The sequence below is a fragment of the Phocoena phocoena genome, chromosome 9, assembly GCF_963924675.1.
Source record: "Phocoena phocoena chromosome 9, mPhoPho1.1, whole genome shotgun sequence".
Taxonomy (NCBI): Eukaryota; Metazoa; Chordata; class Mammalia; order Artiodactyla; family Phocoenidae; genus Phocoena; species Phocoena phocoena.
The window spans coordinates 67,624,833-68,685,764 of record NC_089227.1 but is presented as its reverse complement, the minus strand read 5'-3'; the positions used below and the strand labels follow the sequence as shown (position 1 = coordinate 68,685,764).

General features: G+C 37.6%; 2 protein-coding genes and 2 pseudogenes across 2 annotated transcripts; 1 reads left to right on the top strand and 3 right to left on the bottom strand.

The window, feature by feature from the left end:
- Positions 1 to 142,270: 142,270 nt before the first annotated feature.
- IMMP2L (inner mitochondrial membrane peptidase subunit 2) lies at positions 142,271 to 1,056,733 on the top strand. Its single transcript, XM_065884239.1, has 6 exons — positions 142,271 to 142,337; positions 185,322 to 185,458; positions 224,533 to 224,636; positions 766,750 to 766,815; positions 851,608 to 851,710; positions 1,056,423 to 1,056,733. Exons 2-6 carry the CDS (start codon positions 185,324 to 185,326, stop codon positions 1,056,558 to 1,056,560), a joined length of 546 nt encoding a protein of 181 aa, XP_065740311.1. The 5' UTR covers positions 142,271 to 142,337; positions 185,322 to 185,323; the 3' UTR covers positions 1,056,561 to 1,056,733.
- LOC136128384 (ras-related protein Rab-9A-like) lies at positions 220,364 to 220,969 on the bottom strand (annotated as a pseudogene).
- On the bottom strand, positions 455,379 to 455,750 carry LOC136128490 (mitochondrial import inner membrane translocase subunit TIM14 pseudogene; annotated as a pseudogene).
- On the bottom strand, positions 571,996 to 608,782 carry LRRN3 (leucine rich repeat neuronal 3). The gene is made up of 2 exons (XM_065884152.1): positions 608,269 to 608,782; positions 571,996 to 574,947 (listed from the first exon to the last, which is right to left on the bottom strand). Exon 2 carries the CDS (start codon positions 574,586 to 574,588, stop codon positions 572,462 to 572,464), a length of 2,127 nt encoding a protein of 708 aa, XP_065740224.1. The 5' UTR covers positions 574,589 to 574,947; positions 608,269 to 608,782; the 3' UTR covers positions 571,996 to 572,461.
- Positions 1,056,734 to 1,060,932: the final 4,199 nt, after the last annotated feature.

Genomic DNA, 1,060,932 nt, shown 5'->3' with positions numbered 1-1,060,932 from the left:
CAGTAAACTTAAGGGGTTGCAAGGATTGGGACTGGAAGTGGTTTTGTTCTTGAAGCAAAATACTTCTTTAAGGTTGCTTTTGACCTTGGCTGATGTCTACATTCTTAAAACGCTACTTTACCAATTGGTTGGTAAACCCTTTAGTACCCTGGCACCATGGTATCTACTGTATTTCTTTTCAAGGTGCAATTTACTTCCAGAGTTCCAATCGGGTAGATGAAGCAAAAGACCGTAGGAGAAATGTTTACTTGAATTTTGTGCTTCCTCACTTGATAGTTTCCTCTACCAAATTTGTCACTAAAGAAGAACAGATGTTCATGTGTTAAGTAGGCACAAATTAATGTGTCCCATTAACAAGAATTCAGGAATCAATACAGGACAGCAGTAAATTAATAGAGTAAATGAAGAAACAGAGAGAAAATATATTAGCATGATTAAATGGCAAAAGGACTTTCAAAAGGCAAGGGCATTAACTTTCAATCCTGAACAAAATAAGGAATTCCTCACAACTCTCCATTATTACTGATGGAGCTTGTCTTCTTAGCTAATCCTGTTGTCCTTTTGTTGAAGGAGGATGGCCGTAGACCACTCTAGCTTGAATACTGCAACACAGCATCTTAGATCTAGATAGGGACGCTCATGCCACAGTCATGGGAGTGTGGAAAAAGCACCTTGTATGTGGGAACGTATTTTGTATCTTTGTTTTCTTTACTGACTGTTTATAACACTCAACTGACAATAGATATGAACTGTATTTTAAATCATACTGTTGAATATTTTCCCTCTTTTGTTGGGAAGCTCAATTTAGTTTAACTGTGTATGTTTTTGTTGGTAGCTTACCTGGAAGGCAGTGACAACTTTTTTATATTCCCTAAATGAAACCATTCAGCAGGTATACGCTGTTGAGGCTGGTTATAGAGGTTTTCTATAATAAATGTTCAAGTATTTTTGTACATAACTGGTTAATTTTAATAAGAGATACCATTATGTGTAAAAAAAAAAGTAAAAATAAAAGCAAACTGTTGTGGATGCAGTATGATTGTTATAATTATGCCAAATACTTTATGTACGGAAAAAAATATTTGTACATATGTGCTTCTAACAATAATTCTGCCATATTGACTTCACAATTTTGAATGTCAGAAAATTAATATATGTTAAAATATTTATGTTTAGTGAAATTATTCATAATAGAGAAAAGGAACATGAATTTTAGCTTTGTATCTTGCAAGTTTTTCGGTTGAAAATTTCTTGAACTAGCTTTTGCTTTTGATGATAACACTTTGTGTTTATAATCACATCCTTAAATATATATATATATATATATATATATATATATATATATGAAGATCCGTATTTCTGTTGCTTTAAAGAAGTAAAGACTTCCTTCCATTTAAATAAGGTGACATGCATAAGATAACAAAGCTTCTTTGATTTCCTTTTCCTCTGTAATTTAATAGATTCCTTGACTAGTGCTTGGGCACAGTATAAATCAGTGTTATTTGCTCTTGAAGCCATTTAAAAAAAATTTTTTTTTGGCAATGAACAGTTGATCATGTGTGTGTATTTCTGAAGCAGCTATATAGCAGAACATTTCAAGAGATTCTGTTAGCCCAGATGTTCATGTTGGTTGCTGCTGAATGGTAAATATTAAATAAAATTACCTGATTAATCTTGATATTTGTGTTTATTCCTGTCATCAGCATATCTTTACCTGGAACAGAAGCTGTGTAAATAACTGCCAAGTGTACAAAAGGAATAGTTAGTTGAGTGCAGCTTTTGCCAGTTGGGCAAACTATCTGCCTGCCTGCTTTCCTCCTGATTTTCATAAAATGTTGATTGATAGGAAATACATTTAACGCTGCAAAATCCACTGACTACCAAGTCTGTTAATAAACCCTGGCTTTTAATTTTGTGAGATGCGTCGATGCTGTGTTAGATTTACATTTGTGTCACTCAGTGCTAAGCAAACCCCTGTCTAAAGCCTCTGTTCCACTAAATACCAAAACCCATTTAAAGGTCACTGTCCATGTCTTCCTGATTATTTCTCAACATTAAGTGATTTTTAGAGCATTTGGGGATCATTTTCATTACCACTGAACCCATGAGTCTTTCGATTCTACAGGCCTCATTACAATATGAATAGCTTCTTTTCCTACCTTAGTAGTCTTCTCTTCAGATTGATATTTTCTCTACAAAACACAACAAAGAAAATAACAAGTTACACAGCTTTGCCTTTATTTGATCTTTACACATTAAAAGATGGCTTTATCATCAGAATAAATAAATTCTTAGTTACTGAATGAAATAAACCTTGTCCTCATCACATAAGGATACCGTTCAAAAGACTTGAAAATTTGACAGAACACCAATCTCCCAACATAACTATTATTTTTACATATTCCTTTTGTCTTTTTCTTTATGCATATGTGGCATAGTTTTCCTTCTTTGCTGAGTGCTGGTTTCCCACGTATCCCAACACAATCTACTGATAATACAGGGCTGAGATCACTTCCCACTGCCATAAGGGGGAGCACCACCTCAACAGAGCTTTGGCAGTGTCTTAGAGAGGCAAGGGCAAAATCAGATTTTATTGAAATTCTGGAGTTTTGTTTAAGGTAGATCTTTCAATGAGCAGACCTTAAGATTGGGTAAAGATCATGCATGATATAATTGTTGAGGGTTGGTTAGAAACAGCAGGTTTGAGGGGTTCTGTTAACTGATACTTTCTATTGACAATTTGATGGGTCTGTTGAGAAATTACGTTATGAAAAATAAACTTATTTACCTGGCAAAGAGACTCCTGGAAGAGTAAAGTTATGCCAGCAAACATTGGAATAGTGAGGTCATGTTCATGTAGACATAAGCTGTATAGAGTAGATGGTTTCAGTTTTCCACATGTGTATTTTACATAGTGCTAATGACGGTGTACCTGGATGGACTACTCTGATTTTTTGTTTAACGTTACAGTAAGTATTTTCATGTTATTACATGTACATAAAAAGGGAAGTATATATTCCCACCATTTACTTAGCCATTCCCCTATTAATGGACATGATATCGTTTCCACTTCTTCACTACTACAAATAATACCACTGGGACTCTTCTGACATACAGCTTTTTCCATGTTTTGGGTTACTTCTTTAGCATGGAGTCCTAGACTAAAATTGCAAAGGCAAGGGAAGGATGATTTCTGTAGTTACCTTGCATACTGGCAAATTATTTCCCAAAAGAGTTGTACCAATTTTAGTGCCACCAGCAATATTTTTCCAAGATTGGATATTGATGGAGTGATTTTTTGCTGTGTGGGAAGAAAATATTGCTGCCTTACCTAAACTTTGAGAAAAATGTTACTAAACCAGGTAAGTATTTTACAGAATTGTGTGTAAGGAAGTTGATACCCTACAAAGAAAATGAAAAGGAGAAATGAGACAACATTAAAGTAACAGGCACTAACAGTATAGCGCCTACTGAAAATACTTCATCTCAGAGAAGAGCTTGCTAGGAAGGCATTTTAGATTCTCTATTTGTATAGAATACTAGAAAATCCCCAACATTCTGAACACAAGTACCATCTCACTTATCCAGTTTACCCCTGTCATTCACAATCAGTGAAGAAGCCAAAAACCTAGAAGTGAGGGCACTGACCTGAACAACCATAATAAATGCCAGAGTGCAGTGTCCCAAAGAAGATGAGGCTAATGAAATGCTTGATGTGTTTCAATTTACCGAGAGGAGATTATACTTTAGTAAGATAGTTGAGGGATGGATAAGAGAGGTACCTGGAAAGCTATGCAAGTCAGGGGGGAAAAAATGTACTCCAGAAAAAACAAAAAAAATGTTTAGATAAGTAACGTAATTATAGTATACCATGGGGGTCAGCTATACATAATATTTACATAGTCATGGAAATGCAAAATATATATTGGTCTAACTCCAAATTATATTGGAAGGATGAGGGTAAGGAAGGAATCTGTGTATGTGGAGAATAACAAATTCTCATCTTCCATATAAGGATGTCAATCAGTAATGCCTAAAATTTAAAGACAAGCAAAAAGTAGCAATTTAATATGCTTTAATTTAGATATAAGAGCAAAAGTTAAGAAATAACTTGAAAATGATGGCCCCTCTGGAGTGAAAATGGCTGCAGGACAGGAATGTTGCAGGAAACTCCTGTTTTTCACAATGGTTTAAACAACTGTATGCGTATTTGACTGTGATATATTTTAAGAGATTTTTAAAAATGATTTCTGCAACATTCATTCAGATACGACCACACTGGTTTCACTTTATTTTTTTCCCCTCCAAATCCAAAACAGATGTGGATTTGGAGCTCTTTGCGAAGCACATACAAAGTTTGCCAGGAGATTTCTACTTCAAAGGCATGGATGTGGCAGATAGTAGGAAGTGAAGGGGAGGAGTTTCTGGTCCTATACGAAACTCCTCTGGGAGAAGTGGTTGGCAGTAATACAAGCAACTTTTAATTCCATTCATGAGTAAAGCCCATCTGTTAAGTCATTTGCAAGAGGTTTAAGGGGCTGGCTCCTCTTTGTTCTTTAGTAGCGGCACTAAGCAGCCAATAGAAACAACTTTTAGACAGGTCTGGAAAGAATTCTGCACATATCCCCAGTTTACAAGTTCCGTTTGTGTCAATAATGTGAATTTTCTCATCCTGAAAAAAGCACACACAGGTCTTAGTGTGACTGACTTGGGAACAAGAGGCAACCGTCCCACATTATTTCCCTCCAAGCGGGAGAAAATTAGCTTATTAGAAAATAATTAATTCTTTTTAAAAAGGTAAATACACAGCATTAAAAGAACTTCAAGCCTGTAATGAAACTTGGCAGAGGGTCTCCTGGTACATCCATCATCCCTCCCCTCACTGTACCTCAACCTCTTGCCACACCACCTACAACTTACCCAAGTCCTTGTTCCAAACCCAGAAAAAGGGGCTTCCCTCATCAGGATTATGCTCTCTACCCATGAGTTGACCCCACCTCACCTCCCTCTGAATCCTTCCATATCTATGAGGAAGTGAGGGGGAATCTGGCTGTGACCTTTGATCTAATTAATGCAACTGATCTGATGGCTGGGCCTGAAGACAAGAACAAATATAACTAAATATTTACCAACTTCAGTTAACTTTTCTTTTCTCCCTTTTTTATTCCTCTTGGTAAGGCAACTGTCTGAGCCTAAGAATTTACAAGTTGGCATGAAATTTCAAAACTTACATAAGTCAGAGAAAAATATAGCCAAGATGAAAGAGCAAACAGACTAAAAAAACGTTTGCACCATATATGACAATGTTAATATCCTTATGAAGAATTCACCTAAATTGATTTTTTAAAATAATAATTAAGACTGTTAAGAGACATAAGTATTGGAAAGGAAGGGAGAAAATATGCTAATAGGCAAATAAATAATTTACAAAAAATGAACCATAAACAAACATAGTAAAATAACTAACTGAACTACTAATCAAAGAAAAACAAATGAAAACAACAATAAAGTAACATTTGTTACTTATAAAATTAGCTATATGTATAAAATGACAGCACCCAATTCTGGGAAGAGTATGGTGATAAGATGTCCTCATTGATATAGCTGGTGGCACTAAATTAGGATAACCTTTTTGAAATGCAATTAGGCAGTATGGATCCAGAATCTAAAAAATGGTCATGTCCTTTGAGCTGTAACTCATGACTGGAAATCTACAAGAAGAAAATAATTCAAAATGCAACATGGGTATATGGGGAAACAACAGGCAAAAATTTAAAGTCATAGAAATGTTAGTATGGCGATAGCTACATAAAATATAACATCCAATCAAAAGAATGGGGGGTGGAGTCAAGATGGCATACTAGGAGGATGCAGAATTCACATCTCCTCACAACTAGGGCACCTACCAGGAACTGGTGGGGGACCACGGACACCTAAGGGGACGGGAGGAGCCCCCAGCGACTGGGTAGGACATGGGGCGTGGGGAGAGTGAAGAGGGAGGAAAAGTAGAGGAGGGATGGGACTGGTGCCCCTGAGGGGCGGGTTGGGGAGGGGAAGGGATCCCATGCCCAAAGGGGGAAATTGGGGAACCATTGGGAGGGCAGAGGATCAAAAGGCACCATGGCCATGTTTCCCCTGTCCATTTGGACACCCAGGAACCTGTTGAGATCCCGGGCCTGATCCTCTGCCCACCGAGGCCCCCTCCATCCATGTGGGTCCTGAGGGAGTGGGAGGGAAGGAAGGGGGAGCAAAAGTAAAGTCCAGACCTCCAGACCAGGACCCCTGAGGGGTGGTTGGGGGAGGGAAGGAGTTCCTACACCTACCACCCATGGTTAGGGGTCCAGTGGCGATGGGGGAGACCCTGGGGGAGACAGTGGGAGAGGGAATGAAGGAATGGAAGGGAATGGGGCCAGCGATTTACCTGTCCACTTAGGCACCAGGAAGCCTGTTGGGCTCCTGGGCCTAATCCTCTGCCCTCGGAGCCTCCCTCCTGCCGCACAGAGCCCAAGCCCCGCTCTTACAATCCCTCCCAGGACCCTACTTCTACACTCAGTGACACCCTCCAACAAGCTGGGCCTAAACCCCACCTACACACCCTCACTCAGAGCCCTACCTCCAAACTCCGGAAACCCACAGTCCAGAGGCACTCCTTTGAAGGTGCTGCCTCTCCCATTCTGTGCAGGTCCTAAGCAGAGGCCCCACCCCATGCTCAAACATCACCCTCCAACCCACCTAGGTTCCACCCTACCCAAAACACTGGCCTTGCCTAAGTTCCACCCCCCACCTAAACTCCACCCCCATAGCCAAGGCTTTTCTTCTTTTTTTTCTTCTCTTTATTCCTCTTTTAGATTGGGGTTATGTTTTACCTTGTTGATTCATTGTTCTTGATTCTTTTATATTTTTCTTTTTCCTAATAATCTTATTTTTCTAATTTTATTTTATTCTTTATACTTTGTTAGTGATCTCTCCTTTTGGCTTGTTCTCCCCCCGCCTTTTTCTTTCTTTCTTTTTTCTGTTGTGGTTTTATTTTAACTTGTTGCAATTGTTTCAATTATATTTTTATTTTTCCTAATGTATTTTTTATCTTTCTAATTTTATTTTGTTTTTTATCCTTTGATATTGTACTGCTCCTTTTTCCCTTTCTTCCTTTTTTTTTTTTTTTTTTTTAACTGTGCCACAAAGCTTATGGGATCTTGGCTCCCAAGCCAGAGGTTGGGCCTGAGCTCCTGTGGTGGGAGCTCTGAGTCCAAACCGCTGGACTAACAGAGAACCCAGGGAATATCAGTAGGAGTAAGGCCTACCAGAGGTCCTTATCTCAGCACCAGAACCCAGCTCTATCCAACTGCCTGCAAACTCCAATGCTGGATGTCTCAGGCCAAACAACCAGTAAGACAGGAATACAGCATCATCCATCAAAAAAAAAAAATGAAACAACAAAAAGTTTGCTACAGAAAAAGGAGCAAGGTAAATACCTACAAGACCAAATAAATGAAGATGAAATGAGCAACCTACCTGAAAAAGAATTCAGAGTAATGATAGCAAAGATGATCCAAAATCTCAAAAACAAAATGGAGAAAATACAAGAAACATTTAACAAGGATATAGAAGAATTAAAGAGCAAACAAACAGTGATGAACAACACAATTACTGAAATTAAAAATACTCTAGAAGGAATCAGTAACAGAATAACTGAGTTAGAAGAATGGATAAGTGAGCTGGAAGATAAAATGGTGGAAATAACTGCCAGGGAGCAGAAAAAAGAATGAAAAGAATTGAGGATAGTCTCAGAGACTTCTGGGACAACATTAAACGCATCAACATTCGAATTATAGGGGTTCCAGAAGAAGAAGAGAAAAAGAAAGGGACTGAGAAAATATTTGAAGAGATTATAGTTGAAAACTTCCCTAACATGTGAAAGGAAATAGTCAATCAAGTCCAGGGAGCACAGAGAGTACCATAAAGGATAAACCCAAAGAGAAACATGTCAAGACATATTAATCAAACTATCAAAAATTATTAAACAAAGAAAAAAATATTGAAAGCAGCAAGGGAAAAGCAACAAATAACATACAAGGGAATCCCCATAAGGTTAACAGCTGATCTTTCAGCAGAAACTCTGCAAGCCAGAAGGGAGTGGCAGGACATATTTAAAGTGATGAAAGGGAAAAACCTACAACAAAGTTTACTCTACCCAGCAAGGATCTCATTCAGATTTGATGGAGAAATTAAAACTATTACAGACGAGCAAAAGCTAAGAGAATTCAGCACCACAAAACCAGCTTTACAACAAATGCTAAAGGAACTTCTCTAGGCAGGAAACACAAGAGAAGGAAAAGACCTACAATAACAACCCAAAACAATTAAGAAAAAGGTAGTAGGAACACACATATGAATAATTACCTTAGGGCTTCCCTGGTGCCACAGTGGTTGAGAGTCCGCCTGCCGATGCAGGGGACGCTGGTTCGTGCCCCAGTCCGGGATGATCCCACATGCCATGGAGCGGCTGGGCCCGTGAGCCATGGCTGCTGAGCCTGCGCATCTGGAGCCTGTGCTCTGCAGTGGGAGAGGCCACAACAGTGAGAGGCCCACGTACCGCAAAAAAAAAAAGAGCCTGCTGTATGAATAATTACCTTAAACGTAAATGGATTAAATGTTCCAACCAAAAGACATAGACTGGCTGATGGATACAAAAACAAGACCGTTTTTGTAGGCTGTCTATAAGAGACCCACTTCAGACCTAGGAACACACACAGACTGAAAGTGAGGGGATGGAAAAAGATATTTCATGCAAATGGAAATCAAAAGAAAGCTGGTGTAGCAATTCTCATATCAGATATAGCAATTCTCATGTAGACTTGAAAATTAGGACTATTACAAGAGACAAAGAAGGACACTACACAATGATCAAGGGATCAATCCAGGAAGAAGATATAACAATTGTAAATATTTATGAACCCAACATAGGAACACCTCAATACATAAGGCAACTGCTAACAGCCATAAGAGGGGAAATCAACAGTAACACTATAATACTAGGGGACTTTAACACCCCACTTTCACCAATGGACAGATGATCCAAAATGAAAATAAATAAGGAAACACAATCTTTGAATGACACATTAAACAAGATGGACCTAATTGATATTTACAGGACACTCCATCCAAAAACAACAGAATACACTTTCTTCGCAAGTGCTCATGGAACATTCTCCAGAATAGACCATATCTTGGGTCCCATATCAAGCCCTGGTAAATTTAAGAAAACTGAAGTCCTATCAGGTATCTTTTCCAAACACAACCCTATGAGACTAGATATCAATTACAGGAAAAAACTGTAAAAAATACAAACACATGGAGGCTAAACAATATGCTACTAAATAACCAAGAGATCACAGAGGAAATCAAAGAGGAAATCAAAAAATACCTAGAAACAAATAAAAATGAAAACACAATAACCTAAAACCTATGGGTTGCAGCTAAAGCAGTTCTAAGAGGGAAGTTTATAGCAATACAATCCTCCTCAAGAAACAAGAAACATCTCAAATAAACAACCTAACCTTAAACCTAAAGCAATTAGAGAAAGAAGAACAAATAAACCCCAAAGTTAGCAGAAGGAAAGAAATCAGCCAACATCATTCTCAATGGTGAAAAACTGAAACCATTTCCTCTAAGATCAGGAACAAGACAAGGTTGCTCACTCTCACCACTGTTATTCAACATAGTTTTGGCAGTTTTAGCCATAGCAGTCAGAGAAGAAAAGAAATAAAAGGAATCCAAATCAGAAAAGAAGACGTAAAACTGTCACTGTTTGCAGATGACATGATACTATACATAGAGAATCCTAAAGATGCTACCAGAAAACTACTAGAGCTAATCAATGAATTTGGTAAAGTAGCAGGATACAAAATTAATGCACATAATTCTCTTGCAAACCTATATACTAATGATCAAAATCTGAAAGAGAAATTAAGGAAACACTCCCATTTACCATTGCAACATAAAGAATAAAACTACCTAGGAATAAACCTACCTAAGGAGACAAAAGACCTGTATGCAGAAAACTTTAGAACACTGATGAAAGAAATTAAAGGTGATACAAACAGATGGAGAGATATACCATGTTCCTGGATTGGAAGAATCAACATTGTGAAAATAACTATACTACCCAAAGCAATCTACAGATTCAATGCAATCCCTATTAAACTACCGATGGCATTTTTCACAGAACTAAAACAAAATATTGCACACTTTGTATGGAAACACAAAAGACCCCAAATAGCCAAAGCAATCTTGAGAAAGAAAATTGGAGCTGGAGGAATCAGCCTCCCTGACTTCAGACTATACTACAAAGATACAGTAATCAAGAGAGTATGGTACTGGCACAAACACAGAAATATAGATCAATGGAACAGGATAGAAAGCCCAGTGATAAACCCACACACATATGGTCACCTTATCTTTTATAAAGGAGGGAAGAATATACAATGGAGAAAAGAGAACCTTTCCAATAAGTGGTTCTGGGAAAACTGTACAGCTACATGTAAAAGAATGAAATTAGAACACTCCCTAACACCATACACAAAAATAAACTCAAAATGGATTAAACACCTAAATGTAAGGCCAGACACTATAAAACTCTTAGAGGAAAACATAGGCAGAACACTCTATGACATAAATCACAGCAACATCCTTTTTGACCCACCTCCTAGAGAAATGGAAATAAAAACACAAATAAACAAATGGAATCTAATGAAACTTAAAAGCTTTTGCACAGCAAAGGAAAACATAAACAAGACCGAAAGACAACCCTCAGAATGGGAGAAAATATTTGCAAATGAAGCAACTGACAAAAGATTACTCTCCAAAATATACAAGCAGCTCAATATCAAAAGAACAAACAACCCAATCCAAAAATTGACAGAAGACATAGACATTTCTCCAAAGAAGATATACAGATTGCCAACAAACACATGAAAAGATGCTCAACATCACTAATCATCAGAAAAATGCAAATCAAAACTACGATGTGATATCACCTCACACCAGTCAGAATGGCCATCATCAAAAAATGTACAAACAATAAATTCTGGAGAGGGTGTAGAGAAAAGGGAACCTTGCACTGTTGATGGGAAAGTAAATTGGTACAGCCACTATGAAGAACAGTATGGAAATTCCTTAATAAACTAAAAATAGAATTAACATATGACCCAGCAATCCCACTACTGGGCATATACCCTGAGAAAACCATAATTCAAAAAGAGTCATGTACCACAATGTTCATTGCAGCACTATTTACAATAGCCAGGACATGGAAGCAGCCTAAGTGTCCATTGACAGGTGAATGGATAAAGAAGATGTGGCACATATATACAATAGAATATTACTCAGCCATAAAAAGAAACGACTGAGTTATTTGTAATGAGGTGGATGGACCTAGAGTCTGTCGTACAGAGTGAAGTAAGTCAGAAAGAGAAAAACAAACACTGTATGCTAACACAGTATATGGAATCTCAAAAAAAAAAAAAAAGGTTCTGATAAACCTAAGGGCAGGACAGGAATAAAGACACAGACATAGGGAATGGACTTGAGGACACAGGGATGGGGAAGGGTAAGCTGGGACGAAGTAAGGGAGTAGCACTTATGTATATAGACTACTAAATGTAAAATAGATAGCTAGTGGGAAGCAGCTGCATGGCACAGGGAGATCAGCTCAGTGCTTTTCGACCATCTAAAGGGGTGGGATAAGGAGGGTCGGAGGGAAATGCAAGAAGGAAGAGATATGGGGTATAGGTATGCATATAGCCGATTCACTTTGTTATACAGCAGAAATTAACACAACACCGTAAGGCAATTATACTCCAATAAAGATGTTTTAAAAAAAAAGGAATGGTATATGCTAATTTGAAAAATGTATTTGAGGACTAGGAACAACAAGGAAAAACCAATAGTGTTTGAAATGAAAAAAAGCAAGATTTAAAGTATACACACTGGTTGTACAGGAGAAGGAGACAAGATGGCAGAGTAGAAGGATGTGAGTTCACCCCTTCTTACAGAAACACCAAAATCACAACTGCTGAACAACCAGTGACAAAAAAGTGCTGGAACCTACCAGAAAAGACACCCTACATCCAAAGACAAAGGAGAAGCCACAACAAGACAGTAGGAGAGTCACAATTGCGATAAAATCAAATATCATATATGCCAGGTGGGCAACCCACAAACTGGAAAACAATTATACTACAGAAGTTGTCCCACAGGAGTGAAAGGTGTGTGTGTATAGCACAGGGTACTCTGCTAAATACTCTGTAATAATCTAAATGGGAAAAGAATTTGAAAAAGAATAGATACATATATATGTATAACTGAACCACTCTGCTGTACACAGGAGATTAACACAACATCATTTATATTGGAGTATAATTGATTAACAAAGATATAAATAAATAAATAAATGTATATGCAAACTTTGATTACAGCAGTGTTTTCAAAGATGCATACTTAAAAAATACACCAAAGTGATACCAGTAATAGTTGTTTTAAGGAGTGAAATTATGGGTGACAATATGTCTTTATTTTGAATTTTCTAAATTTATGACCAAATAGTTGTTTATATATATTTTTAAGTTTCAGTGGAATTAGACGAGAAGGCCAAGGAACAACCAACTTAGAGTATCATCTAGAAATGGGTAAATTCTGGATCAGGAGAAGCAGGAGCAGCCTCAAGCCTGGATCTGGTCAAGTTCATCAATCTCCCAGAAGTGAGTGGGATAGACTGATTCCTCCTACTCAGTAATGCTGGGGTTCCCTGGCAATGGGGTGTAATCAGGATATCTGGGATGCAACTTAAAGGAGAGAACTGGGGAGAAATAGAGTTAAAAGGCAAGAAAAAGGGGTACTGGCCCACAATAGAATCAGTGCTCCATGGGCTTCAAGAAAAAAGATGTGTAAGCAGAGGAGGAGAAGTACTAGGTGAGGGGAGCAGGAGAGTGGTGGCCCAGAACAACAGACTGGAAACAGAAAGAAAGGAGTGTGGTTGGGAAAAGTGGCAAGCATGCCAGCGCGGACTAATGGAGCTTCTCAAACGCCAATATTGCTCCACTGTGAAGTTTTCACACATTTTTTGTAAAATGAGAAAAATATATTTGGCTTATATATTGGCTTAAATTTCCAATTGTCTTAACTTGAGAAGAACTTTTCTTTGTGGGATCTTCTTTATCCAGGGTATTACAGTATTCTGTTTTTGAACTTTTAGTGGTAGTAGATGAGGTTTTTTCCCCGCAATATCTTTACTTGCACAATTAAAAGGTAACAACCTTATCACCGTCCCCCCATTTTTTTGTTGTTATTGTACTGCTTCATGAAACCTCAAAGGCTGAGAAGTAGGGTAAGAGGAGTGGAGGTGGAGGCCCAGTTCTCTGAGTGGAGCATTGTTTGGGTGTAGGTAGGTGACTAGGGGCTGGGGCTTCCATTACTCTTGATGAAATAAGGTGGGACAGATGCAGAAAATACCTTTTTTAATTTTCTTCTTGGATGCATAGCATGTGGGATCTTAGTTCCCCGAGCAGGGATCAAACCTGCATCCCCCCTGCATTGGAAGCTCAGAGTCTTAACCACTGGACTGCCAGAGAATTCCCCAGAAACTACTTTTAATACTCCTAATCCAAGAGTCAAAAGGACACAACTAGAAATTACCATACTAAGTGAAGTAAGTCAGAAAGAGAAAGACAAATACCATATGATATCACTTATATGTGGAATCTAAAATTACCATATGATATCACTTATATGTGGAATCTAAAATATGACTCAAATGAACTTATCTATAAAACAGAAACAGAATCGTGGACAAAGAGAACAGACTGGTGGTTGCCAAGTGGGAGGGGGTTGGGGGAGAGATAGAGTGGGAGGTTGGGGTTAGCACATGTGAGCTTTTATATATAGAATGCATAAACAATGTTGTACTGTACAGCACAGAGAACTATATTCAACATCCTATGATAAACCATAATGGAAAAGAATATTAAAAAAGAATGTATCTATCTATCTATATATGTAGATATATACGTGTGTAACTGAATCACTTTGCTGTACAGCAGAAATTAACACAACATCATAAATCAACTATATACTTCAATTAAAAATTAAAAAAATAAAAGTCAAAATTTACAGAAATGAGCTGATTAGTTATCACCCTGACCTCATGTATTTAGTGAGATGTAGCCTCTTAATAGTAATTTTATGTTATTTAGTAAGTTTCAACCTGTTTTACTTCTTTCTCTCTACCTCATCATGCTCAGCTGTGATTTCAAAGACTTTCTAGACTAAGATCGTGGGGTTCATTTTGAACCTTGAGTGCTTGATTGCTGCAGATTTCAAGTCAAAAGCACTTGAGCAACCTGTTGAGGGGGTAATGGCTCCCATATTCCTGCTACTGGCTTTTAAAGAACATTCCCATATTCTTTAAATTGGTGGAAGGCTGTGTGTTATTCAGAAAATTTGTTCAAGTCAGATGCATAAAATATTAGGAACACTGGTAGCACAGTGGTTAAGAATATGCCTGCCAATGCAAGAGACACGGGTTTGAGCCCTGGTCCGGGAAGATCCCACATGCTGCGGAGCAACTAAGCCCACGCGCCACAACTACTGAGCCTGTGCTCTAGAGTCCGCGAGCCACAACTACTGAGCCCACGTGCCACAACTAATGAAGCCCATGTGCCTAGAGCCCGTGCTCTGCAACAAGAGAAGCCACCACAGTGAGAAGCCCATGAACCGCAGTGAAGAGGGTCCCCACTCAGCACAACTGGAGAAAGCGCGTGCGTAGCAACAAAGACCCAACCCAGCCATAAATAAAAAAAGTATATATATATATATATATATATATATATATATATATATATATATATATATATATATATATATTAGAAACATAGTGAAGAAACTAGTGGGCTGAAGGGTGGGGGCTGGGTGACAACAGTAATTATGCATTTATTTTGAGGTGCTGAAATTGTCCTTGACCTCCTATGTGACTCCTAGCAATGCCCAACAGCTGCCTCAGGCAAGACCATCCACTCATTACCACCCGTGAGTGACACTGAGCAGAGAGTCACCTCCAACTATATTTAATGAGTGTGCTGAGGGCTCACTGTGAAAGGCAGTTAATTCTCTTATTTGGCCCTTTATGAGGGGTGAAAACATTAGCAGAATGAGGCCCATGTCCCTCCCCCTAGCAGTTTCATGATCAAGATTAGATGTATTGGGGTAATTAAAAAATATTTATTGAGGGCCTACTGAGGGCACAAACTTACAGGCATACAAAGAAGTATAATCATCCCCATTTTCCAGGAATTTATTCTTAATTGAGAAAAAAATGGAGGTATGTATGTTAACTAGTAAAAAAAAAAATCACAAGAAGTGCCATGGAGAGCATGAACAAGTGATTAATCACCAAATGAGTGGCAAGGCCCATAGATGCAGAATTTACATGATATATATCCCATTCAAAACATAGGTTCAAATACCCTGTTTATCATACTGTGGGGTTGATGTATTTTCATGAAAATACTGGAACTAAGTTTGTCTAGGGCTAATGATCTTGACCTGTTTTGTGTTTTCTTATTCCTAGAAAAGGGCGATCAGCCAGATGGCATGAATCTGACATGCTTGATGTGAGGCAGTGATACTCCCAAGTGTGGTCCTGGGGACACAGAAAATAACAAGACAATGTGTCCAGCTTGTAGGAGTCTCTACCCTGATGGGAAGGAAGAGAAATAGACCAATCTTTAAACAAAAGATGATTTTCCTATTGGGCAAATAACTACCAACACTCTCTAAAATTCTCCTTGATCCAGGAATTGAACTTCTAAAAATTTATTCTAAGAAAATACCCTTATCAGAAATGTACACAAATATTTATGCATAATCATTGCAACACTGATTATAGTAAAAACTTGAAATATTCTAAATGGCTAACTGTAGGGAATAGCTTTAATAAAATATGTATACACTAATTCTCAGCAGTTATTAAAAATTATGATGTGTATGTATTTTTTTTGACATGGTAATATAACACTGCTAACTCAAAAACTATGATATAAAATTTTTATTTTTAAAGTGTAGTACAGGTACTTCTCTGGTGGCGTAGTGGTTAAGAATCCACCTGCCAATGCAGGGGACGCAGGTTTGATACCTGGTCAGGGAAGATCCCACATGCCACGGAGCAACTAAGCCCGTGTGCCACAACTACTGAGCCTGCACTCTAGAGCCCGCGAGCCACAACTACTGAGCCTGCGTGCCACAATTACGGAAGCCTGCGTGCCTAGAGCCTGTGCTCCACAACAAGAGAAGCCACTGCAATGAGAAGCCCATGCACCACAACAAAGAGTAGCCCTGCTCGCCACAACTAGAGAAAGCCCGAGCAGCAATGAAGACCCAACACAGCCATAAATAAATAATAAATACTTTAAAAAAAAATGTGTAGTATAATATATACAATATAAGCCCATTATCAAATAATTATTTACACATACATACTTGGAAATATATTCTAGAGTATATGCCCTAAAGTTAGTATTGATTAAATCTGGGTAGAGGAATTTTAGGTTTGGGTTTTTCTCTTTTTGCTTATATGTATTTTCCATTTTTCTATGATTGATTTACTTCTGTAAAAAATAACTAGCTAAAATGATGAATAAATGATAAGGCATGATAAGGCCTATAAAAGAATAATGAGGAAGATGCTATGGTAGTTTTGAGGCATTTAACCTAGAGTGAGGGGTACTGGGGTAAAGTGGGACAGAGCAGACATCACAGAGGTGGTAGCTCTTGATCAAAGACTTGAAGAGCCACCAGGAATGACATGACAGGCAAAAGACATTCCAGGAAGAGAAACCTGCACAACAGAGACCTGGGAGCAAGCATGTAGTGTTTAGGGGATGCTAAGTGGACTCTAACTGCAGGAGCACCTGGTAGCAAACCAAGAGTAGAGAGATGGAGCTAAAGAGGTGGGCAGGGACAGATTATGAAAAGCATGGTTTGTCATGCCAGGGATCTTGGGACATTTTTTCTAGTGGTGATGAGGAGCCTCTAAATGATTTCAAGCAGGAGGAAAGCATGCTCAGACTTATGTTTTAGAAAGATTGCTGTGCAAGATTACTCACAGTGGTGAGGAGGAGAGACTGGAAGAAGCAAAGAATGGAGGAGGCTGGAAGACCAGCTAGGGGCTCCTTTGGGGGTTTGCAGGAAGGTCAGTCTGACCTAAGGCAGAGTTGTGGAGAAGCAGGAAGGACAAACAGAACAGTTCTGTCTGCAACAGAATACATCTGAGAGAGAAATCTTTGGCCTATAGGGTAGGTGAAGATGTTCCTGAGGATGAGAAGGAATCCAGAGGGTGGATGAAAAGCAGGGATGCCTATTCATCTCGAACTCTTGATGCTGAATAAAGAACAGTAGAGATGTAGCAGGAGTTTATACAGTTTACTACTAGTGGCCCTCTTTTATCCATGCAGCAGGAAGAGACTTATTTACTGAGAGTAAGGACAGTGAGTTGGTAAAGTAGGCCTGAGGAGAGTTGTGAAGTTTTGGCCAAATTTGTTAGAGTCAGTGATGCTTAAATACCTATAAGAATCACCAGGCAGTGGAGGGCCCACTGAGATTAGAGATCCTGATTTTGTGATGGCACCAGTTGGTGCAATTTTGTAACTTTCTCCAAGGGCATTCAGTGGCCAAGGTCTAGCTCCCAGGAAGGCAGATGAAAGTTGCCTTTATCCTGGTTCATCATAGTTGAGGATTAGTAGGGCATGAAAGACCAAAGCCTAAAGACACATGTAAAGCAAAGGGTCATTGGGCTAGGCCAGGCAGGGAAGGAAGTAAAAACTTGTGGAGGTCTAACAGACTTGGAGGAATGTGACTGGAGGTTTAGATAAAGCCAAAGAGAGGATGTGGAAGGAGTGAGAACTGGAAGGAGAGGAAGTGGTGGGCCAAGGGTAGAGTATTGGGGATTATTTCAGAGCAGTTCTGGGGTATCAGCAGTCCATAGGATGCAGTGGAAGGGAGTGGTTGATGTTAAGGGGAAGTGAAAGTCAGAAATCAAAACACAGCACAATATATAACACTAATGTTTGTTCTAATGTAGATTGCTGTAATGGCCCTTGATGCAGTCTTTCTTGGAATACTTTACTTTTGATGTTTTATTATTTGAAGACTAATACAATTTCCTACCCCAAATATACTATCGCTCATGTCTTTAGAGAGCTTTTATTTTCCATTGGTCAGAATACTCAATTATTCCTCCTATTCTGTAGAGTCAGAATTTCTGGGAGGCGGGAGTGGCGGGGGAAATGGGGTGGAGTTTCCTGGCTCACTCACTGATACACACTGTAAAGTAGACTTCTTCAGACCTTAACCTACATTTGGGAAGTTTCTTTATAACACCTTGATAGATTCATCACAGGAAGTTTTGGACTCTGGGACCCTTGTCTGGAATTGCTGAAAAACTCTTCTTCAGTGGAAATGAGCCAAGTTTTCAAACATTTCTATCTCCAAAGAACTGACAGTGAATCAAATGAACTTTTATTGACTCAAGCCTATGGAGGTACAATCTCAGAGGTATCTCTCTTCATGAACTGGTCCTAAGTGAGCCCCTCCACCTATATTTTTAGTCTCTAGATGACAACTTGCCATTTCTTTGTACCATCTTTTCTTATGCATTTCTTCATGCTCCAGTGCTTTCTCACTGACTAGTCATCACTTCAAATATGACCCCCCCAAAATGTTGATATTCCACTAAAAACAGAAATAGGAAGATGAAAATGTTTGTTTCCTCTCCCTATTAAAAAAAAAAAAAAAAAAAAGCCCAAAGCGGCTTAGTTTCAGAGCCTTGGGAACCCCATGAGATATAATGATCCCAGAAACATCTGATCAACCAGGTACATGCATTAAACCCAGGATGTGGTGCCCATAAGGCCTGAGTGGATTCTGAGTAGCAGAGGTGACCACAAAAGGCCTCAAAGATTGGATTTTACATTAAGCTTCTTTTCTACTTTCTACCATGAGGTGTCCAGGTCATCTGTGTCACATTTGGAATTACTAGCTGAAATGCTGAGATCATTTTTCCCCCATGGAACTACAGCCATAAATCATGGTGTTAATCAGACAAGACAGCACTGGAAACAATTAAAGACCCCTATTTTCCTTATCAATTACAACCAGACCACACTCCCTGAAGCTGTTCAGAAGACAGACTCTGAAAATAAAGCCCTGTTTTTACTTTGACCTCTGGGTTTCCCTGGTCTTAGTGACTTATTATCCATTCATTCACAATTATTAGGAGCCCAGTATATGTTCATATTAATACAAACAGCAGTTTCAGGATATTTTAATAATTAAAAATGTTAGCTAAAAAGTAATTAATTACCCCCAGTGGCTGCTAGAATATTAACTAGTATCAACTGAATGCTTGCAATAACCCAGGCACCGTTCCAAGCATTTTTCATTTCTATCATCCTTATGAGGAAATAAAGCACAGAAACGTGAAGTCATTTACGCAAAGTCTCAGAGCCAGTACATAACAAAACTTGAATTATCAACCCAGAGATTTCCCATGCTCTTGACTCTAATGTTTAATCGTTTCTTCCCTCTAAAGAGCAGACAGGAAGAGTTTCCTTGTTCAATAGGACATTCTTCTCTGCACTTTATTGTAACAAGAATTGAGTTAACTGTGGAAAAACTGGTAAACTTTCACACATTAGCTGTCCCCTGATTTGGTGAAGGTTGGTAAACTAGTATCCATTTTTTCCTTCTTCCTTGAGGACTAGAACTTGTTTATTTTAGCTGGGCTCATGGCAAAGACATTTCTCAGCCTCCTTTTCAGCTAGGAGTAGCCATGTGACTAAATTCAGGACAATGGGATGTGATCATAAGCGATGTAAATTCTGGGGCAAATGCAAATTCTGGGGCAACTCTAATGTAAAGACAAGTTGCTTGCCCTGGACCACAGCCTTTCCTCCTTACTGCCAGTTGGAAATGGGATGAGCTATAGCAGTGGCCTTGGGTCTGGAGATGGAAACCACACATTGAGAGCAAAGATTACTAGTATGGAGCAGAGCCATTTACCCATCCTTGAATATTTGGATTTTTATGTGGGGAGAAGGGAAAAAAATCTATCCAATTTAATCCACAGAACTTAAGCAGCTTAGGTTAAACCCTAGCCAGCACATGTAGAATTTAAATTAGAGAATTGATGCAAGTATGTCAGTAAAATTAAATCATGTTTGCCAAGGGCTTCTTGTTGGATTTTTATACTGCGGCAAGCAGCCATAGGTAGAATGGGAAAAATCAAAGCAGACGCTTAGCATATTTTTACATATACAGGAAAGATTATTTTCAATGAATCTTCTTTATATGTGGATGCATGGGTTGAAAATACTTTAACTCCAGGAACATCTGATGCCTTAAAAATACTTTTGAAGATTACACTCTCCCCCCACAATCTAGGCTGATCTAATTCATACCTCAAACCATCTAGACTAAGCCTATAGTTACAAGTGACAGCAAATCAGATATTTATATGTGAATTTGACTTGATATTGAATCTCTGTCACTTAGCCAAGAGAATTTTATCTAAAACATTCTTTTAAAGTAGACACAAAAATTTAACAAATAGTCTATGTATTTTTTGTTTGGGGAGGAATAGCAACCCAGAATCCAATTTCCATTCCCAATTGTGGATGCCTCCATTGTGGGTAGTATTGGTAGGAGGTAGTACTCAGTTTCCCACTATATAAGCCAAGAGTGCTAGACCTTATTTCTCTCTGCTCCCTGGAAGAAAGAGGTCTCTTTAACTGGATGGATCGTCTCAGAATTTTGAGTCTTGGTCTTGTGATGCAAAGACAAAGGATACATTTAGAATTCATTCAGGCTTCCTTTCAAAGTGGCCCAATCTACCAGTCATACCACAGCCCCATAACCCTTTCCTGTGCCTTCTCTAACTTTCCAACACTGATCAACAGACTGTCTTATGTTTTCAACCTCTTTCCTGAACATTCCCTTGACTCTCTCTCTTAAGTAAAAAGTTGACACCTCAGGACATCTCCCTTGCAAGTTGCAGCCCTGTCAAGTGGAGGCTGTTTTCTCTTATACCCCATGGACTTCTGGACCAGGACTTGGCTTAGGTGTTCTCCTTAGTCCTTCACAATTTACTGCAGCAGGAGTCCAACCTCAGCATTTTATAAACCTTCTTCCAAGGTCACAAATGACTTCCTGCTGCCAAACCTGTGGCTATTTCTCTGTCTTTGCTTTACCTGATCTCTCCCAACAGGCAAAGCACAGTTGACCATGACACCAAAAGCACGAGCAACCAAATTAAAACCAGTTATGTTGGACTTCGTCAAAATTAAAAACTTTTATGCTTCAAAGTGCATCACTAAGGACATGAAAAGACAACCCACAGAATGAGATAAAATATTTGCAAATTATATATCTGGTAAGAGACTGTAAGAATTCTTACAATAATAAAAGACAAATACTCCAATTAAAAATCTGCCAAAGGATTTCTCCAAAGAAGATTGACAAATGGCCGATTAACTCATGAAAATATACCCGACATCAGTAATCCTCAGAGAAATGCAAATCAAAGCCACTTCACATAGACTAGGATAGCCATAATCAAAAAGACAGACAATAACAAATGTTGATGAGGTTGTGGAGAAATTGGGGCCCTCGTTCACTGCTGCTGGGGAGAGTAGAATAGTGTAAATAGTGAAGCCATTTTGGAAAACAGTCTACCCGTTCCTCAAACAGTTAAACTAGAGCTACTGTATGACCCAACAATTCTACTTCCAAATATACCCGAGAGATCTGAAAACACATATCCACACAAAAACTTATATATTAATGTTCCTAGCAGCATTATTCATAATAGCCATAAAGTCAAACAACTCAAATGTTCATCAACGGATTAATAACAGATAAACAAAGTGTGGTATACTTATGTGATAAAATATTATTTGGCAATAAACAGGAATAAGGTATTGATAATGCTAAAACATGATGAATCTTGAAAACGTACATGAAAGAAGTTAATCATAAAGGACTGCATATTGTAAGATTCCATTGACATGAAATGTCCAGAATAGGCCAATCCATATTTTGGTGGGATAAAAATATTCTGGAATTAGATAGTGATAATGGATGCTCAAGTGTCTGAATTGTGTACTTTAAAATGGTAAACTTTATGGTATGTGAATTATTTCTCAATAAAGCTGTTATTAAAAAGAACCCTCAGTTGACCACCCCAGCCCTCCTGAAGCACTCTGGCTCCCAGCATACCACCACCTCCTAATTTTCTCTATGTGGCTGTTCTTCCTCAGTCTCCTTTGCATGCCCTACATTCTCTGCCAGGTCTCTAAAAGGAGATTTCAATCTCATCCTAATTTCTCTTCTCTGTCTTTCCTCTCTCCCTAGAATAGCCTCAACCCGTTCCCATGGTTTCATATAGCACTTTTATACTAACATCAGCATTTCTTTTCCAAGTTCACGATTGCTTGATCAAATAGCCTACTTGAAATCTCTTCTTGAATATCTTAGAAGCATCTTAGGTTTAGTTTGCCAAAAACCGAACTCTTGAAGCATACAAAATACACAAACTCTGCTGGCAGCAAAACTATAGCTTAGGAGAGCTGCTAGGAGTTTGAGTAGGTGATCATTGGGGAGGGAGGAAATAGAGGGATGCACCATAAAAACGCACAAGATGTAGACAGGAGACATTCCAAGGTCAACTTGTGCCCTTGAAATCCTTGACTGAATGCACGAGTGCTTTAGTTGTATCTGATACGACTTATGCATTGGGAGAGTGTGTGTGAATCCAGATAAGATATAGCCCTCACCATACTCTATCCATAATGAAGCACATAATAAAGCCACAATCTCTCTTACCCACAGGGAGGAGACAGAAAAATGTGGAGAAAGTCTTACGGCAAACAAACAAAATCAGCCTGGTACAAGTCCAACGTTTTTCTGCAAGCAAGGCCTTGTGACCTAACTGTATGTTACAGCTTGGGTGTCCAGGAGACAGCCTCTGGGAAAGAGATTTGGGTGCAGGATTTTATTGGGGAACTCAGGAACAATGTCGTAAGGGGTAAGGGAAGCAAGATTAGGCAGAGGGAGAAGTTGAGCTGAGATAATCTTGCCAAAGAGCCTGAACTGATCCCATGGGGAGCTCTGTAGCAGAGGTCATGTAACAGAGCCAGGCATTTGCCTTTGACTAAGGGCAGTTCCTGGGGGAGGTGGGAGAGCACATCTGTGAGCCATCCCTGCCCAGACTCCCAGCAGCTGGGGAAATGAACAGCTTAGTCCTGAAAAGGACTCGAGTCAGGTACAGCAGCTCCACTACGCTGCCCGTTGTCTCACTGCCTCACAGCCATTATTATACCATGTCACCATAGCTGGCGCCAGTTATCACAGCAAAGCAAGCACTTCAAGCTTCTGAATTCTTGGATGTGCAGCGATTCATTGACTGGATAAAAGAGAAAGGGGCTTAATTTACTTCCTTGGGTTTGGGGCAAGAATGGAATTGTTTAGATCCCCACCAACTGATTTTGGAAAATTGTTTTCTGGTTAGGAGGCCATAAATAAGTTGAGACGTAGGCAACCTTGGATTATACTGATAGATGAACTGTAAGTTCTGTGCAGGGCTGCTTGAAGGGGCCTGCACTAAACAGCGTTAACATTTCATAGAGCATAATATGCTCTACCCAGGAAGAGAAATGACAGCAGATGGTGAGGTCAGCTTGTTAGCTATATTTATCTAATTAAAGGCTTTACACACATTGTCAGGTAAAAATCAGCCGTCAAAAAGTCCACCTGGTCATAATAGATCATCATTACTAAGTCTGTTCTAGCCACTGCTGCCAAAATCTTTGTTATGATCACATAACCTCAATTAATTAAGAAAACAACTCAAATAACTGAGCTTGACATTACTTTCCCGAACAGGAATGAAGTAATGACTGACAGCAAGGAGGGGGACGGGACGGGACGAAGCATGTTTGTCGTATGGATATATCTTGATTCTATAGCCAGGTACCATTACAAATCAGGGAGCTATGGTCAACCTTCTCTGCTGAGACTGAATTTGATTATGACGTGTATTGTGGGGGCAGCAAAATAATGATGAAAACAAATGATTCTGGAGTTCTCATTTGCCCTCTGAAACCAAATGCAGTTCAGGGTGTGGTCTTGACCTTGACTTTAGATATCTTCATCTAAAATATCAATTTGCATAAATCCATCTAGTGAAATTTGCCTTGACTTGTCAAGAGAGAAACCTTGATACCTGCTCTCTTTAGAGAAGCAAGGAAGACTGATTATGCATTTTCATTTGAAAGGAATTCCAAGCATCAATGGAATGTATTTCATCAATTCTTTTTCTTTTTTTAATTAATTGATTTATTTTTGGCTGCATTGGGTCTTCATTGCTGCACACACGCTTTCTCTAGTTGCGGTGAGCAGGGGCTACTCTTTGTTGTGGCGCATGGGCTTCTCATTGAGGTGGTTTCTCTTGTTGCAGAGTGCAGGCTCTAGGTGCGTGGGCTTCAGTAGTCGTGGTGTGTGGGCTCAGTAGTTGTGGCTCACAGGCTCTAGAGAACAGGCTCAGTAGTTGTGGCACATGGGCTTAGTTGCTCTGCAGCCCGTGGGATCTTCCTGGACCAGGGATCAAACCCGTGTCCCCTGCATTGGCAGGTGGATTCTTTTTTTTTTTTAACATCTTTATTGGAATATAATTGCTTTACAATGGTGTGTTAGTTTCTGCTGTATAACAAAGTGAATCAGCTATATGTATACATATATCCCCATATCCCCTCCCTCTTGCATCTCACTACCACCCTCCCTATCCCACCCCTCTAGGTGGTCACAAAGCACAGAGCTGATCTCCCTGTGCTATGCAGCTGCTTCCCACTAGCTATCTGTTTTACATTTGGTAGTGTATATATGTCCATGCCACTCTCTCACTTCATCCCATGTTACATTTCCCCCTCCCCGTGTCCTCAAGTCCATTCTCTATGCCTGTGTCTTTATTCCTGTACTGCCCCTAGGTTCTTCATATCTTTTTTTTTTTTTAGATTCCATATATATGTGTTAGCATACAGTATTTGTTTTTCTCTTTCTGACTTACTTCACTCTGTATGACAGTCTCTAGGTCCATCCACCTCACTACAAATAACTCAGTTTAGTTTCTTTTTATGGCTGAGTAATATTCCATTGTATATATGTGCCACATCTTCTTTATCTATTCTTCTGTCAATGGACACTTAGGTTGCCTCCATGTCCTGGCTATTGTAAATAGTGCTGCAATGAACATTGTGGTACATGACTCTTTTTGAATTATGGTTTTCTCAGGGTATATGCCCAGTAGTGGGATTGCTGGGTCATATGGTAGTTGTATTTGTAGTTTTTTAAGGAACCTCCATACTGTTTTCCACAGTGGCTGTTTCAATTTACATTCCCACCAATAGTGCAAGAGAGTTCCCTTTTCTCCACACCCTCTCCAGGGTGGAGAAAATTTACTGTTTGTAGATTTTTTACTGAAAATTTACTGTTTCTCCACCCCTCTCCAGGGTGGAGAAAATTTACTGTTCGTGGATTTTTTCATGATGGACATTCTGACGGGTATGAGGTGATACCTCATTGTAGTTTTGATTTGCATTTCTCTAATGATTAGTGACATTGAGCATCCTTTCTCTTGTGTTTGTTGGCCATCTGTATATCTTCTTTGGAGAAATGTCTATTTAGGTCTTCTGCCCATTTTTGGATTGCGTTGTTTTTTTGATATTGAGCTGTCAGGTGGATTCGTAACCACTGTGTCACCAGAGAAGTCCCTCATCAATTCTTTTTTTTTTAATCAGTTAATTTTTTTAATTAATTAATTAATTTCGGCTGTGTTGGGTATTCGTTGCTGCACGCCAGCTTTCTTTCGTTGTGGCGAGCGGAGGCTACCCTTCTTGCGGTGCGCGGGCTTCTCATCATGGTGGCTTCTCTTGTTGCTGAGCACAGGCTCTAGGCGCACAGGCTTCAGTAGTTGCAGCATGTGGGCTCAGTAGCTGTGGCTCACGGGCTGTAGAGAGCAGGCTCAGTAGTTGTGGCACACAGGCTTAGTTGCTCCGCGGTATGTGGGATATATTCCATAACGAGGCATCGAACCCGTGTCCCCTGCATTGGCAGGAGGATTCTTAACCACTGTGCCACCAGGGAAGCCCCATCAATTCTTAGAGCTAACAAATAATTGGTAAAATTCAACCCTTTGGTATAGCTTCTCTACCCTCTTACATGACCCATACCTGCATTTCAAAAGTAATTTACTAGTGCAACAGAGCAAAAACAGAACACATGTATCTTATCTGTGCATTCTGCCAATGCTGTGGACTGTATAGCTGTTTATAAAACACATACCCTAGTATTTTAAATACATGTTGGTATATTTTTAAGTTATTATATGTATTACAATGTGCAATTTGTCAGGAGTATGCCAACAGAATTTTTCTTAAAATCTATGCAGTTGAGGCAAAGAGGAGAGACATTAATGCAAACTATCATGGGAGCTGTACCTATCCATTAATACACAGTCCACCAGAATTTTCAAACATCAAGGAACTAAAAAGAAGTAAAGAGAAATGGGAGATCACGAAAGGGTAATATGCCTAGAAACATGATCTTGTTTCTAAGATGGGCAAAACTCCTTTTGAAGTCAAAAACAATTTTACTTACCTACAAAACAAAGGACTTAGTTCCTAAGGAATATTATATGAAATGATGTTAGCTTAAACTAGCTCTAAGTAGAAAGTAAATATGTCTATAATTGGCTTTGTCATATAAAAAAATCACACCAACTCAGACCTTAGAGCTCTGTAGATTATATTTTCCTGTAAAGCAAATTTCTGAGCCTCTGGGCCTGCTTTAACCCCATTGGGATGGTTTCAATATTCCCAGTGAAAGTTTTACTGAGAAGTGATGGATGATTGTAAGTAAAATATTGAAGTTTACCTAATACTTTCCAAAAATGACTTCAAAGATGGAACATACTCAAAATTCTTCTTGTTGCTTTTAAATTATTTTTTTGGTCATTATGTGGGAACAAACTTGAAATGTTCAAGGAAGTAGCTTAGCTCTATCTTATTTGACCAAAAATCAATGTTACATATTAGAAACTGCCTATTGAACTCTTGGCTCTTTTTCTTTTTTATAAGTTGGATGTGGTTAGGAGAGAATTATATCTCTGACATAACTGAATTTAAAAATCCAACTTGACTTATTAATAGTGATCTTGGAAGTTTGTGATATTATAAATTGGAACTTTGCTAAGACAATTTTTTTTATTGAAGTATAGATGATTAAGAATGTTGTGTTAGGGCTTCCCTGGTGGCACAGTGGTTGGGAATCCGCCTGCCGATGCAGGGGACACGGGTTCGAGCCCTGGTCTGGGAGGATCCCACATGCCGCGGAGCAACTGGGCCCGTGAGCCACAACTACTGAGCCTGCGCGTCTGGAGCCTGTGCTCCCAACAAGAGAGGCCACGGCAGTGAGAGGCCGGCGCACCGCGATGAAGAGTGGCCCCCGCACAGCGATGAAGAGTGGCCCCCGCTTGCCGCAACTAGAGAAAGCCCTCCCACAGAAACGAAGACCCAACACAGCCAAAAATAAATAAATAAATTTATAAAAAAAAAAAAAAAAAAAAAAAAAAAGAATGTTGTGTTAATTTCTGCTGTACAGCAAAGTGATTCAGTTATATATATATATATATATACACACACACACATATGTTCTTATTTTTTCATTTTTTTAAATTTTATTTTATTTTTGGCTGTGTTGGGGCTTTGTTGCTGTGCGTGGGCTTTTCTCTAGTTATGTTGAGTGGGGGCTACTCTTTGTTGTGGTGGCTTTTCTTGTTGTGGAGCACGGGCTCTAGGCATGTGGGCTTCAGTAGTTGTGGCGTGCAGGCTCAGTAGTTGTGGTGCACAGGCTTAGTTACTCCGCGGCATGTGGGATCTTCCCAGACCAGGGCTCGAACCCATGTCCCCTGCATTGGCAGGTGGATTCTTAACCAATGAGTCACCAGGGAAGCCCCATACATTCTTTTTTATATTCTTTTCCATTATGGTTTGTCACAGGATATTGAATATAGTTCCCTGTACTATACAGTAGGACCTTGATGTTTATCCATCCTATATATACTAATTTGCATCGGCTAAGCCCAAACTCTTAATCCATCCCTCTCCCTCCCGCCTCAGCAACCAAGTCTGTTCTCTATGGCTAAGACACAAATTTGAATTCCATGAACTTCCAGTCACCTAGCTAATATACGAGCCTAGTTCACCCCATGCAGAATCCCTATCTCAGGTCAACATTTTTGTCCTCTGTAATTGTTATTATGTTCTATATAATTGTAATTATACAATTATAACTAATTAATTGTAATTAATCTAAATCTAACATTTATTTAGCAATTACTATGTATCAAGTACTGTGATAAAACTTCCTATCACCTAGATATCTTCTCTGTTCATTAACTGCTCTCTTTCTCTGAGATCTAACTTCTACCTATAGAGACAAACCCCAAGACCACATTTATACCACAAACCACTGACCATCCAGAGCAGGTATGCATACCTTATCCAAACTCAGCCAATCAAAAATCTTTGCAAGAAATTTAGAAATTTGGAAATGGCTTTAATCTTGCATGTAGAACTGTGAGGCAGCACTGTGTGTGGAAAAGCCAAGATAGCTCATCTGCCGACAGAAGAATGAAGCTAATGGGCTGATTACAGGTATAAAAAGACCACGTGGCCACAGAGTTCAAGATATACAGAGAGACAGACATGGAGAGAAACAGAGTGGCTGCCTGATGGCTCTCGCAGTCTGGATTCCATCACACATGACTGTACTTCCTGACTTGTATTTTGTGAAATACCTCTGTTAAAACTTAAAAAAAGTTTCACATTTTTCCTATGCTGGTTTGAAGTAAATGTCTTTGATTCACAGACACAAGAGCCCGATTCCCCTAGCAGGAGTTTACATGGCCCCAACTGCAGAGGCCAGAAAGCCTGAGTGTCAGGGCACCATGATATTTCTGCACCCAACATAGGAGCACCTCAATACATAAGGCAACTGCTAACAGCTGTAAAAGAGGAAATCGACAGTAACACAATAACAGTGGGGGATTTTAACACCTCACTTACACCAATGGACAGATCACCCAAAATGAAAATAAATAAGAAAACAGAAGCTTTAAATGACACAATAGACCAGATAGATTTAACTGATATTTATAGGACATTCCATCCAAAGACAGCAGATTACACTTTCTTCTCAAGTGCACATGGAACATTCTCCAGGATACATCACATCTTGGGTAACAAATCAAGCCTCAGTAAATTTAAGAAAATTGAAATCATATCAAGCATCTTTTCTGACCACAACGCTATGAGATTAGATATGAATTACAGGGAAAAATACGTAAAAAACACAAACACATGGAGGCTAAATAATATGTTACTAAGTAACCAAGAGTTCACTGAAGAAATCAGAAAATACCTAGAGACAAATGACAATGAAAACACGATGATCCAAAGCCCATGGGATACAGCAAAAGCAGTTCTAAGAGTGAAGTTTAGAGCTATACAAGCCTACCTCAAGAAACAAGAAAAATCTCAAGTAAACAATCTAATGTTACACCTAAAGGAACTAGAGAAAGAAGAACAAAAAAACCCAAAGTTAGCAGAAAGAAAGAATTCATAAAGATCAGAGAAGAAATAAATGAAATAGAAACAAAGAAAACAACTGCAAAGCTCAATAAAACTAAAAGCAGGTTCTTTGAGAAGATAAACAAAATTCATAAACAATTAGCCAGACTCATCAAGAAAAAGAGGGAAAGGACTCAAATCAGTAACATTAGAAATGAAAAAGGAGAACTTACAACAGGCACTGCAGAAATACAAAGCATCCTAAGAGACTACTACAAGCAACTCTATGCCAATAAAATGGACAACCTGGAAGACGTGGACAAATTCTTAGAAAGGTATAACCTTCCAAGACTGAACCAGGAAGAAACAGAAAATATGGACAGAACAATCACAAATAATGAAATTGAAACTGCGATTAAAAATCTTCCAACAAACAAAGTCCAGGACCAGATGGCTTCACAGGTGAATTCTATCAAACATTTAGAGAAGAGCTAACACCCATCCTTCTCAAACTCTTCCAAAAAACTGCAGAGGAAGGAACACTCCCAAACTCATTCTATGAGGTCACCATCACCCTGATACCAAAACCAAACAAAGATACTACAAAAAAAGATAATTACAGACCAATATCACTGATGAATATAGATGTAAAAATCCTCAACAAAATACTAGCAAACAGAATCCAACAACACATTAAAAGGATCATACACCATGATCAAGTGGGATTTATCCCAGGGATGCAAGGATTCTTCAATATATGCAAATCAATCAATGTGATACATCACATTAACAAATTGAAGAAGAAAAACCATATGATCATCTCAATAGATGCAGAAAAGGCTTTTGACAAAATTCAACACCCATTTATGATAAAAACTCTCCAGAAAGCAGGCATAGAGGGAACTTACCTCAACATAATAAAGGCCATATATGACAAACCCACAGCAAACATCATTCTCAATGGTGAAAAACTGAAAGCATTTCCTCTAAGATAAGGAACAAGACAAGGATGTCCACTCTCACCACTATTATTCTACATAGTTTTGGAAGTCCTAGCCACGGCATTCAGAGAAGAAAAAGAAATAAAAGGAATACGAACTGGAAAAGAAGAAGTATAACTGTCACTGTTTGCAGATGACATGATACTATACATAGAGAATCCTAAAAATGCCACCAGAAAACTACTAGAGCTAATCAATGAATTTGGTAAAGTTGCAGGATACAAAATTAATGCACAGAAATCTCTTGCATTCCTATACACTAATGATGAAAAATCTGAAAGAGAAATTATGGAAACATTCCCATTTACCATTGCAACAAAAAGAAAAAAATACCTAGGAATAAACCTACCTAGGGAGACAAAAGACCTGTATGCAGAAAACTATAAGACACTGATGAAAGAAATTAAAGATGATACCAACAGATGGAGAGATATACCATGTTCTTGGATTAGAAGAATCAATATTGTGAAAAAGCCTATACTACACAAAGCAATCTACAGATTCAATGTAATCCCTATCAAATTACCAATGGCATTTTTTAACGGAACTAGAACAAATCATTTTAAAATTTGTATGGAGATAAAAAAGACCCCAAATAGCCAAAGCAGTCTTGAGGGGAAAAATACGGAGCTGGAGGAATCAGACTCCCTGACTTCACACTATACAACAAAGCTACAGTAATCAAGACAATATGGTACTGGCACTAAAACAGAAACATAGATCAATGGAACAAGATAGAAAGCCCAGAGATAAACCCATGCACCTATTGTCAACTAATCTATGACAAAGGAGGCAAAGATATACAATGGAGAAAAGACAGTCTCTTCGATAAGTGGTGCTGGGAAAACTGGACAGCTACATGTAAAAGAATGAAATTAGAACACTCCCTAACACCATACACAAAAATAAACTCAAAATGGATTAGAGACCTAAATGTAAGACCAGACACTATAAAACTCTTAGGAGAAAGCACAGGAAGAACACTCTTTGACATAAATCACAGCAAGATGTTTTTTGATCCACCTCCTAGAGTAATGGAAATAAAAATAAACAAATGGGACCTAATGAAACTTCAAAGCTTTTGCACAGCAAAGGAAACCATAAACAAGACGAAAAGACAACCCTCAGAATGGGAGAAAATATTTGCAAACAAATCAATGGACAAAGGATTAATCTCCAAAATATATAAACAGCTCATGCAGCTCAATATCAAAGAAACAAACAGCCCAATCCAAAAATGGGCAGAAGACCTAAATAGATATTTCTCCAAAGAAGACATACAAATGGCCAAGAGGCACATGAAAAGCTGCTCAACATCACTAATTATTAGAGAAATGCAAATCAAAACTACAATGAGGTATCATCTCACACCAGTTAGAATGAGCATCATCAGAAAATCTACAAACAACAAATGCTGGAGAGGGTGTGGAGAAAAGGGAACCCTCTTGCACTGTTGGTGGGAATGTAAATTGATGCAGCCACTATGGAGAACAGTATGGAGGTTCCTTAAAAAACTAAAAATAGAATTACCATATGACCCAGCAATCCCACTACTGGGCATATACCCAGAGAAAACCATAGTTCAAAAAGACACATGCACCCCAATGTTCATTGCACATTCCACATTTTTCGTATGCTGGTTTGAAGTAAATTTCTTTGAGTCACAGACACAAGAGCCCGATTCTCCAAGCAGGAGGTTACATCGCCCCAACTGCAGCGGCCAGAAAGCCTGAGTGTCAGGACACTATGTCAATGCACACAGATGTCTGTAAAGAAGGTTTCAACATTTTTTTTCAAGTTCTGAGTCACAACTAATATTCATCACAGAGCAGAGAATGAGTAGAGGGAGTCCTTGTTGAACCTTCAGTGCTTAACACAGAATAATTTGTTAATTTAATTGATAAGTGTTGTCATTTAGTCAATGAGTTTCAGAGCCTGAAGGGACTTTCCTATGATTTCCCTAGCAGATGGCCACCCAGCCACTACTTGACTCAGCTCACCCCCTCATGAGACATTGCATTCTCTCCCTGAGGAGCTTTGGGGCACTTTGACAGAACAAAAGGCTTACTTGCTGCAACATTAGCCCACTAAAGTCTAACTCTTTGGCAAACCAGTCTCTCTCTGCCCAAGGACAACTCTTCATGTGTGTGAATACAACTTAGTCGTCTGGGTGCCAGACTATATACTCCTTCAAACATTCTGTGTGCCATGGATCCAAGACCCCTTAGTACTCTGAGACAAGCTCTAACGTCATCTCCTCCACAGTGTGCTCAGAACCGAAGTGAGGTTCTGGTGTGCTCTGAGAGGATCTGGAATATCATATACAGTTAGGCATATTTTAAGAGAGACCATTATTTACAATAACCTGAATTCCAGACATATCTGCAGCTTTTGAGTGCCTTAACCATTTTTTTTTTTTTGATGTACTGATTTTATTTTAGTTATGTGTTTATTTTTATTGTGGTAAAATAAGTGACATGAGATCTACTCTTAACAAAAATTTCAGTGTACAGTACAGTATATTAACTATAAGCTCAGTGTTGTACAGCAGACGTCTAGAACTTTTTCATCTTATGACTGAAACTCTAAACCCATTGAACAGCAACTTCCCATTTCTTCCTTCTCCCAGCCCTTACAACCACCATTCTATTTTCTGTTTCTCGAGTTCAACTATTTTAGATACCTTATATAAGTGGAATCATGTGGTATTTATATTAATGGAAATTATATGTAATTACACAAGAAAGGAAATTCTGTCATGTGCTACGACATGGATGAAGCTTGAGGATATTACGCTAAGTGAAATGAGCCAATCATAGAAGGACACCCAGGACAAAATTGTTTCATTGGTGAATCCTATCCAACAATTATAGAAGAAATAAATATAATCTTTCTCAAACTCCTCAAAAAAAAATCAAAGAGGAGGAAACACTCTCAAACTCATTTTATGAGGCTGACATTACCTTGATACCAAAGCCAGATAACGACACTGCAAGAAAAGAAAACTATAGGCCAATATTTCTGATCAATTAGATGCAAAAATTCTCAACAGGATACTAGCAAAGCCAACTCAACAGCACATTAAAATTATCATACACTGTGATCAAGTGGGATTCACCCCGGGATACAAGGAGGGTTCAACATGTGCGGTTCAATCAGTGTGATGCATCACTTAATAAAATGAAAGATAAAAATCACAATCATCTCAACAGATGCAGAAAAAAACATTTAACAAAATTAAATATCCATTTATGATAAAAACTCTCAAACTGGGTATACAAAGATCATACTTCAACATAATAAAGTCTATATACGACAAGCCTACATTACACCAGATGTTCTATGATCTATGTCTAGAACATTATACTCCATAGTGAAAGATTAAAAGCTTTTCCCTGAAGATCAGGAACAAAGCAAGGGTGCCCACTCTCACCACTCCTATTAAGAATAGTGCTGGAAGTTCCAGCCAGAGCAATCAAGCAAGGAAAAAATAAATAAATAAAAGGCATCCAAACAATCAGGAAGAAGTAAAATTTTCTCTATTTACATATGAAATAATCTTATACAGAAAATCCTAAAGCCTCCACCAAAAACCTGTGAGAACTAATAAACCAATTTAGCAAAGTTGCAGGTTTCAAAATCGATATATAAAAATCAGTTGTGTTTCTATACATTAGCAATAAATTATCCAAAGAAGAAATAAAAAAGCAATTCCACTTACAATAGCATCAAAATAATAAAATACTTAGGGATAAATTTATCCAATGAGGTGAAAGATCTATACTGAGAATTATAAGACATTAATGAAAGAAACTGAAGAAGACACAAGTAAATGAAAAGATATTTGTGTTCATGGATTGGAAGTCTATGGCACCTCACCTTTTAAAGAGAAAAGTGTCAAGCGAGAGAGAGGCATGGACATATATACACTACCAAACGTAAGGTAGATAGCTAGTGGGAAGCAGCCGCATAGCACAGGGAGATCAGCTTGGTGCTTTGTGACCGCCTGGAGGGATGGGATAGGGAAGGTGGGAGGGAGGGAGACGCAAGAGGGAAGAGATATGGGAACCTATGTATATGTATAACTGATTCACTTTGTTATAAAGCAGAAACTAACACACCATTGTAAAGCAATTATACTCCAGTAAAGATGTAAAAAAAAAAAAAAAAAAAAGAAAGAAAAGTGTCAAAGAATTTGTGGCCACGTTATTAAACTGCCACAATTGGCCCAGTGGCCATTAGTATTTACATTCCTCCCACATACAAAACATACTCTCTGTCAAGAACTCACAAAAGTCCCAAGATTCTACAATATTAAGTTCAGGATTGAGGTCTAGGATCTTGTTATCTAAATCAGGTCCAGATGTGGATGAGACCCCTGGGGTCCTCAGATATGATTTTTCCTGGTTTAAAAGCCTGTGAACTGGGGCTTCCCTGGTGGCGCAGTGGTTAAGAATCTGCCTGCCAACGCAGGGGACATGGATTCAAGCCCCGGTCCAGGAAGATCCCACATGCCGCGGAGCAACTAAGCCTGTGTGCCACAACTACTGGGTCTGTGCTCTAGAGCCTGAGAGCCACAACTACTGAAGCCTGTGAGCCTAGAGCCTGTGCTCCGCAACAAAGAGAAGCCACCACAATGAGAAGCCTGTGCATCGCAACGAACAGTAACCCCCACTTGCTGCAACTAGAGAAAGTCCGTGCACAGCAATGAAGACCCAACGCAGCCAAAAATAAATTAATTAATTAAAAAAAAAAAACCTGTGAACTAAAGGAACAAGTGATCTGCCCCCTATACAGCAAACATACAAAGGCAGGACACGTCTAGAATTACTGTGATACTCTTGATCAAAAAGAGGGGAACCAAAAAAAAAAGAAAAAGAGGGGAACCAATAAATAGACAAGTGTATCAATATACAGCACAGGGAAACATAGCCATTATTTTGTAATAACTTTAAATGGAGTATAATCTTTAAAAATATTGAATCACTATGTTGTACGCCTGAAACTAATATGATGTTATAAGTCAACCACATGTCAATTAAAAAAAGGGGGGTGGTGGGGAGAACCAGAGGCACACAGCAGTCACTGGCCCATAGCAATTCTGAAACCAGTCAAGCCCATGTTGCCAGTTCCTTGATCAGGGTCCTCTTGGAAGTGGATCATCATGATTCTAGCTTCCACACTCTGGGTTCATGGTTTCACTTTCTGTGTCATCCTTCTTTTCCCAAAATAAATCACCCAATTTTGCATCTGTTAAGTATTCTCAATTTGCTTCCTTCCCATAGAAGTTCATGGGTTCAAAGCCCTCCTTTCATTTTATATTATTTCTGTCCCTTTTATTCCAAGCACATATAATTTCTTTAAAAATTATGTTTCCTGTTTATCCATTTATATTTCATTAGACATACCTAGAAATCTCTGCTAGGAAGCCTTTCTCTACTTTGGGCCTCCTCTGAGCCTGCTGTGGAACAATGCCTTTAAGGTTCTTAGGTTTGTCTATCATTACATTCAGCTGTTCTTCTTAGAAAGCCTATGTTTAACGGAGCATGTCTATAAGGCACACCTTTAAGATCCCTAGAATATTTGGGGTTTTTTTGGGAAAGAGTCTGTGAGGCCCCACCTTAAATTTTTGTGAGTTTTAAACACAGGTTTATAAATCACACCCTGAGTACTGTCTTTTCCCCATGTTCCCATTTTCCTGACAGCAGCTAGGATCTGATCTTTCTCCTGAGGTCCTTTCTTACTTTGAGAACACTCTACTTACTAGCTGGGAAAACTCACTTATGTCTTTTTCATTTTTTTCCAAACTCTACTCTTTAGTGTATCCTTCTTTTATCACATTTTTAAACAGGCAGATAGATGAAGCCAGGAGATACCTTTGATATTCTGCACAGAACGCTCTTCAGCTAGATCACTGAGTTCATTAGGTGTATTTTCCATTTTCCACATTACCACAGGTGACAGTGTTACCAAACTTTCCACTAAGAGTAACAAGGATCCTCTTTCCTTCAACTTCCCAAAACATCTCTGTCAATTTCCTTCAATATTTCCCCTCAGTCCCTCAATGTCCATCAAGCTTCCATCTGCTCCCTGGCCCCAAAACCAATATAACATTTTTAGGTTTTATTATGATAGTCCCCCCTTTTCAGGTACCAAGCTACCTGCCAGTTACTATTACTGAATAACAAAAAACCCTAGAACTTAGCGGCATTTTATTGTGCTCATGGATTCTGTAAGTGATGAATTCATACAGAGCATGGTGAGGATGGATTGTCTCTGTTTCATGATGTCTGGGACCTCAGGCTGCAGAGATGTAAATAGCTGGAGCTGATTCAAAGGACTGGGGACCAGAGTTCTATGGAGACATCTTTACTCGTGTCTGGAGGCTTTCTGCAGGTGGCAGGAAGGCTGGACTCAACCAGAAGTGTCAGCTAGAAAACTTACAGGGAGCTTCTGAAGCATGATGCCCTTCAGGTAGCTGAACTTCTTACATGTGGCTTAGGGCTCCAAGAGCAAGTTTGCCAGCAAACAAGTTTCAGGTTTTCATAGATCATTTAATGTCGCTGCTGAACTATATCGTTGAAATCTTCAAAACCTACACAAATTCAATGGGAGGGGTATATACTTCACCTCTTAATGGGAGGAGATTCAAAGAATGTGAGGCCCATATTGTAAAAGCTTTCTAAACAACCACAAGCTTATTTTATGTTATCATGTTTACCATAGTTCAGAAATTGAAGTCTTCTTAAGTTTCTTTATTTGACTAGCACATACTCTTATTTTTCAACACAATTTACTAAAATCATATCCAACTACTTATGAATGGAATAAGAAGTCGTGAATTGGAATTTCAGATGAACAATAAGTATCATCATGTAGCTGGAGGAAACAGTTCAAATAACTTTAAGGAGCTGCTGAAATTAGATCTTGACTCAATATTAACCTCAATAAAAATGATATACAACTTGGGGAACAATTGTATTTAACCTTATGAAGTAAGATCAATGCAATTAAAATGAATTTTCTCTTTAGACTGCCATATGACTGTGCTGTCTCTTATTTCATTTGCCTTTGGTTGGGGTAACAGAAAAACAAAACTCTCAGAGAAAATACTATAATTTGGAGCAGGTAATTTTCGTTGCCAGGACCAACATTTTTTATTTTATTTTATTTTTTTTACTAAGAATCAGTATGCAAATACAAAGCTTAGAATATTCTAATTATGAATAACTCACAAAGATGAAATAGTTCTTAGAACTTCATCCTCTTAAATTATGAGTAAGATGGTTTTTGTAGGGAAAAAGTTACTATGTTTTCCCTACTCCCTAAAATTCCCTACAAGAATTTTAAATTCAACCATAATATGTGTATGTTTTCACTCCCTTTCATATATATTCCATACTTATATCAAAAAATTATATCAGGGAAAAGAATTTTAGTTTCTCTGTATGAATATTAGAAAATAAGACGTTCTTAGATACTCATCGGAAATCTATTTCCAAACTGGTTATCTGGGGACTACTTACATTTAAAAGGGAAGAAAAATGGTGATTTGGTGCTTTAAAAACCATAGATAAATTTTCAAAATCACTTTTACTGAATTCCAGTTAACAAATTCAATGGTAAAATTCTTAAATGACCAAAGCTGTTTTTGAACCTTTAAACTGGTCTCCAAACTTAGAAAAATATGATATATGAAATTGGAAATGAATTATGTAATCCATTTTATTTTGGACTTGTTCAGTCAGAGGCAAACAATTTTGGATTAAGGAATCACAAGCACAAAAATTGGCAAAACCTTACCGTGTATTTTGTGAAATTTATTTTTAACAGATTATAAAATCTCATGGAGGCATACAGTTCTAGTGGCTGTTTCTGTGAAATATGTAAGGCAGGAAAACTTTCCCTTCTTCCCTTTGTAGGGGAGCAAAATTTGCCACCCCAAAATATGTTTCTTTGACATATTAATTTTTTTAAGCTGGTTATTTTCTAAGAAACAACAGACATGGGAAAAACTGATAACCAGGTAGGAGTTACCATTTTGTAAGAAACACTTATAAGAGAAATCTCCATTTGTAAGGGTATCTCCCTCCCTGTTCCTGGAAGAGGAGGATAACTGAACCTCCAGGAACTTAACAATGGAGAAGGCCAGGACTTACACCTGAATAACAAACTTACCCTCATTTACTGTGCTTTTCCTGGTAACCTCCCTAACTGACTCCCCATTCTCAACATGCTCTTTTGTCTGTAGCTGAGGATGGTATTTAATGTGAGGGTTTCAGCCATTTTAGTGAGTTACTCAGTTTTCCCGAGTCTCTCCCATGTATACATGTCATTAAACTTCAGTTTGGTTTTCTCCTGTTAATCTGTCTCATGTCAATTTAATTCATAGACCAGCCAGAAGAACCTAGAAGTGTAGAGGATAATTTCTCCCTTTCTGACACGTTCTAGGTTATTTGGCTGGCCTAATAATTAATTTGACATAATACAGATTGAAGGAGAAAAAAAAATCTTTGTAAATGCTGAAGTCCCATAAAAATATCAGACTCAAAGGCAGTCAGGCAGTTGATGCTTATGTGCCATCCTGAGCTAAAAAGTGGAAGAGGGCTCTGGGGCTTCAAAGGGAAAGAAGACAAATCAGAGGCAGATGACAAGAGCACATGTTTGGGAAACAAATGTATGCCCAGCCATGCCGATGAGTCTTTCTGATATAAAAAGTTATCTTTGGTACTAGCTCTCTCCTGGTACAGGCCCTCTGTCTAAATTCTTTTAGGCAGTTAAGAGAGAGGCAAAGAGGCGTTTCCTGAGTCTGCTTGGTCTTAATTGCCTTTAGCTCAAAGGAGTCCATGTGCCAAAGTGGTACATTTTGGAGTGGGGTATGCTGCTCCCTCTCAGGTACCTGTATTAGTTTATGCTATATCACCTTAGGTAGGTAGATACTATTGGGTTACGTGAAGAGAAGTAATGAGGTTTGCTAGCACCTTCACAAAACTGAATTTAAATTTCATACTTGGGTAGCCCAAGAAGTAATATGAAACCAAAAAGACAACTGCTACATTATAAATAAGGGGAGAAAATTGAAAGCATGTAAGTGCTAACTGGGAAATGACCAAGCACATATGTATTTCCAGAAAAGATTACAGTAAGCATAGCAAATGCATAGTACTCATGCTGCCACTCCCTGCTCCAGAGCCTGTGGGAGACATCTCTAATTAATCATCCTTTCCTGAGAAACCCTGAAACAGTCTCCCAATGCAGAGCCCTAGGTAGTTTCTGCCTGTTGTTTGGCATTGACATTCAGATGAAACCTATCTGTCATCTCTGAATGAAATGGTCATAGTGATCCCAAACTGAAAATGAGTCATGGGCATACTGATTTGATTTTATCACTTGGAATATAGCAAGTAGGAACCTCGAGGCAGGGCTACCGTGATCCTCAGCCATGATTTGACTACTGAAAAAACTCCAGCTCATTCTCAGAGGCAGCACTGAGTAGGGGTGAACAAATGGGCCAGTTAAATCCTAGCTCTGTATTGATCAGCTGAATTTTCACATCATCTGTGAAGTAGGGATCATGATACCTATTTCTCAAGTTTGTTATGGGGATTAATAGAGATAGACCATGTAAATTACCTTAAAATAGGTGCTTGCTAAATGTCAGTTCCAAATTCTAACCACACGATTTTTAAAGGGACATGGAGAGGGGCCCAGAGCAACACATCTCAAGTGGTTAAAAGGGATGGAAAGTAAAATAAGGAAGATGTTAAAGTAATCAGAATTGTTTGTGGCACATAAGTGAAAAATATCTGTACTACTTGACACAGATAGTAACAAGGTTTTTAACTATTTTGATACTGAAAGCTCCAGCAATGTCATCCAAAGTATGGTACATGTATCAGCAGTGGTCCACCACTGATGGCAATGAAAAAATTAATCAATGGTCGATCTAAAGAAAAAATGGGAATTTTTATTCGAACCAAACTGAGGATTATAACCTGGGAGAGAGTCTCTCAGAGAGTTCTGAGAACTGGTACAAAAAAGGTAAAGGGGGAGGTCAGTATCTATGCGATTTTCGCAAAGGCGTACATGCAATCTCAGGAGAAGATTGAAGCTGCCACTAGGAACAGGTAGCTTAAACGTTTAGTGCTTTCTAAGATTCAAGAATCCAGGTTCATAACAAGTAGCTCCTGAAAATATCTAACTATCCGAAGCCCTGTTCTGCCAGTTTTCCTAGAGCACAGAGTGCTTCATCCTGATCTTTGCCCTGAATTCCTTTCAGTGTGTATTGTAAGTCAACGATTGTAGTGGCTAATGGCTCGATTCTTGTAGAACTGAATGGTGGGCAACATTATTCCACAATCCCTTCCCTTTCTATCTTAATTTCAACCAAATTTGGGAAGCATCTCGTGACCAATTTGTCCCATGGTGCTGGGAATGCTCATTCCCAGGTCAGGCAAGGATTTCATTGATGGGCCACTCAATGTGCTATTACTGGACTAGGTCCTGTTAACAGTAGCCAAAAGCCTCTCAGTCACCTGTCTTACTAGTCTTTTATGGTCCAGGAAATGGTTTCCCTCTAGTTGCTTCTTCCTATATCTAAAGTTACACTATTACAATCATTGATCTTATAGAACTATATATTTGGTCAATTGTTTCAAGTCACCTAATCATTAATTTTATCTGAGGCTCAGCCACACATTTGGTAATGCAAGAAACAATCCTGTAAAATAGGCAGAATGCCAGTAATATAGGTACTAACCTGAATAGGTCATAATTAAGTATTTAAGCTAAGAACTTCCATTAGGCGAGGCCCAGCACCTCCTCAGGTCATCTGACCAGTCTGTTCCGCACCAGTTGCTGTCTTTAAGGGCAATGATATATCGGCATTTTACATAAAGTTTACCAAAGATGTCTGCATATTTAAGGTGAGTGCTGGGTCATTGTAACCCCTTACAGAATTTAGAAAGGAATATTATCATCTAAGGAGTTACATGGCTGGCACCAGAAGGAGAAAAACTGATCTTCATGGTTGAGCAGGTATTTCTGCCATTGAGGAGGTCTGGTTAAGAGGGGAGGGAGAGAACAGGCAGGGGAAAACTTTGTTTAAATTTTTCTTGCCTTGCCTTAAAATGGTGACTTGTAAGCTACCTGGCTTTAGGTAGGATCTGGAAGGTAATTTTAAACACAGCCTTTTAGCTCATGCAAAGCAGAGAATCCTCTAGAGGTAACCAGGATCCTAGGGAGGGGCCCCTTTGGAATTTTTCTGCTCCATCAGGATGGAGATTTCCTGGCAGGCTAGAAACCTAGGATATGTTATATAGTTTGGGGGTGACTTTTGGGTCATGACAAGCAATACTGGTTACTGTTTAAGGTAGTCACATCAAGTTTGCCTTTTGTGTGCACTGAGAAAATGAGAAAATAAGACACGAGCCACATAAAAATATAAATGGGACGTAAAATTGGCAGAAATTTTAGAAGTATCCTCTGCGGTAATGAATAAAATTTGGCCAAGAGTGAACTAAAATGTGAAAGAGAAAAAAGAGGAAGGCAAAAGAGAAAAGAATGTAGGGAGGGAGACTCTCATTTAGGTAGCCCAAGGTTTCCTTCTCGGGGCCCTGTTTTTGACATTGCAATGCCTGCCCCTCAGCTCTAATCTGGAGCTGAGGCCGGAAAGAAACTGAGGATGAGTCTAAGAATTCAGCATGGTCACTTTAAACGATTACCAGATCATATAATTCAATTGCTTTCTCTCTTTAATTAAGAGACAATTCATGCTTTGCAATTTAGTCTCTTTTGACATTTAATTAGGGCTTCTCATCTGTAAAGGGTGAGAGCTATCAATCAAATCAGAACAGCAGCAATGCTCATTCCCACATAAACAGCACAAAGGTGGTTATTGCCATAGCCCGTCCACTTCATTAACCCTATGATCATTAATCAGGCAGATTTTTTTCCAGCAAACATTTATGAAGTACTTTCTCACCACATACCACATTACCTTGGAGTCTAATAGGGTTTTATCTGTTTTAAGGTAAGTAAATGGGAGACTTATAACACAATATGCCCAAACTAGTGTGGTAAGTCCTCTGATGTAGGTAAACAACATGCTATGAGCTGTGGAGGGGATTGAGGAAGGCTTCCAGAAAGGAGGGGATAGCTCTGTTTAGTCTTGAGGGATGATTTGGGACTAGCTGGAAAGATGAAGTGGGCAAGGAGTTCTGCCCAGTTGGTGTAGCTTGTGTAAATGCAGAGAGACCCAGGAGAACGTGGTGCTAATTGTAAGATGTGAATAGACCATGGGGCTGAGCACAGGGTTTGTTGGAAGAGCAGCAGAAGAGGAGCCTAGACTTGGACCATGAAGGGCCTTCTGTGAAATGCTAAAGAGTTTGGACTTGTGAAAGAAAATGCATCCAACAGTTAAGGAAATGATTTTATTCAGGCAATTTCAATAGAGAGAATATTCATTAATGAGGACGGTCTCAGAGAGGGAGAAAACAAGGTTTTATAAAATAGGCAAGTCCCTGAGGAAAGGTGGAGGTGGGTCTTATCTGGGACCATACGAGGCCATGTTAGTCCTTCAGTGAGTCTTTTCTCAGAACACAGAAGGATCACAAGGATAGGAGGGTGGTTTCTCTACCACTGCTGCCTTGGGTAGCATGGAACCCAGACAGAGTTCAGGACTGTCAGATTTGAGCCTGGTTGTACTACAGAGGATATTCAAGGTACTCAAGGTTTGTAAGCAGGAGTGAGACCTAATCAGGTGAGTGCTATAGAGCAACAGTACAAGCAACCCAGCTGCCATTACTTGCCCCCTCAGAAAAACTTGCCTTTGGCCGCTGTTCCTTACTTTTGAAACTGAGTCCCCCTAAAACTGAGCTCCCCTGCAAAGTTTAAGATTAACCTCTCTATCAAGAGAAGTAATGAAAATAGTTCAGCAATAAAACAATCCTAGTTCCTCCTCAAGGAATACAGCTAACAATCTGACTCATATCTTTGAGTTGTTCTGAGAAACTAAGATGCTGGTCCAGGTGGAAGATGGTGACTACATGCTGACCCCAGACTGGTTGGAACAAGAAGGTTGATTATTAAGATTCCTGAAACATCACTCTGTTACCTCACCACCAACAGATCAGAAGAAAGCCATGGACCTGGCAGCCCTCACCCCTAAGTTTGCCTTTAAAAATCCTTCCCAGAAAGCCATAGTGGATCTCAGGTCTTTTGAACATAAGCTGCCTGTTCTCCTTGTTTGGTGCCTGCAATAACGCTGTATTTTCCTTCACTACAGCCAGGTGTCAATAAATTGGCTTCACAGCGAGGCAGGAGAGCAGAACCAAGTTCAATTCAGCAACACTTTTGTCTTTGACATCATCTCTGGGTTCTCTGGATCCCACTCCAAGCAACATGTCTTAGTTTGATGACCAGGTGTCTCTAGTTCCCACCTCTTTCCCTGAGACTTGCACACACCTGAAACCTCAGTGCCTAACAAAATCACCACCATATTTTGGCCTGTTCTCTTAGAGAACGTTATCTTTTCACTCCCCTCCATCTCACACCTGGCCATAGCTTCTAATCCATTCCAGGAATGTCTTGGATCAATAGCCCTTCCTGGATAAAGAAAGTTATTGGCAAATCCTGCATTGCTGCAGCAACCCAGCTGCTCTCCCAACAGTTGGGGGCATTGTCCCACAGCCTGGGCAAGGGCTGGTTCTTGGGATCTAGACTCCAGCTCCTGTAGGTTGGGGTGTAAGCAGAAGTGGCTTTGGACCCAAGAGAAAGCACCATTTGAATTGGGTTGCTCAACTCCCAGCCATTCAAGCCCTGAGCCACACAGTAACTGGGGTTTGCAAACCTTGGTTTCTATGAATTGGCTTGAATAATGAGTCTACTTAATCCATTAGCCCTGAAATGAGAATCAACAGATAAGATTAACATTGAACCATAAAATGGTCTGGGGGGTGGGGAGACCACTACAAGTTACATGGTTATGAAATTGTGTTATCAGACAAACAAGTTCAGCTCAGATGTTCTGCTTCAAAAAAACCCAAAACTAATAAAATGCAAGTCACTTCTGATGTTGCTGAAGTTTCCCAAGAAATAATCCAACAAACACAATATGCAGCTCTGACAGACATCCAAAAGATACATGGAGAAAGAAAGACCTCAAAGTAAATCCAGTTACGATCTTGGTGGCTGGGGTAGGTTTTCTGGTTCAAATTCATAGAAAACTAAAGATCCTTATGCACAAGCACACTTTTAGGAGACAGATATCATATAAACAGCAGATCTTAATCTCTGTAACAAATGGTTTTAATGTAGGTGGTTAGGTTTGTACTAATACTTGAATTTAAACAAAATTAAACTGAGCCATGAGACAATACTTTGGATTTATAGACCATTATTCTTAAGATAACTCCCTTTATTCCTGGGTGCTTATAACATCCATGCACTTCTGTCTGATATAATTTTCAAAGTAAAGCATAAGGTTTACCAATTAAACCCTCTTCCTCTCCTAGTAAGATTTACTAACATTTTCCCTCACAGTAATCTTTTGCAATTACATAGTAATTTCTATATAAGGTCCTCCAAGTGTTTTGCAAACATTAATCAAGCTTTGCAGTACCCCAGCAAGGAAGAAGACCAGCATCATACCCAGGAGTCCTCCTCCTGCAGAGAGGGTGGTTGGAATGACATTTGTTCCTGTCACTCAGAATCAGCACATGGAGCTCTAACCTGTGGGAGGAGAGGATGTGCTGATTCTGCCAGAATTACAAATGACACTATGATGCCTCTGCTGGCTCCAACGGGAAGATGGGGTGACTTTTCCTATTAAATCATTTCACTTTTATAAAGATTTTTTATCTAGGATTATAACTGATCTGATTTTTCATTAATGTTTTGAAATCAGCTGAAATTCAATGTTCTACCTATACTGTTCTATTCATAGATATTGTTTCAGTAGCACCACTTTAAATTTTATGCAACCAACCATTTGATAATGAGAAATTACAGAGAGCATAGATAGAGAAGTATCTGCGTCTAGATACACATGGATCTCATCCCACCTTTGAAGGTACATATATAACCTTAGCTTAAGAACAACAGGCACTTAAACAATAAGGATCAACTGTATAGCACAGGGAACTATACTCAATATTTTTAATAACCTATATGGGGAAAGAATCTGAAAAAGATTCTATACTTCAATTAAAAATTAAATATAAAAAAGAAGAATAAGCAAAGCAAAGCAAAAAAACAACAAACAAACAAACACCAAAAAAAACCAGGCACATGGAGAAATGAAGAAAAGAAGGTACTAACTGGATACGTCAACGACCCTTCTCTAGCCATGAGATGTGAACTGGAGAGATCAAGATGCTTAAACAACTAGATCCTTAATTTGTTTAGCTAAGTTAAAATTTACATGGGAATTCTTTTTTAGCTTTCTTTCCAATGTTATTTTACCAATTATTACGGTGGTCACCCCTGGCCCAGGAATCTAGGCTGCCTGTTTCTCAGGAGACAGACAACACAGCTGGTCTAATCAAGCTACCAGCACAGTCTTGGCATCTAACCCTGGAGGAGCCTGCTTCACCTTCTCATCCCCAATCCAGGCTGGGGTCCTTGACTGCTGTTAAAGCCCCAGCAGTGGACACAGTCTGTTAAGTATGATGACTTCTTGGCTCTCAACCTTGACTGTACCTCATAACCTCTTGGGGAGCTCTGAAAATACTTCTGTAGCTACTCCCCACCAATTAAAACACAGGTCTCTAAGAATGAGGCTGGCTGTGGGCATTTTAAATGCCCCCAGGTGATTGATACCTGCAGCCCTGGTTAATGCCCCTTGGGGGGCAACTGTGGAGCTTCCCAGGAATCAGGTGAAGCTGCTAAGCTTCCCCTGCAGGATAATGACTATGTGACCAATTCTCAGAAAGGTCTGCTGTTAAAACCTTTTAAAGTCTTTGTGCTTGTCATGCTGCCTTTTACAATTTCCATCTTTCTCATGTTGTAAGTACCTGGCTGTTGGCTTGAAACATTGGCCAGTGGTAGGGAAGGACTGCCTGGGCTGAATCTGTTCTCACCTTTGAGGTCAAGGTATGTTCCTGCTGATGTGTAATCCTTGGGGCATTGCCTAGTGCCCATCTCAGGCTTTGTCGGCCACCCCCATGATGATATTCCAGGCTTGGGTGCCTAGAGCCCTTGCTGAGCCAAAGGAGTATTGCAGAGGGGAATGAACTTAGCTTTGAAGAGCAGAAGGCAGATACTGTGCTAATATATAGGTCAATGGGTCAAGGGATACACACTATAAATACAGTTTGCAGAAATATTGCAAAACAGGTTCAGCTGGGATGATCCCAAAAATGTTACCTAGATTAGCTTTTAGTGAAGTAAGACATTTTTTACTCCTATCCCTTACATAAATCTTTTGATAAGTCAGATTTTCTACATGAATTTTAATGGAGGAAGATGTACAATATTAGTTGTGAAAAAGAGGGGACATTTTGCTTCACAGCTGTTTGATACTCCTTTTGGTTTTAGGTGGTTCCACTGAAATGGCATTATGTATATGTTGAATTATAATAATTTTTTCTATTCTTTTTCAGTTTTCTTAATATTCAAAATTCTTTTAATTCTACCTTCTGATTTCCCAAGGTGGAAGACTCAGTTTGGTGTTACTAAGTCTGTAACATCTTTCTGGTACTGATAATATCTCTTTCTAACAAAAAATTTAGGAAGCAATGGTAGCCAGCTGGAATTTAAGAACAGTTTTTGTGTGTATTTGTCTTTTCCTCATGACAAACAATAATGTTATCCAGTTTACAGTAGTGATTTAGAGCTTCATAAATTACATTTAAGCAAATGTGAGTTGATTTAAAGAGATAATAATAGAGTTAGCACACATACATAGCAAAAATTGTGAAGGGGATATATAACTTTAGCTGAAAAGTATCTCACCACCACCTTTTTTTAGAGGGGATCATGTCTTTAAAACAAATATCATTGCCAGCTTGATCCTAGGACAAATGTAAAAAGCATCAGGCCTAACTTTTAAAAAGCAATTAATACTTTAAATTTAAATGCACCTTAGATGTATCATGCACACCTATCCCTAACTTTGTTTTCAAGTAGAAGCCCTTAATAGTGTCATATTTGACCATGCAAAACTCCAACAAATACTGGCAAACTGAATTCAACAACAGATTAAAAGGATCATATACCATGATCAAGTGGGATTCCAAAGTTGCAAGGGTGATTCAACATCCACGAATCAATAAATGTGATATATCATGTTAATACTGTACAATGAAGGATAAAAGTAACATGATCCTCTCAATAGAGGCAGAAAAAGCATTTGACAAAATTCAACATCCATTGATGATAAAAAACTCTCAACAAACTGGGTATTGAGGAAACTTACCACAACACAGTAAAAGCCATATATAGTTAAGCCCACGGCTAACATCATACTCAATGCTAAAGTGCTGAAAGTTTTTCCTCTAAGATAAGGAACAAAATCAGGGTAACCACTCTCACAACTTTTATTCGACACAGTACTGGCAGTCCTAGCCAGAGCAATTAGGCAAGAAAAGAAAGTAAAAGGCATTCAAATGGCAAAGAAAAAAGTAAAATGTCTCTATCCCCCCCCTAAAAAACTGTCAGAACTAATAAATGAATTTAATAAAGCTGCAGGCTACCAAATCAATATAACATTATTCACATTTCTATATACCACCACCAAACTAACAGAAAGAGAAGCAAATAATTCCATTTACAATATCATCAAAAGCAATACCTACAAATAAATTTAAGTAAGGAGGTAAAATATCTGTGTTCCTGAAACTATAAAACATTCATAAAAGAAATTGAATAACACAAATAAATGGAAAGATATTCTGTGCTGATAGATTGGAATAATTAATACTGCAAAAATGTCCATACTACTCAAAACCATCTACAGATTCAGTGGAATCCCTATCAAAATTTCAGTAGTATTTTTCACAGAAATAGACAAAACAATCCTAAAATTTGTATGGAACCACAAAAGAACCTGAATTGCCTAAGGGATCATGAGAATGAGGAACTAAAGCTGGAGGTATCACACAGAGAGATAAGAAAACAGAGTAAGCTCCTTGACATCAGCCTTGGCAATGATTTTTTGGATTTGACACCAAAAGCAAAGGCAACAGAAGCAAAATAACCAAGTAGGACTCTATCAGACTTAAAAGCTTCTGCTCAGCAAAGGAAACAATTAACAAAATTAAAAGGCAACCAAGAAATGGAAGAAAATACTTCCAAACCACATCTGATAAGCAGTTAACATCCACAATATACAAGGAATACAACTCAATAGCAAAAAAAAAAAAAAAAAGCAAATAAATCAATTTAAAAATGGACAAAGGATCTGACTAGACATTTTTCTAGAGAAAACATACAAATAGTCAATAGGTACATGGAAAGGTGCTTGACATCACTAATCATCAGGGAAATGCAGAATAAAACCACAATGAGCTACCACCTTATACTTGTTAGGATGTCTATTATTTTAAAAAAGTTAACAAGGCAAGGATGTGGAGAAAGGGGAACACTTGTATGCTGTTGGTAGGAATGTAAACTGGTACAGTCACTATGGAAAAGAGTATGGAGTTTCCTGAAGAAATTTTATCTAGAAGTACCATATGATCCAACAAGTTCACTTCTGGGTTTATATCCCAAAGAAATGAAATCATCTCGGAAAACTATCTGCACCTTCATATTCATAGCAGCATTATTCACAATAGGCAAGGTATGAAAACAACCTAAGTGTCTGGCATGGATAAAGAAAATATGATATATGAAAAAAAAAGTGGTCAAACTCATGGAAATGGTGGAAAAGTGGTTGCCAGGGGCTGGTGGATGGGAGAAATAGGGAGATGTTTGTGAAAAGGTACAAATTTTCAGTTATACAGTTATAAAACAAATAAGGTCTGAGGATCTAATATATCACACGGTGACTATAGCTGATAACACTATTATATAACTGAACTTTTCTAAGTGAGTAGAACTTAAATATTCTCACTAGAGAAAAAGTAAACATGTGGAAATTGGTTCAAGATGGCAGAGTAGAAGGACATGCACTCACTCCCTCTTGCGAGACCACCAGAATCACAACTAACTGCTGAACAATCATCCACAGGAAGACACTGGAACTCACCAAAAAAGATACCCCACATCCAAAGACAAAGGAGAAGCCGCAATGAGATGGTAGGAGGGGTGAAATTACATTAAAATCAAATCCCATTACTGTTGGGTGGGTGAATCACCAACTGGAGAACAATTATACCACAGAAGTCCACCCACTGGAGTGAAGGTTCTGAGCCTCATGTCAGGCTTCCCAACCTGGGGATCAGGCAACGGGAAGAGGAACTGCCAGAGAATCAGACTTTGAAAGCTAGCAGGATTTGATTGCAGGACTTCAACAGGACTGGGGGAAACAGAGACTCCACTCTTGGAGGGCACACACAAAGTAGTGTGCACGTGAGGACCCAGGGGGAAGGAGCAGTGACCCCATAGGAGACTGAACCAGACCTACCTGCTAGTGTTGGAGGGTTTCCTGCAGAGGCGGGGGGTTGGCTGTGGCTCACCATGGGGACAAGGACACTGGTAACAGAAGTTCTGGGAAGGACTGCTTGGCTGAGCCCTCCCAGAGTCGGCCATTAGCCCCACCAAAGAGCCTCTAGGCTCCAGTGCTGAGTCTCCTAAGGACAAACAACCAACAGGGAGGGAACACAGCCCCACCCACCAGCAGACAAGTTGACTAAAGTTTTACTGAGCTCTCACCACCACAGCAACACCCAGCTCTACCCACCACCAGTCCCTCCCATCAGGAAGCTTGCACAAGCCCTTAGATAGCCTCATCCACCAGAGGGCAGAGACCAGAAGCAAGAAGAACTACAATCCTGCAGCCTGTGGAACAAAAACCACACTCACAGAAAGACAGACAAGATGAAAAGGCAGATGGCTATGTACCAGATGAAGGAACAAGATAAAACTCCAGAAAAACAACTAAATGAAGTGGAGATAGGCAACCTTCCAGAAAAAGAATTCAGAATAATGATAATGAAGATGATCCAGGACCTCGGATAAAGTATAGAGGCAAAGATCGAGAAGATGCAAGAAATGTTTAACAAAGACATAAAAGAATTAAAGATCAAACACCTAGAAAGAATTAAAGAACAAACAGAGATGAACAATACAATAACTGAAATGTAAAATACACGAGAAGGAACCAATAGGAGAATAACTGAGACAGAAGAATGGGTAAGTGACCTGGAAGACAGAATGATGAGATTCACTGCTGTGGAAGAGAATAAAGAAAAAAGAATGAAAAGAAATGAAGAAAGCCTAAGAGACCTCTGGGACAACGTTAAATGCAACAGCATTTGCATTACAGAGGTCCCAGAGGGAGAAGAGAAAGAGAAAGGACCTGAGAAAATATTTGAAGAGATTATAGTCAAAAACTTCCCTAACGTGGGAAAGGAAATAGCCACCCAAGTCCAGGATGCACAGAGAGTGTCAGGCAGGATAAACCCAAGGAGAAACATGCTGAGACACATAGTAATCAAGCTGACAAAAATTAAAGACAAAAAAAATTATTAAAAGCAACAAGGGAAAAATGACAAATAACATACAAGGAAACTCCCATACGGTTAACAGCTGATTTCTCGGCAGAAACTCTACATTCCAGAAGGGAGAGGGATGATATATTTAAAGTGATGAAAGGGAAGAATCTACAACCAAGATTATTCTACTTGGCAAGGATATCATTCAGATTTGATGGAGAAATCAAAAGCTTTACAGACAAGCAAAAGCTAAGAGAATTCAGCACCACCAAATGAGCTGTATAACAAATGCTAAAGGAACTTCTCTAAGTGGGAAACACAAGAGAAGTAGAGGACTTACAAAAACAAACCCAAAACAATAAAGAAAATGGTAATAGGAATGTACATATCAATAATTACCTTAAATGTGAATGGATTAAATGCTCCAACCAAAAGACATAAACTGGCTGAATGGATACAGAAACAAGACTCATCTATATGCTGTCTACTAGAGATCCACTTCAGACCTAGGGTCACATAGAGACTGAAAGTGAGGGGATGAAAAAAGATATTCCACGCAAATGGAAATTAAAAGAAAGCTGGAGTAGCAATACTCATATCAGATAAAATAGGCTTTAAATAAAGAATGCTTCAAGAGACAAGGAAGGACACTACATAATGATCTAGGGAATCAATCCAAGAAGAAGATATAACAATTATAAATAGATATGCACCCAACATAGGAGCACCTCAATACATAGGCAACTGCTAACAGCTATGAAAGAGGAAATTGACAGGAACACAATAATAGTGGGGGACTTTAACAGCTCAGTTACACCAATGGACAGATTAGCCAGACAGAAAATTAATAACGAAACACAAGCTTTAAGTGACACAATAGACCAGGTCGATTTAATTGATATTTATAGGACATTCCATCCAAAAATAGCAGATTACACTTTCTTTTCAAGTGCACACGGAACATTCTCCAGGATACATCACAACTTGGGTCAGAAATCAAGCCTCAGTAAATTTAAGAAAAGTTAAATTATATCAGGCATCTTTTCTGACCACAATACTATGAGATTAGAAAGCAGTTACAGGGAAAAAAAACTGTAAAAAACACAAACACATGGAGATTAAACAATGTCACTAAATAACCAAGAGTTCACTGACAAAATCAAACAGGAAATCAGAAAATACCTAGAGATAAATGACAACAAAGACACGACGATCCAAAACTTATGGGATGCAGCAAAAGCAGTTCTAAGAGAGAAGTTCATAGCTATACAAGCCTACCTCAAAAAACAACTCGAACAATGTAACCTTACACCTAAAGGAACTAGAGAAAGAAGAACAAACAAAACCCAAAGTTAGTAGAAGGAAAGAAATCATAAAGATCAGAGCAGAAATAAATGAAATAGAAACAAAGAAAACAACTGCAAAGATCAATAAAACCAAAAGCTGGTTCTTTGAGAAGATAAACTAAATTGATAAGCCACTAGCCAGACTCATCAAAAAAAGAGGGAGAAGACTCAAATCAATAAAATTAGAAATCAAAAAGGAGAAGTTACAACAGCCACTGCAGAAATACAAAGCATCCTAAGAGACTACTACAAGCAACTCTATGCCAATAAAATGGATAACCTGGAAGAAATGGACAAATTCTTAGAAAGGTATAACCTTCCAAGACTGAACCAGGAAGAAACAGAAAATATGAACAGGCCAATCACAAGTAATGAAATTGAAACTGAGATTAAAACTCTTCCAACAAACAAAAGTCCAGCACCAGATGGCTTCACAGCTGAATTCTATCAAACATTTAGAGAAGAGCTAACACCCACCCTTCTCAAACTCTTCCAAAAATTTTCAGAGGAAGGAACACTCCTAAACTCATTCTACAAGGGCACCATCACCCTGATACCAAAACCAAACAAAGATACTACAAAAAGAGAAAATTACAGACCAATATCACTGATGAATTTAGATGCAAAAATCCTCAACAAAATACTAGCAAACAAAGAATCATACACCATGATCAAGTGGGATTTATCCCAGGGATGCAAGGATTCTTCAATATATGCCAATCAATCAGTGTGATACACCATATTGATAAATTGAAGAAGAAAAACCATATGATCATCTCAATAGATGCAGAAAAAGCTTTTGACAAAATTCAACACCCATTTATGATAAAAACTCTCTAGAAAGTGGGCATAGAGGGAACCTACCTCAACATAATAAAGGCCATATATGACAAACCCACAACAAACATCATTCTCAATGGTGAAAAACTGAAAGCGTTTCCTCTAAGATCAGGAACAAGACAAGGATGTCCACACTTGCCACTATTATTCAACATAGTTTTGAAAGTCCTAGCCACAACAATCAGAGAAGAAAAATAAAAGGAATACAGATTGGAAAAGAAGTAAAACTGTCACTGTTTGCAGATGCCATGATACTATACATAAAGAATGCTAAAAATGCCACCAGAAAACTACTAGAGCTAATCAATGCATTTGGTAAAGTTGCAGGTTACAAAATTTAGGCACAGAAATCCCTTGCATTCCTATACACTAATGATGAAAAATCTGAAAGAGAAATTAAGGAAACATTCCCATTTACCATTGCAACAAAAAGAATAAAATACCTAGGAATAAACCTACCTAGGGAGACAAAACACCTGTATGCAGAAAACTATAAGATACTGATGAAAGAAATTAAAGATGATACCAACAGATGGAGAGATATACCATGTTCTTGGATTGGAAGAATCAATATTGTGAAAATGACTATACTACACAAAGCAATCTACAGATTCAATGCAATCCCTATCAAATTACGAATGGCATTTTTTTTTTTTTTTTACAGAACTAGAACAAAAAAATCTTAAAATTTGTATGGTGACAACAAAGACCCCGAACAGCCAAAGCAGTCTTGAGGGAAAACAACGGAGTGGAGGAATAAGACTCCCTGACCTCACACTACAAAGCTACAGTAATCAAGACAATATGGTACTGGCACAAAAACAGAAATATGGATCAATGGAACAAGATAGAAAGCCCAGAGATAAACCCATGCACCTATGATCAACTAATCTATGACAAACGAGGCAAGGATATACAATGGAGAAAAGACAGTCTCTTCAGTAAGTGGTGCTGGTAAAACTGGACAGCTACATGTAAAAGAATGAAATTAGAACACTCCCTAACACCATACACAAAAGTAAACTCAAAATGGATTAGAGACCTAAATGTAAGACCGGACACTATAAAACTCTTAGGGGAAAACATAGGAAGAACACTCTTTGACATTAATCACAGCAAGATCTTTTTTGACCCACCTCCTAGATTAATGGAAATAAAAACAAAAATTAACAAATGGGACTAAATGCAACTTCAAAGCTTTTGCACAGCAAAGGAAACCATAAACAAGACAAAAAGACAACCTTCGGGCTTCCCTGGTGGCTCAGTGGTTGAGAGTCGGCCTGCCGATGCAGGGGACACGGGTTTGTGCCCGAGTCTGGGAAGATCCCACATGCCGCGAAGCGGCTAGGCTCGTGAGCCGTGGCCACTGAGCCTGCGCGTCCGGAGCCTGTGCTCCACAACAGGAGAGACCACAACAGTGAGAGGCCCGCGTACCGAAAAAAAAAAAAAAAGACAACCCTCAGAATGGGAGAAAATATTTGCAAACAAATCAATAGACAAAGGATTAATCTCCAAAATGTATAAACAGCTCATGCAGTTCAATATTAAAAAAACAAACCACCCAATCAAAAAATCAGCAGACGACCTAAAGAGACATTTCTCCAAAGCTGACATACAGATGGCCAAAGGCACATGAAAATGTGCTCAACATCTCTAATTATTAGGAAAATGCAAATCAAAACTACAATGAGGTATCACCTCACACCAGTTAGAATGGACATGATCAGAAAATCTACGAACAACAAATGCTGGAGACAGTGTGGAGAAAAGGGAACCCTCTTGCACTGTTGGTGGGAATGTAAATTGATACAGCCACTATGGAGAACAGTATGGAGGTTCCTTAAAAATCTAAAAATAGAATTACCATATTACCCAGCAATCCCACTTCTGGGCATATACCCAGAGAAAACCATAATTCAAAAAGACACATGCACCCCAATGTTCATTGCAGCACTATTTACAATAGCCAGGTCATGGAAGCAATCTAAATGCCCATCAACAGATGAATGGATATAGAAGATGTGGTATATATACACAATGGAATATTACTCAGCCATAAAAAGGAATGAAACTGGGTCATTTGTAGAGATGTGGCTGGACCTAGAGACGGTCATACAGAGTCAAGTTAAGTCAGAGAAAAATATCGTATATTGATGCATATATGTGGAATGTAGGAAAATGGTACAGATGAACCTGTTTGCAAGGCAGAAATAGAGACACAGACGTAGATAAGAAATGTATGGACACCAAGGAGGGAAAGCATGGGTGGGGGTGGGATGAATTGGGAAATTCAGATTGACATATATACACTAATATGTATAAAATAGATAAGTAATAAGAACCTGCTGTATAAAGAAAAAATAAAATTCAAAAAAACAAAAATCATAACAAATAAAAAGTGAATATATGACTTGATGGATGTATTAATTAACTTGACGGGAATTCTTTCACAATGTATATACATTTATCAAATATATCAAATCATCACATTGTATACTTTAAAAACCCTACTATTTTATTTGTGAAATATACCTCAGTAAACATGGAGAAAAACTTCTGTGTAAAAACAAACTAAATAATCATATCTTTTTGCAGAAAATGAAGTTTTTTTTACATTTTGCATTTTTGTGATATTAGACATTGAATTGAATCAGAGTATACTTCATAGCAAGATCACTCTTGGAATTTATCCCAGAGTAATGAAAATTTATGTCCTGCAAAAGTCTGTACATCAGTGTTCACAACAGCATTATTTTTAATAGCCCCAAGCTGGAAACAACTCAGATGACCTTCAACAGATAAACAGTCAAACAAGGTTTATATCCATACAATGGAATACTACTCAGTAATAAAAAGGAATGAGCTACTGCAAAAACCTGGATGGACCTCAAGGTCATTATGCTGAGTGAAAAAAAAAACCAATCTTAATAGGTTTACTCAGTGTGATTCCATTTATGTAACAGTCTTGAAATAACAAAACCATAGATATGGAGAATAGGTTAATGCTTGTCAGGGGATGGGGAGAGGGATTGGGTGAAAATATATAGCGATAGCAAGAGGGAGTTCTTTTGTGGTGATGAAAATTTCTCTACCTTAATGCTGGTAATGATTACACAAACCTATACAGGGGATAAAACTGCAGAGAACTGCATGCACACGCACACACACGCATGATTTCAAGTTAAAAGAAAGTGAGGGAAAACTCGCTTTTCCTCTCTTCTCAACAACACTTCTGACACCCAGTGCTTGGGGGTCTTCCCGACCCCAACCAATTCTCCAACTGTCTGAGTACCAATTAGGTGTCCTACAATTCAATTATGCACAGGGAATTACACGACCCCACAGGTTAAGGGTTCAGTCTCCTAAAACTGCTCCCTCCTTCAGATGCCAATGCCAAGTACTCAGTTCCCAGGTTGCCTACAAATTGGTGTTTCCCATGACCCCCTCCTCAGGTTCAATAATTTGCTATAATGATTCACAGAACTCAAAGGAAACACTGACTTACAATTACTGGCTTATTATAAAGGATATGATAAAGGATACAGATGAACAGCCAGATACACAGGTACAGAGGGTGACATTTTGTGTCCCTGCCCCATTTCTCTGCAGGATACTCCTACATTTTGCCCTGACCGGTCTGCAACAATGTTGGGATAAGAGTGACACATTTCCCCTTTCTCCCTTGAGAAACTGATTACAAACACAAAATAAATAGGCTTCAACCACAGTGAAACTCTGATCCTCCTTCCCGATGGTTTTTCTTGTTTTCTTTCTGTGCCCTTTGTCTAATCAGGCCCTCAGCGTGTGGTCACTCTGTGAGACTGGAAACAGGCGTTCTCATGTAGTGACTCTCCCCCCACCCCTTAACTAATTCAAGAATTCTTTTCATCTAAAATCCTGGGACTTCAAACTCAGAAATTGTGTCTGAAGCAAAAATAACAAAGGGAGCTTAATATCAAGACAGATTCTCATCCTTTCAGGTGGTTCCACTTGCAAAACAGAGGGAAGAATCTGGAAATGAGCTTCGTTTTGTGGAGTGAATTGTGCTTTGAGTGTTCTGCAGTTGCTAAAACACCAGAACGTGCTTCGTGTGGCAGTTACCTCTCAGTACACTGGAAGATCTGAGGTCTATATTCACATATACATCAAGAGGAGAAGAATTAAAGTTCATACCTGGATAACTCAGGTCTTCGCAAACCCTTCTCACCCTTATTACCCCTCAGGCACAGGTGGCTTGGGCTTAACTCAGTTTACACTTCCTATGTGGCTCCATAAAACCATTACAGTCCCTGGTACCTGAGGAGCATTGGCATTTTATTTCCTCCATGGTGAACACAGATTGATCAGGAACCCCACAGGCATGAGTGTATGCAAACCAGCAATGACTTTGGTGCAGAAATGGTGTGCTGTATACTGACGGCCTTGTGATCCACTTGGTGTTTTTGGGGGGTTTTTTTGCGGTACGCGGGCCTCTCACTGTTGTGGCCTCTCCCGTTGCGGAGCACAGGCTCCGGACGCGCAGGCTCAGTGGCCATGGCTCACGGGCCCAGCCGCTCCACGGCATGTGGGATCTTCCCAGACCGGGGCACGAACCCGTGTCCCCTGCGTCGGCAGGCGGACTCAACCACTGCGCCACCAGGGAAGCCCCACTTGGTGTTTTTTTAAAGAGTTTTGGTTCTTCTACTTACACACGGCCAGGAGTTAGGCCAGTAGTTCTGGGACTATTTTTCAAAGGCTACTCTCCCCTGATTGTTTTACTGACACCCAAAACAAAACTTTTTCTAATGATGAGGTAGATATTTAAGAAAACAACAGTGTGAAGCATCAGTCTACTCTCAAGGGACACTGGTATGCAATTGAAAACAGCTTCTACCCTAGAATCTGCATAGATCCCATGCTTAAAGACTGATGCTTGGCGCTTATTGAACACCTTGATGTCAGTCATCACACATCCAGAAATGTATATACCGAGAGGCTTGCTTTCTAACCCGAAACAAAAAGATGAAGGGCCTTGTATTGCTTTTCTATTTCTGCCCTAACAAACAACTGCAGCAGCGTAAAACAATACAAACTTACTGTCTTATAGTTCTGTAGGTCAGAAATCCGATATAATTGTCACTGGGCTAAAATCAAGGTGTTGGGAGGACTGCATTCCTTTCTGGAGGCTCCCGAGTAGAATTGGTTACCTTACTTTTCCAGCTTCCCGAGACTTCCCACATTCCTCAGCTCACGGCCTCCTTCCTCCATTTTCAAAACCAGCAAGATGGGTTCAACTCACGCTCTCCGGTTCTCAGCAGCTGAGAGTGGTTCTCTGCTTTTAAAGACTCATGCGAGTAGATTGGTTCCACCTGCAAATCCAGACTACTCCCACCTTCTCCAGATCCTTAACGTTAATTCCTGCAAAGTCACTGTTGCCCTGTAAGAAAAATTCAAAGGTTCCAGGGAGTAAGATGTGGGCATCTTTAGGGGGCACTTATGCTGCCTACCACAGACAGGCCTTTATACAGAAGCATGCCAGGCTCATTGCATACACCATGTGTCTTAGTTTGCCCGGACTGCTATAACAAAGTGTCATAGACTGAGTAGCTTGTAAACAGCAGAAACATATTTCTCACTGTTCTGGAGGCTGGAAGTCTGAGATAGCAGTGCCAGCCTGGTCAGAGTCTAGTGAGAGCCCTCTCCTGGGTTGCAGACTGTCAATTTCTTATATCCTTTCATGGTGAAGAGCAGAGAGAGAGAGGAAGCAAAGCTCTCTCCTGTCTTTTCATAAGCGTACTAATCCCATTCATGAGGACTTCACCCTCATGAACTAATTACCTCCCAAAGGCTCCCCTCTTAATCTCATCACATGGGGGGGGGGGTTAGGATCTCAAAGCATAAATGTGTGGGAACACAAACATTCAGTTCATAGCACCATAACGACCTCCTAGTGCTCCTGTTTTACCAAAACCCAGGTAATTGAGAGCTTACAGGATGACTGCAGTCTACTCTCATCAGCTGTTACTGTTGGAGATTTACATTCCAAATCATGCACAGCCTGATGAAAGCCCTGTTGCCTTGGTGACAAAGCTGTGACCCTTCTCTCAACAGTAAAATTGGGGGATTTTTAGATCATGTGTTGGGAAACACACGATGCACAATTCAAGAGGAAGAGGAGTTTACATTCATTAAGTTTCTACTCTTAAAAAAGTCTCACCTTTATGGACTGTATCTCACAGGTGCCTCTATCTTCTGCCTTAGGGTTGAGTTTGGACGATGGGATGCACTAGCAGATCAGAGGGTTTGATGAGAGCTCGAGGAACATATTCTGTCAGTCTCCATCCCTTTAGGGCTCAGTTGGGCGGTGTCTGCTTTCCTCTCCCTAAGATGTCAGGGTCTATTGGGAATCCCCTCTCCTGCTCCCTGCCCTTGGCCTTGGAGGCCTAGGAGTTGTCATGGCTCCCATTGCTGATCCTGCCTGTCCCTGCCCACACCTCGACAAGCACTTCCTTCATTAAACTCTCCTCCTTTATCTTGTTTAGGTGTGCCAACCTTGTCTGGCCAGAGCCCTGTCTGATACACCTGGGGTGCCAGCATCTCATGATCTTGGACACGTTACGTAACCTTCTCAAACCTCAGTATTTTCATATCTGAAATGGAGATAAAAATAGCTACCTCATGGGGCAGTGATGATGACTGAATTATTTAATTCATATACATCTTAACACAGTCTTTGGCACATAGTAAACACTTAAATGTATTTTTTTGCCAAAACAAAGGAAATGGATCCTCTGAGGAACTGCAAGTTCCATTTGGATCCAAATATTCCGCCAAGTTATTTCTTAAAATGCACTTTTTGCTCCAATGAAAAAGTTATTTTGAGCAACTATTAAACTAAGGTCTTTGGATTTACCAATAAACAATTGCTAGTGATGTTGCTGGAGGTACCCAAACAGTCCCCACCTACTAACTGAGGGACGTTCAAATTCAAGCATCTTTACTTTATAACTTGATGCTTCTGAAATTTTCTAGTATGACACTGAGATTCTGCTTTCTAGTTTTCTGGATATAGAATGATTTAAATAATGTAAGCAGAGAACTGTGGTGGTAGAATAGGTAATATTTCTAATGAAAGTCCGTCTATAAGTCAGTTCAGATGCATTAGCTGCTTCTCAGCTTACAAAGAGTTTACATCATGATCTGCTTATAAGTATAGGAATACAAATGTAGAATTTTTAAAAGCACATTCAACATTTACAAGGCGATGCTTATCATGGAATCAGGAGAAGGACGAAATTGCAAAAAACTACAGCAAGTCTTTAGTTTTTTGGTGCATGAAGAAACAAGTTCAGGGCTTCCCTGGTGGCACAGTGGTTAAGAATCCGCCTGCCAATGCAAGGGACAGGGGTTCAAGCCCTGGTCCGGGAAGATCCCACATGCCGCGGAGCAACTAAGCCCATGCACCACAACTACTGAGCCTGTGCTCTAGAGCCCGTGAGCCACAACTACTGAGCCCGCATGCCACATCTATCAAAGCCTGTGCACCTAGAGCCTGTGCTCCACAACAAGAGAAGCCACCGCAGTGAGAAGCCCACACACCGCAACGAAGAGTAACCCCTGCTCCCCGCAACTAGAGAAAGCCCGTGCACAGCAACGAAGACCCAACACAGCCAAAAGTAAAAATAAATTTTAAAAAAAAGAAACAAGTTCAGAGACAGGTAGATTTGGAATTGGAGCTTCTCATGTCACCTTTTCAGATATAGATGGAAAAACTAATTTAACAGCTGGCACCAGACCATTTAGGCAGTGTTGTTATCGTTGGTTTAAGACTACACACTGAAAGATCACCCTCAGAGGAAGATAAGGCCCTGAGGGTGTGATCTATAAGAAGACTGAACTGCTCTGAATAAGAAATAACAGAAATTTGGTGGTGAGGGAAAGCAGAGAAGGGAAGGAAGCAAAGGTGGGGTTAGGGGATACAAGAGGAAAAAGCCATGTTAGATGGCTAGAGCTGGAAAAAGTTAAAGTTGCGTGCCTTGCTGCTGTGGTTTAACCACCAATTCCCCAAATCATCGATAAAGACTGCTACACACCCAAATTCCCCACCTGTGAGATTTTCTCAAGAAGGAAATGGGGGAATGGTCCACATCTGGGTCAGCACTCAGCAGAAAAAAGTGGAGTAGGAGTGAGGGTGGGGACCAGACAAAAGTGACACTAAGAGTTCAGCAGAAGTGGGAACTCAGAGCAGATACGTCCATAGAAATGTGACCTCTAAGATCTTTGTGAAAATATCAGGGAGAGCATTAGACTTCCCACAGGGCAGAACAAAAAGACTTAGACCAATTTTATTTAAATCTGAAAGGGCAGGATGACCTCAGCTGATATCTGAATTACAATTTATCAGGGATCCAAGTGAAAAAAATAGAAATATGAAATTAGAGCTACCGGTGTCTATGTTGAGAGAGCTGTATTCTTATTGTTAGTATTTTCTGGAGCCCATATTTTGGTAGTTCTTGCTGAATCCATACTAAACAGAGAGTAAGAGCTTCAAGTCTGCTTAAAAGATCCCTCAAATTTTTTCTTTGATAAGAGACAGCCATTGCTGAAACACTGTACCTACAGCTGGGAAAATGCAGTTCATGGCATTAGATTTACACACATGAAGGCTTTCAAAATGGTTTGTTTAATTAGTTGTTTACTGTGAAGCATCTATTGACTTCCAAATCTATGCTGGCACATTGAATGAATACAAACCATTGCCTTATTCTGTGACAGATCACCTTTTAGGGGTTAACTACAAAATACCACGTGGCATCAGTGTTCACTCTTCAAGAACACTCTTTTCAATAAAATAAAAAGACACATGCCCACCATACACGCAAACATACACACACCCACACACACGTCCTCTTATTTTCTGAATCAACATGTTTTACAATGATCTCCAAAGCCATGTAGTTGGCATTGATCATAACGGTTGCTAAGCTTTTGCAGTTTGCAACGATCATAGCCTCTTTGTGGACATTTTGTGTGGCTTAAGACTTTCGCCCTGGGCTTATGGCCTCACAGTTTCGTCCAAGCGAAGAAGAGCTGTATGTGACATTGATGTTCTAGGCCACTGTCAATTAAAGAACCCAGACTCTGTTGGGCCACCTCCAGTAGAAGTGTTGACGTTGGAAGATTTTCCATACTCACCTCTTAGCTTGTGAAAGGATATAAATGGTCAAATATGACCTTGTTTGGAAAAACAACTGACTAGTTTAGCAAGAGCTTCCCCACCATGATGGAGACCCCTCACGGTGCAAGTAAATCTTTGATTGCCATTCACCATGTTTCCTTGACCTCATTATATGACAGTCACCTCACATCTATCAATCACCTGTTCTCCTGAAAACCAATGTGCCCAGGGAGCTTATAAATAAGTGAAGAGACAAAGCAGGCAAAGTCAGAATAACCTATCCGTGATGTCTAATTTTATGTGTCAACTTTTCTGAGCCACAGTGACTAGATTTTGGTCAAATGTTATTCCAAATGTTTCCGTGAAGGTGTTTTTTTTTGGGGGGTGAGATTAACGTTTAAACTGGTAGACTTTAAGTAAAGAACATTACCCTCCATAGTGTGGGAGGGCCTCATCCAAAAAGTTGAGTCTTAATAGAACAAAGACTGACCTCTCCTGAGCAAGAAGGAATTCTGTCAGCAGACTGCCTTGGGACTCAAACTACACTCTTCCCTGAGTCTCCAGCCTACTGGCCTCCCCCATCAGACTTGCCAAACCTCCACAATCACATGAGCCAATTGCTTGAAATCAATCTCTCTCTCTCTCCCTCTCTCCATACACACACACACACACACACACACACACACACACACACTCACACACACTGTTGGTTCTGTTTCTTTGGATAACCCTAATGAATATGCTACCAAAGCCATTTTTATATTTTAGTAGAAGTAACACCCACAACAAAAGTCTTGGCCCAGAATTCACACTTATTTTGAAGAATTATTCTAGAGAAAAATTTGGGTGTTATATATTGGTTTTTAAAGTATTCTAACTAATCCTAGCTTCAGCTCAATCTTCTGAAGCAAAGGTTGCAGCTATGAGCCATTTCATTGGCAGTGCTTATGCGACAAATATTTTTGGAATACCTATTTCATGCAAAGCACTGTTCTAAATGTTGAGGATAAAGCAGAGGATAAAGAGAACAAAATCCCTGCTTTCATGGAGTTCATATCCTAATGGAAGGAGATAGAAAGGAAACAAATTTATATTAGTCAGGTGGTGATAAGTACAGAGAATTGAACTAAAATAGTTACCCTGCTTTAGGCTGGAGAGTGATGAGATAAGGTGTGTTTGTAGGATTTTATATGGAGTGTTTGGAGTAAGTGACTTTTTTTTTTGCAGTATGCAGGCCTCTCACTGCTGTGGCCTCTCCTGTTGCAGAGCACAGGCTCCGGATGCACAGGCTCAGCGGCCATGGCCCACGGGCCCAGCCACTCTGTGGCATGTGGGATCTTCCTGGACTGGGGCACAAACCTGTGTCCCCTGCATCGGCAGGTGGACCCTCAACCACTGCGCCACCAGGGAAGCCCAGTAAGTGACATTTTAGCAGAGATCTAAATGAAGTGAAAGAGAGTCGTGCAGATTGATGAGTGGGAAGAGATCCCAGCACAGAGCGCATCAAGGGCAAGCACTGTGGGCAGAAATGTGTCCAGGATATTAGAGAAACACAAGGAGGGCAGTGTGTCTGGAGAGGAGTGAGCAAGGGAGCGTGATGGGAGATGAAGCCAGAGACGTTCCCAGGACTTGATCACGTAGGGCCTTGTGGGTCATGGAGACGACTTAGGATTTTGTTTGGAATTAGATGGAAAACAAAGGGAATGTTTTGAGCAGACGCTTTACATAATTGAACTTAAGCTTTAGCAGGCTCCCTTAAGCTACTCTGGAGAACAGAGTATGTGTGTATGTAGAGCATTTGCAAAGGTTAGAGAGAGAAATGGTGGATGAAGGGGACTAGTTGGAGACGATGGCAATAATCCTACCAGGAAATGATGATAATGGAACAGTAGAGTTGGATATATTTCAAAGGTAGAGCTGACAGAACTGAAAAAGAAAGAGAGGAGTCAAGGATGACTTCATGTTTTTTGACTTGAACAACTAGAAGAATGGAGTTGACTTTATTGAGATCGAAACATCTGGGAGAGGAGCAATGGGGGGGAGGGGTGTGAGTGGAGGCACAGGAGAATGCATTAAGGATCTGGTTTTGGACATGTTGCATTTGAGACGTCAATTAGGCAATGAAGTACAAGTGTCAAGAAGATAGTTAGGTACGTGAGTGTGGAGTTCAGGGGTGAGGTCTCAGCCCAAGATATATATTTGGGAATTGTCAGTGTTTAGGTGGTTTATAAAGGCCATGAGATTGGATGAAATGCCCCTTAGGATAAATACAGAAATTGAAAAGTCTGAGGACAAAGTCTTGGGACACTCCAGTGTTTAGAGGTCAGAAGAAGAGCTCCGTCAAGGCAAGGAGACTGAGGAGGAGTGGCCAATGATGTAGAAGAAAACCTCAGAGAAAGTGAGGTCTTGGAGGACAAGTGAAGGAAGCGTTTCAAATAAAGCAAAGTGATCGACATGTCAAGTATAATGAGGACAGAGATTTATCAATGTGGAGGTTTATCAGAATCTTGTTAACAGGAACTTGAGTACAGTAGAGGAAACAAAAGCCTAAACAGAGTCTAATTCAAGAGTGACTTAGAGGAGAAGAGTATAGACAAAAATATAGACAACTCTTTCCAACAAAGAGTTAAAAGGGAACAGAGAATGGAGTTCTGGAAATGTTAGCTGGAGAGGGATCTAGGGAGGGCTTTTTTTAAAAATGTTTTTTCGATTTTTAATTTTTCAGGTTAGAGACTTAACAACAAGCATATAACCTAATGGGGATGATCAGGGTGGGGGGGCAGGGGGCAACTCATAAGGCAGGGGTGAAAAGGAATAGAATCAGTGCACAAGGTTGGATTAGATAGGGAAAGAGGCAAAGATGCAGAGAGGTTGGTAGATTTGGTGGTGGAAGTGTGGGGAAGCTCTCTTTTAACTGGCCAATTTATTTCAGTGAAATAAAAGTAGTAAGCCGAGAAAGAAGATAAGTGGAGAGATGTTAAATGCCAGAAACTTTCTTTTCTGGCAGTGGTTCTCTATTTTCCGTAGTTGAATTTAAGGAATTGGGAGCAGGAGACTTTTATCTCATCCTTTACAAGCAGAAGGTGTTTACAGTTGAGAACATCTTTGAGTTTACTTTGGAAAGAGATTGACCAAGAACACCTGCCAGCTTTCTCATTGCCTAACCCACCTTTCACTGTTCCAAGCCCCAGGGTCTGTCCGGTGTCATTACTAATGGGAATACAAACTTGACTTTTTCTATCTCAACCTAGATAAGAATTTATGAGTGGTCCTGTTAGCAGTACCTTTCTGATGAATAATAACTTTTTTGCTCAAGTAAGGTCTGAGCCTTTGAGCACGACTGTCATTTAGTATACGTGTTGATCAGAGATGTGCCCACTCTGCCCTGGAAACATACACAGTGTGTCACTGATATGTCTTTATGAAATTCCAGCAGGCTATCATTTTCTAGCAATAAAGATGGAAATATAGCAGCACTATTCACAATAGCCAAGACATGGAAACAACCTAAATGTCCATTGACAGATGAATGGATAAAGAAGATATGGTGTATATATATATACAATGGAATACTACTCAGCCATAAAAAAGAATGAAATAATTCCATTTGCAGCAACATGGATGGACCTAGAGATTATCATACTAAGTGAATTAAGTCAAAAAGAGACAAACACCATATGATATCACTTATGTGTGGAATCTAAAATATGACACAAATGAACTTCTCTATGAAACAGACTCACAAACGTAGAGAACAGACTTGTGGTTGCCAAGGTGGAGGAGGGTTGGGGGAGGGATGGATTGGGAGTTTGGGATTAGCAGATGAAGACTATTATATATAGAATATATAAACAACAAGGTCCTACTGTATAGCACAGGGACGTGGTTGCCAAGGTGGAGGAGGGTTGGGGGAGGGATGGATTGGGAGTTTGGGATTAGCAGATGAAAACTATTATATATAGAATATATAAACAACAAGGTCCTACTGTATAGCACAGGGAACTAGATTCAATATCCTGGGATAAACCATAATGGAGAAGAATATGAAAAAGAGTGTATATGTATGTGTAACTGACTCACTGTGCTACACAGTAGAAATTAACACAACACTGTAAATCAACGATACTTGAATTAAATAAACTTTAAAATGGAAAAAAAAAGAATTTATGAGTAAAACTTGTTATAGGTGCTGCACTGGCTCTTGTCACTTGTTCCGTGTTCTCAAAGGAAAGTCTAATCCCCAAAGGAGTTAAGAACACCTGCTTTGGAGTTATTATTAAGCACTCATTTTAAAAAACTCATTTCTCCTGACAACTTACAAAGAAAATAAAACAAGTACCTGTTGAGTACTCACTGTATGCATGGGACTGATTGTTCATGAGACCCGTGAAGAAAAAGAAGCAATAATTCTCTGACTCAATTGCTGAAGGTAAATTTCTTAAAATTCTTGTAACTACTCATATAACTGCTCATCCTTGAAAAAGTATTCTACTTGATCGTTAAAATATTATTAAGGGGTAACATTTTGATGTGCCAGAGGGTGCTTTAAGGTTCATGCCAGCATTTTTGTTTCTTGGAAGATCCTTTTTTCCTTTTGAATTTCTATATTGAATTCAGGGCTTTCCCTTCCTGGGGCTGGTTCCACTATAACAAGTGTGGGAAAACAGGGAGGAAGAAGGAAACTAACATTTAGCATCCAATATCTGTCAGGCATTTTCCAGGAGTTATTTAAATTTTAAAAGAATATGGTGAGACATGTCTTTGAGTTTCTATTTTGCAAATCAGAAAACTGGTACAATAAAAGTAGCTCTAAACCACTGGCATCACGGAGAGTTGTTAATTACAGTGCCTCCGAAAATTTTCGAAATAAAGCACTGCCGCAGTACACTGCAACATGCCATAAGCCCTCCTGAATAGGAAATCTGCCCACTGTGTCTTGGCCCGGCATCCTGGCTTTGAGATTGTTCTACTCTACCAGCTCGGCTTCATCAAGGTCATTGAAAACTATTCCCATCTTGCCAGGTGTAAGAGGCTGCTCCAGATTGGTGTTATCAGCAAATTTATTGAACTTATGCTCACTTCCATCACCCTGTGGATGACTCTGGCCCTCAACCAGCCATTATGGATGGACACCACTTGATAAATGTCCTCAGGATGACAAGAAGTCACTGATAGCTCCTCTTTGATTGCAACTCTTCAGCCACTTGACAGCACAGTGATCTAAGCTATGTATTACCAGCTTGTTGAAAAGAAATGTCATGTGAAATGGTACCAAAAGCCTTACTGAAGTCTGGATATATTATGTCTCTTACTTCTCCTTTGTCAGTGTGTCAAAGAAAGAAATTAAACTTCCTTGGCTGGTTCCTTCCTAAAGATATGTAGGTGACTACTCAACACCTCTTATTTTGTTAATTTGCCAGTCAATGGATTGTTTGTATCTTGCCACAAGTTGAGGTTTTTGCATGACAACTGCAAGCATCCCTAACACGATGTTCTAAAAATCTCTGGACACTTTTAGACTGTCTTTCATTAAATTTCTATTCTGATTCTATGAGGTATAGGAAAAAGCCCTTAGGATCCAGGGAGTAGTGAAAATATTCCCCCTGTCCATTCACAAGTCCTGTATTTAAGGTCATTTCAAAAAAATAAGTACTGGCCACTAGAGAAGGGTTGTCCAGTTCTGACTGCAATATCTCAGGACCAAGAAGAGTTCTTATTTGTATGAAATCTGTCAGTTTTGTGAGATGAGGAGGACTGAGCATGGGAGTGTATGTGTGTGCACGTGAAGGATGGTACGGAGGAAAAAGAGCCACCCTTTTTCAAGGAAAGGTGAATTCTTTCTTACCACGATGCCTTGCTTTCTTCCCTTAAATAAACTCAGAAAGATTTTTCCTCCAAATTTTCTATATCGCCAATGAGTATAATTCAATCCACAGAATAGAAGACTAAACTTAATGCACTTATATTTGGAATGATAGACTTGGTTTTATGTTTTCTATCATCCCCACTGACAAGTCATCTCTTTTCTGTGACATCACTTCCCCCCTCCTTGTTACCAACTTTTTTGACTTCCTATTCAACATCCTCGCATTTCTGGTGGAGATCATTAGGTGCTGGATTTGACACTGAAGCTACTCTTTTCCATCTCATACCTCCCGTCACGCTGTTCTGACTTCTGGGCAGGGCACAGAGCAGGGCTGATAAATATACGACACTCTTCCTCTGTGAACATAGCAGACATAAAAAAAAAAAATCAATGTTAGCATTCTTTCCTTCTAAGACTAGCGGAGGCCGCAGCAGTCTTCCCAACATAATACTCTAGACCAGGAATCAGCAAACATTTTCTATAACAAACTAGACAGTAAATATTTTAGGGTTTGCGGACCATACAGTTTTTTGTTGCAGCTACTCAACTCCGCCCCTGTAGGGTGAAAGCAGTCACGGACAATAAGGAATGAATGAGCCTGGCTGTGTTCCAACAAAGCGTTATTTACAAACAACAGGCTGGCTGGATTTGGCCTATGGGTTTTAGTCCTGTGGTTTACTGGCTGTAGTTTGCAGGTGCCTGCTCTAAATACCTACCACCAATCAGAGTTGCCGTCTGAAGATGGGACCTACCTGGTGTTCCTGGGCTGAAGTACATGATGCTACAACATTTAAGTGTTGACTCCTTTCACGTGTTGATTTCCACCTGAGGAGCTGATTTAACTTAATTTGGGGCCCTCTGCTCCGAGTGTCTTGAAGTTAAAAGTCACTTTGGGACCAAGGAGAGCAAGTTTCAGGCTTTACTCATTCTCTAACTTTGACATTGCTGGGGCTAGCATTGGATTTCTTTACATTCTTTTTTCAAAGATATGAGAAGAAATGACATGAATAGCTCAAAGTCATTGCCTTAGAATAGGTACTATTACATATATAGCAGTTCAATCACCAAAAGCTTTTCCCCGTAGGTTTACAAACAAGAAAAAAAAACCCAATAAACATAAATTACATTATAATGGGATAGGATGAAATCAACTGCAGCCTAGCAACCATCCATTTTATCTCAATTATTTGTGAGATTTAAAATGTGTGGAAGTAGTTTAACGGTCCTATTCCTGATTTCTGTGGGCTGACTCCTTAGCCAAATGGATGTTTGAAGAGAAGGTAGGTAGATAAGGCTTTGAAAACCTAATGGGACATTTCAGGCAAAAAATAAAATAAAATTTAAAAATAATAAAAAGAGAGAGATTAATTTTTCTCAGAAGAATATTGCTTGAATAGAACTTATCTTTTATTGTCTTCTAGCAAGGATAATTAACAAACCTCTTAGAACTGTTAGATATTATTATGTAGAACATCTTTATATTTTAAAAAGAAAACTGTGATTTCAATGATAGAATGTTAACATGGGCCCTCTCTTAGGAAGTTATTTAACAGAATTCATTCTCTTCTCTCAAGCTGGCGCTTATCCCCTATGTGATTTTTACTCTTGACATCACTGCCAGCAGAGGTCATAAATGTCCGCTTCCCAGATTATTATCCAGAAGAAAAAGTACAAAATACCTCATTTGATCCTTCCAAGTCTGACATTAAAAGAAAAGAAATCTATTTTTATATCCACTCATTACCTTCAAACTCTCTTTAATGTAGCTTTATCAATTTGGACAATAAAATCTCATTCATTTGTACGTCATCACCTTGGAATCTGCGATAATTTGGGCAGGGTTAGCTTAAAGATGATCTGTTCAATATTTATGGGAAAATAAAATTATTCCAGCTGCTGATTAATGCAAATAACTTACCAAAGCAAGCTAAAAGTTCAACTGAGATTATTAAGGTTTAAACTCTTTGGTAGACTCTCAAGGCTCTCTCTCAATTAACCAGAACATACTTCAGCTTCATAAGCCAACTCCATGTAGCTTCTGCCACAGCCAAAGCCAAAGATCGTCCTGTATTTTCCTTTTTTATGCCCACTTTGTACTGTTCTATGTATTGGGAATGCCTTTTTCTTCTTCTTCTAGTTCTCCATTTCAAAATTCTATTCTTCTTTTTAAAGCCAAACTGAAATGCCACCAGCATTATGAAGCCCTCTCCAATACTGCAGCCAAGATGAACTCTCCTCTAACATTCTGGAACATGGTGGTGTAGTGGGAAGTATAGTGGAGTGTGTTGATCTATGTGTGTGGCTGTGTCACTGACAGTGACTTCACAAATAGGTCTAAACCTCTGACTACTTCTTAATGGTTTTTCATAGCCATGCCTGAACATTTGCATATTGATATAGATATTTTGTCCTCAATTACTTTCCTTTAGTTTATACTTTATCTTACTGTTGGGCCATTATGTTAAAAGTTTAAGAATTCTCTATATAAGTAGGTTATATTATCCATAAATTTTCAGTGTATGCAGGGGATATTACAAATTTTTTTTACTGTAAAACAAGTGTGTTGGGTCTTGATAAACTGAGAACATCTGAAAGAGATTCTGGAAAGATCTGTTCCCCTTTCATTAATTTCCATTTCAAAGAATACCCGACACCTATTTGCCCAAGCCAGAAATTTTGGCAACATCATAAATTCTTCCTTCTGCCTCCTCTCTTCAGATGATTAATTGCTAAGACTTGTTGGTTCTACCCATGAAGAGTCCTGTCATCTCCAGCCCTACCACAATTGCTGTAGCTCACCAGGGTCTTGTTATCTGTGAACTAGATTATTTCAACTCCATCCAATTTCCTGAGGATCTGATTATGTGATATTCCCATTGAAAATTCTTGGCCATTCCCTATTGCACATAGTATAAATACTCAGCTTGTGAGCGTGACAAGACATTTCATGATATAACCCCATCTCCCTATCTAGTGTCATCTGTCTAGTCTCATCTCTTGTTCCTCCAGTTCTCACCTTGCAGTTTCCACTCCAGCAACATGAATTACACTTTGATTTCTAACCTGCTTGCTCTTATAATCGTCAGTGACTTCACATGTTACTTCCTCTATGCCACCTGGAAACCCCTTCTCTAAAAAAATCCCTGACTTTTTCTAAAAGCAATTTTTTAAAATTGTTTTTTAAAAGCAATTGCCCTGTATTGATCTGTGTATGTATTTTGTATCTGTATTGCCATAGACAGTAAACTCATTGAGGGTAAGACCTATCTATATCTTTCCCTCCATACAGCCTCAAACTCAGCACAGTGCCTAACAATAAATGTTTATTGAATAAATGAATGAACAAATGAATACATTTAACTTTCACTGAAATAAGTTATTATGTATGTTTGACACGATCACCACTGCTTGAATAGTCTTCCTTTTAATAACTCTGTTACTGAGTTAAGTTTTCCTTTCTGGGTCTCTTTTAATCCTGCCTTCTTACAGTTTTGCTAAGTTTGCTCTGTTTTCTTCCATTTTGCCATATTCCAATTTAGTTGATTCTTTCTTTTGCATTTGTGGTCCTGTTAATTTAATAAATGATAGGATTATGTGCTTCTACAATTATGTGTAATTAAGTTTAACTCAAATAAAACGCTCACTTCTTTAATATGAACCATGCTTACTGAGAATCTTTCTTTTCATTCTAACAGAAAGGAGATTAACAGAGGGATCTAAATCTTCTAGAAAACATAGAAGTCTCTACCTGGGTAGTTTTAAGACCAGATTTACAGTTTGAAAGAGACAGCACAGTCAACATATTATATAAATATAAATATATATCATATATAATATTCAGGGCAATATTATAATAATAATAACTGGATAGATAAAAATGTATTAAACTTTAGTGCATATATTTAATGAGATACGGTGCGGCAGTTTAAAAGAATGAGGTAGAGCCCTATATACAGTATAGAGAGTTTGAGTGATACATTAAAAAGATGGAGAACAGTAAACATAGTATGATTCACTTTCTGGGCATAATACAAGGTATATGCATATATATGGTAACATTTTTCTGGGGGTAACAAGAAACTTGAGAGTGGTTATTTGGAGGAGCAGGAGTGTTTACATGTGTGTCGGGGAGATGTTGGTGATGAAGGGTGTGGTACGGAGGGGCATTTTACCTCTAACTTTCTATTTTACTGGAATTATTTAACGCACATTTTAATTTTTATAACAAGAGTAGAATTATGGGCCATTTTCCCTTGCTTTTGTGCCTCTATTAAAGTATGTATGAACATTACATTAAAAATGAATATTCTCAAGTGATAAACTTTATTGTGCACCAGAACCACCTGAAGTGCTTATGACAAAGCAAATTCCAGATTACTACCTCAAACCTCTGAGTTAAAACCTCTGCATGCTGGGAGCCTAAAAAAATGAATTTTTAATGGGGTCTCAGGTGATTCTGGTACAGGCAGTCTAAGCCATATACTTTGAGAAATACTGCAGAGCAACTAATTGATGCTTCACATTCATACCTCTGCAGGTCTTGGATATCTTCACCAGCGGTAATGATAATAGTACGTTGCTGTGAGGATAAAATTAGAGAATCCATGTAGCTCTCTTAGTACACAGCAAATGCTAATTGGGGTTGGGAGCTATCTGTCGTTTGGTTTGGTGTGGGGGTTTTGTTGTTATTTTTGTCGGCCGTTATTAATTTTAGTTTAAAGATTACTGGAAGGAAACCAACCTATTTTTAAAAACTGAGACGAGAAAGCGTACTCTGAGAAAAACTGTTCTTTGAGAACCTTTAAAAAAGGTTTAGTGTTCTTTCCTATTCTTCACTGACAACAACCACTTTTTCATTAGGACAGCAGTTATATTTAAAATCATGTTTATTTAATGCTATTATTTTATTATAAAGTTTTATTTTTCAGTTTAAAATATGAATCTTTCACAATGTTTTTGAAGTTAAGATTTATGCTGTGAGGGAATATATACCTTAGAAAATGAAAAATCAATGGCAGAATATAATTTGATTTATAAGAGTGTGGTTTTCTTCAAACTTTTCAAAATGTGTTACTATGTGAAGTGGGATACACAAGACTCCGGGGAGGGCCTGAGTCGATTCTCTGCATTATGATTCATACTGTGTTTGCCACTTCTCTGGCCTGGAGAATGTTTGTAAGTCCTGTGGTCAAAAGGAAGACAGGATATATGCTGACAAACATAGAAGTCAGCCTCTCATGCTTCACGTCTGCCAGAAAACTGACTTAGCAAAACACAGCGGACAGCACAAAAAAGAGCCAGGCAGATTTAGAGCGAGTTGTAAATCCTGATCAGCTAGTTCCACTTAATTCCATCTCTGATGACATATTTTGGAGCCCTGGGGACAAGCGGAAAAGTCTGCCACATATAACCCAGTTGATCCTTCAAGACATTGCTCAAATGTCATAGCTATAAACAAAAAAGGGGCACAAGGCACCCCTTTTTCAGGGCATTCCAACCTTTTTTTTTTCCACAGCTGCCTGGGCTCCCTTTTAGTGGTGCCTTACCCGAGGCTGCCCTCAACAAAGAGCTCTGCCTGGGAAGAATCTTGGTTTCCTCATCAAATGTTAACTCTACTAGAGATTTGGACCAATCTGATAAACTATATGTATAAAAGTACCAGTAGCTGAATTGCATTGTAACAGGAACCCTTTGTTTCCTTAATCCAAAGATTGAACTAAGTTGGAAATTTCAAGCCCTAAAGTCAGTTGGTAGTGTTAAAAAGCAAAAATTAAACTGAGCAAATTTTAAAGATCTAACTGGATTTATTGAATGACTCATGTATTGGGCAGCACCCCATCTAGTGAACAGAGGGACTCTCCAAAGGGCTACGGAAAGGGAGAGATTTTTAAAGGCAAGACAAGGAAGCCATAAACAAAAATGTTTATTTCAGGCTTAGGTAACCTACCTACGGGGGATAGAAAGGGTGATGTGGCAGATTACCTCATCATCCTTTGGGGAATGGAGAGGGTCCATGTGACAGATTTCTTCATTAGAGCTGACCAGAAATTTCCACACCAACTGACCAATTAGGATTACATTCCTGAGGAAGGTTGTAACTGCAGTTAAGTTAGGTATTCAGTCTTGATTTCAGCACAAGTGAATCCATTTGGGGTCTGTTGTTTCTTTGTTAACAATTTCCCCCCTTTGATCAGACTCTCAGCTTAACTGAGAGATGTAATCATAACTTAAGGCTTTCACGCCACTCTCAGCTACTGCTCTGAAGTTCAGCTTTGTTTTCCCTTGTGTGGTATTCACAGGTCATGATGTTTTTGCTTAATCCCTGTGATATTCACAGGTCATGGCTTCAGGTTCAGCCTTTAAGCTGGTCAATTTCTTCATTCCTTTTCTGACATTCCAGTTTTGAAGAGATCATTGCTTGGTAGTTAGTGGCTGTGAACACACATTTAAAGCTGTTGAGAGAATACAATGCACCAGGGAGATTATTATGATTATAATAAGCAGGATAATTCCCAATGTTTGCAGTGCACTTTGGAGCCACGGTCCCCAAGAATGAAACCAATCAAAAAAATCAAATAAGTCAAAGAAAGACCTCATTGAAGGAGTCACTTTTTTAAGCCAATTGGCTTACTTAGTGACCTTATGTAATTGCATTTCACTTTCCAAGGAGCGTTAATCCAGGTGCAGTAGGTGGTGTTGGCCACAGCACAGATACCTCCTTATCCACTAGAAGATAATCGAGTGCTATCCTATTATTAATAACAGCTTTCGCCAGAGAGTCTAAGGATTTTGGGAGGACAGTTATTGCTTTAGCAGCAGATTCTGAAATGTTTTCAAGAGTTAACAATAGATTCCTGATCATAGCCTTATTTACATTTACTCCTAACCAAGGAATTAGGATCTGTCAAAGGAAGCTAATTTTGCGTCATGAATGCCTCCTGATAATTTCTGTTTGAATCTGTGGCTCAGGACTGGAAAGATGACAGCCATGGAGGTAGTTTTATTTGGGTTACTTTTGCCTTGTGTTCCTTTCTTTGCCGGGACACCAAGTTCCCCAAGTTTGGGGTGTTAAGTAGAGACAGGGAAACAGAACAGGGGGTCTCTAGCATCATGAACAGATCATAGTTTCTAATGACAAGTCTAGCAGTATGGAAGGTTACTCCCCTTAGCAATGGCCTGGGAGATATGAACAATGGCATTATCTTTCCAGGCCAATGCCAGAGTAAAGAAAAGAAAGAGAAGAGAATGTTTCATGTGTGGTTAAAGTATCAAGTCTTGATCTGATGTCTTGGGAGGAAGCAGTCTACCTTGATGTCAGATTCTTCTCTTCCAAGTCAATTTGATTTAGAGGTCTCCAGCATTTATATGTGACCAGGTTTCAAGAGGACTCTTCTTTAGCCGTCAACTGTGCACCCAAAGCTCGAATCCCAGAAGTTTGACTGCCATCTGGGTGGTGAGGAGAATATGGTGTAGTCCTTTCCAAGGACATTCAAGGGCAGTGTTTGCTCTTGCCAGTTCAGTTTTACGACCTTAAAATTATCAGACTTGTACCTGTCAAAAAGTCTATTTCTTGCATTTCTCTGAAGATGAAACACCTTTGTAGGAACATTTTTCCAAAGAATCAGAGTAGAATAATAACTCTCTGTAAATGACAAAATACCTAAAATACCCATTATTAAAGATCTGATGGAATTGACAAGGAAATTTATTTATTTCTGTGACACACAATGTTTTTAGATAATAACTGGAATTACATCTGGCAACATTATACCAGGACATATCAGATTTCTAGGAATTTCATAGTTTCTGAAATACTTGTAACATATACCTATATAAATACAACATGAAGAAGGATTTGTAGTACTTCTCATTAGGCAATGCTTCCCATGTAATTTAACATATCAAATAAGCCTAATTAGTTTAATATCTCTCTTTTTTATAAAGAGGGAGAACAAATCTTTTAAAATCTTCCAGGGGTCTTCTGGAAATTTTCAAAGTTAATTTAAGGTCAAAAAGATTTCATTTAGAATTTGATTTGTGGGAAGGGTGTCAAAAATGTCAAAAAAGTTTTATAACACTTGATCAAATAGGATCATAGGTTACTGTGAAACAATACTTAGTTATCTCTTCAACTAAAATAACAGTTAAAGACTTCATAGCAAATATAAAAGCTTACACAGTACCGAGCAAAACCTAGCTCTTTTAATATTGAGAGGATTGGGTTAATTCAAGTAATACAAGATCTAATAAAAACAACATAAAACATAGGTGATTATTTTGATTAGACACAAGATCTTTTTTTTTTCTAGGCAGATTACTTAAAGGTAAAGAAAAATCTTCCATAAGATCCTATTATCAAGAGAAGAGTTTAAAAAAGAAAAAAAAAAGAAACTTTGTCCTTTTAACAGAGAGAAAAACAAATTCCAATTTTGCATCAGATGACTTTTTTTTTTAATTTATTTTTTGGCTGTGTTGGGTCTTCGTTGCTGCACGTGAGATTTCTCTAGTTGTGGCAAGTGGGGGCTACTCTTTGTTGCGGTGCGCAGGCTTCTCATTGCGGTGGCGTCTCTTGTTGCACCGGCTCTAGGTGTGTGGGCTTCAGTAGTTGCAGCACACGGGCTCACTATTCACAGCACGCAGGCCCCAGAGCGTGCGCGCTTCAGTAGTTGTGGCGCACAGGCTCAGTAATTGTGGCACACGGGCTTAGATCCTCCATGGCATGTGGGATCTTCCCGGACCAGGGATCAAACCCATGTCCCCTGCATTGGCAGGCGAATTCTTAACCACTGAGCCACCAGGGAAGTCCCCATCAGATAACTTTTGATATTAAAACTCATTTACTTAATTAAATTTATTCCAATCTTATCCAGTCCTCACCACACATAAAATTTCTTTTCCTTATTATTTCTAGTAATTTTAATGACATATATTAGAATTACTAATCCTTAGAAACCTTTAGTTTCTAGTGAAAACTAAGAAGTAATCAATTATGAACTTTTACATTAGCATTCTGTGGATTGGCAGACTTATACTTTTATAGTTTCTAGAAACGTGCTTCTCGGCATGACATTAAACATGTTTGCTAATAGACCAAAATATCTTCAATTCCTCTGTAAAAGGAAGTAAAACATGAATAAACCTATGTTCAGTAACTGATGTTTCAGTATTTTATCTTATTTGCAAGTGATCTGGATATTCAACGACTATCCATCATTTAAGTTAATTTAGCAAAACTTTAAGGTTTCAGTGTACCAAAAGGATTTAGGAAAACTATTTTCGAAAGTTCACCTAGAAACTTTTGTCTCCCTTACACCCATTTAATTATTCTCAAAAATTATGTTTAGACCACACACAAAACTTCATGAGACATTAGACAAAGTCAGTTATCATTCTAGGTTATTTTTCTGGCAGAAAATTTTGTAAGAGATAACGTGAACTTATTTGACTACCAAATCAGGTAGAATAAAAAGTTGTATGCCTGCATTATATTCAATGTTGGCAGCTCTAAAAACATACCCCCTTTAATTAAACCAACTAAGTTAAACTAGCTTTTTTTTTTGACTAAAGTTTATCCCAGATCACGTAAACTTGAAAAGCATTTGAGTTAGTTTTAATACTAAATTTATAAAAGCTCTTAATTTGTTCAACCAATTAAATAGAGCTCCTTACAAATTTATTTTATCAGTGTCATCTGAAGGTAGAAAAATACCACACATCTACAACACGTTTATAGACACAAATGAACATACAGACAAAGGTAAACAGAGATCTTATAGTTTTTGTTTTAATATTTTCCTTGAATTAGGTTTTTGTGCGAGGGTGCTTCTATAGCAGTTCATATGTCATAATAGTCCCCTTTTCCCTTTTTCTTTCCTAGAGCTATATTTCTAGTTATGTAAAGTTTTATAAGATAAGGACAATTGATCTCAGTTCCTCAGAGAACTGGGTTGTATCCTGGGTGCTAAAGGGCTGACACACACACCCACCTATGTTGGAATATTTCTCTCTGGTTGCATTTAGCTAAGAGGAGATGGTCACAAAATTTTTTTCTTTCAGCCTCTGAATATCAGTTTTCAATTTGGCCAGAATTCTGGTTATAAAGTTATGAAATCCTTTTAAATATCTTGTCAGGTCTCAGCTGGGACAAGCAATGGTTATTTCTGGCAATATTAAACAACCTCTTGGACTCGAGAGGTGTCTCCCAAAAGGGTGCAAAACATATTGTCTTTGCAAGATCTAGAGTCACTCCCAAAGGTAGCCAAAAGAAAGAACTGACAACTTGCATGGCCCAGGCAGGCAGAAAGCCAAGTCCAGGTACTTAGGATGTAAAACAAGACAAGCAAGAAGGCAATAACTATCCCTAGGAGAGAAAGGATCAATAAACGATGGGTTTGGATTTGGAAAGGGAGGGACAGTGTGAAATTTTATTTCCCTCTCACAACTGGGCATTACAGACAGAGATTTGGGAGAACTTGCTCTGGTAAGAATTCGTACTTTTGCTGGCTTCTGCCAGTTTTCCCGGAGCCTTCTGCAGGCTCTGGTTTTTCATTAATTTTGATTTAAGAGTCCCTTGGCTGTTTAAGGGAATAATGTGGCAGTTTATTAGAAAATTCTTCAGTCTCATCAACTCTGGGCAGGGTCCATACAGGGGTCCCCTTTGAAGGTAGATAGGGGTTGTCTAGAACATCATTAACTTCACTGTTAGAATGTTACTCAAAGGAACTCTAGTTGAGGAGTTCTACTTTTTTAAATAAAGTAATTTACTATACCAGTTCAAATTGTCCTGGAAAAAAATCATACCCTTCTCGAAAGAGAGCAATTTACTGGCTTCTTACCAGCAAGCTCGGGCTGAACTCAAATGTCTTTTGAACCTGACAACTCATAAGTGAGTGATTTCTTGATTGATTTTTAGGCTTCTAACAATGCTCTTTGGTGTTCCCAATCACTCCCTGAAATGTCACTAACCTTGGTTCTAGGGTACTGGGCAGTCTATTAGAAAAGGTAATCTAGAAAATGGGATTCTTATAGTCTGAAAGAGTTAGTGTAATACTAGAGAGCAAAAACTTAATTGCCTCTCATCTACAGGTGTCTTAGATTCTTAAATGTTCTTCAAATTGTAGCAACCTGTCAATAAATAAAGCAAAGATATCAACAGGCTAAAGAACCTAAATAATGGAGATTTGTTATATTCACAAGCAAGATTTATGTCTGATGATATACATTGTTAATTAAATATGAAAAGTTTTAAGAAAATATGAAAAATGGTAGATATATCTAAAAGCATTTTGCATTGACATTTTTTAGCCTTATGAATACTTTTGTATAATACTATATATATTATACACATATATATATTAGATAACAAAATAAGTGAACAGTTATTATTTGTTTAGAAACGGAAAGAAACTGTTCTTTCCCCTTGAACATTCTTGACAGAGTGTGAAACAGTCTTTCAGAGAATAATTACTTTTTTTCTAGCGTTTCTAAAATGCTTAGGTAAACAGAATTTAAAGTTGCTCTCTAATCACTAAAATACTTTGAATGTGTTTTGAACTGTGTTGTTTCCATTAAAATCTGAAACTACACAGCTGGAATAATGTGGAGCAGAATGCTTAAAAACATCTGCAGCAGAAAGTTAACCTAAAACTCTGTTATGAGCTACCAATGACAGATATGCACCTAGTTCTTACAATCAAGCACTTCAAGGTAATCATCTCCCTCTTAAAATCCTTTTTTTTTTTTTTTGCGGTACGCGGGCCTCTCACTGTTGTGGCCTCTCCCGTTGCGGAGCACAGGCTCCGGACGCCCAGGCTCAGCGGCCATGGCTCACGGGACCAGCCGCTCCGCGGCATGAGGAATCTTCCTGGACCGGGGCACGAACCCGTGTCCCCTGCGTCGGCAAGCGGACTCTCAATCACTGTGCCACCAGGGAAGCCCTTAAAATCCTTCCTACAAGAAGAGATGTGAACACATACTGCTGTGAGCAGAAATATCTAGGCATTTTCCCCCCTTGGCTGACATAGTAAATAACAAGAAACCAACATGACATTACAAATGAGAGCTTCTTTATCTGCTTCCAGGAGTCCAGGCCAACCAGCCTGCCTGATAGTCTGGAATCATTTTGATGCAATTTACAAACACTCCTTCCTGGGAGAAGATGAATTGAGGTTAGCATTGAACAGCCTGAGATACATGGCAGCAGAGCTGAACACCATCGTGTTTGTAATGTCTTCCTGTTAAAGGTATTTTGTCTGCTCTTTTCCTTTCTTCTTTGGCATTTGGGCAAAAGCTGGTGGATGTGTTAGTAAAATATTTTGCAGATTTTAAATGTACCACCGATACTGTCAGCAAGTCCTCCACCGTGTTCTAAACTGAAGTAGGGCTCTTGTCCTTAGCTGCACCTTAGTCTGTGAATGTTTTTCACCAGGTAGCCCGTTCTTTCCAAGTCCCCACAAACCAGGACAGATTTCATAAGAAGTTCATCTAAGGACAGTATCAGACATCCACAAAGATATAAAGTTTTCTCAAAAGAATAAATTGGCAACGTTTTTAGAGAGGAGGTTGATAAGAAAAGAAAATGGCATTGCAAGAACATAGTAATGAGAAGGAACACGGTAATGAGAAAATGGCTGAGACTCAGGTTCTTAAACTATTTTTTGAGCCACTGATCCCTTTGGCATGCTGTGAAGGCTATAGACTCTCCTTTTCGGGAAAACTTTCAGATGCAGGGAGATACCGATTATTTTCCCATGTAAATTCACAGAACTGCTCTTCCCCAGGCTGAGACTCTCCTGAGAGTGGATGAACTTGGCCCTGGCTAAAAGTGTAAAGTGGGCTAAATATGTTTCGGGTGCTCGGCAGGCCTTCTCCTTCCACATGCACCTCCCACTCCCAGGTTCCGGTGTCCACCGAGGCCTCTTGTTTTGATGTCCTGTCCAGGCTTAACCTCTCTGAGCAACACTCCATCTTTATACGCTTTCCCTCTCTTCTCACCTTTCCCACCCCCTCAATTCTTTTTTTAAAAAAGATTTATTTATTATTTATTCATTTAATTTATTTTTGGCTGCGTTGGGTCTTAGGTGTGGCATGTGGGATTTTTTGTTGCGACGCGTGGGCTTCTCTCTAGTCGTGGCATGTGGGTTTTCTCTCTCTAGTTGTTGTGCATGGGCTTAGTTGCCCCACAGCATGTGGGATCTTAGTTCCCTGACCAGAGGTTGAACCCGCATCCCCTGCATTGTAAGGTGGATTCTTTACCACTGGACCACCAGGGAAGTCTCTCCCACCTCCTCAATTTTATATGCTCCTCTCTCAGGTTTTATTCTCATAGATTAGAAATTCTTAAGAGTGGGATTCACTTTCTGGCAAGGCATATCAGACTGGGGAGACAGCAGTTTTTTGAATCACATCCATCACACACACCCCCCCCCAAAAGATGTGTTTCCATGCGCATGCTGGGGGAGGGGTATCCCTGGCTTCTACTGCTGGTCCCCACTGAAAATTAGTGAAGGGAACAAGAGTCATGATGATTGCCTTGTGTGGAGGACTTGTGTAGAGGCAGAAACAAGGCCCTGTGACCTCAAGAAAGTAACTGGGGCTTGTTATTAATCAATGAATTTATACTAAAGTGTGTCCAAAGTGGAATCCATTTTATTTAAAACAGGATTACGTTTTAAAAATAGAATTGATCTGGGCTTCCCTGGTGGCGCAGTGGTTGAGAGTCCGCCTGCCGATGCAGGGTACACGGGTTCGTGCCCCGGTCCAGGAAGATCCCGCATGCCGCGGAGCGGCTGGGCCCGTGAGCCATGGCCGCTGAGCCTGCGCTTCCGGAGCCTGTGCTCCGTGGCGGGAGGGGCCACAGCAGTGAGGGGCCCGCGTACCGCAAAAAAAAAAAAAAAAAAATAGAATTGATTTCAATGCTAGGAATTAGGATAGCACGGGGAGGCCAACATTTCGAGACACTTTTCCATTTAGTAAGAGGCAAATGCCTACTCCCTCACATCAACCTGAATAGGTGGAGTTAGCCATCAAATATGGACTCACAATAATAGACTAGTATTTCCTAACAAGAGAAAAAAGCCAAAAACAACAAACAAAACCCCTGCCACAACCCACACAACAATGAGCTCCAGATTATAGCCCTAAGAATAGCTCTTCCTAGAGAGAGTAGAGGTACAATTTGGAGAGTTCCAGCCAATACACTGATATGTACCTAGGAATGGAGTATGACCAGAGAAAAGCAAAGTGTGAGGGAGAGGAGTTGAAGTGAACAGGTACCGATATGTACCTGTTCTGAATGCTATACTGGGCAATCGTGGGACGGGGCAGTAAAGTGATGCAATTTGCTATTGATGCACTCCTCAAATCCTGAGCAAGGGCGATGGGTGCAAGATGAAAGTAGAAAAATAGTCTGAGTTTCTTAAAATTCTTTATTATTTATCTGTAATATGATGGGAAGCTATCTGAAGGACTTTAAATGACACAGATAATATCGAATTCAAATTTTAGAAAAAATCACTTAGGGTATTTAACATTCTGTACTAACTATTCCATTAAAATACTATTAAAGTTGGGCACTGCCAATTAATATTTTAAATTCTAACTCATTCTTATTAATTTTCTATTTTATTCTTTAATATTTCATTCGTTTCTTATCTATACCAGTAGTTCACAGTGACAGATTTTAATCTTACTTTTTGTCTACCTCATTCTAGAACTTCACTGTGATTCCAAATGTCAAAATATTCATATGGCTTTATTTATGTCTTTAATACAGCTGTTAATCAGAAAATGATCACTGCTGGCTGAGCAGTGCAAACCAACAAACTGAGACTACTTCTCTTCCAATGAGCAGTGAATTTGAACTGGAGGAGATGGGTTGGAATTCCAGTGCTCTGTTTAGTTTTGTTTTGCTTCCTTTTGTTTAAATGTTGGTGGGAGGAAACCTAGGAATGGAGTATGACCAGAGAAAAAGCAAAGTGTGAGGGAGAGGAGTGGAAGTGAAACCGTGCACCTCAGATTGGAACTTGAACCCACAAGGCTGGGACTTGAACCCGGCCAAAACCCAGACTGGGGACTTGAATCCACACAGCCGGGACTTAAACCCAGCCCAAATCCACAGTCTTCCAACTGAGATCACACACCTGGTTTCAAGACTTAATGAAACTCAGGTTCTTGATGTCTCATCACAGACAGAATTCAGTGAGAGACATAGTGATAGGTAACAAGTGGATTTATTTAGAGAGAAACACCCTCCACAGACAGTTTGGGCCATCTCAGAAGGTGAGAAAAGGCACGAGAGTGTGGGGTTGTCAGTTTTTATAGTGGTGGGTAATTTCATAGGCTAAAGAGTGGGAGGAGTATTCCAGCTATTTTAGGAAGGGGCGGGGATTTCCAGGAATTGGGCCACCACCCACTTTTTGATCCTTATGGAACTGTCATGGAGCCTGTAGGTGTGTCATTTAGGTTGCTGACGTGAGCTTATACTGAGGCTCAAGGTCTAGCGGAAGTCGACTTGTCCACCAGAAGTCGACTTGTCCACCATCTTGGACCCATTTGATTCTAATTAGTTTATGTCATGTCCTTGGACTATGTCATTCTTTCAGAGGTTGTGCCCTGCCTCCCTCCCTCCTGTTTCATTACCCCTCAGAGATTTTACTCCCATATTGTTATGGGAAGCTGAAGGGTGATGGTCTGTCTTCTGTAACTGCTTCAAGGCTGAGTAGGGGAGTCGACCCTGCCTGTCAGGGAGTAAAAATCTCTGGATGCCAGATCTAGGGACCCCAGGGGCAGGGCAGATCCCTGTTTTAAGTCAGTATGGGCTGGAATCCTCGCATAGCCATCATCTTGTTATAGAACTGTTGTAATTGTTTCCATTGCCTTTCTATGAATCTCCCTGATGATGAAGCACTTTTTATAACAGCATCAGAGTACAAAAATATCCATAAATGATAAAAGGCATGGTTAAACATCTGATTACAGTGTAATCGATAAAGAAACTTGGTTACAATAACCACAATTACGAATGATTACATTGAACATACCAAATAATCCTAGTTAAATATTTCTCTTTAAGGTACCTCAGGGGACCTCTAAAGTACCCCAAAGTTAGCCGGAAATCAAAAGAAACTTAATTGAAATTTGATATTTGGGAAGTTTGTCAAAAAAGTTTGAAACACTTGGTCAAATAAGATCATAGGTTACTGTGAGACAATACTTATTCCTTAACCAAAGTTACAAAAGATCTCAAAAGCAAATACAAGTCACTTAAAGGCAAAGAAACTCATCTATTGTCAAAAGCAGCATTTCAATAATACTCTGGAGGGAGAAACCAAATCCAGTCTTGTTCTAGCCCATTCCAAACAAAATCCATTTACCCAACTAAATTCAATCCAGTCTTAGAAAATCCTGATCATGCATAACTCTTTTCAGTATTTTTCATTCTTCACACCTTTTTTTTTTAACTAAAAACACATATCGTACTTCTCTTGAAAGTTTTTTTCATATATACACCACCAAACATAAGGTAGATAGCTAGTGGGAAGCAGCCACATAGCACAGGGAGATCAGCGTGGTGCTTTGTGACCGCCTGGAGGGGTGGGATAGGGAGGGTGGGAGGGAGGGAGAGGCAAGAGGGAAGAGATATGGGAACATATGTATATGTATAACTGATTCACTTTGTTATAGAGCAGAAACTAACACACCATTGTAAAGCAATTATACTCCAATAAAGATGTAAAAAAAAAAAAGGAATTCCCTAACACCAAAAAAAAAAAATAAAGTTTTTTTCACAGAGTTACTTTTCTTGTTGACAAATGTGTAACAGAATAAGGTCTTATTTGACCTCTGATAAACCTAGGTACAACAGAAGTATTATACTTAACATGGATGACTCTAACATGTCCATATTAATCAAACCAACAAGCTTAAGCCACGTTCAATACCAGATATCAGTTTGGTACTGAATATTTTCCAGATGACATGAACCTGAAATTCATTCTGGCCAGATTGCTTTTTATTTCTGAGTATTTATATAAGCGCTTAAATTTTTAAAAGCCAATTAAGTAGAACTCTTTTACAAAATAATTTTTGGCAATACCATACAACTACAATGCACATATAGATACATATGAACACACAAACAAACACAGAGGCCACACAGTTCCCATTCCAAAATTCAGCCCTGAGTCAGGTACAACATAAAGGCTATCATTTACAAGGGGTTGGATTCAAATTGGGCTTCTAGGAGATGGAACAAATCAAGGTCACCTACCTAGATGGCTAAACCCTTTTTACTAGTTTTTACAGAAAAGATACTTAAGATTTCTATTTATCCAAGTTCTAAATTTACTTTAAAATTTGCATTTAAAAAGATGGCAGAGATATGCGTTCCCGACAAGACCAGATAGGACATTTGCATCTCAAAGTTACAGGCAAGTTCCTCCTAGGATGACTTTGTTTCCCCTTTGTTTAATATTTACAAGCCTCTTAAATAGGGAAGGTTTGGGGAGTGGTAAAAGGATGGGTGGGTTCTGGATTATTTTTGGAGCCACACCTCTGGTCCTATATAGACTACATTTGTAAAACAAGGACAGTTTTGTTTTCTTTTTCCAAGAATTGGGTGGTTACCTCAATGATATTGAAGGACTGACATACTCATTCACCTATGTTGGAAAGTTTTACTTTTCCTCATTTAGCTTAGGGGAGAAGGCCTCTTCCAAACTTCCTATCAGGCTCTGAATATCAGCTATGGTCAGTTTAGGCAGACCAGTGATCTCCTATTTTGATAATCTACTTACAAACATTTTTAAGGATCTTCCCTAGGTTTAAGAAATTTGTACCTTACATTTAGACACTATATAATCCTTTTTATTTAATAATCACCTGCTGGATATCTTTGGCCAAGCCCAGAACCTCGATATTCCACATTCCAGGGTCTACTAAGGCTTCTATTTTAGCTTCAGATTTTATCTGTTCCTTTTTGCTTTTTGTTAGAACCATTTGGTGATGAGAGTGGTTCCCCTGCCCCTCGAGAAACAGAGTGGCCCCTAACTTAGTTAATAGATCTCTTCCCACTAAAGGGATGGGACAGTCAGGCACAAACAGGAAGGAATGTAAAAACAGCTGGCCGTTGATCTTGCACAAAAGGGGTTCCAGGAATGTTTGCCCATGTCTCTTCCCTGACAACCCCATTACATATTCCTTATGATTGCTAAGGTTTCCAGTCCTTTGGGTGAAGACCGAGAAGGTTGCACCAGTGTCTATAAGAAATTCTATCACATTGATTTGCCACATCAATGACCACCCGAGGCTCAACATTAGTTATGTAGATGGTATCTCTACGCAGAGCCACTTTCGGCCTTGGGTCCCTTCAGTCTTCTGATTGCAAAACCATCAATGGCCAAGGGGCCGGCATTGCTCTCTGGCATCTGGGGTTATTCCCTCTTCCAGTGACCTGGCTGTTTGCAAAGGACACATGGATCACAATCCTCCCACCAGTGCCCCTTTTGTCCACACAGGGTACACTAGCCTTGTATGGGTAACCATGGGCCTTGTGGTCTGCCAGGGCCAGATTGGCCCAGAAAAGCTGGCTGCCATTTGGGTCGTCTCTGAGCGGACACAGACACTGCAATCATTTGGCCATTCTGCATATTTCTCTGGGTGTGTTCAGCCTTTTTCATCATATCCCTATTACTGCAAACCAAATAAGCCAGTTGGAACAAATCATTCATTGGTCTCTGAGGACTAGCAGTTGCTTTCCGAATTTTGCACCTGAAATCTGGGGCAGACCGGGCTATGAAATGCAAAGCCAAAAGGGCCTGTACCTTGGGGGAGGAGGAAGCCACATTCGTTTGGGATCCATGGCCCTGTAGGGTGGGTCAGTTAATGTCTGCTGTGTCCTTTTCAGAGTTATCTCTAGCGAACTACACATGCCTTAAATTCCTTTTGGGTTCCATTGTCTAGATAGAAGGCCATGAAAATTTGAACATAAGGTACTTAACTCCATTTTAAATTTCCTAACTCATATTGTGGCCAAACCTGATTACATAACCTACTAAGTTCTTTCCTTTTAATTCTTGTTGTCCAAATCTTTCCCAACCCTGGTGTATATGGCCCAGCAGGGTATTGGTTGGGATTGATGCAGCCTGACCCATTTCAGACAAGCCTGAGGTGACATCTCTGACTCCCGGGCTATCAAAAGTTCTACTCTTCAATCAAAATCCACCGTGCAATTTAGTTAAGATTTGCACTTACGGGCTTCCCTGGTGGCGCAGTGGTTGAGAGTCCGCCTGCCAATGCAGGGGACACGGGTTCGTGCCCCGGTCTCGGAAGATCCCACATGCCGTGGAGCGGCTGGGCCCGTGAGCCATGGCCGCTGAGCCCGCGCGTCCGGAGCCCGTGCTCCGCAACGGGAGAGGCCACAACAGTGAGAGGCCCGCGTACCGCAAAAAAAAAAAAAGATTTGCACTTACAATTTTAGATGCTATCCCTTCCAAGGTAGTCTCCCAACCAGGTTTTAGTGCCCCAAAAGTTGCAAAGAAATGGCACAGAAGACATCCCCAATGGTGTTGATGATGAGCTGGAGTTGGTCTAGCTATAAGTTGGGAATAAAGGGTCAGCACTTTAAGGGTCAGAGAAAGGGGAGTAAAAGCAATAAAAAGTACACCTTGGTAGTCACACAGGTCTTCTGGGGTTAATAGAAGAAAGAAATAGAGCAGGAATGAACAAGGATACAAGAATGTGGGAGAAAAACCTCAGAGTCAAAGAGAAGAGTATAGAGAGTAGTAATTCTGTCCTGGACTTACTGTTGGATGTGCATAAGTATACGGGGTTGACCCGCTGGTCAAAAATTAGCAGACATCGGCAGAGCGTCTTCCCCAGTATGCCTGGCTCATGGCATCCCACGGGCCTCTTTAGGACCAAGACGTAACTCTCAACATTTTCTTACCTTATTACTGTCCCTTCATGGTTGCCAGCTGAAACCGTGCACCTCAGATTGGGACTTGAACCCACGTGCCAGGACTCGAACGCAGCCAAAACCCACATTGGGACTTGAATCCATGTGGCTGGGACTCGAGCCTGGCCAAAACCCACAGTCTTCCAACTGAGATCACACATCTGGTTTTAGGACTTAATGAAGCTCAGGTTCTTGATGTCTCATCACAGACAGAATTCAGTGAGAGACAAAGTGATAGGTAAGAAGTGGATTTATTTAGAGAGAAACACCCTCCACAGACAGGGTGTGCGCCATCTCAGAAGGTGAGAAAAGGCACAAGGGTGTGGGGTTGTCAGTTTTTATAGTGGTGGGTAATGTCATAGGCTAAAGAGTGGGAGGAGTATTCCAGCTATTTTAGGGAGGGGCAGGGATTTCCAGGAATTGGGCCACCACCCACTTTTTGATCCTTATGGAACTGTCATGGAGCCTGTGGGTGTGTCATTTAGGTTGATGACGTGAGCATATACTGAGGCTCAAGGTCTAGCGGAAGTCGCCTTGTCCGCCATCTTGGACCCTTTTGATTCTAATTAGTTTATGTCATGTCCTCGGGCTATGTCATTCTTTCAAAGGTTGTGCCTTGCATCCGTCCCTCCTGTTTCAGAAGAATTACCTAAGGGGAGATGGGGAGGGCAGGGAGTGTGCTGATTTGTATTAAAAATTTGAAAGAGAGGTTGACTGGAGAGTAAGAGAAATAAGGGATGTGAGCCTCATACTAATTTTTCTCAGAGCTGGCTAAAATTTGACTGGGATTTATGGAGGTTTAAAGCGCTTTCTCTATGCCTGCTCCACATTTTTTGTATGGCCTATTTTTTCTTTCTGGTTTATTTTTTTTTCCCCCTTTGAATCTTGTTAACTTTAGAGTTTCTTTAGGATTAGTAAGCCAAATAAAAGTTCTTGGAGTAGGATTTTTGGGGTGAGAGTTTAAAGGATTGATGAGCATTTCATGTGACATCCATACAGAGTAGTGTAAGTCCAAGTGGCCCGAAGCAGGGGAACACAATCAGATTCACAGGTGGCATCAGACCGAAATTCTCCGGACCACCCAGTTCCAGAAACTGCCCTGGAGACATTCCGGACCACCCAGTTCCAGGAACTGACCTGGAGACTTTGAACCCAGCCCAGCCTTCCCGCCTTTCGAGGGGCGGGACTAACGGTCCCCCAGGATACCCGAAAAGACCACCAAATAAGGAATACCCTGCGCCGTCCCAGATTCACCACACCCCTTTCCCTTCTTCCCCTGTAAAATCTTGCCCAACGCTCGCCCGGGTGCGACTTCTCTGGCCCCTTTCTCTCGGACTAGTGAACCTCGCCCGGGAGCGCTCCCTAATAAAGCTCACTTGAAGCGTTCCTCTGTTTCGCGGTGCCATTTGTTAAGATCCGACCTTACAAGTGGTATAATGGGAATATGGTCACAGTGAAACAGGAGAGTAGTGGGTAGGGCACAACATTTAAAAGAATGACATAGCTGTTGAGGACACGACAGAACTGGTTAGAACCGATTAGGCCCAAGATGGCAAAAGATTTGACTTCCAGTAGACCATGAGCCTCATTATAAGCTCATTGTAACACTTTAGCATAAGCTAAATGACACCCCCCACCACCACCAGGACAGTTCTGAGGCCTACCATACAAGGCCAAAATGTGGGCAGTGGCCCAATTCCTGGAAATCTCCACCCCTTCTCCAAAATAGTTGGAATAATCCTCCCACTCATTAGCCTATGAAATTACCCAGCCCATAAAAACTAACCATCCCATATTTTGGGGCCTCTTGCCTTCTGAGATGGTCCACACTCTGTGGAGTGTTTCCCTCAGGGCCACTCTTGCCTTTTGAGACAAACCACAATCTGTCTATGGAATGTGTATCTTTAAATAAATCCATTTCACACCTGTCACTTTGCCTCTCACTGAATTCCTTCTGCGCGGAGACATAACCTAAGCTTAAGTACTGAGACCAGGTGTGCGATTTTAATTAAAAGACAGTGGGTTCAAGCCCCAATTTGAGTTTTTGCTGGGTTCAAGACCCATCTGAGTTGTGCGGTTTCAACAGATTTGTTTTTATTGTCAAACCAGGAAGAGCCCTTGCCTGAATACAGGATATCAGACCTTGAAGCAGGAAGGAAGGGGGCAGGGCACAACACTTAAAAGAATGACATAGCCCGAGGACATGACATAAACTAATTAGAATCAAAAGGGTCCAAGATGGCGGACAAGGTGACTTCCGCTAGACCTTGAGCCTCAGTATACACTCACTATAACACATCAGCAAGCTAAATGACACACCCACAGGTGCCATGACAGTTCTAAGGTGACCATAAAGATCAAAAAGTGGGTGGTGGTCCAATTCTTGGAAATCCCTGCCCCTTCCTGAAATAGCTGGAATACTCCTCCCACTCATTAGCCTATGAAATTACCCACCACTATAAAAACTGACAACCCCACACCCTTGTGCCTTTTCTCACCTTCTGAGATGGTCCACACTCTGTCTGTGGAGGGTGTTTCTCTCTAAATAAATCCACTTCTTACCTATCACTTTGTTTCTCACTGAAGTGTTTCTGCAATGAGACATCAAGAACCTGGACTTCATTAGGTCATAAAACCAGGTGTGTGATCTCAGTTGGAAGACTGTGGGTTTTGGCCGGGTTCGAGTCCCAACCGAGTGGGTTCAAGTCCCAATCTGAGGTGCACGGTTTCAACCTTGCACCACACTTGCTAAATTATAAGTTTCAAAAAGGTAGAATTATGACTCTTAGACAAATAAAGAATGAATACATGTCAAATATTTTCTTTAACTCATTAATTGGTAAATGAACTAGAAAGATGTTAAAAACAGTTCAAAAATGTTTTGGGGGCTTCCCTGGTGGTGCAGTGGTTGGGGGTCCGCCTGCCGATGCAGGAGACGGGGGTTCGTGCCCCAATCCGGGAGGATCCCACATGCGGCGGAGGGGCTGGGCCCGTGAGCCACGGCTGCTGAGCCTGCGCGTCCGTCCGGAGCCTGTGTTAAAAATAAGAAATTTCCATCCCCATCTTCTTAAAACATTTACTTTGGAAAACTTTTAATCAGAAGTACTTTCTCCTCTCTTTGAAATGTATAAAATCCTTTTGAATAGTGGATAGGCTTTTTGTCTGCTTTATGACACAGTAATCCTTTCTGAAGGACATGGGAGCCATCTCTTTGAAATGCAAACATTAAGAGATAGCGCCACTATCTCCTAATTTCTGTGGAAAGTGCAAGCCTCACTTATTTAGTCACCTTGCTCCAAGTTGCAGAACTCCTCCTGTCATAAAGCCACAAGAGGTTTGTGTTTCCTCTGAATAAAACCAGTTAGCTAACATGGATGGTCATCCCAATTACCAGGTATAGCTAAGATGAATTATGTGTCACAAAAGGTGCCGTCCAGCCCTCTGAGTTGAGAACTATTTACTGTTTATCTTGAGAACATATATGTCAAGGGTTGTATCTGTTTGGCTCCAGAAAAAAAAGTAAGTCTTCCTTCTGTCTTTGCAATCAGTCTCTTAGTGGATTGTCTGTGATGTGCATCACATTCTGGTTTGATGCTTATTTGATAATAAAACTGTTTTCTTTCTCTTCTCTCTATGGAGAGGTTTTCTGGATTGGCAGATTTCATTTTAACTATGTTTCTCCAACAGTCTGTAACCTTAGGCAAGTTACTTTTAACTGTAAACCATGCCTCAGCTCCTTTGACTATAGAATAAGCATCCTAATAGTACTATCCCTGGAGTCACTGGGGAGATTCAATGAATTAATACCATAAAGAACTTCAGGCAGAACCTGTGGGGAAGCAGTGGAGGGCTCCCTGCCGCAAGTGCAGAGCTCGGCCACCGAGAGTTCCACGTGCCAGCGCAGGTCCTGGAGCTGCAGCTCCGAGGGAGGAGCTCACGTGGGGCCTTCCGTGGTCTGTAGCTGTGGTCCCTGCAGGGCACATGGAAATCCCAGGCGGGGCAGAGTTCTCCCAGGCACACCCACACTCTGGGGATGGCCCTGGAGAAGGAAGGGTGAGGGGTGGCCCAGGTGGGCAGAGGAGCAGCTCCAGGCGAAGGTGAAGGGGGCCCGGGGGCCCGCCCTCCATCCCTAGACACGGATTCAGACAGAGACAGTGTATATTGAGCGCCTACCCTGTGCTGGGCGCTGTTCAAGGTGAGTCCTTGTCTTAAAGGGACAAAACCACGCAAGCAAATAATAAAATTTGAGGTATTGGTGAGGGCTGCAAAGAAGACAAAATAGATAATGTGGTAGATGAGCAGCTGGGCTGTTTTAGGTAGTTGAGCAGGGTACTATCTCCTGCTGGTAACCACTAAGACACTGTTCAACACTGTGCTGTTGTCCACTTGAAATGAGGCTGGTCAACACTGAGATGTGATGTCACACTCACATTGGATTTCGAAGATTTAGTTGGAAAAAAATGTAAAATACATTATTAATAATTTTATATTAATCATATGTTAAACTAATAATATTTTTGATATATTTGGTTAAATAAAATATGTTTTTACAATTTCAAAAAAAAAACCCACACAAATGCCTGCTATAAATCAAGTACTCAAAACACGTTGGCTGTTAATATCATACAAAAGTAATCACTATAGCAGCTTCTGGAGTTGATGCTCCAAGACATACCTGCATTAGAAATAGATCCTGGAGGCCACGGTGTTCTAGATATAAGTACTGATGGGGATTTGACAGGTAGAACGGAGAATGTTGCCACTTATCCAACATCTGTGCTTTGCTGCATGTTGGTTAACTGTCTATCCAAGACTTATGGACAGTGCTGGACATATGTTTTCACATATTCTATACCTTAACTATTGATTATATATTTTTTAAAGGCCAAGACAGAGTTTTTATTCTTACTTGTCTTTTCAAACTCATCTAATAACTCAATATTCTCCCTGGTTCCAAATTACCCCTTTTGGTTACCTGCTGATTCTACACTTAGCCATTTCTGTTTTAGCTGCATTTTCAATATTCCAGTCTTGTATTTTTAGCAGTTCTCATTCCATTATGTTTCTATTTTAATTTCTTCTCGACGTAATTTTTTTAAAAAATGTATTATTATATAGGAGGCAAGGCAATTTGAAAGGGAAAGCAAACTATTTTAGTGATGATACAATAATTTTACTTTTGTAACAAATTATCCCTGTGGGTTCTGTGATAAATTCTAAAGCAATAAGGTATGTTAGCTGCAAAGGCTTGCAATAAAGCCAGTGCCAAGTGAATGGAGGTTGTTCCAAAAGTTGTAGGTCAGTGTTAGGGCTGAATTCAGTTAACGGGAGGCAATCCCTTAACATTTTAGCTGATAGGGCCACATTAGAAGTGCTGTTGTGTGATCACATTTTCGTGCCTATTATGTCTTGATTAAGACTCCCCTGGATACTCCTTTTTAATGGAATTTGAGGAATTAAAAATGGCTTCACAAATCACTTTTTAATCTGGTGAAGTAAGCAGGGAATGAAAAACACCACGCTGTTATCTTCAAGTGCAAAGAAAGTTGTAAATAAAGAAAACAAATTAGTGGCTGGCTCACACCTCATCAGCTACCTAACAACCTGTTACCAGTTAATTACACACCTTTAAAATGCACGTACAAGAGAAATTATTCAGAAATCAGTTTCTCTAAAGGGGAGGATGGCAGACAAGTACCATATCAGAAGAGGGTATATTTAACTATTTAGATAACCAACCATGAATGGGGAAAAATTTTTTTTTTCTCAAGGATTATAGTCCTGAAAGTGCCATCTATCAGTGGGTTAGCTTCTGTGGCTTCCACACCAACAATTCACTCTGGACAGATAAATATTTGTTGAGCACCTCCTGGGAAATAGAGTCTCCAGTATCCCTTTGGGACCCACTGTAATATTCTTGCTCTATCAGTAGCACCCACTGGTTGTTTACTATGTTCAGAGCCCAGTCCTGAGCAATTTGAGAATTAGACCACAGATGACAAAGCTAAACATCACCATTGCCAAAAAGTTTGAACAGTCTGGTTGCATGATTTTTACTGCACAATATCCCTGTTGCCTCTTGTTGTAGCACTGGTGTAAATAGAAAGCAATTGGAAACCATGTACATTGAACAAAAAATAAATTTGGGATGGAAACTGTTGGGGACGATTATGTTATCTCGTCTATATACACAGCCTTGTTGAGGGACTTATATGTGTCTGTGTTTGATTTATTTCTCTAAAATTGTTTTCAATAAGTAAAAGACTCCAAAATATGGCTTCATAAATACTAACAAAATTATGGAGCTGTCCTACAGGAGATTGGTCTGCGCACTTTATCTGGAATCAATCATTTTCTTGTCCTGTGCCGCTAGTTACCCCCTGTTAAACCAGGATAATCATAATCTACTTCACTGGGTTGCTTGGATGCACAACTGACAGAAGTAATTTCAATGCACTAACCTTGTGGTAAATGTTAATTATTATTTGCCATGGTATTTATGGATAGTGAACCATGACATTGGTTTGGTTGGCTGATCAAATCTATTTCCTATAGCAGTTTAGTGTAACTTATGATCTAAATTCTTAAAGTGATAATATGTTATTCATCTAATAAGGGTCAGTTGCAAATTAGCCTGTTTTGAAATTGGAAGTATATGCAGTTTGAAATCAATTAACTCCACAAATAACTTTTAAAAATATATTGATTCTATCTGTATTATATTCACTTGGAAGTGATTATTTACATGATGAATATTCAGATCTTTTAACATTAATTCATCTTCCGGCAACTTAATTCTTCCCTGGGTATTACAGTCAAAAGACAATTAGTCATTTTCAATTTAAAAAATATATATACACACATACGTACACGCACATACACATGCACACACTCATACATGTATATTCCATAGTCCATAAGTTATTCAAAATCATTTTGGTAAAATTCTCATGCTTATTTGCCCAAAGACGAATAATTAGGTAAAGGGTATGATTAGTTTGGGCAGGGTGTATGGATCTTTATTAGATCCTGGTCTGAATATTGTGCACATCCATAGAAAAATCTCAGAGAGTAATGACCTCTTTCCATCCCATGTAGGTCAATTTAAGAATGCTATTCTACAACCTTCCCCATTCCTGCTGATAAACTTCCACTGAAGCATTGAAAAGATGAGTTAATTTGTATGATACGGTCCATCACATAATAGTGGACAAGATGCTGCATCAAGTTTAAAAGATTGGATTCTCTTATAGTTACATCTTCACTGGATTATTTTTGCATGTTACAAAAGTAATACAAACATATAAAACAAAATATGTCTACTGGTGGACTTCCATAACTGCAGCCCTCTAAGATAACTACTTTATATATATGATTTTTTAAAAAATGCATTATATGTACTCTATTCTGAAGCAACCCCTTATTTATGAAAATGTAGGGTATTCCCAAGTTTTTCTAACAATACTAGAAGTAAGTGTCCTTGAACATATATCATCAAATACTGTTGCCAGTCTTTCACTGATTAAATATCTAAAAGTAGAGTCACTGGGTTAAAGAGTAGCTGCATTTAAATTTTAATAAATATTACTAAATAGCCACCTAAAGAGTCTATAACTTACACACTCACTCACAAAGCAGGAGTGTACCTACTCCAGCAACACCTTACTTGCTCTGGGTAGTATCCCTCTTTTAAGTTCTTGCCACTCTCTTCGATAAGGAGATTTGAGGCCATTATGGGATTGAACATTTATTCACATGTTTTTGGTGATTTTACTATCTTTTCCATTAATTGTTGTTTACCCCTTTACCTTTAGCTCACCCCCATTTTCTTCTTCTATCACTTTGGGCAAGTCAATCTCCCTGAGGCTTTGTTCACTGTCTATACATTGTCCAAATGAGACACATTCAAAACCTGGGCATTTTGCTTGTCCCTTTCTCTCTTACTTGATTTTGTCTCCATCCCATTCTGAAATGTATTGTTAAACGATAATTTTCAAAACAAAAATAAAAGTAAGAATAATGACTTTCATGCAGTTATAAAAATGAACATGTGTTAAAGATTTTACTTTACTCATTTGTTCAGGGACACTGGCAGATGTTATACCAGTTTGAAGAAAGGTCAAAAGGCACAAATCTATATGGAGTAAAGGAATGGAATAGCAAATGGAAGAAAAAGTGTTTTTTTCCTGAGGAAAGAGGGAAGTCAGTTGAAACTCTATCAGAATATGGCAGTCTATCAACTTTTTAAAAGTTTTAAAATAGCTCAAAGACTATGAAAGGCTAGCATCTGTTAATACAGAAAGGTATGCTGTATGCATACAATGCACAGTTTCCATTGAAACACAAATTTTTTTCTACAATCTTTCCCCTTTCGATCAAAATTAATCTCAAAAGTTTATTCTTGATTACAAAATAAGATTTCCCAATAGCATATTAAAAGTATCATACACCATGATCAAGTGGGGTTTATCCCAGGAATGCAAGGATTCTTCAATATATACAAATCAATCAATGTGATAAACCATATCAACAACTGAAGGAGAAAAACCATATGATCATCTCAATATGTGCAGAAAAAGCTTTTGACAAAATTCAACACCCATTTATGATAAAAACGCTCCAGAAAGTAGGCATGGAGGGAAATTACCTCAACATAATAAAGGTCATATATGACAAATCCACAGCCAACATTGTTCTCAATGGTGAAAAACAAACCATTTCCTCTAAGATCAGGAACAAGACAAGGTTGTCCACTCTCACCACTATTATTCAACATAGTTTTGCAGGTTTAAGCCACAGTAATCAGAGAAGAAAAGAAATAAGAAGATTCCAAATCAGAAAAGAAGAAGTAAAACTATCACTGTTTGCAATGACATACTATTCATAGAGAATCCTAAAGATGCTACCAGAAAACTACTAGAGCTAATCAATTAATTTGGTAAAGTAGCAGGATACAAAATCAATGCACAGACATCTCTTGCATTCCTGGGCTTCCCTGGTGGCACACTGGTTAAGAATCTGCTTGCCAATGCAGGGGACATGGGTTCGAACCCTGGTCAGGAGGATCCCACATGCCGCGGAACAACTAAGCCCATGTGCCACAACTACTGAGCCTGCACTCTAGAGCCTGTGAGCCATAACTACTGAAGCCCACATGCCTAGAGCCCATGCTCCGCAACAAGACAAGCCACCTCAATGAGAAGCCCACACACTGCAATGAAGAGTAACCGCTGCTCGCTGCAACTAGAGAAAACCCGCGTGCAGCAATGAAGACCCAATGCAGACAAAAATAAATAAATACATTTATTTTAAAAAAATAAAAAAGAAATCTCTTGCATTCCTATACACTAATGATGAAAAATCTGAAAGAGAAATTAAGGAAACACTCCCATTTACCACTGCAACAAAAAGAATAAAATACCGAGGAATAAACCTACCTAAGGAGATGAAAGACCTGTATGCAGAAAACTATAAGACACTGATGAAAGAACTTAAAGATGATACAAACAGATGGAGAGATATACCATGTTCTTGGATTGGAAGAATCAACATTGTGAAAATGACTATACTACCCAAAGCAATCTACAGATTCAATGCAATCCCTATACAACAAACAATGGCATTTTTCACAGAACTAGAACAAAAAATTTCACAATTCGTATGGAAACACAAAAGACCCTGAATAGGCAAAGCTATCTTAAGAAAGAAAAACGGAGCCAGAGGAATCAGACTCTCTGACTACAGACTATACTACAAAGCTACAGTAATCAATACAGTATGGTACTGACACAAAAATAGTAATATAGATCAATGGAATAGGACAGAAAGCCCAGAGGTAAACCCACACACATATGGTCACCTTATCTTTGATAAAGGAGGCAAGAATATACAATGGAGAAAAAACGGTCTCTTCAATAAGTGGTGCTGGGAAAACTGGACAGCTACATGTAAAAGAATGAAATTAGAACACTCCCTAACACCATATACAAAAATAAACTCAAAATGGATTAAACACCTAAATGTAAGGCCAGACACTATAAAACTCTTAGAGGAAAACATAGGCATAACACTCTATAACATAAATCACAGCAATATCCTTTTTGACCCACCTCCTAGAGAAATGGAAATAAAAACAAAAATAAACAAATGGGACCTAATGAAACTTAAAAGCTTTCACACAGCAAAGGAAACCTTAAAAACAGATGAAAAGACAACCCTCAGAATGGGAGGAAATATTTGCAAACGAAGCAACTGACAAAGGATTAATCTCCAAAATATACAAGCAGCTCATGCAGCTCAATATCAAAAAAACAAACAACCCGATCCATAAATGGGCAGAAGACCTAAATAGACATTTCTCCGAAGAAGATATACAGATTGCCAACATATGAAAGGATGCTCAACATCACTATCATTAGAGAAATGCAAATCAAAACTACAATGAGGTATCACCTCACACAGGTCAGAATGGCCATCATCAAAAAATCTACACACAATAAATGCTGGAGAGGGTGTGGAGAAAAGGAAACCCTCTTGCACTGTTGGTAGGAATGTAAATTGGTGCAACCACTATGGAGAACAGTATGGCGGTTCCTTAAAAAACTAAAAATAGAACTACCATATGACCCAGCAATCCCAATACTGGGCATATACCCTGATAAACCATAATTTAAAAAGAGTCATGTACCACAATATTCATTGCAGCACTATTTAAAATAGCAAGGACATGGAAGCAACCTAAGTGTCCATCGACAGATGAATGGATAAAGAAGATGTAGCACATATATACAATGGAATATCACTCAGCCATAAAAAGAAACGAAATTGAGTTATTTGTAGTGAGGTGTATGGACCTAGAGTCTGTCATACAGAGTGAAGTAAGTCAGAAAGAGAAAAACAAATACCGTATGCAAACACATATATATGGAATCTAAAAAGAAAGGTTCTGAAGAACCTAAGGGCAGGACAGGAATAAAGACGCAGACATAGAGAGGGGGAAGGGTAAGCTGGGATGAAGTGAGAGAGTAGCATGGACATATATACACTACCAAATGTAAAATAGATAGCTAGTTGGAAGCAGCTGCATCACATGGGGAGATCAACTCGGTGCTTTGTGACCACCTAGAGAGGTGGGATAGGGAGGGTGGGAGTGAGACGCAAGAGGGAGGGGATATGGGGATATATGTATACATATAGCTGATTCACTTTGTTATACAGCAGAAACTAACATAACATTTTAAAGCAATTATACTCCAATAAATATATTTTTTAAAACTTTAAAAAATTAACAAAAACAGAAACAAAATAAGATTGTTGTTAGTGGATTTGGTCTGGTTGTTTATATAGATGCAGCAAGAATACTATACCACATAGGCCTTCTTAAATTGGCTTTGCTGGAGGTTTTCATAAGGAATCTCAGAATGAACTTTTAAAAGCCTCTTGTTATGTGCTATTCTGAGGTTAAGAGTCCAAAGTAAGAACTCACCAGCAGATTTCACATGCACTACCTATAAATGTGGGCAAATTCTTTTCTTTTCCAAGTTCTCCCAAATATTCTAAGATTCTTGGGCCTACTAGGAAGTAAACTTCCACATTCACCTGGAAGGTTGGGAGCCCTGTAAGCCAAGTACCAGTCCAGTTTACCCAAGAGAGCTTTGTTAACATTTGTTTATAAAATCTAAAATGTTCCTTGCTTAAAATACATGGTCATATTTGACTAAATTAGTGTCATTCTCAAATATAACAACTGAATATCCACATACAAAATAATAAAGTTGGGGGCTTCCCTGGTGGCACAGTGGTTGAGAGTCCGCCTGCCAATGCAGGGAACATGGGTTCGTGCCCCGGTCTGGGAAGGTCCCACATGCCGTGGAGCGGCTGGGCCCGTGAGCCATGGCCGCTGAGCCTGCACATCCGGAGCCTGTGCTCTGCAACAGGAGAGGCCACAACAGTGAGAGACCCATGTACTGCAAAAAAAAAAAAAAAAAAACAATAAAAAAAAATAAAGTTGGATGCTTTTCTTACATTATTCACAAGATTAATTCAAAATAGAACATAGACCTAAATATAAGAGCTAAAAAAATAAAATTCTTGGAACAAAATATAAGAGGTAAATCTTTGTGACCTTGGGTTAGGCAAAGGCTTCTTAGATATAACACCAAAAACACAAGTGACCAATAAAATAAAATAAAATAAAATAAGATGAGTTGGACTTCATCACAATTGTGCTTCAATGGACACCATTAAGAAAATGAAAAGACAACCCACAGAATGGGAGAAAACATTAGCAAAACATATATCTGATAAAGAACTTGTATTTAAACTATATAAAGAAGTCTTACAACTCAATAATAAAAAGACAAGTATTTCAATTTTTAAATAGGCAGAGGATTTGTATAAAGATTTCTCAAAAAAAGATATAAGAATGGCCAATAAACACATGAAAAGATGAACAATATCATTACCCATTGGGGAAATGTAAATCAAAATCACAGGGTGATACTAATTCACATTTATTAGGATGGCTATAATCAAAAAGACAGAAAATAACAAGTATTGACAAAGACGTAGAGAAATTGGAATCCTCATACACTCCTGTACATAATGTAAAATGGTACGGCCACCATTTTGGAAAACAGTCTGTCAGGTGACTGTGTGTTTATACAGTCACCATAAAAGCAGTTAAACACAGAGTTACCATATGACCTAGCAAATCTACTTCTAGGTATGCACTCAAAAGAAGTGAAAACATATGTCCACACAAAAATTTGTACATGAATGTTTATAGCAGCATTCAAAAAAATTGAAAATGACACCAAATGTCCATCAACTGATGAATGGATAAAGTGTGTTATATCCATACAATGGAATAATATTTGACAATTATAAGGAATGAAATCCTGGTACATACTACAACATGGATGAATTTTGAAATGTTATGCTAAGGGGAAGAAGTCGATTACAAAAGATCACATATTGTATGATTCTATTTATATGAAATGTCCAGAACAGGCAAATCTGGGTTGGTGGGTTTGCAGGGAAATGGGGAATTATTGCTCATGGGTACAGTGTTTAACGGTGATAAAATTTTTCTAAAATGTATATGGTGATTGTTGCATAATATACCAAGGACCATTGAAGTATATACTTTAAATTGTATGTTATATGAATTATACCTAAAGCTGGATAAAAAATAATAACTAAAATTATGACCTATAACATTATACTGTTGTCTGATATTAAGCAAAACTGTAGCAGGACTCTGATAAATGGAAATACATCACGGACAGTGAGGGCATTGACAGATCTCTAGAAATGTTTCATTTAGGTTTTAATTTCTGAAGTGGTTGTATTAACAAGCTTTTACTCATATAAATTTAACCTACAGTAGGCTAGCCATCTCTTCTGACTTGACAACTCTTTCTACGTGACTCATCAATAATAACATATCAAATAAACCTAATTTTTTTTCTAGCACCTCTCTTTTTATAAGGTGAAAGAACAAATCTTTTTGATTTTCAAGGAGCCCTCTGGAAAATCTCAAAGACAGTTTTAGTTCTCTGAGGTCCTCAAGAAGCTTGATGATCCCAGAGGGGGTTGGAGACCACATATACCTGACTCCTTTAGGACAAAATTACTCTTTTTCTCAAAAAATGGAAGTACATGTGCAGCTGTATTTCTCTGAAGCAATGACTCCTAAGTATAGTCTAAACCATATATTATTTATAACTTTTACCCCAAGTTGCTAACTTCTATTTCACAGAGGGGGCTGGGGAGTGGATAATTGTCTGCCACGCACCAGCATTCTGTAGCACATTTGCAGAGGCCACGAACACACCTAACAGTTTTCTAAGCCACACACATCATTTATATCTGCCTCTCAAAGTGGCGAAAATGAGCACATCCATTACGGACTCAAGAGATAGAGTCATAACAATGAGAAGTAGATGTATATTAACTTAAAATTATGATTAGTAATCAGTATTTCAGTACTCTACCTTACTGTCTTAAGATACTTACTATCATATGAAAGTCCATTAATTAACTCAACTTAGTGTCAGCCCAAGGTTTTAAGTTACCTAGAGATCTTAGAACTTGTCTTGAAACTGACATATGACAAAACAATTATTGTTGACATAAGTTTATCAGAATAATAATTTAATCTGGGTAAACACAAATTTACATTTTTCATAATCTTAAACATTAAGTAAAAGTAATGTTAAGTTTATTCAATCAGCAAATCTATTTAAGATTATGAAGTACACATCCAAGTAAAGTAGAAATCTATACTTATGTATTATGCTTTTTAACACTGACAAATCATAGATGACATAACTTTTTTTTTTATAAAACCAGTAATATTAAACTGGTCTCATTAACTAAATTATGTGAAAGTGAATTCTTAAAATATTTCTGGGCTGAAAACTTTTAAAATCTGGCACATTGAAAGTATGAGAAGTTCAATTCCCTTATTTTAGGAATATTCTAATTATATAAGTACTTATTTCTTTAAGATATATATATATATATATATTTTTTTTTTTTTTTGCGGTACGCGGGTCTCTCACTGTTGTGGCCTCTCCCATTGCAGAGCACAGGCTCTGGACGCGCAGCCCCAGCGGCCATGGCTTACGGGCCCAGCCGCTCTGCGGCATGTGGGATCCTCCCGGACCGGGGCACGAACCCATGTCCCCTGCATCGGCAGGCGGACTCTCAACCACTGCACCACCAGGGAAGCTCCCTTTAAGATATATTTTATAATTTAATTTATTAGTACTATTTGGAGTAATAAAATTCTATACACTCACATGATGAGAGGTAAAAGCCTTTCTAAATTATAGTCACATACAAATATACATAGCGAGAGGGAGAAAGCTTATAGCTTTCATTCTAAAATTTTAGCCATGGATCAAGAGTAAACATAGAAATAAAAAACTCACCAGTGGGCAAGAAATTCTTAATTGATTTGATCTCAAAATAGGCAAACAGAAAAGACTAACACACCAGATTCTCTGCTGTTTCGCAGCCAGCTGAGTTCTCTATTAACTATTAATCCATTTATAGAGATGGTCAAATGATCAGGTCATAAAACCAAATTTTCAACAATTACTGGGAAATAACTTATTGGCCCCAAACAATCCAAACACAAAACATAAAATTTGTAGAGAGGAAAATTAAAACTAGAAAAGCAGAGAGGAAGCAAAGTTTTATTTCCATTTTGGATTCACATTTGGGAACCAAGAGAAGGCTGCTGTGGGCGTAGCTGCCCATGGAGTGTACTTCCCTCCTTATGAAGTTTTCCTGGTTCTGGTACATGAATCCACTGAGCATCTCAGTGGAACCTCCAAAACTGTTAAAAGCTAATTTTCTGGAAAAGGTAAAATCATGACTCTCATATGGATTTTAAAATGAGCATGTGTTGAAGATTTTATTTTACTTATTCAATGAGGGAACCAGGTAGACGGTATAACTGATTTAAAGGAAAAGTCAAAAGGCACTAATTTCTATGGAGTAAAGGAATGGAGGGAAGTCAGTTGAAATTCTTCCAGACCAGACAGAATGTGCATGTGTATCAACTTATAAAGAGTTGTAAAATAGTGCAAAGATTATGAAGGACTAAAACCTAATAACCCAGAAGGATATGCTGTGTGTAGATAATGTATAGTTTTCCACTGAAACACAAATTTATTTTTTTCTACAGTCTGTTCTTCTGGATGTCTTTATATAGCATCTGTTCATGTCTCCTGCAGACCCCATAAATGTTTAATTGCTCTTCAAATAAAACCTTGTTCTCATATGACTAGCAGTTGAGAAAAGATTCCTACTTATGTGGTAAATGCAAAGCAATTTTATTAATAGTTTTCTCCTTTATATGATATTGAGGTACTGGTTTAACTGATTTTTTAAAAATTTCTCTATTAGTTATTTGGGCATCCTTTATAGATAATATGCAAAAGAAAAGAGATTGCTCATAGTTGGGAATAGTTGAATTTATAGGCCAAAGTGGAAGGACCCAAAGCTCATTTAATTGATTGATTGATTTAATAATCACTTATGGATTGTTCTTCATGTGCTAGGCACCATGCTTTAAGCTTTCAAGAATTTAATATTTATCAGGGGCAATAGACAAGGAAATAATCATTTCTAGATATTGGTGAGAATATTATAATGCAGGTATATAAAGGGTGTTTTGAGAGCACAGCCTGGGAATCAAAGTCACCTAAGACACCTAAGCTCAGTCCTCTAGGAGTTATTTAGCAAGGTCAGGGTTGCTTATAGAAGGTTTCAGGCAAAGTGAGTAAACAAGTGCATGGGTTGGAAGGCAAGAAAGCAGGTAGCATTGTGAAAATTATGATTCCCTCCGTGTAGCTAGAGCATAGAATTTGAGAGGAAGGGATGGCAAGAGATGAGGCTGGGAGGGAAGCAGGGTCAGCTGTGGGATGAGCCAATTGTGACAAGCTAAAGAGCTGGCTGTCGGCTGCAGGTAAAGCATTTTAAGCTAGAGAGCTCCAAGAGCAAATCTGCATTTTAGAAAGAGGTCTTAAGCAGCAGGATGGGGAAAGGATTGTTAACGCTAATGTTTTCCAGTGTATATTCTATTAATACTTTAGCACAATTTTTTTTTTTTTAGCGGTACGCGGGCCTCCCACTGTTGTGGCCTCTCCCGTTGCGGAGCACAGGCTCCGGACGCGCAGGCTCAGCGGCCATGGCTCACGGGCCCAGCCGCTCCGCGGCATGTGGGATCTTCCCGGACCGGGGCACGAACCCGTGTCTCCTGCATCGGCAAGCGAACTCTCAACCACTGCGCCACCAGGGAAGCCCTAGCACAGATTTTTTCAAACTGATTTTCAGGTTCCCCCCCTGCAATCTTTGTTTACAATGTTTGGTCTGTAGCCAGTTTTTCTGCATTTTGAGTGCAAGGATGTGACTTTGTGGTAGAGGATGAATGAAAAGAAATGAAGGGGGAAAAAATGATGCTATGAGGCATGAGTCAGCGAACTAAGGCTTGTAGGCAAAAGTTCGTTGCCTGTTATTGTAAATAACGCTTTATTGGAACACAGCCATGCCCGTTCACTTCCATAGAGCCTATGGCTGCTTTTGAGTCCCAACAGCAAAGTTGAGTAGTTGTGAAAGTGTGTCTGGAATGCAAAGGCTAACATATTTACTATCTGGCCCTTCAGAGAAAAAGTTTGCCAATCCCTGACACGAAGAGTTAAAAATTTGTATGTTAACTTATTTAGTTTATTTGATCATTTATTATTTATTCCCTGATTCAAAAGGATTTATGCAAATATGTGTGGCCAGTCCCATGAAAAATTTTAAACCTTGAAAGCTGTGCTGGTAATAATACTTATCAAGATGACTATATTAACGCCATGTAGAAGAGCATCTGCATGACATTAATTCTTCTCGACATCTTCCAAGAAGAAGGAGCAGAAAGATCTGGTTTATATGCTATTGAGCTTGATTTATTTTTGTTCAAGGAAAGATACTTGATTACAGATACATTTAAAAATATTCTGCATAACTTTTAGGACCTTGAATTTGAAAATCTCAAGTTTGAGGATTGAATATAATGTTACAATTTTTCCTGGATTCCTGGTGTGATGTCTCTGGCCTTAGCACAATGCCTTATTTGTGGGAGAAATACACAGAAGTATTCTGTCATTGACAAATTTTAGTCACCTCTTAGAGTCCCCATTCTAAATGAGACTACCTTGGACTGCACTGAATAGGCAACTTACAGAGAGTACTGGACGCAAAGAGGTCAGACACAAACACTTCACAGCTAGTGTCCCACAAGCTGCCTGCTCAGCCATCCTTAGCTAGAACACCTTGAATATTTGAAAATTCAGAAAAGAAGCAAAAACCTGTCTCATTGTTAAATCTTCTGTAGTGCCTCAGTACTCATCTTGGGAGACTGTGACACATGCATCAGTAGCATTTACTTAATAAGAAACTCCTTTGACGAGTTTAAGGCCAGAGAACAGTGATGTTAAAAAAAAAATAAAAGTGTATTTCAGTCCTTGATTGAAATTATCCAACATTTTGGGAAAAGTCAATTTGCATAACAGTTGGTGTTTTACCTCCTGGTGTTAAACCCATCTTGCCTATGCTGTCTTTGTGGATCCGTTAATCAAGTTTCCTGCCTTCTCTAGACAGCAGCCTAATTGTTTATGTCCTGCAGAAACCCCTCACTGAGAAAGAGATTTAATTTGTAGCTGAAGCTAATATTTTTATGCCGTATGGGAAAACACTATCACTTGTTACAGTGTTTTGTCAGCCTCATCATTAGTCTCCTAATAGAATCCCTTCCTCTGATCTTAATCTGACTTCTCTTTTTCTATTACCTCTGTCACAACTTTTGGTTTTGTTCTTTGACCCAGAATATCCTTTCCTGCCAGAGAAAAATCATCATCATCACTGTAAAGAAGTATTGATTGCTTGCCCACGGGGTGCATTTCATTGTACCGGGTGCTGTGGGATTTTTACCAGATTTCATTAGCTTTCTTCCCTGATGTAGCAGAAATAAAATAAAATAAAATAAAGCAACAAAAAAACCCAAAACTACACACACAGACACAAAACCTTTACTTTGTGTCATTCCTTGTATTTGAAGAAAGTGAAAAACAGTAATCCAAAGTGTGAACCAGACATTAATATGGATCTCAAAACGAGCTGATTTAATTAGAAATGTATTCAAGCATGTAAGTATATTAGAACTGACCTTCCACCATATTTGGTTTTCTGTTTCTTGCCAGCATGACTTTCTCTTCCATCTACCCTTTTCCTTTTTGCCCCATCTGGCCTTCTGACAGCCACAGAATGAGTGTTAGCTATGTACTATTATTTGACATCCTTCTTTTTATAAAACTGAATTTCTTTTGATAAATGTCAGAAAGGGACACACATTCTTCAGTAAAATGAGCTAAGCCTAGAACAGATCTGTCACTGCCACCTCCCCAGTCATCTCTTTTGCTTCTGACAAATACAGTATGTCCTGAGCTTGTCTGTCCTTGGTGACCTTAAAGAAATGGAAAAATGATCCCATCATTTCTGATTTCATCACTGTGAATTGTCACAGATGGCAAGTTAGAAATGATTAAAATGTTTACATATTCTTCCTTCGTTGCTGTCCTCTCTGGACAAATGTATGGACGTCAGAACAAAGCAATGGGAAAGGCTTTCTGGTAAATAAGACTAGCTTGCATTTTGGTTTGGAAACTTTTAATACTGTAAAGATTCTATTAGTTTTTATTTCCCAAATCCTTTTCAAGTCCCAAAAGAGGGATTGATTTTAAAAACAGCCAATTCTTCATCATTGAATTCCCCTCTATATGAATCACATTGCAAAAAAAAGAAAATTCACATAAAATAAACTTTATTCCAGTGGAGGGGAGGAAGAATATCTGTTTCCTCTACCTTTCTAAGTTCTCTGTTGGGACGCCTATAACAAAAGAAAGATTAACAAGGAAAATGCATAGCAATCTATATAATGTAAGGTTTATGTGTCACAGGAGCCTTCATAAGGAAATGAAGACTCAAAGAAATGATTAAACCTGAATGTTTTTATGCTGGGTTTGATGAAGAGTGGAAAATCCTGGAAAGATACAACAGGATAAAGAGTATGGGCAGTAAAAGGGGTGGCAGCGGGTAGGGGTGGGAGTGGGACTTAGAAAGGGCTGTGCATTCAGATTCCTCTCCTTGGCCTTTTATCTTTGGAGATAAGGATACTCCTTTCCTCCAGGTATAGGGAGCGCCCTTCTCACATGAGCGTTTTGTGACTTGCTTCAGGGGAAGGTAAGAAAGTCCTTCCTATACATGCCTTTTTTCAAATTTCATCAGCTAAAAATATCTAATATGCTAAGCTGCTGTATATTGGGGGTACCCTGTGTAGGGTGTCAACTCATAGAAAAATGCACAACATAACAGTTGTGAGTTAAGTTTTATTCAGGGTCTTACTGAAGACTATAGCCTGGGAAACAGACTCTCAGCTCTGAGGAAATAGCTTTGAAGAAGTAGGAGAGGAGCCAGTTTATATATGACTTTTTTTGGTTAAGAAATACATGCAGGAAAACATACATCTTGGTAAAAGATTACTGCTAATCACAAAGAACAAATATCTCAAGTTAATGATTTTAGTGCTTTTCTATATATGGAAGGTGCAAGAATCTGAGGTCATTGAAATTCTTCTGAGGTATGCATCTAACTACCTAAGGGACTTGTTTATCCAAAGTACAGAGTACCTCCTGCTGTTTTTCATCCTGAATTCGTCTCTGATTGCACTGTTGGTCATGAATGCTGTGGGTTATGACTTAACCATTGTAGAACTGGGTGGTAAGCAACAGTCATTGGTTCTTTGTTCACATGGGGAGGAAGAAATTTTCCTCTATCCTTCTAGATTCTTCTGGCTGATCTAAGAATTAAATTGACATGAGACAGATTAAAAGGAGAAAATCAAACAAAAGTTTAGTAACATGGATGCATGGAAGAGACCCAGGAAAACTGAGTAACTCACCAAAATGGCCAAAATGCTCACTTTACATACCATCTTCAGATAAAGACAAAAGAGAATGTTGGGGGTAGTGGTTCAGGACTTCAAAGGGGAGGAAGGCAATTCCCATGAAGATGAAAAAGCAAATCTTTGGTAAACAAATATTTGCTGGGCCATATGCAGAGACAATGGAACATAAAAAGAATTTTACAGTCTTTGCTCGGTTCTTCCCTGTCTACCACACCTAGTTCATACTATAGTTTTCTATGGTGATAGCTGCCTTCCTGGAACAGGTCCTCTATCTTTATTCTTTTAGGTATCTAGGGGGAAGGTCAAAGTTTATTCCTGATGCTTTTGAGCATTGATTGTTTTCAGCTCGAAATAATCTGCAAGCCAATAAGGCACTTCAGGGCGGCAAATTTTGCTCCCTGAACCTATCCTGAACCCTCTCACACGTGAGTCATCAGTCTTTCTCTAAGAACATAATATTATTATTAGTTGTTCCAATGTCAAAACTGCCCTGAAGAACAGAAACAGGAGACAAAATGAGTATGTTCCTATAGTGATATAAGATATTATCTTATTTTCAGGTAGTTAGTCCTAGAAATGAGAGGAAGTTCTTCTTTCTCAGATCTGCCTGAAGGTCTGTTGTTATGGCACATTGCCTTTCTTTGAACTTCAAACTAGGAGTTTCAGTGTGTGAACTAAAAATGCCACCTGCCATATCACTAAAGGATGTTGCAGCCATCAAGCCATCACATTACAGTCGCCCTGATGGTGAGCCCTGAGGGAACTCAGGATGGACGCAGGATTTGTACCCCCATCTAGCAGTCAGCCACTGCAGCCATCCCTGATGGTATACCCTGAGGAGACACAGGATGAGAAGCACGGGATACTGGCCCCAGATAGCTGAGGTGCATATCAAAGGGTTGATTTCAGTGAGCCCAGACTTTTGCATCTTCCCGTACATAGAAAACCACTAAATTCCTTAACTCAAGATATCTGGTTTTCTTTAATTAACAATAATCTTCCAATGTTTCAACTACCTGGTTTTTGTTGCAAAAACTCCTATATTTCCTGGCTTCTCCCCTTGCCTCTTCAGAGCAGTCCCTCAGAGTTATCTGAGATACTGTGTTCCGGGCTTAAGTCCTCAGTTTTGTCTGCTGAATAAAACATAACCCTCAGGCTTCCCTGGTGGTGCAGTGGTTGAGTCCACCTGCCGATGCAGGGGACACGGGTTCATGCCCCGGTCCGGGAAGATCCCACATGCCACGGAGTGGCTGGGCCCGTGAGCCATGGCCACTGAGCCTGTGCAGCCAGAGCCTGTGCTCCACAACGGGAGAGGCCACAATAGTGAGAGGCCCGCATACCGCAAAAAACAAAAAACAAACAAAAAAACCCACATAACCCTCAACTTTTAGGTTGTGCTTTTTTTTTTCAGTCGACAAATGTTAGCTATGTGAGAAAGAGTTCAATTAGACTTTACAGATGAGTCATTCAATGATCATTGAATGAAATGGACCATTCATCAATTTATTCCTTTAACAAACTGTTGCTAATCTCTACTGTATGCAGATGAGGGGTTAAGCATGGCATGCGTGGAAAACTAAACAGACAAGGTTTTTGCCCTCATGGGATTTGTCAGTAGACAAATAAGTGAATCTACAGATTATAATATTGTCATGAAGGAAATAGGAAGATGTAAAAGAAAATACAGAAGGCCTACTTTGGATAGCAGTATGGAATGTCAGAAGGCTTTATTCTACTTAATAATTCAATAGCATATTTACAGATATTGATCATGTATTGAGCATCTACCATATACTTAGTACCATTCTAAGTGATTTAAATATGCTAATTTATTTAATCGTCACAACAATTTTATGAGGATTGCCTTGTTATTCCAGATTACGATGAGGAAACTGAGGCACCGAGAGGTTTAGTAATGTGCCCAACGTCACCAAGATAATGTGTAAGGGGCAAGATTTATCCTAGGTGGTCTAGCTCCAGAGCCTGGCCCTTAACTACTATTGTTATTGCAATTCATGCAACAATTATTACATAAATTACTTAAAGTATTGAATATTGCACTAGGTAATTGAGATACAAATATGTATTAAAATGGTGCATTGCTCTCAAGAAACTCACAATTTAGAGTGGGAGACAGAATGAGAACTACAATGCATTGGGACAAATATAATACTAGAAATATGAACAAATTACATTACAAGCACTAAGGATATAGCAATGCTATGGTTAGTGTTTATTGTTTTCTTATTAAAACAAAAAACTAATAGAGACAGTACTCCATGGTGAAGTTTAGGAAGGGCTGCTAAATTTGTTACTAGGGCAAATGGGAAGTTAAAGCACTGCTAGTGACTCTTTCCAAACTTGTGGAAATCTGTTGGTCCTTATAAACCAAATTCACTAACCCTCAATGATGCTAGCTTTCTCTCTACCCCTGACATACAGAAATAGACTTTGGAAACAGGAGAGAAACAACTGTGTTGAAGTGGGCAATTCAATACTACACTTATGTTCTAAGTTATAAACTATTGTTTGATGAAATTTACTTTTCTTTCAGCAGCAGTCTCTTTATTCTTCACTCTTCAAGCCTTAATCCATAACCCCAATCCCTGCCTAACATCCCCTCATGAATATTTCCCAGATGTCTGTTAGTCACCATGTTCAACCCACGGTATTGATGTCTTCCCAGGCTCCTATGCTTTGAAGCTTCTCTCCTTCACCCTGTATATTAGTTTCCTAGAGCTGCTGGAACAAATTGCCACAAACTAGGTGGCTTAAAACACCAGCAATTGGGCTTCCCTGGTGGCGCAGTGGTTAAGAATCCACCTGCCAATGCAGGGGACACGGGTTTGAGCCCTGGTCCGGGAAGATCCCACATGACGTGGAGCAACAAAGCCCATGCGCCACAACTACTGAGTCTGCGCTCTAGAGACCGTGAGCCACAACTACTGAAGCCCACGTGCCCTGGAGCCCACACACCGCAAATGCTTTGGCCCACGCGCGCCTGGAGCCCGTGCTCTGCAACAAGAGAAGTCACCGCAATGAGAAGCCCCTGCACTGCAACGAAGAGTGGCCCCCCACTCACCCCAACTAGAGAAAGTCCATGCGCAGCAATGAGGACCCAATGCAGCCAAAAATAAATATATTTATTTTAAAAAACCCAGCAGAAATTGACTTTCTCAGAGTTCAAGAGGCCAGAAATTCAAAATCAAAATATCAGCAGAGCCATGCTCCTTCCAAACGTTTTGTGGGAGGATCTTACCTTGCCTCTTGCCTCTTCTGATGGCTCCTGGTGTTCCTTGGTTTGGGCAGCATAACTCTGATCTCTGTCTCCATCTTCACATGGCCCTCTTCACTGTGTCTGTCTCTTACGACAAAGATTCTCTCTTTTACCAAACTCTAGTCAGGCTCCTTTAAGCCGTCTTCTTGACCAGGCCTCTACCTTGGTCTATTAAAACTGCAGGCTTGGGCTTCCCTGGTGGCGCAGTGGTTGAGAGTCCGCCTGCCGATGCAGGGGACACGGGTTCATGCCCTGGTCCGGGAAGATCCCACATGCCGCGGAGCGGCTGGGCCCGTGAGCCATGGCCGCTGAGCCTGCGCGTCCGGAGCCTGTGCTCCACAATGGGAGAGGCCGCGACAGTGAGAGGCCCGCGTACCACAAAAAAAAACAAACTGCGGGCTCGGCACAAATGATTTTTCCATCCTCCCTTCCCACCTACACACAAAGACTTGAATAAACACTAGTGTAATTTCTAACAGTTCAAGGTTGAATTCTTAGGATGACCAGTCCAGCCCTCTTAAATTCCTGCCTCAGAAAACTCAAGGCTACCAAAAGAATTTACTGTTTGTTCCAGCCAACTCCTGAAGATAGGGCCTTCTCTCCCAGGCTCTGTGTGAGAGTAGGAGCCTAACTCTGATAAGTGCCAGTTAACAAACCCAGATGAATTTCACATGGACCAAATCTCCCTCCCACTTCACACTTTTTATAAATTTCTGCTTCCTTGACTCTTCTCAAACCCCTACCTTTCTCTTTCCCTACTCCTTCATTCTGCCTTTAGAACACCCAGTCACCTCTGCACAAATTGAATTCATGAAGGAGCCTCTTCCCTTTTGTGATAGTTTATTACCGATTAAAGTCTGTCCTTACAACTTTAACTACTGTCTGGCTTTATCTTTGATATTTACAAGGACACTCTCATTGTATACAGGGCACATCCTAATCCAGTAATGTTCTCATCACAATCCTTACCTTATTTACTTCTGCAAAGACCCTTTTTCTAAATAAAGCCTTATTCTCAGGCTCTGGGTGAACAGAAATTTTAGGGGGACACTATTCAATCCACTGCACCCACTATATCCAATTAGTCACTGTGGCAAACTCTATTAATTGTCCACCTACTATCCAATGCCTATTTATTCCATGCTAATATTTTCTTTTTCCAAAAAGACATTGTGATCAGCCCCTAGTTATGGACCATGGGCAGTCTTAGGCAATCAAGGCCCTCCTGTCCCCCACTTCCCCAGCCTCCAATGCAGGTAGAGGCTGCCATGTGAGCCAGCTCTGGCCAACGACACCTAGAGTTTGCTGTGAAAGAGAGGGTTGTTCAATAGCATGAGGCAAAAACCGAGAGAACTGAGAAATGTCCCTGATATTGGTGTATGGTCAGGCCACTCAAGATGGCTGTTCTCTTGCTCTCTACATCCCCTGCCCACTCAATGTCTGCTTCACCTACACCTTACACACGTGACTGATCTTCCTACATACTTGCCCCAGGTTCCAGTTTGTGATTGTTCTTATCAAAGGGGCAATGAGGGGCGTGCCTCTCTACTGGTTTCCCTGGTAACTAATGAGCTTACCTGACCCAATTCCCCTATAACTGGAGATCTTCCCTTCCCCTGAGGAGGGAAGCCTGCCACCATGTCCTGCCCACCTTTCATGGCGCAGGATGTGGGTGTCGCTCAAGGACCTTGCTCCAGACGTGTAAGTTCTCCCCCATCCATTAAACTACCAATGTCTCTGTTGCTGACTCCAGGCTCTTTCTTTGGTCTTGAAGCTGGGCAAGCACAGGCCTCCCGACAATTGGCGATTTTCTGCACCAAAACCAGCAGCCACCTGCATTTACTTGAGTAAAATAAGTCCCTATGTGTTAAGCCCTAGTCAGCAGAAATTCTGTTTATTGCATCCAAATTCATTTCTAATTGATTTGCTCACCAAGCTCAGTTAATTTTCTTTTTGAAATATCTCTCCTATTTATTGCTTCCTTTCCATTCAATCAAATCTTCATCATTTCTCACTAGACAATTATAACATCCTAATTAGGCTCCCAGCCTCCCTGCTTTATTCCAGACTCATCTATTCCCTGTGGGTCCACTAGAGTAATTGTTCTGAAACACAGATCATGCCCTCTGCTCAAAAATGTTCCTCAGCTCCCAATTACTTAGAGAATAAAGTCTAAAATTGTCAGCATTAATGATCTGGCCTCAATCTATTGTTTTCTAGTCTCATTTCACTTCTGTATCCTCACTCGCTCTACCTTGTGCGCCACCAAATGGCTTTCCCAGACGTATTATGTATTTTCACATCTCAGCCTCTCTCGTCCATCTGGAATAATTTGTGGGAATCTTATTTATCCCTCAGAATCCAGCCCAAATATGTCCTCCTCCATGAAGGCCTCTGTAATCATCCAGTAGGAAATAATCCCTGAACTCATGTAAGACGTTGTTCCTCTGTTTCAGGCAGTTGCCAGCTTTGGAATGCTTTACTTTCAGAAAACTCTGTGCATTTACACAGCTAAATACCATTTCCTATGCTGAGTGTACACTTTCATCCTTCACTGATAAACATTTCACACCATCACAAGGGCCTTCTACCTGACAGCCAAATGTTTAATCTTGGCAGCTTCATCATCCCGTCCCTTTGTAATGCGCGTGTAATTATTTGAATATCCTAATGCATTTAGTCAATATTTTATAAGCATGAAAGTGATACTACTAATGAAAATATAATTGGGACCAACAGTAAAATCATGAAATGGGCTCAGATTTGCTGTATCTTTGGCTTTAATCAGATACCCATTTCACTTAAATTGGTCCACCATGTTTAATTGTGAAGAAATGGTACAAAATTAGAGAATATGTAGAAAATGCGGGAGTATATTGTTGAAGGTTATGACTTGAAGTCCAGGTCTAGTAATGGGAGAAATGGAGACGTATTTTAAATGATGGATTAAGAACAAGCTGCAAAATACAGTGCAATTATCCAAAGGCACAGATAATATCACAGGTCCTTACAGCTGTTAATTGGAATACAACTTAGTAGAAATATTGTACTTTTATCATGAAAAAAATGAGAATTTGTGCTTTATTTTTTGTTAATTAAAAAGGTTTAGAAGTTACAGACCACAAAGTCAGCATCACATTTTCTGCAAAATCTCCATTAGCAAGCCCTCTCCCCAAAATGGAAATAACTTTTTAAAAAGAACATTAAAAGCCATCTAAAGGAGACAGTGAACTCTAAATTGAGGTAAGAAATTACTTTAGAAAATTACTTTTATTGTCTCTAACATTTAATCTATATTTTTAATTTTTAAAAAAAATGTTAAAAATAATCATGTATACATGCTAGAACACTTAGGGATAAAATAAAGTGCACATTCGTATCATACTTACACCTTGCATAACATATCTAGCCCGGCAGAAAGACAATCCCCGCCCCCCCATAGCTGGTACATCTGTAGCTCAGCTTCTGTACGCACAGTACAAGGGAGATATTAATTAATTGGGCTCCAAGAGGACAAAGAATTCCTGATCAAATAAGTTTAGGAATGCCCTTTACTAAGTCCCTGTCTTGGAGATTCAAAATACATAATAGCATATTAAAGAAGTCCCACGTTTTAAAAACTCCATTTAATTTTCTTTCCCCCTCAGCACCCCTGTTAACAACACTTTCCCAACAAAAGAACACAAAACCATATTAAAAACTGAACAGCTTTCCTTTAATCTTAATTTAGGAAAACTAAATGATGGATTTCAGGGAAAGAAAGATGCCTCATTTTGAATTTTCTGCTGTGCCTAGCACAGTGTTTAGCACAAAAGCCTCTCAACAAATGCTTAACAATTAACTTGAGAGGAAAAAAAGGAAGACAGTTTGGAGTGTTTGGAGCTCTGAAAAAGCTTTAAAACCTACTTGACTTCCACCCAATGAGCTTCTTTGGTGTGTGTTCAGTAAAATATACACAACATAAAATTTACCCTTTTAACTTTTTAAAAGTGTACAATTCAGTGGTCTTAAGTATATTCACATCATTGTGCAACCACCACCATTGTTTCTTTCTAGAACTTTGTGCCTATATAGTATGGGAGGAAGAAAAGTTTTCCCTACCCTCTTAGGGTCCCTGGATGGGTCTGAAAATTAAACTGACAAAGATAGATTAACAGGAGAAGAGCATACAAACTGATTTAATGTAACTAATTTAATGTAATGTAAGCACATGACATGGGAGCCTTCATAAGGAAATGAAGTCTCAAAGAAATGGTTAAACCTCAGCGTTTTCATGCCAGAAGTGATGAAGAAGGAAAAGTTGTGGGAAGATGTGATAGGACAAAGGTGAGCCAAGTGTGGTGAACTGGGGGAAACCTAGCAAGGCCAGTTAGTTCAGATTCTTCTCAGTGTCCTTCCTTCTTAGAGATAAGGATACTGCTCCTTTTCTCCAGGTATTGTTCCTATATAAACTTTGTCAGGGGTAGGTCAGAAAGCCCTTTTTGCACACATTATTCTAAGATTCCTTCAGCTTGAAATATTCAATATGCCAAGTTGTCCTATTTTGGAGTAGTGTGTCCTGAACCCCATCACTATTAAACAATAACCACATTCTCCACTCTTCTCAGTCTCTGGAAACCTCTATTCTTTCTGTTTCTATGCATTTGCCAATTGTAGGTACCTCGTATAAGTGGAATCTTACAATACTTGACTTAGCATAATGTTTTCAAGGTTCATCCACATTATACTATGAATCAGAATTTCATTCCTTTTTAAGGCTGAATCATACTGCATTGTATTGAAGGGGTTAGGAACAAGTCTACCTAAAATGTACCACTTTAGCATGTGGATTATTATTTTTTTTTGCGGTATACGGGCCTCTCACTGTTGTGGCCTCTCCCATTGTGGAGCACAGGCTCCGGATGCACAGGCTCCACGGCCATGGCTCACGGGCCCAGCCGCTCTGCGGCATGTGGGATCTTCCTGGACCAGGGCACGAACTTGTGTCCCCTGCATCAGCAGGGGGACTCTCAACCACTGTGCCACCAGGGAAGCCCCACTGGCCACATTTTTAAAAGTTTTGAGCTGAGAATAATCAAAGCCCCTAAAACTCAGGGAGCATTTTTTTTTAACCTTCCCCCCCTTAACTACCTAAAAGAATTTAGATAGGGGGCCTAGCTCAGAGAGAGAGCTATCACCAGAGACAACTTTTTTTTTTTAAGCACTAAGTTTTAGGGTGATTTTAATTTTTTATTTATTTAATTTTTTTTAAACATCTTTATTGGAGTATAATTGCTTTACAATGTTGTGTTAGTTTCTGCTGTATAACAAAGTGAATCAGCTCTATGTATACATATATCCCCATATCCCCTCCCTCTTACGTCTCCCTCCACCCTCCCTATCCCACCCCTCTAGGTGGTCACAAAACACCAAGCTGATCTCCCTGTGCTGTGCGGCTGATTCCCACTAGCTATCTATTTTACATTTAGTAATGTATATATGTCCATGCCACTCTCTCACTTCATCCGAGCTTACCCTTCCCCCTCCCCGTATCCTTAAGACCATTCTCTAGTAGTTCTGCATCTTTATTCCCATCTTGCTCCTATGTTCTTCATGACCTTTTTTTTTTTTTTAGATTCCATATGTATATGTGTTAGCATACGGTATTTGTTTTTCTCTTTCTGACTTACTTCACTCTGTATGACAGACTCTAGGTCCACCCACCTCACTACAAATAACTAATTTTGTTTCTTTTTATGGCTGAGTAATATTCCTTTGTTTATATGTGCCACATCTTCTTTATCCATTCATCTGTCGATAGACACTTAGGTTGCTTCCATGTCCTGGCTATTGTAAATAGTGCTGCAATGAACATTGTGGTACGTGACTCTTTTTGAATTATGGTTTCAGAGATAACTTTTTAACTGAATGACCTACCTATATGGCAGGGCAAACATCTAATCATCAGACATCAGCTCTTCTTATTGTCCTATGAGTCACCTTCCTCCTCTTTGAGGCCCCAGGGTCCTATCCCATTCCTTAGCTCAGGATGGCATACAAGTCTCTACTGCTTGACTTGCTTTTGGGGTCTCATATTTTTATGGACTCCCGTATGTACAAAATTAAATTGGTTTTCTCCTGTTAATCTGTCTTATGCCAACTTGATTATTAGACCAGCTAAAAAACCCTAGAAGGGTAGAAGGAAAAGTGTTTCTCCCCTACAGTATCTATATAATGAAGGGGAGCAGAACGTGCCATCCCAACGTATGCCACTTTGGCATATTAATTATTTTGAGCTGAAAGCACTTGAGAAGCAACTGATGCAGGAAGGGATCTCTCTCTCTCTCTCTCTCTCTTTTTTTTTTTTTTATCTGTGCTGCTTGGCATCCGGTATCTTAATTCCCTGATCAACGATTGAAACTGTGTCCCCTGCAATGGAAGCACACACCACCACTGGACCAACAGGGAAGTCCCACGAAGGGATCTCTGATCTCCCTCTTTCTACTTAAAAGTGGATAATAAAATTTCCCGTGAGAGAGGTACCCTTTCTGTACCAGGAAGAGAAGAACATTCTTATCACTGGAGACTGGGAACCTACACCAAAATGGATCTATACAAACAAATCTACTAAAATAAAACAAACCTATTAAAATAACTTCCATTAGTTTCCCTCATATATTTTCAAGTCACTGTTCCACAATTTACTGCCCCTACCCCAAACCCTTTGTCTTGTCACATCTGCACAATTTCTCATTCTTTGTTTAAAAAGGTACTTAAGTTTTGGAGCCTAATGGTTTATTCCAGTCTTCATTTTCCTTTTGAAGATTTCCTGTGTACATGAAAAAATATGAAATAAAATTTGTATGTTTTTCTCCAGTTGATCTGTTTTGTCAGTTTAATTCTTAGGCCCAGCCACAGAGCCTACAAAGGTAAAAGGAAGTTTTCCTATAATACCACATTTTGTTATCCATTCATCTGTTGATGTACACTTGGGTTATTTCTACTTTTTGGCTGTTGTGAATAATGCTGTGTAGAGCAAAGATGTTGCCCACCATCCAGTTCTATAAGGATAAAAGGTTCAAGTCATTAGCCACTGCAGTAGCTGACTGACAGTGCACCCTGAAGGAAATTCAGGATGAAAAACCGGATAAGGCAGTCTGTGTTTTGGAAAAACAGACCCCTTAGATTGTTAGCGATATCTCTGGAAAAATTTTTAATGAACCCAGATTCTTGAATCTTCCCATACATAGAAAAGCACTAAAATCATTATCTGAGATATCTGATCCTTGTGACTAGCAATAACATTTTGCTGAGATGTATGCTTGACTGCAAGCACTCCCTAACCAAAATCATATATATATGTCTCTCCTCCTACCTCGTAGGAGCATAACCTCAGAGCTGAGAGGCTATTTCCCAGGCCATGGTCCTCAGAAAGGTCCCTGAATAAAACAGAAACCCACAACTCTGGCATTGTGCCTTTTTCTTTGTAGACAATTTTTATGAACATTGGTGTGCAAGTATCTGTTTGAACTGCTTTCCATTCTTTTGGGTATATTCCTGCAAGTGGAATGGCTGGATCATATCTTTAACTTTATGAGGAGTCACTATACTGTTCTCCACAGTGGCTCACCATTCCCTTCGGCAAAGCACAAGGAGTCCAATTTTTGTCATCCTCCTCACAAACACTTGTTATTTTCTCCTTTTTGATAAAAGCCTTCTAATGGGTGTGAAATGGTATCTCATTGTGGTTTTGATTTGTATTTCCCTAATAACTAGGGATGCTGAACATCTTTTCATGTGCCTATTGGCCATTTTAATATTTTCTTTGTCCAGTTTTGAATTCCAACTAATCATCTTTTTCTTTAAGACATCTTTATTGGAGTATAATTGCTCTACAATGGTGTGTTAGTTTCTGCTTTATAACAAAGTGAATCAGCTATACATATACATATATCCCTGTATCTCGTCCGTCTTGTGTCTCCCTCCCACCCTCCCTATTGAACCTCTCTAGGTGGTCACAAAGCACTGAGCTGATCTCCCTGTGCTATGCAGCTGCTTCCCACTAGCTATCTATTTTACATTTGGTAGTACATATTAGTCCATGCCACTCTTTCACTTTGTCCCAGCTTACCCTTCTCCCTCCCCGTGACCTGAAATCCATTCTCTACATCTGTGTCATTATTCATGTCCTGCCCCTAAGTTCTTCATAACCTTTTTCTTTCTTTTTTTTTTTAATATATATTCCATATATATGTGTTAGCACATGGTATTTGTTTTTCTCTTTCTGACTTACTTCACTCTATATGACAGACTCTAGGTCCATACACCTCACTACAAATAACTCAATTTCATTTCTTTTAATGGCTGAGTAGTATCCCATTGTATATATGTGCCACATCTTCTTTATCCATTCATCTGTCGATGGACACTTAGGTTGCTTCCATCTCCTGGCTATTGTAAATAGAACTGCAATGAACATTGTGGTACATGACTCTTTTTGAATTATGGTTTTCTCAGGGTATATGCTCAGTAGTGAGATTGTTGGGTTGTATGGTAGCTGTATTTTTAGTTTTTTAAGGAACCTCCATACTGTTCTCCATAGTGGCTGCATCAATTTACATTCACACCAACAGTGCAGGAGGGTTCGCTTTTCTCCACACCCTCTCCAGTTTTTTTTGTTGTTGTTGTTTTTTTGCGGTATGCAGGCCTCTCACTGTTGTGGCCTCCCCCGTTGCGGAGCACAGATTCCAGATGTGCAGGCTCAGCGGCCATGGCTCACGGGTCCAGCTGCTCTGCGGCATGTGGGATCTTCCCAGACCGGGGCACGAACCAGTGTCCCCTGCATTGGCAGGCGGTCTCTCAACAACTGCGCCACGAGGGAAGCCCTAGACTTTATGATGATGGCCATTCTGACTGGTTTGAGGTGACACCTCATTGTAGTTTTGATTTGTATTTCTCTAATGATTAGTGATGTTGAGCATTCTTCCATGTGTTTATTGACTATTTGTATTTCTTCTTTGGAGAAATGTCTATTTAGGTCTTCTGCCCATTTTTGGATTGGGTTGTTTGTTTTTTTGATATTGAGCTGCATGAGCTGCTTGTAAATTTTGGAGATTAGTCCTTTGTCAGTTGCTTCATTTGCAAATATTTTCTCCCATTCTGAGGGTTGTCTTTTCGTCTGTTTTTAAGGTTTCCTTTGCTGTGCAAAAGCTTTGAAGTTTCATTAGGTCCCATTTGTTTATTTTTCTTTTTTTTCCATTTCTCTAGGATGTGGGTAAAAAAGGATCTGCTGTGATTTATGTCATAGAGTGTACTTCCTATGTTTTCCTCTAAGAGTTTTATACTCTCTGGCCATACATTTAGGTCTGTAATCCATTTTGAGTTTATTTATGTGTATGGTATAAGAGAGTGTTCTAATTTCATTCTTTTACATGTAGCTGTCCATTTTTCCCAGCACCACTTATTGAAGAGGCTGTCTTTTCTCCATTCTATATTCTTGCCTCCTTTATCAAAAATAAGGTGACCATATGTGCATGGGTTTATCTCTGGGCTTTCTATCCTGTTCCATTGATTTATATTTCTATTTTTGTGCCAGTACCATACTGTCTTGATTACTGTAGCTTTGCAGTATAGTCTGAAGTCAGGGAGCCTGATTCCTCCAGCTCTGTTTTTCTTTCTTAAGATTGCTTTAGCTATTCGGGGTCTTTTGTGTTTCCATAAAAATTGTGAAATTTTTTGTTCTAGGTCTATGAAACATGCCATTGGTAGTTTAATAGGGATTGCAGTGAATCTGTAGATTGCCTTGGGTAGTATAGTCATTTTCACAATGTTGAATCTTCCAATCCAAGAACGTGGTATATCTCTCCATATGCTTGTATCATCTTTAATTCCTTTCATCAGTGTCTTATAGTTTTCTGCATACAGGTCTTTTGTCTCCTTAGGTAGGTTTATTCCTAGGTATTTTATTCTTTTTGTTGCAATGGTAAATGGGAGTGTTTCCTTAATTTCCCTTACAGATTTTTCATCATTGGTGTATACAAATGCAAGAGAATTCTGTGCATTAATTTTGTGTCCTGCTACTTTACCAAATTCATTGATTAGCTTTAGTAGTTTTCTGGTAGCATCTTTAGGATTCTCTATGTATAGTATCATGTCATCTGCAAACAGTGACAGTTTTACTTCTTCTTTTCCAATTTGGATTCCTTTTATTTCTTTTTCTTCTCTTGCTGTGGCTAAAACTTTCAAAACTACGTTGAATAATAGTGGTGAGAGTGGGCATCCTTGTCTTGTTCCTGATCTTAGTGGAAATGGTTTCAGTTTTTCACCACTGAGAACGATGTTGGCTGTGGGTTTGTCATATATGGCCTTTATTATGTTGAGGTAAGTTCCCTCTATGCCTACTTTCTTGAGGGTGTTTATCATAAATAGGTGTGAAATTTTGTCAAAAGCTTTTTCTGCATCTATTGAGGTGATCATATAGTTTTTATCCTTCAGTTTGTTAATATGGTGTATCACATTGATTGATTTGCATATCCTGAAGAATCCTTGCATCAACTTGATCATGGTGTATGATCCTTCTAATGTGCTGTTGGATTCTGTTTGCTAGTGTTTTGTTGAGTATTTTTACATCTATGTTAATCAGTGATATTGGCCTGTAGTTTTCTTTCTTTGTGACATCTTTGTCTGGTTTTGGTATCAGGGTGATGGTGGCCTTGTAGAATGAGTTTGGGAGTGATCCTCCCTGTGCTATATTTTGGAAGAGTTTGAGAAGGATAGGTGTTAGCTCTTCTCTAAATGTTTGATAGAATTCACCTGTGAAGCCATCTGGTCCTGGGCTTTCATTTTTTGGAAGATTTTTAATCACAGTCTCAATTTTAGTGCTGTGATTTGTCTTTTTATATTTTCTGTTTCTTCCTGGTTCAGCCTTGGAAGGTGGTGTGCTTCTAAGAATTTGTCCATTTCTTTTAGGTTGTCCATTTTATTGGCATATAGTTGCTTGTAGTAATCCCACATGATCTTCTGTATTTCTGCAGTGTTAGTTGTTACCTCTTTTTCATTTCTAATTCTATTGATTTGAGTCTTCACCCTTTTATTCTTGATGAGTCTGGCTAATGGTTTATCAATTTTGTTTCTCGTCTCAAAGAATCAGCTTATAGTTTTGTTGATCTTTGCTATTATTTCCTTCATTTCTTCTTCATTTATTTCTGATCTGATATCTTTATGGTTTCTTTCCTTCTGCTAATTTTGGTTTTTTTTTTTTGTTTGTTTCTCTAATTGCTTTAGGTGTAAGGTTAGATTGTTTATTTAAGATGTTTCTTGTTTCTTGAGGCAGGCTTGTATTGCTATAAACTTCCCTCTTAGAACTGCTTTTGCTGCATCCCATAGGTTTTGGGTCATCGTGTGTTCATTGTCATTTGTTACTACATATTTTTTTGATTTCCTCTTTGATTTCTTCAGTGATCTCTTGGTTATTTAGTAGTGTATTGTTTAGCCTCCATGTGTTTGTATTTATTACAGATTTTTTTCCCTGTAATTGATATCTAGTCTCATAGCGTTGTGGTTGGAAAAAATACTTGGTATGATTTCAGATTTCTTAAATTTACCAAGGCCTGATTTGTGACCCAAGGTATGATCTATTCTGGAGAATGTTCTATGAGCACTTGAGAAGAAAGTGTATTCTGTTGTTTTTGGATGGAATGTCCTATAAATATTAATTGAGTCCACTTTGTTTAATGTGTCACTTAAAGCTTGTGTTTCCTTATTTTTTTTCATTTCAGATGATCTGTCCATTGGTGAAAGTGGAGTGATAAGTCCCTTACTATGATTGTTGTACTGTCTATTTCCTCTTTTATAACTGTTAGCAGTTACCTAATGTACTGTGATGCTCCTATGTTGGGTGAATATATATTTATAATTGTTATATCTTCTTATTGGATTGATCCGTTGATCCTTATGTAGTGTCCCTCCTTGTCTCTTGTAACATTCTTTATTTAAAGTCTATTTTATCTAATATGAGTATTGCTATTTCAGATTTCTTTTAATTTCCATTTGTATGGAATATCTTTTTCCATCTCCTCACTTTCAGTCTCCATGTGTCCCTACGTCTGAAGTGGGTCTCTTGTAGACAGCATGTAGATTGTTCTTGTTTTTGTATCCATTCAGCAAACCGGTGCCTTTTGGTTGGAGCATTTAATCCATTCACATTTAAGGTAATTTTCGATATGTATGTTCCTATTACCATTTTCTTAATTGTTTTGGGTTTGTTATTGAAGGTCTTTTCCTGCTCTTGTGTTTCCTGCCTAGAGAAGTTCCTTTAGCATTTGTTGTAAAGCTGGTTTGGTGGTGCTGACTTCTCATAGCTTATGTTTGTCTGTAAAGTTTTAAATTTCTCCTTTGAATCTGAATGAGATCCTTGCTGGGTAGAGTAATCTTGTTTGTAGGTTTTTCCATTTCATTACTTTAAATATGTCCTGCCACTCCCTTCTGGCTTGCAGAGTTTCTGCTGAATGATCAGCTGTTAACCTTATGGGGATTCCCTTGTGTGTTATTTTTCCCTTGTTGCTTTTAATATTTTTTTTGTATTTAATTTTTGATAGTTTGATTAATATGTTTCTTGGCTTGTTTCTCCTGGGATTTATCCTGTATTGGACTCTCTGTGCTTCCTGGACTTGGTTAACAATTTCCTTTCCCATACTAGGGAAGTTTTCAACTATAATCTCTTCAAATATTTTCTCAGTCCCTTTCTTTTTCTCTTCTTCTTCTGGGACCCCTGTAATTTGAATGTTGGTGCGTTTATTATTGTCCCAGAGGTCTCTGAGACTGTCCTCAATTCTTTTCATTCTTTTTTCTTTATTCTGCTCTGCAGTAGTTATTTCCACTATTTTATCTTCCAGGTCAGTTCTCCGTTCTTCTGCCTCAGTTATTCTGCTATTGATCCCTTCTAGATAATTTTTAAGTTCATTAATTGTGTTGTTCATTATTGTTTGTTTGCTCTTTAGTTCTTCTAGTTCCTTGTTGAACATTTCTTATATTTTCTCCATTCTATTTCCAATATTTTGGATCATCTTTACTATCATTACTTTGAATTTTTTGTCAGGTAGACTGCCTATTTCCTCTTCATTTGTTTTGTCTGGTGGGTTTTTACCTTGCTCCTTCATCTGCTGTGTGTTTCTCTGTCTTCTCATTTTGCTTAACTTACTGTGTTTGGGGTCTCCTTTTTGCAGGCTGCAGGTTTGTAGTTCCCATTGCTTTTGGTGTCTGCCCCCTGTGGCTAAGGTTGGTTCAGTGGGTTGTGTAGGCTTCCTGGTGGAGGGGACTTGTGCCTGTGTTCTGGAGGATGAGGCCGGATCTTGTCTTTCTGGTGGGCAGGACCGCATCCAGTGGTGTGTTTTGCTCTGTCTGTGGCCTTATTATTATTTTAGGCAGCCTCTCTGCTAGTGAGTCAGGCTGTGTTCTTGTCTTCCTAGTTGTTTGGCATGGGGTGTCCAGCACTGTAGCTTGCTGGTTGTTGAGTGGAGCTGGGTCTTAGTGTTGAGATGGAAATCTCTGGGAGAGCTTTAGCCATTTGATATTACGTGGAGCTGGGAGAACTCTGGTGGACCAATGTCCTGAACTTGGCTCTGCCACCTCAGAGCCACAGGCCTGACACCCGACCCAAGCAACAAGACCCTGTTGGCCACACAGCTCAGAAGAAAAGGGAGAAAAAGAGAAAGAAAGAAAGAAAAACATAAAATTAAATAATGTTATTAAAATAAACAAGTTATTAAAAATTAAAAAAAAAAAGAGAGCAACCAAAGTGAAAAAAAAATCCAGCAATGATAACAAGCGTTAAAAACCATACTAAAAAAAAAGAACACCCCCCCACCCCCAAACAAACGGAGAGAACCCTAGTACAAATGGTTAAAGCAAAGCTATACAGACAAAATCAGACAAAGAAGCATACACATACACACTCACAAAAAGAGAAAAAGGAAAAAAATATATATATCGTTACTCCCAAAGTCCACTGCCTCAATGTTGGGATGATTCGTTGCAGGGTACATCAAGTTGATTGTGGAGATTTAATCCGCTGCTCCTGAGGCTGCTGGGAGAGATTTCCCTTTCTCTTCTTCGTTCGCACAGCTGCCGGGGTTCAGCTTTGGATTTGGACCCGCCTCTGCGTGTAGGTTGCCTGAGGGCGTCTGTTCTTCGCTCAGACAGGACAGGGTTAAAGGCGTGGCTGACTGGGGGCTCTGGCTCACTCAGGCCGCGGGGAGGGAGGCGTACGCATGCGGGGCGAGGCTGCGGCAGCAGAGGTCGGCGTGACGTTACTCCAGCCTGAGGCGCGCCGTGTGTTCTCCCGGGGAAGTTGTCCCTGGATTGAGGGACCCTGGTAGTGGCGGGCTGCACAGGTTCCCAGGAGGGGAGATGTGGATAGTGACCTGTGCTTGCACACAGGCTTCTTGGTGGCGGCAGCAGCAGCCTTAGCATCTCGTGCCTGTCTCTGGGGTACGCGCTGGTAACTGCGGCTCGCACCCGTCTCTGGAGCTCTTTTAAGCAGCGCTGTTAATTCCAACAAAGAGGCAAGAAAAAGTCTCCTGCCTGTTCGGCAGCTCCAGACTTTTTCCTGGACTCCGTCCCGGCTAGCTGTGGAGCACTAGCCCCCTTCAGGCTGTGTTCACACCGCCAACCCCAGTCCTCTCCCTGGGATCCGACCTCTGAAGCCCGAGCCTCAGCTCCCAGCCCCGCCCGGCCCGGCGGGTGAGCAGACAAGCCTCTCAGGATGGTGAGTGCTGGTCAGTACCGATCCTCTGTGCGGGAATCTCTCCGCTTTGCCCTCCGCACCCCTGTTGCTGCGCTCTCCTCCGCGGCTCTGAAGCTTCCCTCTACCACCCCCCGTCTCCGCCAGTGAAGGGGCTTCCTAGTGTGTGGAGAGCTTTCCTCCTTAACAGCTCCCTCCCACTGGTGCAGGTCCCGTCCCTATTCTTTTGTCTCTGTTTATTCTTTTTTCTTTTGCCCTACCCACGTACGTGGGGAGTTTCTTGCCGTTTGGGAGGTCTGAGGTCTTCTGCCAGTGTTCAGTAGGTGTTCTGTAGGAGTTGTTCCTCATGTAGATGTATTTCGGATGTATTTGTAGGGAGGAAGGTGATTTCCACGTCTCACTCCTCTGCCATCTTGAAGGTCTCCCAACCAATCATCTTTTAACACAAGATCAGGGAAAGCTTCAGCTTGTCGTTGATCATATGGACATATAAAATAAGTTATCTAACACTACTTTTTAAAATATAATTTTTGGCAGATGATTGAGAAGGTATATGAATAGAATTTATTACTTTTCTTTCTCTTTTCTCCAGTTCCCATCTTACCTTGTGTATAGTGAGTAACCAGGTTTATTTGAAGAATGTGACAAAGAAGAATCTAAGAAAATAATTTTATGATTTTTCTGGATTATTCAGTTTCTTATAGATTTTCACATGTTTTTTAAAAAAATTATAAAATATTTCAAGCTTTGTAAATTTTCATTTAACCCAAGACTTTGTCAGTTTTTCTCCTTCATATCCTGTTAGGAAACCCCATCAGGACGAATTGTGAAAGATTTTGAAATGGGCGCCATTACTGGGTGTCCTTTCAATGGACTCTCTGACGTTGGCTGGCTCTCCCTTCAGGTTTTCTGATTCTCTTGGGGCCTGTGCTTTGAACTGTCCTTGATTTAGCTATTTTGTAACTCAGAACATTATAGAAAACCGACTGATAGTAAAATGCAAATAATTCTTGTTCGTAGACATGTAAATAAATTTTGTCATAGAAACACAACTGATTTCCTCTCTGTAGTAAAGATGATTCTAGCATTATAATTTAGTGCCTATAGGATCTATTTTTTTCCATCTATTAGCAAATTTACTTCAGGATTCCTGATTGCCTTACATATGTCTGTTCTGATTCTTTTTCGAACAGGTTGCAATTTCTTACTGGTTCCCTTGAGGCAGGAGATAGTTGGGCCTTAGGCTGAGCTGTTGCGCTTTGTCCCCTGTGGACAGATACTCCAAAATAGCAGGAGCAGAGAGAAGCTGCGCCCTGCCCAGATAAAAGATAGAGACCACATGTTTTTCATTCTCAAGGTCAAGGAGATCTTCCTTGCTATACATGCACAGAGAGGCTCCTTGGAGGTCAAAAAGGGAGTGATGTCAACCTATTCATAGGCCTCTTAGCTAGAATCCTTCTTGGCTAAGAGATGCATGCACACACACACCCTGAGATAAACCAAATATGAACTTAGAACCAGGCAAAGCAAGATGATTGGTCAAAGGAAACCTGGAAGAAATGCCCCACATAAGTGATTCAAACTACCAGGAGGGCGCAACTCTCTCTCTGAGCCCACCCGTTTGTCTATCCACATGTACTCTTTTTCCTCCTAATAAACACTTTACTTATTTTACTACTTTCCGTCTCTTTGTAGGAATTTATTTCTACAAAACTGACAGGCGGGGGCCTTGTCACTGGTCTAGTGGCTAGGATTTAGCCCTCTCACTGACATGGCCTGACTTGAATCTCTGGCCAGGGATCTGAAATCCTGCTTCAAGCCACTTCAGGCAGAGGCCACCGAGATTACCCTCATTAATGAATAAGTTAAATAAACTCTTTAACATATGTTCACTTAGTATTTTACCATTTTGAAAATCATCCTTTAACAACCTTCTTATTATCAATAGTGATTATGTACTTAGTTCTCTTGTCACTTTAAGTAAATTTTTAATGTAAGCAACACTTTACCTTTGAACAAGTTCAGTCTTTTCCACTTGTCAACGTTTATAAAGTCAATATTGCCTATTAATAAGATAAATGCTTATTAATTTTAAGAAGCTTTATTTAATGTCCTCTCATCTTCTCTCCCTCCCTGCCCCGCCAAAACATTCTAATTGTCTGTTGTTTATCCAATCTAGGAGTCATTTCCCTTTTTGACCTTGTCTACAAGGTCACTCAGCTAGCAGATTAAGGAAATGTTGTAAAACAGTTTATCTGTATAGCTGGAGTTAAATATTATGTTTATTCTTTTCTTATAGTTTCTGTATAAATTAGAGAAATTCCAACTGGGTGAAGACTACAATTAGAGCTGGCCCTGCCTTAATTAATATTTTATCAATGACTGTTATGCCCATTGCCGGGATGATTTAAATTAATTCTTATTGAACACATGCTGTTTTTAAGGCACTTTTACTGTACCATCTAATTTATGAAATATTATATTTATCTTGTGTTCAAGGGCCAAATTAAGATCTGTAACTGAAAATTACAGGGAAAATAATTTCACTGAATATAAAAGAGCAACTTTTTAGTAATTAGAGCTCTCTGAAAACAGAACAATATATTTCATGAGGCAGAAGATAGCAGAGTGGCTAAGAACATAAAGTTTGATGTTAGGCAGACCTGTGTTTGTGTGTTCCAGGTCCATCATACACTAATTTCATGACCTTAGGAAAGCTTCTTTTTAGTTCCCTAATCTGTAAAATTAAAAAATAATAGTACCTACTTCATAGTGGGTCTTTTTTTCCCCTTTCTTTCCAAGCAGTTAACAATGTCCTCACACCTTTCCTCCTATAGAGTATGCCTTTACCAAGTCTCTGTCCACTCTGTTGAAGTGGATATTCTGGTAGTACGGAAGGCAATTTGGTACTAGGAATGAGAGTCAACTTGCTAAGGTTTTTTATTAATACTTCAGAGATAGGTCGAGAGGCAGCTGGAACTTCCTGGGAATTTTCATCGATGAACATTGGAGGAGACTCCAGGGTCCAGTTTGGGTTAAGCTTTGATGAGTCCACTGGGAGTCTAGTCACAGCTTGAAGCTCCTCCTAGATCTTTGGGTTCCAAAGATCTTTGAGTAGGAGAAATCTTTACAGACTTCTAATAGCCTCCTTCACATCCTCAGGAGTCTAGGAATTCTCAGTTTATTTAAGATTCTAGTTAATTTTAGTTATTTGTGCTCAACGATAATCTCTGTGCTTCATATCTGGTTTACTTTGAATTTTTAATCTAATCTTAGTCTTGTACAGTAAAATACAAATAGTAACTCTTGTTTATTTGGGACTGATTATTCAAGTCATTATTTCCCTTTCTTTTTAATTTTGCTCAATTTCAAAATTTATCTCCCTCACAGAAATCAAATAGGTCACTAAAAAGAGATACACTTAGACCACACAGTTTTATTTTATATTACATGGTGGAAAGTATTAGAATATTTTAAACATAATTTTCAATTAACTATGTGTTTAATCAGTAATTCATTACTTTGTCCTGTGTTAGCATAGTAGTGTTTAGGATACGCTTATATAGTTGAAAGAAATAGTAAAGTTTAATTAAGTAACAAGTTATTTTGAAAGAACTGAGTTGTTGAATTGAATTCAGCCTTTTCTTCTTCTAAATTGTTTTCTAAGTTTGGTGGAAGAGTAGATTATTGAGATTCTGAAATGCTTATATTGGTTTTTCTATTAAAAAACCCTAGTTTTCACCACTAATTATTAATTTACAAGTTAAAATTAATCCTAAGGATAAAAGAATAAACTCAACGTTGATTGCTAAGACTTTTTTTAGGGTTCTGATATTAAACTCCTCTCTGATCTTGGACAACTCACTGAATATCTGTGCAAAAAGATGCTTTTGGGGGGGTATTTTCCCATCCTTTTTTTCCTGGGAATTGCTCTTGACATTCATGGGGTGGATCTCTGACAATCAGGTTTCCTCTACCAGGGCCTGACCAACTGGTATAGCTGATTGCAAGACAGGCAAGCTCTCAGTTGTAAACAACACAAAATGATTCTGGCATATTTAAAAAGAAGAAATAATTATTTCAAGAATTTAAGAATGCTCACAGAATCCCTGAGAAGACCTGAAGAGCTGGGCTTGGGAAAAAATGAGCAACAACTAAAGGAGATCATAACATAGGACAAAGTCATGCTGCAGAAAGAACCTGGGTAGAATGTGACTGCTGTCATTGCCCTGTAGTCATCAGTATATCACCAGATACTGGAAGCTGCTACTGTCACTACTGCCACAGAGAACTAGATTCTAAGGTTATTGAAAAAAAATTCCAAATTGTGTGTATCACTTGCTCCAGATTCAAAGTTCCAGACAAGAGGATCTGCCTTTGATCGAGTGAGTTCAATTCAAGGGAAAGTTGTAGAAAACTCCATTTCTGCCCCAAGTTCAAGTCACATTATCCAACTCAGTTTTACTGTGGTTATTTATCACTTGGCATAGGAATCAGAAGGGAGAACGATGTGATGAATTGGTACCATAAAGTCCAAAATAATTGAGGCAGTCAGTCGTTCTGGGCTGGTCTCTTGAATGATAGAGATGTAGACTAGGGGGCTGTGGAATAAATAAATATCTTCTACCTATCATGTGGCTGGGAAGCACAGAAAATACATCTGTAGAAACAGAGAACAAAGCAGTTTATTGAGAGATGCAGAGTCAAGACAGAGAGAGAGTTCTGCTGGCTTCTGTTTTCAGCTGCATTATACTAACCTTGGTTTCTATGAAATTGCATTCAATCTTATACTGTCTTTCATTTTTGCTTAGGCTAGCTCAAGTTGCTTTTATAATTTAACAAGGATCCTAACCAATATACTCTCTGAGTTTCATTATTCTTATCCATAAATGGCAATTTTAATACTTGTCCTATGTATCTCACTAGGAGAATAGCATGAGATAATAGAGACGGAAAGAATCATAAACTCTTAAGAGTCCCTTTGATACAATCCCCAATAAGTGGTTATCCAGTCTTTTTCCTTGACAGGAAATCACTATTTCTGGAGGTACTCTTTTCAGAGTTCTCTGGTTGCTAGAAAATGGGTATACATATAAAATCAAAATTTTCTTCCCTGTAACTCCATCTCATTTATCCTAATTCTATCCTCTTGGGTCTTAAAGAATAAACGCAGTTTCTCTTGTTCAGGGCAGCCCTTGAAGTTTATGAAGATAGCTATCAAATTCTCACCTAAGCCTTTTCTTCTAAAGGCTGAATATTCTCATGTTCTTTAAGAATATGTCATGATTTCCCTGCATCAGAGTGCCTACAATGACCAAGTAAGTTTGGATATATGAGTTAGAGAGAGAAAACATTTTGATTAGGGTCTGCATCATTGAAAAAAAAAAAAAGACTTTGTTAATAAGGCAATGAGTCTGTGTATTCACATTTTTACAGTGATTTCAAATTCCCAACAGATACTTTCATTATTAAGGAAATAAATAGGAATTCCAGGAATCATAAGTTAATATGTATTTTTTAATGTACTTATGTGTTTTTAGATAATGATGGTTGACCATAATAATAAGGAGGGTATCATTTTTTGATAATAGGGTTATTCTAAAAGTTTTAGAGGTTTTCTGTAAAAATAAAGAGAACAAATCCATATTACAAGAGTATATATTTTTTTTTTTTTTTTTTTTTGCGGTACGCGGGCCTCTCACTGTTGCGGCCTCTCCCGTTGCGGAGCACAGGCTCCGGACGCGCAAGGCCCAGCGGCCGTGGCTCACGGGCCCAGCCGCTCCGCGGCACATGGGATCCTCCCAGACCGGGGCACGAACCCATGTCCCCTGCATCGGCAGGCGGACTCCCAACCACTGCGCCACCAGGGAAGCCCTAAAAGTTATCATTCTTAAAATAAAAAAATTAAAATACAGAAAACATAAATTGCCCTGATAATCTTGATCTTTGTTTTGTAACAAATATTCTAGATGTAGAAAATTTTATTTTGCATTGACACTTGTTGAATTGTTAAGAGTGTCTAAAAGCATCTTGAAGTTGAGTATTATTGCACATATAACGTCATATTAGCACCCTTATTTATTTTTATTTTGTCTGCTTGCCTTGCTTTTGGAAATTGATATTGCTTTCGATAATTGAGATATTAGATCAGTTTTGAATTTCATGCTGGAATATTTCATAACAATTCATATTTTTGCATTTCTTCTATTAAAGTATTTACAAAGATGACTTCTGGTTCTGGTGAAACTGAAATAGCCTCATTTCACCCAGGTCCTCCTTCTTAGAATGAAAAAGCCTGGGCCTAACTCAACAAACAAGCATAGGAAGTCTCTGAAGTCTGAAAAGAAGGTGGACAATTTAGACACCTTGGGACCTGAGGACTGAGATGGCAGTGGGTTCCCTGAGTTTCCTTGCTGCCTCCCTTAGATCCCAGACAAGGCCTTGCAGAAGCTTCCAACCTGGAAGCAGCAACAGACATATACTGAAAAAGCTCCAAGAAAAGCCTGTTTAGCCAAAATTTTCCATAATACCCACCCTACTCCAGTCAAACAACAATGGAAAAACCACACCCCTCCCTCTCTGGAGGTTTCATGGAGTCCAAGCAGAAAGCTGATTTTCCACCGCACTCACTGGAAGCAGGCAGCAGCACTCTGCTTCTCCCACAGGGTGGTGTTGACTGGTTGAGGGGACAGCTGTTCTCAGTCTGGCAGAAGCAGGTCTTCCTCAGTTCCCTGCCAGGATAGTGTCAGCAGGGTCCAGCAATGAGCTGAGCTTATATCCACTCTTGGCAGCAGCCAGACTTAATGAGGCAGTAGGATGCGGGTTTGTCACAACTATGTCTCAATTCACATGCCACCCCCAGTGCCAGCATCAACAAGACTGAACAAGAAGGTGTGACTCAAGTCTAGTCACATTCCACTTTCTCCTCCAGCCCCCCATTCCCCCATGGAAGCTGTGCCTTAGCCCAATGGGTTCTGAGCCTCCACTCTCAGAGGTAGGGCTAGTTGGCCCTCTGTTTACGGCCCTTTCCTTCCCTGGTGTCAATGAGGCTCAAGGAGGAATTGAGAGCTGAGATTCCACTCAATTCTGCATCAACACAATGGTGTCAATAGGGTGTCTGCTTCCCAGCTCCCTGGTGGCACCCCCATTAAGAGGTATCTAGATGGCGTGAGTGCCTTACTTCTACGGTGAAGGTGTCAGACTCAACCATGACATTAGGGCAGTGTGAATGAGTGCTCCACTTTTGCCTGGGTGATGTTGGTGGAGTCCAGTGGGGGACTAAACATACAAAATCCCCTGGCTTCCTGTTATATGTCAACAGGGGGGACTGTCTGTTTAAAAAAGAAAATTAAGTGGGATTCAGAGTCCTATAATAGCCACAATATCCAAGATATAATTGAACATTACCCATCATATCAAAAACTAGGAAAATCAGCACTTGAATGAGAAAAGAAAATCAACAGATGTCAAACCCAAGATGAATTAGATGTTGGAGTGATCTGACACAGATTTTAAAGCAGCCATTATAAAAATGTTTCAATTAACAACTATAAATTATCTTGATACAAATGAAAAAAATCTCAGCAAAGAAATAAATGTTATATAAGAAAAGAACCAAATGAAAATTATAGAACTAAAAAAATAAAAACTTGTTAGATGGGTTCAACTATAGATTGGAGATGACTATGGAATGAATCGGTGAACTTGAGGACAGATCAATAGAATTTACCCAACCTGAACAACAGAGAGAAAATCAACTGGGGCAAAAAAAAATGGACAGAGTCTCAGGAACCTATGGGCAATAACAAAAGAGCTAACATTTGTGTCAGTGGAGTTCCAGAAGGAGAGGAGAAAGAATGTGAGACTTAGAGAATATTTGAAGAAATAATAGCTAATAACTTCCAAAATTTGGCAAAAGGCATAACCCTACTAATTTAAGAGGTTGAAAAAACCCTAAGTAGAAAAAAAAAAAAAAAGAAAAAGAAAAGAAAAGAAATCCATGCCAGAATATCCCAATGCTTCTGAAAACTAAAGACAAATAAAAAATGTCTGGAGAGCAGCCAGAAACAACACACTATTTCTAGAAGAACAACAATTTGAATGAGAGCAGATTTCTCATCTGGCAACAATGGAGGCCAGAAGGAAGTGGCACCACGTTTTTAAAATACTGAGAGATAAGAATTGTCAATTCTGTATCTGGTGAAAATAATCCTTCAGGAATGTGGGGGAAATAAAGATATACTCAGATGAAGGAAAACAGAATTTGTCAATTATGCATTTTAATCATGTGCAGTTTTAGCCATTGCTTCATCATTTTGTACTGATTATGCCTACTAAATCTACAGTTCAGTGCTTTTTTTTTTTTTTTTTTTTTTTTGCGGTACGCAGGCTTCTCACTGTTGTGGCCTCTCCCGTTGCGGAGCACAGGCTCTGGACGTGCAGAATCAGTGGCCATGGTTCACGGGCCCAGCCGCTCCGCGGCATGTGGGATCTTCCTGGACCGGGGCATGAACCTGTGTCCCCTGCATCGGCAGGCGGACTCTCAACCACTGCACCACCAGGAAAGCCCCAACTGTTCAGTGTTTTTAGTTTTCAGAGTTACCAACAAGATATGGATCTTGTTTATTTTCCCTTTAACAAATTTTTACTGTGTGCAGTTTTATTTTGAATTTTTCCCCCCATAAGTAGTTACTATGGATTTGTGGTTTGTAATTATTATATGGCTAATTCATGAGAAAATTTAAGCAATTCCTTCAGATATGTCAGAATTGTCAGTCAAAAGCAAATTAAAAAACAGCAAAATGTGAGGCAGGCCAGGGTCCTCCAGGTAACTCTTTCCTTCCTTCGTGGATCTAAGTACTTGGTTGTTGGTGATTTCTTTTGCAGTGAAGAAGCTTTTTAGTTTATTGTAGTCCTATTTGTCTATTTTTGATTTTGTTTCTTGTACTTTAGGAGCGATTTCCAAAATATCATTACCAAGGCCTATGTCAAAGAGCATCTGTCCTATGTTTTCTTCTACGAGTTTCATGGTTTCAGGTCTTAACATTTAACTCTTTAATCTGTTTCAAGTTAATTTTTGTGAATGGTGTAAGACAGTGGTCAAATTTTATTCTTTTACATGTGACTATCCAATTTTCCCAGCATCATTTATTGAAGAGACTGTCTTTTCTCCATTGAGTACTCTTGGCCCCTTTGTCAAATACTAGTTGATCGTGTGTGCTTGGGTTCATTTCTGGGCTCTTGATTCTGTCCCCTGGATCTATTTGTCTGTTCCATATTGTTTTAATGACTATAATATAGCTTGGAATCAGGAAGTGTGATGTCTCCTGCTGTGGTGTTCTTTCTCAGGATTTCAAAATTTATAGTGTATAGGAACACTACTGATTTTTGCATGTTAATTTTGTGCCCTACAGCTTTACTGAATTCGTTGACTAGTTTTAACAGTTTTTTGATTGAATCTTTAGGATTTTCCATATATAAAATCATGTCATCTGCAAATAGAGAAAATTTTACTTCTTCCTTTCCAATTCTGATGCCTATTGTTTCTTTTTCTTCCTGATTTCCCTAGCTAGGACTTCCAGTACTATGCTGAGAGTGGGCACTCTTGTCATTCCTGATCTTAGAGGAAAAGCTTCCAACCTTTCACCATTGAGTATGATGTTAGCTGTGGGCTTGTCACATATGGCCTTTATTATGTTGAACTATATTCCTTCTATGCCTAATCTGTTAAGGTTATTTTTTATCATGAATAGATGTTGAAGTCTATCAAATGCTTTTTCTGTTTTTATTGAGATGATGATGATTCTTTTCTTTCATTCTATTAATGTGATGTATCATACTGATTGATTTGCATATGTTGAACCATCCCAGGGATGAATCCTACTGGTTCAAATATCTTAAAGCAAATCCCAGATAGTATGTCATTTAACTTCAACACACTTCAGAATGTTTCCCCAAAGAAAATGGACATTTTCCAACATAAACACAATGCCATTATTACACCCAATAAAATATCAGTATTTCTTTGGCATTGTCTAATACCAGTCCATACTCAAATGTCTATGCGTGTCTTAAAGTTTTTTAACTGTTGTGATGTTTGAATCACAACAGTTGAAACTAAACAAGGTCACACCTTTCATTTTGCTGCTATATCTCTTTAATCCAGAGCTCTTCCTCACCTCTTCTGTCTCCTTTTTGCCCTGTTATTAACTTGCTGCAGAAACAGTGTCAGTTGTTTTATAGTGTGTCACATTCTAGACTTTATCTGTTACCTTCTTTGTGGTGTCATTTAACTTGTTCCTCTAATCCTCATATTTCCTGTAAGCCTTTAAGTGGGAAGTCAGTTCTAAGGCTTGATGAAACTGTTTTGTTTTTGGTTAGCTTTGTTTTGTTTAGGGAAGAACACTTCATAGGTGTGCTGAGTACTTCAGATGGCATTAGATCAGGCAGCACACAATGGAGTCCCTTTTGTAGTGATACTTAAAGAGTATTAGGCTGAGGTAGTGACACCCTGATCTCCATTGTAAAGTACCTTATTGACCTTCCATTTAATGGTTTAATCCATTGATGATTGTTGCCTGAATCATTTATTTCACAAAGGATTGCTAAATGGCAATTTTCCAATTCTGGTATTTCTTTCTATATTATAAAAATTAACTTACCCTCAACAACGATTTGGCTTTCTGAAATACAGTTAAATCAGGAAAGGTAGTGTAAGTTCTAATTCTTTTCTTTCAATTGACAATTTTATTTTAATTTTTAAATTAATTTATTTTTTATTTGTTTATTTTTGTCTGCGTTGGGTCTTTGTTGCTGCATGCAGGTTTTCTCTAGTTGAGGCGAGCAGGGGCTACTCTTCGTTGCGGTGCGTGGGCTTCTCATTGCAGTGGCTTCTCTTGTGGAGCACGAGCTCTAGGTGCATGGGCTTCAGTAGTTGTGGCACACAGGCTCAGTAGTTGTGGCTCACGGGCTCTGGAGTGCAGGCTCAGTAGTTGTGGCACACGGGCTTAGCTGCTCCGCGGCATGTGGGATCTTCCTGGACCAGGGCTCGAACCTGTGTCCCCTGCATTGGCAGGTGGATTCTTAACCACTGTGTCACCAGGGAAGCCCCACAATTGACAATTTTAGAATAAGGGGTGTGTGCCCTAGTTACGTGCAGTAGTGTCCAGTGAATTGTTTTGTTTTTGTTGATTTTTGTCTCCCTCCTTTGGAGCATCATTAAGAATTCATGGATTTTTATATATTCAGTATGTTGCAAACAACTGTATTTATTACTTTTTTTGATTGTCCCATCTTTGACCAAAGAGATCCTTTGATTTTGGTTTCTGTCACCTTTTTTTTTTTTTTGCGGTACACGGACCTCTCACTGTTGTGGCCTCTCCTGTTGTGGAGCACAGGCTCCTGATGCGCAGGCTCAGCGGCCATGGCTCACGGGCCTACCCGCTCCGCAGCGTGTGGGATCTTTCCGGATCGGGGCATGAACCCATGTCCCCTGCATCGGCAGGTGGACTCTCAACCACTGCGCCACCAGGGAAGCCCTCTGTTACCTTTTGACACACTTATTTATTGTGAATGGATTCCTTGTTTTGTGTCACAAGATATCCCACACTTGTCTTATATATATCTTGCCCGAGACCTGAAATCAGACATTCCTCTGAGTTTCCCCTGGTTTCTTTTAGTTGGAAATTGTATTAAAAAATCCAAAATGCATGACTTAAATTATTTCATTTGTAGTAAAAATGAAAGTTTATACATATAAAGTTTTATTCCAAGGCAATAACTTTAGAACCTAGTATTTATTTAGGTAATAAACAAAACTGTAATTGCCTGTTTTATTTTTATTTTAAGCTGACTTTTAAATTATTTATGTAAAAGGAGATGTACATCATTTATTATAAGTATACCTAAAATTGGTTAATAACCATATAGCAATGTTTCATTTTTCCAGATGGCACAATTTACATTCAAAATTTCCCAAAAACATTTGAAATGAGGGATATAAATGAAATCTTAAATGTTTTTACACGTATTCAAAAAGAATATCAATTTAATCAGAGTTGCTATAGTAAAAGCCTTGAAAAAACTTTCAGATATGTGATGGGTTTGACATGAGCTGTCAAGTTTGAGTTTTAGCTTGGAATAAGTGAAGGGCTATAATTTCAGGTGTTAGCAAACTCTGATGTGGGAATGCATGATATTCAAACAAATAAAATGCAAAATGCTATTTGGCAGCAATTCTCAAAGTGAGGTCTGAGGACCTCTGGGGGTTTCTGAGACCCTTTTAGGGGATTTGCAAGGTCCTCCTTTTTTCAGCCATGATTTGAATGAGGGCCAGTTTTCCTCATAATATCTTAGCTATAACAACATATCACAAAAGATTGAATGCAGAAGCAGAATGTGAGCTTCCAACACTCTCTCTTAAGCCAGAGAGTAAAGAGATTTGCAAAAACTGTGAAAAAGGCCATTTTTCTCACTAATTTTTTAAAAAATGTATTCATTATTCAAAAAAATGTTCTTTATAGTAAACATGAAATGGGTTTATTATTTAAAAATGAGTTAATAAACATACATCTAAATTTTTTGTTTTAATTTTTAATACAGTAAATATCGACATATATAACCCACACAAACAAAAGCTCTTTAAAGTCCTCAATCACTTTTAAGAATGTAAAGAGATCTTGAGACCAAGAATTTTGAAAACCTTTATTCTATGATATCTTGCACTGTTTGCTTACTAATTGTAAGTATGTATGAATAGGAATAGATTCAAAATATAAATGTATTCATAGAATTTATAAACTTTATTTCAAGTTAACTTTGTTTAAATATCTCCTTGAGCATTAGACATGATCTCTAACCACCGTTCAATTTTATACCTTAGGAGTAGATGATTCATTTTCTTCCTGATGACATAAATGCCAAACAGAATGCTGCTCTCATCTAAGGAAACAACTCATTATGTTTCAACTCCGCACATAAAGCCAAATATTCAGTTTATAATTTAACTGATGAATTTGAAGAATATGGGATGTTCTGAAGTTTTAGCCAGCTTCTTTTTCTTTAGAAGTCTTTTTTTTCTTTTAAAGAGCAGTTTTAGGTTCACTGCAAAACTGAGGAGAAAGTACAGAGACCCGACACTTGCAGAGCCTCCCCAACTATCAACGTCCCAGCATCAAAGTGGTACATTTGTTACAACTGATGAACCCACACAGACACATCATTATCACCCAGAGTCTATAGTTTACATCAAGTTTCACTTTTGGTGTTATCTATTCCATGGGGTTTGACAAATGTATGAGGACATGCATCACCCTGACAGTATCATACAGAATATTTTCACTGCCCTAAATATTCTTTGTGCTCTGCCTATTCTTCCCTTCTTCCAGCATAACCCTTGTCAACCACAGCTCTTTTTACTGTCTCCATTGTTTTGTCTTTTCCAGAGTGTCAGATAGTTGGAGTCTTATAGTGTACTGTACCCTTTTCAGATTACCTCAGCTTCCTAAGTACATTTCATGAATCTTAGTGACAAAGTCTGATCAGACTTAGCAACTCTTTTTGTATGTTTATTTACATTCCTTTATAATAAAAATCACACATACCTTTGTTGTTTTTCCACATACATTCCATTCCACACAGTCAGCTTCTGGTGGCCAGGAGCTCCATCTATTTAATTTGGGACCACTTAATTAATTATTAATATTAATTATTAGTGCCAATAGATCCCAGTCCAATTTGCAAATCGGTCCCCACTGCTATTCCATGAGGGTGGTCTTCCAAGCTAAGTGTTCTTGGAATTAAGTCCTTAAGCACTAGCAGAGAAGAGCTTACCTTACAGTAATTATTTCAGTGACAAATAAGAAAAACTACAAAACTGCTACACAACCCCTTCACAGGAGAGCAATTTTATTCTCCTCAGGAGACTAATAGTTCTAGTTATCAGGACCGTTTAAGTCTCTGACTAGGTTTTTAAAACTTTAGAATTAGTTTTGAACCCAAAGTACCAGAATGCCTGGTGCTTAGATTTGTATTGAATGATTTGCACAGAATAGTTTGTCAGTATCCAGAAGGACGATAAAGACAGACACAATCAAGGATTTAATTGGCGAAGGGTTAAAAAAAAAAAGTAGTAGGTTTCACTTTCTTCGAAGGTTTTAATAACCCAGTTAAGAGTTTGTGTCATTTGAATGCAAAAGCTTAGGTATGAAATTCCAGTTTCTCCAAAGTAAACCACTTGTTCTGGGTTATTCCTTCTGGCTCGTTTAGAAGCGGCAACATCGAAGTTTTCCCGTACCCACATTAGTAGAAAAAACGCCGAAAGGACGAGTCCAGAGGGGAGAGCCCCAATAAGGCAGCTTGCCACTGTAGCTGTGCACTCAAAACAACTGCTGGGGTCTCGGTTTCCTCATCTGTAAAACAAGGGGAGAGGATGAAGTCACAGTCTCACAGATTTTCAACTCTTTGTTGCCCTCTCTCAGCCGTTAGTACAGCGCTGAGCTCAGGGCAAATGCTCAATAATTGCCTGCTAGGCAAGGGTTGTTTTTGATCCGTTTCAAATCCAGGCCGGGTTTTGGGCCTATCCCGCGCAGGCGTTCGGAAGTACAGCTTTACCGCTGGGGGCGGAGCTTCGCGAAGCTCCCGCGCTCCGGGGGCGGGGGCGGAGCTTGCCGCCGGCGGAGGGCGGAACCCACGCGGGGACTTCTCTTGGGCAGAGCTGCGCAGCGGGTGCGGAGGGCGGGGGTTTGGGGGCAGGTAGGGCGCTGTGAGGTTGGCTGGGGTGGGCAGGTGGGGTGCCGCTGCCGACCCTTGGTGGCCCCCAGGGCTTGGGCCCCTTAGCCCGGAGTTAGCCCCAGAGGGGACGAGTGTTGCTGGGAGGCGGAGGGCTGCTTGGCCGCGAGTCCTGTGGTGATCGCGAGCATGTGTGCGGGCGCGTGTTTATCTGAGGCCCCGCGGGGCGGCCAACCCCGGACCCCTCCTCCTTCCGCCAACGCGGGTAGGAAATCGGAGCTCAGAGACCGGGACGCCAGGCCTGGAGCTGACGCGTTCCTCCCCGCTGGCCAGGCGACCCCAGGTCGCGCCCTCTCTTCGTGCCCCCCACCAGAGGGGACAACTCCGGCCCAAGTCCTGGCCGAGAGGGAGCGCTGTGGAGACGCGCTGCCTTCTGTCTGGACACGTTGGGCGAGTGGTGGGAGTTCCAGAGGCTTGAATGTCAGGGTTTTAAAACACGTGTTTGTCTCTGTCATTTTTACTTTTAGGGTTTTGGCCAAATTGGGCGAGGGCACAAAGTAACCACTTACCCCTTCTCACCGAGGAGGAACGGGAGAAAGGGTAAGTAAGGAATGGTTAGGGGTGGAAGGAGCTAGGACTTTATCCTGAAAGAGACTGAGCCAGAGAGAAGGACTAGATCCAGAACTGCACTTGGATCTTGGGGCCAAATTGTACGTTTTCAGCAGGAACCTAAGGCCCACCTTCAAGGGTCACAGGCTCCAAGTCGAAGAGGTTTTTATTTTCAGGTGTTTTGGAGTCCATAAGTTGGCTGGGACTTTGACAGCTGGCATAGGTCCCTTTTAGCCACTTGACCTGGCAGAAAACTGTCATTACCCTTCACCTCTCGGTAGTTGTCTGTCTCAGGCCCCCATCTCTTAGCTAACTTGGAATAATCTCTGAGACTGTGAAATTAAAGCATCATGGCTCTCCTTGATAATGAACAGGAACCCTTCCAAGGATCTTTACATTTTTAAAAGGGGACTCCTGTAAAAATCCTTTAGGACTCCAAAGCATAAAGTTAATAACAGTGTTACAAGTGTTGAAGTTCTTTTGGAATCTTCTCTTAAGCTCATAGAGAAAGGTATTTTGGGAGGGAGAAATGACCAGACTGGGCCTTTTCTTCTTGACTTTCCCTTTGATACCTCCTCACCAGCATTCGCTTCACTTCTGAAACGTTGCCAAACAGCATATTGAAGTCTTTGAAGGTTTGCTGTGATTTTTCAGTGTGGGCTCTTTTAACGGTTCTTCTCTGGAAATTTTCCATGATCCCTCCCACCCCTAGTATTAGTGAAATGAGACACAACTGCTCTCAGAAGTTTGGAAACACCTTATGCATCCTCTGTGTCCCATATAAAGAAATGTTTTGAATTAGTTAAAACTCGGGTAAGCCACAGGCAAGGATTTTGTAAATCACATTCTTGGATACTTACACAGGAAAACTGGAATTGCCCTCCATGGCATCTTGACATTGGCTGCCTGTGTCCTGAATCTTTATTATTTGTGTGTGCTCAGCTGGCAGATGGCCACATAACTTACTTTCTGAAAAAAATAGGAAATAGTTGTTTATTGGTGATAGGTTCATTTATTGATTCAATAGATATTTTTTTTTTACCAGAGTGCTGAGCACTTTGATGTGAGTAAGGTGGTGAGAATGAGGAGACTGTTGGAGATGACCATTTGGGGGCAGGCCTTTTACCGGTTTTCTGTGTTTTTTCTGAATAGTTAAGTGTTAATGTAGAAGACGTTCACTGTACTGCTGATGGTGGTTGCAGTGGTGTGGGAGAACAGCGTTATTTCCTGCCTTACTGATACTTTCAGAAATGAACGTTAAAGGATGACTGACCATGGTGATTTGTGTCCTGTAGTAAAGTTATAGTCATTTTCCAGTGTAATAAATGTATTGAACCAGCATTATAATTAGATGAGGATAATTTTTTGAATTGTTCCAGAAAAATGACCTAAGATTAGAAAGCATGGACAATGTTAAGGATGATGCACTTAGGAAAATAAATGCTAAAGTAGGCTGTGCACTTATGTGGGTTTCTTTACATTTAGCCTCGCTTTTTTTTGTTTCTTTTAATTTTTAAATTTATTTTTGTAATTTAATTTTTATTGGAGTATAGTTGATTTAAAATGTGTTAATTTTTGCTGTACAGCAAAGTGAATCAGTTATACATATACATATATCCACTTTTTTTTTAGATTCTTTTCCCATATAGGTCATTACAGAGTATTAAGAGTTCCGTGTGCTATACAGTAGGTCCTTATTAGTTATCTGTTTTATATATAGTAGTGTGTATATGTCAATCCCAATCTTTTTTTTTGACCGTGCTGAGTGGCTTGCGGGGTCTTAGTTCGCTGACCAGGGATTGAACCCCAGGCCCCGGGCAGCAGAAGTGCTGAGTCCTAACCACTGGACTGCCAGGGAATTCCCATAACCTCTTTTTTTTTTTTTTTTAAATTGAAGTGAAACAAGTTGTCTTTTTTTGGTTACAAAAGTTATATAAGGTAAAAAAAAAGTTACTTAAAATTAAATCTTGCAAGGTTATAAAAGGTAGAATGTGAGTCTCATCTGAAATCAGCCTCAGACGACCACTGCTGGGTAAAAATGGTAGGTTTCTGCCTTTTACCTTCATATTCTTGGCTATTTACCTCTGCTCTTTGTTCTACTCCAAATCCTGTGTGGAAGTAGCATGCCTTTTATAGTCTTTCAGACATGGATGTGAATCCTGACTCTTATTATATTAGCTCTGCGACTGTAGGCCAGTTAAAACTTCTTTGCCCCTAACTTCTCATCTATCAAGACAGAACAATGAGTATATTAAAAAGAAAGTGTAAAAACAGTGCCTGGTACACAGATACTGTTAACTTCCCTTCCTGTTTCTCTATCGGGTCACCCACTTTCTTTTGATCTTGCTTGTGATTGTGGAAAGCATTCTAGTACTTACTTTCCTAAAGGTGCTAAGCTTCCTGGGTATTTGCATTTTCACAGGTGATCACCTTTTCTGTCTGATCCTAGAATTTCTGGGACAAGGACTGACACCTGATTCCCTCTATCAGATCATTCCACATCGGAAAGAGTGTCAGCTTGAAAAGTGAAGGGGAAGGGTTTCCATAATGTGTTTAAAAAGCTCTGACGCTGTTCCCACAGTGAGAAAGACATACTACCACATTTAGCTGAGTGTTTAAAGTTAGGATTTTTATTTCAGAAATGTCTTTGGTTTATAAGAATTACAATAAAAATTCTGATGCTTCATGTCCAAACTGTCATGATTTTGCCAAGTCGTGGGTTTAATATACAGCTAAGCTGTGTATTTAGTGTAGCTAATACTGTTCTGGAAGCCAAGAAAGACAAGTCCACAGACATCTGATTTCACACCAGACATCTGGTTTCACTTTGCTAAAGACTACATTTTGTCAGTAGATTACAGGCATATCAGCTGTACTGCAGTAGTTTGTGGCATTTCTATCATAAGCTGCGGTCTGTAGGATTTAGTATGATGTTTTATTCAAATGACAGCACACTGTAAATGAGCACCTGGTCAGATAAGCATATTTCCCACAGCTGTCTTCTAGTGTCATGGTTCTTACAAGTTAACAAGGTGAAATAGTTTCTATCCTTGGTGATTTTTTGTGGAAGAAAATATTCTTAAGGAAAAGCCTCACTTAAGAACTCCTTGTATTCCTCAGATTTTCAAGACCACTTTTGTTTGTCATGTTGAACAAATAAAATAACAAATAGCATTTAGATTTCCAGGCCAGGACCCCAAAGCTTTGCTAACTCATTGTGTGCCTTTGTGTATTAGTGATACTATAGACTGTAACCAACACTTATAATAGTGTTTTGGAGAATAATGTATTCTGAGTTGCAACCTAGAATGGCTGGACCACATCTCTCCATTTTGAGGTGGTCAGGGGTGTAGAAATACTCTGGAGAAATATTCCTGGGTTCTTGGGCCAGCTCTGTCATTGCTGTGTGACCTTGGACACAAATTTCCCATCTGTAAAATGGGGTACTAATTATAAATGATTACTGTGAGATTTAGGGAGTTTTTTTGTTTTTTTTTTTTTGCCCTCACCTCGGAAATGCAGGATCTTAGTTCCCTGACCAGGGATGGAACCCGCACCCCCTGCTGTGGAAGCATGGAGTCTTAACCACTGGACTGCAGGAAAGTCCCAGTGAGTCCAGGCTTGTGGCTCCAGCTGAAGGGAATTACCCACTGAAGCTGGGACTTGGTAGTGGGACTGGGAAAGGGGTATGGAGAATCATGACAAAGGGGAGGAGTGGTGAACTGAGAGAGGAAGGTGCCAGTGTTTTGCTCAGTCCATGGACACAGGTTGTTGAATTACTTGACTCAGAGAAAGAACCACCTTTATCTCTGACCTTTCTGCTAATCTTTTGTCAGCTGCTCCCTTGGAGACTCTTAGTTCCTTATTGCCTGCTTAGTCCAATGACAGATTTTCTCTTTGTCACCTTTGTACTATGTTAATAACCATATGTTTCTATTTTTTTTAATGGGTGGGACTTAATAATAGATGTCTGTACTTCCTTAAGATCTGGATTCTTTTTCTATACTTAAAGTCCTGTTGATCTTTTTTCCTTTCATTGGCCTACAGTTCATACATTAATTCCTTTTTAAAATTTTCTGTATGCTGTGTGCATTGAACTAGTGCTGAGGATAGAAAGTTGAAAAGTCACTTTCCTTGACCAAGGAGCTTACAGTCTATAGGACAGTGGACATCTTGACCAACAGTTCAAATATTGTGTGCTATTTGCTCTAATGGAGATACCTACACATGCAAAACAAGCCTAGCAGAAGCTCTTGATCCCTGACAGGAATGCCAGAGAAGGGCTTTAGCCGTGGTTGTGTTTGAGCCGAGTCTTGACAGCTGAGTAGGATTGGGCAGGGTGACAAGCAGCACAGAGCATTTCCAGGTGGAGCTAATAACATGAATAGTTGTGTGGTATTATGAGAGCATAGTGTGTTCTGGGAACTGTAGGCAAGTCATTATATTAGAGTGTGAAGGGCAAAGTCAGGCGTGAAAGGAGATGAAAGTAGAAAGCTAATTCGGGGCGCATTTCCCATCCCATGTGTTGTAGTGAGCCACTGAAGAAATGTGAATGGCCTGAAAGATCACCCTGAAAGCAGTGTGCTGGGTAGATTGGGGTCCAGTGGGGTGGGGATGGGGTAAGATTGGGGGCCGGAGTGGACAGTGCAGTTAGCGTGGATGATAGGAGGTTGAGAGCCCAGACAAAGGCAGAAGTAGTAGGGGTGCTCAGAAGTGAGAATGTGTAGGAGAATATCTAGCAGGAGGGAGAGCTGGCTGGTCTTTGCGACTGTTTGAGTGTGAAGGGAATGGGAGAGTGAGGCTGACTAGAATGCCTGCCAGGTTTCTGGGTAGTGGGAGGGAAAAGAGAAGAGGAAGCAGTTCTGAGGGGGAAGGTGATAGTTCAGATTTGGACACGTTGTGTTTAACGTGCTTGTGGGGCATGTCATTGGTGAGTTGGAGGCATCTAGGGGGCAGTTGATATGGTCTTGGAGCATCACAAGAGCTGGGGAGGCTGGAGATACAGATTTCTGAGTGCTTGCCACATGGAGAGTGGTTGAAGGCATGGGTAAGGATAAAAGTGCTCAGAGGAACTGCATAGAAAGAGAAGAGAAAAAGGCTGAAAGTAAGTCCTAGAGGATATTGACATTTTAGGGACAAACCAAGAAAAAGAAAGATGTAAGGATGCTGAAGGAGAGTGACCAGAGAGGCTGGGAGAAAAGAGAAAGCAAAACGTTTCAGGTTCTGGGCAGAGTGAACTGCCCTGGGTGAAGGGGTAAACAGGAGGGGAGGGAGTGGGGCTAGAGTAGATAGGCCTGGGTACTTTCTCAGAGCTTCTGGCTTCATTGGTCTTCAGTTCAGAAGGTTGCCTGTAATCAGTGTTCTTTGTCACACCTTCTTGTGAATGAAAATCAAGTTGTCCCTTTGTTTGCCTAATCTCTCGCTTTAAAAAAAATTCATACCTGATCTTACCTTCGGGTATCTCATTTTACCCCATTTATCCTATTCTTTCTTGGCCTAGGGTTCCACTACTGTCTTGCTCTCAACATGTCGGGCCTTTTTGCATACATTATGAGAAATTGAAAAATTTCAGAAGAGTGTCTACTAGGAGGCCAAGGTGGAAATAACCATACCAAACATAAAAAACCAAAAACAAAAACCATATAATTCAGCAAATACTTTTTAATATCTACTATCTATCTTCAAGGCTCTGGATACAAAGATATATAAGATGGGAAGGATGAATAATATAGGGACCCTACCGTTAAGGAGCCCTCAGGCCAGTAAGAGAAATGGATGTGTAAATAAATGCCTTGTGCAGTATATGCTATTTAGAGGTAGAGTTCAGGGTAAGATGGATGCTGAAAAATGGGCTTCTTTATTTTGTGTGATCCTGAAGGCTTCATGGAGGAGGTGATGCTTGAGTTAAAGCTTGCAGTGGAGTTAAGGTGTGGGGTGATGGGGTTCAGGGAGAGGAATCAGGGGAATAAAATATTCCTTGGTGGCTCCATGAAAGCAGCAGAATGGGTTTGAGTTTCCCATCTCTTCTTCCTTCTTGTTCTGCTTCGTTTATTGCAAGGTATCTTTGTCGTAGGGGATAAGGATGTTTTAGCTAACATGTAGGGATATCCACAGTTTCTCCCTTTGTGGCATAAACTTTCTGTGAATTTATCACCACTGGTTTATTATATATTAGATGGCTAAAACAGACCAAAGCAATTAAATCAGAATTTCTGGGGGATGATGTCCAGGTATGGGTAATTTTCAAAGTGCCCTAAGCATTCAGAGTAGAGAACCACTGGCTAAAACATGGTACAGAAGAAAAGTGTCAGGTTTGGAGCTAAAAAATTGTAGGTTGAATTCTTGCAATTCCTTTTAATAACAATGTGTCCTTAGTTAAGTTACATTTACACGCAGATGTGGTTGTAACAGTGAAATGTTCCATTGACTTTCTCTAGGAGTAGACAGGCTAAGAGCCAGCCACCTTGTCCTGCAAGATAGTAACCATTTTATGGGTGGGACTTAAGATTTCACCATCATGAGCATTTTGATACTATATTTTACTATGTGTAATGCTAAAAGTTGAAGACTTAAAGCAAAAAAGCAAATCCTTAAAGAAACAATGAACAGTGGAACTTTTCTTAGTGTGACATATTCTGTTTAAAATTACACAAATGTTTATTGTGATTAAGGTTGTAAAGTGTATAAATATCCTCAATGTCAATAATGTAATTGTTTAGTATTAACATGCTATAAATGTTAGGTTTTTATTTTCAAAATCTGTACACTTAAAAAAAAACCAGAATTCTTTCAGAAGATAGTAAAAACCCCAAAAAGTACCATGAAGAGTCACAAATTCAGTTATATTGCAGGTCTCATCATGTCTGTTAAGTATGCGGCGACATGTGCTGTATCTCTGTGCTGTGGAAAGCCTGGTGTGTTAGTGCCGGTTGTGTAATCATATAGAAATGATCATTCTTACAGTATTATAACTTATTTTACTTGAGAAGTGGTGTCACTTAATGACAAGGAAACTGAATCTAAAGCCTAGAGACTATTCCCAACGTGGTTTAAGTGCTCACTCCTATGTGGTAGTAGGTAAGTTAGCCTCTCTGAGCCTTTTATGTAAAATCTGGATGCATTTGTTCTCTGTTGCTTTGTACCATATCGAAAACTTTGTGGCAGAAAACAACAGTAATCGTTTATTATCTCATGGTTGCTATGGGTCCGCAATTCAGGTGGTTCTGGCTCAGGGTCCCGTGAGGTTGTCAGCAGATACCAGGTGGAGGTGCAGTTAGTGGAAGGTGTGCCTGGGGCTAAAAGATTCACTTCCATAGTGGCTGGCAAGTCGGTGCTGGCAAGTTGGTTCCTCTCCATGAGCTATCCCCACTCAGGCTTCCCCAGAGTCCCATACCAAGAGACCAAGTTCTCTTCAGTGTCCCCCAGCACCTTTGCCCTAGCGCTGGGTACTTTGTTGGTGCTTACTTGGTATTTGCTGAACTGAGTTGGATCCCTGGTGAAACTCCAGCCTTTGTGCCTCCCCTGAAACTTTAGATACAGAAGGTTGATTTTTGCTCAGGTGGTGGTGGTGGTGATGGTGGTAACTCCTGCCAGAACCATTCTTAAGCCTGTCTTATGGGTCCCTGTTTTGCCACTGGAGTCCTTAGCCTCTCCCAAATGACTCAGGTGTTTGGGTCTGCCAGTGCTTAGCCCTGCCTCGTCGTTGATGAACAGAGCAAACAAGCACACACACCCCCCGCAGTGGTTCCGTGTGACTGTTTCAAGATCTCAGTGAACTCCTGCTCAGTTTGGTAACTCATAGCGTGTTTCTGACGTCTGAGATTAAGAATACCTAGAAGATAAAAATGTACGTCTTTCTTCCATGTAATATATCATAAAAATTAAAATTTTGCAATTTTATCCAAAACTTTATTCTGAGAGCCAGGTCTTTGTAATGACACTTTGACACACACACTTTTATATATCTTTCTGTTGAAAAATGTTTATAGCATTTACGGTCAACTTTTGAAAAGTCATCTTGCTTGTGGCCGGAGGACACATTGTAAACACATTATCAAGTTCTAGTTTTGGAATCATGTTCAGCAAAGACATTTTTTAAAGAAAAGGGAAATGCTTGTAATATCATGTTTTGTATTTTAGGACAATTTAATTTCATATGATTTTCGCATTATGTAGACCAGTAAGTTCAGAGCATCTCAGGATTGTTTTCTCCTTTCTGTGCTCTCTTGTGGATTTTTCTGCAGATTTCCCTCTTTCGTAATTCTTTACCTTCTTAGCCACTACCTGCCTTCTGCATCTGTTGTCTATACTTAATTTTCTCCGTGTCTTTGGACTTAGTCTACCAAGTCATGTTAGATGCTGAGCAGGCTACGAGGGGCAGAGCAGGATTGGGAGTAGTGGTGGGTGTGTGAGGCAGAATGTCTCTGAAGGTTGATGGCCAAGGGTGTTCTTTCCTAAACAGGTGAAAGTGCACCTCTGAAGCAATGATTGAACAGATTAGAGTTGCCACAGATAATTTACCTTAATTTTTAAAATATACTTTATTTTTTGGATTAGTTTTAGGTTTACAGCAAAATTGAGTGGAAGGTACAGAGATTTCCTACATGCTCTCTACCCCTACACATGCAGAGCCTCTCCCATTATCAACATTACTTCCCAGAATGGTACATTTATTACAATTGATAAACCTACATTGACACATCATTATGCCTCATGCTCATAGTTTACATTAGGGTTCACTTTTTTTTTATAATTTAAATTTATTTATTTATTTATTTAATTTTTGGCTGTGTTGGGTCTTCGTTTCTGTGTGAGGGCTTTCTCTAGTTGCAGCAAGCGGGGGCCCACTCTTCATCGCAGTGCGCGGGCCTCTCACTATTGCGGGCTCTCTTGTTGCGGAGCACAGGCTCTAGACGCGCAGGCTCAGTAGTTGTGGCTTACGGGCCTAGTTGCTCCGCGGCATGTGGGATCTTCCCAGACCAGGGTTCGAACCTGTGTCCCCTGCATTGGCAGGCAGATTCTCAACCACGGCACCACCAGGGAAGCCCCTAGGGTTCACTCTTCGTGTGTACGTTCTATGCGTTTGGACAAATGTGTAATGTCATGGATTCACCATTATAGTATCATACAGAGTAGTTTCACTGCTCTAGAGATCCATTGTGCTCTACCCATTCATCAGTCTTTCCTAATCCTTGGCAACCACAGATCTTTTTACTGTCTGCATAGTTTTGCCTTTTCCAGAATATCATGTACTTGGAATATATACACACACACACACACACACACACACACACACACACACACACACACATATATGTATGCCTGAATTTTTAGTTTGCCTGTGGTAGCAGATTATTTACTAAGCATTTTGGTATTTTTCCAAGAGCTTATTTGTTTAGTAGTTACTTTAATAAGAGTTTTATTAGTGTCAGATTAAGATACTAAATACCTATTATTTGGTTTGTTAAGTATTAACAATTTAGTGTTATTATCTAAGAGTAGTTTGCAGCACTTTATAAACTAATTAGCTTGTGTTTTTAATGAGTCTATTTTTTATGGGTAAGAGAAGTACTATAATCTGAACAAATGGGTTATGAAAACACATTAGAAGGTTCATAGTTTGAGGCATATCTGGTGTATATGGCTGCATGACGTTAATACTCTAAACATTTTATTAAAACTATTATTTTGAAATTAGGCATTAAATGTAAATTTCTAGACATTAAAGTGGTGATGTATAGTGACAAAAATATGGAATGGGGTTATGAAGACTTTTTATACAAGTGCTAGCTCTACTATCAGCTATGTGAACATGAACTTTTGGTTTCTGAGTTTCATTTTCCTTTTGGGAAAATGGGGATTAAAGTATACTTCATTGGTTAATTTTGAGGACTGTGTATGTAAGCCGTTTATTTGAAACCTATGTAAATTTTAACTCATTACAAAGAAATGTGAAGAATTATTTGGTTAATGAGTCATACTTGGTTACTGTCTCCAACTTAAATTTTTTTTTCTTTTTTTTTAGTTTTGTAGAAGAGTCCTCAAGGGAAATAATGATTTGGGGTTAAGAAGGTAGTACTTCTGAAAAGATGCTTATTTATCTGTGCCCGGGGTGGGGGGGGGGGACTGTATTTTTTTAATCTGAAGGTTAAGAAGGTAGTACTTCTGAAAAGATGCTTATTTATCTGTGCCTGGGGGCGGGGTGGGGAACTGCATTTTTTTAATCTGAATTTGTCTTACTGATTAAGCCTGCTTGTGTCTTCTTATGAAAGGTGTACATTTTGGGATATTCTGCTTGCGTGCTTGGCTCCTAATCATATTTATTACCTAGCTGTCAGCTTGAAATGTTAGTCCTCCTTCCAAAAGCATGAATTATAGTGTCACATTCTGTATAGAGTCAGAGACACATTATTTCCTGTTTATGGTGAGAAAAACCTGGATTCTAAAGCTCTTATGACCAGACTCTGTGTGGTTGAAGCCACTAGGGCAGGGTAGAGTTTGGTAGAGAGATTCTGGGGGGAGAGCATAAAAATAGTCCTGTGAAGTTGAAATCCTGAGGCAGTTGGTGTATTGAATATAATCCTAGTTTTCAATCAGAATGTCCCCCTCTTTTATAATACGTAGACCTGTGGTCAGTGACATTCTAATGAATTAAAATTATAGAAAACTTTACACCTCTGAGTTTGAGAATGCTCAAGAGAGCTTAATTAATACAAGACAAAACTGTAATAGTCATTTCCTGTCAGGACAGTTGAAATCTTTATTATATTGTAATCTCAACTTTTTGTGTCTCTACTAATGTACAGTATTTTAAGAGGATTAATCTGACAAGTGTATAGGATCAGTTGGAAGGTAGAGGGAGTAATGAAAAGTAGACCAGTTGGGAAGCTGTAATTTACTTACAATGTAGTGAGGATTTTCACTATGATAATTGTGGGAATAGAAAGTAAGAAATGCACAGAAACCATAAAAGAGAATAGTGAAACTTGACTATATTAAAATTCTGCACTGCCAAAAACAGATTAAAAAAACTATATCAAAAAGCAAAGGCAGGGCTTCTCTAGTGGCGCAGTGGTTGAGAGTCCACCTGCTGATGCAGGGGACACGGGTTCGTGCCCTGGTCCGGGAAGATCCCACATGCCGCGGAGCGGCTGGGCCCGTGAGCCATGGCCGCTGAGCCTGCGCGTCCGGAGCCTGTGCTCCGCAACGGGAGAGGCCACAACAGTGAGAGGCCCGCTTACCGCAAAAAAAAAAAAAAAAAAAAAAGCAAAGGCAGGGCTTCCCTGGTGGCGCAGTGGTTGAGAGTCTGCCTGCCAATGCAGGGGGCACAGGTTCGAGCCCTGGTCTGGGAAGGTCCCACATGCCACGGAGCAACTAGGCCCGTGAGCAACAGCTACTGAGCCTGTGCTTCTGGAGCCTGTGCTCCGCAACAAGAGGCCGCGACAGTGAGATGCCCGCACACTGCGATGAAGAGTGGCCCCCGCTCGCCGCAACTAGAGAAAGCCCTTGCACAGCAATGAAGACCTGACACAGCCAAAATTAAATAAATAAATTTACTAAAAAAAAAAAAAAAAAAAGGCAAACTAGGATGATTTGCAATTCATATCATAGGAAAAGGGCTAATTTCATAAATATATTAATTCATATAATTGGAAAATTCATACTGTAGGAAAAGGGCTAATTCATAAATATATTGAAAATAACAACTCTGGGAAAAAGACCAACAATCAGAAAAATGGACAAAGATGGAAGGATATGAAAGGCAGTTCATAAAAGAGAAATGCAAAATAAAACTTCAGTGAATACTCGTTTTTCAACCTATCAAATTGGTAAAGAAACAAATTTTGAACACATGAGGTGTTACTAAGGGTATGGGAAAATAGGCAATGTCATTATTGCTAATGGATGTAGGAATTTTTGTAGTTTTTGTTGAGACCAGTTTAGAAATAGTTATCAAAACTTAAAATACACATATCATTTGATCCCCCTACCAGAATTTAACCCACAAATCTTGTACTTACGTGAAATAATGTATATTTAAGGATATTCTTGGCAGCAATTGGAAACAAGTGCTCATCTTTAGGGGACTGGATAAATAAATTATGGTACATGTAGTGAAATATTTAGTAGTTGTTAAAAAGAATAAAGCAGTTTATGTACACTGAAATGGAATAATTATTAAGTCAAAAAGGCAAGGTACAGAACAGTGGGTATTAGTAGGTTATTTTGGAGGAGACTAAATTAAAATATGTATTTTCTTGTATATGCACAGAGTATCTCTGGAGGGAATTATAAGAAAATGGAAAATGCCTCTGGGGGTTGAAACTTGGTGGCTGGATAACAGGGATGGGAAGGACTTTCATTTTCCACTGTATACCCCTTTTTGGATATCCTGAATTTTGTATTATACCCCCCGACCCCCTCCAAAAAAAAACCTAAAAAAGGAAGAAACATCTTCAACTCAAAATATATTTCTGTAATACTTATAGCCAACTCTGAAAAATTAGGGAATAGAAAAGTGAATTAAAAAAGAGCTCTGGGGCTTCCCTGGTGGCGCAGTGGTTGAGAGTCCACCTGCCGATGCAGGGAACACGAGTTCGTGCCCTGGTACGGGAAGATCCCACATGCCGTGGAGCGGCTGGGTCCGTGAGCCATGGCCGCTGAGCCTGTGCGTCCGGAGCCTGTGCTCCGCAACGGAAGAGGCCACAACAGTGAGAGTCCCGTGTACCGCAAAAAAAAAAAAAGAGCTCTGGTTCATATATCTGATGAGGGGTTAATATCCAGAGTATGTAAAAATTCTTACAACACAACAAGAAGCACAAACAGTCCAATTAAAAATTGAGCAAAGGACCTGAAGAAACATTTCTTCAAAGAAGATATATAAATGGCTGATAAGCACATGAGAAGCTCAAAATCACTAATCATTAGGGAAATGCACGCTTGTTAGGATGGCTATTATTAAAAAACATAGAAATTAACAAGTGTTGGTGAGGATGTGGAGAAATTGGAAAATTTGTGCAGTCTTAGTGAGAATGTAAAATGCTACAGGTGCTTTGGAAGGCAGTTCCTCAAAAAAAATGAAAATAATGTTTCCATATGATCCAACAGTTCCACTTCTGGGTATATGCCCTAAAGAATTTAAAGCAAGATCTCGAAGACCCATGTTCATAGCAGCACTATTCAAAATAGCCAGAAGGTGGGAGCAACGCAAGTGTCCATGGGCGGATGAATGGATAAGCAAAATGTGGTATATGCACACAGTGGAATTTTATTCAGTCTTAAAGAGGCAGGAAATTCTGACACATGCTGCAGATGGATGAACCTTGAGGACATTATGGTAACCAAAATAAGTCAGTCATGAGAAGACAAATACTATATGATTCCATTTATATGAGGTACCTAGAATAGTCAAATTTATAGACAGAGAAAGTAGAAAGTTGGGTGCCAGGGGCTGGGGATAGGAGGGAATTGGAGGAGGTGTTGCTTACTGGGTAAAGAGTTTCAGCTTTGCAAGATGAAGAGTTGTGGAGATTGGTTACAGAACAATGTGAATATACTTATCACTTGAACTGTATACTTAAAAATGGTTAAGACTGGGGCTTCCCTGGTGGCGCAGTGGTTGAGAGTCTGCCTGCCGATGCAGGGGACACGGGTTCGTGCCCTGGTCCGGGAAGATCCCACATGCTGCGGAGCGGCTGGGTCCGTGAGCCATGACCGCTGAGCCTGCGCGTCCGGAGCCTGTGCTCTGCAACGGGAGAGGCCACAACAGTGAGAGGCCCGTGTACCGGAAAAAAAAAAAAAAAAAAAAAGGTTAAGACAGTAAATTTTATACCATGTATCCTTTACCACAATTAAAAAAAAGATAATATAACTCCACCCCCCCCAACCCTGTGATATGGAGGTAGGGAAAATGAATATGTAAATAAATGTCTGTGATTCAGAATATAATCTGTGTCCAAAATGGGTTTAAACAAAGCTCTGGTGTAGCACAGAATGAGATGTAGCTAAGGGAGATTGCCTATGACATCGCACAATAGGAGGTGATATCTTGAGCTGGTGTTAGAATGCAGTACTTATGCTGTAGAGAGGATGGAAAGAAATTCTAGGCTGAAGGAGTAGCACAAGTAAAGGCAAAAAAAGGGAAGGTGAAGGATACTATCATAGAACAGAACAAGATGATGCTGGAAAAGAATCAGGATAGATTCTCAGTGTCTTTGAATGGTGGGTCACAGAATTTGGGCTTTTTCGATGTCTAGTCATGAAAGATTTTGAATTGAGTAGTATCATGGTCTACATTTTAGAAAGGTATATTTTTAGAAAGGATAGAGGGTCATGTGGGAGGTAAGGAGATTACTTAGGAGCCTGTTGAGATTCTGTGGACTCCTTAAATGTAGCCATTTTGCAGGATTGTGCCTTTGCTTTACCACAGTGGCCATGAATCCCTCTCTTGTCAGACAAAATGGGACAAATTCTGTGGTTGACTCTGGGAAATGAAGATGTGGTCAAAAGAGGTTCCATGGGGGCTTCCCTGGTGGCGCAGTGGTTGGGAGTCCGCCTGCCGATGCAGGGGACGCGGGTTCGTGCCCCTGTCTGGGAGGATCCCACATGCCGTGGAGCGGCTGGGCCCGTGGGCCGTGGCCACTGGGCCTGTGTGTCCGGAGCCTGTGCTCCGCGACGGGGGGGGGGGACCACAGCAGTGAGGGGCCCGTGTACCGCAAAAAAAAAAAAAAAAAAAAAAAAAAAGAGGTTCCATGGAGTTTGTAGGAAGCCTCTGTGGGCAGAGCTGACCAACCAGGCATAGCTATTTTCTTCTTGGTTTTCTGTTAATGTTGTAAAAGATGTTGTCCCTTTGCTCTGAGAGTATGAGAGAAAGAGGAGAGGGAGGGAGGGAGGGAGGGAGGGAGGGAGGGAGGGAGGGAGGGAGGGAGAGAACCAGAGCACCTGAATTCTAGGTTGAGACGTCTTTGTTGGTGGTGGTGTGTCTTATTCTGTCTCTCTCTCAGAGTAAGAGAGGCGGTTGGAGTTTTGTCTTTTTCCTACCTGAGTTTGTCTCACTCTTTTCTTGTTTGGGGGTGTAAACCACTCTCAGGCCTACTTAATCCTGTTGCTGTTTTGTTTCTTGCCAAGGTGATTCTGCCTATTTCATTCTTAGTGTTGCCGGTTACATTCCTTTCCCAGTAAAAAGCCAACATGTATGCTTTTTACATAAGTGGCATATAAACCTTCCCTCCCCAGCTGCTTTTCTCCTGTCTTGTTTTGCTTCTCTGTTAAAGTATAGCTTGAGTCCTGTTTGCCCTCTACCCAGAGGCCATCTTCTTAAAGTTTTTTTCCAGCCAGTGGAGCAGAATATGTTTAGTACACAAAAAGCTAAAGACATTATATTTCAAAGTTTTTCCTTAAGTAAGTCTGTGTACAATATAAATTCATTGAGCCTTATTGATTTTCTCTGTGATAGGTGAGGTATCTAATTTAGTTGCTTTGTTGATGTTTCTCTGTTTTGTCTCTTCATGCTGTAACCTTTTTCTTTCACTCTTTGAATTAAAGAAATATGAACTGAATTCCTAGAGTTGATAGAAACTGTATTCAATTTTTTTTTTTTTTTTGAGGTACGCGGGCCTCTCACTGTTGTGGCCTCTCCTGTTGTGGAGCACAGGCTCCGGACGTGCAGGCTCAGTGGCCATGACTCACGGGCCCAGCTGCTCCGCGGCATGTGGGATCTTCCCGGATCGGGGCACGAACCCGTGTCCCCTGCATCGGCAGGCGGACTCTAAACCACTGCGCCACCAGGGAAGCCCTGTATTCAATTTTAAAGATAGAATTTGTCCTTTAGCCAGATATTAGATTGCTCAGTTTGTTTCCTTGAACTCTTTTTCTTCCTAATTTTCAGGTGTTAAAGGCAATGGGATATACACATCTACACCATTTAGTAAGTGGGAATGGAGTGGATTCTGAATTCATTTTTCTTGCTAATTTTTTTTTTTTTTTTTTTTGCTGTACGCGGGCCTCCTGCTGTTGTGGCCTCTCCCGTTGCGGAGCAGCAGGCTCAGCGGCCATGGCTCACGGGCGCAGCCGCTCCGCGGCACGTGGGATCCTCCCAAACCGGGGCACGAACCCTTGTCCCCTGCATCGGCAGGCGGACTCCCAACCACTGCGCCACCAGGGAAGCCCTCTTGCTAATTTTTCTCTACTGCTAGGAGAGGTGCAGGGAAAAAAAAATAGTCTGAGAAAAAGTATTTTCTGATCAGCTTCTATTGAAAACACTTAATCAAAGTATTCAAAAGGGAAAGAGAGGTTCTCAAGGATTGCTACTTGATTATGAAATAAAAAAATTATGAATGGCAATTTATCTGAAGTGTGATTCTCTCTTGGGGAAATTTTGCCAACCCATTAGCATTGATTTGCATATCTTTACTTTTAACAAATGTATGATTGTATCTGAAGATGGAAGACTACATTTGCTCTCAATCAAAATTTAATTTTATGATAATATCGACTACCTAATTATTATCTTTGCTTAAAGTATCTTTGACTGAGGAGTCTGGTTGGTTTGAAAAATGTGCTGTTGATACCAGTGCCTTGGGGATTAATCAAGCGTGGTCTTGTTGGCTCACAGAGAGGGCCCATCTTGGCCTTTTGCCCGATACATAGTTTTGTTCTCAAGCAAACTAATATGGGTAAATTGGTGGAGAATTAGTCATACAACTAGGCCCTACCAGTTGCAGGAGGTGACTGGGGTAGGGTGACAGTGGTTTCATCAGTTTTGTATTTGAAAAGCAGAGTACCCTTATAGATTATGAATGTTTAAAATATATATGATGTAACTACTACGGAAAAAGTGGTAGTTTAAAATTAATTGCAGTTTTTGTTTAAAAAATGTGGTTGAGGGCTTCCCTGGTGGCGCAGTGGTTGAGAGTCCGCCTGCCGATGCAGGGGACACGGGTTCCTGCCCCGGTCTGGGAAGATCCCACATGCCGCGGAGCGGCTGGGCCCGTGAGCCATGGCCGCTGAGCCTGCGCGTCCGGAGCCTGTGCTCCGCAACAGGAGAGGCCACAACAGTGAGAGGCCTGCGTACCACAAAAAAAAAAAAAAAAAAAAAAAAGTGTGGTTGATTTTTAAGTACTTTGTTCTGTATTTGCTTTTATATTTGCTTCAGATATTACACATGAAGATTATGCTTTAAACACTGTAGAATGTTTTTCTAGTATTAACTAAACAATTGTGGGAAATGTTACACTTTAAAGGTCACGTTGATTTTGCAGCATTTCCAATTTTACATTTTACACATATCTTTGAATTGGTTTAGCTTCTAGTTGAGTGTTTTAAAGATCTGGGTAATAAATATGGAAGGGAAATTGCAAAAGGGTACAATGCTTTGGAATGCACATATTTTCCACCTTTCTTTTGTTTCAGCAGTGAAATGTCAAATTCTAACAGACAACTCAAAGGGCTGAAAGGACAGCAGGACAATAAGGGTTTTCAATACTTGCTAAGTCCAAAGACAGCTCTAATTATATTTTTCTGTTAATTGATATGATATATAGATTTGTACTTTTCTTCCTTTTGTATCCTTTCCCAATTTGAAAATTTATTAGAAATGAATGAGACTTAAGCATTTACTTTTTATATAGTGGATTGAACTAATTGTGTATTCAGACACTTCATATAAATTGCATCTCAATGCTATAATGGCAGTTATGGAATCAATAACTCATCCTGCTCTGTGTTTACTGGGAGTAGTGAATATTTACTGGGAGTGGTGACTAACTGGGAGGCAGTGGAGAATAGTGCTTAAGTGTGCAGGCCACCGGCCAGAAAATCTGGACTCAGCTCTGCTGCTTAATATCTGTGTGACCTTAGGAAGATTACTCAGATACGCTGAGCATAAGTTTACATCTGCATTTAGGGGTAAAAATAGAGTTAGTGTAGGGATTATTTGATGTAATTAAAATAACAAAAATGTTTTTTGTAATATCATTGATATAGGGATATACTATTTTAGACAATACAAAATGAATTTTCTCCACTAGACTAAAATTTTTATTTCATTGGTTTCACAAAATTGTTTTTTTACAGTTTTTCTTTCTTTCCAGTTAATGCTTCTTTCAGAGTTTATAGATTTGATAATAATTTGTGGAAGAGTACTTTTGGCTGATTTTGTATGAGTGGCCAATCACTCTATCTCTGTTAAAAATGAAGCAAAACCTCATTGTTCTGTTAGTCAAAAATTTTTATGCAACTGTTTAATATTGGTACTAGAGTTAACACCCAAGATGTAGCAAAATGTTGGTCTAATTTTGGCCAAGGAAAAATAACATTTAAATATTTCCTGGAGGATTCAGTTACCTACATCTCACTTCTAAAACTGACCTTTTCATCTGTGATTTTATCATGGCTGTTTTTGCTGGACAAGAAGAAGTGAAATTGCCACCTTCCTTTTTAATTAATTGGATAACAAGTTACTTGGCTAGGGAAAGGTCTGTGTGTTATATGCCTAGTCTTTTTGCAGAACAAAACTACATTAGGTTCTGAAAAACTTCTTCATTATTCAAAACTGATAGATATTAATTTAAATTGCTTTGAATTTCTATATGGCTCATATATTCTTATCTAGCTCATATATTCCCCCAAGTCTATCAAAATTGTTACTGGCTTTTCTTTCTAAGCCATTTACTGTAACAACCATTGTGACATTCCCTAATATCATTTGATGTTGATTAGCCAATAAAAATAAGTTTCTTACAAAATTGGAAAGGTCAGGGAATTATTCTCAGGGCCACTGAGCTGTTGATTAAGTTGAAAATAACCTATCTCGTGACCAACATGAAAATAGTTTAATTCTATTTATTATTATTGGTGCTTCTTTGTAAATAGGGTCGTACTTGTCTTTGCTGCTGAAAGCAGGAATGTATTAGAAATTTCCCCAAGTGTGTGTGTCATCCTGTACTATCCAATTAGCCACGTGATGTGTATTTGTTAAATGAGCACAGGTATGAAGTAAAGATCAGATGAGAAATTTAAGTGTCATCATTAGAAGTGAACATACTTTCATGAATATGTTAACCTTGCAGCCGAAGTCAGAAAGGTCTTGGAGCACAGGTGCAACAATGATGATGATGGGCGGTATCACGAAAGACAGGTAATTTTAGTACTGGGAGAAACGGGCCATTCCATGGATTTCGGATATGGAAGGAAAAGGCTTGAAGTTAGTCTCATAGAATCATAGATAGTTAGAGCAAAGAACCTTAGAGGTAGTCTACTCAAGTAGATGAAATGAATTGCCCAGTCCCTGGCATAACTAAGACTTGAATCCAAGTTTTCTGATTTCTAATTTGGTACCTAGCATGGGAAGAGGAGGAAAGGTTTAGCTCTAGAAGAGGATGGGTGCTTTGTTCTTTGGGGGTGACACATGCATGGAGGTACTTTCAGATGGATTGGGTGGCTCTCAAAACAGCCTGCTCTGGTCACCCAATTTTTCCCTTATGCTCCTGTCATTTAAAGGAATGGAGCGTCTGACACAGCCATACCAAGCTGTCTTTCCATCAACATTGTAAGTGGGTATTAATATAAACCACATCTAAAATGAAACAAGCAGTCAAAAAGTATTTATTTAGCACCTGCAGATGCTCAGTAAAATTCTCATATCTTCAGGGTGCATAGGGAGGAATGAGACATGGTGCTTACCCTTTTGTGGTTTACAATCTAGTTGGAGAGAATGGACCTTCTACAAAAAGTTAACTAACAATACTGGCTGGCAAATGTGGGCATGGCTAGTACATGCCAGAGGAGTTTGGGGGTGAAAGATGGCTCTGTAGGTCAGAGTACTCATGTAATGTTTCCTGGAAGAGGTGAAAATTAGGTTGGTTGTTCTGTTAAATTAAACAAGGAGGCCATTAGACTGAGGTAGCTCTAATGCTGTGGGGTGACCTACTTAAGCCGAAATCTAAGCCTGTAGATGCCTCAAGGTTACAAAGTTGAAACCTAAGGACCACCAATCACCAATGGCCAACTAGGCTTTCACCTATAGCCAATCAATTATTTCCTTTCTTTGCTTCCTCCTTTCCCCTGAACTCCTCTTGGTGGAGCACTTCTAACCACTTCCAGTTCGGCACTGCCCTATTTGAATTGATTTTTGCTCAGATAAATGCTTAATATTTTAATATGCCTCAGTTTATCTTTTAATCCTTCTCAGCTCAGTAGATCTTATGAATAATTATATGTGTTCACCTCTAAAGTTTTCGGATTCACCCAACTAACTGTTACAGAGCTGGGACTTGATTGCAGGTGTTTATCAGGTGTTTTCCAGTGAGTACCATTCCACAATCCCCATGCTGGTGTGCATACGACAGCAGAAGGTTTCTGTCTGAGAGAATCCCATTTCTCCTTCTCATCCATGAGTGTATTCATCAGCAGATCAAATTCTCCCTACTGGTCTTCTGAATGTTGCATGATGGAGGACCCCCTGGTTTCAGTTACCTTGTTCCCCTTTTGTTTCTTGGTAAAATAGCTAAAGTTGCTAGTTAAATGTGAGTTTGGTGGGGTTTTCCATTTAAGACGATCTTTTTCCTAAGACAATATTAAAGCAAGATGAGACATTTGTTGGTAGTACATGAAAATATAGCAGCAGCTGGCATTTACAGTGGGCTTTTCTGTTTTTCAATTAGATTATTTTGGTATTCTGTGTTATGAATCGTTAGCTTGAAGATTGGTACATAAATAATGCCATTAAACGTTATAAGAGAAATTAATTTAGAAACAGCTGCATCAGAGAATAAATATACTTCTCAAAACTTGTTGTTTTCTCTCTACCTGGATATTTCTGTATTCAAATGGTATTTCTCATTTTAGAAATAAACCAGCCAATAAACCTGACAGAGATGAATGTACAAGAAATAAACAAGAAATATGAGACATTAAGGACTTGAATTATAGAGTGTGAGCCTCAATCCACCACTGATTCTTTAAGGTGGTGATTTTTAACCTTTTTCTTTTTTCTTTTCTTCTTCTTTTAGTGTAGTGAACTCTTCAAGGAAAATCTTTTTTGGAATTCTATTGTTAAAAGAAACAGATAAAAGCAGAGTGGCTCAGATTGAAGCAGGGAGTCGGCTCAAAGCTCTGCTCAAAGCTCTGCTCACTTAGTGCCTGCTCCTTTTGGCCCCTAACCCTCTAGGGAATCCTCAGGACACCATGGAGCATGGATTGAAAAACACTGCTTTTAAAGGAAAAACAAGCTAAATACTTTCTAAAAGTAAGCTGTTAATTGAAAAGAAAATTCATAATGCCTTATAGTTGAATGGGTTGTGAAAAGTTATTTGATTCTTGTTACCCATCTTTACTGCCTTTAGACATGAGTGCTGTGCTATGATTTATTGAAGAAAAAAAAGCACCCCCCCAAAACCTCTTGAAGTTACACACACACGCACACAAATTTTTTTTTAGAAAACCACTTTCTCCATAAATATCTTCAACTACCAAGTAGAACTATCAGGTGAGAGATGGGGATAATCAGATAAACATATGCACATGCTCACGTGTGTGCACACACACACACAGTTTGTTGCATGTGATTGGGTAATGCCTTTTTCTCAACCCATGCATCCCCAACATCCATCACATTCTGAATCTAATGTTTAGATAGTTTACATGGACAGGAAATTTTGAGGTTAGCTTACCAAAATCATTAAAGAATTATTTTTAGTAATGTTATTGGAAATGTTTTGTTAATTTCATTAATAACACTGTATTGAATATTGAACACTTCAGTGCAAGGCACCGAGGTATGGCAGTGAACAAGAGTCCCTCCCCTCACAGAACTCACAGCCAATTGGAGGTGAGGATGGGAAAACCAGGTGTGATAAATACTACACTAGGGGGAGGATAGGCTTTTTGTGAGAACACATAGGAGGGGCATCTAATTCAGCTTTGAAGAGTCAGGGTGGACTTCCAGTGGAGTGACATCTAAGCAGACCTGAAAGATGCATAAGAGGTGGCCAAGACAAGGAAGGTAGGGAGAGTGATGAAGACAAAAGGGAGAACATGTATAAGGGTCCAGAGACAAGTAAAAGCATGACACAATCTAGAAATTGTGTGTTGCTGGGTTTGGCTAGAACGTGACGTGCTAACGATAGAGTAGAGGTAATGAAACTAGGGACCTAATCATAATTAGCTGTGTATGCTAAATATAAAGAGCTTGATATTATGCTATAGGAAGTGGAAAGTTATTGAAGGATTTCAAGCCAGAGAAGATATGATTTGTATTTTTTCAGGAGAGGGCCCTTTGGTTAACTACCATGTTGACCTTGGGGCAGCTGTTTGGATGATGGAGTCATTCTCTGAGAGTAGATGGGCCGAATATAGAATACTGTGTAGTTTGTCTTTCCATAACATCCCCAATTGCTTCTGTCTCTTATGAAATCCATCTTTATTTTATTTTTATGGCCCTCACAAGGCTAGAGTAATTCAAAAGAACAATGGTTAATGTTCAGTATCTATATAGATGCACAGATACGTCTTCACTCTTTCAGTATAGAAACTGGTATGATGCCCAGCACACAACAGGTACTCAATAACTGTTTATTGACATGAAAGGAGTAAATACTGAAGGAAGAGATGCCAACTCAGTTCTCTTTTTTTGGTAATCATCACTCTGGTACCCTGCCCTGGCCCCATGTTCTTTAGGTTTAGATAATTTTAACATCAGCTGTTTCTTAAACCTGCAAAGGTCCAATCATTGTATACTACTGGTACTAATGATAATTACTAAAACTGTACATTTTAAATGGTTCAGATTCACAAAATCTCCATCTTACGCTGGATCCCAAATTCACTTGACAGTTGGATGTGCTGATATAGTAATCAAAGAGCAGTGGAAAACTTTATTTAGTCAGGTCAACAATTATACTTTGGAAATTACGTAGAAGGATACTATGAATTGAAAAAAAATTCCCTGCCAGGAAACTGCATTTCTAAACGTATATCTGAGAATGATCACAAAGGAAAACACTATTTTGCATTTTATTAAACAACAGTTTATAGAATACTTTCACGGTATTAATTACTTATATGAAATTAAATTAGCATTACCCAGTTTACTTTTTGAGGCTAAATACTCAGTTCTTTTAATATTGCCCAATTTTAGAAGATAAGCAGATCCACAGGTATTTTTCAGTGGTTTATAATCATTACTGACCTTATTTATTTAGATGGTCACATTTTTTCATATTTAACCAGTAGGAACACCTTCAAGCAGGCCCCTGTGTCCTTTTGATGTGCTTCCATTGTTTTTCTGAGCACTTCGCGAACAAGATGTTCCAGGCTCATTCTGTACCTTGCTTGCCCAGCCCTGGAATCAACCCTTTCTTGAAGAGCCCTAGTTCCCTATTGTGAGGAACGGTATTAGAACCTAAGATCCAGGTACTAGATATAGTCGTTGCTACCGGGGTATCTTTGCTTTTATGTCTCCAGAGGGTTCTTCCTTGGCTCCCTGCTGTGTATTTATATCTCCCTTTTTCCATAGAGAGCACCCTGGCTCCCAGCTAACACGGGTTTCCCATTTGATCAATGCTACAATGTATCTAAAATAGTTTCAGACCTGCTTCCCTCATTGTTTGCATTTCTCCTCCACTTACCTAAATTGAGGATATATAATTAAATACGATGTTCAAAAATTAATGGGATTAAAAGAGGGTGGGAGGAAACTTTTGGAGGTGTCTGGTATGTTTATGGAATATATTGTGGTGATGGTTCCATGAGTGTATACTTATCTCCAAACTCATCAAGTTGGATACATTAAATATGTGCAGCATTTGGTATGTCAGTCATACCTTAATAAAATAGTTAAAAAAAAAAAAAAGAAAGAAAGATGATGGGTGAATTGCCATGGTGGACAATACAGGGTCAGTTTGAATTGCCTGCCTGCAGAATTTTTTTATATGAGAAAGAAATAAATCTCTTTACTGTTTGTGCCACTTAAAAAAAATTTAATTTGATTAATCCCTCCTTCATCTACCACAATTGATGCCTGTTTAATTCTCTGTCTTGCTTAGATTTTAAGTGTCTAGTGGGGGTAAGGACCATCTCTTTTCTCTCTCTCCTTCCCTCCCTCTGTGTGTGTGTGTGTGTACGTATGTATTTATATATATATATATATATAAATTTGTGGTGTAAATCAAGATTATTGGGATTGTTTTGTCCTGTGTTTCACATCTTTCATTAGAAACTATTGCTGAAGCAAAATAAAGTTTAATGTTTCTTTTTGTTTTCCTTTTTTACTTATGGAATGTTTCTCTACATCTTTGAGTTTTCCTCAGAACAGCAGAGGCATTTTTCTCTTCCTGCCATGTTTGCATTTCTGAAAAACCTTTAATTCTGCAAAATCATGTGCTAAAAGTGATAGGGCTTCTAGAGGAAATGGGGTGAGGAACAGATGGTTGGAAACCAGTAGAATTTTGTAAACAGACCCAGCACCAAAAAGTGACAATTGTAATAAAAACAACAACGTGGTTGTATCTCAACTGACATTTATACCCAGCATCACAATCAGTCCTTGGCCTTAAATCCTGGTTTTCCTCCTTTGAATTGTTGGTCCTTAAAGTCACCCACTTCTAACAGAGACCAATTTCATCAAAGTTAAAAATCTGATCCAGGGTGTTGACTCAGTTTTATTTTAAACACAAGGGGAAATATTTTGCATTTCTTCATCTGCACTCTCAACTTCCTTGGATAGCTTACCTTAGGGGAGGGTCTTGAAGACAGGAAATACGACTTTGCTGCATGTGAACTAATTTACTTTAAAGAAACATCTGTTGTAGCAGAAAAGGCTAATGTTAATTTGCTTTAGTATGTAAAGATAATATATACCCATTATTGAGAATTTAAATAATATGGAAAAGAATAAAGAAGAAAGTAAAAATCTCTTGACTGCCAGTAAATACTACTGTCATCATTTGTGTGCCTGTTGTTCCTCACCCCACCTCTTTTGATGATGATGATGTGTGTGTATAAAATTTCACATAAATTAGTTCGTATTATACTTATAGTCTTCCAACTTTTTTTCAAGACAGAATGTCAAACAGTATAGCTATACAATGTCCTTTTTAATGATTGAAAATTATTTCACTGTATGCCTGTCGTAGTTTATTTCTTTATTTTTTCATGGACATTTAGGCTGTTTTCAGTTTTTCACTGTTGTAAACAGTGGCGTACTGAAAATTCTTGATCATATCTTTGTGCCCTAGAAGTGGTGTCTCTGCATCAGAGGTGTGTGTTCATGTAACACTTTAGTACATATTATAATATTACTTTCAAGAAAGGTTGTACCCATTTACACTCCCAGGAGAGCATGATAAATTCTATGCTCCTACACTGGGTAGTTTTAGTTTTCTGAATCTTTGCCAGTCTGATAGGTTAAAAAGGTGATATATTTTTTTTATTTGTATCTGTTTTATTATTAATGTGGTTGAACATCTTTTTATATCTTTATATACTATCCATATTTTGCTTTTGGTGAAATGCCTTTCATGTATTTTACTCACTTTTCTCTCAGAACATTTACCTTTTTTCTTCTAAGAATTGTATAATTTTAGCGATATTAAACCTTTGGGATTAATATATATTGCAATTTTTAATATCATGCTGATTATCTTATAACCTTATTTATGGGATGTTTTGATTTTTATGAAGTTAAATCCATCAATCTTTTTTCTTTTATGTTTCCTGGGTTTTATAAAATGTTCAAAAATGCCTCTTTCCCCTCTTAAAATACCGTCTGCCTTTATTTTCTTTTGTTGCTTTTATGTTTTTATTTTTTACATTTAACCTTTGAATTATCTGGAATTTATCTTTCTATAATGAGTAAAATATCCACCTTTGGTTTTTTTTTTTTTTCTCCCTCCAAACTGTGGTTATTTCACATCATGTGTTAATTCAGGCTCCTCCCTATCAATGTGAACATCTCTGTCATATACCAGATTTCTTTGTGTCTTTGGATTTATTTCTGGGTTTACTATTGGATTAGTTATTTCTGCAAAACAAATTACCCCCAAACTCAGTGGCTTGAAACGTTTATTCTCTCTCACAGTTTCCACGGGTCAGAAATTTGGGAGCAGCTCAGCTCCACAATTCTAGTTCATGGTCTCTCTTAGGGTTGAAGGAAAGATTTCAACCGGAGCCACAGTCATCTGAGTGCTTAACTGAGGTGGGAGGGTCTTGCACCTTGCAGGTGGCTCACTCATGGCTGGTCAGGGGGTGCTGGCTCTTGTGGGGAGGGAGGCCTTAATTGCTCTCTAATTGGGCTTTTGCCAGGGTTGGCTGTCCTCAGGACATGGTGCTGGCTTGCCTAGAAGTAGTCATCCAGGAGAGAGAGGCAGGAGGAAGCCATCTTTTTTTTGACTAGCTTCAGTCATATAGCATCACTTCTGCCACATTGTGTTTGCTAGAAGCAAGTCACTAAGTCCAGCCCACTCTTAAGAAGATGGGAGTTAGGCTCCTCGTTTTGAAGGGAGGGCTGTCAGGGGTTTGCAGGAATATTTTTAAACCACCACAGCTCCCTTGACTGTTCCATTCATGTATTTGACTACTTCTGCACTAATATCACATTAATTCATTTAAAGAGTCTAATATTGAACTGATGGAATGTTCCATAATACTATGCTCGACTGTATGTGAGAGCCATTGACTCTTATTGGTCAAATATCTAATAACAGATTCACAAAATAATATTGATAATAATGTGGTGACATTTAAGTTGCTTTATTTCCCCAACTTCTGATACTTCTTTGGAATTATACAGTAGGGATCATTGTATTTCATTGCAGATACCTGCTTATAGTATTAAACAGTTTTTTGCTTCTTACACTATTTCATATTTCTATGAGTAATTTTAAATACTTTGATAGGCAGATACATTGTAACTTCAGGGCATTGCATGTTAATGAAATTTCACAGGTATCTTAAACAGAATCTTCTAATATACCAGCAAGTAGGCAAAATCAAAATAGGTCATTTATGTGTGGGGAGCAATCTAAATAAACATCTCAGCTCCATTTGCTGTAATGTTCACCAGGGGCTCATTGTGATCCCTGGACTTTCTGTGCAGCAGTCTCTTGAGTCCAGAGAGTGCTGTGCTCCATCTGCCTTAGTTCCCAGGCTGTACAGAAGGAGCCTCTTTGTACTCTGACCTCTTGGCTGCCTTTCTTTTGTTGTTAAAAACATGTTGCCAGCCTGGCCTTTGTTGCCATTTCAACAAGTGCATGTGCCTGAGTGTGGGCTTACACTTATAAGTTTAAAGGACCACAACCAGTCATTCCAAAGACCTTGGTCACTGTTGCTTTCACTTTAAATTGCGTAAATCTTCTCATCTGGCTGAGTCTTTATCCAGTACTGAGCCTGCACTGCCACTGTTTGAGCGTCCTGTGGACATGCAGCTGCCATAGATGGGCCATGGGCAGCCTTCCAAAACTTCCAACCATAGTTTGGACAGGCTTTATTTTTGACAGACTAATCAGAGCCTTAAAGTGTTTCCCCTGCTGGGGGAGCCTGTGTTTCTAATTTTTAAATTTATCATTCTGTGAGAGTAGTATCAGTCCCTGGGCTGGCTGTAAGTTTTGCTGGTTACATTGTATTTCCCAGTCTTACTTTTTTGTGACCTTACCTTCCCATCTTTGCCCGTTGGCGGGCTGGTGGGCTTGGCTATTTTGAGAAACCTTCCTATTTCCTCTTCTCAATCCTGATCAAAGGAAAAGCCATGTTTTTGTTCCTTATCTCTTGATATGAATTTGAGTTAGTGTCTGGTTAAAGAAAGCAACACATTTGAGGCATGAGGGATAGGGGTCAGGATAGGATTTTCATGAGACCCTAAAATCATGTATTTAAAAAAAATTGACTATTCCACTTTACTGCTCAACCCATTGGAGACCCTTGTACTATTTAAAAATAGGGCAGAAGCAGAGATGTTGTGAAAAGTAATTAGAAACGAGTATGAAGTAGTATTAGACAGTAGGCCAGGATCGGAGGTAGCAAGATAGGTCAGGGACAGCTGTGCTCCGGGAACTGTGTGTCACATGGAGTTTTAGGGGACATTTCCCCAGAAACTCATATTATCGCCTGGCGCTTACTTCCTATTATTATTCTTGTTGATCTTGTGCCCTTCTTTTTATAGGTTCTCAGTGTTATCATCTTTTCCTTATTTCCTCTGACTTCTATTGCTTAGTTTTGATTTTTGAAGGGTTTTGAGATTTTGTTTTTGGAAAGCATACTTTTTCCATTTACAGGCTCTCAGTTTTTTAAAAGCCAATTTCACTCACAGTCTAAATGCTAAATAATGCTGTTCAGCAAGTATTCTGATGTTGGAAATACGTTCTGTAGCTAATTCAAAGTATTATTGCTTCAGGAATAAATAGGTTTATGGTGAAATAGTCCAAAGTCCTCTAATTACTTTCTTTGGGGTATAGATAAGTACCTGGTCTGTTTCATTTACACATATATTTAAGTTGCTACATTGTTAGCTTAATATCCACATTGCCTTTAGCTTCTACTTAATGACAACAGTTATGCTTTTCTATTACATTGGAAAAAAATAGAGTACAGTGTTGAAATCTAAATTTTGTGGTTATTAGAGTTTAAATCTTGCCAAGCTTCTCCCTGCTAATGGTCATCATTTAATACGGTTTTCCTCATTTCATGGAAAGCTATTTTCTGTCCTGTTAATTTTTATGGTAAACTACTTTTGTAGAATCTATGGCATCTTAATAACTGAAATTTGAGATTGGGCCTTACTTGTAAATGCAGTCAAATGGTGTCTACATGGACTTAAAGAATAAGGATATAGGATTAGGGTGGCCTGAGCCAGCTCTTAGAGAGGGCAACTGTTGTGATGTGGATTTTGTTTTATATGGTTTCCAAAAACATTGGGATGATGATTTCCATATTGCTAAGAAACAAAACAAAGCAAAATAAAAAATAAGCATTAAATCCAGTCTTATTCCTCACTGCTCTTAATATATCTCCTGTTCCCTGGTCTGGCCCGTATTCTCACTATCTGAAATAGGCCATTATGTACCTTTACTCTCATAATCACATTTTCCTCTTGTCTGAGAAATTTACCAAATGTAATTTATCCTTCTTTTACTTTCAACATTTTAATGAAAAATTTTAAACGTACAGAAAAATTGTAAGAATTTTAGAGTGAACATTCTTAAACTTACCACCTACATTCTAATTCATTTTTTTCTTTTCAGCGTTTTGCATGCATTTTTTTTCTTGCAATTCAGCTCTTATTTTTCTTTTCTTTTTTCCCAATGTCTATTACATAAATTATTCCTCTGGTCCAATTTTGTTGCTAAGTCATATATTTCTTATATTCTGCTTAAAAATAATTCTCAAAACACCTAGGACAGTGCTGGTGTTGGGACTCCATAATTCTTGTTATTTGGCAAACATCAGGAAAGATGATCATCCCTAACCCATCAAATCTTAGAACAAGATTAGATTAAAGTAGAACAAAGCTATCACTCTGGATATTAGGTGTCCCATTATTTAGAAGATAGGCTTTATAGGTTTTATTGTATGTAATGGACATCCTTAAGTCTCTTGCCCTTTTTTGATTTGTTATTGCTAGTCCTTTTCTTTGGACATGGCTAATGCTTTTATCTGAAGAAACACCTTTTTTTTTTTTTTTTTTTGCTGTACGCGGGCCTCTCACTGTTGTGGCCTCTCCCTCTCACTGTTGTGGCCTCTCCCGTTGCGGAGCACAGGCTCCGGACGCGCAGGCTCAGCGGCCATGGCTTACGGGACCAGCCACTCTGTGGCATGTGGGATCCTCCCAGACCGGGGCACGAACTCGTGTCCTTTGCATCGGCAGGCGGACTTTCAACCACTGCGCCACCAGGGAAGCCCAAGAAACACCTTTTATTTGATGATCTAGCCATTGTTCTCTAATACATTACACATAATATGTTCAGATGCTAGTTTTATGGGTTTTTTATTTCCCTTCATATTAATGCTTATTTTAAAAAAAAATGCCACACATCTGAACATTCTGAACTTCCAAAACACCCCGCAAGGTTTCTTATGTGGAAAAATTGTGGCTCAGGAAGATGAAGGAATTTGTCCAAAGTCACATGATTGAATCATGATTTGTACTGAGGTCTTTTGGATTCTCAGGGAATCCAGGGAAGTCCCACCAATGTGGACTTTTATTTTTTTATTTATTTTAACATCTTTATTGGAGTATAATTGGTGCATTACAATGGTATGTTAATTTCTGCTGTATAACAAAGTGAATCAGCCATACCTATACACATATCCCCATATCTCCTCCCTCTTGCGTCTCCCTCCCACACGCCCTATCCCACCCTTCTAGTTAGGCACAAAGCACTGAGCTGATCTCCCTCTGCTATGCGGCTGCTTCTCACTAGCTATCTGTTTTACATTTGGTAGTGTATATATGTCCATGCCACTCTCTCACTTCGTCCCAGCATACCCTTGCCTCTCCCCACGTCCTCAAGTCCATTCTCTACGTCTGCGTCTTTATTCCAGTCCTGCCCCTAGGTTCTTCAGAACCATTTTTTTTTAAGATTACATATATATGTGTTAGCATATGGTATTTGTTTTTCTCTTCCTGACTTACTTCACTCTGTATGACAGACTCTAGGTCCACCCACCTCACAACAAATAACTCAATTTCGTTTCCTTTCATGGCTGAGTAATATTCCATTATATATATGTGCCACGTCTTCTTTATCCATTCATCTATCAATGGACATTTACGTTAGTTCCATATCCTGGCTATTGTAAATGGTGCTGCAATGAACATTGTGGTACATGACTCTTTTTGAATTATGGTTTCCTCAGGGTATATGCCCAGTAGTGGGATTGCTGGGTCATATGGTAGTTCTATTTTCAGCTTTTTAAGGAGCCTCCATACTGTTCTCCATAGTGGTTGCACCAATTTACATTCCCACCAACAGTGCAAGAGGATTCCCTTTTCTCCACACCCTCTCCAGCATTTATTGCGTGTAGATATTTTGATGATTGGCATTCTGACCTGTGTGAGGTGATATCTCATTGTAGTTTTGATTTGCATTTCTCTAATGATTAGTGATGTTGAGCATCCTTTCATGTGTTTATTGGCAATCTGTCTATCTTCTTTGGAGAAATGTTTATTTAGGTCTTCTGCCCATATTTGGATTGGGTTGTTTGTGTTTTTGATATTGAGCTGCATGAGCTGCTTGTAAATTTTGGAGATTAATCCTTTGTCAGTTGCTTCGTTTGCAAATATTTTCTCCCATTCTGAGGGTTGTCTTTTCGTCTTATTTATGGTTTCCTTTGCTGTGCAAAAGCTTTTAGGTTGCATTAGATCCCAGTTGTTTCTTTTTCTTTTTATTTCCATTACTCTAGGAGCTGGGTTGAAAAGGATCTTGCTGTGATTATGTCATAGAGTGTCCTGCCTATGTTTTCCTCTAAGAGTTTTATAGTGTCTGGCCTTATATTTAGGTCTTTAATCCATTTTGAGTTTATTTTTGTATATGGTGTTAGGGAGTGTTCTCATTTCATTCTTTTACATGTAGCTGTCCATTTTTCCCAGAGCCACTTATTGAAGAGGCTGTCTTTTCTCCATTGTATATTCTTGCCTCCTTTATCAAAGATAAGGTGACCATATGTGTGTGGGTTTATCTCTGGGCTTTCTATCCTCTTCCATTAATCTGTATTTCTGTTTTTGTGACAATCCCATACTGTCTTGATTACTGTAGCTTTGTAGTATAGTCTGATGTCTGGGAGCCTAATTCCTCCAGCTCTGTTTTTCTTTCTCAAGATTGCTTTGGCTATTCGGGGTCTTTTGTGTTTCCATACACATGGTGAAAGTTTTGTGCTAGTTCTGTGAAAAATGCCATTGGTAGTTTGATAGGGATTGCATTGAATCTGTAGATTGCTTTGGGTAGTGTAGTCATTTTCACAATGTTGATTCTTCCAATCCAAGTATATGTTTGTATCATCTGTTTGTATTATCTTTAATTTCTTGCATCAGTGTCTTGTAGTTTTCTGCATACGGGTCTTTTTTCTCCTTATGTAGGTTTATTCCTAGGTATTTTATTCTTTTTGTTGCAGTGGTAAATGGGAGTGTTTCCTTAATTTCTCTTTCAAATTTTGCATCATTAGTGTATAGGAATGCAAGAGATTTCTGTGCATTAATTTTGTATCCTGCTACTTTACCAAATTCATTGATTAGCTCTAGTAGTTTTTTGGTAGCATCCTTAGGATTCTCTATGTATAGTATCATGTCATCTGCAAACAGTGACAGTTTTACTTCTTCTTTTCCAGTTTGGATTCCTTTTATTTCTTTTTCTTCTCTGATTTCTGTGGCTGAAACTTCCAAAACTATGTTGAATAGTAGTAGTGAGAGTGGGCAACCTTGTCTTGTTCCTGATCTTAGAGGAAATGGTTTCAGTTTTTCACCATTGAGAACAATGTTGGCTGTGGTTGTGTCATGTATGACCTTTATTATGTTGAGCTAAGTTCCCTCTATGCCTCCTTTCTGGAGGGTTTTTATCATAAATGGGTGTTAAATTTTGTCAAAAGCTTTTTCTGCATCTATTGAGATGATCATATGGTTTTTATTCTTCAGTTTGTTAATATGGTTTATCACGTCGATTGATTTGTGTATACTGAAGAATCCTTGCATTTCTGGGATAAACCCCACTTGATCATGGTGTATGATCCTTTTAATGTGCTGTTGGATTCTGTTTGCTAGTATTTTGTTGAGGATTTTTGCATCTGTGTTCATCAGTGATATTGGCCAGTAGTTTCTTTGTGACATCTTTGTTTGGTTTTGGTGTCAGGGTGATGGTGCCCTCATAGAACGAGTTTGGGAGTGTTCCTCCCTCTGCTATATTTTGGAAGAGTTTGAGAAGGATAGGTGTTAGCTCTTCTCTAAATGTTTGATAGAATTTGCCTGTGAAGCCATCTGGTCCTGGGCTTTTGTTTGTTGGAAGATTTTTAATCACAGTTTCAATTTCAGTGCTTGTGATTGGTCTGTTTATATTTTCTATTTTTTCCTGGTTCAGTCTCAGAAGGTTGTGCTTTTCTAAGAATTTGTCCATTTCTTTCAGGTTGTCCATTTTATTGGCATATAGTTGCTTGTAGTAATCTCTCACGATCTTTTGTATTTCTGCAGTGTCAGTTGTTACTTCTCCTTTTTCATTTCTAATCCTATTGATTCGAGTGTTCTCCCTTTTTTCCTTGATGAGTCTGGCTAATGGTTTATCAATTTTGTTTATCTTCTCAAAGAACCAGCTTTTAGTTTTATTGATCTTTGCTGTTGTTTCCTTCATTTGTTTTTCATTTATTTCTGATCTGATCTTTATGATTTCTTTCTTCTGCTAACTTCGGTTTTTTTTTTTTTTCTTGTTTCTCTAATTGCTTTATGTGTAAGGATAGGGTGTTTATTTGAGGTGTTTCTTGTTTCTTGAGGAGGATTTTATTGCTATAAACTTTCCTCTTAGAACTGTTTTTCCTGCATCCCATAGTTTTTGGGTCGTCGTGTTTTCATTGTCATTTGTTTCTAGGTATTTTTTGATTTCCTCTTTGATTTCTTCAGTGATCTCTTGGTTATTTACTTGTGTATTGTTTAGCCTCCATGTGTTTTTATTTTTTACAAATTTTTTCCTGTAATTGGTACCTAGTCTCATACTGTTGTGGTCAGAAAAGAAACTTGATACGATTTCATTTTCTTAAGTTTACCAAGGCTTGATTTGTGACCCAAGATATGATCTATCTTGGAGAATATTTCATGAGCACCTGAGAAGAAAGTGTTTTCTGTTGTTTTTGGATGGAATGTCCTGTATATATATCAATTAAGTCCATCTTTTTTAATGTGTCATTTAAAGCTTGTTTTTCCTTATTTATTTTCATTTCAGATGATCTGTCCATTGGTGAAAGTGGGGTGTTAAAGTCCCCTACTATGATTGTGTTACTGTCAATTTCCCCTTTTATGGCTGTTAGTATTTGCCTTATGTTTTGAGGTGCTCCTATGTTGGGTGCATAAATATTTATAATTGTTATATCTTCTGGATTGATCCCCTGATCGTTATGTAGTGTCCTTCTTTGTGTCTTGTAACATTCTTTATTTTAAAGTCTATTTTGTCTGATATGAGAATCGCTACTCTAGCTTTATTTTGATTTCCATTTGTATGGAATATCTTTTTCCATCCCGTCACTTTCAGTCTGTATGTGTCCCTAGGTCTGACGTGGGTCCCTTGTAGACAGCCTATAGACGGGTCTTGTTTTTGTATCCATTCAGCCCATCTCTGTCTTTTGTTTGGAGCATTTAATCCATTTACATTAAGGCAGTTATCGATATGTATGTTCCTATTACCATTTTCTTAATTGTTTTGGGTTTATTATGGTAGGTCTTTTCCTTCTCTTGTGTTTCCTGCCTAGAGAAGTTCCTTCAGCATTTGTAAAGCTGGTTTGGTGGTGCTGAGTTCTCTTAGCTTTTGCTTGTCTGTAAAGGTTTTAATTTCTCCGTTGAATCTGAAGAGATCCTTGCTGGTTAGAGTAATCTTGGTTGTAGGATTTTCCCTTTCATCCCTTTAAATATGTCCTGCCATACCCTTCTGGCTTACAGAGTTTCTGCTGAGAAATCAGCTGTTAACCTTATGGCGATTCCCTTATATGTTATTTGTTGTTTTTCCCTTGCTGCTTTTAGTATTTTTTCTTAATTAAAAACATTAAAAATTTTTTTTGGCTGCATTGGGTCTTCGTTGCTGTGCGTGGGCTTTTCTCTAGTTGCGATGAGCGGGGGTTACTCTTCATTTTGGTGCACTGGCTTCTCATTGCGGTGGCTTCTTTTGTTGCGGAGCACTGTCTTTAGGCACATGGGCTTCAGTAGTTGTGGATCATGGGCTCTATAGTGCAGGCTCAGTAGTTGTGGCACACAGGCTTAGTTGTTCCATGGCATGTGGGATCTTCCTGGGCCAGGGCTCAAACCCCTGTCTCCTGCACTTGCAGGTGGATTCTTAACCACTGTGCCACCAGTGAAGCCCTGTATTTAATTTTTGATAGTTTGATTACTATGTGTCTTGGCGTGTTTCTTCTTGCATTTATCCTATATGGGACTCTGCACTTTCTGGACTTGACTGACAATTTCCTTTCCCATATTTGGGAAGTTTTCAGTTATAATGTCTTCAAATATTTTCTCAGTCCCTTTCTTTTTCTCTTCTTCTTCTGGGACTGTTATAATTTGAATGTTGGTGTGTTTAATGTTGTCCCACAGGTCTCTGAGACTGTCCTCAGTTCTGTTCATTATTTTGTCTTTATACTTCTTTGTGGTAGTTATTTCCATTATTTTATCTTCCAGGTTACTTATCTGTTCTTCTGTCTCAGTTATTCTGCTATGGATCCCTTCTAGAGAATTTTTAATTTCATTTTTTGTGTTCATCATTGTTTGTTTGCTCTTTAGTTCTTCTAGGTCCTTGTTAATTGTTTCTTCTGTTTTCTCCATTCTGTTTCCAAGATTTTGGATCATCTTTACTATCATTACTCTGAATTCTGTTTCAGGTAGACTGCCTATTTCCTCTTCTTTTTTTTGGTCTAGTGGGTTTTTACCTTGCTCTTTCATCTGCTGTGTATTTCTCTGTCTTCTAATTTTGCTTAATTTACTGTGTTTGGGGTCTCCATTTCACAGGCTGCAGGTTCATAATTCCCAATGTTTTTGCTGTCTGCTCCTAGTGGGTAAGGTTGGTTTAGTGAGTTGTGTAGGCTTCCTGCTGGAGGGAACTGGTGCCTGTGTTCTGGTGGATGAGTCTGGATCTTGTCTTTCTGGTAGGCAGGACTGCATCCCAAGGTGTGTTTTGGGGTGTCTGTGGCCTTATTATGATTTTAGGCAGCCTCTCTGCTAATGGTTGGGTTTGTGTTCCTGTCTTGGTTGTTGTTTGGCACGGGGTGTCCAGCACTGTAGCTTACTGGTTGTTGAGTGTAGCTGGTTCTTAGCATTGAGATGGAGATCTCTGGGAGAGCTTTCGCCATTTTATATTACGTGGAGCTGGGAGGTCTCTGTTGGACCAATGTCCTGAACTTGGCTCTCCCATCTAAGAGGCTCTGTCCTGACACCCAGCCAGAGCACCAAGACCTTGTCAGCCACGTGGCTCAGAAGAAAAGGGAGAAAAAATATGAAATAAAAAGTAAAATAAAATAAAGTTATTAAAATAGAAATTAAAAAATATTGTAAAAAATTAAAAAATAAGGAAGAAAGAAGAGAGCAACCAAACCAATAAAGAAATCCACCAATGATAACAAGCACTAAAAACTATACAAAAAAAACAAAAAAACCCCAAACAGACAGAACCCTAGGACAAATGGTGAAAACAAAGCTATATAGACAAAATCACTAAAAGAAGCATACACATACACACTCACAAAAAGAGAAAAAGCAAAAAAATATATATATAAAAGGAAGAGAGCAACCAAATCAGTTAACAAATCTACCAGTGATAGTAAGCTCTAAATACTAAATGAAGATGAACATAAAACCAGAAACAAATTAGATGCAGAAAGCAAAGTCCAAGTCTACAGTTGCTCCTAAAGTCCACCGCCTCAATTTTGGGATGATTTGTTGTTGATTTAGGTATTTCAGAGATGCAGGGTACATCAAGTTGATTGTGGAGCTTTAATCCGCTGCTCCTGAGGCTGCTGGGAGAGATTTCCCTTTCTCTTCTTTGTTCATGCAGCTCCTGGGGTTCAGCTTTGGATTTGGCCCTGCCTCTGCGTGTAGGTCACCTGAGGTGGTCTGTTCCCTGCGCAGACAGGACGGTGTTAAAGTAGCAGCTGATTAGGGGACTCTGGGTTACTTAGGCCGGTGGGAGGGAGGGGTACGGAATTTGGGACGAGCCTGCATCGACAGAAGCCAGCATGGTGTGGCACCAGCCTGAGGCATGCCGTGTGTTCTCCCGGGAAAGTTGTCCCTGGATCACGGGACCCTGGCAGTGGCGGGCTGCACAGGCTCCTCGGAGGGGAGGTGTGGATAGTGACCCGTGCGCACACACAGGCTTCTTGGTGGCGGCGGCAGCAGCCTTAGCGTCTCATGCCCATCTCTGGGGTCTGTGCCGATAGCCGTGGCCCCCGCCCATATCTGGAGCTCATTTAGGCACTGCTGTGAATCCCCTCACCTTGCGCACCCCGAAACAATAATCTCTTGTCTCTTAGGGAGGTCCAGACTTTTTCCCGGACTCCCTCCAGGCTAGCTGTGGCACACTAGCCCCCTTCAGGCTGTGTTCACGCAGCCAACCCCAGTCCTCTCCCAGTGTGGACTTTTAAAATTGGGTTTCTTTTCCAGAACATGTTTCACTTTATGTGTAACCCCATTACATTTCTTTCTTTCTTTTATTTTTTTAAATAAATTTATTTATGGCTGTGTTGGGTCTTCGTTGCTGTGCACAGGCTGTCTCTAGTTGCAGTGAGCAGGGGCTACTCTTTGTTGTGGTGCTCAAGCTTCTCATTGCGGTGGCTTCTCTTATTGCGGAGCATGGGCTCTAGGTGTGCGGGCTTTGGTAATTGTGCCTCATGGGCTTCAGTAGTTGTGGCTTGTGGGCTCTAGAGCGCAGGCTCAGTAGTTGTGGTGCACGGGCTTAATTGCTCTGCGGCATGTGTGACCTTCCTGGCCCAGGGCTTGAACCCGTGTCCCCTGCATTGGCAGGCGGAGTCTTAACCCCTGTGCCACCAGGGAAGCCCAGCTTTCTTTCCTTTATTATTTTTGACTACTTTTTCTTCATACTTTATTTTTTCTTGCTGTTTTGTCCTTTCTGCACATTTTTGAGTGAGAACTATTAAGTCACACAAGTTAAAAGATAAATAATTTCATGCTGGAGTTCACATTCTAAAGATTACCAATTATCTATTTTTATAGTATTTATTTATAATCTGAAAGGAGGAAGGTGGCCCTGTAATTTATTTCAAATTGGTATCCATCAGTTACTTTCCCAGATCTGCTTCCAGTGGAATCAAAATTGTTCTAGTTCATCAGTTATTATTTTTCCCTTGATTCAGTGTAAACGTATCCTAATGCCTCCTGCATCCTATTGCACATGCTTATGCTTTGTTTGCAGAGTGAGGTTATTGGTACCAGGAGCTCCTGGAGAGATACATGGAGGAGGGTAGCCTGATCGTGTGTGGTCATCTACTCATTTCTTGTGATCTTATCACAGGTCCTTTGGGAAGGAACTATGACTCAGTGTACCTTTTTACTTTTGGTATCTTAGCATAGTGAGTAGCACAAAGTAGGCACTTAATGTAGAGAGAATGAAAATGTAAGCTCCACGTGGCCAAGGACCAAGCCTGCCTTGTTCTGCATTATGTGCTCACCCCTTAGTACAGTTACATAGTAGGTGATCAATAAATATATATTGACTGAGTCAGGAATTGGGTGTCAGATTTGTTTGGGTCCCTGCTCTTTTATTCTCTGATATTCATAGTTTGAATTTACAAATAAAATCTTGATTTGGCTATCCAAATGTGCAGGCTGATTTCTGTGATGGAAAGGTTACATTTTATGTAAGATACTGCTTTGTAATTTATTGTTTTCCTCCTCTTACCTTCAAACCTGCCACACAATTTTAAAATAGTTTTTATAATTAGGATGACTTGAGTTGTATTTATTCACCTGGTTGCTATGGATGAGTGATTAGTGACTTTGTATAAGCTAAAATATATGCAAATTTAAGAATGATTTTAGATGAATTCATGTATGATCAAACCATAACAAGTTGTGAGAGGAAAGAGAGGTATTTAGAGTATAGGTCATTATGTGGTTGAGGTCAGTAGCACCAAAAAACCTTTTACTTGCAGGTGTTTTATACCAGGTGGCAAATATGATTTCAGTGAACTCTGAAAGCTTATTTAAAAATATTCTCAGTTTATGTACTTGAGCAATGAACCAGATTTGCCTGCTACTTAAGCAATAATTTTCTCAGGAGCAGTGTTTTGAACCTAAATGACTTGCATGGTTACTAGAAGAATTGAGTTCACTAGTTCACTAGGAATAAAAATTACTCCTTTTTTGCCAGGGATGGTCACATTATTATTGCTTAAAGGAAATTTTGGCAGAGGAAGTGGATGCTAGGTGCTTATTAGTATGGTAGTTTTAAACATTTAAGGTGTGAACAAAACACCAGGTCATCCCAATGGTTCTTTATAGAAAAAGAAATACATTAACTTTAATGAAGTGTGAATGCCATAGAACTTTAAACATTTTATTGATATGACTTGACATAGAAGTATAATATTCATTTCTTCATTTATGTATAGCTTTAGTATTCTAATGATAGTGAGAAGCTTCTAAAAGCGTTTTATTATGAGGTAGAGGTGTGGTTCACAATTCGGGTGGGACAGGACTGTACTGAGACTTTGCTTTTAAGCCTCTGAAAATAGTGACCCCTTATCTGCAAGGCAGCTTTTATTTTCCCCCTTGGCTTGGGGCAGAATCTGCACACCTTCAGATTGGCACACCTCCCACATGCTCTTTGAGAATCTCTCAGTAGAAAAATATTTGTCCTTACCGTTGTTCAGGAGATGGCAGCAGTGCCCTGATGAGCAGTGGAGTTGTGAGTGTGAGAAGGGAAAGGGCAGTGGCTTTCAGGTCTTTACCTGTATTTAAAATGTCCTTTCACAGAAATTGCACTAGTTCCAACTTCCTCTTTGCTTCCCTTTTTAACTATTTGTTTAATAAAAGCAAAGTTATTTTTTCATTTCAACATTAAAAAAAATCTCAAATCTAAAAGGCAACATAACATTTCTTCTTAGTCAATAATAATCTAAGTGCTTTTCTTAATTTTAGTACCTTTTCAATGTCCTGGAGAAACAATCAAAAAATGTATAGAAATATAGAATGTTAGCCCTAGAAAGGATCTTAGAAATTGAATCTAACTCCTTTCTTTTTATAGATGAGGAAACTGAGGACCAGAAGTGAGTTGATGAAAGTCATGCAGCTAGTTGTAGACATAGAGAGGACACCACCTCAGGGCCCCTGACTCTCATTACCATGCTCCTTCCTGGGTGCCACAGTGACTGAATGGAGTAGCAGTATAGGGGGGAGTTTATATTGGAAAAGAATTGGAGGTGTAAAATTATGGGAACCTGAATTTAATGCAACTTATGTTAATGTATTTTTCCCCTTTAATTTACATTGTAATCATGCATGCTACCTTACAACGGGGATAGCTGTGGCGTCATCGTATTTGAAGCTTTCCTAGTTTCTATCCTGCTGCTATCCCTAGTTATTTAGTGAAGGTGAAGGTCCATGCATGCAGGGCACAGGGAACAGCCAAGAGAACACATTATATTTTCATTCTGTCAGTATATTTGCTACTTTTATTCTAAGAGCCACAGATATATAGAAGCATGTTTTTCTATTTGTATTCTATCCATTTTTTTTTTGAGTCTAAATCCTCTGGTTATCTAAGTCTCTTTGACCTGATTATTAAAATATATTTAAGCAAGCATAGGTTTGTGTGTTTAAAGCCAGTTTATTAATTACTTAAATAGTCAAGTGGTCAGGTTAGTTGTTATATGAATTGTCAGTATTTTTTTCCTGTTTGAACTAAAGTACTTACTATGGGTGAGTAGAAAGTAAGAATTTCCAAGGCTCTTCAGACTTTCAAGATGTTTTCAAAAGCATGTAATATTCTGTCATAGTCTGAATCGGCTACATAAAAGAATTGCAGTCAGTTATATCGATCGGTGCACAAACAGAGAAGAATCTTACTTGTTCTACTTGGAGCAGCAGGGACTAGACTGCAAAAGTGTGGTTTGTTTATTGTGATGGGAAAGAGAGCAAGACTAGTTTTACCCCATGGTATCTATACATTAAAGTGACTTCTGAGGACCATCTTTCTTTTTTAAATATTAGAAACCAACTGAAGTTCAAAGAAGAAAATAGTTCATCATCTACTTTCTCAACATCTAGAATGAACCATTTTTAGCATTTTGGTAAACCTGCTTTTTTATGTCTCTCTATATTTTAATAATTATTCAAGTGACATATGGGTGTTTATTAAATGATTAAAACAGTACTGCAGATAACTATTCAAAATGCTTTTATATGCATACATTTATATAGAAAATATATTTAGTGAGAGTTTTAAAATGATATTGTACTGTATATGTAGCTGTCTTTATATCCTCTGCACTTAGCATTGGTGTTTAGCAGGCAATAAATAAATGTTTACTGAATTAAAAATTGAGAATTAACATAGTAAAGTTTGTGTATACTCCATCCAAACTGAACTTCTTTTAGTTTCTATAATAACCATATTTTATTTTGCTCTGAAGACTTCATACATGCTGCTCCTTTTGCTGAAGAGCCCAGGTCTCACCTCAAACGCCATTTCCTTTGAGAGACCTTCCTGAATCATTTTCTGATGGATAGACTTTCTTGCTCCATGTTCCTGTGCTCCAGAGACATTGGCCCATTTTAATGCTCATTTCCATTGGAAATAATTGTTTAAGGACAGTCTTCCCTGGCACTTTGTAACTCCTTGAGTGCAAGGACTGTATCTACTTTTCACTCCTGTATCCCTAGCACCCACCTTATGACCTTGTACTTATTAGAAGTTTGAGGAATTGAATTATGAGCATGTTTTTAGTACTTAGGAATGCAATCCAAGGGAATGACAAAATAACAGTGCTTGGATAGGTCACAACTACCCCTTGACAGTTTTCTTGTCTCCTCTCCTCTCCCCAGCCCTTGCCCATCCATTTTCAATCCTGTCAGTTTAACTTCCAAAATAGGTATAAGTTTGCCCATGTTGGTCCCTCTCTACCACCACCACCACCACCATAATCCATCCTACCATCATCTCTTGCCCTGGACTGCTAGAATAATCCTGTTTCCCTGTATCTATCTAGTCCTGTTCAAGAAATAAAACAGACAAAAATTATAGTCTGTTACACAGTATGAATAAGTATTGTTTTGAGAAACTGGTGAACAAACTGGTCATTTGTCTTTTCCAGCCAGGAAGATTCTTCATCTGTTGGACTGAGTTTGGGTCCATTGGATCTTCTAGGATAGCATATTTTGATCTCTCACTATTTTGTTTTTCATTGCTTGAGACAGTTTAAGGATTGCCTTAGCTAGGCAATCTGAAATCTGAAAATTAATCAAGTTACAGGGCTAAGTGAGGGTTGATAATTTTCTGTATTGAATTCATATTCAGTGATTTTTTTTCTTGATTTTTCATAGATTTCATTGTTGTATTAGTTAGGATCAGTCTGGATGCTATAACATAGGCCCTATAGCATTGGCTTAAATATGATGGAAAATGATTTACCTCTTAATTAACAGCTCGCGTGTAAGCGATGCAGGGCAATGACAGTGTCTGCATGGTGCTGGGGACCTAGGACCCTTCTATTTTATTGCTTTGCCATCTTTAACTTGAGATGGCTACTCCTGTTCCTACAACCACGTCCTTATCACAGGTATCACAAAATGGGAACAGAAAGTGGAGGGCATACTTCTTTTAAGGGCACAGTGTGGAAGTATGTAATTGCTGCTCATATGCCATTCATCAAACATAGTCACATGGTCACACTTAGCTGCAAGGGGGGCTGGGCAGCCATGTGTCCCACTAGAACTTCTATTATTACAGAAGAGAACAGATATCAGGGCTTTAAAGAGCATCTCCACCATAGTCAGCAACAGGAAAGGATTTACTTTTGGAATGCTTATTTTTTTTCTAACTCATTGCTTTGTGAGGAGAAGTTTTCTATTGAAATGAGTAAGCTACTTGAGCTACTGAAAAGAGTTAACCTAAGTTAATGTATTTGCCTTTGGGATTTTAAGTCAAATTTATTCCAGTGGTTATAGGGATGAGTGTGAAACATATTGAGATGAGGTTGCTTTTTCTTAACTCTTATTTTTCTTGGGCTGTTTTTATGTTTTTCTTTTTCACCTTATTGAGGCTAATTTCATATTTGTTTTCTTTGTGCTTTTAGGTATGGCACTGTCTCAAGGCTGGGTGAAGAGATACTTCAAGGCATTTTGTAAAGGCTTCTTTGTGGCGGTGCCTGTGGCAGTGACTTTCCTGGATCGGGTTGCCTGTGTGGCAAGAGTGGAAGGAGCATCAATGCAAGTGAGACTAATATGACTTCATTCTTTAAAGCACATGCTTCACTGTTTCTCAGGCATTGGAAATGATATTTCTGTGTATTATCTCTATGCTGGAACTGAAAGGTTTTAAAAAGGCCTTGAACTGAAATTTAACATTGCTAAATTTCTTTACAAGGTCTTTTACTGTAGTCATATTAAAATCAGAGCAGAGGTGAATAAAATTAGCTATCAGATAGTTCTCTGTATCTGTGGCTTTTTTTTTTTTTGGAATTGTAAATGGAGATTCTAAAGAAATTTTACTACATGATACCATTTTTTGTGGCTGTGGCTTGAGATTTTAAGATTTTTAAGTTATCCATATTTGAATACATACTTAAATATCCTTTTAGGATTAAATTATTAGTACAGCTGCAAGATGGATTTGGCTCAAATTCAGTTACTCTATTGTTACACACACACACACACACACACACACACACACACATACATACACACACACACTTCTGATAGGTAGAAAAGTCTAGAGCATTGATCTCAGATATTCTAGTGTATTCTTTAATCCTGTTGCTGATTGAAAACATTAAGTGCTATTTACATTGAAAGAAATTTGGAGTGGAGATTTCCAAAAGTTGTATGCAAATAGTCTTCTGGAGTAACTTAGAGAAAACTCGATTATTCTAAAATTGATGTCTGGAACCTAGCTGTTTAAGTACGTTTATGCAGCTAAGAAGAATTTGCATTTTGTAATATAATTTGTTTTCTTCTGTTATTAGCATGTATTAAGTTCACACGTTGTGCTCAACATGTGTATAAAACATAAATAAAATGAATGTATAAGCTTCTAAAAGCTTAAAATTATACAGAGAGTAAACAGCTTACTTTTTTTCTTTTTGTCTTAGAACTGGGTGAGGGCATAGACATCAGCTCTGAGGAGTTAGAATGAATTTGCTTTTTAAAAAATTTTTTGAATTTTATTTAATTTATTTTTTTATACAGAAGGTTCTTATTAGTCATCAATTTTATACACATCAGTGTATACATGTCAATCCCAATTGCTCAATTCATCCCACCACCATCCCCACCCCCCGCCACTTTCCCCCCTTGGTGTCCATACATTTCTTCTCTACATCTGTGTCTCAATTTCTGCCCTACAAACCGGTTCATCTGTACCATTTTTCTAGGTTCCACATATATGTGTTAATATACAATATTTGTTTTTCTGTTTCTGACTTACTTCGCTCTGTATAACAGCCTCTAGATCCATCCACATCTCTACAAATGACACAATTTCGTTCCTTTTTATGGCTGAGTAATATTCGATTGTAGATATGTACCATATTTTCTTTATCCATTCATCTGTCGATGGGCATTTAGGTTGCTTCCATGACCTGGCTATTGTAAATAGTGCTGCAATGAATATTGGGGTGCATGTGTCTTTTTGAATTATGGTTTTCTCTAGGTATATGCCCAGTAGTGGGATTGCTGGGTCGTATGGTAGTTCTATTTCTAGTTTTTTAAGGAACCTCCATACTGTTCTCCATAGTGGCTGTATCAATTTACAAGACCACCAACAATGCAAGAGGTTTCCCTTTACTCCGCACCCTCTCCAGCATTTGTTGTTTGTAGATTTTCTGATGATGCCCATTCTAACTGGTGTGAGGTGATATCTCATTGTCTTTTTGATTTGCATTTCTCTAATAATTAGTGATGTTGAGCAGCTTTTCATGTGCTTCTTGGCCATCTGTATGTCCTCTTTGGAGAAATGTCTATTTAGGTTTTCTGCCCATTTTTGGATTGGTTTGTTTTTTTAATATTGAGCTGCGGACTTCCCTGGTGGCGCAGGGGGAGTCCGCCTGCGATGCAGGGGACACGGGTTCGTGCTCCAGTCCGGGAAGATCCCACATGCCGCGAAGCGGCTGGGCCCATGAGCCATGGCTGCTGAGCCTGTGCGTCCAGAGCCTGTGCTCTGCAACGGGAGAGGCCACAAGAGTGAGAGGCCCGTGTACCGCAAAAAAAAAAAAAAAAAAAAATATATATATATATATATTGAGCTGCATGAGCTGTTTATATATTTTGGAGATTAATCCTTTGTCCTTTGATTTGTTTGCAAATATTTTCTCCCATTCTGAGGGTTGACATTTCATCTTGTTTATGGTTTCCTTTGCTGTGCAAAAGCTTTGAAGTTTCATTAGGTCCCTTTGTTTATTTTTGTTTTTATTTCCATTACTCTAGGAGGTAGATCAAAAAAGATCCTGCTGTGATTTATATCAAAGAGTGTTCTTCCTATGTTTTCCTCTAAGAGTTTTAGAGTGTCTGGTCTTACATTTAGGTCTCTAATCCATTTTGAGTTTATTTTTGTGTATGCTGTTAGGGAGTGTTCTAATTTCATTCTTTTACATGTAGCTGTCCAGTTTTCCCAGCACCACTTATTGAAGAGACTGTCTTTTCTCCAGTGTATATCCTTGCCTCTTTTGTCATAGATTAGTTGACCATAGGTGCGTGGGTTTATCTCTGGGCTTTATATCTTGTTCCATTGATCCATATTTCTGTTTTTGTGCCAGTACCATATTGTCTTGATGACTGTAGCTTTGTAGTATAGTCTGAAGTTAGGGACCCTGATTCCTCCAGCTCTGCTTTTTTTCCTCAAGACTGCATTGGCTATTCAGGGTTTTTTGTGTCTCCATACAAATTTTAAGATTTTTTGTTCTAGTTCTGTAAAAAATGCCATTGGTAATTTGATAGAGATTGCATTGAATCTGTAGATTGCTTTGGGTAGTATAGTCATTTTCACAATATTGATTCTTCCAATCCAAGAACATGGCACATCTCTCCATCTGTTGGTATCATCTTTAATTTCTTTCATCAATGTCTTATAGTTTTCTGCATACAGGTCTTTTGTCTCCCTAGGTAGGTTTATTCCTAGGTATTTTATTCTTTCTGTTGCAATGGTAAATGGGAGTGTTTCCTTAATTTCTCTTTCAGATTATTCATCATTAGTGTATAGGAATGCAAGAGATTTCTGTGCATTAATTTGTATCTTGCAAGTTTACCAAATTCATTGATTAGCTCTAGTAGTTTTCTGGTGGCATTTTTAGGATTCTCTATGTATAGTATCATTTCATCTGCAAACAGTGACAGTTTTACTTCTTCTTTTCCAATTTGTATTCCTTTTATTTCTTTTTCTTCTCTGATAGCCGTGGCTAAGACTTCCAACACTATGTTGAATAATAGTGGAGAGAGTGGACATCCTTGTCTTGTTCCTGATCTTAGAGGAAATGCTTTCAGATTTTCACCATTGAGAATGATGTTTGCTGTGGGTTTGTTGTATATGGCCTTTATTATGTGGAGGTAGGTTCCCTCTGTGCCCACTTTCTGGAGATTTTTTATCATAAATGGGTGTAGAATTTTGTCAGAAGCTTTTTCTGCATCTTTTGACATGATCATATGGATTTTATTCTTCAATTTGTTAATATGGTGTTTCACACTGATTGATTGGCATATATTGAAGAATCCTTGCATCCCTGGGATAAATCCCACTTGATCATGGTGTATGATCCTTTTAATGTGTTGTTGGATTCTGTTTGCTAGTATTTTGTTGAGGATTTTTGCATCTATATTCATCAGTGATATTGGTCTGTAATATTCTTTTTTTGTAGTATCTTTGTCTGGTTTTGGTATCAGGGTGATGGTGACCTCATAGAATGAGTTTAGGAGTGTTCCTTCCTCTGCAGTTTTTTGGAAGACTTTGAGAAGGATGGGTGTTAGCTCTTCTCTAAATATTTGATAGAATTCACCTGTGAAGCCATCCGGTCCTGGGCTTTTGTTTGTTGGAAGATTTTTAATCACAGTTTCAATTTCTTTACTTGTGATTGGTCAGTTCATATTTTCTGTTTCTTCCTGGTTCAGTTTGGAAGGTTATACCTTTCTAAGAATTTGTCCATTTCTTCCAGGTTGTCCATTTTATTGGCATAGAGTTGCTTGTAGTAGTCTCTTAGGATGCTTTGTATTTCTGCGGTGTCTGAGGTGTCTTCTTTTTCCTTTCTAATTTTATTGATTTGAGTCGTCTCCCTCTTTTTCTTGATGAGTCTGGCTAATGGTTTATCAATTTTGTTTATCTTCTCAAAGAACCAGCTTTTAGTTTTATGGATCTCTGCTATGTTTTCTTTGTTTCTATTTCATTTATTTCCACTCTGATATTTATGTTTTCTTTCCTTCCTGCTAACTTTGGGTTTTGTTTGTTCTTCTTTCTCTAGTTCCTTTAGGTGTAAGGTTAGATTGTTTATATGAGATTTTTGTTGTTTTTTGAGGTAGGCTTGTATTGCTATAAACTTCCCTCTTACAACTGCTTTAGCTCCATCCCTTAGGTTTTGGCTCGTCATGTTTTCATTGTCTATTGTTTCTAGGCATTTTTTGATTTCCTGTTTGATTTCTTCAGTGATCTCTTGGTTTTTTAGTGACGTATTGTTTCGCCTCCATGTGTTTGTATTTTTTTCCCTGTAATTGATTTCTAATCTCATAGTGTTGTGGTCTGAAACGATGCTTGATATGATTTCAGTTTTCTTAAATTTACTGAGGCTTGATTTGTGATCCAAGATGTGATCTATCCTGGAAAATGTTCTGTTCGCACTTGAGAAGAAAGTGTAATCTGCTGTTTTTGGGATGGAATGTCCTGTAAATATCAATTAAATCTATCTGGTCTACTGTGTCGTTTAAAGCTTGTGTTTCCGTATTAATTTTCTGTTTGGTTGATCTGTTTATTGGTGTAAGTGCGGTGTTAAAGTCCCCTAATATTATTGTGTTACTGTTGATTTCCTCTTTTATAGCTGTTAGCAGTTGCCTTAATATTGAGGTGCTCCTATGTTGGGTGCATATATGTTTATAATTGTTATATCTTCTTGGATTGATCCCTTGATCATTATGTAGTGTCCTTCCTTGTCTCTTGTAACATTCTTTATTTGAAAGTCTATTTTATCAGATATGAGTATTGCTACTCCAGCTTTCTTTTGATTTCCATTTGCATGGAATATCTTTTTCCATCCCCTCACTTTCAGTTTGTATGTGTCCTTAGGTCTGAAGTGGGTCCCTTGTAGATATCATATATATGGGTCTTGTTTTTGTATCCATTCAGCAAGCCTGTGTCTTTTTGTTGGAGCATTTAATCCCTTCACATTTAAGGTAATTATCGATATGTATGTTTCTACTACCATTTTCTTAATTGTTTTGGGTTTGTTTGTGTAAGTGCTTTTCTTCTCTTGTGTTTCCCACTTAGAGAAGTTCCTTTAGCATTTGTTGTATAGCTGGCTTGGTGGTGCTGAATTGTCTTAGCTCTTTATTGTCTGTAAAGCTTTTGATTTCTCCATTTAAGCTGAGTGAGATCCTTGCCAGGTAGAGTGATCTTGGTTGTAGTTTCTCCCCTTTCATCACTTTAAGTATATCATGCTACTCTCTCTGGCTTATAGAGTTTCTTCTGAGAAATTAGCTGTTAACCTTATGGGAGTTCCCTTGTATGTCATTTGTCGTTTTTTCCTTCCTGCTCTCAATAATTTTTCTTTGTCTTTAATTTTTGCCAATTTGATTACTGTGTGTCTTGGCGTGTTTCTCCTTGGGTTTATCCTGTACGGGACTTTCTGCACTTTCTGGACTTGGGTGGCTATTTCCTTTCCCATGTTAGGGAAGTTTTTGACTATAATCTCTTCAAATATTTTTTCGGGTCCTTTCTCTCTCTCTTCTCCTTCTGGGACCCCTATAACGTGAATGTTGTTGCATTTAATGTTGTTCCATAGATCTCTTAGGCTGTCTTCATTTCTTTTCATTCTTTTTCTTTATTCTGTTCTGTAGCGGTGAATTCCACCAGTGTTTCTTCCAGGTCACTTATCCGTTCTTCTGCCTCAGTTATTCTGTTATTGATTCCTTCTATTGTAGTTTTCATTTCAGTTATTGTATTGTTCATCTTTGTTTGTTTTTTCTTTAATTCTTCTAAGTCTTTGTTAAACATTTCTTGCATCTTCTCGATCTTTGCCTTCATTCTTTTTCCGAGGTCCTGGATCATCTTCCCTATCATTATTCCGAATTCTTTTTCTGGATGATTGCCTATCTCCATTTAGTTGTTTTTCTGGGTTTTTATCTTGTTCCTTCATCTGGTACATAGTCCTCTGCCTTTTCATCTTGTCTGTCTTTCTGTGAATGTGGTTTTTGTTCCACAGGCTGCAGGATTGTAGTTCTTGCTTCTGCTGTCTGCCCTCTGGTGGATGAGGCTATCTATGAGGCTTGTGCAAGTTTCCTGATGGGAGAGACTGGTGGTGAGTGGAGCTGGCTGTTCCCCTCGGGACTCATTTATTTTTCCAGCATCTAGAGGCACCTGCACTTCTTGGCCTGTGGCCCCTTCATCTGCAGAGTGGGAATTGGCAGGCCAGGTCCTTATCTCGCTGCCATCTCTCTGTTTCTCCCGCTTCTGCTGAATTTGCTTTTTTAAAATCGTAATTATTGTACTGAGAATCAGGTCTCTTCCTGAGTTCAGGGGGTCAGTGAGATCCTTAGAGTGTGTGCTCTTTGGGTGAAGCTAAAGTTCTAAAGCAGGGTTGTCTGAATATTTACTTCTGCTTTCATCATTTGAGGGTGATTTAGGGCCTTCTCTTGGGCAATGGATTCTAAGCTCAACCCTGTCTCTTAGGTTCCCTCCCTCTAGGGTGGGTCACCAGCCCCAAGCAAACTGTTCACTTGCGTTGAATGCAAAAATATTGTATTGCATGGGGTACAGCAGGCATAGGAGGAGGGATTTACAGGTGTATGGCTTTATTTCTAAATGGAGTTTAATACTTTGAACACAGATGGGATTTTACATTTCCTACTTCTTCAGTTGTGAATTCCTAGCAGCCTCATCTTAGACCCAATTCTTAGGGAAAGCTAAACTTTCTTTGTTGAGCTTTTGAGTCAGATCCTTCATTTGAGATTAAAACTGCCTTCTCCATAGCCATCGAAATTCCTTTTTGGTCCCTTTCATCCCTTTGAACCCATCCACAGGTATTATCCTTTGGTAACAAATAATCATGTGAATAATGATTATTCTCCAGTTGAGTTAGTGCTGTCTTGCTACACAACCCTCACTGTCCTTAGATGGATTTTTCCAGAACACAAAGCCTCCTAACCTGGGATCTCATGACATTCCAGAGGATCATATGGCAATCATAGTATCCCAATCTTCATGTTTGTAGCCCAGTATATACCCACTGAACATCTATGTTCATGGCTTGTGCTCAGAGGAAAAAAACACAAGGAACCAACCATTTTATGAAAAGAGAAGGCTTATCCCCAGTGAAGAACGTGTTAAATAGTGTCATCCTTAAATGCCACGTCTGTTAACTAAATAGTAAGTTTGTTGAACATACATTAGAGTTTCTTACAGTATTCCTGAACCACTACCCCCAATAAGTCAAATTTGTTAACTTGTAGTTTGTTTGGTAGATTATGTAGAATATCCTTGGCTACTCGTTACAGAAAAACAGCTTGAATTGACTTAGATCTACAGGGGAATTGATTGGAAGGCTTATGATGTACCTAGGAGAAAGGAAGGAGTGTGGCAATTGTCAGAGACAACTGGAACCAGGGATTTGAATGCTGCCAGGGTGCTCAGTCTTTTCTATTTCAACGTCTGCTTCTGTCTGCATCTTGGCTTAGTTCTCTCAGACCAGCTTTCTTCTTAATGCAGGGCACATGGCAGCTGGCAGGTCTCATGCCTTTAGATGCCAATTTCATCACCGCCTGAGAGAGACTTCTCCTTATGCCTTAATTTCACTTTGAAAAATCTTGAGGAAGGACTGTGATTGATTCATCTTGGGCCATATGCCCTTACCCATACAAATACAGATCAACTTTGGCCAGAAGATTAGGGTGCCATGACTGGCCCAGCTTTGGACAGGTGCACACCCTTAGCCTGTGGCTAGCTGGAGTGAGAAAATGATAGCGTATATTTGAATCACATTGTGGGCTTTCATGGTGAGGTAAGGGTGACACTTCCCAGAAGAAGAGGGGGTGCTATTTTTGGAATAAAAGGGGAAAGAATATTCTGGGAAGAAAGGAAAAAAATGTATGTTTATTATGGTTTGACCTATATTTTAGGAATTTTAGACCACTTTTAAGTATAATAGATAACTTGTTTATACTTTCATTAGATATCACTAAATCATACTTAAAATTATTTAGGAGCTGAAAGTGCAGTAAGAAATATGGTGATTAATTAATTCAGCATAGTTGAAGAGATCTTTGCTACTATACAGCTTTGATAACTGAACATGTTTAGACCATGAGGTTCAGCAGAATTTTTGGCAAAAAATTCGAAAAAATTCTTGTCTTCAAATTTCTTTAATGATTCAAGTACTAAATAGTTGGCAGGGTGTGTGGAGCTCTCTGGACGTCCCTGAGCTTCCTTCAAGGAGCACATCTGCTTTTATTGACTCTGAGGCCTGAAAATTATATCCAGGTTATTGCAGTTGGTTGATTTGTTGTGGAACAGAAGGAGTATTCTGGATCCATGGTGATGTCTTCTTGTACCAGGGCTTAAAAGTATGAAAGGAAAGCAGAAAAAGCAATAGGCAAGAAAGAAGAAAAATGTGAAGAAGAGGAAAGAAAATAAAAGATCAGTTGGGTGATGGAGAAAATTAGATAACTGGGACACTGAGCAGGAGACAGAGTGGCCCAGAGGACCAGTGATGAACAGACTCAAGGCAGAAAAATCAATAGGCAAGAAAGAAGAAAAATGTGAAGAAGAGGAAAGAAAATAAAAGATCAGTTGGGTGATGGAGAAAATTAGATAACTGGGACACTGAGCAGGAGACAGAGTGGCACAGAGGACCAGTGATGAACAGACTCAAGACCGAAAAGTGATCCAGTGAAGGGGCTCACGGACCCCTTTCTGGAAACTCCCTTGGAATTGTACCCTCGAATGCTGACCCATCTCTGCTACATGTTTGTGTGTAGCACCGTGAGATTCATCATCCAGCTATCCATTCTAAGTCTCAGTATTCATTAAAGGAATCTGTGTGCCATTTTGAGGGAATTCCTACTGGTGTAGGTTATCAGTCTTGAGCATCATTCATTGCATAGTACTTTAGTTCCCCTGTGTATTCAGGTAGAAAGTTCATATCTAGTCATTTCTGTCATTTCAAATATGTGAGTAATTTTGTGACTCGGGGTCACTTTGGAATATGGATAATAATAATAAGCACTGGTAACTGAGAGTTGGAATAGGGAGTCATTTATCAAATGGCTAGTATGTGCAAAACTATTTTAGGTGCTATAGGGGTGGGTGAATCAGTTACAGATTCTGTCTTCAAGGTACTCTTGCTTTAGCAGGGGAGGTTCAAGGATTACTAATCCTAGTTGACAGATAAATCTTCAGATGAGGTTGAATATAGAAGATATCAAGCTGTCAGACAAATGTTTGGTCAGTGCCTGGTACATCCAGAAATGAAATAACTTGATTGGTTTAGCATACTATTTTAGAGAATGGACTTGGAAATTTTAATTTGAGACAGAGTGGTACCAGAAAAATAATACCTTTTATGGTTGGACACTGTATTAAGTTTGTTTGTTACTGTGGCAACAAACAACCCCAAGATTTCAGTGGTTTACTTAACAGGTCTTTATTTCTTACTCATGGGTCTGTAGATTGATTGTAGTCACTCTAGACTAAGGGTTTCGATCAGTCTGCTTCCTGTATCTCTCACTGGAGCCTCTGCTGAAGGAATAGTGACAGCTTGGGGCGTGCTCTTATGGGTGATAGCAGGACACAGGTGGGTGAGTGGAAACACTCAGAATGTCTTAAAGCCTCAGTTCAGAACTTCTACCCTTCTGTCCACATTCCATTGGTAAAAACAAGTCACATGGCAAACCCCAAAGCAATTAGTTGGAAGTATATTCCACCCACAGGGAAATCATGACGAAGGTGGGGAGGGAAGGAGGAATTGTGAATAGGTAAGTACATCTACCACAGCCACTAAGATGCCAAAGACACATGATTGATTTCAGAGGTAATCTAAAAAGTTGTATTTACCTTTGAGTCTACCTAGAATGACCCTAGTCTTTGTAGTCCAAGTCCGACAAAATTGGAATAGATTGAAATTCTGAGTCACTGAATTATGGAATGGATTGATCCAGTTTAGATGCCGTTAGGTTGGAAATAGCCCAGGGCCAATTGGTTCATCACTTTAGTGTGGCTTTTTTAAAAGGTCACTGCAACTTGTAGACATGTTATTTAAGGAAATCCAAGAAATGAAAGTTAGAATTTTATTTAAAGGACATATAATACCAAACCTTTGGAGTTTATTGAATAAATACTGTTATAACAACACGAAATTCACTTTTGAGTGACAAATTTTGCATTAGAACTCTTTTTATGTCTTTAAAAAAATTCTGTTGGCTTGAGATTTAATAGGACAAGCTCATTTTCAGGATTCCCTCTTATAAGAAATAATTCTTTACTTTTTAAACAATACTCAGTGGTTCTTTTTTGAGGTTAGGTTTTCCAGTATTAATTTACAAATTCATTAGGTATCTGACTAGAAGGATAGAGGTGATCAAACATGGAGAGTCACAGCTAGTTGAAGGTAAGTCATAAATGCAAATAAAGTTAATGATATAATTCAGTGGAAAATAGGATTCAGTTTATGAAATATTTGATTTTTTTTATCAAGTTGTATAGGCATATCCCTTTTATTGGATGAGATGTAACTTTAGCAATGCTCTGCACACAAGGAACACTAGCAGATATTGTTGGTTAATGATTATTCATACTGACCTATTCCCTTCTCACGCACATGAATCACTTCTACTGGTTGCTTGAAAGGTTACCATGAAAGTAGATGCACTTTTTTTTTTTTTAAAGAAATGCCGTGTTACTCAACATTAATTTAACTCAGGAAACGAACACTGATATTGCATACAGTTGAAACTACAGAGGGAATTTATATTGGTGAGATGAAATTACTCAGATTAGGAGTTCAATCGCTTACAGAGACTTTTAGAGTAAAAAGTTACCCTAGGAAACGTTTAATGACCTCACACCAAAGTTTTAGATTTTATTTGAGTGAGAATGCCTGCAGCAGCGTCACTGGTTCTTATAAAAGGTGTATGCCTTCTACGTGTAAAATTAAGATTTAAGACATAAAAAAATAAGTGAAAGGAATAATTGTGAGTGACATTGTCCTGTTTTTGTTGCAGTTGCCACACAATTTTTAGGTAGTATGCCCTTTTCCTTTTACCATTTTGCATAGCCAGAAGGGAAAATACTTGAAAACATTACACAATACTATCTCTCTAGCTCAGACTTCAGGGAAGGATTTATGCAGAATAGATTAGAAAATTAGAGAATGTGAGGGAAAATAGAGTCTAATCAGCATTTAGGTCTTTATTCATCAATACCACACATTCATTGGTTCAAAATTGCCTTGACTGTCAGCTACCTGCAAGTGATCTTGAAGAAACTGGTTTGTAATAAACCTCTTCGACTTCTACCTGGCTCTTTGCAGTCATTATCTTGTTCCCTGCTGAGTTTAAAATTAAAAGTTCTATCAAAAAAGCAAGCAAAGAGGCTGATGCTCTTTCTCTCTTTCTGTCACATTATTTTATTTTATTAAAAAAATTTAAAACCTATAGTGGGCTTAATATACAATGGTTATAGTGGTTGTAACTATTATTTTGACATTCTGAGAAGCTAGATACAAATAGACTCTCAAGAAAAGAGATGTACTGTGATTTATATGCCAGAATTTAAGGTGGAGTTAGGGAGTTTTATGTTACCTGCTGAATTTTCGCTTCTAAGATGCTGGGAACCGCTGGGCACACATTTCCTGTGATGCTGACTGCTCTGTGCTCTTAGTCCCCTTGGTTGACTGAGGCTGACTTTGAGGGAAGCCAGGTGTTAATGTTGGAAGGCTTTATTAGCTTACACGTGTGCTTTCTTCCCAAATTACTTTTTGCTCAAAAATCTCACCTGAGGTTTTTACCCCTTAGGATGTTATGCATTTTTATGTAGTTCTGCAACCAGTCATTAATAGAGAGTTTAAATAGATCAGTTTGTATTTATAGCAACAAACATATGTGATACTGAAACAGTGAGTGAATGATAACTTTATAATGTCCCTTCATGGATTTTCTTCACGTCCCGTGATAGAATAGCAGTGAGCTTCTGTTCTATATAGCCAGGGTTAGGTCTGTTGTTTAAACACTGACTTCACAGCACTCTCTCTTTTTTTAACGTTGAAGTAATTTTAGATTTACAGAAAAGTTTTAAGAGTAGTACAGATAACTCCCATGTGCTCTCTACTCCGATTCACCAGTTTTCAGTATTTTGCCGGGTTGATTTTATTATCTTCCTTTCTCTTTCTTTCCTCTCCTCCCCCCATATATAACATATAATAGATAACATATAATATATGCATCTATGTTTCTATGTGTATATACTCACACATATGTATGTTATTGAACCAGTTGAGAGTAGGCTGTATACATCATGCCCCTTTAACAGTACTTCTGTATGCTCTGCTGGGTATACGCATGATGCTTGCTGATTGGTATAGTAATGATTTTTACAGATTTAAAAAAAAATTTTAATTAAAAATTTAACATTTTATTCAGATTCATATGCCTAGAATTTTTGATACATTAAGAGATATTGATTCAGGTTCTAAACTTTACATTTGAGAAAACTGAGGCCAGACATTTGATATGATTTACATTAACTTACATAGCCATTAGGTTTTAGAAGTGATTTGAACCAACTCTGATAATGCTTTCCATTTTACTAAATAATAACCAATAAAAGTTGTGCTTTATCACTGTGCTATAATGCCTCCTGATAATATTCCTATTCACAGAGATATTTCGTTCCATTTTGTTTTGGTTTATTGAATGATGTAATTAGTAAGTTATTTAATTTGGGGATGGTTTCATAGTACATTTGGCATTTAAACAAAGATAGAAATTAAGCTTATGTTATTTTTTTTGAATTTTATTTTATTTATTTTTTTATAGAGCAGGTTCTTATTACTCATCCATTTTATACACAACAGTGTATACATGTCAATCACAATCACCCAATTCATCCCACCACCACCACTACCCCTGCTTCCCCCCTTGGTGGCCATACTTTTGTTCTCTACATCTTTGTCTCAATTTCTGCCCTGCAAACCAGTTCTACTGTACCATTTTTCTAGGTTGCACATATATACATTAATATATGATATTTGTTTTGTCTTTCTGACTTTCTTCACTCTGTATGACAGTCTCTAGATCCATCCACAGCTCTACAAATGACCCAATTTCGTTCTTTTTTACGGCTGAGTAATATTCCATTGTATATATGTACCATCTGTTGATGGGCATTTAGGTTGTTTCCATGACCTGGCTATTGTAAATAGTGCTGCAATGAATATTGGGGTGCATGTGTCTTCTTGAATTACGGTTTTCTCTGGGTATATGCCCAGTAGTGAGATTGCTAGATCGTATGGTAGTTCTATTTTTAGTTTTTTAAGGAACTTCCATACTGTTCTCCATAGTGGCTGTATCAATTTACATTCCCACCAACAGTGCAAGAGGGTTCCCTTTTCTCCACACCCTCTCCAGCATTTGTTTTTAATATGTTGTTGGATTCTGTTTGCTAGTTTTTTGTTGAGGATTTTTGAAGTGATATTATATCACATATAATATTTGCAGAAAATTACAGTTCATTAGTGATATTGGTCTGTAATTTTCTTTTTCTGTAGTATGGTTATCTGGTTTTGGTATCAGGGTGATGGTGGCCTCATAGAATGAGTTTGGGAGTGCTCCTTCTTCTGCAGTTTTTTGGAAGACTTTGAGAAGGATGGGATTAGCTCTTCTCTAAATGTTTGATAGAATTCACCTGTGGAGCCATCTGGTCCTGGACTTTTGTTTGTTGCAAGATTTTTTTTTTTTTTGTGGTATGTGGGCCTTTCACTGTTGTGGCCTGTCCCGTTGCGGAGCACAGGCTCCAGATGCGCAGGCTCGGCGGCCACGGCTCACGGGCCTAGCCACTCTGCGGCATGTGGGATCTTCCCAGACCGGGGCATGAACCCGTGTCCCCTGCATCAGCAGGCGGACTCTCAACCACTGCACCAGCAGGGAAGCCCTGTTGCAAGATTTTTAATTACAGTTTCAATTTCATTACTTGTGATTGGTCTGTTTATATTTTCCATTTCTTCTTGGTTCAGTCTTGGAAGGTTATACCTTTCTAAGAATTTGTCCATTTCTTCTAGGTTTTCCATTTTATTGGCATAGAGTTGCTTGTAGTAGTGTCTTAGGCTGCTTTTTATTTCTGTGGTATCTGTTGTAACTTCTCTTTTTTCATTTCTGATTTTATTGATTTGAGTCCTCTCCCTCTTTTTCTTGATGAGTCTGGCTAATGGTTTATCAAGTTTGTTTATCTTCTCAAAGAACCAGCTTTTAGTTTTATGGATCTTTGCTACTGTTTTCTTTGTTTCTATTTCATTTATTTTTTGCTCAGATCTTTATGCTTTATTTCCTTCTGCTAACTTTGGGTTTTGTTTCTTCTTCTTTCTCTAGTTCCTTTAGGTGTAAGATTGTTTATTTGAGATTTTTGTTGTTTCTTGAGGTAGGCTTGTATTGCTATAAACTTCCCTCTTAGAACTGCTTTAGTTGCATCCCATAGGTTTTGGATCGTTGTTTTTTCATTGTCATTTGTCTAGGTATTTTTTTGATTTCCTCTTTTATATTTTAGTGATCTCTTGGTTATTTAGTAACATATTGTTTAGCCTCCATGTGTTTGTGTTTTTTTCCCTGTAATTGATTTCTAATCTCATAGTGTTGTGGTCAGAAAAGATGCTTGATATGATTTCAGTTTTCTTAAATTTACTGAGGCTTGATTTGTGACCCAAGATGTGATCTATCCTGGACAAGGTTCTGTGCGAACTTGAGAAGAAAGTTTAATCTGCTGTTTTTGGTGGAATATCCTATAAATATCAATTAAATCTCTCTGGTCTATTGTGTTACTTAAAGCTTGTGTTTCCTTATTAATTTTCTGTTTGGTTGATCTGTTTATTGGTGTAAGTGAGGTGTTAAAAGTCCCCCACTATTATTGTGTTACTGTCGATTTCCTCTTTTATAGCTGTTAGCAGTTGCCTTAATATTGAGGTGCTCCTATGTTGGGTGCATATATGTTTATAATTGTTATATCTTCTTGGGTTGATCCCTTGATCATTATGTAGTGTCCTTCCTTGTCTCTTGTAACATTCTTTATTTTTACATCTCTGTTATCTGATATGAGTATTGCTACTCCAGCTTTCTTTTGATTTTCATTTGCATGGAATATCTTTTTCCATCCCCTCACTTTCTGTCTGTATGTGTCCCTAGATCTGAAGTGGGTGTCTTGTAGACAGCATATATATGGGTCTTGTTTTTGTATCCATTCAGCAAGCCTGTGTCTTTTTGTTGGAACGTTTAATCCCTTCACGTTTAAAGTAATTATTGATATGTATGTTCCTACTACCATTTTCTTAATTGTTTTGGGTTTGTTTTTGTATGTCGTTTTCTTCTCTTGTGTTTCCCCCTTGAAGAAGTTCCTTTAGCATTTATTGTATAGCTGGTTTGGTGGTGCTGAGTTGTCTTAGCTTTTGCTTGCCTGTAAAGCTTTTGATTTCTCCATCGAATCTGAGTGAGATCCTTGCCGGGTAGAGTGATCTTGGTTGTAGGTTCTTCCCTTTCATCACTTTAAGTATATCATGCCAGTCCTTCTGGCTTGTAGAGTTTCTACTGAGAAGTCAGCTGTTAACCTTATGGGAATTCCCTTGTATGTTATTTGTCGATTTTTCCTTCCTGCTCTCAATAATTTTTCTTTGTCCTTAATTTTTGCCAATTTGATTACTGTGTGTTTTGGTATGTTTCTCCTTGGGTTTATCCTGTATGGGACTCTTTGTGCTTCCTGGACTTGGGTGGCTACTTCCTTTCACATGTTAGGGAAGTTAGGGAAGAGACTATAATCTCTTCAAATATTTTCTATGGTCCTTTCTGTCTCTCTTCTCCTTCTGGGACCCCTATTATGCGAATGTTGTTGCGTGTAATGTTGTCCTAGATGTCTCTTATGCTGTCTGCATTTCTTTTCATTCCTTTTTTCTTTATTCTGTTCCATTGCCGTGAATTCCACCATTCTGTCTGCCACGTCACTTATCCATTCTTCTGCCTCAGTTATTCTGGTATTAATTCCTTCTAGTGTATTTTTCATTTCAGTTATTGTATTGTTCATCTCTGTTTGTTTTTTCTTTAATTCTTCTAAGTCTTTGTTAAGCATTTCTTGCATCTTCTCGATCTTTGCCTCTATACTTTATCTGAGGTCCTGGATCATCTTCACTACCATTATTCTGAATTCTTTTTCTGGAGAGTTGCCTATTTCCACTTCATTTAGTTGTTTTTCTGGGGTTTTATCTTGTTCCTTCATGTGGTATATAGCCCTCTGCCTTTCATCTTGTCTGTCTTTCTGTGAATGTGGTTTTTGTTCCACAGGCTGCAGGATTGTAGTTCTTCTTGCTTCTGCTGTCTGCCCTCTGGTGGATGAGGCTATCTATGAGGCTTGTGCAAGTTTCCTGATGGGAGGGACTGGTGGTGGGTAGAGCTGGTTGTAGCTCTGGTGGGCAGAGCTCAGTCAAGCTTATATTATAAGTGGGAGATGAAAGATTTTAAAGTTTGAAACTCAGTTTGATGGAAGACACCCTATGTTAAACTGAAGATTATAGATTTTCTAAGAAGGAATTAGAATTCAGTTTCTGGAAAGACGGCAGAATAGACATCTTGAAAATATTTCCCATGCAGAACTCATTAAAAAGTAAAAATAAAACATTAAAAATCTTTAAAAATGCATAGTGACCTTGCAGGAAGGTAAGGGAAATGACCAGAGACCACACATAAGGGGGAATACATTTCTAGAGTAGTAAGTACACATTAAAATAATCAGCTGTCTTCTGGACATTTGTCATTTCCTGGTAACTTAGAGTTTTGGTTTTAATGGCCACATGGGGATCAGCCCTGGACTGATACAAGGTACAGAGTTGGGACAGAAATTCTGAATAAATTCAGGATCATGGAAGAGACACATCTTTGGGGAACTGATAAACTAAAACCAGAATTTGTTATGAGAGAAAAATTGTCAAGTCTCTGAGTACAGAGTAAAAGCCCTAATGTGGAATTGAGATTTGAATTCTCTTTCACTGTAACTGAAAAACCCTAAACAGAGATAGTAATTTATAGTGGACAGGGGTTTAGGGTAGCCTCAGGCACCTGGCAGAAGCTATCAGCAGTCCTCCTGGGCACATGCAAAGTTTGATGAACATGATATCACAGTAAAAAATATCATACAAGGAAGTGAGTGCTTTAAACGAGAGTCAATAACAACCCTTGGTAGAATCAGACCTTAAAGACTTTAGATATTAGAACTATCAGCTGTTAAATGTAGTTTGTTTAAAGAAGTAAAAAAGGAAACTGAAAATATGAGAAAGCAACAAAATATTATTTAAAATGGTCAAAGAAAGTGTGCTTTAATATATTTTTTAAGATGTAAAAATGATATTGTGATTAGGTTAAAAATCCTTATCTTCTATACTATGAATCTAATAAAATTTGCAATGAAATATACATACATACCTATACATACATATATATAAAATAGCTGAAATTTATTTTAATATTAGAGGAGGAAAAGTGGAGTGGGGTTACAGATGAAACAAGATTGGCCATGAGTTCATAATGTTGAATCTAGATGATGGATAACATGGTAGTTCATTATTTTATTCCATCTAGTTTTTAAAAAACAGGTTTATACCCATTCTGAGTGACTTAATGATTTTTATTGAATTTGTAGCACTGTACAGTCATCACCTTTTAGAAAGTTTCCAAGATCCCTCATGCCTGTTTGAAGTTAATTAATTCTTGCTTCCACCTTGCCTTAGGCAGCCACTGATCTGCTTTATAGATTTGCCTTTTCTGGACATTTCCTGTGAATAGAACCAAACTATATGTGGTCTTTTTGTCCGGCTTCTTTTACTTACCATAATGTGTTTTGAGGTTTATCTATGTTGTACCATATATCAATAGTTGGTATAATTTTATTGCTGAATAGTATTCCATTGTATGGATATATCACATTCTGTTTATCTGTTCACCAGTCGATGAACATTTAGGTTGTTTCTACAGTTTCATTATTGTGAATAATGCTGCTGTGGACATTTGTGTACAGGTCTCTGTATAAACATGTTTTCATTTCTCTTGGGCAGATACCTAGGAGTGGAATTGCTAAGTTGTATGGCACATTTATGTTTAATTTTTAAAGAAATTGCCAAACTAACACTGGGGTAGGAGAAAGTGTGCTGATTAGCACTGCCTGCACTCTCATTCTACCTCTTTGTTGCTGAGTCAGGGGAAGTGAAGGGACCCTGCCCAGTCTCACTGCTGCTGGGTGAGGCTGGAAGTCTAGGTCCCTGCTCAGCCCACCGGCACGACGGTGTTGGGCCAGTTTTTCCTTTGGTGTTTGGCTGGATTAGGACAGGTATTATAAAAAATGTTTTTTTTTTATTGCACTTGGCCATCCTTTTCCAGTCTTTTGGATAAAAAATAGGCTCTTCTTCAGGCTTTTTTGTCCTGACTATTGGTGGTTCCTGGTTGCAGGCTTCTCTAGCACCTCATCTAGGATGCATGGGAAGCAAAAGGAAAACCCAGGGAACTCACCACCGTGTCACTCCTCAAGTCCTAAGGTCCCTAGCCTCCAGTATATCTTCTTTACATCTTTCAGAGTCTTCCTGTATTTGTTAATTACTTCTAGGATGTTTTACTTGTGAGAGAGAGCTAGTGATGAATGGAGGTACACCATTTTGGTCCTAGGCTGTATTTTTTCCTTTCCTAGTAGTCAAATGTGACTGAGTTCTGGCCAGTGAAAAAAGACCAGAAAAATGAGGTGCCATTTCCAGGCCTGACCCATAAAATCCTTCTTTGTAATCCATGCTCTATCTTATGTCTGCTGGCTGAATGCAGAGGATCCAGTTGAGGACTTGGAGGCCACAGGAGATGGTGGATCTACAGGATAGAAAGAACCTGGGTTTCCCAATGACTGGGTGTAGTACTGGGTGTATTGTACTACACCCAATAGTGGGTGTAGTAAATCCACTCACTATTGTATTATAGACTGAGCTTTGGAGATTCTTTTTATAGGCAGTTAGCCTAGTTTGACTATACAACAAGACTCAATACTGTACCTTTTCCTGTCTGCTTTTTCTTTATCTTACACTTCTTTAAGGCTAAACTCAAGTCCTATCTTCTTTACACAACTTTCCCTAATTCCATCATTCACTTATTTGAAATCCTACAGCCCTGTAAATTTAACTTATGATTATAAATTCTTTTTTATTGTCCTCTAGTCATCTTAACTATGGGTTAATACTAATTACTTTGTAAGCTTCTAAAAGAAAGGGACCATATTTCTTTTACCTACCTGTTCAAGGGGATGGTGAATAACTGCATATTAAATTTGTTCTTTGAAGCATTAAAGTGCCTGAATAATTAAACCCTATAGCAATATGATAAAATGAAATTATCATCATTAAAATTTTTTTCCTTTAAATTTGAGGGTGTTTCTGCACTTTGCACCTGAAAAACTTTTTAGCTCCCTGATGAATCCATCATATTCTTTATAGCAGAAATTTTCAAACCTTTTTGCCCATGACTCATATTATAGGTTTTCATTGTACACACAGACACATGACTGAAACAAAAGTTTCATGTAACAGTGCTTAAACTGTAATTACCATCATTATGTGCAATGCCTTCTGATATTTTCTATTCTGGTCACAACCCATTAAATTGATTCTACGACTCACTCACTGGTCATGACCTGTAATATGAAAAATGCTGCTTTATTGCTGGAGGGAGGATTGAAAGGGTGAAGCTGCTCAAATTGAGCTATAACTAAGGGAGTGGAGCATGTTAGCTCTTGATTCTGAAATTTTAAATGTGGGCCTGTCATAACGGCTTCAAGCAGTAAATGCAACACAAAGGATAAGGAGGTGCATGGTCTGAGAAAGCCCTTTTGCAGTTAGTGTGGTTCTTGGGCCTTTTTTATTAACATTACCTGTGTACCCGAGCCCTATTTCAGATCTATGAAATTAGAATCACTGCTAGGATCTTGGAATCTGCATTGTGACAAGCCTGTAAATGCTCAAGTTTGAGAACTGGTTTTTTACAGAGAGCCCCAGCTCTTGGGTATGACAGATTGTTGGGGGATTTGCCAAAATGCGAACAACTTTTGCTTGAAAAATCCTGATTGCCTTGGTTTGTTAAGCTTTTGAATTCTAACTCTTAGTATTTTTTAAAAATATATTTTTTATTCCCCATCCTTTTGTCTATTGAATTATTTACCATATATCTGTGCTAGTTTTAGCTTATTTTCTTGTTTTTAATCTCATACCAGTTGTTTTATCAATTTATATTATTTTCATTGTAGATTTTCTTGCTAGTTTATAAACTTTGTTTTTATTTCCTCTTCCTAATTTTACTTTTATATTATCTTTCTACTTTATTAAAACTTTAAAATGTGTGTTCTGCACTTTGTAGCTTTAAGAATGTTTTTTAATTTTTTAAGACATTTTAAGAATGTTAATTTTTTTTGCTTCATTTAGTTTACTTGTTTTACCAGCTAATTTTCTTCCTCCCTCCCTCCTTTCCTTCCTTCCTTCCTTCCTTCCTTCCTTCCTTCCTCTCTTTCTTTTTTACAATATAAACCATCTTTTATTTCTGTAGTTTTTTAAATGACCGATAGGAAGCACAGAGTGTCAGCTGAGAGAATGGCACATTCACTTAGGGTGGGAGACTTGTAGATTTTTACAGTAATAGCTTCTCAATGAATCATAAGTCCCTCATTGATTTGTATAGTTCCCCCCACATTGACTCTGGCCATGTGACTTGCTTTAACCATGGGGCATCAGCAGATGTTATTCAGGTGGAAACATGGTGAGCACTTGTGAACTGGGAACATGCAAGAAACTCAGCCTGTCCTGCTAGAGGGCACATTGAAGGACAAATGAGACATTCTGGCCAACAATCCCCAGGTAAATACCTGACATATGACTAGGGCCATCTAGGACTTCCAGCCCCATTTGAGCCCCATATGGTTACAACCACATGAGTGACCACAGGAGAAAGCAGCAGAGGATCTGCTCCCACTGAGTGGAGCCCAAATTGCAGCATGATGATCAAATAAATGGTTATTCTTTTAAGGCACAGTTTTGGAATGGTTTGTCATGCAGCAATAGGTGACTGAAACTAAAATTGGTATTATTAGTGAGGTGATGCCATAACAAAATCCTAAAATATGTTGCATTGGTTTTTGGACTGGGTCGCAGTTGAGGTCTAGAAAAATGGTAAAGGAATTGTTGGCAGAGGCTGGAAAAATGACAAACAACTGTTAATGGAATCTGGAGAGGTGGTGAGGAAACTGTTATTGGAGATTGGAATGATGATGATGCATTTTTATGGTTCTGAAACAATTTTAAAAACTGTTACTTACAGGAACTTAGAATACAGAAGATGTATGTACTGAATTTGCAGATCTGGCTTAAGGATCCAGGCAGAATGTTGAAATTGTCAACTGGCTTCTGATAGCTTTGTATAACGTATGGGAAGAGAGAAATGAACTTAAAGCAGAAATTAGAGGAAATACAGGGTGTCCAGGAATTTCTGTATTGGAAAATAAAACCGTTTCTTTAGTAGTCTCTGGCAGGCAAAAGATTCTTAAAGTAAAAAGTGGCCTGGAGTAAATATCAAGTACTCTTTATTAAGATCTTAGAAAGATTTAAGGTAGTTCCTTTTATCTAGATGAAAGAGATGATAAGAATATTAAGGGTTTTTGTGCCCTAACAACCTAACACTTCCAAATTAGAGCAAGATCTAGTTTGAAAGATTTATGGATATAGTTTTAGGGGGAATAGAATGAACCTCAGTTAGATGCATAGGAAGTCTACAAAGTTTTAAGAGATTAGAATTGGCTTATACTAAAAGGAATGGTCAGTTTAAAAAGAGGCCTCTTGGCCTCAATTTACTATGAATAGGAGCATTTCTGTTTAAAAAGAACCCCAAAGCCCAGAGGGCAGAGCAAAGAGCCATGGAGAAGAATAGATTAGGAAACCATTCCAGATAACAGAAATGGGCCCTAATTAAAAGAATATTCCTGTCCCTGTGTTAGGAGGCTCTGACAACATCTGCTGCTGGATTTTAGACCTGTATGGATAAATGACTTCTTTGTTTCTCCTATTCCCTTTTAAAATCTATTGTAGTTATCCTGTCCCCTGTCTTTCCATTGTATGTTGGATATTTGGGGGACAGACAATTTTTTCTTTTTGCTTCGTAAACTTCTGATTCAAGATGAGCTGCATTCAAGTTGTACCCTCATCCATACTTGGAGCTGATGCATATTATGAGGTAATAAAATTTGATCCTTTTGCAAAAGTCAGAGGAGATGTTGGAAATCCTGGGAAGGGTTGCATGTGGGAGGGATATGATTCGTTGGGTCCAGATGGCAGAACTTTGATAGATTGTTACATTAGCATCCCCTCCCCTCCCCCCAACTCCTATAAGCCATGCCTCTTGGTTCTCAAGCTCTTTTGTAGACTCCTACCCTGACTCTTGGCTTGGCCATATGACTTCCTTTGGCCAGTAGAATTATAGCGAACATGTCTACAGAGGTTTGTTAGATGCTTACACAGTGGAGCTTGTCCTCTGGGATCACACTGCTATCTCTATGATTGCAGTTGCCTGAATGATCTCAGGTCACGCTAGCTTACTAACCACCTGGTTAGTCATTTAGCATAGCCTAAATGCAGAGAATCAAGAGCAAACAGCTGATTACTGTTTTAAGTTTTGGAGTAGTTTGTTTTATAGCAGTAGATGATTAATATAAGGATTGTATGCTTTTGTCCCTTTTATCTGCCACTGCTTCTTGATTCCTTTCAATAGATTGTTTTCTTCACAGTCGATCCCTTGAATTCTAATAGCTTTGATTTATGTAATTCAGAGGTCCCATGGACCAAAATTTCTCTTTATACCCGCTTGTACTGCTAGAATGGGGGCTTTTTTTTTTTTCATATGATGCAGTGAAGAGCTGAAGGATTTAAAATCCATGGTCTCATTTTCGCAGATTTGTTTATAGATATTGTACACGTGAAGTGAATAGATTGCTGTGCACTGCACCTACTTGGGAGTTTGGCCTCTTTGGAGTTATGTACACCTGGGGAAATCATCCCAGCAGCCTCCTAAAAACGTTTTTTTATTTGTTGAACCAAATTCTTTCTGTTGCTACACATCTTACTATGAACTTCTTTTTGGGTCAGGAGGGCACATCACAGGGAAATATGGTTTCTTCTGGGCAATGGAGAAGGACGTACTAGTGAATAAGAAGGCCTTATTCAGTTTTATGAGGACGTTAAAGATTCATCAGTATATAGATGTATCTTGGTGTTAGTACATAGATGTGTCTATGTCGCTGGCTTAGATGACATATAGTAATCTGTCTTCTTGTTACTATGTAGAAATGTTTGTATCAATTTAATATTTCATTAATTATACATCACCTATTTCATTTTGTGATTAATTAGAACTATTAATTTGAATAGCTGTCTCAATATGTTTTATTAGCAGGGAAACACCATACACATATTTAATGGTAGTGTTTTGTAGTAATTGCATTATTGCATTGAACCAGAAAGTTTGCAGATTGTAACCTTGCAGTCTAGTTACAGTGATGTGAATAAAGGGGATGCTTAAACACTAAGGAACTTAAGAAGAAAGCAAACTTCAAAAATATTTGTAATAAAAAGATATAAGAATCAGATGCTTGGGGCTTCCCTGGTGGCGCAGTGGTTAAGAATCTGCCTGCCAATGCAGAGGACACGGGTTCAGCCCTGGTCCAGGAAGATCCCACATGCTGCGGAGCAACTAAGCCCGTGCACCACAACTACTGAGCCTGCGCTCTATCCATGAGCCACAACTACTGAGCCCGCATGCTACAAATACTGAAGCCTGTGCACCTAGAGCCCATGCTCCACAACAAGAGAAGCCACCGCAATGAGAAGCCCGTGCACCACAACAAAGAGTAGCCCCCGCTTGCTGCAACTAGAGAAAGCCCGTGTGCAGCAACGGAGACCCAATGCGGCCAAAAATAAATAAATAAAATAAATAAATAAATAAAATTGTGAAAAAATATAAATAAAATTAGGTACTCCTCTATTTAAAAAAAAAGAATCAGATGCTTTTTTCCTTTAAAAAGTTAATAAAAATAATTTACATCACCTTCCAGAATTAATTACTTTAAGATGTTATTGTATAATACTAATAGTTAAAAAGTACTGAGTGATCAATGTGTTCCAGGCATTATAGTATGGTATTCAGTTTAAATATAATAGTTTGTTTAATATCCCCGGAAATCCTATGATGAAGGTACTATTACTAATCCATTTTACAGGTGAAGAAACAGGAGCAGAGAGATTAATCTGTTGAAGATTACACAGATTTAAGCCCAGACTTTTGACTAAAAGTTTGCATTTCTAAACCATTATAAGTTCTTCTCATACCTTTCTGCAGTTTTCCTTCCTCCTTCCCTCCCTCATTCTCTCCCTTCCTCCCTTCCCTTTCTAAGCTGGATCACACCAATTTGTTTTTTTCCATTTATCACATTTTCACCTAATTTATTTTGCCAGACATATCCAAATATCCTTAAATATTTCTCTGCAATGTGATTTTTAATGGCTTCTGGTATCCATATATAATATGGTTTAACCATTACTATTTTAATCAGTTTTCTATTATTGGTATTTAGGTTGGCTCAGTTATTCACCTATCATAAATAATATGAGCATCCTTGTACATATTTTTGATTATTTCCTTAGGATAAGTTTCTAAATATGACATTTCCAGGCCTAAGGATAAGACTACTTTAGATACATTTTGGCAAATTACCTTTCAGATAGTTTGTAAAGATTTTTATTTGTACAGGCAATATATGAGAGTGCCTGTAAAACTTTGATGTGTCCCTATATATACATAGAAAATATAATCTAAAGAATGAAAAATTAGCAACTCACTATTCTTCCAAGTTAAATTAAAATGGTATATGTCCATTTAAAATTTTTTATTAATATAGCTTTAAAGGCTTTTTAAAAAAAAGTTAAGAAATTTAGTATCTACAGAAATACAAATTATTTTCCAGTGAATAAAATTTCATGCAGAAATATCAAAAGGATGAGAAAATATTCACCTCAATTTAAAGTGAATATTTTTTAAAAGGCTCTTAAATCTCTGACTAAAATGTGATTCGAATCATATTTGGATTTTCAAGGGTGAGGAATCCCATTGCCTAGCACAATGCCTAGCAGAATTGGAATTCAGGAGTTTTTCAGCGATGAAGGAATGAATGAGTAAAAGAAAGCATGAATTAATTTTTATAACTTCACTTCCTTAACAAAGGCATCCTTTGTTGTCTTTTAAGTTGGGCATATAAAAGTATATCTCTGTTCCAGCTCATGTGAAACCTGTCCAAAGTCTACACGTGTGAGCAGAGAGAGGCTGCCAGGATTATCTGGTCAAGGTGGAGTGACTGGTCTAGGCCAGAGCTCTAAAGTGACTCTGTGAAGCGGGGAGGTTTCTAATGGGGACTTCCTGGTATTGCCACATGCTCCTGTGGGGGCCTCTGGAAGCTGGAGCAAGTGTGAGGAGCCCATTATTCTAAACTTACTAATAAAGTGTCATGTAACTAGGACTGAATAAGTATACATTTCCTGAGATGCTTTATGATATGAATTTCTTCCCTTTAGCACTCAAGTGTAACTGAGTATGTATATGTGAGTCTAGGTTTTAATCACCTTGCCAGGTTAAGGGCCCTGAGGTCAAAAGTTTGAATAATTTTTGAATTAGATGGATGGTCATTGTAGGGGGTCAAGTATTCAGGGCTATGGGTAATAAGTACCCTTGACCTGGAAAGAATGCTCCACTTCCAACTTAAAGCTTCATGCAGACTTGGGTACAGTATAGTCCATTTTATTATGCATACCTTGTAAGACAAGTCTGAGAACTCTAGAAGCCATGCAAACAATAAGACACCTGAATGGCAAGAGAAGGAAGATGACATTTTACACAATTTTATGCATGTTTTTTCAAAAGTATGGCATCTAATAATAATTGTTCTGTAATCAGAATATACTCATTTTACATGTACCTCATTGCTTGCTGGCTGGTGCTACAGTGTTAGAAAGTTTACAATGAAGTATTATTTCAGTTTCTTCTCTTACTTTAACAGTCCCACTCTGCCACACCTCACCCCACCAATCAATTCACTAAAATAATGGTTCTTCAAAAGACGTCTGGGGGCTGCTGTTGGTTTCTGTGGCTGCCACTGGGGACTATCTTATTGAAAAGCACAAAATACTATTTAAACATTTTAGATTGTATATAGTCAAGGCGGGTAGTGCTTGTTATAGGTCTGAAAAGATTGACAGTATTGCTCCCAAAGATGTGAGGTTGAAACCGGGCTTTATTGGTAGGCTATAGGTAATGAATTGTGGCTGTAGACTTCTTTTGTTTTAATTAAAAAGTGAATGAGAGAATAAATGAATAAGAAATTTATAGAGGGGCTTCCCTGGTGGCGCAGTGGTTGAGAGTCCGCCTGCCGATGCAGGGGACACGGGTTCGTGCCCCGGTCCGGGAGGATCCCACATGCCGCGGAGCGGCTGGGCCCGTGAGCCATGGCCGCTGAGCCTGCGCGTCAGGAGCCTGTGCTCCGCAGCGGGAGAGGCCACAGCAGTGAGAGGCCCTCATACGGCAAAAAAAAAAAAAAAAAAAAAAGAAATTTATAGAAAAAAATCGAAACCATAATAATACCATTTATTATTTGGCTGTGGCTAAATCTTACAAGGTGAGAAATCTATCATGTCTCTGTTTAATTGTCTAGGGGAGTTATATTTTCCTAAATCAAGACGTGTATTTCCCCCAGACTGTCATATGATTTGAACTTAGACACAAGCTGAGAATTTAGGATACCTTGACAATAATATTTGTTTGTAGGAGAAATAAAAATCCATCAGATTGATCAGAGAGAATGTTAAAGCTCAACTCCTGTGTTATATTTGTTTCAAAAGCATGTTTGATATCTGCCATTTCAAGGTTTAACATAATTTATTAACGTCTGTTGAAATCTGCTGACTTATATTGTCTTTCTTAGAGTGAATGATATAGTACTTAGGTCAGAGCAAAGCATATAACCTCTTTTTAATGTAACTTAAAGTTTTTCCTTAAAAAAAGAAGAAGAAAAAGAAAATTATAATCTCATCAACCAGAGCTAATTTAAGATTTTTTTTTACTGTATACCTTTATTTATATATGTATGTATGTTTTAAAAATGAAACTTAAAAACATGAGTATAATGTTTTTTATTTTTTAAATTTTTATTTTTCGCTGCGTTGGGTATTCGTTGCTGCACACAGGCTTTCTCTAGTTGCGACGAGCAAGGGCTACTCTTCGTTGTGGTGCACGGGCTTCTCGTTGCAGTGGCTTCTCTTGATGTGGAGCATGGGCTGTAGGCACACGGGCTTCAGTAGTTGTGGCTTGTGGGCTCCAGAGTGTAGACTCAGTAGTTGTGGCGCACGGGCTTAGTTGCTCCGCGGCCTGTGGGATCTTCCCAGACCAGGGCTCGAACCCGTGTCCCCTGCATTGGCAGGCGTATTCTTTACCACTGCGCCACCAGGGAAGACCAGACATCATGTTTTTCTAGAAGATATTTTTCAATAGTTATGCACATTGAAATTTCATCTGGATTACTTCCTAGAGGCAGAACAATTGAGATCCAAAATAGAAGTATGCTTACTTTATTTGCTTAGCTGAAATGATACCATACACCAAGAATTTAGTAGTCGGGGGGTGATGGTGGTAAAAATTTTAGCCTGAGGACTTCCAGTTTAGTTCAGGCGTACCTCAGTAGTATTGCAAGTTTGGTTCCAGACCACCGCAATAAAGTGAATAGCACAATAAAGCAAGTCACATGATTTTTGTTGTTGCTGTTCGTTTCCCAGTGCATATAAAAGTTATGTTTACATTATTCTGTAGTCTATTAAGTGCAATAGCATTATGTCTAAAAATAACAATGAACATATCTTAATTAAACAATACTTTATTGCTAAAAATTGCTAACCAGCTTTTGAGCTTTTAGTGAGTCATAATCTTTTTGCTGGTGTAGGGTTGTGCCTCATTGTTGTTGCTGCTGATTTATCAGGGTTGTGGTTGCTGAAAGTTGGGGTGGCTCTAGCAATTTTTTTTTTTTCCACAGCATGTATGTTTCTTTATCAATAGTAGAAATAGTAGACAAAAAAAAAAAGTTGAAATTCCTCCTTGATCCATGGGCTACAGAATGGATGTTGTGTTAGCAGGCGTGAAAACAACATTAGTCTTATACATCCATCAGAGTTCTTCGATGACCAAATGCATTGTCAATAAGTAGTAATATTTTGAAAGGAATATTTTTTCTGAGCAGTAGGTCTCCACAGACCTTAAAATATTCAGTAAACCAGGCTTCCCTGGTGGCGCAGTGGTTGAGAGTCTGCCTGCCGATGCAGGGGACATGGGTTTGTGCCCTGGTCTGGGAAGATCCCACATGCCACGGAGTGGCTGGGCCCGTGAGCCATGGCCACTGAGCCTGCGCGTCCAGAGCCTGTGCTCCACGACGGGAGAGGCCACAACAGTGAGAGGCCCGCATACCGCAAAAAAAAAAAAAAAAAATTCAGCAAACCATGTTGTAAAGAGATGTGCTGTAATTCAAACTTTGTTGTTCCATTTACAGAGCACAGGCAGAGTAGATTTAGCATAATTCTTAAAGGCCCTGTGATTTTCAGAATGGTAATTGAGCACTGGCTTCAGCTTAAAGTTACCAGCTGCATTAGCCCCTAACAAGAGACTCACCCTGTTCTTTGAAGTTTTGAAGCCAGGCATGGACTTCTCTCTAGCTATGAAGGTTCTGGATGGCATCTTCTAGTATAAGGCTCTTTCAGCTACATTGAAAATCTGTTGTTTAGTATAGCCACCTTCATAAATTATCTTAGCTAGATCTTCTAGATAATTTGTGCAGCTTCTACATCAGCACTTGCTGCTTCACTTTGCACTTTGATGTTATGGAGACGGCTTCCTTCCTTAAACCTCATGAACCAACCTCCGCTAGCTTCAGACTTTTCTTCTGCAGCTTCTTCACCTCTCTCAGCCTTCACAGAATTGAAGAGAGTTAGGACCTTGCTCTGGATTTGGCTTTGGCTGAAGGGAATGTTGTGGCTGGTTTGATCTTCTCTCTAGACCACTAAAACTTCCTCCATATCAGCAATAAGGCTGTTTCACTTTCTTATCATTTGTGTGTTCACTAGAGTAGCACATTTACTTTCTATCAATAACTTTTCCTTTGCAGTCACAATTTGGCTAACTGACCTAAGAGGCCTAGCTTTCAGCTTTTCTTGGCTTTCCACGCCCTTTAGTCACTAAGCTTAATCATTTTGAAACAGGAGGGAAGGGGACAGGGCACAACCTTTAAAAGGATGACATAGCCCAAGGACACGACGTAAACTGATTAGAACCAAATAGGTCCAAGACGGTGGAAGATTTGACTTCCAGTGGACCTTGAATCTCATTATACGCTCATTGTAATACATTAGCATATGCTAAATGACACACCCACCAGCTCCATAACAGTTCTGAGGCTGACCATCAAAGATCAAAAAGTGTGCAGTGGCCCAATCCTGGAAATCTCTGCCTCTTCCCCAAAATAACTGGAATACTTCTCTAACTCATTAGCCTATGAAATTACCTGCCCCTATAAAAACTGACAACCCCATACCCTGGTGCCTCTCTCGCCTTCTGTGATGGCCCACACTCTGTCTATGGAGTGTGTTTCTCTCTAAATAAATCCACTGCCTATCACTTTGTCTCTCACTGAATTGTTTCTGCCATGAGACATCAAGAACCTGAGCTTCAGTAAGTCCTGAGACCAGGTATGTGATCTCAGTTAAAAGAATGTGGGTTCAAGTCCTGGTGCATGGGTTCAAGTCCTGGTGCATGGGTTCAAGTCCCAATCTGAGTTTCATGGTTTTAATTTCTAGCTTCTGATTTAAAGTGAGATACCTATAACTCTTCCTTTCACTTGAACACTTATTGTAGGGGTATTGACTGGCCTAATTTCAATATTGTTGTGTCTCAGGGAATGGGAAGGCCGGAGTGGGGGGAATGACCAGTCAGTGGAGCAGTCAGAACACACACAACATTTATCGATTAAATTTGCTGTTTTATATGGACACAGTTTGTGGTGCCCCCAAACAATTATAACAACATTGAAGATTACTGACCACAGGTCACCATAACAAGTATCATAAATGAAAAATTTGAAATATTGCTAGGATTACCAAAATGTGACACAGAGACATGAAGTGAGCATATATTGTTGGAAAAATAGAGCTGATAGACCCTTGATGCAGGGTTGAAACAAGCCTTCAATTTGTAAAAACAAAATATCTGTGAAGCACAATAAGTGAAGAGCAATAAAAAAAGGTATGCCAGTTTTTAAAAGGAAAAACATTCAGGGCAATAAGCAAAGGCTTAATCTTATCTTGAATCTTATGGAAAGGATGTTGTACTTGATTTTGTTTCCCTTTGTCCTGTTGTTGCTGTAGTCATCATTATCATCGTATTTGTTGACTGGTATCATGCACTATTAAGAATGTTTCCTGGATCCTCTGATTTAATTCCATATGAGAACCCTATGAGGTGGGTGGTACTGCAATCCCCACTTTATAGATGTGGAAATCAGGTTTAGAAACGTTAAATAGCTTGTTTCAGGTAATCTGGCTAGTAAGCAAGTGGAGCCCAGTTTTGAACATAGTTTTCTGTCTTTAGAGCAAGGGCTATCCAAAAGATTTATCTAAGTTGTTTGATTTTTTTTTTCTTTTCTTTCTTTTTTTCAGTTATACATATACATGTGTCTATTCTTTTTCAAATTCTTTTCCCATTTATGTTATTACAGAACATTGAGCAGCGTTCCCTGTGCTATATAGTAGGTCCTTATTGGTTATCTATTTTAAATACAACAGTGTGTACAAGTCCAAAAGACTTATCTAAGTTGTTTGATTTTTAATCCTAGTGCTCCACAGTAGAAGCTAAGGAATTGATTGTGTGAGAATGTAAATCACTGAAGTAAAGAAGGGCAGAGCTGCTTTTGGGTTTATTCTTCTTTATTGGTAATCCCAATGACTAGCAGTGTTTTCCCCCTTGCTGCTGGAAATCTCCTTGACTGCAAGCAGGAACATCTGACACAGTCACACATTTTGAGATACAGGTAGAAACTCCTAGATTGGACAGGTTGTGGAGGAAAGGGAACCCTCCTACCTTGTTGGTGGGAACGTAAATTGGTGCAGCCACCATGGAAAACAGTATGGAGGTTCCTTAAAAAATTAAAAATAGAGTTGCTGTATGATCCAGCACTCCCACTGCTGGGCAAATATTTGGAGAAAACTCTAATTCGAAAAGATACGTGCACCCCAATGTTTATAGTAGCACTATTTACAATAGCCAAGACATGGAAGCAACCTAAATGTCCATCAACAGATGAATGGATAAAGAAGATGTGAGAGATATATATATATATATACACACACACACACACAGGCGTGCATGTGCGTGCGTGCACACATACACACAAAGGTATATTACTCAGCCATAAAAAAAGAATGAAATAATGTCATTTGCAGCAACATGGATGGACCTAGAGATTATCATACTAAGTGAAGTAAGTCAGAAAGAGAAAGACAAATATCATATAATATCACATATGTGGACTTTAAAATATACAAATGAACTTATATACAAAACAGAAACAGACTCACAGACATAGAAAACAAACTTATGGTTACCAAAGGGGAAGGGGCGGGGAGGGATAAATTAGGAGTTGGGATTAGCAGATACAAACTACTACATGCAAAATAGATAAACAATAAGGTCCTACTGTATAGCACAGGGAACTATATTCAGTAAGAATACATTCAGTTTTATATATATGGAAAATAATCTGAAAAAAATATATAACTGACTCAATTTGCCATATACCAGAAACTAACACAACATTGTAAATCAACTATACTTCAATTAAAACAAAAAAAGAAACTCCTAGATTAAATATTCTCTGAGGTTTGTTACTTCAGAAAACATTGTTATAATTTTGACGTAATCTCTGGGAATCTAGGATTTAAAATATTAACAACATGACAAGAAAATATGGACTCTTTGGTTACATTGCGTTCCCAAAGTTTATGACTTTTAATTTAGATTTCATGTGTATACCTTTGGTTTGAAAAGATTGCTTTCTCTGTCTGAAGCAAACTGCTCTTCCACAGGGAAAAACGAGTTGTAAAATTTCAAAGAAATAACATGGTTTACTAATTTTTCTAAAATTGCATCATCCAAATGAAGTTTTCTTCATTTCTTATATAAAATTTTCATTTTGAAGTTAGTGCATTATTTTTCTTCTGAAAAGTTGTTTTAGAAAACTCAGGAAGTAAAGTGTACTTATTTTTTTAAAAAATTTTAATTGAAGTACAAACAACTATGGTTTTTATAGTGCTATAGGAACAGTTTCCCAATTACAGAAAGTTTCTCTTTATGAAAAGTGTTATTCATATTCATAAGTGTTATTTACATTTACAAATGAATTGTAAAGAAAATTTTATTCTGTTTTGATTAGCATTATCTTATTATGGCTACTAATAAAGCACTGTCCAACTTTATTCCTAATGCTTAAATTGCCTACATGATGCAACACAAAAAAATTTCTTAATGAACTTACTCATCCAGAGTATATTTTCTTGGAAGATGTATACATTGTTTATTTTTAAAAAAATAATTAATTAATTTTTGGCTGCGTTGGGTCTTTGTTGCTGCACGTGGGCTTTCTCTAGTTGCGGGGAGCAGGGGCTACTCTTCATTGTGGTGTGCGGGCTTCTCATTGCAGTGGCTTCTTTGTTGCAGAGCACGGACTCCAGAGCGCAGGCTCAGTAGTTGTGGCGCACGGGCTTAGTTGCTCTGAGGCATGTGGGATCTTCTCAGACCAGGGCTCGAACCCGTGTTCTCTGCATTGGCAGGCAGATTCTTAACCACTGTGCCACTAGGGAAGTCCAAGAGATGTATACATTGTTTAGATAACATACATTGCTTGGGAAACATCTTAGTTAAATATGCTTTCAAACACCTTTAATCTTTTAAACTTCAAAGCATAGAAATACTATTTTCCAGCCACTGTTCTGGGATTGGGCATACAAAAATGAATAAAGTTTGGTTCCTGCAACTGAGAAACTTACAGTGAAAGAGTCATATGTATAGGCCGATACCTCTAATAAGGTTTTAAGAGCTATCCCTGAAGTTTACCTAAATTGCTAAGGGATCACAGGTGGGGAATGATTAATTTAGCCTTGTGGAGGAGAGGAAAGGTAAAAGAAAACTATTGTTTCCTTTGTAAAAATCAAACAAGGTCTTCCAGGTGTTGACTAATGATTCTAATATTTTACTTCTTGAAATTAGACGTGCTTCCTTCTGCGTTTTTTTTCCCTACATAACTCTTTTGTTTACAATGCATTACCTTTTGGTTCTAACAATTAACATTAGAAAAGTTGGTAGATGATTGATTCTGTAAGGGAAAGATGAATGCAAGTGTCAAGATTTGAGTCTATAGGGATTATTCGGTCCCTAACCATGGAGCACCAGGATGTAATTTCCTAATTTCTGCAAGGGAACTTCAAGTTTTGTTGTGTTTTGTTTTAAGGCTTCACAGAGAAGTCACCATCATCTGAGCTGGGCTTTGAAAGATAAACAGAATTTTTCCAAGTAGGGAAAAGGCATTCTGGGAAGAGGGAAAGTCTGGTGATAGGTGACTCGGAGAGAGAAGTTGAGAAGGACTCAAGGGTTTTCTAGTATGGGGGATAAGGTGAGTGGTGATACTGTTAACTAAGGAGGAGAGTATAGAAGTATATTTTGGGGCTAGGATGGAATATGGTCTCTGTTTTGGGCATGTTGATTTGGGGAGTCTTTGGAAATTTCATTAATTGATTTTTAAAAAATTATTTCCACTAAAATTTATTAACATCCTTACTTGCCCACGTATCAAGAACACAGACATAAGAAATAATCTATTCTCAAAATGCTTATGGACTCTTGGAGAGAGAGAGAATCCAATAATTATAATATGTGCTTAAAACTGCTATGATAGCAGCAGTCACAGGTTTTGATGGGGAACTTGGGAGTTTTGATCACCTAATGGAGACTGAAGATGGGAATGGGTAGGAGAGATAAGGAGTGATAGGAAAGAATTCCTATGAGATTGCCTCATGGAATTCAAGTTTTTTTTTTTTCCTGGATTTTAATCTTTAATATCTAACATTTTTGCTTTAGGACATATTTTCCCTGAACCAGGAACAGAATGCTAATTATATAAAAATATACACATAGAAAAAGTAGTTCTCCATTTTCCCAGGGAAAAAACAGTAACTTCTAGAACACTCAAGTGTTTTGTTTTAATTATAAAGTCTTGGTCATCTCATTTATTAGCTCTGTAACATACATATTTAAATTAAACATTATTAGACAACCGTTAAAACTTATAAATGTAAGGTGCCATTACTGAGTAAATAGAGTCTCCTGTGAGTGGATGTGTCCCTTCTCCTGCCCACTAACAAGGCAGTAATATGGTTAGTTTAATTTTATGAGTACATGATCCATCACTGCAAACACTAATTCTCGTCTCCACCCTGTGCTTATCTGTGCAAGTGTATGAGCTGGTTAGATCGCACGGGCAACCTCTCTAACTTCAACAGCAAGATGAGCTGGGCTTGGGCTTTCGGTGCAGACTAATTGTGTCTGTCTGAATCAAGTGCTCTGACCTATACTCGGTAGCAAGCACTCTTCGAACTGCTTCCTCAAAGGCCGCTGTGACATTCGTGGCATCTTTTGCACTTGTTTCAAAGTAAGGATGGTCGCTGTTGTCCCTGCACCAGGCTTGAGCTGCTTCTGCAGACACCTGCCGCTCACTGATGTCAACCTTGTTACCCAAAATCACAAAAGGAAAGCTTTCGGGCTTTGTCACATCCGCATAATATATGAATTTTTTCTTCCAGTTACTCAAGTTCTGGAAGCTTTGAGAATTATCGACGCTAAAAGTAAGCAGGCAACAGTCAGAACTTCTGTAAAATGGCGTCCTCAGGCTTCTGAATCACTCTTGACCGGCCGTGTCCCAAATCTGTATGGTAACAAAATGTCCATCCACCTCCAAATCTTTATTTAAAAATTGTACACCTATTGTATAGAAGAGCTGGGTATCCAACTTATTAGACACATATCTGTTCATTAGAGAACTCTTCCCAACTCCACCATCTTCAAGGAGAATTACTTTAAAAAACAGTGATTTTCCTGCCATTTTTAATCTCAACATCTCTGATTTCAGAACCCTTAATTGTTCAGTTCAGATATCATCATTATCTCTAGGGCTGTTGGGAAGATCCACTTGGGCACGGACCGCAGGAAAAGCCGTTCACCACTGTGCCAGGCTCATTATAGGAGTGCAGGGAGTTTCTCGCGGCCACACGGAGGAAGCCCGGGAGCTCCGGGCCAGCCCGCCCGAGTGCAGTGAGGAAAGAGAGAAGGTCGAGGACCCGGCGCGCAGGAGGCGTCGGCGGCACTGCCCGGGTCCGACTGCAGTTGCTCCTGTCCAGCACCGAGGGAACAACGTGGTGACGGGGCGGGGCCCTTAAGTGTTGTTTTGAAGTATGAGTTAAACAGATTGTGGGAAGAGGGAAAGAGGGGTAACACTTCAGGCAGGAATTTTGCTTAGATGATGCCTTGGGAGTGTGAGGAGCTAACCTGTGTATAGGGAGCACTGCTTGTGGTTTAGTGTTAACTTGTAGGAACTATGTAAATGGGGATTGGTAGGGTCCTGCAGATCATATGTCTCTTGATTTTTATGTTGAAGACAGTCATGTTGGTAGTGTCAGGAAGCTAGTGAAGGATTTTAAGTAGGGGAATAGCTTGATCAAATTTGATGCCCAGCAACCAGTTAGAATTATGTTCTAGAATTTCAGAAATGCAGTTGGGGGGTAGGGTATAAATTTAACTAGGGGTCACAATAATGGATAAAGTGCTTCCTGTTTAGATGTGGAGACAGGTTAATAAAACTGACATCACAGTATGCGAAGTGTTGTAGTATGCAGTGCTATGTATTGAGTATAGAGGAGGAAGTGATTTGGGACTTCACTTTTAACAGTCATAGGTATATGGGTGGTATTTGCAACTGAGAATATTGATGATCTTTTCTAAGGAAATAATATAAAGCAGAGATGAAAGAACTGATGGTAGAATTCCAGAAGAAAGCAGCCTTCATAGGATAATGGTTAAAGAAGAATCATCTAAAGCTATGATGTTAGCACTGTGGGCTACAACTGATTTGTAGGTTGCAAATCAATAATAGTGGATGGGAAATTAATATGGTTGGCTATAGACAGAATTTTAAAAATATGGATTAAGAGACAAAGAAAATATCAGGGTGTATGAAGTAAAGGTAATTATTATTTTGTGGCATTTTGTTCAGATGTGTGTATTCGTGCATGTGTGTATTGGGTAAAGTGTAAAATGTCTTTCTTATTAAGAGTTGTAATCACAAACTTTTGAAAAACAATAAAAGACACTAAGGAAGAGCAGTTGGAAATAATTAAATAACTTTTGTTCTTCACTACTCTGATGGCAAGGAAAAGAAATGGACCCAGAGCAAGTGCAGTAGAAAGGAGATTTTCTCTTTATGTGCAGGTGGTCTCCCCCAGGCCGCCTTTGCCACAGCAATTATGTAGGAAGAGAAATACAAAGAAATAAGGGGAAAGGACTTGCAAGATACAGAACTCAAAGGCAGAGAGGGAGAGGAAGAAATAGAGAATATGAATGGGAAATATGGGTGAGAAGGAATAAACCCCTATGGAAGCGTGACTTTCAGCTTAACCCTACTGTGTGATGGCAAAAGCTCCATACCCTAGCACCATGGCCCAACAAAGCCCCTTGGATTTATCCTGCCATATCAGCTCTGTTCCTTATTAGGAATAGAGCCAGAGGAGGAACCTGGGGAAAGGGTACAAAACTACCTCTAATTAAAGTTGTGATTTAGTAATATCAATAATAGAAGTTATTGAGAGCTTAACTATGGGCTAAGAACTGTTCTAAGCACTTTAAATGCATGATCTCACCAAATAAGTTAATATTTGTAAAGCCCTTAGAACAATGTCTTACACGTGGTAAGTACTCAGCAAATATTGGCTATTATTATTATTTAATTATTAATTAGAGAATAGTTACTAAATATCACCATTTTACTAGTAAGGAAATTGGAATATAATAAAGTTAAGTAACTTAAGATTTTATAGTTATAAAGAAATAGAATCATGCACTTTTGAGTTGGAGGTGAGAGACTGACTTGTATAGGTGCATGAAGTTATATGATGACTGGTGCTTGAAATATGATGGTAGAGAGGAGACAAGATGGGCCATAAGTGAAAGATATTATGAAAAGAAAATCCCTTTAGCTTGGTGACTGGTTGGATATGAAGTAAAAAGATAATTAAGATTTTAAGTTGGTTGACTGGGAAAATGGTAAATAAGGATGTAAGAAAATAAGGAAGAAAATTGTTTTGGTAGGAAATGATGACAAATTCCATTTAATCATGTTGAATTTTATGTCAGATAGTCAAGTGATGATCAGCAGGGAATTCAAAACTAAAGTTAGAGATATTTAGGCATTATCACATAAAGGAGTTGCAGAAGCTGTAGAAGGGTTTGAGACCCCCAAGGATAACCAATACTTTTTGGCCACAAAAAATCTGGGGAGTCAAAAATAAGATCATGATAATAGCCCCCATGCAAAATTTCCACAGCTTTGCCCACATCTGCTTTGTAGAACCTACAAGTAATACCAGGAATCTTTAAAAAAGAGTATGTCACTACTGCTCCAGGGATGGGCTGTTGTCTGGCATGCACTGTTTTCCTCGTTCCTGTCCTGGTTGCTGTGGCTGTGTCTCCTCTTGCGGCCACCATCTGTGAAGGTGGAGCGCCTCAGCTGTGGTTTGGTACCTTTCCCACCACCGCAGAAATTGCTGTTTCCCCTATGACGTTCTCAGAGACCCTGGAGGGTCAATGGTGATAAAGCTTTCCTACTTTTTCTCATTCTTTTGTCCACCCTCAAGTTTCAGACTTAATATCCATTGGCTTTTTCTGCACCCCTGTCCAGGTGACAGGTATGTTGGCTTTATGGCTCCTCAGTCAGTTTTTTATGCCTAGATGATTCCTGACCTTCAGATGAATTCTTACACGAAATGTTTCTCAGTTTTTGCCCCATCAATCCTTAGGCACATCTAGACTTGTCTGAATCCTAAGGTGAAGGTTACTTATTAGGCTTAAACTGGAGCCAGGACCCTTGTTGCATGCTCTCTGGAGAAAAGAGAGGTCAAATTGGCAAATTCCCATATTTTCCAAGATTATCCCATCACTCGTTTCTTCTGGTCCCTTTACTTCTTCATATGGGTGTTTTCCTGGTTGATTTGAGATTATTTCTTCTTTTCTCCAGATGGAACGATAATGTGTACTTAACTGTGGAATTAGATCCTATCCGAATATTTTGTTGGGAGGTTTGATTCACTTTTTCCTTTTAATTCTTCTTACAGGTTTCCATGCTCTTTGTTGGAGTTTAGTAAAGATTTGAATATCTAGCACGTTTTCCTTTCAAATAAGTATTGGTAATATATATTTTTTTTCTGGTTCTCTGTGAAGAATCCCAACGAGCCTTTTTGAAAACTCATCATTTGCAGTTATTTTAGAACAGCAATTTGTTGAAAGCTACCATATTAGAAATGTTTTATTGCACTGCACTACAGCTATGAAGTGCAAGGAACCATGAGGAATGAAAAATACAAATGATAGATGTGTCTCTTTCATCTTATTTTTTAGCCTTCTTTGAATCCTGGGGGGAGCCAGTCATCTGATGTGGTGCTTTTGAACCACTGGAAAGTGAGGAATTTTGAAGTACAACGTGGTGACATTGTGTCATTGGTGTAAGTACATCAGAAACATACTATATTCATATATTAGATTATTTATAATTATCTGATTTAACTAGTAATTCACTGTTTATACCATATTGTCAATTATTAAATTAATAGGTCCATTTAAAATATTGATATAATGCATTTTTCAAAATCAATTTTGAAATGTAACAATGCTATAAGAAAGGATTTTTCTTTTATACTTAAAATATATCAGTTGACTGACATACCTGGATTTGGTAGAACGTGTTTAATGAAATGTTGATTAGAAATTATTATATTGATGATCTAGAGTACATGAACTTGGTATTTTGAAATTTCCCATTTTGGAAGCAACTGTTAAGTTACTCTTATGGTTTATTAGCTTGTGTAGCTACAAAATATTTCTAGACGATGATAATTGTGACATGAAATTCAGTGGCATTTATATATATCGGTAATTTAACTGAAAAAAGGAAGTTTGGAAGACTAGTAGACTGGAGGCTTTTGTATGGGACCAAAAGGTGGCACTGTTTCTCTGTTAAAGTATTAAGACTGGTCCAGAACAAAAATTTCATAGTGTAGAAAAGGAATGTCAAAATGTACATAACTGACACAATGATAGTCCTAGTACATGCTTGAGATTTGTTTGTTTATTTTAAAAGTAAATTTACATTGAGAAGACTGCAACAGAACTTGCCTAATTTCTGCTGGTTTCAGCTACTTATAAAAATGTTTTAATATGATTCCCTGTTATGCCAGTTAGTGCTTTGGGGTGGCAATTAATGTAGCAATTACTGTTACTTGTTTAGTGATAGTAAAAATCCTCCTGTTTGGTGAAGACTTCCAACTTATAGTTCTGATTCTTGAATTGGAATGATTGTTTTTTGTTGGGTGATAATTTATAATTGGTAAAAGCAAAACGTTATCTACTGGTTCATACTTACCTTTGGCTAGTACTTTGTGGAAGTAGATATTTTCTAAATGTGTCTCAGTCAAACCTGTTCTACCAAGATTTGAAAACATATTAAGTAAATCTGGTAAGTAACTAATGAAATAAATTTGAGTGAAGTTTTGTATGGCAACCATCCGAGGATGGGAATTAAATGCTTCTCATGTTCTTGAGTGCTTTCTTTAATATTAAACTACTCTTTGGAGTATACTTTTATTTTGTCATTCAGGGAACTGTTTCTGCAACCTCCTTAACAACCTTTCCATGCTGGGTTAGCCTGTCGTGCGCTCATTATTCTTTTGCCTTTGGTTTGACAAGGTTACATCCTCGCTTAGTGGTGGAGAGGATACCCACCCAAGTGAAAGAGGTCACACTATAAGCAGACAATCGTGCAGTAACTTTTTTCTATGAGAAACATACTGACTATCTCTAACCAAGTGAATTTGAATAGGTAGTTGGGAAAAAAAAAAGGCTCCTTAAAATTCAGGGTTGCATGGGTCCATAACAGTACCCTAGCATATTACAGACTATGTAAAAAAGAGAACACTATTCATTTACGTAAATATTAAAGTAATTGATATTTATTATATAAATTAATTTCAGAAATAGTGTATTCACATTAAGGTTGATATACTGAATTGTAGCTACTTCGGTTGAACTGTGTTTTTAATGAGTTAATTGTGCTATATCTCTGTCATGTACAAATAACACAAATTTTCTTTCATAATTGCTTGTTGCTAGCAGGAACTATTTACATATAAGAATGCTTAGTGATTGGTATCATGTTATTTAATAACAAATAATCATTAAGCAGTAATTGTTGCTTTCTTTTTATGAACCAGAAGTCTTATACTAAAATCTTCTTTAGCATGATGTAATATAGTAAAAGGCACTGTTTAAAGTATCTTTTTAGTTTTAGAACAAAAATGCTTTCTAGACACGTCCTTACATTAGAATATCCTATCTATGTAAGAAATGTGTGACTAATATGGAAATGCATGACTAAATTTTGCATTTATGGCTAAATATAAAATATGATAAATATAATATTGGTATTAATAACACATTTTATTGATATATAAGTAATCTTTGGAAACAAGGTAGTTTGACAGTTTATATTTTAAATTATCCTCGGACAGCATTTTATGTATTCAGAGTATGTGGAAATGCAGCATTTCTATGATAATATTATATATGCATTTCTGGAAAACGTAGTTCGTAAATTCATACTTAAGTTACTAGGGCTTATGCATGTTTGTAACCAGAGCACTAATGAAAATAACAACAATTCCAATAGCACCATTTAAAAGACATATGAACCTTCTAATAAATAAACACTGCAGTAAATGTCGGATTTTACTTTAAAAAGGTGAAGGTAGCTTGATGGAAGACTATATAAGGAAGGGTTGAGGCTATCTATATTTACAAGGGCCAGGGGCATTATTACCAGAAGGTGCAAGTAGAGGAAAGATTGCAAGCTTTGTACAAAATGTACTGATCCCAGAGATGTATGCTCAGCTCATTGTTTTGTGTTACTTTGTTTTATTTATTTATTTATAACTTTATTTTTTAATGAAAACAAAGATCTCAGTTAACCTTGCTTTAAGCACTTCTAGGAGAAAGGTTGAATGTATAATACTGATTCCTTCTTACTTTGCTGCCTTTAGTGTACTTAGCCTTCAGCTGTTATTATTAATGAGGCAAAACATTAATGATCCGGGAAGAAAATCAGATGTGAACCAGTGCAGCTTCTGCTTTATACTGAAAATTCTTTCTCCATTCTTTCTCACCAGTTGCCTATGAGCTGATTCATGTTACAGGAACACAGGATGTAGCAGAGCAGACTTTTATTGTAAGAAATTTCATTCAGAGCTTATTGACCAAGGCCCGTTTCCTAAACCAAGGAAGGTCTGGGTGGGGGAAGTGTGCATATTGGAATACGCTTCTTTGCATCTCTTCCTTTTCCTGTCACTTTCTTTCTGTTGGTAGCAGTGGGACTACTGTTTAAGCACATTATTCAGTAATGTTAAATCAAACGGTGTATTTGTTTGGTAACGTTACTGGTCGCACAAAACATTATTTGCTGTCATCAAGTCCTCAGTGTTAGAGTGTAAGTAGGTGACATCATACTCTCTTAGTGGATTTGCAAACTAATAGTGGTGATTAAGGTGGATTTTCTATACCTTGGAATCGACTTTTCATTAACCTGTGTGATGGCCTTACTGCCATAGACTTAGCATAAGTAGCACTATTTTATAATGATATATCAATTACCATCCATTGGGACAGAGGTTCCTTCATAATAAAGTTTCAAATAATCACATTTAAAAATGTTTTAACTTTTCACTTTGAAATGACTTAAAGAAAGGTTGTAAAAATAGTATAGAGAGTTCCCATATACCCCTAATTTTTTTTTCTGTTTTATTAAGGTAAAATTGACAAAATTGTAATATATTTAAAGTGTACACTGGGATGAATTGATATATGTATACATTGTGAAAGAATTCCCCCCATCAAGTTAATTAACACATCCATCACCTATTTACGGTGAGAACATTTACTCTCTTAGCCAAGTTCATTGTATAATACACTGTTATTAACTATCATCACCATGTTATACATTAGCTCCTCAGACCTTACTCGTCTTATATCCCCCCAATTTTAACATTATGCACAACCACAGGACAATTATGGAGACCAGGAAATTGACATTGATATAATACTATTAACTACTCTACAGACCTTGTTTGAATTTCACTGGTTTTCCCACTAATGTCCTCTTTCTATACCAAGATCCTACCCAGAATCCTATATTTCATTTTTATTTTTCGTGTCTCTCTAGTCTCTTTTAATCTGTGACAGTTCCTTGGTCACTCTTTATCTTTTTTGACCTTGACACTTTTGGAGGGTCTGGCCAGTTATTTTGTAGAATGATCCTTTTCAGTGTTGGAGGGTCAGTCTGTCTCTGGTGAGGAAGCATTGCTGTTGATGGCAGTTGCCGGAGAAGCTGCAGCAGTGGCAACTGCTGGGGAGATGGATGAGACAGGGTCAGAGGAGAAGGAAGTTTTCAGGCACAGCTCTCTTCATTTCTTAGGACCACATACTTAGGTCATGACTAAGAGGTTCCATGGCTTCTAAAAGTCCACACAGTGAAGTTTATAGATGATAGGAAGCCAGGAGGTAGAGCTGTGAAGGTGGGGGAAAAGGCTATAGTTTGTAGTAGGGGTAGAAGGGAAGGAAATAAGGCTAGGGCACAGAATATTCTATATTGAGCCAGCATTCAGTTTTAGAGTAGAAGGTTAGGGTGAGGGAATTCTCATTTAATGAGCACCCCTGTATGTCAGGCCTTGCATTAAGTGCTTTGTGTATGCCATTTTAATTCTCATAACAGTATCTGGAGATAGTTATTATTTTATTTTTGTGGGTGGTAGACATATTTACTTTTTAATTTATTGTTTATTAAGGTAACTGGTTTATAACATTATATGTTTCATAGGTACAACATTATATTGCTACTTCTGTATGCACTTAATCTTGTGGACATAGTTATTTTTACTGTGAAGAAACTGAGATTTGGCAGGTAAATGGCAAGTGATTGGCAGAGCTAGAATTTGAATCCAGGTCCATTTGACTCTAAATCTCTATTGCCTGATATAGTAGGCATATGTGGCTATTGAGCACTTGAAGCGTGGCTACTGCCGCTTGTTAAAATGTTAATATTTTGGATATATTCAGTCAAATAAAATATATTATTATAATTAATTTCACCTGTTTCTTTTTCCTTTTCTAATGTGGCTCGTAGAAAATTTGAAATTACCTATGTGACACACATTACGTTTCAGTTGGACAAATTCTGTGTCTAAACCTTTTTCCATTGTACACTGCTGCTTTCCTGGAGTGTGTCTAAGGTGAACTAAGATGAGATCCTAAAGTCTGAGGTGGAAAAATACTAATGTATCTCCTATGAAGCAAAGCAGACTCCCAAAGACAGGAAAACACTGTGTTGGTGAGAGTGTTGGGATGATCAAGTCCAAAGGGAAAGGGAAAAAGACATGCAATCTACAAAGAGAAAAAAAAGTAACCACAATATTTTTTTTCTTGTAGCACTGAAATCCCTTTATTTAAAAAAAATCATTTATTTATTTATTCTTTACTGAAGTATAGTTGATTTACAATATTTTGTTAGTTTCAGGTGCACAGCACAGTGATTCAGATTATTTTCCACTACAGGTTATTACAAGATACTGAATATTGTTCCCTGTCCTATAGTAAATCCTTGTTGCTTACCTATTTTATGTATACAGTTTGTATCTATTAATCCCATACTCCTAATACATTCCTTTCCACGTCCTTTTCCCCTTTAGTAACCATAAGTTTGTTTTCTATGTCTGTGAATCTGTTTCTGTTTTGCATATATTCATTTGTATTATTTTTTAGATTCCACATGTAAGTGATATCATATAATATTTGTCTTTCTCTGACAACTTCACTCAGTATGATATTTTCTAGGTCCATCCATGTTGCTGCAAATGGCAATATTTCATTCTTTTTTATGGCTGAGTAATATTCCATTGTGTGTATGTGTATGTTTGTGTGTGTGTGTGTGTGTGTGTGTGTGTGTGTGTGTATCTTTTTACTCGCATCTTACATATATCTCACCAGTTGTCTCTTGATGGGCATTTGGATTGTTTCCATGTCTTGGCTGTTGTAAATAGTGCTGCTATGAACATTGGGGTGCATGTATCTTTTTGAATTAGAGTTTTTGTCTTTTCCGATATATGCCCGGGAGTGGGATTGCTGAATCATATGGTAGCTCTATTTTTAGTTTTTTAAGGAGCCTCCATGTTGTTTTCCATAGTGAGTACACCAATTTACATTCCCACCCACAGTGTAGGAGGGTTCCCTTTTCTCCACACTCTCTCCAGCATTTATTGTTTGTAGACTTTTTGTTGATAGTCATTTTGATTGGTATGAGGTGATACCTCATTGTAGTTTTGATTTGCATTTCTCTAATAATTAGTGATGTTGAGCATCTTTTCATGTGCCTCACAACATTTTTAATATTTACTGACTTTATCATTTTCCAGTCACTGGGCTTAGTTCTACATTCATTTTTATTTAATCCTCATTAAAATAAACCCCAGTAAAGTAGGGACTGTTGTTATTCCTATTTTATAGATGAGAACACTGAGGTACAGAAAGGTTAACTAACTTGCTTGTGAACGTACAGCTGGCTGGTAAATGGAAGAGCGAAGGTTTGAAGGGCTTCCCATCAAATCCAGTGTGCTTTACTGTCAAACTATAAAGCCTCTGTATACTGTGGTGATGGTTTGGTTGAGGATACTTACTCATTCTTAGCAAAGAAGTCATGCAAAGTCATACATGACATTCTTAGCAAAGAAGTCATGTATCTCTGCATCTATCAGATTATCCCCATTTCTGTAATGAAATTTCTGATACAGTGGTTCCTGAAATGTCTCTTTATTAATAGCAATAATACTTTATTACGAACACACAGTCTGCATACAGTTTTGACAGCTGGTTTGCAACATGCTAAACTAATTGCCATTTTCTGACTGTGATGGCTACGTCTGTAGCAGTAAATATGAGCAAAGAGTTATGAAGAATTGAGCCAGGGAAATAGATGAAATAGAATAGAAGCCTTGGGGGCGGGGGAAAGGTGCTAGTTCCTTTGTGTCTTGAGCGCTTATAAATCTTTAAAGGTCCCTTGACCTACCAAGGGAAATTAATTGCAGTCTGCTAAAATACGAAATTCATGTTTTGAAACAAATGCCCAGGGCAATGATAATAATGAATAATGACCTATAATTGTATTAAAAGCCAGTTAATCTGTTGAGCTGGGAGAACATAATTGTGATTACTAGTGTGATACTAGTCTATCTATACTTATTCCTAGTTTTTTTTGGTTTAGAGCCAAATTTTTTTTTTTTTTTTGAGTTTGTAGTTAATATCATGCATTTCAGGAGCACAAATTTAGAAATAACACGACTTTCAAAGAAAGGTTCTATAGGTAGGAAGAAGTGCCTAGGTTTTTGTTTTTTGTCTTTAATTGATAGTAAAAATGCTGGAGAGTGAAATCCTGGGCTGCAGTTTGTTTTGATGAGAGATTTAGTTTTTGGCACTTTCAATTACACATAATAATTTGCATTCGTTACAAAGTATATTTACAAATAATACTTAAAAAATGAGGCAATGTAAGTATTGTTGCTATTGTCTGATATAGATTAAACTGATTTTATAAATACTCTTCAGAGGCATACAGAAAGTTGGTGCCCTTAAGGTAGTTCTTTAAAAGCAATTTCCTTTCTTGAGTAGGATAAACTGCCTTCACAATTTTTATACATTTAATTATACAATAAAACCTTTTCTTAGTTCAGGCTCAAATTATAGCATAGAAATGTTTCAGTGATCATAAATTTCAATTTTGAATTATTGAGATTTTATGGCAGTGTAACTATAGGAGATATCCATAGCTTCTGCTCAACCCATTTCATAAATCTTATATGCTTTGAGAGATGACTAGAAGTTGTCAAAGAACAAAGTTATACATGCAGCATTCTTTGAAATAGTGGGTACTTAACGTAACTTATTGTGAAAAAAATCCAGTCTCTGTGAACACTATTACCCTATTTAAAAAAAAAGTGCAAGACAGCATTTACAATGAAGGTGCTCCCAAATGCTCCCAAATACACCTTTTGTGTTATACATAAGGAGTCAGCTTGAACTATTAAGGAGAAACATTTGAATATAAGTTGAAATAATAATTCTAACAGAGAAGTAATTGAAAAATTTAAGAAGTAAATGGTTTAGCTTTCAAGCAGAAGATAAAACACAGAAAAGTAAACTATCCCATAGGTATGTCAACCTGTCTTTAATACTTTTGGAACCAGTAAGATATGGATGCATACATAAAGCGAGGCCATTAAGATCACCAACATCTGATCTCCACTTTCAGGTATGATAGATTAGTTTATTTCAAGCTAAGGCCCATACTGAAAAAATGAGAAAGCTATATTAAAAAGAGTATCTACAGGCATTGTAGTACTACCAAAGGGCAAAGATCCCAGAGTGAAGAGAAACACACTGAGGTGAGCCCTGTATTCAGCACCACTTTTCACCTTGGGTTATTTGTCACTTAATGACAGTATGGGCTGTGAGGCTGAGAAGCCAAGCAGCGGCAGCTAAGATGGGAGATGCTGGGTGTAATTTTTGGCAGTTTCACATTGCTAAGAGGTCACAAACTAGAATTCAGGGAGGAAGATGCAGGACCCTGGTAAAACACTCTAAACTTTTAATTGGGACCCCTGAAGGGCTACATCCTAGGAGTTATAGAGAACTAGAAATAGACTATTAAGTTACAAAAATTGAAATGCAGCCTCTGATAAACTCAATTGATTTTAAGGTGATCTGCCTTTACTTTAACTCTCTGTCATTGCCAGAAACAAGAGACATCATGCAGAATCTGTATAAGTTTTAAACACAGTACCTGACATTCTATAAAAATAAACGATGCCTATCGCAAATCAGGACCAAGATTAAAAAAATATAAAACAACAATCATTAGAAACATTCTCATAGTGTTCTAGCTTTTGGAATTATCAGACATGGGCTATAAAATAATTATAATCAATATATTAAAAAAATTGATGAAAAGATGGATTTCATTAGAGAATCAGAATCTAGAAAAAGAATTGAAAGGAATTCTAGAAATGAAAACTAGTATAACTGAAGTGAAGGACTCAGTAGATGAGTTTAACAGCAAATTAGACACAGCTGTGGGGAGGATCGTGAACTGGTTGATAGGTCAGTTAGAAAATATTTAGGCCATGGGTGAGGGGAATAGCCTGAATAAATAAAGGCTAAGAATTTTGTAGAACTCATGAAAGATATCAACCTAAAGAATCAAGAAGTACTACAAATCCTATCAGGATAAATACAGTGAAAAACCACAATTAGGGCACAGGGTAGGTAGTCAAACCACTGAAAACCAAAAAAAAGAGAAACCTTTTAAAAGGAAAAAAAAGATATTAACCTTCAAAGAAGCAAAAATAATAACTGACTTTTCAATTGGGGGGATACGGGAGAGAACTGAATGACATCTTTAAAGTGCTAAAGGAAAAAAAAAAATCCCAGCCTAGAATTTTGTACCTATTGGAACTATTCTGCAAAAATGAAAGAGAAATATACTCTTTTTCCAACAAACCCTCAGTACATGCTCCATTGTCTGTAGGACTTTACTTACAAAACAAAGTATTAAGAATTTCAAGATAGCACCTGAAGAGCATTAATTAAGCCCCAAGTGTGGGGCTTTTCTGAGTCCAGGCCCATGGGTGATTGCACTGGTTATGTCCCTACGAAGCTGGCCCTGTGATTGGACCTAAGCAGGGCCAAGCTGAGCCATTCCTGGAAATGGATGCATAAATGTTAGGGGTGAAAATTTACATTTGTGTTAGAGTTGTTAAGTTTGAACAATAGGATCTGTTTAAAAAAATGTAAATCTTTAAGGTTATGTTAGTAAAACAGGTGCTAAGTGTAGTAGGCAGAATTTTGGTCCTCAAGATTCCATGCTGTAATGCCCAGGACAGTGAATATGATGAGATATTGTGCCCATGAATATGTTACCTTGTACTGGCAAAGGGACTTTGTGGTTGTAATTAAGGTTGACCTTCAGTTGTCAGTGAGGAGGCTAGCCTGGGTTATCCAGGTGGGCCCAATGTAATCTCAGGAGTCCTTAAAAGCAGAGGCAGAGGAGGAAGTTAGGAAGATGCCGTGGAACAAGCCAGAATGATCCAAAGCAGGAGAAAGATGTGATGTGCTTTTGCTGGCTTTGGAGATTCAGGGGCCGTGAGCAGAGGAAAGCAAGCTGCCTCTAGAAACTAAGAATGACCTTTAGCCAAAGGCCAGCAAAGAAATGAGGACCTCAGTCCCACACAGAATTGAATTTTGCCAACAACCTAATGATCCTGGAAATGAACTCTCCCCTAGTCTCTAGATAAGGGCCTAGACCAGCCGGCAGCTTGATTTTGGCCTTCTGAGACGCTAAGCAGAGTACCCAGCCGAACCTGCCAGACTTCAGTCCTGGAGAACGGTGAGATTATAAATGGCTGTTGTTTTAATTTTAAACCCCTTTGTTTGTTTTCATTTGTTAGCGTGGCAATAGAAAATTGTGTTAAGCAATGAAAAGATACGAACAGTTATAATACTGCTCTTAGAATGTATAAGGAGATGAACTTTTACAGAAGATTCTTATTAAGCGTTTGAAAAACACTTCTATTAAGTTACTTGCCTAACTAATTAAAAGTTATTATTTTCTTTTACATAAAACAAATTTGTAAGCCTCTACCTGCCAGTTCGTTGGTGCAAGAATATAGGAGTAGGCTTCAGGAAATCTTACTACTTTCAGCTGTTATCACTTATTAACTGGCTGAGTGACCTGGGAGAGGTTTTCTTAACTATGCTTAGGGTCAAGTCTTAGCACCTGCAAAGTAAGAGGTATAGACTAGTTGATTTCTAAGATCTCTTCCATTTAAAAAATTGCATGAAAATAGTTTTAGAATCCAGATGGAATTGTTAGAGAGCTAGACATAAGAATCAATCCCTCAGAATATTGAAAAAATATTGTTCCATACTTCTGAAGCTGGAGTCAAAATTGATTTTTGTAAAGAAGAGAAGCCATGTTGGTACATTAAACAGAAATTTTAAAATAGGTAGGGAGACTTTGAACACCAGAGCTGTTTTAGTCAAAGGGATCAGATGAATAGTGCTTATTAAGGTTGAAATTATTGAAAATCAAAAAATTAAAAGTTGGCAGGTATTTTACAAGAGGATGAGCACAAAATCCTTTCCTTTCTGTTTAAAATTATTCAAAATAAGAAAGCTATAGAAATCTTATTTCTTTATCTCTTGTTGTTTATTCTGGGAGTTGAGTTTTTGGCTCTAATGGTTAATCCTGTTCTGGTTATCTCTGTCTCTTTTGTCAACTTCAGATGCATTTCCCACCAGTCAACACTATGCACTTGTTCTTAGAAAAGAAATGATCCTAGATCCCATATTCTGTTTCATAGCTTAGGTCCTGGAAATGTGGAAGAAATCTCAAAATGAAACTTAAATATCACCTTATTTGATCTAAGGTCAGTAGCTACCTTCCCACTTTTTTTTTTTTCCCTTTTACAAAAAAAAAAAGGCACTGTTTTGGAGAGGGGGTGGCAGTTCTTGGGAAATGTGTCTGTTGCTGATAAGAAAAGGAAAGGGCTTAAAGCAATAGCCACCAAACTTTATCAGTGTTTTGGAGTTAAGGAAAACATTCTTTCCAAGAAGAACAGGAATACTTTTTTTTCTTTTTTTGGTAATTGTTTATTTACATTAACGAGACACCTCAATGTCCCATTATTATGAAAGATAACTCTGCATAATCTAGTGACAGGTTTACTCACATTCAGAGGTCACATTGATATTTACTGAAGGCACAATAAGTATAGGATGCACTTTATTAAAAATTGTATAGCTCTTGAAATTGCTGACAGAGAGGCTGACTCAGTTTGATTTGGCTACGGATGTGATAATTGTAATACGGCTCACTGTGGTTTTTAGAGGTCATAAGTTACATTGCAAAGATTTGTGTATTTGGATTGTGGGAAAGTTACCGTGGAGTACTAAGACAATACAATAGGAAATACTTAAGTGTGAGTAGTATGTCTCACATAAATTGTACCATAGAATTAAATATGAATCATTAAAATATTCCAGGTTTATTAAAAATTTATTATTCTAAAGCATCTTTAAAGAGCAGTAAGAACTTGAAGAAATAATAGGAAAGCTTTGCTAACAGGACAGTGTGTTGAGTTGAAAGAAGGTAAATAATTTATTAACAAAATGCGTACAAAAAGATTTGTAGTAAATCAAGGGGGGAAATCAGTTAATAAAGAGGCCAGGGAGACCTTCAAGATGGTGGAGAGTAAGACGTGGAGATCACCTTCCTCCCCACAAATACATCAGAAATACATCTACATGTGGAACAGCTTCTACAGAACACCTACTGAACGGTGGCAGAAGACCTCAGACCTCCCAAAAGGCAAGAAACTCCCCACGTACCTGGGTACGGAAAAAGAAAAAACAGAGACAAAAGAATAGGGACGGGACCTGCACCTCTGGGAGGGAGCTGTGAAGGAGGAAAGGTTTCCACACACTAGGAAGCCCCTTCGCGGGCAGAGACTGTGGGTGGCAGAGGGGGAAGCTTCGGAGCCGTGGAGGAGAGTGCAGCAACAGGGGTACGGAGGTAAAAGCGGAGAGATTCCCGCACAGAAGATAGGTGCCGACCGGCACTCACCAGCCCGAGAGGCTTGTTTGCTCACCCGCCGGGGCGGGCAGGGCTGGGAGCTGAGGCTCCGACTTAAGAGGTCGGATCCCAGGGAGAGGACTGGGGTGGGCGGCGTGAACACAGCCTGAAGGGGCTAGTGCGCCACAGCTAGCCGGGAGGGAGTCTGGGAAAAGTCTGGACCTAAGAGGCAAGAGACCATTGTTTCTGGGTGCACGAGGAGAGGGAATTCAGAGCACCACCTAAACGAGCTCCAGAAACGGGTGCGAGCTGCGGCTGTCAGCGTGGACCCCAGAGGCAGGCATGAGACGCTAAGGCTGCTGCTGCTACCACCAAGAAGCCTGTGTGCGAGCACAAGTCACTCTCCACACCTCCCCTCCTGGGAGCCTGTGCAGCCCGCCACTGCCAGGGTCCCACGATCCAGGCACAACTTCCCCGGGAGAAGGCACAGCGCGCCTCAGGCTGGTGCCACATCATGTTGGCCTCTGCCGCTGCAGGCTCACGCCGCATCCATGCCCCTCCTTCCCCCCCGGCCTGAGTGAGCCAGAGCCCCGAATCAGCAGCTTCTTTAACCCCGTCCTGTCTGAGCGAAGAACAGACGCCCTCAGGTGACCTACACGCAGAGGCGGGTCCAAATCCAAAGCTGAACCCCAGGAGCTGTGCGAACAAAGAAGAGAAAGGGAAATCTCTCCCAGCAGCCTCAGAAGCAGCGGATTAAATCCCCACAGTCAACTTGATGTACCCTGCATCTGTGGAATACCTGAAGAGACAATGAATCATGCGAAATTGAGGTGGTGGACTTTGGGAGCAAAGATATATATATATATAGTGTGTATGTGTATGCTGCTTTGTGTGATTTTGTCTGTATAGCTTTGATTTTACAATTTGTCCTAGGGTTCTGTCTTTTTTTCCTTTTTTTGTATAGTTTTTAACGCTTGTTATAATTGGTGGATTTGTTTTTTGGTTTGGTTGCTCTCTTTCTTTTTTTTAAATTACTTAACATTTTTAAATTTTTAATATTTTTAATTTTAATAACTTTATTTTATTTTTTTCTTTCTTTGTTTTTTTCTCACTTTTCTTCTGAGCTGTGTGGCTGACAGGGTCTTGGTGCTCTGGCCAGGCATCAGGCCTGTGCCTCTGAGGTGGGAGAGCCAAGTTCAGGACATTGGTCCACCAGATACCTCCCAGCTCCACGTAGTATCAAACAGCAAAAATCTCCCACAGATCTCCATCTCAACGCCAAGACCCAGCTCCCCACAACGGCCAGCAAGCTACAGTGCTGGACACCCTATGGCAAACAACTAGCAAGACTGGAACACAGCCCCATCCATTAGCAGAGAGGCTGCCTAAAATCATAATAAGACCACAGACACCCCAACACACACCACCAGACGTGGACCTGCCCACCAGAAAGACAAGATCCAGCCTCATCCACCAGAACACAGGCCCCAGCCCCCTCCACCAGGAAGCCTACACAACCCACTGAACCAACCTTAGCCACTGGAGACAGACACCAAAAACAATGGGAACTATGAACCTGCAGCCTGTGAAAAGGAGACCCTAAACACAGTAAGTTAAGCAAAATGAGAAGACAGAAAAACACACAGGAGATGAAGGAGCAAGGTAAAAACCCACCAGACCTAACAAGTGAAGAGGAAATAGGCAGTCTACCTGAAAAAGAATTCAGAGTAATGATAGTAAAGATGATCCAAAATCTTGGAAATAGAATGGAGAAAATACAAGAGATGTTCAACAAGGACCTAGAAGAACTAAAGAGCAAACAAACAATGATGTACAACACAATAAATGAAATTAAAAATTCTCTAGAAGGGATCCATAGCAGAATAACTGAGACAGAAGAACAGATAAGTGACCTGGAAGATAAAATAGTGGAAATAACTACAGCAGAGCAGATTAAAAAAAAAGAATGAAAAGAATTGAGGACAGTCTCAGAGACACTACATTCAAATAAAGTCCTTTTAAGAAACTGGCTGTAAGATTTAGAGAATGGACTTGAGGACACAGGGAGAGGGAAGGGTAAGCTGGGATGAAGTTAGAGAGTGGCATGGATATATATACACTACCAAATGTAAAATAGATAGCTAGAGGGAAGCAGCCGCATAGCACAGGGAGATCAGCTCGGTGCTTTTTGACCATCTAGAGGGGTGGGATAGCGAGGGTGGGAGGGAGACACAAGAGGGTGGAGATTCGGGGATATATGTATATGTATAGCTGATTCACTTTGTTATAAAGCAGAAACTAACACACCATTGTGAAGCAATTATACTCCAATAAAGATAGTATAAAAATAAAAAAGAGAGACCAATTATCAGTGAAGGGGGGTGTATTTAATGATTCTGAATGAAAGGTTAAACTGCTGTGAATTTCCGTTTAACAAAAAGGATGAAAAGCAATATGGATAATTAGACAGTAATAAGATCATACTGAAAAATATCAGAGAACTGCCTTAGGTGTTAGGGGAATATTGGCTAATGAACGTAACCTCCTGAAATTATCTTCTAATATTCACTGTGCTCTAGAAATGGAGGGAGTGTTGTTCTTAGTCATTTTCAAGGAGTTATGATTCTTTTGCACATTTATTTTTTTGTGGATTTTAAAAATGGTAGCAAATAATGAAATAGAGACTTTCTCATGAGAAAAATATCTAACATGTAATTTATTAAAATACTGTAATTTTCACTATGTGTATATGTTATTGGTTAGTTGTTTACATTTGGGTTCTACTTATCTGTTTCATAATAGAAACAGCTTGAGAGACTGTCAACCTACTTGAATCATTTATAGAAATTCAGTACAGGATATTATGATTTTTAGAAGAAAAAATATTTCTTTAGACAATATTTGGGATTTTTACTTATGTGTTTTTAATAAGACCTTAATTGAGATACACTTCTAGTTAGCCCAATAAGATATATATATAACATATGTATAATTGTATGTATAACATATATAAATGAAATCTTATAAAAATGTTGGTAGATTCTTGGCCATTTTTGAAGCTTCTTATGCCTCTGAATTAAGAGAAGATCTTGGAATCTTTCTAGAATCAATATAAGGACTAATTTTATATGACCTCTGTACTAATGATCAGCTAGAGGGAATAATAACTAAGATAATTAAGTTCATAGATGATTCCAAATTTAAAGATGTTGTGAATATAGAAATTGAGCTAATCTCAGCTCCTATGATGCTTTGCTGAGAAAAAGGTCATTTGATATATAGAGAACTATACTTTATAATTAGTCTCTCTTTGTCACTGATATCTTATGATTAGCTTGGCTTTTCTTTTATTAGATAGTATATCAAATGCAGTTCTGCACTGTATATTAATGTTGAAAACCAATGAAAAAAATCTGCTTTTCATAATGTTAGCAGCTTCCCAACAGGTTAATAGCTCATATAGGTAATAACCCAAGGGGCAGTTAATGATTATCTAGCCAAAAAAGATTTGGACCAGATACCAAGAGACCTGGGTTCTAGGCTCACTCTGGCACTGTGAGACTTTATGTCAATTAATTTGTCAATTAACTTCTGTGGATAGGTTTTCCTTTTTAATAAAATGAAGGGATTGCACCTGATAATTTTAAGGTAACTTTTAATTTTACAGTTCTTTTCTCTATGATTTTATTTCCCACATGTGTAAGTTAAATTTATTTTATGATGGGAGGCATATCACAGCTTCTATTGGATATTTATAGTATTTTCTTATATTTAAATTATTGAGAGTTTGTTCATTTGGCAAATATTTTCCAGGTGTTTACTCTGGGTACAGAACTATCTACTGTGATACAGCAGTAAAGAAAATAGACAGGAAAAGCACTTTTCCTCATGGAACTTACTATTCCACTGGATAGGTGTGTCTAGAATGAGCCAAGTTGAAAAGAGACATTTTTGAAACTTGTCAAAAATGTAACAGGTGGGCATATTAGAAGGGAAGCTTGATATTCAATAAATCAGCAATTGTGCCAAGCATGGTACAGTGCTTTGCACTGGTTCCCAAAAGTCAGTTTGCCTACATGTTCCCATTCCCGCATTCAGCAACTTCATTTTTGTCGCTTGAAGTCAGTCATGGTGGGAGTGTTTATATCCTGAAAACTGGCAAACACTTCACATCCAGGCTTACAGTTAAAATTTTTAAAATTATGCTATGAAAATGGTTTGGTGGTAAATGTTGTCAGGTGGCACAGCAGAAATAGCAGACATAATTTCTCTCCATAGTTTCTATCCGCACACCTGGTGTGTGAGTTTGTTGAGCCACATGAACAACCACTGATATGATACTGAAAGTAATGAGTTAGTGAAGGGAGAGGAGCTGAAAGAAAAATAGGTGTGAATTTGTAATCCGATTTTAAAGATGGGGTGGTCCATGGTTGACCAGAGAAGAAGCGAGAGTTTCAGAGATGGCATGTGTAACAGTTCTGAGGCCAGAGTTAATAGTTGTGTGGGAGAAGTGGTTAAGTAGGTTTGTTGATCTTGAACAAGGTGTCAAAGCTTCACTTCATGGGAGCGTAACAACGTCTGAATCATGTGTTAGTCTGTACCAGCCAAGTCTTAAACGTGGCCACGTTTTCGCTAGCAGTGAAAAATGGAAGACCGTTCTTGAATTTTGTGACCTTATCTCTTAGTGATCCTTTGAGAGTTAAGGAAATAAAGAAAATCCTTTATAGTAGATTATAGGCTCTATACCAACTGAAGGCATATAAAACGTTGCCTGTGGTAAAAAATTTTGAGTATTGATACTGAATGTACCACAGATATTTATGTGATTTCCTCACCGTGAACTGCAAGTTACTCTTTTTATGGAGCAGGTTGACTTAAACAGCACTGTGACTGGGTCTGCAAGCACTGAAGGAGCAGTGTCTGTCTGTAACACCATGCTGCATTATGGTAGATGACAGTGGGACACCTAACACCTAGTATGTGTAGTAAGCTGAAGGAGGCCAGTACAAGCAGGGAAAACTGGAAAAGTCTTTTAAAAATGTGCTGAAGCTCTGCTTTAAATGAGATACCTGGATGTGTACTTCTGGGAACTAACAGCAGCCAGTGGACAGGCTGCCATATAGGAATCTGGAATAGAATACCTTTAAAATAGATGAATACACTAACTCCAGTTATGTGAAGAGCGGTCACAAACAGCAAGCAAAGAAACGAAAACATGTGGTTCAGAATTGAAAACACCTCTTTGGAAAACACAGTTGCTCTGTGCATGCCTGACTCCATTAGCTAGATTTCTATCAGCCTTTTATCAGTGTGGTACAATGAGATAGCACATAGTCAAGAAATGGAAGCTGGTATTCTTTGTTTCTCTCAATAATGTCATTTTGGAATACCAATAGTAGTTTTATTAAAATAAATGCAGGGTGTATATATATAGAATGAAATAAACATGCTCCCTAATCTTTTCATTTTTCAGCACTGTAGTTTGGAGCAATAACTGTACAATGAAAATAACTATCATAATTTTGGTAGTTAATAGCTTAAGAAACTATCTCACAGAATTAAGTACTATGTACAGTTTAAAGCAATAAGTTTATTTTTCAATTTCTCATGGAAAATTAGCTTGAAAAGAAAATGTCATTAAAAACCTAATTGTGCCCTTTTTTACATGTGAAATTTAAACAGATTTATAGCGCTTGGAATATTGAAGAAATTACAACCAGAGAGTTTTGGTTGGTTATAATTATTGGAGATCCTGAAACTGTGGCTGACCTGTAACATAGAGGTTGAGTGAGCTTTGAAGATTTCATTGGGCAAAGTCAGACTTTAAATTCTGCAAGAATTTGAAATATATATTAATATATACTGTAGTTATACTTTGAACTTAGTAATTTTTAAAAAATAGACCTCTTTCTTAAAATAAATTTATTTATTGATTGATTGATTTTGGCCGTGTTGGGTCTTCCTTGCTGCACACAGGCTTTCTCTAGTTGTGGCTAGTGAGGGCTACTCTTCGTTGCGGTGCATGGGCTTCTCATTGTGGTGGCTTCTCTTGTGGAGCATGGGCTCTAGGCACATGGGCTTCAGTAGTTGTGGCATGCGGGCTCAGTAGTTGTGGCTCGTGGGCTCTAGAGTGCAGGCTCAGTAGTTGTGGCGCACGGGCTTAGTTTCTCCACGGCATGTGGGATCTTCCAGGACAAGGGCTTGAACCCATGTCCCCTGCATCGTCAGGTGGATTCTTAACCACTGCGCCACCAGGGAAGTCCTTGAACTTAGTAATTTTTAACTTCTCATGAGTATAAAAAGCCCTGATATTTTAGTGAGTTACCAATCTTGAATGGCAGACAACAACGCAAGAGTTGAGAAGTGAATTCTTTGAGCTTTTTCAAATGTTTTCTTAAAACTATTTTTTAAGAGACATATGCTTGAATGGATGATACTGTCTTTAATGTGGAGTTGTGTTGTTCAGAGTATATGTCCAAAACAAAAGCAAAACCTAGCATGGATACCTTAAAAGATTAGTTACAATATGGGTTGAGCGGTGAACATAGGACACTGTTTATTGAGGTCATGATTTTAATATGTTTGGAGGTTGTGTTTTTTGCTACAAGCAAGTGATTTTATTGGACATGGCATAGAACGAGATGGATGTATATAACAGCCCAGCTACTGTTAACTTTTTTTAATTCAAACTTTTAAATTTTCACTGATGTTTCAAGAGGTGGAATAATAGAGGTAATACCCATGGTGAGTTATAGTTTGGGTTTTGCTTCTAACTAGCCAGAGGACCTGAGTAAGCAACCTAATCAGTTAGGACCTTAGTTTCTTAAGTTATACCATCATGAAGTTGTCCTGGGTGACCTCTTCATAAACTTTACCCTAATGTGATTCAGAAGGCTGGTTTCGACAGAACCTTTCTGAATCCTGCCCTTATTACAATTCCAGTGTTCATTCTCTAGATCAGGGCTGTCCAATAGCAATATAATGTGAGCTCTGTGTAATTTTAAATTGTCTGCTTGGCACATTAACAAGTAAAAAGAAATAGGTGAAGTTAATTTTAATATATTTCAGCTCAACATAGTATATCCCCAATATTATTTCCATATGTAATTAATATTAAACTATTAATGAGACATTTTACCGTGTTTGAAGTGCTAAGTCTTGAACATCTGGTGTGGGTTTCAGAGAACACATCTCAGCTTGGACTCGCTACTTCCAGCGCTCAGTAGCCTCACGGAGGCTCATGGCTGCTGTATTGGACTGTGCATCTGAGGTGGCTGGATCCTCATAATCACTACCCATCAATCAAATTTAGGAACTTTGGAGTCACCTTTAATTCCTTTTGTTTTCTCCCCTTTTCTATTCAGTAGTGACAGACTTGCCCTTCCTAGAATCTGTCAGGATTTAGAGCTGAATGGGCACATTTTCTCTTTATTTTCAAACATCCAGAAAGAGTAACCTGAGTTCTCTTCAGTTCCTTAACTTATGAAATCAGACTTCTGTGTTCAGTAATTGACAGAAACTCCTTGAAAAAATTCCCAAGCCTTCTCAGTGCTAAATACAATGGCCACAATATGAATGCTTCCTGATGCCATAGCGAACTCAGGTGCTGTAAATACTTCCTCCTGGAAATTTCCTTGTCTCTCATCATATTACATTCCTTTCTTGGTTCTTCCTTGAGTTCTCTGTTTTGCTGATTCTTTTCTTGGATCTCTTTTCTTTCCGTTTGCCCTCTGTCCTTGACTTCTTGCCAGAGAATCGTGCCTGTACTTTTAGCTATTTATTGGACATATCTATATGATGATATTCTGTGGATTCTCCCAACCTAGCCTTTGCTCCATACCAAACTTGTTTTCTTCCTCCATGTTACTATTTTGGTTCTTGACATTTTTGCCATATTTGGTCAGAAGTCAAAGTTAGAGACTTCACCATAATCTTTAACTTCTGCCAATTTTTTTTTACCATCTATATGCAATTAGATACACAATCTTTTTGGATCTACCTGTGAAATACATTATGAACATTTTTCTTTCCTCTTTTTTTGCAGTGTTTCACTTCATGTCCCCCTCACCCTTGCTAAGATCCCACCTGGTGCCTCTTACTTTGACTCTGTTTCCTCTAATACATTTTCGACATTGCTACCAGAGTTCTTACCAACACAGTTGGATAATACTGTTTTCCTGTTTGAAACTTACAGCGATTCCATTTGTCCTCTTCTTACGTGGCATGTAAATCCTAGGCTACTGTTCTATCTTTAACTCTAGACATTCTCTTCAGTATTTTCCTCCCCTCTGAAAACCTTTAAGGCCTAAATTTAAAGATGAAATTTTAGTCTTCTTGACGATTAGTGGAAGAAACTAGTCATCAAGTGTGGATAGTATGGCCTGACAGCATTCATATACTCATAAGAAATGGGGAAATATATGGTATGCTTATGTGATACTCATAGCTAGGTTAACAAGCAGATTTCTGTATTTCCATGTAAAAGAAGCCCTGTATAGATATTTCAGTTTCCGAGCAGCAAGAATTAATAGCATCCTGGAAACAATGAATGATGTATGTCTTACTTGCAGATGTACTTTCTGTACTTGGAAACTAATGTAGAGAAATATCCTAGTTAAGGTTCACAGCTTGGCTGAGTTTTACAGGAAAACAATAGATCCCCTGAGGTAATACTAATGTAAGTAGAAAGTAACTCAGACAGTTAGTACATCTGGTTGGGTTGAGAAAGAATGACTTTAATTGTTACCTATTTTCTAATATTTTTACAATTGGTTGTCTTCTGGACTCTTTATTCTCCTAGCATATTTCATTTGAATGAAATGTTAGTTCTTTATAATGCAATGTGTTATTTCATCCAGCCCAATCCTATTATTATTAACCTCACGTGCCTTAGCTGGCAATGGGCTTCCCTTAGGCAGCATAGTCATTGATGCTGTGGGAGGAAATGGATAAATATTAATTGGAAGGTGTTACTTCTGGGAGACCTTAAAGAAGTACTAAATATGCTGAGGAAGTCATTTTTGCTGTTATTTCATGGGAGTTGGTTTAAAATCTAATTGCTTGATTTGAAAGAAAACTAGAGGTCAAACAGCAATGAATAAATTGTCAACAGGAAAATTTTTGCATATAGTAAAACTGTTTTGCCCTTTTCTCAAAAGGAAAACAAGGTAATAGCCAATCATTATATTTAAAATGGTAATTAACCTTCTCATCTCTGTAATTTCAAGCAAGTCTAGACATGAACTCAGGATTCAGCATATTGTTTTAATGTAAACATGGGTCATCAGTGAAAACTTATTCTCTAAAATCACTAATATTGTGCTAAAGTATGAGCACTGTGACTCATAAGTAGGAGAAAAAAGCCCCAAACTGTAACTGCAACAAAATATTTCCTTTAAAGTAAAAATGATCTCTTTTTTTAAAAAAAAAAAAAAACAGTCACTACCATTTATTTGGCACATACGATCTGTTACACACTCTGCTAAATACTTCATAAACATTACCCCTCTTAGTTCTCAAATAATATCATGAAGCAGCTATTGTTATTTTCAGTTTAGAGGTTGAGGCCTGGAGAAATAATTTGCTTGGTTCCATTTACCCAGTAAGTGACAGAGCTGGGTTTATCTCAAATGTGACTCCAAAGTTTAAGCTCTTTGTGCCATTTTGCTGTTAATTTTTAAGGAAAAAAATGTGTTTTTCCCCCCAGACTGTGTGCCAGCTTTCCTGTGGAGGATTAAGCATGAGGATGTTAAATGAATAAAATGGTTGACGTTCGGGTAGTCCCTCTCCTGTTACTTACGGATCTATTACTGGGAAATGTAGATCCCTCATGATTTCCTTATCACCACCACGTGCTCTTCCTCCTCTAGAGACTAGGGTGTAACAATGAGAATGATACATTGTACTCATCCTGGGCTTTATATAGTCATTGTTTCATTTGAACATCACAAGAAGCCCTTGAAACTAATTCCTGTTTTACTCATGAGGGCGTTGAGGCTAAGGGAAGTCAAGGAACCGGCCCAGATTCTCAGCTAATAATTGGAAGAGCTGTCTGGAATATTATAAAAATGATCTTTTATGGAACTACATAGTTCTGGACTATTTATATACAGTTGGAAGTTGTAGAATTAGAAGTGGTTGAGGGCTGGCTTTGTGTCAGGAGTTCTAAATGCTTTGTATATATTATGTCATTTAATCTTCCCAATGACGTGTGAGGTAAGAACAGTTATTTTACAATAAGGAACTTGTGGCCCACGGAGGTTTTAACTTGCCCAAGGTCATTTAGTAAATGTGGGAGTGAGGATTTGGACCAGAGCCTTCTCACCTCAGGGCTGTGCTCTTGGTCGCTTGGCTCTTCTGCCAAATTTGTAGTCACGTAGTCAGCCAGCCAGTCCATCTGCTTCTATAACAATGAACTCTATAGCTACCACTCGACTCATAGCTAGTACCCTCATTTCTAAGTTGAAGCTTTCTTGGGATGTAGATAAGATATTTTGATGTATTGGTAAATAAGTGCTTATATAAACACAAATACAGTACATTTAAATGTATCTCAAAGCCATTTTATACAGTAACAGTAAACACTTTTTGCAAATTAGTTATTGCAGTTGAGGTGTGTTTGGCTAAGTCAAGTAATGGAATATTTTCTAAAGTTTTTTGTTTATTTTTAACTTAAAAAGAAGGCTTATAGTTGGCAAAGATCAATGAGGGTTTCTTTTCCCAGGTTCCCTCCCCAATTACTTAACCCTTTCTTAAAATGCTACTGAATTTGATGATTTTTCATGTCCTTTTGGAGTGACATCTTCTCCACAATTAAACAAAACCAAGCATATACATCTTGGGATGAAAATCACTATTAAGGGCTGTCTCTGGCTGAAGGAGGGGTTTGATAACTGTTTAAAAGGCTGAGTAGAGCTTGGGGTAGGGGGTGGAGTGTGGTGTCTCACCTGTAGCCTGGAGTAGCCCAGGTGGGGGATTGATGAACGTCACAGACTTGTCTGACAGCACGTGAAGTCATCAAAAATGAATTTTAAGGCAATAAAAATCCTGACGATTTAAAATGTTCTGCCACAGGGGTCAGAGAGCCAGGTATAGCAGGAGGGACAGGTCTTATTGCCCTTTTGAAGGACAGGTAGGTTGGTAGTAAAAGTTACATGCTTGGCTGTGCTTTTATATATTCCTTACATACCTTTGACTGGGCAGGTGGGGTCCACATAAAATGATGAGGCTAGATTGACTTAAAGCATAGATCAAGCACAAAACATCAAAGGAAAAGTTAATAATAGTAATAGCAGCTAATAACAAAACACTTGTATAAGCCAGGCATTGTTCTAAGCACTTGATCTATATTAATTGATTTAGTTACCATAAAATTAATGTAAGTATCAATAATTTGATGTCTATCTCACGTGGCAACCCTATGACCTGTATACTATTGTTTTTATGTCCATTTTATTAACATACAGCAAGGTTAAGTAATTTGCTCAGTTTACACAGTCTAGTAAGTGGTGGAGGCAAGAGTCAAAGTGGAGTAGTCTGCCTCCACAATCCATGCTCTTAACCTCTGTCATACTGCTTCTCTAGAGGAAGATAGAAATGAGCGAGCGCCAAAGCGTCACAAATGTGTATATGATACAGAGTGGTACCTTTACTACCAATTATTTGAAGTATCGATTGGAGGCCTCCATGCCTGAGGTTACACTTCTGTTTAGAGTTTTGAAAAACAAATCATGTAGATCATCTGAAGTAAAGAAGTGGCTTATCCCAATATATCAGATGGGGTCTTGGTGAGAAACAGATGGTACATGAATGAGGGTGATGAAGAGAGGTTAATGAAGGGGCTGTTGACAAAGGGGTGGGCAGGATTCAACTGGGAAGAAATACTGAAGCACTCAAGGACTAGTAACAGTGGGAAGTCATGACAGCCTTATGCCAGAGGGTCAAGGAGAGGAAATGGAATTACCTGTACTGGTGGGAGCTGGAAGCATGGGAGAGGGGCCAGTGGACAGGAATTGGGACCTTGAGTGACTGAATGTAGTGACTCCCAAAACAGCGTCCTGGTGGGAGGTCGGGGGTGACAAATTCCCCACCTTCTCTTTTCTATTAGCTTGTGATCTCCTGCAGGTGCCTCCCATTGGCTGAACCCAGCTGGAAGCTAGAAGTCAAGGAAGCTTGGGTAATGTAGTTCACAGACGTCAGCCTCTGGGGTAGAAGTCAGAAACGATCATGAAGTGGATCTGGAGGGCAGCAGATTAACCAGTGTGCTATTTGTTATAAGTTGAATTGTGTCAACCTCCCCCTCACCCCCAAAAAAAACCAAAAAAAGAAAACCAACCAAACATATGTTAAAGTTCTAAACCTCAGTTTCTCAGAATGTGGAACTTATTTGGAAATAGGGTCTTTACAGAGGTAATCAAATTAAACTGAGCTTGTAAGGCTGAGCCCTAATCCAGTATGACTGGTGTCTTTATAAAACGGGGAAATTTGGACACAGACATACACAGAAGAAGTTGTTGACACAGGGAGAAGATGGCCATCTATAAGCCAAGGAATAACTGCAGCTACTAGAAACTATGTGAGACTCCTGGAAAGGATCCTTCCCTAGCCTCTTCAGAGGGAATATTGCTGTGCTGACACCTTTATTCACACTTCTGACCTCCAAAACTGTGACACAATACATTTCTGTTGCTCTAAGGCACCCAGTTCTTAGTACTTTGTTACAACTCCGCCAGGAAACTAATATACTGTATATCATGATAAAGTTTCTTATTGACCAACTTTGTTTTTCATTTCTTTTAAGTTTATATAGAATCATAGAGTTCAAAGACTTTAGAAATGAGCTAGTGTAAAACTGATTTTGGAGATGAGAGCCTTGACCAAGGTCACGAAACTTTATTAGCAAGGTCAGAGCTAGGGCCATACAGGTAAAGTGTGTATCTAGACATTGTATCACTGAATTTTTAGGTAAGAAAAGCCTTGTCACTATAAATTTACAGGTTTCAATATCCTAATAATTAATTTTGGGGCATTAATTAATTATGCCTTGTTGGTATATTCCTAATTCATTTTTGAACCAACATTTTCTTGTTAATATGAGGTAAACAACAAACAATATGATAAACATCCCTGTAGGTAAATCATTGTTACCAATTCTTGTTCTGCATAAGACCATGTTTGCATGATAAACAACAGAGCATCAAAAAAGCAATTGCCTGTGTCCAGAATAAGTGAAAACTCAGTAGCATATCTCAATAGAAAAAAATTTCTGTGGGTTGGAGAGATGTACCGAAGTCAATGTATAAACAAAGACTTCAAAGTTAAAAAGACTTCACAATAAAACCTTAAGCTATATGTTGGGAGTAAAAATGATTACAGCCCTTTAGGGAAGCAGTTTGGCAATGTGCAGAAAGAGCCTTAAACTTTCACTTTGCTATATTACATAATTTTGTGTATATATATATATATATACATATATATATATATATATAAAATATACTTTTTTCTCCCTCAGGATGCTATCTGCTTTTTGTTTGAACACTGTTCTGGAAAATGTTAAATATATACAATCTTGTTTCATCCGTAACTCCCATCTACTTTGTTACCCTGTATAATTTTGTTACAAATCCCAGACATCATATTGCCCTTTGATTATTGTTTTTGATAAGTAGTTCAGTTTTGAGGAATATATTCTAATACAGGAATTTGAAATTATTGAAAAAATTTATACCCATTGTGTTCCTTACAGAATTATTTGTAATGGTGGAAGAAATTGAGAGCAACTATCTGGCACTAAGGCAAAGTATAAATTGTAAGATGTCCATTTGATGGAATGCTGTATTAAAGTGAAGCCTGTGAACAGTTGTAGGTAACATGAGTAAAAGCTTACATTTGAATGATGAGAATTGAAAAAGTGGATAGAATAAAATAAGCAAGGAAAAACTTGGCTTGGAGAAATCATGAGAAGGAAATAGACCAAATATGAAATAATGATTTACTTGGATCACAGTGTTGTGGGTTATTTTCCCTTTTGTCTGCTCTTCAGTATGTTCCATATCTTCTATATTGATTTAATTAGTTTTATGATGGGAAAAATACAATAAACTTGAATTGTGATTTAAAAATAAGGAACATCATATTTGGCTTTTGATAATCATACTACCTGGCTCTAAGCATTTATGGTAATTGTGGGACCTAATTATAAGAACAGATACCGTCACAAAAGGATATTAATAGGATTTTTCTGGATTGCAAAATTTGCAATTGACTGCTCTCATTCCGTCCTTTTCTTAGTTAACTTTTCTACCTTTACCACTTAAAAAAAAGGAGAGAAGGCAAACATTTATTAAATCTCCCACAAACACCTTTATTTACGAAATTCAAACAAAAAAATGATAAAATACCCATTCTTCTAACTTCTGAAATGTTGATTGGCCTTAAACTTGGTTCTCATTTCTGATTGGGCTTCCTCTAATTCCTTGTAGCTCTTGAAATTGCCACTAAGACTTGTAATCTCCAATGTGTTTAGCTGTATTTGTAGAAGAAATATTCCTTATCTAATAGGATTTAGATAGTAGCAGTTAAAATGTCTTTAGAAACTCAGTTTACATGCCCACATCTTTATATGTTTATTCTGTTTGCTTTATTCATTGCAATTGAAATATATTGAGTTACATTTTACATCTGAGTTTCTGGCTGCCTTCTCTCCTTTACCCCCTCTACCCTTATGCTGGGGTGACATTTCAGCCCATACAGCTGAATTGTAACATGAAGCATTTTGCCTGGTTTCTAGCTGCCTTTTTGGAGCCTGTAGAGCTGCAGTAAAGCTATCTTAGAGCCATGCTATGAAGCATTTTTATTTCACTGAAATCTATCAAAACTTGATTAGAATTCTCTGATGTTCCAAGTCAGCTTGATTTCGACGATGCCTTCTAGGTTTTAGCAATTTCCTTTATTGCACCACATTTTATCTTAGGGGGGACTGTACACCTGCAAATCCTCCTATCAAAGGGCCTCTTTGCATTGAGCTCTTTGTAAGGGAGTTCCCTGTGACTTTCTGCTCAATAAAGGGGATATGTTTTAAGGAAGAAAACTACATTTTACCATATAAAATATAATAATGATGATTAATAATAATAATAAAAGTAGTAGAAACTTTTGCCTGTCATTTTGGTTGCTGTGACAGAGGGAAAAATATGAAAATGCAAATGGCTCTTAAAACTTTTGTCTAGAAATATCACAAGTCACTTTTGCTCATATTTTATTGGTCAAAGCAAATGACATGGTCACTTTTAAGGGTAAGTGGAAAAGTATAGTGAGTATATAAAAGAATGTTAAGTATTTGTGAGTACTTTCATAGGTATGATTGGTTGATTAATTTATTTAACTAAACTGAGTCCTTTTTGCTCTTCATTGTTGTATTACCATGCCTGTAATACGTACAAAACAAACAATATCTCAGCTGTCCTGGAACCAACATTCTTGTGACAGCACTATTCTGGAAATCAGCTTGTCAGTATTAATCAAGAATCTTAACCATGCTTCTGTCTTTTGGCCCCATAATTCCACTTCTGGATTGCTATGGTAAAGTGATATTCTTAAATACAAAATTATGTGTAATGATAAATATTGTAACTTGATTTATATATACTGAAAAATTAGAAACAAATGTCCAGTAGGGAAATAGTGAACTATAAAAAATTTACTCATAGATTATTCTGAGCTCATCAGTTAGTATTGAAAACAGTTGTTACATTTTAAGTGGCAACTTGGTGACCATTTTAGCCTCCTGTGATTAAATAAAGCAGGTAACATAATTGATTCTGGGCTTGGACTGGCAAGACGGTGAGGACTTTAAATTATTAGGATTACATAGAAGGATTAGATGTCCCCAAGTATGAGTTTATGGACAGGGGGGTGAGGATTATGGAGAGAAGCTAGACGTTTTAAATTCTAATAGGATATTGAGTCATTCATGTAGACATATCCTGAAGGCAACTGGAAATCTGGGATCAGAGACTGGTTGGAGATTAGGACTAAAAATGTTCTTTGGGGATTCATCAGTATAGAAATGTTAATTGATCTTGGGGACGTAGATGAGCTACCAAGAAGTGAATTAAGAGGAAGAGGAATGCAGGCAGAGAATCAAAGGTAAGTGGTGGAGGGAGAAAGGATGAAACGGATCCTGAAGAAAGTGATGAAAAGATCAGAGAGACTGGAGAACCAGAAAAACATGGAGTTTTGGGAAATTTTTAAGGAAAGAATTTTTTGGAGGGAAATAGAGCTGAGAGGCAAAGGAGAAAGAGATTGGGGGGGTAATTTTATTGGTCATTTCAAGCAGGTTTTTTTTGGTAACAGGGCAGTACGTGGTAGGTTACTTATTAAAATAGAAGCATATCATATTATTGATGGTAATAATGCCATTCCATAAAAATTGACCAAAGTTTTTTGTCCATTTTAAAACTACTTTTAGTAAAAGGCCCAAGTGATTAAGCAGAAATAATTTACATCTTAATAGACATTTACTCATGCAAAGAAAAAGTACTCATACAAGGAAAATTCATTCCAAGCTTTATGCTAACCAAGTGGTCAAAAATACCAACCGTATTCACATATTGAAAAAATAATTGGTATCTCTGAGATCAGAGCAGATTAAGTGGTCTGTAAGATGTAAAAGAGAAAAGCAAAAGGTGAGAAATCTTAAAAATCTTTTAGGCAAAAATATCTGGGTAGTACGGTTCTATTCAGCAACTCAGTGATTTATATGCTATATCTTGAAGCAACTAGAGGACATGGTGACCATTTTTCATGACACAGAGTATTTTCTTTGTTTGCTTTAAAGGACAAATGAGTGACATTTGAAGACTTTACAATAACTTTGTGGGAAGAACTAGGGCATTTGCAATGAGAAAAATGTAGTTTTGCCATGTACAAAAAATGCTATAAGCTAGTAAAATGTAACAGCATACTGTATACCCAGAAGGGCTGCTGTAACACTTGTATCTATGTAGATCTCTTTTATCCTCAAAACTTCATGGTTTTAAATGAGTACAGGTTTCTTAGTCAGGTAGTATGGCTGGAATGTATTTAAATTTTTGTTGATGGATTCTATGTTCTTCTCCCACTATAGAATCTAATGGCTAGGTTTCTATAGTTTCCTCCTTTTCTTTGAACACATTACGAAAGGCTAAATATTAAGAAGTAAAAATTAGCAAGATATGCTTGGTATCACTGGTAAGGCTTTAGAATATTAGGTTTTTGATTAGGGAAAGACTTGGATCCTCTACATTTTACCTCACTTTTGCAAATGAAGAATTTGAGGCACAGGAAAATTAAGTGTTCTAGTCCTACTAGAACCTGGCCTTATCTGTCACTATTAGGTATTTCCAATAGACTCGGCTGTACCTAATTTTACAGTATCAGTGCTAAAATGCTGGTGTAACTAGGTCGAGAATTTCCTCATGAGTAATGATGAACTCACTGATGTGGTTTCAGTCAGTAACTGAGCAAGCCATGTCCATAGGGCAAGTACCATTTGTTATCTAAAGGAAGAGAAGAGAAGGAAGGACAGCTCCTAGGTAGGGGACATGGAGTCTGTGATAGTAAGAAACGTTCAGGACTCAGAGTCAGAGGGCCTGGGATTCAGTTTTGATGGTGCCACTTACTAATGGTGTGACTTTGGGCAAAATCCTAAACTCTGTAAAGTTTCTTCATGTATGGGATGGGAGTCATGATTGTTGCCATACTTACTTCATAGATTAATTGTGAAAATCAAGCTATTGTGAGAAAGAATCAAGTTTAAGTTTACCAATATTCACGACTACTGCTACGTTCCAGGCAGTACTGCAGACCCCAGTAATAAAGGAGACAAAACTTTTGTAACATATTATGAAAGGCCAAAAATTAAGTAAAATTTACCAGGAAGTCTGATCGATATCTTTGATAAGTATTTAGAATAATAGGTACTTTTTCCAAGTTACAAACCTGACTATTCAAGACAGGACTTTGTCTCCTTTTATGCTCAAGGAGATTACAACTAGCTGTAGCTGTGTGTTGATGGAGATTGTTGTTATAATGCAGTTTTACAAACTGTTAATATTAGATTGAAGATGGGAAATGAATGTCAGCAGTATATCAAAAAGGAGGAGGAAGATTATTTGCTTAGGAAGGATGGGGGTAATTCTTTTTTTTTTTCAGTGTTTTTTTTTAAACCATACCTTTTATGCTGTAACATCTTTCTTGTTCTTCTACTAGAGACCAAAGCATTATTACTACTCTTTGAGTCAGCAAGAGATTGAATAATTGTGCTTCAATCAAGGACCTCATCTTTTATTTTTACCTCTAAAGGATTATTTGGCTTCACTGAGATTTTGGGTCTCAATTTTAAGGTTCATACATTGCTGGCAATCTTTATGGACTATACTGGCGCTAATATTTAAGCAAATGATGACCATCTAATGTTAGGGTTTCTGATTCTAAGCTATTTGTCATTTATAATTGTGTTAAATATTTTTACATTTATAAGTTTTTTTCTGGTTTCTGAAATGTACATTTTTGTTCATATTTCAATATATCTGAAATTAAGACACATCTTTAAATTGATAGCTTCTTTAAGTTCCTTGTTGGCTGTCTGGTGGTTTTGATGAACTTCTCATTGTGCATGTGTGAATGTGGTTATAGTGTCAATGGTTTAATTGAGTTTAGTGTATTTTAGGTACCACCATAATTTCCAAATCCTAAGATTTGGCCTTGGAAAGATAAATTGTACATATATAAAGGCATGGAAGCAGAGCAGTGGAATATATGACAAAGTTTTAAAAAACAAACAAGTAGTAAATGATAAGAAAGTGTTGTGTCATATTTGGTCGCTTTTTTTCTTTCTTGGTGGTACATAATAAAGGTACATCATATAATGCTGGTGTTTTGGGTTCACTAAGCATACTATGTTATTTTAGCTTGAGTAATTTAAATGAGATGACTAATGATCTAGAGGAAATTTTAAGAAGGTGTGTTCATGGAAAGTGAATGTCATTTCAAAAGTTGTATGTTTACTTACAGACTCTGTTAAAGTTTACTTTTAAAAAGAATCATGAGTCCTATTCAAATATAAAATGAATGTGTCAAAGACTTTGTTTAGCTCATAAATAATGAGGGAACCAGTAAGATAATACAGTTTGTTCACAGGAGAATTAAAAGAGCACACATAGGGCTTCCCTGGTGGCGCAGTGGTTGAGAGTCCGCCTGCTGATGCAGGGGACACAGGTTCGTGACCCGGTCCGGGAAGATCCCACATGCCGCGGAGCAGCTGGGCCCGTGAGCCATGGCCGCTGAGCCTGCGCGTCCGGAGCCTGTGCTCCGCAACAGGAGAGGCCACAACAGTGAGAGGCCTGCGTACCGCAAAAAACAGCAACAACAAAAATCTTGTAAATTAAGAATTGACACATACTTACTGATCACATACCTTGTTAAAGCCCAGCTAATTAAAATCATATTTTGTCCCAAGAATTAATTCTTAATAATGAAACTGTACAAATTAAAAAATTCTAGCAATAGTTTCTAGAAATGTTTCTTAGAAAAGATATAAACAACAGATTCTTTTTTTTTTTTTTTTTTTTTGCGGTACGCAGGCCTCTCACTGTTGTGGCCTCTCCCGTTACGGAGCACGGGCTCCAGATGCGCAGGCTCAGTGGCCATGGCTCACGGGCCTAGCCACTCCGTGGCATGTGGAATCTTCCTGGACCGGGGCATGAACCCGTGTCCTCTGCATCGGCAGGTGAACTCTCAACCACTGCGCCACCAGGGAAGCCCTTCTTACTGTTTTTGACTCATTAGTTCTGGAAACAGGTATTTCATTTTCTGGTAGGTATATGACTGAGCATAAATTGTCACTTGAGAATTACTTCAAAGCCAAAGTGTTTCAATTTATTGTTATAAAATTGTCTTTGTGTTGAATATATGAATGCATAAAGTTCTTATTGAGTATCCAGACACATTTATTTATCAATTGGTAATATACATTTTTGAGACATAACACTTTACATTTAAAAATTTGGCATTTAATTTGGGCTGAACTTCCCAAACCACAAGGAAGTACTCATTGATTCATTATTTAGCAAATATTTGAGTGCCTACTGTATATTAATCACTTACAAATGAATGTTATTTTAGAGAGCTTTTTCTTTCCACAACTTAAAAGAACAGGAATGATTGGGCTTTACGGTGTGAGAGTGATTTGGGGTTAGCTTGAGACGTTGGTAGGAGGTAGCCAATCAGTTAATACCTGCACTGCTCAAAATCATCCTGTGCACTAGTGGCAGCTCCCCTCCAGTCTTTTTTTCTTGTCCCTTACTGACTCAAGGGCAGATAGTTGAGTCTGTATTAATAGTAAGAGTCATCTTTGTTTCATCATGTCCTGTAGGTAGCCTTCACCTCTATATGTACTTTATCAGTTTAAGGCAGGATTTGACATCAAATAAAGCTACAACTTAATTTGAATACATTTACAGTAATACGTCATAACATCTATTTATATATGTTAAATAGATTCACAAATGTGTCTATGAATCTATTACTAATGAACTTTTTTTTTTTTTTTTTTTGCCGTACGCGGGCCTCTCACTGTTGTGGCCTCTCCCATTGCGGAGCGCAGACTCAGCGGCCATGGCTCACAGATCCAGCCGCTCCGCGGCATGTGGGATCTTCCCGGACCAGGGCATGAACCCGTGTCCCCTGCGTCGGCAGGCGGACTCTCAACCACTGCGCCATGAGGGAAGCCCCTGAACTTTTTGATCTTAAACAACAGAAATTATTTTCTCACAGTTCTAGAGGCTAGAAGTTGAGATCCAAGTGTTGGCAATGTTGGTTTCTTTTGAGGCCTCTCTCCTTGCCTTGTAGATGGCTGACTTCTCGTGTCTTCACCTGGTGTCTCCTCTGCGCACAAGAATCCTTCCAAATTTACTCTTCTTATAAGGAGACCAGTCAAGTTGGATTCGGGTCCACCCTAATGATTTAATTTCATCCTAATTACCTTTTTTTTTTTTTTTTTTTTTTTTTTACTAATGGGCTTTTATGGAGATCATTGAGGGACTGTTTTGATCAGGGAAAATTCAGAGGAGTAGATCTATTGTAAAGGTGGGGAGAAGGCATAAAGGAAACAAGCTAAAGGATTAGATGCTTTGAGTTTTTATAGCCATAAAATGAAATCAGCCAAGAACAGAAGTATTGTGCTCATCCGTACTGTACAGATATCACTTCCAATTGTTGTAGCAACAGACTGTTACCCATGATAATGACAAGAGGGTGAGAAAAGTCAAATGCAAATTAAGTAATCAGAATTGGAGCAGCATGTGGTTTAGTAAGTGTTTCCCCAGATGGGGGATTTGTTACAGATAGAGCCTCAGGCAAAGTAATAGTCCCTTTCTTCATTATTTTTGAGTACCTGCTATGTGTCAGGCACTGCTCTAGGTACTTGGGATAGGTCAGTGAACAAAATAATATGGATCCCTGCCCTGTGAATAATATAAGAATGTAGTATCTCCTAGAAGTATCTTCCTTCCTCAGACCCACTGCCCATTAGTGACTAGAATTGTTTTAAGTCTGTATGGAAAGACACTATTAGTTTTATATTTCCTGTGACCTATATATTTTCTCTTCTGCTTAAGCCTTCCTTTTAAAAAAAGTATTTACTGATTTCTTATGCTACTAGTGATATGTCCAGAGAAAATGTAGGATTTCTTTCTTGATTAAGTAGCATTCAGGCATTTTGTTTTGGCAATATGGTGTTTCAATCTCTAATTAAGCTCTATTAATTTGTGGCCTTTAGGCAATTGGTCTGTTTAATAGCATTTCTTCCTTTAATACTAAATCAGTTTGCATTTCCTCCTCCTTTCTTTCCTACTTTGTTTTCTTGTTGTTCCTTTTTCTTCAATTAATTCTGTTTTCCAACCTCTACTCTTTCAGCACTCCACAAAAAGGATCATCTAATTTGAGCTCTAAAACTCAAATTATTGAGTTTTATTATTAACATTTGAAAATGTTAATAATATCTTGAGCGTGCTTGAACTCCTGTTCTCTGTTTGTACTTTAAAGTTTCATTATTCTTAGTCTTCAAATTTGTGCTTTTTATTTGCCATGACCTTGTATGGTATTGCTCCTCTGAAGCCTAAAGTGCTTTAAACTAGTGTGTGTGTGTGTGTGTGTGTGTGTGTGTGTGTGTGTACATACATACACATGTTTGCCAGCACATTAGCTGAGCTGCAATAGAAATGTGTGTGTGTATTAACAGATATATGAATATGCAGATTATTTTAAAACATAAGAGAAAGGACCTTATAATTAATGGAAAAAAACAAATTCGAGTCAGATAGTAGGGAAACAAAATTAAATAACAAACTTAAACTTCTCCCAAGTGATGAGGGAACTGTTTTTTTTTATTAAACGGCTGCATTTAAGAATTACTTTCATAGAAATTAAGGCTATACCTTTAATATTTACAAAGAAGTAATTTAAAAGCTTAAACATTTTTTTATCTTTCAAAGTTGGATACTGTCAAGATGCACACACAATTTTCTTTACACTTAAATTTTCACATCTATAATGCATTTAAAAATTTCCTCCCTTTATAATTAGAAAATCAAATAACTCACCTTCTAATTCCCCCACTTCTTTCCATTGTGCCTGTGTAGAAAAAATTGAAAATAAGTTTTAGAATGTTTACAGTGATTCACACATTTAAAAATAGAGGGAAAATAGGTAGTAGCTGAACACATTTGAATTAAATATAATATTGGGCTGGCCAAAAGGTTCATTCGGGTTTTTCCATAAGATGGTTCTAGTAGCACTTAGTTGTCTTTTAACTCTTTCAAAACAATTTTGTTAGATTCTATTGTGACAGCTGTGCATTTAAAAAAGACATCAAAATTGGTGAATTTTTGTGTAACCATTTTAATATTGAAGATGGAAGGAAAACAACATTCTTGGCATATGCTTTATTATTTCAAGAAAGGTAAAAGTGCAACCAAAATGCAGAAAAAGATTTGCGCAGTGTATGGAGGAGGTGCTGTGACTGATCGAATGTGTCAAAAGTGGTTTGTGAAGTTTCGTGCTAGAGATTTCTCACTGGATGATGCTCCGTGGTCGGGTAGACCAGTTGAAGTTGATAGCGATCAAATTGAGACATTAATTGAGAACAATCAACGTTTACCACGCTGGAGATAGGCGACATACTCAAAGTACCCAAATCAAGCATTGAAAATCATTTGCACCAGCTTGGTTTTGTGAATCACTTTGATGTTTGCGTTCCACATAAGTTAAGCGACAAAAACTTCTTGACCATATTTCTGCATGGGATTCTCTACTGAAACGTAACGAAAGTGTTTTGTTTTTAAAACTAACTGTGACGTGCGATGAAAAGTGGATACTGTACAATATTGTGGAATGGAAGAGATTGTGGGGCAAGGGAAATTAACCACCAACAACCACACCAAAGGCCAATCTTCATCCAAAGAAGGTGATGTTGTGTATATGGTGGGATTGGAAGGGAGTCCTCTATTATGAGCTCCTTCTGGAAAACCAAACAAGTACTGCTCCCAGTTAGACCAACTGAAAGCAGCACTTGATGAAAAACGACCAGAATTAATCAACAGAAAATGCATGATCTTCCATCAGGATAACGCAAGACCGCATGCTTCTTTACTGGCCAGGCAAAAGCTGTTACAGCTTGGCTGGGAAGTTCTGATTCATCTGCCGTATTCACCAGACATTGCACCTTTGGATTTCCATTTATTTCGGTCTTTACAAAATTCTCTTAATGGAAAAAATTTCAATTTCCTGGAAGACTGTAAAAGGCACCTGGAACAGTTCTTTGCTCGAAAAGGTAAAAAGTTTTGGGAAGATGGAATTCTGAAGTTGCCTGAAAAATGGCAGAAGGTAGTGGAACAAAAGGGTGACTGCATTGTTCAGTAAAGTTCTTGGTGAAAATGAAAAATGTGTCTTTCATTTTTACTTAAAACCCAGAGGCACTTTTTGGCTAGCCCAATAGCTTTTGAGACCTTAATAATTTCAGCCTTTTCAGTATTGTGTCAGAACATTTGAAAAAGTAGATTGTGAAGTCCCACTTAGATATTTTGAGAATTCTGTTGTGTGAAGCTTGGACTGGGAAGGAATGTAAAACAGTACACTAAGATGTCCTCATACTGAGAACTGTTCAGAGGAGACTTGATACATGTTTGAGCTCTACGTGCTCAGGTTTCCTGGGAAGTAAGTTTTACCAGGTTTCCTGGGAATTAAGTTCACACCATTAAGCTCTCCATGATTGTGTCCTCTGCGTCCTTTGCCAGCCCACTCAGGTTTCCTCCTCTGGTGACTGTGGTCATAATACTGTTTTGAAGGTAGCCTGGTACTTGGATAGACTCACAAAATAACTTATTCTGTTGTATTTGAAAAATGAGCTATGTTATGGGGCATAGGTATAAATAGTTAACAGAGGAAAATTTTTGTTTAATATAGTGTGTGCTCTTGTGTGACTCGCACTTTCTAGGTTTCATTTTCTCACTTTTAAAAGGGGATTGAATGAGGTAATGTTCAGATCTCCATCTTAAAAAAAATCTATGCTATTACATGTATATATTTTCACTAACTGATTTAAAAGTTTTGTTGGATGTTCTGGAAAGAAAAGTGAAGTGAAAAACCCTCAGTACTTCCAAAGCCATATGTGTAATTGAGATATTCTAGATGGTTGTGTTCCGCTTTGATGTTCTTGTCAACATAGAGGCTTTTGTTCTGTTGTATTTAAATGGTAATTATAACTAGGACCATGCCAGCTCAGTTTGGCTTTTCAGTTCACAGGATTTGCTTGGGTAGCAGCGGTTAATTATATGGGAAAACTTAAGGTTAAAAACACTTTTCCTCCTATGATTTACAAAGGACCTGCTCGCGTATAACTTTAGAAAATTTTGTTAGTATTTACATTCAGCATTACAGTGTTATGTGCTTCATTAGATGCATCCAGTCCTACTTTATTTGTACCAGAGTTTTTTGGTTGGTAGCTGGCAATTTTTTGAGGTAGCTACACATACATTGCAAGGAACATCTGGGCCTTCTACTTAGCACAGGCCACTACTGAAGATTAGAGATGTACCTTGTAGCCATCCTTAATCTGACGGCTGGTTTCAGGGTTATTTCGTCTAATATCCTGGCATTGATGAAAATTTATATTGGGAGCAGAGGGCCATTAAAGGGGTAAAATCCAGTATTTGGAAGGTCTAGAAAATCAGTCAACTGTAAGTGATGAAGTTCTCAAATGTATGTCTCAAAAGCAACTTCCAGTGATTGAAACCAATTTTGAAAAGGCAAAAACTTGAAATAGTTTCTGATAAAACTTCTGGTAGAAAAAATGCAATAAGACTATCTTGGGACTGATTTGTGGAACATGGTAGGTGGCTCCCAGAAGGGAATCTCTACTCTGCAGTGAACACTTAACTATATATCGTTAGATGTTCCTAAGATAACTAGCTCAGACGACAGTACCTACAGAGCTCTTATGCATTTTCACCCTGCCTTGTGTTCTAGGTAGCTGTGTACTTGTCTTTCTCTGACGTAATATGCAGACACAGGTTTGCCCTCCACAGGTGGTCAAGTCTGGGAGTGCAGTTTTGAGGAGGTGTGAGAATAGTTGAGTCAGAAAGAGTGCCTGAGATGGGGACCCTAGGGTGATAGAATGGAGATTGGAAGGGGTGATTGGGAAGAATCACTTTTGAAAACTAGAGATGAGAGGATTAGCTGTGGAGTATGCAGATGCAATAGCTGGGCAAGGAGATAAGCTCCAGGGGGAAGCAGTTCCAGAAGAAGAGTAGATACGGGGGTGCAGGACAGCATGGTTTGAGATGAGTCAGCCCTGGGTCTAGGCATAGCAAGGCTGTTTCTAACTGCTGGACCCCACCTTGATTTGATAATGTGTCCATTGCTTCTTTGTTGCCAAATAATGTCCTCATAAGAGTGCGAAGCTCCTCTGGGGGCAAATAGTGTTTCCTAGTCATATTTTATCCTATTGTTGCCTAGCACATAGTGGACAAATGAAAAAATTGTTGAATGTAGTTCATATTTTCCAAGCGGGGAATAAGGGTTGTAATTTCTATTTTATGTGTGTGTGTGTGTGGATGAGAAAGTTATTATTCAGTAGCTGATCGCCTTACTGGTGAGCATCTGTCTTCTAGGAAGATGAATGACCAAGCCTACACATTCTTTTCACATTGGCCTTTGTATGCTTTTTGTTGGCTGTCAGCTTCATCCAGATTATAAACAACAACCCAGAAGACAAAGGTTTTATATTCCATTATCATTTCTTCCAGCCACACAGTTTTATGTAAATAGGACAGTCTAGTAAAGGAGAGGTTGTTTACCTTGAATTAGACTTCCCAGGAGATAGTTCTAGCTTTTACTGTTGATTAAAATTTGAGTTTTTGTTTTCCAGACATTATTATAAAAAGAACCATGTTTGGAAAGAGTGAGTATGGGACTCCTGAATAAAATACTAAACTAAAATGTCTTATTCTAATTCGTTTTATAAGTAGTTGTATAACTTTATTGTTTAAAATCCCTTTCTATGCTTAAAATTCTAATGGATTAGACTGTGTGTGTGTGTGTGTGTGTATTTATATATAAACAGTATTCTTTGAAACGACTAGGAAGTCACTTTAAAAATAATGAGACTTACCCAGTACTAAGAAACTGAGTGTTTTTTTGTTTGAGAGATACTTTAAAACATTTAATACTATCATAACTCATTATGATTGGCCTTTAATAGGTAAAGGATTGGTTTACCAATCTTGTGGATTGGTTTCTGCCTCAGGAATATTTTGCTTTTATAAATTCCATGGAATAACAAGGAACAAATTCATACATGCTCATGTGAAATAATGTTAAAGAAAACTTAGGAGTTGAAAACTTTGAGGAACAGCTTTTTCTGGCATACATGCTGAGAGTGGTGTTGCATCATTAGAGATACTGACATTGTTAAGATCCTGGTGCTTTATGACGTGTTTATAGTTAATCACTCATAAGCAGGTCATATTCAGTTGTGCAGGTTGTGTATTGCATAACTATAGTGATGTATGTAGAGCTTACAAGTTTGTATGAGGCAGCTCTGGGGGTGAATAAGACAGAATATACTCCCTCACTTCTAAAGTCTACGTCCTAGTGGGCCAGATAGATAATAAACAATTAGATAAATAGATATTTCTGTCAAATATATCAGATAAAAATAAGTGCTATACAAATAATAAAAAGTGTGATGTGGTAGTGGCCTGATAACTAGTTTAGGTTAGGTGGTCAGAAAGAAATAATAAAATGAAAAGAAACAATTTAAAAACCTTTAATAAGTGGCACAATTAAAATTGTTTTATATACATCTTTCGAGATTGTCATTTTTATACTTCTTATTGCTGAGGATACTGAATCTGTCACATTTCTTTTCTTTCTTTCTTCTTCTGTCACCTATTGTGCATGGATGGGTATTAGGATACTATGGTCTTTTGCTTATAAAGAGTTTATAGGTTAATAAAATTAATAAGTAAAATACTTTATATGAGAACCTGAGATCCAGTAGGCAAAGTGACTTCCTCATGAGGATACAACATTCTCCTTTTCCGTTGACCAGTGATATCATGAAAAGGCCTAAAGCGCATTAGTGGTGGATGTTACCAAGCAACAAATTGCGTTTCTTCTCGTGTTTATCTGTATTTTATTATCTAACAAAAGCACTATAAATCCTGGCCTTACACTATGGGAGTGCTGCATGTGTAGTAGCTGTTACTGAGATGGAGCATTTTTTGTCCTCAACATAAAATAGGGCACAGTGTAATTAAATTTAATAGTGTCTATTGTTTGTTTACTTCCTGGAGTAAAAGAGAAAACAATAAAAATATTCATGAGCTGGTAAAGGTTCTTATTTTGTGCATCCAGCGTCCAGAAAATACTTGGTTACCCTGCTTAGATCCTTTCAAACAAAGTTCAGGGACTTCTCTGCTGGTCCAGTGGTTCAGACTCTGTGCTTCCATTGTAGGGGGCATGGGTTTGATCCCTGGTCCAGGAACTAAGATCTCACATGCCATGCCGCAGAGGCATAGCAAAAAAAAAAAAAAAAAAAAAAAAATATATATATATATATACATACACATATGTGTGTATGTATATACATAATTTTTTTTAATGAAGAGTTTAAAATAGAAAGTAGTGGGATAACTAAGTGACTAATATTATTTGGCTTGCTTAAGTAAGGATTTTGGCTTGAGGATGGAGTATCTGGTATTTTAGCAAGTTTTGGTGTAAAGTACAAAAATTTTATCTTCAATTACTTATCTCTTCCATAGGCTAGCAGCAACAGATACTCTCAGAGTTATAGGTCTGTTATAAACCCAGATTTAAAAAAAATTGGACCAGGTTAAAAGGCATACTCGATATCTAGCTTCCCATAAAAATTTATATTTACATGCTTTAAAAACTTTTTTTTCCTACCAGAAAAGAAAGGAAGAATAATATTTTAGTGTGCACTATTTTTAGGTAAAATAGCAGTAGTTTTCAGACATATGTCATTTAGTTTATTTAGGAGGCATATTGCAGAAATTGTGAAAATATCAAATACATTTTCCTCATCTGATTATTAATTTCCAATATCCTGACCTTATTATGTATTTTCCAATTTCACTTTTTTTTTTTCCAATTAGAATGTTCTAATCAGGACCTCAAACAGGGCTTTGTTATTTATGAGATAAAGCCAGAGAGACAGGAAGTAGAGTGACTTGAGTATAATGTGTTACCTTATGTTTGCTTTGTCTACATGTGGTTCTTGTCCAGGAACTCATGTCCATCCACCTAGTTTTAGAGCTAAGACCCTAAGCCTTCTGATGTGATTCTGGTCCAGCATGCTTTCCATGTTTCCCTTCTCCTCTGTGAATTTGATTCTTGAGTCTGCATTTCTCAAAGTGTGAGCTGACCTGTCCATTAAAGAAACTTATGAAATTATATGCCATTATTATAAATGTTTGTGAAAAGCTTGAAAAGATCCCTGGGAAGGTATCATTTCTCTAAAGTTCTGTTGCCATTGAAAGGCAAGATTCAGCTGTTGAAGTCTCAATTTAAAAAAAACTGTTTCATCTGGGTTGAAGTTAAATTAGATGTGAATCTTAAATTCTTAATTCTTCTGGGCTATTGTGAAAGGATGATGCTTAATAAGTATGAAATCAGGGATGTTGTGTTAATTGTGTTATTTTTTTTTAAGCTGACTTTCAGTGCTTTTGTTATCTACTAGGTAGATAGTATCCTGCTGCTCTTGATTCAGGTTTCATGCCTAGCACCATCTGTGAGTGCCAAAGCTTCCCTAGTCTGTGCATGGGAACTTTGCTTGTTCAAGCTGCCTAGTCAGCCTCTTCACTCAGGCCTTGCTACCTCTGATGAAGTAGACTTTTAAAAAAGAGTAGGTTAATTTGTTTCTAGAGATCAGAAGAAGGGGCCCTTTTTGTGTGTGTCCTCCAGTTATTAGAGAGATCGTTCTGTGTGCCTGCATGTTATCTTCAGGCACATTGTGGGAACTCAGGCCATGCTATGAAGGCCTGCACAAAGTACTGAATGCTGACACTTGAGAACTTCTGTGTCCTAACTTCAGTCTCATTAAAAGTAAGTTTTGAGAACATTAAAAGTAAGTTTTTGCCCATTTAGGATTTTAATTCCATTTAAAAAAATGCTTTTTATGTTAAAACAATACAATTTCTCACCTCTTTAGGGTAGCTAAGAGCTCTGGTTAATGAGAGCCCTGAGTTTGAGTTTGTCTTTAGGTTTGCTTGAAATTCTTAGCATGGCTCCCCAGCTTTGAGAAGACTACCTAGTATTGCCATACCATTTAATTAACCAAGCAGAACACTTTGCAGTAGTGGGTCTTAACCTTCTTCTACGTCATGATACCTTTAAGAAGCTCTTAATTTACTTCAGAGATACATGCATGAGTGGATGTCTACACACACTCACCCCCACCCCCACCCCATTCATGTGTGTACCCTTATCACCATGCATCCCCATCCTTCATAGTTCCTGGAGATTCATAAATCCTCTCCTGAAGTGCATTGACAACCTCCAGATTAAGGACTTCCACAGGTATTACTTAAAAGGAGGAAAGAAAGACGGTGTGTGGTATTTTTTGCCCCACCCCCGTGCATGGAAAGCAGCTTATTTATTCATTTACCTGTCCTTCTTGAGCATCTGTTCATCCATCTACCTATGTATGCACCCACCCATCTATCCATGTCTTATCGAATACTTTCTTTTTGTCAAGCACTTTGTGTTTTATTTTTCCGCTTTTCCTTTCTTTTCTTTCCTCTTAAATCAGGAACTAGACTGCTTTCTAAATACTTGTAGAAAATGAAAGAATGATTCATGGCAACTATAAAGCTGTTCAAGTAGAGAATATATACATATTTGTTTGTGATTGTATAATACTATACTTTTAAGCAGTTACAGATTTGGGAAGGTTATACAGATAGTCTTTTAGCTGTGGCTTGGTTTATCATCAACTTTTTTGTACTTCGGAAAGTATTCCTTTGAACTTTTTCTTCTGCTCTAGTTTTAAAATAAAGCACATTGTCAGTAAAGCAGAATAAGTTTTTCTTGGGTAAAAATAAAATCACAAGGCACCTGGCCATTTCTTTAGAAAGGTACTTTATCACAGTATTTTAAAAAAAGTTTTTAATGAAGATTTTACTTTTACCAGAAGTTTTTCTTTTTGAAATGGTAGTTTTGTTTAGTTCACATATAAATCATTTTGTAAAGAGCTTTTTAGGATTGTAGGGATTCACCTAAGTTTTTATTTTTGTTTGTTTGTTTTTGCGGTCCGTGGGCCTCTCACTGTTGTGGCCTCTCCCGTTGCGGAGCACAGGCTCCGGACGCGCAAGCTCAGCGGCCATGGCTCACGGGCCCAGCCGCTCCACGGCATGTGGGATCTTCCTGGACCGGGGCACGAACCTGTGTCCCCTGCATCGGCAGGCAGACTCTCAACCACTGCGCCACCAGGAAAGCCCCATACCTATATCTTAAATTAAACATGTTTCTTGAGAAGAATATGTCAGTGTTATGGACTTGCCTAATAGAAGCAAGCCTTAGGCTCTGTCTTTTCTCTTAGGGCATTAAGGAAGATTTAACTGTTTTGAAATCTTTATGGTATATTGAGCTAGGTTAATAATTGTAAATATGAAAAATACTTTTTCCCTAGTGGAAATAAAGCATGGAGATTAATAAGCTGATCAATAGTAAAGATCATTTTCTATCTCCAAGTGATAATGTAGTTTTCTATTAAATAGTAACAGTCATTATTATATGTACTAATGGACAAAACCAGCCTTTCTATTTCATTTTTCTTTGTCCTAGAAATTTCTTTTCCCTAGAATTTCTGAATATTTAGCATCTCCTTTAATAATGCAGTGTTCAATCTTACGAACTCTCCTAATATTATCTTTCTGACCTGACTTTTTCCCTAAGAACAAAAAACATCTCATTCAACCTGGGGATCATTTGACAGTACCGATAGAAAATGGTTTGAAACAAATTACAGAGCGTCTTGAGTCTGAACCTCTGGCCCAACTCAGTCACTCAGAATTTTTTTAGAGGATTATTTGAGGTGAAGGTCCAGTGATATTTCTATTCTCAGCCACTAACGGATAAATGATAAAAGAATTTTAAGGTCTTTGCTAGTGAACTCTGTAAAGAGTTCCAGTCTTGGGTGAGCAGTGAAGTAAGGAGTTTGAATCTGAAAGGGAGCAAATGAAAAACTGTCATGACATTGAAGTGATCAGTAATGCAGTGAGACTAAGAGCTGGGACTTTGTAACTAAACTGAGATGATAAAATGAATTCTGGCTCACCTGGGCTCATGGCCCAGATTAAAAAACCATGTCTGTGCAATTGTGTGAATATGCATGTGGATAAACATTTTTATTATTAATTACTATTATTTATTGAACAGTAAGCCCTAACTGCTTTTATTTTTAAATGAAATCTCATTTAATCCTCATACTAAGCATGTGAGTATTTAGTGATACCTACATTTTGTAGATAAGGTACATTGAAGTAAACCCACATGTGCTAGAATTTTGCTGGAGTTGGTTAGAGAGGCAGACTGCTCATTAAAGGAAATGGGACCATCCACATGCCTTAAAAAGGAACATACAAAATATTTAAAATATCTAAGTAGATTATAGACAATTTAGACAGTACTTTGGATCTTTGTCCTTTGTGCATTTTATAGTGGGCTAAGTTGCTATGTGAGACACTTGCATTTTTATTTGCTGTCTGGTCTAGGAAACCTTTCTAATCCCAGGGTATTCACTCTTGGGATTTTAACACTTTAGAGCAGTGTTTCATGTAGTGAGTTTGAGGTAAAATTTGTTATGGAAAAAAATCCCGAAGAAGTAATAAAATCAGCTGTCGTCATACTTTCAATTACTTAAAATGCTTGCAGCTTGGTTTGAATGGTAAACAAGAGACACCTAGATTATATTGGTAACTGAAAAGATTGCAGAATCTTTCAAAAGCAGTATATTAGATTGTAAAAGGAGGATCTAATATATATATACATTTATTTAAAATATCTTGATATATTCAAGAAGCAACTACCGTAAATATGTTGCTTTTTGCTGTAAAGTAAATTTTTTGTATTATATGCTTATGTACACAATTTTCTACAGTCTAGAATGAGCTTCCTCCATCTGGAAAAAATTCACTTATCCTTCATGGTCCAGAAGATGCCCTTTCAGATACATTTAATTAATTTAAAAAGATTTTTAACCAGTTTTAACTGTTTGGATCAATTTATATAAATACCTGAAATGTTCAAGCAAACAAGCAGCTAAGATCATAGTTCAGAGTCTTTGGGAACATTTGCTGATTCCTCTTTCTTTACTGGGTAAATTTTAAAGTAAAAAGGATTATGAATAATCTTCTAAATTTTAAAACATTTTATTGTGGAAATTTTCAAACATAGAGAAGTTGGAAAAATTTTACAGTGAATACCAGTTTACCTACCACTTATTTTAGCAAACATTTTTCAATTATGTATCTGTTCATCTGTTCATCTCTCTATTCATCCATCAATCAATCTTATGATGCATTTCAAAGTACATTGCAGACATTTCCTCCTAAATACTTCAGCATGCATATCATCTAGAATTCAGTAATAGTCTCCATTATTTTTTCTTCTTGAGGTAAATTGAAATACAGTGGACATGCATAAATCTTAAGTGAACGTTTGCTGAGTTTTGACAGATACGTATACCTGTTAACCCAAACCTCTATCAAGATAATGTTACCATCTCCCCAGAAAGTTCCCTCTTGTCCATTACCAGTCAGCCTTTACCCTCACATGCCATAGGCAACAACGTGATTTTTTTCCTCTCCTGATTAGTTTTGCCAAAACATGAAATCTTTAAGGAATCAAAGTATGTAAATGTTTAACTGAAAAACATAGGAAGGTGACAAATTATTGTGTGAAATAATCTTAAGAATGACAACTGGGAAACCTGAGAGGGCAGTTGATGAAGGAAAGCTAGAAGGACTTCATGAAATGACTAATGACACAAATTTAGGGCAATGCCAGAAGTACACGCAACCAGCGGCCGTTGAGCCTTGTAATTCCTTATAATGGCATCAGACCATATAAACGAAAGTCCCTTGACAGAGATTTTTGCCTGTTAGTCAGCAAAAGTGACATAATTCTATGACCCAAATAAGCACATATTTTTACAAAGGTTATAAAGTTGAAATATGGCAGTTGTTTCAGGTGTTTTGCTTTTGTAATAGAGTTGGTTAATATTTGGCTTTTAAAATGATCTATTATAAAATGGTGAAAATATAAAATTTTAATTGTACAATGGAGAAAAATATTTTGGAATATGTAAAATCACTTTGTATTAAGAGTCTGCATTTAAAATATAATTTTAATAGTGTAGTTATACATCATACACAAATTATACAGGTGTAATGGATCAAAGGCATTAATCAGGTACTTTGTATCTATCACTAATATATTTAAATTCTGAACTCCAGGCAATAGAGAAAGAAATCACCAATAAAATCTGTAAAATAGCACAGCCTAGTCTGGGAACTGATCCTCAGTTTATCATTACTTCTAGTCTCTAGCCTCTCTGACTTTTTACATAAAGGCTGAATACTAGCTGATGATTTATTAGAAAATGATGGTATGTAAATTCTAACAAACCCCATACACCCCCCACCCTCCCACCTTCCCTCTCTTCCTTTTTTTCCTTAATTCTCTCCTTCTCTTTCTCCTTCCTTGCCTGCTAATTAAAAAGGTATTTATTGTGTGCCAACTGTGTAACACTGTATAAGATACTGGAGATACTGTGATGAGTGGAAAGTATCTTAATGTAAATCAGATTCTACAGATGGTACTTAGATTTGTAAATATTAAATTCTAATGAATCAGAACTCCCTTTAAAAATAATCATGCATCTTAGAATTTGTCAGTAGGTTTTGTATTATACAGGACATTGTGGTATACAGGATAAAGATAGATTCTTCGAAGTTGATTGAATATTTGTACTGTTGACGTAATTGTTTTCTTTTCACAACTGAAACGCTCGACTTGATTTATTATGATACCTGCCCTGCCCCATCAACTCTTTATGCTCAATGTAGTCATCAGTACATTTAGCTATCTTTTACTTTAAAAAAGATTCACATATGCCTTTACTTGTACAAATAGTTTTTTATATGTTTTAAAAGAACTATTCTTGGTCAGAGGTAGGAATTTCTTATGTGATCTCTCAATTTGCATAGTGTTAGAGAACAAAGTTCATGGAGCCAGAAGTCAGGAAATCGATTTCCTCCATCTTATTAGCTATGACTTGGGACAACTTAAGAGCTTAGTTGCTGTTATTAATAATGAAGTACTTTCCAATTCAGGCTGAATTGCAGAAAAGAAAAGAAATGTGTATATAAAAATAAAAGTATAATTACTTTAGCATGATTAAGACTTTTTTTATTGTGGTAAAATATACATAAAATGAATTATGTTAACCATTTTCAGTGCTATTAAACATATTCTCCTTGTTGCACAACTGTAACCCCCATCCATCTCCAGAATTTTTCATCCTTCCAAACTGATAGTCTGTACCCATTAAACAGTAACTCAGTGACTTCTCATTCCTCCCTCCCTGCAGCTTCTGGAAACCACTATTCCATCTTTTGTCTTTAGGAATATAGAACAAATGTTTTGATTAAGAATGCTAAGTTTTCTCTTTCCATTCGTCTTGGTTAAGAAATGTTTTTCTTTTTAGTAACTGTATCTATCAGGGTTAACTACTAGAATATCTACATTCCAGGTCTAAATTCAGTTCTTTAAATTTTTAACATAACCTATAATTTTTATTTTACAACTGTGGCAGGCATAACAAAAACACTTTGAAATAAGTGTGCCTAGGCAATTGTATAAATGCAATCCATTTAAAACTTTAGCCATTTATATGATATTAGGCATTTCATTTGATTTTCACCTGTGATATGGCTTTGAGAAGTTTGCTTTACAATTTTTTTTGGTATAATTTCAGGCTGAGAATATCTTTGCAATACAATAACTAGAAATTAGGTTATTTGAAGTATGGCTTAATGAAGTGTAAAGGGTATGAAATGAAACATAAATAAAATGTAACCTAGGGAATATTTGTATAAAAGGTCTTTAGCTATTGGGCATTTTTGTATTTATACTGTAAGTGCATTTTCGTAATACATAAAGGTAGTTTTACTAATGTTGGTATCATTTAGAACATTTTGTCAAGGTAATTAGATGACTGAAATTTTTGTTTTTTATTTTCTTAAATGAATTGGTATTTTCAGGCCAGCATTTGGTTCAATATATCGTGTACTAAAAGAAAAGTCTTAGTCATTTGAATACTCATAACTGTAATTATATTAAGAATTTCACTGGTATTAGCAGTACAAAGCTCAAAGGCACTCATTGTAACCTAATTACCAGGAATGACATTTGTTTAGTGCTAGTGAGATGTGAGTTTTTTGTGGTGGTTTTTTTTTTTTCTGGAACTGAAGGTTGAAGAGATATCAGGTGAAGTCCATAGTGGGGAACACGTGTTCCAAATTAACCTTTGTAAATCCTGGGATTCAATGACAGTGATGTATCTGGGTTATAAAATGTAACTCGTGGAATGAAGAAACAAAAATGTAGAGGTTGCTAATTGGTAAATACTTATTTTGATCAAGACATAATTTCCTAGCATCAGGGGCATTAAGGTTTTGTTGGGGACCTGAAATTTAGACTTTTTATGAGGGCAAGTCCTCTTTAAGAAAGAAAATACAAAATTACGAATTGATGTACAGAAGTTAAAACTTAGAATGAAAAAATAAAACAGATGACAGACTTTTAAAAATGTGGCCAGTGGGGCTTCCCTGGTGGCACAGTGGTTGAGAGTCTGCCTGCCGATGCATGGGACATGGGTTCGTGCCCCGGTCCGGGAAGATCCCACATGCCGCGGAGTGGCTGGGCCCGTGAGCCATGGCCGCTGCGCCTGCGCGTCAGGAGCCTGTGCTCCACAACGGGAGAGACCACAACAGTGAGAGGCCCGCGTACGCAAAAAAAAAAAAAAGAAAAGGTGGCCAATGACATAATCATAATACTTAGAAAAGTGGACATTTTAGAACTAATAACACTTTTAAAATACTTCTTAAAAATTTACATCTGTAGGATGTATACTCTTTGATTGCCTCTCCCTATGACAAGGCTATTACAATATGATTACCTGGAAAGAGATTAGAAAGATGAGTTAGTCTTTGCTGTAGCCTGGCTAACAAAATTTTTTTTTATTACTGATAGTTGAAGTGTATAAAACATGCAGCTTCACTCAAAAAAATACTCAGTTGCTTGTAGAACTGCTACAGGTTTGTGCTCTACTAAGAGAGTTTGAGAAGTTCTATTTCATAGGAGTCCCATAAAAAGAAAAAACTGTATGATGCATTTAAAATTATATAAGCCTTATCAACTATACTACAATAAGAGAGAACTTCTGATTTGACTAGGCACTGACTAAAAACTGAATTCTCTGCTTATACTATTTCATGTATCATGAATGGAAGAATTTACTAGCTTCTAGCTGTGTACATTTCAGACTTTTTCTCCTCCACTTATCACATACCTATAGTTCTATTTTCCATGGGACACATATATGTCTCCATAGACCTCAGGCTCTGTACTTCCATTTAATGACTCCAGGTGAATTGGAGCAGTGGGTAAAAAGGTGTATTCCTTGAAGCCATTCCCACAATGGATCAGATGGCAATAATTAAGTACACATGGAAATAAGTGAGAACCACGTACATATATTTCACTAAACCCAAATTGAATGTACCACCAATTTACCTTCCTCTTTGCTGGACCCCCAAGTTGCATACTGTGACTCATACCATTTGACACAAGAGAAAAGAACCCTGAAGCCTAAGCTTCATGCAGCAAATTTATGGTAAATCCACCTCTGTGGATTCTGTAGTGCTATTTCTACAGTGATGGAAATCTGTTGTCCAATATGGTAGCCACGAGACACATGTGGCTATTGCACACTTGAAATGTGATTCGTGCCACTGAGGAAATGAATCTTTAATTTTTAAAAAATTTCTGAAGCCTTCCCTTGTGCCTTCTATTTTTTATTTATTTATTTTTATACAGCAGGTTATCTATTTCATACATATTAGTGTATATATTGTCAATCCAAATCTCTCAATTCGTCCCCCTGTGCCCCCCCCCCCCCAGTTTCCCCATTGGTGTCCATACGTTTGTTCTCTACATCTGTGTTTCTATTTCTGCCCTGCAAACTGGTTCATCTGCACCATTTTTCTAGATTCCATGTATATGCGTTAATATACAATACTTGTTTTTCTCTTTCTGACTTACTTCACTCTGTATGACAGACTCTAGTTCCATCCACGTCTCTACAAATGACCCAGTTTCTTTCCGTTTTATAGCTGAGTATTATTCCATTGCATATATGTACCACATCTTCTTTATCCATTCATCTGTCGTCATCCATTCCAAAATCTGGAAGCATTTTGGTTGCTTCCATGACCTGGCTATTGTAAATAGTGCTGCAATGAACATTGGGGTACATATGTTTTTTTGAATTATGGTTTTCTCTGGGTATATGCCAGGAGTGGGATTGTCGGGTCATATGGTAATTCTATTTTTAGTTTTTTAAGGAACCTCCATACTGTTGTCCATAGTGGCTGTATCAATTTACATTCCCACCAACAGTGCGAGAGGGTTCCCTTTTCTCCACACGCCCCCAGCACTTGTCGTTTGTAGATTTTCTGATGTTGGCGATTCTGACCCGTGTGAGGTGATGATACCTCATTGTAGTTTTGATTTGCATTTCTCTAATAATTAGTGATGTTGAGCAGCTTTTCATGTGCTTCTCGGCCATCTGTATGTCTTCTTTGGAGAAATGTCTATTTAGGTCTTCTGCCCATTTTTGGATTGGGGTGTTTGTTTTTTTAATATTGAGCTGCATGAGCTGTTTATATATTTTGGAGATTAATCCTTTGTTGATTCATTTGCAAATATTTTCTCCCATTCTGAGGGTTGTCTTTTCGTTTTGTTTATGGTTTCCTTTGCTGTGCAAAAGCTTTGAAGTTTCATTAGGTCCCATTTGTTTATTTTTGTTTTTATTTCCATAACTCTGGGAGGTGGATCAAAATAGATCTTGCTGTGACTTATGTCAAAGAATGTTCTTCCTATGTTTTCCTCTAAGAGTTTTATAGTGTCTGGTCTTACATTTAGGTCTCTAATCCATTTTGAGTTTATTTTTGTGTATGGTGTTAGGGAGTGTTCTAATTTCATTCTTTTACATGTAGCTGTCCAGTTTTCCCAGCACCACTTATTGAAGAGACTGTCTTTTCTCCATTGTATATCCTTGCCTCCTTTGTCATAAATTAGTTGACCATAGGTGTGTGAGTTTGTCTCTGGGCTTTCTATCTTGTTCCATTGATCTGTATTTCTGTTTTTGTGCCAGTACCATATTGTCTTGATGACTGTAGCTTTGTAGTATAGTCTGAAGTCAGGGAGTCTGATTCCTCCAGCTCCGTTTTGTTCCCTCAAGACTGCTTTGGCTATTCGGGATCTTTTGTGTCTCCACACAAATTTTAAGATTTTTTGTTCTAGTTCTGTAAAAAATGCCATTGGTAATTTGATAGAGATTGCATTGAATCTGTAGATTGCTTTGTGTAGTATAGTCATTTTCACAATATTGATTCTTCCAATCCAAGAACATGGTATATCTCTCCATCTGTTGGTATCATCTTTAATTTCTTTCATCAGTGTCTTATAGTTTTCTGCATACAGGTCTTTTGTCTCCCTAGGTAGGTTTATTCCTAGGTATTTTATTCTTTTTGTTGCAATGGTAAATGGGCGTGTTTCCTTAATTTCTCTTTCAGATTTTTCATCATTAGTTTATAGGAATGCAAGAGACTTCTGTGCATTAATTTTGTATCCTGCAAGTTTATTTAATTCATTGATTAGCTCTAGTAGTTTTCTGGTGGCATCTGTAGGATTCTCTATGTATAGTATCATGTCATCTGCAAATAGTGGAAGTTTTACTTCTTTTCAAATCTGTATTCCTTTTATTTCTTTTTCTCCTCTTATTGCCGCGGCTAGGACTTCCAACACTATGTTGAATGATAGTGGTAAAAGTGCACATCCTGGTCTTGTTCCTGATCTTAGAGGAAATGTTTTCAGTTTTTCACCATTGAGAATGATGTTTGCTGTGAGTTTGTTGTATATGGCCTTTATTATGTTGAGGTAGGTTCCCTCTATGCCCACTTTCTGGAGAGTTTTTATCATAAATGTGAGTTGAATCTTGTCAGAAGCATTTTCTGCATCTATTGAGATGATCATATGGTTTTTATTCTTCAATTTGCTAATATGGTGTATCACATTGATTTGCATATATTGAAGAATCCTTGCATCTGTGGGATAAATCCTAGTTGATCATGGTGTATGATCCTTTTAATGTGCTGTTGGATTTTGTTTGCTAGTAGTTTGTTGAGGATTTTTGCACCTATATTCATCAGTGATATTGGTCTGTAAATTTCTTTTTTTGTAGTATCTCTGTCTGGTTTTGGTAGCAGCATGATGGTGGCCTTGTAGAATGAGTTTGGGAGTGTTCCTTTCTCTGCAAGTTTTTGGAAGAGTTTGAGAAGGTTGGGTGTTAGCTCTTCTCTAAATGTTTGATAGAATTCACCTGTGAAGCCATCTGATCCTGGAAGATTTTTAATTACAGTTTCAATTTCATTACTTGTGATTGGTCTGTTCATATTTCCTGTTTCTTTCTGGTTCAGTCTTGGAAGGTTATACGTTTCTAAGAATTTGTCCATTTCTTCCAGGTTGTCCATTTTATTGGCATAGAGTTACTTGTAGTAGTCTCTTAGGATGCTTTGTATTTCTGCGGTGTCTGTGGTGTCTTCTCCTTTTTCCTTTCTAATTTTATTGATTTGAGTCCTCTCCCTCTTTTTCTTGATGAGTCTAGCTAAAGGTTTATCATTTTTTTTATCTTCTCAAAGAACCAGCTTTTAGTTTTATTGATCTTTGCTATTGGTTTTGTTGTTTCTGTTTCATTTATTTCTGCTCTGATCTTTATGATTTCTTTCCATCTACTAACTTTGGGTTTTGTTTGTTCTTCTTTCTCTAGTTCCTTTAGGTGTAAGGTTAGATTGTTTGAGATTTTTGTTTCTTGAGGTAGGATTGCTTAGAACTGCTTTTGCTGCTTCCCTCTTGGAACTGCTTTTGCTGCATCCCATATGTTTTGGATCATTGTGTTTTTGTTTTCATTTGTCTCTAGGTATGTTTGATTTCCCCTTTGATTTCTTCAGCGATCTCTTGGTTAGTGAGTAACGTGTTGTTTGGCCTCCATGTGTGTGTGTTTTTTGCATTTTTTCCCCTGCAGTTGATTTGTAATCTCATAATGTTGTGTTCAGAAATGATGCTTGATATGATTTTAGTTTTCTTAAATTTACTGAGGCTTGATTTGTGATCCAAGATGTGATCTATCTTGGAGAATGTTCCATTTGCATTTGAGAAGAAAGTGTAATCTGTTTTTGGATGGAATGTCCTATAAATATCAATTACATTTATCTGGTCTATTGTGTCATTTAAAGCTTGTGTTTCCTCATTAATTTTCTGTCTGGATGATCTGTCCAGTGGTGTAAGTGAGGTGTTAAAGTCCCCCAGTATTATTGTGTTACTGTTGATTTTCTCTTTTATAGGTGTTAGCATTTGCCTTATGTATTGAGGTGCTCCTATGTTGGGTGCATATGTATTTACAATTGTTGTATCTTCTTCTTGGATTGATCCCCTGACCATTGTTTAGTGTCCTTCCTTGTCTCTTGTAACAATCTTTATTTTAAAGTCTATTTTATGTGATATGAGTATTGCTACTGCAGCTTTCTTTTGATTTCCATTTGCATGGAATATCTTTTTCCATCCCCTCACTTTCATTCTGTGTGTGTCCCTAGATCTGAAGTTGGTCTCTTGTAGATAGCATATATATGGGTCTTGTTTTTGTGTCCATTCAGTGAGCCTGTGTCTTTTGGTTGGAGCATTTAATCCATTCATGTTTATGGTAATTATTGATATATGTGTTCCTATTACCATTTTCTTACTTGTTATGGGTTTGTTTTTGTACGTGTTTTTCTTCTCTTGTGTTTTCCACTTAGAGAAGTTCCTTTAGCATTTGTTGTATGGTTGGTTTGGTGGTGCTGAGTTGTCTTAGCTTTTGCTTGTCTGTAAATCTTTTGATTTTCTGTTGAATCTGAATGAGATCCTTGCCGGGTAGAGTAATCTTGGTCGTAGCTTCTTCCATTTCATCACTTTAAGTGTATCGTTCTACTCCCTTCTGGCTTGTAGAGTTTCTGCTGAGCAATCAGCTTTTAACCTTATTGGATTTGCCTTGTATGTTATTAGTCGTTTTTCCCTTGTTGCTTTCAATAATTTTTCTTTGTCTTTAATTTTTGTCAATTTGATTACCGTGTTTCTTGGTGTGTTTCCCCTTGGGTTTATCCTGTATGGGACTGTCTGTGCTTCTAGGACTTGGGTTGCTGTTTCCCTTGTTAGGGAAATTTTCGACTATAATATCTTCAGACATTTTCTTGGGTCCTTTCTCTCTTTCTTTCTGGGACCCCTATAATGTGAATGTTGTTGCATTTAATGTTGTCCCAGAGGTCTCTTAGGCTGTCTTCATTTCATTTCATTCTTTTTTCTTTATTCTGTCCCGCAGCAGTGAATTCCACCATTCTGTCTTCTAGGTCACTTATCCGTTCCTCTGCCTCAGTTATTCTGCTATTGATTCCTTCTAATGTAGTTTTCTTTTCAGTTATTGTATTGTTCATCTCTGTTTGTTTGGTCTTTAATTCTTTTAGGTCTTTGTTAAACATTTCTTGCGTCTTCTCAGTATTTGTCTCTGTTCTTTTTCCGAGGTCCTGGATCATCTTCACTATAATTATTCTGAATTCTTTTTCTGGAAAGTTGCCTGTCTCCACTTCATTTAGTTGTTTTTCTGGGGTTTTATCTTTTTCCTTCATCTGGTACATAGTCCTCTGCCTTTTCATTTTGTCACTCCTTCTGTGAATGTGTTTTTTCCCACAGGCTGCAGGATTGTAGTTCTTGCTTCTACTGTCTGCCCTCTGGTGGATGAGGCTATCTAAGTAGCTTGTGCAAGCTTCCTGATGGTAGGGACTGGTGGTGGGTAGAGCTGGGTGTTGCTCTAGTGGTCAGAGTTCCGTAAATCTTTAAGCTGCTTGTCTGCTTATAGGTGGGCCTGGGTTTGCTCCCTGTTGGTTGTCTGGCCTGAGGCGACCCAGCACTGGAGCCTATATCACTCTTTGGTGGGGCTCATGCCAAGGAGTACTTCCCAGAACTTCTGTTGCCAGTGTCTGTGTTCCTGTGGTGAGCCACAGCCTCCCCTCGCCTCTGCAGGAGACCCTGCAACACTAGCTAGCAGGTAGGTCTGGTTCAGTCTCCTGTAGGGTCACTGCTCCTTCCCCTGGGTTCTGATGTGCACACTACTTTGTGTGTGCCCTCCAAGAGTGGAGTCTCTGTATGCCCCAGTCCTGTCGACATCCTGCAGTCAAATCCCTCTAGCCTTCAAAGTCTGATTCTCTGCGAGTTCCTCCTCCTGTTGCCGGACCACCAGGTTGGGAAACCTGACGTGGGACTCAGAACCTTCACTGCAGTGGGTGGCCTTCTGTGGTATAAGTGTTCTCCAGTTTGTGAGTCACCCACCCAGCAGTTATGGGATTTGATTTTATTGTGATTGCGCCCCTCCTACCATCTCACTGTGCCATTTTCTTTGTCTTTGGATGTGGGGTATCTTTTTTGGTGACTTCCAGTGTCTTCCTGTCAGTGATTGTTCAGCAGTTATTTGTGGTTTCGGTGGTCTCACAAGAGGGAGTGAGTGCACGTTCTTCTACTCCACCATCTTGAACCAATTTTGAATGTTTAATTTTATGTAATTTTAATTACTTTAAAGTTGAAGAGGTATTTGTGATTAATGGCTACTATATTGGACAGTATAGGTCTAGCATCTTTTTTATTGTTTTATGTAAAATTAGTGCTTATGTAATTCCCTTGAAGATACTATGTATTATATCATATTCTGCTTTACTTAGTTTATTTAGGTATAAACCTCCATTGTAACCTAAATTCTTTATTACATATGATATTGCCTACTGAGCAAAGCAGGCAATTCTTATATTTATAGAGAAGATTTATATTTGAAGATCTATTTAAATTAAACTGAAAAACAACTTTAAAGTGTTTCTTATGGTGGGGATATTTTGAGTCTTGCTGGAAAATTATCTTGAACCAGTCTTATTAAAATATTAAATTATGTGTTAAAATGTGTGTTTTCCAAACAGGGGTTAAAACCTTTCGTATGAAGTATTGTCTTTTATTTTTCTCTTTGGAAATCTAATGGAGCATTTCCAAAGACAAAGGGAAAGTGGAATGTTTGGTTGACATGCTTAATATTACATTTGACTGATTAGTTTGCTAATCCAGGTGCTCCAAACCAGATTCCAAGATTTGGGCTAGATCTTGTCTTGCTATGACTTGGCATTTGACAGTAATTTATGAATATTTAAATTGGTAGAAAAAAGAGAAAGCATGAATATTGTTCAGTAGAATTATGTGAACTACCTCTATGGTGTATCATTACCTATACGTTTCTGAGATTTTGCAAATTTTATTTATTATATGCCTACCACAGGATCTAGCATTTTTGTAATTGTTGCTGCAGTGGTACAGGTGACCTTTCAAAATTTGTGTATAAAGTTTCAATGTGTACTGAAGTGGGATATTTAATGATTTTCTCTTCATGTGCTAGTGACTTTTATTTGAACAGCTGAGGGTTGATAGAAATTGGGATTAGATATTTTCTGTACATTTATATGTTATAATTGTAATTAATATTTAGATTTAGTAGATTGACTTTTTTTAGTTGAGGTAAAATTCACGTAATATAAAGTTAACTCTTTTAAAGTATAAAATTCATTGGCATTCACAATGTTGTGTCACCTCTGTTAAGTTCCAAAACATTTTCATCATCACCAAAGGAGTCTCCCATATCCAGAATGGATATAACCATTGCAAATATTTCATATAAATGAAATAATACAACGCATGGACCTTTGTTTCTTGGCTTCTTTCACATTTTAGCATGATGTTTTCAAGGCTCATCCATATTGTAGCATGTATTAGTGTTTTAATTCGTTTTAAGGTTGAATAATATTCTATTTTGTAGATATTCCACATTTTGTTTTTCCATTCATCCATTATAATAACTTTAAATAAATTAAAATAAATTTCAAATTGAAGTATAATTGATTAACAGTGATATGTAGAATAACTTTTAAATACAATTGAAACTAAGTCCTTAAGTAATTTTTCTTAATCAGTTCTAAACCTTGACCATAAAAACTCTTGTTTATAGTTAGTTATTCAATACTCTTCAGGTTGAAATGAAATAGGACCAGTATTTCAATTTTTACCCTCAGTCCCATTCCCATTGATTAATTTTTTACACACTGTTTTGTGCTAAACAAACCTCCTTTAAAATTATTTTTTAATGTTAATAAGATAGTCTACTGCAAATGCTCTGAATTTAGTCTGATGAATCATAGAATGATAAAGCTGGAAGAAAGATAAAACTTGATCTATGAGACTGATAATCTTTTCAACTATAATTTGGTAAGAAAGTAAACGATTAAATCAAACATCCTTCTTATCCACCAATCATAAAAGGAAAGTCATAAAAATCTCCAGATATTAAATTTTTTATATTCTCTTTCATATCAGTGAATATAGAGTTTTTTAAAAAAATGGTGAGCTTCACCAGAATTTTAAATTCTGTGATATAAGATGTGTTGCATCATCTTGTAAGGGCTCATTGTTTTTAATCTTTTGTTCCACTATGCTGGGCCTCACTTTTCTGTTCTAGAGATTGGTACATAGAAAGACATGAACATTGACTCTGCTTATGGTAAATTTCTGTTCAGAAACCCAGGACTCATGACATGTTTTATTTGCAGAGTTTTAAAACTTTTCTCTTGGCATTTTTTTTGGGTCAGAACCTGTCTGTTTGTTTTTAAACAATTATCACTTGGTTACCATTTACAAAATTCTCAGTAGCATCTTAAAAAGTTGCTTCCTGTTGGATTTGTTGTTGCATATTTTCTTGGTTGTGGATTTTTTTTTTAAGAGGCTGTGGTTGTGTCATATATGCTAGTTATAATTTGGCTTTTCAAAATGTCAAATGCCAGCTATATGCAAAATAAAGTAATTTACATTTTTATGACTGTAAAATGAAGTTCATTTTTCAGAGTAAACAAAAGCCTCAAATGACTTTTTTTAGTCTAATTTGTTGACTTTGGTGTTTTGTCAGTGTGTGAGTAACAGGCTGTATCAGTTTTCCATCCCTAAATGACAAGTCCCCACAAACTTGGTGGCTTAAAAAACATAAATGAGGGATGTCAGTTTCCATGGGTCAAGAGTGTGGGTCCAGTATAGCTGGATTCTGTGCTCAGGGTCTCACAAGGTGAGATCAAGATCTTACCTGGGCTGAGGTCTCATGGGGTCTTCTTGCATATTCGTGTTGTTGTTGGCATAATTCAATTTCTTGGGGTTGTCTGAGGTCCTAATTTTTTTGCTAGCTGTTGACTGGAGACTGTTCTCAGTCTTTAGAGGCCCTCTTAGGGCCTTGCTACATGACCCCCTCATGAGGCCCTTTCCTTTCAGGCCAACAGGAGAGCCTCTTTGAGGCTCTTACTTCAGGAAAGGCCTAGTCCCTTCTGAGAGCTCACTTGATTAGCCCAGAATAATCTCCTTTTGACAGACTTAAAGTCAACTACTTTGTAACTGTAAAATCCTTCTACCTCTGTCATAAAATGTCATCTAATACAGGGAATTGACCATATTTACAGTCCTGCCCATACTCAGGGGAAAGACTGTGTACACCAGGGAGTAGGAATCCTCTGAGATGGAGGCCATCTTAGAATACTGCTGACCACACAGAAGTTAGGTGACAATTTTAAAGTGTATCTGTATATGTTTTAAAAATTACCATGAAATACAAAATAAAGATAACACATCAAAAAAAATTAGTAGACTACATATATATATATATTTTTTTTGCAGTACGCGGGCCTCTCACTGTTGTGGCCTCTCCCGTTGCGGAGCACAGGCTCCAGATGCGCAGGCTCTTCCTGGGGCACAAACCCGTGTCCCCTGCATCGGCAGGCAGACTCTCAACCACTGTGCCACCAGGGAAGCCAAATAGACTATATTTTTAAGAGCAGCTTTAGGTTTACAGGAGAATGGACCATAAAGTACAGAGTTCCCATATACCCCCTCTCCCTCTACACAGTTTCCCTTATTATTCTTATTTTGCATTAGTGTAGTATATTTATTAAAATTGAACCAATACTCAAGTCCATAGTTTACATTAGGGTTTACTCCTTGTATTGTCCTACGGGTTTTGACAGATGCATAATATCATGTATCTACCATTACAGTATCAAACAGAATAGTTTCACTTCCCTAAGAATCCCCTCTGCTCTGCCTGTTCATCATTCCCTTCTCCCTCCCCTGAAGCTCTGGCAATCTCTGGTCTTTTTGCTATCTCTAATAGTATTGCTTTTCCAGAATGTCATATAGGTGGGATCACAAAATAAATAGCCTTTTCAGACTGGCTTCTTTCACTTAATAGGCTTTTAATGTCCCTCCATGTCTTTCTGTGGCTTGATAGCTTATATCTTTTTATTATTGAATAATACTCCATGGTATGGACGTACCACCATTTGCTTAATCCAGTAAGCTGCCCTCTAGGTCCTATTGAGACTTGCTTGGAATTAGCCTATAGAGGTGTCACTGAAACTCCCTGGGAGGCCTCCTTTGGGTAAGGAGGAAGGGGCCTCTCTTTCTGGTTTCAGTGTGCTTTATTCTCTTGCTCCTGTGATGTGTGTGGAGGTGAGCCAATCCCTGAGGAGTGGACAGTATCCACTGGGAAGATGCTCATGGGGTGCTACTGAAACTCTCTGGGAGACTGCTGTTTGGGGACATCTGTGAGACTTGCTGGGGAAACTACCTGGGGTGCTGGTGGAACTTGCTGCAGTGGGCTTATGGGGGTGTGGCTGAAAGCTGCTGGGGAGTGAGTGCCACTGGGTGCCCCTGTGCTAGTGTCCGCCACGTGAGCAAGAAGAAAATAAAGCATACTGGAACCAGCAAGAGAAGTCCTTTACTCGAGCAGTGTTCCTCTAGCACCGTCTACCAATAAAGCTTAATGTTATGGCTACTGGCAAAGATGAAAAGATACAGGGTCCAGCTTCAGCATCACAAAGCAGGACAGTGAAGGGTAGAAGGACAGTTTGGAGCTGACAAGCAAGAAGTTGATAACCGACACACTTTCTGTTTCTACTTTGCTGAGAGTTTTTTGTTTGTTTGTTTAAATCAGGAGTGAGTATTGAATGTTGTCACATGCTTTTCTACAATATCAAGATAGTCATAAGGTTTTGTCTTTTAATCTGTTAATATGGTGTTACATTAATTAGATTTTTAAATGTTAAAGGAATCTTGCATTCCTGCATAAGCCATACTTGATGTAATATCATTAAAAAAATTTTTTTATTGGGTATAGTTGCTTTACAATACTGTGTTAGTTTCTACTGTACAGCAAAGTGAATCAGCTATATGTATACATATATTCCCTCTTTTTTGGATTTCCTTCTCATTTAGGTCACCACAGAGCATTGAGTAGAGTTCCCTGTGCTATATGGTAGGTTCTCGTTAGTTATTTATTTTATACACAGTATCAATAGTGTATATATATCAATCCCAATCTCCCAATTCATCCCACCCTCCCTTTCCCCCTTGATATCCATACTTTTGTTCTCTACGTCAGTCTCTATTTCTGCTTTGTAAATGAGATCGTCTATACCAATTTTTTCAGATTCCACGTGTATGTGTTAATATTCCTTTTTATATATAGTTGACCCTTAAACAATGCAGGAGTTAAGGACACTGATCCTCTGAGTAATTGAAAATCCAAATATAATTTATAGTTGGCCCTCTGTCTCCCTGGTTCCTCTGTATCCCCAGTTCTGCATCCTTAGATTCAATAACTCGGATCTTACAGTAGTGTAATATTTACTCTTGAAAAAGAAGTCTGCGTTTAAGTGGACCTGGGCAGTTCAAATCTATGTTGTTCAAGAATCAACTATATTGCTAGATTTGATTTGGTAATATTTTGTTAAAGATCTTTGTATCCATAAGATATATTGGTCTATCATTTTCTTCTTCTGTAATGTCCATTTGGTTTTGGAGGTTTGGTGGCTTCATAAAGTAGGGAAGTATTCCTTCTTCCTCTTTTTGAACAAGTTTGTATGGGATTTGTCTCAATTCTTCCTTAAATTTTTGATAGAATTTGCCAGTGAAGCTATCTGGTCCTGGAATCTTCTTTCTGCGAAGACATTTAGTTATAAATTCAATTTTTGAGATTGATGATGGGCTTCTTTTTGAGTTAGTTTTGTACTTTGCATCTGTCAAGCAATTTATCCATTTAATCTGTTATCAAGGATATTGGATTAAAATTATTCTTAATATTCCCTTATTGTTTTAATGTCTGAAGCATCTGTAGAATGAATCCTTTTTTATTTCTGGTATTCATAATTTGTGTCTTCCTTCTTTTATTCCCTGAGTTATTCTAGCTAGTAGTTTATCACTTAAATTTTTTTTCTTTTAAAAAGCATCTTTGGTTTGTCTGTTTTCAATGTCTTTGATTATTTACTCTTGTAAAAACAATTTCCTTTTTTCTATGTACTTTGTTTTTAAGTTGCTTTGCTTTCTCTAATTTCTTAAGGTAGAAATTTGTCTTTTAAAGCTACAAATTTTCCTCTAAACTAGTGTCTCTGAAGTTTTGTTGTAAATGGAAATGATCTAAGAGTCTTTAAAGTATACTAATGGCTTTTTCCCAACCCCAGACACTATGATTTAATTGTTGAAATATATATGGTGTACAATGGGATATTTAAAAACTCCCTAGTTGATTCTAATGTGTAGCACATTCTGTGAAGCACTGCTCTGAGCACTACTTTAGCTTTTCCCACAAATTTTGATAGGTTGTGTTTTCATTTTCATTCACTTCAAGATATTTAAAAATTTCCCTTGTGATTGTCTTCTTTTCTCCATTGGTTATTTAGAAGCATACTGTTTGGTTTCCAAATATTTCAGGGCTTCTCTTTTTCTTTATTTTTTCTTGATTTCTAGTTTAATTCCACTGTGATCAAAGAAAGTATTGAGTGATTTCAACATTTTAAAATTTACTGGACCTTTTCTATTCAGGCCTGTCATGTGGTATCTCCTGGTTAACTCTTCACATGCACTGGAAAATTATGTGTACTCTGCCATCACTGGATGGAGTATTCTACAAATGTAAATTAGGTCAAGTGTGTTGATGGTGCTAATCAAGTATCCTGTATACCTACTGATTTTTTTGGTCTTTTTGTTCTGTGAATTACTGTGAGAAGTGTGTTAATCTCCAGGTATTACTGTAAGTTTGTTTATTTCGCATTTAGTTCTGTTAGTTGTTGCTTCATGTGTCCTGATACTCTGTTATTAGCTGCATATACATTAAGGATTGATGAATTAACTCTTTTGTCATAATAAAACACCCATCTTTATCCTTGGTAATATCACTTGCTCTCAAATCTACTTCCATCTTTATGTAGCTACTTAAGCTTTTTTATGGTTAGTGTTTGCATGATAAATCTTAAAAAAATCATTTTTTAACGTCTGTTTTTATAATTAATTTGGGTTTACTTAGCCTGTATTTGGGCTCATTTTATTTAACTTAGCATATATTTGGTTTTGTTTTATTTACAATCTGACAATCTGTGCCTTTAAATTGAATACATACTAGCCTCACTCAGCTAGACTTCTGTGGGAGGAATACCTACAGAAAATGGTTTGAATGGATATTTTCCCAATTTTCCTGAGTGTGGGACAAAGTAAGTCCCACTGTAGGTGCAGAGAGGAGAAGTTAATTTACTGCATACAATAAATGATTTAGGACATTAGGGCTTAATTCTTTTGGGGAGCCCTGCTAGAGAGGCTGGTTTAGGTTTCTGTATAAGGTAACTACTTAAATCTGCCCTATTGCTGTTTGTTTTTTTCTCTTTGTCTATGTTTTTGGTGTTTGTAATTTTGTCTTTTCTTGCAGTCTTTTGAGACAATAGAGTACATTTTATGTGCCATTTTATCTACACTACTGCTATATATATTGTTACTTTTTTAGTGGTTACTTTGAAGTTTACATCATGGATTAATATATATTAGTACATCAATACCTTATGTATGGTATATATTAGTAACACTTCATAGTATACTTTCAAATAATTTTATGCCTTTTCACTTATAATTATCTTACATTAGTATACTTCCAGTAGTCCCTTCCATCTTTTGTGCTATTATGGTCATACATTTTACTTCTACACGTGTATAAACTCCACAATACATTATTTTTGCTACACACAGTCAATTATCTTTTAAAGAGATTAAAAATTAGGAAAAAGTCTTAGGTTTATTACACTTGTATTCTTTCCACTGTTCTTTATGCCTTTATGTAGATGCAAGTTTCTATCTTGGTATTATTTTTCTTTTACTTGAAGAACTTCTTTCAGTGTTTCCTAAAAATATAGGTATGCTGACAACAACATATCTGCCTTTATTTTTTGTTTATTTTTGAGAGACGTTTGGGCTGGATATAGAATTTTAGTTTCATTAATTTTTTTTTTTTAGCATTTTAAAAATGGCATTCCATTTCCTCTGGCTTGCATAGTTCCTGACATCATGTCTGTGGTATTTTTATCTTTGTTCCTATGTACATAATGTATCTTTATATTTTCCTGGCTGTTTTTAAGGTTTTCTATTACTGGCTTTTAGCAATTTGGTTATAACATACCTTGTGGGTTTTTTTTTTTTTTCCCTTTATAATTATTCTGCCTGGGCTTTGAACTTCTTGGATTTGTAGGTAGATGGTTTTTATTAAATTTAGAACATTTTTGGGCATGGTTTCTTTAAAATTTTTTTAACCCTCTTTTCCTTCCCCTTTTAGGCCTCTAATTACACAAACGTTAGCTAATTGATACTGTCTCACATTTTACGGAGGCTGTATTCACTTCTTTGCCTTTTTTTCCCTTCATATTTGATTAAGACAATTTATATTGCTATGTCTTCAGTTCCCTGATAATTTTTTTTCTTCAGTGCTTAATTGCTGATAATCCCATCCTGTGAAATGTTTATGTCAAATACTATCTTTTTTACCTTTAGACATTTAATCTGGTTTGTGTTGGTATCTTCCCTTTCTCTTATTATTTTCCTTTGAGTCTTTAATCTTATCAAGCCTATTTTAGTAGCCATTTTAAATTCCTTTTATGTTAACTTTATCTGTTAATTCTGGATCTATCTTTATTGACCGATGTTTCTCCTGGTTATAGGTAATGTTTTCCTGCCTTTTGCCTGTTTCTTTTTTTTTTTTAGATAGGTAATGAGCATTAGGATTTATACTTTTTAGCTGAATTTTATGGTTTCCTTTAAATAAGGTTTAACCTTTATTTACAGATCAGTTTAATCATTTTGAGGCTCATTTTCATGCTTTTTATATTTCCATGATCTATGGTACTATTTACTCTAGAGCTAGTTCAGCCTCACTACTAGGAGTAATAGACCTTTCTAGAGTCTTTACAGAATGCCCTGGTTATAAACAAGGTCTCTACATTCTGGAAATTGTTAAGTTTACAGCTCCCCTGAAATTGCTCTTTCCTTTCTTGTTTTTCTTCACTTGGCCTCTTGGAGTTTCACCCTATTCAGCACAGATGGGTACTCAAAGCCTGTCAGGATTAATGCCAATTACTGCAGCTTTTTTTTTTTTGCAAAGCTCCCCACACCTTTTTTTTTTTAACCAGACCCACAAATTCTGGCTATTTCAGCCTCCCAAAAGAGTAACTTTTGTTTCTTAACTTAGGCAGTCTCTGAGTTCTTTTTGGGTTCCCCATCCTTATACCACAGATTGGACTTTGCCTTTAGGATAAAATATGGGCAGTCTTAGCACCTCATTTGTTTCCTTTCTGTTATTTCGCAGGCCTGTATTGCCTTTTGTTCAATATTTGAAATAGCTTTATATATTTTCCTCACTTTTCTAGTTATATACAGAATTGGAGAGCAATCTTGTAGCAGTCCAGCATAGTTACTTTTCCCACTTAAATTCATTGTGGTAAATGTAGTTGCTCCAAACCTGATTATTGAATCTGGTTACTTTCAGAAGCAAGCTTTTGTGGTATATTATTTTCAGAGATTTTGAAGAATTTTTATAGATACCAAAAGATTATTTAATGAAAGTTATACCAATATCTTAAAATAATACCAACAGAGGTTTTATAGAGGTTAAGATACACTTTAGGTCATTCCTGCCCCCACCCCCAACCCTTTTAGTGCACATTGGTTGTTTAATTCATTACATTGACAGTATCTACAGGTTCTTATAAAATTGGATTGGGACTCAAAATGAACACATGCTGTTGTAATGTTTCTTACCATAGTGTGTGTTGAATTATGAGAGTTACTCATGGTTATATGTTACCCAGGAGGACTACTTAATGTGCTTGGTTATATAGATCTGCAAATTTTTAGCTATGGGCTGATATCCATATTGAATGATAAATTTATTATTGATGCATAGCTTTCTAGGCAGAGATGTTACACTCTAAGAGAATTAAAGATAGGAATTACATTTCTCTTATGGGATGGTTTCTTCAACTTTAAATGAATGCTTTATATATTCACATTACTAATTTGTATAGCCAATACACAGAAAGAGTTGTTTAATTATTAGGAACATTAATTACAAATTTTTCTATTAAAAATACTAGAGAAAACATTTTGGGAAAAATATTTCCACGTAAAAGCAATTTAACTGACTGAAGCTTGTCAGCCCTTAGAAACATTTATTCTCAGTTATAAATGGCACATTTTTAAGCACCATTTTTATTCTAGCTTTCATCAATATATCATTTAGACAGAAAGCTGACGTGGATTTCTGTCTTGGCTTGGAAAGGTATTGAAGGCGAATTTGGTTTTAGTTGCACATCCTATTTCTTCCACATTCTGAGGATTGTGTGGCTGGAAAATTAAATTGTCAAATATATGGGCTTGGTGATCATTTATACGAGGTGCTTTAATTTAAAAAAATACTAACTACATACAAGGTAGTTCATTTATCAGCTTTCTTATCTAGAGCTGTCTCTAAATTTGAGAATGTTTTACTGGAAGATGCACAAGAAGTTATTGTCCCCAAGTTTTCCATTCACGTTTACTGCATTGTGAAATTTATGACTAAACTTTCATATGAAAAAGATAAAACACACTGTCATCTCATCTTGTCTCGTACTTTTCAGTTAAAGGAGCAATGATATGCCTTCAGTTTTGTGACACGTTGCACTAGAATTTTTATTATAGAGTGTATGTGACTCAGTGTGTGTTTGTGTATGTTTATGCCTGACTCTTAGAGAATACAGTTGTATTTACATGAACTATAGTGATATTTCTGTATCTATATGAACATATTGATTCAGTAGACAAGATCATAGGTGTTCTTTGTATTTGTTTACAATAATTCTCTCACTGAATATGCGCCAGTTACTGACCAAACAGTCCTATAATGACATATTCATTACTGGTTTCAATGGCTAGTGGAGATAATTAGAAGTGTTGCAACATGGTCACTTATTGGACCATCTTAAATGTGCTGTTTATGGTAAACTTACCATGTTTATACACATTTTGTACATATTGTGCTATTTTCTGGTTTTGCTGGTAAGTTAGCTAAAGGCTGTTACTTAGCATTGTAAGGTAGAATGATTTATTTTTATGAGTATGAATCAATTAATATATTTTCTTCTGTGGTATGAGCATGTTACTTAAATTTCCCTGAGCCTCAGTTACCTCATCTCTGAAATGAGGGTGAAATAGGTCCTGTTTAATGGGATTGTAGTAAAAGTTAAATGAGTTAACACAAGTGAAGTTCGTAGAACAATTTTTGACCCCTAGCAAACTCAGTGAGTATTAGCTATTACCATCCTTACACTATTACTTTAGTTAATTTAAGAATTACTTAGCCAACAATCTTTTTTGTCCTTTTCCTTTACATCCCATAAAATTCACGCATGCTTAGTGTGGAAAACAATGATATTTCATGAATTCTGAGAGTTGTGTAGCCATCACCACAATCCAGTTTTAGAACATTTCCATGAACGCCAAAATATTCCTCATGCCTATTTGCAGTCACTCCTCTTTCCTACCCCCAGCTTCCGGCAACCAACAATCTGCTTTCTGCCCTTAATGGACATTTCATTTAAATGGAATCATAAATTGTCTTTTGTGTCTGGCTTCTTTTACTGAACATAATGTTCTTGGGGCTCATCCATATTGTAGCAGATACCAGTATTTCATTCCTTTTTATTGCTGAATAGTATTCCTTGTATGGATGTAGTCCATGTTTAAAATTTATTCGCCATTTGATGGACCTTTGGTTTATTTGCAGTTTTTAGGTATTATAAAATGCTGCTATAAATATTCTTTACCAGTCTTTTCATAAACGTATATTTTTGTTTGTTTTGGTAGATTCCTAGATGTGTGATTGCTGGATTGTGTGATAAGTTTATGTTGAACTTTTAAAGAAACTATTAAAATGTTTTCCAATGCAGCTGTACTACCATTTTACATTTCTACCAGGAATTTATGAGGGTTCTAGTTTCTCTACATCCTTGTCAACACTTGTTATTTTCTGTATTTTTAATTATAGGTGTTTTGTCACTGTGTAATGTAGTATTACATTCCCCTAATTTCCCTAAAGCACGTTCTCATGTGTCTTACACAAAATTATTCCCTCTGTCTGGAAGTACCCTGCATCTCATAATGCACCAGTATGTGGACTCAAAGACCTCTCAGGTTCTTGCCTCAGTTGGGAAATTCTGAAGTGCCGTTCCCATTCAAGGTTCCAGTGGCTTTGACCGAAGCCTCTGTTACAACTGCATTGCAGTTCAACTTCTCTGTCTACCTGTCCTACTTTCTTCACTCCCTTCCAGATGTTGTTCCTGAAAGTGTTCCTCTAAATGCATGCAAATCTCACAGTCTTGGAGTCTGTTTCCCAAGGCATCTAACTACAGGGATATACAGTTGACAGGAGTCACTAATTCAGAGAGAGTGATTGAGGAAGGTAGTCTCTAGCTTAAAGTAATATTTGAGCAGAGACCTGAATAAAATGCATGCAGAAGCATGCCAACTTGGTATCTGGAGGGAAGAATTTTTCAGAGAGAACAGTAAGTGCAAAGAAACTGGGCAGGACCATGCTTGACAGTAAGGAGGCCCATGTGGAGAAACCAAAGGAGCCAGATCCTGAAGGGCTTTGATGGTTATACCCTGTGTGGCCTTTGAAGTATTTTCAGCAGTGGTATTCCATGATCACTCCAGATGCTTTGTGGAAATAGAATGTAAGGGGCTGAGAGCAGCAATAAGGAGCCGGTCAGGAGCTATTGTAATGGTCCAGGTGAGAAATGGTTGTGGCTTGAGTTAGAGTGGTAGCATTGGAGTGGGCAAGAAGTGGCCGGATTCTGAGTATATTTTGAGAATATAATTTTTTTGGTGGTTGGGATAAGGATGTGAGAGAAATGTGAGAGAAAGAGAGGAATCAAAGATGATTCTGAAGACTTTGGCCCGAGCAGTTGGATGAATGCTGATGAGTGTGTTGAGACCTGAAAGGCATAGGAGCAGGCGGGGGTGGGTAGAAATCAAATTTCCAGCTTTAGATATATTAAATTTGCATGCCTATTAGAAATATGAGAGTAGATTGGTCTGAAAAGTTGGAATGCAAGTCTGGGTCCAGACTGAAGATAGAGTTTGAGGAGCTCTCAGGGTACACATACAAAGTCGTGGATCTGAGTGAGTTCTTCTTGACAGGTGTTCAGATGCACCATGTTGTCTTTGTTGCAATCATTAAACTCTGCCCTGGTATTGGTAAATACTGTGACAATAGTTAAACAAATGGGTGTGGCTGTGTTCTAATAAATTGTTATTTATAAAAATTGGTGGTAGGTTGGATTTGGCCTGCAGGAAGTAGTTTGCTGACCTCTGAGTCAGATAGTGAATAGAGAAAGAGAAGAGATCTTAGCTTTTCACTTAGCGGGGCCCTGGGGTAGTATAACACGTAGAGCCAGGGAGATTGGAAGGAAGACACTGATGTAGAAGGAAAATTCAAAGAATGTGTTTAGGTTACAATTTATGTTTACCTTAATTTAACTTACATTTGTAATTGGATAAATAACTAATGTAAAAATATAAATATGAAATATTTTAATCTCTTGGTCTTAGACATACTATTTCTTTAATGTTATACTTTATTAATCATTCTCTAGAATGTATGGGGTAGTATCATGTAAAATGCTCAGAATTCTTTAGACATTTGAGTGTGAAGCTCTAATCAAAATTTTTAGTGCCTTGTTCCAAATACATTTTTTTTTGTGTGGTATACTCTGATATGTGGTGTTATTTGTTAAGATGATATGGTTGGAGTTTCCTGTTCCTGAATTTTCAGCCAGTCTTTTTGTTTGGGGCACCTACATATTCAGAAATAGTGAAAGTAGAGGAAGAGAGTTTGAAAATAACAGATAAATCCTTTAAATTTGAGCATTTTCCATTTTTAAGGACCTTTGGAGTCTTAAAGAATATTGTTGCACACTTCCTATTAAGTAACTAAAGAACGAACTGTGTAAGCACATGCGAACTCACTAAACTGTAGTTAGTATAAGGAATTTCACTGACTTGTAGTGTCTTAGCTTAGAAACATGACTGATAAGATATTACAAGAAATCTTGGTTAAACTTGCATTTAATTTGTAGAATTGGAGTTCTTGCAAGCTATACCTGGTATAATTTTTTTTTTTTACGTTACGCGGGCCTCTCACTGTTGTGGCCTCTCCCGTTGTGGAGAACAGGCTCCGGATGCGCAGGCTCAGCGGCCATGGCTTACGGGCCCAGCCACTCCGCGGCATATGGGATCTTCCTGGACCGGGGCACGAACCTGTGTCCCCTGCATCGGCAGGCGGACTCTCAACCACTGCGCCACCAGAGAAGCCCATTGGTATAATTTTAATTTTTCTGATACTGCAGTAAGCAGCAGATACAGGTGAAGTAGGAATTAAGGAACTGCTTAGACATATCTTTTTGGAGTTTTGGCACCAGAAGTGATTCTGAAATTTTTGCATTGCCTACTGATAGACATTATGTATAAAGAACTCACATTATTATAGGTTACTGAATTAATTTAAGAAATAGCAATTGACATGAATCCTTCCGGGAATCGTGGGCTGCTATTTGATATTATTATCTTTGTCAAATACGAAAGTGTGGAATGAATTTTATTTCTAGTGTGTAGGGACTTTAAGAATGAATTGATTTTTTTCTCTCCAAATTTAAATTTTTTCAAATGGATCAGAGGTGAAGTTTATAGACTTTCTTTCTACCTCTCTTCACTGAGATAGTTAGGTGTTTGAGTTTTCCATGAACTCTGTTGTATGTACTAGATTATTCCTAAATGGAAAAAGTTCCAAAGAGCAGTAAAAGTGGAGTTGTGCTCAAAAGTCATTTTTTATTTGTGGGCGAGGGCGGTCATAATTGGTATTCCTTATGTGCCTATTATATTTGACAGCATCTATATGCTGTCAAATATAATGTGTTCCAGATGAGATCATTAAGAAATAAAATTTTTCATTGTCATTACAATAGCAGTTGGGCAAGCCCTCTTTTGCTAAAAGGCTCTCAGTAACTCCTAATACTCCTAAGGCTCTCTGTAATTTCTAACACTCCTAATGTTTCAGCTCTTTGTGGTAACCAATTTTAATTGTATCACATGAACCTGATTTTTTGTGTACTGGTTATCTTCTCAGATGAATTTATGTCCTTTATTCCAAAATATTTTAGAAAACAGATTGACTAGTGTGAATTTATGTGGGGTTTTATTTTCTAGTCAAGTAGATAAAGTACTGTGAGATAGAGCAAAACATGATGGGTAGGTCATGCCTCCATGGTAAAACTCCTTCTATGTTACACTGTCATTTGATATTTATTGGTATATGTGTTTGGAGTTGTTGCAGGTATGGCCTTTACAATAATATGCTGGTTAAAAAAACAAAACATAAACCATTCAGAAGGCTTCAAAACAGCTAATTTTGCCCAAATATTACCTTACATTTAACTATGGTCATTTCACATTTTGAATTCAAGCTACTTTTTAAATCATAGGATCCAAATTTTTAACAGTAGTACATGAAAAATAAGGGATCTTTCCTTGTACCCTTTTAGGGACCCTCTGCAGGATTCTTGGTAACCTGAATACAGAATTCTAGCTGTCAGACTTGGCTCTCAAACTCTTTGTGATTTGCAATAGCTATTTAACTTTTTGTCCTGTTTTTGTTTCTGTTTTTGTTTTGTCCTGTTTTTCATGTGTAAAGAAATTTGTTAGACCGGATGATTTTATTGATGAATTTAAAACAGCACATACATTTTGAATACTTACTATCCAACAACTGGCATACTAAATATCCTAGGAAGTACAAAATAAATAAATGATAAACCATCTGACTTTAAAAATTCTAACCTAGTTGGTATGAAAACAGCAGATAGTAATTTAAAACATAAGATTCATTACCAAAATGAATGATACATAATAAGGAAGAAAGTAGTATGGATTTGGATGATCGAGGACGACTTTCTGGAAGGAATGGTGCTCGAGTTGAGCTGGAAAAAGTTTAGATAGGAGGGAAAGGATTTGTTGTGTTAAGATGACCATAGAAAAACAGATGTCAATAGATGTAAATGAAGATAATGTGCTTAGTACCAGGAGGGCATTGAGGTTGGAACAGAAAATTCCTATTGGGAAGGTAATAGGAAGCAAATTGGATGTTTAGAGAGATGGAGGGTTTCGAATGCCACCTTTTGAAGTTTCAGTTTGATTTTATAGTATACGGAAGTTTTAAAGCTTTTGACCAAAAAAGTGATAAAAGAAACATATTAAGGAAAAGGGTGATTGCATTTCATTATGTGAATAATCTATAGATATGGAAAAGCACTTGATATTAGGGACCAGGAATACCAGCTGAGGTGTTTTATAAAGGTTGTTCCAGAGCAGAAGGCTTTTGCTTTGTTTTGTTTTGAATACATGGGACATTTACAGGATGAATGAGTGAAGGATTGCTCTCTGAATTTATTATTATTATTTTTAGACCATGAATATGTAACATGGGAGACAGTCTCCCAGAGTACATGTTTCCTGGATTTTATTCACTGATCTAGTGTTTTGCACAAAGGCTCTAAATAAAAGTTGGTTTAATAACGAAACTGTAGTTTTCCTAATTCTATTGCTTAATAGCATTCCAAGTTGTTCCTTCCACCTGACCTTGTATGTAGCTATCTAGTCCATGTTTTACCAATTGAATTGCTCTGTATGACCATGCCTCGCCTGGTGTTTTTCCATTTTAGTCTTCACAGTTACTTGAGGAATCTCCTCAACAGCAAGCAGTGGTCCACTGCTAGTCAGGGCTCATTTGTACAGAAGTGCTACAGGAAGTATAATCTCCAGTGTACCTTTGAAAGGACATGGTTGGGTAATTTTTCCCTTATTTATTGCTCAAAGAAGTACCTTAAAATTTGGAAGGGTATTGGAGCTACAGTTTTAATCCTCTCTATTTATCTGTATATCCTTTAATGCTAAAACTTTTGTGCCGCTACAGAATTCATTTACTTTTCTTTAAAGAACCATTTTATTCTACCTTGTGTAATTGTTAGGTGAGCACAGGTCTCTCTATTTTACCAGCATGTACACTCGTTGGGACAGAAAACTGGTTTTAACTGCTTTTGCTCCCCTATAACTCTCAGCACAGGTAGGCAATCAGAAAATATTTAAGATCCTATCCTTAATAATTATACATATTCACTAGAAAATTGGAATTTTATTTTACTGACTTCATTTTAAATCATGTTATAACTTGGTGGATTACATTTGGAACATAAGCTAAATTTTATTGCATCTCAGTGAGATAATCTCAACACATGTCATCAAATCCTTAGAAAATAAAAGCAAATCTGTTCAGTCCAAAGTGAAGTTATTACATAAATTTATGTAAATATTTAAGAAAAACTAGACTAGCGCAAGGAAAGCAGAAAATACAAAAATAAAAACAGAACCTTTTTTTTTTTTTTTTTGACATTTTGGACAATGTGGATGGCCCTTGAGGGCATTATGCTAAGTGAAATAAATTGGACAGAGGAAGACAAATAGTGTATGATCTCACTTATATGTGAAATCTCCAAAAAACAAAACACAAAAAATACTGAACTCATAAATACAGAGAACAGGTGGTTGCCAGAGGCTGGGGGTAGGGTGTTGGTAAAGTGGGTGAAGGTAGTCAAAAGGTACAAACTTAGACTTATAAAATGAGTAAGTCCTGGGGATGTAATGTACCATGGTGACTATAGTTAATAGTACTGTATTGTATTTTGAAAGTTGCTAGGAGAGATCTTAAAAGTTCTCATCCCATGAAAAAATATTTTAACTACGGGTGGTGATGAATGTTAACTAGAAATATTATGGTAATTATTTCACAATAGATACAAATATTGAATTATCATATTGTATACCTGAAACTAATAAAATGTGTGTCAATTATATCACAATTTAAAAAAATAAACCCCACCCCCAAACAACATAAACCTTTCCTCATCAGAATATATTTGAGAAGGACTTAACAGTATAACTTTTTTTTTTTTTGGTGTGACTCTAAAATGTCTGTGTTATTTCTACTGGTGATCATTATGGAAATGAGAGTTGTGAAATTATAAAATGATATTAATAATCTTTACTACAGACATATTATTTCAGAGTAGAAATGCAGTCATGCCTCATGCCATATGCTTTCCAAAGATGTAAGCAGATAGGCTGAGAGCTCTTCCCCAAGCCTCTGTGCCTGAATGTTCTACATCACTAATACCTCTCCGTTGAGCCATGCAAGGTACCTGAATGTAAATTTAGCACAAAGAAGGTACATTAAAAGTTACTGTCATTCAGACTACATATATAGATGGTTGATCACATAGAAGAGCCTGAAAGAGAACAGGATAGGAACATTTTAAATGGGCAGTGGGGTAAGGTGGAGAAGGTCAAGGGTGGAAGGTGGGAGCAAGGGAATACCACCAAGGTGGAGGTGCAGCAGCAGGGAGTGTAAAACTGTATTCTGGAAATAGAGGTCATGTCATCATTGAATCTTTAAGTTGAACAGGCTTAATAGATAATCTTGTTAAGAAATTACCCATTTCTGAATTGGACACCATGGCCTATAAAGGTTAAATGACTTGTTTACTGTTGTAATTACAGTTGACCTTTGAACAACACAGGTTTGAACCGGTGGGCCCACTTACATGCGGATTTTTTTCAACAATACTACAGTACTACGCACTCCTATGTTTTTGAATACTCTTCAGGGAAATTTGCTGCTGTTAAATTGGGAAATAAAAAAGCAAGCTACATGATGTTGCCATAATCCCAATAATTGAAAAATAAGGTATATATGTGTAGAAAAAGACTGCAGGAATATATAATATGTAGACATTGTGGATATGCCTATTAAATGTGATTTGTAATTTGAAAAAAATCTTTTTTTCTGTAGCCTTAAACATAACGACTGGCATTATATATTGAGTTATATTGTATTTATACAAATAATTTGCTAACCAATATTTCTCTATTCTTAGGGCTACATGATACATCAACATTAAATAGTTAGAATTATGGTTTATGTAAATTTGTTGAATAACATTGTTCAGGCTTGGGTCCAGATTGAATCAATATTTAATAGGTTTTACTCAGGAATGTTACAGAATAATGTTACCACAGTTGGTTGTGTATTTTTGATATACCAGAGGTGAAATTATATCATGCTTTCAATTAAGTTATTTTAAATAGGGGAAAGGTTAAAATGAACAGCAAAATAAAGGTACAATTTCATCTATAAAATACCATAAAACTGTACTGTCTGTATTATTTTCTTTTAGAAATACTGTAGCTGTAATGTATTTTTCATTAAAATGTGGATATTTCTTATTAAACATTTTTATTGAAGTATAGTTGATTTACAGTATTTTGTTAGTTTCAGGTATACAGCAAAGTGATTCAGTTATATATATATATATAATATATATTTGCAGATTATTTTTCCATTATAGGTTATTACAAGATATTGAATATAGTTCCCTGTGCTCTACAGCAAATTCTTGTTGCTTACCTATTTTATGTATAGTAGTTTGTATCTCTTAATCCCATACTCCTTCTTTATCCCTTTCCACCTCCTTTTCCTCCATGGTAACCATACGTTTTTTTCCTGTATCTGTGACCCTGTTTCTGTTCTGTATATAGATTAATTTGCATTATTTTTTAGATTCCATATGTAAGTGATATCATATAATATTTGTCTTTGACTTCACTTACTGTAATATTCTCTGGGTCCATCCATGTTGCTGCAAATGGCATTATTTCATTCCTTTTTTATGGCTGAATAATATTCCATTGTATATATATATCACATCTTCTTAAGTCAATCATCTATTGATGGACATTTGGGATGTTTCTGTGTCTTGGCTATTGCAAATAGTGCTGCTATGAACATTGGGGTGCATGTAACTTTTGGAGTTAGAGTTTTCATCTTTTTGAGGTATATGCCCAGGAGTGGGATTGCTGGGTCATATGGTAGCTCTATTTTTAGGTTTCTAAGGAATTTCCACACTGTTTTCTATAGTGGCTTCACCAATTTACATTCCCACCAACAGTGCAAGAGGGTTCCCTTTTCTCCACACCCTCTCCAGCATTTATCATTTGTAGACTTTTTGATGATAGCCATTCTGACTGGTGTGAGGTGATACCTCGTGGTTTTCATTTGCATTTCTCTAATAATTACCAATGCTGAGCGTCTTTTAAAATGTGGATATTTCTTATACTAGCACATTCATTAACAAGAAGTAAAATGATTTTGCTGAAATGACTGTATGATACAGTATAAAGTAAAAATGAGTACCAGTAATGTGTGATCAGGCAAACAAAATTGGGCTACAATTTTTAAATTTAATTGACTGCTTTCTGATTTAAGTAGAAAGACATTTCAGGTTACTGTGTATGGAGACAGAGAGAAAAAAATGTCAAAGTGTAGGAGAGTATGGAAGAAAAATAACTTATATCATTTGAAATTATGACTTGGTACTTTTAGTTTAAAAAAAAGTTTGAGCCATTTTCAAAGACTCCTAACTGTGGAATTGTCTTATAGTCTGTTATCTAGTGAGATATTTTTATAGTCTGTTATCCAAATAGTCTTTTGATTTGGTAGCTAGTGAAAGGATCTTACAGGATCTCAAAGGATATTAAAGTCCTTTGATATGAAAAGATCCTAATCTGTCAGGCTTGGATACTCTGAGCCAGATCATTTAGCACAACCTTTAGCAATTGCATCAGATTTTTTTTTTCAGTCGTCTCGCACATGGAGACAAATGCAAAGTATAGAAAATTAGGACAGAAACAAATAAACAAAAGGCACTTAGAAAAAGTTGAATAAGGAGAATGCATCAGAACTCTAACTTAATCTATGTTTATTTTAAAATTTTCTGTTATTTGTTTAGAAACATGATGATGAACACAGCAAATTTATTGAATACTTCCTGTATGCCATATCCAGTGCTAAGTGCTTTACATGGGTTATCTCTGGTGGTCAGCCAGAGGCTGCTGGGAGAGGAACTTATTATCAAATCTAAGATGAATCCTTATTTTTATATACCACTAAGAAAGAAAAAGGTACTGTTACTTAAACTATGCTGTGATTGACTAAAATAAATCCTGATTCCAGAGATAACAGAATATTTTAAAAATTATATCCTAATAAATGAAATACGTTGGTTGGTGGATGGGAGAGTGGGCTAGCAAACTGATCAATTGCTGATCCCTATCTTGAAGGTCAGTTTTTAACAAGGTTATTATCACAGAAAGGAGAATATTTTGAAAATGTGAGAACAAGGCAATAAAAGACATTGGTGATTCAATTCAGAATGAAGTTTAATTGTCTATCCTGCATCTCTTGGCTATCTTTGGGTGTCTTCTTTTTGGGAAAAGGTTACATATATAGAACCCATTTATGTGAACAGAGAATCAGAGCAAAAAGATTCTGAGGGGACTGTGTATCTTCAGGTAGGGATACTTTTTTATGTAGGCAGAGGCTAAGCTTTAATTTTCACTACTTGTAGACATTAGACTGTGAAGTTGTACCCTTGGCAGTCAGGAATGGTGATGGGAGGATTTTAAAAATAAAACAGTCAATGAACATTGAGCAACAGATATGTTCTTCCCAGAGGAATGATCTTTCTAGACACACTGAACCTGTAAGCAATTCTTTCCTACATAAAATGTCAGGAGCAAAATTAAATAGCTACTTCTAGCATGCAGAGTTTACACACAGCAGATAGTCTGAGCAGAGCAGACAACAAAGTAAGTCTAATTGAAAATGTGTAATGATCTAAATCTTGCCTGTTACCTGGTACAAACTTGGGAAAGGTAGAGGAAAGGGAAGGAGAAATGGGAGAAGTTTCTTATAAGAGGTAGTGTGAGAGGAGCCGTTAAAGGGACTAGGTCACAGTAGAGAGCTATTACTTACAAGGTAGTTTGTGGAAAAATGGAAAAAGGAAGAAAGAGTTAATGTATTATGGTACTAGAGAGAGAGATTTGGTCTTTGTCTCCACTTTCTGGCAGAGCTGCTAAAACACTTGGAATTTTCTGAGTGGTAAGAGTGATAAGAACATCTTTTGTTCTAATAATAACTCTTGATGGGCCCTATCTAGCTTTTGCATAGGGCTGGTCAAAGGACAGCAACCCTTGACTGGAAACTTAGAACTCTGAGCCCCACCCAACAACCTCTGGCTAGTGGAGAGAAAGGGACTGGAGATTGAGTAGATCACCAATGGCCAGTGATTTAATCAATCTTGCTTGTGTAATGAAACCTCCCTAAAATCCCATAAATGACAGGGTTCAGAGAGCTTTGCACTTGGTGAACACACCCACATGCTAGGAGGGTGGCACACCCCTTCTCCAAGGGGATGTAAATCCTCGTGCTTGGGACCCTTTCGGACCTCACCGTATGTACCTCTTCATCTGGCTCTCCGTTTGTATCCATTATAATAAGCTGGCAATAGTATGTAAAGCGTTTTCCAGAGTTTAATGAGCTGTTCTGGTGAATTGTTGACTCTTGCAGTAAGAGTCAATTGTGGGAACCCCCTGACTTTGTAGCCAAGTTGGGCAGAAATGTGGGTAACCCGGGGACTTGATACTTGTGACTGGCATTTGAAGTGAAAACATTTTGTGGGGAACCTGACATTAACCCCAGGAACTTAGTGTCAGAATTGACTAGAATTGTAGGACACTTAGTAGGTGTTACAATTGGTTGGTGTCAGGAGGAAAAATACTTCTCATTTGATGTCACAAGCAGTGTGAGCAAAACCTGTTCAAGCGTAATAAGGGAAGCACCAAGTTACAGGCCAAAAAGTCCAAGGAGGGAGGTAAGGATATAATAGGTAGGAAATGAGGTGAGTGGTGGCTAAGGAATGTAAGACAATAGGCTCGAATAAGGAAAAAATAGGTTAGATGCTTTAGGAGCTAAAGCTACAAATGCTGGGCCCATAGCAGAAAATTCAGTTTATGGTAGCTCTTGTACATTTCCAGTGTGCAGGGAACATTGACCATTAAAACGTGGCTAGAAGAAAAAGAGGCTTCAGTGGCCCGGGTACCCTTTTTCCTAGTTAGCCAATATATGCATTGGCAAGGGTGCTTAAAGCACTGGAAATGTGTCTAATCAAGTAATTGCCCACGTGGCTGTGGAGTCAAGAATAAATTCTTGTCTGAATTTCATCTTGGGGAGCAGATGTCCAAAGGGAAAATGCAGTTTGCAGATGGGATATGCTGGACACAAGTGAAATCTAGTTGGTAGTGAAGAATCCATATATACGAAGCAAGGCAAGGACTGTGAAGCAAGCAGGCAAAGAACACTTGCTGAGCTTCACCGCAAACCAGGAAGAATTAGCCTGAGATGGAAGCAATGCCTGTTGCAGTCGGGGATGAGGGAGCAGTGCTGCATGTCATCCTTAAGAACAGAGGGTGGGAATCCCACCTAGAGAGTGGAGGCAAATGAAAGAGAGGTGTGGTTGATTGCTTAATATTAAAGAATCCTATCCAGGCTTCCTTGAACTCCTACTCTTATCTCACTATTTATGTGTTTGCGAGTTCTTTTGTAAGGCTAAAGTTCTTTCCTTTAAAAAGTCTGGAGGTTTGCATAATCGTTCTTGTATAAGGCACAGACACAATGGGTTATCTACAGTACATTAGTTTGGTTGATTAACAAGAAGAAAAATTTAAGACACAAAGCATTCTGAGTATAGAATCCTTTTAGATTTGAATTTTTTTTTCTAATTGTCCAGTCTAGCCTTGTTCATACCCAGTATGTTTATATTTTTAGTAATTCATCTTTATTAAATCTTTGTGATGCATAGTACTTTTTTCTTAGATGCAATCATTCTTGCCTTTTTGCTCTTTGATTTCATCAGCTTGTGAACAATTTAAATTACACAGCAACAGGAAGAACTGATAATAAGTGTGGGACCAAAACAACTACCTTTGAGTGTACAACTCAGGGGGTTGGGGGGTGGGGAGAAAAGCGCTGTATGGTAGAGAGAGTGGCTGCCCAAGGGCGTCAGCTGCATGTTTCACAGGGCTTCTGAACAGAAAGGTCCAGCTCACTGGGTATGAGGCAAGAGATCTGCTATCGTATTTGTGATGCTCGCAAACCCTGCAGTTCCTCTATTCCTGTGCTTTCTAAAGATTCTGTAGTCTTTTGAGAATCTTTCACTTACATATTAGCCATAAACCATACTTGTTTTTTTTGTTTTTTTTTGCGGTACGCGGGCCTCTCACTGTTGTGGTCTCTCCCGTTGCGGAGCACAGGCTCCGGACGCGCAGGCTCAGCGGCCATGGCTCACGGGACCAGCCGCTCCGCGGCATGTGGGATCTTCCTGGACCGGGGCATGAACCTGTGTCCCCTGCATCGGCAGGCGGACTCTCAACCACTGTGCCACCAGGAAAGCCCCATACTTGTTTTTATTAGTAAAAATGAACATAATGGGAGACATTAGTAACTGGAACTGAAATTACAGTAGATAATAGAGTTGCAAGTAAAAGTTCTAAAAAGGTCTCAAATTTCTAAGTAAAAAATTTTTTGTGATAGTTGAATGTGTTTTGGTAGTAATGGTAGGGAGTGATAATACAAACTGATGATTGAGGTATAGTTTTTAAACTTTTACTATAATTAGAGTTTCACTCTTCCTAGTTCTGTGTGTATGAATGTGTCTGTTTTCTTTGTTTCAAAATGTGATACTAAAAATACACACATGGAAATTAAAAATTTAGTCCCACTACAGTCCCGTAATCTCCTCTTATATTCTTCTGTTGGTAAGTCAGAATTCACATTTACTCGATTATTCTCTATTGCCATGGAAATCATTTTGTTATATTTCAATTTCACTACAAGAGCAAGCCGTAGGAGCTAATGGACCGTTAGAGGGAAATTTGCTGTTTAAACAACCATTATCTTTTATATTTGGCTAACATGAAAAAGGGAAAGTACAATTTTTCTGTCACACAGCATGAGAAGGTAAATGGATGGGACTTAGAGGCAGAATTCACCTTAAGAAAATTCACACCTGTCTTATGAGTCAGAAATAATGTTACTCCCTCACAAGACAAAATTATAAAATGTGTCCATATCAAGCTATGTTTTAACAAATAGCGAAGGAGGGCCTGGTTGTAGGTTGGGTTCGCCAGAAGTAATCACTGAGATGGAATAGGGGTGCAAGATGTATGTCAGGAATCAACTGCTGTGAAAGGAAGGGGAAGCTACGGGATTGGGAAGAGAAAGAAGCCAAACTTCCACGCAAGCCTGACAAATCCCCAGCCAGGCCAGTGGCAGGGGAGGGGTTTGAGGTGGTATTGCCCTCAGCATTGTCTCAGGTCACCCCTGCTCTGTGGAAGGACGTGGAATGCCCAGGGCAGGGCTGTCTGCAGCTGAGGCACATGTTCAAGTCGGCTGACCTGAAGACCCTCTACTGACCACAATCCCCCCGAGTTCATCCTTGAAGCAGGATCTGGGTGACACATTTCTTTGTCTACGTGGGTCATCTTATTTCATGAATAGCAGAGATTTTCTGCAATTTTATCCTTAAAATATTTGTAATGCCCATAAACTATGTCACCTTTAATCAGCCAAGTGTTGCATAAGAATTAAATTTTTTTTTTTTTGGCCATGCTGTGCAGCATGTGGGATCTTAGCTCCCCGACCAGGGATCAAACCTGTTCCCCCTGCATTGAGAGTGCAGAGTCTTAACCACTGGACCGCCAGGGAAGTCCCATACAGTTCACATTTTTCAGACTTATTGATGATAAAAGCCCTTTTAATGTCCTTATTTTGTTTGAGTGCTTTTAGAATTATGTAGGCCATCTTTTGTCTGTAGCCACAGCATACCTTTTTTTATTTTACTTTTAAAATTTACAGCAGATTGTGGCCCTTCATAGAAAGTTAAGGTTTTTCTTAATAGTATATGAACATTTATGACCAAACATTTCTTTCTCTTTTAAACTTTTAATTTTACAATGATTTCAAACTTACAGAAACATTCTAAGACTAGGACAAAGAACTCTCATATGTTCTTTACTCGTATTCCCCTAGTATTAACATTTTATTACGATTGTCTTATCATATTCCCTCTCTTCTCTCTCTCTATCCCTGAACTCTCACAGATTTTGTAGATTTTGTTTTTCTTTTTTTTGGCTTGAGAGTAAAAGTTGCAGCCATGGTGCTCTAGTAATCTCTTAGTAATTCAGTGTTTCCTAAAAACAAGGACATTCTCCCACATAACCATAATATAACCATCAAAATAGGAAATGCATATTGATATAATATTACCATCTAACCCACAGATCCCATTCATAATTCACTAGTCACCCCAGCGATGTTATTTATAGGTCCAGCATCCAGTATCATGCCTTGTATCTATTATCCTGCCCTTTGGTCTCCTTCAACTGGACTGTTCCTTAGTCTTGCCTTGTCTTTCATGATCTGAACGTTTTTGAAGAATACAACCAAATTATGCTTCTCTATTTGGGTTTATCTGATGTTTACTCATGAATAGCTTCAGATGATGTTTTCAGACATAATTACCACAGAACTGGTGCTATGTTCTCAATTCATTATATTAAAAGGTGGTCTAGGCGTATCTTATATTTTTTTCTGCCTCAGCCTTGGAATTTTAGGCTTTCTGGTTCCTTTGGGTGGAAATGACATTTAGAAACCAAGGGGTTTCTAGAGAGTTCTAGAGGTGTCATTGCTGTTAGGATATCTTTGCTTCTAGATCTTCTTACTAAATAAACTTAGGAAATAGAGGTTTGTATGTATGTGTGTGTATGTATATATGTATGCATGTATGTGTGTATGTATGTATACACCATATACACGTATATATCTCTATGTATGTATATATCTATAGATCTATGTAAAAAAATAGGTTCACACTGATATCTCCAACTCCAACCCCAAACAACAGGATTTATTCTTCCTTTCCCATTTTTATACTTGCAGATTCCTTCTGCAGTGTTGAAAACCTTGGCTCCCATTATCCTAAATATGTTTACCTACTTGCTCAATTCCCCCTGTATGTAACCAATCTCTTATTGATTGGTCACCTCTTTTGGCTTGGCCCTACCATCTCCAACCAGCATTGTTGAATATTTGGTCTTGGCTTTGGTGACCCTGCCAGCTAATTCTTCTGCCTCAAACAAGAGGAAGAGGCCCTGATGCTTCTTATGTTTCCCTGCCCTGTTATTAACTTTCCTTTGGATATAAAGTGCTATACGGTCTCTAAAAGTGATTCTACTCAGGGTAGCATTTGTTATGGGTTATATCAAAAAAGAAATTACTAAGTTAAAAATGGAATTCTCTAGTATTTTAATTTTTAAAAAATTGAAGTATAATTTACAATATTTTGTTTCAAATGTACAGCAAAGTGATACAGTTACACCTATACATATATATACTTTTTCAGATTCTTTTACATTATAGGTTATTACAAGATACTGAGTATAGTTCCCTGTGCTATACAGTATGTCCTTGTTGTTAGTTTTTTTTTAATCATTATTCTAAGGTATGAATGACAAGGCTTTAGTGCTTAGTTTACGATTCTATTGTGGGTGATAATGATAGCGGTGGGATATGTGCTAGCGGTTTCTGATATTAAAGATAGCTTCTGAATAAGAAACCGTCTATATCGTAAAGGCAGATCTTTCTTTGGTTTCTTTTGGATTTATTTCTTGGCAGCTCAGTAAGCAACAGCTATTGGCAAGAACAGTTTCTGTTGAGCCTTGTTTATTGGTTTGCCATAATGAGCACAGTTATTGAGTCACAATAATTTTGTGCTTTTATTTTCAAATAACAAAGTGTTCTTGTTTTGTGATGATACCAAGGAAAGGTAGTTTAAAAGCTAGTTTGAAAGGATCTGTAGCTTTGAGAGGTTATAATGTAGAATGGAGGCATGGTGGTCAGAGGAAATTAGAAAGTTAAAAGCCTTTTCTGTGCCATTGCATCTGTAACCATCCTCAAAGTACTCTGCACTTTATGTCACAAAACAGCCTCAAATGCTGTGTGTAAATGTTATCTGCAGGAACCTCATCATTTCTAAAAACAGTTCCTTTATTCTTACAGTGTTTGAACAAGAAATACAACTAATAGTGTTTTATTTTTGCAGGACAACATATGGATATAGGGATTCTTCTCCTTTTTTTGAATAAGTGCCTTGTGATGTAAAGAAAAATCAAATTTAAAATTAATGGATGGCAGGACAGAAACTGAAGGTGTTATCTTGGTTAAATCTTTTTTTTTTTTTTTGGCCTCTTTTGTGGAGCAAGGTTATTAGTTCTTATTTTTCTTGGGATTGTTTTATACCTAATTTTCTTTTGAAGGATAAAATATAATTACCTGTCAGCTAAAAGTTAATGGGAGAGATGTTTTTACAAGTAGCTTTAATGTAGATCTTGATTATATTTAACCTGTAAGGAACACAGGGAGCGTACAGGATATGGGCAAAGCAGTTGATGTACAGTGAGTATGATTGTACAGGGAAGACAAGTGATTAAAGGCTCACTTCATTCTTTTTCTTTTTACATTTATTTATTTATTTTATTTATTTTTGGCTGCGTTGGGTCTTCGTTGCTGCACGCGGGCTTTCTCTAGTTGCAGCAAAGGGGGGCTACTGTTTGTTGCCGTGCACGGGCTTCTCATTGCAGTGGCTTCTCTTGCTGCGGAGCACGGGCTCTAGGGCTCAGTAGTTGTGGCATGCGGGCTCTAGAGCACAGGCTCAGTAGTTGTGGCATGTGGGCTCTAGAGCACAGGCTCAGTAGTTGTGGCACACTGGCTCTAGAGCACAGGCTCAGTAGTTGTGGCGCCCAGGCGTAGTCCGTGGCATGTGGGATCTTCCTGAACCAGGGCTCAAACCCGTGTCCCCTGCATTGGCAGGCGGATTCTTAACCACTGCGCCACCAGGGAAGCCCTCATTCTTTTTCTTTAAATACATTTGCGTTTTCTCATGAGCCTTAGGATTTCTCCTGTCCTCGTCTAATGTAACTTTAGTTGTTGCTTATCCCATTCCCCTTCTCTTTGTTTCTGCCTCTCTCTCTGATACAGACTCACTCACACGTATATACACATACATTCGCACTTGAATCTACATAGTTGACATGTATAGAAATATTCCCAAATGGAGCTCACACAGGACCTATGTATATAATTGGTGTGTGCTTTTGTGTATGTGTGTGTGTACACATGCACATACTGTTTTCAAGTAGTTAACCGCTCAAAGTACTTGGCTTTTTGTAGGTATTCAGCTCAGTTCATTAAGTGAATAAATATGAGCTCCAAACCAGAAGTGATTTTAAGAACAGGTGCAGATTGGGCAAAGGAAAAGGGCAAAGTCTCAGGGAGACATCATTCATGCAGTGAATATTTATTTATTTGTTGTAGAGGTGGTTACTTCAGGTCACTTAGTAATTGTATGCAAAAATTGTTAGGTTGTCCTTTCCTTTACCTCACCTTTCTGAATGGTACTTTACTTTTGATTGGTAGGGGGTGATTAACTGAGCTGGACAAAAATTTCACTGGGAAAGGTAAATCATGCCTTGGGTGAAGACATGATATGGGACCAGAATTTGTACTTTTCCCTCCTCTGAATAAGCTCTTCTTATTGCAGCTCATTTTCTGTCTTGTGACAGCCAAGTAACTCAGAATAGAGTCAAATAACTTTTGTATGATAGGAACCATAACAAAGCACTTAGGACATTCGCCTTTAAAAACAGCAATAAAAAGATCAGACATTCTCTAGTTACAACTTTAACATTTTGCTATTTGCAGTGGTGCTGCTACTCCTGTCAGTGACAGTTACCCCTTGGCATCTTTTTGGAGTATCCAACTCTGTGGTTGGGGACCCTTGTGGCCATGGGATAGTGTTCTCTGTGCCTTGTTCAGGATTTTTTTTTTTTTTTCTGATCTACTTTCCTAATGTACCCTAAATGCTAAGAACAGGGCTCTGTTTCTCCTGCTACTTGCATAAATGTCAACATCTTCCTCTCATAGAGGCAAATTGCTGTATTTTGAAAGAGCATAAGCAGCGGGAATCCAAGATTTGGGTTACAGTTCAGACTGGGACACCACCCACTTAAGTTCTTTTCCTCCCCATTCTGGTCTCTGCTCTAATACATCTTGTCATTGAGGACTTCCTGGGTCATCAAAACCCCTACCTTCTGCCTAGCCTGCCTTATTTTCCCGTTAGCACCATTTGACATATTTTATATTTTACTTCTTTTATTATGTCTCCCCCATAAGAAAAAGCTACACAAGGGCAGGTCTGCTTCAGTCCCAGTGCATTGCATATGGGAGGAATTTACTGAATATTTGTTGATGAATGAGGCCTTACAGAACTCACCCAATTTATCTAAGACTTCACTTCCTCAGGTGTAAAATGGAAGTATTTAGAAGTACTTCATGTGCTTTATAAGGTGTGCTTTATAAGGTGTACTTTATAAGGTGCTTTGCCATTATTAATAATCAAGTTAGAAACTCAGTATTTAGTAAGCACAATCTGTATACTTCCTAACTTACTTAGCCAGGTTGAAAATGCATGTAGAACACTCTTTGTGAAATGCAAAGGGACAACCTCAACTGCTGGCTTTTTGGCCTCAGTCCCCATTGACTCATGACTGATTTCTACTGTCTGTGGACCCTCCTTTGAGCCTGATGATTTAAGAATTTCCATAGCTCCAGGCCAAACGGAGCACTGACTGGCTGATGAGTCAAAAGATTGCTCCTTTAGTTCTTCCTGTCTGGGCAGTCAGATTAATTCAGATTGTTTATCTGTGATACAGAATCCTTCTGGATCTTTCTTTCTTGCAAAAAAAGAGGGATAGTGGTGATTGTATGCTACTGGGCCTAGTAGCAGCCCCCAAAATTGTTGTGGAAGTTCAGAGGAAGGAGAGATGAGGTGTGACTTAGAGCAGAGACCAACCTTGACAATGTGCTCAAGGTTGGAGATACACAGATCAATTTAGCGATCTCTATCTGATTCACTAGGAAAGATATATTTAAATAACTTAATATAACAAAGTACTTAATAGATATGTAAATAAGGCCTATGAGAGGATAAACGAGGTGGTGATACTTAAATCTAACTGGACAGGTCGGGAAGACTTCCTTGAGAAGATGACATATGAAATTCATGGATTTGAACGTGTGGTAGTAGAAGGGGAGAGGACTTCAGGAGGGTCAGACTGAGGAAAAGAAAAATGAAAAATAGGCAGAAAAACTTAGTGCAAATTTTCTTCTGTCTGTTGCTGAGGGCTTTTGGATGAGGGAATTTCAGGGTGGTATTTTGATGTTTTAATCTTCCACTTTTACCCTTCCTGTGTTCTGGGGTTCTGGACTGAAGAATGATTTTTTCCCCCACCAGCAGGGAAATAAAGTGCTGCTTCATAGCTGGATGGATGCTTGGTAACCCTCCATGTCTGGCTTTTCCAGTGAGGGATTTGGAGGCTAAACTGTGTTTCCTACTCCGAGGAGCCTCAGTCCCACTTATCTCCCCAGTTGTAGGTTGCAAATTGGAGCAGAGGGGAGATGAGGAAGGCCAGATCTGATTTTTTAAAACCACACAAAATGATCATGACCGTTCTGCCTGGAGGTCCAGATTCTTCCTGGGCATGCATGCTCACCTTTCCAGTGCCAGAAATGGGAAGAGTAGAGGTAGAGGGAATCTGGGTTCCTGCCTTGAAGGCACAATAACTCCACCCACAAGGTTTAAACTGTGGCTCAGTGTGACAGATGTGACTCTTCCTTGGGAAGGAGCTAGTGAGGGGTTAGGCAGAGAGGATGGAAACTCTCCCACACCTTCCACTCCACATGTACATAGGTGGAAACCCTAGAGGGATAGAAAGGTTTTCTGTCCTTCCAATCCTCTTTGAGACTGACAGTCATTTCTGAGAGGTTACCTAATAGGTACTAGAACCTATTAAGTCAGTGGTCATGGAGTAGACTGAAGTTGACTTGCCCTGTGATAACTCTGTGTCCTTGGCTTTAGAACGTTTGCTATGCATAAGTATTACTCAGATATTTGGAACTGTGGAGCCACATTTGCAGTTACCATTAATGAGAGGAGCCCAGTGTTTCCTCTATACCATGAGTAATATTTTAATATAGAAACTAGAGTCCTTATTTGCATCAGAATTGATCGTTGTCTCTTACGCCACCTTCTCTTCCATCTTTAGGGGAAGAGATGTTCTCTCTCCTGGTCAAAGTTACCTGTCCATCTGTGTTCTAGGTTTTCTCCTCGCCCAGCTCCTCAGGCCTTTGATCCATTAGTTACTCCATTTCTTGCCTTTTTAACCACCCTCTCTGCCCTAACTGCTTTTCTGAGCTTTTGAGCATGTTCAAGTCTCTCTCATATCAAAACACAAAGATAGGGCTTCCCAGGTGGCGCACTGGTTGAGAGTCCACCTGCCGATGCAGGGGACATGGGTTCGTGACCCGGTCCAGGAAGATCCCACATGCTGCGGAGTGGCTAGGCCTGTGAGCCATGGCCGCTGAGTCTGCGCGTCCAGAGCCTGTGCTCCGCAGCGGGAGAGGCCACAACAGTGGGAGGCCCGTGTTCCGCAAAAAACAAAACAAAACAAAACAAAAACAAAACACAAAGATGAAAGCACCTCAAACCCTCCCTCAAATCTGTGCTCACTACTTTATTGTTCTTTTAGGGTTTTAGAAACAGCTGTCTCTGCTTGGCCTCTCTACTTCCTGGCCTCCCCTGTGCTCTTCAGCCTTCTGTAGTCTTGCTGTTTCCCACACTCTGCTGGAATCACCTTCATGAAGGTCATCAGTGATCTCTGACTTAGCAGATTTTGTACTCAGTGCTTCTCTGAAATTATTCTTCCAGTTTGATTTTATGGAATGTTACTTACTTAAAAACATTCTTCTCTTTTGGCATCTGTGACTCTACCCTTTATGGCTTTTTCTCCTTCATGTCTGGCTACTCCCTGTTAGTGGACTTGCTCTCTTTTTCTGCATCCTTAGTAGTGTTGTTTTCCCTTGGACCTTGTGGCCCTTATCCCTCTACAGCCTCTCTCTGAGCAATCTCAACCCCTCCTAAGAATCTGCTGCAAAACTCTGTAGCTTCAGCTTAGACCTTTCTCTTCACTTCAGACCCTGAAATCCAAATGCTTTCCCAGATACTTACATTAAATATCCTTTAGGCATCTCATTCTTGATGTATTTGGTAACAGAAAATTTCCTCCTCCTTCATTTGCTATTTCAGTGGATGGTAACAACCTCCACTCCATTCCCCACTCCAGAATGTTGATAAGCATTTTTGACTTTTATTTAGCTCCCTGTAGCACAACCAGCATGGGACCCAGCATATCTTAGGCATGCAGTGGTATGTTTGGATGAATGAATGAATGCATGCATGACTTCATCTCTCTCATCTCTCTTTTTTTTAATATTTATTTTTATTATTTATTTGGTTGCACTGGGCCTTAGTTGCAGCAGCTCATCTCTTATAACCAGTCAGTCACCAAGTCCTGTCTCTTCTTTCTTTTATCCTCTTAACTTTTCTCTCCTATTCCTTTGCATTCCTACTGTTGTGGATCAGGCTGTCGTCTTCTCTCACCTTGACTATTTCAATAGCCTAACTTTGACCTAATCACTGTTAATGTGTTTTCCTTTCTCCAGTTCATCATCTACCACATTACTGTCCATTAAAATTTGTTATGCAAGCCATATATATAGTTTTACATATTCTAGTAGCCACATTAAAAAATCAGGAAGAAGTGATGTTGATTTTGCTAATATATTGTATTTGACCCGGTATATCCAAAATAATATTTCAGCATGTGGCCCTAGTCATATTTCAGTGTGCTCAATCTGTACAGACTCTATTCTTCTTGTCTGGAAGCCTCCTATCCTTCTAGTGAACAAACTTTTTCATATAGTATTAACCTGAATGCTGTTTCCTTGATGAAGCCTACCTTGACTTATTCAGGCAAATTTCATCTACTTGTGACTTTCAAAGATTTTTGACCATACCTAGGAAGAGTGTTTTACATGGTGACCCAGATAAATGTATGTACACACACATATAGAGATAAATATATACTTCTGTATTTTTGTCTATAGCTATACTGAAATCTGTCTCTATGTTTACATCTAAATCTGTATCAATGTAAAACTGGAACAAAAGTTTAAAACAGTGTTTTCTTTCACGAGGTACATTTTAGTGTTTTGTATCCTATGCTATTATATTAAAAAAAATGATTGTGACTATGTTGATTCCATGGCTCACAAAATAAGTCAGAATCCATGGTTTGCTGTTAGTGTAGACCCATGTTTTTCAAACTTATACATAAGTTTATTACTGCATTTACCAGGCTACACTAAATTTTATTTAATTTTTTGCATATATCTCCTCACCAGACTCTAAATCTTAAAAAAATATTTTTTTAATTAAAAAAAAATTTAAAGCCTTTAGGTTTCTGTTGACAAATCCAATGCCTGGTGCAACATGCCTGCTCAATATAAATATTGGATGACTCAAGTCCAGAAGTGTTGTTCACATGCATTCAAAGGCAATATTTTTTTTTTTTTTTTTTTTTTTTTTGCGATAGGCGGGCCTCTCACTGTTGTGGCCTTTCCCGTTGCGGAGCACAGGCTCCGGACGCGCAGGCTCAGTGGCCATGGCTCACGGGCCCAGCCGCTCCGCAGCATGTGGGATCTTCCCGGACCGGGGCACGAACCCCTGTCCCCTGCATCGGCAGGCGGACTCTCAACCACTGCGCCACCAGGGAAGCCCCAAAGGCAATATTTTAACCATCCAAGTTAACTAGCTACAACAGTTTGTACAGTGTTGTCTCAGCACTGGCTGACTGAAACACAAGCACCTGGGTGAAAACATGGTTCCCTTTATTCCCAGATCCACTTGTATCTGAACAAGGAGCTCAGATCTGTTCTCTCATTCTAGCACTATGGAAAGTGGATAGCAGTGAGAACAATTGATGTTTTTCACTTAGAATCAACTCAGATACTTAAAAGAAACAGTTGGGTTTTTTTTGTTTTGTTTTTTACTTTTTGTGAAGGGAGCTGAACTTAAGTTTGTACTCTGAGGTTAGCAATTTATGCCTGGTATTCTAAAAAATTTCTGGCGACATGATACAATCCCAGAGTATATCAGAGATACGCCAGATGACTCGTTTCTTGACTAGTTTTACTGCTAATTAAGGGGCTAACTTTTCTCTCACATACTCAAGAGTGTGAATGTATTTATGTCAAAATATTCAATAGCTGGACAAGCTAATTGGTCTAGGAAAACCTAATTGGGTATTTTCCATCTTGCATAACTCTGGTGCTTCTATCTAAGAGAGCCTGGGGAATAGCTGTTAGTAAAGGTATTGATTATAAGTCTGCTAGTATTTAATAGCTGTGTATTAACTTCAGTTAAATTTCAAGGGACTAAAATTTTAAAGAAGAATAAAAATCTAAGCAATTCGAAGTAGTCCTGTCACTACCATTTAGGTGGATAGTTTTGCTTTGATTACATTCTGAGCATTGCTGTCAGTCTGTGTGAAGAGGACCACATGACTGGGTTGCTCTTATTTTGACAAAAGATCATTATCTGGCTGGAACATGTCCTAGGAGCCAATGAATAAATAACAGGCTATTTGAGATTCTTTGAATATATTAAGCATAATCTCATTTTGACTGTAGACGGTGTTTCTTAGTAAATGTTTAAAAACTTTCTTAGCAGGGCCTTAATATGACAACTAATAAATATATCATTGGATAAATAACAGAAAAACGTGTTATGGTGAAGTACCTGCAAATTATCTACGTGCAATAATAAAGTATCATTTTTTTCTTGATAAATAAATTAGCGGTGAGTGACTTCTTTCATGTTAATTTATGTTGAGAAATACAGAAGTTTTTGCTGGGGTTATTTTTACTATCTTCTGGTAATTCACTTTTGATTTTTATTCAGGTAATTTATAATGCTAAATTCTCTTGAAGAGAACAGTTGCCACTGGCAATATTTATGGATTTTATTTTTTGCTTAAACTTACCGTGTATTTGTGAATCTTGTTATTAATGTTAGGAAAAAATGTAACCAAGATCCTGGCTTGGAAAGTTGCTCATGAATGCTCTTTCATCTAAAAATTCGACTTGAACCGACTTGCTACTTTTCTTAATCTTAAAATGAGTTCCTGTTTATTTGATGAGCAGAGAGTTTGCAATTAAATGTTAAGTAATTTTGTTATTTAGAGTTTGATATGTGCCATTTTGATATCTCTGGAGTTTTCTCTTCTTGAAGCTGAAAGCCTTCAGATACATATTGTTGTTATGACTATTACCATTATTATTCAAGAAAGTGACTGGCATTTTACTTGCCTTTCAGCATGGTGTCTTTCCACTATATTCACATGATTAGGGAACTACTTTTTGGCTCAGTGAAATATCAACAGTGTTTTTGTGAGATGCAGTAATCCAACGTGAGATTGTCTTAAAGCGCAACATTATGAAATTTTATTTCACCATGTAAGCATTATGGCCTTTTTTTAAAAAAAAATTAATTAATTAATTTATTTTTGGCCGTGTTGGGTCTTTGTTGCTGCGCGTGGGCTTTCTCTAGTCGCGGCAAGGGGGGGCTACTTTTGGTTGCAGTGCGCGGGCTTCTCACGGCAGTGGCTTCTCTTGTTGCAGAGCACAGGCCCTAGGTGCGCGGGCTTCAGTAGTTGTGGCGCACAGGGCTTAGTGGCTCCGGGGCATGTGGGATCTTCCTGGACCAGGGATTGAACCCATGTCCCCTGCATTGGCAGGTGGATTCTTAACCACTGTGCCACCAGGGAAGTCCCCATTATGGCCTATCTTGCAATTTAAAAAATGACGTGTATTTAAATACTTATAATAACTGTAATCCTGAAAAATGTATATATAATTTACATATTCTCATTATATCTAATTTATATATGCTCATTATGTAAGTTCTTTGACTAGGATATAAATTTGCCTTTACCTATCAGTTTAAGTGGGAAGCTGACATTGTACATGGTCTTTCTTATCTGTGATATGACTTCTTTACTGGAAGGTTTATGAGAAACTTTCAGTGATACTTTATTTTCAGTTTCAGTTTTCTCTGACTTTGTACAGATGTCACATATCTTGTTCTTTAGTTAATAAACAGCTTGTATTCTACTGTCTCATTAGCCTTTCAGTAAATGGGTTTCAAAATGGTCTCATTAGCCTTATGATAAATATCATTTTAATTAAATATGCATAAATATGGAAAGATCTACTGTGTAACAATGCAGTAATTACGATGCATTCTATATTGTATTCTCATGGAATTGTGTACCTATTTCTCATGCAGAATAATTATTTCATTAAGAGTCTAGACTAACCTGTTTTCTGTGTTTGTAAAAGATCACAAGTCTATCAAGTAGGTAGCTTGAATTAATATGAGTTCACCTTTATCAGAATGCTGAAGAAATTGATACTGTAACTTTTCATGTGCCAAGAAGTAAAGAATTCAGGTTTAATAACTGTGCTGATTCAGGAAAGTAATTTGTTGCTTGCAGGATTTTTGTAAATAAAGATGTTTTAATGTAATATTATAAAACCTTCAGTTTAATTCTTCAGCTAGTCATTAAAATCATTGTTAAGATATTACAAAGGTATTGGTTAAGAAAGGAACTTTTGAGATAGAAAGACCTGACTTTGAATCTGAGATTTGCCAGTTAAAACTATAATGCCCTTGGGTGATTATAATAACAATACCTGCCTCCTAGGATTGATTGCAGACATAAATGAGATAATAAGACTTAGTAAGTACTAAAAGATGTAGATGATTATTATAATCACAATAATCAAAACCCTAAACTTTTGTCTTAAATAATATTTAATTTTGCTGGAAATTTTATCAACCTTTGTATATGTGACAGTTACAAAATGTTGACTAGTGGATGAGTATACCAAGCTGTAAACTATTTTTTGGATGCCCTGAAGGACAATATAATCAGCACATTGAAAAATATTACATAGTTGACATTTAATAAAATTGAATTGAATTTGCATGGCTTTAGCTGGTATAAGATGATTGTCTTACAATTTTGCTTATTTCCTGATATGTAATTGTTTTGTAATTGTTACATATTCTCTGTCAAACTAAGTTGTAAACAAAAATGGATTAGAAATTATTTTTCAGCTTCCTCTCATCTAAAAGTATGTAAAAAAAATTTTTTCCAACCACCAAGTATACTCAGTAAATGTTTGTTGGATTTTAAGCTGATACATTTTTAATGGATGCTCCCTACTCCCCTTGATAGTAAAAGAAAATGGATAAATAAGACGATTAATTATTCATGGAAGAATGACAAAATTGATTACAGTGTAATCATACTATCATAGTATCATGCTGTTAAGACATATATATGTGGACAAGTAACTGTATATGTGTAGAAAAAATTGTTTCTACACATTTATAGGATTTATAGCCCATTGTTTATGTAATTACTTCTAGAGAAGAGATTGGAGAAGTGTAAAGTATATACTAAACAGGGTGTTATGATTACAAGCAACCTAAAATGAGAGATTAAGCAAAGAAAGAGGTGGGGATTTATTTGATAAAGTGCGGGTACATCTCAGAATGGAAAGCAGAGTTGAATAAGTAGGCCTCAGGAAGTAGAGAAATAGAAACCACTCCAGAGTTAAGTGGCAGAAAATTGTGAGCAGTTACTGTGGCAAGAGTGGGGTTTGAGGACTTCTTGTAATTGACAGCCCACTAGAATTACAGAGAATGGGGGTAGTGGCAGTTCATCAAAGGAAAGGGTGCTGGGCATAAAAGGATGTTTTCCTTCTTGTTTTAGATAAATCTTTTTTAAAAATAGCTTGAGATTTAATTCATATACCATATGATTCACCCATTTGAAGTTTATAATTGAGTGGCTTAGTATATTCAGAGTTTTGCATTCACCAGCACAATCAATTTTAGAATATTTGTATTACCCACAAAAGAAACCCTACTACCCCCTTAGCCATCATCTCCACACCACCCCACCTCTGCCCCTGGAAACCACTAATATGCTGTCTATCTCTATAGATTTTCCTATTCTGAACATTTTATATCAATGGAATTAAACAATATGTGGTCCTTTGTGACTGACTTCTTTCACTTATCACAATATTTTCAAGGTTTATCATGTTGCAGCATGTGTCAGTACTCGATTTCTATTTATGGCTGAATAATATGCCCTGATATGGATAATACCCCATTTTATTTATACACTCATCAGTTGATAGACGTTTGGATTGTTTCCACTTTTTGATTCTTATGAAAAATACTGCTATAAACATTTGTGTACAAGTTTTTGTTTGAATACTTGTTTTCAATTCTCTTAGGTATATAGCTAGGAGTGAAATTTCTGGATCATATGGTAACTCATATTTAAGCATTTGAGGAACTGCCAAGCTGTTTTTCAAAAGTTGTTGTACCATTTTACATTCTCACCAGCAGGGTAGGAAGGTTTAAATTTCTCCAAATTCTCATCAACATGTTAAATGTCTTTTTGATGTTAACCTTAGTGGGTGTGAAGTGACATCTCACTGTGATTTTGATTTGCATTTACCTGATGACTAGCAGTGTTTACTATCTTTTTATATGCTTATTGGCTATATATTTTTTTTAAAGTAATGAGATAATAAATTTTTTTACTTTCATAATTTTTAACTAAAAATGTATCAGATTTGTCCATTTTTTCTTACCTTTACTTTTCATCCTTTATCGTTTTTTGTGAGTGTTTAACACAAAGTTAGTTAGTCCTCATAATTTCTCTGAGCTGAGTATTATACCCATAAAAAAATTGAGACTTAGAAAAAGTATGTAATTTGCCTAAGGCCACAAAGCTAGTAAGTGGTATAGGATTTGAAAGCAGGCTTATTTTAAATCCAAAGCTTGGTGTCTTAAACATGACATGATAGTGCATCTCAAGTTATATATACTCTCAAGTTTACTGTATTGTTATTTTGTTTTACTTGCCTTCATAATCTCATAGAAACAAAGACAAATATCAAAGGGACCTCGTAGTTCATCAAATGCTGTTTTTGACCAAATGCATAAATCTGTCCACAGGTTTGCTAAGGCCTGGTTGTTTAGCTAGCATTGTATGTCTTCTACCTACATCAGAATCAACTAGGTTGTTTGTTAGAATTGCATATTTCCAGGCCCCCCCCTTCCCCCACCAATTCATGAACAAGCCAGTTGAGTACCAGGTCTAGGAAACAAAATTTTAAGCAAGTAGATTGAGAACTACTACTTTGGTGGTAGACATCTATCTCACAAGGTCAGTATTTTGTTGGATGCTTTTTCACCCGTTTGCTGGTAGCTTTTATCCTTTGATCTGTCTCTACTCTTTGTAGCAACACTCAACAAGCCTATTCCCCTTTGATGCTTGGTAAGCATGGCTCTGGCATGCAGAAAGACAGGACATTTATTCTGCAGTTTGATCCAGGAAGTTCTGCTGAGTTAATTATTGAGTTAAGAATCTCTTGCTCAGCACCTTCTGAATAGATGGGTGACAGCACCACCTCTGCTATGCATGACCTCTGCTGTGAAAGAGGCAAAACTCTGGTAGGAATTTTAAACTTTAACCAAAAATACTAAAATCTTCTCAATAGATCATGAGATCATGTTTGAATATATCTGATGTGAAAGTTTCTTGATTTCTTCGATAACAAAAGTCTAGTCTTAGTGATAACAGTTCTACCTGATTTCGTGTAAGAAATTTTCTGAACAGTGTGATAGCTACAGCTAATATCAGGTGCAGCATCCAGTGTCTTTGCACAAGTGATATCCCCTATACTTTGTTTTCTCACTTGAGTTGTCAAGCTAGGAGAGAATATTATTAAAGGGTCAGACTCATGTGTTCGGGCCTTATTAGCTTTTGATTTATGACCAAAGCCATTTCACTTACATCCTTACTTGTTTGACTCTCAGGAGTTGACTGTCCTTTGGTTTTAACTTGATAAGAACTGTATGGATGTCATTCTTGCCTTTAACACTGTGAAAAATGCAAGGAGCCTGATAAGTTGTGATTGTCAGATAAAGGACAATAATAATGTGGGGATAGCATGGACTTGGTAAAGCTCATCTTGTACAATTGTTAAGTCCTGTCACTTTTTTCTAATGTTGGATTTTTTTTTTTTTTTTTCCTCCTGGGAACTGGCTTCTTATTACCAAGTTCTAAAGCTTTTTCTTAGTCATTCCCCTAGGATGCATTTCTTTCCTTTGCAGTTTTTTTTTTTTTTTTTATTGTCATTAGCCAAGTTTAGGATCTTATCAGCTACAGAATGATCAATACTGGGAAAGGTTAAAAAGGTCAGATGTGAATTTATTACATGAGTATTCACTTGATTTATGCAGATGAATTGTCAACAGGTGACCAATTTACATTATTTGATATTCGTTTATAGGCACTTATGATGATGTCAAACTCTAGCCTGTGAGCAATTTTTAAAGACCTGCTTTGTGCTTAATACAAAGCAGCTCCCATTAAATAATTTGAAGTAACGATGATGAAGGTTTGGTTTTTTTTAGGAATGAGGTCTTTACTGATGACTAAAGTAGGAAGAGTCAGAGCAAACCTAGAATAAGAAAGAAGTATTTGCATTTTTTCCTTCATAGTTAAAAAAGCAGGGGATAAAAAAGCATTTTGTAACTTTGAATTGATTCAAAACAGTGTTTTCCGAAGTGTAAGCCATTCTTGTGATATGTGAGTTCCTTACCTTAAATGTGGGTTCATTTAAATCCGATGTATTTCCCCAGGTTCTCCATTCATGCTTAGGAGGTGGGTGATTTATGAGGTACTGTACTCAGCAGAGGAGAAATTAATTTGACACAAAATATGTAGAACCAAATCTTAGCCTTTTTTTTTTTCTTGGTGTAAGAATTCATTCTACCCTCACCACCTCATCCTTGAAGGCGTTTTCCTTTAGTTCATAATCTTCACTAACCAATTTGTCTCCTGTAGGAACTTATAAGCATCAGCAAAGCTTATAACCAAAGTTGTCAAGAAAAATGGACAAGTGAAGATCTCTGTCTCAGTAGAGCTTTACAAGTGGCAGCACGTGGAGCACCAAGGAACCAGGAAAGGGATCCTAAATGCACTGCCTTGCCTTACTTTACAGCATCAAAAGGCAGTTTCCTCTCCTTTACTCAGTTTTTTTTTGCGGTACGCGGGCCTCTCACTGTTGTGGCCTCTCCCGTTGTGGAGCACAGGCTCCCGACGCGTAGGCTTAGCGGCCATGGCTCACAGGCTCAGCCGCTCCGCGGCATGTGCGATCCTCCCGGACCGGGACACGAACCCGTGTCCCCTGCATTGGCAGGCAGGCTCTTAACCACTGCACCACCAGGGAAGCCCAAAGAAAGTGACATTATTTTTATTAATTTATTTTTTTCTCAGTTTTAATATTTTTACTGCCTGACATTTTCCAAATATATTTACAAACATAGTCTCATCCAGTTATCTAAGCACTGCTGCTGGGTAGGTGGTGCAAGCCTTTATTCCAGCATGCCACACCCCTGTCCTCCAATGTAATAACTTTTCTGATCATCTCTGGTTTTTTTCCTTTTCATAGAAAATCTCTTGTTTTCCTTTCCCTGATATATAATTTCAGTTAGATTTAAGAAATGTTTATTTAATAGCTGCTCTGTGAGAGGCTTTTGATCTCTTTTCCTCTGTGGTTAGTGGGTTTTTTTTGTTGTTGTTTTTGTTTTTTGGGGCATTTGTACCACTTTTAAGTGTTTTGGGGTAAGTCACTTAATCCTCTATAATGAGAAAACTGTATAATTTTGTAGGCCCCTTCCCTCATCAAGTAACAAAACAGATGGAATCCACACTTGATTTTTCACTTTTATCTTGACTAATTGTTAACCTTGAGTATGTAGATTTATGGGCTTTTTGTGAAAATATGTTCCATGATCTCACAACACTTGAAACAGGAAAATGAAAATGATTAGGAATTCTGACTGCTCATACTATTGTTTATTTGGCTGTAGTCGTGTAAAACTCGTGTTTTTTACCATCCTCACTAGTAACTGTGTTCATGACCTCTTGGGGGGACTCATGGGGAAGGGGATGGCTATCACAGCTCAAACTTCCTTATCTGTCTGCTACCCTGCCCCCACTCTCACCGGTTTCTTTATGAAACAGGTTTTGCTTATATTAAGAAACTTATCAGGGGGCTTCCATGGTAGCGCAGTGGTTGAGAGTCCGCCTGCCTATGCAGGGGACACGGGTTCGTGCCCCGGTCCGGGAAGATCCCACATGCAGCAGAGCGGCTGGACCTGTGAGCCTTGGCCGCTGAGCCTGCGTGTCCGGAGCCTGTGCTCCGCAACGGGAGAGGCCACAACAGTGAGAGGCCCGCATACCGCCAAAAAAAAACACCTCATCAGAAGAGATGACAATGTCAGTGATCATTTGAAAGCTTGTAGGCAGTCTGTTTACACCTTTATTAAGTTTTTAAAATAATAGACTTTATTTTTTAGAGCAGTTTTAGGTTTATAGAAAATTGAGCAGGAAGAACAGAATTACCATATACCTGCCCCCAGTGCCCCGACTGCACAGTTTCTCCTGTTACTAACAACTTGAATTTTCGTGGAACGTTTGTTATAATTGGTGAGAAAATACTGATACATTACTATCAACTAAAATCCATAGTTTCCATTAGGGTTCACTTGTTGTGTTATACTTTGCTCTATGAACGTTAACAGATGCATAAAGTCATGTATCCATCATTATCATACCTCATTGCCCTAAAAATACTCAGTGTTCCATCTCCCTCTTGCCCTTCCAGCCCACTCCTCAACCTCTGGAACCCCTGGCAACCACTGATCTGTTTGCTCTCTGTATAGTTTAGCCTTTTGCAGAATGTCGTATAGCTGGGATCATATAGTATATAGCCTTTTCAGACTGGCTTCTTTCACTTAGTAATATGCATTTAAGTCTCCTCCGTGGCTTTTCAGGGCTTGATAGTTCATTTATTTTTATCACTAAATAATAATCCATTGTATAGATGTACCTCAGTTTATCCGTTCATCTGTCAGAGAACGTCTGGTCGCTTCCAAGTTTTGGCAATTATGAATAAAACTGGTGTAAATAAATATTTGTGTGTGGGGTTTTTTTATGGGCATATGTTTTCAGCTCCTTTAGGTAAATGCAAGGAGTGTATACTCTTCTGACACTTCAGAAAATTAGAATGCCTATGAATATTTTAGAGCTTTAAAATAATCCATATAAAGGAAAACATGCTATTAAAATGATTATGTGTTTGATTCTGAAAATACATTGTGAAAAGAAAGTAATTAATTTTGAAAATTACTGATGAGAGTGTATATTTATATTATGTATGAAAAGTTATTAAATAAGTAAAAAGAAGTCAGAATAACTCTTTTGAAAACAGTGTTCCAGGGTTCATAGGTATAGTTTTGGTAGTCTTTGTATGTATTGAATGTATTAATTTCATGTATTATGAGTCTAAGCCCTTTGTCATTCCTCAAAAACTAAAACCTGTCAAGTCCAGAAAAAGAACAAACAAACTTACTTTTCTCTCCCCCTTACTTTTTTTTTTCCTTGAATAACTTTTTTTGGATATTCCTTCATGAACAAATACTGAGTACTCTATATGCTGGGGATACAGCAGTTAACAGATGAAATTTTAATGGAAGAAACAAACAAGTAAAATTCATAGTGCAGCAGATATTTGCAAGTGGTCATGGGAAGATTAAAGCAGGTATGAGGGATGAGGAGTCGCTGGTGGTCCTGGGGTTGCCGCACTGCCCCCAGAGCCTGGTAGGGATAGAGATGACCTGGAAGTCTGGGGCTTCTCTGGGAGCTGATGAGAAGGGGGAATAAAGGACCTAATAAGTTTAGTTTTGATGATCCCAAGGGTGATAAACATGGTAGGATTGTGAGTGTTGCTTTGGGAGGGGGTGGGTTCTCAGTTTTCATTCCTGTCAATGGCTATGTAGACCCTGGGGAGGACTAGTCCTGTCTGTAGCTGCTGGGCTCTCCCGTTGATTTGTGCTGATGGAGGCCAAGGAGTCAAGGGAGGTGATGTCTTATCCAAAGTACGAAAGCCCCAAGGATCTTTTTTGACAAACGTTAAGTGAGAAGACGGGAGCTGGGGCAAGTGTTGTGAGGCTTGATCAGTGCCTTGATCGGGTCACCAAAGTCCCTTTTCCATATCTCTTCACTACCTTCCTCGGTATCTGCTTTCTTCTGAGGCAATGGATATCACCTTACAGGTGGGCTTTTTCCTGCCCACCATCAGAAAGAGAACCAGAGATGGGTGTCCTTGTCTTTTCTAAGCCTCCATTATTTTATTGAAGTAATCTTTATAAACAAGTTGTAACCCATAGTTTTTTTCATTGTTTTGTTTTGTAGTTGCTTGCAGTTTTTAAACACGAGGCCAGGACAGGACCCTCAGGCTAGCGGTCTTGCAATGCTGGCTGCCCCTTGCTGGTAAAAGTGGAGTGCTGAAGCTGGGGAAAAGACGGGCTGACGGCTCTGTCACCCAGAGTGGTGGCCATTTGTTAATGTACTCTGAGCTGCATACCTTGGAGACTGTCAGTTATGGTTGAGTAGTCGAAATCTAAGACATGCCACTCTGCAGTGCAAATTTGATGCTGACAGGCTCATCTTTAAAATTAGTGATTTTAGTTTGTTTTGAGTGTATGTATGTATATTTGTTTTGTTTTGCTTTAAAGAAGAGTTTCCCAGGCTGAGCTTTTTTATTCTGAAACACATACCCACCTCTTTACACCTTTGTTTTGAATTTTAAATTCCGAGTATATGCCATATATATTTGCTTCCTGTGTCTTTAAAGAAGTGGCCTTACTTCGTGGACATGACTTGTGAATTCAGTCTCTGTACATATAGTCTCTGTGGTGAGACTGTCTTTACGTAATGAACAGTCCATTGCAGGTGACTGGCAGTTATGGTGTATCTTTCTTACCTACTGTGCCATAATCTTCATTTGAAGGGTGCCTTATTCATATAGTACCAAGTTGTCTGTGTACCATGTCACTCCATTATCCTGACCACTGACTATAGGAAGACAGGCAAAGGCGCATAATCATGGAAGGGGCTGGACATAAGAACTCTGTTCCACGGGGTGCTCTCTACAGGAAAGTGAGCACAACCCCTGTAAGATCGTTTCCCCTATGGAGAGGGATGCAGTTAATAGAATGATGTAGAAGTGTGCAGATTTTCTGAGAGAAGGTAGGCAGCAGAATCCAGGAGGCTATAGCAGCCATAAAGAAGACATTGCCATGAGATAATGGGATGAGGCATACTGAGAAATTAGTAGATTAGTGAAAGAGAGAAGCAAACCCAGAGGAGGAGTCCAAATTGACTTGCCATGTGACTCCTCAAGTCACTGTGTATTCCGAGGGCAGGTCGATTCTGCTCTCACCGCATCTTGTATCCTTTCAACAATCCACATCCTCCCCCGCAAGCCACCCCCCAAATTCCCTGTCTTCTGAGTTTCTGGAGCTGCCTGAAATCCCTGATGTCTTAAAATTGCTTACTTAAGAATAAATCAATTTTTGAAAAGTGATAATATGATTCGCAAATAAAGACCTTGCGTAATGACATAGATGGTCTAAAACAAGGCCCAGAATACCAGATACAGAAGTGGAACATCTGAAAAAGAAGTGATATTATAGGTTTTTGTGATTATTTCTTACCATGTACAGATTTTATTTATCTGTAAGTAAAAATGACATAGTTTCTTGAGAGAGGTGATATAACCAGGTAATAGTTTAAATGAGGAAGAAAAGATGGCTATATACTAAATTGGTTTAAGAGATCTCATTGACATACTGCCTTTTTTGTCAGGTTGCTAAGGCTCACTGATTGTGAATTTAGAGAAACTATCATCTTGATGGCAGTGTTACCAACTATACTTCATCTTCATTTAAATTTCTCTTTGTGTGTTAATGTTTGGTTATTTGTTTCCCAGTGGTAACTATTTCAAATACACGTGTCAACCTTACAGGGAAATGATGTATGAACAAGGAGACAACCAAGCATTTATAAGTTTTTCAGTAGATATTTTCTGTGTAATTTCCATGTGATTTTGGGCTATTATGTTCACTGACGTCTCCCATGTGCCTAGAACAGTGCCTGATATATTGTGGGTAGTACTTGATAAATAGTTGCTAAATGAAGATATCCAACAGAGATAGGAATTTCTATAGTGTAAAATATAGATTCATGTTAGAATCTGAGGGGAAATTAAAGATCTTAAAGCATGACTCCATGACTCCCTTCATAGATTAGGAAATTGAAGCCTAGAGAGGTGAAGTGAATTGCCTAAGATCACAACTAGTGGCAGAATGAAGGCTACTTTCTATGTTTCCAGACAACTTGATCAGTTTCTCGTGGCCAACAGGAGGGTGGAGCTGGGGTTTAAACTCAGGTGTCAATGACTGTGAAGTCCAGTATCTACATAAGAGGTTACTGTTCACATTTCTGATATTTTTCTAAAGGCTTAATATGTCACCTTCTCTGTAGTTCTTTCTGTGTCCCCAAGTAGAATTAATTGCTTCCTTGACAGATAGCACTAAACACCATCTCTTTTCTAGTATGTATGACATTATACTGAGTCAGTTTTCATGGCTATGTGTGCCTTAAAGCCAGCAACCGATTCTTATTCCTCTTTGTTACCCTAGAATTTAGTGTAATGACTTACATGAAAGATGGAGTTCCCTGTGTGTTGAATTGTGTTGAGAGTTAGTAACAAATAGTATCCCCAAGGTTAGGTTTAGAGAGATAAAGCTTTGATGAGAGGAATAGAATCTCATAGCCTTTCAAATGCAGTGAATGCTTGATAAATGATAATATTAAATAATCATGGTTCTGTAGGCATAATGATAGTTTCCTTGGTTTGAATGGCTTTTTGAGGAAGACTTTGTAATTTTTAAAGAATTCATAATAGTACTTTGCTATGGATGTCTTGGTTTCAGTACTAACACTTGTGACCTGATGGTGTGTCCTCCCATTGTTTCAGATTCTCATCAATCTGTGATTAATGCAGTTTAAACCATTTCAGCTGACAGTGACACTAGTAATTTTAGACCTCTTTGAAAAATTGAATCTCTAGTATTGTTATGGATATCTTCCTTAGTAAGTGCACCAATCAATTTTATACACATTTAACAAAACATGTCTACCAAATCCTTAATGAATTTTGAAAGGAATTATTTATTCTTTTGAACTTGAAACTTTTAGGTAAGGTTGGTGTTGATACAACATTTGAAAACATGAAGGAAAGCACATTTCAGGAGAATATTTTGATATTAGAAAATGTAAAAATCTGTAAAAGTTGCATTGTTTTGCCTGTGGATATTAAAAATATAATAGTATTTACTGTGTAATAATATTTCAAACATTTATTTTTTATAGCTATATCTTCTGAGACATGCCATGTTATTCCCTTAGGGAAATAGTCTGAAAGTATTTGATTCCTAGTCTTTATGTTAGAAACCACTATAAATCTTAGTTATATAAAAAAATATTTAAAAAAGAATGGGTAATACTAAAGTCAACAATTAACCATGTGCTAACTTCTTTAAAGAAGGTCTGTATTTTTGGTGTTGTCATTAAGAATCTGATCTTCTTCACAAAACATGGTATTTTATGAATGTAAGAAAACTTGCAGTTCAAACCACCTGCATTCACAGATGAGAAAAAAAAATTAAGAATGAGTGCATTCACACTTGAAATGTTATAGCCTGCTAAAGTGAAAGCCTGGACTAGCTTCTAAATCTTCATATTCTTTGGCCAGCATATTTTCCAACATACCAAACTAATGGAAAATAGTAAAAGTCATCTAAAGAAATACTCAATAAGGTTATATAATTTCATCCCCTTATGGATTTATATTCTATATGTTTGTTTTTTTGTCATCCTTGCCAGCAAAAGACACAGACTATGATTTAAAGTTAAAAAAGGAATTTACTAGAAATTCTTAGAATGAGGGAAGTTCTCTCAGAATTGAAGAGAGACTGCATAATTAGGCTTGGAACAGGGAGGAATCAGGCAGATCCAAAGGTCTTGGTAGAAGGAACACTCAACAAAAATACCTAGGCTCTGTTGCTGACATGAATCAACTCTAATCACATCTTTGGTATGTGCATAGACTCTGTTTAGTAAACCAAGTCCCAAGAGATTGTGTTTTATTGACTAACCCTGGGTTTTGTGCTAACCAACCTGTACCAGGAATTGTGCAGAAATCTTCCCGAAGCAGCCTCCGAGGGACACCTTTGGTTTCCATAGTTGGAGAGCATGTACTTAGATTTATGTTTCCATCAGGACGATATAGTGGAGGAGAAAATTCCCCAAAAGGGAGTTGAAGTGATGTCAGGAAAGGGGCTGGATGCTGGGTTGCCACAAAATGACATATGTTCACTTCATCCATCTGTCAGTGATCACATTATGCTGGAAAGCTTGTTCTGTGTCCGATAAGATCTGCCTTTTCTGAATAGCATACTAAGTATTTTTAAAATGTGGTTATCTAGTGTATACAGATTGAGACTATTTTAAACCTTTTTCTCTATTGCTTTGTCTCTGGTAGCATTTTAATTACTCAACAATACATTTTTTTCCCCCCATGAGTGGTCAGAGGAAGGAAGAAATGGGAATTCAAATCTAAGATAGTATTGGTTTTTGAATTTTATATAGAGCATTTGCTGCCCACAGTGAACAGAAATAATAGTTATAATTTATTTTTTACCTTCTGGTTTATAAAGTACTGGATTTAAAGTACTTGATGGTCATTTTACCTGTATATTCAGCACAAGAAGAATTTGAGATCAGAAACTTAGGTTCAGGAAGGTAATAAAAACACAGTGGAGCATGGTGTTAAAGTATGAAGTCTAGAATGAGATTCCCTGGGTTCAAATTCTGACTCTGAAACTTACTAGCTGTGTGACCTTGCACAAGTTACCTAACCTTTCTGTTGCTGGCTTCTATCTGTGTGAAGAGGGGTGGAAATAATAGGACCTATGTCATAAGAATGACTGTGATAGTTAAAAGATACGATCTGTAATAAGCACTTACGGGCATAGTAGCATTAATAGTCTGGCACTTAGTAAGCAATAATGTTAGCTATAATGATTTGCAATTAAACCTTGTTAACTGTACTGTTTGTTACAGTACACACACACACACACACACACTCACACAGTTTTTGTTGAAGGGAAAAAGACCATCCAAATTGAGGAAGAAGGAAGAAACTAAAGAACTGGGCTTAAAAACAGTACTGTGCTCTTAGTGGACTTAAAACAAATTGATCATTATTACCCCCAAAATACTTATTAGTCTGTGCTGTGCTGCATTGTGAGGGCTTTTCATATTCTTTAAATTTTTAAAAAATCGAGGCGTAACTGACATATAACAGTATTAGTCTTAGGTGTACAACATAATAATTCAGTATTTGTATACAGTACAGAATGATCACCACAATAAATCTAGTTAATATCCATCACCATGCAGAGTTACATTTTTTCTCCTTGTGATTAGAACTTTAATCCATTTGAGTCAATTTTTGTGAATGGTTTAAGATATAATCGAGTTTTGTTCTTTTGCATATGGCTGTTCAGTTTCCTCAACACCATTTATTGAAGAGATTCTTTCCTCATTGTATATTCTTGCCTCCTTTGTCATAAATTAGTTAGCTATATATGCATGGGTTTATTTCTGGGCTCTCTGTTCCATTGATCTATGTGTATGTTTTATGCTTATGCCGTACTGTTTTGATTACTGTAGCTTTGTAATGTAGTTTGAAATCAGGGAGTGTGATGCCTCCAGCTTTTTCTTTCCCAATGTTGCTTTGGCTATTTGGGGTCTTTTGTGATTTTATACAAAATATAGGATTGTTTGTTCTATTTATGTGAAACATGCCATTGGAACTTTGACAGGGATTGCATTGAATCTGTTGATTACTTTGCATAGTATGATCATTTAAAAAATGTTAATTCTTATAATCTGTGAACACAAAATATCTTTTTATTTGTGTCTTCAGTTTCTTTCATTAATGTCTTAATAGTTTTCACTGTACAGGTCTTTAACTTCCTTGGTTAAATTTATTCCTAGGTATTTTATTCTTTTTGATGTAGTTCTAAATGTGACTGTTTTCTGAATTTCTCTTTCTGATAGCTTATTATTAGTGTATAGAAACACAGCAGATCTTTGTATATTGATTTTGTACCCTGAAACTTTAATTTGTTAATTCTCACGGTTTTTTTGTGGTGTCTTTAGGATTTTGTATATTTGAAATAGTGTCATCTGCAAGTAGTGATAGTCTTACCTCTTTCTTTCCAGTTTGGTTGCCTGTTTCTTTTTCTTGCCTAATTGCTCTGGCTAGGACTTCCAATACTATGCGGAATAAAAGTGATGAGAGTGGACATCATTTTCTTCTTCCTGATTTTAGAGGAAAAGCTTTCAGTTTTTCACTGTTGAGTTTGTTGTTAGCTATGGGCTTGTCATATATGGCCTTTATTACATTGATGTACGTTCCCTTTTTGCCCACTTTGTTGAGAGTTTTTGTCATAAATGTATGTTGAATTTTGTGAAATGCTTTTTCTGCATCTCCTGAGAAGACCATATGATTTTTATTCTTCATTTTCTTAATGTGGTTTATCACGTTGATGGATTTGCTTATGTTGAACCATCCTTGTATCCCTGGAATAAATCTCACTTGATCATAATGTACAACTCTTTCAATGTTGTTGAATTCAGTTTGCTAATATTTTGTTGATGATTTTTGTATCTATGTTAATCTGTGATATTGGCCCTTAGTTTTCTTTTTTACTGGTGTCCTTGTCTAGTTTTTGTAATGCTGGCCTCCTAAAATGAGTTTGGAAATGTTCCCTCCTCTTAAATTTTTTGGACCAATTTGAGAAGGATAGTTATTAACTCTTCTTTGAATATTTGGTGGAAATCATCAATGAAGCTGTCTGGTCCTGTTTTTTTTTTTTTTCTTACAGTGGGAAGGGGAGAGGCTTTTGATTACTTTTTTTTACCTCCATGCTAGTAATTGGTCTATTCAGATTTGCTGTTTCTTCATGATTCAGTCTGGGAAGATGGTATGTTCCTAGGAATTTATCCACTTTTTCTAGGTTGTTCAACTTTTTGGGCATATAATTTATAGTAGTTTCTTAAGCTCCTTTGTATTTTGGGGATATCAGTTGTAACTTCTCTTTCATTTCTGATTCTATTTATTTGAGCCCCCTCTCTTTTTTTCTTGGAGAGTCTAGTTAAAGGTTTGTCAATTTTGTTTATCTTTTCAAAGAACCAACTCAGTTTCATTGATCTTTTCTCTTGTCTTTGTAGCCTCCAAATATTTCAGTTACTTCCTTCTACTGACTTTGGGCTTTGTTTGTTCTTCATATTCTTAGAGTAGTTTTGAATGAATTATTAAAATTACAGAGCATTATTTTATCTTTATTCTCCTTCATAATATGCTACTTTACACATGTGAGCTTAAGTAACATATATGTAGTTATAAAGCATAGTAAAAAGAGGAACAGTCAAGCATCTCTCATAGAAAATATTACACTTCACATCCATCTGCCTGATTCCCCTGTCTGATTCCTCTGCCTCTCTCACATTAGTTGGAGTTTGTGTTTATCATTCTTCCTGCTTTTTTTAAAAAAATTTTTATTTGGAAATAATTTTAAATTACACAAAAGTTGCAAGGGTAGTACAGAGAATACCTGTATGTATGTATGTAATTACACTTATGTATACACTGCACACACACATATATAGAGTGATCATTTACATTCATCCTTTTCTCAGAATCTTTTGAGAGTAAGTTGATGATATCATTGCCTTCCTTTACTGTTAAATATTTCAATGTGATTTCCTAAGAATAAGGTACGTTTTTATGACCATAGTAACTTGATTAATTTTATCTAACTTATGATCCATATTAGAATTTGTCAGTGAACCTGATAATGTACTTTATACATCTTTGTTTTTCTCTCTTGTACAGGATCCAGTAGAGGGCTGCATACTGCATTTGTTTGTCATGTCTCTTTATAATCTGAAACAATTCTTAAGCTTTTTTTTTGTCTTTTTATAACATTGACATGTTTGAAGAATACAGGGTTCTCCCTCTGTTTTTTTTTTAATAGAATGATCCTCATTTAAGTCTGATGTTTCGTCACAATTTAGTTTCAGATTTCACATTGCCAGACAGAATACTATAAAAGTGATGTTTCCTTTCCAGATATTATATCTGGAAGCACTCAGTGTGCACCTGGTCAAAGTGTTGTCCAATTTCTCCCTTTTATAGTTACAAATTTTCCCCTTGTTGCTGGTGAGCAGGCAGTGAGGAGACATTCTGAGACCATGTATATATATGTGTGTGTGTGTGTGTGTGTGTGTGTGTGTGTGTGTGTGTGTGTGTGTGTATTATATATACTGTTCCTAGTAAAAATTTTTCCTCTTGATTTAGCATCTGTTGATAATTCTTGCCTGAACCCAGTGTTATTGTTGTGGTTGGAAAATGATGCCAGCAGCAAGTCCACTTTTACCCGTCAGCTCTCAGCATTCTATTCTATCAACCTTTCTTTCTTCCCCATTTCTATCTTTATTTATTATTTTCCTATTTTCCCCCCCAGCAATTTATAATTTTGAGTCCTTGTGACATGTCTTCTCATTCTTTGAGATTTCCTTACTTTCTGGTGTAACAAGATGCTCCAGGCTCATCATGTTCAGCTCAGCTCAGCTCTGGAATCAGCCCTTTCTCCAAGGAGCTACGGTTCTTTAGTGAGGAGTGGCATTAAAAGCAACATCTGGGTGCTAGGTTTACTGTCTTTGTAAGTTGATTAAACTGTGGTTTTAAACCAGTTGGCAATTCTTCTTTTCAGCCTTAAGCCAACTGGTTATTTATTGAGTTTCTCTGACTTAAGATACATCCTTCAAAACCTATGACATTTTAATTCTCCTTGCCTTTTTGATAGTCCTTTATGTATTTGTGATAGTATTCCTCATGAGTGTCAGGATTAGCCACCATGTTGTAGGACATCCAATAGCTGCCCTAGTGTGGCGTGAAATGAACAGCTGTGTCGGGTTAGTAATGATACCTGTCTCAGGCAGGTGAAATAAGCATTAATGATGTGGGGTTCTTAAAAAGGATGAAAGTGTTTTCAACAAATGAAATGTTCATGATAGCAGATTGTGTTTCGGAAGCTGAATAGTTTCACATAATCACTTATTTTTCTATATCCTTCTTGAAGTACAGGAAACTAAGGAAACAAAGAATTGTGCAAAGGCCACTCCAGGATATTAATACTATACTGAATTAAATTTTTAAAGTTCAGCAGTACAAAGGTTAGGACCTTTTCATTTAAAGTTTATCTTGGAACTTCCCTGGTGGTCCAGCGGTAAAGAATCCGCCTTACAATGCAGGGGACGCAGGTTCGATCCCTGCCAGGGAACTAAGATCCCACATGCTGTGGGGCAGCTAAGCCCGCACGTCACAACTACTGAGCTCGTGTGACTAGAGTCCGCGTGCCACAACTAGAAAGAAGCCTGCGCACCACAACAAAAGATCCTGCGCCACAATGAAGATTTCCCCATGCCACAACTAAGACCCGACACAGCCAATAAAACAAATAATAAACTTTTTTAAAAAGTTTTATTTATTTATTTCTTAAGGAATTTCCTGTTGATTTAACATTGTAACCCATAGAATTTATGAAATTGAATATGATTTAAATAAAAATACTCTGTATATAATGTTTATAGTTTATATAAAACATTTCATCCTAATTTGCAGCCCTGATTGATACTTCCTACCTAATATGATCTTGCAGTTGCTATTTAATCAATATAAAGAAACTGTCGGGAATTCCCTGGCGGTCTAGTGGTTAGGACTCAGCATTTTCACTGCCAGGGCCGGATTCAATCCCTTGTTGGGGAGCTAGGATCCTGTAAGCCATGCAGCATGGCCACAAAAAAAAAAAAAAAAAAAAAAAAGAAACTGAGACAGATTATGTAATTTTGCCAAAGTTCTGTATATGTAGTCAGACCCTGCCGAGTTGAAAAAAAGGAATTGAGGTAGATTATTTTAAAAAATAGTTTTTATATCTTGGTTTTACTGTATGATATGACATAAAAACACTAAAGTGTAAGAGCAGGGAAGAAGCAAATATACCAATTGCAAGAGCTATTATAGTGCTATGATTAAGAATTAAATTTCAATTTATTCATTTTGACTCAGTCTTCGTCACCTGTTTCATGCCGTTAATTTTGTTAGTCCCTGGAGGAGGTATTGTCTATTTAGGGAGACAGATTATTTGAATATAAAATAAGTGATGTGGGAGTACAAAGCAAATAAACTTTACCCATTGTGTGTGTGTGTGTGTGTGTGTGTGTTTCAGCACACAGGAAAGCTTCTTGGAGGAGAAGACGGCTGAGTGGGGCCTTGAAGGACAGGTAGGAATTAGCCAGAGAATAAATAGGGCAAGGGTATTCTTGCAAGGGCTAGCATGATGGACAGTTACCACGTGGTGTGTGCAGGGAGCTAAAATAATTACAGTAGGCAATGGAAGGTGGTTGCATGATGAGGCTGGAGAGGTAGATAGGAGCCAGATAATCAGGTCCGCATGTACTTGTAATATTTCATTTTGGGTTGGAGACACTTGAAGGGTTTTTAAGCGGGGGAGTGCCATGGTCAGATTTGTTAAATAGATTCTACTCTTGCAGCTGTGGAGGGGATAGGTTGAAGGGAGGAAGGACACTTCTGAAGTCCAGGAAAATGAGGAAGAAATGTGTTTCCAGTATATTTAGTTTGAGGTTTATGGTCTTATAAACTGTTTAGTTTACATAAGAAACACAAGGGTTATCTAGTTCTTAAGATCAGAAAGGGAGAATCATTATCTCTTCAAAAGAAAAATAGTTTTCTACATATTAAACTTTCAAAAAGTATTTCTCCCCTTCTTACATCAGTGTTTATATGCTTATCTGCATGTAAATCATGTGGGGATTTTGTTAAATCAGATTCTGATTTAGTAGTTGTCAGATGGGGCCCCCAAATTTGCATTTCTAACAAGATCACAGATGATACTTGTGCTGTGTTCTGAGGACCATACTTTGAGTAGCAGGGATTTAGATCATATTTAGTGTTCAGATGATTGTGCCACCAGCAGTAGTTTTATGATAAATACAGAGGTGATCTTCATATGATTACTTTCTATGAATGGCTTTGAATTCTGTGTGTGAGAGAGAGGTGGGGAGGAAGGGGAGAGAGGTGAGGGAGAAGCTGGGAAAGGGGGATTAGTTTAAGATACTAAGATGAGTGAAAAGGTAGTGTGCCCCTTGGACCTGAGGTCTTCAAACTGGTACATGATTACTTTGCAAGGGACACACAGTTGATTTTGAAGAAATCCCTTTCTAAGTCCTAAATTTCCATAGTCTTGCCTAAAACTGGTTCACCTGAGAAAGCATCTCTCTAGCAGGTTCTCCTTTAACTGCCTTCTCACAGTTGCTCTTTCATGTTGTAAGAAGAAATGCAGACAGGCCTCTCACCCATTCCTTTTCTTACTACGGTGCATTTTTCCAGGGTGGAAAATGCCCCTCGCATCAAGTAGAGGATCAGTTAGAAATATTGGTATTGGTATTGAGAAAGTGAATGACTTAAAAACACTAGGCAACAAATTCTTTTGCAACTCATGTGGTTTCCAATTTCTTTCTCAACTTGTAGGAAGATGTAATTGAGTTATAAGCTGATTATTAAAAATATATGTATGATTCATTATGTGATTTTGAGGAATTAACATTGCTATAACAAAATGCTGTCCCTTTTCATCTATTATTTAAATAAACAGGATTTTTTCAGTCCTTTCATAAAAAGAGAAAAGAATAGAACAAAAATTGATGCGTAACCTTGTCTCATACTAGTAATAGGTAATGTTCATTCAGAGGCCTATGAACAATTAAAAAAAAAACTAGCCCCATCCATCTCATCAAGAAATGCATTTCCAATATATATTTCTAGTTTGAACTTTACAGTTTTAGGAAATAAAATTAAAAGTTTAGATGTAAGATTTTAAGGAATCTTTTTATTGTAGAAAAGTATGATAGAGTGATCAATAAAAACTTTCAGAAATAAAAAAATGTATTACATAAGGGTAAAATTCAGTGGGGACGTAAGTATAAATGAGTTCAAGCAAAAATGTGGACCCTGTAAAATTTCTTACTATTAAATATTGTATTTTAATAATGGGTGATGGTGTGTATCAAACGTCTGTGACATTTAGATTCCTTTGGTACTCTTAAAAGAGTGATGTGATGGTTGTGTTTAAAAATGAGAATATTTGCAACATACTGGAAGTTACATTCTTTGCAGCTGTTCAAACTTGTGAAAAATTTTGAATGTCAACTGAGAAAGCGTACTGCAAAATTTTAGAGAATTCTTTTGGGAACATGGGGGGGAAAATGGCGTCTACCGCTACCCCTTTGGAGCTTTTTCTCAGACCCTAACTTTCCTTAATAAGGCTTTTCATAAAATTTAGATGATAAAAGAATTGATCATACTCATTGAGAGCATATTAAATTGTTAGTAATAGAGAGCAGATTTCTAGGCTTTGGATGCCTGATGAACAAGTTATGATAAAGTTGATCTTCTGCTGTCAAAGGTGAGTGTCCTAGACAACTCTCTCAGATGAACACTTCTTCACTGAAAGGTAGGAGTATCCCTAGGCAACACCACATTTTCCTGAGAAAGAAATCTTTGGATCAAGGCAGACGTTTGAACAACTAAGCATTTTGTTGAGACTCCATAAAACAGGACAGGTATTTTAGGAAAAATTTTGTGATGGCTTCAGCTATACTTCATGATGCTGCAACTGCTACTACAGAATGTATAACTCTTAACAGTGAGTTAGCTGTGAAATACACTCTCAGATAATTGAATTAATGTATATAATTATATAGAAATCACTATATAATCCTTATTCAGTGTTCAAGAATGCTTGCAAAATGCAATACTTTTAGTTTTGATATGCTTACTGTTGAGTTTGTCATATTGGTATAAGTGAGAATGATAGGGACCAGATGTCCACATAGCTAATAAGTTGTGAAACTGGTATTTAAACCCATGTATACAATACCATGTTTTTTCTACTACAGCAATTAGAAAGGCTTCCTAGTATTTTATACATACAGCAAGCTGGTTAAATTTAATAGTTTGTTTACTAGAAGAAATTCTGGCAGTGTTACAGGATTTTGCTAATTAGTTTATAGTTTTAAAAAAAATCTTAAAAATTGAGGGCCCCAAAGAGCTTTTGTTTACATGGATTAGATTTTTCAGTATTTAGCATATTAGAATTTAAAATTGGGAAAATTAAAAACTCATAAAAATAGTAAACCTATTATATATTAATATAAATAACTCTTTCCTACAACAAAAACACTTAGTGAGAAGAGTGGGACGTTTTTACATTTTTGTAAATCTCTTTAATGTGTAGCTTAATAGACACAGCTGGGTTCCCGTATCTGCTCTTGCATTCAATCCGACATATGTTGTTTTGTTTGAAGTACATGAAGAAAATCTACCCTTACATAGATACGTACTTTGAAAACGGAGACCTTGTGAAACCCCTGAAAGGTTCCTGTGGATCACCAGAGTTCTTTGGACCACACTATGAGAAGTGCTGCTTTAAAATATTGTCGTAAACATTATATTATACCTTCATAGTTTGTATGCGCATGATAAAATAGTACAGTTTTTGCATATGCGTTATTTTGATGTCTGCATTCGATTTTAGCTTCATGTATTATGGAAGACTTTTAACTTGTAGATGTGTAATTAAGTTTATGACAAAATTGTAATCCTAACCTGAAAACATTTAACTAAAATTATGGGGTATATTAGAATATAAGTTTCTATAAGATGGGAATTTTGAACAAGTGTTTATCTCAATCAGAAAAATCAATAGAAAAGAAATTAAATATATTATTATTAACTAACACAGTTGTAATAATACCAAAGAATTCTAAACTTCAGGAAAGTGTTTATCCCATAAATCCTTTAATCTAGATCTCTATCCATCTGTCCATCATTTTCAGTTCTTTCCAGCTTTCCCTCCCTCTTCTCTCTTTCATTTCCATCTTCCTCTGCAAAATTCATTCAATAAATATTTGTTGGAATCTTTAGAGGTTAGGGTAAGCACTAGCTTGTATAACAAAGAAAGGAAAATGGGCAATGGTTCAGAAGTTTATTTGTTGCTTCATTTAATGAGCGTGTTTCTGTTTGGGGAGGGGCTGCTCATTGAGAGAGGTGGCCAGTCAGCTGGGGAACTGCAGTTTGCACAGTTGAGGAACTGTCTAACGACTGCTGGCTCTAGGACCACATCATCTCTGCCATGATTCACACTGGTTAAGTGGACGGCTGGCCCTGGCTCTCGACACTCCTGAAGGTGGGAATTGGACTAAGATCTATACTGCAGAAAAATCAAACTTCTCTGACTGATTCTGCAAGTAAAAACAGCAGAAGCCACAGCAGCCAGCCTGGCCTCTGCCTCACTGTGTTTTAACTCTGACTTAAAGTCCTGTCGGTGCGTCTGCTGGGCAAGAGCTGCATTATGTGCCAAAGTCTAGCTGTCAGGGAGTTCAGGAAGTGAACTCTAGCCTTCTAGCTTAGCTTTCTAGTTTGGCATACATTAAAGAATGCAACTGGAATGGAGTTGAGGGAACCAGTCTGTATACATAGAAAAAAAACCCTAAAATGAAATGTTTTAAAATGTTGACAGCGAATATTTCTGGCTTATTAAATCAGAGCACCTACTCCTTCCTTTACTGTCTTGATTTCTGTCCCCATCCATGTCAGTCTTCTTCACTTTAAAAGAACTTTCACCTTCCTCCCCTGGTTTTACTTACTGTAAGACCATAAGACTAACAGAATTGGTCATTTCCAGCAGCTGCAGGAAGACTACTTCTAGTCTGAGAACTTTTCATAGTTCTCATGGGGATGGGGGTCACACAGTGAAGTGGCTAAAGGAGCCTTTCAGTGCAACTACTGTACATGTTGAAATGAGTCTAGATCATTCTCATTGTGCTGCCAGCTGTGGATGCTTTGGCTTTCTAACGCCTAACTGAGCTTGGGCATTATGGTATATCGTGTCATGGAGGAAATCAAGATGATTTTATGCTTTTTTCTTGAGCAGGTCACAATTTCTTTTATCTCTTATGTTCTGCTACCTGTTGAAGACTCTGTATGGCATATAATGGGAAAAGATACTTTCATTAATGCTTGGGAGTTGCCCTAAGTAACTGGTGGAGTAAATAATTTGTCCTCAACTCTGGGTGGCATCCTGGTCTTTGAGTGACAAGGGAATAGAGGGTAATAAGATAATGTCCTTATTGTGTAGATGAGGAAAGGTGAAACAGTTGTTCAGGAAGGAAGCCAAATCCAGACATGCTGGGTGTTCAAATCAAATGGTTCTAGAGAGTGAGGCACCCAGGGGGTGTAGCAGAAACAGGCCAAATGGTTTTGTACTCTGAATAAAAAAGTAAGTGGTTGACAGGCCAGTAGAGAAAGGTTATCCAGAGCTGAGGTAGGGTGTCCAAAGGGTCTGGATTGCCTTACGGTAAAAAGCTTAGGGATTTTATGGACCGCAGAGATCAGTGAGTGTGGGGAGGGGTGGGCGTGTGTAGGAGTGGTACAGCAGTAATTCTAACACTGGCTAGTGCCTTTGCTTATCTTCAGTTTCCTAGTTCATGAGAAGATGAGTATGTCCCAGATGGTTAAATGTACAGATAGAAATGGACAACAGCATTTATGTATATCTTTTCTATACATTCTTCATGATGACTCATGCTGTAGGAGGGTAAGAGACTTTTTTTTTTTTTTAACACATGGCTTACCTCATGACAGTCAGTTTGATGGATTTAATTACATTAATTTCTTTAATAAAAGTATTTCGACATAATAGCTAGAGCTGGTGAATATTACCAGTATTATAAATTAAAAAACCAAGTGCAACATTCAGACAAAACAAGTTAATTTAGTTGACACGATTCCGAGTAGTAAAAGCACGGACCAGCATCTGAAGGGATTTTAGGATTTTAGGATGCATTTAGGATTTTTAATGTGGCAATTAAACATGGTTAGGGGGCTGTGTAAATTAGCATGTTTTTAACTGCAGTTATGGTCATCTTAATCTGATATGGCTGACTTAATTTCATAGTCATTTGAGGATAGTTAATTCTGCTTTATAGTTGCTTACCAGGATAATGTCTCATGCTGTGTGGTGAGGCTTTGTAAATGAATCTAAAGAAAATTTAAAAATTCTTTTTTTAAGTACCATCTAACATTGCTGCCTCTAAGGGATTGTTGCTGCGTGGTATTTAACAAAAGATTTTAAATGTGTTTTATATCTTGTCAGTTTTTGAACAGAAAAACACAGAGGTGTGTGTTTAGCAAAAAACTTAAATACCACTTTGGGGCCAGTCTGTGTCCACATCTTTCTCAGGTGTTGGTGATTAATCCCATGGCACAGATGAGTTTGCAGTTTATGAAGTACTGTACCATTTAATAATAATCTTATGGTTTGTACATACATGCTTTAAAAAAGATTTCACATTTTAACAGATATTTTATCTTTTAAAGTCAAGATTCTTTTAATCCCAGCTAATACAGAATGTTAATTAATTTACTCATAAATAGCGTCATTACCAAAAGCTTGGCCTCTCTGTATACCGGTGCTGAATCAAACCCCAGAGACAGAGTTCTGGGTGAAGTAGAAAAAGATAGCTTTATTGCTTTGCTAGGCAAGGGAGACACACTGGGCTTCTGCCTTGAAAAACTATGTATCTCCACCCCAGAGGATTTGGTGAGGGGTTTATAGCAGTGGTTCAAAGTGGGAGTCCTGACAAGATTAGGGTGTGAGCAGGGCTTGCGGTCCTTTAATCTCACCTCAGGTGGTCATCTCTGTTTTTTTTTAATTTAATTTTATTTTTTTTGTTTGCGGTACTGGGGCCTCTCACTGTTGGGGCCTCTCTGGTTGCGGAGCACAGGCTCCGGACACGCAGGCTCAGCGGCCATGGCTCACGGGCCCAGCCGCTCCTTGGCAGGTGGGATCTTCCTGGACTGGGACACAAACCCGCGTTCCCTGCATCGGCAGGTGGACTCTCAACCACTGTGCTACCAGGGAAGTCCCTGTTTTTTTTTTAAATTAATTAATTAATTTATTTTTGGCTGTGTTGGGTCTTCCTTGCTGTGCACAGGCTTTCTCTAGTTATGGCGAGCGGGGGCTACTCTTCCTTGCGGTGCGCGGGCTTCTCATTGTCGTGGCTTCTCTTGTTGCAGAGCATAGGCTCTGGGCGCGAGGTCTTCAGTAATTGTGGCTTGTGGGCTCTAGAGTGCAGGCTCAGTAGTTGTGGCGTACGGGCTTAGTTCCTTCGCAGCATGTGGGATCCTCCCGGGCCAGGGCTCGAACCCGCGTCCCCTGCATTGGCAGGTGGACTCTTAACCACTGCGCCACCAGGGAAACCCTCAGATGATCATCTCTTAATCTTGATGAGTTTCTCTGGTGCCTTTAATCTTGCCTCAGGTGATTTTTTTGGCTGCTCCTCCCATGATTAGCAACTGTTCAAATCTGCCCTTTGGAACTTGGGGAAGGTCATGGAGGCTGGAGTCTTGCCTATAAGAAATGGTGGACAAAAGGAGGACTCAGTGCCCAGGCCCCCATTCAGTTTCACTGCCTCGGAGCCCCACAGAGCCCCACTCAGTTTCAGTATTACTTATATGAGAGAAGTCTGCAAATTTTCAATTCTGTGTTAGAAAGCAAACATTCTGGATTTGATATCAAATAAGGCATTATTTAAAGATGTTGAATGAATCAATTAATTAGTGTAAAAAGGAATCTGGGTCTATTTATTCTATAACTGATTATATTTTATTTAAAATATGGCTTTGTGTGTGCATGTAGTGTGTGTGTCTGATTTTCTGAATTCTGTGTTAAATCCCATGTGGCTTAATTATTGTCCTTTGGAGTTTGTTTTTCAGATAATCATTGTTAAAAATACTCATGGAAACAAGTATTTTAAGAGTTGTAAGATTTTCGAACAGAATTAAATATTTTCAGATGATTAAAGACCTATTGATAGAAAAATAACTTGAAAAGTACTATTAATAAAGCTTAAACACAAATCTTTCAAATATAAAGCAAAATTAAAATAGGGGCTTCCCTGGTGGCGCAGTGGTTGAGAATCCGCCTGCTGATGCAGGGGACGCGGGTTCGTGCCCTGGTCTGGGAAGATCCCACATGCCGCGGAGCGGCTGGGCCTGTGAGCCATGGCCGCTGAGCCTGTGTGTTTGGAGCCTGTGCTCCACAACGGGAGAGGCCACAGCAGTGAGAGGCCTGCGTACCGCAAAAAAAAAAAAAAAAAAAAAAAAAGATTACACTGTATGTATGTTCTCCTTAATTAAAAAAATTTGTTTTGGGTATGTTTCAATCCTTCTTCAGAAGGAGGGTGATTTGTTGTATTACAAGATGTAGACTATACTTGTTCTATAGGTGAAAGTTTAAAAGGTTACTGTCAACATTTTTGTACGTTTTATGAGTAGAGGTTTTAATTTTTTTTTCCTATTTAAAAACTATTTTTCTGTTTTGAGTAGGTTTTCAAAAATGGTTTTTAAAATGCTGTAGGAAATTTGTGTAGGAAACTGAAGAAAAGGAAGAAAGTTTGGAAAAATATTGAACTAATAATTAAGAGGATGTTCATGGGTTGTGTAAATTAAGTAATATTACGCAGCACTGCAGTTTACATTGAAAAGTTTTGAAGACTCAGAGCACTTTGCATTTGCACATTGCCTCTGGTTAAAGACTCAAAGTGTATGAATTACTTATTTTTATAATTTATGAAAAGAAAACATTTTGCCAAACTTAATTTATGCATTAGTATTATCACCTACCTTATGTCCTCCCGGGCCAGGGCACGAACCCGTGTCCCCTGCATCGGCAGGCGGACTCTCAACCACTGCACCACCAGGGAAGCCCTGTTTATTCATTTTTGATATCAGAGATAGACTAGTTTTATATCTCTATTACTCATAAATCTAAAGCTCTACGCTCTATCCTTAACTTTATATTCTCCGTAAATAGTACCCCTTCTCACCACTCCAGTTACATGTCTACCTGTACCATCTTACCACCTAGGATCCTACCAGAAGACTCTCTGTAGGAAACAATATTTGATATTCCAAATGTTTTCAGAAAAAGAAAGAGGGGAAGGGGGAGAAGGTGGAGGAGGAGAAGGAATATTATCAAAATTTGTGGATAAAACCAATTTTTTTCCATAATTAATGTAATACATATAACTGAATATATTTGTGTTTATGGAACCTATCATTATACAAATGATCATAAGATTGTCTTTTGATATATTGATTTGTGCAATTTCTTTTTAGTAAATTATTTTTGGTTTACATATGTATATCAATATACATGTTTGTTTTTAATATCCACAGCCCTTTTCCTATTAAATCAGGTTGAAGCTTATTACCATTACTACAGTTTTATGTTGGAGAGGAGAGTTAAACTTTTAAAGAAGAGTTAAATTCTTATTTTCTGTGTTCTAGGTAGACTGCTGAAATTTACAGTTGATGCAGTAGTCTTGAAATCCAAGCTGTTTGAGTTGCAGGAGCTGGACTGTATTTGATAGAAAAGGTCGTGTTTTTAAAGCAAAGCTCTGAAGATACCAGTGCATAAATTTATTTATTTAAAAAAATTTAAACAATAGATTGGAATGAATTTAGCTAAAAAATGAGATGATCTCATTATAATGTTAAATAAACATTGTCTTGGCTAGAAAGGGATTTGTGTTAGAAGTGAGATTCAGTAGACACAGTGGCCCTGTACCTTACTTTCCTTTCCTCTTCAGGCTGAGGTGTGGGAGGGATGTGATAGAAACTCCTTTAGGTGAAGATTTGAGTAGGGGATATTTGAGCAGGGGATATTTGAGCTTCACTCTCTAGGTGAAAGCCAGGGAGATGGCAAGACTTACATAAAAGCGTATATGGTTCTGTATGACCATGGGTGTGGTAGCAGTAACATTGGAATGGCTGAATCCCTGCCCCTTCTGGAACTTTATGAAGCAACAATCTCATGGATGTGTCCCACATTAAAGTGGCATGGGGTCAGTAGGGTAGAGATGCTTATGAGAGGAGCCTGGAGGCAAAGAAGATGTAATATTAATCCCCGGTTATCTGTGGATCAAGGGAGGCAGCTAGAACTTCTTAAATTCCAGGATAGGGAAGTTCGCTCAGAGAACCAGTGCTCTCCGTTATGATGAGGGGGATACAGCCAAGAATGGCAGTGTAGGGCACATGCTTAGAGGCCAGCGGGACTGCAGATAAATCTGAAAACCAGACTGCACAAATGTTGAGCAGGGCATTGCAGATCTGATGCCTCCCACTGATGGCACAGGGTGAATTTACCCCTCAGCCTGTAACCCTCACCTCAAGGACAAGAAAGATGAGGAGGCCTGAAATCCTGAATTGACCTTATACAGAAATTACTGAGGAAACCCAGAAGTGATTAAGTTTATCTAGAAAAGACTAGATTATGTCTTCTGACTTTAGGTGGAACAGGGTCTTGAGCAATAAGTATTAAGTTCCATTGCGGAAAACAAAAATTCTATATTTGCATGAATTTGTATTTTATATAGTAATGCATATGCAGTATCAGTAATATACTTCAGAAAGTGGTGTTCTCAAAATGTGAGAGATGTGGTTGAGGGTATGCTGATGGATCCCTGAAACACTCTGTGGGGGGGGGGGGGCGTCTATGAGGTCAAAATAATTTGCATAATAATACTAAGAATTTATTTGCCTTTTTTTTACTCATTCTCTCATGAATGTACAGTGCAATTTTGCTGAGACTAAAAGACATGTGACATCACAACAGATTAATTCAAAAGCAGATATGAGAATCCAGTTGTCTCTATTAAGATTCGCAAAAATGTAAAACAATGCCACTCTAAACTCTTTTGGGGAAAATATAGTTAGTTTTAAACAAAAAAGTGTTATTTGTGTTGACATGTAATGGGTTTGCTATTGTTAATTCGTTTAAAAATAACAAAAGTTTTAGATTGTCAAATTTAGTTTCTAATATGTTATAACTCATAGATACAGTCCATATAAAAGAAAGGCTTTGAGGGATCTTTAGTAACTTTTTAAAATGTTAAGGGGTTCTAAATCCAAAATGTTTGACAATCATTGGCTTAGACTACAGCCAGCACCTGGATTGGAGGCTGGAATCTGGCACCTGTATAACATTGGGTATGTTTCTCAAATTTTTTTTTTTTTAATAAATTTATTTTTATTTTATTTTTGGCTGTGTTGGGTCTTAGTTGCTGGGCGCAGGCTTTCTCTAGTTGCGGCGAGAGGGGTCTACTCTGTTGCTGTGTGCAGGCTTCTTATTGCGGTGGCTTCTCTTGTTGCGGAGCACGGGCTCTAGGTGCACAGGCTTCAGTAGTTGTGGCGCACAGACTGAGTTGCTCTGCGGCAATCTCTGTGGGATCTTCCTGGACCAGGGATCCAACCCGTGTCCCCTGCACTGGCAGGCAGATTCCTAACCACTGTCCCACCAGGGAAGTCCCTTCTGTTTCTCAAATTTTGAGTCTTACTATCCTCATTTATAAAATTGGGATAATAACGTTTAACTCATAAGAACTTGTGAAAATTAGAGATATGTACATTGTCCACTCTAATATCCTGCCCATATTAAGTGCTCAACACTTTTTGGATAGGTGGATAATTAGACGGATAGTTATATTCCAGATGACTTTGGGGACTTCTGTGTAGAGATAGCCTATAATTTTCTTTTCTACTTACTGTCTTTTTCTTACTCTTGAATGGGTTTCAAAGGTTGAGAAGATTATTAATTTTCTTTCCTAAGAGAAATAACCAAATTTATAGGTACAGATGAGTCTATCTTACCCTAGCATTTTTGAACCAGTCATTCATCAAGTGTTAGTTTCCCTATGCCATATATTGTTAATTCTTTATTCTACATTTTCTCCTCTAACTGCATGTCCAGATTTTTGTCACCTCTATAGTATGCATATACTTTTTGTCTATTTTTTGAACTCTTCTTCCATATCCTGCCAAGCATTACAATTCATGTAGGCTTTGTCATGCCTAAGGTGTTTATGCTCATGATTGCAAACATCTAGCTGATTGATTGCACTTACACGTTTTACTCATAAGTCTTGGTGATATGGATACATTTGTTGTCTTAATGACAGATAAAAAAATGCTACTTAAAAAATATGACACAGAAAAAGGAACTATTCCCGGTCAAATGCCATGTTTAAGTGAATGTCATTTCACTGAAAAGCTGAAGCCTAATCAGATTGAGTTTTATATTAATAAATCAAATGAAATATATTGACGTACTCTGTAGCAGCCGTCTTGAAATACACAGGTCAGAACCTCCCTGGAGGGAGGTTCATTGGATACGTGGTACAACATGGATGAAATTGAGATGGGACAGTGTGTCTGCATTTACTCATCTCAAAAGGATGGCTTAAAGTTTAACATCATAATGAAATAATTAGATGAAATGATAAAGAATAGAGGATGCCTCTGTTTTTGCAGTCTCATGTTACTCCAGCTACTCATTTAGCAATTTTTATCTATGGCACCTGTTTTAAACTTACATATGTCAAAAGGAATATATATATATTTTTGGTTGGTCAGGAATGGAAGCAAAACTTGATGACAAAGTGATATTGGTGATGAATTGCTCCCATTGTTAGTTATCTTCCTGAATTGGTAGTTATCTACAGTGCAGTGGAAGAAAAATAGATGCCACCCTCATTCATTTTGATTTAATGGGTTGGTATAGAATACAAGATACAATTTTTTCCCCCCAGCGCATATGCAATAGTGAATTGAGTAAAAAATGTATTAAGTAAGCTTTTTAGTCTTATATCAAAATCAATACCAGACGGTTGTTGAAAATTTTAAGATTATGATTTCCTCATCAATTTGTGTTGTACTTTAATCTCTTAGAATATAATAGTTGGCCACCTAACCTAATAATATTTAACGTCATGATTGAACATATACAACCAATTTTTCACCTGTTTCATCATCCTGGACAATGACAGTGTTCATCGTTCTGTTCTAAGTAAACAGAAGCTCTGTGAGGTAGTGTAGTGTAGTGTAGTGTGGACTGAAATTAAATTAAAAATAGATCAAAGGTGTAAAAGGTGAAAATCTTCATAGTGACTGTGAATAAACTGTTAGATGTTTTGGATTATTTTTGAAAAAGTGTTAAATTCTGTTTCAATTTACTATAAAATATTCTGCAGAGAGGAAGTGAAAGAGTGAATGTTCCATGGTAAAGTGAAGCTGAAATCTCCTCTCCTAATCAATTAGCCACATCATAAAAATATTTTTCTGTTGTATGATTACTTATGGAGAATAATCGTGTAAGATTCAGATAATTAATAATCTAGACCCTCCTAGTTGTGGGAGGAATATTGTCTCATTGTAATGTATTGAACATCTATGTACTTCTAGACTCTGGGAATCTAAGATGACCCTGCCCTCAAGGAGTTCATTGCCTAATAATTTATAATAATACAGTGTATTAATAAGTACAAAATAATAAGTCCAGCAATATATCTATATATGCAAATTTAATGATATGGAATATATTTTATTACTTTAACAATTGGTATCAGGAGTTCCCCTTAAGAAGGAAATATCTTTGAATAAATAACATCATCAATTCACATGGAGTAGATGATATTTGAGGGGGGTTGGGTGCAGAAACTTCATTTTGATTTGGACTGGGGGGGGGGCGGGGGAGGGTTCTGTGTGACCTAAGGAGAGAAGAGGGAGAGGCCCAGGAATGGATTTGGGAGGGTGGTGAGTCTGACCCTACCTGGAAAACACCCGTGGATTTCCCTGGCCTGCCTCTCCTTCTGTTTCCCTTAGCAGTGCTTCTCTCTCCTTAAGTCAGGGACCGCCCTCTACTCCCCTCCCTGGCACCAGATGACCACCCTTCTTCTAGAGACATTGTTAGTTAAAACCTATCACAGAGGATTATCTGTTAATGTTTTAACACCTATGTAGGTAAGGCTCACATGGCTCTATGAAAGCCAAGGCAAATTTATTTGCTTTACTAAAGTTTAGGGGGGAACGCTGATATTTAACGTTTGGAAAGGCACCTTGTTGTAAATTAACTGGCTGCATTTGTTGACTTCTTGATCAAGTCTTTCAACTATTTTGTTCTCTCATGTACTTTCCATCCCACTTGCCTGTACAATTCCTGGAGAGTAGGAATAACATTTCCTGCAGTTTGGTTACCATCCCAGTACCTAACATAGCAGCTGCCCAACATAGGTGCTCATTCATGTATGTCACATAATTTATTATTCTTAATATCAGCAATTAATCTTTTTTGGTTGTGTTTTTCCTTAAATTTTAGAGAAAAATAGACTTGAGATAGTAATTCTATGTCTGATTCTGGAAATTAGGGTTCTAGGAGGCTCTTCTACTTTGATAATGCGGTTGTAGCTCAAAAATCATTCTTTTCCTTATGGCATACTACTAAGAATGCAAGAAAACTGTATCTGGGGGGAAAAGCCTCTGATGTGTTCAGCATGCAAGACCAAGCTAATAAAGTATTAACTGGTACACACCGAAATCAGTCTACTTGGGAAGAAAATAAATAGTCGAAAGGATTTTTGATGAAGAAAAGATTTCTTTGCTAGTTTAAATTCATTCTAGGCACGTCCTTAGGAATTTATGGTATGTATACATAAGAAGGAAAGAAAAAAATATTCCTTGCTTTCAGATATCAGAACCTTTAGATGGCAAGTCAGCTAGTTAGTAAATGGCAGAGGTTTAGTTTCTACAAGGAGAACATCTAGGGCCAGTGAGACATAGTTTAATGCTATCTTAATAGTTTCCAAAGACTATCCCACAATTCTAGTTCTGTTAATGATACTAATAATACCATTTGGGCATATTGGAAAAAAATCTATGGACCCAGTGACCTTATTTGTAGGGCAGATTCATGTGAACTATTTGCTATTAGAAAAATACAAATTTTCTCTAGTTTACTGATTAAAAAACTGCATTGTTTGGTTTCTAACATTCTAACATGGAGAAGTATGTGGAATTACAGTATAATTAGATGGATCTATAACTGGCTTGCTTCTTTTAAGAAAAAAAGAGCACCTACTGTGTTTTAGAGAATGACTGGGAATTTTAGCATTGAACAAAACATGATCTAGTGGCAAAATAAACATAACTTTTATCATAATAAGTGCTTTAATAAAAATTTAGAACCAAATATTGTATGACAGATAAAAGTTCCATTTATGAGAGGAAAGTAGGGGGAAATTTCACAGGCAACAAATGAATTGGGCTCTGAAAGTTAAGTTGAAGTTCATCGTAGGAACGCCTTTCCCTTGTCATTCTCACTCCATTCCCTTCTAATAATATCCTAAAGCTTTGCCGCCATACTCAAGTTCAACTCCCTACTCCCCCCACCTCCCTCTACTCCCATGGAATTGACCTCAGGTTATTACAAGATGTGAAATTGGAGAGAAACTTCCTCAATTTCTTGCTATAGGACATATCTACCTCTGCATCTATAAAGTTTTAAAAATTGAAGTATAGTTGATTTACAATATTAGTTTCAGGTGTACAACATAGTGATTGAATATTTTTATAGTTTATACTCCATTTATAATTTGTTATAAAATATTGGCTATATTCCTTGTGCTATACACTATATCCTTGTAGCTTTTTAATTTTAGGGGTAGGGGATTAAGAGGTACAAACTATAATACTATCTCGCCACTCCCACCTTTCCTCTCCCCACTGTAACCACTTATTTGTTCTCTATATTTGTGAGTCTGATTCAGTTTTGTTATTCATTCACTTGTTTTATTTTTTAGATTCCACATACAAGTGATAACAGGAGTATTTGTCTTATTTCACAAAGCATAATACCCTTCAGGTCCATCCATGGTGTTGGAAATGGCAGAATTTCATTTCTTTTAATGGCTAAGTGATATTCTGTTGTGTGTGTATGTATATATATGTATATATATCACATCTTCTTTACCCTTTTATTCATTCATGTGTTGATGGACACTTAAGTTGCTTCCATATCTTAGCTAATGTAAATAATGCTGCTGTGAACATTGTAGCACATGTATCTTTTCGAATTAGTGTTTTCATTTTCTTTGGATATGTACCCAGAAATGGAATTGCTGGGTAATATGGTATTTTTTTAAGTAATTTTTTTGGAGTATAGTTGCTTTACAATGGTGTGTTAGTTTCTACTGTACAGCAAAGTGAATCAGATATACGAATACATATATTCCCTCTTTTTTGGATTTCCTTCCCATTTAGATCATCACATGGTATTTCTATTTTTAGTTTTTCGAGGAACCTCCATACTGCTTTCCATTGTGGCTGAACCAGTTTACATTCCCACAGATAGTGTATGAGGAATCCCTTTTCTCCACACCCTCACCAACATTTGTTATTTGTGTTCTTTTAATGATAGCCATTCTGAGAGATGTGAGGTGATATCTTATTATGATTTTGATTTGCATTTTCCTGATGATTAGTGATGTTGAACATTTATTCATGTGCCTGTTAGCCATCTGCATTTCCTCTTTGGAAAAATGTCTGTTCAGTTCTTCTGGCCTTTTAAAAATAAGACTGTTTGTTTTTTTATGTTGAGTTGAGTTGTATATGCTGTTAATATTTTTGGAATATTAACCTGTTACTGGTTATATCATTTGCAAATATTTTGTCCCATCCTGTAGGTTGTCTTTGCATTTTGTTGGTGGTTTTGTTGGTGGTGCGTTTCCCTTGATGTGTAAAAAAAGCTTTTACATTTAATTAGGTCCCATTTAAAAATTTTTGTTTTTGTATCCTTTGCCTGAGGAGACAGTTTCCAAAAAAATACTGCTATTGTTTATGTCAAAGAGTGTTCTGCCTATTGTTCCTTCTAGGAGTTTTATAGTTTCCAGTCTTAATCTGAATCTCTACTTTGCCTGTTTCCTGCTTTTCTAGGAGAAAGAGGAACTCTTGTTTCTGTTTGAGGCTTGTCCTTGTGCTCTGGACCCATTTCTCTCCAACTGCTCGGAAACTGGTTTCACCAGGTTAACCCCTTAATCCTTTGTACCTTTAGTCCCTCCCTGTCTCCAGGCTCTTCTCTTTCAAACTCTTAATTCTTGTGTCATCCATCAAAATAAGTTACTTTCCTCCCCTGGCTTTTACATCCTTTCTATTTGCCCTCATAGCCAAATTTCTTTAAAAGGCTAGACTACATCCAGGCATTTAATTTCTTACTCTTCAACACATTGTTACCTGGATAACGCTCAGACATCTCGGGCTCATCATCTTTGAAAGTAAACTCCTGACCTTCCTTCTCATGCCTGACTTTCTGCCTGTGTTCCATCTCTGAGTTCATCCAGTTACCTAAGCAAAGACATGGAGCCATCGTAGACTACCTTCTCTGCCTCTCTCCTCTCCCTCCTTGTCATTGCTAACATTTAGTGAGCATTTATTATGTGACAGGGACTTTTATAAACCTTCTACATCTATTATCACAGTTAATGTTACCATCATCTCCATGAGATAGGTACTCTGATACCTCTTTTACAGTTGCAGACACTGAAGTACAGCGTCAATCACACAAATTAAATTGTGGAGCTGTAATTCATATCCCAGTCAGACCAGAGCCCACATTCTAAGCCTGTAGTATACTACAGCTTATAATCTGAACCATCATTGAGTACTGTCAATTCTGCTTTTTAAAAATCTCTTGAAACCATATACTTTGTTCCATCTCCCTGTGACTTATCTAGTTCAGACTCTTGTGCAGGGTTCACTTGGAATATTGGGAGAGTTATCTTACTGCTCTCAGCCTCCAGTGTAGCTTTCTTTCCATCCATCCATAATATCACCTCTTAGAGTTAATTTTTAAAGTCACTTCAGTAAATGTATAATTCTGTCACTTAAAATACTCAGTGGCCTCATAACCCTAAGGTAAGTTCAGACATCTTCCTGTAGCATTTGGATAACTTCATCCTCAACCTTGCCTTTTTCTTCAATTACTTGGAGGAAAATGGTTGTTATGTTGAACACATAGATGGTTCAAGTCAGTTTGTGTATTAAATAACATACTTAGGAGTTAACAGATGTTCAGAAGCTTCTCTTACCTCCATCCCCCCTCTACTCTGCTCAGGTCTCATTTGAAGTAAGTAGTCCAGGATAGGGGTTAGGATTTGCAGTCAGACATGTGTTCAATTCCCATACTTGTCTTTAACTATATAGCCTCTAGCAGGAATTTCTATTTCTGTAATCCTCCATATCTTCTTTTTACGATGATGATTATAATTCCATCCTTATTAGGATTTGGTGGAACAAGGCATGTTGGTTCTTTTCTTAAAAAATTAATTAATTTATTTTTGGCTGTGTTGGGTCTTCATTGCTGCACGTGGGCTTTCTCTAGTTGCGGCGAGCGGGGGCTACCCTTTGTTGTGGTGCGTGGGCTTCTCATTGTGGTGGCTTCTCTTGTTGCGGAGCATGGGCTCTAGGTGCGCAGGCTTCAGTAGTTGTGGCATGCAGCCTCAGTAGTTGTGGCTCATGGGCTCTAGAGTGCAGGTTCAGTAATTGTGGTGCACGGGCTTAGTTGCTCCACGGCATGTGGGGCCTTCCCAGACCAGGGCTCGAACTCGTGTCCCCTGCAGTGGCAGGCAGATTCTTAACCACTGTGCCACGAGGGAAGCCCCTTATGTTGGTTCTTAATGTTAGGTTAGTGCATTTGGCTTTGATTGTTGAAATATAGCGATAGCAACATATTTAGAAGAAAGTGACTCAACACCGTGCCCTACAATCAAGGTTACAATTGAATAAGCTCCAGCAGTTTAATCTGAAGACAAGGAAAATGAGGCATGAGGGTATGTAATAGCTTCTTCCAAATTTTTGTAGGAATGTTTAAGGTGAATTTGATTTATTCTCTTGGTTCTAGGGAGTATAACCTACTGAATGGGAATAAACTAAATAGTTGAGAGATAGATTTTCACTTAATATAAAGAATTCTATAAAAGAGCCGCCTTAAAACAATCTGCCCAGTATAGCAGGTGTTCTGGTGGAGGCCAGGGTTGTCAAATGGGACATTAGCCCTTTGACTAGCGATTCAGACCCATTAACCATTAGTCAGAACGACCACCAGCTAATTCGCCTGGTGCCCCTCATCTCTGCTGTTCTGTGAGTCAACTCAGTTTTTGCACAACATACTATTGTTCGGCATATCCCACTTGGGCAATTTACAGATCATAGTTTTGTGGTAACAAATCCCTGTAATAAGTTGCAGTCCTCAAATAATCAAGCAACATGCATTATTTCTCATTCTGTAGTTGCTTGCTGGCTTTTATATTTCCCCAAAGTGTTAAATCTGGCCTTTAGGAATCAACATTCTGTAAGCCCCACGAGACGGTCTAATGTTGTCTGCAACATGGGGCTTATTGCAAACAGCTGCTTATTGCAGAGTGGTGGGGAGCAAATTGTACCTCTGGTGACCAACGTAAAATAAACGTGAGTGCATCCAGCTCTCATGGAGCACAACTGAAACAATTTGCTGTGAGTAGATCTACTTAGCATTTTTACCCGACCTCAAGTTAGTAATATTACACATTCAGTAATATTAGACTGGCCTAGGAGTTATAAAGGAATTGATTGACTCATAAAATTGGGATTACATTCTAGGTGATCCTATATGAAATTTCCAATTTTCACGGTTAATATTTCTGTGCAGGGAAAATTCTAGGAAAAAACCATATGTGAGGGCTTCCCTGGTGGTGCAGTGGTTGAGAGTCCGCCTGCCGATGCAGGGGACACGGGTTAGTGCCCCGGTCCAGGAAGATCCCACATGCCGCGGAGTGGCTGGGCCCGTGAGCCATGGCCGCTGAGCCTGCGCGTCCGGAGCCTGTACTCCACCATGAGAGAGGCCACAACAGTGAGAGGCCCGCGTACCGCAAAAAACAAAACAAAACCATACGTGAAATGTGAGATAATGAGGGTTTATGTTTGTTACTCTGTCTGTTCCCATCAGTATTATTCCTATTTAAAATCATGTATTTCTGGGACTCGACTGTTGTTTTGCCTCATTTTTTCCTCCAAAACCTTATCATGTGGCGGCTTCCTGATGCCACCACCCTTAGGTGGCACTTCACTTTCAGAACTTTCTGGATTTATTTCTCTTATCAAAACTGTCAAGTATTTTATTTTCTGTTTCTCATGATCATATTTCATCCTTTCTGAAGTAATAGCTATCTACTTTTATTGACCCAATTATATCAACCCTTGCCTTATCTCAGGTAACTTATGCATTAACAGTAGTCTTGGGCTTCCCTGGTGGTGCAGTGGTTAAGAATCCGCCTGCCAATGCAGGGGACATGGGTTCGAGCCCTGGTCGGGGAAGATCCCATATGCCGTGGAGCAACTAAGCCCGTGAGCCACAACTACTGAGCCTGCGCTCTAGAGCCCGCGAACCACAACTACTGAAGCCTGTGCGCCTAGAGACCCTGCTCCGCAGTGAGAAGCCACCACAGTGAGAAGCCCGCACACCCTAACGAAGAGTAGCCCCCCAACGCGTACACTAAAAAATTCCAATTTCTGTAAATATATATGCTTGAAATGCTGGAAAGTATAGAATCTCTGAGTGATAAGACTTGTCTTTTTTTCTTTGTCTATATTTTCATAAAAATTTCTAGAATGTGAACATTTATATATAAATGCTCATATTGTTTTAAATCTGTAAAATTGATCAGTAATTTTTCATTTACAAAAGTAATAAATTGTTGTCATAAGAAAATTTAAAAAATAAATAAATTAATAAAGAGTAGCCCCTGCTCACCGCAATTAGAGAAAGCCCGCGCACAGCGACGAAGACCCAACTCAGCCAAAAATAAATAATTAATAAATTTAGAAAAGCACACACATGACCCCCCCCCCCAAAAATTAAATAAACAAAAGAAACAGTTGTCTTCATAACAGAAGGCATTTATCCAACTCTACTGATGGATGTCAGACTGTTGAAGGTGAAATTTAGAGAAAACAGAAGCCATGCTCACATCAGGATAGACTGCACATGTTCTGCCCATGTACAGCTTCCCTTCTTTTCTTCCTTCCCGAAACATTTTTAGTCTGTTGCTGTGTGCTGAGCCATGGCTTTACACATTGGGAATTTGCTGAAAAGGGAAGAAGGAAAGTGTGGAGAATAACAGGATTGCAGGCTTAGGGAGCAATTTGGATACAGTGTTCAGGGAAAATCTCTCTGAAGAGAAATAACATTGAAGCTGAAGGAGGTAAAGGAACCAACCCTACGAAAACCAAAGGGAAAAGTGTGCTAGGCAGAGAGAACAGCATATGCAAAGACTCTGAGGCAGGAAAAAGCTTGATAAGTTGCAAGATCTGGAAGGAGGCCAGTGCGTCGTGTGTTGGGAACTTTGGGCAAATTTGGATGAGATGAGTTTGGAGATGTTGTTAGGGGCCACATCATTTAATATGGTAGTAGGATGTCACTGAGGGAGATTTTTTTTTTTTTTGCAGTACACAGGCATCTCACTGTTGTGGCCTCTCCCGTTGCGGAGCACAGGCTCCGGACGTGCAGGCTCAGCGGCCATGGCTCACGGGCCCAGCCGCTCCGTGGCATGTGGGATCTTCCCGGAGTGGGGCACGAACCTGTGTCCCCTGCATTGGCAGTCAGACTCTCAACCACTGCGCCACCAGGGAAGCCGGAGGGAGATTTTAAGTAGAGTGATAATTCACCTTATAGTTTGATAAAGGTTCTCTGACTGCTCTGTGATAAATAAGTTGGATGGGGCAAGAATGGGAAAATGTACTTGAAAATATAATAGAGAAGCTGGATTACTGTGGGGATAGAAAAAAATGGAGAGAAGCAGACAAACTGAAATATCTCTTTGGATGTGGATACACAGACTTGGTTTGGATTTGGGTATGATAGTAGAGGGAGAGAGAGGAAACAAGGATGATGACAGGTTTTCTGGTTTGATCAGTGAGTGGATGGTTGCACCATATGATGAAATGGTGAAGGTCCCCCTCTTTAAAGTAGTGGAAGATAAAGCTTGAAGAGGTTAAGTAATTTGCCCAAGTTCACCTACTCTTCTACTCTGCTTTTTCAAATTAAGCAAATGCCCAGACTAGGAAACTATTTGTGTGGGAAATATTTTATTGTGTGTAGTGTTCTAAGAACCTAGAACTCATATTACCTATATCAAGGACTGGCATTTATATTATTCACTCAATCCAACAGATAATGAATTTTCTAGGTATCATTGGGTACAGAGTGGTGACACAGAAATGATCTCTGTCTTGCTGTTTTGGGGGAAGGTAGGCCATTAAGTGGTATAACCCAGCTTGAGATTGTTGTAGGGGTGAAGCACTGGTATGTGGGGAACCAGGAAAGTCTTCTCCATGAGGATCATTCCTTCTTTCAGGTGAATATTGAAGACTCAGTAGAAGTTAGGGTGAGAGATCAGGAAATAATGTTCTAGGTGGAAGTGACAGCTCATGTTTAGAACTGGGACTCCAAAAAGTTCAGAGAACCTGAAATTAAAGCCATGTGGTTGAAAAACTAAGTTCACATAGAGTGGGGAGAGGTAAGGCTGCACAAGTAACCAGGACATGCCACCTCAAAAGTCCTTTTAAGGAACTTAGATGTGATTCTGTGGTAGCAGGGAAAGCATTTATGTCTTTTAGAGGGGGCATGAGTTTATAAAATTATCATTTTAGAAAGACTGTTGTAACTGTAGTGTGGAGAATGGATTAGAAAAGGCTACAACCATGCAATAAATGTTTGTTGGTAATATTCTACAAATGTCTAGTGTGTATAATAGTCAGTTGCAGGGATTTTCAGCTTGGTTGCATTTAACTGATGAAAGATAATTTGAAGCCACTAGGGAGTGGCATAAACAGAGCCTCAGTAAGTTTCATTGCTATTTTATTCTGTTATTTGAATTTTCAGGCAATTTGATTTTAGTGTATACATACATAAGTATTTTTTTCAGTTTGCTTGTTTTTTGCATTTTTGTCCTAGAAGGCTGTTAAAACAGATTAAAAGAATTATGTTGCTTTTTAGAAATGTACATATCTTTTTCTACTTAAAAAGCGTGTATTTACTGATATAAACATTCTTGGTAACCTAGCTAGAATTACAGTAAAAATTAACGTATTAAAAATACTTGGAGATATAATGCTCACTAAAAAAGGAATATAAAATTTTATTTTTGTTATAATTATACCATATATGTATAATTATAATAACATTTTTAGATCTATAAGATAATAGAGTACTTTAAATGTCAATTTATTATGAATGTAAGATTGTGTATGACTGTTATTCTTTTTACTATTGTATATAAACAGTAAGCATTTAAAAGTATGCCATATTTTAATGTACTTTCAAAACTCCTAATTGATAATTCCTGTTCTTAGAATTAAATCCTTCCTAGAAGGGTCTTATAGGTCAAATCTAACCTCCTTCCCAAATACAAATTATTTCTTGTCTACAATCCAGTATCAAGTTTCTCCTTTAACACTGCCTTTTAAAATATTTTGGTTGTTTAAAGTTCCTTTTTAATTACTGACCTAATCTCTTTCTTTGAAAAATCTGCCTCTTTGGTTCCAGCTCTGTCCTCTGTGGTTTTAAGGAAATGCTTAAATATTTCATGTGTTATAAAGACTTATTCATGAAGATTTATGCTGGAATATTAACCCTGGGAGAGGATTTACTTCACAGCATAATGAAATAGTTATTTAAAGCTAGGTTCCCTTTTGTGTTTGTGTGTTCAGATGGGTTCACACTGGATGGAGTTTCATTTGGTGTGTATATATTACACATATACCTGATTAATTAGTATTAATATAGCTATACTTTCTAATTACCGATTACAGTTTACATCTTCCTCCCTCCCTCCCTCCCTCCCTTCCATCCTTCCTTCCTTCCTCTGTGTGTTTTCTATTTCTTTCCACTAGAGTAAGAGCAATAAGTGCCTACAACACTGTCCTACATATAGTAAGCTCACATGAATATTTGTTACATGAATAAAAATGATTTAAAGTCTTTCAGTAAAATCTCCAGAAGATCTCTGAGATTTATTGGCTATTAGAATTATCACTGGGAAGTTATGTTAAAGATCACATAGTTAGTTAGTAGAAAGTCATTACTAGAATATTATTATTCTGATTAATACTGCTAGGATGAATTCACTACTCCAAGATACAATCTTAGAAAAATTCTTTTTTTTTTTTTTTTTTTTGTGATACGCGAGCCTCTCACTGCTGTGGCCTCTCCCGTTGCGGAGCACAGGCTCCGGACGCACAGGCTCAGCAGCCATGGCTCACGGGCCCAGCTGCTCTGCGGCATGTGGGATCTTCCCAGACTGGGGCACGAACCCGTGTCCCCTGCATTGGCAGGCGGACTCTCAACCACTGCACCACCAGGGAAGCCCATGAAGTGATGATCTTAACTTGAATTATAACATTCAAGCAGAAATGAGTACACATCCTAAGAGTACAGCTTGGTGAACTTTTCCAAGGTGGTTGCACATGAAACCACCACACAGATGAAGATAAAGAACATTATCTTTCTCATGCTCCCTTCCTGTCATTATCTCACTCAGATAATTATTATCTCCATAGCTTAGTTTTGCCTGTTTTTAAAGGTGTATATAAGTTGAATTATATAGTATGTACTCCTTTGTGTCTACCTTCTTTCACTCACCATTATGTAGATGATGCTCATCCACACTGTGTGTAGTGGAAGTTCAGTTTTATTGCTGTGAAGTGTTCGTTTGTAAGGTTACTCCACAATTTATTTTTCAGTTGTACTGTTAATAGACATTTAGGTTGTTACCTTTTGGATACTACAGATAACTGCTTACATTTTCCTGTATATGTATGAATTTCTCTTGTCTATCGACCTTGGAGTGGAATTGCTGGGGACATAGAGTATATGTATGTCTAGCTCTAGGAGATATAGCTAAAGATTATTCTAAAGTGGTTGTATTATGTATTAGAATATGGTGAATGTCAGAGATGTGTTGTGATGAAATAGGAATCATATTGGCAGAAAATATTCAGTTTTAAATTTTAAGAAATCTAAATAGTATATAATTTTTAAAAAAACAACTAGAATAATGTCTTTTATACTTTGTACCAACTTTTCAATTTGGTATAGAGAAAACTTGAGTGGATAAGTATATTGTCTTGCAATAGTAATCTTGATGTACAAAGAGATCTGTAATGGAACTTAAAAAAAAAAAGAATGTTCAGGGAACATATTAAATTACCAAAGATGTACTTGATGCCCAGTACTAATGGTTTTTCTTGTCCTATGTATACTATAAAAAGTGACTCTTGGACTTGAAATCAGGAAAAGAAAAATATGAAGATTTCAGTTCATTTGATATGCAATAAATTTTTCTGTTTGTTTCCCTCTACCAGAGTTTCTTGGTTATGTTTAACATGTTACAGACAATAAGCTGTGTCTACAGTACTCTGTATACAGAATGGTAGTATCAGTGATCAACCTATGCTCTTGGGCAATTATAATTGCTTTTTAATCCCAAATTAGCACTTTGGAGGGTATATGCAGGTCTTACCATGCATTTTAAAACATAGGCATCCTTTTCTTAATATGATTATTGAATGCTACTTCAGCCTCAGTTACATTATAGTGTTTGGAAAGTATTTTGATGTATTGCAGAGGCTAATTACTCAGTTTTCACCAAATTCCTTTACAATGCAAGTGTAGGTCCAGAAGAAAAAGTTGAGTTGAATTTTTTAAATGACATAGAAGAATGAAAATATCAGTAACTTTCATATCTTTGTTTTATGTTCAGTTGTACCGAATGGCTTTTATCTAGCTGAGAGAAGTGGTATAATATTTTTACCTCTCTTTATTTGTGGTTCTTTCAATCAGTATTTCTGCAGCTTTGATTGGATAAACCCTTTACTGAGTCTTAGTTTAATTATCTGTTAAATGAGGGCATGGGACTAAGCTGGCTCCTTCTAGAGCTAATTTCTCTCTGTGTGTGCTGTATATATTAATGCAGGGTATTAGATGTATATTTAATAAAGTGTTGCTTAGGAAGGGCTCTCTGGTTTTCTTTCTTCTTCCTTACAAGTGAAAGGAAATATTTCAGAGAGAGAATAACTATCCTCCCCCTTCCAGATCTTCATAGCTGGTGCTAAATGAACCAGGGAGGAGAGAGATCTGCTGATTCATGGCATTGAACTTGGAGTTCTAACCATTATAATTTCTAATGAATGGCGACTCAGGAGACTTCTTTAAAATGATACATTCTGATGTCCAGTGACCTTTAAATTAATATTTCTATTATGTAACTCAGTTGCTTCTGTTTCCTGGAGGTAATAACATTAGTTTGTAGGTAGGTAGGTAGGTAATGATTTTGTTAGCAATTTCCTTTGTGGTAAGTGTTTTTACTGTAATTCAGTTTGAAGGAAGGATTGTTTGTACAAGTAAAATATAGAGGAACTCACCTGTAGTGTACTGTGATCAAGAAAAAAGGTGGTCATTAATTTCTGGGACAATATTCTTTTTTTTTTTGCGGTTCGCGGGCCTCTCATTGCTGTGGCCTCTCTCGTTGCGGAGCACCGGCTCTGGACGCGCAGGCTCAGCGGCCATGGCTCACGGGCCTCCTCCCGGACCGGGGCACCAACCCGTGTTCCCTGCATCGGCAGGCAGGCAGACTCTCAACCACTGCGCCACCAGGGAAGCCCTGGGACAACATTCTTGACACTCTGGATGAATAGTCACATTGACTGAATTTATTTTGGTGAAAGCTTGTTGCCAACTACAAATTTTTTTAAATCACAAACGCACACAATGCTATGGCAAAGGAATGAGGCTGTGGAATCAGACCTATTGCTAGTTCTTTCATTGATGAGTAAGCAATATTACAAACTTGGGTTTCTTTATCCATAAAACAAGAGTAATAATACCTCACAACAGTGTACAGTAAGTATTAAGTGAAGTGATAACCTCATCAGATCTAATTTCTGTTGGGCCACTTTACCGTATCCATTATAAATGACATAAAAAACATGAAGAAATCTACTTTTGAGAAAGACAACTTGATAAATAGCACGAACAGGAATTTGCTTTATATAAAACTAGTGTAATGGATGGATCTACTAAAAACTTTAAAATAAGTATGCTTGATTTTTTTTCATGGGATTAAGTGAAAAAATGACTTCCATTGGACTAGAGCAAGAAATTATGTAACCAAACAGGCAGAACCAAATATGAAGATGTATATGAAAAAAGATCTAATTAGAAATTGAAGAATTGAAAAATGTTGCCACTAAAAGTAAAATACCATTATAGACAAGATAAACTTTTTAGACAATTAATTCATTGTTAGAATTTTTGAACTGGAAGATATTATTGTGGAATCCATATCAAAATCAAAGATAGGTTAAAAAAATAGGAAAGTATAAAAATATTGAGACCAAAGAATAGGTTGAGAAGTGCCATTATAACTAAAAGTATTTGAAACATTCTAAACACACACTATCTTCAGTTTTTTAATCTACTATTTTCTTTAAAAATAACAAGAGGAAATTATACAACTATGTGTGAAAACATTCTTGACATAAAAATTCAAGCGTCAGGTAAGAATATATTGAAGTAAAAAGTAAAAGTACCTCTTTGCTCCTTTTAGCCATGCACAGTTCCCACCCCATAGTAACCACTATCCATTTGGTGTATATCATTCCAGACCTTTATTCCTTTATTTACATGAAAATATATACACATGTAGAAATATATAATCTGATTTTTTTTTGTAAGAGACATGAAATTGTTCATATTATTACACACCTTTTAAAAAATCACTATTAAGGGCTTCCCTGGTGGCGCAGTGGTTGAGAGTCCGCCTGCCGATGCAGGGGACATGGGTTCGTGCCCCGGTCCAGGTAGGTTCCACATGCCGCAGAGTGGCTGGGCCCGTGAGCCATGGCCACTGAGCCTGCGCATCTGGAGCCTGTGCTCCACAACAGGAGAGGCCACAACAGTGAGAGGCCCGCGTAACCAAAAAAAAAAAAAAAAATCACTATTAAAAGTGTCTTTGTAGTTAAGTGTGAGTGTTTAGAATAATAGATGGTTAGATATGGAAATAAAATGGTATGTAGATTATTAATTTTGATAGATATTGGCAATGTTGCCCTCCAGTAAAGTTGTGTAATTTTACATTCTCACCAACATTTTAAGAGAATGACTATTTTCTCATATTCTCACTAATACTGGATATTATGAAATTCTTAAAATTGTAATTTCATGGCAAGGATATCCTGATTTTACTTACATTTCTTAAATTATTCATGATGTTGGAAATCTTTAAAATTTTTGTTTTCAATGTTAATTGATATTGATAATTTTTACCTATTTGAGTTCTATTTATTAAATAGTAACCTTTATCTGTTACATGTGCTCTAAATATTTTCTTCCTGTCCATTTGCCATTTAGCTTGGGGTTTTTCTCTTCTGTAGACACTTGGCCTTTTCATGATGTCCATTGAGTTTTTACAACTCTCCAGGGTTATATCATAGTATATGTACTTAGTTTATTTCTCCTTAAAATTGTTCTTATATAAAGATATGCATCATTTTATCAAATATGGTTTTAAATATTTAAGATATCCATTAAAAAGAGAAGGTATGGGAGGCTAAACTACTGCTCTAGTTTTCTACCTTTTCTATTAGAAGGCCATTCTTGTCTCCCTTGCTTCTTGTACAATACATGTGTTAAAAGCTTAGATTCCAAAAGTGTATTAGTAAGTGTGAATCTCTGCTGAGCTTATGGGAGTTGGCTCGTAACCTGCTCCTGCCACAGGGTGCAAGGACAAGGAAAGCTGCTTGTTAGAGGTCTATATAACATGAGTCCTTAAAAGTAGAGAGCCTTTTCAGAGTGGATCAGAGCTGCTATAGAAGAAGAGAGAGATATAAAGTATGAGAGACTTGAGATATAAAGTATGAGACATTTCTGGCTCTGCAGATAATTTATAAGTTTTTACTCTTTCAATTTCATTAAAATGAGTGTTTAAGACTATCCGTTTTCCTCTGATCAGTGCTTTAAAAATATCTGATGTGTAGGGTTTTCATTATTATTTTTAGAAGACATTTTTTGTTTTACCCAAGAATTTTTTTTTTTTACCCAAGAATTACCCAACTCTTTTACCCAAGAATTGCTTTAAAAAAATGTTTTTTTAAATTTCCAAGTAGGAAGGGGCTTTTACAAATCCGCTTAAATAATTTCTAGTTTTATTTCATTGAAACCAGAGAGTGTTGCTTATAATATATCTCTTTTATAGAACTTTCTGACATTTTCCTTGTGACCTAATACATGATTAATTTTTGTGATGTTCCATATAGAGTAAGGTTTATTTTCTGTTTCCAGGGTGTAAAGTTTAATATATATTCATAGAGTCTTTATAATTCTATTTGTAGTGTTAAAAAGTGTTTTCACATTTTTAGTCCACCTGATCTGTCAGTAGTATGTTAAAGTCTCCTATTGGTTTTGCTCTGTCTGTGTCTCCTGTCATCTCTGAGATTTTGCCTTACAAAGAGAAATGCTGTGTTATTTGTTACATAGATATTCATACTTATTATATCTTCATTGAGACTTTTGGTTTTTAATATTAAACAGTGTCTTCCTTTTTTACATTTAATAGTTGTTGTTTTGTGTTTTACTTTGTTTATCAGTGTTACTATCCCTGCTCATCTGTTTAAAATTTTTCGTGGTATATTTTTGTTTAACTCTTTATATTTAGGCTTTTGACTCATTTTCTTTTAGGTATATACCTTATATATTGTATAAAGTGAGGTTCTGCTTTATGAACCAGAATAGAAGTCTTTTCCTTTTAATAGGTACGTTAATGCCTCTAAAGTTATTGGAAAGAATGTTATGTTTGGTCTTAATTCTATCATATTATTTCATATTATAATTATTCTGCATTTATGGTATATTTGCTGGGTTTCTTTTACTACATGAGTTTTTATCTCTCTCTTATGTCTCTCTACTTGAACTTCTTTTCTAGCAGTGTTTTATTTTTGTTTTAGTAGTCACATTGTAATTATGGCTTTATTCTCAACTTAAAATTTTAACTCTTTAATGTCTGGTTTGTCAGCTTTTAATAGTATACCTACCTATTGCCTATACAAGTTTATTCTACTTTATTCTTTCCCTTTCCTTCTTATTCCATTGTTTTATCAGCATTGTTTCTACTTTGTGAGAACATTTAGTACATAATATATTCTGTATATCATATAGCATGTTATTTTCCTGTGTTTACCCTGTCTTTGTCTTATATATACAAATAAATATATAAATGCACACTGTTAATTTTTGGCTTAACTTTCCCAATAATTGCTTAGTTGAATTAAATTCATCTTCTAATAGATTTCTCAAGGACTTGTGGACACAGAATTCCTTGAGCTATTACACGTTTAAAGCAGTTTTTCTATAGGCTTGATACTCAAAGGTAGCTTGGCTGGATATAAATCTTTAGATTCCACTGTATTTCCTGGAATTTTATGAAAATGTTGCCCATTGGGACATTCCTTGTGGCACAGTGGTTGAGAATCCACTTGCCAATTCAGGGGACACAGGTTCGAGCCCTGGTCCGGGACGATCCTACATGCTGCGGAGCAGCTAGGACTGTGGGCCACAACTACTGAGCCTGCACTCTAGAGCCTGTGAGCCACAACTGCTGATTCCGCATGCCACAACTACTGATGCCTGCGCACTTAGAGCCTGTGCTCCGCAATAAGAGAAGCCAGCCACCACAGTGAGAAACCTGCACACCGCAATGAAGAATAGCCCCCGCTCACCACAACTAGAGAAAACCTGCACACAGCAACGAAGACCCAGTGCAGCCCAAAATAAATAAATAAATAAAATTTAAAAATACATTAAAAAAAAAAAGAAAATGCTCCCCATCAGTACTTTGCACTGAGTCTTGTATTTGATAAACCTGTTGCCAATCTAATTCTCTTTCCTTTGTACATTATTTGAATTTTTTTGCCTTGATACCTTGAGAATTTTTCCTTTAATGTCTACTAGTCTTACTACGAGTTGATCATTGGAGGTCCTTTTCCCTTGATACCTAGTGTCCCCTTTCAGTGTATAGATTCAGCTCTTTCACTTTTTAATACTTTATTGAAGTAGAGTTTCAAATATTAGTTCTATTCCATTAAAAAAATCTTCTTTAGGAATTCAATTGATATATAAATTGGATTTTCTTTTGCCTGTCCTCCATTTCAAGCACTTTCTCTGTGACCCTTTAATTTTTTTTCTCAGTTTCATTTTATTCCCTTAGTTGTTTCTGTTGTTTTTCTACTATCCCTTGTTATATTTTCATTGAAATCTATTTTTTGTTTAGAATTTTGTAGTGTAGTTTCTATTTGTGGTATAGTTTTGTATTTTTCTTCTTTTTGAGTTCAATCAACTCATTTGTTTTTCTGATCATGCATTTTCTCTTAGTTTTAAATTTGTTTCATCTACCTAAATGCTTGTTTGAGTATATTTAATTAAGGTTTGAGTGTTATGTTATAGTTTCCTTCTGTTTTGGCAATTTGTAGGGAGGGGATGGAATTTCTATCAGATGAATTGTTTGGCTTATCATTCTCAATTTTCTTTTTATAGCAGTTTTTTTGTTTTTGTTTGTTTGTTTTTCCAGTGTGTTGGAATGGTTATGACATTCCTAGTTCAAGAGCACTCTCTTCTGTCATTGCAGACAAAGTATTGCTTCTTTACTGGATGGCATGGCTTTCGAATAGTTATGTGTCACTGGATTTTAAAATTTTGTTTTGTTGTAGGGGATTCTAAATATTTCCCCTTGCTTCTTTTCTTCTCTATGTATAGTTCCCAAAGAAACCTTTCCTTTTGTGCTAGCTCTCTTCTCCCTCCAACACGAAAGCTTTCTGAGCTTGCCTTGTCATCTCTAATATACCTTTTCAAGTCCCTTCTCTGTGTCAGTGCTCGTATCTAACTGTTGACTTTCAGTATTTTCACCTATAGGATCGACTTTCTGGCAGTGGTTTTAAATCACATTCAGGTCTGTCATTAGCTCCCCTCTTATTTCCTTGTATTCCTCCTGAATTGCTGTTGGTTTCCATGAAGCCTGGTGGCAGGAGCACCAATGAGAGCATGCTGGAATTTAATGTTTACGTTTATACTTACAAGTAATTGGAATTTGAGAGGTTTCTGTCCTCCATTTATGTTGAGTCACGAGTTTGTGTAGTTTTATTTGTCCTCCCTGTTTTTTTGTTTTGTTTTATTTTTGTTTTTTCGGATATGTTGCAACTTTGAGATTTGCACCACTCCCACTGCTTCGGCAAACCAGAATCTTCTGTATACATTGCTATCACTCAGTATCCTGTAGCAACTTAAATGTTTTAAAATTTTGCTTTGTATGAAATTCAAATATTGAATATATATGAAAACTTTCCAGAAGATGAGAAGATATTTTAAATAATTAAATCTATACATCATAGGCTTTATCAGACACATAGTTTGAGCAGGTTAGAAAAAAATGGATTCTGAGGTCTTACCAAGGTCTTACTAATGTAAAAATCAATGGCTTTTTGTCTCTGTGTTATTAATGTTCAGAGTCCCTAACGTGTTTTGTGGGACTAAATAATAAAACAGCGATCTTCTTTTTAACTGTGATTTACTGCTGATTCTTTTTGCTAAGGTTATCTGAAACAACTGTCTGTGTTTAGTAAGTCCAAGGGCACGTTGAAGTTTCACGTGGAATAGTTACATGGGAATTTGCTGAAGCAATTACTCTGCTATTTCCTAAGTAATTATCCACATCACTTCCCAAGCTATACATCTCTCTCTTGCTCTTTAGCATTATGAACATCCCACCCATTGGTACACACATTTATTCTTCACAGTATCCAGCTGTTACCTACTCTAAGACATAACACACCTCTAATTTGTATAGCTAAATCTTGCTTCACTGGGTCTTTTAAATCTGAAGCCTTAATTTTTTTGATGGCCAGTTTTTTTGTATTCCTCAGACTTTGTAATGCTTTAAGAATCTGTGGCCCCTGAAATAAATTTTGTACCAATAAGGAGCAAGAAGGAACAGTAATTTTCCTACTTGGGAAAACTGAGTAATCTTATAAATGCATTTCTAATTATCATTCTGTGAGCTCCTATTCATTTCTAGCTGCCATGGATTTCATTGTAACATATCATAATTGGTGTAATATAGTTAAAATTTTCTTGCATTATATCAATTTTTAAAGCATCTTTAATATTCCTTTGTAACCTGCAGCTGAATTGAAAAGAACCCAGCCATATTGACAATTTTCAAAATAACTTTTAAGAGGTTATAGGAAAGTATTCTGAGAGAGCTGTTCCAGTGGTACTCTTTTTAAAACTAATACAAGTTCTCTGAGTAAGATTGGATCATTGTACTTTCATTAGTTCTACTATGGCTGAGAGATCATCAAGTGGCTACCACAGTTTGCTTTTATATTCTCCAGCCTAGCAATGAGAAGATGGAAAAATATGAGTGGTTCCTGTGCTTAATAGTGCTTTATTCCTGTATTTATCTCCATATATCATATATGGCTATATTTACCTCTCCTCTCCAAACAGGTGATAATGTGTGTAGTTAAACCCCATTTTCACATTGAGATCAGGAGCTTTTTCATACATAGACATCTGGAGAGTTCAGAATTTTTCATATTATATGCTCCATGTTTTTCTGCTTCCATTTCTGACCTCAAGCAATTTGTGGCTCTCTCCTTCTACCTCTGCACTTACCTTGGGTAAACCAGAGGACTTCATGATAGCATTTAAGTTATCAAGATAATGTAAGGTTGCTTTCTAGCTTCTAACTTATCTCTGAAAATAGTTAAACATTTTACTCTTGTATTCAGAAAGGGTGCATTGATGAGCTAAGTTTTTCCATATTTCTTTAGCTTTTGTTTATTCACATACTGGAATATGGAATTTGGAATAGATTATTTTAGATCATGTCCGTAATAAGTACCAGTACCTTCTTTTAAAATGGGATAAGAAATATATTGCAAAAAGGTAAAGTTTAAACTGTAATGTCATTGTGAACCCAGAATGTTTACCATTTGTCAGCTAATTTAGGAGGATTAAAGAATTGCAAATTAACAATTCAGGGATAGGGATCACCTTTCTAAATTTTTCTAAGTCAGTTTACTTGATAAGACAATAATCTGTAGTTGTCTATGTATAATTTAATATTATTTAGACTATGGCTTTTAGTGTTAATATTAACTAATTCGAACATTTATACTGATCCTCTCCCCTCATATGCAAGATAATAGTAATCTTCATTTTCACCACTCTGTGAATATTATTACTCTTTCTAACTAATTTTGGTTTTCAGTAGAGCAATTTGGGATTAGACATTTGAAGACCAATACTTAACGTGTTCATACTTACAGAAAAGAATAAAGCCGTTCTTCTACATAAAACTAGGATTACCTCTTCACACCTAAGAAAATTAACAGTAACTCTGTAATATCGTCTGATATCCAGTCCACAATTTTCCCCAAAAATGTTTTTGGTAGTTTTTTTTTTTTCTGGTACTGAGACCAGTGAAAGTTTATAAGGTTGTTAAGTCTTATGCATCTTCTTGAATCAAATCCAGTGCTTTCTGTTTGATAGCTGTGACTGTGACAAAGAGAAGTGGCTCTCTTGCAGCGAATATTCTTTCTCTGGAAAAAGAAAAAAATAGGTTGGGAGTGTTTGCCAAAAAATCACTGTGTCATGTAGTGCTGAAGCCCTTGACTAGTCTCCTTTGTTGATGGAAATGGAATTAACCTTGGAGGAAGCAGTATCATTGGCCTCCTTTGTTTTTTCTCCCCTCTCCAACTTTCCTATCCTTCTCTTTTCACTTTGCCCTTTGACTTCTGCTATTCCATATTCATGAAGCAGGAATGTTACTGGAGACTAAATGTGGCTATGAGAATTTTTGAATCAGGCAGTATAGGAGACAACTGAAAACCGAGCCATCTTGTAACTTTTACTTCTGGAGGGAGATTATGTATTACAATTTTGGAATTATTATAACTTTGTCTAAAATGAAGAGATATTTTATTTATTACCTTTGGTCTTCATTAAAAACTGTTTACTGTGGTTTTGAAAACTTCATTAAATTTAACAGTTATTGGCTAAGCACTCTTTTTTGCAGTCTCATTGTTAAATATGGATAATTCATGTTAATTGAGCTGTGATGATGGACGAATTGCTTTTAAAATAACTAATACATGAAAAACTCTTAAGTAAAATTTTCTTTGTATCTGTATAAACTTGAAAGAAATTAGAAGTGAGGAGATAAGATATTTACTCTTACTTGCTTTGGGAGATTTTATGAAATGTAACTTAAAAAAAAAGTACATAATTTAAGGACACCGTGTTTTACTGTATGTGACTTCAAGCAATAATAAATTAAAAATAGCAGTGTTGCTCACAGTTCAGGTACAGGCAGAACTACATTATAGTTTAAATTCAAATTCTAGTAGATTATTACTACGGTAAAATTTCACAAGGAGTTCAACCTTTCTAATAAAGAAATACAAATGAATCAACTGTGAGATGCTATTTTGACCTACCACATTGACAATGCTGAACAATAATATGTAGTATGGGCAGGGGTTCAAGGGAATAGAAGTTATATCCTTGTAGTGGAAATATAAAATTCTTAAATCTTTTTGGAAGGAATTAGATGATATGCATTAAGATTTACATCCTTTGATCTAGTAATTCCACCTCAAGGAATTTTTCTTAAAGAAGTAATCAGAGAGCTACACAAATAATTACATGAAGTGTTTTATTACAGAAGGTTTCATAGTACTAAAGCATTAAAACAAAAACATAAACACTGAAAAATAATGGAATGATTAAAATTATTTTGGTAGGTCCAAATGATTATCACAATATGCATTTATTTAAAATGACATTTTGGAATTTATTTACTGATACAGTAAAATACCTATAATATTAAATGAAAAAAATAGAATAGAAAATTGTATTTATTTTGCTTGCTTTCACATTTGTATTGTTTAAAAATATATATCTATCTCCATACAAGACTATTGAAGTAAAATTTAGCAAAATGTTAACAATTATTACTTATTTAAAGATAACAGATTTTTTTAATGGTCCCATTTTACGTACTTTCTTGAGTCTTTGAAAGTTTCTACCATTAACAGGTGTTATTTTAAAAGTAAAAAATGTATTTGCTTGAAAAAGCTATCACAATTAGCTCAAAGAATATACATCTTTAAAAATGCATGTAAATTATTTTGTGACTAAAATCTCAGATTACCATTTTTTCCTGTTGACTAAACTATTGTTGGATTTTATGCTAGTAAATTAATATTCACCAAATACTGCATTCTCTATGGGATAGCATTGGCAAAACTCATATATTTAGAGAACACAATTATGTCAGTGAAATGAAATTAATGAAATGGCATCCCACACAGGCACCATAATTTGCATATTAATTTCAGTTAATGTTTTTATGGATGTGACAGGCTTATTCTAGTCATATTTGATTAAAAAAAACACAGATTGTGAAGCAACCAAATGTTGAACAATTGTTCCAGTAGATTCACAGTATTCCAAAAAGCAGCTTTAATATGTTATTTTTTGGCACTTTGACTTTGGTTTATTTACCTTTTATAGCTTTTTTTTTTAAGTGCAAATACATTTTGTCAATAAATAGGTAGTTGCTGATGCTGAGTATTTATTTTTTAATAATAATCCCCCCTGCCCCCAACACACATAACACCCTGGCAACCACCAATCTGTACTCTGTATCTTTGAGCTTGTTTTCTTTCTTTGTTTTGTTTTTTAGATTCTACATATAAGTAATATCGTAAAGTATTTGTCTTTCTCTGTCTTATTTCACTTGGCAAAATCCTATCAAGGTCCATCCATGTTTGTCACAATTGGCAAGATTTCATTCTTTTTTTATGGCTGAAGAGTATTCTATGTGTATATATATCACATCTTCTTTATCCATTTATCCATTGATGGACACTTAGGTTGTTTCCCTATCTTGGCTACTGTAAATGATGCTGCAGTAAACATGGGGGTACATATATCTTTTTGAATTAGTGTTTTCATTTTCTTTGGATAAATCCCCAGAAGTAAATTGCTGGGTCATGTGGCAATTCTACTTTTAATATTTTGAGGAATTTTCATACTGTTTTCCACAGTGGCTGCAGTAAGTTATGTTCCTGCCAACAGTGCACAGGGTTCCCTTTAATTCACATCTTCACCAACACATTATTTCTTGTCCCTCTGATAATAGCCATTCTATGATGGTGATGAGTTGATATCTTATGGTGGTTTTGATTTGCATTTCCCTGATGATTAGTGATGTTGAGCACCTTTTCATGAACCTATTGGCTATCTGTATGTCTTTTTTGGAAAAAAAATGTTTATTGAGATCCTCTGCCCATTTCTTTAATTGAATTTTTTTTTTTTTTTTTGCTATTGGGTTGTTTGACTTCTTTATGTATTCTGCATATTAACACCTTATTGAATATATGATTTGCAAATATTTTCTCCCATTTGGTATGTTGCTTTCATTTTGTTAATGGTTTCCTTTGCTGTTCAGAAGACGTTTAGTTGTCATCCCACCTGTCTATTTTTTGCTTTTTTTGATTTTGCTTTTGGAGTCAGATTCAAAAAATCATCAAGACTGATGTCATATGAAGCTTATGACCTGTACTTTCTTCTAGAAGTTTTATGGTTTCCGGTCTTACATCCAAGTCATTAAGCCATGTTGAGTTGATTTTTGTATATGGTATAAGACGGTGGTCTCCTTTCATTTCTTTTGCATGGGACTGTCCAGTTTACCCAACACCATTTATTAGGATACTGTCCTTTCCCCATTGTATATTCTTTCCTCCTTTGTTATAAATTACTTGATCTTACATGTTTGTGTTTATTTCTGGGCTCTCTATTGTTTTTTCTTTTTCTTTTTTTTTTTTCTTTGATCTATGTGTCTGTTAACAAGAACCAGCTTCTTTATAAGTTTTACAGCTTTTCCGTTTTTATTTTCATTAATTTCTTCCTTCTGACTTTGTTTTACTTTGTTGATCTATTTCTAGCTTTGGAGTGGAGTGTTTAAATCACTTTTTTTTTCAAAATTTATGTACGTAAACATTTAATGCTATGGATTTTCTTCAGAGAAGTGCTTTTGCTATGATCTATAAATATTAGTTGTTTAATAGCTTGTTTGTTAATTTCCAGGTGGAAAGGATTTACATTATTATTAATTAGGGGTTTTTTTGGTTATTATGTGGTGATCAGAGAACACTATTGGTGTATTTGTGTATCAGTATTAATACACTAAAATATAGTATCAGTATTATTTTACTAATATTAGTACAGGTGTACCTCGGAGGTATTGTGAGTCGGTTTCAGACTACTGCAATAAAGTGACTATTGCAATAAAGTAAGTCACACAAACTTTTTTGGTTTCCCAGTGCATAGAAAGGTTATATTTACATTATACTGTAGTCTATAAACTGTGCAATAGCATTATAACTAAAAAGCCAATGTACATACTTTAATTAAAAAATACTGCTATTGAAAAAATGGCACAGATAGACTTTCTTGATACAGAGTTTCCACAAACCTTTAGTTTGTTAAAAATGTAATATCTGGGAAGTACAATAAAGCAAAGCATGATAAAACAAGGTATGCCTCTACTGGTATATTTCTTTTTTTTATATAAATTTATTTATTTAATTAATTTATTTTTGGCTGTGTTGGGTCTTCGTTGCTACGTGTGGGCTTTCTCTAGTTGCGGTGAGTGGGGGCCACTCCCCCCTGCAGACTTCTCATTGTGGTGGCCTCTCCTGTTGCAGAGCACGGGCTCTAGGCACGCGGGCCTCAGTAGTTGTGGCACTTGGGCTCAGCAGTTGTGGCACATGGGCTCTAGAGTGCAGGCTCAGTAGTTGTGGCTCACAGGCTTAGTTGCTCTGTGGCATGTGGGATCTTCCTGGACCAGGGCTCAAACCCATGTCCCTTGCATTGGCAGGCGGATTCTTAACCACTGTGCCACCAGGGAAGGCCTATTGGTATATTTCTAAATTTTTGGATTCAGTTCTTGTTACCAGCCAGACTTTGAGTTCCTTCTTCAAATTTGGCACCCAGAGATTTCTCTCCCTTGATTTCAAATTTGTCTATATCCCAAAATTCTTTTGTTATCCCCTCTGCCTTAGCATTTCATTGATTTGGAGGAGAAATTGATGATTCTGTCTGCATAATCCACTGTAAAATTGTGCTGAAGTTATGCTTGTATTTTCTTCAGCTTCAGGGTATCTTTACAATGTAAACTAAAATTCTGCATCTAACCCATCAGTTCGACTTCAGTGAATATTTATCGAGAATCTGTTATCTTGTCACGTACTATTCCAGTGGGTCAAGCATAAAGGAATTTCCGCAACAGCTTCTTATTTATTAGTAATTGCTCAGTAGATATCAAGTCCTAGAGTCATGGCATCCATGTTCAGGTCAATTATTCAGGCAAAACTATAAATTGGAAGCCTTTATCTTAAATTCCTACAGGGATATTTCTTGGCATTGTTTTCTCTTGCAGAAATTATAAAAGTTCGGGTTTCCCTGGTGGTGCAGTGGTTAAGAATCCACCTACCAGTGCAGGGGATACGGGTTTGAGCCCTTATCCGGGAAGATCCCACATGCCGTGGAGCAACTAAACCTGTGCGCCACAACTACTGAGCCTGCGCTCTAGAGCCTGTGAGCCACAACTACTGAGCTCATGTGCCACAACTACTGAAGCCTAGAGCCTGTGCTCCACCACAAGAGAAGCCACTGCAATGAGAAGCCTGTGTACTGCAATGAAGAGTAGCCCCCGCTTGCTGCAACTAGAGAAAGCCTGCACACAGCAACGAAGACCCAACGCAGGCAAAAATAATAAACAAATAAAATAAATTAAATAAATAAATAAAAATAAAACTTTAAAAAAATGATAAACGTTCAAAAATGAAGGAATGTACTTTTAAGTACTGTGAATGAAGAATGCTGCTTATTGTGCTTTCGGTTTTAACATACTTTGGGTTTTAACATAGGCATTTTAGGCTTAAGGATCATAACTGAAGGTATTTTAAGGTAAGTTACTTAGTCACAAAGGCAAAGATGAAAGTAAAGTTTTAGAAGTGTTTTACACAGCCTTTGAAAAGCCTTTCTATACTAATTACTGTACAGTTCTACATCTCTTAATTAAATAAACTGCTATTGTTTTCCCATTATTCTTGGACTTTGAAGTTTTTGAGTTTAAGAGGATACTGAATTAATTCAAGGATTTCTGAATTTAAAGATTTAGGGCATAGTAACACTAGGGTTTGGATTTAGGACTACAATTTTGATTCACAGATTTTTTAAGGACTTATTTTTTATCACCCCCAGGATACGTTGCAAATACCTGAAAAGCTCAATTTCAAAGATAAATAATTTAGGAAAAAAAGATTTTTGTAAGTTTTTTTCCCCCAGTCGAGAATATTTGCATTTAACTTAAGACATTGAGTACATTATCTCAGATCAGAGATCTGAGCAGTTGTGAGCTTCCAAAGAGCACTTAGAATGGATGGAAAACATCCTTTATAATTACTGTCATTTATTTAATCAGTGTGCAGTGATTAAATCATGTAAGGAAGCAGGATTTTGATTAAAATCCTTTTCTTTCAGTAGAGGTTATAATCTGCTGACACAGAGCCACTTGGGTGCTGACTTAAACTCTCATAGTATGGACAGGTGCTTATTTGGTATGATGGGGAGACAAACAAGGGTAAGTCAGAGCTAAAGGCCAGCATCACTTGATAGATTCTCCATCAGTGAACTTTCCTGGATTTATTAGGAGTGTCCTGGAATTTCAGACAAACTCTTAGTTGTTATTTTTTTCTTTGGGCAGACCTAGAGAGTAGCTTAGCATAGTTCATGTACATTTTGGTAGCCATTTTTTCTTGAAGGAAGCACAGATTTGTGTACCCTCCCATCCCCATATTTATTTATGCAGTCTTTTATTCAGTTAATATCTATTGAGAGTATCATGGGTTCCAGGTACTGGGCTAGGCATCATGATACACATATGAATGATGTTATTTCTACTTTTTAGTATCTTATAGTCAGGGATGGAGAGAGGGAGAAAAAAATGTGAACAGTACAATATAGTGTGATAATTGTAAGCTCGGGGTGCTTTTGCAGCACATAGATGGGCCAAATATGAGAGGTCTAAGAATGTTTCCTGGAGGACTACAAACTGAATTAAGCCCTGAGGAATAAGGAATGGTGGGACTTGGTGCTGAGAGAGTATGGATTACTCTCAATATACTACCAATTTAAGCACTCCAAACTTTTAGTATTGTTGGGTATGAAAAGTAGCAGTGGTAAGAGAGGAGGCTTGAGAGTAAACAGTCAGATCATAAAGGACCTTGTAAGCTGTGGTAAAGAGTTTGAACTTGATCTGAGGATGGTGGGGAACCGCTTAAAGGTTTTAGGAAGATTACTTTGGCTGTGTTTTGAGGCATGAATTTTGGGGTCATAAAACCAGAGGCAGAGAAATGAGTTAAGAAACTGATTAAACAACCTGAGTTGGAAATGCTTAAGCAAACACTGAGGCAGTCAGTTGGAGAGAAATGAAGAGATTAAAGAGCTAACAAGAATTTGGACTGATTGACTGTGGGATGAAAGGGAAGAGGCAGGCATGACTCCCAAGCTTCTGATTTGGGTGAGAAGGTGGATGTATGGTGATGACATTGACTGAGGTGAATGAGTGGAAGGCAGTTTGGGGGCCTGGAGTTGTTCAGATTCATACTATAGAATTAACGGCTGTCCTGAAATGACTACCTGAGCAGATGTTCTCCACTTGGCAGCAGTGTGCAGGCCAGGTGTGATCTGCTGTTTTCAAAGCTTCACATGACTTATGCCTGAGGATCAATGACTCGTCCTCTCTTTCTGAGTAGATGCCTTCCCAGGATGGAGGATGCTGTGGTGATGAGGGTACTTTTTAAAAGAGGCCTTTATATACAGAAATAAACAGTAATGAATAGCTTACGAGGGAGGAAAGAGTTTCATTTAATAGTACTTAATTAAAAATATAGATGAAAGAGAAAAATAGAAGCAATTTTCATATAAAGTCATTGTTATCACCTATAAAATGTTGCATCTGAAATATTACCCATTAGTTATTCCCTAATAAGCCTTGGGCATTGCCTGGAAGTGTGCCCTGAAGGTATGTTTTCAGCCAATGTTCTGGCCTTCCTTTAATCTGTTTGTTTCCTTTTTTTACACTTTATGCTATTTTAACTTTCTAGGAAAACTTAGGTTTTAAATGATCTACACTGGAACTAAAACTGTCTCTTTCTTAAAATAGTACCTATCCCTATAGAATATAGTCTCCCTTGAAACAGATTATGGGATTATTCTTGAGGGCTGGTCATTGGGACAATCAAATATATAACATTGATAGATAATGAGAATTTCGGTAGTTTACTGGTAACATACTCTTCTGCCTTTGCTTCCTTACCTCCTTCCCTGATCCATTCCCACCATCTCACCGGCAAAATGAGTCCTGCTTGGATCTGCTTTTCTGTGAATTTTTTACTCTTTTGAAAATAGCACCGTATCACGTTTGGAACATATTGGAGAAGGCTATAATATGTAGCACATTAGTATAGAAGGATATTCTACTTCTTGTGTAGAGGTGGCTTTTAGTGCTTGTGAGGACTTAAACTATGGTCTTTATGCCATAAAACATCAGGGTCACGACTTGATACTGCTGAACAGTTCTCTGGATTCTGTGAGGGTGAAAAAAAGAATGCTCTCAGCACTTCATCGTTGAGTGTTACATGATTACAAATGATTCTGCACAAATTCCTGAAAGTGTAAGCATGCCGTCAGCCTCGCCCTCCCACAGACATATTTGGTAGCTTCCACTCAGATTCTCAGTCTAATGGAGTCTTACCTTAAGGCATATGGTGATTTTCTGAATACTATGATGGTATGGAGGGATATATTTGTTACCACAATGTGTGAACAAAATTTAAGATAATGATACAGAGAAATAATTGTTGTAGATGGCTAACCTCTGGCTAATTAGCAGACTAATCTTTGAGTTATTCAGTACAGTCTGGGTAACCCTGAATCGTGTGAAGAACAGACAATATATTTGCTCTGTAATTAGTTTGAAAGAATTATTTCCATACTTGAAATGTAAATAACACCAGATATTTAATAGTCCTGCTTTAGTAATGAAATATTTTTAAAAGAGTCTATTAACTAAGAGAAATCTTTCTTAATTATGTTAGTTGATAGTAGTTAGTGGTAGTCAGTCCTCCATATCCATGGGTTCCACATCTGTGAATACAGAGAACTAATTGTACTTCATTGTGTTATGTAAAGGACTTGAGTATCTGTGGATTTTGGTATCCACAGGGGCTCCTGGAACCAATTCCTGTGGATACTGAGGGATGACTGTATTTAGTCTTAAAGTGGCTTGGTAAGGTATTGCCTTCAAAAAGTGCTGTCTTCCAAGTTTGCCACTTTTCTAGTTTCTTTTCTGTCAGAACTAGAAAACTATTTTGTGGTTTGATCTGAGCCATACCAGTGTTTCACAATAAATATTTTTGTTGAAGTTTAGTCATGTTGAGGCCTGATGTAGTTTTGCATCTGATCTGAGGCTTCTTGTGATAGCTTTTGGGGTAAAATCTTTTCATGGGGAGTGGGTTCCCAGACCTTCCTTTCTCTGCTTCCTTCAGACATCTGTATGTACCTGCTATCTGTTACCACCAGACTTCAACCCCCTTCCCTTGTACTCAACCTGGAATATTGTTTGTGTGCTCAAACCCTTTGCTGGTCTTTGTAAGGAACCCAAGTACCCTCTTAGCTCTCCCATCTGTATTAACCAGGCAGCTTGGGGAAAGGCTGCCGTCTGCTTTCTGGACAGAATCAATCTGTACACTGATATTCAGGCCCCTTAAAGGCCCTGTCCTGCCACCTGTGGCCCTCTTTCACACTTTAACTTACTAGATTTTGGCCTATATTGGAAAGCATAACTGCAAAATCAAAGCCAACATGGTTTCTATTTCTCTAATCCTCCGTAGTTTGGTCAAGTATAGTATTATAAGTACTGTTTATATTCTGTAAATGCTTATTTAACATACTTGGTGCTCAAAGGGTAGGTTGGAAAAAATGAAGATTTTTAAAATGTAACTGCCTACTTGATATTCTTTAACAACAACACAAAAAGGAACATATAGAACCTATAACAAATTTTATTCAGCCTTTCCTGACATTTTTAAAGTTTGATTTAACTCTGAGAGGATTAGGAAGTAATGAAATGTTAAGTTCACAAACTTAAAAAAAATCTTATTTTTAATAGGTTTAAGGAACTGTGTGAGGGTCTTAAATTTTCCTTAATATGACAACAAAATAAACAGCCTTTACTAACCTCATGAAATCAATGACTGACAGGCTGTTCCAAGCAGCATTATAATGGTCTCTTTTTGGGCCATGATAATTAGACTTGAGAGATTGAAGATGAATTGTTGATTTTTGTGATTTTTTTTAAAAGTTCCAAATTTAAGAGTTAAACAAAATCCCATACACGCTTTGCTAAGAATGTTTGCTTTTAATTTTTAGACCTTTGAATATTTTATTACTAGTTTATTCCTCTGATTCATTACTACTTAGTTCTTCAAAATACTGAATATCTAGGGTCTCTTTGAGTGATAAACCTCAGTTTACAGGGAGTCATGGAATATTCTTTGCATATTTAATGTTGGATCTTAACATACAAATCTTGCATTCAGCTAAATCACATTGAGCTTGGCTAAATCTTTGTTTCTACATTAGGTGTGAATAATGATGCACTGACAATTGGAGTCTTCATTTATCTCTAAATCAGAATGGCTTTAGATATTGTTGAATTTTGTATCGTATGTATCTCTTAGATGAAATCCTGGAGTGGGTAAAGGATTGAGGGTCTGAGGCCTGAGTAAGAATCTGGGTCTTCCATGTCCATTTAACCTCTTGAGCCACTTTTCACACCTGTATAAAGAGCCAACAATACTTTTTTTTTAAAATTTTTATTGGCGTATAGTTGATTTACAATGTTGTATTCATTTCAGGTGTACAACAAAGTGAATCAGTTATATATATACGTATATCCACTCTTTTTTTTAGATTCTTTTCCAACAATACTTCCGTTTCAAAGTTGTGAGAATTCAGAGATAATATATATGAGGTCCATTACAAATGCTCCTTTATAATTGCTTATAAATATGAGGATATAATTTTCTTACTTGAGCATATAAATATATGAGATAATACATACTATCAGATATACTCATTCATTTCTTCATTTCCCTTTCTTCCATCTTTTTAAAAAAATTGGCTTATTTTTTCTACTCCTTCATAAAGGAATTTGTTAAGTTGAAGTCCCTGGTAGCTGGAGTCTTTTAAGCTGTAGCCCTTCAGAATGGAGTCTTAAAAGAATAATAAGAACCACTATAGTGGTATAATTTTATTCATTGCTAAAAATTTTGAAGAGTTTTTGTCTTTTATCTCTATTGATGTGTTCATCCCTAAATGATACATTTAGATCACAACAAAGAATTTTACTTTGTTGGCTCTTACAACAATGAAACGTGTATACTGGTCTTTAGATTCTTGTTCCTACTAACTTTTTGCCCTGTCTTCTCTTTGTCTATAAATCTTTCAGTTAGGGTGGCTGGCCTGTGCTTTGAACACATCCGACACCTTCCAGACTTCATGTCTCATATGCCTTTGCTTATACTATCCACCCTCTTGCAATTCCTTTCCACTCAAGGTACTTTCCTATCAGTAAGGCATGGGGCATGTTGTGAGTCTTACCTCCTCCACGTCTTTCCAGACTACTGTAGCCAGAGTGGTTATTCTGTTTCTTACATTCCTACAGAATGATTAGCTCTGACACTCATTTTTGCATTAGCTGAGTAGTAAGAAAGCCTTTTTTCCCCCCTTTTTTTCTAAAAGACTGTAAGATACCTTTTCTTGTATATTGTTTGCCTAAACTGACTTAGTGTCATTCTCTGAAGCACTAGTTGGTGGTAAAGAGGTAGTACCATGATTGGTTTAGATTAAACAGAGCTTAACTCTAAAGCTGGGTTGGGATGAATTTGGGGGAGTATACTACATTGTATATGCAAATAATCTGACAACATTCCACCCTCCACCCCCCCGCCCCAGAAAATGTCCATGTAAGTTTTTAAGAAACCTAAGACTCTCAGAAATAGTTTAAAAATCAAAGTCATTTCTTTTTACGAATGCATTATGTCCAGAATCCCACTGAAGAAATTTTAATTTAATCTTGAAAGGAAATACAATATTTATATATGAGTGATGATAACTGTGAACGGGCTAGCTTATTTAAAAAAAAAAAGTATTGCTAGAGATTGGATTGCCCTGGGCAATACAGAGTAGTAGGCATATTTTGTCTTTGACCTTTTCCCACTTTGTCTTTCAGTATCTGTCCCTTTTTACCACTTCTTTCCACTTCCCTTCTTTAAACATTTTTTGCGTGTTTATTGTGTGTCAGTCTTGTGCTTTGTGCAATGAAGACAAGAATGAATAATAATTGTTCCTGCTATCAATGGCTTTCATAGGCTACTCTCCAGTTAGATAATTTTGTGGTCAAGTATCGTTAAGTACTATGATACAAGTATAAGCAGGATGCTAAAGAAACACCCATGTTCTATTTTCCTCTCACCTGTCAAGGCTAGTTCTCTATTTCTTGCTCTGTTGTTCGGACCTCCTCCATAGCAAGAATTTAATAAAAGAAGTTTTGTGCAAAACTGTTGATTACAATTGAAGATGGCCACTCTTCTGGTTGGCAATATAAAATAGTCTGTGATAGCATCACAAATGATTGCCTTTTATTATGATATAAAAAAGTCAATGCTGTTCTGAGGGAGAGTGACCATAAAAACAATAAGAATCGATTTTTAATTTTTCTATGGGTGGGTTTTGCCACTGTACTTTAAAAATATTTTCCTCTTGGTTTGCTTTGGGCAACTTCTAGTTCTTCTAGTGATTATATATGAGGGAATATGGCAGAATTTAAATGATAACCTAAATAATATAATATTAAGAGGTAGATTTGCTGTAAAAGAATTAAAACAAAATAGGTAAATAAAAAATAGAATATATGCTACACTTACTTCAGATTACTTTTTACTAGCTACTCTTTTCAGTTACATTCCACAGGTTTCCATCTTTTGTTTAGAAGAATCTACAGGATAATTTTATTAATCTCTATAGAGAAATAGGGTTATTAAAGTGGTCATTGAAAATACATAAATAGTTTTGAAATGAGCTTAACTGACAGATTGATTAGAAGCTGGGGAACTTACAAAAGGAAGGAGGAGGAGAGCCAGGCTTTTCTTAGACTATGAATATAGGACAAGTGGGGATTATTTCACTTTATTGTACCTTTAGTTCTAGTTTCTCTCACTAGAATAGAGAACTACTCTTCCATTCCCTGAGTGTCATCTTCTCTAATCAATCCTCCACTCCTCTGGCAATTATCTTTCTAGAATGCAAATCAGATCTGACAGTGCTATATAAAGCCCTAAAACACCATCTGATAAGCTGTAGGAGATGCAGAATCATACTCTGCTCACTGTAACCAGTCCAGCCTTTTTTTCCAGTTTACCCCTCTCCCCGCCCCCAACTCGTCAGTTGATATTCCAACCACATAAAATTCTGCCACTTTCCAGGCATGCTTTGTCGTGTCTGTATGCCTCTTCACGTGCTGTATTTCTGACATGGAATACCCTTTTCTTCCTGTATTCTGACCAAGCTCTAATTTTCTTCCAAGTGTCACTTCTTTCCTGAAGCCTTCATTGACTTATCTGTTGGTCGTGGTTCTCTCTTCTCTGTGCCTGGTACACATACATAGCCTAGTTCCTGTTACACTGTATTTTGTTTCTTTCCTCAAAGTAGAGGAAAAACTCCTGTAGTTGATTTTGCATATTTAACTCCAGCATTGGATGCAAAATCAGGTTCAATAAACACAGTAAATACTTGTTGAATATTGAGAAAGCTAAGATAGAATGAAAACAGCATTTTGAGTATTTCTGTGCTACTTGGTTTTCTTTACATTTCTTAATTTGCCATTTAACTTTGTATATGGTTGAAGAAGGATAAAATGGTCATACTTTATTTAACCATTAGTGTTTGGTTTCATGCCAGCTGGGGCAATTATCTCTCAGCTCCACGCCTGCCCTATTACACTCCACTGCAGCAAGTTTTCTGTCAGGTACAGCCAAAGGAAGCTAATGGTGAAAGATAGGAGGGCAGGGGGAAAGAGCAGTTGTTAATTTCCTTTTATTGGACCACCGTACTTCAGCATGCAGCAGGAGTAGATGATGGCTGATGGTGGCCACAGGTGGCTGGACGTTTCACTAGCGCTGGGGTTGGTTTCATGAGCATCTCTGTCTGTACTGCTGTAGAGTAGTACGGACTCCACTGAACAAAAACAGAGCAGTCCCAGTGGCCGCTGTGGCAGTGTTTCCAGAAGTTGAACAATGATCGTAGGCTTGTGGGCCCCAGCCCAGCATAGTAGAACCCTGGCTTTGCTTTGCAGCCCTGTTTTTGTTGTATGCCTCTGGTTATGCCCCCTTCTCCTTTCTGTTCTTCTAATCCCTTCAACATCTGCATAATAGATTTCCTGTATTAACTGCCCTATGCTTGAACTACCTAGAATACTTCCATTCTAGTGGATAATAACCAGGAGTGGTCTCAGAAAACAGATTTCAAGGATGAGAATTTACTTATCTGAACTGACTGGGATTGAACACAGTAGGGTCTTATTGCCAGTGGAGAAGTGCCCTGACATGCACTTTTAGTTACTTAAATTATCAGCTTTCTTACTGAAAGTGAAGTGTTCTCTAAAGTCAAAGCTTTGGGAAATCAAATGGAAGTTGTAATTGACTATTATGGTGGGAATAATGGCTTCTAGGACTCTTGGGTGGGTTAGCTGCTTTTGACTGCACAGAAAAATTTTAGCAAGGAAATGATGCGTTTAGGGCTTTAAACTCTCAATTCAGGTGTAGTGCGAGAAACAGAGAGCTCCATGATGGATTGTCCTGTCTTTTACTGTTGCAGTTCTGATGAAGCTGAAAATAAGACCCCAAATTTGACCCTGAAAGTTGTAGAATCACACATTAAGTTGAATTCATAGCCTCCCAAGCTTTTTGATGTAAAAGATAAGAATTGATCAGGTAGACGTGGGATCATGAGAATTGAAATGAATATACTTAGGTAAACTTAGATGAATCTGAGAATTTTAAACCTCAGTTCTCTCTGTGCTTCATTTGCAATTTCACCTATGCTTTATTGTGGAACCAGCCCCTCCTTATTTCCCTGAGGGGGTTAATTTTTCCCAGCTTGAAGACCGTATAATGGCCTCAACCTTGCTAGGAAAAAATCTAGGGAGAAGAGTGGATGTATCTTGTGTGACTCACAAATACTCCCTTTGTTGAGACATTGGTGAAGGGAGCATTCATATCCTGGAAGAATTGTGGGATGCCTATGCTCTGATTGCCTTGGAATATGTTATGTGCCACTACTGAAATGTGCTCTCTCATTTAAATGGAATCATGGCATCCTGGAGTGACAGAGGCTGGGCATCTAGGTGTAACTGCCAGAGGCGTACAGTTACTCTAATGGGCAGAAGAGCCAGGGTGACAGTCAGAATTTTGTGACCCCAATGTTGTTATCATTGGTGGTGGCTAAACCATTAAAGTACAGCCTTTAGGGTACAGAAACTTTTGGGTCACGCGAGCAGAAACCTGATTTCATTCACCATCATGGCCTCTCACTACGTTTCCAGACCTGAGCCAGTTCACAAGTCCACAGCCCTTAAATAAAGTGGGAGAGCTAGATCCCTTTGAGGATAAACTGTTGCTATTGCTATATATACTGAAAATCTTCCTTTAGGTTCTCCCTAGGGCGGTCTCAGTTATTTACCAGAGTGACTGAACATTATGGAAAGGGAACCTCTCAGCTCTTTTAAGGATTACTAGACCTGGCCCTTACTTGATACTAATCTTTTGAGGGAACCAAAACACTACCATCGTTCTTGGAAAAATGAGACCTTATGGTGAGCAAATGATGGATTTATTTCGCTTCCTCCCTCCCTCCTTCTCTAGATTGAGTTTATCTCACTGTAGTTCCAGGGAGACTGTGTATCTACCTTAGGATCATTGACCTAGTTCTTCAGTGTTTACCCTGAGGAACATCCACATTGTCTCTGAGTCATGGAATGAGGGATATTATGGAAGGGGGCCAAGCGAAAAGCCCTGGAAGTGTTGTCTCATCCAGGAGAGTAATCAAAAAATAATAACTGTATCACAGGAATTGCAGAGATTAGAGCCACCGTGAAATACTCAAGAAATGCAAAAGTAGAGATTTTTATCACATGCTCATTTTACTCACCTTGGCTTGTGCCAAAGGAGAGCAGACCTTGGAAGCTGTTTTATTATAAGCTGAATCAGGCTGTGGTTCCAATTGCAACTGCTCTTCCAGGTGTGATGTTTTTACTAGAGCCAGTCATCCTCAATAGTACAGCTATTGATCTTGCAAATCCTTTCCCCCACCCACATCAATCAGCCAGGATTACAAGAAGCTGTTTACACTCACCTGGCATAGAAAGCAGTATACTTTACTGTCAGGGTTATGTAAAATCTGCTATTGTAATCTAGTATACCTTGAAGTTATTTTTTAAATGGCCAAGTAAGGGTAAAAAAAAAAAATTCATACTTTTCCCATTATTACTGTAAAATTTTAAACCAAAGAGCGTTTCTTAGAACCAATAAAGGGTGGAAGAGGAAGGTATGAATTAGTGCTTAAAGCAGTATTTATTTGATTGACTTCAGCTAGGATGATTTTTCTTCCAGAATTAAAAAGTAGAGCAAAACTAAACAAAAGCAAAATGTTAACACGAAGTGTAATTTTAAGCTCCAGAATCTCTTGTCTTCTTACCCTTTCCCTCACCTTACCTTTTTAGACTAAAAATCAGAGGTGGTTAACAGTTTTTTTTGTTTGTTTGTTTTGGTTCAGTGGACTCCTTTGCAATCTGGTGAAGTCTGGATGTCACAGAATGTTTTCAAATGCACAAAATAGCTTGCATAGGATTATAAAGCAAGTCACTTAGTTGAAATATAGTCCACAAAATATTTTAAAATCTCCAGTACAGTAACACATGTATAGTAATAATAAGTAAAAATTAGTATTACTTCTAATAAGTATTTTAATGTTGGAGTTACTGATGAGTAAAACAATATGTCAAATTATCTGTCAAATTACCTGTGATTACTGGTCACAGGTACTCTAATATTACTGTCATTTATTGTCTGCATTCTTAATAGAGGGCAGTTTAAACCTTTAGTCAGATGTGAGTGAAAATAAATGTATGGTCTCTTTTCCATCCAAATACATGCACCATCCCTTCACCCTCCGCTCCCCAAGTCCTTCTATTGAACTTTTTGGTGGATGAGGGAGGGGTACATGAATCTCACTTAAATCTGTTTAGAGCAGAAGCTGTTTATGTAACACAATGGCCCTGAAAAAAGGAATATTTATTATCTTTTGAATGTATTTGCTTAATCATATATTTTACCACAATGCTGTATTTACTGTATGGAGAAATAAAATACTCTAACATAATGGAAAGTGGAGACCAGAATGAGTCAATGTGAATAAGTAGTAATTCTTTGGTCAGTGAGTTACCACATAGTAAATTAACTCCTCTAATATACTAGATGGTGCCTCATGGACCTTTTGAAGTAAAACTATTTCAAGATTACGCTGTTTTCCTCCATTTTTGTCAACTGGTTCAAGCCCATTTACTTAATGCTCAACTAGACTGCATAATATCTAAAATTTTTGTTTATTTCTGAAAGATTGAGTTTCTGCAATAACCTGCACTAATTGATTGGTGTGAAATTCTTACTAGAGTATTTACAAAAGTATTACTTTTTATACATTTGTCAGCTCACTCAAATAAAACTGCACATAATGAAAACAATTGCATCTTTGACCACTATATCTACAAAATAATTTCTGTATTTTCTTCTTCCTTCTCCACATTTTCAGTCCCAAATTATGACAATTTCACTAGCACTTGAAAAATTATTATGTTTATTGGATTATTTGCAGGTGGGGCTCTGGGCTTTGGTCTACAAATCAGTGGTTAATTTAATGATGCACTAGTTTATATTTAGCAAAATGAAGCATAACAAGCTCAGCTGAAAAAATGATTCTTGTTTTAACCAGTGATCTTCACACAGCTGTTTAAATACCATATTGTACTTGTTTTTTGCCTCTTTCCTTATTTAGGATGGCACATGGTACTTGTGTAATCTTTGCTTATTTTAAGCCGGCATAAAAGAATGGCTCTCAGCAAACCGGAGGCAATTTGCAAAACTAAGGGATATTCTTATGAATTCAGGCCAAGTTAAATTATTATTGAAGAATACATCTTTTCTCCCCCAAATTTTTCCTGAGACTTTTTTTCATTATAATGTTATGTTTCAAAGTTTATGACAGAGGTACATTATTTCATTTGTTCCATATAATTTTCTTTCTTCTGTATAATGATACCATTAAAGTAAGATTGGCCTGGAAAAGTCAGATGTTTTAAAACTGTAGTAGTTCCTTTCTGTGTTATCAATGTTATAATATTTTTCTACCTAGAAAAGATTGTGGCTCTTTGTATACAGATGGAAATGCTGACTTAAAATATAACCAATAGATGGAAATTTAAAATAATTTTCTATGACTTTTTTTTCACTGCTTCCTCATCTTCACTGCCTGTCTGATCCAGCCCCCAGCTACTACACCACCAATAACAATCAGTTCCTTTCCTTTTACATTTGTTATCAGGTGTACCAAATAAAACTTTCTCGTACGATTTCATGATTTTATTCACCCTTATATTTACGTAAGTTCCATTTTTTCATGAAATGTACTGTAAATATTATCAGATGGTACCATTTTATCACAATACCTTTGTGAAGTAGGACATTGTGCCATGTGTAGATCTTATATCTCCTTTTTTTTGTGGAACTCTTTGCTGTCTATTTACTAACAAGCATATGATCTTGTAGACAATGATCACAATTGAGATTGGAAAGGTAAGGAATAGAGATGCAGGAACATACTTATAACTTCAAAGACTATGTTGAAGTACACCAGTGTAATTGTTCTACTTAGTAAAACAACTCAGTCTGCCTCTCTACTTCCTGGAATGTGTGGTGTTGCTTAAAATGCTCAAGTATATTCTGTAAATTTATTCTGGATTCTCTGGATATCAGACCTGATTTTGGCTGATTGTACTCTTTTTTATTAGGTAGAATTGTTATGTTTTTGTCTTATTACTAGATTTAAATCTAACAGTTAGGAGCACTGTCCTAGGAACTGTTATACCAAGAAAAGTCGTACTGCTATGGGTTTTTAAAGGAAGTTAGAAATGCAATGAGAACATATAGGAAACAGCTATAAGTAAGAAAAATAAATCTGTCAAAGAGTAAATATATGCTGTGTAAATTATGACTACGGGTAAAACTTAAGAAAAACTTGTGACTTGATAGTTATTTTTTTGAATTAATAAACAATATTATAGGTATAGTTACATTTTATAGTGATACATTAAATTTTCATACAGAATTAAACTTTATGTACTGTATATAGCACGTAGAATTTGGGAAACTGAGTATTACTCTGGGACCATCTATATTTTGACCTGCTGTGAGGTAGATAATCAAAGCTTTTCGTAAGTGTTTTTTTATAATTGAATATAGTGTATATGATCATGTTTTGGACAAAATTCAGGACTAAAATACTGAAGTGAAATTAGAAAGAATGGAACCAAAAATCAAAACTCAGTGACTTGAACGTAATGGTAAATGCTAATAAAATAAGAATAAAAAACCAAATGGTAACATTTATGATACAGCTCTCAGCCAAATAAGCAAATGTTTAAAAAAATTAAAATCTCTAAATTGTGAGCTACATCGATAAAAGACTATTTAGGGTTAAAAATTAGAATAAGTTGGGGGCTTCCCTGGTGGCGCAGTGGTTGAGAGTCTGCCTGCCGATGCAGGGGACACGGGTTCATGACCCGGTCCAGGAAGATCCCACATGCCGTGGAGCGGCTGGTCCCGTGAGCCATGGCCACTGAGCCTGCGTGTCCGGAGCCTGTGCTCCGCAACAGGAGAGGCCACAACAGTGAGAGGCCCGCGTACCGCAAAAAAAAAAAAAAAAATTAGAATAAGGTATTAAGTTTTTGTAACATAATTTAATATGATGGTATATGCTATTTCTTTTCCTTTTTTGAGTTTTCCATCTTATTCACATATGAAAAATGGGCTGAAATGATAAACTAAGAACTAAATGAAATTAAAAAAATGCTTCTTACAGTTAATCAGATTTTTAAATATCAGAAAAGCTCTTTTAATAATGAGCAATCAATTCCATAAGCATACATTTTAAAAGTATAATGCTAATATATACTGATAATTCATACAGTTTTCCCCTCCATTTTGCTGAGGGTAGCAGGCTGTTAATCCTATTAACTTCTTCATTTTCACTGATTCAGCCTGAGGGTTAAAAGTTAGGAGACATCAGCAAATTGATAGAGTAACTTGGTCAAGAGCTTGATCATTACTCCCTGAAATAAAAGACAGGTAGCATTCAACATCCAAATGTGACTGTTGTTTAGAGCATAGTTCAAAGAAATAGCCAGCTGTTTGTGAGTTCCACTTAAGATAAAAGACACGTAGCAAAAGGGTGATAGGCCGTATCTCATTTGGCTTTTTCTTTCTAGATGCTGTCATGAGATTGTAGATTCTGATCTTAACAAGCCACCTTGAAACTAGTAATAAACTTTGGCAGTTTATTGTGCTTTGTCCAGTTCCCCAAAATTCACATCAAAATCCCTTTACACAACTGAGAATAATTGGCTCTATTTTTATCAAGCTCAACAAACGGCAAAAGTGCTAGATAACAGTTGTCATTTCATTCAATAAACATATGTTGGTAGCCTATTATGTGCTAGGTACTCTGATAGGAATACAGAGATGAATAACCCTTGAATTTTGCCCTCAAGGAGTAAGCAGATAATGGGGAAAACACACGCATGCTTGCATGCACGCACACATACAGGCACACACATGTACTCTGTACAGGGTACAGTGCTGGGTTTTGAAGCCTGTGTAGGTCAGCATGTGGAAGAGAGGGGAAGGGGACCTATGTGCCATCATGTGAACAGGTAGAAGAAATATTAAAGAATTTTAAGTAGAAGAGTAATACTAATTTGTGAGCTGATACATTCTGTGAAGATCGAGTAATATATTTGAAACTGAAATTACCTCTGAAAATTCTAGATAAATTGATATAACCATGTTCCAGTCCCTTTGACAGTGTGTCTACAAAGATGAATGAAGTACATTTCTTGCCTTCTCCCAACTCACTGTTGAGTTGGGGGAGACAGATAATGCAAAACGAACCACAGTTCAATGTGGTAAGTGCTGCAGTAATGTTAGAAACAAAGTGCTAAGGAAAAAGTTCTAGGTGATTAACTTTTTCTTTTTATAAATTTGCTTCTCTTAATGGATATTTTTAATGTGTTCTCATCTTTGAAAATCAACTTTGTTGAGGTAAAATTATATAAAATACAACATACCCTTTTAAAAAAGAGGTGAAAAATATGTAGGAACATTTTTCCTGGTGAAGAATGGATGATGTAATCTTATTCTTTGTAAGGAAAAGATTCGAATTTGTTAAGGCCCAAATTTGGCTTCCTGTGTTTAGATTTTTATCACAGTGAAAGTAGGCCTATATTTCAGAAACAGGCCTTTTGCTTAGAAGGTAGTTTGGGGGCATCAAACTGAGGGACAGTTTTTAGCAAGAATAGCAATCTCTGTAGTTTTGACTGGGAGGGATAAAAGAAAAAGCTCTAATTTTTATGCTAGTTTTAAAACAGTGAAGGGAAGAATACTTTTAAAAGATATCAATTATGAAAAGACATTAGTTCTAAGAGTATCAAGGGAATCAACAATAAAACACTTTTAGGTTTCTCCAGTTAATCAGTTAGGCTGAAGATTAGATGTATTATTTGTCCATTATATACCTCTTTATGTATGAGACCGCAATAACTGAGTTATTACATTCTGAAGATTGGCTTGGCCACATTATTTTATCAGAAGAGCCCATCATTACAGCACCTCAGTCAGTAACCTCTTTTCTGAATTAAAGGAAAAAAAACAGTGTCCATCCCAGTATCATCAATATGATTCCCTATACAAAAATGAAAAGCTTTTAAGTGTTTCTGAAAATGGATTGATGCTGATACCAGATAAAGTGAGATCTGTGCTAGATTTTTAAATAATTTTTTCTTATTAAACTTATAGGTGTTCACTTTGGAAAACTTAGAAATATAAAATAGAATGAAGAAGAAAAAGAAAAAGTAGTCATTACACACATTTTGATCTAAGTCAGTTTTATTTGAATAAGGACAGCATGGGCTTCCCTGGTGGCGCAGTTGTTGAGAGTCCGCCTGCAGATGCAGGGGACATGGGTTCGTGCCCCGGTCCGGGAAGATCCCACATGCCGCAGAGCGGCTGGGCCCGTGAGCCATGGCCGCTGAGCCTGCGCGTCCAGAGCCTGTGCTCCGCAACGGGAGAGGCCACAACAGTGAGAGGCCCGCGTACTGCAAAAAAAATGAATAAATAAATAAAAATAAAAACAAATAAATAAATAAGGACAGCAAAGTAATCCTTGAAAATTTGGCATACTATTTTATTGTACATTTCATGATATTTAGAGATCTATATATGCCTGAAATTTTTGATACTTTTTAGAAGGTATCTAAATCTTTCCTGCCCTACTCTTTCTTTCACCACTTTTCCTAGGAAACTGCTTCTTTAATTCTCAACTACTTTTTGTGTAAAACATTGCAGAGAGAGACCAATGGAATGGAGACCTCATCTAGTGTAGTGACAGTCTCAGGAGACTGTTGTTTCAAGGACCAAGTTCTGGGATTCATTTCTCAGCTTTGCAGGTGCTGAAGGTTGATTCTTCAGTGTCTAGAGGTTCATCAGTCTTTCTGGGCTAGACCCACCAAAGAAATGAATAAACCTGTATTTATTAATTAATTTTTTATTAATTTGCCATTCTAGTTTAGCCCTAAGGAAGTGGATTTTTTTGAAGCCCTGAAACCTATTGATGCTGTTCTAAGTTGCTGCCAAAATGCCAGTTCTTTTCCAATAATCTGGCCCTCTCCCTTGCTTAATTCATACTCTGATTTTTCCATAGCCAACTTCCCACTCTCCCCCCACCACCTCGCCACCCTCCAGAGACCCCATTTCATAGCAAAACAGAAGAAAACAACCTCCCAAAGCAGAACAATTTTTTTTTTCTACATTCTTATAATTGTCATGGAGTTCTCCTGTTCTACTTCCTTTCACAATTAACATCTACAATCTGGAGCCACCTTCCTCATCAGAAGACTCTTTCTTTCTTAGACAGTCATACTTTCAAATTCTAATTTCTGGGGCTTTCCTTTTATAGATGTCATGTAGATCATTGTTCTTGGAGCACACGTTTTAAAAAATTTTTTATTTAAGGAGAACAGGAAGGGTCATGTTTAAGCTTTCTTATTTATATGTTCCTTCTATCATGCTTTATGTGTGCGTTATTTTGATTTTGGATCTTGATGTCCAGATAGTTTAACCTCCTGTTTCTTGACTTTTTCAGAAAATATACATATATATTATATATATAATTGTAATATATTGAATAAGATGTGTATTTAAAATTTATACATAAATATATATTTATGTACACATATGTGTATATATGTATATGTGTGTATGTATATAAATGTATATACATTTTGACTCACAATATTTATACAAATGGCTGAACATTACATTTTGATTCTTTACAATTAATTCTCAGAGCATTAATTTCATTTTTGTTTGTGGCACAACATTTACTGTTTTTCTCTTTCTCCACCCTACCACCACTAGTATGTTTTTGCTTTGGAAAAAGCTATCTTCATAAATACTATGGCATTTATTTTCTGTAATAGCTTTATCTGCACATTTTACTTGAACATTGTTTTCTCATCACATGACAGAAATGGCAAGGTTAGCATTTCAGGAGAGCTTCCCTTCTGTTAACAATATCTTCATCCTCTCATTAGTTTAATTCATGGTACTAACCGAGACAAACTTTGGCCATTAAATCCTTTTAGGCAGCACAGTTTCCCAAAGGTCATTCTTTGTTTTTGAATAATAAGTTTCTTCAACTCATTTTAGTGTATGAAGTTAATACTATATGGGAATTCATTTCCTTTCTGATGCAATAAACTTTCCATAAATGTGTGAGGTTAACTTCTAAGTTTTTTCTTCTCTTATATAGCTGATGGTTAGAGTATCCAATAGAATATTTTGTTCTCTCCAACTAAAGCTCTTTTTTTTTTGTGGGGGTAGGATTGTGGTTTTGATAGTTGTTCCTGTAACTCTGTTTCTTCTATCACAACTTTTTCTTTTATTGTGCAGGAAAGGATGAGGTCTCTCCAAAAAGCATTTATGAAATCCCTGAAGAATCCTTGTGAAGGCGCTGAGATTGATTTTTCTGTTTCTTTTAAAAAAAATAAATACTCAAATTTGAGAAGTTCATATCTTCAGGAAGCTTAATATTCAAAAACTGTCATTCAGTTCTGAGGAACTGCCTGTTATGCCATTATTATTTCTGACAAATAGATCAGGTACGGTTCCAAAGAACAGGAGAATCAAATATAAGTTACTTCTTCCCCAGATTAGAAGGGAGTCTCACAGAATAAAATACAGGATATTCTAACTTTGCATAGTCATGATCATAGAATTGAAATCCCCAAGCACTTTCTAGCGATAAGGAGAGGCATTGCAGAAATAAATAGATACTGGCTGCTTCCAAACAGCGAGTGTATATAAGTACATTAAAAAAATTTGCTTTATGAGGCTGAGCTTTTTAATTTATTCAGCCAAAGATCCATTGCTCTGATTTTTAAGTAATTTTCTGTTGAAGGAAGGACTGAGAACATATTTATACTTCAAGAGTTGCTAATGTTTACTGAACTAATTTGTAAATAGTAAATGTTTTAATTTTTCAGATTCCTGTACTTTGCTTAGTGGGGAAAAAGGCAGTACTTTGAGGATGCTTAGTGAGGAGCAGAGCAGGGCAATCAAAGGCAGAAGATGTTACTTAGAAATGCACTTGGGTTTTTAAAAGTTTATATCTGGTTTCATATTTTGAAACTTGTTTGAAAGGTTGAATTGTTTCAAATTTCCAAAAGATATTTATATAAGGCCATTTTTTGCTTTCTAGAACCAAGGGTGGGGGGCAAAGAAGGCAGTATAATCAGCTCTCTTAAGGCTCGTATGATATGATTGGGTTTGAGGAGTGAATTTAGTGAATACTCTCTTTGGGGTTTAGGTCACTGAAGTCAAGTGAAAAGCTAGGGGTGTTGCAGCCCAATAATTATCTCGTAAGTGAGTCACACTGAGGAAGTTCTCTTTAAAATCTCTTCTATGTCGTGCCCTTTCCTGATATAGCAATATTTTTCTTTATGACTGGAACTAGAAGTAATCAAATAAAAGGTTCTAAGCAGTAAAGATTTGGGCAGTTGTCATAATCTCCATCAGAGAAGCCAAAGAGAAAAAAAGAAAACAGTCTTTATTTCACTGCTTCTTTTTAGTGTGATGACTAAGCACATAAACATGTGTAACCTTGGTTAGATATTGAACACGGCTGTGCCTCAGTTTCCTCATTTATAAAATGAGGACAGTATAAGACCTCTTAGGGTATCGTCAGGACTGAATGAGCATATATACGTATGGCTTTTTAAGGGAGGTGATATTTAATAAATTGAGAGCTGACGACAAACAGAACAAAACAAAACAAAACAAAAAACCCAGAAAACAATGTTGTGGAGATATGGAGGCAGGAGCATTCGCGTGAAGAGTTTCTAATGTGTTCAGAAAACAAAAAGAAGACTCGTGATGCAAATGGGTGGCAGCCTGGGCATGAGCAGTATGAGGTACGAATGGGAAGCTGGATGGGATCTGGTGTTGTAAGGCTCTGCGAGCCTGGATAAAGAATTAGGATATCATTTTCCATGCAGCAGGGAACTCTTGGAAGGTTTTTAAGTAGAAGACTGGCACATTTTTATAACTATTTTGATTAAGGCCTACAATAATCAAGACAGTGAGGTTTAATGGTGGAGGGATAGACACATAAGTAAATAGCACTGAATATTGTCCCAAGAAGTATACCTGCACAGAATTTTGACACACTGAATTTGACAAAGGGGCAAAAGCAATTCAATGGGGGAAGGATAACCATTTCAACAAATGGTGCTAGAGCAATTGGGCATTCACAGGTAAAATAATGAAATTGACCTAAAACTCACACCTTATTAAAACAATTAACTCCAAAAGGATCATTTGCACTTAACTGCAAAAGTATAAGAATTTTACAAACAAAAAAATAACAGGATGAGATCCTCAGGATCTAGGGCTATGCAAAGAGTTCCTAGACTTCATTACCAAAAAACAATCCATAGAAGGAGAAGTCAATAAACTTGACCTAATTTGTTCTGTGAAAGACCTGTGTTAAGAGAATGAAAAGATAAGCTACAGACTGGGAGAAAATATTTGCAAGCCACATATCCGACAAAAAAACTAGTGTCTAAAATATGTAAATAACTCTCAAAATTTAGCTGTATAAACAGTCCAATTAGAAAATGGGCAAAAGACATGAAGAAACACTTCATCAGAGAGGATGTACACATGGCAAATAAATACACGAAAAGAGCTGCCTTTCTCTAATGGCATTATTAGCCACTAGAGAAAAGTAAATTAAAACCGTGGTAAGTTAATACTGCACACCTACCAGAATGACTAAAATAAGAAAGTGCAACACCAAATGCTGCTGAGGATGTGAGGAAAATGCATCACTCATACATTGCTGTGGGGGGGAAATGTAAAATGGTGCAGCCACACTGGAAAACAGTGTGGTGGTTTCTTTTAAGTCTAAACATCAGTTACTGTATGACCCAGCAAAAGCACTCTTAGGCATTTATCCTAGGGAAAATGGCAACCTACACAAAAAACTGTACATGAATATTCATAGTTGAACCTGTACTTGAATGTTCAACTTATATTCACACGAAAACCTGTATATGAATGTTCTAGCCCAAAGTGGAAATATTCCAGATGTTCTTCGAAGTTGATTTGTTACACTGTGACACATACGTCCTGTGGAATCCTACTCAGCAACAAAAAGGAATGATACATGGAACAACTTGGCTGAATCTCTAGGCAGTTATTCTAAGTGAAAGAAACCAATCCCCAAAGGTCACATATGAATGACTCCATTTATATAACATTCTTGAAATGACACAGTTATGAAATAGAGAACATTAATGGTTGCCAGGGTTCAGGACCAGGGGTTGGGTGTGGGAAGAGGACGGAGGTGATTGTGTCTATGAAAGGAAGACAGGAGGGATCCTTGTGGTGATGGAATCCCCCTATATCTTGACTGTTATCAATGTAGCATCCTGGTTGTGAATTTGTGCTGTAGTTTTGCAAGACGTTATCACTGAGAGAAACTGGATAAGAGCGTATGTGGCATCTGTTTGTATTATTTCTTACAACTGCATATGAATCTACAATTAACTCAAAATAACAAGTTTAATTACAGAAAAGCCCAATTATTTTAGCAGATCAGTAGAGAATATATGGCCTCCAGCCCTAGTTTTTCTGATTTAACTGGTCAGGAGTGGTATCTGTGTCTTGTACTTTTAGGAAGACGTTCAGGTGGTTCTGTTGTGCAGACAAGATTGAGGAGCTCTGCAAAGCTGCACACAGATCCCTCTGGGCTTTACATGCAGGATGTTACTCATGCCTTCTTTAGGCTGTGATACTTGTTGCAGGCATTCGACTCTGCATGTCTGTGACCTGATCCTGGGGGACCAGTGTCACTTTCTCAGCTGAGACCACCAACTGAGAACGTTTGAGATCTATATATCTATACATATCTTAATATTTTCCTCTTCAAAGTACATTTTACTCTGTTTCTTTCCAAGGTCCATTCAGCTTTTATTTCAGACACCTGTTGAAATAATTTCATAACTTGTAGTTACTGTAATTTTGTCAGCAAGGATGCAGGAACTGCTTATTCATGCTTGCATGTTACTGTTTGGCCTTTTGTCCCCCCTTCTCTTGCATATGGGCCCTGGCTGGGCAATAAAATCCTGTGTGTAAACACAACACGTGCAAGTCTTTTTGCATGGCAGTTGCAGGAATCTATTTAAAAACAACAACAGCAGTATTTAATTCACATATGAGGTTCCTCTTTTAAGTGCCTGCTGCTTATGATCAGAAACCATAGTAAACTGTTACTTCATAAGTTTTATACTTTATTTTCCATGAGAACTTCTTTCTTTTGTCTTTTTACAGTAGAGAAGCATGCATTTTTTCCCCTTTGCTTCAGCTACACTTTTAAAGAATACTCTGGCAAAACCCCACTGGTAATAGGTTTGTATTTGCTCCTGGAAATTCTAATCTCTTGTTTAATTATATATTGACCACTTAATTCTGTGTTGCATTTTGAAGATTATTTGATACAGAGTTCAGCAGAATGCTTAACACATAGTAGGTGTTCAGTGATTGTTATTGAATAAGATTAACAATTGTTTAAGGGTTACTGCTGTGTATCAGCCCTGTGGACAGTTCTGTCTTCATGTAGCTTTCGATTTGGTGACGAGATATATAAATAATGAGAATGATTCAAGACTTGTTATACATGGCTCTACCATTTACTTATAATGTGACCTTGAATAGTTAATGAATCTCAGTGTCTTACCTGTAACACTGCGATAATTCTTACTTCATAAAGCTACTGTAAAAACTCAAGGCAGTTGTAAAGCACTCTGTACATCATCTATGCTCCATGAATGGTAATTTCTTTAGGTGACTCTTCTTTTTTTTTTTTTTTTTTTGCGGTACGTGGGCCTCTCACTGTTGTGGCCTCTCCCGTTGTGGAGCACAGACTCCGGACGCGCAGGCTCAGCGGCCATGGCTCATGGGCCTAGCCGCTCCGCGACATGTAGGATCTTCCCAGACTGGAGCACGAAACCGCATCCCCTGCATAGGCAGGTGGACTCTCAACCACTGCGCCACCAGGGAAGCCCCCATTTTTTTCTTTCATCATCAGTGCTTTTTAACATCCTTTCTAACGAATCTTTGCTTACTCAAAGGTCACGAACATTTTCTCCTAGAAATTTTATAGTTGTACGTTTTACATTTAGGTCTATTTCGAAGTTAATTTTTGTTCATGTGCACATTTGTGTTATCCAATCCTCTATTGATTGTTACTTAGGTTTACTAGCATAAATAACACTGATGACACACTGTCACATATGGCTCCTTGTGGCTATATGGAAAAGTATCTCTGGCTGGTAAGGCATATATTCAATTCACTAAGTGTATGCAAATTGCTATCTACAATGGTTACACAAGTTTATACTCCCATCAGCACGGTGGGAGAGTTCTTGTTTCCTTTTTTTACTTCTTATGAATAATTATTTTTTCCTTCACTTCTAAACTCAGATTTTATATTATGTTGTTCTCAGCGTGCTTCCTTATGACAATCTGTGACTCTTTTCTAATTCACTTACTCTGATCTTTTGTGGAGGGAAGGGGAAACCAGTACTCTTACCCAGTTCAAATTGTGTCTGAATTATGAGTACATAGGCTGAGAGGGAAGGCCTTAGGTTCTGTAGCATTAGTTCAAGGTTCAGTACCATTAGTTCAGTGCATAGGTGTTGTGATAGGTGTTTTGTCAACTTGACCACTCTTTTATCTCCATTTTCATTCTCATCTTTGGTTCTTATTTTTCATGATGTTGAACTAGTGACCTCAGATAAGTTAGGTATTTCTTTTTTTTTTTTTACATCTTTATTGGAGTATAATTGCTTTACAATGGTGTGTTAGTTTCTGCTTTATAACAAAGTGAATCAGTTATACATATACATATATTCCCATATCTCTTCCCTCTTGCATCTCCCTCCCACCCTCCCTATCCCACCCTTATAGGTGGTCACAAAGCACTGAGCTGATCTCCCTGTGCTATGGGGCTGCTTCCCACTAGCTATCTATTTTACGTTTGGTAGTGTATATATGTCCATGCCACTCTCTCACTTTGTCACAGTTTACCCTTCCCCCTCCCCATATCCTCAAGTCAGTTCTTTAGTAGGTCTGTGTCTTTATTCCTGTCTTACCCCTAGGTTCTTCATGACATTTTTCTCCCCTTAAATTCCATATATATGTGTTAGCATACGGTATTTGTCTTTCTCATTCTGACTAACTTCACTCTGTATGACAGACTCTGGGTCCATCCACCTCATTACAAATAGGTCAATTTCGTTTCTTTTTATGGCTGAGTAATATTCCATTGTATATATGTGCCACATCTTCTTTATCCAGTCATCCGATGATGGACACTTAGGTTGTTTCCATGTCCTGGCTATTGTAAATAGAGCTGCAATGAACATTTTGGTACATGACTCTTTTTGAATTATGGTTTACTCAGGGTGTATGCCCAGTAGTGGGATTGCTGGGTCATATGGTAGTTCTATTTGTAGTTTTTTAAGGCACCTCCATACTGCTCTCCATAGTGGCTGTACCAATTCAAATTCCCACCAGCAGTGCAAGAGTGTTCCCTTTTCTCCACACCCTCTCCAGCATTTACTGTTTCTAGATTTTTTGATGATGGCCATTCTGACTGGTGTGAGATGATATCTCATTGTAGTTTTGATTTGCATTTCTCTAATGATTAGTGATGTTGAGCATTCTTTCATGTGTTTGTTGGCAGTCTGTATATCTTCTTTGGAGAAATGTCTATTTAGGTCTTCGGCCCATTTTTGGATTGGGTTGTTTGTTTTTTTGTTATTGAGCTGCATGACCTGCTTGTAAATTTTGGAGATGAATCCTTCATCAGTTGCTTCATTTGCAAATATGTTCTCCCATTCTGAGGGTTGTCTTTTGATCTTGTTTATGGTTTCCTTTGCTGTGCAAAAGCTTTGAAGTTTCATTAGGTCCCATTTGTATATATTTGTTTTTATTTCCATTTCTCTAGGAGGTGGGTCAAAAAGGATCTTGCTGTGATTTATGTCATAGAGTGTTCTGCCTATGTTTTCCTCTAAGAGTTTGATAGTTTCTGGCCTTACATTTAGGTCTTTAATCCATTTTGAGCTTATTTTTGTGTATGGTGATAGGGAGTGATCTAATCTCAAACTTTTACACATACCTGTCCAGTTTTCCCAGCACCATTTATTGAAGAGGCTGTCCTTTCTCCACTGTACATTCCTGCCTCCTTTATCAAAGATAAGGTGACCATATGTGTGTGGGTTTATCTCGTGGCTTTCTATCCTGTTCCATTGATCTATATTTCTGTTTTTGTGCCAGTATCATACTGTCTTGATTACTGTATCTTTGTAGTAGAGTCTGAAGACAGGGAGCCTGATTCCTCCAGCTCCATTTTTCTTTCTCAAGATTGCTTTGGCTATTCGGGTTCTTTTGTGTTTCCATACAAATTGTGAAATTTTTTGTTCTGGTTCTGTGAAAAATACCAGTGGTAGTTTGATAGGGATTACATTGAATCTGTAGATTGCTTTGGGTAGTAGAGTCATTTTCAGTGTTGATTCTTCCAATCCAAGAATATGGTATATCTCTCCATCTATTTGTATCATCTTTAATTTCTTTCATCAGTGTCTTATAATTTTCTGCATACAGGTCTTTTGTTTCCTTAGGTAGGTTTATTCCTAGATATTTTATTCTTTTTGTTGCAATGGTAAATGGGAGTGTTTTCTTGATTTCACTTTCAGATTTTTCATCATTAGTGTATAGGAATGCCAGAGATTTCTGTGCATTAATTTTGTATCCTGCTACTTTACCAAATATATTGATTAGCTCTTATAGTTTTCTGATGGCATTTTAAGGATTCTCTATGTATAGTATCATGTCATCTGCAAACGGTGACAGCTTTACTTCTTCTTTTCCTATTTGGATTCCTTTTATTTCCTTTTCTTCTCTGATTGCTGTGGCTAAAACTTCCAAAACTGTGTTGAATAAGAGTGGTGAGAGTGGGCAACCTTGTCTTGTTCCTGAAATTAGTGGAAATGCTTTCAGTTTTTCACCATTGAGGACAGTGTTGTCTGTGGGTTTGTCATATATGGCCTTTATTATGTTGAGGAAAGTTCCCTCTATGCCTACTTTCTGGAGGGTTTTTATCATAAATGGGTGTTGAATTTTGTCGAAAGCTTTCTCTGCAACTATTGAGATGACCGTATGGTTTTTCTCCTTCAATTTGTTAATATGGTGTATCACATTGATTGATTTGCGTATATTGAAGAATCCTTGCATTCCTGGGATACACGCCGCTTGACCATGGTGTATGATTCTTTTAATGTGCTGTTGGATCCTTTTTGCTAGTATTTTGTTGAGGATTTTTGCATCTGTGTTCATCAGTGATATTGGCCTGTAGTTTTCTTTCTTTGTGACATCCTTGTCTGGTTTTTGGTATCAGGGTGATGGTGGCCTCGTAGAATGAGTTTGGGAGTGTTCCTTCCTCTGCTATATTTTGGAAGAGTTTGAGAAGGATAGGTGTTAGCTCTTCTCTAAATGTTTGATAGAATTCGCCCGTGAAGCCATCTGGTACTGGGCTTTTGTTTGTTGGAAGATTTTCAATCACCATTTCAATTTCAGTGCTTGTGATTGTTCTATTTGTGATTTTCTATTTATTCCTGATCAGTCTTGGCAGGTTGTGCATTTCTAAGAATTTGTCCATTTCTTCCAGGTTGTCCATTTTATTGGCATATAGTTGCTTGTAGTAATCTCTCATGATCTTTTGTATTTCTCCAGTGTCAGTTGTTACTTCTCCTTTTTCATTTCTAATTCTGTTTATTTGAGTCTTGTCCCTTTTTTTCTTGATGAGTCTGGCTAGGGGTTTATCAATTTTGTTTATCTTCTCAAAGAACCAGCTTTTAGTTTTATTGATCTTTGCTTTCGTTTCCTTCATTTCATTTTCATTAATTTCTGATCTGATCTTTATGATATCTTTCCTTCTGCTAACTTTGGGGTTTTTTTGTTCTTCATTCTCTAATTGCTTTAGGTGCAAGTTTAGGTTGTTTAGTTGAGATGTTTCCTGTTTCTTAAGATAGGATTGTATTGCTGTAAACTTCCCTGTTAGAACTGCTTTTGCTGCATCACATAGGTTTTGGGTCGTCGTGTCTCCATTGTCATTTGTGTGTAGGTATTTTTTGATTTCCTCTTTGATTTCTTCAGTGATCACTTCGTTATTAAGTAGTGTATTGTTTAGCCTCCATGTGTTTGTATTTTTTATAGATATTTTCCTGTAATTGATATCTAGTCTCATAGCATTGTGGTTGGAAAAGATACTTGATATAATTTCAATTTTCTTAAATTTACCAAGGCTTGATTTGTGACCCAAGATATGATCTATCCTAGAGAATGTTCCATGAGCACTTGAGAAAAATGTATATTCTGTTATTTTTGGATGGAATGTCCTATAAATATCAATTAAGCCCATCTTGTTTAATGTATCATTTAAAGCTTGTGTTTCCTTATTTATTTTCATTTTGGATGATCTGTCCATGGGTGAAAGTGGGGTGTTAAAGTCCCCTACTATGAATGTGTTACTGTCGATTTCCCCTTTTATGGCTGTTAGTATTTGCCTTATGTACTGAGGTGCTCCTATGTTGGGTGCATAAATATTTACAATTGTTATATCTTGTTCTTGGATCGATCCCTTGATCATTATGTAGTGTCCTTCTTTGTCTCTTGTAATAGTCTTTATTTTAAAGTCTGTTTTGTCTGATATGAGAATTGCTACTCCAGCTTTCTTTTGGTTTCCATTTCCATGGAATATCTTTTTCCATCCCCTTAGTTTCAGTCTGTATGTGTCTCTAGGTCTGAAGTGGGTCTATTGTAGACAGCATATATATGGGTCTTGTTTTTGTAGTCAGTCAGCCGGTCTGTTTCTTTCGGTGGGAGCATTTAACCCATTTACCTTTAAGGTAATTATCGATATGTATGTTCCTATTCCCATTTTCTTAATTGTTTTGGTTTGTTAATTGTAGGTCTTTTCCTTCTCTTGTGTTTCTTGCCTAAAGAAGAACCGTTAGCATTTGTTGTAAAGCTGGTTTGGTGGTGCTGAACTCTCTCAGCTTTTGCTTGTCTGTAAAGGTTTTAATTTCTCCATCAAATCTGAATGAGATCCTTGCTGGTTAGAGTAAACTTGGTTGTAGGTTTTTCTCCTTCATCACTTTCAATATGTCCTGCCAGTCCCTTCTGGCTTGCAGAATTTCTGCTGAAAAATCAGCTGTTAACCTTATGGGGATTCCCTTGTGTGTTATTTGTTGTTTTTCCCTTGCTGCTTTTAATATGTTTTCTTTGTATTTAATTTTTGACAGTTTGATTAATATGTGTCTTGGCGTGTTTCTCCTTGGATTTATTCTTTATGGGACCCTCTGCTTCCTGGACTTGATTAACTATTTCCTTTCCCATATTAGGGAAGTTTTCAACTATAATCTCTTCAAATATTTTCTCAGTCCCTTTCTTTTTCTCTTCTTCTGGAACCCCTGTACTTCGAATGTTGGTATGTTTAATGTTGTCCCAGAGGTCTCTGAGACTGTCCTCAGTTCTTTTCATTCTTTTTTCTTTATTCTGCTCTGCAGTAGTGATTTCCACTCTTTTATCTTCCAGGTCACTTATCTGTTCTTCTGCCTCAGTTATTCTGCTATCGATCCCTTCTAGAGTATTTTTAATTTCATTTATTGTGTTGGTCATCATTGCTTGTTTCATCTTTAGTTCTTCTAGGTCCTTGTTAAATGTTTCTTGCGTTTTCTCTATTCTATTTCCAAGATTTTGGATCATCTTTACTATCATTATTCTGAATTCTTTTTCAGGTAGACTGCCTATTTCCTCTTCATTTGTTAGGTCTGGTGGGTTTTTATCTAGCTTCTTCATCTGCTGTGTGTTTTTCTGTCTTCTCATTTTGCTTATCTTACTGTGTTTGGGGTCTCCTTTTTGCAGGCTGCAGGTTTGTAGTCTCCATTTTTTTTAGTGTGTGTCTCCAGTGGTTAAAGTTGGTTCAGTGGGTTGTGTAGGCTTCCTGGTAGAGGGGGCTAGTGCCTCTGTTCTGGTGGATGAGGCTGGATCTTGTCTTTCTGGTGGGCAGGTCCACGTCTGGTGGTGTGTTTTGGACTTATTATGTGGACTTATTATGATTTGGGGCAGCCTCTCTGCTAATGGGTGGGGTTGTGTTCCTGTCTTGCTAGTTGTTTAGCATAGGATGTCCAGCACTGTAGCTTGGTGGTCGTTGAGTGAAGCTGGGTTTTGGTGTTGAGATGGAGATCTATGGGAGATTTTTGCCATTTGATATTACGTGGAGCTGGGAGGTCTCTTGTGGACCAGGGTCCTGAAGTTGGCTCTCCCATCTCAGAGGCACAGCACTGATTCCTGGCTGCAGCACCAAGAGCCTTTATGCACACGACTCAAAACAAAAGGGAGAAAAAGTAGAAAGAAAGAAAGAAAGAAAGAGGATAAAAGAAAATAAAGTAAGGTAAAATAAAGTTATTAAAATAAAAAAATAATTATTAAGAAAATTTTTTTAAAAAGTAAAAAACAAAACGGACAGATAGAACCCTAGGACAAATGGTGAAAGCAAAGCTATACAGAGAAAATCTCATGCACAAGCATACACATACACACTCACAAAAAGAGGGAAAGGGGAAAAAATAATAAATCTTGCTCTCAAAGTCCACCTCCTCAATTTGGGATGATTCGTTGTCTATTCATGTATTCCACAGATGCAGGGTACATCAAGTTGATTGTGAAGATTTAATCCGCTGCTCCTGAGGCTGCTGGGAGAGATTTCCCTTTCTCTACTTTATTCTCGCAGCTCCCGGGGTTCAGCTTTGGATTTGGCCCTGCCTCTGCGTGTAGGTCACCGGAGGGCGTCTGTTCTTCGCTCAGACAGGACGGGGTTAAAGAAGCTGCTGATTTGGGGGCTCCGGCTCACTCAGGCCAGGGGGAGGGAGGGGTACAGAGTTCTGGGCGAGCCTGCGGCGGCAGAGGCCAACATGACGTTGCACCAGCCTGAGGCGTGCCATGCATTCTCCCGGGTAAGCTGTCCCTGGATTGTAGGACCCTGGCAGTGGCGGGCTGCACAGGCTCCCTGGAAGGGAGGTGTGGAGAGTGACTTGTGCTCGCACACAGGCTTCTTGGTGGCGGCAGTAGCAGCCTCAGCGTCTTATGCCTGTTTCTGGGGTCCACGTTGTTAGTCGCGGCTCGCGCCCGTCTCTCGAGCTCCTTTAAGCAGCTCTCTTACCCTCTCCTTGCGCACCAGGAAACAAAGAGGAAAGAAGAAGTCTCTTGCCTCTTTGGCAGGTCCAGACTTTTCCCCGGACTCCCTCCCTTCTAGCCGTGGTGCACTAACCCCCTGTAGGCTGTGTTTATGCCGCGAGTCCTCTCCCTGCGCTCTGACTGAAGCCCGAGCCTTAGCTCTCGGGCTGGTGAGTGCCAGTCGGCATTGATCCTCTGGGCGGGAATCTGTCCGCTTTGCCCTCCACACCCCTGTTGCTGTGCTCTCCTCCACGGCTCCGAAGCTTTCCCCCTCCGCCACCCGCAGTCTCCGCCCGTGAAGGGGCTTCCTAGTGTGTGGAAACCTTTCCTCCTTCACAGCTCCCTCCTGCTGGTGCAGGTCCCGTCCCTATCCTTTTGTCTCTGTTTATTCTTTTTTCTCCTGCCCTACCCAGGTACGTGGGGACTTGCTTGCCTTTTGGGAGGTCTGAGATCTTCTGCCAGCGTTCAGTTGGTGTTCTATAGGAATTGTTCCACATGTAGATGTATTTCTGGTGTATCTGTGGGGAGGAAGGTGATCTCTGCATCTTACTCTTCCGCCATCTTCTTCCTCTCTCAAGTTTGGTATTAATACATATAATGAAGTGCCAAATTGTGTGAAGATAATTTGTAATATAGTTAGGAAGGCTATATAGTGTTAGGTGAAAATATCTATGAGCAGATGGTGATGTGAGCAATAACTTCAGTACCTCAACATGGGTCACAACTTAAAAGTCTTTTACCTAGTTAAGGACAAAACCAACATGTTAAACATATACTGGAAAATGCTGTAGTATTCAGTTTGAAACTTTATGATTTTAAGAAAAACTTGTGTTGAACAGATGTTTGAAGTCTTAAGGGCTGTAGTATAAACCAGTTAAATTTACATGATGATTTTATAGGCTAAAATATTAGTTGTCTTCTCTCTGATTGAAAAGTTCATTCACTGCTACATAACAGAAACACCTGGACTAATCTCCACTCTGAAATAACGACTGAAAAAATTACATGTGAAAATGAAAGATTCCTTTTTTAAGTTTTCTTTGCTAAGTTCTTTGAATACTAATATTAGCTTTGAATTATAGAAACTATCACCTGCATTAAATGTTGCTTCCATCTGGTGAGCATTATTTCACAGTATCAGCAATTTAGTTTGAATCTGTCCTTGCTAGTTTTGGTGTCAAAACTGGAAAACACTGAGAAATCTTTGTGCACCTTTGACAGAGTCCTGTTAGTTTCTTTGCTATGCGTAATGTGTATATTGTGTTTCTCCTATTTCAAATATTGAAAAACAGGGGAAAAAATCACAGCATAGATATAAAGGCTATTACTTGATTTATCTGTAAGTTCAAACTGTTCTGCCTTGTTTAAAAAAATGACTTTCACTGAACATAACTTTTTCCCCACCGTGTTTGATAGACAAATTTTTGTTTCTAAAGCCATATATTGTACTTTCTGCTTTGCTCAGGACAGTTCAGGTTTATGCCTATGTTCTGGGTGTAATTATTGATAGCATGTTCTATCACATCCTGTTAAACGAAATGCTGGTCATGACCTACTAACTTGATTTCATGACGAGAACTGAGTTTGGTTGAGATTCATATCTTGATTCAGATATTCCTGGGTGTCAGTCTTAGCTGTGTGACCCTGAACAGTGGCTTACCTTCCATAAACTTCCATTTCCTCATCCAGCTCTGGTAAGGATGCTGTGAGGATTAAATGAGATCATCTGTATAAAGCACTTCATATAGTATCTGGTGAATGGAAGAACATACTGCGTGTTAGTTATTCTCATTATTTATTTATACTATAAGCACGATTTTCCTCTTCTAAAATTCTGTTACACAGAATATAATTGATTAAAAGTTTTTGCCACATTATTGAGAAACCTTTTAAAATTATGGATAAAATTATATTCTTGTCAATCAGTAGTTTTAAAGCATATCCATAAATGCTTTGTCAAATAGTAAAGTTTTTATACTACTGCTGTGAGGGAGGGAAATCTTTGGTTTTCCAGCTGAGTTGAGTTCCTCACTAAGTGGTCAAATGTAAGGGATGTCATTAGAGAAAATACATTATTTTGGTATTTCTTGCCCTGTTTTAGTTAGGATTCATTTGAATCTTTAAAATAATTAGAAAATTTTCATCTTGTTTTGCATTTAAAATAATCTATAGCCTCTTGACATTGAAACATAGATGCCTTTTTGAAATATTAGAATCAAAAATTATTTTTGTAAAGCAAAAAGCATTAATATTTTGATTATCACTGAAACAATAAGCTGTTGACTTCATGTCTAAAATGAGGTGTTAAATTTATATCTGAGCAGCCTTTGGTCTAATATTCAATAATAACTGAGGTAAATAGTCTAATTCAGATATTTGGCTTCTAAGTTTATTTTGCCTGTATCAGGTTACTGTTTTCTGAATTTCCCTGTGTTTCTTACCTGTGCATCATTGTCTGTATCCCATTCTACATGTCATTACTGCTGTCTTACCTGAAAAGCAGGGCATGGTGAGGTATATGTGGAGAGTTAAGTCCTTTGACTTGTTAGTTTGACAAGCCTTGCATCCTCCACATTGCGTTTCATTCTGAGGAGGAATGAGTCCTCTTGAATTTGGCCACTGTGCTGTGAAAGTAGCTCATAATGGTTTGGATGGTTGTTCCATGAAGGTAAAATAATAAATACATATCAGTATTATGGCAGAGTACTTATTACTGTGCCATATTCCGTTTTTTTTTTTTTTTTTGGCTGCATGGCATGTGGGATCTTAGTTCTCAGACCAGGGATTGGACCTGCGCACCCCGCACTGGAAACGTGGAGTCTTAACCACTGGACTGCCAGGGTAGTCCTACTCTGCTGTAGTCTGTCCATTATTAAGTCATTTCTCATGATAGGCATTGCTATCCTCAGAATAGTTCTAGAAGATGACAGCGTTGAAATTTAAACTCAGTAGTGTCTGTTTCACATTATTTTAGGCTCCTCCTGTGAAGTTTGTGGAAGTGGTTTCTTAATAATACTCTCCAGATCACAGTAGTTAATTTAACCCTGGTGTTTTTCACTTTCATTAATGACATGTTATATGTCAATATCACCAAACCAGGCTAAGATTCCAGTACTCTGAAAAACAAGAAAAAGATTACAATGCAAAAAAAATGCCGAATTGGCAAGAACTAGTAACTGTAAACAGACTATAGCTCAGTAGAGATGCATGCAATGTAATTCCCATAGGGAGGGAAACAAAGTGTACAAGTGCAGGAGTGAAAAATTAAGAGGCTGCCAGGCAATTCTCTTTTTCTTCTGCAGCTCTGGTCATGAATAAAGAATATAATGATATTCTTTATTATATAGAATTTGGAGAGAATCTAGAGGAATCCAACAGAAATTGTTAAAAGGTTTGAGAAATCTGTAAGTCTCAAGAACTGGGTTTATTTAGCCTAGAGAAGTGAGGTCTGCATAGGGACTTAATTACACTCTTTAAGTTCAGTGAAATCATAGACACAGAAGCCATGAGTTGTTCCCAGAAGAATTCTCTTTTGACAGGAACTTCCAAATGTGGTTGTTTTCTTGGTTTTCACTGTGCATAAAAGGATATCGTATGAGTGATGATGAGCAGCTGTTCTTTCTTAACTGCAGGGAGACAGGTAAGAAAGAGCTTAAATCACCACAGGAGTGATTTAGGGAGACCTTTTCAACTATCCTTGGAAGCTGGTGGAGATTCCTTCAGTAAAGACTTTTTTTTTTCTCTAAAGAGTTTTAATTTTTTGTGTATGCTGCTGGAATTTAGGGAATGGATTTTAGACTGAAAGGAAGAAAAAAGTTGCATTGCCCCTTTTTCCTGGTTTAAAGGTAAATACACATTTTTTAGATCCCTTCTCTCTGAGCTCTGTAAAAGTGTGAGACACCTGTCGAAAATAAGCCTGGATGATAGACATGTTCATGTTATAATTTTAAGCTTTAGTTCAGTTTGGTAGAACCACTTAGGCATCTTCTGATTGTGAGCTAAGGCCCAGGAAGACCCTGATCTTTGAGAAAGAGGGCTTTCAGATGGTGTAAGCTGCTGTGACACTGGTCACCTGCAAAGATCTCCTCATTTTCTTTCTCTGCCTTGTTTTTGTTGTTGTTCCTTAAAAGCTCTTTTCTGACTGAATCTCCCCAGATTGAAAAATATTATCTGTGCCTCTTCATTGCCTCTTTATATCTGGAAAAACATTCTTTTCCTTAGTGGCTAGTCTCACCTAGGTTTTAAGGGAGGGTTGGTTTCAAATTAAAGGGACATCATAATGTATGAAACGTAGGTAAGTAGCTCCTATGGGATCTTTTTTTTTTTTTTTTTTTTTTTTTTTATGCGTTACGCGGGCCTCTCACTGTTGTGGCCTCTCCCGTTGCGGAGGACAGGCTCCGGACGCGCAGGCTCAGCGGCCATGGCTCACGGGCCCAGCCGCTCCGCGGCATGTGGGATCTTCCCAGACCGGGGCACGAACCCGCGTCCCCTGCATCGGCAGGCGGACTCTCAACCACTGCGCCACCAGGGAAGCCCGCTCCTATGGGATCTTAATTTGGATTTCCTTCCTTTCTTCCTCCCTCCCATGAAATCCTGCTAGGTGCCAGGTACTGTTCTAGGCACTGGGGATACAAGACAGACAAAACTATCTGCCCTGGAGAGGTGGATAAAAAATAACATATACGGTGTGATAAATGGTGATACATGCCATTGGGGGGAACAAAGGAGCACAAAAAGGGGATTATACAGGACCCAAAGTTCAATTTGAAATAGGTGTGTCAGGAAGGCCCCACATATCTAGGTAGCACGGATATGTTTGAGCTGCCTGTTCTGGGTCAGCTTCTTTCTGCACTTGCTTGCCAGAAACAGGAATCAGAACCTTGACACATCACTTCTGCAGGACTGCGGACCTCTGATGCAAGTAGAGCCTGAAGGATTGAAGTCATTTATTGTTTTTTCCCAAAAGAAGTCCATCGTGTTTTAATAAACACTTATTATGTTTAAAAATTACCTCTGAAGACATTGAAAACGTCCCAATGGCTGTAAATACGGCCAGAATTTAACAGTCATAAAGCAGTCCTTTTATCTCTTTCAGTATATGGGAGAAATGTGTCTCCTCACTTTATATTTCATCTCATGTTGTGTTTTACAATTGTGAGCTTTGCAAAGGTCACTCGGCAGTGGAGTGTGAAAGGATTCAACAGCCCCAGTCCCAGAAAGCCCACTTAGTGCACATGATCCACTGATGGTGGGTCAATAGCATAACCTTTATAGTAAAAAAGAAGCCTTGTAAGACAAAGTTAAGAATGGTATGGAATTACTGCTGTAAGCATAGGACATGACTGAACTATATATATCCTTGACTTTTTTGTATGGTGGTGAGTTGGGGAAGGGAAGACAATAAGAGACAGGGTATAGGTTAGGGCTTTGCAGTAATCGCTATTCTAGTATAAATTAGTAATTTGCAGTAGGTGTGTTTGAATAGGATGTGACCCAATTCAAAGCTTTACTTTTGAAGTGGTGGATATTAGGAGATATTTAACTGTGCTAATAGTTACTATGTTCATTAATATAATTCCAGTTCAATTGGCCTTTAAAGTGATGTAAAAGTGGAGCTGTGTCAACACCAGAATTCTGTGGGTACAGAACACTTAAATTCAGAGACACAACAATCAAGGATAAGGGTGGTGGGTGTATTTTCTATTTCTTTCCCGAGCTCTGAAATATATAGTTTGATCTCTTTCCTAAAATTTCCAGAATTGGTCTTCTGAATTGTATATCCCTTTGAAATCACTGAAAGAATAACGGATACTTACATAGTGTTGTAATTTAATGTCCAGGTTCAGTTCAACACTGTCACCATTGCTTAAACTGTCCCTCAACATTTAAGGCTATTTAATTTGTCACTAACTTGTATTTCCAGGCTTTTCCTTACTTCTAAACAAATTGCCTAAGTCTGGGCAAACAGGAATTGCCTCTTTCAGAATACTTTCTGAAAGGAACTTTGGACAAAATTTAGTGTCCCCCACTACACATCTTTATTCCTACTTATGGCTACTTGTCTGCAGTTGGAAGTGATATCCTCTTTCTTTCAAACTCCTGTAGCTCTTTCTTAACATACATATCTCAGTGCCTCAGAAACAACAGTAACAACAAAAGCAATAAAAAAAAAATCCAAAATAAATTGCAGGGAAATCTTCAAGTGACTCTTTGAAATGTAATGTGAGCAGTTTTCAATATGTTTACCTATGGAATGAATTTGATTATTGTGCTTATGGAAACCTAGATTCTATTTTGTTGAAATTTGGATAGTTTACATTTCTCAGCTTCATGGACCACAATCAAATGTTTCAGACTTGATGGATGCCAAGTGTTCTTTCTCTTGCTTTCTTGTAACTATCCCTCATGTAGGAGGTGGCCCAGTGAATTTGCCCTGTCTGTGAAATTGCTTGAGGACCATTTCAAAGGGCTGGCTTCCTTTGCTCACACTGGTTGGCTCTACATTTCTGGTTCTCTGTGATTGGACACAGAGTTTATACACTTTTTAAAAGAATGATCATCTTTCCTCCTAACTCTGCACCCAAAAGAATGTATGGCAGCTTTTAAATGCATGCCAACTTTGAACAAAGCTGGCAAGCTGCTTTTGCAGTTTTAATATTCAATACCTTGAGGGAAATCCCTTCTGAACATTGCAGCCTTTTTCTTTTGTCACTTCACTTTTCAGTTTATTTCCAACATTATCACTTGTCTTATTTTTTTGAATTTTTGAATTTATTTATACAGCAGGCTCTGATTAGTTATCTATTTTATACATATTAGTGTATTTTGGAAGAGTTTGAGAAGGATGGGTGTTAGCTCTTTTCTAAATGTTTGATAGATTTCACCTGTGAAGCCATCTGGTCCTGGACTTTTGTTTGTTGGAAGATTTTTAATTACACTTTCAATTTCATTACTTGTGATTGCTCTGTTCATATTTTCTATTTCTTCCTGGTTCAGTCTTGGAAGCTTATAGCTTTCTAAGAATTTGTCCATTTCTTCCAGGTTGTCCATTTTATTGAGAGTTGCTTGTAGTAGTCTCTTACGATGCTTTGTATTTCTGCGGTGTCCATTGTAACTTCTCCTTTTTCATTTCTAATTTTATTGATTTGAGTCCTCTCCCTCTTTTTCTGATGAGTCTGGCTAAAGGTTTATCAATTTTGTTTATCTTCTCAAAGAACCAGCTTTTTAGTTTTATTGATCTTTGCTATTGTTTTTTTTTGTGTCTGTTTCATTTATTTCTGCTCTGATATTTATGATTTCTTTCCTTCTACTAACTGTGGGTTTTGTTTGTTCTTCTTTCTCTAGTTCCTTTAGGTCTAAGTTTAGATTCTTTATTGGAGATTTGTCTTGTTTCTTGAGGTAGTGTTGTATTGCTATAAACTTCCCTCTTAGAACTGCTTTTGCTGCATTGCTTAGGTTTTGGATCGTCGTGGTTTTGTTGTAATTTGTTTCTAGATATTTTTTGATTTCCTCAGTGATCTCTTGGTTATTTAGTAATGTATTGTTTAGACTTCATGTGTTTGTGTTTTTTATGTTTTTTTCCCTGTAATTGATTTCTTAATTAATTAATTAATTTTGGTCTTTTCGTTTTTCTTTTTTTTTTGAATTTTATTTTTTTTATACAGCAGGTTCTTATTAGTTATCCACTTTATACGTATCAGTGTAAATATGTCAATCCCAATCTCCCAATTCATCACACCACCACCCTCCCTGCCACTTTCCCCCCTTGGTGTCCATACGTTTGTTCTCAATTGTGTCTCAATTTCTGCCCTGCAAACTGGTTCATCTGTACCATTTTTCTAGGTTCCACATATATGCATTAATATACGATATTTGTTTTTCTCTTTCTGACTTACTTCACTCTGTATGACAGTTTCTAGATCCATCCACGTCTCTAAAAATGACCCAATTCCGTTGCTTTTTATGACTGAGTAATATTCCATTGTATATATGTACCACATCTTCTTTATCCATTTGGCTGTCGAAGGGCATTTAGGTAGCTTCCATGTCCTGGCTTATGTAAATAGTGCTGAAATGAACATTGGGGTGCATGTGTCTTTTTGAATTATGGTTTTCTCTGGGTATATGCCCAGTGGTGGGATTGCTGGGTCATATGGTAATTCTATTTTTAGTTTTTTAAGGAACCTCCATAGTGTTCTCCATAGTGGCTGTATCAATTTACATTTCCACCAACAGTGCAGGAGGGTTTCCTTTTCTCCACACCCTCTCCAGCATTTGTTGTTTGTAGATTTTCTATTGATGCCTATTCTAACTGGTGTGAGGTGATATCACATTGTAGTTTTGATTTGCATTTCTCTAATAATTAGGGGTGTTGAGCAGCTTTTCACGTGCTTCTTGGCCATCTGTATGTCTTCTTTGGAGAAATGTCTATTTGGGTCTTCTGCCCATTTTTGGTTTGGGGTGTTTGTTTTTTAAATATTGAGCTACATGAGCTGTTTATGTATTTTGGAGATTAGTCCTTTGTCCATTGATTCGTTTGCAAATATTTTCTCCCATTCTGAGGGTTGTCTATTTGTCTTGTTTGTAGTTTCCTTTGTGTGCAAAAACTTTTAAGTTTCTTTAGGTCCCATTTGTTAATTTTTTGTTTCTATTTCCATTACTCTAGAAGGTGGATCAAAAAAGATCTTGCTGTGATTTATGTCAAAGAGTGTTTTTCCTATGTTTTCTTCTAAGAGTTTTATAGTTTCCGATCTTACATTTAGGTCTCTAACCCATTTTGAGTTTATTTTTGAGTATGGTGTTAGGCAGTGTTCTAATTTCATTCTTTTACATGTAGCTGTCCAGTTTTCCCAGCACCACTTATTGAAGAGACTGTCTTTTCTCCATTGTATATCCTTGCCTCCTTTTGTCATAGATTAGTTGACCATAGGTGAGTGGTTTATCTCTGGGCTTTCGATCCTGTTCCATTGATCTATATTTCTGTTTTTGTGCCAGTACCATATTGTCTTGATTGCTGTAGCTTTGTAGTATATTCTGAAGTCAGGGAGTCTGATTCTTCCAGCTTCTTTTTTTTTGCTTCAAGACCACTTTGGCTATTCAGGGTGTTTTGTGTCTCCATACACATTTTAAGATTTTTTTGCTCTAGCTCTGTAAAAAATGCCATTGGTAATTTGAAAGGGATTTCTTGAATCTGAAAATTGCTTTGCGTAGTATAGTCATTCTCACAATATTGATTCTTTCAATCCAAGAACATGGTATATCTCTCCATCTGTTTGTTTTAATTTCTTTCATCAGTGTCTTACAGTTTTCCTCATACAGGTCTTTTGTCTCCTTGAGGAGGTTTATTCCTAGGTATTTTATTCTTTTTGTTGCAGTGGTAAATGGGAGTGTTTCCTTAATTTCACTTTCAGATTTTTCATCATTAGTGTATAGGAATGCAAGAGATTTCTGTGCATTAATTTTGTATCCTGCTACTTTACCAAATTCATTGATTAGGTCTAGTAGTTTTCTGGTGGCATTTTTAGGATTCTCTATGTATAGTATCATGTCATCAGCAAACAGTGACAGTTTTATTTCTTCTTTTCCAATTTGTATTCCTTTTATTTCTTTTTCTTCTCTGATTGCTGTGGCTCTGACTCCAAAACTATGTTGAATAATAGTGGTGAGGGTTTACATCCTTGTCTTCTTCCTGATCTTAGAGGAAATGCTTTCAGTTTTTCACCATTGAGAATGATGTTTGCTGTGGGTTTGTTGTATGTAGCCTTTATTATGTTGAGGTAGGTTCCCTCTATGCCCACTTTCTGGAAAGTTTTTATCATAAATGGGTGTTGAATTTTGTCAAAAGCTTTTTCTGCCACTATTGAGATGATCATATGGTTTTTCTTCTTCAATTTGTTAATGTGGTGTATCACATTGATTGATTTCCATATATTGAAGAATCCTTGCATTCTTGGGATAAATTCCACTTGGCCATGGTGTATGATCCTTTTAATGTGTTGTTGGATTCTGTTTGCTAGTATTTTGTTGAGGATTTTTGCATCTCTATTCATCAGTGATATTGTGTAGGTTTCTTTTTTTGTAGTATCTTTGTCTGGTTTTGGTATCAGAGTGATGGTGGCCTCATAGAATGAGTTTGGGAGTGTTCCTTCCTCCGCAATTTTTGGAAGAGTTTGAGAAGGATGGGTGTTAGCTCTTCTCTAAATGTTTGATAGAATTCACCTGTGAAGCCATCTGGTCCTGGACTTTGGTTTGTTGGAAGATTTTTAATCAGAGTTTCAATTTCATTCCTTGTGATTGGTCTGTTCATATTTTCTATTTCTTCCTGATTCAGTCTTGGAAGGTTACACCTTTCTAAGAATTTGTCCATTTCTTCCAGGTTTTTCATTTTATTGGCATAGAGTTGTTTGTAGTAGTCTCTTAGGCTGCTTTGTATTTCTGTGGTGCCTGTTGTAAGTACTCCTTTTTCATTTCTAATTTTATTGATTTGAGTCCTCTCCCTCTTTTTCTTGATGAGTCTGTTTTATCAATTTTGTTTATCTTCTTAAAGAACTAGCTTTTAGTTTTATTGATCTTTGCAATTGTGTTCTTTGTTTTTATTTCATTTATTTCTGCTCTTATCTTTATGATTTCTTTCCTTCTACTGACTGTGGGGTTTGTTCTTCTTTCTCTAGTTCCTTTAGGTGTAAGATTAGATTGTTAATTTGAGATGTTTGTTGTTTCTTGAGGTAGGATTGTATTGCTATAAATTTCCCTCTTAGAACTGCTTTTGCTGCATCCCATTGGTTTTGGATATCGTGTTTTCATTGTCATTTGTCTCTAGGTATTTTTTGATTTCCTCTTTGATTTCTTTAGTGATCTCTTGGTTATTTAATAACTTATTGTTTAGCCTCCATGTGTTTGTGTTTTTAATGTTTTTTTTCCCTGTAATTGAGTTCTAATCTCATAGCATTGTGGTCAGAAAAGATGCTTGACATGATTTCAATCTTCTTAAATTTACTGAGGCTTGATTTGTGACCCAAGATGTGATCTATCTTGGAGAATGTTCTGTGCGCACTTGAGAAGAAAGTGTATTCTGCTGTTTTTGGATGGAATGTCCTATAAATATCAATTAAATCTATCTGACCTATTGTGTCATTTAAAGCTTGTGTTTCCTTATTAATTTTCTTTTTGGATGATCTGTCTATTGGTGTAAGTGAGGTGTTAAAGTCCCCCACTATTATTGTTACTGTTAATTTTCTCTTTTATAGCTGTTAGCAGTTGCCTTATGTATTGAGGTGTTCCTACGTTGGGTTCATATATATTTATAATTGTTATATCTTCGTCTTGTATTGATCCCTTGATCATTATGCAGTGTCCTTTCTTGTCTCTTGTAACATTGTTTATTTTAATGTCTATTTTATCTGATATGAGTACTGCTACTCCAGCTTTCTTTTGATTTCCATTTGCATGGAATATCTTTTTCCATCCCTTCCCTTTCAGTATGTATGTGTCCCTGGGTCTGAAGTGGGTCTCTTGTAGACAGCATATAGATGGGTCTTGTTTTTGTATCCATTTAGCAAGCCTGTGTCTTCTGGTTGGAGCATTTAATCCATTCACATTTAAGGTAGTTATCAATATGTATGTTCCTATTACCATTTTCTTAATTGTTTTGGGCTTGTTTTTGTAGGTCCTTTTCTTCTCTTTTGTTTCCCACTTAGAGAAGTTCCTTTAGCCTTTGTTGTAGAGCTGGTGTGGTGGTGCTGAATTCTCTTAGCTTTTGCTTATCTGTACAGCTTTTGATTTCTCTTTTGAATCTGAATGGGATCGTTGCTGGGTAGAGTAATCTTGGTTGTAGGTTCTCTTTCATCACTTTAAACATGTCATGCCACTCCCTTCTGGCTTGTAGAGTTTCTGCTGAGAAATCAGGTGTTAACCTTATGGGAGTTCGCTTGTGTGTTATTTGTCATTTTTCCCTTTTTGCTTTCAGTAATTTTTCTTTGTCTTTAATTTTTTTCAATTTGATTACTGTGTGTCTCAGTGTGTTTCTCCTTGGGTTTATCCTGCCTGGGACTCTCTCAGTACAGCCTTTGTTTATTATTTTTAGTGGGGAAGGCTTGATTTTGGGGAACAGAAGACTCTTAAGGTACGTTTGTATCTGTAATATGAGTGCCCCCATCTCTTCCATGCAGTTAGGGTGCCTGTACATAATGCTTATGGTGCTTAATAGCGTCAAATCCAGGGTTTGTAAATATTCTTTTGACAGCTTTGTACATACTTTTGAGTAGGTAAAACAGGAAATATGTTTGGAATTCCATTTTATATCTTAATAGCTTGGTAGATTTCTACATGAGCAGGATATATATACCTTCTCAGTTTTCTTCCTACCTAGAGATGAGAAAAATAAGGTATTTTCTTATGCTGGTATTCTGAATTTATTACCACAAGCTGGGAGGCAGGTGCGTGGTGGTGGTCTTTAAAGAAAACTGTTTCTAATATCTAATTATTGGCATTAAGTTTAAGAATGGTGTCATTGAAGTTTCTCTAAAATCAATGTCAGATGTCCTTTAACGTTCTATTAGTTTGTAGCTGACAATCCTGTAGAGCAAGTTATCTCACTCATCTCGCAAGAATATGTTTTGCAGCCAGTTTATTTTGAAAGATAACTTTAAACACTCCCTAACGTATTATTTTAAAGATGGTATCTTATCAAGTCTTCGAAAGTGATTGGGAATGCCTACTTTGAAAATTGGGTGTCCTAAAATCACTGGGGCCAGGCTCCAAGTCTCTGGGACCTCAAGCACCCATTGATGAATGTGTTAATGAGGACCTGTGACCATTTTCTGAGAGTGATAGTCTTCCTCTGCTTACCATTGGGATAATATCCACATACAGCTGTGAAGTTTTCATGAGATGATTGCAGCCTTCGCTGTTGGTCAGCTGATGAGGAAGTTCAGTATGCCATTAACTGATTGTCATTTCTTCTCAGAGATCACAATTTCAAACTCTGTGCTGTTTTGTTCTTATCCGAACACAGTCGTGATAAATAGCGATAGTATTTGTGAAATATTACTGAAGAATATGTAATCCATCCATTCTGCTAGAGACTAGATCTTTTTCCTTAATTCAAGCCAGACCATCACAGAGCTACATTTTGCCTCCCTTGAGAATTGCTTTTACTGAGTTGTAATGTGGTGTTATGTTATTGGCCAGATTGAGGGTCATTATTAATAAGCATCCTCAGGAAAGTCATTTTTGGATTCATCACAGTGGAGTGAGTAAGGAGAGGTCCATACAACACACAGTGTTTGCTTTATAAACATTCATAGAAGAAAGTTCTCGGAGTTCTCAGTGTCAGGAGAGGCTGAACTTCTCGGGAGCAACTGTTGCTAAGAATCCTTTGACTAGTGTTTTTGTTGCCCAGCTCTAACTAAACTTCTGTTAAACTTTTCGTCAACTACACTGACCTCATTTTTTAAAAATTATTATTACTTTTCCTTTATGCCAGTAACTAATCGTTTTAAATGTTATGGTGTCTTTCTGTAAGTGGTCAAAAATGCTTTTGGAATGAGCTTGGGAATGAATTAAAACAATTACACAAATGTATGCTTTGATTGTACCTTCTTCCTTGATTTTGTATCATAGTGACTTACTTCCTTACCTAATCTCCCTACCAAATGTGAGGTCTTTCAGGGTAGATATTGTGTCTCTCACTTCTTGATTGTGTAGAAATATTAAGAACAGTGCTTTGAATTAACCGGCTCTGCATGAATATTTTTGCATTAAATAAATATGCATTTATTGAATCTAGATGCTATTGAGTATACAAATATGAATTAACTATGGTCCATAGCCTTAGGAACCTTATGTACAATACAGAGAGAAAAAAGGAAGATTGTGTTAAAAGTTGTCATATGCTGTAGAAGTCCTGGGGAAGAAAAAATGAGTTCCAATAGTGTGGGTCTAGAGTTGACATTAAGTGGTTCTGGAAGGGTGAGTGAGATTTTACCAGGCGAGACTACCTTGGACAAGTGGATTCTTAGCATTGAAAATTGAATTGTATGGGAAATTTATATAATTCTTATATGATCCAAAATCACTTTCGTTTTCCCTCAAGCTTCAAGGATTCTCCTTTAAGCTTGTGTTCTGAAATTTAGAGAATAAGCCCTTGATACCATGATTGTACAGACTTCAGTCCTCTCTAGTTCCAAACTGTAGAACCTTAATCTTTGCAGTTTGTCTTGATATATTAACCTCTTCCCTTCATTTTCTCATCATTTTAAAAGCTTTTCTCTGGACCTTCTCAAGTTTATTAGGTCTTTGCCAAGGAAACATTGTCTAAGCCATGATTGTATACATGGTGATTTCTGCTTCTTTTATAATTTTTGTTTCTATTTTTATTTTTCTCACAGTGCATCTTATTTAGAAGATCCTAGGATTTGAGGGGTTGATCTTCAGGTCATGGCACTGTATTACAGGCCATTGGTGGTCTCCATCCTGATGACCTTTTCAGCCTGTGTGCCTTCACTGGCTTCTCATAAGCCATACTGTTTCATGTCGTAGGCTCAGCTGCTGCCTCTCCCTGGGAGGCCCTTTTTGCCTCATGCTGTCTATGCAAATTCCTCCCCATCCTTCCTGATGCTCATTCACCTGTGAAGCCTTTCCTGATCCCTCAGCACAGTCGCTTCATCCCTGCGCCGCATGACTCTAGACACACAACTCTGTCAATCCTCAGATTGCAGGTAGTGATTTACATTTCTCCCTCTCTGTTAGACTTGAGCTCCTAGAAGGCCAGGGCTGCATTTTATTTGACTTCAGTGGTTGGTAGAGTGAGTTTCTCTGTATTTGCAGTTTCCTGTCTAACCGTAAAGATGCACAGTCTTGCGGTATATGAAGAACCTCTTGACCTTTCATTGTTTCACAGAGCTTATCGTCATGGTTGAGCTGGAGATTCCCCTCTGTACTTATCTGTAAACATGTTAAATAATCACTGTACTAGAAAGCGTCTCTAAGGAGCACTTGTTTAAACTACTTTTGTCAGAAAAGTTCCTGTTCATTACTGCCTTTTTTTTCTTCTCCCTAAATTAATTATATGTGACTAATAGAGAATTAGGAAAATATTGTTAAATGTTGTGGGTTTAAATTTAGTTTTTAGGTTTTCTAAAAAAACTCTGAACCTGTTTTATCGTATTGATTTTGGGTGACAACAACTATATCCTGGCCACCGTCAATAATGTTAGGCAAAGCCCTCACCTATTTGTATGCTGCCAAAGACTTCCAATCTCATGTTAACCGGATTAAAAAAAATCTTTTTAGTGTGAAAATTGATGTGATATTTCTCTGTCTATGGATACCCCCTTGGGAAATTTGAGTAGGTTGGTCAGATATCATGTTTCCTTATGGAAGTTAGGTTTTTCCCTCCATGGTTTATGTGTATGTAGGTATTTGTGGTTGAGATTCACATACTGATAGGAAAAATGTATTCTAATTATTTTTGTATTTTGCTTATGTATGTGTTCACCATAAACTGGGTGCAAATTTATCTAATATCTGGTTCTGTCTTTTGCCTTCAGTTATTTTGCAGATCAGAAGAAATTCTTAGTAAAGCTGTGGGAATTTACAGCAAGCTAGAAAGCAGGACTATTTGCAAATTCTTTAATTCCTACATCTGGTTTCCACAAATGGTTCTTTGGCTTTAATTCTCACTGATAGTTAGACATCTAGTACTCTCCTGATATTTTTACAAAGGTAGGCAATGACTCAGAGCCCTATGGTGAGATTATTTTATGATGTTTTCCCTATGCAGTGTATAATTAGGCAAATATAATTTTACTTTTGTGATTACATTATTATTATTTTCTTGCAAACATTTTGAGTTTTGGAAAAATATCCGGAAAATCTGCGTCTGTATTGCTTTATCCAGTTGATTTTGGATGATAGGAAATATGTCCAGCCAGTATGAATTATGTTAAGCACTACTGTGGTTTTACTGTGTGCTCTGTAATTCCTTGCTGCTCATAGTGTAGTCAGTGAACCAGCAGCATCTGTATACCTAGGACATTCAGAAATGTGGACTGTTTGGTCCCACTTTAGACTTATTAGCCATAATCTGCATTTTCACAAAATTCCAAAGTGGTTTCTGTGCACATGAGAGTTTGAGAAAAGTTCCTCTAGTGCACATACACGTCACACATATTTCGAAGGTACTGAAATCTAGGTTCTTGTTACTCCTAGCTGTCTACATACCATCACATCAGTATCATCTGGGAGCTTATTTTGTATTCCTATCCAGACATTCAGGTGCAATCTCTGACCTATTGAATCAGAATTTACATTTTAACAAGATCCCCTGGTGATTGCTATGAACATTAAAATCTGGAAATTGATTTAGATTGCATCATTTTCCTGAAGCTAGCTTAACTTGAATTCTAGTTTTAGCATAAATACGCGGTATTCTTTTTTCAAAATGCTTCTTTAGTAGTCTTCGCTGGAACATGGCCAGTTCAGTAAGTATGCCTATTGTCTCTGAATACACAAAGGAGGACTCTCCTGTGCTTCCTTAATAATTGACTTATACCTTCTGACATTTGTCCTTGACTACTTCTCTCTAAACTCTTCAGTGGATGACTTTCCTACTCCCACCTATCCTCATGAACATAGGAGTATGTCATATTTTCCCCTACCCATTATGATCTCCAGAGCATTGTTATGCAAAATGAGTTAATGATTTCTCTTATGATAACACTGCTTCGTTTGCATTTCTTTTTCCATTCTCATTTTCCCCAGTCTCACCCCTGCTGTTTGCTCTATTTCTGGGCATTTTTCCTCTTTCCTCAGTGGCAGCTCCTCTTTCTCTTGTTGTTAGCTGCATATGTGCTTAGAAGTGCTATAGCTCCCCAGATAGATTGATCCTTTTGTCATTATAAAAGTGTCCCCTTTATCTCTGAACTAGGAGTGAGTACAGAGGGAAAAAGTCTTGGTTCAAATACCACAGACTCTTGCCTTTCTTGAATTCTCATAGATTTTCTGGAACAGATACTCTTTTCATTTGCTGTTTGCCCTTAGGACCATTTCCTGAAACTTTATATGTTTTTTTCTTTAAAAAATACGTTTTACCACTTTCACTGGAGACCAGCTCAGCAGAGCTTTTCATGCTGCTATGCCAGAAGTTGATCCATATGCCTCTTTCTGTAATGTGTGTGTGTGTGTGTGTGTGTGTGTGTGTGTGTGTGTGTTTCTTTTCCTTAATAGCTGATGAGTTTTACAAGCCGCATGAGACAATGATTTATTCATATTTATTTGCCCAGTACCTACCACGATGCTTGAAATACTGCAGGTCAGTGATTCTCAGACATTTTCTATTTTGGACACAGTTTTGAATGCTGAAATTTTTGGTGGTGCATTTGAAGGTATTAAAAGGATCAAAATAACATTAAATAACTTAGCAATTATGAAGCATGTATTGGTTGTTTAACAGCATCCCGTAGTGCCCATAAAAAGAACCACAGTTGTACTACCATTTTTATGGTCTCCTTCTAGTAACCTGTCACTTTCAGAGACAAGTTGCTTACTGCCTTGACTTACCTACCTTATAACCTTATGAAATCAAGTTCATTTGTTTGTTTTGTTTGTTTTTAGCGCCACTTGACATCAACTGCCATCCCTGACTTGTAGCTTAGTATCTCTGCTTATGTAATACTGAAAGCCAGCGTATTTTAACACTGTTCAGCCCATAGTTCTTTATGCTGAACATGGGTATAATAATACGTCCACTTAGTTTTGGCAAAAATAACTTTTCCCACATTAGTCATATTGGATGAAACCTCTGAAGTTTATTAAGCCTACTGAGTATCTCTGCTGGATTCTTAGTCCACATTTGGTTACTGTTGGATAAATCAAAAACTAAATTGTGAAGTGTAGACTCTGAATGTTATAGAAGTCTTCCATGTAACCTAAGCTATAAGGCTTGGGACAGTTTCTTGACTTTCAATATTCCTATTCCTCATATCCTGTGTATTTAACCAATAACTAAATTTTATTGCCTTTATCTTCTAGAGGTCTGTAAGACCTTAGGTTCAGTTCTTATCCAGACCTTTGAACACTCCTCAGTGGTTTGTAGTAATAGCCTTCTAATTTGTCTCTTTCTGTAGTTTGTGTCTTTTTTGGAATCCCTCCTATACTCTCCTACCCAGACCAATTTTCTTTAAGTACCAGTCCATCACACCATTTTCTTAATGCTCACCACAGATGTTTTCTGATATTTGTTATGAGTCATTCACTGCTCTGGGTGCTGTGGTTTTTAGTAGTAAACAAGCTAGACTAGGTCCCTTCCTTCTTAGGCATTCTGTTCTGTGTTGCAATGTGTAGTAAACGAGTAAATAAAGGAGATTCTCACATTGTGATAAGTGCTATGCTAGTAAAGAGCATCATGAGGGGGTAACTTATGGGGAACACCTGAGGTAGGTGGTGAGTGAAGACCTCTCTGAGGAGATGTCATATGAGCTGAGACCTGAAGGATCAGGATGAGGTAGCCACACAGGAAGTAGAAAGAGGGCTTCCAGGGGACACCAAGTGCAAAAGCCCAAAGACAGAGGAGGGCTTGACACATTTATGAAAGAGAAAGCAGGGCACAGTAACTACAGTGTAATCAAGTGTTAAGAATGACAATATGAGATGATGTTGAAGAGGGAGGCAGATTATGTAGGGCCTTGCTAAGTTATGGCAAGGAGTTTTTATTCTGAGAGCTCTGGGAAGTCACTGATGATTTTAAGATGCGTGAGATGACTTGTTTATAAAAGGTAAATATGGCTTCTATGTGGAGAATGCTTTAAATAGGGAAGAGTAGAACTGGGAGACTACTTAGGAGGTTGGTATCTGTTCTAGGCGAGTGATACTGGCAGCTTATTCTAGAGGAGTGGCTTATAAAAGTGGAGAAAAGTATATAGGTGCAGGATACATGTTGGAGGTTGAGCCAATAGACATGGCAATGCACTGAAAGCCTGACCTGTTTGTTGTTTATATGGTGTATCATGGACAAAATCCTTTGTGTTTTTCATGGTCTCTGTAACCTGGCCTCTTCATATGTCTGTTTATTTCCCTTTATACCCAAAGGTACACCTATTCTTCAAGTAAAAGTGAATATAATATAGTAGTTTAAAGCACGTTCTGTGGTATCAGACTTTCTGGATTCAAATCCTGGCTTTTTCCCTTCCTATGTGATCCTAGATCGGACACTCTTTGTACCTTAGTTTCTTCATCTGTAAAATAGAGACAGTAATATTTCTAACTTATAGGGTTGTTACTAGGATTAAACAAGTTTATGTAAAGTGTTTGGAAAACGCTTGGCCACGGTAAGTGTTCAGTAGATGATTAGTGTATTCATTTCCTTGGGCTGTTGTAAGACATTACAGCAAATGGGGTGGATTAAAATAATAGAACTTCTTTCTCCCGTAATGCTGGAGGCCAGAAGTCTGAAATCAAGGTGTCATCAGGATTAGTTCTTGCCAGAGGCCATGAGGGAGAATTTGTTCCATGCCCGTCTCCTAGCTTCTGGTGGTTGTTGGCGATCATTGGCGTTCTTTGGCTTGTAGAAGGAGCTCTGATCTCTGCCTCCATCTTCACGTGGTCTTCCCCTCTGTGTCCCTGCTTGTTTCCCCTTTTCTTCTGAGGATTTGTCTTTGAATTTAGGGCCAATCTTAATTCAAGATGCTCTTATCTCGGCATCGTTAGCTTAATCACAAAGACCCCTTTTGCGAATAAGGTCACACTTAGTTTCTTGGGGTTGGGACATGGACGTATCATCTTGGGAGGGGGTCACCATTCAGCTCACTGCAGTTGCCTGAGACCACTCATAGGACCAGCTTTGTGCCTATTCTAATGTTTAGTAAAACCTAGCCACTTGTAAAAGTCTGGTTTAAGTCTTTTTGTGTTGGTTAAATCACCTCTGTAAAATAGTTCCTACTCTATACGATTTGCTCTCTTCCTCAAGTAAAATCAAATACAAAAATATTTTTGACTCAATATAAAAACAGCACAGGTGACTTGCTCCCAACAGACTACTTACGTGCCTTGCCTTTTATTGATTATTCAGGGAGTTCAAGTCCCCTTCTCCACGTTCTATTTCTTAATGTTTAGGACAAATATTTTATTCTCAGGGAAAGTTGTTTCAGTGACCCAGAAACTGTTAGAAATGAATGTTTCTAATTCTGTTAAGAAGAATGAGACATCTTGAAAGTTGGACTGGAGGTAGGGTTTTAAGTCTAATTGCTGGGGGCAAGTTAGGCATAGATTCCAAGGAAATAGTTTTGGTCACAAAAAAACTACATTGTTGGTATATGTGAGAAAGAGTAAGCCCAACACACATGAGCTAGAAAATGATAAAAGTGTTACGGGTAAGAGACCATATGCTTCATTATGTTTTCCTTCTTCACGTTCAAATTCATAGCCTAAAGATGAGAAAGCATTCAGTTAGAGATTTAATACAAATACATATAAATCATGCACTATTACAGAGCTTCACACCCAATGTGCGTGAGTCATGTGTTTCTGTATATGCCTAAAGAGATAAGTGGAATAATGTTTACTGAAGTATTCACAGTGCTTATCTCTGAGTTGGTGGGATTTCAGGTGATTTTTGATTTTTAAAATCATCAGTTCTGATAGAATTTTTTTTACAGCATAAAGGTGTCATTTTACAAACACAGTGCTTGTGATGAGAGACCCAAAGAGTTAGAGAGTGGCTGGAGCCCCCAAGCCACTGACCTCTATCTGCACAAGCATGTTTGTATGTTTACCCATGTTCCATACAAAGAACACAATTTTTTTCCATATGTCCCAGGGTAGAAAAGGTTGGGAAGCAGTGCATAATATATATGTTAAGACTTAATTATATTGCCTTGTGACTCACTCATGGACACACACACACACACACACACACACACACATAAACAGACACACACACACCAGTCTAATTAAGGTCTATCTGATTGGTTAAAAGTGGACTCTTTATTATTAAAATTTCAGTGTAATTACTTGCTTCCCTCAGCAGTCTCCCACACGTGTTTTTGAAGTATGGGGTAGTTATGGGAAATAGTTCGTTAGAAATGCTAGGGGTGGAGGGACAAGAATTCTGTTCCAAAGCCGGTTAGAATTCATTCCAGAATATAACCGTCCTTTTTAACAAGCTGATGCCCCTCAGAAATATTAGAGTTTGTTGATAGAACTGTTTATGTGAGAGTGCTCTCCTGTTATTTGCAGAGGAAGAGGCATTCGGGCTGTATCCATGTCTCACTGGAGGGCGCTGCTCCATTAGTGGGCGATGTGGGCTTACTGACTTGCAGGCACTGACCTGTGGTCCCCAAGTCCTTCTGAGCAGATCCTCTGAGAGCCTCCATGGTATTCTTATAAATATGCACAGAGCAATTGCATTTTTCCCCAACACGAAGGAATTCGCATGGGCTGGAAACTTGCCAAGTTTGATTCTGACACGTGAAGATTAGAATGTTGTAAATGGAGAGGCAGAGTTGTGTCTTGGTGCTACCACTTTGGATCCGAGACTGAGGGGTGACCGGGGACAGAGCTGTAAATGCTGATGCGTGTGTGCTTTACATACTGATGGGGAATGTTGGTGTCTGTTCATGTCTGCACTCTGTTAATTCTCTAAACCGTTGTAGTGTTACTCTTTCTGTTGGGAATAGCAAGAAAAGCCAATCTCTCTGTATTCCCTGCTGCTGGGACATGTGCCTATTTGCTTAAAGACTGGTCTTTGAAATTCGGGTTGCAAAACAGTTGTTGAGAAAACAATCATGGCAGTCTACTTCAGAAAACCCTTCTCTCTTTTGAGATATAACTGGATTGGTGATTTGTGTGTTTGTTAATTGCAATAAAGCTGCTATTGTAATTTAGAATGCTTGTTAAGAACAGTCCAACAGTCCTCTAAGGGACGATAGATAACCCGCAGTGTGTCTGGCGTTGGGAGCTGGTAATTATTTTACTGTAAATGAATCTAACAATAGCCTATTGGAAAACCACAAGAGGGACAGGCTTTGAGGGAGGAGTGTTAAAATCAAGGCTCTTCTTTATTGACGACATTCATCAGCCTAAATTACTGGCAATAAGGTTTCTAGAGAGGTTCAAGTAAAGAAAGGAAAATAATTAAGATTCTTTTCAGTTACTGTAAAAAATTCTTAGTATGAGTGCATCTTACTTAAGGATCATTCTAACCTTCCTTTTAATGGAAGTGTCAAGGTTTCATATTACGTAATGATGGATTTTGCTTTTTTAAAAGGCTGTCCTACCCGATCAGAGACTTGTAAATTTTTCCTGTAGGAATTGCTTGGCTAGTCTCACTAATTTTACATCTTAGAGCTACCTACCATGTCATATTTTGACTTTCATTAATTTTTTCTTCGTTGGGGAAAATAAGTGTAGGTAAAAACCAGGCACAAGTAATACTTTTTGGGTGGTATCGGCAGAGTATATAAAGGAAAAGCTAGAGAAGCACATTTTCTTCCCTTGAAAAGACTTTCAAAATTAGGTTTTGGCTGAGGAAGCTCTAGGCAAGTTACTAATGTTTAACAATTTCAAGAAATACATATAGTACTTAAAGCAAAATGGAGTTTGTTATCAAACTGATGGCTCAGCTATATGCATCCTTCCAGCATTAGGTTCAAACCTACTTTTAGTTCCACCCTATCACTTCTTCTCTTTATGCCACTCGTGCTCCAGCCAAGCATAACTATTAGTTCTCACACTCTTTAGTGCACCTTAGAGGTTTTTTTTTTTTTTTTTGCGGTACGCGGGCTTCTCACTATTGTGGCTGCTCCCCTTGTGGAGCACAGGCTCCAGACGCGCAGGCTCTGCGGCCATGGCTCACGGGCCCAGCCGCTCCGCGGCACGCGGGATCCTCCCAGACCGGGGCACGAACCCGTGTCCCCTGCATCGGCAGGCGGACTCCCAACCACCGCGCCACCAGGGAAGCCCCACCTTAGAGGTTTTGGGTGTGATTTTTCCCCCAGCTTTGCATGCTCCTAACTTTAACTTCCAAATGACCAAAGCTTGGGACCCCTTCAGACCCAGCTCCTTCAAGAAGTGCCCCCTAATCAGACAGAATGAATGTCCTCTATCTCTGAAGTCCCACAACAATGTACCTGCACCTCCTGTATCCTCAAGACAGAAGCTCATAAGCTCAATTCATGAGGACTCCACTCCCATGGTAAGATAGCTGTTTTTCTGTCCCCTAGCATATCCTTTAATTTTGAGCTTATTACTCTGTAGTACATTTAGTTTTCCACATCTTCCCCATTAGGCTATGAGTTCCATCTCCTCCCATGCATTTCTTCTTCATTCCTACGGTTGCTTTGCTAGTTGAGCTCCTCCTCGTCTGTCATAGATGGCTACAGTGACCCCTTTGTGCCTGTCCCTGGTCTTGTGCCCTTGAATCTCTTCTCCACTCGGCCCTCTAGAAGTATCCATCACAGGGAAAATCTGACTGTGCCAGTCTCCTCCGTGAGACTTTACAGTGGTGTCATTTGCTGTGAGAACAAAGTCTAACCTCCTTAGTATGTCAAGTCAAATAAGGCCACCCATGACTTGACTCCGTCCATCTCTTCCAGCCCAAGTTCCCACTACTTGAGGCTTCACACCTTATGTTCCAGCAGTGCTGAGCTGTTTTTATTTCATGATAAGGCCTTTGATATCTTATAATTCTGAACTTTTCTCAAGGTGCTCCTTCTGCTTGTAATGTTCTTTGAAACATAGTTAATTTCTGTTTATCCATCAAGACTCCGTTATCACCTCCTCCAGGAAGATATCTAGATCAGTTAGCTGATCTCTGGGCTCTTATGGCATCTCAGTACATACTTCTGTATTATAATCTTAGTGGTCTCTTTACAGGGCAAAGGTTATTTCTTATTTATTATCGTATCCTCCATGTCTAGCATTATATTTGGCACACAGTAGGTTCCCAGTAAGTGTTTGAATGAATGGATGGAAGAGCAGAGATTAAAAATACCCCATGGGCCGTATGAAAGACAGGAGTACAAACCTTGGCAAAGTCAAGACATGAGTTTTATGGCAAAACCTCTGTTGATAGCATCCAACTTAAGAGATGCCTCTGTGGGGGTAAGGACTGGTAGTGTAGCTCTTGTGGAAGGCCTGTACTGATTCTGCATAGGTGTCCATTTGGGGCAGGTATATACTTAGTGATGAGAAGGTGACCTTTCAGATTGAGACAGGCGCCTGCTGTTGGGGATGATCTTAAAGGGATAGCCTAGATTTTAGTTTTAGTTGGGACTCAGAAGTATGCTGGATTTTGAGACAGGAAAGTACTTCCTGGGGAATCAGTCTGGAACACAGTCTTGGAGGATTGGTAAAGAGTTGCAGAATAAGGGAAGTAGTCACAACTGTATGGAAGCTTGGCTATTGCAAAGCTGGGCTAGAACGTTTAGTCAGTGCAAGAGGATTACTGAGCAAATGAGATGCTTTCTTGGAGTCTTTATATTCTTGCTGCCAATGGCCAGGCTTGGTTTGGATTCTGGCGTGTGTGGACAAAAAGGAGGGCTAAGTGAGACCTGTTGAAAAGGTTGGAGCTATTCTGTGAGAGCAAGCCGAGGCCAGACATTACAGCGAGCTTGGCCAGCCACTTTCTACTTTTGCTCATTCCCCATCTCTATTAACATACCAGAATTTTTGCAATTACATACATATCAGCCTATCAGTGCTTAGTTTGGGACTTTTACTACTTGTTAATAAGCAGTAAACAATGCTTGGGATTAAAATGGTGAACAAGACATAATGGTTCCTGTGGAGCTTAACCAGTGAGGTAAATGTACAAGGAACAAGCAATTTCAAATGTGATTAATCATACCAAAGGGACTGTGCACAGTGACTTGGGAGGACGTGGTTGTGATTTAATTTATTCTCGTGAATCAAGGAAGATTATTAGACATGACGCTTAAGCTGAGATTCAAGGAATGGGGAGTTAGCTAGAAAAGTAAAGTGGATGATGTATAGAGGTGTCATCATAAGCAAAAGCCCTGAGGTAGGATAAAGAGACATGCGGCGGAAGGCCAGCATAATAAGTGGGAGAGTTTACACTGGATGAGCCTGAAGAGATACAGTGGGGCTTATTTAGAGGCTATGAGAAACCACAGGAAGGACTTTAGACCTTGTTTTAAAAGGCCTAGAAGTCCCTGGAGTGTTTTAACATCACCATGCTTATGTTTTAAGATGATTGCTCTGTCTACACTATGGAAAAAAGATTGTAAGGGGGCAAAAGAAATGGAGTGTCTGATTAGGGAGTCTATTACTTTGTTCCAAGCGTGAGGTGATGCTGGCCCTGATCAGGGTGGCAGTGGGAATGAAGTAAAGTGTATAGATTGGAAAGATGTGTAGGAACAGATATTTTGGCCCATTGATTAGATGTGGCCAGAGAGAGAATAATTAAGAATGACTGCTAAGCTTTGCACTTGAACAACTTGGTAGATGGTGGTACCATTTTTTTCTGATGTAGGTTTTGGATAGAGATTCAGTGCAGGATATTGTGCACTCAGGACACCTCAAGACATCCAAATGGGCAGTTGGTTAAATGGGCCTGATAATAAGATCGGATGACTCATGGAAGGCATCTGGGTGGATGCAGTTACCTGGCCAGTGGTTTTCAAAGTGTGATCTCCAGACCAGCAACATTAATATCACCTGGGAACTTAGACATGCAAATTCTCAGGCCCCAACACCGACCTACTGTGTCAGAAAGTCTGAGTGTAGGGCCCAACAATCTGTATTAATAAGCTTTTCACATGATTCTGATGTATGTGGAAGCTTAACAACCACTAGCTAAGGTAATGAAAGGTAGACTGAGGGGGGAAAAAAAGCAGGTGTAGGGCTTATGTATTCAATATATTTGTTATTTTACTCCAACAGTAGTTTAGTTTGTGATGAACTTTGTTACTCTACATTTGACCATTCCATCAGCTGGCCGTGTTAGTGGAGAATGCAACAGTTTTAACAGGAGCTATGTGGTCCTGAACCTGTACTTTACATTAAGAGTTTTGAACTTGTTCATGTAAGGTAAGAGATAACTGCTCTTTTCAGAGATGCCCTTTTTGTATGTATAACATAAGCGAAATTCAATTGTTGTACCTTTTTGGAGGACTGAGGAAAAACTGCTCTGAGTAAGAAAATAAGCAGATAAATACTTGTGTTTTCATTAGATGGAGATCTCTTCAGGTCAAAACTACAGTCCTTAACTTGTTGAAATACAGGTATTGTGTAGAAGTTACTTAGATTAAACTCTTGACCTTGGAAAATGCTTTCCAAAAGGTAGGATGCTACTTGGTAAGCCTTTTAAAATTGCTTTTGACAGCTAATTTGCTCACATAATAGAGAAAGGTTTCTCCTCTTATGCTTCGTATTTTTTAAAAGAGAATTTTTTTTCCTTTATAATGAACTCTGATAAATAGATGAGTTAATTGATGGACTACATCTGCATAAAAAGAATTCAACTTGCTAAATACAATACTCATGACAAATGGAACGAATTTAGACTCTTCAGTTCTGGGATTGCACTCTGTCACTATGCTCAAGGATAATGTGGAACATTATGAAAAAGTGAAAATCAGATCAGTAGAAGAGGTTTCCTTAAGACAGCACTGAAGTTTATTTATCATAGTGGGAGGCAGGTAATGATAACTTTCAAGTAATGGAAGCTATGCTATAGTACATTCACTTTTGACACATTTTCTTTGAATGAAGTTTTTTTTTTTTTAATGTAAAAGGCAAGCTGGCTTCCTCCTGCCCCCATTTAATGGGCAGCTACATGGTAGGCACTAGAAAAAGCAAACTGGTGGTTTTGAGATCAGTGGGGAAGATACATACACATACAAACACAGATGGTAGGAATAGGAATTGTACAGATTCAAATGCAAATACCAATGAATGATGCCTGAGCTGAATCTTGAAGGACAAGAAGAGTTAGCCAGTGTAGAGAAAGGTATTCTAGAATCAGAATACAGTGTGTGGAAATGGCGGATGGATGGAGGTGTTAAAGACCATGCCATATTCAGGGACGTGTGGCTGTCCAAGATAGCATGATCAGAATATTGGGTGCTTTAGGAGCTGCAGCGGTGATGCTAGAGAAATAGCTCGATACTTGATGGCAAATACCTTTCTGTGCAACACTAAGAATCCTGACTTTGATCTTGAAGTTTTGGGTTTCCATATAAGGATTTCAAAATAGGAAGTCATACACTCAGATTTGTGTTTTAGAAAGATCCCTGCATAATATTTTGTTAGTATATTAGAAGGGACTAGCCTGAGATAGGCATGGATGGCTCCTAGGTTTTGGCTTCAAGCAGTAGGTTTGACTATCTCTTTGCCCACTTTTTTCTTTTTCAAGCAAAGTTTGAGGCTTGTACAGGTTACAGGCTTGGGAAAAGACCCAGGAAAAATCACAGAGAAGTGCTGATCACACAGGAGGAAAAGAAGAACATGTTTGTAGATGTAGGCGTGACTCAGAAGTGAAGAGAAGGGAGAGTTTCAAATAGGAACTAGTGGCCCACAGCCTCAAATGTTAGAGATGGAATAAGGGCTAAGGATTCTCTAAAGGGAGTGTCACCAGTCGGTTTGAAGAGTGCACTTTTGAGAGGGTTCTCCGGGTTAGGCAGATGTGGAATTGTTGAGAGCTGAACACAACTTAAACGCTGAAGAATTAGAGTTGAGGTGTATAGTTGTTTCTTTAGGAAGTTGAGCAGAAAAGGAAGAAGGGACATAGGTAGGAAGCGATGTTATGTGAGAGGAGTGGTTTTCAATTGCAGGAGGCTTGAGCTTATTTATGTGGTTAGGTAAAAGTGCAGTAGGGAGAGAGATTAAAGATGCACAGGAGAGAAGGAAGCATTGATGGATGACAGTCCTTGAGGGATGACAGTCCTTGAGGGAAGTAGATTGGATGGCATCCAGCACCAAGGTGGTGGGTCAGTGATAGAAAAAAAATAGATGAGCTTGCTCTCAGAGAAGGTGCAAGTAGCTAAGGTATCCAAGGATGGTGTAGCGCCAGGTAAGCTTCTAAGGGGACTTTGATTATACTCTTTAGGAAAGCATTTCTATGGGGTGGGTTTGTGTTCTATAAGTCTTCTTTCAGATGAGGTAGTGGCGCTTAACTGGATTTAAACACATAATTTCATATTTTGATAATAGAATTCCATAATTTACCTCTTCTTTCATGATGTCAACATTGGTTCGTTTTTTTAAACTGTAATACACACTGTGAGAAATTTAAAATTTGTATCTAACATCATCATACACATAGAGGAGAAAATACAGAATTCACTGTAAGATACTTAGGATAATTATTTACAACAACCATTTTAAGTAAATATGTCTTTTTATTCTTCAACTATAAGATGATATAAGGGATTCTCAGAAGAGAGAGGCCAAAGTATATATCAAACACATATAGTTGTTGTATTTGCTACTTGATTTTACGATTATTTGTGTAACTGCATGTTTTTCAAGATAATATGTACTTGATTTGGCTTAAAAAACTCATCATTTGTTCCGTCTTCTCCTAGGAATGATTTTTTTGCACACAGATTGCATTTCTTTTTTTTTTTTTGCGGTACGCGCGCCTCTCACTGTTGTGGCCTCTCCCGTTGGGGAGCACAGGCTCCAGACGTGCAGGCCCAGTGGTCATGGCTCACGGGCCCAGCTGCTCGGTGGCATGTGGGATCCTCCTGGACCGGGGCACGAACCTGTGTCCCCTGCATCGGCAGGCAGACTCTCAACCACTGCGCCACCAGGGAAGCCCCAGATTGCATTTCTTAATGTTTATGTATTTTTTTTAGGATGATGAGACAATGTAAAAATACAAAAGCTTAAAGGTTGATATTTGTTTTGACAAGGAAATGAATCATGTAAAGGTGTTTCTTATATGGACAAATGCTGCTTTTGATATAAATTTTACCTGAAAGCCTCCTTCATCTCCACAAACTCTGCCCTGTCATGTAATCAAATCATGCCTGGGTGCATGATAGCAGACACTGGCAGCTTTGCAGATGGGTGGAGCACACTCCTGATGCTGGGGTCCTGAGTCTGGAGTCCTCTCTTCCTCTGTGGTCCTGGCTTTTGTGCCTTATGTGGTCACTGGGCCTTGCTGCACCTACTTTAGAAGCAATAAAGAATGGGCAAGATTTGCAGATGCTTCCAAGTTACCAAGGACCAGCAAAGATAGCAGTTTGTACAGAAATTTGAAGTTTTATTGATATCTCTACCCTAGGGGTATAGTTACCATTTTCTGTTTTTTTGTTTGTTTTTTTCTTTTTTTGGTGAGGTTGAATTTTGAAACCAGCAAGTTACCACTGTATTTTCCCATTGCTACTACCACAAAGCTAAAACCTATTAGTGGAAGCCTGCCCTGGGCAAAACCATGAAATAGGTGAAGTTTGTCTTAGATCTGCTTCCTCCCTTTTCTAACTCTGCCAGCTCCCAAACACCTAATACTTTTGAGTTCCTCCTGCCTGGGAGGCTTTACACAGTGTTAGTGATTGATTGCATCCTAATATCTTACATCTTCCAAGGATATCAGCTTTTAAGAGACTACCTGGGGGGAATAATATATAACACAAAGGAATAAATCTCTAAGGGCAAAATTTAAAACGTCTTTGGGGGTGGGTTGATGATTGAGAAAATTGGGGGCAGAGATCTTATAATTCTAAAGCTAGTGTATAAGTGACTGCTTCCTCTGCTCTTTTTGTAAAGCTGGGATTATTAATAATTAGTGCTAATTAAAAATTCCTTGAATTATCATACTTAAATATGATAATATACAGGCATGAATGGGCTGGCATTTCCTTATTCTTCTTTGAAGCAGATACTCTGTAATGATAGAAAGAATGAATTGAGACTGTTTTTATGCAATGGCTCATGAACTCATAGACATGAGGGAATGATCCTTGTTTAGCATTTCAATTTGTGGTCTATCTTGGAATCATATTTTAATTAACCCAGCCAACACCTTTGTGGGTGATAAGTAATATCTATCCCTGGAGAATGGTATATAGAAAAAACGTAGTCTAATCTGAAAGCTTGAGAGGGAAAAAAGAATATTGCCCTTATCAAGTCTGTTAAAGATTGGGTTAAAGAGATAGCTCAAGGTTAAGTCTCCTGCTGAGAAGTTGCCCTGGTAAATCAGTGAGAGAATTGCAAGAAGAACATCTGAGCTTCTGGCCTCTTAGGGCATGGAGTCACTGTTTACTTTAAGGCCACATTTATAATCACAGTTAGTGACCTCAGGAGACCAGTGCTCCTAGCAGTGAAGCAGATGGCACACTTCCCCCATTACCCTACAGCTCATGAACCATAATGCTAACCAAGTGGGATAGGAATGTTAAATAATAACACATTAGGCTGTGTTGAAATCATGGCATTGAATATATCTCAATAACTTTGTTTCCAAAGGACTTTACAGTTATATTTATAACCCATTCAAACTACTTAAAATTCCTCTCATTCCAAATCACTACACTTCTTTTCAATGCTTAAAGAAATTGCTATCTGGTGGGACCATACATATTCTGATGGTGAATTTGTATTTATAAGGAAGAAAGGTTATCAGCTCTACCACTGGGTGAGGTCCTATTAAAGTTTATAGAAATATAGCATATTAACACTAAAAGGGATCTTGGAGGTTGGGAGGAAATTAATTTGTAATTGGGATCATTGGACCAAACTCATTATCAAAACCACTCAGATAACAGAGTATTAAATCAGTTAAGGGTGGCCTTTGGAGAAACAAGCTTTCTGGAACACTGGAAAGCTAGGGCAGAGAGGTTGATCAAGGACACCTGGGCCCTGCTCTGCTTTCTCCATCTGGAAGAGGCTGTGACCTTCCCCACACTGAGTATGATTCAAGAACTAGGAAAGCTACTGTTTGTAAACATTCCTTTAAATGGAAACATGTCTATAGCAGCATAAGTTCTTTCTGGGTAAATTATTTTAACCAAATGTATAAAAGGGTAGTGACATGACAAGAATTTGGCTGTTTCACAGATCTGGCAGGAAGGTCCCATATCCTTAGCTAATTAAATTGGGACTTCGTTTACTCCTACAGTAGGCATATGTAAGTTTAATTAAACCTTGGTTTTACAGATGAGGGAAATACAGTTTATGGAGGAAAAATGACTCGTCTAAACTGACACATCACCTTAGTGCCAGAGCTGGAGATAGAACCCAGGTCTGTTGATCCTGCCATAATCATCTATAGCCTCATGACTTGGAAAAGAAAACCCTGACCCCATTAAAACCATTAATTTTCTGTTCATGACACCATCAGATTTCAGTCATTTTGGTCTTTATTCATGTATTCATTAATTTAACAAATACTTAGTAAATCCCTGCAGTGGTAGAGTGAACAAAACAGATCAAAGTCCTTGCCCTCATGAACCTTACTTTATGGTTGAGGAAGACGGACAATAAACTAAATGAGTAAGATGTGATTTAAAGTATGTTTAAATTTGTGTATGTTAAATGGTGGTAAGTGCCACGAAAAAAGATAAAATGGAAAAGAGGAGTGGGGTTGTGTGTATGTGAGTGGACTGCTGTAATTTTGAATAGGGTGGTCAGGGAAGACCTCGCTGACTGGGTATCCAGTCGTTTCCTCAGTCATCATGTAGTGTCTACTCCTTAATGCGTACAACGTCTGTATTTCTCTTCCCATTTCCCTGAATAGAAACAGAAAGCTCCCATTGCATCTTTTCTTGACCACACATTCTCTCTGTCTCATATTCTAAGACATCCATTATCCTGCCTTGAGTCTGAAGAAATCAAACCTGAGTCCTCTCACCCCCACCCACCTCTTAAGTCTTCCGTGATTCCTCATTAAGCACAGCCTCGCCACCAGGAGATTCAAGCCCTTTGTGACATGGCCCCATCTCCTCTTCCCGCTCACCTTCCCTCCTGCTTGGACAGGCCACTTTTCTGTTTTTGTTCATTGAATGCTCTTCTGCCAGTTGAAACTCTGACCATTTTTCACAGTCCACCTCAAACGATGTCCCTTTCCATACAGTTTTCTTCGGATCTTCCCCCCACCCCGCCCCCACAAAAAAAAAAAAAAAGAGTTCCAGTTCCTTCCTTTAGGGTAAGAATTGGTCTCTTAATCAGCTTTTCATTAGCACAGCTCTTGGTACATAGTAACTGCTCCATGAGGGTTTGTTGAATCAAGTTGAATGATATTTATCAGTTTCCACTGAGAATCAGAAATCTCAACAAAAAGTTGAGATTGCAGTCTGGATTCACTGCTGCCATGAAAATACACTGCTCATGAAAATGTAGCCAAGACATAGGAGAAAAAAAATGTTTAATAGAATATATTTTAAACAGAAAGAGGCTTTCAGAAATATAGCCTGTTCTATGTTCAGGGACAGTTGGAGAGAATGAATTCCTGTGAACTTAACGTGGGAAGCAGGCTGTCAGCTAAGCCATGTGGAAATGACTCTGCCTTAAATGGTTTTCTGCTAAAATAAGCAGGATTTGAGAAATGTTGTCTATATCTTTAGGTTAGTGCTAGATTATCTCACAGCTCTCTGAAGCTCATCAAGTTAATAATTGTTTCCAGTGATCTGTAAACAAGCTTGCTTTAAACAATTAACCCTTTTACTTATTTGTATAAAAGACTTAGATAACAAAAGATTGGAAGTTGATGGGGTCAGTTCGGGATATCTGTGTCCTCGCCCATTGGTTCCTGCCTTGAGTATCATGCTGCACAGCTATGGGTACCAAAGACTTGCCCCTGGGAGATTTATTATTTTCTCCACCTGATCTACATTTACCACGACTTAGGAGCTGCTGCTTCACTAGTGGATGGAGTCTGGGGGTGGGTGGACGCTTGCTTCTATACACAGTGTCCTGGCAGTAGGGTGGAGGGGTAGCCTCCCTGTTGGCCACGTGAATTTTCCCTGGATGCTAACCTTACTAGCTAATCTTCTCTGTAACTACTTGGTCAACTTCTGGTCTGTCAGTTTCGGTTTCTGGTTTGTAATTAATTCATGGCTACAGCTGGTATCCAGCCCTAAATTTCCCATCCATAACTAAATTCCTCTTGGGCAGAAACCTAAAAAAAAATTCCTGCTTCGAGGATTAGTTTCTTCTGGGCAAGTTTTCCAGAAGTGTACTTGCCAAGAGGGAACATATAAAACAAAACAAAACAAACAAAATCTCCATCTGCTGTTTCCAGCAGAAATGATTTGGAAGCATCTTTCCTACCTCAAGGATTAGACTGTTGGGCAAGCTAATAGACCCAAATCTGGATCTCTTCTCTTAGGTGAATGAGGCCTTTTAATCCTGCATAATTTTAATGATAGACTTAACTCAGTGCCCTTCTTTGATAAGCACCATTCTTCTTAAAATGAGATCTGTTTAAGAAGTCTCATTTTAAGAAGAGACAGGTAAAAAGCAATGAATTATTAGCCTTTGCAACTCCTTTTTTCAAGTTTTCTGTGTTAATATGTGGATATTTCACTTTAAGTGTTAATACTTTATTAGTAAGAGATGCAGTTGGGGATTTTTATTAAACTTCGAAGCTGAGTGTGGAGAATCATGACTGTATTTACTATGTCCGTCTGTTAATATACTATTACCGACCCAATCACCCTAGCCAGAACCTAAGGAATCATTTTTAGATAAAAACCTGTGTGTTCTACCTTTTAAACATCTCTTCTTATTAAGGTCACTAGTGATTTCCATGTTGCTAAAATCCAATGGACAAATCTTAATTCTCATTTTTCTTGACTATAAGGTGAGGTGACACAGATGAGCATTCCTTCTTCCTCGGAATAACTTTCTTCACTTGGCTTCCAGCGAAGCCGCCACACTCTCCTGGTGTCCCCCCCTATTTCCCTAGTCACTCCTCAGTTGTTCTTTCCTGTTCATCTTCCTCTTTCTGATCTCTAATTACTGGAGTCCCCCGGTGCTCAGTGCTTGGACCTCTTCTCTAACAACACTGTCTCTTGGTGACTTCATCCAGGCTCATGGTTTTAAATACCATCTAATGCTGATGAAGCCCAAACTTGTATGTCTATTCTAGACTTCTCGCCTGAACTGCAGATTCATATATCCAGTGGTCCACTTTCATCTCCATTTAGATGTCTGATTAGATTCCAAGTCCAAAATATCCAAGGCAGGGCTTTCCTGGTGGCGCAGTGGTTGAGAGTCCGCCTGCCCGTGCAGGGGACATGGGTTCGTGCCCCGGTCCGGGAGGATCCCACATACCGCAGAGCGGCTGGGCCCATGAGCCATGGCTTTTGAGCCTGCGTGTCCGGAGCCTGTGCTCCGCAACGGGAGAGGCCACAACAGTGAGAGGCCTGCATACTGGGGGAAAAAAAAAAAAATCCAAGGCAGAACTCCTGATCATTCCTGTGAAACCTGCTTCTTCCATAGTCTTCCTCATCTCAGTAAATGGCTATTTTATCCTTCCAGGTTCTTAGGCTAGAATACTTGGGTTTATGCTTAATTCCTCTTTTTCTTATACTCCTCACCTAATCTGTCAGAAAATCTTGTTGGTTTTATCTTCAAAATATACCCAGAATATAAATATTTCCACTACCTCTACCTCTCCAAGCCACCATCATCTTTCACCTACTTATTATAATAACAGGTGTCCCTGTTTTTGCCCTTGGCACCCCATTCTTTTCTCAAAACACAAGTCACAATTACTGTGTCATTGTTTTCACTCCAAATTCTTCAATGGTTTCCTATCTCTCAGTAAGTGGGAAAGGCCTTACAATGGCTTATTAGGCACTATAATTTCAGCCCCACATTTACCACTCTGAACTCACCTTTTTATGACTCTCTTTCCAATCATAATGTTCAGCACACTGGCTTCCCTGCTATTCCCCTCTGAGCAAACAAATAGGACTAGACTGTCAAATCAGACAAACGTGAATCAGAAATCTTACCCAGCGTTACTCTATTAAGTGATGTCAAGGATACAGGCAATCAAAGGGCTTAGGCAAACTAGAGAGAGGTCCAGGATATCAAGGGAAACTCTCAAGGTCCTTCCCACGTTCGACCTGATCCTCTGGCTTAGAATAGATGAGATATCCAAGTGGGGTTCATGAGATTACCCCAGAGAGAAGGAATATTGAAATTATGAAACATCTCCATTTTAACCTCTAGAGAGTTGTATCTGTATATGATACAGATATGATATATATCTGATAAAACACTATACAAGGAGACATATCTCACAAATCTTAGGTTCTCTTTACTATAGATAATCCTGAACTAGGGACCTCTGGCTACAGGCATTTCAAAGATTGTCTCTTCCTCCTGGGTGAATATCATTCATCTGCTTATTCAGAAGTCTAGGTAGCAAAGGGTTTAGAGAGCTAACTGCCTTCTCTGTTACCTTCGTCCAGCCCTTCCCATCCCACCCCCCAACTCTTTCCTCCTACTCATGCAAGCACAGTCCTGCTATAGGTCATTGCACTTGATCTTCTCTCTTACTGAAGTGCTCTGGACCCAGATATTCTCATAGCCTGCCCCTTACCTTCCTTCAGCTCTGTACTGACCTTCTTGGTGAGATTTCAACCCCACTCCCAGATACATTGTTTTCCCAGCCTTTCCCCTTCTGTACTTCTTCCTGTATAAAATAGTATTATTTCACTTATTCATCTCGTTTATAGATCGTTTGTGCCATTAGAAAATAAGTTCCATGAGGGTTGAGATTTGTGCTTATTGCTGTATCCCTAGTTCCTAGAACAGGACCTGACAACAGTGGGTTCTCATTCTGTGCTTGTTGAATGGATTACCGTTTCTCCTTCTCTACTAGTGGTAGTATGGTTGAGGACCTCATCATTTCTCACATCGATTGCTGCCGTCATCTCCTAAAAGGATTCTGGCATATTGTTTCCAACATGATCTTTCTAAAACGCAAAGCTGCTCTGTGGTCATATCGTATTCCTGTTTAAAATCCTTCAGTGGCTCCCCATAGACTTCAGGATAAATTCCATATTTCTTAGCATGACACCCAAGGCCCTGCTTAACTCTCCATCCTCATTGCAGTCTTTCTTTCACTCATGTGCTTTTCCCCTCATTTTGTTCCTGAAGTTTTGTGCCTGAAATGCCTGTCTGAATCATCTGAATAACTGGTTCCTTGATGACTTAGCCTAAGGCTCTTTCCTGTAATGTTTCACCTTCAAGTGATTAATTGAAGGCCTTCATGCTGTTTTGTGAACATTTGTTAACAAATATTTGTATTTTACCCTTGACCTTCTTGTTTTCAATCGATTCACCTTTTTTCTTCTCAAGTATGTACATTGTAGTTCTTTGTGATCACCCCACATTTGAGGAATGACAGGTTAACTGATCTTCAATTCATTTCTCCAAATATCTGCTTCATTCAAATTTGTGATAGAAAGAAGCATATAGGAACACATCTTATATGCTTCTTATCATTATTTTATTGATGTTCCAGCAATTTATTTATTAGCCTTCATGCAAAGTTGTGGGGTTTAGTAATAATACATTATAGTGCTGGAAAAGAAAACATGCTTTGTTTAGTTATTGATTCAAATGTCCTTTGGAAAAAGGTGTTTTAGAGATGTATAGGGCATATACTTTGTACCAGTGTAATCATTCACTGTGTTGTTTAAGCAAATAAGTTAGTTTAAATAAGCTCATAACAAGTTTTCAATTTATAGAGAAATGAATCAGTAGGACAATGAAAGGTGCAAAGTCTTAGAAGAATTTGCCTTGTATAATAATTGAAGAATCACTTGAGTAAAATCCCCACTGAACTAGCTTTTGTTGGACGAAAGAATGCAATTATATTAAAAATTAATACTTCAGTGTAATGTGAAACCAATGCTGCCTGAATTATTATGTGCCAAATTAGGTTGCTGTAAACAATAGCAAAATGGGTAACTGCAAATGAAAGCACTGAGTTATTTATACTTGAAGTAGCATGTTTAATGAGATGCAGTGAAAGCAGAAAATGTTTAATTTTGTAACGGGTGACCTGAATCAATCTGTCCTACAGAATGTCAGGCTTCAGATTAATTTTCAGTTAAAACAAGGTAACTGAACAACCACCCTTATTAATATATAATATGGACTATTTTATATTACTCTTTTTTAGTAAGAGACATGGCATCTTTTGGGGGAAATATTCTAAGTTCCATATGAAACACTGCCAGCCAAATTAAGTCTTGGTTGGTTTTTTTCATCAGAGAATCTGAGAATGATTTGTTTCTTTCTAGTTGGATTATATTAAGATCTAATAAATCCCTTGAAGGAAAAACTTGTTTTGGTATTTGTCTGGAATATAATTGTGTGAGTCTAGTCTACTTTTATAAATTACAGGTAGTTTAAGATGATTAAGTTAAAATGATGGACTCGTGTCATATTTAGAAAGATCTCTGGAGTTGTTGATCTACCCAGATATTTTTTAGTTAAGTACCTGAAACTGCTTCTTGCCCTTGTGTTTTCCGTCTTTTAGAGGCATTACAATTCAGGTATTTTGAAAACTTCTTTCTCAGAGGGTGTGAATTCAGTGTATGATAATTTGGGCAATTCAGGGCAGAGAGCTGAATTATTGAAGGGCCATTTTGCACCACTTGAGGGGCGCTCAGTTTTATGAGTTTCCCGTGACAGATACGGAAAAACACTTTACACTTTTACTCAAATTAAAAAACTTTTCACTCTAGGCAGCCTGGTCCTCTGTGAACAATGGACATAAACTGAACATCTGTGTGATAATGAGAAGCTGCAAGTATCTTTTAAAAGTGAAACTGCTTATTTGTAAAAGTGAAGTGCATTTTGTCTTAATCCTCCTTCAATGGGAGGTTTCCTTGATACATCTTATTCATTTGGAGTTGGCTTCCGAACTGAATTAGAAGAAGAAATAACATGTAGCATCTTATACAATGAACCAAAATGTTTCCCTAACATCACACTTGTAACCACTTTAGTGTTAGGAATGTTATCTTATTTCTACATCTGAATTCTGCACAATTGTGAAAGTATGGTATTTTTAGAGAATATTGATTAGATTCAAACATTATTTTACAAATTCAAAAATTACTATAGTTTATTTGTGCATCAGTTGGAGATGTTTGGTTTAAAGGCAAAATGAAGTTTGATAAATGCCATTTTGTTATTCTGTAACTTTGGTAAATAGATGTTTTTGTATTCAAAAACTTAATTAGCATAATACTTTAAAACAGGAAGAGCAGAAGGTATTTTTTTATGTGCTTGCTAGAATATTATCTAAATCAAGCAACTAACTCTTTTAAGTAAAAACAATCTCACTTTTCCAAAGAAACAACATGTAGTGTTGTTTAATCTCTGCATGCTTTAGTTTCCTTTCAGAGAGAAAATTTTTCATGGTTTATTCTTTTCAGTGACGAGGATTTAGACTGTTACAGCTATTGAATATCTCTAAAAAATACAAGAAAAACGTCAAAAGCATTTATTGTTTCCAGAAACATTCCTTGGTAATAGTGGCTTTGAATGATAGAAAGCAGATAAAGCTAGTATGTGGGAGTTATTTTCTGGTTAGAAACAGCATATAGATAGATAACCTTTTCTTGAAAAGAATTTTAATGTTTAGTTAAAACTTTTGGTTTGGGCAATGATTACTACAGATGCTCTCTGTACTCTGATTGTTCTAGAAATGCTCATGTTAACCAGAGCGTGAGCTTTGGAATTAGTAGACTTCATTTCAAATCCTGGCTCATCTATCTGTGGCTCCTTTATTTTTTAGATCCTGGGCATAGTGCTTACCTTTCTTGAGGCTGATTTTTTCTTCACTTGTAAACTTGTATTCATAATTCGTAATCCCCAGGGTTTTATTAGGGTAAAGTTGACATACATGTGAAATTTTTTGTTAATTATACACTATAATAATATTATTGGACTTCCCTGTCAGCACAGTGGTTAAGAATCTGCCTGCCAATGCAGGGGTCACAGGTTTGATCCCTGGTCCGGGAAGATCCCACAAGCCACGGAGCAGCTAAGCCCGTGCACCACAACTGCTGAGCCCGTATGCCACAACTACTGAAGCCTGTGCACCTAGAACCTTTGTTCCGCATCAAGAGAAGCCACTGCAATGAGAAGCCTGTGCATTGCAATGAAGAGTAGCCCCCGCTCTCCACAACTAGAGAAAGCCCACGTGCAGCAATGAAGACCCAATGTAGCCAAAAATAAATAATGTTATTATTTCTTATTATTATTAGAAGGTGCTCTATAAAGATATCTCATAATGAGTCATTTTAAGTGGAGAATTTTTTTGTAAAATGAATGATCTACACCTTCCTTTCCACCATTCCTCTGTTCCACTAATTTTATACTCTGAAATTTTCAAACACTGTGTTTAAAATTGTATCTGACAACATTGCACTTGTAATATGTCAGAACACATTCTAGCCTCATGGAAAATATGGTATTCAATTTGTGGTTGAATTATTTTCTTTAATTATGATATTTGCAGTACTTTTGGAAGAGAAAATAGTCTCTCAGTATTGGCAACCATGTTGATCACTATGGGAAGAAATGCTTTAAAAATGTATTGGTAATAAGCTTTGAAGTTTTCTTCACGTCTTTTGGTGCTGAATAATATTCCATTGTTTGAATGTACCACAGTATGTTTATTCATTCACCTACTGAAGGATATCTTAGTTGCTTCCAAGTTTTGGCAATTATGCATAAAGCTCTTGTAAACATCTGCATGCAGGCTTTCGTGTGGACATAAGTTTTTATTATTTTGGGTAAATACTGGGGTACTTGATTGCTACATTTGCAGTCAACTATGATTATAAGGAAAACAATCTTTGATTCCCAGTTAGGCAAAATATTAATTCCCAGTGAAGAATCCCATTGTTCCCATTAATAGACATATATTACAAAATAAATCTATCCAGTTATTATATTGGGGGTTTGTAAAAATAAAAATGTGAGGAAATGGAAAAAAATGCACTGATGTTAGTGATTATAATAGTAGGAGTTGCTGGAGTGCAGGTGGAATTGCTTACATAAGTAGAAGTTTTCATCAGTCTAGAATTACTTGATGTATTAGTTTGGAACATAGATTAAAAATAGGAAGTGTTTATATCTGGGTATGGGATTGTGGATAATTAAAATTTTTATATCATATTACTTGAATTTCATTTGAGAGTTGCATATGTTTACTATGTAAATTAGCATTGATAAGAGCTGAAGATTATTTTCCAGAAACAAAATATTACAGACTAGATAAGCATTTGTATGTAGCTTGATTTTTTTTTTCTTTTCTTTCTTTTTTTGTCTATAAAATGTTAACACATTGGGCTCATCAGTTATCCAATAAACTAGTATTAGGTATACTGACATTCCACCATGAGGGTTGAAGTAGTACTGTGAGTACAGTACTGGGCAGTGAAATGGCCCATTTCAGAGTGTCATCCATGAAATAGCATCCTTTTGTTCATTTCTGTTTACCAGATCAGAGATTGATAGGTGAATTAAAAAATGTTCCATAATGGCTATGGTCTATATTTTTAAGCTTTCCTCTTTGCAGATTTGCATATATTCAAAGGCTTTTAGGATCATTCCGGAATGCTTAGGACCATCCACTTTACTTTGAGATGAGAAAATTCAAACCAAACAAAGGCAAACAGATTTCTGCCCAAATGAGAACAGGTTAACTTACTTTTCTCTGCCATTAATAGCCACCAAAGCAAAATTTTTCACTCAGAAATCTCTTCCAATGAAGGTATTTGGGGAAAAAATGTTTAGCTCAAATCTGGGATAACTTGATACCTGTACTCTGTGTCTTAATGAATTTGTTCTAAATGATCTTGCTATCTGTGGAGTTACATAATTTCTGCAAATATTTTCATGTGGTACTTTAGCATTTTGAGAAACATTGATTTAGTTGGTGGTGTTTAAAAATTAATGTATTTCACCTAAGAGTCTTGATTTCTGGTTTTCTTTAAACGTTATATGAGGGCATGCTGCACCTAAAACTCTGCCTGGCAGTGGTTTTGGGGGCTGAGTTATCATCGCAAGTCCTCCTGAGTTCACTAAGGGCACCACTGGGCCTGTTCACTTGCTTATATGACTTGCCTGGCTTTTGAAAGCATTTGACTTCATGAGCTTTGGCCTAAATACTTGTCTGACTTTAGATAAAGTTGTTTGTAGCAGGTTTTGAGAGCCTTAATACAAGTTGATACATATTTTGTGATTCTTTGGTTACTAACTTTGACCCCAATTAGTTTGTATGATTTGGCTGAAACACAATCTTTAGATTCCCCTGACAAAAGCTCTTGGAGGGGTTCCTTCCATATATCATTGATGTTGCTTTTCATGACCTTGGCTTTGCCTTTCTGTAAAGGGCTTTATTTTCTGGCAGTCCCCACAGCCAAGCAGAATCACATCTAGCTTCTTACCTCTGAGCCTTGCGTGTTCTGATGTCTGGAGCACTCGCCCACCCTCGTTCATCTGGCTTCACATTGTCCTCCTCCTCCCTGGACAGCCTTCCTCACACTCGCTCTTCTTAGCTTGCCCACCATGCCTGGCTGAGGGCGCGTTGAGACCTGACAGGCGCCATCTTTGTTGCACTCTATACCCACTCACTGCAGGTAAATATTCATTTAGTAAATGATTCTTAAGTTTTTCTCGTGTCATTTATGAGTCATAGTTCCCTCTTGGCATTGACCTTTAGGTGGTTTACATTTGGGGAAGGGTTTCATTTTAGTGGAGGAATGATAGACCTCCCCCAACCATGTCCCACCGCATCCCCCCACCTCCTCCCCTACCCCTCCTCTTCTTGCTTCCTGTAAATACTCTAGGCGAGACCCTTTATCACAAAGAATTTTATTGGATTACAATGTCTTTTATCTTCCATATTCTCTTTCTTACCATATTTTCCACTTACAATAAAGTTGGAAACATTTGTAGAAATTAGAGGAAGCCTAGGCAACATTAGTAAAATTTGTGAAAATTTTTAATGCTCATCATATCATTTTTACTTTAGAAAACATTTTATATAGACTCAAACTAAATCTTCGTTCTTGTAAATAATGACATTGTCGATCTTAGAAACTAGTAACTCTTTAAATATATTTCCAGCGAGACTCTAAGGTTTTAGAGTAATAATAGAAAACACAATTTTCTAACGATTGGGACTTGGAAAAAACAAGTTCATAAATCTGAAACAATATCAAAAGATATCTCTGAATAATTATCTTCATATTGTGCCAGTATTACTAATTTTAAATAGGCTCTTCACGGGTTCTCAAAAATATAATTTTATTTCAGATGTTCAAAATGCCCAATTTAGTGTTGGCTCAAGCCTAATGCAGTGTTGGAGCCATGTATTATTCTTTAGAGGCTGGTATTCATTTCCTTTCCTGCCCTCCATCACAAGTTATTCCCTGTCCTTTATCCCTTTTCCAATGGCAATGTCCACTAACCTTTATCTTCTCAAATCTTGTAACAGCTATTTAAAATACCCTTGTGACAATATTTAGGGTGCTTGCTCATCTGTCATAATACTTTCGTATCTCTGTAATCTGTTTGCCAAGTCTGAGTTGACACTGCTCAGTTCAGAATTTTTTCATTGGCATATTTCTGACGGCCCCATACCCATTCATCAATGCGGGCGTGTGCGTGTGCATGCACGCACACACGCACACTCTTTGACTTTCTCTTGTTGGTTGATGATGCTTACCTTTTACGTGATATATGATCATCCCTACCACCAGATGAATAAACCATTGCTTCATTTGAACCCATTCCTGAGGGAGAGAATCCTTCATGTGAGTTTGAGATAGAGAGGAAGATCATTCTTCATACTCTTGAATGACCTACTTTAAGAAGCGATGAGGGCTTCCCTGGTGACACAGTGGTTAAGAGTCCGCCTGCCAATGCAGGGGACACAGGTTCGAGCTCTGGTCCAGGAAGACCCCACATGCCACGGAGCAACTAAGCCTGTGCACCACAACTACTGAGTCTGTGCCCTAGAGCCCGCGAGCCACAACTACTGAGCCTGTGTTCCACAACTACTAAAGCTTGCGTGCCTAGAGCCCATGCTCTGCAATGAGAGAAGCCACCGCAATGAGAAGCCCACACACCACAACAAAGAGTAGCCCCACTTGCTGCAACTAGAGAAAGCCCGTGTGCAGCAACGAAGACTCAATGCAGCCAAAAATAAAATAAAATAATAAATTAAAAAAAAACAGTGATTATTGGTAAGATTCTGAGATATGTTCTCTTCTTCTTTTGTTAAAGCAAATTCTGTTTCTCTTTTCTGTTCTTGTCATAGCTTTCACAGATATGAGGTGTTTTGTTAGAAGAGAGTATACTAGGTGGGCCTTCATAGCAGATCTTGTATTAGGGAATAAGACACATGAAGAAAGCAGTGACAGAGTGGCATTATGTTTTTAGATGTAAGATGGAAGTTCAATAGAAATAGTATTGTTCCCCCAAATGGACAGCTTTTATCTTTAGAAGCAGTTTGTAAATTTTTAGTAACAAGAAACAGATGTACGGAGTTAAGTCTTTTACTTCTCTAAAGTTGAAAATTTTACTTCTGTAATGGATATAAGCTCCCTGTCATATAGGATTATAGCCCAATACAGGAAGGACTTTAAGATCTGTTGTTGAAATGACTACTCTCCATGCAAGAATATCAACCTTAACAACTTGAGAATTTGCTAGTGCAGTGTTTGTTCCTGACAGTTTGCTTCAGTTATATTGCAGCTTTTAATTCTATAAGAGATTTAGATGGAGAATTACTAGTGATGGTGAACACTTTCAGCATAAGTATTTCATAATTCAACATATTAATAAATATATATTTCATATTCAGCATAATAAATATTTCTGGAATGATTGAATGGCAAGTGAACAAGGCAACATCAAGCTTAAAAATTGCTGTTTCTTCTGAAGTGAACTGCTGTTTACTTGGCATAAAAAGAATAAGGCAGGTTTTTCGGTAACAGTATTTTTCACCTTTAGATACTTGAGTCAGAAGAAAAGTGCACAAAAAGATTTGTTATAGGACAAAAAAAAATCATACAGTCCTCTTTTCTTCCCTAGTAAAATACAGCTTACTAAATATAACAAAATAAGAAATGGTTATGGAAGACAGGATGATAAGTTGTTTCTAAATAATTGAATCATTATGGAAGATAATAGTATGTCAGAACCCAAACTTACTTCATTGAGGAATATTTATACGTTTACTTCTCTTTGCTTTTTGGAAAAATTCTAGCATGTTCCTGTTCCTAGCCTCCCAAATTTGCTCTCCTTCAATCAGTAGTCATGGTCTAGCTGTGCTTTTGGCTTTGGTTGAGTTGGAGGAGCATTTAGAGTGGTCATCTGACATGTCTGGAAATTTGGTGATGCACGAGGCCTTCAGAACTAAGAGAAATGGTTAAAAAAAAAAAAAAAAGCCCCAGCTAGCTCATTTGCATAACATGAATGGCTCACTATGTGAAATACAGCTGATGCACGGGCAGTTCAGGTGAATGAATTGTTCTCTGTGGCCTGTTAGATTTTTTTCTCCACTTCAGTAACTGCTTGGAAATGAAAATCATCTGGGCCCCTGGGTTGTGAAGTATTGTTGTCATGCAGTTCCCTTTTGTTTTCTTTTATGCTCGAGAGTTGGAGCTATTAAAGGCAGCTTCATTTATTGTTTAGTTGAATCAGAATGACTGCAATTCCACAAACAAATTGGACTTCAGTTAGGAGTGCTTTGTTATAAATAATCTTGGAAGAGATTGGATTCTTTCCTAGCTGATATACTTCAGCTGTATGTTAAAATCAAAATCTCAAAGGGATTGATTTATTGATGATCTGAGTGATAGCTGAGCAACATACACCTGTCCTCATCCTGCTCTCTTTTGCTGTCTCTAATTCCCTAGTGTATTCAGCAAAAGTTTATGGTAAGGGAAATAAATATTCTATTTTCTGAATTATTCTTTTCATTTTAGCCTCCACTTAAAAAACAAACAAACAAACAAAAAAACACCAAAATAGTTCTACAATGCACAGCCCTTTTAGTGAATACTTCTTCATGATCTGGAAAGAAAACCTGTTTCATAGATTGGTTAAGGGTTAGGTGAATCATATTTTCCATATACAATGTTAGGACATTTTGAAATTTAACAATATGTTTTTTGCTACAGGCTTCAAATACCTAAGCAATACCTGTAAGCACCTCCTTTCATTGACTGTAAAAAAAAAAAAATTTTTTTTTTTGTCCATTAAGGTGTATTTATTAAAGTGTCCATTAAAGTGCTTCAAGTTATTTGGTGCATAAATCATCTGGAGACATAGAAAATCTGGTAGTTTCCTCCTTGGTGGAAAAGATATGTGTGTATGTATGTATGTGTGTGCATATGGCATGTACTTTGTACTTACATATAAAGATAAAAGTGAAAACTGAGCATACATTTGCTTAGACCTTGGTCCTTAACTATAAATGCCATAATAAGTAGCACTTTGCTTCCTTGATTCATAAATGCTACTGTGGTCAGTTATACTGTCAGTAACAATCATTTCATGTAAGTAGGCTAAGTTGGCATTAATTTTCTTATACATTGTTTTTTTCTTGCTAGACACTTTACGTGTGTTATTTAACTTGAAGTAAATAGTATCTCCTTTTTTACAGGTGAAAAAATTAACATTTAGAACTGTTAAGTGACTTACCCTCAAATCACACAGCTAGTAAGTTGTAGAGCGAGTATTTACATCTCTGTCGATCTAGCTCCAAAGCTTATGTATTTCACCCTTCCTTTCTACTCACTGTCTCCTATAGAGGTAAAGTTTTGACAAAGCAGATCATATTTTCAATTTGATACATGATAGAAAACAGTGGTGAATGTGTTTAAAGTGACCTTTTTTTTTTTTGAAAGATCTGTTTATAAATTAGAATTGTTATTTTCCTCAAATGAGGCACACGCATGGTGACTTGGAGTATATTAACATGTTTTAGATGAATACACTCTTATTCATAATATTCAAAAGCATATTAAATTAATAGTTTTAGAAAATAAGATGCAGGGCTTCCCTGGTGGTGCAGTAGTTGAGAGTCCGCCTGCCGATGCAGGGGTCGCGGGTTTGTGCCCTGGTCCGGGGGGTTCCCGAATGCCACGGAGTGTCTGGGCCCATGGGCCGTGGCCGCTGGACCTGTGCGTCCGGAGCCTGTGCTCCGCAACGAGAGATGCCACGACAGTGAGAGGCCCGCGTACCGCAAAAAAAAAAAAAAAAAAAAAAGTAAGATGCAAATGTGAATTAAATGTTTGTCTAATTCAAACATAAAAACATAAGGTATTGTTACTTTAAGGTGTTTCGAGCAAGAATGTGCACATAACACTGTAGGGTTGACCTGTGCTGATGTGCTGTTACTGTTGTACCACATGTGTTTTAGGTGCTCTATGGTTTACCTTTTAAAAGCATTTAGTGTTCATAAGGTATAAGGTCTGATGTCTAATGTGCCGTTGATAAACAGTTCATTGTGGCAGAGACTTAGGAGTGGGGGTTGGAATGGAATGATGACGTTTACTTTTTCTGACACGCCACTAGCATGCTTCAGAAAGAAATTTGACAAAGCTAATTGGAGAGACTACCAAAACTATAAAGTAGGTCCATAGCTTAGACTTGTGAGTACTAGCCTTTATAACAGACTTGACAGCAACACAAATCTGTTAAAAGAAAATGGAACTGTCCTTGACATGAAAAAATGGGATTGTCATAGATACACCACGTTGTGCAGTTTTTCCTTTTAATTACTGTATGAGAATAAAATCATGTTTTGCAGCTGGTCCTTCTTCATTTTCATTTGCCTTGACTAAATCTCACACCTAGGGGTTTGAAACATGACAGACAACAGGTGTGAATCTGTGTCTAATAAGTGACTGTAGTTTCTGTCCTTCCTTTAAAAATTGGCTATGTTGTAAACATCTGTAATACTAATCAAGAGAGCCTTTTCCCCTTACTTTCCATACCATGGTTAGATTATATGTCTGAATCAAATCACAAACTTAAGTCAAGTTATTAAATTACTCTTGCTAGAAGAATAGATTTTAAAGGAATGATGAGTTTCAGTCAGTTAAGTGCAGCTGGCAAGCAGCCATTCATTATGGCCTAGTGTGACATTGATTTTTGACTAGAAGAAATGGAAACATAGCAGTAACTGTGTATCCTTAAGGAAACATTATATATTATTGATGTACTTTGTCTCCTTAAAAGCCACTACCAAAACTTTATTCAAATTGAATTTTGATTGTACTGATAAGGAAATCTATTCATAGTCGAAGTCAAAACATTCATTATTGTGAAAATAAGATGCTAATCCCAAACTATCACCGTAGCAACTATTTCTACCACTGTTATTTAAGGACACAAGGTGTTTTATTATACACAAGACCTCTTTTTTTAAAGCAAAAATTACAAAATACACTTAATTACATTTAGTAGGAACACGTGGGCTGACTCATTGTGCGGATTAAATAGACTATCGAAACAAAATCAGTTGATTTGGCTCATTTTTTTCCTCCTACATTTTCTCCAGTGATTACTGCTCTCATCTACTTGCCAAATTGATGGGAGTTGGCAGTAAAAAATAAGCAGTTGAAAATATGGGAGATTAAGTTTTCTGAATTTCATAGAGGGTCATCAGAGGGAAAAATTACAAGAGTTGGTCTTAACGGGTTGATAGGTTGCATTATGAATTGTCTGTTTTCAGTTACAATCACCTAGACCTAATTTTAGAACCCTTGCCTTAAGAGAATGTTATTTTTGTTTTCCATATTTTGATAAATACGGTAGATTTAACAAAGAAGGTGTTCATAATTCTTGCATGATTTGTCTTGTCATTAAGTGTCAGAACCTTAGATTCTAATTGTATTAAGTCTGTGAAAATTAACAGTGGAAAGTGGTACAGTGTTTAATTTGCATAAATTAGGCCTTGTTGAAATTAGTGTCTAGGATATTGAATATTGGCTTCAGGGTCTGATCATACTGAATGCTGTACATAATAAAGTCTATTTGTGTAAGGCAAATAAACGAAGGGGGTGGTTTCAGGGACAGTAGGTAATATTTAGTCACAGCTGTAGCTTGAATAGCAAACTGGCTACCGGATAGTGTTGAATTTAATGGGGATTTGAGCCAGTCATTCTCGTTCCAATTGGCAGAGACCTGGAATGAGTCCAAATTTGCGTATGAGGAAGATGTTCTGAGGCAGAGGCCCTGGAAGGGTTGCTGCTGCTTTGGACGTAATGACAACAAGCCTGATTCATCTTCTTCAGCTAGGTTGGGGGGTACATCTTGATCTTCTCTACTCCTCCTTCACTCTGATGATGAAAGCTACAATTATTGCAATTATGGCAAGTATTACACGCATTCCCACTTAATTTTCAGAATAATTCTGAAAGGTAGTTATTCTTTTTTTTTTTTGTGGTACGCGGGCCTCTCACTGTTGTGGCCTCTCCTGTTGCGGAGCACAGGCTCCGGACACGCAGGCTCAGCGGCCATGGCTCACGGGCCTAGCCACTCCGCGGCATGCGGGATGTTTCCGGACCAGGGCACGAACCTGTGTCCCCTGCATCGGCAGGCGGACGCTCAACCACTGTGCCACCAGGGAAGCCCAGTTGTTATTCTTATTTTTACAGATGTGAAAATTAAGATTCAGAGAATTTAAAGAACTTAATCAAGGTCATTCAGCTAATAAGTGGCAAAATTTAGACTCAAACTAGGTCTGTCTGATTGCAAAACCTTGACTTTTCCATCCACCACCACTATTACAAATTATAAAAAAAATTAGAATAATTTTTCTCTGTAACATGTCTATATTGGGTCAGCTTTCAGTTCAGCTTACATCATAAAAGCTATTTTCCCACATGACTATTTTACCTTCTAACAGATCTTTTATCACTCATATTCTTCTTTTAGGTCATTTGGAGTGGGGGCTTAAAAGGCAGGCAGCTGCTGGATTCTGTTCCTAGACTGACCCTGGAATCACCCCTGCCCTGTTTTATCTGTCTCTGCCAGCTTGCAAGTGATGCTTTTCTGCATCTCCAATCTTTCAGGCTTTTATAATATTAAGTTATTGAGTGTGTACCATATATAAGGCTGTCATATATAGTATTAAATCAGTAAATCATGGAAGAAGGAGAAAAAGGAAGAGGAAAGAAGAAAGAAATTTGTTAGTTTGGGAAATTGAACATTTCAGAGACAGATTGGGTTTACTTCAGAAGCCACCTTACCAGTCCATCTCTGGTGTGCTGTCTGTGTTACTTTCCCACTGAGCTGAGGTCTCCCAAGTGATGGCTCCTGAGTTCATATACTACTAAGTGATTTTTTTTTCTTTTTTTTTTAAGCTTTGAAGCATTTTATTATAAAAAGCTGGTACTCATATACATAAATGAGTAAGAACTTAAAATTCATCATACATTTACTTCATTTTTTAGCTTGACCTTCTAGTAAATCTTTAGCTTCATTGATTTTGGCTGCTATATAAGGAGATCCTCCCTTGTCTGGGTGATTTAAAAGCATAATTCATTGATGAGCAGCTCTTATTTTTCCCTTATTGGCAGTAGGGCTTACACCTAGTATTAATGCTGCTTCCCGTTTTGTCATTTTGGGTTCAAACCCATCTCTGTAATAGACACCACTGAAGGCAGATTTTGGTAGACTTTGAAAAACTTGTTTTACTTGAGGCTCCACATGCTTCACGGCTTGCAAAGCATAACAGCCTGCAAATCCTGCAGCAGCAATGGTCAGTCCAGCTGCTACCACTGTACTGGTTCCCACTACCATGGGAACTACCATGGTTCCCCCTGGGCTCCTCTGCTTCCACCGGGAGCACAGTTCATCCCACCCCACCAACTCTACACCTTTCGATTTTTCTTTTCTTTTTTTTTATGAAAAAAGCCCCCCAAATGAGTCAGTACGGTGAATTAATTAGGAAAAAAGTATGCATTTCTATGAGATTTGTAAGCTATTTTTATTGGTGCTTGTGAATGCTTTAAATTGAAGATTCTCTGCTCCTGATATTCTAAACTGCTTCTAGGTTCACAGAAACAAACACACTGGCAAAAATTCTACATCCTAACTTCTATCTAAATTTCATAAGAAGGATAATTGAAGTGTCGTTATGTAAATTCACATTTTTTTGGTCTACACTAAAAACTGTGAAGAAAATAGCTGTAGGAATATTAGGCATGTATTCATTCATTCCACATTTATTATTTCTTTTGTATCATGTGTGATATTGAATCTTTTTTTGTGTGAAAATGATTTTGTTTAGTCGGGGTTTTTATTTTTGAGGAGTTTTTTCCCTGTTTTCCATTTTGGATTGTCTTATGATTCAACTTGACTTTCTAGAAGGCACTCTGAAATTTGACAGTATTCCTTATAGAAGTAATTACTATACTTGACAGTTGTATTATATGATATTCTGTGAGAAATTCTCAGAGGAGTATCTCAGTTATTTTCAAAGTGTCTCCACTTTAAAAACTTTTTTTTTTTTTTTTTTTTTGCGGTATGTGGGCCTCTCACTGTTGTGGCCTCTCCCATAGCGGAGCACAGCCTCCGGACGCGCAGGCTCAGCGGCCATGGCTCACGGGCCCAGCTGCTCTGCGGCATGTGGGATCTTCCCAGACCGGGGCACGAACCCGCGTTCCCTGCGTTGGCAGGCGGACTCTCAACCACTGCACCACCAGGGAAGCCCTTAAAAATTTTTTTAATGAGCATTATAGTAGTATTTATTCATGATTCTCTGACTTACTTTATTTTGCTCATTTACTCAGTCATCGTTGATTCATTCATTTTCAGTTAATAAATATTTACTAAGCCCCTAACATATGTGTTGCTCTTGGCAGATGAAATGGATATATTTCCCTTATGACACTTATCCTGTGTTGAGGAAGACAGATTAAACAAAGAAACACACTAAGTTGACAACTGGTGTGAGGAAAAGAACAGTGTGTTATGAGAGAGGCAGCAACCCACCTGAGAATGCGCAAGCAGGGAGGGCTTCATTGGGGAGGTAAAATTGAGCAGAGATCTGATGGATGCTGAAGAGTTATTTAGCTCCATCAAGATTTGGGAGAAAGGCTATGTACATGTAGTTAGCCCTCTGTATCCACAGATTTTGTATCTGGGGATAAGGAAGGCCGACTGTACCGTGTCATTTTATATAACGGACCGGAGATTTGCGGATTTCGGTGTCCATGAGTGGTCCTGGAACCAATCCCCCCACAGATACTGAAGGAGGACTGTACCCTAAGGAGGGAACGAACTGGCCTTTTTGGAAGAACCGAAGAAAACCTGTGTGGTAGTTAGAGTAAAGGCTAAAGTTATGCAAGATGGGGTTTGCCATTTGACGATTTTCATTTCCAGGCATGAAGTGAAGTTTGCTAACCTTTCATGCATTGTTTATAGTAGTAGGAAATATGTGATGGTGTAAATATCAGAATAATTGACCTTAACCATTTGAAAAATGGAGACAGCTTTGTGTTATGTTAGATGTCAGTTTTTAAATACTTGGAAAGGTAGACAGACCAAGTAATTTGATTGCTGTAGGACTTGTGAACAATTCTTGGTTTTAGTTTTATAAATATTTTTCCTTGGGTTTTGCATGTACACCCATACACCACTTATTTAGCTGTTTTTCTTTTAAGGAAATCTTGTATTGTTTATTAAAGTGTTTAAGAAAATCTCTATCAAAATTTTATTTACCTACCATATTATCTTTAAAAAGGCAGGGTGGAGTTAATTTCCTCATTTGCTTTGTGTGTTATCTTCTTGCAAAATGAAAACCCAAAGTCTTTTTCCAGATTACTGTTGTAAACTAAAGTAAAACATAAGACATACTAACCTACGGGTTTTTGGATGTGTACGAATGTGATTCTTTCAGGGACAGTGTGATCCTTGAAATAGCAATGTAACCTAAATATTTTATTAAAGAGCTGCTGGAAGTGAGCATATGTTTTGTTTGTGACTAGTATAATTCCTTTTGTATGTCACCGTCCAAAACTATTAACTCCTTTATTATGATATTTATTATTATAGAAGATTCCAGTTGCATTCTTTGTTAAACTAACTCCTCTTAAGTTCTGCCTTGTGGTCCCAAGTGTTGTCTTGAGAATGTTTTTGTCCCTTAAGGTGACTTGAAATTCTTTGTTGCTTGGGTGCAAAATTTAAATATATTCTCTCTTTATTCCTTCCAAACTCCAATATATTACTAGTTGGCTAATCTGATAAACTGGTTAAGGAGAATATGTTTATTGGTTAACGCTAATGTCTTGTACCTTAATTAATTCTTTCACTATTTTAAAACCAAAGGAATAACAAATGCAATAGAATATTACTGTGAGTTGAACGTAAGCGATCTAAAATCTGTATATATTTCATAACTTTCTCTTAATTTACGTTTCTTAAGTACTGTTTTAGGCTAGATATATTATCTTAAAAAATGGCATTTTTGCCATTCTGCTATCCTATCTGATTGCTGTGCCGAATTCCTCGTCTGAGCTCCAGACATCTGCATCTAATTATCTGCCTGACATCTCCACCTGTGTATCTCAAAGGCCCCCTCAAACTCAGCGTCACTGCAGACTGGACCAGGTTCTCTGCCAGTGTTTTCTGTCTTAGTGAAGAACAACCACAGCACATCCGGTCGTGTGAGAGCCACGTCTCAGATCTATCCTTGGAACCTCTTGCTACCTCATTCCTCGCATTGCTTCCACCACAAAGACCTATTGATCTTACGGTCATCCGCTGCCGTCCATCTCCAGTGACGCTGAGTCCAGGACGACTACAGGCATTGATTAACCTGTGTCTCTTCATCTACTCAGCTTCATATAACCTTTTGTCCCACTTGATCCAAAGTGATCTTTTGAAAATTCAAGTTTGCTATCATGTGAATAGCCTTCATTATCTTCACTTATTTTAAGATGAAGACCATAGTTATTAAGGTAGCCTCAATGTCCCCATAAAGTCTGTTATCTGCCTGCCTCTCTAGCCTCACCCTCCCCATTTTCATGTAACATTTGAAATAAAATAATGTATGCAAAAAAACCTATAAGTTTTAAAACAAACAAACAAAAACACCAAAAAACCAAACCAAACAAAAAACTGAACAACCACGAATCTGCCCCCCAACTTAAAACTCACTGCATCTCCCTGTGGGTGCCTCTTCATTATCTTTATTATCATTATGTCTTCCTGCTGAGATGTAAACACTATCCTGATATTTGTATTTTTATAAACCTTTGCTTTACAAAAACAAATAGCATGATCTGAGAGAGAGTGAGAGAGAGATTGATTTTCCTTACTTGGAGATTTCCCTTACCAGCAGTGCATTAAAACTGTTTTGTTACTGAGTCTACTTGTATGACCATTGAAGGTCTCCCCAAGAGTTAGTCCCTATGTCACCTGAGGTGAAAGTCTTTTTCAGATTCCTTTGCTTACTTAGCTGTCTATATTCCAGCTTCGTTGACTGTTAATTTTTGTTCCTTGGTGATCGCTCGTTTTTCCCTTCCTCCAATCCCTGCCCATCATAGGGATTCTGTTGCTTTTGTCAGATCTCGCCTGCTCCCTGTTAACATCTGCCCATTCTTTTTTTGTTGTTTTTTTTTGTTTGTTTGTTTCTTGCGGTACGCGGGCCTCTCACTGTTGTGGCTTCTCCCGTTGCGGAGCACAGTCTCCGGACTCGCAGGCTCAGTGGCCATGGCTCACGGGCCCAGCCGCTCCGTGGCATGTGGGATCTTCCTGGACCGGGGCACGGACCCGTGTCCCCTGCATCGACAGGCGGACTCTCAACCACTGCACCACCAGGGAAGCCCAACATCTGCCCATCTCAACCACTGCACCACCAGGGAAGCCCAACATCTGCCCATTCTTTACTCCCAACTCAAGCATTTCTTTTCCAAATAAAACTTTCTTTGTCCCCCTTCCTCAGTAACCCCAAGCCCAAGTGAGTTTCCTTTGTTCCAGATATTCCTAGGTCTGCATTTCCTTTCTTTAGATTGTACCTTATTTTGTAATTGCATAGTTGGTAATGTGTTTGATTACTGCCTCTCTCTCTCTCTTTCTCTCCCCCGCACCCACTCACTAAACTGAGGAAAGGGTATCATAGCATTATAATATCTTTAGGGCTTGACACAGAGCTTGGCATCTGAGTGGTGCACAGCAATTACTTACTGAAAAAAGAAAAGAATGAAGAAATGAATGAGTAAACGTAACTCTACCTCAGCCTGAAGTTTCCTGTAAAACAGAGCTAGCATTGTCCCACATTCATTTTCTTTCAAGATAAGCTATGAAGTTTAAGGTTTCTTGAAATTATACAACACTTTTATAATATATTAATAGTGTCATCAAAACTATTTTAAAAATAAGGGTAAAATAAGTATTTGATCTCGTTGATCTTTCTTCTGCATTTCTTTGCTTTTCAGTCTCTTTATTCCTCAGATCCCTATGTGATCTAGAGTATGGAGGCCCTTGCTAATGTTTGAGTTGATATCAGACCTCAGTAGGTACTTGTGAAGTGAAGAAGTGAATTATTTACAAGAAACTATCCTTCACGTATATTAAATTGGTTGTAGAATGATCCAGTGTTGAAGAATACTGAGCACCAGGTACCCCACTTTCATCATTAAAACAATGCCCTCAGCACACCTTTCTCTTTTCTATGCCATCATAACAAATAAAGACCTTGTTACTTCATCAGCTCATTATCGTTTGGTTTCTATTTGGTGAAATCTAAAGAGATCTTCTGTGGTTATGGTTAGAAATTTATTAAAACATGCAAATCCCTGTTTCATAAAACTCAAAATAAACCATACGCTAGCCATCCTACACTATCCAGGGTTCTTTTTGGAATTACATCTAAGAGCTGAGAAAATGTAACACAGAGATTTTTACCAAAGCTTACATAATCTTCAGTTCTTTACATTTGGGCTTTTTCTGAGCATTTCTCCAATGTAACATTTCCTATATATTTAGACATAGTAAATGAAAAAAATGCTTCTAATTGAACCTTATCAAACATTTGCCTTTGAAATGCAAAAGCTTAGTGCACCCTAATGGCATGGAGTATTTTAATATATGCAATAATTCCTTTTCTGTTTTAGTCAAACACCCTGGAAATTCCTCATTAAATCCGATTTTATCCCTCATTGAGGTCATTCCCCATGATAAATTAAGCACTTAAATGACACATGTTATCCTAGAAAGATGGAAGATGGCTGGGAGGGGCCTGGGGTGGGGTGATACGGGAGCATTTGGAACATGTGTAGCACATTCAGCAGGACCTTTCCTATCAGAAACCAGGGAGGATTTCAACTCTTAGAAAAAGTGGTTTCCTTGATTGCCTGACTGTAATGTTCATAGCCAGAGCTGATAAAATCATAGCTGGTACATATGTATCACTATCCTAACCCATAGTTTAGATGCTTTTAATAATTGCAGTATTTGAAGTACAAACTACTAGGTATAAAATGAATAATATTGTAAGTCAACTATATTCTTCAATATAAAAAGGGAAAGGATTCTTAAAAAATAATGTTCAGTATTTTCTTTGAAACAGAAATTAAGCATTGCTTAAATCAGTAGTTTTTTTTAAGAATGAAACATGTAATTATTAAGAATTGATTCTGTTTCCATTGGAATATATGTCATCAATTTGGAGAGAAATTATTTTATTATTTATTTATTTATAATAATTTGTGGTACGCGGGCCTCTCACTGCTGTGGCCTCTCCTGTTGCGGAGCACAGGCTCCGGATGCGCAGGCTCAGCGGCCATGGCTCACGGGCCCAGCCGCTCTGCGGCATGTGGGATCTTCCTGGACCGGGGCACGAACCCGTGTCCCCTGCATCAGCAGGTGGACTCTCAACCACTGCGCCACCAGGGAAGCCCGAGAGAAATTATTTATAATAAAGGTGACTTGAGTAGAAGAACTGAAGGTTTGTGTGCTGTTGGTGTGTTGGCAAGTTGTTAGTATTTCAGATATATGACAAATAAGGGCTTAATGTGACATTAATAGTAGGTAATTAAAAGAAAAACTGGCATTGCTAGTGCTTGTTGACTTACCTGTTTTGTACTTTAATGTTTACTGTTATGTCTTGGTCATTTTTGAAAGGTATAAATTATTTTACCTTTTGTTTTTACATATATGCATATTTTTTTACAATGTAATAAATTGCCTCTTTCCTAAAATGGCTGAAGCCCTTTGTTAAATTTCTTTTTAAAAATTGATAGCTAAGTGTAAGAGCAGAGGCTATATTTAATCATAGTCTTTCTTTTGCAAATAACTATAGAATGTTTATGCATTTTGGACAAAGCTTCAGGGGCAGAAAAGCTGCCCTTGCTCAAGTTAAGAAGTCTCATACAAAATTCACTGGACTCGCTCAATATATGGTCAGTTTCTGGGAATGGATACAGCTGTGAACTTCAACTTGTTCCCCAGTCCTCTGTACATCCAACACATACTTGAGAGCTGACCTGTGGGATGTGCTGGTCTTGGTCATTTAGTCCCCAGGATCATTAGGAAGCTACTTTGGTTCTTGTGCTTGAAGCTCCATGCTTCCTGGCTTTTGGAAGATATTTCCAGATAGAGACCTTTTTGCTTTTTGCCTCCCCCCACCCCCCTGCCCCCATAAAAGGAAAGTTCTTCTTGTGGAGTCTGATTTTTCTTTTTAAATGATAACCTAATGTTCTCCTGATACAAATTGATTGAAACAGACTTAGTTGTATTAAGTAACTCTGATGCCAGACACACGTTATATCCTGGCACACGTCCCAAATGCTCCTGTTCCCACCTTGACAGCATTTTAGGTCTGTGGCTTTTACTTACTATATGCTGGCATCATGTGGCTAGTACTTACTCTTAAATTCAGGAGAAGAGAATTATTTTGTTTTCAATAAAGTTTTTTTAATAAAGTACAAAGATGAAACTATTTCAACAGCAGATAATCTCTTAATGAGAGGATTCCTGGTTAACCCAAAGAAGCCAATCCTCACATTATTTCTGATAGATTTCTGTGGCCTAGGGTTATATTTCAATAGAAGTGGTTTTAGGAATCTCTACATGCTGTTGAAACCAAAATTGGTCATGTTAGGCTCTCTAATAAATACAACTAATAAGAAAACAGATTAATAGTAGAAAGAAATTTTCAAAGTATTGATTCACTTGAAATGTTATAAATACTAATCTGGATTAACTTTAAAATGCGCTATGATGTGATATGTTTTTTTCTTGTATGTGCTAGAATTTCGCTTATAAGAATGCTTTATTGTTAACATATTTAAATGTAAAGAGATATGTATTGACAAACATGCATACTCATCATCAGACGTCTGTTACATGCTTGCAGTATTAAAAGCGATTCATTCCTGACTTATGCAGAATTATGAGAGCAGCCTTATTGAAGGTTTCTGTTCAGTTTTTGTCTTTTTAGGCAGTGACTTTATAGACACATATATGCTTTGGGATTCCTTTTTACCACTGTCCTTAGAGACTGGCAAAAGAAGTTGTAGGTAGATATGGTTTTGTTCAGAACAGGTTTCTAATATGCATTTTTTCCTCTTGGGTGCTAAAAAAAACAAACAAACAACAAAAAAAAACCTGGCTCTTACAGTAAGCCTAAAAGAAAACAGGTAGAAAGTGTATGATATATCCCACTTCCTTCTTTGCTTATTGATTTTTGGGAACATATGTTGAACAGAGGCAGAAAGTTTGTGGTCTCTTAACATAATGGTTTGGGGAGCAACTGAAATGTAGAAAAAAGGGAAGAAGATAAAGAAGCAATGTTAATGGAATAATGCAGAATAGTGTGAGAAAATGCACACTGGTCTAAATGGAGTACTGCTGAGAAGGAAATAGTGGTGTGGCTGTTTGTACCTTGAAACTGGCAGTAGTGTCTGGTGAGTGCTGCTTTCTGTGCTACCAATGCCAGAGAAAAGATGTCTGGAACCTTTGAATGCTGCTTGCTCACCTCATCTCTCCTTCCCCTCCCTTTTTTCCATGTCAACATTTTCTGTGTGCTCATCTGCCCTCTCATTTATTACATTCCTTTTTTATCCTGACCCCTCCCATTTCATCAGGGATATCAATTCACCAGTCAACTAACCCTTGGAAGTTGGCATTTTCCAGTCATTTCCTCTCCACTGATTATTATCTTCACACATATCCTGACCCATATCTTGCTCATGTGGTTCTATGTAGTCCTGTTCCTTCTGTCCCATCACAGTATTGCTCTATTATTTCCTTTTCCTTGTAGCCTATTTTCTAAAAGAATGTTACAATGCTGTGGACTCAAATATCACATGTGATCATGCCCTTTCTGGAAAATGAACCAAAGATAATAACCAAAATTTGCCTGCTTTTTTTTGTTGGCAGAGTTAAAATTTCTTCCTTCACATTTCATTTACTTTATATTTAGCTAGAATTATGTTGATATAAAATGAAATTGTACCCTAACCTTCCTGTTACTGTGATAATCAAGTTGATCATCATATACCAGGAATTCAAAGAGCAGCATTGATCAAATAACTGAATGGCTCTTAACTAGCTGTTTGATGTTGGATTCCCTAGAAGCTGATGCTAAGATGAGGATTTATTTGCAAATAATAAAGTGAGAAACGAGTTAGGGAGTAATAAATGGGAAAGGCAGGACTGGGAAGGGAAAGAAGGGGTGTAATTTCAGGCAAAGTCTGTCCAAGTGCAGCTGAAGCTTAAAATTTCATGGAAGTTCTGTAGTATGAATTATGCCACTGTTCCAACCCAGATTAAATGAACTGGACATTTATCCTTCTATACCTGTCAACCACTGACTAAGGACCACAGGACTACAGGGTAAGGGAAGGTGGATGCTTGCCACAGTTGGACAAAAGGACTCTAGTTAGCCTTAGGACAGAACAACATTTATGAGTGCTATTTTTTGAAGCAAAATTACACTGAAGTGTATGAGGCACAATATGTATTATAATGTGCACAGGTCTTGTTGAAGAATTGTGATAGAATTAGATAATTTCTTTTCCTTTCCACTCCATAACTCTACTCCTTTCTACATCATTTTCTTTTCTTGTCTTTTCTTTGGTTGCAACCCATTTCATTGATTGATTAGAGAAGGGAGGAGTATTTTCATAGCGCTATTGGATAACTGTGGACATTCTTGTTTAGTAATATACCGAAATTCAACAAGTGGTAATTTCTTAAAGATTAGTTAGTTATAAACATATTAATGAATTTTTTGTATTTTGTTATTTTAAAATCCATTGATCTACTGTGCACTTTGAACAAATACTTTACCCAGGCATAATACTGTAACATCAACTGTTGGTCATTTAGAAAATGTTAATTCACTGAGTTTCGTAGATATTCCAAATATTGATGCATTTCATTATACAGCATAAACAAATCCCATTTGTTAATATTACCACAGATCTAATCAGAAAAAATTGCACTGGGAAGCTTTTATGCTCCCAGAGGCCATTAGAAGTTTTTCAAATTTCTAGAAGATTTACCTCCCTCATTTTTGCAAAATACCTGCCCAGTACCCAAGTCTGAAAAGTTGTAGGTTGTCTGTCAGTTGTTCCTTCAAGTAAAAATGGTGTTGCATGAAAAAAGTGGCTAGTTCAGCTGGCAACTAAAAAAAAAACCACACAGGTGTGCTGCTCCTTGAAACACCTCTTATAGTTTAGTATGTAGCAATTGCTTTGTTTTTATTTACCATTTTATCACACAATAAAAAAAATTGAATCAAGGGTTGAGATATAACAGAATTAAGATTTTTTTACTGCTTCATCAAGGGCATTCTTAAATGAGACAAGCTTTGTTTGTTTCTTTTAAGGCATGCAAGTATGTGGCAGTGAAGAGTATAATGACAACTAATACAGTTTGCTGCCATGGCGTTGACTTGTGCTAAGGCACCAGCAATTCTCCCATCAGTGCTTTTGCACAACACGGCAAAAAGGCAAATAACATCTTAATGTTATTATGAAAATAATTTTGCCATCATGAATTCCTGGAAGGTTCTCAGGGACCCTAGGAGTCCATTGAGCAAACTTAATGAACCACTGCTTTAAGGAAAGCAACAACTCTTGGCATTCTTCATCTTGCCACCCCCTTTCAGCTAGTGTCCATTTTAATTTTTACACACAAATTGCAATCACCAATTAGTCCTTAAGTAATTTTGGAAGAGAATACTTCAGATACCTTCCTTCAACTTCCTTGTGTACTCCAACTTTGAACAAAGTTCCATACTAAAATATCATTAGCAGTTGTTTATTTTCTCTTGGAGATTTTCTTGTAGCAGTCTACTCACTCACATACAAACCATAGCTTGCTGAAACTACCAAATTAATTTTCCTTATCTGTTTCTGAGAATTTTATTGTATTCATTTTACAAGGATATTTTTTGGTTCTGAAAGGATCAGAATAATGACAATCACACTTTGTGGTTTTTGAATGCTTTATCTTTCACAAAGCGCTTCTGCATGTGTCATCTCTTTCAGGCCTAACACCAATCCTGGGAGGTTGGCAGGACGTTGTCATTATCTCCGCATGAGTAATCCCAGGTTGAGAGAGGGGATGTGGGTTGCTTAAGGCCACAAGGAATGAGTGGCAGAACAAAACTGAGATGCTCTGTTTTCGATCTCCAGTTTCCTCCACCGTAGAGCACTGTTTCTTTTCTTGTAACAATTTAAAAGGCATTTCATACTCTTCTCCCTGGTCTATGCAGCACATTTCTGTTATCATTTATGTCCTACGATGCCTGCACAGGCTGACTTTGATAAAAACACTGCAGCTGAAGAAATGGTGACTGCCATAGGCACTGTGGTCTCAGTGGAGGCCTGATGCTGCTCAGAATTCTGCTGTGACCATGAAGGTCAATGCCTCTTCAACCTTAATAAATAGCAGCCAACCCAGGTATGAAATTTTCACCTGCAAGGGTAACCGCAGAACACAGTCAGTCAATGTGAGGCAAAACAGTACAGAGAATGGAGATTTGCTGGGTAATTAAGTATATTACAAAATAAACTTGACTGACTCATCTATAATCATATGCTGGGATTCGTAATACAAAAGGCTGAAGTACATGGTGTGAGTTAATGAAAATGGGTTTTGACGAGTTTACAATAGCAAAGAGTGTTTGCATATTGTAAAAATTAATTAAACATTGGTTTATTATATTTCATTGTGGTCCTCCTTTTTGGCCAAGAGGGTTGAACTGAGCTTCTCAGCATTCATTTTGTTTAATTAGAACTTTTAAAGTCTTAAAAAAGAATTTGATAGGTAATATTTTTGAAACACTGCAAATGATAGAGAATAATAATACATATCCATATAGCCACCATCCAGTTTTCTCATATTTTAGCATTTTGCTGTTTGCTTCTTTTCTTACAGAAATAGTGTTATGAGACAACTGAAGCTCTGTCTGTACCCCTCCTAGGTTACACTGGTCACTCCCCAGAGTTAATTATTATTTTGAAATTGCTATTCAGTTTTCATAATGCTTTTTATATTTTGACACATGTATTTGCATTGATAAATATCTAAGATTTTTCATGTTTTAGTACTTTAAAAATGTGGTATCATTATGTACATTTGGCAATAGTTTTGCCCCTCAACATTGCTTTTGGGATTATTCATTTTAACATGTGTAGCTCTGATTGAGGTATTCAATGCATAGTGGTCATTAATGACTATGCTGTAATTCAGGTATACATTCTATGATTGATGGCAATTTAGGTTGCTTCCAATTCTTCCTATATGAAACAGAGTTACAAGAAACATTCTTATATATACTTCCTTGTGTATATGGTCAAGAGTTTCTTTAAGGTATATACCTACAAGTAGAACTGCCCAGTCTGGACAGTATGCTTCTTCAGCTTTACTGAGTACTACTGCCAAATTGTTTTCTTTCTTTTTCTTTTTAATTTGAAAAAAATCAGATTTTACTTTGAAACAATTTTTTTAAATTATTTTATTTTTGGCTGCGTTGGGTCTTCATTGCTGCGTGTGGGCTTTCTCTAGTTGTGTCGAGCGGGGGCTACTGCTTGTTGTGGTGCGCAGGCTTCTCATCGTGGTGGCTTCTCTTGTTGCAGAGCACGGGCTCTAGATGCGCAGGCTTCAGTAGTTGTGGCTCGCGGGCTCTAGAGTGCAGGCTCAGTAGTTGTGGCGCATGGGCTTAGTTGCTCTGCGGCATGTAGGATCTTCCTGGACCAGGGCTTGAACCCATGTCCCCTGCATTGGCAGGCAGATTCTTAACCACTGTGCCACCAGGGAAGTCTGAAACAATTTTTACTTATAGAAAAGTTGTAACTATAGTACAAAAACATGCTCACAAACCATTTACACAGATTAAAAAATGTTAACATTTTGTCCAGATCTTAACATTTTGTCTTTATATTGTGTGTGTGTATAAAGTATTTTTTTCCCCACCAGAACCATTTGAGAGTGGGTTGCTTTGACAATGTTTCTTCACCCTTTAATCTTTCAGTGTGTCTTTCTTAGAACTGGGAACCTTCTCTTACATAACCACAATACAGTTAGCAAGTCTAGTTTAACACTGAAAATACTTGTATCTAATCTGCAGTCCGTACTGCAACGTTGTCAGTTGTCCCAATAATGTCCTTATAGCAGTCCTCCCCCGCACCCCTCAGTCAAGGATGACATTGCGTTTACCTTTCACATCTCTTTAGGCTTTTTTAATCTGGACGATTCTTTAGCTTTTCTTGATCTTCTGTGACATTGATGTTTCTAAAGAAAAGAGGAAGTTAAAAGTTTCTCAGTTTGTGTTTATCTAGTGTTTTCTCATGATTAGATTCAGATTATGCAGTTTTGGCTGGAATAAAACTAATGTTTTAGTGATGATGTATCCTTCTCAAGGATTAATCATTAGTATTAATAGAATTAACTATTTTGGGATGCTTTTGACATATTTTAATTGACTAACTAAAACTCTTAGCTCTTTTTTTTGATATATATATAAATATATATAAATGGAATTCAGATTCATATATATTATATATATATCTTATATATATATATATATCCATGTGTATATAAATGGAAATCTGTTATTCAGGCTGGTAGTGCTAAATTAGCTTTTTTTCCCTGACCCAAGTAGCAAATACCTTGGAGAATTTCAGTGTTTAGTAAGCTTTGTTACTTTCCCCCCTGTGAATAGCACTTTATGACATAGGCTAAACTAGACAAATATGCAGTGTTATGTGGATCATTATGCAATAAAACTGCTAAAGTCACATGGGTGGTAAAGTTTGATAGTCTCAAGCCTGTGAAGCACATATCATGTAGACATTTTAAATATAAAGCTTTAATAGGAATAGGAAAGCCACTTAAACCATTGTTTAGTTGCATATAAGTTGTTCTTCTGGACTTCTTTCATTTTTAATAAAAATTAAAAGTATTATTGTTGGCATTATTTTGATTATTTGTTTCAAGAGTCATTCAGTTTCTCTACCATATTTACTTTTTTCCTTTGGAAATTAATAAGTAACTTATAGGGAAATACTTTGAGATGTTTTAAATATCCTGTTTGTAATTAAAGCTTTTCCCCTTAGATTTAGCATCTATTGATCATGCTTGCCTGAATCATGTTTTACTACTATAGTTGGAAAATTGTGATTTTCTAACTGAATTATTCCTTTGTTCTTTCTATACATAGTAATGTAGTTCTTTAGTTGAACTTGAATAGATACTTGTGAGCATGAATTCTTAGTCTAAATATTAGATTCAGGATTTATTTTGTGAACTTTCTTTTCCTATTAGCCATTTGTTGACTTCTGAGAATAGAAGTTAAAATGGTATTCCCATTGTCCAAATCAATCTCGAACTACTCTGAGATCACTTATTGACTAATTTATACCTCACTTCTATTAAGGATTAAAGAAAACTTTTCAAATTAAACACAATAAAATAGGACAAAAAAGGTAAAAATCATGATTAACTTAATGGTACTGTTTAATCATTATAGTTGAACATTGAGTTCAGATCATAGAAAATAGGCAGCTAAGCCAAAGAGACAACCATATAAAATTAGATGTGATTTCACTGTTTCATAAGACAAAGCATCTTATAAGAGCTTAATAAAATATATAAGCAAGAATAGAAGCTCACTTAATTTGAATAACATATAACTTAATTTCATGTCACCAGGAGGGCTAATTTTTGTGTTGTGCTAGCTCTATTTATTTATTGAAAATTTATGCACTGGTGAAAACAATAGCTCCAACCAGTGCAGACTTACTCAGAACTTTTGTTTCACACTTAGGGTCGTGGTTCTCAATTCCAGAGATTCTGGTTCATTAGGTCTTGAGAAGGGCCTGGGAACATCACAGGTGATCCTAAGATCACACTATGAGAAACAGTACCTCAAAGAAAAATGCAAAAGTTGTGATTTTATTGTGATCAAGTCAGTATTGCAGACTTTATAAAGAGGCTTGTAAAATTCTTAAAGTAGTTTCATATTTATAGTATAATAACTTTTAGAAATTCCTATTAATGAATAATTTGGGGTAGTAAATAAACAGCTAAATAGCTAAACTGAACCTTTAGAGCATACACCAGTAGTCGATTTAGTAAGTCAGTAGTATAGTCTTTTACCACTCCAGCCTAATACCCATACTTCCTTAGTATTTTCATAACCTCCTTATTTTTTCATTTGTTTATTAATTTCGTTAGTTTTAGTGGCTCAACATACATGACTTTTTAACTTGTGTACATTTTCCAAGTTGTAGAAGTGTTTGTTATTTCACCTTTTTTTTTTTTTGCAGTACGTGGGCCTCTCCCGTTGCGGAGCACAGGCTCCGGACGCGCACAGGCTCAGCGGCCATGGCTCACAGGCCCAGCCGCTCCACGGCATGTGGGATCCTCCCGGACCGGGGCACAGCCCCGTGTCCCCTACATCGGCAGGCGGACTCTCAACCACTGCGCCACCAGGGAAGCCCTGTTATTTCACCTTTTAAGCAGAACCTTAGGTGTTTGTTTGTTTGTTTGTTTGTTTTTTAATATTCAATATTTTGTATTAGAAGAGACAGGCCACCAATTTCCAAGATTTATTACTCTTTTGCGATAACTGGCTTTAGCCAGGGGCCAAGATTTCAGAACTGTTCATAGGAAAGTAATTTCCACTGGTGACATTGCTAACTAAGTGAGTGACTTTGACATACATAGTTCTGGCCTACAACTGATCAGCCTGAAATAATCAGAAACAACAACTATTTTAGTAACACTGAATACCAACCTTACAGTTTATAAAGTAGGTTTATTGGAGATCTTCCATCAGCAGAGACTTTCACAATGGCTTTTGGGTTAATGAAAATATTTTAGGTATAACTGAATGTATAAGCCTTGGACTGTTCTGTGATTTCTCTTAAGACTGTATGGGAGACATTTTATTTGTTGCCTGGGATTTATTGCTGCAGTTCTCTTGAACACTGTAATGGAAACAACTGATAAAACTTCTGAAAATATGCTGAAAGTTTACCCCTTTGTTTTATTAAATGTAGCAAATGTAGCATGTAATAATAGCACTGGTACATGCATTCTTCATTTGCAGCTCTTTCAGGAGGAAGACATTTATTTTCATAAGAAACGTGACATTTATAAGGATTGTACAGCTTAAAAGGTGTGCACAGAAATTGTTAAGACTTGTAAAACATTGGTTTACCACGCCTGGTTGATGACCTGTTCAAGACAACTTTAGAACAGGAGCAGTGACTTAGTTCCCAGCTTGGAACATTTGTTTATATTTTGGTGTTTATAAGATCATAGATGCTAGGCTAAACTATTTTCACATAGGGAAAGGATGACTAAGAGAAAATTCTTATTATTGTGCTTATGATTCAAATTTTCTGTCCACCGTAGTCCTTTGAATTTTACTGCTTATGAAAGTACAAAAAGGGACTCCCCTGGTGGCGCAGTGGTTGAGAGTCCGCCTGCCGATGCAGGGGACATGGGTTCATGCCCCGGTCCGGGAGGATCCCACGTGCCGTGGAGCGGCTGGGCCTGTGAGCCATGGCCGCTGAGCCTGCGCTTCCGGAGCCTGTGCCCTGCGGCGGGAGAGGCCACAGCAGTGAGAGGCCTGCGTACTGCAAAAAAAAGAAAAAAAAAAAAAAAAAAAGTTCAAAGAGGCAGTAGCATTTCTGTAGCTCATTATTTTGAAAAGGAAAGTGAGAAATGAAAAATACTGTTGCGTCTCAGCATTCTAAGATCCCGGCCCCAAGAGAAGTACTGAAGACCTTCAATTCATAGTAGAGATCTAAGCATGTCAAAAATATTACATTTAATTTTATATTAAATATATGATTTCCAGAGTATATGGAGAAGGTCGATAATTACACCTCTAATACTTTTTCTGCCTTGTATTACAATTTCATTCATAGTGGTTATTTTTCAGCTTCATGATTTTGAGGTGAAGGGTTTCCTGAAATTATTATAGTTTGATTCTAATTAGATATAGCTGGCTTTGTTGTTGTTTTTAAATGGAAAAAGTAAAGGAAGTAAAACAATTTAGTTACAACTTTGATTCTGATCATTGGACCTTGGTTAGATGTCTACTTAGCATCCATTTCACTTTGCTTCTTTCCCTACAGTACTCCTATTTTCTTCATGCAGCTATTCTGCTCTCTTGTAGGCCAAATGCTTCAGGAGGAGCTGAGCCCTATCCCAGCTCCAGGAGTGGGATTGATTTGTCTAAAGCCAACACCATCTTTTGTACCTCTAAAAGTTTCGTCTGAGAAAGGTCAGGTGAACACTTAAGCCTACTGATGCTAAGTGCAGTGCTCCTGGCGCCTTTTTGGAAGTCATCCTAATCTTCACCTGGATACCTTCCAGAACTGATTCCCTTTCTCTCCTGCTGGGCTACTGGCTGCATCCCAATATCAGAGGGAAAACTAGCTTTATGATAAACATTCATTGTGGATTAAAGAGCAGAGAAAAACATTCCCAGCCAGGAACATTGTAACTCCACTGTGTTTGTGTGTATGTGTATGTGAGTGTGTGTGTGTGTGTGTGAAAAAGAGAGAATGACAGAGACAGGTATCAGTAGATGAGGAACATCTTGGTAAGAACGTACATTTGCATTTTTTCCCAGAAATTTACAAAGGGAAAATTAAAATAGGCCATTTGGGGTTTTACTTTAAAGGCCTGTATGAACCAAATCATCTGCATGCTTTTGATAAAATGTCTTTTTTCTGTTCCGCTCCCCCTCAAAGATGCTTATTTTTCTCACTGAAAAATTTCAGAATGCTAATGTGGTTGACTGGGTATAAAGTCATAAAGCCAAGCCTTCTGAAGTTGAAAGGCTTATTGCCTAAAATGATGTTCTTTTGATGATATAGTCAGTTTTCTAATATTTACATTTTTTGGTGCCTCATCTGGTAGAATTGGACTTCTCATCTTTTGCCCAAAAGATGTTTGAATCTGAGAAACCATTTACTTGCAAATTTTGATTTATTAGAAATTATATCCTTAAAATTAAATTTCAATGCAAATGTGGGATACACTTTGAACCACTCCTTTTTTTCTTAGGGAAGAAAGAAAATACAGATATAGGTCGTCCTTCACATGTTTTCCTGCTCTTCATCTTGGTAGGCAACTTTTTAAAACAATGCTCTTAAAAAGAGAATACCTCAAAGAATATGTGCTTGGGGCTTCCTGGAAGGAAGGTGAGATAACAAAACTAGTGATGTGTGACTCCGCACTCCAGTGACAGAGAAGATAATTGCAGCAAGGTCTCCAGAGTAATTTAGAGGTAAACTGGAATTTTCCAAGAGAGAGTGAAGTTACATTAGTGAAAAAGAGACAGTTGGGAGGAAATGTTATTTTAGCCACATATTCTGGTTGTACATAATTTAAAGAGTATGAATTTCAAGAGGACAATAAAAAAGAAATTATAGTAATCAAGATAGGAAATTATTAAGGGTTTGGGAGATAATTTCAGCCAAGAGGGAATGTGAAGATTAGGTATAAATTCTCAAAGCCTTGGCTGACAAGCTGATGAGCACATCTACAGATGAGAAATGTGGAAGGAACAAAAGGATGACTTGTGTGAGAGCCAATGTTAGGTTTGTATTAGAAAGAATAAAAGTAGAATTTGAACAGAGAAGTTTCTGAAAGGAGGAGAAAAGTAATATTTTGCCAAAGTTTGCTTCTGGGGCTTCTCTGAAGATTGACATACTTCTCTTTCATAGTTGCCTATTTGTGGGTAGTCTGATGCTTTCTGTATGTGACTTTTCTTTCACTATTGAGGGAAATAAGATGAGAATTCAGAGAGGAGAGAATATATATGGTTTTTGAAGTTAAACTAAATGGATGTCTTCTTATTTTGCCTATTGTGTGTAGTAAACTTAATCTTAGATGTAAAAATGGCTATACTCATATAGATAAGAGCATCTTCCTAATTCCTGTTTGAAAAAATGAGTCTTACTCATTGCTAGCCATATTAGCTGTGCCAAGGCCAGATAAGCACTGGATTTGGGGTCTGAACATGCAGAGTAAAGGGTAAGTCTGTTATTTAGCAGCTTTTTGAGTCTGAGGGAGATACGTAATGACTTTAAATAGAAGGGTATGTTCAGAAGTATGGATGGGAGGCTCTCGAAGGAATGGAATGGCTCTTGTAGGCGATCTGGAAAGTACCTACAGTGCAGAGGAAATAGTACTTCTTTTTTCTGTTACACTTACAATGTCTCTGTGAGGAGGCAACCACAGACTCTTAACCAGTGGTAAACTATGAAGAGTGGTGGGGACCATGACAAACTGATCTGAACGCCAGATTAAAGAGTGTAGTTTTTAACTTAAATTGATTGTTGACATGTGAGAATGCAGGCCTAGTTTTGCCAGAACTTCCAGTTTTTGTTTTGTTTTTTAGAACCCTGAAATTTGCATTTCTTCAGTGAAATTTCACACGCACACACACACACACACACACGCATATGCAATTAATTAAAAAACAATTTTGCCACACTGGTGTGGGTCAAACAAAACAAGTCTTTGAGCCAGATGTGCCCTATGGCTACAGTTTAGATCTTCTTCTTTAATCTCTTTTTTCATAGATGTTTATTGAGATCCTGATAGGTTGCATGGCTTTGTTCTAGACTCTCTTAAAATGTTGAATTATATTCCAAGAAATTCCTAATAACCTATATTTTATTTAGGTGATGTTTAAACCTTTACATAAATTTGGAAAAGAAATTATGGGATTGAAAGTAAGGTTCCTAATAGTACACATTTTATTGAAGCATGGGAAGGACTATAAAGGAAAGGATGACTGATTTCATATCTTTAATTTTGTTGAGTTGTTACCATAAACTTTGTCATCAGTGTTTCTTACAGAATTTTCTAAATAAGCAAGAAAAGATATGTTTTGAAGGTCCTACGGACACTCAAAGGTAAAAAATGGTGAATATTTATTTTTTAAAAAGTCTCTTCAAAATAAAATCATTATCTCATTATTAAATTGACTTATGTATTTTTAAAAATATGTCTCTATTCTCAGGCTGACCAAAGTTAACTATTGATGATACATTTTATGTTGGAAAAATATGTATACTTACAACTCTTCATTATTTGTGTGATTCAGATCCTTCTATTTTTCCCACTATTTTTTGGCCATAGAATTGCAAATTAAGAATAATAACTTATTTTGGTCATTTGATAACTTTTTGGTTTTAGGGAAAACTCTAGAAATAGAGGAAGCTGCGATGATTTGAATCAAATTACCCTTGCAGGTGATTGTTTTTGGAGTGGGCACCTGTTACAAAGATCATCAAGCTATAGGTCACTGGTCCTGTGACACAGCCTGGTTAAAAGATAGTAGTGGATTAGACAGATCAAGAGAAAGAGTTAACATTTGAGAGGAAGCTGAAAGAATGCCATGGAGTATCAGATGGCCATGAGGGATCATGGAAAGCATAAACTTTATGATGAAACAAACTGTGGATAAGATGAGGGTGAAGACATTATATGAGAGAAATGAAAACATGCAGAATGTGAGGGGCAGGAGTGTTCTAGAAGAATCCAAGACAAAATAAACTTTCTACTCCAGGGAGCAGGCAGATGAGGAATAGCTGGACAATATTAATGCAATGAACCAGGACAAAGATCCATGAACCCTCAAGGCTGAAGTCTCTAAGCTCCCTTATATCCTTTCACTATCTGATCCATTCTTGTGTCAAGGCTCTTTCTTGGTTCTTCCATCGCAGTTTTCTCTTGTCCCTAGGTGCTCACACTGGTCCTTCTTCAATTAATCCAATTTTCTCCTTCCCCTCACCCCTTTACTGTCTCCCACTCCCTTTATGCCGAGTTCTTACTCATTCAGCAAGTCTCACTCAAGATTTCTTTTCCTTCTAGAAACCTTTGTTGACTCCCTCCTCCTTTTTTTTTTTTCCAAAACCATGGGATGTTTTTAAACCTTCCTGGAATTGATTCCATCTCTGGTTTTTGCCCCTCCCTTTCTTATGATCTCTCAGTTTTCCCCTCTTTCTACCCTGTCAGACATGTTTACAGCCTCCAAGCCTTCCCTTTTTTCCATCCCATCTGACCCAGTGTTCGGTCCCCATTATCTCATTTGGATCATGGGATTTAGCCTCCAAGTAACTTTCTAACTGCAGTTTTCCCTATCCAGAATTTCAGATCCTTTTTCATAAAGTAAAGGAGAAAATCATATCACCCTGCTCAAAAATTATCACTAAATCTCTAATTGATATTTAATTAACTCTAATTTAATTAAGCCTAATATTGCAGACTTTCCAAAGTGAGGATCTAGTCTCCTGTACCTTTTCTAACCAATACTCACCCGTGAGGATTCTGAGGGCACCAAATTAAACCACTGGCTGCTTCCAACTGTTTTCCTTCCCAGTACCGCTCTTCATTTCATGCCCATCTTCTGGCTTTCCTCCTCCCCCTACCCCCATAAATTGTTTTTAGCTGTCTTTTAGGGTGCTGCTTCTTCCATTCTGCCATGATTTGATTGTGTTTTGTTTTTCATAACACATACAGTCTCACATACAAAAGGAAATAGAATAGAGCTTCATCTTACACTGCTCTTAAGCACAGTGATTAAGAGCACTGGTCCTGGAGCCAAACTGCTTGAGTTCCAACAGTTCTGTCTCTACTTCTTATTCTGAGGCTTCAGAGATGTTATGTAACCTCTCTTTGCCTTAGTGTTCTCATCTGTAAAAAGGAAATAATTAGTGCCTACCTTATAGGGTCGTTGACCAGACTGAATGAATGAATACATGGAAAATACATAGGATAGTATCTGGCACATAGTAAGTGCTTAATAAATATTGTTATTGTTATAGATTGTCAAAGTCAGAAACATTTTATTGTAATGGGAGGGATTTTTTTCGTAAGTCAGCAAGTATACAAAAAGAAAAGTAACAGAGAGACTCATCACCAGCATTATAAATTATTTAATTGAGTAAAGATTTAGTGGGTTGGTAAATTAAGGCATTCTCTGCTTCATTTTGGGCTTGGGTATTAAGGCAATAACCATAGAACCATTTTAATCTAATTTTGAACAGTTTCCTTTGGAGTTTTAAGAGTTTCATTAAAGAAATCTCAATGAATGTAAGGATGGCTACTTTTTCTTAACACTGAATTTTCAAGCTCCTTAGAGTAAAGGTAAGATCTGTGCTTATTTTTTTCCATTTGAGCTTTTGATGTCTTTTCTCTCTTATATCACTTCCATTAATGAGAATGCCTTCCAAATCATGGTTTAGCCTGTCTACTTAATTGTATTTCTCAGGAATAACAGGCTGTTTTTTAATAATTGCCTGAATGACTAGATTAAAAGCAAAGATGAGGACAAGTTGAAGAATTCAGTTTCAAAATGTGACTTCCAGTTGACCCTTGAGAAGTGTGCTGTGCATAATGTGTTTGCCTAGACAGAAGCACTGGTCAGTTTTAGTCTGTGTAGTTAAGTATTGAAGGTATGCCTTCGGTGAGATAATACAGGCAAAGTCTAATAATATGCAATTTCTCGATGAATTTGGAAAAATGAGAGTGGCCTGAAACAGGGACTTCGGATACCCTAGCAGATACCACATTTCTTTCATCTTCTCTGGTGAATCTAATGTCGTTCGTCCCCCTCACCTCACCCTCTTGACCACAGCCCCTCTACCAAGGTTCTTAGAAGCTGAGATGATATTTAGATGGCACAGACCAATTTATTCTGGGTTGGCCATCATAACATATTTGTCTCTCAGGGGTTTTTGGATGGCAGATGACAGAAATCTAAATCAGTCTAGCTTACATTAACAGTGAAAAGGGACGGATTAAGGGATTTGGAGGATGGTGTATTGATGCATGAAACGGGGAGGTCCAGGGGTGAAACTGACCTCAGAAGTTGAGGTACTCAAATGCTGTTGTCACATTCTTCTTCCTCTTTGTCCCAACTTTCTCAGCTATGCTTCTCTGTATTTATTTTTTCCTACATGAGGCAAGGTTTAGAGGGACACATGGTGGCAATTATTTTCAGACATACTTTGCCTTAGCTCAGTTCCCCAGAAAGAAGATAGTCTTTTTCTCTCATTGAACGTTTATAAAATCCCAGGGAACAGCTCTAATTGACTTTGCTTTGCTCTTCTGGTTAACTGTTAGCTTAGACTCTGTGGATAAAGGTTCAAAGATCTGTAATTGGCTAAGCCCTTGGCAGAATTCAAGTATAGGGATTGAGAACCCTACCAGAACATGTGAATTGAGAATGGGAAGTCCACCCAAGGAGAGAGCAGAAAATGGGGATGGCACCAGGCAGACACAAACAGCAGATGTCCCTTGGTATTCACAAATCTGACATTGAATTGTCTTTTACTTTCAGCACCATTGCTCTGCTTTTTTACCTGAACCTTCATATGTGTAGTAGTCATATTCTTTTATAATTGGGTTTGACCATCATTTTATTTATCCATTGAGTGTATTAAAGCATCTATATTGTTGTGACAGCAGGAGTAATACATAATTAGGGAACAAAAGTTGCTTGCTTTTTAAAGGAAAATCTGTGATGTATTCTTTTATAAAGTTAAATTAACCTTCTAGATAAGGGTTCCCAGACCTGACTCATCGTTACAATTCCCTGGAAATTTAAGAGAGAGAGATAATATGGTTCAATACAGCATGATGAAGACTGGGGGTATGAATGGTTATAATTTAGTGATTATCCCAGTTCTGTTGATGATAAGAAAAAACAAGGACAACATTAAGCAGGATTTCAGTCTTCTGGTCTGGATTTTTGAAACTTTGAACCTCTCTTTGCTCAGTCTCCTTTGTTTTCATGTCTCCTGGAAGGTGAGCAGGGCTTTCCCACTGCTCTTTTATTGTAAGACTACCTACCTGTTTGTACTCTGGGCTTTTCCTTTCCTGTTTCCAGACTTATCTGTCTGGTGTTCTTGTCCCTCAATAACTTGATTGAAGCAAATTCTGTCAATATCCCTGAAGATCAAAAAAACTTTCTCCAAGAGCATGAGTTTCTAAAATGTAGAATGTTAAGTCCCATTGCATTTACCATATTGGCTAATGACTACTTTTACATGACAATGGTCGCCCATTTAGAGAAAAATTGGATGACAGAAAAATTAGTCCAGGGATGCTGTGATGTATCTAGTTAATTCTTGCTCTTTAGAATGTGTCCTCTTGAGAAATTATTCTCCGTATCTCACAAAGGCTACTTCCAACACTTTCCACTCTCTCTAAGCTCCAATACTCTACTCTTCCTTAGTGGACCATCTTGCCTCTTCAATTATCTAAAAAGCAGCGAAGCATTTTGGTTTAACATCCTTCACCATCCCTCTTCTTCCTAAGAAATTTCCCTGGACCTTTTAACCTATTCCTTTCACCTTTTTCTCTGATCTTGTTTAAGAAATGATTTTCCCCTCACTCCTATATCTTCCATTGCTTCCTTTTCTCTAAGTCAATACACAGAATTCCTCCCCTTTATCTCAATATGTCTTCATATCTCAACTTTACCATTCACTATCAGATTTCTGCAAGGGAAGGGGAGAGGCAGCTGTGGGAGTTGCTGGTAGCCTGCTGAACTTTGCTAAATCTATATTTTTCCATACTTAATCTTTATTATGAGTTCTCTTCCTTATTTTTAGCTGCCTATATCTAATATACCTTCCTTATTTTTAGATATCTCTCAGCGTCTTAAACTGTGCTTATTCTACCTCATTGATGCCTCACGAAACATCTTCTATTTCATTTCAGCTAATGTATATGACCTCCCAGGCACAAGGGCAATACCTTGGAGTCACTATCATATTTTTCTATATTCCTTAATATTTATTTATTTTCCCAGTTATGTCAATTCTGAAATGTGTTCCAAATAACTTTAAGCTAAAATTAAATAGCACTATATATATTATTTTAAACACACAAAATAATACATGGTATACACAGTATAAATTTCATGTGTTTGTGTATATGAGGCATAGTAACACAGTAAAAATTCATGAACCCATTATCCAGTCCAAGAGCCAGATCATTGAATATTCCAAATTTTTCTTTTCTAATTTCAATTTAAGATTTGTATTTTAATAACCCTCCAATTGTCCCCTTGTTACATAATATGCTTTAAAACTATATTTCTCTGCCAAGCTTCTGATGATGTGCTCTTGATCAAAAGCCTCAGGTTCCCCATTACTTTCAGAGTAAAATAGACTGTGCCTAGTTCTCAACACCTTGTTGATCTGGCCCAACCTGTGATTCAGCTCCATTTTCTACTATTCCCATTGAATCACTCCATGCTTCAAACTCAAAGTGTCTTCCTTCCTTCTTTCATTTCTTCCTTTGTTTTCATGAACAAGCCACTATTTTCTTTGCACACCTTTGCTCCTATAATTCCACATTGAAGCAGTCCCTGGAATGTTCTCTGTCTTATCTCCTTTGGTTAAAATCCAATTCATGCTGTAGGGCCTATCTGAAATGCTTTCATATTTATGCAGACCAATCATACATGGTCTCTGAAGCGCTCATTCTCTCTGTCATTGCTTTGAAGTATTTGTAGTTTTCTTATATTTCTTTATACCCTTCATGTATTACATAAGGTCTTGTATAAAGAGTACACTTAGTAAATATGTGTTAAATTAATTGTTGGAGAGAGTAACTGAACTGAATATTTGTTTCCTCCTATAAAAAAGGTTATAATTTCTGCCTAAGTTAAATTTCTTATTCTGTCTTTTTCCTTTCATTCAAGATAGTGTAGGGAAGTCCAGAGTCCCTATCCATATCTATACAGTTAGAGGACAAATCACAAGATTCTTAAGTTTTGGTATTTCCTATTTTGACTAGTGTTCCAATTCTCACTCTAAGAAAACATTCTTTGTAAATTTGAAGATTTCTTAACTGAGGTTCTCCCTTCAATACTCACAATACTATAATAGTACAACGGCAATTTTTTATTTTCTTTTAGACTTTTCCTTAAATGGCAGTACTATGATTAAGAGTATAAGTGGATGCAATATTTCTTACATTTTACCAGTTGGTGAGCCTAGAAAAGGAAACACACATTAAAATGGGTGATACTTAACTATATTAGGCATAGAGAAAGGCAAATATTTCTTGCCTATGGCAGTAAAAACACACCTTAATGGGGTTACAAGTAGGTTTGCAGATAGTCCTTAGAGTCTGCCTGGTTGAGGAGATTTCTATCTAGAAACAGCAGAGTAGATTAGATGAATTTTATAAGTTTTTACAGCTTGCAGTTTATGTGTGAAACAAACACACCCACCTTGAAAACTTCAAACTGACAAAGTAGAGAGAGCCACATAATTATGTTGGAAATATGCTCTATCTGTAAAGAAGAACTTTTTAATTTTTAAGACAAACATGCCACTGAAATCTCTAGTAATCTTCACATCAGGGGTCCCTTCCTGTGGAACTGCTGAAGCTGAGGTAGTTTTAATTAAGATGAGACAGGGAGTCAAGAACGTAAAAAACAAAGTCTCAGCCAAAAGGCATTACTTGGAAGGGAGGAAAAGGAGACGGGATTGATTGTTAGCTCTTAGAATCTGAACGGACAGGGAGAACATGAGGCCTCTCTCTGCAGGTTGCAGCAGGGCTGATAGGCAGGTATTATGGGGCCTAGAGACCAGGAACACTGGGTCGTTTTTCTCTACCTGACCCAAACCCTCAGGCCCACATGTAAGTGTCCTCCTTACCTATTTCTGGGCAGGTTCTGGATGAGATACTTGTGCTTACAATAAAGATAAGTGGGGCTTCCCTGGTGGTGCAATGGTTGAGAGTCCGCCTGCCAATGCAGGGGATGTGGGTTCGTGCCCTGGTCCGGGAAGATCCCACATGCCGCGGAGCGGCTGGGCCCGTGAGCCATGGCCGCTGGGCCTGCGCGTCTGGAGCCTGTGCTCCACAACGGGAGAGGCCACAACAGTGAGAGGCCCGCGTACCGCAAAAAAAATAAAAAATAAAGCTAAGTGAAGAAAGGCTATTTTATAGCTCAAATACCATTCTGTATTATTGCTAGAGTAATAAGGAGGTGTGATCTTTAAAGACTTGTTTAATACAATTATGTCTTCCAAAAAGTCATTTGCTCTTAAAGGATGATTGAACCATACTTTGTGTTATTATTGGAGGGCATCTTACCGTGATAAAGGTGGTAATTATTTATCTAGATAAGCAATCTTGTTGATTGAATATAGCTAAACCTTTGGCTTTTAAGCTAAGAAATACCTTTAGGCTTTATTGGTATACGAGTAAATGGAACATGAGTATTAGTTGTACCAGTTTTAACAGCTGAAGTTACATACTAATTTTTGAGTTTAAATGTAGTTAGTGGTTGCTTACTTTCTGAAACTAACTTTTAAATTGATTAAGAAATTTGTGCTCTTTTCCTTCTCATCACTGTATTTTCATAAATGCTCTTATTTTTAAACTATAAACATGGAGCCAGCACCCCTGTGCATAAAGTGCCTCAAAGGATAATTAGATGGTTATAATGGTACTTGCTTTGAGATAGCTAATTAAAAATATCTATTGCTCCCAAGTCTAATTTTTTTGAGTAATGATCACATAGTAGCAACTATGAAAGTTAAGTTACAGCCAAGCTCATTGAAGAAAAACAAAAAAGTAAATATGTTGACAGTATTTTATATAAAGACCTAGAGGATGGCACCAGACCAGTCTTTCCATTTTCTACTCTGTATTCTGTGCCCAGCCTCTCATATGTGTGGACACTAAACCACCTACACTATGCTTCATTCATCTGATTTCACTCTACTTGTTTTCATTTATTTTATAACGCTTCCTTTGGCACCAGGGAGATAATTTTCTCCCTCTTTTCTACCTTTTGTTGAACCTCTGAAAGAAGGCTTTTGTAATTGGACTTCACAGCTTTAAGAAACATTTCATAACCTGCCAGTAAAAATGTCAGTTCTCTGGGCCCGGGCATAATTAAATAAGTATCAGTGTGGTAATTCAGCCGCAAAATAAAGTAATTTTAAAGGGATTATTAATTGAGTACTTGCTTTGATTTTGGAATTCTAATCAGTAACAAGCTGTGTTATGGACAAAATCTTTCTTGCTTTCACCATTTCCATTACTTGGATTTAAAAATATTAAATGAAACTGTGTCAATAAAATTTTTACTTTATTTTTCTGAATGATTAATCTTCTGAGAGAATCTTGTTAAAATATCAACAAATTAGATAGGGACAAAATGTTTAGCTGTGAGTCTTTAAAAGCAAAGCTGAATGATACAAGCAATGTATAAAACTTTGTAATGGACTCTGCTGGAAGCCATTACTTCCTGATCGAAGACTGAAAAAAAGTGCAAAATTGAATTTTGGAGGCTAATCATAGTTTGTTTGGTAGGGAGTCCTTTGAGCTGAGAGCAGCAGGAGGAAGACAAGTGTGTAAAGTGATGGGTACTATAATGATGAGGTGTGGATTAACTAGTGGTCATTCTGGGAAAGGGTTAGTTTTCAGAGCAAACTGAAGGGTGATGTAGTAAAATCAGTCTTCTAAAACAGAAAAGCTCCAGAGTTCCCTGGTGCTCTAGTGGTTAGGATTTGGCACTTCCATTGTTGTGGCCCGGGTTCAATCTCTGGTTGAGGAACTGAGATCCTGCAAGCTGTGCAGCCTGGCTGAAAAAAAAAAAAAAAAAAAAAAGAAAACCCAAAAAACCACAAATGACTCCCTAAAACAAAGAAAACAAACAAACAAAACAAAAAGCTTTGTCTTTTGCTAGGAATTAATTGGTTGGTTGTATAGTTTTAAAGCTACATTTGAAGTCTGGGAATGGTAAGGATGAGCAATGACTTAGAACTCAACATAATTATCACTAACATTAATTGAGCTTTTATTTTGCTCTAGGGGCTACAGTAAGTGCTTTAGTCTATCAACTCAATTCTTACACCCCTGTGAAATAAGTCAGACTCCCATGAGGAAACTGAGGCACAAAGGTTACTTTATTAGTGGCTGAGCTGAGGTGTTTAACTCAGGCAGCCCAATTCCAAAGCCCGAGTGTTTGGCTACCATTGTATGTCCCTTCCAAGGGAAATTTAATTGATAGTGATGCCTTAAGTACATTTCAACCCAGTGCTGTATCCTAATGATAGTTTTTAAATGGCTATTACTAAATGGAGAGATAGGGATTTGTAGAAAGTTTGACATTAGATATCCCATAACAGGGAGAGACAACCCCCCTCTGCCAAGGTTAACTCATACAATAGATTTTTCTTGACAATCTTAAAAATATTTTTTTATATTTATTTATTTATTTACTTGGCTGCGTTGGGTCTTAGTTGCGGCACGCGGGATCTTTGTGTAGCATGCGGGATCTTTCATTGCGGCATGCGGGCTCTTCGTTGTGGCATGTGGGCTTCTCTCTAGTTGTGGCCCTCGCAGGCTCTCTAGTTGTGGCATACGGGCTCCAGAGCGCACGGGCTCAGTAGTTGCAGCACTCAGGCTCTCTAGTTAGGGCGCATGGGCTCTAGGCCACATGGGCTCAGTAGTTGTGGTGCACGGGCTTAGTTGCTCTGTGGCATGTGGGATCTCCCCGACCAGGGATCAAACCCGTGTCCCCTGCATTGAAAGGTGGATTCTTAACCACTGGACCAGTAGGGAAGTCCCTTAAAAATATTTTTTGTAGGGCTTCCCTGGTGGCGTAGTGGTTGAGAGTCCGCCTGCTGATGCAGGGGACATGGGTTCGTGCCCTGGTCCAGGAGGATCCCACATGCCACGGAGCGGCTAGGCCCGTGGGCCATGGCTGCTGAACCTGCGCGTCCGGAGCCTGTGCTCCGCAACGGGAGAGGCCACAGCAGTGAGAGGCCTGCGTACTGCAAAAAAAAAAAAAAAAAAAAATTATATATATATATATAATTTTTTTTTTTTGTAAAAGTTATTTTTTTCCAGAAACAATTAAAGAATGGTAGATGGCAAGTGCTGGTCTTCTTTTATGTACTTACTTGAAATGTTTACTTGATGTACCCATCTGGCCCCTAAGAGTAACACCTCAGCAAAGATGTCTCCCCCGATGAGGCTTAGTCTGCTTATTTGTTTTGTTCTATTTTGTTTTCTTGTTCTCTTGCTTGTGAGATGAGAATAAGCTTCTAAGGCTGTGTTCTCACTTGAAACAATCTGAAGATCGGAGTCACTGATTGTGTTACTACACACCAGAAAGAACATAAACGTAGACCCTACCTTTACTGCAGTTTGAGAAGCTGATTTGCGGGAACAAACGGAGAGACTGGAAAATTGCCTAGCAAGTCTGGGCTTATGTAGTTTACAGCTGGAAAGCTAAGGGGGACTTAACTTGCATGAAGGGATATTAAAAGAAACATGTTCTTGTTTGTTTCCTCAGGATGAATAGAGAAGAAATAGGCTTAAGTAAAAGCAAGCAGGATCTACTGTTCTAGGGTAGAGGTAATGAAAAACTTAGGATTTTACTAATAGTGAGATCTGAAGGAGTTTATTGATCTTTTAAAAATCACAATTGTGTAAGAATAAGCGAGTGTATGGGGTAGTTTTAAAGCAGTTTAGTGTACCATTAGGAAAACAGATTTAGTGTCCTGGAGCTCCTTTGGAGATTTAACCCTATGTATTGTAGCTTGTTTTAATTGTACGTGCTTGAGTTGGGAGCTGTCTAAGCAGTTCTCTACTTAGAGTGGTTGTGCTTCTAGACGATGCAGAAAGGCTTCCAGCCAGTTTTACCGGTGTTATTGTGCAATGGCCCTTAATGCAAGCAGGGCACAAATGAACTTGCCCCAGCTAGTCTGATTCCTGATGCGAATCAAATAAGGCCCCCTCATCGGCAGCCTCAGTTTGTTCCCATGGGCTGCTCTGTGAAACTCTGGACAGGATTAGCCCCAGCTCCAGAGCTGCAGCAGTCAAGAGAGCGCAGAGCAGGAGCAAAATCGCAGGGTCCCCACACGGCTCCTGAGGTGATCTTTTTCTAGTATAAAACCTCTTTGTGTTTTTGTTGTTGTTGCTGTTTTCTGTAACTTAATGTTCTTTATTGTTTTGTACTAAAATGTTTAGTTTATAAATTTCGCTCGTGAAATCAAATCAAAGAGGTAAAGATAGAAGGAGAAAAAAATGTGTTTGGCTAGCAGAAGAGACCTCTTTGACCTATAATGTCCTGTGACATTCAGTGGGACTGATTTCCCAGAGGAGTTGGTAAATTGGCTCTGTGACAATTCCCATAGAGAAGTTCTAAAAGTGGCAACGACAATGCCCTTGAAGCAAATATATAGGCTGTCCAGTAAAATACTTTGAAAGGCTGCACTCATTTGATGTGTGAGGTCTTGATGTCTTACATGTATGTATTATATTTGATGTATTCATGAAAAGAATTCAGTCTCAGCACTATATAGTCACACCTCACATCCCAATCTACCCTCCAAATAAAAATATAAACAGATCTCCCAGCAATAATGACTATACTAATAAAAGGATTTTTTTAGCTAGGATAGAAAGACTTGATTGTGTCAGTTTTGTACCTTTGGTATTTGCTGTTATTCAAGTCACAGCTTTAAAGGTTTTTTGTTTGTTTGTTTTTACATTGTGAAGAAATAATGAGAGAGCTCAGAGCAAGGACAGTTTGGTGCCAGTGAGGATTGATTCACACATAAAGCTCTTGCATGTCAGCAAAGGGCAAGTTGAGTGCTGCTGACCTGGTAGCTTGGACACTGCAGGACATTAGCTATTCGTCCAGAGAAACTTAATTGGGAAAATGAGAGTGCTACAACAAACTATTAAGGAGGTTTTCTCAAAAAAAAAAAAGAAAGAAAAAAGAAAAATCATCAGGGATCACTGTTTCACCCAGAATCTCCTCTAAAGCGTTCTGTCCTTACACTTATAGACAGCACTTAAAATTTTATGTTGTGATTATTTGTTTTTATTGCCTTTTTTTTAATGTCAAAAAGGACTTCTTCAAAGGTAAGAGCCTTGCTTTCTTCTTTTTTTTTGCTTTTCCTGCCTTGCGTTATACCTGGTACAGAGAGGTGCTCAGAATACTTCTGTTCAGTAAATATCTGACTCCCAAAATATCTCTGCAAAAACCTTTCTAAATTCTGTGGTCTTGCAGTTTTTTTGTCTGTTTGTTTTACCTTTTTCCTCTATTTGTTTCTATAAAAATAGGTCAGGTGGACTTTTAGAAGGCAGTAGTAGCTTGGTGGAAACTTGGAATGGAAAAGTAAATAGAATTAAATCTAGATTATTATTATTTTTTTCTTTTTACGTACTTTAAATTTTAGTTTTTTATTGTGGTAAAAGACACGTAACACAGAGATTATTATTTTTAGGTTAATTTATAGATGTCTCTGAACTATAGTGTATGCAGTAGGTAATTAAACATGTTCTTCTATGTTTCCAGATTCCTTTAGCATCAGGCCTTTGGTAAGGATTATAATTGCATATTATAATTTTATTTCTATGAGAAAATAGCATCAATTTATATAATTCTGATCTAAGGTTGTTTGTTTGTTTTCCTAGAGGGATTCTAGCAGTTGACTCTGTGAAAGACTGGGGTTGGAATACTAGGTTCTTACTCTGTGGTCTTGGGTAGGTCAGTTAACTTCTCTGAGCCTCAGTTTCTTTATGTTTAAAACAGGGGTAGCAAAACATACCTCATAGGCTGTTGTGAAGACTAAATGACTTACTTTATGAAAGTATTCAGCACGTTACCTGAATGTTGGTGGTGACCAAGAAGTTGTGTGTATTTGTGTATGTGTGTATGTGTTTTAATTACTTGTCATTTTTTAACCTAAATAGCAAAGTATAGTATTATAGAATTTTCATGGGAAAAAAGAGCTTATCAATCATTACAGTATTATTAGATATAGCTACTTTGTGTGCTAATAATCATAATGTATATCAGCACTATTGAATACTTAGTATGCATGGAAAGTTGTACTGAATATTATATTTTAATCAGATTTTTAAAAAATATGTGTTGTAATGCAGAGGTGACTATATGCTCTGGGGTTAATTAGAGACTAAAATGAGATTTTTGTTTTATGCCTTGCAGTTCATATTGTAATTTATTTAAACAGAAGGGGGCTAGAAATTGCATTTTAAAGCAGATATCTCTCATGAGACATTTGCTTCACTGAGCACTGTGGACTTGTGAAAGCATTTTCAAAACTCCTCACAGGAGGATTTGTCTCAGTCATTGAAGAATTCTTGGACAGGACATAATAATTTCTCATCCACTAGAGAAATGATATTATTTTAGAATAATATTTTAAAATGCAGATCCTGTAAAAGATGATAGATGACCATTCTAAAGTGAGATTTATTTCCTTTCTGAGTGTAGACTGGAGTGGTTAGACTTTGAGAGCATGACTGATCAGTGAATCTCATCTATTCAGCAGTTCTATAGTGTATAGATCCTTGACATTATTAAAGCAACCATTTACAATTTATTTCTAACAAAGTTCTTACAAGGGTAGTACATGTAATGTGGTTCCAAAGACATGGAAATCATTTCCAAGAGAAGCTTTAGATTTTAGTGATTTTTCAAACAATTGGGAGCTATCTTTCGGGCATTTCATTGCTATGCTACTGATTGTACTGTGTGATATCCTGAGGATTCGTTTAGTTTTTATGGTTCTTTGTGTCAAACCCATGTCGCTCCTTCTAAAAAATGGAGAAGAAGCCAGAGATAAAATATGTTACCTCATGTTTGACAGTGACAGAGGCAGAACAAGTAGCACTCCAAATCTAATTTCTTGGGTTTCTTTGGTTTTTCAATTTTAATTTTAAAAGAACCAATAGTTTTTTAAAAAGTAATGTAATCCTAGCCTATTTTTCCCCAAACATTATTACTTTTCTTCTTTTCTTTAAAAACATATGCCTTCCCTTCCCTGACCACCTTATTTAGAATAACACCGTCCCCAATGTTCCCTATCCTTCTGGGCCTTTTTATTTTTCTACATAGCACTATTGCCATCTGACATACTATATATTTTTCTTGTTATTATCTGTCTCCTTTATTATAAGAACTGTGCAAGAGTGGAACCATATATCTGTTTTGTTTACTGTTATATTCCAGTCCCAAGAATAGCACCTGACACATAGGATGCTGGCAATAAATATTTAGTGCATGAATGAAGCCAAAACAAACAAACAAAAGAAAATCTATGCCTTGCTTTTTTGTATGATTGAGTAGTTCTTTTTATGAAAGCATTTGTTTCAAGAACAATTCATCTTAAATATACCTTTAAACATTAGCCATTTCCTTTTCCTGGTATCTGTCTGAATATGTAGTTCTAGTTAGGGAGGTTTTAATTTTTACTTCTCATTTTCCAGATAGCAAATGGCCTTTTTGCAGAAAGTTAGGTTGCTTCCCCACGATTATCAGTGTTTGCAGTTTAGTGCAGGAGACCAGCTCTCAAGTCGTCTGTACTATACTTGGTCTCCCAAAATGGTGGGCACTTATGGATTTCTTTATTTGTTTGCTTACTTGTTTGCTTGTTTCTACCCACCATTTTCCAAAATGAATTTCAGGAGGCCAGCTGTCTATGCATCCACAAAGTTCCATACACACTCATCTCTGTTTCTACTCTACTAATCGATCCGTGTTGGGTCAACTAGAGTTCAAGAGTAAAATCGCTTATTATCTCTTTATCCCGTTCCTATAGAGAAGTAGTCCATTTCCCCAAACTCCCTTCTTGCTCGTGTAATGTTTTCCTTTGATGCTATTTTTTTGGCCGCGTTTCACATAGCATCTGTGAAGAGTCAATTCTACATATCCTCTTTACTGTCGATCATTAGAGGGCAGACACCTAGAACAAAGCAGCGACAATTGAATTGCTGGCTGGGCTCAGCAAGTGAAACTAACTGTGAGGACACTCATCTTTGCCCCGTTGAGTATATTTGGAGTAGATCAATTTAAATGATGGGTCTCCATGGGATAAAGGAAGGCACTTCTCTAACAATGAATTCTACATGATGGGAAACTCTGAGTGTGTGACAAATGAGGTTATTTTTAATTCTTGAAACTTGTCATCAGAGAATTATCAGCCAGGTGGACTTTGGGGCCAGCACTTCAGTTGATAGTTCCCTTTTCCAGACAAATTTAAATTCCATTAATGGATTTTAATTGCACTGACTTTTTCTGCTAAGAGTGGGGATCATGGAAGTTAATAACCTGGTGTTAAACGTCAGTAGAAATCCTTCATTTGGCTTCGGATCGTTTCTCAGTGACAATTCTGCTTTATCCTAGGAGTGATACATTTATCACATTTGAAACATGTTTTGTCAAGTTAAAGAAGCTACTTCTCTAAAGATGTGCTTTGAGATTAGTATCTAGTTTTTCATGTAGATTGGGTAGTGTAAATCTCCAAAACTTGCATGAAGATTGAATTCCTAAAATTGAGGCAAGTGCCTGTGGATTTGACATGATAAATGTTGGTTGGGGACAACACATTGATTTTCATTATGTAGCTGTAGGACGTAGGCATGCTCTGCATATTCATTTAATGAACTGTTTGTGTTTAAATGATGTCTTTGGGCCCTCCAAGCAAATGTGCGTGATGCTAGATTTTTCATATGAATTTCTTAGAAGAATAGATAAGAATTGTTCCTGAATATCCGAACAAGCTAAGATGGGAATCAAGATTGCATGATTAAGATCTGATTTTGCCCTTGTGGAAGAAAATATATAGGAAGGTTTTTTTTCCGCTGTAATACTATATTTATGTTGAGATTGTCGTTGACTAAAGTAAATATGAATTAAAATATTAATTGGTGCAAGGGTACTACATTTGATTAGCAATCATGCAAACATAGGGTTCTTCCTGTTGTTTGCCATGTCTTTGTGTCTTTTATCTGTTCGGTGAACTCCTAGTTATCTTTCAAGTTCCAGGTGGCACATCACCTCCATGAGGTCTTCATCTCTCTGCAAAGCAGAGTTGGTAGCTCTTTCTCAGTGATCCCTTTATTGCTTGGAATTGTCTATTATAAATATAGATATCTATTATATCTATTACAGCCATATCGTAATGTATTATAATTATTTTTATGTCTCGTTTTTCCAGCAGATAGTGAGTTTTTTTGGGCAGAGATGATGCCTTAGTCACTATTTAAATCAGCTCCTTGATTAGGATCCCATATATAGTAAGTTCTTTCACTGGGAAAGTAAACAGACAAAATTTCCTGTGTCTACCTTTAGTTCACTTGTAATAATCCCTACTTTGGGGCTTGAATTAGATTATGATGGTGTAAATAAAGCCAGTATGTCTGAAAATTTCATATGGATGTGTTTGATATAATAAAGAGACTGATTAAAGATCCACCAAGTTAAACAGTTATACTCTCCACTGCATCAATAAGTCAATTTAAAAAGATTTTATTATACTTGATTCTGAAAAGGCATATCATGAATCCTGCTTTATTACTACCTAAATGTTATATACCTTGTATAGCCATTGGTTGGTTTTGAGAGGTTTTGTATGATGGGAAGGATATTGAAAGAATCAGACTAGAAAGAGATTTTAATCTTCTGTACTTTTCTCTGTAATTTGTAAACTTGCATTCCATACACGTCAGTAAAAATAACTCTGTACATTTATTAAAACTTCAATATCTTCATTTATATTTAGAGGGGTAGCAACACAAAATTGAAAACCTGAGAGTTGTGAAGGATGTAAAGTCATCTTTTAATAAACTAAATTGCTCCTTCAAAGAGCCTATAAAACTGAAAAGCGTTCATTATAAATGTAATAAAAACTTATGAGTCCCATTTTATTAAAACTACACCCACTTTCCTGAAGGTGCTGGATCTTTAGAGGTAAACCAGTGACACTATATGTCTAGCAACATACATTCTGTGAGATAAGGTATCTACTGAAATGAGGTTGGTGGTTTTAACTGGATCCCTAATGGATATCCATTCATGTTAAAAGACTGGAATTTTTACTTTAGCAGAGTTTGCAGCTTCTGATAATAATACACCCAGACCAGGTTAATGACAGTAGTAAATTACTTACTACTCTAAGTTCCTTGAAGAAACAGAACAATAGTGAAAGATAAAGCTTATGCTTCTGCTAGTTGGTGTGTTACATCATCCTATCATCCTGTAAAATTCTTAGTCAAGTCAAATTATATAGATTAACACTGTCACAGGATATTAACTTTCTAGTGATTACCATTGACCTTTCTTTTTTCCCTTCAGGTACAGTATTGTTTTTAATGTGTTACAGGAGAATCATTCTCTTTTAGTCTTGGGCTGCTTTTCATTGTTTTTCACTTCTGCGTATTTCATATTTGGTTCTATTTTGCATATTCCATACACATATTTCCATATTTTTAAATTGATTATGGTTATATTGATGGAGGTGTTTTTAAAGCTCAAAAGGAAAAATGATGAAGTGACAGCCAGCTTGTCCAGTTACTCTTAGCTTTAGAATCAACTAACTTTAAACAGAGATACTTGCATGTTTAAATGAGAGAATTGAAGTATTTAAGTTAATATGCATAGGTCGTATTGGTTTATTCAAAAAATAAGGCAAGGTTTCTGGTAAATCGTGGCAAACATTTTAAGTGTGTTCATTCCAATTCCTTTCTTGAAACACATCCCACAAAGAAATAAATTAATTATATGATTGATTCTAAGGGCAGATCTGGAGCCATATTTAGAGGAATTGTCATGTCAGGCCAAACCGTCAGCCAGTTTATGCAGAGTAGAGAGAACATTTTCTTCCTCTTCTTCTTTTTTTAAAAGATTTATTTATTTTTATTTATTTTTGGCTGCGTTGGGTCTTAGTCGCAGCACATGGGATCTTCCTTGAGGAATGTGGGATCTTTGGTTGTAGCGCCCGGGTTTCTCTCTAGTTGTAGCCTGTGGGTTTTCTCTTTTTAGTTGAGGTGCGCGAGCTCAGTAGTTGTGGCACACAGGCTTAGTTGCCCTGCAGCACGTGAGATGTTAGTTCCCTGACCAGGGATCGAACCTGCATCCCCTGCATTGTAAGGCAGATTCTTTACCACTGGCCCACCAGGGAAGTACCCATTTTCATCTTTTTTAAAAAATGAGTAGAAGGAAAGCCTTGTTTATTCTCCCATTAGTAATTGTGTTCTGGTGTCCTGGAGAACAAGAGAAGAGTACTTGCCCCAAAATATATTAGAATCCTTGGAGAAAGTTTTTAATTCTAAATATCCTTAACCTTAGCTCATCTATAAAATCTTCATTACTCTGTTTAATGTCATCTGTCTGAATTTCTAAATTATATTCAGTGTTTTTTCCTTCTTGTTGGTTGCTGTTATTACTCTAAGGCAGATATTTGTCTCCAAATCTCTTCTAATGTGTGAAAATTCCAAAATATGAGAAATCTTCTAATTTGAAAGTAATGATTTGGCAGCAAGAGAATTTTCCAGGGGAGCAAAATCACTTTAAACTTTTGAAACTTCAATTTCAGCATTAGGTCAATTTGATATCATTTGATAGAATGTGTAAGTAAGCACATTGAATGCTATCATATGGTGTACTAGTTCTGGTGAATTTTTAATATGATTATTTTTCTTATCCTTCCAGCTGACATCTCCTTTAAAATTTCTTGGAATTGGGGTTTATATTTGAGAAGCACCATTTTCATTTTTAACTGATGACATATTTCACTTTGGTTTGTTGAACCCCAATTCCATAATTATTTTTATCTTTTTAAAGATGTATGGAGATTTTTTTCATCAGATAATTAACTATATTGCTCTGAGATTTATTTTCCTATAAATGCTTAATTTACAAAGTAATTGATAGACTTATTGGAACTTATTGATGGCTGCTATATTTCCTCAACCTTTTCAGTATTCTTCAGGTCATGTTAAAAAAAAACCAACTCATTATTTTAAGTAGTCTTTATGAATTCTAGAGAATGCATGGAAATTTAGGGTAGCTTTGTTTGTAATAGTGAAAAAGTGGAAGCAGCTGAAGTCAGCCTCAATAGGGGCAAAATAAATTGTGAAATACCCGTTCAATAAAATACTACACAGCTATGAAAATTAATGAGCTAGTTTGTATGTACTGTTAAAGAGAGATGTCTAAGGTATATATTAAGTGAAAATGAGTAAAATGTAGAATGCAAATAGTTTGCATTTATGTAAAGCTAAAGCTGTACAGATATGTAAAGAACAAACATATATACAGAGAAAAATTTTAAGTGATTTCTGAGAACCATTATCAATGGTTACTTCTGGGGAAAGAAACTAGGAAAAATGAGAATAATTTGCATTTTCATATTAATTTCCTGTTTTTCTTCACTTTGATTTTTCTTTTTTTTTCTTTAGCCTCTGTTTCTATGCCTTTTTTTTTTTTTTAATGAGCATGTTTTATTTTTAAAACAGGAAAACTTTTTTTAAAATGTACCCATTTACTTAGGAAACAATGAATAGGAGACTATTCTTTTGGTGTCTTCCATAACCTTTTTTGAATGAAAATTGATTATCTTCTAATTTCCGATGATTGTCACGAAAGCTTTAAGAAAAATGCCACGTTGATTTTCATTTAAAACTTCTAGTGTTGAGTAGGTCATTTTATTGAACTCTTTTTTTTTTTTTCTTAGTTTGCTTTTACAGTTTGATTCTGAAAATGAAGAGCAGAGCTCTGCCTCTGCTTGTAAGGTAGCCCGTGAAAGGTCACTACCCTAAAGCAATTTGTTCTTCAGAATGAACAATCTAATCTTTTACTTCATTCTAAAATATTAATTATCTTGATTAGTTCTTGTAAGGCCAGAATTAAGCTTGGTTTAAAAACTTACATTTGATTGAACACTGCAGCATTCTATTCACATTGCCAAACTAAATTTATAGATTTGGAGACAACTCAGACAAACTTTTTTGAGTGTGTTAATTTCAATTTATTTCATATTTTTCTGATAATTTCTAAACCTTAAGTTCGTAATGTTCTGGAAGAAACATGAATTTTGAAATCATACATATTTGTAAAAAGTACTCATAGGATGGTTAAAATTAAAATAAGTGAGATAACATATGTAAAGTACCCTGAGGAAAGACTTGGCCACATAACAGACCTTCAGTAATAATAGTTGTATGCATCTACTTTTAGAAACAAAAGTTCATTCATGATAAAAATCATATACAGTAAAAGGTTAGTGTGGCAATTGGTAAAGTGATGCAATTAAAATTTTACACTGATTTTTGACTCTTTACTTTGAACGCATTGACTCCTCTGGCTAGTGTTGCCTCTTATGTTCTTCCAGCCTGTGTCACTTTTATTCCTTGTAACTTTATGCTTTGATGAAATTAGTCTTCAAAAGCAATTGATAAAGTCAACTCAGTTTGTAATGAGATCACAGAAACTGGCATCACTTGAAACAGAACTGATAAGTTAAAAAAAAATGTTTCTAGCCTCTTATTCCATCTTCCAAAGATATTAATGGGATTTAGGTTTCTACTGTCCTTATTACTTTAAATTAGAGAAATGCTGTTAATTCAGCAGATTTAATAAAAATCTTTGTAATTCTATATAAGTATAAATGGAAGCCAAAAATCTATTACTTGGTAAATCTTTCATACACTTTACAATGTAAGTTTTATGTAGTGCCAATTAATGTTTAAAAACTGACATAGTAAATAACATACCAAACATCAGCAGTTTTTTATTAAAATAATTTATTCTTTTTTAACAATTCACTAAAATGCATTATTTGAAGCTTATACCTACAAAAATCTATTTCTGCACTTGAAATATTACCTCTGAAAATAGTAAGTAAAAAATTGTTTTATTGCAGGGAGGCAGTTTAAGTGTATAGCAAAATAAACTGGAAGTTTGGTGTCTGCATGCTTAAATCTAATTATAAGTTGATACTGACTGGAGCTAGACAGTTATGTTCTGTATCAGTGATTTTTGTGATTTAAGGTTGGAAATAATGGTAAATCTCCTGCCTCACAGAGTTGGTGAGAATAATTTGTAAATGAAATTTCATAAAGGAAATACTGCGTTTTTGATGTTACTCTTTTATTTAGAAACAAATACCGAGTAATATTTTTATCAACTGCATATGGTTTTATTGGATTGTGAGATAAGAACTATTCATTCCCAAACATTTATTCAGTACTTGGTATTTGCTACACATTGTGTTTGGTATTTACTACACATTGTGCCGGCAGTGGGTATAGTGATAAGATGAGGTTCTGACATTGATAGCTTAAAAGGGAGTGGAGCATTAAAAGCAAATAATTATGATATACAGTAACAAATGTGGTTAACAGATGTAGTGGGACAAAGGAGGAATTGATTCTGTTGGGGATCTCAGGAATTCTTCCCAGCGGCTGTGCTTGAAGCATGGTAAATAAGAGTGTTAACAGCAAAATGGGATAATGGTGATCATAAGTAGACTGAAATTCGGTAAATATTTACTTCAGCGTTGAATAAATACTAAAGGTAGAAGGAGAACAATAGTCAGTTCATTAGATGTTTACTGAATAGCTACGAGGGATAAGTCCCTGTGTTAGCCACCGAGGGGCTACAAAGCTGCCAAGGTCTGGTGCCTACTCTAAAGGAGCTCACAGTCTGGCATGTGTGTGTAGGAGCTGTGCCCCAGGGCAGGGGTGGAGTGACAGTGCTGTGCTTCCTGCTGTCTGACCAGGCCAGGGTGTAACTGCTGAATCCCAAAGAGCAGCTGTGAGTTTGTAAGTAATTCGGCCTTTTGAGTACTGAGTTAAAAATGGACTGACATGAGAGAGGAGAGAAATTTTAAGAAATTAATAGTATTTTAAAAATATATGTGACATAGTCTTGAAGGCTTAAAGTCAGTTAATGGATAGGGTATGGTTTAAATAATGGGAAGCTGACCCATAGTAAGGCCAAAGTAAGTGTCAAAGTAATAGGTACAAACCATGCTATCAAAAGGGATCAAAATTATGCTGTCTACAGATACTATTGCTTATCTCATCTAGAATCTCTTAACTAGGTTTACCAGTCAACATATTTACTAAAGAGATTCTCTACTGATCTCTAAGTCATTGCCCATGTAAATGAGTTCTGTTCCTAATCTGGCCCCATCTCTCTAGTCAAGATCTCTGGTTGTTGAGGACTTCCCGTGCAAAGAACTGTATTTAACACCCCTCTTTTTCATCTCAAATAATCACTCTTGAGAATTCTAAAACCTGGGTGAAATAAAAACTATTTTTTTCTTTAAAAAGGGTTGCAGATGTGTGCTCAAGGTTTTATTCTGTTTTTAAGAACATTTCTAGGTCTTTCATTGCAAATCTTTATCACACTTTTCCACCATTGGACATAATTTTGCTCAATTTTATTTTTACTAGGCCTTTAAATTTGTTGATCTGTTTACTCATTCTTTCCTCCCTCATTCCTGGAGTGGGAGAAAGGCACTCAAACTCAGATTGAAAAGCAAAGGTTCCTCCTATGTTCTTCATCTGTCACTCTCTGATTCTTACCAACTTCCTTTTGTATTTTAATTTCTTCCCTTTAGTCTCGAAACAGGCTAAATCCTTCAAAAAGGAAAAGAAAAAAAAAGGAGGAAATTCCTTATACATATTTCCCCTCGCACTTTTCCTTTTTCTTTCTACCTTCATCTTTATTATTTATTTATTTATTTAGGCTTTTTTTTTTTTGCGGTACGCGGGCTTCTCACTGTTGGGGCCTCTCACTGTTGTGATCTCTCCCGTTGCGGAGCACAGTCTCCGGACGCGCAGACTCAGCGGCCATGGCTCACAGACCCAGCCGCTCCGTGGCATGTGGGATCTTCCTGGACCGGGGCACGAACCCGTGTCCCCTGCATCGGCAGGCAGCCTCTCAACCACAGTGCCACCAGGGAAGCCCAGCCTTAGTCTTCTTACCTGCAGTTTTGGGGAGGAATATGGCAAAGAATATTTTTTTAAAAAAGGAATATCATTGAGAATGCAAAATAATACACTGTAAATTATATTAAGTCATTTAACAACATTAAACTGAAAACTTGTAAGCCAGGCTAGCCCTGGAAAAAGTTGTGAGCAAGGCAATATGCCTTTGTTGCTTCTCACCCTTACCATCTCTACAAGGTTCTCTTATCTCTCATTTCAGGGTATGCTGTGGTCAGTCCATTTCTATTCTTCAAAGCCTGCTGTAAGGAAAAGGGAATAGCATGATTGATGTTCACTTTGTGTCAGCCTTTTTATTAGAAGTTTTACATGTATTTTCATTTAGTTGCTAAGGTGACAGTCAAACTTGTGACACCAGCCCTCCTTCCCCAGCTTCAAATTCTAGTTAGTCAAACTGCCTAGTCAAGTTTGTTATGAAATTTATTTACATCACATGAGGATACACACAAATACATATGTACCTACCTACCTAGGTAGATTAATAATCCTGTTTTGTGTAAAGAAGTAGTGTTCCCTCAGTGGTAAAGAGTTTAGCTTTTGAAGCCAGACTACTTGAGGAAACCAGGGCTCCAGAGATTGTTACCTGCCCAAGGTCACATATCATTAGTGACATATCTACTAAAAGGATTCAGACCTGCATGTGATTGACTCCAGTACCCATTCTTACAACTCCTTTCAATCACTGCTCTCTACCCTTCTTTTCTGTTTATTCTATTAGTACATGAAAGAGTGAAATATTTCCTAAAATCCTATATTTCTGTTATGTATGTCACATTTTATGCAAAACAAAAATTATTTTCACTTTTGGTGAGTCTAAAAGTACATTTGATGATAAATAAAGAAGCTCTGTAGTTAGAATTTGGTAATATGGTGATGCTAGATTTAACTTTACACTGGAGCCTGAAGGTCTAGTAGAGTCAGAGAAAACCTTGTTTTTTCTTCGATGTCATTGTTTACCTTGAGCATGAAAAATAGAGCAAGTTGTTAGAAAGCTTAGAGGAATAAAAAATAATAACCATCATGCTGCCCTGGAAGTAAAAGGAAATGATAAAGCATATACCTACAAGCTCAGTGATCAGTGATTTTAGCTATTGGCCAGACATTTAATTTACGTAAAAAATGGTGTGAGATGATGCTTTAAAACGTGTATCTGCAGACAGTTTTTGTGTCATCATTTATTTTGATATACTGACAACTGGCCACTTCAATTTGCACTTGTAATACAACTGAAATTATCTCATGAACATATATATCAGCACCCCTCGCCCCACACTGGGTTGTCCTGTAAACAAAACCTTATTATACTTGAACAGATATATTAAGGCTAATCTATGATAGCAGTTTGCTTGAATAAGCATTTAGACTGGGAAAGGCATCCTTTCATCTTAAAATGTATAGTGAGTCTTCGCTTCCCACCCTCAAGCCCGTCTCTTCTCCATCACTGGGCTGGGTTGGAGGTGGAGAAATCACCCTAAGCCAAGTCAGTGCAAGCTCATAAAAGGTATGAAGAATGGCAATTCTCTGAAACTTCACTGTATTAAAAATATCATCCTTATTCTCTTACCTTATCTTTGCCCTAGTTCTTTGCTGATGGATGCCATCATTTCTTTGATATTTGTAGGGTTTAGGAGAATGTGGACCAATACATCTTTCTTCTTCTGATTACTTTCTATACGTGGGTTCTCAGCGATAGGAAAGTTAGAGAGTCCATGAATAGAGTGTAGCAACATTAAAGGAAAGCTGTTAAGAAAATATTTCTGCCATATTTATTAAGCAATAGCATGGTTTTCCTGGTCATTAATGTTGAGCTAATTTCCTTTCTGGCAGGCTCTTGCAGTATTTCATCTTTTTCATTAAAAAGGTGGGCTCTGTGAAAGCATTGATGTCTTACAATAGTCAAAATTGAAGCAGAGGACTCTCAGGTCTCTGGGACCACAGAGGCAAAGTTTCTGCTTTTGAGACAGGTTTCTCTTCTCTTTTTATCCCCCTTGAGATAAGCCTTGATTTTGAGATAAGCCTCTAGAGCTTTGATTAGAGAAATGGCCACAATAAAATGTGAATTTTCTCATGTTTTTTCAAGTAGCACACTTGAGTTTATGGTGCATATAGACTACTTACTAGAGCTCTCTCCCCTTTGCTGCTTGAGGGCAATTTTCTCTCCACGGTACTCTTAGTGTGACTAGGATAGCTGGCTGATGTTTGTAGGAAGCACTACTCTTAAGTTTTCTGGTGAAGGACTTCTCACTGGTTTGTACTGGATTCTCTTCAGTGGAACTGTTGATCTCTCTTTTCCATCTTGTGCATACCTGCCCACCCCTCCCCCAGTCAGTGTGTCAAAGTGCTTTGTCAATAGCATAGTACTATATAAATATAAAGTCAGAATGGTGCTTGAACACGAGAAACTGTTTTGTAAGCTGTTTTCATAGGTCTGGTCTTACTTGAAGTTAACCAGTTGGAATGAGGTTCTTGGCTTAAAAATAGGTTTAAAAATCAGAAATCTTCCTATTAAATGAGTAGCAATTATTCTACAGATTAATAACTAAAGTACAAGCTAGTGTGAGTAATGCCCTAAGTCTCCCTCTTTTAGGGGATGCCAGAAATGCCAAGTTTGTCAAGTGGCCACTCTCTGCACCCTTTCCCATCACTCACACGTGCCTGAGTCTCCAATACATCAGGTTGACCCCTAGCTCCTCCCAGGACCAAATAGTTTTTTTCCCTTGAGCTACAGGAACCAGCCACTTAAGGCAGATCCTGCTGGTGAGTACCATGAACTGACCTGAAATGCGGAATACCACCTTTATTTGAAGCCTTTATTAAAACAGCAACAGAGAATTTAAGTCACACCCCTAACCGAGGCTGACTAGAGCAGCAGAGGGAGAAAGAGTAGTAGAAGCTGGCAGGGGAGGACAAGCACAGGCTGCGACTTGTGTTCTCCAGAGGGACCCTGCCCAGCAGGCCCCAGCCCTTCCTAATGTAGCTTCTCCTTCTCTGACAGGTGTACATCAACCTGGTCTAAAATATTAAAAAACATTTTAATTTTTCCTTTTCAATGCAATATCATCAACATAGAGGTAAACCATATTCTGACTTGGCAGTATGGTGAAGTCGTTAAGACCCCAGACTCTGCCTGCATTTGCTTCCCGGATCTGTAGTTACTGGTGAAGTGATTTTGGACAGATGATTTAAGATCTCTGTGCTTCAGCTGCTTCTTCTGTAAATAACCCTCGTGAGCCTTATAAAGAGAGTTGGGTGAGTTAGTATTTGTAAAGCTCTTTAAAACAATGTCTGCCATATGATAAGCTCTTTTTAAGTGTTTGCTATTATCATTGATGATTTAAATATAATCCTGAAAGAAGTCTAAGGCACTCTCTTCTGTCCTATTGAATACACCATTCAATCACTCATTCAACAAATATTTATTAAGAGCATACTACGTGCTAGGCATGTTAGTCTGTCTCATTCCCAGTAGGCTTCATACTATGAGTATGACCCGAACCCAATTATTTTATAGCAGTCTGAATTTCTGTCCCAATACTGCATTTGAAATCTAAGAGTGCAGATGGTTCTTATTCACACTCTTAAAGGTAAAGTGCATAATTTGGGCTTGGGTAGTATTGGCCTGAATGTCTGGGAGCTCTTGCTAAGTGACAGGATCATATTCAGCTGGTCCTAATAGGGAGAGCCTGATGGCCCTGTAGCCTCAGGCAGCAAAACTTCCCCCTTGTCTGCGTAGTTACTCTGCTGCCAGAGACTCGCAGATGAGTTAAGGGCTAAGACTCCCTTTAACCAGCAAAGAAAGGACCTAGTTTCCTTGGGACCCACAGGCTGTTGGAACAGCCCCACCTTACTCCCCTTCTCCTACATCATTTTATGTCACACATCACAGGTGTGCAGTGGTCTCCAACATTATTGTTTACTTGTATTTTTCCCATACTTTTTGAGTCTTTTTTTTTTTCCTATATAAAAGTGTACACATTTAGGGGGAAAATAGAGCCTACTACTAATTCTACTCCCAGAGATAAGTGGACTAATTTATACTCTATTGGGGAGACAAGAAGATACTAAAACTGAAAAAAAAGGGTAGAATTACAGAAAATTGTAAGGGGAGATTTCCAAAACACATATGTGGCCTCTTCCCAGTGTTGCCTCGGTCTGACCCTGTCCTTGATACATGAATCCCAGGGGTTCTCGAAGAACTGGGCAGTAAGAACCGTTCTTAGGTTATATATTGAAATTGATTTCCTCATCAACCTGCCTGATAAAAGATGAGGTACGGTCCTGGGTGCTTAAAACAACAGAGTGGAATGATACTAGGTTATATAGTAGGCAGAAGAGAGGAACAATGAAGGCCTAAGTAGGCATGAGGGAATGAGCAGTCCCATGGCTGTGACTTCCGCTGTGGTGACAGTTGTGTGTCAGAAGCATATACACTGGCATCACTGTGTGATGTTTTCTTTAAAAAAGATACTTGTACCCTTTCTTTGCATCATGGATTTCTTTGGTGGGAATCTTCTATAGCCTATAGACCCCTTCTCAGAATAAATTTTTAAATGAATAAAATATACAGGATTACAAGGGAAACCAGTTATATGTATAGAATACATTTATCAAAAATTTTTTAAATTTGTATGTACTATATATGTGCTTTTTCATAAATGTATTAAATCATGTGATCTAACATTTAGTGTAAAAATGATTACAATTTCAAGGTGGTGTTGAAAGGAAAAAATTACTTCAAGATGTGTAGGTAACCAAGTCACAGGAATTGCTAATATGACTGTAGTGGTGTTTTTTTTTTGTTTGTTTTTGCATACATTCACAATTGGATGAAATGCTAACTTGGAGGGTGAGGTTAGCAAAAATAAAGATGTATATTTTTCTGGCCAGGTTTACAAATATCCCTGAATTCTATGTGTGGACCCCTGGGTCCATGAGCCCCAGGTTGAGAACTCCTGTTTAGAAGCAGCACGAAGGCAGTACTGCCAGAGTGAGGGGTATTACGTTAGATACTATGAAGACAGTGGAAAATTCTGTTTGTTGATAGGCTTTATGATAAAGGAAATTTGTCCTCCATTTTGGATTTTTTTTTTTTTAAATCAAAAGTGTATGATTTTTTAATAAGATTTTCTTCAAACTTCAGGGCCTTTTCATTTTCTGTATTAGTACCTTGACTTACCTGTAAAATTTATAGAACCTTATGATCTTTTTAACTTAAACATTGAATATGTAATATTGTAATAAGAGATCATTTAGGATTGTATTTTTCTTTTTTTTAGGACTGTATTTTTCTATTCTGACACACGCATATATGTGTGTGTGTATATATATATATATATATATATATATATGTAGTTCTCATTATAGTTTTTAGATTAAAGTGTATTCCCCTACATTTCAAAAAACTAGGCAGGCTAATCACTCATTTCTGTTTGTACTTATGCTATTTAATCTAAGATGTTTAGAACTATTGAAATAAATATTTGAATGAGCAAAGTCATTGGACAATGATCCAAAGGGATGTGGCAATCAGTTGGCTCTAATTTCCTTGCTATTCTTTTCATTAGGTTATAGAAACTGAAATTTTCTATTCTTGTTCTGACCCCCAAGAATACACATAAAGTGAGTTTTCAGTTTCACTAGTTGCTCTTTGCTTATATGTTGATTTTAATATATTTTTGTGTTTAATTGCTAAGTTCTTTTAGAAATAAATCCTTGGAAGTAATGTGCCAAGAAGCTCTAGATTTTTGAAATTTTGTTGTCACTTTTAGATCTTCATTCCTCCTGCCTCCTGACATCCAGACTGACTTCTCCCAGTTTATTTTATTTCCAGTTGCTAAATACAATGAACACAGTCAGACATAGTCAGAAGGCAAAGGCCTGTGAGTTATGGGTGATTGCTTTTTTGTATTAACAGTGCCTATGGAGGGTCTCATTAACACACACAGCATGGGGAATTTTTGTAGCTACCACACACAGCTCAAAAAACCCAACTGCAAAGCAGACTTGATTGTTTATGCCTCAGTATTTTTATTTGGAGCTTTAAAGGATGTTAACGAACTTCTTGGGGCAGGTGGAATGCCATATGGCACAGGGACTGGACCACCGCCATAGCTGTAGAGATTTATTGAAGCTTCTCCTTCTAGTGGGAGTGATATGAGCCCTTGGACTGTTTCCATTCAGTGATGACATTCATGTACAGATCATAAAGCTACTTAAAAGAGAACAAACCAGCAACCTTCTAGAAAGAGACTTCTCGTTTTAATATATACTTATTGATAGTGCCTGAAAAAGAGCATCTTTGTTAACACTGTCTTTATTGGATTCAAACCTTTTTTTTCACATATTGACACATTTAAAAAATTTTATACAGATACTATTGTGGGGTAATCAGGGTGGTGGTGGGAGATACAGATGTACTGGTTTCCTATATACTAACTGAATACTCCTAAATTCAGATTTTATGTCACACACACACACACACACACACACACACACACACACACACACACATCTATGGATAGTCCTGAATGGTGGCATAGCCATTAAGAGGCAGTGTCTGGGGCCTGCTGGGGTAACACCAAAAGTCACACTGCTCTTTGAGTTCTACCATTAGCACAGCAACCTTCCTCACCACAGTGTGTTTATGCCTTCCTTGAGGCAGGGTGGAAAGAATTGCCTTTGCAGTACTGCTTGCGACAAGTGCGTCTCGTGGTCTCTGTAGTGAGACCAGAAGCTCTAGAGAAGGAGAGGGCGGGGAGGCTTTTTCAGTGCTTGAGAGAGTGAATGGATTATATCCTTGTTTAACAGAATTTGGAGAAATTGAATATTTGTTACTATGTCACTGACTTCAAATTATCAATACATATGTACTATAGAATACTGTACATAATTCACATTATGTAATATAGTTTTTTATAAATGGAGGCTGTCATTTTATGTGGAAATTGACACTGCAAATAATTTTAAGTAAATATTAAACATAGAAGAACATTTACTTATTGACTCCTTTTTCACTATTTTTTCCCCCCATTTCTCTTTGATTCCTAAGGCAGAATTATAATTTCTCTCAGGAATACCCCAGAATACTCTTTGATTCTTCATGGCTGCTCATATACCTATAATAAGGAGTGAACCAAACATATGAAGAAAAATTGTCTCATTGGACATAAAATATAAGAACTTCCATTCATGGGCACTTACTATTTTCATAAATAAGCTACACCCCTTATGGTTTCCCTATTATTGTGACAACAATGCAAACTGGGTGCTATTATTTCCATTTTATAAATGCAGAAAATGAGACCAAGAGAAATCAAGTAACCTCCTCAAATTCTCATAGGCATAGCTATTAAGAGGCAGAACTGGCTTTTAAAAAAACCATTATCACTTGAACTCCAGAGTCCATCTTCTTTCCTTTATGTCTAAAATTCTGTCTTTTGTTTCATGGCAAATATTTCATAGGGATTTGCAGTTTCCTGATTCAGGCACTTTGCTCTTTTGAGTTAAAAGACCCACAGTGATCTCCAAATATGCCCCATAGAAGGAAGTGCTCTTTTAACAACAGCCAAAACTTAGAAATGAGAGGTCATGCTAATGAGAAACAAGACACAATATAGCTGTTGAGGAGAGTGCCAACACAACTTCTGGCTAAGTCTGAGAATATAGCTTCTGCTTGTCCCAGTTAAGCTTTGAATGCATATGTAGTCATTTCCCTTTATAACTCTCTGTGGACAGAGTTTGCAGTATCAGATGTGAGATGATAGAAGTGGCTCCCAGTAAAGTGAAGCCTAGGAAGCTATGGCCTAAAATATAAACTCTTTTTAAAAAAACTTGTTTCCTTACTGAGCTTGCCAATCTCCATAATTAGTCAGAGGCAATTAAGTACTTTAATTAGTTTGATCTTTATGGAATTTCCAGCATATTTTTGTTTTGCAATCAGAACTAAATTTGAGTATATGACTAATATCCCTTATAAAGTCTTATGTTAACATGCATCAAAATGGTTTACTTCCATTCCAGGTTGGAGATATTTTATTGGCATAATTTTCACATGCATTTCACAAAAACACAGTGTTTATACATTATTACTTATTTGGAGTATCACATCATCTGCAGGCAGCATGGGGTTAAGCAGAACATAATGGCTTTTCTTCATTTTTTAGTTTAGATGCAGCCACAAAATAAACATTTAAGGTGCATTTATTAATGTCAGCATTTAATATAAATGATCATTTAAATTTCTGTTATAAAATAATAGTGAATATAAAAATTTATGTAATCTAGCAAGGCACCAGTTTAAGAGAGAGCTGCCAATCTATGTCTGTAAGATTTAGCATTCAAATCATGGTACAAATTAGGGTTGATTTGATTAATGAATTGCTGACTTCCAAATTTAAATTTACATAAGCACTTCAGAGAATGCAAACTATTTGGAAACTATACTGAGTTATCTTATTTTTCTTGTACTTGTCTCTGCTTCTAGGTGCATTGAGTATATCTATTGGATCAGGTTTTTTTTTTCCTTTCTTATTTGTGCCTAAATCCATTCTTAAAATGATGACTGTCCTCAACTCACAACACACTCTCACGTCTACCCTCCACTCCCAGCTATTTTCTCTGAGGAGCACGATTGATTTTTGTTTTAAGTTTTCTTATCCCCTTAAAGTCATTTTCTGAACTACTTCATCACTGGGGATACTTTATGCTCTCTTTCCTAATTATAATTTCTCAAACTTATTATTTTCCTTTTCAATTGATAAATCGACTGACAAACTCTATCTTGAATCCAAGATGACTGCTTTTTTGAGTTTTCAAAGAATGTGAGGATTCCTTTCAGTGGAATCTATCACAGAGGGTGGGGGGACTGGACTCAGGTACAGCCTGCCTCCTCTGTGACTGAATCATGTTGAGGCCTTGGCTTCCTTAGATCTAATAGGATCAAAGATGTGTAAACACCTGGTGGTAGTAGAACTAGAAAACAAACAATGGATTTAGTTCCATTAGTGCTATTAGCTTGGTAAATGGGAATTCTGTCCCGGAGTTCCACACTCTGAGTCCTGAAAACATAAAGGTGATGGGCACCTAAACAGAACTGACTATACTGAGAATGGGACTCGGAAGGAAATAAATAAGATTCTGTATTATATATTTCAGTTCTACACTCATTCCCTCTTCTGCCACTTAGGGGAAAGAAGTTTAAAAATCTCCTTTTTTTATGCTTATTTCTTTTCTTGAAGTAAGAAATGACTGTGTGTATTGAAATGTTTGTTCTTAAAGCTTTTGAATCCAAAGAATTGTGTTCAATACTTGTTCTATATGTAAGTAAGGTTTGAGCATATCTAAAGTGAACGATTAGCTAGTTACAAAATTTATAGCTATAGGTTTTAGCTGTAAGAGGTAATCAACAGCATGGAAGCAACGATAAGAAGCCCTCAGTGTACTTTATTCTTCTGTTAGCTTTTATCATGCTATTGAAAAGCGTTAAGGGCAATTCTTTGTTATTGTTTGTGGCATGCAACTAGATTAAATAATGCTGGTCATTTGTTTAGGATTATATAAAACCTTTGCATTTATCCCAGTATCCACTTTCAAAATTGGAAAGTGCAACAGTGTGTTTTAGGGCAACACAGCCTTCCTTTGTGCCTCTTACTGATCATCTGGGTTTGGATTCATTGTCGTGCTGCCAAATATTAGCTGTGTATGTTGGACCACAGCCTATGAATCAAGCTGGGGGCACCCATAGGATGTGTGTATTAGTTCCTCCATATCTCTTTTCCAAACCATTACCTATTTCAGCAATTCAAGGGGCTCAAATACATGATTCACTCCTTTCTCTAATCTATTTATTGATCACATGATATGTCAGGGAGTATGTAGAGGACTGTATGTATATAACAATGAACAGGACAGGCAAGATCCCAATTCACAGAGGTTACATTCTGTTATCCAAACATAAATAAGAAAGTATCAGCATAGTGATAGGGTGACAAAGGTACAAGACTATTTGTTAGAAGCATGTTTATAGTACATGGTTAGGAGAACTGTTTTCCATCCCTGCTTTGGAAAATCACATGAAGATATTGCTTTACTTATTGTCCAGCAAATCACAGCAGGGGAAATTGGGCTCAGTGATTTTAAGACATTCTTATTATGTGGATCTCAAACATCTGTGCAGATTGTTTACTGGCAATGAAAATAGTATGGTAATAAGGAAATCAGGTAATGTATACTCCTAATTATAGTTAAATAGGTCTACATGTAGTGATAATAATGGTAAGCTAATATAGTCATAATTGTATGATAGAAAAATAGTATAGAAATAATGGTATAATATTTGGTGGTTGTAAAATCTAAGTATCATTTTTATTTTTTCAGTAGCATCAACTAAGCACTATAATATGTTTTTTTGGTGTGCTGGATTTAAATTTAAAGAATAGCATTTTTTCTATCCTGTAAACATCGTAAGAACCTAATTAATAAACAGTATATCAAAATTCTTCCTAATTTATAAAATGAAGCACGTGTCTTAAATGGAGCAGCCAGAATGAAAAAGTAGAGGTTTTGTCAATATGTGTGCATAATTGAATTGAAAGTAATTAGTACATTCATTTCAGCACAATTTTATTATTTGGTTCTGTGATTCATGGGAAAGATGCTTGCTGGTTCTTGGGAGTATGTAGATGTCTGCTAGCTAGTTGGAAATAGTAATATGAAGAGCACTTAGCATACTCAGTCACATACTATGTCCCTCTCATGGTATTAGGTGCTTTCTTGTTTCATTTGATCATCAGTAGGACCCCATTTTTACAATAAAAGAAAGTGAAGATCCAGGCAAATACACGTAGGGAATGGGGAAGCTAGGATTCAACTTCCTGCCCTCTGATTCCAAGTACCTTGTAGGCCCTTTCCACTCTTTGTAACAGGAAACCCCATCTTCCTGTCATATTTGATGTACCTACATGTAAATAAAAGAAATCTCACAGGTACTTAACTTTCAGTGAATATTTTATGGCAAAAACTAATCTAGGTAAATTAAATTTATGGGTCATCTCCAAAGGTCCTTGTAACAATGATTTTAGTTACTTCATGGACTAAAGAATCTACAATTAGTACATAGCAACATTAACTGATCTTCAGTTTTGTATTCTATTACTCTATTTGACATCTACACCTTTAAAATTTGGAGATGTGGAAAGACAGAAAGTAATAATTAACAGAAGGGTGAAGAAAAGAGGATAAAGTTTTAAAAAGTAGGGCAGTTTGAAATTCAGTAATTAAACCAGGTTTTTGTTGTAGTAACAAACTTTCCCTGACCATTTTCTTATGAACTTTTCATGGGGTACTTTGAAGATTCAACATTTTTCCTATTATTGTTTTCATCCACATTCATCAGTGAACTTGAGGATGGATATTCATCAAATGAAGTGCATATTCTGGATGAAAAGAATTGTATGAATAAAGGAAAGGATATTAAGGGGACACATTCTTACTTGCTCTCTAATTTTCACTATGTGTAGAACATAAACTATATTAAACAATATTCCATAACTAGAAGAGAATCACTGAGAAGCCATAGGCAATAAGATTGTCCACACAATGGATCATTTATTTTTCTTTATGATTTAAGTGATTTTATATTATTTTTAAGCAGCATATTTTAATTTTCATGAATTAGCAAAAGGTGGGAGTATGATGCTTTTTTGTCCATCAACATTTGTAAGTAGATTTACAATATGCTGTAGACCCAACGAATGATATCCATATGACAAAACTCAATAATCTGATCCTTCTTTTCATATATAACGCATATATGACACTTCAACAGTGAAAGATACTTTTTGATTGTAATGAGGCAAATACATTTCTTCTGTTGACTTGTGTAAAAATGTATTTCCCAATATAAAGTAAAATACTCTGCTTTTCATAAAAGAAAAAAATATATTTCTTACAGTGAAAAATATTCCACCTCTTATTTAAATTATTTTGTGCATTTTTGTTGTTAAAGTTCCATGTTGCAGATCTGTATTGCATTTCTTCAGATAATTTCTGATATTATGAATCATGTGATCCCTAATGGAGTATGTACTTATGCATAAACAAATTATAGATTCCTCTTCACAATGAACCTAGGATGGTATATACATATTTCTTTCCTACCCACCCCTATGTTATATTATTACTCAAAAGTGTATATATAGTACAACTTAGGAATTAAAAGAGTAGACAGTCTAGCTAAATTTCAGTGAGTTTACAATCTGTGCATCAGGGAAAGAAACTTCTGTGAAATGATTTGAAGTAACCGTTAAAAACTACAGTTCAGATACGTCAAAAAATAAAACTCAAATGCATAAATTCTGAGAATAATGCAGTGATGATCATTATGTGAGGGAAAGGTTACCAGAAAGTGCTTGATTTTGCTATTTATTCCCCACCCTTTGCATTACACTTTTTTGGGGCTTTGCATTACACTTTTTGGGGGCTTATTTCTCAACTAAATTTTTCTTTGGTATACAATTTTACAGTTTTTAAAAAAATTTTTTACTTGAAGAAAGCTTTTTATGGCCAATAATTTTTAAGACAAAAATTTCCCTTTCTAAGTTGTTAATGATTTTTAAAGAGATTTAATCGAGATATAATTTACATATCATACAGTCTATTTACTGTGTACAATTCAGTGGTTTTTAGTATATTCACAGTATGTGCAACCATCACTAGAGTTTGTATTAGAATATTTTCATCACTTCAGAAAAGAAACCCAGGACCTGTTTGCTTTTACCTCCACCCTCTTTCCCTCATCCCTACCACCCCAGCCCTAAACAACCACATATCTTTTTGTTCTATGTAGAATACTCTGTTTCAGACATTTTATATGTATGGAATCATATAAATGTGGTATTTTGTGATTGGCTTATTTCACTTAGCATAATGTCCTTTAGGTTCATTCATGTTGTAGTATATGTCAAAATTTCCTTCCTTTATATGACCGAATAATATTTCATTATATGGATTTTACACATTTTGCTTATTCATTCAGCCATTGACATACATTTGGGTTGTTCTCACATTTTGACTGTTATGAATAATGCTGCTATGTTGGTATGTAAGTTTTTGTGTGGACATATGTTTTCTACTCTCTTGTGTATATACCTAGCAGTGGGATTCCTGGGTCCATGGTAACTCTCTATTTAATTATTCGATGAACTGTTTTCCAAAGCAGCCGCACCATTTTACATTCCCACCAGCGTTGTATGAGTCTTCCAATGTCTCCATATTATGGACTGAATGTTTATATGCCCCCAAAATTCATATGATGAAGACTTAACTTCCCATGTGATGGTATTTAGAAATGGGGCCTTTGGGAGGTAATTAGGGTTAGATGAGGTCATGAGGGTGGAATTTTCATAAGTGCCCTTATAAGAAGTGACCAATACTCTTATAAGAAGAAAACCAGGTAAAGAATGATTAGTGCCCTTATAAGAAGATATGCCAGAGAGCTTGCTCTACCTCTCTCTGGATCCATGCACCAAGAAAAGGCCATGTGAACGCACAGCAAGAAGAGAGCTTTCACGGGAAGCCTAATTGGCCCTCACCTTGTTCTTGGATTTCCAAGAACATGCTCCAGAACTGTGAGAAATAAATTTCTCTCATTTAAGCCTCTTAGTCTATGGTGTTCTGTTATGGCAACCCAAGCTAACTAATACACTCCATATTCTGGTCAACAGTTGTTATTATCTTCTTGATTATAGCAATCCTAGTAGGTATAAAGTGGTACCACATTGTGGTTTTGATTTACATTTCCCTAATGACTAACTGGTGCTGAGCATTTTTTTGTGTGTGTATTGATTGGTCATTTGTATACCTTCCTTGGAGAAGTCTTAAACCAATTAACACTTAAACCAATTTTTAATTGGGTTATTTGTCTTTTTATTATTGAATTGTAAGAATTCATTATATATTCTGAATGAAGAGTTGTAAAAGTTATTTATATATTATGGGCCAATTTCATTCTTTTGCTTTTAACTATCCAGTTATCCTAGTACCATTTGTTAAAAAGACTGTTCTTTTCGCATTGGATCGTCTTGGCACCTTTGTCAAAAATCAATTGACCATGGGCGGATATGTGGGTTTATTTCTGTACTCTCAATTCCATTAATATGTCTGTCCTTGTGCAAGTACCACACTGTCTTGACTACCACTGCTTTATAGTAAGTTTGAAATCAAGAAGTAGGAGTCCTCCTACATTGTTTTTAGTTTTCAATACTGTTTTGATTATTCTGGGTCCCTTGTGATTCCATATGAATTTTAGAATCAGCTTCTCATTTTCTACAAAGAAATGTTTGTTTTCTGTTGGGAATTGCATTGCATCTGTGTATCATTTTGGATAGTATTTCCATCTTAACAATGTTAAGGCTTCTGAACAATATATAGGTATATTTCCACTTATTTTGATCTTTGATTGCTTTCAACAATGTTTTGTAGTTTTTAGAGTACATGTTTTGCACTTTTGTTAAATTTATTCCTCTGTATTTTGTTCTTTTTGGTACTACTGTAGATGGAATTGTTTTCTTAATTTCTTTTTGGATGGTTCATTGCAAGTGTGTAGAAATACAATTGACTTTTGTATATTGATCTTGTATCCTGCAACCTTACAGAACTTCTTTATCCTAAAAGTTTTTCAGTGGATTCTTTAAGATTTTCTATATACAAGATTATGTCATCTGTGAATAGTTACTTTTACTTCTTCCTTTCTAATCTGAATGCATTTTATTTCTTTTTCATGCCTAATTGTCCTGCTAGAACCTCTAGTACAATGTTGAATAGAAGTAGCAAGAGCATATATCAGTGTCTTGTTCCTGATCTTAGAGGGATCTTTTTAGAGGGAAAGCATTCAGTTTTCACCATTAGGTATGATTTTTAACTGTAGGTTTTCATAGATGCCCTTTATCAGGTTGAGGAAGTTCACATCTCTTCCTAGTGCTTTTTGGTTTGGTGGTGGTGGTGGTGGTTGTTTTACCGTGAAAAGGGTATTGAGTTTTTCAAAGGCTTTGTCTGTATATAATGAGATAATCATGATTTTTGTTTTTTCTTATTTTGGTTTGAGTTATTAACTGATTTTCAAGATGTTGAACCAATCTAGTATCCTTGAGATAAATTCCCTTTGGTTATGGTGTATAAATATTTCTATATGTTGCTGCATTTAGTTTGCTGGCATTTTGTTGCTATATTTGCATCTATATTCATAAGAGACATTTGTATTTTTCTTGTGATATTTTTGTCTGGTTATGGCATCAGGGAAATACTGGCCTCATAGAATGAGTTAGGATGTATTCTCTCCTTTAATACTTTGGAAGAGTTTTTGAATACATAGTATTAATTGTTTATATGTTTGTAAAATTTAATGGAAAAGCCCTCTAGACCTGTGCTTTTCTTTGTGGACAGGTTTTTTTAAAAAACTATTTTAATTTCTTCATTTGTTATACAATTTATATTGCATATTACTTATTGAGACAATTTTAGTAGTTTTTGTCTTTCTAGGAATTTTTCCATTTCATCTAAGTTATCTAATATGTTGCCATACAATTATTCATAGTTTTTCTTTATAATCTTCTTTATTTCTGTAGGGTCAGTAGTAATGTCGCCTCTTTCATTTCTGATTCTAGTAATTTGAATCTTCTCTCTCTTTTTCTTTGAAAAGGGTAAATTTTGCTCTGTAAACTATGCCTTCATAAAGTAAAAACAAAAACTATTGCTTGACCTATTTTTTTTTCATTTAATCTTGTAAAGAAAAACTCTTATTTTGTCTGCTGCTCTCTACTATCACTACACTCACAACACTTCTGACACAAGATGTGTGGGTTTAATCTCATACTGTCCAATTCTCTGATGCCAGCTGGGTGTCCTACAATTCAATTCCATTCTGACACTATCTACCTGGAGTTAGTGTCAGATCCTACAAGTTAAAAGTTCCACAAGACTGCCCTCACTTCAGAAGCCAATCACAAGTCCCAGGTTGTCACCTGTGCTTCTGACCAACCAGCTATACATTGGGCTTCCCTCTACTCTCTCCTCAGGTCTGATAATTTGCTAGAATGACTCACAGAACTCAGGGAAACACGTACTTATGTTTACCAGTTTATTATATAATAAAGGATACAAATGAATAGCCAGATTAAAGAGTTACATACGGCCAGGTCTGGAAGGTTCCTGAGTGCTGGAGCTTCTGTCCCTGTGGAGTTGGGTGTGCCTCCTAACCACCCACCCACCTCCTGGCATGTAGCTTTGTTCACTGACTCAGAAGCTCTCTGGACCCTATAGTTCAGGGCTTTTTATGGAGGCTTCATCATATAGACATGGCTGATTTTTAACTCAGTTTCCAGACCTCTCCCCTCTCCAGAGTTCTAACCTTCTAACCATGGCTTGATCTTTCCAGTGCCCAGCCTCCATCCTGAAGCTATCGCTGAGTCCACCAAGAGTCACCTCATTAGAACAAAGACGCTCCTGTTACCCAAGAAATCCCAATGGATTGGGAGCTCTGTATCAGGAACTGGGATCAAAGGCCAAATGGTAGAATGAAAGATGCTCCTGACACATTTTATCATCTAGGAAATTACAAAGATTTTAGGAGCTCTGACTAGGAGCCGGGGACAAAGACCATATCAGCACTTTAGGATAGATAATCTTATTTTCTTCATTTCAGAAAGGAAGAAATCAAAATGTGGAAAAACTTAAGGGCCCACCCTGATTGCTAGGGGAAAGGCAGGATCTGAGTTTTGTTTAATCTTTATCTCTTCTGGATGAAAATTGGATTTTAGGTTTAACTTTTTAAATTCAAAAGTGTGAAAGCTTTTAATTCCTATTGCTTAGGTAAAAATTTCAGGCTCTTAAATATGAGTGATGGCTTCAAACACAGTTTTTTTGTGCCATAAGCCAGGCATATTAGTGTTAACTCAGCTTCCTGGGAGCTGACCTACAGCCATTTCTTGGGCTATTCTGACTCCTCTCTTTGAGTAGGTGAGGGAAGTTTGTAATTAGCATGGGAGGCGGATAGGTACACACTTCAGGGTTTTCTCTTGAATGTGACTAAGTCAGGATGGGGGAAGTGTTGGCTGCTTCAGTAAAACCTTTTCCTTGACCTTCTAGGGCCCTCACAGTGAATGAGTTGTATGTGGAAGCAAGAAGTTACTAGTGTGCTAGTTAATCCTAACTGGCCTGCACAGAGTTGGAAAACATAGTATCAGGAGGACTCCGAAATTAAGGCAGTAGTTTCTTCTGACTTTATTTCTGGTAGATTAAAAAAAAAAAACACCACTTTTCAGTTTAATAGCACTCATTATTTGCTTTTATAAAATGTAAAGGCTCCTTAAGGCAATGAGAAGCTATTAAGTGCCTACTGTATGCTTAGTATTTGTTGGCTTTTTATTATCTATTGGAAAGTCCAGCCCACTTAGAGGAATTCTTTTAATGTTAAACTTTATATATGTATACCTCTCCTGCTTTTCATCTTTCTCTCTGAACATTTATTGCATTGATTCCAAAACATCTTTCAGATTCTTTCCCAGCAATTTAAATTTGTGCATCTGTGCCAAGAAGGGATTATGTTTGTTGCCATGCACATGCTTTATGGGGCTATGTTCCTTTTTTCAATAATTCTTTTACCAGAGTCAATATGAGGCTGGTTAATAGTTTTTCATACGGTAATAGAATTTTCTGAAGCAGAGAGAATGTAATTGTGAAATTTAAAAATACGCAAACAAGGGCCGGAAGATTTAGGCTGTGTATTTTCTGTAAGCACTGTGAACTTTGAAACTATCAATATGTTTTTGCGTTGGGTGAGGTAATAGCTTCAAAAATATTACGTACAATAAAAATATAGATTATGGCTCTAGGTAGTGTGTGTGTACCTGTGTGTGTGCATGGTAATACGCCTTGAATCAGGACTCAGAAGACTAGGTTTTGTCACTCGTCAGCTATAGGAAGCCATTAATCCCTGTTTGCTTCAGTTTTCTAATTCCTGATACCTGCCTCACCTCATTTTTAACTGTGCAATGAGATTTACTATGTGAAAGGGCTGGAAACTGTAGAGTTGTTAAATTGTGAAATAGTATTGTTATAAGTCCATGTGTTTATAGCCAGTTCACTGTTGATTGTAGTATCATTTTAATGAGACTGAGGTCAGGGTCCCAAGATTTAAAAAAAATCTTACATGAATGTGTGTATGTGTCTATAAGTTTTCTTTATGATATGAGGCAGGTAGAAAAAATTGAAGGAAGATATTCCACACGGATGGATGCCCAGGGGAGGTTCATTTTGTGAGAAGTGTTGATGTTTAGAATTCATGTTAAGAGATGTTTAAAGTTACAAGTAAGCTTTGTTACATTAATATATTTAACTTCAGTGTAAGTTAGATGTTTTTAGAAAAGTTTGAAATTTTAGGTTTGTTTATTTTTGGAGATGAGAAGATCATGAAATGCTAAAGTAGAGAAAGGCTGATTGCTGCTTGTGGTTCTCTTAAAAGCTGAAACAATCTTAGAAGCTCTTTTTGTCATAGTTCGTCTCCATTTTCTTGATAGATATTCTCTGCAATCGATAAACCTTAAATTCTTCTTACTCCCATTTAATATAAAGATTACATTTCAATCCTGGCTTGTTCTTCTGATAGTTCGATAAACATCCCAGGAGGCACACTGTATCTGCTGTTCTGCTAGGGATTGAAAGTTACATTGTTACACCTGAAATTCATTCGTTCTTGCCCTCTGATAGGGCACATACAGAGTATAGTTCACTATTTACCAACCCTGAGAAAAAGAATTACTGTGTGTATCCCCAAACCATTGTGGTCACCGATGGTTCAAGCCATGTATAAAAATCACAGACTTTATCTGTGGTGCTTTTTTTCTGTCGTGCAGATACAGACTTACCATTTGCAGCATCTTTAGAAAGTTTACTAAGTAAGTCATAATCAATGTGTAAGAGAATGAGTGTAAGAGGCCAAAGTCTGGATGAGTAATTCAGTGCTTTAGGTGACCTCAATTTACTTCTTGCAACAGCAATGTTTTCTCCCTTGTGAGCATTTGTACTCAATCCTTTGTAGATTATTATAGGATATTATTCATACTCTTCTGTAGAAATTATTAATAATAGGCATGACAGTGTGCCCCTGATAGTATGTATGTTGTAGCACTTGATCCACAGTGCTTCCATGGCAGGTGTGTCCCATGTATTGTACAAATATTAGCTCATAATAACCATATGATGTGTTTATTATTATTTTACAGATGAGGAAACTAAGGCAAAGAGGTGTTGTATTAACTTTTCATACAGGTAGCAGAGATACATGGTAAACTCTCTAAAGTCCAAGCTCTTAACTACTATTCTGTGTTCCTTTCTGGTCAATTCATCAAATCATTCATTAAGTTAAATGATACTTAGAAAATATGAGTTATCCTACATGTCACCAATGGGGAAATTAGACTATGGGGCATACCAGTCAACTATTGTGAGTGTTTGTAGCCAGTAGAGTGTCTGCCCATGTGGGAGAGAGAGATGATGGCACCTTTCCAGTTTCTCAGTTTAAATTTTGTTTGGAATATTTCTTGTGGGGGGTGGAGATGTTAGTCTTGCCATTCTTTCTCTGATAAGTAGCTTGAGGAGTGAGAGAGTTGGCTGAATCCTGCCTTGATTCGACTAGATACCAGGCACTGTTCTGAACATAGGACACATAATGGAGATTAATACAATGTCAGAGCAGTTTACAGCCTAGTGGTGAGCGCTGTGGCCTTTGGCAAGTTAATTTGTTGTGTGGATGTAAGACTCTAGGTCTATAAAATGAAGGGATTATTTTGCTCATATTTTGTAATGTATAATACTTCTTAATTGTCAGTTAAATATAACATGACTAAATACAATAAAAATTAAGTGAGCATATTCCTACCTGATGTAACACTAATGCGTCTCAGTTAGATACTAGATTGTTTTTTGTTTTGTCTTTCCTCGAATCAGTTACTAATTTTGTGTGTTAATATGTAAATTTTTATTCACATAGAAAAGCTGGTTTAGAAATGTCTTTCAAAAAGTCATTTTGTAAAAAATTTATCAGAAAAATGTACGTCTGACAAATAGACTTGTATTTTATCTAAAGGGAGAAGAAGGTTTCAGCTGCCATTATCTAATTATGTTAAATTCTGAAAAAGAAACTTCAGTTATTAAAAATCCCCTTTCTCTGACTACAGCAATTTGGTAGTGATGTTAAGGCTCTGAGAGAAAGCTTTACTTCCAGGAGATTAGGATCTCCTGGGGCTTTTATGACTGAAACTCTCAGTTATTCTCTGCTGGAATTCTTACTGACTTCATGTATTGTTCATTTGTCTGTAGCATATGGTGCAGTAACAGTCCCTTAGCAGGTTACATTTCCCTCTTAGCCATATAAAGAAGAGTAGTTCTGTTGTTTACACAGATTATCGCACAGTGGTTTTTCCAACATTTTACCATGCATTCTCTGCCATTTTGTCAACTTCAAGTTGATTTTTATTAATTTAATGGTATGTTACCTTTAAAAAATACTCCACATACAACTCCACATTGAAGAAATGTTGATAGAGATAAGAAATTGCCTCCTAGAGTGTTTCAATTTGTAGATTAAATTTAATACAGATCTGATATCTGTACTAAATAAAGCTGTGAAGTTTCATTTCTTCTTTTTCCAGAGAGCTTGAAGTTGAGCGGATTCTGCTTAGGAACCAGCACCATGATACTGCTTGTATTACAAAAGTCCCTTACATTGTATACCGTTTAGCAAACAGATTTAGCAAGTGACATACATGATTTCTTTATCTTCAAAACAGTCTCAGCAATGCTTGTGTTCAGAATATTGAAGAAATTCTTCTGGGCATACATTACTTTCTTGATTGAGATTAATACTGGTTTCTATTAAACCAGAAAAGAAATTGCTGAATACCTGTGCCCTTTTTCATCAAGCCCACAATATTTACTCATTCTTTCCTTCAAGTTACTGATTCCTTGTTCTGTGTCCCACCCCTAACCTTACTTTATTCATTGGCCCTTATCTTTTAATTCTTGATTTAATATATTTGTTAGTTACATTTCTATCAGCCTTTAGTGTAAGCTACCCGAAGTGTTTGTTGTTGTTGCTGTTGTTTTGGGGAGCAGCAGTATTATAATGTAAAAGGAAAAATGTTCATGTTGCTTTTTGTCTAAAGAGCATCTTAAGACATATGCTAAGCAAATCCCAGCTTGATCAGGAAATTGGTAAGTTTCCTTCAGGATTTTAGGCACTTTTCCCCTCAGATTCCTTTATTATAAACTATATGACTGTAGTCTTTAAGCATTCAATGTTATGCAGTGTATTTATCATAAATGTTTGACTGATCATGTTCTTTCGAGGCAGAAGAATCTTGAACCTTGGGAATGGAAGCAAGAAAAGCTGAAATTATTTATTCTCTACAGGTTGTCTCTTTATGGTTCTCTCTGCCTCTCTGGACATTAAAGGCAAATATTTAAATAGTTGTCGTGATATGTATAAAATTACGAGAGTTGAATATTTCACTTGCGATCAGTGATTCCCAACATTGATTTTATGTTACCCTATGAGTTTCTAATAATTGTGAGGTGGTACAGTATTGAAAATGTCTGGTGGGAAAATTTGATACATGGTAATTTTAAATAAAAATGTATGTCGTATGGTACCCTCACTCTCTCCCTCTCTCCCACTCTGCTCCTTCCTCTCTCCCTCAGTGTATGTGTATGTTTCTGTCTGTCCATCAGTCTGTCTATCTGTCTTGTAGGCATATTTTTCTGTTCAGAAAAGGATTGTTGCAGTGCTTGTGAAAAAAGTTGATTTCATTCACTGCTGGATACTTAGAAAAGTTTTGGATTTTTATACTGATTCCTGGAAGTAAAAATGGACCTATGAAATACAGATGCATATCAAACAAATGCTCAGAACTTTTCTCTTGCTCTCTGAGCAACCAGAACTTTTCTGAATAGCCTGATTATAAGATAAAATCACTGTCTTTTAGTACATTATGATCATGTGTCTGAAGCTTTGTTTTTCTGTTTTAAGAATCTTTCCAAGTACAAGAAAACAAATGAAGGTGAAATGATACCATTGGTGAACAGGAGCTAGGAAGGCAGTGATGGGAAACCTCAGACCCTGTTATTTGTTGATTTATTGATTGAAGTATAGTTGATTTACAATATTAGTTACAGGTGTATGACATAGTGATTCAATACTTTTATAGATTATATTCTATTTAAAGTTATTATAAAATATTGGCTATATTCCCTATGCTTTACAAGACTATACTTGTAGCTTATTTTTTTATACATAGTAGCTTGTACCTCTTAATGCCCTAACCTTATCCTGCCCCTCCCCACTATACCTCTTTGCACTGGTAACCACTAGTTTGTTCTCTATTTCTGCGAGTCTGTTTCTGTTTTGTTATATTCACTAGTTTGTTACATTTTTTAGATTTCACATATAAGTGATGGCATACAGTACTTGTCTTTCTTTGTTTAACTTATTTCACTAAGCATAATACCCTCCGGGTCCATCCATGTTGTTTCAGAATGCAAGATTTCATTCTTCATAGGGCTGAATAGTATTCCATTGTATATGTATCTTATAACTCCTTTATCCATCTGTCTGTTGACAGACACCTAGGTTGCTTCTGTATCTTGGCTGCTGTAAGTCTTGCTGCTAGGAACATTGGGGTGCATGTATCTTTTCCAATTAAGTGTTTTCATTTTCTTTGGATATATACCCAGGAGTGGAATTGCTGGATCAAGTGGTAGTTCTATTTTCAGTTTTTTGAGGAACCTCCATACTGTTTTCTATAGTTCAGAACTTGTTATTTAGACATGCCAGTTAGGGGCTAGGTTTGTAGGATTGTCCTTCCTGGAGCTATCCTGTCTACATTCTTTACTTTTATGTCTATTTCCAGTGCTATCAATTTCTTCTGGAAATGGGTGCCCTAGGCTGTAGTTCTTAAAATGTACTCGCCTAAACTCTTTTATCATGGGCCCCTCTTCAGGCCTTAGCCTTCTTTCAAACAACTGTGTTTCTGGCCTTTATGTTCCTGACAGTTGTTGTGGACTTTTGCCCCTGCCAGGATCGTCTGGAGAAACTACAGAAACAAACAACTCTGTTCTTAGATTGGCCTTGATCTCCTTGCCAATCCATCTGTTTGCTGCATATCCAAATTCCCCAGCGTGGAAGGTCCTTGATTTCTTCTTAGTTTAGTTGTTGGATCTTCTGTGGGGTTGGGGGACCCAAGTTAACAAAGAAAGAGACCTTAGTTTCTTTTTTAGGAAAACATTCCTAGAATTAGTTATTTCTTCCTAATGCTGATTCTTAGTAAGTGCCAAAATACAATGACTCCATCTCAGCAGTTTCGCTGTTAAACCCTGGGCTGCTTTTTGAAACAAATCCTGAATGTATGCATAAAGAAACAAAAAATTTCTGTTGTTTAAGCCAGGCAGTTTGTTGTACTTTGTTACAGTAGCCCTAGCAGACTAATTAGATTTAATTCAGTAACAGATGATCTAATATCCATTTAAAAACCTACTTTACTTTTAGTGTCAGGTATAGAATCTAGGTTATTTTCTCATGACAATTTATTTCCTGTAGAAAGAATGCAGGGGAAGTCTCGACTATTATTTACAACCTTGCTTGAAAGGTATACAAGTAGATCTTGAAGATTATCTTTAGATCTGTTTTTCAAAATAAGGACGTACTTGTTAAGTCAGATCTATACAGCAACATGGAAGATGCTTCAAAGGCAGGAGTACAAAACCAAAGTAAATTTAGCATAGGTTGATAAGTGTGTATATTGGCCCAGGAAGAAATGTAAGCTGGCTAAGCATCCAAACTCCTTTCTTCTTTAATGCTGTGCTGGTTTAAAATGCACTGACCCACTCTCAACTTACAAGACTGGCTCACATTCCAGACCTCCTGTTTATAGATGCTGCTAGGTAGTTTGCTTAGCAACATACTTAATGGGACCACAGGGAATTTGGTTTTCCAGCTAAATGAGTTTGGATTGTTCAAATAAAAGCCAAATTCAGATGGAAAAAAAAAAAAAGAAGAAGAGGAAGAACTTAAACCCACAAGTGAAAACCAATCACAGATAATTAGATCATATATCATATGCAAATAGTTTTTTTCAAGGTTCTTTTTTTTTGGTAAATCTATATTCATAAATAATTCTCTAACACTCAGAATTAAGTCTATTTTTACAGAAAGCATATTCAACAGAAAATCAGGTTTTAGATTTCACCGTAAAGGTATTCCTTAAATATGCCTAAATGAATTTACAAAGACGAAAACTTTATTTTTCAATAATAGTAAATTTTCCTGGCAGTGTTGAACTTTTTCAGGCAGGCATTTTAAGGGAGGGGGGGCTAGGTCATTCTGGAGTGTGCCCTTGAGCTATTAGAAGTGATGTTAATATTTGTTCAAGTCTCTCAGTGTGTGTATGTTGGGGGGGGGGGCAGGTGGCAGGGTGCATGGGGTAGACAAAAGCATTTATGCCCAAAGTGCTGTTTTTATAGGCCAAGGTTGAGGCCTAGTTGACAAGAGGGCTTAGAGAATCCTGACTATAGTTTGGTAAAGGAGGGAGTCTTGGGCAAGAGCATGCCAGCATTGGAGCTTGGAGAGCACCCACAATGGGTAAGAAAGAGTATGATAACTCAACATCTAGAATCTTCTGAGCTTCACAGACATGGCTACTATAAAGGGAAAAGCAACTTAAAATCAGATGATAAATTAATCCCCTTGGAAATTGTGTCCTCCTTTAGCTGAGCACATTTGGTGACTCTTATATTTTTGCAAAGTTTTATCTGTTTGTGCTGTATTCACCAATATTTTAAAATGCCACATTTTCTCTTTTTCATCATGCCAAACTTACTTATCCCGTATGACTCTGAAGAGTGTGTGGTTACTTGAGGTCATTGCTTCTCGAGATGATTTTAGGGAAAAATTCCAATACAAGTATAATTAAATCAAAATTCATTAGATTTCTTCAGATGTTCTTCAGGTCTTGGACATTTGTAAAACCCCTTGGAACCAGGTGCATATGTGCATTTAGAGAGATGTACAAGACATAACTGTTAACAAAAAGTTAGCAGTCAACAATTTGCTGTTTGTAATCAACAAGTGTAAAAATACTAGTGTGTGATCACTGATTTCTTTTGGTTTGTGATCACTGATTTTAGGATACTGATACAAACAGTTTGAGTATGCTGATCCAGAGCCTCAGACAGTCCTTTGGGTGAAAGTTAGATATCTACCAGTTGTTGAACACATACTCATATATTGTGGAGAGTCAGCCTCAGAATTCTATTTAAGGCAATATCCTAATGTAAAACTGAAAAAAAAGCTTGTGTCCTTTACTTGAAGTAGAAGCATTTTATTTTGTCAAAGTGTCTCAAATATAGATGGGTCGGTGAAAGTATTTACAAGTAAAATGCATGAACTGCTTCTTTGCTACCAAAAGACAATAAACAATTAATTTGATAGAATTAAAAACCCAAAACTTTTTTTTTTTGACATCTAATGTTTATTAAGCTTCTACTGTGTGCCACGACTTTCTGCATCACCTCACTGGATCGTCTCAATAACTGCATGAGATGAGTACTTTTATTATCCCCATTTAATAGATGAAGAAAGTGGGTTCCAGAGATGGAAGTAACTTACCAGGAGTCACATAGCTAGTGAGTGGCAGAGGCAGGCAGGGTACCCATAGATCTGACTCCCCGACTCCACACCAGTGTGCCATACAACCTCAGGATGATGCCTCCATTAAAGCAAAGGAAACACAAGCAAGTTCCTGAAAGACATTCTTCTAAAGCACAACAACTGTGACAGAATGTTAAATCAAATTCAAAACCATGCAAAGAAAATAAAGCCCTGGTTCCTTCCCCTTACATTTTCTCATCAAAATTCACAATCCCATTATGTGTACTGCTCCCTTTGTTCCAGTTTCTTCTTACAAAGAAGTAAAAACCCAAAACTTTTTAGCTAATGGATATCCTGAAGTCTGTCTACCATATGTTAAGCAAATTGGTATTTATTAAAGTTCATCCATACTATTCACTTGTTTAGAATACTAATTGCTTAGATTGTTGAATTCTTGAGGAATATGTCCTGAAATGTTTGTGAAATTTGAATATGCCATGATAGGGTATTTAACAATTCATCATTAACAATTATACCTGAAGGTTTCTTGGTAGGTATCTTTTCCCTTTTCTGGTTTGCTAAGAGTTCTTACCATAACTAGGAGTTGGATTTTATCAAATGCTTTTTCTGCATCTGAGATGATTATGATTTTCTCTTTTAAACCTGTTAATGTGGTGAATGAATGACATTTATAGATCTTTCAGTGATAATTTTCTTAAGATTCCTGAAAGTTGAACTTAAGTCGGACAGTAGATATGTTTGTATGTGTCAGTGGATTTGCTTTTTAGTATTTTGTTCAGTATATCTATAACATCATACGTGAGTGAGATGGACGTACTATTTTCTGTTCTCTAGCCATTTTCTGGTTTTGTTGTCAAGATTATGTTGGCTTCATAGAGTTGGGAAATAAATCACTCCATTCTTTCTCCCCTCCCTTTTTTTCCCATTCTCTGGTAAGTATATGATTGAAATGCTTTGTTTATTGAAAGTCTGAAAAGACTTGCATCTAAAGATCTCTGATTCTAGTATACTTATTGTGGAAAGATTTTTTAAGCTAGTAATTCCATTTCTTAGTTCTAAATATATCTGGATTTTCATTTTTATACCTTTTTGAGATTGATTATATTTTTATAAAGATATTTCCATTTCATGCAATTTTTCCAATTTACTGGCATAAAACTCATGGAGGGGATTCCCTGGCGGTCCGGCGGTTAGGACTCCGCGCTTTCACTGTCATGGTCCAGGTTCAATCCCTGGTCTGGGAATTAAAATCCTGTAAGCCGCACAGCACAGCCAAAAAAATTAAAAGAAAAATTATTCATGGAATTCTTTTAATATATTTTAGTTCTGTTGTATCTCTGATTATGTTCTTTTTTTATTCCTAATATTTATTTGCCCTCTTTCTCTTTATCATTTTAATTTTTCACACTCACCAGAAATTTATCTGAGCTATTTCGTTTCTTCAAAGAATTAACTTCAGGCTTATTGATTGCCTGTTTAACCTTTTTTTTCTATTTAATTTTTGTCCTTATCTTTATCATTACTTTTCTTCCACTAACTTTATTTTTATTGTATTTTTCATCATCCAAATTCCTAAGTCCCATACTTAGCCCATGAATTTATAGCCTTTATTCTGTCTTAATAAACAAATTAAATGTCTTCACACTTTTAATATATGTGATAATGAGCCAGTTGGTTTATGGATTTTCATTGGTTTTCTTGGCTTATTTATAAGCAAAGTGACTTACCATAGGAGTCTTAAAAGTCTTATGATTTAAGTTTGAGTGTTAGTAAAAACTTCTTTTTGTAAAGTTCAGGGGTAGAATATGGAAATTTCAATGGACTAGTCTGATATATATAAACCTAAACAGAAATACTGATCAGAGATTTATTAGTGAGGTTTATCATTTTTCCTATATATGATAATTCTGTTGAGCATTTTGTTTTTAACTTTTAAAAATTTTTGAATAACTCTGTAATAATATAACCATAATTATATAACTTCATGAATCTAAGTAATATTTGGTGATATTTAATAATGATTTATTTTGTTTGTGCATATTTATGAGATGAGGAAGAACTTTGCATATCATCATTAGAATTAGAATTTTGAAAACTGAGTGCTTAAATACCCTTCAAATCATATTATTCAGTAAGTGAAAACCAAAAGCCTAAAGCTGCATTTTGCAATATGGTATTACTAGCTGTGGAGTACTTGAAATACAGCTAGTCCAAATTGAGATGTTTTATGTTTAAAATACATGTTGAGTTTTGAAAACTTAGTATGAACAAAATATCTCATTAATAAATTTTATATTGATTACATGTTGAAGTGACAATATTTTGTTTATATTGGATCAAATGAAATATATTATCAAAATTAATTGTTCCTTTTTACTTTTTTAATGCGGCTATTAAAAAACTTAATATATGGCTCATCTTAATTTCTATTGGGCAGTGCTCGTCTAAGACTTTATTTCTCTATGTAAACTTCAACGCAAACTAGTGAGGAATTTAGAAACAAAACACAAACCTACTGATTCCCTAAAACATTTCAACGATTTCAAAAAGTAACTTATTTTCTTCTCTTCCTTTTTGTTTAGTGAGTTTATTTTTGCTGGCTTAATTTGAAGAAGTTATAAAACATCACAATAAAGGCTATTGTTTCATCAAATAAAGCACATGAACCAGATAAAAGTTTTAAATCATAAACATTGTAAGCAACAGTATGAACAGAAAATAGTCTTTCTTAGTAGAATGCTTCCAGAAATATTTTAAATTTCAAAATAGTTTTAATTTTAAGCAACCAAGTTTAGAATTTGTAAAGTTACATTATGACACAGAGCGGATTAAGTGTCTAGATATTAAGCACATATGATAAAAGAGTCTCAATTTAATTTTGGTTATGCTTATTTCATTGACATTATACATTTAGGTGGATCTACAAACTATCTTTTGAAGAAAGGTTAAACTAGCTTCTGATTTCAAATTAGATTTTGTGTTATCCATGGACTGAATAGTTTGAAGTGGAGGCTTAGATTCTACTCTACAGAACAATTTCATTGTTTTTTTTGTTTGATAATTCAAGAAATCTGGAATAAACAATTCTATTTAGTATCTACATTAACCAAGAGAAACATAGCTATGTGTGGATCTTTGAGAAAATGTGTACACTGGGTGGTTTCTTACCTGTTTAGAAAAGATATCACAGAGTGTTGTATAGAATCTGTGAATGTGGCAATGCCCTGAAATAACTGAAAGCAGTGTGATTTGAAAAATTAGCATTTTTGGATAGAAGTTAAATTTGCATTTCATAGCAGTTTTTCATTCTAAAATTACACTTAGCAATTGTAAAAGCATATAATTACCTCTAAGCTTAATTGCCACTACTTTCTGTATGAAGCGAACAGTGTTTAGTTGTTAAGTGCTATAATGGATTATATTACATAATTAAAAAATCTCACCCTTATGAATTGTGTGTTGACTGTCTGTCATTGGTATTGGGTTTATTTTGAATGCAACACTGTTTGGAGAGTGTGTGTGTGTATCTCTGTATACCTCTATCTATCTATCTATCTATCTATCTATCTATCTATCTATCAATCATCAGAATACTTTGCAGAGCTGTAGAAACTGGAATGTGTTTTCTTTGACATGAAAAAATGCAGCAATCTTATTTTATAATTGTCTAATTATGTGCCATAATGCATGTTTACTTCTTGAATAGTAAAAAGCTAAAATAAAATGTTCATTTTGTAAATAGAATAGGGGACCAGAGAACACTTACAGGCTAGAAAAGTGTAATATAAATTCTGACAAGCAGCGCTGACAGTAATGCCTTTTAATGTTGTCATCATTGAGGCCAGATTTTTCCCCTACTTGTCCTACTGTGTAGCAGAATAAATTAATATGTGTTTAATAACCAGTAGTTTCTAGAAGATGTGCTTTCTATTAAATTATGTTTTTCTTCTTTTATTGGAACTTAAAATTCTATAATTGAATGCTGTTTCAAAAATAGAGGTAGAGTTCTGTCACTTTATAAACTTTTACCTTTTCCCCCTCTTTGTGAAGTGTGTTCTGCCATGTGGGAAAAATCAATTTTCAGTAATGAGTGCTTAAGATTATTCATAATAGAGAGAAATTTAAAACAGTTTTCTCCAGGAGATACAGATTTATTGGGCAGAATTCAGCAACACAGATGCTTCTGAGTAATTGTTCAGAATCACAGCATTCTGCCAAAGCCCACTCCTCCAGCCAGAGCAGAGAATCCACATATAAGACAGATTGCATTCTGACCATTCTTATTTATTTCTAAGGATAGCAATTTGTGGTTCTTATCAATAAGAAGTTTTGACATTCAAAGTTCTATGGACATTGAAATATCCTGCAGGATTATTTTGATTATAGAAGGGTAAATCTGTCAGAGGATAAAAGTCTTATCATATGCATAGTATTTAGTGATGCATGTTGCATCATTTATAATGAAAAATAAGTGGTTTACATGCTTCTATGATCTGTTATATAAATAATTATAAAATATTAAACTACTTGTATGTGTGAGTCTTTTTATATTTTTAGTGCTATGGGGCTGAATTAGTATAAGACAATGATTTGATATTTTGTTCCATAGTGTATCTGTGACCCATGAGATCAAACCCTTTCAAGGCAAGAAAACATTTTTGTGATTAGAACATCCTATATGTGCAAAATATTTGTCATAATTTGGTATTTTAAACTTAAAACTGTAATATTTCACTGCAAGTCTGCCCTTTTTAACCCGAAATGTTCTCCAGACTAAATTGGTATTGTAAAATTTTTCTAGACAGGAGTTTAGCAATATCATTAAGATTAATATTAACTTCTAGAAATTTATCTTATGGAAATAATCAAAGATGTATACAAAGATTTCGTATACAATAGTGTTTATATTTCATTTATTTATAAATGGTAAGCACTTGGAAACAACATAACTTACAGAAAAAAAGTCATGATTGATTTAAAAAACAAAGGACTTCTAAGGTAATGGATTACTGTGTGGTTATTTAATACTGTCCTTTTAAAGATTGCCTGATAATTTAAAAAATGGTACATAATGCTAAGTGAAATAAAATGTTAACCATAAATATATCCTGTATGGTGTCAATTTTATATGAGAAAAATTGCACCAAATATATCCTAATTATTCAACCTTGATATGGGATTTGTTATCTTGAGACAATAGGAGCATGCTTAATATTTTCTTGTTTTGACTGATTGTTTTTGAAATTTTGTTTAGATTGATTATGAGTTACTTCTATAATCAGAGTCAGTCACCATAAGTATTATTTCTAAAACCAAAAGCTCTTATAGGTTGTGCTGCTTCTGCATTTCATTTTCAGTCACCAGGCAACTGGGCGGCCTTAGCCCTTGATGGTGAAAGCAAGATTCTAGTTCATATTACTGTGAATTTCTTAAAGGTTAGGATCTTGAATTGTAAATTTCTGCTTCCTCTTTATATTTCATAAAACACATTTATGCCCTATTCTCTTTAGGAGTTATTAATTATTTTCCTACTATATGTCATGTCCTGGGAGGATACAAATAAAAATAAGATAGAACCCTTGAGCCAAAGACTTTTCTTTTCTTATATAAAAGCAACAACAGCAAAAAAGTTTAAAAGTGGATAGCCAGCCTATATATATTTCTTTTCCAGATAAATTTATTATAGCTACACCACAGAGAATTGTTACCATCTCTTTTTTTCTCGTAGATAATACAAAAGAAAATAGTGACACACATAGGTAAAAGTTTTTGATGTGAAACTATATTTCTAAGGTTAATTATTAATGACGAGCCATCAGGGTACAGGACCTAGGCAAGGTACGTGCTGACTTAATTCCATGAAATATGTGAAGAAATATGAGGATTCCTTATTTGCATGTAAGTGAATTCAACTCCAAAGGTGTTAAGTCTCTTGCCTAAAATCACACAGTAAATAGTGATTACACTGGGCTTTGAGCAAAGAATCATCTGACTTTTTTCCTAAATTTACTCCAATTAGTGCTCATGTAGACTTAAAGTTTTAATAGTCCTTCTGGTTTAGATTTTATTCTCATTAAATACAACTGTGAAAGAATCAGCTGTGATGGAGGAGCTGGTACTAGTTTCTCCTTCCTGCCTAAAGGAACGAAAATATAACAGGATAAATAACAAGAAGAACCTGTTTAAAGGCACTAGAGCAAAACTAGGACATCCAAAGTTGTGGAGAAAAGAGCAGGGTAGATGTGTGAGCCCTGCCTTCTCAGCAGCTTTTTGCCCAAGGACATTTGGAAATTCTCATCATAGGGCAGCATGGAGGAATAGAAAACAGTTGCTTGTAGCAGGAAAGGCACTGGTTTTAGAGATCAAAAATTGAAGTAGAGGGTTCTGAAACAGCCAGAACCTACTGGTCCTAGAGAAAAAGCAAAGATAGGGGAAAGCAACCCAGTGTTTAGTTTACAATATCTTTTTGAAGTATTTACTTACTTAGTGCGTATATGGAGAGTGAGACTCCCAGAAACTAAGTAAAGCTCATGTTGCTTCGTAGGACATAAAAAGTAGATTTTAGGACGAGCAAGGAGGAGTCCTGATTAATACCTCAGACTTTTCATGGAATCCTCTGAAAAGACTTTTCCTTGGGAATAAAGGCAAATCAGAAATATAGTAACTTCAAATGGATCCAAGGTAATTTTCTTTTTTTTCTTTTTAACATCTTTATTGGAGTATAATTGCTTTACAATGGTGTGTTAGTTTCTGCTGTATAACAAAGTGAATCAGCTATACATATACATATATCCCCATATATCCTCCATCTTGCGTCTCCCTCCCACCCTCCTTATCCCACCCCTCTAGGTAGACACAAAGCACAAAACACCATGCTGATCTCCCTGTGCTATGCGGCTGCTTCCTACTAGCTAACCATTTTACATTTGGTAGTGTATATGTCCAGGCCACTCTCTCACTTCGTCCCAGCTTACCCTTCCCCCTCCCTGTGTTCTCAAGTTCATTCTCTGCTTCTGCGTCTTTATTCCTGTCCTTCCCCTAGCGTCTTCAGAAGCTTTTTTTTTTTAGATTCCATATATATGTGTTAGCACATGATATTTGTTTTTCCCTTTCTGACGTATTTCACTCTGTATGACAGATTCTACGTCCACCCACCACACTACAAATAACTCAATTTTGTTTCTTTTTATGGTTGAGTAATATTCCATTGTATATATGTGCTACATCTTCTTTATCCATTCATCTGTCAGTAGACACTTAGGTTGCTTCCATGTCCTGGCTATTGTAAACAGAGCTGCAATGAACATTGTGGTACATGACTCTTTTCGAACTATGGTTTTCTCAGGGTATATGCCCAGTAGTGGGATTGCTGGGTCATATGGTGGTTCTGTTTTTAGTTTTCTAAGGAACCTCCATACTGTTGGTATCAATTTACATTCCCACTAAGAGTGCAAGAGCGTTCCCTTTTCTCCACAACCCTCTCCAGCATTTATTGTTTGTAGATTTTTTGATGATGGCCATTCTGACTGGTGTGAGGTGATACCTCATTGTAGTTTTGATTTGCATTTCTCTAATGATTAGTGATGTTGAGCATCCTTTCATGTGTTTGTTGGCAACCTGTGTATCTTTTTTGGAGAAATGTCTGTTTAGCTCTTCTGCCCATTTTTGGATTGGGTTGTTTGTTTTTTGATATTGAGCTGCATGAGCTTCTTGTAAATTTTGGAGATTAATCCTTTGTCAGTTTCTTCGTTCACAAAATATGTTCTCCCATTCTGAGGGTTGTCTTTTTGTCTTGTTTATGGTTTCCTTTGCTGTGCAAAAGGTTTGAAGTTTCATTAGGTCCCATTTGTTTATTTTGGTTTTTATTACCATTACTCTAGGAGGTGGGTCAAAGAGGATCTTGCTGTGAGTTATGTCAAAGAGTGTTCTGCCTATGTTTTCCTCTAAAAGTTTGATAGTGTCTGGCCTTACATTTAGGTCTTTATTCCATTTTGAGTATATTTTTGTGTATGGCTTTAGGGAGTGTTCTAATTTCATTCTTTTACATGTAGCTGTCAATTTTTCCCAGCACCACTTATTGAAGAGGCTGTCTTTTCTCCATTCTATATTCTTGCCTCCTTTATAAAAAATAAGGTGACCATGTGTGTGTGGGTTTATCTCTGGGCTTTCGATCCTGTTCCATTGATCTATATTTCTGTTTCTGTGTCAGTACCATACTGTCTTAATTACTGTAGCTTTGTAGTATAGTCAGAAGCCCAGGAGCCTGATTCCTCCAGCTCCGTTTTTTTGTTCTCAAGATTGTTTTGGCTAGTCAGGGTCTTTTCTGTTTCCATACAAATTGTGAAATTTTTTGTTCAAGTTCTGTGAAAAATGCCATTGGTAGTTTGTTAGGGATTGCATTGAATCTGTAGATTGCTTTGGGTAGTATAGTCGTTTTCACAATGTTGGTTTTTCCAATCCAAGAACATGGTATATCTCTCCACCTGTTTGTATCTTCTTTCATCAGTGTCTTATAATTTTCTTCATAGAGGTCTTTTGTCTCCTTAGGTAGGTTTATTCCTAGGTATTTTATTTTTTTTGTTGCAGTGGTAAATGTGAGTGTATCCTTAATTTCTCTTTCAGATATTTTCCTCATTAGTGTATAGGAATGCAAGATATTTCTGTGCATTAATTTTATGCCCTGCTACTTTACCAAATTCATTGATCAACTCTAGTAATTCTCTGGTAGTGTCTTTAGGATTCTCTATGTATAGTATCTGTCATCTGAAAACAATGACAGTTTTACTTCTTTTCCAATTTGGATTCCTTTTATTTCTTTTTCTTTGGTTGCTGTGGCTATAACTTTCAAAATTATGTTGAATCATAGTGGTGAGAGGGGGCAACTTTGTCTAGTTCCTGATCTTAGTGGAAATGGTTTCAGTTTTTCACCATTGAGAACGATGTTGGCTGTGTCATATATGGCCTTTATTATGTTGAGGTAAGTTCCCTCTATGCGTACTTTCTGGAGGGTTTTTATCAAAAATGGGTGTTGAATTTTGTCAAAAGCTTTTTCTGCATCTATTGAGATGATCATATGGTTTTTCTCCTTCAACTTGTTAATATGGTTTATCACATTGATTGATTTGCATATATTGAAGGATCCTTGCATTCCTGTGATAAACCCCACTTGATCATGGTGTATGATCCTTTCAATGTGCTGTTGGATTCTGTTTGCTAGTATTTTGTTGAGGATTTTTGCATCTATGTTCATCAGTGATATTGGCCTGTAGTTTACTTTTTTTGTGACATCTTTGTCTGGTATTGGTATCATACTGATGGTGGCCTCATAGAATGAGTTTGGGAGTGTTCCTCCCTCTGCTATATTTTGGAAGAGTTTGAGAAGGATGGGTGTTAGCTCTTCTCTAAATGTTTGATAGAATTCGCCTGTGAAACCATCTGTCTTGGGCTTTTCTTTGTTGGATGATTTTTAATCACAGTCTCTTTTTCACTGCTGTGATTGGTCTGTTTATATTTTCTGTTTCTTCGTGGTTCAGTCTCAGAAGGTTGTACTTTTCTAAGAATTTGTCCGTTTCTTCCAGGTTGTCCATTTTATTGGCATATAGTTGCTTGTAGTAATCTCTCATGATCCTTTGTATATCTGCAGTGTCAGTTGTTCATTCTCCTTTTTCATTTCTAATTCTATTGATTTGAGTCTACTCCCTTTTCTTCTTGATGAGTCTGGCTAATGGTTTATCAAGTTTGTTTATCTTCTCAAAGAACCAGCTTTTAGTATTATTGATCTTTGCTATTGCTCCCTTCATTTCTTTTTCATTTATTTCTGTTCTGATCTTTATGATTTCTTTCCTTCTGCTACCTTTGGGGATTTTTTGTTCTTCTTTCTCTAGTTGCTTTAGGTGTAAGGTTAGGTTGTTTATTTGAGATGTTTCTTGTTTCTTGAGGTAGAATTGTATTGCTATAAACTCCCCCTCTTAGAACTGCTTTTGCTGTATGTCATAGGATTTGGGTCGTTGTGTTTTCATTGTCATTTGTTTCTAGGTATTTTTTGACTTCCTCTTTGATTTCTTCAGTGATCTCTTGGTTATTCAGTAGTGTATTCTTTAGCCTCCATTTCTTTGTGTTTTTTACGTTTTTTTCCCTGTAATTGATTTCCAATCTCATAGTGTTGTGGTTGGAAAAGATACTTGATAACGATTTCAATATTCTTAAGTTTACCAAGGCTTGATTTGTGACCCAAGATATGATCTATCTTGGGCAATGTTCCATGAGCATTTGAGAAGAAAGTGTAATCTGCTGTTTTTGGATGGAATGTCCTGTAAATATCAATTAAGTCCATCATGTTTAATGTATCATTTTAAGCTTCTATTTCCTTATTTATTTTCACTTTGGATGATCTGTCCATTGGTGAAAGTGGGGTGTTAAAGTCCCTTACTATGGTTGTATTACTGTCGATTTCCTCTTTTATGATTGTTAGCCTTTATCTTTGTATTAAGGTGTCCTATGTTGGGTGCATAAGTATTTACAATTGTTATATCTTCTCTTTGGATTGATCTGTTGATCATTATGTAGTGCCCTTTTTTGTCTCTTGTAATAGTTTTTATTTCAAAGTGTATTTTGTCTGATATGAGAATTGCTACTCCAGCTTTCTTTTGATTTACACTTGCATGGAATATCTTTTTCCATCCCCTCACTTTCAGTCTGTATATGTCCCTAGGTGTGAAATGGGTCTCTTGGAGACAGCATATATACGGGTCTTGTTTTTGTATCCATTCAGCCCGTTTCTGTCTTTTGGTTGGACCATTTAATTCATTTACATTTAAGGTAGTTATTGATATGTATGTTCCTATTACCATTTTCTTAATTGTTTTGTGTTTGTTATTGTAAAGCAAATAATTTCCTTCTCTTGTGTTTCCTGCCTAGAGAAGTTCTTTTAGCATTTGTTGTAGAGCTTGCTTGGTGGTGCTGAATTCTCTTAGCTTTTGCTTGACTGTAAAGGTTTTAATTTCTCGGTCAAATCTGAATGATATCCTTGCTGGGTAAAGTGATATTGGTTGTAGGTTTTTCCCTTTCATCACTTTAAATATGTCCTGCCAGTCCCTTCTGACTTTCAGAGTTTATGCTGAATGATCAGCTGTTAACCTTATGGGGATTCTCTTGTATGTTAACTGTTGCTTTTCACTTGCTCCTTTTAATATTTTTTCTTTGTATTTAATTTTTGGTAGTTTAATTAAGATGTGTCTTGGCATTTTTCTTCTTGGATTTATCCTGTATGGGACTCTCTGCGCTTCCTGTACCTGATTGACTATTTCCTTCCCCATATTAGGGAAGTTGTCAACTATAATCTCTTCAAATATTTTCTCAGTCCCTTTATTTTTCTCCTCTTCTTCTGGGACCCCTATAATTTGAATTTTGGTGTGTTTAATGTTGTCCCAGAGGACTCTGAGTCTGTCCTGTTCTCTTCATTCTTTTTTCTTTATTCTGCTCTGTGCTGGTTATTTCCACTATTTTATCTTCCAGGTTACTTATCCGTTCTTCTGCCTCAGTTATTCTGCTGTTGATTCCTTCTAGAAGATTTTAATTTTATTTATTGTGTTGTTCATCATTGTTTGTTTACTCTTTAGGTCTTCTAGGTCCTTGTTAAATGTTTCTTGAATTTTCTCCATTCTGTTTCCAAGATTTTGGATCATCTTTACTATCTTTACTCTGAATTCTTTTTCAGGTAGACCACCTATTTCCTCTTTGTTTGCTTGGTCGGGTGGGTTTTTACCTTGTTCCTTCATCTGCTTTGTGTTTCTGTGTCTTTTCATTATGCTTAACTTACTGTGTTTGAGGTCTCCATTTCACAGGCTGCAGGTTCGTAGTTCCAGTTTTTGGTGTCTGATCCCAGTGGCTAAGGTTGGTTCAGTGAGTTGTGTAGGCTTCCTGGTCGAGGGGACTAGTGCCTTTGTTCTTGTGGATGAGGCTGGATCTTGCCTTTCTGGTGTGCAGGACCACATCCAGTGGTGTGTTTTGGGGTGTCTCTGACCTTGTTATGATTTTTAGGCAACCTCTCTGCTAATCGGTGGGTTTGTGTTTCTGTCTTGCTGGTTGTTTGGCATAGAGTGTCCAGCGCTGTAGCTTGCTAGTCATTTAATGGAGCTGGGCTTAGCATTGAGATGGAGATCTATGGGAGAGCTTTCACTGTTTGATATTATGTGGGGCCGGGAGGTCTCTGGTGGACCAGTGTCCTGAACTCAGCTCTCCCACCTCAGAGGCTTAGGCCTGACACCTGGCCAGAGCACCAAGTCCCTGTCAGCCACACACCTAGAAGAAAAGCAAGAAAAAGAAAGAAAGAAAATAAATTAAATAAGATAAAATAATTAAAATAGAGAAAATTATTAAAAATAAAAAAGTAATAAAAAAAAGAGAAAGAAGAGAGCAGTGAAACCAAAAAACAAATCCACCAATTATAACAAGCATTAAAAACTATACTAAAAATACCCCAAAAAATGGACAGTCAGAACTCTAGGACTAATGGCAAGAGCAAAGCTATACAGACAAAATCACAAAGAAGCATACACATACACACTCACAAAAAGAGAAAAAGAAAGAAAAAAATATATATATATAAAATAAAAAACGGAAGAGAGCAACCAAATCAATAAACAAACCTACCAATGATAATAAGCTCTAAATAGTAAACTGAGATAAACGTAAAACCGGAAACAAATTAGATGCAGAAAGCAAACCCTAAGTCTACAGTTAATACCAAAGTCCATCGCCTCAATTTTGGGATGATTTGTTATCTATTCAGGTATTCCACAGGTGCAGGGTTCATCAGGTTGATTATGGAGGCTATTGGGAGAAATTTCCCTTTCTCTTCTTTGTTCGCACAGCTCCTGGGGTTCAGCTTTGGATTTCGCCCCACCTCTGTGTGTAGGTCACCTGTGGGCATCCAGTTAGGGCATCTGGGTACGTCTGGAGTTTCTTGCCTTTTGGGAAGTCTGAGGTCTTCTGCCAGCGTTCAGTAGGTGTTCTGTAGGAGTCTTTCCACATGTAGATGTAGTTTTGATGTATTTGTGGGGAGGAAGGTGATCTCCATGTCTTACTCCTCCGTCATCTTGAAATCATGCCCCTCCAAAGTAATTTTCAGTCTTCTATCTACTTGCCAGAAAAAATATCATATCTTCTTTTTAGGGAGATAATATCACACAGAGTCTTTATAGTTTTCATGTTTACTGTCTAGCATTCTTTGAGAAATTACCAGTAATGCCAAGGAAATATGGTGAAAAAGGATAATGCAATAGCAAAGGATGATCCTGATGTTAGAACAGTCAAACACAGACTTTAAAATGACTCTTGTTAATGTGATAAGAAAATAGATGAAAACATTGACTATGGCACCAGAAAGCTGGACTCTATAAAAGCCATAAAATGCAAATTTTACAACTAAAATATATAAGTAAGAAATATTTACGTTGAGTGCAAAGAGAAACAAGTTTAGATAATACAAATAAGAAATACAAATAAGATATAAAGGACATGGTAAAAAGATTGAATAATTGTATATTTAGAGTTCCAAATGGGGAGGAAAGAGAGAATGTGACAGAAGAAATATTTGAAAAGGTACTGGCTGTCCTTTTTTTCAAACTAATGAAAGATACCAAGCTAGAGATCAGGAAAGGTTTCTGAATAGCCAACAGAATAATTAATTCCTAGACACATCCTAGTAAAACTGCTGAAATTCGAAGTCCAACAAAATAAAACAAAACACCTTAAAAGCAGCCATAGTGAAAAAGCAGTATTTTACCTTCAGTAGAGCAATAATGAGACTGTTAGTTGGCACTTCAACAGAAAAATGGAGGCCATGCCATGACAATGGAATGACATCTTTAATGTGCTGATAGGAAATATTTGCCAATGCAATATTTTGTACCCATGGAAAATAGTGGTGAAAGGGTAAGGTAAAATATAGTTGCAAATAAAACCCGTGAGAAATTTTTTCTAGTAGACCAGTGCTTAAAGAAATATTAAGGCAGTTTGCGAGCAGAAGGGAAATCATTCCTGAAAGAAACACAGTAATATGGAAGAAAGGACAGCATAAAAAATATTAACAAAATTAATGTTTATAAAACAATAATTATGTGTTCTGGGTTTTAAAATATATTGTAACAACTAAAGGCAAAAGAAAATTAACAGTATTAAAATGTTGTGAATTTTTTTTTTTAATATTCTAGGAAATGGTGAAATCACTAATTTGGATTAAACTCTAATAGTGTCACTAATGTATGTTGTAATCCCTAAAGTAATATTGAAAGGATTAAAAAAATGTATTAATAACAAGCAAGTAGATGTAGGAAATAATATAATTAAAAATACATAGTCCAAAGAAAATAAGGAAGGAGAAAGGAAAGAGTGATAAATGGAAAGAAATAGTAAAATGGTTGACTTAATTCATAATTAAATTTGTTAAAAGTAATCTAACAGAGACAGAGATTGTCTAGATTAAAATTAAAAGAATTATTTGCTGCTAACTCAGAGATATTACTTAATAAAGACACAGAGTTTGAAAGTAAAAGAATGGAAAATGATATCTGATGTAGCTGCAATATTAAAAATGTAGCCCTTAAGGGAAGTATTACTGGATATTTCATAATAATAAAGATCAATTCAAGAAGATACAAAAATTCTAAATTTGTATGTACCTAATTATAAAATCTCAAATGAGATAAAGCATAATTTTACAGAGCTGAAATGAGAAATCTAAAAAAAACCCCTACAATCATGGGAGATTTAAACACAGCTTTCACAGTAAGACAGTTAACAAACAATAATAGAGAAGATTTGAACAATACAATTAACAAGATTAAATCAATACACACATTACAGTCAGCAACTGGTAACTGTAGAATGTATATCTTATAAAGTTCACATGGAACTTTTAGTAACATAGACCATATACTGGGTCAGAAACCAAATTTCAATAAATATAAAAGAACTGAAATTATACAGAATATGTACACTGACTATAGTGGAATCATGCTAAAATTCTAGAACAAATATGTCCTACTTTTTGGAAATGTAACAATACAAATCTCAATATCCCTCAGTCAAAGAATAAGCTATAATACAAATTATGAAATATTTTTAATTGAATGAGAATTAAGATAATTCTCATTATCTTAATTATAAGAATTAAGATAAAAAATCTAACAAAAGGCTTGAAAGGAAACTTACATAAATGGAATGATATACCATGTGTTTATGGATTGTGTCAATGTCAGTGCTGCAAACTGACTATAGATTCACTGCAATCCCAATTAAAAATCTAGTAGGGATTTATGGGGAAGCTGACACACTGATTCTACAATGCAAACGGAAATGCAAGTGTCAAGAATAACTAGGTTAGGCTTGAAGAAGATAACAAAGTGGGTGGATTAATATTACCAGATACCAAAACTTATTATAATGTTGCAGTAATAGAATGTAATAGTGGTTTAAGTATGAAAAAAGCGATCAGTGGAGCAGAATAAAACATCCAGAAATAGACCCATTCATTAGTGATTATCTGATTTATTGACAAAGTATCACTGAAATACAGTGTGGGGAAAAATAATGGAAATGTGTGCCACAGAATTATGTATATCTGAAACGAACTCAAATCTAGAATAAAGAACTCCTACTAATCCATAAGAAAAACATAATATAATGAAAATGGGAGAAATAAGTAGACATTCTACAAAGAAGCTAATCTAATGGTCAGTTAACATATGAAAAGGTAATCAGCAATTTAGTTCTCAGGAAAATGTAACTTAAAGCTAAGAGAGACCCCTAATTCCCACCTGAATGGCCTAATATTAAAAAATAAAGTAACTGAAAGTTATCAAGTGTTAGAAATGGAAGCTATGGAACAACTAGAACTTTTAAGCTGCTGACAGCAATGTAGGTTGGTATAACTGCTTTGGAAAACTGTTGGTATTGTGTTTTAAAACATTCCCTATGACCAAGCTATTCCACTCTTAGATACATGCCCAACGGAAAAATGTATGTAAGCACACCAAAAAGTCTGTATGAGAGTGTTCATGAACAACATTATTCTTCTGTTAAGAATAGAATTGATAGGGCTTCCCTGGTGGCGCAGTGGTTGAGAGTCCGCCTGCCGATGCAGGGGACACGGGTTCGTGCCCCGGTCCGGGAAGATCCCACATGCCGCAGGGCAGCTGGGTCCGTGAGCCATGGCCACGGAGCCTGCGTGTCTGGAGCCTGTGCTCCACAATGGGAGAGGCCACAACAGTGAGAGGCCCGTGTACTGCAAAAAAAAAAAAAAAAAAAAAAAAGAATATAATTGATAAATGAATTGGGGATATAAATTTAAACTTTATAGATCAATGAAAAGGAATAAACTATTACAACCCAAGCAACATGTATAAATTTCACAGAGCAAAAGACATCAGAAACAAAAAGAGTATATATCACATATTTCCATTTACATGAGTTCAAAGACAAAGTTAATTTGGGATGTTAGAAGTAGAAATTTTTGTTACCTTCGAAGTGGGGTAATGGCTGAGATGGGGCATACACCTCCTGGTGTCTGCAAATGTGTCCCCTTCATGAAAATCCATCCAAGCTGTGTTAAAATTTGTGCATTTTATAGTATTTATGTTATGCAACAATGAAAGGCTTTAAAAAGTATATATTATTTTAGTTCAGTGGAAAACATGCATTGTGATGGAAAATAATATACAATTATATACATACAGACCAAGAGACAGGATATAAGCACAAGGCTTTCTAGTGAAACAATTTTTATTGAACACTTTGTCCCTTCAGGTCAATTAGTGATTGGTTGGAAGAGACGATAGTTTCTCACTATCGTGAGAAAGTCCCAATTTATTTAGCCGAAGTTATAGGACTTCACAGAAAGATAATGCCTACCTAGAACAGGTCTAAACACTGTTTCTTTTAGAGTGGATATTCCTTAGCCCCTTGGTTTCTTAGTGGACACACAGTTGCCAATGACATTGTACCATTAGGCAGAGCTAGCCAGAGTTGAAGGTTATGATCCAGCTTTGCAACTGCCCTTTTATCCTCAGGGCTTGTGTCACCAACCCCAAAGAAAGGGCATATACTAATATCTGCTTCTGCACAAGAAACTCTCACAAACTTTGGAGTCTTCTGTTTCTTGAAACAAATTCAGAAGACCATATTCATCCTGACCCTGGAGAAGAAGGCAGAATTGTTGCCCATACACTTCTGAATATATCTCTTCCCCCAGCACAGTTTTAATGATGACTAATTTACAGTGATTTTTACATCCTGACAGTGTCCTGAGTGAACTGTAAACTAAAGCTGCTACTAAGGGGTTTATTGATTATCCCTAGTTCACAACAATTAGAATTCAGAGAATGAGGGTCTGTATTCCGGTTAAAATTCCTTTTTGTAAATATTACCTTTATTGGCCCAGCATCACCATTTTTGTCCTTTGTGAAATTAATTTTTAGGTCAGATCCAACAACCTGAATGATAAAAAGGGATTTTTCCCCCCCATGTTGAAGTGTGGACTTTCTTGGTGTTGTTTTTCTTACTGTACTTTAAAAACAAAATTCTATTGTATTTGTTAATGTAGTACTTATAATCCTCACTGGGCAAATCCTATATATATACATATATACATATATATATATATACACATGGTAGATAATAATGCTAATGCCTATCTATCTACTGTGATTTATCTTTCTAACATAACTTTAAAAATCTCAGTGAGAAAAAAGCCAGCCAGCCAGTCAGTCCAGGATAAATCAGGAAAGATAAGGCAGAAGGGTTTTAGAAATATCCATTAAAAATATTGTAGAATAGTTTTAATTTCATTTTTCATATTTTTTAGCCAACTATTGAGTATAACTCTGTGGCACAAAAGGGCATATGCGTCTTTAATTTTAATAGACTAAGAAACAAGATTAAGTAATGAATGAATCTGTACTGTGAAATTAGTGGGGATTCTTTTCTTTTTCATAAAAAGCAAAAAGCAGTGATACATCAGAGCCTTGTTACTATGGATCTGACTGAGAGAATAATTTGATGAAATGTGAAGACTATCTGCAGTGTAGTTTCTAGTCCAAAGAATTTGAATAAGTGTTATGAAATATGAATTTGTTTCTGCTTCATCTAACTAGATTTGGTACAATGGGGTGTGCAGTTAGGGAGAAAAAGTCTCTGGTATTTAATAAGGCAATAATTCATGCTGAATGGTTATGAGCAGTCATTCAATGAAAAATTGATTTTTATAGTGTTCTAGACTTTGTAACTTTTGGAGATTTGTGTGCTTATTGTACAAGTACCATAAAGAAAATATATAGTTCTCATTAAAAGGTGAATACATTTTTTTCCTGTATTTGATAGATATTTGTTAAAAGTTCGAACATTTTTCTTTTGCAATTTTAGATATTCTTACTATATTTCTAAGAAGAGTGTAGGTAAAGAGAAATAACATGGCTCCAGAGTTTACTCTTTTCTCTTAGTCATGAGTGGATTTATAAATAAACTGCTGATTTCCATCCTTAGCAAGAGAAGCTAGTTATAGTTTAGTTTATATTTCAAATCAAGACATCCTTTAGCAGTTGAAAAGGTTACAAAGTGCAGATTACTCGTCAGAACGTAAGACTATTGATTGTGTGTTGTTGGAAATAAAACTGCAGCACTAATTCTACATAGTAGCATAGTGTTTATCGTTAAGGATGTCACAGTCTGTAAAACAAATAATTTACCTTTAATAGGTATAATGCCTCACGTTGACATTTTAATGACAGAGAAATCTGAGTACTTGTGAATTAATCTGCTTTAAAATTCCCAGATTCATCATGACTTTTAGATAGTGCTTTGATAAGAGCTTTTTAAAAAAGTTGAAAAACTAGCTATTTGTCATAAGGTAGTACTCCCAAACACATAAAATGTTATTTTAAAGAGATACGATTATTTTCTCTCATTATAAGATATTCTCTTTTGGCTTATGTAAGGACCTTCAGAATTCTTTACAGTAAAACTGCAGGTTTTAAATGCATTTATATTTAGCTAAGTTACACACAGAATATTACTTTGGAGCTTGATATCCATCCATCCAAATTTTTTTAAAAATATTTTTTGTTCTTGTCATGGGACACTAACAATTGGTTCCTAACTTGTTAGCTCACAGTCCAGTAGAGATAATAATTTAAAAAGAGAAATTGAAGAGGTAGGATTAGAAGAAAGTAAAATAAGGATAGATGATTTTTGTAATTAAACCCCAGAGAGGATGAAATAATGGCCTATTACTGAGGAGGAGCTGAGTTATGGATAAAAAATGCAGAACATCCTGCTAGTGTCTGCTGTGTTCTCGTAGAAAGTTTTATGGGCAGAGCTAATAATGTTAAGGAAGTGGTAATTCTTTTTGTTAGTGAGGATGATGAAGGAATGATTCTGGGTAGCTATTGGTTTTTACTATTCCAGGGTAAATTAAGATTGACTTTCCCAAAATATTTCCTGCAGAAGAAGTTGCCAGTGTGAGAAACAAACCACACTAAAGTACGATGCATGCAGTAAAAATGTGTGCAGGATGCAGTGGGAGGAACAAGCACCATACTTGGCTGAATTAAGGAGGAACCTATAGAAAAGTTACACATAAGAGGCCAGGTGGTGTAAATAAAGACACTGTGGTGGTAACATTAAGTACTCAGAGCGTACTTAATACTCCAGCTTCAATCACTCCACTTGCTTCCTCCCTTCCAAGATTATTTTAAAGCAAATCCCAGACATAACATTATTTTATTTGTAAATATTTCTGTCTGTATCCATAAAAGATAAGGTCTCCAAAACATAGCCATCATACCATTGGCACTTCTAAAATGTTGGTCGTAATTTCTTAATATCAAATATTGTGTTCAAGTTTCCATGATTGCCTTGTAAATATTTGTTTAGCTTGGTTTTTTACATTTGGTTTGTTCAAATCAGGATCCTAAAAAAGATCTACATTTTGAATTTTGTTTATGTTCTTTACATAGATTGTAAAATCCATAGATTGGTCAGTTTCTTTCTTTCTTTCTCTCTTTCTCTCTCGTTTTTTTTTTCTCTCTCTCTCATTACAATTAATTTGTTGAAGAAACCAAGTTAGTTGTCCTGTGAAAAGTTTCTCACATGTTGGATTTTGCTGATTAAATCCCTATGTGGTCATTGAACCTAATTCTCAGTGCCCAATATTTCATACAAGCTAGTAGTTAGATCTTTCTAGACATTTTAAAGATCTGGAGAAATGAATGAAAAATCACCTGGATTATCCCAGCTAAGTGTCAGTAGAACTGAGGCCTTCCCTCTCGCAATTATTATTTAAGTCTAACAAATGCTGATCGAATCTTTTCTATGCTGAGGTCCTCTGACACATGGCCTAGGCATTGTGCACATCAGTAAAACTCAAGTTCTGTTTTCAAGTGCTTATAATCATTCCCTGTTATACAGGAGCAATGCTGGCCAGATTGCTCAAGATTCCCTGGGACTATTTTCTCTGTAACATCCTGACCCTAACGTAGGCAGACAGAGCAGCTCTCTGGTGGGAAACAGCTTTTCCTAAGGCATGAAAGCCATCAGTGTTTATAATCTCTTCAGGCTTCAGGAATGGAGTGTGACTAATGAAATGGCACAGTTGGTCCTATGGAAGCCAAGCAGAAGAACAGGTAACCTCAAGTCATCCACAAGGAGAAAACTGAACTGCAGAAAGATTAGTAGAGTGATTGAAATAAATAGGATCATTTTTCTGAGACGGGATTAGCAATAAGGCTTGCTTTTATTCCATAAAATGAATATATACATAGGTATGTCTGTAGACACACATACATAAATATTTATATAGGTATTGTTTTTACTTCAAATGCAAAGTTATGAAAACTGTTTTGAGTATTTGGCAGTAAAACAAAGCACAGAAAATATCCAAACCTTGCTTCTCCTTAATTGGCTCTGTTTCCTGTTTGCAACATGCAAAGCCAGCCCAGCAGCAGAGCCAATGAAAGCAAAAGTCTGTCAGACTTAGTCCTAAGGGCTCAGTCAGAGGTATAGTCCAAGATGGTACTGTCAAGATGCATGATTTGTTACATGATCTTAAAGGTAATGGCAGGTAATGTACTCTTTTTTTTTTTTGGTGGCGGTACGCGGGCCTCTCACTGCTGTGGCCTCTCCCGTTGCGGAGCACAGGCTCCGGACGCGCAGGCTCAGCGGCCATGGCTCAGGGGCCCAGCCGCTCCGCGGCACGTGGGATCTTCCCGGACCGGGGCATGAACCCGTATCCCCTGCATCGGCAGGCGGACTTTCAACCACTGCGCCACCAGGGAAGCTCGGTAATGTACTCTTTAATGCCAGGAAGTTCATTTGCCTGTGGTGAAAGCATATAGCTACAGAGGGAGGTTTGTCAGCCTGTCACAACAAGGGCCTGTGGACTGACTGCCTAGGGATGAGAACACACTGTGTGTCTTGGAGATGACTGAGAATTTAAGGAATTACTTGAAGACATGAGGAGAAGCCTTTTTTAAAAATTCAAAATAGAGAGCATGTATCTATGGTGGTTTATATCAGTGCCTTTGTCAAACTTGAATGCAATATTTAACCCTGAAAAGGGATTATTGTATTGTGCTGTTTCCATGTCATGGATGAGATTTTAAGATTTCTTGAAAGTTACCACTTGATAAGGGCAGGTGTGATAAAATTAATAAAACAAAGTACTAATGAAAATAAAATAAAAAGTGAAATAAAGTACTGCTAAGGTTTGGCTTCCTGACATTATCCAAATTTACTGGTGAACTAACAGTGTATTACTTCATGGAGTATGAGAATAGCCAGGAGTTGTTTGGATGGTTTGAATAGAAAAGTGACTAGCTATTTATACCATATAGTCTCTCAAAGAAAAGTAAACTTGAACATAAAATGATCTCCTGTTTTTTCATAGACACGATTGTAGGTGACTCAAATGTCTGTTTAACAGTTTATTAATTTTGTTACAATAGTTATTTAAAATCACATATATAATTTATTATTTTAAATTTATTTCTTTTTTCTGCTGTTACCTGGCATGAAGAAAGTTTCAATTTTTTTACATGTATCTTCATCATTAGTGTTTTTATCATTAGAGCCACTCTCCGAGTCATTTAACAGAGTTTCAGAGCACATGATCTTCCTTTCTGTCTAAGTTGAATTACACATGATTTTCTAACTGGAAATTATATCCCCAGCTATGGGAACCTATTTAGAAAACATTAGGAAATTGTTTTTGGTTCTCTCTTTTTTTTAAATTTTTCCTGTGTTATATATTTGTGACGTCTTCAACATAATTGCTTATTGTATTGCTTTTAACATGTTCCTCAAAAGTTCTTATTACAAAAGCAGCATGGCATGTGGTTAAAAGCACAGGCTCTGGAGCCAGTCAGCCTAGATTCAGATTTCAGCCCCATCAGTTACTACGTTTGTGACCTTGGCCTAGTTAACCCTGTTTTTGTTTCCCTGTGGAGTTAATAACAGGAACAACCGGCTAGAGTTAGTTTGAGAATTCATTGAGTTATTCCATGTGAAACACTTAAAAAAACTATATGTGTTTGATGACTAAGTGTAAGCATTTGATAATAAACTAATATAAGCATTTGGTAATAATACCACTCTACACTCTCTCTCCCCCACCCACAATGCTTGCTATTGTGAGGTTATCTTCCCAGATGGAATTTGTAGAATGAATTAAGTTGGAAGCCAATAAATCTGTCAGGTGACTTCTGCTAAACTCAAAATACATAATTGTCTTCATATTTTCATGTTAAAATGTCTTCTTTGAATGGTATTTTTACCTCAGGTGAAAACTGTCATCTACTGAAATGTTTTCAAAAGTAACTTTATTGAGATACAATTCTTGTACTATAAACGTCAGTGTTTTAAGGTGTATAATTCAGTGGGTTTTTGTATATTCACAGAGTTGGTCAGTTATCACCACTCTGCAATTTCAGAACATTTTCACCATCCCAAGGAGAAGCCCATGCTCTTTAGCATTCGTTTCCTATTCTCTTCTCCTGCAGCTCTAGCAAGCGCTAATCTACTTTTACTTTGTTTCTATGGATTTGCCTATTCTGGGCACTTCATATAGATGAAGTCATACAATATTTGGCCTATTATGACTGGCTTCTTTCACTTAGCATGTTTTCAAGGTTCCTGAGATTGTAGCATGTGTCAGAACTTCATTCCTTTTTATTGTCAAATAAAATTCTATTGTATAGATATAACATATTTTATTTAACCATTCATCAGTTGCTGGAGATTTGGGTTATTTCTCCTTTTGCCTATTATGAATATGCTGCTATGAACATTGGTGTCGAGGTTTTTGTGTGGACATTATGTTTTCAACTCTCTAGGTATATACCTAGGAGTGGGATTGCTGGGTCATAGGATAACTCTGTGTTTAACATTTTCAAGAACTGCCAGATTGTTTAACAAAATGACAATTTAAAATGCCACTAAGTTCACAGTTCTTAGCAAGATTCATCCATTTTTTGTTCAGTAGGTGCCTCTCAGATTATTTCAAACCTTTGGTTAATTTGTAGAATTGTGAAAGAGTTTAACAATCATGTTTTGGTTGCTTTTATAGAAGAGCAGGTTTTCAGAGGTGCTTACTTTGTTGTTCTATAAATGTTTCCTGGAAAAAATGGGCCTGGGGGAGGGGTAAGGCCTCTAATGTGATTTCAGTACTTGAGAGTAAGGCAGGATTAAGACTGAGGTGTCTCTGAACCTCGTAATAGGAGAGAAAAGAGAGGAGATAGGAGCTGTGCCTAAGGAAAGCACACATTGCAGTGACCCATAGGATAGATCTTTTTTTGTTGGGACATTCATAAATGTTACCGATGCATTTTCTGATTTTTCCTATACACATTGATGTTATGCTTCCCAGTTCTCATAAAAGGGTTTGTTATAGTAACAAGGATGGTCCAGATCCACTCATTTTGAATTAATAGGCTTTTATGTTTTTAGTTAAAAGTTGTGGTTAAAATTTTTAGCTACCTGAAAGCTATTTTTAGCTATTAAACTCATTTGTGGGTATATCACATTGTAGCCTCTCTTCATTTTTTTTTTTTCTATTCGTCTGATTTTTTTTTTATTCTTTAGAAAAAATTGTTTTTGGCTGGTATTCCTTTAATCTCCCCTAACAACTCAACTGTCCTGGCTTTCATACTATTCAGTAACTACTCTGACTTGACTTCAAATGACAGTAGAGTCAGCAAGTCCAGAGAGCAGCTGCCCGTTGGCATTTGCTCTAATAGCATGTTCCAGAGCCATCCTTTGGGATTATGTTTTTATTTACTTATTTATTTTTAATTGCCTGTGAGCTTTTAACATTGTTTCTCCCACTACCCCAGACTTTGCTTCACAGAATTATGCTCCTTAATTAGAAGTGGCTCATAATCCATATAGTCCATTAGTATTGTTTTAATGTCTGTGCTGACCAGACTAAGCATTTGCCCTGATGCTCATTTGACACCGTCAGACTGAGTGGGTGAGTTCACCTAATGACTCATCTAGGAGACACGCCATTCCTATGATATCTTCTTATTTGTCAGTTCCTGGTGTAGGTGGTCCAGCTGATTCATATATATCCATCCTGGAAAGGCGATTCCTTTCATGTTCATACTTACAGTGGATATTTGCCATCTGTGACTTGTTTATAGTTAGATCCAGATGTCCAAAAAGTCAGTCCCATGCTGACTCATGTTCCATTTTGTGTTGCTCAAGAGATCCTAGATCTGTTTTTGCTTTACTTTTGATAAGACTTTACCAAGATCAGTATATATTATTAAAATGTAGTTATTTGGAAAAAGAAATAGATCTTCTCAATTTAATGCTAATATGTTAAAAGAAATTGCAATAGGGGATGGCTCTAGGTGATATCATTTATACCCGTGGCTTAGTTATCGTTTATATGTTAATGGTTCAGAGGTGTGGCTTTAGCCCAGCTTTCTCCTTTGCACTCCCAGTATCCATACTTGACTTCTCTATTTGGATTCCTTAAAGGCCTCTCAAATGGAAGCATGTGCCAGCTGACTTTCAGTTCAGATCTGTCTTTTAGTGTTTCCTCAGAGTGAATGTGATACTGCCATCCATACAGGTTCAGGTCAGAGATGTAGGATTCATTTTTGACAGATTCTCTCTCTGACCTCCATTATGCTATCCGTGAGAAAGAATTGCTGACCTCTTCTTGTAAAGCTGTCATCATTCTGATCTTAGTATCTCCACTGCCACCCAACCCTACACACGCCACTGCCAGTAGCCTTCTGTTTGTTCTCTTAGCCTTCACCCTCCCACTCATCAATTCTTCCTAATAGAGCCAGTGATTTCAATATATTTCACATTGTTTTTCTTTAAACAGGTAATAAAAGTGCAAAGATAAATTTCAAAAGGCACAACAGGCTGTACAGTGAAAAGTAAATCTCCTTCCGACCTCTGTCCTCCAGAGCCCCTCAGTTCCTCTCTTCGGAGGCACTACTTGTATTCCCTTCAGACATACCATGTGTATATTTTAGCAAAACAGCTTCTTACTGAGTAAGCCCTAAATCTGTAAATTGGCTTTTCAGGCCTTGCTTGAAGTACTTGCCAGAGTGTATTTCCTTAGCTGTGTTTCTCAGCACTTTCTTTAGTCCCCTTGCCTCCAGCCACGCTGTACCTTCATCCTTTCTTTTAGTTGTTGACCCTGCCTGGCTTTCTCCAAACTCTTTACACACACTGTGCACATCTCACCAGAAGGTTCTTCTTCTTTCTCTTCATTTAGCAATAGTGTACCTGCTCAGCTCTAATATTCCAAGTTAAACCGTACTTTGCCAGGGGAATCCTCATGACCCCACAGTCCAGATCTGGCCCCTCTGAAACAGGATCTCATATTTAGCCTTCATAGCATTTATCACTGTTTGTGTTTATACATGCAGTGATTGTTTGGTTAATTTCTTTCGCCTTTGCAAGACTACAGGTACCTTTAGGGCTGTATTTTGCTCAGTGTTGTTATTCAGTATTAGCCCATGAATAGTGGATAAACACTTGAGAGTGCTAGCTTGAGAGGGCTAGTTTGCCTTTCGGAAGCACCCTCTCCCAGTAACCCATTCAGTTTCTTTCTTGTCTGCTGTTACTTTACACACAGCCAGTCCTCCAGAACTTCCACCCTCTGTGGGTTTAATGTATTTCCCTGAGCAACCCTGAAATAAGCAGTGGTAAGTATTTTGAATAGTAAGAAAGGGGGAAAAGAAGTGAAAACTATGGGAGCACAAGGGAAAGGATGATTCTGGGGGTGGACAAGTTGTATTTAAGCTACTCTACCAGTCAGCGTTATGATCTACTTCTCTATGGAAGGCATGATTTCTTCCTTTGCAAACTCTCCAAATATATCCTACTTCTGGCTTACATGGCTTTTCAACTCTAAGATCCACGAGGGCAGAATTGTCATCTGTCTTGCTCAACGCTTCTATCCCCAGTACAGTCATTCCTTGGTATCAGGGGGGCGGTATTGGTTCCTGTTCCTCCCCTACCCCTGGATACCAACATTCATGGATGCCCAAGTCCTTTAGTTGGCCTCCTTATCCATGGGATTCAACCATGGATCGTAAACATATTACATGATCTGTGGTTGGTTGAATCTGCAGATGTGGAACCCGTGGATATGGAGGTCAGACTACACTTACTATTGTGCCTGGCCAATAGGCACTAAATAAATATTGCTAACTTGAAATTTAAATTGATTGTGGAGGCATTGTGTATTGACTTAGAAGTACTGTAGGAAAAGGAATAAATAGTTATTCAGGGAGACTGGCACATTGTCACTAAAGGCAAATAGTGGAGATGCATAAAGAAGTGTTATTTGCGCTCATAGTTTTGGCTCCTTTTGCCTCGTAAATGTTGTGGACTTCATCATAACATGGTGGGTTTGCCTTGCAAGCAAAATTGTCTTACAGTGTGGAGGTTTTGTTAGTCCAGCAATTAAATCTCCTCATTTGACAAGGTTGCAGTGTATGTTATGACACTAAAACAGAAATTATAATTTCTATAAAGTTTTACAAAACAAGTCAGGGTAAAGAATGAATAAAATAAAACTGTTTTAAAGATTTGATTACATCATTAGTTTGTGCATAAGAGTAGTTTTGAATATACAGTATCTGAGTTGGTTTCTCTTAAGGCACGACATGATTACTACTGTTATCATTTAAAACAAGAGTGTATTTTCCCACAGTGGAGAGCAAGATAGATATCCTGAGCCTCCTAATGGCCCTGCTGAAAGTTATTGGGTGTGGTTTCAGTTTACTTTGGTGTCCTTCAATTGTGAGAGCCATTTTCATTAAAGGTATTATTCCTTCTCTTAGCCTCAGTAAGAAGTGTCTGTAAAGAATACTTTCATTTGAAATCAGTGGAACAAGAAACTTGGAAGAAAAGGAAATAAATTTCTAAGAAATAAATATTTGTAAAATGATCCAAGGTGAGATTTTTAAAATGTAGACAGGATAGAGCATTTGTATTTTTCTTTTAAAAAATATAATCCAACAATTGTTGCCCTTTTACAGGGAATAGCTTCTCAGTATTTTCAAGGTATTTTCATGGGTTCCTGGTGTCACAGAGTTATTCCTGGAGTTTTTGACCTAAGAGTCACTGCTGTGTGGTCTGGAGTCATGGCTATCTACTCCACTTATTTAGCCTGGGAGGGGGTTGGGGGAATAGGTGGGGGATGTATCAGAAAAGTAAGCTACTTCTTGGTAACTTACGAACTTATTATATAGTACCATAATTATGTAATATGTCACCTCTTTTTAAAATCAGTGCTTTTGCTTATTTCTCATTTGTATAATAAAAGAGCAGTTTCTAATGGACATCTTTCTTAAGACACTGATATTTTAAAATTATATTTGAAAACATTTTTCTATCTTTTTTGATCTCAGAACAAACATGCAAACATAAAACATTGATCAGAGCTCACACAACAGTTAGGAAATAGGGTGCTTCAGCTACTGAGTAATTAGAACTTAGAAAATGTGTACATTTTTAAACTTAAAGAAAAAAAGGTACACAACTCTCCTGTGTAGGCAGTGATATAGGATGGGTTATGTTCTGCTCTCTGTCCACAACAACAAAGATGTCACAATCTAAAAATAAAATCAGAATGATAAATTTCAGTTACAACAATAAAAGTTTGGGGACCAGGAGAGTTGTTCATCTAATTGAGGGCACTGCCTTCTCCTGTCCTCAGGTACAGGATATTGTTCCATTTTAAGCCATTGAGGGAGAAATGCTTTATATTTTAAATTGCGAGCTAATAAATGTTCTTTTTCTCATTAACACACATGACCTCTATGATGTATGCTCTCATGCACGCTGGCCCAGTTTCTCAGTCTCTGTTAATTATGTTGAGAACCTCTGTTTAACATGAATTATTTTCCAGCTGAATCCCTGTAAATTCACCATAGATATTCATTGTAGTATTCTGCTTGTCCTGTTCAGGAAAGAGAAATAGCAAAATGAACCCTGATTGTTGTACCTTTTCTGATTTCTTCAATATGTGTATAAAATTATTCCATTTATTGGAATTATGCAGACAGCTTTGTCATACTTCTGATACTAGAGATAACACATGAGTTTCTTATTTCATACAATAAGATATTTGCTGTTCAAATAACAATAGAGTTGGAATGAGAAAGACAGATGAAGGATAACTGATAATTAAGTTTAGAGGGCTCTGTCTAATTTTATGTTCTTCTTAATTTATGGTGGATTAAATAGTTTAATATTGTTTTGCCTTCCTTGACACAGGTAGGTATGGAATTTGGCTTTAACTCCAAATCCATAATGTCTGCAGTAAAGTCCTAGAAAATGATAATAAATGCATTCCTAAATCTGCATAATTAATTGCTAGACTTAGTTTTTAGTTGTTTTTTTGTTTGTTTGTTTTTTGTTTTTGCTTTTTTTTTTTTGCGGTACGCAGGCCTCTCACTGTTGTGGCCTCTCCCGTTGCGGAGCATAGGCTCCGGACGCGCAGGCTCAGTGGCCATGGCTCACGGGCCTAGTCGCTCCGTGGCATGTGAGATCTTACCAGACTGGTGCACGAACCCGTGTCCCCTGCATCGGCAGGCGGACTCTCAACCACTGCGCCACCAGGGAAGCCCAATTTTTAGTTTTTAAAGTTAGGGAAGAAGATTATTTAGAGAATAGGGCTTAGAAAATTATGCAGCTCAGGGCAAGCTTATACTATAACCTTTTTTCCGCCCCCCATCATTTGACTTGACTGTTGGAATATCATTTTACTATAATTACCACAAAGATATTTCTAATAGCCCTCATTTTGACCAGCCTAGGAGGCGATATTGTTGGCAGCTAGCAAAATCACTCCATAACTGGGCAAATGAATAAAGCAGATTTTGTAAACTCATGGGATTATAGAATATTAAAGTCAGAAATTGCTAGGGAGGTTATTCAATTCAGTCCCTTACTGATATTGGGAGGAAACTAAGACTCAGTGAGGTACAGTGATTTGTCATGTACATTTTGCCAGGTTAGTGAGGAGACAAACTAGAATTCAGTTTTTAAAATTGTTTGTCTTTATCACCTCACTTTCACGCTTAACTCATTTCTAATAAGAATCTATTTATATCTTAATTAAGGTAAAAGGGAATGCAGTGAAATTTACCAAATATAATGAATGGAAGCTGTTGTATAGTAATTTGACTGGTCTTTGTCCTGGGCTATGGATATATAGGAATGTCTTTGTTATTTATGAGCCCTTTGGACAACATCTAAGTTTATGTTAATAAAGTGACTGATGATGGGCCCCTAGATAGCATCAGGAGGGGGCTGGTCAGCTGAAAAGACCAATGTGATTAGAATGTTAGGCCTCTGAGCCACATGCTATCAGCCCAACTTCCCTGGAGACTGAGTTCAATCACATGACCAAAATCCCAATAGCAACTGGGCACTGAGCTCAGTGGAGCTTCCTGGTTGGTGAACACATTGATGTGCTAGAAGGGTAACATGCCCGGATTTCACGGGGAAAGAACACAGAAACTGTTTGGGACCCTTTGGGACCTTGCCCCATGCTTCCTTTCATTTGGATGGTCTGGTTTGTATTCTTTATAATACAACTATAATTGTAAGTATAGCACTTTTCTGAGTTCTGTGAATCGTTCTATAGAGTTATCAATCCTGAGGGTGGTCATTAGAAGCCCCCATATTTAGCTATTTAGTCAGATATGCCGGTGACCTGGGAGGCCACTTGTGGCTGGCTTCTGAAGTGACAGCAGTCTTGTGGAGCCCTGAAGTCCTTAACTTGTGGGGTCTGTACTAATTTTGAGTGGTTAGCGTCAGACTTGAAATGTATTGCAAAATGCCAGTTGGGGTTGGTGTCAGAATAGAAGCCTTGAAACATACATACTATGCAGTTCCCCAGTACTCCACGTGATCTTTTTGTTCACAGCTGATTTGGTGCAGAAAAACTGGTCAAGTGAGAGTCAAGTTGACCATGGATTGTGAGCATTGACATGGAATGTCTGCTCCTCTTCCTTTGGGTGACATTGTGCTTTCTCTGGTAGGGAACTTGTGCTTAGAAACATGAATTGGAAAACTTAAGGTATGTGCTAAGAATATTTTCCATGTTTGAGTAGGTCTCTTCCAGTTTCTACCCATCTTGTAACACAGTTAAATGATACTTTCTAAAGCCTTGCTAGTCAGAGTGTAATTCTTAGACAAAATCATTGGTGTCATCTGGGGGCTTGTTAGAAATGAAGACTTAAACATAATCTGTAGTGTAACAGGCTCCCAGGATGAGTCATAAGCACAGTAAAGTTTGAGAAATGTTAATCTAAAATTTGGAGATAATGAGAAAGATTTATATTAAACTAAAATCCAAACCCTTCTCTTAAAAAAATGAAGATGAAAATTCTGACTTATATTTTTGACCTGTTATTTTCCTCAATAATCAAAATCAATTTGTAAATTCTTCCACACCTACTTAACTGTCATGATACTGTCTTTCATGACTTTGGGCATTTGTTAACATCGTTAATGTTTCAATATTGCATACAGGCGTTAAAAATCAATCTCTAGCTCCTTGTTAAATATGGTGGTTGAACACATGCATTTATCTTCTCTTCTTGAAATGTCTCTAAAATAGCAATAAGGAATAAAAAGAAAACATCAACCCACAATGATAAAGAGAATGGGAAGGATACTGTATTAAGCAAGAGGTGTTAACAGATTCTGTTCTTTACAGAATTTGAGAATGAAATGTTCTAGGTACATTGAAAATTAAGCAAGTGAAAAAAAAAAAAGGCAATGATCATCTGTAGGGAATCCAAAACTGTACAGGAAACAGTGTAATCATAGTCATAGTATACTATGTGGTTTAGCATTAAGAATTTATAATATGTGTATATGAGTGTTGATTTAACAAAAAGTTTGTGGTAAAATTATATTTTGAGCGAAGATTGAGAGGGAAAATGTGGAAGTATATAAGGGAACTAAATTCTCATTCTTCAGAATATTATTTCTAGTCAGTAAATTGTATCTAAGACTTTAACATTTAGTATTAGTGGTATAGGTTTGGAATGCGGTAGGTAGTACTACCAGAAACAATAGTTGAGTTAATGTTCTCTCTTTTGCTTTCTCTCAGTCCCAAATATGCCAGAATTTATGGATACTGATGCACAGTGTATAGAGACTGTTGGATTAACAGTCAGAAGATCTGTGTGCTAGTCCTACTCTGCCGCCAATGAACCATGTATTTTTCCATGAAAAAGGCATAATGTTCCATGATTCTTATACCATTTTATCATCCAAGTTCTATACTATGTGTCATAGATATTTTCCTCTGTTGTAAGTAGAGTAGATAAGAAGAGACAATTTCTAGTAGCTCCCTCAGTGATATTAGATTTTGCTTTGCTTTGTCACTCAGCCATTTACCCAAGTGGCTATAAAATTACCCTTTCAGGGGAAGAATAGACAAGTTTTCTTCTCAAGCAGCCGAATAGTCTTAATAACTTGGAGAACAGCGTGGAATTAGCATGAATGAGGAGTAATAGTTCCTTTAGTTTAGGCAGATGGAAATATTTTCAGTTCTCACACCCTATGACCTTTGTGAGAGTTCAGATATTTCCCAAATTGCAAAATGCAATCTGGCCAAAATGCCTTGGCCCTGTTAACTTATTTCACCCCTGCCCAATTATATTTTTTAGCTTTCTCATCATTTGTGTTCCAAGCTTTTGTTTATTCAACAGCAAATCTATAATATTAAGTGAAGTCTAGTATTTTTGAAAGGCACACAGCTATGACTTTGAATTTTGTTTAGATTTTAGAACCCTGTAGATTGAATGTGCAAGCAGAAAACATCTAGTATTGACTCATCTGGGCTCAAGAATATGTGTTCCTTTCCAAAAGGCTCATATTAGCCAGGTCATTGCCACTTCGTGTCATATCTGCCTTTGCCAACCAATTTTCTAAAGGGCAGTATTGAGCAGGTGATAACAGAGACAAGGCAATATTTAATGAGGGCAAATAAATTAACACTTCAAGTGGATAGAGGGCTTTGACCTCTCAACGCCTCCTGACTGTCTGCCTCTCTCACCCCAACTCTGCCCGTTGTCTGTTCCTTTTTTCTTCCCTTGCTTTTTAGTTTCTTGAGTCTCACTTTTTCAGGATTGATGTGTTCTGTTCTTGTCTCTCCTCCTTTCTTTTCTGCTCTTTTTTTTTTTTTTTTTTTTTTTTTTTGCTCCTGTTCATTTTTCTCGGAGAAAATAACAAACTAGGAAATTGAACTGTAATGGTAACTGGGGTTTAGTAGACGAGACAATAGAAAGCTGGAAGGTAGCTGTAGAAATAAAATTAGTTTCAGTTTTCAAAGTAGCAATGCCAACAGCATAAGGCAATCTTGTCAGAGAAAGAATATCCTAGTTTTTCCTTTTGCTGGGGAATTGTGAGGTGAACCACATTTGTAGCAGGTGAAATATATCTTAATAGGTGTTCTCTTTTCCTAGCTTAAAATAGGATTTTTTAATTCAGAGGAAAATGTACCTTTTTCTCTTTTAGAAAATGAAGATTTATTCCTATTTTTATAAAGAGAACAAGCACTATTTTATGTGTCTTCTGTTACAAAAACAACTTTTTAGATAGGGGAGATGGTTATCTTGCATATCAGGGCCAGTTTAATTACTGTTATCTGGAATTTTCACAAAATATATCTGGAAGCTACTTAATTGCTGTAGCATTTCTTACTCTCTTTCCTCCTGTGTAGTTTTTCCCATCATAGATAATTCTCTAAACTCTTGCAGGGCAAGTACATATCTGGTTCATCCTTGTATATCCTGCAGCTTCTAACGTTTTAATTTCATAGTAAATACCAATGAATAAAGAAATATCAACCGAGTCCAGTCTCTGGCCATCGTTACCGTTTATTACCTGTTCGTGGAATCATTTAGGCTTTTTGCCTCTGGGCAGTAGTGCTGCTGAGGTTCCCAGAGCACTAAAATTGTGTCTTAATTTAGCCTTTTATTAGCTCAGTTCCAAAAGATTTTCTTCAATGTACAATGTATATAGGGCAAAGATAAAAATTCCAGATTTATCCCTCTGTTCATGAAATACTTGACATCAAATGGACACCATATTCATTTGTTTACAGTTTTTTTCCACAACGCCAAACAATTTTAAATAAAGGTTTCAATGGAGATAAATTTTTAAAATCACGTTAACTGAAACATTTTTAGCAGTATGGTATGTTCTGATGTATTTGTGGCATTTGAATGCATCCTAATTTTCAAGATTTTTCCTTCCTAGAATATAGATGCAGACAGTTCTCTTTTGCCGTAAAGGGTTTTACAATTAAGTTATCTCTTATCTCTAATCTTTTTCTAGCTATATTCCACTTTTCCTTAAGGATTATTTTAATTTATTGCAAGTCATTTTGCAGGGTTTTCCATCTGTAAGTTACACCTAACTTGGAACAAGTGATATCATTTGTTTGTTTATGGATGGCTATTAAAATTTAAGATAGGTTAGCAGTTACATAAGAAACAATGAATTATATTGCCCATGTAATAAAAAGTAGCTACCACAACTAAACAGAGAGGCACACTATTTCCCTCTTACTTTGATACTGTGGCCCCACAAGTTAATGTAGGGCACGAAGTATCAGAGAATCCATCTGTATTCCTACTGTATTTCGAAGTGAGATTTTTAAAAGTATAATTTCTTAATTTATTCACATTAAAGTTCTTACAAAAAATAAACACTGACTTCTGGTCTTTAGTAAAGCTGTTGAAATGCCTCTTGGTCTTAAGAAACTGAACTGCTTTTGACTCCGTGCTTTTATTATTCAGAGCATCGTGGTGGTAATTTAATATCTTTACTCCTCAAATTATTTTTTTTCGTGTCATTTGTCTGCTTCTTGGCTTATCAAGCTTGATTACATTTGCCTTTTCTTACTTTGAGCAATGTGGTCTGAAAGTGTGAAACAGAAAAAAATTGATCTTCCTAACTATATAAAGGAATATGCCAGTGTTTTGTATAAGTTTTGTTTTACATGATGGAAAACTGTAATTCTGGCTTAACATCTTTTTTTGCTGTGATTAGGGAATGGTGAAATGGATCATCAGCAACTTAAATAAACACTGATTTTTAAAATTCCTTCAAACAGAAAAAAAAAAATTTTATAAGGCATCTAAATGGCTCTTTCAGCATGATAGTATAAATTGAACACAGAATGAATCCTTCTTGACAATTAATTTTACTTTATTTTGGTTTGCATTTTTGTTATACTGTTGTAAATGCTATCAAAGAACTGAGATGGAGGAAGTTTAACACTGTTCCATCCATTCCCTGTTGCCATTTGAAGTTGAACTGAGCTGCTGTGTATCTTTGTAACTTTCCAATTTTTGAGAACTGTATAGTTGACATCCTAGATTTATCCATTTCTATCTGCTTGTAGTGGGTTGAGTTGTGTCCCTAGAAAAGACATATTCAAGTCGTAACCCCAGTACCTATGAATATGACCTTATTTTGAAATAAGGTCTCTGCAGACATAATCAAATTAGTCCAATGACTAGTTCCTTTATAAGAGAAAGTGGGAGATTTGGGTATAGACACAGGGGAGAAGGCTGTATGGTACTTTCTTATGGCAGCCCTAGGAAATGACTCCTCCTTTCCTTAAAGCGAACTCAAGAAAACATTCCCAGCTGACAGCCTGGGAATCTACCATTCAGTGTATGTTCTTATTTAGAAATCTATAAAAAGTTTATCCAATAGTCTCCTGATTTAATTATTTTAAGATTTTTTTCTACCCTTTGAGAGGTTTTTAGTGTAGTATCATCAGACAGATGCAATTTAGAAATATTAACTATATTCCTGTAGACTATTCTCTAACCTATGTAAAAATTATAAACTTTGGAGTCATGTAGATTTGGGTTTTAATCCCAGCCCTTCTTTGGGCAAGTTATTCAACTCTTCTAAGCCTCAGTATGTATGTAACATGCTCTTCCTTCCTTTTCCCCTTCACAAAGCACCTCTTCAATAGCTGCTGTTACCATCTTTTCCTCTCTTCTACTTTCCCTTATTATGTTGGAATAAAAAAATAATAATATTAAGCTTTGAACTAGTAACTACAAAAAGAGGAGCTAAATGGCAATTCTACAGATACTTCTTGACTTGTGGTTTATTTCTGACCATGGGTACTGGTAGGTGTTTAATGTTTTTCAAATTGCAGGTTATGACTAATTGGTAGTTAATAAAATCAATTAATAGATCATATCAGCATTTTTTTAAAAAAAGAACTAGAATAGAATAGAAAATATAGTGATTTGGAATTGCACAGTTAGAATTTTTTTTGTGAAACTTAAATTTTGTTTATGTGTGTGTCACAATGTATTATATTTACTTTAATGTGGAGCACTGTTAAAAACAAGTTTAGAAGCCAATAGCTAAACAAAAACAAGCTTTAGTTATTCTCATCTATACTTTTCTCCTCAGCATCCTGTTAACTCATGATGGGGTTAGACCACTGTTAGTAAGTTAAGCAATGGAATAACCTTGATGTATGGAAATACCTTTCATTAGTTTCCCTTTTGGATTGTCTTTCTTTTGTTGACTGAAAGCCTTGTAGTTCTATCAATTTCTCTAATGACCATAGCATCATGGAGGTGTAATTGCTCATGTTTCTGTTTTCCAGTTCTTAGCTGGTGTCAGGCTTTATTTCCAAAAGTATGCTATCGATGAAATACTATTTCTAACTATAGAGATTCTTAATTTTCTGCTCTTGTGATAATTGCTGATGCTAATTGAGTTATCATAATACCCACCCCTACTACCTGCTGAGTGACTTTTACTTAAGAGGTCATATCAGTTCATATGAGAAATTCCAAGGTTTATAGTAGGTGTTAGCAAACTAACAACCTGTCAATTTGCTTTTACACGGAGACCAAATCCCTCTTACCCATAAAAACTTACTGGCGAAATCTTGGTAAGTCACTTAAGCTTTCTAAACCTAAATTTTCTCACCTGTCATATAAAATATGGCTACTGATAGACCTTCCTCATAGGGGTTAAATTAGGTTATATGTCTGCTAGGGCTTAGCATTTACTAAGTGCTGGTGATGCTGGTCTTCGTGATGTTGCTAACCACAAGATTTGGCGTCAAGTATGAAGACCCTTGTTTGCTTAGAGTTGGCTCTGCTTTCGATTGAAAATAGTGCAGAAATTTTGTTAACATTGCTCCGCAACCAAATAGAGAGCTTAGCACACCTACAGGGTGGCATTCTGTTTCCAGTACTGTATTTTAAGAGAGATTTTGATGACTTGGATCATCTTCAGAGAAGAGTGACCTGAATAGCTTTAAGGACATGGACTTCTTCAGTGTGGAGCAAAGAACAGGGCTTCCCTGGTGACGCAGTGGTTGAGAATCTGCCTCCCAATGCAGGGGACACGGGTTCGAGCCCTGGTCTGGGAGGATCCCACATGCCACGGAGCAACTAGGCCTGTGAGCCACAACTATTGAGCCTGCGTGTCTGGAGCCTGTGTTCCACAACAAGAGAGGCCACAATAGTGAGAGGCCTGCGCACCGCGATGAAGAGTGGCCCCCGCTTGCCACAACTAGAGAAAGCCCTTGCACAGAAACAAAGACCCAACAGCCAAAAATAAAAAATAAATAAATTAAAAAAAAAAAAAAAAGAACATATAGGGACATGATAGCATGATCCACTTGCAGGGCTGCCCTGTAGTACATACATTAAATTCATTCGTTTTTTGCTCCCTAAAATAAAACTAGTGAAAAATAGAAAGAAGCAAATTCTCAGCTGAACATGAGAGTGAAACCTTCTTACTCCTAAAGCTTTGCAAAAATGTAATAGGCTGATACATAAGGGACTGATGTATAATACTAGAGGATGGTAATCTCTGTCAGTCATGTGAAACCTTCTTACTCCTAAAGCTTTGCAAAAATGTAATAGGCTGATACATAAGGGACTGATGTATAATACTAGAGGATGGTAATCTCTGTCAATCATGTCATTGGGAGCTTTGGGGCTGGGTGAGGAAATGATGGGGTGAGCAGTGAAGTCTTCTTTCATCCTGAGATTGGAAGTCTTTCATGCCAATTTTACAGTCTGGGCACCTCTAGTCTGTACTAAGAGTGAAGGTAGTAGAGTCAGGTAATAGAAACTTTGTGGAAGACAGAATGACAGACTTTGTAAGAGGGGGACAGGAAGAATGTAGGGCTCTCTTTTCTGTATTTTCTTGATTTTGTATAATAATCACATGTTACTCTAGTAGTAAAATATATTAAGGCAAAATAATATAAAATTATGTACTTTAAAATAATATAATTTAAAGGAATAATATGACATTATTTTAAGCTTGGAATTTCAAGTCAAGGAGATCTTGAGGAGAAGTTTAATATAAAAACTCATTTCTGAAACCAGATTATTTAAAGATCATAGGGTTGGCTTTTCCCACTATAGCAAAAATCTTTATTGGTAAGCCCATTGCCCCTGTGAAAGCATGCACAGGTGTTTGACAGTGTTCACTTTGGAGCAGGGGAAAGATTCAGTGGGTTTGCAAATTTGATGATAATTTTATTTGATATTTCCATTGCCAGGACCAATAATTCATCAAAGTAGGTTAGCATGATTTTTCTGAAATCACAGAGTAGCTACGGAGGATATATTCAAATGTCAGACATATGTAAAAATGTCTTATATCTTAGAAAGTACTTGACAAACGTGTAATCAGAGGTTTATGACATTTAAGATTGTAACTTTAGTTCGACGTCTAGAACTACTGATCTCATAGACCTTCTAGTATTTTATATATTCTGGCTTCAGTGAACCTAAAACTTGACTTGTTTTTGCCGGAATGAGATGAGAGTTTGTGCTAAGCCACATACATGTTCTTACCTGGTGTGAGTAGTCACACTGAAAAACCTAAGTACTAAAGCCTAGTGCTGGGGCAGAGTTACTCATATCAATAAAACAAAAATCACTCTGTTTTTACATTTGCTTGGTATCATTTTGTCTGAAGCCTTTTCTGTTATTCATACCAGAGTGAAATGGAACAGACACACTTGCCATGGTGAATTGTAGTCCTCTACACAATTAGGAGCTCACTTCAGAGTGTTGTAGGAGTCGTTCTGGGCATACTAAGACCCCGGCATTTAAAATGTCATGAGAAGGTGGATGTGCTTTCACCCCCCCACCCTTGGTTTCAGGTAAAAACCTCAAACAGACCTTTCAAACAAAAGATTTTGAAGGATTGAAAAGTAACTAATTTAATAGTCTTTGTATCACAGTTCCCCAAAACCTTTTTGAGAAAATTTAATAGCAAAAGTATTTCTGATTTTTTATGCTAATGCTTATCTTTTCTGTTAAGTTTATTATGTCTATGTCTATTAATGCTTAGCTCCTCTATTAATTTTTAAGTACATCTTCAAAATTAAACTTTAAATTATTGACATAATTTACTTCCTTAGTAATCTATATTAGACTTGTGTTAGACAATCTTAATAAAATTTTCTTCTTAAGAGAGCTCAGTGTTGAGAAACCATAAAAAATGTGGAATGAGTGTCCTATTCATGGGTGAGTACTTCTACGTATTCTACTCTTTCTTATTTTAAGTTATTTTTAATTCAGGGTCTCAACTGGAAACATAAGAGAGCAATTTTTTTTTCTATTATCTGAGGAAAGTGATATCTATGACATCCAGTTAGAACTATGTCTGATATGGTAGAAAACATAATCCAAGGAAATGAGACACACTATTTGTTCCTGGTGTTCCTAAATCTGTTTTTATACTTACATACTTATTAAACTCTATGTAACATATGTGTGAAATTTCTGAAAGAGAAATACAATTAACAGTGGAAATAGAACTAGATCGATCTTAAATTCAAACACATAGACCCTAATTTTACATTACATGGGTTTTAATGTACAAAACTGGTCAGAATACCTAAGGTCTCTTTCATTGATTTTCCCTTTGGGGAAATAATGTAACATTTGGAGTAACATTTTGACCCTCTGTTAATTTCATGGGAGGTGTATTTTTTTAATATCTGAAAATAGGATATCTTACATATAATGGACCATACTTACTCTGAACATGAATAGTCTGTGTCTGAGTGTATGCTTCTAAGGGTCTTGAGAGTCTGTGTGTGTGTTGGATGTGGTTTCAGATGAGGGGACACCTGAGCAGTAGTGTATAGAGTGTGCCTGTATCTATTTCCTTTTCTCTTTTCTTTTCCACTTCTTCTCATATTCCCAACTATGGAGGACTAGGGATTGGATGAGAAACTGGGGCTTGGTTATAGAGGGAGACAGGCGTGAAATCTGGAAAACTAATATTTGTAGCCTTATAAATTAGTCCTGGTGTTTTAAATTTGGCCTAGTCATTCTCCCTGGGACATTAGTTTCCACCATGTTTAGCACCAAGTAAAGTTTGATTTTTTTACCCATATCTTCATTTATCTTTTGAAGCCAGCTCTGGCTTTTTCCTTCTTCAGAACTTTCTCCCAGTTACTCAGCATGCTGTTGCTATTCAAATTCTTCAGCTTGTTGTCATCTTCACACTATCCCTAGCCTGCTCCCAACATTTCTCAGCTTTTTAATTGGGAGATTGTGTAAAGGCAGTCTTAGAGCCCTTTCTGGGCTCCTTTATAATAACCTGTACCCCAGCATATGTGTAAGCTATCCCCATTCCTATCATATTTCTATTAACTTATATTGCAATTACCAGATTCATTTGTTGGTATCTACCTGTAGGCTAAGCTTTATGATGTCAGGGAATTTGTCTATCACAGGCAATGTTGCATCTCTAGCAGCTAATACCATGTCTGGCACATAGTAGGTCCTCAATAAATGAAGAGCACATGGGAAAAAATCATGTATGAATGAAAACATGGGCCACTACTTGCTTCTCTGTTTAGGAAGTTTACTACTATTATTTTCCAAATAATACTAGCAAAGGAGTTCTGCCATATCAATGATTCATTAAAAAAAAAATCAAGGTGGGGTGGTATCTTTGGAATGAGAACAGGGTTCAGCATAGTGACTATGAAATATTAGCAAGCAAAAATTAGTACTCATTAAATACTGAGATACTTCACTACACATAAAATCTGCATGCCAATTTAATTTCGTAGAAGCTTACTAATCTGTGGAGATGTTTGCTTGTTTTAATGAATCACCTTGTTTCTTCTACTGGGACATAGGGACAGTCAACTTCCTATATGGGCATTGGAGGTTTTAATCTCAGGGATAAGTTTGATGGTGTCAAGTTTTTATTTAATATTTTTTGCTGCCCCATTTATGAACATATAATCCATGTTATCTATCCTATATTAATTAGTTTTGTTCTTCTAGAACAAATTCATTTATTAGAACTCCTCAGAATCAATTCATAAACTTCAATTCATAACTTAGAACTTTTCAGAACCCATTTGTAATAGACTACAAGTCGTCCAACAGACTAAACTCTATCAGAGTGCACTGACATATGACCCTCTAAGCTGTTAGTGTTTATGGCACCAATACATGCAAGGATGGGGATGTTGGCAGAAAGTTGAAGGGAAAATTTTTTCCCCTCAGTCCTTACTCTTTTTTTGACATACACCACCCAAGTGTGAAAGTAATCTTTTGCTTTAATCCTTTATTCAAGAGCTAGCCTGGTGTTTTTTTGTTTGTTTTTTGGGGGGTTTTTTTGCGGTACGCGGGCCCCTCACTGTTGTGGCCTCTCCCGTTGCGGAGCACAGGCTCCAGATGCGCAGGCTCAGCGGCCATGGCTCATGGGCCTAGCCGCTCCGCGGCATGTGGGATCTTCCCGGACCGGGGCACGAACCCGTGTCCCCTGCATCGGCAGGAGGACTCTCAACCACTGCGCCACCAGGGAAGCCCAGTCCTTACTCTTTATGCACCTCTTTCTAAGGTCAGAATTATCATGTATGACAAATATAAGCTAGAGTCAGAAAACAAGTAAAACAGGTAATTGACTATCCTCTACTGTTATGTAATGGGATAGAAAAACAGGAGAGCATTATGCATGGGGACTGTGAAATGGATGCGTGGAAATAATTACAGAAGTCTTTTATAAGTCTCTAGAAGTACCTTGCAGCCAGTGAGTACTTAGTGAATATGCTTATTTTAAAAGTTCAATTTACAATATATGCAGGTTTTTGGAGGTTGTTTTGTGTGTGTGTTTTTGTTTGTTTGTTTTGTTTTTTTTTTGTTTTTGCTAAACCAGTGCTCACAGTTGTGCCTTTGGCGAGTAATAACTGAAAGTTGGCAAACTGGAGCCCTTTACCCCAATACCTCATGCAGAACCAACATAGGAATATTTTAAGTGAACATGTTGATGGAGATAGTTAGAAGACAATAGCACAATTAATGAATCTGGTATATTATTGATGGAGTGTTCCCTCCTCAAAATACCACCTATTAGTTATTTTTTGTATGGCATGCCAGAAAAGTACCTGGGTATTATTATTTTTCATGATGTTGTACCTTTTGGTTTCTCTGCTCTATGATATTATTATCTTGGGAAAGAAAATTACTTCTCTGAGACTGATGTATAAAATGAGAGTGTTAACACTGAACCCACAAGGATTTCATGAAAATTGAATTAATATGTGTGTGTGTGTCACACGCATGTGAGAGAGAGGCGTGCATATAGAGAAACAGAGACCAGGAGGGTGAGCAAGCACATTCCTCAGTATGCCTGACACATAGTAAGATGGTAAATATTGGGGGCTTCCCTGGTGGTGCAGTGGTTGAGAGTCCGCCTGCCGATGCAGGGGACGTGGGTTCGTGCCCCAGTCCGGGAGGATCCCACATGCCGCGGAGCGGCTGGGCCCGTGAGCCATGGCCGCTGAGCCTGAGCATCCGGAGCCTGTGCTCCGCAACGGGAGAGGCCACAACAGTGAGAGGTCCATGTACCGCAAGAAAAAAAAAAAAAAAGATGGTAAATATTCATTTTCCCCACACCCCTTCTCCTTTAGATCTGTAGTGGATTTCTTACGACCATAGCAAATTTTTAGTCTGGCACATATTCAGCATTCAGTAAGTGTTTGTTTCCTTCCTTTCTAGTTTTTATCTTGTTACTCAAGGAAATATGAATGTATATTTATTCAAATATAATAATGTTAATAATATATTTATTAATTGCTATGCATTATATGTGCCAAGAAAATCTCTCAAGCATCATATTGTGACTTCAGGCCTGAGCCTGGACTGAGATGCACGTAACCCATTGGTTGGAAGAACCTAACTCCCCTTATCTAACATGGTTGTTTTTGATGTAGCTCGTTTTTTCAATGCAGTCTATTAAATCTATATGAATATATGTAGATAAGCATTTTGATAGAAAAAAGAAATAAATGTTTTATTTTCTTCTATTTTTATACCTTTTCTCTATTGAAGGATTCTTATTTTTACACTCAAGGGTTTGAATTGGGTAGTTAGAATCACATAGTTATATAAATTCATGCATTTTGTATGTAAATGTGTTTTTAAACTCTAATAAAATAAACAATTTAATGTAAAAACCATATATTGGAATGTTGGTTTGTTGATTGACTAGGAAACAGGGATGGGAATCCTGGAAGCCTTAAAGTTATTTTGGGGACATGATTTTTTTGTTCTTTGTTGACTACATGACTCCTCTCTGCAATCATTATTAAAGGGATGTTTACCAGAGGTATCTGTCTTTAATCCCAGTTTCGATAGTGAATTTCAATTTTATATAGTATTCTTTTGAAGAACTCTTTCAGTGTGTTTGATCATATTCCTGTAGTTATAACACCTCTGATGGTTTAAGAACTGTTTGTCTTTACCAACCTTGAATCTGGTACCTCAACTGACAGGGAAGTTATTTTATTACACTCTGATTCTTTCAGTGCTAGGATTAGGAAGGTCAATTTATGTCCTAAGTTTACTCCATTGTTTGTTGTAGAGGCTGATAAACATTATAAATGGATATCACAATTGGATTTTGAATCAATGACTTGACACCAAACCATATATTTTAATGATGAAAGCTGGATTTTCCTTACAATGGTCACATAATGGTGTTAGTTTCTTGAAGATGTATTAGAGTTAGAAAAGATAAAGACACAAAGCACTGTGAGGTCTTCAAATGCCATTATAGTTCACTCTTTTGAAAGACTTGCCAAGGTTAACCACAGTTCTTTTTGCTATGCTTTGTTACTCTGGACCACACTACAATGATTTTGAAATCATATGTGATAAATTTGCTCTGAATTTATTACTTATTTAAATACCTCACTTTGCTTTTAAGAGAAAACTGTATCGATGTATCTGTTATATACATGACCCCTTATTTGGTATTGACTATATGGCTTTATTCAAAGGTAAGCTAAGAGCCCTCTGATATATATGTAAAGTGAACTAGAATAGGTAGATTCAAATCTCTATGGGCTTGTCTATTTTCAGTAGGAATAAAAAGGAATTGTGTTCTATTTCATGTATTTTCTCACTTGAGAATACTGAATGCTTACTAGTCAATTCAAAAGCACCTTTGTTATATCATTAATGGAAAGTTTAGGCCAGATATTGGAAAAAATCTATATTTTACTAGAATATTCTTCTTTAAAGCTTGTATTTTAATAATTTTACTTGGAATTGGATATATGTGGCTATTACAATTAACTCACATTTTGCCATTTTATTCCTGTGTACAAATAGTGTTTTTATTTTTCCCTTGCTTCAGAGAAATAATATAAACAAAATTGGTGGTCACCCCTAACAATAAAGTCCTCACTTTTCAAATTAACACATGAAAGTAGCCACTATTGTGTTGAAACTGGAGTCAGTTTCTTTCATTTTCCAGAACTCCATGACAGGCATGGCTTTTTCATTCCAGTACAATACTGCCATGCTCCCAAGCAACAGCCTAGTTAGCAATGCATTAATCAGGGTAAAATGATATTATAAAGGTGGGGGCTATAGAACCCAGGGTGAACATACTACCATTTGAAAGAAAAGATGATTTTAGTCTTTCTGTTTAGATTTATCCCCAAATGACCATTTGGGATGCTTGATATACTAAACATACCTGTAACAACCATATTCTTTGAAAAAACTTTTACTTATTTGTTATCATTTGTTTTGGCAAGTTAGAGAAAGAGAGACAAGAAAGAGAGACAAGACAAGAGACAAGAGAGATTGAATCAAAGAAAATGTAGCCACAATATAATTACTATTTATAATTCCCTGTCTCCTAGAAAGTCAGCATTGTGATGAAGCTAAAGATATTGCTTTATGTTTACATATACAATGAGAATTTTTTCCTGCTATTTATGACAGCTGTGAGAACATTTTATTGGAATTTTCTCTTTCTTTAGCAAATATATGCTCTTAAACTTTTAGTTGTTTTGTTTGCTTTATTGGTTACTGACCTATCACTTCTAATTTTTCATGTAAAAGGCTAATCTATGGAATTTTTCTTCATAGTTGTTGGAAGATTTTATAAGAGTGGATAGAGTAAGTTGGTCTTCCTCATAAAATACATAAACATTTTAGCAGTGCTAGATTACCTTCTTGAATTTAACTTATATTTATTGGGTGATCATTCTATGTTGAAAATAGGGGAAACATATTAGTTATCCATGTTTTTGTGCCTAGGAAAAATTTATGGTAAGTAGACATGCCTGTTTATTTAACCAGTCTGAGGATGGTTAAATAAAGGCTAGTATATATCTATCTATCTGTCTATCTTTCTATCTATCTATTGTGAATAAAATCAATAATAAATTTGAATTAAGTTCCTATATCAACATGTTGTGATAGAGAAAATATTTTAGACCAAAGAAAAACATCTGAATTTCTGAACATTACCATTCTGTGAAAGTATGGATTGAAGCTGGGTCTCCACTAGGTAACATAGTTAACACATATTTGTGAAATCAGTGATACATAACCAGAATGCAAACCAGTTGAATATAAGCCCCTTAATGGTGGGGAATTTGTCCTGTTCACTTCTATTTTTCCAGTGACTAATAGCCATACAATACATATATATTGAATATAAACAAAAGAAAATATAGTTAAATGAATAGACTAAGGAATTATAATGTTAAAATTATGCTTGCTGTTATATAGTGTTGCTTAAGAAATTTTTACCTAATTAGAATAAATTTAAGAACTGCAGTAAGTATCAACAGACTGACATATGTACCATAAATCTATTTTATTTCTTTCTAAGTAAAATGGTTACATATGACTGGCAGCATATTGTTACTTGGCTTTGCTGACAATTGCACATTTTGCTTCACATTGTATGCATTTTTGTATTCAACTAGACATGCTTATTTATAGAAAATTTGGATATATTTTGTAGTGTAAATTATAACATATATAATTCTTGTAAAATTATTTTTTTCTAAAAAAATGTTTTCTTTCATGCAATGTGAGGGGATCATGTGGCATTCATAGAGATATAAACTTTAGAATTTTATTTATTATAGGCAAAGTTTGCCTTTGTATCCATTTAGTATCACCAAATTGTAAGTTACATGCTTTGAGTACTTTAACCAGTGCTTAGTTAATTTTGTGTGGGGTTTAGGAGGTAATATAAGGAGTATCAAATGCCATTCTGTTGTTGAAGCAAATGTCTTTTTTTCTTTTTCTCACTGGCAATTTAGATTAAAATTTGAGCAAGTAAATAGGATCATGATTTGCTTTGAGCATCTGTATTTATTCAGCTGTAACAAAAATACTTCATTTTAGTGTTCACTGTTAGGTATCTATTCCAAGTACTTATTTACTGCAATTTCTCTAAGAAGAATTTAGCTTGAAATGGATTCTCAGCTTTACCATATGTTTGATATAGTTCTTCATGAAAATAGAAACATACAAGAAATCTGAGCAAGTTCTTGCTGACCTATACAATACCTGCATCCTAATAGGTCATATTTCAGCTCCTATATTTTTGATAAATAGCCCAGCTCTTTTAAAAAGCTCTGTCCGTGGTGCTGAAACCTCTTGTGATGTATGAGCATGTCTTACTGATAAGTTCTAATGTCAGCCTCTCTGTGATAGTGATTCATCAGGTTGTAAAATTTGTGTTAGGGAAACACATTTCATTAGCAACTTTCATATTTTGGTTGTGTTAAAATTAACACAGTTGTCCTTTCGTTTTAAAGAGTTCATAACAATTACTTTCCAACATTGTCAAAAACAGCTAATACTTAATTAGAAACTGTCAGTGCTATCACAAAAGCAAATGTCTAGTATTAACAAATAAACTGATATGATTTCAGTGGTAGAAATGTTTACAGGCCAGTGACATGTTGATGATATGCAGAAAGCTATGGTAAGAAAACTTAAACACTTGATTATGAACAGATTAAGTAGCAGTTATAATGGAAGACTTGTAGCTTTGTAGAGATAGGCAATTTGCCTATAAAAAGTAAGGCTTATTACCTTCTGTAAATTTTTTTTTTAGTGTTTCAGGATGTTTTCTTTGTACACAAATACATTGGTTTTGTAGGACTATGGGTTTTTGTTTGTAAATATGACTAAAGCCCTAAAAATCTTGGTTGTTTTTTCCAGGTAAACTTCTTGTATTTTCTGTATAAGACTCTAAAATAATTAGTAGTGTTATTAGCACTTCAATTCAGTGATTCTCAATTTCTCTAAGCTGTGTTACTTAGGTGCCTTATAGTCATGGAAAACTGCACTTAATTTTTTAGTCTCAGAAGCTTTTCATGAGCAAAACTGTGTTCTTAAATTTCTATTGAACTCTGGAACTTCTTCCACTATGAATTCAGTATATCTTACAATAAAATTTAAAAATCCTAGTCTCCTAAAGTTCTAAAATCCATTGTTATCTTGGGGAAAAGAACCATCCCCTTTGATCATAACTGTCTTTAACTCAGTACCGACTAGGTTAGTTGCTATACAAGTATATAAACCTCCTTCTTTGGGGGTCATGTAGAACATGTTTCCTTGCTGTATTTGCAACATAGAAGATTATTAGATTGTTTGCTTGTTATTGCAGTGGAGCTCATTAAGTGTTTACAATCACAGCAAGATTTGAAAATTACACCTAGATCATAAGTCCTACTGAAATTTGGCAATATTTTCTGCAAAGCAAGCAGCCTAATGTTGAGCTACTACCAATTATTAAAATAAGACTTTCATTTCCTTAGATACTGGATTTATATTGTATGAACTTAATAATTAAATCCACTCCAAAAGCTGCTTGTTAAGAAAAGAAAATCTATAAGTGAATACATAATTTCCAAGAGGATTTGTTTCTGTCAATAAAGGGTTAAGTACAATGTTATTATTTTCTTTCAATATTGATAAAGTGCCTTCTAAAATCCATTTTTGTGCATTATAAAAATGTAGTTACATCACCCAGTAAAAGTGTCTTACTCTTAGCATTCCAAATTTCATTATAGAAAAACACTTTTTGAAAACATTGTCATTTAAATGATATCTGGTCAAATGATATTTCCCAGAAGTTATTCTTTATTTAGAAACAAAAACAAGACAAAAGCAATTGATTTTAATCCAAAATGTATTTTTCCTTATAAAAGAGGTCCACATATTCACTGTGTCTACTCTACAGAATTTGTCCATTTTATTACACCACGTGTCAATTCAAGTTTATCTGGTCACTGCAAAAACTCGTGGCTAACATGTGTAATACAACACAGGAGGAGGTATTGCTCAGTTCAACTACTCTTATATACTTAAAAAAAATACAGAAATGTTTTTGTCCACTTTAACTGTAGTCCAGACATAAAAGTTACATGAAAGTTCTAGAAAATGGAATTGTTTTATTTGGTTGCCACAGTACCCTTCCAAACCAGTTAATTAAAATGCTGAACTTGTACATATGTCCATTGGTCAGGAGCAGCATTGGTGAAGCTTAAACTTCCTTCTACGAAGTAATATTTCTCTGCCTTTTTTATTTAAGTACAACCACAGTTTTGAGTTTTCTTTGAAGTAGATTTAGTTAGTTGTTTTTAGGACATGTTTGTTGGCACACGTATAACAGTTGCTTTTACTTCCAATGCTGTACCTTTTTCTTTGCCTGCTTCCCAGAGGTTGATCAGAGGAGGATAAAGCTCACTGAATGCAAAGGTTGGTTTCTGTAAGTAATTTCTCACATAGTTATGTCCACCATCACAGTTCATTTCTTGAGAGAGGCAGCTGAAAAGACATATCATACCAATAATCCCCAGAAAACCTCCAAGGTAGGCCATAAATGTTGTGATGTTACTCTTATCATACTCTTTTCCATCAGGGTGCAAACCTTTTGTGGTGACATTTACACATTGTTTTCTGCTTTTTTGATAGATGGTGGGGATATCAATACAAATCTTATACTCAGTTGATGGGTTCAGATGAGTAAGATTATATACCTTGACATCAGATGGTATTCGAGCACTTTGGGCAGCATGGGAATTTTGAGTCTTGACAAAGGCTGTCCACTTAACACTGGATTTGAGAATTTTAGAACTTGCTTTCCAAGACACCAGAACTGAGTTGGCCTGAACATCTTTTATTTTAATATTCAAGGATCCATTGTTATCCTGGGGAAAAGAGCCATCCACTTTGATCATAATAGACTTCAAGTCAGCACCAACCAGGTTAGTTGCTATACAGGTATATAAACCCCCTTCTGTTGGGGAGATGCCACTTATATCTAGTGTGCCTTCAGAATGGACATAGAACTTGTCTGTCAGAGTATTAGGCAGGAGTTTTTTACCAGAAGGTATGATCCAGGAGATTTCAGGCTGTGGCTCTGCAGTAGCTCTGCAGTGTAAGGAAACATAGCTCCCAGTTTCTAAATCCAGATTAGAAGGAAAACTCTCTGGAGCTATAAGAGGGAGACAGATTTCCATCATTTCCCTGAAATGTACCTGCCGAACATTCTGGCCTTGGAATTCAGGTGGGTCCACGCAAAACAGTGAATCTGGCTCCATAAATCGAATGTTGGTTTTGTTCATATTAATCCAACGGATGACACAATCACACCTGATGGGATTGCTGTGTATGCTGATTTCCTTGAGGTTTGGCAGAGACTCAATGGTACTGCGGTACAGGGCACTAAGGGCATTGCTGTTAAGCATGAGTGATTCCAGCTTGGGTAGTCTGAAAAATGCATTTGGGTGAATGTAAGACAACCTGGGGTTGTTAGTAGCTTCTATTTTTCTTAAATCTGGCAGATTATCCACAGCAAGACTGTCGATGGAAATCAGCTCAGGCATATTGTTTATCCCCAATTCTTTTAAATGTAGCATATTGCTAAAATCACCCCTCCGTATTCTATTAATGGGATTTTTATTTAGATCCAAAAATTTGAGGTTTACCACTTTTTGAAGAGCAACATGGGGCACTTTAATAAGCCTGTTGTCATAAAAAGAGATGCTTTCTAAGTTTTCAAGTCCAACCAAGGCATTATCTGGTATTTCCGTGAGGTTTATACCAGCTATAACCAGGCTGCGAAGATTGATAAGAGGCTTAAAGTTCATGTCTTTGATTCTGATGATTGGATTTTCCCCAATCATCAGAATCTCCAGATTGGGAAGAGCCTCAAACCACTTACTGTTGATCATCTGCAATCTATTAGAATTGAGATGAAGTCGAAGAAGATTATGTAGGCCAATAAAGGCTCCGGGTGAAATTGTAGAAAGCAAGTTGTGATTAATATAGAGTTCTTGTAAGTTACTAAGTCCAGACAGACATTTTTCAGGCAGCTCAGTAAGTTTGTTTTCCTCTAGGTACACAGAAAGAAGCTGAGGCATCTTTTTTACATTAATATTGGTAACTGAAGATAAATTGTTTTGAGATAAGTCCAGGCCAGTAAGATTTACTGGAAAGTCTATGGAGTATTCAATTTTTGCAATATTGTTAGTCTGTAGGAGCAGGATCTGTGTGTCAGCAGGCAATCTGGCTGGGAAATTTGAAAGACCTAAATCATTACAATCCACTGTAGATGCTTCCATATAAATGGATCTAGGTGTAAACCAGGGCCGGATTTCACATGTACACAATCGTGGGCAATCTGCTTTTTTATCTACAGCTTGTACTAGTGTAGTGATAGCTAGGCCAAGTAGCACATGAATTTGGAGTGGCAGGTCCTTCATCTTAGCTTTCTTCTTCAGAGATTTAATGGGTCCTTAAGGATTCCACGGTCACTGCTAGTAAGATCAGTAAGAGCTGATAGATAAGGAAAATAGTTGCTTTTGTCAAATGATGAATGCCATAGAACTGCAAATATTTTCTTCATGGAAAAACGTGCCAGTGCCACAATTGCATTGTCCAGAAATGTCATGCATATTGAAGAAAAGGTTCCTATCTCCTTTATGATAGAATATTGATATACTTTTTGAAGATGGAGTATGTATAGATGGTCAGAGGAAATTAAGCAATTCATTTATTTAAGAGTGTAATACTCAAATCCCATGCTTGTTCAGTACTTGCAGGAATAGCAGCATGATGCTAACTATAATAAAATAAAATGTAAAAGAAAAAAGAGAAAAATAATTAGTCCAAAGGGAAAAAAACACAATCTCCATTAACTGATTATGATTATCTTATATATAATATTCTTAGTTTACAGTTAATTCAGTATGTTTTGATGACTTCATCCTTGTTATGACTGTCCTTAATAGTTATTGGCCCAGACATTGGATAGGCCGGATTTTTTTTTTTTATTGGAGTATAGTTGATTTACAATGTTGTATTAGTTTCAGGTGTGTACATCAAAGTGAATCAGTTATACATATACATATACACACTCTTTTTTAGATTCCTTTCCCATATAGGCCGTTACAGAGTATTGAGTAGACTAGCCTGTGTTTTATAGTAGGTCTTTATTAGTTATCTATTTTATATATAGTATATGTCAATCCCAATCTCCCAACTTATCCCTCCCCTCCTTTCCCCTCTGGTAACCATAAGTTTGTTTTCTACATCTGTGACTCTATTTCTGTTTTGTAAATAAGTTCATTTGCACCATGTTTTTATATCCACATATAAGCAATATACTTGTCTTTCTCTGTCTCATTTACTTTACTCAGTATGACAATCTCTAGGTCCATCCATATTGCTGCAAATGGCATTATTTCATTCTTTTTTATGGCTGTGAAAGTGGATCTTTAGAAGACTGAAGTTGCATTAAACGTAAAAATTATTCTGCCAGAATTTGTCTTTGTTTTCAGATATTTGCTTGTTTATAGCCTGTAATTTATTATTTGTCGTTCTCTTTGACAGTTAGTTATAGGGGAAAAAAAAGAAAATCTTTCAGTGATGCCTTTTTTATTTTCTCTTATAGAGGCAAAATTAAAAGTTTATAAATAAATAATACTGTTCAGTTACAATCAAGTGAGTTAGCCTGTGGTTCCTCAGGTTCCCAGGAGATGACATTTAGAAATAAAATGAACTAGAAATTGTGGAATTTCGCTGAATTTTTCATTTTAATTCGTACTTCTCTCCATAGTCTCCTTTGTATAAAGTGACTTGAATTTTGCAGCATTTGGAAAAGGTAGTCTAACTTGCTGTAGATGTACCTGTATATTGTCATACTTAACTGAAATTCAGATTAATGTTAGACTGTTTTATTTTTCCCTGAAAATAACTTACATTCCATTAGTTACTAACAATGAAAAAGTAACTTTGATTACATCGCTAATACAGACACTTAGATGTACCTTCTTTTAAATGGTTACTGATGTCTTTATCATAACAATAAGCAATCTGAAACCAAGTTGCAATTCTGATATGTGCCGTATTGTAAAATACCACATTACTTTTACATGTACACTCCATCCGTTGGACTGCCCGTGAGCTCTCCCCGCAAGTGTGCAGGACAGCTGGAGCACGGCTGGACTGTTCATTCTGAGGCTTCTTGCCTACCAGCAGTAGTGGTCTGCTGAATAATCAGTGTGTGAATACTGTTCTTTTCTTTCATCTCTGCCCAATATTGACATTCATAATGGCATTGTTGAGTGACTCTAAGGTAGGTACTTCAGTGACAGAGATCAGTGTATTTGGAGATATGGTCTCTACAGAGGGATAAAACACTTTCTTTTTAATTTAAAACATTCTTTGGTTTTCAAAATTGTTGGAATATTTATAGTTCAAAGTCACACCTAATTCTCCTCTTATCCTTTAAGAGATGTGATAAAACTGGATCATGAAGTTCAGATAACTCCTAAGTTATCTTGAATTAAGTGTCTTTGCTTTTTATGTTTGTTGGTTTTGTTACTTCACCTATTTGCTGATCAAAATTCCTTTTTTAAATACTGTTCACCTATTACTCTTAATCTAAGTAAGCTCTAAGCCCCTTGAGGAAAGAATTTAATACAACTGCTTCTTCCCTGAAGATGTTTTATAAATCCTTAACCCTACACGATCTGGGGTCCCTCCTGTTTTTCTCTGTGTTTCTTGTCATTTTCTGCCGTTCTTCTATATGCAGCCTTCTCTCTGCCAGTAGAACTGTGGGTGCCTCACCCTTTTCTCTCTGCCTGGATTGCCTGTTTCTTTGTTTTACATTAATTATTGCTGTTTTATCAACCCTCAGTTCAAGCATCACCTCTCTGTGAAGCCTTCCATATAACCCCTCCCTGCAGTTGTACTTTAGCTGCCCTCTGAGGTCGTTCAGTGGCCCCAGCACACACCTCTGTCAGAATATTTAGTTGGTTCTCTGCCCCACCAGACACTCACTTCCTTGAGAGCCTGAGGCCTGCCAGCTCCTGGGCATGGTAATTAGAACATAGTAGATGCTCAAGAAATGTTTTCAGTGAACTGATAACTGAATTATATTACTTAATAAATGGACATATTCATGTTTGCTACATACAATTTAAGCAATTCGGTTTGTTTGATTTGCTAATTTCAGTATTCAACTGGTTTAACTTGGGTAAATCTATTATTTACACAGAATGTGTGTTACCTTTATTACTAAAATCCAAAGATTAAATTTGAGTGTAATACAAAGGAACTAGACTTTAAAGTCAATCTAATATTATATCTTAGTTTATTCCTCAATTTATCCAGTCAACATTTAATGAACACCTTTTATGTGCCAGTTATTGGGTTAATAGTTGGAGGATAAAAAGATGACTTAAATATGGTCTCTTCCCTTCATAAGTTTTCAGTCTTTCTGGGGAGACACAGGTAAACAGATGGTTACAATTCAGTGTCAGTGATGAAATGGGAGCACATAGGAGAGGCATCTGGATAAAACTTAAAATAGAAATCTATTGCCTCTTTATTCTCAAAATGAAGAAAAAAACCTAGGTACAAAGTATAAATTTCTGCATGTTGCCATAAATCACTCGGTTGAGAACTGAGCAATCATAATTTCTGCCAAATAACCAGTTATATCCACTTTCTCTGGCAGAGCAAAAAGACTCCTATATTCTCCTTTATGTTAACTAGAGGATTAGAAATGTTCAAGGTGAAACATTCTTTTTGGGAGGATGTTAACCTAATAATACCACTTTTTGTTTTAAAATTTTTATATTTTCTTAAATTTATATTTATGTTTAATTAGAAACTCTATTCTGACCTCATTTCATCATTTTGGCATAGCCATATGCCAGAAACAACCCTATTTGAACTATATTTATTCTGCAAGCTTTTGAAAGTAAAGAGAGTTCTTAAAGTGGTGAACAAATTCAAATTTTATTTCTCCAGGTCTGTAGGAAGAAATTATCAGTATGGGAAGTACAACAGAGGATATGTAAAATTTGCCTTTATTGTAATATTGATTTTTTTCTCATGTTTTTGAAAATGATTATGATGCTTTCACTATTGGATTATTTGGCATGGATTGTTTGCAGGATAGTAAGGCAGTAATAATATCTTACATCTTAGAGCTTTGTGGTTTTCCAAGCCCTTTGTTATTCATTATTTTATGTTAATAATGGCCTTGAAACAGATTGGAGAGGGATTTTAACCACTATTATTTATTTATTTATTTGTTTGTTTGTTTGTAAGGGTATTGACACCTATCTGCCTGAAATCACACAGCTAATAATTGATGAGGTGGGATTAGAACCCAGGCTTTATCCTTAGGCTTGCATCCATATGTAGAGTTGCTATGAAATTATTTTAACAGAAGGTAATGTAGTGATGTTTTTCTTAGGAAGGGCTGGCATTACCTTTGACTTCAGCTTTTCAAATTTAGAAAATTAATTTTATCAATCTACTAATAGTGACTAGGGTATGATTCACACTAACCAAACTCACAAGGAACAAAACCCAAATGCCAATACATTACAATGAGAAATATGACTGTCAAGAGAGTACAAATACTTGAATCTGCTGGTCAGTGCTTTTGCTCCATTTAAAAAACCTACTTGGAAATACAAACTATGAATATGCAATTTGTTTGTAATTATAGAGTCAGGTACAGGGAAGTTAGGTTAGACTTCTTAATTATCATCATCATCAGAAATGATAGCCTGACATACCTGCTTTAGTAAAGAGCATATCATTGCCAGAAACTGGACCTCTTGAGTCTCATGGCCCTTAGCATGACCTCAGCCCCCAAACATCTATCCTGGGAAGCTTTTCCTGGATTCATTCTTGGTCACCTCTCATCTGCGTCACGATAATCATTTGTTTACACTTCCTTTTTCCCTTACTGGCCATAAAATTATTAGTAGATTATTACTGGACATTAGATTATTAGACTATTTCCTTACTAGATATAAGATTATTATTTTCCTACTAGATTTTGAGGTTATTATTATTATTAGGAACTGTGTTCAGCTTACTTTTGATTATATTAGTACATTTGATCGGTTGATTAGTACCTAGGCCAGTACATTGGTCAGTAAACAAATGTTTGCTACATGCTAACTCACAATTGTGTCTTTCTATAATTTGTGTTGGATGATAGAATATGGAATAATGATTAAAATGACTGCTTCCCTTCTTAAGTAACTTAAACAACACAGAAAAAAAATAAAGAGAAAAAGATATGCTCCCAGTATTTTACAGAATATTTTTCTTATTGTTTGGTGGTTAGAGAGTAGAAATAGGGGACTTCCCTGGTGGCTCAGTGGTTAAGAATCCGCCTGCCAATGCAGGGGACACGGGTTCGTGCCCCGGTCCGGGAAGATCCCACATGCCGCGGAGCGGCTGGGCCCGTGAGCCATGGCCGCTGGGCCTGCGCGTCCGGAGCCTGTGCTCCGCAACGGGAGAGGCCGCAACAGTGAGAGGCCCGCGTACCGCAAAAAAAAAAAAAAAAAAAAAAATAGATGGGCCAGCTGAATCCCATTTTCACTTTTTGAGAATTTTAATGTGTGTGCCCTAAATCCTCTCACTTCTATCCTCCCTCATTTTTCCCTCTTCTACTTTTACTTTTTGAATATAATGAAAAAAATAAACTCTCTGAAAAATGTTTTCAAACTTAGAAAATTTGTATTATGTAATTATTGATATACTTACCTAATTTCCCATACTCCATCAATTTGCTGGGATTATTTTTTCTTCTAAAGAGTAGGAAAATTATACTTCAAAAAGTCAGTATTTCAACATAGGTTTTGAAGGTTTTAGGACTGTTGCCTTGATAGATGATCTGGAGCCTAGCATTGGGACTGGGACATAATAAGTCTTCAAATAAATATTATATTATGGATGGATGGGTAGATGGATGGATGTAAAATAGATAACATGTAGATAAAATATTTTGCTTCTCTTCTTTAAAATAAATTAAGCCATATGCAAGTAAATCTTAATAGTGGATGAATTTTCATTAAATGATTTCTTGTTGTTAGGGTACACATTCATATATGTAGTCATATGTAGGAGCTAAGGACCAACTCATAATTAACTATTGTTCTTTTCAGTTGTTTTTTCATCTAAAACTAGTTTATAAGATTATTTTTTGTACCTTCTTTTAGTTTTTTTTTTTTTAATTTTATTTATTTATTTATTTTTGGCTGCATTGGGTCTTCGTTGCCATGCGTGGGCTTTCTCTAGCTGCCTTGAGCGGAGCTACTCTTCGTTATAGCGTGCAGGCTTCTCATTGCAATGACTTCTCATTGCAGAGCACAGGCTCTAGGCGTGTGGGCTTCAGTAGTTGTGGCATGCGGGCTCAGTAGCTATGGCTCGTGGGCTCTAGAGCACAGACTCAGTAGCTGTGGCGCATGAGCTTAGTTGCTCCATGGCATGTGGGGTCTTCCCAGACCAGGACTCGAACCTGTGTCCCCTGCCTTGGCAGGTGGATTCTTAACCACTGCACTACCAGGGAATTCCCGTTTCTTTTAGTTTTTAAAGGCAACAGAATCATATATTAAAGCAAAGTAAGTTATAATTGAATATTATACAAGTTCAAAAGACAATGTTAATGAAATGTCACCAGGAATGAAAACTGACATATCAATGAAATGTATTATATAAAGATTCTTTTAAATGACTTGCATGAATGACTCATACAGTCCAAAATCAACCCTTATGTAGAGCTTATCATCTATCTGGTTTTTCATTTATTCTTCCCTTTTATCTGTCAATAAATATTTGCTGAGGGCCTACTGCATCAGTCACTGTACTTGCATTTCTAATCTTTACAGTTTATAAGATTTTTAAGAATTGAAAGATTAAAAATGATTTTTCTTTGACAAAGAATAATTGGCAGTGAACTTAAGGCCCTTTTTCTGGGGGTGTGGGTGGTAAATTCAAAGACCTTTTATTTTTAAATTTAGAAAGCATTTTAAGATGTGGAATTTTCCTAATACATATGTCCTTTTGTGCTTTCTGAATTTTTCTCACGGTGTCTTTAATTTTTTTGTTGGCTTCCCCACATAGATTTTGCCTAAGGGAGAGTCAAAGATCTAAAGTGTTTTCTGTGTTTTAAATTAAACAAGTAATATATGTATAATTAGACTCTGACTAGCAGCATGAAACCTCCCAGTTTAGGCCATTAAACGAAAACAATTTTAAGAGTTCTCATATCTTATGATATTTTTTAATACTTGTGGACACTCGTAACTTTAGATTTCTTTAAATAAAAATAGAAATTATTTCTAGATATAATTATGTATGCAACTTTTGAGAGCAAAAGCTACTTTTTTCTTGGTAAAATGATCTTAATTCTTTAGCTTATTCTGTTTTTCTACATTTATGAAACATTGACCAGACACCTCCTTTTTGGCAGGCACTGTTGTAGCTACTGCAAAGTCAAGAGTAAATAAGGTGAACTATCTGCTCACCAAGTTCTGAGTTACTGAAGGAGAAAATAGCAGAGGACGATGAACAGTAGAGTTGACTTGCTGTAATAGTAGTATGTGTACTACTCTATGGATGCACAAAGGAAGAGGCTTAGTTCTAGCCATCCAACGGAAGTAACCTGAATGTTCTGTGTTCTCTTATGATGCTTATAAAAAATCAACTGAAGTAGTGGGGAAACACATGGGTAAGAAAATGTAAAATCCTGAAATTCACCTTTCAGGTGAATTTTTACAGTCCTAAAGCTTAAGAACAAAGTGTGGCTTCTTCTCCGTATCTCATTATGTGTATTATAAAGACTACAGAGTCTGAAGAAGAGAAACATTTGGATGCTTAAGATAAAAAATTGTTCAAGATAGGAGGTTGCTATGGCTACATTAAAGCCCAGTTTTTCCTTTTCTTCTATAGCAAATTGCTAGCTAAGTTCATTTGTATAAAGTACTTAAATTCTATTCTCCCATTATCTGACTTTATATTCCTTTGTTGTAAGACTCAGTCTTTCTTCAATTCTAATTGAAGGTTCCATATCCCAAAGGTATTGTTACATTATTCTAAATGCATCCCTGTAAAAGGCTATTCTTTTTTCCTTGAGAAATATTTATTTTCCAGTTTTTCAGAATTAACTGTTTAAATATCTGTGTCAACTTTCAGGGAGTGGATAATGATGACTAGAGTAGTTTAATGGATATTATCTTAGAATATTTATCTGTTAATAAAAAATTGATATAGGGGAAGAAACTTTGCTTTGCATTTTGAAATATGGATCAGGTTTACTTGGTGATTGTGTGATTGTAGACAGGACATTTTGCTTTCCTGTGCCTCAAGTTATTGATCATTAAAATTTAGAAATTGGTTATATGATCGTTAAGGTTTCTTCATATTCTAAACTGACACTACTCTGAACATGAAACATATTTTAAAAGATGACCAAAAAATAGCTGTGGGTAAGCTGACTTATGCAGTTTTAACCTTTGTATTTAATTGATCACTAATTTGTTTAGTGCTGTAACCCTATGTCATAGACACATTAGGATCCCTGAATTTTAGTCATTGTGGGGCTTTTAAACGCTATCAGATTAATTCCCTGTCATTCCTATTTCATTTTACATTTACATCTAGCTGGTAGGAAATGAGGAAGAGAGTTACTTTAGTCATCATATTGAGGCACACTACACTGGGTAAGTAAATTGCCTGGATTCGGTCCCTTGATGGAATAGCTGAGACAAAAATGAGTTGCCAGTAACTATTAATATTGACATATGAACAATATATTCAATATGATATCTTTGCTAATTTGAAAGACATGGATTTTTAATAATATCAAGTTCCAGCCACCTGAGTAAATTTCGTATCATATAAAATTAGCATATTTTTGATGTCATAAAATTTTTTAGCTGGAATTGGGCGTACAGATCTGTTGATTCTCAACTTCATCTCAGTTGTGAAAACCTTTGTTCAAATAAAGTCTCACCTAGATTCAGAATAAGTCAAACATAGGAAGGAAGATCTATTCTGGTTAGCATGGGACGTGGGATGGTGGAGGAGAGTGTGGTTTCTGGAAAGATTTAGATGGTACCCAGCTTAGCCTTTCTGCCCATAGCATCTGATCCTGAAGACGCTCCAAGGGCCTCAGTTTTCTGAACCATCCATTTATTCCCATCCTCTCTTAAAATGAGGTAAAGGAGGCCCTCAGAGTGAAATGACTCATACAAAGTGGTTCATTCTAAAACGATGTTGAAAATTTGGAGAGACGTTAGGCATTCTTTCTAACACAAATTCCCCCACTGTCATCTCAATCTATAGACCTGCCACACTGAGGTCTCTTCCCCTTGACCTTGACTGAATCCTAATTGGTCTTTCTCCTTTCAAGTGAAAATCCCTAAGTGTGTTATGATAGCACTCAGCTTCCATGGTAAGTATTTGCCGAGTAAGGGATGGAGCAAGGAAGAAGGAAGTGCTCTGGAGGAGGGTGGGTATGGTAAGAGCAGTTAGTAACAATACATCAATAGCAGGCATGTCCCATGTATCACTGGTCTCATGCCTCATGTAAATTCTCACAGGTACTCCTCATGTCATCTCTTTCTGTAGACGCTAATATCATCCTTAATTTTCACATGAGGCCAAAGAGGTTAAATGACTTGCCAGTTTACACCCCCTCAGATTCAAATCCCTTTATTTTGCCTCTGAACCACTGTTGAATTAATTAAACAAGGAGGCCATTAACTGATAGGACTCTAATTCTATGGTGACCTATGTAAGCAAACCAAAATCTAAGCCTGCAAATGCCTCAAGGTTACAAAATCAAAATGCTAAGGACAAGCAGGCAAATAGCTTACTAGGCTTTAAGCTATAGCCAATCAATAACTCCCTTTTTCTGCTAACACATTTTCTCTCTCAAAGCCTCTCTCTGAGCTCTGGCCAAAGGAGCTTCCTAACCACTTCCAGTTTGGCTCTACCCTATTTGAATCGATTTTTGCTCAAACTCTTAACATCTTAATATTCCTCAGTTTATCTTTCACTACCACTAAGCTCTACTTCCTCTCAAATGTTTATTAACATAGTACCACTCATCTTAGTAACTATTCAGAAATGTATTTCCTATAACTGGATGAGTACACTGGCTTTTGTTGTTTGTTTCTCCTTCTCTGATAGAAAAGTTTTACTCAGATGAAATTTAGAAGGCAGTTGAGTGTTGCAGAAGGGGAACTAGAATAAGAAAACCTTTTTTCTAGGCCTAGATTTGCTGTGTGATTCAGATAAATCATATCGCTCTCTGAGTCTTAGTTTCCCACAAAATGTGGGGTTTGGACAAAATTTTCACTATTATTTCCAAATTGATTGTTAATGTTCTGGGAAATCCCATAAAGATTTTTTATAGAGTTACCATTATACAGAAATCTCCTTTTTAGAACAAAATTATTTTTGTTATTGTACAGAATTTATGCACTAAAATGTATGTTATTACCCATATATTTAGTGGATACTATTTTTGAGGATGATTTCCTTAGATTCTGATATTTTGAGAATCTCAAATCAGATATTTTGAGATTCTCAAACTGGATAACATGCTCTTTTGTCATTATGATAGGAATAGCTGTAGCTAAAAAGAAAAAAAAAGGAGAGGAGATTTGATATTATTTTGTGTCCTTGTCATATTCCGGACATTCTACTTGAACAGAGAATATTAGTGCAGATCTTAAACAAGTCATGTACTATTTTCATCCCCCATGAAACTAGGCTCAGCTGACTCCCTTAGATTAAAATGTAGGCCTTGCAATGAATTTCTTTTAGAGAAACCAGGAGTAACTTAAACAGCACAATTCTTTTTTTCTCCCGATTCTTAAAATATGCTTTGGGCAGATTGTGAGGTAGTCTTTAGATTTTTTATCTTTTTTCTTCTGCTGTTTTCAAATTTTGGGGCTTGTGCTATGTGAGGAGATCCATAGGGATAAAATAAAAAAGGATCAAGATAGTTTTCTTTAAAAAATAATGCTAAACATGGCACCCCAAAGCAGCAGATTTGTGGCAGCTAGTTATAGCATAGCTACAATCAGGAAGGATAATTTGCAGTGCAGAAATTCCTCATTTATAATATTCTTTTAGAGAGTGGGGAATGCCATCTGAGTCTCAGGAGTGTTTCATATTGGTGTAGTGATTTCTGTATACTTAAAAATAACAGGTTGTCATAATTCAAAAAGACACATGCACCCCGATGTTCATTGCAGCACTGTTTACAATAGCCAGGTCATGGAAGCAACCTAAATGCCCATCGACAGACGAATGGATAAAGAAGATGTGGTACATATATACAATGGAATATTACTCAGCTGTAAAAAGGAACGAAATTGGGTCATTTGTAGACATGTGGATGGATCTAGAGACTGTCATACAGAGTGAAGTAGGTCAGAAAGAGAAGAACAAATATCGTATATTAACGCATATATGTGGAACCTAGAAAAATGGTACAGATGAACCGGTTTGCAGGGCAGAAATAGAAACACAGATGTAGAGAACAAGCATATGGACACCAAGGGGGGAAAGTGGCGGGGGCGGGTGGTGGGATGAATTGGGAGATTGGGATTGACATGTATACACTGATGTGTATAAAATGGATGACTAATAAGAACCTGCTGTATAAAAAAATAAATAAAATTCTAAAAAAAAGATTGTCGTGATACTGTCATTTCTTATCATGAAAAAAATTCTGATTTGTATTTATTTTTAATTACAGTTTTTGTTCAACTGAGCACTTCATTAATAGTGTTACTTGTGAAGTTGATTTTTGTATGTAATTAGCCAAACAAGTGATATTTCTAAGCCGGAACTTGTTCTGTTTATTTATGCTTGTATTTCTTCTGTGAGAATCATTCCATGTATTGGGGAGCTCTAATTTATAACATAGCATAACAGTACTTCATTCAGTATTGTGTGAGAGCCAATGGAATTTGACTGTCTGATTTGCTTTTTAACTTCCTTTTTTTCATTTTCTTGTTATTTAGCATTTGTATAGTCCCAAGTGTAGGTGTCTGTGGGGAAAAGCACTCATTTATGCATTATCCTTAACATTAACTCATCTTAGATTGAAGTATAATTATCTTATTTTCCAAATTAGAAAACAGAATAATGGAAAATTTGCTTCAGGTTATAATTAAACTATAGATCTCTATTTGGGTGATTAATAGTAATTTAGCAGCAGGGTATTGTGAAAGCATGCAGACCCCCAAATTAGGAGAAGACCTCATGACCTTTAGTGACTTGATTTCTAAAATGAGAGATCCCTCCATGCTCTATAATTAAATAATTTTTGTAATAATCTTAAATAAGTTCAAAACTGTTTAAATATATTTCCTGAGCAAATATAACATATTACTGACAGATAGTGACAGAATTTACATGGATATTTCATGATATTTTCAGATTTTCATGATGTTTATTCACATGTTTTACACGTGTGTCAAACTGTGGCATATAGATAGGGTGGGAATTTTACTAGGATCAGAAGTAGTCTATAAAAGGATTCTTAGGACCTGGACAATTTGTAGGAAATTTGGAGACTTTTTTTTTACTCGTATGTCGGGAACAATTTTTATATGTGTAAAAAATAATTATTCTCTTTGCAAAATGTTCATGTACATGCACATGTGTAAGATCCATTAGTTCAGAAAATTCCCAATGTGATTGACTAAACTTATGTACTAAGGTTTCCCATTTTGTTCCAACTTTTATTCCTATCAGTAGAGTTTTGGGTAATTGACTTTATTAGGCATCGATTTGTATTTGAAAACTTTCACATGGATAAAGAGGACAGGTCTGCCTAAATAAACTTTCCTTTTTCCCTTGATACTTTTGTTTTCTGAAAGCCTGTTCTTGTTGTCCAGTTCCAGTTCATTTGGGTAGTGCAGTGGGACGATTTGTAAATGATGCCATCCTTCTGTCTTAAGAGGCATTTCCAGTTGCATTTAGAGACAGTCTCTCTAGCAAATTCCCCTGATTGTGTGACAGGAGAAATACTTATATGGTACCTTGCAGTATGATGGTTTGGAAATGCATGTCTCAATGTAGACCTACTTTCAGTTACCCTCCATTTCTGATGAAAACATTTGGGGTAATTTTCCAGACAATTCAAACAATTTTTAAATATTTTCTTCTTCATTATAAGGCAGCCAGATACCCTAACCTGTCTTTGAAGTCTCCATTCTTTGAGTCATCTGAAGACTGTCCATCTCCCTGGTGTAGTTAAAAGAAACATAGAGTGATTCCAGCCTGAGTTGACCAGGTACATGTATGCTGCCCAGTGCTTTCTGATCACAAGCACTGCTCTCCCTGGCATCTTATACATGGGAGGACATGGTAGGCATATATACCACCCCCACCAAAAAAAAAGAAAAGAAAAAAAGTGTGTTCTATACTGATCGTCACAAGTACAAGTAAATGCTTTCATCCTGATCTCAGGAGGGTTGGTTTTTGAAGCAGAGACATGCCATAAAAGGATGACAGGAGAGAGATTTTCATCATGTTTGTGTTCTTTCATTAGCTCAGTTTGGCAGAACAGAAAGTCTTTGTTTTGTAAAGAAGATAAGGACGCCTCTGAACAAGAGTCCAATGATGTACTGTAGATAGAGAGTGAAGAATATTTTAGTTGCAGTATTATTACAGAAAACTGAAAGTTACATTTTAGAAAGGAATATTCCTCTGACAGGAACTCAGAGTTCAGGGTCTCTGGGTACTTCAGCTTCTGTTCTGCATATAATAAAAAAATTGGTTTTCATTGTTCTTAAACAAAACAGCATGAATACCAGAGTTTGATATTTTTACTAAGAATTGTGAAAATAAAACACATTTTGAAAGGAATTGAAATAAAATGAGCTCCTATGGTCAAATAATTTCTTCAAATGCAGTGAACAAGGGGATGAATCATAGCATCACATTTCAGGTGTGCCATGGATCAGCGCTTGTCTGCCAATGAGTTCAGTGATGGATGATGCTTTTCTGTTACTGTAACTGAGGGAGCTGATAATACAGATAGGGTCTGTATTATTAGTTCCTTATAGTGAGCGTGGAATTGCTTGTATATTTTCATTTGAAAAGCATGTCAGATTTCCCTCATGCTCTGTGATTTCCCCCTTATACTCTTGTCAAACTGCTTAAGACAAGTGCTATCTTTGAGTCCAGGGGCTACAAGAAAGATTTTAAAATAGAACAATAATAAAAACTCATTTGAAAGCTTGAGAAAACCTTTCCAAATTACGTTTTTAAGTTTCAAAAGTAATCATCTAAACACGGTATAGGGGGAGTTTTCATGCCTGTGTGCATGTCTGTGCATCTCTCAGTAAGAAGAAGCTCACTACTGGACACGTCGCGTGCTCTTTAACACTTGTGTTGACAAATGATCATTGTGAAATGATCTGGTGGTACTTGGAGGAAGTCTGAAGGGGCAGACAGAGTTAGTTCTTGATGCGCCCTAAGTCAGTGAAGCTTTATTATTTATCTCATGTGTGGAAGTAAAAGGTACTATATGCACCTTAAAGCTTTGAGTTTCCTTCTTCCTGTCACTTAACAACTTATAGCCACTTAACTTTCCAGTAGCCTCCCAATTGCTCTTTACTTGGAGGCCCTTGCTAACATTACTTCTTTTACAACAGCTACCTCATGAGGAGCTTGGGCAATATGCCAACTGAAGCTTTTTTTTTTTTTTGAGGTTCCACTTTGGCTAGAGGACCAGTCATGGAAAGGATTCTAAATCTTAATTGGAGAAAGGATTCTTTCAAAACAAGGTTGTAAATTTGCCTCCACTTTACACTTAAAAGCCTGGTATTCATCTAATATATGGATTAGGTGAAAAACTAGGTGACAAATCACCTGTTTGGAAGAATTTCTTCGTGATAAACTCTCTACAGAAAATTTAGGAATCCATTTAAAACTATCATTTTAAGGTAAGAGAAGCAAATAGTTTTACATTATGTTATAACAGCTTCACAGAGTCAGATTTAATATGTTTTTATTCTTGATTACTGAATTTGAGTTAGGAGAAAAAACTTTTCTTTCACACAGTTGCATGATTCAAAACCTAGAATCCTTTAAATTTGATCTGGGACATTCACCAAAATTTACTATTCCCATGTGCCCAAACAAAATTATTTTGCGAAGTAAAGTTGATTTACCATTAATTTGTATTGCAGGAATATTTCACATTGTTCAGCCAAGAATTATTCAACATTAATTTCATATTATGAAGAAACTTTCTTTGAAGCTTAAGAATTTTTATATTTAATACTTGTATTTTTTATATCATATTTACATTTTAGATGTCTTCTTCAAAGATAGCCATGTAGTAAAGTTTAGATTAAACCACTAGGGAGTTGGAGTTTAAGATCTAAATTTCAAGTAGACTAATTTTTTTTTTCATGGTGTTTTAAAATTGTAATACATGACCCTGGTTAGTAAGATATATCTTTGTCATTACTCCTGGTGTTGTGTAGGTTTTCTTGGAAGGTATAGTTTTGTTTCAGTGAATGAAAGCTATCCTCAGTGTATGAGAAGAATAATTAAACTGTGTCAGAATGATGAAAGATCCAGAGTTGAAAATTCTAGTTTTGTGATTTTCTTTAATGACTGATCCCCAGCAATTATATGCAGAAACATAGATTAAAGAATATAATTTTGTCTAATGTAGACTTAATTCCAACATCCATGGACAGATAAGGTCTTTTTTTTTTTTTTTTTTTTGCGGACGCGGGCCTCTCACTGTTGTGGCCTCTCCCGTTGCGGAGCACAGGCTCCGGACGCGCAGGTTCAGCGGCCATGGCTCACGGGACCAGCCGCTCCGCGGCATGTGGGATCTTCCCGGACTCGGGCGCGAACCTGTGTCCCCTGCATCGGCAGGCGGACTGCCAACCACTGCGCCACCAGGGAAGCCCCACATAAGGTCTTTGATGCTTTAGTTTCACATTTTACTGTAGTTCTGATCCTAACATTTCTTAAAGGTCTTTGTCATTTCCATGAATTTTTTGCTATCATATAATAGCAACAAATAATGAAACAATGAAAGCAATAGCAGTCATAATATGCTACATTGCAAAAAAAAGCTAAATTCATTTTTCATATATATCCCAGAATAATCCTGTCAGCTTGTGCTGTTATACCTGCTTAACAGTGATGAAGTGAGGCTCAGAAAAATTTAACGAGTTGGTCAAAGTCTAAGGGCTGGTAAGTGATGGCTCCTGAGCTTGATCCCAGATTCCCGATTCCATTATCGGTCATCATTCTGTTAGGCTGTACTGCATAAAGCTTTGTGTTATAGATGCATAGGTGCTTGATTAGCCCCTTTATTAGTTGTTAATAAAGTACTTCCAGGTCTACACCAGTGTCTTATTTACTTCATCAGCATACACAAGGCTGAATATTCCTTTTTTTGTATGATAAAATTAGATGATAGTTCTTTTTAAAACTTAGGAAGGAAAAGATAATGGTTCATCACATAGTTGGCAATGAACATGTTACATTGTACTGAAATTATTTTAGGCATTTTAGGCATTTGTTCTTTAATTTGGCTTTTAATTTTCCTATTTGGTGATGTTTATAGACCACCTTACCAAAAGTACTGCTTCGAGTCCCTGTTTGGTTTTCCTTATATAGCATTCAAGACCACTAGAACCTATTTATTTATTTATTTACTTTTTGTTTATTGCCTGTTTCCCACCACCTCCAACTAGAAAGTTAGCTTTATTAAAGAGTTCCTGTTTTGTTCACGGCTATGTCTCCAATGTCTAGCTAGAATAGTGCCTGGCTAGTTAAGAAAGTATTGAATGAATGAGTGAATATCAGTTGACTTTAATTGTAAATTCCCGAAATAGCATTATAAGAAATAAGTAATGTGTAAGACACTCATTTGTGACCTCGGTTTTGCTGATGAATGCTGAGTTCCCGACAATAGCTTCTATGAGTGGAATACTGAATAACATAAACTTGGCAAACTGAGAAATAAATATGTATGTGTTTATAATTTGAGCGACTAAGGAAACTGTAGCAAAAGCCACTTATAAATAGTAGCATGTATAAAAGTATAGTTAGATCTAATCATGAGAATACCTCTAATCCAATCGTCACCCTCATAATTGTATCTTGAATAAATATGTCTGGAGAGAACTAATGAAGATAATGTTTTGTGAAAATGAGATAGGTTTTTTTCATTTGATTTTTATAGATTATGTCTGTAGTAGTAGTATAGTGTAATGAGGGCGTAAGGGATATGGATTAATTTCTTAAATTTTGTGGCATTTCTACTTGGAGAACGGAGAAAACCATGTAAATTTGGTCATAGTATGTTCTTAATATCTCGACTTGTCACAGACTTAAAAAAATTAAAATGCTATAACAACAATAAAAAAGAATAATAATAAACATTAAGATAATTGAATGTAAGTGTTGAGAAAAGTTCTCTAGAAAACTGGTTTGGAGTGGCTGGCAGGCCTTGCTCATGGCCAGCTGATAGTGATCGAATGGGAAGTGGTCATTACATCAACAATCTGTGAAGTTTGCATCTTTAGGGAAGCCTAGATTGGAGTAAAGAATCTGTGCTGGAAAATGATACTTACAGAAAATAGTGTTTCCCTAAATACCTTGGAGCATAAAAACACCCTTGTTGTAAAGAAATTCATATATACCCTGTTAAGGAAAAAAGTTGATGCAAACCAAAACAATATCTGCTGTTAGTCAAGATGTGCAAAGATTGTTGGTACCAAGTTTTGGCAGAAGTACTTAGAATCCATGCAGCACATGTAAAAATGAGTAAAATTTACTTAAATGTCAGCTCTGTATACCAGATTCTGTAATATTATCAACAGAATTGGAAGTACTCTACAGTACAACTCAGAGCTTTGAAATGGACAGTGAGTGTTACAAATAAATCTTTGGAAGTTCATTATTATCCAACAAAATTATTGCTCACTGTATCTGAAATAACAAATCTATGGCTTTGACATTTAATCAGAGCATGAACACATTTATTGTATCTCATATTTGAGATTATTACTCCAGAAGCGCTCCAATTAAAGCATGTGGATTTTAAAAATTCCTTTCAGACAAAGTAAAATGCACAATGCTTGTTATACATGCAGATTCTTTTTATTCTTTGCTTCATGTTCAGTTGCCTTTTCTTTAACATGCTTATTTTGAGTTTTTAATGAACAGAAATGGCTTTAATATAAGTATACAAAGAGCAAACCAAGAATTTTTTTGTGTGTAACAATGGACCTAGAAGGTTGAAGCTGCCCATATTCCCCTGTGACTGTTCAGTTGAATGTAAACTATTTATAACCGAATGTGAAAGGAAGTTTCTATCTGCTAAGGCTGGTATTATAATATAAGATGATTTTACATGCCTACATAATTTGAATTTTTAGGCTTTAAATAAAGACTCTCCTTGGTCTGAGTCCAAGAAGAAAGGAAGGAAGAGAAGGAGAGAAGGAAAAAAGAGGGAGAGAAGAGGGAAGGGAAAATGGGAAGGAATCTGGGTCTGTACCACTCTTTCACTTTCTAGTGAGAAACTCTAAGTATTGTCTATTCATGAGCTTCTGCAAATCACATTGCAGCTTAACTGTCTCTTCTCTTCTCTGATTTAATAGAAACTTTGATTGTTTTTCTAGGATTTACATCCAGAGTAATTGTTTTTGCATTTTAATGTAGTAAGAAGTAGATTGAATAAATGCATAACATATTAGAAATGCTATTAAGCAAATGATGCTATGTGGTACTGTTGAATGAATGTTTTCCTTTTCTCTTATGAACAAAACACAGATTTCTCCAATTATTTTTAAAATGATTGTTCTCTATTGTTGCCAAAGGAAAAGTGAAAAAAGAATCTATTTGAATCTTTCATGTGATTAACTGGAGCGACAGAAGACTAATATATGCAGTCAGGAACTTTTGCCTCCAAGATCTGTAAGGAACACTTTTATCTGCATCTTGGATACATAGTGTTTTCACACACTGAGACTTTAGTTCCTGTTATCTTGTTATTTATATTATAAATCCCTAGTATCTTTTAGCTGCCATACCTCACCAATCTTTACCCTCTTTGAGTCCCTGCCTCAAAATAGTCAGCCCTTAATTCAAGCCTTGGATGGTGAGAAACCCTAGAGAGGGTTTTCATATGGCAGTAGTGGTGGTAGAAGAGGACATATCTGCTTTGTTTTATTTCTTTGCTTTTTAAGTAGGCCATTTTTCTAAACGAGCTTTCTCAGAATCAGTGAACTTCCAGAAAGAAGAGACTTGTGTTGTTTCAAGGGCTGGTAATTGAGCTCTTTGAAGAAAAGTTGACCTTCCCAGTCAGAACAGCATCAGGAAAGTTTAAAAATTTATCAAACTCGCCGCTGAATAAGGACAACAATAACTCGAGTTTTTATTTTCAAGGCCTTAAAGGGTCTACTAGTTTATGTCCATTCTTTTAGGTCCCATTGGAGAAGTAAGTAGGTAAAGGATGAGTATTCTTCTTCCCATTTTATTTAGAGTAGAGATGTTTATTTGCTTTCTCCACTGTGCACAGAAGTTGGTAACGTGATGTGTTCTAGGGTCCTGCACAGTCTCCTTGTGAACAGACTCTGATGTGCATTATTGTGAGGTTAAGAATATGCTTCCCAGAAAATTAATGACCTCCTATTTGCACCTTGCTTTTGGTTTTGGTCCAGAAAAATAAGACTGCTCTTGCTGATGCTTTAAGCATTGAGCTCTCAGTGTATTCCTGGGAGTATCTTGCACAGATTTGGTACATCAACGGACTTAAATTGGTTAAAGGAGCTGTCGATGATAAAAGTGGGGATGCTATAAAAGACAATGGCCCAATCACATTCATGTGACTCAGGCAATCTGTATCCATCTCTTTTATATTTCTATGGATTTTTTCTTTACCATTTGCATAAATTGGTAGTATACATAATTTTAAAAATGCAAATGACAGAAAGCAAGCCCAGTTTTAAAACTATGAAAAAATAGTTTCTGTCATGAGATTTGTTCTCTTGGGGTGGGAGGAACAATAAAAATACATGCTGTATTTGTGTTTTAGAAGGTACTTTGAGGCTTGTTGTTGTTATTGTTTTCCTCCCAGTAAACTAAATAGCAGTTGCCACAGCAACCCATTTTTGTGATTTGCAGAATAAGGGAGCAAACCAAATGTAAATTATCAGTCAATACATTTCTGTTATCATAGAAGATGGTAACGTATGCAGTCTTATTTGGTCAATTTATATACTTTTGTGGTGTTTTGTTCTCATCTGTTCCTTTCCACATGCTGTCAGGAATTAGTATTCTGTTCTTTGGCTGCATAATTTCTGAGTTTCATACATGATGTCAACTGGACTAACTAGATGTCAGAGTCACAGAAGGTTTTGTTGCAAAATTAAGGTTATTTGACATCAATTTTTTTAGCATATTGACACATGGATTCCTTGGTTTATCTCATGGAAAAGAGTCAAATTAATTTTTAAAGGGCACCTTAAAAGGTATTGTGATTATTTTATTTGTAAATACATAGTTTCAGTCTACAGAGATGAGTGTACTATTGTCTCCATGATTCCTTTGCTGTGGAAATTGAAATTGCTCTCTGCTGTGAACTTTTGGAAGTCTCTGGCCATGCTTTTGCTCTCCGTGTCCTGGGAAGTGGACCCACATTTTGGGCCCAACTCACTTCTAACAGCTATTGTACTTGCACCTTCTCTTCCTTCCTCTTATCTCTTCTCTGTTCTTGTGTATAAGACTCTCCCCTTCCCTCTGCTTGCCTTTACTTTCTTCCCCATTATTCCGGAAGTCACGATCCTCTCCTCCTGAAGAGATTTTGCCCCTGCTTCCAATGGAGTGAGAGCCTGGATGTGTGCGTGTTTTTACATTTGATGAGTAGTGCAGCTTACAGCTGATTAGGATACACTAATATCTCTTCCCCTGCTGCCCATTGGCAAGTCCTCCACCTTTTCTATTCCTAATAACAACCCTCCTTTCCCCTACATTTAAGAATCTTTCTTTAGCATTTGTTCCAAAAAGCCAAAGCCTGAAAAGACTAGGTAGGGGAATTCATGATGAGACATTTCTAGTATTTAGAACTATTTTCAACTATTGTTGACAACCATACTGAGTAGTTTCATGTATAATATCCCCTCCTTCCTTTTAAAACTGCTATCAGCAGCAATCAAAGTGATGGTGTTTGTTGCTACACTGACAACATAAGGATACATGAAATATATAAACTTGGAGCTTTATCAACAGATGTGAAAACATTTCTAGAACAAAAGATGGCATTTGATAAATCTAAAGCAGATGACAGAAGAAATTGTTTCACTCTCTAGAATAATATTGAATTGAGGCTTATAGAACTATATATTTATGGGAAAGAGGGAGTGGGAGAAAGACAATTGTATGGCTACTGTCTCTTCTCTACCTGGGGTTTCATCATTTCCCCTCTACAAAACTAGCTCAAGCTGTGAAAAATGGAGGTGTGTATGTGCATGCATGAAGGGAAGGAAAGATGGAACTCTTCAACAGCAGGAGACATTTCTCCAGCAAATTTGGTTTTCAGAATGGTTGCCTGAATATAGGCCCAAACCCAGAGATATGAGTGGTGTTATGCTTGGGAAGTGAAAGTGAAGTTGTAGCCTTTCCACCAAACCTGTATTACAGACATATCACTTTTTACTGTTCCCACTTTGCCCCACATTTAACCCCAATACTTCTTAAGTAGCCAATGCAAATGCTTTGTTGTATTCTCTTGCTCTCCAGTACTCTCAGTGGTTTTCCTTTGAGGCAGCCTAGTGATTAAGGGATCAGACACAGACTCTAGTTCTTCTTCCTCCTCTGTCACTGATTTCTCATCTATTAAATGGTGGGTGATAACAGTACCTACCTCAGAGGGATGGCATGAAAATTAAATAATGCATTAAAAGCTCTTAGTATAAAAAAAAAGAGTTCTTAATGTTAACTGAACAGGAAACAAAGTAATTACTAAATATTAATCACTATCAAATTAATAATAGTCATAATAATGGTCAAATTTATTAGAATTTGTTGTAACTTAGTTTGGAGGTGGTGATGTGAGAACAGAAGTGGAAGAGCAAAATAGAGCTACTTGAATGGCATTTGACTGATTTGCATAAAAGATTGTAGAATTTTACTTGCCTTGTAGATTTTTTCTTTTTTTGCTTATTTCTGTGAGAATAACTCTTAAAATGCACCACAGTATTTGTCATCTCAGTTCTATGGCATGTCTTAGGAGATGAAAAATTATTGGAAACCAGGTACAGGTCAGTGTGGCTAGACTTATTTGAAATATTTATACACTGGTAAGAGCTATTAACAGTTGACAGGTGTTAAGAAAAATCCAGTATTTGTGTGTGTGCAAGTGTATACATGTATGCCTACATGCTTGTATTAAGGTGGCCTTGAAATAGATAGAGCTATAGAGGTACAATGGTTAACTATATAAATCTACAAAAGTGATAGCATAACTTTTTTGAGATGATGGGATAGGACAGTTGTTATTTCTTGAGATATGGTTACATTTGGGGGGAAATAAATCTTAAAGAGATAGTTAAAATGTTATTTAAACGTCTTTCATTAGAACTTGCAAGAAGGATTTTCAAATGAGAGAAAATAAAACTATCTCTGAAGCTATTTTGATAAATGGAAACTCTACACTCTAAAAGAAGATCATGTTATCATCAGCAATTTAAACGTTTTAATTTAGCAACTCAGAGCTTCTAGTGCTCATTATTCTATATTATGCATTCTTTTGGGAGAAAACTTATGACAGGGTTTTTATAAAAAGTTAAAAAAATAAGTTTGCAATGAGATTTATAATTTCAAAAATTATAATTATTTTGTATGTTATAAGGCTTCTTATGTTCCCAGCAAAGAGGATTAGGGCAGAATGATCTCAGAGGCTTTTAAATTTGGAATGGAATATCCAAGAGGCGTAGAAATTTCCAATAGAATAGCACAAAGAACTGTATCATTCTATTTCTATTTTGGATAATTATGAAACTTGCTTTTTGTATGGTTGCCATTTTTTAATTTGTGAGTTTTCCATTTAATAATTTCTCTCTCTGTCTCTCTCTCTCTTTTGTGACTGATTTAAAAATGAAACAAAACAACTCTTCAGCTAAAACCACTTTAGGGCACAAATTCAAAACCCAGGTCTCAAGTAATTAACATGCTTGATGCAGAGCAGCAGCAACACATTAATGTCAGTAAAATGTCAATCTAAAGAGGCGTCTTGAAGAGTGACTGGATGATAGAGGGTTGGGCTTCTGCCAGACTCCAGCAGCTAACACTTGTACAAATATGGGCCCTTCACAGGGAAGGCACTGCTGAATTTCTCTACAAGGTTGAGTTTGGGAACTTTTGGTCATAATGGTGCTTAAGAAAAGGAATGACTTGATAGGAGTATGTGGTCCAATCTTTTTGAAGCTCTGCCATCACAGTCAATGTGCTGTGCAATAACTGCTGGGCAAGGATTGCAGTAAGTAGTGAGGTCACTTTGAGCAAGTGACTTAATATCTGTAAAATCTCTCTCAGCTTCACAATTCTGTCATACCGGGTCTGACTTGTATTATTCAGTGGCATTTGAAGGCAAATCAATAGGCAGTGTAGAATTCATTCATTAATGATGCCAGTGGTGGTTTCTGGGTAACTGTCAGTTGAGTTCCACATAGAATGTGATATAGCATTTGAAAACAGGAGTTCATGAGCATGTGGGAAAAAGGGTTTTGTCCATTTCTGGTAGACACTCTTCCTAAGGATACCTGATCTACCACCATATAGACATCATCTGAGAGCCAGGAATGACTATAGGTGGTGTCCTCTTTAGACTAGGGACTATTCTTACCATAGTCTCACAGGTATATTAACTAAGAACATCCACTTAAATATCTCAGTCATATCCCTAACAGTCAAACCCCTATCTCATTTAGCCCTACCCTATTCCCGGTCTTCTCTTGGGAAAAATACAACACAGTGTTCCTACTGTATGCATATTCTGTATAAAGCAAGTAATTGTTCATCGCTAATAAGCAGTTTTTCTAAACCTAAAACAAAAATGGCAGACAATGGACAATGAAAAAAGACTTGAATCTTTAACCACGAGTTCTGAAACTTTGAAAAATAATTAGGTGTCACTCTTACAGATTGAGATTCTGTGTTAAAAATAAGCACTGTGAATTCGATGGTCATCGTACTTACACGTTAATAAACTTTGTTTAATGTTGAAAATGAATCAAAATGTACAAACATATATATATTGATATATTACCTCTAGACAATGTGTTTCGCAATACTTTTGGAATATGATGGCTTGGAAAATCTTGATAGAATGGCATGTGTTAAGATGAGAAAATTTAGATAGATAGATAGATAAATAGCTTTGGTTCTATTTGTTGTATTATACATCAGCAAATAGATGTTATACATCATTTCTTATCAATACCTCAAGGTTCTTCTCATTGATTTTGGATGTATCCATGGTCATTGATTAAATAACCATGATGGGGCATGTCTAAATGAATGACTAAAAGATAAATTAGTTTTGAATATCTTTCCTTTCAAAGATTCATAGAAGTCTCTATCAAGTAAAGTACAGAGTAGCACATTGATTTATAATTAAACATAGTTATCTCAAAAGGAAAACCTCATGCTTAAATGAAATTAAGAACTGAATATATTATGACTTTCAGTGTTGTGTGGGAAGCATGGGGTCAGGATGTGGTGGTCGAGGAGGAGTTACTGTTCTAGATATGAAAAAATTCTTTATGAAGCAGATTTGAGCTTATAGGTGCTTGTCATCTTTCCTAGGTGTACACAATATAGAAAAATATAAAGAAGTTTCAAATATTTCCTAAATCTGGTGAGCTACATTCAGCAGGGAAGGATAGGGTTAAAACATTGTTCTACATGTTCAGTTTGCAAGGTATTTATGGCCTGGAAAACGTTCCTCATTTTATTCCTGATATCCATTCCCTAAGAAATGGTAAATATCTTAGATATTCACAAGTGCTTTTGGAATTCAACTACGATCATTTTTTATTCCATTACACTTCTGAAATTACACAGAATAATGGCAATGTTCAAGTAGAAAATCCACAAATAATACTTTTCTTTTAGATTAGTTATATTATATTAAGTGTTCATTATATTATTCATGAAATGCTAATCAGGTTGCCCCATGTGGTAAAACTGAAGTTTGATTAATTATTATATAAGCTTTCTGAACTTTGCTGAGAAACTTACAACTATAGAAAGAGGCTGTTGTTGGATGCTTCTGTATGAAAAGTAAAATGCTTCTCAAAGGAGAAATATATTATGCTTATTCTAATATATATATATGACATGGGAGGCAAATAGCATGATTTTAATAGCATGGGCTTTGGAGTCAGACATTCAGGGTTCAAATCAGGACCCTGATACAATGGGAAGTTGGGCAAATGCTTCCCCATCCTGAGCCTCTGCTCCCTCACAGAGCTGTGACGTCAGGTGAGATGAGCCGTGTAAAAAGCTTAACCAGGGTCCAGGTTGTGGTACATGTGGAATAAGTGTTGCCCAGCATCCCCCTTTTCTCTTTCTCCGTCTCACTGTTATGTATGAATGTAAGAAATAGCAGGAATAAAACAATCAAAAAGTTTAATTTAAAATTCTGAAAGTCTTTCTTTATTTCGTACCTGCTTTGAGTTAGGTTATTCATGATGCACAGATATTTTAACCTTTTATCACCTTCAGCTTGAATTCATTTTTCAGTTGCCTAATTATAATGGTTAAAAAAAAAAACCTTCATTCTGATAAGAAAAGACATCTGAGCATGAGCTCTCTAAACCCTATTCCTTAACATTGGAAGAATCCTCAGTAACATTTTGGCCTTAATTTCACATTCAGCTTTTTCTATGTAGGACAGTCAGATTGAAGGACTCCCCTGATAATCAGCTCTCTGAGGAGGTCACTCAGCGAGAAATGCTGAAGTTTTGCAAGCAGCTGGGATAGAACAGTTCTGCTGAAGTTTTAGGTTTGGTTCAGCGTGCTCCTTTTGAAAAACAGATTATGGCTTTCATCAATTATCTTTACAGGGCTGGAAGCTTACTGATAATGAGGATTGATGCATTTCATTGACAATTGATAATCATACTAGCAGTGAAATAGTATTCAGATTGTTTTCACCTTCCTTGTTTAAAGGAGATTGCATGAGGAAAGGAAGGATCCACAGATTGGAGTTGGACCCAGGAAGGATTGTTATAAATAATGAAAATTGAGACCTGTGGGCTAAGTTTTGCATTTCTCCTTTGTGTCAGTTATTGCGCCGAGCGACCTCGGTTAAAGAAACATGTTGAATTCTACTTGACAGAAAAATGGTGAAGGAAGAAGTCTGTAAGCCTACAAGCCACCAGTGAAAGGTTGGCCTGTGAACTGCAGAAATCATTTTAGTTAATCAAATGGATAGTGATACTCAAGTACAACTAAGTAAATGATCACTTTTTTCTCAGAAACCAAAAAAAGAAGAAAAGATGAATGAATCCTGCCAAGAGATAATATCCTAGTATGAGAAGAACGCATGCTATGAAATGCTAAGTGGGTTGATTGTATTTGGATAGGGAATCTGACTCCTGGAAGGCAGTACAGACTAGTTATATTTAGGTAATACCAACAGGGAAGCAGTGCTGCCTGGTGTACAAAGGCATGATATTTAGAGCCAAACTGACCTGGTTCCTTTATTTAGTTCTGCCTTTAATTAGGTGAGGCAAGTTGCTTTTCTTCACTAAGCCTTATTTCTCTCATTTGTAAAATGGGATTAATAATAATTACTATTAAAATAATAATAAAAAACTTGCTTCATATGATTATTATGAGGGTTAAATGAGAAAATTCACGTGAAGTGTTCAGCAGTGTTGGGCACGGAAAATGCCTGTATGTAGTCAATGAGATCTGCTAACTGTGATCATTCCCTTAGCCAATAAGGGATTGTCAAAGAGACATAATGCGATTTGAACTCATAAGGTCTGTGCTAACAGTATTTTATGTCATAAAACATGTAATTCTTCATTTCTTTGATCATTTTGTCCAACAGCAGCAGAGTGTGACACAGTTTATAGTGTAAATGAAAAATGAGACTTTGATATTTACATCGAATTTGCTTGCTTGTTAAAAGTAAAGTAACTGATTAAGGAAATGGTACTTTGGCAAATGCCTCATTGATTTTAAAAAGTTAGCTGAGCATCACCTTATGACACTCTTTGAGCCGCTTTAGTGTTTGTGTAAAAAATGTGTGGGTGATAGACTACAGTAAGAGGAACAAATATAAATTGTATGTTTGGTGAGTGAATCAGTTCAGCTATTCACACAAAGAATTGACTTGTTGGACGAATACAATCTAAGCTCTATCTTATAATGGCATTTTACATGTTTTTCATTCCAGAACTATTAGGAAAAGAGCTTCCAAGTTTTCTAAATGCTTAGAATGTATTTCTTTTTCATATATGATTCTATTCTACTGCACTTTCTCTTCAGTGATACAGCATTGCAACTTACACTCAGGCCCATTTTCACCCACTCCGTTGTTTTACTGTAAATGCCTTAAACATGTGCAGTGTAAGGCCATTAACCCCTTGGTCTTTGTAGAAATCAAAATACGATCAGTCTAGATGTATACTGAAATTACCTCCTGCAACTATTGAAATTTCAGAAAAGTCCATTGTGGTCCCATATACTCGGTAGAATATATTCAGTATCTGGTGTTTCTGAGTGACTGATTTTTTGATGACAATAGAATTAAACGTGGAGCCCAGAGACATTGTTAGCAAACAATGATAAGACCATTATGTCTTGGGAATATGAATATAGCGGTGAGAAAACTATTCTAATGACATAAAGGCCAATATGAATTGTACCTCTGAAAATACGTGTCTGCTGTTAGCATTTTTTTGAGTTTTTAGTTTTTCGTAACAAAAGTAAATTTCTGACAATGTAATTTAAATGCCCTGACCTTTCCGTGTTATGAGACTGTAAGATATTATGGAGCAAATTTTACCAGTGGAATGAATCTACTAGAATATTTGCCCTTGTTCCTTTAGAGTCATTTTATTAATTTAATTTCCTAATTTTAGAGAGCGTTTGTAATAAAGCGCATTCAGTCCTCTCTATCACAATGCAAATGAGGCCTCTTTAAGTATTTTCTGTAATCAAAATATTCAGTATTACTCATGTCATTGGCAAATGTTGCAAGTCCTGAGACTTGCTGAAGGCCATTGCTTAGCCATGGCCCGTTAGCAGGCTCAGGGGCATACATTCTCCCCTTCCTGGAGTCAGTGCTTTGTACAAGTCAGGAAACACTGCCTCCTTTCTCACTCCTCAGGGAATTAAATCCCAGGGGTTTCAGGTTTATGGAAATAGAAAATATTGCTTGTTGATGCTAAGCCTTTCAAGTGGGTCACTGGGGAGTCCATGGGCCTTTTCAATGCAGACATGGAAAAAAGTGGTGATGTTTACACCCGTTCTTAAACAGAGTAGCTGATTATCTGTAGAATGCTTCACCTTCTGCAAGTAAAGCTTTACATGATAACCTTTAGAACATGCGTTTCAGGGGTTTTCATTTATTCCAACGATGATGCTACTTTTGAAAGATAAAATCTCCCTTAGAAAGGGCCCTCAGAATAATCTGAATAAATTTACTGGCATTTTGAGGTCTTTGTGTGCCATTTTCTCTCCAAGATTAACTAGAAAGGAGATGCCAAAGAAGCTGCTTTACTAGTAAACTTTATCCATTGGTGGTGCTTCAGATGACTTTGAGGACTTTGCTCTTAATGTTCCAACAACCTGGAACATGCCTGAATAATTTACTCATCCCATTTTATCCAATTTTTGAGACCTTTGCCAAGTGTCTGTTTGCTGTCAGACAAACATATGGATGAGTAGGTAGAAGACGTGAATCTTTTTATCCAAGAGTAGATGTTGGTTGTGTGTTGTTGTTGTTGTTTTTCAAATTTAACTTGGGCATATTATTAGCTGTGACGTAAATTAAGAAGTACAGATTTTTAATTGCAGAAATCTATCCTCATATAGTGTGGTATGGTACAAAGGGCATAAAACTTGAAAGGGTTAGGCTAGAGTGGGATTTCAGGGAAAAGGGAACGAATATTTACTAATGGCCTTACAAAGTGCCAGGTACTATGATCATTGCTGTACCATCTTTGGAGTGAGGCTACCCAACTCCTCCACACGTTAGCTCCCTGACTGTCACAATTCTCTAACCTCACAGAACTTAATTCTCCAATCTTAAAAGAGAGGTGATCATCATTACTCCCTCAGCAGGTTGTTGGGAGGAGCAAATGTCATTTACTCTGTACACAGTATAGCTCTTAAACAAATAGTCACAATTACTGTGTTATTTTTTTGTATCCTCCTTTACTTCCCCAAAGTTTTTGGGTCAATTCATTACTATTATCTTAGCGAAATGTGGAGAGCAAATTTGCCAAAAAGAAAAATTTGCCAAAGAAATTTGCCAAAAAGAAAAAAATAGGGCTGTGAAATTAAGGAGGTATGTCACTGTCTACAAAGGCTCTTACTTTTAACTTTGGAGATGAAAAGGTAAGGCAGAATGGGGGAGATGGAGAGAGGAAAGTAGGGATTGCTATTCTAAGAATTTCCTCTGTGAGGTGTAGAAGCAAAGCATGAGAATGGACACTGCATATAAAGAGGACACATGTAAGTGCCTTAAAATATTACTGGTAAACCCAGTAAAAAAGGATTGGAGAGTCTCTTCAGAATTCCTGGGAAAACTTACAGTGGCTGATCAATGGCTGAATTTCTATAGGTGAAACAGAGCAGTATTATTATTAAAATGTTTTAAAAACAGGGCAAATCTCTAATTTTTATGACTTATTACAGAATATAGTAGACTACATCCCAAAGACAAATATTTGGTTGTGAGGTACTTAACAAATCATATTGCTTCTATTGTTGAATGTCTGCTTTTACTTTTAGAGTGCTTGATTATCTGGATAAACACCTCCTTAAGTTTTTTTTCTTTTGCATATATCTATGAGTCTTTTCTTTTCCTTTTTTTTTTTTTTTTGCCTTACGTGGGCCTCTCACTTCTGTGGCCTCTCCCGTTGCGGAGCACAGGCTCCGGACGCGCAGGCTCAGCGGCCATGGCTCATGGACCCAGCCACTCCGTGGCATGTGGGATCTTCCCAGACCGGGGCACGAACCCGTGTCCCCTGCATCGGCAGGCGGACTCTCAACCACTGCGCCACCAGGGAAGCCCTTATTTTACTATTTAAAGAATATTATCTTTGGAAGAGTGAGCAGGCAGACCTTTAACAGACTGCTGGAGGGAGCACCCTGAGGGGTTCTACCCTAGGCCTCCAATAAAGAACTGAGTGATTTGGGGTAAAGATGTTAAACCCTTTGGGCCTCAGTTTCTTCCCCAGTAAAACGAGCATATTAGACCATCATTTACCAAAGGTCCCATTCAATCCTAAAATTCTACTATTATACGAAAATCTCTTCCCCTTCTTCATTTCCCCATGCTGAGGTTGTGTAATGTGCTTTTATGAATGGCACCTTAAAAACTAGCCCTCCCTCATCACAACCTAAAGATAAATTAACATAGTAGCAAACAGTTATATACAAATATGACAATTATGCAAATACAGTAGATGGCCCAGTGGGCACTGCATTTCTTCACAAAATTTGAGAGAAACATTTTGTCATCTCTGCTCCCCTTGACTTAATGACTTCTAAATAGCGCCAACTGAGATCTATTTCTACCCCTCCCATCAGGTTAAAGAAACATTTATATCTCTCCCTGTTACTTTTTCTATCCTCTGGCACCACCTACTTTCTTTCTATGAAGTTTGATTTCCTTTTACTTTGTGGCCGAGGGAGTGATTGCTGTCATGTACTACTTGCTAAGTGTCCAACCAGACATCACTTCATCAGAAGAGAGCCAGGGAGGGATGCACCGCACAGTGTGCGGGACCTGTGTTCAGTTGCTACGCTGGGAAGCTTTCCGAAGCGCTGCTCTCGCAGCCAGCATAAAAGAGCTTTACCTTTGGCAGCCCTGATGAGATATACTGATCTGTTGCCTTATGTTTACCTGCTTTATGTAGTTGCATGGGGCCGAGGAGTGATACCTAAGTGATCACACCCTCAGAACCAGGTCTCCATGGAACATCTTAAGTGGCTGCAGATGTGTCCAGTGTTTCTCCAGATTGGCTGGAGCTACATTATTTTAAATCATTCTTTGGGGGCATCCTCACTGAGGCTAGAAGTAGGGACTCATTTTTTAGCATGCTATTAGCTTCCTTTTAAATGATCTCCTTCAGATTCCCCAACAGATATCTCATCTATGACCATCTTCAGGGGCTGCTAATTAAGTAATACTATTGAACTTACATAAGTGTTATTTTTTAACTCAGATTACAAACCTTTCTCATCAACATAATTATTTTGTAGTAAATATCGCAGTGGCATTTTACACAGGCATTTCGCACCAGAAAAAATTCAGAGTTGGGGGAAGAAAGTAAAACATCGAACCCATCTTGTGGCCAAAAAAAAAAAAAAAGGAGTAGATGTAAAAAAGATGAAAAATAGTAAAATACAGTTAGTGAATTATAAGTTGATTGCTGGGCTAGAAAGCTGATATCACTGTTTTTAAGCTATTAACAGCAGCAACAATAACCAAAGAAAAAAATTCCACCTACTAATCAGCGTTCTAACTCAGCATGTTGCCTGTGAAAAGCAACACTCTGAAAACATGGTTCTTTGAAGCTTGTCTTGCCAGAAAGCTATTATTCCTGGTATAGCTATGTGATTGGGGAAGACTGTGGTTAAGTCTTGCAGGCACGCTCATATGTCCATCATCTGGCATTGGTAGATGCTGATCAGATCACCAAACTCCCTGGCACACACTGAGTGACAACCCCGGGGTTCTGGAGTGATTGTATTTCTCAGACTCAAGTGGGCACACTATTGATCTCTGTAATCCACAAAATATGTATGTGAGCTTTACCAAGGTTAAAGAATGAATCCACTGTCGTTGATTGCAATTTTAAAATAGCTTGGGTAGGATTTAAGAATGTGTGTTTGGTATGGAAAGTTTCCCCAGAAAAGGACTAGGAAAAACTGAAATCAATACTGCAATGCTACATTGTACAGGAGTTTGAAATCCGGAGGTTGAATATCTGCTTCAAGCATTTTCTCTTGGCTAGGAACTTAGGAGGTACCTCAAAAATATCACATCTGTTCTGTGACAGAAGGCACACTTCTAATGAATAGCAGAAAAGCAAATATACCTTTTCCTCCTTGTAGTGAATCATTTTGTTTTCCTATAGATTACGTGTGGCGTTTGAGGCAGAGCGAGCAAACTTGCCAATATTTTGAGCTAATGCTTCAATACCTTTCATTTTCTACTCTGAGCAGGAAACCTCTTCTTAAACTTGTTCGTTTTACAGAGGGAAGATTGAAGCCCATGGCATATTGTCAGAGCTGCTTTATTGTCATCATTTACAAAGGTCCCTGGAATTGACTTCTTACATTACATATTGTAAAGTGACTCATTTATTGACACATTTATGGGAAAGTGGCAGGGTCTAAGTGGCTGGTTACTGTCTCTTGGTTTGGGCTCATATTATAAACTAGAAAACCAATAAAAACTCTGAAATTACAGTTGTAGAGAAAAATAACGTGCAGTTCGAAAGAAGCAGTCTCAATTAACTATTTGGTTAGTTGACTTAAAGGAAAGGAGGAGGGAGCTGCAGAAGATGAAATGTAAATACTTGGTTTGTTTTAATGTTTTTACAGGATCCATTAAAGGGGGTAGTGAATGTTGCCATGAACATCCTCAATTGATGTTGTCTGTTTGAAAGCATATTCTAAGTAGCTAGCTTCCTTTCACACGACTGGAAGTATAAATTAACCCACACTGTATACCATGAATCATCACTGCATAGATGCTCATAGTTTACTGAGAGTAATTCTGTCTCAAAGGCATTGCTTCTGAAGCTAAAGAGGAGAAATATAGGGTATAAGCAGTATTTATAGTGCCAGGGCACACTGTTTTCTAGATAGATATTTTGAATCCTTCTTTTTTTTTTTTTTCACATTGTCCCCTTTTCACTAAATGAGGAAGGTTCGACTCATTCTCATAGCTTGCTTTCACAAAAATTAGACGCACGGAAACAAGGACATATTGTTAAAAATGAATAAATTAGAGGAGAATTAAGCCTTCTAGCTCAGTAGCAGCAAAGGGAATATAGCCGTTGGTTTGAACAAACAATCTTCTTAAATAGGAAATGTACTTTAAAGCCATCCTGCTGTGATCCTGTTAATTACCAAAAAAAGATTAGAAGTCTTCTGGTTCATGGGATCCTTTTACCTAGAGTTGCAGCTGCATAAGCAATCAGACATTTGCACTGTCCCTTCAGACCAGCGAGGGGATGTTATTAAAGGGAAGTCATTTACCCCAGTCCGTAAGATGTAGCCTGGCAGAAATTCAATAACTGTTTGTGATATGCTTATTCTGCCACTCTGCTTAGTGGTTTTGGCTCTTGACATACAGCAGCATTTGTGTTAAATCTCCAACCACTAGGTGAAAGGGAGAAAAATGCCCCATTTGGGAGGTTGTTTTCAAAACACAGAATGATGTGTGATCTGCTTTTCATTACAAGTACTGTGAAGAAAAAGCAAAATTCCCTCGCCCCCTCTCCCTCTCCTTTCCTCCTCTGGTCTTCTCTCCCACTGTCCCCTTATCTTCTCTGTCCCTCCTTTCTCTCCTCCTCCCCCCCACCCCAGCACTGCTTTTTCTCTCCCACTCACATCCTCTGATGGGCGTTCAAGCTAGTAAAATTCATGTTGGAGAATCCCACAAACACAGCTAGGCATACACAGAGCCAGAGGGCTTTTGCATTTGAATTTCCTCTCAAAAATGAAATGGAAAGAAAACTGCTTTCAGAATTCAGACAAGAAGAGAACATCAGAGGAGAATTTAGGTGTAAAAAAAAAAAAAGAGCATCAACTAAACAAGAAATAGAGCGTATTTATATAGAAATGCATATTTCAAACTTACCCTGTAAAAGCGGTTTCTGTGCTACACCACCTTCTGTGTCCCTGCGTGCTGGATTCCTCAGTTCCTTAGTTGCTATAATCACATGGTTGTGTTCTTGCCCGGGTGTAAATAGGTGCATACGTGTGTGTACTAAAGTATACACAAACGTGTACTATAGATATGCACACATGCAAGCAATCTTATCTCTGTATTCTAAAATGTAAACGAAGGCGGGAGGCTACAGCTAGGATTCCTTCTTTTTCCTGGAACTCTTTCTCTCAGTCGGCAGGCTGAAGCCCTCAATCCAGTGAAGAGAGATCCTGGGAGCTGGCTTTATTTCTCCTTGTTTCCATGGTGGTTAGTGGTGCATCGTTCACCCGATCAGTTGTCACACTGACATGGTGCTGCCTGCTCAGCGGTCATTAATAACTGAACACCCTCCACTCCCCAGAGAGGGGCCAATCGCTTCGGACTGCCAAGATGTAGCGCTCGCAGCTGCTTCCGTCTGGTTGGCTGAAACAACCTGTCTGTTCTATGACACTGCTACTTAGGATACAAATAAGTGGAACAGCCTTGCTTATTTTCCTAAGTATCATTCCTTTCCTTCCCTCCTTCTTTCCTCCCTTTTTTCCTCCCTTCCTTCCCTCCTTCCCTCCCTCCTTTCCCCCTCCCTTCTTCCTTCCTTTTTTTGAGGGGGAGGAATTTTTGACAAGTTTTCCCATTTTTGGATTCTCAGTCATTCAGAGAAACTGTGTTTTCTCTCCGAAAATAGCAGGGCACATTACTAATAAGGATTTCCCAAATATTAAAAGCACCAGGGAGGGATGCAGAGCTTCCGACTCCTTTTCTGTGAAGTTCACCAAGGGCTGTATTATTTAAGAAGAGCGGCTTAAAACTGTTTGAGTGGCATTTGGTTTTCTGTAGGTCCTACTTAATTTAACATATGTGCTTGTTGTTCAATAACACTTTTTTCGTTTGTTTTTAAAGCAATGACATTTCTTACCTGGACTGACCAGTTTTTTTAAATTAAGCATATATTTGCTTCTCTATAATTCACAACATTGGCATATTAAGAGGGTATTTTTAAAAATACATTTTTCCAGTTAACATTCACTCACTTCTCCTTATGTGATGAAATTAATTTGCCAGCCACATATGAATGGGTACGTGTGTCAGGGTGTTAGTGGGTATCTGTGTGTGTGTGTTAGGGTGCATGCTTTACTAACTCTGGGGAAGAATTTCACCTGCAATAAAATTAAACCCGCAAGAAAATGATTTCTCTTTGTTCTTAGACCTATTAACTCAGAATTTATATTTACCAGGAAAATGTACTATATACACCACATGTAAAACACCCACAGAATTATCAGAAATTTGAAAAGAAACACAGAAAAGCATAGCGATGTATGTTTCTTCAAGGACACCTGTGAGTAAATAGGCAGCAATTTTAAAAAATGCATGTTTTACAACCTTAATTAGCATCCTAGAGAAACATCTTGTTGAAAAGGACGGAACATGAGGATTAATTTATCAACAGGTCCAAAACAGGTTGGATTCATGACTCCAGCCCTGGTTTTGAGAGACTACCCTCTAGTGGAGTAAAAAGAAATGGCGTTTTCATGTTGCTGGATTTACTTGGGGAGGGGAAAAAAACATTCACATCTAATTACTCCTTAAGTATTTATTGAAATGATATAGACCAAGAGTTTACATTTATTATACTCATAATACCAGTTTTATTTCTAAATACTAAATGTTTTCTCTCTGTGGTTTTCTTTAAAATGTTCCCAAATGCTTTCTTTTTCTTTTATAAAACTTTATTCAAATGGTTCTTAACCTTTTGAATAAAAATAAGTTCAAGACATAAGTAGTTTCTTGTTTAACCTAGTAACACTTGTTTCAGAATGCTACCGTAAGAGTTTCTTCTTTACCAGACACTCTAGCGCTTACGCCGTAAATGTTAGGCACCTACGGTCCAATATCGGGGACGTTGTGATGCACTGTGTCTATGTTTACTTTAATGTACTTGTGATAATAGTAACTCCCCCAATCTTACTCTCTCCAGCGCCAATTTCTTGCCTATTCTAAATAATTTCACCACTGGCAGATTTTTATTTCCACATATAGAAGAATTATATTAAAATTGTGATAACTACGTGAAAAAGGAATTTTAGTTTTATACCATTGGTTCCTTAAGCATTTCATTGTGGTTGGTGTTGACTGTATAATTGACAAATCCAGTTATCAAACCAATTATAATGGACTCCCATAATGAAAGGAAGTGGTGATAATCAAACAGATAGATGATTAAACTACTTTCTTGGTTTATAAATGAAACAACAGTCATAACTAATATTATAAATTTCAGTCTCTTTCAGAATTCAAATAAAAATCTAAGTTTTAATTCAGTGAGAGTGGAATATTTTAAATGCTACCTTATGCTCTATCATAGGAAGTTGTTTTAACTTCCTGTGATTACCTTTTTCTGGCATATGGGAGATGAGATAGCTTTTCTTGCAATTGTCCTTTTGGTGTAGGCACGTGATAAATTCAAAAGATTTCATACTCATTTTTATAAATTTAATATCATGGAACATTAGAAATGAGATTTCAGTGTGAGGGAGAAAATAACTCTGGCTTTGGATAAAAAGAGTGAGGATTTTGTTCTTTGGCTGTAGTTTCCTTTTGATACAAGAGCACCAGCAGCTGAGTAGAAGCAGTATATGTTTCAGGTGATTTTTTACTTTTACATCAGGTCCATCATTTGTTAGTAATGAAAGGTAGCCCTCCAAAAAGATATGTTAAAAACTTATTTAATTATCATATATATATAATAAAGTACCATGTGAAGACATTAAATTGTGACAGGATGAGGATTTGGGGGCTTTTGAATTAGTACAATTGTGAATGGTCATCAAATGAGAAACAAAGTCTCAAAACTCTAATGCCGTGAGTCCTAAAAGTTCAAGAAACGTGATATGTGCACACAACTGGTCAGAGAGAGCAAGACTAGAGCCCCACAGGTCTTCCAAGATTTTTCTGCTATATCACCCTCTTATGATTGATAGGTCTCTGCTTTTTCTTCTTTTCCTCCTTTCCTTTTTTTCTTCTTTCCAAGTTTTTTTTTTTTTCCTTTAGAATCCATTGCAAATACAGTGTATTACATGGATGTGCATGTCAGCTGCCTCGTAATAAATATCTGCAGGGTTTCCTGAATGAGTACTCAGTTCTAATGAAAATGTATTGAAATGATTTTTAAACATAAGTGAGTAATTACAGCCCTTAAATTATGTTGAAAGAGTTCTGCCTGGATCATCAAATAAGAAAATATAGGGGTGCAATAAATATGTATTTGTTGATTTAATGGTTGAAGTTAAGCTACTCATTTGTGAAGGTTTATTGCTGTTTCGTGGAATCCTAGGCAGTGTTTGCCTGTGTGCTTTTGTTAGAGAAGTAGTCTGGGTAGTGGGTCAGAGTGCAGGTTCTGGGGACAGACAACCTGGGTTTAAACGCTTACCTTGCCGTTTTCTACCTTTGTGACCCTCAGCAAGAACTTAACATCTCTGCATCTCAGTTTCCTCCTAGGATTGTTCTGAGGGTTAAAGTAGTTCATATATTTAAAAGCTTAGAAAAGTACCTGGAATATAGTAAGCTTGAATGAATGTTTGACATCACCATTATTTTCATTATTATCACTGTCATTGTCATCATATCATCATTTGTTCCAACTATCCCCTTTGTTTGGGGTGCTCTTTCTACCTTCCATTCTAAGTCCCTGCCTCTCACTTTGTCTACCTACTCTGAAATAAGTTCAGTTCACATGCGGCTTCCCCTGTGGAATCTTCTCTGATCCTCTAACAAGATAGGAGCTCTCATTTGACCCACGCTAGCTTTCTTTATCCCTGCTATCACTTACCACTTTTTTTAATATATTACAACTGTTTCTGTAGTTTGACCCTTTTTAGTCTCTAAGATTCTCCTGGATGGGGGGGGGGTGTCTGTGTCTTAATCATCTTTAACATCTATAGCATGTAAAAACATGGAGAAAAAAATGTTTGTTGCATACTGTTTGTTTTAAAAACGATTTGATCTTCACAACATCTTAATAAGATAGATATTTTTATCCCCATTTGACAGTGTAGAAACATTGGCTCAGAGAAGTTAAGTTACTTGTCCAGTGTCCCAAAACTATTAAATAATGGAGCTAAAATTTGAACTCAGTTTGGTCTGCCTACAGAGCCAAGGCTCTTTTTACTGCACAGGGCACTCAGTATTCATTTGTAAAATAAGCGAATGCTTGATTGATGACTGAGTCAACCAATTAAATGTAGTCAGCACCAAGGGATGCTAAAAATAAAAATACTATTTTAAAAAAGGAATAAGTTTTATGCACTCGACAGTGGATGTTTTTATATAGTTACTGTTGGTTCAGTGTTAATGACAGAATTTTTATTGCTGGCACCATTTGGGAAATAGAGCTCTGAAGAGATGCAGTGCCTGTTTGGAAAGATGAACTGACAAGTTAAATACATGTGAATGGCCACTGATGAAGAGGGGCTGACACTGAGCTGAGAAGATCTTCAGTGGCACTGTCCATCCTCGTCTGATTCTGATAGCAGATTTGCTCTTAAGTTAGAAACAGGATGTAAAGTGAGGAAACTTGGCTGTTTGTTAGAATGTTGAACTAAAGCAAGTTGGAGTAGTGTTCTCATTTTCTTTTTCAAGGGAGTTTTGAAAAGTAGAATTGGAAAAAAAAATGAGATCCTTATTTAACTATAGGTCTTGTTTTTTTTTTTTTTTTTTTTTTTTGCGGTACGCGGGCCTCTCACTGCTGTGGCCTCTCCCGCCACGGAGCACAGGCTCCGGACGCGCAGGCCCAGCAGCCATGGCTTACGGGCCCAGCCTCTCCGCGGCACGTGGGATCTTCCCGGACCGGGGCACGAACCCGCGTCCCCTGCATCAGCAGGCTGATTCTCAACCACTGTGCCACCGGGGAAGCCCTAGGTCTTGTTTTTTAATACGGGATATGACTCCAGTTGAAGGAGAAAAGTAATTTAACCTCTTAAGGAAATTCACAACCAAAAATGAGAAAGATGTCAGAAGTCAAGGAGATAAATCTCTGTCTTTCTGTCTCTTCCTCAGATTCCTCTCTTCTTCCCTCTCGTCCTCCTTGTCTTTCTCTAAGTCTAAAACTGTCTCTCATCTTGGCTTCTCTCTGCTCATCCCTTTTGTCTTCCCTTTCAGAGGATTGACTTTAACTTCTCTAGCCATGTAAAAAACAGTGAAATAGTAAAGTACATTTTTAGAAAATATATACAGGTAAATAGATAGGTAAGTAGCCAGATAGGTAGTTCATAGGTTGCACAGAAATAACTGGAAAGAAATCTATCAAAAAAGAAAATATGGGGCTTCCCTGGTGGTGCAGTGGTTGAGAGTCCGCCTGCCGATGCAGGAGACGCGGGCTCATGCCCCGGTCTGGGAAGATCCCACATGCCGCGGAGCGGGTGGGCGCGTGAGCCATGGCCGCTGCGCCTGCACGTCCGGAGCCTGTGCTCCGCAACGGGAGAGGTCACAACAGTGAGAGGCCCACGTACCGCAAAAAAAAGAAAGAAAGAAAGAAAGAAAATATTCTAAACTATTGGTAGTAGTTATCTTTGCTGGGATAATGGTTGTTTTTCGTTTTTGGTTTTGTTTTTGATAAAGTGCTGACCTGTATATGACATCATTTTTAAAAATTGAAGCATAGTTGAAATGCTGTTAGTTTCAGGTGTACAGCAAAGTGAAGTGATTCAGTTATGTGTGTGTGTATTCTTTTTAAGATTATTTTCCATTATAGATTATTACAAGATATTGACTATAGTTCCCTGTGCTATACAGTAGGACCTTGTAGTTTATTTTATATATAGTAGTGTATATCTGTTGTTCCCAAATTCCTAATTTATCCCTCCTCAACCCTTTTCCCTTCGGGAACCATAAGTTTGTTTTCTATGTCTGTGGGTCTATTTCTGTTTTGTAAATAAATTCATTTATATCATTCTTTTAGATTCCACATTTAAATGATATCATATGATATTTGTCTTTCTCTGCTTCACTAAGTATGAGGATTTCTTGGTCCACCCACGTTGCTGCAAATGGCATTATTTCATTCTTTTACAGCTGAGTAATATTCCATTGTGCGTGTGTATATATATATATATATATATATGTATATATACACACACCACATCTTCTTTATCCATTCATCTGTTGATGGACATTTAGTTTGCTTCCATGTCTTGGCTATTGTTAACAGTACTTCTATGAACATTGAGTGCATGTATCTTTTCATATTAGAGTTTTCATCTTTTCTGGCTATATGCCCAGGAGTGGGCTTGCTGGGTCACATGGGAGTTCTATTTTTAGTTTTTTAAGGAACCTCCATATTGTTCTCGATAGTGGCTGCACCAATTTACATTCCCACCAATAGTGTAGGAGGGTTCCCTTTTCTCCACATGATAATGGGTGGTTTCAAATTTTCTTTCTATGCTTCTCAGACTTTCTGCAGTCAATATGTATTATTTTTATAATCAGCAATAATAGCTATTTTTGAAAAAAAGATATGAATTTCTTTTGGGGTAAAATTTTACTTCTATACCTGGAGCTGTTTTGTTTAGTAAAACATCTAACTTTCTTAACTTTCTTAACTTAATATTCAATTCTATCTATGATATAATAATTTAAATTGCAACACAACAGTAATAATAGTAGACACCATTTATTAAGTTCTTGTCTTGTGCCAAGTAGTCTGTTAAGAGTTTTTCATGAACTGTATCATTCAGTCCTCCTTATTAGAATACCAGGTAACCATTAGTCTCATTTTACAGATCAGAAAACTGAGGGCCGAGTATGCAAAAACTCACTTAGTTGCTTATTAGCGGAGTCAGCAGTCAAACCAAAATCTGTCTGAGTCTAAGGCTAACACTTGTAACCACTGTGCTACACTGACTCTGATGTTTCCCATATCGCTGTCCAGTCATTCTCTCTATTCCTATTTCCAATCCCATCCCTCAGCTACATCAAATGCCTTACCATTTCCTGAACAAATCTTGTCTGTTGGATTCTTCACAGTTTATTTCTTCTTAAGTGTATCAGGTCTACAAGGCTTCTGCTCAAAAATCCCATCTTTTAAGAAGGCCCCCTCCATCTCAATGAGATAAGTATTTCCTTATTTTATCATAATTTAAATTTACCTTTTATTATTGTATTTCTCTCACTCCAATACATATTATCTTTTATGGTTTATTTGTGCCTAAATAGTAAGCAACTTGAAGGCAGAAAATACGTCCTATTTGCTTAGTATATTCAGTAGTGCATTTTACATATTAAAAGGTCAATGTTTGATTAATTAAACCCCATCATGTGACTGAAGGAATAATTTACTACTCTCACGTGTGTGCTGGTTTTCTTCCAAGCATTTGAGTAAAATCAGAGAATTGTTAAGTTAATAAAAAACCTGCCTCTCAAGGTGGTAGATTTTGTCGGATCAGTTACACATGAGGCTATTCATAAGAGAGCTGTTATTTATGGGAGAATAGAGTGTCTCTTGACTTGGCTTCTTCCTCTTTTGCTATTCTTTGATTAGTACATGTTAAATGCAGTTGTGTTCATATAACTACTAAGATTCATGTAAGTTCTAGGCAAAAATTAAACTCCAAGAACCAAATGGCAGGTAGTTTCGTAAGAATTCTAGGCAAAAATTAAGAACGAACATAGCATGAGATAACACTTTGTGCAATATTCTTAGGCAAAGTCTGCTGGTATGTTCTCGCTTTTACATGAGTTATTTTGTAAGGTGGGCTAATGAAAGTTATCAGTTTTTCGTGTCTAAGCAGGAGATCAAGGCAATGATTTCTGAGCCAGAGAAAAGCTTTTTGTGTCAGTAAAATATTTAGGCATCTTGTTATATTGCACCATAGAGGTTAAAGAGTTGTTTGAATTTTCATGAATATTTCATGTCACTTTTGCTTGACTTCTACTAAATGGGAAAAACAAAGGTGACTCTTATCATTCTCATCTGGTTCTCTTTCTTCATTGATGGAACATACAGGAGGCCCAGAGCCAAAGTTCTCTGTCTGATCTTTTAGTGATTGTTCGCAGAGTTATTCCTTTTAGGGTAGGGAAGGTGCTTTCAGGAATGAAAGCCATTTTCTACAACTAGCAACGATGGCAGAAGAGATGGGAGATTCTTGTAGTTACTACCTATACTGATGCCACTGCTGAATTTTCAGCTTTAAATCTTAAAATTTTCTTCAACTCTATCTTATAATCCTACTCTATTCTACTAGAACTATTTGGGGTGGCAGGTTCTACTCCAACCTTTGGTCTTTAGAATATTTTCAGAAATGAGTTGATAAGATGAGCAGGAAAAGGTAGTTCTGAGCAGACACTGGACACTCCATACTTATTTAATTTTGACAGTTACTGCTTCATTTATTATCACTCTGTATACTTAAGTCAGGCCTGGCTCTCTTTGGATTTGGCCTGTTCATCAGCTGGTTTCTGATTCAGGAGCTGGGGAGGGTAAAATAAGTTCTGAGTAATATAAGAAGTAGTGAAATCTAGTCAAATGCAGGTGGATAAATGTGCAGACTTTGCCTGACAGAATTCGAGTTTTGTCTGTCAGTGGCATTTGTTGACCTCTGAGTGTGTATAGAGAATTCTTCAAAGAATTAGGACACCGTCCCTGCCAGTGTCTTCTATTTTAAAACTGTTAGTAGCTGTTCATACTAAGTGTGTGTGTTAATCAGGATACTTTTGGCTGCCAGGGAGACAAATGCTATTTTAACTAGCTTAGGTTAAAATTAGCTTAGGTTTAAACCAGCTCAAGTTACAAGGTGGGGTTATGGGCAGGGCAGTGTAGTCTTACATGCAACAATAATATGGGCGGGAGAGAAAGTGGACCTCAGAGACAAATTGGCCGTGAACTCACATGATGCCAGGAGATTCTTTTTCTGTTCTCCTGTGTCTGCTTTTCTTGGAGTATTGGGTTTATTCTCTTCTACTGCTGGTCAGCTTTCTTTACATGTCTGACAGCATGGCCACCAACAGCTCTCATGTTCTTCATCTCGCAGTTTTACCACCAGGGAGACTATCCCTTTCTCTTAGTTCCAATGTGAAAAATTTGGAGGGAATTCCTACTTGGGCCACATGCTTATTCCTGGATAAAGCACTATTCTGTCGTCCCTGCCCAAATTAAAGGGTAGGGGACAAGGAGAAGTTCCCCAGGAAAAGGAAGGTGTCCACTAGGCAAGCAATAAGGACTTAATAATAGTAGATACTATTTATGGAGTGCTGTCTACCAGACGCTGAGCTAAATAAGCGCTTTGCTACAGCATCTCTTTAATGTCTTAGAGTTAGTTTGTAAGCAGATACTGTTTTCTCCTTTTACAGATAAAGAGGAAGCAGGTTTCTTCACTCCCTACGATAACATGACTTGTGAATGGCTCAGCCAGGGGTGGAATCCACATCAATCTGACTCCCAAGCTTGAGTCTGGAACCACTCACTGTGCCAAGTGTCACGTGATTATCAAATGAAACTTAGAGCAGTGTGCACGGAGCACACAGTTTACGCTTTTCCTCAGCACAGCAGTGTTGGACAGCCAGTCAGGCTATGCTTCCTGCCATCAGTAGTCACAATGCCAGTGGTTGAGGACCTGCTGACCACCTTGTATCCTCCCTGGAAGTGTTAAGAGTCAGACGGGGTGGGCACTGGAGCCCCTGCCTGGCCTGAACCATGTCCTCCCTCCTGTCCTCTGAACTGTGAATAGCCTTTAACTGAGATCAAAGTTTTGTAACCTTCGCCATCTGTTGGATTCTCAGCGAGTCACTCTCTGAGACTCATCCTTATATGAGGTAGGCCTCTCCTCACCCTGCCTCCCATTCCACATGCTTTTCTTGTCACAGATAACACGGCTCCCGCACCCTCTCGCATACCATCATCCAGCTTCTGTATGCTTCATTCTACACAAATCCCCCCAATTCTTTCCGCTTTTTCTATTTTTCTTTTGTAAGCAAATTTCCCATCCTTTCAACGATATCCCAGACTTCTCCTTCTATTTCCTGCTTCAGCTGAAATCTAATCTCCTTTCAGGACTTGATTATTTTTATGGCCATCTCTGCTTGGAGACCACTCATTTTCCCACCCCTTAGGGCTGTGTGTGTGTATGTATGTGTGCACATGCGTTTGTGTGCATATTGATGGCGGATCATGTTTCTGCACCTCCTGTGGCTTCCCAGTACCAATTTCAAGCCACTAATTATTAACTCTTCTGTAAGGTGCATACCATCCCTTACCTGCCCAGTTGGCTATCACTTACTACTTCTCAGTAGAGGCCTGTCTTTTTTTTAAAAAAATTAATTAATTTATTTATTTATTTTTTGTCTGCATTGTGTCTTCATTGCTGCACACGGGCTTTCTCTAGTTGCGGCGAGCGGGGGCTACTCTTCGTTGTGGTGCATGGGCATCTTATTGCGGTGGCTTCTCTTGTTGCAGAGCACGGGCTCTAGGCGTGTCGGCTTCAGTAGTTGTGGCTCGCGGGCTTAGTTGCTCCATGGCATGTGGGATCAGGGCTCGAGCCAGGGCTCGAACCATCAGCCCCGGACCAGGGCTCGAACCCGTGTACTCTGTATTGGCAGGTGGATTCTTAACCACTGTGCCACCAGTGAAGCCCTAGAGTCCTGTCTTGATATCTGGAAAATGATATGCTTTTCCACCCAGGCTGCTGCTAAAATACTGGGAGATTTCAACTTTTAAGCATAAAACCAGCACAAAATTTTTAAGTCTCCTTAAATGAAAATAACTTTCACTGCATTTCAAAAACCTACTGCCAGGTATGCTCCGTTGATGATGTTGGTAACTGGAATTATTCTACCCTGGAACTCTTGAACTTGAGTGTCCTGCTTTCTACCATTAACGTTCTGTCTATCTGGCTCTTTTAGAACTGTGTTCCTCCTATGTCTGCTTTTTAACACCATAGAGACCTCCGATCTTCTGAGGCCATTTCTCTCCTAGTCATTCTTTTTTTTTTTTTTTTTTTTTTTTTTTGCGGTACGCGGGCCTTTCACTGCTGTGGCCCCTCCCGTTGCGGAGCACAGGCTCTGGACACACAGGCCCAGCGGCCACGGCCCATGGGCCCAGCTGCTCCACAGCATGTGGGATCTTCCCAGACCGGGGCACGAACCCGCGTCCCCTGCATCGGCAGGCGGACTCTCAACCACTGAGCCACCAGGGAAGCCCTCTCCTAGTCATTCTTAACTCTCTTCCTTTCCTACCCACCAACGTTGATCATCTAAACTAATCACCATTCAGTCACCTTGGGTCTCTTGCTCTGGTCTCCCACCATACCTGCCCAGTCAGAACCTCTGAACAACACCATGATTGTTCTCTGCTCTTGTCTCCAAGAGGTAAATTGGTCGTGGAGGAAATCATAGTAAGTGCAGAGTGTCCTGTTTCAGCTGGGTCTTCAGCAGTGGCCTCCCATTCTTGTATTTGTCCTAAGCCAGCTCTTTATCCAGTTATCTTCAGAGAGGACTCCAAATTTTGCAGCCTCTTCAGCATCCATTGTCTCTCTCTGGATATTCTTAGGAACATGCCATTGATTTTAGTTTCATTGAACTCAGGCCTGGAGGTGTGAACTCCCTTTATTTCACAACCTTGCAACATACTGATGACTCTTTATCCACACTCATCATTATCGTTCTTTTGTAGTCTTAAAGGATGAGACTTTTTCTCTCTACAGCCCTCCCTTTTTTCCCTCAAATTCATCTACTTCTGTGTTCACAGGAATTCATTTCTAGAAGCCTTTATCCCCATTCCACCCTGTAATTGACAAATTGCCATGAAATTCATAGACACACTTAATTCTTTTTTTTTTTCCAGTACGTGGGCCTCTCACTGTTGTGGCCTCTCCTGTTGCGGAGCACAGGCTCTGGACGCGCAGGCTCAGCGGCCATGGCGCATAGGCCCAGACGCTCCGCGGCATGTGGGATCTTCCCGGACCGGGGCACGAACCCGTGTACCCTGCATCGGCAGGCGGACTCTCAACCACTGTGCCACCAGGGAAGCCCGACACGCTTAATTCTTACTCGTACTAAAATAATAACAACATTCTCTTCACCTTTAATCCTACTCTGTCACTCTATATCTGTCCTCCTCATAGAAATTTCTCAAGAGAGCTATCAGCATTTGATCTTACTTCATCATCACTTTCTACTTACTTTTCCAGCTCATGTTTTTCTGGCCTCTGCTCTAGCCACGCTACCAAAATGTCCCTTTGGAATCTCATCAGTGCCCTCCCAACTTGGTTCTTGTATATCAAAGCCTCCCAGTCATGCTCTTGCTTGCCTACACATTCGTGCTGCTGTCACTGTGGGCTCATCTACCTTTTATTTTATTATTATTTTTTAAACATCTTTATTGGGGTATAATTGCTTTACAATGGTCATCTACCTTTTAAATGTTTATCCTAGGTTTTGTCTTTTACCTCTGCTCTTCATATTCTCTTAGATAATATAATCTCTTCTACTTATATATTCATTACTCTCCAATGTATATCCCTGCTCTTGCAAATAAAATTCTTCCTCTATATCCATTTAGATATGCTCCTCAGGCTGTCTGATAAATGTCTCTACTTGCATGAGCACGGGCTCTTCATACTCTCCATGTCTAAAACTGACGTCTTAAGCTTGTCTCTAAAGTGGTTTTTCTTCCTTTTTTTTTTTTTTTTAACAACTTTACTTGCTTGCTTGCTTATTTATTTATTTATGGCTGCATTGGGTCTTCATTGCTGCGCATGGGCTTTCTCTAGTTGTGGCTACTCTTCGTTGCAGTGCGCAGGCATCTCATCATGCTGGCTTCTCTTGTTGTGAAGCATGGGCTCTAGGCATGCAGGCTTCAGTAGTTATGGTGTACAGGCTCAGTAGTTGTGGCTCACAGGCTCTTAGAGCGCAGGCTCAGTAGTTGTGGCACACGGGCTTAGTTGCTCTGTGGCATGTGGGATCTTCCCGGACCAGGGCTCGAACCCACGTCTCCCGCACTGGCAGGTGGATTCCTAACCACTGCACCACCAGGGAAGTCCCCCCCTTTTTAAAAAAAATTTATTTTAGTTGTAGTAGCAGTACCCAGTTACCTGGAGGAGTCCAGGGTCTTTGAGCCTCCTTCTGTCTATACCCTTCATTCAACAGTTCGCTAAATTCTGCCAATTTTACTCTCAAATTTTCTTAAATCACGTTCTCTATCAGCTAGGCCTTCAATCCTCTCTTGCCCTGGTCACTGCAGTCATTCCAAACTTGCCTGCTTCCAGTCTCATTTCCTGTAGTCCATTCTGCAAGAAAACCAATTTGTTTCTCATCACAAACAGAATATTATTTCAAGCTCCTTAGCGTTGAGGTCCTTCTGTAACCTGCCTCTCGGATCCAGATACTCCTTACTGGTCACATTGTACTCCAGTCATGCACAGCGTTTGTTGTTCTTCAAGCACCATGCTGGCTTTTCTCTCCTCTGTGTCTTTGCTGATTCCATCCAGGACACTTGGAGTGCTTGCCACCTGTAACACACAGTCAGTCACATAACTTCCTTTAACAAGACTGCCTCCCACTGTTCACCTTTAACGCTCATTTTAAATATTCCTTCTTGTGACAAATCTGTCCCCTGCCAAAAGAGGCTGGGTTCAGTGCTCTGCCACTGGGCCCATAGTACAAAATAATTGATCAGAATGTATTATTGAATAAATGAATGAGTGAAATTTGAGTAGAGGTTCAATGGATAAGAAAGTAAAATTGCAAAGTGTTTAAGCACAGCAGCGTTAAGTCTTTAAATCTATAATTGTGGATGTGTAGCCATGTATAAATGAGAGCAGAGTTATTCTTTGTTTCTTGTGTGAGACGGTTAAGCCATAATCCACTGCTAATGGGTCAGAGTTATCTACTCTTGATTACATAGAGAACTGATGTGCGAATATGAACCAAGAAGAGGAATCCATCACAATTTCTTGGGAGGGGGGAAAAAGAAGAGTTCACACCTATCAATGATAGGGAGGCAATATTCTCTTTGATAGCAAATTTAATATTGTTGTTATATCTATTATTTAATTTATTTATTTTTGGCTGCATTGGGTCTTTGTTGCTGCACACGCAGGCTTTCTCTAGTTGCAGTGAGCGGGGGCTACTCTTGGTTGTGGTGCACGGACTTCTCATTGCATTGGCTTCTCTTGTTGCGGAGCACGGGCTCTAGGCACGTGGCCTTCAGTAGTTGTGGCACGTGGGCTCAGTAGTTGTGGCACACAGGCTTAGTTGCTCTGTGGCATGTGAGATCTTCCTGGACCAAGGCTCGAACCTGTGTCCCCTGCATTGACAGGCAGATTGTTTACCACTGTACCACCAAGGAAGCCTGTTGTTATATCTATTATTGTTGTTGGTTAAGGAAATACAAATGATTTTCCTTGAGCTATCCACAAAACACAAGGGAATAGATCAGAATTTGCAATACATCACTCTACACATGTGGAAATTATGTGTGCTGAGATAATAAAAGTACCTAGAATAATAATTAATAATATTCACTGAGAGTTAACTATGTGCAAGACACTGAAGTGTGGTTAACTCTGCATATGTTCAGTTTTATTATTACAATGCTGTGAGACATTCAGGCACCTGCCCTTTTTCACAGAAGACGAAACTGAGGTTGGTAAATTTTTGCAGTCATAGAGGCAGTGAGGAACTAGGGCTGGAATACAGGTTGAACTCCAAAGCCAACGCTCTTAAAACTATCTTCTTGCCTCTAGGTATCTTCTGAGGCTCTCATTCTTTTCTTCTTTGCATGCTCTACAGAACAGCTTTTGCTTCTTGTATTTGCTTATTTGTAACCAGATTGGCACAGCACATTCATAGCAGAATGCTAACAGTAATTTAGCTGTATCTCACTTTTCTCACTTCAGAATCTTTGAGTGCATTCCTGTCTTCCTAACTGGATGATTTCATCGTATTGTGGCGATACCTATAAACAAGTATCCTCAAAGGCAAGCATTATATCAACTCAGATAATTTTTTAAAAGTTTTCATGTTGGCTATTATTACTCTAGGATAGTGTCTGTATTTGGCTGCCTTTTAGAGTCAATATTTAAGATTAATGACAGTTGTATTAGAGAAGCCAGCTCTTTTTCTAATTGTTTTGTTGGCCTGAAAATGGATAAGTAAATGGATAAATAGAAACAGCTCCATAAAACTTCAACATTGCTATACATAAAACTAATTTACTATTTTATTTTTAAAAATATATTGGAGACTTTCAAAAGGCAAAATTTTCACCTTTTCCTAACAACAGGATTTCAAATCTTTATCAAAGATGACTGCTATGCATAAAACTGGAAAATCAGAAGCAGCAGACTTTAGGCATAGACAGAAAAAGAATAAGGCAAGCTTAGGCTTTAAGGTAAGAAAATGTTTTAAAATACATTCAAATGAAAGAACAAAATGTGTCTCTTTTGTGAAATCCCTTATCTTTCTTTCCATTCCGTAGACATGCTGCAAAAAAATGAGTACATTAACCCGCATAGTAAGAGTACTTCTTACATCCTTAACCTTCTATAAAGGGTATGTTTTATTAGAAATGCAATGAATAGTCAGTGTTTTAGCCAGTTTAGACTTTGGGGGTGCTCCCCAGCTGTATAATGCTCACTGAGAGCCTATGTGTGGACTGCGGGGCTGGGAGAAGCCTGGACGGAGGGGCTGTGCTGAGCGCTTTCACATAGTTCCCATTACTAGGGAAACCACTCGTTTTGTCTGAACATGCTCTGAATAGATGTCTCATTTGAAGTCTAGTGCTCAAACCATGAGGATTGAATTATGGAGCTGAGAAAGAAATGAGGGGAACAAAAACTGTTTGAAAATGCCACCAAGCATTCACAAAGCGTCGTACTGTATTAACATTCCCCGAGACAGAAGGTGCATTTATTTTTACCGCATTCCAAGTTATTTTGGTGTTTTAAAAGCAAATTCCTTTGCCTGCCCACGTAATCAAAATAAGCAAAGCAGATGTTCTTCTGACCTATTCTTAATTCTTGCTCTTGTTAGGGTCTCACTCAGACGTGTGACGTACAGCATAGGAAGGACAAAATATGGATTCTTATATTAATCTGGATTTGCTCTGTTGTGCTTTGTAACTAAATGTATAGTGCTATCTCTGTGCCAATAAACAAACGCATGTTCAAAGTCAGACCTCAGAATTTGCAGCCTCCAAATTATCACTGTTAAATTCAGAATGGCTACTGCGAGGTGGTGCTTGTTGTTCTTTACTGAGCCTCCAGTTCAGATTCTGAGTGACAAAACCCTGCTTCTAGAAGCCTCCTGCCCCCTTCTCTAGCTTCTGGCAACCCACAGCAAAGAAAGTAGCTCCTGCTGGACAATCAGATGACCTTTCTTTCTTCCTCACCCTGGAAAGTAGGGTTTATGGGACTTCGATTACAATATAATCTTTATCATCCCATTCCCCATTCTTTGATAAGGGCTATTGACATTTTCTTAAATGTACGTAAAGCGCTGTACAGACACCCTAAGCAGAGGCTGCCACCTCTAAACCCATAAAGAAAGTCAGGAGCCACCACTGCAAGGAAGGAAGGCATTGTTATCTTCATTTTGAGCTACTTTAATCCTTTCAGCAAACAAGAGGTATATCAATACATCAACTAATCCACAAATGCAGAAATTAATACACACTTATAGATTCCTTGCCGTTTTACTGTTTTGCTGATGCTTGTAGCAGTAAGATAACTTGTCTGAAAAAGAGTCAGTGGCTGAATGAGGTATTGGACTTGTAGCCTCACACTTTAGCTCTGCATTGTGGACAAGATACTGAGGACTCCTCAGAATACCAGTGTTACAAAGAGCTGCTGTCAAGTCTAAGATCTAGAAACAAGCATAGAAAGCGAGTACAGTTTTATTTCCTTAATAATCATACAAAGCCAACAGCATTGTCAGGTCTTGTTTTTATAGAACTTTTCCTTTTTCACCAGTCATGCATGTTTAATAAACATGTATTTCAAGTAGATGTCTTTTACAGATTTCCTGCCTGACCAAGTTTAAGAAATACCAACAACTGTTTTCTAGAATTCAGTTGCATACCAACACCACTTAAACGGCCCTAGATTTGAAAGAAAGCTTATTCTTATGAAAGTACGTAAGTACTTACCCTATCAGTAACCTCCTCACTAGTTCAGATTACGAGTCTTCAATTCATTTTGAAACGAACAGCCTGAAGCGTGCCAGCTGTTTCTAGTCTGAGGTGCCTATGGAGTATTTACTCAGAGTGTATGTTTAGCACTTTAGCTATTGTGGCTGCTGACAAGAGAATTCTAATACTTAGACTTACTATGAAGTTCGTTTTCAAAATGAATATACATTCGGTTCCTTATAGTTTATCCCCTCAAGGTTTGGCAGAGATCAGGATGTATGCATCTTCCTGTTCTCAGTACTCAGCATGAGTCCTGACATAAAGCAAGCGTTCAGCAGAGGAGATTGAACTGAATTATTTGATATGAGAAAAATACAGCAAGCTCAGCATTTTTAATGACTCTTAGCCTGGCGTAACTGAGTGTGAAATGATGGAAACATCAAATGTTTAACCTGCTTTAACATTTAGCTAATAAAGTCTAATTTTTCCATGGCCCTTCAGTCACCTATAGCCCTTTTTGAAATATTTTTTGTGTGTATATAAAAGTGATAAAATTTCACTGAAAGTATTGAACCAAATCTGTCATACACCCTTTGCTTTGTTTCAAGCGTGCATGGTTATATTTGTATTTCATTCTCTTAATGGGTGAGTTCTCAGAACGTCTCCAGTTACCACAAATCATCAGATATTCATTATAATTCTGTTTCTGCCTGCAGCCATATATTTGCAGTCTGTTGTAACAATCATACATTTCCATTAACACCAAGAATCATTTTATTTGGAGAAGAAAGCCCTGTTTAGAAGACTTAAATTTGTTAGTAGACCAAAGAGATTTTAATTTGAACAGGAATGGAGAATTTACAATTATTAAAATTACTAGTACATATTTATGATTTGGTAAAGTTAGAAGCTCATTTAGTAATTTTTTAGAGAAGTTATAGTCTTTACCATGCATCTTCAAACATACATACATTTTGAATCATGAACTATCTCATATATGATTTAGGACATTGTGTTAATACTCAAGTCAAAACTTAACTTCCCAGGACAGATAACATTGTGAGGGTGATTAAAATATAGTGAATTTAAATGTAAGTAAACACCCATCCATGCAGTATTGTACTTAGAAAGAGTGAGTTGAGAAAAAATTAATGCCATTTTTAACTCAATGAGACTTGTATTGATTCTTTATTCCTTTTACATTGTTTAGCTAAATATATGTCTGTTTAAGATTGTTTATAACAAAATAGCTCAGGTATATTTTAGAAAATTTGGAAAATTTAGAAAGGATCAAGAAGGGAGAAAAAACCTTTGCCATCAAAGGAGGTGTATACTTTGGTATGCTTTTTTTTTTTTTTTTTTTCCCGGTACGCGGGCCTCTCACTGTTGTGGCCTCTCCCGTTGCAGAGCACAGGCTCCGGACGCACAGGCTCAGCGGCCATGGCCCACGGGCCTAGCCGCTCCGCGGCATGTGGGATCTTCCCGGACCGGGGCATGAACCTGTGTCCCCTGCATCGGCAGGTGGACTCTCAACCACTGCGCCACCAGGGAAGCCCTGGTATGCATTTTTGTTATTACATATCAGAAAATATTCCATTTTAAAAAGTTATATCATAAAAATAAGAGAATCTTTATTATTATTTTTTTTTGCGGTACGCGGGCCTCTCACTGTTGTGGCCTCTCCCGTTGCGGAGCACAGGCTCCGGACGCGCAGGCTCAGCGGCCATGGCTCACGGGCCCAGCTGCTCCGCGGCACGTGGGATCTTCCCGGACCGGGTCACGAACCCGCATCCCCTGCATCGGCAGGCGGACTCCCAACTACTGCACCACCAGGGAAGCCCGAATCTTTATTATTTCAAGTGCATATATTAATACCATATAGATGACCCATTCCCCAAATACTGGATATTTGTTAAATTTTTTTTCATTGTTTTATGTTGTAAATAATGCTATGGTAAACATCATAGGATAGGATTACCGTTAGAGACTTTTTGACTGAAGGATTTGGGCATTTTAAGACTCCTGATATGTATTAGAGCTAACTTTCCTGAAACCACACACAACAATGTGTAAATCTCCTTCCTACCATGCCCATGCCAGCATTTGTTCATTCATTCATTCATTCATTCATCCATTCGTTCATTTATTTAAGAAATATATTTGAATACCAAAGTATTGTGCTGAGAATATAAAGGTGAAAAGCAAAGTCACTGATTTTAGAAATTTTACTTGTTGGGGAGATTTAGGAGATGGATGATAAATAGGCAATGATAAACATGCAAGTATGTAATAAGTTGATTCCAGAGATTGGTATAAATTTTTTTAAAGTTAAAACAATAATAGCATGGTGAATAACAAAGAGTCTAACATGCAATATTAAAGTGGTTCCTCCTGGGAAGGTGCCATTTGAGCTCGGACATCAGTGTTGAAAAGAGAGTCAGTTAGGCTGTGGTGTTCCAGGCAGAAGAACAGAGCATGCAAAGGTCCTAAGACAAGAATGAGGTTAACGTGTCCTAGGGATAGAAAAAGGCCAGTGCGCCTAAGTGTAATAAACAAAGAGGAAATGGTAGGACATGAGACCCAAATGGTGCCCTGAGCTGAGATCATCTATGATCTTACAAACCATGTGAAGGAGTTGGATTTTCATTGTAATGTGTGGCCATTAAATGGTTTTATTAAGGGAGAGATATTATTGGATATATCATTTTTATTCACTGTTTCGAAAATCACAAGGGTGCTGCGTTCACAATTAGTGAGAGAAAGATAGGAGTTAAGGGGAGAAACAAGCTAATGGCAAGACTTCCATGGGAGCTGAATAGATGGTGAGAGATGGTAGGATTCTAGAGATATTTTAAATTTAGACATAAAAGGACCACTAACTGATCGTATGTAAAGGAGTTAGAAAAAGATGATTTAAGCATGACTCCTACATTGTGGTACAACTATCTTGGTGGATGGATGGTGATGATAATAAGGGAGATGTGGGATTGTGCAGGAAGAATGAGTTGCCCCACCCCCAGAGTTGCTTGGCCTATATAATGGAGGCATAATGTTGCAAAATGCTTAAAATGCTTTCACATTTGCTCAACTGCATAAAGCAAAAACCAAAAAAATGTTACCCTCATCGGTTCTACTCATTCACTTCCCTGAAGGGAGATAAATATATAACTATGCAATGATCAGAAGAAACAATTAGTACGAAGGCCCTAAGGTGTGGATTTCTAGACCAAATATGGCAAGCTAGGCCTTCATCTTGAGATAAGATTTCCCTGATTCCGTCTGAGCTCAACTGTCTCAGCTCACATAAGTTTTCCCAAGTTGGGAAGAGACTATCTGCTGTTTGGTAAATCAGAAGGAAGAAAAATAAGATGTCATGGAAGGAAAAGAAAAGCTTTTTATTTGGTCTAGTCTGAGGATTTATAAGAAGAAAACAGGGGAGAGAGATGACAGTTAGGTGGTTGGAGAGGTGTCTTCTAAAGTGCCCTCTTGGAGATGGGTGAATGAATTAGGTAAATAAAATCATTGTTTATGTCTCTGGTAACATATCACCTCTTTACTCTCCCATCTCTCTTACACCATGCCACAACAATTTCACCACACCACACAGTCATCCAAAAGAATTAGCTTTCCTGAGCCACAGGAGCTGGGTTGAGCGACAGTGGTCTAATGGCTAGAGTCCCTACAGCAGAGGCTGGGCTGGTGCCTGAGCTACACACTGAATGAAGGACAAGTCAGTCATTCCAGAGTTTGCTACTAGTGGGAGCTGGGGTGAGGATGATTGGGCTACTCAGAAGTGCCAGGCTCTGAGCAAACAGACGGAAACAAACAAAAAAAACCAAACACAAAAATGCCAAGCCCAGGGCTTCCCTGGTGGCGCAGTGGTTGAGAGTCCGCCTGCCAACGCAGGGGACACGGGTTCGTGCCCCGGTCGGGGAAGATCCCACATGCCGCGGAGTGGCTGGCCCCATGAGCCATGGCCGCTGAGCCTGTGCGTCCGGAGCCTGTGCTCCGCAACGGGAGAGGCCACAGCAGTGAGAGGCCCGCGTACCGCAAAAAAAAAAAAAAAAAGCCAAGCCAAACAACCAAAATCCCACAAAAATTGTAGCAATCATAGGTTGCAGCTCAGAACATCAGCAGGGTAAGAGGCATCCAGGGGCATCCAGAGTGGATGCCAGCTCTGCTGTGCTTCTCAGACTTGTGAATCACTTAAGGATCTGGTTAAAATGCAGATCCTGATCCAGTAGGGCTGCAGTGTAGACTGGGGCTGTGCATCTCCAACAAGCTCCCAGGTGATATCAGTGCCGATGGTCACAGACCACAATTTGAGTAGCAAAGAACTAGTACATAAAAGGATCATCATGAAAGCCAGTGGACCCCTCCCACCAATGTCACGAGGGCAGATATTTGAAGAACCAAGTGTTCTTTTTTCTCCTTGAGAGAAATTAAATATTATCTGAAGGATCTCTCCAACTATCAGACTAGGCCAAGTTTAAACTAGGTAAGATGTTTTGTTCATGTGATTTTCTTACAGCTAGCAGGTAGAAGGCTGGGGAGAACAATTTCACTGGCTGTAAATAAAAGTATAGCATTCATTTTTTTTTCTCTGTGCGTTCCAGAGCAGCCAGTTAAGCTTGGGTTGCCTTTTAGCTAGATAGTGGCCACATCCCATTTTGGATGTATGAGCATAGCTCCCAGAGGAGAAGTCAGAGTTGAAGATACAAATTTGGAAGTCATCCACTTGTCCTTAGATGAAACTTCCTGGGGAAGGAGTGGACAGAGACAAAGAGGTCCGGAGATCTGACCTGAGGCCGTCTATCATTTAATGTGAACTGAAAGTGGAACAGCTGCCAAGGGAGGAGGAGAATGAACAACCAGCAAGAAGGCAGCCAGAAGACCTCAGTGTTAGGGAAACCCAAAGAAGAATGGAGTGGCTAGCTGTTGTAATGCTCATGCGATTTTGAGTATTAGGAAAACAAAATATTGACCATCAGATTTGGCCACTACTAATAGAGATTTATGATGTATATCAAGAAAACTTTTAAGAGTTTGGAAGCAAGCTATTTAAAAATATAACTGCTAGAATTTTCTGCTGCCATTAGAATCAAAATTCTTGAGAACATTGCCTTAGAACCATTGTCTTTACTTCCTGACTTCCCCTGATCTTTCCATTTCACTCTAATTGGCCTTTGATTTTTGTCCTTCCATTGAATACTTCTTATCAGTCACCTGTATGTTGCCCCAGAATTCCCCCAGATTTCTTTTTTCTTACGGATTCTATATGAATAGGGTTTCTTGAGATTTTCAGCATTTCTGTTTTTTGGTTGTAGCAAAAAGGACTACAAAACTACCCTTATTGCTGAAATTTGATATGGGATTACAGTCTTGGTCAGAATCAGAAGTGGAAGGAAAAACAAACATTCAAATGTTTCTGGAAGTAAAAAAACGTTGTATTTTAAGAAAAATTGGGACTCTGTTACCCTCTTCTTTTGTAATCAAGCCTCATTAGCAAGAATATTAGAATATTGGTTTCCAGCAGTGCCTGTGTAGATGAAATCTCCATGAGCCAACTTCCCTTTCCAGAGTGTGATAAATGCTGTTCTAGAATTCTAGATAGCTGGCAGAGGAACAAACATTTAGGCAGAACTATGTTCAAAAATGAGAGAACTAAAGATATGCTTCATGGGTCCATGTATTTTACATGGGACCAGGATTAACTGGGTTTTGCTCTGAACCTTAAGAAATAAAGCTCTTTCAGCTTTGTTAGAAATAAACATTGCTTTGAAAGATTATTGTACGTGTAGTGTTTATGAAAAGCAAATTAGTATTCTCTAATTTTTCTCAGACATTTAAGGCGGAAATCAGTTAAAAGAAAGACCCTGAACCCTTTGATGAGGCATCGTGTAGGTGGAGAGATTACAGGTCAGGGAATGAATAGACCAGGTTTCTTACTCTCACTCTGACCTAAACTTAATGTCTTAGTTTGGGTAAGTCATTTAAACTTTCTGGACCCTGTGCTTTACCTAAAAAATGAAGGGATTAAACCTGGTTGTCTCTGAGGTCCCTTTCAGCTCTGATGTTTTGTGAGACTATAGTTCAATAGTCAAAATCACAAAGAAGCCAGAGGTTAATAATTAAAGGAGGTTGGTGTACAGACCATTGGAAATAAGAATTATCTTCCTGAGCGGCAAGTTCTGCTACATAATTGGTGGCACAACTAAGGAAGCATTTAAGGAAGACCTCTATTTCAGCAAGCGACAGTTAAGAGAAGATACCTCTCAAGGGAATGGTGGAATCCCACACATTTGAGCCTCCTAAAAGTGGACCCAAAATAGCAGTAAAAGTGATGCCATGGGGAATAATCTCTCACTGGCAAGCAGATAGACTTGATAAGCAAATGGGATTTCTCATTTCCATTTGCCATGCTTCTAAGAGGAAAATGGCAATTAAGAGATAGTATGGGGCTTCCCTGGTGGCGCAGTGGTTGAGAGTCCGCCTGCCGATGCAGGGGACAGGAGTTCGTGCCCCGGTCCGGGAAGATCCCACACGCCACGGAGCGACTAGGCCCATGAGCCATGGCCACTGAGCCTGCGCGTCCGGAGCCTGTGCTCCGCAACGGGAGAGGCCACAACAGTGAGAGGCCCGCGTACTGCATAAAAAAAAAAAAAAAAAAAAAAAAAAAAGAGATAGTATGGCTATGAACATAGTCTCTGATCTGTGTAACCATATAGGCTTGAACGAAATTAAACTTATTTCAGAAACGCAATTTTTAAAAATTTAGTTCTTAAGTAAAATTCCAAACTTACAGAAAAGCTGCAAGGATAGTACAATGAATTCCCAAATACGCACAACAATTGATAGCATTTTGGCTTGCTCCCTCTCTCTATATATGTGCACACACATCACACACACATATACACACACACACACACATTGTTGTCATTTTTATTGCTATCATTATTGCTGACCAACATGATTGTAAATTGTAGATATGATGACCCTTTAGCACTAAGTCCTTTCTAAGAAGCGTTTCTCTTATATAATCACAGTACAACTATCAGATTCAGGATTTTTGACAACAGCACAATGCTATTATCTAATGTATAGTCCATATTCAAGTTTTATCAATTGTTCTAATAGTGTTCGTGTTAGCCATTTCTCTGTCCTAACTAAGAATCCAATTGAGCATCACACATTGCCTTTAGTTGTCAGGTGTCTTTCTACTGTTTTTCATGACACTGACATGTTTTGAATTTTGTATCATTTCCCTTATTTTCGGTTTTTCTAATGTTTCCTCATGGTTGGATTGAGGTTTTGCATTTTGAGAGTAATACAACTTTAGTACCTCATATCAGGAGGCACACAATGTCAGTTTGCCTCAGTTTTAGTGATGTCAAGATTGATCCCTTAGCAAACGTAGTATCTGCCGTGTTTATCCACTGTAACATTAACTTTTTTTGGTATTAAGTAATACGTTTTGTCTAAATACTCTATTCCTTATAAACTCTTATGCAGTAGGTCTAGCATTCATTGACGATTCTTGCCTGAATCAAGTACTATTATGATGTTGCACAACAGTCATTTCTATCATTCCTTTTACAGTTGTCCTTCAGTATCCATGAGGGACTGGTCCCAGGACCTCCCTCCCCCACCCCACAAATACCAAAGTCCGTGGATGCTCAAGTCTTTTATATAAGATGGCATAGCACTGTTGGCCCTCAAGCTGCTGGAGGTTCCATAATCCAGGGATTCAACCAACCATGGATTCTAAATGTGGAACCCGTGGATACAGAGGGCCAACAGTATGTTTATTAGCTGGCCCTTAGCTCTTATTAGGAATAGTCTTCTCTTCTCCCTTTTTGTTTAGTACCAGTAAGGGACTAGTAGATTCATCTTCCCCACAGTGAGTCATAACCATCATTATTCATTGTGATTCTCACATTGTCCCAGGTTTGGCAGTGGGCAATATTTCCTTTTAAAATTTGTTCACTCATTTGTAATGACCCCATCATTTTTTATGGGTACTTATCATCGACAAAGTCTTGGGAAGTCTGCTATAAACTTAAAAAAATGAAGTGAAAGTCATATAACATAAAATTAACCATTTTGTAGTGTCCAGTGTAAGTGGAATTTAGTGCCTTCACGGTGTTGTGCAACTACCACCTACATCAAGTCCCGAAACATTTTCACTATTCCAAAAGAAAACCCTAAACCCATTAAGTAATCGCTTCTTGTTCTTCCCTTTGCTCTAGCTCTTGACAACCACCAATCTGCTTTCTATCTCTATGAATTTACCTACTCTGCATATTTCATATAAACAGAATCATACAGTATGTGACCTTTTGTGTCTGGGTTCTTTCACTTAGCGTAATTTTTTATAGGCTCATCCACACTGTAGCATGTATCAGTACTTCATTCCATTTTATGGCTGAATAATATTCCAGTGTATGCATATCTACATTTTTTTTATTCATTCTTCACTTATGGGCATTTGGATTGTTTCTACCTTTTGGCTGTTGTGAATAGTGCTGCTATGAACATTCATGTACAAGTATTTGGTTGAGTACCTATTTTCAGTTTTGGAGGGTATATACCTAGGAGTGGAATTGCTGGGTTACATGGTGATTCTATGTTTAACTTTTTAATGAACCACCAAACTGTTTTCCACAGTGGCTGTACTAGTTTACATTCCCACTAGCTGTATGTAAGGGTTACAGTTTCTCTACATCCTTGCAAACACTTGTTATTTTCATTTTTTTGATTTTCAACATGCTAGTAGGTATGAAGTAGTATCTTATAGTTTTGATTTGTATTTCTTTTTTTTTTTTTTTTTTTTTTTTTTTTTTTTTTTTTGCGGTACGCGGGCCTCTCACTGTTGTGGCCTCTCCCTTTGCGGAGCACAGGCTCCGGACGCGCAGGCTCAGCAGCCATGGCTCACGGGCCCAGCCGCTCCGCGGCATGTGGGATCTTCCCGGACCGGGGCACGAACCCGCGTCCCCTGCATCGGCAGGCGGACTCTCAACCACTGCGCCACCAGGGAAGCCCGATTTGTATTTCTTTAATGCCCAATTATTTTAAGCATCTTTTCGTATGTTTTTTGGCCATTTGTATATCTTCTTTGCAGAAATGTCTATTGAAGTTCTTTGCCCATTTTGAAATGAGTTGTTTGGTTTTTTGTTGTTGAGTTGTAAGAGTTCTTTATATGTTATAAACTTTTAGTAATACATAGCATCATTTACTTAAAAACTAAAAAGTACAAATGTTTTTAAACTCATGATTTTTTCTGATCTGAGATTTAAGTTGTGGGACTTGAATTAACAATAGTGTCAAGAAAAATATCAAATAGGTAATCATTTTTAATTACTTAACTGAAATTTGAAGATAAGTTTATTTATATATACAACCAAGAAATGTAGGTCTGTTCTATCTGGGGTTTAGTTAAAATATTATATGATATGCCTGTTCAGGGCTCCTTCAGTGTGGCTATGATGGTGCAGCAGAGACTTTTAGAATCCCCAGTGAATCAGAAGCCCACACTTGGGCTTCCCTGGTGGCGCAGTGGTTAAGAATCCGCCTACCAATGTAGAGGATATGGGTTCGAGCCCTGGTCTGGGAAGATCCCACATGCCACGGAGCAACTAAGCCCGTGTGCCACAACTACTGAGCCTGTGCTCTAGAGCCCGTGAGCCACAACTACTGAGCCCACGTGCCACAACTACTGAAGCCCGCGTGCCTAGAGCCCGTGCTCCACAACAAGAGAAGCTGCCGCATTGAGAAGCCCATGCACCGCAATGAAGAGTAGCCCCTGCTCGCCACAACTAGAGAAAGCCCGCGCACAGCAACAAAGACCCAACGCAGCCAAAAATAAATAAATAAAATAAATAAATTTAAAAAAAAAAAAAAAAAAAGTCCACACTCATTGGGGAAAATCACTTTACACTCAGTATTTCCCCAGTGAGGCTCAATGTGGCAGACATGTTAAAGTCTAGTTTGCAAAAACAATTTGCTCTGGCTAAGTTTTGACCAAATTTTCTTATTTTCTTGATAAAAATTCTCCAATCACCAGTTCCTTTCTAGTCAGATAATGTTTTTATTTAACAACAAAAAACAGATTTTTCTAACCATCACCTCTATATATAATTACTTCCCTAAACTATTATTCATCAACTGAATGCTGATCACTGTTTGCCAGGACAGTTATCAGCAGTGCCACCATGGGATATGCTGCTTCAAACTTCGGTGGAATGTTTCGTAGCATATCAATGCTGTCATTTTCAGATGCAGAGGCTGCCTTTTGAGGTGGAGCCTGCAACCCTTTACAGTTTTGTGTTGCTCACTATTTTTTCCAATGGAATTTATAGCTTTCTTTTCATTATTCAAAGTTTCTTTGGACTTTACCCATTGGCAGGTGTTTTTTTCACTATAGTTTTACATCTAGTTTTATATTTCAGACAAAAATGTGAACCACTTTTGCTAAAAACTGTTTTCCTTTCAACCTACAAATCTGTGTTGTGAGCTTCTGGGTAATATTTATCACCTCTCTTCTGTTACAGATGGACTATCTTTGGAGAAGGGTAGGGATGGCAGAGATGCTAGATGTGAAACTTCCAGGACGACTGTACTAGAGACAGAAATGTGACTTGTTTCATCATATATTTGCAAATAGAAAATAACTTTTAGGGGGACATCGTCCTGTCTTTGCCCCTGGAAACTCGTTCAATAGTACATTCTAGACAGATTTGAAGGTTGTTTCTTTGAAATTGGTGCGGCTGTCTTTCCATCTTAGCTATCTCTCCAGGAAGGAGACCAGTTCCAGATGGCCCCATTTTCCCTGGACATCTGGGCCCTAAATGGTAACTGGGAGGGGATTAGTGAGAAGTACAGCTAGGGTCCCAGGAGAATCACTGCTTTGTATATCTATATGTTTAGGATCTAAATGCTACTTAACATTGGTCAATATAATCATCAGTGTTCATTATAATTATTAATCTCCAAATAGCAATTAAGACACATTTCAGAATCTTCTCTACCTAGAAGCACAGAATGTTCTAGTTATAAGAGACCTTAGATGTTATGTTATTCACTATAATTTTCTAATTTTATAGACAAAAAAACTCAAGTCCAGTGTTCTTTATGGCCTATTGTTATAGACTAGTTCGTTATTAATCCTAATTGTACCAAATGTTTGTGTTCAAAGGACATCTAACAATTGTCTAGGAACTAAACAAGTTGCCTATTGCAGCTTACCCATCCGCAGACATTGCTAATAGATCAAAGTGCTCCTTCGTACTGAGCACAAAGCCTCTTTCTTACATGCTCAGCCGTCATTACCAGTAAAATGGCGTTGGTAAAAGGTAAGGAATCTATTTGCCTTACCAGATCTAGTCCAGTCCCTTCAATTTAAAGAAGAGATTAAAGAAAAACAATAGTGAGGTTCTTTGCTTAGGTTGCAAAAGAAATCATTTGCTGAGCAGACCTCTTGCCTCCTGGTATAGCATCCATTCTACTTTGCCAGAGAGTATCCATGCACCCAGCCTCTGTCATGGCTGAGTACCAGACTGAAAGCTGAGTAAAAAACTACTCTCTCAAGGAATTCCTCTTTTATTGTTATCAGCAGAGAGATAGCTGGCTTCACCGCCTGATTAGCCCATTAATTCAATGAACAAAAGAACAAAAGGGATTTGAGTTAGACTTCTGAGATGTCTTTTCTAAAATTAGAATGACCTCACTGTTTGTTCTGGGAAGTTTAAAGTTTGGAGAATAGGGTGTCTTTCAACATTGCTAATGTCTATATTAAATTTTAGTTGGAAATTAAAGGGATCTTTTTAATTGCTTTTGATAACACTGAGATTTATCTTTCAGTTGCCTGAAGTTGATATATATGCTATTAAAAATATAAAAACAATAATAACTTGGAGAGATCATAATTTATTGTTTGATTTTTTTCTTAAAATTTTTTTTTTGTTTCATTTAAGAATCTTTGCTCAGTTTTAGAGCCTATACCTTGTGCTTTCTGTCACTTTACCCCCTGGAACTGGAAAGTAGTACTGTTTTACAAAATATGAATAAAGTGACAAATTTAAGCTGCATATTGATTTCATGAAAATCAATCTTTTTTCTTCTTGCTGCTTTTTGCATATTAATTTAAACCAGCTTGGAAATGTGAGAAATTCTTTCATACAGAATACATTTTTCTCTGCCAGAGTTTATCATGAAATGTTCCTTTTCCACAATGAAAAATGCTGCCCATCAGTCACAGACATTTCTGCAAAATTATTAGTGATACATGAAACAAATTTTGCCATCTGCCTTCTCACACACTTTCCTTCTCGTATTCTATATTCCCTATGGTCTTTTTATGTATGTGCATTTGTATGTATGTATGTAAGTATGTATGCATTTACTGATTCACATACACACACACTCACACACTCTATTCTTCACGATTAACTGACCGGCATAATGTTTACATAATTTTATTTATTTATTTATTTTTTATGTATTTATTTTTTTACTCTTCAAATGTCCTGGTGTCACATTGGTTTAATCCAGAGTTTACTAAGCACTCAGTCTTCTTTGAAGGATTTTATATCTTCACACTGCTCCTCCCCCCATCCTCAATCTCTTGCTGAAATTCTGTTAGAAACTGTGACCATGCATCTTCCTGGTTCTCTGCTTATTCCCTTGCTTTTCCTTCATTATCCCCTTTGTCAATTTTTCTTCTGCCTATTGTCATGGAAAGAGCATATGCTCTGCTGTTAGACAAGTACAGGTTCCAGTCTCACTTTTACCCTTAGTGTGTGACTTTAAACAAGTTCTTTTTACCTCTTTGAGGCTCTGTTTTTTTCATCTGTAGAATGTTATAGTGCTTTCCTGTATGAGTGAGGCTCCTGACAGGGTAAGAAAAAAAAGACCTCCTCAGTTTAGGAAAAATTGAGAAGGATTTTTTTATAGAAGGACTAATTATGAAAGTATGTGGGATATTGAGGAGTAACAAGGGGAGGATGTGCAGGAATCCATTGAAACTGCTGTCACTCACCTTCACTTCTGCATCTTCCTTTTCCAGCCAAAGGGAGAAAGGGAGGGAAGAGTTAATGGAATCATGTAGAACATTTTGCCTTAAGAGCAGCAGTGACTTTCTATCAAAGAGGGGCACAGCCAATCTGAGGCAGTCCTGCTGAGAGGGAACCACATGAATAAATACCAGCTTCTCTCTCCTCCCTCTCTCTAGCCTTCATCTGGGCTCCTCATTGGCTGTACTCAACCTTCAGTTAAAGATTGAGCTCATCTGTGTAATCCATACGGTTCAGCTTCCAAGTCAGAGATCATGGTGGATGCAAGAGTGTAAGCCAACTACAGAGTCAGAGGGAACCGCCCGCACCTCTGCCTCCAACTGCATTTTGGGGAGGGGGTTCTCAAAACTACCTTCAACTTTGATAGTCTGCTAGGAGGACTCACAAACCTACTGGAAGCTCTTATACTCACAGTTATGGTTTATTATAGGGAAAAGATACTGATTAAAATCGGCCCGTGGATGAAGCACATAGAGCAGTGTCTGAGAAAGTACAAATGCAATGCTTCTATTATCTTGTCCTTATGGAGTCACATTATGACACATTATTTTCCTGGCACCAGTTGTGACAGTATGCACATAGTATTGCCAACCAGGGAAGCTCACCGGAGCCTTGGCATTCTGAATTCCTATTGAGTCTCTATTACATAGGCAAGATTGATTGATTGCCCATCTGGTTGGTCTCAGTCTCTGGGTTGACTGACACTATGTGACCCAAAGCACCCACCCTAAATCCCATTGTTGTTTTTCTCTGTCATGGTCAACCCCTACCCTAAATCATAGTTAGACTATCCAGCATGACTCAAGGCTCCCAGGCAATTGTAGATACTCCTAACTTTTCCAGGGCACAGAGATTACTTCCCATAAGCCAGGGACAAAGGCCAAGGTTAGATTTTTACTACACAGTGAAAATAATGGAGAATGGATCTAGAGGGGCGAAAGTGAGCTATCAGGCCCATTGCCTTTAAGAATTACTTCAAAGATTAAAGGAAATAACCAATGTAAATCACCTCGTGTGGTACCTGGAACATGACTCTTTATCTATTTAAAGTGTTATCTTCCTAAGCAGTTTCTTTGATCCTTTTCTCCTTTTACTTTGAAAATAGCATATGTTCCTATGACTTCTCCTTTGTTTGGTTAATGATTCTCCTATTTTAAAATCTCATTCATTTTTTTAGTCTTTGTTCATCTATTTTATTCATTAAGTATTTATTAAGTGCCTACTTTATTCTGGTACAGATGTGGTTTCTGCCCTCATAGAATTTATAGCTTAGTGTGGGAAACAAACAACAAAAATCCCCAATCAATCAATCACACACATAAAACGCACACGCACACACACACGTAGACATATATACACTTTAACATACACACTGGTAAACCAAAAATAGAATAGCTCTAAATTGCAGAAAGTACTTTAAAGAAGAGAAAAGGTGCCATGTCAGAGAATAACAGTGGAACCCCTCTGAATGGGGAAGGAGAAAATCTTAAAGTTGAGATGCTATGGCTGGAAAGGAGCCAGCTCTGAAATGATTTGGTGGCGGTCGAAGAACACTCCATAAAGAAGGAATAGTATTTCCTGAGACAGGAAAGAGCTCGGTATGAAGAGTAAGTGAAAAAATATATATGTGGGTAGAATGTATTGTGAGTGAAGAGCTATGAAGAAGAACATAGATTTTAATGGAAGTGTCACAGGCAAATTGTTAAAAGGCCTTCAGTTACCACTTTAAAATATTATGTTGGTTGCACTGTGAAGAATCAATAAGTCGTAGAAAGTGGAAGGGAATAGGGCAAATTGGAATCCAAAAGACCCCTTAGAAGTCTATTTGGGCAGTAAAAGAGATGCTAGTAGCTTGGACATTGAGGTGGTAGTGAATATGGTGAGTCCTAAGCCTGTGGACTTGAGATATATTTGGAGATAGTTTGATAGGACTTGCAGGTGAGGAACATGGAGGAGGGGTAGAAATGGATCATGACTCCCAGCCACCCATATTACTCACCCCATCTCTCTTTGAGAAGTTGGTACCAGTCCCTGTGCTAGAAGGGAATTCCTCATAGAATCAGAGCTTCATCATTTCCAGTGTCTATAGACAATCCTACCTGGAATTCCAACTATCCAAGACCAACGATCATCGTCACCTGGATAATGAATTCCAGACTCAGCCAGTTAGTCAAGGCCCTCTGGGGTTTGGTCCTGGCCTTTCCCGCTTTATTGACCACCTCTTCACTAGTGTATATGCTTCACTAGGCAGTCTGATTAGTTGTTACACTCTGAATGGCTTGCCCACTTCTCTCCAGTCTGTGAACCTGACTTAGCTCAAACTATGTGCCATGTTTACCATTGAAATCTTATTTGTTTTTGAAAACTAAGTGATATGCTATGTCCTGCATGAAACTCTTCCCCCATTCCCAACCCTCCCTGTGTAATTAAAGAACTAGACTAAAAATATTTATATAAAGACTAGTAGGCATGAACTGCAGGAGTGTAACCAGATACATGGAAACAAGCACCATTCTATTTCAAGTTTTTTAATCTTGTATCATGCATAAGAGATTACAGAAATTTCCAGATTTTTAAAAAAGGGCATTGGGTCCTGACTTAGTCTGAATCCTGGAAACCTAATGCCATAGATTTCTTATACTTTGTGAGAGTGAAATTCATCTAAGTGAAATACCTCAACTCTTAAGACAGTATCTGAATCAAAACAGAGAAAGCAGGCTTTGAACATATATACAATATTCATTTTCCCAAGCAGCTTAATTTTAAATCAGTGATCCATATTGATATATAATAATAATAAACTTTCATTGAGTTCTTAATGTGTCACAAGCATTGTCCTAGCACTTTACATGAATTAATTCATTTAGTCACTTGAAGAAAACAATGTGATGGTTGCTAAATGATCTCCATGTTGTAGATTTAAGACTGAGGCTAAGAAAATTGAGATAACTTGACCCAGTGTCTTAAAACCAGTCATCAGTGCTCCAGCCCAGGACTCAGTTTGACTTCAGAGCATGCACAGCTCTGAACCCCACAATGGTGCCTCTTCATACAATCCCCACGCAATACAATGAATGTAAATCTGAAGGTTTTGTTCAGGCATGCTGAGGGAGGAAAGTAGAATTCTTGAGTATTATTTCATTTTGTAGATTTATATTATTGAATTTTCTTGGAAGGTCAGAAAAATAATAAAGTACATGGGTAAAATAATGTGATTCCTTATAGAATAGCCACAGGGATGCAAAATTGAGGGCATTTTAAACCTCGAGTTGTGGAAGTACCTGCAAATGCAATTAAGATAAATGAATGACTACTTCACATAGTCTTTCTGGATTGTCAGTAGTAGGCTTGGGTAAAAAGGTCATATCCATCTTGATAGCAAATTAATATTTATTTTTTTAAAATTTGCTTTTTTTGGCCTCCTTGGGTTTATTACACCACTATTTACAAAAACAAATCACTGAAGACCTGGCACACTGCAGACTCCGTTTTCTAGACGCTGAAAGAAATTCTGGCAACATTTCCATTAGCTTACTAATTAATAAGACAGCATTGGCTACTTTCAGAGGACTTGGATTCTGGCAAGAACAGCTCTTTTTTTCACAATTAGGTATTTAATCTTAAAGTTATTACTGTATGCTACAGAGTCAAAAATATATTTGTGTACATATTCTGAATTAAGAGGCTCTACCTTCTTATGGGATATAGATGACTGTAACTTTACATACTTGAAATCACCAACATGAAAAAGGCAAGGATATTGATTACACTTGGGGAGAATTTGTTCTGTGATTTCCTGCTAAAATTTTGAGCAGTATAGCTCAATGCCTATCCCACATGGTCAGCAGAATATGTAAATGACAAGTATCTGGGCCAAAGTATATAAAATCAATTCATTGAACATTTATTGAGTGCCCTGTGTGTTCTAGCCACTATTTTAGACCCTGGGAACAGAGAGGTGATGATAAGGTAGAGTCTTCCCCTCATGAAATGTCTAGTCTAACAGGGGAGATAGGTCTGTAAATAAATATTTTAGGGAACTAGAAGCTGGGTACTATGGACTGTTATAGTGGGCTGTAGAGGAGAAATGCTTAAATTTTCCCTGGAACAATTAGAAGGCTTAAGTTTTCCATAATTGTATGTTTAAATATATAAATTCAAATACTTTAAACAGCATAGTTAATTTCATTTCAGTTTATGGTCCTATTTTATAAAGCTAAGGTACTGCCTGTTTAACGACCACTGATAAGCTGTGAGAAAGGGGACAAGAAACATGGTGAGAAAGCATCAAGTTGAGAAAATAGAAATAATTCTTTAAAAGAAAAATCAAGGTAATGATTTCGATTTTTCAGTTTTCAAGGGTTTAGATTTTTTAAAGCAGAAATTTGGTAGTAGGGCTCAAGTCAGTATATTCTGGGTCATTTGTTGAAGATGCGTTCCTCCCTAAGACTTTGGCTAATTTCTCTGATGGGTACAGAAGATGACAATATATATATTTTTTTTTTTTGCGGTACCCGGGCCTCTCACTGTTGTAGCCTCTCCCGTTGTGGAGCACAGGCTCCGGACGTGCAGGCTCAGTGACCATGGCTCACGGGCCCAGCCGCTCCGTGGCATGTGGGATCTTCCCGGACCGGGGCACGAACCCGTGTCCCCTTCATCGGCAGGCGGACTCTCAACCACTGCGCCACCAGGGAAGCCCCAGATGACAATAATTTTGATAGTTCTTGGGTTTCTATATGCTGATGTATTTTAGGGGTTCTTAAAGCTTCACACTTAAGAAAAATGGGTTAGAAGGTAGTGTGGCATGCTGAACTAAGTAGATTTACTCTTCTGCCCTTAGTTGTCTATCTTTTGTTTATCTATTTTCATATATATTGAAAAAATAATTTTAAAAAAGTATATAACAAATTGTAATACTATTTATGATTCCTTTCTGAGTTCATATTTACTGGGTACAGACTGTCCTACAAACACAAAGAACTCTTCTTAACCTAAGATTATTCTTTACAAGAACTGTTTGTTCTTTCATATCTGAAGTTTGAATTATTTCAAATAGGCTAGCCAGCACATTTCAGAAATAAGTCTACATGGATGGACCCAGAGATTGTCATATTAAGTGAAGTAAGTCAGACAGAGAAAGACAAATATCATATGATATCACTTACATGTATAATCTAAAAAAAAATAATACAAATGAACTTATTTACAAAACAGAAATCGACTCACAGATAAAAAACTTAACAGTTATGAAAGGGGATAGTGGTGGCAAGGGGAGATAAATTAGAAGTTTGGTATTAACATATACATACTATATATGAAATAGATAAACAACACGGACCTACTGTATAGCACAGGGAACTATATTCAAAATCTCGTAATAACCTATAATGGAAAAGAATCTGAAATAATATATATATATAATAACTGAATCACTTCGCTGTACATCTGAAACTAACACAACATTGTAACTTAACTATACTTCAATTTTAAAAACAGGTTAAAAGTTTTTAAAAAAGAAAGAAGTCTAAGATACACATAATTTTATATAGTCATGGTATAAATTTTTTAAAAAATAAGTTTATGTATTTATTTTTGACTGTGTTGGGTCTTCCTTGCTGCACACAGGCTTTCTCTAGTTGTGGCGAGAGGGGCTACGCTTCGTTGCGTGCACAGCCTTCTCATTGCGGTGGCTTCTTTTGTTGCGGAGCATGGGCTCCAAGCTTGCGGGCTTCAATAGTTGTGTCATGCAGGCTCAGTAGTTGTGGCTCGCGGGCTTTAGAGCACAGGCTCAGTAGTTGTGGCAAACGGGATTAGTTGCTCTGCAGCATGTGGAATCTTCCTGGACCAGGACTCGAACCTGTGTTCCCTGCATTGGCAGGCGGATTCTTAACCACTGCACCACCAGGGAGGTCCCGGTATAAATTTTTATAGATACATTTTTATTGTCTTTTATTCAAACTCATAATAACTGGAAGTTACCTTTGATTGAATTGACAGCCTGAGTTAGAAAGAATGTGGCTTTACTCTCCCTTTCGGGTGCCTGTGTATACTTTTATCTGACTTTGTAGAAGAAAGGAGTTACATTCCTTTGCAGAAATTCAAGGCATTATAATTTTTAGTTGACCAAATTCTGCCTTTTGCAGAAATGGAAATGTTAGTTACTTTGGGCTTGTATATTGTGATGGTGAGAGAATCTGCTGAAGAATGTGTAGTTTGAATAATCTTTCATTTAGAATACATATAATATACACACATATGCTGTACAGAACTGAGGACATTTCTCATGGATAAGAATGTTTTACAGTTACACATGTTTTATATTAAAGAAGGAAGTTTTTACAGTGATTAGTTTCCTTCTGTTGTTGAGTAAATGTGGCATTTCATCTGTCTTGAAAGGACGAAATAATGCTTAATGAGCATCCAGTTGTTGAGAGTTTTATCCTGAGGGATTTATGATCCCAAAAGATACATTTATTAGATTTAAAGGTACTGGCGCCACTGACAAGTATTATTTCACTGAAAAGTCTTGACTTATAGGTTACCATTTATTCAGTTATTCATAGGAATCTGCATACATTTAATATGTATGCAGATTCCTATGAGTGGTAAATATTATTAAACCCTCTTTAAAATAACTGCCTATAGGATATTAACCAAGAGATCACTTTTATTTGTCATATTATTTTTAAAATTCTTAAATTTTTCTTCAGTGAGACTTGTTTTAGTGTTTAGCTATAATGAATAAGAATTACAATGGAAAAAGTTTATTATTTTGAAGTCTACTTTGTATCACCTTTTCTGCTCTGAGGATGATTGACTCAAAGCAATATAAGGCCCTCCAACCTTCTGGAGAGATGAAAGAGGCAGATGGCTAATGCCTACCTCATGGAAGGCATCGGTCTGTACTAGGTGAAAGTACTACATCAATGAATCAAATCTAGGAAGTGGGCTCAGGAAAATGCAGAGAAAGGGAAATATGATTCAGGAGCGAACGTTCTTAAATTAGTTATTATCCCTGGAAGTCAAAACGTCATGTCCTTTATGAAGTCAAAAAAGAATGTTACTTACAATTTGGAAAAATTATATCTGTGAGTGAGCAAAAATGATAGAATTCAAGGTACTTACACCTGGCAGTGAAATCCAGCTGAATATGATAAACTCTACTAAGTATTGATAGATATGGGGTTCTGTTGTAATGATTATAAAAAAGTTTCATATTAAACATTTTAAATAACTAAAATTTATAGCTGTTTGGAACAACGTTGATAATATCAACATATTTAGAGATATTTAACCCTACAAATGTCTTTCCAAGTAAATAGTTAAAATAGTATACAAATAAAAGAGCTTCCTTTCATTCTACTTTTTTAGCTCAGGCTTCATCTTGACTCCAGGTCTAAGAGGCAGGAAGAAGATACCACTGAGCAAAATCATTAGTGCCGTGGCCCAGACTTATGTGGTTGGCAGAATGACATTACTGTAGTGTTTTATATAATTGAGTATGCTATACATGATAAAGCCTGCATTAATGTTATTCACTTTATTTTTACGAGAAGACTCTTATTAATAACATTAACTCTGTTAAATGCTATGCATGCTAAATTGATATGAATATACTCAAAAACACATTACTTTCTATTTATTTTTATTTTTTTGAATTTTATTTTATTTTTATACAGGAGCTTATTACTTATCTGTTTTATACATAATAGTGTATATATGTCATTCCCAATCTCCCAATTCATCCCACCGCCACCACCCCTCCCCTGCTTTCCCCCCTTGGTGTCCATACGTATGTTCTCCACATCTGCGTCTCTATTTCTGCCTTGCAAACCATTTCATCTGTACCAGTTTTCTAGATTCCACATATATATGATAATATACGATATTTGTTTTCCTGACTTACTTCATTCTGTATGACAGTCTCTAGGTCCATCCATGTCTCTATAAATGAACAAATTTCGTTCCTTTTTATAGCTGAGTAATATTCCATTATATATATGTACCACCTCTTCTTTATTCATTCGTCTGTCGATGGGCATTTAGGTTGCTTCCATGAACTGGCTATTGTAAATAGTGCTGCAGTGAATATTGGGGTGCATGTCTCTTTTTGAATTATGGTTTTCTCTGGGTATATGCCCAGTAGTGGGATTGCTGGGTCATATGGTAGTTCTATTTTTAGTTTTTTAAGGAACCTCCATACTGTTCTCCATAGTGGCTGTATCAATTTACATTCCCACCAACAGTGTAATAGGGTTCCCTTTTCTCCACACCCTCTCCAGCATTTATTGTTTGTAGATTTTCTGATGATGCCCATTCTAACAGGTGTGAGGTGATACCTCATTGTAGTTTTGACTTGTATTCCTCTAATAATTAGTGATGTTGAGCAGTTTTTCACCTGCCTCTTGGCCATCTGTATGTCTTCTTTGGAGAAATGTCCATTTAGGTCTTCTGCCCATTTTTGGATTGGGATGTTTGTTTTTTAAATATTGAGCTGCATGAGCTGTTTATATATTTTGGAGATTAATCCTTTGTCTGATGATTCAGTTGCAATTATTTTCTCCCATTCTGAGGGTTGTCTTTTCATCTTGTTTATAGTTTCCTTTGCTCTGCAAAATCTTTTAAGTTTCACTAGGTCCCATTTGTTTATTTTTGTTTTTATCTCCATTACTCTAGAAGGTGGGTCAGAAAAGATCTTGCTGTGATTTATGTCAAAGAGTGTGCTTCCTATGTTTTCCTCTAAGAGTTTTATAGTGTCTGACCTTACATTTAGGTCTTTAATCCATTTTGAATTTATTTTTGTTTATGGTCTTAGAGAATGTTCTAATTTCATTCTTTATTTTTTCCACACACACACTGTATTTTATTTTTACAAGAGATAAATAAACTGACACCAAGCATTGTAAATGGATGACCACAACAAAAGCAACAATGATTGCAATTACCAAACACGAAACACACTCATACTATGTCATAATATTGACATTCAGTCCAGTAATCATCCACTGTAACAGCTCCTTTACTTTGTAGTGAAAATTGATTTGTATATCTTTTGCCTCTGACTCCTTGTGGGATATGTTTTTTTTTATTCAAACAGAAAGTTACAAAAATTATAATCATCCTCATCAGTTCACTCAGTCCCATGTAATTAATTTTTTTTCATCTTGATCTTTTGTTAGCACTTTTATGAATTCATCAGTTTTCCAATAGAGTTCTGAAAATGCTTATTCATTCAGTTCAACAGTATAGTCAGTTACCATAATCCTGTACTTGTCAGAGTCTTTTCTATGAATTCCTTGAAGATGCAACCCTTTTATAGGAACATTTTTGCAAAAGCATCAGATTACACTCAGAACAGTCTGTAAATGAGAAAAGACTTAAAAATGACCATGGTTAAAGATTTGATGAAAGTTCATAATAATGCAGTTGACAAGGGAATTTAGTTATTTCTGAGATATACATTTTAAAGTAATAACTAGAATTATGACTTATAACATTATACCAGAACATACAAGATTTTTAGAACTTTCATGTAATGCCTGAAACATTTATATTAACATATTTCCATATAAATAACCCAAAGAAAGTTTTAGTATTAGTTGTTGTTTTGTTTGTTTCTTTGTTTATACTGCAGGTTCTTATTAGTCATCAATCTTATACACATCACTGTATACATGGCAATCCCAATCGCTCAATTCAGCACACCACCATCCCCATCCCACCACGGTTTTCCCCCTTAGTGTCCATACGTTTGTTCTCTACATCTGTGTCTCAAATTCTGCCCTGCAAACCGGTTCACCTGTACCATTTTTCTAGGTTACACATACAGCGTTAATATACGATATTTGTTTTTCTCTTTCAGACTTACTTCACTCTGTACGACAGTCTCTACATCCATCCATGTCTCAACAGATGACCCAATTTCGTTACTTTTTATGGCTGAGTAATATTCCATTGTATATATGTACCACAACTTCTTTCTCTATTCGTCTGTCGATGGACATTTAGGTTGCTTCCATGACCTGACTATTGTAAATACTGCTGCAGTGAACATTGGGGTGCATGTGTCTTTTTGAATTATGGTTTTCTCTGGGTATATGCCCAGTAGTGGGATTACTGGATCATATGATAATTCTATTTTTAGTTTTTTAAGGAACCTCCATACTGTTCTCGGTAGTGGCTGTATCAATTTACATTCCCACCAACAGTGCAAGAGGGTTCCCTTTTCTCCATACCCTCTCCAGCCTTTGGTGTTTGTACATTTTCTGATGAGGCCCATTCTAACTAGTGTGAAGTGATACCTCATTGTAGTTTTGACTTGCATTTCTCTAACAATTAGTGACGTTGAGAAGCTTTTCACGTGCTTTTTGGCCATCTGTATGTCTTCTGTGGAGAAATGTCTATTTAGCTCTTCTGCCCATTTTTGGATTGGGTTGTTTGTATATTGAGGTGCATGAGCTGTTTATATATTTTGGAGATTAATCCTTTGTCCATTGATTCGTTTGCAAATATTTTCTCCCATTTTGAGGGTTGTCCTTTTGTCTTGTTTATGGTTTCCTTTGCTGTGCAAAAGCTTTGAACTTTCATTAGATCCCGTTTGTTTAGTTTTGGTTTTATTTCCATTACTCAAGGAGGTGGATCCAAAAAGATCTTGCTGTGATTTGTATCAAAGCATGTTCTTCCTATGTTTTCCTTTAAGAGTTTTCTAGTGTCCGGTCTTACATTTAGGTCTTGAATCCATTTTGAGTTTATTTTTGTGTATGGTGTTAGGGAGTGTTCTAATTTCATTCTTTTACATGTAGCTGTCTAGTTTTCCCAGCAGCACTTATTGAAGAGACTGTATTTACTCCATTGTATATATTTGCCTCCTTTGTCATAGATTAGTTGACCATAGGTGCGTGGGTTTATCTCTGGGCTTTCTATCTTGTTCCATTGACCTGTGTTTCTGTTTTTGTGCCAGTACCATATTGTCTTGATTACTGTAGCTTTGTAGTATAGTCTGAAGTCAGGGAGTCTGATTCCTCCAGCTCGGTTTTTTCCCCTCAAGACTGCTTTGGCTATTCAGGGTCTTTTGTGTCTCCATACAAATTTTAACATGATTTCTTCTAGTTCCATAAAAAATGCCATTGGTAATTTGATAGGGATTGCATTGAATCTGTAGATTGCTTTGGGTAGTATAGTCATTTTCACAATATTGATTCTTCCAATCCAGGAACATGGTATATCTCTCCATCTGTTGGTATCATATTTAATTTCTTTCATCAGTGTCTTACAGTTTTCTGCATACAGGTCTTTTGTCTCCCTAGGTAGGTTTATGCCTAGATATTTTATTATTTTTGTTGCAGTGGTAAATGGGAGTGTTTCCATAATTTCTCTTTCAGATTTTTCATCATTAGTGTATAGGAATGCAAGAGGTTTCTGTGCATTAATTTTGTATCCTGCAACTTTACCAGATTCATTGATTAGCTCTAGTAGTTTTCTGGTGGCATTTTTAGCATTCTCTATATACAGTATCATGTCATCTGCAAAGAGTGACAGTTTTAATTCTTCTTTTCAAATTTGTATTCCTTTTATTTCTTTTTCTTCTCTGATTACTGTGGCTCTGACTCCAAAACTATGTTGAATAATAGTGGTGAGAGTGGACATCCTTGTCTCGTTCGTGATCTTAGAGGAAATGCTTTCAGTTTTTCACCATTGAGAGTGATGTTTGCTGTGGGTTTGTCGTATATGGCCTTTATTATGCTGAGGTAGTTTCCCTGTATGCCCACTTTCTGGAGAGTTTTTATCATAAGTGGGTGTTGAATTCTGTCAAAAGCTTTTCTGCATCTATTGATATGGTCATATGGTTTTTATTCTTCAGTTTGTTACTGTGGTGTATCATGTTGATTAATTTGTGTATATTGAAGAATACTTGCATCCCTGGGATAAATTCCACTTGATCATGGTGTATGTTTGTTTTAATGTGTTGTTAGATCCTGTTCACTAGTATTTTGTTGAGGAATTTTGCATCTATATTCATGAGTGATATTGGTCTCTAATTTTCTTTTCTTGTAGTATCATTGTCTGGTTTTGGTATCGGTGATGGTGGCCTCATAGAATGAGTTTGGGGGTGGTCCTTCCTCTCCAGTTTTTTGTAAGAGTTTGAGAAAGATGGGTGTTAACTCTTCTCTAAATGTTTGATAGAATTCACCTGTGAAGCCACCTGGTCGTGGACTTTTGTTTGCTGGAAAATTTTTAATCACAGTTTCAATTTCATTACTTTGATTGGTCTGTTTATATTTTCTTTTTCTTCCTGGTTCAGTCTTGGAAGGTTATGCCTTTTTAAGAATTTGTCCATTTCTTCCAGGTTGTCCATTTTATTGGCAAGGAGTTGCTTGTAGTAGTCTCTTAGCATGCTTTGTATTTCTGCGGTGTCTGTTGTCACTTCCCCTTTTTCATTTCTAATTTTATTGATTTGAGTCCTCTCCCTCTTTTTCTTGATGAGTCTGGCTAATGGTTTATAAATTTTGTTTATCTTCTCAAAGAACTAGCTTTTAGTTTTATTGATCTTTGCTATTGTTTTCTTTGTTTCTATTTCATTTATTTCTGCTCTGATCTTTATGATTTCTTTCCCTCTGCTAACTTTGAGGGGTTTTTTTCTTCTTTAGTTCCTTTAGGTGATTGTTTAGTTGGATTGTTTACTTGAGGTGTTTCTTGTGGTAGGCTTGTATAGCTGTAAACTTCCCTCTTAGAACTGCTTTTGCTGCATCCCATGGGTTTTGGATCGTCGTGTTTTCCTCCTCAGTTGTCTCTAGGTATTTTTTGATTTCCTCTTTGATTTCTTCAGTGATCTCTTGGTTATTTAGTAACGTATTGTTTAGCCTCTGTGTATTTGTGTTTTTTAGGTTTTTTTCCCTGTAATTCATTTCTAATCTCATAGTGTTGCGGTCAGAAAAGATGCTTGAGAGGATTTCAATTCTCTTAAATTTACTGAGGCTTGATTTGTGACCCAAGATGTGATATATCCTGGAGGATGTTCCATGGGCACTTGAGAAGAAGATGTAATCTGATGTTTTTAGATGGAATGTCCTATAAATATCAATTAAATCTATCTGCTCTATTGTATCATTTAAAGCTTCTGTTTCCTTATTTATTTTCATTTTGGATGATCTGTTCATTGATGTAAGTGAGGTGTTAAAGTCCCCCACTATTATTTTGTTACTGTTGATTTCCTCTTTTATAGCTGTTAGCAGATGCCTAATATATAGAGATCCTCCTATGTTGGGTGCATATATAGTTACAATTGTTATATCTTCTTGGATTGATCCCTTGATCATTATGTAGTGTCCTTCCTTGTCTCTTGTAACATTCTTTATTTTAAAGTCTATTTTATCTGATATGAGTATTGCTACTCCAGCTTTCTTTTGATTTCCATTTGCATGGAATATCTTTTTCCATCCCCTCACTTTCAGTCTGAATGTGTCCCTAGGTCTGAAGTGGGTCTCTTTTAGACAGCATATAGATGGGTCTTGTTTTTGTATCCATTCAGGAAGTCTGTGTCTCTTGGTTGGAACACTTAATCCATTCACATTTAAGGTAATTATTGATATGTATGTTCCTATGACCATTTTCTTAATTTTGGGGGGTTTGCTTTTGTAGATTCTTTTCTTCTCTTGTGTTTCCCACTTAGAGAAGTTCCTTTAGCATTTGTTGTAGAGCTGGTTTGGTGGTGCTGAATTCTCTTAGCTTTTGCTTGTCTGTAAAGCTTTTGATTTCTCCATTGAATCTGAATGAGATCCTTGCTGGGTAGAGTAATCATGGTTGTAGGTTCTTCCCTTTTATCACTTTAATATATTGTGCCACTCCCTTCTGACTTGTAGAGTTTCTGCTGAGAAATCAGCTGTTAACCTCATGGGAGTTCCCTTGTAGGTTATTTGCCGTTTTCCCTTGCTGCTGTTAATAATTTTTCTTTGTCTTTAATTTTTGCCGATTTGATTCCTATGTGTCTCAGCGTGTTCCTCCATGGGTGTATCCTGTATGGGACTCGCTGTGCTTCCTGGACTTGGGTGGCTATTTCCTTTCCATTTGGGGGAAGTTTTTGGCTATAATCTCTTCAAATATTTTCTCTGGTCCTTTCTCTCTTTCTTCTCCTTGTGGGACCCCTGTAATGCGAATGTTGTTGCATTTAATCTTGTCCCAGACGTCTCTTAGGCTGTCTTCCTTTCTTTTAATTCTTTTTTCTTTAGCCTGTTCTGCAGCAGTGAATTCCACCATTCTGTCTTCCAGGTCACTTATCCGTTGTCCTGCCTCAGTTATTCTGCTATTGATTCCTTCTAGTGTAATTTTCATTTCAGTTATTGTATTGTTCATCTCTGTTTATTTGTTCTTTAATTCTACTAGGTCTTTGTTAAACATTTCTTCCATCTTCTCAGTCTTTGCCTCCATTCTGTTTCCAAGGTCCTGCATCATCTTTACTATCATTATTCTGAATTCTTTTTCTGGAAGGTTGCCTATCTCCACTTCATTTAGTTGTTTTTCTGGGTTTTATCTTGTTCCTTCATCTGATATATAGCCCTCTGCCTTTTCATCTTGTCTATCATTCTGTGAATGTGGTTTTTGTTCCACAGGTTGCAGAATTGTAGTTCTTCTTGCTTCTGCTCTCTGCCTTCTGGTGGATGAGGCTATCTAAGAGGCTTGATGGGAGGGACTGGTGGTGGTTAGAGCTGACTGTTGCTCTGGTGGACAGAGCTCAGTAAAACTTTAATCCACTTGACTGTTGATGGGTGGGGCTGGGTTCCCTCCCTGTTGGTTGTTTGGCCTGAGGCAACCCAACACTGGAGCCTACCTGGGCTCTTTGTTGGGGCTAATGACAGACTCTGGGAGGGCTCTCGCCAAGGAATACTTCCCAGAACTTCTGCTGCCAGTGTCCTTCTCCCCGCAGTGAACCACAGCCACCTCCCACCTCTGCAGGATACCCTCCAACACTAGCATGTAGGTCTGGTTCAGTCTCCAGTGGGGTCTCTGCTCCTTCCCCCTGGGTCTTGATTTACACACACTTTTGTGTGTGCCCTCCAAGCGTAGAGTCTCTGTTTCCCCCAGTCCTGTTGAAGTCCTGCAATCAAATCCTGCTAGCCTTCAAAGTCTGATTCTCTGTGAATTCCTCCTCCCATTGCAGGACCCCTAGGTTGGGAAGCCTGACATGGGGCACAGAACCTTCACTCCAGTGGGTGGATTTCTGCAGTATAATTGATCTCTAGTTTGTGACTCACCCACTCAGTGGATATGGGATTTGATTTTATTTTGATTGCACCCCTCCTACCGTCTCATTGTGGCCTCTCCTTTGTCTTTGGATGTGGGGTCTCTTTTTTGGTGAGTTCCAGTATCTTCCTGTCGATGATTGTTCAGCAGTTAGTTGTGATTCTGGTGCTCTTGCAAGAGGGAGTGAGCACATGTCTTTCTACTCTGCCATCTTAATAGGCTCTAAAGATACATTACTTTTTAAAATAAACAGCTCACTCTGAAATGCATCTTTAAACATAAAATTAGAGATGAATGAAAAATAACAGCTATTGATCAATTAGATTAATAATTGATAAAATATAAATCGTATAAATATTAAAAAACAGTTGTTTCAGTAGTTATTAAACGTGCCAATTCCCAAAGCACCAGCCTAAGCATGTTACTCCTACACAAAAATCAATCTAATAAATGTCTGATATTAGTATGTATAAGCCCCTAGAATTTATCCATCATATCCCAAGGTTATAAGAAGGCATGTTTAAATACCAGTATCTGCGGGTTAGGCTGGTGCTTAGAGCCTTGCAAGTCATCCTCTCCCTCCCCTGAATTCCCTCATTCCTCTGCCCACTGTGTCCTTTGAAGCCTAATGGATCATTTTCCATCAGACGTTATTATACATTCCAAACCATGGACAATAATTAAGCTTGGACAGAGGGGCATAGAACTGTGTTCCCAGGATCCAACCCAATAAAGTGGTTGAGCTTCACTGAGGCAGGCAGGGGTCTGAACAGAACTGGAGCCAGCCCCCAGCAGAAAGGCAGATAGTACAGCTGAGAGCATAGATCCAGGCACAGCTTGGGAACAAGTTATGTAGGGTTTCTGACAGGTATCTTAGCAACGGAAAGAAGCTTCCAAAGAGGAAGTAAGGGCAGTGAGGTATTAATTAGAGCTCCTGCCTTCTGAGGTAGGGGCTTCCTGGCTTAGAACCACATTCAGAGATAGGCCAACCCCTAGACTGGAGAAAGGAGAGAGGGTGGAGTCAGTGCTCTTCTGCTATTCTCGGTGGCCCCTTTTGAGCCAGCCCAACTATTTTGTTTTCTGTTAATTTATTGCCATTTTTCTTTGTTCAAATAGAGAACCTGTACATTGAGAATGTAATTTTACTAATCATTCTCTTTTATCCTTTACAATGTTCTCCTTCAAATTTATCACATTGAGAAGTCTTTTGAAGAATTGGTGGAGAAAGGAAAATGTACAGAGGCTTTCTTCCTGCTGTTGTTTTTTAAGGCCTGATGCAGGGAATACTCTTTATAATAGAGACAGGTGTTGGCCATTTCCCCTAGCCACACTGCTTCTCCTGAAGAAGACATTTCTTGCCATCCTGTACAGCTTGAAAAGTCTCTTCTTGTGTGGTAACTAACATCCCCCAGTGTGTGTCTGAGGCAAACATCTGCAGGGATTTATGTGCTCGGTTCCTGAGGCGTAGCTCATTGGTAAAGATAATTCTGCATGAGAAACCATTTGACATTTCTTGGGTACATTTAAATTGCATATTGCAAAAACTGCAAATGGTTTAATTGGGCCATTTGGTGTGCCCTGATGCCAAGCATACGTGCCAACTGATGTCCCTTTGATAGTTTCTTCAAAATGAAGTATTTTTAAATATCTTCAAGATAGGGAAGCTCTTATGGTTAAAAAAAAAACAGCTGAAAGAGAGAAAAGGACATTTAAAAAGTCAAAACAACAGAGTGATTAAAAAATCTTGTCTCCAGGGCATAGATTTTTTTTAAAACCGAGGTATCTATGTATAGTCGAATTTCTAAATGCCTATACATTAAAATACATCAAATAGAATTCTTTTTAAGTGCAGTCTTAAAGATGTGTTTTCACCAAGACGATGATGGTTTTCAAGATTTTAGTGCACTGATTTGCTTCTTTCCCTAGTGACCCATTTTTTTCTTTTTAGTACAAATTACCACTTCACTGATTCCTCTCTTAGTAACAATTCACATAAATCTAACTTCTCTTTAAAAAGGTTTGTTTTTTTCCTGGATTACCTTACCTCACTACCATAAAGACCTTGATTAATTTGAATTAAAACACTAAATACAAAATTATTGACTTGTTTAGCAATTAAAGGTTTTAATATTCTGTAGTCTGATATAGTTCCCTCTTGCTAAGTCTTGTGGAATTGATTCAACAGTGATACACTTATTTATCAGAAGATCATTTGGTGTACTGGCACTGAATGGAATTTTCGCTGCAAGCTGTATTTCTTGGGATTCTTTCTTGACTACATTTTATTGTCTGTTCTCTGATACCGAGCTAAGCTTCTATGATGCTGAATTTTGGTGGGAGAAAACAGAAACCCCGTAGGAGGAGAGGGAAAAAGCAGGGTAATGACCATACTTAGAAGCTGGTTATTTATTTAGACCCTAGAGCTGGAGAAGCACCTATTTAGAAGGGGGAACCAGACCATAAAAACTTTCTCCTTTCTATGGAGGCTATTGATAGTTACCAATACTCTTTGTTACCTGTTCTGAAAAAGAGGCCGCTTGTGGTATAATCAATCATGATTATTCTTAAAATGGTACAAACGATGGTTTTAAAAAAAGGTGTTTCAATATATAACTGCTTTGAAGATTTTTTATGGTGCCTTATGTGATTAGTCACAATTAGAATGAATCCACTTTTTTTATCATAGCCAACTTATATCTCAAAACGTAGACCTATCTCAAATATTTTTTCCTAGGAGATTTTAAAGTATGAAAGCTTGAGTTCTTGTGAATCTCTGAGAATTTTTATATTGACCTCAGTAGCCTTATATTTGTAGCAAAAATTGTATTAAGCCTTTCTAAAACACTTTAGAAATGTTTCCTGATGATAATGAAAATAGATGTGACTCGTCAGAATGCACAGATCCAAGACCGATCTCAGGTTTCTTTGTCCTGTGTTCCATTCACTGGAAGCATTTAGTCAGGAAAGTTCCTGGAGGCTTTCTCAGGCTCCTCAGGGGAAATATTCAGTGGTCTCAGAAACAAAATAACTTAGCGCCATAGGAGAAAAACCAAAGCATCTTTTAGTAAAAATGCTGACAAAATAGAAATAAGCAGTGACATGCTAGCTATTCTTTGCCTTTGTTTTGGGAGTAGAGGAGATGCATAAAAGCACTTAGACCATTTAAAAACAACAACAAAAACAAAAACAAAAAAAATACTACCCCATGGCCTGCCTTTGTAGAATGCTGAATAGTTTTCTTTTATCCATTGTTTCCCCATAACTCTTAAGTCAGCTTTCTCACTTGTTAATTTCCTTTCCTGCCATCAGCTCACTCTGCTTTCACTGAGGTTTTTCAGACAAGAGGCCTGATGACTAAAACAGATTGAGTATATCCTGTGCTTTTCAACTCACCTAACCTACTTCTTAGATCTGTTAGACATATCCCATGGATACCACAGATGCATGTTTTTATGAGAGGGGAGAAAAAACTTTTGAAAGGATATGGTACATAGTAGACAAAAATGTGGTTGAACCCAAAAGGGTGTATTTTCTAGGCTTGCATCAGCAGTTAAGCAGTAATTATGCCCAACATTGAGTCATCTATAAACTCAAAGTAGACTTAAACTACTTAAATCCACACACAGTAGATAATTCACACATCTGGCAAAATCACTTAAAAAACACTGGCAATCTGCCAGGCAAAAAGCAGAAAACAGAGATTTTCCCTTTAATCCAGATTATATAATATTAACACGCCTAAAGAATGAATGTATCAATAGCAAGGAGGTAAGAGCGGGTGGGCTAACGTTTTATGAGGATGCCTCACATTGGTTGTTTTCTTTGTTTGACACAACTCGCCTTCAATTAGGTTTTATTATCCCTGTTTTACAGATGAGGGAACTGAGCTCACAGAGGCTAATTTAATTTCCCCCTAAGTTTTAGAAAGGAGAGATGACAGTAACTACTTGAAATATGGTGAATTTAGCTTCAAAATAGGTGAGGTTTTTTATTGCCCGCAGCAGCATACATTTCCATAGTAAAAGCTTTGGGGGAATTAGAAAAAGGTTTCTGTGAACGAGTAATTCAGGATTATCCAACAAGTGCTTATTGAATGCTTATTATATACTTTATTCGTAGAAATGGAACTGTTGGGACACAGTCATTTTACTTTACTAGCATGGTTGGAATGAAAATAAATCTTAGGTTTTGGGGATTCCCCCCCAACTCCACCTAATCAATCTTCCTCATACCTGGTCCAAGGAAAACTCAACACTCAAACCTTTGACCAGGGAGAGATGAGTTATGTCCCTTAGGTTTCTAGGTGGGGGACAGACCACTATGTCCACTGTGCTCCCAATGGCATATTGCAGTGGTTCCTTGATTCCCAGTCCTTCAGTAAACTTTCCCTAAGGATCTAGTCCTTCCAAAAGGTTGAAACCTTTATACCCTCAAGGTGGGTGTTGAACTGCAAAAGCATTTTTTGACTACTTTTCTTTGCAAGTTCTGCAAACGTGAGCTAGCATTTTACTTGTACTTTAGAGTTTGTTTTCAAAGTATTGACTTTACCTTGGAAGTACTTTGAGAACTTTTGTTCTCAACCTTTTGGGGCTTCAGATCAACTGGGACAAAGAGAGCCATCTTGTTGTTATATACCATTTTACAAAGAAAGAAAATTTACTAAGTAATACAGAATTTAGGTGGATCAAAGGGAAGAACTGTTCCAGCTTCTTACTAAGAGTGATTGGTTATCAGAATTTTAAAGGGATGAAAAAGTCAGTTAACTGTGGGCTGAAGTCACGATATCCTATAACACTTTTTAAAAGTATCATAAAGATCAATATACCGTTAGTTTTAAACAGGGCAGTTTCTTTAGTATTGTAATTTTATAAGATGCCCTGGAGGTATTTGGCTATCAGATATAACGGTATATATTTAAGTTGGTTTCTGCTAGTGGTTGTGAACATGCCAATGTAACAATTCTTGGTCCACTTAGTAGACGATTTTTCTTAGATTTCAAACTGATGTATATAATATTGGAATATTCTGATCCCCTTTAGTGGCATTTACCAGCTTGTCTAAGAGGGGTACAGCTTACAGAGTCTCACTGCCCAAGAATGGGTCTTGGGATCAGTCTGTTATATCAGTTCAGTGCCTGTAGCAGCATTTTTAGCTTATACAGCTTATAATTGATTAAATCCATGAGCCTAGAGAAGTATATTTTTAATAAAAAACTGACAGACTTCATTACATAGCTCTGCCCCAATTACCCTTTTTCTAAGATTACTATAGTCATTTTAAAAAAGAATCTATGTTCTTTTTCCAACATAGAATAGAAAAGGTGGAAGATTTAAACCTGAGTGAGACTAAGAAGATGAAGTTATTGGGATTCTATTCTGTGGGGCAGCTGACTGTCAGCTTAAACAGACGTCAGGGAAGTCCTCACCTGATTACAGAGTTTGGAGGTTGGGTATCCTGCTGATTTGCAAACCCACTCTCAAGAGCTGGGGAGGGAATTCTGGTCAGCATTATCCCAACTCACTTTGTGCCTCATGGTTTCCTCAATTAAGAAAGGAATCATTTATGATCTTTTAATAAGGGACTAGTCACTTAGCTACCGCCATGAGATCACTGTCAATACCAGCTCATTGTTGTCCTACAGGAAATAACCAGATAACTTGCAAAGTGAAATATGCCTGCATATCATTTTCCTGTTCCTTTTGTCAACTTCTGTGATATTGACCATCTTCTCCTCTCTCCTCTCCTTTTCCTTGGATGGACATTGACATTTGAATCCCACTTGCAAATTTCTAAGGAAATGCCATGTAGGAACTGGCAAAATATTCATCAGATGTGTGTCCTGATTTTCAGACTTAAATGAAGCACAGTTGCTTATATATAGTATATAACAATAAAATGCTGAACAGGTCTGTACTACCTAATGATACCAACTCTCAGAAACATTTAGAATAACTCTTTATACTGAGGTTGTTTTCCATCTCCTCTACTAAAATCTCGTAAAAATATTTCTCCATGACACTGAAATGTTTCTTATGTATCTTATTTCCTTCGGTTGCTCTGTGTCCTTATCTTTAGCATTACTATTTCTAGGGATAGTGGGTCTCTGGTGAGTTACCAGTTTAGTGATTAAATGGTTGGAAAGTTTCACCAGTATTTAAGCTCTTTGTATAAATGGCTCCCAAACTTGTCTCCACATTGGAATCCCCTGGGAAGCTTCAAGAAATCCTGATGCCTGGGCCCCGTTTCCAGAGGGTGATTTAATTATCTGGGAGTATGGCTTGGGTTTGGAATTTTAAAAAAGAACCCAAGTAATTCCAATATGCAGACAATTTGGGGGATCACTGCCTTAGAATCATCTAGGGAGCTTTGAAGAATACTAAATGTTTAAACCCCAGCTCACACCAATCAAACTGGAACATTTGGGATTGGGGCTAAGTTTAGAGTATAGCCAAGATTGCCAACCACTGCTTCAGGGAAACTCAGAAGTTGATATCTTTCTTGAAAACAGAGGCTTTCAATAAAACCAGTAATTTCTTTACTAGTCCTTCAGTCAATTATTGAGTAGTTTCTAAATAGTTAGGTCTATGACTTAATTTACTAAGCATTCTAAATAAGCATGCAATTAATTAAGAATGTGTGTCATCCATCCTATCTCTAAGTAACCTAGAGAAAATGAGTATGGGTTGGCTCACTAATACTTCCTGATAAAAACAATTGACAAGAAGTCATGAGAGCTGGGTTTCCTGGCTGCTGGCTATCTTGCTTGTAGTCATTATAACAACTGTCTCTCTTGCTGGGCTCCCTGTCATCTCTTGAAGTGCCACTGACTTGTGGCTATAGATGTTGCTAGAGGTTTATTGATCCTCCCCCACCTTGAATTAGCTCAAGAATCACCTGTGACCAAATGTATTGTAGTCAGCAACCACCCTTCCTTACCAAGGATTTTCCCAGCTACCTAGAGATTCAGTTCCCTTTGTTCATTAATTCTGCAAGTGTCTGTTAGCACTTTCTGTGTACCATGTATTGTGATAGGTACTGGGAATATAATTTATGAATAAAACATAGTCCTTGGCCTCAAGGGACTCACAGGCTATTCTAATTCATTATGATGAATGCTAAGAAAGTGGTAAATACAGATGCCAATTACCTATTTTTTTTTGACGTGAGCACTAGGAAAGTGGCTCAGCAGGCCATGAACACTTGTTCTCTTGTTCCTTTTTTGAAATTGGATTCAGCAGGTTACTTCACTGTCCTCAGGCAGAGATATGCGTAACCCTCCTGTATCCCTTTTCCTCCTTAAACCGATCAGAAGTCCCCTGAGGAGAGAGACTTAAAAATAATCCCAACACTGGTAACATCGTTATCTATTAGTATGTTGGTTCACACACATTTTCTGTGTACCTCTTAAATGGCAAATGGAGTATATTCTCTGAAAGGCTAGGCTCACTTTAGTTTATGATTCTCATTTAATTTATTTTATAATATTTCCTCTGAGGCGGTTATCTTCATTTCATTTTCTAGATAGGAATAGCAGGAATCTACATTTAAAAAATGTAGCACATGTTAAAGAATGTGGGGTAAAACTCAGCTTCCTTTTTTACAGTCCCGTGTCTTTTCTATTTAATGACGTAAACTTTGAAAAGTCGTTAATGTAAACTTTGTTCTGTGTAGAGCTTCCTTCATATAATATATGAAGGGCTTCCAGACCATTCTGAGTGGGTCCTTTATACTATACAGCTATTACCATCTTAAGCAGAACAAGCACCAAGGGAAGCTGTTTTGCCCTCTTGAGGGTTTGAGGATCCCTTCTAAAAGTGGATGCTGAGCCTTGCTAACTACTTTCCCATTGCCAACGCTAAGAGTGTGGCCCAGCATTCTTGGGTGCAGAGCCAAGAATCTCATTTGGAAAGGGAGCAATTTTTCATTACCCCAGATTATAAAAAGACTCAATTAATAGCTATCACATCTAACGATGTGTCAAATTTTCTGCTATATAAACTGTAAGCCTAGACTTTTGAGGCCAATGATTTTATACATTTACACTATTTCCCTTAACAAAGGACTTTAGTATAATAACTAGCCTTGTTAATCTCAATTAGAATTTTTGATTAGTCTGTTTATTATAAAATTTACTTTTTTTTTTTTTTTTTGCGGTACGTGGGCCTCTCACTGTTGTGGCCTCTCCCGTTGCGGAGCACAGGCTCCGGACGCGCAGGCTCAGTGGCCATGGCTCACGGGCCTAGCCGCTCCGCGGCATGTGGGATCTTCCCGGACCGGGGCACGAACCCGTGTCCCCTGCATCGGCAGGCGGACTCTCAACCACTGCGCCACCAGGGAAGCCCATAAAATTTACTTATTTTTAAAATCAGTTCAGCTTCTGAAAACATTTTACCAATTTCTATGTTTACTATTACTTCAACTCCTGTTTCTGGGTTCACTTTTCTTATTGCTGAAGTCCAGGGCAGATCTGATTTTGTGGAGTATGCAGCTAATACACTCTGAGACCTTCTTTTAATGTTGCGTTGGCCAAAAAGTAACATCTTACAGGAAAACCTGAATGAACTTTTTGGCCAAACCTATAAAATACAAAGCTAGGAATGGAAGTGTCTTTTTTTTTTAAAACAGGGAAAGAAGACCCAATACTTGAAGGCTCCTTTTGAAATCTCTGTAGACAGTTTTCCAGAAATGCCTGACTGATATATTTTCCCTCTCTGTCTGGAACACTCTTCAGCTTCCAACAACTCCCAGCATAATAGGGTAGGGGCCTGTGCAAATGTGAAGGTTTACAGCTTAAGTTTCATTAGTTTATATTAAGTCTGGCTCATTCTTTTTTTTTTTTTAAGAGTAAAGTTAAACTTTACAGTAATTTTTTTTTATATACAAAGAATTACAGTACATGTTTATGGGGATAGGTTGACTCATTCTTGATTAATAGTTTAGGCAGTATTGAGTTCTATTTCCTTCAACATGTTTAAGATAATACTTAGTAGTCTGTAATGTTGCTAATGAGAAATCTGCTACCAGTCTAATTGTTCTCTTCTATAGACAGTCATTTCTTTCTGGTAGTATTTAAGCTTTTCTCTTTATCTTGGTGTACTACAGTTTCCCTGTGGTGGTTTTACAGGTTGATTTATTTTTTGTTTTCTTGTTTGGTCTTCAGTGTATAGTTTACCACACAACTTTTTTCAGTTCTGGAAACTTCTTATCCACCTTCTTTCCTAGTTTTCTCTATGTTTCTCACTTTGTCTTCTTCTATAACTTCTACTGGATGTATGTTGGAGCTTCCCAATCTCTCCTCCGTGTCCCTTAAGTACTCTGTTATATTTCTTATTGCATTATCTTCCTGGAATGCATTTTGAGTCTCTGCTCAATACTCTTTGGAATTAGTAATTACTAAATCTCTCTTTGACTACAGTAAATTTACAGATTATTCAATCTATTTTTTATTTCAGTAACTATATATTTTCATCCCCAAATTTCTAATTGGTTCTTTCATACATACTTGGTGTTGATTAATTTCTACCTGTTTTAAACTTTTTATGTTCTATTTTATGGACTTACTCCCTTTATCTTTTTGAGTTTTAAAGCTATTCTTATGTTCAAATCATTTTAGATTACATTATTTTTTCTGATGAATATCCCACATTTTATTTTATTTGCTTTCCTTTATTTTTTTAAATGTATTTTGGAATTTTTGACTGTGTTCTTATCTCATGTGGGAGGTTTTAATTACAATCTGTATTATTTTCCTATTGCTGCTATAACAAATTACCACAAACTTAGTAACTTAAAACAACACAGATTTATTATTTTACAGTTCTGTAGGTCAGAAGTCTGACATGTGTTTCATTGGGCTAAAAACCAGATGTCTGTAAGGCTACATTCCTCTGGAGGCTCTAGAGTAGAATTTGTTTCCTCACCTTTTCTAGTCTCAGGAGGCTGCCTGCATTTTTGGCTCGTGGCCTCCTTTCATCTTCAAAGCCTGATGAGTCTTTCTTACATCACATCACTCTGACCCTAACTCTTCTTCTGCCTTCTGCTTTTACTTTTAAGGACCCTAGATGGTTATATTGGGCTGACTGGTAATCCAGAATGGTCTCCCTGTTTTAAGGTCATCTAATTAGCAATTAATTCTATGTGAAACGTAGTAAGTGTTTGCCCAGAAATGTCACATTTTCACAGGTTCCAGGGATTAGGACATGGATATCTTTGGGGGGTGGGGGGCATTATCCTGTCTGCTATACAACCACCACTATTTTTGCAAATTATTTTGCAAATAATTTGCATTTGCCTCTAGCCAGTCTCCTGGGTCTTGCAGTCTGTAAGTCCCAGCTGCCTTTACATGCTTCTGAGTTTGGAGGCCAGTAGTGTAGAGCCTCAGGCTCTCTGACTACTTGATGTTTCTGTTCGTGGAAGCTGTGTTAGACAATTCAAAAGGGGCACCGTTTACATTTAAGCTGTGTAGCTTATTATTTTTGGTGGTAAAAATGTATAGGTGGAAGGGTTAAGAGGGTTGACTTGTGCTGAGATTATTTTTTAAATGCAGAAATTTCTAAGTTTTTCTTCACATATTTACCTTTTGTGGCTTTGTGTTTGTCACACAGGCACGGCCTTAAAGAGTAAATCACAGTGTCATCTTGGCTGGAAATTTTCCCAAAATTACCTTCTAAGAAATATATTTGTCAGTCCTTTGGTTCAACTAGGAATGGAAGTTAAATTAGATTTTTTTCTGAATTTCCACTAGTGTGACTAATTATTACTGCACCATCTCTGCCATTACCTGGCTGATTAGAGGAGCTACTTTTCATGTCTGGTAAGCAAGCAGCCTCTGAAACTCATTGCTGCTCCTTTCAGAGTCTTGGCTGAGAGAAACAGAAGTTTATGGCGGGGGGGGGTATACAGTTCACAGCTCCTTCTAGATATTCTTAAGACCTACTCATTGATTACATCAGACCACAGGGAGCTGAATGCAGGGATTAAATGCACTGGTGTTCACCTCCTATACAGCTACCTTACTGAATTATATGCTGTTGTATAAATGTTGGCCTCTATTTTAGGGAAATTCTATTTATTGTAGAGAAGTTTTTGATCCCAGTATCTGGAATTTTCATTGTATTGAGCACGATTCCATGTTATGGGGCTGACAGGTTCTCTCCTGACATGAAGCATACATTTTATTTGGGGGCGGAGAGACAGACAATAGCCAAGGAATTTAATAAGATGATTTCATCAGGAAATGTTATAAGGAAAATAAAATTGGGTTATATGACTGTATGGGTGTGAGTGTGTACATACACACATTTATTTGGGTTTCTAGTCAAGGTTTCATTAAGGAGGTGATATTTCAAGTGAGTTCTGGCAAAATGTTAGTCACCCTGAGGTTAAAAGACTGAGTGTTATGGGTAAGTGCAACGGTTCTGAAGCAGAAATGAGTGTGGCATATACTGAAAAATAGAAAGAATTTGCTGGAGCATGGTAGGCCAGGGGGAGAGTCACAGGAGAAGTGTTCTAAGAGGAAGTCGAGGTACAGATCATAAAGGTCATGGGAAAGGGCTGGAATTTCTTGAAAGTACATTAGGAAGCCATGGATAGTTGTATACAGAGGAGTGACAAGACTTGATCTGTGTTTTATAAATGACCCTCCTGGCTCCTATGTGGAGAATAAGTTGTAAGGAGACCAGACAGTAGGTCTTTTGAATAATCTAGATAAGAGAGGGTAGTATGTTGGAATAGAGTGGCAGCATTGGAAATGGAGAAGAGTGATCATATGTTGAGGATATATTTTGGCAATAAAGCCTACAGGGTTTACTAATGGAAAAATCAGGAAAGAGAGGGGAAAAGAAAGATCAAGGCTGACTCTTGTTGATTTGGCTGAGTAGGTTAACAAGCAAGCCAAATACTTGCGCTTCTAGGTTCCAGTCTTTTTTTTATCAATGGCTGTCCAGCAGCTAGTTGTGATTTTGGTGTGCTCATGAGAGGAGGTGAGCTCAAGGTCCTTCTACTCTGCCATCTTGTCTCTCTCCTCGTCCAAGTAGTCGTGCTTCTATAGAGAAGCAGGTTTTGCTTTACTATAGCCATTGTGATCTTTGTGTCTGGAAGCAAAGAATGAAGTTTGTGAGTTGCTTTTAGCAATTTCTTCTAGCAGGGTTTCATTACAGAAATTTGTATGTTCATCACACTATTATCTCCTAACTACTTTTCTGTTTATATTCTACTTTATTTTTCTCATTTTAAAATTATTTTTCTCATTATATTATTCACATCTCTGTAAGCTGCCTTGAATCAGGGTAGATCATAAATAAATTATAAGTAAATATAAATAAATCATAATCAAATAGCAGCCTGAGTTTTCAATAATCAACTGTCCACATAGGTAACCTTTAAAATGATCATCATTCATTAGTTTATGTAACACACACACACACACACACACACACACACACACACACCTTAACTTGCTGATGGTACAAAAAAGTATCAGATTTGATCAGTTGTTAAGTTTTTGTTTGTTAGTCCTTCCTTCTTGCCTCTGTGTTGTCTATCTAAATTTATTATTGTTCTGTCACTCATCAATCAATTTTGAATAGTTAAGAAATAAGACATTGGGCTTCCCTGGTGGCGCAGTGGTTGAGAGCCCGCCTGCCAATGCAGGGGACACAGGTTCATGCCCCGGTCTGGGATGATCCCACATGCCGCGGAGTGGCTGGGCCCATGAGCCATGGCTGCTGAGCCTGCGCATCTGGAGCCTGTGCTCCGCAATGGGAGAGGCCACAACAGTGAGAGGCCCACTTACCGCAAAAAAAAAAAAAAAAAAAAAGAAATAAGACATTAATAGACTGACATAGGGTTGATCTAGTTTGTTCATAATATCCAAGACTACAATATTAGATTCTAAGTCTGTAGAAGTCAAAGGCATTGTTGATTTAATTTTATCCATTCTTTCAATCCTATGCTGTGTAAAGATGAGATGGTAATGTTGCTTTTAATGATGATGGTGAGGAAACTTCCAAATAGATCAGAAGGCATCTAGGGAACAGTAGGTTCACTCTACTAAAAATAGTTCAGAGAACACAATTGCTTGACATAACATCTTTTGATTGATACTGAAATGACAAGAATCAACTTGGTGAATGCCTCAGTGTTTTATTCGTTTTGTTAAAGGATCACTACCTCTTGAACTATGAACTTTCTTACACATCCCTATCAAATCCCTTCACTGACAAAACAGCTCACAAATTATTAGTCATTCTCATATTTGAAGGTAGAGTAATGATCTCTATTTAATATTCCTGTCCACAACTGTTTTTTGTCTCATATTTAGCAATTCAAACATTTCCTTCTATGCAACTTTCTTGTCTAGTGCATATTAACTTAGACTTTTTCATTATGCCTCTGCAAAGATGGCATGAAGAAGGCCACAGATACAATTATTTGTTTTAGACTAAAAACTACTATATCATACAATAATACTAGCATATTCTAGCATTGAAACACTGCTCTTTACTGTTCTGTTTGTTCTCTCTTTTTAAAAACCTGATTTTTAACCCATAACATTTATAAAGGAATGAATTTCTACCTAAAGGAGAATCTCAAATTCAACTAAGATGGAGAAAAAGTTCTGCAAGACTGAACTGGCAGATATCGGATTTGTACGTCCTTTAATGTTCATGTATTTCCTACAGGCATTTTGGGGTACTGTATAAATAAACTGTTAAGATGTTAATGTTAGGGGAAGGAGGAACAAGAAGGTGAGACATTAAGTAACCATGAAATTCTAGGCTTCTTGGTTGAGTTAATTATAATTCCACATTACTGTACTATATTAACACTTTTTGTCAGTTTCTCACAGCTTTTTAAAAATCACCTTGCTGTGTATGTTTAATTCGAGAGACCTTTAAGAAACCATCTTTTGACAATTAAAGGAGGATATGATAGAATGCCCTTGGCACTTAGCACAGCTCCCAGTAAGAATTATAGGAGGGACTTGACTTCCCTGGTGGTCCAGTGGTAAAGAATCCACCTCACAAGGCAGGGGACATGGGTTCGATCCCTGGGCAGGGAACTAAGATACCACATGCCACAGGGCAGCTAAGCCCGCACGCCACAACAACTGAGCTCTCATGCCTCAACTAGAGAGGCTTCGTTCCGCAAACTACAGAGTCCACGTGCCCTGGAGCCCGCGTACCACAACCATAGAGAGAAAATCCGCGTGCCACAACTAGAGAGAAGCCTGCGCGCTGCAACAAAAGATGCTGCGTGCTGCAACTAAGACCCAACACAGCCAAAAATAAATTAAATAAATAAATAAATAATAAATAAATCTTTAAAAAAAGAATTATAGGAATGTGTGTGGATGGGGTGAGGTGGAATAGGACTATGGCATGTGATTGTTTCGGAAGAAAGTATAGTCAGTAGAATCACCTATAGAACTAGGAATTTAACTTATTTTGTCTCATTCACTTTTGACCTTTATTCTTTGATTCGAGATATATTCATTAAACTCCAGTTATATGCCAGGCACTCTGCTAGGTGCTGGGGTATAGTGAACAAGATGTGGACTCCATTCGAAACTTATAGCCATCTTTCATTTCTTTATTATTTTTCCTAGCCTTGGAAAACCGGTGCATGGGAAGAAATAAGGTTGTCATGGATTAGAGGGAATAGAGGAAGGTTGAGATTTGTAAGCTTCTTTCAAACCCTGAAATCCCACTTGAGATGTTAGCTGTCTGTTGTAGCAGGGCAAACCATGCTGTTCAGGGTGTCTTGGTCATCACTAGAATCCTTGTCAGAGTATTAAATAGATCATTCTCTTACCTGGCCTGCCCTACCTCCCTGTTTCTTTTTGCCTAGCCAGGGACCACATGACTCTTGCCAGCATCTATCTGCCTGCTTGAGTTTATTGTTTTCCCAAGTGCCTCAAACTTAGATATTATCAATAGGTTGACCTTTACAGGAGATAAAATATCTAAGTGTTATATATGATGGCCATATTAAAAAATCAAGACAGGTGGTTTTACAGATACAAGTGTACATAGAGAATTATAGGGAATATTTTAAGAATCTTATAGTATTAATTATTCTATTTAACAAATGCTTTATTTAGCGCTTATTATATGACAGGCTCCATTCTAAGTTCATTTTACTCTTATAGCAGCCCTATAAGGTAAATTATTATTATTATCTCTTTTTTACTGATAAGGAAACTGAGGCACAGAGGGATTAATGGCTTGCTTAGGTTCGTACACCTAGTGGAACTGGGATTCCAACTCAGGCATTCTGGCTCCAGAATCTATGCTTTTTTTTTTTTTTGCGATACACGGGCCTCTCACTGTTGTGGCCTCTCCCGTTGCGGAGCACAGGCTCCGGACGCACAGGCTCAGTGGCCATTGCCCACGGGCCTAGCCGCTCTGCGGCATGTGGGATCTTCCCAGACCGGGGCACGAACGCATGTCCCCTGCATCGGCAGGCGGACTCTCAACCACTGCGCCACCGGGGAAGCCCCAGAATCTTTGCTTTTAGCATTAACTAAAATAGGTTGCCTTATCTCTCTATAATTATGCATGGGATATCCACATGTCCATGCTCCAGTAGGATGTATGGACTGGAACTTCATATGAAAGACCTGGGCTGAGAACAGATCAGCATTCACATATATAAAGATGGTGGTCGAAGCCATGGGAGTACATAAAATCCCATTAGGAGAGGACAGATAGAATGAGGAAAGGAGATTCTCAAGTATGTGGTGCTGGGATCTAGCAACATTTAAGTGACTGGTGAAAAAAGAACAATCAGGGCTTCCCTGGTGGCACAGTGGTTGAGAGTCCGCCTGCCGATGCAGGGGACGTGGGTTCGTGCCCCAGTCCGGGAGGATCCCACATGCCGCGGAGCGGCTGGGCCCGTGAGCCATGGCCGCTGAGCCTGTGCGTCCGGAGCCTGTGCTCCGCAATGGGAGAGGCCACAACAGTGAGAGGCCCGCGTACCGCAAAAAAAGAAACAAAAAAAAAAAACAGAGGAAAGAACAATCAGAAATGTTGACTGAGAATGAAGCACTTCAGGAAAATGGTATCTTGCAAGCCAAGGGAAGATAGAGTTTCAACGAGAGTTTAACTTTGCCACATACCACTGAGAGGTTAAAAGAATGTAGGCTGAAAAACATGCTGTATCTGGCAGTTGAGGTCATTGATGCCTTTTGCTAGAGTTGGATGTTTCTAGCGAAGAAGATAGGAATGAAATGATACAAAGACACATTTTAAGAAAACATAAGTACATGCTTACACTTTTAATTTAAACACATTTATTACTCATTTTCAAAACAAATTCAGTGGATTTCAAGGCTTTTTAAAAAAATAAGCTTTTTTTTTTTTTTTTTTTTACCACAACCCAGCTTAGCTTAGTATACTTTACCTTGTAGGCACTTAGATATTTCTCCAATAAAGGAATATCAAAAATTTATGAGCCTCAGGAAAATGATAATTGAAGTTTCCTTAGGTGGTACATGGCCATCAGAATTAGCTACTAATCCCTAAGCAGGCTTATCTTTTGGAATATTTATCATACCAAAATACTAGTTGTGAATCATAATTCAGAACAACCAGAATTACATGATGACATTATACATTTGTAATTGAATGCGTGCTAAAGTGAGCAATTTGAATATTTCCCTTCAGTGCAGTATTTGAGCCAAATAATGGCAACATTATTAATTTATGATATTTTCTCATGTAACTAAAACTTGGTTTATCATACAGTGCTTTACTGCTGTAGTTAAAATCTTATACATCTTTGTTATGTGTCATTCTTGAAGAATGTGTCCTGAAAACCTGGGAGCAGTAATAGATTTTTTTTAAATAAAGGAAGAGAGAGTTTCAGATTAAAAGATATGCCAGGATGTATAATCCAATGTTAGGTCAATTTGATTAAAATACTCTTTGCTATAATCGTTTAATGTGATACATTTCTTTAAACTTGGGAGGAAAGTCCCCTAAACTGGTCGTTGGCTTCAGTTAAGAATGAAAACTCAAGTTGTTTGAATTAAGTTTTCAATGCCACTGTTGTTATCACTTTATGTATACTGACATTTCCCAGTTTGTGAAATGTTGGTCATTTTGGTAACTCCCGTAACTATGTAAGGAGTTTAGTTACTTAATGGAAGTATGAAATTCTCTTCAAATAAATCATTTTAGGGAATTTGGCTTAAATTCTCATTGTTGGAAATAACCATCTAGTGTGGTGACCATATCCTTTGATAGGTGGGCCTCGGCATATAAAACAGGGCTGATAGATTGTTGGTGTGGAATGGTAGCTGGTAGAATACATGGAGAAATGGAAAAACATTCTTTAGGTGACATTTGCACATGATTAAGTGAGCAGCAGAGCAGTTGGAATTATTTCCTGACTAACACAGTTTTGTGAACTTCGGATTACTGCAGTAAAACTTGATAGTTTTTGTTGCTATTTTAAAAAATCATTACCATGTTTATACTTGATTATATAGGCATTAAATAAGTAGGGATAAAAAGAGGAGAGCTCACTGACCTGAACTTACATAAATTTCTTTGAATTGGGCTCACTATACTTGATGCTAAATATAATGTTTTACTGTTCAGGTAACACCTGCCTTCTAATGAGCATTGCCAAACATAGGATCTAAACATACCTTCCTTAAAGTGCCATAAGTATAATATTTATGTTAATCATAGCGGTTAGTAGATTTGCTTATAATATGTTTAGAGAAGTATATTCTCTTTTTATTAAAGAATAAATCAGCTGTTTTGAAAATTTTTATGATTCCTGAAGTGGAACACCCCACTATATTTTTTCATCCCAGTTGACATATGAAAAAGTGAGTCAATAAATAAATTCTGAAACTTGAGCTTTCTAATTTGAGATTTTATGTTTTCCAAATTTAAAATGAAATACTGAATTCATGGTTGAAACAGATGCAGTGACCTCATATACAAAAAAAATAATGATGAAAGATATGAGATTAAAATTATCTTCATGTTACTAATTGCATACTCTCCTATTCTGTATATTGTGGTTACCAGAATTCGGAATAGAAATTACATTCAAAAGGAAATGACACCTGTTTCCCAAATATTTTAAATCTGAGATGAAAAAGAAAACAATTCCCTGAATTCCAAGGCTTAGAAATGTATTTCTATTACCTTCTTATTTATATTAGGTCATGAGTGGAAGCCTTATTTCACTTAGTGAGTTATCATTCCCAAGGTTGACCTTAACTATTACCTATACTATGAGAAATTTACCAATATGCTGTTCCCCAGAGTTTTAAACTTGTTTTCTTTTAATAGCATGATCTATGAGAATGATCCCCTTTGATCTTAAACTGTGCTTCATTTCAACTTATTTCAGATAAAACATTGGCTCCAGAAAAGTATTAGAAATGGTACTCTCTTCTGTACATACTGAAGAACCAGTATACCCTTTTTACTGTTCATTGTATTTCCACTGAGTGCTAGAAGCAGTGTAGTTGTATGCCCAAGCACTCATTTTACTGAACGAGCTAGAGCTCTTTACCTCACCATTTTAGTTAAATGCTGGTGCCTAGGTCATTGCGGCTGCTTGGTGCACACCATTCAGGATCACAGTTGTATTTGGTAAGCTTGCTAACCTAGGTTAGGGTCTTTGAACCTACCGTGTCTGTTTCCAACTAGCAGATGGCTTTAGCAGGGTGAAAAAGAGAATGATTTTCACTCCTTCCCTTCCCCTCCTTCCCTTTTACATTTAGTTACTGATGAAGATAAAATTCTCAAAAATAATTGAACCAGACAGTGCTGTGCATTAACTCTCTTTCTATTGCTCTTCCAGATCACTATCTACTAATCTACTGCTATCTTTCCATTTCTGCCACCAAGGAATTTTGGGTTTTTGTTTGTTTGTTTTGGGCGGTACGCGGGCCTCTCACTGCTGCAGCCACTCCCGTCGCGGAGCACAGGACGCGCATGCTCAGCAGCCATGGCTCACGGGCCCAGCCTCTCCACGGCATGTGGGATCTTCCCGGACTGGGGCACGAACCCGCGTCCCCCTCATCGGCAGGCGGACTCCCAACCACTGCGCCATCAGGGAAGCCCGGAATTTTGGATTTTATAAAAATAAGGAACTTTGGATCCTTACTCTCTTTCCTTGCCTTTAAAATTTTGTAAGTCCTTTTAGATGGACACGAGCTAGCCTCTTAACTTAGAATATGGTGCGAATACCTACTGATGATCATGAGAAAATATTTTAACTTCAAATTACGGTTCTTCATTGCAACACTTGATAACTATGGTGTGGTTGATGTACCAGTTTGTTAATAATCTCATGCTGACCTATGGGAGTTTTTCTGTGATTTTTTTTTTTTTTTTGCGTCTCACTGTTGTGGCCTCTCCCGTTGTGGAGCACAGGCTCCGGACGCGCAGGCTCAGCGGCCATGGCTCACAGGCCCAACCCCTCCGTGACATGTGGGATCCTCCCAGACCGGGGCACGAACCCGTGTCCCCTGCATCGGCAGGCGGACTCTCAACCACTGCGCCACCAGGGAAGCCCCCGCTTATTATTTTAAATTATACACAACTAAGTACTTTAAGTTGCTTTTGTAAAGTTTACTTTCTGTCTAATATTGAAAAGGCCAAGATTCTATTATGTGAATCTTGATACATGAGAGAACCCAAAAAGTAAATACTTGAATAATAACTACCTGCTTTGAAGACAACTGAGTTTATTTACATTGTAAATATTATTTCACAGTTCAGTCAGTTACCTTACTGGATAATAAAGACCCTGAAATTAAAATGACCCCTTTTCACAAAATACAGCTGTAGGATTAATTTACTACAAAGCTGCCTCGGTTTGATATTCCTCCTCCTGAAATAGAAAATGATATCCTACTAATGTATCTGAAGTGGCTTTAAAACCATCCAAGGCATAGTCGTGAAATTAATGACTTCTTGCTTTTGGCCTCAGTTACATCTTGTTATTCTCTTGAACTATGCTTACTTTTCCTCTGTTTTTTCTCTGACTTTACAATGTATCTTACTGGTTGCATTCCAGATTTTTTAGAAACCTCTACTTCAGAAAGACTGTGTGTTTACAGCTGCCTTGAAATCCTTTAGACCTGTACAAATTTGAGCACTTAATTCTTAAGATTAATGTTCTATACTAGATATGGTAGTTTAAGGTTATCTTAGCCTTTTAAGTATATGCGCACCTAACAGCTTGATGAGGTAAATCACCTTACAACAAAACAGTGTAATGATGACAAAATGTTAATTAAGTTTTTCCTTGTAAAAAGATTCATTTTCAGTCTGAGTCAGCTTACACAACAGTGTTACTAAGAGCAAGGGATTTACTCAGGAGTTAAGACTGCTTATTATTGGTTCTTGACATTTAGTTCCTGTGCATATTTATTCTGTTGCAAAATACTGTATCACTTGAAAACATTAATAGACAAAAATGTTTCCTTTTATTGGCAAAACTCCCACATGGTGATTTCTTATGATATTAGGGAGAAGCTTATAATCTTAATGTATGCATTAGGAAAATATGTGGCTACTGATTTTGAACACATTAAGCCTCTTACCTATACAAAACTACAGAAACAATAAAGTTATCTGGTGTGTAAAATACCCTTAATATACCCTATAACTGGGTGTATTACCCTTAAAAATACCCTTTTCTACGATAGAATTGAACAGCTTTTTGATAACTAGTAGTATTAGTAAAAGATAAGTGTAACATCAGTAAAATTCTAGATTGCTTCTGGAACTACTGATGGCTGTATCAATCCTTTATTTTTCACTCCCTGGACATGTTTTGGCTAATCATCTAATTTCTGAATGACCAAAGGGCTGTGGAGAGAAAGGAAAAGAATAAAGATCCTGCCCTAGAGGATCTTGATGCTTATAATCTACTTAAGTGTCTAGAGATAAATTCTAAAGTGTCAAAATGTCAAATAAATACATTAAAGAACACTAAAGGATTTACTGAATCAGAATATTAGCACTGAAAGGGACCTTAGCAATTCTCAAGTGCAAACACTTTATTTTAGGGATGAGTAAGCTGAAGCCACCAAACGGGAGGTGATTTACCTGGGGCTCACTGGCTGTCCTTGGTAAAGATGGGCCCAGAATTTAATTCACAGTGTTTTCTGACTGTCCTTAAGGGGGCTGGTTTATGCAGGAGAAGGCTTTCTAGAAAATGTAAATCTTGAGCTTAAAGGAAATAACATTATAAACAGCAGGAGCTAGATCTAGAGATCTGGGTTTCTTGTGTCCTCTCTAAGCTTTTTCTAGTTCTAAAATTCCATATCTTTGGTTTAGATTGATATGAAAGAGGGAATAATAGGAGTAAATAACAATGAAAAGTAGTAAGAACAATAGGACTAAAATTTACAGAACTTCCTATGTGCTAGGCTCTCCCTTAAGCACTTTACACTCATTAGCTCATCTAATCCTTACAATAACCTTATGAGGTAAGTGCTGTTTTCATTTCCATTTTACAGATGAGCAAACTGAGGCCCAGAGAAGTAACTTGCCCAATATCAAACATGGAATGTTATAAGAGTATGTATATGTGGAATGACCAGCCCAGTCAATGTCAGGTGACTATGTTTAGGAGAAGAACTACTATGGTTTCTCCTAAGGGTTTCTCCAGGGAAAAAAATTTTTGAGGGGGGGGAAAAAAAAGCAACCTAGTAATTCCTTATTGTTACATAAAATGGTGGTGTCCAATATTTCTGTAGCTGCAAACAGTTAGTAATTTGAGTGTTCAGGGTTCAAGGTCTCATTTTAACTAAGCAACCCCATCTTCGAAAGCATTTATGGCTAACTACTAATACACAATACTCCATATTTTTGTTTCCAGTGTGTGTCTCTTCTGTTCCTTGCTTGCTTTAGAAAATGTTATTTAGCTTTTTCCCTTCAGTTTACTCAATACCAGCTGTTTATGTGAGAAGATGTGAACAGGGTTAACTGATGATACCTTTTTATTCTTGTCCTTGTCTTTCCAATTTTAGGCATCAACTAGCATGCCTAATAGGTCTAAGTGATGCAAAAGATACAGAATAAAGAAGTAGTAGTAGTTGTAGTAAAATACCCACTTTTGTACACTTGGAGAAGCTAATGCCTTTATTTTTTTCTTAACATCTTTATTGGAGTATAATTGCTTTACAATGGTGTGTTAGTTTCTGCTTTATAAAAAAGTGAATCAGCTATACATATACATATACCACATATCTCCTCCCTCTTGCATCTCCCTCCCACCCTCCCTATCCCACCCCTCACAGTGGTCACAAAGCACCGAGCAGATCTCCCTGTGCTATGTGGCTACTTCCCACTAGCTAGCTATTTTACATTTGGTAGTGTATATATGTCCATGCCACTCTCTCACTTCGTCCCAACTTCCCCTTCCCCTTCCGCGTGTCCTCAAGTCCATTCTCTACGTCTGCATCTTTATTCCTGTCCTGCCCCTACGTTCCTCTGAAGTTTTTTTTTTTTTTTAAGATTCCATATATATGTGTTAGCATACGGTATTTGTTTTTCTCTTTGTGACTTACTTCACTCTGTATGACAGTCTCTAGGTCCATCCACCTCACTACAAATAACTCAATTTTGTTTCTTTTTATGGCAGAGTAATATTCCATTGTATATATGTGCCACATCTTCTTTATCCATTCATCTGTCTAAGGACACTTAGGTTGCTTCCATGTCCTGGCTATTGTAAATAGAGCTGCAGTGAACATTGTGGTACATGACTCATTTTGAATTATGGTTTTCTCAGGGTATATGCCCAGTAATGGGATTGCTGGGTCGAATGATAGTTCTATTTTTAGTTTTCTAAGCAACCTCTATACTGTTCTCCATAGTGGCTGTATCAATTTACATTCCCAACAACAGTGCAGGAAGGTACCCTTTTCTCTACACCCTCTCCAGCATTTATTGTTTGTAGATTTCTTGATGATGGCCATTCTGACTGGTGTGAGGTAATACCTCATTATAGTTTTGATTTGCATTTCTCTAATGATTAGTGATGTTGAGCATTCTTTCATGTGTTTGTTGGCAATCTGTATATCTTGTTTGGAGAAATATCTATTTAGGTCTACTGCCCATTTTTGGAATGGGTTGTTTGTTTTTTTGATATTGAGCTGCATGAGCTGCTTGTATATTTTGGAGATTAATTCTTTGTCAGTTGCTTCATTTGCAAGTATTTTCTCCCGTTCTAAGGGTTGTCTTTTCTTCTTGTTTATGGTTTCTTTTGCTCTGCAAAAGCTTTTAAGTTTCACTAGGTCCCATTTGTTTACTTTTGTTTTTATTTCTGTTTCTCTAGGAAGTGGATCAAAAAGGTTCTTGCTGTGATTTATGTCATAGAGTGTTCTACCTATGTTTTCCTCTAAGAGTTTTCTAGTGTCTGAAATTACATTTAGGTCTTTAATCCATTTTGAGATTATTTTTGTGTATGGTGTCATGGAGTGTTCTAATTTCATTCTTTTACATGTAGCTGTCCAGTTTTCCTAGCACCACTTATTGAAGAGGCTGTCTTTTCTCCATTGTATATTCTTACCTCCTTTATCAAAAATAAGGTGACCATATGACTGTGGGTTTATCTCTGGGCTTTCTATCCTGTTCCATTGATCTATACTCCTGTTTTTGTGCCAGTACCAGACTGTCTTGATTGCTGTAGCTTTGTAGTATAGTCTGAAGTCCGGGAGCCCGATTCCTCCAGCTTCATTTTTCTTTCTCAAAATTGCTTTGGCTATTCGGGGTCTTTTGTGTTTCCATATAAATTGTGAATTTTTTTGTTCTAGTTCTGTGAAAAATGCCAGTGGTAGTTGATAGGGATATCATTGAATCTGTAGATTGCTTTTGGTAGTATAGTAATTTTCACAATGTTGATTCTTCCAATCCAAGAACATGATATATCTCTCCATCTGTTGATATCATCTTTAATTTCTTTCATCAGTGTCTTATAATTTTCCGCATACAGGTCTTTTGTCTTCCTAGGTAGGTTTCTTCCTAGGTATTTAATTCTTTTTGTTGCAATGGTAAATGGGAGTGTTTCCTTAATTTCTCTTTCAGATTTTTCATCATTAATGTATAAGAATGCAAGAGATTTCTGTGCATTAATTTTGTATCCTGCTACTTTACCAAATTCATTGATTAGCTCTAGTAATATTCTGGTAGCATCTTTAGGATTCTCTATGTATAGTATGTCATCTGCAAACAGTGACAGTTTTACTTCTTCTTTTCCAATTTGGATTCCTTTTTATTTCTTCTCTGATTGCTGTGGATCTGACTTCAAAAACTACGTTGAATAATAGTGGTGAGACTGGATAACCATGTCTTGTTCCTGATCTTAGAGAAGATGGCTTCAGTATTGCACCCTTGAGAATGATGTTGGCTATGGGTTTCTCATATAAGGCCTTTATTATGTTGAGGTAAGTTCCCTCTGTGCCTACTTTCTGGAGGGTTTTTATCATAAATGGGTGCTGAATTTTGTCAAAAGCTTTTTCTGCATCTATTGAGATGATCATATGGTTTTTCTCCTTCAATTTGTTAATATGGTTTATCACATTGACTGATTTGCATATATTGAAGAATCCTTGCATTCCTGGGATACACCCCACTTGATCATGCTGTATGATCTTTTCAATGTGCTGTTGGATTCTGTTTGCTAGTATTTTGTTGAGGATTTTTGCATCTATGTTCATCAGTGATATTGGCCTGTAGTTTTCTTTCTTCGTGACATCTTGGTCTGGTTTTGGTATCAGGGTAATGGTGGCCTCATAGAATGAGTTTGGGGGTGTTCCTTCCTCTGCTATATTTTGGAAGAGTTTGAGAAAGGTAGGTGTTAGCTCTTCTCTGAATGTTTGATAGAATTCGCTTGTGAAGCCATCTGGTACTGGGTTTTGCTTGTTGGAAGATTTTTAATCACAGTCTCAATTTCAGTGCTTATGATTGGTCTGTTTATATTTTCTATTTCTTCCTGGTTCAGTCTCAGAAGGTTGTGCCTTTCTAAGAATTTGTCCATTTCTTCCAGGTTGTCCATTTTATTGGCATATAGTTGCTTGTAGTAATCTCTCATGTTCCTTTGTATTTCTGCAGTGCTAGTTGTTACTTCTCCTTTTTCATTTTTAATTCTCTTCATTTGAGTCTTCTCCTTTTCTTTTGATGAGTCTGGCTAATTGTTTATCAATTTTGTTTATCTTCTCAAAGAGCCAGTTTTTAGTTTTATTGATCTTTGCTATTGTTTCCTTCATTTCTTTTTCATTTATTTCTAATTTGATTTTTATGATCTCTTTCCTTCTGCTAACTTTGGGGGTTTTTTGTTCTTCTTTCTCTAATTGCTTTAGGTGTAAGGTTAGTTTGTTTATTTGAGATGTTTCTTGTTTCCTGAGGTAGGATTGTATTGCTATAAACTTCCCTCTTAGAACTGCTTTTGCTGCATCCCATAGGTCTTGGGTCTTCATGGTTTTTTTTTTTTTTTTTAACATCTTTATTGGAGTATAATAGCTTTACAATGGTGTGTTAGCTTCTGCTTTATAACAAAGTGAATCAGTTATACATATACATATATCCCTATATCTCTTCCCTCTTGCATCTCTCTCCCTCTAACCCTCCCTATGGTCTTCGTGTTTTCATTGACATTTATTTCTAGGTTTGTTTTTTTTTTTTTTTTTTTTTTGCGGTACGCGGGCCTCTCACTGTTGTGGCCTCTCCCGTTGTGGAGCACAGACTCTGGACGCACAGGCTCAGCAGCCACGGCCCACGGGCCCAGCTGCTCTGCGGCATGTGGGACCCTCCCGGACTGGGGCACGAACCTGTGTCCCCTGCATCGGCAGGCAGACTATCAACCACTGCGCCACCAGGGAAGCCCTCTAGGTATTTTTAATTTCCTGTTTGATTACTTCAGTGATCTCTTGGTTATTTAGTATTGTATTATTTAGCCTCCATGTCTTTGCATTTTTTACACATTTTTTCCTGTATTTGACATGTAGTCTTATAGTATTGTGGTTGGTAAAGACACTTGATACGATTTTAATTTTCTTAAATTTACCAAGGCTTGATTTGTGACCCAAGGTATGATCTCTCCTGGAGAATGTTCCATGAGCACTTGAGAAGAAAGTGTATTCTGTTCTTTTTGGATGGAATGTCCTATAAATATCCGTTAAGTCCATTTTGTTTAGTGTATCATTTAAAGCTTGTGTTTCCTTATTTATTTTCATTTTGGGTGATCTCTCCGTTGGTGAAAGTGGAGTGTTAAAGTTCCCTATTATGATTTTGTTACTGTCGATTTCCCCTTTTATGGCTGTTAACATTTGCCTTATGTACTGAGGTACTCCTATGTTGGGTGCATAAATATTTACAATTTTTATATCTTCTTCGTGGATTGATCCTTTGATCGTTATGTAGTGTCCTTCTTTGTCTCTTGTAATAGTTTTTATTTTAAAGTCTACTTTTTAGGATATGAGAATTGCTACTCCAGCTTTCTTTTGATTTCCACTTGCATGGAATATCTTTTTCCATCCCCTTACTTTCAGTCTGTATGTGTCTCTAGGTCTTTAGTGGGTCTCTTGTGGACAGCATATACATGGGTTTTCTTTTTGTATCCAGTCAGCCAGTCTGTGTCTTTTGGTTGGAGCATTTAATCCATTTACATTTAAGGTAGTTGTCAATATGTATGTTCCTATTACCATTTTCTTAATTGTTTTGGGCTTGTTATTGTAGGCTTTTTCCATCTCTAGCATTTCCTGCCTAGAGAAGTTCCTTTAGCATTTGATGTAAAGCTGGTTTTGTGGTGCTGAATTCTCTTAGCTTTTGCTTTTCTTTAAAGGTTTTAATGTCTCTGCCGAATCTGAATGAGATCTTTGCTGGGTAGAGTAATCTTGGTTGTAGGTTTTTCCCTTTCATCACTTTAAATATGTCCTGCCACTCCCTTCTGGCTTGCAGAGTTTCTGCTGAGATGTCAGCTGTTAACCTTATGGGGATTCCCTTGTATGCTATTTTTTTTTCCCTTGCTGCTTTTAACATTTTTCCCTTGTATTTAATTTTTGATAGTTTGATTAGTATGTGTCTTTGTGTGTTTCTCCTTGGATTTATCCTGTGTGGGACTCTCTGCACTTCCTGGACTTGATTGACTATTTCCTTTCCCATATTAGGGAAGTTTTCAACTATAATCTCTTCAAATATTTCCTCAGACCCTTTCTTTTCCTCTTCTTCTGGGACCCATATAATTTGAGTGTTGGTGCATTTAATGTTGTCCCAGAGGTCTCTGATACTGTCCTCAGTTCTTTTCATTCTTTTTTCTTCTGCTTTGCAGTAGTTATTTCCACTATTTTATGTTCCAGGTCACTTGTCCATTCTTCTGCCTCAATTATCCTGCTATCATTTCCTTCTAGAGAATTTTTAATTTCATTTACAGTGTTGTTCATGATGGTTTGTTTGCCCTTTAGTTCTTCAAGTTCCTTGTTAAACTTTTCTTGTATTTTCTCCTTTCTATTTCCAAGATTTTGGATCATCTTTACTATCATTACTCTGAATTCTTTTTCAGGTAGACTGCCTATTTCTTCTTCATTTGTTTGGTCTTTTGGGTTTTTACCTTGCTCCTTCATCTGCTGTGTGTTTCTCTGTCTTTTCATTTTGCTTAACTTACTGTGTTTGGAGTCTCCTTTTCGCAGGCTGCAAGTTTGTAGTTCCTGTTGTTTTTGTTGTCTGCCCCCAGTGGCTAAGGTTTGTTCAGTGGGTTGTTTAGGCTTCCTGGTGGAGGGGACTGGTGCCTGTGTTGTGGTGGATGAGGCTGGATCTTGTCTTTCTCGTGGGCAGGACCATGCCTGGTGGTGTGTTTTGGCGTGTCTGTGAGCCAGCTGTGATTTTAGGCAGCCTCTCTGCTAATGGGTGGGATTGTGTTCCTGTCTTGCTAGTTGTTTGGCGTGGGGTGTCCAGCACTGTTGCTTGCTGTTAAATTATTAAAAATTTTAAAAAAAGAAATGAAAGAAGGAAGAGAGCAACCAAACCAAAAAAGAAAGCCACCATTAATAACAAGAGCTAAAAACTATACTAAAAAAAAACCCCCAAAAAACAGACAGACAGAACCCTAGGACACATGGTGAAAGCAAAGCTATACATATAGAAGCACACAAATAACCATACACATACACACTCACAAAAAGAGAAAAAGGAAAAAAAATATATATATATATATCTATATATAAAAAAATAAAAGAGAGCAACAAAATCAATAAAGAAATCTACCAATGATAGTAAACTCTAAATACTAAACTAAGATAAACATAAAACAGAAACAAATTAGATGCAGAAAGCAACCCCCAAGTCTACACTTGCTTGCACAGTCCACCACCTCGATTTTGGGATGATTCATTGTCTATTCAGGTATTTCAGAGATGCAGTGTACATCAAGTTGATTGTGGAGATTTAATCTGCTGCTCCTGGGGCTGCTGGGAAAAATTTCCCTTTCTCTTCTTTGTTCGCACAGCTCCTGGGGTTCAGCTTTGGATTTGGCCCTGCCTCTGCGTGTAGGTCGCCTGTGGGCATCTGTTCCCACCCAGACAGGAGGAGGTAAAATTAGCAGCTCATTAGGGGGCTCTGGCTCACTCTAGTCCCCTTCAGGCTGTGTTCACACAGCCAACCCCAGTCCTCTCCCTGGGATCTGACCTCTGAAGCCCCAGCCTCAGCTCCCAGGCCCCACCCATCCCGGCAGCTGAGTAGACAAGCCTCTCAGGCTGGTGAGCACTGTTCAGCACCGATCCCCTGTGTGGGAATCTCTTGGTTTGCCCTCTGCACCCCTATTGCTGCGCTCTCCTCCGTGGCTCTGATACTTCCGCCCCTCCAACCCCCGTCTCCCCCAGTGAAGGGGCTTCATAATGTGTGGAAAGTTTTCCTCCTTCACAGCTCCCTCCCCAAGGTGCAAGTCCCATCCCTATTCTTTTGTCTCTATTTTTTCTTTTTTCTTTTGCCCTGTCCAGGTACGTGGGGAGTTTCTTGCCTTTTGGGAAGTCTGAGGTCTTCTGCCAGCATTCAGTAGTTGTTCTGTAGGAGTTGTTCCACATGTATATGTATTTCTGAAGTATTTGTGGGGAGGAAGATGATCTCCACATCTTACTCCTCCGCCATCTTGAAGGTCTCTGCTGATGCCTTTTTGATGAAGGACTTTATTTGATCCTCTCAAAGGAATATTGGATTTCTTAATGTTCTCTAGTGTCCTTTAACATTTTATTATTGACTTTACTAATAAAATGGTAAAAAATACATATAACTGTTGAGGATCTGTGCTGGAAGTACAGTTTGGTTATACGTGGAGTTTTCCTCTGTGTCGTTCGATACACTTTAGTTAACAATCTGTCTGCTCTGTTTTCATTCAACAGTATTTACTCAGCTCCCACTAGGCATTAGGTTCTGATGTGGGTGCTGGAGTGTGAGTCTGCCACTGTGTTCATTAGCCTGTTATTACTCAAGGTTACACATTGAAGTAGATAAGTTTCTCTTTGGATCAGATTTAGCAAAAATAATTCTGAAGCCAAGATAAAGCAAATACACAGTGTTATAGAGCCTACATTTATTCTAGCTGTTCCACAGAAATTATTAGACATAAAGCACAAGGTAATAAATTCTTATGATACAGACTAAGTCTGGAGTATTACTATTCTGCAATACACGATTTTGTCTACAACTGGGTTTTTTCTCCCTCCCTCCTTTCTCCTTTTCCTCCTTTTTGTTACAGAATCATTAGAAAATAATTTAAATGAGATCTATAAATTAAACACATTTTCTATTTGTTCTAGCTAGTGAAAAACAGACCATTATTTGGAACATTTGCTAATATGTAGAGAGCATATTTAGTTAACTCTAAAAATCCCCTACAATCTAAGTATACTTAAAGTTTGGAATAGTGTTTTATAAGGTAATACCAGTGAGAGTTCAGTAACCAGTCATATGGAGATTGATGTACTCATAAATTTTGTATCTGTCACTTTACTCATAAATTTTGTATCTGTCACTTTAGTTACCTTGTTGATATATCTGGGATGACCAAGTCTTCCCTGTTTGTCTGGAACTCTTCCAGTTTTAGTGCTCGAAGTCCCAGATCCCAGGAAAGCCTTCAGTCCTGAGAAACCAGGATAGTTGGTCACCCTAATTATATCTAAATCTGAAGATTTAATTTTCTCCATTTCAGGGATAAAATAGTTAGTGAACAAATACCGTGTGTGAACCTTTTTAGCTAAAGGGCACATATTAACATATTAATGTTTATCAAAATACAGTGATAGATAATTGAAAGATGAGGGAATAGATGAATGGATGGATGGATGGATGGATGGATGGATATATAGGTAAAGATATAGGAAAATGACTGTGTAATACCTTCTGAATGGTTAGGAAACATTATCTGTTAAAATCCTAATCACCTCTGAAGGCCCAACATAGCTCTCATCTTTTTGTCAAGATTTCTCTGAATCTTGTAGGATTAATCACTCTACTCTGTGCCTACAAAATTCTGTTTATGCCTTTATTACTGGACTTACCATAGTTGTATTGTATTTGGTTGTATGCATATCTGTATTTGCCACTGAACTATGAATTCCTAGCAGAGCAAGAATTGTGCCTTAATATGTCTTTGTCCTTCAGCTTCCGTGTACTGCCTTCTGCCGAGTACAAGCTGAATATGGTATTGTTGAATTGAGCATTCACTTTCCCTCCAATTTTAATAATCTTTATTGAAATGTAACTTACCTATAATAAAATTCACCAGTTTTAAATATACAGTTCAATAAGTTGTAACAAGATCAAGATAAAAAACACTCCAATCACCCCAAAAAGCCCCCTGTGCCACTTTGAAGTTACTCTCTCCCTGTCACCCTGGCCCCGGGCAACTGCTGATGTACTTTTATCTGACTCTAGTTTTGCCTTTTTTTAGTTTTTCATATAAACTGCATATGTTTGACTCCTTTGACTTAACATAATACTTTTTGAGAATTATCTCTATTGTGGCTTCCATCAGGAATTTGTTTCATTTTATTGCTGGGTAGTATTCCATTATATGGATATACCACAATTTGTTTATCCATTAACCTGTTGATTGGCATTTAGTTATTTCCAGTTTGGGGCTATTATAAATAACACTGCTGTAAATATTAGCATACACATTTTGTATTGACATCTGTTTTAATTTCCTACAGGTAAATATCTAGGATTGCAATTGCTGAAACTAACAATAAGTGTACATGTAAGTTTATAAGCAATTGTTAAATGTTGTGCAAAGTGGCTGTACCATTTTACATTCCCACCAGCAATGCATGAGAATTCAGCTTGCTCTGTATCCTTGCCAACACTTGAAATTTTAATCATTCTAGTATGTGTTTGGTATTATCCCACTGTGGTTTTATTTTGCATTTCCCTAATGACTAAAGATTTTAACCATCTTTTGATATATTTTTCATTTGCATAGCTTCTTTGCTGAAGCATCCATTCAAACCTTTTAACCATTTTTAAAATTCATTTTTTTTTTGTCTCCTTGCTACTGAATTGTAAGAGCTCTTTTTATTTTCTGGATACAAGCCTTTATCAGCTATATGTCTTGAAATTATTTTCTACCAGTTTTAATATTTTATTTAATTTTTTATTGACAAAGAGTGAAATTTTTAACTTTAACAAAGTACAGTTAGCCAGTTGTTTCTTTTATGGTTCATACATTTGGTGTTCTATCTAATAAATATTTACCTAACATAATGTGACAAAAATTTTCTCTTATGTTTTCTTCTAAAAGTGTTATTGTATTAGGTTTTTCATTTAAGTCTATGATTCATTTTGAGATACTTTTTGCATATAGTTAAAATAAAGGTCATGTTTTTTCTTTTCCATATATATACCCAATTGTTTTAGTACTATTTGTTGAAAAAGATTATCTTTTCCCTATTTAATTACCCTGGTACCTTTGAAAAAAGAAAACAATTGACCATATAAAGGATGGTCTATTTCTGCACTATTTTTTCCATTAATCTTTATGCTACTAGCACACTGCCTTTATTTAAATGATTTTGCAAGAAATCTTAATATCAAGTAATGTAAGTTGGTCAGCTTAGGCTTTTTAAAAAATGTTTTGACTGTTCTAAATCCTTTGCACATCTGTGTAAATGTTAGAATCAGCTTGCCAATTTCTGCTAGGATTTTAATTTCTGGCACTTTTCGTTCTTCTGTATTTATCCACATTTTCAATTAGTGTTATTTTTCTTCTACCTGAAGAATTTCTTTAAACATTTCTTTTAGTGCACATCTGGAGATGAAAAGGAAGTTGTAAGATAAAAAACAAGACCAATATCCTTCATAAACGCAAGTGTAAAAATCCTTAACAAAATTTTAGTGAATTAACTCCATAACATATAAAAAGATTAATATATTATGACTGACTAGGGTTTATTCCAGGAATGCAAAGTTGGTGTAAACAAACATAATGTAATTTCCCAAGTTTATAAACTAAAAGAGTAGAAATGTATAAGCATCTCAATAGATGAAGGTAAAGTATTTGGTAAAATTCAATACCCATTCATAATGAAAACTATCATCGAACTGTGAACAGAAGGGAAATACTACTGCCTAGATTTCAAAGAGAGTCTATGAAAAAAATGAACACGTAACATTATACTTAGTGGCAAAAGAATAAACATGTCCCTTTTAAGATTAGTAAAAGTATGTTCACACTCTTCTGTTCAACACTGTACTGTCCACCTTCTATTGAACTATTGTTCAGCACTGCCCTGGAGCACCTAGTCAAGGCCAAATTTAGAAATCTGGGTAAAGATGTCTTACTCCACTCTTTTATTCAATATATTTCATGAGAAAACATATTTACTGAGAATTTTGCTAAGCTTTGTGGAAGGTTACACTCTCTTGGTAAATACCCATACTTTTCCCCTGTCTTCTCCTGGAGAAGATCAACTTTGGCAGTCAACATTTCTTACTAATACACATACTTACTTGATAATGCACATTAAATCTAATGAATAGGAATTAATATGTAAAATAATAGGCTAGTTAGATTATGTGGATGACATGGCTGCTCTTTGCAAGAAAGGAAGTATGTAACTAGACTGAAGACTATGTATATAATTTTGTATAACCTCATGAAAAAATGTTACTCTCTTAATTTTTTTAATGTAATAAAAATTGCTATATCAAGATTGAACAACTTCCTATTGATGAAAAATAGTAGTAGTGTGGCAACATAAAATAATTCGCATCTATCAAAACAACATCTTATAAATGACTTCAAAGCATATTGGAGCCATATTGAGAGAAATGTAATTTGATTTTGTTTCAGGCAGATTGCATGTTAATAATTAACTATTAGTGAGTTCTTTTCTTATCTAAATACCACCCACATATCAGAGAACAGCTCATATTTCTGCTACTTGAATTTCTTCCTGATCAGCCTTATTGGAAATGATTTCTACCTCTAAATTTTCTTATGAGTTATAATCCTTACCACTCAACATATTAGAGTTTACATTGTATTGTCTTTTAACTTATATTACCATATATATAATCATTTTAATTTGGTAGACTTAATTTTTAGAGTTTTAAATTGACATAAAAATTAAACAGAAAGTACAGAGTTCCTATATATCCATTACCCTCCACCCCCACACACAATTTCCCCTATTATTAACATCTTATTAACATGGTACATTTGTTAAAATTGATGAGTCAATACTGATGTATTGTTATTAATTAAAGTTCATACTTTACATTAGATTTCTTTCTATGGGTTGTGCATTCTGTGGGTTTTGCCAGATATATAATGGCCTATATCTTCCATGACAGTATCATACAGAAGAGTTTCACTGCCCTAAAAATGCTCTATGCTCCACCTGTTTATCCCTCCCTTCTTCCCCCTTGCTCCCAGTCGCTGGGACCACTGATATTTTTACTGCCTCCATTGTTTTGCTTTTTTTCAGAATGTTATATAGTTGGAATCATACAGTAGATAGCCTTCTCACATTGCCTTCTTTCATTTAGTAATATGTATTTAAGATTCTGCCATGTGTTTTCATAAGATGATAGCTCAGTTCTTTTTTTTTTTTACATCTTTATTGGAGTATAATTGCTTTACAATGGTGTGTTAGTTTCTGCTTTATACAAAATTAATCAGCTATACATATACATATATCCCCATATCTCCTTCCTCTTGCATTTCCCACCCTCCCTATCCCACCCCTCTAGGTGGTCACAATAGCTCAGTTCTTTTTAGCGCCAATATTCCATTTTCTGGGCGTACCACAGTTTATTTATCCATTTGTCTGTTGAAGGGCATTTTGGTTGCTTCCAAGCTTTGGCAATTATGAACAAAGCTGCTATAAACATCCCTTAACAGTTTTTGCATAGGTGTAACTTTTCAACTTTTGGGGCTAAATACCAAATAGAGCGATTGCTGGGTTGTACTGTAAGAGTATGCTTAGTTTTGTGAGGAACTGCCAAGTTATCTTCCAAAGTGACTGTATCATTTTTCATTCCCACCAACAATAATGAGTTCCTAATGATCCACATCCTTGCTAGTGTTCAGTGCTGTCAATGTTTTGGATTTTAGCTATTCTGTTAGATGTGTATCTGATTGTTTTAACTTGCAGTTCCTTAATGACATATCATGTTGAGTATCTCTTCATGTACTTATTGGCCATCTGTATATTTTCTTTGGTGAGGTATCTGTTCAGATTTTTGCCCATTTTTTAATCGAATTATTTTATTCTTAATGAATTTTAAGAATTCTTGGTATATTTTGGCTATATCATTTATCAGATATGTGTTTTGTAAATTTTTCTCCCAGTTTATGAATTACCTTTTCATTTTTGTAACAGTGTTTTTCATACAGCAGAAGTTTGTAATTGTAATGAAATCCAAGTTACCAGCTCTTTTCATGGACTGTACTTTTGGTATTAGATCTAAAAAGCCATCATCAAACCCAAGGTCACCTATCTTTTTTCTTATGTTATCTCCTAGGAGTTTTATATTTTTGTGTTTTACATTTAGGTCTATGATCTATTTTGAGTTAATTTTTGTGAAGGGTGTAAGGTCTGTGTCTAGATTCATTTTTTGGCACATGAATGTCCAGTTGTTCTAGTACCATTTGTTGAAAAGGCCACCCTTTCTCAATGGAATTGCCTTTGTCAAAGATCAGTTGACTATATGTGTGCTGGTCTATTTCTGGGTTCTTTTTTATGTTTCATTGGTCTGTTTGTTCTTTTGCCTTGACCACATAGTCTTGATTATTATAGTTTTATACGAAGTTTTGAAGTCCAATAATGTCAATCCTCTGACTTTGTTCTTCTCCTTCAATATTGTGTTGGCTACTCTGGGTCTTTTGTCTTTTCATATAAACTTTAGAGTAAGTTTGTGGATACCCTCAAAATAACTTGCTGTGATTTTGATTGGAATTGTGCTCAATCTATATATAACATTGGGGGCATCTTGACAATATTGAGCCTTCCTATCTACATATATGGAATAACTGTCATTTAGATCATTTATATCTTCTTTGATTTCTTACGTCTAGGTTTTACAGTTTTCCTCATATAGGATCTTATATATTTTTTGTTAGATATCTACCTCAGTATTTCTTTCTTTGCATTTTTTTTTTGGCAGGGGGTGGGGATACCTAGTGGTGCTTATATTAGTCAAGGTTCTCCTGAGAAATAGAAACAAGATCTGTGCACAAGGTTCATTACTATTCAGGGATGGTTGCTTATAGGACCTGTCACCTTAAAGAGCAAAGAAATATATCTATATATTACTTACCTGTGTATGTACACACGACTATAGACATTTTTATACATAACTATCTGGATCTACTTTAAGCTAAACATGAGTTCATAGTTAAGTCTCTTACTCTAATACATTACCATATGGATCATTCTTAGCCCCCACCCCCACGGCTTTCCCCCCTTGGTGTCCATATGTTTTTTCTCTACTTCTGTGTCTCAATTTCTGCTCTGAAAACTGGTTCATCTGAACCATTTTCTAGGTTCCACATATATGCGTTAATATACGATATTTGTTTTTCTCTTTCTAACTTACTTCACTGTGTATGACAGGCTCTGGATGCATCCACGTCTCTACGAATGACCCAATTTGCTTCCTTTTTATGGCTGAGTAATATTCCATTGTATATTTGAACCACATCTTCTTTATCCATTCGTCTGTTGATGGGCATTTAGGTTGCTTCTATGACCTGGCTATAGTAAATACTGTTGCAATGAACATCGGGGTGCATGTGTCTTTTTGAATCATGGTTCTCTCTGGGTATAGTAGGATTGCTGGGTCATATAGTAATTCTATTTTTAGTTCTTTAAGGAACCTCTGTACTGTTCTCCATAGTGGCTGTATCAATTTACATTCCCACCAACAGTGCAAGAGGGTTCCCTTTTCTCCACACACTCTCAGCATTTGTTGTTTGTAGATTTTCTGATAATGCCCATTCTAACTGGTGTGAGGTGATACCTCATTGTAGTTTTGATTTGCATTTCTCTAATAATTAGTGACGTTGACCAGTTTTCATGTGCTTCTTGGACATCTGTATGTCTTGTTTGGAGAAATGTCTATTTAGGTCTTCTGCCCATTTTTGGATTGGGTTGTTTGTTTTTATAATATTGAGCTGCATGAGCTGTTTATATATTTTGGAGATTAATTCTTTGTCTGATGATTCATTTGCAAATATTTTCTTCCATTTTGAGGGTTGTCTTTTCATCTTGTTTATGGTTTCCTTTGCTGTGCAAAAGCTTTTAAGTTACATTAGGTCCCATTTGTTTATTTCTGTTTTTATTTCCATTACTGTAGGAGGTGGATCAAAAAAGATCTTGCTGGGGGCTTCCCTGGTGGTGCAGTGGTTGAGAGTCCGCCTGCTGATGCAGGGGATGCGGGTTTGTGCCCCGGTCCGGGAAGATCCCACATGCTGCGGAGCGGCTGGGCCTGTGAGCCATAGCCACTGGGACTGTGCGTCCAGAGCCTGTGCTCCACAACGGGAGAGGCCACAATAGTGAGAGGCCCACGTACCGCAAAAAAAAAAAAAAAAAAAAAAAAAAGATCTTGCTGTGATTTATGTCAAAGCGTGTTCTTTCTATTTTTTCCTCTAAGAGTTTTATAGTGCCTGGCCTTACATTTAGGTCTTTATTCCATTTTGACTTTATTTTTGTGTATGGTGTTAGGCAGTGTTCTAACTGCATTCTTTTACATGTAGCTTTGCAGTTTTCCCAGCACGAATTACTGAAGAGTCTTTTCCTAATTGTATGTCCTTGCATCCTTTGTCATAGATTAGTTGACCATAAGTGCGTGGGTTTATCTCTGTGATTTCTATCCTGTACCATTGATCTATATTTCTGTTTTTGTGCCAGTACCATACTGTCTTGATTACTGTAGCTTTGTAGTATAGTCTGAAGTCAGGGAGTCTCATTGCTTTAGCTCCGTTTTTTTCCCTCAAGACCGCTTTGGCTATTCGGGGTCTTTTGTGTCTCCATACAAATTTTAAGATTTTTTGTTCCAGTTCAGTAAAAAATGCCATTGGTAATTAGATAGGGATTGCATTGGGTAGTATAGTCATTTTCACAACATTGATTCTTCCTATCCAAGAACATGGCACATCTCTCCATCTGTTGGTATCATCTTTAATTTCTTTCATCAGTGTCTTATAGTTTTCTTCATGCAGGTCTTTTGTCTCCCTAGGTAGGTTTATTCCTAGGTATTTTATTCTTTTTGTTGCATTGGTAAATGGGAGTGTTTCCTTAATTTCTCTTTCAGATTTTTCATCATTAGTGTACAGGAATGCAAGAGATTTCTGTACATTAATTTTGTATCCTGCAACTTTACCAACTTCATTGATTAGCTCTAGTAGTTTTCTGGTAGCTTCTTTAGGATTCTTTATGTATAGCATCATGTCATCTGCAAACAGTGACAGTTTTACTTCTTCTTTTCCAATTTGTATTCCTTTTATTTTTTTTCTTCTCTGATTGCCGTTGCTAGGACTTCCAAAATTATATTGAATAATAGTGATGAGAGTGGACATCCTTGTCTTGTTCGTGATCTTAAAGTAAATGCTTTCAGTTTTTCACCATTGTGAATGATGTTTGCTGTGGGTTTGTCATATATGGCATTTATTATGCCCTCTTTCTGGAGAGTTTTTATCATAAATGGGTGTTGAATTTTGTTAAAAGTTTTTCTTCATCTATTGAGATGATCATATGGTTTTTCTCCTTCAATTTGTTAATATGGTGTATCATGTTGTTTGATTTGCATATATTGAAGAATCCTTGCATTCCTGAGATACACCTCACTTGATTGTAGTGTATGATCCTTTTAATGTGCTGTTGGATGCTGTTTGCTAGTATTATGTCAAGGATTTTTACATCTATGTTCATCAGTCATATTGGCCTGTAGTTCTCTTTCTTCGTGACATCTTTGTCTGATTTTCGTATCAGAGGTATGGTGGCCTCGTAGAATGACTTTGGAGGGTTCCTCACTCTGCTATATTTTAGAAATGTTTGAGAAGGATAGGTGATAGCTCTTTTCTAAATGTTTGTAGAATTCACCTGTGAAGCCTTCTGGTCCTGAACTTTTGTTTGTTGGAAGATTTTTTTTTTTTTTTTTTGCGGTAAGTGGGCCTCTCACTCTTGTGGCCTCTCCCGTTGTGGAGCACAGGCTCCGGACGCGCAGGCTGAGTGGCCATGGCTCACGGGCCCAGCCACTTCATGGCATGTGGGATATTCCCGGACCGGGGCACGAACCCGTGTCCCCTGCATCGGCAGGTGGACTCTTAACCACTGCGCCACCAGGGAAGCCCTATTGGAAGATTTTTAATCACAGTTTCAATTTCAGTGCTTGTGATTGGTCTCATATTTTGCATTTCCTCCTGGTTCAGTCTCAGAAGGTTGTGCATTTCTAAGAATTTGTCCATTTTTTCCAGGTTGTCCATTGTTTGGCATATACTTGCTTATAGTAATGTCTCATGATCCTTTGTATTTCTGCAGTGTCAGTTGTTACTTCTCCATTTTCATTTTTAATTCTCTTCATTTGAGTCTTCTGCTTTTCTTTTCTTTTGATGAGTCTGGCTAATGGTTTATCATTTTTGTTTATCTTCTCAAAGAACCAGCTTTTAGTTTAATTGATCTTTGCTATCGTTTCCTTCATTTCCTTTTCGTTTATTTCTGATCGGATATTTATGATTTTTTTTTTTCTGCTAGCTTTGGGTTGTTTTTGTTCTTCTTTCTCTTATTGCATTAGGTGTAACGTTAGGTTGTTTATTTGAGATGTTTCTTGTTTTTTGAGGTAGAATTGTATTGCTGTAAACTTCCCTTTTTTGCTGCTTCCATAGGTTTTGGGTCGTCGTGTTTTCATTGTCATTTGTTTCTAGGTATTTTTTGATTTCCTCTTTGATTTCTTCAGTGATCTCTTGGTTATTAAGTAGTGTGTTGTTTAGCCTCCATGTGTTTGTATCTCTTACAGATTTTTTCCTGTAATTGATATCTAGTCTCATAGCGTTGTGGTCAGAAAAGATACTTGATACGATTTCAATTTTTTTTAATTTACCAAGGCTTGATTTGTGACCCAAGATATGATCTATCCTGGAGAATGTTCCATGAGCGCTTGAGAATATGTGTCTTCTGTTGTTTTAGGATGGAATGTCCTATAAATATCAATTAAGTCCATCTTGTTTAATGTATCATTTAAAGCTTCTGTTTCCTTATTTATTTTCATTTTGGATGATCTTCCCATTGTTGAAAGTGGGGTGTTAAAGTTCCCTACTATGATTGTGTTACTGTCAATTTCCCCTTTTATGGCTGTTAGTATTTGCCTTATGTATTGAGGTGCTCCTATGTTGGTGCATAAATATTTACAATTGTTACGTCTTCTTGGGTTGATCCCTTGTTCATTATGTAGTGTCCTACTTTGTCTCTTGTAATAGTCTTTGTTTTAAAGTCTATTTTATTTGATATGAGTGTTGCTCCTCCAGCTTTCTTTTGATTTTCATTTGCATGGAATATCTTTTTCCTTCCCCTCCCTTTCAATCTGTATGTGTCCCTAGGTCTGAACTGGGTCTTCTGTAGACAGCATATATATGGGTCTTGTTTTTGTATCAATTCAGCCAATCTCTCTCTTTTGGTTGGAGCATTTATTACATTTGCATTTAAAGTAATTATCAATATGTATGTTCCTATTACCATTTTCTTAATTGTTTTGGGTTTGTTACTGTAGGTCTTTTCCTTCTCTTGTGTTTCCTGCCTAGAGAAGTTCCTTTAGCATTTGTTGTAAAGCTAGTTTGGTGGTGCTGAATTCTCTTAGCTTTTGCTTATCTTTAAAGGTTTTAATTTCTCCATCAAATCTGAACGATATCCTTGCTGGGTACAGTAATCTTGGTTGTAGGTTTTTCTCCTTCATCACTTTAAATATGTCCTGCTACTCCCTTCTGGCTTGCAGAGTTTCTGCTGATAGATCAGCTGTTAACCTTATGGGGATTCCCTTGTGTGTTATTTGTTGTTTTTCCCTTGCTGCTTTTAATATTTTTTCTTTGTATTTAATTTTTGATTGTTTGATTAATATGTGTCTTGGAGTGTTTCACCTTCTTTTTTTCCTGTATGGGACTCTCTGTGCTTCCTGGACTTGATTAACTATTTTCTTTCCCATATTAGGGAAGTTTTCAACTATAATCTCTTCAAATATTTTCTCAATCCCTTTCTTTTTCTCTTCTTCCTCTGGGACCCCTATAATTCGAATGTTGGTGCATTTAATGTTGTTCCAGGCTTCTCCGAGACTGTGCCTCAATTCTTTTTTCATTCTTTTTTTTATTCAGCTCTGTGGTAGTTATTTCCACTATCTTATCTTCCAGGTCACTTATCCGTTCTTCTGTCTCAGTTATTCTGCTATTGATCCCTTCTAGAGAATTTTTAATCTCATTTATTGTGTTGTTCATCACTGTTGGTTTGCTCTTTAGTTCCTGTAGATCCTTGTTAAACGTTTCTTGTATTTTCTCCATTGTATTTCCAAGACTTTGGATCATGTTTACTATCACTATTCTGAATTCTTTTTGAGGTATACTGCCTATTTCCTCTTCATTTGTTAGGTCTGGTGGGTTTCTGCCTTGCTCCTTCATCTGCTGTGTGTTTCTCTGTCTTCTCATTTTGCTTAACTTACTGTGTTTGGGGTCTCCTTTTCGCAGGCTGCAGGTTCGTAGTTTCCATTGTTTTTGGTGTCTGTCCCCAGTTGGTTGGGCCCAGGTTGGTTCAGTGGGTTGTGTAGGCTTCCTGTTGGAGGGGAGCATTGCCTGTGTGCTGGTTGATGAGGCTGGATCCTGTCTTTCTGATGAGCAGGTCCACATCTGGTGGTGTGTTTTGGGGTGCCTGTGGCCTTATGATTGTAGGCAGCCTCCCTGCTAATGGATGGGGTTTTGTTCTTGTCTTGCTAGTTGTTTGGCATAGGGTGTCCAGCATTGTAACTTGCTGGTCGTTGAGTGGAGTTGGGTCTTGGCATTGAGATGGAAATCTCTGGGAGATTTTCACCATTTGGTATTACGTGGATCTGGGAGGTCTCTTGTGGACCAGTGTCCTGAACTTGGCTCTCCCACCTCAGTTGCACAGCCCTGATGCCTGGCTGGAGCACCAAGTGCCTGTCCTCCATACAGCTCAGAATAAAAAGGAGAAAAGAAAAAAAGAAGAAGATAAAATAAAGTTATTAAAATAAAAAATAATTATTAAGAAAAAAATTTTTGAGTAAAATAGAATAGACAGAACCGTAGGACAAATAGTAAAAGCAAAGCTATACAGACAAAATCACACACAGAAGCATACATATACACACTTACAAAAAGAGAAAAAGTGAAAAAATATATATATATATCATTTCTCCCAAAGTCCACCTCCTCAATTTGGGATGATTCATTTTCTATTCAGGTATTCCACAGATGCAGGGTACATCAAGTTGATTGTGGAGATTTAATCCGCTGCTCCTGAGGCTGCTGGGACACATTTCCCTTTCTCTTCTTTGTTCACACAGCTCCCAGGTTTCAGCTTTGGATTTGGACCCGCCTCTGCATGTAGGTTGCCTGAGGGTGTCTGCTCTTTGCTCAGACAGGACGGGGTTAAAGGAACAGCTGATTCGGGGGCTCTGGCTCACTCAGGCCAGGAGGAGGGAGGGGTACGGATGCAGGGTGAGCCTGTGGCGGCAGAGGACAGCATGAGGCATGCCGTGCATTCTCTGGGGGTAGTTGTCCCTGGATCACGGGACCCTGGCAGTGTCAGGCTGCACAGGCTCTCAGGAGTGGAGGTGTGGATACTGACCTGTGCTTGCACACAGGCTTCTTGGTGGCTTATCTCATGCCCGTCTCTGGGGTCTATGCTGATAGCTGCGGCTCGTGCCCATCTCTGGAGCTCCTTTAAGCAGCACTCTTAATCCCCTCTCCTCGTGCACCAGGAAACAAAGAGGCAAGAAAAAGTCTTTTGTCTCTTTGGCAGCTCCAGACTTTTTCCTGGACTCCCTCTTGGCTAGCTGTGGCGCACTAGCACCTTTCAGGCTGTGTTCATGCAGCCAACCCCAGTCCTCTCCCTGGGATCTGACCTCTGAAGCCCGAGCCTCAGCTCCCAGCCACCACCCATCCCAGTGGGTGAGCAGACAAGCCTCTTGGGCTGGTGAGCGTTGGTTGGAGCCAATGCTCTGTGCGGGAATCTCTCCACTTTGCCCTCTACACCCCTGTTGCTGTGCTCTCCTCTGTGACCCCGAAGCTTCCCCACTCCACCACCCACAGTCTCCGCCCACGAAGGGGCTTTCAAGTGTGTGGAAACATTTCCTCCTTCACAGCTCCCTCCCACTGGGGCAGGTCTCGTCACTATTCTTTTGTCTCTGTTTTTTCTTTTATCTTTTGCCCTACCCAGGTACGTGGGGAGTTTCTTACCTTTTGGGAGGGCTCAGGTCTTCTGCCAGCGTTCAGTAGGTGTTCTGTAGGAGTTGTTCCACGTGTAGTTGTATTTCTGATGTATCTGTGGGGAGGAAGATGATCTCTGCATCTTACTCTTCCGCCATCTTGAAGCTCCTCCTAACTTTGGGTTGTGTTTGTTCTTCTTTCTCTAGTTCCTTTAGGTGTAAATTTAGATTGTTTATTTGAGATTTTTCTTGTTTCTTGAGGTAGGGTTGTATAGCTATAAACTTCTCTCTTAGAACTGCTTTTGCTGCATCACATAGGTTTTGGATCGTCGTATTTTCATTGTCATTAGTCTCTAGGTATTTTTTGATTTCCTCTTTGATTTCTTCAGCAATCTCTTGGTTAGTTAGTAATGAATTGTTCAGCCTCCATGTGTTTGTGTATTTTAAGTTTTCTTCCCCTGTAGTTGATTTCTAATCTCATAGCGTAGTGGTCAGAAAAGATGCTTCATATGATTTCAATTTTCTTAAATTTACTGAGGCTTGATTAGTGACCCAAGATGTGATCTATCCTGGAGAATGTTCTGTGTGCACTTCAGAAGAAGTTGTAATCTGCTGTTTTTGGATGGAATGTCCTAGAAATATCGATTAAATCTCCCTGGACTATTGTGTCATTTAAAGCTTGTGTTTCCTTATTAATTTTCTATTTGGATGATCTTTCCATTAGTGTAAACGAGGTGTTCAAGCCCCCCACTATTACTTTGTTACTTCGATTTCCTCTTTTATAGCTGTTAGCAGTTGCCTTATGTATTGAGGTCCTCCTATGTTGGGTGCATATATAGTTATAATTGTTATATTTTCTCCTTGGATTGATCCCTTGATCATTATGTAGTATCCTTCCTTGTCTCTTGTGACATTCTTTATTTTAAATTCTATTTTATCTGATATGAGTATTGCTATTCCAGCTTTCTTTTGACTTCCATTTGCATGGAATATCTTTTTCCATCCCCTCCCTTTCAGTCTGTATGTGTCCCTAGGTCTGACGTGGGTCTCTTGTAGACTGCATATATATGGGTCTTGGTTTGGTATCCATTCAGCAAGCCTGTGTGTTTTGGTTGGAGCATTTAATCCATTCACGTTTAAGGTAATTATCTATATGTATGTTCCTATTACCATTTTCTTAATTGTTTTGGGTTTGTTTTTGTAGCTCCTTTTCTTCTCTTGTGTTTCCCACTTAGAGAAGTTCCTTTAGCATTTGTTGTACAGCTGGTTTGGTGGTGCTGATTTCTCTTAGCTTTTGCTTGTCTGTAAAGCTTTTGATTTCTCCATCGAATCTGAATGAGATCCTTGCTGGGTAGAGTAATCTTGGTTGTAGGTTCTTCCCTTTCATCACTTTAAGTATATCGTGCCACTCCCTTCTGGCTTGCAGAGTTTCTGCTGAAAAATCAGCTGTTAACCTTATGGGAGTTCCCTTGTATATTATTTGTCATTTTTCCCTTGCTGCTTTCAATAATTTTTCTTCATCTTTAATATTTGTCAATTTGATTACTATGTGTCTCAGCGTGTTTCTCCTTGGGTTTATCCTGTATGGGACTCTGTGCTTACTGGACTTGGGTGGCTATTTCCTTTCCCATGTTGGGGAAGTTTTCGACTATAATCTCTTCAAATATTTTCTTGAGTCCTTTCTCTCTTCTTCTTCTGGGACCCCTATAATGCGAATGTTGTTGCGTTTAATGTTGTCCCAGAGGTCTCTTAGGCTGTCGTCATTTCTTTTCATTATTTTTTCTTTGTCCTGTTCCATGGCAGCAAATTTCACCATTCTGTCTTCCAGGTAACTTATCTGTTCTTCTGCCTCAGTTATTCTGTTATTGATTTCTTCTAGTGTATTCTTCAGTTCAGTTATTGTATTGTTCATCTCTGTTTGTTTGTTTTTTAATTCTTCTAGATCTTTGTTAAACATTTCTTGCATCTTGCTGATTGTTGCCTCCATTCTTTTTCCGAGGTCCTGGATCATCTTCACTATCATTATTCTGAATTCTTTTTCTGGAAGATTGCCTATCTCCATTTACTTTAGTTGTTTTTCTAGGGTTTTATCTTGTTCCTTCATCTGGTACATAGCCCTTTGCCTTTTCATCTTGTCTATCTTTCTGTGAATGTGGTTTTTGTTCCACAGTTCTTCTTGCTTTTCCCATGTGTATCATTCTAATCACCACTACCCCCTTGTTTGTCTCTGTCCTCCCACTCCAACAGTACAAAGATCTGGCTCCCACCATCTTTCATTTATTAATTGTTCAGTTTGTGTGTATCTTTGTGTGTGTGTATATATTCAGTTTTGTTGTTATCTTCATTTTGATGCGGTTTGTCTCCAAAGTTCTTGGACATTTTGTAAGTTGATGCACTTCATTTATCAGCTTCCTCTAGGGTCAGCTATACAAAATATACAAATGAGAAGTAGAAGTTTATTTGGGCAAATGAGAAAATGTACAAGAAAATGCATTTTCATTTGGGAAGTTCTATGATAATATGAGGTAGTTATCCAGTTGTCACTAATACTATCAATATTTCTATGTTGTTATTTTATCAAATCAGTAATTCAGCATGAAGTTCATTTTATACAGAATAGTATCACTGATGACTTTCTTTAGCTTTCATCTTTTGTTCTCATCATATATTTTTGCTTAATAATATAGTAAATACAATGGGTAACTATGTAATTAATAATTTTTTACTAATGTAGATAGTGTTATTATTCTTAACAGCTACTCATAGTTATAACTTCAGTAGCCCATCCCCACTTCCAGGGAGTTTCTGGGCTTGAGTCTTAACGAGAGCAACTCAATGCGATTTCTTTAGGAGCTGCAAAACTAAATGTTTAATCCAAGTCAAAATTGGCATCGTCTTTGACTTCCCCGTGTTTGTTCTGTAGATCATTCCAACTGTACAAAGCCCATGTGAAGAAAAGGAAAAGAAGCAAAGATATTTCCTTGTAACAAAATGAATTTCATAATCTACTGACATTCATTATATCATTATGTGTTTTCACACGTAAATGGGAAAATTGGGAAATAGGAGTTTGTCTAGTGAAAGGAACAAAAAATCTTTTTAAATTAAGTGGTAAATTTTTCAGCACAGTTATGGGTTTTTTTTCACATATTTCTTCATTTTAGGTGATGAAATTGTAGAACATGGCTGATTTTTTTTTTTTAAGTAATTCCCTGAACTCTAATTTCTTTACAGTGGTTAGATGCAATAGTCTCAATCCAAAACTCTGAACCTCTTTTTCACTGCCATTGGGTCTTGAGGTAGAATCTCACCTGGCCGGATCTAAACTTAGTACTGAGCTGGAATTAGCTAGATTGTGGCCTCCTTGAAGGAATCGGGAATTTGGGAGAAGAATCAATTTTGGCAGATTAGGTTTTATAATTCTGTGACTGTGATTCTGTCACTGTCCCGTTGGAGTGACTGCCATTTTGTTCTCTTTTTACATTGCTTGTGAAACATGATCTGGAATCTTGCCAGAAACCACTCTCAGGCTGTCAGTATTTTTTTAAAGCTGTTTTTCTTTCTGACTAACAAGGGTTTTCTTAAAACTCGGGACTATCAGTTTCACTCTTTCTTTCAGTTGTGTCAGAAATATATTGTTGTATTGAAGTGGCTCAAGTTATAGCTGCTGTGGAAAGTGGCGGGCAGTAAATTGAAATGCCCAAAGACCTTATTTTCCAAGTATAAGAGTCATTTTATTTTTCTAACCTGGTAGGCTTAGATTTATATATGCTTTTAGATTCACCACAAAAGAGTCCTAAGGCGTTTGAGCATAACTAGTGGACTCCAGATATGACAGGTTAATTTGGGGTATTTAGTTCTCTGCTGAGGCTAAGTGATCTTAATTACAACCTTTGGTTCTTCGGACGGAACAAGTCTTAGAAGGTTCGTTCCTGCCTGGCCAGAACCACCTGATGTGGAGAGACAGGTAGCTCTTTCTCTTTGGCGGCTTACTGGTAGCTTGTTCTAATTGTATTCCTTGACCTTTCTATATTTCATTTTTCACCTCTAAAATGGAGAGAGTACCTTCCCAGAGGACCCCAGTGCTCAGAAGAGCACTTCGGAAAGTGTGGAGACATTATCTCCTCTGCTCTCAGCTGGCCCTGAGGAAGCAGTGAGCTGAAACCAGAGCTCTCCCTGATGTAATTCTCTGCTCGACCTTCCCTGAACTATGTCCCATGGAAGTTGTTAAACTCTATTATTGCACCTACATTATGACACTGCTGTATGAAAATTGGATCAGTGTCCATGAGTTCTTAATATGTTGAAAACTCTTGTCATAAGTGATCGTTTTACAGTGACATCTGATCGGCTCTAACTACTTAGAAGAATCATATTTGCTTACTTTAAAGTAATTCTGTATAGTTTCTCTAATGTATTTTAAATAGTGATTTTTCAGAAGACTGTTTCATAAAAACTGCTTACTAGAATTTTATATGAAATACTTTAAAAATTGATTTAAACATTCCCCTTGAATATTAAAGAGTAGTAGTTACTTTATGTCAAGATCAGATAATTTTAATTGATGTACAGTGTATCCTAATCCATTAGGTTATCTCAGGTTTTCTTAGGAGGAAGGTTCAGATTCCAGGGACATTTGAAGAAAATCTGATTTTATAACTTAGTTTCCACAGTGCTACATGTAAGATATTTTTCCCTATTCTAAACTCAATCATTTTAGTTTACAAATATATGTCATTTCTTTTTTTTAATACATAGTTTTTCCTCGGCAACATATTGTGACATTAAGAGAAAATAAGAGAGAGAGAGCAAGGAAAACCATCGAATACTAACAAAAAGTTTGGTATGTTAACAGCATCTTGTACATATCAGAGAAATGAATTCTCAAATAATGAGGCCCATATTGAAAAACAGCATAGTTATTTTTTTCCCAGAGAATCTCTTTTTGATGGTATATTTAATAAGCAGTTTCATAGATAGTTGTACCATATTCATTACAAATAAATTACATAGTTTTTCCTTTGTATAAAAATCTCATCATAGCCTTTTGCTGTTATCTTTGTTTAGAAAGAAGGTGATTATTAAGTATATTCGGCAGTAATGGCAGACAAAGAGATTTCTCTATGCTGATGGAAAAATCTAATTTGTATAATTTGTAGAGCAAGAGAGGCAGAGAATGTGGTTGAGTACAAGAGAAAAACACATGCCAAGCAATGTATTTTCAGTTTGTCACTGACCCTGGTGTTCAGTATGAGTTTCTTTGATGTGGAAGCTAATGGCAGAGCTGCCGAGTTTATGATTACTGGACTTGACAGTGCACATTCATTTTACCAAGGTTTGGCTAAGGTTACCAAAAAAATCTCATTTTTCATGCTGAATTTGGTGACTTATTTGCAAACATTAATAAAGATTAATTTAACCCCTCAGGGTTTTTCAGATGTATGTAAAAAGAAAGAAACAACAGAGGTTGATTAACAATTGTTGTACTTTTATTTTTTTTTAATTTATGTCTGCTATGTGTTTTTGAGCTTCTTAAATTTTTAAGAACATGGACCTTTAAACTATAAGCTTTAAGAAATTAATTCTAGTGGCTGGGGTGGTGGTGGTGGAATGAATTGAGCAATTGGGATTGACATATATGCACCAATATGTATGAAATAGATAACTAATAAGAACCTGCTGTATAAAAAGATAAATAAAATTTAAAAAAAGAAATTAATTCTATAAAATACATAAGACTTATTTTTGCCCCCATGTATTCAAATCTGTTAGCCAAATATGTGTTTAATTTTGCCTTTCCCTTTTATTTTTAAGAAATCATTTCTCCTAGTCTGTCTTTCTACATCGAGAAGCTTTTGTGGTAAAAAAATAATAACAGTAATCCTGCTTTAGTCTGTGAATTTAGATTTCTTCCTTTTCTGAATTTCCGTCCAATGAAATATAAAGTTAGATTTTTTCGGTCCTTCCTATATATGTATAAGTGTTTGTGTCTGAATACTGTTGACCTCATAGATGAACAGTATTAGCCTTCCCTGCACATGGTAGATACTCAATAATGTATGTGGTTTATCCGCTGAAGATGAAACTTATCAGAGTAGTCATTTTTGCAAGTCCTTCAACTGTGTCTGTAGATCAGTAGTGTTTCCTCCTTGTGCACTGGCCAGAAGCTCTCCCTGGACCAAGGGCTTCCCACTAAACACCCTCAGTCATCTCGATTACAGAATGCTCAGCAGCTCTTGTTCTCTCTCTCTATCCGTCTCTCTCTCTCTCTCTCTCTCTCTCTCTCTGTCTCTTTCTGTCTTCACTCACACACACATACCTCCCATTACTAGGAGAAGACATTTTAGCCATTTTAGCTTGTGTCATTTTATCTGCAAAATTCAGTGAATTAAATATTTTCAGGTACTTACACAAAACAAATCATTGTAATCTCATTTGTAAAATATAAAACATCACCAATGTTATTTCAGTGCATGAATAGTTAGCAAAAGTAGCCTCCTTTTCTCTATGTATCTATCTAGATCCACAAGTAAACTCAGAAAATGAGAAATCAGCACATATTGGTCACATACAGAGTTGTTTGTTTTCTGCCACGCTGAGTTGTTTGTTTATACCATCTATCAAATCCAGCTGTGAAACTGCAGTAGAAGTTGAAGTGGCTCTTTATAAGTACCGGATCAGTAAATGGAGTGGTTAATCTGTGGTGAGTTAGTGGTTAGAGACTGCTAATGAGGTTATACTCGTTAAAAAATGTCCTCCAGTGGGAGAGAACAAGACAAGGATTGAAAATTTAAACCAAGTTATACAGAAAGATAAAAGCACCTAAAGTTGGACAAATGCACCTTGTTTCATTTATATCTTTTGTAAGGTGCTAGCCAGCTCAAGAACCATCTCTGATGTAGACAGGAAAAACCTAAGAGAAAAACAATAAGCAAAAAACCAGCAGTATATAATCCCAAACATGACACCACAACTCTGTATGATATTCAATCCTTCTTCTTTTTCCAGCAAAAAAAAAAAAAAACTAACAGCATGCCTAAAGAAACCTTGACTGAAGGGCTTAAGAGTAGTGTGGGAATAATTTCAATAATTTAAAAAGACATTGCTTGCTGTAATAAACATTGATTCCATTTCTTTTATTTACTTGAATACATGCTTGCTGTAACACCTTAAAATTAAATTGAAATGCACCTAGTCCATGTTCTTCTGAACTACTTGATTCAGTGTTTTCAAGTACATTTGTGTTGGAATTTCTGAGCTATTTATATGTAAATGGAAAGTCTTCTGTAATTGGCACAGGGAGAGCCTGCTAGAAGCCCAGTAATCTAATCTAAGTTGCACATGTATTTTTCCTCTCTGTTATACATTCATAATGGCATTTGAGGGCAAACAGTTTGATCCTTATGTCAACATCATTCTCTTTTGCAATAAGGGAAAGAATAGGGAAACTTTGTTTTAAGGATTAAATGGTGAAATTTTTCTATGACACACTATCTTAGACAGAGCTGCCAGGTTTTATAGAGAGCAAAAAGATATCATTAACTTCTAACTACTAGGAATAGGAATTCAAATTATTTGTTTCAGGTAGTATAATGAAAGTAAAATTGCACAATTGTTCTGGCTGTGATAGACTGTTTTATTGAATTTTATTTTATTTTTAAGAATATGTGCTACTTGAGACTTTGGTGACAATGGTACTGAAACAATTTTTCTGGTTTTGCACTTTTCCTAATTTGTGTTTATTGGGGAAAGTATTAGCAAAAAGACCGATCAGGTAGACAAGGACATTAAACTATGTTAAATACCATGGGAACTTGTTATATTCCTATTATAAATCATGGAATGTTTAAACTTCAAAGGCCCTGAGAGAAAAAATACCTGAATCCCAAATTGCATTCTGGAGCAAGCAATATTTTAAAAAAAGTTTTTTTTACTAAATTAGTTAAAATGAGATTTATTATTCAATGCAGTCATATAGCCATCCATTCAGGTATTTATCCATTCATCCATTCCTTCAGTAAATATCGTGCCCAACTAGGCCTAAGCAGTGGGCTGGATGCTGGGAGTACAGGAGCAAGCAGGAAACTCACATGGCCCTCATACAGAGCACCTTCTTGTAATTAGAACTGTAAACCGAAGTATATAGTTGAATGAAAGTTACATTAAAAATTTAGGTGTTTCCCATTTTCAAGAACTGCATGGTTCTGAATATTTGCCTTTTCTAGATGGTTAATAGTTATCCATTTAAGCACAACCTGTTTTAGTTGGATCTCTTTCTAATGTATGACCCCTAAATGGAAAGTATTGGATATAATCTTTCTTTATGTTCTCAGGATCATGGTTTTAGATATTATACTGACCTGGAATTCAATACCTAAATAATCTAGATTATTAGAATTACTGATTACTGAATTATTATATTTGATTTTGATTTGTAGTTCATTTTTGACTACAAGACTATCTTCTTGCTAGTTAGTGTGTCTGCTTCTGTAGTAGAACTCTGCTTCCCCCGTTCCTCCCATTATTCTTTCTAATTCTTCATGGATATGGATACAAGTTCCCTAGGGTTACTACAATTATTCCAATTATTTTCAAAATAAGAGACACTGTATAAAGTAAGATGGCTTCTCCTGTAAATAAAATGCATCTTCTTTGCTACATTTATTTTTGTTGCCTACAGGTCTTTCATTTTACTGTTGACCCTCAAACAGTGCAGGGGTTAGGGGCACCAACCCCTGCACAGTCAAAATTCCCAGTATAACTTTCGATTCTCCCAAAACTTAACTACTACTAGCCTACTGTTGACCAGAAACTTTGCCAATAGCATGAGCAGTTGATTAACACATATTTTGTATGCTATATGTATTATATACTGTGTTCTTACAATAAAGCTAGAGAAAATGCTATTAAGAAAATCATAAGGAAGAGAAAATACATTTACAGTACTCTTCTCTATTTACTGATACTGTAAATTTATGTCATCTGTTTACAAGATGAATCATCTGTCAGTACCTACATCAATATTGTCTTATATAAAATAAAACACTGTAGATGTTATATGCATTATTAACACCAGGCATCAAAAAGGAAAAGATAATGTAAAAAATAAATTTATATTTATTTACAGGAGTAACAATTCATACATTAATAATGAAGAAGGAGCAATATGATTGCTATATGGTAGCTAGTGTAATTGATGTGGTTGCTTCATGGTAGCCTAACCTATACACTAATGAATGAATCATTATAAAATGCTTATGGCATATAGAGTTACAGTCGTATTCATAATACAGTTGTGGAAACATCGTTACATTTTTTTTAAAACCACTTACCTGTGATGATAGGCTGATACACAGTTTCTCTAATTATGAGAGAGGCATTTGTACAGTAATATAATTTCTTGAAAGAAAAGTTATAAAACAGTAAGAAAACTAACATTATTAATTTTATATTAAATATCACTCACCTTAAGCCTACATAAGAATATATCAGTATCTACATATATTTTATGCATTCATGACATACCTATATTTTTCTTAATTTGGGGGGTATTTCTAGGCTGTGTGGCTCATCTACAAGTTTTTTCAAATTGACGCACATATCCACACTTTTTCTGATATATTTATCTGCATATAAATGGACCTGCACATTTCAAACCTGTATTGTTCAAGGGTCAATTGTATTCTTGGCCCTATTCCTAACAGATGAAACATTATTTTAACCATACTTTTACCAGTTCAGAAAATCAAGTCAAAAGGATGGCAATACAACAATTCAATATAAATCAAAGAACATATTTGTTAGTATTTGTGGCAAAACACTCTGAATTTCGTGGATTACAAACGTTATGTACAACACTAATACTCTAGGCTATGCCATGAAAAATAGCTGGTTTGACTCTCCTAATTGGGTAAAAATAACTAGTATTGGCATAAAACTTTGAGATTTACCAAAGGAAACCTTTTTGTCGTTTAATCCTCACGTATCAAAAGCATCACTAACTACATCTTATAGACAATGAAACTGGATCATTTACACTACTTGCCTGGTGCCCGTAGACGTATGAGTTTTTGACAAGTGTTTTGATCAAAATCACACAAGCCCCATGTGGTGTAATTGACAAATTTCAGAGTGATATGCAAAATGGAGTGTGGTGGGAGAGTGGGAGTGGTGATGGGATGGAAGGAGCTGAAGGGATCCCGTAGATGAATCTGGAAGTGACAATAACGAGGTTTCAGAACTATCTTCCTTCCCATTTGGAGAATCTGATAATTTGATGAGGATTATTGATAGGTAACCAAAATGTCAGTATTTCTCTGCAATTGAAAATACCCTTGACTATTCAGCCATATCTCTAAATGAGTGATTCTTAACCTTTCTGGAGTCATTTACCCTCTTGGAAATTTGATCAGAGTCATGGACTCTTGGCCCATAGACATGCGCATGTGATTCCTGATGGTTTCATAAGCCTCTAAAGTCCATACACTAACCACCCCACCCATAATGGTCATGGACTTTAAGAACCCATGACTTGAATGAAGTTACAAATTAATATTTGTTTGAAAGAGAGCATTTTGAAATATAATAATCTAGATGATTTGTCTATGTATTACTTACCAAGGCCATAAACACTTGAATATTTATCAATTTAACAAGGAAATGATGTCATTTTGTGTGCACATGTGTTTAGCTGATACAGAAAATGTGTGAACTCAAAAGTTTACTTTCAGTAAGCTTTTACATTACTGCAGATGCTAAGTAAACAACAAGAACTTGCCTCTAGGACACTGTTAAAAGAGAGGCGAAATCTCATCAGGCTGGCTTTCCACATCACATCCTCATGTCCACAGCAACAAATTTGCAGGGTCTTCTGTGACCATGTAGCCCTGTCAACAGCTTCACTGCTACATTATGTATGACTCTCTTCTACTGAGGACATGAGCAGTTGGTACAAAGCTGCAGGGGTGATTTTGTATTGTGTCTGGTTGGGAGCTCAGAAATGAGTTGGATCTGCCTTGTGTATTTGCTGTCTTTTTCATTCAGCTTTGTAGCATCTTCCCATCAAAAAAGAAAAAGGAAGTTCAGCATTAGAAATGAATAAAATTTATTTTTGGTCAGAGTTCCAGGATGTTTTTAAAGACCATCTCAGGTCTGTTACACAGGTGTTTGGGGAAGGGGTCAGCTGATTTGGTGACCCAGAAATTGGATGTCATGGTACGAATTGGTGACCCCTCTGCTTCTGTTTTTAGTCCTGGAGCTATAGGATATAGATCATCCTTGAGGAGAGCCAAGGTTTTTAGTGAGTGTAGTTCTGTGTTTCTCTTTTTTCCCCCCCAACACCCACTAGGGGCATGACACCTTCCCATCAACAACAGCTAATGCCTAAATTATTAAGGGAACAGGGCATCTCAGAATGTCTGCATGGAAAAGAGTTTTAAAAGTCCCACCCCCTCCCAATGCTCTGGAGAGCCTATTCATCTCCATACCCCCAGATGGGAAAAACGCTTGTAGAGATTGACTCGTGACACTAAATCTGTCAGAAAAGAATGGCGACATAAACCAAGCTTTAAGCTTAGGTGTTGTTTCCTTTGTTGGGTCAGTGGGGGGACTTCATTCTAAGGATGCCACTTAAATCCTGAAATTATGATGCCAGAGAGCTGCAGTTTCTGCTGTGGCCAACCTTTCTTTATCCTTATCACCCTAGTCTCCTTAGAAATTTTTAAAGCTAAGGCCATGTCTCACCTGTACTGAGGTGGGAAATGAGATTTAGACGATGGCTTTATCTTCAGACTGGGTTTCGTTGGGTGAACAGAATGAGTTTTAGTTCATTTGGAAGGAGGGTAGCATAATGCTTAGAGCAAGTCATTCTACTTAAGAAATCCTATTGATGGATTAGGGTGACTGAGGAATCAAATTGTGAAGAATGGTTATTATTTACTTCTACTTGATTTCAGATAGAATTCCCTAAGGCTTATGAAAAATTAAATATTTGCTAAATAGAATAGAAAAGGAAATGAGAAGAGAGAGAAGAGAAGGAAGAAAGATGGGTTGGGTCACGGAAAGACCTTCATCTCCCCTGAGGAATTGGGTGACCCCTAACTTAAGTGTTTGATGGTGATTTCCTGGTGTAAATAATAGTGTGTTGTAGACTCACCATCTTTATTGATCAAACAGTATCTCTCTCAATAGTGTTATCACTTACTAAGTGATTTATGAGTGAGTTAAATGTATTAGAGGTATTAATTATGTTGCAGTTCCCGTCAATGCACTTGACTGTTTTGGAGATTAAAGTCAGATGAGGAAGTACTCCATCTCTTCTAGTTATTACAGATTGTCATGCTTTCTCAAAATGAACAGGAATTTAAGAAACACCTGGTGACACACTTTTTAAGATTCCTTTGAAAATAATTTGAATTATGTCAGTCAGTGATTTTAAACTTGCTTCCTCCTTCCCTTCCCTTTAACTTATTTTAATAAACACCCCTTTCGGAAATAGTTTTAATAATATTGCCTTTATAATTTTTTTGTCACATCATTTTTAGTACACTGGAAAGAGAAATGAAGTTTTTCTTTTCCTCTGACCAAGCGTATGTGTATCCACTTTTTTATGTCTAGAATATGTGGTAAAATATGAGAATTTATACCAAATTCACAGGTGAAATACTCTCCTGAAAGTCCATCAAAGGTAGCATGTTCTAATACTGTATGGGGAAATATAGATTTCCTTTTGATTTAAAAAGGTTGAACTCAATTCTTTTTTTTAAGGTAATGCCTGCTCTGTGTAAGACAGTCTGCTAGGCAAGGTGAGAATTCGAAAGTGTAAGCAGTATAAAGGTTGCTTATTACAAGCTTACTGTCCAATAAGAGGCTTATAAAATATGTCATGCAAAGTATAACAACTATAATTTAAGATATACTGTAGTAAATAGAAGGTAAGCTCCCTGGATGCAGGAATTTGTGTCTGTTTTATTCATCACTTTATCTCCAGTGTCTAGAAGAATGCCCAGCACGTGACAGGCATGCAATAAATGTATGTTGAATAAGTGAATAGGATACACAAGTGACAGCTAAGAGCTTTCTAGACCAAGAGTCATTCCAGTGATCAGGAAGGGCTTCATGGAAAATATGGCATTTTGGTGGCAACAAAATGGAGATGTGTGGCAGTGTTTCAGAAAAAGGTGAAGGTATGAATCAGGAAAGCAGGGGGAAGGAAGGTCATTGAGTTTCTATTTATGCCCTTCCTTGCAATAATTTTTTTTGGGGAAATAATTAACAGTGTCAGCAGGCCAGTCTCTAGTACCCTGCGGTAGCATGTTCCTTCCAAAGACATTAACTGATGATTTACACTGGCTCTGAAAATGTTTTAACTCTCTAGGCATGAATCTGACTTTCTTCTGTGTTTCATTTCAACTCTGCCTTTTCTTTTCTAACGTCATTTTCAAAGGAAGACAGAAGACCCTGAGTAAGAGGAGGCGAAATCTTTTTTCTTTCAGTTACTTCTTGGTTCTTTGAAAAAGAGGTGGGGGGGCCCATTGCTGCCTGACTCCCCCTCCGGGATGCCTCCCCGGCCCATGCTCCCAGGTGCGGGTGTGACTCTAGCCACCGCCGCCTCCCTGCTGTGGGACCCTCTCTCATTTCCCCGGCCCCTTGGCCTGTGGTCTGAACTCCCTCCCAGTACAGCAAGGATGCAGCGCCTAGGCTGTGGAGCTCTGCAGAGAGTAGGGAAGCCAAGGCAGCAAGGAGGAGCTCTCCATCACCTTTGTCTCCCCTTCCTCCCCCCACGCCAATGTGCTGGCCCCTTTGCGCTACCAGACATTTCTTTTATGTAGTGTTGATTTATTTACCTTTTATCCTCATTCAACACATTTATTGAGCGTTGATACTAGGTGCTCAGAATACAAAGACAGTGATCTCCTCTTTGAAAGAGGAGAATTATCAGTGTGGTATCTAGATACAAAATAACTAGTCATCACAGTGACTCCGTCATTTGACTTGTCTACACCCCTGCTAGTCTGAGCGGGTTCACTAACACAGTTGATCTTAATTAACCAAGCACGTTTATTGGAAAGATTGAGCCATGTATATGTAAGTGCAGCCTATGTAATTTTTTAAAAAAATCAATGCCACTGTGAAATGGATATTTATTAAAAAACACTGATTTTTTTTTTACTGATTAAGAGCATGGACTCTGAAGACAAACTATGCAATTCAAATTTTAGTTTCTCCATTGGCTAGCTGTGTGGTATCAGGCAAGTCACTGAACCTCTCTGAGCCTCAGTTTTCTAATGTGAATTGGGAACAATAATGTTACCTACCTTTTGGGATTGTTGGGGTGATTGTTTGAAGATTAAATGAGTATATGCAAAGTACTTAGAGCAGTGGCTGGTGCATACCAAGTGCTATACAAATGTTAGTCACTGTTGAGAGTGTGTCTACTTTTTAAGGTCTTAACCATGGAACAGCCTGGAGTTAAATTCCTCATTTGAACAAGAGAAAATGTTTCTTTTCTTTAGAAACTGCCCTGTGTTTCAGTGCCCTATCTCTTACACACAATTTCACACTTCATCAGTGAAAGATCTAGAGATTCCAGTATATGTTATCATGCACAATTTGCATTCAGCATCAATGCTTGTTTCTGAAGACCTGCTAACACTGTGTCCCATTAATACTGGGTCTCACGCTCTGCCTGGTACTTTTAATGAACACCCAAGCTGGCTCTGCATCAATGAAAATTGTCTTGCTACCTTTCAGAATAATGTGCTTGTAGACAATTATTAGATTTTTCCTACTTCTGAGAAATAACGTGAGTTCAAATAATAGTAGAATAATGATGCTGCCTTAGATTTGAAAAATAGAAAAGCAGGCAGTTTAAGAATAGCTGTAACTTGCATGTGATCGATATTCCATATGAATCTGAGTGCACTAAAGATACCCATCTCTTTCATTTTACAAGATAATAGTTGGTCCAGAAGATATTGTTAAGTGGGTTTCTTGCCTTGGAGAAATAAGCCTTTGTATAATTCAGAATGACATCTTTTTGTAAAGTCAGGAACCTTTCTTTCTGCTCAATGAGTGTTTTCTTTGGCATTGTTTCTGTAGGGTCTATTCTCCTGGAGGTTCCTGCTATGTCTGTCTACCTTCTAGGGGGCTTGTCTAAAGCTGCCTGAGCCCTGGGTGGAGGACTTGTGCCAGGGTCTGAGTTGGGTCTCTTGGGGGAGAGAGTATGAGTACAGCATCAAAGGTCAGAACCAGAGAGGCCTCCACCTACGGTCGGACTGGTAAAGAAGGAATCGTATCAAACATAAAGGCTAGTTGAAAGTAAACTGAATGCGGAGTAAAAAGAAAGGACAGTGTAAAAGTAAGAGGATCTAGGAAAATCTCTGTAACCAGGACCGGGTTGTTTAAGCCTCCTGTTTTTTGCTCACTGATCCATGGTCTTTGGGATGACATGGATCTTCATCCCATGAAGGATGTGGGTCGGTCTTCCTGCCGACCCACATAATCATTTCTGTTAAAAGCAAGAGGTATTACATTATCCTGGGCTTTTGAGAATACTGGAAAATAAGTAACAGCAATAGAGTTACAGTTACGCAAATATATTTAGAAAATAGAATTTGAAGTTCTATTGATTATCATCATTATGAAATGTCTATTGAGATGAAGTGAATGCTGTCATCTTAGTGAAATTCCTACTTTATTTTTTCTGTTCAAAATGTTATTAAAAGTGTAAACATAATACATCTTCAAAACAGTTATATTACTCTGAGAGATTTAGAAAGTATTGAACTTTCTTTTATTTTTTCAAATTTGAGGGGGGGAAAGAAGACAAATAAGTATTCTTGTAACTAATCTTCTTCGTACTAAATCCTTATCTGAGTTTAACCTAGATGAAACACAAGGCTTTTAGTGCAAATTGAAGATGTAGTTTTAATTTTAGATGCTGAGAGAAGATGTCAAAACCTGTTATTCACGCTGACGGATCCATACAGTTGTGTTTTGAAATGCACACTCAATCTCAGGCAAGGGGATTTCATGTTTTTATCCTTGAAACTCTCTGGCGTTATGGCATTGTTTTTAGCACAGCATTATTAATGCTGCATTCTCGTTTGTTGCCTTAGGGTTCCTAGGGAGTTGAATGCAGTGACTCAAAGAAAATAATTATTGAGATATCTGAAAGAACTACTTTATAATATTTCTTAGTGTTTGAAGGGGTTGCTGAATGGTTTGAAATTGCTTAATAGCCTTTGTTTGGCAGGTAAAAGAGGCTGTATAGAGGGAGACAAGTGTGTCAATCACTAGACATCAGAAGCCTGTTTTTAATTGTACATTTCAACAGTTTTTAATATATTCAGAGTTGTGCAACCATCACCAATATTTAATTCCAGTGCATTTTCATGACCCTCAGAAGAAACCCTATACCCACTAGCAGTCATTCTCCACTTACCTCAGTCTCCCCAACCCTAGGCAACAATTAATCTATTTTCTGTTTCTATAGATTTGCCTATTCTGGACATTCCGTGTAGATAGAATCATACAATATGTGGTCTTTTTTTTTAATTGTGGTAAAAAGCACAGAATATAACATTGACAGTTTCAAAAAAATCTTAGCCATTTTTAAGTGTACAGTTCAGTAGTGTTAGGTATGTTCACACTGTTGTGAGACAGTTCTCCAGAACATTCTCGTTTTGCAAATCTGAAACTATGCCCGTTAAATAACAACTCCCTTTTGCCCTCCTCCCCTAGATCCCTGGTAACCCCTGTTCTACTTTCTGTTTTTATGTATTTGACTACTTGAGAGATGCAGAATCATACAGTATTTGCCTTTCTGCGACGGGCTTATTTCACTTAGCATGATGTCTTCAAGGTTCATCTATGTATTAGCATGTGACAGGGCTTCCTTCCATTTGAAGGCTGATAATATTCCATTGTATGTATATGCCACATTTTGTTCATTCATTCACCTGCCAGTGAACATTTAGGTTGCCTCCACCTCTTGGCTATTGTGAATAGTGCTATGAACAGATGTACAAATATCTCTTTGAGACCCTGCCTTCAGTTATTTTGGATGTATACCCAGAAGTGGCATTGCTAGATCAGATAGTAGTTCTACTTTTAATTTTTTGAGGAACCGCTATACTGTTATTCCACAGCAATTGCATTATGTTACAATGCCACCTGTAGTGCACAGGGATTCCAATTTCTCTACATCCCCATGACCACCTGTCATCTTCTGTTTGCTTGTTTTTATTGTAGCCATCCTAATGGTGTGAAATGGTATTTCATTGTTCTTTTGATTTGCATTCCTTTAATGATTAGTGATGTTGAGCTTTTTGTATACTTTTTATATACTTGTTGGCCATTTTGTATAATCTTTGTGGAAATATCTATTCAAGTTCCTTGCCCATTTTAAATTGAATTATTTGATTTTTTGTTGTTGAGTTGTTGGAATTTTTTTAAAATTCTAGATATCAACCACTTATCAGATACATGACTTGAAAACATTTTCTCCCATTCCCTAGGTTGCCTTTTCACTCTGTTGATTGTACCCTTTGATGCACAAGTTTTTAAGCTTGATGTAGTCCCATTTGTCAATTTTGGCTTTGTTTCCTGTGCTATTAGTGCTCTATTCAAGAAGTCATTCCAAAAGCCTTTTACAAATTCATATATATATAGCCAACTTTTGATTAGAAGGACTGAGGTCAGTCATTCAAACAAAGCTTAATCCAGGAGTCATTTATATTTACATTTAAAATGCAATTTATATTTATATCTGATTATGAATGTGCCTACAGTTCTGAAAGGTAATTGCAGCTTTATTGTGAATATACGACTATATGATCAAGAAAAGCTGGAAATATGTCTGGTTTTCATGGCTTGACCCCCTGAGGGAACGTTTTACATGTCCTTCTTTCAAAGAATTTCCTTGGTAGGACGCCGACTGTACAAAGAAGTAAACTTGATTTGTTTTATTAAAAAGAAAGAAAAAAACGTAAGCTGACTAGTTTGTTTAGTCTGTTGAGATAGGCTGCCAACTAAACTCGAATAAAAGATATGCATAATTAAGGTTTAACTCTATAATAATGCTCAAGTTACAGGGACTTAGGCTACTTTGCTCTAAAATGAATTCTGTTTCGCACTTGTCAGAGGGGTGTATATGTGAGTGTGTATGGGCGAGGGGTTAGTTTGGAATGAGGCATATCCTAACCTCAAACCTTGCTCTTTCTCCTCTCTCTCTCTTTATGTGTGAATGACTTACTGTCACCCACTTACTAAAACAAGGTCCTGGACACCATTCCTCAGTCTTCATCTCCCTCACACATCACATCCAGTCAGTCACCAGATTATTTCAATTTTACCTTCAAAACTCTAAGGCCACTTTTCTATCCCAGCTGCTGCTTTCCTTGTGCAGGGGGTCGTGTTGTGCCTTAAAGCGCCGTGGCAGCCTTTCTCTCACTTATCCGCCTGCCTTGTCGTGCCTTCTTTAATCAGAAGGCAACTTTCTAATACATAATTTGCTCATGTCTATCTCTTTCTTAAAGCTCTTACACGATTCTCACTCTTAGAACAAATACGAAACTTCTTAGCGTGGCTCACAAGCCTTCTGCGGTCTGGTACATGCTTACCCCAACAATCTCATCTGCTGCCGTTTACTTAGCCCTTGTACAGCTTTTATCTCAGGGTCTTCTAACTGCCTCTCTTCTTGTCTGTATCTTTCAGTGGACTGTGTGCTCCCTGAGGTCCAGAACCTTGTGGTCTATCTAGCCCACTGCTGTAGCCCTCTTGCCTACCGAGCACAACGTGCAATGCATTAGGCATGCAATGAAAGTGTGTTGAATGAATGAAAGCAGCAGTGCGTGTAAGCTATATGGAACCCCCGTCCTCTTCCTAATTACAAATTTTCTTTCAGTAACTTAGTGTGTTCACTAGTTTCTTTCTTCCGAGGAGGCTTGAACAAGTTCTCAAGAAATAAGATAAGGTGAATCCTATCAGCTTCCATTTCCTCATCTGTAAGATAAAGGCTAAATCCTTGGCAGATAAATCTGTAATCTAAAGGGGTTGGGCCAGGTCATCCGTGAAATTCAATGTTGTGATCCTATATATACATAACCACCTAACTTTACCAAAACTCCAGAGTAGCTACCACATATGTTTATATATATGTATATATAATATTTATAAAATTAAGTTTATTAAATATTTTATATATGTGTTAGTTCTATACCTATTAACCTCTAAAGCTTAATCTCTATTAATGTTTGTTTAAACTTTTTCAGTGTGAAATATGTGTCTTTTTCAACTTATGTTTGATTTGCCTCAACGTTAGTATCATGTAAAGATTACTATATGTGAATACCTTCATTGTAAACTGAGAAACTATAGAGGAAATGAATATATTCCTGCCTATATGAAATATGTATTTGTTTTTATTTTACCAGCTGCATAATATGAGGTACTATTACCACTGTAGTGAGATATTTCTGAGGGTAATTGCCATATTGTATGAGACACTGAAGTTCCCTAGAGGAAGAACATGATATAAATTCGAAATAATTGCATTGTTTACTTTGAAAAACTCCTGCTTGTACAGCCCATCAGAATTGCTGTGTATTAGAATTAGCTAGATCGAATATTGACTGAAATAACCATAGACATTTCTTTTATTTGTGTACCTTGGATCTACATCACATTTCATCTTCTTTTTTAATAGAGTCTTCTTTCCTTGCAAATCTTTTCCCACTCTAGCTCACTCAATACCTGAGTTGTAGCAGGAGGCTATAAGAATTGACATACTTGCTCTCTTGCCATCCTACGCAAGAGCAGAAATGACTAGAAAAGCAAGTTCCAGTTATATGCTTCCCAGGCTGCAAAGTCCCAGAGGGACATGTGGCATGAAAGGGAGTACTGACCATGAGATTTTCCTCTGACTCTCCTACCAAAGACAGCAATTCCAAGCTTTTGTCGTACCCTTCCCCATGCGAGGCATAGTTTCTTCCTGGTGAGAATTGATCCATAACCAACCAAAATCACACAAGCAATGGACAGTTTCTTCTTTTGTTCATTTGCTTATTCATGCATTCATTTTTTATGGAGAATTTAATCACTTGACACTCTTTCTTAGTTGTTTCAGTCTTCAACACAACACGGTGCCAAAATTCATTCCTTGTCTAGCGGCAAAGTTGCAGACTCTCAGATCGTGCCAAGGAAACGTCTTGGCTTGGAGTATAATTACTGAGCCATTGGAAATGATCCTGGCCCACAAAAAAAGAATAAAGGATCCCACAGATTCTCTCTTTATTACTTCCCTCTCCCAGGTTTCCTTTCAGAGGGATGACAACGCAAGCAAACTGTTTTTCAAATGTGCTGCATCCCTGAAGGAAGATGTTTCTTGAACATGTGTTTTTATGTACATTTTATTCTTTAATGATAGCACATATACCTATCCATTTTGGGTGCACATGGCTTCAGGAAAAGGGCAAGAGCAGCCTTTCTCCAGGTATACAGTTTGGCCAACACTTTTTAAGTGTTAAGACTGAATTAGGTATTAATGAATACTGCTCTAAGCAAATGGAAGTCCATTTAAAATTTAGTTTCAGTAACACGACATGATCAACCCAGCACACTGCAGACTCACTTTACACTGGCGACTGGACCCGTGAATTTGAAAATCCTCTTTGGTGGATACTTTTCTTTCTCTCCTTAGTCACTGCCCATCCTCCCATCTCTACCTCTCATCAGTGCCATTCACTTCCCTTCCTAATTGTCACCCTCATCTACTGATATCTGGGGCACTCTCTTGCCTTCCATGGTGATGGGCACCTGACACATCTCATCCTACGGACACTTTCAACACCTGGGCCTGCAACTTGGCTTTAAGTCTGACAGCCTCATTAAGAAGACAACTTTGAAGCCACTCCTCCAATTTGTCTTCAGTTGAAATTGTGCTACATTTATAGTCCTGAGCCCTGAGTGTTCTTTCTCTGTCTGAAATACAGCCTATTCTTGCAACTTTCTCCTTTTATACTCACTGAGCCTACCCTATGCCCTAGAATGAGCTTCATGTGATTTCTTTCGGTGTACCTGTGGTTGAACACCCAGCGGGCTCTGTGACCTTAAGAAATCCATCAGATGCCCACAAACCACAGTCTCCTTCTGTGTCAAATAGTTGTCTGGCCAAAGCCTGTATTCGCTCTTCCAACTCCAAAATTTTATAAACTTTATCGGTAGTAAGAGTCTTTTTGAGGTAAGCATGCTTATGAGTCAAATTATAAATTATAAATTATATAGTACTAATATAAAGTATCCATTTTTGACCCCTTATACCGGTGAGCACGTGCTGCTTGATTGTTTATTTTTTTTCTAGTCTGAAGACATCTAAGTGAATATACTGCCATGTAAATGGAGGAACTCACTAAAATGTTTGAAGATGACTATTGCTGCTAGAAGGAAAAAGAACCAGTATAACAGGGAGAAAGTTAAGCTCTGTCTCCATACAAATAATCGTTAAACTAAAATATCTGCTACGTTACTGAAGACATAAGACTCTATGATTTCTCTAAAACCTCTTATTTGGTGTTAATGAAAACATTTGTAGTTTGAATAGCAGGTCTTTGAAATTGTGTGTCAGAAATAACTAAGAAAATATGGGACAGATATAACTAAGAAAAATAAACAGAATGATATGCTAAGTATTCTAGAGAATCTTGTCTGCTCTAAGGCTCTCTTTGCTCTTTACTTTGCCTGTGAAATCTATGGGAAATGCTTGGAATATTTATCTAAAGAACCTGAAGATATGCTGATATAGTTAAAACCGTAACTGTTCAATTAGGATTCCATTGTAAATCAGCCCATGGCTAGGTTGTTTTAATAGCAGGGACACTGACACAGGGAGTTCATTTCTTAATTTCCTGAGTAAATGAGGACATACATTTAAAACTAAAAATGTTACCTTGAACAGTGTTACAGAACACAAATGAGGTTCAGAGCTTTTGTTTAATTTCTCTTCAGCACTTTTGCAGTACTTTCAAAACCACAGCATTTGTTTTATAACTTCTACTCAGGATGTTCCAAGAACCCTAAATCCTTTTTCCAGAATGGAATATGAATACGAATGCGAGTGGTTTTGTGAGCCTTTGGACTGCACTTACAGTGTTGCCAAAAGTCAACCTTCTCTTTTTATTCACTTTGGAGACAGCCTGAGGACAAAAACAAATTTAAAGATGGTTAAAGCCAAATATAACATGTGCCTTTTCAGTTTGTCAAAATTTTAATGTTTCACATACTAACAACTTAAATTGGAAATATTTCATCAGCAGGGTACTTTTATTTACCTGTGCTTCATGCCAGGGTTTATCGTTGCTGGCATTTTTTTAGTGCCTTCTATGTGTGAGGTCCTCTGTTAGGTGCCCTGAGCAATACATCGTCTCTGCCCTCGTATTTACAGTCCTAGAAAAATTGTTAAGATCAAAACTAAAATAAAAAAATAGACTGAGAAATATGTATCTGCTCTGCATAATTTGCAATTAATTTGACTTGCTGATACAGGGTTAATGAAATCATTGCAATTACAGTGTTTTACTAGATTAAGGACACCCATTTTGGCCAAACTAAAGAAATGGTTTGTAACAGTAAAGTTACTTACAGGCACGATTTTCTTATCTAGAACAGTCTGGTAAGGCCAGATATTCAAGTTTTGTTTTGTTTTCAGAGAGAAGTTACCCTGGCAGATCGTTACGGCAGGCACATAGTAGATAAACAATAAATACTTACTGATTTTATTAAAAGAACAACCAGAAAAAAGTATTAAATAATACTGAAGTAAATACTAGAACCTGTGTGATAGATCACACCTGCCAAAGAAATTTCTGTATGAGAACAGTCACTATAAGCTGAGACTAGTCAGTGGGGGAGGGGTGTTCATAAATAACTGACCACCTTGGCGACCCAAAGTGGCGCAAGATCAGCACGTATTCCTGCTTTTGCTTAGACTATCCTATTCCATTTCTGAGAATCTCCAACTTACTCTTTGCAACTCGACAGGCCATTATTGGATCTTTTCATTGTAACTTTGCTGGACCTTCCTGTATGATTTCCTATTCACTACTACTTCAACAAATAGTTTTGAGTTCTGACTTTGTGCCAGGCATCATTCTAGCCCTTGAGGATACAGCAGTAAACCCACCTGATCCAAGTCCCTGTGAACGTGCAACCGACACTGTTTTGTGTGTATGTGGAGATGGGGGAGGAAACAAAAATAAACAGTAACAGCAGTGGTGTGTGTGTGTGTGTGTGTGTGTGTGCGCGCGCGTGTGTGTGTCTCCATATATATGAGTGTTATGGAGAAAAATAAGGTACAAGAGGGATAAGAAGTGCCTAGAAGCCTGGAAGGGGGAGTCTTTTACATGATTGTCATGGAAGACTTTTTCTAATATGGTGACATGTGACCAGAGACTTGCAGGAAATGAGAGAGGGAACTGTGTGGACATCTGGGGGAAGAGTGGTCTAGACAGAGGAATCATCAATTGCCAAGCCCCTGAGACAGTAGCAGTCTTTTTCTGCACAAAGAACAGCAAGATTAGACCAGGTGAAGGTGGAAGATGACTTCAGACAAGTATCAGGTGAGTCGTGATGTGTAGGGCCTTAAAAGCCATTGGTGGATGTGAGCAGAAGAATATACAGATCTGGCCTGGTGAAAGATTCCCACTGGCGTTGTGTTGAGAATTGAGAATAGAGAAGGGCAAGAGAAAAAAATAGAAAAAAGGATCAGGAGACTGTTGTAGTAGTCCAGAAGAAAGATGATCATGGCTGGGGCCGATGGTAGGAGAGATGGTGAGAAGTAGTTGGATTCTGGATAAATTTTGAAGAGAGAGCGAATAGGATTTGCTGATTTGGTGATAGAGAAAGAGAATAGCCAATACTGCCTTAAGGATTTTAGTCTGGAGGGTTGGAGTTGTTATTAACTGCAGTTTGGAAGACTGGGAAGACTGAGGAACAGGGTGGAAAGTGAGGAGTCAGGCTTTGGTTAGGGGCATGCTACGTTTTCGATGCGTAGGGTACATCCAAGTGGAGATAATAGATAGGCAGTTGGATATATGAATTTGAAATTCAGAGAAGTTGGGAATTAATATATTACATACATGCATACATGTGTATGTATGCACTGAAAAATGTGTGTATGTATATATGTATACACATACATTATACATATGACTTGCATTTAGACACACGAGACAGGACGAAGTTAACTGGGAAGTGAGTGTAGATGAAGAGAGGTGTGAGGTCTGAGTCCTGAGGAATTCTAACATTTAGAGGTCAGGGAGAGGACACATCATCAAGGGAGACTGAAAAAGGTACAGCTGATGAGGCAGAAGGAGAATTAAGAAACGATTGTAATTCAGAAGCCAGATGAAGTACGTGTTCCAAGGAGTGATCAGCTGTGTCAAACGGAGCTGACTCTATAAGAGGTGTTTTGATGGAGTGGTAGGAACCAAAGTCTAAGTGACTTAATTTCAAGAGAAAAGCACAAGAAACTGGGGAAGTCAGAAATATGGCAGAGATATGGGGTCAAGAGAGCCTATTTTTGTGTTGATAGGAATAATCTAGCAGAGAGAGAGAAGCTGATGGAGCAAAAGTGATAGAGGTGATAGAGTGATTTCCTTGACTCGGTGATAGTAGGTGGATCTCAGGGAGCTTACTTCATTACGATGGGGTTTCAGAAATAGAGAGGAAAGTAGACTCAAAATGTGAGAGCCTGATGGCAGTGCTTTTACATAAGGAAGCAGCTGAAACAATCAGATGTTGAGATTCTCAAAGGAACTGGTGGCACAGTCACCTGATGACAGTGAGGACTTTGGAATGTGAGCACACTGGATAAAACTATTGCTCTTGAAAGAAACAGAAAAACAGGCAAATATGCTTCCCCAAGCATGGCATCTGTTAAAGATTTGTGCTTAATAAATGTCTTGTGAATGAATAAATATTAAAGTAAATAGCTACTGTGGGAAAATGTGCTTTTGCTTTAGGGGATTAAGCTGGTTGGTGGTTTTGTTTTTTTTAAAATCACTTTTAGTGTTAAAAGTATACGAGCATATGAAAAAAAAGCCCTTTACACAATGCAAAGACAAAATATATCATACAGATGTCATCATTTTTCCTTTGTTATATCTTTATTGATCTTTGCAAATCAATCATTGTATTTTTTTTTTCTCATTGAGTCAAGAGTTGTCCTTAGAGTCTTTTTCATGTCAGTCAGTCACTACTTTTTGATTGGTGTTGGCATTCAAGGTCAAATCTGTATATCATCACTAGTATATATTTATAAGATGACAGTAACAATTAAGTCTTTCCTAAACCACATGTGAGTTATAGGCAAAATTCACCCTAAAACATGTGCATGCCTTCCAGGCCCAGATGATCTCCATGACAGTCGGTATTAGGGAAAGGGTATGTGGAAGGACAAGAGCAGCTCATTTTTCATTGGTTACACTTGACCAAGGGGTCTATGACTTTAACAAATTGGAAAAACCAGTACCCGAGGTGAAATTAGTTTCCATTATCTGCCTCATATTATGTCATTCACTGAGCGGTGATCCATCTGCTAGTTCAGTTCATGTACATCCTGAAGCTAGAAAGAATTATCCTGGAGGGCAGTCTTTAGCATTTAGTGACTAGAAAGGAAGACCTTGTTTTCAAAGATTGCAGTTGCACTCTAGTGAGCCGTTGTCTTAATATCAAATCTGAATAAAGGAATAAAGGAGTCCTTTAGTAACTCTTTAATTGCAGGAGACTAGATTTTCTAGAACAGAAACTAATCAGGCCATTCATACTTCTGACCCTCCTTACAGGGACATTAGTAAGTGATGAACTATGTAGACTAAGTATCTGCTTACTTGAGGCAACTGCAGTTTCAGGACTCGATTGCATGTGATTAGTTGTTTTGTACATTGGTGATGTATATGCTGGATTTAAATAGTTTCCCCAAACTTTATCACAGCAAGGTATGCAAATGTTTGCATATGTTTGTTCTCTCTGGGTGATTTGGGTCTTACTTAGCTTGACATATAGGTCCAAACATTAATTTCCAAGATTTACTTTATGAAACAGTAGAAGTATTATTGCTAATAAGAGACACTGTATCTGGTTTTCTTCTCTTTCAGCCTATGGGAGAGATAGCATAATGATGAAACAATTTTGACTGGATATACGCCAGTCATTCTGGGAGGACCAATAGCAGACCTGTAGTAAGGCAGGTGGGATTCTAAATGTAACTACCGACTGGGAAAGCAACATAATGAAGCGCTGAAGTGACAGCCACATAAACAGGAATATGGGCACAAGTTCTTGGATTATTAAATTCACATATTCCAACCCTTCTCATGATAAAAGTAACTTCCCATAGGATGGGCTCCCAAGCTGTTCATGACTTAGTAGCTGTTCCATATATTGGATCTTATTGCAACCTGGGACAGTTTGAATTAGTTTGAGCTACACTTATTTAATAACTTTGATGTAATAAAATAATAAGTAAGAATATTTTTGTTTTCCGTGTACATCTACCCTGAGGTTTCAAAATCCAACTTTTATTTGTATTCCTAACTGCCTAGTTTTATTAATGGACTTATTTCTAGAAGGTAAGGAAATAAACTGCTCATATAGCGTATGCTGAAGGAATAACCATGCCCAGATCCAGCAGGTGCTGAGTATATAACCAGAAACACATGTCTCGTGCAGAGCTTTGCATCCCTTGAAAGGGACAGCTGGCTGAGGACTCTCTGTATTTTATTCAGCTCTGATCAGATTTTAGGGGCCATGGGACTGTTTTTATTCTGGGGATAATGACTTGTTTCTCAGAAATCATAGAACACCCCTTTTGCAAGGAGGTAGGAGTGGAAACTTGAGACCGTAATGTAATAATAATCATATTAATTAACACCAGATCTTCACTCAGTGACAAGCACTGACCTCAGTGTTTTGCGAGAATTAAACCTCACGGCAGCCCTATGAAAAACTTACATAAGGTCCTTAAGGTAATACGCAGTAAAATCAAGCTTCCAAACCTAGGCAGTCTGCTTCCAGACTCATAGCCTCCACTGAGCTGTGTTGGGGTACACTGTTCTCACTGTTTCCTGCCCTTTCATTCAGAGAATCCATGATGTTTGTCAATGATTTATTGCTTTCTTTCTAAAATTTATCCATATGTATTAGTTGAGAATATATGAAGTGGTATATCTCAACTTATAATATTAAGTATGTATTTTTCAGAAAATCTGCTTTATGTGAATCACCCAGATATCTTTTTCTTATTTTACTAAATTTAATGTTTATTTTGATATTTTGTACTTTAATCTATGTGGGATTTAAAAAAATTAAGAACACTTTTTTCTGTCAGTAACAATTTTTTTATTTGCATAGTACTTTATAGTTTACAAAAGCAAAAGAATTTGTTATACCTCTGGCTTTATCTAAGGGATATTTCAATTAAGTAAGTGGGTGAATATGTAATTCAGTAATGGATAAGTAGTTTTATAGTTTATATATTGTTTTATAAAGAATATATTATTTGCCTTTGTATCATACAGGTATCTAAGATGGGAGAGGAAAGGATATGGATTAGTGTTATCTCCACTTACAGTTAAGAAAAGTTATCAGTAATAAATTTTTAGCGCCAGACTAAACCCAGTATGTTCTGATTCAGTATATAATAAAATGCTAACATAAACTAATTACAACAGTAACAATAATGATACAGCAGTAGAAAAATCCTCCCAAAGGGCATTTATGGTATGAGGGTTCCAGACAGAATGTCTTTGTCACCAAGAGAGTATTCTGGATTCTCAGAGGAGAACATATATGGAAGCATTACCTGCATAGTGTCATTACCACAGTCCTGGAGTGTACAGCTTGGGAAACTTGGTTTTACCCCCATTTCCCGAGCTACTGTATTCAATCTCCTGGGCCCTGACTCACCCGCGGCAAACTCACAAGAGTCCTGAAAACAAAACAAAATAATCAGAGTGCAGTTGTGTTGTTTCCAAAAAGACTCTTCCTTTCTAGTGACCTGAATTGCTCGAGACTGCTGTCCAGGGTAACTTCCAGAGTCAGGATTCATGGAAACTGGAAAACTGTCTGGAATACCATGTGCTGAACCTGCAGTCAGAATAGCAGAAACAATTTGAACTAAGCCAGGAGTTTTCCCATTTTTTAAAAGACATGGATCCCTTGGTCAAATGTATGACAGATGGACACGGAACTGTGCTTGTATCTTCATACCCTGCACCTCACCCCTGCTTGTTGCAGCTTCTGAAGGGGCTACAAGAACTCAAGGCCTAAGATTTGAAGCCACTTATTTGTACTCTAGAGAATTATAAAGAAGTATCTCTACCTTAAAACAGACATGTATCTTTCCTGAAAGTGGCAGGTGGCCCAACTCCCCCAAAATTCATCATCTCTTTCCCTGAGGACTTTGCTGGATAAAACTTTGGCCAATTTGGCTGCTCCCTGACATTTTTCTTGCTCTTTTTTCTGACCAGCCTCATTGGTAGTTAAGCATTCCTTCTCTTGAGATGTTTATGCCTTCTACTGGATAATAGTAAGCCTTGATCCTCCCTCTTTGGGCCTGAAAAGAATTCTGTCACTTTAGGGTAACTTTTACCTATATCTTGCATATCCTCTATTTTGCTTATCTTAAAATTATTTTCAGAATTCTGCTGGTGCTTCACAGGGTCTCTTCATTCATCTTCATTCTTCTCTGCCTGTACTTCACTCTCATAGTGTTAGGAAGTTCACTTGATGTTTTATGTACCAGTGGGTACTGAAGTTCAATTTTAGTTTGCTCAGTTCAATTGTAATTCCTTAGATTATATTGGCATGCTGGAGGAACTTTGTTGTGGTCAGCTTTGTAACCCTTAGCTGTTGTAAATTCTCTACCTCTAATTGCTTACTTCTTTCTCACAAACATTGAAATGTCGAAATGGATTGTATGTCTGTTTCTCTTTTTTTTTTTTTTTGATGTGGACCATTTTTTAAAAGTCTTTATTGAATTTGTTACAATATTGCTTCTGTTTTACCTTTTGGTTTTTTGGCCACCTGGCATGTGGGATCTTAACTCCCCGACCAGGGATTGAACCCGCACTCCCTGCATTGGAAGGCGAAATCTTCACCACTGGACCACCAGGGAAGTCCCTGTCTGTTTTTCTTGATCACTGATTTTGGGACTGGTGTTGGACTGAAATCTCATGGTGAGGAAAGGGTCTAATCCTATTACAAATTGGGAATTATAGTTTGACTTTAGTTTACCACTAATGCTCACTGTTCACTGTTCATATTTGAACCTGGCCTGACACTTAAATATCATTTTCATTATGTTTTAACAATGAAGGATTTTGTCAGAGTATTAAGAAATTCTAATAAATGTTTCTTTAATTGAGCTATGTGAGATATAATTAACGACTTTCCAAATTTCATAATAGTTTTTATTCAAATACTTAGTTATAATGAAACAAGCTCTCCTTTTTGACATAAAAGCAGCTGATTTTAACCTGCCCTCTCAAGTTTTATTTAATATCTTTGGAACTAATCTGTCAAAGCTTTTATAAAGGACACTATATTTATTTAATAGTTTTATATCTTTATCACACTTTCATACATGATTGAATACAATCATATAAGGTATGAAAAATATGTAAGTTGAAGTTATGCTTCAATGGATTTTAATTACATTGGGACCCTAATAGAAGACTGGCTTAAAAAGATGTTTGAAATAATTAACATTACATTATTTTATTTTATAGGAGCAAAGTAATCCTTTGTACAAGAACAACTCATAGGTGTTTTGGCACCAGTGTTAGAAATTAAAAAATCATGTCTTTGCAAATCCTCTGTGACACTGGAATCCTTATGCTGTGATTCTACATGCATAAGGTTACTTGTGTTCCATTGATAATGCTCTGTTCATGCCTTACCACCATCTTGTGACATGTTGATGAATTGGCCAATCGATATCACTGTCTCCGTAGAATGTCTATAAGTATTTCTCGTTCAGTGCTCTTGCTACTAACTTTGGCTTTTCTAGCTCTTTTATTATCTTTTTTTTTTTGTATATTTGCCAAACAAACAAAAACGTTTCAAAATATTGGTGAGAAGTTCCATATTTTCAGCCTACCACAGGGGAATCACCCATCTGTTTTCTAATGAGCATTTGTTAATAACAGATACATTGTAAATGGTATATAATAAAAGGTATTTACAAAATGAAGTCTCCCTTCACCCAAATATATTATCACCTAATTGCATTTTCTATTATATCATCTTCTGGCGATCCTTTGAAATTTGTTCTTCTAAAGGCGAGAGCTGTTACCGTGGCTAAATTGAGACTACACGTAACTGATTATTAAGAACTTTTAGCTAGAAGCAGTAGACAGGAATATGTGTTTGCCTTCCATCCCTAGTGAAGTATTTTTAAAAAGATAAACCTTTAACAGCGGAGAGGAGCTCTGGACTGAAAGTTAGCAAGGTGCACAGAGGTTTTGGTAAGATGTGTGGCTATAAACAGAGATTAATTGAGAAAACCTCCATCCCTCTCCCTAATTTCTCTTCTTAGAACAAGGTCATGTGGCAGGTGTTCAGTTAAAACAACAACAACAAAACCGATGGTTCTTCTCTAAAGAAATTGAAGGAATCGACTTGGGAAAGCTAAGGCTTCTAGATGGATATTGATGCTCCAGATTAAAGGGAGTAAAGTCTTCTTGTTCTGTCAGTTGAGGGGATTGGACTAAATCTGTCTGGTGGCTCCCTGCGCTTTTACCTTAACCTGCAATTTGACAAATTTCGCTCTTTGCCTTTGATTCCTTCCCATGATGCTGCCCTACCCCACACAAATAACCCAGTCAGAGTTTCCACTCAAGGAAAAGACTTAGGGAAAAGTCCTTCTTAAACAACAGTGAATGAAACCTATATTAGCAACTCCATCTTCTGACCCAACAACATGAAAGTAAAAGATGAAAAAAAAAGGAAGGAGGAAAGTTGATTCCAGATGACAATGTAATAATTCAGGGAGCCTATCTCTTTTTTTAAAATTTAATCTGATATATTCAGAAATACTTGAGAGCATATTGTATCTGTAAACTAAGAATTAGGGATACTATGATGAAGGACAATTAGAGGACTAGAGAAAATGATTGTGGAAATATATCAATAAAGTTAGAAAAGAGTTTTGAGAAAATCATGCAGAAAATAGAGCAAGAGGACAAATAGATGAAAAATATGAAAAAGCTATAAGACATAGATACCAATAAAGGAGGTACAGTATAGGAATCTCAGAAAAATATGAAAAACAAACAAAAAAAATTAGTAAGAAAGTAGTAGAAGACAATAACCTAGACCTGAAGGTGGAAATTTCTCATTTGATTGCTCCCATACAGCAATCTACACCAAGATACTGAAGTTTTGAAACACCAAAGATAGACGTGAGATCATGAAAGTTTCAAGAGAAGAAAAAAAATGTCTTAAAAAGATCATAGATCAGATTTGCATCTGACTTCTCAGGCCCAGCACTGAACATCAGAAGACAGAGCATTGTTTTCCAAGTTACGAGGGAAAACCTCTTTTGCAACTTTGGATGGTATTTACCATGCATTCTATAATGGCGGACTGAAGACATGTTCAGATATCTAAAAACCCAGAACATTTCTCCCCTAATCCACCAGCAAATCATGTGGTGAAGTGAAGATCACTGTAAATTCTTCCCATCAAGAGATGTGATCCTGTATCCCCTCCCCCTTGAATCTGAGTGGGCTTTATGGACACTTTAAGCAGTTGAGTGCAGTGGAAGTGACACTGTGCCAGTTTCCTAGCTCAGACCTTAAGAAATTACCAGCTTTCATTTCCCATCATTTGGAAAACTCTTTACGAGATCCCCTGAGAACGCCATGTAAGGAGTCCAGCTATCCTGTGCCTGCCTTCTTGAAGTGGCCCCATGTAGGCATTCTAGTTGAACGTCGTAGATGAGCCCAGCCCTCCAGTCATCCCTACCATGGGAATGTGAGTGATACCATATTTGAATTAACCACATTTTCATGGAAAACAACTTCAACATATGAAATTTGCTAGAGCAGAATATATATTGCCAAGTAAGTGAACTTTTCTTTACTTAGATGAATATTTATTACTTTGCAATGTTTAGCTTGTAATTGCTGGGGAAAGTAGATATGGGAGAGACATTCAATTTCATAGTAAGAGGATTATGTGCCTTGTGTTATATAACTCCACCTGCTCTTCATTCTAGTAACAACCCCAACCTGGTAGAGCAAGTCCAGTCTTTAGTATAAGGAAACATTAGACTTTTGGAAGTAAATTGCAGGGTATAATGACCGTGGTAGAAGTTTTAGGACAGAGGAAGTAAGAATAAAGAGGTACCTTGGGTCATTATGTGGTAACCCTTAAACACAAGGTTTACAAATTCGTATTTTTTTGTAGGCAGTGGGAACACCTGAAGACTTTTCAGCTGGTAAGCAGAAGGCAAGGTCTCTTTCTGGTCAAACTGAGAAAATAGCAAAAGCCCAGTGATTTGAGACTCATCTAGGCAGATATCCTGACAAACATCAGTTTTTGGCAAGGAGATTTGCGGTCACCTATATTGATTACTCATTAAGAATAATGATATATTATGGAAGGAAAGAGTCCACATGAACAATAGAAAGATGTGGTAGTGGGGGAAACAGAGGTTAAAGTGCAACAAAGCTTCCATTTTCTGTTTCTGGAGCATGTCAGAAACTATAGTTTTATTGATGAGGTCCAGTATTTAAGGAACTTTGCAAGTTCTGAGTGTTCCACATATATATTACTTTTTAATTCCCTGCTCCTTCATAATGATTATTGTTTATAATCACTGATAAGACAAGGTAAAGACTGGACTAAAATATGGCAAAACACATATCTGACAAAGGATTTGTATCTAGAATATGTAAAGAACTCTCAAAACTCAGTTAAAAAAGCCAAACAATCCAATTAGAAAATATGCAAAAGATGTGAAGAAAAAATCATTGAAGAGGGTATGCATATGGTAGATAAGCACATGAAATGCAAATCAAAACCAAGATGAGATATTACTACACAAGTGTTAGAATGGCTAAAATGAATAATTGTGAAAGCATCAAATGTCATCAAGGTCGTAGGGTCCCTGGACAATTCATGTATTATTGGTAATACCACTGCTCTGGAAAACAATTTGACAGTTTCTTATATAACTCAACATGCAACTACATACCAGCAGTTGTACACGTGGGCATTTATCCCAGAGAAGTGAAAATTTATGTTCACACAAAAACCTGAACATGTATAGCAAAACTATTTGTAATAGCCAAAAGCTGGGAAAAAATTATATATCCTTCATCAGGTGAATGGTTAAACAAAACTCTGGTACATCCATACCATGACATACTGCTCAGCATGAAAGTAATGAACTACTGAAGCATGGAATGACTTGGATGGATCATAAAAGGATTATACTAAGTAAAAATAATCCAAAAAAGCTATGGTTTATATGATTCCATTTATATTACATTCTTGAAATTACAAAATTATAGAGATGAAGAACAGGTTAGTGGTTACCAGGGTTTAGGGAGATGCAGAGGGAGGTGGTCATGGCTATTACAGGTTAACATGAGGTCCCCTTGTGGTAGAACTATTCTGTATCTTGACTGTGGCCATAGTCACATGTATCTACATGTGTGGTAAAATTGCATAGAACTCAGTATACACACCAACACACATACACACACAAAGGCATGTAAACCTGGTGAGATCCGAATAAGTTCAGTGGATTATATTAATGGCAGTATTGTGGTGGTGATAATGTACTGTAGTTATGCAAGAGGTTACCATTGGGGAAACTGAATGAAGGCTACACAGCACCTCTCTTTATTATTTTTTCAACTGCATGTGAGTCTACAATTATCTCAAAATTTTTAAATTGAGAAAAATAAGAAAAAGGCCTGTGTGTTTTTGTAGCCCATTCAGACAGAAGGAGCCTTTAAAGATACCATTCCCTAAGAAGAGACTGCTTACAAATTCTCTCTCTCCTGGTCCCAGAATCAATGACCATAAGGCAGTGTCTCCCCAGCCCAGGTGTTACCTCCCAACGGTGATGATAGAAGTAACATTTACTGAATACTTAGTACGTGCACGTCACCTGCTACTTCAAACCCTTGGTTGAACGATGGCTTATGCTGTCCCGTATTGTCTGGCACCTGCATACACCTCCAGCTTCCTTATACTGAGCTATCCCTCACCCTCTGTTCTCCAGCTAGACTTGCTTTTAATGTGAGCTGTGTTTTCTCCCACCAGGAGCCATTTTCCCTTGGCGTCCTCCTGCCTAGGACACTCTTTATCAACCCTTGGTTAACCCTTTGCATCCTTCAGATCTTAGCTGCAATATCACTTCTTCAAGAAGCCTTCCAAGATTCTCCAAACTAGGCCAGGTGTCTTGTTACATCTTCCTGCAGTATTTTGACTGTTCATAGTATTTATTATTATTTTTAATTAATTAATTTTTGGCTGTGTTGGGTCTTCATTGCTGTGTGCAGGCTTTCTCTAGTTGCAGCGAGCGCAGGCTACTTTTCGTTGTGGTGCGCGGGCTTCTCATTGTGGTGGCTTCTCTTGTTTCAGAGCATGGGCTCTAGGCACGCGGGCTTCAGTAGCTGTGGCTCGCGGGCTCAGTAGTTGCAGCGTGTGGGCTCTAGAGTGCAGGTTCAGTAGTTGTGGCTCACGGGCTTAGTTGCTCCACGGCACGTGGGATCTTCCTGGACCAGGGCTTGAACCCGTGCCCCCTGCATTGGCAGTCAGATTCTTAACCACTGCACCACCAGGGAAGTCCCCTCATAGCACTTATTATACATGCAGATGTATGCTTGTCTGTGTTGTTACTTGATCTTAATTTTGCAGTAGAATATACTGAAGTTTAGAGATGTTTTATGAGTTACACACCTACTAAGATGATAAAGCTGGGGTTTAACCCCAGGTCCGTCTGACAGTGAAACCCATGCTTTTACCACTATGCTCTAAGGCATCTTATATGTATTACATCTAGAGGGATTTCACAAATGCTGCATAAGGGTTTGTTGAAAATCACCTAACCTGTAGGATTATATTTCTTTACTATTGTAGTATTTCTGGCAGCTTATAGATAGGTAGAAAACACACACATGCAGCTTGTGATTCATTTGGCTAAGAATACAAAGACTGGCAGAAACTAGGGAGGAGATGTAGCACATCTTAGCCTGGTTTTCCTTTATCCAGGATCCTTAATGGGGTTCAGGCCTGCTTGTGATGATGGAAGAATATTTAGCCTTGCCAGATATGGGAAAACACCTAATTCTTAGAAACTTGAACCAGAAGGAACTGAAATACAAAATCTATGCACTAGACATGTCCATTTCAAGGACTCTTTATGGAGGTTGGACTCTCCTTGTCATTGAACCAAACTCAGTAACAGCAACTCACTTCCTTATCTCAGGGAAGAAACAAAGTAATTTCACTGTGTCCCTGATGACTCTTTCGCCTCTTACTGATCAGCATCTTGGGAAAACAGTTTACTTACAACTACTCTTTAGTGTAAGTACAAGTATTATCAGTAACTAGATGACTATAAATGGGTTTCAGTGGAGTTCAGGTAACTCAAGATTTTTCCTTTCTACGGAAATTGTCTTAACTTTTAGCTTAGGTTCTAGCATCTGTTCTGATCTACTCTAAGTTCCTCTTCTTGGGCTTTTCCAATTCCATTTCTCCTCTTTAATAGACCCGGTAATGTTCGAACTCCATGTTAGTCTTCATTGGGACTGTAGCTTCTGTTTCTCCTGATTCTCATTTCCAAGTTCTGAGTCTTTGTATGAGCCAATGACTAATGTTCATGTTAGTTTTACTTCTCTCTGTTGTGCTCTTCAAAATGTCTCCTTTTCTTTCTAATAGAAATGGTGTGATTGCTGCAGCTCTCTAATTTTCTGTCTACCTCGAATGTACTGTAGCTGTGGACCTTTTTCTAGGAAGATGACTTCCTAGCCCAAACTGAAAATATGTTTATTTCTTGCACTAGGTTCCTTTCTGTGTAATACCAATTAAACCTTTCTCCTGGCATTAGAAGCTCAGGACAGTGACTGCTTGACTCCTCGCTATACAATATCTCGTGAACCACATGTGTCATCGTTGTTCACAAGTAGGAGAGGTGTTGAAGAGATTATGTCTATGTATTTGATAGCCTGTTGTATTAGCTACTTTAACAGAAACCAAAATAACAAAGGCTTAAACAAGGGCAAACTTTATTTCTCTCACAAACAAACATCTAAATTACAACTGGTCCAGAAAAGGAGGATGGGGGAACATGGCACTGCTCCAAGAGGCTGTTCAGGAGCCAGACTCCTTGTTGGTCCCCAGCCTCTAAGGTGTTTCTGGCACCTACATGATCAAAGGTGGAAAGGGGGAAAGAAGTGGGGGGCCTACTTTTACAGGCATGATCTGAGAGTTGTATGTGTGATTTCTGCTCATATCCCATTGGCCAAAATATAGTCATATGGTTACACTTAGCAAAAAGAGAGACTAGGAAATGTAGTGTTTAGCTGAGGACTACACTTTTCCTATTGATAAAAAGACGAAAGTGAGAGCAGACATTCAGGGACAACTTATCTTATTTTGTATTTTGGCTTGAGGTGGGGGAAATAACCCCAAGAACAGAGTTAAATGTAGGATGAGTTCCTGTGGCTTGTGGCAAAAGATGAGAGATCATAGGAAACTGATCTGGACCTGAACAAAGATCACCTGGGGCTGTCAGTAGACAGCCAGGGGTGTGGTTTCTCGACACAAAATGACATGGCACAAGGATAATAGTGAATATTTAGGGAATGGATGAATACTCACAGCTATTCCCCAGCATATTAACGTGGGACTGGCATTAGGGATGGAATGCAGAGGGACAAATAAGAGACTTGTTTTCTTTTTATTCCAGGTAAGAGCCAGTGAGAACTAGCTCTGGAGTGTATATAGTGATAAGGACAGAGACAGGACAGACAGCAGAGACACTGACGAGGCAGGGTCCCCTGAAACGGGCAGAGAGGAACCGGAAAAGTCAAATCTGACTGTAATGTCCAACATGGTTCTCTAGAAAGAGAGCGTCTTCAGCAAGAGAAATAGGGAAGTCTGGAGGAGGGTTTCTGTTCTGTGGTTTGTTTTGTTTGTGGTTTGTGGCAGTAGGGGAGAAGAGAGAGATGTGTATTTTGTTTTTGACTGTTTGAGTCTGAGGTATCAATGCAACACCGAGGTGACTATATGTTCACAAGAAAGTCACACTTTGGAAAGAAGTAAGGAGAGCTCTAGAACTTTGAGGGAAAGAGATTTTTGATCCTCCTGTCATTTTTAATGGATCTAATACAGTAGTTGAAGACATGAGAATACCAAGGCAAAGAGAGAAAAAGGTCAACTTTGGGGAAGACCTGTTTATTGCGGGGTGGCAAGAAGGGCTGGAAAGGGAACTTCAAAAAGAAAACAACAAATCCATGGATCTTCATTAATGTTGATAAGATTTTCAAGAAGGAGAGGCTCAGTCATCAGGGTAAAATTTTTAGAGAAAACAAGGAAATAAGCCCAGTTGATTTACTCATCGGGAAATCATTATAACTTTTAAGAGACCAGTTTTGGTAGAGTGACAGGAGCATGAGCCCCAGCCGTGCAATTAACTAATTTGCAGAGCTGGCAGCCGGGAGGAAGGAGAGGAGGGATGCTGTTATGATGTTTCCTTTCCTTTTCATTTAGGCTGTTCACGTGGCATGTGTCTGTCTGTGATTGTGAGCTGTAAGGAGCTGACGACATATGTTGAAAGGTTGAAAGGCAGGAAAGTCTTAGGAAAACCAGGCCTTTTTCTTTAAATTATTTGATAAGATACTGTAATACCATTTCTTTCTCAATTGCATTATGCTCCTTGTGATTTTAAATTATATACTTTTGTTTTTATATAACAAGATGAGGTTGAGAACTCAGTAAGTATAAGTAGGTTATTATTTTCTACATGGTGTGTCCCATTTGATGCAGTGAATTCTCACTAAAGAAATGATGTTTTTCCTTCCTAAGTGATTCATCGTTGAAGTCCAGCCAAGTTGCTTTAACTCCAGGGACTGAATACAAGTGGCCTACAAGGACAACATTAATTTATTTGCCAAAAATTTGGCAATTTGAATAAAGCATTAATTATGGCATTATTTCTGAATATATTCTTAATTATAGTTATATTGATATTGGCTAAGAGTTTTGATACATTTGGATGAATTTTCCATATGAACAAATGCTTGAGTGATCTGATTAAACATCCTAATGAATCTGTTGTATGTTATAAAGCTCTTGCCAAGACATTTCGGAACTCAGTTAAGTTAAAAAAAAAAAGTAATACATCTTTATTTGAATTTCAAGTATGGCTGAGATTCTGTTTGGAAAATTAAGCTAGACTGTGATTATGATTCATCTAAATTTTGAGGGCTGTTAGCATTACTGATGCATTGTCATTATACTTTCTTCTTTGTTTACTATTTATGAAGTGCCTACTTTATGCCTGATATACTTGAAATGGGTGGTAAATCTATAATTATTATACATGTTATTTAATAACGCAGCTGTTAAGTACATAGTTGGGTATTTAAGTTACTGAAACCACCAGAAATATTTACTTCAATAAGCTTGTTGCCAAAGTCTTGTGGCTATTGTAATTTCTAATTAATATATATTTATCAAATGTTTACCATGTCTAATACATTAGGCCAGGGGACACAGAGAATGTAGAGATGCATACAAGATTTTCCTTGCCCTCAGTAGACTTATAATCTCTTGGAGAAATAAAATAAATGTGCATATAATTGTATCACATAACTTATGTAATGAAAAATATATGAAATACAATCAAGGATGAAAAAAGCAGAAGGTCAGAAAAAGTGACAGTTTCATAAAAGAGCAGATATTTAAGAAGAGGCTTGGCTGATGAGTGGGATTTTGGTGGCAGAAATGGGAAGGGCAGAATGAACAGCTTCACAAAAACAAAGAGGATAACAGGGTCTAAATTTGGAGTTGAATAGATAGGCCAAGTGCAAAAGGTAAGCGTGAAGTGTGATAAGTAGGGAGTGATTGTGGACAGCATGTTAACTGGAAGAAGGTCCTTAGGAGTATTTCAGTTCACAGATAATAGGAAGCCATTGTGGTGGTGGTTATTATTGTTGTTAGAGCCATGCATTTCCTATGCAATTAGCAGGGTCTAATAGTCTGTGTCTGAGGACAAGAACCAGAAACATCTCAGGGAGGGCCAGGATGGTCCTGTGGACCCAGGTTCCCATTCTGAAGAGGCCTAAGTGGGTGATTTTGATGTTATCATGTAGTGATAAAGACACACTGACAAGATTCCCAAAAGATGATCATCAAAAAACTTCAAGCTTTGCTCCTATTACTGAACCACACCCCCTTTAGTAAACTGTGAAATATTCGTTGTAATGATACTGAATCTTAATTTTCGAGTAGCACAGTTATATGGCATTGCGTTTTTAAATGTTGAACACATTAATCTGTTGAATATAAACACTTAGAACAAGCCATCCTATATGTAGTTGTGTTTTGGCCCTTCCCCATTTTTTTTAATATGCTGAGAGGCTCAAAAAAATGAAGGTGGCCTCATCCTTTCTCAACTGCTGAGAGGCTGTGTCAGGGCTATAACATTTTCTTGTATGTACAGAACATTATCATTTATTAATCTTCTGTAGACTCTGCTTTGATCACCCTAAGTGATGTGGTTGGAAATACCAGTACTATGTAAACAGTTCATAGGATTTGTGCTAATCCAGCGTAACTCATGAAATTTACTTTTAATTATGAAATACACATTTTTATCTTATTGCATAAAAATTAGAAAATTTTCCTATCCAAGAGAGAAAAAACTTTAAAATGCGCCATTAATAAAAATGTGCCACATATGACTATGAGTCTACTCTTGTCCAGCAACACATCAGAATCTGCCATAGTTAAGACTGTATAGCCAAGGAAAGCAAGGTCAGGTCTAACAGATCTAACTTTCTATATATCACATAACTGGAGAACCAACAAAGGTCCTCAAGTAGGAAATGGGGTCCCCAGGCTTATGTCTTTAACAGCCATCTCTTGGTAGTATGGTAGCCAAGAGAACATCGGCACTGGAGTTAGGGAGGTTGGTTATGAGGTTTATGTGGTAATGTAGGTGTCAGATAATAAAGGCCTGGATTTAGAAAGTGGCAAGGAGAAGGAGGCTTTCCAAGGCAAAAAATCCTGCCCCCAATGCCTGTGATCTTTCTACTATTCCAGGTTGCTTGTGAAAAATACGTACGAATTCTATCCTCTTGGTACTTACCACGTAATTAGGATATAACTAAAATAATGGAGATTAAGTATTTAGAGGAATGGAGCTAACTAGGAGTACAGAGTACAGCACGGGTGATAGATGTAGGTGGAAAAATAGTTATCCTGTGATCTTAAATACGGCCTGTTCATATTTCTTATTAATCTATTGTATCAGCATGTTTACATTTAAACTTTTGCCTGGTATTATTTGTGAAGGCAATGGCCATGAATTTTACAGTATTCTGAAAGAAGTTGACAAATATAGTTACTTAAATATAACTTAATCTCTTCATGATTATGGGAGATAATTATAAATTAACTTATAATTACAAAGTATTAAGGATCTTGTCACAATATATATTACTAAAATTCCTTATTCGTGTGGCTATGTAGATATATATGTATATATTTGAATCATTGTTTATAAGCCATATGTGCTGCTGTATGCTTCTCATCAGAATCAATAAGCAGAAAATAATGTATGGGTTTTCACTGAGCAAGGCTCTGGATGGAAAGTAATTGCTTGTCCATCGGTCAACACCGATAATTGGTGGCACAAAACTACATTGGTCTTTGTCTTTATAGGTTCATAGTGAAAACTCAGAAATATTTGTTGTTTGTTGAAGTTATAAAATAAAGATTGCAATAAAAGTTGAAGTTATTAATTTTTTCCCTACCAACAATCACTTTTACAATTTTTTCCTCATGTCTTAAAAGAATGTGCCCATCAGATGTGTGTGGAAAGAGATCAAATACATGTTTTTTTAATTTTGTCTTTGCTTTTTACTATAAAACAGCTTCAGAATTTTGTCATTGGTACGTATTTAGTTACATATTGATATTTTTATTTAGAAATATTGCTTATTATAACTGTACTACATATTTAATTTCAAAAAGAAGAAATTGCAGATAAAAATTTAAAAATCGAACATCTATAATTCCAACTCCCAAATATAGCTATTCAGAAACAATATCTTAATGATTGTCTTTCCAGGCTTTTTTTCCGTATGCTCATAACCATATATATTTTACTCTATTTGTACATCTTAATATTGTGAAATCCCCTGAAGATTGTCTGACATTATGACATTTCACAACATGATGTTTATTGAGTACCTGATACTCTACTTTAGGAACAGGAATACTATACTTCATTTAATTTCTCCATTTTTGGTGTTTGAATTAACTTATATTTTTTCAATAATAGCTTTTTATGTTCTTTTTTGTTTGTTTGTTTTTGATGGTAGAAACAGTTCTAACACTGGGCAACTGTATAACCACATTTGGTTTTTTGTTGTCCTTGTTGTGCTTTGTGACTTTTCGCTACTGTACGTCATCCAACCTCTTTTTCCTTACCCATATATAGCAAAGGCTACTATTTGTTCACTAAAATGTATGTTTTCCTCTTCTTCCTGTGCACCAGCTGGACCACATTTCACAGTTCCTTCTGTAGTTATTGTGGTTACATGACTGTATTTTAGCCAAAGAAATATGAGTAGAAGTGATGTGCATAAAGTACAGGTCTGGCTCAAAATATCCCCCATGCTTGCATCTCTATTTTCTATTCTTTCCCACTGACTGGGATGGAGGCAACCCCAAGGGTGACCTTGGAAGCCATGTGTTGAAAATGGAAGAGCCATTGACGACAAATAGAGTTGAGGTGCACGCCCCGCATGGCTCCTACCAAACCGAAGCACTTTGCACTGTGATTTGAGCCATAAATGAACTTTGCTTAGGTTTGAATCATGACACATTTTGGGGTCACTTTGTTAGAGCAGTTAGCCTACACTTCATAGTATCCCTAAAACTTCTTCCTTAAGCCTCCAAAGACTGAGAATTGAGGCTCTGCTTTGCCCTACATATTCAGCTTACCCTACTTCTTAAGTATCTCTTTTTTTTCCTTTCTCCCATTTATTTTTCTGGCATTCTCTGTTAAACTGATCTGGAACCAAGCTGTTAGAGATTGATAATGGGATAATATTCTATCTTTCTCAAGAGTATTTTTGTTTTAATGGAATATTCTGGGAGATTAGGGACCTTAGTTGACAGGAACAACTATAATTTTTAATTATTATCTTTAAATGAATGTAATGCTTCTTAACTAAATCATAGAGCAGTGTCATCCATACCATCTGTGAGATGTTAACACATTTTAGGCAAAAAAGAGATTCTATTCTTAAAGACGTTTTGGACACCTGCATACTATACCCATCTGTTTGCAACGTGCAGTTCATGTTAGCATTTGAAAGGCTCTAAGAAACCTTGCAGTAAAGAAACTCATCTCCCTTCTCTAACCTAGTGTTTCCAAAGCTTAGTTTCCCATAGAAGCCTTGCCTTAAGGTTCTACCATTAACATCTTGGAATCAATACAACTAGTGTTCCATGAAACACAGCTTGGGAAATACTATCCCAGGATATTAGAGTCGAAGAAACCTTTGAAAGGATTAACAAAAAAGCAAATGGAAAGGAACATTTAAAATTTTGCATGTAGTTTTAAAAAGATAACTGTTTCAGTTCAAATAGAGTTGTCATTGTATTTTCAAAAACAGGTTTATTGGGTGGAACACAGTGCATTGTGAAGACCTGTCAACTCTGATTATCCTTTTCTCTGTCAAGAGTTTTAAAATAACAAGAACACTTGTTTTTGTGAGAATTCAAATATTATTTTCTTTCTTGACATCTTTATAAATATTAAAAATTATTTAATTCAGTTAAGTACATTCTTCAACCTGTCTCTTCTTGAATTTTAACCTGTTACCTGCCCATATGTTATAGGTTTATATAAAAATGATGGAATGATCTTGAAAAGAAACATTTATGATAACTTTAAATTTATTATTCTCCCTTTCCACTATTTTGAGGTATGTTTTTCATACTCTGCTATTTGTCATTTGGGTTAAGAATTTTTTACTATTTCATTGGAAGTTAACTGGAGGTCCCAATCATAACATTATATAGTACTTTAACTCTCCCTAAGAAAATAGGTAATCTAAGAGGAAAAATAATTAAAAGATAAAATATGTGAAGCATTATATAAAGTCCTAAGTTGTTTTCTTGAAGGGGGGGGAAATTTATTATTGTGTGTTTTTTTTTTTTTCTTTTTAATCAGGTGTGAAGATGTGTTTCACCCTACCCTAGTCATAGTGTCACAGCCCTGGAGGGGGTGTTGAGGAGATTGTGTTTTACAAACAGGCCAGCAGAGGCCCAGAGAGGCTCTGAGATTTGAGCAGGAATCAAAACTAAGTTTCCCTACTTGAAGTTGTGTTCATTCCTCTATATTATGTTGTTTCTTAGTTATATTTTAAAAATTCTCTTAGCTGGGACAGGCTTCACTCTGGGGACAGTAGAGGACAATCTCTTTGGCAGGATTTGCAAGAGACCTAGGAAGTCTTAGCATTAGGACGAGATAGGCTATTATTTTTAGAAAGGAGGACAGATCTTTTATTCGTGTCTGCATTACCTGGACAATTAGGCTCTTAGGCTTCCTTGAAGTCTGGGGTCAAATGATTTGCTTCTCTACTTCCTTTCAATACTTAGTTACTTTTTGTTTTGTATACAGTAACTGCCAATAACTTCTATTTAATGGCAGAGCTGACCAATTTATTTATATTTCTTTATGAAAATTGCTTATGTAGAGTTTATCGGATGTTTTCACTTCAAAGAGGATTTATTTGTTGATAATTGTATGAGTATAAATAGAATCAAAATTATGCATGTGTGATGTTTAATGACAATAAGCGTAATTTTAAAGATATGGTCCTAAATTGAGGGGGAAGGATGTTAAGAGGTTATAGTTAATGTTAAGAGGTTAATGATCTTTCACCTATGGCTTTCCGTTTTGGGTGATTAAGGGGTCATAGTTAATGGTTCTATCTTATGACTTTTCAAATTAGATGAGAAAAATTATGTGACTTAAGGAAATTCACAAACTACCATTTCCATAAGAGACTTGAATTGCAAAAATCCTATCTAAAAAAATACATTTATCTACATGATGAACTTGAAACCAGGTTATTTAATTTATGATAATTAAGAAAACCTTAATTTATAAGAAAAAATAAATGTGATTGGTATATGCTGTTCATATCTTTTCAAATATCCATTAGTTCTCACAAAGCATACTTGTACAGTGACAGTAGAGCCTTTTTAGGTAGTTCATGGACCCTGTTGTGTTAGCTTCTTCATGGTGCCCACCAATTTGCTTCATTTTTGACCTAATGGGACCTCCTCCAGGGATCAGAGAGTTGCTAGGTCTTCATGTCTATTCAGCCCCAGGATTCTCTACTGAGACTGCCAACAGAGGTGCAAATTTTGATGTTCTGTATATCCTTTTCCTCCTAATATGAGCACTTATGCAGTAAGAGCTCAACTAAAACTACTTGACTCTGAGTAACTAGTGATCTAGCCAGGGTCAAAATGTTGCCCTAAATAGGGAGTTCTGAATCAATGGCTCCTTCATGGAGTGTATACTTGGATATGTGACCTGATTCAGTTTTATATCTTTGCCTCAATGACGCAGCAGGGTCTTGCTTTGGAAGACAGTAGCTCAAATGTATCTGTGTTATTTTTGATAACATGAGAATTAAATAGGGGAAATCACTATGTTGTCTCAGATTTTCTAATAGAACCTGAAATCAGATGCAGGTATTCATAAATTTTCCCAGTTTATACATGAGCAATCCTCACTGGGACATTTTGAAAAGTCTTTGAAAAAGGTCTCGCAATGTATGTTTCACCTTAAATCATCCTACTATCATTTTTTAATTAATACATTTATATTTAGTTTCTGCATTCATTTTTTCCAAGAAATGAGAAAGCAAAGGTTAAGAGAAGGTAGTTATTATTCCAGACATTGAATACAGTTGTTTCAACTCTCCTAACTGAGAAAGTGGCAGGTGTTGATTTTGTGCAGTGCTTGTCTTGACAGAGCAAAAATAAGGAGGGCAGCAGAAGTGGAAGAGGACCAGATGCAGGGAAAAAAAAGTTAGTGAAAAGTTAGTAAAACAGTCCTCAAATTTTATTTTAGACATTTTGTCATGCCCCAGGAAAGTAGTTTTAATTGTTTATTTTGTTGGATCTGATCTTAATTGTAAGTTTAGCAAGGTTTTCCTAAATGCTGTATAAAGCATGACCAATTGTTTTGATTTGCCAAATATAAACCTAACTGTAGGCAAGAATTGTTAATGACCCACATAGTTTTAACAGTGTGACTGCTGCCAAACCCAATAATTCAGTTCTCTCGAAGCTCTAATTTGGGTTATTATCTCATTGAACATCAGTATTGATAGAATTAATCAGATAATCACAGATCACTTTTAATTTGTGTGAGTCCCACCTGAAACTTCTCATTCTGTTGCGAGTTAAGAATTGGAAAATCTTGTCATTATAAACTATGAAATTTTGAAAAAAGGTTACAAAACAGTATATCCAGTTCTATTTTTTAAAAGTTAAGTATGTATAGAGTTAGAAAAAAAGGAAAAAGATAAATACCAAAATGTTTACTAGCAGTTATGTCTGGGTGATGGGGAAAAGAGTGTTTTCAGAAAAAAAATTAAAAAATAAATAGTGGGAAACTGAAAGTACTAGAAAAGTCTTTGGAGCAATTTGTAGTGCTAGCCAGACAACATTGTACCTTCTGCCCCAGAGAAAATTAGCATATGCTACATGGATTCATGTGGATATACATGTCATACATATATTCTAGAAAAGTTGTATCGATTTTTTTAAAGTTATATGTATTTTTTTAAGTTATATATGTTTTTAAAGTCATAAATTGTAAAATGTTTTAGCAAAATTATAGATTTTTCTTTTTTTAAAAGAGGGATTAGTGTTTTTGATATATACTTTAGAAAGATTTATCAAAGAATACTTTAGAAATCAAAGCTTTAGAAAATTAACTGGAGGCTTCTTTGGGGTCTTTATATCAATCATTAATCTATTCATACTGGGATTAAATACTTTTATCTTTCTCACTTGGAAATATGGAACGATTAGTATAGATGATAATCTTATTTTAAGTAGGATTTGTCCCTTTTAACAATTAATAGTTTGATCTGTTTATTTCATATCAAAATTCATTGTGAATATACAACTTTTTCGAAAGAATGAAAATAATTTTAGACTGTCACCATCAGTTTCTCTTTGGTGTTACTTATACATTTCTTTATACTGATTTCTTAAAAATGAAATCCCATTGCAAATAATAATGGCAACCATGAGAAATTATAATTAAGTGTTCTCACTAATAGATGAAGAATCTCATACACATGGTTCTGGTCTCAGTTCTAACAATCTGATTTGTGCTTTTTAGAAAATATTTATTTGTCTATGGCATACCTTTCTTATTATAAAATATAGGTACCCATTATTTTAGTTTAAAAATATTGCCATAATTAAGTCAATTAGGACATTTTAAAATACTCAGGATAAAAGGAAAATGGCTTAATCCATTATCCTAGACAGGAAACAGTGAAACAGTAAACATGAGACTAAAAGGTGGACAAATGCCTGTCATGTGTCAACTTTCTGGTGGCTTATTCTGAATCTCTTAGGCCTTGGATTTCTCCATTTGTGCTTGTTTTAAGGATGCTTTATGACCCATTTGCTGAATTTCCTGAGCATTTTTAATACAATATCATTGTTTTTGTTACCTAGTTTTTAAGTAAGGAGCAATTAATTAAAATACTCAACAGATAGAACAATTAGATTCCCTTTGCTTTCCACACAGAATTGGTTGATTGAAATTTTGCATTTCACTGGAGCAATTAAATTGCCTGGTAAGAATACATTTAGCTACAAATTTAACAGCTCATGAACTAATGAAAACAATCAACAAATTACTGGGCCTAAAAATGGCTTAATCTCTCTATACCATCTTCAGTTATTAACAGGTTTTATGAAGAAGGTTCTAAAAAGGAAGGAAGGTAGGAAGGGAAAGAAGGGAAGGAGGGAGTGTAGAAAGAAGGAGGAAAGCAGGAAGAGAGCTGGGGATGCTGAGAGAGAAAAGCTATTTGACATTTATTTGGAAGTTGAGTCAAGCTTTCTCCTTGGTGGCAGAATCCTTGCATGTAATAGACCACAACACACACCTCACAGAGTGTTTCATATTGATCTTTGCAGTGAGAAGTTCATTTTGTGGTCTCAGTTTCAGAGATTATAGCTTCTTTCCTTAAGTAGGAATTGGACCCTTGGGGTCTGTCAATACAACTTCTTATCTCCTGAGGCTCCTTTTATAAAAAGCAGATGCTCAGAAGCTTTTGTTTAGTAATTCTTTTTTTGTTTGTTTGTTTGTTTTTGGGGTACGCAGGCCTCTCACTGTTGTGGCCTCTCCTGTTGCGGAGCACAGGCTCCGGACGCGCAGGCTCAGCAGCCATGGCTCACGGGCCCAGCCGCTCCGCGGCATGTGGGATCTTCCCGGACCGGGGCACGAACCCGTGTCCCCTGCAGGCGGACTCTCAACCACTGCGCCACCAGGGAAGCCCTGTTTAGTAATTCTTTTGATCTCTGAAGCAAGATTTGGGAGTCAGCAGTGCCAATTGTCATCACCTCTTTTTATTCATGACACAATAGATGCTAAGAGAGGTAAATGACTTGCTCGAGGTGATACAGCTTACATTTGGGCCTGAATCCTAAAAATACCATGAGTGCCATAAATTGTAATAAGGTCTGTTTTGTAAACTAGTGCCATGCAGAGTGCCTTCTACCTGGTTGTAGTTCAGCAAACATTTGTTGAATGAACTAATGATTGTAAGAAATAAATTCTTCTATATCTAATACCATAGCCTTTCTGTTACATCATAGCTTCTCATCATTATGTCTACTCTGGGTGAGGTTTTTATATTCTAAGGAACCCTGGAAATGGAACGTTTTGCTCTTTCTTACTTGAGTTATGTTGTTCCATACTAGTTGTAGGTCCAATTCCAGGTTGGAGTTAAGTATGGAATTATTAGAATGTTGGTTTTTTTCCTAGTAGATTTTGTTTTCCCACTAGTTTACAATTTTGTACATGTTTTGAAATAATATTTTGTGTCCTGTTCGTTTTGGAAATATTTTATAGCTTTTCTTTGTGGCTTATGTCTTTATTGAATGTGTGGCGATCCAGTATGCTGAATTTCATAGAGTTTTCATGTGAAGGTTTCCAGCTGTGTCTGTCAAAGGTGGGCTAGGAACATCTACATCAGAATCATCTATGTGCTTTTTAAAATGTGTATCTCACATTCCTAGGATTCAACCCTAGACTTTAAAGTTTCAGAACCACTAATCCATAGACTAAGATCTATAGACTATATAGAATCGTTCATTTTCATGTCAGTATAAACTCTCTTGGAAAGAAGTAAGGAATTACGAGTTTTTTCAAAATTTCAGCTGCCATTTTTTATTAGATCATAAGAAATATACCAAGATATTGCTACTAGGTTGTGAAATCATTTTGAATATTCATGAGCAAGAACTAGTATCAGTCATGAAAATGACAATTAAGGTACAGAATTCAGATATTCACAACAACCTGGGATAAACCTTGCAGACACTATGCTAACTGAAATAAGCCAGACACAAAAGAATATTGTATGATTTTATTTATATGGGATACCTAGTAGCAATTTCTTGGTATATTTCTTATAAACTAATCACTATGAAATACTACTTGTTTTTTTTTTTTTAAGCCCTAGTAACTGACTTGGGACTGTATACAATGAGAAAGTTCAGAAAATCACTACTTTCATGTCTTCCCTTCGACTTGAGGAGACCAAGTAATCTAAAACTAAATAAGTAGCAAATGGGGACTTCTAAAATGCTTCATGGTATCAATATTAAAGGAATTCAAGAGGAGCGAGAATATTCTTGATAGATTCCAGACTAGCTTTTGGCTTTATGGGTAGTGTTTCACATTTAGAATTTAAATGGTATCAGCTCTATCTATACATTGCAAAAGCCATTTTTACATTATTTTGAAGCTGTTACGTTCTAGTTTGGTGTTTCAGAATTTAAATATGAGATCACACAACTGAGCTTAATGTAACCTGAAAGCATATAGGAAAAACTAAAAGTATGCAGGAGAAACCAATACACTGTTAATCAGCATACCTTCCGTTTACACTGAGAGCATTCCATTTTTGTGTTTGGTAATATTTCTAATGAAACCAGAGTTTCACTGTAACTGTGACAATAAAACCCATTGCAGTACTAGTTTGTCACCTCACCTATATCCAGGAAACAACTTAGCACCAAGAGGCCGTTCAAAACAGAGGCTGAGTGTCACTGCACTGCCCAATTGTACCTGACTAGGTTTTTCTCCTTGTTGTTTGACCCCTAGAAGGCATATATTAGAAAGTCTTCGGAGGCAAAAGAAAAAAATTACTGGGAATTATTATGACGTTTTACAGGAAAATCCCCTATTGTATGAATGAGAGTAAAGGCCTCAAAATACCTATGTGTGATAGTGAATTCCACATTACACTGCAAATAAACATGCTTTTGAAAAAAAACAAAAACAAAGAGGCTTTCTTGGAAGGGGATGTGCCACCAGGTCAGTATGTTACTTCAGCTGACTCCAGCATAAGACATATAGGAGCTATGGTCCTGAAAATCAGCTCTCTGTGTCAAGTTGGCAGTTAAGAAATTCTGCATGCGTTCTCCAAAGCTAAGGTTAAGGTGATAAAGTAATTGACCCTTTTAACACTCAAAGAAAGGTGGAGGTGAAATGAAATCGCCATTCAAAACAGCAAATAATTAATTGAGTCTCTGTTAACAGGCAGGAGGTCAAGTACACATGGCCACAGCAACCACACAGCCTGCATTCTAAACAGCTGCGTCTTTGACTTGAAAGTGATTAGATTGCATTGTTGGGAACTCATTAAAATGAGATTTTAGCTTAGAAAGGTAGTAATGTAGTTTGAAAGATACTGTAAGAGATGATCATTTACTTTTTGTCTTCTACTTTGTTCTGTAGAGTTGCAGCCCTTGAGTTCCATTTCCTTGCTTTTTCTTTTATTAAATTATGTTACATATTTGCTTTAAATCTGTAACTAATAGTTCTACTCTAGTATATTGATTATGTGACTAGATCAGTGTAACTATGAACAGTTAGACTTTTATGTATTAAAAGTTAATAAAAAGGAAATAAGACTTTTCCAGAAACACTCTTTTGTTTTTTAGTTGTTTTTTTCCCTCTAGCTTGAATATGAAATGCCTAGGTGTAGGGTTTTTTTAATTTATTTTTTGAACAATGTGTTCATTGTATTTTATTTTTTTTTACTTGAATGATATATATATTTTTTATGCAGCAGGTTCTTATTAGTCATCAGTTTTATACGCATCACTGTATACATGTCAATCCCAATCGCCCAATTCATCACACCACCACCCCCATGCCCTGCCGTTTTCCCCCCATGGTGTCCATATGTTTGTTCTCTACATCTGTGTCTCAATTTGTGCCCTGCAAACCAGTTCATCTGTACCATTTTTCTAGGTTCCACAGATATGCGTTAATATACGATATTTGTTTTTCTCTTTCTGACTTACTTCACTCTGTATGACAGTCTCTAGATCCATCCACGTCTCAACAAATGACCCAATTTCATTCCTTTTTATGGCTGAGTAATATTCCATTGTATATATGTACCACATCTTCTTTATCCATTCATCTGTCGATGAGCATTTAGGTTGATTCCCTGACCTGGCTATTGTAAATAGTGTTGCAGTGAACACTGGGGTGCAAGTGTCTTTTTGAATTCTGGATTTCTCTGGGTATATACCCAGTACTGGGATTGCTGGATCATATGGTAATTCTATTTTTAGATTTTTAAGGAACCACCATACTGTTCTCCATAGTGGCTGTATCAATTTACATTCCCACCAACAGTGCAAGAGGGTTCCCTTTTCTCCACACCCTCTCCAGCATTTGTTGTTTGTAGATTTTCTGATGATGCCCATTCTAACTGGTGTGAGGTGATACCTCACTGTAGTTTTGATTTTCATTTCTCTACTAATTAGTGATGTTGAGCAGCTTTTCATGTGCTTCTTGGCCATCTGTATGTCTTCTTTAGAGAAATGTCTATTTAGGTCTTCTGCCCATTTTTGCATTGGGTTGTTTGTTTTTTTAATATTGAGCTGCATGAGCTGTTTATATATTTTGGAGATTAATCCTTTGTCTCTTGATTCGTTTGCAAATATTTTCTCCCATTCTGAGCATTGTCTTTTCATCTTATTTATGGTTTTCTTTGCTGTGCAAAAGCTTTGAAGTTTCACTAGGTCCCATTTGTTTATTTTTGTTTTTATTTCCATTACTCTAGGAGGTGGATCAAAAAAGATCTTGCTGTGATTTATGTCAAAGAGTGTTCATCCAATGTTTTCCTCTAAGAGTTTTATAGTGTCTGGCCTTATATTTAGGTCTCTAATCCATTTTGAGTTTATTTTTGTTTATGGTGTTAGGGAGTGTTCTAATTTCATTCGTTTACATGTAGCTGTCCAGTTTTCCCAGCACCACTAATTGAAGAGACTGTCTTTTCTCCATTGTATATCCTTGCCTCCTTTGTCATCGATTAGTTGACCATAGGTGCGTGGATTTATCTCTGGGCTTTCTATCTTGTTCCATTGATCTGTGTTTCTGGTTTTGTGCCAGTGCCATATTGTCTTGATTGTAGCTTTATAGTATAGTCTGAAGTCAGGGAGTCTGATTCCTCCAGCTCCTTTTTTTTTCCCCGAAGACTGCTTTGGCTATTCAGGGTCTTTTCTGTCTCCATACAAATTTTAAGATTTTCTGTCCTAGTTCCATAAAAAAATGCCATTGGTAATTTGATAGAGATTGCATTGAATCTGTAGATTGCTTTGGGTAGTATAGTCATTTTCACAATATTGATTCTTCCTATCCAAAGACATGGTATATCTCTCCATCTTTTGGTATCATCTTTAATTTCTTTCATCAGTGTCTTATAGTTTTCTGCATACAGGTCTTTTGCCTCCCTAGGTAGGTTTATTCCTAGGTATTTTATTCTTTTTGTTGCAGTGGTAAATGGGAGTGTTTCCTTAAATTCTCTTTCAGATTTTTCATCATTAGTGTATAGGAATGCAAGAGATTTCTGTGCATTAATTTTGTATCCTGCAACTTTACCAACTTCATTGATTAGCTCTAGTACTTTTCTGGTGGCATCTTTAGGATTCTCTATGTATAGTATCATGTCATCTGCAAACAATGACCATTTTACTTCTTTTCTGATTTGGATTCCTTTTATTTCTTTTTCTTCTCTGGTTGTTGTGGCTAGGACTTCCAACACTATGTTGAATAATAGTGGTGAGAGTGGACATCCTTGTCTTGTTCCTGATCTTAGAGGAAATGCTTTCCGTTTTTTGCCATTGAGAGTGATGTTTGCTGTGGGTTTGTCGTATATGGCCTTTATTATGTTGAGGTAGGTTCCGTCTATGCCCACTTTCTGGAGAGTTTTTATCATAAATGAGTGTTGAATTTTGTCAAAAGCTTTTTCTGCAACTATTGAGATGATCATATGGTTTTTCTTCTTCAATTTGTTAATATGGTGTATCACATTGATTGATTTGCATATATTGAAGAATCCTTGCATTCTTGGGATAAATTCCACTTGGCCATGGTGTATGATCCTTTTAATGTGTTGTTGTATTCTGTTTGCTAGTATTTTGTTGAGGATTTTTGCATCTCTATTCATCAGTGATATTGTTGTGTAGTTTTCTTTTTTTGTAGTATCTTTGTCTGGTTTTGGTATCAGAGTGATGGTGGTGGCCTCATAGAATGAGTTTGGGAGTGTTCCTTCCTCTGCAATTTTTTGGAAGAGTTTGAGAAGGATGGGTGTTAGCTCTTCTCTAAATGTCTGATAGAATTCACCTGTGAAGCCATCTGGTCCTGGACTTTGGTTTGTTGGAAGATTTTTAACCAGAGTTTCGATTTCATTCCTTGTGATTGGTCTGTTCATATTTTCTATTTCTTCCTGGTTCAGTCTTGGAAGGTTATACCTTTCTAAGAATTTGTCCATTTCTTCCAGGTTGTCCATTTTATTTTCATAGGGTTGCTTGTAGTAGTCTCTTAGCATGCTTTGTATTTCTGCGGTGTCTGTTGTCACTTCTCCTTTTTCATTTCTAATTTTATTGATTTGAGTCCTCTCCCTCTTTTTCTTAATGAGTCTGGCTAATGGTTTATCAATTTTGCTTATCTTCTCAAGAACCAGCTTGTAGTTATTTGATCTTTGCTATTGTTTTCCTTGTTTCTATTTCATTTATTTCTGCTCTGATTTTTATGATGTCTTTCCTTCTGCTAACTTTGGGTTTTCTTTGTTCTTCTTTCTCTAGTTCCTTTAGGTGTAAGGTTAGATTGTTTATTTGAGATTTTTCTTTTTTCTTGAGGTAGGCTTGTATAGCTATAAAATTCCCTCTTAGAACTGCTTTTGCTGCATCCCATAGGTTTTGGATCATTGTGTTTTCATTGTCATTTGTCTCTAGGTATTTTTTGATTTCCTCTTTGATCTCTTCAGTGACCTCTTGGTAATTTAGTAACATATTATTTAGCCTCCATGTGTTTGTGTATTTTACGTTTTTTTCCCTGTAATTCATTTCTAATCTCATAGCGTGTGGTCAGAAAAGATGCTTGATATGATTTCAATTTTCTTAAATTTACTGAGGCTTGGTTTGTGACCCAAGATGTGACCTATCCTGGAGAACGTTCCGTGTGCACTTGAGAAGACAACATACTCTGCTGTTTTTGGATGGAATGTCCTCTAAATATCAATTAAATCTATCCCGTCTGTTCTGTCATTTAAAGCTTCTGTTTCCTTATTTATTTTCATTTTGGATGATCTGTCCATTGGTGTAAGTGAGGTGTTAAAGTCCCCCACTATTATTGTGTTACTGTCGATTTCCTCTTTTACAGCTGTTAGCAGTTGCCTTATGTATTGAGGTCCTCCTATGTTGGGTGCATATATAGTTATAATTGTTATATTGTTATATTGTTATATCTTATTCTTGGATTGATCCCTTGATCATTATGTAGTATCCTTCCTTGTCTCTTTTAACATTCTTTATTTTAAATTCTATTTTATCTGATATGAGTATTGCTACTCTAGCTTTCTTTTGATTTCCATTTGCATGGAATATCTTTTTCCATCGCCTCACTTTCAGTCTGAATGTGTCCCTAGGTCTGAAGTGGGTCTCTTGTAGACAGCATATATATAGGTCTTGTTTTTGTATCCATTCAGCAACCCTGTGTCTTTTGGTTGGAGCATTTAATCCATTCACATTTAGGGTAATTATTGATATGTGTGTTTCTATTACCATTTTCTTAATTGTTTTGGGTTTGTTTTTGTAGGTCCTGTTCTTCTCGTGTCTCCCAGTTAGAGAAGTTCCTTTAGCATTTGTTGTAGAGCTGGTTTGGTGGTGCTGAATTCTCTTAGCTTTTGCTTGTTGTAAAGCTGTTGATTTCTCCATCGAATCTGAATGAGATCCTTGCCGGGTAGAGTAATGTTGATTGTACATTCTTCCCTTTCATCACTTTAAGTATATCATGCCACTCCCTTCTGGCTTGTAGAGTTTCTGCTGAGAAATCAGCTGTCAACCTAATGGTAGTTCTCTTGTATGTTATTTGTCGTTTTTCCCTTGCTTCTTTTAATAATTTTTCTCTGTTTTTAATTTTTGCCAGTTTGATTACTATATGTCTCGGCGTGTTTCTCCTTGGGTTTATCCTATATGGGACTCTCTGCACTTCCTGGACTTGGGTGGCTATTTCCTTTCCCATGTTAGGGAAGTTTTCGACTATAATCTCTTCAAATATTTTCTCTGGTCCTTTCTCTCTCTCTTCTCCTTCTGGGACCCCTATAATGCGAATGTTGTTGTGTTTAATGTTGTCCCAGTGGTCTCTTAGGCTGTCTTCATTTCTTTTCATTCTTTTTTCTTTATTCTGTTCCATGGCAGTGAATTCCACCATTCTGTCTTCCAGGTCACTTCTGTAATTCTGTCTTCCAGGTCACTTATCCATTCTTCTACCTCAGTTATTCTGCTATTGATTCCTTCTAGTGTAGTTTTCATTTCAGTTATTGTATTGTTCATCTCTGTTTGTTTGTTCTTTAATTCTTCTAGGTCTTTGTTAAACACTTCTTGCATCTTCTCGATCGTTGCCTCCATTCTTTTTCCGAGGTCCTGGATCATCTTCACTATCACTTTTCTGAATTCTTTTTCTGGAAGGTTGCATATCTCCACTTCATTTAGTTGTTTCTCTGGGGTTTTATCCTTCATCTGGTACATAGCCCTCTGCTTTTTCATCTTGTCTATCCTTCTGTGAATGTAGTTTTTGTTCCACAGGCTGCAGGATTGTAGTTCTTCTTGCTTCTGCTGTCTGCCCTCTGGTGGATGAGGCTATCTCCAGAAACACTTGAATTAGCTACATCTTCATCATATAACTCCTCTGAGTATTGTATTTAAATCTTTAAAGCCTGGAATGATAAGGGTTTAGGGAATGGTGATTGTAAAAGATGAGATGTTTAGAAAGTTTTCCTCCTGTGTATAATACAAAACAGTGTAAGAGGAAATAATTGTGTTTGAAAGAGAAGGCCAGAAGAAACTTAGATGTTATCTCATTAAAAAAATTATATCTGAGGAGGATAGTGTCCAAAGTATACAGGGGTAGTGTTGAAGAAAAGCTTTGGGAAGAAGAATTGGAAACGGCCCGGGGCATTTCTTGGATGGTGGGATGGAGAATTAGAGGGAGGCATCTGAGTGCCAGTGAACAGCCTGGAGGGATGGGCAATGCGCTGGAAAAAAGCAAGCAAACAGATGGTAGTGGCAAGAAAGAGCTGATAAAAGGTGGGAGAGATACGGTGGTGTGCATCAGTAAGGCTTTGGGGTTATACATCTTCAAAGGAAGCTGAATCAGGATTTTTGTGAGAAGTATTTTTGTGATTTTTGTTATATCTTTTCAAGAAAGGCATTTTATTTTAGGGCGTAGACTTAGGTTAGTTAAAAGTCCCAAACAAAGTTTAATAATGTTGCATAAGTGAAAACATCTCTCCATGTGGTCAGTCCAAAACATGATGCCATTGCCTATAAATCCACTCCAAAGAAGATTAGCCCTCTGAAAACGTATTCTATACTGGAGATCTTTCTTAATCACTGATGTTTGTGCTCTTGTTTCTTGGCAAAGCTCCCCTGCTACAGTGAAATGAAACTCATAAATTTCTACCATTCAGATGAAGAATGGTGGGTGGTGAGCATATGTTTCTGAGAATCTGCTCTTATTTAACTCAAAGCCTCCTTCATGCATTTAACCGATAGGCATGTAAGACCAGTTGGAGATTATTTCCCTTAATTCTATTTGGCCTTGTTTTACTCCATTGTAGAAGTATTTGAGAGTTATTAATGGTTATACGTGTGTCTGGAAGACATTCATTAAGCTTCAGCTGTGGGAGCCATATGGAAATCAGGCCCCCTATGAATTTCCTGCACACATGAAGAGGAGAGTTTGCTTCCATTTTGACTTAATAATCTCTCACTGCTGTTCTGGTTTTGAGGAAAGCCGTTGATCATGTTTGAGCTGTAGAGTGGTTTCAGAGCCTGTGAAATGTACAGCTCACGAAGAGCAACAAAGTGACAGCTGGAGAGATTAGAGTCCATTTTGTGTGTGTACAGAATTAGAGGACTGAGGCTCACAAAAGCAGGCAAGCCTTCTCACATTAATCGACGTCTTTTAAAGTAGAATCAAAGTGGTTTTCTGTAAGGAAAAACAAATGTGGGTAGACACTGTATATTCCATTTTAAGTGGGTCCCCATTATTTGCAATAAAACTTTATGGACTAGAAAAAACATGTCTACCATATATTTATATTAAAGAATGATAGAAAAGGGTAAATCATCTGGCAAATTGTAGCCTCAACATACTCAGTTTTTATTTAAAAAGACATACCTGAACATATTTTATAGTTATTGCTGACTGTATACAGTCAACTAAAAATAGCAGGGTGATCTTTAGCCTTGTGAAAGAATGCATCACAGATTGAGATATAGTTGTAATTTTTGAAACGGGATTCCTTTGGTGTTCTGTATCTAGAACACTTGCAACTAGGGATATTTTGACCTCTGAATTTTCTTACAAAGGATAAAACTTTTCCAGGATAACCTAATGGGAAAGGACAGCCATGAGATTGTAACAACAGCATAACTGACTTTGTCGGATTCTGAGGCTCTGTTAAACCAATTTGGCTAGAAACCAAATTTAGCAACTCTAAGGGTCTTCTGTCTTCAAGTGGTTTCTTTGGTGCATCTATTGGCCCTGCACTCTCTTCCTACTTACCTGGTGGTCTGTATCTCTGTGGCTTGGTTTACCCTAATAACTTGGTAACTTCTATTAGTTCTTGGAAATATTCTCCCCCTTTTTCCTTCTATTGTCCCCAAAATTCCCTTACAATCTCTCACAATTCTTTTAACCCCTCCAAAGTACCATCCTCAACCTGCCTCCTTTTATCAGACATTTATTCTCAGCCACTAAAAACCCATTTTAAATTTAAACCCTTCTAGCTTATCAGACACTAAACTCTTGCCCTTTCTGTAACTCTGTGTATTCCACCCAGCAGAGAGGAAGGAGGTAATACCAGGAGGCTTAGAAACAAATAGGAGTTAAACATCTGATTTAATGGTAGCATTTTTTTTGGTTTAAAGCTTCATAAATAAACTATCATAGTAACAAGTTATTGCAGTATAAACAGCAGGAAATAAAATACTAAGAAAAAGTTTTTGATAACTTAGAAACTAGAGCTATATAAGTGGCTATCAAGCTGAGCAAGTAGATGATAATGCTGGTTTCAGAGGTGACCAGTTGAGTTGATTTTGCAGAATCCCAAACCTCATGTATTTTTTCCTGAAGACAGTTCATGAATGCTATTCAGTGTACTACTGGGGGCATAATGTTGACACTTTCAAGGGAGCAAATTGTGTGTAGTTATTGGAACCTAACAGAATTCCTCCTCAAAACAATAGTACTGTATTTTAAAAATTAATAAGTCCAACAGGGTTAGAACAGAAATGAGCCAGGAAGCTTCATATTGTACTTATATTCTAACTTCTACATTGTCAACCTCCTCCATGAGATCGAGCATTTTAGAGAAATTAGGATAGTTTCCATGATTGTGTGGAATTTCACCTCTCCTCACGCATATACCTAACTCAGTTTTACTAGGAAATTTTGAATCTGCAGCACAGTAGAGACATTAATAATGCATGTCACCACAGTAACTAGAAATGGTAATCCACAGATATATGCAGTAGAAGAAAGAAAATGGAATGGGTGCAAATTCTCAGGCCATAAAAACCAAGTATGCAAAAGTATATACCTTTATTTTGCCGTTTCTGGATTTAAGTTTCTTATTGCTAACAAAACCTAGTATTTTCAAGCTGAGGTAAACGTAAGAGCCTTCTGAGGCAATTCGGAGCAATTTAAGTCTGTTTATGGTTCTGCATCTTGTCAGAGTAGTATCTCGGCTTTGGGGAGTTTATATTGTGTTAGCATCAGGGGAAGGACAGCTTGACCTCAGTTCATGCTGGTATCTACTGAGAGGTATGTTGGCCTGTCTGGTTCTCAGTTGTAAACCCACCCCCCAACCCACCACCCTCCGCTCTCATGCTGGCATCCACTGAAATACCCCCATTCCCATCTGACTCTTTATTTATTGCCTGACCCTGAAAAGTATCACATGGTAACCACAGTCATGAGACAAAAGGGCCGGGGTTTAGTACATCAGTTTATATGTCACCTTTTTATCTGATCATAGAAAGTTACATTGAAGACATTCTGGCCATGTTGTTTGGAGGGCACACCTCTGAAGGGCACATGTGAATTTAACAGCTTCTGTCCATTGCAAGCACCTGTTGGGCTTAGTTAGGCAAACTTCAAAAGCTTAATGCACCATAGGTAAAGTATTCATTTTTGTATTTATAAGGATAAAAATTCTGTCTCATTTATTCCAGATATTTGGTTATTCATTGTGGTTAGAAATGAATTATGGGTGAAAAAGTGGGTGGGCGCTAAGTGCTGGCTGCAGGTAAAATGGTCGAGACTGTCTTTGTTCCTCACTTTTACTAGGATGTCCCCTGCCCTGAGCTTGGCATCTCACACGTCACAATATGACCAGTATCATGGCAAACTTGTGAGTGAGCTAAGGTAGAGACAGGATGATCCTTGCGCCATTTTCCAATAGCCTTTTTCAGGTGACTAAAGGTACCACTAACGTCTTGTATGAGCATTGGTGTAAATGTCCTCACTTCAGCTCTTACATACTAGGACAGTTGTCCCTCGGTATCCGAGGGGGACTTCAGATACCAAAATTTACAGATGTTCAAGTCCCTTACATAAAAAGGGGTAGTATTTGCATATAACCTATGCACATCCTCCTGTATACTGTAAGTCATCTCTAGATTACATCTAATACCTAATACAATGTAAATGCTATGTAAATAGTTGTTACACAGTATTGTTTAGAAAATAATGACAAGAAAAATCTGTATACATTCACTACAGATGCAACCATGGCAGGCCTAACTGCACAGTACATGTCAGCAACAATGTAACATTTTCTTTCTTTGAATACTTACAGATTGCTTTCATTTAATGACCTGAAAGAGAAATATATAGACTAAAACACAGAATATTTAAAATACAAGTACATATAGAAAATATAATTATAAACAGAGAAAATATAAATTCACTTCTCTCTCAGACTCACACACACACTGTGTTAACCCTCATCAAAACCCTGCTTATTCTCTCTTGATAACCCTCATGTGATGATAATGATGATGGTGATGACGACGACAATGATGATTGTTGTATTATTTTACCATGCTGATGGGGTGAGGGGATGAGATGTCTGGCACTGTAGGTAAATGGTGAGACACCAGGCTAACTTGAACCTTCTGGCAGGACGTCAGAAGGATGAACTGGGTTTCAGTTGCAGATGTTGAGACTTTGGAGGAGGCTCAGTGATACTAATGTCAGGATCTGTAGAGGCTGAGGGCTGAGGATCTTCAAGCTTGAAGGCCAGAGCTTCACAATTGCAGGTGCTTTCGTTAGAAACATTGTTACAGGAAGCTGCTTCTTCTTTTCTTTTCATCATCAAACAAATCTTGCAGTGGTTCTAGGCGCATCGTTATCCCTCAGGTAATACAGAGGCTTCATTCCATCAAAGAATCATACTTGAAGCTCATGTCCTTTTTAATGCATGAAACTGTCAAAAAAAAAAAAAAAAAACTGCTGCAGATTTTTCAAGCATCCAAACTGATAGTTCTGCCTCCTCTAAGTCTTCTGCATCACTATCGTCATCATCTGTAGAGAATTTCAGCAGATCTTTGAGTTCCTTGTTGGTAAAAGTTTCTCTATGCTATTAGGTGTTCCTCAACATTGTCCCCAATCATGTTAGAGAAGCTTTCCCCCCTAAATTCCCTTGGAACATTCCTGACTTTTGCATCAGTAGTGGGGATGCCCCTGAAATCATAGACAACCTCACTCCATAATGGCTCCCAACATGCACTCCTGTCTTGGGCATTGGAACATCTACAGTCTCTGTAATTGTGAAACTCTTCCATAAATCCACACGTCTTCCTGAAGGTGAGGCAAGTGTAAGTTGCTTCAATGCACCTGATGATGCCTTGATCAAGTGGCTGCAGCAGTGACATAGTGTTAGGAGGCAGGAACATTACTTCTGCATTCTTGTCGGTGAAGCAGAGACGTTGGGGTGGCTGGGAACATTGCCAATGGGGAGGCCCTTGAATGGCAGCCTCTTCTTTTCGAGGTATTTTTTTCACTTCAGGAATGAAGCCCTGGTGGAACTATCCCAAGAACAAGATGGCCATCACCCAAGCCTCCTTGTTGTGTTGCCAGAACACAGGCAGGCGATTTGGGGTTTTCATCACATTTCATCACTATTGAAGACTTGCTCTGGAAGGTAGCCTTTCTCTTCTATGAATTTCTTGAGCTCTTCTGGGGGCGCTGATGACGCTTGGCATCAGTCAATGCAGATTCTCCCGTGATCTTCTCGTAGCTCGCCAGCCATCCCTTAGCAGCCTTCATCTCCTTCCTCTCGCTCTCCCCAGCCCCTTCACAGTAACGCTCGTAGAGATGAAGTGCTTTTCACGCATAACTTTGCCATCAACAGGGATACGCTCCTGTGGCATGTCCTCTAGCCGCACACTTCATGCTTTCTCAGTCTTTGCAAGCACTTTAACATCAACCAGAGAGACTATTGTTGCAATTGTAGGTGAAGCACTAACACTTCCGCAAATTTTAGCTTCTTTCTGCTTTACTGTGTGAATGCTCAGTTCGTTCTTACCGACCTTACTGCCCACTTTGGCAAGCGGCATGACACGTTTCAAAAGATCTAGGATTTTCATTTTCTCTTTGATAGAAAGCACTTTACACTCCCTCTTAACCTTTGAGGGATGCTTTGACCACTTAATGGCTTTTTAGGAGCCATTTGCTTCACAGAAACAAAGGGTGCCTACAGCATAAGCAGCCAACGAACAAGATGCGAGGTGAACAGCGTTCAAACGACTAGGTGCTGGAGAGAGACTGCGTGTCTGTGGAATGGCAGGAGGCTGCAGCAGCCTACACATCACTCGATTCAGTGGATTTAGTGTAGTGCTCAATGCACGGCAAATTGAAGTTTTGCTTTCTGGGACTTTCTGGAATTTCTCTTTTATCCAAATGTTTTCAACCTGTGGTTGGTTGAATTCGTGGATGCAGAACCCAGGGATACAGAGAACTGAATTTATTCATTTTGCATTTCAGTTGGTCTGCTTTTTCTGTGCCATATTCATGCATATAAATATGGCTTGATATGGAAAATATCAATAGCTTACACTTTCAAGTTCTGTTGTTTGTATATTCTTCAAGCCTACCATGTATGTGGCACTATTTCCCAACCTGTTTAAAGCTTAAAGTATAAATCCAGTTAGCTTAATCATGATATTAGGGTTATGAGACTAGACTGATGGTTTTAATTCATTTGAAGACCAGTTAATTTTGTTTTATTCCATAGCCTTAAGTGGTACTCTACAAAAAAGTCATACTCAATGAGATAGTGAGGCTAGAGGGGTAAAACCTGTCTTGAGTACAGCAAAAACTGCTCAGGCACTCCTGAGTGCATACTTTGGGGACAGAGTAGTAGTATTTCTATATGAATGTCTGCACTTTGAGAGCCTATACTGAAAGAATAGTCAATATTTATATTTATGTTAGGTTTTCATCTCCACTTCCACAGATATGGTCAACTTTAAGCATATTCAATACAAATTTATAAAATAAATAAATGAGGGAATGTATTTTTCAGCTCAGAATTTTCTTTATAGTTCAGAGGAGTTTCTTTAAATAGTATGATTCCATATTGTATGGTGGAATATACACACATACACACGTGTGTATTACATAAGTGCTATATATTTTATGTATGTACTATATATATTCATTTACATACAATTCTAGACAGTGAAGTGTAAGTGCAGTTACGTTCACAACTGAATATTGCAGTGTTCTATGTTCTGAAATGCTTGAATTAATAAACATTGGTAGAAATTAGCTCATTGTTATGATTATACTAAATTTCTTAGATTTTTCACAGTTAAGTGAAGACATTTATTTTTCAGAATCAAAACAGTCAATTACAAAACCATTTCAGCTTTTTCAGTTACGGAAGTTAGAGTCATAATGCACATTTAATTGATTTTGTATAATCAAGGCTGATTTACTAATAAGACAAGTTGTCACTATTTGCATATTAAACTTCTTCTAATCGTAGTTAGTGACGGTGAGACAACTCTTAAATTTAACCAAGAAAATGTTTATCAATAGACAACAGTTTAATTCTTTAAAGTTCATGCTTTTGTTGTTTCATAAGTACTATTAGAATATATTTATTTGTATAAGGAATTGTCTGCCATAAATCTGAAGCATAAGCTTATTGTTCCTGCTGCTACATTCTTGGATCACTAGAACCCCCACTGGAATAGAGCTCTCAGGGTCTCTATAGGATCATATTGCTACCGCTCAGGAGCCTGATTCAGGGAGGGTTTGCTTTGAGAGAATAAGCCATCCATTCCTTACCCCATCCCCACCCACAAAATATGTCTGCCCAAGAGCACTGTCCCCAGTGCTCTGAAATTCTACTCACTTCCCACTAGGATTTTCTACACACATAACAACCCTCTGCCCCAGCCTGGTGGTGATCCTTTCCCAGGATTTCCCTTCCCCCAAGACCTGTTCCCTGTGTAAGAAAATATGGTATCATAGAAGAAAAATTTGAAGCATTAACCTGGGTTCTTGCCACCTCATCTGTAATTCACTTTCCTAACAATGAGGCCCTTGGATTGGAGCATTTTATGAGATATCTGAGCAGGAGTAATTGTTAGGAATTGCATATATACACACATACATACACTTTTTTTTTAAAGGTTATTCTATGACATATAGGTTTTTTTGGGTTTGTTTTTTAAATTAATTAATTAATTAATTTTTGGCTGCATTGGGTCTCCGTTGCTGTGAGCGGGCTTTCTCTAGTTGCGGCAAGTGGGGGCTACTCTTGGTTATGGTGCTCGGGCTTCTCATTGTGGTGGCTTCTTTTGTTGCAGAGCATGGGCTCTAGGCACACAGCCTTCAGTAGTTGTGGCTCGCGGGCTCTAGAGCACAGGCTCAGTAGTTGTGGCACATGGGCTTTGTTGCTCCATGGCATATGGGATCTTCCCGGAGCAGGGATTGAACCCGTGTCCCTTGCATTGGCAGGTGGATTTTTAACGACTGCACCACCAGGGAAGTCCCATACATACACTTTTCTGAAACTGTATCTGAGGTTATAAGCTTTACACTTGTGAAGATTTCAAGAATAAACCCAAAGAGCAACAAAAAGTCTTGATAACTTCTTTTGTTTAAGTTTCAAAGATTCACATGATACAAAGAGAAGTCTGCAAGGGGCAAAAATGTAGCTGAAATGCTGACCTAAGTAAGAACTTTTAGAGTGCTAATTAATAAAACTGCATTGAATTTAGAAAATAGATCATTATAAAAGGGGCTGTTTGCACAAAGTTCGAGCTACTACTGATAGTGAAGCAAGAATACAGAATTTAACATAGAAAAAAGTCATTTTTATCATGATTCTACAGATAACACCCATTTAATTTAAAACTGACATGTGACTTTCCAATATGAATACAGTTATATTTAGTTTTCATGTTTCTTTAGTTAATTGTGTAATAAAATTTGACCAAACCTCTAAAACCGCCTTTCTTGCCCTCTAATGCAACAGACTCTGAAATTATTGGAGGGTTTTTGAAATAAATATTCTATCTATGTAAGTCTTAAAAAAAAATCCTAACGATTTGCTTGTGTCCAGTTAATTGATCTTCTTTATGAATTTATTTTAGGAAGAGTTGCCTCTAAGATTTACCAATTTCCTACTATGCGTTAGACCCTCTGCTGGAGTTTTCATGTGTTCTCTCAGTTGTTATATGATGCTAGAGGCGGAAGAAATCATCAAGATTTCTAGGGGTTCCCAAACTCATGTGTCCTCAGACACTGAGACCCACATGAAACAAGCTGTTGGCACTGGGGCAACTTCTCAGGATCTGCTTCTCAGATCCAGTGGACTCTTCACGGAAGAATGTAGGCTTTGGGTGCCAGATCTTTGTATTTTTCTAAGAGGAACAAGAAATTAGAATTTTTATGTGAAGTCTCCTGTTTGTTTGGCCAGCTCCAGCTTAAAAAATAAATAAATAAATAAATAAATGATGAGTGGACCAAACAAAACATTTCTACAAGCTAGATCTGATTGTCTGACTTCTGGTTTAGGACTTCTGATCTAGCCTTATCTCTCTGAAAATGAAACCCAGATTGTTTACAGGGCTTGCCTACAGTCAGCAGCTGTCTGTACCAAAGGTGGAACAGTGACCATAGATTCCATTTCCAATGTCCCCCAGTCCATGCATTTGTAGGACACAAGGCGCCCAAGCAGAAACCCGTAGGCCATGGAGAATGGGTGAGACTGAATATTGCCAGGAAAGGACTAGGTACACTCATAGGCCTTTTCTAGCTCTAACCTATGAAAATCATGTGAAACCCAGGCAATATTTTCCAAAATTTAAAAAAAAAAAAAAAGAGAGGAAAGAAGAGAAGCTATCGTTTGCTAAGGTTTTTCATGACTTTTTATTCTGTTGTGTGGACTTTTCATTTTCATTTAGATAATAAAGTAGCAATCCTTTTTTCTTTTACCATTTTGATGATGTAAAATTAGTTGATTTAATGCATGTCCATCCTTTCAACAGTATAAAAAATAGTCTATCTGTTATAGGTCATTCCTAGAATATTAGTTCTTAGTTTTACCTCATTCATGAAGAGTTAAAATTTAGACCTTTCTGTGATATATGTCAAGGTGACTTCTAATCCTGAGGTGAATTCTATAATAATCTGGGCCAATCCTGAACCATATAAATATAAAAATCTACACAACCCACAGAGGGAGGTTTTAGAATTTTACTATAAGTGGGAGAAGGGTGAACGTGCTCAGACGCAGGGTTCAGGTATATGTCTGAAATCAGGATGAGCACAAGTGTACCAGCAGAGAGGGTGGTGCACTTGCTAACCTCCTCATTCCCACAGAACACAAGAGGGTCTCTCTTGAGTTTTCCAGAGTACCTTCCCAGTGTTCCAAACAGGATCAAAATAACAACCTTTTGAGAACATACACAAACATGAAATTAGCTACAAAGGTTATGAGACTGAAGACATGGCTCTGTTGGCTTGTCACAGGGTAAAAATGGCAACACTTCTATCAAGATAGGAAGTGAAATTCAAGGAGAGGTACATTATGTAACACAGGAATCTTATTATGTCTATGCTAACCCTTCACCCTTCCCCACAACCATTCTTGTTAGAGATAAGTCTGCCACATCAAACTGATCTACTGAGACCTACGCAGTAGAGAGACGATTCTAGGCATCTTGTCCAAACCTCTGGAGAACCTTGCCTAATTAAATCTTTGGCATAAAACAGAATGCTTAAAATTCAGACTCCAGAAATAAATATTGTAAAACAATGCTTATTATGAAAACACTAAAATTTCAAATTTAAATCCAAATTTTATTGGGCAGCATACATCATGTCCCTAAAGTAAGGCGTAATCCTTCACTTGTTATTTTTCTTACTTCTAGAAGACAGCCAAGAAAATGTAGACAAAGGGACGTTCAGTGACTTTCACAGTGTAAATCTGTAATCACTCTTGTACCACTTGTACTTACATCCAAGTAATGCATTCAACAGCCTAATGATTAAAATATAGTTATAGATTTTGAACAGTAATGGGATTAATGTTAGTAATAGCCTTTTTAAAAAATTTTGAACCATGTGATTAGATTCATGAGATTAATATTACATTAAAATTTATAGATACATTTGAAGTAGTAATTCATAAGACTTTAATTGTATAGGTAGCTCACTTTGTATATTCTATTTTGCCTCACGATCTTACTATGTAGGTTATTTTAAAATATAAAATACTTTTCAAGTATATCTCAAAAGCTTAAAGGTTGTGGCATAAATACTATTTTACGCTGATAACGGTTGCATTTCATGTCATTTCATTAATGTTAATAGCGCGTCAGTATTAGGTGGGGAGACTTGATAATTAGTTCAGGTCTCACTCCTGTCTTGGAACGTTTCTTCTCAGTTAACATCATGTGACACAAATATTTGTCATCTTCTAATGGACTTCCCAGTAATCTGAACCAAAAATCCAGGCATGTGTTTTATCAAACACAGAACTATGCCCCCCACCTTTTGCTTTATATCCTTCCTAATTTTTCCCAGTACAGTTGCATGCACGTTTTCTCTTTATACTTACTGAAGCAAGGTCATGGTACACATAAATTTTCTGGCTCGCATGTTAAATCTATGTATCCTGTTGACATTTCCACATCATTAAAAATTCTTTTATAGCGTCATTTTTAATGGTTGAAGAATATTTTATAATGTGGATGGACTATAATTTATTTCACCAATCTTTTCTTGTTGATTTTTTCTCTTTTTTAAAATAGACAACATCCATGTAGCTAAAATTTTGTATACATCCACAACCATTTCATAAGGATACGTTCCTAAAAGCATAATTGATATGTTAAAGAGAATATAAAATCTTAACCTATTTACCAAAAGGTATGTTACATGATCCTGTACTTTAGGACATGTACTAAATCCTCAACAACAAACTGTATTAATAGTATTATTACTATTTCTTTGTCAATATAATAGGAAAATGGTGTCCTATTGTTTTAATATACAATTCTTTGGTGATCACTGAGGTTGAATTTTTTTTATACATTTCTGGTTATCTAAACAGAGAGACACGGGGGCAAATTTTTCTAAAGATCTATAAGTAACCCTGCACAGAAGATATGAATTCTGTCATCTTGAATGTGCCCAGATCCCTCACTCTAGCTGTACATAAATGACATTAACTTTATAGAAATATAATGTTTAGTCAATTCAGTGAAGGGGACAGTTCAGTCAAAAACTCTGATCAAATTTCCTTTTAAAATAAAGAATATTAATAGTTAATTTAGTGGAAAGTTATGTCACTAAGTTTCACAAGTAGACTCAAATGGTTTAGATGATTTTGTTTTCTCTGCAAGATATAATGTGAAATATAAATCTTATTGAAACTGCATATTTCCTTTGGCAAAGTATTACATTTTGAATGTATTTAATCTTTTTAGTATTTGTCCATTTACCTTCCTTTTTAAAGGTAATTCAATTCAAAATGTGACTTGAATTGAAAATACTTTTATCTATCTCTGATTTTTAAATACATCTTAAGTGATCATTTATGTGATATGTGAGCTGTTTCTTGAAACACATGTTAAATCAAAAGACTAAAAATGTTATTGGCAGGAAATTGAACATACTAAGATTGAGTTATCCATTGCTCTGTAACCTCTAGCAGCTTAAAACAACAAAGATTATCTCACACATTTTTCTAAGGATCAGGAAACCAGAGCAGCTTCAGTGGGTGGTATGGCTCAGGGTCTCTCATGAGGTTGCCATGAAGCTATTGGCCACAGCTGCACTTCATGAAGACTTGACTGGGACTGTAGGATCTACTGGGTTTTGTTTGTCTGTTTGCTTATTTGTTTGTTTTTAATTGAAATGTAGTTGCTGTACAATATTGTGTTAGTTTCAGGTGTACTACCTAGTGATTCGACATTTACATACATTAGGAAATGATCACCACAATAAGTCTAGTAACCATTTGTACCCATACAAAGGTATGAAAATATTATTGGCCATGTTCCTTTTGCTGTATATTACATCCCAGTGGCTTATTTATCTTATAACTGGAAGTTTGTACCTCTTAATCCCTTTTGCCTATTTCACCCAACCTCCCACTCCCCTCCCTCCTGGCGACCACCCATTTGTTCTCTGTATCTATGAGTGTGTTGAAGGATCTACTTCTAAGTTCATTCACGTGAAGGTTGGCCAACCTTAGTTTCTCACTAAATGAGCTTCTCAGTAGGACTGCTGAGAAACAGACATGGCTTCTCCTAGAGTGAGGAATCCCAGAGATAGAGTAAGGGGGGGAGGAGGGAAGAGAAGGGGAGGGGAGTATTTATTTGAGTAAATAGTATTACCTTAAGTAAACATTTACCATAAGCTACTAATCATAGATTAAAATAAATGATGTCTGCATTAAGTATATCAGAACCTATCAATTTCTTTTAGTCTTGTCTTAGCACTCTGAATTACATAATCTTTAAATGGCTAAACCTAGTTGTGCTTTAAAAGAATTTCCTCCCCTTCTCCCTCCTCATCAAGCTCTACCATACCCTAAAACCCGAACCCCCAGATTCTCCCTGCATCTGCCTCTCTCTCCAGGGCTGTCCAGTATTATGCCCCAAAGAGGGTAGGGTCTTGGAGGAAGGAAAACACAGAGTTTAGGGGGACCTCAAACACTGTGTCCTCTGGGCTTCTGTAGAAAGATGCGAGTACAAGTGACAAGACTCCAGCAAGGCTGGGCCCTGCCCCTCTCCAACTGATCCTTTGGCACAAGGGTCAGAAGCAGCTTTAAGTAGGAAATGTGGCAAGGGACCAAGGGTTTAAGAACAGCCCCAAACTTCAAGTCCTTGAGGAAGTGACATCCTCTCCTCTGGGTGGGCCTGGTCTAAGTGCTTTGTTAGAAATAAACCAACGTGGAAAAAAAAAAAAAAGGAATTTCCTAATTGTTTTTTTTTTTCAAAAAAATTCCTCTCTTCATTGTTTTCTTTGTTTAAATCAAACCCCTCTGTTTATTTTAAATAAAATGAAGAAACTTAAGTATGTTATCATTTTAAAGAAATGCCTAATTATTTTATGTATGAATCCTCTTTCCTACAGGTACTTAGATTTAATAATGAAAATCTTTATACTTCTGGGTTTTTATTACATTTTTTTTTTTTTTTTTTTTTTTTTTTTTAGTTTTTGAAAAGTTTCAGTGTGATCCTTTTCCCTCAGAGGTTTGAAATAAGAATTCTTTCACTCTTAGCTCTATCTCACTTGGGACCTAAGTAGGACTGATGTCATGTCATGATTGCAAAGGATCCTGTAATGACTTTAATATAGCGTATTTTCTTGTAAAATTTCTTCTCATTTTCTTAAAACAACAGACACAACTGATTATGTAACCTTATCTTTTTCTAGGTCTCCTAAAAACCCAGAACAGAAGATCATTAAGAGAGTGATTGCTCTTGAAGGAGATATTGTAAAGTAAGAACTTAAACTGGTTTTTGTTGTTGTTTTTTTTGTTTTTATTGAGTTTAGGTTGTAAATATCTAGATTTTTGTTGAGTTTTAAATCACATCACATGGAAAGTACATTTCAATCCAAAGAGGTGTCTTTGAAGTCTTCAAACCTTTGGAGACTTTCCAAATGAACTGGTACATCTTTAGTGAGTATCATCAACCATTTCAGGATATAACACGTAAATAAACTGACTGATGGTATTGTTATCCTTTACTGGGAAGCACAAGAGAAATAAATATTAATTAAGCTGAAATTAACCACATTTTATAAAAAAGACCATTAAATAACTGTTTTTCAGGTATTGAAATTAGTATGATTGTTTTAGGTTATGATGTCAAGGTTCATTTTAGAAAAAATTCAATAACATTTTGTTATTTTAGAAGCAAACACAGGAACTAAGGGAGAGCTTTTATTATAATAGAGACGGGGGAAGATGGAAAAGAATGTGAAACAGAAACTTCTGAATCAGTGAAAAAAACAGTAGTTTTAAAAAATAACATTGTAACAATCAGGTGTTTTAACAATGTGTAGTAACATCTTATTTATTCTACTTGCTGATAAGTCTAGAATAATGTTTGAGATTCAACAAGTAAATATTGATGTAGCATGATATGTCTCATATTGATTGCTTACTTTAAGTTACAGCCAAGTCTGTACAATGTGGGATTCAATAAACTTTGAAAACTATATTCAGAAAGTTTTTTGATCCCATTTTCCCAAAAAGCTTGTATTAATGACAGTACAGTTTAAGTAATCTCATTAAAATGAACCTCAATTAAAATGGTCTAGAGCAGAATCTAGACCAACAGTTCTCAAAGGATAGCCCAAAGACCACTAGGAGTTTCCAAGACCCTTTGTGGGGTTCTGTGAGATCAAAACTACTTTCCTAGTAACACTAAGGTGTTATTTGCCTTTTCATTGCCATTTCTCATGAGTGTACAGTGGAGTTTTCCAGAGGCTACATGATGTATGATATTGCAGCAGATTGAAGGCAGGAGCAGATAAGAGAATGTGACTGTCTTCTATTAAGCCAGATACTAAAAAGATTGCCAAACATGTAAAAAAAAAAAAAAAGCCACTCTTCTCACTACTTTTTCTCTTGTTTTGGAAAACAGCTATACTTTTCATTAAATATGTTCTTTGTGTTAACATACAAGTTTATTATTGTTATTTTACATTGAATCACTAAAGATTTTTTAAATTCTTTTAATTTCTAATATGATAAATATTGACATCTAATATACACATAAAAGTTCTTTGAGACCTCAGTTATTTTTAAGAGTGTAAGGGTGTCCTCAGACCAAACAGTTTGAGAACTTGCTGATGCAGTAATGAATGGCAAACATTTTCATGTCCAGATTAAGTAATCATTAATAGCCTGCATGGTATCAGTGGAGCTATCGAGGTATGGTATGTTTAGTTTATATCCATGAGTATTTGCTTGGTCTTTTTTTCTTCTAAAATCTTTATTCAACTATAAAGCAGAAACTAACACACCATTGTAAAGCAATTATACTCCAATAAAGATGTTAAAAAAATCTTTATTGAGGTATAATTTATATACATATAAACATATATATAATTCACCCATTTTAAATATACAGTTCAGTGAGCTTTAATATAAATGTATGCAGTTGTGCAACCCTCACTGCAATCTAGTTTTTGAGCCTTCCTATTACCCTCAAACATTCCCTCACCCAATTTGCCCTTAACGCTGGTTCCCATCATTCCCCATTGCCAATGCCACACAACCATGGACCTGCTTTCTGTCTCTATAGGTCAGCCTTTTCCAGAAATTTTATTTACATGGTAATATACAATATGTAGTCCTTTGTACCTGGTTTCTTTCACTTAGCATAGTGTTTTTTGGTTCCTCCGTGTTGTGCACCTGTAGTTTGTTCCTTTATATTATTGATTACATTCCATGATATGGGTGCACAACTCTTATGAATATATTAGAAACAATGAGCTCTACCTTTTAAATGGGTAAATCATATGTTATATGAGTTACACCTCAGTAAAGCTATTAAAAAACAAAACGAAAGATCAATAAAGTAGGCAAAAATTTCATCTAAAGTAATCTAACAGGATTAGGAATGCCAAGAGATACATTTTATAGTATAATCCAAAGGTAACACAAATTTCATTCAGATGTATCATTATTGCTCACTAGCTGACTAGTCAACAACGTGAGATTGCAAAGCTTGTTCAGACATAAAAAAAAAAAAAAGAAACCTCCGTGCAATCAGAAGTCCTACAACAGACCTCTCGGAAAAAAAGGATGGGTTCTTGCTTTCCTCAGTAAATGTAAATATTAGGTTCACAGAGGAGAAGCTGATCTAGGAAGAGGGCTAATGGTACAGGATTGAAGGGTGAGAAAAGGGGATACGGGAATGTAGTAGGTTTACACCTTTTTTCCCCACTGCTGCATCCCACATGTGCAAAGTCTAGGTTCTTTGTTCCATCCTGCAAACTGACACTTTGGACATACATCCCTTTCTGGCCCCTTCACTATGCCTCTATCATGCAGCAATGAATAATATAAAGAATGGAAGTGGCAAGGCTCAAAACTTTTCTACTGTGTGGCCTCTAAAGACTAGTAAATAATTGATTAGAAGAAAGTTACTTTTGTATTTGGTGTTTTGAAAGAAAATTTTAAATTTCATTTCTCTGAATCTTTGGTACCTAAATATCCTAACCTTCCTGGACTTTCAATTAATAATTGAATATATTCCTATAATTTTCTAACAGCATCGAAAAACATTAAGGGACATCTAGGGAATAAAATACTGTTTACTCATGTGCTTACTTCTTTTCTCTGTGACCCATTTTTAAAAATATAAGAACATATTAAAATGTTTTTAATACCATCTGTCTACCACTGGAAGTCATTAGTCGACTGGCGTCCTAACTTGTAGTAGGCAAGGTGCTTTGGTCTGTGATAGGACTTTCCAGTCCCACCTTTGTCTTGGTTAATACTGGTTTACCCAGCAGGCAAGCTAAGCACTAATGTAGGTCTCTAGAAAAATATTTTTTTGAAAAAAATTGTTATTTTATTAAATGACCAAAGAAAAACAAATCGGACTTATCAGGACTTGGTTATACTTACTGTGGGTTTTATATTATTTTTATTTTGAATTACACACAATTAGAGGCTATAAAGGGAACCAGCATCTTTTCAAAGGTTAAGCCCTTAAAAGGCTTAATCCACTCCTCAATTTAATGTTCTGTTAGTTAAACTCCTTCGGATTACAATAATAGAGAGTAAGATATAGTTTAAAGAGCACTCATTTTAAAGCTACCTGGGGAAGGAAGGGTGATAGAGCCCAGGAGCAGCCTAGCCTCACTAAAGAACAGGAATGGCGGTGCAGCACTTCTGGTTTCTGTACACTTGTGCCCTGTCTGCTGTCACATTGCTTCTGCCTGTCTTGTCTGTGTTTCAGTTGGCTTTTGCCCCATTGTCAACTGCTGACTTCCTTGGGTGTGCCCCATGTTTAAACTACCTGAGAGAAATCTGAGCGTGCCCCTTTGAGGTATAGATCTAGAATCTGTCCACCTGACAGGTCACTGTCAACCAATTGATCAGTTGCCTTTGGGATAGGTGCCCTTCCCTGGTCCAGTCAGCTGTGTCTAGGCCTGCCATTTACCTGGTACAAACCCTGTAATTATAAGGAACCTCTTGGAAAGGGCTTGTAGGTATGGCAGGTACCCTGAGGCCTCCCAGATTCTGGCAGTGAGATTAGCAGTCCTTTACTCAGCACTGCCCTTCAAAACCTCACTTTCTTTTTTGAAAATTTATTTATTTTATTTTTTTGGCTGTGTTGGGTCTTCATTGCTGCTCGCTGGCTTTCTCTAGTTGCGGCGAGCGGGGACTGCTCTTCGTTGCAGTGCGCGGGCTTCTCACTGTGGTGGCTTCTCTCGTTGAGGAGCACGGGCTCTAGGCGTGCGGGCTTTAGTAACTGTGGCACGCGGGCTCAGTAGTTGTGGCTCGTGGGCTCTAGAGCGCAGGCTCAGTAGTTGTGGCGCACGGGCTTAGTTGCTCCACGGCACGTTGGATCTTCCCGGACCAGGGATCGAACCCGTGTCCCCTACATTGGCAGGCGGATTCTTAATCACTGCGCCACCAGGGGAGCCCAAAACCTCACTTTCAATTAGACTGTAATCTGCTCTCCTTAGTAGTTGCTTAGACCTTACTCTCTAGGGAAGATATTTTGTTTGTTTAAATTGTAGAAGTAACACAAGCTTGAAAAATGCAGAGTGCTTTAATGAACATCCTTGCACACATACCTTCATACACTTGTGTGTTTATTCTTACAGAATAGATATCTAGAAGTGGAAATATTCAGTTGACATATGTTTTGGTGTTGCTGTTGTTGTTGTTGTTTTTAGTTCTAATATATATACAGCCAAATTTCCCTCCCAAGAGGTTTGTGTATGTTTATACTCTGAGCAACACTGCATGAAATACCCTTTCAGAGGAAATTGATTTAAATATCATGTACAGTGGGAAAGCTGTGGGCTTCAGATTCAGAAACCAAAACATGGCAACACAAAATTTGGAAATAGTTCTAGATGATCAGGTTATATTTAATGTAATCAGTTCACTGATGGTGTAGGCCTTGGAACTATTCATTTAGAACACTAGTCCAGACGCCAGAGAGATGTAGTTGAACAAAAGAGACAAAGTCTCTTGCCTTCATGGAGCTTACATTTTAGTGGTTGGAAGCTAATAATAAACAGACGAACATGTAACACATAAGGCAATGTCATGAGCTAGAAGTGCTGTGAAGAAAAATAAAGTAGGAAAGGATGTGTAGGGTGATGGTAGGGTCTGGGATTGCTATTTTAGGTAGGATATTTACTGTAAACCTCTCTAATGAGAAGATATTTGAGCAGACTTCTAAATTAAGGGAGGAGGGGGAAAGAGAGCCATACTAGAATCTGGGGAAGGACAGTTCAGCCCAAAGGAATAACAAATGCAATTCTGAGATGGATACACGTTGGTTGGGTGAGTTTAAGGAATTGCAAGACTCCAGCCAGCATGTTGCACCTTTGGGAAGGAAGACAATGGAGGTAGAAGATTAGGTCTGAGAGGTTTGCAGAACCTTGTGGGTCAAAGGAAGGATGACAGGTGTTTATTCTAGTGGGATGGCAGGCCAGTGGAGAGTTTTGAGCCATGGAGCAGTATGATCTGATTGGTGTTTTGTTTGTTTGTTTGTTTTTGCTTTACAATGCTGTGTTAATTTCTGCTTTATAAGAAAGTGAATCAGCTATACATATACATATGTCCCCATATCTCTTCCCTCATGCGTCTCCCTCCCTCCCACCCTCCCTATCCCACCCCTCTAGGTGGTCACAAAGCACTGAGCTGATCTCCCTGTGCTATGCGGCTGCTTCCCACTAGCTATCTATTTTACATTTGGTAGTGTATATATGTCCATGCCACTGTCTCACTTTGTCCCAGCTTACCCTTCCCCTCCCCGTGTCCTCAAGTCCATTCTCTAGTAGGTCTGCATTGGTGTTTTTAGAGACTCACTCTGCCTGCTGTGAGAATAGGTTAAAGCGAGGCAATCTGACCCAATTAACTGGTCAAAGTGTTTTTCTCTTGAGAAAAATCACATCTAGCTTCTTCTAACAGTAGTTAAGTGTCCTTGTTTATGACATGAATGATGACTACTTTGCTTTGTTATTTTCGGAGTGACTCATAAAAGTAGTCACATTATTTGTAATCACCGTCATTAGGATTATATTGGCAAGGTGAAAAGTAGAGTTGAAGTATTTGTTCAAAGAATTCAGATGACTGTTTCTAATATAGTAAAAGAGGAGACTTTCCGGGGTCCGAATGTTCTCTCTTGATGTCGACATTGATTAAAATCACAAAGCAATTGCTTGATTCTCTGGATAGCTTAGCTAGGAATGTTAGTTATTGTCATAAAGTTAACCCAAACGGGGATACTTATCTATAACAGGAACAGTCAAAAGCTAATGAAAGTAATATTTAGACCCATTAGTTCCACCAAAATGTTTTTCATAGTTATTTGCTTTTCCTCATTAATTTGTTATGACTCACAGAGAAGCCCTGTTTTAGAAAAGCATAAAATGAATACAAAGCACTAAACTGCAGCAAGTCAGTATGAATGAACCACAGTTGAAATTTCGAAGGCATCAGCATTTTTTATTGGGACACTTGTATTTTTGTTTCACAGATTTTGTCAGCCCAGTCAGAAATGAAATCTAGCATCATTTCTCCTTGTACCTGATGAAATATACTTTACAGACATGTGGAATCTGGGCTTCCATGTAGTTAGCAACCTCAATGAAGTAAACGAATAGTCTTTTTAGTCTCCAGTGAAGAGGGAACCCATATAATTCATCACCTAAGCTAGGAGACTTTCGAGAGTGAAAGGGGATGATATTAATTATTACATTGGAATGATCAGCATAAACCGAACTGCCCAAACTGCGCCAAATGGTCACCCTAGCAGTAAATGTAATCTACTTCCTAATTCACTGCACATAATTTGATTTTGTTTTGTTTGTGGCCATCCTTGTTCGGGAGAATTCCAAGAAGTGTTCATAGAAAGCAATCACTTTGTGGCCTTCGAGAGGAAGTAAGTCTGGTGGGATCAATGGTGTTGTGCTCACAGCGCAGCGATTTTCCTGCTGTGAAGTACAGACTTTCTCTCACAAGTATTGATATTGCAAAGTAGTCTGAGGTAGAGAATCACGAGAATTCTCTCACTGCAAAATATTTAAATAATAATTCCTCTTCAAGTCCAGAGACTATTCTGTGAAATGTCAAAACATCCTGATTTACTAAAAATAACTTTCTGCTATTAGCAAAAAAAAAAAAATCCATTGAATCACTAGAAATTAAACATTTTAAAGCTTGTTGATCTTCAATGCGCTATTGAAGGTAGGGAAATCAATATTAACCTACCACAGATGGTTGGAACATATTATGTTCCAGCATATGATGAAGCTTTACAGGAAGAAAAAGAGAACTAAATTGAGTTTTCCCCAGTAAAACTAAATATGATGCCTGTTTAATAACTTCTTTTTAGGGTTGGTGCAGAAGCTCTGAATAATAGAGATCTAATGTATCTGTATGGCTCTCTTTGAAGACCATGCATTGGTTTATGGCATTTTTGGTAGATTAGTAATTAGGAATGTATCTGTCCTAAAAGGAAGGATAGAATGAAAAAGAAACTCGAAAAGAAGCTTGTGTCCAGGACCCTGATAAAGATTGGTGAAGGCAATGTTTTAGAGCATGGAAAATAATGGTTTTATTTTATAATTCTCAGATGGGAGCCAGATAGATGGTTGCTTCTGAGGACGGAAGGATATTTACACACTGGGTCCTAGCTGTTGGTAACTTGAACAGCAAGTTTTCAGAATGCTCTAAGGCCCTTTAGCCTGGTTTAATTTGAACCCTGAATTTTTCCAAATCAAAATAGCATGGCACATCCTTGCTTAGTACTTAGGATCTAACCAGTGCTGTTAGTTAATAGGTAAGGGCTTGAATTGTGAAAGTAAGTGTCCCAGAGTCTGTCCAAGGGTTTATTTACCACTAAATAAGAGACATTTGTGAAAAATCATCAGCTTCCCTCTGATGTGAACCTGAAAAATTATTAATATATTCTGGACATTTTTACCTTCTTCTTGCTAAAGAATTTTAATTCTTCTTTAGTCAAGAATTAAGGACTGGTAGGTAACCCATACCTTTTTGGAAATATTTCTTTCTTTTATGTAGTTGTAAATGATTATTTATCACACTACTGCTATATCCATGAATAAAAATGGAATTGCTAATAAAAGCTCTACGCCCTAGCAATAGGTATTTCTTTCTAACTATCAAAGTGATAGTTACCTTAAGTTTACATATAGAAATGTTGATCTTGGTTCTCTAAAGTTGAGACCGTTTCTGTAATCAATTTAGCAATATAGGGAGATTAACATAGTATGTATACCTCCACCTAGGAGGATGCAGTACTTGCTGGAAGTTACTAGAATATTTAGATTGAATTGCTTTTGCCAATAATGATAACATCTATTATGTGGTATTCCCCCCACCCCCATCGGTGGTTCTCTGGTTTCATTTTCTACCTTAGTCGTCTTGTCTCTTGAAGAGGAGTCTTCTTTAGATACGAAACTCTTCCACATTTATTCGTTTATGCATAGTCATTCATTTATTCATTCACTATGATGTAGAAGTTGCGAGCACAAACTGAATTCAGACTTCCTTAACGCGTTTCCCAGTTTTGCTTCTTATTGTGTTACTTTGCCAAATTACTTAATTCTCTAAACTTAATTTTTCTCATCTGTCTGTGAAATAGAAATTATAATAGTACATACTCCATAGAGTTTTCTTGAGAATTACATGCAATAGTGAATATAATTTGTTTAGCACAGCGCTTGGCACATAAGTATGTGTTCAGTAAATATTAGATATTATTATTAGTAGGCATTATGATTTAATCATTTATTGAGTGACTAGAGTATTTACTATATGCTAGACACTGTGCAGAATTCTGAGATTATAAAAAGCCGTAGATAGTCCTTGCCTTCTAAAGCTTACAGTTTGGTATGAAAACAACAAAAATAGCAGAAAACAAACAGACAAACAAAATACAATGTAATGAAAGAACTGCCCCCATGGAGATGTACCAAAGGTCCCTGGAACATTGGAGGAGGAGCATCTGGTCGACCTGAGGAGTTGGGCTGTGTTGGAGACAACTTTCAGGTTGATGTTTGAGATGAAGAGGACATCTCCAGCCTCTTCCTTAATTGTGAAAGTAATACAGGGTTAGTACAGAAAATTCAAACAATACTGGAGCGTATGAAGAACAAAGGAAAGGTCCCTTTTTCTCTTAGCCCTAATTGAATTCCCAGAGGTATATCTGGTGTGTATCCTTCTAATCTGTGTCTCATAGTAGGATATTGAAAGGATTTGTCAAATATTTATCTTTCAGCAGTTTTTTCCTTGAATACTCCATAAAGAAAAATATATACTTGAGATATATCTGTAAGTATTTATGTTTCCCAATGTGTATGTTATGTTATACTAGTATACTCATATGTCTATACTAGGTATTTATTTGTGAACATGACAATTCCAGAATTGCTTATTTAGTAAGTCCTAAATAATAAATAATAGTCCTAGGAGTAACGTACACAAAGCTACCATAGGCGTATTATTGGGTAGCAATGATTTATGATTTAGACAAAACCATTTATAGAAAATTAAAGGGGAGAACATGAAAATAAATATTAACTGATATCCTCATTATTTAATGTTCTTCAACCTAAACTCTCCATATCTAAAAGGAAATATTAGCACTGTCATGGCCTCTCTAGGTAGTTCATGGAGTGAAATAACTGGGGTACTTCAGGTAGGAAACCCATTGGCTTAGCTTAATTAGGGAAAATCTTTGCAACAGAAAGCCTAGCAGGATGCTGTGATCTGGCTCCATCCTCGTCCACATTTCCTTGTTTCTCTTTAAAAGATAGTAGTCAGTTTCTAACTTTTTGCTTTTCAACTAACCTCCTTTTCTCTCTTCTTGGGCTGGCTTTGGGACTTTGCTCCTCGGTTCTGCCATTAGTCTCCTCCCCCTTCCCCAGTACAGATAGATTATGTGAAGTGCTCTTTTGGAATCTGATTTCTTCCTGGCAGGAAGTACATCACATCTGAAGCTGGCTGCTGCATTAGTGTATTAGCCTTCTTTGCTGCTGGCTTAATTACATTTCTTAGTATTATTACTTTCTGAAGTTGTGGACTCCAAGTTAAAATATAGACAAATACTAACTTTTGTACACTTCTTTGAACTAAATATTGATTTTTTTCCTCTGCTCACAGTAATGTAAGTCTGTCAAATATTTTGAAAAGACATATAAGTATAATTATCTCAGTAGGAAACTAAAAAGATTGTCTTTAAGTACCTTTTTAACTAAGCTTAAGAAGCATGCCAGGAAGATTCAAGAATATTTCAGGCTGAATAATTACTTAATAATTAAGGAACAGATAGTTCTTCTATTTTTGTGCAATTTCAGCTAACCTTGTTTAAACTTAACATTGACTGTGGTTCCTCTTTAAAATGTTTGAAGGAAGATTTTCATGTAGGGAGCAGATGTGTCTGAGGTATTGATTTAATTAGTTGTGGTTGCTCTAAAATTTTTGTTAATTTTTTCTTATAAAAGTATCTTTTTTTTTAAAGACGCCTAAGAACAATAAGGGGTAGCATGACAAAGTATAAGAGTGTTATACTTGGGCTAAGATAATAGGAGATTCAATCTCAGCTCTGTTTTCTTACAAGCTAGGTGACCTTGGGAAAGTTACTGACCTCTCTGAGTTTTGATTTTTTTTTTTAAATCTCTCTATTTTCCGGGTTATTTTGAAGACCAAAGGAGGTAAATTAATATATGTACTAACCCTTTGTGAATTTCAACACACTATCAAAATGTAATGAAATTTAATTTAATTTTCTACATGAAATAATGGATATAATTTGGTTAGCACAGAGCTAACCCAGAGCTTAGCACAATGTCTTGCCCATTTTAGATTATCATATTTTTGTCATTGTTGAAATAATTTGATTGTACTGCTAGGTTAAGACATAGCTCCATATTCAGTGAATCCAGGAGGTGGAAGAAAAAACACTTTTAAAACTTTCCATGCACGTACTCAAAGGCTGGCTATGTTATATCTTTGGGATCTTGACCTGCGTCCTCCTGCACATTGTTACCTGTTGGCAAGATATTTCACAGTTGTAATATTTGTTTCTTATTATACCTACAGCAGGGATCAGTATACTTTCTCTGTAAAAGGCCCATAAGAAATCATTTTGGCTTTGCAGGCCATACTGTCTCTGTCAAAAATACTCTACACTGATACTGTAGCAAGAAAGCGACTCTCAATGATACATAAAATGAATGGTGTAATAAAAATCTCTTTACAAAAGCAGATGTTGGACTAGATTTGGCCCATAGGTCATAGTTTGCCAATCCTTGGTCTGTGTTATCTACTTTTATTCCCTTAACTTGGAAATCAATAGAAAATACAAAACTTATTTCTAGTCCTGGCCAATAGTTTAAATAGAAGAGAAGAATTAGCCTAAAAGCCATGGGTTCTTTGATTATATGTTGGTTGAGGCAGAGGGCAGTGGGAGGGAAAATACTGAGTTGCTACTTTGAGATCTTTGCGGAATTGCTAGAAGCCTCATGGGTGGACCTCTACAATGAAGATATTTGTCTTGGGCTTCCCTGGTGGCGCAGTGGTTGAGAGTCCGCCTGCCGATGCAGGGGACACGGGTTCGTGCCCTGGTCCGGGAAGATCTCATGTGCCGCGGAGCGGCTAGGCTCATGAGCCATGGCCACTGAGCCTGAGCGTCCGGAGCCTGTGCACCGCAACGGGAGAGGCCCACGTACCGCAAAAAAAAAAAAAAATTTATCTTGAGCTGGATGGGGAAGAGCTATTATACTATAGGAACCTTGCGAAACATCTTCACTGGAGAGCAGTCCCCATGCTCGTAAAAGAGTAGAATAAATTTCATTGCCCAGATAGTTTCTTTTAATACAAAAGGAACAGCCCTGCAGTTGGAAAAACTCTGTATCAGAATATTACCCTCATGCTATTTATATCTCATCTTATAAGCCTAACATAGAACTCCAATTATCTTTTGGCTTTTATTTTAGCTCAGTCTGCCTATGCTGGACCAAACTGAGAGTCCAGAGAAGAAGGAGCTAGTAACCTAGGGGATCTGTTTGCTTTAAGTAATTTAGTTCCTCAGTTCATTTCACTGTGTTATGGAAAACATTCAAACGTTATCTAACTCATTATGATAGATACCCATGTGTTTAATAGCATCATAATCACGAGCAGTAAGTATTCCCATACTTAAAATGTTGATTGTGACACTAAAGTCTATGCGGTTTTATAAAATTGGAAAATATTTGTTTATCAGAAATATTAATTGTAAATTATTCATTAAAAAGGGAGTGTCTTGGACTTCCCTGGCGGTCCAGTGGTTAAGACTCCAAGCTTCCACTGCAGGGGGCATGGGCTCGACCCCTGGTCAGGGAACTAAGATCCCACATGCCCAGTGGCGTGGACAAAAAAATTAAAAACTAAAAAGGGGTGTCTTCCTAGTTTTTTTACTACAGAGTGATCCTGTGTGAGAATCTGAATGGTTCATGCCAGCAGAACTAATAAGATTTTGAAATTGATCATCCTTGTTGTGATTCAAATGAGAATCGGAGTGAAAATAATTATAAATTTCTTAATTATTAGGAGCCTGACAGTTGTTGATATTTTTTTTCAGAAGGGGAAATTGTGTGATGGAACTTGTGTGTTTGGTTTATGATGAATAGCAAGTAATTAAATTCAGGCTTCTGCAACTGGTCACCTGGGAACCCAGGAGGTTTTCTACTTTGCTTATTACACAAATAAATTCTACTTCCTGACTATTACGCAACACCTGATTTTAATATGCAGCCTGGAGCAGGAAGTGAGAAACACTGAGTCCCATGCTGCTGCACCTCCAGGTGTATTGATAGTTCCAAGGAACATTTCTGCAGTCTGAATTTCAATTTTACATAATTGATGTAATTTTACATCAAAAAGTTAATGGCTATTTAATCTTTTACTCTAACATGAAGAGGAGTAAGTAATACATACTGGAATGGAGTTTAGTAAGATGGAAAGCCAAACTGAAGGATTTTCTATTTGAGATGAAAGTATAATAAGCAGTAGGCTTTACAAAAGCGTGGAATATGATAATAGAAGAGGGAGCGAAGGAGCGGAATAGAATTTGGTATGTGTATGGGAAACTAAGGTGACCTTTAATGGATTTCTGGGACCGTTTGGGGGGGATTATGTAAATCAAGCCTGAATTCTAAATCTAATGCAGCTATCATTAAAATCAAGAGAATGCTCACTGCATGATAGGAATTGAAATGACTCCTAACTTTATAATGTTTCTGAGCTCTAGTATTCTCACAGGACTTTCAAAAAAAATCATGCTTTTTTATTAAAACTTGCAGTATCCTTAGTTATAAAGTGAAGGGAATCAAGGAGTATATAGGAAAATTTGTATGAAAGTTTTACTTTTCACATTGCTAGCAAGGTATGAAAATTTCACTGTGCATTGAGCCAGCAATGAGTATTAACATCATTTTAGTCTTTGCTAATAAGAAAAGTGAAAAAAATGTTTCTTATTGTTGTTTTCACTTATTATTATTATTGCTAAAAAGAATGAATATTTTATACAATTATTAATCTTTCATTTCCTTTTCTAAGAACTGTCTTTTCCAGAATTGGCCATTTTAAAAGGGTAGTAAATGTTTTCTTCTCAGTTTGAATATATTATATATGTTAGCTCCTTGTCATATTTAGATCAAATATATTTCCAGTTTGTGGTTTGCCTTTTAGTTTAATTCATTCTCATAGATTATTTAAGGAGATAAGTTTTTTTTTAAGTTATTTCATCTTATTTTTGACGATTAAAGGTCCAAAATGTAGAACTTCAGAACCTGAATTTTTGAAATAACTTTTATACATTTATCTACTATGAGTTAACGCTATTAGTGTGTTAATGCTAATCTATGAGTTTAATGAATACAGAGAAATGGGAGTTCACTATAAAGTTTCCAACATGTTTTTCTCAATATTTTAAAGCTATGAAAATCTAGAAACATTGTATTGTAGAAGACCATACATATGTCTATGTACTTTCTATAGGCAACGTAGCTACCACGTGGAAGGTGGCATTGTTCTAGCAGAACGTTTCTCAAAGTGTGATCTCCAGATGGCAACATTAGTGTCAGGTTTTAGGAATTCATTTCCACTTTCTTTGTAATGCCCTCCCTAAGATCTCACACGTTTAGGAAAATGGAAAGCAGCTCACAATAAATTTGAGGACCCTTGGACTAAATGAGATTCAAAGATTCCTGACATGTGTTCCAGCTCTTAAATTCTATAATAGGTATTTTTTTGTAGAAAAGAAGGAAGCAGTCCGTACCTAACTTTTTGTAGATGGATTAGCACCCAAAGAATCTCTCCCCATTCCAGGGTAGAAAGGTGGATCCCAACGCTGGGTCATTCCCTACAGCTGCTGCTTTACCCTGAGGCATCTTAGACATTGGCCTTGGATGTGATGTGCCCAAAAGGAGAAAGCACAAGAGGCAAGCAAGGGAGAACCTTCTTTCACAGTGCCCCAAAGATGATTTACCAGGCCTTTGTTATTTCCTCCCAGATTACTGTGCCTGTATCCTAACTGGTTACCCTGTTATACCCTTGCCAGCCAATCCCCACACTTCCACAAGAATGATTTCATTAAAATGTGAGTCTTATTATGTCTCCCGCACTCAGGAGCACGGCATGATCTGATGACCCCTGAGTGTCTCTCCAGCTGCATTTTCTCCAGTAAGTTCTAGCCACCCTGGTAGTTTGCAGTTTCATAGCAGTTATGCACCTTTTCACATACCGTTGCATTTGGAGGAAGCACCCTTCCTTTTGTCTTGTTCCTTTTGCTTTGTTTTTGCCTGGGTAACTTCTACTCAACAATTCCCTTTCTATGAATTCATCTGGAGATGGACTTGCACATGGGTGAAAAGGAGTGTTTCCAAGGCATCATTGTTTATAATAGCAAAAGACTGCAGCCTTCTAAAGGTACGTCCGTACAGTTAAGGACATGATGGTACAGTCATAAAATAAAACACCCTGGAACAACTAAAAAGAAAAGGATAGCTGTACACGTGCGCATGCATGCACACACACACACACACACACACACACAGTGCACTAGAGTTGTATTATTCCAGACTTTTAAAAAACGTGCTGCTTCTCTACATACGCTCACATGTTATCCTGTGCTTGGCAGACCTCCCCATCCCTGACCCATTTAACAAAATCCTGTACCCTTTCTCTGACAGAAATGATTGTTGTCTTCTCTGTTACCATAGTACTTTATTGATCTTACAGGTGTACAATGCATCTAATTGTATCACAGCCATTGGAACATATGTCTCTCTGCCTGTGAGCACCCTGAAGTCAAGGGCAGCAACTCATTTCTGGAGCCCAGCATTTAGCAGGGTCCAGTCTTCTGAAATCTAGCATACTGAGACATGGGCTCAGCAAGGATTTGTCCTATTTAATGACTGCAGAAGGCTCCTGTGCAGTATTTATAAAACTTCAATCCTGCCTCTCACTCTGTGAAATGATTCTGTTTATTCCGGAAATATTTCAACTTAGTCCAATTAGCATCAGTCCCAACTCCTTATCTTTAAAAATGTAAACTCTCTAAATTGCTGAACATTAGTTTTTCATGCATGTTGCTGAAGGTTAAGGAAAGCAAGTGGTAAAGAACATGAGTCCCAGCCATCTGTTTTCCTTTACTCTCTCCAGCAGCATCGGTGCTGCAGGGATTGTCCCTGCATAGCAAGAGGGATGAGGAGGTGCTTCTTTATTATTGAAAAGGCTTGCACAGGCCCTCTGTCAGTCATCTTATGCTGACTTACTTGCTGATAACAAACTACCCCCAAATCTCAATGGTTTATTGTAATAGCTTTTTTCTCACTTGGCTGCGTGAAGCTCTGCTCCGTGATTCCTTCCCTTAGGGACTCAGGCTGACAGGGTATTTATAGTCACAGGGGAGATGGAAGAGGAAGCATGGTGCAACCATGGGATGGACCTTAACACTTCTATTTCGAAGAGGCACGTATCATTTCTACTCACGTGTCATTGGCCAGAACAAGTCATATGGCCATGCCTCTTTTCAGCAGGATGGGTATATACAACCATTCCTCAGGGGTGGGAAGCAAATATTTTGAACAATAACATGCTCTACTAAAGCCTCTTTTAGAGTTCTTCTCTTGTGAATGAATTGGTTTTGCTCTTGCTTCAATGTGCCTCTTCGACACACATTAATTGAATGGGCACCACAAACAGCACAATGGCAGGATGTGAGGTGAAATCAGACTCTTTTTAAGGATCTATCAGAAGGGCCTAAAGATACATGTGATACTTGCCTCCACGGTGGTCACTTCGGTATGCTGGCAAGAACACTTGGAGGAGAGAAAGCTGATAGTGTGAAATTGTATGCATCTGAACAGATTTTTGTATTGTTATTTTTTAATTTCACACGTAAAGGTGTACTATTCAAGGATTCATCACGTCTATTTGTCCTCTAATTCTTGTCATCATTTCAGAAATTTATGTTATACACACACATATATAATTATTTAATAAATATTTGCATGTGTGGTGATAAAGTGGTAACGCTGATCAAAATAGCTGGTGTTACCTTATTAGTCATACTATTTGGGTGTTGGATGTGTAGAGTCATATCCAGAAATCTTACAAAACCCATTAAATCTTATATTTTAGTTTTTACCTTCTGCTTATTTATTTAATTTTCTTTTTACTTATTTGTTGTTTTGTGTAGCTCTCATTTTATTTCTGAAGGAAGAGATCTGCTTGTGCCCCACGCGGGCCTTGGATTTTCTGGCTTGGGTATTACTTTCTTGTCTACCCACTGAATACATGGTGCTGATACCCTAAGCTGTCAGTGTTTTCCTCTTGGAAGACTATTCCACGTCCATTGCTTTTTAAATATGTATTCAGAAGGATCATATTTTAGTAAAGGATTAAGTATTTCAAGGGAGAAAAATCATTATTCTGTTTCTAAAGTGTACACAGCTGTTAAACTTTAATTAAACAGGTTTGTAGAAGAGGAGATTGGAGACCAACTTCATAAAACCAGACAGATATGCTTTGAAAATGAAGAAGAAAACTAATTAAGCCAAGCATAGCAGCTTAATATTAATTTTTAGAACACATCCAGTATATTTGTTGTAAATCTTGACACTGCTATGGCTTGTTTCCTAATGAGTTATTCTACAATTTCAGTTCAGCATTTGGATGTCAAGGATTCCTAGTCCATTAAAAAATTATAAGATCTTCCCACATTGTGTACATTTATTAACATTATGTTAATTATGTTAATATTTATTGCAAGAAACCTAACTCTTGAATGACATACAATTCATCAGTGAAAATAAACAGTGAATTTATACCTTGGAAGTAGAATTTGTCATGTTATCCACAAAAATAATCCAGAGTAACCCACAGGTTTTTAAAAAATTATTTGATTACCGCCAGATTCTGTGCACCAAAACAAGACTGATAAAACAGATTTAGTATTCAGTTAGTGGTGTTTTTGAACTTATTCTTAAGTCTTTTCAACAAGTTATGATTTTTTGAAAAAATTACTAATGGGTAGCTATGCCATTTTAACAAAAAAATTGAGTTCAACAGTGCACTCAGAATTCTGTGAAGGAAGAGGAACAAAATAAACCTAATGAATTAGAATTTGTTTCCTCACTGTTGGACGCTAAGAAACCTGCAGATACATTGTTATGAAATTGAGTTTATGTTTTCCTTTGTATTCTATTGTGCACAGACTCTGTGATGAAACGCTTTTTAAGATTTAGATTTTACCTTCTCAATGAGGAAGGCGTACAGGAAAAACTCTCAAATCTTAAAGGTGTTTAAATTAAGCCTGCGGGGAATGAATGCAGTAAGTAAAACCAAATCGTGACTTATTTCAATTACTCACAAGTTGAAAGCTCTTTCTTCTCTTTGAACGATAAGTGTCCTCTTTTATTCTCTAAATAGAATTATCACCAATAAATTAAACATCGACTGTATACTTAAATGCATTAATATAATTATGAGAATTTCAAACTATTACTTAATCATAACTGAAAAGATCTCTTCTGCTGTGTTGAGCAAAAGGATCACAGGCACTGTTCATTCAAAAGACCACCAGAGAATAGGAAGATATTTGAGACCATCAATAGTTTTTCCAGACAGTCACAAAAACTGCAAATAAACCAAGATTTAGAAACATGATGAGCAACATACATTGTGTGGCATGTTGTCTGGTGGTGCTTCAGTTGATATATTGTGTAGCCATAATAGTGTCATCCACAGAATATCTCTGAAAATGGGATGTTTCTCCCAGTAGGTTTCTGGATAAAATGAAATATTTCACTTGTGTTGGAGATGAGACATGCACAAACCACTCTTCTGAGAAATGCATTCAATCTAAAAGGGGGCTGTTACTCTAGGTTCTGATTTCCATTTTAAAGACAGCATTATCACTGATTATGCTGAATGTAATTCTCCATAGTAGCAGTTTCCTGTGTCATGCTGGATGAACGGCAACAGTGATGATTGGTCCCCTAAGTATTTTATCAGTTTGCTTTCTTCATGTAGCACACTGTCAACACGTGATGAGGTCATGATTAAAACCCCACTTATAAGCATATTAGTCAGAAAGACTTTCTAAGTTCTTCCATTTTTTTCCTTAAACCATCTAGTACTCTAAAATATAATCTTGTGGCTTTTCTTTCTCGTGACACCTGAGGCATTTCCTGATAGTCAGGAGAGTTACTCCAGGATGTCAGACTTCTATAGGTCACCTGCTGGGTGGGCCAACACGTCTAAAGATGTTTGTCTTCTTTGTTTAATGACTAAATTACTAAAACTTAGTGATATACATTTGCATAACTGGATCCAAGAATTTCAAAGATCAAGTTCACTTCACTCATATCATAGATGAGGAAATCGAAACCTGAAAAGTTTTGTGACTTGCCCACGTTTATGTAGCTAGCTAATGAATTAAATGTGGGTAGGTTATTCAACTCCCTTAACCCTTAGTCTAGCTGGATCAGATGATGCTTGTTGAAAATCTGTAAACTTCACCACAGTTGTCCTTTGTTCTATTGGGTTGATGGGCAGTTGAATCTCTGAAGACCCTTGTATTCCTGAGATACTGTAATTATGTGATTTCTAAAGAATAACCACCAACTATGCACATGTGAAATTTTGTCTATATTATTACACAATATTTATGTTATTTTTAACTTTTTTGATGGTTACTCCACTGTGATATTTCTGAAATTAGACCTCCTTTATGTCCAAATAAGACTATGGGCCAATTGTGGGCTCATAATGTAGTACTACTTATCTTGTCCGATTGAATTTATAATGCCAGGTTCTGTTTCACCTTTAACAAAATTCAGCAGAGGATTCCCCTCTGTTGAGTGTCGGTGTCGAAACTCTCAGTGGTCTTTTCTGTGTAGAATTTCTTTTGTCGCACTTATGCTTTTGGGGTGGCAGCTTTTCTCTTCAGTAACAGCCCACCAGATCATTCTCTGTTGATACAATGAGTACGGTGAGATGCCCATTCTCTGTTGATACAATGAGTACGGTGAGATGCCCACACTTTATTTAATCACTGAGCTGTACCTTGATGCCTGTTTATATGGCCGCTTATTGTGGGCATGCTTTTCTAGAGAGATAGATTTGTCTTCCTTAAGTAGGGACAGAGGAGAAGACATCTGGTCTACCTTTTTAGAGCCGAGGGTTCAAGAAGGGGAGGCTTACTCACTGCTTCATAGTGTTGTGAACATTGCTTTCCCGGTAACCCAGGAAATCATGAGGGTTTCAGGGGCCCTAGGACAGCCTTTGTCTGATAGCAAAAGGATTCCCAGTACATTACATTTGGAGCCCTGTGTACTAGCTTTATGCTTTTGGAACCAACCAACTCCACTTTCTGCAATTCTGCATTAGATCAGTGGTTTTTAAAACTTGGCTAAGCACAGAAGCTCTTGGGACACTTTTATTTATTTATTTAAAAAATTTTTTTGTTAAAAGGTTATTTTTTTTAATTTTATTTAATTTATTTATTTTTGTCTGCATTGGGTCTTCGTTGCTGCATGCAGGCTTTCTCTAGTGCTGAGCGGGGGCTACTCTTCGTTACGGTGTGCGGGCTTCTCACTGTGGTGGCTTCTCTTGTTGTGGACCATGGGCTCTAGGCACGCAGGCTTCAGTAGTTGTGGCACATGGGCTCAGTAGTTGTGGCTTGCAGGCTCTAGAGCGCAGGTTCGGTAGCTGTGGCGCACGGGCTTAGTTGCTCCTTGGCATGTGGGATCTTCCTGGACCCAGGCTCGAACCCATGTCCCCTGCATTGGCAGGTGGATTCTTGGGACACTTTTTTTTTTTTTTTACGGTACGCGGGCCTCTCACTGTTGTGGCATCTCCCGTTGCAGAGCACAGGCTCCGGACGCGCAGGCTCAGCGGCCATGGCTCACGGGCCCAGCTGCTCCGCAGCATGTGGGATCTTCCCAGACCGGGGCACGAGCCCGTGTCCCCTGCATCGGCAGGCGGACTCTCAACCACTGCACCACCAGGGAAGCCCTTGGGACACTTTTAAAAACAAAGATTCCTGGAAGTCATTTCAAATCAACTGAATTGGAAATACTCAGGAATGGAGCCCAGGAATCTGTAATTCTTAAGAGCTTACCTGGGACATTAAAAAAAAAAGGCTGGGTTCCATGCCAGACCATTTAAATCCAAATCAATGGAGGTGATGCCCCAGGATCCAGCATTTTAAAAGCTCTCCCTAAGGGATTCTCATATGTAACCAGGGTTGAAAACCAAGGCTCTAAGCTTTCTTCCATCTCTTAAGCATTTTTTGCTTAGAGGATCTAGCAGTATAAGCTTTGCTCTTCAAGAGCAAATAAAAGAATCCCTGACTATCATTTGTGTGTTCCTAAGTGAAGTGGTTTGGTAACCTCCATGCCAGTTGCAGAATCTGTACTATCGGAAGCTTAAATTTAGTGGTATATTTAGACTGCCTTATAGATTCAAGGAAAGTGATTTGCATATAAAATCATCTGACATTTAGGTCTCCATTCTGTCTCAGTCTCTGCTATCTCATCTAGTAGGAACTAAGTATTATATTTTAAGGATATTCTTCCTCTTTCCCATTAGAAAAAATAATAATTTTTTCGATCAAAACTCCATCAGCACTTACTTTATTCAAATGTGTAAGCTGTAATTGGCATACATATATGAATTCGTATTAGAGGGACTGTTTGGATTTCTTGTTGTTTTGTTTAAAGTAAGGTGTTCGTTGCATGTATCTTTTCAGTAAAGATATGTGTTTCCTGTCTTATTTCTTCTCAGTCAGTCTGGCTCAAAAAATGTCACAGATGTCACAAATGTCAAAATATCCCCTGTCCCTTGACCGAGTTGCTTTTTTAATGAAATGTCTGCCTACCCAACCAGACTGAATTCCTCAGCCATGAGGCTTTTTGGACCCATTGTTTAATGTGATTCCCTCCCTGCTAGCACCTAACATAGTGCTGACCGCAGATAAGTAGATCAATAGGCCATAAATGTGTGTTGACTCATGTACTGATAACTCGGGACTGCATTTTGAGAGAGTAGATCCTGTTGAATTGTTTTGCCATCTGCCTAATAGATGATAACATGGAAACTGGGAGATCATAAGCCAGGAAGAGTTGAACTGATACCATAAAAGAAGGAGACAAATCTGGAGTAGGCCTGGAAGGGAGGGCACAGGAGCAGGAAAAGGAGCGGGGAGAGGGTCAAGGGGGCTGGTGAGATAAAGAGAGCTACTCAGATGGCAGGAGGATACTCCTTAGGGTTCCCAGGTTTTTAATAAGCCTTTTTAAAATCCAAATGTATGTGGATTTCTTGTAGAAACCAGCAGGGGCTTTGTATGCATCCTTGTTGGTACAGTTGACACTTAGACAAGAATCACCGTAGGAGGATCCAGAGGCTGAGTTATTATGAGAGCATCAAAGGTCCCTTCTGCCAGGACATAGGATAAAGTATGAAATGAGTTTGTACCTCCACAAATGAGAGACCAGTTATAGGAGCTAAACTGAACTGGCTTTGCAAAGTGTAACAAGTCTGAAAGTGAACTCCTTCTTCCCATTCCCATTCTTACTTCCCACTCCCATTCTTACACTTAGTTGTATGTTGTTGAACCAAATGATACTGCCATCTTGGAAGTAAAATAGTCCAGTATGAGCAATTGCCTGACCTCAGGGTTAGAACGACTAGAATCATTCAACAGAGACGCTTGCCATTAAGTCTCAGGGCTATAAGTCACTCCTGGAATTTAGAGTACTCTGAACCTGTCCTCAGATATGCAACTCTCTCAGCTGGAGTCCAGCCAGAGAGGGGACCTTTGTCATATATGCCATTTCTTTCCATCTTTGCTTTTTCTGTTTGTTTTCATCATTAATTAGGAACGGAAGTCTGAGGAGGGAGAATCTGTTCTTTCTCCTTATTGAAAAAGAGCCTCTAGGGCCAGGGCTGGCCTTATACGTAGTCAAGGCTGAAGGGCCTAATCCATGGAGGAAGATTTGAGGAAAGACTGAAAACATCTCCTGAACCAATAATCATACAGGCTGGAATTTTAGCATCAAAGATGAAAACCACAGAGTGAGGCTGAAGGCTTTATAAAAACCTTTAAGAGTCCTGTGTTTAAAAAGCACATACTTATTACAAAAGCATCATATAATTTCTCTCTTCTGATATCACAAGAAGGCTTAATTCAGGGAATTCTCCCCTTTGTATCTACTGCAAAGAAAAGTATCTTGGAGTACAGGGAGAAATAGGTGGGGTGGAGGATGTCTTTAAATGAGGTGGAAATTATGCAAAGACAAACCTTGTGGACCACACCTTCCCTTGGGTCATCCGCCTGGGGCACTTCTAGATATTTCATCTGATCCCTGTGGTGTGAGCCAGAAAACCCAGTGTTTGATCAATGCCTCATTACCCGCCTCCAGTCTATGGGCATCTGGCTGTACCGTTCAAGTTTACTGCAGCTCTGTCTCCACCAGGCCCTTCCTCCAAGTCTATTTCTCTAGGGAGCACACTGTGAAAATGAAGGAGCAGTGCTTTCAAGTGTGTGGAATACTTAACTGTACATGATAAAGTTAATATAGCTGTCGTTTCCACACACTTCTTATTTGTGATTGTTTCAAGTAAGCATGGTAACAGCAATCTTAAAAACCCTGTGGCAAAAGTGAAGAGAGTTAGAGCTCTTCCCTGATATAATATTCTGAAATAACATTTTTGCAGGTTCCCCTTATTACTGAGGGCATGTATAGTAATATGTCATTTTAGAAAATGCTATTGCATTCTCCAGAAAGGCAACATGAAATTTTTTACACTATTTCAATTATCTCTTTTATCCTTACATTATAATTCTAAGGTTAGATTTCCATAGGGAGGACCACAGTACTCAAAATATGTGTGTAAGAAAAATATAGGTGACATATCCTCCCTTTTTTTGCTGTGGCAAATATATCAGATATTTTCTCTGCTATCATCTGAGAATGTAAAAAAGTATTCAACATGCTTAAAGTAAATTCTTAAGCAGCAATTTCAGAGAAGGCTTAAGCACAAAAGACATTTCATGTGATTTATTTATTCTGGAAATAGTTATTGAGCCTCACTATGTAACTGGTGTTCTAAGTAATGTGGATAAATTAGTAAGTGTCCCTATGCTCATGAGTCTGTATGAACTATGGTGTAAGTGTTAACAAACCAAACTTGGGTCTGCTTGCCCACACGCAGTGAAACCAATCTACTGACACTGGGTTGTGGTGAAGGCAAGTGCAGTGTTTATTGCAGGCACCAAGCAAGGAGTCCAGGTAGCTTGTGCTTAAAAGGCCCGCATTCCCCGAAGGCTGTCAGGGAAAGATTTTTAAAGACAGGGTGAGGAAGGGGGGTTGTGGGGTGTGTGATCAGCTTGTGGACATTCTTCTGATTGGTTGGTGGTGAGGTAATCAGGAGTCAACACCATCAACCTTCTGATTCCACCTGGTCTGGGGTCTATGTGCTTGTGGGCAGCACACACTTAACTTCTTCCAGCTGGTGGGGGTTTCGGTGTCAGCAAAACAGCTTGAAGGACATGGCTCAGAATATTATCTATAGCCCTTGAAGAGGAGCTAAAGGTCCTTGACTTTGTTTAATGGCTAAACCATTTGTTTTGTCTTGCTTGACTGTTTTCCTTTCTTCTGCATTTTCTCACTTCTCTGATTAAATTTACTCTTTGGAACTCGGGGAAAGCCTAAGAGGCTAAGGTTTTTCTACAGACAAGAGGAAGGAGGAGGACCTGGGGCAAGGGGTCTGTTCCGGGAAAGCCCCATAGGGTCCTGCTCAGTTACATAAGGAAGTGGGATCTAAAAATAGGACATAAAGACAGACCACACACAAGTAAATAAATAAATAAATGATAGCTGTAGGTGCTATGAAGATATAGAAGAGGGTGTGGTGATATCCATTGACTGGATTCAGTAGAGTAGGAGTGTTTGGGCACTTAAGCAGTCAGGGAAGGTGGCCCAGACCTGATTAATAGAAAGGAGTAGTCCTGTGAAGATACAGGGTTGATGTATTTAAGGTAGAGGGAAAGGCAAGACCTTAAGGTATTAATGAGCTCAGCATGTATAAGGGAGGCAAAGCAGGGTCCTATGACAGTATATGGAGAGTAGTGGAATGAGGCCAGAGAAGGAGATAGGGTCAGACTACTTAAAGCCTGTGGGCCATGGCAGTGCTAGCCTAGACTGTTTGAAGCAAAGGAGTTATGTGACCTGATTAATATGTTTAAATGATCATGAGGCTGGTATATATCAGACTTAACAGGAGAGGGCAAGAATAGAAGCAGGAAGCTAGGTAGTGGGGGTGAGGGGCTATAATAATCCGGATAAGAGATGATAGCAACTTCAACCAGGGTGATAGAAAAGAAATGGAAAGAAACTGCTGTAGAAGGAGTCTGGATATGTTTTGAAAGTCAAGTCAAAAGACTTGATAATGATTAGATATAGGGACTGAGGGAAAGAGGAATGGAAGGTAGTTCCTTAGCTTGGCTTTTGGTCTGAACAACTAGGTACATGGTAGGAATGGTTACTGAGAAGGGATATTCAAGGTGGAGAAGAGAATAAGTTAGACAGGAATAAGGGTCAATGGAAATGAGGTATACATTACCTGAACCCTGTACTCAGTTAAGAAGAGGTAGCTTTGCTGCTGCCAATGACATCCTGTCTTCGGGGTTAGTGACATCCTTTCATTTCCATATGTTTCAGGCCATATGTTTCCTGATGCTCTTCTTTGTCCCCAAGGAAACACTTGGAACACTCCTGTAAAACACAGAATGAAATAAACTATGTCTCTTATGTATTTCCAACCCAGGGCTCTCATCCTGGTCTTGATACTCTACTTTCCATCATCTGCTTGTCTGTCTGAGCTCTTCCTAAGCATAGTGCCCCACCTTTTATCCCCCCACCCTCTTCCTTCCCTGGACCACAGGAACTCTTGTTTCTGTCCCTCAGCACCTCCCCTCCCTGGAAAAATTGCACTCGTCAGATTTCAGGAACCTATCCCTTTAAGGCCCTCAGAGGGTATGTTGAGATTACACAATATACCATTGATTCAATCATTGTATATTGACCATTTTTATGAAGAGCACTGTTTGACACGAAAGAAGAAATTTTAACTTGTAAACATAGCTGTTGCTCCCATGAACTTAGAATATAATTGAAGATATAAACACATTCATATGCAATAACTAGGTAATGGTACTGGATAATTTGGCTTATGTGGAAAGCACAGGGCTGAGTTTATCATCCAGCATGGTATGGTTACATGCTTCAGCATGGTGAGAGTGACATGGTGATGACTCGGATCTCCTCTTATGACTTCAAACTTTGCTAGTAGTGCAAATTACTAGTGTGATTGGGTTTTAAGTCATAGTTTAAGCCCTTACTGTGTCACTTCCTGTGACCCTTGGCAAGTTTCATAAGTCTTCTAAACCTCACTGTCCTCTTCTGTAAAAAAGAGAATAATAATATAACCTACTGTATGTTTTTTGTGACAAAAATGTGAAAAAATTGTCTGACACGTGGTGAGAACTAAATGAACATTTGTTCTCCTCCTCCTGGTGATATCACCGTTATCCCTTGCTGGCATGAGTGGTGTCAACAAAGCTTTTTCAGGTACAGGCTGCCTGAGGATGGGCCAATTGATAACAAAAGGTTTACTATCTCCCAAGGCCAAATCACAGTGGAAGGATAATGACCTTGGTAAAAGAAGATAAAAGAAGCAGGAGACAATGAAGGAATCTGGTTGGTACAGGAGTTGGTCACCATCTTTCCAAATAATTGTACCACAGAGGAAAAGGAGGTGAAGGTCTCAGCACACCAATGAAGTTTTATCATTATGCGATGTTGAAGCACCTACTAACTATATATTGACTTAATGGGGTTTCTGATTTACTTTGCTCAGTCCTAAATAGAATGAAGTGATTAAAAGCAGTATACTCAATAGCTCCAGAACTGATTACTTCTGCAGAGCTAAGACTAAATCCATCACCAAGACTCTGTTAAATATTTCTCTTGACAAACCAGTATTTAATAGCAGTTATCATCCCCCATCTACCACCTCCTTTTGTGGTCATTTTCTTATTTTTGGGAACTAGAAGAAATTCACAATTCAATCATTCTATGACATTTCTCTTCGTACATGGCACCTTCTCTGTCACTTCTTGATCAGTGAAGAATCAGACAGTGACTCATTCCTGATTTGTTAATGCAAAACCTTTTTTATTTAATCATTTTGAGACAGTCATGAGTAGTTATTTAGCTCTGCAGATTCTTATACGTCATGAGCCTGCTTAGGCAAAAGATGTTGAGGAACTTGTTGAATTATGCAAAGTTAGGTTCAGATAGTCAACCTTGATTTACAGCTGTTGCGTGAACAAGTCAGTGCAGGCTCAGTGAAGCACATCATCTCCAAATAATACTCTGTACTTATACTGAAACAGCCAGAACAGAAGGAGACTTCATTCTGTATGATTAACGTACAAGTGCTTTATAAACTGGCAAGCACTCTACTGATACAAAATAGAATTTATAGGCAGCATTTATGTGACCATGGGTGAACCTATCTCAAGGATAATGAGGAATTCCTACTGATGTCCAAGATTAAAGGAGACCTTACTTTCTCAAATGGAGGTAAATATCTTAGTGTTACTTAATCCTATACACTGCTTCACAAGTTTCCACGTTGTGTTGATTATGGTAATGAGAGCAATTTCAGTAGTCATTAAATCTCGTGGGCATTAAATACCAACCATTGCAGAGTTACAAGGAAATCAAAGATACAATCCTTAAGAATTCCCAAGACTTTGTTCTCCTTATGCATCGATTCCCAATAGGCAAATAGCTTTGCTAAATCAGGGAACTCTGCAGAGATGGGACAATATATACACCTAAGCATAATTTTTGCTTCTTCTTTTTCTGGCTTGTAGTTGACAAGCAGTGTAACTCTGCTTCTGCTTCCATGTGAGGAGAATCTTCTGCCATCTCTTTTATGGGTAAAATTACAGAGATCTCAATAAGGTGTCCAAAATTACAAATTATAATATTGAAAGGGAGTAGAAAATTGCCACCAGGTAGGGTCTATGGCTGGATCATTACATACAGTGGCTTTGCATGATGCATGTTTTGGAGCAGGACTCCAGCCAGTAGCATTAAGTAGATAGGAGAGACAGAGATACACATTTAAAAGGTTGTCCAGACCACATATGCAGGTAAGAGTAAGGGCAGGTGAGGGCAACTGAGAGAGGCAGAAGCTTAGTGACATGGATATGGTCCATACAAATATGGTTGCAGCCAGGTGTCAGGTAGTGGAGCAGACAAGTACAGAAGAGTCACCTAAAGCAACAGGAAGGATCATAGTTGTCAGGTGATTGCCGCTACTCTGCACTCTCTGCCCTGGTTACCTCTGACTCAGGAACTGGGAGAGGCTCAGCTTCCTTCAGGGAACTTGGTTTCTGAAGTTGAGAAGACCAGAGAAAGGCCAGATGCACCAGGTTTATAGAGTAATTGTTGAGAGAGAGATATCATGTTAAAACCCAGTGTAATATCAGAAATCCTCAGTAAGAATATAAAAAAAAAAGCCATATGCTGGGAGTGTTAATTATGTCATGAAAGTGCCTTTTTCTTCTTTCTGAATGTACCTCTTTTTGTTAAATTTCTGTTTGACTATCTCCTGTGTGTCTCTGTGAGGATCTCTCTCTCTCCCTACCATACTTTTTTTTTCCTAATCATCTCCTTTTTCCTTCTGTTTCTATGTCTTTCTCTGTCAACTCCTGAGTTTTGTCTTTTTTATACTCTCTTAAGCAGACACAATACAAAGCTGAAATGTATATATATCAAGTGTGTGTATACATGTACACATATACATACACATATATAGTTTTTTATTGTAGTTTGAATAAGAAGCTTTATTTCATGTTCTTAAATTGAAAAACAGAAGAGTTAAATACTTTATTTCTCTAATTTTAGAAAATATTAAATTAAATTAAATGTTTGCTTCTGTCTTGTGTTGATGCCCTCCATAGGTGTTGATCTGCTTTAGAGGTTTGGTTTGGTTTTTGCTAGAGACAAGATACTTTTCATTCTGTCTATTTCACTACTTGTGATAGGTCATGGTAAATATATTGTTTTTGTCAATCTTATTTATTTATTTCTGGCCCTGTTCTAAAAGGATTTGAGGTAGTATATAAAAAATAAGCATAGTACCAGGGAGAAAACATAGCAAAAGAAAGGGAAAATTAGAGTGGAGGTACGAGATCCTGCGGAGTGGTCCAAGATGGCTCATTGATTGGGTTTGAACTTCCTATAGGCCAAAACTGAGAATTAAGCAAGGTCCCTGTTCCAATTATAGAGTTAGTGATAAGAAATCCCCCTAGACACGCGAGAAGATGGCGGAAGAGTAAGACGCGGAGATCGCCTTCCTCCCCACGGATACACCAGAAATACATCCACACGTGGAACAACTCCTACAGAACTCCTACTGAAGGCTGGCAGAAGACCTCAGACCTCCCAAAAGGCAAGAAACTCCCCACGTAACTGGGTAGGGCAAAAGAAAAAACAGAGACAAAAGAATAAGGACGGCACCTGCACCAGTGGGAGGGAGCTGTGAAGGAGGAAAAGTTTCCACACACTAGGAAGCCCCTCCGCGGGCGGAGACTGCGGGAGGCAGAGGGGGGAGTTTCGGGACCGCGGAGTGGTGCACAGCGACGGGTGCGGAGGGCAAAGCGGGGAGATTCCTGCACAGACGATCGGTGCCGACCAGCACTCACCAACCCGAGAGGCTTGCTGCTCACCCACCGGGGCGGGCGGGGCTGCGAGCTGAGGCTCGGGTTTTGGTTTTGGACGGAGCTCAGGGAGAGGACTGGGGTTGGCGGCTTGAACATAGCCTGAAGGGGTTAGTGCACCACGACTAGCCGGGAGGGAGTTCGGGGAAAAGCCTGCACCGGCCGAAGAGGCAAGAGACTTTTTCTTCCCTCTTTGTTTCCTGGTGCGCGAGGAGAGGGGTTTAAGAGCGCTGCTTAAAGGAACTCCAGAGACGGGCGCGAGCCGCGGCTAAAAGCGCGAACCCCAGAGACGGGCGCGAGCCGCGGCTAAAACCGCGGAGCCCAGAGACGGGCGGGAGACGCTAAGGCTGCTGCTGCCGCCACCAAGGGGCCTGTGTGCGAGCACAGGTCACGCTCCACACCCCTCTTCCGCGGAGCCTGTGCAGCCCGCCACTGCCAGGTTCCCGGGATCCAGGGACAACTTCCCCGGGACAGCGCACGGCGGGCCTCAGGCTGGTGCAACGTCACGCCGGCCTCTGCCGCAACGTCACGCCGCCTCTGCCGCAGCAGGCCGGCCCCGCACGCAGTGCCCCTCCTTCCCCCATCCCCCAACCCCCGGCCTGAGTGAGCCGGAGGCCCCGAATCAGCGGCTCCTTTAACCCCGTCCTGTCTGAGCGAAAAAACAGACGCCCTCCAGCGACCTACACGCAGAGGCAGGGCCAAATCCAAAGCTGAGCTCCTGTGAGCTGTGAGAACAAAGAAGAGAAAGGGAAATCTCTCCCAGCAGCCACAGAAGCAGCGGATTAAAGCTCCACAATCAACTTGATATACCCTGCATCTGTGGAATACCTGAATAGACAAGGAATGATCCCAAATTGAAGAGGTGGAATTTAGGAGCGAAATCTATGATTTTTTTCCCTTTTCCTCTTTTTGTGAATGTGTAGGTGTATGCTTCTGTGTGACATCTAGTCTGTATACTCTAGCTTCCACCATTTGTCCTAGGGCTCTATCCGTCCATGACTTTTTTTTAAAAAATTCTTTTTCTTAATAATTAAGTTTAATTGTAATAACTTTATTATACTTTACCTTCGTTCTTTCTTTCTTTCCTTCCTTCCTTCCCTCCTTTAGACAACGAATCACCCCAAATTGAGGAGGTGGTCTCAGGGAGCAGGATTTGTGATTTTTCCCCCTTTACCTCTTTTTGTGAAGGTGTATGTGTATGCTTCTGTGTAAGATTTTCTCTGTATAGCTTTGCTTCCAACATTTGTCCTAAGGTTCTATCCGTCCCTTTTTTTTTTTTTTTCTAAATATTTTTTAATTCAATAACTATATTATACTTTATTTTATTTTTACTGTATCATCTTTCTTTCTGTCTTTTTTCCTTCTTTCCCTCCTTCCTTCCTTCCTCCCTCCCTCCCTCCCTCCTTTCTTTCCTTCTTTGCTTCTTTCTTCCTTCCTTTCCTCCTTTCCCTCTTTCTTTACTCATACTTCTACTAATTCTCCCTACTTTTTCTCCCTTTTATTCTGAGCTGTGTGGATGAAAGGCTCTTGGTGCTCCAGCCAGGAGTCAGGGCTCTGCCTCTGAGGTAGGAGAGCCAACTTCAGGACACTGGTCAACAAGAGACCTCCCAGCTCCACATAATATTAAACGGTGGAAATATCCCAGAGACCTCCATCTTAACACCAGCACCCAGCTTCACTCAACGACCAGCAAGCCACAGTGCTGGACAACCTATGCCAAACAACTAGCAAAACAGGAACACAACCCCACCCATTAGCAGAGAGGCTGCCTAAAATCATAATAAGGCCACAGACACCCCAAAACACACCACCAGACGTGAACCTGCCCACTAGAGAGACAAGATCCAGCCTCATCCAGCACAACACAGGCACTAGTCCCCTCCACCAGGAAGCCTACACAACCCACTGAAACAACCTTAGCCACTGGAGACAGACATCAAAAACAACGGGAACTACGAACCTGCAGCCTGCAAAAAGGAAACCCCAAACACAGTAAAATAAGCAAAATGAGAAGACAGAAAAACACACAGCAGATGAAGGAGCAAGATAAAAACCCACCAGACCTAACAAATGAAGAGGAAATAGGCAATCTACCTGAAAAAGAATTCAGAATAATGATAGTAAGGATGATCCGAAATCTTGGAAGTAGAATGGACAAAATGCAAGAAACAGTTAACAAGGACCTACAAGAACTAAAGATGAAACAAGCAACGATGAACAATGCAATAAATGAAATTAAAATCACTCTAGATAGGATCAATAGCAGAATAACTGAGGCAGAAGAACGGATAAGTGACCTGGAAGATAAAGTAGTGGAAATAACTACTGCAGAGCAGAATAAAGAAAAAAGAATGAAAAGAACTGAGGACAGTCTCAGAGACCTCTGGGACAACATGAAACGCACCAACATTCGAATTATAGGGGTTCCAGAAGAAGAAGAAAGAAAGAAAGGGACTGAGAAAATATTTGAAGAGATTATAGTTGAAAACTTCCCTAATATGGGGAAAGGAAATAGTTAATCAAGTCCAGGAAGCACAGAGGGTCCCATACAGGATAAATACAAGGAGAAACACGCCAAGACACATATTAATCAAACTGTCAAAAATTAAATACAAAGAAAGCATATTAAAAGCAGCAAGGGAAAAACAACAAATAACACACAAGGGAATCCCCATAAGGTTAACAGCTGATCTCTCAGCAGAAACCCTACAAGCCAGAAGGGAGTGGCAGGACATACTGAAAGTGATGAAGGAGAATAGCCTGCAACCAAGACTACTCTACCCAGCAAGGATCTCATTCACATTTGATGGAGAAGTTAAAACCTTTACAGACAAGCAAAAGCTGAGAGAGTTCAGCACCACCAAACCAGCTTTACAACAAATGCTAAAGGAACTTCTCTAGACACGAAACACAAGAGAAGGAAATGACCTATAGTAGCGAACCCAAAACAATATATAAAATGGAAATAGGAACATACATATCGATAATTACCTTAAATGTAAATGGACTAAATGCTCCCACCAAAAGACACAGATTGGCTGAATGGATACAAAAACAAGACCCTTATATATGCTGTCTACAAGAGACCCACTTCAGAACTAGAGACACATACAGACTGAAAGTAAGGGGATGGAAAAAGATATTCCATGCAAATGGAAACCAAAAGAAAGCTGGAGTAGCAATTCTCATATCAGACAAAATAGACTTTAAAATAAGGACTATTAAAAGGGACAAAGAAGGACACTACATAATGATCAAGGGATCGATCCAAGAAGAAGATATAACAATTGTAAATATTTATGCACCCAACATAGGAGCACCTCAATACATAAGGCAAATACTAACAACCATAAAAGGGGAGATCAACAGTAACACATTCATAGTAGGGGACTTTAACACCCCACTTTCACCCATGGACAGATCATCCAAAATGAAAATAAATAAGGAAACACAAGCTTTAAATGATACATTAAACAAGATGGACTTAATTGATATTTATAGGACACTCCATCCAAAAACAACAGAATACACATTTTTCTCAAGTGCTCATGGAACATTCTCCAGGATAGATCATATCTTGGGTCACAAATCAAGCCTTGGTAAATTTAAGAAAACTGAAATTGTATCAAGTATCTTTTCGGACCACAACGCCATGAGACTAGATATCAATTACAGGAAAAGATCTGTAAAAAATACAAACACATGGAGGCTAAACAATACACTACTTAATAATGAAGTGATCACTGAAGAAATCAAAGAGGAAATAAAAAAATACCTAGAAACAAATGACAATGGAGACACAACGACCCAAAACCTATGGGATGCAGCAAAAGCAGTCCTAAGGGGGAAGTTTATAGCAATACAAGCCCACCTTAAGAAGCAGGAAACATCTCGAATAAACAACCTAACCTTGCACCTCAAGCAATTAGAGAAAGAAGAACAAAAAAACCCCAAAGCGAGCAGAAGGAAAGAAATCATAAAAATCAGATCAGAAATAAATGAAAAAGAAATGAAGGAAACAATAGCAAAGATCAATAAAACTAAAAGCTGGTTCTTTGAGAAGATAAACAAAATAGATAAACCACTAGCCAGACTCATCAAGAAAAAAAGGGAGAAGACTCAAATCAATAGAATTAGAAATGAAAAAGGAGAAGTAACAACTGACACTGCAGAAATAAAAAAAATCATGAGAGATTACTACAAGCAACTCTATGCCAATAAAATGGACAATCTGGAAGAAATGGACAAATTCTTAGAAATGCACAACCTGCCAAGACTGAATCAGGAAGAAATAGAAAATATGAACAGACCAATCACAAGCACTGAAATTGAAACTGTGATTAAAAACCTTCCAACAAACAAAAGCCCAGGACCAGATGGCTTCACAGGTGAATTCTATCAAACGTTTAGAGAAGAGCTAACACCTATCCTTCTCAAACTCTTCCAAAATATAGCAGAGGGAGGAACACTCCCAAATTCCTTCTACGAAGCCACCATCACCTTGATACCAAAACCAGACAAGGATGTCACAAAGAAAGAAAACTACAGGCCAATATCACTGATGAACATAGATGCAAAAATCCTCAACAAAATACTAGCAAACAGAATCCAACAGCACATTAAAAGGATCATACACCATGATCAAGTGGGGTTTATTCCAGGAATGCAAGGATTCTTCAATATACGCAAATCTATCAATGTGATAAACCATATTAACAAATTGAAGGAGAAAAACCATATGATCATCTCAATAGATGCAGAGAAAGCTTTCGACAAAATTCAACACCCATTTATGATAAAAACCCTCCAGAAAGTAGGCATAGAGGGAACTTTCCTAAACATAATAAAAGCCATATATGACAAGCCCACAGCAAACATCATCCTCAATGGTGAAAAACTGAAAGCATTTCCACTAAGATCAGGAACAAGACAAGGTTGCCCACTCTCACCACTCTTATTCAACATAGTTTTGGAAGTTTTAGCCACAGCAATCAGAGAAGAAAAGGAAATAAAAGGAATCCAAATCGGAAAAGAAGAAGTAAAGCTGTCACTGTTTGCAGATGACATGATACTATACATAGAGAATCCTAAAGATGCTACCAGAAAACTACTAGAGCTAATCAATGAATTTGGTAAAGTAGCAGGATACAAAATTAATGCACAGAAATCTCTGGCATTCCTATATACTAATGATGAAAAATCTGAAAGTGAAATCAAGAAAACACTCCCATTTACCATTGCAACAAAAAGAATAAAATATCTAGGAATAAACCTACCTAAGGATACGAAAGACCTGTATGCAGAAAATTATAAGACACTGATGAAAGAAATTAAAGATGATACAAATAGATGGAGAGATATACCATGTTCTTGGATGGGAAGAATCAACATTGTGAAAATGACTCTACTACCCAAAGCAATCTACAGATTCAATGCAATCCCTATCAAACTACCACTGGCATTTTTCACAGAACTAGAACAAAAAATTTCGCAATTTGTATGGAAACACAAAAGACCCCGAATAGCCAAAGCAATCTTGAGAACGAAAAAAGGAGCTGGAGGAATAAGGCTCCCTGACTTCAGACTATATTACAAAGCAACAGTAATCAAGACAGTATGGTACTGGCACAAAAACAGAAAGATAGATCAGTGGAACAGGATAGAAAGCCCAGAGATAAACCCACGCACATATGGACACCTTATCTTTGATAAAGGAGGCAGGAATGTACAGTGGAGAAAGGACAGCCTCTTCAATAAATGGTGCTGGGAAAACTGGACAGGTACATGTAAAAGTATGAGATTAGATCACTCCCTAACACCATACACAAAAATAAGCTCAAAATGGATTAAAGACCTAAATGTAAGGCCAGAAACTATCAAACTCTTAGAAGAAAACATAGGAAGAACACTCTATGACATAAATCACAGCAAGATCCTTTCTGACCCACCTCCTAGAGTAATGGAAATAAAAACAAAAATAAACAAATGGGACCTAATGAAACTTCAAAGCTTTTGCACAGCAAAGGAAACCATAACCAAGACCAAAAGACAACCCTCAGAATGGGAGAAAACATTTGCAAATGAAGCAACTGACAAAGGATTAATCTCCAAAATTTACAAGCAGCTCATGCAGCTCAATAACAAAAAAACAAACAACCCCATCCAAAAATGGGCAGAAGACCTAAATAGACATTTCTCCAAAGAAGATATACAGAATGCCAACAAACACATGAAAGAATGCTCAACATCATTAATCATTAGAGAAATGCAAATCAAAACTACAATGAGATATCATCTCACACCAGTCAGAATGGCCATCATCAAAAAATCTAGAAACAATAAATGCTGGAGAGGGTGTGGAGAAAAGGGGACACTCTTGCACTGCTGGTGGGAATGTGAATTGGTTCAGCCACTGTGGAGAACAGTATGGAGGTTCCTTAAAAAACTACAAATAGAATTACCATATGACCCAGCAATCCCACTACTTGGCATATACCCTGAGAAAACCAAAATTCAAAGAGAGTCATGTACCAAAATGTTCATTGCAGCTCTATTTACAATAGCCAGGACATGGAAACAACCTAAGCGCCCATCATCGGATGAATGGATAAAGAAGATGTGGCACATATACACAATGGAATATTACTCAGCCTTAAAAAGAAATGAAATTGAGCTATTTGTAATGAGATGGATAGACCTAGAGTCTGTCATACAGAGTGAAGTAAGTCAGAAAGAAAAAGACAAATACCGTATGCTAACACATATATATGGAATTTAAGGGAAAAAAATGTCATGAAGAACCTAGGGGTAAGATAGGAATAAAGACGCAGACCTACTGGAGAACGGACTTAAGGATATGGGGAGGGGGAAGGGTGAGTTTTGACAGGGCGAGAGTCATGGACATATACACACTAACAAACGTAGTAAGGTAGATAGCTGGGGGGAAGCAGCCGCAAGGCACAGGGATATTAGCTCGGTGCTTTGTGACAGCCTGGAAGGGTGGGATGGGGAGAGTGGGAGGGAGGGAGACGCAAGAGGGAAGACATATGGGAACATATGTATATGTATAGCTGATTCACTTTGTTGTAAAGCAGAAACTAACACACCATTGTAAAGCAATTATACCCCAATAAAGGTGTTTAAAAAAAAAAAAAAAAAAAAAAGAAATCCCCCTAAACTTAGAGGCTTAAGAGTGTATAGTTTTCTATTGCTACGATAATAAATTATCACAAACTTAGTGACTTAACACAAATTTATTGTCAAAGTTCTGGATGAAAGAAGTCTCACATAGATCTTATCAGACTAAAATCAAGTAGGACCCTATTTCTTTCTAGAAGTTCTGGCAGAGAATCTGTTTCTTTGCCTTTTCCAACATCTATAGGTTACCTCATTCCTTGGCTTATGGTTCCTTACCTCCATCTCCAAAGCCAGTGATGTTTCATCTCTCTGAACATTCTTCTGTACTCACATCTCCCTCTGACTCTTCTTCTTCCTCACTCCTCCCATTTTAAGGACCCTTGTGATTACATTAGCCTACCTGGTTAATCAAGGATAATCTCCCTATCTTGAGGGCAGCTAATTTCAAGCAAACTTAATCCCAACTGAAACCTTAATTCCCCTTATCATACCTGTAGACTCCAGGGTGCAGGATATGGACATCTTTGGGGGGCCATTACTACTCCTATCACACTAGAATAACATTTATTCTGCTCGTGAATCTGCAATTTGGACAGAGCTTAACGTGGGCAGCTCATTTCTATACTACCTGGCATTAGCCAGTTTAGGTGGAAAGTCGGGGCTGGAATCATCTCAGCATTTTCTTACTCAAATACTTGGCATTTGATACTGGGATGACTCAAAGAGCGAAGGCTGGAACAGTTGGCATTCCTTGAGCATCTCTGTCTGTCTCTATGGTCCTTCCATGTGGTTTCTCCAGCACAGTGGCTCAGGTAGCTGAACATCTGTATGTTGGCTAAGGTCTCCAAGGCATGAGGGTGAGAGGAGAGAGAGAGAGAGAGAGAGAGAGAGAGAGAGAGAGAGAAAGAGAGAAAGAGACAGGTAGAAGTTGTGTTGCTTTTTATATTCTAGTCTCCCAAATCATGCAGTATCACTTCTGTCACTTTCTGCCAACTACAACTGAGACACTAAAGCAAGGCCATATTCAAGAGAGGGAAATTAGATTGAAGGAATATCAAAGAAATTGCACACATGTTTTAAAACTACCGCAGTCAGTTAAAATATTTACAGTGTCCCCTGAACAGCTTTTCTGGGGGATAACAAGTAAATAACATTTTTTTCACGGGTCTCATAAAAGGACACTATGTGTGAAATAAAAGATGATGGCCTCACCAATGTCTGTACAAAAAAAAATGTGATGGGGCTTCCCTGGTGGCGCAGTGGTTGAGAGTTCGCCTGCCGATGCAGGGTACACGGGTTCATGGCCCGGTCCGGGAAGATCCCACATGCCGCGGAGCGGCTGGGCCTGTGAGCCATGGCCGCTGAGCCTGCGCGTCCGGAGCCTGTGCTCCGCAATGGGAGAGGCCACAGCAGTGAGAGGCCCGCGTACCGCAAAAAAAAAAAAAAAAAAAAAAAAATGTGATGATAAAATTCATAGAGATATTTATTATGGCATTTCTAGGTGCTAGTACCAAAGTACATTTTGGGGAAAAAAAAATTGTACAAGTTTCTAAAGTTAATCCAAGGTCTCTAATGGACTAAAGAGAATCCAAGCAAAATCTTAAAGGCTACAGAAAAATTAATGGACTATACATCCTTCAGCTGATCCTCCATGAATATTATATTTTATGATAAAACATTTAAAAGACTTGGGCATCAAAGAGATCATGATTATATTTCTTGACAAGAACCAGAAGTAAGAATAATCTTTGTGGCTAAAGGCAGGTCTTTAGGTTTTTAAATTACTTTGGTGTTGAGTTCTTAGATGAAATCAATAAATTGTGCTCCTCCTTATGTAATCACCAATTTCAGACAGAAATCAACACAGACCATTTTTAATATACGGACGATGAAAACATATCACCTTGAACATGGTTGTTTTCAAGTTTCAGTGGAACAGCCTTTTAGCAAATGTCCATTTGCTACTCTTGAGCTCCCACCCTTGCGCATAAAATGGTTATAATAATTGGCTTTTCATCATTAATATTTCTTTGCAGATGTTTGAATCTGATGTGAAATCTTTTTTTTAATTTAGAATAAAATTAATGAATAAAATGAGTAAGATCAAGTGTGGGAGTTAACTAACAGTTCTTAGACTATCTGTTCTTAAATCATGTTTTTATAAGAGGGCAGTATATATTTTTGTGGATTAAGTCCTATTTTTACCTTCTTTTTTTTTTTTTTTTTTTTTTTGCGGTACGTGGGCCTCTCACTGCTGTGGCCTCTCCCATTGCGGAGCACAGGCTCCGGACGCGCAGGCTCAGCGGCCATGGCTCACGGGCCCAGCCTCTCCGCGGCATGTGGGATCTTCCCGGACCGGGGCACGAACCCGTGTCCCCTGCATCGGCAGGCGGACTCTCAACCACTGCGCCACCAGGGAAGCCCCTCTTTTTGCCTTCTTTATATTGTCTTCATTAATATATTTTTTTCTCTCAAGAACTGAGAACAGTATCATTCAATCACTTACAGTTAGTGTACACGTGAGCAGTCTGCTCTTTTCTCTGCAATTAAGTAATATAGGACACAGACTGTGAAATGAATGAATAAAAGGTAATTACATGCATACTTTGTAGAAAGCCAAGTTCACCAGCTTTTTAGTGTTCTTTCATTTAAGTATCCATACTTGATTATTGTTATGTTTTTCCCTACTGCTACCTAATAAAACAGGAAATTACAAAGAACTTCTGAATGCTGTCAAATAACCTAACACCATTTTATCACAGATATAAGGTCAGTAGATCTACATGGAAATTGAATACAGTGTCTGCACTAAAAGTCCACAGCAAAGTGGAGCTATGAGAGTATTTGGGGGTGGGACCCTTTGGAGTTTGTTTTCATTTTTATAGATAGCTCCTCATATACTCTGTAGGCCTATAAAGGCTGATGTCCTTGTTTGAGGCCATGCCCTTGAAGTGAGAGTTGCTGATTAAGACCAAATATCTGAACTTATGTGTAACTTTATTTTCCGTTCATTCAACCTACTAAAAACAACATAATTTACTTGTTTGAATAGCATTGTGTAGAAAATAAAAGCTGGTCTTCCTTTGTTCTTCCTCTTTAGCTCGAAAATATTTTTTATAATTGTTTTTCCCACATCTTGTGCCATGATCTGTTTACCCTAGCAATACAAGTTTTACAAGACCTTCTTTCCCTGCCAGCTTCTATTCTTTGCCTTCATTATCATGTATAGTCACGAATGGTTAGATGGAGTTAAAATTTTTCAACTGTTCCTTTCGTTTTTGCTTCTCTTAAGAAAATATCCTTAACCTTTTCTTGAATTATATATATGTAAGGCTGTAGGGCAGTATAGGGACAGAGGCATAAAAAAAGCATTTCTCCAAATTGTTTAATTGACTGTATAGCAGTTCTATTTTGGAGTAATAATTATAACACATAGATGTGACATAAAGTGAAACAGGGACTTCCCTGGAGGTCCAGTGGTTAGGACTTCTCCTTCGAATGTAGGGGGTGTGGGTTCAGTCCCTGGTCAGGGAGCTAAGATCCCACATGCCTTGTGACCAAAAAACCAAAACATAAAACAGAAGCAATATTGTAACACATTCACTAAAGACTTTAAAAATGGTCCACATCAGGGGGCTTCCCTGGTGGCGCAGTGGTTGAGAGTCTGCCTGCCAATGCAGGGTTCGTGCCCCGGTCCAGGAGGCTCCCACATGGCGTGGAGTGGCTGGGCCCGTGAGCCGTGGCCGCTGAGCCTGCGCGTCCGGAGCCTGTGCCTCGCAATGGGAGAGGCCGCAGCAGTGAGAGGCCCGCGTACCGCAAAAGAAAGAAAAAAAAAAAAAGGGAAACAGCCAACACCTATCTTTATATTTTTCTCAAACTCGAGAATCCTGTTCTCCAAGTGAGGATCTTATTATCTATCGTTTATTAATATTATTAGAATATTTGATATTTAAAATAAAACCAAACCGCCTGGTTTCCCACTGTGACAGAAACATATGATAAATGTGATACCTTCAGCCAGAGTACCCTGTGACATGAGGCGATGGTGCCCTTGTGCGTCTTTTGCAGGAATCCTTTGGCAAGGTTCTACCAAATTGGAACCTCCAGAGGCCTTCTAACATCCCAGCGATCTTTTCCCTGAGAATTAATATTGATTCTAAAATATTCAGGCAGAAATAAAACTGAATAAATCCTCATCCATACCTACACGTTTTTATCTGCCTAAAGAACTACAAATGTTGTCACCAGAAACCTCTTCTCAATTTTGCTTTAATAAAGTGGATTGAAGAAACGCTGGGGAGAAAGAGAAGCAGCTCTGTCCCTGTCTTCATCAGACAAAACCTGGCTTCATGCTGATAAAGGCTGACTATTCAAATAAAGCAGTGTTCCATGTGAAATCACAAAGTGAGGGGAAAAAAGTTTTAGAAGACAGAATTTAAAATAATCCTGTGAACTGTTACTTTGTCACACATAAGAATCAATTAGGTAAACTTGCCACCAAGTGACAAGGTGAACTGAATGCTATCTTAAAGCCACTGAAAAGGGTAGGCTTTTAATTTCCTTGTACATCCATCCAGGGGGGACTATTCCTAGGCAAGTGTGAATCTGCACTTCTGTTGTCAATCACTAGAAGGAAGGGTACAATGTGAAATAATCTGCAGTGCACTGGGATATGGAGCTCTCATTAACCTAAATTCTGGGAAATCAGTTTCAGTCTTCCTCAAAGGATAGCTTAAATAAAGACTGTAATGTTATAGTGATAAGAAATAGTGCTCTAATTAAAAACTGAGATCTTTTGAGTCACAATATAGACCAAATTAACAATGTGTTAACAGTATATTTCAGTTATTAGACAAAAATTAACTGTGGCCAAAATATTTATGTGTGTAGTTTATTTGATAAACTTTACTTTATGAAAAATAATGCTTAACTATAGCAGGCTTGGTGAATTATTTTTCAATATCCTGGTATTACTGAACCAAACTTGGGTCCACTCGCCTGCACACAGTAAAGCCAATCTACTGACATCGGGTTGTGGTGAAGAAAAGTGCAGCGTTTATTGTAAGGCTGTGTACAAGGAGTCCAGGTAGCTAGTGCTCAAAAAACCTAAACTCCCCCGTGGGTTTCAGGAAAGCATTTTTTTTTTAATTTTTGAATTTTATTTATTTTTTTATACAGCAGGTTCTCATTAGTTATCCATTTTATACACATCACTGTATACATGTCAATCCCAATCTCCCAATTCATCACACCACCACCCCAACCCCCTGCCACTTTCCCCCCTTGGTGTCCGTACGTTTGTTCTCTATATCTGTGTCTCTATTTCTGCCCTGCAAACCAGTTCATCTGTACCATTTTTCTAGGTTCCACATATATGCATTAATATACGATATTTGTTTTTCTCTTTCTGACTTACTTCACTCTGTATGACAGTCTCTAGATCCATCCACATCTCTACAAATGACCAATTTTGTTCCTTTTTATGGCTAATATTCCATTGTATATATGTACTACCTCTTCTTTATCCATTCATCTGTCGATGGGCATTTAGGTTGCTTCCATAACCTGGCTATTGTAAATAGTGCTGCAAGGAACATTGCGGTGCATGTGTCTTTTTGAATTATGGTTTTCTTTGGGTGTATGCCCAATAGTGGGATTGCTGGGTCATATGGTAATTCTATTTTTAGATTTTTAAGGAGCCTCCATACTGTTCTCCATAGTGGCTGTATCAATTTACATTCCAACCAACAGTGCAAGAGGGTTCCCTTTTCTCCACACCCTCTCCAGCATTTGTTGTTTGTAGATTTTCTGATGATGCCCATTCTAACTGGTGTGAGGTGATACCTCATTGTAGTTTTGATTTTCATTTTTCTAATAATTAGTGATGTTGAGCAGCTTTTCATGTGCTTCTTGGCCATCTGTATGTCCTCTTTGGAGAAATGTCTATTTAGGTCTTCTACGCATTTCTTGATTGGGCTGTTTGTTTTTTTTAATATTGAGCTGCCTGAGCTGTTTATATATTTTGGAGATTAATCCTTTGTTGATTCATTTGCAAATATTTTCTCCCATTCTGAGATTTGTCATTTAGTCTTGTTTGTAGTTTCCTTTGCTTTGCAAATGCTTTTAAGTTTGATTAGGTCCCATTTGTTTATTTTTGTTATTTCCATTACTCTAGGAGGTGGATCAAAAAAGATCTTTCTGTGATTTATGTCAGAGTGTTCTTCCTATGTTTTCCTCTAAGAGTTTTATAGTGTCCCGACTTACATATAGGTCTCTAATCCATTTTGAGTTTAGTTTTGTGTATGGTGATAGGGAGTGTTCTAATTTCATTCTTTTACATATAGCTGTCCAGTTTTCCCAGCACCACTTACTGAAGAGACTGTCTTTTCTTCATTGTATATCCTTGTCTCCTTTATCATAGTTAGTTGACCATAGGTGCGTGGGTTTATCTCTAGGCTTTCTATCCTGTTCCATTGATCTAGATTTCTGTTTTTGTGCCAGTACCATATTGTCTTGATTACTGTAGCTTTGTAGTATAGTCTGAAGTCAGGGAGTCTGATTCCTTCAGCTCCATTTTTTTCCCTCAAGACCGCTTTGGCTATTCAGGGTCTTTTGTGTCTGCATACAAATTTTAAGACTTTTTGTTCTAGTTCTGTATAAAATGCCATTGGTAATTTGATAAGGATTTCATTGAATCTGTAGATTGCTTTGGGTAGTATAGTCATTTTCACAATATAGATTCTTCCACTCCAAGAACATGGTATGTCTCCCCATCTGTTTGTATCATCTTTAATTTCTTTCATCAGTGTCTTATAGTTTTCTGCATACAGGTCTTCTGTCTGCTTTGGTAGACTTATTCCTAGGTATTTTATACTTTTTGTTACAATGGTAGATGGGACTGCTTCCTTAATTTCTCTTTCATATTTTTCATCATTAGAGTATAGGAATGCAAGAGATTTCTGTGCATTAATTTTGTATCCTGCAACTTTACCAAGTTCATTGATTAGCTCTAGTAGTTTTCTGATGGCATCTTTAGGATGCTCTATGTATAGTATCATGTCATCTGCAAACAGTGACAGTTTTACTTCTTCTTTTCCAATTTGTATTCCTTTTATTTCTTTTTTTTTTTTTTTTTTCAGTACACGGGCCTCTCACTGCTGTGGCCTCTCCCATTGCAGAGCACAGGCTCCGGACGTGCAGGCTCAGCAGCCATGGCTCACGGGCCCAGCCGCTTGGTGGCATGTGGGATCTTCCCAGACTGGGGCACAAACCCATGTCCCCTGCATTGGCAGGCGGACTCTCAACCACTGCGCCACCAGGGAGGCCCTCCTTTTATTTCTTTATATTCTCTGATTGCCGGGGCTTGGACTTCCAAAAGTATGTTGAATAATAGTGGTGAGAGTGGACATCCTTGTCTTCTTCCTGATCTTAGAGGAAATACTTTCAGTTTTTCACCATTGAGAATGATGTTTGCTGTGGGTTTGTCCTGTATGACCTTTATTATGTTGAGGTAGCTTCCCTCTATGCCCACTTTCTGGAGAGTTTTTACCATAAATGGGTGTTGAATTTTGTCAACAGCTTTTTCTGCATCTATTGAGATGATCATATAGTTTTTATTGTTCACTTCGTTAATATGGTGTATCACATTGATTGATTTGCATATATTGAAGATTCCTTGTATCCCAGGGATAAGTCCCGCTTGATCATGGTGTATGAGCCTTTTAATGTGTTGTTGGATTCTGTTTGCTAGTATATTGTTGAGAATTCTTGCATCTATATTCATCAGTGATATTGGTCGGTAATTTTCTCTTTTTGTAATATCTTTGTCTGGTTTTGGTATCAGGGTGATGCTGGCCTCATAGAATGACTTTGGGAGTGTTCCTTCCTCTGTAAGTTTCTGGAAAAGTTTGAGAAGGATGAGTGTTAGCTCTTCTCTAAATGTTTGATAGAATTCACCTATGAAGCCATCTGGTCCTGCAGTTTTGTTTGTTGGAAGATTTTTAATCACAGTTTCAATTTCATTACTTGTGTTTGGTCTGTTTATATTTTCTGTTTCTTCCTGGTTCAGTCTTGGAAGGTTATAAGTTTCCAAGAATTTGTCCATTTCTTCCAGGTTGTCCATTTTGTTGGCACAGGGTTGCTTGTAGTAGTCTCTTATCATGCTTTGTATTTCTGCGGTGTCTTTTGTAACTTCTCCTTTTTCACTTCTAATTTTATTGATTTTAGTCCTCTCCCTCTTTTTCTTGATGAGTCTGGCTAGTGGTTTATCAATTTTGTTTATCTTCTCAAAGAACAAGCTTTTAGTTTTATTGATCTTTGTATTGTTTTCTTTGTTTCTATTTCTTTTATTTCTGCTCTGATTTTTATGATTTCTTTCCTTCTACTAACTTTGGGTTTTGTTTGTTCTTCTTCCTCTAGCTCCTTTAGGTGTAAGGTTAAATTGTTTATTTAAGATTTGTCTTGTTTCTTGAGGTAGTCTTGTATTTCTGTAGACTTCCCTTTTAGAACTGTTTTTACTGCATCCCATAAGTTTTGGATCATTGTGTTTTCATTGTCATTTGTCTGTAGGTAGTTTTTGATTTCCTCCTTGATTTCTTCAGTGATCTCTTGGTTATTTGGTAACGTATTGTTTATCCTCCATGTGTTTGTGCTTTTTACGTTTTTTTCCCTATAATTCATTTCTAATCTCATAGTGTTGTGGTCAGAAAAGATGCTTGATAGGATTTCAATTTTCTTAACTTTACTGAGGCTTGATTTGTGACCCAAGATGTGATCTGTCCTGGAGAATGTTCAGTGCACACTTGAGAAGAAAGTGTAATCTGCTGTTTTGGGGTGGAATGTCTTATAAATATCAATTAAATCTCTCTGGTGTATTGTGTCATTTAAAGCTTGTGTTTCCTTATTAATTTTCTGTTTGGATGATCTGTCCATTGGTGTAACTGAGATGTTAAAGTCCCCCACTATTATTGTGTTACTGTCAATTTCCTCTTTTATAGCTGTTAGCAGTTGCCTTATATATTGAGGTGCTCCTATGTTGAGTGCATATATCTTCTTCTTGGATTGATCCCTTGATCATTATGTAGTGTCCTTCCTCGTCTGTTGTTACATTCTTTATTTTAAAGTCTATTTTATCTGACACAAGAATTGCTATTCCAGCTTTCTTTTGATTTCCATTTGCATGGAATATCTTTTTCCATCCCCTCACTTTCAGTCTGTATGTGTCCCAGGTCTGAAGTGGGTCTCTTGTAGACAGCATATATATGGCTCTTGTTTTTATATCCATTCAGTAAGCCTGTGTCTTTTGGATGATGCATTTAATCCATTCATGTTTAGGGTAATTATTGATATGTATGTCCCTATTATCATATTCTTAATTGTTATGGGTTTGTTTTTGTAGGTCCTTTTCTTCTCTTGTGTTTCCCACTTAGAGAAGATCCTTTAGCATTTGTTTTAGAGCTGCTTTGGTGATGCTGAATTCTCTTAGCTTTTGATTGTCTGTAAAGCTTTTGATTTCTCTGTCGAATGTGAAGAGGTCCTTGCTGGGTAGAGTAATCTTGGTTGTAGGTTCTTCCCTTTCATCACTTTAAATATATCATGCCAGTCCCTTCTGACTTGAAGAGCTTCTGCTGAGAAATCAGCTGTTAACCTTATGGGAGTTCCCTTGTATGTTATTTGTCATTTTTCCCTTGTTGCTTTCAATAATTTTTCTTTGTCTTTAATATTTGTCAATTTGATTACTATGTGTCTCTGCATGTTTCTCCTTGGGTTTATCCTGCCTGGGATTCTCTGTGCTTCCTGGACTTGGGTGGCTATTGCTTTTCCCATGTTAGGGAACTTTTCGACTGTCATCTCTTTCAATATTTTCTTGGGTCGTTTCTCTCACTCTTCTCCTTCTGGGACGCCTATTATGTGAATGTTTTTGCATTTAGTGTTGTCCCAGACGTCTCTTAGGGTGTCTTCATTTCTTTCATTCTTTTCTCTTTATTCTGTTCAGCAGCAGTGAATTCCACCATTCTGTCTTCCAGGTCACTTATCCTTTCTTCTGCCTCAGGTATTCTTCTATTGATTACTTCTAGTGTAATTTTCATTTCAGTTATTTTATTGTTCAACTCTGTTTGTTCTTTAATCCTTCTAGGTCTTTGTTAAACATTTCTTGCATCTTCTTGATCTTTGCTTCTATTCTTTTTCCAAGGTCCTGGATCATCTTCACTATCATCATTCTGAATTCTTTTTCTGGAAGGTTGCCTATCTCCACTTAATTTTGTTGTTTTTCTGGGGTTTTGTAGTGTTCCTTCATCTGGGACAAAGTCTTCTGCCTTTTCATTTTGTCTGTCTGTCTGTGAATGTGGTTTTCCTTCCATAGGCTGCCGAATTGTAACTCTTCTTGCTTCTGCTTTCTGCCCTCTGGTGGATGAGTCTATCTAAGAGGCTTGTGCAAGTTTCCTGATGGGCAGGACTGGTGGTGAGTAGAGCTGGGTGTTGCTCTGTTGGGCAGAGCTCAGTTATACTTTAATCCTCTTCTCTTCTGATGGGTGGAGCTGGATTCCCTCCCTGTTGGTTGTTTGGCCTGAGTCGACCCAGCACTGGAGCCTACCCAGATCTTTGTTAGGCCTAATGGAGGACTCTGGGAGGGCTCACACCAAGGAGTACTTCCCAGAACTTCTGCTGCCAGTGTCCTTGTCCCCGTGGTGAGCCACAGCCACCACCTGCCTCTACAGGAGACCCCCAAATCCTAGCAGGTAGGTCTGGTTGTTCAGTCTCCTATCCAGTCACTGTTCCTTCCCGTGGGTCCCAATGCGCACACTACTTTGTGTGTGCCCTCCAGGACTGGAGTATCTGTTTCCCCCAGTCCTGTCGAAGTCCTGCAGTGAAATTCCACTAGCCTTCAAAGTCTGATTCTCTAGGAATGCCTCCTCCTGTTGCCGGCCCCCCAGGTTGGGAAGCCTGACGTGGGACTCAGAGCCTTCACTCCAGTGGGTGGGCTTCTGTGGTATAAGTGTTCTCCAGTCTGTGAGTCACCCACCCAGCAGTCACGGGGTTTGATTTTATTGTGATTGCGCCCCTCCTACCATCTCATTGTGGCTTCTCCTTTGTCTTTGGATGTGGGGTATCTTTTTTGGTGAGTTCCAGTGTCTTCCTGCTGATGATTGTTCAGCAGTTAGTTGTGATTCTGGTGCTCTCGCAAGAGGGAGTGAGCCAGGAAAGCATTTTTAAAGGCCAAATGAGTGAGGGGAATCCCCGGTGTGTGATCAGCTTATGCACAGTACTCTGATTGGTTCATGGTGAGGTAACAGGGCGGTGTCACGGGGGTTAACATTATCAATCCTTAGGCTCTAATAGACCTGGGGGCTATGTGCTCACAGTCATCAAGTAGTTAATTCTTCCATTTGGTGGGGGTTTTAGCCTCTGTAAATCAACTCGGGAAATGTGCATCCGATACTGCTATACAGAGGATATGGGGGAGGGGTCTGTTCCGGGAAGGCCCCATATGGTCCTGCTTGGTTACACTAGTAATTAAAAGGTAGAATCTTCCTTAAAAGTGAAATGATAGTAAAGCCTACTTTCAGGTAATATCTATATTCAAGAATTCATTTTTTACAAGTTCATTTTCTATCTTCTTTTTCTTTTGAAAGTTTATCTTCTATTTGTTTTTCTTTTTTCATGGCATTAATGACACCAAATGCACATGTACTTTGATTTTATATAGAAAGGTAATTTGCTGGTAAGTGACCCTATCAAATGCTTTCTTTTAATTAATTCTCAGAATGGTACTTTATAATAAACAGGAACTTATCTTTTTCTTGTATTTATGGTCAAGCAATCAAAATTTTCTCCATTAGTACAGAATTACTTATTCTTGAGAATAAAATCTAGAATAATAGTTGTATTCATTGTTTCTTCATCAGGTAAAGTTGATTCATGATCAATAAATGATTCATCATTTATGTATTCTTTGTCCTTACTATACTCAAAGAACTAAAATTCAAGAGATGGTTACTGGTGGGGCAGTGTGTTTATGCCTGAGGGCCTAGCCATGGGCATGGTCACCATAGCAACTGCCCCCCAGGCTTGCCTCTTCCCAGGTGAAGATTTGGAATGCTGAAACTCTGACACAATAAATCTGTTGACTGTGCCATGCAATGGGGAAAATCAGAAAATCAGTCCAATTCCACCAGTTTACAACTTCTACCCTGTTACACATTAATGAGAATCTTGACTGTCAAACTGATGAGAAAATCATTACATCCAGAATTTAGCAAGAAATCACATGACTTGCTCATATTATACATCTGAAGCACCAGGGCCTCCTTGTATTCTCACGATGGGTGGTAGAATTTTTCATAATTCTAAATCCTGCTTGAAGAATATAAAACAGGACACAGTTTTAGACCAGAGTCTTACTAATTTCTGTGGTCCTCTCAGCCCAACCCAAACAACAGAGTAAGTGAAGAGGAGAAAAATGACACTTTAAAGCTTCAAACATTTATTACAGGTTTTGAGTCATTTAATTTTTAAAAAAATAAATTTATTTTTGGATGCGTTGGGTCTTCGTTGCTGCGCGCAGCCTTTCTCTAGTTGCAGCGAGCGGGGGCTGTTCTTCATTGTGGTGTGTGGGCTTCTCATTGCAGTGGCTTCTCTTGTTGCAGAGCACGGGCTCTAGGTTCTTGGGCTTCAGTAGTTGTGGCTCGCGGGCTCTAGAGAGCAGGCTCAGTAGTTGTGGCACATGGGCTTAGTTGCTCTGTGGCATTTGGGACTTTCCCAGACCAGGGCTCAAACCTGTGTCCCCTGCATTGGCAGGCAGATTCTTAACTGCTGTGCCACCAGGGAAGTCCTAAGCCATTTAATTTTTAAAGTCTTCTTCTAGGGATATGAATATGTCAAACAGATTTAGATGGTTCATGTAAATTATATTAAAATAACCTTCTAAAATGTGATAAATTATAGCAAGCTCCAAGTTGATTGAGGGTTTTATATCTTGTATATATGTTTCTACTGTGTTTATTTAAACGTAATTAATAACTTTGGCATCTGTTTTTACTACCAGGGTCCTTTGGACCAAACAGACAATAGAAAATAGACAACTGACAAACATTTTAGGATTTTTATATGCAACTATCCATGGAAGAAGTAGAACTGCATTTAATCCTGAAGTTTGCATACTTTTGTACCGTTCGTTAACATGAGCACATACCTTCTTTCCTGAGTGCTAGGCCTCCTAACAACCTCTTAAGTAAGTAACGATTATTTCCACAATTTTATAAATGCTTCTATTTCCAGAGCAGAGTGGAATTATTATTTTCATAGCATCTGGGCACTGTGAGTGTTGTATGGGAGTGGTGAAAAATACTAATGGACTGAACTTTATTCTTATTTAACCAAAAGAAATACTGTAGCTTGTTAATATTTTTTTCTGCCTAATGAACCCAATCTATAATAAGGCTCTAAGTTTCAGTAGAGCTGCATGTGCTTTAGAAATGACACTACAAGAAAAGATAATTTCTGACTAATGCTGAGGACTCTGGAGAATTACTAAAAAGTGACTCCCCGACCAGTTGTACTGAAGTCGTCTACTGTTAACTTCTAGGAGAGATGGAGTGTCCTTCTCTTGCCAGAGCAATTTATACTTCCAGTTTTCATATATGTGTCAAAATAATGTTCCTGGTGGTATGCCATGGGTAGTTAAGCACATTTGTTATTCCAAGATTCAAACTTTCACATTATGGAATACATGAAAATATAATGTGATCCCAGCCAGTGCTGCCAGTCTGAAAAGGAGAACAGAAGAAGAAACAAGCAGGGGGTGTCATCCCAGGCCGTTCTCTCCCTGGCCTGGTTTTCTAGAATTCTTATGTGCCCTTTACATTGAAATTCCTCAAAGGGATAGTAATTTGAAGCAAAATGCATTGGCCTCTATTGGCTAATTGGATAAGAGCTAATGCACAGTTAGAAGAGGGATGTGCATAGGTGCTCGTAGCAGATCACCTCGCTTTGGTGTTAGACAGTTGAGGAGCTCGTGTTTTTAGCAGATGTGGATCTCAATGTGGGTGTCTGCAGCTACCACTCTCCTACTAGGAGGGGCACTTCTAGATGCTACACTCTTGTGAAACCTTACCAGACAGGACTTAGCCTTCCATCCCCAGTTTAACGAACTACCTTTAGTTTTAAATAACAGGGGAGAGTAGAGAATGTGAAAAATATATTTTTGTGCATCTATTTATTATGTCAGAGTTCAGCCAAGGTTATATAATAAGTAACACATAAAATAACATTGAACAAAGCTTATCCCATTGAACAGTTATATTTCAAACATAAAACAAAAAATACTTTTAATCATGTATGTCTCATTTAAGAAGCTGACAATTCTAATTCCTATTCCTTTTTCTTTCTCAAATAACTGGTCATTCACTAAATTAGTTTTTAAAACGTCAAGATGTCAGAGGAGAAAAAAGACATCAGTGGAAGAACTGTTGAAATCTGAATAAAGTTTGTAGTTAATAGTATTAAACCAATGTTGATTTCCTATTTTGATACAATTATTTTGATAATTATGTAAGATATTAACATTAGGGAAATCTGGGTGAAAGGTATATGGACACTCTCTCTATTGTTTTTCTAACTGCAAGTCTATAATTATGTAAAAATACTTTTTCTAACAAAAACTCAGACCGGTTACTGGGGAAAAGGTGTGGCATGGGTAAGAACTATGATAATTAATGGGACATACCCTATAGTGATCATTTCTTTTTTAAAACCTACAAGTATAATGAGAGCTAGAAGCTTAGAAAAACATATTAGATATGAAAATACTATTTCAAAAATGTAAGAACTCATAGGATCAATTCCTAGCATTCCGACTTTCAAATTTACCTGATAGCTGGCAGTCACCTCAATAATACAGGGTAAATTATGGGATACCTCATCTGAAAGCAAAAAGCCATTATTACTTCTAAAACCTTTAAAAGAATAACTCTTGAATGGCCTTTCTAAGACATCTGTGAAAATTTCTGAACTCTCCAGAACAAATCAGCTACCCTGTCCCCTGTAGGCCCCTGGCTTCACACGTCGCCACCACTTAGCACATCCCACAGTGTCCCTAACTGGGGGACCCACTGTGCAAGACAGGCACCTAATTGTTTATCTTCACTAATACCTTAGTCCATAGTAAGTACTTGTAGAATATTTTTTTTCAGGGGATCAGTGAATTTGTGGGGAAAAAAATGTATACATGGTAAAACCGTTTTTGTAAGAGCACCTTTGGTTCAGGGTCCTCCCGAGAATTCACGGGAGGAACAGCCATGAGATAAACACTTCACTGAAGTCCTTGCCATGCTGAGGGTGCTGAAAACACACCCTCACTGCTCCACAGGATTAGATGTAAATGATCCTGAAAAGAACTGGCGCCGCTATGGGAAAAGCCCTGGGTAGTATGGGCTCAATTTATTTGCTGATTCTCCTCTTTCTGAGTTCCGTTTGTGATTCCTAATATTAAAATCCTGGTTATTTGAAGGTTTAGGTTTGTTGACTGTACCTTAGCCACAATTTTCTACCCCAGCCAGTTTCTGTATCTAATGTTTCATTTCAGTGAGTCATAATAGGGCAAGTCAATCAAAGATTAATGATCAGTAATCAGTTAGTCATTTTAAATACTGTATTGAAAATAGTGAAATAAGTGTTACATTTGCAAGTAAATATACTGAAAAAAGAAAGTCGTACAAAAGTCACCATATGGAAATACATCATTCTCAGAAGTCCCTGAATTGGTTTTGGCTTCATCAAAACATCTTGTTCATGGTTGGTGCATTTAGTACGCACCGTGGTTGCTGCTGTTGGAAGGTTATTAAGTTTGACCTAGATTTTATTGGTGTTCACTCTAATCTACTCAATTATCTTCTGGGGTTTGCATGTGTCTCTGGAAAAGATGAAGCACCGGCTATGATTGGTGACGTATTGAGTAGTTGTAAAGATCTGATAAAGTGCTAATTGATAATAATGAAAAATTGAGTCACTATTTTGATAAAAATTTATTTTCTTGTTCTTTTGAAAATTATTAGAGAAATTCTTTTTTAATGAAAAAAGAAGTGCTTAGTAAGGAAGAATCCTGGGAAGAGGAATATAACAATAAGAATCCTATTTGTTGGCATTTTTGTAGCTTACGCATTTCAGGTAGCAGGATTACAGTGAAAGGCACTAAAATTTTAGAATTGTACGTTCAGGAATAGCTATTAGAGATCATAAATATTCCCTTCTCCTAATTCTAAATGAAAATCACTTAAGACAGAAAATTTCAATTTTCTTAATTAACATCCAAAGAATACAGATTTATAACTCCCTTGATAATAATTTCATAATCTATGTTTTGAGACCCCTAATTTCTACAGTCTCTTAGGGTACGTTTGTAAACTTTTAAGAATTACAGCAAAAGGACAGCAGAGAGATGCCTGAGGGAGAGACCTGTGCATTGAACACTGGAATGTTTAGTCACTGTTGTCCACTCTTGGCGTATTGTCAGTAGATACTTCTGAGTGGAGCAGAAGGCAGAGAATTAGCACATATTGTAGGAAAGAGTTGACTTTATTTAAATAACTACAAAAAGTCAGCAGTACTCTGCTAGTCACCTAATACTTTCGGGACCTGTTTCCTTATTTTCTAAGTCCAGTATGATTTTAGTTCTATTCTCAAAATTGTTTCTTTTGCTCATAAATTTATATTTTTATTAATTTCTTGTTATTCATTTGGGGATTTAACTTTTTTTCACTAGGTAACTGCTATTTTCTTTGGTTATTTTTTAATATATCCATACAATAGATTAACAGGATTCAGAAATTTTTAATAATATAATAGAATGGAAGATACCCTCTCACCTTGCCTTCCGTCTCCCCCCTTTCCCCCCCTTCTTCCAGAGACTTTATTAATGCATGTGCAGGTAAGGAAGTATTCATTTACTTTATACTCTCCCTTATTCTTTAGTATTTTTAGTGGAGGGTGATAGACTGAAATCAGACTGACTTGGGTCTGAATTCTAGTTGTCAGTTTCTTCCTCTATGATGAGTTAATAATAATGTCATCCTCGCAGGGTTGTTAGGAAGGTTAAATGATAAAAAGACTGTAAAAAAATTTATCACTATTTCTGACATACATATAGTACTTGGTGAGGGTGATGATCATTACTCATAACCTTTGAATGAAAGGAAGGGCATGAAAAGAAAAAAATGTTGGATTAGTTCCCTAGGGTTGCCAGAACAAATAAATTACCACAAACGTGGTGGCTTAAAACAACAGAAACGTCATCTCTCACAATTCTGAAGCCAGAAGCCTGAAATCAAGGTGTTTACAGCGCTGTGCCCTCTCCAGAGGCTCTAGGAGACATTCTGTCCTTTGCCACCTGCAGCTTCTGCTGGTCATCAGCATTCCTGGGTTTGTGGCTGTATTGCTCTAATCTCTGCCACTCTCTTTACATTGCGTTCTCTCTTCTCTATGTGTTGTGTTCCTTCGTGTCTCTGTGTATAGCCTCTCACCTATTGTCCATTACCCAGTGGTTATTAATCTACCGGGACCTTCCTAGGCAGAAGTAAGACATCTGTTTCCTTCTTATCTGACTATGAGGAAGACTAGACATATCCTAGCTATCCTAAGTCAGACTTGAGATTGTCTTTGGTGACAGAACATGTAAAACTACAACTTCCAGACGTTACTGCTCCCAGAGTTCTTGACTCCCCTCACTTGCATGTCTTTATCAGGAGAGGATCTCAGCCTTCCAAAATGTCCTATGACCCTGTCCATTCCCTCTCTATCCATGTTTGTTCTCCCTGCCATTGCCATGTGCTGGGAATTGTAGTCAGTAAATGGATGCAAACTAACAGACTCATAGCATGGGTTGGGAGGGGCCCCAGCTTTGATGTCTCAGGGTACCAGGGCAGTAGGCAAGGTGTTTACCTCAATTTTCAGATGGTTGTAGACTTTGATTATCATCTAGGAGCAAATGGCAACTACTTCCCAGACAGTCTCTGGCATTTAGTCAACATATTTTTTTGCTTCCTTGTTCGTACATGACATTTCAAAAAAATTCAAATACTGAATTGTATAAAAGAAATGTAAGAGGTTTTCTTCCTAAAATAATGTCCCGTTATCCGACTCCCACAAGATGAACAATCTTAACATTTAAATGTGTTTCCTTCTATAATTTTTAATTCTCATAAAAACACATACATATGTACCTGGGTGTATTTTGGGTTTTTTTAATCTAAAACGTGGGTTTTCTGTAACTCCATGTTTCCAATCTGAGATCCATCATGAACTTTATCTATAACATCACAAATCTAACTCATTATTTGTAATCCATGCCCAGCATTCCACCGTTTAAATGTATTATAATTTGTAAGCCATTTATTTATTGTTTAACACATTGTCTGTCATTTTTTTTTTTTTTTTTTGCTATTACAAATTATGTTTCAGTGACCATGCTCATATGTATGTCCTTATGCAGTTTTGCAATTCCTTCTGCTGGATAGAATTTCAGGTTTGCTGGGTCAAAAGATTCACACATGTTAAAATCTTCTGGGTGAAGCCAACTTGCATATTTTAAAAAAAGAGGAGAGGAATAAATGATTCAGCCCTCTTTCAATTTCCATGTGCTTGAGAGTTTTTGTCTTTGGTTTGTTTGTATATTTGTTTCTTCTTTTGCATTTTGACTGGGTTTCAGCAAAGGCTAGACCTACCGTTTTAGAATGTGGTTGCCTAACCAATATTTGTAATTTGTAATGTTGTATGTGCTATAGAAAGCTACCTTCTTCTAGGAACTTTTTCTACCTTCCAGGAGAAGAAATTTCTCAGTGCATTTACTGGGATTTCAGAAGAGGAAATTATTTTGATACATATTTACTATTCCATCAAGTGCCTGAAAATAAGTACATGAATTTTTCAGGAAGTCCTGAATAGAAATTGAAGAATTAAACAGGTTAAAGTAGATAGCAGTAATATTTGCCTCTTTATTCCTTGATAAATGTGGCTGAGGCTAGAGAAAATATTTTGTTTGTACTGCCAGAAGAGAAAATAGGGGTATTGCTGTCAAGATGGGTAAGTAAAAACATATGCAGTTCTGTTTCATGGCATCCATTTGATACCCGGCCCCCAGAGGATTTTTCAAAACTGCCCTTTCAGTGTCTTTTAGCCAGTTTGGTTTATTAGAAGTACTTAGTATTTACAAGTATGGATCCCTTTATTTGTTCAGTTTCTGATATACTGTTTAAATCAGGGACAGGTCATTTATTCTTTATTCTTCTGTTTTTGTGTTCATGAAGATAGAATAATTCTCACACAATTGAAATTAGAGCATGACTGCTAAAATCAGGGTTTTGCGTGCTTAAAAATCCTTGGAGGGAAAGGCAATTTTAGCATAAAATAATGCTGTCTGATTTACATTTTGTAATGTATTTTTAATTTTACTTTTAAGGCTGAATTTGAATTCATTTTTATAACTTCTGTCTGTTAGATTTATCTTGCTATGCAAGATAGTTTAGGTAAATGTTGGTTAGAAAGCCTGCAGTTCTTAGTTGAGTCATTTCCTCTTTTGTGGCTTTGTGTATATTATAATTTTGACTTCTAGTTGCTCATAAAAACCCATATTTATGACTTGCCTTAAATAATAAAAAAGTATGTAAAAATACCTTTTAAAAGTATATGTGGAATTTTTTTTTTTTTTTTTTTTTTTTTTGCGGTATGCGGGCCTTTCACTGTTGCGGCCTCTCCCATTGCGGAGCACAGGCTCCGGACGCACAGGCTCAACGGCTCATGGGCCCAGCCGCTCGGCGGCATGTGGGATCTTCCCGGACTGGGGCACGAACCCGTGTCCCCGGCATCGGCAGGCGGACTCTCAACCACTGCGCCACCAGGGAAGCCCCCTATGTGGAATTATTGATGGAATTTGGATGGAGTCTTGAATAAATGTTTGGGTCTCTTCCACTGCTTGATTCTGAAATGCTCCACCTTCTACATCTCTGTTGAAAGAAACGTGTACAAACATGAATATATATATTTTGTGTGTGTGTACACAGAAACATTTATTTACTATATGCATATATGTGATTATATAGTCATAAATGCATAAATATACTTCACATATATTTAAGAGTAAATTAAAATGTTCTTTCCTAAATATCTTTAATTTTCACACATTCTGCAATCCTCCCATTAGGTACCTTCTCTATTAAATCTCATTAACATGAACATGCAGTCAGAATATTGATGTAAACGCATCATGCATTGTCAACCAAAAATAATGAGTGAAAAGAGAGGATTATCACGTCCTATATTTGTCAGTGGGACCTCCCCACTTGATGAAATCACTCATCACCTGAAACTCAACTTTTATAGATGAGATTAATCACTTTTCTCCCAAATATGACCCAGTTTTCTGCTTGATACAATAGTTTCATCATTTCAGAGTTCCAACAGTGGAGTCACCTTTAATTCCCCTCTTTTGACTCTATGATTTAATCTATGATAAAAATTTCACAGTCTCTTGGATACCTCCTTTCTATCACTACATCAGACTTTTCAATGCTTACATTAATGAATATCCTCCTTACTGGTTTATTGTGTATCCTCCTAGCTCCTAGCACCGTGTTTGGTGGCATTATAGGAATTGAATAAATATGTGTTGAATGTATGGATAAACACTACAAGGTTCATCGTTGTAGTTTATTAAAATACAGCTCTCATCAAGTTACTCCCTGTGGATCTCAAATACCAACAGGGGAAAGACCAAACTCCTCACTGTAGTGTTTGGGGCTCATTAAGATTTTTCTCTCCTTATTTTATTGTTATCACTACTCTCCCTGTAAATGCTCTGTTGCAGTCATGATAGTTTTTAAATTTTCCCTAGTATTTCATGCTTTATCCCAAGCCTGACATGCATCATTCCTTTATTCTGTGTTTTCATGCCTGGGTTACTTACTCTAGAATGACCCCGAGAGTTCAGTCTCCTTCTCTAAGCCTAAGGCTTAACTCAAGTTTCCATACTTAAAAGTTCTCTTAGCTTTGGCCCATACTAGTATTTTCTTCCTTGGCACTCTGATTGATTTAATGTATCACTCTTTTTTTTTTTTTTTTTCGGTACGCGGGCCTCTCACTGTTGTGGCCTCTCCCGTTTTGGAGCACAGGCTCCGGACGTGCAGGCTCAGCGGCCATGGCTCACAGGCCCAGCCACTCCACGGCATGTGGGATCTTCCCGGACCGGGGTACGAACCCCTGCATCGGGAGGCGAACTCTCAACCACTGCGCCACCAGGGAAGCCCCTGTATCACTCTTTTTTTAGCACTGCTACTTTTCTTGAAGGTAAGGCTTCTTCTCCAAATTCATGAGAGTAAGAACCCACCCTTCCCTTTCCTTGGGAAATACAGATATAGTTGATTGAATAGTGGGAATGGTAGATGGAGTTAATAAGCCCTAGGCGTCTGCAGGTGGAAGATGGAGAGGGATGGAATGCTAGATGAATGGAGTAGGAGTTTGTTTTCGGAGGGCTGCGTCAGGACGGAGGGGCACTCAAGAGGGCCTGGAGGTGGGGATAGTTCATGTTAGACCAGAGAGTGGTTTCTCAAAGAGAAGAATGTTCACCAACAAAAGGCTATAGAGGTGAATGTTTCCTTCTTCAGGATTTTACCTTAACAGAGCCTAGCCTCCGTGTTTCCTGGGCAGTAGAAGTAGAGTAATTTCACGGCACTGTTCTCTGGGTGTCAGCGCGTTAGACATTTTCTCCAGTACCTTTAGGTGAAAGTCCTGTAACCTCATTACACCCTGTCCTGCTGCACAGTCCTCTCTGCTCAGGTACTTCTTTTAGGTCCATTAAAAACTGTATTTCTATGAAACATGAACTCATTTCCTTGTGATTAAATATGCAGTTATTTCATCTACCTTAACTAAACTATTTATTTAAGCACCTAATCAACTGAATAAAGAAAATCATTGGACAATAATTCTTAATTCTCCCAGCAGAGTACAGCACAGTTTGGTCCCTGCTCATCACTCTTTCATCATTTTATTCTCCTTTCCCACTCCTTTTGCCTTCCTGCTACTCTGGCCTTCTTTCAGTCTCCCAAATGTCCTGGATTTCCTTTGGACATGGGACTTCTGCATATGCTCTCAATCTGCCTGAAGCTAACTTTCTCTTCACACCTCCCTTCATTCTCCTAGACTAGGTCGGATTCCTCTGTTATAAGTATTTGTGGCTTCAAGTTCCTTTCTTTCACAGTTCTTAGCATAGCTATGATATTACATCTTTTTAAATTGAAATATAGTTGGTTTACAATGTTGTGTTAGTTTTAGGAGTACAGCATAGTCATTGAGTTATATACATATATATATATATTCTTTTTCAGATTCTTTTCCATCATAGGTTATTACAAGATACTGAATATAGTTCCCTGTGCTATACAGTAGATCCTTGTTTATCTGTTTTATATATAGTAGCGTGTATCTGTATCCCCGCCCCCATTGCCTTTGATAACTATAAGTTTGTTTTCTATGTCTGTGAGTCTGTTCTGTAAATAAGTTCATTTGTATCATTTTTTTAGATTCCATGTATAAGTGATATGATATTTGTCTTTCTCTGACTTACTTCACTTAGTATGAGAATCTCTAGGTCCATCCATGTTGCTGCAAATGCCATTATTTCATTCTTTTTGATGTCTGAGTAATATTCCATTATATATCGATACACACACACACACACACACACACACACACACACACACACACACCATATCTTCTTTATCCATTCATCTGTCGATTTAGGTTGCTTCCATGTCTTGGCTATTGTAAATAGTGCTGCTATGAACATTGGGTTGTATGTATCTTTTCGAATTAGAGTTTTCTCCAGATATATGCCCATGAATGAGATTGCTGTATCATATGGTAACTCTATTTTTAGTTTTTTTAAGGAACCTCCATACTGTTCTTCATAGTGACTGCACCAATTTACATTCTCACAAATACTGTTGGAGGGTTCCCTTTTCTCCACACCCTCTCCAGCATTTATTATTTGTAGACTTTTTGATAATGGCCTTTCTGACTGGTGTGAGGTCATACCTCATTGTGGTTTTGATTTGCATTTCTTTATTAATTAGCGATGTTGAGCATCTCTTCATGTTTCTGTTGGCCATCTATATGCCTTTGGAGAAATATCTATTTATGTCTTCTGCCCATTTTTTGATTGGGTTGTTTTTTTCATATTGAGCTATATCAGCTGTTTGTATATTTTGGAACTTAATCCCTTGTCAGTCACACATGATATTACATTTTAAATGATTTCTTGATTAACGTCCATCTTTCCCACTAAATTTGAAGTTCCTTGAAAAAATGGACTGTATCTGTCTTTTTTCATTTTTATATCCCAGTGTATGGCACCTACAAAGTACTCAATAAATGTTTATTAAATTAACTGAACTGAGAACTTAAATTTCACTTGTGAATACAGTTATTTTACTACTCCATAAACCCAGCTTTATTGTGTAAATTGTTACCCTATTATCTAAATTCTCTAAAACAAAAAGGAATCCAAATACATATGAAAAGGCGTCTATGCATAAAAAGTTGAAAACAGGGCTTCTGTAGTTACATGGTTACCTATTTAGCCAAATATTAGTTTTTGTCTTTTACATAATAAAGAGGGCATGTTGGCAGTTCTTTAAGGTTAGGGTATGTTTCTCCCTCTGTGTGGTTTTTAGAAAACTTAATTACACTTTAAGGATAAATATTTGCCTAATTCTAGGGAAGATTGTACACCGAAAAATCTGAAACATCCTCAAAAGCTTTCACATTTCAATAGAGGGAGCATAATGATTTTACTACTTGACTTTGTTGTAAAGTTTTCTCAGAATGAACACTAAATCAGTTATCCAGCAAGTTCATATTAAAAGAAAGATGTTCAAAGAATTGTTACACAAGACTTCTCATGTCTGGAGCTTCAGACTACCTGCATGGTTTAGTGATACTAAAGTATAAATAATTTTGAAGGGGAGAGAGAAGTCTGATGGCTTAATAAGAAAGGGGTCAGTTAATTCTGGTCACTGAGGTTGCTGGATGCAGAGAGACTGTTGATAAAGATAAGGCTTTTGCTCCTTTTGTAGCTGATTTTGTGAATTTCTTAGAAATACATGCTTTGACTTTCTTACTACTTTCCTGAGTTTACCCATAAACCAAAAGAGATGTAGTATTTGAGTGCAGCTGCATGGAAAAAAGCATCTGTGATAAATGTCTTCAGTTCCTCCCTCCCGCTCCTAAGCTGCATCCAATCAGGCAGCCAGCACTCCCAGTTCTGTCACATGAGTAAGTCCTGACCTCTACTTGTCCTCTTACCTGTCCACCCTGGGAGTGTCTTAGCTCAGCACCTATCACCTACCAAGCATTCTCTCCTGATCTGACCCCCACCTCACTCCCCAATCTCTCCCACTCACTGTTGGCATGGTTCCTTCTAAAGTGCAAACCTGATCAATCTTTCATTTAAAACTTATAAATGGCTCATAACAACAAATTAATACAAAAATGTTATTACATGCCAGGCCCTATTCAAAGTACTTTGCACATATTAAGTCATGATTATGCCCTGGGATGGTATATCTAGAAACTTATTGTTCTACACTTTGGCATAATAATAAAGTTGATGAGGGCTTCCCTGGTGGTGCAGTGGTTGAGAGTCCGCCTGCCGATGCAGGGGACGCTGGTTCGTGCCCCAGTCCGGGAAGATCCCACATGCTGCGGAGCGGCTGGGCCCGTGAGCCATGACCGCTGAGCCTGCGCGTCCGGAGCCTGTGCTCCACAACGGGAGAGGCCACAACAGTGAGAGGCCTGCGTACCGCAAAAAAAAAATAATAATAATAATAAAGTTGATGTTAATTGAGTGCCTCTTTTGAGCACATAATTACAATATTAGCTCTTCTAATCCTAACAACATCTCAGGAATAAGGACTTTTTTTTTAAGTTGTGGGGACTGATTGACTATTAAGAGTTGTATAGTATAAGGAACTTGCCCAAAGTCACATGACTAATGAATAGAGAGATAGCATTCACACTCAGGCAGACTAGCTCCTGAGTCCATGTTCTGAAGCACTGCTCCTACTGCCTTTCCTAATAAGCTCCCTAGTTCTAGAGGCTTGCTCACAAGCACTGTGAGCGAGGTTCAACTGGTTCTTCTCTCCAACCTTCATTTTCCTTGGCGTTGCATCCTCCTGTCTGGCTGATCTGCCACACTGAACTAAACAGATGCTCTCTTAAATGAAGCCTTCAGTTGGACAAGCTTGATTCACTCAAGCTCTCTATTCCTTCTGTAAAACATTTGTCTGAGCCCTGTAACCCAGAATACTCACAGCTAAAAGGTTATACTCCAGGGGCTTCCCTGGTGGCACAGTGGTTGAGAGTCCGCCTGCCAATACAGGGGACATGGGTTCGTGCCCCGGTCTGGGAAGATCCCACATGTCGCAGAGCGGCTGGGCCCGTGAGCCATGGCCGCTGAGCCTGTGTGTCCGGAGCCTGTGCTCCGCAACGGGAGAGGCCACAACAGTGAGAGGCCCGCGTACCGCAAAAAAAAAACAAAAAAAGAAGGTTATACTCTATAATACTATGTACTTTCGTTCCCACCAGCTAAAATGTATGCCTAAAAGAAATCAGTTGTGTTTATTCCCATGCATGTTTATGCTAGTTATACCTATTATCATACACATCTAATTTAATTAAATGTTATACAAATTGATGAAACGTGGAAAAGAAAAAAAAACTGTCAGATGTTTTGAAAGACTAACTTGTAATGAGTTTTCTTTTCTAAATGGCTGTCAAATGTGGTGAGACAACTGTGAAAGCCTGCAGAGAATTTGTAAAAGTCTAGAAGGATTCTGTATTCAGATTTTGTCACAAATATCTTTAAGTTTTCACTCCAATGCAAAGAAACTAAAACTGGGAATTATAAACAGTGTAGTATGAGTATGGTTTATAAAAGACTTCTCAGAATTTCAACTTGTGCACTTATACCCAAAGAGAATGACTTCTTATCTCAAATGACTGGTGAATTAATTGGGCATTATATGTTTTATAATACAATGATATGATTAAGAAATGAATGTATGAGATTTTGGTATAATTCCTTGCCTTGCCAACTTAAAAAAGGTTACCTGACACTTATCAATCTGGAATGTGTTGGATGAAAGGATTTCTAATCTCTTTGAAATATGGTACCATATGTACCATCATACCCATGCTCCAGACAAACTACAGAACTCAAGAGTTCTTCTAATATTAACCTATGAGGCACTTTCTGCTCTCTCATTTCCTGCCTTTGAACATGCTTTCCTTTTGCCTGAAATGCCTTTTCCTAACATTCTTTTTGCTACCTTTGATTCGTCTCTTAGTGTTAGATATTACTTGCTCTGCAGTACCTTTCCAGATCTCCCAAGACTAGCTGTGTGCTCCTCTAAATGTCTATTAGACACAACTACCCAGAAAAAATTTATTGTAATTGAAAATTTAGGGGAAATGATGAATGTATTCATCCTTTTTACTTTTGTTTTTTTTATGGGAAAGAAGTAATAGGATAGTTTTAAAAAATATAATTATAAGGATAAGTAATAAGTGAAACTTTTCTAATCCTAATATCCTATCCAAAATAAATCTACAGGGCAATCACAGACCTGACCATGACTTGAAGATTAATAATATTGTGCTAAGGATAGAATGCTTATGACAAGGGAATCATGCAGAATTTTGATTTGGGAATAATCAGCTCCAAAAACTTGTGTGTATTTTTGTTTTGTTTTGTTTTGTTTTTAGGTATTATGGTTATAGGCTGATCATTTGTAGGAGGGAAAGCTGTTAGTAGTAGATATGCAATTATCATCATCTAATATCCCAGATCAGGATCAGCCTAGTCAGAATTAATTTTTTTCTTAAAGGAGTGCAGAATAGTAGTTAAGTACACAGTTTTTTGTGTATCAGTGTCCAAATCCTTTACTGTTTTCTTTGCTTGAGAAAGTCTAAATTACTATCATTTAGTCTACTACTTGGTCCATAATAAGGACTCAACAGATAGTAGTCAATTATCATCATTATTATGTCTCAAATCCAGCATTTATCAGATTCCGTTTGTGTTGTGATTTCCATGTACTTACTTCATCTCTTGTACTATATTATATTATAAGGTTTTTTAGGTCAGACGCTTTGCCATTCTTAGCTTTTTAATCTTCCTGAACCCTCCAAAATAGTGTACTATTTTAGATGCTCATTTTAATAAATGTAAATTGAGTTGAATTGATAGGAATGAATCTCACTACTCATGTTAAAAATTATCATAAACTACAGTTTATGTTTGTTTCAGTAATGTTTATTCCCCATGTAGTCCTACAACTTTGATGCAAATCAGTCTATAAAGTCCATAAAATGAATCCATTCAAATAGTGCTTATGCCAAGTATCTAATTCTATGCTTTACATATTCCGAATTATTTTAGTTTATAACCATAAATTAATGCAATTTCTATGAACTAGAGGCCATTGATATTCTCTCATTGATTCCTTTTACAATCTGATATGTTACTGAGTGATTTTCCTATCTAAATATCTAAGACAAATCATCTTTACTTAATAAGATGGCAACTAATAGCCTTCTTAAATAATGATCTTATACTCAATGCCTATATCCACATTCAGTTCATATTTTCTAAAAGTTTAGTTTGTAAGTGAAATGTCCATTAATGAGAGTAAAATACCCAAAAGGAAGATTATAAGAGAAGCCCTGAAAAATTTTGGTTTTCATCATTTTGATTTTTAAAGGTCAATTAAGATAAACTAAGTCTAATCATTGTTGACAAAGTAACCTCTCCAGGCCTCAAATTTCTTACTTGTAAAATGACTGTGTTACCTGAAGACTTCTAAAATCCTCTTCAATTTAGGATATTATATGAAGCTATTATGAAAATTAGAGAAACAGCAACCACAAATTGTTTACAGTATTCTAAAGAGGACTACTACCAGAATTCACACTTATTCACCCATTTAGTCAGTATATACTTACTGAATACCTATGGAAAATATAGACAGGCGCTGTTTTAGAAATTAGGAAGACAGCGTTAAACAAAACAGTTCAAGTCTCTGGCATTGTGGAATTTTGTCAAGTCAGGGAGATAGACAAAAATCACGTAAACAGTGAGATAGATTATTAAGCTAAGGAGCAGATAAGTGCTATGCAGAAAAGTATGCTACGGGGTAGAGGGTGGCAGGCGGAGCTGTTTTAGGGAAAGAGAGAGAACATTTAAGCAGGGACATAGAACACAAAGAGCATTCCATGCAGAGAACAGGAAGTGCAGAAAAGGACCAGAGTCAGGTGGGCTCTTGGTCTGTGGGAGGCACATGGAAGAGGCTGCTGTGATTGAAGTCGAGTGAGCCAGAGGAGATGAGGACAGAGGCATAGTGAGGGGCCACATCACGCAGAGCAGTGATTCCTGGAGGGGGAGACTTTGCCCCCAAGTTGGCAATGCCTGGTGGGGGCAATGCCCCCAATTTGGCAATGCCTGGTGATATTTTTGGTTGTCACAGCTGTGAAAGGGACGCTACTGGCATCTAGTGGGTGGAAGCCAGGGGTACTACTAAGCATCCCAAATTGCACAGGACAGCTCCTCATGGCTAAGAAATATCTTGTTCAAAATATCTATAGTTCCAAGGCCCAGAATCTTGGATGTAAGGGCTTGTAGGTTACAGTAAGAAATTTGGACTTTATTCTAAGTGTGAGGGGAAGCCCCTGGAAATGTTTCAACACGGCAGAAATATGACATGATTAGACTTGTATGGAGAATGACTAAAGATAGAGGAGAGTAGAGACATGAAAACCAGTGAGGAGGTAACTGCAGGAGTCCAGGAAGGAGATGCTGGTGGTTTGGACCAGTGTGGGAGCTAAGGAGGACGCAAGTAGTTGTTGGACCCCAGGTATAAATAAAAATTATTTTTTTTTTCCTTTTAGCTGTGGCTTTTCCATCTGGTTTCAAAGTTTCACAAGGTGATTTATATTATTTAAAAATTTACTTTATGAGGATAGCAATTGGCCTACATGGCAGAACATCAAGAGGATGTGTCTATGAAGGGAGGATTTACTCGTCAATTTATATCTTCACAACAAGATGAAAAAAATTACATCTTTTTAAGATTTACTTTATCCACATGAATCCAGTCTCTTACAGGTCAGGCTTCACCATACGAACTCAGTGGATATAGAAGTCAATTTTATGCTGTTTAATATTATTCTGGGTTGCATTAGAAGTTTAATAAGACCTCATTAAAAGTGATTTCCTGTTCTTTCTATCTGAATTGAACATTCCCTGTATTTTCTCTTCCACAATGGAAAAGTCAGGCTTCTACTCCAGAGCACGTTTCTTGGAAACTGATAAAATTGCTGTCTACTTCCCTGAAACTTAGGTCATTGGTAGCAAATATTCAAAGGTAATTATGAAACAAAATATCCTAGGAAGCCTTAAGTAAACTTTATGTTTACAGAAAACCATTTGGCCTCCAGGTATTCGACCCATAATCTCGTTCATGCTTTGCAGCCCAGAGAATTCCTAGGTAAGGGCCCTGCCAACATGTGATAGTTCTATGACTAGGGAAGGAAAAACATCACCTTTTGTGACTTTCCAACGATTCACTCACCTATTTATATATGAATGCTGGCATTCTAAACATTATAATGTGGATTTATAATACAGGTTCTTGTAGGCTGAAGTAATTGAGACTTAAATTAGCAAGATTCCTTATTTGGTACTTCATAAAACCTGTTTTATTCATATTTATATTTTATGAAGAATAGTCTATAGCTGTCAAATGTGTAATCTAGTATGGAAATTCTTTTAAGAAATCATTATATTCTCTCTCTGTAGTACTTTGAATGAAAGTGTTAATTAAAGACATATTAAGGAATCTTTGGTTGGAAAATGACTGATGACTAAACTAATCCCTGCTGACTTTGATTAGTTAGTTCTACTATTTTGCAATATTGATCATCTAAAAAGAAGGATCTCAATTTGAATTTAACCAAAATCCAATTGGTCCTTGTGATATAGTTGTGTACTGAAATGTTATTGGTAGGTAATTAACACTTAAAAAAAACAGTGATTAAAAAAAACTAAATGTAAAGTTATTTCAAAAGATACTGCATGGGGCTTCCCTGGTGGCGCAGTGGTTGAGAGTCCGCCTGCCTATGCAGGGGAGACAGGTTCGTGCCCCGGTCCGGGAGGATCCCACATGCCGCGGAGCGGCTGGGCCCGTGAGCCATGGCCGCTGAGCCTGCGCGTCCGGAGCCTGTGCTCCGCAACGGGAGAGGCCAGAACAGTGAGAGGCCCGCGTACCGCAAAAAAAAAAAAGATACTGCATGACAACTAGAGCACCTACCAGGCACCAGTAGGGGACCACTGACACCTAAGGGGATGGGAGGTACCCCCAGCGACCGGGTAGGACGTGGGGCATTGGGGGAGTGAAGGGGGAGGAGAAATGGAGGCGGGACAGGACTGGTGCCCCTCAGGGGCGGCTGGGAGAGGTGAAGGGATCCCACGCCCAAAGAGGGAAATTGGGGGTCCATTGGGAGGGCAGAGGATCAAAAGGGAGCATGGCCATGTTTCCCCTGCCCACTTGGACTCCCAGGAACCTGTTGAGATCCCGGGCCTGATCCTCTGCCCACCTCGGCCCCCTCCAGCTGCGGGGGTCCTGAGGGAGTGGAACAGAGGGAAGGGGGAGCAAAAGTAAAGCCCAGCCCTCTGGACCAGGACCCCTGAGGGGCGGCTGGGGGAGGGAAGGGGTTCCTACACCCAGCAGGACCCACCCATGGTTAGGGATCCAATGGTGACGGGGAGACCCTGGGGGAGATAGGGGGAGGGGCACAAAGGAACAGAAGGGAACGGGGCCAGTGCTTTCCCTGTCCACTTAGGCACCAGGAAGCCTGTTGGGCTCCCGGGCCTAATCCTCTGCCCTCGGAGCCTCCCTCCTGCCGCAGAGCCCAAGCCCCTCCCCTGCATCCCCACCCAGGGCCCCACCTCTACACTCAGAGACCCCCTCCAATGTGCTGGGCCTAAACCCCACCCACACACCCTCACTCAGAGCCCTACCTCCAAACTCTGGAACCCCACACTCCAGAGACTGTCCACGTGCTGCCTCTCCCCTTCTGTGAGCAGGTCCTAAGCAGACGCCTTGCCCCACGCTCAAACGTCATCCCCCAACCCGACTAAACTCCGCTCCACCCTAAACCCTGCCCCTTTTTAAGTTACAACATTTGCCTAAACTCCGCCCCCATAGCCAAGGCTTTTTTTTTTTCTTTTTTCTTTTCTTTTTTCCTCTTTTAGATTGGGGCTCTGTTTTACCTTGTTATTTCATTGTTGTTGACTCTTTTACATTTTTATTTTCCCTAATCTTTTATTTTTCTAATTTTATTTTATTCTTTATACTTTGTTAGTGATCTCTCTTTATGGCTTATTTCCCCCCACTCCTTTTTTATTTTCTTTTTTCTGTTGTGGTTTTAATTTTCCTTGTTGCAGTTGTTTCAATTATGGTGGGGGCTCTGAGTCCAAACCACTGGACTAACAGAGAAACTCAGACCCCAGGGAATATCAATCAGAGTGAGACCTCCCAAAAGTCCTCGTCTCAGCACGAAGACCCAGCTCTATCCAACTGCCTGCAAACTCTGGTACATAACATCTCAGGCCAGACAACCAGTAAGACAGCAATACAACACCACCCATCAAAAAAAAAAAAAAAAAAAGAAATGAAAAAAAAATACGTTACAGATGAAGGACCAAGGTGAAAACCTACAAGACCAAATAAATGAAGATGAAATAGGCAACCTACCTGAAAAAGAATTCAGAATAATGATAGTAAAGATGATCCAAAATCTCAGAAACAGAATGGAGAAAATACAAGAAATATTTAACAAGGATCTAGGAGAACTGAAGAGCAAACAAACAGTGATGAACAACACATTAAATAAAATTTAAAATTCTCTAGAAGGAAGCAATAAGAGAATAACTGAGGCAGAAGAACGGATAAGTGAGCTGGAAGATAAAATGGTGGAAATAACTGCCAGGGGACAGAATAAAGAAAAAAGAATGAAAAGTATTGAGGACAGTCTCAGACACCACTGGGACAACATTAAACACACCAACATTCGAATTATAGGGGTCCCAGAAGAAGAGAAAAAGAAAGGGTCTGAGAAAATATTTGAAGAGGTTATAGTTGAAAACTTCCCTAACATGGGAAAGGAGATAAGCAATTAGGTCCAGGAAGACCAGAGAGTACCATACAGGATAAACCCAAAGAGAAACACACTGAGACACATATTAACCAAACTATCAAAAATTAAATACAATGAAAAAATATTAAAAGCAGCAAGAGAAAAGCAACAAATAACATACAAGGGAATCCCCATAAGGTTAACAGCTGATCTTTCAGCAGGAACTCTGCAAGCCAGAAGGGAGTGGCAGGATATGTTTAAAGTGATGAAAGGGAAAAAGCTACAACTAAGATTACTCTACCCAGCAAGGATCTCATTCAGATTTGAAGGAGAAATTAAAACCTTTATGGACAAACAAAAGCTAAGAGAATTCAGCACCACCAAACCAGCTTTACAACAAATGCTAAAGAAACTTCTCTAGGCAGGAAATGCAAAAGAAGGAAAAGACCTACAATAACAAACCCAAAACAATTAAGCAAATGGAAATAGGAACACACATATTGATAATTACCTTAAATGTAAATGCATTAAATATTCCAACCAAAAGAGATAGACTGGCTGAATGGATACAAAAACAAGACCCATATATATGCTATCTACAAGAGACCCACTTCAGACCTAGGGACACATACAGACTGAAACTGAGGGGATGGAAAAAATATTCCATGCAAATGGAAAGCAAAACAAAGGTGGAGTAGCAATTCTCATATCAGACAAAGTAGACTTTAAAATAAAGACCATTACAAGAGACAAAGAGGGACAACTTCATAATGATCAAGGGATCAGTCCAAGAAGAAGATGTAACAATTGTAAATATTTATGCACCCAATATAAGAGCACCTCAACACATAAGGCAAATGTTAACAGCCATAAAAGGAGAAATCAACAGTAACACAAAATTAGTACGGGACTGTAACACCCCGCTTTCATCAATGGACACATCAACCAAATGTTGAAAATAAATAAGGAAACACAAGCTTTAAATGACACATTAAACATGATGGATTTAATTGATACTTACAGGACATTCCACCCAAAAACAACAGAATAAACTTTCTTTCCAAGTGCTCATGGAACATTCTCCAGGATGGACCATATCTTGGGTCACAAATCAAGCCTTGGTAAATTTAACAAAATTGAAATCATATCAAGTATCTTTTCTGAACACAACATTATGAGACTAGATATCAATGACAGGAAAAAAAACTGTAAAAAAACAAACACATGGAGGCTAAACAATACACTACGAAATAACCAAGAGATCACTGAAGAAATCAAAGAGGAGATCAAAAAATACCTAGAAAGAAAATGACAATGATAACACAATGACCCAAAACCTATGGGATGCAGCAAAAGCAGTTCTAAGAGGGAAGTTTATAGCAATACAGTCCTACCTTAGGAAACAAGAAACATCTCAAAGAAACAACGTAACCTTACAACTAAAGAAATTAGAAAAAAATGAACAAAAAAACACCACAGTTAGCAGAGGGAAAGAAATCATAAAGATCAGATCAGAAATAAATGAAAAAGAAATGAAGGAAACGAGAGCAAAGATTAATAAAACTAAAAGCTGGTTCTTTGAGAAGATAAATAAAATTGATAAACCATCAGCCACACTCATCAAGAAAAGAAGGGAGAAGACTCAAATCAACAGAATTAGAAATGAAAAAGGAGAGGTAACAACTGACACTGCAGAAAGACAATGGATCATGAGAGATTACCAGAAGCAACTATATGCCAACAAACTGGACAACCTGGAAGAAATGGACAAATTCTTAGAAAAGCACAACCTTCCAAGACTGAACCAGGAAAAAAAAGAAAATATGAACAGACCAATCACAAGCACTGAAATTGAAACTGTGATTAAAAATCTTCCAACAAATGAAAGCCCAGGACCAGATGGCTTCACAGGTGAATTCGATCAAACATTTAAAGAAGAGCTAACACCTATCCTTTTCAAACTCTTCCAAAATATAGCATAGGGAGGAAGACTCCCAAAGTCATTCTATGAGGCCACCATCACCGTGATACCAAAACCAGAAAAAAGTGCCACAAAAAAAGAAAACTATAGGCCTATGTCACTGATGAACATACATGCAAAAATCCTCAAAACATAGTAGCAAACAGAATCCAACAGCACATTAAAAGGATCATACATCATGATCAACTGGGGTTTATCCCAGGAATGCAAGGATTCTTCAATATATGCAAATCAATCAATGTGATACACCATATTAACAAATTGAAAGAGAAAAACCATATGATCATCTCAATAGATGAAGAAAAAGCTTTTGACAAGATTCAACAGCCATTTATGATGAAAACTCTCCAGAAAGTAGGCATAGAGGAACCTACCTCACCATAATAAAGGCCAAATATGACAAACAAACAGCCAACATCGTTCTCAATGATGAAAAACTGAAAACATTTCCTCTAAGATCAGGAAAAAGACAAGGTGGCCCATTCTCACCACTATAATTCAACGTAGTTTTGGAAGTTTTAGCCACAGCAGTCAGAGAAGAAAATGAAATAAAAGGAATCCAAATCAGAAAAGAAGAAGTAAAATTGTCACTGTTTGCAGATGACATGATACTATACATAGAGGATCCTAAAGATGCCACCAGAAAGCTACTAGAGCTAATCAATGAATTAGGTAGAGTAGGAGGATACCATATTAATGCACAGAAAACTTGCATTCCTATACACTAATGATGAAAAATCTGAAAGAGAAATTAAGGAAACACTCCCATTTACCATTGCAACAAAAAGAATAAAATACCTAGGAATAAACCCACCTAAGGAGACAAAAGACCTGTATGCAGAAAACTAGAAGACACTGATGAAAGAAATTAGAGATTATACCAACAGATGGATTGTTCTTGGATTGGAAGAATCTATGTTGTGAAAATGACTATACTGCCCAAAGCAATCTACAGGTTCATTGCAATCCCTATCAAACTACCAATGGCATTTTTCACAGAATTAGAACAAAAAAAGTGTATAATTTGTATGGAAACACAAAAGACCCAGAATAGCCAAAACAATCTTGAGAAGGAAACGGAGCTGGAAAAATCAGGCTCCCTGACCTCATACTATTCTACAAAGCTACAGTAATCAAGACAGTATGGTACTGGCACCAAAACAGAAATGTAGACCAATGGAACAGTACAGAAAGCCTAGAGATAAACCCACGCATCTATGGTCACCTTATCTTTGATAAAGGAGGTAAGAATATACAATGGAGAAAAGACAGCCTCTTCAGTAAGTGGTGCTGGAAAACTGGACAGCTACATGTAAAAGAATGAAATTAGAACACTTCCTAACACCATACACAAAAATAAACTCAAAATGGATTAAAGACCTAAATGTAAGACCAGACACTATAAAATCTTACAGGAAAACATAGGCAGAACGCCCTTTGACATAAATCACAGCAAGATCCTTTTTGACCTGCCTCCTAGAGAAATGGAAATAAAAACACAAATAAACAAATGGGACCTAATGAAACTTAAAAGCTTTTGCACAGCAAAGGAAACCATAAACAAGATGAAAAGACAACCCTCAGAATGGGAGAAAATATTTGCAAACGAAGCAACTGACACAGATTAATCTCCAAACTTTACAAGCAGCTCAAGCAGCTCAATATCAAACAACCCAATCCAAAATTGGGCTGAAGACCTAAATAGACATTTCTCCAAAGAAGATATACAGATTGCCAACAACCACATGAAAGAATGCTCAACATCACTAATCATTAGAGAAATGCAAATCAAAACTACAATGAGATATCATCTCTCACCAGTCAGAATGGCCATCGTCAAAAAATCTGCGAACAATAAATGCTGGAGAGGGTGTGGAGAAAAGGGAACCCTCTTGCACTGTTGGTGGGAATGTAAATTGATACAGCCACTATGGAGAACAGTATGGAGGTTCCTTAAAAAGCTAAAAATAGAACTAACATATGACCCAGCAATCCCACTACTGGGCATATACCCTGAGAAAACCATAATTCAAAAAGAGTCATGTACCCCAATGTTCATTGCAGCACTATTTCCTATAGCCAGGACATGGAAGCAACCTAAGTGTCCATCGACAAATGAATGGATAAAGAAGATGTGGCACACATATACAATGGAATATTACTCAGCCATTAAAAAAAATGAAATTGAGTTATTTGTAGTGAGGTGGATGGACCTAGAGTCTGTCCAACAGTGAAGTAAGTCAGAAAGGAAAAACAAATAGCTAATACACACATGTGGAATAAAAAAAAAAACGTTCTGATGAACCTAGGGGCAGGACAGGAATAAAGATGCAGACGTAGAGAATGGACTTGAGGACACAGGCGGTGGGGGAAGGGGTAGCTAGGACGAAGTGCAAGAGTAGTATATATACACTACCAAGTGTAAAATAGACAGCTAGTGGAAAGCAACTGCATTGCACAGAGAAATCATCTCAGTGCTTTGCTACTACCTAGCAGGGTGGGATAAGGAAGGTGGGAGGGAGATGCAAGAGGGAGGGGGTATGGAGATATACATTTGCATATAGCTGATTCACTTTGTTATACAGCAGAAACTAACACAACACTGTGAAGCAATTATACTCCAATAAAGGTGTTAAAAAATAAAGATACTGCATCATGCTACACTTTGAAGATCAAATATTTCCATAACCATTGTAGGCAATAAATAATGAGCAGAGTTAACAGAGGAACAGATTCTTAAAAAATAAAATTGCAGGCCTCCACAAAGAAGAGAGGAAAAGAAAGCAAATTGGTCAGTTCATATGCCCTGATTAGACTGTTCTTTGTGTCCTAGAAGGCCTAAACAGTGGCTTAAAAACATTGTCATCAACTCTGAAACAGGAGTGCAGAGGCAGAAGGTTTCCAGAGCTTTCCACCCCATAGAGGATAAGTTTCATTCTAATGACTATGTTGAATGGTGGCTAAGTTTTTTCATTAAAATGAACCCAGGAAAAACAACTGATTTTGCAGCTAGAGGCTCTCTTTTAATTCTTTATGAATTTTATATCAGGGAGGACTAGAGCAGCCTCAGCCCATCAGTAGGTACCCCCCACTCTTATAGCTTTCTCTCTTAATTTTAATCACAGATGGGGAGCCGTCTCTCAGGAAGTCGAGAACATGGTTTCTTTTGTTGTTGTTCGTATTTGGTTTGGCGGTTTTGTTGTGTTTTATATTTTTTGTTTGCTTTTCTGTTTTGCTTTTGCCTGTGAAGGGTGGCAGAATATGTCACTCCAAAATATGCCACCTTGGCATAAGGATTATTTAGATTTAAAAGGACTTGAAAAATAGCAAATCCTATTCCCTGTTTTTTCTTAAAAGCAGGAGATGAAATTCTCATGTGAGTTATGTCCTCTGTAATAGAAGCAAAGTAACATTCTTATCATCAAGGACAAGAAGTTGAGACCCAAAGAATTCTACACAAATGGACCTTCTATGATAATTCTTATCTTCCTTTAGCCTCTGCACATAATTCATTTACTTCTCCATAATTACCTCTCTTTGTTCAGCCAACTATAAAAAATCATGTAGGTTCTGCCTTTCTTTGTGTCTTCATTCCTTATGAGGGCTCCTGTGTAACATAAAGTTTATATAAATTTGTGTATATTTATACAAGTATATTCCTCTGTATCAGAGGGGAATTGGTTCCAGGACCCCCCCAAATACCAATATCCAGGGAAGCTCAAGTCCCTTATATACAATGGCGCAGGACAGTTGGCCCTCCACATCTGGGACCAAATTTGCTTTTCTCCGGTTAATCAGTTTCTGTCAGTTTACTTCTCAGTCTCAGCTGAAAATTCTAAGAGGGCAGAGGTGAAAATTTGCCTGCCCTATACCCTCGGCATCTGTGGACTGAATCCAAATTTTTTGGACTTCTAAATATGAAGACATTTCATAATCATTACTTCAATAGAAATGATTTATGTTAATAGGCATCCTACTGGAACTAACATTTGACAGATCCTTTACTTAGTGCAGTGAGTGGCTAATTGAGGACGCTTAAGTATAACAAAATGAAGGATAGTTCCATAAACTGGTATACCATTTGTCCCTGTCCCCCTACAACATTTATCTGCTGATGTATTCAGCCTAAGAGGAAAGACCCAAGATGGGAGGACGCCTGGAAATATTACACCCAATTAACACTTCTGGCTTTTATAAAGTAGTGTTTATTTTACTCTTTATTGTTATTTTTTGTCTAGTTTCTGCTAGAACTGCTATGAAGCCATGCTTTTTAGCTCTTCTCTAAATGTTTATTTTATGCTTTGCATTTATATATGTACATATAAATATATTTCTATTTTGTCTATTGTAGTTAGCTTTGATATGAACCCACTTAAAATTTACATGAAGGCATGAATATGGTAATATCATAATGCATTATTTAGAAGTGCCTTTTTTTCTTTTCTTTTTTTTTTTTTTTTTTTTTTGCTTTTTTGTCTTTGCTCTTCCTTCTTTCTCCTTTCTCTTGTATTAGTTTCCCCATCCCTCACTCAGGTCTATAGCCTCTTGTGTATCCCCAGTATGATTTTCTTTATTCTGAAACAGTGCTTCCTATATTCACATTTATATATATACTGACTTTTTGTCAACATTTTTTTCACAAAAGTGGAAGCATATCATATGTACTTTTCTACTTTTATCATTCAATAGTACTTTTTGAAAAATCTCAATTCTTTATGAATTTTTTATCAGGGAGTTATATATCAGTTAATGGCTTTATTTTTGTTCTTTTTATGGGTTGTACAGTATTCTATGGTATGGGCCCTCCATCATTTATTAAATCATTCCTCTGTTTTTAGTAATTTTCTTTGGTTCCAATTTTTTTGCCATAATGAACAACGTTGTAATAAACATTGTTGTACCTGTGTCCTTATACAATTATTTTTATGGCATTGAATCCCAGGAGTGGAATTGCTAGGTCATAAGGCAAATGAATTTTTAAAATTTTATAGATGTTGCCAGATTGCTTTCCAAAAAGATTATAACTCTTCATATTTCTACCAGTAATGTGAAAGAGTATACTTTTCCTATACTTCTGCCAGCAGTAGGTATTAAAGCTCTTTTAAATTTTTCAGCTGTTGGTTATAAAGTAGTATCTTGTGTTTAATTTGTATTTTCCTGAATGCTAGCAAATTTGAGTGGTTTTTCATACGTCTCATCTGTAACTTGCCTATTTATATCTTTTACCCATTTTCTGTTGGATTGTTTGTCTTTTTTTTTTTTTTTTTAATGTGAGTGACTATAAAGTTATTTTTATGGTGTAGATATTTTCCCTTTGTATGGCATTTGGGCAATTTTTTTTTTCCAAAGCTAGTGTTAATCTATTGACTTTGTATGGTACAAAAGAGTTTTTAATTCTTAAATATTCAGATATTTGTATATTTTATAACTTTTGGTTTTTAGTCTTGCTTAAAAAGGCTTTCCTCAATCCTAGCTTGTACATGAAGCTTTCAGATTATTTATTTATTTTTTAAAATACTGATTTTTTAAATTGGTTGTGTCGGTTGAAAAAAATGCACAGCCTAAAATTTGAGAGTTATGCTTTCTTTGGCCAACTTTCTGAGGACTCAAACATGGAGGCAGCCTCTCAGATAGAGCTGAGGGACGGCTCCCAAGAGGTAAGGGAGGAGCCCGGATATATAGGAGTTTTTGCAACAAAAGCCAGGCAGTCAGAGCATCAAAAGATTACTGTTAATTAAAGAAAGCCAGACATCTCAAGTTAATGAATTTAGCGCTTTTCTATGTGTGGGAAGATACCAGAGTCTGTCTGGGCTCATTGAAATCATTCCTTTGACATGTACCTTATCTATCTAGGGCCAGTATCCTGCTTTTCCATCCTGAGTCCTCTCAGGGTGCACAGTCTGGGAGCGGCTATAGTGGCTGATGGTTTGATGGCCGCAAAATCCTTTGTTTACTGATATGGCAGGTGACATTCTTCATCCACAGTTGCACTATTATGTACCTTTTCCTTGGCTTAAATTTGGTGGTTTAGGGATGCTGATAATTTGTACCCATCATGTAATACATGGATATTGATAATTTCAGAAATATGGGTATAATATATGAAAGGTATTACCTTTTCCTGAAGACTACCCTGTAACCCTAGCTGAGTTGGATATCTCTTGCCCAGCTCCTTATTTTGCCCTCTTTGCACCTGTACCATTGACTTACCACTTTGAGTTGAAATTGTATGCTTAAAAAATAGTCTATTTACTTAGCTAAGCTAAAAATTCTTCCAGGGCAGGTCTGTGTCATATTTATGTTTACATTTCTAGTGCCTAACAGTTCTTGATACCACTGGGTAATAAATATTTGTGGAATTAATTTGAATTAGAGAAATTTTTTTTTCTAGCTGCCTTAATTATTGTATCGTAAGAACAGCTAAGCTTATCCCCTAATTCTGATAATGAAGTTTACCATTTATTAGGGTCTATTCTGCCAGACATTATTCTAAAAATGTTACATGCCTTATCTCATATGTCATCACACCTCTATGAAGCAGATAGTGTTATCCTCTATTACAACTGATGAGCTCAAGGCCATGCAAGTAGGAAGTGGCAGAACTGGAATTCAACCAGAGTCTGGCTAGTTTGAAAACCTATATTAATTTTCCCTCTGCCACACTGCTTTCCAGCTTCAAAATTGTCTATTATTCCTATTCTAAAGAAATATTTTTAAAGAAGAGCCATTGTTTGGTGATCTCTTTAGCTCTGAGGCAATTATTTTTTGTTTTACTAGTAATTAATCCAAGGCTCATTAATTTTGTTTGTAGGAAATAAAGAGAATAGTAACCATTCCTTTTAATACTAAAAAGTTAAAGTTATAAGACTGGGATCAGAGCAAACAGATGGAAAATTGTTCATAGTTCCTCCAATATCTAAGTATTATTGGACCTTACGTTAAGAAAGCACTGAAATGTGTTTATCCCTCCCCCTTCTGTAACTAGCATGTGGGAAAAACCTGTGGAACTAAACAATGAATGATGTGGACACCCAGGAAATCATTTTGAAAGAAAACTTTGTAAACAAGCACAACAATACCATTTATAATACATATTGGTTTTTTTTGAAAAATAAAATTATGCATTACAAGTTCACTGTTCTATTTAAATTTGTTTGCTAGGAAGCCATGCATGGAATGAATCACTGTATATATTACATGATAAGATCCAGTTAACAGTAGGTAAACTGATTATGGTATTTACACCTTTGACATGTCATGTAATTGGTGATCATTTTAGCAAAAACTAATTTTAAATATATGTAAGTTAGATACATTATTTACTTCGTGGAGTTATCTTTTATATATTCGGATAGCTTACATAATGTTTATAATTATTCTATCTATAATTCAATAATATATTTACCTTAAACTTTTTTTTTTTGTGGTACGCCGGGCTCTCACTGTTGTGGCCTCTCCCGTTGCGGAGCACAGGCTCCGGACGCGCAGGCTCAGCAGCCATGGCTCACAGACCCAGCTGCTCCGCGGCATGTGGGATCTTCCCGGACCGGGGCACGAACCCGTGTCCCCTGCATCGGCAGGCGGACTCTCAACCACTGCGCCACCAGGGAAGCCCTACCTTAAACTTTTTGACTCAATATGATCTAAGTTAATATTGGGTAATAACAAATAGAATATATAAGAGAAAAATCAATAATACATTTTTAGAATAAAATAATTTAAATATATTTAATTTTTCTATACAATTATAATAATTGAATGTCCTCATTAGAAAGTGAGTTATGAAATATCTCCCTTAATTTACAGTGGTATATCTCCAGAAAATAATGTACTAAGGAAAGGAAAAAGAAATCTTTTTTATCTGTAAGCGAATGGGATTTGAAACCCACACTATCTTCCTTACCTTTTAGGTTTTATCTGTTCTTCATATCTGGATTCAAATATACATAGTGCCTTTTCTGACTATTCCAGCCTAAAACAATATCATCCTTTGAACACCTCTGCAGTTAGCAACATTTGACATTCGTTCATTTATTTATTCCTCCATTCACCAGTTATTTTCTTACAGATGTTTCCAGCTTGTGAAATTTTGTCTATGGTAGTTTAGACTGTTATCTGCTATATATATACAATAGACTGCTTTGTGGCTTATGTTTTGAATCATGGTATAAGTTATAATCTTGGTAGGCCCCTAAAATGGCTAAAATTTAAAAGAATGGTGATTATCAAGTGTTAGTGGTGTATGGAACAACTGGAACCCACACACTGTTGGTACAGCTGCATTGGAAGCCAGTCTGACATGTTGCAAGGCTAAACATTCGGTTACTATAGGACTCAGCCATTTCATTTGTAGATATTTACCCAGGAGAAATGAAAACATGTATCCACATAAATACCTATAGGTTCATGGTGGCTTTATTGATAATAGCCAAAAACTGGAAAGAACCCAAGTGTCCTTGAACTATTGATTGATAAACTAATTGTGGTATATCTCTATAGCAGTATACTATTAAGCAAAAAATAACAAATGACTAACATGTGCAACAACACAGATTAATCTCAAAAGCAAATAGACTACATTAAAGAAAGAAAACCAGAAATCAAAGAATGCATATAGAATGATCCCATTTATGTGAAATTCTAGAAGAGGCACAACTATGGTGACAAAAAGCTCAGCTGTGGTTGCTGGGAGACGAGGATGGAGGGAGGCAGGTCTGCCTGCAGAAGGGCATGAGGGGCCTTTTCTGGGTGATTGGATGTTTCATATCTTGATCTAGTGATTATGGGCTTGGGTAGATTTTTAAAACTCATTGAACTGTACACTTAAAATTGCTGGATTATATTTATCTCCTAACAAGGGAACTCTGCTGTCAGTTTGCTATTCCTTTGAAGATAATCTCTTTTTTCTCCGGCAGCTTTTCAAAAATTTTTTAGGGAAGAAGGGTTCCTTAGTGTTCTGCAGTTTCATTACAATGTATCACGGTGTGATTTCTTTCCATTTATTTATCTTACTTGTGATTCACTTTGATTACTGAAGCTGTAATTCGTGCTTTCATCCGTTCTGGAAAATTCTCTATCACTATCTCTCAAATGTTATCTCTTCCTTGTTCCTTTTTATTCTCTTCCTTTGGGACTCTCATTACACTTATATTACATTTTCTAATAATATTCTCCATCTCTCCTACTTTTCATTTCTTTACCTCTCTGTGCTAAAGTCTAAGTAATCTTTTAGATATATATTCCAGTTCTTCTTTCTTTCATTTATATTCATCTGCTTTTTAATCCACCTATTTAATCGTATATTTTAATTTTTAGAAGCTGTTTGATTTTTTCTCAAATATCTGTCTTTTAAAAATGTATATTGTTCCTTGTTCATGTTTTTAATTCCCTTTTTTAATTTTAAAAAATATTTGAATTTGTATAAATTATATTCTATGTTTGAGAAATCTAGCAGTTTAAGTCCTTGGTGGTCAAATTCTGCTGTTCGTTAATGAGTTCTGACTCATTAATGCTGGTTATTTCCTTGTGAGTTCTGTTTTTTGGATTGTGAGTGCTATTGACTGGGACTTATCTGTAGAAACCTCGAAAACTCTGAATTGAGAGATTATCCCTGAAGAGATTTATAGTTCCTTCTGCCAGATTCCTGGAGCCAATTAAACTTAATTCTTGACTATCCCAGACCACATAAGCAGTGTGAATTTGAACCCATCTCACCTTGAGAGCAGAATGTGGACTCTCAAGGGAGAATTTTTCCCTTCCAGAGGTCACCCTAGATAGGCAAATGGCCTTTTCATTTTCCTTTCCTGATGGTAGATTACTTTTTTCTAGTCAGTCTATTAATGATGATAAAAGAGATCTAGTTCCAACTCTTGATCTTACTGAATCCTGAGCTCTATACTTCTGATCCCTTCTGGACAGTGAAAACCCAGGGGGTCTAGGATCCAGGGAGTGTCCAGTAAACACTTTCAGGGCAGCCACTACTTTGGACAATGAAAAAAATTCAATAGAATGGTTTGAAAAATAAATAAATAAAAACACCTTAATCAATTATGAATTATTAATACTAATTACCTACATTAAGAACGTGTGTGTGTGTATTTGGGAAATACTTTAAATACGAATTTGTTTCCTTCTTGTGACATCAAGGATTACATAGACAATTTTGTATTCAACTGATGACACTCAAAACGTTGAGACCTAAAAAAGAAAAAATAAACCATTGTTTTCAAGGTCAAATCAAATTGGAAAAAATCATTCTTCATTCCATTTATAAGACCTAGGTAACTTGGTAAAGCTAGTACTAAAAATGCCTTTTTGTAGACAGGTAGTTAGAATACCATACAGAACTCATTTTTGACAGTCAAAACCAAAATTATTTGCAAGCCATAGATACATACAGCCTTGTAGGCTGACACCTCACTTAACTGTTAAATCGCCTAAAAGATTACCTTGTCTTTCTTTTATGTGAATTCAGGAGCACAAAGCTATTTAAAATTCCTTCTCTAGAGAGATTCTATTAGAAGTATTATATTTCTTTGGCAGTCCTAAAAGGAACCAGCTCAATATTTTAATGTCATATTTTTTAAAGCTACTTTGTGTTATTTTTTTAAAGTTAGATTGAAGCCTGAGAAATTAAATATGTGTATATGGCATGAATTTTAGCAGGGTTCTACAGCTCAAAGAGTTATTTCACACCCTGTCTAGTGACTAGCTGAACCATTCTCTATTAGCATAGCAACATTCAAATATGTAAGTGATTAGTAAGTGAAAACAAATAGATTGTGCTTTCACCTGCTACTCTCTGCATGCTTGCATATGTACAAACAGGTGGATTGTGTTTTCACATGTAAGTTTTAGAATATCCCAGAAGGGCATAAGAATAAAAGAAAAATAAGATTCACTGTACCATTAAAGATAATCTATAGCCCCAGTGCAAATGTGAGGGAAAGAAATTATTGAAGCATAACTCAGGTAATTTTAAAAGACTGATGCTAATAGACAGTAGAGGCTGAACACATTCTGAATTATAAAATGAAAGAAAACAGTGGACAAAGGAAGATAATAGCAATTATAACTATGGCTTACTGAGTTCTCACTGTACATAAGAACTAGATTGAGTGCTTTACTTAAAAAGTCTCAACTGTAAGAGAATCCACTTATCAAGTGTTTAATACATGCCACTTATATCCATAGAACCACTTTTTGACTTAGGTACTATTATTTGCCCCATTCTGCAAATGAGGAAACCGACGCTTGTGTTTTATCAACTTGCCCAAGATTACATAAACTTGGAAGTGTTAAGTCAGACATCAAAGCCAAGATAGGCTGATTGCAGAGACCATGCTCTATAACAACCTCTCCATTACATTCTCATCTAACTACTAACCTGCATCTCAATCCAGTTAGGGCATGTCTAATCCATCCCATTTCAAAGGTAGACAAATGGAGATAGAAACTAAGTAATTTGCACAAGATTACTTGTAACTGCATAAAGATTAAAACTGGTTTAGTGTGTTTCCAGAATCTATGCACTCTCTTCTGTATTATTCAACCTTTGTGAAAGTGTTTTTCATTCTTCAGTTATACATTCATTTGGTCATTCATTTAACAAATGTTTATTGAGCACTTTGTATGGTGCATTCTTTTGCGCTCTGGGAATACTCTCGTGAACATGAAACACAAAGTTCCAAAATTTACGTTCTAGTGGGCGAAAGATAGGCAATAAACCAATAAACTAGGAAGTAGATATCGTGTTAGTGGGTGCAATGAAGAAAAATAAAGCATTGCAAGGGGCTAGAAAATGATGGGAAGTTGGATGTATTTAAAATTTTTAAATAAGATAGTCAATGCAAGGAAATGTGCAATTGTCACTGGTAATTTTATGATACTGTTATTTTCTATCACAAGTATCTTGACTCCTTGGTTTATATGACATTGAAACTGAATCTGAGTTTTATATCAGGTTCACTTTCCAGAAGAATATGCTTGACTTAGAGCCTACCATTTAATTGCAGAAATGATCGGTTTTATTTCATATTTCTGCTTGAATGGTTATTTGAGGAGACAAAATAGGTAACTGTTTCCTTTCTAAGTACTTAGCCAAACTAACCAGCTTAATAAGGTAAACAAATATTTGGACTTATTAGGAGAATGTGCCTTGCCAACAATTAAGTAAAAGGGTCTTCTCCCCATCATTAATACTTGATGTGGGATATTAGTTCTTAGAAGGAATCTCATGATAAAATAACTAGTGATGTCAACAAATAATTGACTGATTTTAATTGAGGAACATTTATATGACAGTATGATGTATTCAACTTGTTTCTGCATTTCTTTTTTTTTTTTTTCTTTTTGCGGTACGCGGGCCTCTCACCGTTGTGGCCTCTCCCGTTGCGGAGCACAGGCTCCGGACTTGCAGGCTTGGCGGCCATGGCTCACGGGCCCAGCTGCGGTATGTGGGATCTTCCCGGACTGGGGCACGAACCCGTGTCCCCTGCATCGGCAGGTGGACTCTCAACCACTGCGCCACCAGGGAAGCCCTCTGCTTTTCTTTAAAAAGCTGCAACTCTTCTTCCCAGTAGTAATTAAAAATAAACAGCAGTCATCTACTTACTGTGGGCTTCTAATGGTCACAACACCTTGCATGAATGATTTAGTGATCTAAAGCAAAACAATTCAACACTGAAATTATCTTGAAAATTAAAAACCATTCTAGATAGTGAATAGTTTCAATTTCTATAGCACCAACTTATGTACAGTTTTCCTTTTTTATGTATTCTTCTGCATATATACAACTTACTAACAGAAATGGTCTGATTGGGACTCCACCTCAAAGAACAGTGTATAAAGCTCAGTCTCTGGGGTTAAGTCTGTAGACTTGGGGGTGACATTTATTCATTCAAATATTATTTATTGAGAAGCTTCTTTAAGCTAGACATTGTCTGGAATTCTTTGGGGAATGAAAGAAGAAAAAAATAGTCTCTTCCCTGAAAAGAATTTATTATTATAGGCTTGGGATAATATTTAATCTAATTCCATCCCATTTATTTAATTAGTTATATTATAATTTATGTAACCAATCTCTTGTTAATTATTTAGAAAGATTTTTTTTTGTTGTTGTTGTTACAAAAGACCTGTGTTGAACATCTCTGGTAATAAATATTTGTCCATATTTCTGATTGTTTCTTTGGAATGGATTTCTATCAGTAAAATAACTAGGTCAAAAAGCACATACATTTTAGTCTATTAATAAATTTGACAAAAATGGGCCCCCAATGGCAAAATAGGAAAAAAATTGTATCACTTTACATTGCCACCAACACAGTATGAGAGAGCCTTTCCTTACTTGGTTTCCTTGTCAGCCTTAAGAAGACAGAACGTTCCACTAAATGTATATCGTCGATCATTGCTCTCTAAATATTGTCTTCAAAATTGTTGAAAAGTTTCTCACTTTCAAGAATGATTTATGGGATTTCCCTGGTGGCGCAGTGGTTAAGAATACACCTGCCAATGCAGGGTTATGGGTTCGATCCCTGGTCCAGGAAGATCCCACATGCCATGGAACCACTAAACCTGTGCACCACAACTACTGAGCCTGCGCTCTAGAGCCCACGAGCCACGACTACTGAGCCCTGCGCACCTAGAGCCCATTTTCTGCCACAAGAGGAGGCACCACAATGAGAAGCCGACGTAGCACAACAAAGAGTAGCCCCCGCTCGCTGCAGCTAGAGAACGCCCTCACACAGCAACGAAGACCCAACGCAGCCAAAAATTAAAAAAAAAAGAATTATTTATGAAATTGAATGGTGCTAACCAAAAATTTTCAGTTGACTTTGATAGATTATATTTGACAAGAGATCATCTAGGGTTTTTTTTTTCTTATATATTCTGAATTTTAAAGTATTAAGAGGTTATGAAAATTCTGTCAGTTGGTTTGAGAAGTTTATTTGACTAAAAAAATGAAGATTGCAGCTGGCCAAGTTGACCATTGAGGTAAAAGCAGATGTCAGAAATAAAATAGATCTGCATTTTGTTGGGGCTTATTGAGTTTTATAAAAACATAGTATATTATGAATTAAGTTAAGTAGCAAACCATTATCTGGTACTAGTGCATCTTGTTTAAGCACAAAATTCCTACCTACAGAAACGTGAAAAAAAATACTGTGGATAGGTTTACAGGGTCTTAACCACGTCTTATTTAAAAAGAAAATTCAAGAGTAGCCTTACATGTAACCTATAATAATCCATTGCATCTTTACAGTAGTATTTTTACCTTTCCTGAATTTGTATGCTTAACTGTTTGATCTCTGTCTTTTCTGATCTTTTCTCAATGGTTATGCTGTTTATTTCTAGAACTATGGGACACAAAAACCGCTATGTCAAAGTCCCCCGTGGTCACATCTGGGTTGAAGGTGATCATCATGGACACAGTTTTGACAGTAATTCGTTTGGGCCGGTAAGTCTTCTTATTACTGCTATGATTGGATTTCAAATGTAGGAACAAAAGTATGTCACACAGGTTGCTCAGGTAGCCCAGCCAAGAGTAGTCGTGAATTTTATAGTGGAACAGTTTATATTTGAAAATTTCCTTTTAAATATCATATAGATAATGTAAGCTGTCAGTGTGTGTGTGTGTGTGTGTGTGTATCTAGAAAAGAACTTCGACAACTCAATAAAGTGCCAAAAGATGCTTTCAGCTGACTACCTGATCCCAGTGGCAACAGTTGTTTTTTCCTCACATAAATGCTTTGTACTTTATGTTTTTAGTTAGTGTTTAACAGAAATAATGTGTAAAAGACCTATAGACATCAATTTTCTAAGTAATTAGTTAAAAACTCATGTATAATAGAAATCATATTGGTAACTAACATTTTTCAGCTTTTAATTTATAACGGAAATGCCCACATTCCTTATACCATGTTTACATTCCATAAAATATGTGACTAAATTCATATATTATAATTTTTTTCATTTTTGAATACGTACAGAAATTCTCTATTTATGAACCCCTGCAACAAATCATTATATAAAGTGAAGAGTATTTTAGTTAATGGAAACTACATCTGATTTCTGGTCACCTATGTCTCTTTAAAAACTTGGATCTTAACCCATTAGATTTTCCTACATCTAGATGTAGCCATACTTGTATGTACGTAGAAGTTAACATTGAGCACCTTTAGATAGGTTTGCAAAAAAAAAGTTATCAACATCCTTTTGTCTAAAACTAAATGTTGGTGGTCTCTATAAAACAATTTCCTTCACCTATCATGAGGGACCACCACTATTATTGTCACAGGAGAAGCAGTCACTTGACTCACTTTTGGCTAAAAGTATAGCAAGAGACTTGAGGTTGGATAAATGTTGTGCGTAAGTGGAAGGGAACTTTAGGTGATGACCCCTCTTCTTTTTTCTAGCTGCAGTGACGATAAGAAAAACATCTAAGGTCTTTCTTGCTTTTGAGTAGTACTTATTATAAAAATACAATTTAATCGTTGTAGGGTATATCAAAGATGGAATGAACAGATTGGAAATGTTGTAGATCACTTAGAGAGTATAGTAGAAGTGACTGTCATGAAGAAGCTTAGTAGCAACTTGAAAGTGAAAATAAATCACCTAAAAGCATTTTATTTCTCTCTAATCAATAAGATTAAATCTATTAAATGTAGCATGTTGTCCAAGTCCACATTAAAATGTTAACTTTAGTTTGGGTTTTAATTGGTAGGGTAGTGACTCTGAAATGAGGTGTTAAAAATGTTGTTGTTTTGTTATTAGTTGTGGGGTGTGGGGTAAATAATTACTAATAATAAAGTACTAAAGTTTGAGATTGGTTTGCTTTTTCTTTATTAGTAAATAAAGCTAGTGCAATCTTATCTATATAATTGTATAATTGTCAGTCACTCGTATTCCAGATGCTTTCTTATTTAGGAGAGAAAAATGATAAGGTTGATAGCCAGAATATTGGGAATTGCACATAACCTTCAGTATCATATCTATTGTGTAGTTCTTTCTGGGCTGTCTTTCTTGCTGTGTACTTAATAGTATTATGAACCACTGAAGTATAAGTAGACACATGAAAGTTGAAAATGTATCACGTATGGAAATATCCTCTGTCACTTATATCTTAAAAAAATAAAAAGTGAGAACCATGTGGGCAGGCCAATTTCATTGTGTTTATTACAGTAAGAAACTATGATATGCAAAACACTGACAAATACATTCTGTGCAGGACTTTACTGCCATTGGTTTACATCAAGTTTTTAAAAGAAATCTACTCATTAATTATAACTTGAACCAGTAATATGAGTCAGAGACACAAAACCATTTTGAAATTTAGTGGTTGTTTTCTTTTTTTTTAAATGGATATAAGTATATAGATGCAGAATGGCTTTTGGTTCATAAGTTGGACTAAATATAAATTTCCATTCACTTAATTCATATTGTTTTTACTTGTCAAAATTAAATGAAGAACCTGTACTAGGATGAAGGAAAACATTTGTCACATCATATACTAACCTACTTGTATTTGATGAGTTTTAGTACATATATTTTTACCCTTACAGTGAGCTCTCATGTTTTATGTTCCAATAACATTTATGACTAGGAAAAATAATTAATAATGATGCTCCCAAATAAGTTTTAAAAGGACAGAGGGGAAAAAATTGAATTAAAGACCTACAATTTTTATTTAAAGCTAAGTTGTGATGTTTGAGTATAGAGATTTCTTATTTTTATTAATTAATGGTTATCTGAATAATTAAATTATTTTAATATTTTTATAATTCCCAGAAATAAAAACTCAAGTTTTACAATTCTAAAAAAACCAGAATAATCTTGAATCTTACACTGCATATACACTTGAAAGTTGTTACATTTTTCCAATAATTCTCAGTTGGATTTTTTGGCTTATCCATCAATATGTTTGGAGATTGTCTGTGGAAGGTCAGTTCAGTTTCAGGCTTTCTGGATTGTTGATTTACTTCTCCCCTTGGAAGCAGGGAATGCACTTTTCCAGAAAGTAAACATCCTATCTAAAAATCAGCCCTTCATATCTCTCCCAAATAACTTCAGAATTGTATCCAAATCTGTTTAATATGCTTTAACTCTTTGAATTGTAATTATACTATATCATAGCATCTCCTCAGTTTATTTTAAATTGGTGCCTATGGGTAATCACAATGGAGCTTTTTCCATATTTGAATAGATTTTTTACTTGTAATCTAGTGAAAAATAAGAAAAGAATGTCTTACTTTTTTTTCCTAGTTTCTTTTAATATTTCCTATGTATTTCTTAATATTTGAATTTGCTTTTCTGATTTGGTTTATTACCACTATATGTAGGCTGGAGAGGGAATTAAAGAGTTTTATGAGTGAAAGATGAATAATGGATTATGAATTTAAAGATACCAATGTTAAGTTATAGTAATAGAATGCATCACAACAGAATGAGATCCAACATCTGTGCTTTTAACTTGTAGAGGATGACATTATGGAAATAAACTAGTAGACTCCTTTATGAACATGGATAGAGTAAAACAGAAAAGTAGATAACCTTAGTTTTGGACCTCATCAGTCACATAACTGTATGGGTCGACATTTCCTCATGTATAAAAGGATGAATTTCCTCTCCTCTGGATTCATCTTAAATGATTATTTAGTAAAATGAGCATATATTATATATATATATATATATATATATATATATATATATACACACACATATATAAATATATAATTTATTTAATGTACTCCTATTTTACATTGCTGAGGATGTTTACTAAAAATTTAATAATATATTTTAAAATATATATATATAAAATCTTTTGATTATGTATATAGAAAAGTTTGTTTGTTTTTTTTTGCGATACGCGGGCCTCTCACTGTTGTGGCCTCTCCCGTTGCAGAGCACAGGCTCCGGACACGCAGCCCCATCAGCCATGGCTCATGGGCCTAGCCACTCCACGGCATGTGGGATCTTCCCTGACCGGGCCATGAACCCGTGTCCCCTGCATCGACAGGCGGACTCTCAACCACTGCGCCACCAGGGAAGCCCTAGAAAAGTTTTAATGAACATCCTCAGCAACCTAAAATAGGAATACAATTAAAGTATGTTTCCTCCAGAGGATGAACTATTATGCAGTTGTTAACAATCTATATTTGTGAAGAATTTTAATAATATCATGTTCATGATATTGTTTTAGGTGAATACATGAAAATAAAGAAGAGAATACACAGTATTATGTTAATTGTGCCAGTTGTTATGATTATGGTCAATTCTTTTTTATACCTTTGTACTTCGCTATATTCTAAAAAGTCTGCAACAAATTTTTATTACCTTATGATCAGAAGAAACCAAATTAGTCAAAAAAATAAGGTAAAGGTGAGTAAAGTAAATGACTTCTAAGTTTTATTCTGACTAAATTCTTTAAAAATGTTTTATGGTGCTATGGCCAGAGGGAAAAATATCACAGATATGATTGGGTAGGAAATGTTTCAGTTATGAATTTGTCTCCATGGAAGATCTCTGTGCCAAACCTCTTGAATATATCATCATTGTACAATGATAGAAAATGTCCTATCGCATCATAATATGGATTCACTAATGTATGACTTTAGCTCAGATTTCTAGTTTGAGAAATATATTTTGTTAGTATCCTTTAAGATTGTTGTCTAGAAGTGTTTTTCAGTGCATATTACTACTTGATGTCACTGGATTGTGTATTAAAGATCTCTGATGATCGCTTAGAAAATTCAGAAAGAACTTCTGTTAGTAATTCTTTTGCTCTATGAAAGACATTAGCCTTTCCCTTTACCATCCCTACTTCCACGTAGATGACATTAATACATTTCTATTGTGGCCATGTTCTTTGTCAGCACCCAAAAGTAACTGATTACAATGAATATTGATGAATTTTCTGCTTGCTATAAAAAGAAATCACATAAAAGTCAAATTTTATATTTCTATATGTGTGTACATAGCAGTGAATTTTCTTCTTTTTTAAATGAATTTTATTGTATTTATTTTTTTATACAGCAGCTTCTTATTAGTTATCTATTTTATACACATCAGTGTATACATGTCAATCCCAATCTCCCAATTCATCCCACTACCGCCCCACACTGTCCCCCCCTTGGTGTCCATATGTTTGTTCTCTATATCTGTGTCTCTACTGCTGCCTTACAAACAGGTTCATCTGTACGATTTTTCTAGATTCCACATATATGCGTTGATATATGATATTTGTTTTTCTCTTTCTGACTTACTTCACTCTGTATGACAGTCTCTAGGCCCATACACCTCTCTACAAATGACCCAATTTCATTCCTCTTTATGGCTGAGTAATATTCCATTGTATATATGTACCACATCTTCTGTATCCATTCGTCTTTCAGTGGGCATTTAGGTTGTTTCCATGACCTGGCTATTGTAAATAGTGCTGCAAAGAACATTAGGTTGCATGTGTCTTTTTGAATTATGGTTTTCTCTGGGCATATGCCCAGTAGTGGAATTGCTGGGTCATATGGTAATTATATTTTTAGGCTTTTAAGGAACCTCCATACTGTTCTCCTTAGTGGCTGTATCAATTTACATTCCCACCAACAGTGCAGGAGGGTTCCCTTTTCTCCACACCCTCTCCAGCATTTATTGTGTGTAGATATTTTGATGATGGCCATTCTGACCTGTGTGAGGTGATACCTCATTGTAGTTTTGATTTGCATTTCTCTAGTAATTAGAGATGTTGAGCAGCTTTTCATATGCCTCTTGGCCATCTGTATGTGTTCTTTGGAGAGAGGTTTATTTAGGTCTTCTGCCCATTTTTGGATTGGGTTGTTTGTTTTTTTAATATTGCGCTGCATGAGCTGTTTATATATTTTGGAGATTAATCCTTTGTCCATTGATCTGTTTACAAATATTTTCTCCCATTCTGAGGGTTGTCTTTTCATCTTGTTTATAGTTTCTTTTGCTGTGCAAAGGCTTTTACGTTTCATTAGGTCCCATTTGTTTCTTTTTGTTTTTTATTTCCATATACTCTAGGAATGGGTCAAAAAAGATCTTGCTGTGATTTATGTCAAAGAGTGTTCTTCCTATCTTTTCCTCTAAGAGTTTTATAGTGTCTGCTCTTATATTTAGGAGTTTAATCCATTTTGGGTTTGTTTTTGTGTATGGTATTAGGGAGTGTTTTAATTTCATTCTTTTACATGTAGCTGTCCAGTTTTCCCAGCACCACTTATTGAAGAGACTGTCTTTTCTCCATTGTATATTCTTGCCTCCTTTGTCATAGATTAGTTGACCATAGGTGGTGGGTTTATCTCTAGGCTTTCTATCCTGTTCCATTGATCTATATGTCTGGTTTTGTGCCAGTACCATATTGCTTTGATTACTGTAGCTTTGTAGTATAGTCTGAAGTCAGGGAGTCTCATTCCTCCAGCTCCATTTTTTTTCCCTCAAGACTGCTTTGGCTATTCAGGGTCTTTTCTGTCTCCATACAAAATTTATGACTTTTGTTCTAGTTCTGTAAAAATTGCCAGTTGTAATTTGATAGGGATTGCATTGAATCTATAGATTGCTTTGGGTAGTATAGTCATTTTCACAATATTGATTCTTCCAATCCAAGAACAGGGTATATCTCTCCATCTGTTTGTGTCATCTTTGAGTTCTTTCATCAGTGTCTTATAGTTTTCTGAGTACAGGTCTTTGACTTCCTTAGGTAGGTTTATTCCTAGGTATTTTATTCTTTTTGTTGTAATAGTGAATGGGATTGTTTCCTTAATTTCTCTTTCTGATCTTTTGTTGTTAGAATATAGGAATGCAAGAGATTTCTGTTTATTAATTTTGTATCCTGCAACTTTACCAGATTCATTGATTAGGTCTAGTAATTTTATGGTGGCATCTTTAGGATTATCCATGTATAGTATCATGTCATCTGCAAACAGTGACAGTTTTACTTATTCTTTTCCAATTTGTATTCGTTTTATTTCTTTTTCTTCTCTGATTGCTATGGCTACGACTTCTAAAACTGTGTTGAATAATAGTGGCAAGAGTGTACATCCTTGACTAGCTTCCTGACCTTAGAGGAAATACTTTCAGTTTTTGACCATTGAGAATGATGTTTGCTGTGGGTTTGTTGTATATGGCCTTTATTATGTTGAGGTAGGTTCCCTCTATGCCTACTTTCTGGAGAGGTTTTATCATAAATGGGTGTTGAATTTTGTCAACAGCTTCTTCTGCATCTATTGAGATGATCATATGGTTTTTTCCTTCAATTTGTTAATATGGTGTATCACATTGATTGATTTGTGTCTATTGAAGAATCCTTGCATCCATGGTATAAATCCCACTTGATCATGGTGTATGATCCTTTTAATGTGCTGTTGGATTCTGTTTGCTAATATTTTGTTGTGGATTTTTGCATCTATATTCATCATTGCTATTGATCTACAATTTTCTCTTTTTATATTATCTTTGTCTGGTTTTGGTATCAGCGTGATGCTGGCCTTGTAGAATGAGTTTGGGAGTGTTCCTTTGTCTGCAATTTTTTGGAAGAGCTTGAGAAGGATGGGTGTTAGCTCTTCTCTAAATGATAGAATTCACCTGTGAAGCCATCTGGTCCTGGACTTTTGTTTGTTGAAAGATTTTATCATGGTTTCAATTTCTTTACTGGTGATTGGTCTGTTCATATTTTGTATCTTCCTGGTTCAGTCTTCCAAGATTATACCTTTTTAAGAATTTGTCCATTTCTTCCAGGCTGTTCATTTTATTGGCATAGAGTTGCTTGTAGTAGTCTCTTAGGATGCTTTGTATTTCTGTGGTGTCCATTGTAATTCTCCTTTTTCCTTTCTAATTTTATTGATTTGAGTCCTCTCCCTCTTCTTCTTGATGAGTCTGGCTAAAGGTTTAGCAATTTTGTTTATTTTCTCAAAGAACCAGCTTTTAGTTGTTTTGATCTTTGCTATTGTTTTCTTTGTTTCTATTTCATTTATTTCTGCTCTGATCTTTATGATTTCCTTCCTTCTACTAACTTTGGGTTTTGTTTGTTATTCTTTCTCTAGTTCCTTTAGGTATAAAGTTAGTTTGTTTATTTGAGATTTTTCTTGTTTCTTGAGCTAGGATTGTATTGCTATAAACTTCTGTCTTAGAACTGCTTTGGCTGCATCCTATAGGTTTTGGATTGTCACGTTTTTGTTGTCATTTTTCTCTAGTTAATTTTTGATTTCCTCTTTGATTTCTTCAGTGATCTCCTGGTTATTTAGTAACACATTGTTTATCCTCCATGTGTTTATGTTTTTTACATTTTTTCCCCTGTAATATATTTCTAATCTCATAGTGTTGTGGTTGGATAAGATGCCTTATATGATTTCAGTTTTCTTAAATTTACCAAGGTTTGATTTGTGACCTAAGATCTGATCTATCCTAGAAAATGTTCCATGTGCACTTGAGAAGAAAGTGTAATCTGCTGTTTTTGGATGCAATATCCTATAAATATCAATTAAATCTATGTGGTCTGTTGTATCATTTAAAGCTTGTATTTCCTGACTAATTTTCTCTCTGGATGATTGCCCATTGGTGTAAGTGAGGTGTTAGAGTCCCCCCCTATTATTGTGTTACCACTGATTTCCTCTTTTATAGCTGTTAGCATTTGCCTTATGTATTGATGTGCTCCTGTGTTCGGTGCATATATATTTATTATTGTTATATCTTCTTCTTGGATTGATCCCTTGATCATTATGTAGTGCCCTTCCTTGTGTCTTATAACATTCTTTATTTTAAAGTCCATTTTATCTGGTATGAGTATTGCTACTCCAGCTTTCTTTTGATTTCCATTTGCATGGAATATCTTTTTCCTACCCCTCAGTTTCAGTCTGTATGTGTCCCTAGGTCTGAAGTGGGTCTCTTGTAGACAGCATATATATGGGTCTTGTTTTTGTATCCATTCAGTGAAGCTGTGTCTTTTAGTTGGAGCATTTAATCCATTTACATTTAAGGTAATTATTGATATGTATGTTCCTATTACCATTTTCTTAATTGTTATGGGTTTGTTTTTGTAGGTCCTTTTCTTCTCTTGTGTTTCCCACTTAGAGAAGTTCCTTTAGCATTTGTTGTAAAGCTGGTTTGGTGGTGTTGAATTCTCTTAGCTTTTGCTTGTCTGTAAAGCTTTTGATTTCTCTGTCGAATCTGAATGGGACCCTTGCCGCGTAGAGTAATCTTGGTTGTAGCTTCTTCCCTTTCATCACTTTAAATATGTCCTGCCACTCCCTGCTGGCTTGTATAGTTTCTGCTGAGAAATCAGCTGTTAACCTTATGAGAGTTCCGTTGTATGTTGTCATTTTTCCCTTGTTGCTTTCCATAATTTGTCTTTAATTTTTTTCAGTTTGATTACTATGTGTCTCAGCAACTTTCTCCTTAGCTTTATCCTGCCTGGGACTCTGTGCTTCCTGGACTTGGGTGGCTATTTCCTTTCCCATGTGAGGGAAGTTTTCAACTATAGTCTCTTCAGATATTTTCTCGGGTCCTTTCTCTCTCTCTTCTCCTTTTGAGACCCCTATAATGTGAATGTTGTTTTGTTTAATGTTGTCCCAGAGATCTCTTAGGCTGTCTTCATTTCTTTTCATTCTTTTTTCTTTATTTTCTTTATTCCACCATTCTGTCTTCCAGGTCACTTATCCATTCTTCTGCCTCAGTTATTCTGCTGTTGATTCCTTCTAGTGTATTTATCATTTCAGTTATTTTTTGTTCATCTCTGTTTGTTTGTTCTTTAATTCTTCTTTGTCTCTGTTAAATATTTCTTGCATCTTCTTGATCTTTGCCTCCATTGTTTTTCTTAGGTCCTGGATCATCTTCACTATCATTATTCTGAATTCTTTTTCTGGAAGGTTGCCTTTCTCCACTTCATTTAGTTGTTTTTCTGGGGTTTTATCGTGTTCCTTCATCTGGTACATAGTCCTCTGCCTTTTCATTTTGTCTGTCTCTGTGAATGTGGTTTTTGTTCCACAGGCTGCAGAATTGTAGTTCTTCTTGCTTCTGCTGTCTGCCCTTTGGTGGATGAGGCTATCTAAGAGGCTTGTGCAAGCTTCCTGATGGGAGGGACTGGTGGTGGGTAGAGCTGGGTGTTGCTCTGGTGGGTAGAGGTCAGTAAAACGTTAATCCTCTTATCTGCTGATGGGTGGGGCTGAGTTCCCTCCGTGTTGTTTTGGCATGAGGTGACCCACCACTAGAGGCTACAGACTCTTTTTTGGTGCTGATGGTGGATTCTGGGAGGGCTCATACCAAGGAGTCCTTCCCACAACTTTTGCTGCCAGTGTCCTTGTCCCTGTGGTGAGCCACAGGCACGCCCCACCTCTGCAGGAGACCCTCCAACACTAGCAGTTAGGTCTGGTTCAGTCTCCTATGAGGTCACTGCTCCTTCCCCTGGGTCCTGATGCACACACTACTTTGTGTGTGCCCTCCAAGATTGGAGTCTCTGTTTCCCGCAGTCCTGTCAAAGGCCTACAATCAAATTCCGCTAGCCTTCAAAGTCTGATTTTCTGGGAATTCCTCCTCCCATTGCCAGACCCCCAGGTTGGTAAGTCTGACATGGGGCTCAGAACCTTCACTCCACTGGGTGGAGTTCTGTGGTATAGTTGTTCTCTAGTTTGTGTGTCAGTCACCCAGCAGTTATAGGATTTGATTTTATTGTGATTTTGCCCCTCCTACCATCCCATTGTGGCTTCTCCTTTGTCTTTTGATGTTGGGTATCTTTTTTGGTGAGTTCCAGTGTCTTCCTGTTGATGATTGTTCAGCAGTTAGTTGTGATTCTGGTGTTCTTGAAAGAGGAAGTGAGCTCATGTCCTTCTACTCCACCATCTTCCATAGCTGTGAATTTTCAAATAGTGATTCTTAACTATTTCAGATTAGCAGACTCTTCATAAATTAAAAGTGCAGGAAGCAGTTCTTTCTTCCATTTATTATAAATATTTATTTAATTACTTATATTGGAAATGATCTCACAGATGTCCATTCCTTTTGGTGAAAACACAGATGGACCCTTTCCATGGCTTCCATTTATCTTGTACATTTCCTATCTTTGAATTTTTTTCTATTCTTTTAATTTAGTTTTAAGTCACAAACCACTGAAATATGTTCACTGCTTGCTGTATAATGATTTGATGTATGTCATAATAGAAATTCTAGGTTTTTAGTATCTAAAATAAATAATTTATTTTAACTTTATTGAGCAAAGTATATTAAGGAAAAAAAAACTTTTGGCTTCAACATTTCAGGGTGAAGATAACCTTTCCATGCTGTATAAAAGTATTTTGATTTTTAGGTTTGTGGTCTTAGTATCACCTTGTTAACAATTTGTGTGTAGGAACCATGAAGCAGGACTGAACAATTTGGTGCAGAAACTATGCATGATATACTGCCTCTATCTGAGAGTGGAAACTGGGAGTTGTACTAAATATGAATTCTTTTTAGTTCCAAATCATTTGGAAAAGAGCTAACCTAATCCCTTACTTCATAGATGCCTAATTAAATAAAATACTAGACCCCTAGAATGTTTTCTTGAAGGAAATATGCCTAATAGATGATAGTTTTCAAATAAATGAGTATTAGAAATATTGTTTGTTAATAAAATGAGCTAATGATCTGAAAATGATAATCTATAAGAAAACATTGAAATTAAGATTAAAATTCCATAGAATTCCTTTTGAACTTAGTGAGGTTCAAAACATTTTTTACTTTTTAAAAAAGTACTGAAAAAGTCAAGGAGAGCAAAAGTAAGCTTTATGAGTTCATATCATGCAGGCCTTTCATTTATGTCTTCAGTACACATTTTGAGCATCTACCAATTATCCAAATTGATTTTGGCTGGGATTCCAATGGGCGGAGTGGATCAGGAGAGATGAGGATTGTGTTAACTACAAAGATGGTGCTAGATTAGGTAATGTGTGGGAAGTGAACTTTCAAAGAGGTTTTTTAGTCATGCCTGTTTTGAATTTTCTCCCTATGTTATACATTTTTGGTAAAAAAGAAATACACTATGAGATTAACTAGGGTAGCAAAACAAGATTCTTGGAGACATTAGGAGTCTGAACGGCAGAGAAAGGGAAGCGAAGTTATGACATTTTTGAGACCAACTGACAAAAGGTTGAGTTGGAATGGAATTTGGGGAGATGTTTAAAAGATTCAAAGAGTATAAGGACAGAGATTCAAGTTGTGGTTAATAAGGAGTGCACTAAGCCTGTGAGTATTCCCAGTCCTTTGGCCACTGTCATAAAGAGATGCCCTGATGCCTAGGAAGATCATAAGATGGTCAATAGATACAACAGTGACTGAGGTATATAAGGCCTACCTGCAAGGAGGCAGACAAATAATAGGGCAGAACCAACACAGCAGTCTAAGTAGAGGTGTAAGTCAGAGCCTCTTAGAGGAATAGACATTTGTGTACTGAAAACTCATAAGAAAAACCTATGAAATCTTCTGGGAGGATTTGGTAGAACAGTGTTCTGAAATTGTGAAAATAATAACTATTTGGTGCAATCTTGTATTGCATAAAACACTCTGGATGCTGCATGTTTTGTGAATGAAGTGGTTTACGCCTGGAGTGGTTAATATGTTTCAGCTGCATTGAAAACACTCTGTTTATACAGTGCAGAATAATCTTGTGGACATATGAGAATGAATTGACATTTCATTTTATGTATTGTTGAGCTGTAGTATTTTCCTTGTGTAAATTCTCTTCAGCAGCTAGAATAACTTTTACTTAAAATTAGCCATTTTTAAATAAAGAAAAAGGTCATTAGACTACGTTGACAGGATCCAAGGAAAGTGTTCTGTTCACACTTTCTCTAAAACATGTTACTTGGACTTTAATTGATTGTATTTTCTTGTTTCCTTGTGGTACATGCTTTTGTTCATTAAAAATTTTGTTAGGAACTAAAGCAAGCTCTATTTATAGAAAAATATTTGTGACAAAAGTCCCTTGGTTCCTAAAATCATAAAACCTTACCTTGGGGTTTTCCTTCAATTGTTTTTCACAATTCCTTTAAACAGCGCCAGAACCTAGCAACCCCACATATTTTACTCAGGTATAATTCTTATTTGGCTGGTGTAGACAAAGGCATGCATTTCATAAAAAGGCCAAAGGCAATGGAAAGAAATGCCATAATAATTAAAATATCTGTATATCCAAAGATAGTTAAGTCTCAGAAAAGAGCCCATCCTCTGGAGCAATATTCAAAACAAAGAAAAGGATAAAAAGAAAAGAAACCACAAAAGTACCTAAGGTTTAGCATCGCTATTGGTTGGCTCTAATTACAATACAGTTAGAACATCAAAAAATATATAAGATTTTTTAAAAAGAGCATGGAAACATAATATCAACTAGAGAACACAGAGACAAACTAAGCTTCCATTTCTACCAAATCAAATTTTGTTTCTGTCTTAATTATTCTGCTAGTGTAGAAATCATTTTCCACATGATTTCATTTTCAGATAGGAGAGATGTCAGCAGAATTGTCATTAGACTTCATTGCTATGGCAGATACTGTTCCTTTGGGCCATTTAGTTTAGAACTACGCATGTCCATTACACCAGAAATGTTACATTTACTGACAGTGGGTCAGGAAACAAGATTTAGTGAAATATATTTAGTATTATTAATTTAGCAATTTTATAAGTTCTCAAATTTTTTTAAGTGGGATTGAAATCCTTATTGTATTATTTATAAGACATAATCAGTGTCTACATCACATGTCTACATAGAAAAATAAAATGGAAGATATAAGAAGCCCAAAAGAGAAGGAAAATCTTCTACTGCCTAGCCTAGACAATACAAGGAGAAAAAAATCAGCTATTGAATATACAGTGATTCAAGGTATGAGATTGAATTTCCTCATTTAAATAGATATTTACTTATGAAATATTTACTGAGTAATTGGGCTCTACTTCTCATAATATGCAAGCACAAAACTATGGAAATGACTTCGTATTTCGACTGAGCTTCTGGGAGGTGACTTTCTTTAGAAATTTTTAATTTTCCTAAAGCTTTTTTGGGTAATCATAAAAATGACTTTGCTTTGTGTCAGCATCTTATTGGTTTTGTTTTGTTTTGTTTTCCTGAAAAAGAAAACTTGCAAGAGAATTAAAAGATCAGTTTGATTGTCAGTGACTTGGATGACTTTTTTCTGTGTAATGGAGCCTGTAATGAATCACAGTAACCACAGTTTTAGATATTATCCATTGGAAGACCCATGTGGGTTTGTGTCATGTTAAAATTTTTCTAACTTGGTGAATCAAGCAAGTGAAAATGCAGTTCTTTATTTCAGTGGTCAGAATTAGAACCATGTGGTGTGTTCTATTGATAGGGCATCACAGGCCCCATGGCTTTTTCACTGAAGAACATTGATTCCTGTAACATGATTCCTAGGTATTTCTGCTCCAACTCATCCTCCTATCACTAAGAATTTTTCTGAAAAGAATTCTGATCACATCATTCCACTTCTTAAAACAATATCATCAGCCTACAACACTTATCATACTTAATGAAGAAATGTTAGAAGCTTTCTCTTTTAAATCAGACAAGACAAGAAGCTTTCCCTTTTAAATCAGACAAAACAAGAAGGTTCTCTTACCACTTCTGTTCAACATTGTGCCAAAGGTCATTGCCCATGCACATTAAGGCAAGAAAGAAATAAGAGATGTGGCAATAGGAAAGGAAAATTCCAGAGTTTCCTTTTTTCTTTTCTCAAGTATGTTATTGTCTAATTAGAAAATCTAAGAAGCAGACTTCCCTGGTGGAGCAGTGGTTAAGAATCTGCCTGCCAATGCATGGGACACAGATTGGATCCTTGGTCCGGGAAGATCCCACATGCTGTGCAGCAACTAAGCCGGTGTGCCCAAACTACTGAGCCTGCTCTCTATAACCCATGAGGCACAACTACTAAGCCTACCTGCCACAACTACTGAAGCCTGTGCATCTAAAGCCTATGGTCCATAACAAAAGAAGCCACCGCAATGAGAAGCCCGCACACTGCAACGAAGAGTAGCACCCGCTTGCCGCAACTACAGAAAGCCCGCGTGCAGCAACCAAAATGCAAAGCAGCCAAAAATAAATAAATTAATTAATAATAAAAAAAGAAAATGTAAGAAGCATCTGCAGAATTACTAAGACAGTTCTGCAAGTTTATTAGTATAAGAGCAATCACATACAGTGATCAAACAGGTCTAGACCTCATCAACAAACAGAAAACACACTTTTAGAGAACTTGATATTTAAAATAGCAATAAAAAACTCAGGATAGGGCTGGTAGTGGCTTCCAGTTCCAACTCGAGGCCTTGCCTGCTGGCGTGTGGAGCAGCAAGTTGCTCCGGGTTGAGTAAGTTTGTAAAGTGTCCTCTTCATTTCTGGAAAAAAATAAAAAGATCCTCAAGATAAGATAATACCTCTTATGTTATAGAAGATGAATTTGAAGGAAAATATTGGAAATTACTTATTGAAGTTGAAGCTGCAGAGCAGTGGCTGAAGCCATGTGGCTGACAGGGTCATGGTGCTCCAGCTGGTTGTCAGTCCTGGGCCTCTGAGGTGAGAGAGCAGAGTTCAGAACATTGGGCCACCAACTCCCAGAGATCTCCATCGCAATACTAAGACCCAGCTCCACTCAATGAGCAGCAAGCTCCAGTGATGGGCAACCCATGTCAAACAACTAGCAACACTGGAACACAACCCCACCCATTAGCAGAGAGGCTGCCTAAACTCATAATGTCACAGACACCCCAAAACACAGCACTGGATGTGGTCCTTCCTACCAGAAAGACAAGATCCAGCCTCATCCACCAGAACATAGGCAGCAGTCCCCTCCACTAGGAAGCCTATACAGCCCATTGAACCAACCTCACCCACGGGGGGCAGACACCAAAAAAACGGGAACTACAGAACTGCAGCCTGTGAACAGGACACCCCAAACACAGTAAGTTAAGCAAAATGAGAAGACAGAGAAATATGCAGCAGATGAAGGAGCAAGGTAAAAACCCACCAGATGAAACAAATGAACAGGAAATAGGCAGTCTACCTGAAAAAGAATTCAGAGTAATGATAGTAAAGATGATCCAGAATCTTGGAAATAGAATGGAGAAAATAGAAGAAACATTTAACAAGGACCTATAAGAAGTAAAGTTCAAACAAACAATGATGAACAACACAATAAATGAAATTTAAAATTCTCTAGAGGGAAACAATAGCAGAATAATTGAGGCAGAAGAATAGAAAAGTGACCTGGAAGATAAAATAGTGGAAATAACTACTGCAGAGCAGAATAAAGAAAAAAGAATGAAGAGAATTGAGAAAAGTCTCAGAGATGTCTGGGACAACATTAAATGCACCAAAATTTGAACTATAGGGGTCCCAGAAGAAGAAGAGAAAAAGAAAGGAATTGAGAAAATATTTGAAGAGATTATAGTTGAAAAGTTCCCTAATATGGGAAAGGAAGTAGTTAATCAAGTCCAGGGAGTGCAGAGAGTCCCACACAGGATAATTCCAAGGAGAAACACATCACGACACGTACTAATCGAACTATCAAAAATTAAATACAAAGAAAAAATATTAAAAGCAGCAAGGGAAAAACAACAAATAATATACAAGGGATTCCCCATAAGGTTAATAGCTGATCTTTCAGCAGAAACTCTGCAAGGCAGAAGGGAGTGGCAGGACATATTTAAAGTGATGAAAGGGAAAAACCTACAACGAAGATTACTCTACCCAGCAAGGGTCTCATTCAGATTTGATGGAGAAATTAAAACTTTTACAGACAAGCAAAAGCTAAGAGAATTCAGCACCACCAAACCAGCTTCACAACAAATACTTAAGGAACTTCTCCAGGCAGGAAATGCAAGAGAAGGAAAAGACCTATAATAACAAACCCAAAAGAATTAAGAAAATGGTAATAGGAACATACATATCGATAATTACCTTAAATGTAAATGGATTAAATGCTCCAACCAAAAGACATAGACTGGCTGAATGGATACAAAAACAAGACCCATATATATGCTATCTACAAGAGACCCACTTCAGACCTAGGGACACACACAGACTGAAACTGAGGGGATGGAAAAAGATATTCCATACAAATGGAAATCAAAAGAAAGCTGGAGTAGCAATTCTCATATAAGACAAAATAGACTTTAAAATAAAGACTATTACAAGGGACAAAGAAGGACACTACATAATGATCAAGGGATCAATACAAGAAGAAGATATAACAATTGTAAATATTTATGCACCAACATAGGAGCACCTCAATACATAAGGCAAATGCTAAGAGCCATAAAAGGGGAAATCGACAGTAACACAATCATAGTAGGGGACTTTAACACCCCACTTTCACCCATGGACAGATCATCGAAAATGAAAATAAATAAGGAAACACAAGCTTTGAATGACACATTAAACAAGATGGACTTAATTGATATTTATATGACATTCCATCCATAAACAACAGGATACACTTTCTTCTCAAGTGCTCATGGAACATTCTCCAGGATAGACCATATCGTGGGTCACAAATCAAGCCTTGGTAAATTTAAGAAAATTGAAATGCTATCAAGTATCTTTTCCGACCACAATGTTATGAGACTAGATATCAATTACAGGAAAAGAAAACTGTAAAAAATACAAACACGGGCTTCCCTGGTGGCGCAGTGGTTGAGAGTCTGCCTGCCGATGCAGAGGACACGGGTTCGTGCCCCAGTCTGGGAAGATCCCACATGCCACGGAGCGGCTGGGCCCGTGAGCCATGGCCTCTGGGCCTGCGCGTCTGGAACCTGTGCTCCGCAACGGGAGAGGCCACAACAGTGAGAGGCCCGCATACCGCAAAAAACAAAAAATATACAAACACATGGGGGCTAAACAATAAACTACTAAATAACCAAGAGATCATGGAAGAAATCAAAGTGGAAATGAAAAAATACCTAGAAAAATATGACAATGAAAACATGACGACCCAAAACATGATGATCCAAAACCTGCAGCAAAAGCATTTCTAAGACGGAAGTTTATAGCAATACAGTCCTACCTCAAGAAACAAGAAAAGTCTCAAATAAACAACCTAACTGTATACCTAAAGCAATTAGAGAAAGAATAAAAAAGAACCCCAAACTTAGAAGAAGGAAAGAAAACATAAATATCAGATCAGAAATAAATGAAAAAGAAATGAAGAAAATGATAGAAAAGATCAATAAAAGTGAAAGCTGGTTCTTTGAGAACATAAACAAAATTAATAAACCATTAGCCAGAGTCATCAAGCAAGAAAGGGAGAAGACTCAAATCAACAGAATTAGAAATGAAAAAGAAGTAACAACTGACAAGCAGAAATCAAAGGATCATGAGAGATTACTACAAGCAGCTATATGCCAATAAAATGGAAAACCTGGAAGAAATGGACAAATTCTTAGAAAAGCACAACCTTCCAAGACTGAACCAGGAAGAAATAGAAAATATGAACAGATCACTCACAAGCACTGAAACTGAAACTGTGATTAAAAATCTTCCAACAAGCAAAAGCTCAGGACCAGATGGCTTCACAGGTGAATTCTATCAAACATTTAGAGAATAGCTAACACCTATCCTTCTCAAACTCTTCCAAAATATAGCAGAGGGAGGAACACTCCCAAACTCATTCTATGAGGCCACCATAACCCTGATACCAATACCAAAGATGTCACAAAAAAAGAAAACTGCAGGCCAATATCACTGATGAACATAGATGCAAAAATCCTCAACAAAATACTAGCAAACAGAATCCAGCAGCATAATGAAAGGATCATACACCATGATAAAGTGGGATTTATCCCAGGAATGCAAGAATTCTTCAATATATGCAAATCAATGTGATAAACCATACTAAAAAATTGAAGGAGAAAAACCATATGATCATCTCAATAGAGGCAGAAAAAGCTTTCAACAATATTCAACACCTATTTATGATAAAACCCTCCAGAAAGTAGGCATAGAGGGAACTTTCCTCAATATAATAAAGGCCATATATGACAAACCCACAGACAACATTGTTCTTAATGGTGAAAAAGTGAAACCATTTCCACTAAGATCAGGAACAAGACAAGGTTGCCCACTCTCACCGCTGTTATTCAACATAGTTTTGGAAGTTTTAGCCATAGCAGTCAAAGAAGAAAAAGGAATAAAACGAATCCAAATCAGAAAAGAAGAAGTAAAACTGTCACTGTTTGCGGATGACATTATACTATACATAGAGAATCCTAAAGATGCTACCAGAAAACTACTAGGACTAATCAATGAATTTGGTAAAGTAGCAGGATACACAATTAATGCACTTCTGAAATCTCTTGCACTCCTATACACTAATGATGAAAAATCTGACAGAGAAATTAAGGAAACACTCCCATTTACCATTGCAACAAAAAGAATAAAATACCTAGGAATAAACCTACCTAAGGAGACAAAAGACCTGTATGCAGAAAACTATAAGACACTGATGAAAGAAATTAAAGGTAATACAAACAGACGGTGAGATATACCATGTTCTTGGATTGGAAGAATCAACATTGTGAAAATGACTGTACTACCCAAAGCAATCTACAGATTCAGTGCAATCCCTATCAAACTACTGATGGCATTTTTCACAGAACTAGAACAAAAAATTTCACAATTTATATGGAAACACAAAACATCCTGAATAGCCAGAGCAATCTTGGAAGGAAAAACGGACCTGGAGGAATCAGGCTCTCTGACTTCAGACTATACTGCAAAGCTACAGTAATCAAGACAGTATGGTACTGGCACAGAAACAGAAATATAGATCAATGGAACAGGATGGAAAGCCCAGAGATAAACCCACACACATACAGTCCCCTTATCTTTGATAAAGGATGGAAGAATATACAGTGGTGAAAAGACAGCCTCTTCAATAAGTGGTGCTGGGAAAACTGGACAGCTACATGTAAAAGAATAAAATTAGAACACTTCCTAATACCATACATAAAAATAAACACAAAATAGATTAAAAACCTTAAAATAAGGCCAGACACTATAAAACTCTTAGAGGAAAACATAGGCAGAACACTCTATGACATCAATCACAGCAAGATACTTTTTGACCCACCTCCTAGAGAAATGGAAATAAAAACAAAAATAAACAAATGGGAACTAATGAAACTTACAAGGTATTGCACAGCAAAGGAAATCATAAACAAGACGAAAAGACAACCCTCAGAATGGTAGAAAATATTTGCAAACAAAGCAACTGACAAAGGGTTAATCTCCATAATATACAAGCAGCTCATGCAGCTCAATATTATAAAAACAAACAACCCAATCCAAAAATGGGCAAAAGACCTAAATAGACATTTCTTCAAGAAGATATACAGATGGCCAACAAACACATGAAGGGATGCTGAACATCACTAATCATTAGAGAAATGCATATCAAAATTACAATGAGGTATAACTTCACACCAGTCATAATGGCCATCATGAAGAAATCTACAAACAATAAATGCTGGAGAGGGTGTGGAGCAAAGGGAACCCTCTTGCCCTGTTGGTGGGAATGTAAATTGATACAGCCACTAAGGAGAACAGTACGGAGGTTCCTTAAAAAACTAAAAATAGAGCTACCATATGACCCAGCAATACCACTATGGGCATATACCCTAATAAAACCATAATTCAGAAAGGGTCATTTCCTACAATATTCATTGCAGCTCTGTTTATAATAGCCAGGACATGGAAACAACCTAAGTGTCCATCGACAGATGAATGGATAAAAAAGATGTGGCATATATATACAATGGAATATTACTCAGCCATAAAAAGAAATGAAATTGAGTTATTTGTAGTGAGATGGAGGGACCTAGAGACTGTCATATGGAGTTAAGTAAGTCAGAAAGAGAAAAACAAATATCATATGCTAACTCATATATATGGGATCTAAAAGAAAGAAAAAAAATGGTTCCGAAGAACCTCGGGGCCAGACAGGAATAAAGACACAGATGTAGAGAATGGACTTGAGGACACGAGGAGGGGGAAGGGTAAACTGGGATGAAGTGAGAGAGTAGCATGGACATATATACAGTACCAAATATAAAATATATAGCGAGGGGGAAGCAGCCGTATAGCACAGTGAGATCAGCTCCGTGCTTTGTATCCATCTAGAGAGGTGGGTGGGATAAGGAGGGTGGGAGATAGATGCAAGAGGGAGGGGATATGGGGATATATGTATACCTATGGTGAATAACTTTGTTATACAGCAGAAACTAACACACCATTGTAAAGCAATTATACTCCAATAAATAAATAAATAAATAAATATAGATAGATATATAGATATAGATATATAGAAAAAAAACCCTCAGGATATTGCTTACCTTTGGAAGGGATGGGAGTGAATGTTGTTGGAGAGGGGTGTACAGTGACACCAGATTACTGATACTGTCTCAAATCTTAAGCAGGCTGGTGAGTATATAGCTGGTCATTATATTATTCTGTATACCATTTATGTCTGAAACGTAATAGAATATTTTTAATAACTACAGAAAAATATTAAAAGTTGGCCTCAGTGACTACACATTACTCACAGCAGGTCTCTTTCTAATATTTGTGGGGCTTAGGGCATGGAGGTCCACATACCACGTATCTAAATATTTTATAGCTATAAATCAAGTTTATAAACTGTTAAATGTGTTCCTTTCTCTTCACTTGATAAATATACCTACACGTGGCTAAAAGCAGCAAACATATCAAAGATGACTGAATTTAATTTTTGTAAGTCTGTATATTCTGCTGGAAGGCTTGGGATGTTTGGAAGTGTAATATAAAAACACATGTAATTCATAAATTATTATATGTTTATTCATAAAATTTTTCTGACCTCCATTTTAGCAAAATCACTATCTTGCTATAATAAAGATTTTCACATAATTTGCATTTTACTTTCAATAATTATATAAAGGATTAAAATATTTAATTGAATTAGAGTATAGAAAATTTGAATATATATTTATTGAAATGTAAATGAAAAAAATTGAAAAGTAAATTTTTTCAAATTTTTTTGGTAAAATATCTAAAGTACATTTTAAAATCAAAAGGCAAAATAAAATAACTACTAATGAACATAAAAATTATATAAAAATTATTTGAATAGAACTGAATTTTTAAGTATTTAAAGAATTAAATCTTATTACATATTTTTATAAAAGTAAATCTTTTTACAGTTTGAGGATTCAGTTTCCATATAGTTGTTCACAGAAAGAGTCTGTAGAAGGCTTTATGCATATCGTATCCTGAACTACATACATGCAAATTTAAGAGGCACTAAAAAGCCATTTAAATTTTTTGCTCAGGAGGGTAATGACTATGAAGAGCCATGTCAGCAAGACTGATCTGGGAACATTATGAATGAAAGATTAGATTGCAAATAGACTACAGGTAGAGAATGCAATTACTCAATGATATTATTGGTTCAAGTGGGAGATGATTAGTCCTTAGACTAAGGTGGCAATAATAAAAAATATGAAGAAGTGTGTTGATTTGAGAGTCCTTAGGAACCAAGAATTGATTGGATGCATGTTAGATTCCACTGACTGGAATTAACTCACCATATCTGTTAGAAAAGTTCCCCAGCTGAAATACTGAGCTGCCTTCACGCTCACCTATGGTGGATCAAACCTTAAAATTAAGCATGATAAGCTTAAATCACAGTGATATTATTGTCATCACCTTTATGTGGAAGACCAAAAGAAGTGACAATATGATGTCTCCAAGCTTCTTTCGTTTGCAAAGTACTTGTAGAGATATTGCAGCGGGCAGCCTGGCTATCTGGTGAGAATTGTGCTGCGTCATACTGATTAGACTTGCTGTTCTGACCTTGGGAGAGAGAATTGAGCCTTGCTCGTGACTCATTAAAGCTTAAAGGCAGGTATTATTCCATGAAAATTCTGTTCTCTTACACTTAGCATCCATGTCAGCTGATCCACTACCCATCGATTTCACAGGCCTTCTCTGCTCTTTTTCTAAAGTTCTCACCTATTTCAAAAGGTGCCGGTGGATCCAAGAATGCAGAGGCTAATGAGAGGGAAATAAATTATGTAAATACTTTGACTGTTAAACTCACTGATAGAAAAGCAAGTTTAAAAATTTCTTTTTCACTATTGTTATTTAATATTATTATTTAAAATGTAAACATGTAGGATATAGTTCAAAATTTAAATAGTTTTAAAAAGCAAAAAGAAATTGTTAGGTTCGCTGAAGGAATGATGTAGAATATTTGCACTAATTTCAATTTACATTAACTGATCTTACCTTTAAATAAAATTACAATATTAAAATAAATATAATGGTATTATGATCAGTGTAAGGAAAGGGGAAATTATAAGCCTTCGTCAAGTTGTGGAATTGTGGGCTTAGTCTTTTTTTAATCACTAAACCTGATTTTCAGAAAGATAATAATTATTAACTAGAATTTACTTTAGACTAACAACAACAGTAGGCTAAAGTTTTACATAGACCTCCAGTGATTTTATTTATAGTTGAAGAGCTTTAACTGAACCATTTTCAAAGCTACTTAAATCTCCCTCGTTGTGAAATGTATTTGCCTATTTCCTGTAGAGGCTTTAAACTCTATCTGCCTAGTATTTGCTGAGAAGCTGTAGGAAAATGAAAGATTCCTCTCAAATGAGCCATGGTTTTATTTTGGTTGTTCACTAAATTAAGTTTCACTTCAAAAATAAACTAATAAGATTATAGATTATGTCATTTCTCCAAGTCATTATGGAATTATCTAGTCTCTGGTCAAGGAAAAGTTCTAATCTTAAAATGTTTGGTCCAGAGGCTTTTAAAACAAACTTAATTGTGTGCCTCTTTTGACATTAAAACAAAAACCAAACCAAAAAAAAAAAAAAGGTATTTGTTCAGTCTTTCAAACAAAGAAAATTTATGTACTGCATAGGGAATGGTAATGCCATTAAATGAACGAATTCTTTACATCTAAAGGCATGGTTTCCGTGGGCTGTTGTTTTCCGATTCAGTGCATTACCCTGAAATGACTGAAAACTAATAGTACAAAATGGGCAAGGCCATTTAAAAGGTCATTCATCAAAGTGCATGGTATTTAAATAACCTTTTTTTGCCCAAATGGGCATTGTTGGTTAACTGTTACATCTTTTCAAATAGTATTATACTGTTGAGTCACAAAAGTATACTTTATAAAAACTTTAAACAATTTTTAAGAGTAAGTTCTCATTTGATTTTATTATAGTCACACAATACTTCATTTTAATTTGGAAAAAAAAAAAACCCAAAAACCTACCATGCTTTAGCTGAAGTACTTTTCCCTTTAGATGAAACTACTATTTGATTGCAGGGAAGTCTCTCTACAGCCTTTATGTATTTCACATAACAATATTGTATTAATGTGAATTTTTATTATATTCTTCTCCACTCTGTCACTATCCACAACTGTCTCACTCCTCATTCTTTTGGAGTCCATTGTCCATAACACCTTTTTTTGTTTGTTTTACCAAAGGAAATTTAGTATTTGGTTTTAAGGAAGAATATGAACCAAAGGCCCCTTTATGAAAAGGGTTTAAATAGGATATGCCTGTGTATGAGGACATTACCCTAAACTGATATATCATTATCCTTTAGGTTCAGGAAGATTGTCTTCTTTATGAAGTTATTTTCTATATTCTCTGTTTTTAATTCCTGAAAGGCTCCAACATGGCTATGGGGACTATTACCATGATCCTTTGATGAGTATATCTGTTTGAATGTGCTTTTCTATAACTTCAGTCTGGTTTAAAAATAAACCAGCCAAAAACATCATGAATCATGCAAAGCAGAATCATTTACAGATGCATGGGAAATATACTCTATATATTCTTCCTGCTCAATTGAAAATAAACTGGGCCTAGAGTAAATTATAATGTCTTCAAAGCTCATTATACATTCTATATTCTTAGCCCCTATTTCTTTTAACCCACAGTAGAAGCCCCTCCTTCTGCCATAGCAGTCCAGATCTCTCCTGCTCTCAAAATTCTCTTCCCTACACCTCCCCAAAGGAGGCAATCTGATAACTTTTCAGAGACAAAAAGAAAGAGAAAGTGTGGAGGCATCAGGAAAAATTTGGGGAAAATAAATACTATCTTTTGCAAATATTACTTTCAACTTTTTATAAATGTAGCATGAACCTTTCACCTCTACATCACCATGCAAAGAAAAACTAATAAAGCAGTAGAAATAAGCTAGCAAGCAGAGGAATTATTTGTGTGTTGATGGCTCCCCCAAAGTGTCACAAGGTCCCCTTGCTTGTCCTGAGGGCGATGGTGAATAACACTTTGAAGTGGCCTCCAGCCTCACCCTGACTAGATGCCTGTCTCCCCCATCCCAAGGCCTTCTAAACTGGGGGAGGCCCAATCCCATGGTCACAGCTGTGGACTGCTTCCCAGTGTTACACAGCACAGTTGGAGCCAGAGGAGAGAATACTCTGACCTCAGACTCTCAATCAAGAGGTTCAGTTTGGGTCATGTGCCAATCCTGAACAAATTACCTATGACCTGTGGAACAAAATCTAGATGAGAAAGGGCTATGACTGGCCCAAGGTGCCCATCCTGGAACAATCAGTCATTGTCAAGGCGTGGAACACTATGGAGCCATAGTTTGTATCAGGCATCTACCTCTAGATCAACTAATGTGGCCATTATTACATAGAAATTGTGACAGTCCCATGGAAACCTTATTTTGTTGATGCCAACATAGAGAAAGGGGCTGTTGTTCCCAGCTTCTGCAGGGCGCTGGGCAGACCAAAGAATAATCCACACTATCATATAATAAAAGGTAGAAAGCGTACACTCTGTAGCAAGAGACGGAGATAAAACACTATGACGTTCACAGAAATGATTACTTCCAGCAGGAAAGAAATGGATAGGCTTCCATGAGTTCAACCTCAAAGAAAAGACAGGATTCGGGCTTGTGGGCAAATGGGAAAGTAACTTCCTAGAAGTAAAGAGCAAGTTAGAAGCAGAGAGGTAGAATCCTGTAGGACAGGTACTGGGTATCTGAGCAATTTTATTTGGGTGAAAATTCAACTGTGGGAAGGGCAAATTCTGAAGCTATGACTAAGAACCTTGAACATCACAAAAAGAAGTCTGGACATTACTCTTCATGAAGCACCCAGAAGGCTTTTGGTCAGGGTAGAGAAATGATTCCAACAGCAAGTTAGGGACAGTAATCTGGCAGTGTGGTGTAAAATGATCTGGAGAATGAAACAAAAGGTGAAAAAACTTATCCTACAAAAATCCTGCAGTATCATCTCACAGTACACAAATTAGGATAAGGGTTCTCAGGTTTCAGAGTACCAAGAAAACACTAAGGGAGCTTATTGGAAATGCAGCTGCCTGTGCCTCCCCCTTGCAGATTTTGGTGTATAAGTGTGAAGTGGGGCTTTGGGATTTGCTTTTTTTTTTTTTTTTAAGCACCAACGACCAGGTGAATGTGGCAAAAGAACCACGCTTTGAGGAAAGCAGATCTTGGGATGTAATTTGGAGAATCACTTAAAGAATTGAGTATGAAAGAGCCTTGGTTCATCCTTGCAACTTGCTGGGCTTTCAGAGCTCTGGATTTCAGCCCTGGTCTTGGTGTAATATATCCTGAAGTCAGAGCCAAAGCAGAAGGTGAAGACACGAAGGCTCACTTCCCTCTGAAGTTTCCGTGGGCTCTGTTTCATGTGGTGCCATCTCCTGTGGATAAGTCAACTGGAAACTTTACAGCATGACTCACCCGAAGAATAGCATTGAGATATGTGGTTTCAGTGGGGGAGCAGTGCCAGAAAAGATTAATATGTTCTGTTTTAAGACGAAGTGTGATTATTTTATGTGGCTTCAAGATTCCATTTTTTTACTTGCAATCTATGCAGATTCAAATTCAGTGCAGTTTAAATGACAAAGGATGATTTGGGCTGTTTAACAAATGGGAGATTGGTATTAATCATCAGGTTTTTGGAGTGGTGGTAAGTCCTCCTAGGAGTACTTACACAGATGCAGTGCATTAGTAGACTTTGCTTGGCTATTCTTTGTTCAATAATTAATTAGAAGTCTTTTCAAAAATCTCCTTATGTCTCCTGAATTAGGGGCAATAACATTTTTATCCTGTGCTGGTAAATTCTAAGCTCCATCTTTGGACTGATTTAGGCATGTGCCAGATAGTATGTTATATTTGTTTTGTTTTTAATTCTATTGTTAGTTGTTCTTGTATGACAGTTTTAGATTAAAATCTAATAAGGGTCTGAACCTGTGCTAAGATTTTCTTTGTATCTCCTTCCTTTTTACCATGCTACCTTTCTTCGATCCTTTTCTTTTGCAGCCCAGCTAGATGCCTAAGCTTTGAAGAGAGAATTCACTCATTTGTCTCAGGGTTTGCCAGGGTTACTTTAGTGTTGCCAAAACCAGTGATCTTTCCGAGGTATTCCTCTTATTCAGCCTTTCAGCAGTATTCGATATAGTTGACCACTTCCTCTTTAAAACATATTGAGAATTCTTTTCTCTTAGCTTTCTTGAACCTGTACAACCAGCCATTTTTTTCTCAGTCTCTTTTTCACTTTCATCTTTCTCTGTGAGACCTCTGAATTTGGTCTGCCCCTGAGCTCTACCCTGATCTTTCATCCCTATTTAAACTCTCCCTAAGAAAATGGATCCCATGTCTTTAAAAGATGTTTTTATGCATTGGTGCTCAGAATTATATCTCCAGATTGATCTTATCACACTTGGATATTCAATAAGCATCTCAAATTTAACATGTCTAGATAGAAATTCTTTGTTCCTTCCCACTCCCGTCTTCTTTCCTCAGATTTCCCAGATTTTAGTAGATGATATCACCATCTACCCAGTTACTCAAGCCAAAAAGTTAGGAGGCATCCTTAATGTCTCTTTTTATCACTCCCACCTGCAACCCACCATCAAAGCCTAGTAGTTCTACCACCATCATATCCTAAACCTGCCCACTTTCATCCACCTCTGCTGCTGCTTCCCTAACCCAAGTTATCATCATGTCTCACCACAAGAGCTCCCTAACTGGCCCACAGCCTTTCCTTCTTCATCTTCTAAACTCCAGTATCTAGATAGCAGCTGGGGTCATCTTACCCTCAAACCAGGTCCCTCTCCTACATGAAACACTTCAGTGGCCTCTTGTTGCTCTTAGAATTAAAAGCCTTCCCCACAGTATTTTCTCTGACTCACTTGACCATGGCCTTCAGGGGTTTCACACCATGCAGCTCTTGTATCTCAGTCCCCGCTATGCTTTGCACCACTCAGGTCTTTCAGTTCCTTGAATAGGCCACAGGTCTTTTGTATTAGCTGGATATTTTTCCTTGAGTTCTCTTCCCTTAGAGCTTTCTGTAGCTGGCTCCTTATCTTCCCCACTTCAGAGAAGATTTTTCTGTGCACCCAATCTAAAATGGAACACACACACACACACACACACACACACACACACACACACTAATCACTATCATTACTGTTATTTTCTTCATAACTCTTATCACTATCTTATATTATTTTACTTTTTTCTTTTCTTTCTTTTTTTAATCCCCTTTAATAGAAATTAAGCTTCATGAGGTCAGGGACCATGTCTTCTGGGGCCACTGCTACGAAACAGTGCCTGGCTCATTACAGGCACTTAATACATCTTTTTAAATGGATAAGTGGATTTCTGATCTGTGAATGAGCTTAGCTCTAATGGTGCCTCCTGGTTCAGAAATAAGAAGTTAGTGGAACATATATAAGGACATCCTTGAAAAAAAGAGACTGTCTGCTTATAGTGGCTATTAGAGGTTGGAATTAGACTCATGGCATGATGGACTTTCCAGGAAGTATGCATGAGAGAGTGATATGCATTCTACCTTAAAAACAAAATGATGATCTAGCAATCTCACTTCTGGGTATATATCCAAAGGAAACAAAACCATTATCTCGAAGAGGTATCTGTACTCCCATGTTCATTGCAGCATTATTCATAATAGCCAAGATATGAAGACAACTTAAGTGTCCATGAAAGGATAAGTGAAGAATAAAGAAAATGTGGTGTATATATATATATACACACATTTATATATACACATGCACATATATGTACACACACACACATACACACACACACAAGTATATTATTCAGCCATGAGAAAGAAGGAAATTTTACCATTTGCTACAACATGATGGACCTTGAGGGCATTATGCTAATTGAAATAAATCAGAGAAAGACAAATAGTGCATGGTATCTCTTATATGTGGCTTCTAAAGAAAAAAAGTCAAATTCATAGAAACAGAGTAGTAAAGTGGTTGCCAGGGGCTGGAGGGTGGAGGAAATAGGGAGAGGGTGGTAAAAGGGTACAAACTTTTACCTATAAGATGAATAAGGTCTGAGGAACTAATGCATAACATGGTAACTACAGGTGATAACACTGTATGTATAATTGAAATTAGCTGAGAGAGTAGAACTTAAATGTTCTCATCAACCACATCCCCCAAACTCTATATATAATGATGGATGTGTTGATAACTAGATGAGTGGAATCCTTTCACAATATGAATATCAAATCATCACATTGTACACTTAAAATATCTTACAATTTTATTTGTCAGTTATACCTCAAAGTTGAAAATAATTTTTAATTCAAAAGATGGTAGGGAAAATAAAATAAAGCTCAACTAAGTAGGTTTTTGCTCTAAAACATTCACACTCTAATACTAACAATAAAAGAAGCTGATTTAAAAAAAAAAAAGTGATTTAACCAAAGCAAACAGGACAAGGAGTAACAGCCAAGGTTTCTCATAGATGGAGCACAGGGCTTTTGTGATAGGTAAGTGGACCAGGCTGGCTGAAACCTGGAAGAAGGACATAGTATAAATAAGGGTGGTAGGAATCTTTGGTGACATCAAAAAATACCTTCCTTATATAGACAGCCAGAAGTAGGACTATAAGATATTGGTGCTATCAAGGTATTACTGGGATGTTAAGAATACAAAGTCTCATTTAGTACAGAATGACCTGAAATCTAGGGGTTAAAAGAAAACATCTCCCTGAGAAGATAGAAAGAGGGATAGAGCCAAAGCTTCTGCTTCCATTCTGAAGCTCTCTAAACCGAATCCTTGTTATCCGTAACTAAAATTTTACAGCACCGTTTTACAAAGTTTAGTGTGTGTCAAAATCACCTGTGGTGCTTGATTAAAAATAGAGATTTCCCATCCTCCATGAGATACTGATTTGGTAGTACTTGAGTGAGTTTTGGCAAGCTGCATTTCAGCAAGTATTCCCCAAGTCAAACTAATGCTGTTCTAGTGTAAGGTCAAGCCATGCCTTGATAAACAGTGGCTTAGAGGAGCCCATAGTTTTACCTATTGTCACATAGCATTTAGACATAGTTCAAAAATGTTGTGAATGCTTGAACTTTCATTTTGTTTTAATTGTTGGTTATTTAGGTATAGTGGGACTCTAAGACATGTCTCATTCTAAAAATCCAACGTTCTCATTTTTATTACAGTTATGTGTACTCTGCCTTTTTTCTTTTTTGGTTGAGTTTTGAAAAATGTAATGACTTTCAGATAACTTACAAATTATTTGAATTTATAGAATCAGACTTTAAATTATAAAATTAGATTGGAGAAATGAGAAAGTATGTTAATTAAATACATATTTTCTCTTATTAGAAGTTTTAATGGCCCCACATACAATTGCTTCTACCCACATGATTTTTTTGAATTCTGGGGGCAGAAATTCCACTATTTGGTATCTATGTAAGTGGTTTGTGTATGACCACTGAAGAAACTATTTAAATTGTAAACATGATTGTATACCCTAGAAAAAAAATTGTCTTAGAAAAACTTAGAGCGTCTTAATCAAGACACTATTAAAATAATTGGAATTTTCCTTATTTTTAAAAATTTTTTCCAGAAATTTTGTTTCTTTTTTACTTTTTTAAATTTCGATTTTATTTTTGGCTGCGTTGGGTCTTTGCCGCTGCACGTGGGCTTCTCATTGCGGTGGCTTGTTGCAGAGCACGGGTTCTAAGCGCTCAGACTTCAGTAGTTGTGGCTCATGGGTTCTAGAGCACAGGCTCAGTAGTTGTGGCACACAAGCCCAGGTGCTCCATGGCATGTGGGATCTTCCCAGACCAGGAATTGAACCCGTGTCCCCTCCTGTGTCAGGCAGATTCTTAACTACTGTGCCACCAGGGAAGTCCCTTTGTTTCTTTTTTAAAAATTTCTTTTTATATTCAGTTCAGAACTTGTTAAAACCTGGCTATTTTCCAAAACAAAAATTGATTACACTGTAGAAAGAATAATGGAGATAAGCTAGTTGATTCAAGGAAAATTGTATGTGTAAGAAGCACCAAATACAGTGCTTAGTGGCTATTCTGTGCATTTAATTATTCATTTAAGGACAGTGGCTGGCTGACTGCTTGCATAAACAGACCAGTGCCTGCCCTATGCCAGTTCATATATCCTACTGTTAGAGATTTTCTGAAGATAAAACATGCCTGAGTAACCTTTGTGTCTGTTCTCTTTGCCCAGCCCAAATCCTAACACTCACAGGTTTAATGCATGTCTAGATTAGACCACTGCAGTTTGGAATACAATATGCAATCATTGTACTATGATTTGAACCCTCTAGTCCCTTTTGATGATCAAAATTATAATGATATAACCTACTAGGTTACAGTTATACTTGGGGTGATTGATTTGGGTTCTTGTGGCGAAACTAGCTCAGAGGGTTGTCTTGATCTCACATAGCTACTCTTGCTGTAATGACTGAATCAACAAATTTCATGCCTCTTGTTTCAAACAGAAAAATGGGCTAGGGGAATAAGAAAAACAAAGAAACCCTTAGCCAACATAATATACACCAGGTGTTCTTTTTCTCAGCTTGACTTAGTTTTGCTCATCCAATACCTCATGTTTGTCTGTATCTATCACTGAATTTTAAAGTCGGTTACACATTTTTTTTTAATTCATAAGAATCTCGTGTTCAAAATAAAAAGATCTCCGGATAGAAGCTTTTCAGTTTGAGTTTGTGTCTCTTTGAAGGTCAGTTGCCTTTAGTTAATTGCTCTGTTTTCTGGCTCTGTATGTTGATTATTTTCATCTGGAGCCCTAAGGCCCCACGAGGAGCTCCTCCGGTGACAGAGCTGTGACTGAGCAGTGCGGGTGAGGGGCTGAGAAATGTCAGCCTCGGAAACCTCAAAATGAGGATAATGAATTCAGGCATTTCAGAAACCAACCAGCTTCTGAGAATTGCACTTGAGTGGAGTCATGCTTATTTTTGAAATTTAAGAGCTTGAGGCTCACCTGCTAAAATAAAGAGCTTTCAAACAAAAGCCTGGAGGAACCTGGATTGACGGTTGCTTCCATGTGCACAGGAATGGCCTTGCCATTCAGCTTGATCCGAAGTGAAATCTAGAGATGAAGCCAAAGAAAAGATACTCAGGAGCAGTTAAACTCACAGAAAGTTCTTAAAAAAATACGTGGTAAGGGGGCTTCCCTGGTGGCGCAGTGGTTGAGGGGCAGGCGGGTTCGTGCCCCGGTCCGGGAGGATCCCACATGCCGTGGAGCGGCTGGGCCCGTGGGCCATGGCCACTGAGCCTGCACATCCGGAGCCTGTGCTCCGCAACAGGAGAGGCCATAGCAGTGAGAGTCCCGCGTACCACAAAAAAAAAAAAAAAAAAAAAAATACGTGGTAAGATTTGGGGGGTAATAAAAATCTCCCCACATACACATACATTATTTTATTGCTCATACATTTTTTTTAATTTTTATTTTAAGGAGTGTTCTCTCATTGCCATGGACTGAATTGTGTCTTCCCAAAATTCATATGTTGAAGCCCTATCCCCCAAAGTGATTATATTATATTTAGAGATAGGGTCTTTAGCAGGTGATTAGTTTTAGATGACATTATGGGAGTTGGGCCCTCATGAATGGATTAGTGCCCTTATAAGCAGAGGAAGACATACTGGAGCTCGCTCTCTCTCTCTCTGCCATGTTAGGACCCTGCAAGAAGGCAGCCATCTGCAAACCAGGAAGAGAGCTCTCACTAGAACCTGACCAGAACTTCTGACTTCCAGAAATCCAACCCCGATTTCTGACTTCCAGCCTCCAGAATTGTGAGAAAATACATTTCCGTTGTTGAAGCCATCCAGTCTATGTATTTTGTTATGGCAGCCTATGCAAACTAATGCACTCACATGGTAATAATTAGTTACCATAGGAATAGGTTACTAGTTGAGGAGGTGTGAATAAAAAGATCTCATCTAAATAAAATTTCCTTTAACCAGTAGTGTACATAGGAGTGTAATTTTTCTGGTATATGAAAAGTTATCATTGTATTTGCAATTGGTAATTGTAGCTTGAGGTCCTTTTCATTCATTTTGGGTTCTTTGAACATCTTGTAAAATACTCCATGGCCAGTGTACAGAAAAACAGGCAGCGGCACATGTATGATTTGATTTAGGGAACACTGGAATCTCCCAAGAACCAAGCAATAGATGTGAAATGCCCAAGATGTGAGATTCATTGCTTTAGGTTTAAGGCTTTGTGTCTCAGGGAAACTCTCAGTCAAATGTCAATATCCCTCAAAGACTAATGTATTGATACTTCACTAATATTTTTCTCAGCATAGAGTAATCTTTTAAGATTGGCAAGTTCTTATTTTAGAAATGATGGTTAAGACTCTGATAAAGAGGAGATAAGAATAGGGAGGTTTCACAAAGAAGGTGGGGTGTTAGAGGGAAGAGCACCCACGGGAGAGCTCAGATGGCAAAGGGAGAGCCCGTTGGCACAGAGTGAATGGACTGTGCCAAGAGGAGGAGATGCTCTGTTCTGTCTGCTCTGTGGCTCGGTTTTTCTTCTCTCTGCCTCTACTTTATACTGTGAATATTCTCCAACCACTGCCTTTGTGTTTTTAATCCTTGCTCTCATCTTCCAGATATTTACATGACTCTTAACACTGTGCTTACCTCCATTTCCCTTCCTGTCACTTAGGCTTCTTGATGAAATTAATGGTTTTCATCTCTTCTTCTCTTTATGCCACTAAGAAATCACCCAAAGTACAATAATAGCAAAGAGCCTTAAGTCTGAACCAAAACAACAAATATAATAGACACTCACGGATAAGGATTTGTGATCAGGCTTTGCTATTGGAAGAAACCACAACTTTTAAAGCATGTCAGTTATGTTCTTAAAATATTTCCGCAAAATTATAGAAATCTCTTTGCTGTTCAGAATCCTTTAATGGCTTTTTTTCAGAGATACTTTTGCCTTTTCTCTACCCCTTTATTCTCATAACTCTGAATACTTAGATGCACCTTGACATGCCTAGATGATTATTATTATTTTTTTTTGTGTGTAGTATGCGGGCCTCTCACTGTTGTGGCCTCTCCCGTTGCGGAGCACAGGCTCCGGACGCGCAGGCTCAGCGGCCATGGCTCACGGGCCCAGCCGCTCCTCGGCGTGTGGGATCCTCCTGGATCGGGGCACGAACCCGTGTCCCACGCATCGGCAGGCGGACTCTCAACCACTGCAGCACCAGGGAAGCCTCCTAGATGATTTTTGAAGTAATTCTGCCTTGTATAAATTTTTTAATCTATACTTAAGTGCACTGATGCCCACATACTCCTTGAAAAATAATTAATTTGAGGAATAAGTGCAGGATTCTTGCTTTATTTCCCCCATGAAAACTGAAGCTGAAATCAAGTTAAATCCTTTAAATAGAAACCTGCTTTAACTGTGAGCCTGCTTAATTAATGAAAAGAGAAAAATACAGAAAAGTCTGTATCTAAGATGACTTTTTTCTTTGGGTTCATCCCTGCTGCCTAGCTGATTGTTTTTTGAAGGAGAGTGTCTTTTGTGATTAAGTCACTTGTCAGATTTGCATTGATATGCAAAGTCCCATTTTATATCTCAAGAAGCTCCACCATCTGTTACTAACATTCTTCCAGCAGGAAGTTCAAGAGAATAGCATTTGTAAGGTAAAAATACATCAGCCATAGCTAGAGCTTCAAACAATTGTTTATAATTAAGAAATAGAACTCAGAGTAAATGCCGACTGAATGCAGTTGATAAGAATGAAATGAAGGATAACAGTGGAGAATTGAGATGAGATGTGAAAATGCTGAAGGACAGGAAGTATATTTACATTTCTTTTTGGAAAAATTTCAGAAAAGTCTGTCTTAGTTTTTACTTTAAGAAGATGGTTCAAATTTAGGGTTTGTTTTAATTTGTCTTTTCATTCATTCAATTAATACTTACTGGACCCAACAATGAATAAAGAATGGGTGTGTGTGTGTGTGTGTGTGTGTGTGTGTGTGTGCGCGCGCACATGCATGCAAATATGCACTTCTTGTCCTTAAAGTCTCATATAAGTAATACAGGATATAGCTAAAATTTACTTTTAAATATATAAATTTCAAATACTGAAGTAAAAGCACTTACGTTAAACATGGATAAGAATAGTGGAACAGGACTTCCCTGGTGGCACAGTGGTTGGGAATTCCCCTGCCAATGCAGGGGACACGGGTTTGAACCCTGGTCTGGGAAGATCCCACATGCTGCAGAGCAACTAAGCCCACGAGCTACAACTACTGAGCCCGCATGCCACAACTACGGGCCTAGAGCCCGTGCTCTGCAACAAGAGAAGCCACCACAATGAGAAGCCCGCACACCACAACAAAGAGTAGCCCCCACTCACTGCAACTAGAGAAAGCCCACGCACAGCAACGAAGACCCAACGCAGCCAAAATTAAATTAATTAATTAATTAAAACAAAAAAAGAATAGTGAAACAGTTGAATATCCCAAATAATGTTATATAAATTGCATAATAACAGGTGAACATTTAGATATTAAATATTTGGGTATTTAAACACTTAGATAATTTAGAAAATATCCCCTGAACGGAATATAGGCAGTTTAAAAAGGAGGGATGTGGTCGGTAGATCAAGGCACATGGGATTATTAAATTGAAGAGAAAATAGTAAAGGGTAAAAAGACTTGGTAGAATGGAGTTGCTTGACATAGTTCTTAGAATCCCAAAATTATGACTTAATATTATTTGATTAATTCCTTAATATTATTTGATTAATTCCATGTAAGTGTGTCTATTTGAGCTTTCAAAATTGAAAGCACTACTCTAATTTTTTTAAACAAACAAGGAAATTTAGTTAACCTCTGTTTTAGTTTTCTTAGGTTCTCTTTTTTCCAAAATGGCTTTAAGAAATGCAAAGGAAGTAGGTAAGTTCACTTACAAACTTTGCTTAAAAGAGAGCACATTATGATTTTGGAGCTGTTGATGACAGATGTAAAGGCAGGTACTGTAACTTTAATCTCTGTATTAGTGAACTGTCAGTACAGTTGTAGCATCAGTGAAAGGATACATTATTTTTCTCCATCTGTATGGAAAATGACACCACTCCTAATCCAGTTACAAGCTCAAAGCCAAGCTTCTGATAATACTTATATTGTACTAACTGTACAGTAGTGACAGACATGCTTTCAGGGAATAAGAAATTTTTTCTTTGGCTTCCAGGAAGTACGTTTTCCAACTCTATAAGTGTGTCTGTCAACGTTAAATTGGCCAATAAAAAATATTACCCTCAACTTGGCATTTTATTTTAACTAATATCAGGGAATCCAAGAACACACTATATATGCAAAGCCTTTCTATGGAAGATAATATTTACTATCCACTTACCTCTTTACTCATAGCATATTCAAATGAATGGAATATTTTAGAAATGTTAGGGAAAGTAGAAAATGTGTAACTTATAAGTTAGGTGGTTTAGTCCTCTTGTATTTTCCTTTTTTCCCCCAATCCAGTTTGTTTACTTTGCTTATTCTACACAATAGAACAATGCTGCCCAGCAGTTGATTTGTTTATTCTGACCAGCCTAAACATTGATGTTGAGCTCTACTTAATCAATTTGGAATAGACTAAATGTTGATTATAACAATAGCTAAAATAAATAGTGATTCATGTTGCAGATTAGTTCATGAATTCCTAATATTAATATTTTAGGCTAAAAATATAACAGCCATTTAAGTCCATGGTAGATAAGATCAAGTAATAAATTTATAATTCAGAATTCTATATGATTGTGAAGAACAGTCTCTAATAACTTGGATACTTTGTTTATTCTAAGTTTCAAACTGAAAAACTATACCCCGGGAAAGGAGATAGTTAAGATTTTATTTGCATGACATTTTACTCAAAAAATACAAATTTTTTAGTAGACTTTAATTTTTAGAGCAGTTTTAGGTTTACCCAAAATTGAGCAGAAGGTACAGAAATTTCCTTTATATTCCCTGTGCCATATCCCTCACTATCAAAATCCCACACTAGAGTAAAACATTTGCTACGATCAATGAACTTGCACTGATACATCATTATCACCCAAAGTCTATGTTTTACATTACGGTTCACTTCCTGGTGTTGTACGTACATTCTGTGAGTTTTGACAAATGTATAATAACATGTATTTACCATTTTAGTATCACACAGAATAGTATCACTGCCCTAAAAATCTTTTGTGCTCTACCAAATTCATCTCTCATTCCTCCCTAATCCCTGACAATCACAGATTCTTTGTTATCCCTGTAGTTTTACCTTCTCTAGAATGTTCTATAGTTGAAATCATACAGTGTGCAGCTTTTGCACATTGACTTATTTCACTTAGTAATACGCATTTAAGTTCTCTCATGTCTTTTCATGGTTTGATAGGTCATTTCTTTTGAGCACTGAGTAAAATTTCATTATCTAGATGTACCACCATTTATTTATCCTTTTGCCTGGTGAAGGACATCATGGTTGCTTCTGAGTTCTGGCAATTATGAAAAAAGCTGCTATAAACATCCATATGCAGGTTTTTGTGTGGACACAAGTCTTCAGCTAATTTGAGTAAATACCAATGAGTGTGATTGCTGGATTGTTTGGTAAATGTATGTTTGGTTTTATAAGAAACTGCCAGACTGTCTTCCAGAGTAGCTGTACCATTTTTGTTTCTTTTTCAATTAGCAATGTATGAGAGTTCCTGTTGCTCCATATCCTCTTCAACACTTGGTGTTGTCAGTATTCTAGATTTTGGCCACTGTACTAGGTGTATAGTGGTATCTCATTATTGTTTTCATTTGTAATTCCCTAATAACAAGTAATGTACAAATTTTTTCATATGCTTATTTGCCATCTATGTATCTTCATTGAGAAGTGTCTGTTGAGAGGTCTTTTGCCCATTTTTTAAATTGGGTTGTTTGTTTTCTTGTTGTTGAGCTTTAATAGGTCTTTGTATATTTTGGATAACAGTCCTTTATAAGACATGTATTTTACAAATATTTTCTCCAGATCTGTGACTTGTCTCTCATTCTCTTCACAGTTTCTTTTATAGAGCAGAAGTTTTCATTTTAATGGAGTTCATCTTTTCAATGATTTCTTTCATTGATTATGGGCTTCATATTTTATCTAAAAGTCCTCCTTTGTACCCAGAGCCATCTAGATTTTCTTCTGTGTTGTCCTCAAGGAGTTTTATAGTTTTGTGTTTTACATGTAGGTCTATGATCCATTTTCAGGTAATTTTTGTAAATAGTATAGAGTCTGGTCTAGATTCACCTTTTTGCATGTGGATATTCAATTGTTCCAGCACCATTTACTGACATATCAAATTTTATTGGCAAAAAGCAGTATGTGCACTAAACATTTTAATCTCATTTTTGGCTCTGAAATATTTTCTAAGAATTTTCTTTGCCTGAATTTCTAAAATTTTGCGTTTAGGTTTTTCTGTGTGGCAAAGATACAAGACTACCATAGTTAAAGACTGAATAAAGACTTTGGAAAACTCTAAATTCTCTAATAGTACAGTTATTTCAGTTAAAGCCTTTAAAGAGACCTTGAAATCCACAGAATTTTGATGAGCACTCTCAGTTTTATCATGAAATTGTCATTTTGGCCTAAAGAATTCTAAATTCCCCTGTTACATTAATCGAAGGAGGTAACCCACTAGTCATTTCCAGTTAAATGAGAAAGAAACAATAAAGGAAAAGAACATGAGCCAGTTGTTTATGTGTTGTGGACCATCTATACACCAAAATTGTTGATCTAATGATCTTAGATGTGATCAGAAAGCAGAACAGTGATTTCAAAGTTCTTCCAAATTGGTACAGGCTTCTAGCTAGGCTAACAGGCTTCAGTTAATCCTGTGGGTTCCAGGTATTTCTAATACACAAAGCTGAATTCTGAGTCATGACTTTGGATTGGCCATGGGCCATAGGTTTCAAACTGGTTAATAATTGTTTTTCATTCTCTCCCCCTCTGCTATTTCAAGGAATTTTATTTCTTTTAGAATGCTCCAAAACCTTCAGTTTGGAAACAGTAATCATCTCTCTGGAGTTCTTAGTGACTAAGGATGGCTTGTGACTAATCTAGATCTACAGCATTTCTGTACAGGTAAATACATGGAGAAAAATAGAACAAGCCCATCCCCAAATTGATACCAATTAATAATCTAAATCAAAGAGGACAAAAATTATAAAACCACTATAATTTTTATTTGAGACTGTTTTCATATCTTGCTTTTTCCCAAGAGAACTTTGGGAGTTTTTTGTTTTGTTTTGTTTTTGCCTAAAAACTATTAATACAAATGTCATTGAAAGGGAAAAGAGATAGAAGAGAAGGGAGGAAACAAATATGCTTACTGTGAAGATGAGTGTGATTGCTATAGTTCTGCATCAGTTTGGTTCTGAGCTTCCTGGCAGCCCAGGGGAAAAGAGAGATATTATGAATAACATAGTTTTTATAATCAGGAAAATGAATTCATACCATTTCTTATAAAGAGAGAGAGTTGACCCTGAGTGATGTATTAGCAGTGTCCTTCTTCACATTTTTATGGCAAAGGCAGCAGAAGAAATCACACAGCTGTTTGTGATAGTGATCAAAATAAAAGATTATGATGTAACATTGAAAGAAACACTTGTAAGTCAAGCTAATATTTACAGTGAAGTTGTAATTAATCTCAGCAGAGGTTTAATTAATCCAAAGACAGAAGAGCCTTGCATACCCTGAGGACTGACTGGATTCTGAATCCCATAGACTGGTCATTTTCAATTTGAGTATTCATAAGAATCAAATAAAGTTCTTGTTAAAAATACAGGTTCTTTGGCTCTATTCCTAGAATGTCTGATTTAGGCAGTTCAAGATGAGATCAAGTCATCTTATTTTTTTTTAATGTTTGTTTATTTATTTATTTGTTTATTTATTTGGTTACGCTGGGTCTTAGCTGTGGCAAGTGGGCCTCTTCGTTGCAGCTCATGGGCTCCTTAGTTGTGGCTCACTGGCTCCTTAGTTGCAGCGCACAGGCTCCTTAGTTAGCGCATGCAAACTCTTAGTTGTGGCATGCACATGGTATCTAGTTCCCTGACCAGGGATCGAACCCAGGCCCCCTGCCCTGGGATCACAGAGTCTTAACCACTGTGCCACCAGGGAAGTCCCTCATCTGATTTTTTAACAGGTCCGTGGTAGGATTCTAATGCAACTGGTCTGGCATTTGAGAACCACTGTCTTGGATTCTCTTTTTTAGATTTCTTTTATGTGAGTTAAATTTTTTATAGGAATTGGATAACAATTAGCTCAATGTTATACTATCTGAAGACAGCCTAGATGGCAGATATTCTATAGTACTGATTAAAGGCAAAACTATGAGTGATCAAACAGATGGTAGGACTTTCATTCTATTATGAAAATTATAGAGTGAGACCAGTACCCTAGGCTAGACAGGCCAGCCACCCAAAGGTTTCTTCTGGTCGAGGCCAGATTTTCCTCAAGAAATGGTTTTGAGTTTGCTCCAGCACTTGGGTCACTGATGAATTCAAATGTCAAGTTAGAGCAAGTCAGAGATAGTTTTTATTTGGAAATCTTTGAAGAAAGTGTTACCAATGTCACACCATAGCTATCCACAAAGCCTTAATATGACCCTGTGCAGGTGTCCAGATGTGTCTGCCAGGATGAGTGAGCTGCTAAATGTTCCCCAGACAATTGAACACATTGACCTGTTACATGGTGTGATTTAATATTGATCAGATGAATGTCTGCCAGAGACAGTAGTTTTTGTTACATCAAGGTTAATGAAGAGTCATTCTTCCAAACAGCTGGTGGATCCCAGAACTCCTTGCCTCTTAAGACCACTCCTGTTTAATGAGCATCAAGCCATTTCATTAGCATTTAGGAGACCTAAAATAGTGAGGTTTTGGGGGGTTTTTTTCCTCATTAATTAAAGGCCCCTGGTCTCAGCCTCTGTTGGTTAACTGCTAACATTCCAAAGAATATCTTCATATAAAACTTCATTTCACATATGTTACTGTTTTTTTATTTTTTATTTTATTTTATTTATTTATTTTTGTACCAGAAAGAAAGAGAAAATGGACATTCTCCCTTTTCCAAATCAATTTCTCATAAGTAGAAAACTGATTGGACATGTCAGGTCTTGCTAGCTGCTCAAGACACATATAATTTTTGATCTTTTATAAGAAAATACCCTGATTTTCCCTTTTCATGAATTTGTAGCAGATAAAATAATGCCACTTTCACTATACATCAGCAGGCTTATGGACTGCTGCTTCTGTCTTGCCTTCATTTCTAAGTGGGCATGTTCTAGGTGATTGGTTTCCCTTTTAGAAATTAACATCATTTTGTCTACCTGTCTTGGCAGTGGCATCACTCTGCCCTTAACTAAGTGGACTTATAACCTTTTAAAATCTGTACACGCTTTTTAGCTGAGGACTGTTTTAAAAGTTTGGCGGGAAAAAGAACCCTTGCCTTAAAAAGATAAAGTCCCTTAACCTGCTTTTCTGTACAATCTCATTTTAACCAACTTGATGATGAGTGTTTTTAAGTGGTAGTCTTGATCCAGTTCTCACTGTTTTTTTTTTAAACTGAAAGTTCAATTATTTGGTAGTTTTGGAAGAAAATACATTTAGTCAGAAGAATATTTGCTGTAATGGATGAGCCACTCAAAGCCTGTAAGAGTTATGTGAAAAAAGCAGATCGAGACTTCACGTATTTTCAAAACTTTTTCTAAAACTTCAGGAAAAATACAGTTTACTATAAGCATATTGTTTTCCATTGATGGGTCTGTCACATTATTTTATGAGCCTTGAGTTGATTGATTAGTCAATGCTCCTATGTTAAGTATAAGTTGTAAAGAGATTACCCAGATAGGTGCCCATATATAAATTAAAATATAGATTGACAAGTTCATGTCTAATTTTAACTTTAAGGAGTGGCATATCTAACTGAATTATTGTGGGACTGATTATAATGATCAAATAAAGGTGAGATGTTTGGCAAGGAACCTTGGAGAAGATGAGTTTTGGCAGAGTCTTGAAAGAGGAGGGACAGATTTGGACTGGGAAAATAGAAATATCATTCAAGTTGAATAGACAGATGGCTCAGGGTACAAGGGATACCAAATGTTCCCTTAGGATCATGAAGAATTATCCTCCTTCTTTTGCAGAGTCTGCTTCTGCTCAGAATGGTTTTTAGTGTAGAATTGGGTGTTTGAAAGATTGTCTCATTCATCTTGCAAATTGCACGGTATAAAACAGCCCTGAGAAGTGATCTGACTTCCCCCCTGCACAAACTACTGGCAGTGGTGGAGGTGGAGCCAGAATGTCCAATTTTAATATAGAGTTTATTATGCTGCATTGCAGTACTGTATCACCCCCTGGGTGTTAGATCTCTATTATCCTAAACATTATAGTCTTATAGAGAAGATAGAAGTGTCTATTGTAGAGGGCTTTAGGTTATGTAACTTCAATTGACCTTTTTTTTTTTCCTGTTACAATCTTATTTCTTCTTAGGCAGAAACTTTGGTACTCATTTAAGATCTCTTTCTAAATTGTGATTGACCTTGATTCTCCACCACGCTGGTATATTTTGCCTGTTATCTTCTAAGTGTGTCTTCTCAGATTGACTGAATGTTTTTGGACTGTCTCCTGTTTGTGTGTTTTCTTAAATCATGATGGAAATGGCCTTCAAAAATGTAAATGTCCCTTCTTAGGTTTTACTGTTAACATGGATTTGATTTTGGAATATGATGAATATTCTTTAGGGGAAAAAGCCCCACAACTATAGAAACCTCACTTTCTTTTCTCTTTATTCAAGGGCAGATTGTTTTACACTTGCCGTATATCAGGCCTTGTCTAAGCTCTGGGAATACAAAGCTGTATGTGGACAGTCACTGTCTTCTAGAACATTACAGTCTAGTAGGGGACAGACATGAGTAAGCAGACAATTACTAGAGACTCAGGCAAACCATTTTATTTCAAGAATGTGGCATGCAATTTGAGGTCTGACCATTTGATAAAAACTCCTTTTAGCTGATTTTTATGTAAATGTATTCAGAGTTTGTGTGAGTTAGATATGTTTTGTAAAGTGATAATCTTGAAATTTTAATGTGTTCGCATATCAATTAGTTTTTATTGTTATTTCACTTGACTAGATTAGCTATTTGTCATGAGACCCAAGGTCTAGTCATACAGCGTTCTATTCAGTAACGTTTTAAGTGTATGTTTCAAGTTACAACATGATTAAGACGGATGAGCAAAATACGCATTTGTATTATTTTGACACAATAAATTTTAATGCAGAACACTTTTAAAGACCAGCATTTTATATTAATAATAAAAAAAGACTACATGGTTCTTTCCTATGGATTTTCAAAAATTACTCAGAGTAAGTACATGTTCACTGTTACTATTCCAGATTCATTCCAGAGGGATTTAGTAAAGTATAGTGGGTTTAATATTAAATTTGTCCTTTATGTTTCCCGCTGATACATAACAATTGTCAAAAATTTTTTAAAAAGGAAAATATAAATATGTTAAATGAAAAAAGTAGGTAGTTACTATTTCTTTCTAAATGTATGTTATTCTTATATACTTGTAGAATATTAGAATGCATATATTTAAAAGATATATACACTATCTGAGTAACACTAATTCATTTTAAGAATTTGGAGCTATTTATTGATGATTATAAGAAATACACTCTTGTTTTTAGTTGATTTAATAATATTCTTAGTAAATATTGAGCCCACAGTTTTAAACAGAAAAATTATTCTGCCTAATGTGAGAACAGCATTTGTAATATGTATTAAAGTCAATAGATTTTTGTGGTTATTACTTACTATGGAAGTTATAGTTTCTTTGGCTATTTCATATTTAAAGCCAGATAGCCTACATAATTAGTCATTATTGACTATTTTGCTTTGAAACTCTCTTTAATGGAATATTTATTTCATGAAAAAAGTTAGATAAAATTATGTCTACCATTTTATTTTTAACAATTGTAATTTCAATTTTTAGCGTTTTCTTAAATCTGTCTTTAACAAGGTACTTCTGAAAAGAAAAATAGGAACATAATGATAGAACAGGACATATTTATCTTCATGTATAGGAGAGCACTTTCTTCTTTAAAAGTCTCCTAAAGGTCCTATCATCTTGTATGCTATAGAAAATGGCCTGACATTTCTACTTTAAAAGAAACCAGCTTTTACTGTCTGAAAGCATTCCCACTGCTATCCTGATTACCTCACATCACTATAGATATACTCAATGCCTACTGTTTATAGAAACTTTGGGAGGAAGGAAGGAACTATAAGGAAGAATAAAAATTCATGAACTCATAATCCAGAGATTAAGGTGTATACACACTATTTTATAAAAGCAAACAAATTTTTCTAATGAAACTAATACATATCTTTGTTTTTTTTAAAATAAATCAACTAATACACATATGTATAAAATAGAAATTTCAAATCCCACCAGAATGAACAATTTTGGTATATCATCATAATATTTTTGTGTTTGTGTATGTTTGTGTTTGTCTTCTTCCTACTTCTCTGTATGCATGTATGTACTCAGAGATATATCTTCAAATGAAACCAAGTTATAATTTTGTTCTACAACTGCTTGTATAATTTAAGTTGTCACAGACATTTTCCCCTGTTGTTCGATAATCTATTAATGCATAAGAAGCCACCTCAAAATTTAGTGGCTAAAACAACAGCAGCATCTCCAATCTTGGGCGGGGCTTACTGGGGACAGCCTCTCTATGCTCCACGTGGCATCAGCTGGGATGGCTCGAAGTCTGGGGGCTGCAATTCTGGGAAAACTTGTTCACTCATGTATCTGGCAATTGATGCTGGCTCTTGGCTGGGCCTGTCCTTTGGAATGTCTCCACTTGTGCTCTCCATGTGGCCTGGCTTCCTGTTGGGAGACAATTCTCCATGAATATTTCATGTTTCTGCATGGTCCAGGTCTTCTGAACAAAAGCATTTACAGCCAACTTTTATTTTATATTTTATAAGGAGAATACTTTCCTTATAAGAATATTTTATAAGGAGATATTCCAGGATAGTAAAGCTTAGAGACATCTCCCTCCCTGGAGACAGCCCAAGATAGTGAAAATAAAAACCTGTCCTTCCCTTCCCCAGAAGTTTTCCTTACATTCCAGAGCCAAGATAAGGTCTCTCTCTCCCGAGGGGAGGACTGGACATCACTAGCAGCCCTATATTAGATCAGAGTTTCCTAATGTGTGGGTTCTTCTCCTACAGTGCACCCCACTGCATGGGCAGGTACCATTTGGCCTCCTCCATGTTACCCTGAAGGGACGGGGGTTTGGGAAATTCTTGCAAGATGTTGCTCTGGTTGCTGCTTTTACTGTGAATAATAAACTATCTTTGTTTCTAACCCTGAGGCCTCATGTTTTCTCTCTCTCTCTCTGTGTGTGTGTGTGTGTGTGTGAGAGAGAGAGAGAGAGAGAGAAAGATAGTACTCAAAATATTATATGTATATATGTATGTACATGCTACATAAATACATACATACTGTGGCAGTCTAAATCATTTACTTGCAGATAAAGTTAAATCTCATTCCTTTCACAGTATCTGACAACAGTTTCCTCACAAAGTAGTCACTGTGTTCAAAAGGCAATTGTCTAGAGAGAGACAGAACCAGGTGGAAGAAGTATCACTTTGAATATCATAGCATCAGAAGCCATGCTATGTCAGTCTTGATGGATTTCATTGGTTGATCACCCACAAGGGCCTGTCTAGGTTCAAGGTTAGAGGAAGTAGACACAAACTCTTAATAGGAGAGTGGTACTATTCTGGAAGAAAATGTGAGACCAGAAATATTGCTGGGACATTTTTGGAAATATCAGTACAACTTGGATCGATATGATCAATAAAAGTTGTGTATCAGTACAACTGAAGGTATCTCATCCTGTTTAACTTCTGCATAGTTTAAGTTCCTATTGATGGACATTGAGAAATTCCACTTTTCCTTTAGCTTGGGGTTCCTAAGATAGTAATGTGTAAAGCAAAGGCTTATATGCCATAATATTATAGGTTTGTCCAATCGTAGGAGGTTAGTGAGAGAGAAAAGGGGAGTGAGACAGGATGGCGGGAGAGCCAAACTGGGGATGATTTATTGAGCTGCCCACTGCTCAGTATCTAGCGCAATTGATCACTCAGTTTTGCAGAACCATGTTCTAAGAGACGATATAAACATTGTCTCAGGACAAGGAAGGAAGGGAGAGTAATTTATCTGCTGACTCCCATCTCACACTTTTCAAAATCTTCTCGTGGGACATCCTTTCCTCTGTGCATCACGTGTGTGCTTGGGAGCTGCCACTTGTACCTTAGACTCAGTAAATATGAAGTACTTACAAGAGATGTTGAATATTTTTTTAACATGTCCTGAATTTTGGTATAAAAATCATCTATCTACATAAATTCATGTGTACTTCCCAAATTATATCCTTAAAATAAGTTACAGAATTGAAATGTCAAGATTATCACATGTACATTTTAAATTTTGCTTTCTATTGACAAATAGTACTAATTTTCCCCCTGTACAATTTATACTCTACCAAGGAATCAGAGAACTTAATCTCATATTCTAGACTTAATCAATGTCCTAACTGCTAACAATCTAAACGGAAAAAAGAATTTTTTTGTTTTCCTAGTTTCTGTCTGATTTGTTTTCTGAGGATGAACATCTTTATCCATGCTTATGGTTTATCTTCATTTTTCCTTTAGTAAGTTGTTTTTCATATTTAAAAAAATTTTTTTCATGGAGGGTATTCCCTTTTTCTTTTTGATGGTTTAGCTATATGGATAATGAAGAAGTAGTGTTTGTCTAAGTTTGCACATATGTTTTTCAGTTCTCATTTCTCTTTTATTTTAATTTTGTTTTTCATCTCTTTTACCAAACAAAGGATGAAAATCTATCAGTCTTTTGCTTTCTGACTATTAAGCATTTGATCTTATATTTTATTTTTTATTATATTTTCTAATTTATCATGCCTGGTATATATCTTTTTTTTCCCTGAACTTATTTGTTCATTAGACATTATACTATCTGTTTCTAGTAGTTTTCCCATTGATTTTCTTTGAATTTCTAGTTAGATAATTATATCATCTTTAAATACTATTATTTTCTCTATATATTTACATGTACATATTTTCAGTTTTTTAAAATATTTTAAAATTATTACATTATGAAAAATTTCTCAGACCACTAAAAATATGAATTTAAATTCATGAATTATTTTCTACCTGTGTACCATAATCTAATTTTGGACCCTCAGTTTGTTAGTATTTTTTAACGTTTATAAGTAATGCTATAATAGCTGTCTTTATAAATGAATCTTTTCTACATTTCTGAAAATTGCCATGGAACCAATTTCTAGAGGCAGAATTAGTGGGTTAAAAGTAGGACCAGTTTTACACCTCTAAATGCATATTGTTATATTGTCAAATTGCTTGCCGTGTTTATTGCTACTTAATTCCAGTGGCAGTGTATGGGAATGTCCATCTCACTTGTACTTTATTACCACTGTGTTCTATCACTTATTTAAATTTTTATTAATTTGATAAGTGATAAATATTATTGTTTTAATTTACATTTTGCTTTGATTCCTAGTACAGTGGAATATTTTCTCATATGTTCATTTGTGATTTGTGTTTCATCTGGGATTTTTTTCTTTTATGAACTTAGTCCATTTTAAAATTTCAATTTTTTAAAAATATTGATTTATATAATAAGTACATTAATCAATCATGAGTTATACTTGGGGGCAAGTATGTTTCCTACATAGTAGTTTGCATTTTAATTTCATAGACAAATATACTTTTTGTTTTAGTAAAGTCAAATCTCTTTATTATTATACCTCTCTGATTTCTTTTGGTTCTTGCAAATTCTCTTTCATCAAAAGGTCAGATGGATAAATATACTGATTTTTTAAAATTAATAGCATTTATTTTTAGAGCAGTTTTAGATTCACAGCAAAACTGAGGAGAAAGTATAGACAGTGCCCTTATACCATCTATCTCCATACATGCACAACTTCCCCCAGTCTATATTCTGCCCCACAGTGGTGTATTTGTTACAAATGATTAACCTACCTTAGCACATCATTATCACCCAAAGTCCATCGTTTACATTAGGCTTCATTCTTGGTGGTGTCCTTTCTATTGGTTTTGACAAATATATAACATGAATGCACCATTGTGGTACATTCGTAACAGTTTCACTCCCTTAAACATCTCCTGTGCTCTGCCTATTCGTCCCTCTCTCCCCCCAACTTCTGGCAACCTCTGTAACTATCTCAATAGTTTTGCCTTTTCCAGAATGTAAAGTACAGTTGACTCTTGAGCAACTGAGGGGGGTGTTCAAGAGTCAACTAGGGGGTGGAGGTGGGGTTAGGAGTGCTGACTCCCAACTCAGTGGAAAATCCTACTATAACTTTACAGTTGGCCCTCCTTAACTACAGTTCCACATCTACAGAGTCAACCAATCTTGGATCATGTGGTACCATAATATGTATTTAGTGAAAAAAAATCCACATGCAAGTGGACCTGTGCAGTTCAATAAATTCAGGAAGAAAAAAAAGATAGGGCTTCCCTGGTGGCGCAGTGGTTGAGAGTCCGCCTGCCGATGCGGGGGACGCGGGTTCGTGCCCCGGTCCGGGAAGATCCCACATGCCGCGGAGAGGATAGGCCTGTGAGCCATGGCCGCTGGGCCTGCGCGTCCGGAGCCTGTGCTCCGCAACGGGAGGGGCCACGGCAGTGAGAGGCCCGCGTACCGGAAAAAAAAAAAAAAAAAAAAAAAGATATATACCAGGTATGATAAATTAGAAAATATAATAAAAATAAAATATAAGATTGAATGCTTAATAGAAAACAAAAGCAAAACACTGATAGATTTTCATTCTTTGTTTGATAAAAGATGAAAAACAAAATTAAAATAAATGAGAAATGAAAAACATATGTGCAGACTTAGACAAACACTACTTCTTCAAGGGTCAACTCTAGTCAGAATCACAGTATGCAGCCTTTTCAGGTGGGCTTCGTTCATGTAGTAATAATCATTTAAGATTACTCCATTCCAATTTCTCAGTCCTGCAATTAGTTCAGCACTTTTTTTTTTTTTTCCCACTTTGGTTTCTCCTTTGCTGTGGGGTTGATATACCCTTGGGAACTTAGCATCTCCTTAACCTCAACTTTCAGCCCTGGTCATTAATCCTGGGTCAAGACTCATTCATTGCCCTGTTACAGAGAAACAAAATTGGAAAACCATATCTACCAAAATATATTACAGTGATTAATAGAGAAAGGAATGAATTTTACTTTCTTCTTTGTACTTTCTCTATTATCTGAAATTTTTTCAAGTAAGTATGTCTTACATTTATTATAATCAGGCTAAAAGAAATATATTTAAAATAAAATATATGTTGCTAGTGCAAAAATACAAGCAGAAAGTCAGTTGCTTTACGTATATTATATTACATTTTCCCCCACCCATGCTGTACATTTTTAAAAGCTTTACAACAAACCTTTTTTTTTTTATTGAAATATAGTTGATTGACAATGTTGTGTTAGTTTCAGGTATACAGCCAAGTGATTCAGTGAGATATAGATATATATATATATATATATATATATATATATGTATATATAATTTTTAGATTCATTTCCATTGTAGGTTATTACAAGATATTGAGTATAGTTTCTTGTGCTATACAGTAGGTCCTTGTTGATTATCTGTTTTATATATAGTAGTGTGTGTATTTTAATCCCAACTCCCAATTTATCTCTCTCCCCTCTTGCCCCTTTGGTAACCATGAGTTTGTTTTCTATGTCTGTGAGTCTATTTCTATAACAAACCTTTTTAATGTATACTGGCTAAAATTTTCTAAATCTTACTGAAACAATCCTATAACTTTAATTTAATAGAATGTATTTTAATTCTTAAAAATTGGCATAATTCAACAAGTATTTCCTGAGTATGTGTGATAAGCAACATTTTTTGTGCCCATGTTGTGAAACATATAAAAATGCAATAGTTGAGAATGCAACATTTGAGAATGCAACATAACAGGAGTTTTTAGGACCAGTGTTCTTAACCTGGTTACAGAGGAGAATTACCTGGGAGCTTTTTAAAAATACCAATGATCCGACCCCACCCAAGATAATTCTGAATCTGGGGCTTGAGGAGTGGAACTGATACTTTTCCAAAGCTCTCAGACTGAAACAAAAATAAATAATGAACATGTATTTTTCATTCATCTATTCATTCATCAATTGCTATCATTATAAATGAACATTAAACAGATATTAAGTGTGTACTGCTTGCTAAGAACTGTGCTAGATGCTAAGGAAGACTGATATGCAAATAAATAATATAAGACAATGAATGAAAGAGAGGGGCAAGAAAGGTGAGAGAGAGAGGTCTGAGCATGTTCTAGCGCAGAATCAGCTGCTCTCTTGGATTTTAGGCTGAAATGCTAAAATTATGGTGCACGTTACTTTAAAATTTCAGCTTCTGAGAGTTCGGAGGTAGAAACACAAGCCATACAATTTCCTAGACAAAATGAGGAAATAGGGAAATTTGTGCCTGGGGCTCCCTGGCCTCCATTTCTAGGACTCTTCTTCTAATCTTCCTCATTGCATCTTGACTCCAGAGGTTCTTACATTGTCTTTGGTGTGCATATAATGGAAACCCGTGGCTCTCCAGTAAAATTCCTGGCCATAGGTGGTTGTGGGAGAAGCAAAGATAGAAGTATAAAGGAATTGGGAGAGCAATTCTGTCCATCCTTGGTGTCTCCACACTCTCCCTTGTGGTAGGTTATGCCTTTACCATCTGTCTTAGTCAGCTTGGGCTGCTATAAAAAACGAACGCAGACTTGTTGACTTATAAATAACAGAAATTAATTTATTACATTTCTAAGGCCTGAAAATCTGAGATCAAGGGTACCAGTATGGTCATATTTTGGTGAAGACCTTCCAGGTTGTAGACTGATGACTTCTTGTGTCCTTACATGGCAGAAAGAGAACTAGTCAGGTCTCTTGCCTCTTCCCATAAGGGCACTAATCCCATTCATGGGGGCTCCACCCTCATGATCTAATTACCTCCCAGGTGGCACCTCTAAGTGCCATCACTCTGGGGATTAGATTTTAACATATGAATCGGTGGCGGGGGTGGGGGGAACACAAACATTCATTCCATAACAACATCTCTCTTCTGAACTACTCGAGAAATTTCTTAACTATCCTCCATGTTACTATAGTAGTACCTTCCTCCTCGTTACTCTTCTGCATGGGTCTATAATTATCTTTCTAAAATACAATGTCTGGTCTGACTTGAATTCATTCAAGTTTCCTCATTAACCATAGGATAAGGTTCAAATCCCTTAGCACATAAAATCGCCCCATCCATCCCATCCATTTGTCACAGGTTTACCTTTCCCAGCCTTTACTTTTTTTCTAAGTTCAGCATTGCTGAACTTCTTTTGTCTCCATTCCATTCCATACTCTTACATGCCTCCATTATTTTGCAATTGCTACTGGCTGGAATATTTTCCCCTTATAAGACACAGTTCAATGTTTATTACTTTTGGGCTTCCCTGGTGGTGGAGTGGTTAAGAATCCGCCTGCCAATGCAGGGGACACAGGTTCAAGCCCTGGTCTGGGAAGATCCCACATGCCACAGAGCAGCTAAGCCCATGCGCCAAAAGTACTGAGCCTGTGCTCTAGAGCTTGTGAGCCACAACTACTGAGCCCATGTGCCACAACTACTGAAGCCTGCATGCCTAGAGTGCATTCTCTGCAACAAGAGAAGCCACTGCAATGAGAAGCCCGTGTGTGCAAAGAAGAGTAGCCCCCACTCGCTGCAACTAGAGAAAGCCCGTGCACAGCAATGAAGACCCAATGCAGCCAAAAATAAATAAATAAAATTAATTAATTAAAAAAATGTTTATATCATTTTTGTAACGTTTTCCCTTGTTTCCCTTAGCATTTTTTTTTTTTTTTGTACACAGGCCTCTCACTGTTGTGGCCTCTCCCGTTGCGGAGCACAGGTTCTGGACGCGCAGGCTCAGCGGCCATGGCTCACGGGCCCAGCCGCTCCACGGCATGTGGGATCTTCGCGGACCGGGGCACGAACCCATGTCCCCTGCATTGGCAGGCGGACTCTCAACCACTGCGCCACCAGGGAAGCTGTCCTTTAGCATTTTTTTTTAAATAATATTCTTTTTTTTTTTTTAAACCCCACATCTGTTTATTTATTTACTTTTAGCTGTGTTGGGTCTTCATTTTTTGCGAGGGCTTTCTCTAGTTGTGGCAAGCGGGGGCCACTCTTTATCGAGGTGCGCGGGCCTCTCACTGTTGTGGCCTCTCTTGTTGTGGAGCACAGGCTCCAGACTGGAGTCCAGACGCGTGGGCTCAATAGTTATGGCTCACGGGCCTAGTTGCTCTGCGGCATGTGGGATCTTCCCAGACCAGGGCTCAAACCCATGTCCCCTGCATTAAGCAGGCAGATTCTCAACCACTGTGCCACCAGGGAAGCCCTCCCTTAGCATTTTATACATGCCTCTAAATACACATTTACCTCTAATAAATCATATTTATTTAATAATTTGTTATATTTCTGGAAAGCAAAATCTAAGCCCGTTTGATCTTTGCATTTCCCACCTCTTCAGTGGAACTGGCAAACAATAGATGTTGAAAAATGTTTCTCAAATGAATGCACTAACTGGTGTGCTCTAGGGATCCAGAGACCTTTCTGGAAACAGTGTTGGCTCAGCAATGACAGCAATCTTTTAAAAATGCAAATCTAATCATGTCACTTTTCTGCTTAAATCTATACAAAGGCTTCATGCTTCACTTAGATCCTAAGCCTTGGTGTGAAATCCACAATCTTTACTGGCCTGTCTCCTCTTCCTCCTCCTCCAGGCTTGTCTCTCCTCACCTTCCCCGACCAGTCAGCAGGCCTCAGCTGTCCTGGCTCCCTCTGCCTGGGATATTCTTCCCTGGGCACTCGTTAGCTGTTCCTTCCTCCAACTTCAGGTCTGAGTGTGGATACCACTTCCTCCTTGAGGCCCTATCCAAATCCTATTTCCCTAGCATCATCTCACTTTGGTGCTTTATACATTTTATGGTGCTTATTTCAATGTGTACTTTACATTTATCTCTGTCATTTTTGTTTAAAGTCTATCCTGTTTACTAGCCTTTAATCTCCACTATGGCAGGGACCTTGTATATTTTGTTCTAAGATGTATTCCCAGCGTAGTGCTTGAGACTTACTTGCCCAATAAATATGAATGAACGAGTAACAAGCTTTAGGATTGTACTTACTATAGATATTTTTCTCCTCCTCTAGTCTCTCTTTATTTTTAACCCTAATGCCCCATACTTATCTAATAATTATAGTATTCTGTTAACTGTTTGGCTGGCCCCCTCCATATCCATACTATTATCACCTTTGAATCGCACAGTGTTATATAAATTTCTGGCTCTCAAATTAATAAACTGGTGTGTTTCTTCTAACATTTTGCCCAACAAACTTGAAATTAAGCTTTTCTTTGCTTACCTTTTTTGGATTTCTTCAAGATAATATGGCAGAAGGCAGTTACTAAATCATCTTCTTAAAACCTTTACTGTAATGTTAGGAATGAATGCAGTACTATTTAAAGTTCACGCTCACTATCCTCTTTGTCTTCTTGTTATTGTTGTTACTCCTCCTAAAAGCTGACTTTTAGCATCACCAGTACAATGCTGTACAGACCATCATGAGTAATCCAATAATAACCATGCATTTTATCTCAGATTTTTTTATCTGATTCGATAAAGCTAATTTAGTTTTTCTAAGCTCTGGTTTTAAATCTAATTAAGACATCTTAAATTGCTCCATCTCCATTTGGGTAGTCTGCTTTGCCCATAATTTTCAGGTTTCAAGACTTCTCTAATGAATTTCTTCCATTGCTTTTTCTGCAATTAAGCTTCTCTTCCATTAAACTCTGTCAGACTTAGTCATAAAGCAAACTGCTAGCCAATCAGTCTCATTAATTAGGAGCAAAAGAGGATTTTTTAAGAAATTCCATTTTTATACAAGGTAATTTAGAGGAATGACTTATCATTTCGCAAATGTCCACATATCCTTTTTCAGCATGGCCGGTTACGGGTATTTTGGAAACTTATTTCTTCCCCCTCTTCCTCACCTCTTTTGTGTCTCTGACCTCTCAAAATCACCTGTCCCTCCAACCCCCACTAAAGGTTAAAACACAGCAGCAGCCACATACGAAGAGGCAGGGGCTGAGGAAGGTGGCCTGTGGTTTGCCCTTTGGCTGAAGAGTACAGCAGCACTTGCCAGCCCCAGGCCTTCCTAGTTGAATATGTCACTTCCCCATCACAATCTGCCTCTGTTGTCCTGTGGCCTGAGGACCTGAACTCAAGCCTCCATTTCAAAGGCATTATGCTACGGCACACCATCTGGTCAGCTGGCCCCGCATCCAAAGAGATTTGGAATCACAGTGCAGAGGAGCTAATTATGTTCTGTGAGGGTTTCGCGATTTGCTATTCTAGCCAAATAAACAAAACGAAATTGTTTAAATATTTCCTTTCTGTTCTCCCTGTTCATCAGATTCAAAAGTATAGGAGAAAAAAATCTCTAAATAGTGAGAAAATTATTGGAGAAGCTATTGAGTCCATTTTGCATAACTGATCCTGCATATGTCCTAAATTGTAACCCTTTTGGACTTGAGATTGATAAGAATATTTAATGTGTTTCTGCCCTATTTTACAGCAGACGGTTTTCATGCTAAGTGCTTTAATATATGTCTGTACCGTTAATGTATCACTTGAGGCTCTACAGTTGAAAGCTTTGAGTGTACTTTATGAATTTGAGATTTACTGACCTAGTGTTTATTTTAACGAAGACATATTTATGTTTGTACCCTTTTGAAAAGCAGGCCATTGGGATAGAGGCACATTTTAAAATCTTAAATCTGTTCTTAGATGTAATTTGATAATGGACTCGTTCTTTCCGGTTACTTCTGCAAATGCTTAAGCACCTTCTGTTTGCCAATCCAGATACTATCCAACTTGTACTCAGTAGCTCTTACCTACAAATTAATTTCCCCCTAAACCCCAGTTCTTAAAAGAAGACTTCAAGCAATAGTATTTCAATATTTGTTAATTCTATAATATGTCTACTGAAGTCGTGTAAAATTTGATTTGAAATGCAGTGTGAATGGCAAATCTATTATGATGAAGGAAAGCCAGGAAGCTATAAAGCAAGCATGAACATATTCATGTGGGAATATTTGTCTAAAGTCTAATTAAACTAAGTGATTCTAGATTAGCCTTACTAGTTATCTAAAAATAAATACCTATAGACAAAAGATCCTGCTTTGTAATCTATCGTTAATTTTCATGCATAGATTTCTCATTATAAACTTTAAGGATACGAGCTATCTCTTTTCAGTCATCTCATCTGTTGTTTATATATTGAGAACATATAAATGTCAAAACTTTTTTTTTTTTTGCGGTGCACGGGCCTCTCACTGTTGTGGCCTGTCCTGTTGCGGAGCACAGGCTCCGGACGCACAGGCCCGGCCTTTCCGCGGCTTGTGGGATCTTCCCGGACCGGGCACGAACCCGTGTCCCCTGCATCGGCAGCCGGACTCCCAACCACTACACCACCAGGGAAGCCCGGGAAGCCCTTTTGTCAAAACTTTTTTTTTTTTTTTAAATTAATTTATGTATTTATTTTTGGCTGTGTTGGGTCTTCGTTTCTGTGCGAGGGCTTTCTCCAGTTGTGGCGAGCGGGGGCCACTCTTCATCGCGGTGCGCAGGCCTCTCACTGTCATGGCCTCTCCCGTTGCGGAGCATGGGCTCCAGATGCGCAGGCTCACTAGTTGTGGCTCACGGGCTTAGTTTCTCCGTGGCATGTGGGATCTTCCCAGACCAGGGCTCGAACCCGTGTCCCCTGTATTGGCAGGCAGATTCTTAACCACTGCGCCACCAGGGAAGCCCCTGTCAAAACTTTTGAAGTAAATGTTCTATTGAGAAGCATGTATTAAACGCTTGTTAATCCATCTGGTATGGACTTTAAAATCCAGGGGTTTGGGGGCTTCCCTGGTGGCACAGTGGTTGAGAGTCCGCCTGCCCCGGTCCGGGAGGATCCCACATGCTGCGGAGCGTCTGGGCCCGTGAGCCATGGCCGCTGAGCCTGCGCCTCCGGAGCCTGTGCTCCGCAACGGGAGAGGCCACAACAGTGAGAGGCCCGCGTACCGCAAAAAAAAAAAAAAAAAAAAAAAAAAAATCCAGGGTGTTAAAATCTAAAGCTAATTATACATGTAAAAGTGCTACTTTTTTCTACTTTATTGAATGGACCCCTGAATTAAATAAACATCATTACATAGTATCCTTTTTGCTTGAACACTTAGTTTTCTCACTGCTAGAACCCAGCCAATTGTTTGTAATAATTAAATATTACCAAAATTGAGTTTATCCCCACCAGATTGCTAAAATGTGTAATTAAAAGTTCCATTAATACCAGATAGTTTTAAGTATTCTTTGAGAGAAAGTTTAGCCTGTGGGCTTGTATGCAGAAGTTTAAAAAAAAAGCATATAGTGGAGCGGCTGGGCCCATGAGCCATGGCCGCTGAGCCTGCGTGTCCAGAGCCTGTGCTCTGCAACGGGAGAGGCCACAACAGTGAGAGGCCCGTGTACCACAAAAAAAAAACAAAAAAAAGAATGTGTATGTGAAATAATCATTTGGGGCGAGGGCACATAATTTTTAATTGCCCTTTCAAATATCACATTGTATGTGCACAAATTATAAAAGACAGACACTTTAAAGTCTTGATATAATGTTTCAAAATACAGTTTCATTCTGTCACATGTAAATATAAATTATTTCAAGCCAGCATATAGATAACAAGTCATCCCCTGGAATATTCTACCTTTCTTCTTTCCCCTTCTCAATCATATCTAAACAGAACTTAACCAATATCAGGTGAACCACAGTTATCTCCTGTACCAGACTGTAAGCTGTTTGAGAAAAGAATCAATTTCTAATTTATTTTTATATGTTATAGAGCTCTTAATAAATTCTTAGCATATCAATGTGTGGGTCAGGATCCCATAAGGAAAGAGATGGTACACTTCATTGGTGTAATTGTGGAGTGTTTAGTAAGGAGACTAGTTATAAAGATATGAGCAGGGATAAGGGAGAGACAACAAAGATGGTGAAGCACTCTTGGGCTAGCAATAGCGGGAAGCTATTATCACTCCTAGGTCTGAGGGCCAAAAGTCGGGAGAGGTTACTAGGATCTGAAAAGAGCTGTGGCTGAGATTGTAGCTGTAGGAGAGAACTGCTGGCAAGACCTGTGGCCTTTTGAGGGGTTCAGGCTATGGCAGAAGTGAAACCCAGCAGAAATAGAGCCTCATTCCCTTATGCCTTCTCAATGCTTTTCATTGGCCTATTACTGGCTAAACCCAAACAAAAGCCAGGGACTAGGGAAGTCCATCAATATACTACATCAGAGACTGCATCCACAAGCACACAGAAAGATGGAGAAAGGTAAAGAGTAGATGAAAACAAGGGAAGGAGGGTTGTGTGCAAGCAGGGAATGTCTGTCTTAGTAGATGCTCAGTTAATGAGTGGGACAATGATGAAGTCATGTTTTAACTCAAATATGTTTGCTTAATTGTGGTGCTTAAATTTCACTGCACTCTCTCAAACCATTAATCTGGGTGTATATATAATTTAGTACTTGGGTAAGAGGAAAGCTGTAAGACAAGGCAGCAGTTCAGGGAGACATACCCCACATACACTTTTAAGGACTGATCTTTTCTGTCATAAATATGATTTTTGGTAAATCTATACCCAGGTCAACAGAGAATGAAATTTGTGTTAACCTAAGTTGAAAATGAATTAACCTTTTAGCACAGCCTGTATTAGTCTAATATGTCTTCTGTTTTCGGTTTGTTTGTTTGATTGGCTAAGCATTGTTTACAAGTCCTAATGATTACTTTGTTCATTTGATGTTTCTGCTGATGTCTATCTATAACTAATGCATATAAATAGCATAATTTTACAAATAACTAATGGAGTTAGTTATTTAAAGATATTCCAAGATCTGTCTTTCACTGAACAAAATAATCCCTTCATTATGTGAATCAGCATCTCCTAATTTATCTTTTGTTTACGTCTGTATGTTCGTATATTAAAATGGCTTAAATCAAGGGATTTAAGGGACAAACAACAACACTGAAATGAATTGTTGAACTGAAGAATGCAGTGATATTGATTGTGTTGTTAAATCAGTCATATTAATAAGGACATCTAATAGACCTAAAGTGTTAAGTATTTGTGGGAAATAAAATTACTAGATCTTAAAACATTTAAGGCTACATTAATTGATGACAGAGATTTCTCCTTGTGATTTTTTGTTTTTTCTAGCTCAAACTAACTGTTCCATGTTTCTAATGGAACTTATAAGTGCATTTAATAGATAAATCATTAGGACCTGTAAAACCATAGATCCCAAAGAGGAGTATACAAGTCACAAGAAACACAAAGAACAATCCATTGGGATGCATTAAGAAAAACTAATAATATATCTACTTCTATTTAATTTCATCAAAAATTAAGTCAAAATGTTGATCAACAGTAGAACGTATATATTGGTTATAAATAAATTTACATTTATTAGGAGGGCATGCTCAGAGATTCTTTAGGAATATATGATTGAAGGCCCAGATAACTACTGACAGAACCTGATGATTTAGGAGGCTAAGAATTAGTCTATTAAAAATTGTAACTACTATTTCAACCTAAGACCATAAGTATATATCTTAAGCCAAGGCTTCTTCTGGCAGAACGGTAACATTTACTCTTCCAGAGATTTATTTATTAGGAAAAAACAAAATGGATCCCCCTAGTCTAGGCCCCAAAGCCCCCTAGTCTAGGCCCCCCTAGTCTAGGCCCCAAAAGTATGTTCATAGTCTGTTGGTCTGTCACCATGAGTCATCCCCAACCTATAAATTGGAATTGACAGGTAGAAATTGAAGACCGAATTGCCAGGCCTTCTGGGCATTTTCATGTCCAAACCATGCTGGAATTCCTGCTGGGAAAGAAAGTACATTTTAGTCTTCACCCTCAACTCCACCCCAATCATCTTATAGCTTCAACCAACTAAAAAGTAGCTGGAGGTCCCTACATGGTCTACATCACCCTATCTTCTTTAGATTGTATTACTGTTTTTTCTTATTAAACAAAGGTGGGCAACAACAGTTATCGTTCTCTGTGTCAAATAAAACCATACTGAACTATCTATGTAAAGACAAATGAACAACTTCACCTTCTCTTCTTCATCTCATTCCTCTGAGTAACCAGTGTTAGATATCTTCAGCATAGCATCCCTTCTCTATGCTCATTTAAAGATAGATACACACCCACCGAAACAGATTTTTGCATTTTCCCTTCGCTTACCTGTTTCCTTCTCTCTCTCCCCCCACCCCCTGCCTGCCTTTCTCTTCTTTCTCCCTCCCTCTCTTTCTCCCTCCCTTTCCTAAACTGGAATGATACTATATACATATATTCTGTCACTTGCTCCTTTTTGTACAATGTATCACATTCATTCCCCTGATGTCAATACCTATAGATGCAATTCATTCTTTTTAATAGCTGTATGATATTCCATAATATGGAGGTAGCATGTTTTCCTTAATCATTCCTCTGTTGATGAACGTTCAGGTTGTTTCTAGCTTTGTGCCTCTACTGACAATACCGCAATAAACACCTTTGTACAGAAATCCTTATGTATGCTCCTTTAAATGTGTATGAAAAAATCCCCCAAATTTAGATTACCAATTCAAAAGGTACCTTTACCTTTAAATTGTAATGTATATTATCCTATTACTTACCAGAAAGGTGGTGGCAATAAACATGGCCATTAGCAGTAAGTGAGTTTCCCTTCATCCCTAGGCATCCTTACTAATACTGGATGTTATCAATCTTTTCCATTTTTTCCAATTTGATAGGTAAAAATAAAATAAAATTTCATTAATGCTTTATGTTTCATTATACCACACCAGCTACCTGAGGTACAAGGGCAACAAATAGAAGGCCTAGGGTCACAGAAGTTTTTAAGGGGTTTCTCTAATAATTGATGATGCATGAGAGGATTTTGCCATGTGTGTTTATGCATGTACCCCCCCCCCTCCAAATTACAACAATACTTGTACATTCAGGTCTTACCCTCAGAGAAATTCTGGGAAACAGTCAACTGGAACATATGAATTGAGTAGGCTGACAGAACAGTGAGAATACAAGGGCTAATATTAATTCAACCTTATCATTTCTTAACTGTCTCTAGAGGAATTCCATCCTACCAAGTCATATGTTTTCAAAGAGCTCAGCTTCTCCTCACCCCAATTTATGCAATACTGACTGAGATTTGTTATCCTATTAACTCACCACAGGATCTGTAATTCATTAAAACATGTCATTTGTAGGTGCTTCCAGCTACAAATGAGAGTGAACAATTGGGTGTTGCCCTGGGTCTAAATGTAATTACAATGTTCAATTCAGCATATGCCATACTCTACAAAGTCAATGACCCATCAGGGTAGACAGCAGCCCCCCTAATGTGATGTATTTGAAGGAAGATTTGTTAAATGAGAAAAACAAGAGAAAAGAGACAATGAGAATAATTCACAGGATTATTAAAAGATTTTAAATCTTCTATTATTTAGCATTTATTGAATGCAGATTCATACATGCAATAAAAATAGATCTCATTATTGCCCAGTTAAATTCACAAAGAAAGAAAAAAGATTTAGGAATAAAAATATAGCTACTAAGTTTAGCTCAGAACTATCTTTAGGGAACAAAGTCAAGTATGTCAGTTAGGAGAAATAATTTGAAATTTACAACCAAACAGCTTCATTTTCCTGGCTCAGCTACCCCTGGTTGTTTTCTCCACTTTCTGGTTTTCCTTGGTCCCAGGGCTCTCTGGATGTTTGGGGAGACTTTTTGGCAGCTTTCTAAGAGTCTTTGCTTGATAATCTGAGACTTTTGAGGACAAAAGTTTCAGAGTCTGTATGCCATACCCCATATTTGGTTGGTGGATCAGATCTTTGGTGCCAGGTAATAAACACCTTTATTCCTCAGCATACCATAATAGAGTCATACCACCCCCATCCAGACAAGTTCTTTGGCATCACCCCTAAAATGGGTCCCTCAGCCCTACTTTTTTTTGAGACTTTTGCAATAAGGATTTGTTTTGTTTTCTTTTGTTCTATTTTGTTTCTTTGGTGAAGCGAATGCTTCTTCTGCTCTGAGCACTAGAGGTGATTTAGTTACCCATTTTACATAATTATTCCTTCCTGGGGTGTCTTGTGGTGACATTATAAGCTCACATGACACAGATGACTAGTACATAGTCAGGAAGAAATTTCCAGATGAGTGTTTCCACCTGAAGCCCACCCTGCAGATGGCTCTCAGTGTTTACCTCTCATCTGTTCTTCTGAGACTGACTGGTTACATGGTAAGGGAGTGGACTTCTGGCAGGTGGCAAAAGGCACCTGTGTCATGGAACCATATTCTGGTTTGCTTCAATAAGTTAGGATCTCTGAAAGGTTCACCATTGCCTACTGTGATCAGTTCTTCTATTGCTTTCTGTTAAGGTTTTATTAACCCCTACAATTCTCTTTGTAGCAGGAGACAAACCCAACCCTATTCTATTTTCACAGCCTGTGCTGTCACAAGCCATAAGTTTCTCTTCTTTAACCTGACTGGAATTCAGCGTTAAGTTTTTCATTATATAATGAATACTAAACTACAAAAACAGTAAACGTAAATATTTAGTTCTTTGTTCCAGTAATGGTGACACAGTTGGAAGGAAGGAAGACAAAGCTTTCTTCCTCCCTGTGACTGTCTGCTATTTTGTCACAGGTTTCTCTTATGATCAGTTGCTAGAACAATGATTAGAAACATCCTTGCAGGACTGTTTTGGGCTCATTTGTATGTACTTTCGTTGTAGGGGAGGAAAATCTTCCTTCTGTCCTCTTAAGTTCTGTGGCTGGGCCTGAGAATTAAATTGATATAAAACAGATTAATGAGAGAAAGTTTTTAAATACTTTCTGGGCACATGAGAGTCCTCATAAGAAAAGGGAAGACTCAAAGAAGCAGTTAGGACTGAGAGTTTATATACTTTTTTAACAAAGAATGATAAATTTGTAGAGACAAGACAAAGGGTTTCAGTTAGGGGCAGTAAATTGTGGGAAAATGATTAGGAAGTGTATGGGGGAAACTAATGGAAGACAAGGGTTATTTTAGTGGGTTTGTTTGTATAGATCCATTTCTGCATAGGTTCCCAGTTTCCAGTGATAAGAATGTTCTCTTCCTGGTACAGGGAGGTCATCTCTCTCATGGGAAATTGTATGACCTGCTTTTAAGTATAAAGGAGGAAGAGAGAGCCCTTCCTACATCTGCTGTCTCTTAAGTGCCTTTAGCTCAAAATAATCAGCATGCCAAAGTGGCACATCCTGATCCCCTTAGGTATGTAACGTGTACATTGGCTTAAGCCCCTCTTAACTTCTTTGTGTTAATATGGCAGATGAGGCCTGATTTATGTCTGGTGGCCATTTGTTAAATGATAGACTGCTGTGCTAGGCTGGGAAAGGGCTGTACTAAATTGAGTGTACTACAGAGGTAACTACATCTGGTATGTTTCTTTGGAGGCCCAGATTTACAAAATATCATTAAGATTTATTATTTATAATAAAAGCTTGAGGAAACTTTATAAATAAATTGCAGTAAAAACTAGGAAATTTGAAATAAACTCAGAACAAGCAATGAAATTATACGGAGGAAAAGTTAGAAGCAACTTCAAATGGATTTATTAATGTGGATGAGCACTAAACCTAACTCTGAAGTTACTGGCAACTAAAGTAAAAAAAAGAAAATACTTTGGTTTGCCTAGTTCTCCTTGTTGAACTCAACAGAGCTTTCATATTCGTCTCAGAGGTCCACAGTGCACAGGCTGGTAAGTAAAGGTGTGAAGAGGCTTGGTGTGAACCGTGGAGAATGGTATAGCTTGTGTTTGCCCCATGCAAAGAAATTCAAACTAAAACCAAACCAAAACCGAGTCTTTCCTGGCCAGATAAAACCAGAGGTGGGGATAGGGATAGATACCAATTAATAACTCCTGAGCTAGAATTGAAATCCAGGAGAAATTTACCACATAGGTCTGTCTATTTGGCATTCTGTAATATAAAATGCAATGGATAATGTATAAATTATTTTATTGAAAGAGCACAGAAATGGCTATTGCTATAAAAGGTCTTTCTAATATTGAACCTCTGAAAAAGCTGAAGATTTAATATTATTGTTTTGCCTTAATGAATATACTATGAAGTCGGTAGAAATCAGACATGCCCCCAAATGGTCTAAGAATGCCAGTAGGTAGAAAGACATAATTAAGGATACTTCAATTTAGTGATAGAGTTTTTCTAAGAGATCCACTTTCCCTTATTCTGGAGGGAGTATCTCCCATGATTTTGAGTGAGCAGTGTAAAAAACCTTCTGCGGCCCTTCAGTTAAATATTTAAGAGCAGCGCCATTCAAGGTGTATTGATTACATCTTGTGTATGAGATAGGGGATGGCGGGGAGGAGGCAGGCATTGTACATCATCTGTAGAGTTCCCAGAGGAAAACAGGTCAGGAATGCACCGGAAGGAGCAAAGAAAACACGTCTAGTCCTTTCTCCTACTCACTTGGTTCCTAACATCAGCTTCTCAGGTCAGAAAGTCATCTTTACATCATACGTGGTTATGTCCTTTAGATGGGGAGAATAAACTGAATCCTGCTCCCCTCCCCCATTTTCTTACTACTCAGTGATTTTTGATCTCTAGAATTTCTATGAAAAATTCTAAGTTGCTTGCTGGTACTTGTGGGGGAAAAAGAACCTTTTCACTATTTTCACCATTCTGTGTCAAATACCTATGAAATGCCTGTTTAAGGTTAACTGGCAGGTCATGTGATATAAACTCAGTTCTTGGTAGATGTGGGGAGGAGGTACAGAGCACGCTTGGGTTTCACATTGTTCTGAGCCAACCCAAGGTCCCCAGACCAGGTAAAGCAACAGAGAAGCTACAAAACACGCCACCAGCAGTCCCCTTTCAGACTATGAAAGAATTAAGGGAGGCCAGCTTGTCTGCTGAAGACAGTGGCGAAACCTCTGACCACTGGCCCCAGACAAAGGAAGTGTTAGCTCCTGGGAACCCCTGGCTTCCAGGATGGCTGACTCTGCTCAGAGGTCATTTAGCGAAACCCAAGAATATGCAAGGATAAAGACAGTACAGTGCAAACACTGGCTCAAATCAGAATGACAGAGCGGTCAGGTTAGCTTGGAAGCATCTCAAACCCCAGCTGGAAGCTTTAGATTCAGTTAAGGACTTTCACCTGGGCCTTTAAACGTCTTTGTTTCAAAGCGCTGAGCACTTTAGACTTCGCCTGGCAAAAAGTAACACCTGGGCACCTCTCAATAAATCAGTGGCCCCAAATGTCTAAAGAGCAAATGAAACTTCTGAAGGCTCTTTCCCTCTAGAATTTTTGTCGGTCTTCCTTTAGTGCATGCTTATTTTCATACTCGCTACTTCAACTCTTTGAAGTTTTATTCAAATACTTGTAACGTCTTGTAATAGTCCTCTTTGATACGTTTTCATTTGGTTCTTCACTTTGCAGTGAGATCTTAATTGCCAACCTGGCCGCCTGTGAGTTCTGGCTAAATGTGTAATATAATTTAGGGGATGTAAGGAATGTGTTTGAGGGGCTAAGAATTTGTCAGTACAGTGAGGTAGGCAGAATACTAAAGGTGTCCTCTCAAGAGGACGTTTTTCAATCAAACCCTCCCCTAGGAACTGCTGTGAAAGGACTTTACAGACAGTTAAGGTTAATAATCAGCTGATCTTAAAAGAGGGCGAGGAGCTTGGGTTTTTCCAGGTGGGTCCAGTATAATCACATGAGTCTTTAAAATCAGAGGAGGAAGGCCAGAGAGTCAGTCAGAGGGATGCAGTTGGAGAGAGGGGCAGAGAAGGGAGGAGGCGTGAGGGAGAGGTCTAGAGATGTGGAACATGAGACGGACTCAGTTCATTGCCGCTGGCTTTAAATACGGAGAAAGGGGTCCAGGAGACAAAGCGCGGCCTCTAGAAGCTGACAGTAACCCCTGGCCCACAGCCAGCGAGGAAGTAGGACCTCCGTCCTACAGTTGCCTGGAAGTAAATTCAGCCAAAAACCTGAATCGTTTTCCAAGTGGATGCTCCCCCAGAGCCAGGCAGCGGACACCTTGATTTCGACTGTGGGAAACCCAGAGCAACCAGACCCACCTTCTGACCTTCAGAACTGTAAGGTAATAGATCTGTGTTGTTTCAAGCCTGCGTATGATCTGTTGTTTTAAGTTTGCATAATTGGTTACAGCGGCGATAAAAAACTGATACACGTAAGGCTCAGAATGCCTAGGAGTGCCTTAGTGTCCAGGGTGACTTGAATTCGACTATAGTCAGGAAGAGGGGTGGCTGAATGAAGGAAAGAGAATGAAAGCAGAAGGAGGAGAGAAAGGGTCTAACATTACAAAGAGGAGGCACTTTCGCCTGCATTCCTTTTCAAGAGACTGTGACCCCAAGTGGCTTCTTGCATGCCTGATGGTATTAGTTTCTCACAAGACTGATTCTAATCTTTAAATATTTCAATGGCTTTTTGGGGGCGTACAAGATGGACTTCTTGATTATAAACTGTATACTATCGAGTACATTGTATTTATGTATAATTAGGGGGCTATGTTTGGAAAACCATACCTACTGTACTTTAAAGAAAATATAAGGGATTTTCAAGGGTATTTTGATTTCAGGCTATTTTTGCCTAATAGGCTGATTTTAGAAACCAACTCCCACATAAGATGCAACCATTGTCCTGCGTGCTACCTCTCCTGGCCACACCCTTCGGAGAACTTGGGCTTCTAGAGGGAGGCAGGCTGCAGGAAAGTGGAGTAGCCTCACTCTCTGTTGCTTAGGAAGTCATTTGACTCATGTGCACAGTCAGACCATGAATGCCCCCAACTTGCTCCACACAAGAGTGGAATGCACCTTTCTCCTTTCCAAGGATTCCACAAATTATTCTTTTCTTACCTTTCTCTCATAAAAGGTAACCTGGGACATTAGTGGTAAACAATCTTATTTAATCTGTGAACAGGTGGAGAGTGAGTGAAAGGGAAGAGAGCCAGGCATACATATGATTTGCTCCAGTGCTGTTCGCCCCTTCGTATCCTCTAAACCCAGGGAAAATAAACTCATTGAGATGAATTTCCTCATCCATATTAGCCTTTCTCTTTGGATAACCAAGCTTCGAATTCCTGCTTTCTCAAATCTCCTTGTAGTTTTCTTTGAAGGAAACTGTGGAGACCTCCCACAGATAGACTCATTTGAATAAAAATACATTTCTTCTGACCTCTATGACCTTCAGGAGTCTTCAAAGATGAATTTAATTATACACATTAAAAAAAAGAAACCAAACTCAGAATTTTGAGGGTTTCAGTTGTGAAACCAAATTTATTATGTTCAAAGTTGTGTCTGGATAAAAGGCAAGTATAACATTAAAATATTAATCCATTCATGCCATTTAGTGATTTGAATTATTCACAGCTGCTTGTATTTTATTTTTATAAGAATATGGCTTTCGTCTATGAAGCCAATCAAATCGAAAGGAATATTCTTTGCTTTTAAAATCCTTCCTGGTCGAGGTTGTTTTAATATAGAACACCCCGTCTCCCCATCGTACGTTTTATGAGCTATCTTCATAAAGGATCTACATTTGGTTGAAGCACTTAGAAAAACTAGGTAAATTGAACGCTAAGCGCTAAAGCAAAAGGCTAGGCAACTATTTCCAAATTTACAGTGCTTTGTTGCTGGTAAGCTGTTAAATCCCACTCGCCCAAACTCTCCTTCCTCCTAGAATACAAAGGAGATGATGCTTTACAAAATATTTTTTGGTGTTTGTTTTTCAGTGTTCAGTATATACTGTCTAAGCTGATTTGGGAGCTTAGCTTTAGCCCCTCCCCTTTTTATGACATATGTCAAGAGTCTTCTAGGTGGAGGGCAATCCTTTTGAATTTGCGTTTCTTATTTGTAAAAAGGCAATAGTATTTATCTTTGACAATCTCATAGGGCCAGGGAGCTCGAATGATATACCACACAAGGATATAAACTCTAAATGATATTACTTCAATGTTATTACTAGCAATGACTTTACAGACTTAACATATTACAGAGTTTCAGAAGGCACAGAACTTAAAATTGGTCAGAACCAAGGACTCAGAAATATCATTCAGACCTAGGATGTTTTAAGTTCTAATCTTTGTTTGATTCCAAGCATTTGAAGAAGGAATATTATGCCTACTATATTTCTGCTTTACTCTTTACCCGGTTCTTTCAAACCTATTTGATTTGCTAAAATTTCCAGAGTTTTTTAGGTCCCTGGTTGCTTTCTTATGGACAGTTTTGTTAGTGTTTTACTCATAATTGAACTTTACCTTTATAGAGCAAAGTAGACCTGCCTTCTTTTCATTTGAGAGAAACGTTTCCATTAATATCATTGAAGGTCACACTGTTTATTTCATGATGGAATGAATTAGGAATACTGTGGGGAAGAGAGTTACTTTGAGGTAATTCTTTGGAATTTAGGAAGGGCCATTATTGATCATATAAAGATCCTTGATTTGATAAAAGAAACACGGGCCAGAGCAGTAAAGCAATTTGCCTAAGATCACCCAGCTGGTTATGAGCGAGGTAGAATTAAAAGCCAGTTCTCCTGATTCTAAGTCTAACGTTCTTTGCATTATACAGTGAAAAGGAGGAGGGCATAAAAGGAAAGATGGCTTAGAGCAGGAGTCAGCAAACTGTGGCCTGTAGGCCATATGTGGTCCACTGCCTGTGTTGTAAATAAAGTTTTATTGGAACCCTGCCATGTCCATTCATTTACATATTGTCTCTGGCTGTTTTCACACTGTAAGGCAGAGCTGGATAGTTATGTCAGAGATCATCTGGCCTACAAAGCTTAGAATATTTACTGTCTGGTCCTTTACAGAAAAAGTTTTCTGACCTCTAGATTAGAGGAAAGATGGCTAAAAAGTCTGGTTGGGGCATTTTGTGAACAGTCCCTTTAGTTTGTGCATCTGTCCCTAATTATGGTTTGGCATAAGCTATTTAGATATTAGGCGAAATCAACGGGCTCTCATGATTATTTAAAGGCTGATGTTAACAAATGTGAAAATATATTTGGGACTTCCCTGGTGACACAGTGGTTAAGAATCTGCCTGCCAATGCAGGGGACACGGGTTTGAGCCCTGGCCTGGGAAGATCCCATATGCCGCGGAGCAACTAAGCCCGTGAGCCACGACTACTGAGCCTGCGTGCCACAGCTACTGAGGCCCCCGCACCTAGAGCCCATGCTCCGCAACAAGAGGAGCCACCACAGTGAGAAGCCCATGCACCACAGCGAAGGGTAGCCCTCACTCGCCGCAACTAGAGAAAGCCTGTGTGCAGCAACAAAGACCCAACCCAGCCATAAATAAATAAATTAAAAAAATATTTTTTTAAAAAGGAAAATATATTTGCAAAAGAATGATAGATACATATTTTTAGAAGACATTTCCCATAATAGGGGGATTTATTTCCTATATTCATCCTCATAATACATTCTTCAAGCAATGGAAATACTTAATTCAAAGAAGTGAAAACTTACGCAGGACACACAGTACCTGTATTCAGGTATGTGAAGGGCTATCCTGTGAATAAAAGGATTAGAAGATGTATTTGTCCTTCAAGTCTGACTCACATGCACTTTCGCTCTTAAGCCCCTGTTCACCCTCTCCCCCTCCTCCCTTCTTTGGACAGAATTAATCACTCTTCTGTGCTTCCAAAATACTTTGTACGCAGTACTACTATAGCATTTATCACACGCATTACAGGTAGTTGTTTACACATTTATCTCCCCAGTCAATTGTGAACTCCTTGAAAGTGAGGACGATACCTTATTCATTTTGGCATCCCCATCATGGAGCTCAGTCCCTGGCTCATAGTAGAAGCAATCTAAATACTTGATGAATGAATGTATATTATGACATCAGAGGGCAAAGCAAGGGCCAATGTGAAATTTCAGTGAAAAGAACTTTGTGACAATTTTGGCAACAATATGTCCTAAGCAGTGCTGCATAGTCATCAGAAACCTGAACTTGGGGTCAGAATGCCTGGGTTTGAATTTCTGCTGTCCTGTTTACTGTTTGTCTTTAGGTAGGTTACTTAATGTCATAGTTTCCTTACTTTTGAAATAGAGGTGATTTAGGCAGCAGTTTTCTAACTGTGGTCTGCAGACCCCTGGGCATCCCAAAGACCCTTTTAAGACATCTGTGAGGTCAAAACTATTTTTATAAGAATGCTAAGGCAGTATTTACCTTTTTCGCTGAGTTTCATTGATGGTGCAAAAGCGATGGTGGGAAAAGTACTGGTGCTTTAGCACAAATCAAGTCACAAAGTTGAACAAGTATTAATGTTTTCTTCATTATATACTGGCAGAAAAAAGAAAAGTATGCCAGTTTCATTTAAGAATGTCCTGGATGAAGGAGTAAAATTACTAATTTTATTAAGTCTCAACCTTTGGGTACAATGTCCTTTTTAATACTCTGTGTGATGAAATCAGAAGTACACATTTTTGCTACAGTTTGAAGTACAGTGCTATCCTGAGGAAAAGTACTTGTGCTATTGAGTTGCCAGCTGAACTAGCCACTACTGTACATGGTAACACCATTTTTACTTGATTCACTGATAAATTACAGTATGGTTATCCAGACTTTGGTGTTTGACAGGTGTCTTCCCAAAAGTTGATGAAGTGAACCTATCATTTCAAGGAAAATGACTAATAGTATTTGTTTCCAATGATCGAATTATGCTTCTAAGCATTATTTTTAATTTTGGAAAACTTATATATTTCACCATGAGCTTTAGAGCTGCTCAATTCTTAAGGACTTCTGTGAAAATATCAGTGGTGTTATAAATTATTTTAAAATATTATATAATGAAATAAAACAACATTTGGAAGATCTGCATAATATAGTGAACTGGGATTTCCAAATGACCAGTACGTGATGTTACAAAAGTATGCGTTAAAATCATGCATACGTAAAGATCATTCAAAGTACATATTACAATATGGATGCCTCGAGACCAATAAATATATTTTAATGTAAGAGAGCTATTACATTAAGATCTTTGGCGGGATTTCAGATTCTACATTGCAATTATTCTTTAAGAAACTACCACTGTCAAGTTTTGGTGTGCTATCAAAGAATATCTGCAGTTATGTAAAAAGACTATTAAAGTTCACCTCCCTTTTCCAACTACATACCTGCTATGTGAGGCCAATTTCTTTTCATATACTTCAAGCAAAACAACATATTGTAAGAGAGTGAATGCAGAACCAGATATGGAAATTCAGCTGTCATCTCTTAAACATTAAAAAGATTTATAAAAAATGTAAAACAAAGCCATTAGCTTCACTAATTTTTTTTGTTTAGTGTAGGTTACTTATCTTTGAACTTCAATTCAAAGTTCAGACTATGATTACTTATCATCAAAATGTTATTTATGTTCATATGTAATGGGATCTTCATTTTAAGTTAAAAATATTTAATTGAAAATATTTAAAATATTTAATTTAAAAATAATTCAAAATATTTTTAAAATATCTACAATTGCCAAGATACGGAAGCAACCTAAGTGTCCATCAACAGATGAATGGATAAAGAAGATGTGGCATATATATATGTGTGTGTGTGTGTATATATACACATACAATGGAATACTACTCAGACATAAAAAAGAAAATGAAATTTTGCCATTTGCAGTAGTATGGATGGACTTGGAGGGTATTATGCTAAGTGAGATAAGTCTGATAAAGAAAGACAAATACTGTACGATACTACTTATATGAGGAATCTAAAAACTACAACAAACTAGTGAATATAACAAAACAGAAACAGACTCACAGATACAGAGAACAAACTAGATGTTACCAGTGGGGAGGGGGAAAGGAAAGGGGCAATATAGTGGATTAAGAGGTACAAACTATTAGATATAAAATAAGCTATGAGGATATATTGTACAACATGAATATAGCCAATATTTTATAACCATAAATGACATATAACCTTTAAAAACTGTGAATCACTATGTTGTACACCTGTAACATATAACACTTACATCAACTATACTTAAATTTTAAAAATGGTTAAAATGGAAAAGAATAATAACTTTAAACTTTTTAATATCTCAATTTTAACTTCTAATATGGTAACTTTGGATAGATGCAACTCATAATGAAAACTCTTTAAGTTCCTCCACTTTTAAGAGTAGGAAGAGGTCTTGAGCAGATGTGGAGAAACAGATATTCTCATATACTTCTTTGGAACTGTGAAAATATTTCCAGGATATTAAAGTACTTTTTTAAAGATACAGAAAATTATTTTGAATATGATATCATGTGTAAATAATTAGTGGATCTCTGTAGAGATAAATGCCTAGAAACTGGAAACCAGAATTTTGTTGGGGGAAAAAATGATTAGGGGTTGAGAGGGGTGGAAGGAGGCATTAGTTTTTCATTTCATACCTTTCCAAGCTTGATTTTTTTTTTAACTACATTCAATTTTTTGTATAAAAAATTGAGGTGAGGGCTTCCCTGGTGGCGCAGTGGTTGAGAGTCTGCCTGCCGATGCAGGGGACATGGGTTCGTGCCCCAGTCCGGGAAGATCCCACATGCCGCGGAGCCGCTGGGCCCGTGAGCCATGGCCGCTGGGCCTGCGCGTCCAGAAGCCTGTTGTCCGCAACGGAAGAGGCCACAACAGTGAGAGGCCTGCGTACCGCAAAAAAAAAAAAAAAAAAAAAATTGAGGTGATAATACTTGTAATGAAAACTAGTAGAGATAATGTTTAATCTCCTGATCTATAGTAAATTGCTCTGTAAGTATTGGTTGGATAAGTAAAAGACTGCTTCATGAATTTGTGTGGTGCCATCGATAGACCGTTCTCCAAGCAATTACTGAAGGATAGCTTGATAGAAATATCATAAAGAATTCTGCCTAATTGATCTCTAGGGTTGAATTCTGATTACCTTTGATCCTGCCTTTTTATGAAAGAATAGCTGTAACATTTGAAAATGAAAGTTCTATACCACATGTCTTTCAGATCTCTGAGCAACTTTAAAATTTTTCAGAACTTCATTTGCGGCTATTAATTATCATAGCATTCACTTTTCCCATTCAGTTTCGTTCTCAAAGAATAGAGGGGGGCTTCCCTGGTGGCGCAGTGGTTGGGAGTCCGCCTGCCGATGTAGGGGACATGGGTTCATGCCCCGGTCCGGGAAGATCCCACATGCCGCGGAGCGGCTGGGCCCGTGAGCCATGGCCGCTGAGTCTGCGTGTCCAGAGCCTGTGCCCCACAACGGGAGAGGCCACAGCAGTGAGAGGCCCGAGTACCGCAAAAAAAAAAAAAAAAAAAAAGAGGTGCCACTGGGACAAATAAGCCAATATTCTCTTGGTTTTGTACTATGTCATGGCAGGAAGCACTTTTTTAATAATCTTATGACAAGAATTTAGTATACTTGTCTCACAATTGCCAATTCCATAAAATAGAATTTATTTAGTAGAATGCCCCCATTCTTAGGATAAACTTATTTTACAACAGGTTGAGGGTAAGAAAAAAATGACACAATTTGCCTTCTTAAAATAGAGAACATTCCAGATTTTACTCTATTCCTTAAAAATTACTTAGTGATGGCCAGTACTGCCTTTTGAAGAGTCGAAATACGATTGCACATATAGACTGTATATGCAATATATATTTTTATAAATCAGGGCTTAGGTCGTTGTGTGAAAAATGGATTTACCTTTCTGGAAGAACAGATTAATAATTTATCCCAAACATCTTATAGAAAGAAAAAAGCCAATTTGAATAATGTTGGGAGATGAAGCATACCAATATTATTCTTTATTTCTTTTATTAATGAGTTAGGATATGAGAAACTCAATAAAAATTACATTAAAAACTCAAACATTGTTCAAATCTTCTTTCCCCATCAGTCACATTTATGAAACTGGCATTTCTATTTAAATGATATTTAATAAAACAAAGTTTTATATAGTGAGGCAAACAATTCATGGGCTCATTCATTTACTCACCAGACACTTGTTGAGTGCCAGATTGTGTACCAGGTACTGAGGCCTCCATGGTGAATAAGATATATTTCTTGTATTTTAAGAGTTCAATGGCCAGTGGAGCAGACAGACGTATAAACAAATAATAACGTGCTATGGTAAAATAGGAAGAGCATGGGATTTTGGAAATATCAACAAATTTTAGACCTGGCCTTCACTTCTGAATTATATAGCCTTCTAATCTCTCTGTATTTCAGGGATTTCATCTGTAAAATGGGATCATATTTTCATTGCATGGCTGTTTTATGGATTAAAGAAAACATATTCAAAACACATGGCCTACACAACAGTGAGAGGCCCGCGTACCGCAAAAACAAACAAATAAACAAACAAAAAAACAAGGCCTAGAACTAAATCTCATCCAATGGAATATATTACCGTAAAACTACAATATGAAAGGTACCATAATATGGGCATGGACAAAAAAAAAGAGTAATTCATGTGGGGATGGGGAGAGAAAAGGAAAAATTTCTTAGAGGAGGAGATGTTGAAGATAAGGAGGTGCTCATAACCAAGAGCAGAATTGCAGGCAGAGAGATTTTCATGTACAGGAGCATGGAACTTGTGCTAAAATATAAGGAATAGTTTGGTGAGGTTATAGCCTAGGGTGTAGAATGAGGATGGTGAGTTTATGGTCCTCAATCACGGAGGACCTTTCATAGCCTGCAAATGATTCAAGATTTTCAGCAACAGCAATGGGAATGAGACATATAAACAGATGTGAGCAATATTTTGAAGGTAGGATTTGTGGAATTGAGTGACAACATGGGATTGATGGAGAGAAAGAATAGACTTCCCAATTTGGGGTTTGGATCAGTAATTGTTGATATCATTAACCAGAAGAAGGAATTTAGGAGAAAAAGTAGGTTTGAGGAGAAAATGATGAACTATATTTCATTTTATCAATTCTGATTTGTCAGGACCTTAGGCAAGAGAGAGACCTACCTTGCAGAAAGAATTTGAGAGGGCTAAACATTTAGGCGACAGTAGAAGCCAGGAATCTGAAGTGTCTAACTGAGCTGCGTTGTCCATTGGCTTTGTGACTAGTTTGTTTTACCTTTTCTTGTTCTATTAGAGATTTAACGCAGCTTAACTTTGTAATTGGGAAGTCTTTAAATGTCTAGGTCTTAGCTCTAACTTCTCATAAATGAAATGAAAACGTAAAAAACTACTAAATATCCTTCACAAGGTTGTTTTAAGAAACATATTTTTTGATAACTGAAATCCCTATAAAATGTTGCATATATAAGTAGAGAGTTACAGATGTAGCACTTAAAGATTTAAATTAAATTAATATCAACAGAAATGGAACTATTAGTAAATTCATTGATAAGGACTCTATAGTTACACTGAAAAGCATGATCAGATATTGTAAATTAGCATCAGTGAGGAGTGTGGGCTCCCAGTCAAACTGCCTGTGTTTGAGTGTCAGCCACTTATTAGCTCTTGACTTTAGGCAAGTTGTTTAACCTCTGTTCTAAAATAGAAATAACCGGAGTATCTCCCTCGCAGGTTGCTGCGAAGATTAGGATAGTGGCTGACGAATAATTAAGGCCTCAGTGCGTAATTGACATCATTAGAGGCAGTAGCAGCATCATAAACATTTATTGTCATAAAATGGCAGGATTTTAGTCAGTGAGGGGGATGCTGGAGATACAGTAATCACATCGCTGTTACAGATGAGAAAGAGGAAGCCCTCAATCGGTAAGATATATTCAAGCGTGAACACCTAGCGAAAGACAGGCCTGAAGATCTAATACTGCTCAGCTCAGTGTCTTTCTTGTCACCATTTGTTAAACAGGACCTTGTGCCTTCATGAGTCGGTTAGGAAAATGTGTAATTTTAGTTGGTAATTAGTATGTGTTACACACAATAGAATAAAAATATTCTTTATTAATGAATTTGCTAATGGTCAGAAGTTCAGTCTTTGTGGATATTAGTTCAAGTTAGACATTAACTCTTATGGTTGTGTGTGTGTATGTCAGAATTATCTATTCATAATATTGGATATTATGGAATTGATCTAAGTAACACATTTATCCAGTCTAATTTAAGCACACCATTAAAATGAATGATTACAGTTTTACTTGGATGATGGAGTTTATGATTATTTAACTAGGAGTTTCACCCTCTTCTTCCTTTTAATTTGCACTATCATTCATTTCTTTCTCATTCTGAGCTCCTTTAGCTCTAAAATTCACAGGATTCTTTGCAGTGGGGCATTTTAATTAGTAAAATCATTGGGGCCTTGCTTATTAAAAAAAATATACTGGGTAGTTTAAGTTTGTAATGAGTATCTCACACCTCACCTGCTGTGGTCACTGCTTTTGTTACTTTTGATCTTGGGGCCTTGGATTTGACCAAGTGGATGAAACAGTGGAAAGCAAGTGGATAAAAGCAACCCTTCCTTCAACACATTTATCGAGTCCCTTTCCTTGCTTTTGCCGTGTTTTTGCCAGACCTCCTGAGCACTCTTCACCTGCTCCCAAATGGACATACTTTTGCAGATGAGCCAAAATGTGTGCCTCACATCTGCATGTAGAGTAATGTCCAGATCACACAGCAGCTGCTTCAGCTTGAAGGCCTTGCTCAGTTCCACCTCAGCCTCATTCCCCGCCACCCCACCCCCCAGGCCTCTGAGCCTACCCAGACAGACACCAAGCTGCTTCTCTTCTTTGACTCACCTACACCCTTCTTTCCATCAAGGGCCCGCACAAGTCTCAGCTCTTGCATGAACCCTCTGTGGACTCCTACAGTCCACGTTGATTTACTGTGTCATACTCCCAGAGCACTTTTTACCAGCACCTCACAGCTGAGCAATTATTATTCAGTGTGGTTTTATGAGGCTTGCTATTACCTCAATTATATTTTAAGTTTCTAAAGGAAAAGGACCATGTGTTTCATTTCTGTAACCTGCATAGTACCCAGCACAGTGAGGAAGAGATAGTTTAAACATCATAATAAATGCCTGTTAGCAAGTTAAGTACTGTGACTGCATTGTGTCACAGAGTTCGTTGTATATTTACAATACCCATTTATAATGAGATTAAATTTTTCTGAGCAATAAATTACTAGAAATCTACATGAAATTATATTTTAATTATACATAGTTCAATACTTGACAAATTTTTTTGTTGAAAAAGAAATCAGGATTTTTTTTTTTGGTAAATACAGGACGTATACTAACAACCAAGATAGTTTATTGGTTTGTGATAGCATTTTTAGACGAAAGCGTTACCTGACTTAATTCTTAGAATATTATACTCTGATAATTTTATTTTTTTTCTGCTACATAGAACTGTTTTCTCAAAGTCATGGATGTTTTAATCCTAGAGAGGACTAAATTGAGAGTAGATGCTGTTTAATTTTTGTTTAGTCATAGTGAAGTATATTTAGATGCCAATATATGCAAGACTCTGATCAAAATATAAAATTCGAGTGGGCCCTCCTTAAAGATTTTGTTGTCTACCAAAATAAAAAAATAGGAATTGCGTATAAAGACATTATACACCATCATTTCTGTGACACTGGAAAAATTCCCCTTAGAGGAAAAGTAGAATGGAATTTGGAATGTTGCTTGACTCTCCATCCAGAACTGGTCCTGAAAAGAATACAGTGAAATTGAAATGTAGCAATTTCCTGGCTAATTGCATAAGCACAGAGAGCCCAATCTGGCCCATCAAATGAACATACTTGTGCTATTTGTTTCCTTGGGGATTGATGCCTTTAGTTAATCTACACTCAAAAGCATAAAAGATAGTTTATGTTCTGAATTAAGTATAGAAAACATTTTTCTGTCTAGGAAGTTAGTTTCGATGAAATTATTTTATCTGAGGAAACAGCACAGTAAAATGGCTTCCCTTTGGGTGTAATTTTAGAGTGTTTTTTTTATCTTAAACTCAGTTTAAAAAGTACTAAAAATGTACTTTAGTAGGACTTAATAAATATTAAATTAGCCTGGGGCAGTATCTATATGGAAATGATTAAATGCCTGAGTATTTACTTGGAATTTCTGGTCTTTCTAAGCAGAATTAAAATCTTTAGCTTCTTTATGTCAGAGCTACAATTAGCTACAGCTAATTGTTCTTCTCCCATTCTCCCTGGCAGCTCCATTTTGATTAAACTTGATGTTTTTAGATAATCCAAAATCTACAGACAATTAAGAATTACCGTACGAAGTACGGACATGAAGTAAATGCTGCCAAATGGTACATATTTCCTGCTAAAATGGTTCAATCGAAAAGCAACAAAAGTTTGACCTCGTTTTCTCTTGCTCAAATGAGAGAAGTTTCCACTTAGAATGGGAATTAGTTATTGAATAAGGTACAAAAATAAGATGATCGGGAAAGTTAGAAAAACTCATGTACTTCTTTGTACTCAGTATCCTTTGGTTTTTATGACAACTTTTTTACAATGTACTTAATCCTGAAAAGAGAGGATGGTGCTAAAGCAAGGGGAAAAACACTTTACTGCAGAGTGATTTTACATAACTCTTGTTCAGTTTCATGGTGCTTTAGGTCTCCTGGGGAGTTTATTAAGTAAACTAGCTGGCAAAAAACTCAATACCATTTGAAAATGCCACTTACATGGGTATACATGCATTTTGATATAATAAAAATAGAATTGGCATTTTGCTTGATCTGCCTTTTTGAGAAGGGAGAAATGTGTAAGGAAATATGGTCTATATATAGAATTTTAGACAAGAATAGAAGAAAAGCAAAATGGAGCCATTATAATCTTTCTTCAAACCATCCTGTTCTTAGCTACTTTGCAAAAAAGATCTCATCTTCATGGAATAGTATTACGGATTAATGTACTTGATTTTGAAATGAGTTTTTTCTTTTCTTCTTTAGGCTCTTTATCCTCCATTTCCTTTTTCATTTCTTCTCCCCTTTTTCTCTTCTCCTTTTCCCCCCACTCATTATTGCTCACAGATAACATTGAACCAAATGTATTGGTTAGGCCAATCACATGGCATATGTGCCAGGGATATACTACAGAATAAAACGGATGTGGTTCCTGTCCCAGAGGAACTTAATCTTATAAACTAAAGACTAAGCAAATCATTGCAGTTAATTACATTTTCAATAAGTATGAAAAAGTAAAGGGTGAGGGGATATCAATCTTCAGTAACTGCTCTGCATATAATATGTTGTGTGTACGTAAAAACATAATTTTTGTGAATATTAAGTAAACATGAGTCCTGACCTAAGGAATTAATACTTCAGGATGTACTAGTTGCTGTGGTTCACATACGGAAACTTTCTGTTTAACGATCAATTAGATGAACTCTTGCAGTTTTGGACTTTGATAAGGCCAACTCACGTGTTTTACATATGAGCCTATGAACAGTCAGTGGTCCCCTAGGTCTCAGTCTTTACATACTTGTAATTTCCTTGGATCCTGCATTCATTCACCACCAACTTCCATCTCCTCTGAGTCAACTGAGATCTTAATCCCAAACTCCCAATCCTGATTCAGGAGTTGGGGCTCAATTCCAAGGCCAACGTAAGCCTGGTTTTACTAGAAGCAATGTATGATTTTTTTTTGTCCTCCTGCTAAATAAAGCCTTCTGATGTTAAATTCTGCTCTCTCGGGTGGGAATCTGAGGAAGATAGCAGTGAGACTGGGTGCAACTGACATCTTTTTTTTTTTTTTCCCTGAGTTTTACTGAGTTTCTTTACCTTTTCTCAGGCCCAATTTATTCAACAGGACTCTCTCCCCTCAGCATTGACTACTTCTAAATCTTATGGCATTCCTGAGGTGCCAAGTAATGATAGTGCTTCAGAAATGAGGTTACTGCTTTAGCCAGTGTTTATGTCCTATCATAGCTCACTGTGGGATAGAATACCCTACTGGTTATGTTATAAAGTATGTCTTTTCTATATGATAGAATATTATCTGTGATTAAGCAAATTAAGCTACCTCTGTTGCCCTAAAATGAAAACACGTTAAGTAAAAGAAGTAAATTGGTTTCATATACTTTACCACTCTATTTAGAAGCTTTATATGTGTATATACATAAATATCAGTATATATACATATGTATGTATAGGCTTATTTTATTGACAAATATATGTGACAGAGAAATAAGTCTGGATGGAAACGTACCAAACTGATATCAATGATTATACCTGGAGAATGGAAATAGAGGCAGAAGAAGCAGCAGAGTTACAAAATTGAGTCTTGGTAAATGGCTTATGTCATTGGCTTACATGTGAGCCAGTCTCTTTGGCCAGAGGATTAGAGTACTGTTATTAGGTGGGCTCACCCTAAAGCCGGGAGGTGGTCCACCCAAACCACAAGTATTAACAGCTGGGGAAGGGTGGCTTTTCCATGAGCAACACCAGGAGGCTGTCTCCAGAAGGGACAATCAATGCTGAACAGTCAATACAGCAGCTGTGCATGATAATACCGCCCCCCCCCGTATTTCTTGCTTTGTTTATAACATTTGTGTACTACTATAGCAATCAAAGCGTTCATAGGGTAAATCTTAAAATATATATAAAACAAAAAGTACACAGAAGATTTTCAATTTGAAGTAAACTTTTTATGCAAGTTGAACTAATACTTATGACAAATCATAAGAGTAAACAAACAGTAAAGAAAAGGAAAAGTTTTTTGTACACCCACCTTTCACCTGTATAGGCTCTTTGACGAATAAGCCCAGTATGCTATTTATAATAAATTACCACCCCTTATTTGTTTCTGAATATATTAGCCTTTATCACATTTCTCACTAGACTGATGTTTGGCAGTAAGGCCGGGTAGATGTGAGTTTTAGGATTTCCTGTGACATTGTCTTTATTAGTCGCTAAGGTTATTCTAGAATTGGCGAAGTGAGTCTTTCTGTTCATTAAACCTTATGGTGCTTTTGGATTTCATGCAAAAATTAAAGTATTTTGCAATGTTTTAGGAATAGAGAAAATTGCTAAAAAGTAATAGCATTCCTTAGGAAAAAGGACTAACAATCCAACAGAGAACTAATAAATTGTACTGGTCTCATTACTTAAGCATCATTACCTGCCAAGCAAGTAAAAAGTATCCAAGCATATGGGGCGTGGCATCATCAGAAACCTGTCTGGAAAGTCTTTCATTCACCCCAGGCTCTGTTCCCTGTGCCCTCACTTGAGCTTCTCGTGTCATCCTAGGGTAGGTACAAGGTGTTCTGTGTTGCAGACCTGACACAAATGGAAATGGTTTCAACTTTACCCATCTCTGTGCATTTTCAGGGAAACATAAGCTTTTAATAATGAGTTATGGCACCCATAATTGAAGTTTCACAGAGATTAATTGTATTATTATTTTGAAGAAAACCACATATTTGAGACCCAAATAATTTCCCAGTATTATGTAATGAACTAAGGTGTCTCTCATCATGACTAACCCATTCTCAAGCTGAATTAGGCCGTAGACTCTTTCTCCTCCAGCTTCAAGTTCTGCTGCTGAGAAGCACTAGCAGCCTTAGGATATTTGAGGCCCATTAAAGCCCTCCTCACGGCCAAAGGACTGACAAGCAGCTGTGTGTATTAGACTTAAGCATTAATTCCCATGTCAACAATTCAGCATTTCTTTTTAGGCGGTTTAGTAACTAATGTAACCAAAAAGGGATCCTATGCCTCCCAGTATATTAAGATCACCTTCCCGGCTTCTTTGGAAACATAGTCTATCAAATTTTAAGCAATTATTTCTTCAGTGTGTTATAGCACAACTTTTCTGGTTGAAGGATTCAAATGTGAAGCGTCTTTTTACTCATTGGGCTGCAACTGATAGCAGCAGCCGTATGTGAATTCTGTATGGTCCTTTTTAGCTGAACATTGGTAAGATAATTAAATGCAGCCGTGGTAGTGTTTTACCAAGTTAAGCGAAAGGCAAGCAAGTGAGAAGAAAGGAATTAAGAGGAGTAAACAAGGGATAAGCAAAACAGTTTTAGCTGGAACTTGGGAATGGGATGGATGCTGGCAAGGCAGAGCAGTGAGGATGCCGGCTCCAGGTGGCAGACATTTAGGAAAAAAGACGTCACACCAGCGACCAACCATTCAGATCTGGCGTTGGCGTGCTTTGTCTTTGCTTTTTTTTCATAATGCAAGTCTATTGCTATTTGCCAAAATGTGTGAAAAGCTTATGAAACACAAATATGGGGAAGAGTAGAGCAGTGGAGAAGAGGAAGAGTGCATTTTCATGTAGGTTATTTTGGGTTTGATCTCATTGGATAGTAGGGCTTCAGAACATAATTTGACTGAATCGTTTTGCTGTTTACAACTCAAGAACTGTCCAACTGATGAACTGCATAGTTGCTCTGTTAGAGAAAAGCAGCAATTGTTAATTTCAGTTATGAGGAGCTCTTCATTTAAACACTTGACTTTGAGGAAGTTTGGAAACACAAAGAAAGTATTCTAGGGCTTCCCTGGTGGCGCAGTGGTTGAGAGTCCGCCTGCCGATGCAGGGGACACGGGTTCGTGCCCCGGTCCGGGAAGATCTCACATACCGCGGAGCGGCTCGGCCCCGTGAGCCATGGCCGCTGGGCCTGCGCGTCCGGAGCCTGTGCTCCGCAATGGGAGAGGCCACAGCAGTGAGAGGCCCACGGACCGCAAAAGAAAAAGAAAGTATTCTATTTACCAAATGCATAACTTACTTTTACGTAAAGTAATACCACCTTTTGGTTGGGACCTGCTTATTATTAATAAAGTATATGACATAGTTTTTTAAATAACTTTTTACTGTGAAAGTTAATTGTTTATTTTAGAAAGTCCAGACAGCATCTGACCAAAAACCAGTTAGTTAAGAAAAATTATCCATAAATACTCGCCATGATCCTATCCATAATTAGAAACTAAAAGTGGTAGTATTTTGGTGTTCTTTCTAGTTATGTATGAAATACTATGCATGTATATTTATATGCATGACAGTACTTTGTTACTGCTGCAACCCAGATGTCTAGAAGAGTATCAGGCATGTTCAGATAACTGGATTTGTGTTTAGTGTTAATATCTTAGTGCTTTCCAGTGGACTTAATATACTATTATTATTTCCTAGCATGTTAACAGGCCAAACCCAGTCATTGACAGGACTTTGCTCTCTTCCTGCCTACTGACCAGTCTGCAATGTAGTATTTTCTTTCTGTCACAGTAGAATAGACGATGTGAAGACGAAATGGTAACCGAGCTTTACGGTACATTTTTATTGAAAAGGAAGCCAGTACGTTTTGCTGCTGCACCAAAGAGAAAGAATGAAGGTTAACAGATGTCGCCATGATTTGCAAGTACCTTCTTTAGGGCAAGGTGATTTTAGCTTTACTCATCTCAGCATATTTTCAGGGAAACCTAAACTTTTGATGATGTCGAGGATTATGAATCATGACACCCATAATTGAAGTTTCAGAGAGATTTAATTATATTGTTACTTTGAAGAAAACCACACAGAACCATATTTAGGTACAATTTCAAAATCATTTTATTCCATTTTCACATCTCTGTTTTTCTTTTAAACTATCTGGTAAACATCCAGGGTTTCTGAATGCTTCTCTCTGATAGATGCAAAGAGCATTTAAGCTAACACTCAGCTGTTTGTTTGTTATGTTTTCAAACTTTTTCCAGTTTCTGTTTAGTATTCAGTGAAATGGTGTAAAGAAAACCATCTGCACTGCAGCTGCAAAGGGATTACCTTCGGTTTTACTTTTCAAAAAGAAGCCAAATGCCCCCTGTGCATAGCCCTGGACAGTTGCTTGGATCTTACACCATATGTTTTATACAGTCGTCCTGGAGCTAAGTCAATTAATAGCTCAGAAGATACAGTTAGCCTTTTAGTGACTGCACTCTTTCATAAAGTGCTGCCTAAAATAAAGAAACCTTTGATTCCCTGCCCCTGTTATAATTTCAGGCTAAAGATTTGAAGTATTGGATGACAGCAAGTGTACTGAGATCATCAGCTGCGGGTGGATGCTCTGGCTTATACAGCCTTCTGCCACCATGTCAAATTCCTAGGTGTGTGTAGGATATTGGCACAAAATACAAATGAAATTATTCTCAACAGAACACATTTAAATGAAATTTTATAGCCTTTACTGTATCTTGATCGCTTTTGTCTCTCTCCAAATATATATTTTAAGCAGACTTGAGTGAGGAATATATAGTGAAATGTCATTATTATAGTGAAAATTCATTATTTTACAATTTGCCGTCTTTACCTTGGCAATCTTCTTTTTTTTTTTTTAAGGTAAAATTAAAACCCTTTGAAAATATTACACCCAACTCGCTTGTAACTTTTTCTTAAGCAAAAGCCTCTAGGCATTGTGCAGCTTTAGAAACCATTGTAGTCATAACACACGGATATTAAGCTAATGCATACCATCAACTGGAGCAGAGGTTACACTGATTTCTTGTGACTTATATCTGGTTTGAAGGAAGGCCCAGAATGAGTCAGTGGTGTAGCTGGGGGTCAGTTCTGTGAGGATGACAGGACTTGGATATGAAATTAAAAATTTACTTTGTCCTAGGTAGGATGACACCTTTAATAGCTATAAGATTAATAAGGTAGTATTCAAAGGATAAATTTAGATTTCTGTACATAGAGTTTTAATCATTTCTAAAACATAAGTATACATGTATTTAAATGATTTTCCTGAATAACTGTTTAGGGAATACCAGTAGTTTTCATGTGAGTCCTAAGTAATTTATTTCAAATTTTCTTATACTTACTTGGCAGAAATTAGACTTTGTGTCTGGTTGACTACAAGAAGGAAGGCGCCACTAACAAGGAAAGTCATTAGGAAGAGATGGGGATGTTTTTTCTTTTTTGTTTTGTTCAAGATGGAGATGGGTAAAACAAACACAGGACATGGGACTGAGGGAACTGATGAGGATGATTATAATCTTTGTGACTTTCTGTTTGAATAAAAAACAAACAAAAACAAACAAACAAAACCCACAGGATTTTCTAATACACAGACAATTCAGATACACCCTTCAAATTGTTTTTTCCATGGCCAAACAGAGAAATGTCCTCCTAGGTTGAGAGTAAGGAAAAGGATACTGCATTAGACAGAATGCAGCTAACTGTATCAGCATTACAATGGGGCAGAACTCCATGATGACTAGAAGAATCAGCCCCAAGAATAAAGGTGCTGAGAAGAGGGAAACCAAAGTAAGTATCTACAAGGAGTGTATGAAATTAGAGCCTTCCTGGCTTTCATGTACACACAAGCAAAATTTTAACACTAAGACCCAGAACAAACCTTATCAACAGTGACCAAAAAGTGATGTGGAGAATGGAGACTACTTGATTATCAGAGCAATTCATCCTAAGAGGATATTTAACATTTTTTTCTGAATGCTTCTTATTGGGTTGGCCAAAAAGTTTGTTTGGGTTTTTCCATAATATCTTATGAAAAAGATTAATATTTTCTAAATATGCCAGGATATTTGAAGGGGGGGTTAAAAAAAAAAAGGCGTTTGAATTGGAGCATATTTCTGTATTGGGAAGTTAACCAGACATTGGCAGTCATAGATCTGAGCACAGAAATATTTTATTATTGTAATCCATTGCTATTTTAGTGTGTGGTGTCCCTTGAATTGGATACATATTTTTTGAGACCATTTTTCTTTTTCTTTCTTCTTTTTTTTTTTTTTGGAAAATTTGTTAAAAATTCTTCATGCTTAACCTAGAATGAAGAGCGTTATCTTCTAAAGCACAGAAGTAATGACTGAGACGTGGAATACTTTTGAAACTGGATAAATCTTCTCAGTAATAAAATAGGTTTAATGCTATCTTGGATCCATACCATCTCTTTCTTCCATAGTCCCTATTCTATTTTAATGCATTTTGTCCTGTTATTCTGTTAATTTTTCTATGAGTTAAGGGATGGGAAATAATGTCTGCAGTAAACATATTGAAAACTTATGGCATAGTGAAGTCTAAAGCGAGTCACCCTGAATGATGAACCTCAGAGCCAGAACATGAGCCAACTTTTTTTTTTTTTTAACATCTTTATTGGAGTATACTTTCTTTACAATGGTGTGTTAGTTTCTGTTTTTTTAACATCTTTATTGAAGTACAGTTTCTTTACAATGGTGTGTTAGTTTCTGCTTTATAACAAAGTGAATCAGCTATACATATACATATATCCCCTCCCTCTTGCGTCTCCCTCCCACGCTCCATATCCCACCCCTCTAAGCGGTCACAAAGCACCGAGCTCATCTCCCTGTGCTATGTGAGCTAACTCTTTTAAACTTACACTGACGCTTGAGCTCATCACCTTAAACAGTGCAATGGGGTTGAGCTTTTCCTAATAATTTTATAGATTTACCTATCCATCTTATTACTCACTAGGATCCCTCTGTGATCAATAGCAACCATTCCTAGTTGAGTGTATTCTTTGGGCTTAAAATGGAACAAAGATAACTGGTTCACTAATTGACTTATTGAATTAATGGTTTTGCCCACTTTAGCAAGGGTTGATCCTACTAGAGTAGTTCACTGAATCCCTGAAAATAGACTAGATAATGACGAACCTAAAGTCTTTTTGATCTTTTTTACCTGGTATAAAGTATGTGCTCTGGGTTTAGCATTATACCTCTTCATTCACTTGTAGATTTAAGAAGTTTCCAAATATTCTCTCTAAAACATAGCTATAGGGCTTCCCTGGTGGCACAGTGGTTGAGAGTCCGCCTGCCGATGCAGGGGACACGGGTTCGTGCCCCGGTCCGGGAGGAGCGGCTGGGCCCGTGAGCCATGGCCGCTGAGACTGCGCGTCCGGAGCCTGTGCTCCGCAATGGGAGAGGCCACAGCAGTGAGAGGCCCGCGTACCATCAAAAAAAAAAAAACCCCATAGCTCTATACAGTAAAAGCCATGTTTAAAACAAGCCAGGATTGTAAGGCCTGTATTAGTCCATTATTATAAGGGAATTCACTGTTTATTTGATAGAATATAATTTAATATTCTACATTTTTCTTAAGAGTTCTAGGAGTTCATTTTTCCCATGACACAACTGCTCATAAATCTTGAATTTAATCAGGAAGTCCAATAGCAAAAGTTTTGTTAATTATAGAATCATGGGATTTTTTTTCTTTATGTAATTTAAGCAAATAGACTGTGATTGATTTTGAGAAGGTTTAATGTATTTCAGGATAGATGAAAATCTTTCAATACTCTCTCTGTAGTTATTCTGGTTTTTTACAAATGTTAGACCATGAAAGAAATCACATTCATTCATTTGGCAATCTTATACACTGCCCATTATGTACCAGGAATACTTTCTAGGTTCTGTGTATTTGGCAAACAAACCATTCACTACTCTCATGGAGCTTACCTTGTGGTAGTGATTTATACTATTAACCAAAAGTTATCAGATACCATGCCGGTAAGGCTTGGTCTTAGAAATGTTCTACTTACAGAAAATTTCTGTTAAGTTTTCTGTTAAACTTTAAGTAATTTACATTATGGCAGTAATAGATAAAGCACTTCCTGCGTACTTTTGTTACTTATTCATCTGAATTACCTATCTTAAAACTGGTTTGACTTAATTTGCACTCTCTTCACGAACAGGAAATACTTCCCTATGGCATCGATGATGATACTTGAAATTAAGTTGAACTTCTTTCCAAGCGGTTAAGGAACATGAAGGACATCAATGACCTTATTTCCTTATTTAATTCTAAGTACTTTTTTCTGACACAGCCATAATGTACAATTTAGAATAAAGGTTAGGCAGTCAAACAAAAAAAATAGATGTCTGTTTCTCTCTCATGTAACAGTTCTGTCCTAGAGTGACAGTTTTGTTCTGCACATTTAGGTCATTTGGAGGCCTAGTTCATTACATGCTGTACTTCCATCTTCTAAATTGTCCTCATCTGCCTAGTTGAAACTAGACTGCTACTTCATCTGCATTCTAGCCCCTGATGGGAGTGAGCTGGGGAGGAGTTTCGGGGAACGCTGATTGTCTTTAAGTTGAAGATAAGCAGAAGTTTCATGCTTCACTTTTCTTATATCCTGTTGACCCACACTTACATGGCTACTCCACAACACAAGAAAGGTTGGGACATGTAGTCTCCAGATGAGCCACCATGTGCCCAGGAAGAATAATAGCAGAATGCGTTTGGAGGACAGCTAGTGTGCCACAGGAGGATCCAGTGTACGTTAGAAATGAGAGTTCCAAAGTACTGGGGCTTTTGACGGGGTTTTGTCAATCCTATGGGGGATGCGTGAATTATTACTCTTCTAGACACGAGGCTCCGTGAAGTTAGGTGTTGCTCCAGTAGCCTAGGACCAGAGTTCATTGTGATATGAACATTTGCTATGCAAATAGTCAGTGTCGAGAAGGTTCTTTTAGGAATGCTGCACGGAATGTTTTTTTCATCTGAAAATAGTAATTGGGGTAGAAGAAGGATCTAGCATTTAAATGAATATTAAATCTCCAACAACATGATCATAAAGTGAGCATTTACCACCCAAATCCTGGATATTTAAGCCTATTAGCATGTGGATAATAAAAAAAGGGGGGGTATCTCCTATTTCATTAATTTTAAGAGCGTTTACATGTAGATTCACAGCAGTACAACTAAGAAGTTAATTGTAGAACTCTGGGAAATGAGACACTCTTCTTTAGTTTACTCAGTGACTCACTCGTCTTTCAAACACCCATTTTACCAGTTTCAGCTCCAGAGCTTCTTATGGAGTCAGCTGACTTCTCCCTGGGCTTCATAATGCTTTCTGCTCCTTCCTGTCTAAGTGTTAACCCCAAGGGCACTCTCTAATAAACACCCTGAACACCAGACTGTTCAGAGTCTTTCTTTCTAGAGACCTCAGTCTGTAACAGGAATGATTCAGCCCACAGTGTTTCTCTGTGGCCCATCAAATTGAGTCCACTCTCTGAGTTGATACTCAAGGTTGACCTTCAACTAACCATCCCTAAGCTCTGCAGCTCATGGCTCACAGCCACTTTATAACCCCCATCTCCTGTCTGTCTTATCCGCACCATCCCCTGCACAGCTCCTACTATGGATTCTTGCCTTAGGGTTTTGTTTTTGTTTTTTTTTCTTTTTTTTGCGGTACACGGGCCTCTCACTGTTGTGGCCTCTCCCGTGTGGAGCACAGGCTCCGGACGCGCAGGCTCAGTGGCCATGGCTCACAGGCCCAGCCGCTCTGTGGCATGTGGGATCTTCCCGGACTGGGGCACGAACCTGCGTCCCCTGCATCAGCAGGTGGACTCTCAACCACTGCGCCACCAGGGAAGCCCCTGCCTTAGGGTTATCTATTTTGTTTGTTCTTAACACCCAAAATGCCTCTGCAGAGCTGTCCCTTTACCTGTCCGAATCCTGTGTCCTTCCAGGCTCAGATCCAAACTTGCCTATTTCAAGAAGCCTTCCCTATTAAAGCACTGTAGAGCTGATCTTGAGAATCTCCTAGTAATTATGTTTATAATCTGTACTTGTGCATCTTTCTATAACATTATGTGGTATTGAAAAATGAACATTTTTAATATTCATTTGTCTATCCTTCTAGACAGTGAACTCCCTGAGGGCAAGGATCATACCTTTAGTTATCCATGAACAGATAACTGGCCCGCAAGTATGTCCTATTGCATGGGGCCACTCAGTGTTCTCATGCTACCTTGTAATTTCTCTACTACTACTCCTTACGTATCTTTGCACTTTATTCTCTTTACATGCTCCTCAGGGACAAGCTTTTGTTTTTTAGCTTTATGTTCTCATGGTTCTTAGTGCTGCACTTTGAAGAAAGCAGATGTTCCATTAATACTTACTGAATAAAGGAACCTTGTATATAGTTGGTGGTCTTTATGGCCCATACAAAGAACATGCTAATACATGTGTGCTCTCTGTGTCAGATGTGCATGGTTTTGATTTTCTAGCCAGATCTAGAAAGCTGGTAGAAACCTAGGACTGGCATCATTTTCAACTACGTACAGTAAAGTCAATGAGTTAAAGGAATCACAGATAATAGCCTGCTGCCATCCATACATAAAAAACGAATCTATCAAATCATGGACTGTAAGCCATGTGCTTTGATTTTATTTGATTAGGATTTTAAAAAATACTTGATCCATATTCCCTATTAAGGTACCCCCCCTATGCCCGGTGGCCCCCATTTATGAAATAGTTGTCTAAGGCTGTGGAACAGACCAGGTTCATCTTGGGAGCCACTCCTTCACCCTACATCATTGGCATTCTACCCTTACCAACTGCACCATGTAAAGAAGTTACGATTGGTTAATATCCAGTTACACGAGTCTTGCAATGGTTGGGGCCAGATGGTGCTAACCTGTCATCGTTTTCAAGAAATTGTACAGATGCCCCTTGTGACAGTGAGTAAAAATACTATGATAATCTTAAAAGTATTATCTTAGGGAAAGTTTCTTACGAGAAAAATGGTTTATATAAATATATTTTCATTCAAACAAGAATATGAACTTTGTGGGGTGAGACCATAGTTCATTATAATTTATCAAGGAGTTGGTGGGTATGCACACACAGGAGACACTTTATAAATTTTGTAAATTTAAAAATTTGTATTGCTTAAATTGTGTCTGCATGTTTTCTGGTTTTGTTCTCATTCCTACTTGGTTATTCAAAAATTCTCTACAGATCCATGGGAAAATCTAAAAATTAGCTTACACAGGAAAGAGACATCATTAGATCAGATGCACAGGCCATTCAGCTGTGGGTGGGAGGGAGCTTGATTATTTGCTCTCTGTAATGTCATATTCATTCTCAAACTGCTTCCAATACTCCAGTTGTATCTGTTTCCTCAGATTTCTCACTTAATACTTCCTCACATTTCCTGATGATCTCTATTAGATAAATGCTTCGTTTGTGGAATATACAGCCACAACAAACTAGAAACTTGGAAGTTATAAGAAAACAGGGATCAGAGAAGAAACCATCAGATTCCTCTTTCAAGTGTGTGAATTCTATCTGAACAGATACGACTTTGCAATAAAGAATAAATGATTAATAAATATTTTAAACATTATGCATTTAATATTTTAGCAAACCTTTAAGGTCAGTTTCGTGTTAAGATAATTTAGAGCACAATTTCAGGGAACTTTTATGGAAATGAATTTCAGAATCCACCCTCATTGTCATTGGATGATGTACAATGGAGTTGGACTGGCGTATATTGCTGCTAAGTTGGTTATTTTAGAGACTCTTGGGTGAACTGCAGCAAAGCTTCAGCCAGTAGAATCGGTAATTCAGACAAAGTCGTCAATACTGCCAATCTCCTTGGCCTGTGGTACCTTGACTTTGCCTGTACATGCTACTACTGAACATTTTCTATCTTTAGTTGGCGTAATAAAAGTATAGTAAAGAAAACCAGTAAATTGTCATCTTCAATATTTTTTCTAGAAATTATATATTCTAGTTCCTTGAGTAAATGTGACTCTACTATGTTCCTCCTTACTAAAGTATTCGGGAAATTATGTAGATAATTAAACATGGATGATAATTCATACTTTACATGAAGTGCTTCCAAAAATAAGTTCAAAGATATAAAAATAGAAAAATTTTAATATCTTTTAAAAAACCTTAAGGTAAATTGGTTTTATGATATCCTCAATAAATTAGTCTCAAAGATATGTTCTGACCTGAATTTCAGAAATAAAAACAAGTTGTTCACTTAAAAGATACTGAATCGTCTTTAAAGTTCCTTTTCACTTGGTTTTAGTGAAAGAGTTCCCCTTTAAAAAAACTGGTTTTAACACCCTCAAATTCAGGCCTTTATTTCCCAACTCTGCTTACCACATGTATGTTTAAAGCTTATTCAGTGAACAAGCCTAGGAGCCTATTCTCTGAGCATTCTTCACCAAGACCTCAACCTTGGAGTGACTACTGTCCAGCTCCTGCCAATAGAATAACAGGGAAACTACTGGTGGTCACAGTCACTACTTATTCCTCTACATTTTCTCCAACTTTATGTTAAAACCACCACCAGAAAGCAAAAAGCTTAGCTACCAATAAAAATGCTTTATTTGGGTTACAGTTTATTACCATTCTTTTAGTTTTTATCAAAAGACACTTAAAACAATTGACCACAGGAAGAGCATTTCTCCATCTTCTGCAAGAAGGTATTGCCATCATTGCCCATTAAGTTACCCAGAGTTCCTTTTCCACAAGAAAAAATTTTCTTATAGTTCCAAGAAAATGTCTTTCTCTGCAGACTGGTGTTCTCCTTTAGTCAGACAATAAGAACTGCAAAATTTTTTTTCCTTGACTGCTAGGTATCTCAGAAAGAGAGATGATATTCAGTTTATGTAACCACCTTTCCTCAACTCTGAGTGTTTTTTCTCTTTGCTTTCTCTTTGGGTTCTAATCTTTTTTAGCATTGATCTTATTGTACCAACTTGCAATTGGAAAGCTATTTTTCTAGGGATAGGTTGAAAATAACATAAATGCCAGAAGTTAGGGATTCAGTCATTCATTCCTCTGAGTTTATTTCCTAAAAGTACTAACTGATTATCTCCTTTGGGCCAGTGCTAAGCACTATGGATAGACTTGTGAATGAGGTATATTCCCTACCTCCAGGAGCTTCCCCTCTGATTCTTCTCTGTACCTTCCATAATGGCAGGCACAGGGTGAATGTTCAACAGATCTGTGTTATGTGCTTACCCCTTCTCTTAATTATTTTTCAGGCTTGCTTTCTTTGAGTGTTTCAAAATAAGATGATTTTTCACCGGTCTGTATAGTTAATTATAGCACCTAAACTTTAAAATGTATGTGCATCTTTTTCTGTATTGTGTCATGGTATGGTTAGAATCAAACACAATATTTTATATTTTGCTTAATAAAAATTAGGCATAAACTCCATGACGTCCAAGAATTCTTAAGACTTTGTGATTAATTGCAAAGCATACCTTGTGCTTTGATATTTCTTTTGCTTAAATGACCATTGTTTGCCCTTCTGTTACTTCAGGGATCGTAGTTATTCTTTAAATCTGTCTTCCTGATCATTTAATTTTTCATAGGCAAATGCAGGAATTCATTTCAAAACAAATAACCTATGTTAGGTGATTTGGCATTTCTTGAGGCAGACATGACACTTACAGTCACGCAGTGTAGGCATTCACACATGTATTTTACTTCTGTTAGTAGATCTCAGCTTCTAAGAGGTCAAGGATTATCTTATACCTTGACTCTCCCATAGGGCCTTGCAGAAGTGTCTTCCAAATGGTGAGTAATGAATAAATATCAGATGACTAAATTAGTTCCTAATGTATAATATAGGTGTGTAAAACGTTAGGCATTCTTACACTAGTACCTAGTGTGCTCACACTTACAGGCATGTGCTTTCTCTAGCACAACAGAAATGTGTTGTCTGACTGATTGCTTCTTCTCTTAACTAATTTTCAGGCTTGATTTACTTGAATGTTTCAAAATAAGATGAATTTTATCTTTCTGAATTAGTTAAAGCAAGGACAAGAAAGATATAAAAAGTATATTTTAATTCACACTAAAAATTTGAACTTTTTTTCTCGTAGCTTTTTATCCTTATACAATGGCAGCTTCTTAAAACTAACATTATTTCCCCCCTCAAGCTGCCTCTGGTATTTTGCGTATGGCATATCATATGATTTTGCTGAGGATTCAAATTAGGTGAGATGGTCCATTTAGAGGTGGTGTTTTTTGTTTTTTTCATTTAGATGTTTCAGTGTGTTGCAAAAAGATAATGGTAATTTAAGTTTCATAGCAATTTTTTTTTTTTTGCATGAGCTGAGACAGAAGCAAAGACAGAACTTATTCCCTGAGCAAAAGGATCATGAAAGATAACCTTGCTCTTACCTTTTAAATTGAGAAGCCAAGCTCTCTAGATCCCTGCATTTTAATACTTACCTAGGAGTTCTTTACTAATAGGGGGTGAGGAAAATGAGATACTGAAGGGGACCTTTCTGGGAGAGGGGCTTGTAGTAAAGCAACTCATTACTTGCTGAGCTTCCAATTCTCATTAAGAGAGCAGCTAATGTGGGTTAAGGCATTTAGCTCTGCTATGTATATTTTGCAAATGCAATATTTTCTGGAGGTCTTGGGTAGCACCCTATAAATAATTTTAATCAAATATTCAAAGAAGAAACCCTGTCCTTTCACCTGTGGTCTTGCTTATGAGGTAACAAGAGCTGTGGGTTGTGACATCAGATTCCTGTTGGTATGCAGAATCTGTTCAAGTCCTTTCATATCTAGCTTCAATGGTTTCCTCTCCCTTTTAAATATATTCTGTGATATAGCATAGGGTATATTTTTAATATTGGGGGGAATCTCTCAAATTGAAATTGTTTTAAGCTATCATAGGATGAGGACATGGTTCAGTGAAAAAGTTTTGGCTAGCAAACCTCCTTCTAAAAGTCAGAAACAAAGATTTTGAACCCTGAAGAAAAGAAAAGATGGTCAAATAAAGTGTATTTTCATTTTGAGCTCGTGCATTAAAAACAGCGCTCAGGGGCTTCCCTGGTGGCACAGTGGTTGAGGGTCCGCCTGCCGATACAGGGGACGCGGGTTCGTGCCCCGGTCCGGGAAGATCCCACGTGCCGCGGAGCGGCTGGGCTCGTGAGCCATGGCCGCTGAGCCTGTGCGTCAAGAGTCTGTGCTCCGCAACGGGAGAGGCCCCGGCGGTGAGAGGCCCGTGTACCGGAAAACAAAAACAAAAACAAAAAACAGTGCTCAGCCAGGAGTCAGGAGACTGGAGTTCTGTTTCTGCTACTGCCTTGAACTCATTACCTTTCTGTGCTTTGGCTTCTAGGGGGAGCATTGGATGAGTTCTAAGTCCATCTATCTCTGCCTCACTGCAAGACTAAGCATTGCTTTGTAGTGCTGTTCTTGAGGGTAAGAAAGGTGCCTTATCCTCTGTATCCCAGAGCCTGGAACTTAGTAGCTGCTTCCTGAATATTAGTTAATTCCTACTGAATTCCCAGATGCATAACCGGTCTTAGACTGATCGCCTGATTCAATGCACAGAGCATCAGCTCTGGGGCTAAAAAGCAGGATATAGGCTTGAATCCCAGAGTGCCTGTATTTCCAGAGCTGTCTTCTCTTTTGGTCATAGATTTAATGTGTCTTCATATTTCTGGCTCAGCAGATGTTCCTCTATGGCTGCTATGCCTATGCTTGAATTGGTTATCAGGGCTGTTAGGAAAAAGCACCGTCAGCACACTACCTTGCCCTCAGGAGACAATTGTATGACAGTGTTCATCATTACTCATACAGGAAAGGAAGTCCCATGCCTATTTCTAGCCCACTTGCTCAATATCTCTTATTTAACCCTTGCTAGGATACTGATTTTTACAAATGGTGTGCTTGCTTTAGGTTTTTAGTCACAAAGTAGAAGAATATGGAATCCTGTGACAAATGTTGAGTCAACAGCCAAGGCAACTGTACTAGCTTGCTTCTGTGATCAGGATAAGAAGCAGGGCCAGGTACAAATAGCAAACTCAGGAGCACAACGTCATCACAAAGCATATTTTGCTTGGGACCCCATCACAAAGTTAGGCAGGTTTGTTTTCAGGATGTTCTGGCCACTTTTTGCAGTCATCTCTTTTCTCGTTCTCTCTGTTCTCAAAGCACTTGTCTCTAGTCACCCCTGAGTCCCAAGTGCATCCCCTCCTCCATGTTTTGCTCCCTGTGTCTGAACCAGAGGTAAGAGCACTGATCTGAGAGTCAGAAGACCAAGCCCTGTTGTTAACTGCTAATTGTGTAACATCAAGTCATTTAAACTTTATATGTATGTAATTTTTTAAATTACAGGGTTGGAATTATAAAGTTCTTTCTAATTCAATATGTATGATTCTGTAGGATCTTCATCTTATCATCAAAACATTCTTCTCCTTTCCACATGCCCAGTATAAGTAAACCTGGAAAGTACTGTGTCCCACGATGGAAATGGCAATGGTCATCTGCTGTGGTAGAGTCATCAGGATGCTGAGGATGTGTGTTTTGTGGTAGTGGTTTGTTTTGTTGTTGTTGCATTTTCTTTAAAGACACGTCTTAAATGTCTTAACTAAAAACAAACAAACAGAAGAAAGAAATAGCTGAAAGAATTTAAGCACTAGGTGAGAAAAAAGGAAGATGTATTCTTTTTTAAAGTAATCTTTCATCAGCACTGAAAACAAGACTACATAAGCCTAAGGTTTAGTCCCCATGACTATGGAGGTCAACCAAGTGACACAGTCTAGAATAAAGTTGTGGAATTTGGTTCAGTACAAATTTTAATCCCTGTCCTAGTACTGAATCAGTCAGGGAAAGGAAGAAAGTGGCATTAGTTCAGCACTCATATGCCAAGCCTTTCAAATTTATTTCCATTTAATTCTAACAAAACCCTAGGAGACAGTATGGCCACTTTTCAGGTTAAAAAAAAAAAAAAGGTACTGGGAAGACAGTTTATTTGCTGAACTTCATAAAGTGATAGATGGAGGGAGTAGGTTTCAAACCACTCCGTGTCTCTGCCCAGCCAGCTGCCTCGTTCATGTATGTGAAGAAAAATGAAAGGGGGAAGCTTTATGTAGATGTTGGTAAAAATCCAGCTCTACAGTTGAAGATAAAATTTAGTTCCCTCCTCCAACTTTGGAGGGTGAGGTGGAACATTTATTCCTAACTCCTCGTGTTTTCATGGAGGAAGGTAATTTCCACTCCACTCTCCAGGAGAGGGCCTGTGCCTGTGAGGAAGGTGTGTTCTTCTCTCCACCTCATTATTTGCTCCTTCCAGGACAGGAGGAATGGCTTCTTTTTAAAGTGGAGTTTGGCAGAAGGAAATGATTGTGCCCAAATCACTCTTTTCAGCAATACAGACATTCTCTGCTTCTCGGGGAGCTTTCAGTCCAGGGTCTCCCCTGAGAGACTGGTTGGCAATTGTCCAACATTGCTGGAAACTGCAATTCAGGGGGATTAGAAGGTATTAGAGGGATCACTAGGGTGGCATCTTTAAGCCACATTCTTTGATCAGCTTTGTCAGTAAGAAAGCTGGCATTTTGATCTTCTTCGTCTATCTCTCAGCTGGTTTCAAACTGGGAAAAGAAAATTATTTTTTGGCTACTGGAAACCTCAAAACTAGGCAGGACAAAGTCCAGAGGATCAATGTTTTTTTAAAAAAATTCATATATAGATGTATACATATAGTTATGAATTTTATATATAAAATTATCACTAAAGATAATGTAGTAATAATTTTCATTTCTACTTCTGAAGGAGAAAGAAAAATCACTGCCAAAATATTTCGGGGAAATTGAATGACTAATATGTTAAAGGAAGAGCAGAGAAAGGATGTTGAGGTCAGCTTGCTTTTTCTGCTGGGATAACACCAAGTCAGCAGAGCCCATTTTAATGGCTGCTCCCTACAGAGCTGTACTTCTTATGATGTTTCAATATTTTACATTCCTTTTAAACCCTGGTCAGCAGCTGCCCTACAAATTTGTTTTCTTTTATGTGCATGTTGGGAGAAAGACATGTGAGTACTTCTTTGTATGAGTGGTTTCATATTAGGGTTTTAGTGTGATTTTTTTTTTTTCCCCCAGAGTGTCTGTAAATGTTCTGAAGAGGTGTGTCTCTGTGGACAGAAGTCTGCCTATGAAATATTCTTGATGGCTCGCCTGCCAGATATAAATCCTGTCAGTCTTCAGGGTGTCCAGTTAGGCCATCTGTGCATGCAGGTGTCAGGGGTGCTTCTTCAAGACAGTGGCACACACAGGTCTCTGTTATGTGTGGGTGTCACTATTAATCTCTTGGCATATTTTTATTCCAGTTAGGTATTGCGTCCAGGCGTCTCTGAGAATCAAAGAATTTACCCATCAGTTCTTAGAACTTCTGTTCATCTAAACTATCATATGTTTGAACATTGCTTTGGAACTTGCTTGCCAACTCTGAATCCATCCTATGAAAATAGGACCCTTGTTTAAAGTAAAACTACTCCTAAAACAGTACCACTGTTTAACCACTTGCTAAGGCCAAAACTCTAGGCGTAATCTTTGATTGTTCTTATTATCTTGTATCTAAACTATCAAGTCTGTTCAAGTCTACTTTCAAAATATATCTTGTATCAGACCACCTTGGAGTCCTCTGTCATTATTATCACAGTTCAAGGTACTATCATCTCTTGCTTGTCTGAATTACTGCAAAAGCCTCCGGACTAGTCTCCCTAGCAGTGCTTTCCCTCTGTTCTTCATACAGGCTATTTTCTACAGACATTCAGAATTATATTTTTAAAAGGCCAATTAGATCGCATCACTGTCCTTCAGTTTCTTCCCATTAGTGTTTATCGTAGCCCATAAGGACCTGCCTGATCTGGCCTTTGATTTGTTCTGTTACCTCATCTGATTGACTCTCCCCCATACACATTCTGTCATGGTCACACTGTTTCTCACACAAGTTAGTTCCTATTTCAGGGTCTTTGCACTTCATCGTCCCTCTGCTTGGAACGGTCTTTAACAACAAGCAATGCTTACCGAGTTCCTGCTGTACTAGGGACTACCCCAGTCCTGGGAACTAGAGCTTTCGACAAGACAAAATTTTTGTTCTCAGAAAGCTTTTATCAAATAGGAGAAAAACAGGCAATAAGCAAAAAACCAAATGTATAATAATTTAGGAGATCGGAAATCAGGATAAGAAGAATAGAAAATGATAGGTATAAGACACACTATTTTATGTAAACTACTTGGCGAAGACCTCTCTGATGAGATGACTCGTGAGCAAGACCTGGAGGGAATGAGTGAGTGGCCACGTGGCTATTTGGGGGAAGCGTATTCCAGGCAGAACAGCAAGTACAAAGGCCCTGAGGCATGAGAGTGCTAGGTGCTTTTAAGGAAGAGCAGGGAGACCGGTGTACCTAGAATGCAACAAGCAAGGCAGGGAGAGTGGTAGGAGAATAAGAATTAGCAAGGTAGTGGAGGGTCCAGATCACGAAGAGTTCTGTAGGCCATTAAGGACTTTAGCTTTTGAGCTGTATCACGAAGAAAGCCATGGGAAGGTTTTGAGCATTGAAGTGACATGATCTTAAACTTTTAGAAGAGTAATCTTCCTACTCTGTTGAGAGTAGACAGTGTAAGAGGGAAGATAGAAGCAAAAAATGACTAGTTAGGAGGTGTCTGTAATAGTCAAGACAAGAGGGATAGTGGTGAGAAGTCATAGATCCTGGATGTATTTCAAAGGAAGACCTAGATTTCACAGGGTCTGCTGATAGATTGAGCATGGGTATGAGAGAAAGGAAAAATGGAAGGCAACTCTAAGGATTTTGGCCTCAGCATTTGGTAAATCCATCCTAGTTACTATTGTTGTAATAAACTTAGTGACCTAAAATATCCATATTATTTTGCTTTCAGGTTCAATGGGTTAGGAATTCAAACAAGGCTCAGGAGGGAGCCCTCGTCTCTGTTCCACAGTATCTGGAGCCTCAGTTGGGACAACTCGCTGATAGGGGACTAGAGTTATCTGGAAGTGTCTTCATTCACATGTGTAACAGCTGATGCTAGATTTTGGTTAGGGCCTTGGCTTTGTTGTTAGCTGGAACACCTACCCATGGCCTCTCCGGGTAGTCTCCAGTTTGGGCTTCCACACAGCAAAGCAGCTAGGTTCTAAGAGCGAGTGACCCAAGAAAACCAAATGAAGGTGCATGGAATTTTCATAATCTAGTCTTAGAAATCACATAAGGCTACTTTCCCAATATTCTATTGGACAAAGCAGTCACAAAGTTCCACCCAGATTAAAGGAAGGGGGGACAGACACATTACCACTCAATGGAAGGTATGTCAAGGCAAGAAGAGCACATCCAGTGGATGTTATTGTGGCAGCCATCTTTGCAATACACAGTCTGCAATGGGGAAGACTGTGAGAGTAGCAAGTATATGTGGGATCTCAAAATTAAGAATTAGATTAGAAGCATTTTATTTGTGATACATATTAGACAACTAAGTGGAAACGTCGAGTAAGCAGTTGGATACCTGAATCTGGAGACGGTCTGTGGGCTGCAGATACATTTGGAAGTCATTAATCTACTTAAAAACATGGCCTGGATGATGCAGAGTGAGTGTAAATAGGGAAGAGAAGTCCCCAGGACTGAGGCCTGAACCACTTCAATGTTCCAAGTCAGGAAGACGAGAAGGAACCAGCCAGGAAGACTGAGATGGGTGGTCAGTCCTGCTAAGAGGGTGGTGTGCTCAAAACCAAAAGAGGAAAAAATTTCAAGAGAATGCACTGTGTCAGGTGCTGTTGGAAGATGGAGACTGTGGATTGACTTTAGCAATAAGACAGTTATTGATGACTCTGAAGAGCTATCTCCTTGAGTGGTGGAGCTCAAAACCAGCTTGGGGTGGGTTCAGGAACAAATTGGAGGAAAAGAAGGCTTTGAGTAGAAAGAACTATTTTGAAGATGTCAGCTGCAAAGGGAAATAGATGAATGGTGTGGAATGGTTTTTAGAGGGAGCTATTAGGTCAAAAATAAATATGATTTATCTTTTTATTCTCAGGATGGGAGATATTAGTGCATATTTGTATGCTAGTGGGGAAGAAAGTGGAATAAATAATGGAGAGGGCACATCTGCAAGAGTGAAGTCCTTGAGCAGGCAAGAGGGTATGGCATGCAGTATAATCAATATTTGCTTGTTTCTCTTCCTCAGCTCATCCGGATAGCTGCTCAAATGTCCCTCCTCAGAAAAATCTGCTCTAACTAGTATGTAGAAGCTCATACCCTTCTCTCTTAACCTGCTCTATTGTTCATGGCATTCTGCCATTAGACATTTGTTTCCTATCACCCATCAGAATGTAAGCTCTATGAGAGCAAGGATTTTGCCTGTCTTGTTCATTGACCTATTCCTAGCACCTAGAACCTGGTGTGTAGAGGGTATTTAGAAAAATGTTTTGAGTGAATGACTGCTTAATGAATGGAAGAGTGTGTATTTCTATGTGAATCTTTTTGTTTGGCTTAGTACTTTTTAAAAATTATTTTATAAACATTAGCAGTTCAAATGTGATTTCGACATCACTTTTTAATTAGGACATCATTTTGAGACTTCTAGGAATGAAAGCATGACTTAATGGGAAAATAATTTGGCAGATTTTATACAGCATAATACTCATCCTTAGCAACTTGATGACTTTGGAAAATGGATCCTCATTTGACAGACTCCCTAGATAAGAAATTGTCATATACACTTGTTTAATACCTTCCTACACCCTCCAGTGTTCACGTTAAATAGCAGTTCAGTTGCTCAGGAGAGGGGACTGAATATCAAGAGGAAAGATATAAGGAAGGTCCTGCAAGGTTCTTAGAAAAGTACCTGTCCATCCTCTAACTCATCTTACCTGCTAGGAAAATGTGCACGATAACATGTTGGTAGTTCACTGGGTGAAGAGAGTATTGAGACATTTCCAATTAATGTTAGGGAAACATTTTCCTCAGACAATCGTAAGTTCACAGTATCGTTATCTTGGTAACTATGACAAATGAAAACATTCACTCCACTTTCCTCTCTTATAAGTCACTTCTTATTGATTTGTCATGTCAGGCAGTACTGGATTTTCATACACGTCTTTTCTTTTTTTCTTTAGAGTAAGAACGTAATTTCACAGCAAGAAAAGAATAGTATTGTTGTAGAATATCATCCTGTATATCCTAAGTTTCTTTTATTTGGCGAGTACTCCAAATTCAACTATCGACTTACAAAGCTGTGTTATTTTTCATGATGGTTTTGGCTTTCAGTATAATGGAGAAATGCCTGATTAAAAGGAAGTCTGCAAGTAAATTCCCAACATGCCCTTTGGCGGCTTTTTCATTTCACTTAGAGGTGGGAGCAGGTGGTGTCATTTAAATTAAATACATCATGTCTCAGTTGGCAGGAGAACAGCGTTCAGTGATGAAATATCCCTGCAATGAATCTCATTAATTGTTCACCAATTTGTGGTAACTTTATTTATATTTGCATATGGTAATACAAGTACAATGAGGTGTTGTATATTTGGATTACGCGTAGTGTTAAGTTTAACTATAAGCTGTAAAAGGCCTTTGGTATAACAGCACTGAAGTGGTGATGTATGAGTGCCAATCCATCATCTACACAGGCCCTCCCCGCCCACCCAACAGACTTGTTTCATTTCCTCCATTTTCCAGTGAAGTGATAGCAATTTCACAAAACTGTGGCCCAGCTTAAGCCCACACTATTTTTAGCATCTTCACTCTGGAAGAAGGTAGAGCAGGTCCTATTTGAACTTTCATGTGTTTCCAAAGGCATAATACTCCTGCAAATTATAATGTTTAGCTAGCATGTAAATGTTTTTAAATGTCCAATTGCAACTAAAAATCCATCTGATCTTTTTACTGAAAGATATACTTTTAGATTCAAGTAACCATGTATTCAATACAATTTATTAGAAAAATAACTCTAGGAACATTAGGCTAAAATAATTACTTTCTTTTTATGTGGCTGTTTCCATCATGGAATATTTGAGCAAATATAAAAACTTACAGTAGTTAAGAAATATATATTGGTAGGTAATGTGCAAAAAAATACAGCATTATTTCTTTTTGTTGTTTTGTTTTTATTTAATACTATTTTTTATTGAAGTATAGTTGATTTACAGTATAGTGCCAATCTCGGCTGTACAGCAAAGTGACTCAGTTATACAGATATATACATTCTTTTTTAATATTCTTTTCCCATATGGTTTATCACAGGATATTAAATATAGTTCCCTGTGCTATACATTCGGACTTTGTTGTTTATCCATTCCAAAGGTAATAGTTTGCATCTACTAACCCCAAACTCCCCTCCCCCTTGGCAACCACAGCTCTGTTCTCTGTGTCAATGAGTTTGTTTCTATTTTGTATATAGGTTCATTTGTGCCATATTTTAGATTCCACATGAAAGTGATATTATGCGGTATTTGTCTTTGACTTCACTTAGTGTGATAATCTCTAGTTGCATCCATGTTGCCGCAAATGGCATTGTTTTGTTCTTTTTTATGGCCGAGTAGTATTCCATTGTATATATGTACCACATCTTCTTTATCTATTCATCTGTCAATGGACATTGAGATTGTTTTCATGTTTTGGCTATTGTGAACAGTGCTGCTGTGAACATAGGGGTGCATGTATCTTTTTGAATTATAGTTTTGTCCAGGTATATGCCCAGGAGTGGGATTACTGGATCATATGGTAATTCTATTTTTAGTTTTCTGAGGAACCTCCATACTGTTTTGCATCCATGCAGACAGTGGCTGTACCAGCTTAGATTCCCACCAAAAGCATAGGAGGGTTCCCTTTTCTCCACACCCTCTCCAGCATTTGTCGTTTGTAGATTTTCTGGTGATGCCTATTCTGACTGGTGTGAGGTGATACCTCACTGTAGCTTTCATTTGCATTTCTCTAATGATTAGTGATGTTGAGCAGCTTTTCATGTGTTTGTTGGAAATCTGTATGTCTTCTTTGGAGAAATGTCTATTTAGGTCTCCTGCCCATTTTTGATTGGGTTTTTTTGTTGATATTTTGGAGATTAAGCTCTTGTCTGTCCCATCATTTGCAAATATTTTCTCGTTGGCTGTCTTTTTTTTTTTTTTAATGGTTTCCCTTGCTGTGCAAAAGCTTGTAAGTTTGATTAGGTCCCATTTGTTTATTTTTGTTTTTATTTCTATTGCCTTGGGAGACTGACCTAAGGAAACATTAGTATGTTTTATGTCAGAGAATGTTTTGCCTATCGTCTCTTCTAGGAGTTTGATGGTGTCATGTCTTATGTTTAAGTCCTTAAGCCATTTTGAGTTTTTTGTGCATGATGGCAATATTTGTAATAAGTATCCTTTTTCTGAATTCATCATTTTCATTTCTAAAAGGACTTACGTGCCAAGGTCTGAGCTGCCTTGTGGAAAATGTAAAAAAACACTTAAGATAGCCTCTCTCTTTCAAGGAATATAAAGTATCTTTGAAAAACTAGGTACAAACATATGAAAAAGAGAAATATCAATGTACAATTGACAAATTATGTGGAACCAAAGAGGTGTTATTACAGATCAGAGTAAAGACATTTTGTTGCAGTACTTTCCATCATTAAAGGTTTTTACTTATGATAGGTACCTAGTGATAACAGCCAATTGGACAATAAGACATTGCCCCAATAAAATAAAGCCTATATGGTTTATAGTTACTTTATATTGATAAATATGCATTTCTGTCATTGGTGATCCAAGGTATTATCTTGAAAAGACTAATAGGGGATGGAAGACATTGATTCTATCTTTGCTTCACCACTTGTGCTGTGTGGCCTTGAAGAAGTCACTTCTTTTCTTTTTTAAAAAAAATTTTTATCGGAGTATAGTTGATTTACAATGTTTTGTTAGCTTCTGCTGTACAGCAAAGTGAATCATTTATACATATACATACATCCACTCTTTTTTAGATTCTCTTCCCATATAGGTCATTACAGAGTATTGAGTAGAGTTCCCTGTGCTATACAGTAGGTTCTTATTAGTCATCTATTTTATATATAGTAGAAGCCAGTTATTTTCTGATTATTTAGTAATAAAATGGGAAGTTGTGTGGAAAATCTAATGTGTTAGAGCTCATATTTGCTCTCCCAACTGATTGTATAGTTCTAATACTGGAAAAGGTCCATGGGATTCTTTACCACTGCAGAGAGTGAGAACATCTGATTTTCAAGTTTACAGGAACCATTTCTAAGCCCAGCCATGTTAATGCTAAATCACCACCAACAGAACTAGAAATATATAATAAGAAGATATACTATAGAAAAATAACAAATTGATAAGTGGGAGATTACATTGATGCAGATTTTTAAAAGATGGTAAGTTTTGTTTCAAGGATATTTGTCTGGTTAAAACACACGCTTTCACTTTTAATCTCTTTTTACCAATAGCTTTTGGGTCAAAAGGACCTCAGACATAATTGAACATTCTAAATTCTTCTGCTACCTGTTGTAATTTTAATACCAAAATTTATGTATTATATCTGAATCTAATCCTCTAAAAAGAACATATCATGGAATTAATGACAAATGACAATTGACTTTATTTCTGACAAAATATAACTTCTAATTTCATGTATTAGAAAATATATTACAAATATGGTTAAGTGTCTGATTTAAGAAGTATTAAGACTTTATTTAACAGGAGAATATAATTAAAATTTTAAGATTTCCAGTGGAGAAGTACACATGCATGCACACACACACTAAACTTCAAGTTAGAACTGTATTTGGCTTCCAGCTCTACTTTCTATGCCTGTATGATATTAAGAGAATCATTTCATATAGCTGACCTCAATTTCCTCAATTACTGAATGGGAAGCAGTAAGAGCTACCTTACAGAGTTCTTGTTAGAAGTCATCAGGTAACATATATGCAAGCATATGTAAAGCAAGATGCAGTTATAAGAAAAAAACATTGACCTCTAAGAATTAAATATTGTAATGAAATTTCAGCTGGGAAGTTGTCTGCATAGTTTCCTTTTGATGAGTCCATGGTTACTTTTCTAGAGCCATTTACTTTTCTTCTAAATCTGGAATTAGCCAACAATAGCTCACAGGCCAAACCCAGCCCACCACCTATATTGCAGTAAAGTTATATTGGAACACAGCCGTGCTCATTCGTTCACCTGATGTCTGTGGCTGCTTTCATGCCATGACAACAGAGATGAATATGTGCAACAGAGACCATTGGGCCCCCAAAGCCTAAAATATTTACCATCTGGCTCTTTATGAAAAAGGTTCACTGACTTCTGACCTAAATCATCATATTTAGCTGAATCTCATTTAATGAAGAATGAGGAGAAGGTTAATTTTTCTGCTGTTTCAAAAGAGAATTTGAATTCAGTTATTGGAGATTATGTAGGACAAAGTATTTCTCCAACTAGGTCAGTGACCATATAGTTTGATACTTTTGCCTTGATCACCCTCTTGGGAGTTATATCACACACTCTTAAAATAGGAAAAATTGGATCTTGGTAATGGGCAAATCAGGAAGAAAATGAAGAAGGCTTACACCTCATTGACCTCCCTCAGGGAGGCCCAGTTTAGCAGAGCAAGGAGCTGACAGAGACTCCTCAGCTTGGTTTGTAGAGTAAGACTGGGGACGAGGGTCACGTTAGCTCTTTTTCAAGTCTCTTCTTCTGTTGAGTATCATCATTGCCTCTTCAAACTATAATAAAATAGAACTCATATATTTATTCGGCAGTAAACTCCAAATCTAAACAATGATTCACATTAAAAAAGAACATAGAGGGAGGTTACTCTTGAGCAAATTTTACTCAGGCAAAGAGGATTACTTGTTAAAATGTTGGAGAATTATATGCTTTCCACTCTGAAATGTTGACAGACTTTCTGAAGAATCAAGCAGCATTCTTTGAGATATTTCCTTCTGTTCATATAGAAAGTAGTATTTTTCTTTAGTATCCTTATAAAAAATAAAGTTTCTATTGCCATGATAAAGCAGATTTTTATCCCTGTGAATAGATTTTAGCAATAAAATATTAAAATATGAAAAATAACCTTAAGAACACAAGTATACATGTAAATATATATGTACAGAAATGTGTGTATATGTATATATGAATATATGTGTATATAATTAGCTCACACTCCCAGGGTATCACTGTGGGAGGTGAAGAGTATACGTGTTCTAATCCACAAAGTTATCTAAAGTTTATTTTACATATTAGCAACGGACTCTCTGGCACATGGACAAATGTTTTGTAGATTCAGTATTTCTAATATGATAGTTTCTATACTTTTGCTTCTGGTATTATATCATTTATTCAGCAGATATTTAAATCTGAGTCATGCAAAAGCAGATATTAACCTGTGTTTACAGAGCTTACTAATTGGAGAAATGGACATTATAGTCTCTGAAATATGTGTGTGGGAGAGAGAGATGCCCATATTAAGGGTGTGTGGTGTATTATCCCTTCAGATGAAATCTGGAGGATAACTTGGAGTTAACTAGAAAAAAAAAAGAAGGAAAAGAATAAAGCTCAGGCAGAGAGCATACAAAGACCTTGTGGTGAGAAGAAGGAAAATACCGGAAACTAAGAGAAGACGAGGGGCAAAGCAGGAGAGGGGGAGTGTAGTGCTCGATGAGGCTCTTCAGTGGTGATGTCTGCTAGAAATAGAATACAAGCCACATAGGTAATCTTTAAATTTCTGTTAGCCATGTTAAAAAGTGGAAGAACATGGAATTACTTTTCATAATGTTTTACTTAACTCAGTATTTCCAAAATATTATCTCAACATGTAATCGACATTAAAAATTACTGAGATATTTTACTGTTTTTCACACTGTCTTTAAAATCTAGTTTATGTTTTATAGTCACAGCATGTCAATATTCAGACCAGCCACACTTCAAGTACATAATGGCCACATATGGCAAGTGGCTACCACATCGGATGATTGAACTCTAGAGCACTGGTTCTCAGCCCTGGTGGAACAGGAGAGCTCTCGGTGGAACTTGTAAAAATCTGGCTGCCTAGGCCCATCCCGGACCAATTACACCAGAATCTTTGAGGGTGCGACCTAAGCATCAGAGTTTTTAGTAAAGTTTTCTGAGCGATTCCAGTGTGCCGTCAAGTATGAGGACCACTGTGTGGACTGGGGACCTTGTTGAGGGGTTTTGCATTTATCCAAGAACAATGATAAACCTTTAAAGAGTTTTAAACAGGGATACAGCATGATTGGATTTACATTTTTATAAGAGCGCTCTGGTGAAATCACAGAGAACAGATGAGAGGGAAAAAAGTAGATAAAAATGCTGGCTGATCCTTTAGGTGGCTTTGGCAGTAGCCCAGTTCAGAGATAATGACTTCATGGTAGATAGAGATGGAATCAAGAGTTTTTTAGAAGATAAAGAGTCTTGATTACAGATTGAATGTGGAGTGGGAGGGGAGAGATGCTGTTCAGTGTGATGGAGGAAGCTGCAAAAAAAGATGCAAAAGTTACATGACTTTTACATGGCTTTTTTTGCATTGTTAGTTTTAACTGGAAACTTTAATAGCTTGGCTACTGATAATAAATTATAAAACTTTGATAGTTAAATTGTGCTATCCTTTATGATTTGTTTATTCATTTTGTAGACCTGAAAGAAACTGCACACTTGTATTTTCTGTTCACCATTTCAGAGGAAGATTATGAAGAGAGCATCTTAAAAGGCAAATATAAATGTTTTTGCATATCATGAGCTTTGAGTCTGTGTATCCAGATACTTAAAAATGTACAATAAGACCTTTCCATTGCTGAAGGAGCTTATACGTTTTGCTATTAAGTATTTATTCATTAACTAACACTGTAGGAGTTTAAGAATTTTATCATTGAAGAGGAATATTACCTGTTTAATTTTTGTCACCTAAGTCATCCAGGGGAAAGGCAAATGGGAGGGTTAATTCTTCGATTGTCAGCCTCATTATTCATTTAGGTCCTTGTGAAGAAAAGATTTATTTGTTCCGGAGTTAGAGCCTGTTACGGTCTTCCCTGTTCTGTATATCCTCTGATAGCTGAGTTTAAGCTAGTTAGACCCAAGATAAGGAACAAGAAAACATGTTAGCATATATACTCCTCTGAAATTCACCGTTCCTATGCCAACCCCAATGTACTCCAGTACTCCCATCCCTAGCTCATATCCTCCCAGGAAAAATCACGATTCTTCCTTATTTATTCCTCTTCTATTACTTGAACCTATGCACTGAAATTTATTTATCTTCACTAAGGCTTCTGGGTTGTTATCCTTTCTGAAGTTTTATTTTCAGGGTCTCTTCTGTTCTTTCTATACCTCTGTTCTGCAAACCTCTTTATTCTCTTAGTCCCAGGAGGCAACAAATCTCCACACTCCTGAAAATACCACCTGGCCATATTATCTATCCAAGGCAAGTGAGAGTTTTGTACATCACTCAAGATTTAATGCAAGTCTAAACCAAGAATTTCTGGAGGATCTGGTGCTCTTAAACAAATTAGATATCTGGCTGAGTACCTATTGTTAGCTTAAGTGTTGAGTCTATATGAATATAAACAGAACTTTCTCATATATTTTTTTTAATTGAAGAGACATTGTGTTAAAATAAACATGGCTTAAAGGGACTACTTGGTCAAATTGCCTTAAAGACCATCAAAACACTGTTTTAAAAAAAGTTTGGAAATAACCTATATGGTTTTGGTGCTCATCTGTTCCCCTTTCCCAACGGAGTTGCATTAACACACTTAAGCAAATAACACATCGTCAGGAAATGAAGCTGTCAATTGGAAATGCTAAGGTAAAGCCTCCTAAAGCTGTTAGAATCATACAGCCAGGTAGACTCTTACATGCTGTTGATTTTCCCTGTATTGTTAATTCTAATCGAAAGTAGTCATGTCTATTGTCTGTTTTTGAATATATAATCTTCCTGAGGATTGGAGTTTGTACCCTGTCCACCTCAGGCTTAAAATATGTTTGCAGTCATAAATTATAAGTCCAGTGAGTGTCTCAGAATCTTTTTTTTTTTTTTGGTATATGTCTGGATTTAAAGGCCAGAGATGGCCAAGGAGTCATACTGAAACAAGGCTGAATGGAGTGGAGATTTTTCTGCCTTGGACTCAACCATAGCCAATTTAGGTCCTTAATTGGGTGGACTCAACCCTATAAATTAATCTTCAGGTCTCATCTCTTCTACCCACAACCAGGTTAGAAAGAAACTTGGATAACAAGCTAATCTTTTCCCATTTCATATTCAAAGAAGGTACCTTTAAATTAATTGAATAAAGTGGTTATTCTCCTTTATTGGAAGAAAGAATTTGATTTATATTGCCTATTAATTTTTCAAAGAAGTTTAAGGGCTATATAGCAGATCACCTCAGGTATATAATTATAATGAAACTTTATATGTACTTTTTGTTATTAAAATAAGTATAATTAGGCTGACTTCCCTTACAATTATCTCTTTAAAGTTTTATTTCAGGCAAAGGCTATTGTTAATATTTTATATGGTTCTGTTTTATTTTGGATCAAGATTTTTGACAATTCATAACGTGTTGTCAGATAAGTTCCATTTATATCTTGCCTAAATTTTATTTGAATGTGGAAAAGGAGTATTTCAGTTCATTTTGGGAACGTATCCTGTGGATGGTTTTCTTGAAATAAATTATAAAATATCTTTATTTTAGAAATAAAAATAATATATTGAACTAATATTTGATGTTATTGATAACTAATAATACCATAATGGCAAATTAAAATTTGGTAATTTATTTTTTACCATTCTGAAGCTGGAGATTAAGGGAAAAGCAATGCATTCAAATCATTTAAAATTATTTGAAAAATATAGCTTATATTTGCAATATGTGGAACAAAACATAGGCTGCACTAGGCTGAGAATTTTTACTTAGTGCAGTGAATATAGATGTTCGACATTATTGGAAAAAAGAAAGCACATTTCTTCAACTGTTAGTTTAATAAATGGATGATTTTTGTAGCACAGGATCATATACATTACTGAGGAAAGCGTACAACTTTTTGGTTTGCCCTGTATTAATGTCAAACCTGGTATATATAACTAAAAGCCTCTTCAGCGATCCGTGAGTTCCTATAAAATCATGATCAAAATTATCCTTACATTCTGCAAGGTTAACAAATGGTGTGTACGTATAAATACTAACTTCAAACATTTTAGTCTCCTACCGAAAATCCTGCATTAACACGTAATAAGCCCACACTAGTGGAGCTACTGTCTTATACAGCTTGTAAACTCAGGAGACAGAGAAGCCAAATCATAAGAGGTAGGGACTCATGCAGAAGCCTGGCACCTGCCCCTTTGCTGTGAGGAACTAGAAGGGTGTGGTGAAGGCAGCCTCCTTCTCTAAATAAGATAGGTACACTTGAGTTTAGGTAAATAAAAGTCACATTTAAATGCAGATAGGTTTAAGGTAAGGCTTCCAGACTGTTTTTTTAATCAACTTACACTTTACCAGGAATCAATTGACTGACTCCTAATTAAGAACAAACCACAGTGAGAATGGAGAAGGGGCACTGACCATAGGGAGAGGTATTGTGAGGGGTTAGGCAGGTTGTGGGCTTGAAGAATTGTGACATGAGAGGGTGAAGGTGCCCAAAATAATAGGATCGATCGATGTCTGAAAGTTTACCTCTGAATATAGTCTTGATGTCTACATGGGAGTTAGTTCTACATCTGCAGAGAAAGACATTGGGAAGATGGTTTTTTTAAGTAGTACTTTTCTTTTTTTCCAGTGGTGAATTGTCACATCTCTTTATAGCACCAGTGTAAACCATAACAGTTGGTGTTTTTAAACACAGTATCATTTTCCATCTACTGTATAGAGAAATAATCCAGAGAGTCAGCTTCTAATTCAATTACAGGAATTAAACAGTACACTTAATTTTCTGAATACTAATTTATATCAACCTTGTTTCTGAAGCTTTGGTGCAAGGCACTCAAAATACAATGAAGTAGAAAAGGGAACAAGGAGATCTCAGAGATTCCTAAAGAGATTCATATCTAGGCCAGCCAGATAAATAAATCGTGTATCAAAGATGACTTTAAAGACAGTACAAAAAGTAGAAAAATATGACCTACCAGTTTTATTTAATTAGCATTAGAGGATATGCTCTTAGTAGTACTCATACTAAAAAGCTTGTAGGAAGTACTCATTCCATGTATTTCCTTTACAGCCAACCTGTGGTTTAAAAAACCATTGACCTCAAAGTTCCGATCTGCTACTAACTTCTTGGGTAGAAAATTCCCTAGGAAATTTATTCCTCTGTTTCCTTTACTGTGGAAAGAACAATAGTAATTATTGCTGTTACCATGGCCCATGGAAAACTGTTTAGAGTTTCAGAGCTAGCTACATAGAGTAGCACATGACCAAAAATGCCCATGAGTTAGAAGTACAGTATTTCCTGTGCCATGCTTCATTCCAAGTCATGCCCTGCTCAGTGTCTGAACCTCCAACATGTTGGAAAAGAATAGACGCTGTTACAGTTCTTAGGGCAGTGATGGTATCTCAAGTGGTGGTTCTTATAGCACCTATGTTACAGCCCTCTCCTGGGCTTGTTTAAAACTGTAGTTTCTTTGGTCCCACCCCTGACTCTCTCAATAGGGTTCTTTTGTCCAAGTAAGTTATTTTCTACACTAAAATTTGAGAACCATTGTCTTAGAAGTTTCTAAATTATGGAAGAAATAAAAATAATTTTGCTTTGCTCTGTTTTAGTTTATTTTTACATTGAAAAAGGATAACTGATAAGAGTAATATCAGAGCAATGAGGATAAAAACATTGACTAACTTACAACAGAAGTAAATGATGATGCATGTATATCCTAAGAGATTGTCTTCATCTTTATATCTCCAATGCTGCTTTCATTATATGGCATAGGTGCTAAGTAGGTGTTTCTTGAATGGAAGACAACATTCTGAATTGTTCAGTGTCTTCTATTTGCTAATTTTGTTTTTAAAAAAACTAGTTTCTTTAAGATCTATATTTACTCACATGTAAAAACACCAAATTTTAACTCTGTTTTTTTTTTAATCCACAAAAGCTTTTGGATTCTCTGTCCATTAGGTTTCTCCACCAAAAAACTTCTACATGAAAAAATATTTTTTACATCCTACATTTTTGCCTTCATTTGGTGCCTCTAGAAGCCAGATGTTCATCTTAGTTAAGTTGACATACTCTCATCATCTTCTTTCTAACCCAGCCTTGCCTTAAAAACTGCCAAGAAGTTTTAAGTGTGGGTGTTCTCAGTAAAAGAATTCACTGCTGTCCATCAGTTAGAAAATGTTAGGTTTCCTTTTTTAGACTAGCAGAACAATAAATGAAAAACAAGTCAAACTCTTAGAACAGGAAAGACTTATTTTCTGCCTCTTAAAATTAAAATAATCTATTCATTTTAAAATAAGAGACTGTACCCACAACCACCAAACCATATCTTTTTTGGCAGTTTATTTGGTATTAAGATTATTTTCTCTCTTGTAACTGTCAATATGGAAATTTTAGTGTAGTGGATCTGCAAGCCACCACTATAACAGATCCTCAGAATAACACATATTGTAGCAAAAATAATGCAGAATGACACTTCTGCCAAACATATTTATGGAATGAAGCTTATATAATATAAGACATCCTATTCTAGAAGCAATGTTCATTCTCTAGCTCTGCAGCTTTCTCAGCAGCATTCCTCAATATTATTTTTGGTATAGAATGTTCTCACTAAATTAACGGGCTAAAGGAACTATTCGATTTATGGGGTCTTACTGGAGCAGCAAGATTTACACTATTTTTTCTAGGGAAAAAATATAGTGTAGGAAATGTGTATGAGTGGGAGGTTTGCTTGCTCCCAAAGTCTCCAAAATAATTGTGTCTTGCTTATTAGTATTGCTACAAACTCATTTTTTCCCCTCATGGGAAACAATAGCCTGTGGGGTGGCAATAGCCTAGAGGGGTTGCATTCATGTATTTGTTGTCTGTATCTTTCAAATATGGCCTGACCAGGTGATTGTCAGGCACATGAGGTGGGTTCCTATGATATTTGCACAGGGATACAGAGTTTTTATCCAAGAAGCCCACAGCTCAGAATGGTGTGCTGGTGAAAAGAAGGCACGTGGAAAAGGATTTGAGACATTCCCAGGAATTTTCAGCGATGCTAAGCCCTCACTTTCTTTTTTTTTTTTTTTAACATCTTTATTGGGGTATAATTGCTTTTCAATGGTGTGTTAGTTTCTGCTTTATAACAAAGTGAATCAGTTGTACATATACATATGTTCCCATATCTCTTCCCTCTTGCGTCTCCCTCCCTCCCACCCTCCCTATCCCACCCCTCCAGGCGGTCACAAAGCACCGAGCTGATATCCCTGTGCTATGTGGCTGCTTCCCACTAGCTATGTTTGTTAGTGTATATATGTCCATGCCTCTCTCTCGCTTTGTCACAGCTCACCCTTCCCCCTCCCCATATCCTCAAGTTCATTCTCCAGTAGGTCTGTGTCTTTATTCCTGTCTTACCCCTAGGTTCTTCATGACATTTTTTTTTCTTAAATTCCATATATATGTGTTAGCATAGGGTATTTGTCTTTCTCTTTCTGACTTACTTCACTCTGTATGACAGACTCTAGGTCTATCCACCTCATTACAAATAGCTCAATTTCATTTCTTTTTATGGCTGAGTAATATTCCATTGTATATATGTGCCACATCATCTTTATCCATTCATCCGATGATGGGCTCTTAGGTTGTTTCCATCTCTGGGCTATTGTAAATAGAGCTGCAATGAACATTTTGCTACATGACTCTTTGTGAATTTTGGTTTTCTCAGGGTATATGCCCAGTAGTGGGACTGCTGGGTCATATGGTAGTTCTATTTTGAGTTTTTTAAGGAGCCTCCATACAGTTCTCCATAGTGGCTGTATCAATTTACATTCCCACCAACAGTGCAAGAGGGTTCCCTTTTCTCCACACCCTCTCCAGCATTTATTGTTTCTAGATTTTTTGATGATGGCCATTCTGACTGGTGTGAGATGATGTCTCATTGTAGTTTTGATTTGCATTTCTCTAATGATTAATGATGTTGAGCATCCTTTCATGTGTTTGTTGGCACTCTGTATATTTCTTTGGAGAAATGTCTATTTAGGTTTTCTGCCCATTTCAGATTGTATTTTTGTTATTGAGCTGCATGAGCTGCTTGTATATTTTGGAGATTAATCCTTTGTCAGTTGCTTCGTTTGCAAATACTTTCTCCCTTTCTGAGGGTTGTCTTTTCATCTTGTTTATGGTTTCCTTTGCTGTGCAAAAGCTTTTAAGTTTCATTAGGTCCCATTTGTTTATTTTTATTTCCATTTCTCTAGAAGCTGGGTCAAAAAGGATCTTGCTGTGATTTATGTCATAGAGTGTTCTGCCTATGTTTTCCTCTAAGAGTTTGATAGTTTCTGGCCTTACATTTAGGTCTTTAATCCATTTTGAGCTTATTTTTGTTTATGGTGTTAGGGAGTGATCTAATTTCATACTTTTGCCTGTACCTGTCCAGTTTTCCCAGCACCACTTATTGAAGAGGCTGTCCTTTCTCCACTGTACATTCCTGCCTCCTTTATCAAAGATAAGATGACCATATGTGCGCCCTCACTATTTTTTTTTAACTAAAGTTTCACATAGAGCCACTGTCAAATTTATAACTACAAATATTGAAGTGCACCATTCTGGGATGAAGTTAAAATGGTCCCTACTCTAAACTTTTAAGTGTAAAGAAACACACAATCAGTAAAGACATACATGCCAAAAAAAAAAAAAAAGTCAATGCTCTGCAGTATGATATAATAAATACAGTACCCTGTACCGTGGGAAGCATAAAGGAGAAAAGGGAAATGTTGGCCGAGAAGGTGACCCTTGAGGTGAGTTATGTAGTTGTCAGGCTTTTGTGTTAAATACCAGTAACTTCCAGAAATTGAAGGTAAATGGGACATACAGGTTTTTCCCCCTATATTAAAATGAAAGCAAATCTTAGTCTGAATCCTGCCATACTTTTATTAGCATGCAGGCATAAAAACAGTCTATTCCTTGCCCACTTAGGAACTCCTGACAATTAGCTTTAATGCAAGCTTCCCTCGGAAGAAGATGCAAGGTAATAAAGGTGGCAAGATCACAGGCCCTCTGTTTTCTCAGATAGATGATGGGGTCCTCCATTAAAGGGGCACACAGCTACAAGAGATGTTACACCTTGAGCGCTACTTGTCCCGCTGAGTTCTTCAATTTCGTACATGGAAGGGCAGAGATATCTGTATAGTTTTTCTAGGAACCCACCTCTCAAATACCACTCATTTTATTAGAATAGTTCCTTTTAACATTACTCTGACCCTGTGGTACAGATATACTGGTGATATTTGAAGTGTATGACACAGCCATCCCTAGACTGTGAACTCTTGATAATCATATTCAGATGCTAACTACGGAGTGTGAATTCTGATTAGAGTACTTAGGTGTTCATTAAACTTACACATGGTATAGGTTAAAGATAATTTACACGTGCACAGTCACTGTTTATTATTGATTTTATTATTTTTTTTGTAAATTGCAGACAATTTATTATTGGCCAGAGTTTGACTTTTAACTCTGTTTTGAGGTTTATAAGTTCTTTCCTCAAGAAGTTATTTTTTCGTGGGTGTTTTGTTGTTGTTGTTTGTGTGTGTGTACTTTGTTTTTCAACAGCAAGTTGACTTCGTTGCTCTGGGCTCGTGCAAAACCAGGTTGATGTGTGGGCATGGTATTCTAAAGGAGAGATAGCTTTCCTTCTCAAGGGCAGCTTCCATTTTTTTTTTTTTTTTCCTGTAGGAGAAAACTGAGTTCTTTTCATCTCTGATAGCTGCTTTACTTTAACTGTACATTTACTTTACACTTAATGTTTTGTTTTCAAGTAAAGAAGAATAACATTAGGTACAGCAAAAACAGAATACCTTTTTCTTCAGCACTTTCACTTATGAAAGAATAGCACTTGAACAAGATGGAAAGTATTTGAGGGTTCCTCTCGGAGTGGCTTTGAACTAAAGACAAATGTGTTTGAGAGTTTAAATTCAACATACATTTTTATATGGTGGAATGACAGAATGAAACCCGCATGGCCTTTTCTCTAGTAATGGTTTCTCTATCCAGTTTAGGTCTAGAAAACATTTCATACAATTGCCTCCTTCTTTAGGTTTCCAATTCTCTCAGGTATTTACTTGGAATTTAAATAGAATATTTCTATTTCAGGTGACATTAACCTTAACAATGAACTTGACCCTCCGTCATTACTGTATTTGAAACTGTTCACACTTAAGCAACGAATACAAGATAATGTTAGATCAGAACCACACATACACATGATTGACTTAAGCTTTACACGCTCACAGTAAAAAATTTGGAAAATTCAGAAAAGTGTAAGAAAACATGCATAATCTCACTATCAAGAAATGGTTAACACTAATGTCCTAGTATTTTTTATATGCATGCATTATTATTTTAAAATTGCAATACAACATACAAAGTTTTATGTCTTCCATTTGACCCGCTATGGGCATCTTCCTATATCATGAAATAATCAATGAAGGAGGTATGATTTTTATTGGCTGCATAATATTCTATCCTATGGATTTTCCATGATTTATTTAGCTCTTTTGCTATTTTTCTTGACACTTAGAATTTTTGTTTACAATTTAAAATTTAGTCTCTAAAGACATGGGCATACATATACATATGTGTTTAAATGTAAAAAAAAAAGGTTTTAAAACAGACTTAGATTATTTTATCATGCAATGATGGTTAATTTGTTTACATCTAAGTAAAAGTAATAAAAATTATCTTTAGAGATAAAATAATATTTTTATAGGTGATCATTTGCTTTGGGATGTGGAAAGGCAGCTGGGAGTATTCACTTAGTGCCATATTTACATAGGAATTTTGCCCTTTCCATCCTTGCTTGGTGAGATTTGCAGTGCTGAAAAGCAGTTTTGAAACCACAGAAATGTGTCTCGGGGGGCTCTGAGGAGCTCCAGTTCTCTATGTCTCAGTGCGGTAAGAATTAGAGAGGCAAAGTGATAGACAGGAAGTGATTTATTAGAATAGGATGCTCGTGAGGCTTACAAGTGGGTGGGCAAGAGGATGCTGCCCTGAGAACTTAGTGGGCTACAGTTTCATAATCAAAGGAAGAATGGGGAAGGGGAGAAGACCACCTTCTTCCTTCCTCAATTTTGAGTAGACAGCAGGCTTCCACCATCAGCTCCTCCTCCACAGCAGATGGGGGAGTTTTCTTGTCCCTACATGGTCAATCCGGGACTGTCGTAGCACAATGGAAATGAGCAAAAAGGCGGTAACATATGCTAAAAATGGTAAATCGTCTCAGGTGTTAGTCTAATGCCATCTTTTCCTTATATTTTTGTTTTTAGTGTGGGCAGAGGAGTATGTCCTGGGAATCATTAACTTACTGACCTCGCTGACAGGATGTGGGTCTCATTTTACAATTATTTTATTGTTTGGGGGCATGTCTCATGCTTCTGTTCCATGGTTTTGTTGTTAGGCAAGCCTGCTTTCTTAAGTGATCATTAACTTACAGGGGTCTTGCATATTTTTTTCTTTACTTATGATCCCTTAGTGGGATTAACTATTTAGCCATCTACTTTGTCCCTTTACTCTGTCCCTATCAGTTTTGACTTGTAGCTAACCAAAGAGCATGATCGAATTTTGGGTAACCGAGGGTTTACCAATCCCTGATTCCACTTTCTTTTCCTTTGCAAAGCGCTTTCCACCATTCTGTAGACTAGCTGTCTTTAAACTTGGTGAAACTACAAATTGCTAGACAATATTTTTACGGAGCTCACGTGTCATTTAAATACAAACCATCTCAAACAGCAACAAAGGAAGTAATTATCAAAGACAAAAAGGAAGTAATTTCATTTCAAAAGATACAGAAAATAAATGTTTCCAATACTACCCTTTTTTAAATGACTACTCATAGAAATTTTTAAATTATTTTCCCCAATGTTATGATTTGGAACTCTAGTGAAAAATAGTTTTAAAATTACGAGTGCAGAATCTTTAGAAAATTTAAAAATTGAAAAAAATAGCAGGCTGGTCAGTTGCCATTGAGGTTGCCTGATTGGCCTCCAGGAAGATCTAACTCCCAGGTGAAATGGATGATTGAATATGCTGGCCCTTCTCACGTACAACTCTTAGTTTGGATGGCTGGGTTGCTAGATACATTTCTGGACAACCAGGTTAGATTGTGTAATAATATTAGCATAGCTTTTTTGTTGTGGTTGTTGTTTTTATGTTTATAGCTCTTTGAAAATAGAGTCGAAGGAAAATTGTTTGTACAGCAATATATTAGAAGACAGCCTTTGGCCAGATTTCCAAATTTAATCTATTTCTGCACCTGACACTTAATGACTGATTTTTTTAACCTTATAGACAAGACCCCCGATGTAAAGTATTCCATAATATTCGATTGATATGCTGGTTCAGGCTACCTTCAGAAAAAAGTGATCTAATGAATCATTTTAACTGTTTTCTGAAATAACCGGAATTTTCTGTGTGTCTCAGCCAATTAAGAGATAGATTTAGAGCTGTTTGCTTGAAGCAGTTGCAAGATTATAGTCTCAGGCAGCTTGTGAACATTTTGTCAGTATAGAGACCTTGAAATATTGAAAGGTTCAAACTTTCAGTTGTTTATACAGTTGAAAATCCTTGGTTTTCTAGCATACACCTACTAAACTAATAATGCCACTTTTTCTGCTTGGCAGTCTCATATGAAACCTTGCTCCAAGATGACCAGAAACCTTTTTAGGTCTTGTTATTTGAAAAATATATATTGCCTTAGGACTATCTATGTACATATATATAATATATATATATATACACACACACACACACATATATATGTGTACATATGTGTATGTGTTCACATTTATGTGTGTATGTGTATATATGTATATTCACACATGTTAGTAGAATTGCTTCCTAAGATTCTATGTTTGTAATTATTTCAGGAGTAACACACATTTGAAAGGACAAAGGAAGAAAGAAATGAGAACGGCAGATAGTTCTAGTTCTAGGGTTTCCCTCGACACAATTCAATGCAAGTAATGTACTGCAGTTAGTCCCTAGAATGCTGTGCTTGAGACCTCCTACCAGTAAGAGTGTGAAGACTGGAAGTCTGAGTTTTCCCCTCCCACCGATCTACACCCTAGAGGTTGTGTGGTGCTTCAAATGACAGGAGCAAGGGAGTCAAGACAGACTTGGTCCTATCTCACAGTAGTCAAGAGGCCCTGGCTATGGAATAGAACCTTGGTGAGCTTTGTCCAAAGCCAAGAATCCTGAACAGAAGGCCCCCTCCAGCAGAAACCACAAATGTTGAAGCAGCATCTTTCCTTTTGAGAGACAATTTGCTAACTCCTCAGCATCACATTCATTGATGGACACCCAGCCAAGCTGGCCATGTGAGGGGTGAGATGGTAGAAATGTGAGCTGTGGAACAGCTGTGGGTTAGGGAAGCAGGTGGCTGACAGTGTTAGTCCTTGTTTCAGATGAGGAAACTGGGGTCCGGGTAAGTTCAGTAAGTCGCCCGAGGGCACACAGCTAAGTGGCAGAGCTGGGTGTCAGGCAGTCTGGTGGCCCCTGTTCCTCACCATTCTGCCATTCTAAATCTCCACTTCCAAGGTCTTTTCTATTTATTTAGCAGCCCCATATTCCCCTATTAGGATCAGCCTTGCTTTTTTCTCATTATTTCTCAAAGGTATAGATAGCCTAATTGGTTGGAGGTATTGCTCCCTAGCAAGGAGGTCCGGGGCAACTCCCTCATCCTACTTAATAACAGCATCAATTATTATGCTCCACTGGATCCTGCTCATGAGATTCTCTTCCAGTATCTCAATCCCACAGTGGCTCTCTTGACCTAATCTCACCTCCCAACTTGAAGTAATTCTGCCATAAAATCACACAAACAGCAATCCCTTCTTTAGGGAAATTCAAGTTATTTACCATTGGAATCCTCCAGAGATGAAGTTTCCCTGGCCCTTGTCATATTTTCTTCCCGTTCTTACTATCAGCATTTCAGTCTCCTGCCCAGGTCTCAATGGTTAAGCCAACTTTAGGTGTCCCTGATGGACCCTAGGAATATAGCACGGGCCCACGGAACAAGTGTGTAAATATTACCAAGGACATATCGGCTCTGTGGGAGTCATATTAATTACATGGTGATTTTGCCAGAGGGATATTCTTTTCACCATAAAGTGATGTGTGCTTCACAGGAGCCCCAAATCTTCCTGGAATATCTTCTATAGGGTCAGATATTCCAGGAATGCTATATCTACCTGATAACACAATGCCTTCAGGTAAACCTCCTTCACCCAAAAATGGCCGTTTTCTATATATCCCTAAGGTAGTAATTACCCAAATAAGCACAGCTTTCAATACCTTCCTTTGAAGATTCAGAGCAGTTCAAAAGGAACATTTGCCATATTGTACATATAAAAATAACTCAGGAAACATCTACTACCACCAAACACATCAAAAAGATTTTGACAGGAACAAGACAATGCTTGACAGTGTAAGGACTTGAACTTCTATGAGGTTTGACGGGGAGGTGGGAGAGGGCATACTTCATTGTTAATCAATGTATTCATAAAAGTCCATGAAATGAAATACATTTTCACTGATGTTTTCTACTTATAAACAAAGGCTAATTTTTTGAAACCTTTTAATATATTCACAGAAGTGTACATTTGCTAATGAGTACCATTATATTGAGGGGCACATTGCACACAGAGGATTGCATTAATGCAGGAATGACCCTGCATAAATACAGATGGCTTCATATTAGCTATAAGGGAATTAAGGATGAGACCCTCCATCCTCTGAGTTCACAGAAAATAGTTAGCTATTGCTTTACTTAAAAGTGCCTAAGACTTCATAGCACTATTAGATTTTTCTTGTAGATTTTCTTAAGAAAAAAATTCAAGTCTCTAGGTCCCTTTGGGATTAGGAAAACACTACGTATATGCCATATAGTTGTGTGTGTATGTGTGTGCGTCTGTTTGTGTGAGCATTTGGGGACTGGGGACTCTTCAGTGGCTCATATCTACTTGAACAAGTAAGACCTTTATAGAGCAGAATGGTTCAGACAGTCAACCTGTTGACTCTTTAGTCTGTAGTACACTAGATAATCAGTACAGCAGATAAATATAACATCAGATGGATGTTTATCCACAGATTTGCACCGTTTCCCCATCCAGAAACACAGTGGAAACTGCTTCAAATCCAGGGCAGTCTCCACCCAATCTTTGGTTGAGCTGTATTGTACTATAACTTCTCTCTCACTTCTTGCTCTCTCTTTTCATTTATCTCTGAATTTTTCCCCCTTCTGTCCATTTTCTTTCCAATTATCCATGTTAAATGATGGCCAGAAATAACATGGATAGATGACATCCACTGACAGTTTATAATTATCCATTAAACCAATTACTTCATCCTTGTTTTCCATCAAATCCTTTTATGAGGGCTGCTCAAAATGGATTCACTTGCATTTCACTGCCTCTCTTCACCTCATATTATCTAGTGAAAATACAAACATGCTGTGGCCAGAAGATGGAGAATGAAGTGGGAAAATGAAGGAGGAGACCTTACGTAGGAATTAGCTGACTACTGAATTACAAGCCTGTATGCAAACAAAGGGTGATAGGGAGCAAGCGAGGGTTCCCTGTGCTGGAGGTCATTCCTGCCACACCGGATGATACGGAATGGCTCAGGAGTGTGGCAGTTCATGAGCTTAAGAGGCTGGGCGTAAAATGAGAGGTGCAACTAGGAAAGAGTGAGTACTAGTCTAGGAAGGTAAAGGAAATAACAAGGAGAGAGCACTGGCAATCAAGGAAATAATTTAGAAAAATAGTAAAGAAGAGTTGGAGAATACAGTTGTACTTAGAAATGTGTGCTGAGAAAATGAAAATGCATTCAAAAGGTTGGACCAAAGATACTGACGTACTTAAGAAACTGTGCTATGAGACAAAGAGGAACCAGGACATTTACAAGGAGTTTTGGAGCATACTCTGTTTATTTTCTTTGAAACATTTTAAGCATACCTACTTCTATGCTTGTTTCCATAAAGCCATCTTTACCTGTAAGCACTCAATAGCCACTATTACTTTAAAAAGTCACTATATTCATTCAGAAAATGTTTCGAATGCCTGCTCTACATCAGGGCTCTGTGCTGGTGCAGAATAAACAGGAATTGCCTAGGCAATGTGTGTTTTCAAGAAGCTGATGAGCTAGTGAGGGAGATAGACAGCTAAGGAATCTCAACGTGTTGGAATAACTGCTATGAAACTGAAGCTTGAAATCGTAGAGGAGGGATACGTGTCTCATTCTGGGAGGGAGCAGAGACTTCCTCCAGGCAATAATGTCTGCACTGAGAGGTCCAAAGGATAAATGGAAGCCAGCAGGAAGAGACAGAGGAAGGCAGGTGTGGATGAAGATATTCTAGGCAGAGGGAGCAACATGCACACAAGCCTGGAGAGAGAGCATTGGAGCTTTGTGGGACCAAAAGTAGTTCAGCATGGCTACAGCATCATATGAGGAGAGAGGAGGAAGTGAAAAAGGCTGAAGGGATATTTTTAAAAATTTTCCCCCCAGCTTTATAGAGACATAATTGACATAGAACGTTGTGTAAGTTTAAGGTACACAATGTGATTATTGGATACACATATATATTGTGAAATGTTTACCACCTAATGTTAGCACATTCTTCACCTCACACAATTATCATTTTGTCATTGTTAAGGTGAGAACATTAAAGCTCTAATCCCAGAGCAACTTTCGAGTGTACAATTCACTATTGTTAACTACCATGGTCACCGTGCTGTATATTAGATCCCCGGGATTTATTCATCTTATTATTGAAAGTTTGTACCCTTTGACCAACGTCTCCCCATTTCCCTCACCCTTTAGCCCCTGAAAGCCACCATTCTGTTTCGTTTCTATGAGTTCGATGTTTTAGATTTCACGTATGAGATCATACAGTATTTGATGTATTTCACTTAGCATAATGCTCTCAAGTTCCATCCATGTTATCATAAATGGGGGATTTTCTTTTCTGTGAATGAATAATATTCTTTTATATTTATTCCATTTTTAAATATATATGTATATATATCACTATATTTCACATAGGTATCATTATATATCATATTTATATTTAACATATAAAGATCACATATCACATTTTCTTTATCCATTCATCTGACAATGGATACTTAGGTTGTGTCCACATCCTGGGTATTGTTAATAATGCTGCAAAGAACATGGGCGTGCAGATATCTCCTCAAAATAGTGATTTCACCTCCTTCAGAACAATCCCAGAAGTGGGATTGTTGAATCAAATGTTAATTCTATTTCTAGTTTTTTAGGAACCTCTAGGAACCTCCATACTTTTCCCATAGTGGCTGTACCAATTTATATTCCCACCAACAGTGCAAAAAAAATTTTTTTTTCTTTCACATCCTCACCAGCACTTCTTATCTCTTGTCTTTTTGATAATAGCTATTTTAACAGGTGTGAGGTGATCTCATTGTGGTTTTGACTTTCTTGATATGCATTTCTCTGATGATTAGTGATGTTGAGAATCTTTTCATGTACCCATTGGCAATCTGTGTATCTTCTCTGGAAAAACTATTAGAGATATATTTAATTCCTCTGTCCATTTCTTAATCAGATTTGGTTTTGTTTGTTTGTTTTTTTGCTATTGTGCTATGTGAGTCCCTCATATATTTGGGATTTTAACCTCTTGTCAGATATATGGTTTGTAAATACTTTCTCATATTCTATAGATTGTCTTTTCATTTTGTTGATGGTGTCTTTTGCTGTTCAGAAGGTTTTTAGTTTGATGTAGTCCCGCTTGTTGATTTTGTTACTTATGCTTTGGGTGTCATATCCAAAACATCATTACCAAGATTGATGTCTAGGAGCTTTTCTCTATGTTTTCTTCTAGGAGTTTTATGGTTTGGGGTCTTACGTTTACGTTCTTAATCCATTTTGGGTTAATGAAGGCTCCACTCACATACCACCCCTTCTTTGATGCCTTCCCCAAGCAGTCTATAATAAACCAGCATTCTAACCCACTCTCTGTAATGTCTTATTTTTTCATAGCACCTATCAACCCTAAAATTGGAAAATACATGTTCATATATTTGTTTTCTACCTTCCTTCACTAACAGTGAGACTTTATACCAATTTACTGCTTTATTCTCAGTATCTGGAACAGTGTTTGGCACATAATATGTATTCAATAAAATTCTCCTCAAGCACTGATAGGAGAGTAAGCATAGATCAACTCCATAAAGTGCCTTATACATCATGCTTAGGGCTTTACACCGAAAATGCTAGGTTTTTAAGCAGAGTAGGGGCGTTATCACAAGTGTGTGCCTTAGAAAAATCATCCTGGCAGTATCATAAAGCATGAATGTGGGGCTGCATGAAAGTAGAAAGACTGGTTAGGAGAGTGCTGAGATTGTTCCAGTCCTCTCCCCACTCTAACTGCTGACTTGAACCAAGGGAATGGCATTGGAAATAGAGTGGGGTAGAAACAAAATACAGTGACCCTTGAACAACATGAATTTGAACTGCATGAGTCCACTTATATGTGGATTTTTTTTTTACCAAATATGTACCATAGTACTACACCATCTGTGGTTGATTGAATCTGTGGATGCAGAACAATGGATATGGAGGGCCAACTGTAAACTCCTCTTTAGATTTTCCACTGTATGGAGGGTTAGCAGTCCTACCTCTCCATTGTTCAAAGGTCAGCTTTACATTGTACTTGATTAGTTGGATAAGCATAGGAGGGAAGAGGAGTCGAGATGATACTTAGGGATATTTAGGTGTTTTTCTTGTATAACTGAGTAGAGGGAGAGAGAGAGAGAGATGTAACAAGAGATCTGGATTTGAGAGTCATCATCAAAGAGATGAAAATGGATGAGATCATTCTGAGGGAGAGGGTGGCATGAATGAGACTGAGAGGGTTAAGGCTGAAATCCTCAGGTACACATGTAAGTTCAAAATCAAATTGAAAAAACAATTTAAGCCCATATCAAAAGCATTTTTTAAATTTACGTTTGAGAAATTTCTCCTTTGTGTGAAGTCTCTTTCTAGTTCCACCTGCTTGTGTCTCTGGTCAATTGTCAACTTCGCTAAAATAGGTAACCTGTTCTCTAGTAGGTAAGGTTATATTGAGGTAAGTCTCCCTGACTCATAAGCAACAACAGTATGGCTTAATAGGATAAATAAATTATGTGACAGACTGAAACACCAGTTTTGCATCTTGCAAAATAAATATTAGCACAAGAAAAACAGGAAATACTGATGGCATCATAATACTCTAATGCTTCCAGGTAATCATTAATCAAATCATTTTAAATGCCAAACAAGCAAGACCTTGTTTCCTCCCCTCATACAGACAGGATCCAGTGGCCCAATTAAGCATGAAAACTGACAGAAGTTTCATCATGGGCACCGGGAACTCAAACACCAGGTCCTACCCTCTGAATACTTACTGCCTGAAGTTTCTGATTACAGCTCGCCAAGTTCATCAGAATTTCTAATTAGTTATGATTGTGTTTTCTTTATAGGAGACTAGAAATCAAGATATTAAGCATGTTCTCTTGAAGAACTAAACAACCACACGTAAATTCTCAATTTTCATAAGGGAAACATAGTTTAACAGGATTTAAAAATGAGTGTGATTTTTATTCCCTATCTCCATCCCCACCAAAAAATCTCCTATTCCCAAATAAGAAATGAAAAACTACTTTTCTAGGTCACATACATTTATATTGTTTCACTAATACTTCGCAAATAAAGCCCTTCAGGATTGGAGTCAAATATGTTTATTAAGAGCCATAAAATAGTTGGAAATAGCCTATCTTTAGCTTGTGTTTCACCAATTAATTCATTTAAATAATCTCTATGTTATTTGGAAATGTTTAATTTATTCTATTTGTAGATAACTCAATAGCCAATACAGTCACAACAAATTCTATCATTTAATAAAATTATCAGAACCAATAATTATATATCAAATAAATTATAACCAAGCAATACAGAATTTCTGATGTAGCATGATATATGTAGGCTTGAAAATACCCACAATCTGTAAGACCACACACCAAAAGTAGCCAAGTTTATAGGGAAAAATAGACTTAAGTTAGACCACTGAAAACTTTGCAACCAGAACACTACCAAAAACAGTTTTTAAAAAATCTAGTAAAAATACCAGCCCAGTTGAAAAGGCATGTTCAGTTCTAGTTTCATAAATAGATGAGTATTATAGTTTATCCAGGACTTGGTGTTGAAGAAATATGGAAGGTAGCTTGATGAAAGAGGCAGAAGGAAGGATTGAGGCTGTTCATCTATGAAAAGAGACAAAATGAAGCAGTGTGTGGGAGAAGTAAACAGTGAGCCCTTCCCATAGGTAGTGTAGCCAACCTGAGTTAGGGAGGATTGAATGAGATGATTGGGTGTCATGCACAGTATTGTATTCAGATGTGTTTAGCTGCTGATTCTTGCTGGGGAAAATGTTAGAAAATTGCGTATGAAAGAATGTTACATCCATGTTTTCCTGACTTCATTCCATAGCAGAAGAAACTATACCTGCATTTGAGTAACTGGTATAACATAGACCATATGTATATAGCATATAATGGAGGCTCGAATTGATACGTAAAATAGAGCTAAAGCTGTAAAGTTCTTACCCTAATGATCTCTGGGTAAGATCATTTATAATTCATAATAAATTATAAATAGTAAGTTTATAATTTCCGATATCTGAGAGAGGAACAGCATCACCTTTGGAGACAAATTACCTGATTTCAAGTGCAGGGTTGTTCTCCTCCAGTTTGGGTTGTTTGGGGCAAGTTGCACAACTTCTGTAACCCACTGTCTGTTGCTTATCCTTAAAACAGAGCAAGTAGCATCAGTTGTCTCCTATGTTGTTGTGAAGGTTAGAAAAGATAATGTGGAGAAGACACTGCCACAGTAGCCAACCCACAGAAAGTGCTCCATAAATTATGTTGTTATGATTAAATGAAACTCCTTTTGACAGTCAGCCCTCCAAACTGGCTACATTCACTCCTCACCAAGAAGGCCTTTCCTTAGAGAATATCCCCATTTTCAGCCAGAGGATGTCATCCTGGTCAACCTTGCGCCAAAGGCTTTTTTCAAAGGAGCAGGTTAGGTCTCCAAAAGCATCCAGATGGGTCCTAGTTCTATCCCCAAATGATGGATCCCCTTGGGGCATTTCCTCACAGTGAATCAGAGCAATTAGGGGAAAAAAAAGTCTAGATTTAATTGATAAACTTTTCTTTTTGTAGTAAATTTAGATTTGTTTTGAGATATTTATAATATAGACTTTTCCCCAGCCCCCAGAAAAGTATCTTAGGAAATGATCTTAGGGATTCTTTTGGTCTCTACTTCTGAAAGGATAGTATACCGAATGGAATATTTCTTTTTTACCAAGTAATAATGATGGGGTTTTACTGTACAGTCTTATGACATTAATTGCTCTGCCATGAACTTTGTAGGAAGAGCAGAAAAGCCAGAAATTAAAAAACAAAAACCTCCCTGATGAGTTTTGCTTCTGGAAGTGTAGGAAACTGTAAGTTCTGAAGCACGTTTATAGCACTACAACTAGATGTGGAAAAAGTGCGCCAAAAATTATTTTTTAATGCCTTCTAGACTTAGAAGAAAGTAAGAAATTTCCACAGATTAAAACAAATCTCATTCATAAACATATTTAAGATTGCTTAATTATTAAAGAATTTTAAAATTCTTTAAATATTGTAGACCAAGTCCAACGCTAAATAAAAAGTAATCTCTCATGACCACGTGGGTTTATTACATAAACAAAGGATTTAACATTAGAAAATATAAAATGTAGTTCACCTTTATTAGCAGATTAATGGAGAAAAGGATGTGATCTTCTCATTAGATGAAGAAAATGTTTGCTAATATTTTACCTTGATTCATTATTGTAAAAATTCTCCAAGCAATCTAAGAATAGAAGGGGGCCCTGTTGTCCTGATAAAATGTATCTACCAAAAGCCAACAACAAATACTACTCTGAGGTAAAAGTTGAGAAACATTCCCTTTAAAATCAGGAAGAAAACGATATCCATTGCCATCACTTCTGTTCACCTAGTAGCAGAGGTCTTAGGCAAGAAAAAGGAATGAAATAAAAGAATTGGAAAGGAAGAAATCAATAAAATATGCATAGTTACATTTCTATGCAAATCACTAAAGGAGTACATGTAGATGTGAACTGCCAAGCCAATAAAAGAAAAAAGTGAAATTGTACAACATAATCAGTGCAAAGGAACCAAGAGGGAGAAACGTAGAAAACTGGGAAAGGTGGAATGGATTTAAAGTGTGTGCACGCATATATACACACACATGCACACGAAGATGCTGGAAAAAAAATCTGCATGTATCAGCAATGGAAGTAAATGAAATTGAGCTAAAATCAGTTAAAAACCAACATTTAAAAAAATAAATCAAAAAATGATAAACACAAAAGGCTGGATAGGGATTGCCTCTTGGTGGGGCAGCAAAGAATGGAGTCAGGATGAAGCATAGATAGCCTAAACAATATTTGTCATTATCTAATGCTGATATATATTGATGAGGCCTTGGGTATTCTTTTTATTGGTGTGCTCTATACCAAATATTATAAAAATAAGTGAAAAACTATATATCAAGTATTACAAAATTAAAGTATATATATTTAAACTTCCTAAGAAGACTTAAAATATAAACTAACCCCTTCCTTTCAAATTAATATAACAATTTTAGCAGTATAAGAAACCTGTAGGTAAAATGGAAGAATACTTCAAAGAAATAGAATATTATTGATAGAAACTGCTTATGACACCAAAACACACTGTCTCAGGACTGTTCCCAGATTTGAGAATCAACCATAGGAAGGGCCAAAATCCAAAAAAGATTTCAAAATAGTTATTAAGGATATTCTGATTAATATATAAGAATGATTAGGGATTAAATCAGAAATAAGGTAAATCTCATTATTCAGATTTTTAAAAAAATGTGTTCTCCACGACTATGGAATTTGTTGTCTTAATGCAGCTTAGTTGTCATGTAAAGATTTATATAAAAGTAAGCTTTATATAATATAAACAGTATTTTTAGTAGGTACTTTAGAGATTTCTTGAATGAATGAATTTTATTCCCAGTAGTAATGACCTAACCATTACTGCCATCTAGTGACAGCATACCCTAATTATAGGCAAGGCACTGAATACTGAATTTATACTCTTAAATAATCATGGTAATGTCAGGTTGGGGAAAGTCACTTGAAAAATATTTGGCATTCTCTTCTGTCCATACTGCCTCCCTCCAACATCATTTTTTTTTTTTTTAAACATCTTTATTGGGGTATAATTGCTTTACAATGGTGTGTTAGTTTCTGCTTTACAACAAAGTGAATCAGCCATACATATACATATGTTCCCATATGTCTTCCCTCTTGCGTCTCCCTCCCTCCCACTCTCCCCATCCCGCCCTTCCAGGCTGTCACAAAGCACTGAGCTAATATCCCTGTGCCTTGCGGCTGCTTCCCCCCAGCTATCTACCTTACTACGTTTGTTAGTGTGTATATGTCCATGACTCTCTCTCGCCCTGTCAAAACTCACCCTTCCCCCTCCCCATATCCTCAAGTCCGTTCTCCAGTAGGTCTGCGTCTTTATTCCTATCTTACCCCTAGGTTCTTCATGACATATTTTTCCCTTAAATTCCATATATATGTGTTAGCATACGGTATTTGTCTTTTTCTTTCTGACTTACTTCACTCTGTATGACAGACTCTAGGTCTATCCATCTCATTACAAATAGCGCAATTTCATTTCTTTTTAAGGCTGAGTAATATTCCATTGTGTATATGTGCCACATCTTCTTTATCCATTCATCCGATGATGGGCGCTTAGGTTGTTTCCATGTCCTGGCTATTGTAAATAGAGCTGCAATGAACATTTTGGTACATGACTCTCTTTGAATTTTGGTTTTCTCAGGGTATATGCCAAGTAGTGGGATTGCTGGGTCATATGGTAATTCTATTTGTAGTTTTTTAAGGAACCTCCATACTGTTCTCCACAGTGGCTGAACCAATTCACATTCCCACCAGCAGTGCAAGAGTGTCCCCTTTTCTCCACACCCTCTCCAGCACTTATTGTTTCTAGATTTTTTGATGATGGCCATTCTGACTGGTGTGAGATGATATCTCATTGTAGTTTTGATTTGCATTTCTCTAATGATTAATGATGTTGAGCATTCTTTCATGTGTTTGTTGGCATTCTGTATATCTTCTTTGGAGAAATGTCTATTTAGGTCTTCTGCCCATTTTTGGATGGGGTTGTTTGTTTTTTTGTTATTGAGCTGCATGAGCTGCTTGTAAATTTTGGAGATGAATCCTTTGTCAGTTGCTTCATTTGCAAATGTTTTCTCCCATTCTGAGGGTTGTCTTTTGGTCTTGGTTATGGTTTCCTTTGCTGTGCAAAAGCTTTGAAGTTTCATTAGGTCCCATTTGTTTATTTTTGTTTTTATTTCCATTACTCTAGGAGGTGGGTCAGAAAGGATCTTGCTGTGATTTATGCCATAGAGTGTTCTTCCTATGTTTTCTTCTAAGAGTTTGATAGTTTCTGGCCTTACATTTAGGTCTTTAATCCATTTTGAGCTTATTTTTGTGTATGGTGTTAGGGAGTGATCTAATCTCATACTTTTACATGTACCTGTCCAGTTTTCCCAGCACCATTTATTGAAGAGGCTGTCCTTTCTCCACTGTACATTCCTGCCTCCTTTATCAAAGATAAGGTGTCCATATGTGCGTGGGTTTATCTCTGGGCTTTCTATCCTGTTCCACTGATCTATCTTTCTGTTTTTGTGCCAGTACCATACTGTCTTGATTACTGTTGCTTTGTAATATAGTCTGAAGTCAGGGAGCCTTATTCCTCCAGCTCCTTTTTTCGTTCTCAAGATTGCTTTGGCTATTCGGGGTCTTTTGTGTTTCCATACAAATTGCGAAATTTTTTGTTCTAGTTCTGTGAAAAATGCCAGTGGTAGTTTGATAGGGATTGCATTGAATCTGTAGATTGCTTTGGGTAGTAGAGTCATTTTCACAATGTTGATTCTTCCCATCCAAGAACATGGTATATCTCTCCATCTATTTGTATCATCTTTAATTTCTTTCATCAGTGTCTTATAATTTTCTGCATACAGGTCTTTCGTCTCCTTAGGTAGGTTTATTCCTAGATATTTTATTCTTTTTGTTGCAATGGTAAATGGGAGTGTTTTCTTGATTTCACTTTCAGATTTTTCATCATTAGTATATAGGAATGCCAGAGATTTCTGTGCATTAATTTTGTATCCTGCTACTTTACCAAATTCATTGATTAGCTCTAGTAGTTTTCTGGTAGCATCTTTAGGATTCTCTATGTGTAGTATCATGTCATCTGCAAACAGTGACAGCTTTACTTCTTCTTTCCGATTTGGATTCCTTTTATTTCCTTTTCTTCTCTGATTGCTGTGGCTAAAACTTCCAAAACTATGTTGAATAAGAGTGGTGAGAGTGGGCAACCTTGTCTTGTTCCTGATCTTAGTGGAAATGCTTTCAGTTTTTCACCATTGAGGATGATGTTTGCTGTGGGCTTGTCATATATGGCTTTTATTATGTTTAGGAAAGTTCCCTCTATGCCTACTTTCTGGAGGGTTTTTATCATAAATGGGTGTTGAATTTTGTCGAAAGCTTTCTCTGCATCTATTGAGATGATCATATGGTTTTTCTCCTTCAATTTGTTAATATGGTTTATCACATTGATAGATTTGCGTATATTGAAGAATCCTTGCATTCCTGGAATAAACCCCACTTGATCATGGTGTATGATCCTTTTAATGTGCTGTTGGATTCTGTTTGCTAGTATTTTGTTGAGGATTTTTGCATCTATGTTCATCAGTGATATTGGCCTGTAGTTTTCTTTCTTTGTGACATCCTTGTCTGGTTTTGGTATCAAGGTGATGGTGGCTTCGTAGAAGGAATTTGGGAGTGTTCCTCCCTCTGCTATATTTTGGAAGAGTTTGAGAAGGATAGGTGTTAGCTCTTCTCTAAACGTTTGATAGAATTCACCTGTGAAGCCATCTGGTCCTGGGCTTTTGTTTGTTGGAAGGTTTTTAATCACAGTTTCAATTTCAGTGCTTGTGATTGGTCTGTTCATATTTTCTATTTCTTCCTGATTCAGTCTTGGCAGGTTGTGCATTTCTAAGAATTTGTCCATTTCTTCCAGATTGTCCATTTTATTGGCATAGAGTTGCTTGTAGTAATCTCTCATGATTTTTTTTATTTCTGCAGTGTCAGTTGTTACTTCTCCTTTTTCATTTCTAATTCTATTGATTTGAGTCTTCTCCCTTTTTTTCTTGATGAGTCTGGCTAGTGGTTTATCTATTTTGTTTATCTTCTCAAAGAACCAGCTGTTAGTTTTATTGATCTTTGCTATCGTTTCCTTCATTTCTTTTTCATTTATTTCTGATCTGATTTTTATGATTTCTTTCCTTCTGCTAGCTTTGGGGTTTTTTTGTTCTTCTTTCTCTAATTGCTTGAGGTGCAAGGTTAGGTTGTTTATTCGAGATGTTTCCTGCTTCTTAAGGTGGGCTTGTATTGCTATAAACTTCCCCCTTAGAACTGCTTTTGCTGCATCCCATAGGTTTTGGGTCGTTGTGTCTCCATTGTCATTTGTTTCTAGGTATTTTTTTATTTCCTCTTTGATTTCTTCAGTGATCACTTCATTATTAAGTAGTGTATTGTTTAGCCTCCATGTGTTTGTATTTTTTACAGATCTTTTCCTGTAATTGATATCTAGTCTCATGGCGTTGTGGTCGGAAAAGATACTTGAAACAATTTCCAAGGCTTGATTTGTGACCCAAGATATGATCTATCCTGGAGAATGTTCCATGAGCACTTGAGAAAAATGTGTATTCTGTTGTTTTTGGATGGAGTGTCCTATAAATATCAATTAAGTCCATCTTGTTTAATGTATCATTTAAAGCTTGTGTTTCCTTATTTATTTTCATTTTGGATGATCTGTCCATGGGTGAAAGTGGGGTGTTAAAGTCCCCTACTATGAATGTGTTACTGTTGATCTCCCCTTTTATGGTTGTTAGTATTTGCCTTATGTATTGAGGTGCTCCTATGTTGGGTGCATAAATATTTACAATTGTTATATCTTCTTCTTGGATCGATCCCTTGATCATTATGTAGTGTCCTTCTTTGTCCCTTTTAATAGTCCTTATTTTAAAGTCTATTTTGTCTGATATGAGAATTGCTACTCCAGCTTTCTTTTGGTTTCCATTTGCATGGAATATCTTTTTCCATCCCCTTACTTTCAGTCTGTATGTGTCTCTAGTTCTGAAGTGGGTCTCTCGTAGACAGCATATATAAGGGTCTTGTTTTTGTATCCATTCAGCCAATCTGTGTCTTTTGGTGGGAGCATTTAGTCCATTTACATTTAAGGTAATTATCGATATGTATGTTCCTATTTCCATTTTATATATTGTTTTGGGTTCGCTACTATAGGTCATTTCCTTCTCTTGTGTTTCGTGTCTAGAGAAGTTCCTTTAGCATTTGTTGTAAAGCTGGTTTGGTGGTGCTGAACTCTCTCAGCTTTTGCTTGTCTGTAAAGGTTTTAACTTCTCCATCAAATGTGAATGAGATCCTTGCTGGGTAGAGTAGTCTTGGTTGCAGGCTATTCTCCTTCATCACTTTCAGTATGTCCTGCCACTCCCTTCTGGCTTGTAGGGTTTCTGCTGAGAGATCAGCTGTTAACCTTATGGGGATTCCCTTGTGTGTTATTTGTTGTTTTTCCCTTGCTGCTTTTAATATGCTTTCTTTGTATTTAATTTTTGACAGTTTGATTAATATGTGTCTTGGCGTGTTTCTCCTTGTATTTATCCTGTATGGGACCCTCTGTGCTTCCTGGACTTGATTAACTATTTCCTTTCCCCATATTAGGGAAGTTTTCAACTATAATCTCTTCAAATATTTTCTCAGTCCCTTTCTTTCTTTCTTCTTCTTCTGGAACCCCTATAATTCGAATGTTGGTGCGTTTCATGTTGTCCCAGAGGTCTCTGAGACTGTCCTCAGTTCTTTTCATTCTTTTTTCTTTATTCTGCTCTGCAGTAGTTATTTCCACTACTTTATCTTCCAGGTCACTTATCCGTTCTTCTGCCTAAGTTATTCTGCTATTGATCCTATCTAGAGTGATTTTAATTTCATTTATTGCATTGTTCATCGTTGCTTGTTTCATCTTTAGTTCTTGTAGGTCCTTGTTAACTGTTTCTTGCATTTTGTCCATTCTACTTCCAAGATTTCGGATCATCCTTACTATCATTATTCTGAATTCTTTTTCAGGTAGATTGCCTATTTCCTCTTCATTTGTTAGGTCTGGTGGGTTTTTATCTTGCTCCTTCATCTGCTGTGTGTTTTTCTGTCTTCTCATTTTGCTTATCTTACTGTGTTTGGGGTCTCCTTTTTGCAGGCTGCACTTTCGTAGTTCCCGTTGTTTTTGATGTCTGTCTCCAGTGGCTAAGGTTGTTTCAGTGGGTTGTGTAGGCTTCCTGGTGGAGGGGACTAGTGCCTGTGTTGTGCTGGATGAGGCTAGATCTTGTCTCTCTAGTGGGCAGGTTCACGTCTGGTGGTGTGTTTTGGGGTGTCTGTGGCCTTATTATGATTTTAGGCAGCCTCTCTGCTAATGGGTGGGGTTGTGTTCCTGTTTTGCTAGTTGTTTGGCATAGGTTGTCCAGCACTGTGGCTTGCTGGTCGTTGAGTGAAGCTGGGTGCTGGTGTTAAGATGGAGGTCTCTGGGATATTTCCACCGTTTAATATTATGTGGAGCTGGGAGGTCTCTTGTTGACCAGTGTCCTGAAGTTGGCTCTCCTACCTCAGAGGCAGAGCCCTGACTCCTGGCTGGAGCACCAAGAGCCTTTCATCCACACAGCTCAGAATAAAAGGGAGAAAAAGTAGGGAGAATTAGTAGAAGTATGAGTAAAGAAAGAAGGAAAGGAGGAAAGGAAGGAAGGAAGAAAGGAGCAAAGAAGGAAAGAAAGGAGGGAGGGAGGAAGGAAGGAAGGAGGGAAAGAAGGAAAAAAAGACAGAAAGAAAGATGATACAGTAAAAATAAAATAAAGTATAATATAGTTATTGAATTAAAAAATATTTAGAAAAAAAAAAGGGACGGATAGAACCTTAGGACAAATGTTGGAAGCAAAGCTATACAGAGAAAATCTTACACAGAAGCATACACTTACACCTTCACAAAAAGAGGTAAAGGGGGAAAAATCATAAATCCTGCTCCCTGAGACCACCTCCTCAATTTGGGGTGATTCGTTGTCTAAAGGAGGGAAGGAAGGAAGGAAAGAAAGAAAGAACGAAGGTAAAGTATAATAAAGTTATTACAATTAAACTTAATTATTAAGAAAAAGAATTTTTTAAAAAAAGTCATGGACGGATAGAGCCCTAGGACAAATGGTGGAAGCTAGAGTATACAGACAAGATCTCACACAGAAGCATACACGTACACATTCACAAAAAGAGGAAAAGGGAAAAAAATCATAGATCTCGCTCCTAAATTCCACCTCTTCAATTTGGGATCATTCCTTGTCTATTCAGGTATTCCACAGATGCAGGGTATATCAAGTTGATTGTGGAGCTTTAATCCGCTGCTTCTGTGGCTGCTGGGAGAGATTTCCCTTTCTCTTCTTTGTTCTCACAGCTCACAGGAGCTCAGCTTTGGATTTGGCCCTGCCTCTGCGTGTAGGTCGCTGGAGGGCGTCTGTTTTTTCGCTCAGACAGGACGGGGTTAAAGGAGCCGCTGATTCGGGGCCTCCGGCTCACTCAGGCCGGGGGTTGGGGGATGGGGGAAGGAGGGGCACTGCGTGCGGGGCGGGCCTGCGGCGGCAGAGGCAGCGTGACGTTGCGGCAGAGGCCGGCGTGACGTTGCACCAGCCTGAGGCCCGCCGTGCGCTGTCCCGGGGAAGTTGTCCCTGGATCCCGGGAACCTGGCAGTGGCGGGCTGCACAGGCTCCGCGGAAGAGGGGTGTGGAGAGTGACCTGTGCTCGCACACAGGCCCCTTGGTGGCGGCAGCAGCAGCCTTAGCGTCTCCCGCCCGTCTCTGGGGTCCGCGGTTTTAGCCGCGGCTCACGCCCGTCTCTGGGCTTTGCGCTTTCAGCCGCGGCTCGCGCCCGTCTCTGGAGTTCCTTTAAGCAGCGCTCTTAAACCCCTCTCCTCGCGCACTAGGAAACAAAGAGGGAAGAAAAAGTCTCTTGCCTCTTCGGCCGGTGCAGGCTTTTCCCCGAACTCCCTCCCGGCTAGTCGTGGTGCACTAACCCCCTTCAGGCTATGTTCAAGCCGCCAACCCCAGTCCTCTCCCTGAGCTCCGTCCAAAACCAAAACCCGAGCCTCAGCTCGCAGCCCCGCCCGCCCCGGTGGGTGAGCAGCAAGCCTCTCGGGTTGGTGAGTGCTGGTCGGCACCGATCATCTGTGCAGGAATCTCCCCGCTTTGCCCTCCGCACCCGTCGCTGTGCACTACTCCGCGGTCCCGAAACTCCCCCCTCTGCCTCCCGCAGTCTCCGCCCACGGAGGGGCTTCCTAGTGTGTGGAAACTTTTCCTCCTTCACAGCTCCCTCCCACTGGTGCAGGTGCCGTCCTTATTCTTTTGTCTCTGTTTTTTCTTTTGCCCTACCCAGTTACGTGGGGAGTTTCTTGCCTTTTGGGAGGTCTGAGGTCTTCTGCCAGCCTTCAGTAGTTCTGTAGGAGTTGTTCCACGTGTGGATGTATTTCTGGTGTATCCGTGGGGAGGAAGGCGATCTCCGCGTCTTACTCTTCCGCCATCTTCAAGGTCCCCCCCGAGAGTTCTTCTTGATGAAAAAGAAGGTGCTTGCAAGCCTGCAGAAGGTTCTCCAGAAGGCTGCGTATTCTCTGAATCAGCATCCAATATATGGCACTATTTCTCCCATAGCCAGGATTCACAGGTCTCTAGTACTTATGATCAACCCTCGTTTCGCTCCAGCCTGCAGTAGAAAGCTCCAACATCATTTTTAATGGGCATATATTGAGAGTCATGATAACTGTTTCAGCCTACCCAACAATTTTTGCAAACTTGGGATCTCATTGGAAATCTTGCCTTCTCTTCTGGGGTATAAACAGGTCTGTCACTTTCCTCTGTAAGTATTTAATTTCCTATGATAATGTTTATGGTCAGAAACTTCTGTTCATCATTAACCTTAGTGATTTGACTTATTGTAGGCATATAATATTTTATAAAGGGAAGAGGAAACTGTTCCTCTTCTTCTACCCAGTTTTGCATAGCAATTATGCACCCTTCAAATCTACAGAATATCTGGCACCTTGATCTTGCACTATAGTACAGACGTTAAGTCTTTTGCCTTCAGATTGCTGACTAAGATTATACCAGTAGAATGTCTAGGTCAGCAGTATTTCTTCATTTTACAGGTGAAGACATTGAGGTTTGGGATTCAGATTTGAGCCTTTACTGAAATGGTGTAGTTTTCAGTCTCTTCATGTTGTCACCTTGGATCCTTACAAGAAATCACAAAGATATTATGTCGTTTTTTTAATGTTTTTAATCACATCTTGTTTGGCTAGAAGATTAGAAGTAAAATAATAGTAGCATTTGTTTTGAGTTTGATGGATTTATGAGTATCACATTCGGGGGTAGTGGTGCTACGTTTAAATACTAACATTTTCTCCCCAAGTGATTTAGTAACACAGAAAAGAAGCTGGATATCTGTTTTCCCTCTTTGGAGTCATAACTCTCTTTCACTGACATACTCACTTCTCCTACATTTGAATTTTTTATTATTGTAATTAAGTGCTACTTTATGAGCAATCATTTCAAAATAGATGTTTGTTGATTTGATAAGTTCACATTTTTTTACACAAGTTTTATTGAAATGAAATTAACTGTGCCTTGTAATGAGGATTCCCAGTACCAATGCATTATTGAAAAGGTTAAACATGTTATGCTGATGCGGTAGAAAATATTTTGTGTAACTGTATTATCTCATCTACTCATTTTCTTTTTGGTGAAATCATATAAATAGGAATTTTTGGCATTTTGGAGGAGGAGAGGTTCTTATGCTGTTTTATGACTGAACGAATTAAAGCCCTGACAATCAGAAACTGTCTTTAGTTAATATGCAGTAAGGTTATAAGTACTTATGTAATAGTGTGAGCCTGACTGCACGTGAGAAAGGAGAATATGTCACTTTCTGTTCCTCTTCAAACGGTTGTGTAGTTGCACTGTCAGTGGATGGTCAGAGCCCTCTCATTTTGCCAGGGGTTAGACTTTGAAGGTGATTTCAATGTTGGCACGTAGTTATGCAGCTCTGTTACCCTGCAATCAAGTCAGATTTACATTTCCTGATTGTTATTTTCATTAAATGGAAACGAGGATGTGTCGTTTCATTTAAGCCTCCTGTGAATTCAAAGCTTTGAGGAAAACCTCATTAATCTGTACCCCATTTGTTCAGAGGATGTAATAATTTAGAAAAGTGCTGGGCTGCAAGTTTACTTTCCTGGTATCTATAAAGAAAGGATTACTAACCCATTAACCAAATTAATAGTGCAAACAAGATTGGAAGAACAAATGGTATTAAACACCCTAAAGCACTTTAGAAGCATCCATATACTTAAGGCCTATCTCAACTCAAAATATAAAATATTCCCAGAGTTTCTTAAAGCAGGATCACTGTCCAGCAACAATGGTGAGGATTTTAAATGTCCCTTATTTGGAACAGTCCCCTAATTCACTATTCCCCTGCTTTAAACCCGGTTATTCCAAATCCCTGAGGCTAGGTTGAACTTGACAAACAAGTTATTAAGTTTGTGTAAAGACTAGGTTGCTTGTCAGTGTTACAAAGTGATCCCAAAGTGGAGACCATCCTTCCCAATGAGCAATGTTCAGGTGGACTTCTGGTGTCCAGCTTCTAGAACAGTCAGTTAGAGATGAGAACATTCAAATCATTCTGCATATAATACTTTTTAAAGGTTTTAAACAAAATTTAAAGACTTCAGTTTTTTAGAGGAGTTTTAAGTTTACAACAAAATTAAGGAGGTACAGAACTCTCCCGTATGCTCCCTGTCTCCACACGTGCAAAGCCTCCCCCGTTATCAATATCACTCACCAGAATGCTACATTTTTTAACCAAGAGTGAACCTACATTACTACATTATAATCAGCCAGAGTCTCTAGTTTAACTCAGGGTTCACTGTTGATGCAGTACATTCTATGGGTTTGGACAAATGTTATAAGAACATGTATCCATCATTATAATATCATGCAAAGTATTTTTACTGCCCTAAAAATCTTTTGTGCTCTACCTATTCATTGCTCTCCACTGCCCCAGCAACCACTGATCTTTTTTATAGTCTCCATAGTTTTGCCTTTTCCAGAATGTCAAAGAGTTGTAATCGGGGCTTCCCTGGTGGCGCGGTGGTTGAGAGTCCGCCTGCCGATGCAGGGGACATGGGTTCGTGCCCCGATCCGGAAGGATCCCACACGCCGCGGAGCGGCTAGGCCCATGAGCCATGGCCGCTGAGCCTGCGCGTCCGGAGCCTGTGCTCCGCGGCGGGAGAGGCCACAGCAGTGAGAGGCCCGCATACCGCGAAAACAAAAACAAAAAAACCCATAGGCTTGGACCCTAACACACTACCTACCACGGGGCTTTGCTTGCAAATACTAGGCATGTGAATTTTGAGCGAGTGAATGAATTAGTCTATTTCTGTATGCGCTGGAAAGTGTGGCATCATGGTAGAGAGTTCTTTTCTGCTCTCTTGAGTAGGAAATGCTTTTTTCATCTCTCTAGGGAACTAAAATAAAGGATTTATTTCAAACCTTGAAATTCCATAACTAGTTTAATAACATTTTAAGCGTGATCTGTCACTTGACCATATTTTCCTGCCCCACCTCCCAGTTACCTCCTGAGACTGCAGATTTCTTTCTCAGGATATTATCCCAAGGAAGGAAAGAAACTCATCATTTCCTTATCCTCCTCTGCTGAACTGTGATCACACACTGAAAGCTCCATCCTGAGCTGGTGTTTGAGAATCTGTTACCATGGAGCTATTCCCCAGCTCAGAGGATGGTTTTATTGCATACAATGTTATAGGAAAAGAGAAAGATAAAAATTAAACTTAAAAAAAATCCTTGTTAATAATGGAAATGGGGAAAATGTTTCTAAAATCAAATACATGGTGAAGTACAAAGCATTTTTATGGTCTCCCTTTCTCTCCTAAGGGCAAAACATTGGGCAAAAAATAAGGGCAAAACATTGCCCTTATTTTTTGCTTTGTGTTTGTGGTAATTGTGTTGTGTTGTTTTTAAAAGACCCTGCTGTCTACTAGCTTCTGGGCATATGTCCAAAATACACTTGGACATTAACTTAATTCAGCAGTTCAGATTTCCGTAGAGACCTCCAGAAGACTCCACTAGTCCATTCCTACCAACCTGCCTCTGACCTGTGCCCTCCCAGACAAAGCTACTTAAAGAAAAAATAATAAGATTCAGTGCTTGTGTGGAGGTCAAGAAGGATACAAAAGAGTGAAAGATAAATACAAGATTTTGAAGCAGAGGTGACTTTGAGAATGAGGGTAACCCTGACACTGAGGCAAGTCTGAAGGGGACTTGATGTTGAGGCAATGTGATAAGCTATTCAAGTGAAGTATGCATCAGCCCCAGACCCTGTCACTTTGCAGCCAGTAATGATCCTACTGTGATGGTTGTGATCTTTTTTCTTACATGGATTGAGTGATCAGGATTTATTGTTTTTGTAAACCCACAACTTTAACAGTTCAGAGTGTTTCAGCTGTACTCTATTTCAAGTATTTTGTCCATTTTGTAGCACTTGGAAGCACATTAATGATGGAAGAAAAAATGGTACGTTTACCAAAAGTCTCTTTTCCTGGTAAAACCTCTGAAAAGTTATTATTATTTTTTTTACAACTTTTAGGAGAAATGAAATTTAGAAATGCATTAGGAGCAAACAAAATGAGTTGCAATTAAATCTTTCAGAATGTCCTAAAATAGCTGTTCAGATAGTTGTCAAGTTTCCTGATTCTTTGGAAAGTAAAGGACAATAGCTTTGTTGGAGACAGAATTCAAAACATTCTCTGCTTCTAGGACCTTGGTCTAGATAGAAATTCAGGAGTGTGTCAGGTGCTAGGAGATGGGGTGTGGACCCATTGTTGGCCAGGAGCAGTATTTCGCTTTGGCACAAACAACACGAGGTATGCTAGACAGACCTGACAATTGTCCTTGTGACACCAGGGATCAGAAGTTAGAGAAATGAACAGGTTGTGCCTGATAGCATGGAATAGAGGTTCAGAGCTCAGCCTTCCAATTAATGGTTAAGTGTTTGTTTAAACTCTTTAAGCCTCAGGCTTCTCATCTGTGAAACTGGATTCATAATTGTATTTACCTCATAAGGTAGCGGTAATGATGGAATTAGACAATATGTGTAAGTTAGGTTAGCCATTTACACATAGTATGTTCCAGCATAGAGTAAACATCTGCTAAATATGAAAGTTACTTTTGTAAAAATCCAAAATCTCTTGAGAGGTACTTAGTGGATGCATATCTACTTCAGCTTTACGGTGATATGGATCTCCCAGTAGAATATGTTGAATTTTGGAGATCATTTTGAAGGATTCTATTATATTGTTCTTGATTTCTTATAACTAGTGTAGATGGGTCTAATTCTATATCTCAATCTAGGTGGAGAGTTCAAAATTTTTCTGTCATGGAAATGGCATCACTGATCAATGGAAAGCTTCATGCTGTACTTATTCAGCAGGGCTTGATGTGAGGTAGATAAAGAGGAAAGGCTATACTTTCCTTTTTTTCTTTTTCCTTTCTTTCTATTTTTTTTTTTTTAACCATCTCCATCCTCCAGATATCATGATTTCTATTAAGCAGTCTCTTGTTTCTCTGGTGGAGTGCTAGTATTCCACAGATGGAGAAACCACTTAATCTGGAGTCTCACATTGTTAGAGATATTCGCAGAGACCAACAATTTAAAATCTGATTGGCTGAACAGTGGACTACCTTAGAGTCTCAGCTGTCCAGAGAGAGCTATTCTGATGCAACCAACAGCTCCCCTTCTCAGTGATCCACCAGCAAATGCTCTTAATTCGCTAATTTCCTTGCTATTACTGCATTGCAATATTTGCTCTCTCTTTTTCCTTCACCCCAGTAGGCCTATTTATGTAACACAGAAATCTGGTTTGACTTATGGTCTGGCTGCTATGGTTTGTTGGGCCCAGAATTCCTCTGGGGTCTGCATGACGCTTGTGAGGCACTGATTGCGATTACCATATGCAGTGTTCTACACTTGTCCTAAGAAATGGGTGTTTAGTCAGAGCTGTTACAGTAGTCAACAGACCTTTGCAGATTTCCACGGTACGGAGTGCTGTGAGAGATTTTCAAATAATCACGTCACAGAACAAAAATAAAACGCACACAGAAAACCAATTCTGTGGTGTGTTCAGAGGAAAAGAAAACCAGAGCTTTCTTTTCTCCCTTTCATCGTGGTCTGGTATCTTCTAGACACTTATTTCCTTCCGAGGAGTTGCCCTCCTGGGAGATGGGGACAACAAAAGCTCTTTTTTTTTTTTTTTAATAAGTTGAAAGCAGTAAGTAGTAGATAAGAGCCTCCGACTTCATAGTGATCAGTGTGGGCATTTCATTTCTGACCTTCAGTGTATTTACCTCCACAAGCCTCTGTAAATGGAAGACATTGGCTTCAAAGCCCTTCATGGCTCCGAAACATTTTCATCTATTGCTGAATGATTATATTTCCTGGAGACTAGTGGGATACAGATTATCTTCACTGGGAAAAAAAAATGTTTCCAATTTAAACTTAATGTGGAGGGTGGTTCAATACTGGATATAAACAGCATGTGTCTGAGGTAGATGCAGATAACACTAACAGAAAGGTGATGAATCTGTCTTAGGCCTGGACGTGGGGGAATTAGACTGAATTCTCAAGGTGGCACAAAGGCAAGTGAATTCTTACCCCAAGGCTGATAAATAGATAATAATGAGAAAAATAAAACTGTTTGCTTATTTGTTGACAAAGCACAGATGTCTCCACTTGATTTCATATTAAATGGAAGGTTTAACTGCCATTCTGGGGGGGAAATGAAGCTTTTTTTCCCCCCCCTCAGAAAATGCTGAGGCAGATTGTCTATTAAAAAGCCTAATGGAGAATTTGAAGACAGAAACCTCACAGCAAGGCAAAGAGAGTAACTAGGCTGGGAAAGAGTGAATCTAATAGTGATAAGTCAACTTTCCTTCTGCCAGGAAGTTCAATGCTGAAAATTCACATTATATAAACTCGATTTATTTATCTCCTTTCTTATCTGAGAGTATTAGAGCTATGGCTTCAATAGTTGATTGCTGTCAATATTCTCCTAAAATAAAAGGTGGTCAAAGGCATTTGTGTATTTTCTTAAGGAAATAAACCCCTAAGTCTGTTTAACATAGTTACCAAGAGAGGAAGTAGAACAGGTCAGAAATCTGTTTTTAATATTGAGTCAAGAAAATGTCTCCTGACTCTTTACCAAAGCAGTCCTTGAAAACTAGAGTCTTTTCATAACACACTCTGAACTGGTAAGTAATATGTACCACGAGTCTCCCTTTCTTGTGAACATTTACACAAGCCTCCTATCTTAGGACCCATTTACTCCATTTCCTTCCTTGTGTATCATGCCATGTTATTTGATCAGCCTCCATGTGGAAATGTATACATTGAAATTCATTCAGCAAATATTTATCTCCTATCTACTCTGTGCCAGTCACTGACAACTCAGGGAAGAATAGGATAAGGTGCTTATAAACTGGAAGAGGAGACAGAAATGTCAACAGATTACAGCCGGGTCAGTGACATAGCACAGGTGTAAACAGAGTGCAGTGGGGACAGAGAAGGAGATATTCTCCTCAAGGGGACCCAGGAATGCCTCCCAGTGGTGGTGATACTTAAGCTGTATCTCCAAGGATGAACAGGGTATGTTTAGAATCTGTAGTCAAGCTCAGCATGTGAGAACCTTGTGGAAATAATGGCAACTAGAAGGTTATAAACGTATGTTGTTTATATAAAAGGTAAGTCTTCTCAGAAATTAAACTTAATTGTAGAGGGTGTTAAGACACGGAGAGTAAATATCTTTCATTTGGAGGAAATTTAAGATATACAAGCGGGAATAATACACTATGAAAAGACCTGTACGTGGCTATTGCTAGGTAGACATTGGAGTCTACAAGTACCTTTCTTTTTTTTTTTTTCCCTCTATCTGGAGTTCTACAGGAGCAAGAATCAGAGAAATTTGGTGCCTGGCTAGGCTTACTTAGATAACTTATTAATTTTCCAGGCACTACAATGACCAATAGATACTGTATTTCATAATTAAAAGCAAACTAAGTCAAGGAAAGGTTGGATGTCTTGTTTGGGGGTGGGGGGTGTCTCCGAGCTCATCAGTGACAAAACCGTGAATTGAACTTGAAGCTCTTGGTTATATACTAATGCCCTAACTGTTCACAAAGTATTAGAAGGTTTCATTGTAGGAAGACTGAAAGTCAATATTGATTGACTGAGTATTTACTAAATAGCACAGTGTCACATGCCCTGAGATGTCTCCCTGCAGGTCGCTAAGGCTGGTGCTTACTTACTAGATCTCATCCCCTTTCACCTACAAGGACATAGCTTGAGCAATTCTTTCCACCTCTTCCTGCATCACCAATATTTTCCTGTCTATAAGATCTTTCCTAACAGCATACCAACATGCTGGTTTTTATTCCATCGTTAAAAAAAAAAAAAAAAAGAGGCTGAGTACAGAGATTAACTCTAGCAATTTTTCTCATTTTCGTCACTGCCAAACTCAGAGTGGTCTGTACTCTGGCCTGTGTTTCCTCTCCTCCTATTCTCTTAAGCCCACTCCCATCAGGCTTTTCACCCACAGCACTCCACAGAAACTGCTCCTGTGAAGCTCATCGGTGACCTCCAAGTTGTTGACTTCAGTGGTCCCTTCTTCAACCTCATCGTCATGGACCTGCAGCTGCACTGAGGAGTAAAAGGCCAATGCAGTAGAGCCTTCTCCTGCTCTAGTAGAGCCACCTTCCTTCCTTCTTGAAACATTTTCTTCCTTACCTCTCCTATGAGATAGGAGGACAACACATTTTCCTCCTATCTCATAGCTACTTGGATGTTTAATCAAACTTGAAAGCTCATAATGTCTGACCTCATGAGCTAAGCCACTCTGATTCCCACCCCTAACCCTATATCCCTCTCCCCTTCCACCAACTTCCCCACCTCAGTTCACGACAGCTCCACACTTGCAGTTCCTCATGAAAGAAAATTGTGGCCCAGCTCCTTTTTCTCACACTCTACATTCAATCCATCAGCAAATTAATTTGGCTCTGTCATGACTGTGGTGGACTCTGACCACTTCTCAGCAGCTCTGCTGCTACTAAGCTATCATCACTTGATTCCTGGCTTATTGCAGTGGTGTCCCTTCCCCCTGCCCCATCTCTCAGCTTTTATCCTTGCTTAAGGCAATAACCATAGTTATCTTGGTAAAACTTAAGTTCTTGCCTGAAAACAGGGCTTCCCTGGTGGCGCAGTGGTTGAGAGTCCGCCTGCCGATGCAGGGGACATGGGTTCGTGCCCCGGTCCAGGAAGATCCCACATGCCGCGGATCAGCTGGGCCCGTGAGCCATGGCCGCTGAGCCTGCGCGTCCAGAGCCTGTGCTCCGCAACGGGAGAGGCCACAACAGTGAGAGGCCCGTGTACCGCAAAAAAAAAAAAAAAAAAAAAAAATCATTCCGTAAGACTCATAAGGCCCCAAATCATCTGTCCTCCTATTTCCTCTGTGGCATTGTCTTCTATAATTCTCCCCCTCACCCACTAAACTCCAAAGTCTCCGGCCTCCTTCCTGTTCCCCTGATTTAGGGATTAGCAAACTATCTGTAACGGAAAATATAGTACATAATTCAGGCTTTGTTCACAACTACTGAACTCTGACTTTGTAACATGAAAATAGCCATAAACAATGCACACATGAATGGATGTGGCTTTGTTCCAGTTATACTTTGTTTACGATAACAGGCAGCAGCTGGATTTGTCTACAGGCTGTTGTTTGCAGATGACCCTTTCTGATTCACCAGGTAACCCCTCCCTTAGCATCCTGGCTGTTTCCAATGCTTAGAATTGTCTTCTCCGGATAGCCACATTGCTTCCCCCTCACCTCTCACCAGAATCTACTCAAGTGTCACCTTCTTAACGAGGTGTTTTTCAACCTGAGTACTGGCAGGACACACATGGCATACTCAAATGAGAAAAGTTTAAGAAAGGTCTAATGAAGGTATGGGCAGGGAGTAGGTAGAACAGGAGGCATATGTATATGCCAGGCCTGGTAAGCAGATGGGCCTTAGATGGATAAGGAGTAGAAGCAGTTGTAGCACCTATAGGACAAGAGAAGTGGGTAGCCAGGATATCTTGAAAGAAGCAGTGACCTCTTGAACTCCTGCTTGGGCGCCCTATTATTGGGACCAAATCTTCAGCCAGGCGGCAAAGGAGGTCCCTGATACAGTCCATGTGGTCAGCCTCCTGGGACAGAAGAGTTCAGAGAAAGGTGGAGAATATATCTGATGAGCCAGAGGAAAGATAACACTCACAAGGGGCTTCCTCATCCACCATATTGAAAATTACAACCAGGACCAACTGTATCATTTAAGGGGCCACTTGTTTAAAAATTAAGAAGTTCGAGACAGGGCTTCCCTGGTGGTGCAGTGGTTGAGAGTCCACCTGCTGATGCAGGGGACGTAGGTTCATGCCCCAGTCCACGAAGATCCCACATGCCGCAGAGCGGCTAGGCCTGTGAGCCATGGCTGCTAGGCCTGCGCGCACCCGGAGCTCCCAACAGTGAGAGGCCCACGTAACGCAAAAAAAAAAAAAAAAAAAAAAAAAAAGAACAAGACAGTGGGAGTGAAGAATTGCACCCAACGTGGAGCCCTTCTGATCTTGGGGCCCTGTGTGACTGCATAGGCTGTGCACCCATGAAGCCAGCCTTGATTTCAACCCTTTCCCCAGCACTGAATTCTCTATTCCTCTTCTCTACTTTGTTTTCTCCACTACATCTGTCTCAGTTTCACATGCTATATAATTTAACTGATTTGTTTAGTTTATTATCCCTCTGCCGCACTTGAATTTGAGCCCCCCCAGGCAGAGATTTTAATGTCTTTTGTTACATGCTGCATATAATGTCTTAAACACTCCCTGGTACACAGTAAATGCAATAAATATGTGTAAATATATGCAATTCTCCTGGAAAAGGGAAGAAGAAAGGCCACAGAAAGGGATCATCACACTTACTGATTTAGCTTGGTTCCCTTTCCATAGCCCTTCTCTTCAAAAGCCGAAACCCAAAGCTGAGTGCAGGCCAGTATCTCTCATTGGAAAGGATAATTTTTAAAATTCTCAGTATTTAAGATCATCTGCCTTAATAATTTCTTATATAGAGGAAGTAATCAAAACAAGACCTCTAATTTAAATTAACAGTTGGCATTTAGAATAGAAATGTGCATAAGTGTAAGTTTTAAGTTTTCTAAGGATTATTTCCATGTTATGAGCTTAGCTAATATTTATTCTTTGTGGTCTGCCTATCCTAGAATGATTGTTTCTCAGATTTCCGTGCTCGGCCTACGTCTTCTCTCATTATACACACTTCACAGCAAACTCATCTGCAGCCAGTGAATCAAAATAGCACTTAAAGCAGATGAGGCACAAACACGACCTCCAGCCTATATCTTCCACCTGGGCTTCAAAATGTGTACGCTACAGTCCAACTGCCTACTACATATCCTGACTTGTAAGTCTCATAGGGATAGCAAACCCACTCAGAACGGATGATGTCGCTGTATCCCCCTTCTTCCACTCCAGCCACCAGCCTGCTCTTCCTGCTTTGCCTCTGAGAACAGCATCTTCATCCCTCATGATCCCTGCCAGAAACCTAGGAGTCTCTGGTGACTTCTCCCTCTTCCTCATTTACCATCTAATTAGCCCAACAGCCTATTGTTTTTCACCTCCTAAATACCTCTCATATCTGAGTCTCCTTCTCATCTTCACATCTGTTACCCTAATTCATTTTGACAGTGGTCCCCTAAGTAGCCTTCTTGCCTTTAACCATGCTGTTAAATCTGTCATTCACCATGCTGGTAATGCAGGCTTCTTACATGTAGATCTTACCATGTCTCTTCTGTTATTTTTTCAGTAGCTTCTCTTCACCTATAACATAAAACCTGAGCTTCTTTAGATGGCGAGTAGAATCCTCCAATGTATTATCTCCCTCAATGTCTTGCCAATGTATGATACTTTAATGAGTGACTTGTACTTATCCAGCCAAATCTTTTCCATGGTCTCTAATGCCTCTCCCTGCCTTAGCACCCAGTGTTGTTCCTCCTACAGAGAATGCTTGCCCTAGTATATCCAACCCAGCAAATTTCTGCTTCTCCTTTAAACCCACCTCTTTCCCTCTGTGCCCCCTGCACATTGTAATGAGCCCATTACAGCTTTGCATCTCACATTGTGACAGTTGGTTTAGATATCTGACTCTCCACTAGATTCTAGGTTCCTTTGGAGAAGAGACATCTTTTTATATTTGTAGCCCCATGTCTAGCACAGTGACCAGCACACAGTAGGTGCTAAATAAATGAGACGAACAGATGCTACATTTCCATTTTGGCTATTACACAATGTTCATATGTGTGCATGTGTGCATACATTTAAACCACAGGTCTAGAACTACACAATCATAATTTGAAATACTTAAGTCTTAAAGTCTTTTAAACAATATTCTAAGTAACTATTAACTACTCTAATGATTTTTGCCTAGAAAGTACTAAAGGAAGCTAATTTTATTTTTTTCTTAATGACTGTGAAAAAGTTACCTTTTAAACAAAAAATTAGTACTTTATAACTGTCAAATTTATTTATAAGCTTCATAAAAGAAAATACAGTATCTCTTCAAATGTATATACACAAGTACACAACACTTAATCACACTTAGTACACTTAGGAACCAAATATTTCAAGAGTTTAAAAAACTATAATTGTATAGACTAAACTATCAGTCATATTTAATTAAAAGTTAATATTTTAGACACATAGTTTATGTTGCAGTTATTATTTATGTCTTAACCCCATAGCTATGTCATTCTGCTTCAAATAATAACTCCTTTTAGTTCAGATATATACTAATTTTAGAATATATTGTCAGAGCCTAAGGTCAGAGTAAAATTTGGCTCTAATGTTTGAAAAGAGTAGCATGTGCTATAACCATGCCATGTTCCCTGGTTTTCTGAGGGGCACATTAAAAGGATTATATTCTTGTTGGAGGAATATATAGGGCAATAAACAGTTTTGTGGGTAATTAAACAGTGAAATGAAGCCGAATCTTCCAATTACCAGCAAAAGGCTCTTATTGCAAATATGTTATGGTACCGTGGAAATTTCCTTTTGTATATTAGTGTTTTTTAGAGATATATTAGTTTTTATAACGTATTATTTTAAGAGCTTGATTATTATTAGCTTTATACTGAGGAGTAGCAGATGTGTACACTGAAAAGAATCTTAAACTGAATTTCCAAAATTCAAAATCCAAGTTAATATCACTAGATCCAAAAATAACTTTTCACTTTCTATAAACTATTTCTGTACCCATAGAAAAGCAGGGAGAAGAGAAGGGAGGACTGACATTTAATCCAGAATAGATATGCCTTTGGGTAGAGATAGCTGCTGAGTAAAGCTGACAGATTTCTACAGAAAGTGCAGTTCGTAGATGGAAAAACTGTATCTACAGGCTATTAAATCTGAACTTTCTGAACAAACACAGTGAGGCTAACCCTAGTCATCTCTGAAATAAGATATTATTCATCTTAGAGTAGCAGTGATATTCACTGATCATATTAAGTGAATAATGATTATTTAAAACATAGTAAAATATACAAAAAGAACTGGAAAATCATTACATTATTTTTCTTCTCTGGCACTGTGAATTGAATGTTGATATCTTTTACCCTTTGACTCCATTTTTAAAGACCGGCTTCAAAAAGAGACATTACTTGACAGGGATGTGTAAGCTTGGAGAAAGTTTGGAAAAATGGTAGCTGGAAAAATTTCCCTGATACTGTAATACATGTGATGGTGGTTTTATTCTGTGCACCAAATTTTATAGAAAGAAACTCAATACCAGTCTACTGGGAAGCTTGGCTGGCACTCCAGAGCCTTTATGACAGGAAGTAGGGATGGCTGGGCCTCCATCTGTCCATCCACATTCGTTGTAAAGTGACTCAACTCTCCTGAATAAGGACTATTCATTATAGTGATGTTCAGACACGATTTTCTTCTATTGCTCACATTCTCTTCTATTTCATCTCTCTTCTTGTTTCCCTAACTACACACACACACACACACACACACACACACACACACATAAATAAACTTTCAAACAAAAGGTACTCACCTCCACGGCCATTTCCCTTTGGCTGTTCTTTGAAAAATCAGACATGATGTGCTATCACATGTCCTTGTTATGTCCCAGTATGCCTGTCCATTTAAGGGCCATCAGTCATGAATAAGTTATGATTCCTGTGTATGGTTGTTAGAAAATTAAGATATCTTGACGTTGCTCTGATAGTTTAGGATTCCACATTTCACTGAAGCATGGGCTTCTTCATATATAGTTCCATTATAACATTGTGTGGGATCTTGTCATAAGAGTTAAATGTCAGATGGCAAGTGCCCATTTGCAGGGCTCAGTAATGAAAATAAACTGAATCTCAGCTTTTTGGTTATGAATTAGAAAATGAAAAAAAGTATTCTGATTGAGGGAAGCCACCATGGATCACTTATAATTCCTCCTATTCCTTTTCTAACATCTAGATCTTTTTTTTTTTTTTTTTTTTTTTTTTTTTCCCGGTACGCGGGCCTCTCACTGTTGTGGCCTCTCCCGTTGTGGAGCACAGGCTCCGGACGCACAGGCCCAGCGGCCATGGCTCACGGGCCCAGCCGCTCCGCGGCATGTGGGATCTTCCCAAACCGGGGCACGAACCCATGTCCGCTGCATCGGCAGGCGGACTCTCAACCACTGCACCACCAGGGAAGCCCTAACATCTAGATCTTTTTGAGTAGTCTTTTATTTGAGTAGGTAGTTTGAAAGCTAATTTGACTCCTTAAGTAGACTATTTGAGGTAGAAATATTCATGGAGATTTAAAACGTAACTTGATTTACAAAAAAAGTGATCCGTTTAGGGAACATTTGCAGTATTTTCTTTCATCCCTTTACCTTCAACTTTCCCAAGATTGATCAACCATTGCCCATAGAGTATAATTACTATGGAGGGAAAGCTTACATATTCCATTATGGGTTAAAGAGACTTCATGGAGACCATAATAAACAGTGTTACTGTGGTGATCCATAAGATCTTCTCTTTTAAAGGATCTAACAATTTACTTAACTGCTCCCTGCTTTTACTTTCTCATTGGTAAAATGAAGGGCCTTATTTATATATTCCCTTAAATCTGTTCTAGCATTAGTAGTCTATAATCTATGATGCTTGATTTGCTTCAGATTCGGTTCTCCTTCTGTTTCCCACTGATGGATGGGGATGTATTCTCAGCCCAACCTCTTCTTTTTTTTTTTTACATTGTTTATTCAGGATATCTTGTTAATTCTTTTTTTTTTTCACATATAGAATCTAAAAAAAAAAATGTTTCTGAAAAACCTAGGCGCAGGACAGGAATAAAGACGCAGACATAGAGAATGGACTTGAGGACATGGGGAGGGGGAAGGGTCAGCTGGGACGAAGTGAGAGAGTGGCATGGACATATATGCACCACCAGCCTCTTTAGACAAGCTGTCCCTTCGCTCCTACACATCTCTTCGCAGTGGGGCTTTCCTCCTTGACTGCCTAAAGGTGGGCCCGCCTGCCTCCACCACTGCCTCCCTCAAGTGTTGGCAAAGTGTGTATCAGAGGATCTTCATGCTGCTAAAACAACCATGCTGCCATGTCAATGGAGGACTGAGGGTCCAAAGATCTTGAAATATTAGATTTGAAAACAATAGCAACATTAACAGTGAGTGTCTCAGTCATTTTCTGTTTTTTAACAGAATTGAAACCAAGATTTAAAAATATAAATAAAATTATTTTATATATAAATAGTGAATAAGTTAGTAATCATAAGCTTTCATAATGTATGACACTGACACATTTAAAAAAAAAAAACCCACCAAAACACTGTAATCTTTACTTAGACATTCCAAGACTGAGACAGTGAAGCATTGGAACACACTTTTTAAGGTTGTTTTTTTTCCCTGCGATAATGGCCAATTATGCTATTGTAATTACCTAAGCAAGCTATTGTAATTACCATCAGTCAACCTCAGTTCGACTGAATCAGAGGAAGAGATCTTAAATCCTATAAAATGCTTTATAGCTGACCATTTCTATAGTACTAAACCTCAGAATTTGTCCCATGAACTATTTCCATCATGCCTATTTTTAAAAATCCAAATTAAAACTCTACCCTCAGCAATGGTTCTCAAACTTGGATTTATAAGCATTGCCAGGGGTGCTGTTTAAAAGTGTAGTTTCTCGTGTCCTAACCCTAGAGATACTGATTGAGAAAATTTGATGTGGGAATTAGGAATTAGCAATTTCAATAATCTTACCTCATCAAGGAGATGAGAATTTATCAGATGAGAATCTAGAGTGGAATAGAGCAACTCAGAGTTTAATCAATTTTTTGGATATGTATAATCTTAAGTCATATTCATATATTCATTTATTTTAAAATAGTATTAATTTACTTTAAAAAATCTTCCAACATTTAATATAAATGAAGTATTTAAATGTTACATGTAATCACTGAATTATTTGGAAGTGACCATTTTCATTCAAAGAATATAGTATAGGTTTAAACCAACTAGTCTTTAGTTCACTAAATATCAGAGTTTCCTAGTTTTTAATTTGATATGTCACAACTCTGCAGTTACGTTCTTTACCTTATTATAACATATTATGTTACATCTACATCTTGTTTCAGTGTTCCAGAGAAAATTTCCTGGAGCACTGGCTGGTTATCAGGGCTATTCTTTTTTCTAGTCAGTGTTCTTACTTTTGTTTCTTGTGTATATTTCATCTTATTTCCTCAAGGCCTCTCAGAGTGGCTTGAATGTTGGCTTTCAAAAAGATTGTTTGTGAAAAGCGTGGGGAAATAAGTTGAAATGTCTAGACAATGAAAAAAAAGGAGGTTAGCCAAATATTAAATGCATGTTTCTAAAGGAGTATCATAATGATTTCTAAAAAAATTTTCTCTTTCTGTAACCATCCATCATAAAGAATGAGATTTGCTTTGTAAATACCAATGTGTTATTTTTCCATAGTGGCTTTCTTCTGAAGACCCGCCTTATCTTACACATGGTTTCCTTTCTGTCTCTTAATGAGGGACAAAGCTGAAATATTCTGGATGGTGTTTTATCTTGATGTTCTCAAGAGAGAATTATGTGAAGATCCTAAAGTCTTAAAGACATTGTATGAAAAAGGTTTATCTTCTCTTCATTTTAAGAACGTTTTTCCTATAATTTTAAATTCTTTTTTCATTGCAATATAGTTGACATATAACATTATATTACATATATTAGTTTCAAGTGTACAACATACTGACTTGATGTTTACATCGTGTATACTATTGTGTATACACAACAGTATACACAGTGTTTACATTTGTGTATGTTGTAAAATGATCACCACAGTAAGTCTAGCTAACATTTGTCACCATACATAGGTGCAACGTTTTTCTTGTGATGAGAACTTTTAAGGTCTACTCTCTTATCAACTTTCAAATATGAATTACACTATTATTAACGGTAGTCACCTTGCTATATATTATGTCCCCATGACATTTATTTTATAACTGGAAGTTAGTACCTAAAAGCATTTTTTTTTTTTTTTTTTTTTTTGCGGTACGTGGGCCTCTCACTGCTGTGGTCTCTCCCGTTGCGGAGCACAGGCTCCGAACGCGCAGGCTCAGCGGCCATGGCTCACGGGCCCAGCCGCTCCGCGGCATGTGGGATCTTCCCGGACCGGGGCACGAACCCGTGTCCCCTGCATCGGCAGGCGAACTCTCAACCACTGCGCCACCAGGGAAGCCCCCTATAAGCATTTTTTGACATGCAATTTTTTTTATCATTTCCATTTGAAATAAGTAGTGTTTGGTAAATGCTCTCTGACAGGTCTTATCTATATTAAAATTTGGATATTTTTATCATGCATTTCTTGCATTAGTTTTATTTTTTAATATTTCATTAAAGTATCGTGTATCTTGATTAATAAGAATTTTTTTTATGACCCTTAAATTTGGTTCCCGAGGTAAATGCCTAAGTGGCCTTACCCTAGACCGGCCCTATTCCCTATTAGTAATATGCTCTGTAGAGAGAAAGCACAGTATTAAAGAAGCATTAACAGTGTATCTCAGCAACCAGCGAGGTATCTAATGTGGGGCAGAACCTCATTAAATTGAATTGACGTTTTGGTCAGCATTTAGTTGCAAGTTTTCCTTATTTTGTGTTATCTTAAATTTTCCAGAATGAATCACTCTAATTGCCACTGATTTATTATTTTCTTTATGGTATTTATATTTCTTTCTATTGTGAAATAAGGACTTTTAGTTATGTGAAGATATATGCAAAAAATATATATTTTAAAATACACTCTTTGCTTTTATTTGTAACATAATCCAAAAATATCCCAATAGATATTCTGAGTTTTCTCCAAAGTTGTCTGTTCTTCCAGGGGTTTCAGTGTTCTTCAGAATCATTCTTTTAGAATCTGCCCTTGAACAATCCCTTTTGGAAGTGAAATAAACAGTGCTGAGTCTTCCTATAATGCAGTGACCTTGCTTTGTATTGACAAAAATATCTCTTACAGCTGCTTCTTATGTACTGCATGTATTGATGTGTTTCTGAAGGCCCAGATCAGTGAGTAGAAGCTATAACTGTACACTCTCTTTGTAGATGTTAGAAAAAAAAAAATCCTTTAGACCACAGAGATTTTTGACGATATCATTTCAGATTGAATTTGCACTTGGAAACTTAAACCAGGTAATCCTTGTAGTGTTTAGCTATTGGAAAGTTTTTATATTAATGATATATTTATGCCGTCATAGTTTGGTCCTAGCAGATTTTCTAAGTAGAACCATTACTTTCTTGGAGCTGAATCTTAGCTGCAAAAGGTTTGCCCTGATCTGAAGTTGAGCATAATGGCTGTTGTTTAATATAACAGTTTAAATAAATAGCATACCTTATTTTGATGAACGTTTACTTAATGCTCCAAAAGTTACCTTGAAATAATATACGTATGGCTTCTGCATATTCAGATTCAAATGCATTATTTGATAATACACTGTTACTACAATATGAATAATTACTATCTAAATTATAATTTAGACATTTCCTGCCACGTGAAGTAAAATTGACTCTCTAAATGTCCTTTAAACTACCCTTTCTCCAACCCAGAAGCCATGTGTCTCTCCATTGCCTAGCACTATAAACCTATAGGCTGCTTTCTAACATTTATTAACTATGAGAATCTACATGCTTACATTTTCTTTCAAGATAACTTTCTTTCCCCAGTTAATGTTATATCGTGTATTTTTTATGTCATAAAGTCTTTGAAAGTACAATTTTTAGTACTTGCAGAATGTTTGATTGTATGGCTATATCATAATTCACTTAACTATTTTTGCCTATTTTGGGGTTTATAAGCTGTTTCTAATTATTATATTGTATTATACATTGGTTTTCAATGCACATCTTTATTTATAAATGCATTATAAATATATCACCACATCTCAGATTCTTTCCCTAGGATTAATTTTTAGAATTTTATTCATGAAATAAAAACATCTGTAAGGCTTCTGGATACATACTGCCATTGTACTTTCCAAAAGCATTGGTATAATTTCATTTTTAGAAACAAGTCCCCATTTAGAGAAATATACAAAGATAACCTGAAAGTCTTCATATACTAACACCTAGTAATTTATATTGTTTCTGCTTTCCACATTGTTCTATAGGACTGGCGTTTTTGCATGCTAACGTTCTGATTCTTGCAGTGATGCTGAGGCTTTTTTCTAGTCTTGCCAATGCTCAGAATTAGCCCAGCTGTCTGAGTGGTCACTTTTCTCAGTGGAGATAGGCTTTTCCTCAATAAACTGGAGAATAGCTCATATCCATATAGACTTTCTAGATTCCGTGACTATTTCCTTGACAATCTGAAGAAGTAGAATCTAAGTGTTTTTACTGATTACTTTGTAGAGCAGTAGTCTTTAAAGTGATGTATACATTACAATCCCCTGAGGTTTAAAAAGGACAGTATAGGAAATTTTATTTATATTTTTAATTTTAGTTTTTAACAAAATTCTTTGTCCAGATTTTATAAATTCTATAAACTAATAGTATAATAGAGTGTGTATATAATTTATAAATAAACATATATTGGGGTTAAATGCTCACATTTTTAAACTCATGAGTGTGTACTTATGGCAGAGATTGAAAATTGCCTTCCAAAATCCATCTATCCTTCCTTCCTTCCTCCTTACTTAGAAAAACACACTTTTTCGGTTTGGCACTTTGCCACATGTCTAAAAAATTGCACTCCTTGGACTCTCTTTGTAGTTAGCTGGAGCCTCATGACTAAATTTTGGCAAATAAAATTTCAGCAGAACTGTGTACAACTTCCCAGAGGGTGCCTTGAAAGGGAAAAGACATGCCATTCCTCACCTTCTTCCTCCCTCTTACATCTTAAACTCCAGATGTGATGCCTGGCATCTCAGCAGCTAGTTTGGACTATGAGGTGACTATGAGGGGAATAACACCTACCGTAGTAGAAAATAAGATGGAAGGAGATTAAACCCTGATAACCCTGTAGAGCTGTCATACTAGCACCCACCAGCATAATTACAACTTGTATCTTGTTTAAACCACTGTCTTGGGGGCTGGGGGCTCTGTTTCTTGCATGCAAATCCAATCTTAATTGATAATGTATCAAAGATTTGGAGTCCATTGTACTTGAGTGTTTCTCCTTTCCATTTAGCAACTCTTATACCAGATGCCTGAGCCATTTATTAGGCAGGGAGAATGTAGGTGCTTGTTCTGCACTTAGGAAATCATTGTCTATCAATAAATTGAAACTGTTGAGATGTTTCTAAAAGTCCATGATTTGGCTTCAGGAACATTAATTTTGCCATGAGTTCCTGGTGTTCATAGGCAGAGTATAAAATCTTTATAAAGGCACACTAGTATAAGGCCAAAGGAAAAGGCTCCTTTCTGCTATCTGTCCATTCTTTCTAAGAGAAGTTGAAATCAGTACCATTTTCCAAGCTCGCAAATCATAATGCACATTACCAAAAGTGGAGAGATGCAGTTTTTTGTGGCCTCTCCCGTTGCAGAGCACAGGCTCCGGATGCGCAGGCTCAGCAGCCATGGCTCGCGGGCCCAGCCGCTCCGCGGCATGTGGGATCTTCCCGGACCGGGGCACGAACCGGTGTCCCCTGCATCAGCAGGCGGACTCTCAACCACTGCACCACCAGGGAAGCCCGAGGTGCAGTTTTAAAGATCTCTTCATTGTTGATTAGAAAAGGATTTAGAATGGCTTCTTTTAGGTCGTACACTCTTTCTTTTTGATTAAATTTTGAAGTTTTTAAAAAAGCAACTAGCTATTGTTAATAATAATAGCAGGCAAGAAAGGAATATGTTTGACGAACAGGGAAATACCTGTATTCAGGATTCTTAAAGTGTTTCCTGAGGAGTCATAGCTCCTAAGGCATTTTATAATCTATCCCTGGTTACCTCTTCTGCCTGCCCCTCCCCACTCGCACTCGCCCAGGTCACTGAATTCTTCATGCTGTCCAGCTCCCTGAACATTTGCCATCGTACATGTTCTCCCAGCACAGCGCCCCTCCCCCACCATCCAAGGCTCAGATTTGACATCACTTTGCACAGGGACCTCTTCCAAAAAATCATTCTCATGGGTTCCTATGGCCTTCAGAACTTACGTATTCCCAGCAGATATCATACTCTTTCCTAAGTGCTGGTTGATCGTGTGTGTTCCTAACTAATTGAGAACTCCTCAAAGGGGCCACTCTTTTATCCAGTACTTAATTTAAGTACCTGGCACATAGTAGATACTTAATAACAATGGAATGATGAATACATTATACATTATTAGTGATGGCACTTTTATCTATCTCATTCTAATGAATAGGTTTCTCCATCTCATACTCAAGACATGAACACCATAATATTTGAGCATGTCAATAATCCTTCACCTAATTATTGCAAGGTATTATTTTTAATGTCACTTTTCATGGCTGTAGTTGTACATTTGCCAATGTGTTCAAAGAAGATAAAAGCTACAAAAACAGTAACACGAGTTTGAATTCCAGATTCAGAACCGTTGTATATACTGTGTGTCTTTGTAAGCTTCTCTCTCCTGTGTTTCCTTAGACTACAGAGGCTCTAGGTAGAGTTCATTATCATAATAACAAACGTTTGAGGTCACTGTTCACCTCATTTCTGAATGCTAGATGCGTTCGTGCCCTTAGTAAGGAACTAAGAGCATCTGCATCTATTAACATTTTGAAGCACCTTCTGTTTCTCAAGCATTGTATACATTTGGGCAGCTAAATATTTATATTTAAATTTTTGATGATATTCTGTATATTAAAATACAGTAGTATCTCATAACAAACAAATGCTAACATTTTGCAGCCTTTTACAGTTAAAAAAGTCGTTCTTATATGTACATACATACTTTAATTCCTCTATATGTACATAATACTTTCCTTTTATATGTATATATATACTTTCATTTAAATAATCCTCATTTTAAATAGCAGGGACCTGAGACTAAGAGAAGTTAAAAGAAGGCATGAAGGAAAAACTGACTCTTTAGAAGGGTTTACCTGATTGGATATTGTGCTTTAACTTCATTTAAATTGCTACCTCTTCTTATTCACACCCATTAAAGGGTGAACCGATCAGTTACAATACGTGTTTAATTACTGTTTGGCTTTGTACGTGCTCTAACATGAAAACCTTTCACTTGAAATGAAAGGGCAGTCTGTTTGATTTTGCTTCATCATGTCCAATATATTCTAAAGATACTTCTTTGATATGACTAAAGAAGGATTGCTTCTTCATCAAAGTTGCATTGCTTTATTTTGAGTTACTAGTAGTCTTTAGTGAAATCCCTATGAACATGTAGCATATTACATATCTGGCCCCCAAAAGAAACTAGTTTTCATTAGCAAAATAATTTTTTGATTACCGTAAATTGACGAAAATGTTGACAAAACCCATTTATCCTGGATCAACCACACACAGTTGTTACTGTGGACAAGGTTCTTAACCTTTCTAAGTCTTCGTTTCTCAAGAAGAAAATGCAATAATAAGAGTAGCCACCTCCAGGGGTGTGGGAAGGAATGAATGAGAGAATGTGTGCAGAGCCCAGAGTACAATGTGTGGTGATAGCAGGCACGCAATAAACATTAGCAGTTAGTATTCTTACGTTTGTTTTTTTGTGGCTGGATTTACTACCTTGGTCTTGGTTGGGAGGGGCGGCAGTGGCAGTATTTGGGTCTGTTGATTCGCAAGTGGTTAGAAGTTTAGATAAAACATGATACTGGTGAGCTTCCTGCTCTGGCTGTTCTTTGCAGGTAAGGTGGGTCCAAAAGAACCTTTTACTGTTAATAATGATAACGACAACTAGCATGGCAGCTATCATTTGTGGAGTGCTTACTAGGCACTACATTAAAGGCTTCCGCTTATTGCTTCATGTAATCCTCCCACCAGCACTAAGAAGTATACACTGTTATTACTTCTGCTGTACAGATAAAGAAACTGAGGCACGCTCAGGCAAATTGGCTCCAGAGCTCAGACCCCGAAGCTGTTTGTGCCACCTTTTACATTGTGAATAGAAGTGAGCAGAATTCCATGTGTACATGTGCTCAGTGCAGAGATTGTCACATATGTAGCTGCCCTGTGGACTAAGCGCAATTTGTTAAATGTAATTATGAAACAAATTTTCTTTAAATCCCCTTACATCCACTCTATGTAGCAAGTTTTTTCCTTGCCCGTTGATACATGTTCAGGCAGGCCTCGTGACTTTCTGGACACTCTTGGATAATAATATGTGCTATAGTACTTTTTAGGCAAAATCACAGATTCAATTTAATAATTTAAATCTCCAAGCCATGTAATATTTAATATTCTAAACTTTATTTAAAGTTTCTCCCCTCGAGCTCCAAGCTCAGGGCTCCCAGAGACAGGAACTATCCCTTTCCCTGCCATGGTCTCCTGTCTGTTTCACCACCTGGCTTTCTGCTTCTCCATCCTGTTTGGTAATATCGGGTTCTGACTCCTCTGGGTTTGGATCACTGGGATGGAGGGAAGGGTAGGAAAGTTCTTCCTTAATAAATACCATAGTGTTAGTCTAGCATTCCTGCTCTCTGAACTTGGGGACGTGGGATTAAAGCGATTTGATTGTGAAAGCCTCCCTTTGCTCTGTGTAGACTCTCCCTGCTGCAGTTGTTTTAATGGGGCAAAACATCTCTCTTCTGGCTAAGAAAGGCAGTGGTCTGTCCAGTTTTTGAGATCTGTTGACCCTATCCAGATGGTCGTCTTGGATATGACCCATTCTGATTCTCTCTTCCAAAATGCCCACATCTAGTCCAAAGAAATGACTCACACATTAGGAACCCCAGTGTATGCTGGGAATTGGTAATTCTTAACTGAGCAATCTTCCTTTTGCTCTACCATAAATGGAACTAACCAATCACTTGGCATTTAGGTATCTTGTGCATGAGTCAGACACCAATCCACATGCCCATCAAACTGCAGGGGACAAATATTGAGGTCTCCATGAGGTGCTGTTGAAGTCTCTCCCCAGTCTGAGGTAAGGGGTAGACATCTCCTATCCTCCAGAGTTGAATTCACAGCTTACCAATAACTTTCTCCAAAAAAATTTTCCCACCTAATTTCCAGCTCTAGAAGTTGAATGGGGATGTGGCATTTAAGAATTGAATAATTGGTTCTTAGAATCCTCCTTTGGGAATTCAGCATATGGTCTAACTCCTCCTTTGGAATGTGTTAATTATTGTGTTGGTGCTTCAGCCCAAAACTCCTATTTTAATATTCTACTATGTACATAATAATTACTTTCAGATAAACTGGATTTCCATTGTGTGCTTCCTTTTCTTCAACCATTTTCTTCCCTTTCTCTCTCTCTCTCCTCTCAAGAGAACTGAATTGGAGGCATATGGTGGGAAGAATAAGGGAGTGCTGTATATTTCACATATCCACTCACATGGCGAGGGAGATGTTCAAGCAGCCCAGTGGTTGAAGATAGCACCATCATTTATCTCATAACTCATCCTCTGTTACTATTCCCTGTGTTTAGGTTGGCTTGTTGACTCTCTTCCTTGGTGACTTTTTATAGGAGGGGCAGTTTGCTATACAAGTTGTGAACTACAGACTCTGGGGTTAGATCATCTGGATCAAATCCCAGCCCCACCACTTACTAGTTGTGTGTCCTTGGGCAAGTCATTTAATCTCTTTGAACCTCAGTTTCCTCATCTGAAGAATAGGGATAATAATACTTGCTTTATAGCATTATTGTGAGAATTAAATGACATAATATACATAGGGCTCGTAGAGCAATGCCTGGCCTATAGCATAGGACTATGTAAGGGGTAGTAGCAGTAGTTGTAATTATTGTTATTACCAGTACTATTACTATTCATCTTTTAAGATTCAGTTTAAATATCTCCTGCTTTCTGAATTCTTGGGGGATCATCCCAATCAGAATAGGCTAGCTTTTAATCTGTGGTGTCACAGCACTGTCTTTGCTTTGCTGCCACCCTTGTCACAAGGTACCCAGGTTAGTGCTAGCATATTGCCTTCTCCACTAGCCAGTGTTCATTTCAAGGTCATTGTATCTCTTTCTGGGCACAGTGCTTAAACATAGCAGACATGGTCAACAAACGATAATTTCTTTCCCCTCTGATTATTGTTGAATAGTTTAATCTAACTCTTAAGATCTAAAAATTAATTTACAATATTTAAAGAACATTATAAAATAGGAATATTCTTTTAAAAATGTGTGTAGAAGGCAAATACCATGTAAGTTAAAAGAAAAGAATTTTCTAATTATTAATAAAGTCTGCCAAATATTTGCAACCGATATTAGACCAAGAAAACATTCTGTTTTGTACATATAGTAACAAAAGCCAACATTTACCAAAATATTGGCTTCTTAAAGAAAGTAGAAAAGCAAAATATTTAGAACAAGAATGTGTTTAGTAACTGAGCACATGTTAATGAAAAATGTGAGCCTGGACTCAGTTGTTTATACATATTGTCATCTTTGGTCTTCTCTGTATAAAACAGAGATGGGCAAGTCTGATCTTTGTCTGAAATGCTTTTGTGGCAGCAGTGATAAGGTGAACCCTGGCATAATCAGCATAGTTTCCAGAGCAAACACTTTGAAAACACCACAACTAGTTATAACAAATGTGTTGTTTAAATAGGTTCTGCCTCATTTATTTTTCTTTTTTTATTGCAATACGCGGGCCTCTCACTATTGTGGCCTCTCCCACCGCGGAGCACAGGCTCCGGACGCGCAGGTTCAGCGGCCATGGCTCACAGGCCCAGCCGCTCCGCGGCATGTGGGATCTTCCCGGACCGGGGCACGAACCCGTGTCCCCTGCATCGGCAGGCGGACTCTCAACCACTGTGCCACCAGGGAAGCCCCAGGTTCTGCCTCATTTTATCTGTCTACCCCAAGGGGCTTGGAGCTTTACTATTCTCAAACTCCCTCAGTCTCAGCCCTGTCATCCAGTATAATGATCTACTTAAATGCACTGTACTTGGAAATGCTTTCACTTGAGTCAAGGTCATGAAGGTTTTAACATCTCACAGCCAAGTCGTGATAAGCCACTCACAGGTATAGATGCCCTTAATGTTAGTAATTTGGGGGTGAAAAGGGAGGCGTCAGACAATTATTGATTAGGAAGAGGCTTAGTTCTTGTGAATTTGGTAGTCATTACAAAAGAACCTGAGGGGTAAGAACTCTATTTCTGAAAACACATTTATGAAACTATTGAGATTATTGGAATGCCTTTTTTCTTTTCTGAATCTAATTTTTAAAGTACCTCTTTCGACACACACAAAAAACGGATGAGGACATTTTCCCCTCATCCTTAGCAACCTTGAAGAGTCCGCACCACTATTCCTCAGGGAATCTACAATATTACTCTAAAAGAAGTTTTACCAGTGTACTATTATACTATTGTATATCAGTGTCCCTGACGATTGCTTTCCTTCACTGCAACAAACAGACACTTTGTTTCCAGAATATTCCTGAGTGCAACTCAGTAAAATTTTTTGATAGGGACGCTTTGCCAAAGATGTCATTGACAGGAATCAGTTTGGAAGTTACGGGGTTGAGTCTGACAGTAGTTCCTCCCCCAGCCTCCCCATTAAGCTTAGTTTGGGAGAATTGGATATGGGAAGGATCCAGCTAATAGTTCTTCTTAAACTACTGAAGCATAATTCTATTTCACATGGAATAGCGCACCAACAAAAACTTCGAACCAAATAAACAGTGACCATTTGAAATCTGTTTAGTTATAAATCTCAAAATACTATGCATGCTTAACATATGAAAAGATATTTTGACAACCACAAATCAGTTCAAATATCATGTGTTCTACAGTATTTTGAGGGTTGTTAATAAGAATTGCATAAAGAACAGAAAATAACTAGAAATGATATTAGTCAAAGATATCAAAATTTAGCATAAACACTTCAGTTACTATTATAATTCTATAAATTATTTATAAGTCCTTTCTACTAAGCATTTGCAAGTGTGTGCGCTAAATATTTGCTAAGTAGTGTTTCCCTCCTAAATTCCTTGTTGTTACTAATCCAGAATATCTATTCCTGGATGTGGGAATCATTCAAGATTGAAGCTGAGGGTTCCATGGTTTATCTCTATAATTACCTCTGTTTTCTAATTCATTTGTCTCCATGGCCATAACCAGAGACTATAAAATAAAGGTTCCAGTAAGTATATCTCAATGCTGTGGGTGTTTTTTAATATGTTTTTGACAGAAAGCATTTTTTTAAAACATTGTCAGACGTATGGGCTGTGTCTTTCTCCATCAGTCATTTTTAAGAACTGCTTCGATTGCTAATCAACAGAGATTCATTAAGAGCATAAAAAATAATAATAACCCCAAAGGATGAGTCACTACCTGTTCCTTTTTATTCCCTTTGGTCAGTGAAAATATCAATCTCAAAAAATTAAAAACCGGACACTCATACACATGTGGATTTCAGTTTGCTTGTGAGTAGGACTGTCCTGTGGCAGGTACATACAAACTCTAGGATCAAAGTCTTGGGTCAGGGTTTTGCATCAGACTGGTGGTGGCTTATTCCATTAGCTGGTGTGACAGTGACTTCCAGCCATCCTCCCTGCTTGGAGGGGAATGTTTACACACATGCATAACTTGTGTCCCTATTTGTGAATACCTCAAAATCCTTACCGTAATTCAGTTTGGCATCCCCATTTATGGTCCAATGACTAAAGTTTCAGACTATGTAGTGTATCAGCCATTTTATTATTTATTACTTATAAAAGTGTTTTTTCAGCTTTCAGTTAGCATGTCTATTTTAGAAAAGCACTGCGATATACTACATACCAGGAAATCTTCATTTTAAGGAGGACTTGGTGAGTAGGACAGAGCTAAAGAGAGCTTTGACAGGTTTGCCAAGGTTGCCAGCACCCCAGCTTGAGTATTTTCTGCTCAGGTTGTACCAAATTCCAGATTTTAATGGCATGAGAAGCACAATAGTGAAGAATGAAAAGCATTTATTTTCAGAAAATTGTTTTGCCCACACACTTCTGTGCTCCAACGCCCTAACCCAACCTCCTACCATTTATATCCTCAAACCATCCCAGGTGGTAATTTTAGGAAAAACTGGCTGAGTTAGGATCTGTTCTCTTCTCATTGTAGCAAGGACCTAGAAGATAGGTCTTTATTTCCTTACCAGAAAGAATGATATATTTTAAGTTTGCCTTTTAAATTTTTAATAACGTTTTTTCATAAAAACAAAAGTTGGAATATATTTTCAGACTGATTACAATGTGTAGCATTGTAACTTGCAAAAAAAAGAGAAAAGAAAAAAAACAGTAGATACAACTATGTGGAGAAGATGGATTATATGATGTCCTAGTTTTCATATCAAAGAGAAAATATTCATGTGAATTAAGTAAATGGGTTTTGGAGTCAGTGAGATCTGTTTGAACCCCAACTTACCATTTATTACCTGTATCACTTCTGGCAAGTTTCTTAACTCCCTTGAACCTGGTTTCTCATTTTAAAAATCAGAGACGGGGGCTTCCCTGGTGGCGCAGAGGTTGAGAGTCCGCCTGCCGATGCAGGGGACACGGGTTCGTGCCCCGGTCCGGGAAGATCCCACATGCCATGGAGCGGCTGGGCTCGTGAGCCATGGCCCCTGAGCCTGAGCGTCCGGAGCCTGTGCTCCACAACGGGAGAGGCCACAACAGTGAGAGGCCCCCACACAGCAAAAAAAAAAAAAAAAAAAAAAAATTAGAGACGGTACCTATCTTAAAGAGTGGTTTTTAAGCAATAACTGAGATCAGGAACATGAAACTCTTATTAAGTGCCTGGCATGTAGTGAGTACTAAATAAACATTAGCTACTTAACTAGTCCTACTATTCCTGACAAATTTCTGCTGCTGCTCCTACTGCTGTTTCTATTAATATTTTTTTAACATCTTTATTGGAGTATAATTGCTTTACAATGCTGTGTTAGTTTCTGCTTTATAACAAAGTGAATCAGCTATATGTATACATATATCCCCATATCCCCTCCCTCTTGCATCTCCCTTCTACCCCTCTAGGTGGTCACAGAGCACCGAGCTGATCTCCCTATGCTATGCGGCTGCTTCCCACTAGCTAGCTATTTCACATTTAGTAGTGTATATATGTCCATGTCACTCTCTCACTTCGTCCCAGCTTACCTTTCCCCCTCCTTGTGACCTCAGGTCCATTCTCTACATCTGCATCTTTATTCCTGTCCTGCCCCTAGGTTTTATTTTTTTTTTTAGACTCCATATATATGTGTTAGCCTATGGTATTTGTTTTTCTCTTTCTGACTTACTTCACTCTGTATGACAGACTCTAGGTCCATCCACCTCACTACAAATAACTCAATTTCGTTTCTTTTTATGGCTGAGTAATATTCCATTGTATATATGTGCCACATCTTTATCCATTCATCTGCTGTCGATGGACACTTAATTAATTCATTCATCTTTGCTATTGTTTCCTTCATTTCTTTTTCATTTATTTCTGATCTGATCTTTATGATTTCTTTCCTTCTGCTGACTTTGGGTTTTTTTGCTTCTTCTTTCTCTAATTGCTTTAGATATAAGGTTAGATTGTTTATTTGAGATTTTTCTTGTTTCTTCTTTTTTTTTAATTTTAGAATTTTATTTCTTTTTTACAGCAGGTTCTTATTAGTTATCCGTTTTATACATATTAGTGTATGTATGTCAGAAGAAAAAAGAGAATTCTGTTGTTTTTGGATGGAATGTCCTATAAATATCAATTAAGTCCATCTTGTTTAATGTGTCAGTTAAAGCTTGTGTTTCCTTATTTATTTTCATTTTGGATGATCTGTCCATTTGTGAAAGTGAGGTGTTAAAGTTCCCTACTATGATTGTGTTACCATTGATTTCCCCTTTTATGGCTGTTAGCATTTGCCTTATGTATTGAGGTGCTCCTAGTTTGGGTGCATAAATATTTACAATTGTTATATTTTCATCTTGGATTGATCCCTTGATCATTAAGTCGTGTCCTTCTTTGTCTCTTGTAATAGTCTTTATTTTAAAGTCTATTTTGTCTGATATGAGACTTGCTACTCCAGGTTTCTTTTGATTTCCATTTGCATGGAATATCTTTTTCCAGCTCCTCACTTTCAGTCCATATGTGTCCCTAGGTCTGAAGTGGGTCTCTTGTAGATAGCATATATACAGGTCTTGTTTTTGTATCCATTCAGCCAGTCTATGTCTTTAGGTTGCAGCATTTAATCCATTTACATTAAGGCAGTTATCGATATGTATGTTCCTATTCCCATTTTCTAAATTGTTTTGGATTGTTACTGTAGGTCTTTTCCTTCTCTTGTGTTTCCTGCCTAGAGAAGTTCCTTTAGCATTTGTTGTAAAGCTGGTTTGGTGGTGCTGAATTCTCTTAACTGTTGTTTGTCTGTAAAGGTTTTAATTTCTCCATCGAATCTGAATGAGATCCTTGCTGTGTAGAGTAATCTTCGTTGTAGGTTCTTCCCTTTCATCACTTTAAATATGTCCTGCCACTCCCTTCTGGCTTGCAGAGTTTCTGCTGAAACATCAGCTGTTAACCTTATGGGGATTCCCTTGTATGTTATTTGTTACTTTTCCCTTGCTGCTTTTAATATTTGTTCTATGTATTTAATTTTTGATAGTTTGATTAATATGTATCTTGGGGTGTTTCTCCTTGGATTTATCCTGTATGGGACTCTCTTTGCTTCCTGGACTTGACTATTTCCTTTCCCATGTTAGGGAAGTTTTCGAATATAGTCTCTACAAATTTTTTCTCAGACCCTTTCATTTTCTCTTCTTCTGGGACCCCTGTAATTTGAATGTTGGTGTGTTTAATGTTGTCCCAGAGGTCTCTGAGACTGTCCTCAATTCTTTTCATTCTTTTTTCTTTATTCTGCTCTGCGGTAGTTATTTCCACTATTTTATCTTCCAGGTCACTTCTCCATTCTTCTGCCTCAGTTATTCTGCTATTGATCCCTTCTAGAGAATTTTTAATTTCATTTATTGTGTTGTTCATCATTGTTTGTTTGCTCTTTAGTTCTTCTAGGTCATTGTTAAACGTTTCTTGTATTTTCTCCATTTTATTTCCAAGATTTTGGATCATCTTTACTATCATTACTCTGAATTATTTTTCAAGAAGACTGCCTATTTCCTCTTCATTTGTTTGGTCTGGTGGTTTTTTACCTTGCTCCTTTATCTGCTGTGTGTTTCCCTGTCTTCTCATTTTGTTTAACTTACTGTGATTTCGGTCTCCTTTTCGCAGCCTGCAGGTTTGTAGTTCCCGTTGTTTTTGGTGTCTTCCTCCAGTGGGTGAGGTTGGTTCTGTGGCTTCCTGGTGGAGTGGACTGGTGCCTGTGTTCTGGTGGGTAGGGCTGGATCTTGTCTTTCTGGTAGGCAGGGCTGCATCTGGTGGTGTTTTTTGGGGTGTCTGTGAACTTAGTATGATTTTAGGCAGCCTCTCTGCTAATGGGTGGAGTTGTGTTCCTGGTGCTAGCTGTTTTGCATGGTCTGTCCAGCACTGGATCTTGCTGGCCATTGGGTGGACCTGGCTCTTAGTGTTGAGATGGAGATCTCTGGGAGAGCTCTTGCCGACTGATATTATGTGGGGCCAGGAGGTCTCTGGTGTTCCAATGTCCTGAACTGAGCTCTCTCACCTCAGAGGCTGAGGCCTGACACAAGGCCAGAGCATCTAGACCCTGTCAGCCACATGGCTCAGAGTAAAAGGGAGAAAGAAAGAAAAAAAATAAATTAAAAAAATATGAAAATAAAAAATAATGATAATAAAGAGAAGAAAGCTATTAATATTTGTTATTAGTCCACCATGCTACTCAAAACCCTTCAGGTTTTCCATTGCTCCATCCTCACCCTATTCTATTTATCTGACCATTGCCCTTACCTATGTTTTCCCAATATCCCAAAATAATTTTATCCTGCTGTTTATCCTTGGAATGCTCTCTTCCTTCTCACCTGTTGAAATCCTATTCATCTTTTAAGTACCAGCTGAAACGTGTCTTCTCAACTAAATCTTGATCAGTGTACCGAGGTAAAAATCAATTCTTCACACAGCTGTTCTTTCAAATCCCTAGGTCTTCACATTTATTATAGCATTTTTATTTGTTCTTATCTTATGGTTGTTTACAACTCTCTCTCTCTCTCTCATCATATTGTAAAGTATTTGAGTACTTTCTTACTTATCTTTATTCTCTCCCACTACATACAGTCCTCACCAGTGAGTACAAGGCTTTTCTGTTTGGTTACAACTCAATCAATACTTGTTAAAATAAATTGTTATCCAGAATTCTCTAATAGCAAGGATTTCCATTCTTTGCTGGTAAAATGAAAATTGATGGTCATACAGATAACTCTAAGACAATATAAGAGACTGAAATACTCTCTAAATAATCAAATGATCTTCAACATGTTTTAGAATTGTGGGGGGATTTTTGTCATACTGTTATTTTGCTAGTTGGTTACCCATAGATGGTGTATCAATTTACTAGGGCTGCTCTAACAAAATACCACTGACTGGGTGGCTTAAACAGAAGTTATTTTCTCATCCTTCTGGAGGCTGGAAGTCCAAGATCAAGGTTCTTGCAGGGTTGGTTTCCTCTGAAGCCTCTCTCCTTGACTCAAAGATGACCACCCTCTTGCTGCTTCTTCACGTGGCTGTCCTTCTGGGCTCATGAACCCCTGGTATCTCTCTGTCTCTCCTAATCTCTTCTTAAAATGACATCAGTCAGATTGGATTAGGGCTTATCCTGAGGGCCTCATTTTAAGTAAATCCCTTCTTGAAAGACCCTACATCTAAATATAGTCACATTCTGAGGTACTGGGTGTTAGGACTTCAACATATGCATTTGGGGGGAACACAATTCAGTCCATAACAGATGACAACTCATTTTCTAATCAGAATTTTTTGTTTTCCAGAAAACCTCATTTCCTAATAATTAGTCCCTCTCGTCATAATATAACTTATGGTCCTACGATTCCTCACACATGAAATTTTCAAAGGGAGTAATAGAATAAGAGTACCTGTGGGGTACTATGTACTGCTTATTAGTAAGAAAAAACCTTATATCTCCATTTCCTATAAATTTTCATGGTTATTATTGTCAATTTTTCATTGGATAAACAATTTGCAAGGGAAAATTGTAAGAAACATGAATAATACTGGTAACAGTAATATTAAAAATGACTGGCTTTGATTGAGTACTTCCTACTTGCCCAAGCACTTCACAGAGCATTATTTCATTTAGTCCTTGCAACTACCCTAAACAATCTGAGACTTAAGGAGGTTAAAAGTTTCCCAAGGTCACACACATATAAAAAGAGACGGTGTCAGTCCCTTTTAGCTTGTCTCTGGTATAGGCCAGAGTCTATCTGATGCCCAGGTCCATGTATTTGACCAGTATACTACAACTGCCATTCAGTGATGACACCAGATATAGGAAGGGTCTAGGATAGTGATTCCATTGGACAGGAAGCAAGAGAACTATTCCTGAAACTGATTTTGCGTAACAGACACTATTTTTATGTATCGTGTATTAATCTTTTTTTTTTTTTTTTGGCGGTACGTGGGCCTCTCACTGTTGTGACCTCTCCTGTTGTGGAGCACAGGCTCCGGACGCGCAGGTTCAGCGGCCATGGCTCACGGGCCTAGCCGCTCCGTGGCATGTGGGATCTTCCCAGACTGGGGCATGAACCCATGTCCCCTGCATCGGCAGGCGGACTCTCAACCACTGCACCACCAGGGAAGCCCCCGTGTATTAATCTTGATTAGTATTGGGTGTGGGGGGGCAGTGGGACAGCTGGGAGAAAGAGGGAGGGCTAAGCCCTCCCAAAGCACCAGTTGGTTCTACAGTTGTGGCCAATCCAGAGTCAAAAGTAGAAATCTGGGTTCCTAGGTACTTAACGCAAGTTCACCTTTGGATGCCACCAATTCTGGAAAACCAGAGTGGCATGAATCAAAAAATATTTCTGTGTTGTTTTAAAGTAGTAGTCACAACCACTAAGAGAAATGCACTTAAAAGATTTCAGAAATATTCAGCATAAATTTTGAGTTTCCAAGGGTTATGTTCCCATCAATACAAGACAGCTCACATAAAAACAGAAGGGCCACGGGCCCAGCTCCCCACCTCTGGTTGCAGTCAGTATATTTCTCAGCCATTAGTAGTAGAGCAAAGACTACATTACATCTTATTTTCCAGAATTTAAATTGTTTTAGTGCATGTGTGTAAATCATCCTGTGGCTTCATTAAATTATTTTCAGATAATAATACTGACAGAGTCACTTTTACTTACGAAACCTCAAACAATTATAACAGTATTCCCCTGTGGTGCTGAACTGTTTCATTAGTGTTTATATTCTTGCTTTAGGACATCCCTTTTGTCCTCTTTTATTTCTTTTACTAATCGTTACAACAGGCTTAAATAAGAGTGATTACTTTCTACATAAATGTTTTGTTAGTATAATTGCCAGACTCACCTGGGACTCTGACTCTTTCACCTTAGCTGACTTTCTAGAATAAACCAATATATCTGTATTTTATCATCCTGTAATAGCCTTCATTCCAGTTTGGGTATCTCTTACAATTTTGTTTTTTATAATCTCTTACTTTTGGTTTCTTAGTCAATGGCCCCTTCCTGTGATCCTCCTGTGGGTTTCATCCAGTAACAATGATCTGCTTATGGCCCTCTTAGCTGATTTCCCAGACATCGTGAGGTTTCCAGGATTTCAGTTGGAATGTATCCGGTCATCCAAAATTGTGATTTTTTTACACTTCAAACCCTGAAATGTAAAATAACTCTCTGGTTTTACAGCTGTCAGGAGCAAGAACATATTGAATTGGTTTATGCCAAAAATATTTCATCCTCAATTTGATTTACTGGATATTTTGGCCAGAGGTGCCGAAATACCATAAATAGTGGGTAGTGATTTACGGGGTAACTACATAAAAGAGTGCTATAATTCCGAACCGCGGGATAGAGCATGTGATGAGCTCTTGTATTGTAATATGGCCAAACTGACAGCTTTTTCTCATTTAAAGCTGTTTGTTTTCTATGAAGATCACAGACCAAGGTCATTTGACAATACAAATACAATTCTGCTTCTTTGATCATTCCTTCAAAGATGTTCAAGCAGAATAAAGCATCTTATATTCTACCGACACACAAAAAAGGTTATTCTTTTTTTTTTCTCTTGCGGTACGCGGGCCTCTCACTGTTGTGGCCTCTCCCGTTGCAGAGCACAGGCTCTGGACGCACAGGTTCTGGACGCACAGGCTCAGCGGCCATGGCTCACGGCCCCAGCTGCTCCGCGGCATGTGGGATCTTCCCGGACTGGGCCACGAACCTGCGTCCCCCGCATCTGAAGGCGGACTCCCAACCACTGTGCCACCAGCGAAGCCCCAGAAAAGGGTTATTCTTATAAGCATCCCAGACTTTCTGTTAGTTTGTGCAATTGCCAAAGAGAAAAATGTTAGGATATATTCTGAGAAGTGAACTTTTGTATTTAAACAATGGGTTGGATTTATTTTCCAGAGCCCTATTATTTCATTTGTAAAAACTCTACAGCTTTTAAATTACTTATCTTAAAAAAAAATTCCTGATTGCCTGTAATACTTGGTTGTGTATTATATGAGTAATTAAAATTAGTAGGAGAAAGCCTTACTTCTTACCACCTTGAAATACTCATTCCTGAATTCAGGGACTCTAAATGTCACCTTCATGTTGGGCTCACTTCTGTGCTGACTCATTCCTGCACCACGAGGCCCACGTCAGATGGCACACAAGGCCATCAGTACAACAGTCATAGATTCTTACATTATATCCTATCCTTGCCTTTTTCTCCTAGGTCTACTTCAGTGTTTGCTTGGATTTAGATCCCATTATCTTTGTTTTGAACCTCTCATCATTACCTTTCTGAGCTATGTCAGTAGTAATTTGATTTCCCTGATTTGACCGTCAATGTTTCCTAAGGCAGAGTTTTCCTAAATCAAGTGTGTTCTGTTGCCCAGGCAGTGAATAGATTGGAATGAGTGATAGGTGTCTGGGATGTGTGTCACGGAGTAGGACGCCTTGTCAGCAGTCACTGACAGCTTCAGGCAGCCTCGTTCTTTTATTCAGGGGTGCCAGACAAATATTAGCATTTTTAATGTGTGTCCTGACTGCCCTTAGGTGCTTACACCCATCGTCCTGTTCTTGCAGCTTCTGCCTTTTTCATTTAAGCCCTGAACTGACCTACTGTCTGCACTGAAGAGCCCGTCTCAGTCTGGAACCACATCCAGATAAGTCTGCCTTTTATTCCCGGCCCTTTCTCTCCCTCCCTAAGGGAAGGATTCAGAAACATAATTCTTTCTTATCCTTGAGGCTTCCACACTCCCTTATTCCCTCTAATTCCTCTTGCCCTTCATACTCTTGAAGTCCTTTCATCACTTCCACCCCCTCCTTTTAAACCTAAAATGCTAACACCTTTCTCTCTCACCACACAGCCTAACTTCCAAGTGTGTCGATTTCAGCACTGTCAACTCCCCAGTTCCTACCCATCCTATCATACTTCTCTGCCAACGTCCAGCCTTGGATTAAACCTGCCCTTCACCTTTTGGTCCCTATACCAGGACTGCTGAATGGCAGTGGAGAAAACCAAACTGTTGAATCCAATTGGTACTGTCAACCCAAATTTATCGTCTCCTCTTCAGCTGCATAGTGGCAGCCCTTTCCATGTATCCCTGTTAACTTCCCTAATCCGGTGTCAGAGTTTGCCCCAAATATCTTCAAAATCCCTACTTTACCCTTAACCCTTCTAAAAAGATGGCTTCATTGCTGCTTCACTGAGAAATCTGAGGAATAAGTGCCCTCAGACTTCCTATTTTTATACCAATAAACATGCCTGTAGTTGCCCCTATTCTTACCTATTGACGGAGGTTTGAGGTAAGAGGTATAGACCACCGCCGTATACCAGAAGCCTGGGAGTGATCTTTGACTCTTCTTTCCCCTTACTCTCGACTTTTAATTGCTACATGGATAGAGAGGACGTGCCTCTGGTCTTAGACTGATTCTTCCATCTCTGCTGTAGAATTTATCTCCTCCATGTCCCAGCGACCATACTTTACCAATTATGCCCTTTTTGGCCTTTTCCATTCTTCCTCCTTTTGGCTTATTTCCCAGCACGTACACCTTCTCAGATCTCCCCCAACTTACAAAAAAACAGTTCTCACTAATGTTTCCTCCTCTATTTTTTTTTTGTTTGTTTGTTTGTTTTGCGGTACGCGGGCCTCTCACTGTTGTGGCCTCTCCCGCTGTGGAGCACAGGCTCTGGACACGTAGGCTCAGCGGCCATGGCTCACGGGCCCAGCCGCTCCGCGGCAGGTGGGACCCTCCCGGACCGGGGCACGAACCCGTGTCCCCTGCATTGGCAGGCGGACTCTCAACCACTGCACCGCCAGGGAAGCCCAGAATAAGGGCTTTTAAATCTCCTCACCTTTCACTGCCACAGTCTATTCAACACTTTACTGACAGCTGTCAAAGCACTTCACCCTTCATTGCAAGTATGTAAGAACAATTACTGTGTCATTCGCATTTACTTAAAAAAATATGAATTCAAGGTATTTCTCGAAGTAGCTTAGATGGACACAAGGCCACAGACTATCCAGGCACGTGCTGGTGTCTTTCCGTACTTGGATATTTGTGAAAACCTTCAAATGAATTGCAAACATAGCTTTGAATTACGCAGCATCTTATGCCTAGAATGGTGGAGTGAAAAGGTGAGGAGGTGAATACTGGATACATAATGTGTGTATTAGTTGTGGTTAAAGTTAACTGTATATAAGAAAAATCCATGTGGCTTTCTCCCACTCTTAAGAAGTCCAGAACTCCATCTGTCTTCCAGCCCTGCCATCCTTAGAGCACAACTTTTAGTCCTAATGGCAGGTAACTGAAATTTCTATGCCCATTTCTCTGGCTGCTGAGTTTCTGATGCCAGCCATCACTTCTGAATTCTAGGAAGGATGAAAGAGGAAGGCAATAGAGGGTAAGAGAGACGGTATCCTCTCAGCCCCCTTTTAAAAAGCCTTTGTGGAAATGTTACCCATTAACTTCCATTTTCATCTCCTTGACCAAACTTGGTAATGAAGGAGGCTGGGAAACGCAGTCTTTACTGGTATATTGCCACAGGAAGAAAATCAGTGTTATTGTAATAAGGAGAGGAAGCGTGTTGATTTTGCAAGTAGCAGTCTCTGTCACATACTGTAAACTCTGATCTTGTAGTGGTGTCTAAACTGGGGAGAAGATTACTTATCTATCCATCCTTTACAATTCTGGATTCTAAAGGTAGAGTTATAATGATATAATATGACTCATATATTTAGGGGTAACTACTTTGTAAGTGCCAATAGTAAGGGATAATGTAACTTACGTTTTATATTGAGACATAACATTAATATCTCAATGACTAAACCTATTTATTCCATCAGGCAGCAGTTAGGGATGATGGATTTCTCTTTGCAGAGAACATGTTGTCTTTGTTAGGCACTTTTCTAATACTTTATTTTCAGTGTATTTTGCAAACTATATATTGGCTCTTTCTGCCAGTACATAGTCAGTGACTTTATGGTGGAGAGTTTGGATAGGAACTCAATCTCTGCATCTTCCCTTGTGCTTAATTCCCAGACCCTGCTGACTCCTCATGGAATTTTACTGATAAATTCTTCAAATGGAAATTGCTGATGGTTCTGAGAGGCAGAATACTGAGAGGCGACATTTTTATAACAAATATTTTGACGAAGATTAACATATAGGGGCTTCCCTGGTAGCGCAGTGGTTGAGTGGGTCCCACATGCCGCGGAGCGGCTGGGCCTGTGAGCCATGGCCGCTGAGCCTGCACGTCCAGAGCCTGTGCTCCGCAGCAGGAGAGGCCACAACAGTGAGAGGCCCGCGTACCGCAAAAAAAAAAAAAAAAAAAAAAAGATAAGATACAGTGACATGTACACTTAGCCATGGAATTTTAGCAAAAAAAAAAAATTTAAGCCTTCCAAATTATTAAACAGGAAAGCTTACATGTATACACTGTACAAAGACAACATGCTGTGTTTAGCAGTTTTCTTCCAAATAATATTCACAAGTAACAAGTATCTTATTCGAGATGATTTATTAGAAATCTTTCTGTGTTCAGTTTTAGTTAAAATTCCAGACCATGGAATAGCACTTAAAGCCAACAAAATATTTTGGTAGGGTTCTACTGGAGTTTCCTTTCAACCACTAAATGAGATAAATAAAGACATTCCTTTAAGGTAATGAACATTTTAGTGTAAAGTTTATGCGTTTTTAGGTTCTCCTGTGTTTGCGGTCATGTCATAATAGATGTGTTTCAGGCACGATTACTCAGTCCACTCTGAATCCATCTGGATCTGCTCGCCTAGTTAACCTTTGCAGTGTCCAGGGTATAGGTCGCCGTCGGAATACATCATTCATCTTTTGTCTCTATATTTTGCATTCTTAATTAGAAAGCATTGTTCTTAATGGTCTGTCTGGCTGGGTTGTCTGTGTCTTCCTTTGATCATCTGGTGGCTTCTGCGTGTCTCTACGCTGTTAGCCTTGTGAAGTACCCCACGTTATGCTGCTACTCTTAGGTCTGGGCTATTCCTATAAGCATATCCCTTTCTATCATGTACCACCTGCCACTCCCTCTCCTCCCCTCCCCACCCCTCACTGTCTTTTAAAAAATCTATTTAAGAAATAATTTTCACCTTTGAGACTATTTTTTTACTGAGATAAAATTCACATAACTTGAAATTATTTTAAAATGAACAATTTTATGGCATTTAGTACATTTACAATGCTGTGCAATCAGCCCATCTAGCTAATTCCAAAACATTTTCATCACCTTGAAAGGAAACTCACCCATTAAGGAACTAATCCCCATTTTCCCCTCCACCAAGCCCCTGGCAACATGATCTGTCTACTTTCTATCTCTATGGATTTACCTATTCTGGATATTTCATATAAATGGAACCATACAATATACGACCTTTTGTGTCCGGCTTCTTGTACTTAGCACAATGCTTTCTAGGTTCATCCATGTTCATGTATCAGTCCTTCATTCTTTTTTATAACGAATAATCCATTGTATGCATATATCACATTTTGGTTATCCATTCATTCATTAGTGGATTAGTGGTTGTTTCCACTTTGGACTATTGTGAATAGTGCTGATATGAACATGCATGCACAGGCATTTGTTTGAGTACCTGTTTTCAGTTCTTTTGGATATATACCCAGGAGGGGAACTGCCGGGTTATATGGCAATTCTATGTTTAACTTTTTGAGGAACTACCAAACACACGCACTCTCTCTCTTAATCAGTGGTGTGTTCAGTCCTGAGTACCTTTCTCATAAAGCCTTAATAATATCTAAGAGATCACATTTACTCCTCTGTGTCAGAATTTATTCTCCGATTCACAGACGAATAAGGACCTAAATACTAGTCTTAATTTCCCTTCCCCTTCATATTCCCCTGAGACTTACTAGACTCTCCGCCATGTGGTTCTTTTTTCTGTATCACATCTATTGTTCTCTTTTGTATCTGATTTTATCTGGGTTTAGAACATCTTTATCCAGTGGGCAAGGCTGCCAAACACTTTCTTCCTTGTCTTCTTGCGATTGTGTTCTGTCCCTGCCAGGAGCCAATCATTCCAAAATTAGAAGTCACCATCCAGAGAAACAAATTCTACTCTATTCCTCTTTTTCAGCCAGCTATTCACTTACATGTGATTTTTCATCAAAGGCCAGAGCTTGAACTGGAACAAGAAAGAAAAAAACTTAATTCTTATGTATCCCAGGGTTTCACAAATCTGTAGGGAAATGGTTTTATATATTTTTTTTTCTTCCAGGGTTAGACATCAGAAATGGTGATGCCTGCATTCTTCTGTATTTGGGATACTCATCCCAGGTAGGAAACATAGCACCTGACTGCGATGATGGCCCACCCATGGTCCCTCAAAAGAGAAGCATCCATAATGAGCACATGACCTCCCACTTGCTAGGGTCTCTATAGCTTCCCTTGCATCATTGCTACTGCTGTTATTCCAGAAGGACTGGTTTGACCTAATATTACAAGAAACTGATTTCTGTCAAAGAGTTCCAGGAGCGCAGAAGTTCTTCCTTTCTCTCCCTTTGGTGTGAGATTCCCCTCCACATCAAACTCATGACCCTGGTTGGGTTTGCCCAACATCCACAAGACATCTTCCTTTCTGGTCCTTCCCTGGATTATTTTCCTGTTCTCTCTAGGAATCCCCTATCCTCTCTAATAAGCCAAAAGGAAGAGAGGACTTCCTTAAGCCCATTCATTTATTTATTCAGTATTTCTTGACCCTTGACGTGTGCCAGGCAGTCTTCTAGGCACGAGGGATACAGCAGATAACAAAATTAAGTCCTTGTTCTCATAGTTTTATAGTCTAGTGAGTGGATATATATCAATCTCATGTGATAATTGATAAATGCTCTGAAGAAAAGTAGCACAGGATAAGGAGCACCAGATGATGCTATTTTAAATATGGAAGTCATAGAAAGCTTTTCTGACAAGGTGACCTTTGAAACCAAAGGGGACTAATGAAATAGTCCTAGTAAAAGATGATGGTGTCTCGGACTAGAGTGGTTGGGATAGCTGTAATTTTTCTTCTTTTGTGTTCTCTTCTGCTGGGAGATCACTTTGCATTAGAGCACACTAAACCCCTGCCCTTCCTGAGAAGCAGACCATTTAGTGCATATCCTATAGTTCATAAAATGTACCTTTGCTTTTCATTCTTCTTTGTCTCAAATGGAACTTCAGTTCTTTTTGACATGCCTTGTATTTTCTCACAAAAATTCTTTTACATACTTAACCAGTTGATCTCAAGCTTGAGCGTGGATAAGCATCACCAGTAAGAATTGTTTAAAATGGACCTTCAAATAGGCACTCTGGGAGAGTTTTATGCAAATGTCTTGGCTACACTTTGAGAAACACTGCTTTTAGCCTCAGTCTCTCCTAAGGCCCAGACTGCTATCAATAACAAAAGCAATAAAATAAGTTATTAAGCAACTTCTGCCTTCTGATCCTCACAACTTTAAAAGAATGTATCGTTAATATTAGGTTAAAAGTTTTGTCTGAATTTACATGGCTAGTAACAGGCAGATATAGGATTCAAACCTACTCTGTCCTATTTCTTGAACTCTGCTGTCTCCTCTGTACTATATTGCTAAACTAATAGATTGTCATACTGCTAGCAACTAATAAATCACTAACTGATTACACTGGCACTTATATTATCTAATGGAATCTCCTGCCTTTCATAGGAATAAGCAATATATATATATTTTTTTGTGTGGTATGCGGGCCTCTCACTGTTGTGGCCTCTCCCATTGCGGAGCACAGGCTCCGGACGCACAGGCTCAGTGGCCATGGCTCACGGGCCCAGACGCTCCATGGCACGTGGGATCTTCCCGGACCGGGGTACGAACCCGTGTCCCCTGCATCGGCAGGCGGACTCTCAACCACTGCGCCACCAGGAAAGCCCTTAAGCAATATTTTAATTTCCTGCTTCTATCTGTTTTCACACTGGTTCAAATTCCTCAGAGTTTTCTTCCTAGAAAGAGCTATTTATACCTGCAGTGATAATCTATACCAAGAAAATTAAAATTTTAAAATATTAAATCTTACATAATCAAGTTTTGAGACTTACTTTCTTTAATAAAAGACTACTTTCAGTTCCTAAAATCAACACAATGGTTCCATTTAATAATCTATAGCTTAGAATCAGAGGTACTATATTAAGTGGAGCCCATTTTCAATAACTGAGGTTTTTAAAAATTAATTGCAAGAGCAATATAGTAACAAAATTAAAGAAAATGTGAAGGTTCCATCAATATGGCAGACTGAATGTTAAATTCCCTCCTATAAACACTTAAAAATGCCGAATATAATACAAAGTTGACCTTGAGAAAAAAACTTGTAGAGAAAACAAAGAGAAGTGAACTGAGGATGTGAAGCTGTTGCAGTTTGGGCAGTTACCAAACCAGATACAGATCCTAGCATCCTATGACAGGAGATGTGGCTTTGTGTGAGCTGAGGTGTGCATGAGAGTTGAGACAGAAACCTCTGCAGAAGGCCTGGGCTTTAAAGGCCTGACCCCTTCAGGGAAAGTCTAACAAGCAAACTTTAGTTGTTTCCTTATACTTTGGGTAGTTTGTTTTGTCTCAGGACTCTGAATGACAATTAAACAAAAAACAACAACCAAAAAAAAAAAAAAGAAAAGAAGGCCTAGGCTCTCACTGTGGAGAGTGTATAGTCTAAATTTACACTGCATGCATGGTGCATGAAATTCTATACTTAGAAATTAGGGAACAGAGTGGTTTAGACTAGAGAAACTCCTCAGGTACCTGGCAAAAATATATGCAAATCCATGTTGAAACACTTGTACAACCTATCTCTTGAGACATGTACAGATGAAACAATTCTCTAAAGATCAAGTCAAAATCAAAAGTTATAGACCACGTGAATGATCTCAAAGAGACTAATAAAAATGTATGCTTATAAGAATTAAAGACATAAAAGAAGGGATACATCCTGAAAGGAATATGAGATCACTATGAGAGAAAGTAGATAGATTTGAAAGAGAACAAAATAGAACCATTAGAAATGAAACATACAGCAGTTTGAAATTAAAACTTAATGGACAGGTAAAAGAGGCTGATTTGACAAAGCTAAAAGGAAAATCAGGCTTCCCTGGTGGCGCAGTAGTTGAGAGTCCACCTGCCGATGCAGGGGACACAGGTTCGTGCCCCGGTCTGGGAAGATCCCACATGCCGTGGAGCGGCTAGGCCCATGAGCCATGGCTGCTGAGCCTGCGCGTCCGGAGCCTGTGCTCCACAACGGGAGAGGCCACAACAGTGAGAGGCCCGTGTACCGCAAAAAAAAAAAATAATAATCAGTGAACTGGGAACTAAGTACAGGGAGATGAGTTAAAAATAAATAAGAAAAGCTAAAATTTGTGAAAAGGAGAATAAAAGAAATAAATAGAATATAAAGGAGAGAAAAACTTAATGTACATACCATCTTTAACTTTCTTTTACTAAGTTTTTAAAAAAAAATTTTTATTGGAGTATAGTTGCTTTACAATGTTGTGTTAGTTTCTACTGTATAGCAAAGTGAGTCAGCTATACATATACATATATCCCCTCTTTTCTGGATTTTCTTCTCATTCAGGTCACCACAGAGCACTCTGTGCTATACAGTAGGTTCTCATTAGTTATCTATTTTATACAGAGTATCAAGTGTATATGTGTTAACACTAATATGTATAAAATGGATAACTAATAAGAACCTGCTGTATAAAAAAATAAAATTCAAAAGAAAAATAGTGTACATTTGTCAGTCTCCCAATTCATACCACCCCCCTTTTCCCCCTTGGTATCCATACATATGTTCTTTATGTCTTTGTCTCTATTTCTGCGTTGTAAATCATCTATACCAACTTTCAGATTCCACATATATGCGTTAATATACGATATTTATTTTTCTTTGACTTACTTCAGTCTGTATGATAGTCTCTAGATCCATCCACATCTCTACAAATGACCCAATTTCATTGCTTTTTATGGCTGAGTAATATTCCATTGTATACATGTACCACATCTTTATCCATTCGTCTGTGGATGGGCATTTATGTTGCTTCCATGACCTAGCTATTGTAAATAGTGCTTCAATGAACATTGGGGTGCATGTGTCTTTTTGAATTATGGTTGTCTCTGGGTATATGCCCAGTAGTGGGATTGCTGGGTCGTATGGTAGTTCTATTTTTAGTTTTTTAAGGAACTTTCATACTGTTCTCCATAGTGGCTGTATCAATTTACATTCCCACCAGCAGTGCGAGAGGGTTCCCTTTTCTCCACATCCTCTCCAGCATTTATTGTTTCTAGATTTTGTTATGGTGACCATTCTGACTGGTGTGAGGTGATGTCTCATTGTAGCTTTGACTTGCATTTCTCTGATAATTAGTGATGTTGAGCATTTTTTCATGTGTTTCTTGGCCATCTGTATGTCTTCTTCGGAGAAATGTCTATCCTACCTAAGGAGGCAAAAGACCCACACACAGAAAACTGTAAGATGCTGGTGAAAGAAATCAAAGAAGACACAGACAGATGGAGAGATATACCATGTTCTTGACTGGAAGAATCAATATTGTGAAAATGACAATACTATCCAAAGCAATCTATAGATTCAGTGTAATCCCTACCAAATTATCAATGGCATTTTTCACAGAACTGGAACAAAAAAATTTTACAAGTTGTATGGAAACACAAAAGACCTTGAATAGCAAAAGCAATCTTGAGGAAAAAGAAAACAGAGCTGGAGGATTCAGGCTCCCTGACTTCAGACTATACTACAGGGCTACAATAATCAAGACAATATGGTACTAGCACAAAATCAGAAATTTAGATCAATGGAACAGGATAGAAAGCCCAGAGATAAACCCATGCACCTATGGTCACCTAATCTATGACAGAGGAAGCCAGAATATACAATGGAGCAAAGACAGCCTTTTCAATAAGCGGTGCTGGGTAAACTGGACAGCTACATTTAAAAGAATGAAATTAGAACACTCCCTAACACCATACACAAAAATAAATTCAAAATGGATTAAAGACCTAAATGTAAGGTCAGACACTATAAAACTCTTAGAGGAAAACTTAGAACACTCTTTGACATAAATCTCAGCAAGATCTTTATTGACCCACCTCCTAGAATAATGAGAATAAAAACAAAAATAAACAAATGGGACCTAAGTTCTTTTTTTAAAAATGGCCTTTTAAATTCTTTATAAAGGAAACACATTCACTTTTTTAAAATTAGAAAATAGAAGTAAAGCTGTAGTTCCCATGTTTTCACATACATCAGAATTACCAGTAGGGGTATAGAAACACAGAATGCTGAACCCCACACTAGACTTTCTGATTGGACCAAGGTAGGGGCTACAAATATGCATTTCTGACAAGTTCGCAAGTGATACTGATTCTGTGGTTGGGGAGCATAGTTTAAGAATTACTACCTTAAAATAAGAGAAGAAAATAGGGATGAACTGTAATATAACCCCCTAAGGATAATGACATTGAGAGGCATCTTTCTTTTTTAAAATTATTTATTTATTTATTTTTGGCTGCATTGGGTCTTCATTGCTGTGTGCGGGCTTTCTCTAGTTGCAGCAAGCAGGGACTACTCTCTTCGTTGTGGTGTGTGGGCTTGTTGTTGCAGTGGCTTCTCTTGTTGCAGAGCACGGGGCCTAGGCATGCACACTTCAGTAGTTGCGGCACGTAGGCTCAGTAGGCTCAGTAGTTGTGGCTCGTGGGCTCTAGAGCACAGGCTCAGTAGTTGTGGCGCACGGGCTTAGTTGCTCTGTGGCATGTGGGATCTTCCCGGACCAGGGCTCGAACCCATGCCCCCTGCATTGGCAGGCAGATTCTTAACCACTGCGCCACCAGGGGAGCCCAGTATGCATCCTTTTTAATCTTTTTTTTCCTCGCAGGAAAAAAGATCTGTATGTGTGTTGGGGGTTGAGGGAAGAGGGGACAAATAACTATTTTTTTTTAAATAGCCCAAAATGAGATTGTGTTATTCACAGTTTTGTACTTGGCTTTTTCCATTTAACATATTATGAACATTTTTACTGTCAGTATAGCTATATCATCATTTTTAATGGCTATGTAGAATTTTAATGTTGGGATACATCATAATTCATATAAACTAATAATGTACTTACCAGAATACATGTTTGCAAACTTTTCCAATTATTTACTTATACCTATGTTTCTTGGATAGTCTTCAGCTTATTTTTTAACGTACTCTTTAGTGTACCTTCCATAATGGAGGCTTGACTTGGAAAATATTAGAGATATGTAATCCATTTTTCATATTAATTTTTTGCTAAGGACATAATTAAAGGGGAATTCATAAATTGGTCAGTATTAGGTTTTCTTCAGCACTTAGGTTGTATAACATATAAGTTTACTGTTTGTAAGATTAGCTGTCTGCTTTGTCAGCATACCATTTTAAGTTTGTATTTGCATGGACACAGTTCTACATGTCCAAAGTGGTGATAGTAGTGTTTATCTATTGCTGTGTAACAAACTGCACCAAGATTACTGGTATAAAACAACCATTTTATTTTACCCACAATTTTATGCATCAGGAATTTGGGAAGGACTCAGCTAGGTGGTTTGAGTTTGACTCACGTGGCATCAACTGTAGTGGGAAGGGCTGGAGGACCCACATTCAACATCTTAACTGAGATGTTTGGTGCCTCGGTGTTCTTTGTTCTTTCTCTCACTCTCTCTCCATGTGACATTTCATTCTCCGAGGCTTCTCACAGCATGGTGATCTCACAGAGTCACAATTCTCATATGATGGATAGTTTCTAAGGAGCACAAGCTGCCAGACCACTTAAGGGCTATGCCCAGAATTGATCAAAGCAGTCACAGGTGCCCACTCCCAACCAGATGAAGAAATAGACTTTACCTTTTAAAGGGAGAGTGGGGTGGAAAGATTACATTGAAGAGGAGCATTTGAGTTGTGAGGTACTTGTGTGGTCATCTTTGAAAAATACAATGTGCCATAGGTAGTTCGTTTACATAAAGCAATAATTAGACCCGTTTACGTATACAAGCTTTGACTCTTTTGCCAAGAAGTATAAAATCTTAAAAACTTATTTTTAAAGATATAGTTCTTTGCTCAAAAAAAGATCTATATTCTGAAGTAATCAATGTTGTGAAATATACTTCATGCTACAATTAATAAACAGGTCCATGTTGTCAGCCACACAGTTAATGGTTCTTTCCTACACTGGTCTTGTCTAAGGGAATGTGGTTATTTTTGACATTGTATTGTTTATGAAGAAGGTATTTGTTGACTGCCAATCATGGATAAAATGCTACACTGAGCAAGGAATAAAAAGACATATTAGACAGGGGTCTGCCTTAGAGGACCATATAGTCAGCTAGGGAAGATAGGGCATAATATGTAATTATAAATAAGGTGACAAGAGAGAAATCTATAGCATTGAGGATGGAAGAGAGTCGTTTTTAAAAAGCTGTATGGAAAATGTTGCTGGAGGGCTTCCTTGGTGGAGCAGTGGTTAAGAATCCGCCTGCCAATGCAGGGGACACGGGTTCGAGCCCTGGTCCGGGAAGATCCCACATGCCGCAGAGCAACTAAGCCCATGCACCACAACTACTGAGCCTGTGCTCTAGAGCCCATGAGCCACAACTACTGAGCCCACGTGCCACAACTACTGAAGCTCATGTGCTTAGAGCCTGTGCTCTGCACCAAGAGAAGCCACCGCAATGAGAAGCCCATGCACTGCAACGAAGAGTAGCCCCCGCTCGCCGCAACTAGAGAAAAGCCCTTGCGCAGCAATGAAGACCCAACGCCGCCAAAAATAAATAAATAAATAAAAGTAAAAAAAAAAAAAAGGAGAAAATGTTGCTGGAAGTCAAGGGAGGGGTAGAATGAGGATGTGGAGGTGGTGATGAAGGATGCTTAGAGGAGTGGCAAGAGTAAAGCCATAGGTGCAGAGGAGCCAGGAAATTGTTGTGACCATTTCACTTTGGTAGTTTAGGGCATTAGTTCTCAAGCTTTGATGGACACTGAAGTCACCCTGGAGAACCTATACGGAGCTTGTGTAGGGTACATGATAAGGGAATAGTGAGAGAAAAGATTGGAAAGGTAGGTAAGTGGGCCTCTTACTGTCTTGCATGCTAGGCCGTTCCTCTTTTACTTACACGAGTAGGCAGTAAAGAACCACTGAAGTGTGATAATCCTGGGAATTATCTGATTGAAGCCAAGCTTAAGAAAATTAATCTGGTACCAGTATGTATAGCAGCTGGAGCAAAACAAGGTTGGAACTGGGGAGTTTGGAATAGAGGTTACTGTGTTCATTCAGGGAAGAGGAAATCAGAACTTTTCCCTGGATGATGGCAGAATGGGAAGGAGCAGAGGGATTCAAGCAAGGAAGAATCTGGCAACTAATTTTAATAAGATGGTGGTGAAGCAAAGCCCGAAGTCTAATTATGGCTCTAAGACTGCAGTGAAGACTGGGCAACAGGGAGATCCCCAAATCAAAAAGCCAGGGTAAGAGGGCTTCCCTGGTGGTGCAGTGGTTGAGAGTCTGCCTGCCGATGCAGGGGACACGGGTTCGTGCCCCAGTTTGGGAAGATCCCACGTGCCGCGGAGCGGCTGGGCCCGTGAGCCATGGCCGCTGAGCCTGCGCGTCCGGAGCCTGTGTTCCGCAACGGAAGAGGCCACAACAGTGAGAGGCCCGCGTACCAAAAAAAAAAAAAAAAAAAAAAAAAAAAAAAAAAAAAAAAAAAAAAAAACAGGGTAAGACACTCACTTGGGGGGAAGTGCTGATGAGCTGGTGTGTTGTGTACATCATATTTGCATAATGAGGAGGACTTCTTGTTGGGAGTGTCCAACAGGCCACTGAGAATCAAGTCTGGATGTCAGGAAAAAGGGCAAGGCTGGAAATAGGGATTTGAGGGTTATTGGCAAAGTGGTGGGGGCTCAAGATACGGCAGTGGATGAGCTTACCAAGGGAGTGCATATAAAGAGAAAAAATATAACCACAGGGAATACCTAGATTCAGGAAATTGGGATGATGAGAAGCCAGCCAAACCGGAGCACCTTTAGAGCACTAGGAAGTAGAGTCATCACCAGGGGTGACTTTCTAGCAGGGAATGATCAGCAGGGTTGAAAATTACAGAGGAAGATGGAGACTGAAGACAGGCCACTGATGTTTAAGGTCACTATTTAACAGAATCGTGTAAACAGAAGTCAGCAAACGTTAAGGAATGAGTCAGTGGTCAGGAACTGGCACCATTTATACTGCAGTGTTATTTTGTTAAGAAAATTCATACTTCCCGGGGACCTTTTAACTGCTGTTAAAGAGTGGGAGAAAATCAAGAAAATATTGCTCATTTACCTAAAAGCAATTCTTTGTGATCTGTCACACATGTAATTTAAAGCAACAATGGAGTCCTCCGATCCTCTGTTTTTCATTACTGCAAATGTCTTTACCAGAGCTAGAAGTCTCTTAGGGATGTTACCTTAATCCAGAGGATTTTGTTTTTATTGAGCTCATCTCAGTATATAGAAAAGCTCCTTCAAAGTTTAGCCTTGTATCAAAAAATGAAACATACCAGCACCCATGTTTTATTGCCATTGTTGATAGAGCTCCTAAGAAGGAACGTTATTGGAACAAGAATTCTTACAGTTTTGTACTTATAAACCGACATCATCAGCTAACCAAAAACATTTTTTCTCAAAGGCATAACCCCTAATTGGACACTATTCATGGTTAACAATGGGATACAATATAATGTAGCTATTTTCAACACCTCATTTTCTTCTCTTTTGGTGTTATTTTATTATACTTCAGGCTTCCTCTGCACCTGATTTACTATGGGGTAACGTAGTAATTAGTATGTATCAAGGCTCTGCCCTAGAGCTGTGCACTTTGCACCCTTTCATTCTTGTGGCAACCTTGCAAAGTTGATATTTTCGTTCCCATTTCGGCCCTGAGAAAAATAAGGCTGAAAGACGTGGAGTCACTTAACCAAAGGTGGTGCAGCTATTCATTTTTCCAGTATGGATCCCACTGTGATTTCTTGACTCCAAAGCTTATGTTCTCGGCACTCTGCTACTGATGCTTACTTACTCTACTCCTCTACCCTTGGACCATCTGTGTATCATGTTATTTCAGGAACATGGACAGTGTGCTACTGATACTGAATCATCAGGATTTTTGATGATTAGAGAGCATCTCTTTTGACTCTGTCTTTAACAAATTTGTTTGGGTTGAGATATCCCCTCCAACTTCTTGTGTTAAAAAATTTTTTTAAGTAATGAAGCAGTTGTCTTTTCAGGTTTAAGAAGATACGGAAAAGCCAGCCGGGGCGGTGGGGGGAAGTGCTAAAAGGAAAGGGAAAGCTAATTGGAACTGTTGCTTCAAATGCTGTTAGTACTGGCTACAGTGGGCTAAATATGGCCAGGAATCCTCATGAAAAGGCTTCATCCAAAGGCAGGGCAGGTTCTACTCCTGGTGCTTTGTGCACTCCACCCCCACTTTGGTAAGGAAAATGATTGATGACACTTTCTTAATACTGGGAAGCTGGCACGGAGATGAAGACAGAGCACTAGATATGTGGAAACGTTTATCATCAGCCAAGTCTCTGTTCCTCTCCCCAGGGCAGTGTGTGTCTCCAGCAGTGGGGCCACAAGGCTAAGCCCAGTCTCTCTTTGGGCTGAAGTCCTGACAATTCAACATTATCTCTGAATTTATAAAGCACCAAGAGTTTTAACAGTACGCATCAGCCTGTTGTACTCTCAACATTAACCTATATGTTAAACAACGTAATTGTTTGGTACAACACTAAGAATTTATAAATTAGAGCCAGCATTCAGTTATCTGAGTCAGTGGAGTAAAGTCATGTATAATCCAGTGTCAGATCAAAGATCATTTGTAACTTTGCGCTGGAAAAATAAATTTGCCCTTGTTATATTTTTCTTAGGCTACTACTGAACTTATCAACCTTTTCCAAGCTGTGTGCAAGTGTGTGTGTGTGTGTGTATACAGCCAACATAGAGAGAAGAGAGATGCCTTCGAATCATTCAATCTAATTGAGCAAATAGTTTGGAATATAGAAAGTTTCTGTAAATAAGCCACACACGGTCCATAGTTAGCTCTCAGGAATTGTTTTTGTTTCTTAGTAATCCGACCAGTATTTTTCTTATTGTTGCTATGCCATCTTTGACATGGATCATCTATCATGACATAAACTTGAACTTTAAACATCGTCAATAATTAACTTTCAGACAATAACTGTGCATAGTCAAAGTCAAAAGACTAAATTTACCCTAATTTCAATATACTGCAATTGCTATCTCATACAGAGCATCCCAGCTCCTGGCATTGTGCTAGCATGTTTATTGATTGAATGTCGGATAACCCTCGAGAGATTTCTCTGAATTAACTACTGTAATCAAAGTACAAAAGCAAGAAAACTATTATTTGCAGGAGCTCAAAATCTAACCACAAAAAACCATAGAGGCAATTCAGGAACTTAATATCAGTATTAGAATTGACATTGGGCAATATGCTTCCCCCTCCCAACTTTATTGAGGAATAACTGACAGATATAATTGTATATATTTAAAATGTAGAAAGGGATGGTTTGATATGCGTGTACACTGTGGGATGATTACCAAGATCCAGATAATTAACACACCCATCACCTCACATAGTTAAGTTTTTCTTTGAGTGTGTGCTTTTAACATGATCACAGCACCATTATTTCTTTGTTGCTTCAAGCTATACTAACAAGATGACTTCTCAAGAAGGCAACAAGATCCTTTACAACTAACAAAAGTAGCAAAAATCTATTCAATAGTTTACATTTCTTCTGTTTTTATTTACTTAGTAGTGAACCTGATTAAAAATAAATAGATCATAATATTTAAACTAGAAGATTTATAATTACCCTCCATGAATAGTATTATTCCTCATAAATAATACAGCAATTTAAGTAGCGTTTTTGGTTCACACAATTTATTTCTGACCAAAGTGGTATTAAGAGTGTGAAATTAATTTAAAACTCAGCTAAAAATCTTAGAAAGCATTTTACTTACTCTTCTGAAAGAAAAATGTTTAAAAGTAACAAAACAGTTATTTCCATTAGAGGAGATATTTTGATCAGTCTGCTGATTTGTTTTTATATTATATATTTAGTCCATGAGTTACATACATATATACAAATGTATAACCACACTAGGTGAACATCATTTTCAGAATTTTAATAGGTTTTTTCTGGATCTTTACATGTTCTCTAGGCACAGTAAAAAAAAAAAAAAAAATGGCAACTACAGTTTTAAAGGTGGCTTACAACTATTTCCTCCCCTAATCTCTGCTCTGTTGTCAATGCTTACCTTTTTACAAGCTGAGAGCAGTATGTCTCTACTTGTGCAAAAGTCTCACAAGCCTTGGAGGTGGGTGTGTTACTGCTCAGCAAAATGTATTGATTCTTGCATGTAGCTGACAGCTCCCTAGCGTTACGTTTGAAATGCAATGTCCCCCCAGGTCTGTGTCCTTAGCACTCTTACTTTCTTCTCTAGGTGAGCACATTAATTCCTGTGGGTACAATTGGGTGATTCCTGAATGTCTAAATTCTACTTGCCACCATTGTCTGGACTCTTGCACAGAATTTTCAGTTGCATTCGGGATGTCTTCCCGTGACATTCAGCAGGATCCTCAGATTGATAATCCAAAACTGAACCCATCATTTCCCATATCTGCTCCTTCTACTGTGATCCCTCTATTATTAATAGCATTACCACCTTTCCAGGCAGGTGAGAAATGAGCTATCTCTACACCTTGCTCTTTTCTCAGCTCCCAGGTCCAATCAGTTGCTAAATTATATCTAGTGTAAATCCACATCATCTCCTGTTTCATTAATTTAATCAGTCAACATTTTTTGAGCTTCTTTCTACTTTCATTCCCTTGATTTAGAAAATGACAGTGCCTGCTTCAAGAAGCTCATACTTCGTAAGATACAAAGAACTAAACAGACCCTCATTGTACAGGGTGGTAATTACTAGTTATCATAAGTAAGCCCAGACTGCAGAGAATGGCAAGAGGGCTTGGAGGCCTTCCAGGAGGAAGTACCATGTAAGATATGTCTGGAAGGATGAAGGGGACTTATCCAGGTAAACAGTGAAAGAAAGCCTTTCAGGAGGCAGAGAAAGCAGTATGTGCAAATGTGCAGAGGTGTGGGAGTGATTCTGGTACAAGTTGAGGAGCACTGAGACATAAAGCAGAGGTCCACTAATGAAGGACCAGACATACCGTGCCAGGAAATGTGCATTTCATTCCCGAAGGCTCCTTTCGTTTCTTTTCTTTTATACACAATCATATCTCTTGGCAGCACCATTGCAAAATATCTCCTGAATGTTCTCTTGCTCTCCACTTTCTTGCCTTGCTTTTTCTTTCCTCCGACTGTGGGCAGAGGTGGCATCCCCTGTTACAGGGTTGGACATATATCTCCTCCTAATCCTTCAACGGCCTGTGTTGCTCACCAGATCACTCTCATCTCCTGCAACCTCTGCTTCTGCCAAACACATCCTGTGGATCAAGCTTGTGACCACCATCTTCCCAACTGAGTTGTAAGCTCCTCAAGGCCAGAGTCTATGGCTCATACATCTTGGTACATTTAGAACATCATGCCCTGTGCTCTGCACATAGTAGGCTTTTAAAAAAAATTTAAGTCCTTTATTAATTTGAAGAGTAAATATCTTAAGAATAATAGTTATGATTGTTTTTTTTGTAGGCTTTTATGTATCTATGGTGTTGATTTCCCCAGTTCTTCGTTTTGCAGGCTCTTTTATGCACATGCACGTAACCGCATTGCTGTAGTAAGCACTGCCTTTCTTGTCACCGCCAGCAAGCATTCCTTACAGCCCAGTGACTTGTAATGTGTTCTGCTGCTACAAATCAGCAACAGTTCCCAAAGTGGCATGGATGTGTACAAACCTTCATGTGCAATGTTTGGTTTTTTTCCTGCAGAAAATGAAAGGCCTCACTATTCCCTGGGGAGAAAGCAGGTTTAGAAAGCATCAATGCAGGGCCCCATGCCAAACATTACAATTTCCAGGGCTCTACACTTTGTATCGCTAACAGGTATGGTGAAAACGGCTTTGACCTAGGAGCCAGTGCTGAGTCCCAGCCGTAACTGACTGGGCAGCATTTCTGAGCCTCAATTTCCTCACCTGTGGGACTGAGGATTAGACCTAATTTCTAAATATCCTTATAAACATTATTCATGTGTAAGGATTTCCATGGCAGTGTATTCATCAGGTATCTTGGTTGCAAATAACACAAACTCACCCTGACTAATTTAAGTAGAAAAGATGTCATTGGAAGGATATCGATATTGGATATCACTGAATGGATGGGATGAAAACAGGCCTTGGGAATTAGACAGTTAGCGACATAGGTAGGACACCCTTATGTCACACATAGGAGCAGGATGATGGGTTTGGCAATTGGTGTCCCTGCACACTTCCTGGCACTCTCCTCTCTGCCAGTAATCTCTGACTATTCCTGTGTCTTTGCATCGCTCCCTTCACATTCATAGCCCTGGATGTGAGTATCCAATTGGTTGAGCCCTGGTCATGTGCCTACCCTCAGCTATTGGCAATGGAGAGAAGGAACATCTGGACCATCCAGCTTGGGGTGTTAGGCAGGGGATGAAGGCATTTCTTCTCACCAAGACTTGTACAGACACAAAAAGGTGGTTGAGATGGGCGGTACCACGCACGCCACACCCATACCTATAATGATCTCAGTGATCCTTAAGAACCTGCTTCACCGTGTGTACCTTTATCACTTCAAATACCTGGTGGATATTTCTTCTAGAGAAGCCCGTTTTGCTAGGGTTTAGACCATTCTTTCAATTACCTTTTATTATACTGCATAATTTCTTTTTTCCTTATCAACACAATTCTTTGGATTTTGGTAAGCTTAAATTTAAGAACAGTAGTGATAGCGCTGACCACTAAGATATTGTTCTGGGATGAGGAAAAGGGATGAGTGCAGTAGACCATCAATTCCAACTCATCCTTCATTTGTAGATACACAGCCAGATTTTTGGATCAGGAATTATCTCCAGCCACAAACAATACAGAACAGATCTTGTATATCAAAAACACAGGTGAAAGAAATATTTAGAAAAGATCATTTAAAGGGCATTCTATCTATCTGTGCTGCCAGGTAATCTAAGTACTTATCATTGGAATAAGTTAGGTCTCTAGATTACATACAAGACGACATCGCCTCAATCATTTGGCAGAATAGCTGATTGCCAGTAAGCTGAACTGTCCTACTGTCTTTTAGGTGGAACCTACTTCCATGCACATTGTCCATTTTGATGCTTCGAGTATCCTGGGACAGAGAGCCCATGTGAGAAATAGCTTGCAGAAATTTAATCAGATAAAAACTTAGCTTCCCTTAAAAATTGGGACACTTCCCCCTCTTCTATGAGAACTGTGTAAGCTAGCTATCTGAGAGCTACCATGAGGAAGAAAACATGCTACGTACCAAGTGTGCTCTCCACAGCAACTATCTTGGCTCTCGTAGTTGTCACTTTTATTCATCTTCTTTTGTTCCTGGTTGGTTGTTTTGTAAGCCTCCTCGATTTCTTTTTTTTTTTTTTTTTTTGAAAAAAGAATAAAAGAGGGATGGGAAGTAGGGAGAGATGGTAAGATAGAGACTGGATGCCAGGTAACCACCCAAATGAACAGAGGTAACCATGGTAGGGATGTGACTGCACCCACCATAGCAGCAGGTCTGGCAACGGCTACTGGATACCTTGTTGTCCCAAATCCTCTCCTACCAATGGCAGTCTGGTTTGTCTCAGCAGCTGTCTGCCCAGTGGCCTAAATATGGTTTAAATCAATGTCAACAACAAAGACTTCTACGCCTCTCCCCTCATGTATTTATATGAACTGTTTTATCTCCTACATAAAAAATAGCATGTGGGACACGAGCTACTAGAGAGAACAGAAGTAAGCAATGAGACATCATCAGTAATGTCATCCTCCACTGTGGTTTATTGATACTGTGAGTTTCTAACTATCCAAATTATATTCAAGTATTTCATCACCTGCTTAATCAAGCTGCAAAATAAGGAGTTAGACCACTTCAACTCCAGTGATTTGATTATGTGGTGAAGAGACTGGTGCATAAACATTAATCCTGGGAAATTAATTCATGAAAATTAGCTGGAGATAACCCTAGAGGCCTGTTTTGTTTCTATTTCTGCATAAAATGTTGAACTAACTATTTACTGAAGGTGCCGGGGCTGGGGGGGACGGGAATGATTATGCATGATTCTGTAGTTACCTAGAGAGAATCCTGAAGAGGCCATGAAGTGACCTGAAGATACATTCTGATTAAAGCTCAGTCTTGAACAGGAAAATTGCTTTGAAATGATTAAAGTTAAAATTGTTGATAATGAAGGAAAACACTTGTCCTAGAATGAGGTCTTTAGAAGAGAGAATCTCATTTTGAATCTTTTGTAAAGCATATGACTTTCCTTTTCGATGGCAAAGTACTGGATTGTATCAACCTATCACATTGTCTCAATTTTGCAACTCACTGGGGGGGCAAGGAGGATTAGGAGAATGCTCTAGACAGAAATCTGGCAGGGGATGTCATTGGGTAAAGGTCTACCCTCAGGAGAGGGAAGTCTCCATCATCCCTGAGAGCCAGCTTAGATGCATCGGCTCAGTGGAACCTTCCCAAGGCCTGACTGCAGTCTCTGCTCCCAGGGCACTTGGCTCCTTTATATGTCTGTCATATTGGATTGTATTTTGATGCTCTGTTTAAACATCTGTCTTTCCCGCCAGTTGGTGAGGTCCTAGATGGGGTCCCATCTCACCTAGGACTGAGCCCAAAACTCTGGTTACATTTATCCTCTTTGGTAAATATTCATCTTTGCAGATATTTAAAGATAGTAATACTATATCTAAAACTTGGAGGGCAAATGTGTTTCAGAAATCAGACTGTTTGGATGTTGAAAAGGTGGTATCAGTGTCTATACACAGCATCTAAACAGTATCTATGCCATGTAACATAACGTTCCCAGCAGAGTCTGGGGCAACTTCTATAATCAAGCACGTTAATACTTCTGCAGCAAAAATTATGAATAGGCACACTGCAGGGGATAAAGGGTATGATTTCCTAACAGTTTAGGTCATGTCTGGTTTTGCTACCAGAGAGTTACAAAACAATTGAACTTTCGGAGCTCTTTGGATTTTGGAATTGTAGATAAGGTATTGTGAGCCTGTATTATACATCTTTAGGAAGGAAAGCGTTCTCATCCAAGGGAAATATTCCCAGGTACAAGGACCCTTCCTCTTGTCACTTCAGGGAGCAGAAAGAGAACGGCGCTGGGATTTTCTGGATGGTGACGTGTTCTCATAACTGGTGCTGCTACTAGGGTCCCTGTGGGAGGGGGGCAATGGAAGTGGTCCATTCCCCACAAATAAAGCTTTCTCAGTGTGCCACCACTGCCGCTGTGCCTTTTACCTTACCTGCTGCTGCTTCCCCTCTGTTCTAACTTATTTCTCCATTTTTCTAGAGCTTTCCTTCTCCCCTCCTTTCTTCCTGTATATTCTTTTGCTCACCAGCTTAGGTCTTAGGAGTGTTGATACTCTCCTTGTTTGTCTTCTGCATAATTCTTTAGTACATGACCCTCCTGCCTCTCATTCACCTCTACAACCAAAGCTTTGCCATTACTAGTTTGTGTTTGAGTAGATGCCAGTCAGTGCTTGCTTAGACTTCAAGCAGTCTCCCTCCATGTTTTTGTTTAGAGGACTATGTTTATCTGCTCAATGCTGTGTAGATAAGCATCTTGGGAATGTGTGCTGGTTGACAAGCCACTACTACTCTCTCTCTGACCCTTGTCTACTGTATCAAACAATGTTAATGAAAACCTCAGATTTGTATATGTTAATCCATGTGTAAAAATAAAGTAGGTGCTATCATTTCTATCCTTCAGGCTTACAAAAAATATCCTTTTCATAATATTTTAAAGCAGTGCCGTTGCTTATTCTTCCATATGGTATGTTTTTGCCCGTCTTTATTTCTAATTCTTTTTGATTCACTTAGACCACGCATCTGCTTTTGTTCATAATTTCAGGAGAGCTCACTTTTATGCTCTCTGATAAAGGAATTACTTTGTTCTCCTCAACCTCTTTCTCTTAGTCTTTTAGGTTGTTTTTAAGTACCTGCCTTGAGTGTTGTTGTTGTGTAACACTGACAGTCCCAGAAAATGGTGACCACAGAGGCAGGGTCAGGAAGGCAAATCTCTGCACTATCAGGGCATCCTTCTCTGTGGAGTACCAGCAACACCCACAGTGGAAGCCGATGTTGCTCTGTCTCTTCTGTGTGAGCGTTGCACTTTTCCATCCAGCGCTTGATGGCGTTGTGTTTTCCTTGGTGACGGACACCAAGATGCAGTGGGTGAGATGTTAGACGTCTGTTCCTTGTGGCTGGCATTGTGATGATCTATGCTGTCCTCCATTTAGCTGGAGTCCTTCCACGGGATTAGTAACTGGTGTACAGTGCTCTGCTCCCTCGGGATTGATCACCCGAGGCACAGATCCTGCCCTGCACTCTCCACTTGCAGCATCATATTGAATGCACAGTACCAAAACACGGGCCCTGAGTGAAGTGCCATGTTTCTCTCCAGTGTCCTGCTCTCCAGGTACCACTCGCATCTCTGGTCTTATCAGTAGTTATCAAGACAACATCCTCTTTTGTGGTACTCCAGTCCAGAAAGAGTTTGTCAATACAGCAGTGAGCAGTGTTCCCTGGCTGCCACTGTGAGCAGACTGATGTGGATGCTGTATTCAGGAAAAGTTTAATGTGTGGAAGAGGACAAGTAGCCAGAATTTTGGTCTGTTACTCAAAAACCAATGGTACTCATCCCAGGAGACTGAGGACCAGTCATTATACATTTCTCTCCTCCCTAATATTGTTCATTTGTTTTGGAGGTAAATAGTAGTCACCAGAGGCAATCCAAACCAATTTTCTTTGCCTGTGTAATATATTTAAAAATTCTTAAGAGGCAGTAAATATAAAAATTTTAAATCTATGTATTTCATGTATATGTTTTAAATTCTATACTGTAACTTTAAAAAATTCTTTTGAGACTGGACCAAAGAACTGTATCAAGAACTGTACCACAGTTTTTTGGTAGCACTAGTTTGTGGTCAATCCACGGTGGCACATAATCTGTAAAGCTCTTCTGTCACTTAATATCGTTTTCTAGCAAACTATGGATGTTTCTCCTAAGATAAGTTAGGGAATTTCCTTGATGCCCAGATCAGAAAATATAGCATTTCCAGATTTTAGCTTTCCTCTTTAATGAACATTCACTCATTCAACAAATATTTGTTGCTGAAAAGTAATTCCTAATCTTGGATGAAACATTGTCCTTTTCAGAAAACATTTTAATCACATAAACTTGGAAGTTTTATGCTTCACCTGATTTTTCATATTGGTCTTCTTCTGACCCTGGCTCTAGTTCTGAACATCTTTTTAAAAAGGAGTTTGCTCACATTAACAGTCATCTTCTTTCTTCCTTAACTTCTTTTCTGTGTTTTCCCCTCTGTCCTATCTCTAGACTCACGTGCTTATGTTTGTCCTTGCTCAGCAATGACCAGTACAAAGTAACTGGTTTTATTTTTATTATTTTACCACAGTACTCACAGACTGTCCTTGCAAGCTCTTCCTTCAACAGAGGGTGCCCTGCAAGCCAAGAATCAGAAGAGTGTTCTGTAGACTGTAGCCCTGTGGAAATGGGTGGAGGGAACCAGAGTAACACACACCTGTGCCCCTGGCACCTGAAGCAAAGGCTGGGCCCTTGAAGGCTGTGTCTGCCAGATGCCAAAATAACTTCTTAGTGGAGCCAGTTCGATCAAAGACAGGTAGTTCACTGTAAATTTAGTCCATGTGGCAGCATGTGGACGAAACAAGCCAGTTGACTGATATAGCACTGATCACTTTCCAGACAGTAATTTTGGTGTTTGCCAGAGAAGGGATTTCTAAAGAGGGAGCAGGAATATATAGGGGGTGTTTATAGTGATCCCTTGGATGCAAAATAAATAAATAATTAGAACTTTGGATCTGAAAAATAAGAATTTGAGCTTTACTAACATTTGGTTTTATAGAGTGTTAATACTAATACATATGTATATATAATTTTAATATACTTTTATATAATTATATATTATATAATTTTATATTTATATATTATATATACAATTTTAAATATATAAATACAAAGGTGAATTCTCAAGTATTTTTGCTAGTGGGGTACACAGTCAAAATAGTTTGGTGACAAATATTCTAGATCCTTGATTCCCCATCTTTGGGCAAGAGAGTTATTGTAAGAGGCTCATTAATACATGTAAATAGACCTATTTTCTCATTCAGTAGATACTAAAAATACAATCATCTGCTAAGGGTTTATAATGTTTAATGTGTTTTTGGTGCTGTGTTTTTAAATTTACTGTAAAAGTGAATTCCTCAAGCCTAAAAATACTGTGAATCCATTGGAGGAGACACATCTACACAGGGAACACGAATGAGCAAAGAGAGGGGAGCGTTGAGTCCCAATAAAATATTAGGTTGGTTGGTCAGAGTATTTAGGCTATTGAAAAAAATTGTGTTCAATACATGCGTAAGCATCTCTCTTTCTCTCTCGCCCTTTAATAACAGATTTTTTTTCCTTTTTTTTCTCATCCTCTTCCTTTGTTCCCCTATTTTGTGTGAATATTGGGACATCTCAGGAGCTGGCTTCCAGCACAGTGTTCCTTTTAATTTATGTCTGTATTGGTTTACTAGGGCTGCCATAACAAAATACTACAGACTGCATGGCTTAAACCACAAATTTTCTCACAGTTCTGGAGCCTAGAAGTCCAAGATCACTGTGTTGGTGAGTTTGGTTTCTTCCAAGGCCACTCTCATTGGCGTGCAAGTGACTGTCCTTTTGCTGTGTCCCTACATGGTCTTTCACCTGTCTACATGCAACCGTGTTACCTCTCTGTGTGCCTTAATCTCCTTTTCTTACAAGCATACCATCAGATTGGGTTAGGGCCTCCCCTAATGACCTCATTTTATCTTAGTCCCTTCTTTAAAGGCCCTATCTCCAAACACAGTCACATTCTGAGGTACTAGGGGTTAGGGCTTCAGTATATGAATTTGGGGGGAACACAATTCTGCCCATAATGTGCATTTCCTTTTGATAAGTCTACTTGTTTCAGGAAAGTATGTGGGACCTAGGAATATCAAGAAGTAGTAATGATTAGGGTGACCATATCTTAATTTGTCCAGGACAGTCTTGGACAAATTATTATCCTGACTTAATTTAAAAAGTGCCCCCATTGACTGTCAGAAGTGTCTCATTTGTATAATAAATTATATGGTGATGATCCTGATATAGATATTCGAGAGCCAGAGGGCATGTATTAAAGCCTCAGCTCAAAAAATGTATTGTTATACCTGAGTTTCCTCAACTATGAAGTAGAGACAGTAATAGTACCTGCATCAGGGTTATTGTGAGAATTAAATGAGTCAGTATGTGTAAGTAAGTCGTTTGGAACATCACCCCGAATATAGTGAACACTGTGTGTGACATTGAGTAAGCACAGAGGAAATATGTTTGTCAGAGGTGATTATATTTGTAGGTATGATGGTTAATTTTGTGGGTCAACTTGGCTGGGCCAAGGTGCCTAGATATTTGGTCAAACATCATGCAGCGAGAGTGGTTTGGGATGAGATTTACATTTAGATGGGTGGACTTTGAAAGCAGGTTGGATAAGTCACACCCACATACTGCAGATCTGTCAGTTGAAGGCCTGAAAAGAACAAAAGGCTGACATTCCCACAACCAGGGAGGAATTTACCAGCAGATTGCCTTTGAACTTACTTAAACTACAGCTCTTTCCTGAGTCTCTAGCCTACTGGCCCTCTGCATCAGATTTTTGGACTCACCAAGTCTCCATAATTGTGTGAGCTAATTCCTTAAAATCTCTTCCTATATATACACACATCTTATTGGTTCTGTTTCTCTGGAAGACCATGCCTAACACAGTATGTGTGGACACCAACGCTGTACCTGAAGAGAACTTTTAATTTGTTTAAAGTTTAATATATTTCTGGATTTTTATGCCCTTTTAAATTCACTGTGTTCTTTGCATGTCTATGTACATACCAACCAAAAAAAATAAAGATCCGTGACAAGATAGCTAAGAGAGTGACTAGGCACTCTCTATCTTAATCTCAGTCTTTAAAAAACAGTTATATTTTGCATTCCCATACCATATTTTAAAATGATACTGACATTATCCATCTGTGGGAATTTTCACCATTATTTATAATTATGAAGATGAATCATTTTTTTCAGGAAGTTAGAGTAGCATCTCTAATAAATGTTTGGAATAAAATTATAATAGGTTTTGGTAAACTGAATGTTGATTTAAAAAAATTGAATCACTCTGTAAAAATTGATCTCCGAAACTAGGAAATCAGGCAAAAATATTGGCAAGAGTTCAGCCAAGTTAAAAGATTGGCAGATCAACCTTATGAAAAAAGTTAAACAACTTGGAAAAGCAAATAAAGGCTTGAGGAACAACTGAGTAGCAGCTATCAAATCTAAAAAGGGTTATTGTGGAGGGGATGGAGACCAGCTGTTCTCTAGCTCAGCTGAGCCCAGACAAGAACAAAAATAGATTAAAAAAACGGCAGCATGACAGACCATTTAGATCTAGGCTTCTTTAGATCTAGGCTTCTGCAGTTAATATGGTTAGAATGGTTACTTAGGAGTTCCAGATATATTCAAGAGAGTTTTTAAAGTTGGTTAGGTTTACCTTTTTTCTTGGTGTGAAGCCAAGTGGAAAGTCCAGATCTAGATTTCTAGTGGGGTTAATCAGAATCGCTTGGATGTGGGATAGGGCTTTTGTAAAAGCCACAGGCTCCATCTTTATGAAGTGATAGGAAGTGGTTTCCAGGATATACTGTTAAGAATAAAAGTACTATGCAAAAGAGAATATATACCTTCAGTATGAGAAAAAAGGGAAATAAGAATGTAGTAGATAAAAACTGATAAAAATATGTATTTGGGTTTCTTTTTTGGAAAAAAAATGGATAAACCAGAAACTAATTAATATAGTTAGCCTATTAGGTAAGGTAGCAGATGGGAGTGGAACTTCCATATATTCCATATATTTTTTATTAGTTTATTATTTCCTATTGCTGCCGTAATAAATCACCACAAGTTTAGTGGCTTAAGACAACGTAAGTTTATTATTTTACAGTTCTGGAGGCCAAAAGTCCAAAATGGGCACTAGGCTAAAATTAAGGTATCAGCGGGGCTGCCTTTATTCTGGAAGCTTTAGGAGATAATTTGTTTCCTTGCCAGCTTTCAGAGCCCACCTGCATTCCTTGGCTCATGGCCCTGTTCTGCATCAGCATCTTCAATATCTCTCTGAATCTGACCCTTCTGCCTAGCTGGTCTACATTTAAGACCTTTGTGATTACATTTGTATCCATGGGATCCTATAGGATAGTCTCCTTATCTTAAGACCAACTGATCAGCAACCTTAAATCCATCTGTAACCTTAATTCCCCTTTTGCCCTGGAACATTACATATTCACACCTTCTGGGGATCAGGATATGCACCTTGGGAGTTTGTGTGGGGCCATCATTCTGCATGCCATACCTTTTAAGAATAATTTTACTCTTAAACCATTTAAATATTTATTCAAAAGTTAAATTGAATCAAAAAGGATAACAAAAGCAAACTCTAAAATTGAATACAAATAGAAACAAATGGGCCTAACTATATATTGAATGGAAATATAACTGTATATTGGGAAGAAAAAAAGACTGAATTCAGCTAAGTTTAGAATACAGGACTCTGCCAATACACACTTAAAATGAGATCTATTTTAAGGACCAAAGTAATTGCAAAGAAATCTCGATTTTTACTCAGGAAATTTGTTGTTGGTAATATTTAGTGATCTCAAAACTATTTTTTGTGTATTTTAGGATAGTGTAAATGTGTTGTTATGGGGAGACAGAGTGCTAACTCTGGAAGAAGGGAGATAGAAATAGGGAATGCAGGAAGGTAAGAGAGAATCCTGTGGTTTGGGGCTTTTTATGTTTATCCCCTGAAATGGCATAGAAGATTGACACCCCCAGGAGCAATGAGCACATCTAGTACCAGATCTTGATTTCTAAATAGCATTCCTTGATAAAAGAAACCAAGGCTCTTTAAAGAGATGTCTAATTTCAGAGGGAACAGGTATAAAGTACAAGGTAAGCCCACAACACCTAATGGTACCAAAAAGTTAGGAAGTGTTCAAAGATTCATGGAGACCTATCCAAAGATGAACAAAGGACTCCCACTGGCCCAATATAGGACATCTGAGTATCAAACAAAGCAAATGATGGTAAGATTTTGAATTTAAAAAGGAATCTTTTATGTTAAAATATAGGCATTTGGGGACTTCCCTGGTGGTTCGGCAGCTAAGACTCTGTGCTCCCAATGCAGAGGGCCTGGGTTTGATCCCTGTTCAGGGACCTAGATCCCACAAGCCACAACTAAAAGATCCTGTGTACTACAATTAAAAAAAAACTATGTATATATGTATGTATATATATACACACACGCACACATATATATATATAGGCATTTGAGGTTGGAGGGGACAGCACTTCTTAAGAGAAGAAGGGAAGCTAATAAACGTAAAAGAAATAACAAATTTAGAAAGGATAATCAATAGATTTTAAAATTATTAGATGCTTTAGAAACCAGCTTCCTTCAGAGAGCAGTGAGATGATATGTTGTTGACATACAGGATATTTACATTTCAAAATATCATCCCCCTGATTACTTATTACAAAAGGAAAATGATTGGTTTGCAAGAGAAACCTGGTCAACATCACCTTAATCGAATGATCAAACTTCACATGACATGGGATGAACTGATATTTTGTGCCTCCTGATGTGATAAAATGGTAAGAATATAATATCATCAACTATATGGTATTCTTGCCAAGAACACTTGACTCTAATCAGGAGGGGAAAAGAATCGGGCAATTACAGATGTAGAACCTCTAGATTAAGCCAAATGTAAACTGAAGCATCATAGTGACAATCATGATGCAATTTGTTGAAAATTAAAAAATAGCTCTGAAACACATTTGGACAATTGAAAACATTTGTATATGGGCTGTATATTAAGTAATATTGTACCAATATTAGATGTCTTGCATATAATGTATTGTGTTCATGTAGGAAAGTGTCTTAGGTGATACACGCTGAAGTGTTGGGGGATAAATTCAGCATGATGACAACTTTCAAATGTTTCAGGAAAAAGTATATGTGTAGAAATACATACATGCACATATGAGAGGGAAATGAATGCAGCAAAATGCAAATAACTGGTGAATAGAATTTTGGTGAATAGAGCTGTTTTTTATACAACATTTTCAAATTTTCTGTAGGTTTGATTTTTACAGTAACAAGTTGAAGAAAAATTCCTTTATTGGGCCCATGGGCTTCTTGGTACCCTTTGGGCTTATTTTGTGTGTATTTCAAGATGTTGTGAATGTTTTCTTTACTTTTTTTTTTTTTTTAATGTTTCTGGTTATCTATTTGGAAGTGTCTCCCTTGACATCCAGCTCTGAGTCTCTGGGCAGTGTGTTTTTTTCAAATGCATACAAATAGAAGAACTTTAATGAAAGCAGTGTCATATGTTAGTTACTATGGAGCTCCAATTTATAGGAAAAACATTTGAAAATAAAATGGACACATAGTATCTGGTTTATAGATGGCACTCAATATGAGTGTGCTTTGTAAGCTTCTGCATACCATTAAAATATTACCTGATAGCACCAACAGAAGGCACAGATTACCCTTCACAGGTCTGAGGGAGGGCCTGGAAATCTCTGAGTATAGGGCCTTGATCTGTATTTTAAACCGGTTTGCTACATTCTTTGGAGCACTGCAGTTCACGTCCCTAGGGAGCCCTGACATGTCTTTAAGGGCTCCCTCCCTCTCAGGACTCAGTCTTATATCCTCCAGGAGAAGTTCCCTTCCCTTGCCTCCTCTTCCATCCTGGTATGTCTTTTACCATCTGCAGTGATTTTCATATAGATTTTCCTCCACTTATGATAGGGTTACATCCTGATAAACCCACTGAAGGTTGAAAATATCTTAAGTAAAAAATGCATTTAATAAACTTAACTTACCAAGCATCATGGCTTCGTCTAGCCTACCTTAAACGTGCTCAGAACATTTAACATTAGCCTACGGTTGGGCAAAATTAGCTAACACAAAGCCTATTCTATAATAAAGTACTGACTGTCTCATGTAAGTTATTGAATACTGTACTGAAAGTGAAAAACAAAATGGTTGTAAGTGTATCAATTGTTTACCCTTGTAATTGCACAGCTCAAAGACACTGCCCAGCATCACAAGAAAGTATCAGTATCATACCGTATATTGCTAGCCTGGGAAAAGATCAAAATTGGAAGTATGGTTTCTACTGAGTGTGTCTTGCTTTCACACCATCATAAAGTCAAAAGTCATAAGTCGAACCATCATCAGTAGAAGACCATATACTGGATTTTTCTCCCTTGGTTTCCCACCTCTCCTCGTGAGCAGTAGATCCAAATTGCTCAGTGTACTTTCGGTGGAGGCACCCTACCCAGTCTCACACCTAACTTCGGCTGCTCATCCAGTATGTGGGACAGTATTTTTTACAACATAGATATTTTTAAGGTATCTCTGATTTTCCACTAAAAAAAAAAAAGAAAAAGTCTCTCTGAGATACTGGGAGTTTACATTCTGAGAATGTTCATGCCTCCGGGGGTTAAGCAACCAGTCTACTGACGATAGAGGTTAAGGGTGCAGCCCCTGAACTTGGACTACTCAGCCTTGAAGCCAGCCTCTGTGGCTTGAGAGCTATGTGACCTCTGGCTAGTGCTTTAACCTCCCTGAACATAGTTTTCTCTTATGCAAAAAGGGGATATCAGTACCTACCTCAAATGGTTGTTTTAAAGGAACTTACATATATAAAGCACCTAGAAAAAATGCCACTAAGGGTTTACTCTCTTAATCATCATCGTTATCTTTCCATGGAACATCAGACCTGGATCAAATTCTGCTTTCAAGATATTAATGATGATCCTGTATAAAAGAACATCTTTCTCACTTTGTGTCTCTCATGAGTTCAGGTTTCCCTGGGACTCCTGCATGGTCATGCTACTCACATCCTGTGGCCTCCAGAGCGCTGGCAGAAATTGGAATCTGTTCTTCCTCCAGAGCGCTTGCCCATTCAGAGTGAAGAGGACTGCCTGCATGGATCTCCCTGAGCTGCTGCGATGGGGAGGCACCACCACCAACCCCAGGAAGAGGGATGGAGAAGAGGAACACCATAGGGGCAAAGCTTCCCCCAAGATGATGCTGTGCAAGAAACATTTCTATCACATTAAGATGATCTGTATTAGTAGAGAAAGAGTTGTAAAATATTAAATAGTATTAAATGTCACCTGATTTTGTGTTAAATTGTAATACCCTGTTCAATGCCAAAAAAATGCAGACCTTTGGGAATATGAAAATTTTATTCCCATATGTCTCAAAGGGGATAAATTTTGGATTTTTTTATGCATACATATTCTATTGATTGTTAGATTTTGATTTTGGAGCTTGTTGCTGGAAGAATGTGAAGACTAATATGTGATGGAAGTAAATAACATTACTCAGTTACTCTTAAGATGGAAGATGAAGAAACATTATACACATAGTGTTAGGAATTATAATTGACAGTATCTACAATGCAGTGACTGTCAGGAAGAACAGTAAACTATGATGTAAAAATAAAACACTGATTTGCTCAGGTACTGTTTTGGGTGTTTATTATTTGACCTGTAACAATCATCCATTAATAAGGAATACATTCTCTCTTTGGGAAGGAAGGAAGCAATGGGGAATCAATTCTCGCAATATTTTCATATAGCCAATCTTTCTTACTGGCCCTTTTTTAATCCAGAACTTCTTAGTGATCTCATGCCTATGCACATTGATGAGTAAACCTATTTGTCAATATTCGGATACTGTTTGGTAAAATGTTCTGAGTGAAATGGAAAAATCACTCCAGATCAACCAAGTTTGATTTTTTCCCCCTCCCAATGATTTTTCAGTGCTCATGTCTATAATTCTGAAATCACCTATTGAAAAGTGGAGTAATATTGGCATAATAGATTTTATAATTGTATAGCTAAGGAGGTAAAGTCCCTGCATGCAAGTCTGTATGTATGAAGCTTTTCTTTTTTTCCTCCCATTGGTTGGAGGTTTGTGCTTATTGAAACTACATCTCTAGCTCAACCTCCTCTGTGTGCCTCATCTCATTTTCTTTTGTTTCATCAGCAGATAAGATCCCAGACAAGGATTAGCCATCTTGCAAATGTGGATGCAAACTCATTAGCTGGCAGGAACAGAAAGAGCAACAGCAAAAAACATATGCAACGTAAGAGTATATGTTACTAATAATAATTCATTAGCATCATAATAGCTAGTTCAACACACATCAATGAGTGCTTATATACTAAGGTTGGTCAAAATTATCATTTTATAAAAAATATCTGCTTAATATCTCTCCGTGGGTCTATATTATCCTTATGAGTTCTTCATTTCCATTTCCCTCTCTTCCCCAACTTGAACTTCACACTTTGGCCTTTAACTGCAGATTACCAAATTCTCATTGCTATTTCAAGGCTTGAAACTTTTTTACCCCTTGGTGAAGTGCATCCCCTGGGATTATATGTAAAATGTTGAGTGCATAAAAGTATTAAACCTTTAGTTACTAGAACACAGGAAAGTTCGGGGACTATGGAAGACAGGGTTGGGGGTGATAATGAGGCAGGACATAGTAGAGAACAAATAAAGGAGTACCTGGATTAGCTGCTACTTACCCTGGTATGGAAGAATTTGGTTATTTTAACAGTTCAGCAAATTGGCTATCAGCCTTACTACCTTATTGACTATTTGTGTCTTCCTATTCAAACTTAATTCAAGATTGTAAATCTTCAGACAAGAGACAAATGCTCCTTCTATTTAATTTTGTATTCTCAGGCCATCTAGCATATCACCAGCAGAGTCAATTCTTGATGCTTGTTGAACAACTCAGCTCATAAGCTACCTCCTCAAAGGTAGAGTTTATAACTGTGTTCCCTAGTATGTACTTTCACGAGTGCCTCAATCACTGTCACTATTAACCAACCAAGAAAGAGTTCTTAATTGTCAACACTCCCAGGGCCAGCAAGAGGCAACAGACCCAGGAGCCCAGTCTTTCTGTGAAAAAGGCCTATTAGCTTATATTCATAGTTATGACCTGAGGGACAGGATTCTAATTAAACACATATAAGGGCTGACTGTAATCCTTTCCAGAGACCTCAGAGGGCCGGCACTATCTTTGCACTCTCCCTCTGTCATGTTGCAGAGCACCAGTATCTCTCAGAGAAGAGCCCTATGCATGTCTGGTGCTCTGGCTTTTGTGACTGCCACCCATGGGACACACTTTGATCACCGGCTCTGGTGGCCAGCAGGGCTGGCATTCATGTGTCCCATGGGACTACAATAATTGGAGAGTCACTTCTTGGCTGGCTACCATCCCCAGGGCACTGCACAGTCAGGAGACTGAAACCTGCACCCAGTCTTTCTGTGACAGAGACCTATTTGCTTGACCTGGAACTTTATTCTGAGGGCAGGGATCTGGTTTAGCACACATCTAGGCCTACTGAGGTAAGAACAGCACAGACAGAGGTGGGTGGATGCCATATTTGTGCTCTCCCTCTGCCTCATTCCAGGTTACCAGCATGTCCTGGAAGACAGCTTGTCTGGCACCCTGATTTTTATAACTGCCACCCAGAAGACTCCTCTAGATTTCCTGGCCCTGGTGGCCAGTGAGATTTATGCTTGTGACCCCACAGGGCTACATGTATTTATGTACTTTAAAAGCTGCTGCCTGAGGGCCTGGCTTCCAAACCACTTGAATCTAGGTACTGACAGATCCTCCCCTCCACTGACAGATCTTGGCACACCCTCAACTACAAGGAGCCACTAAAAATAAAACAGGCTGCATGAACAATCACAAAGGATTGACAGACAACCAAGAGCTAAGGCAGAGTAGAACAATAAGTTTCATCTCCTACACAAGACCACTCCTTTAAGACTGGGAGAGATGGTTGTTTTATTTAGTGCATAGAAACCAACACAGAGAGTTGAGGAAATTGAGGAAATAGGAATATATTCCAAGTGAAAGAACAAGATAAAACCTCAGAAAAAGTCAATAATGAAACAGATGAGTGATTTACCTGAAAAAAATTTCAAAATAGTGGTAATAAAGATGGTCACCAAACTTGGGAGAAGAATGAATGAACCCAGTGAGAACTTCAACAAAGAGATAGAAAATATACAAAAGTGCCAAAGAGAAGTCACAGAGCTGAAGAATATAACTGACCTGAAAAATACACTAGAGGGATTTAACAGCAAACTAGATAAAACAAAAGAAAGGATCAATGGAATTGAAGACAGAGTGGTGGAACTCACACAATAGGAGCAGCAAAAAGAATAAAGAATGAAAAAAAGTAGAGATAGTTGAAGGGGCTTATGGGACAACATCAAGAAGACCAACATTTTCATTGTAAGGGTCCCAGAAGGAGAGGGAAGAGGGGATAAAACTCATTTGAATAATGCCTGAAAACTTTCCTAACCTGGGGAAGGAAACAGATATCCAGATCCAGAAAACCCAGAAAGTTCCAAAAAAGATGAACTCAAATAGACCCACATCAAGACACATTATAATTAAACTGTCAAAAGTTAAAGACAAGAAGAGAATCCAAGCAGCAAGAGACAAATAACTTATGTTTTGCACAAGGCAACCCCCATAAGATCATCAGATTTTTCAGCAGAAACTTTGTAGGCTAGAAGGGAGTGACACAGTATACTCAAAATGCTGAAAGAAAAAAAAAACAAAAACAACTTCCAATCAAGAATACTCCACCTGGCAAAGTTGTTGAAGGAGAGGTAAAGAGTTTTCCAGACAAGCAAAAGATAAAGGAGTTCATTGTCACTAAACCAGCCTTACAAGAAAAGTTAAGACTTCTTTAAGCTGAAATGAAATTGTACTAATTAGTAACAGGAAAACATATGAAAGTATAAATCTCATGGGAGAAGTTAAATATATAGTAAAATTCAGAATAATGTAAAGGTGGTGGCTGAATCACTTATAAAGCTAGAATGAAGGTTAAAAGACAATGGTAATAAAAATAACTATAGCTACAACAATTAGTTAAAGGATACACAAGATAAAAAGATGTAAAATGTGACATCAAAACTATAAAACATGGGGGGGGGGAATAAAAATATAAAAAGCTGTAGATTGAATTCAAACTTAAATTGTTTTACGTAAACCTCATGATAACCACAAAGCAAAAACCTAGATACATAAAAGGAAAATAGAAAAGAAACTAAGCACACCACTACAGAAAATCATCAAGTCACAAAGGCAGAGAGCAAGAGAAGAAGAAAGACACAGAGGAACTATGAAACATCCAGAAAACAATTAACAAAATGCGAATAAGTACAAACCTATCAATAATTATTTTAAATGTAAATGTCTTCTGATTGGAGAATTTAGTCCATAGAGTGGCTGAATGGATTAAAAAAAAAAAAAAAGACCCATCT

Coding starts and splice junctions, on each gene's coding strand:
- IMMP2L (XM_065884239.1), top strand. CDS start 185,324: ATGGCACTGTCTCAAGGCTGGGTGAAGAGATACTTCAAGGCATTTTGT. Junction 185,459..224,532: donor TGGAAGGAGCATCAATGCAA/GTGAGACTAATA, acceptor CTTATTTTTTAG/CCTTCTTTGAATCCTGGGGG. Junction 766,816..851,607: donor CTTGAAGGAGATATTGTAAA/GTAAGAACTTAA, acceptor GTTTATTTCTAG/AACTATGGGACACAAAAACC.
- LRRN3 (XM_065884152.1), bottom strand. CDS start 574,588: ATGAAGGACCTGCCACTCCAAATTCATGTGCTACTTGGCCTAGCTATC.